The sequence below is a fragment of the Pseudophryne corroboree genome, chromosome 11 (genome assembly GCF_028390025.1).
Source record: "Pseudophryne corroboree isolate aPseCor3 chromosome 11, aPseCor3.hap2, whole genome shotgun sequence".
Lineage (NCBI taxonomy): Eukaryota > Metazoa > Chordata > Amphibia > Anura > Myobatrachidae > Pseudophryne > Pseudophryne corroboree.
The window spans coordinates 226,194,659-227,348,091 of NC_086454.1; the positions used below are offsets into that span (position 1 = coordinate 226,194,659).

Genomic DNA, 1,153,433 nt, shown 5'->3' on the forward strand with positions numbered 1-1,153,433 from the left:
AGGGAGGCAGGTTAGGCAACAGATCATCAATCACTATTTCTAAGGTAAGCTTGTTTTGCTTATTTCATTTGTTGTGTAATCATAAATAGATGTTTTGCCTTTTTAACCAAAAACCATTACTCAGAATGTATCTGTCTCCTTGACACATACAAACATACCCTTGCTCTATGAAAAACAAATGTCGCATGTGAATTGTGTGTATTTTTAATCTCAAAACAACAGATTATGAGTAGCATGCATTAAGTCTGGATAAGTGATCGTAAACTTGCAGTGCTAATTTCTTACAAGCCCACATCATCCATTTAGTATTTCACTTTATCATTGTGTGTAACGTCCTAATGCACAGGTTCAGAAACTCGGCCCTCGGGACCACACACAGTGCATGTTTTTCACGTAACCCAGTAGAAGCACAGGTGTATGAATTACTCACAGACATATGTTAAAAGGTTCACAGGTGGAGCTAATTATGTCACTTGTGATTCTGTGAGGAGACCTGCAAAACATGCACTGTGTGGGTTCCTGAGGGCCGAGTTTGAGAACCTGTGTTCCCAAAAAACACTCCTCAACATATAATATGTTAGCCTTGAGGAATACATGTGTCCCTATGTGTGATGCACCATCATATTTAAGACTCACAAACAAACTGTAATCAGGAATAATTTATTTCCTAATGTTTGATGCTGTAAACTTGATGATGTGTAAGTAAATACACAGTTTGCCACACATATACATTATTATACACAGTTTGTGTTTTTTTATGTAAAATTACATATTTGTTTGTTTCAGCATCACGTGTAAAAACATTCTTAATCATTTTTAACACACACAAACATGTCCCAACAATACTGCCATTCATTTGGACAATGTTTTTCAAACAAAACAAAGGCAACATATTACAAGCTTTTTACGCAACTCAATTGTGTTCTTCTTGTAATGTTGTATAGATAATATAGCTAAGATATGTATCACTAACATTGTACTTTGGATTGTCTGCAGGCGAAGAGAATGATTGGAATCTAGAAAGAGTAATGATTAGAAAAAAAGTGGTCTGTTTACTTCCTGCTAAAGACATTCTGCCTGGCTGGCAATTATTGTATCTGCAGGCAAAGAGAATGATTGGAATCTAGAAAGAGTAATGATTAGAAAAAAAATCAAGTGGTCAGTTTACTTCCTGCTAACATGTATGTGTGGCTCCATCAACATTTCCCTCCTCCAATACCCCAATACCCCAAAAAAATGGTAATGAATAAATGTGCATACTAAATTTATGTTTTTTTTGGCACACTTAAAATTAATGATGTAGAAAAAAGGGTCAAGGAGCTAAGTGTTATATTATTTTAGCAACAAAAACACTTGCTAACTATTTTGAGTTACTTATCACAAATGTCTAACTTGGTTTTTTTTCACGTTTTTTTGGGTGGCTGCTTGTCCTGCCCTTTGCCTTTAGCACTGTCATGTTGTCGTGCTCTGGTGGACCGTCTTGGTGGTGATGAGACTGGCGTGATATTTGGAGTAGTCGTACCAGAACTGCTGCTTGTTTGCTGTTGGTGCATGCATCTGAGTGTTTCATTCAGGTTAGTGAGGGTGGCATTGAGTTCACGTGTAGCAGCATTTTGATTGTCTACTATTCGGAATAAACTTTCATTAATCTTTTGATTGTTTTGAAAAATGCTCATATAACTTTGCTGTTGTCTGTGCTGTTCTTCCATTATGCGCTGTAAGTTGCCCATGACCTGTGTAATGTCTGTACGCATGAGTTCCATGGTATTGCCTTTTCTGGTTGTTTGTTCATTTTGTCTACTCAGATTTCTTGATATTCTTCTGAGGGGAGATGGTAGGCTTGCAAACATTTGTGTCTGCTTACGCAGGCAATCTTCATTAGTGGCCTGCTGTCTAGCCCAAATAGTCCAAAACACCTGATCAGGGCCTTGTGTTCCTGGTGTTGTTGGGCTGTGTTGTGGTGGTGGTATGCTTTGCTGTGGTGGTGTACTCACAGGTGCTGTGGGACTCATTCCTTGCATTAATGGCTGCATTTCTAAGATGTTTGTCTCCTCCATGTCACTGTGTTGGTGTTGTTGCGGAGGGATGCTGTTCCCAGGACTCGAAGCTGAAATGTTAAACAAATCTCCGTTAGCTATCCATATGTTTGTGAAAAGTTTAAAAAACACTACACATGGAACACATGTCATTCACTGTTGCTTTCAACTATTCTGACTAGCAACATCATCACTCATAGCTTAAATACATACATATGCCTGTTTGAGGCAAATGTGTCTGGTTACTTAATTGGGAAAGCAAACACTTTATTTTTATTGTAGCTCACACATACTCCACCATAAAAACACATTGGAATACATAATGTGTTACCTTATAGCTTTGTACAAACAAACATAGTAATGTTTTGATATGTATTTTGCAATGTTACCTCAAGCACACATGTGAAATATGGAAAAATAACCTTACTTTTTGCAAACAAACCAACATGCTTTTTTGTTGCAGCATCTTACACCCAATGTCATACTGTATGGCTCAAGTGGACATACATATCTTTACTGGATCTGGACAAGGCCATTTAGCTTGGATTCCATTTCAGCTTTTACTTACTGCGGTAAGTATTTTAGTTTTTGATGTGTTTTGACTTAATGCGGTTATGACTGATTTGGATTATGTTCTGACATTTAACACATTTTTTTCAGTTTGATACTCACAATCAAGATGAGGGGATTGTGGATGACGTCTTGGAGGTGTGTCCAAAATTTGGAGTGGGGGTACAGAACATACAGACGATAATCTTCGTGGCGGGGTAGCCTGCTGTGTTTGTGCCGGGACATACGACCTTGCTTTCTTTTCGGGCACAGGTTTTTTGTGGTGATGTTTTACAGAAGTGCCACTTCTACTGCTCCATACTTCTTTTGATGGACCTTTTAATGAAAGTGCAATTTTGTTATGGCCATTCCTTAACAAGCATACCCTATACTACAATGGACACTTTACCTGCTTACGCATCATCATCATCATCATCATCATCATCATCATCAGATGTGATAGGAGTTACTGGCTGACGAGTAGTACTGCTTTTATCAGACACTGTATTAAAAAACAAAACAAAAAAACAATCATGCTATTGTGTATACATCCACCCATTATGCTTATAAACATTTATTATTTTAGAAATGCTTGGTTTTTATTTAAAACAAACATAAGGACCAGAAATTAAAAAAAAAAAAAAGTCACCAAAACACATATGCACTATGGCAACATCAACACAGGAAAACATGTACAGGACACTGACATAGGCCACAAGTTCAAGAAAAGATTTAAAAAAAAAACCACACACACAACTTCATTTTGTATTGGTTGGAAAAATATTACAGATGCAATATATAATTTGCTCTGTGATGTGGCACTCCAAAGACACATTACCACTATATGAGCAAAAAGAAAATTGCACAATTTATATAAAAATTACACTGCAGTGTGGTGTCACGGTACAAATACAAGCAAAAATATAAAAAAAAAATTGTTTATAAAATTAAATAATTAACATTATCTAAAAATGACATTACACATGTAAGTGGTTTCCAAATCAATTTCCAGTACTCCAGCCTCTAACATGACAACCACTGTTTTTTAAAAATTGCACATGGATCACTTTAATATAAAACATAGTCACAATTTTTAAAAATAAAACGCCCAAAAGGAAAACATTATTGCAGGACAATTCAGAGACACACCAAGTCCAAACTACACATGCAAAATATCTGTCAGAAAAACACATGACATACAATAAAGTAAGATGTTACATTGGCTTTTGTATAAAACATTAACCAAAACAATGTATTTGCTGACACACACTTGAAGATGGGAGTAATATGCAACGTCACATGACACACATTTAAAAAAAAAAAAAAAAAACCCCATAGAATGTAAATGCAAATACACATGCTCACCATTCTTCCTGGGTCTATCTGAATCCCGGACATGGGTTGCAGAGACAACTTCTGGAGGGATTACACTCTGCATGGGCTCCTTATACTCCAGATATCTTGCAATATAGGGCTGCCCACCACCGGTTTCCTGGGCCTCCTTGGCCATTTTGGACTTGACACATCGCTTTATGTCATAGTATCGTTTGCGGCACGTGTCCTCCGTCCGCTTGACCACCCCCTCACTATTGACAGCAGCAACAACTTTCGCCCACAACACCGTCTTCCTCCGTGTTGGCACCTTGGCGGACTCAGGGCCAAATAGCTGGCTCTGATACTTCATCAGCTCACGCACCAATGCCACATTTTCAGCAAAACTAAACTTTACATTCCGCCCAGTCTTAGTAGTGGTGCGTGGCTGCGGTGCACTCTGACTGTAACTATCACTTGAGGCTGCTGCAGCAACCTCACCCACCTCCTCCACCTCACTAACCTCACTAACACTCACCTCCTCCACCTGACCGACCTCCTCCCCCTCACTCACACCCTCCACCTCACCCACCTCTGAGTCACACATAATTGTGTGTCTAAACAGTTAACACAGGAAAAAAAAAGACAAACAACACACTCCTCCACTACACAACACACACACACACACACACACACACACACACACACTGACAAGGGACTATAAAGAAAAATAACTTGGACTAAAAATGAGACAAAACCACAAAATACAAGACAACAAGAATGACAAGACGACTTTCAAACACAATACCACACTCAGAAATCACTACCAACACTCCTCACCAAACCACAAATTCACCTACCTCCACAACACAACCTCCCTCCTCCTCACCACTAACTAAACCCACGAGGTGCGGACGGTTTGGGGCGTATTTATATGGTTACGCACAGACACTCCTACCATCTGAAACACAACCAATCACGAACGGGGATGAAAATCGAAACTGAAAGTGAAAATGCGGCCGCGGAAAAATAAAAACCCGGCCGCGTTTAACTTAAGAAAATAACCATCAAATACAACATAAACACGTACGCAAACGACAATGACGGCCGTAAATGTGCCAAAAAAAAAAACCGACTGGCATCGACATCGGAAAACACGAAAACCATAAAGTCGACTGCTTCGCAACTTTGCGTATATGGATTCAAAAAGTTGCATGAAAATGCACCCGATACAAAACGAGTTTAAACACTACACAAACCGACTCAAACACGAATATTAGTAAATATTGGCCCATGTCGGAGTACATTAAGGAAAATCTGGCCAGAGGGTTCATCCGGCCTTCCACGTCCCCGGCCGGTGCAGGGTTTTTCTTTGTACAGAAAAAAGATGGAGGTCTTCGCCCTTGCATCGATTACCGGGGTTTAAATGAAATAACAATCAAAAATCGTTACCCATTACCCCTGATCTCGGAGCTTTTTGATCGGGTTAAGGGTGCTTCAATCTTCTCCAAATTAGATCTCAGAGGAGCATATAATCTGATCCAGATTAGAGCGGGTGATGAGTGGAAAACGGCCTTTAACACTCGAGATGGGCATTTCGAGTATCAAGTTATGCCCTTCGGCCTTAGTAATGCGCCAGCTGTTTTCCAGAACTTTGTGAATGAAATCTTCAGAGATCTACTGTATAAATCGGTCGTAGTATACCTAGATGACATCTTGATTTTCTCGTCCTCTATGAAAGACCATTGTTTGCAAGTTCAAGAGGTGCTTAAGAGACTGCGGCAACGCCACTTATACTGCAAGCTTGAAAAATGTGTTTTCGAAACAGCCTTCTATGCCTTTCCTGGGGTACATAATTTCAGGCTCTGGGTTGGAGATGGACCCAGCCAAGGTACAAGCGATCTTCAATTGGCCCAAACCAAACACTCTTAAATCTATACAGCGATTCTTGGGCTTTGCAAACTTCTATCGAAGATTTTTCAAGGGATTCTCTGCTATAGTGGCTCCTATCACCTCTCTTACCTGGAAGGAGGCTAATCCTAGGGAATGGTCACCAGCGGCTGAAGCAGCGTTCCTACACTTGAAACAGGCCTACACTACGGCTCCGGTTCTAAGGCAACCTGATACCAACAAAACCTTTGTATTGGAGGTTGACGCTTCTGCCGACGCTGTGGGAGCAGTCCTCTCCCAGAGGTCGGAGGATAACAAGTTGCATCCATGCGGATTCTTTTCCAAAAAAATTCTTCTATCGGAGAGGAATTATACTATAGGGGAGCCAGAACTTTTGGCCGTAAAGTTAGCTCTAGAAGAGTGGCGGTATCTCTTGGAGGGAGCCAAATTCCCCATCTCTATTTTCACTGATCATAAGAACCTAATCTTCCTCAGGAATATCCAGTGTCTGAACCCTCGCTTAGCTCGTTGGGCTATGTTCTTCACTAGATTCAACTTTGTTCTTACTTTTAGACCCGGGGCTCAAAACCAAAAAGCAGATGCTCTCTCCCGGTCCTACTCCTCAGATGACTCTAAGGACACACCTCCTCCTCAGCCGGTATTAGAGACTCAAAATTTTGCTTCAACTAAGATTCAACCCCCAGTGGGGAGGGTGTTCGTTCCTCTCTCTCTCCGGAAGAGGTTGTTATCCTGGGCTCATTCTTCACGGTTTTCCGGTCATGCTGGAGTCCACAAGATGACAGAATTTATTCAGCGCTCTTATTGGTGGCCTTCTTTAAAGTCTCATGTCTCTACCTTCATTGCCTCCTGTACCATATGTGCACAACACAAGATCCTTCGACAATGTCCCGTTGGGCAATTGTCTCCGTTAGCTGTTCCCAAGTTGCCTTGGACACATCTTTCTATGGACTTTGTCACAGATTTACCCGCCTCTAAAGGGTACACAACCATTTGGGTAGTTGTCGATCATTTCTTCAAGATGGCTCGATTTGTACCCCTCAAGGGTCTTCCTTCGGCACCTGAATCAGCACAGCTCTTCATCTCAGAAATCTTCAGATTCCATGGTCTGCCAACCGAGATAGTTTTCGATCGCGGAGTCCAGTTCGTGGCCAGGTTTTGGAGAGCTCTCTGCACAGCTTTACAAATTCAACTAAAATTTTCGACTGCGTATCATCCTCAGACCAACGGAAGCACGGAAAGAGTTAACCAGGATTTGGAGACCTTCCTCAGAATTCATGTCTCGTCCTCCCAGGACGACTGGTTCGAACATCTGCCATGGGCAGAATTTGCTCATAACAATTCCTACCACTCTTCCACAGGTCATACTCCCTTCTTCACAGTATATGGGTTACATCCCCGGGTTCCTCAGTTCTTGGCTCTACCCAATCTGGATCTCCCTGCAGTACAAAAAACTATTAAGGAACTCTCCAGAATTTGGAAAATAGTTCATCAAAATCTACGAAAGACATCCATCCGTTATAAATTCTGGGCGGATAAGAAAAGAAGAATTGCACCTAAACTATCTGTAGGTGATCAAGTTTGGCTCTCAACTCGTAACTTGAGGTTACGTGTTCCATCTATGAAATTTGCTCCTCGCTACATCGGTCCCTTCCCAGTGGAACAGGTGATCAGCCCAGTAACTTACAAACTTAAGTTACCTTCCTATTTAAGAGTCTTCCCAACCTTCCATATCTCGCTTCTAAAACCCCTAATTTTAAACAAGTTCTGCAAAATTCTTCCCCGTTCTCCAAGAGTGGTCACAGACCGCGGGGTCGAATTCGAGGTTAAGAAGGTCCTTGATTCCCGGATGCGACACGGTCGTCTACAATATCTCCTGGACTGGAAGGGGTATGGTCCTGAAGAGCGTTCTTGGGAGGATCCATCAGATATACACGCCCCTGCGTTGCTTCACAAGTTTCATGAAGAGAATCCTAGCAAGCCTGGTGGCTGTCCAGTGGCCATCCCTAAAAGGGGGGGTAATGTCACGGTCCGGCGGATCGGGTTCCGGGACCAGCGGTACTTACCTGTCCGGACGCTCGGGCGCGGTCCCTCCGGTGGGGGTGCGGGCTGCTGGCGAGGGGCACGACTTGCAGGCATATCTGGGAGGAGAGGTCTCAGAGGCAGCAGCAAACGTTTGTGCAGCTTCCAGCTGCAGAGGTATGGGATGGGCGTCGCCGCCTTGGAAGGATCAGCTAATCTAAAACACTCAGTCACCTGCAAGGTTTGCAGAACCAATGGGAAACAGTCTGCAGGTATAAATCTGGGGATTTCTGGGTAAGAAATCGCCAGTGCAACGTCTCTCACACAGTACTGTGTGTGTGTGTGTGTGTGTGTGTGTGTGTGTGTCAATCTGCGCTCCATAGCCTTGAATCTACAGCATTCTGTTCCAGTTTCTCTGCAAGTTCCTAGAATTCCAGGCTTCTTCACTGACTGAATCCTCAGTTCTCAGCTCAAGCATAATCCTCTCAGAAGTCCTATGAAAAAGACTTTTATCCAGCCTGCCCGGTTTATCCTGTGGAAAGCTACCGACACTAAAACCCAAGCCACAACTCCGGATATTCAAGATCCAAGCCCCGTGACATATTACTTACTTACAGACACATTTTTAAAGGTTAACAGGTGGTGCTAATTATTTCTCTTGGGATTCTATGGGGAGCCAACAACAAAAATTGTGGGGAAATCTGCACTCTCTGATTTAAAGTCTAATAGAGTGAAAAAACACTTACATCGACCCCAATGTCATTTAGACTGAATGTACATAAATCTTGGGTGTGCTACCTACGACAACCAATTAACAACACTATTTATGGGGAAAAGAGAATGGGGTTGTACTAATGAGGTGCACTGAGAAGAATAATAAATTAAAATATAACTTTTATTATCACATTAAAGGCCGTAGCTCGGTCAGCGTGGCGAAATATATGGTTAAAATGACAGAAAGAAATTAGAAAGATCAAGTGCTCTAGAAAAGAGAGTGATAAGATTTAAAATGTATCCACTCTGATGGATGCAATAACTACCAATTAAATTTACTTAAAATACTAGTCCATTGACAAATGGATCTGTTGTTTGTACTGTAAATAGATCAATTATTGAATAATTGGTAAACCACAATTCGTGGCTACCACAAATTTTCAGCTCCCAGAGCAGGCTGCTCTCGGTAGACTATTGTACTCAGACAGAGAATTTATAACAACATCTATATCATAGAGGACACTGGGAGCTGAAAATTTGTGGTAGCCACGAATTGTGGTTTACCAGTTATTCAATAATTGATCTATTTACAGTACAAACAACAGATCCATTTGTCAATGGACTAGTATTTTAAGTAAATTTAATTGGTAGTTATTGCATCCATCAGAGTGGATACATTTTAAATCTTATCACTCTCTTTTCTAGAGCACTTGATCTTTCTAATTTCTTTCTGTCATTTTAACCATATATTTCGCCACGCTGACCGAGCTACGGATTCTATGGGGAGACCTGCAAAACATGTACTGTGTGGGGTCCTGAGGACCGAGTTTGAGAACCTGTGGTCTATGGCTATGCAGACTGGACACAGCAGTGGCTACACATGCATCATGTGTTTGTATGCCTCGAAAATGAGCATGACACATCTGCGTTTTTACAGCTACTCCCGTTAACACCTCCAATTGGTTAGTTCTTGTCAATCCCAAGAAATCCTCATTGTAAGCGGGATTTCAGCTGCACCTTGATGCATGCGCAGTGCGATCACAGCACATGTTCAGTCTGCTGATAATCGCTCACTTATGTGAACATCGGCTGTAGTGTGCAAACATAATTAGGCTATAAGTCCCAGAGTAAAGAGTCCTATTTCATATTTATATTTTTGACAGTGTTTTAACACATGAGATTCAGTATCAAAAGAATGTTAATATCATAAAATGACGTTTAAAAGCAGATGAGACCACTTGAAAAAACAAAATAACATGTAGTCAAATAAAACACTTTAAAAAAGACTGAAACTAAAGAACTAAAAACCCCTCATAAAATGAAAGGTAAAAACAGAGTATGGTCTTGACTTGTAGTGCAGGACAAGTGCAATGCATTCTCCAGACCGTCACCACCAGTTTTTCAGACTGAATGAAGACTGAGTGAAACGGCAGTAAGCAAAGCTGAGCTCAGACCAGGTGGGTGCAGGAGAAAATGGGAAACAGGGAACAATGAGGCTGCTAGTGAAGTGGGGTCTCAGTGGAGGTTGCAGTCTGGGTAATGTGGGTTTCTGTGTAAGGTGGCAGAGAAGGAGATGTGGGGTGGATGTTGCCAAGTCTGGCTCAGATACTTCTGATAAAATCTGTAAGCAGAAATGTAAAAGGCATTGAAGTGAGGTGGAATGACTATGGGGGGAAGTCAAGCACATGGGTAGGTCAATAGCATCAGATGGTTAAGAATAAAGAATGCGGTATGATTCACAGGAGGTGGTAGGCACAAACCAAATGTGCCATCAGTGGCTGCAGTAAAATTGGGAAGCAGGGGACATAGTCATTCTTCTGTAACCAGAAGCAATGGTTTCCACCCAACTCCCACCCTGTAAATGGGGGTGCTGGAGAAACCATGACGGAAAAATGTCCTCCAAATCCTCTGAGGGATGGAAAACTGAACGCCCACACTTTTAGCAGAACATCGGCTAGGTGATAAATCAAGGTTAAAACAGTGAGTCACTCAGCCCTGGAAACTTGGACTGAAATGGACACATTGTGGGTGTTGCCACAGTATCTAAAATGGCTATCAGCACTGGGTAAACACCCGGAGCCAATTTTGGCCTTTTACCATACACATAACAGAAACAAGCAGAAGAAGGGTACCCTCAAGGGTTATGACACTCTTCATAAACCAAGCAGCTAGTAACACAGGGGAGGAATGGTTTGATTAAAGAAGATGAAAGCATAAAAACAGGAAATAATTCTCAGAAAATGACTGCAGAAATCAGCAGTTATGCTACTATAGATTTCCATGGTGTTTTCAGTTGGAGTCTCTTGTTAACTTTGGGGCAATTGAACACCAAGATTAGAAGTTCAATTTAATTAAATCTGCTGCTGAAAATAGGTTAAGTAACTTTTGAATTTGATGTACAGTAAGTCTCAATTTATGTTTTCATGTAAAAATAACAAAAACTTTATTTCAAAACCCAGCATTGTGCAGTGGCACACTCAGGTGGAGGTTCTGGGTCTGAAGTCAGATTCTAAACTACCAATGCCAGTCACAGGAAGGATCTTTAATCTCCCTGCTCATGTGCCTAGAGGCCTTGCAGATGGTTGCTGTATGCATAGCCCTGTCTTCTTACATGTTGCAGCAGGATCCAGACCTCCTTCCTCCACACCAACGGTAAAGGGTGGAGTGCTGATGAAATAACAGCATCACCATCTCTGTGGCTCAATTCTGTTTGTCAGGGTCACAAAAGTACAGCTCCATCTGCCACATCTTCAGATTGTAAAAGCAGCATGTCTACCATGTCTACCATCTCTTTCACCAGGCTGCATCCTCTTTTATTTCAGTTGAGAAAACAGTGGATATAGCTGGTAAACAAAGTTTCATGCAGTGTTAGACTGGAGTATATTGTTCCATACAGAACTGCTATGACATGATAAAAAGAAAGAAAAAAAGAGTTGTATCCTCGCTCTTTAAACATCTCTTTTCTTATTATGCTTGCTGTCTGTTTTTAAACAGTGTGCCCAGTAATAACCACACTGTCATTGTAAATGTTGCATGTGCATTCACAGGGTTTGTTCTTCACGTATGCTCCTCTCAATCATGTACTTTGGGCCTAATTGAGTTGATCGTAGCAGCAAATTTGTTAGCAGTTGGGTAAAACCATGTTCACTGCAGGGGGGGGGGGCAGATATAAAATGTGCAGAGAGAGTTAGATTTGGGTGGGGTGTGTTCAAACTGAAATCTAAATTGCAGTGTAAAAATGAAGTAGCCAGTATTTACCCTGCACAGAAACAAAATAACCCACCCAAATCGAAATCTCTCAGCAAATGTTATATCTGCCCCCTGCCCCCCCTGCAGTGCACATGGTTTTCCCAACTGCTAACAAATGTGCTGCTGCGGTCAACTCTGAATTACCCCCTCTGAGTCTCATTGTGTGTGTTTGTGTACCTTTCTTTTTCATACTTTGTGTATGTGTCTCTTTTACCTCTCAGCCCCCTGTGGGCACTTTGTGGTGCACTATAAATAAAAGTTTTTAATAATATGTTCCCCAGCTGCACACTTATGAAAAGGGGGGCTCCCAGTGTTCCCTGGACCCTAGCTGCGCTCAAATTATCCCCATTTGACATCTACAACTGTGCAGTAACTGTGCAGCAGCAGTTTAAATTCATTAAGAAATAAACAAACTTTAAACCCTTCTCAACAAAAAAAGCTTCATGCAAAGAGTAAATACAGTAATCTTTTTATTCCTAATTTGTTATTGTCATCGTGAGATGGCAATAACAGAAAATGTATTATGATGGTACAGTACTGCCATGATACTTGATAAATAAAGTTCCCAAGGCAAGAAACTGGCAACCAAGGCAAGAATCTGGACGCTTTCTTAAAAATCCTGTACTTGTCCCTTTTGTAGTTGTTAGGTAAGCATGTATGAATTAATTAATTAATTAATTAATTAATTAATTCATCATGTTGTTTTGTGTTGTTATTCCACTACAGTATTTGCAATATGCTAGGAGAAAATGTAAACCTTGTAAATAATTGAGTGATCCCAAAATAATGTTAAGCAAGAGTCTCCCAATGCAGATGCACCCAATCCAGGATTAAATTTAATGTTCTGCCTGAATAGTCATTTTTCTATGGATTCAGAATGAGACAAATGTTGGTCACCACCAAGCTGATTTATTATTAATGTCATCTTATCAAGACAAGAGAGAAGTGTCCAGATAATGGGTTCCCCTTCAATGCCACGTATTGTCATTAGTTGTGAACAACATTAAAGGGGTGATTATTGAGGAATAGAAGTGGACACACTAACCATGTGACTTAGCCACATTCTGCATAGTACAGGTTGAGTATCCCATATCCAAATATTCCAAAATACGGAATATTCCGAAATACGGACTTTTTTGAGTGAGAGTGAGATAGTGAAACCTTTGTTTTTTGATGACTCAATGTACACAAACTTTGTTTAATACACAAAGTTATTAAAAATATTGTATTAAACGACCTTCAGGCTGTGTGTATAAGATGTATATGAAACATAAATGAATTGTGTGAATGTACACACACTTTGTTTAATGTACAAAGTTATAAAAAAATATTGGCTAAAATGACCTTCAGGCTGTGTGTATAAGGTGTATATGTAACATAAATGCATTCTGTGCTTAGACTTGGGTCCTATCGTCATGATATCTCATTATGGTATGCAATTATTCCAAAATACAGAAAAATCCGATATCCAAAATACCTCTGGTCCCAAGCATTTTGGATAAGGGATACTCAACCTGTACAAGCAAAATGTCCCAATTTGAAATAAAATTAAAGTTGGGATGTATGAAACTGTGTTTAAGTAAATGGGCCACATATAATTTTATTGTGATACAATGGTGGTTGGATCCCGACAGCCGGCAAATTGACCACATACTCTGTGTCACTCCATAGAGCACAGCTACTGTATATCAACTATTGAAATTCTACAATAGTTTTGGGAAAAGTATACTTCTTTACGGGCCTACCTCAATTTCAAATATTACAACTTTACATTTCTATCATTCATTAGCCTTGTTTTCATCCTGTTTTCATTTGTTTTGTATTTTGTTGATTCTAGGATCAATTTCATCAGTATGATTTTAAAGTAATTTAAAATGAAATTATGTTAAACTTTACTGCCATTTCCTTTCTAAGGGGCTATGGCAGCAATACAATGTCATGTTGGGTTAAAAACGAGTTATTATCTGTACAAGATAAAGTAACATACAGTATATAAAAAAAAATGCATGTTACACAAGACGTGAAAGAAACATTTTCCACAATCTCCGGGGGAGAATCTGCTTTAAATTATGATCTAACATAAGTATTTATTACGTATTTGTACCATTTATCTAGAACAACACTATTATTGTTTAACTGTATGGAAGCAACATATTCCATGTATTCTACTCATAACAAACCTGGAATATATTGATGTGTTTTATAGATGACCTTATTTGTCATTTTACTATATACAGTAAAAGCTTGGAAAGGTGTACTAGGGGTAGTGACTGGAATCTGTCTCACTCTGTTTTGTGACGGTGTGACTGTCAATATGCATTACACTTGAAATGATCCAGATAATCTCTCTTCCTTCTTAAAGCAATTGGCCAAACCACCCCAAGGGCACATTATCTTACATATGCCAGATTGCCTATATGTCCATAAAATGCATGATGCGCAGAAGATATAGAGTCATTTCCTTCATTTATTTCCTGATGGCTTTTCAAAAAAAGAGCCAAATACAAATCTTCTCTTCCATAGTTTAAACACAAGAAATGTTTCCTCTGTAATGCAGCTAATTATTTCCATATGTCCAGCAGGTGGCACTGCTCAGTTTCCATTATCTCCAGTGGGTGTCTTGGTTTAACACACAGCACGTGCAGTGAGTGGAGCATTGGTTTAAAAAGCTGGCATCTTTCTTTTCTTCACAGTTTTCTCATAACAGAGGAATCACAAAGTCCCCACTTGCCAGAGGGAAAGGTCACCTGAAAATAAGAAGACAATGGAAAGAATAGAGATGGCAACACACCATTCCACATAGCCAAATAGAAGCTTGTAGATGATCCTGAGCCCTTCTTTCTACCTTCTTCAATTTGGTAAGTCTCAGTTCATATGATGATAACCTGTACGACAGCAGCTGCAGAACTCAATGCAGGTAGCATGCTAAGGGGATGATGGATGATAAAACTAATTAGGAGTTTTATAGAATTTACAGACTACACTAGTGTTTTATGCAGTTATAGTAATAACATATAAAAATCTGCCTATTGATAGCAAAGTTTATTAGCTAAATTTTAATTTTCTAATACAGCAATATATTGAATATTACTTTGCAAAAATGCTTAACCAGTTTTGCCATAGTTTTATATTGTAATAATGAGCTAAGATTACCTATAAAGAAACACATTAAAAACACAAATTTGAACCATTGTTTGCAAAGCTGATCTTAAGTTATTGAATAAAAATTGAATTTAATAATTTGTATCAAAATATTTTCATACGCGGAATATAGTAGTAGTAGTAATAATAATAATAATAATAATAATAATAATAATAATTTTTCTTTTGTTAGCTTTCCAGGAAGAAGAAAAAGAAGATCCACAGTCAGTACAATTATAATACCTCTGGTTAGTCATTGTAGACAGATAGAACTCGTCACCTGCTGATTTTAAGATGCTGAAAGCCAAAATGCACAAACAGGGCCAGTCTGACCACAAACTCTCAGCTGTGGCCCCCTTCAATGAGTCTGCCCCAGAAAAGAAAGATGTTGAACTTATCCTAGTCAAGGACCAGAATGGAGTCCAGTACACGAACAACACAATCATTGTCCCAGAGTCGTCTCTCAAATATGAAGCACCAGTAGTGGAAGAGCAAGAGAGAGAGCACTGGGGCAAGAAAATAGACTTTCTTCTTTCAGTTGTTGGGTTTTCAGTGGATCTGGCCAATGTCTGGAGATTCCCCTTTCTCTGCTATAAGAATGGAGGAGGTAAGAACTGTTTTGTTTGTTTAACATTATAATGTCATGTTATTGTGATACTGTAGTGTCGTTTTGAAGGAAATCACATACAATATATTTTAGAATATTGCTTAAACATATTGTGATGGTAGAAAATAGGAAGGTAAGCACATAAATAGCAATTCTATTATATAATGGTAGACATATATGGTACCTCAAAAAATACTTTGGCATTCTGAAATATAAGAGAAACCAATGAAATGTTTAGTTTTCTGGTTCTGTTAAGTGTCTACAAGGGAGCCATAAGAAAACACTGTTTTTTTCAGAACATTTATATTATCACTTTATCATACATTATACATACATTTTTTTATCAAGAATATAAAACATTGAAGTTTTAAACTTTGTTCTGTGCAGTGTTAAAAAATATCTACAAGTATCTTGATTTTTCAAGAATATGAGTCAAATAAATGAAAAACTCATTTAAGTTAAAATTATAATGCCTGAAAAGGGCTAAATAACAGCTAAAGTCCCAATAATTCAATACCACTTTTGTGATGACAATTATTATTATTATTATTATTATTATTATTATTATCATTTATTTATATGGCGCCACAAGGGTTCCGCAGCGCCCAATTACAGAGTACATAAACAAATAATCAAACAGGAAAACAGCAACTTACAGTTGATGACAGTATAGGACAAGTACAGGGTAAATAAACATAGTTACTTATTCCAGTGTCATCTGCTGATGTATCAGGTGGCAGAAGACTGCTGGATGTGGTGCAGTTGAAGATTATTAAAGTAAGAAAGGATAAGCACATGAGGGAAGAGGGCCCTGCTCGTGAGAGCTTACATTCTAAAGGGGAGGGGTAGACAATTAAACATTGGTCTGAGTTAAGACAAACACCTTTCGCAGAGAATCTAAATGTCACTGCAATGCTTTGTATAACAGTTTCTCAACTGACCATTTTTGGATGAAGATGATCATATTTTACAAAGTGTATTATATCTTTAAATTATGTATTATACCTTTACAGGGTGTATTATACCTTTACGGAGTGTATTATACCTTTACAGAATGTGTTATACCATTTCAGAGTGTATTATACCTTAACAGCGTGTATTAAACCTTTAAAGAGCATATTATACCTTTACAGAGTATATTATACCTTTACAGAATGTATTATATCTTGACAGAGTGTACTATACCTTTACATAGTGTATTATACATTTAGAACAAATATGGATGCTTTTTAAAATTGTAAAATAAGTTAAAAGTAAACATCTGCATTTAAAAAAAATGCCCTAAATCTTAAATATTCAACTATCTGTGGAAAAAAAGAATATGGACTTTAGAATAATATATGCTGTATAGTTGCTATTTTTACAGTTACAAGAACTATTTAAGCTATTTACTAGTACTTTTAGGCTAGGGTGATTTACTGATTTCAATGTTTCTTGGAAGTTCAGAAATAAAACATTACTTTGACTGGCCTTTTGGGTATTTTGCTAACTAGTGCCAGATTGTAATCCCTGCTTTTTCACCACCCTGGCCCCTGGCGAGATATTACCTTGGCTTTTAAAAATGAAAGGCATTATTATAACTGATTTTTCAATTTTATTTATATAACATTTCACTTGTATGTTGTGACTAAATTAGCACAGTTGGAATCAGGGAAACTGTTAGTGTTACAAATCCATGACAAGACAATTGCATCTAATCAAATACCTTATTTGTCAGACACTGCAGGATAACTAAAGGCTGCTTCTGCCTTCAGGGCTGTTCTCTTAAACATGGCATTTTAAAGCTTTCGATAATACAGTTGAAACGAAAACGAATAATGATTTCATAGCTACAGAGTACCTTTTTGTAAAAATAAACACAGGAAATATTTTACTTCCATTTTACATACTTAGCATAGCAAATTCTAACCCAGTTGTCATACTATAGCTCATTTGTGCAAAGGCATGAAATATAAACAAGAACAAATCTGGCTTCAATTTTAAAACTATCATTGAAGACGTCAAACAAAAACACACGTACTGTAGTTAATGTTGCACTTGTGTTCATACAGAGATACCGTAAAAAGAGGTATCATCTTGCGTATTTTTGTGTTGTCTGTGGATTAGGATACGTAAAAGAATTGTGGAATAACAATCTTGGGGGTCTATAAAGTGGATGGAAATAAAGTACCATCCAATCATCTCCTAACTGCCATGTCACAGACTGGGTTTGAAAAATTACAGTTAGGGTCTGATTGGCTGGTACTTTATCTCCATCCACTTTATCTCCATCCAAGGCTTAGTAAATAGACCCCTTGGTTTCCTATTATTTACCAGGTGGAAAAAAAAAACCCTGAAATATGAACTGGCAGTGTGCATTTTTCAATTAGTGTTGACTGTTGTGAAACTTGTGCATGTAAAAGGTAAAGATTAAATGCGCAATTATCTGTGATGTCTGGCAGCTGCACACATCACGGATAATTATGGCAGACCAAGATCGCTCTAATTTTCTGAGTACCAATATGGGGATGCCAGGTATAAGGTGCGATGTTGTGTCTGTGATGTGGTGCCATTAGTAGTGTTTCCAAGCATTCTGACAGCACATCACAGGCTTTGCTTTTAATTGAATTGCCCCTATATAATGGTTACGAATGGCACCCTGCTAGCCAGAGCCAGGGGCAGTGAGGGTGCCGCCCCCAGGGCACTCTGCCCTGTGCGACGGCACTGGCCACACCACCCTCTTTATGGCGCTGGGCATTGCTATATATTTGCTCTTAAAAGGGTTGATGCAGAGTTGGTTGTAAAATGGCTGTAAAGGACCTAACTAAAAAAGAATGGAAAATACAATCTCTTGCTTATCTGCATAAATCGCATTTGCACCATTACTGAACTTCGCATGTGCGAATAAGCCCCTCCACACTCCCATTCTGCATCTCAGGTTGTCAAGTTTGATACTTTCAAAATGTTACTGGTCTGCATAGGCGCATGTGCATGTACAGTATTCACATTCCTAGCATGTACAGGGTGAAATCATGCAGGAAAAGCGATGCAAACTGGCATAGAACTCACTGTGCATCTGAAAAAAGGGTCAAAGTAGTACAGTCTGATAGTACGATTCAGACCTGATCGCTGTGCTGCAAATTTGCAGAGGTCTGCGATCAGATAGTCACTTCCCAGGGAGAAAACCTGCCCCGTGTAAGTGTGCGAATGCATGTGTACGCCTTGTGAAAATTCCACATGTTGTGACTCTCAATGTTCTTGTACAGTATTACAATCCCAAAAGATGATATGATAAACGTACTTGGGGTCTCTCAGTCTCTCTTAGATGCTTGTTTTGTTTGATCTTAGTGGGGATTGGGAGATCATTTTGGTGAGATAGATTCAGTCTAACAAGATGGAGTTTCCAATAAACCAATAAATTGTAGAGGTGTCAGTTCCAGAGGGTAGGTGGGGAAGGATTTTAGGTGATGTTCTCCCTAGTGGAACCAATGAAATACTTCAGTGAAAGATTAAAAACAATCTAGTGTGATACAGCCTATAAAATGAGGGGATATGTGGGCGCTAAATGCAAATATGCATGTGAAATGTCTCCATCAGGTAAGGAGTTTGAATGACATGCAACTTTATTTAAAAAAAACAACAACATATCTTTACAGTACATACACATCACAAAGACAAACTTGCAGTTTAAATAGTAGCTCAATTCTGCTGTACTTTCCTCTATCCAGAGTTTGGCAGTAGTCAGCCAGCAAATTGGGACTAACTTTCTAGATAGAGTATTTCCATATTAGAAACCGCTCACCATGTTCAGCGCTCACCTGACCACACCCATGTTTTCTGGAAAAAACACCAAGTGAGAGTCCAAAAAATTAATATTTAATTACGTATTGTACCCCATTGCTTTGTAAGACAGAAGAAGAATAACCTCATATTTTATAACAGTTTTTGGCCTTCCAGTTCCCTAAAAGGTTTGTGCAGACATTTTTGAAACTCTACCATGCAGCTTTTGCAACTTCAATCGCATCTCCTTCAAAAAATCCATCTTTTAATATACTGTAATTCTCTTATCTTGGGGCCTATAAAAATACCTTCTGTAATCTCATACCTCCCAACTGTCCCGATTTTTGCAGGACAGTCCCATTTTTTGGGCACTGTCCCACCTGCGGGCCGCAGTGTCCCGTGGTGGAGGGGGGGCAGTTGGGAGGCCACCTGTCACTTGCTTACAACATGTATTCATGGGAGACAGAGGGACTGGGGGCATGCCAGCAGCTCACAGAACACTGGGCATTCCTCAATAGTTACAAAACAGGAGGCGTGGCTCGTGATAGCGGCATTCCTGTAAAGCCATGCCCCCTTTCCCAGAGGCCATGCCACCTTTTCACCACGGAGGAGTCCCAATTTTATAATCTTCAATGTTGGGAGGTATGGTACTCTGGACAGCACTTATCCCAGGAAACATATTTAATGAGGATATGTTATAACTTATTTTAAGTTAGGTATGACATACAGGCTCATACTGGCCTGCTGGGGGACTGGGGGAATGATTCACCGGTGGGCCCTGGTGTTTTACAACCACACCCACTTATGTAGAGTGGCGGGGCCTGTCAGGTGCTGGGCAGTTGTGCTTTATCGGCAGAGCTGCCGGGCAAGCAGTGATCAGCTCACATGGTGGGCTGCAGCTACAGGCTTTGGGCTCCGTTCCCAGATGAGCCGTGCGGGGGCGGAGACAGGTCACGCGCATCATGATGTCACACGGTGGACCCTTCCGCAGTGGCACGATGGCCATCCCTAGTCTGCACATGGAGGGGTAGTGCCTGATTCGGGAGTGCGAACTGGAGCTGCACGGCCCTATCCAGATTCCAGCCTGCCCTCAGCACAGCCCCAGCACACTGCAACCCAGCAGCTGCAGATTAGGTAAATAATTATGCAATTATGCAGTATATATACTGTATGTATGTATGTGTATATATATGTGTATATATATATATATATATATATATATATAGGTATATATGATAGGTGCTTTCCTGTACTGAGCCTCTGGCATACCTCCCAACTATCCCAGTTTTTGAGGGACAGTCCAGTTTTTTTGGGACTGCCCGGTGTCCCACCCACGGGCCGCAGTGTCCCGTGGTGGGGGGGCAGTCGGGAGGCTCCTGTCATCGCTGCCCTGCTTAGCAGAGCAGCGGTAAAAAGATGCTGTGCACATGCGCACAGCGTCTATTCTGTGGAGACAGGAGAAGGGGCATGCCAGCAGCTCACAGAGCGCTGGCCATGCCCCCTCAGTGATGAAAACGGGGGCGTGGGCCCTCCCATGAAGCCACGCCCCATTTTCATAGACCACACCCCCTTTCCGGTAGCGCACGCGGCTTTGCTGCGCGTGTGTCCCTCTTTAGTAAGTGATATAGTTGGGAGGCATGCTCTGGCTCTATGCTAATACAAAGTAAACAAGCTGCACTCACCAGGCTTAAGAAACAATTTTTGTATTAGTGCATAAGGTGGAAAAAGTTACAGCATGTTGTCCGACGTTTCAAGACTGCAGCGGGTCTTTTTTATCACCCAGCACCTTGATAAAAAGACCCGCTGCGGCCTTGAAACGTCGGACAACATGCTGTAACTGTTTTCACCTTATGCACTAATACAAAAAGTGTTTCTTAAGTCCGGTGAGTGCCGCTTGTTTTTTTTTGTATTAGCATAGAGCCAGGGGTTCAGTACAAGAAAGCACCTATCATATATCACTTTTTAAGAGGGCATCGCCGGCTGTTGCAGATAAAGAAAAGTGAGTGCCGAATATGTTGCATTTGTGTGTGTGTGTGTATATATATATATATATATATATATATATATATACTACTGTTCTCTCCCGGTGTAACCCAGGCACATGTACTACTGTTCTCTTCTGGTTGATTCTTTTATTAGAAAACTTGCAACATACAATAAATAAATAAATAAAGCATAAAACCAAGCCAAAACACAATTATGGCTGAAAATAACATATCATAAATGTAAATCAACAGAATCTTACATATATAATTTCCATGGTTTAACAATTTGTTAAGCCTAACAGCCTATACTAGACAACACACAACTATACACAACATACAAATGTAACCACAGCACTACAAACCACTTACATTACATTCAAGTAGAGAGAAAGTAAAGGGCTTTTAGCTGCATGTAAACCATTTTAAACAAAAAAACAAGTCCAAAATCTACAGGGAGTGAGAAAAATAGATAGCCAAAAGATGGAAGAGAAGATGTCTGCCACCCACTCAAGGAGGCTTCAGGTGGCGCCAAAGCCTGGACCACCCAACAGCATCCATCCTCTCCTTATCCATATCCATCAACCTCTTCACCTCGTGTAGAATGCTTTCCACCTTCACTTCGCAAGGGAGAACTTTCTGTCTAAGGGATACCTGACACCGTGCTCTCCACGTGTGATGTCTAACAGCTAAGCTAACTATAAAAATAGTGGTCAAATCAAATCTCCTATACCCTTTAAATGCCCCATAAGCCCACTCAGGGTAACTAAGCCCCGAGAGGCACGGGATGCGTATGGCTCTTGAAACTCCCTTGTAAACTTTTACATTGAAAGGACACTCAAGAAAAAAATGGTCTAACGTCTCCTCCTCCCCTAGACATTCCTCACGCGGGCAGCCACGATCACCGGCACTTTTAAACTTGAGATTACCCTTCACGTAAAGCTTCCCATGAAAGGAGAGCCAAGCAATGTCCCTGAACTTCAGTGGGATCCTCTGACAATTGACCAGAGATAACCCATCTGGGCAAACATTACCCGGGCAGTCCCTTAGCGACAGCGGAACAAAGAAGTGAGTTCGCAAAATTCTTCTCTCCAACTCCCTTCTGGAGAAGTTTTTAACTTCACCCTCTTCCAGCCCCCAACGCCTTGTCATCTTCAAGCACAAGATGACGTAGATCGGGAGGTAGCCATGCCGGACCCGAAAATTTTTCATTTGACCACCATCAAACCAGAGCTCAAGGAAGGGAAACACCCAGGCCCAAAAGCTCTCTACCCATCGAGGGGGGAATCTAAAAATAAACTCCCAAGGTTATATTTTATAAAGGTAGAAGCAAAAACACCACAGGGTTGACCATACTTACGCCACCCTGTTCCTTCGACATGTAAGTAATCCTCCTCTTGACTGGATTAATTCTATTCCCCCATAATAATAGGAAGAATAAAGAATTAATCCTGGTCCACAAGGATTCTGGCAAAAAGCACACGTAGCTGACATAGAGAAACATAGGGATCAGGTAAGTTTTGCACAAGTCAATCCTCTGCCTGTAAGAAAGCTGCCACTTTCTCCAAGACTGTACCTTCTTGGTAGCATCTTCAAGCCTTTTCTCCCAATTTTGAGTGGCATAATCACCACGGCCAAATCGTATACTTAAAATTTTGATCTCTGGGCTGGCCCGGGGGAGGCTGTCCGGAAGGGCAAACTCATCACCTTCCTCTCCCATCCAGAAAGCTTCACACTTGTCCTGTTTGACTCTGGAACACGAAGCTTCAGAGTACTCACAGATAAGATGTTCCACGTCACGTGCCTCTGCCACAGATGACAGGACAAGAGTGACATCATCTGCATAGGCCACCACCCTCAATGGAGACTCAGGGCCCAGCTGCACCCCCTCTACAGTGCCACTCTCAATCCTCCTCACAAAAGGATCAATTGCAAACACATATAAAAGGGGGCTCAGAGGACATCCCTGACGGACACCCGAATCAACAGTGAAAGCAGGGCCTACCCAGCCATTAACCAGTGGGAAGCTCTTGGCCTGATTATAAATAACACGCAGCCAACCTACCACCCGCACAGGAAGACCATACCTTTCCAATACAGTCCACAAATACTGATGATTCACACGGTCAAAAGCTTTGGACTGATCCAATGCCAGCAAATACTTCCCCCACTTTTCAGCACGACATCGTTCCACGGCCTCCTGGACGCCAAGGACAGCACAAAAGGTTCTACGGCCCTTCACGGTGCAATGCTGAGATGGGGAAAGCAACAGTCCGGAAACTTCCATCAAACGATTGAAGAGTACCTTTGCTAGAATCTTTCTGTCCGTATTGAGAAGAGCGATGGGGCGCCAATTTTCAATACGGGCTGGGTCCTTACCTTTGGACAACAATATAAGGAGAAACAGAAGATCTCATAGAGGGAGGGAGCAACCCCTCACCCAGGCTTTCATTAAATACCTCTACAAGATGAGGAGCCAAGATGTCAGAAAACACTTTATAAAATTCCGATGGTAATCCATCTGGGCCTGGAGACTTCTTCATAGACAGACTGTCTATGGCATTCTTGACTTCCTCCACTGTTACATCACTACCCAAAGAGTCAAAAGAGGGATCAAGCCCTTCAAGCCCAGGTGTTTCCCTCAGAAAACGCTCCATCCTCTCTCTGATAAGTGGCTGCTCAGATAAGAGGTTGGAGTAGTAGGACCCAATGACTCCCAAGATACCTTCCTTATCCTCACGAAGAGTACCCTGTTCATCATACAGGCCCCGGACCTCCCTCAGATCGACTGATCTTCTGCAACTCTGGTAGGGATCCGGTGAGTGGTATTTACCGTAATCCCTCTCCAGAATCAATGAAGACAGACAATTGTACTGGTATTCCTTCATCTGAGCCTTCACTCGAGAGATTTCCCCACTATCTCCACGCTCAGAAATCAAGAGATCAAGTTTCCTTCTCAAGCTCTGGTAGATGCACCTTTTTGACAAGCTTTTCCTGGCTACCAGCCTTTGGAAAAATTTCTGGGTCCTCTTTTTACACTCCTCCCACCACTCAGACCTACTCCAGCCAGCCTCCAGAAGTGTCTCTTGTAATTGAAGAAAGTCTCTAAAGGACTGTATGACCCTCTCCTCCTTTAGGAGCTCGGAGTTCAAACGCCAAAGGCCCCGCCCTTTCTGAGGGGTTTCTGAGGCATTTAAAGTAACACTCAGAAAAATGGGATCGGAGAACTCTACTGGCTTTGTCTCTGGAGGCAAAGTTTTCGAGGACTCCTTAACAAAAATCCTGTCTATCCTAGATCTACGACTACCACAATGATAGGTGAAACCTGTGAGGTCTGGGAAATGGCGAACATGCACATCCACCAGACCTGCCTCTCTAATCATACTAACTAAAAAGTTGGAATCATAGCCCAGGGTTGCTCTGGTGTCTCCTCTGTCTTTAGGCCTAATGATGGTGTTAAAATCACCTCCAAAAACAATCTGCTGGGCTGTAAAAAGAAACAGCTTTGTCTCCCTGAAAAGACATTTCCTGTCCCACTTTGACTGGGGCCCATAGATATTAATCAGCCTCAGGTCATGTCCTCTCAAGTTGACATCCAGAACCATGCACCTACCTACCTGCAACTCTATAATCCTGTGCACAGTTACCATACCAGTAAAAAGAACTGCCAACCCACCGTACAGCTCAGCCGCAAGAGACCAGAAAGAAGGCCCCCTCCTCCACTGAGATTTGGCCCGATGGAGTGTGGCCAAATCGCCTACCCTGGTCTCTTGCAAAAATAAAAAATCGACATCAACCGCATCGAAAAAAATCAAAGGCCATTAATCGAGCTTGTTCGGAAAGCACGGAAGCCACATTAATGGTGGCACATCGTATAGGTTGGGGATACATGGTTCTTGGATTATAGAAGTAGGACCCATTTACTTTCTCTTTACTTCTTTCTCACAGTCCTCATCGGAGGACCCTACCCTCTTACAAGACAAACCAAAGGGAATTACATCATCATCCTCCACAACAACCTCTTCCCCAGCACTTTCTTCCACCCCACACCCACCACCAGAATCAGAAGCCACAACCCCATCATGTGGGCTCTTAAGTCCCACTGTTCCAGGAACCTCCCTGGTATCAGTTTCAACCACACACCCAACCTTTTCTGGGGGAGGATCCGGATCAGGAGGCTTTGGGACTACACCTGGGTCACCCTCACCATCAATCCCCTTAAGGGGGTCCAGTGAAGAAAATCCCTGGCATCCAAGTTCTTGACTAGGAGTTTCCTCCACCACCATCTGGCTCTCGTTCCCTTCTTCACCCTGTCTAGCTTTAGCCTGCTCATCCAACAAGGATTCCAATGCCTGGCTAAGCTCCGTCCCAGCAGGATCCTACTCTAGATCATTTTGAGTGGACTCTCGCTTAGCCTTCTTAGTATTTCTATCATTCCTCCCCCTCTTTTCCTTAGACTCCACCCGCACAGCCACATCACTCACTAGTAAGCTGGTGCTCTTCTTCACATTTTTAGGTCTGGGTTTACTGGGGACAAAGATAAGCTCCTTGCCACCTAACATCACAATCTCACCTTCACCCTCCCCCTCATCCTCAGAAGAAGCCAAGACATTGAATTTATTTGCACAAATAACATCTATGGGCTTTGTCTTTGCCTTCTTCTTTCCTCCATTCTTCACAGTCTGAAAGGGCACTTCACTAGACTCTGGCTGCATCTTGCTTCCACCTCCCACCTGTTTCTGTGACTTACTAGCCCTCTCCTCCAATTACTGTAACATTTCCTGGTGCAAAATTGCCTCCAACATGCTATTATCACCAATATCATTTACAGTCTTATCTACCGTCACATTTACATTGTGTGATGCATTTGGGCATCTGCTGTAGGGGTGCCCTTCAGTGCCACAAAGGTAGCACTTGACCTTTACACATTCCTTTGAAACATGGCCTGTCTGATTGCATAAAGCACACTTAACAACTGTGCAATCTCCACTAAGATGCCTAAAGTCCCCGCACTTGTGGCAGGTCCTCGGCTGCCCCGGGTAGAAACATTGAAGCCTGTCTCTACCGATATAGGCAGCCGAGGGCAAATGCTGGGTCTCTGCACCACTAGAATGAAGACGCACAAATGTAGAGTAGGCACCCCCCCAAACACCCTTGGTATGGTCAAACTTGATCAGTGGAGACAACACAGAACAATATCTAGACAGCCAGAAGACAATATCAGCAGTAGGTAATGATTCATTCCTCACTAATATGGTGATTTTTAACCTTATCCGGCCTAGTGACTGTGTTTGTTTTGAAAAATATGTAAGGCTCTTCCAGTCTGTTCTGCTCCCATTTTGTACAGAAAGCTTGGAGACCATTTAATGACACAAAACTTAAGTCATATTCCGGGGACTTCACCGGTGTATGCAGGCATAAAGATCAGCTGCTTCAAACCCTAAAGAAAAAATTAAGTCCAGAAAATCAGATTTAGAAGGGGGAACCCCATCACCAACCCATCTAAACTGTATTACATTCCTCCTTTTAATTGACTGACCCCCACTTGCTCTCACCTGAGGTGCAACATCTATAGCCTCAGACACCGCTCGAGCATAAGACACAGGGTTGGGTTTTACTGGACCAGAAGAAAATTGAGGAAGGGATAAAGAAATCTGTACATTCACCCCCTTCCTTTCTTTATTTACCGCATTAGTAGTGGCTTCTGATAACCTAGCCTGATTGGCACAGATAAGGTTGACAGCTGCCATTACCCTGGCTGGGGCAATCATATCACCATAAATAGTCTCTGTAACAGCAGACGTCTCCGGGGTTAATACACGTTTGTCCAGTGCAGGCAGTCCTTGTGCCTTAGCTTCCATACACCCCAGCTGCTTAACAGTCTCTCTGCTACCCAATGACATCACCACTTGTGCGTCTTTGGCCACGCCCCTTACCGCCTCCGCAACGACCAAGCCGGAGCTGGCCGCTACAGGCATATGGAGGAGACCAGCCTCAGCACTGCCTACCTTTCCAGGCAGACTACCAGCCCGCGCTGGACCCTCACTCGCAGCCTTCGGGTTAGGCACCGGCGGAGACAGACCTTGGGAAGCTGCTACAACTGAAATGGATCCGGTGCTAGCCATTACCATATCAATTGCTGCGCCCCCCACCCCGCTACCGCCCGGCACTGCCCCCAGGAGACACCTCCCCTCCACCGTGGAATGCACCGCAAACCGCATCTGCCGCCATTTTGGGTTCCTCAGCATTCCGGTTTTTACCGCTTTTTGCTGCCTCTTCCAGGTTGCTTGTCTCCATTGGTATACTGACTTCCATCATTGGCTCCCCAGGAACATGGTCACTGTCCTGCACATTCAATTCAGCTTTCCTCTGTTCTTTCTGTTTCTGCAGAAATGCTTCTGCTTGCAGAGTAGTGCACCTGCTTTTAGCTTGAAACAACATTTCATTTAACTGCTCCAGCTCCTCTCTCAAAATGGGCCGCTCCCAGGTGCGGCAGGAGTTCTTTTTTCTCCTTTTAGTACTGATTTTAGTTTGTATTTTCCTTATTTCTTTCAAATTATCCAAATTTAAATGAGAAAACATTTCTTCAGAGGGCTCAGATTCATCTGGGCTGCTACAAGCATCCTGCATGTTTTCCACACAATTCCCCACTTCACTACAGGCAAATGTAGATGTAATTTCTCTTACCTGAGTTACTTCACTCAGAGAGTCAGCAACCTGCAGTTTGGGGGGATCCAACTGGGGACCCTGTTCCTTCACAGGACCCGAAGTCATCAGACCACCTTTCACAGATGCACTGTCCCCATCAACATCAGACTGGGCTGTTGCCATCACAGCCTTTGCCAGGCCCAGATCACTAGAGCCTCCACCAGACCCTGAAGCCAGGGGATCGCCTTCATCATCCTCCCCAGTGGGATCCATCCTCCCCTGGGAGACCTTCCAGGAAACACTGCAGGCGCCAAAAACTTCCAGAGGCCTAGGAGCTCAGTAGTACAGGTCTGCCCCTGGTGGAACCCAGGCACATATACTACTGCTCTCTCCTGGAGTAACCCAGCCACATATACTACTGTTCTCTCCTGGTGTAACCCAGGCGCATATACTACTGTTCTCTCCTGGTGTAACCCAGGCGCATATACTACTGCTCTCTCCTGGTGTAACCCAGGCGCATATACTACTGCTCTCTCCTGGTGTAACCCAGGCACATATACTACTGCTCTCTCCTGGAGTAACCCAGCCACATATACTACTGTTCTCTCCTGGTGTAACCCAGGCACATATACTACTGTTCTCTCCTGGTGTAACCCAGGCACATATACTACTGTTCTCTCCTGGTGTAACCCAGGCACATATACTACTATTCTCTCCTGGAGTAACCCATGCGCATATACTACTGCTCTCTCCTGGAGTAACCCAGGCACATATACTATTATTCTCTCCTGGTGTAATCCAGGCGCCATTGGCGTTTCTATAATGGGTGCAGTGTGTGCAGTGCACACGGGCCCCTGAATCCCATGGGGGCCCACACCACACACACTGCACTCATTTCTCCTATACTTACCTTTCCGGAGTTCATCTCTGACCATGTGTGGGCCCCCTCCTCTCCCGTAGCCATCGCGCCGCTGCTAGTGCACTGACCACTAGAGACTCTGGCACAGTGCCAGAGTCTACAGCGCATGCGCAGGACTCCAAAAGAAGGCGCGGCTGCATGCGCTGTAGATTCTGGCACTGTGCCAGAGTCTACAGCACTCAGTGCGCTAGCAGCAGCGCAACGGCTACGGGAGAGGAGGGAGCCCACACACGGAGTCTGCACACGCGGGTCTCCTTCACTCTGGAGATGCCCCTGCCAGGCGCATATACTACTGCTCTCTCCTGGAGTAACCCAGGCGCATATACTACTGCTCTCTCCTGGAGTAACCCAGGCGCATATACTGCTGTTCTCTCCTGGTGTAACCCAGGCACATATACTACTGCTCTCTCCTGGTGTAACCCAGGCACATATACTACTGCTCTCTCCTGGAGTAACCCAGGCGCATATACTACTGTTCTCTCCTGGAGTAACCCAGGCGCATATACTACTGTTCTCTCCTGGTGTAACCCAGGCGCATATACTACTGTTCTCTCCTGGTGTAACCCAGGCACATATACTACTGCTCTCTCCTGGAGTAACCCAGGCGCATATACTACTGTTCTCTCCTGGAGTAACCCAGGCGCATATACTACTGTTCTCTCCTGGTGTAACCCAGGCGCATATACTACTGTTCTCTCCTGGTGTAACCCAGGCACATATACTACTGCTCTCTCCTGGAGTAACCCAGGCGCATATACTACTGTTCTCTCCTGGTGTAACCCAGGTGCATATACTACTGTTCTCTCCTGGTGTAACCCAGGCACATATACTACTGCTCCCTCCTGGAGTAACCCAGGCGCATATACTACTGCTCTCTCCTGGAGTAACCCAGGCGCATATACTACTGCTCTCTCCTGGAGTAACCCAGGCGCATATACTACTGTTCTCTCCTGGTGTAACCCAGGCGCATATACTACTGTTCTCTCCTGGTGTAACCCAGGCACATATACTACTGCTCTCTCCTGGAGTAACCCAGGCGCATATACTACTGCTCTCTACCTGGAGTAACCCAGGCGCATATACTACTGTTCTCTCCTGGTGTAACCCAGGCGCATATACTACTGTTCTCTCCCAGTGTAACCCAGGCACATATACTACTGCTCTCTTCAGGTGTAACCCAGGCGCATATATTACTATTCTCTCCCAGTGTAATTTATTATTATTATTATTATCCTTTATTCATATGGCGCCACAAGGGTTCCGTAGCGCCCAATTAATCCAGGCGCATATACTACTGTTCTCTCCCGGTGTAACGAAGGCACATATACTACTGTTCTCTCCCAGTGTAACCCAGGCACATATACTACTGTTCTCTCCTGGTGTAACCAATAGCTTGAAATGGGCAGAGAGGAGGAGCTTATTTTCTTTAAATACTCTATAGGTGGTGCCTGTTATGGCTGGCTGGCCACTCCTCTCTGGTCACGTGGCCACATCCCTTCCAGAATATGGCAATGCCCCTTTAGTGGACCCCTGTGATTGCATTTCTCTGGGGGGCCCTTCATGGCCCAGTCCGACACTGATAGATTGTAAGCTTGCGAGCAGGGCCTTCCTACCTCTATGACTGTTATCACCCAGTTTGTTATTGTTATTTCAAATTGTAAAGCGCAACGGAATTTGCTGCGCTATATAAGAAACTGTTAATAAATAAATAAATAAATAAATTACATATGTATGAGGTCTGTGTCCTGGGCATGCAAAAACGATTTTTATGCTGCACAGCCACAAACTGACAAAGGTCTCACTCTCCATCAGCTCCATAATGCTATGTGAATACTTAACACACTGGAAAGATTAGATGGGTCATTAAAGCCTACATTTCAGTATTGACTGACATTAATTTCATTCAGCAAGAACATGTGCTTTCTATTATGTTAAAACATCTTACGTTTACTCAACTATTGCAATGTACTTTCAGTGCTGAAGAATATAATCCTCAAGTGCCAATAATGTTTTATTGCTCAGTATAATTGACTAATTACACATGCCCTATAAGTACAGTGGGGGTAATTCAGAGTTGATCGCAGCAGCAAATTTGTGAGCAGTTGGGCAAAACCATGGCCCTCATTCCGAGTTGTTCGCTCGGTAAAAATCTTCGCATCGCAGCGATTTTCCGCTTAATGCGCATGCGCAATGTCCGCACTGCGACTGCGCCAAGTAAATTTGCTATGCACTTAGGAATTTTACTCACGGCTTTTTCATCGTTCTGGCGATCGTAATGTGATTGACAGGAAATGGGTGTTACTGGGCGGAAACAGGCCATTTTATGGGCGTGTGGGAAAAAACGCTACCGTTTCCGGAAAAAACGCGGGAGTGGCTGGAGAAACGGAGGAGTGTCTGTGCGAACGCTGGGTGTGTTTGTGACGTCAAACCAGGAACGACAAGCACTGAACTGATCGCAGATGCAGAGTAAGTCTGGAGCTACTCAGAAACTGCTACGAGGTGTGTAATCGCAATATTGCGAATACATCGTTCGCAATTTTAAGATGCTAAGATACACTCCCAGTAGGCAGCGGCTTAGCATGAGCAAATCTGCTAAAATCCGCTTGCGAGCGAACAACTCGGAATGAGGGCCCATGTACACTGCAGGTGGGGCAGATATAACCGAGTTAGATTTGGGTGGGTTATTTTGTTTCTGTGCAGGGTAAATACTGGCTGCTTTATTTTTACACTGCAATTTAGATTTCAGTTTGAACACACCCCACCCAAATCTAACTGTCTCTGCACATGTTATATCTGCCCCCCCCCCCCCCCCCTGCAGTGTACATGGTTTTGCCCAATTGCTAACAAATTTGCTGCTGCGATCAACTCTGAATTAGGGGGTCAATCAGGCCTGATCGTTTGCTAACTGGTTTTTGCAGTCCTGTGTTCGCATAGTTGCTGCCCACCGGGGAGTGTATTTTAGCTGTTCAAGTCTGCGATCGCATGTGCAGCCGAGCGGTACAAAAAAACATTGTGCAGTGTCTGAGTTCCCCAGAACTTACTTAGCCGCTGCGATCACTTCAGCCTGTCCGGGGCCGGAATTTACGTCAAACACCCGCCCTGCAAACGCTTGGACACGTCTGCATTTTTCCAACCACTCCCTGAAAACGGGCAGTTGCCACCCACAAATGCCTTCTTCCTGTCAATCTCCTTGCGATCGGCAGTGCGAATGGATTCTTTGTAAAACCCATCGCACAGCAATGATCCACTTTGTACCTGTGCGACGCGCTTGCTCATTGCGGTGCATATGCATGCGCAGTTCTGACCTGATTGCCGCATTGCAAAAAACACTAGCGAACGATCAGGCCCTGTATATGTCAGTGTTATTGCAGAGCTTTATTAAAGCAGCAGCAGAGAAAGTATAATTTTCATTTAAATGTACAGTATGTAAATCCCTTTAGTGCAGGAGTAAAAAGAAATACAGTAATGTGCAATAGAAATAACAACAATACTGAAAATACCAGTAATACAGTACATAGAAGCAGCAGCCATAGCACTAATATGGTAATAAATTACTAATCGAACTGTGTCCAAGGACGCAGTATTAGATCTTACCCCAGCACCGTCAGGCGGCTTGCGGCACCCATGGAGTTGTGCAAGCCTCTTCCGTCCCCCTAAATGAAATTTAATTACATCCAAATGTAAATGGGCCCCAAAGTTAGTAAGATCTACTTGTTGAAGAAGACACTGATATTTTGCAGGATATGTTCGTGTATTGTGTTTTACAAGAGGTAACATATACTGTAAGTAGCCACGAGAAACCTTATTTAAAATGCATGTAGCCATAGGGATCATTGTGCCTTATAACCAATACAGGGAAATGGCACAGATGATCCCATTTGAATGTATATATCTTTGATTTCTTTTTTCCCCTAAGAATGTAACAGCTACAGTATATAATGGTGGTAAGGTGCAATCAGGGAGATTGCTGGACTATTCAGGGAGTCAAGGGGATTACTACTATTTCAGGGTGTCTCCTGCAGAATGAGGGAGAGTAGGCAACTATGAATGACACCCGTTACACACACTTGGTTTCCCGGCGCATCAAGGGCGCACCAGCGTCAAAAAGCGACATGGCCGTATATAAAGGGGGAGTGGCCTCGCATGGATCTGGAGAACGTCACTCTGAGGCGTGCCCAGCAGCAAAAAGCAACATGGCCGTATATAAAGGGGGAGTGGCCTCGCATGGATCTGGAGAACGTCACTTTGAGGCATGCCCAGCGGGGCTGCCCTCCAGTGCCAGTCTCCCTGCACTGTCGGTTTCTCTTCTATGACAGGAGCTGGGTGCTGTAAAAGACTTTCACACTGCAGCACCTGGCTCCTTTCACAGAGGAGGAGCTGACATTTTGGTGTCACCTCCTCCAGGTGTCACACCCGGGTGTGGGCCGCAACCCCGCACTTGCCTTGTGACGCCACTGGCGACACCCCTTCATTTTTACAAATGGAGCCTATTGCTGCCCTCTCCCTTCCTCCAAATGGCATCAGACTGTCAATTACTGACAGTCTGATGCCATCCCTGTGTCCAGGGTCGGACTGGCCCACAGGGGTACAGGGGAAACCACCCCCTCCTCTAAGGAGGTTCCAGACTTTGCACTTGTATTATACATGGTAGATATGTTGCATTACACTGCACAAGACAATTGTGTATTTCAAGCCTCTGTGAAGGCTAGCCGCACCCCCTTTGTAGGCTGGCCACACCTATAAGTATGGGCCCCCTATCACTGCATTCCCCCAGTGGGCCCTACATGCCCCAGTCCGACACTGCCTGTGTCCTGTGTTGCAAGACCCATTTATGTAGGCACAGAACAGGTCCTGTGCAAGTACTGAACATCTGTATTTTGCTATCAGGGCTAACCACATCAAAATGGGAGCCATTGTGCCTGATTCAGCGGTGCATGCAGCTGCAAGCACAGCTGCAATTTAATTTGCAGTGTACTTATGAAAATATGCTAATGACTTAGCTCTCATCTTGAGCACAGAGATGCCCACTGACAGTGTCTCACATCACATGTGCATAAGAAGAAACATTGGGAACATCAGGAGCACATCTTTCACACCATCGGACCTGTAAGCAACCTTGTGCTGTCTCAGACAAAGCGGCTGTCCTACGACTATCCGTCTGCAAATGAATTTGCAGTGGATGGCTAGGGAATGCTTGTAAAATGGTCCTGACATGTCTGTGTTTTTCTAGCTATTTACTTTCTTCAAATGCTCAGTACTTGTCAGTCACTTTGCCAATAAATTCTCTGTGCATGCAATATCGCTATTCAATGAGCCAAGGTCACATTACAGCTGCAAAAATTTTCTTCCATGCGTCCGACAATAATATTGCTTACATTTCAGAATTAGGCTCAGTATGTGACTGTATTAAACTATAAAAAATGTAATCATTACATGAAAAAAAGGAGAGTTATGGTAGACTTACCATGGTTAACTCTGTTTCTGCGAGGTACACTGGGTTCTACAGTGAATACATCAGGGTGTAGAGCGGGATCTTGATCCAGAGGCACCATCAGGCAAAGTTCAACAGTCCCAGGATGCATTGGAGCCTCCTCTATAACCCCACCTCCAGGCACTGAGAGCTGAGTTACGTTAACTAGTCCAATGTAGGAGCAGGTAAAAGAGAAGGCAGAGTCACATAGAAATACAATTTCATGACAGGAGAGGGTACCAGCGGCTAATGCCATACAACCCAAAGAAGCTAGGTGCGTCAGGGTGGTTGCCCTGTGGAACCCAGTGTACCTCGTAGAAGGAGAGTTAACCATGATAAGTCTACCATAACTCTCCTTTTCTGCAGCAGGGTACACTGTGTTCCACAGAGAATACATCGGGATGTCCTAAAACAGTTTCTCAAAGGAGGGGACGCGTCATAGCGGGTATGAGAACCCAGCGTCCAAAGGAAGCATCCTGGGAGGCGGAAGTATCAAAGGCATAGAACCGTGTTAACTGAGGACCATGCAGCCTTGCACAATTGTTCTGGGGATGCGCCATGGCGGGCCGCCCAAGAAGATCCAACAGACCTAGTAGAATGGGCTATAACTGCAATAGGAGCTGGGAGTCTAGCCTGCGCATGGGCTTGTGCAATCACGATTCTAATCCATCTGGCCAAGATTTGCTCATTCGCAGGCCAGCCTTGTTTGTGAAAACCAAACAGTACAAAAAGGGAATGGATGGAGGCAGTCCTCCCCACATAGACATGGAGAGCCCTAACCACATCCAAAGAACGTACTTTGGGAGACAAATCTGAAGAGATGAAGGTCGGGATCGCAATCTCCTGGTTAAGGTGAAAAGATGACACCACCTTGGGTAAATAACCTGGGCGAGAACTGCCCGGTCATGATATAATATTAGAAAGGGTGGACGACAGCACAAAGCACCTAGGTCCAACACCCTTCTAGCAGAGGTAATAGCCCACAGAAACAGGACCTTGTCTGTGAGCCATTTATGGTCCACTGACTCAACCGAGGTTCAAATGGAGACTCATGCATATATATACATATGTACATATATATGTGTATATATATATATATCTATATCTATATATATGTATACATACATACATATATAGCACACATTCATACACAGTACATACACACACATGAAACATACATACATACTGTACATACACAAGCACGTACGTACAAACATACAAATACAGATACAGTACACACATAAATACAGACTTCACACTAACATATGCAGTGTTATACAGTATGTCTGTAATCCACCAGGCACTGGGAGCAGAGAGGCGGCAGTTTCAGAGGATGGAGGGAGCTGCTGTGGCTGAGCATGTGCAGTCAGCAGCTCCCCCGGCCCTGGGACATTCTGTAAGCAGAGAGCTCCACAGCTCTCTGCTGCTGCAGCTCTGCCGTGGTGATCGCCACACAGCTGTCTCCGTCTCAAAATAGAAAATTCAACTCTTCAGGGGGGGGTTTCCAGGTACTCCCCCCTGAGGCAGATGCCGGATTGCGGGCTTTCAACATAGGGCCTAATTCAGACCTGATCGTAGCCCTGCAAAATTTTGCAGGGCTACGAACTGGCACAATGACATGCGGGGGGATGCCCAGCACAGGGCTAGTCCGCCCCACATGTCAGGCACGCCCCCCACAGAAGTACAAAAGCATTGCACAGCGGCGTTGCTTTTGCACTTCAAGGAGTAACTCCCGGCCAGCGCAGCTTTTGCATGCTGGTTGGGAGCTACTCCTCGCTGCCCTGATCGTAGCGGATTTGTGTGACGTCACGCAGCCACTGCGGCCCGCTCCCCGCACAGTCCGGCCACGCCTGCGTTGGCCAGACTGCGCCCAAAACATGGCAGATAGCATTCCGCCCATTGAAGGATTTTTGACACTTCCAACATTGCCATGCGACTTTTTAAGTGCCGCCTTGATGATTGATGTATGCCACCATTGTGGCATTGTATGACCATACTTCAATAGGCCTGTTCTGTACCAGAGGCAGGGTGAGAGTTAACGCATTGAACACCGCCCGCAGCTGCAGAATGTTTATCGGGAGTAGAGACTCCGCCTTAGTCCAACGACCGTGGAAAGAGTGTTGCTCCAACACCGCACCCAATCCCCACAGACTGGCATCCGTTGTCAGCAGGACCCAGTTGGGGATCCAGAAGGTACAAATCCTGCTCAATTGCTGCTCCTGTAGCCACCAGGTCAGTGATTGATGAACCTTCGGAGTCAAAGAAATCATGAGATATCTGATCCGATGAGGCAGGCTGTCCCACTTGGAAAAGAAGTAACCTCTGCTCCACCATGTCGAAAGCCGACACAGGCCAAGTACTTGCATCGCCGAGTGTATTGACACTCTGGGGCGACAGAGGAAGCATCTTATCCTGTCCTGAAGCTTCAGGACTTTCTCTGTGGACAAGAACAGATGTTGACTGTGTGTGTCCAGGAGTGCACCCAGGTGCACCATGCTCTGAGCTGGGACCAGTGAGGATTTCTTCCATTTGATGAGCCACCCTGTGGGCTTGTAGGAAGCTTGCCGTCAGTTGTAGATGACTGAGGAGGACATTGTGAGAGTTTACCAGGATCAGCAAGTAGTCCAGGCACAGCAGGATCCTGACTCCCTGGCGACGGAGATGTGCCGTCATTATGGCCATAACCTTGGTGAAGATCCGAGGAGCCATAGCCAGTCCAAACGGCAGAGCCTGGAACCAATAATGTAGCTTGCCAAAATCAAACTGCAGATACTGCTGATGTGACTTGGCAATAGGTATATGCAGGTACGCATCCTGAATATCCAGGGACACCATATAGTCTCCGGGTTCCATCGCCAGTACAATTGAGTGCAGCATCTCCATACGGAACTTGGACACTCTCACAAACTTGTTTCGATGATTTGAGGCTGAGTATAGGCCGGAATGACCCATTGGGTTTTGGGTCTAGAAACGGTCGAGTAGTAACCACTGCCCCTTTGGGATAGAGGTACCGGCACTACCACTCCTGTATCCAGGAGAGAACTCACAATCTGCTGCAGAGTTCGCGCCTTTAGTGGATCCGAAGGGATGACCATGGTGGAAAACTGGCGAGGGGGACATTTCTTAAAAGAGACTGCGTACCCATGAGAGACAACTTCTTGCACCCATGCGTCTGAAGAGGTCTTTAACCAGACCTGAGTGAACTGTAGAAGTCAGCCTCCCACCCTGGGGTCCCCTAGGGGGAGGCCCGCCCGGTCATGTGGCAGGCTTGTCTTGTTCAGAAGCAGGCTGACGGGCGGCCCAGGACTGCTTCGTCTTGGGCTTAGTGGTTTTGGAAGCACGAGATTGTCTCAGTCTACCTGACCTTTTGCTTTCCCTTGAGGTCTAAAGTGGTACCTTTTGCCTTCTGTACAGAAGGGTTAGTATTTGTGAGAAAGGCAGTCTTGGCAGCCACCAGTTCAGACACAATTTTATTTAGGTCTTCCCCAAACAATACGTCTCCCTTAACAGGGAGTAACTCCAAGGTCTATTTGGAATCCAGGTCCACCTTGCATGACCTCAACCACAGAATACGGCGAGCCAGGGCAGACATAGTCGATGCCTTGGCCGCCAACACACCTGCCTCAGAGGACACCTCTGGACTATAATAAGAGGCGGTGGTGTGAGACAGGTATTGTCTGGCATTGTCCGATATATCCTTGGGCAGCTCTTCCTCAAATGCCTGAACCCATGCGTCAAAACTTTTAGAAGCCCAAGAGGCAACAATAGTGGGTCTATGTACAGCACCACTAGGCGGGTGACATGAGAATCCACCGGCAGTGAATTTTTCCACTTGTTACATAACTCTGCAGGGAGAGGGTAGTGAGCTAAGGCCTGTTTAGAGAGAGGGAATTTCTTCCCTGGATTAGACCAAGGTTCCTGCCTGATGTACACCAAACGGTCCGAATGGGGTAACAGATTTTTAGCTACCTTCTGCCATGTAAACGTCAGTTTTCTTGGTGACAGTAGTGGGTTCCTCATCATCAGTGATTTTTAGGATTTGCTTAATAGCAACCACTAGAGCAGGGACGTCAATCTGCATTGTGGAATCCTCGTCAGAAACGCCTAATTCAGTGTCTGACAGGACAGTATGCTCCTCTTCCTCTTCAGATGAAATATCTGAGAGATTTGTGGATTGTGAGGAGGAAGCAGTATACTTAGATGACCCAGCGACATGGGAGTGACCTGAGATAGATATTTATCTGCCCAACGCATGAGTTAACTGCTGCCACTGGTTAGACAAGTTTTCCGCCCAAGGCGAGACTATTTGAGGCTGTAATGGTACAGGTGGTCCTATAGGGGGCGTTAGGCGTTCCACTAGAGTACCCAGTAGGCTTGAGAACGTGGACCAGGGTGACTCCTGACTGGGTACAGGAGCTGTGGACTGACTAGAGGGTGTATGACATATGTTACACAGACCATCATAAACAGCTTCCCCCTCTGGTAAATCTTTACCACAGATTTACTGCCCTTCCTGTTAGACATTGTACACAAATGCAACAGAGAGCGGTTTAGTATGATGAAGCCAGACAGAGTATAATACCTGCAAATAAATCCGATAGTACAGTATGTGATTGAGTCCCCAGTACACAATACCTGCAAATAAATCCGGTATTATGTGATTAAGCACACAGTAGAATACACTGAATAGGTAAATAATGTGACGTGCTATATAAATGACCCTGACACACCTAGTCCCTTAGTGTACAGAATATAGTGATAGATCTCTGGGAAACACTAAAAGTGAAACCTCACAGCAATTACAGGCACACACAGACCCATTAGCAATGCAGATAATTATTAGTTATGACAATAAAACTGCACTGAAATAATACAGTATATGTACATATATATATATATATATATATATATGACACAGCACAGTCCTAGACCGGAGGTACATATCAGAATACTCGTACAACATATTATGTAATTGGCACACTTTTTCTTAAATAATGCTGTCTGCATAGAGACATGTAGAATACTCAAGTGTTTGTAAAGACACAGTGCTGTATACAGGTGGCTTTACAAGGGAGACTTTGCCCTGCAGTCCCAGAGACCAGCCGCAGCTATACTCCTAAGATGGCACCCAGCGTCTCAGTCAGGGAGAGCGGGTGAGTGTGAGGAAGCTCCAGGGTGGGAAAATCTGCAGTAGATGTCGCCCTGGGCCAGGGAGGTGCAACAGGACAAGCGCAGACACCCCTATGCTGGGCCCCACCGCCGGTACTATGGAGCCTTATCAATAGGGGCGTTAGTACACCCGACCTGGTGGATATAGTGGGGTCCCTGCTTGGTGACAGTGTCCACGCCAGCGTCGCAGTCCATCTCCATAGGCTGTGATCAGGAACGCGATTTAGGGGGACCCTCTTACCTCCTCACTTCGTAGCAGCCACACGAACCAGGAGAGTGTCTGCGACCGTGTGCCTAAGCCGGAGCGTCTCTGCCGCAAGTACCCGGGATCTGAGCCGAGGGAGTATGAGACGCAGCACTGAATGTCACCCTGACATAGCACTGCTGCGGTCCTTGAAGCCTTCTTAGCTTTTACAGGGCTGACCAGTGCAGCCCCCCTGTTAGGTGACCTGCTGCCTGCAGGCACCACTCGAAACTGAGCTCTCAGTGCCTGGAGGCAGGGTTATAGAGGAGGCCCCAATGCATCCTGGGACAGTCGAAGCTTTGCCTGATGGTGCCTCTGGATCAAGATCCCGCTCTACACCCTGATGTATTCCCTATGGAACACAGTGTACCCCACTGCAGAAATTCCTGGTAATAATTATCTAAATCCATAACACACTCTCTAAAGGTAATTTACAAAGTGCAATATTCTCCTCTGCAGAGCAAATGCAGCTTTACTGTAGGTCCACTGTGTATACCTAGATTTCCACATACATGCCTTGAATTGTACTTGCTGATATTCCATTTCTCTTCTACGTGAGATCAAGGGAAGTAGATCCTGGCAGTAGCGGCTCACGGGCAGGCTAGCAGGGCTACTGCCTGGGGTGCTGCGACCTGGGGAGTGCAGCCTCAGTAATCTCGTCATTGCTGCCTATTAGACGTGAGCTCCTCACTGCCTCTATTTACTGCCGGGTAGTGAGGCAGCTAGGCATTAGGACCCAGCACCCCGCCATAACAACCAGGAAGTCTCACGGACCTCAGAGAGCTCTCTAGGCAGTAAGGATGGGTACACACCTTCCTGATAAGTCAGTGGACCTGCCATCATGCCGACTGAGTGGCCAATCAAGGTAAGTGTACACTTCGGATCAGCCACTCTAAATGTTGGTCCGTGTCATGCAGCTGGGCGGCCATTGGAATTTGCCCGCCCAGCTGTGATGTCGGCTCCCACAGCAAATGTACCACCCGTACACACTGCACAATGAGCCAATATATTGGCACATATATTGGACATTGGCTGTGCTACAGGGCAAATGCGATATGTCTGTGAACAGTGGTGTTCATAGACATGCAATACCCAGGCAAATGAAGGTAAATTTCTTATTAAAGACAGTGACAACATCAAATAACTTGCAAAATAGTAATACTTTACAGTAAATTATCAAGTACAGATAATAAGCAGTTAGTCTTCACACAGTAGATTATGCCAAAACTGTCATAAACTGTTTTATTATTCTGGAGTTGCGTATCCCATCGCCGTCCTTCTCAGCAGTTATGCACATTTACCTGAATTGGCTAAATTAACTTATAGTAAGCAAACCTTAACTCAAATATTAAGCCGTTACCATCAAAATACTGTATGCATAAGAAAACAGTTTGTTACCAGTTACAATGATCTGATTACCCTTATTGAGTATCCCATGTATTCAGAAGCAAGTATTAGTACAACTTATGTTCTTCTGCATGTGCACAGGTCTATAACCCCCTTTAGAGTATGTCCACAAGTGGATATATATGCATATATATATATTTAGTGTTTCTTAGACATATCCCTTTAGTGTAGATAAAGGCCTGTCCTGTCTGTGGCCACACTGAGGGAAAACTTATCCACTGCCTTTTCCATTTGTCCTGGATAGTTCTGTTCAGGCCTCCTCTGCACTGTCACCTGGCTGTCACAGTTCAACTGATGTACAATGTCACTGGTCTGTAAAGTGGTGACACTAGCACTCTACTAAGGGCCCCCATCCACTACATAATTACATAGTTTCTGGGGTTGAAAAAAGACAATTTGTCTATCGAGTTCAACCTATTTGGGGGCTCCTACGCTGTATTATTTTTAGGACTATTTTTATCTATTTTTATATTATTATTATTATTATTATTATTATTATAGTGCGTGACCAACCCACCATAACCCTGTATATCCTTATCCATTAGGAATTTATCTAGGCCATTCTTAAAAGTATCGACCAAGTCCACCACTACTACTCTATCTGGCAGGGAATTCTGAACACGTATTGTCCTTACTGTGAAGAAACCATTTAGCCTCTGTGTGTGAAATCTCCCTTCTTTTAACCTAAGCGGATGTCCACATGTCCTCTGAGTTGATCTTACCAAAAACAGATTCCCCGCAAGCTCTGTGTATTGTCCCCTTATATATTTGTAAATGTTAATCATGTCCCCTCTGAATCCCCTCTTTTCCAGTGTAAACATACCTAGCCTCGCAAGCTTTTCCTCATAATCCAGCGTCTCCATTCCCCTAATCAGTTTGGTAGCCCTCCTCTGAACATTTTCTAGTTTCAGGATATCCTTCTTGTAGTATGGTGATCAAAATTGTGTACAGTATTCAAGATGTGGCCTCACTAGTGATTTATATAATGGGAGTATAACACTCTCTTCCCTTGCATCAATTCCGCGCTTTATGCATGCTAATACCTTGTTTGCCTTCTTTGCTGCAATCCTACTTTGGGTACTGCTACTAAGTTTGTTATCTATGTGAACACCCAAGTCTTTTTTCAGCACTGAAACCCCTAATTTTACCCCATTTAGTATGTAGGTGGTATTTGTGTTCTTGCTACCAAAGTGCATTACCTTACACTTGTCTGTATTGAACCTCATTCCCCATTTTGCTGCCCATGCTTCCAGTTTAAATAAGTCGTTCTGAAGAGACACAGCATCTCCCTCCGAATTTATAAACTTACAGTTTGGTATCCACAAAAATTGGCACCATGCTCTCCAGACCTACTGCTAGATCATTTATGAAAATGTTGAAAAATAGTGGTCCAAGTACAGACTCCTGTGGCACACCACTCAGTACTTCAGTCCAATTTTAAAAAGTTCCATTAACCACAACTTGCTGCTCCCTATTGTCTAACCAATTTCTAACCCAAGTGCATATTGTGCTCCCTGTCCCCAGTTCTTGTGACTTATGGATAATTCTGAAGTGCGGTGCTGTGTCGAAAGCTTTAGCAAAGTTTAAAAAGATTACATCCACGTCCTTATCCTGATCTAGGTTCACGCTGTTTCATAAAAGCCTAGTAAGTTTGTTTGACATGATCTGTTCTTCACAAATCCATGTTGGTTCCTATTAATAACCTTATTGGATTCAAGGAACTTCTGTATACTATCCCTTATAATACCTTCCAGTACTTTTCCCACTACAGATGTAAGACTAACTGGTCTATAGTTACCCGGTACAGATTTACTTCCCTTTTTGAATATCGGGACTACTTCTGCTATACGCCAGTCTTTGGGAACCATGTCTGATGTAAGTGAGTCTTTGAAGATCAAAACTAGCAGTCTTGCTAGTTCAGAGTGTAGCTCTCTAAGAACCCATGGGACCAGGTGATTTATTAATCTTAATTTTTTTTAATCGGTCATAGACTACTTCCTCCCTTAAATAAGCACTTAGCGGTGGGGCATTATCGTTGCTAAGATTTTGTGTTAATCCCTGCATCTGGTCCTCTCTTGTGAATACAGACGAGTAAAACTCATTTAATTTATCTGCTATGTCATTATCGTGTTTGATTAAGACTCCCAGTTTGTCCTTTAAAGGGCCTATACTCTCCTTCGTCTATCTTTTGCTGTTGATGTGTTTAAAAAAAATTGGGGGTTTGATTTACTTTCCTTTGCTATTAGCTTTTCCGTTTCTACTTTAGCCACTCTTATTCCTTTTTTGCATATTTTGTTGCAATCCTTATAGTACTGGAATGGCTCTGCCCTCCCATCCGCTTTATACTTTTTGAATTCTCGCCTCTTTTTGGCCATTAATTTACTCTTCTTGTTGAGCCACATTGGTTTGGAATTATTACTCCTTGGTTTGCTGCCCATGGGAATAAATTTACAGGTGTAATTATCGAGGAGCGCTTTTAAAACATCCCATTTCTCCGTAGAATTTTTTTCCTTGAAACAAAATTTCCCATTCAATGTCCCTTAGAGCTTCCCTCATCATATCAAAGTTGGCTTTGCTAAAGTTTAGAGTCCTAGTTGAGCCTATATAGGACTGCTTATGAAAACTAATATTGAATGTGACCATATTGTGGTCACTGTATCCCATGGGCTCCCCTACTATATTTGATATCAAATCCCCATTATTAGCCAAAACCAGATCTAAGATTGCATTGTACCTAGTTGGTTCCTCGATTAGTTGAAGTAAGTAGTTATCATTTAGTGTATTTAAAAACCTATTACCCCTAGCATTTTCACATGAGTAATTTGTCCAATTAATCTCTGGATAGTTAAAGGTTCCCATCACTATTACCTCTCCTAATCCTGCCGCTTTTTTTATTTGCTTCAATAACAATTCCTCATCAGGCACATTAATACCAGGCGGCTTGTTGCAAATCCCTATAAGTATCTTTTTTTGTTCCCTTTTCCCCACATGCAATTTCTACCCATAAAGTCCCAACAGTGTTTACAGTCCCCTCGTGAATATCTCCCTTATATCAAGTTTTAAAATCGGCTTTACGTAAAGACATAACCCCTCCACCCAGTTTATTTAATCTGTCTCTCCTGAACAGCGTGTAACCCTCCAGGAAATTACCAAGGGTATTGCCAAAACTCTAACCAACGATGACTACGGGTCATCAATACTGCATATACAAAATGATGTCACTAGCACAAGGGGGAATTCTTATCTTAATTGTATGTATGTAAATGCTAGAAGCCCTACAGGGAAACAGTGTCCAATAGTGAAATTCGTCCCACCAAGTTTCAGTAATGCCCACAATATTATAATGTTTGCTTGCTGCAAGGACTTCTAGTTCCCCTTTTTCCCTGTAAGGCTTCTAGCATTTACATACATACAATTAAGATAAGTATTCCCCCTTGTGCTAGTGACATAATTTTGTATATGCAGCATTGATGACCCGTAGTCATCGTTGGTTAGAGTTTTGGCAATACCCTTGGTAATTTCCTCATCAGTACCCCTGTTAATAACCTTGCCGGCTGCTCTTTCCCTCCCCCTTCTCCACCCCTATTCAGCTCACTACCGCCATCTTTACTGTTCTCACTGCATGACCCATAGTTTCTAGCTAAACCCTCCCCCCATACACCTAGTTTCAAATCTCCTCCAACCTTCTAACCATCCTGCCCCAGCACTGCTGCACCCTCCTCATTCAGGTGTAATACATAATGACAAAAAAGATGGCACCTGATTGAGAAGTCCACCCAGTGTTCCAGGAACACATACCCTTCTTTCCTACACCAGTCTCTAAGCCACAAATTTAACTCCCTAATCTCCCTCTGTCTCCCTGGGCTAGCGCATGGCACAGGTAATATTTCAGAGAATATTACCTTAGATGTCCTTCCCTTTAGTTTCTGGCCTAAGTCCCTATAATCTTTCTTAAGGACATCCCACCTACCAGTAACTTTGATGTGCACCAAGACTGCTGTGTCATTCCTAGCCCCTCCCAGCAATCTTTCCACCAAGTCCGCGATGTGCCGTACCTGAGCACCCGGGAGACAACAGACTTACGGTGATCACGGTCAAGGTAGCAGATTGCCCTATCTGTTTTCCTGATAAAAGAATCCCCTACCACCACAATCTGACTTTGTACCTTGCTATCTTTCCTCCCATCAGTGCTGGAGGGACCGCTCCTCCGGTTGCTGGAGGGAACAGTCTCCTCCTGCTCCATCATTTCTTCACTACTGTCCACTGTCCAGGACTAAGGACCCACGGGTCCGAAACGCATTGGAAAGCGACAGCAGGAGAGTCCGGAATCTGAACACGTCACTCAGCCTGCGCCGATGGGTGTGAGAACCAAGAAACAGCGTGCAGGAACCAGCCGGGTGGAGAAAGACCTAAAGACTGAAGACTCCACTTTCAGGTACGCAGCGTCAGGGAGAGGTAGTGAGTTAGCCTCGGACCACAGCCGAAGTGCGGGACATAATGCCGGCTATTAACGGAACCCACAGACGGACTTCTGCACTAGCACATAAAAGTGCTGTAAACATTTTATTAATTTACTTCTTTTCACAGGAATTTGCAAACATTCAGTACAACACAGTTAGCGCTCCTTTTTCTTTTATAATAACTCTGTAATTCATATGGGAGCTGCTTTTTAACATTCCAAGCACAGAGTTCATTTTAATTTTTTAATCTTCGTCCAGTCAGGCGAATTTATAGGGAGTTTTATCTCAGCAATGAGTTGGATCCATTTTTCCTGCAATCTGGTTGGGTGCTTCCTGGGAGACCTGCAATTGCGATTTGCTACTTGAGTGTATTTTTTACATGTGATTTATCTTATGGAATCTTACGTTATTAAATCTATTTCTGTGTGATTGAGATAAATATAATGTGCAGCACGTGTGATCTGCGGTTGCGATGGGAGACACCTGGGAGTGCGCCTTGAATCGCAATCAAACGAAAAGGACATGCGATGTGACACGTTTCATGCAATCCGTTTCAGCAATTTGTCTCAATTGCATAAAAACAGGCCATCTTGCACTAGCGGATGGGGGCCTTAAGACTTAGGTCACTTAATGTAAGAGGAGGCAGTCTGTGCTATTGCTGGCAACAACCACATAAAAATGGGTTCTATACTCCTAGAGTAGTTCCAGCTACAATGTTTGTAGACAGTGTGTGAGCAGGGACCCTGTTTACTTGTACAGAATCCTCCCTGACAGAGGATGGAATTACCTCTCAGTGCTTTCTCTGGCTGTTGAATCCACTGCACTGTTTCTGCATGAATCTCTCCCACTTAGGGCTCGGTAGATGCTAGAATCAATGTGGAGAAAGGACCTCTGATGTTAGGGGGAGGGGCCACAACACTAGGGGGAGGAGCAGAGGTCCATTCCCTCCCCCAACTTGGTTTTATACCTAACCCTTAGGGCTCTCCCAGCAGCTGCCACTTCCTCTGTCCTTATATGGGCAGTGAGCTGTTACTGAAGAAACCTCACTGATCTCACTCCCTCTTGACTCCAGAGGATTCCCTGCTGCTGGGACTTGCACGATGATACTAGGGCTGACAGGACACTCTGGAACTGACACACAGGAACTCAGCCTCTGCAACTGACTGCCGTTCTCACTCAGGAACCCACTGCTTGGACTACTGTCCCTGCTAGTGTTTACAGCACTCCTCACACTGATCTCTCCATCACTCCACCCACTCTCTGGGCTGTCTCTTAGGGATTGGCCAATCAGATGACATGTGTGGGCTGTGTCCTCAATCACACCATCCACTGTTGCTAGGCTCTAAGAAAAAAAAAAAGGGGGGGGGGGGGAACGGGTAAAGCTGCAAGTTATGTCTCTGTTTATATGGCAGCACAAAGTATACAGCTGTACTTTTGGCAAAAAGTATAGGCTACACAGGTTCTCACAGGGTCATCAGTGATTAGGGCCTCCTCTGTATTTCAGACTTCCTCCGTATCAACAGCCTGTATGGCCCATAAAGCTTACTTCAGGTTTAGAGCATAGTTACAGAGAGTTTCTCCTGGTAGCTGCTTACAGGTGTAAAATTTAATCTCAGTTCGAATAATCTTCATATTTCAAATGTGGTGGACAGCTTCCTCAACACTTTGTCTCCGTCCTTCCTCTTATCCAATGGCCACAAGATAACAACTTCTCTGAGGGCTGATCCTTTAAGTTACATAGGGGTACATTTACTAAGCAGTGATAAGAGCAGAGAAGTGAGCCAGTGGAGAAGTTGCCCATGGCAACCAATCAGCACTGAAGTAACATCTATAATTTGCATACTATAAAATGATACAGAGCTGCTGATTGGTTGATGGGGAAATATCTCCACTGGCTCACTTCTCCGCTCTTATCACTGCTTAGTAAATGTACTCCTTAGTTACATAGTTACATAGTCAGTGAGGCTGAAAAGAGGCAAAATGCCCATCGGGTTCAACCTGTATTCTGAGTTAATCTGTTCATATTATAATGTGCATGCTGACGTAATGGTTTAGTACCGATTTACAGCAATGATTCCTACCACTCCCAGATAATTTTAATGTCAATATGCTAAATGCTAAAGTCATGGATACGTTTTCCTGTTAGAAATTTGTCCAATCCGTTTTTAAATGCCGATTAATATCTCCACCTGCTGTTGGTCACTTAGAGGGTATAGCCAAAACATAGATTCCATTTTATAACTGTGGGCATCCCTGCTGTATCTTGGGAGCCATGGGGCCCAAAGTAGTATGGAAGAGTAATTGGGTTAGTTTGCACCATTGTCATTGCTGTCTGTCCTGGTCCGCTTTGTTCACTGCTGGATGCCCTTTCCAAGGTAGGTTGCTCCACTGACATTTCCTCTTGCTTTGAGCCTCCTTACCTAGAGCTCCGAATCCTGTTCTGTGGACGCCAAATGTAATACCCAGGCAAATGAAGGTAAATGTAGTTTGGGTGAGTAGGTGCTCTTTTACCTGGTGATTATGTCCGAATTACCTGCATACCAGGATACCAACTTAAGAAGGAGGTTCATTCAGGATACTTCGGAGAGGTAAGGAATATATGTCTGCACACAGGGTTGTTCAGGGAGCAGTCTCAACTCAACTTCGGTTGGTAACATCAAATAACTTGCAAAGTAGTAATACTTTACAGTAAATTATCAAGTACAGTTAATAAGCAGTTGGTCTTCACACAGCAGATTATGCCAAAACTGTCATAAACTGTTTTATTATTCAGAAGTTGCGTATCCCATCGCTGTCCTTCTCAGCAGTTATGAACATTTACCTGAATTGGCTATATTGACTTATTATACTTATCAAACCTTAACTCAAATATTCAAGCCGTTACCATCAAAATATGTATGCCAAAGAAAACAGTTTGTTCCCAGTTACAATGATCTGATTACCCTTATTGAGTATCCTATGTACAGTATTCAGAAGCAAGTATTAGTACAACTTATGTTCTTCTGCATGTGCACAGCTCTATAACCCCCTTTTAGAGTGTGTCCACAAGTGGATATATATGCATAAATGGAGATTTATGGTAGACTTACCATTGTTAAATCTCTTTCTGCGAGGTACATGGGTTCCACAGGGAAAACATCGTGGTGTAGAGATGGATCTTGATTCAGGCACCAACAGGCTAAAGCTTTAGACTGTCCCAGGATGCATTGGGGCCTCCTCTATAACCCCGCCTCCAGGCACTGTGAGCTCAGTTTTGTTAAGCAGTCCATTGTAGGAGCAGGTAAGAGAGAAGGCAGATGTTTGTCACATAAAACCCCATTCTCATGACAGGAGAAGGCACCAATGGCTAATGCCAAACAAACCCATAGAAGCTAGGTGCATGTGGGTGGGCGCCCTGTGGAACCAATGTACCTTGCAGAAAGAGATTTAACAATGGTAACTCTACCATAAATCTCCTTTTCTGCAGCGGGGTACATTGGTTTCTACAGGGAAAACATTGGGGATGTCCTAAAGCAGTTCCTCATGGGAGGGGATGCGCCGTAGCATGTATGAGAACCCGGACGTGCCTTGGCGGGCTGCCCAAGAAGGTACAACAGACAAAGTAGAATGTGCTTTAATAGCAGCAGGAGCTGGAAAACCAGCCTGTGCATATGCTTGTGCAATCACCATTCTAATCCATCTGGCCAATGTTTGCTTGTTCGCAGGCTAGCCACGTTTTTGAAAACCAAAATGTACAAAAGGGTATCTGACCTCCTAATAGAGGCAGTCCTCTCCACGTAAATATGGAGAGCCCATACACTTCCAAAGACCGCTCTTTGGATTACAATCCAGAAGAGATAAAATCCAGAACCACAATCTCTTGGTTAAGATGAAAAGATGACACCACCTTAGGTAGATAACCAGGGCGAGTTCTAAGAACTGCCCGTTCACGGTGAAAAATCAGAATGGGTGGATGACAGGGCAAAGTGCCTAAGTCAGACACCCTCCTGGCAGAGGCAATAGCCAGTAGTAACAGAACCTTGACCGTGAGCCATTTAAGGTCTACTGACTCAAGAGGTTCAAATGGAGACTCTTGCAGGGCATTCAGGACAACAGTCAGATCCCATGGAGCCACAGGAGGGACATACAGTAGTGAGGCTGAATCCATAAAACACCCTGAGTGAAAGGCAAGGCAGAGATATGAACCTTGAGGGAGACCAAATGAAGGCCTAAATCCAGGCCTTGTTGTAGAAAAGCCAGAAGTCTGGAATTTCTGAATTTGTAAGCATCGTAATTCTTAACAGCACACCAGGCGAAGTAAAAATTCCAGCCCCTGTAAAAAAATCAGCGCAGATGCCGGCTTGTGGGCCTTCAGCATACAGTAGTTTGGTTAACCACCTTGGAGAATCCTTTGGCCCTTAGGAGTGAAGCTTCAAGAGCCACACCATCAAAGCCAATCTGGCCAGGTCTGGGTAGACACAAGGGCCCTGAACAAGGAGGTCTGGGCGTTGAGGAAGTAGAAGAGGATGCTCTATCGATAGACCCTGCAGGTCTGAGTACCAATGCCATCTTGGCCACGCTGGAGCGACTAGAAGTAGTATTCCTCCTTCTTGTTTGAACTTCTGCAGTACCCTGGACAATAGTGACAATGGAGGGAACACGTATGGCAGCCGAAAGTTCCATGGAATTGCCAGTGTGTCCACGAACACTGCTTGATCCGAAGACTGGAACTTTGTGATTGTGTCGAGATGCCATCAGGTCTACGTCTGGTAGGCCCCACTTGTCAACTAGGAGTTGAAAGACTTCCTTATGAAGACTCCACTCTCCGGTGTGCACATCCTGACTGAGGAAATCCACTTCCCAGTTGATGGGTCCCAGAATGAACACTGCTGATATTGCTGGCAGATGGCGTTCCACCCAACAAAGGATTTTTGAAACTTCCATCATTGCCATGCGGCTTCGAGTGCCACCTTGATGGTTTATATACGCCACCGCGGTGGCGTTGTCTGACCGCACTTGAACAGGCCTGTTCTGTATCAGAGGCAGGGTGAGAGACAAAGCATTGAACACTGCCTGCAATTCCAGAATGTTTATTGGGAGGAGTGATTCCTCCATGGTCCACCGACCCTGGAAAGACTTGCTCCAACAACACGCCCCAACCCCTCAGACTGGCATCCGTTGGGGATCCAGAAGGGACGGCCCCTGCTCAACTGCTGGTCCTGTAACCACCAGGTCAGTGATAGACGAACCTCCGGAGTCGAGGAGATCATGTGAGACCTGATCCGATGAGGTAGGCCATCCCACTTGGAAAGGATTAACCTCTGCAGAGGGTGGGAATGAAATTGAGCGTACTCTACCATGTTGAATGCCGACACCATGAGGCCTAGTACTTGCATTGCCGAGTGTATCGACACGCTTGGGTGTGAGAGTAAGTATCTGAGCCTGTCCTGAAGTTTCAGGACCTTCTCTGGAGACAGAAACAGCCATTGACTGTGTGTGTCCAGCATTGCCCCCAGGTGCACCATGCTCTGAGCAGGGACCAGCGAGGACTTCTTCCAGTTAATGAGCCACCCGTGGGCTTGAAGGAAGTCTATCGTCAGTTGTAGATGACTGATGAGGACATCGTGGGAGTTCGCCAGAATCAACAAGTCATCCAGATATGGCAGGATCCTGATTCCCTGGCGACAGAGATGAGCCATTATCATGGCCATAACCTTGGTGAAGATAAGAGGGGCCATGGCCAGTCCAAATGGCAGAGCCTGGAATTGATAGTGAAGGTTGTCAATAGCAAACCGCAGATATTGCTGATACCATATAATCTCCGGGTTCCATGGTCATGTACAATTGAGTGCAGTGTTTCCATATGGAACTTGGACACTCTAACAAACTTGTTCAGTGATTTGAGGTTGAGTATAGGCCGGAAAGACCCATTGGGTTTCGCGACTAGAAACAGGTTTGAGTAGTATCCACTGCCCCTCTGGGACAGAGGTACCGGACCTACAGCTCCTGTATCCAGGAGGGAACGCACAACCAGATGTAGAACTTGCACCTTCAACGGGTCCAAAGGGATAACCGTTCTGCAGAACTGGCGAGGGGTCATCTCTTGAAAGAGACTGCATACCCGTGAGAGACAACTTCTCACACCCATGCATCTAAAGTGGCCTTCAACCAGACCTGGGTGAACCACAGAAGTTGGCCTCCCACCCTGTCGTCCCCCAAGGGTAGTGCCCCTGCGTCATGCAGCTGGCTTGTCGTGTTTAGAAGCAAGCTGACGGGTGGCCCAGGATTGTTTTGCCTTGGGCTTGGTGGTTTTGGGAGCATGAGAATGTATCGGGAATGCCTGACCTTTTGCTTTCCCTTGAGGCTGAAAGGAGCGAAAAGTGGTACCTTTTGCCTTCTGTGCAGAAGGATTAGTATTCGGGGAAAAATGTAGTCTTAGCAGCTGCTAAGTCAATCACAATCTTATTGAGATCTTCCCCAAATAGGATGTCTCCCTTAAAAGGGAGTACCTCCAAGGTCTTTTTGGAGTCCAGGTCCACCTTCCATGACCTCAACCACAGAAAACGGTGAGCCAGGATGGACGTAGTCGATGCCTTGGCCACTAACACACCTACCTCAGAGAACGCCTCCTGAATGTAATAGGCGGCGGTGGCAATGTGACGGCGGTGGCAATGTGAGACAGGTACTGTCTAGCAATGTCAGATATATACTGATACAGCTCTTCCTCTAATGCCTGAACCCATGCTTCAATTCCTTTTTCAGTGCAAGAGGCTGCTATGGTGGGTCTATGTACAGCACCTGTAAGGGATTAAATAGACTTCAGGCATCTCTCCACGTGCTTATCTGTCGGTTCCTTCAATGAGGTGACAATCTTGACAGGCAGAGTAGATGACACCACGAGACGAGTGACATGGGAATCCACTGGTGAATTTTACCACTTGTTATAAAACTCAGATGGGAGAGGATAACGAGCTACCATCTTTTTAGATAGGGAGAATTTCTTCCCTGGCGAAGACCAGGGTTCTTGACTTATGTCTACTAAGTGGTCAGAATGCGGTAATAATGTTTTAGTTACCTTCTGACGTTTAAACTTTTCAGGTTTCTTAGAAACTGTAGTGGAATCCTCATCATCATCAGTGATCAGTAGGATCTGCTTAATAGCAACCACTAAATCAGGGAAATCAACCTGAATAGTAGATTCCTCATCAGCAGCAGCTGTATCAGTCTGACGGGTAAGTATACTCCCCATCCTCATCAGAACAATCTTCCGAGAGATTAGTGGATTGTAAACAGGAAGTAGCCCACTTAGATGACCCCTTGACATGAGAGTGAGTTGGGGTAGGTTTATGTCTAACCAAAGATTGATTCAATTTCTGCAACCAGGTAGACAAATTATCCGTCCATGGCGGATTTACCATAGGGGCAATATGCGGTTGTAATGGCACAGGAGTTCCCATAGGGGGCATAATGCATGTCACAAGCGTATTGAGCATAGTTGAGAATGCCACCCAAGGTGGCTCCTGATTGGTTACAGGAGCTGTGGACTGATTGGGAGATGCATGGCACACAGTACAAAGACCGTCATACAACGCTTCCCCCTCAGGCAAATCCCTGGCACATGCGCTGCATGATACAGGAGTGTCTGTGGATTTCCCGCCCTTTGTGTTAGACATTTTAGTGAATGTAACTGCAGAGCATAGGAGTATGATGCAGCCAGAGTACAATACCAGCGAATAAATCCGCTACACAGTACACAACACCAGCATCTAAATCCGGTACTACGTGACTGCGTAAACAGTACACAACACCAGCGAATAAATCCGGTATTATGTGAGTACACAGTAGAATACACTTGACGGTAAATACTGTGAAGCACTATATATGGACCCTGATGCACCTAGTCACTTAGGGTACAAAATACAGTGATAGATATAGCTGGGATACACTGAAAGTGAAATCCACACAGCAGATACAGGCACACACAGTAATAGTGACAAGGCAGATAATTATTTTAGTAAAACAATAAAACTGCACTGGACTAGTATATGTGTATATATATATATATATATATATATATATATATATATATATATATAACAATGCGCGGTCCGAGACCGGATGTATATATCAGAATACTCGTACAATATATTCTGGTACAGGTACACTTGTTCTTAACTAACGCTGTCTTAATAATGACATGTAGAGTACTTAAGTGTCTGTAAAATGAAATCATGGTACTGATGTACAGGCGGATATACAGAGGAGACCTTTCCCTGCAGTCCCGGAGACCAGTCGCAGCTAATCACAGAAGATGGTGTCCAGCATCTCAGTCAGGGAGTGAGGGAGAGTGTGAGGCAGCTCCAGAGCGGGAACACCAGCAGTAGATGGTGCCTGGAGCTGGGTGAGGGGATACAGGTCAAGCGCCTTCTCCCCTATGCTGGTCCTCACCACCTGGTACTATGGAGTCTTAATAAAAAGGATATTGATATATCCGACCTGTACTCCTATGCCCTGGTGGATATAGTGGGGTCCCTACTCTGTTACAGTGTCCATGCCAGCATCGCATTCTGTCTCCTTAGACTGCGACCGGAACGCAATTTAATGGCGGGTCCTGCCTGGGGGACCCTCTTACCTCCTCCCTTCAGTAGAAGCCACGCGAACCAGAAGAGCGTCTGCGACCGTGTGCCTAGAGCCGGAGCGTCTCCGCCGCAAGTACCCGAGAACAGAGCCGGCAGGAGTATGCGATGCTGCTGGGGAGGCGACAGAGCCAAAGCACAGAATGTCACCCTGACATTTAAGTTCTGCGGCCCTTGAAGTCTTCTAAAAGCTTTTTCAGGGCTGCCCAGTGCAGCCCCCCTGTTAAGTGACCTGCTTCTGAAGGCACCAACTGGAAACTGAGCTCATAGTGCCTGGAGGCGGGGTTATAGAGAAGGCCTCAATGCATCCTGGGACAGTCTAAAGCTTTAGCCTGTTGGTGCGTGGATCAAGATCCATCTCTACACCACAATGTTTTCCCTGTGGAAACCAATGTACCCCACTGCAGAAATACATTTAGTCTTTCTTAGACATGCCCCCGTAGTGTAGATAAAGGCCTGTCCTGTCTGTGGCCACACTGAGGGAAAACTGATCCACTGCCTTTTCCATTTGTTCTGGATAGTTCTGTTCAGGCCTCCTCTGCAGTGTAACCTGGCTGTCACAGTTCAACTGATGTACAATGTCACTGGTCTGTAAGGCAGTGACACTAGCACTGCACTGTCCTTTCTACTAAGACTGAGGGGCAGATTTATTAAGCTCGGTCAGCTCCTAACTGTCATTTTTCAAACCCAGCTTGTGACATGGCAGTAAGGATCTGATTGGATGGTCCTTTATCACCTTCCACTTTATCACTTCACCGAGCTTAATAAATCTGCCACTTAGGTCACTTAATGTAAGAGGAGGCAGTCTGTGTTATTGCTGGCAACAAGTTATACTGTGCCACAGAAAAAAAGGGTTCTATACTCCTAGAGTAGTTCCAGCTGCAATGTTTGTAGACAGTGTGTGAGCAGGGACCCTATTTACTTGTACAGAATCCTCCCTGACAGAGGATGGAATTACCTCTCAGTGCTTTCTCTGGCTGTTGAATCCACTGCACTCTCTCTCCCTCTTAGGGCTCTCCCTGCTGCTGCTACTTCCTATGTCTTTATAGGGGCAGTGAGTTGTTACTGAAGAAACCGATCTCACTCCCTCTCGGCTCCAGAGGAGTCCCTTACTGCATACGTGCCACGTTTTTAATAGGTACAGTACCTTTTTTTATGGTCTGTACCGATTTTTGGCTCTCCAAACTTCCATTGAAAGCATAGGAAAAGGGGCGTGGTCACGCCCCTTACCCACGACCACGCCCCTTTTTTGGATTTGTACCGAATTTTCTATGTAAAATGTTGGAGGGTATGCTACTGTTGCTGCTGGGACTTGCACAATGATACTAGGGCTGACAGGACACTCTGGAACTGACACACAGGAACTCAGCTTCTGCGACTGACTGCCGTTCTCACTCCGGATCCCACTGCTTGGTCCGCTGTCCCTGCTAGTGCTTATGCTTACAGCACTCCTCAGTCCTCACACTGATCTCTCCATCACTCCACCCTCTCTCTGGGCTGTCTCTTAGGGATTGACCAATCAGATGAGAGGTGTGGGCTGTGTCCTCTATCACACCATCCACTGTTGCTAGGCTCTAAGAAAAAGGGGGGAACGGGTAAAACTGCAGTTTATGTCTTTGTTTATATGGCAGCCCAGAGTATACAGCTGTCCTTTTGGCAAAAAGTATGGGCTACACAGGTTCTCTCAGGGACCTACATGAAGCACTTGGTACAATAAGGCAGTTTATTTGTCTATTGAAGGGAGCATGAGTCTTGCAAGTTCTGTGTGTACCACAGACATATCACTGGTACACCATACCCTCCAACATTTTACACTCGAAAACCGAAACAAATTAGGAAAAGGGGTGTGGCCATCGGTAAAGGGGGCATGGCCACGCCCCCTTTCCTATACTTTATTTTATCTTATTACCAGGAGTAGATTGGGATGGAAAATTAGCCTGGGAAAATTCTGGAGGCACTAAATACAGCAGCAGGGAGGTGCAAGCAGAGGTAGCAGATGCCTCAGACAGTGTATCAGCAGGCAGAAGATCCTGCTGTGCTTAGGGGAGGGGGGAAAGGGGGGGGGGTGCAGAGGCAGAAGCGTTGGAACCAGTACTACCTGGGCTGGCAGTGTAGAATGTGGGGTGACAGGGTCCCAGAAAGGCATTGGTAAGCCCTGCAGGCCACAGCCACTGTCAGCACCATGTAATTGAAGGGTATATCTTTGAGCAATATGCTTAATATTTTTGTTGCTGATCCCGGCCCCAGGACCTCTGATGATAATAATAATAATAATAATAATAATAATAATAATAATGGCAACGTGTATGTGTGGCTATGGGAGCAGTGAGCATATGAGGATATGAGGACAGTGTGCGTGTCTGTGTGAGGCTATGGGGCTGTGTGTGAGGCTATGGGGGCAGCATGTGTAAAATAGTAACATAGTTTTTTAGGTTGAAAGTAGAGATGAGCGGGTTCGGTTCCTCGGGATCCGACCCCCCCCCCGAACTTCACCTATTTTACACGGGTCCGAGGCAGCCTCGGATCCTCCCGCCATGCTCGGTTAACCAGAACGCGCCCGAACGTCATCATCCCTCTGTCGGATTCTCGTGAGATTCGTATTCTATATAAGGAGCTGCGCATCGCCGCCATTTTCACTCGGGCTTTGGAGAGTGAACGGAGAGGACGTGGCTGCGTTCTCTCCCTGAAAAGCTCCGTAATCTGTGCTCAGTGTACTGCAAATATCTGTGCTCAGTGTGCTGCAAATAATCTGTGCTCAGTGTGCTGAAAATATCTACGTTCTCTGCCTGAAAACGCTCCATATCTGTGCTCAGTGTGCTTCAAATATCTGATCAGTGTGCTGCATTGTGGGGACTGGGGACCAACAGTATATAATAATTATAGTAGTACAGTACAGTAGGCCATTGCTGTATATTGCAGCTCTGTGTCACTGCACGTATCCATTCCATATCTGTGCGGCATTTTTGTGAGCAGTATATGTAGTATTACAGTGCAGCATTTTGGTGACCCAACAGTATATAGTTGTGTACAGTAGGCCATTGCTGTATCTTGCAGCTCTGTGTCACTGCACATATCCATTCCATATCTGTGCTGCATTTTTGTGAGCAGTATATATAGTATTACAGTGCAGCATTTTGGTGACCAACAGTATACATATATAGTACAGTACAGTAGGCCATTGCTATTGATATATTACTGGCATATTATTCCACACATTAAAAAATGGAGAACAAAAATGTGGAGGGTAAAATAGGGAAAGATCAAGATCCACTTCCACCTCGTGCTGAAGCTGCTGCCACTAGTCATGGCCGAGACGATGAAATGCCATCAACGTCATCTGCCAAGGCCGATGCCCAATGTCATAGTAGAGAGCATGTAAAATCCAAACAACAAAAGTTCAGTAAAACGACCCAAAACTCTAAATTAAAAGCATCTGAGGAGAAGCGTAAACTTGCCAATATGCCATTTACGACACGGAGTGGCAAGGAACGGCTGAGGCCCTGGCCTATGTTCATTGCTAGTGGTTCAGCTTCACATGAGGATGGAAGCACTCATCCTCCCGCTAGAAAAATGAAAAGACTTAAGCTGGCAAAAGCACAGCAAAGAACTGTGCATTCTTCTAAATCACAAATCCCCAAGGAGAGTCCAATTGTGTCAGTTGCGATGCCACCTTCCCAACACTGGACGGGAAAAGGTGGCGCCTTCCACCCTTTGCATGCCCCCTGCAAGTGCTGGAAGGAGCTCCCGCAGTCCAGTTCCTGATAGTCAAATTGAAGATGTCACTGTTGAAGTACACCAGGATGAGGATATGGGTGTTGCTGGCGCTGAGGAGGAAATTGACAAGGAGTATTCTGATGGTGAGGTGGTTTGTTTAAGTCAGGCACCCGGGGAGACACCTGTTGTCCGTGGGACGAATATGGCCATTGACATGCCTGGTCAAATTACAAAAAAAAATCACCTCTTCGGTGTGGAATTATTTTAACAGAAATGCGGACAACAGGTGTCAAGCCGTGTGTTGCCTTTGTCAAGCTGTAATAAGTAGGGGTAAGGACGTTAACCACCTAGGAACATCCTCCCTTATACGTCACCTGGAGCGCATTCATCAGAAGTCATTGACAAGTTCAAAAACTTTGAGTGACAGCGGAAGCAGTCCACTGACAACTAAATCCCTTCCTCTTGTAACCTCCTGCAAACCACACCACCAACTCCCTCAGTGTCAATTTCCTCATTAGACAGGAAAACCAATAGTTCTGCAGGCCATGTCACTGGCAAGTCTGACGAGTCCTCTCCTGCCTGGGATTCCTCCGATGCATCCTTGAGTGTAACGCCTACTGCTGCTGGCGCTGCTGTTGTTGCTGCTGGGAGTCAATCGTCATCCCAGAGGGGAAGTCGGAAGACCACTTGTACTACTTCCAGTAAGCAGATGACTGTCCAACAGTCCTTTGCGAGGAAGATGAAATATCACAGCAGTCATCCTGCTGCAAAGCGGATAACTCAGGTCTTGGCAGCTGCGTTGGTGTTAAACGTGTGTCCGGTATCCACAGTTAATTCACAGGGAATTAGAGAATTGCTTGAGGTACTGTGGCCCCAGTACCAAATACCATCTAGGTTCCATTTCTCTAGGCAGGCGATACCGAGAATGTACACAGACGTCAGAAAAAGAGTCACCAGTGTCCTAAAAAATGCAGTTGTACCCAATGTCCACTTAACCACGGACATGTGGACAAGTGGAGCATGGCAGACTCAGGACTATATGACTGTGACAGCCCACTGGGTAGATGTATTGCCTCCCGCAGCAAGAACAGCAGCGGCGGCACCAGTAGCAGCATCTCGCAAACGCCAAATCGTTCCTAGGCAGGCTACGCTTTGTATCACCGCTTTTCATAAGAGGCACACAGCTGAAAACCTCTTACGGAAACTGAGGAACATCATCGCAGAATGGTTTACCACAATTGGACTCTCCTGGGGATTTGTGACATCAGACAACGACACCAATATTGTGCGTGCATTACATGTGGGCAAATTCCAGCATGTCCCATGTTTTGCACATACATTGAATTTGGTGGTGTAGAATTTTTTAAAAAACGACAGGGGCGTGCAAGAGATGCTGTCGGTGGCCCGAAGAATTGAGGGCCTCTTTCAGCATTCAGCCACCGCGTGCCGAAGACTGGAGCACCAGCAAACACTGCTGAACCTGCCCCGCCATCAGCTAAAGCAAAAGATGGTAACGAGGTGGAATTCAACCCTCTATATGCTTCAGGGGATAGAGGAGCAGCAAAAGGCCATTCAAGCCTAGACATCTACCTATGATATAGGCAAAGGAGGGGGAATGCACCTGACTCAAGTGCAGTGGAGAATGATTTCAACATTGTGCAAGGTTCTGCAACCCTTTGAACTTGCCACACGTGAAGTCTGTTCAGACACTGCCAGCCTGAGTCAGGTCATTCGCCTCATCAGGCTTTTGCAGAAGAAGCTGGAGACATTGAAGGAGGAGCTAAAATGGAGCGATTCCGCTAGGCATGTGGGACTTGTGGATGGAGCCCTTCATTCGCTTAACCAGGATTCACGGGTGGTCAATCTGTTGAAATCAGAGCACTACATTTTGGCCACCATGCTTGATCCTAGGTTTAAAGCCTACGTTGTATCTCTCTTTCCGGCAGACACAAGTCTGCAGAGGTTCAAATACCTGCTGGTGAGACACTTGTCAAATCAAGCGGAACATGACCCGTCAACAGCTTCTCCTTCACATTCTCCCGAATCCAAAACACACCCGAATCCGACAAAAAATTTTCAGGGAGGTTTTGCCATAACACGTCCGAATCCAAAACCAAAACACAAAACCCGAAAAATGTCCGGTGCACATCTCTAGTTGAAAGACCGTTTGTCCATCAAGTTCATCCTATTTTTAATCTAATTAATAGAGGCTGTATCCTTGGATTTCTTTTTCTGCAAAAAAATTGTCTAACCCTTTTTTAAACTTACAGTATTAATTGAGTCAGCCATGAGAACCTTCTACAGCAAAGAATTCCGTATCTTTACCGCACTCACTGTTATGAAACCCTTCTTTCGCTGGCTGTAAAAAGTCCTCTCTTCAGAGGCGTCACCGGGTGTGGTGACACCCGGTGCGCACCAATGATCTCCCGGCAAAAAGGGGGCGTGACATTATATATAGGGTGTGTATCCTCACAGGGATACCGAAAAGCGCCACTTCGGGGGTATGCCTTGCATCTCCGGAGATGCCTGGCTACCCCCGGAGACAGTCTCCTTGCGCTGTCTGCTCCTCTTCCATGACAGGAGCCGGATGCTGTAGGAGACTTTCACACTGTAGCACCAGACTCCTGTTACTGCGGAGTTGACATTTTGGTGAAACTCCCTTCAGGTGTCACACCCAGGTGCGGGCCGCACCCCCTGCATCCGCCTCTCCGCTAAAATTAGGGGGTTGCCACGCATTCTCTCAATAAACAAATCACTTGATAATTCCCTATATTGCCCCCCAATGTATTTATAAATATTAATTATATGTCCTCTTAGTCGACTCTTCTGTAAAGTTAACCTATCTAACCTGGTTAGCCTTTTATTATAGTCAAACGACTCAATGCCCTTAATCAATTTGGTAGCTCTTCTTTGAACTTTTTTGAGTTCCAATATGTAGTTTTTATAGTGTGGTGCCCAGAACTGTACACAGTATTCCAAATGTGGCCGTACTAACGATCTATAAAGTGGCAGGATCACACTTTCTTCATTTGTCTCCATCCTCCGTTTTATGCATGCTAATACCTTATTTGTCTTTGCTACTGCAAACTCACACTGGGCTGTATTACTAAGTTTATTGTCAATGAGTACACCCAAATCTTTCTCTATAACCGATACGCCTATCATTTCCCCATTTAATTTGTTAATTGCAAGTTTGTTCTTTGTGTCAAAGTGCATAACTTAACATTGCTCTATGGCCCTCATTCCGAGTTGTTCGCTCGCTAGCTGCTTTTAGCAGCATTGCACACGCTAAGCCGCCGCCCTCTGGGAGTGTATCTTAGCATAGCAGAATTGCGAATGAAAGATTAGCAGAATTGCAAATAGAAATTTCATAGCAGTTTCTGAGTAGCTCGAAACTTACTCTGCCACTGCGATCAGTTCAGTGAGTTTCGTTCCTGGTTTGACGTCACAAACACACCCAGCTTTCGCCCAGACACTCCCCCATTTCTTCAGACACTCCCGCGTTTTTCCCAGAAACGCCAGCGTTTTTTCGCACACGCCCATAAAACGGCCAGTTTCCGCCCAGAAACTCCCACTTCCTGTCAATCACAGTACGATCACCAGAACGATGAAAAATCCTCGTTATGCCGTGAGTAAAATACCTAACTTTTGGGTAAAATAACTAAGTGCATGCGCTCTGCGAACCTTGCGCATGCGCAGTAAGCGACTAATCGCAATATAGCGAAAATCGGCAACGAGCGAACAACTCGGAATGACCACCTATATCAGGCATTCCCAACCACGGTCCTCAAGGCACACCAACAGAGCAGGTTTTAGTGATATCCAGGCTGCAGCACAGATGGTTAAATCAAAATACTGTAACTGAGCTACTAATTAAGTCACCTGTGCTGAAGCCTGGATATCACTAAAACCTGCACTGTTAGTGTGCCTTGAGGACCATGGTTGGGAATGCCTGCTCTATATTAAACCTCATACTGCACTTTGTTGCCCAGACTTCCAATTTGATTAAATCATTCTGTAGACAGTCAACATCTGTATCTGATTTAATTATTTTACAGTTTAGTGTCATCAGCGAACATGGACACTTTGCTCTCAAGACCGTTTCCCAGGTCATTTAGAAATATATTAAATAGAAGTGGTACAGATTAGAAATGTGCACCGGACACTTTTCGGGTTTTGTGTTTTGGTTTTGGATCTGGATCTCCACTCGTGTTTTGGATCTGTATTGGATTTGCCAAAACCACTCTTTTGGGGTTTTGGTTGTGGATTTAAAAAATAAATAAATCATAAAAACAGCTAAAATCAAAAAAAATTTCCCCGTTCCTACAGTATTATTAACCTCAATAACATTCATTTCCAGTATATTCTGAACACCTCAAACCTCACAATATTGTTTTTTTTTTGGTCAAAAGGTTGCACCAAGGTAGCTGGATGACTAAGCTAAGCAACACAAGTATGCAGCACAAACACCTGGTCCATCTAGGAGTGGCACTGCAGTGGCAGACAGGATGGCACTTTTAAAAACTAGGCCCCAAAGAGCAAATAATGCAAAGAAAATAAAGAGGTGCAAGATGGAATTGTCCTTAAGCCCTTCCACCCACCCTTACGTTGTTTAAACAGAACATGCACAGTTTAATAAACCCATCATTTCAGCGATAGGTGGTCCCCCCGGAAAAAGCTTGCCAAGTTTTCCGAATCATAGCTAGCTACAAACATACCACCTCCATATTTAATGACTTTTCACATTATGAGAAGAGACAGAAGAAGAGGACAGTGTCTAGAAGGTAATTAAAACTTAGAAGCACACGCAATCAGGAACAACACACAGGCTTTCACTTCCACTCCTATCTTGGTGTGGAACAGAAGGGGCTATAACCAAGCAAATGTATAATTACCACATTACTGGACATTACTGGACAAACTAAAAAACTAGGGGCCAAAGCCTCTGAACTTGTACCCTCTTCTCCATTTTCAAGGATTACGATAATCTCGGATTTAATGCTGGGATGCAAATAAACTGGTTTATACCACAGGATCAATATTGGATATGTTCCCCTCCACGGAGTCTGGAGACTTATTTTGTGAAAATCTTGTAGGTTTCTTTTTTTTCAATTTTTATGATTGCATTTGTATTTGCATATTTTATGACAGATGCCTTATTTCCATTTTTCACAGCTGACAGTTACACACATGTGAGCATACCTATGTGTCTCAGTTACACGCATGTGAGCATACCTGTATGTCTTGTTTATTTTATTCATATTTTATTTTTAAATAAAGCAGCTACTTAGATGTTTTAGCAGCCCCTCATGAGCCCCCACAGCAGCCCCGGATTGGGTAAATTGAGTTCTGTTGGGTTTGGTACAGTACAAAGCAGGACTGTGCAGTGAATTTTTTGTTATTCAGCCCCAGTCCTAGTGGGTATGTTGAGTTTGGGTGGGTTCACTACAGTACTAAGCAGGACTGTGCAGTGAATTTTTTGTTATTCAGCACCTGCCCTAGTGGAGCTTACCACTTTACAGTCCAAACTCATTTCATACTACAGGTAGGACTCTGGGTGTAAGCAATGCTAACCTCTGTGCCAATAGCATACCTCAGCCTGGCAAGCCAGACAGCTTCCTGGCTTTAAGCCACCATGAGACTCCATACTGACCCTTATTCAGCAACTGTTTGTGCCTCACAGGAGCTTCTGGCCCATCTAGTGCTTCAGTACAATGGAAAGCTGATATTTCATTTTGCAATGCAAGATCAGTGAAACTCCGTTCTAACACCACGAGGTCTTGCGATAACCCTACGCAGCCCTTACATTGTACAATTGTTAAGGAGAAAACATTTACAAAGTAAAGGAAAAAAACCCTGTACAACAAATGCGCATCTTGTAAATAATCCAGAAATGTGGAACAGTAATAAATCAAATTGAAGGTTGATTAATTGGAGCCATTAATTTGAGTCCCTAACATGAAATAATTGAGAATAACCTCTCTATAATGATGGGTACACTGTACACACTAGAAGATATATCTACTAGAGATGAGCGGGTTCAGACAGGGCACCCCTGGAATTATATGGCAGACAAATAGACATAGGTGTGTTTGAAAAGTTTTCTCCAGCAGTTGCCAGAGAAAATGAAGTAGGAGATGTTACCATGTCACGTTCCGCTGGATTATGATTCTGTCTCTTCTGACTGACTTTGGCCACAAATGTGGTCTCTCCCCATTTTGTACTCATACTATATGTTTATTGGAAAACACTTCATCAAACTTGGAATTCCCATTTCCACCTTTGCAGCTATATGTTTTCACAAATCTGGTTGTGATGTTGAAGATTGTTTCATATTCTGCTCTAGGCTTTAGTTTAAACCTAGGATCAAGTACAGCAGCACCTGGAATTATATGGCAGCGTCTCTGGACATACAGCAGATAGGCAGCACCCCTAGACTTATACAGCAGATAGGCAGCACCCCTGGACTTACCCAGCAGATAGGTAACACCCCTGGACTTATACATCATAGGCAGAACCCCTGGAGAATTACACAGCACAGCAGACAGGCAGGAGCACCCCTGGACTTTAACAGCAGTGGGACAGCACCCCTGGACTGATAGTGCAGAGGGACAGCACCCCTGTACAGCACCCCAGGACAGTACCACTGTCCCTTTAGTCTTGCTCCAGTACTACAGACTGAATCTTTCAGTTGACTTCTGCTCTTATCTCACAATTGTCCAGATTGTGCTCCAGTACATCTTCAACCAGCTAACTAGTTAGTTACACAGCAGAGCAGACAGGCAGCAGCACCCTTGGACTTAAATGGTAGAGTGGTAGCACCCCTGGACTTATAGGGCAGAGGGGTAGCACCTGTTAGGTTCCTGGTGCTCAGAACAAGGGAGATGTTCATGAAGTGAGTCCAGAGCACCAGGACGTTACGCTGGGAAAGGGGAATGGAAAGGGAATAGCCCCTGGCGCCCTAACTCTGTTGTCTCACCCGTGCTGTCAGAAATCCCTTGCGAGACTATGGTTTCTTGAGCCCTTGGCAGCGGCGTTTGAAGGACGGATTATGTCTGCCCAACTCCGATGCCCCCCGGTCTTAGTGAGAGACAAAGGGAAATCCGAGACAGGATGATAACAAGAGGCCCTCTAACTAAGCAAACAGGCCAGGGGCTACAAGCTAACTAAAAACCTAAAGTATGTGCGGAGAAACCGCCAAAGGAAAAGAACAACAAAGGAAATGCTGATCACACGCCGACACAATACCTTTGTGTACCGGCGGTGACAGCATAAGCAGAACCCTCTGCAAAACACCAGGGACAGAAACAATAATGGAATACAGCGGCCTAGGCCAAAGGACGCGGCAGAGCCGCTACTCACGGAACCGGTACGAATACTGGCAAACGAACAGGAACCCTCAATGATGCCGACACACACTCTCAGAACTGGAGGACAGGCAGAATCCCAAACGACAGACCGGTGGACACCAGGAAACCAGGAACTTGACCAGGGATAGGCAAAGCCACTGGACATCAGGGCAGGAACGCCTCACAGCAGGACACGGGCTCAGACACAGGAATCGACACAGGGACTGACACAGGAATCAACACAGGAAGCAGCTAGTCAGATACTGCTATACAGGAGCTCAGGGACTGGCAGGAACCAACACAGACTTCAAGCAGACTGAAAACCAAGAAATATCACCAGCATCTGTGAATTGCAGACAGCCAGCATATAACAGAGAGGCCTAATTAATAATCCCATGCAGCTGCCCTGTTGCATGACTCTAAACTGACAAGATGCAATTAGCAGCCAGGTGAGGCTGAACACAAGGGAACAAGCTGCAATTACACAGACTCACCAGCGGCAGCAGACAAGAGTATTCTAAAACAGAGCAACGGGAAATCCTGGCATGCAAGACAACTTTATAAACATAAAATAGGAATGAACCACTACCTGTGGTTCATAACAGTATCCCCTCCTTAAGGGTGAGCTCCGAGCACCCCATGACACCCACGGGGAACATAAACAGAAGTATAACATAAAATACAGAGCAAAAATGCAAAACAGGAATGAGCCACAGCCGTGGCTCATAACATTACCCCCCCCCTTGAGGAGGGGTCAAAAGACCCCAAAATTCAGACTATCCAGAACAAGGGATACAAAAAAAAAAAAAACCTGACACACTGGTCTAACAGACAAGAAAACAAAAAACAAGTTGTAGCAACAACTTGTAACAGTGCCCTCCCCTTGATGGTGGCCACTGGACACAAGACAAGGGAAAAAAAAATCTTTTTTTTTTTTTTATCAAGGCAAGAGTCAAAAATTATTTCTTTTTCTTCTTCTTCTTTTTACAAAGCTCTTTAGGTCTGACCAAGGTAATTCCCCAAACATTGTCTGAACTGATGGTACCACCCAGCAAGGCTGCGTTCAAATCAGAGACTGGTCTCTTACCCTTGGGAGCTGAACTTTCTGGTAAAGTACTATTATTAGAAGAAGAAGTCAGAAAAGCACATCCTGCAGTCAAAACAACGGGCTGGGACTCTTGTGCCGAATTTACAGTATTTGGTGGACTCTCAGCAGACAAGACGGGTGACTTAGAGGAACCTGAACCAATTTATTTGGAACCATATCTTTCAGTAATTGCATCACAGAATGCTAGGGGATCCTGAAGAATGGGATCTTCAGCTTTCATTAGGCTGGTCGCCCACTCAAAAGGCTCTCCTCTAAAAGAATAAATCAGATAGAGCCCAAGGTTTTCTGAAGTGATGCCCAGAAATGGTCTAGACAACATAATAGTGTAATAGTGTTTGAAAAGCGCCAGAAATTGGGCTAAGTCCCCATCAAAGGTTATGGATGTTGAGATATCAGAGTCAGGATCTGTTTCCTTCTCATCTGACTGACTGGAGTGCTTTGCTAGGACCTGGTCACTATTGACCTTACTCGAGGCTGAGACTCTCTGAACCCCACCCGGGGCAGTTGCTTTCTGAACCCCACCTGGGGCTGAGACTTTCTGAACCCCACCCGGGGCAGTGACTTTCTGAACCCCACCCGGGGCAGTGACTTTCTGAACCCCACCCGGGGCAGTGACTTTCTGAACCCCACCCGGGGCAGTGACTTTCTGAACCCCACCCGGGGCAGTGACTTCCGGGAACCCCGCTGGGGCAGTGGCCTCCGGGAACCCCGCTGGGGCAGTGGCCTCTGGGAACCCCGCTGGGGTCAGCACCTCAGATTCTTTTACTGGGACCGGGCCGTTGGCCTCCCTGACTGGGATCGGGCCATCGGCCTCCCTCTCTGAGTCGATAATTATCGAAAGTTCTCCCGGGACTATGACTTCCGGGACTTTTGCTGAAGCAATAACGTTCAGATCCTCCACTAATGCTATGCTTCTTAAGTTCTTTCCTGGGGAAGCGACTTCTAGACCCTTCTTTGGGGCTGCGTCTCTCGAGACCCCACTTGGGGATATTACTTCAAAGATCCCTTCTGGGGTTTTGCTTCTCGAGTTCCCTTCAAGAACTATGGTTTTAGAGACCCTTTCTAGGGTTGCGCTCTTCAAGTCCCTACCTGGGGTAACAGCTTCTGAGACCCCTTCTGGTATAGACACCTGAACTACAATATTTGATGTCCCTCTATAAGCTTGGGCATCGGGTACCGCACCAGCACTCTGGGCATCGGGTACCGCACCCGCATCTGGGCATCGGGTACCGCACCAAGATCCTGAGCTACGGGCACCACTCCAGGACCCTGGGCTACGGGCACCACTCCAGGACCCTGGGCTGCGGGCACCACTCCAGGACCTTGGGCATCGGGCACCACTCCAGGATCCTGGGCATCGGGCACCACTCCAGGACCCTGGCCATCGGGCACCACTCCAGGACCCTGGGCATCGGGCACCACTCCAGGAACCTGGGCATCGGGCACCACTCCAGGAACCTGGGCAACGGGCACCACTCCAGGAACCTGGGCAACGGGCACCACTCCAGGAACCTGGGCAACGGGCACCACTCCAGGGGCTTGCAACTCTGCTTCAACAGGAACCTCAAGAGAGGAGAGAAACATTCTCTTTTGATTCCTAAATCTATAATGGGGCTCCCTTGCCCAAGGACCCCAATTATAGGACAGAGAGCTTTTTAGTGTGGGTTGTGTGACAAGTACCTCTGCCACAGTAGAGACAGGAGTAGGTCTTGTATCCTGACTCAACTTGGCCAGAGGGCAAGACTCGTCACCACACTTTGGCTTACGCAACTCACAGGTCTGCAGATAGTGGCCTAAACCCCCACAATATAGGCATAAGTTTAAGTTTCTGCGACGCAGACGCTCCTCTTCTGAGAGCCTGGGCCGCAGAAAACTTTTAAACCTTTTCTCTTCAATTAAACCAGAGGATTCTCTTGTCACCATACTGTGAACAAGAGTCTCTTTAGAGATAGATGTACTCTCAACGACTTCTGGCAAGATGAGCAAGATTTTAGTCAGAAGGTTTTGCAGTTGCTTTAGGGATTGCTGCAAAACTTCTAGTCGCTCTGGTCTCAAAGCACTGAAAACAGAGTTCAGGGCTGCGAGAGATGCCTGCAGGGCTTGCATAGTAGACATAGGAGGATTTAAAACTAGACAAGACAAGGCAGGACTAGACAAGGCAGGACTAAATTTTGCTAAACAAAACAAGACTTTTTTTTTTTTTTTTTTTTTAAACACCGGACTGGATTCTAAACACCGGTCTGGATTCTAACACCGGACTGGATTCTAAACATTGAATTCTAGACAGGACTGGATTCTAAACACCGGACTGGATTTTGCACACTGAATTCTAGACAAGACTGGATTCTAAACTAGACACTGGACTGGGCCAAAAAAGAAAAAAAAAGTTTTATTTCTTTTTTGTGGTAGGGCTGGTGATAATGTTAGATTCCTGGTGCTCAGAACAAGGGAGATGTTCATGAAGTGAGTCCAGAGCACCAGGAAAAGGGGAATGGAAAGGGAATAGCCCCTGGCGCCCTAACTCTGTTGTCTCACCCGTGCTGTCAGAAATCCCTTGCGAGACTATGGTTTCTTGAGCCCTTGGCAGCCGCATTTGAAGGGCGGATTATGTCTGCCCAACTCCGATGCCCCCCGGTCTTAGTGAGAGACAAAGGGAAATCCGAGACAGGATGATAACAAGAGGCCCTCTAACTAAGCAAACAGGCCAGGGGCTACAAGCTAACTAAAAACCTAAAGTATGTGCGGAGAAACCGCCAAAGGAAAAGAACAACAAAGGAAATGCTGATCACACGCCGACACAATACCTTTGTGTACCGGCGGTGACAGCATAAGCAGAACCCTCTGCAAAACACCAGGGACAGAAACAATAATGGAATACAGCGGCCTAGGCCAATGGACGCGGCAGAGCCGCTACTCACGGAACCGGTACGAATACTGGCAAACGAACAGGAACCCTCAATGATGCCGACACACACTCTCAGAACTGGAGGACAGGCAGAATCCCAAACGACAGACCGGTGGACACCAGGAAACCAGGAACTTGACCAGGGATAGGCAAAGCCACTGGACATCAGGGCAGGAACGCCTCACAGCAGGACACGGGCTCAGACACAGGAATCGACACAGGGACTGACACAGGAATCAACACAGGAAGCAGCTAGTCAGATACTGCTATACAGGAGCTCAGGGACTGGCAGGAACCAACACAGACTTCAAGCAGACTGAAAACCAAGAAATATCACCAGCATCTGTGAATTGCAGACAGCCAGCATATAACAGAGAGGCCTAATTAATAATCCCATGCAGCTGCCCTGTTGCATGACTCTAAACTGACAAGATGCAATTAGCAGCCAGGTGAGGCTGAACACAAGGGAACAAGCTGCAATTACACAGACTCACCAGCGGCAGCAGACAAGAGTATTCTAAAACAGAGCAACGGGAAATCCTGGCATGCAAGACAACTTTATAAACATAAAATAGGAATGAACCACTACCTGTGGTTCATAACAGTATCCCCTCCTTAAGGGTGAGCTCCGAGCACCCCATGACACCCACGGGGAACATAAACAGAAGTATAACATAAAATACAGAACAAAAATGCAAAACAGGAATGAGCCACAGCCGTGGCTCATAACAGCACCCCATATAGGGCAGCACACCTGGAATTATATGGCAGACAAAGAAAAGATGTGCAAGATGGAATTTTCCTTGGGCCCTCCCACCCACCCTTTGTTGTATAAACAGGACATGCACACTTTAACAAACCAATCATTTTAGCGACAGGGTCTGCCACATGACTGTGGCTAAAATGGTTGGTTTGTTTGGGCCCCCAACAAAATAGAAGAAATTAATCTCTCCTTGCACAAACTGGCTCTACAGAAGCAAGATGTTGACCTCATCTTCTGATTCCTCACCCCCTTCAGTATTTACATTCTCATCCTCACAAAGTATTAATTCGTTCCCACTGGAATCCACCATCACATGTCCCTGTGTACTTTCTAGAGACAATTGCTGGTAAAGGTCTTCCTGGAGGAAATTGTAATTCATTTTGATGAACATCTTCTCCACGTTTTGTTGAAGTGATCTCCTACGCCGATCGCTGGCAAGGTTACTGGCTGGACTAAACAGTCTTTTGGAGTACAAACTGGAGGGGGGGGGGGGTAACTTAGGTAAAATAAAGCCAGTTTGTGCAAGGGCCTCCAAATTGCCTCTTTTTCCATACGGACTGTCTGTTATGCCTACTTGGATGCTGTCACCAATATAATCCTCCACAATTCTTTCAACGGTGACAGCATCATATGCAGTGACAGTAGACATGTCAGTAATTGCAGCTCCATCAGTCAGGACCAGATGTCAACACTTGCTCCTGACTGCCCTGCATCACCACCAGCGGGTCGGCTAGGAAATTTTTTATTTTTCCTCGCAGCCCCAGTTGCGGGAGAATATGAAGGAGGAGCTGTTGATGTTTCACGTTCTGCTTGAGCTGACAATTTTCACACCAGCAGGTCTTTTGCACCTCTGCAGACTTGTGTCCTCCATAAAGAGATATACAATGTAGGCTTTAAACCTAGGATCGAGCATGGTGGCCAAAATGTAGTGCTCTGATTTCAACAGATTGACCACCCTTGAATCCTGGCAAAACTAATGAAGGGCTCCATCCATAAGTCCCACATACTTAGCGGAATCACTCCATCTTAGCTCCTACTACAATTTCTCCATTCTCTTCTGCAAAAGCCGGATGAAGGGAATGACCTGACACAAGATGGCAGTGTCTGAACTGACTTCACATGTGGCAAGTTCTAATGGTTGGAGAACCTTGCACAACATGGAAATCATTCACCACTGCGCTTGAGTCAGGTGCATTCCCCCTCCTTTGCCTATGTCATAGGTGGCTGTATAGGCTTGAATGGCCTTTTGATGCTCCTCCATTCTCTGAAGCTTATAGACGGTTGAATTCCACCTCATTACCACCTCTTGCTTCAGGTGATGGCAGAGAAGGTTCAAGAGTGTTTGCTGGCACTCCAGTCTTCGGCACACATTCGCTTAATGTTGAAAATGGCCCACAATTTTTTGGGCTACTGATAGCATCTCCTGCATGCTCCTGTCATTTTTCTAAAAATTCTGCACAACCAAATTAATTGTGTGAGTAAAACATGGGATGTGCTGGATTTTGCCCAGATATAATACTCACACAATATTGGTGGCATTGTCAGATATCACAAATCCCCAGGAGAGTCTAAGTGGGGTAAGCCATTGTGCGATGTTGTCCCTCAGTTTCTGTAAGAGGTTCTCAGCAGTCTGCCTCTTACGGAAAACTGGTGATACACAGCGTAGCCTGCCTAGGAACAAGTTGGCATTTGTGAGATGCTGCTGCTGGTGCTGATGTTGTTGTTGCTGCGGAAAGCAATACTTCTACCCATGTAGTCCTTAGTTTGCCTTGCTCCACTTGTCCACATGTTCGTGGTTAAGTGCACAGTGGGTACAACCGCATTTTTGAGGACACTGAGGACATTTTTCTTAATGTCCCTGTACAGTCTGTGAATTGCTTGCCTAGTAAAGTGGACACAGTCCAGTATGTCCATCAACTGTCTAAATCCCACTGCACTGATGGCAGACATTGGACGCACGTCTAACACCAGCATAGTTGTTATGGCCTCAGTATTCCGCTTTGCAACAGGGTGACTGCTGTCATACCTCATCTTCCACGCAAAGGATTGTTGGGCAGTCAATTAAAAGTAGTACAAGTGGTCTTCCGACTTTCTCTCTGGGATGACGATCGACTTCAGTGGCAGCAGTAGGCTTAGCACTCAAGGATCCTCTGTAGCAATCCTGGTTTGGAGAAGACTCATCAGTCATGGGACTGGGGATGTTCCTACGTGGTTAACGTCCTTACCCCTACTTATTATGGATTGACAAATGCAACACATGGCTTGACACTTGTTGTCCGGATTTATGGAGAAATAATTTCACACTGAACAGGTGGATTTTTTGGTATTTTGCCCAGGCATGACAATGGGCTTTTTCATCCCATGGCCAACAACTGTCACCAATTGTGCCTTATTCAAGCAAATCACATCACCATCAGAATCCTCATCGTCAACTTCCTGCTCAGCGCCAGCTACACCAATATCCTCCTCATCCTGGTGTACTTCTACAGTGACATCCTCAATCTCAATATCCGCAACTGGACTGGTGGTGCTCCTCCCAGCACTTGTAGAGGGCGTGCAAATGGAGGTAGGTGCCTACTCTTCCCATACAGTGTTGGAAAGGTAAGGTCAAGACAACGCAACTGCATCCACACTTGGACTCTCCTTGGGAATTTGTGATATCTCTGAGTCTGAACGCACAGTTGTTTCTTCCTGTGCTTTAACAAGCTTTATTTTTACATTTTTCGAGGGGGAGGAGGGCTTCCATCTTCATGAGAACCTGAACCACCAGTCATGAACGTAGGCCAAGGCCTTAGCCTTTCCTTGCCACTTTGTGTCGTGCATGGCATTTGGTTATTACGTTTTGCTTTGATTTTACATGCCCTCTAAGACACTGGGCATCGGCCTTAGCAGACATGTTGATAGAATCGCATCATCAATGTCATGACTGGTCCTGATCTTTCACTATTTTTTCCTCCAAGTTTATTTTCTCCATTTCACAGGACAGCGCCCCTTTATTTTTACACCACACAGAACAGTACCCCTTTATTTTTGCAGCACACAGGACAGGGCCACAGTGCCCCTTTATTGTTAAAGCACACAGGGCAGCACACAGGGCAGGGCCAGAGCTCCCCTTTATTTTTACAGCACACAGAACAGTGCCCCTTTATTTTTACTGCACACAGGACATGGCCGCTGCACCCCTTTATTTTTAAAGCCCACAGGACAGGGGCACAGCACCGCTCTTTTTTTACAGCACACAGAACAACGCCCCTTTATTTTTACAGCACACAGGACAGTGCCCCTTTATTTTTACAGCACACAGGACAGGGCCACAGCGCCCCTTTATTTTTACAGCACACAGGACAGCTCCACAGCTCCCCATTATTTTGACAGCACACAGTACAGCACCCCTGTACAACACAGGACTGCAGCACCACTGTACAGCACCCCTGTAGAGCACCCCTAACAGCACAGGACAGCATCCCAGAACAGCACAGGACAGCAGCATCCATGTGCAGCACAGGACACCACAGGACAGCAGCACAGAACAGTACCCCTGTACAGTACAGGACAGCAGTACCCCTGTACAGCACCCCTAACAGCACAGGACACCACAGGACAGCACGCTAGAACAGCACCCCTGTGCAGCACAGGACAGCAGCACTCTTGTATAGCACCCCTAATGGCACAGGACACCACAATGCAGCACCCCAGAACAGCACCCTAGTACAGCACAGGACAGCAGCACCCCTGTACAGCACCCCTAAACAACACACACAGTGACCCCACCCAACACCACCACTCACAGACAGACAGACAGAGGTCTGTCTCCCTCATTGTCCGGTCTGTCTCCCTCATTGTCCAAGTACGGAGTGAAAATGGTGGTGACACGCAGCTCCTTATAAGGAATCCAAAACCTGCAAGATCCAACGGTGGGATGATGATGTTTTGCCTCAATCTGGGATCCGAGGAAGGCGGGAAGTCCCGAGCCGGACTCGGATCCCAGCTCAGATCGTGAAGTTCGGGGGAGTTCGGATCTCTGAGATCCGAAACTGCTCATCCCTAATATGCAGTATATATATATTGAGAGCCCAGCACTCACCTTAGTAAGCTCACTCACCTCAATACATCAGTACATAAACAAATAATTGAGTTTTAGTTCATGGGCTGTACAAAGCATTTAAGCTTGCAGCCCAACATCAAGGGACCCCATCTCACTATAAGTCCTACTCTATCACCTAGACTTATATATATATATATATATATATATATACATATACATAAAGGTGGCACTAGGATAAATTACACTTCAATAGCAGGATAATGGATCAACATTTCAATGTTCTATTCACTTTGTCATCAGGATAAAAGAATAATTTTATATATATATATAATAAAGTTGTAATTTTAGTTTGCCTGTTCGTCTATTCATTCCAACATCATGTATTTTTGAGGGGAGAAATATACTTCTAGAGACTGTTTATGAATTATGGAGATTATTTTTTTTTCTGGGAAGACATCCATGCAAGCAAAGCCACAGACAAATGCTAGTATATAATCAAGTTGTCATTTTTGATTCTTCATTCAGGCATCATGCAAAAACTACTGGATGAATTTGTATGGTGTTTTCACTATTGGATTAGTTAGTGACCACATTAAAATTAAAAAAACAAGCACTAGATGAACAGGTATTTTAATAATACATTAAATCACAATACATATAACAGGCCGGTTTTAAGAAATGTACTGTATATAACTGCTGTTCTACTCGTTTTCCGCTCTGGAGTTTCTGATTTTCACGGTTGTAAATTTAAATGAGTGTTAAAATTGTGGTAACTCTATAGAGATGTAAATCTGAGACATCTTAACATAATTAAATATTAATCCTTGGTTCTTGGCATTACCTGAGGAGCACCCATAGCAGATGTGGTAAAGAGTGACAGATCCATTTTTGTAGTTTATTAATTTCTACCAACTGGAGATGCAATCCAAATTTTGATCCAATTGTCCGTTTGGGCATTATCGTTCAAGCAACGCAAGCAACGCATCAATAATGAAGTCATCATGTCAACCCCCTGTTCATCCCCTTAGGGGAGGTTTATTAAAATTCTAATTTCATAGTTTTCCTATTTCTCACCATCAGAATACCTACAGTCTGTTAAATTTCATCTGCCTAACACAGGCATTTCAAACCGCGGTCCTCAAGGCACACCAACAGTGTAGGTTTTAGTGATATCCAGGTTTCAGCACAGATGGTTTAATAAAAAAACTGAGGTACTAATTAAGTCACCTGTGTTCATCTGTGTTCAAGCCAGGATATCACTAAAACCAGGACTGTTAGTGTGTCTTGAGGACCGAGGTTGGGAAACACTGGCCCAACATATCGGGAAGTAAGAAAATTAGTGAAGAGTCAGTGAGTGAGTGAGTGAGGGCTTTCGCACATATATGTATATATATAGACGGCTATGATGAATATATCTTCAGGAGGCTAAGGTGAAGTCTTGGATGATGAAACGCGTAGGGGCGTGGCCTAGCGCGAGGACTGTTGTGAGGTGGTGAGATTCCCCTGATGCAGTGTAGTCCATATCTTGAATTAATTGTTATACATACGGTGGTTGATACCGCCCGCTGTGCTACATTTCATGTCAATTGTGTATGGAAAGTTGATGAAATAAAATAATTTTTAAATGGATTCATGCACTATGGAGCGCCCTTTTTCATTTTATTTTTTACATATACTGTAGATAGATATATATATATATATAAATATATATATATATATATATATATATATATATATACTGTTTATAGATAAAATAGTAATTAAAATCAATAATCCACTATTGAATATGCATGTTTTAATTTGTAAAATACCACTTACTATGACCATATGGTTATGGCAATTAGCAGCAATAGTTTTCCTTTTGCTGTAAGCAATAATAAAGCAATCACTGTATTGTTTGCATAAAAAATTTATCCACTGCTCAAACTCATATGTATTCAGCAGTTGTTATAGTGAGTTACATACAGTAGTTAGTTCACTGTCCCGTTATGTTTTCAAGAGGTTATTAAAACAATCACAGCTGCAGGAGATGATGATGCGGCCACTATGTTAATTGCATGGAAGATGGTTCATTCACTGCTCAAACTCATATCAGTACTTAATAAGCAACATTACTGGGTTACAGTTAGAAGGGGCAGAAGGGGGGGGGGGCGGAAAGAGGCATGACAGCTCTGAGTTTCCAAATCCCAGCAGATTCGCCCATTTGGAAGACCGGGCAGAGACTGTTTCCTCTAGCAACCAGAGGAATGGTCCCTCTGGCAAGAAGGGTAAAGTTGATAGAGGGGTTCCTAGTCAGATTGTGGTGGTAGGGGACTCAATCATTAGAAAGACAGATAGGGCAATCTGCTACTGGGACCGTGATTGTTGCACAGTATGTTGTCTTCCGGGTGCTCGGGTATGACACATTGCGGATCGGGTAGACAGATTGTTGGGAGGGGCTGGGAAAGACCCGCCGGTCTTGGTGCATATCGGTACTAACGACAAAGTTAGTGGTAGTTGGGATGTCCTTAAAAAAGATTACAGGGATCTAGGTCACAAATGTAAAGCAAGGACATCTAAGGTAATATTCTCTGAAGTATTACCTGTGCCATGCGCTAGCCCAGGGAGGCAGAGGGAAATTAGGGAAGTAAATGTGTGGCTAAAAGATTGGTGCAGGAAGGAGGGATTTGACTTCTTGGAGCATTGGGCAGACTTCTTTGTTAGGCGCCATCTTTTTTGTCAGGATGGATTGCACCTGAACGAAGAGGTGGCAGCAGTGCTTGGGGGAAGGATAGTTAGAAGGTCGGAGTAGATTTTAAACTAGGTGGCTGGGGGGAGGGAGTAGTAGGATTTTATGGAAGAATCAGTGTGAATAGCAGGGGGGGCATAGTAAGGTAAATGGGGTGGAGGAGGGGGTAGGAGGACAACAGGCTAATAAAAGAAAATAAACAAAATTATAAATCCTGGTAATCCACACATAAACAAGGAAAGTCTACCAAGGAAAAAAAAACCAGGTTGAGAGAGAATAAGCTAAAGTGCACGCTTCTAAACGCAAGAAGCCTATATGGAAAAATGGGGGAATTGGAACAAATAGGAATGAGCGAGCAATATGACATCATAGGTATCACTGAAACATGGTGGGATGATTGTCATGATTGGGCAGTAAATTTGGAGGACTACACGCTATTCAGGAAAGACGGAATATAAAAGGGGAGGAGGAGTTTTTCTTTATGTTAAGCCTATCCTCAAACCATACCTTAAGGAAATTGATTGCGAGGGTAGAAGTGATAACATTGAGTCATTATGGGTGGAAATAATACTCTATGGTAAATATCCAAACAATCTACTAATAGGGACATCTTATAAACCACCAGATATAAGTGTGGCTGAGGAAGCGCAACTCCACCAGCAAATTGTCAAGGCAGCAGCAATGGGGGAAGTGTTAATTATGGGGACTTTAATTATCCTAACATTAATTTGTCATTGGAGGCAGGTGGTACAGCTAGGGTAATAGGTTTTTAAACAAAGATAACTATTTGTCCCAAGTGATTGAGGAACCGACTAGAAATAAGACCTTACTGGACCAGGCAATCTTTAAAGGGCATAGATTGGGACAAAATTTTTAATGGTAAGAGCAACAGCTGAAATGTGGGACACCTTTAAAATGTTGCTGTACAAATTTATGCATATGTTCATTCCCATGGACAGCAAAAGCAAGAGTAGCAAGTTTAAACTGATGTGACTAAATAAAAAGGTAAAGGTGTTAATGGACAAAAAAAGGCAAGCATTTAAAGTGTTTAAATCTGATGGGAGTATGGAGTCCTTCCGCTGCTACAAAGAATGTAATAAATTATGCAAAAAGGAAATTAGAGCAGCTTAAATATAAAATTAAAAACTAATTGCAAAGGAAAGTAAATCAAACCCCAAAAAGATTTTTTTAAGTATACAGTGGTATAAGGATAAAAAGAGACAACATAGGACCCCGAAAAAATGAACTAGGTGAATTGTTAAATAATGACAATGAAAAAGCTGAAAAATTTAATAAATTCTTCTTGTCTGTATTTACTAGAGAGGAAAAACTGGTGGAAACAGGACAATATAACAGTAAGAATAATGAGCAAATACATTTAACGTGTTTAAGTGTGTCAGTAGTCAAAGAGCAACTTCGAAATATTAAGATTAATAAATCACCGGGGCCTGATGGACTGTACCCAAGGTTTCTTTTGGAGCTAAGCTCAGAGATAGCAAAGCCATTATATTTAATCTTTAAAGCTTCAATTACAACAGGCATGGTTCCCAGGGACTGGCAAATAGCAGATGTTGTGCCACTATTAAAAAAGGGAACTAAATCTAATACTGGAATTTATAGACCAGTAAACCTGACATCTATAGTGGGGAAAATATTGGAAGGTATATTAAGGGATAGCATTCAGGAGTATTTGGGATGCTTAAACATAATTAGTGAGAACCAGCATGGGTTTGTGAAAGATAGGTCATGTCAAACTAACTTAATTAGCTTCTATGAAGAAGTGAGTTCAAACTTAGATATGGGAAATGCTGTGGATGTGGTCTTTTTAGATTTTGCGAAAGCCTTCGACACAGTACCTCACATGAGGTTGTGTCTTAAATTAAGAGAGCTTGGTCTTGGAGACAGCATTTGTACTTGCGTCAAAAATGGTTGGAAAATAGGGAACAGCGAGTGGTAGTCAATGGCTCATTTTTTAGTTGAACTAAAGTATTAAGTGGTGTACCTCAAAGGTCTGTACTAGGACCTCTGCTGTTTAACATATTTATAAATGACATAGGAGATGGTGTTGAGCCTAAAGTATCAATTTTTGCAGATTATACTAAACTTTGTAAGATAATTAGATCAGATCAGGATGTTGACGCTCTCCATAGATACTTAACCAAGCTGGGGGTTGGGCGAAAAAGTGGAGTATGAGGATTAATATAGAGAAATGTAAAGTTATGCATTTTGGGATCAAAAACAATCAGGCAATCTATACATTGAATGGGGTAATTCTTGGAAAATCAGTAATGGAGAAGGATTTGGGGCTAATCATTGACAGAAGACTTAGCAGTAGTTCACAATGTGAAGATGCTGCAGTTAGGGCCAACAGGGTATTAGCATGCATAAAACGGGAAATAGACACTAGGTATGGAAGTGTAATCCTGCCACTGTATAAATCATTGGTACAGACCCATCTAGAATACTGTGTACAGTTCTGGGCTCCTCACTATATAAAGACATACAGTAGTAGAACTAGAAAAGGTTCAGAGAAGAGCTACAAAATTGATTAAAGGCTTAGAGTCATTGGATTATGAGGAAAGGCTATTTAGGTTCGATATGTTTACACTAGAAAAAAGGCGTCTAACAGGGGACGTGATTAATATCTTTAAATACATCAAGGGACAATATTAGGAACTTTCAGGCAGCTTATTTATTGAAAGATCCATACACAGATTACGTGGTCACCCTCTAAGGTTTGAGGGGAGGAAGTTTAACACCAACCGTAGGAGGAGGTAGAAAAAACTTTAGGTATTGTTTTATTCATTCACTTCTTCTCACTTGCACTCCTGTCCAGTCAGTGTTAATTGTAGAGACTTCCTATTCTCTTAGTCTAAATAGAATATTACCACTCTATTGGGGTAATTCCAAGTTGATCGCAGCAGAGTTTTTTTTAGCAGTTGGGCAAAACCATGTGCAGTGCAGGGGGGGCAGATATAACATGTGCAGAGAGAGTAAGATTTGGGTGGGTTATTTTGTTTCTGTGCAGGGTAAATACTGGCTGCTTTATTTTTACACTGCAATTTAGATTGCAGATTGAACTCACCACACCCAAATCTAAAGGTGTGTACACACGGTAAGATTTTTTCATTCGATTCTGACTATATAATCAGAATCGGATGAAAAGATAGTGCAGATCGCAAGGTGACAGTCACCTTGCGATCCCGATCCGATGCCGATGCGCGGCCCCGCGCGGTCGGCATCGGCAGAAAAAATAGGCTGTGCAGGCAAGTCAATCCTGACTATCTCTATAGAAGAGATAGTCAGGATTGACACTTAGCCAAAATCGCACATAGCCAGCATCGCAAGCACACTCATTATGTGCTTGCGATACTGGCTAAGTGCCGACCCGGCCCCCCGTCGCACAGTGAGAATCGGATAAGTCCGAATCTCACCGTGTGTATGCACCCTAACTCTCTCTGCACATGTTAAATCTGCCTCCCCTGCAGTGTACATGGTTTTGCCCAATTGCTAACAAAATTCCTGCTGCGATCAACTTGGAACTACCCCCTATATGCAATTGTTTGGGCACCTCCAGGCTGCTGGTTCTTTACTAATTTCCAGCCCCTTCTGGAGTGTAAAGGCCACCAATATGTATATGGTGTCCATGGACCAGAGACAGGATTCCAGCTTGTATATATGTAACTGTCTATACTCCTTAACGCGTTTCCTGCCTCATGTAATGCTCACCAGCTTCTTTAGAAGGATAATGTGCACAGTAGCTGCTCTTTGTTAAAATACAGGCATCTGCCAGTTTGCGCATGAAAGACTGTGGGCCATATCCAAGCCTATCTAAACTATATGTTACACTCTGTCATTCCTAGTTTTAAACTGTTCCAAACCTATTGATTCAAATGTCATTAGCTTTAACCAAAATAAGGCTACCATGTATTTGTACATAAAACATATATTTTAAAATGATCAATACATTGATCACATAGCAGTCATGTCGTCATTTTATCTTAAATATACATATATTAACCTATATATGGAAAGGAAGAATACAGATCTAAAAATATTCTTACCCACATACCCTTCCAGCTATAGGAAAAAGGAGATTTCAGTAACAGCAAGTTCGGAATATTTCAAATTAAATTAAATATAAAAAAAAATCATATAATTAGATAAAATCTGTTAGAGATAATATATATTATTGTATATTACCTTGAAAAAGATACTTTAAGTATTGAAACGCGTTGGTTTGGAGATATTATGCAGGACCTACTGGGACTTACTGTACCCTGGCCATTGGATGAGAGTTCCAGGGATGCCTGGCTTTCTTTTATATCAATTGCCTGTTTGTCTATTTTTGCATTAGTAGACCACCCCATCGGGTGAGAACCTAGTACTACTGCTTGTTTTTTATGGTGTGTTATACATAGTTACATAGTTACATAGCTAGTGAGGTTGAAAAAAGGCAAAATGCCCATCGAGTTCAACCCGTATCCGTATTAAGCAGTGCACATTATAATGCACCAACCAAAATAATGGTTTCTTACCTATTGACAACTATATTTTGTATCACTCCCATATACATAATGTCAATATATTAAATGCTATAGCCTTGGATGCCTTTTTTAGCTAGAAAACTGTCCAATCCATTTTTAAATGCATTTACAGAGTCTGCCATTATTACCTTCTCTGGCAGGGAGTTCGATATTCTTATTGCCCATATGGTGAAGAACCCTTTCCTATGTTGTGTACGGAATTTTCTCTCCTCTAGCCTCAGTGAGTGCCCACGTGTCCTATACAGAGTTTTATTAATAAACAAATCCCCTGCTAACTCTTTGTATTGACCCTTTACATATCTGAAGATATTAATAATGTCTCCTCTTAGTCTACACTTTTCAAGGGAATACAAATTTAACCCAGTAAGCCTTTCCTCATACTCCAGTGTCTCTAACCCTTTAATCAGTTTAGTAGCATGACTTTGAACTCTTTCAAGCTCCCTGATATCTTTTTTATAATATGGTGCCCAAAATTGAACACAATATTCCAGATGCGGACATACCAATGATTTATACAGAGGCAGGATTACATCCGCGTCCCTTGACTCAATACCCCGTTTTATGCACGCAAGGACTTTACTTGCCCTCTTTGCTGCATTTTGACATTGTGTACTGTTATTAAGCCTATTATCTATGAGCACCCCTAAATCTTTTTCCACCACAGTTAGCCCTATTGTTTCCCCATTTAGAGTGTAGGATGCAAGCTTGTTTCTAATCCCAAAGTGCATAACTTTGCATTTACAATATTGAATCTCATTCCCCATTTAGACTCCCAAGTTTCAAGTTTAAATAAGTCATTTTGTAAAGACTCCACATTGATTTCTGAATGAATTACCTTACACAGTTTAGTGTCATCTGCAAAGATTGACACTGTGCTTTCCAGGCCTATTCCTAGATCATTAATAAATATATTAAACAGTAGCGGGCCAATTAAGGACCCTTGTGGTTTTCTGCTGACTACTGGTGCCCAGCTGAAGAACATCCCATTAACCACTACTCGTTGTACCCTGTTATCCAGCCAATTCCCTATCCATGTACAAATAGTATTTCCTAGTCCAAGTTCCCTTAATTTGATGATCAGTCTCCTGTGAGGCACTGCATCAAAGGCTTTTGCAAAATCTAAAAAGATCACATCCACTGCTTTACCCTGGTCGAGATTATCGCTCACTTCCTGATAGAGGCTAATTAAGTAAATTTGACACAATCTGTCCCTCACAAACCCATGCTGACTATTGCTAATACACTTAGAATTCCGTAGAAAATCCTCTATGCTATTCCTCAAAATTCCTTCCAATATTTTAGCCACTATAGAGGTTATACTAACTGGTCGATAGTTCCCAGGATTATTTTTAGATCCTTTTTTAAATAATGGCACTACTTCAGCTAATCGCCAATTCCTCTGTGCCATACCTGATTTAATTGAACTATAGAAAATCAAGTATAAGGGTTTTGCCAGCTGAACCCTGAGCTCCTTAATAACCCTCGTGTGAAAGCCATCTGGGCCCGGTGATTTATTAATCTTTATGTTGCTTAGTCTCTCCAGGACTAATTCCTCACTTAAACAAGTATCTAGCCACGAATCATTATCATCTCTGTCATTATGCACTACTGTCACCGTCTGATCCTCCCTGGTGAATACTGATGAAAAAAAAATGTTCATTATATCCACTTTTTTATGTTTTATTTATGTTTTAATAAATACTATATTATGCTATTAGAGATCCCCCCCCCCCCCCACATATAATGGAGGATTAGATGGGAGAAGACTGAATAGTGTTTGGCTTCCATGTTGGGTGTGACCATCTCAATATACAAGCGTATTTGTCTACTGATTGTGTAGACCACATATTATGGTAGAAGGCTATGCTTCTTCAGCACCTATATGGTTTTTCATGTGGACTGCTGTATTGCCTATAAGATGTATTTTGTTTTCTTGAGAGAACTAGTACTGGTAACCAATAGAGGGACTGACAGAGTGGATCTGCAGGCAGTGAATGTCTAGCATGGCAGATTACCTTAGCAGATGCACTCAGAATGGATTGTAGTGTTGAGAGTCTCTTTTTTAATTAGACCAGTAAGAAGACTATTGAATGAAAAGAAGTTGCCATTGATAGTGCATTGATAGTGGCTGGTGGGTTGGGTGAGGGAGTGTTGGGAAGTGATTTAAATGTATTTAAAAGTCACTTGGGGTTAGAGACTTGAGCAGAGATGAGAGATTGGCAATATGTTTGTTTATGTCCAGGACATTACTATAGGAGTGGTAGATAATTTTATACGTGAGGAAGTTGCTTGGTGTATGAGCTTTTTGTCACTGATGTTCAATTTTATGTGAGAGCACCAGGGTTGACATCTAGGCCTACATGGAGTGTGATGATTAGCTGGAGCCACTTCATCAAGGGCTAGTTCTAGAGTCGGGTACAGGTGTGATACAGCTGTCTCAGGAGAAGTGAATGCAGAAATAGGTAAGAGCATTTGTTGCAGAGATGTGGAAAGATCTAGAAGATTCATTGTGTTAATATTTCTGTGGGCTTCAGGAGGATTGGAGGACTTCAGTGATAATGAGTTTGAGGTAATGCAGGTGAGCATGCAGGTGAGTAGGTTGTGATATGAGAGAGGAAAAGGAGTGTTAGTGAATTCAGAAACTGAGCATAGTCTGGTGAATACAAGATCAAGGCAATGGCTTTCCTGATGAGTAGAGGAGTTAGTCCATTGGGAGAGGCCCAGAGAGTAGGTAAGAGAAAGTAGTTTGGAGTCATAAAATTATTGTTGTTTAGGCTTAATAAAGTTGCAATTATTAAAGTGAAACATTTGAATACCTGTTTACTGGTATGTAATAGGGTGTGAGAATCACTATGTGAGAGATTTTGGAGAGATTTTCTTCTTTTTTTAAAGTGGCAGTAATTTACATGGCAAAATCAGGTTAATTTTGCCTTGTAAATGATTGCGACTTTAAAAAGAAAACTCAGGAAAACTCTCACAAAGTCTCTCACATCCTGATTCTTACACACTATTACATTCCCCACTTTGTGTATGTGAATGCACATTGACCCTAGATTGCATCTAAAGGAATACTATGGCTATTAAATACACTGAGTCAAATGTTTAGATGATGAAAGGTGATAAATTACATTGTATTTGACTATGCAAACATTAGCACAGTATACCTTCATTAACTATGCCTCACTAAGGAAAATGGGTAATGGGTGCAGAAACTGGATACTAAAGTAGAAAAAGTTAGAGGTGAGGGATGAGAGTTGGGGCAAAAGACACTTATAAATCAGACAAGGGTAACAGGGCTGAGATATTGGTAACAGTGTTGAGTTGTTGAATTTACATAATCTCCTTAATTATCCACTGTGGGGGGCAAACACTAATATACTGTATATATATATATATATATATATATATATATGAAACACAACAGTATCTTTATCTTGCACCAAGTTCAAAGCAGCACAACGGGAGAGGTCCCTGTTGGAGGACCTCAATAGCATACAGAATAAAAAACAGTTTCCCAGGTGCGCTAAATAAGACTGTATCTACAATGATTCTTCCAGTGTTGTTTCCATAAGTCAGAATTGAATACTGGAGAAGATTTGTATCTGGGAACCTGTAACGGACACCCCTCACCAAGATGGTCACCCAAACGAGGCCCAAGGCCAATTAGTAAAAAATTGTTTTAATAACACATGTTAAAACAAATACAGTTTTCACATAAAATTCCTCATATAGTGTTCACAAAGATGTGTTTAAAATGATGACAATAAAGGATAACCAGTATGTTCGTTGTGTGGTCTTTAACTCTAGATACTCCCTTACCTTTTTCAAGGTGCGAGCTTAAGAGGGAGTATCTTCACAAACTATGCTGGAAACTCCTGACTGACAAACCCAACGCGTTTCGTCTTATCGACTTCATCAGGGGTAACAAATATATAAAACAGTCTTATTTGCCATTAATAGATTTGTGTGTGGAGAATCACAACCTTGGATATAGTGATAAAAAAGGATTCTCTTAAGTTCGCTCCTGATAGGAGCTTTCTTGGTGGTTCCTTTTAGGAATCCTAATAGTCCTAGATATAAAATTCTGCCTTAAAGATAATTATCCGAGACTCCTTTGTGGAGCTCCTTATAGGGACTATTGATTAAGGTTCCCTTTAAAAATACTGGCAGTCAGATTTTGACGCACTGCCTGAATAAGATATCCAGATCTTACAATCAGGACTATTTCTGATTCAGGTATTAGCCCGTATATAGAATACTTCTAGGAAAAAATACTTCAAAAAGTATAAAGCGGATTTGACAATCACAACGCAATGAAAACCTCCTCAGTAAAACTCACAGAATGGATCCTGAGAGATTCTGGCTGTGAATCTCGCACCTTGAAAAAGGTGAGGGAGTATCTAGAGTTAAAGACCACACAACGAACATACTGGTTATCCTTTATTGTCATCATTTTAAACACATCTTTGTGAACACTATATGAGGAATTTTATGTGAAAACTGTATTTGTTTTAACATGTGTTATTAAAATTTTTTTTTTACTAATTGGCCTTGGGCCTCTTGTTTGGGTGACCATCTTGGTGAGGGGTGTCCGTTACAGGTTCCCAGATACAAATCTTTTCCAGTCTGCAATTCTGACTTATGGAAACAACACTGGAAGAATCATTGTAGATACAGTCTTATTTAGCGCACTTGGGAAACTATTTTTTATAATATATACACTGCTCAAAAAAATAAAGGGAACACTAAAATAACACATCCTAGATCTGAATGAATGAAATATTCTTATTAAATACTTTGTTCTTTACATAGTTGAATGTGCTGACAACAAAATCACACAAAAATTATCAATGGAAATCCAATTTATTAACCCATGGAGGTCTGGATTTGGAGTCACCCTCAAAATTAAAGTGGAAAAACACACTACAGGCTGATCCAACTTTGATGTAATGTCCTTAAAACAAGTCAAAATGAGGCTCAGTAGTGTGTGTGGCCTCCACGTGCCTGTATGACCTCCCTACAACCCACACAAGTGGCTCAGGTAGTGCAACTCATCCAGGATGGCACATCAATGCGAGCTGTGGCAAGAAGGTTTGCTGTGTCTGTCAGCGTAGTGTCCAGAGCATGGAGGCGCTACCAGGAGACAGGCCAGTACATCAGGAGATGTGGAGGAGGCCATAGGAGGGCAACAACCCAGCAGCTGGACCGCGACCTTCGCCTTTGTGCAAGGAGGAACAGGAGAAGCACTGCCAGAGCCCTGAAAAATGACCTCCAGCAAGCCACAAATGTGCATGTGTCTACTCAAACGATCAAAAACAGACTCCATGAGGGTGGTATGAGGGCCCAACATCCACAGGTGGAGGTTGTTCTTACAGCCCAACACCATGCAGCATGTTTGGCATTTGCCAGAGAACACCAAGATTGGCAAATTCGCCACTGTGCTCTTCACAGATGAAAGCAGGTTCTCACTGAGCACATGTGACAGACGTGACAGAGTCTGGAGACGCCAAGAAGAACGTTCTGCTGCCTGCAACATCCTCCAGCATGACCGGTTTGGCAGTGGGTCAGTAATGGAGCCCTCCATGTGCTCACCAGAGGTAGCCTGACTGCCATTAGGCACTGAGATGAGATCCTCAGACCCCTTGTGAGACCATATGCTTGTGCGGTTGGCCCTGGGTTTCTCCTAATGCAAGACAATGCTAGACCTCATGTGGCTGGAGTGTGTCAGCAGTTCCTGCAAGACGAAGGCATTGATGCTATGGACTGGCCCGCCCGTTCCCCAGACCTGAATCCAATTGAGCACATCTGGGACATCATGTCTCGCTCCATCCACCAACACCACGTTGCACCACAGGCTGTCCAGGAGTTTGCGGATGCTTTAGTCCATGTCTGGGAGGAGATCCCTCAGGAAACCATCTGCCACCTCATCAGGAGCATGCCCAGGCGTTGTAGGGAGGTCATACAGGCATGTGGAGGCCACACACACTACTGAGCCTCATTTTGACTTGTTTTAAGGACATTACATCAAAGTTGGATCAGCCTGTAGTGTGTTTTTCCACTTTAATTTTGAGGGTGACTCCAAATCCAGACCTCCATGGGTTAATAAATTTGATTTCCATTGATAATGTTTGTGTGATTTTGTTGTCAGCACATTCAACTATATAAAAAACAAAGTATTTAATAAGAATATATCATTCATTCATTCAGATCTAGGATGTGTTATTTTAGTGTTCCCTTTATTTTTTTGAGCAGTGTATATATATATATATATATATATATATAGATAGATATATATATAGATATATATATAGATATAAATATATAAAAATCATGTGATCCTGCCGAAAATCTTGCTGATTGAAACATTGAAACTGACACAGTGGTGCAGTGTTTCAATCTTTATTTGTTTCTGAGTGCTGCACTATAACAGGATATAAGGATATATATATATATATATGTGAAAGAAGTGGAATGACACAGCGCCACTTGTGGTGTGGGTTCTCAGTATAGTATATATAAAAAAACAGAATTGCTGATAAAAACACACGTAACCTCTCTAGAAGGTGTCTGCCAACCCTTAAGAATGCAGTACTGGTACAGTACTGCTGGGAAATGTATAGAAATGGGGGGAATAAGGGTACCGGCGACTTATGTTTTTTAAAAATAATAGTTAAAAATACTTAGAAATAGATTTTAAAAGCCAAAAGATATATAATAAAACAGGCAAGCTTTAATATCACATAAAAGCGTGTTACAACATAAAACGTACTCCAGACTATTAATAAAAACATAAAAACATAAACATAAAAGGTCTTTGTAAAAAGGTAAGGAAGTTCTGACTTAACTCTTTAAAAATAGGCAAGGGAGTCACCACAGGGAGCCCAACGCGTTTCGTCACAACTGACTTCTTCAAAGGCCTTTGAAGAAGTCAGTTGTGACGAAACGCGTTGGGCTCCCTGTGGTGACTCCCTTGCCTATTTTTAAAGAGTTAAGTCAGAACTTCCTTACCTTTTTACAAAGACCTTTTATGTTTATGTTTTTATGTTTTTATTAATAGTCTGGAGTACGTTTTATGTTGTAACACGCTTTTATGTGATATTAAAGCTTGCCTGTTTTATTATATATCTTTTGGCTTTTAAAATCTATTTCTAAGTATTTTTAACTATTATTTTTAAAAAACATAAGTCGCCGGTACCCTTATTCCCCCCATTTCTATACATTTCCCAGCAGTACTGTACCAGTACTGCATTCTTAAGGGTTGGCAGACACCTTCTAGAGAGGTTACGTGTGTTTTTATCAGCAATTCTGTTTTTTTATATATACTATACTGAGAACCCACACCACAAGTGGCGCTGTGTCATTCCACTTCTTTCACATATATATATATATATATATCCTTATATCCTGTTATAGTGCAGCACTCAGAAACAAATAAAGATTGAAACACTGCACCACTGTGTCAGTTTCAATGTTTCAATCAGCAAGATTTTCGGCAGGATCACATGATTTTTATATATTTATATCTATATATATATCTAGCAAACGGACGGGCGGCACTCAGAAAAAATGACAGGCAACGAGCAGGGTGTAGCAACGTTTCGAAGTGTATTACTTCTTCATCAGGACAATAAATGTAATACAAAATGTATCTTAAATAGACTCACCACAGCGTGTCAAACAGCTCCGGCGCGGGACGCGAATGTCGACGCCCACAAATGACGTCATCACCGCTCGCCGCGTAACCGGGGTAACTATAAACAAACAACTATACAATTTACAGTGTGATCGGTTAGTGCGCCGATCATTGAAAATAATAAACAAATCACCAAAATACATGTATGATTAAAAACAGACTGAAACAAATGGAAACATAGCAGCTGCAACCAGGCAATACCTAGTAGTTAAATGAAACACAACATATGCAGAAGCAGCGTAGCGTGAGCAATCAGGCATCAATGGTACACAGATGTTAGTATAATGAGAAATCTATAGAAAGCAACAATCAAAAGCAATCATAAAAAACAATCATAAAAAGCAATATAAACCCAAGGATTCATTGAGGCCCCGCGGCACAAGGGTTTGTAGTTCATGAATCCACCTAGATTCTTTTTGTAATAACCTGCGGGATCTGTCACCTCCCCGAATTTTAAAAGGTTCATGATCAATGATCATGTATTTTAAACACGCAACATTATGTTTCGCCTGGTAGAAGTGACGCGCAACTGGTTGGTCACTGTGACCAGTTGCAATCGCATTCCTGATTGCCAATCTATGATTGGCAATCCTTTCTCGTAGAGTGCGGTCGGTCTTGCCAACATAATTGTATCCACATGGACATGTAATCATGTAAACAATGAATTTGGTGGTGCATGTAACTCTATGCTGGATATAATACTTCCTACCACTAAATGGATTACAGAAAAATTTACCAGTGGTCAGGGCTCTACAAGTGGTGCAATTAAGGCACCGAAAACACCCTTTCTGAAGTGTTAAAAAGGTGTTTTGTTCACTCTGAGCATTATCTAGGCCAGTAATGTCGGTTTTAACCACCCAGTCCCTGATGTTCCGACCTCTGGTGTATGCCGACATAATGGAGGTGTCATATAGTTGTAAGTTGGTGTCAGTACTGACAATAGGCCACAGTTTTTTAGAAGTGTGTGAGATCTTATTACTCAAAGTGTTGAAATGATTAATCCAGGGGAACTTCTTCTTTTTAGGTAAGGACTGACTCGAAGTAAGGAGTTTTTCCCTGGTACAACACAATGCCTTAGTTTTAGCCTGTAGAAGAGATTTATGCTCATAGCCCCTTTGGATGAATTTATCAATCATCCGGTCAATCTGGACACTGGCAGTGTCAGAATCACTGCAGATTCGTACTGCCCTGAGAAACTGCGAGTACGGCAAGCCGAACTTCAGTGATTTTGGATGACAGCTATCTGAATGCAGTATCGTGTTTCTATCTGTCGGTTTATGATACAATTCAGTCACTAGATGTCCCTGGATAGAGCGCACCAGGACATCTAAGTAACACACACTATCGGGGCTGATGTTATATGTAAATTGTATAGGGTGTCCAGAAGAATTATGTGCCTCAATGCCCTCAATGAAAGACTCCTTGGTATTATTCCATATAATGAAAAGGTCGTCTATATACCTACAAAAAAATATTATAGACTCTGAAAAAAGGGGATTGTCAAAGAAGATCTCTTGTTCAGCCAAGAACATGTAGGAGTTAGCGTACGATGGGGCCACAGGGGACCCCATCGCACAACCAGATGTCTGAAGATAAAATTTCCCATTAAACATAAAATAATTAAGTGTCAATACCATCTGCAAAAGATCAAGAAAAAAATCCACATCTGGACCCTGATATAAGGGGTTATTAGTAATCAATCTCCTCACTGCATCTATGCCATCACTGTTAGGGATTACCGTGTATAAGCTTGAAATGTCGATGCTGCACAAAAAGCACCCAGGAGGTAAATTACCCACCAATTTGAGCTTATTCAAAAAAGAGGTAGTGTCTACATTTTGTATTACATTTATTGTCCTGATGAAGAAGTAATACACTTCGAAACGTTGCTACACCCTGCTCGTTGCCTGTCATTTTTTCTGAGTGCCGCCCGTCCGTTTGCTATATTGGACCTTACAGCCATTGAGGTACCTAGGAGGGCACCAGGCAAGTAAACAATTTATGTGAGGAGTGCTGCCACAATCATGCACAATCAGCACCACAGGCTGTCCAGGAGTTTGCGGATGCTTTAGTCCATGTCTGGGAGGAGATCCCTCAGGAAACCATCTGCCACCTCATCAGGAGCATGCCCAGGCGTTGTAGGGAGGTCATACAGGCACGTGGAGGCCACACACACTACTGAGCCTCATTTTGACTTGTTTTAAGGACATTACATCAAAGTTGGATCAGCCTGTAGTGTGTTTTTCCACTTTAATTTTGAGGGTGACTCCAAATCCAGACCTCCATGGGTTAATAAATTGGATTTCCATTGATAATTTTTGTGTGATTTTGTTGTCAGCACATTCAACTATGTAAAGAACAAAGTATTTAATAAGAATATTTCATTCATTCAGATCTAGGATGTGTTATTTTAGTGTTCCCTTTATTTTTTTGAGCAGTGTATATATTATAAAAAACAGTTTCCCAAGTGCGCTAAATAAGACTGTATCTACAATGATTCTTCCAGTGTTGTTTCCATAAGTCAGAATTGCAGACTGGAAAAGATTTGTATCTGGGAACCTGTAACGGACACCCCTCACCAAGATGGTCACCCAAACAAGAGGCCCAAGGCCAATTAGTAAAAAAAAAAATTTAATAACACATGTTAAAACAAATACAGTTTTCACATAAAATTCCTCATATAGTGTTCACAAAGATGTGTTTAAAATGATGACAATAAAGGATAACCAGTATGTTCGTTGTGTGGTCTTTAACTCTAGGTAGGGTCCACACTCACGTTTTCAATGGAAGTTGCTGGGGTTACCTCCAATGAGGGAGAAAGGATCCCCATTCTAAAATAAATCCAAAAAAGCAGGAGCACTCACCAGTCTTCAAATAGTAAAAGGCTTTTAATCAGACCATCAGCAGGAAACAACTAGATTAACGTTTTGGTCCTAGTGCAGACCTTTGTCAAGACGAAGGTTGCACTAGGACCGAAATGTTGATCTAATTGTTTCCTGCTGATGGTCTGATTAAAAACCTTTTACTATTTGAAGACTGGTGAGTGCTCCTGCTTTTTCTGGACTCATATATATATATATATATATATATATATAAGTGATGTGCACCGGACATTTTTCAGGTTTTGTGTTTTGGTTTTGGATTTGGGTCCGCGGCCGTGTTTTGGATTCGGACGCGTTTTGGCAAAACCTCCCAGAAAATTTTTTGTCGGATTCGGGTGTGTTTTGGATTCGGGTGTTTTTTTCAAAAAACCCTAAAAAACAGCTTAAATCATAGAATTTGGGGGTCATTTTGATCCCATAGTATTATTAACCTCAATAACCATAATTTCCACTCATTTTCAGTCTATTCTGAACACCTCACACCTCACAATATTATTTTTAGTCCTAAAATTTGCACCAAGGTCGCTGGCTGGCTAAGCTAAGCGACACAAGTGGCCGACACAAACACCTGGCCCATCTAGGAGTGGCACTGCAGTGTCAGACAGGATGGCACTTCAAAAAAATAGTCCCCAAACAGCACATGATGCAAAGAAATAAAGAGGTGCACCAAAGTCGCTGGATGGCTAAGCAAAGCGACACAAGTGGCCGACACAAACACCTGGCCCATCTAGGAGTGGCACTGCAGTGTCAGACAGGATGGCACTTCAAAAAAATAGTCCCTAAAGAGCACATGATGCAAAGAAAAAAAGAGGTGCACCAAGGTCGCTGGATGGCTAAGCTAAGCGACACAAGTGGCCGAAACAAACACCTGGCCCATCTAGGAGTGGCACTGCAGTGTCAGGCAGGATGGCACTTCAAAAAAATTGTCCCCAAACAGCACATGATGCAAAGAAAAAAAGAGGCGCACCAAGGTCGCTGTGTGACTAAGCTAAGCGACACAAGTGGCCGACACAAACACCTGGCCCATCTAGGAGTGGCAGTGCAGTGTCAGGCAGGATGGCACTTCAAAAAAATTGTCCCCAAACAGCACATGATGCAAAGAAAAAAAGAGGCGCACCAAGGTCGCTGTGTGACTAAGCTAAGCGACACAAGTGGCCAACACAAACACCTGTCACATCTAGGAGTGGCACTGCAGTGTCAGGCAGGATGGCACTTCAAAAAAATTGTCCCCAAACAGCACATGATGCAAAAAAAAAAAAGAGGCGCACCAAGGTCGCTGTGTGATTAAGCTAAGCGACACAAGTGGCCGACACAAACACCTGGCCCATCTAGGAGTGGCACTGCAGTGTCAGGCAGGATGGCACTTCAAAAAAATTGTCCCCAAACAGCACATGATGCAAAGAAAAAAAGAGGTGCACCAAGGTCGCTGGATGGCTAAGCTAAGCGACACAAGTGGCCGACACAAACACCTGGCCCATCTAGGAGTGGCACTGCAGTGTCAGGCAGGATGGCACTTCAAAAAAATTGTCCCCAAACAGCACATGATGCAAAGAAAAATGAAAGAAAAAAGAGGTGCAAGATGGAATTGTCCTTGGGCCCTCCCACCCACCCTTATGTTGTATAAACAGGACATGCACACTTTAACGAACCCATCATTTCAGAGACAGGGTCTGCCACACGACTGTGACTGAAATGACTGGTTGGTTTGGGCCCCACCAAAAAAAGACGCAATCAATCTCTCCTTGCACAAACTGGCTCTACAGAGGCAAGATGTCCACCTCATCATCATCCTCCGATTCCTCACCCCTTTCACTGTGTACATCCCCCTCCTCACAGATTATTAATTCGTCCCAACTGGAATCCACCATCTCAGGTCCCTGTGTACTTTCTGGAGGCAATTGCTGGTGAATGTCTCCACGGAGGAATTGATTATAATTCATTTTGATGAACATCATCTTCTCCACATTTTCTGGAAGTAACCTCGTACACCGATTGCTGACAAGGTGAGCGGCAGCACTAAACACTCTTTCGGAGTACACACTGGAGGGTGGGCAACTTAGGTAAAATACAGCCAGTTTGTGCAAGGGCCTCCAAATTGCCTCTTTTTCCTGCCAGTATACGTATGGACTGTCTGACGTGCCTACTTGGATGCGGTTACTCATATAAACCTCCACCATTATTTCAATGGTGAGAGAATCATATGCAGTGACAGTAGATGACATGTCCGTAATCGTTGGCAGGTCCTTCAGTCCGGACCAGATGTCAGCACTCGCTCCAGACTGCCCTGCATCACCGCCAGCGGGTGGGCTCGGAATTCTTAGCCTTTTCCTCGCACCCCCAGTTGCGGGAGAATGTGATGGAGGAGCTGATGACGGGTCACGTTCCGCTTGACTTGACAATTTTCTCACCAGCAGGTCTTTGAACCTCTGCAGACTTGTGTCTGCCGGAAAGAGAGATACAACGTAGGTTTTAAATCTAGGATCGAGCACGGTGGCCAAAATGTAGTGCTCTGATTTCAACAGATTGACCACCCGTGAATCCTGGTTAAGCGAATTAACGGCTCCATCCACAAGTCCCACATGTTTAGCGGAATCGCTCTGTTTTAGCTCCTCCTTCAATGTCTCCAGCTTCTTCTGCAAAAGCCTGATGAGGGGAATGACCTGACTCAGGCTGGCAGTGTCTGAACTGACTTCACGTGTGGCAAGTTCAGAGGGTTGCAGAACCTTGGACAACGTTGAAATCATTCTCCACTGCGCTTCAGTCAGGTGCATTCCCCCTCCATTGCCTATATCGTGGGCAGATGTATAGGCTTGAATGGCCTTTTGCTGCTCCTCCATCCTCTGAAGCATATAGAGGGTTGAATTCCACCTCGTTACCACCTCTTGCTTCAGATGATGGCAGGGCAGGTTCAGGACTGTTTGGTGGTGCTCCAGTCTTCGGCACGCGGTGACTGAATGCTGAAAGTGGCCCGTAATTCTTCGGGCCACCGACAGCATCTCTTGCACACCCCTATCGTTTTTTAAATAATTCTGCACCACCAAATTCAATGTATGTGCAAAACATGGGACGTGCTGGAATTTGCCCAGATGTAATGCACGCACAATATTGCTGGCGTTGTCCGATGTCACAAATCCCCAGGAGAGTCCAATTGAGGTAAGCCATTCTGCGATGATGTTCCTCAGTTTCCGTAAGAGGTTGTCAGCTGAGTGCCTCTTATGAAAAGCGATGATACAAAGCGTAGCCTGCCTAGGAATGAGTTGGCATTTGCGAAATGCTGCTACTGGTGCCGCCGCTGCTGTTCTTGCTGCGGGAGGCAATACATCTACCCAGTGGGCTGTCACAGTCATATAGTCCTGAGTCTGCCCTGCTCCACTTGTCCACATGTCCGTGGTTAAGTGGACCTTGGGTACAACTGCATTTTTTTAGGACACTGGTGACTCTTTTTCTGACGTCTGTGTACATTTTCAGTATCGCCTGCCTAGAGAAATGGAACCTAGATGGTATTTGGTACCGGGGACACAGTACCTCAATCAAGTCTCTAGTTGCCTCTGAATTAACGGTGGATACCGGAACCACGTTTCTCACCACCCAGGCTGACAAGACCTGAGTTATCCGCTTTGCAGCAGGATGACTGCTGTGATATTTCATCTTCCTCGCAAAGGACTGTTGGACAGTCAATTGCTTACTGGAAGTAGTACAAGTGGTCTTCCGACTTCCCCTCTGGGATGACGATCGACTCCCAGCAGCAACAACAGCAGCGCCAGCAGCAGTAGGCGTTACACTCAAGGATGCATCGGAGGAATCCCAGGCAGGAGAGGACTCGTCAGACTTGCCAGTGACATGGCCTGCAGGACTATTGGCTTTCCTGTGAAAGGTGGAAATTGACACTGAGGGAGTTGGTGGTGTGGTTTGCAGGAGCTTGGTTACAAGAGGAAGGGATTTAGTGGTCAGTGGACTGCTTCTGCTGTCACCCAAAGTTTTTGAACTTGTCACTGACTTATGATGAATGCGCTGCAGGTGACGTATAAGGGAGGATGTTCCGAGGTGGTTAACGTCCTTACCCCTACTTATTACAGCTTGACAAAGGCAACACACGGCTTGACACCTGTCGTCCGCATTTGTGTTGAAATAATTCCACACCGAAGATTTGATTTTTTTTGGAATTTGACCAGGCATGTCAATGGCCATATTCGTCCCACGGACAACAGGTGTCTCCCCGGGTGCCTGACTTAAACAAACCACCTCACCATCAGAATCCTCCTTGTCAATCTCCTCCACAGCCACAGCAACACCCATATCCTCATCCTGGTGTACTTCAACAGTGACATCTTCAATTTGACTATCAGGAACTGGACTGCGGGTGCTCCTTCCAGCACTTGCAGGGGGCGTGCAAATGGTGGAAGGCGCAAGCTCTTCCCGTCCAGTGTTGGGAAGGTCAGGCATCGCAACCGACACAATTGGACTCTCCTTGGGGATTTGTGATTTAGAAGAACGCACAGTTCTTTGCTGTGCTTTTGCCAGCTTAAGTCTTTTCATTTTTCTAGCGAGAGGATGAGTGCTTCCATCCTCATGTGAATCTGAACCACTAGCCATGAACATAGGCCAGGGCCTCAGCCGTTCCTTGTCACTCCGTGTCGTAAATGGCATATTGGCAAGTTTACGCTTCTCATCAGACGCTTTCAATTTAGATTTTTGGGTCATTTTACTGAACTTTTTTTTTTGGGATTTTACATGCTCTCTACTATGACATTGGGCATCGGCCTTGGCAGACGACGTTGATGGCATTTCATCGTCTCAGCCATGACTAGTGGCAGCGGCTTCAGCACGAGGTGGAAGTGGATCTTGATCTTTCCCTATTTTAACCTCCACATTTTTGTTCTCCATTTTTTAACGTGTGGAATTATATGCCAGTATCAATAGAAATGGCCTACTACTATATATACTGCGCACAACTGAAATGCACCACAGGTATGGATGGATAGTATACTTGACGACACAGAGGTAGGTAGAGCAGTGACCTACTGTACCATACTGCTATATATTATATACTGGTGGTCAGCAAACTGTGCAAAACTTAAATGCACCACAGGTATGGATGGATAGTATACTTGACAACACAGAGGTAGGTACAGCAGTGGCATACTGTACCGTAATGCTATATATTATATACTGGTGGTCAGGAAACTGTGCAAAACTTAAATGCACCACAGGTATGGATGGATAGTATACTTGACGACACAGAGGTAGGTACAGCAGTGGCCTACTGTACCGTATTGCGATATATTATATACTGGTGGTCAGCAAACTGTGCAAAACTTAAATGCACCACAGGTATGGATGGATAGTATACTTGACGACACAGAGGTAGGTACAGCAGTGGCCTACTGTACCGTAATGCTATATATTATATACTGGTGGTCAGCAAACTGTGCAAAACTTAAATGCACCACAGGTATGGATGGATAGTATACTTGACGACACAGAGGTAGGTACAGCAGTGGCCTACTGTACCGTAATGCTATATATTATATACTGGTGGTCAGCAAACTGTGCAAAACTTAAATGCACCACAGGTATGGATGGATAGTATACTTGACGACACAGAGGTAGGTACAGCAGTGGCCTACTGTACCGTAATGCTATATATTATATACTGGTGGTCAGCAAACTGTGTATAACTTAAATGCACCACAGGTATGGATGGATAGTATACTTGACGACACAGAGGTAGGTAGAGCAGTGGCCTACTTACCGTAATGCTATATATTATATACTGGTGGTCAGCAAACTGTGCAAAACGTAAATGCACCACAGGTATGGATGGATAGTATACTTGACGACACAGAGGTAGGTACAGCAGTGGCCTTCTGTACCGTACTCCTATATATTATATACTGGTGGTCAGCAAAATTATGCACTGTACTCCTACTATATACTACAATGCAGCACAGATATGGAGTGTTTTTCAGGCAGACAACGTATACTGGTGGTCACTGTCAGCAAAACTCTGCACTGTACTCCTCCTATATTATACAGCTGCTCCCCAGTCCCCACAATTAAGCAATAAGCAAGCACAAATATTTGCATCAACCATAAACGGAGAGGACGCCAGCCACGTCCTCTCCCTAACATTTCCAATGCACGAGTGAAAATGGCGGCGACGCGCGGCTGCTTATATAGAATCCGAATCTCGCGAGAATCCGACAGCGGGATGATGGCGTTCGGGCGCGCTCGGGTTAACCGAGCCATACGGGAGAATCCGAGTATGCCTCGGACCCGTGTAAAATGGGTGAAGTTCGGGGGGGTTCGGTTTCCGAGGAACCGAACCCGCTCATCACTAATATATATATTGTATATATACAAACAGAAAACCCAGCACTCACCAAAGTAAGCTCACTTATCCTCAACACTTCAATAAATTAATGATGGGGGTTTAGTTAGTGGATTGGCCAATGCACGGAAGTCTGCAAACCGATCACCAAAGTACTCCACCTTCATGCAGGTCCTACACTATCACAAAGTCTTAAAACCTGACTACTTCACTGCTATTACACACATCATCTTCCTGCTAGATTTAATGTGCACCTGCCACACACTTTATGGCTTTTAAAGGTACACTAGTCACCTTACATTGGTTTAGATAGATTGCTAAGAAACACCTGAAACAGGTTCAGGATGATAGAGTCCACACAGGGGTGCATGAGAAAGCTAGTGGCCACGGTTAATAAGAGTTAACCATAGATTAACCGCGTAAAGCCAGTAAAGCTTAAATTATCCCAATTTAGATGTACTTTTCATTACTTAATATTAGTCATATTTCATTAACTACAGTATGTTTTCTGTTTGTTTTGAGATTTTACAAATTTGTTTTGAAACTGACTGAACTGGACACTGACGGTTTACATTTATTTTAATCTTACCTAAAAGCTGTGCTGCAGGGTCGCTGCATAATCATGTGAGCAATAAATTAATTTTATTACAATTTGGGAACCTAATCACTTTATAGAGATAAAGTTTGATAATCATGTTTCAATGTTTAAATTAACTTATGGTATTTAGGGTCTCATTTTAGTCTTTTGGGTGCATTTTCTTGTTATCATCCAAATTTTATTATTGCTAGATTGACTATTTCATTAGTACCCTGAATGCAGGTCTTTCTCTAACGTGTACATACAGTTGCAGTTTGGTATTTTGTGTATATTTTGTTACTGTGTCATCCATTAATCCTGATAACATTACAGAAATTGTTAGTTATGTCATGTGTCTACATGTGTGTATACAGTGACAACAAATATTAGTTAATTATAAAATGAAGGGGGTGCAGGTCTTATTGGGCCATGTCATCACACCCGCTACTGTGGGTTGCGCACACTTAAGAAAAGCTGTTGCACAGGCAACCCTACACATTTCTTGCTTTGTTGCCACACAAATCTTACAGGCCAAGGAGGTAATTCAGAGTTGATCGCAGCAGCAAATTTGTTAGCAGTTGGGCAATACCATGTGCAGTGCAGGGGGGAGGGGCAGATGTAACGTGCAGAGAGAGTTAGATTTGGGTGGGGTGTGTACAAACTGAAATCTATATTGTAGTGTAAAAATAAAGCAGCCAGTATTTACCCTGCACAGAAACAATATAACCCACCCAAATCTAACTCTCTCTGCAAATGTTATATCTGCCACACCTGCAGTACACATGGTTTTGCTCAACTGCTAACAAATTTGCTGTTGCGATCAACTCTGAATTACTCCCCAAATGTAATAGGATCTGATTTTTGCAAATGTGCAAGTTTTGTGGCAAAGTCGCACATTTTCAAAACTTGACCAATGCAATAGGGTCAGTGAACATGCAAACGTGCATGTTTTCCAGACTTCTGAAACTATTGCAGTTCAAGCTTGCATCCAGATGTTTTTCCATTTTGTACAAACAGGACCAGTGTACTTCTATTTTAACATCATCCCTGCATTTTTACAGCATACAGGACCAGTGTACTTTTATTTTAACAACAGCACCCCTGTATTTTTACAGCATACAGGACCAGTGTACTTTTATTTTAACAACAGCACCCCTGTATTTTTACAGCATACAGTACCAGTGTACTTTTATTTTAACAGCAGCACCCCTGTATGTTTACAGCATACTGTACCAGTGTACATTGATTTTTACTGCACCCCAGAATTTTTACAGCATACAAAATAGGGCCTGTGTACATTTATTTTACTGCACCCTAGAATTATTACAGCATACAAGACAAGGCCACTGTATATTTATTATACTGCACCTAAGAATATTTGCAGCATACAAGACAGGGCCAGTGTACAGTACATTTATTTTACTGCACCCATGATTTTTTGCAGCATACAAGACAGGGCCAGTGTACATTTATTTTACTGCACCCCAGAATTTTTGCAGCATACAAGACAGGGCCAGTGTACATTTATTTTACTGCACCCCTGAATTTTTGCAGCATACAAGACAGGGCTAGTGTACATTTATTTTACTGCACCCCTGACTTTTTACAGCATAAAGACAGGGCCAGTGTACATTTAATTTACTGCACACCTGAATTTTTTACAGCATACAAGACAGGGCCAGTGTACATTTATTTTAACAACAGCACTCCTGAATTTGAATTTTTACTGCATACAAGATAGGGCCAGCACCCCTGTATTTTCACTGCATACAGGAGGATAGTGCCCCTGCCCCCTGTACAACACAGTGACAGCCAGGACAGCAACAACACCCATGTACAGCTGCAGCACCACTAACATCACATGAAACAAAAGTGACAGCCAGGACAGCACCACCCCTAACATCACAGGGACACCACAGTGACAGGCGCAGCACCCCTAACAGAGCACACACTGACCCCACCCGACGCCACCACCCACAGAGAGAGACAGAGGTCTGTATCCCTCACTCTCCAAGTCCGGAGTGAAAATGGTGGTGACGCGCGGCTGTTTATATGGAGTCCAAAACCCGTGGGACGATGAAATTTTGCCTCATTAGGGTTTCTGAGTCTAGCAGGAAGTCTCGAGCCAGACTCGGATATGGCTCGGAACGGGATGTTTCGGGGGGTTTGGTTCTCTGAGAACTGATCCCGCTCATCTCTAATTTAAAAATAAGAATTTACTTACCGATAATTCTATTTCTCGTAGTCCGTAGTGGATGCTGGGGACTCCGTCAGGACCATGGGGTTTAGCGGCTCCGCAGGAGACAGGGCACAATAATAAAAGCTTTAGGATCAGGTGGTGTGCACTGGCTCCTCCCCCTATGACTCTCCTCCAAGCCTCAGTTAGGATACTGTGCCCGGACGAGCGTGCATAATAAGGAAGGATATTGAATCCCGGGTAAGACTCATACCAGCCACACCAATCACACCGTACAACCTGTGATCTGAACCCAGTTAACAGTATGATAACAACGAAGGAGCCTCTGAAAAGATGGCTCACAACAAGAATAACCCGATTTTTGTAACAATAACTATGTACACGTATTGCAGACAATCCGCACTTGGGATGGGCGCCCAGCATCCACTACGGACTACGAGAAATAGAATTATCGGTAAGTAAATTCTTATTTTCTCTAACGTCCTAAGTGGATGCTGGGGACTCCGTCAGGACCATGGGGATTATACCAAAGCTCCCAAACGGGCGGGAGAGTGCGGATGACTCTGCAGCACCGAATGAGAGAACTCCAGGTCCTCCTCAGTCAGGGTGTGCCCCTGACCAAGTAGCAGCTCGGCAAAGTTGTAAAGCCGAGACCCCTCGGGCAGCCGCCCAGGATGAGCCCACTTCCTTGTGGAATGGGCTTTTACTGATTTTGGCTGTGGCAAGCCTGCCACAGAATGTGCAAGCTGAATTGTACTACAAATCCAGCGAGCAATCGTCTGCTTAGAAGCAGGAACACCCATCTTGTTGGGTGCATACAGGCTAAACAGCGAGTCAGATTTTCTGACTCCAGTCGTCCTGGAAACATATATTTTCAGGGCCCTGACAACGTCAAGTAACTTGGAGTCCTCCAAGTCCCTAGTAGCCGCAGGTACCACAATAGGTTGGTTCATGTGAAAAACAGAAAACACCTTAAGGAGAAATTGAGGACGAGTCCTCAATTCTGCCCTGTCAGAATGAAAAATTAAGTAAGGGCTTTTATATGATAAAGCCGCCCATTCTGACACACTCCTGGCTGAAGCCAGGGCAAATAGAATCTTCACCTTCCATGTGAAATATTTTAATTCCACAGTGGTGAGTGGATCAAACCAATGTGACTTTAGGAAACTCAAAACAACATTGAGATCCCAAGGTGCCACTGGGGGCACAAAAGGAGGCTGTATATGCAGTACCCCTTTTACAAACGTCTGAACTTCAGGCACTGAAGCCAGTTCTTTCTGGAAGAAATTCGACAGGGTCGAAATTTGAACCTTAATGGACCCTAATTTTAGGCCCATAGACAGTCCTGTTTTCAGGAAATGTAGGAAACGACCCAGTTGGAATTCCTCTGTAGGGACCTTCTTGGCCTCACACCACGCAACATATTTTCGCCAAATGCGGTGAAAATGTTTTTCGGTTACATCCTTCCTGGCTTCGACCAGGGTAGGGATGACTTCATCTGGAATGCCCTTTCAGGATCCGGCGTTCAACTGCCATGCCGTCAAACGCAGCCGCGGTAAGTCTTGGAACAGACAAGGCCCCTGCTGGAGCAGGTCCTCTCTTAAAGGTAGAGGCCACGGTTCTTCCGTGAGCATCTCTTGAAGTTCCGTGTACCAAGTCCTTCTTGACCCATCCGGAACCACGAGTATCGTTCTTACTCATCTCCTTCTTATGATTCTCAGTACTTTTGGTATGAGATGCATAGGAGGGAACACATACCCTGACTGGTACACCCACAGTGTTACCAGAGCGTCCACCGCTATTGCCTGAGGGTCCCTTGACCTGGCGCAATATCTGTCTAGTTTTTTTTTTTTTTTTTTTGTTCAGGCGGGACGCCATCATGTCCACCTTTGGTTTTTCCCAACGGTTTACAATCATGTGGAAGACTTCCCGCTGAAGTCCCCACTCTCCCGGGTGGAGGTTATGCCTGCTGAGGAAGTCTGCTTCCCAGTTTTCCACTCCCGGAATTAACACTGCTGAGAGTGTTATCACATGATTTTTCGCCCAGCGAAGAATCCATGCAGTTTCTGCCATTTCCCTCCTGCTTCATGTGCCGCCCTGTCTGTTTACGTGGGCGACTGCCGTGATGTTGTCCCACTGGATCAATACCGGCTGACCTTGAAGCAGAGGTCTTGCTAAGCTTAGAGCCTTGTAAATTGCCCTTAGCTCCAGTATATTTATGTGGAGAGAAGTCTCCAGACTTGATCACACTCCCTGGAAATTTTTTCCTTGTGTGACTGCTCCCCAGCCACTCAGGCTGGCATCCGTGGTCACCAGGACCCAGTCCTGAATGTCGAATCTGCGGCCCTTTCATAGATGAGCACTCTGCAGCCACCGCAGAAGAAAACACCCTTGTCCTTGGAGACAGGGTTATCCGCTGATGCATCTGAAGATGCGATCCGGACCATTTTCCCAGCAGATTCCACTGAAAGGTTCTTGCGTGAAATCTACCGAATGGGATCGCTTTGTAAGAAACCACCATTTTTCACAGGACCCTTGTGCAATGATGCACTGATACTTTTCCTGGTTTTAGGAGGTTCCTGACTAGCTCGGATAACTCCCTGGCCTTCTTCTCCGGGAGAAAACATCCTTTTCTGGACTGTGTCTAGAATCATTCCTAGGAACATTAGACGTGTCGTCGGAAAAAGCTGCGATTTTGGAATATTTAGAATCCACTCGTGCTGTCGTAGAACTACTTGAGATAGTGCTACTCCGACCGCCAACTGTTCTCTGGACCTTGCCCTTATCAGGAAAGCGTCCATATTTCTTTTAGGAAGAATCATCATTTCGGCCATTACCATGGTAAAGACCCGGGGTGCCGTGGACAATCCAAACGGCAGCGTCTGAACTGATAGTGACAGTTCTGTACCACGAACCTGAGATACCCTTGGTGAGAAGGGCAAAATTTGGACATGTAGGTAAGCGTCCCTGATATCCAGTGACACCATATCGTCCTGGTTCGCTATCACTGCTCTGAGTGACTCCATCTTGATTTGAACCCTTGTATGTAATTGTTCAAATCTTTTAGATCTCACCGAGCCGTTTGGCTTCAGTACCACAATATAGTGTGGAATAATACCCCTTCCCTTGTTGTAGGAGGGGTACTTTGATTATCACCTGCTGGGAATACAGCCTGTGAATTTTTTCCCAATACTGCCTCCCTGTCGGAGGGAGACGTTGTAAAGCAGACTTCAGGAACTTGTGAGGGGAAGACGTCTCGAATTTCCAATGTACACCTGGGATACTACGTGTAGGATCCAGGAGTCCACTTGCGAGTGAGCCCACTGCGTGCTGAAACTCTTGAGATGACCCCCCACCGCACCTGAGTCCGCTTGTATGGCCCCAGCGTCATGCTGCGGACTTGGCAGAAGCTGTGGAGGACTTCTGTTCCTGGGAATGGGCTGCCTGCTGCAGTCTTCTTCCCTTTCCTCTAACCCTGGGCAGATATGACTGGCCTTTTGCCCGCCTGCCCTTATGGGTACGAAAGGACTGAGACTGAAAAGACTGTGTCCTTTTCTGCTGAGATGTGACTTGGGGTAACAAAAGTGGATTTTCCAGCTGTTGCCATGGCCACCAGGTCCGATGGACCGCCCCTTTATACGGCAATACTTCCATGTGCCGTCTGGAATCTGCATCACCTGACCACTGTCGTGTCTATAAACATCGTCTGGCAGATATGGACATCACATCTACTCTTGATGCCAGAATGCAAATATCCCTCTGCGCATCTCGCATATATAGAAATGCATCCTTAAAATGCTCTATAGTCAATAAATATATTGTTCCTGTCAAGGGTATCAATATTTTCAGTCAGGAAATCCGACCAAGCCCCCCCAGCGCTGCACATCCAGGCTGAGGCGATTGCTGGTCGTAGTATAACACCAGTATGTGTGTATATACTTTTTTGGATATTTTTTCAGCTTCCTATCAGCTGGCTCCTTGAGGGCGGCCGTATCTGGAGACGGTAACGCCACTTGTTTTTATAAGCGTGTGAGCGCCTTATCCACCCTAAGGTGTGTTTCCCAACTCGCCCTCACTTCTGGCGGGAAAGGGTATACCTCCAATAATTTTCTATCGGAGGAAACCCACGTATCATCACACACTTTAATTTATCTGATTCAGGAAAAACTACAAGTAGATTATTCCCACCCTACATAATACCCTTATTTGTGGTACTTGTAGTATCAGAAATATGTAACACCTCCTTCATTGCCCTTAACATGTAACGTGTGGCCCTAAAGGAAAATACGTTTGTTTCTTCACCGTCGACACTGAAGTCAGTGTCCGTGTCTGTGTCTGTGTCGACCAACTGAGGTAAATGGGCGTTTTTACAAGCCCCTGACGGTGTCTGAGACGCCTGGACAGGTACTAATTTGTTTGCCGGCCGTCTCATGTCGTCAACCGACCTTGCATCGTGTTGACATTATCACGTAATTCCTAAATAAGCCATCCATTCCGGTGTCGACTCCCTAGAGAGTGACATCACCAATACAGGCAATTTGCTCCGCCTCCTCACCAACATCGTCCTCCTACATGTCGACACACACGTACCGACACACAGCACACACACAGGGAATGCTCTGATAGAGGACAGGACCCCACAAGCCCTTTGGGGAGACAGAGGGAGAGTTTGCCAGCACACACCAAAAATGCTATAATTATACAGGGACAACCCCTTATACAAGTGTTTTCCCTTATAGCATTTTCACATATGTAATCATATCGCCAAATAAGTGCCCCCCCTCTCTGTTTTTAACCCTGTTTCTGTAGTGCAGTGCAGGGGAGAGCCTGGGAGCCTTCCTCACAGCAGAGCTGAGCAGGAAAATGGCGCCGTGTGCTGAGGAGAATAGGCCCCGCCCCCTAAAACGGCGGGCTCTTCTCCCGGAGTTTGTGAGATCTGGCAGGGGTTAAATACATCCATATAGCCTCAAGGGCTATATGTGATGTATTTTAGCCATAAAAAAGGTATAATACATTGCTGCCCAGGGCGCCCCCCCCAGCGCCCTGCACCCTCAGTGACCGCTGGTTTGAAGTGTGCTGACAACAATGGCGCACAGCTGCAGTGCTGTGCGCTACCTTATGAAAACTGAAAGTCTTCTGCCGCCTGTTTCTGGACCTCTGGACCTCTTCAACTTCGGCATCTGCAAGGGGGGTCGGCGGCACGGCTCCGGGACGAACCCCAGGGTGAGACCTGTGTTCCGACTCCCTCTGGAGCTAATGGTGTCCAGTAGCCTAAGAAGCAAATCCATCCTGCACGCAGGTGAGTTTACTTCTCTCCCCTAAGTCCCTCGTAGCAGTGAGCCTGTTGCCAGCAGGACTCACTGAAAATAAAAAACCTAACTTAAACTTTTATTCTAAGCAGCTCAGGAGAGCCACCTAGATTGCACCCTTCTCGGCCGGGCACAAAAATCTAACTGAGGCTTGGAGGAGAGTCATAGGGGGAGGAGCCAGTGCACACCACCTGATCCTAAAGCTTTTATTATTGTGCCCTGTCTCCTGCGGAGCCGCTAAACCCCATGGTCCTGACGGAGTCCCCAGCATCCACTTAGGACGTTAGAGAAATAATGAATACTAAGGACCCTATTCAGTAAGGATTGCAAATTCTGCTTTTATCAGAATATGCAATCCATTGTCTCGCATGCTGGGTGCCGCTCACCACAGGGCAAGGCCGCACAGCATGCTAACACCTCCCCTCCCCGCAATCACGCAGAAATTGCGATTGCACAGCATTTAGTGCACGTTTGCAAAAATGTAGGGAAACCTCCTGCTGGTGCAGCCTGGCTGCAATGACAGGAGTGCTGCCACCATCTTTTTAATCAGACACGCCCATGCCACACACCCCATTCAGAAGCTACCGCCGTTTTCCTGACGCTGCACCCACAATGCTCCGCCTTGGAAATGGGGCTTTGCCGCCCCACGAATGCAGGCAGAGAAGTTTGCATTTACTGCGTGTCACCCTCAGGAAATGCGAGTGCATGTGCAGGATGGGCCCTGCGCATGCACCCGCCGGTCAAATGCAAACATTCCGGTTGGATCGCGATTTGCAATACAACCTGAATTAGGCCCTAAATGTTCCGGATAGCGCACTCCATAATATTTATTTAAATTCACCAGCTGTTAGTTACGTTTACACAGAATCACAATGAATAGTTCCACTGAGACTTAACATATAATTATGATTGACAAAGGGAAAGGGTTTGCTTCTGATTCGAGTGCCATTCTCAACCCTTGTCCTAGTCTACTTATATCTCAATGCCAGACTCAAAGAAGGTGCGCTGTAACAAATATTAAAACAACATGGGTGCAGTGTGTTCGGTGTGGGCCCCCCTGAACTCAGGGGCCCATATGTACTGTACACATTGCATACATTATAGAAACGCCAATGGACACACCCTTCTGAATCTCTCTGCACACTTTACATTTGCCCCGCAGGGGCAAAACTCCCAATGGGGAAGCCTGTCTCCTGGTTCCAAGGTCTATAGGGGCACCTGCATGTACAACAGCACCTGTGTGGTTCACAGTGGGATCAAAATGTGACCTCTACTCTTCCAACGGATCTCTCCAGTACACCCACCACTGCTGCTGGACTGTGAGATGGGACCCACTGGTGAACATTGATTCTGCATGCTGCAGACATTTCAATCTTGTGAGTCTGGCCTAGACTCACTGTTATCACACAGCATAGCTGGAACTCTGCCAATTCACTGCGGGCTCCAAACCCTGTAGACCAGCGGAAAGTGCTGTGTATATAATTATGTAAATTGTGTGTGTTTTGTGGCAGGATCACCAGAGAGGGTGCTGTGTGGTGCAGAAGCGATCCGCCCACACAAAGAAAAAAATAGGGTTTGTGACCACACCTAGAGTGCCCTTTGCACAGATCTCAGGTGAGGCTGCTGGTGGACACAGTCAGACAGTCCAGGCCGGACTGCAGTCAGAGTTAACCGGGCCAGTTGGTCAGGGTGTATACATGCAGGGAGGCAGGGTGATCCCTAAACTCTGATCTGGGTAGCTGTGGTAGCCATTCAAGCCAGGCAGGAGCCTGTGTTATCTTCAAGGGTTAATAAATTAAATTGAATACATTCAAATAAATTGATTATACCATATATTGGAAGGAATGTAAAATGAATTAAGATTTCTGATCCCAGTTCTGCTTTTCATTTGAGGGATAATTTTGAAGCAGGAGGAATGCTGTTATAATACAACTTCTAAGCATATATCATATACACTGGCACAGAGACAGGGGCGGGTGAGTACTAATAACCCTGGTCTTGTTGTAGGTGCCTGTATCTGCATGCCCAATATCCTCTGCCTCTGGGAGTAGGTAGTGATCACACTGATCGAGACCCCCCTGGATCTGCCCCTGGCTCGGCAGTGCACAGTGCTCCCCTTGCTGGTGGTGCTGCTTTGCGGTGCTTATACAGTACTTTTAGCATGGTTTTTAAAGGGGCCTAGCCAAATCTCTGTGATTAGGCCAGGCCCCTACCAATGTTACCCGGGCCTGGCCAAACAATCTATGGCCCTACGAACTTGGCTGGGCCAGGAGAGTAAACTGATTATGAACAGGAACCTCCCACTCATCACGTACACAATGGTATCACACATCTAACCACACACAACGGAGCATTGCTTCACAGTCCAATTCCAATTCTTCCCAAAATATATGCCTCCAGTTGTATATGTTCCCTCTATTTCCAGGCCCTATTATGGAATATCTGCTTCCCCCTTCTCTACTCTCCACTCTATAAAGCATTACTGTATTTGTGAATCTTGGCCCACAGCTGGTGCTCCATTTTCTGTTTTGATCTTACGCTAAACTCAGGCCCCACTCTTCACAAGCACCTGATCACCCTACACACACCTTCTACAGATAGCTGTAATTTACTAAATTGAGACCTTCCCCCTATGAAGAACCACTGCTGTTTGTATCTTTGATAAACACCTTTAATTTAGTTGTTTAATTTAGTGATCCTTCTATCGTCCAGTTATTCCTATCAACTCATACCCCCATAACTGTCCCTTACATTGTCTTCATTTGAGGTCCATGTTATACGCCTCTTACTACCTGTTCTCCTCAGGTTCATATATGTGTGATACTAGTCAGTGCCTCCCCAGCCATTTACTTCACCACACATTAGGAATGTGCAGCAGGCACTTTTCGTATTTTGTGTTTTGGTTCTGGTTCCATGCTCGCGTTTTGGATTTGGATTGGTTTTGCAAAAACTACCCTTTCGTGTTTTGGTTTTGGATCTGGATGATTTTTGAAAAACAACATAAAAACAGCTAAAATCACAGAATTTGTGGGTAATTTTGATCCTGTATGACTAAGCTAAGCGACACAAGCATAGGCGTGCGCAGCACATTTTATTAGGGGGTGCACCGTCGGAGGGGTGTTTCTCACACCATCTTTTGGGCGTGTCTAGTACCATCTATTGATGGTCAACGCAATATAAAATATCCACCCTTGTACCAATCCTAATAAAGCAGATACATTGTCAGATGTTGTGGTGTGCACCAAACAAACACCCCAGATGGTACTCACTGCAATTACACTGCTCCTCCTCTGCCAGTGGCACCCTTGATTAACCCAGGTGTCCGGTCAGTAATACAGTCCTGACAGGGTGCAGCGCAGAGGACAGTAATCAGCTTGCTCGGCGATCGCTGCATCAGGCATGTGTGATCGGGGTGCCAGACATTAGGGGGTGCCTGTGCGCACCAGGCACCCCCCCTGCGCACACCTATGGACACAAGTGTGCGGCACAAACAACTGGCCCATCTAGGAGTGGCACTGCAGTGGCAGACAGGATGGCACTTAAAAAAAACTGGGCCTCCAACAGCACATCATGCAAAGGAGTAAAAGAGGTGCAATGAGGTAGCTGTATGACTTTTCTGTCACAACTGAGGGCCTGAGCTGACGGGAGGCAGCCTCAGTTGTAGGGGCTGAGATGTACCGGAACCTGGGAGGTTGTATCAGACCCCTGGACATGTAAGTAACATGAAGAAGAACCGCCCGAAGGCGTGACCACGACAACTTGAATAAAAGTCAATGATGTTTATTTATGACAAACTCCATGCATCACAGTAGCAGTAAAAGAAACATAAAATCAGCAGAGAAATAATACAGTTCCTGGGTACTACAGGGTGGCAGGGGCCACAGAGCTCTGGTAGTATGAGACAGTTCTTATTATCTGCGAGTTGGAAAGTCCTTACCAGGCCTGACTGTAGCAATGAAGAAAGCCCAGGATCGTACCAGCTGGTGTTCCAGGGAAAGCTGGACTGCTGTAAATAAAATAGCTGCTGTGGGTTCTGGTTGGAACCAGACAGATGTTGGCACGGAGTGGATACTGGCTGGAACCAGTTAAATAATAAATGAAGCTTGAGAGCGATGCAATATGAATGAAATGTAGAACTTGAGAGCGGAGAAATAATAATACCGGTGAAGAGTGGTAAACTGTAGAAAGGACACCGGCCCTTTAAGAGAAGCTGTACTCTGCTGGAAGCTGGGCTGGAAGCAGGTAATGTTGTAGCTGGAAACAGATGAATCCACAATGGATCGGAGAGTCAGGCTACACCGCAGGTGGAATGCTGGTGCGGGTCTCTATGGTGGAAGTCTTGAGACAGGAGCTGGAACCTGGAAGACAATCACAGGAGAGAGACAAACAGGAACTAGGTTTGACAACCAAAGCACTGAGGCCTTCCTTGCTTCCTTGCTATTTATACCTGCAGCAAGGAAGGGATTGGCTAGGCAATTATGCAGATTATCAATACTGAGAACAGATTGGTGGAAATGATCAGCTGACAGAATCCAAGATGGCTGCGCCCATGCAGACACTTGGAGGGAAGTTTGGTTTGTAATCCATGTGGTAATGAAAACAGTAATGGCGGCGCCGGCCACCGGAGACAGGAGGCGCCAAGCTGACAGGTGCACATCCAACCACGCGGACACAGCGGAGGCCGCGGCTGACGTAATCGCCACTCAGACACTCTGCATGCAGAAGCTCAGGGACGGCGGCGGAGGCCGCGGGAGACGCCATGCCAGGTGTAATATGGCGTTTACTGTGACAGCGTCTCAGAGTGACAGGAGAGGATACAGGAATGTAAACATCAGGATAACAGATGGGATCCGGTCCTGGAGCGCTGAGCCAGCCTTAGGAGGCATCTGATGGGTAAGAAATGGCGTCCAGATACCCGGATCGTGACAGCACCCCCCCCTTTAGGAGTGGCCCCAGGACACTTCTTTGGCTTTTGAGGAAACTTGGAATGGAATCTCCGGACCAAGGCAGGAGCATGGACATCAGAAGCATTGGTCCATGAACGTTCCTCTGGGCCATAACCCTTCCAGTCAATAAGATATTGTAGTTGACCGTAACGGTGACGTGAGTCCAGGATCTTGGCTACTTCATACTCAACGCCTCGTTGAGTTTGGACTTTCGGAGTTGGAGGAAGTGAGGAATGAAACCGATTCAAGATCAGCGGTTTCAACAGGGAAACATGGAATGTCCTGGGTATTTTTAAGAAGGGAGGCAACTGAAGTCTGTAAGCAACAGGATTGATGACTTGTTCAATCTTGAAAGGACCGATATAGCGAGGTGCAAACTTCATACTGGGAACTCTTAATCTCAAATTCTTCGTGGATAACCATACCCGATCACCCACCTTGAGAGCAGGAACTGCTCGACGCTTCTTATCCGCAAACTTCTTGTACCTGAACGATGCCTTGAGCAGAGCTGATCGTACGCTCTTCCAGATATTGGCAAACTGATGCAAGGTGATATCCACTGCGGGAACAGAAGTTGCTGGAAGCGGTTGGAACTCAGGGACTTTAGGGTGGAATCCAAAGTTAGTGAAGAATGGTGTTGAAGCAGATGAAGAATGATACTGGTTGTTATGACAGAACTCGGCCCAGGGAAGTAATTGAACCCAGTCATCTTGAGAAGAGGACACATAGATGCGGAGGAAGGCCTCCAAGTCCTGATTCACCCTCTCGGTTTGACCATTGGTCTGAGGATGGTAAGCCGTGGAAAACTTTAGCTTGACTTGGAGGACTTGACATAAACTTCGCCAGAATTTGGCTGTGAATTGAACTCCTCGATCTGAGATAATTTCTTCAGGAAGACCGTGGAGTCGGAAGATCTCTTGTATGAATACTTGAGCCAACTTGGAAGCTGACGGAAGACCGGTGAGAGGAATGAAGTGTACCATCTTGGTGAACCGGTCAACTACCACCCAGATGGTATTGAACTTGTTGCACATGGGTAAATCTGTAATAAAATCCATCGACAAATGGGTCCAAGGTCGACGGGGAACAGATAGTGGAACCAGTTGCCCCGCAGGCGACTGGCGGGATACCTTATGTTGAGCACACTTTGGGCAAGATGCAATAAACTCCAAGACGTCCTTTTTCAGAGTTGGCCACCAATAGGACCTAGAGATAAACTCCAGGGTTTTTTGGATACCTGTATGTCCGGCAAAACGGGAAGCATGGGCCCAATGCATGAGCTTCTTCCTTAGCATCGGTTTCACAAAACTTTTCCCTGATGGGGGCGTAGAGTCCATCCCTACCGTGGAGAATGCCAACGGATTTATAATAGAATGCTTGTCTGAAGACTCTGACTCATTTTCTTGCTCCCATGAGCGGGAAAGGGCATCGGCCTTGCGATTCTGAGAGCCCGGACAGAACTGGAGTTTAAAGTCGAACCTGGAAAAGAAAAGTGCCCATCTGGCCTGACGAGGGTTGAGACATTGTGCGCCTTTCAGATATAACAGGTTCTTGTGGTCTGTAAGTATGGTGATTGAATGAGAAGCTCCCTCCAACAGATACCTCCACTCTTCTAGAGCGAGCTTGATGGCTAGCAACTCCTGGTCGCCAATGGCATAGTTGCGCTCAGCTGGGGAGAACTTCCGGGAGAAGAAACTGCAAGGGTGTAAATGGCCATCTTTAGCCCTCTGAGATAACACCGCTCCTACTCCAACGGAGGAGGCATCCACCTCTAAGATGAAAGGAGAGTCGATGTCAGGCTGTTTCAGAACAGGCGCAGAGATGAACCTTTGTTTTAAAAGATGAAATGCTTGCATGGCTTCTTCAGACCACTTGGATGGGTTAGCACCCTTCTTAGTGAAAGCAGTAATAGGCGCCACAATGGTGGAAAAGTCTCGTATAAACTTTCGGTAATAGTTGGCGAACCCTAAGAACCTCTGGACCCCTTTGAGGGTTAAGGGTACCGGCCAATTTTGGATTGCTTGTAGTTTCTCAGGATCCATCTCTAGTCCGGAACCGGACACAATGTACCCTAGAAACAGAATGGACTTGACTTCAAAGACGCATTTCTCTAATTTGCAATAGAGATGATTGACACGGAGACGGGACAGAACCTCTTTAACCCAAAAACGATGTTCCTCTAAATCATTGGCAAAAATGAGGATATCGTCTAGATAGACCACGACATGACGGTATAGAATGTCTCTGAAGATCTCATTGACAAAATGCTGGAAGACAGCAGGAGCATTGCTCAATCCGAAGGGCATGACGAGGTACTCATAATGTCCGTCACGGGTGTTAAAGGCGGTCTTCCACTCGTCACCCTCACGGATCCGGATGAGATTGTATGCACCTCTCAAGTCCAGCTTTGTAAAGATGGTAGCTCCGCTAACTCTGTCAAAGAGCTCAGTAATCAGGGGTAAAGGATAACGGTTCTTGATGGTAATGTCGTTCAAACCTCTGTAGTCGATGCACGGCCGCAGACCACCATCTTTCTTTTTTACAAAAAAGAAGCCTGCGCCGGCTGGGGAAGAACAAGGTCGAATGAACCCCTTTGCTAGGTTCTCTTTAATGTATTCCTCCATAGAATGCGTCTCAGGCAGAGACAACGGATAAGTTCGGCCTCGAGGTGGAACCTTCCCTGGAACGAGATCAATCGGGCAGTCCCATTCTCTATGAGGAGGAAGGATATCAGCAGAAGCTTTACTGAACACATCCGTGAAATCTTGATATGGAGGAGGTGGAACATCAGATGACCTGGGGGAGGAAGAACAGACAGGCAATACTTTAAACAAACATGTCTCAGCACAGGAGGAACCCCATGCCAGGATTTGCGTAGTCGTCCAATCAATTGTAGGATTGTGAAGACGGAGCCATGGAAGGCCCAGGACCACAGGATGTGTGGCTCTTGGAATCACTAAAAAAGAAATAAGTTCGGAATGAAGAACTCCCACTCTCAGACGAACTGGTAGAGTCCTTAAAGAAATAACTGCATCAAAAATTTTGCTGCCATCCACGGCAGTTAAAGAAATGGACGAAGGAAGTCTCTCGGTGGGTAGGGACCATAGTTTAACATAGGCTTCGGTAATAAAGTTCCCAGCTGCTCCGGAATCAAGGAGGGCAATGACGTTCCGATAACGTTGAGCAACTTGAAGCGAGACTGGGAGATTACAATCTTGAGGAGATGGAGAGGAGATCATTACTCCTAGCCGGCCCTCTCCTTGGCGAGCTAGGATTTGGAGTTTCCCGGACGTTTGGGACAGGCATTAATGGTGTGAGACGGAGCTGCACAATAAAGACAGAGAGACTCGGAGAGACGTCTTCGGCGCTCAGCAGGAGTTAAACGGGAACGGCCAATTTGCATGGGCTCATCTTTAGTTGGTGACAGTTGGCGAGGAGGAGGAGCAGAAGATTTTGGAGCAGATGATCTTCCACGCTCAGTTGCTCTCTCTCTGAAACGTAAATCAACTTTCGTGCAGAGTGAGATTAGCTCATCTAACTTAGAGGGTAAGTCTCTGGTAGCTAACTCATCTTTAATACGCTCAGATAAGCCATGCCAGAATGCAGCATACAGGGCCTCGTCGTTCCATGCCAGTTCGGATGCCAGGATCTGGAACTGTATCAGATATTGTCCTACAGTACGTGACCCCTGGCGTAAACGGAGAATCTCGGATGAAGCTGAGGTTACCCGGCCTGGCTCGTCGAAGATGCGCCTGAATGTTGACACGAATGCAGTGTAAGAAGATAGCAGGGTGTCGGACCTCTCCCATAACGGTGATGCCCAATCAAGGGCTGAGCCACTGAGAAGAGAAATAATGTAGGCAATTTTTGTACGGTCACTGGGAAAATTGCCAGGTTGTAGCTCAAACTGAATCTCACACTGGTTGAGAAATCCCCTGCAGAATCTTGGAGATCCGTCAAATTTTGCTGGCGTTGGAAGATGAAGACGTGGAGCAGAAATGGGTAAGGTGGGTGGGGTTATAGCTGGAGTCACTGTGGTTGACGCACCAGACGCGCCTGATCCACGGAGAGTTGTCTGAATCCCATCCAGCCGAGTAGAGAGATCCTGGAGACAGCGGATGATGTGGCCCTGTGCAGCCTCCTGATGTTCTAGTCGGGCTGCCAGTTCTTGCATCGGCCTGGCCGCTTGATCCTGGTCTCCGGCTGGATTCATGAGGTCAGTGCTTACTGTCACAACTGAGGGCCTGAGCTGACGGGAAGCAGCCTCAGTTGTAGGGGCTGAGATGTACCGGAACCTGGGAGGTTGTATCAGACCCCTGGACATGTAAGTAACATGAAGAAGAACCGCCCGAAGGCGTGACCACGACAACTTGAATAAAAGTCAATGATGTTTATTTATGACAAACTCCATGCATCACAGTAGCAGTAAAAGAAACATAAAATCAGCAGAGAAATAATACAGTTCCTGGGTACTACAGGGTGGCAGGGGCCACAGAGCTCTGGTAGTATGAGACAGTTCTTATTATCTGCGAGTTGGAAAGTCCTTACCAGGCCTGACTGTAGCAATGAAGAAAGCCCAGGATCGTACCAGCTGGTGTTCCAGGGAAAGCTGGACTGCTGTAAATAAAATAGCTGCTGTGGGTTCTGGTTGGAACCAGACAGATGTTGGCACGGAGTGGATACTGGCTGGAACCAGTTAAATAATAAATGAAGCTTGAGAGCGATGCAATATGAATGAAATGTAGAACTTGAGAGCGGAGAAATAATAATACCGGTGGAGAGTGGTAAACTGTAGAAAGGACACCGGCCCTTTAAGAGAAGCTGTACTCTGCTGGAAGCTGGGCTGGAAGCAGGTAATGTTGTAGCTGGAAACAGATGAATCCACAATGGATCGGAGAGTCAGGCTACACCGCAGGTGGAATGCTGGTGCGGGTCTCTATGGTGGAAGTCTTGAGACAGGAGCTGGAACCTGGAAGACAATCACAGGAGAGAGACAAACAGGAACTAGGTTTGACAACCAAAGCACTGAGGCCTTCCTTGCTCAGGCACAGTGTATTTATACCTACAGCAAGGAAGGGATTGGCTAGGCAATTATGCAGATTATCAATACTGAGAACAGATTGGTGGAAATGATCAGCTGACAGAATCCAAGATGGCTGCGCCCATGCAGACACTTGGAGGGAAGTTTGGTTTGTAATCCATGTGGTAATGAAAACAGTAATGGCGGCGCCAGCCACCGGAGACAGGAGGCGCCAAGCTGACAGGTGCACATCCAACCACGCGGACACAGCGGAGGCCGCGGCTGACGTAATCGCCACTCAGACACTCTGCATGCAGAAGCTCAGGGACGGCGGCGGAGGCCGCGGGAGACGCCATGCCAGGTGTAATATGGCGTTTACTGTGACAGCGTCTCAGAGTGACAGGAGAGGATACAGGAATGTAAACATCAGGATAACAGATGGGATCCGGTCCTGGAGCGCTGAGCCAGCCTTAGGAGGCATCTGATGGGTAAGAAATGGCGTCCAGATACCCGGATCGTGACATTTTCTAAGCGACACAAGTGTGCGGCACAAACACCTGGCCCATCTAGGGTTGGCACTGCAGTCCCACTGCACTAATGGCAGATACCGGACATACGTCTACCACCAACATAGCTGTCAAGGCCTCAGTTATCCGCTTTGCAATTGGATGACTGCTGTCATATTTAATCATCCTCGCAAAGGACTGTTGGACAGCAGAATGCGGGAGGGTAGGCAACTATGACGCTGGACTAAAGATGACACTGTCAGGGGGGGTAGGGGGAAGCTTCATGCTGCTGGCGCCGCTGCCTGTCAAACAGTGTGACAGGCACAGCAGCCAGCAGCAGCAGGGGCCCAGGCGCAGCAGCGGGGATGCAGAGTAAGTACAGCGCCTCTCCCTGGCGCCTACCTGCTTTGCATCCTTTTGCTGAGCGGGTAGCGCTGGGCCTGCCAGTACCACTGGATTTATATGGCAGTACCACTGGACATATACGGCAGTGTCACTGGAATTATACTGTAGTATCACTGGAATTATACAGCAGCATCACTGGAATTATACGGCAGTACCACTGGACTTATACACCAGTTCCACTGGAATTATACGGCAGTATCACTGGACTTATATGGCCGTATCAAAGGAATTTATACGGCAGAATCACTGGAATTATATGGCAGTACCACTGGACATATATGGAAGTATCACTAGATTTATACGGCAGTACCACTGGACATATATGGCAGTATTGTTAGGGTCTCCTGCCCTGTGCTGCCACGTCGTCATGGCAACCGGGTGACAAGTGCTAGCGGAGTGACCTGAGCGCAGCTGATACTCCGGTTCGGGTCTTTTGCTGTGCAGTGGTTATAGGCTCTGTGCATGGCAGGGGATCCGGTGCTGGTTTTTGTGCTCACAGTCTGTGAGGTCTGAGTGGGGCGTGGACAGCACCTGCTTTATAAGGCCTCTTCTCAGGGTAAGCAGATGCTGCTGAATCTTTGTTGGTTAGTCAGTTTCTGAAAGTTAGCCAGTACTGTGTAGCTTTGTATTTGTTTGTTGCTTACTGCAAATAGGCCTGGGGATTTGGTATTACACTCTGCCAATCCAGACCTAGCAGTAAGACTGGAGTCAGTCGTTTAGCTTGCTGGGGTTCTGTTACTACTCTGTGAACTTAGCAAGTTTGCGGCTGTATTCTAAGACTTGCCTGTCTAATCCTGTCTCACTGTGCTAGGTGTCAGGGGTCAGTTTAGTGGCAGTAAGCTGAACCTGTGCACTGCAAGTGAGAATTAGGATTGTGGAGACTCTCCTTGTGTCTATCATTCCATCTCTGACCAAGGAGTTTACTGCCACGCCCGTTTGTAACCCTTTAGGGTTTTGCTGTTGCCCTTAGCAACAGCATTTCGGGTTCTCTACGTATTAAAACACAACATCTTGCTTTTCCCATCTGAGCAGTTCTAATACAAGGGAGATACCCAGTTCCTTAGCCTCTGGGCTTCTCTGTTCACTTTGTGTGTATTTTGTTACCCTATCACCTTCTGTGTACGTTATGTCATATTCCCCAGTCTGTCTGTAAGTCCATTTGTTTTGCATAACAGTTCAAACACCAGTACATTCCTGCAGGCACTGGAGTGCATAACAGTCCTGACACCAGTACTTTCCTGCAGGCACTGGTGTGCATAACATATTCAGCAGCCCAATACTCCTGTTGAAATTTTGTGGGAATATGGAGCATACCCCTCAAAATACGTTGCAACAGGTGGTCGATCAGGTGCAGGTCCTGACTCGACAATTTAATGATTTGTCCATTAAAATGCACACCTCCCAGGCTGCTGGCGGAGCTCCCGCAGCAGCAGCACCTGCAGGGGTTAAGGAGCCGAAAGTAAATCTCCCGGATCGTTTTTCTGGAGATCGCTCGCAGTTCTTTTGTTTCAAGGAGAGCTGCAAGCTATACTTCCGGCTTAGGCCTCAGTCTTCTGGGTCGGAGATTCAGCGGGTGGGCATAGTGATTTCCTTGCTACAAGGAGACCCACAGGTCTGGGCATATGGGTTGCAGCCTGACTGTCCGTCGCTTAAAAGTGTTGATGCTTTTTTTACGGCACTGGGCATGTTGTATGATGACCCTGACAAGACGGCCTCAGCCGAGGCTCAGATTTCGATCCTTAAGCAAGGGCGAAGGCCAGTTGAGGTTTACTGTACGGAGTTTCGGAGGTTGCCCCATGATACCCAGTGGAATGACCCAGCCCTGAGACACCAGTACCGAAGAGGTCTTTTTAACCAGATAAAGGACCAACTGGTACAATATCCCTTGCCTGATAGCTTGGATCAGCTCATGCAGTTATCCATCCGGGTGGATAGACGGCTGAGAGAGCGTAGGCTTGAAAGGGAGACTGAGATTTCCTTCCTTCCCAAGGGAACCTCAGACTCTGAGGAATTTTCCGAGGAGCCTATGCAGATTGGGGCTACCCGCCTCTCCTCGCGTGAGAAGACGCGGAGGAGACAGCAGGGATTGTGTTTGTACTGTGGGAATAAAGGTCATGTGGTAGTATCATGCCCAGAAAAGCCGGAAAACTTCAGGGCCTGAGGGTGATGGGAAATATCCTGTCAGGCCAGAAGTCAGAATTTCCCAAGAAGACTTTTATCATTCCGGTGACCTTGAAGATCCTCGGTCAAACTGTCAAGACTGAGGCCTTTGTGGACAGTGGGGCCGACGGGGTTTTTATGGACCGCCAATTTGCCCTGAAACACTCTGTTCCCTTAGTACCCTTGGCATCGGAAATTGAGATTTGTGGGTTAAACGGGGAACCATTATCCCAAGGTAAAATTACCTCTTGCACTAGCCAGATTTCTTTGTTTATTGGAGCCACACACTCTGAAAAATTGTCCTTTTATGTGACTGTCTGTACTTTTGCCCCATTGGTGTTGGGGTTACCCTGGTTAAGGGCCCACAATCCTCAATTTGACTGGGTCTCTGGGGAGATTCTTAGTTGGGGTACTGATTGTTTCAGGAGTTGCTTGAGCCTTCCAGTCAGGCTCTCGCAGCTAAGTTTGCCAGGATTGCCAGGGTGTTATGCAGATTTTGCGGACGTGTTCTCCAAAAAAGTTGCAGAGGTACTACCTCCCCATCGCCCCTATGACTGTGCCATTGATTTGTTGCCAAATGCTAAGCTTCCCAAGAGCAGGTTGTACTCCCTGTCACGTCCTGAGACTCAGGCTATGGCAGAGTACATTCAGGAGAACTTGGCTAAGGGATTTATCAGACCTTCACAGTCTCCAGTTGGGTCGGGGTTCTTCTTCGTGGGTAAAAAGGACGGTTCGTTGCGACCCTGCATCGACTTCAGGGAATTGAACCGTATCACGATTAAAAACTCATACCCACTGCCTCTCATTTCAGTCTTGTTTGACCAGCTTCGTACTGCCACCATTTTTTCTAAGATTGACCTACGCGGTGCGTACAATCTAATCCGAATAAGAGAGGGGGATGAATGGAAGACTGCCTTTAATACCCACTCAGGGCATTATGAATATTTGGTGATGCCTTTTGGGCTCTGTAATGCCCCGGCAGTCTTCCAGGATTTCATGAATGATGTGCTCAGGGAATATTTGGATAGATTCTTAGTTGTATACTTAGATGACATCCTAATCTTCTCCCATTCCCTGGAGGAACATCGGAAGCATGTACGCTTAGTCCTCCAGAAACTCAGAGACCACCGGCTTGGGGCGAAGCTGGAGAAGTGCGAATTTGAAGTTCAGCAAATCGCATTTCTAGGATATATTATCTCCCCAGAAGGTTTCCAAATGGAGGGTTCCAAGGTACAGGCAGTCCTGGATTGGGTGCAGCCCACTAGTTTGAAGGCGCTTCAGCGTTTCCTGGGCTTTGCGAATTTTTATAGACGATTTATCGCTGGATTTTCGTCTATAGTGGCGCCCTTGGTGGCACTCACTAAGAAAGGGGCGGATGTTGCTCACTGGTCTTGTGAGGCTAAAGCGGCTTTTGCCCGTCTCAAAAGGGCATTTGTTTCGGCCAAGGTGCTGCGACACCCAGATCCAGAGCGTCCTTTTGTGGTGGAGGTGGATGCCTCTGAGATGGGTATTGGGGCAGTGCTTTCTCAGATGGGAGTGTCTGATAATCGCCTTCATCCCTGTGCTTACTTTTCCCGTAAATTTTCGCCTGCCGAGATGAATTATGACGTGGGTAACCGGGAATTGTTGGCTATTAAGGATGCACTCGAGGAGTGGAGACACTGGCTTGAGGGGGCTAAGTTTGTGGTCTCAATTCTCACTGACCATAAGAATCTGGCATATTTAGAGTCAGCGAAGCGTCTCAATGCCAGGCAGGCACGATGGGCTTTGTTTTTTGCTCGCTTTAATTTTTTGATAACATATCGCCCTGGGTCAAAAAACATCAAGGCTGATGCGCTCTCGCTGAGTTTTGCTCCAATCCAGGAGACCACCGAGGAGCCGTTGCCCATTGTTTCCCCATCATGTATTAAAGTGGGCATTACCCAGGACCTCTTATCATTAGTCCTTAGAGCACAGGAGCAGGCTCCTCCAGACCTTCCGGTAGGTCTTTTGTTTGTGCCTCCTAGGTTAAGACAGCGAGTGTTCCTGGAATTCCATGCCAAGAAGTCTGCAGGTCACCCGGGTATTGCCAGAACTCGGGAGTTGCTATCTAGGGCGGTGTGGTGGCCCTCGGTGGCTAAGGATGTGGATCAGTGGGTCCGGGCATGTGACATCTGTGCCCGAAATAAGACTCCTAGAGGGGTTCCTGTTGGCCCATTACATCCACTCTCTATCCCATCTAAGCCATGGACCCACATTTCAATGGATTTTGTGGTGGACTTGCCCAAATCCTCGGGGATGACAGCCATCTGGGTTGTCGTTGACAGGTTTTCGAAGATGGCGCACTTCGTTCCACTGGTTGGGCTGCCATCGGCCAGACGCCTGTCTGAATTATTTATGCTGCATGTTGTGCGTCTCCACGGGTTGCCACTTGATGTGGTCTCTGACCGCGGATCCCAGTTTGTGGCCAAATTCTGGAGGGCATTTTGTTCCGATCTCCAGATTTCTGTCAGCTTGTCGTCGGGCTACCATCCGCAGTCTAATGGGCAGACTGAAAGGGTGAACCAGTCCTTGGAGCAGTTCCTCAGGTGTTATGTCTCCAAGTGTCAGACTGACTGGGTTGCTCATCTGTCCATGGCGGAGTTTGCCTATAACAACGCGGCTCACTCTGCTACAGGGATCTCTCCCTTCCTTTGTGTGTATGGGCATCATCCTAAGGCCAATTCTTTTGACCCCCTGGACTCCACGCCTGGTGGTTCCTCTGTGGTTTCGGTCCTTAGAGGTATTTGGCGGAAAGTGAAGAAAGCCCTTGTGTCTGTGTCATTAGTGACCAAAAGGGTTTTTGATAAGCGGAAAAGACCCTGCAGCTTCAAATTAGGAGACTTCGTCTGGTTGTCTACCAAGAATTTAAAGTTGAGACAGCCATCTCATAAGTTAGGCCCCCGGTCATCGGCCCTTATAAGATCACCAGGGTTATCAATCCGGTGGCATTTCAGTTAGATCTGCCCCGTTCTTTGGGTATCAATAAAACATTTCATTCTTCCCTTTTAAAACGGGCGATTAGTAATCCTTCTTCCAGTGGAAGACCTTCCCCTCTTCTGATACGTGGCCAGAGGGAGTTTGTTGTTGAAAGGATTCTTGACTCCAAGGTGGTTCGGGGTCGGCTGTCATTTTTGGTGCACTGGAAGGGGTATGGCCCGGAGGAGCGGTCGTGGGTGCGCAGTTGTGATCTTCATGCCCCCAGACTGATACGCTCTTTCTTCTCGCAGTTCCCCGATAAACCCGGTGGTAGGGGTTCTTTGACCCCTCGTCAGAGGGGGGGTACTGTTAGGGTCTCCTGCCCTGTGCTGCCACGTCGTCATGGCAACCGGGTGACAAGTGCTAGCGGAGTGACCTGAGCGCAGCTGATACTCCGGTTCGGGTCTTTTGCTGTGCAGTGGTTATAGGCTCTGTGCATGGCAGGGGATCCGGTGCTGGTTTTTGTGCTCACAGTCTGTGAGGTCTGAGTGGGGCGTGGACAGCACCTGCTTTATAAGGCCTCTTCTCAGGGTAAGCAGATGCTGCTGAATCTTTGTTGGTTAGTCAGTTTCTGAAAGTTAGCCAGTACTGTGTAGCTTTGTATTTGTTGCTTACTGCAAATAGGCCTGGGGATTTGGTATTACACTCTGCCAATCCAGACCTAGCAGTAAGACTGGAGTCAGTCGTTTAGCTTGCTGGGGTTCTGTTACTACTCTGTGAACTTAGCAAGTTTGCGGCTGTATTCTAAGACTTGCCTGTCTAATCCTGTCTCACTGTGCTAGGTGTCAGGGGTCAGTTTAGTGGCAGTAAGCTGAACCTGTGCACTGCAAGTGAGAATTAGGATTGTGGAGACTCTCCTTGTGTCTATCATTCCATCTCTGACCAAGGAGTTTACTGCCACACCCGTTTGTAACCCTTTAGGGTTTTGCTGTTGCCCTTAGCAACAGCATTTCGGGTTCTCTACGTATTAAAACACAACATCTTGCTTTTCCCATCTGAGCAGTTCTAATACAAGGGAGACACCCAGTTCCTTAGCCTCTGGGCTTCTCTGTTCACTTTGTGTGTATTTTGTTACCCTATCACCTTCTGTGTACGTTATGTCATATTCCCCAGTCTGTCTGTAAGTCCATTTGTTTTGCATAACAGTTCAAACACCAGTACATTCCTGCAGGCACTGGAGTGCATAACAGTCCTGACACCAGTACTTTCCTGCAGGCACTGGTGTGCATAACAAGTATCAATGCACTGGATTTATTTGCCAGTACCACTGGATTTATACGGCAGTACCACTGGACTTATACGGCAGTATCACTAGAATTATATGGCAGTACGGCTGGACATATATGGCAGTATCACTGGACATATACGGCAGTATCACTGGACATATATGGCAGTATTTCTGGACATATACAGCAGTACCACTGGACTTATACAGCAGCACAGGGACACCACCTCTGGACTGATGCAGTACAACTCAGCACCATTGCAATGGACTGGACTTATACAGCACCACTGGACATATGGCAGCAGAGGACACTACCACTGTGACTGGACTGATGCAGCACAAGACACCACCACTGGACTGATGCAGCACCACACAGCACCACTGGACTGGACTTATACAGCCGGACTGGACATATGGCAGTAGAGGACACAACCGCTGTGACTGGACTGACGCAGCACAAGACACTACCACTGTACTGATGCAAGACAACACAGCACCACTGCACTGGACTTATACAGCTACACTGGATATATGGCAGCAGACGACACCACCACTGTGACTGGTCACTGGACTGATGCTGCATACAACACTACACTGGACAGAGCAGCACAAGACAGCACTGGAATTACCACCTCACTTTCCCGCACAGACACTGAGGACGGAGACACGTCTTCTTGCTACACTCTCCAATGCCGAAGTTAAAATGGCGGCAACGCGTGGCTCCTTATATGGAATCCAAAACCCGCGAGAATCTGAAAGCGGGATGATGACGTTTTGCCTCGTTCTGGTTTCCGAGTCAGGCGGGAAAGCCTGAGTCGGACTCGGATCCGGGCTTGGGTAGTGAAGTTCGGGTGGATTCGGATCTCAGGGAATCGAACCTGCTCATATCTACCACACATCACTGCTACTCTGCTTAGTCTCCTTAACCACCCTGCTTCTTTCGACACTGTGGTCCACCCTCTCCTCCAGCAATGTCTTTACTCCCTTGGTCTGTGTGATACTGCCCTCTCATGACTGTCCTCCTGTCTCTCTGACTGTTCCTTCTCTGTTTCTTCGCATGGCTCCACCCTCCCTCTTCCACTAACTGTAAAGGTGGGTACACACTGGCTGATTCTGTTCTTGGACATCTCCTTTTCTCTCCCCTGTCTGTCTGCCCCTCCCCTTTAGAATGTAAGCTCTCACTAGCAGGGCCCTCAACCCACATGTGCTTATCCTTCTCTTATTTCAACCATCTTCGACAGCACCAAACCCACGGTTTTCTGCCACCCTGATACTTATTTTAGTGTTGTCTGCTCAGGACCTGATTAAGGGATCCAGCCACACAATGTTTTCACTTAGATTTTTTTTTGCTCATATTCAGATAAAAATCAGTGATTATGTGTCAAAATTTACCGCAGATTCAATTATTGTTTACTGATACAAATTGTATTTTTTTTTAAACTATAGAAACTGACAATAATGCAAAATGAACATTAAATATAGTTGTCAAACTCACTGTTTACATTGACAGTTTACATCAAGCTCTTTTTTCTTGCTTTAGAAGCTGCAAACTTTTAGATTATATCATCAAACTTCAGGTTTTGCAGGAAGTCACTTTCAATGAATAACAGTGCAACAGTGTGAGTTTTTCTTGATGTACTGTAAAGTTTTTTGTCCTCTTTAAAGCAGAAAAAGATCTGTCGACTCGCTACTACAGTTAGTGACTGCCATACTTAAAAAGAGGCGCTGTACTATTCCAACATTTGGAAACTTTGATTCTACATTACAGGTTTTTTTTTACAGTGTCAAGAGTCTTGAAGCTTTTGATTTATTTCTAATAGTTTCTTCCTTGTCACTTTTATGACCTTTCACAAAAGAGGCTAAATGGACACACTCTTCATGAAATACATTGGCCCTCATTCCGAGTTGATCGCTCGCTAGCTGCTTTTAGCAGCAGTGCAAACGCTAGGCCGCCACCCTCTGGGAGTGTATCTTAGCTTAGCAGAAGTGCGAACGAAAGATTAGCAGAACTGCTCGAAAATCTTTTCCTGCAGTTTCTGAGAAGCTCCAGACCTACTCCTAGATTGCGATCACCTCGGTCCGTTTAGTTCCTGCTTTGACGTCACAAACACGCCCTGCATTCGGCCAGCCACTCCCCCGTTTCTCCAGCCACTCCTGCGTTTTAGCCTGACATGCCTGCGTTTTTTAGCACACTCCTGGAAAACGGTCAGTTTCCACCCAGAAACACCCACTTCCTGTCAATCACACCGATCAGCAGAGCGACTGAAAAGCGTAGCACGCCCCTGTGTAAAATTGCTTAGTTTTGTGTGAAATTACTTGACGCGTGCACCCTGCGGCCCATACGCATGCGCAGAACAGCCGTTTTTAGCCTGATCGCTATGCTGCAAAAAACGTCAGCGAGCGATCAACTCGGAATGACCCCCATTGTCCAAATCTGATTTGTAGTTTTGTAAAAGTTAGTCTGCTTTGTCTCGAATTTCGGCATTTTGCAAATCACTTAATTGCCACAAAAATCCAAACAGGTAAGTGGGTTTGTATAAATTTCTCTTCTTTTCTCTAAATTGACCTTAAGTACATCTATTTCCTCATAATATTTCTCCACAATAAACGACTGCCTTCCATCAAATTCTGTGTTCCTATCAATACTTTCATCAAATGTAACTTTTAGCTTCTTTTTCCTTCTCACATCTTTGTTGTACATACAGTATTTGACTCACACATCTGTATTGCCTCAATTTCAAATCTCTTAAACTCCTCTTCATCACGAAGCATGATCAAAAAGGCTTCTAAAGAAATATACAAACCAACAACTCTTGCCAAATCTGTACTTCTGCCTTGAAGTTTTTCACTTACATCTTGAAAATTTTACAAGAATACCGTTCCAAAAACATATCAATAATATTGTCACTTCCAGGCTTTTAACTTTCTCCACCATTATGTTAGCTTGAATTCTGACATCCTTTGTTTGCCCGTCATCACTGCCTAACTCTTTTAATGTGGCAACAGCTTCATGGTAGGATTTATGCAGAGCCTTACTTGCATCAGCACGAGCCCTCCAACGAGTTTTGGATAGTGGGGGTCATTTCGAGTTGATCGCTCGCTGATGATTTTCACAGCGAACTGATCAGGTAAAAAAAATGAAAAACTGCGCATGTGTATGCACTGCAATGCACAGGCGCGTTGTATGGGTACAAAGCAGATCGTTGCTGTGCAATGCTTCTAGCGACGAATCGATTCGCACAGCCGATCACATTTATGGGTGTCAACTAACCATTTTCTGGGAGTGGTAGGGAAAATGCAGGCATCATCAGGCGTTTGCAGGGCGGGTATCTGACATCAATTCCGGGACCTCCAACGCTAGAATCATCGCAGAGGATAAGTAACTACAGGGCTGGTCTTGTTTTGCACAAAATGTTTTTGTACCGCTCTGCTGCACATGCGATCGCACACTTGCAAAGTGGAAATACACACTCCCCCCGTGGGTGGCGACAATGTGTTTGCACGTCTGCTAAAAGTAGCTAGCGAGCGATCAACTCGGAATGAGGGCCCGTGTTTTCAAAACAAGAGAGTCTTTTTTAAATTTAGATAACAAAATCTCCCATCGGTGAGTTGAAAATGACAAGAAATTGTAGAGCTGTTCTAATGCAAAAAAGGCTTTCTGCAGCTGTGTTATTGGCATTATCATAACTTTGACCCTGACAATCACTCAAATTAAGATGCAATTATTCTATTGTGACAGAACAGCTTTTTCCATTTACTTACCTTTGTGGCCACAGTTAGGTATAAATGTAATGAAACGTTCAACTGTGGTGCCATCTGGCAAAACATAGCGAATTACAAATGTGAGCTGGTCAGTACGAGATACATCTGGGGTTGAATCTGCGATTATAGAATAATATTTGGCATGCTGTACCTCTGTAATAATATTGTTTTTGACTTGCACAGATAGTTGCAGAGTAAATTAATCAACAATTGTGGATGATAAATAAGACGGTATACCTCTTCCCTTATTCCCAAATCTAGTCAGGTGATCAGCCATGAACAAGTCAAAATTAGCTATTAATTCAAGACAACCAAGAAATTTTCCATTCTTCGGAGAGCCAATTATCTCATTTTCTACATGTAAAGGTAGTCCTAGGGAAACTAAGAATTTAACTGTTTCAACAACATTTAGAAGTACATTGCGCCAGTATCTTACTTCATCATTGTACTGTTTAAATAATGGGATATCCACTCTTTCTGAAAATTTTCCTCTGTTAACATATTTTGCTAGACATTCTCTCTGTTCCAAAAATTGTCATGGTCAGATATAATATTACTGTTTTTCCAATCATTAAAACCACTTGTAGCTAATAAAGTTGTGCCTCCATAAAGTTTGCAAGGAGCACAAAATACATGACCAGTTGATATTGAATATACTAGCCAAGCTCGCTACATTGTCTCACCATTAGTAAGTTTTTTTTTTTTTTAGAAAAAAACAGCCATAGATAAAAATAATTTCATATTTAAATATTGCCTTTCAGATTTTAAAAAGTCTGCCTGATTGTTCTGATTTATTCCATAATACCCTATAAAATCTTGGAGTTCATCACTTACAACCCCAAATTCTGGGTCATCAGGTGGTTCAGACAAAATTTAAAGCAGTTTCTGCTTGTTGAATACTAGCTACTGGGATTGGTGTCAATGACTCACTTGATGCATAATAACTAGCTAAACTAATTGAAGGTAATGACTGTGCAACAGCATCACCACCACATTCAGTACCAACATTTAAATCTTTAGTCACATGTCCTACAGAATGGCAGAAAAAAAGAGTCAATTTTTGGAATCTTTTTCAATAAAGAACCCTCTCGCTCATCTCTCTCTTTTGCAAATTTGCGAAACTCAGCTCCACATGGCTTTTTAAATGGGACGTGGGAGTCTTTGTCACTCATTGTGTTCTTTCCTTATTGCTCTTGGAGCTTTGTTGTCCATTGGTTGGCTTCTGGAAACTTGGAGTCCTTTATTGAAAATGTGCAAAAAATGTATTATAATGCAAAATGTTAACAAACCCTGAATGATTAGGCTGTTCAAATTCAACACTCCGTTATTACTAAGGGTGAGCGAGTTCGGTTCCCTGAGAATTAAACCCTACTGAACATCATGGCCCGAGCCCGTCTGAGTCAGGCTCGGGACTTCCCGCCAGACTCAGGAACCAGAATGAGGCAAAACGTCATCATCCCACTGTCAGATTGTTGCGGGTTTTAGATCCCATATAAGGAGCCACGCGTCTCCGCCATTTTCACTCCGGAATTGGAGAGTGTAGTGAGAGGACATGTCTCCTCAGTGTCTGTGCGGGAAGTGATGTGGTGCATGGGGTGGTGACCTGCTCTTATGTGTCATTCCAGTCCTGTCTTGTGCAGCATCAGTCCAGTGGTGGTGTCTTGTGCTGCATCAGTCCAGTCACAGTGGTGGTGTCCTGTGCTGTTATAAGTCCAGTGCTGCTCTATAAGTCCAGTCCAGTGCAGTGGTGCTGTGTTGTGCTGCATCAGTCCAGTGTGGTGTCCTCTGCTGCCATAAGTCCAGTGGTGGTGTCCTGTGCTGCCATAAGTCCAGTGCTGCTGCTGTATAAGTCCAGTCCAGGGGTACTGCCATATAAGTCCAGTGGTACTGCCTTATAAGTCCAGGGGTACTGCCGTATAAGTCCAGTGATTCTGACGTATAAGTCCAGGGGTACTGCCGTATAAGTACAGGGGTACTGATGTATAAGTCCAGTAGTACTGACGTATAAGTCCAGGGGTACTGCCGTACAAGTCCAGAGGTACTGCCGTATAAGTCCAGTAATACTGCCGTATGAGTTCAGGGTTACTGCCGTATAAGATCAGGGATACTGCCGTATAAGTCCAGGGGTACTGGCGTATAAATCCAGTGCTACTGCCGTATAAGTACAGGGGTACTGCCGAATAAGTCCAGTGGTACTGGCATATAAGTCCAGCGGCACTGCCATATAAGTCATGGGGTACTGCCGTAAAAGTCATGGGGTACTACCGTATAAGTCCAGTCCAGTGGTACTGCCATGTAAGTTCAGTGGTACTGCCATATAAGTCCAGGAGTATGCCATATAAGTCCAGGGCTACTGCCGTATAAGTCCAGTGGCACTGCCATGTAAGTCCAGGGGCACTGCCGTATAAATCCAGTGGTACTGCCTTATAAGTCCAGTGGCACTGCTGTATAAATCCAGGGGCACTGCCTTATAAGTCCAGGGGCACTGCCGTATAAGTCCAGGGGTAATGCCGTATAAGTCGGTCCAGTGGTGCAGCCATATAAGTACATGGGTACTGCTGTATAAGTCCAGGGGCACTGCTGTATAAGTCCAGGGGTACTGCCATTTAAGTCCACCAGTATTGTGTGTGCATTTCATCTGGGCAAATTCCAGCACGTCCCATGTTTTGCACATACAATTATTTTGGTGGTGCAGAATTTTTTGGAAAAATGACAGGGGCGTACAGGAGATGCTGTCAGAGACCCAAAAAATTGTGGGCCACTTTCGACATTCAGCCACTGCGTGCCACTCCTAGATGGTCTAGGTGTTTGTGCCGCACACTTGTGTCACCTAGCTTAGTCATAAAGCTACCTCATTGCACCTCTTTTTTTTCTTTGCATGATGAGCTGTTTTGGACCTAGTTTTTAAAAGTGCCACCCTGTCTGCCACTGTAGTGCCAGTCCTAGATGGGCCAGGTGTTTGTGCCGCACACTTGTATCACTTAGCAAAGTCATCCAGTTACCTCATTGCACCTCTTTTTCTTCTTTGCATGATGAGCTGTTTGGAGCCTAGTTTTTAAAATTGCCATTGTGTCTGCCACTGCAGTGCCACTCCTAGATGGGCCAGGTGTTTGTGCCGTATACTTGTGTCGCTTAGCAAAGTCCTACAGCTACCTCTTTGCACCTTTTTTTCTTCTATGTATGATGAGCTGTTTGGGTACTAGTTTTTAAAAGTGCCATCCTGTCTGACACTGCAGTGCCAGTCCTAGATGGGTCAGGTGTTTGTGCCGCACACTTGTGTCGCTTAGCAAAGTCATCCAGCTACCTCATTGCACCTCTTTTTTTTATTTGCATGATGAGCTGTTTGGGGCCTAGTTTTTAAAAGTGCAACCCTGTCTGCCACTGTAGTGTAACTCCTAGATGGGCCAGGTGTTTGTGCTGCACACTTGTATCACTTAGCAAAGTCATACAGCTACCTCATTGCACCTCTTTTTCTTCTTTGCTTGAGGAGCTGTTTGGGGCCTAGTTTTTAAAAGTGCCATCCTGTCTGCCACTGTAGTGCCACTCCAAGATGGGCCAGGTGTTTGTGCCGCACACTTGTGTCACTTAGCAAAGTCATCCAGTTACCTCATTGCACCTATTTTTCTTCTTTGCATGATGAGCTGTTTGGGGCCTAGTTTTTAAAATTGCCATTGTGTCTGCCACTGCAGTGCCACTCCTAGATGGGCCAGGTGTTTGTGCCGTACACTTGTGTCGCTTTGCAAAGTCCTACAGCTACCTCTTTGCACCTTTTTTTCCTCTATGCATGATGAGCTGTTTGGGGCCTGGTTTTTAAAAGTGCCATCCTGTCTGACACTGCAGTGCCACTCCTAGATGGGCCAGGTGTTTGTGCCACACACTTGTGTCGCTTAGCAAAGTCATCCAGCTACCTTGGTGCAACATTTTGGCCTAAAAACAATATTGTGAGGTGTGAGGTGTTCAGAATAGACTGGAAATGAGTGTGGAAATGAATGTTATTGAGGTCAGCAATACCGTAGGATCAAAATTACCCCCAAATTCTGTGATTTTAGCTGTTTTTTTGTTGCTGTTTTTTCCAAAAATCATCCAGATCCAAAACCAAAACCAGAAAAGGTGGTTTTGGAAAACTAATCCAGATCTAAAACACAAGCGAGGATCCAGATCCAAATCCAAAACATGAAAAAGTGTCCGCCGCACATCTCTACTTATGACTAGAGATGAGCGGGTTCGGTTCTCAGAGAACTGAACCCTACCAGACTTTGCCTTCCGAGTCCGGATCCGAGCCCAGCTCGGGTTTTCCTGCCTGACTCAGAAACCCGAACGTGGCAAAATGTCATCATCCCGCTTTCGGATTCTCGTGGGATTTGGATTCATATAAGGAGCTGCGCGTCGCGGCCATTTTCACTCCAGTCTCGGAGAGTGTATAGAGAGGACGTGTCCTCAGTGTTTAGTGTGTGTGTGTTGTGGCGGGAAAGTGGGGTGGCAAGTGTTGTCCAGTCCAGTGTAGTCACTCAGTGTATTGTGCTGCATCAGTCCAGGCAGTCACAGTGTTGGTGTTCTTTGCTGCCATATATCCAGTGTAGCTGTATAAGTGGTGCTGTGTTGTGCAGACCAGTCCAGTGTAGTCAGTGTGTTGTGCTGCATCAGTCCAGCCATTCACAGTGTTGGTGTTCTCTGCTGCCATATATCCAGGGTAGCTGTATAAGTGGTGCTGTGTTGTGCAGACCAGTCCAGTGTAGTCAGTGTATTGTGCTGCATCAGTCCAGCTATTCACAGTGTTGGTGTTCTCTGCTGCCATATATCCAGTGTAGCTGTATAAAGTGGTGCTGTGTTGTGCAGACCAGTGGTAGTGTGCTGTGTCATCAGTAATTCCAGTGACGATATACGCTGCTGCTATATGTCCACTGCTGCAGTATAATAATTATAACAACAATGTGTTGTGCTGCATCAGACCAGTGATAGTGTCCTGTCCATCAGTCATTCCAGTCATTCCTGTGCCGCATATTGTCTTATATATCTCCCAAAAAATAATGGCGAACAAAAATTTTGAGGATAAAATAGGGAAAGATTAAGAAGCTGCTGCCACTAGCCATGACATAGACGATGAAATGCCATCAACGTCGTCTGCCAAGGCCGATGCCCAATGTGAAAGTAGAGGGCATGTAAAATCCAAAAAACCACAGTTCAGTAAAAAGAACCAAAAAAAGAAATTTAAATCGTCTGAGGAGAAACGTAAACTTGCCAATATGCCATTTACGACACGGAGTGGCAAGGAACGGCTGAGGCCCTGGCCTATGTTCATGACTAGTGGTTCAGCTTCACATGACGATGGAAGCCCTCATAACTGAGGCCTTGACACTTATGTTGGTGTTAGACGTGGGTCCGGTATCCGCCATTAGTGCAGTGGGATTTAGACAATTGATGGAGGTATTGTGTCCCCGGTAACAAATCCCATCTAGATTCCACTTCACTAGGCAGGCGATAGTGAGATTTTGCCATTTAATTCCAGTGATTTGGACATGATTTTGTCAATTAATTTCAGTGATTTATAATTATTAATTACAGTGATCTTCCCATTTAATTCCAGTGATTTGGACATATAATTACAGTGATTTTGCCAATTACTTTCAGTGATTTATAATTATTAATTACAGTGATCTTGCCAATTAATTCCAGTGATTTGGACGTATAATTCCAGTTGGAATTGTTTGTGTCGCTTGGCTTAGTCATACAGCTACCTCATTGCACCTCTTCGACATCTTTGCATGAGGTTCTGTTTGGGGCCTAGTTTTTGAAAAGTGCCATCCTGTGTGACACTGCCGTATGAGTCCTGAGGTACTGCCATATAAGTCCACCAATTGCAGATTATTTTTAAAGTGACTGGAGCGTGCTGGAGATGCTGTCAGTGGACCGAACGATTGCGGCCCACTCTCGACATTCAGCCACTGCGTGACACTACTAGATGGACCAGGTGGTAGTGTTGCTTAGCTTAGGCCTACAGCAACCTCGGTGCACCTTTTTTTCTTCTTTGCATCATGTGCTGTTAGGGGCCTTTTTTTTATATCTGCCCTCCTGTCTGCCACTGCAGTGCCACGTCTAGATGGGCCAATTGTTTGTGTCACTTGGCTTAGTCATACAACTACCTCATTTCAATTCTTTTTCTTCTTTGCATGATGTGCTGTTTGGGGCCTTTTTTATATCTGCCCTCCTGTCTGCCACTGCAGTGCCACGCCTAGATGGGACAATTGTTTGTGTCGCTTGGCTTAGTCATACAACTAATTCATTGCAATTCTTTTTCTTCTTTGCATGATGTGCTGTTTGGGGCCTTTTTGTTATATCTGTGTAACCCTGTATAATACCAATAAATAGTAGAAACTGTAGTGTATGTAATAACATAGGGTGTATAATAATAGTAGGATCACAATGTCTGTTGTTGAATATATATATATATATATATATATATATGTAGTTGGTTGTTTATTATTGGGCCCATGGAGGTAGAGACCGGACTTTACTGCCAGCAGCGAGCCAGGTCTAAAGGAAGAGAGCGTGCGGCCTAGGCGGGAGAAAGCGGTCCTCGAGGAGAGAGGAAAACGGCAGTTGGTGGCGCAGAGAAAACGGCGTCAGGAGCGGAGAGAGTGAGTGTACCTGGCGGGGTAAGAACCGGAGCTCAGGACGGAGGAAGACGGAGGCATGTCCCGCTGACAGTCGCTGCTGAGAGACCTATGAGGTGACAAGGAAGCAGGCAGAAGGGAGAGACGGACAGCATAGGTAGGCATTACCTCTCCACCCTGAAGTCGGAGTGCGCTCAGTAAGTGACAGATACTGAGTGGATAGGGACTGGCCCCGTTTGGTTGAACAACTTAAGAGGCAAGTCGGGAGGCGGAGCCATTTGCAATAGACAGTGATAGGAGGTTGGGCTCAGTGTAAGCCCTGAAAGAGGTCTAGCGTGTGTCTAATTATAACATACACTGACACCACTGGATTGGATCCTCATTCAATCAGAGAGAACACCTGTAAATAAAGTCCAGATATAGACACTGTGCATAACATATCTCGGAGAGTGCCAGACTGATAGAGACAGAAGGTTGCACTTCAGCCTACAGTGTTCTGCTCCGTAGTCAGGACTCCGTCCTTATTACAGCACTATATACAGCCGCGTTAACAAAAGTGGCAGACATACTGTGCCCTAATATCAACACAGGAACCCGGTTCTTTCGAAGACCAGAGAAGAGTTCATGTCCGCACTGAGACAATAGTACATAATAGTACGTCCTCCAGTTGTAATTGGTCGACCACTATCCGACTGAATCCAGGTTAAACTCCTAGGTATATGAGGAAACCATACCCACCTCGGTGGAAAGTCGGTAGGAGCGGATGACCCTGCAGACAATACCTAACTTAAAGAGGGATTACACAGACTGCTTAAGGGGCAATTGTATCCGCTGCACATAATGGTAATCCATTAATCGGCAGTAACGGTCCGGTCCGTACAGTACGAAGCATAGCGTAAAGGTTTATAGGGTACATTGTAGGCTCTATGACCCCACCGTAGAAGACTTCAGATAGTGGTTAGAAGATTTCAACTCCACTCCACCGACAAAGCTAAATGACTTTGGGGGAAAATTAACCTGGCAGCTCTGAATGTATTAGGCTGCAGTCTCATTTGATTAGGAGAGAGTAGATACTTTGAGGAAGCGAGTAGACGGACACCACAGGAGGACTCATCACGTGCTCAGGGAGATACAGTAATACCAAACCCGGGTTTGCACCATTCAAGAGTTAAGTTACAAGTTTCCAGCGTCCACTTCTTCCACAAATGGAATCAGGTGTATCAAGTGTTTAACCGGATGATTGTAGCAAGATAGAGTGAGTGACTAGTGTTCTCGGAGTCAGCAACACCGACTCGAGTCCTCTGTTGAACTAAAGCCAGGGACTGTTATCCGCTAGGATAGAAGCACCACCATTGTGGTTACGGGCCCCCACTGTGTACCACCGCCAACGGCATATTCTACATTCCTATTTAATAAACTGTTAGTTAGGGCATGCCCGCAGTTAGGTTGAGGTGATTTTGGGGAGGAATATTGTTTATACATTCTAACACATTTTTTGTATAATCGGTTCTAATTTTTTTGTGTTGCATGCATTCATATTGTGAAATAAGGGTGAATACCTTTATTATTATAAAAAGTGTGTAGGCTTAGTATGAAAATCTGGTGTCTAACATAAGGAAAAAAAAGGGTTTGATTATCTGTATATCGTATAAATAAACTACTTACCTGGAATAGCTGGTTTTCGGTATTTGTGAATTCTTCTTAGGTAAGATCTGAAAAAAATAAGAAGAGAATCGAACCAGATGAGTTCTCTGGATTAATAAAGTGAAAAGTCCACAATCCTTGTCTAGAACTATTGATACCACTACCACTGATACAAGAGTACCAACACCCAATCCCCAAAGACGGGACGGCCACCCCAGGCAGGCCAGGGTGTATATGCTTGGGTGGTGGCATGCCAACTGAGAGGTAGGGTTACATTTTGGAGGCACTGCTGAGATTCCAAGTCTCAGGACTCGGTGGTAGGATAATGGAGATCATGACCGAGGATGACGTATACAAATGGTGTAAAGAGAAGGATGTGTATATATGAGCTGCAGTGTGGGATTAGTTGGAAATTTTTCCATTCTTATGGATGATGATGTATTGACAGAACTGTCTGTATTATATGGAGTCTGTCAACCCAATATAGTCGACAAAAAAAAGGGACAATATGGAGATATCTTTGCTCTCCTCCTGACCAATAAAAACCCCTTAGAACCTGAGTTGCTACCTAGGATGATTGTATTGAAGTGCGTGCCCTGTAGGCAACTACAACTTCTTTGGCCCATCGCTACAAAAGTGTATACTGCTCCTGGGGGAGATTCCAGAACAGGAGTAACGGCGGCGATAATAAGACCAGAAAGTGATGGATCTCAGAACAAAACCGTCATGGACAAGGTTATTAGTCAGTTGGAGAGATGGCACTATGAGGGGGGTTATCGGCGACTAAGGATCTTTTCCAGAATAGTGCCAGTGCCCGCTGGTGAAGAGACATACGAATTGTGGAGGGAGGCGGCTATACAACATTCAGAAGAATGGCCATGTCCAGACGCCATAAAAAAACAACGGGTGGTGGAAAGCCTCCGGGGGCCGGCCATGGGAGTGATCCAGGCTACTAGATGAAGTAACCCGCAAGCTACGCTAAGAGAGTATTTCTAAGCATTAGATTTTTCCTACGGTACTCTAGAAGATGTGGGTGATTTACTAGCATGGATGAATCATACCTTCCAAGAGCATGGAGAAACTCTCACTAATTATATTTATAGGGTAGATAAGCTGATTTATAAATTAGTTGAAAAGGGAGGAAGGTATGAGAAGGAAGTGAATGAGAGGTGGAAGCAGCAAGTACTGAAAGGAGCACTAACTACCAACCCTGTTGCTCAACGACTACGATGCACTATGCGTGGTTGCCCAGCGCCCACCTTGAGTGAATTGGTAAAGGAAGTAAAAATGGAGGAAGTACAGATAGAGAATCGGGATAAAGTTATAAAGAAGGTGAAAGTAGTAGTGCCTACTCCCACTCCCACTCCTCCAGCCACGAGAGATAAGTTGTTAACCTTGTTAGAATAATAATAATAATAATAATTTTTATTTATATAGCGCTCTTTCTCCAACAGGACTCAAGGCGCTTTACAGACATCAAAACCAATGCACATAATACAGAGGATTTGAGTAATACAACAATAGACAAGCAACACAGACATAAAAGAAAACCTTAAGCCCACAGAAAGCATAACGCAGGATTGGTGCAGGCATTTTGGGTAATAACTTCCAAGGGTTGTGTATTCCACCCTTATAGGTACCAAGTGCAGCAGCCGTCTTGGGCGCTAAGCGTAGGATTACCCAGGGTGGAATAGTCCACCCCTAGAAGAGATGACACAAAATGGGGGTGATTTCAGAGTCCTACAGTTTAGAGTAGGGTTCCAACAAAACCACAAGGTCCATGTATTTTTCATCCCATCCACAAGTGTACCATATGGGGCAGCCATGTTGGGCGCACTTTGAAGGTTACACTGTGGGAGGTGAGCCATACAAGGGCCAAGTTCATATATGGGAAAACTGATGCTTATGTAGTAGTATGATGTACCCTGCATGTAGGGCACAATGGCAAAGTGTGCAATCAGTGGAGGTAAACATTACAGGAAAAACACATGGTGGGGTGAAGCGAGCAATGGAAAGAAAAAAAAAAAAAAACATAATAGCAGGTAACTAGTGGCAGAAGTAGGAGTGGGATAACATTTTGATCAGATCTTAGTTCGGGTGGGTAGGAGAATGAGGGGGGGCATACTCAGACGCAATGGGGATGTCCCTGCTGATCCTGGTCCTGGTGCTCTGCCCCCACAGTTCCCTGTTCATCTTGATGGTTAGGCCCAGGGGCAGACTTGATGTTCTCAGCCAGAGAGGTGGTAAGCCTGGTCTTGGTGTTCTCATGTTTGAGGCGAGGAGAGGCCACATAAAGTTCCAGAGTTTTTAGGTTGTAATGCAGTCCTTCTGTTAATTTGTAAGTTTGTTTGACTTCTGTTTTCCTTCGGTTTAACACAGGTATAACACTGCTATTGATATTAGCTGCCACTTAATAACTAGCCACTTCATACACTAGCCACTGCAACGTCCTTATAGGCCTGACGTCCTATACTATACTGGTTAAGTAAGTCTACAAACACATGCTCTTTGTGATTAAAACCCCCTCCCCCACACAGCAACCCTCCTCCAAAAGGTGATAATCAGCTACCAAATGTGAAATCTAAGCCCCAGTCAATCACAAAGTTTTTGCTGACTACAGATATTAATCCACTTAACAATTTACCAAATATATCTTTTTAGCAATAAACACACAGTGATCAGCTCTCTGCTGTAGTTACCAAATATATCTTTTTAGCAATAAACACACAGTGATCAGCTCTCTGCTGTAGTTACCAAATATATCTTTTTAGCAATAAACACACAGTGATCAGCTCTCTGCTGTAGTTACCAAATATATCTTTTTAGCAATAAACACACAGTGATCAGCTCTCTGCTGTAGTTACCAAATATATCTTTTTAGCAATAAACACACAGTGATCAGCTCTCTGCTGTAGTTACCAAATATATCTTTTTAGCAATAAACACACAGTGATCAGCTCTCTGCTGTAGTTACCAAATATATCTTTTTAGCAATAAACACACAGTGATCAGCTCTCTGCTGTAGTTACCAAATATATCTTTTTAGCAATAAACACACAGTGATCAGCTCTCTGCTGTAGTTACCTGTTGGTGAAAAGGAGAGACAGGAGTCAATTCCAAATATCAGTTGAAGATGCAACCAATGAAACACAGGTATAACACTGCTATTGATATTAGCTGCCACTTAATAACTAGCCACTTCATACACTAGCCACTGCAACGTCCTTATAGGCCTGACGTCCTATACTATAGAAGAACAGAACAAGAAAATAGACCAGCTTATAGCGCTTCAAACTGAGGTCCAGAATCGATCATACATGCCTTCAGGCATGGGGAGGGGAATGACTCGTTGGAATCCAGTACCGGTCACCTGCTACCAGTGTGGTCAAGTAGGACATCGTTCATTCAAGTGCCCCATGAATGAATCTGCTGTGAGGGGGAATCGTTACAGTTCTCGTAGAAGGACAGATCAGTTGGAAAACTCCAACGGGAGCACTGTGGTCCCCTCACAGGCTCCCCCACAATAAATGTAAGAGCCATGGAGAGTTATCAGTGGTCAGATATTCCAGCTAGTCTGATGGGACAGGCCCTCAGGGTCAAAGCGATGATAAATGGGCACAATTGCAGCGTTCTGATGGACAGTCGATCTCAGATCTCTATAGTCTTTGAGTCATGGTATCGATCTCATTTGACCAATGTTCCTATTCTGCCGCTCAGTGGCCTTACCATCTGGGGCTTGAGTGAGCAAAAGTATCCCTATTTAGGATATATAAGCGCTCATATCACTTTCGAGCCGGGGTTTAATATTCCCAATGATACAGTTCCCTTAGTAGCCTTGGTATGCCCTGACTCTCCTGGAGACAATGGAGAACTACCGGTCATTGTCGGAACTAATACCAATATGTTTAAGAACTTGATGAAATGGTGTGACAAACAAGATAAAGATTTCCAGGGGAACACAGGGCGAGAAGTAGAGGAGGATGGTCGATGTATGTATGCTAGAATGGGTTCTATTGGTGATAACTCCCCTAATCCTGAAGGGCTAGTAGGTGATGGTTCATCCTCATTCCTTGAATTGGAGGCTTGCTTCAAGGGCAGTGATATTACTATAGAAATGAAGAATCGGTAATTGACACAACTGCGCTGTAGAGCTGAGCTTTTTTCCAATGGAGATTGGGATCTGGGCACAGCATCAGGAGTGGAACATCACATTAGACTGACCGACGCTACCCCGTTTCGGGAGAGATCTCGGAGGCTCGCTCCCGACGACTTTGAAGATGTACGGTAACATCTACGGCATTTGTTGGAAAATAAGGTGATCGCTGATTCAGAGAGTTCGTATGCTTCACCCATAGTAGTGGCTAGGAAGAAAAATGGGGAGGTGCGGTTGTGTATTTGCGGTTGTGTATTGACTATCGGACTCTGAATAGCCGCACCATCCCCGATCAATATACTGTTCCCCGAGTGGATAAGGCCCTTGACTGTCTTCAAGGCAGTCAGTGGTTTTCCGTTTTAGACCTAAGATGTGGCTACTACCAGATACCAAAGAGCGCCCAGGATCAACAGAAAACTGCCTTTATTTGCCCCATCGGATTCTACGAATTCCTTAAAATGCCTCAAGGAGTAAAAGGAGCACCCGCTACTTTCCAAAGAGCCATGGAAAAGACGGTGGGTGACGTGTTACCGAGAGGTGCTTGTTTATTTAGATGACATCATTGTGTTTGGGAAAAGCCTCGAGGAACATAATGAGAGACTGCTTAAGGTATTAGACCGATTGAAAGCCCGAGGATTAAAATTGTCAGTGGACAATTTTTTAGGATTTTGTGGCTATTATAGAAAGTTTGTGCGGCATTATTCAAAAATCTGTAGACCATTGACGGAACTAACTAAGGGATATCCACCCCCTAATAGTAAGGAGCACAATCGAATAAGCAATAAAGTACAGTACTACCGACCACAAGACTCGTTCGGGAGACGTTGGGACAGTTTATGTGAAGAGGTGTTTCTACGTCTAAAACATTGTTTGACCCATGCCCCCGTGTTGGCCTACGCAAATCCTGAGCTTCCGTATGAAGTCCATGTCAATGCATCAATGGATGGAATTGGGGGAGTCTTATATCAGTTGCAGAACCAGCAGTTAAGACCTGTTTCCTATGTCAGTCGAGGGTTATCGCCCAGTGAAAGAAAGTACCCCATGCATAAGTTAGAGTTTTTGGCAATGAAATGGGCTATCGTGGAGAAATTTCATGATTATCTATATGGAGTACACTTTACGGTGCAAACCGATAACAACCCTCTAACATATGTGCTAACAAAGCTAAATATTTATCTTATTAAAAACACGTTAAAGGTTAAAGAACACAGTACGCAATTGGCGCAAAAAGTACCGCAAGGGTACTCCCTTAACTATACCTTAAGGAATGTACTTATACTGTAAACCTCTGTGTAGTGGTAGAGTGTAAATGCAACACAGTATAACCTTATTACCTCAAAAGCTGTTCGAGCGTCACCGACGCTCTGAGATTACTTAATACTATAAGAAATACACAGATACCGTGCTCAGGGTCCAACGCCTAAATATATATTATGAATGATATACTTGCAAAAGAATTTAACACAATACAAGCCATACACTACAATATAACATAGACTACCTAACCAGATAACTACACGGGAAATACAATACAATACAATTACGTTTAAGGGAAAATAAGAGGGGAAGAGGAGAAGGGAGAGAGAGAAAGAAATGGCTCACAATAACAAGAAGACAAATATGATTGCAGAGAAAGCTTACACATGTGAGGAACAATCGCTGCGCAGTCAGTCAATGCTGAGAATCTTTGTTTAGAAAGTACTTGAGCTTACCCATGCTGCCTGTCCCTATATACACGACACCCAGCAACACAATTGTCCCTACAATGCCGCATGGGGCAGAAGCTAGACTCCATTTTGGGAAAACTCCACTTGATTCCAAAGACTACACCACATGGCTGAAAGGGGGAGGGGAAAATACCCGGCAGCAGCCATTTTAGATTTGCAGGTCCAAACACATGGCACTCTCTACTACACCACAGTCACATAGCAGAAAACACAAGACTCCATTTTATTCCAAAATGTCCAAGCCTCAAAACAATGCATATGTTCTGATTTTACAATTCCAAACAATCTAAATCACCTTTCACAATGTAATCCAACTTCCTAGAACCATCTTATAATTTCACATTCCAAACAACTTCAGTATCTCAATAACCAGAGCATATTCATCACAAGACCAGATCACAATGTAATTAACACAAACGTAACTGCATGGTGGTATTTATGATTAACAAGATATATAGTATAACTAACCAGCACAATCTATTTTAAATCTCCATTAGGCAAACAAATACCACAAATACTATGCTACAGATTGTATACTGTTCCAATTCATCACAGACTTCACAGAGTATCCACAAACACCCAACAATCACACAACTGCCCAAACCTCGTTAACCTTAAGCCATTTGTATTTCCAAACTAACTAATCTATGCCAACCATTCTACAACTACATTGCTACAAACACATATTTAAAACTATTCTATGCCAATCAGCCATGAGATATTGAGATGATACTTAGTCTTTTCTAAGGAGCCCGGTGATGATCCAGCCATGCTTGCTGTGTGCTTTGTTCTGAGTGTAGCTACATTACATCTGTTCTCTGAGGCCACACCTGACCACTACCTTCCTGTTTGACCAGTACCTGGGGGAGGGGTCTTTCTTTCTTTGTATATGCTGATCAGGTTCAGCCCTGAAAACTTAGTAAAAGGTTGTCTTGAGCATCCATTGTTTTAACAATGTGATCTTAGCTTTTATACATATAATCATATCTATCTGCTGCAATGTCCCACAACTTCACAACCAGCATCAAACTAACCCACACATCATTCTGCTTGCTTCAATACCAAACATGATGGGCACATCTGGTTCTGTTCAAATGATACGTATTCATGACATCAATTCATCAGCCAATTCTAAATCTCCATGATGTCTGGTGCTTGACATTATTATAACCATGTACTGTATGAAACAAGCGCCGAATCCATCTCCGTGCCATGTCCGAGCAAATGCGTGTGTTTCCATATATTGCTGTGCTCGCTGCGCATATTTGCAAGTATAGCGACTTAAATGTGTGTGTGGTTTGAATGTTCTCTCTATGTAATATTTTTGACTTTGACAGTGCAAACCACAGCTAGATTGCATGCCACTGGACACCGGTGGCTTGCCGCGTTGTCTAACTACGACTTTACTATTAAATACCGACCAGGGCTTGTTCACCAGGATGCTGATGCTCTGTCACGATTGCCTCATTACCCTGAGATAGAGGCGGATGATGAGTGGATAGAAGTGCCAGCAGTGGACGTATGAGGGTTATGTCATCAGGTATATGTAGGACAATATTCGGAGCATGCGCTTGTTACTTCATTAGGAGTACCCGAGCAAGCCATACCACCACTCTACTGTTGGTTGAATCAAGTTGACTTGGAAGGCGTGGGTATTGTGAGAAATCCGCAGATGGCATCTGAGCAAAGAGAGGACAGGGTCATATCCCCAGTCATACAAATAATCACTGATCCAAATGGAGGTAATAGCCGACTGAATCTTACAAACGCTTCCAAGATGTTGTTAAAACAACGTCATAAGTTGATCTTGCTGCAAGGGGTCTTACACCGACGCACCCGGAGACCGAATGGAGAGTACAAATTGCAACTGGTATTACCAGATAAATATAAGCCGTTAGTAATGGAAGCTTTACACAACAATCACGGTCATCTAGGTTATGAGAAGACTCAGGGGTTAATTGCGGATCGGTTTTACTGGCCGTTTATGAACAGGGAGATCGACCAGTTTTGTCAGACCTGTGGGAATTGCTTAATGAGGAAGACACTGCCTAACTCTGCGGTGGCACCCTTGACCAACATAAGAAGTTCAGGACCTATGGATTTAATCTGCATAGATTTCCTGTCGTTTGAAGGGCCAAAAGGGAAGGATAGTAAAATTTTGATTGTTACTGATAATTTTACCCGTTACGCACAAGCTTATGTGACACGAAACGAGCGAGCGGTAACCGTGGCTACCACATTATGGGAAAAGTTCTCTACCCACTATGGAATTCCCGCTAGGATACATTATGATCAGGGTAGGGACTTTGAAAGTCGTCTGATCAAGGAATTATGTGATTGCTGTGGTATAAAAAAGTCTCAGACTACTCAATACTACCCACAAGGAGATCTGCAGCCGGAACGATTCAACCACACATTGTTGAATATGTTGGGGACATTGAACAGTAAGAGCAAGCTTCAGTGGAATCAATATATCGCTCATCTAGTGCATGCCTATAACTGCACTCAAAATGAGGCTACGGGATACTCCCCCTATTTTCTAATGTTTGGCCGTGAAGCTCGTTTACCCATTGATATTTGCCTAGGAACCAGGACAACCGACTCTTCGTTGTCAACACATTCTCAGTTTGTTAGCCGGCTTCGACAACAATTAAAGGATGCATACTCTCTAGCGCAGTTCGAATCAAAAAAAGCAGGGGACAAGAATAAAGCAAGACATGACCGACAGGTGAAACAACACACATTGATGCCGGGAGATCAAGTACTGGTATGAAATTTAGGGCTTCCCAGAAAACAAAAATTGGCTAATCGATGGAAGACTGAGCATTATGTTGTCCTAAAGCAACTGCCAAACATCCCGGTGTATCAATTAGTATCTGAAGGAGGGTCTGGGCCTGTGGTAACGTACCATCGACAACATATGTTACCTATAGCTCAAGAGGTACGTTGGGAGGACGATGGAAAAGTGGATAGTCCAGTCGAACTGCCGCTGACTCCTATAGATGTATTTCCTTCAGCGAAGGAGAGAGAAAATGATGAAGAGGGTAACAGTGTGAGCGAAGATGGGTCGGGACCTGGGTATTATTATTAAGATTCTGTTACTGCTCCCTTAGCTGCTAGGCAGGAAACTGTTAGTGGAGGCCATTTGTCTCCAACACCTATCACATCTACTAGTGTATATCCACAGGATGAGTGGGCAGAAAGGGAAAATGTCGAGGATTGGGGGAGTGTTGATAGGTTCGAACACGGAGAAGCCCCTCCCAGTGAGTACTGTGATGAGGGATTGGATAAAGAAGATAATCCACGACCACAATGGGAAAGTCGTGAACGACGGCCTCCAAAGATATTTACTTACGAGCAGTTAGGAGAGCCCAAACACATTCCTTTAGTATTACATCTTAGTTTAGTAATGACCTGGCCATATTTTGAGTATGGCAGATAAGCGGCTTCTAAAAGCAGAGAATGGGTTATAAGGTATCTAGGTGGGGATCAACACTGTCGAAGTCAGTGTGATCCCCAGGGGGAGAGTGTAACCCTGTATAATACCGATAAATAGTAGAAACTGTAGTGTATGTAATAACATAGGGTATATAATAATAGTAGGATCACAATGTCTGTTGTTGAATATATATATATATGTAGTTGGTTGTTTATTATTGGGCCCATGGGGGTAGAGACCGGAGTTTACTACCAGCAACGAGCCAGGTCTGGAGGAAGAGAGCATGCGGCCTGGGCGAGAGAGAGCGGTCCTCGAGGAGAGAGGAAAACGGCGGTTGGTGGCTCAAAGAAAACGGCGTTAGGAGCGGAGAGAGTGAGTGTACCTGGCGGGGGAAGAACCGGAGCTCAGGACGGAGGAAGACGGAGGCATGTCCCGCTGACAGTCGCTGCTGAGAGACCTACGAGGCGACAAAGAAGCAGGCAGAGGGGAGAGACGGACAGCATAGGGAGGCGTTACCTTTCCACTGTAAAGACGGAGTCCATTCAGTATGTGATAGAAACTGAGTGGATAGTGACTGGCCTTGTTTGGTTGAACAACTTAAGAGGCAGGTCGGGAGGCGGAGCCATTTGCAATAGACAGTAATAGGAGGCTGGGCTCAGTGTAAGCCCTGAAAGAGGTCTAGCGTGTGTCTAATTATAACATGCACTGACACCACTGGATTGGATCCTCATTCAATCAGAGAGAACACCTGTAAATAAAGTCCAGATATAGACACTGTGTATAACATATCTAGGAGAGTGCCAGACTGATAGAGACAGAAGGTTGCACTTCAGCCTACAGTGTTCTGCTCCGTAGTAAGGACTCCGTCCTTATTACAGCACTATATACAGCCGCGTTAACAAAAGTGGCAGACATACTGTGCCCTAATATCAACACAGGAACCCGGTTCTTTCGAAGACCAGAGAAGAGTTCATGTCCGCACTGAGACAATAGTACATAATAGTACGTCCGCCAGTTGTAATTGGTCGACCACTATCCGACTGAATCCAGGTTAAACTACTAGGTATATGAGGAAACCATACCCACCTCGGTGGAAAGTCGGTAGGAGCGGATGACCCTGCAGACAATACCTAACTTAAAGAGGGATTACACAGACTGCTTAAGGGGTAATTGTATCCGCTGCACATAACGGTAATCCATTAATCGGCAGTAACGGTCCGGTCCGTACAGTACGAAGCATAGCGTAAAGGTTTATAGGGTACATTGTAGGCTCTATGACCCCAACGTAGAAGACTTCAGATAGTGGTTAGAAGGTTGAACCAGATCCAAGAAACTTTCAACTCCACCCCACCGACAAAGCTAAATGACTTTGGGGGAAAATTAACCTGGCAGCTCTGAATGTATTAGGCTGCAGTCTCATTTGATTAGGAGAGAGTAGATACTTTGAGGAAGCGAGTAGACGGACACCACAGGATGACTCATCACGTGCTCAGGGAGATACAGTAATACCAAACCCGGGTTTGCACCATTCAAGAGTTAAGTTAAAAGTTTCCAGCGTCCACTTCTTCCACAAATGGAATCAGGTGTATCAAGTGTTTAACCGGATGATTGTAGCAAGATAGAGTGAGTGACTAGTGTTCTCGGAGTCAGCAACACCGACTCGAGTCCTCCGTTGAACTAAAGCCAGGGACTGTTATCCGCTATGATAGAAGCACCACCATTGTGGATACGGGCCCCAACTATGCACCACGGCCAACGGCATAGTCTACATTCCGATTTAATAAACTGTTAGTTAGGGCATGCCCGCAGTTAGGTTGAGGTGATTTTGGGGAGGAATATTGTTTATACATTCTAACACATTTTTTGTATAATCGGTTCTAATTTTTTTGTGTTGCATGCATTCATATTGTGAAATAGGGGTGAATACCTTTATTATTATAAAAAGTGTGTAGGCTTAGTATGAAAATCTGGTGTCTAACATAAGGAAAAAAAGTGTTTGATTATCTGTATATCGTATAAATAAACTACTTACCTGGAATAGCTGGTTTTCGGTATTTGGGAATTCTTCTTAGGAAAGATCTGAAAAAAATAAGAAGATAATCGAACCAGATGAGTTCTCTGGATTAATAAGGTGAGGAGTCCACATTCCCTGTCTAGAACTATTGATACCACTACCACTGATACAAAAGTACCAACACCCAATCCCCGAAGACGGGACGGCCACCCCAGGCAGGCCAGGGTGTATATGCTTGGGTGGAGGCACGCCAACTGAGAGGTAGGGTTACATCTGCCCTCCTGTCTAACACTGCAGTGCCACTCCTAGATGGGCCAGGTGTTTGTGTTGTCCACTTGTGTCGCTTAGCTTAGTCATCCAGCAACCTTGGTGCAACCTTTTGGCCTAAAAACAATATTGTGAGGTGTGAGGTGTTCAGAATAGACTGGAAATGAGTGGAAATGATTGATATTGAGGTTAATAATACCGTAGAAGCAAAATGACCCCCAAATTCTGGGATTTTAGCTGTTTTTATGTTATTTTTTTTAAAAAATCATCCAGATCCAAAACCAAAACCAAACCAAAACACGAAAACAACCTCCTAGTACAGGCATGTATAGAAAATAAAATATATGAAAGCTATTTCTAAACATATACTAACAGCTAACAGCCCAATCTGACTAGTATTTTGCATTCTAGTGACCACTGAGAGCTTCCTTATGATTGCTACACAATAGAGATATCATGCTCCCCTACCAGTCATTTCATCACCTCTTCCAGCACACACATGTTCCGCAGTACTTTTATATAGAATATTTGGCCTTTGTACATGCAGACACATTCACATCAAAAGGCTTTTCCAGACACTTTCTCCATCATAATATCCTCCAGGCAACCCCTATCATTAAATACAGTACTTCAAACATAACCCCTGTAATAATGTGATCCAGAGCCCCTCAGAATAAATATATTCTAAACCCACTCCCCTTGTAGATGTAGCTAATAGAACTGACAATTGGCTGTAATGTCCATCTTCATATAACTTGTTTACAGTAGATGCAATTATGGTTCAGCAGCACAACATCGCGAGGGATGCTGTCAAGATCCCGGTGGTCGGGATCCCTGAGCGTAGCGAGGCACCGTGCCCACAGCGTGGCGAGCGCAGTGAGCCCGCAAGGGGCTGCATTGCGCTCGCCCCCCTGTCGGGAATGTGCCTGTCGGGATCCCGGTGACAGTATTCCGACCGCCGGGATCCCGTCCAGAGGGATCTCGTACTGATTCCCATCGCGATTATCATGATCAGTTCATTCTGAATTTCAATTCAGCTAATTCATATTATAGCAATTGGTGTAAAACTGATTGAGAGAGCCAAATATTCAGCCTTTTTATATAATATTATATTATTTATTATAAATATATATTTTATATTTTTTATTCTTTATTAAAATTATTAATCCCTACTTTAATTGTAGACATCTCATTCCATAACTACAAATAGTATTAATGTTGGGCAATAATGTCTTGGCGCTTACCATTGGCCAGTCTATAGAAAAATAGTGTCACTGCACTGGGTCCGACTCCGGCCAGCCTTACAGGCTTGTGGCTGTAGTACACTGTGCTGGGGCAGGCTGACCTGGCTGTGTCTTGCTGGGGCTGGGCGTGTCAGCAGATGCTGTCACTTCTCGGCCTCCCCGCTTGGTGCTGGCCTGGCTGGGGCAGGCTCGTGGGGCTTTCATAATATTAAAATAAATACATTATATCGAGGAATTGGTGACAATAAGCGCCCAAGAGTGAGGTTTATATAATAAGGTAAGTATAATTGAAGGTATCAAGGGTGGGAGTATAAAATTAATTAGAGAAACTTATCTGAAGACCAGAGAAGCTAATTTCAGGCGATGCTTCTTGGATGCTTAATACATGTTGAAGAAAAGAAGAGCAAACATAGTGTGTACTGTTTTGTACAATATCAAAGTATAATACTGACGATAAAACACTTAGGCTTGATTAGGGAAATAGCATATTCCCAATTATAAAATCAATATGTAGCCTTGGCAGTATGTATAAAAAACTCAAATTATTTAATACAAGAAATGACATAAAAATACATAAAAATGCATAAAAATGTGAATAGCTGTATATCATGCGTACAGGATTAAAGATTAAATCTAGCTTATCTGTCCATAAGTAACTGGAATGCATGCGTACAGAATTCAGAATGTAAAAATGGCTTATCTGTCCATAAGAGGTAGTGACAGCAGGTAGTCCCAACGCGTTTCGTCCGTCTTCAACAGGACTTCATCAAGGGATAAATACATTATAACTTATTTTATTACAAGTGTAATAACACCAATTATGTTATATGTGTGAAATTGCATATAGTTAATTAATATAAATAAAGAAAGCGTTGTGTATAATTTACAATGCAAGAAAACTGTCATCCATGTGTCACAAGTCAGACTAATAGATTACTGTCCGCTTATCAGGTGAGAGTTATCACCACACATTTTCTAATTTTTAATGCTGTATCATGTTACACTGATATTTGGAATTAACAGCTTGCAGGTGGCTATATAAACTACTCGTCCAATAATTTTACTGGATCATCTGTTTTGCCATCTAATTACTGTTTTTTAGAGACACATGTAAATATCCACAGACAGAAAATGTAGTAAATGACTGAAAATATAATATTCTGACCAATAAAATATTCATGAGTTATTTTATACATAACACGTTATCACTTCACCAATGGCTTAAGATACTAAAGGAAAAGTTGCAGTTCATTATTGAGGGGCTCTAATATAAAAATACAGAATGGCATTGCTTTCATCTGACATTTAAACTTTTGCAAACAAATTTATTTTACTCTCAGCTCATACAGCACATCCATAAAATGCGTAAAGCATCTGCTCTGCTCAGCTCAATCATAGAAGTTTTTTGTCAAAAATTATATATATAACGACAAGATTAGCTAAGGACTGACTAAGTTCGAGGCTATTTAAGAGTCCCATTTTTTGTGATTGGTTGTTAATGACTAAGCAGTTGCTAGGTAGTTTTCAGGGGTCCGGGTAGTTTTCCCATAGGTGTGTTGGTATGTCAATCAGGAATGGTGGGTGTAGGCTTAGGGTAGTATATAATCCCCAGTCATGTGCCTCAGACTTCCTTTTGCCATTTTTTGGAATGCCCGGATGTTTTTTCTTCTGCTTATTTCTTCAATTTCATTGGCTATTAACAGCCAGATAGGCGGGAAGTCGCTACCAGCCAGCAGTCAGCTAGGCATAAGTGATCATTGTGGGGCACCCTCTTTTGGAAAGACGGCGAGTGGACAATAGATGTTCCCCTACGGGAACATCAATATTTGCCAAAGAGAAGAGTGGTGTGTCCTGCACAATGCAGTTTATGCAGGTAGGAGGCGGTGTTGTTGTTTAGGCCCCTCCTACAATTTTTGTGGATACAATTTAAGTGTCTGGTAGCGACTTTTCCTTTGCCATCCTCCAACATAAATTAATTAATTAGCATAATTCTAGTTTAACATCAGGTCAGCCATCAATAAATACTGTCTGGCCTTTAACTCCAGCTATCGGTGTCTGTGTCGTTATTTTAGTTATAAGTTGGTCTATGTCGTTATTTTAGTGTTAGCTAGCTTAAATAAGGTGTTTTAAGTTAATCACAATAAAATTATGGGCGCATTAGCTATGCACATATTTATAATTATATAAAATATTAGGCACAACTAATACTTTTACTTTAAAGACAGATTGCTGGCATCATAATAATGCTGGTACCTTAATTACTTAACAATGCTGCTCCCAGTGGGCAATCTGGAAATTACCAAATGACTACAACAAGAAATATATACACATATAACAGAGAGCGCACCTTTAATAAAATTTAGTTTAATAACAGAATTAAAATTGATTTACACAGTTGATATTAGCGCACCACACAAAAAGAGCTTCTCTATTACCACTGACCAATATATTTCATCCACTACCTACAGGCAGAGGCGCTTCCCTTATTCAGCGATATAATCATAATTAAATTGCGATACCATCACTGGTTGACTTTAGCATGCTGGGTGGCCTTGCCCTGTAGCATGTTGGCAGCCTTGCCCTGTGCTGGGTGACCCCTAGCACAAAATTGCAAGCAGTTTTGATAATTTAGCGAAACTGCAACTGATGTTGAATAAGGTCCTTAATTGCTTAACAGGCAAATCTGGGAAACTGGTATGCAATTTTATAAACTGGTCCAGGCTCCCCTAAGCCTCTGTGCCCCATAGCAATGGCACCCCTTGCACCTACTTTATGGTCTATAAATCCAATCCCCTCATTTAAAATTAGATCCCAGAACTGACCCACTCCTCCTCCCTCATTAAAAATGTGATGCATACAGTATTTGACCCCCTTATTGATAATCAGAACACAGACTTAAAAACACCAGCTCCATTATTAAAAATCACACACCATGGGCCAAATGTAATGGAGAGTGAGATGTATTTGTGATTTATAATCGCCGTTATTGCACATTTAAGGAAAAAAATGCGTGCAGGTCCCCCCAAAGCATAACCAGCCCCTGGCTCTTTGAGCCGGCCCTGGTTGCTAAAATACAAGGAAAAATATAGCTAGGGTTCCCCGTATTTTAACAATCAGCACCGGCTCTTGGGCGGTCCTGGTTCTAAAAATAACGGAGGGGAAAAGGACATATGGTTCCCTGTATTTTTGAAACCAGCTACACTAGTCAAGGAGATAATGCCACAGCTGGGGGAAACGTTTACATAGGTCCCTGCGGCCATGGCATTACCCCCCAACTAGTCCCCGTGTCCGGGGTTACCCAGGGAAGTGTAGATCCCCCAATAAAGGGGTCCCTCCCTCCAGGCACCTAAGGGCCAGGGATGAAGCCAGAGGCTGTCCCCGCTATCTCTGAGCTGTGGATGGTGGGCTGATAGCTGTGAAAATGTTTCAAAATAAATAAATATTGTCTTTTGCTGTGGAACTACAGATCCCAGCAAGCCTCCCCAACATGATGGTACTTGGAGAACCATAAGTACCAGCATCCCGGGCATTAAAGGGCCCGCTGGTACCTGTAGTTCTACAACAAAAGAAATATTACAATAAACACAACACACACACACACCGTGATAGTATAGCTTTAATAAAACACACATACACACTCACACATACTTACCTAGTGTCCCACGGAGCCCCTCGGTCCCCTCGTCAACGTAGAATCCATGGAGTACCTGTAAAAAATAATAATTTTAACTCACCTAATCTGATGTAGATGGCTCCTCTTTGTTCCAAGTAGGCATGTATGCTAGAGGAAGCAGGTGCTCAGTGTGAAAGGAGCAGTGTGCCCTGTATAGGGGACAGGCAGCTGTTTTTTAACCCTTTAGATGCCAGGCATCCACAGGTGCAGCAGATTTTAGTCTATCAATAGCAATAATGAAATCTCCCATGATAATGGTGAAGATGACAGAGGATGGAAAGTGAGGGAACCAGACAGAAAAATCTTCTAGAAATTGTTTGGGTTACTCAGGTGAACGATAGATAGCTGCAAGACGCAGAGAGAAAGGAGTGTAAACTCTGAGAAAATGTACTTCAAATGATGCAAATGTGAGTGATGGAACATGTTGTAGAACTGGGTTTGCGAAAAATTAGGATAGTAATAATCCAACCCCCAACACCTTTACTGTTACCAGGCCTGCAGGAAAATGCATGCCACCTCTCCTGAATACTAATTACTTCCTCCCACTCTTACCTTCAAGATTTTGAACATGCTTCCCCCTATATCTGGAATACTCTACCTCTACCTGTTACACTCTCCTCCTCTCTACAAAATTTTAAACGGACTCGCAAGACCCACTTCTTCATCAAACTCAGCCATCTCTCGTCCTAACCGTCTGTTTCATGCTCACTATCTACCCCATCTGTGTCAACCCCGCCTGCCTGTCACTCATGAGGACGGTCCTCTTTGCTCATATGGTTTTCCTTTTCTTAAGCGGGGAATGCTCTATAGAATTATATTGCAAATCATCTACCAGATCTGGCTGGTTGGAATGAAAATCTGGTAATGGATGCATGCAAATGACAATCGACCATTTGCTCCCAAACACTGGAAAATAGACAAAATCTGACATTCAGTCAAATTGGTTAAATCTGTGATTTTAGCAATTTGTATGAATGACAGTTTTTGTCCCTTTTCCAGTGTTTTGGATAAAAGTCTGATTGTCCTTTGCTCATCCATTACCAGATTTTCATTACAGCCAGCCAGATCGGGCAGATAATTGCAGTGTATGCCCAGATTTACTTTGACTATCTTCTACTCCTTTGCCCTACAAAGGCACCTAACCCTCGGATTCAGATGTGTCCAGATATATCCTTGCTGTGTTAGCTGCAATCATGGCAGCGCTATGCCACGGAAGCCAGTGCGCATTCACTCCCAGGGGTGTATAATGTTATTCTAATGGCAGCGCTATGCCGCGAAAGCCGATGCTCAGTTGCACCGGTGGTATACAATATTATTCTGATGGCAGCGGGAGAGGACACATTTGTATTTCAGTGTCATGTTGACTGATGGAGCAATGTTTATACAGTATGCCATGCACGGAATGTACTTGTACTACATTACTTGTTCTACAACGTCTTGTACTGTAAGTTGCTGTTCTCTCATTTTCTAATTTGTTTATGTACTTGATTTGGCACTGTGGAGCCCTTGTAGCGCCATATAAAAGATGATTAATAATATTAAAATAAAAAATTCAAGAGAAGAAGATGCTGAAGTCTTAAAATAATAAAACGCGACATGAGAGATGAGCAAGAAACAGAGGGGCATGAGAGAAAAATAGACACAGACATACTGGAGAGGGGTTTATTGATTTTATTGTTGCGCAATATGGTATTTACAGATGTAGCCACACTCATCGTGGCTAAATCTCCCAGCTTTGAGCACTCCTGGCGTGGCTAGGTGGCCACGCCGAGCTGAGTCTTTTGCTGCTTCATTCAAAGTGAATAAGGCACATGCACATCTAAGGCACATGCGCGCCTTAGACGTAAATGCAGTCATGGCACGAATGATCCTAGATGTAGCCAAGATGAGCGTGGCAACATTTGTATACATTTTGCTCAAATCAGTGACTACAGCTCTACATAGAAAATTAGAAATAAGGCATGTGATATATTTTGCAGTGCTTTTTCGTCAGGACATAGTTTTAGCTGTATAACATACTGTACAGATGAGATGGGGGGTCTTCAGTATGCCGAATGTCGGAATCCCGGCGCCGGTATACTATACCGGTGCCGGAATCCCGACATCCGGCATACCGACACATATTCTTCCTTGTGGTGGTCCACGACCCCCCTGGAGGGAGAATAAATAGCGTGGCGCATGTAGCGCGCCACCGTGCCCGCAAGGGGCTCATTTGCGCTCACCACGCTGTCGGTATGCCGGCCGGTCGCTGGGAGCCCGGCCGCCGGCATACCATACTTCACCCGTTGAGATCACATTATTAAGTTATATATTCACAGTCAAGTCATTGTGGAAACATGATTGAGGTGAGCTGGCTTTTGCCTCTAAGTAAACTGCTACGTAGACTGAATTTAGCTGCTCTAAGCACACTGACGTACATGTGGGGAAATAATTTAAGAAGACCTATTACCACAGGTTCAAATACTGTATGTATGTACAAATGGAGCCTCTTTTATCTTTGCTGGCTGATCCCTTCCCATTGGTTTTTGTTTATGCCATTACTTGGATGCTCATACTGTACAATACATATACATATAACGTCAATGAACTACAGTATTGCTATAACACATTAGTTGCAACTGTATACACTAATTTTATTTATTGATTTGTCAACGTCAATGAACTACAGTATTGCTTTAACACATTAGTTGCGTAGGTATACACTGTTTTATATAATTTGTCTACGGGACTTGGATGCACACATACAGTAACGAGGCAATGGACAAGTGTTTTAACATGTTCATTTGCATCTGTATAAACTATTTTTTTTATTGATTCTCTCTATCTGACCATTGGTCTGTGTGTACAGTATAGAGCAGTGATGGCTAACCTTGACACTCCAGCTGTTGTTGAACTACACATCCCAGCATGCCGTGCTATAGTTTTGCTGTTTGGCCTTGCTAAAACTGATGCAGGGCATGCTGGGATGTGTAGTTCAACAACAGCTGGAGTGTCAAGGTTAGCCATCACTGGTATAGAGTAACATTACAGTCGTCACTGACCATTTGCCAGAGCTTGTAGATCAATCTGTCATTATTCGCTCTAAAATACTGGTTTAGTGGAGCATTATCCACCCAGTGGTGGAGATGTGTATTGCATGCTGAGTATGTAGTCATGCCTCAACGCGCCTGTCCATGCATAAACTCAACAACCTAAGCTATTGCTTAGGTGTGACTAGACCTCCGTTTAGGTGGAGAAACAGCAAAGATGAGGGAGGCTGCGTCTGTATGTATAGACAATATACCTCTTCCTTGCTTGTCTGAATTATTGTCATTTTTTAATACTGCATAACAGTTTTTTGGAAACCAACTATAATTGAAAAAGCACCACTTTACCAAAAAAGGGTTCCAATATTAGTGATGTGCATCGGGCATTTTTTGTGTTTTGTGTTTTGGTTTTGGATTCAGTTCCGCTGGCGTGTTTTGGATTCGGGTGCGTTTTGGCAAAACCTCCCGGAAATTTTTTTGTCGGATTCGGGTGTGTTTTGGATTCGGGTGTTTTTTTCAAAAAACCCTAAAAAACAGCTTAAATCATAGAATTTGGGGGTCATTTTGATCCCATAGTATTATTAACCTCAATAACCATAATTTCCACTCATTTCCAGTCTATTCTGAACACCTCACACCTCACAATATTATTTTTAGTCCTAAAATTTGCACCGAGGTCGCTGGATGGCTAAGCTAAGTGACACAAGTGGCCGACACAAACACCTGGCCCATCTAGGAGTGGCACTGCAGTGTCAGGCAGGATGGCACTTCAAAAAAATTGTCCCCAAACAGCACATGATGCAAAGAAAAAAAGAGGCGCACCAAGGTCACTGTGTGACTAAGCTAAGCGACGCAAGTGGCCGACACAAACACCTGGCCCATCTAGGAGTGGCACTGCAGTGCCAGGCAGGATGGCACTTCAAAAAAATTGTCCCCAAACAGCACATGATGCAAAGAAAAAAAGAGGCGCAAAGAGGTAGCTGTGTGACTAAGCTAAGCGACCCAAGTGGCCGACACAAACACCTGGCCCATATAGGTGTGGCACTGCAGTGTCAGACAGGATGGCACTTCAAAAAAATAGGTGCCAAACAGCACATGATGCAAAGTAAAAAAGAGGCGCACCAAGGTAGCTGTGTGACTAAGCTAAGCGACCGAAGTGGCCGACACAAACACCTGGCCCATCTAGGAGTGGCACTGCAGTGTCAGACAGGATGGCACTTCAAAAAAATTGTCCCCAAACAGCACATGATGCAAAGAAAAATGAAAAAAAAGAGGTGCAAGATGGAATTGTCCTTGGGCCCTCCCACCCACCCTTATGTTGTATAAACAGGACATGCACACTTTAACGAACCCATCATTTCAGCGACAGGGTCTGCCACACGACTGTGACTGAAATGACTGGTTGGTTTGGGCCCCCACCAAAAAAGAAGCAATCAATCTCTCCTTGCACAAACTGGCTCTACAGAGGCAAGATGTCCACCTCATCATCATCCTCCGATTCCTCACCCCTTTCACTGTGTACATCCCCCTCCTCACAGATTATTAATTCGTCCCCACTGGAATCCACCATCTCAGATCCCTGTGTACTTTCTGGAGGCAATTGCTGGTGAATGTCTCCACGGAGGAATTGATTATAATTCATTTTGATGAACATCATCTTCTCCACATTTTCTGGAAGTAACCTCGTACGCCGATTGCTGACAAGGTGAGCGGCTGCACTAAACACTCTTTCGGAGTACACACTGGAGGGAGGGCAATTTAGGTAGAATAAAGGCAGTTTGTGCAAGGGCCTCCAAATTGCCTCTTTTTCCTGCCAGTATACGTACGGACTGTCTGACGTGCCTACTTGGATGCGGTCACTCATATAATCCTCCACCATTCTTTCAATGGTGACAGAATCATATGCAGTGACAGTAGACGACATGTCAGTAATCGTTGCAAGGTCCTTCAGTCCGGACCAGATGTCAGCACTCGCTCCAGACTGCCCTGCATCACCGCCAGCGGGTGGGCTCGGAATTCTTAGCCTTTTCCTCGCACCCCCAGTTGCGGGAGAATGTGAAGGAGGAGCTTGATCACGTTCCGTTTGACTTGACAATTTTCTCCCAGCAGGTCTTTGAACCTCTGCAGACTTGTGTCGGCCGGAAAGAGAGATACAACGTAGGTTTTAAATCTAGGATCGAGCACGGTGGACAAAATGTAGTGCTCCGATTTCAACAGATTGACCACCCGTGAATCCTGGTTAAGCGAATTAAGGGCTCCATCCACAAGTCCCACATGCCTAGCGGAATCGCTCTGTTTTAGCTCCTCCTTCAATGTCTCCAGCTTCTTCTGCAAAAGCCTGATGAGGGGAATGACCTGACTCAGGCTGGCAGTGTCTGAACTGACTTCACGTGTTTCAAGTTCAAAGGGTTGCAGAACCTTGCACAACGTTGAAATCATTCTCCACTGCGCTTGAGTCAGGTGCATTCCCCCTCCTTTGCCTATATCGTGGGCAGATGTATAGGCTTGAATGGCCTTTTGCTGCTCCTCCATCCTCTGAAGCATATAGAGGGTTGAATTCCACCTCGTTACCACCTCTTGCTTCAGATGATTGTAGGGCAGGTTCAGGAATGTTTGGTGGTGCTCCAGTCTTCGGAACGCGGTGGCTGAATGCCGAAAGTGACCCTCAATTCTTCGGGCCACCGACAGCATCTCTTGCACGCCCCTGTCATTGTTTAAATAATTCTGCACCACCAAATTCAATGTATGTGCAAAACATGGGACGTGCTGGAATTTTCCCAGATGTAATGCACGCACAATATTGCTGGCGTTGTCCGATGTCACAAATCCCCAGGAGAGTCCAATTGGGGTAAGCCATTCTGCGATGATCTTCCTCAGTTTCCGTAAGAGGTTGTCAGCTGTGTGCCTCTTCTGGAAAGCGGTAATACAAAGCGTAGCCTGCCTAGGAACGAGTTGGCGTTTGCGAGATGCTGCTACTGGTGCCGCCGCTGCTATTCTTGCTGCGGGAGGCAATACATCTACCCAGTGGGCTGTCACAGTCATATAGTCCTTAGTCTGCCCTGCTCCACTTGTCCACATGTCCGTGGTTAAGTGGACATTGGGTACAACTGCATTTTTTAGGACACTGGTGACTCTTTTTCTGACGTCTGTGTACATTCTCGGTATCGCCTGCCTAGAGAAATGGAACCTAGATGGTATTTGGTACCGGGGACACAGTACCTCAATCAAGTCTCTAGTTGCCTCTGAATTAACGGTGGATACCGGAACCACATTTCTCACCGCCCAGGCTGCCAAGGCCTGAGTTATATGCTTTGCAGCAGGATACCTGCTGTGATATTTTATCTTCCTCGCAAAGGACTGTTGGACAGTCAATTGCTTACTGGAAGTAGTACAAGTGGTCTTCCGACTTCCCCTCTGGGATGACGATCGACTCCCAGCAGCAACAACAGCAGCGCCAGCAGCAGTAGGCGTTACACTCAAGGATGCATCGGAGGAATCCCAGGCAGGAGAGGACTCGTCAGACTTGCCAGTGACATGGCCTGCAGGACTATTGGCTTTCCTGGGTAAGGAGGAAATTGACACTGAGGGAGTTGGTGGTGTGGTTTGCAGGAGCTTGGTTACAAGAGGAAGGGATTTAGTGGTCAGTGGACTGCTTCCGCTGTCATCCAAAGTTTTTGAACTTGTCACTGACTTATGATGAATGCACTGCAGGTGACGTATAAGGGAGGATGTTCCAAGGTGGTTACTGTCCTTACCCCTACTTATTACAGCTTGACAAAGGCAACACACGGCTTGACACCTGTTGTCTGCATTTGTGTTGAAATAATTCCACACCGAAGAGCTGATTTTTTTTGTATTTTGACCAGGCATGTCAATGGCCATATTCGTCCCACGGACAACAGGTGTCTCCCCGGGTGCCTGACTTAAACAAACCACCTCACAATCAGAATCCTCCTTGTCAATTTCCTCCCCAGCGCCAGCAACACCCATATCCTCATTCTGGTGTACTTCAACAGTGACATCTTCAATTTGACTATCAGGAACTGGACTGCGGGTGCTCCTTCCAGCACTAGCAGGGGGCGTGCAAATGGTGGAAGGCGCAAGCTCTTCCCGTCCAGTGTTGGGAAGGTCAGGCATTGCAACCGACACAATTGGACTCTCCTTGGGGATTTGTGATTTAGAAGAACGCACAGTTCTTTGCTGTGCTTTTGCCAGCTTAAGTCTTTTCATTTTTCTAGCGAGAGGATGAGTGCTTCCATCCTCATGTGAATCTGAACCACTAGCCATGAACATAGGCCAGGGCCTCAGCCGTTCCTTGCCACTCCGTGTCGTAAATGGCATATTGGCAAGTTTACGCTTCTCATCAGACGCTTTCAATTTTGATTTTTGGGTCATTTTACTGAACTTTTGTTTTTTGGATTTTACATGCTCTCTACTATGACATTGGGCATCGGCCTTGGCAGACGACGTTGATGGCAATTCATCGTCTCGGCCATGACTAGTGGCAGCAGCTTCAGCACGAGGTGGAAGTGGATCTTGATCTTTCCCTATTTTACCCTCCACATTTTTGCTCTCCATTTTTTAATGTGTGAAATGATATGCTTGTATCAATAGCAATGGCCTACTACTATATATACTACGCACAACTGAAATGCACCACAGGTATAGAATGTAGGTGGATAGCATACTTGACGACACAGAGGTAGGTACAGCAGTGGCCTTCCGTACCGTACTGCTATATATACTGGTGGTCACTGTGTCAGCAAACTGCACAACTAAAATGCACCACAGGTATAGAATGTAGATGGATAGTATACTTGACGACACAGAGGTAGGTACAGCAGTGGCCTTCCGTACCGTACTGCTATATATACTGGTGGTCACTGTGTCAGCAAACTGCACAACTGAAATGCACCACAGGTATAGAATGTAGGTGGATAGTATACTTGACGACACAGAGGTAGGTACAGCAGTGGCCTTCCGTACCGTACTGCTATATATACTGGTGGTCACTGTGTCAGCAAACTGCAAAACTAAAATGCACCACAGGTATAGAATGTAGATGGATAGTATACTTGACGACACAGAGGTAGGTATAGCTGTGGCCTTCCGTACCGTACTGCTAAATATACTGGTGGTCACTGTGTCAGCAAACTGCACAACTGAAATGCACCACAGGTATAGAATCTAGATGGATAGTATACTTGAGGACACAGAGGTAGGTACAGCAGTGGCCTACTGTACCGTAATGCTATATATTATATACTGGTGGTCACTGGTCAGCAAAACTCTGCACTGTACTCCTCCTATATAATATTATACTGGTGGTCCCCAGTCCCCACAATAAAGCAGCACACTGAGCACAGATATGGAGTGTTTTTCAGGCAGACAACGTATACTGGTGGTCACTGTCAGCAAAACTCTGCACTGTACTCCTGCTATATAAGACAGCTGCTCCCCAGTCCCCACAATTAAGCAGTGTGAGCACAGATATATGCAGCACACTGAGCACAGATAAGGAGCGTTTTTTTCAGGCAGAGAACGGATAAAACTGGTGGTCACTGATCAGCAAAACTCTGCACTGTACTCTTCCTATATTAATATAAAGCTGCTCCCCAGTCCCCACAATGATATAAGCAAGCACAAATATTTGCATCAACTCAACAATGAATAAATGGAGTGTACGCCAGCCACGTCCTCTCCCTAACATATCCAAAGCACGAGTGAAAATGGCGGCGACGCGCGTCTGCTTATGTAGAATCCGAATCTCGCGAGAATCCGACAGCGGGATGATGACGTTCGGGCGCGCTCGGGTTAACCGAGCCATACGGGAGAATCCGAGTATGGCTCGGACCCGTGTAAAAAGGGTGAAGTTCGGGGGGGGGGGGGGTTAGGTTTCCGAGAAACCGAACCCGCTCATCACTATCCAATATATAGATAGTGTTTAGACAGTCAATAGGTCGACACCATATGGTCAACAGTCAAAAGTTAGACAGATTTAAAAGTCTGACAGGGTGAAGACTTAGACAGTCAAAACTAAGACAGTCAAAAGTTAGACAGGGTTAAAAGGTCAACATAAAAAAAGGTCAACACAAATATGGTTGACATATTTTAGGGCTATTTCATGTTTTTACAATGTTCCACTGTGTTTACTATCCATGTCACAAACTATTACCTTTAGTAACCTTGTGGCGAGTGAAGAGAGCTACCAAGCCCCCAAGTGTGGCAAGAGAAGCTAGCCTACGAGGGGGACACATCTCAACAAATTTACTATCCATGTAACAAACTATTACCTTTAGTAACCTTTTGGTGAGCAAAACGGGGTACTGTGCAATAGTTTTAGGTAGGTGTGGAAAAAAATGCAAGTAAGAAAGCTTTCAAAAATAGAAATGTTAATAGTTTATTTTTATCAATTAACAAAATGCAAAGTGAATGAAGAGAAAAGAAATCTAAAACAAATCAATATTTGGTGTGACCATCCATTGCCTTCAAAACAGCATAAACTCTTCTATGTACACATGCACAGTTTTTGAAGGAACTCAGCAGGGAGGTTGTTTCAAACATCTTGGAGAACTAACCACAGATTTTCTGTGAGTGTAGGCTTGCTCAAATCCTTATGCTTCTTCATGTAATCTCAGACAGACTCTATGATGTTGAGATCAGGGCTCTGTGGGGGCCATATTATCACTTCAAGGACTCCTTATTCTTTTTTATGCTGAAAATAGTGCTTAATGAAACTGATTGTATGTTTGGGGTCATTGTCCTGCTGCAAAACCTAGTTTTGTTTGTTTTATTACCCATATACAAAAGTGCCGGATGGGCACTGAAATGTTGGTGATATCTAGACGTGGTGTTAAGTGTAATACAGGTTGAGTATCCCTTATCCAAAATTCAAAATCACACATTTTTGGTTCCCCTACTGAGATAATGACATATATATATATATATATATATATATATATATTTTATATTATATATCTATATAATATATCTATATATACACATAATATATAATATATACAAATGGGTCCATGTTTATCTTAACCTTTAATATGATTAATTGAGACTGGGCAGTCGGACTTAATCCCCTGCTGTAATGACTTAATCCCCTGCTGTATTGTTCTCTGTATTGTATTGCAGCTGAGAACAATAGATGAAGGGTTTATGTTAATAAACCATGTTGTGCCTAGGCGCAGCAAACTAGCCAAGATAACCATGGACCCATCTGTAAGTCATTATCTCAGTAGGGGACCCAAAAATGTGGGATTTTGAATTTTGGATAAGGGATACTCAACCTGTACACGATTTTGACTTTATTACTTTGGAGTGCCGCGGATCATTTATTTGTCTGCATTTCCCTCCACCGAGGGCACCCAGAAAGATATTACAGGTTGAGTATCCCATATCCAAATATTCTGAAATACGTAATATTTTGAAATACGAAATTTTTTGAGTGAGAGTGAGATAGTGAAACCTTTGTTTTCTGATGGCTCAATGTACACAATCTTTGTTTAATACACAAAGTTATTAAAAATATTGTATTAAATGACTTTCAGTCTGTGTGTATAACATTTCGATTGGATTAAGGTCAGGACTTTGATTTGGCCAATCCAGAATATCAAAAATGTTATTCTGTAACCATTCTTTGGTTGAATGAATTGTGTGCTTTGGGTTGTTGTCTTGCTGCATGACCCACGTTCTTTTGAGATACAGCTCATGGAGAGATGTCCTGACATTTTCCTTTACAATATTCTGGTATAACTCAGAATTCAATTTCCCCTGGGCCAGAGACAGAAAACATGCCCAAACTATGATACCACCACCACCACCATGTTTCACAGATGGTATGAGGTTTTATGCTGGAATGCATTGCTCTCCTTTCTCCAAACATAACACTTCTCTATCAATCCAAAAAGCTCTATTTTGGACTCATCTGTCCACAAAACATTGTTCCAATAGCCTTTTGGCTTGTCCAGGTGATCTTTAGCTGATTGCAGACAAGCAGCAATGTTCTTTTTGGAGAGCAGCGGCTTTCTCCTTGTAATCCTGCCATGCACACCATTGTTTTTCAGTGTCCTCCTGATGATGGACTCATGAACATTAACAGTAGCTAATGTGAAAAAGGCATTTAGTTGCTTAGAGGTTACCTTGGGTTCCTTTGTGACCTTTCAAACTATTACACTATTAGCTCTTGGCGTTATCTTTGTTGGTCGACCACTCCTGGGGAAGGTAATAATGGCCTGGAATTTCCTCCATTTGTACACAATCTGTCTGACTGTTGATTGGTGGAGTCCGAACTCTTTAGAGATAGTTTTGTAACCTTTTCCAGCCTGATGAGTATCAACAACTCTTCTCTGAGGACCTCAAAAATCTTCTTTGTTCGTGGCCTGATACACTTCCACAAACATGTGCTGTGAACATTAAGCTTTGATAGATCCCTGTTCTTTTAAAAAGACAGGTTGTCCACTCACACCTGATTGTCATCCCATATATTAAAAATACCTGATTCTGATTTCACCTTCAAAATATCTGATAAGCCTAAAGGTTCACATACTTTTAACACAGGCACAGTATGTGATATTGGATTGTTTTTCACATTAAAAAAATTATCATGCCTAACTTTTTTGCCTCATTTGTTTGATTTGGTTCTCTTTATCTACTTTTAGACCTATGTGAAAATCTGAGGTAGTTTTAGGCCAAATTTCAGCAGAAATACAGTATAGAAATTCTGAAGGGTTCACAAATTTTCAAGCACCACTGTAGCACACACTTATTTTGCAACACATTACAGAGAATATTTGGCCATTTCCATTAGTCCCTGCCCCAGTGAAGCTTACAATCTATATTCCCTACTATATGTACATGCACACTAGGGTTAATTATGTTGGGAGCCAATTTACCTACCAGTATATTTCTGGAATATGGGAGAAAACCAGAGTACCCAGAGGAAACCCACGCAGGGACTTGGAAAATATACAAACTCCACATAGTTAAGGCCATAGTGGTAATTGAACTCATGACCTCAGTGCTGTGGGACAGTATTTCTAAACATTACACCGTCCGTGCTGCCTCATTGGGCTTAATGGGCTGGTGGTGATCAAGGCTGCACTCTCGGGCATGTCCGCCCGGCCTCTGCTTGTTCAGCGGTCAACGATCCTCGTCAGGTGGTGACAGCTGAACCGGCGCTTGTTGGTTAGCTCTGATTAAGGGTAGCCAGCGGGAAGGGGGGGGGGGGGGGGGGAGGTGTTCTGGGTACATGCATTACTGCTGCATGTAGTGATTTCATGGAATTCAGAATTGCCCACCATGAGTCATACTACAGTAAGTAGAGATAGAACTATTTCATGTGGGTAGCAAAAATAATCTTTTATTATGATCACTTGTGAATTGATTGATTCACAGAATTGATTAGTGCACATAAGTAAAGCTATTTAATTATATTTAAAAAGCCAGAATGCTAAGTGCCAAAATCCTTTTATTATAGAACTTGAGTTAATAACTATGTTTTACATGACTTTGTAATGTAAGTAATAGTAACTACAGGTATGAGCATGTTTAGCCCTAACAGCAAATGTGCATTGTTAACAAGATGCATATTGAAAACATAGACGTTTGCGACAGGGCTCATATGCCCTATGCTGAACTGTGCATGTGTCAGTGGAGCCATGCGTACGCAGGGCGATTGATTTGCAATTATGCTTGCAGTGAGCATAATTGCCCAACTGATTGATAGGGAGCAGCCATATTGTGGGAGGTAACAGAGAGTGGCGGCAAAAACAAGGCCATTTTAGGACAATTTTTATGGCATGTATCATCCACCCACTGTGACCCTGTATGCAAGAATCACGTTTCCTGTGTTTCAGTTGTGATGGCCTTTCGGAATGACCAGGGGTTAAAGTGAGCCGGAACGGGGCGGAACTGCATTCTGTCAGTTCCACTTGGAGACGGAACTCAGTTCCGCCTCCTCCGGCTGACCTAACCCGATGTTTGCCCGGCGTCGCAGAGAGATGCCGGGCGCCCGCTGAGATTGTGTAACCAGCGGACGCCCGGCTCTCTCTCCACAGCGGAAGCCGGCAGCAGGAGCTCACTACTGAGCTTTGGCTTCCGGCTCTGTCAGTGCGCGCTATGGGAGAGGCATCATGATGTCTCTCCCATAGTGCAGAGGACGGACGCTAGAAAGACTGCAGCGGTCGGACACAGGAGCGGTGCTTGGTAAGTATGTGAGGTTTTTTTTATATGTGTGAGTGCTTCTACTGGGGGCAAAGTACAGGGGCAAACTACAAGGGGGCAAGCTACTGGGGGCAAACTACAAGGGGGCAAACTACTGGGGGTAAACTACAAGGGGGAAAACTATAAGGGGGAAAACTACAAGGGGGCTAACTACTGGGGCAAACTACAGGGGGGCATTACTACTGGGGGCATAACTACAGGGGCATTACTACTTGAGGGCATTACTACTGGGGGCAAAGTACAAGGAGGCAAACTACAGGGGGGCTATATTACTGGGGCATAACTACAGGGGCTAAACTACTGGGGGCATTGCTACATGTGGGGTAAACTACTAGTGGCCAAACTACAGGGTGGCATTACTACTGGGGGCATTACTACAAGGAGGCTAAACTACTGGGGGCATAACTACAGGGACTAAACTACTGGGGGCAATACTACTTGGGGGCTAAACTACAAGGGGGCAAACTACTGGGGGCAAACTACAGGGGGGCATTTCTACTGGGGGCATTCTTACTGGGGCTAAACTACAAGGTGGCTAAACTAATGGGGGGCATAACTACAGGGGCTAAACTACTGGGGGCATAACTACAGGGACTAAACTACTGGGGACAAACTACAGGTGGCATTATTACTGGGGGCTAAACTCCAAAGGGACAAACTACAAGGGGGCTAAACTACTAGTGGCATAACTACAGGGGCTAAACTACTGAGGGCATAACTACTGGGGGCATTACTACTTGGGGCCTAAACTACTGGGGGCATTAGTAACGGGGCTAACTACTGGGGGCAAACTACATGGGGGCTAAACTACAGGATCTAAATTACTGGGGGCTTTACTACTGGGGGGCTAAACTACTGAGGGCATAACTGCAGGGGCTAAACTACAGGGTTCATTACCACTGGGGGCTAAACTACAGGGGGGGCTAAACTACATGGGTCAAACTACATGAGTGCTAAACTACAGGGGCTAAACTACTGGGGCATTACCACTGGGAGGCTAAACTAAAGAGGGGGTAAACTACTGGGGTCATAGCTGCAGGGGCATTACCCCACTGGGGGCTAAACTACTGGGGGCATAACTACTGGGGCTAATTGACTGGTAGCATTACTACAGGTGACATTACTACTGGGGGCAATACTACACAGGGGCATTACCATTAAGGGCATTACTAATGGGGGCACTACTAAAGAGGGCATTGTAAAGGGGGCACTTCATAAGGAGCATCACTCCTGGGGACATAGGGGGCACTACTACTGGGGGCATTGCATCAGGGGCACCACTACTATGGGCTCTATATAAGTGGACATTGTATAAGGAGCACTACTACTGTGGGCATTGTATAAGGGGCGCTACTGCTGTTGGCATTATGTGTATTAGGGGTGCAACTACTGTGGGCATTATTACTATTGTGTGACCACGCCCCTTTCTTGAGGCCATGCCTTTTTGGGGGGCTCACGCTGGGGTTCCACTACCTCTCTAGGACCACTTTAAGCACTGGGAATGACCATAGATTCACTGAAGGAGTCAATGTTTTCTGGATATCTGTGTTGATGCTGCAAATGTGTACGCAGATGCGAAGGCTGCTGCGAGCTTCTGTATAAATCTCAGTGGCTGTTCAGTTAACATATTTCTGCATCTGCGGCAGCATTAGCATACTACTATGAATTAGTCCCAGTGTCTCAACTCTGAGCTATCCGCTACATGCAGGAAAAATAACCTACATTTTTAACAATAGTTTTCTTCAATAATCTATATTAAACTTTCAAACATATACAAGATCCAGTATAGAAAAACTAGATGTTTATAAAACAGAAAAGTCATTTTTAAACTCTGCCATGGAATCAACAAATTTGACCTATATGCTTGTGATTGTTATAAAGTGTCTAATTATAGTCAGTCTGCTCTTATTGTATGGTTAGTTCCGATTCATTAACAGATTTATAATGTATTTGATAGGGTATTTTAAGAATAGCAAAACATGTGCAGTACATATTTTCCAGGCATCTATTGTAGATGGTAATATGACAGTATTAGACACTTATAAACCATTAGAGATCAAGTTGATTGTTCTAATATTGATTTTTGGACCTTAATCCTACATGAAGTAGATGTTTAGTTTTAAAAAATGTCACTTTAGTTAGAGAATCAATGAGTACACCTTTGTCTTGGAGCAGGACATTACCAAGCAAACCCTTGCAGGCAACAACTTAACTAGATAAAATAATCAGCATGCAGTCCTATTATTTACTGCAGCAGAATGTAACCAAAATGAAATGTATCCTGCATCTGCCAGTGCTAACCGTGGTAATTAAATTAGGCAGAGTAATGCTATGACATTTGTGGTCTGGGGGTATGTATCTATCCATTCATCACTCATGTCCATCTTCCTGCTCACTAGAGTTTGCAATACAGCGGAGAAAGTCATTTGTGCAAGGCTACTAAGTAAACACTTTAAGTAACACGTTTACAAATGTAGAAAATGCATAGCAATGCAAACAAACATACAGAAGCATTGATGATAAACCATAAAAGCCACTATGTATGAATATTTTTGCATCTGTGTTTATTGTCAAACAGACCATAATTCCCTTCTATTGGAATGTCCACAGAACTCACGAATTTCAGGAATATACAGCCTCCCAGATCCGCCAGCTTCCCCAGTTAAGTGGGCAGCCCAGCAGCTTCATGATGCGATTTACGATGAAAAATGTCATTCATCATGGACCTGTCTCTGCAACTGCCGCAAATTTTACTTTACTAGGTCATAGCCCATGAACCTCCCACCTGTGCCTGTCCTCCAAAATCTTCTGAAAACTGTAATCAATACAAGCCAAAACAGGTGTAAACTGTCATAGACATAATATACAGTACACTTGAGAAATTTAAATATGCAGAACAATTCCCAGACCAAGTTTTTTTTTTTTTTTACAAACACTGAATACCATGGTTATCATACTGTATGTCAGGAATGAACCTGGTCTAACATGAGCGATTCAGGTTGATCCACAGATTTTTCTTAAGGTGTATACAGTAAAGAGCAAAGCAGCCACACTTCACCAAAACAATTACACTTACACGGAAGGACCTTAATGTGGGACAAGATGTTATTTCTTAACCTTTTTCAATTAATTGTATTAATAAATTGATAACTTTTTAAACTTTTTGTAGTCAATTAAAAAAAATCAGTAATAGTGTGTCACGTATAGGAATATAATCAAGTATTAATATCTATTACTGTATCTATAGTTTTAGTCATATGGCTATTTGATATAGACTATTACAAATATAAGCATTAAATAGTGAAAACATCAGTTACTATCTGGGCATATTTATCAATATACGGATGGTGTAATGGTTAGCATTATTGCCTCACAGCACTGAGGTCATGGTTCGATTCCCACCATGGCTCTATTTGTGAGGAGTGTGTGTATTCTCCACATACTTGCGTGGGTTTCCTCCCACAATCCAAAAATATACTGGTAGGTCAATTGGATCCTAACAAAAATTAACCCTAGTATGAATGTGTGCGTGTGTACATGTGGTAAGCAATATAGGTGGTCATTCCGAGTTGTTCGCTTGCTAGCTGCTTTTAGCAGCATTGCAAACGCTAGGCCACCGCCCTCTGGGAGTGTATCTTAGCTTAGCAGAATAGCGAACAAAAGAGTAGCAGAATTGCTACTAAATATTTTCATGCAGTTTCTGAGTAGCTCCAGACCTACTCCTAGATTGCGATCAGCTCGGTCCGTTTAGTTCCTGGTTTGACATCACAAACACGCCCTACGTTCGGCCAGCCACTCCCCCGTTTCTCCAGACACTCCCGTGTTTTTACCTGACACGCCTGCATTTTTTAGCACACTCCCGGAAAACGCTCAGTTACCACCCAGAAACGCCCCTTTCCTGTCAATCACTCACCGATCAGCAGTACGACTGAAAAGCACCGCACGATCAACAGCAAAACTGCTAAGTTTTTAGTTAAATAACTAAGCGCATGCGCGCTGCGTACCATGCGCATGCGCATTTAGCAACAAATCGCAGCATAGCGAAAATCGGCAACGAGCGAACAACTCGGAATGACCACCATAGATTGTAAGCTCCACTGGGGTAGTGACCGATGTGAATGGAAAATATTCTCTGTAAAGCGCTGCAGAATATGTGTGCGCTATATAAATAACTGGTAATAATAATAATAATAATAATAATAATAATAATAATAATAATAATAATAATAATAATATGTTTAATACAATAATGTGAAAACAGGTGTTTTCCCCCCTTTATATTATTTTAGTATCACACTAATGTATTAATGGTCATTTAGAAGAGAATTTTTGAAATTTCCCCTCCAAGCCCTTAATATCACATTTTATAGTAAGCAGATTGCGTTTCCTGTACTGTACTTGTAATGGTAAATGTGATATGATCAAATTTGCTAAAATCAAATTGTTAATTATACCAGAAAGGAGCCTTATGATAATGATGCCATCTTCAGATGGTGTTATGAGGGCTACCCTTCAGTTCTTCAACTCCTGCTCTGATAGGCAGAGTAGAGCAAGAAACTGGCACATGTGCTCAGCCTTGTTTGTCATAATGTCACCAGCTTTTATGTTAGGTTTGGCAACTTGCCATTTGTTCCTTGGCTGCAAGGTATATATATATATATATATATATATATGTATATATATATATATATACTCTCTCTTTTCCACCTGCCCCAAAAGGTGTTTGCAAGGCTTTGAACTGTTTCCATTGTTATGTGATTAAGTCCTTGGTGTTGAATTCTCCAGGAAGTCCTTGGGGTTGCATTCTCCAGGAGGAGCATAGACAGCCCCAGTTTTCTAAGTAAGAACAGTGGCAGGAGTAAGCAGAAGTGGATCTTCTGGGTCATTAGAAACTGAAGTCAAGGGTGTTGAATTTACAATAGCTGAGATTTTGATATGGTATGTAGTCACCTGTGGATGGATCCTGACATCTGAGGTTTGTGTTTTAGCTCAAATGTGTCATTTTCAGGAAAGTTCCAAACTGCTTTGTACAAGAATTCAGGTCCTCTAAGCCATGAAGTGTCTTTAAGGAGACTGCCTGAGATGGCTCTTGTAGGATGGTCTGCAGGTATGTGAACAGTAGATACATAGTGCCACTGTTTTGGCAGTTGAGCTCCTGATCTGTAGCACCTGATTGCTGACAAACATGGAATTGTCTGGCCTCATTACAAATGTAGACTAACACTACTTTACTGACTGTGTAGAACTATATTCCAGAGAATTCAATTGGCAACTCAGATGAAAACAGTTCAGCTACTTATACGGCTAATACTACAGCACAAAGTTGTAGTCTAGGTGTGCTCTGGATGTGGTACTAGCTTTGCTTTGCCCATGACAAATACAATATGACATTGTCCTTTAATGTCCACAGTTTTAAGATATGCCACAGCAGCAATTGCTTGGAATGAAGCATTAGATAATACCCATAGACTTTGGGGATGCACTTCTGTAGAAGGCACAGGAGCATATGGATATGGAATATAAAGGTTGGTTAAGGTAGACAGAGACTTTTTCCACTCTACCCACAAATCCCTTTTCTGTGGAGGCAGTGGGCGTCCCAGTCAGATGTTTTACAGGTTACGTCTTTGACCTTGGAGAGTCCTTTTGGAAACTGATCAGTACTCCAAGGACTTTGTTGTTAAGGTCTGGACCTGTCAGGAGAACATCATTTAAGGAGATGCCTTTGATTTTGGCACTAGAATCAAACATGACTTTGATCTGACCTGGTTTTTTAGGGTGATAAACATTGGCAGGTTCCAGCATTCTTCTGTGTCTTTAAGAATGGAAGCTATCTCTGGGTGACCATTCTCAAATATTTTGGCCATAAAAGAGAAGACATGATCTTTCATCTGTGGTTTCCTGTGAAAGTTGCGTTTAAGTGAAGAGAAGCATTTGAGTACTTGTTCTCTGTTGTATAGTAGGCATTGCCTTTGTGTTCTATAGGGTAAAGGTGCAATCCAGCTGTTGGCATTATTTTTGACTAGCCCGTTCTCCATTATTTCCAAGAAGGGTTTGTCCTCTATGGACATTGCCACCTGGTCATCCTATTTTGTTCTATGGAAGACAGAGTTCCCCAGATGATCTTGGTAGCAGTCACTGATGTAGTTGTCACTTGGAGAGTCTATGACAGTACAGTGTGGTAATTCTTTACTGAGGAAGTGATTGTAACATGGCTGGCACTTGTCAGGGTAAAGGCATAACTAAGATCATGCTGGTGCACAAAGTCCACAAAAACTGAGGCTTGGAGTAAAATTGAGGTTTTTAGCACAATGTTTTCCAAAAATCTGGGCCCACCTACCACAGCCAGGTGACCTCATCAGATGAGTCCCTAACTTTCCTAAAGTTCAAGTCCAGAACACGATTCCCCCTTGACCACCACAACCCAACCGCTCCAAGGCATCACACTAGCAAGAAGTAGCAGTTTAATTGTTAAAAAGCGGTTGGGTTGAGATGGCTCAGGGGGTTCCCTGTTTTCTGGATTGAACCTTAGGAATGTTAGAGAACCACCTGGTGAGGTCACATGGCCGTGGTAGGTAGGCCCACGTTTTTGGCCAAAAATTGTGTTAAAAACCTCAATTTTACTCCATGTTAAATTGCAGAGTTTATTATAATTATTTTGATTACCAGTGTTCTTAGTGCTTAGAGTATGCACCTGCATTTTCCCCTTTTCTATGTGGCACTACAAGTCTCAGCATGACAGCACCTCTTTTTATGTTTATAATTATGGGTGTGCAGTCCATTCCCCTATAGGTTTTAAAATCTACCAAAGATCAACCTGAAACACGACAGACAACATGAAACACGACAGACAACATGCACAAACAAAAGACTGCCTGAGGCATTAAAGTTTGGGAGAAGCGCTCCATATATTACAATGATCTGTGCAGGCTTCTTAAGATTAAAATGTATTATTTAAAAAAACAAACTGGCATTGGGTTCCTCCCAAGAGAATAACCAGTTCCAGACCCCTGAGCCTGTTCTGGTAATGGAAAAATGGTGGGAAAACTGGTGAGACACACACCATGGAGTCACCCTGCCATGACATTATCCTGCCCCAAACTGGTCACACCAGGTCTGTTATTCCTCAGGAAGTTGAACCCCCCCCCCCCCAATAAACAGGTAGTCCTTCCCAGGATCCCCCAGGCCTATGGTGAAGCCAGGGGCTATCTTCTTTACATACACTCGGTGATGGTTAGTGTGGGTTTGATGGTGTAAAAAAACAAGTAATATTCCAGTGAGACTCACCAAGCCTGCCCAGTATGGTGACGCATGGCAAACCACAAGTGCTAGCATGCTCAGACAGTAGATACATTTTCACAACCATTATTTGGGTGAAAATGTCGATATTCTGAGATGTACTACTTCATTCTTCAACTGTTTATTGTTTTAGCACTATTACTGTTACTGTATTACAAAGTTAATTTGTAAATTTATGTTCTATAATTATGTAATAATTTTCCTTTGTTGTGTTCTCCTTTGCTTCTTACAGCAACTGTATTATTCACCGACACCATTTTTGCATGGTTTGAAATTAATAAAACTTTTTTTTTTAAATTCTGTAATAAGACCCATTAAGGTTACTTACAAATCATAAAAAAGTGCATGTGCAATACATTTCTATTTGCACAAATGCATCTATTTTGGACATAACAGAGACAATACCAGGTTACATTTTTGAACCTGCTTCTGTGAAAATGCTACATGCAACCTTTTCATTTTTACAGTATTTCAGCTTTCCTTCTTCAAGGATAATGTAAAGTTTAGCCTCAGTTGTGAATCATAGACTTTATAAAAATTTGCTACTAGTTTAATGTTTTAGTTCACTTTGTCCGGCTAAATGTCCTCAGTTTTTCATGTACAGTAGATGTGAAATAGAGCACATGAGTGTGTCTAGCTCACATTTAGTTGTGAATACTCAAGATCACTCAGTGGCTCCCGTCAATATATGCAATATTTTATTCCCCTGTAAAAGAAGCTATTTTTATGTCCAGACTGTGCATTGCATGGAGTTGGGAATATTTGTGCAGAAATGGGTGTAAATGGCTGTGATGCCATAGAAGACTGTACACTTTCTGTATGAGCTAATACATAAAAGAAATAACTGAAACATGATGCTTAATAAAAAGTGTTCAGGATTTACTTGCCTTTTGGATTTTGGGAAAATGATTCAGTAAGTGGGTATGTCTGTAGAGACAAATAACAAATTTCTACAGTGGGGTTCTTTTAGTCATAATAAAGAATTTCTGCAGTGGGGTTCTTTTAGTCATGTCTGTTTTATAAGAACCATTTACACTCAAAGTCTCCATTCAAGCCCAATGGTTATAACGTTCAACTCATATATACTTTTCATATCAGCTTTTGTTGACTGTACTGTACCCTTCATTCTCCAGTGGCCTCAACCTTTTTAATGCTCCTATTACCAGTGTGGGAGCTCTAATTATATTTTTTGAAATGTTTACAAAGGGTACGTGAGTCATACCCTTTCTAAATGTTCATACGTACCTGGCCTACCTCTCTCTGAATTTGTGAGAAGTCTTCCCCACATGCTGTAACCCCCATTTACATTTGATAATGAAAATGCAGTTACAGCACTATAATTACAAGTCATGAATTCCTACATTTTATATTCTTGTTTTGTAATGTTGGATATGTGTTTCTTTGTATTTGAATTCTGGTCTTTATGTGTTCTACATATAAAGCATGTCCCACATCTATGGAAGCCTTTCATTTTAATTCTATCACTTTTTTTTTTGTTAGGCCTGAACTTTTAACTAATGTGTCCTCAATATTTTTAGCTCTCCTATATAAAAATGAAGGCTTACGTGGGACTATTGACTATTAAATGAGGTAATAAAGAGGAGATTAGGATGATTTTCATTGGAGATTTTATAATGCACTGCACCTACAGTATGTTTTATTACTTACCTTTCCAGAGTTCCATTTCGGAGCTGCAGCTGCAGTAAAAAAACAGGCAAAATGGCCACTGCGCTTGTGCAATAGTGATTAGCCAGTGATACTGCCATATAATTCCAGTGATACTGTCATATATGTGCAGTGGTACTACCATATAATTCCAGTGACACTGCTGTATATATGGGCAGTGGTAATGCCATATAATTCCAGTGATACTGTCGTATATGTCCAGTTGTACTGCCGTATAAATCCAGTGGCACTGGCGTATAAATCCAGTGATACTGCTGTATAATTCCAGTGATACTGCCGTATAATTCCACTGGTACTGGCATATAAATCCAGTGATACTGCCATATAAATCCAATACAATGGTACTGGCGTATAAGTCCAGTGGTACTGCAGTATAATTCCAGTGATACTGCCATATAATTCCAGTGGTACTGGTGTATAAATCCAGTGATACTGCCGTATAAATCCAGTCCAGTGGTACTGCCATATAAATCTAGTGGTACTGCCATATAATTAAAGTGATACTGCTGTATAATTCCAGTGATACTGCCGTATAATTCCAGTGGTACTGGCGTATAAATCCAGTGATACTGCCGTATATGTCCAGTGGTACTGCCATATAAATCCAGTGGTACTGCTGTGAAAATCCAGTCCAGTGGTGCTGATGTATAAGTGCAGTGGTACTGTCATATAATTCCAGTGATACTGCCGTATAATTCCAGTGGTACTGGCGTATAAGTCCAGTGATACTGCCGTATAAATCCAGTCCGATGGTACTGCTGTATAAGTCCAGTGTTACATCCTTATAATTCCAGTTATACTGCCGTATAATTCCAGTGGTACTGGTGTATTAGTCCAGTGATACCGTGTATAAGTCCAGTGGTACTGACGTGTAAGTCCAGTGGTACTGCCGTATAATTTCAGTGATACTGCCGTATAAATCCAGTCCAGTGGTACTGCCGTATAAGTCCAGGGGTACTGCTGTATAAGTCCAGTCCAGTGGTGCTGTGTTGCCCTGTATAAGCACAGTGGTGGTGTCTTGGGCTGCCATAAGTCCAGTGGTGGTGTCCTGTGCTGTATATTATTTACTCCAAATAAAAGGGTTATATACATTACTTATATTATCATCCAAATAATTTTTACAGAGTTTGCCCTGTGTGGTGTAGGGGTATGCTCGTCTATGCTGCATATTATTATAATAGCTTCAAATAAAAGATTTATTATTATCCAAATTAATTTTACAGACTTTGCCGTGTGTGTTTGTGGTTTAGGGGTACGCTCTTCTGTGCCACCAATATTGTGCATGTATTACATCTGGGCAAATTCCAGCACGTCCCATGTTTGTGCCACACACTTGTGTTGCTTAGCTTAGTCATACAGTTACCTCATTGCACCTCTTTTTCTTCTTTGCATGATGTGCTGTTTGGGGCCTAGTTTTTTAAGTGCCATTCTGTCTGCAACTGCAGTGCCACTCCTAGCTGGGCCAGGTGTTTGTGCCGCATACTTGTGTCACTTAGCTTAATCATAAGCTACCTCATTGCACCTCTTTTACTTCTTTGCATGATGTTCTGTTTGGGGACTAGTTTTTTTAAGTGCCATCCTGTCTGCAACTGCAGTGCCACTCCTAGCTGGGCCAGGTGTTTGTGCCGCATACTTGTGTCGCTTAGCTTAGTCATAAGCTACCTCATTGCACCTCTTTTACTTCTTTGCATGATGTGCTGTTTGGGAACTAGTTTTTTAAGTGCCATCCTGTCTGCAACTGCAGTGCCACTCCTAGATGGGCCAGGTGTTTGTGCCTCAAACTTGTGTCGCTTAGCTTAGTCATAAGCTACCTCATTGCACCTCTTTTACTTCTTTGCATGATGTGCTGTTTGGGGCCTATTTTTTAAATCTGCCATCTTGACATTGCAGTGCCACTCCTAGATGGGCTAGGTGTTTGTGCTACACACTTGTGTCAGTTAGCTTAGTCATACAGCCACCTTGGTGCAATCTTTTGGCCTAAATACAATATTGTGAGGTGTGAGGTGTTCAGATAAGACTGGAATGATTGGAAAAAAATGTTATAGAGGTTAATAATACTATATGATCAAAATTACCCCCAAATTCTGTGATTTTAGCTGTTTTTATGCTTTTTTCAAAAATCATCCAGATCCAAAACCAAAACCTCGAAAGGGTGGTTTTAGCAAAACCAATCCATATACATAACACAAGCATGGAACCAACACCAAAACACAAAAAACACGACAAGTGCCCGCCGCGCATCTCTAATGAAGTCCCGATTCAGTGTGTACTTCCACTACACAGCTTCTGTATCAATATATATACAGGTATATATATATATTTATCATTATTGTAGTTTTTTTATATGGCACCACAAGGGTTCTGCAGCACCCAACAAAGTACATAAACAAGTGAGCAAAACAAGAACACAATGACTTCAAATATAAGACAATGTAGGACAAATACATAGCATATTAACAATGCTGTTTCAGGGGACAGGACACTTAAATAATCATCTGGGTTGCAGAAACCAAGGGTAAGGTGCTGTTGGAGCAGAAGATAGTCTGAAAGAGGGAAAAGCACATGAGAGGAAAGGGCCCTGCTCAATAGAGCTTACATTCTGAAAGGGAGGGGCAGACAGACAGGGGTGACACAGATGGGGTAGAAGTGAGTATTGTAGCAGAGGGTTTGGATGAGAGATGGAGTAGAAATGAACATGTAGCAGTGGGTTAAAGATAGATGAGAGATGACTGGGTTTGATGAGTAAGTGGGTCTTGAGAGCCCATTTAAAGTTTTGTAGAAGGTGGAGAGTCTGATAGGGAGAGGTAGAGCACTACAGAGGACTTGATTTGGAATGGGAAGGGGAGCCAGTGAAGGGTTTTTAAGAGAGTGGAAGTGGACGTAGTATGCTTGGAGTGGAAGATGAGCTGGGCAGCAGCATTGGGGATAGATTGAAGTGGAGAGAGGTGGTTTTCAGGGAGGCTAGATATAAGGAGATTAGAGAAATTCAATCTGGAGATGACCAGTGAGTTAATGAATGTCTTGTAAAATCCAGGGTGAGAAAGTGTCTGATCCTGGAAATATTTTTAAGATTGAAATGGCGGGACTGCGAGAGATACTGAATGTGTGGTTTGAAGGAGACTCTAAGACAGCGTCCTGGAATGCTAGAGGAGATAGTTGTGAAAGCAATAAATACATTTTGGGAGGAGAGGTTATGCCTGAGTGTGGGAAGATCAGCTCAGTCCTAGATATGTTAAGTTTAAGAAAGCACTGGGACTTCCAAGAAGAGATAGCAGAGAGACAGCTGGAGGTGCCAGTGAGGCGAGGAGGAAAGGTAAGGGGAGGAAAGGTAGATTTGAGTGTAGATCAGCATAGAGATGATGTTGGAAGTCAAAAGAGCGAAGGAGCTCACCTAAAGAGAATGTACAGAGTGAGAAAAGGAGAGGTTGTGGTAATGCATGAGAGTTGGAGTCATGAGAGAAGACATATAAACACATATAAAGTAGGGATGAGCAGGATCGGTTCCCTGTGAACCGAACCCCCCCCCCCCCCCAAACATCATGTCCTGAGCCCGGATCCGAGTCCGGCTCAGGACTTCCTGCCAGACTCGGAAACCAGAACGAGGCAATACGTCATCATCCTGCTGTCGGATTCTTGCAGGTTTTGAATTCCATATAAGGATGTGCGTGTCACTCCAGTGCTGGAGAGTGTAGCGAGAGGACATGTCTCCTCAGTGTCTGTGCGGGAAAGTGGTGTGGCGACCAGCTCTTATGTGTAATTCCAGTGCTGTCTTGTGCTACATCAGTCCAGTGGTGGTGTCTTGTGCTGCATCAGTACAGTCACAGTGGTGGTGTCCTGTGCTGCCATAAGTCCAGTGCTGCTGCATAAGTCCAGTCCAGTGCAGTAATGCTGTGTTGTGCTGCATCAGTCCAGTGGTGTGTCCTGTTCTGCCATAAGTCTAGTGCTGCTGCTTTATAAGTCCAGTCCAGTGGTGCTGTGTTGTGCTGCATCAGTCCAGTGGTGGTGTCCTGTGTTGCCATAAGTCCAGTGGGGGTGTCATGTGCTGCAATAAGTCCAGTGGTGCTGCTGTATAAGTCCAGGGGTACTGCCATATAAGTCCAGGGGTACTGCTGTGTACAGTAAGTCCAGTCCAGTGGTGCAGCCATATAAGTCCAGGGGTACTGCCATATAAGTCATGGTGTACTGCCGTATAAATCCAGTGGTACTGTTATATAAGTCCAGTGGTACTGATGTATAAGTACAGTGGTACTGACGTATAAGTCCAGTGGTACTGTCGTATAAGTACAGTGGTACTGTCGTATAAGTACAGTGGTACTGCTGTATATGTCCAGGGGTACTGCCGTATAAGTCCAGTACAGTGGTGCAGCCATATAAGTCCAGGGGTAGTGTCATATAAGTTCAGTGGTACTGCCGTAGAAGTCCAGTGATACTGTCGTATAAGTCCAGTCCAATAGTGCAGCCATATAAGTTCAGGGGTACGGCCGTATAAGTCCAGGGGTACTGCTGTGTAAGTCCAGACCAGTGGAGCAGCCATATAAGTGCAGAGGTATTGCCGTATAAGTCCAGGTGTACTGCCGTATAAGTCCAGTACAGTGGTGCAGCCATATAAGTCCAGGGGTAGTGTCATATAAGTTCAGTGGTACTGCCGTAGAAGTCCAGTGATACTGTCGTATAAGTCCAGTCCAGTAGTGCAGCCATATAAGTTCAGGGGTACGGCCGTATAAGTCCAGGGGTACTGCTGTGTAAGTCCAGACCAGTGGAGCAGCCATATAAGTGCAGAGGTATTGCCGTATAAGTCCAGGTGTACTGCCGTATAAGTCCAGTGTTACTGCCGTATAAGTCCAGTCAGTGGTGCATCCATATAAGTCCAGGGGTACTGCTGTATAAGTCATGGGGTACTGCCATATAAGTCCATTAGTACTGCCATTAGTACTGTCGTATTAGTCCAGTGGTACTGCCATATAAGTCCAGTGCAGTGGTGAAGCCATAGAAGTCCAGGGGTACTGCCATATAAGTCCAGGGGTACTGCTGAATAAATCCAGCAATACTGCCATATATGTGCAGTCCAGTGGTACTGCCGTATAAGTTCAGCCAAGTGGTGCAGCCATATAAGTCATGGGGTACTGCCATATAAGTTATGGGGTACTGCCGTATAAGTCCAGTGGTACTGTCATGTAAGTGCAGGGGTACTGATGTATAAGTCCAGTGGTACTGCCGTAGAAGTCCAGTGGTACAGCCGTATAAGTCCAGTCCAGTGGTGCAGCAGTATAAGTCCAGGGGTACTGCCAAATTAGTCCAGGGCTACTGCCATATAATTCCAGGAATACTGCTGTATAAGTCCACTGATACTGCCATATAAGTCCAGTGGTACTGCCATATAAGTCTAGTGGTACTGCCATATAAGTCCAGTCCAGTGGTGCAGTTGTATAAGTCCAGGGGTACTGCAGTACAAGTCCAGGGGTACTGCCATATATGTCCAGGGGTACTGCCGTATAAGTCCAGGGGTACTTCCGTATAAGTCCAGTGTTGCTACCATATAATTTCAGGGATACTGCCGTAGTAGTCCAGTTGTACTGCTATATAGGTCCAGGGGTTCTGGCGTATAAGTCCATTGGTACTGCCGTATAAGTCCAGGGGTACTGCCATATAAGTCCAGTGGTACTGTCATATAAATCCAGTGGTACTGCCGTATAAGTCCATGGGTACTGCCGTATATGTCCAGTCCAGTGGTGCAGCTGTATAAGTTCAGGAATTCTGCCATATAAGTCTTGGGATACTGCCGTATAAGTCCAGAGGTACTACCATATAAGTCATGGGTTACTGCCATATAAGTCCAGGGGCACTGCCTTATAAGTCAGTCCAGTGGTGTAGCCGTATAAGTCATGGGGTACTGCTGTATATGTCCAGTGGTACTGCCATATATGTCCAGTGGTGGAGCCGTATAAGTCCAGTGATACTGCTGTATAAGTCCAGTACAGTCATGCAGCCATATAAGTCATGGGGTACTGCCATATAAGTCCAGGGGTACTGCTGTATAAGTACGGTCCAGTGGTGCAGCCATATAAGTACAGTGGTGGAGCCATAAGTCCAGTGGTACTGCTGTATAAGTCCAGTCCAGTGGTGCAGCCATATAAGTCCAGGGGTACTTCCATATAAATCCAGAGGTACTGCTGTATAAGTCCAGGGGTACTGCTGTATAAGTCCAGTCCAGAGATACTACCATATAAGTCATGGGGTACTGCCATATATGTCCAGGGGAACTGCCATATAAGTCCAGTCCAGTGGTGTAGCCGTATAAGTTCAGGGGTACTGCTGTATATGTCCAGTGGTACTGCCATATAAGTCCAGTAGTACTGCCGTATAAGTCCAGTGGTACTGTCATATAAGTCCAGTCCAGTGGTGCAGCCATATAAGTCCAGTGGTGGAGCCGTATAAGTCCAGTGGTACTGCCGTATAAGTCCAGTCCAGTGGTGCAGTCGTATAAGTCATGGGGTACTACTGTATAAATCCAGAGGTACTGCCACTGTCATATAAGTCCAGTCCAGTGGTGCAGCCATATAAGACCAGTGGTGGAGCCGTAAGTCCAGTGGTACTGCGGTATAAGTCCAGTCCAGTGGTGCAGCCGTATAAGTCCAGGGGTACTGCCGTATAAGTCTAGTGGAACTGATGTATAAATCCAGTCTAGTAGTGCAGCCATATAAGTTCAGGGTTACTACCGTATAAGTCCAGGGGTACTGCTGTATAAGTCCAGTCCAGTGGTGCAGCCATATAAGTCAAGGGGTACTGCCGAAAAAGTCGGGGTACTGCCATATAAGTCTAGTGGTACTGCCATTTAAGTCCAGTGGTGCAGTTGTATAATACCAGAGGTACTGCATATAAGTCATGGGGTACTGCCATATATGTCCAGGAGTACTGATGTACAAGTCCAGGGGTACTGCCGTATAAGTCCAGGGGTACTGCCGTATAAGTCCAGTATTGCTGCCATAAAAGTTCAGGGGTACTGCCGTAGTAGTCCAGTTGTACTGCCATATAAGTCCAGGGGTTCTGGCGTATAAGTCCAGTGGTACTGCCGTATAAGTACAGGGGTACTGCCGTATAAGTCCAGTCCAGTGGTGCAGCCATATAAGTCCAGGGGTATTGCCGTATAAGTCAAGAGGTAAAATATATATACAAGTGCTGCGCTTGAAGTGAGCTAGGTTAATTGGTACTTAGTGAAAAAATAAGTATATAAATAGGTGTCTGCTCCAATCAATCAACAGCTCACACGGAACTTGCTGATAAACAAATTTAATAATACACACAAGATAAATAAAAAGACAATTGTAAAAACAAATGTTTAAAACTAGCTCAAGCACACTGATACATTTGCTGAATGGATCACTGAAATAAAAAGTTTGTAAATAGTGTCACTTCAATGTTGCCACAATAGACCTGATTGTGGTCTCTTTGTATCAATTGGAACTGATAAATGACAGTTAGTACAGCCTGTTGGAGAATGAATGTAAGAAACTCTTGTACCTCTAAGCTACTGGCGTCCCAGTGCAGAGGAGAAGCCGCTGATTATAATTACCCGTCCTGCGGGAAATGCAATGACGCGGCACAAGAGGTACCGGAGCAGCTACCGTGCGTCCGCCGTTGGCACTAGCAAAGTGCAGATGGTAGGATCTTGGCGAGCCGGTAGTGGTGCTGCAGTGATACGCTGGGCTGGCGTTCCGGTTAAAAGTTCTCCACAGCTGATTGAGCAGGTTCAAGAAGCACCACTGCGGGTGAAAGTGACTGGCAACACTCAGTGCGTCCGTGAGCAATACGAACAGATCTGTAACAGATCTGTTTGTTTGACCTGCAGTTACATGAGAAATAGGGCAACTAAGGTCACCTCTACTAGCAATGGAGTAAGTTTTCCAATTAAACAATTTCTCAATTGTGATTCTACATACTCCGTGTATGTTCTCCAGTGTCCCTGCCAACTACAATATGTAGGCAGGACCATTAGATCCATAAAGACCCGTTTCAGGGAACATAGGTGCAATATTCTTAATAAATCCTTTAAACACAGTGTCTCTCGACACTTTGCCAAATGTCATAATGGAGACCCCAATGGTCTATCAGTGATGGGAGTTGAACAGTTCAGTCAAACAAAAAGAGGAGGGAATAGATTTAGACAGCTTTGTTTGGGTGAATCTGCATGGATTTTCAAACTCGATACTCTCAACCCTAGAGGGTTAAATGAAGCTATCGATTATTCATGCATAGATTAAATTATTCTAGCTGGATTCTAATTATTGGGATCTTGCCTGATGGTCCTTATGTCTCTGCCTTCTATTCATTTCATTTATTCTATTAATTTTAGAATATTTTTTTTATTATTATTTATATATTTTTACATATATTTTTTATTTATTTATTTATTTATTTTTTATTTTATTTTTTATTATCAAAAGATTTTTTTATTATATATATGTATTCATTATTATTATATCTAAATTATACTTTTTTACAATTTTTTTATTTTTTTTTTATTTATATATTTATATGTGTATCTATCGATTTTATTTATATATATATATATCATTCATTTATTTTTGATCATTATTACCTTTATTATTATTATGAGTTATTATTATTTCTGAATCATCTTATCTGTTATAAACCATTAATTAATACGAATAAATGTGTAGGTATGTTTATTTATTTTTATTTTTATATACACATATGTCTATGAGTATATTTAGGTTTATATTTTTACATTCAGTATCTATCTAAACACATATAAATCAATGATAATTTGCTGTTTCTTACTATGTTCTTCATAAATTGGGAAAATTATTACATTGCTGTTTCTTGGGTATACTAACTAATCTTGGGTCATTGCCAATTATGTGCACCTGTTGACCAGTGTGGAGCTTATTATTATGTTACCCTTTTAGTATGAAACCGACTATAGATGTTACTACGCTCAGAAGAAAATATCATCCTGGTTAATTAATTAATTCATTCTACCATCTCTTTATTTACCTCATTTTGGTAATCGTTTCTTAATTCTATTATATAGTATCACGATTATTAATTTTAGATTTGATCATTACAATCAGGCGGAACTTGCATGTCTTTTGTTTTATTTAATTTTATCTTAGTAATCAATCAAGTATGCACACCAGGACCCCTAATGAATTTAGAGGTGGGTCCTTTCGAGGAGTTAAATACGGGCCTCCATAGTGTGAGCCCCATCGTCTTGAGGAAGTCCCGGGATACGGGACGAAACGCGTTAAAAGACGTCACTCCTTCGTATTGCTCACGGACGCACTGAGTGTTGCCAGTCACTTTCACCCGCAGTGGTGCTTCTTGAACCTGCTCAATCAGCTGTGGAGAACTTTTAACCGGAACGCCAGCCCAGCGTATCACTGCAGCACCACTACCGGCTCGCCAAGATCCTACCATCTGCACTTTGCTAGTGCCAACGGCGGACGCACGGTAGCTGCTCCGGTACCTCTTGTGCCGCGTCATTGCATTTCCCGCAGGACGGGTAATTATAATCAGCGGCTTCTCCTCTGCACTGGGACGCCAGTAGCTTAGAGGTACAAGAGTTTCTTACATTCATTCTCCAACAGGCTGTACTAACTGTCATTTATCAGTTCCAATTGATACAAAGAGACCACAATCAGGTCTATTGTGGCAACATTGAAGTGACACTATTTACAAACTTTTTATTTCAGTGATCCATTCAGCAAATGTATCAGTGTGCTTGAGCTAGTTTTAAACATTTGTTTTTACAATTGTCTTTTTATTTATCTTGTGTGTATTATTAAATTTGTTTATCAGCAAGTTCCGTGTGAGCTGTTGATTGATTGGAGCAGACACCTATTTATATACTTATTTTTTCACTAAGTACCAATTAACCTAGCTCACTTCAAGCGCAGCACTTGTATATATATTTTATTTCTGTCTTTTGGGGGAAATAGCAGTCCCCCAGTGCTTGCAGCTGTTGTCCAGCTTTCTTTGAATTTATTTAATCAAGGTGCGCCAGGAGTGGGAGTGTTTACACACTCCCAAAAAACCTTTTTGTCTTTGTATAAGTCAAGAGGTACTACTGTATATGTCCAGTGGTACTGCCATATAAGTCCAGTGGTAAGGATGTATAAGTCAAGTGGTACTGTTGTATAAGTCCAGTCCAGTGGTGCAGCCATATAAGTCCAGTGGTGGAGCCGCATAAGTCCAGTGATACTTCTTTATAAGTCCAGTACAGTCATGCAGCCATATAAGTCATGTGATACTGCCATATAAGTCCAGGGGTACTGCCGTATAAGTACGGTCCAGTGGTGCAGCCATATAAGTCCAGTGGTGGAGCCATAAGTCCAGTGGTACTGCCATATAAGTCCAGTCCAGTGGTGCAGTCATATAATTCCAGGGGTACTGCCGTATAAGTCCAGGTGTACTACCGTATAAGTCCAGTGGTACTGTCATATAAGTCCAGGGAGACTGCTGTATAAGTCCATGGATACTGCTGTATAAGTCCCGTCTAGTGGTGCAGCCATATAAGTCCAGGGGTACTTCCATATAAGTCCAGAGGTACTACTGTATAAGTCCAGGGGTACTGCCATATAAGTCCAGTCCAGAGGTACTACCGTATAAGTCATGGGGTACTACCGTATAAGTCCAGGGGTACTGCCATATAAGTCCAGTCCAGTGGTATAGCCATATAAGTCCAGGGGTATTGCTGCATATGTCCAGCAGTACTGCCATATAAGTCCAGTGGTGGAGCCGTATAAGTCCAGTGGTACTGCCGTATAAGTCCAGTCCAGTGGTGCAGTCGTATAAGTCATGGGGTAATGCCGTATAAATCCAGAGGTACTGCCACTGTCGTATAAGTCCAGTCCAGTGGTGCAACCATATAAGTTCAGTGGTGGAGCCGTAAGTCCAGTGGTACTGCCATATAAGCCCAGTCCAGTGGTGCAGCCGTATAAGTCCAGGGGTACTGCCGTAAAAGTCCAGTGGTTCTGCCGTATAAGTACAGTCCAGTGGTGCAACCATATAAGTTCAGGGTTACTACCGTATAAGTCCAGGGGTACTGCTGTATGAGTCCAGTCCAGTGGTGCAGCCATATAAGTCCAGGGGTACTGCCGAAAACGTTGGGGTACTGCCATATAAGTCTAGTGGTTCTGCCGCATAAGTCCAGTCCAGTGGTGCACTTGTATAAGTCCAGGGGTACTGCAATATAAGTCATGGGGTACTGCCATATATGTTCAGGGGTACTGCTGTACATGTCCAGGGGTACTGCCGTATAAGTCCAGTATTGCTGCCATAAAAGTTCAGGGTACTGCAGTGGTAGTCCAGTTGTACTGCCATATAAGTCCAGGGGTTCTGACGTATAAGTCCAGGGGTTCTGACGTATAAGTCCAGTGGTACTGCCTTATAAGTACAGGGGTACTGCCGTATAAGTCCAGTCCAGTGGTGCAGCCATATAAGTCCAGGGGTATTGCCATATAAGTCCAGAGGTACTGCCGTATAAGTCCAGTGGTACTGCCGTATATGTCCAGTGGTAATGCCATATAAGTCCAGTCCAGTGTTACACCCATAGAAGTCCAGGGGTACTGATGTATAAGTCCAGGATTACTGCTGAATAAATCCAGGGGTACTGCTTTATAAATCCAGTCCAGTGGTGCAGCCATATAAGTCCAGGGGTACTGCCTTATAAGTCCAGTGGTACTGTCATATAAGTCCAGGGGTACTGCCGTATAAGTCCAGTATTGCTGCCATAAAAGTTCAGGGGTACTGCAGTAGTAGTCCAGTTGTACTGCCATATAAGTCCAGGAGTTCTGACGTATAAGTCCAGTGGTACTGCCGTATAAGTACAGGGGTACTGCTGAATAAATCCAGGTATACTGCTTTATAAGTCCATTCCAGTGGTGCAGCCATATAAGTCCAGGGGTACTGCCTTATAAGTCCAGTGGTACTGTCATATAAGTCCAGGGGTACTGCCGTATAAATCCAGTATTGCTGCCATAAAAGTTCAGGGGTACTGCAGTAGTAATCCAGTTGTACTGCCATATAAGTCCAGGGGTTCTGACGTATAAGTCCAGTGGTACTGCCGTATAAATACAGGGGTACTGCCGTATAAGTCCAGTCCAGTGGTGCAGCCATATAAGTCCAGGGGTATTGCCATATAAGTCCAGAGGTACTGCCGTATAAGTCCAGTGGTAATGCCTTATAAGTCCAGTCCAGTGTTACACCCATAGAAGTCCAGGGGTACTGATGTATAAGTCCAGGGATAGTGCTGAATAAATCCAGGGGTACTGCTTTATAAGTCCAGTCCAGTGGTGCAGCCATATAAGTCATGGGGTACTGCCTTATAAGTCCAGTGGTACTGTCATATAAGTCATGGGGTACTGCCATATAAGTCCATGGGTACTGCCGTATAAGTCCAGTCCAGTGGTGCAGCCATATAAGTCCAGGTTACTGCTATATAAGTCCAAAGGTACTGCTTTATAAGTCCAGGGGTGTAGCCGTATAAGTTCAGTGGTACAGCCATAAAAGTCTAGGGGTACTGCTATATAATTCCAGACCAGTGATGCAGCTGTATAAGTCATGGGGTACTGCCGTATAAGTCATGGGGTACTGCCATATAAGTCCAGTGGTACTGTCATATAAATCCAGTGGTACTGCTGTATAAGTCCATGGGTACTGCCGTATATGTCCAGCCCAGTCGTGCAGCTGTATAAGTTTAGGGGTACTGCCATATAAGTCTTGGGATACTGCAGTATAAGTCCAAAGGTACTACCGCATAAGTCATGGGGTACTGCCGTATAAGTCCAGAGGTACTGCCGTATAAGTCCAGTCCAGTGGTGCAGCCGTATAAGTCCAGGGGTACTGCTGTATATGTCAAGTGCTACTGCCATATAAGTCCAGTGTTACTGCCGTATAAGTCCAGTGGTACTGTCGTATAAGTCCAGTCCAGTGGTGCAGCTATATAAGTCCTGTAATATATCCGTATTATTCCAGTGGTACTGCCGTATAAGTCCAGTCACGTGGTGCAGCCGTATAAGTCCAGGGGTACTGCTGTATTAGTCCAGGGGTACTGCCGTTTAAGTCCAGTCCAGTGGTGCAGCTGTATAAGTCCAGGGGTACTGCCATATAAGTCCACAAATATTTTGCGTGCATTACATCTGGGCAAATTCCAACACGTCCCATGTTTTGCACATACAATTAATTTGGTGGTTCAGAATTTTTTGAAAAATGACAGGGGTATGAAGGAGATGCTTTCGGTTTTCCGAAAAATTGTGGGCCATTTTCAACATTCACCCACTGCGTGCCACTCCTAGATGGACCAGGTGTTTGTGTCACACACTTGTGTCACTTAGCTTAGTCATCCAGCTACCTCATTGCACCTCTTTCACTTTTTTGCATGATGTGCTGTTTGAGGCCTAGTGCTTAAAAGTGCCATCTTGTCTGACACTGCAGTGCCACTCCTAGATGGGCCAGGTGTTTGTGCTGCACACTTGTGTTGCTTAACAAAGTCATCCAGCTACCTCATTGCACCTCTTTTTCTTTTTTGCATGATGTGCTGTTTGAGGCCTAGTGTTTAAAAGTGCCATCCCTTCTGACACTTCAGTGCCACTCCTAGATAGGCCAGGTGTTTGTGCCGCACACTTTTGTTGATTGGCAAAGTCATCCAGCTACCTCATTGAACCTCTTTTTCTTTTTTGCATGATGTTCTGTTTGGGGCCTAGTTTTTAAAAGTGCCATCCTGTCTGACACTGCAGTGCCACTCCTAGATGGGCCAGGTGTTTGTGCCGCTTAGCAAAGTCATCCAGCTACGTCATCGCACCTCTTTTTCTTCTTTGCGTGATGTGCTGTTGGGAGCCTAGTTTTTAAAGGTGCCATCCTGTCTGACACTGCAGTTCCACTCCTAGATGGGCCAGATGTTTTTGCTGCACCCTTGTGTCGCTTAGCAAAGTCATCCAGCTACCTCAGTGCAACCGTTTGGCCTAAAAACAATATTGTTAGATGTACAGAATAGACTGGAAATGAGTGGAAAAGTTATTGAGGTTGATAATACCGTAAGATCAAAATTAGCCCCAAATTCTGTGATTTTAGCTGTTTTTGTGTTTGTTTTTTTAAATCATCCAGACCCAAAACCAAAACCTGAAACGGTGGTTTTGGCAAAACCAATCCAGATCCAAAACACGAGCGAGGATCCAGATCCAAAACAAAAACACAAAAAACGAAAAGTGCCCGCGGCACATCTCTAATATAAAGTATACAGTAAGTTTATTTATGAGAGGAGACATACTGTATATAAACTCATGTAAAGCATAGGTTCCTATTATTGTGCACAGTCCAGTATGTTTACAATGATCTGTATAGTCAAAACTATAAAAGACAGAAATCAAGGAGGCGCACCATAGTGTAGTAATGAAAAGTGTAATATTTTCATCACAGGAATAAAAAAACCTCCCATACAGTAGGTGTATGTGATATTGTATAAAATATCAGTAACACAAAACCTGGTCCACAGCAGCCGCCAGAGCAGCAGGCGTCCTTTCTCGTTCCAAGCCTCATTCTGTACTATGCTGTCATCACATCCACATCTCCATTACCTCTGTCCAAATGCATTTCATCACTACGCCTCTTGACTAATCTCCTGGAAGAGTAGGCCATGGTCTCGCATCTCGTCCAGTCACCAGTGGAATTTGAGGCATGATGGTTCGACTTTTGGCGCATTATGGCTTTAATACAGCTTATGTAAAAATAAGAGAGCATTATGGAAAGGAATAAAATACTGGAAGTAAGGAAGTCAATTACAGATGTGCTGTTTGAGGCCTAGTGCTTAAAAGTGCCATCTTGTCTGACACTGCAGTGCCAGACCAAATATTTATTTCATACAGTGAAGCCAGACCACACTTATATACGAGCATCTCAGCAGCTATAAAGGGGTTTATACAAATAATACATTTATGTATTATCTGTAAGCACTAACATACAGATTCTCCAACATTACCCTTGCACATGGTGTAAAATGGTGTGTTCCCGAACTTCAAGTTATATATTTGTCAGCAGGTATTATGATATTTTTGTATTTGTTTTTATTTATGCTTTATTATATAGTGTATCGTAAAAAAAAAAGAAGAAGGAAAGTTTAGTATATTTTATTCAGTGTGCTATGCCCTCTCCCTGGCAGGATTCAGCTGAGCGTTATAGTTGTAGCCACCATCAGTAACGCTTGATGCAAAAGATCTGCTGTCAGAATAGATATCTGGCTCCTGGCATGCCTTCCTCTATCCCTCATACCCACGACCTTGAGTTCACCTAATGATAAGAAAGCATAGTGCATAAACCACTTTATGCAAAAATTAATAGGGAGGACCTGTTGTTGTTTTGTTTTTTTATCACAAAATGTACTATGCAATACAAAAACAAAAATAACATCACCAACCCTGTTGTCAGGTCTTCCAGGTCTACTGTACTATTGCTGTTACCTTTGATAAATTAATTAAAGTGTGCTAGAGATGAGCGGGTTCGGTTTCTCTGAATCCGAACCCGCCCGAACTTCATGGTTTTTTTCACGGGTCCGAGCAGACTCGGATCCTCCCGCCTTGCTCGGTTAACCCGAGCGCGCCCGAACGTCATCATGACGCTGTCGGATTCTCGCGAGACTCGGATTCTATATAAGGAGCCGCGCGTCGCCGCCGCCATTTTCACACGTGCATTGAGATTGATAGTGAGAGGACGTGGCTGGCGTCCTCTCCATTTAGATTATAAGAGAGAGAGATTTACTGGAGCTTAGGACTAGGAGGAGTACTGTAGAAGTGTAGAGAGTGCAGAGAGTTTACTAGTGAGTGACCACCAGACAGTGCAGTTTATTTAATATATCCGTTCTCTGCCTGAAAAAAGCGATACACACAGTGACTCAGTCACATACCATATCTGTGTGCACTGCTCAGGCTCAGCCCAGTGTGCTGCATCATCTATATATATTATATATCTGTCTGACTGCTCAGCTCACACAGCTTATAATTGTGGGGGAGACTGGGGAGCACTGCAGTGCCAGTTATAGGTTATAGCAGGAGCCAGGAGTACATAATATTATATAGTGAGTGACCACCAGACAGTGCAGTTTATTTAATATATCCGTTCTCTGCCTGAAAAAAGCGATACACACAGTGACTCAGTCACATACCATATCTGTGTGCACTGCTCAGGCTCAGCCCAGTGTGCTGCATCATCTATATATATTATATATCTGTCTGACTGCTCAGCTCACACAGCTTATAATTGTGGGGGAGACTGGGGAGCACTGCAGTGCCAGTTATAGGTTATAGCAGGAGCCAGGAGTACATAATATTATATTAAAATTAAACAGTGCACACTTTTGCTGCAGGAGTGCCACTGCCAGTGTGACTGACCAGTGACCTGACCACACTGACCACCAGTATAGTTAGTAGTATACTTATATTGTGATTGCCTGAAAAAGTTAAACACTCGTCGTGTGACTTCACTTGTGTGTTGTTTTTTTTTTTATTCTATAAAAATAAAACTCATTCTGCTGACAGACAGTGTCCAGCAGGTCCGTCATTATATAATATATAATATATACCTGTCCGGCTGCAGTAGTGATATATATATATTTTTTATATCATTTATCATCCAGTCGCAGCAGACACAGTACGGTAGTTCACGGCTGTGGCTACCTCTGTGTCTGCACTCGGCAGGCAGTCCGTCCATAATTGTATACCACCTAACCGTGGTTTTTTTTTCTTCTTTATACATACATACTACTACGACATCTCTTTATCAACCAGTCTATATTAGCAGCAGACACAGTACAGTACGGTAGTTCACGGCTGTGGCTACCTCTGTGTCTGCACTCGGCAGGCAGTCCGTCCATAATTGTATACCACCTAACCGTGGTTTTTTTTTCTTTCTTCTTTATACATACATAGTTACATAGACATCTCTTTATCAACCAGTCTATATTAGCAGCAGACACAGTACAGTACGGTAGTTCACGGCTGTGGCTACCTCTGTGTCTGCACTCGGCAGGCAGTCCATCCATAATTGTATACCACCTAACCGTGGTTTTTTTTTCTTTCTTCTTTATACATACATAGTTACATAGACATCTCTTTATCAACCAGTCTATATAAGCAGCAGACACAGTACAGTACGGTAGTTCACGGCTGTGGCTACCTCTGTGTCTGCACTCGGCAGGCAGTCCGTCCATAATTGTATACCACCTAACCGTGGTTTTTTTTTCTTTCTTCTTTATACATACATAGTTACATAGACATCTCTTTATCAACCAGTCTATATTAGCAGCAGACACAGTACAGTACGGTAGTTCATGGCTGTGGCTACCTCTGTGTCTGCACTCGGCAGGCAGTCCGTCCATAATTGTATACCACCTAACCGTGGTTTTTTTTTCTTTCTTCTTTATACATACATAGTTACATAGACATCTCTTTATCAACCAGTCTATATTAGCAGCAGACACAGTACAGTACGGTAGTTCACGGCTGTGGCTACCTCTGTGTTTGCACTCGGCAGGCAGTCCGTCCATAATTGTATACCACCTAACCGTGGTTTTTTTTTCTTTCTTCTTTATACATACATAGTTACATAGACATCTCTTTATCAACCAGTCTATATTAGCAGCAGACACAGTACAGTACGGTAGTTCACGGCTGTGGCTACCTCTGTGTCTGCACTTGGCAGGTAGTCCGTCCATAATTGTATACCACCTAACCGTGGTTTTTTTTTCTTTCTTCTTTATACATACATAGTTACATAGACATCTCTTTATCAACCAGTCTATATTAGCAGCAGACACAGTACAGTACGGTAGTTCACGGCTGTGGCTACCTCTGTGTCTGCACTCGGCAGGCAGTCCGTCCATAATTGTATACCACCTAACCGTGTTTTTTTTTTCTTTCTTCTTTATACATACATACTACTACGACATCTCTTTATCAACCAGTCTATATTATTAGCAGCAGACACAGTACAGTACGGTAGTTCACGGCTGTGGCTACCTCTGTGTCTGCACTCGGCAGGCAGTCCGTCCATAATTGTATACCACCTAACCGTGGTTTTTTTTTCTTTCTTCTTTATACATACATAGTTACATAGACATCTCTTTATCAACCAGTCTATATTAGCAGCAGACACAGTACAGTACGGTAGTTCACGGCTGTGGCTACCTCTGTGTCTGCACTCGGCAGGCAGTCCATAATTGTATACTAGTATCCATCTCCATTGTTTACCTGAGGTGCCTTTTAGTTGTGCCTATTAAAATATGGAGAACAAAAATGTTGAGGTTCCAAAATTAGGGAAAGATCAAGATCCACTTCCACCTCGTGCTGAAGCTGCTGCCACTAGTCATGGCCGAGACGATGAAATGCCAGCAACGTCGTCTGCCAAGGCCGATGCCCAATGTCATAGTACAGAGCATGTCAAATCCAAAACACCAAATATCAGAAAAAAAAGGACTCCAAAACCTAAAATAAAATTGTCGGAGGAGAAGGGTAAACTTGCCAATATGCCATTTACGACACGGAGTGGCAAGGAACGGCTGAGGCCCTGGCCTATGTTCATGGCTAGTGGTTCAGCTTCACATGAGGATGGAAGCACTCAGCCTCTCGCTAGAAAAATGAAAAGACTCAAGCTGGCAAAAGCAGCACAGCAAAGAACTGTGCATTCTTCGAAATCCCAAATCCACAAGGAGAGTCCAATTGTGTCGGTTGCGATGCCTGACCTTCCCAACACTGGACGTGAAGAGCATGCGCCTTCCACCATTTGCACGCCCCCTGCATGTGCTGGAAGGAGCACCCGCAGTCCAGTTCCTGATAGTCAGATTGAAGATGTCAGTGTTGAAGTACACCAGGATGAGGAGGATATGGGTGTTGCTGGCGCTGGGGAGGAAATTGACCAGGAGGATTCTGATGGTGAGGTGGTTTGTTTAAGTCAGGCACCCGGGGAGACACCTGTTGTCCGTGGGAGGAATATGGCCGTTGACATGCCAGGTGAAAATACCAAAAAAATCAGCTCTTCGGTGTGGAGGTATTTCACCAGAAATGCGGACAACAGGTGTCAAGCCGTGTGTTCCCTTTGTCAAGCTGTAATAAGTAGGGGTAAGGACGTTAACCACCTCGGAACATCCTCCCTTATACGTCACCTGCAGCGCATTCATAATAAGTCAGTGACAAGTTCAAAAACTTTGGGTGACAGCGGAAGCAGTCCACTGACCAGTAAATCCCTTCCTCTTGTAACCAAGCTCACGCAAACCACCCCACCAACTCCCTCAGTGTCAATTTCCTCCTTCCCCAGGAATGCCAATAGTCCTGCAGGCCATGTCACTGGCAATTCTGACGATTCCTCTCCTGCCTGGGATTCCTCCGATGCATCCTTGCGTGTAACGCCTACTGCTGCTGGCGCTGCTGTTGTTGCTGCTGGGAGTCGATGGTCATCCCAGAGGGGAAGTCGTAAGCCCACTTGTACTACTTCCAGTAAGCAATTGACTGTTCAACAGTCCTTTGCGAGGAAGATGAAATATCACAGCAGTCATCCTGCTGCAAAGCGGATAACTGAGGCCTTGACAACTATGTTGGTGTTAGACGTGCGTCCGGTATCCGCCGTTAGTTCACAGGGAACTAGACAATTTATTGAGGCAGTGTGCCCCCGTTACCAAATACCATCTAGGTTCCACTTCTCTAGGCAGGCGATACCGAGAATGTACACGGACGTCAGAAAAAGACTCACCAGTGTCCTAAAAAATGCAGTTGTACCCAATGTCCACTTAACCACGGACATGTGGACAAGTGGAGCAGGGCAGGGTCAGGACTATATGACTGTGACAGCCCACTGGGTAGATGTATGGACTCCCGCCGCAAGAACAGCAGCGGCGGCACCAGTAGCAGCATCTCGCAAACGCCAACTCTTTCCTAGGCAGGCTACGCTTTGTATCACCGCTTTCCAGAATACGCACACAGCTGAAAACCTCTTACGGCAACTGAGGAAGATCATCGCGGAATGGCTTACCCCAATTGGACTCTCCTGTGGATTTGTGGCATCGGACAACGCCAGCAATATTGTGTGTGCATTAAATATGGGCAAATTCCAGCACGTCCCATGTTTTGCACATACCTTGAATTTGGTGGTGCAGAATTTTTTAAAAAACGACAGGGGCGTGCAAGAGATGCTGTCGGTGGCCAGAAGAATTGCGGGACACTTTCGGCGTACAGGCACCACGTACAGAAGACTGGAGCACCACCAAAAACTACTGAACCTGCCCTGCCATCATCTGAAGCAAGAAGTGGTAACGAGGTGGAATTCAACCCTCTATATGCTTCAGAGGTTGGAGGAGCAGCAAAAGGCCATTCAAGCCTATACAATTGAGCACGATATAGTAGGTGGAATGCACCTGTCTCAAGCGCAGTGGAGAATGATTTCAACGTTGTGCAAGCTTCTGATGCCCTTTGAACTTGCCACACGTGAAGTCAGTTCAGACACTGCCAGCCTGAGTCAGGTCATTCCCCTCATCATGCTTTTGCAGAAGAAGCTGGAGACATTGAAGGAGGAGCTAACACGGAGCGATTCCGCTAGGCATGTGGGACTTGTGGATGGAGCCCTTAATTCGCTTAACAAGGATTCACGGGTGGTCAATCTGTTGAAATCAGAGCACTACATTTTGGCCACCGTGCTCGATCCTAGATTTAAAGCCTACCTTGGATCTCTCTTTCCGGCAGACACAAGTCTGCTGGGGTTGAAAGACCTGCTGGTGACAAAATTGTCAAGTCAAGCGGAACGCGACCTGTCAACATCTCCTCCTTCACATTCTCCCGCAACTGGGGGTGCGAGGAAAAGGCTCAGAATTCCGAGCCCACCCGCTGGCGGTGATGCAGGGCAGTCTGGAGCGACTGCTGATGCTGACATCTGGTCCGGACTGAAGGACCTGACAACGATTACGGACATGTCGTCTACTGTCACTGCATATGATTCTCTCAACATTGATAGAATGGTGGAGGATTATATGAGTGACCGCATCCAAGTAGGCACGTCACACAGTCCGTACTTATACTGGCAGGAAAAAGAGGCAATTTGGAGGCCCTTGCACAAACTGGCTTTATTCTACCTAAGTTGCCCTCCCACAAGTGTGTACTCCGAAAGAGTGTTTAGTGCCGCCGCTCACCTTGTCAGCAATCGGCGTACGAGGTTACATCCAGAAAATGTGGAGAAGATGATGTTCATTAAAATGAATTATAATCAATTCCTCCGCGGAGACATTGACCAGCAGCAATTGCCTCCACAAAGTACACAGGGAGCTGAGATGGTGGATTCCAGTGGGGACGAATTGATAATCTGTGAGGAGGGGGATGTACACGGTGATATATCGGAGGGTGATGATGAGGTGGACATCTTGCCTCTGTAGAGCCAGTTTGTGCAAGGAGAGATTAATTGCTTCTTTTTTGGGGGGGGTCCAAACCAACCCGTCATATCAGTCACAGTCGTGTGGCAGACCCTGTCACTGAAATGATGGGTGGGTTAAAGTGTGCATGTCCTGTTTTGTTTATACAACATAAGGGTGGGTGGGAGGGCCCAAGGACAATTCCATCTTGCACCTCTTTTTTCTTTTCTTTTTCTTTGCATCATGTGCTGATTGGGGAGGGTTTTTTGGAAGGGACATCCTGCGTGACACTGCAGTGCCACTCCTAAATGGGCCCGGTGTTTGTGTCGGCCACTAGGGTCGCTAATCTTACTCACACAGTCAGCTACCTCATTGCGCCTCTTTTTTTCTTTGCGTCATGTGCTGTTTGGGGAGGGTTTTTTGGAAGGGACATCCTGCGTGACACTGCAGTGCCACTCCTAGATGGGCCCGGTGTTTGTGTCGGCCACTAGGGTCGCTAATCTTACTCACACAGCTACCTCATTGCGCCTCTTTTTTTCTTTGCGTCATGTGCTGTTTGGGGAGGGTTTTTTGGAAGTAACATCCTGCGTGACACTGCAGTGCCACTCCTAGATGGGCCCGGTGTTTGTGTCGGCCACTAGGGTCGCTAATCTTACTCACACAGCTACCTCATTGCGCCTCTTTTTTTCTTTGCGTCATGTGCTGTTTGGGGAGGGTTTTTTGGAAGGGCCATCCTGCGTGACACTGCAGTGCCACTCCTAGATGGGCCCGGTGTTTGTGTCGGCCACTAGGGTCGCTAATCTTACTCACACAGCTACCTCATTGCGCCTCTTTTTTTCTTTGCGTCATGTGCTGTTTGGGGAGGGTTTTTTGGAAGGGACATCCTGCGTGACACTGCAGTGCCACTCCTAGATGGGCCCGGTGTTTGTGTCGGCCACTAGGGTCGCTTATCTTACTCACACAGCGACCTCGGTGCAAATTTTAGGACTAAAAATAATATTGTGAGGTGTGAGGTATTCAGAATAGACTGAAAATGAGTGTAAATTATGGTTTTTGAGGTTAATAATACTTTGGGATCAAAATGACCCCCAAATTCTATGATTTAAGCTGTTTTTTAGTGTTTTTTGAAAAAAACACCCGAATCCAAAACACACCCGAATCCGACAAAAAAAATTCGGTGAGGTTTTGCCAAAACGCGTTCGAACCCAAAACACGGCCGCGGAACCGAACCCAAAACCAAAACACAAAACCCGAAAAATTTCAGGCGCTCATCTCTAAAGTGTGCATGTAAATTCTGACACAAATGTTAGTATGACAGGAAAGGCTCTGCCTCACCTGCCTCACCCCATCACACGTCACTGGTCACATACACAGAATGCTATCATGAGAGCCTAGCCTATGAATTAATTAGAAACCAGTCGACTAGTCGTACAATTTACGTCCACTTTTTACTACTTTACAAATATATTACACATTTTTCTATAAATGAGACAACCGCCTTTAGAACCTCTGTAACTGAGATTAGTACAGGTTTAACAATTCACTATGTAATACCACACTAAAGTACCCTGTATCTGGACTTACAGGGGTATCCTATTTACGCATGACTTTTATAGAGCCACTAAATATGAGGAATTTAGGACCCAGAAGCTGGCAAATTTAAGCAACATGTGCACTGAATATGTTTGTTTTCAAATAAAGTTGTTTTTCTTAAATGCATTATGTACATACAGTATTTAGCATTTAGGCACCTCTGTAAGTGAAACAAGTACCGTTTGAAATTACATAAGTGATAACCTCTTGAACCTGGATAAATGAGAACCGGAAAAGTGAGATACCTCTTTAAGTGAGACTAAACGTGCTGACCCTTGAGATCCTTAACCAATTTTGACTGTATAAGTAATTAAACAAAATAAGGGTTTTATTAATGGAGGAGATTGTTTGGAAAATATTTGTCTATTATTTGCTGTAACAAGTTATATCAATGTTATAATATATATCTGAAATAATTATCTATCTATCTATATATATATATATATATATATATATATAAACCAGCAATAATGCATTACTAGACCTTTACACAGCTATTTTCTATTTACAAATAGCTATAATTCAGAACATAAATACTCATAGTTAAGTACAGTTGGTTGCCATCTCTCTAACAAGCAAACTTCAATTAGAGAGCTTTGTGTTTTGGTATGTCTGCTGATAAATAGCTTTGCAAAGCTGACTTAAGGTATTTGTTAAACTCATTAGTCATTTATTTCTCCCAGGTGCTTTTCTAATCCCATATACACTATTCCTAATCATTGCCGGAATGCCGCTGTTCTACATGGAATTAGCCCTTGGACAATATAACAGAGAAGGCGCAGCCACGGTATGGAAAATTTGTCCCTGTTTCAAAGGCAAGTGGTCTATTTTTTATTATAACTGTATTAGTTCTTGGCACTACTTAAATATGTTGAAGATTAGAGCTAATAGAACAGATTGACTTGTGTTGTGTAAAAACAATCATACTAAAGCAGGGGTTTTCAGCTCCATTCTTCAAGTGGGGCAACATTGGTGTAATGGTCAGCATTACTGCCTCACAGCACTGAGGTCATGGGTTCAAATTCCACCACAGTTTGTTTATTCCCCCCATGGGTATGCTCCAGGTACTCCAGTTTAATCCTAGAACCCAAAAATGTACTGGTAGGATAATTGGCTCCCAACAAAAATTAAGCGTAGTGCGTATGTGTGTCCTTGTGATAGGGAATATAGGGGGTTATTCAGAGCTTTTAGCAAACCGAGGGGTCTTTTTACCAAGCCTTTGATGGAGATAAAGTACCAGCCAACCAGTTCCTAACTGTAATTTTTCAAACACAACCGGTTACATGACAGTTAAGAGATGATTGGCTGGTTCTTTATCTCCGTCGACTTTATCTCCATCCAAGGCTTAGTAAATATACCCCCAAAAGAGCACACTAATGGGCAAAACCATGTTGCACTGTAGGTGGGGTAAATGTAAAATGTGTAGAGAGATTAGATCTGGGTGGGGTGTGTTCAAACTGAAATCTAAATTGCAGTGTAAAAATAAAGCAGCCAGTGTTTACATACCTCCCAACAAGACCCTCTCACCTCTGCTGAAACACCTTTCTTTTCCATTAATGGAGTAAATTTACAAAAATTCATTTTGCAGCTGATTTCAGACGAGATCAATCTACCATGATTTCTCAATTTGATGTCGATGTAATTCATATTGTCGGGCAGGGTTTTACAGAAGAGATTAGTAAAATACTGATGGAAATGACACAATGAAGCACTCCTGGATCAGTGACATCCATGCAGGACTTCAATGTGTAAAGTATTTAAATAGTTAAAATGTAAAAAAAGAATTGCAATTTTTTAATTTTATTTTTAACTCTTTACTACATTTTTAAATAGAGAAGCATGCACGTATCTCACTGATCCATGCATGATTCTACAAACACGCACACAAGAAGCAGGTCTATTTGAAAGTTCTATTTGTGTATGAATTCCTTACTTTTCCAGCAGAAAATATATGGCTATTGTTGGCAGTAATTGAGAATACAAATTCTTAGTAAATTCCCGTGTTGTATGAGGTGTATGTGAACAAACAAGTGTGTTTGACCAATGTTCTATTGATTTGTATTTGTGTGGACTGCAGTGTATCTCACGGATTGGCCCAACACTGCCAAGAATTGTGTTTAGTAAATGTCCGAGTTGCATTTTTGTATAAAAAAAACCTCGAATCAAATTGGGACCTTCGGAAATTTCCACCAACCTGTTCAAAACAGGTGAATGCTCCGCTCATGGTCTTCCCTCTTAATTTATGATTGCCATCATCTGTGCTGAAACACCTTTCTTATGGATTAACCTGTTCAACACAGGTGCAGACTAATCATAAATTAAGAAGTCCGGAAGCAGAGCATTTTGTCCCTCCTGAAGAGTGTCATGTTGGGAGGTATGATTTACCATGCACAGAAACAATATAACCCACCCAAATCTAAATCTCTCTGCATGTTACATCTGCCCCACCTGCAGTACAATGTGGTTTTGCCCAATTGCTATTTTTTTGAGTTTGCTAACAACTCTGAATAACCCCCTTAGATTGTAAGCTTCAGTGGTAAAGGAACTGATGTGAATAGCCAAATATTTTCTATAAAAGTACTGCAGAATTTGTGTGCACTATATAAACAATTAATAATAATAATAATAATGATAATAATAGTTAACGTAAGTACGGCAAGCCATGCTTTCAGTGTTTTTTTGTCTGTGGAAACAGGTGACATAATTACTGAGGCAGCAAAATAGACTAACTCACCTGTGTATGATTAAAGATAACCAGAAAACATAACCTGTTGAGGTTCAGAGTTGAAAACCACTGTTTTATACCATTTATATACTGCATGCCTCCCAACATGACTCTCTCCAGGAGGAACAGAATGCTCTGCTCCTGGACTTCCCTTTTAATTTATGATTACCATCACCTGTGCTGAAACGGGAAGCTATTGCATTGCCAGCAGTTGGGATCCCGGCAGTCAAAATACCGACGCCAGAATCCCAAACACTGACAATGCCGCCAGCCAGAATCTCGGCTAATGGACTATTCCTACTCGTGGGTCTCCATGACACCCATTCAGTGGGAATAGAACCTGTGGCGAGCGCAGTGGGCAACCAAGTCTGCAGCATGGCAACTGAGCCTGCAGCGCAGCGAACCTGCAAGGGGCTTAGATGCGCTCGCCCCCTGCCAGCATTCTGGCAGCCAGGATCCCGGCGTCGGTATGCTGCCTGCCGGGTTCCCGGCAGCAGTCAACACATGCCCAACGTGCTGAAACACCTTTCTTATGCATTAACCTGTTCAACACAGGTGCCGGCAATCATAAATCAAGAAAAAAGTCCAGAAGCAGAGCATTTTGTCCCTCCTGGAAAGGGTCATGTTGGGAGGTATGATACTGTATAAACTTGCATTATATTAACTTGTCCACGTGTAATTAAACCAAAACATCCTGTATATTAAAGCAAAAAATTCACACATGAAATAAATATATAAGATCTCAGCAGTGCCTGATTAAACTCTGTGGAGGCCCCTAGTTAGTTGAAATCTCGGGGTCTCCCTCGCACATTATCTCCTAATACGTTTTTAATTTTACCAACCAACAGGCTCTGGAAACTGTAATGTGAATCTGATGTCTATGGTTTATGTACAGTACTTTAAGTTGTTAATGGGTACATTACATTAATACAGTTTTTTCTCTAGAGTCTTTAATGTAATTTTTTCTTTTCTTTGAGTTGATTAATTTTTTTTTTAAATCTTTTGGAAATGATTTAATGGAGCATGATTGTAATTTTCTTCCAAGATCAATTCAATATTATTTTGATACATTGTCGTGGGGCCCCTAAAAGGTGCTGGACCTATAGGCAGGTGCCCACTCTGCCTATTTGGTAATCTGGCACTGGATCTCAGCAGTAGGGATGAGTAAATTTTTTAAATAACTTTTCCGTGGTCTATTCACCTCATTTTACATTTTGTTGGTAAGTGCTCACTTCTCCTGTGGAATATGGTACTACAGTAAGTGTTTCCAGTCCAACCTCAAACTCACCATACATCAAAATGAATTGCGATATACTATGAATTCAGTGATATCAGCATCTTTCAATTTTTCTCCTTTGCAAAATGATATCTGGCCTTGAAAATCTGTTTTTTGAAAAAAAAGAAAAAGAAAAGAAATGTGGCTCCAAATACTGTAGGAAATGTAGTAAGATAGAAATATGTCTGTCAGCAGCACGCATTATGTTCTGGGATTTTATGGTTCTATTTTTGAACAAATGTGCCCATTTTTATTTGAATCACATTGAAATGAAGACCTGCCATGTGCGGTGAGTACAAATGTGTTTTGTATAACTTATCATTAAAGGAGCCAGCTATAACCACACATCCCTGATCAGCCCTGATGTGCTATTGTGCAGACTACAGCCATCTTAACGGTAAAAAACTACAGCCCTCATACCGAATATTTGTTCATACTGTTTATGTACTTTGTTTGGTGCTGTGGACCTAATAATAATAATAATAATAATAATAACAACTGAACCTGGCACACACTTTATATATGGCTGTTGGCTGGAAGCAATTAAAGAATATTCAGTTTTCACGATTTTATCCTAGTCATTAAATTACTGTATCTGTCCCGCCCATACATCTTGCTCAGCCTATTTCAAAATGTTCTAATCTTAAATTCAACTGATAATTTGATTTGCAACAAATGTTTATACATTTCCATATTTACTAATTTCCTTTTAGATCAAGCAATGAGCAATATACAGTATGCAACAAACAGGCATCTTCAAGATATACAGTACGTGGTAAAAATTACCACAGACCATGCAATCAATTTTTCATTTCTGCAGGTACACACACTCTGAATAGCTGCGGTATTCAACTGAAAAAAAAAATGGTTGCACCCTGAGACAGCCTGTACCCTAAAATCTTATTCAATAATAATGTCCCAATTTTAATTAATTGATTGGCTGATTAGTGCACTTTTTTAAAAGTAAAAAAAATGTAAAAAGCTTATGAGGTATATGCAATTCCGGGCGAATTGTGGCAATTTTTCGCTTGTTTTTAAATTCTACACAATTCGACCGTCGAATTCCGTCCGGCGGGTGCCGGAATTCGACATATTCAATAAAAAACGGATTAGACAGTCCCGCTGTCGAAAAACTGAACAATTGACGGATTTTGAATCGACTTTTCAGATGGTACAAAAAACGGTAAAAAACCAGAGAAAAAATTGCGTGGGGTCCCCCCTCCTAAGCATAACCATCCTCGGGCTCTTTGAGCCGGTCCTGGTTGCTAAAATCCGGAGAAAAAAATGACAGGGGATCCCCCGTATTTTAACAACCAGCACCGGGCTCTGCGCCTGGTCCTGGTGCAAAAAATACGGGGGACAAAAAGAGTAGGGGTTCCCCGTATTTTTTGTACCAGCACCGGGCTCCACTAGCTGGACAGATAATGCCACAGCCGGGGGACACTTTTATACCGCTCCCTGCGGCCGTGGCATTAAATACCCAACTAGTCACCCCTGGCCGGGGTACCCTGAAGGAGTGGGGACCCCTTCAATCAAGGGAACCCCCGCAGCCACCCAAGGGCCAGGGGTGAAGCCCGAGGCTGTCCCCCCATCCAAGGGCTGCGGATGGGGGGCAGATAGCCATGTGTAAAAATGAAAGAATATTGTTTTTTTGCAGAAGAACTACAAGTCCCAGCAAGCCTCCCCGCAAGCTGGTACTTGGAGAACCACAAGTACCAGCATGCGGGGGAAATGGGCCCGCTGGTACCTGTAGTTCTACTGCAAAAAAATACCCAAATAAAAACAGGACACGCACACCGTGAAAATACAACTTTATTTCACACATGCCGACACATACATACTTACCTATGTTGACACGCCGACTGCCACGTCTCCAATGTCGACGAATCCGGGGTACCTGAAAATAAACTTAATACTCACCTAAATCCAGTGTCCTGTGATATTTGTAATCCACGTACTTGGCAAAACAAAAAAACGCATTTACCCGATCAACACAGACTGAAAGGGGTCCCATGTTTACACATTTCCCCGAATGCAGAGACCCCCTTTCCCCGAATGCAGAGACCCCCGTGACTGCTGTCACAGAAGGTCCCTTCAGCCAATCAGGGAGCGCCACGTCGTGGCACTCTCCTGATTGGCTGTATGCGCGTTGGAGCTGTCAGACGTGCATCGCACAGGCCCCTCCATTATCTTCAAAGGTGGGAACTTTGCGATCAGCGGTGAGGTCACCCGCAGTCAGCGGCTGACCCGGGTAACCCCACCGCTGACCGCAAAGTTCCCACCATTGAAACTAATGGAGGTGCTGTGCGATGCGCTGTCTGCCAGCTCAGACGCGCATAGGGAATCAGGAGAGTGCCAGGCCGTGGCGCTCCCTGATTGCCTGAAGGGACCCTCTGTGACAGGAGTCACCGGGGGTGTCAGCATTCGGGGAAAGGGGTCCCATGTGTAAACATGGGACCCCTTTCAGTCCGTGTGGATCGGGTAAATGCGTTTTTTTATTTTGCCAAGTACGTGGATTACAAATATCATTTGACACTGGATTTAGGTGAGTATAATTTTATTTTCAGGTACACCCCGTGGATTCTACTTGGACAAGTGGACTGAACATCGTGTCAACATAGGTAAGTATGTGTGTGTGTCGACATGTATGTAATAATGTTGTACTTTCAAGGTGTGCGTGTCCTGTTTTTATTTGGGTATTTTTTTTGCAGTAGAACTACAGGTACCAGCGTGCCCGTTTCCCCCCCCACATGATGGTACTTGTGGTTCTCCAAGTACCAGCTTGCGGGGGAGGCTTGCTGGGACTTGTAGTTCTTCTGCAAAAAACAATATTCTTTCATTTTACTCAAGGCTATCAGCCCCCCATTCGCAGCCCTTGGATGGGGGGGACAGCCTCAGGCTTCACCCCTGGCCCTTGGGTGGCTGGGGGGGACCCCTTGATTGAAGGGGTCCCCACTCCCCCAGGGTACCCCGGCCAGGGGTGACTAGTTGGGTATTTAATGCCACGGCCACAGGGAGCGGTATAAAAGTGTCCCCCGGCTGTGGCATTATCTGTCCAGCTAGTGGAGCCCGGTGCTGGTACAAAAAATATGGGGGACCCCTACTCTTTTTATCCCCCGTATTTTTTGCACCAGGACCAGGCGCAGAGCCCGGTGATGGTTGTTAAAATACGGGGGAACCCCTGTCATTCCCCCCCCCCGTATTTTGGCAACCAGGATTGGCTCAAAGAGCCCGAGGCTGGTTATGCTTAGGAGGGGGGACCCCACGCAATTTTTTTTCGGGTTTCTAACCCATTCCATAAAAAAAAATATATATTTTTAAAAAAATTTATATATAATACTTGTGCCTCCTAAATAGACAAACCAAGTACCTAATCCCCTCTAATATAAATAGATATGCTATTAGCAATAAAAAAACCACAAAAAAAAACATGTTTTTAAAAAATTTTATTACATTCCGCCAGCAAAGTGAGGCGGATTGAAAATGACGAATTTACTGTCAAAAAGCACTGTTGTCGAATTTACATTCTTCAATTGAATATACTTTTGTCGAAAAGCCACATTTGTACCATTGCAGAAATGTCGAATTTGTCAAATGTCGAATTTCAAAAAGTCGAATTTGAAAAGTTCGTTTTTTTTTGACGAAAAGTACTGTATTGCATTGTCGAATTTTTTTGGGGGGGCGAAAAAGTCCCGTTTTTTGACATTTTCGGGAATTCGACCGCAATTGAATATACCCCTATGAATTTTGTTTAATTACAAATAAATTAATGAAAAATGCAAAAAAAAAAATAGTGAAAAAAAAGGGGATTTTGGAGTAATTGGAAGTCAATTTACAAAAATTGTAAAAAAAGATAAAAGGTAATTATTTTATATTTAAAAAAATACTGGAAATACATTTGGGGTGCATAAGCTAACAAAAAAGTTTTGGGGTATAATCTAAAGCCTTTTTTAACAAGAAATAATGACATGTAATTATTGGACTAATTAAGCTACTTGGAAATAGAGATGAGCGGGCTCGGTTCGTTGAGATCCGAACCCCCCCGAACTTCACCTATTACACGGTTCCGAGGCAGCCTCAGATCTTCCCGCCTTGCTCGGTTAACCCGAACAAGGCCGAACATCATCATCCCGCTGTTGGATTCTCGCGAGATTCGTATTCTATATAAAGAGCCGCGCGTCGCCGCCTTTTTCACTCATGCATTGGAGATTGAACGGAGAGGACATGGCTACATTCTCTCCCTGAAAAGCTCCATATCTGTGCTCAGTGTGCTGAAAATATCTGTGCTCAGTGTGCTGCAAATATCTGTGCTCGGTGTGCTGCAAATATCTACGTTCTCTGCCTGAAAACGCTCCATATCTGTGCTCAGTGTGCTGCAAATATCTACGTTCTCTGCCTGAAAAGCTCCATATCTGTGCTCAGTGTGCTGCAAATATCTGATCAGTGTGCTGCATTGTGGGGACCACCAGTATATAATTATAGTACAGTACAGTAGGCCATTGCTGTATCTTGCAGCTCCGTGTCAGACTCAGTTCTAGACAGTATCCTGATCATCAGTGCTCAATATCTGCTGCATTGTTGTGTGACCAGTATATATATATTATATATAGTAGTACAGTGCAGCATTTTGGTGACCACCAGTATAGTAGTACAGTACAATAGTCCATTGCTGTATCTTGCAGCTCTGTGTCACTGCAAGTATCCATTCCATATCTGTGCTGCATTTTTGTGTACAGTATATATAGTAGTACAGTGCAGCATTTTGGTGACCAACAGTATATAGTTGTACAGTACAGTAGGCCATTGCTGTATCTTGCAGCTCTGTGTCACTGCAAGTATCCATTCCATATCTGTGCTGCATTTTTTGTGAGCAGTATATATAGTAGTACAGTGCAGCATTTTGGTGACCAACAGTATATAGTTGTACAGTACAGTAGGCCATTGCTATTGATATAATAATATTACTGGCATATAATAGGAGGAGTACAGTGCAGAGTTTTGCTGACCAGTGGCCACCAGTATTATACGTTCTCTGCCTGAAAAACGCTCCATATCTGTGCTGCATTGTAGTATATAGTAGGAGTACAGTGCATAATTTTGCTGACCACCAGTATATAATATATAGGAGTACGGTAAAGAAGGCCACTGCTCTACCTTCCTCTGTGTCGTCAAGTATACTATCCATCCATACCTGTGGTGCATTTCAGTTTTGCACAGTTTGCTGACCACCAGTATATAATATATAGCAGTACGGTACAGTAGGCCACCGCTCTACCTACCTCTGTGTCGTCAAGTATACTATCCATCCATACCTGTGGTGCATTTCAGTTGTGCGCAGTATATATAGTAGTAGGCCATTGCTATTGATACTGGCATATAATTCCACACATTAACAAATGGAGAACAAAAATGTGGAAGGTAAAATAGGGAAAGATCAAGATCCACTTCCACCTAGTGCTGAAGCTGCTGCCACTTGTCATGGCCGAGACGATGAAATGCCATCAACGTCGTCTGCCAAGGCCGATGCCCAATGTCATAGTAGAGAGCATGTAAAATCCAAAAAACTAAAATTCAGTAAAATGACCCAAAAATATAAATTAAAAGCGTCTGAGGAGAAGCGTAAACTTGCCAATATGCCATTTACGACACGGAGTGGCAAGGAACGGCTGAGTCCCTGGCCTATGTTCATTGCTAGTGGTTCAGCTTCACATGAGGATGGAAGCACTCATCCTCCCGCTAGAAAACTGAAAAGAGTTAAGATGGCAAAAGCACAGCAAAGAACTGTGCATTCTTCTAAATCACAAATCCCCAAGGAGAGTCCAATTGTGTCGACGGTTGCGATGCCTGACCTTCCCAACACTGGACAGGAAGAGGTGGCTCCTTCCATCATTTGCACGCCCCCTGCAAGTGCTGGAAGGAACACCCACAGTCCAGTTCCTGATAGTAAAATTGAAGATGTCACTGTTGAAGTACACCAGGATGAGGATATGGGTGTTGCTGGCGCTGAGGAGGAAATTGACAAGGAGGAATCTGATGGTGAGGTGGTTTGTTTAAGTCAGGCACCCGGGGAGACACCTGTTGTCCGTGGGATGAATATGGCCATTGACATGTCTGGTAAAATTACAAAAAAAATCACCTCTTCGGTGTGGAATTATTCATCAGAAGTCATTGACAAGTTCAAAAACTTTGGGTGACAGCGGAAGCAGACCACTGACAACTAAATCCCTTCCTCGTGTACCCAAGCTCCTGCAAACCACACCACCAACTCCCTCAGTGTCAATTTCCTCCTTAGACAGGAACGCCAATAGTCCTGCAGGCCATATCACTGGCAAGTCTGACGAGTCCTCTCCTAACTGGAATTCCTCCGATGGATCCTTGAGTGTAACGCCTACTGCTGCTGGCGCTGCTGTTATTGCTGCTGCTGGGAGTCGATCGTCATCCCAGAGGGGAAGTCGGAAGACCACTTGTACTACTTCCAGTAAGCAATTGACTGTCCAACAGTCCTTTGCGAGGAAGATGAAATATCACAGCAGTCATCCTGTTGCAAAGCGGATAACTCAGGCCTTAGAAGCTGTGTTGGTGTTAGACGTGTGTCCGGTATCCACCATTAATTCACAGGGACTTAGAGAATTTCTTGAGGTAGTGTGTCCCTGGTACCAAATCCCATCTAGGTTCCACTTCTCTAGGCAGGCGATACCGAGAATGTACACAGACGTCAGAAAAAGACTCACCAGTGTCCTAAAAAATGCAGTTGTACCCAATGTCCACTTAACCACGGACATTTGGACAAGTGGAGCAGGGCAGACTCAGGACTATATGACTGTGACAGCCCACTGGGTAGATGTATTGCCTCCCGCAGCAAGAACAGCAGCGGCAGCACCGGTAGCAGCATCTAGCAAACGCCAACTCGTTCCTAGGCAGGCTACACTTTGTATCACTGCTCTCCATAAGAGGCACACAGCTGACAACCTCTTACGGAAACGAAGGAACATCATCGCAGAATGGCTTACCCCAATTGGACTCTCCTGGGGATTTGTGACATCGGACAACGCCACCAATATTGTGCGTGCATTACATGTGGGCAAATTCCAGCACGTCCCATGTTTTGCACATACAATTAATTTGGTGGTGCAGAATTTTTTTTTTAAATGACAGGGGCATGCAAGAGATGCTGTCGGTGGCCCAAAGAATTGCGGGCCACTTTCGGCATTCAGCCACCGCGTGCCGAAGACTGGAGCACCAGCAAACATTCTTAACCTGCCCCTCCATCAGCTGAAGCAAGAGGTGGTAATGAGGTGGAATTCAACCATCTATATGCTTCAGAGGATGGAGGAGCAGCAAAAGGCCATTCAAGCCTATACATCTGCCTATGATATAGGCAAAGGAGGGGGGAATGCACCTGACTCAAGTGCAGTGGAGAATGATTTCAACGTTGTGCAAGGTTCTGCAACCCTTTGAACTTGCCACACGTGAAGTCAGTTCAGACACTGCCAGTCAGGTCATTCCCCTCATCAGGCTTTTGCAGAAGCAGCTGGAGAGATTCAAGGAGGGGCTAAGACGGTTCGATTCCACTAGGCATGTGGGACATGTGGATGGAGCCCTTAATTTGCTTAACCAGAATTCACGGGTGGTCAATCTGTTGAAATCAGAGCACTACATTTTTGCCACCGTGCTCGATCCTAGGTTTAAAGACTACATTGTATCTCTCTTTCCGGCAGACACAAGTCTGCAGAGGTTCAAAGACCTGCTGGTGAGAAAATTGTCAAGTCAAACGGAACGTGGCCCGTCAACAGCTCCTCCTTCACATTATCCCGCAACTGGGGCTGCGAGGAAAAGGATAAGAATTCCGAGCCCACCCGCTGGCAGTGATGCAGGGCAGTCAGGAGCGAGTGCTGACATCTGGTCCGGCCCGAAGGACCTGCCAGCGATTACTGACATGTCGTCTACTGTCACTGCATATGATTCTGTCACCATTGAAAGAATGGTGGAGGATTATATGAGTGACCGCATCCAAGTAGGTACGTCAGACAGTCCGTACATATACTGGCAGGAAAAAGAGGCAATTTGGAGGCCCTTGCACAAACTGGCTTTATTTTACCTAAGTTACCCCCCCTCCAGCGTGTACACCGACAGAGTGTTTAGTGCAGCCGGTCATCTTGTCAGCGATTGGCGTACGAGGTTACTTCCAGAAAATGTGGCGAAGATAATGTTCATCAAAATGAATTATAATCAATTCCTCCGTGGAGACATTCACCAGCAATTGCCTCCAGAAACTACAAAGGGACCTGTGATGGTGGATTCCAGTGGGGACGAATTAATACTCTGTGAGGAGGGGGATGTACACCGTGAAAGGGGTGAGGAATCAGAGGATAATGATGAGGTCAACATCTTGCCTCTGTAGAGCCAGTTTGAGCAAGGAGAGATTGATTGCTTCTTTTTTTGGTGGGGGCCCAAACCAACCAGTCATTTCAGCCACAGTCGTGTGGCAGACCCTGTGGCTGAAATTATGGGTTTGTTAAAGTGTGCATGTCCTGTTTATACAACATAAGGGTGGGTGGGAGGGCCCAAGGACATTTCCATCTTGCACCTCTTTTTTATTTATCTTTGCATCATGTGATGTTTGGGGCCAATTTTTATAAGTGCCATCCTGTCTGACACTGCAGTGCCACTCAGAGCCGGCCCTAACCAATATGATGCCCTAGGCAAGATTTTGTCTGATGCCCCTTAGCACCACCGGTATTTCCGCCTCTGACCCTGTACCCCTTTCCCAGCACCATCACACCTCACCCATAGCAGTCCTCATTTTGGTGTTCCTATCCCCTATATTTAAAATAGGAACAGTGTGCACATTCGGCGCGCAGCTCAAAGAGGAATGTGTTTTTGCTTGCAAGGGGCATGGGCACACAATAGTACCCTCAATTCAAATTATGCCACACAGTAGTGCAACTTTATTCCCATTTTATTATGCAATAGTGTCCCTTATTCACGTTACATCACATAGTAGTACCAATTTACAATATATACGTTACTCCACACAGTAATGCCCTTTATTCACATTACATCACACTGAATTGCTCCTTATTCACATTACACCACATCATATTGCTCTTTATTCACATTAGACCACACAGTAGTGCCCTTTCTATACATTATGCCACACATTAGAGTACTTTATACACATAATGCCACACATTAGTAATGGATTTATACACATAATACCACACAGTAATGCCTCCTCACACATATGACACACATTATTAATGTCCTTATAAACATAGTGCACCTTACACATTATGACAACCTTTATTAATGCCCTTATACACATAATGTCCCTTACACATTTGCTGCACATTATTAATGCATTTATACACATGACACGCATAATGCCTCTTATGCCGAACATTACTGCACAATCAACCCACCTGCACACAGCACTAACATGGACGCTAACACTGTGACCTCTGCCTCTGCTTGGATACAGAAGTGTCCTCATACATCTTGCCTCAACGCACCATGCAGCAGGAGATGCCTTGTGTGAGTTAGCTGGCAGCTCTCCTAACGTCGGGCACCTTTTTTTTATGAAAATGCATCATATTTGCATTTCTGTATGGCTAGGATGTGCAAGCATCTTCTGCTGATTAAAATGATATGCAGCATGCCTATATACTGTGTGCGATCTGCATACAAAATGCTACACACAGAATATAGGAATGCTGCATATCATTTTAATCAGCAGAAGCTGCTGGTGCCCCTAGGCATTTGCATAGTTTGCCTATGCCTAGGGCCGGCTCTGGTGCCACTCCTAGATGGGTCAGGTGTTTGTGCCGCCCTCTTTGGTCGCTTAGCTTAGTCATCCAGTGACCTTGGTGCAAATTTTAGGACTAAAAATAATATTGTGAGATGTGAGGTGTTCAGAATAGACTGGAAATGAGTGGAAAGTATGGTTATTGAAGTTAATAATACTATAGGATCAAAATTACCCCCAAATTCTATGATTTAAGCTGTTTTTGAGGGGTTTTTGAAAAAAAAAACACCCGAATCCAAAACACACCCGAATCCGACAAAAAAATTTCAGGGAGGTTTTGCCAAAACGCGTCCGAATCCAAAACACTGTCGCGGAACCGAATCCAAAACCAAAACACAAAACCCGAAAAAATTTTCGGTGCACATCTCTACTTGGAAACTTCCAATTGCCTAATTAGTCATTAGGGGTAGTGCTCAAAAAGTTCTGGACAGTTTTAACTTAAAATAGGTATATGTTTATGTTTTAGACCTGCTCTGCGGCTGCAAGAAAATAGTCACAGAAATTCCTATAGAAATGAATGCGACTGATTTTCTTCCCAGCAATTGAATAAGAAAAACCTTGCAGCTTTGGTAAAAGCCCCAAGATGCGATTTTTTTAAAATTCACTCAGAATTGGATATGCCCCATAAAGTCATGTGGACATATTACTGCAAGAGGTTGCAGACTGGAGTGATGATTCTTTTTTTTTTTATAATAATAATATTTGTGGTTTTTGTTACTCCAATAATCCACCTTGCTAAAATAATAAAAAATTCCATGTGTACAGTAGCTATTGACAAAAAAATATTTTTTGCTTCTTTTTTTACAAAAATGCATCTTAGTCGCAACACAGTTCAACTACGATGCACAAGGAGATTGCTCTGTTTAGTTTGATATATGGCATTTGTACTATATATCTGTGTGCAACTGAGTCTCTGAATCTGTATACAAAGTGCCACAATGTAGCAGCCACAGCTTTTTTCTAGTACAAGTTCTGTTCTGCTATGTATACAGACTCAGGGCCTAATTCACAATGGATTGCAATTGCAAAACTGTTTGTAGCAGCTGTGCAAATACAATCCTTAGCAATGCAAATGCAGGAGGAAAAGGTGCAAAACACCTCCTTCCTGAATTGGGATGACAAGATGGTCCCAATGTTCATCTGCGACAGCAGGCTGAGTAAGCCAGAGCTTGCTCAGGCTTGCCATTGGAGAGTGGCTTGCAAGGCCAAGGAAATTGCATCTCGTGATGCAGTCCCTGGCCTCACCATTCCCAGAAAACAGGGGTGACAAGCCTATGTTTCTGGCAGCGCCAGATGCCCCCGTCCCTCCCTGCGAATGCCTCTGCCTGTCAATTGCAGGGCACAGACCCCCGCCATCGGTGAAATGCAGTAAGGATCGCCTAAGCAACCCTTACTGAATCACCCCGTCAGTAATGCACAGATATACAAGTGTCCTTTATCAAATTAATCAGCACAGTCTCGTTGTGCATCCTAGCTACATACAAAAAAATGACTCTTGACGTTAGCAGAGTTGAAAGGAAACCTGGTGGCTCACTCACACCAGGCATCTTGTGCTAAATGGTGTATTGAGGCTGGATGTTTGAGGAACCATCTGTATAAACTTGGACATATACTGTAGGCTTTAGATTCCCACTTAATCTGTGAAAATTGTGATTTTGTTTTTTGTGTACTGTTTAAATCATTGACGATAACTACTAAAGGGCACATTGTTTGAAAGAAGAGCCTCCCTTCTTTCACAATATTGTACCCATATATGTGTGTGGGCCAGAATGAGGGAGATTGGGCACATTGTGCCCTTCCCTCAGCTATGAGAAACAATTTTTGTGTACTTTTCTTTCTGGTTGTACATGTGATCACCAGTGATGCAAGTAGAAATAATTCCTTAGTGGGCCAAAAAATGGGTGTGGTCACATGCCACAAGCGGTGTGGCCACTGAAAATAGGGGTATGTCAACAAGCACGCCACCCATTTTTTGTCACTCTGATAACATTCTAGGGGTGTGCGCTGGGCCATTTTTCAGGTTTTGTGTTTTGGTTTTGGATCTGTATCGCCTTCATGTTTTGGATCTGTGTTGGTTTTGCCAAAACCGCCCTTGCGGTTTTGCTTTTGGATCTGTATTTTTAAAAATAAAATCATAAAAAAAGCTAAAATATCAGCATTTAGGGGTGTTTTGTTCCTGCAGTATTATTACCCTCAATAACATTAATTTCCGCTCATTTCCAGTCTATTTTGAACACCTCACAGCTCACAATATTGTTTTCATCCAATTTAGGCCAAAAGACTGCACAGAGGTAGCTGGATGACTAAGCTAAGTGACAGAAGTGGGCGGCACAAACACGTGGGCCGTGGCACATCTAGGAGTGGCACTGCAGTGGCAGACAGGGACTGAAATTTGTGGCTGAAATTATTGGTTTGTTTGGACCCCCACAAAACAAGCTAGCAATGGACAGTACACAGACTGGCTTTAGTACTTTAAATAGGAACAATGTCATCATCAGCATTCGTTGCCTCACCCCCATGAGTGTGTACATCCTCTTCTTCACAGACTATTAATTCCTCCCCGCTGGAATCCACCATCACAGGTCCCTCTCTACTTTTTGGAGATAATTGCTGGTAAAGGTCTTCCTCGTGGAATTTGTAAATCATTTTGATGAACATCATCTTTCCACATTTTGGGGAAGTAACCTCCTACGCCGATCGCTGAGAAGGTTCCCAGCTGCGCTAAAAGGGCCTGCAAATTGCCTTTTTTTTCCTGCAAGTATTGAAACGGACTGTCTGACATGCTTATTTGGATGCTATCACTGAAATAATCATCAACCATTCTTTCAATGGTGACAGCATCATATGTAGTGACAGTAGACATGTCAGTAATTGTAGCCAGCTTCAGTCTGGACAGATGTCAAAACTTGTTCCTGACTGATCTGCATCACCACCAGTGGATCCCTTTGGAAAATTTATTTTTTTCCTCACAGCCGCAGTTGCTGGAAAAAAATGAAAGAGGAGATTTTGGGGGTCATTCCAAGTTGATCGTAGCTGTGCTAAATTTAACATAGCTACGATCAGGCACTCAGACATGTGGGGGGACGCCTAGCACAGAGCTAGTCCGCCCCGCATGTCAGTGCCGCCCCCCCTGCGCAGAAGTGCAAAAGCATCGCACAGCGGTGATGCTTTTTAATTTCAGGAGTCCCTCCCGGCCAGCGCAGCTCCTGCGGCTGGCCGGGAGAACCTCTTCGCTGACTGAGTCGCAACGGCTGTGTGTGACGTCACGCAGCCACTGTGGCACGCACCCCCAATGGTCCGGCCAAGCCTGCGTTGGCCGGACCACGCCCCCTAAACGGCGGCTTAACGCCACCGTCCAGCCCCCTCCCGCCCATCGACCACCTCTGCCTGTCAATCAGGAAGAGGCGAACGCTAGGCAACGACGGCCTTCGGCCGTCTGCCATGCGCCGGCGCACTTCGGCGCCAGCGCATGCGCAGTACTGACCCAATCGCACCGCTGCGATAAACTGCAGCGTGCAATCGGGTCAGAATGACCCCCTTTGCCATGTCGCATTCCGCTTAAACTCACAAACAGCTCTTTGAATCTCTGCAGATTTGTGCCTGTTGGAAAGAAAGAAAGACACAACGTATGATTTAAACCTAGAATCAAGTATGGTCACCAAAATATAGTGATCTGATTTTAATAGATTGACAACCCTTGAATCCTAGCAAAGCAAATGAAGTGCTTCATTTACAAGTCCAACATACTTAGTGGAATCGCTCAATTTCAGCTCCTCCTTCACTTTCTTCAGCCACTTTTGCTAAAGCCTGGTGAGGGGAATCACCTGACTCAAGCTATCCGAACTAACTTCCCATGTGAAAACTTTGAAGGGTTTGAGAACCTTGCACAAAACAGAAAGTATTCTCCACTGTGCTTGACTCAGGTGCATTCCCGCTCCTTTCCCTATGTCATAGGTGTATGTGTAGGCTAGAATGTGCTTTTGCTGCTCCTCCATCTGCTCAAGCATATAACGGGTAGAAAACCACCTCATTACTACCTCTTGCAGGGCAAATTCAAGAGTGTTTGCTGATGCTCCTGACTTCAACATGCGGTTGCTTAATGTTGAAAATGTCCCCAAATTTTTTGGGCCACTGACACATCGGCAGTTACAGTGTCACACAAATGATTCAGAAATATATATATCATTACACACTGTGGTTGACATTCACTGACAGCATCGCACAAATGAGTCAGAAATATGTAGAACTATGTTTTTATATCACACACCGGCAGTTACAGTGTCGCACAAATAAGTAAGAAATATATATAATTAAAAACTACAGTTTACCTTTACTGACAGCGTCACACAATATGCGAATGAATAGGAAATAATAAACTGCGGTCTGACCGTCAGTGTCACAATACTTATAAAAATAAAAATAAAATTGTATAGTACACTGGGGTACATCACAAACAAAAAATATTTTTTTTTAATAATTATAATTTTAGGCTTTTTGTTTTTAGCATTTATTATTTTAATTGTACACTGGGACGGAGACCCTGGATGGAAGGACAGATCACCTCTTTTAGATACAGCTAGTGGGTGAGGAAGGGTCAAGGTTGGGTTTTTGAGAATAGGTGAGACATGTTTGAATGGTGAGGGAAAGATGCCGGTAGAGGGTGATAGGATGAAGAGGTGAGCAAAGTGAGAGCAGGCAGTGGGTCAGAGGGAGCAGAGGAGGTGAAAGGGGAGAGAGTCCAGAAGGCAGGTAGAGGGCGCAGGGGATAGGATGAAGAGTGTACTTTTTTGTCTGTGGTTGGGATAAAGGAGCATAAGGTGGGATGGTAGGAGGGAGATGATGGTGGGGGAGAGGGGGGCATGATGGAGAGTGTTAAAAGTATTAAAGAGTTGGCAGGGATTGGAGGACTGAGAAAAGATGAGTAATTTGAAAAGGATTGCTTGGCAAGGGAGAGTGCAAGCTATAGGAAGAGGAAACACACTTGAAATGAAGGAAGTCCGCCAGAGTGCGGGATTTCCTCCAGAGGCACTCGGCAGTGCAAAAGCATTTTTGCATGAATCTGGTAGCTTTGGAGTGCCAGGGTTGGGGTTTAGAACGGCGGAGGGGATCAGAGGAGACGGGAGCAACAGAATCAAGTGCAGAGGTGAGGATGGAGTTATAGAATGAGGCCACCTGGTTGGGGCAGGCCATGGTGGATAGAGGAGAAAATAGAGTATCGAGGGAGGACAGCAGTGTCAAGAGATCCGAGATTGCGTCTGGGTGTGGGGAGGAGCCTCTCTATGAGAGGCTAAAAGAGAGTAGATGGTGGTCAGAGAGGGGGAAAGGAGAGCTGGAGAAGTTAGAACGATCACACTGGTGGGTGAAGACAAGGATAAGAGAGTGGTCAATATGATGACGGGGTAGAGGTCCATTGAGAAAGGCCAAAGGAGGAAGAGAGGGCAAGAAGATTAGTAGATGCTGGTATAGCAATGTCAATACGGATATTAAAGTCACCAAGGATGATAGAAGGGATGTCCGAGGAGAGGAAGTGGGGAAGCCAGGCAGCAAAGTTATTGAGGATTGGGGAGGAGCAGCCTGGGGGGTGGGGTGGGTGGTAGATGACAACCTCCTGGATGTGAATGGAAGAGATGATGCAGATAGAGTGGACCTTAAAAGTGGAGAAAGTGAGGGAGGGTTCGGGTGCGATGACGCGAAAGGTGCAATTTGAAGAGAGTAGGATGCCCACTCCACCACCTTGGCGGTCATCAGGTCTAACAGAGTGGATGAAGAAGCCCCCATATGAGAGGGCAGCAGGGCAGGTGGAGTCAGAGGAGAAGAGCCAGGTTTCAGTGATAGTGAGAAGGTTAAGAGAGTGGGAGATGAAGAGATTGTGGAAAGCGTGTAGCTTGTTGCAGAATGATCTGGTATTCCAGAAAGCACAAGAGAAAGGCAGGGATGGGATAGGGGAAATGTGGATCAGGTTGGCTAGGTTGCGTGTGTGTGTGTGTGTGTGTGTGTGTGTGTGTGTGTGTGTGTGTGTGTGTGTGTGTGTGTGTGTCAGGAGGTGATTGCGAAATGGGGCTAGAGGGTGAAAGCCAGCAGAGTGGATTGGTATGGGATCGAATCTAGGAGCCATGGGTCCAGTGCAGTACGTTAGCGGTGATCAGAGGAATATTATATAAAAGGGGTTGATGAAAATAGTGACCAGAAAATAAACCAAATATTGAAAGTGGCTGTACTAAATGCAGAGGTACTGCAGAATGGACATTTTAGGGAATTAAAGGCAAATTAAAGTAATTACAGAGTAGATAATGTTATTTAGAAGGACAGAAGCAATGGTTGAGAGCATTAAGTCTTTGAGATTTCCAGACCGGGAGTCCTTTAAGGGGTATCCAGGTAGTGCATTCAGCAGGCATTTAGAGGTAGTGAATTGGTTAACTAACTGTTGTACAGTATGTTGATAGCAGTCCTTTTGGAGCAGGAGTAGAAGTTAGTGCATTGTCCTATTTTTCTCCCGTTTATCTCTGGTGTATCTCCAATATTAATATTTCATTACACCAACACTTCACATCTACACAGCTTCACAGTCGGCCACATACTGATTAAGTAGAGAAACAGACTTGTGTAGAGGCCTAATTGAAACCCCACCCTCGGGAGTCTACACCCAAAGCAAAAGGTATACAACAAAGGGGGTAATTCCAAGTTGATCGCAGCAGGATTGTTTTTAGCAGTTGGGCAAAACCATGTGCACTGCAGGGGAGGCAGATATAACATGTGCAGAGAGAGTTAGAATTGGGTGTGGTGTGTGCAATCTGCAATCTAATTTGCAGTGTAAAAATAAAGCAGCCAGTATTTACCCTGCACAGAAATAAAATAACCCACCCAAATCTAACTCTCTCTGCACATGTTATATATGCCTCCCCTGCAGTGCACATGGTTTTGCCCAACTGCTAAAAAAATCCTGCTGCGATCAACTTGGAATTACCCCCAAAGTGTGAACATACTGTAGACAGTCCAAAACCCCCCCAGTAATACACAATGGGGTAAATTTACTAAGATAGGAGTTCTATTTAAGATGGGATGTTGGCCATAGGAACCAATCAGATTCTACTTTATCTAGCACCTTTTAGCAGATAATACCTGGAATCTGATTGGTTGCTATGGGCAACATCTCATCTTAAATAGTACTCCCATCTTAGTAAATTTACCCCAATGAGTGTTTGTCCCTGAGTCTGGGAATGGGGGTGGGGGGGGGTAGGATGGATAGTGTATGTCCCTGGATTGGGGGAGTACATTGTCTAAGGGGATGGGTGGTACAGTGAGAAGTGTAAATCCCTGGGGCTAGGTGGTAGTTTAGGTCTAAGGAGCCCGGTGGTAGTGTAAGTTTATGGGCCAGGGGTAGGATGGGTTATGTATGTCCCTGGGGCCAAGGGATAGGGTGGTTAGTGTATGTCCCTGGGGCCAGGGGTAGGGTTATGATTGCCAGTTGCTGCTGCTAGTTGTAGTGACATTGATGATCAGTCACTTGCTGCTGCTGCCCTGCTGGGAAGGAGAGACGCCAAGGTTGTGTAATAGCCTGTAAATGCAGCAATTTACCTTTTACTCTATTCGGATCAGATGGACGAGTTGATAGTCTCAATCCCGTGAAGTCAAAGTACTTTTATTAGAATATTCAGTTTATTGAGTGAAGTAGTTCTTGTCCCACTGTAGTTTCTCTCACCCGGAAAGTTAATCACAACTGGTCACATAACAAAACAGACATTTTGACATTTAAGCCATAGAGAACCAGTACAACAAGCAAGTGGTGGTTTTATTTTACCGGAACTGGATGAACGTGGTGGACACTCAATCAGTGTTGCATTTCCTTCTATAAAATTACTCACATGTAAATACTTACTGTATTTCACTTACTCAGCAGGTCAAGTCCTTAACTAATCTACTTAAAGAACGGCATGCTAAAACTTAACAGTAGTGAGTACATCTTACCATAAAGATACTCGGTTGTAAAGACAGCAACTTACTCTAGCAAACCCTGGTTCCCTTCAGTAAAGTTATGTAGTTAAACCGGCTCTAGTTAATAAGAGAAGGGACAAAGACTCCCTTAAAGCACGTGCATGGCTAGTAGTATTTTAATGAGAGCTCTCACGTTGTACGTTGCCCGGGATAAGTAGAAATAGGTGCTACTTTTGTCTGAATGAGCTCGTTGGAGGATACAGTCTGTCCTAGAGGTTCATACTCTTTCTGCGAAATCCCTGACAGCTTTTCCAGGTCCCTAGACTACTGTCTCCTTAACACGCCAATTCTTAACACTTGCAACTTGCAAGTGATAATTTGTATTCTTCCTTAGCAGCTACTTCCTCATCCTGTCATTATGTAACACTGCAATAGGTGTATCGGAGTTGTTCTCCAAGGTAGTTTTAATATAGTTACAGTGTAACTTAACTGCCAGCCTTTCCACCAGGGGTTATCTATACGGGGTGGTATGAATAACTTTATGTCCTCTCTGTCCCTATGACTGGTCAGAGCAGATGTCTCTATGTGGGGCAATATTACTCAGGTGTGTCTCTAGGCTAGCATTATTGGCATGTAACAGGTACACTGGTGTCAGACTATTTGTACCAACCTCCTCTTTGATGCTAGTGGCGTAGCTACTCTCCTGGTGTGCCTGGTGTTGTCTTTAATGCTGCCTACGCAGATGTGGGAACTGTAGAGGACACTGTCCCCCTCAGTGCATATACACCGGGCAGTCCCGCCTCCCTGCTGGCTTTACTTGTTGGGACCTCGCCCCAGCACGCCTCTGGGCTTGGCCACTGCTATGGAGCCGGCCCCGTTCTCTGTACCTGCTCCTTCGGGTCAATCACGGAGTCGCTTGTCAAGGAGAGAATATTAGGAGGGAGTGGCCATATCTCCGGTCCCACCTCTTTTCAGTGAGTCTGCTCCGTCTCACTACGACTATCAGCGGGGATCTGCCTCACCGTCACCGCCCGTCTCTCCACAAGCTGGCGTCTATTCAGAGAGTCCAGTGCCGGGGGTCGCGTTTTGCCGCTGTCAGGGACCATCCAGGAAGCTGCCCGTCACTCACTAGCTTAGCCGGTCATGAAACAGACGCTTCTCTCCGCTGCCGGTGAGTGTCTCCCGGGATCGCGATGCTGGGGGGCCGGATCAGCCGCTCGGCGCCTTCTTCCTCTGCGTAGCTCTGTCCTCTCCGTCCTCTCCTCAGCCGTTGCCGCTCTCCAACGGTCTCCCCGCTGCCTCTCCTCGCGGCTCCTCTTGTCGCTCACCACACGCGCTTACTGTCCCTCGTGCAGGCTCGCGGGTCCGTCTCTGGGGGGGGGGGAGGGGGGGTTCTGTATTTTGGAAACCTGTGCGACTTGCACATAAGTTTCTTTAAGTAGTCACCTATTCACAGACATATATATATATATATATATATATATATATATCTATATATCATAACCTCAGGGTATTACAGTTGTACTGGGTCAGCTGAGAAATGAAGGCAGTAAAGATGGCCACAGCCTGCACATGTGCGGTAACACATCCAGTCAGATGTCGCACTTTGGGGGTGATTCAGATTTGATCACTGCTGTGCATTTTTGCACAGCAATGCAATGCGCACGCCAGACAACAACAACGGGCATGGCTGGTCAGTGACGAGATTCACACGGGCATTTGCAAGGTGATTGACAGGAGGAGGCAGATTGTGGGTGGCAACTGAGCGTTTACAGGGAGTGTCCGAAAAAACGCAGGTGTTAACAAGCACTTTCAGGGAGGGTGTCTGACGTCAGCTCTGGCCCCAATCCACCTGTTCTCATCGCACTGGAGGAGAAAGTCCTGGGCTGCGCTCAGACTGCACACACTGGATTTTCACAGCTCGGCATACACATACGATCACACACTTGCACGGTGAATATACACTCACCCTGGAGGTGGCGACTATCTGATCGCAGGATAGCAAAATTAGCAGCCCAACGATCAGATCTGAATTACCCCCATTGTCTGGTGATCATAGGTGATCACCATACAAAAAATACTAAAAGGACCCATCATTTGAAAGAGTGGATTCCCCTATTTCTGAAATGGGTGCACCTGAATCCAGGTTGTGGAAGATCTTTCCCCATCCTTAGACTCCATAATTTTTTCCATGTGATGCCCGTAAAGAGAGAGAGAGAGTGTCCTAAGAATAGAACAGGCAGCAAAGTGCCATTTTAGGCACCATGCAATCAGTGATGGATTTTACGTATCCCCTTTATCCCGTGTATGAAAAACATACTGTACAGTATGTTTCCCTTCCTTTCCCTTGGGGGGTAATTCGGATAGGATCGCTGCTGTGCATTTTCGCACAGCAGACGATCAGATCCTAACTGCGCATGCACAGCAATGCGCACGCGTGTCGGACAACAGCAACAGGCATCGGCGGCCAGCGACGGGATGGTGCAAAAAGGCCGATCGCACAGGCGTTTTCAAGGTAATTGACAGAAGGAGGCCATTTGTGGGTGGCAACTGAGCGTTTACAAGGAGTTTCCGGAAAAAGGCAGGCGTTCCCAAGCATTTTCAGGGAGGGTGTCTGATGTCACCTCCAGCTCCAATCAGCCTGTTCTTATCGCACAGGAGGAGTGAGTCCTGGGCTGTGCACAGACTGTTCACACTGGGGGGGTAATTCCATGTTGATCACAGCAGGAAATTTTTTAGTAGTTGGGCAAAACCATGTGCACTGCAGGGGGGGGGGGGGGGGGGCAGATATAACATTTGCAGAGAGAGTTAGATTTGGGTGGGTTATTTTGTTTCTGTGCAGGGTAAATACTGGCTGCTTTATTTTTACACTGCAATTTAGATTGCAGATTGAACTCACCACACCCAAATCTATCTCTCTCTGCACATGTTATATCTGCCCCACCTGCAGTGCACATGGTTTTGCCCAACTGCTAACAAAGTTCCTGCTGCAATCAACTCAGAATTACCCCCTGGGTTTTAGCAGCTCACATACACATGCGATCGTACACTTGCACGGCGAAAATACACTCCCCCTATAGGCGGCGACTATCTAATCGCAGGTCAGCAAAAAACACAGCCCAGCGATCAGATCTGAATTACTCCCCATTGTCTGGTGATCATAGGTGATCACCATACAAAAAATACTAAAAGGACCCATCATTTCAAAGAGTGGATTCCCCTATTTTTGAAATGGGGTGCACCTGAATCCAGGTTGTGGAAGATCTTTCCCCATCCCTGTACTCAATATTTTTTTCCATGTGATGCCCGTAGAAGAGAGAGAGAGATAGAGAGAGAGAGAGAGTGTCCTAAGAATAGAACAGGCGGCTGTACAGGCAGCAGAGTGACTTTTAGGCTCCATGCAAGCAGTGATGGATTTTACATATTGGCTGAGAACAGCAGCCCCCTCCCCAGTAAACTGCACTGCACTTGTAACACTGTGACTGGCAGTGACTTCCTTTTGGAAGTCTTACCCACCTGCCAGTCACCCGCAAAACAGGCAGTCTCATTGACCTGGTGATAGAAAGGACGCATTGTATGGGACCGGCCAGCTCCTCCTCCTCTAGAGCCAGGGCAGTCCTCTTCCGATGCTTAAATTAACTCCACAAAGAGGCTATATGGTCGGAGTCCAGACGGAAGAAAGACCTCTCCTTTAAAGACTCTTTGATCTTGATTTTTCAAAACTATTCTCTGGAATTTAGTAGGGTTCGGAAAGTCTACTCCCTGGCTTGCCAGGGATGGCTGAAGTTTGTCCTTCTGTACCCAGCACATCTGATGATCTTTGACGGCAATAAATTGAAAGAGTTTGGGACTCCTGCTGATGCCTTTCTGACAGAAGAAGCCCCACCTGATGCTGTCGCTGACTGAGCTGCCTTCTGTGTGGTATCTTTATATCCTTTACAGACCTGTTTGCCCCGTTTTTCATATTTTTCACACATTCTCTGGACTGATTTGAGGACATAAAGCCTCTCTACTGCACACTCTATACATGGAGATTCTTTTTTAGGTGACGTATGATTGTTATACATCCCCTGGTTCCTCTATTTTTTTCTTTCTACCCCATTTACTGTATACTTGCTCGTGTTGCTTGCATATGTGTTTAAATATGTGCATTTCACTATTTGATATTTGCCATGCTGATGCAATTGCATTCTATTTCAGGGCTTACATTTTTTTATATTTTTATTCCTTTTAGCGGTAGTTCTGGCTAGGAGTAATTCTCCTAAACGCTCCATTGTATTGTGTTTGTCATGAATACTGCAAAGTCTTTATTCAAAACACCGTTGAGATGTACCCTTGGGGATCTCTCTTATTTTACATGTTTCCTATGTTCTGTCTTGTTTGTTTTTTGTTTGTGTGGCCCCCCCCAGGCTGTTTCTGGCCAATTTGGCTCCCAGTGCAAGATTTAAAAATGCCCCCCCCCCCCCCCATTGACATAACAAAAAATGTGCCCCCCCATTCCCATAGATCTAAAAAGTAAAAGGTATGCTCCCGGCAAAGGGGCGTGACCTCGATAAAATGGGCGTGATCTCAGTAAAATGGGTGTGGCCTCATCTGAAAAGACTACCCTACACTCCAGTTTTTGACCTTGCACCGACAGATCACGGCGAGCACAGGAAAAAAATGAAAAAATAAATATTATGCCATACACCGCAATGCCCTTGATACATTAAATCACCATTTTACACATTATGACAGGCAAGAGTCCCCATTTTACACATTACGACAGGCAAGTGTCCTCATTTTACACATTACAGCAGGCAAGAGTCCCCATTTTACACATTATGGCAGACAAGTGTCCCCCTTTTACACATTATGGCAGGCAAGTGTCCCCATTTTCCACAATACGGCAGGCAAGTGTCCCCATTTTCCACAATACGACAGGCAAGTGTCCCCATTTTACACATTATGGCAGACAAGTGTCTCCCTTTTCCACAATACGACAGCCAAGTGTCCCCATTTTCCACAATACAGCAGGCAAGTGTCCCCATTTGACACATTACGGCAGGCAAGTGTCCCCATTTTACACAATACGGCAGGCAAGTGTCCCCATTTTACACATTACGGCAGGCAAGTGTCCCCATTTTCCACAATTCGGCAGGCAAGTGTCCCCATTTTCTACAATACGGCAGGCAAGTGTCTCCATTTTCCACAATACGGCAGGCAAGTGTCCCCATTTTCCACATTACGGCAGGCAAGTGTCCCCATTTTATACATTACGGCAGGCAAGAGTCCCCAATTTACACAATACGGCAGGCAAGAGTCCCCATTTTACACAATACGGCAGGCAAGAGTCCCCATTTTACACAATACGGAAAGCAAGTGTCCCCATTTTACACATTACGGCAGGCAAGAGTCCCCATTTTACACATGATGGCAGGCAAGTGTCCCCATTTTCCACAATACGGCAGGCAAGTGTCCCCATTTTCCACATTACGGCAGGCAAGTGTCCCCATTTTATACATTACGGCAGGCAAGAGTCCCCAATTTACACAATACGGCAGGCAAGTGTCCCCATTTTACACAATACGGCAGGCAAGAGTCCCCAGTTTACACAATATGGCAGGCAAGTGTCCCCATTTTACACATTACGGCAGGCAAGAGTCCCCATTTTACACATGATGGCAGGCAAGTATCCCCATTTTCCACAATACGGCAGGCAAGTGTCCCCATTTTCCACAATACGGCAGGCAAGTGTCTCCATTTTCCACAATACGGCAGGCAAGTGTCCCCATTTTCCACATTACGGCAGGCAAGAGTCCCCAGTTTACACAATATGGCAGGCAAGTGTCCCCATTTTACACATTACGGCAGGCAAGAGTCCCCATTTTACACATGATGGCAGGCAAGTGTCCCCATTTTCCACAATACGGCAGGCAAGTGTCCCCATTTTCCACAATACGGCAGGCAAGTGTCCCCATTTTCCACAATACGGCAGGCAAGTGTCTCCATTTTCCACAATACGGCAGGCAAGTGTCCCCATTTTCCACATTACGGCAGGCAAGAGTCCCCATTTTACACAATACGGCAGGCAAGAGTCCCCATTTTACACAATACGGCAGGCAAGAGTCCCCATTTTACACATTACGGCAGGCAAGAGACCCCATTTTACACAATAAGGCAGGCAAGTGTCCCCAATTTACACAATACGGCAGGCAAGAGTCCCCAGTTTACACAATATGGCAGGCAAGTGTCCCCATTTTACACATTACGGCAGGCAAGTGTCCCCATTTTCCACAATACGGCAGGCAAGTGTCTCCATTTTCCACAATACGGCAGGCAAGTGTCTCCATTTTCCACAATACGGCAGGCAAGTGTCCCCATTTTCCACATTACGGCAGGCAAGTGTCCCCATTTTACACATGATGGAAGGCAAGAGCCCCCATTTTACACATGATGGCAGGCAAGAGTCCCCATTTTGCACATGATGGAAGGCAAGTGTCCCCATTTTACACATTCCGGCAGGTGGCGGGGGGGGGGGGAGGAGAGAGAGTGAGACTCTGACTTACGTTTGAAGCGGTTCTTCCCGCTCTTCGGCCGCCTCTCCCTCGTCTTCGTGGCGCCGGCCCTTGCTGCAGCTTGGCTCCCCCTCCTCCTGAGTACCCCTTGCGTTGTGACATCATGACGCACCCGCGTCATTCTGCAAAACTCCGCCCCCCCGAGCTGAGTACTCGGGAGGATTCAAAGAGCACAAGAAGTGCCGTGGCAGGTGCCCCGTGCGGTTGCACAGCTCGCGCGCCGCAAGAAACGGCCCTGCCCCCTCCCTTTCCCCCTCTTGTGTCTTCTTCCTTTGTTCCTTACTGTTATTGTATTATTGACTTGTTTGTTGATGTTTTCTTGGGTTGCACTGTGGCCCAAGCCTTTATATTCTATGCTTACAATACTACATGGCCACTCTTAGCAGAGGCAGAACTACCGCCAGTGCAACCAGTGCATTGCACTGGGGCCCGCCACTGTCCAGAGGCCCAAAGCATGTAATGAGTCAAACTGACTCATTACATGCCGCTGTGTGCTGCTGGCAACCGCTGCCCGCAACACACAGCCGCCCAGAGAGGAGAGGAGCGCAGCGGACACGGGGGGAAGGAGAAGGAGGGAGGTGGAGGAGGGAGCCGCAGCAGCGCTGTTCCTATGGTTGAGGCGCTGCTGCTGCTGTCCCTCTGCTTCACTATAGGCTGTCTTCCGCCTCTGTGAAGCGCATCCCAGCATTCACAGCGGCGGAGGACAGCCTATGGTGAAGGACTGGGACAGCAGCAGCAGCGCCTCCACCAATAACACAGCGCTGCTGCGGCTCCCTCCTCCACCTCCCTCCTCCTTCTCTCCTGCCCGGGAATCATGATCTTTGCTAGAAGCTGCACCGAGGAGCCCGAGCCAGCGGAGACAGTAAGTATAATTCTCTTTCTTTCTTTCTTTCTTTCTTTCTTTCTTTCTTTCTTACTTTCCTGCCTGCCGTTATGTATAAAAAGGGGGAATCTGCCTGCCGTAATGTGTAAAAAGGGGGAATCTGCCTGCCTTAATGTTTAAAAAGGGGACGCTGTCTGCTGTAATGTGTAACAAGGGCACGCTGTCTGCCATTATGTGTAAAAAGGGCACGCTGTCTTCCGTAATGTGTAACAAGGGCACGCTGTCTGCCGTAATGTGTAACAAGGGGACGCTGTCTGCCATAATGTGTAACAAGGGGACGCTGTCTGCCGTAAGGTGTAAAAAGGGCACGCTGTCTGCCGTAATGTGTAAAAAGGGCACGCTGTCTGCCGTAATGTGTAAAAAGGGGAAGCTGTCTGCCATAATATGTAACAAGGGCACACTGTCTGCCGTAATATGTAAAAAGAGGACGCTGTCTGCCGTAATGTGTAACAAGGGCACGCTGTCTGCCGTAATGTATAAAAAGAGGACGCTCTCTGCCGCCATGTGTAAAAAGGGGACGCTGTCTGCCATAATGTGTAAAAAGGGGAATCTGTCCGCCGTAAGGTGTAAAAGGGTCTCTACCTGGTGTAGTGGTGCTACTGTGCGGCGTAATTTGAATAATGGAGACTACTGTGCACGTTTTATGAATTGGTATTATTTTGTGGCCACACCCCTTCCCCACGAAGCCATGCCCCTGTGTATTTTTGCACGCGCCTACGGCGTGCACTGCCCATGTTTTGCGTGCAGGGGTGGGGCTCCGATGCCATTTCTTGCACACAGCGCTAAAATGTCTAGTTACGGCACTGTTGCTAGGTATCCATTTCTCTGGCCCTGAGCAGGTCCCCCTCATCAGATCCTCTCCAGGGGTGAGGGGGTGGACTTGGATGGGATGGGGGGGGGGGGGGGCAAAGCATTTTGTCGCACCTGGGCCCACCGCTCGCTAGTTCCACCACTGACTCTTACAGTTGCATCCTGGAATGTGGGTGGCATACACTCCCCCATTAAGAGGAAGAAGATTCTGATGAACTTGAATGGACTCAAGTTAGATTTGATATTTTTGCAGGAAACCCACCTCCTTTCTCCTAAAGCTCAGAATTTGGGTACACTGGGATGGCGTGTTCCATCAGATGCCCCTTTTAATTCAAAGGCACAGTAATTAGTGATCCTGGCCAGGAGCAGACTTCACCTGCCTTTCAGTAGTGCATAATACCCTTTTGAGGATAGACTTCCTATTATCTGATACCCTGATACCCAATGCTGTCCAATAAATGATAGAAATTATGTTATTGTCGGATCATTCATTGATCTGGGCTGAATTTTCTACTACCCTCGATGTAGGTACATTTAAACATTTCCCTGCTAGTTTTGCCACATCTATATCTTTCTGCAAAAAGCTGGGTGTCTGTTGGGAGGAATTTAAAGTCAGAGGATCCTTTAATATTTTGGCCGACCTCCAAGGCTGTACTGCGAGGGTGTATAATCAACTATATCGCATACCGGAAGAAACCTTTTTCTGCTAATTTTAAGCAATCGCAGGGTTGGCTGACAGAGGCCTACCAGACATTTTACGCAGCACCCCTCTCCCCACTCAAAACAACGATATCTTCTGGCTACGTCCCAATTTGATTCTAGTATGTCAGCCTTAGATGAGAGACACACGTTTCATAAAAATCACAGATTTTACCATTTTTGTAATAAGACAGTCTGTCTTCTTTCCAACCTGCTAAAAGGCTCTGCTCCCGACTCCCTTATCCAAGCATTGTTACACCCAGATGGCTCTCTGGCAATGGACTCCTTTCTGATTTTTACGCCAATATTTATGCTCAACTCCCTATTGATGTGAGCTCCAAATCGACTTTTTGGCCTGACATTAATTTACCTCGCCTACACCCTGTGTTGGTTGAAGCCATTTGTACTCCAATCACATCTCAGTAAGTGGAAAAAAAACTATTAAGCTCCTTAACCTGGTAAAGATCCCGGGCCTCGATGGCTTTTTGGGTGAGTTCTATAAGATTTTATCATCCCAGGTAGTAGAAATCTTGACGGTGGTTTCAATGTTATCCTACACTCGCATAAAGGGGTTCATTCCGAGTTGTTCGCTCGTTGCCGATTTTCGCTATACTGCGATTAGTCGCTTACTGCGCATGCGTAAGGTTCGCAGAGCGCATGCGCTTAGTTATTTTACACAAAAGTTAAGTATTTTACTCACGGCATAACAAAGCTTTTTCATCGCGTGCTGATCGTAGTGTGATTGACAGGAAGTGGGTGTTTCTGGGCGGAAACTGGCTGTTTTATGGGAGTGTGCGGAAAAACGTAGGCGTTCAAATTGCAAAACGCAGGAGTGGCTGGAGAAACGGGGGAGTGGTTGGGCAAACGCTGGGTGTGTTTGTGACGTCAAACCAGGAACGAAAAGGACTGAGCTGGTCGCAATGGCTGAGTAAGTCTGGAGCTACTCAGAAACTGCTAAGAAATTTCTATTCGCAATTCTGCTAATCTTTCGTTCGCAATTCTGCTAAGCTAAGATTCACTCCCAGAGGGCGGCGCTTAGCGTGTGCTAAAAGCAGCTAGCAAGCGAACAACTCGAAATCACCCCCAAAATCCCTACATCTTTCAATGATGCCATGGTCCGCCTTCTCCCTAAGCCGGGTAAAGACCCCCATCTCCAAGGCTCTTATGGGCCTATATCTCTTCTCAATGTGGATTACAAATTATTTACAAAAATCAAAGGGGTATGGGTCATTAGGTCGGCCACACTTAGGTCGACAGTCTTTAGGTTGACCACTATTGGTCGACAGTGACTAGGTCGATACCTGAAATAGGTCGACACAGTCATTCGGTCGACATGAAAAAGGTTGCCATGGAAAACGGTCGACATGAGATTTTTTTTTACTTTATTTTTAATTTGGTTTTCTTCCTAAAGTGACGGGGAACCCCAATTAGTGCACCATGTAACCTTGCATGGCTCGCTTCACTCACCATGCTTCGGGCAAGGTGCCTCACTCCACTACCACTGCACTTGGCACAGGTTACTATTCCCAATCGTAGTCCATGTGGATCATAAAGTATGAGAAAGGTCAAAAAATGTTGACCTAGTACATGTCAACCCAGTGACCATGTCGACCTAATGCATGTTGACCAATAGTGGTCGACCTAATGACTGTTAACCTACGTGTGGTCGACCTAATGACCGTATCCCAATCATAGTTGATAGCTTGAAACCCCTTCTTCCCTTAATAGTACATCCAGACCAAACTAGGTTTATTATGGGACGCCACTCTACTGGGAATATTCACAAAGTTCTTGCTGCGGCTGGCTGGGCTTTTCTGGAAACCCAAATTCTCATTTTGTCCTTTCCCTTGATGCTGAGAAAGCATTTGATCTAGTTAGCTAAGACCATTTGAATACAATGCTGACTCGATTCGTGTTTCCATCGGGCCTGTCGAGTGTGCTGCAGACTCTATATTCCTCCTCCAGCTCCCGTATCTTTTGTAATGGCTATCTTTCTGATTCTGTACTGCTGCAAAAAGGCACTAGGCAGGTATGCCCACTCTATCCTGTTTGCAATTGCAATTGAACCCCTGGCGATTGCTTTAAGGCAGCTGCCGCTATAGTCAGGAGTTGTGATAGGATGATGCCTTTTCATCTCCAACCCTGAAAGTTCCGTACCTACCATTCTACACAAGAACCACCTGTTTGGGTTGTTTGCTGGATACTGGGTTATGTCCAAATCTGAGCTTCATCTCACCCCTGTATCCTTAGTGTTGACTCCCTCCCACACCTTGTCCTCTTTTAAGTTCAATACCACCAAACCCACATATTTAGGCGTATTTTTCTCAGCTGACTTATCTAAACTTTAGGCAGAGAATTATTCACCAGTACTTTTGAAAATTTCCCAGCTCCTCACTTCTTGGTCGCCCTTGCCATTGTTTCTGGGGAAGTATCGGTTCTGAAAAGCATTATATTCCTGAAGATCTCCTGTGTCCTTATAATGTTACCCCTAAAACTTTCTAAGGTGGATCTCCTTCTCTGTGATGGAATGTTTTCCAAATTTCTGTGGAACTCTAAAACACCCTGCATTGCTCTGGCCAAACTTAAACTCCATAGGAAGCATGGGGGTTTTGCAGTCCCTGACCGACTGGCCTTTTCTAGGGCAGTGGCCTTTCGCTACATCTCGGTTTGTCTTAAAGATACCTCCTTGTAAGCTAACTACCATATTGAAAGGCCCTAATTGCCCCTTATGATCTTAAGGCATTACTTCATACTCTGAGATCTTCTCTCCCCCTTGTAGCTTGGACTAATGTTTTGTTTTGGGACTCAAACCAGGCTTGGAAAGCCCTTAATAAAGTCATATGTAGGCACCCTGCAAATTCCATGTATCTACCTTTTTGCGGGAACCATTGCTTCCCCCCATCCATGGACAATGTAAAGTTCTTACATTGGTAACAAAAGGGTATTTCTGTTGTAAAGGAAGTATTTGACCCAGGAGGGGTCTTAGTCTAATTTATGGACCTACAGGAGGGGTTTGGTGTTCTTCGTACTGAATTCTTTATGCACCTTCAACTGCGGCATTATGTCTGGTCCCTGCCCACCCTGTGGGACATTGGTCAAGGTCCTGACTCACTTCTGCTACTTCTTTCTAGAATAGCCAAATCTAGTTATAAAACTCAATGGTTATATTGGGATCTCCTCCCAGTGTCTAAAAAATAATTGATACGTTATGGTCCCCCTTACTGGGGAAATGGTCATTGGATTTCTCTTTAGAACTCTCCTTGAACAGTTTTCTTATGCCAATTGTCGCATATCCTTAGAGCTCTCTACTCCTCACAACTACAAAAAAATCCATATCAAATTCCTCCATCGAGCATATATTTCCCCTGGACAGAGGATATATATGGTCCCATCTGAAACAGGTTAGTGCCCCAAGTGCAGAGCCCCAAATGTTCTCTTCATGCATAACTTTTGGCACTGCCCTAAAATTGCAGATTTTTGGTATAAGATTCTGTGGAATGTTTACTTGACCTTTCACATTAATCTACCTATGACACCGGGTGCCCTTTTGGGCTTACATGTCTCGCTATGGGGCTTAACTCCTTCCAAATCCCACTTTGTCCCTCTGCTCATGGTGATTTTTACATTGGGAAAGAAACTTATACTGTTAAACTGGATATGTAACCACCCACCAAGATTGGAACAGATCAAAACTTCTCTGGCTGATATCATGTACTTTGAACATCAGTACACACTCCCTCACCTGGATAGTAAGGTTACCCTTTTTTTTTAAATAAAAAATTAGGTTAATTTATTGAGACTCTTGAGCACTCCCATTGCCAACATGTGTTGAGGTTGTTTGATGATATATCTTGGAGATTTAACCTGTACCCATTTTTTTCCCTTTCCTCTGTAATGTAGGGTTTAGACACTTGAGTACTCCCCCCTGTTCTCTCCCCCCCCTATTGTCATGTCCTCAGTCCTTTGTCTGTTTTTTTTATATTTGTGTCTCTTGTTTATTTTGAGGTTTACTTTATGACAATTACTTTATTTTGTGACTCGACTGTTTTTGTGTAATCTCTGATGGACTATATTTGGTCCTTATCCCACCTTATTGCTTATCCTGCCTTATTGCAACATACATCTCTTCACTCATCTCAAAATATCTCCCTACCCAACCTCTCCGCTCTGCACAAGATCTACGTCTCTCATCCACACACATTACTTGTTCACACTCAAAATTACAGGACTTTATCCGGCCTTCACCCACTCTGTGGAATGCCCTCCCACGCACAGTAAGACTCGCCTCTAGTCTCCAAACCTATAAACGATCCCTGAAAACTCACCTCTGCAGACAAGTCTATCAAATTCCAGACCCACCCACATAACCTTCAGTGCTTCCCTATCTAATTACATCCTCTGTACAGTATTCATAACATCACATATCCTGTCTTTCTTTAGTCTCACAATCTCCTGACACTTGGCCAACTTTACGGGGTATCATCATACAACCCATTAAGAACCTAGCAATCTGGTGGACCATTATGCAATAGATAGCATCTATCCTTGTGTATCTATGCCTATTTCCCTATAGATTGTAAGCTTGCGAGCAGGGCCTTCCTACCTCTATGTCTGTCTGTTTTCACCCAGTTTTGTTTTATTACTGTTGCTCTAATTGTAAAGCGCAACGGAATATGCTGCGCTATATAAGAAACTGTTAATAAATAAATAAATAAATAAATAATAAATTGTCTCTGTTTCAAGCTAGAATGTGGTCCTGATGTATTGTCACAATGTCATATAGTCATGTGGTTGTATCATTGTTATTGAAAAATTCAATAAAATGTTTTTGTTTTTTTTTAAAAGAGAGATTGGCTATGCTACTAATATCAGAATGTCTTAGTCACTCCAAGCATTTTGCGCTGTATCAGTACTCAGCCTACACTTGCTCTTCCCTTCCATCCCCTGTCCTACCTACAGTTGTAGCCATGTCTAAGATGGCCATGGCTACATTTGTATCTAAGCATAAAACATTGCAAGTGTAAATGTAGCCAATTTTGCTTATGGAGGTATGCGGATAAATTTTCTGAGTTCTCGCATAGTTTCGAAAAGCATCGTTAGCGCCACAAAAACAGACCTAGGTTCTACTCAGCATAAGTCTCTGAAATGTTTGTAATAGACATGACAACAGATGGCCAATGAATAGAGAATGGCAAAGTTATAGCCAAACTGAGCAGAAATCAAGATTTAGGGGGAAATGTACCACAAACTGGAGAACGAAAAAGTGGAGAGAAATAAAATACAAACCAATCAGTTCCTAACTGTAATTATTCAAACATAGCCTGAAAAATCACAGTAAGAAGCTGATTGGTTAGTACTTTATCTCTTTCCACTTTCCCTCTCTACAAGCTTTGATAACTCTCTTCCTTAAGGGGAGATTTATCAAATCTTGGAGACGCATAAGTTTGAGAAGTTGCTATTACTAACCAATCAGCTTTTACTGTAACTGTTATTTTACAGGCTGTGCTGGATAAATGGCAGAAGCTGATTAGTTGCTACTGTGCAACTTCTCCACTGTATCTCTCACCAAGATTTGATAAATCTGGCCCTTATTGTGGAATAGACCATGGGTGGGATGTACTAACCTTGCACGGTATATCCCTCCGCACATCGCATCCATACTTATAATTATGCATAGCAAACTGTCCTTTGTGATTAGCGCTGGTCCATGGACTTTCAGGTTTATGTCCATCTGCATGCGTAGAGCGATGCGGCAGCCACGGGGGATGCTGGGAGGGATCCGATTGGACCCTAACCCAATCTGATCCCTCTCAGCTAGCAATATGGAAAGAAGCCCATACTTTATAGGCTAATGCCAGCAAAAGCTGGTGTTACCCTTGGCATTGGAGCCCAGGGCTTAGTACATTTGGAAATGCAGTAAAACCCCAGAAAATTGGGTTTTTACCGCATTTTTGCTTTAGTACATCCCACCCCAAGTAATTGAGGTACAATGTTCTGACCATACAAACTTCAAATCCCGCTTTTGTTTTGCCATTTCAAAGTGTATTTTTATATTTGCCTTTTGCTGAATTTATAATATGCAGTATGAATAGAGTTTGTACAGTGGTGGTCAATTCATTCTGATGTGTGGCGTGGTTGAGTAGGACAGTTAAGCCTTAATACCAAATTCCACCTGTGAATTGTGTATCATAACCAAATAGGGAATGAGGTGAATACCTTGCAGAACAGTTTTGCTCATCTTTACTCATGGTTCAAACAGGGGTATCTATGTTTTGTGCCTAATTTTAAAGCTTACAGACTTGTAAGACGTTCTGTAAATGAGTTCTCTTTTTCACTGGGTATCTCCTACCAACATATATTTATAAAATATTGTATATACACTGGATAATGGATACCCATTATGTAGCATCACATGTTTAAATACTAGATTTCTCTATAAATGTTTAAATATGATCTGGCTGAACAAGGCAGAACAGTATGTTCTTTAGAAAGCATTCTATATTACTTGTCATCCATGTAAGAGTTACTACTTACAGATGTGATTTTTTTTTTCCAGGTGTGGGATACACAGTTATATTAATAGCTCTCTACGTGGGTTTTTACTACAATGTCATCATTGCATGGTCACTATATTACCTAGCATCATCCTTCACCTACGAACTACCCTGGACCAAATGTGGGAATGAATGGAACACTCCTAACTGTACAGACCCATCTCTTCTCAATGTATCTATGCTGAGCAATGGAACCAAATACTCTAAGTACAAACTAACACCAGCTGCTCAGTTTTATGAGTAAGTTACTTTATAGGGAAATGGGGCTTCATTGGGTTTTAGATGTATTGATATATTAATGTACTTAAAATGTCTGTTTTTTCCCCTTCTCTTCCTGTTGCCCGACCTTTATTCACTGGAAAGACACAAAGAAAAAAAATATAAAAACGTCTAGTCCATATATTTTACTCACTCACTCCTAACCAAATGAAGAAAAAGCATAAATATTTAAAACAGATAGCTCAAATGTATTAATGTAATTATAAAGAACAGATGGAGCCACGCTAGTCAGGGCTCCATCTGTGACTGGGCGTCCATGATGGAGATGCTTAACTGGAATGGGGGATCGTCTCTGTGCACTCCCGGCAGGGCTAGGTAGACTGATCACCTAGTCACACCGGGAGTGCACACCTGTGATGGAGCTGCCTCAGATGAGCGCAGCTCCATCTGTAGTTAGAGAGTATGAGGGTGATTCAATAAGTAGAGTAACAAGACCTATCATTGCATATATTATTCAACTCATACATATACAGATTCTTTTTCCATAGTCTCCATACTTGCATCTGTTCCAACAGTAAACCAAGACATCTATCCAGCTAGAGAAGAAATCAGTATCAACTGTCTGAAGCCAAGACATGACAGCTCTCTGAGCTTCACCATCAGTTGCAAATTACCTTACACCCAGGTGCATCTTCAATGGTGCAAAGATATGGAAATCACTCAGTGTCACGTCAGGGTTGGACTGGCCCACAGAGATACAGGGGAAACCCTCAGGGACTCCACTGCCTGTGCTCTAAGGATCAGGTTCCAGGCTGTGCACTTGAACTACACATATAATACATATGTTACATTATACTGCACAGAATTATGGTGTAATTTCTACAGTGCATTGCTGTTATTAATCTGGTACATTGCATGCACTCAGTACATCAGTATTTACTATATGTACTTATCAAGGGTCCCAGACCATGCACTCTCTAATGATTAGCCAAACCTCAGTGGAGACTGACTACACCCCTACACATGGTCCCCTACCACTGCATGTCCCCGATGGGCCCTCCATGCCCCAGTCTGACACTGGTTGTAGGGAGGATATTCTAGTACCTCCCAAAGGCTGCTCATCTTGAACGTCTCTGTCCTGCAGGCAGTGCACCAAACCCAAACCTGTTTCCATGACATGATGTTATCACCGTACACCTCAACAAGTTGGCGATGAATTTCAGCTGCTGATGTTCCATTTAGCTACAGAAATCAGATCACATTGCACACCTCAATGTTTGACCATGTTTCGGCCAGCCCTGCAATCCCTGCAATCCTATAACTGAGGTTGGGACAGTATAAATGATATGAGGCTCAGTCTAATGGCTGTGTGGGGAAGCAGAGGTCTCCTTCCTGTCCTGTCAGGAAATTAGAATGAAAAATAGAACATTACACACCTGAGAGGTCTTCTTACTTATTGAACCACCCTTGTATCATTTGTGAAAGTGCCAGGTTTTCAGATACAAAATAAAGATTTTGCATGTGTAAATAGCAACATTTGCAGGGTCTTTAGACGATTGTGGCTGGGACCCTGTAAATGTGTGTGGCGGAAATAATGGTGCATTTGTGTAATATAAAAAGCTTTGTCATTCTGCATGTTTAACAATTCAGGAGTTGGCTTTTGATGCCATTGTACTCAAATAGTATTTATATAAACTGCATAGTAAACAACATTTAGAATGGCCATTTTGGACGAGACTGTCCTGTTTTTCTCATTGTTAACATCAACTATAGTCATTAACAGTTGGAGTTGTCTAACAAAAATAGCTGTAGAAAATCACTTCTCCAGGAAGGTGGTAGCACTCACAATATAAGGTATCTCCCTTTCCCAATTTCCCTGTGGGTGTGAAAGTTGTACAGTAAAATCAGGATTTATACTAGGGTTTATGCAGCTGCAGCTCTTATTTTCTTCTGTTGCTTGGTTGGCATGGACACGTGTGTTCATCTCAGTTGTATATGCAGTAGCTACAGAAGTAGCTCTATAATCAGTAGGTTCTTAAGTATCAAAGCTGGAAATTTGGAGGCATTCTCTGTACAACTTACAATGAGCCCTGGGGTAGTCTTCAGTATGCCGGCTGTCGGGATTCCAGCGCACAGTATACTGGCGCCGGAATCTCGACAGCCAGCACACCAACATTTTTTATCCCTCTTAGGGGTCCACGACCCCCCTGGAGGGAGAATAAATAGCGTGGCGCACGTAGCGCGCCATCGTGCCTGCAGTGGGGCAAGTGCAGCGAGCCCGCAAGGGGCTCATTTGCGCTCGCCCAGCTGTCGGTATGCCAGCGGTTGGGATTCCGGCACTGGTATGCTGGCCGCCGGGAGCCCGGCCGCCGGCATACCCTACTACACCCTTAGCCCTGAGCTATCAGTCACACTTTGTCTTAGCATCATGGTTTGACGTTTCTTCCTGTAAATATCTGTACAATACTGTATATAGTAGAACTATTTTATTAGGCGAGTCTTTATTGTCTCCCTTTGTTCTGGAGGAAGATTAAGAAATAAATCCATAACCTACCTCTGCAAAGTAGGGGTTACATAGCAGGCCCACTGCTCCTTAGGCAGGTATCATTAACAGACTTTCTAAAGTCTCATGATAGCATCCAAATAGTCATCTTTTTCCAGCATATAAAAATGTTGAATGCAAAAGTTTGGAATAGAGGGATGACTGGAATCAATGTACTCACTGCAGCTTGCGTGAATGTGAGATCCTTCGGCTCATGTTTTCATTGTGACTTGCTCCCTTGCTTCTCTCTTCTCTGCAGTCTAAACAAGAGCTTGTTGCTTTAAATTTGGTCCGCAGTCCCAAGACATTTCAGAGCGGCCTGCAAGTAGGAGAGAAAGATCATAGGGAAATTACCCTTTTTTTTTTAAATAATGTGCTCAAAACTCTTTCCAGATACAACATCTTTATGAAATGTATTATTAATGTTATGTTTAGTTTCTCATAATCAGAGTTATGGTCCAATTACATTGAGTTTCCAGTACATCCTAAGAGATAATGGGGCTGATTCTGAGTCGGACGCAGCCATGAGCGTACATGTGTCTTTTGCCACCATTGTGTCTGTAACATTAGTCAAGGATGCTACAGAGTCCTGCCCTGGTATACAGCCGTGATTCCAAATCAGACACCTGCTTAAGCACCTATAGATGCTGCATTACTGTCTGGTCCATCTTTAGATGACTTATGGCAGGTGCAGTGTTTCCTTCTGAGTATGGCCTCCTATATATGTGGCTGTTACACACAACTTCTCCTCATTGTGCATCATGCTAGGTTGCATCTTCCTCTTCTTATATGGACAGTCACATGGTACTTTAGTAGATTTGTACTTATAGTCATGTGACCATTAACATCATGTGTGGCAATTTCAAACAAGCCTCTCCTATTTCAACCCTACTCTAGCTGCTGCAAGCAGTGTCTCCAATTCATATGCACACAGTAGTGCCGCTAATTGATAATATGCCACACAACAGTGTCCTCAATTCCTACAGACACCAGTCAGCACCTCCAGTTGATAACACACTACACACTACTCTAAAAAAATATGTTTCAGAAAAGTGCCCCAAATTTATACCTCTGCCATATGGCACATCATTGTCCCCAATACATAATATGCCATATTATAATGCTGCAATACATACAATTCACACTACAGTGCATCCAGAACATAATATGCTACACAACAGGGCCCCTAATACGTAATATGCCATACTACATTGTCCTTAATACATAGTTATACCACATTTTATTGTACCAATACATAATTATGCCACATTGCATTGTCCCCAAGTCAGGAAATATACCATAATATGTGTAAAAACAGGTGTTTACCTTAGAACAGGTTGCAAAGGCAGATAGAGATTGTGAATTTATGCTGACCATGGAGCCGGTATTCCAAAATGGGCGTGTTTGGCAAGAAATGAATATCTCCATGGGAAGAGTGACATCCAAGTCCAGTACCCCCGTCTCTCTTCACAGGAGGTGATACTCAACAAACCTCATCCAATTCATACAGCTGTCATCTGTATCTCTGCATGGTAGACCAAAAGGGGACAAAGTGCATTCTCCCATCTGCAAAATGGGTAGGGTGCAGTACTGCATCAAATGACCTAGTATGAACACTAGAGCAAATGGTTCTCCATTATTTTCTCCCTGGGGACCTCCTGGCATGAAATTTCCAATATTTTGCCACCAACATTTTCAAAGTAATATATTTATAATGATTATAATTGATTGTTTCTTCGTATAAATGCTCAGGAAGCAAGAGAACCTAACTGGCACGGGGTGGTTGTGTTGAGTACTATTATTCACTCACAAATACTAAGACAACCAACTCCTTTTTTGGTCCCAAGTCTACTTGCATGCACTATGTAGTTTGTATTATTTTCCGTCATTCCTTGACTGTGAGGCAGATGTGGGTTTTATTACATCCAGGGGCGGATCCAGAACAAAATGACAGGGGGGGCACCACAATAGGGGAAGGAAGGGGGGGGTTCGGCACATGCTCCTGTGAAGAGTGTGGCATTGTAACAAGGGGTTTGGCCTCACAGAGAATGCCATACCCATGCGTCACGCCCTCGTTTTCATCACGCTGGGGGCATGGAGTACTAGGGCAGTGGGTGACAGGATGAGAGTGCGGGGACGGTAAGTGAGCAGGGACAGGCCTGGTAGGGGACAAGGCGATGTGCGGGGACAGGGTGAGTGTGCGGGGATAGGGCAAGTGTGCGGGGACAGGCCTGGTACGGGACAGGGTGAGTGTGCGGGGACAGGGCAAGTGTGCGGGGACAGGCCTGGTAGGGGCAGTGGCGTCACAAGGCGGGTGCGGGGGGTGCGGCCCGCACCCGGGTGTGACACCTGGAGGGGGTGACACCAAATGTCAGCTCCTCCGCAGTGACAGGAGCCAGGTGCTGCAGTGTGAAATTCCGTTACAGCACCCGGCTCCTGTCATAGCAGAGGAGCCGACAGCACACTGAGACCGTCTCTGGGGGAAGCCCAGCATCTCCGGAGATGCTGGGCACGCCCCCAGAGTGACGATCCCGGTATCCCCGCGAAGCCACGCCCCCTAGCTGTAAGGCCACGCCCCCTTTTTTGCCGCGATCGCGGCAGTACATCAGGGGTGCGCACCGGGTGTCACCACACCTGGTGACGCCTCTGGGTAGGGGACAGGGCAAGTGTGTTTTTAGTTACAGCGTCCCTTTCTGTAATTATTTTTTTTATAGTCCCCATTTTTGTTGGAGTGGTCCAGTGTGTTTTTAATATAGTGCCCTCTGTCAGGGGCGTCAGAATGTTTTCACACTGGGGGGGCAAGTTTGAATTTCATTCTGGCGCCCCTGCTGTTGTGCCGATCTCCTCTCCTTCAAACACCCCCCCCCCCTCCCTCCCCTCCCTCCCCTCCGCTTCCGCTGTGGTGCTGGTCGCTCTCCTTCAGTGCGGGGGGGCGCTTACCTCTGCATCCCCGTGGGCGGTGTCCCCTCTTCAGTAATACCCAGCTGTCTCCTCAATGGTGATACATTACTGGGAGAAGGCGTGGCCCACAGCCATGCCTCCTCCAGTAATACATCACCAATTGAGAGACAGACGGCTAGTACAGAAAGGGGCGACGCATCATGTTTGTGTGTGTGGGGGGGGGGGTCAAGCTGCCCCCCCCCGTTCCTACGCCTATGCCCTCTGTCCCCCGTCCTGTTTCCAGCATCTACCTGTCCCCTTACGTCCACCCACCTCACAGCAGCAAAGCCTGCTTTCTTCTCCCAGATCCCCTGTCAGGCTGTGGCAGTGTCGCATCCTAATTACAGCAGATGTGCGACGTTGCCGGGAGCCGGGACTGGCGCTGCTGTAAGGGACACGGAGGCAATGCACGCTAACACAGCTGACTACGCACCCTGTTACTGTATGGTATCAGTGGCAAACGCAGGATTTTCATGGGGGGGGGGGGTCCGTACGTGCACAAGGTGTGTGTATGTATATATATATATATATATATATATATATAAATATATATACGCACACAGAACATCTGTACATCGACATACACACACATACTGTACACAGCATACATGCGTACACAGTTTACATGCACACATCATACACACACACACAGTATACATGCACACAGTATACATACATACATACATACATACTAACACGGTATACATGCCAACATACATACATAGTATGCATGCACATACATAGTATACATGCACACAGCATATTATACATACACACACTGTACATACATATACACAGTATATATGCACACAGCATGCACACACACTATACATGCACACAGCATACTGTACATACACACACACACACACACACACAGCATATATGCACACACAGTACACATGCATACAGCATATATACATAGTTACACACACATTCTATACATTTACACAGCAATACACACACTCATTAATAGTAAACTGAACCCCCTCCTCACCTTACATTACTGTGGGAGCCGAAGACAGCAGCCACTGCCTCACGTAGCTCTGTCTCATGGCCCCTTGAACTGCCTGAGAGGTAGTGATGGGTAGTTCATGAATGATTAGTTCAAAATGAACTAATCTTCAAAGTGAACTAGTTCGTTCAGTTCACAGCTTTGGCAAAGATTAGTTCATCAGGAAGGAGGAGTCAGACACAGACAGAATAGAGCCAGCATTAGGCTTCTCACTGTCTCATTCACTGGATTTTCACTTCCTGAATCTGATGCTGTGAAATGAAAGTTAAAAGTACAACACAGCCCAGCAATCAGATCTAATAAAAAATAGCATCTGCACTGCCTAGCCAAAGTGTATGGGGTAAATTTACTAAGGTGGGAGATTTTTTAGAATTGGTGATGTTGCCCATAGCAACCAATCCGATTATATTTATTATCTGCTAGAAGCAGCTAGATAAATGGTAAGTAGAATTTGATTGGTTGCCATGGGCAACATCACCAGTTCTAAAAATCTCCCACCTTAGTAAATTTACCCCTATGTGTGTCTGTGAGTGAGCATGTGTGGTCATGCTGCTCACCTTTCTGTGATACAATCACTGTCCTATTAGTCCAGATGTCCAAACACTTGCTGCTACTTCTGGTACTACTGGTTCCTATGCATATTGCTGTGCTAAATATTCTGCTGGGTGTTGTGTAGGTGCTGCTGCAGCAGCACTGTTTTTATTCAGCTCTCACTCAGCAGTACTCATGAGTCAGTACATCTCTGCTGCCACAGGGGTCACTGCTGTGCTCAGACATGGATTGGACTCACTCTGTGGAGCTGAGTGAACTGCATTGTCCTGACGACTCGTGAGTCACTCTCCTTGCAAGTAGTTCAGTAGTTCAGCAAGTAGTTCAGTAGTTCAGTGATTCATTACAGTTCACTGATCAGTTCACTGACTCAATGACTCATACAGCCATACGAGTCAGTGCAGTACTTCTCAGCTACCATGTGTGGTACTGCTGTGCTCAGGCATATGCATTGTATGGAGCTGATACTGAACTGCATATAGCCATGATTCATTCACCTAGCATATTAGGTGGTCACAAGGTACACTGTCACTACCAATCAACCAAAGACAAATTCTGAGTGCTGCATGCTATCCTGTAGGGCAGGCATGTCCAAACTGCGGTCCTCCAGCTGTTGTGAAACTACATATCCCAGCATGCCCTGACACAGTTTTGCTGTCAGATGTCAGAGAATGCTAAAGCTGTGTCAGGGCATGCTGGGATATGTAGTTTCTCAACAGCTGGAGGCCGCAGTTTGGACATGCCTGCTGTAGGGACTGATTACTCTACACAAGACATAGGGGGATATGTATGTCTGTCTGATGAACCTTCAGTCTTGAAATAATTAAAAATATGATGGTACATATACTTAGGTAGTTCTATAGAAGTGATGTTGCCCATAGCAACCAATCAGTGTGTGTGTGTGTGAGAGTGAATACTGAATTCTCATGAGTCAGTTTACCTCAGTTGCCACAGGGGTCACTGCTGTGCTCATGGAGTCAGTGGTGGACTCTATGAAGCTGATTGAACTGCATTGTCCTGACGACTCACGAGTCACTCTCCTTGCAAGTAGTTCAGTAGTTCAGCAAGTAGTTCAGTAGTTCAGTGATTCATTACAGTTCACTGATCAGTTCACTGACTCAATGACTCATACAGCCATACGAGTCAGTGCAGTACTTCTCAGCTACCATGTGTGGCACTGCTGTGCTCAGGCATATGCATTGTATGGAGCTGATGCTGAACTGCATATAGCCATGATTCATTCCTCCAGTATATTAGGTGACAAGCTACACTCCCAATCAGCTAAAGACACAGTGCTGAGTGCTGCATGCTATCCTGTAGGCGCAGGCATGTCCAAACTGCGGCCCTCCAGCTGTTGAGAAACTACACATCTCAGCATGCCCTGACACAGCTTTAGCATTCTCTGACGGAAAAACTGTGTCAGGGCATGCTGGGATATGTAGTTTCACAACAGCTGGAGGGCCGCAGTTTGGACATGCCTTCTGTAGGGTATGATTACTCCACACAAGACACAGGGGTATATGTACTATGAACCTTCAAGTGACATAAAGTTGAGCAGTTGCCCCTAGCAACCAATCAGCTTCTGTCACTTTATATACTGTTGAACATAAATGACAGAAGCTGATGGGTTGCTTTGCAACATCTCCACTTTATCTCTCTAAGGTCTGTTACATTGGGGCAAAGGGACTTTTTCTTTTAATTACTATATTTTAAAAGCAGAAAAAACTAAAAGTGATTTATGACATTACTCTGGATTTGGGTCTTTCACTTGCCTATTATGAAGTAAAAAGGAGTACCAACAATGGGATTAATATTGCAGAGATACATATGTCAGTATAAGGTTGCTATATAACTTATTGCTTTTCTTAAAAATAAAAAATCTGACATATTACACACATCTGATCATTTGAAAAAGATTATAACTCCTACAATGAGCTAGTATTAGAAATGCCTACTCTATGTGTAATAGTCTAGACTAGTTCTAAATCTAATCACTCCTTTCAGTCTCAGAGTCAGTGAGTGAAATGATGAACTAAATGAACTAGATGAACTAATCTTCTGAACTAATCTTTTCAGTGAACTAGATCATAATGAACTAATCACCGAACTGAACTAGATTTCCCATCACTACTGAGAGGAGCTGCGCTTCCGCTGCAGCTCCCCCTACAGGCAGCCACCAGCGGCAGCAGCAGCAGCAGCCAGGTTCACACTGTCACTCGGACAGTGTAAGGAGCTTAAAAAGCTTCTCGTCGGTAAAAAAAAAAAAAAATGACAGGGGGGGCACGTGCCTGGGTGCCCCCCCCCTGGATCCGCCACTGATTACATCTGTTAAAGCATCTGACTTGGCTATTTCTGTGGTTCCTCTCCTGGTACCCTTCCCTAACACTAATAGTAAGTTCCAGACAGTACCTCTGGTAATGCAAATCTGGGCTTTGCATAAAGACATACTTTCTTTCTTGTGATTCGTGTTGCTATAAATGCTGGGAATTACCTTAAATCCATCAAAACACCCCTATTCTGTACAAATAATTTCTTGTCACTCGATTTGCTTATAGAAAGTGAAACCTATAACATCAACTTGCAAATGACACATTGCCAAGAAAAAAAGAGATAAAACACATGGACACTACCTGGTAAAAAATTAAAATGAGGTTTAATCAGACAATAACATTAATGCAATTATTAAAGCTCTAGACAATACAATGTACATATCAACACTGTCTGCTGAAGCAGAGTAACTGTTGTAAAGGCAGGGATGTCTAGTACCAATCTCTCCAATTAGCAACATTGTGGGTCATTTCGACCTGATCGCACGATAGCTATTTATGCAGCGCTGTGATCAGGTCAAAATTCGGCAAAACTTTGCATGCGTATGCACCGCAATGCGCAGGCTCGTCGTACGGGTACAAAGCGGATCGTTGCTGGGCGATGAATTTAACAAAGAATCCATTCACAGCCGATCGCAAGAGGATTGACAGGAAGAAGGCGTTTATGGGTGTCAACTGACCGTTTTCAGGGAGTGGTTGGAAAAACGCAGGCGTGTCCAAGTGTTTGCAGGGCGGGTGTCTGACGTCAATTCCGGACCGGACAAGCTGAAGTAATCGCAGCGGCTCAGGACCTACTCAGAAACTACACAAAACTTTTTTGTACCGTTCGGATACACAAGCGTTTGCACACTTGCAAAGCAAAAATACACTCCCCCATAGGCGGCTAGCGTGTGATCAGGTCAGAATGACCCCCATAGAGTGTTGAAATTATGCATCGTAGATCGCAAACAGTGTACTATGTATTGAGGATTACATAGTAACATAGTAACATAGTATCTAAGGTTGAAAAAAGACAATTTGTCCATCGAGTTCAACCTATTTGTGGTCTCCTATGCAGGATTATTTTGGTCTAAAATTTTGTCTGACGCTGATGTCAGCCGTTGTGTTTTATCCTTCTTTTTATAGTAACTATAGTGCATGACTATGCACCTTGGGGGTAATTCCAAGTTGATCACAGCAGGATTTTTGTTAGCAGTTGGGCAAAACCATGTGCACTGCAGGGGAGGCAGATATAACATGTGCAGAAAGAGTTAGATTTGGGTGGGTTATTTTATTTCTGTGCAGGGTAAATACTGGCTGCTTTATTTTTACACTGCAAATTAGATTGCAGATTGAACACACAACACCCAAATCTAACTCTCTCTGCACATGTTAAATCTGCCTCCCCTGCAGTGCACATGGTTTTGCCCAACTGTTAAAAAAAAATCCTGCTGCTATCAACTTGGAATTACCCCCCATAACCATGTATATACTTATCCATTAGTAATTTATCTAACCCATTCTTTAAGGTGTTGACTGAGTCCGCCATTACAACTCCCTCAGGCAGGGAATTCCAAACACGTATTGTCCTTACCGTGAAAAAGCTTTTACGCCGCATTGTGCGGAATCTCCTCTCTTCTAACCTAACCGAGTGTCCACGAGTCCTCTGTGATGATCTTACCAAAAACAGGTCCCGCGCAAGCTCTGTATATTGTCCCCTTATATATCTGTAGATGTTGATTATGTCCCCTCTTAGTCTCCTCTTTTCCAGTGTAAACATGCCTAGCCTTGCAAGCCTTTTCTCGTATTACAGCATTTCTATGCCCTTAATTAGTTTGGTCGCCCGCCTCTCAACCTTTTCTAGCTCCAGGATATCCTTTTTGTAGTATGGTACCCAAAATTGTACACAGTATTCAAGATGTGGCATCACTAGTGATTTGCATTACGGGAGTATAACACTCTTGTCCCTTGCATCAATTCTCCGTTTTATGCATGCTCATATCTTATTAGCCTTCTTTGCTGCAATCCTACTTTGGGTACTGCTGCTTAGTTTGCTATCTATGAGAACACCTAAGTCCTTTTCCTGTACAGAATCCCCTAATTTTACCCCATTTAATATGTAGGTGTTATTTCTGTTCTTGCTACCACAGTGCATTACCTTACACTTGTCTGTATTGAAGCGCATTCTCCATTTGGCTGCCCATGCTTCTAGTTTACCTAATTCGCTCTGAAGAGACTCAGCATCCTCATCCGCATTTATAACCTTACACAATTTGGTATCGTCTGCAAAAATTGACACCATGCTCTCTAGACCTGCTGTTAGGTCGTTAATGAAAATGTTGAACAATAGTGGTCCTAGTACCGAGCTTTGTGGCACACCACTTAGCACTTCAGTCCAATTTGAAAATGATCCATTAACCACAACGCGCTGCTCCCTATAATCTAACCAGTTTTTAAACCAAGTGCATATTGTGCTCCCTAGCCCTATTTCTTGTAGCTTATAGACAAGTCGCATGTGTGGTACTGTGTCAAAAGCTTTGGCAAAGTCTAAAAAGATCACATCTACCGCCTTACCCTGATCAAGGTTCGCACTTACTGTTTCATAAAAGCCAAGTAAGTTGGTTTGACATGATCTGTCCTTCACAAATCCATGTTGGTTCCTTTTAATGACCTTATTGGCTTCAAGGAACTTCTGAATACTATCCCTTAGAATACCTTTCAATACTTTCCCCACTATAGATGTAAGACCAACTGGTCTATAATTACCCGGTTCAACTTTACTTCCCTTTTTGAATATAGGCACTACTTCCGCTATACACCAGTCCTTGGGAACCATACCTGATATAACTGAATCTTTAAAGATCAAGAATAGCGGTTTTGCAAGTTCAGAGTGAAGCTCCATTAGAACCCTTGGGTGAATTCCTTTGGGACCTGGTGACTTATTAATCTTTAAATGTTTTAATCGGTCACAGACTACTTCCTCACTTACATAAGTACTTATTAGTGGGATATTATCATTATTGAGATTGTGTGCTAGTCCCTGAATTTGGTCCTCTCTTGTAAATACCATTGAAAAAACTCATTTAGTTTGTCCGCTATGTCATTATCATTTTTGATTAAGACTCCCAACTTGTCTTTCAAAGGGCCTATACTCTCCTTCTTTAATCTCTTTCCATTGATGTATTTAAATAATTTTTGGGGATTCGCTTTGCTTTCCTTTGCTACTAGTTTTTCAGTTTCTACTTTAGCCATTCTTATTTCTTTTTTGCATATTTTGTTACAGTCCTTATAGTGCTGAAATGACTCTGCATTCCCGTCAGATTTGTATTTTTTAAATGCTCGCCTTTTCTTGCCCATAAGTTCCTTTATCATTTTGTTAAGCCACATCGGTTTGTGATTATTATTCCTTTTTTTGCTGCTCGTACGAATAAATTTGAGAGTATTTTTAGCTAGCAGTGATTTTAATACATCCCATTTCTCCGTAGTATTTTTACCTAGAAACAAAATATCCCATTCAATATCCCTTAAAGCTTCCTTCATGTCAAAGTTTGCTTTGCTAAAGTTTAGAGTCCTAGTTGAGCCAGTATAGGACTATTTATGAAAACTGATATTGAATGTGACCATATTGCGGTCACTGTTTCCTATGGGCTCCCCTACTATAATACCTGATACCAAATCCCCATTGTTTGTTAATACCAGGTCTAAGATTGCATTGTACCTGGTAGGTTGCTCAATTAGTTGAACTAAGTAGTTATCATTTAGTATGTTTAAAAACATATTGCCCCTAGCAGTATCACATGAATTGTTTTTCCAGTTTATCTCTGGGTAGTTAAAATCTCCCATCACTACTATGTCTCCTACTCCTGCTGCTCTTTCAATTTTGCTTCAGTACAATTCCTCATCAGATACATTAATACCAGGCGGCCTGTAGCATAAACCCAACACTAACTTTTTTATTCCCTTTTCCCCGCTTTCAATTTCTACCCATAACGTCTCAACAGTGTCTATAGGCCCCTCCTGCATATCTTCCCGTATATCAGGTTTTAAAAATGGTTTTATGTAAAGACACACCCCTCCACCCCGTTTACTTATCCTGTCTCTTAAACAGCATATAACCCTCTAGATTGACTGTCCAATCATGAGATTAGTCCCACCAAGTTTCAGTAATGCCCATAAAATCATACTATTTGCCTGCTGCAAGTATTTCTAGTTTGCCCATTTTACCTGTAACATTAGTTATGTTGTCACAAAGGAATTGATTAATATTAAGTATACTGATGCATGACTAGAGTAACTTGTATTGGACCTGGCTTTTGTTTAACCTGGATTCTGCACTTTTCCTCAACTACTGTATGTTACTTTTTCATTCCTTATGTTACCTTTTTCTCAATTGTGCAACTTAGTTCATCCATAGGGTTGCTATATTACAAAAATATAAAACTGAGACACATTTGCCGGGGTCCCACCAGCTCAGTCAACCCTCATGCACACTATTAAATAAACCCCATAATATGGGAATTATATTGGCGTGAAGGAAAAATACAGAGATAGAATTTGGTCATGTTTGGACTTTTAAAGCACATTATTTGGTATACTGTATTTACTGAAAGTTCTGCTTTATAGAAGTGGAGATGTTGCCCATAGCAACCAATCAGATTCTATGTATCATTTAGCATCTAGAAAATACTATCTAAAATCTGATTGGTTGTTATGGGCAACATCTCCACTTCTATAAACCTGCACCTTAGTAAATATACCCCTTAAAGTTCACAATTTATACTTTGCATTTCGTTAAAAAAAAATGTTTCTACTGAACAAATAGAAATATTGTTAAAAACTAACAATATGAAGTACTGCAGATGATGGTGTTCCCTCACTTTCATTTTAGTTTTGAGAGTAGGAGACTCATTATCCACTTTGACGGGTGTTGAAAAAACTGGTTACCTTTCCGGAAGATCCGTAAATCCTAAGCAGCAAGCTTGTGTTTCTTTGATTTAATATGGTCCATTATGTCAAACCTACTGTACCACCATGGCCATTTGAAAACATTGCACTGCACATTGAGCTTAACACAATTCCATTGTCTTTCTCTGTAACAAGCATATTTAGCAAAATAATTTTTACTAAAATAATGTGAAAAGGGTGTATTCATACCCTTTTCACATACATTATTATAGTATTCATGAATGAATTAAAGGACTTTTGGAGCATTTTTCGTGAAAAACTACTCCAAGCATACGAATTTGCTATCAGAAATTGTGTAAAAATACCCAGGAGAGCCCTGCTATAACAATACTATCTGCAGATGGCATTAAGCAGGCTTCTCCCCTTATTTCCCCTATTCCTGCTCTGTGCTGACAGGCAGAGCAGAGCTGAAAGCAGACAAGCTTTGTGGTTTAAATAGACCACAATCTGATAACTATAAAAAAGTAAAAATAAACAACAAACAAATACTAACTTGCTCCCAGCTGAGTCTCACCTCCGATCACCTGGTCGCCGGGCTCCTGCTCTGTGACTCTGATCAGCTGTGCTATTAATCAGCATCTCACTTTACAGCATATGAGATACTGGTTTACAGCACAGCTGATTGTGGTCACAGAACAGGAGCCCAGAAACCAGCTAACCAGAGGAGAGACTCACCGATCACCGGTGTAAAAGATTTTTTCCCAGCGCAAAGAACCAGAATGTGAAGAGAGATATATAGAAAATTCAATAAGGAGAATAAACACTTTATTTTAAATTTCTTACTCTTTTATTTTCTTTTTTTTTTTAAAAAGGTCAGGGACCGTAAAGTATATGGTGTGACTACCTATTACCGGTAAACAAAGACACAACACACACAAACGTGTAACATATAAGAATTGAGATAAAAGTTCTTATACCCCACAGTAATGTGGTGGTCTCCAGTACATAAAAATCACTGCGGATAATGGAAATAGATGGGACGCACTTGTCCGCGACTTACTCCCTCTATCTAAATAAAGTCAATCACAAATGATATTTTTTCCAAGGATTATACTTAGTGGGCAAACTTGGGGCTATGTTGAAATATACCGACACCGTTGTCAATGTGGTCTCCACATTCACTGTTTAGTGCATCTGCACAGCCGCTGATATTGTGTTTAAAACAGTCCCTTTGTAATGCGGGGGTACCTTATAGTCTTAGATGATATCCAAATGGCGTCCCCAATAAAGAGAACTCACTGGCTGTGAGGTTCCCAAAGCCGCTGAAAGAGATCCGGATTCCGCCGGCAGAAATCCCATGCACGCTGCTCGTAGCGCTGCACAGCGTTGCTCGGGATCGATGTTATCTGCACTCGACGCGTTTCGCCTGTAACGGCTTCGTCAGGATTGCAGAATGATCGATCCGTCTCCTCTTATTGCTTTTATAGAACGTCCAGCCGCTGCTTCCTTTTCCTGTATGCATTCCAAATGAGGTCATGCGTTCCACCGTCCTATGGACTTCCTGATCAGCAAATAACAGCAAATGGCACGGACTTGTTTCTCCCCCTTCTTAGTGATTACTTTCCAAATAGGGGGTATACAAAAACTCTCTTATGTAGTCCATCTATATGGGCGATCTGACGCCACTAAACACATAACAAACATAAAACAGTGCTCATAATATTCTAATAACTAGAGATAAAAAACAATGGAGATTCACTGCAAAAAGCCATTTAAGTCAAAGTTCAGCCCCCATTAGCATGGGGGGGTACTATAGCGCAGTACCCAAACCCCCTTGTGTTGTTACTCACCGATCACCGGGCTGGTACAGTAAGTATATTTCTCTATCGTCCTAAGTGGATGCTGGGGTTCCTGAAAGGACCATGGGGAATAGCGGCTCCGCAGGAGACAGGGCACAAAAAAGTAAAGCTTTACTAGGTCAGGTGGTGTGCACTGGCTCCTCCCCCTATGACCCTCCTCCAGACTCCAGTTAGATTTTGTGCCCGAACGAGAAGGGTGCAATCTAGGTGGCTCTCCTAAAGAGCTGCTTAGAGAAAGTTTAGTTTAGGTTTTTTTCTTTACAGTGAGTCCTGCTGGCAACAGGATCACTGCAACGTGGGACTTAGGGGGAAAGTAGTAAACTCACCTGCATGCAGAGTGGATTTGCTGCTTGGCTACTGGACACCATTAGCTCCAGAGGGATCGAACACAGGCCCAGCCGTGGAGTCCGGTCCCGGAGCCGCGCCGCCGACCCCCTTGCAGATGCTGAAGCGTGAAGAGGTCCGGAAACCGGCGGCTGAAGACTCCTCAGTCTTCATAAGGTAGCGCACAGCACTGCAGCTGTGCGCCATTTTCCTCTCAGCACACTTCACTGGGCAGTCACTGAGGGTGCAGAGCGCTGGGGGGGGGCGCTCTGAGAGGCAAATATAAACCTTATACAAGGCTAAAAATACCTCACATATAGCCCATAGGGGCTATATGGAGATATTTAACCCCTGCCTGACTGGAAAAATAGCGGGAGAAGAACCCGCCGAAAAAGGGGCGGGGCCTATCTCCTCAGCACACGGCGCCATTTTCTGTCACAGCTCCGCTGGTCAGAACGGCTCCCAGGTCTCTCCCCTGCACTGCACTACAGAAACAGGGTAAAACAGAGAGGGGGGGCACATTAATGGCTATATATATATATATTAAAGCAGCTATAAGGGAGCACTTAATATAAGGATATCCCTTGTATATATAGCGCTTTGTGGTGTGTGCTGGCAGACTCTCCCTCTGTCTCCCCAAAAGGGCTAGTGGGTCCTGTCTTCATTAGAGCATTCCCTGTGAGTTTGCGGTGTGTGTCGGTACGTGGTGTCGACATGTATGAGGACGATATTGGTGTGGAGGCGGAGCAATTGCCAAATATGCAGATGTCACCCCCCAGGGGGTCGACACCAGAATGGATGCCTTTATTTGTGGAATTACGTGATGGTTTATCTTCCCTTAAACAGTCAGTTGAGGACATGAGGCGGCCGGACAATCAATTAATGCCTGTCCAGGCGCCTCAAACACCGTCAGGGGCTGTAAAACGCCCTTTGCCTCAGTCGGTCGACACAGACCCAGACACGGGCACTGATTCCAGTGACGACGGTAGAAATTCAAACGTATTTTCCAGTAGGGCCACACGTTATATGATTTTGGCAATGAAGGAGACGTTACATTTAGCTGATACTACAGATACCGTAAAACAGGGTATTATGTATGGTGTGAAAAAACTACAAACAGTTTTTCCTGAATCAGAAGAATTAAATGACGTGTGTGATGAAGCGTGGGTTGCTCCTGATAAAAAGTTGATAATTTCAAAAAAGTTATTGGCATTATACCCTTTCCCGCCAGAGGTTAGGGCGCGCTGGGAAACACCCCCTAAGGTGGACAAGGCGCTCACACGCTTATCCAAACAAGTGGCGTTACCCTCTCCTGAGACGGCCGCACTTAAGGATCCATCAGATAGAAAGATGGAAGTTATTCAAAAGAATATATACACACATGCAGGTGTTATACTACGACCAGCTATAGCAACTGCCTGGATGTGCAGTGCTGGAGTAGTTTGGTCAGAATCCCTGATTGAAAATATTGATACCCTAGATAGGGACAATGTTTTACTGTCGTTAGAACAAATAAAGGATGCATTTATCTATATGCGTGATGCACAGAGGGATATTTGCACACTGGCATCTCGGGTGAGTGCTATGTCCATTTCAGCCAGAAGAGCCTTATGGACACGACAGTGGACAGGCGATGCGGATTCAAAACGTCACATGGAGGTTTTGCCGTATAAAGGGGAGGAGTTATTTGGAGTTGGTCTATCAGACTTGGTGGCCACGGCTACTGCCGGGAAATCCACTTTTTTACCTCAAGTCACTCCCCAACAGAGAAAGGCACCGACCTTTCAACCGCAGCCTTTTCGCTCCTACAAAAATAAGAGAGCAAAGGGCTTGTCGTACCTGCCACGAGGCAGAGGAAGAGGGAAGAGACACCAACAGGCAGCTCCTTCCCAGGAACAGAAGCCCTCCCCGGCTCCTGCAAAAACCTCAGCATGACGCTGGGGCCTCTCAAGCGGACTCGGGGACAGTGGGGGGCCGTCTCAAAAATTACAGCGCGCAGTGGGCTCACTCGCAGGTAGACCCCTGGATCCTGCAGATAATATCTCAGGGGTACAGGTTGGAATTAGAGACGGATCCTCCTCATCGTTTCCTGAAGTCTGCCTTACCAACCGTCTCTTCCGAAAGGGAGAGGGTGTTGGAAGCCATTCACAAGCTGTACGCTCAGCAGGTGATAGTCAAAGTACCCCTATTACAACAAGGAAAGGGGTATTATTCCACTCTATTTGTGGTACCGAAGCCGGATGGCTCGGTAAGGCCTATTCTAAATCTGAAGTCCTTGAACCTCTACATAAAAAAGTTCAAGTTCAAGATGGAGTCACTCAGAGCAGTGATAGCGAACCTGGAAGAAGGGGACTTTATGGTATCCTTGGACATCAAGGATGCGTATCTGCACGTTCCGATTTACCCCGCACACCAGGGGTACCTCAGGTTCATTGTTCAAAACTGTCACTATCAGTTTCAGACGCTGCCGTTCGGATTGTCCACGGCGCCTCGGGTCTTTACCAAGGTAATGGCCGAGATGATGATTTTTCTTCGAAGAAAAGGCGTATTAGTTATCCCATACTTGGACGATCTCCTAATAAGGGCAAGGTCCAGAGAACAGCTGGAGACAGCTTTAGCACTATCTCAAGAGGTGCTAAGACAACACGGGTGGATTCTGAATATTCCAAAATCCCATTTAATCCCGACAACTCGTCTGCTGTTCCTAGGAATGATTCTGGACACGGTTCAGAAAAAGGTTTTCCTTCCAGAGGGAAAAGCCAAGGAGTTATCCGATCTGGTCAGGAACCTCCTAAAACCAGGAAAAGTGTCAGTACATCAATGCACAAGAGTCCTGGGAAAAATGGTGGCTTCTTACGAAGCAATTCCATTCGGCAGATTCCATGCAAGAATATTCCAAAGGGATCTGTTGGACAAATGGTCAGGGTCGCATCTGCAGATGCACCTGCGAATAACCCTGTCACCAAAGACAAGGGTGTCACTTCTGTGGTGGTTGCAGAAGGCTCACCTATTAGAAGGCCGCAGATTCGGCATTCAGGATTGGATCCTGGTGACCACGGACGCCAGCCTGAGAGGCTGGGGAGCAGTCACACAAGGAAGAAACTTCCAGGGAGTATGGACGAGTCTGGAAAAGTCTCTTCACATAAACATTCTGGAACTAAGAGCAATCTACAATGCTCTAAGCCAGGCGGAACTTCTCCTGCAAGGAAAGCCGGTGTTGATTCAGTCGGACAACATCACGGCGGTCGCCCATGTAAACAGGCAGGGCGGCACAAGAAGCAGGAGTGCAATGGCAGAAGCTGCCAAGATTCTTCGCTGGGCGGAGAATCACGTGATAGCACTGTCAGCAGTGTTCATCCCGGGCGTGGACAACTGGGAAGCAGACTTCCTCAGCAGACACGATCTTCATCCGGGAGAGTGGGGTCTACATCCAGAAGTCTTCAACATGTTAATAGACCGTTGGGAAAGACCAATTGTAGACATGATGGCGTCTCGCCTCCACAAGAAACTGGACAAATATTGCGCCAGGTCAAGAGATCCACAGGCAATAGCTGTGGACGCACTGGTAACTCCTTGGGTGTACCAGTCAGTGTATGTGTTTCCTCCTCTGCCGCTCATACCAAAGGTATTGAAGATCATACGGCAAAGAAGAGTAAGAACAATACTAGTGGTTCCGGATTGGCCGAGAAGGACTTGGTATCCGGAACTTCAAGAGATGCTCACGGACGAACCGTGGCCTCTACCTCTGAGAAGGGACCTGCTACAGCAGGGTCCCTGTCTTTTTCAAGACTTACCGCGGCTGCGTTTGACGGCATGGCGGTTGAACGCCAGATCCTAAAAGGGAAAGGCATTCCAGAAGAAGTCATTCCTACCTTGATTAAGGCACGGAAGGAAGTCACCGTGAAACATTATCACCGCATTTGGCGAAAATATGTAGCGTGGTGCGAGGATCGGAGGGTTCCGACGGAGGAATTCCAACTGGGTCGTTTCCTACATTTCCTGCAATCAGGATTATCTATGGGTCTCAAATTGGGATCCATTAAGGTTCAAATTTCGGCCCTGTCAATATTCTTCCAAAAAGAATTGGCCTCTGTCCCTGAGGTCCAGACTTTTGTCAAGGGAGTACTGCATATACAGCCTCCTGTGGGGCCTCCGGTGGCACCGTGGGATCTAAATGTAGTTTTAGATTTCTTCAAATCCCATTGGTTTGAACCATTGAAAAAGGTGGATTTGAAATATCTCACATTGAAAGTGACTATGTTACTAGCCCTGGCCTCTGCCAGGAGAGTATCTGAATTGGCGGCTTTATCTTATAAAAGTCCTTATCTAATCTTCCATTCGGATAGGGCAGAACTGCGGACTCGTCCGCATTTTCTCCCTAAAGTGGTATCAGCATTTCATCTGAACCAACCTATTGTGGTGCCTGCGGCCACTAGCGACTTGGAGGACTCCAAGTTGTTGGACGTTGTCAGAGCCTTAAAAATATACATTGCAAGGACGGCTGGAGTCAGAAAATCTGACTCGCTGTTTATATTGTATGCACCCAACAAGTTGGGCGCACCTGCTTCTAAGCAGTCGATTGCTCGTTGGATTTGTAACACAATTCAACTTGCACATTCTGTGGCAGGCCTGCCACAGCCTAAAACTGTAAAAGCCCACTCCACAAGGAAGGTGGGCTCATCTTGGGCGGCTGCCCGAGGGGTCTCGGCATTACAACTCTGCCGAGCAGCTACGTGGTCGGGGGAGAACACGTTTGTAAAATTTTACAAATTTGATACCCTGGCAAAGGAGGACCTGGAGTTCTCTCATTCGGTGCTGCAGAGTCATCCGCACTCTCCCGCCCGTTTGGGAGCTTTGGTATAATCCCCATGGTCCTTTCAGGAACCCCAGCATCCACTTAGGACGATAGAGAAAATAAGAATTTACTTACCGATAATTCTATTTCTCGGAGTCCGTAGTGGATGCTGGGCGCCCATCCCAAGTGCGGATTATCTGCAATACTTGTACATAGTTATTGTTAACTAATTCGGGTTATTGTTAAGGAGCCATCTTTAAGAGGCCCTTTCTGTTGTCATACTGTTAACTGGGTTTAGATCACAAGTTGTACGGTGTGATTGGTGTGGCTGGTATGAGTCTTACCCGGGATTCAAAATGCCTCCCTTATTGTGTATGCTCGTCCGGGCACAGTACCTAACTGGAGTCTGGAGGAGGGTCATAGGGGGAGGAGCCAGTGCACACCACCTGACCTAGTAAAGCTTTACTTTTTTGTGCCCTGTCTCCTGCGGAGCCGCTATTCCCCATGGTCCTTTCAGGAACCCCAGCATCCACTACGGACTCCGAGAAATAGAATTATCGGTAAGTAAATTCTTATTTTTTCGCAAAAGATACCTGGAAAGTTGTGGAGAGTAGAGTCGCAGATAATTTCTTGCAGGCTCTGCCCCTGCATGCAATAAGTGATACACCCCTGCAATGTATTAAATTATCGCATTGCAGATTGGGGCAAATTTATCACACCCCAACCGCATCTGACAGGCATGATTGTGATAAATATGCTGCTACATTTATATATATATATATATATATAAAAATGGATGTATGTGTGTGTATGTGTATATTCCAGCATAACTTTGGAATGCCTGGAGCAATTTACACCAAACTTGGTACACATATCACTTACAATCTGGAAAAAAATACTGTGCGGGTAAGACAACCCTAGCACCCCTAGGGGTGGGGGTGGGAAGGGGGTGACATGTAAAAATTCATAGTATTCGGAGTCCCGGAGATGAATAGTGACACTCCCGATGCCATTTAAGTCAAAGTTCAGCCCCCATTAGCATGGGGGGTACGAAGGGGTGAAAATTAAAATGTCCAAAATGGCCGACATGAGTGTCAAATTAAGCATCAAACTAACAAGTATATAGCCAGAGGGGCCCATTACTTAGTGACCCCTGGAGGTACAGCTCCCACATAGACTACACCCGGCTCGGGTGATGAAACAATGACAGCAGTCGAAAGTGTGTGCAGGGCCTGCTGGTGGGGGATGGGGCAACCCTGCTGCTGCTGCTGCTTCCACACTTACCCATGTTAACAGACTCTCACACAGATCCACCCGGTCGAGGCTCTACATCCTCCCTCCGCTCTGCTGCTCACTTTCCACCAGCTGATCTGCAGCAGCACGATGCGGCTCTGTCCCGGGCTATACAGCGGCAGGGTCACTGCTCCCTGTGACCACCCCCCGGTACAGCCGCCACTGCTACAACTACTACAGTCACTGTACAGGCCACTGACACCGAAGGGGCGCGGTGGTACTGCTCCTGAGTAACGCAGATGTCTCCCCGCTGGTGTACCCGTCACAGACTGCTGTGTCTGGCTTAGGAAGGGGGTGATCCCGGGAGGTTCCCACTTCCCAGCAGCGGGCGACCCCTCCATCTCTGGACTGCTCCCACCGGGTGCTGCTGGCTGCTGCCTTGCTGGGGGATTGGTGGTCTTAGTTTACCAGAAAGTCCTTTGAAATTAAAGTTATATGCACGGAAATACTTGAAATTCTGTAGCGTAGCACGGGTATTCAGCTAGTCTCTTAATAAAAGGGAAAGTTATTATACAATTTATCAGTTAACTAACATTTTCTCTTTGGTTGTGTCATTCTTAAATAATTATAAATTAAAACTATGAACATAAACACAAAACATGATTTAAAATAAATAATGGAAGACAGTCTTTTGAGTCAAAAGACAGAAGGCAAAGTTGAAATACTGTATGTATATATATATATATATATATATATATATATATACATTATATATATTATTGCTTTTGCAAAGTGATAGTGTAGTTTATATTTACTAGTATATGGAGTCTTTTGCTGCTTTGCACAACAATTAGTAGTGTGCAAATGATTTGCCAGACTCATAGTAAAAGTAGGTCCTCGGGCTCTTCCTCATCTTGCCCCATGCTGAGCAATCATAGGGATGGGAAAGTGGTACTTCAGTAGATTTGTACTTACCATCATGAGACTGCTGACTTCATGGGTGTTGCAATTTCAAAGAATATTCTCATATTTAAACCTTTTTCGAGCTTCTGCAAGCTCATTATCTAGCTCCAGCATCCTATATCCCAGTGTACAGAGGCGGATTGGCCATAGGGTTCACAGGGAAGATTCCCGGTGGGCCGACACACCCGTGGGGCCTGTTTTGTTTGAGGACATGTGGTCCTTTTTATAGACATAATGAATAAACTGCTAAATAATTTGCATATATGAAAATTACTTTGCCACTTAGCCTGTGATTGCAGATGATCTAGTGCAGTGGTTCTCAAACTCGGTCCTCAGGACATCTTAAGATGTCATAACCCCACGGCCACACAAAAGAGCTTACAAACCAAGCTCCCCAGGTGAAGGTGCTCTATAATAAATTATATCAAAATTAGGTGTCTTGTGTTTTAAATGGCGGACTACATGTGTCAGTGTGCCCTTAATGTCCAGGCATACGGGCACATGTGGTTCTCCAAGTGCCAGCATGCTGAGTCTGGCTGCCTGTACAGAACAATATCAACATACTATGAACCCCACACCCACCACCACCGGGCTTTCAGCCCAGAGTTGGTTGTTGCTTGGGAGAGAGGCTCCATTTTATTTTTTGGGGTCCCCACTTTCTAAGGAATTCCAGCCCTTGGCTGACCAGTTTATGAGGTGTTTAATATGATGGAAGGTGAACCCCATACTGTATGTCACTCTGCTATGGAATAAGCACCTGGCTGGTTCAACTTGATGCTGGCTATTGGAAAATAGGGGGAATCCATGCTTGTATTTCCCTCTAATTTTACATTAACAGAAAAGACTCAGGTATAAAGTACTAGTTATTGATTTTTGGGGGACTCTGCTTTTATTTTTCTTTATAATAGAGGAATCATTAATTAAAATTAGATATGTGCGCCAGACACTTTTCGGGTTTTGTGTTTTGGTTTTGGATCTAGATCTTCGTTCGTATTTTGGGTTTGGATTGGTTTTGCCAAAACCACCCTTTTGGATCTGGATTTTTTTTTAAAAAACATAAAAACAGCTAAAATCATAGAATTTGGGGGAATTTTTTATCCTACTGTATTATTTACCTCAATAACATTCATTTCCAGTCTATTCTGAACACCTCACATCTCACAATATTGTTTTTAGGCAAAAAAGGTTGCACCGAGGAAAGCTGTCTAAGTTAAGCAACACAAGTGGGCGGCACAAACACGTGGCCCATCTAGGAATGGCACTGCAGTGGTAGACAAAGTGGCAGTTTTAAAAACTAGGCCCCAAAGAGCACATAATGCAAAGAATAAAAAGAGGTGCAGATGGAATTGTCCTTATGTTGTTTAAACAGGACATACACAGTCTAATAAACCCATCATTTCAGCGACAGGTGGTCCCCCTGGAAAATACTCATCAAGTTCTCCGAATCATAGCTAGCTACAAACATACCACCTCCGGACTTCTGGTGGGCGGACCAAGTGACAGGCCGCATTTTAAAGAGCTCTCCACTCCCCAGCTCCAAAAACATCACTTTAAATGGGGATTAGCGCCTGCGATGTCTTACCGGGCACTTGAGATAGTGGTGGGAAAGACAAAATCAACTTTCAATGATTTAGATGACTGCGCTCTAAAGGCTGCCCTTTACTGCAATTACCAAGATAGTGTCTCTCCAAAACACTAAATAACAAATGGACAAAGAAAGAGCAGTATTTGCTGCAAAAGGCGCCACACCAATAAATAATCAAAATGATGTAAAATACATTCCTTTATATGTAGAATGTCTTCATAATCCTTTTGCCCTCTATCCTTAAGCCGTCAGCACATGTGGAGAGAACAAAAATTGTACCATGTGTAGTAAAGTCAAGATAACACTTTTTAATTACATACACATATAAAAAGACATAACATGACAATGTAAAAATGGATCCCCCTTTGATCCTTAGATAAAGTGGTTTAAAGCTGTGCAATTACCAGAATTTCTGAGAACTAATGCTATTAGCTCTCAAAAAAGCATGTAGATCTTTCACCAAACGAACCACCCGGGTAAGCAGTCTGCCTTGAGAAAGACCCAGAGCAGGTGGGTTGAAACGCGTTTGCTGTTTTGGACCCCAGATTCCTGTGGATGAAAGGTGGATTGCTGTCCGGAGACCAGAACATTTATCCCAGACTGCTTACCCGGGTGATTCGTTTGGTGAAAGATCTACATGCTTTTTTGAGAGTTAATAGCATTAGTTCTCAGAAATTTTGGTAATTGCACAGCTTTAAACCACTTTATCTAAGGATCAAAGGGGGATCCATTTTTACATTGTCATGTTATGTCTTTTTATATGTGTATGTAATTAAAAAGTGTTATCTTGACTTTACTACACATGGTACAATTTTTGTTCTCTCCACATGTGCTGACGGCTTAAGGATAGAGGGCAAAAGGATTATGAAGACATTCTACATATAAAGGAATGTATTTTACATCATTTCGATTATTTATTGGTGTGGCGCCTTTTGCAGCAAATACTGCTCTTTCTTTGTCCAGTGGTGGGAAAGAGGCTGCCATCCCCGGCTCCCCTACCGCCCTGCTGTCGCCGGAACCACAGCGTTTGAGAGGACGCTACTCAGCGGGTGCCATCTTCTCGCGCCCACTCTCCCCCCTGCCGTGGCCGTGGACCTTCACCCTTGGAGCAGTGTGCGGTAGACAAGCGGTGCGCGGTCATACCCACGGCTCTGACCTGCCGTTCTCTCTCCCCCTGTGTGCAGCTGCCCCGCATGTGCCGGAGCTGCGGGACCTGTGGAGAGACCTCCTAGCAGATGCGTCTCCCAGCGCGACCGTCCCCGCCCTGCACTGATATCACCGTGTCTGAAGGACACACTCACGGCTCTGCCTTGCTGCTCTCTCCCCCTGCATGCAGCTGCACTGTCTGTGCTGGAGCTACAGTGCTAGCAGTGGGTAGTACTGGTGAACATCTCTCCCTGCAACAATACCTCCCCCTTCCATTAACACAGCTGTGTCTGGTGGTCATCACCCTTTTGGAGGGCTGACTGTGAATTGGAGTTGAGTTGCTGGGTTCTCATCACCCCTGATATTGCACCCCCCCCCTCCCCATTATTAACGGCTTTACTCCGGCCAGAGTCATACCATCAGGGGATTCTGTTCACCACAGACACCATCCTGTTATTCCCCCCTGCACATAATCCTGCTGCCTCCTCCTAGTGTACTGAGCTGCTCTGTACCCCCCTGCTTCAGCGGACACCTTAAAGGGCAGGAATGTGTTTGATGTCCCACCACTTGGGGTATTGTCCTGTTGATTCCTTTACCCTCTCACGGAGCTGTTGTGACAAGTTTGGGAAGAGTCGTGTTCCTGGCCTATATTTTCTCTACATATATCTAAACAGGTTTGGTGCCGTTTCTATTTTTTCTAATTGTGGATACATTTTTTGCTAAACCTCAAAGAGGCGGCAGGGGCAGCACGAATACCAGAGCTCGGGAAACAAGAGCCAACGCCATGCCGGCACAGAGCCCACCATCCTCCCCGCTCGGCGATGACATGTTGCAAGGTGTATCAGATCCCACTGCTTACAGCACAACATCTATAGCCAAAGCCCAGGAGATATCTGATTTGCTGTTTCCTCTCCTAGACAAAAAGCTTGCTGGCCTACAGGCGGCTATTGAATCTGCTGTCACTCAACTTAAAGAACATAGTGCTCGCTTCGACGAAGCTGAACAATGAATTTCTTATGTAGAGGATGACCTGATTACTGCGAAAGCTACTATTGCCTCCCAAGAAGCGTCCTTAATTGCGATACACGACAAGCTAGAAGATCTTGAAAATAGAAATCGCTGGCCCAACCTCCGCCTGATAGGTCTACCTGAATCGGTCAAGGAAAAAGATCTGATGGAGTTGGTGTCAGTGTGGCTTCCTACAGAATTGGGCTGTTTACCAAAATCGGGCGCCATGCTCATAGAGAGAGTTCATTGCATCGGTCCCGACCGACAAAATGATCGTTGCAGACCCAGGCCGGTTATTTTCAAGTTCTTAAACTACGTCGATAAAGTATGTGTGTTGGATGCCTATAGAAGATCTCGTGATCTGGAATATCAGGGTGATAGACTTCTACTGTTTCAAGATTTCTCTTACCAAGTTGCGATGAAAAGAAAATAATTTGTGCCTGTTTGTAAATCCCTCTTCGATGCTGGTATTCGTTTTGCTTTCCTATATCCGGCCAAGCTGAGGATGCAACTGGATGGAAAGAATAATTTTTTTGAATCTGTACAACCCGTGAAGTCTTTTTTTGCTTCACTTTCTACACACCCACATGTCTTGTCTGATGACGCGGACTAAAACCAGGACTGGTTCGCAAGTATAACATCTTTCCTTGAATTGTAATGTTATTATGGTTAGGTTTGTTGTTTAACTTTTGCTTACCGTTTATGACAAAGATATCACTGCTACTGCGCCATAGGCGCAAGTTAATAGGGTAATATGGGCTCTTTTGGACCGCTTGTCTTTATCGCCTGACTGGCGATTGTTCTATCTTCTGTTCCCAGTTCCCTCCCCTCCCTTTTCATTTCAATAGAGTTACTGATGTTTCTGTTAGGCCCCTTTGGCCTATAGTTTGGGTTCAAAAATGTAAAAGAATAGTTAGAACTGTGGCATGTTTTTTTTTTGTCGTACATTGATTTTGTTAACTGTGTTATGCAGGAGACGTTTATTGGTGGCACCCCTGCTGGCTGGGACGAGGGGGGTCACCAATGCATTATTTAATTTTTTTTCCCCAAGGCTAGGTATTGGTTAATATGACACATACACAGACTTTGTTATTCATGAAACGGGAGCATATAAAATTCTTGACTTGGAATGTAGAGGGCCTTAACACACCACTTAAACGGAAAAAAGTGCTGCAACATCTGAAGCAGATTAAACCGGATGTGGCGGTGTTACAGGAAACACATTAGCGGGATGGGGATCTTAACACTCTGAGAGATACATGGTTCTCCGATTATATTTCGGCTTCTTTTACTACTAAGCAACGGGGGGAGGGGGGTTCTTATTATTAATAAATCTTTACAACATACGGTTTTAGATACACTAAGTGAACCAGAAGGGCACTATATTTTCGTGATAATGCGTCTAGAGGGTGAAATTTATACCATAGCAACGTTATATGCCCCTACTGGTCCTAACAACGCCTTTTTCGCAGATATTTATGTTAAATTGAAGGATTGGGCTACAGGACACATATTCCTAGGCGGAGATTTCAACACCACCCTTAATCAGTCTTTAGACAAATCCTCTAATGCCACCCGCAATACGCCTTCAACTGCACTCGCTTTACTGATAGATTCCCTAGATCTTACAGACCCGTGGAGGTTTAAAAATCCGGTGGGTAGGGAATACACTTTCTACTCGCATCCACACCATACCTCTTCTAGGATTGATTTATGGGGCTCATCCCCACCTCTTTGTTAGTTAGAGTCCACCGCTCCAGAATTGAAAATATTGCCTTTTCGGATCATGCCCCAACGTGGTTTACTCTGTCACTCTCCTCTCCAAGATTATCCTCCTTTAATTGGAGATTTCCCTCCTACCTATCAGAATCTCCAGATTTTAAGTTGTCCATGGAACAACATTGTTTAAATTACATTAATGATAACGCCCAACACATAGATGATGTCAATTTGTTCTGGGCGGCTTCTAAACTGGTGATGAGGGCCCATGTAATCGCACATGTCGCAGCAAAACGAAAAAAATTTAACCAAAGACTGCAGGACCTTAGTCTAGCAGTCTCCAACTCTTATGCTGCAATGTTGTCTAGTAGTACTACAGACACTCGTCAACTGTATATTGACACAAAGGCGTTATATGACTCCTTATGCCCCGAATAGGCGCAATACTCATTGGATTATCAAAAAAAATCGCTATTTTAGATGGGGCAATAAAGCCGGCAAATTACTAGTATCTGTGATAAGAAGCCAGCGACAACTAACGCACATACCAAAAATAGTCACGGACACAGGACCTTTGTTGTCTGCACCTAATATTGCTGCGTCATTTCTAGATTACTATACACGCTTATATACAGCCCCCACTGATAATCCTTTGTTGGGTATGGACTTTATTAGAAAGGCTGGAGCCCCATCCTTGACAGATGATGAGGGTAAGGCACTTGTAAGCACTATTTCAGAACAGAAACTTCGAGTGGCCATTGGTCAACTGTCCAAAGGTAAAGCCCCAGGCCCCGATGGCCTTAGTGCTGATTATTATAAACTGCTGTCCCCGCAATTGTTACCATTCTTAAAAAATGTGTTCAACTCAATCCTCTCAGGAGGGGAGCCTCCAAATGATTTCACACAAGCCAGAATAATCTTATTGCCTAAACCGGATAAAGACCCCACACTAGTCATGTCCTATCACCCTATATCTCTCTTAAATCAAGACCTTAAGCTTTTAACAACCATAATAGCTCAAAGATTACAAGCTATATTACCAAACATACTACACCCCTCCCAAAATGGCTTTGTCAAAGGCTGCTCATCAGTACATAATATTCGACAGGTGGTGGCCGCATTAACCCGATCTTTAAATGGTTCAGGACACAGCTCCTTATTGGTTAGTTGTGACGCGGACAAAACCTTTGATAGGGTGTCCTGGGCACATCTGCTCCGAGTGTTGCATCTCCAAAATTTTCATTAGTTTATTCTGTAAATGATACGCCTCTCCTACCGCTTTTCTGACTATTAATGGCTTGAACACCTCAAACTTTCTTCTCTCCCGTGGCACCCGATAGGGTTGCCCGCTATCCCCTCTGTTATTTAATTTAGCATTAGATCCCTTGATTAGACTATTTCATCTGCACACCCCCTGGCGTGGGATTGAGGTGGGCCGACAAACAATAAAAGTCTCAGCCTATGCAGATGATCTTCTCCTATACTTTACAAATCCCCAGGAGGCATTCCCAGGCTTCCTACACATATTGGATAATTTTGAGCAGGTTTCAGGATTTATAATTAATAAAACTAAAACCCATGCGCTAGCCTTACAGCCAGGTGCAAGAGATCATTGGACTGATGGCTTCCCATTTTTGAGGGCAGACTCCTCCACTAAATATCTTGGTTTAAACATAACGATAAAGCCAGCTGATTTATATATAGCAAACTTCCCTGGGTTGATAGCACGCGTTATGTTAGATTTCAAACGTTGGCGTCATTTACCATTATCTTATATTGGTAGATGCTACTTGATAAAAATGGTATCATTTCCTAGGCTGCTATACGCCATACAAATGCTCCCCGTTTTACTGAAAGACTCAGACTTAAAAATTATAAATAAAGCTATTAGTACATTTATTTGGGCGGGGAAAAAGCCAAGAATGTCATTATTTAAATTAAACCAACCTTCTTCTTTGGGGGGTATAAATCTTCCTTGTATACACAGTTACACCGTGGCAGCTAACTATCGTTTTGCGGTGGATTGGCTTCATAACACTAATTATGCTTGTACTGCCTTGGAGCAAGCCTCTTGCCTGGATGTGGCTCTGCCTAGTTTGTTACATATGAAACCCTCAAACCACCCCTCTAATGTATCTGACAACCTTTTACTTACTACTACTTGTACCGCCTGGCGTCTGGCTAGATCTGGCCTAAAACTCTCAGCCTACAACACTATTTTTTGCTCCCTCTTCCCCACCGACACAGTGAGTACTCCTTTGTTGTGGGGTTCTCCATTGTCATTGTCTTGGCATGAGAGCCTTAGCTTAATTTTTCATGCCTTGCAGGGGAATTGTTTGACGTTACTACCACTTCCTTTGCTACGTGATAGGTACCCAGATTTGTCTATACCATTATTTGTTTATTACCAACTCCGCAGCTTTGCCCGTAGTGTGCTTCCTAAACTAACAGACAAAGATACCCCCAATGAGTTTGATACTATGGTCAGAAATGCTACTAATAACGGGTGCTCAACCTCCTTGTTATACATGCACATTAAACGGTGCATTAATATGGAAGGTTTGCAGATTGGTATGGCAAAATGGGTCGTTGATCTACCTGATGTTCCCATTGTGACGCTTCTTAATGCTTTTACACGTCTTAATAAGACTTTAGTGTCTGCATCTTACATGGAAGTGCATTATAAACTGTTACACCGAGCATATTACACCCCAAAACTACACTTATTAATGGGCGTTTCCACTGATTCAAACTGCTTCAAATGTGCGGTACCAGATGCGTATTTATTTCACTGCATGTGGAGTTGCCCAGAACTGTATAAATTTTGGGTTTTGGTGGGTCAACAAATAAAAGATACGTATGATATTATTATTACGCTGACTCCTGAATGGGCAATGTGGGATATATATACGTCTTCTGCTAGGAATAGACCTACATTGGGACAAAGGTTGTTTTTAGCCAAATTGGCAGCGGCTGTAAAGAAAGCGATATTGTCCCAATGAATTTCACCAGAACCACTGACGTTATCTCTACTCCTGCCTAGAGTGTCATACCTTTTCTCAATGGATTGGCTCGAAATGCCTCTCAATAAAGAGAAGCAAGCTGAAAATTTTTTTAGTGTCTGGTTACCTTATATTCGTTCTCTGCCATTACCTGTCAAGGATCCATTGCACTAAAGCAATTTCATTAACGTCTTGGTATAATTTGGAAATACTCGCCTCAGGTAGTCCTCCTTTCTAATTGTATATTCATTATGCAATTCTTTATTGCCCTACTTGTCTGTCTCTGTTTCTCCTTTTTTTTATCCTTCTACACAAGTGAGCTCTTGATTATGCTCTCCGTGAAATGAGTTATGCTGTTTGTAATGCATATTGCTTATATTTTGTACCTTGCATTATCCCTGTTGATGTTTTCTGTATGACATGCACTCTCTGTTATATAACATGTGCAGTTCTCTAATAAAATATATTTTAAAAAAAAAACATACCACCTCCTTCTTTGATGACTTTTCACATTATGAGAAGAGGCAAGAGGAAGAAGACAGTGTCAAGAAGTTGATTAAAAATTAGGCACACTCAATCAGGAACAGCATACAGGCTTTCATTTCCACTCCTATATTGGTGTGGAACAGAAAGGACTTTAACCAAGCAAATATATAATTACCACATTACTGGACAAACTGAAAAACTAGGGGCCAAAGCCTCTGAATTTGTACACCCTTCTCCATTTTCAGGGATTAAGATAATCTTGGATTTAATGCTGAGATGCAAATAAACTGGTGTGTACCACAGGATCAAGATTGGATAATTTCCCCTCCACGGAATCTGGAGACTTATTTTGTGAAAATCTCGTAGGTTCCTTTTATTTCAATTTTTTTATTGCATTTTTATTTACATATTTTGTGGCAGATGCCTTATTTTTGTTTTTCAGAGCTCCCAGTTACACGCATGTGAGCATACCTGTGTGTCCCAGTTACACGCATGTGAGCATACCTGTGTGTCTTGTTTATTTTATTCATATTTTATTTTAAATAAAGCAGCCCTTTAGATGTTTTAGCAGCCCCTTGTGAGCCCCCACAGCAGCCCCGGATGGGGCAAGTTGAGTTCGGGTGGGTTCGGTACAGTACTGAGCAGGACTGTGCAGTGAATGTTTTGTAATTCAGCCCCTGCCCTAGTGGAGCTTACCACTCTACAGTCGAAACTCATTTCATACTACAAGTAGGACTGTGGGAGGAAGCAATGCTATCTCTGTGCCACCAGCATGCCTCAGCCTGGCAAACCAGACATCCTCCTGGCTGTAAACCACCATAAGACTCTATACTGGGCCCTTATTCAGTAACTGTTTGTGCCTAACAGGAGCTCCTGGCCCATCTAGTGCTGCAGTGCAATGGAAAGCTGATGCAATGCAAGATCACTGAAACTCTGTTCTTCTAACACCACAAGGTCTTGCAATAACCCTGGGGGTCATTCCGACCCGTTCGCACGCTGCTGGTTGCTGGTTGTTGCAGCAGTGTGAACGGGTCGGGACTGCGGCTGCACAGCGCCCACAATGCGCACGCGCGTCGTTGCCCAGCGACAGCTGTCGCTGGGCAACAACCAGAAGAAAGAAGAAAGTGACCGCTAGTGCGATCGCAAGAAGATTGACAGTGGGGAGGCGTTCCGGGGTGGATACTCACCATTTTTGGGGAGTGGTGAGTCCAATGCAGGCATGTTCAGGCGTTTGGAGGGCGGATGTCTGACATCAATCCCAGGACCTGCATCGCTGGATCGATTGCACAGTGTAAGGAACTCTTACCCTGGTCTTGTTTTACAGGAATCTGTTTTTGCATAGCAGGGCTGCACAAGCGATTGCAGCCCTGCTATGCAGAAATACACTCCCCCATAGGAAGTGTCTAGTTGATCGCATGGGCAGCAAAAACGTGCTACTTGCGATCAACTCGGAATGACCCCCCTATGCAGCCCTTACATTGTATAATTACTAGATTACAAAATAAAGGAAAAGAACCCTGTACAACAACTGCGCATCTTGTAAATAATTCAAAAATGTGGAGCATTAATAATAAATCAAAATTAAGGTTGACTAATTGGAGCTATTCATTTGAGTCCCTAACATGAAATAATTGAGAATAACCTCTCTAATGCTGGGTACACAGTGCATGCTAGAAGATATATCTACTAGAGATGAGCAGATTCAGACAGGGCAACCCTGGATATATATGGCAGACGGTTGGTCTTCTGGTTGCCGAATGTCAGGATCCCGGCGCACAGTATACCGGCACTGGAATCCCGACACCCGGCATACCGACACATATTCTCCCTCGTGGGGGTCCACGACCCCCCTGGAGGAAGCACCGTGCCCGCAAGGGGCTCATTTGCGCTTGCCACGCTGTCGGTATGCCGGCGGTCAGGCTCCCGGTGCCGGTATGCTGGTCGCCGGGAGCCCGGCCGCCGGCATACCATACTACACCCAAGGCAGACATATAGACATAGGTGTGCTTGGAAAATCTAGTTTTCTTTGTCAGTTGCCAGAGAAAATTAAGTAGTAGATGTTGTCAAGTCACGGTCCGCTGAATTATGATTCTGTCTCTTCTAAGTCTGACTGACTTTGGCCACAAATGTGGTCTCTCCCCACTTTATTAAAAAAACACTTCGTCAAAATTGCAATTTCCATTTCCACCTTTGCAGCTATATGTTTTCATAAATCTGTTTGTGATGTTGACATTTGTTTCATATTCTGCTCTAGACTTTAATTTAAAGCTATGATTAAGTACAGCAGCACTCCTGGAATTATATGGCAGCGCCTCTGGACTTATACAGCAGATAGTCAACACCCCTGGACTTATACAGCATAGGCAGCACCCCTGGAGAATTACACAGCACAGGAGACAGGCAACAGCACCCCTGTATTTAAACAACAGTGGGACAGCACCCCTGGGCTGAGAGGGAAGAAGGGCAGCACCCCATATAGGGCAGTACTCCTGGAATGATGTGGTAGACAAGAAAAGAGGTGCAAGATTAAATTGTCCTTAGGTCCTCCCACCCATCCTTATGTTGTATATGCACACTTTAAAAAAACAATCATTTCAGCGACAGGGTCTGCCACACGACTGTGGCTGAAATGATTGGATTGTTTGGGCCCCCCACCAAAAAAGAAGCAATTAATCTCTCTCTTTGCACAAACTGGCTCTACAGTGGCAAGATGTCGTCCTCATCCTCATATTCCTCACCCCCTTCAGTATTTACATCCTCATCCTTACAGAGAAATAATTTCACACGAAGAGGTGGATTTTGGGGTATTTTGCCCAGGCATGACAATGGACTTTTTCATCCCATGGCCAGCAACTGTCTCCACTGGTTTCTTATTCAAACAAACCAGATCACCATCAGAATCCTCATCATAAACTTCCTCCTCAGCGCCAGCTACACCAATATCCTCCTCATCCTGGTGTACTTCTACAGTGACATCCGCAATGTCAATATTAGCAACTGGACTGGCAGTGCTCCTCCAAGCACTTGCAGGCAGCGTGCACATGGTGGTAGGAGCCTCCTCTTCCCATACAGTCTTGGTAAGGTCAGGCATAGACATCACAACCGCAAATACACTTGGACTCTCCTTGAGGATTTGTGATATCTCTGAACATACAGTTGTGTTTTTACTATGCTTTAACAAGCTTTATTATTTTTATTTTTCGAGAGGGAGGACGGCATCCATCTTCATAAGAAGCTGAACCACCAGTCATGAACATAAACAAAGACCTTAGCCTTTCTTTGCCACATCGTGTCATGAATGGCATATTGCTAATTTTACGTTTCTTATCAGATATTTTTTTTTTTTTGGTTCTTAATTTTTGCTTCTTGAATTTTACATGCTCTCTTTGACATTGGGCATCGGCCTTAGCAGACGACATTGATGGAATTGCATCGTCAATGTTATGACTGGTGGCAGCAGCAGCTTCAGCACTAGTACCGCGAACTGGAAGTGGTTCCTGATCTTTCACTATTTTTTTCTCCAAGTTTTTGTTGTCCATTTTACAGGACAGCACCCCTTTATTATTGCAGCACACAGAACAGTGCCCCTTTATTTTCACAGCACCCCTGTATTTTTAAAGCATACAAGAAAGGGCCAGTGTACATTTATTTTCACAACACCCCTGTAATGCTACAGTATACAAGATAGGTTCAGTGTACATTTATTTTCACAACACCACTGTAATTTGCCAGTATACAAGACAGGGCCAATGTACATTTATTTTCACAACACCCCTGTATTTTTATAGCATACAGGACAGTGCCAGTGTACATTTATTTTCACAGCACCCCTGTATTTTTACAGTATACAAGACAGGGTCAGTGAACATTTACTTTCACAGCACCCCTGTAATTTTACAGCATACAAGACAGGGCCAGTGTACTGTACCTTTATTTTCACAACAGTCCTGTATTTTTACAACATAAAGGACAGGGCCAGTGTACATATAATTTCACAGCACCCCTGTATTTTTACAGCATACAGGACAGGGCCATCACCCCTGTATTTTAACAATACCTCTATAATTGTACAGCATATAAAACAGGGCCAGTGTACGTTTATTTTCACAGCACCCCTGTATTTTTACAACATACAGGACAGGACCAGCACCCCTGTATTTTAACAACACCCCTGTCATTTTACAGCATACAAGAAAGGGCCAGTGTACCTTTATTTTAACATCAGCACCCCTGTATTTTTACAGCATACAAGACAGGGCCTGTGTACCTTTATTTTCACAGCACCCCTGTAATTTTACAGCATACAAGACAGGGCCAGTGTACCTTTATTTTAACAACAGCACCCCTGTATTTTCACAGCATTCAGGACAGGGCCAGTGTACATTTATTTTCACAGCATCCCTGTATTTTTACAGCATACAAGATAGGGCCAGTGTCCATTTATTTTCACTGCACCCCTGTATTTTTACAACACCCCTGTATTTTTACAGCATACAGGACAGGGCCAGCACCCCTGTATTTTAACAACACCCCTGTAATATTACAGCATACAGGACAGGGCCAGCATACCTTTATTTTAACAACAGCACCCCCATATTTTTACAGCATACAGGACAGGGCCAGTGTACATTTATTTTCACAGCACCCCTGTATTGCTACAGTATACAAGATAGGGCCAGTGTACATTTATTTTCACAACACCACTGTAATTTGCCAGTATACAAGACAGGGCCAATGTACATTTATTTTCACAACACCCCTGTATTTTTACAGCATACAGGACAGTGCCAGTGTACATTTATTTTCACAGCACCCCTGTATTTTTACAGCATACAAGACAGGGTCAGTGTACATTTACTTTCACAGCACCCCTATAATTTTACAGCATACAAGACAGGGCCAGTGTACTGTACCTTTATTTTCACAACAGTTTTGTATTTTTACAACATAAAGGACAGGGCCAGTGTACATATAATTTCACCGCACCCCTGTATTTTTACAGCATACAGGACAGGGCCATCACCCCTGTATTTTAACAATACCTCTATTATTGTACAGCATATAAAACAGGGTCAGTGTACGTTTATTTTCACAGCACCCCTGTATTTTTACAACATACAGGACAGGACCAGCACCCCTGTATTTTAACAACACCCCTGTCATTTTACAGCATGCAAGAAAGGGCCAGTGTACCTTTATTTTAACAACAGCACCCCTGTATTTTTACAGCATTCAGGACAGGGCCAGTGTACATTTATTTTCACAGCATCCCTGTATTTTTACAGCATACAAGACAGGGCCAGTGTCCATTTATTTTCACAGCACCCCTGTATTTTTACAACACCCCTGTATTTTTACAGCATACAGGACAGGGCCAGCGTACCTTTATTTTAACAACAGCACCCCCATATTTTTACAGCATACAGGACAGGGCAGTGTACATTTATTTTCACAGCACCCCTGTATTTTTACAACATACAAGACAGGGCCAGTGTACATTTATTTTCACAGTATCCCTGTATTTTTACAGCATACAAGAAAGGGCCAGTGTACATTTATTTTCACAGCATCCCTGTATTTTTACAACACCCCTGTATTTTTAAAGCATACAGGACAGGGCCAGCACCCCTATATTTTAACAACACACCTGTAGTTTGACAGCATACATGACAGGGGCAGCATACCTTTATTTTAACAACAGCACCCCCGTATTTTTACAGCATACAGGACAGGGCCAGTGTTCATTTATTTTCCCAGCACCCCTGTATTTTTACAACATACAAGACAGGGCCAGTGTACATTTATTTTCACAGCACTCCTGTAATTTTACAGCTTACAAGACAGGGACAGTTTACCTTTACAACACCCTGTATTATTTACAGCATACAGGACAATGCCCATGTACAGCACAGTGACAGGACAGCAACACCCATGTACAGCTGCAGCACCCCTAACAGCACAGGGCACCACAGTGACAGGACAGCACCGCTAACAGCACAGGACACCACAGTGACAGTAGAGCAACACCCATGTACTGCTGCAGTACCCCTAATAGCACAGGACACCACAGTGACAGGACAGCACCCCTAACAGCACACAGGATAGCACCTCTAAAGAGCACACACTGACCCCACCTGACGCCACCACCCACAGAGAGACAGAGGTCTGTCTCCCTCACTCTCCAAGTCCAGAGTGAAAATGGCAGTGATGAGCAGCTCCTTAAATGGAATCCAAAACCTGCGAGAGTCCGACGGTGGGATGATGACGTTTTGCCTCGTTCTGGGATCCAAGTCTGGTGGGAAGTCCTGAGCTGGACTTCGTTCCGACTCGAATTGTGAAATGTGGACCTCTGAGATCCGAACCCGCTCATCTCTAATTAAAATACCCTGTCCCCATCCCTCAGCCATGATGGTGTTCATAGTTTACAAACTTACTTCAACATTGTTATTAATAAATACCTCCCTTTCCCCTACCACATTATAGTTAATAAATCTCCCTCCCAACCCCACTGTAATGTATATTTTCAGCAGATTTTCCCTACCGATGCAGATTGGAGGTCTGCTGAAAATTTGCACAAGCACAGTATGTACGCATGGAATGGATGTAGAATCTGCGACCAGGTCTGCAGTAGGATTATATAAGCAGTCTGATCATGAGTCTGATCTCTCAAGGATTGGACAAATGTGTACCCAGCTTTAGCCGTAGCCCCTATATTCACCAAACATTTGCAACACTGTGTGTTTGAAACAATGTTAGAGAATGATATATACTTAAAGTCAATAAATATTGGTCTGGGGAGCTCGTGTGACCCCTGACATTTTGGGGACCACCCTTCAAGGCATTCCTATTTAACATTTACTCTGGCAGCATTATGTGGCCAGAGTATTATGTGTACAAAAGACAGCACAGTAGCTCCAGTCTCACTATTCCCAGTGGCTAGCTCCTGACTTCTAATGTATCACTCTTGCCTTGCCTTTTTTGACTCTGTTCATGTATCATCCTTGTGGCTGTTACCCTACTCTTCCGTGTTTAACTTTACACCTGTTTCTAACCTATTTCTGTGTCTAATACTTGCTATCACGTGTACCCAACTCTGGCTTTTTAACTACTCTTCTGTGTTTGTATACCACCAACCTATCACACTAGGAACCTGTACAGAGGGCCAGGACCTGCATGCTTGACCTAACAAAGCAAAAAATAAAACACTGGTGATACAGGTAGTGCCAACAGTGATGTAACAAGACATTTTGGTGCCCTGTGCCAGAAAGAGAATTGGTGCCCCCTCCCTACCATTTTTAAAATAGGGACATTGCTCGCTGAAGGCATGTGTCAAAAGTATAGGGGGAAGGGGTGTGGTCACAGAATAGTTCCAATTCACACTACACTGCACAGTAGTGTCCGTAAGTCACATTACGCCACACAGTAGAGCCCCTATACACGTTACACCACAGTAGTACTCCTTATACACATTACACCACACAGTAGAGCCCCTTATACATGTTACACCACAGTAGTACCCCTTATACATGTTACACCACACAGTAGAGCCTCTTATACACATTACACCACAGTCAGGCCCCTTATACATGTTACATCACAGAAGAGTTCCTTATGCGCATTCAAAGGACCTACATCAACAAGATGTATTGTCATCTTGTCTGCCAGAGTGGGGGAGTAAAAACTCCACTCTCCGGTGTTCCCCACCTTAGCACAGCTTAGTACGTATGCGCTGTCTCTCCCTGTCCGGCCTGCTCCAGTGCACATGTGTTGGATCACACTACTATTGTGAGATATCACATGCAGCCTGGAGCCAGCAGCCACCACAGTCAGGTACAGCTCTGTCCCTGCTGTGAAGGTAGGGCAATGACACCTGCATTGTGGGAGTGAGCTAGGTTGGGAGAGATGTCATAACAGTTCTCCCAGGAGACACTGCGTGCCTACGACCAGAGACAGGGTAAGCCAAGAGGGGATGGAGCATGCAGGGGAAGCTGTAGCGCTGCCCGCTGTCTTGTATATAGTGGTGTGCTAGGCAGAGAAGTAGCCAAACGTTATTGACAGTGGGCAGTGCTGCAGCTATCAGCAGTGAGTGGCCCTGCGGGTGATAGCAGGCAGTTCTGCCCCCACAGAGCATATGCCCTTCATATGCGCTGTGTGCAAGGCACCACCTGCACTACCCTAGTTACGGCCCTGAGTGCCAATACCAGCTGATAACTGCAAGTATCCAGAACTCCCAAAGGTGCATGACAGCTAGATAGTGCTTACTGTTAGTTATCACATCATTGCATACATTTAAGCCAGCACCTGAAAGAGAGATCACTCCTGACAGGCATTGCACATGCATTCGCGGGGCAGAGAAGAGGCAGGCTGACGTGACACAGAAATATCCATTTACTAGTTAAGAAATATGATTTGATTAATAAAACTTTGTCTGCATTTTTCTCTTTTAACTCACCCTCCTTATCCAGTGTCTGCCTGTTATAAAATGGCAAATTATTGCAGAGTGATACTATGGTGGCAATTGAGCCCATTTAATCTCAAAGAAATCAAACTAATTAAATCAAACTGAATGTTTTAGCAAACTATGAGTTTTTTCCCCAATGATTGTTCAGGTGCTGAAAACTGGAAGTATTTATATTAATCCTGTACATATCCAAAATGTATTATGGATATGTAGAAGAAACTCCCTATAGCCTCTTCACATAACTATACTATTTTATTGCAATTGGCATTGTTGTTAAGTTTCTTTATTGGAGTGTAAAATCAGGAAGATTTGTTAATTTAAAAAAAAAAAAAATATATATATATATATATATATATATATATATATACACATATGGGCAGACTCACCATACAACTGAGAATGTGTATTATACCATTTGTGTATTACTGTCATTGTTATCTAACTGAGAATATATTGTATGGCCAATTGTCAGTAAACCAAGCTGTAGCTTTTTATATTTCCCTGTAGACGTGGAGTGCTGCACCTGCATGAAAGTGCTGGAATCCATGACCTTGGACAACCACGATGGCAGCTAACTCTGTGTCTCTTTGCTATACTTATAGTCCTTTTTTTCAGCTTATGGAAAGGGGTGAAAACATCTGGCAAAGTAAGTAGAAAACAATGAGCACATGAAACTGTTTTGTGTATTTGCTGAATATTTGTGTCAACCTGCAAGATTTGTTCCACTCTGCACTGTTATAGTTAAAGGAAAGTAGACCATGATGATTGTAGCTTAGTCTACCGTTGTGGGAGGACTCCGTGATTTCATAGCCTTATCCAACTGCATCTGCTAACTGATTATTATAATTGGCTTCTGCTCTTGTCCCCCAATTAATCACTTAAGTTTCTCCACAGTTTCTGCTTTTATCATAAATGTGACAATCCTTGTTTATTTGTAGTGCACTACAAAACTCAGTAGAGTCAGATAATCGCTATAAGAAATCATCAAAAAAATCATGCATAAAAACAGAACAAGTACCTACAAGGTTGTTGGAGAAAGTGTAGATATAAGACAACGGAAAAGAAGGAACTATGGCCCTCATTCCGAGTTGTTCGCTCGCTAGCTGCTTTTAGCAGCATTGCACATGCTAGGCCGCCGCCCTCTGGGAGTGTATCTTAGCTTAGCAGAATAGCGAACAAATGATTACCAGAACTGCTAATAAATAATTCTTTGCAGTTTCTGAGTAGCTCCAGACCTACTCACAGATTGCGATCAGCTCGGTCCGTTTGGTTCCTGGCTTGACGTCACAAACACGCCCTGCGTTCGGCCAGCTACTCCCCCGTTTCTCCAGACACTCCCCCGTTTCTCCAGACACTCCCACGTTTTTCCCTGACACGCCTGCGTTTTTTAGCACACTCCCGGAAATCGCTCAGTTACCTCCCAGAAACGCCCCTTTCCTGTCAATCATTCACAGATCAGAAGTGCGGCTGAAAAGCGCCGCAGGATCCACAGCAAAACTGCTACGTTTTTAGTTAAATAACTAAGCGCATGCGCCCTGCGTGCCTTGCGCATGCGCAATTAGCAACAAATTGCAGCATAGCGAAAATCGGCAACGAGCAAACAACCTGGAATGACCCCCAATGAGGTGGGATTATAGTAAAAGGGAAAAGTCAGTGCCAATACATAGTACAGTACCCAGAAGGAGAGGTATAGGTGATGTTAAGATAGACTATAGTGAAAGTTACTACAGGTTTTGAATGAGCTCTTAAAATATTTAAGTTTCATGAGAGTCTTGTCAGGCAGGCAGTGGGATAGGAACACACTTTGAGGTGGTGATCGGGGGGGTGGGGTGGGTTACTATTTATTTTGTTTTATTTCTCAAATCCCCCATACTGTTTTGCCTTTTGGTACTGTCTCATGTCACGGGAGGGTGTAGTATGTTATGCCGGCGATCGGCCTCCCGGCGGGCAGCATACCAGCGCCGGAATCCCGACCGCCGGCATACTGACAGCTGGATGAGGGCAAATGAGCTGCTGTCACGGGATGCAGTTAATACACCGGCTGTCGGGGATCCCAGCGTACAGGATACCGATGCCGGAATTCAGGACAACCGGTGAAATGCTGCCGGTCGCAATTCCGACAGCAGCCCTGTATTAGTGAAGCTTCCCACCAGACCCGAAGTGTGGCCAGTGCAGCGAGCCTGCAAGGGGACTCACTGCTTTGCAGCTGGGATTCTGATGGAATGCCACTGTCAGTATAGTGACAGCCAGCATCCCTTCTGCTGGTCTCATGTGATACCATAAAAACCATTTTAATACATGAAGCTTTTTTACATGTCACTATCTAACCATTCCCACAGTGGAGTGCGTTTCTTCTTGTATTTTAAATTTATCTTCAGTGAATGTCTTGTCCATTGTGACACATGTTGTTATACTACACTAGCCATTTCTTAGTTGGATTGTGTCATTTTTGTTTTTATAAAAAAGCTTCATGTATTAAAATAGTTTTTATGGTATCACACTATTCTACACCCTTCTCTCTCTTTTCGGTAAATATTGCCATGAATACTCCATATTGGGAAAATTCAACGGAGAGTAAGAGGTGGATTGCCCTGCTACCAACGGGGCAGGCGCTGGTGAAGTAGTATCTTTTTCCTCATTTGCTATCATCTTTTTTTGGGGGTTGGAAACGCCCCTTTAAAGATACTGCACTGACTAGCTGCCTTTGCGCACGGTTTGGGTACTGCTTTCTTCTTTTTATGTTCGTTACTTATCTGCACAGGGCTACCCCCTGTGACTGAAACACCCCCCATCCCATGTGATTCCCAACCCTGCTTATACTTATCTGTACTATGAAGATTGGTGAGCTTTGGTGATCTGATCCTGTGAAACTGCTGTGACCCCATTCACATACAGTATATATGCAGTAAAGCTAGATACTGGCCAAGACTTCGCAGCACTTTACTGATCAGATGCCCAGGGTTACAGAGCACAGCGATCAGCTGACAGGCTGCTCTCACCAGATCACCAATCACCGATCCCTGGGTGCAGAAAAGTGTTAATCTTTTTATGTTTTATTCTAACTTTTTTTTTGCACTATGATCCGCCTGTGGTCTATCAGACTCACATAGCTGATCACAGGTGCCAGCAACAGAGCTCTGCTTTCCCTACCTGCAGGCAAGGAAGGCATAGCTAAAGAAAATTGGGGAAGCCCTAATAACACCATCTGAAGATGGCTTTATTATCATAGTGTTCCCTCCACTATTATTTTACCATTTTAATTAATAGAAATGTGATCTGCTTACTAAAAAAATGTGATATTAAGGGCTTTTAGGAGAATTTTAGCAATTTCTCCTCCAATTACTACATTTAGGTGATACTAAAATAATGTGAAAATTGTGTGAAAACACCAATTTTTATATTATTTTATTAAAAATAATATTGATAAATATACCCATCAGGGTAGGCTGCATCAAAGCTAAAGATGCGGTCAAACCTCCAAATATTATGTTTTCAGAAGTATGGCCGCATTTTTCTTATGCACCATGCTCCGGAATTGGATACATGGAGATGGCATTGCTTAACAGAAGCCTATGGACTTCTTATCGCAAAGTTCACTGAGAGGGACTCAATTGGATCCCTCCCATTCTCCCTTCAATGCATGCTATGCACAATAGGACTTCTGGGTCATTAACTCTGAAGTTCTATAATCACAAAAGAAAGATAAAACTGGGAGAGCTGTCTTTTGCAATTTTATTCAAGCATATGGTCTTACTGTATGCTTTTATGCTTGAGATGAGTGATGGGATGCATCGCATGCACAATGTGATGTTTGATGCATCCCACCCTCAGTCTGATGCTCACCTGTGTTCTGGCCAGCATGCCTCTCTGTTCCCTTGCATTGCCTACTAGTATCTTTGACTTTGATAATATATATAGATAGATGCCTGTTTATTGATAGGCACCTTTCTATGTCAAAATATTATAAAAAATGATGGTAAAATAGTCTTTTACCAGTGAATCTTACTGGCAACAGGGCCTTTTGCCATTTGATAAATCGATCTGATAGTGTCATACATTTTGATCTTGCTTCCTTTCTACAACACTAAGGCTGTGATATGTATTGGTTTATCTTATGAGCAGGCATTCTTTTGTTGATAATTCACTCCATTCATTTCTCATTGCACCCTAACCACTGCTGATTAAAATTCACTTACACTGTACTCAGGGGTGGATTGCCCATAGCCCCCCATAGAAAAATTTCTGATAGGCCGATGTGCGTGCGGTGCCTGTTTTGTTTGTTGACATGTGAGTGGTGGTGCTGCCACCATGGTTACACAGTATACCTTTGGTGCTGTCCATGTGCAGACACTACTACAAATTTTTCCAGGGCCACTTTGTTACTATGTTACTATGTTACTATGTTACTTTCAGTTCCCAATCCGCCCCTGACTGTAGTCTTGCATCAGCTTTAGAGCACATTCCTTTCATTACCATAAACATTGAATATTTTGCACAGATTGTAAACTAAAGTCCTCAATTGTTATTGTTTCTTTTTAATTTAATATTGAATGCTGAAGTATATGGGCTGGGTCCTCTGTGTGCGATGCTCCTGCCAGCCCTGCAGCATGGATGACGCCATCTTGCTTAGTGTCAGCTGACCAGTCTCTGACCAATTCCATGCAGCCTGAGTGTCAGCTGACACTCCCATCCAATCCAGTGTCACCAAGGGGTTTAAAGATTCCTGCTTCTCAGTGTTCAAGTTGCCAGTACCATAAGCCACATAGGTCTGTGTGTGAGCTTTGAAGCTGCTCTCTTCTGGGTATTCAGCTATTGCACAGTACCTGCATTCTCTGAGCTTCTCTATTTGCTACCTGCTTTACCTTCTGCATTTCCAAGGGATCATCCAGTGTCATCATTTCAGACTCAGCACAGTCAGTACTCCAGTGTAATCAGTCTAGATCCAGCAAGGTCAGTACTACTTTCATTACAGTCACCATCGGTTCCAGTCTTATAATACAGATACTATTGGTTGCAGTCAGATAATACATATACCATCGGTTTCAATCCAATAATACAGACACTATCGATTACAGATACCATTGGTTCCAGTCCGATAATATAGATACCATTGATTACAGATACCATCAGTACCAAACCGATTTTACAGATACCATCTGTTCCAGTCTAATACTACAGTTATCTGCAGTCCCAATCTCTAGTGCCCAGATGACGCAGTCAGGGGGCCGCGACTGGCCAACCAGGTGCAGCAAAACCCAAGACCAACAGTGGGGTAAGGCTCTGCGCCCCTGCTCTGGGTTTCGTCAACTACTTAGTGCTAGTCACTGCATCTTCTTGCATCCTCTGAACATCCTCCAACCTCTATGAGAAGGAACAACATAAAACCTCATAGTTTTTAGTACAACACTGCTCCAGTCACCAATAACTCTGACACAGGTTAGTAGACATCCATAGACCAAATCCAGACAACTACCAAAAAAATAAAAACGTGAAATCCATTGTAATTATACCAATCAAAATGCTAATAAAAGCCCACCAGCTCACATGCTGCACTCTATTTCTGCTATCAGCCATGGCACAGGTTATGGAGTAGCCTGGATGCAGGAAGTGGCTTCATTTGGCCTGCACCAGCTGACTGAAAGGGCCCAAGAGCAAGAAACAGAACAGAGGAACCAGCAGCTAGGGGTGCCGCAGAGCCTACATAGGCCCAGGTTCTTCTGTGTGCTGCTAAACCTCAATGCACTGTCTGATGATGAGGTTATACAGATGTTCCACCTCAATCACAACAACTTAATGCACCTGCATCACCTTATCAAAACTCACCTTGAGCCAGACACTGCACAGTCACAATCCTTATCAGGCCTACACAAACTACTGGCTTTTCTTCACTACTTGGCTTCTGGGAGCTTTTCAGTCAGTCATGGGGACTCACCTTCTCTCTCCTTGCTGCATTTAAGACCCTCACCTGCACCTATATTTGCTCCCTAGCCAGGTGTCACAGTGGCAAGATGTCAGGTTAGCTTTTTATAGGATCACAGACATGAAAAATGTCCTGGATGCTATAGATTGCACGCACATTGAGCTGAAACCACCTAGTGCAAAAGCACATTTGTTTCTGAATCACTACCACACCTGTTCCACAAATGTGCAGGTGGTTTGTGATGCAAACCAAAGAATCTTGAGTGTTGTGGGTGGATATCCTGGCTTATGCCATTATTCCTTTATCCTCAGTCAGTCATCCCTGTATGCAAAGTTTGATGCGGGACAAATGCTGGAGGGATGGCTGATTGGTAAGTACATATTCCTCTGGTTACTTCATCAATACACACCTACAAATGTAATCATGTTAACTTTGGGTATGGATGTTTCTCCTGACTTCTATCTCCATTCTCGTTTTCTGAAAGTCCTTCAGAGCACAAGTATAATGATGCACATAAGTCCACTCGATAGTGTGATAGAACGTACATTTGGCATATTAAAATCTAGGTTCCATTGTCTTGATAGATCGTCAGGGACTAAGGTGAATAATATTGATAAGATCTTTGACATTGTGCGCTGCTGCGTGATGCATAATATGTGCCTAAATTAACCACCTCTATCTGATTATGCATCACGCAGAGAGCAGGCAGAGCTACTGGTTTCATCTGGCTACTCTGTGAGCACAGAGAGTGGGAGGCAGGTTAGATCATCGATGGTAGCCAACTACTTTGCAGCAAGTTTTTCACACAACATTGCAATCTCAAAAGAAACTAAAAATGTGCTTCCTACACATTAACAATTTTATCTGCAGCCACTGCAAAGCATATATTTCCACCTGAAAACTGTGGCCTGTACTGAAAATGAGCTTACCATTACCCGTGTCATTTAGTCAAAAATTATATGACTGTATTGCTGACATACACTTACAATGATATCTCAGTATATTTACATATTTGTGACCCAAAGTACACACAAATAATTTACACTTCTTTTCATGTGCATATTGTTTCCAATTAAGTAACTGCATGTGAAAAGGATTGACACAAAAAAATTGCACCCAAATCCAAAAATAGGAATCTAATACCTACCTGTAATTCCTTTTCCCGTAGTCTGTAGGGGATACTGGGAAGTATTAGTACCATGGGTATAGATCGGGTCCATTGGAGCATGGCACTTTAATAAATCTTCAGTGTGTGCTGGCTCCTCCCCTCAATGCCCCTCCTGCAGACCCAGTCTAGGAAAACTGTGCCCGAGGAGATGGACATACTTTGAGAGAAGAAAAACATACAACAATAGCGGTGAGGTAATGAACCAACACACAACAGTAACAAAGGATAGCAATGACAACCAGAACAAAAGGATAGCAAAGCTAACCAGAACCAAGGAAAACAACGCTAGCCAGAACACGAACAGCGACAGCAATAGCAGACCCAACCAAGAACTTACAACCTAGTAAGCAGGAAAAACGAAGCACTGAGGCGGGCGCCCAGTATCCCCTACGGACAACGAGAAAAGGAATTACCAGTAGGTATTAAATTCCTATTTTCGCTAACATCCTAGGGGATACTTGGAAGTATTAGTACCATGGGGAAGTTCCAAAGCTCCCAGAATGGGTGGGAGAGTGCTGAGACCCCTGCAAAACCGCCTGACCAAACAGAAGGTCTTCACAGGCCAAGGTATCGAACTTATAGAACTTAACAAACATGTTCGAACCTGACCAAGTAGCAGCTCAGCACAACTGTAAGGCCAAGACGCCACGGACAGCCACCCAGAAGGAACCCACCGACCTAGTGGAGTAGGCCTGAATAGACCTCGGCAGAGACAACGTTGCTGAAGAATATGCCTGTTGAATAGTAAGCCTAAGTCAACAGGCAATGTACTGTTTAGAAGCAGGGCATCCAATCTTAGTAGCGTCGTAATGGACAAAAAGTGAGACAGAATTCCTGTGGCAGTCCTCTTGATGTAAATCCTCAAAGCTCGAACCACATCCAAGGACTTTAGAGCAACCGAAGTGTTAGACAATTCCGGAACCACTATTGGTTGATTAACGTGAAAAGTAAAAACTGCGGGCGAGTCCTGAGCTCCGCCCTATTCTCGTGAAATATCAAATAAGGGCTCTTACAGGATAAGGCCCCCAATTCCGACACACACCTAGCAGAGGCCAAAGCCAGCAACACGACAGTCTTCCAAGAAAGATATTTCAAGTCCACCCTGTGTAAAGGTTCAAACCAGTCCGATTGGAGAAAGATCAGGACCACCGTGAGATTCCACGGATCCGTGGGAGGGACAAAGGGTGGCTGAATGCGAAGGACACCCTTCAGGAACGTTTGTAACTCCAGAATTACAGCCAGCTGTCTCTGGAAGAAAATATATAGGGACGAAATCTGAACCTTGATGGAGCCTAACCTTAGGCCCATATCCACGCCTCAGAACACAAATACAAAGTAGGATAAACTTATCTGGCGCTACTGGGAGATTAAAGATCCATGCGGATGTTCTTCAATGTATATCAACCATAAGGATTTGTATCCACCCAGAAATAAAGCAAAATTGCATATAGTGAAGTACAATTTTTAATTTTCTAGGTTAATAACAATTAAAACAGATGAACGTATAAAAGCTCCACACACAACTACACAAATTAAATGAAAGCCTCAATGACTGCGATTGAATGAATTACCAGAAGCCAAGAACTGACAAATCAGTTCAGTATCAGCATGTGTGTGGTGGGTCCCGGGTTCCCACGGATGTTGTAGCACCGCTGAATCAGCTGACCTGGACTTCACCTCGTCACTGTCACGTCGGCTGCCAGATATCAATGTCCCCGCTCCAACGCGTTTCCACCTCTCAAGCTGAGGTCTTTTTCAAGGAGAATCCGGGCTGTGTGTTTGGAGAAGAATCCCTAAATATTTAAACACAGTTCTGTCCAATCCCCGTCCTAAAACTCCAGCTGATAATCATATAGTAATCTACTACAAATCCCATAGTGCATTGCTCTGAGTTAATGCATGTTCCCCTAGAGACGTAACGTCACTTCCGGTCCGTTAAAAAATACGTTTGTCTACTGAAGATATTTCTTATAATCAGTTATCAAATCTAGCAGACACTATTGTGTAATCGACACTTCAAAAGATACTCCATTCTATCAAAATGTGTACGTTTGTCCCTTCAAGTTGATTATAGTTATGTATCCATAGTGACGATCAAGGAGGCATTGCGTCACTTCCGGCAATGTCTATCTCCATAGAAACCTGAAATGCTTATCCGTTCATTGTTCTATGTATTCATCTGCGTGTAGCGCTCAAGTCCTTATTCCATGTATCCGGAATATGTAACTATGGCACAAAAGATAAGTCGCCCAGCGTCCCGCTCTGTTATGATTTCTACATTGATGTGCTGATAGTGACAAGGAGCGTCAATCCGCTTTTAGTGGTATGTTGTCATTCTCAGTCATTTCCATAGTCAACCAAAGAGCATATTCATCTGCATTCACATATGACTAATACATTCCGTGACTACAACCCCCTAACCTGATCGTACCCCGGACCTTTCCATGATCTCTATACATAATATCACTAATAGAACCCGGGACCCACCACACACATGCTGATACTGAACTGATTTGTCAGTTCTTGGCTTCTGGTAATTCATTCAATCGCAGTCATTGAGGCTTTCATTTAATTTGTGTAGTTGTGTGTGGAGCTTTTATACGTTCATCTGTTTTAATTGTTATTAACCTAGAAAATTAAAAATTGTACTTCACTATATGCAATTTTGCTTTATTTCTGGGTGGATACAAATCCTTATGGTTGATATACATTGAAGAACATCCGCATGGATCTTTAATCTCCCAGTAGCGCCAGATAAGTTTATCCTACTTTGTATTTGTGTTCTGATGTTTGGTGAAGGTGTTGGGGAATCCTTCAAAAGGATATTCTAGTCTGGCTGCACACTGTGTTTTAAGCGCACCCTATTGTGATCACACTTCTGACTATATATACCATATCCACGCCTGCTTCCAGGAGGAACAGAAAACGGCCACGTTGAAAATCCCCCATAGAATATTTTCTACTCTCACACCAAGAAACATATTTTTTCCAGATACGGTGGTAATGCTTCGACGTGACCACCTTTTGGGCTTGGGCCACAGTCGAGATGACCCTGGAAGGAAGACCTTTTCTGGCTAGAATCTCCCTCTCAACTTCCAAACCGTCAAACGTAGCCGCAGTAAGTCTGGATAGATGAACGGCCCTTGCTGAAGGAAATCCTTTTAAAGCTGTAGAAACCAGGGCTTCTTGAGAGACATGGTCACGAGGTCCGCATACCAGGCCTGGTGAGGTCAATCCGGGGAAATTAGAATTGCTTGAACTCTTTCCCTTTTGAGTCTTTTTAGAACTCTGGGAATGAGAGGAATCGGAAAGAACAGATAAACAAACTGGTAGGTCCACGGTGCCGTCAGAGCGTCCACCGCGGCAGCCTGCAAATCCCTCAACCTGGAACAGTAGCGATGGAGCTTCTTGTTGAGACGAGAAGCCATCATGCCTATCAGCGGGCAGCCCCACCGTTGAACCAGCTGTTGAAACACCTGAGGGTGAAGGCCCCATTTTCCCGGATGAAGGTCATACCTGCTGAGGAAGTCTGCTTCCCAGTTGTCCAACCCTGGAATGAATATGGCTGATATGGCCCTTGCATTGGCTTCTGCCCAGAGGAGTATCCTTGAGACTTCTCGCATTGCAGCCCTGATTTTTGTTCCGCTCTGTCGGTTTATGTACGCCACTGCCGTGGCGTTGTCCGACTGTACCTGTATGGCTTGATGTTGGAGAAGAGAGGATGCCTGTAGAAGGGCATAGTAAATCGCCCTAACTGGCAGAACATTTATAGGAAGAGAAGACTCCTGACTCGACCACCTCCTTTGGAACTGTGCCCCCTGAGTCACAGCCCACCAACCATGGAGGCTAGCATGCGTTGTCAGCAGAGTCCAAGACTGAATTTCAGAACTCTGACCCTCTACAAGGGTGGTGTGATATGAGGTATACAGTATTAAATGGATTTGGGGTAATAAGAAAGATAATTACTGGATCTGGAGTTATATAAATCATAATTACTGGGTTTACATTATGCTGTATAAAGTAAAAAAAAAAACAGTCCCAGTTAATATTGTAAATATTAACTATTGAATAGTATGGAAAGGGATATCAATGGGATCTCAATACAATAAAGTGTCTGCGTTTGCAGATTACCTTTTATTATATTTTAGAGAACCAAAATTGGTATTCCTTTCATTGATGAAAATATTAGATGATTTTAATTTAATTTCTGGCTTTCTGATTAATTATGGTAAATCTGAAGCTTTAGCATTTGGCCCAGAGACAATGATTGGATGGGGTGTTTAATTTCCATTTATGTGGGCCATGAATCTCTTACTATATCTAGGGTTATGTATACCAAAAAAGTTTTCTGATTTTTATACTAGCAATATTACCTACTTTATTGGCCAGATGCTAACTGATTTTGCTAAATGGTAATACCTGCCTCTTTCTTATTTAGGCCGTTGCAACCTTTACAAAATGGTTTCCTTTCCACGACTTCTCTATCCAATCCAAATGCTCCCTATTGTTTTAACAAAAGGAGATATTCATATGTTGAACTCAGCCCTCACTAAATTTATATGGGATAATAAACGCCCTAGAATCTCTTTGTTTAACTACAACAACCACTGTCTTTGGGTGGAGTGAACCTACCGTGTCCTGTAGATTATGCTGTGGCTGCAAATTATAGATACGCTTTCGATTGGATAGGAAACATGGATTGTTATGTGAACCTAGAGTAAGAGCGATCATTCTCTCAGCAGATCGATTTAACTGTCCTATCTCACCTTCCTCATAACTCTTTAGATATTGAGACACATGAGAATCATCTTATATATACAGTACACCATGCTTAGCCTGGCAAACACTGAGGAAACGACAAGGTCTAAGTGCGCACACTTCTTGGTTTCAAACTATTTAATCCAAATTTTCAGGAGGGTGAGGACAATGCTATAATTCATTGTTGGCATCTTATTAGTATTTTATATATACCAGTTTATAAATAATGACTGCTCTTTAATACTTACCATGCCACAGTTGAAGGAAAAATACTCTAATTTGCAGTTTCCATATTTTACATATTTTCAGGTATGGAGTTATACTGTATAACACGTATTTTGACCCTTCTGAAATCTAAGAATTCTGCTTTTCCTTTAGATGGTACTGTACAGTCGCACCAAGGATACCCATACTCCACTTCTTTTATCTATACACAAACTAGACGTAAACTAGATCTAACTAAACTCACTACAGGACTTGCCAAATGGCGAGATGCTTTGGTAGGGATGGACCTTCCAACTGTAATTAATTGGTGCACCACGCTAAACAAACAATTAGTTTCTTCATCATACTCGGAGATGCACTACAAAATACTGCACAGAGCCTATTATACCCCTAAACTCAGACACCTAACTGGGATATCTGATAACTCGTTATGTTTCAAATGCTTTACCCCAGATGCAGATATCATTCATTGTCTGTGGAATTGTTCAATAATACAACTACAATATTTTGGAATGATGTACAAACATATATCAATAAAGATCTAGATATACCTTTAACACTATAACACTGCCTTGGACTATTTGGAATCATTACACACCTCAGAATCAAACAGTATCTAGAAATATTAAACTACTGCTAGCTCTCATTGCCGCGGCTTAAAACTAGTGATGAGCGGGTTCGGTTCCTCGGAATCGGAAACCCCCCCGAACTTCACCCTTTTTACACGGGTCCGAGGCAGACTCGGATCCTCCCGCCTTGCTCGGTTAACCCGAGCGCGCCCGAACGTCATCATCCCGCTGTCGGATTCTCGCGAGATACGGATTCTATATAAGGAGCCGCGCGTCGCCGCCATTTTTCACTCGTGCATTGGAAATGATAGTGAGAGGACGTGGCTGGCGTCCTCTCACTTTGTTACAGGGGGCTGCAGTGCAAATATCTTTATTCTGGGGACCAGCAGTATTATAGGAGGAGTACAGTGCAGAGTTTTGCTGACCAGTGACCACCAGTATTATACGTTGTCTGCCTGAAAAACGCTCCATATCTGTGCTCAGTGTGTTGCATATATCTGTGCTCACACTGCTTTATTGTGGGGACTGGGGACCAGCAGTATTATATAGGAGGAGTACAGTGCAGAGTTTTGCTGACCAGTGACCACCAGTATTATACGTTCTCTGCCTGCAAAACGCTCCATATCTGCAGAGCCGGATTAAGGGGGTAGCCCAGGGGACACATTACCCTGGGCCCCCCATATTTAAGGGCCCCCCGTGCCTGCCATCAAACACTTGTCGTTTTTTTTTATTTTAGGAAGTTCATTCATTGGTGGCAGTGGTGCAAACTTTCCCCTCTGCAGACAAATTTTGTGTTTCAGAGACTGAGACAGCCTTGTCCCCGTCTCTGCACTCGGCGGGGCCACCCACAGGCACAGACGAGCTGCCATGAATGAATTGTACGGCTGCTCCTCACTGAGCTCTGCCTCTGATGAGCTGAGCTCTCTGCCTCTCTAACACCGTAGAGGGAGCTGCTGAGCATGTGCAGCAGCAGCAGCTCCAGTGTTTAACTCACATGGACTCCGGCAGAATCTCCTCCTCTTCTCCTCTGTTCAGTTGGTTAGTGGTGTGTGTGTGTGTGTGTGTGTGTGTATATGTTGTTGGTGTGTAGTGTGTGTGTGTGTGTGTGTGTGTGTGTGTGTGTGTGTGTGTGTGTGTGTATATATATGTTGTTGGTGTGTAGTGTGTGTGTGTATGTATATATATGTTGTTGGTGTGTAGTGTGTGTGTGTGTATATATATATATATGGTTTTGGTGTGTAGTGTGTGTGTGTGTGTGTGTGTGTATATGTTGTTGGTGTGTAGTGTGTATGCCGTGTGGTATGTATGTATGCTGTCTGTGAGTGTTTATGTATGCTATGTGTGTATGTATGCTAATTTTCTATTTAATAATAAGTGCTATCCTTTGTTGCTGCCTCCAACAGCTTTCTGCTCACACTTTTATCAATCTTAAGGCCCGTACACACTGGCCGATATATCGGCCGTTCTCTTGAACGGCCGATATATCGCGGGTCCGTCGGCCAGTGTGTACGGCCGATACGTTTGTGAACTCCGTCGTTCACAGACGTATCGCGTCGGCCCCGCAGCACAGCCGACGGCCAATATATCTACCGATATATTGGCGCGTCGCTGTGTGTGTACGGCGGTCGGCCGACCGCCCGTACACATGCTGCGGCGGCCGGCGGTGATTGACAGCTGAACTGGGCGGGCGTGTGTACACGCCCGCCCAGTTCATGACGTCAGTCCCCGACGGATCGGGCAGTGTGTATGCACAGCACACTGCCCAATCCGTCCATAGATATATCTGCAGATCAATTGATCTGCAGATATATCTTTCCAGTGTGTACCCACCTTTAGATATATATATATATTTGTAAGAAACCTCCCCTTCCTCAGTATATACACTATATTTAGCCCTCAGGGGCCCCCCTTGTCTAAAGTACCCCGGGCCCCCTGGAGCCTTGATCCGGCCCTGCATATCTGTGCTCAGTGTGCTGCATATATCTGTGCTCACACTGCTTTATTGTGGGGACTGGGGACCAGCAGTATTATATAGGAGGAGTACAGTGCAGAGTTTTGCTGACCAGTGACCACCAGTATACGTTGTCTGCCTGAAAAACGCTCCATATCTGTGCTCAGTGTGCTGCATATATCTGTGCTCACACTGCTTTATTGTGGGGACTGGGGACCAGCAGTATTATATAGGAGGAGTACAGTGCAGAGTTTTGCTGGCCAGTGACCACCAGTATACGTTGTCTGCCTGAAAAATGCTCCATATCTGTGCTCAGTGTGCTGCATATATCTGTGCTCACACTGCTTTATTGTGGGGACTGGGGACCAGCAGTATTATATAGGAGGAGTACAGTGCAGAGTTTTGCTGACCAGTGACCACCAGTATACGTTGTCTGCCTGAAAAACGCTCCATATCTGTGCTCAGTGTGCTGAATATATCTGTGCTCACACTGCTTTATTGTGGGGACTGGGGACCAGCAGTATTATATAGGAGGAGTACAGTGCAGAGTTTTGCTGACCAGTGACCACCAGTATACGTTGTCTGCCTGAAAAACGCTCCATATCTGTGCTCAGTGTGCTGCATATATCTGTGCTCACACTGCTTTATTGTGGGGACTGGGGACCAGCAGTATTATATAGGAGAAGTACAGTGCAGAGTTTTGCTGACCAGTGACCACCAGTATTATACGTTCTCTGCCTGAAAAACGCTGCATATCTGTGCTCTGTGTGCTGCATATATCTGTGCTCACACTGCTTTATTGTGGGGACTGGGGACCAGCAGTATTATATAGGAGGAGTACAGTGCAGAGTTTTGCTGACCAGTGGCCACCAGTATTATACGTTCTCTGCCTGAAAAACGCTCCATATCTGTGTTGCATTGTAGTATATAGTAGGAGTACAGTGCATAATTTTGCTGACCACCAGTATATAATATATAGGAGTACGGTAAAGAAGGCCACTGCTCTACCTTCCTCTGTGTCGTCAAGTATACTATCCATCCATACCTGTGGTGCATTTCAGTTTTGCACAGTTTGCTGACCACCAGTATATAGAAGTACGGTACAGTAGGCCACCGCTCTACCTACCTCTGTGTCGTCAAGTATACTATCCATCCATACCTCGGGTGCATTTCAGTTTTGCACAGTTTGCTGACCACCAGTATATAATATATAGCAGTACGGTACAGTAGGCCACTGCTCTACCTACCTCTGTGTCGTCAAGTATACTATCCATCCATACCTGTGGTGCATTTCAGTTTTGCACAGTTTGCTGACCACCAGTATATAATATATAGCAGTACGGTACAGTAGGCCACTGCTCTACCTACCTCTGTGTCGTCAAGTATACTATCCATCCATACCTGTGGTGCATTTCAGTTGTGCGCAGTATATATAGTAGTAGGCCATTGCTATTGATACTGGCATATAATTCCACACATTAAAAAATGGAGAACAAAAATGTGGAAGGTAAAATAGGGAAAGATCAAGATCCACTTCCACCTCGTGCTGAAGCTGCTGCCACTAGTCATGGCCGAGACGATGAAATGCCATCAACGTCGTCTGCCAAGGCCGATGCCCAATGTCATAGTAGAAAGCATGTAAAATCCAAAACACAAAAGTTCAGTAAAATGACCCAAAAATCTAAATTAAAAGCGTCTGAGGAGAAGCGTAAACTTGCCAATATGCCATTTACGACACGGAGTGGCAAGGAACGGCTGAGGCCCTGGCCTATGTTCATGGCTAGTGGTTCAGCTTCACATGAGGATGGAAGCACTCATCCTCTCGCTAGAAAAATGAAAAGACTTAAGCTGGCAAAAGCACAGCAAAGAACTGTGCGTTCTTCTAAATCACAAATCCCCAAGGAGAGTCCAATTGTGTTGGGTGCGATGCCTGACCTTCCCAACACTGGATGGGAAGAGGTGGCGCCTTCCACCGTTTGCACGCCCCCTGCAAGTGCTGGAAGGAGCACCCGCAGTCGAGTTCCTGATAGTCAAATTGAAGATGTCACTGTTGAAGTACACCAGGATGAGGATATGGGTGTTGCTGGCGCTGAGGAGGAAATTGACAAGGAGGATTCTGATGGTGAGGTGGTTTGTTTAAGTCAGGCACCCGGGGAGACACCTGTTGTCCGTGGGACGAATATGGCCATTGACATGCCTGGTCAAATTACAAAAAAAATCACCTCTTCGGTGTGGAATTATTTTAACACAAATGCGGACAACAGGTGTCAAGCCGTGTGTTGCCTTTGTCAAGCTGTAATAAGTAGGGGTAAGGACGTTAACCACCTCGGAACATCATCCCTTATACGTCACCTGCAGCGCATTCATCATAAGTTAGTGACAAGTTTAAAAACTTTGGATGACAGCGGAAGCAGTCCACTGACCACCAAATCCCTTCCTCTTGTAACCAAGCTCCTGCAAACCACACCACCAACTCCCTCAGTGTCAATTTCCTCCTTACACAGGAAAGTCAATAGTCCTGCAGGCCATGTCACTGTCAAGTCTGACGAGTCCTCTCCTGCCTGGGATTCCTCTGATGCATCCTTGAGTGTAAAGCCTCCTGCTGCTGGCGCTGCTGTTGTTGCTGCTGGGAGTCGATCGTCATCCCAGAGGGGAAGTCGGAAGACCACTTGTACTACTTCCAGTAAGCAATTGACTGTCCAACAGTCCTTTGCGAGGAAGATGAAATATCACAGCAGTCATCCTGCTGCAAAGCGGAAAACTCAGGCCTTGGCAGCCTGGGCGGTGAGAAACGTGTTTCCGTTATCCACCGTTAATTCACAGGCAACTACAGACTTGATTAAGGTACTGTGTCCCCGGTACCATATACCATCTAGGTTCCATTTCTCTAGGCAGGCGATACCGAAAATGTACACAGACCTCAGAAAAAGAGTCACCAGTGTCCTAAAAAATGCAGTTGTACCCAATGTCCACTTAACCACGGACATGTGGACAAGTGGAGCAGGGCAGACTCAGGACTATATGACTGTGACAGCCCACTGGGTAGATGTATTGCCTCCCGCAGCAAGAACAGCAGCAGCGGCACCAGTAGCAGCATCTCGCAAACGCCAACTCGTTCCTAGGCAGGCTACGCTTTGTAACATCGCTTTCCAGAAGAGGCACACAGCTGACAACCTCTTACGGAAACTGAGGAACATCATCGCAGAATGGCTTACCCCAAATGGACTCTCCTGGGGATTTGTGATATCGGACAACGCCAGCAATATTGTGCGTGCATTACATCTGGGCAAATTCCAGCACGTCCCATGTTTTGCACATACATTGAATTTGGTGGTGCAGAATTATTTAAAAAATGACAGGGGCGTGCAAGAGATGCTGTCGGTGGCCCGAAGAATTGCGGGCCACTTTCGGCATTTAGCCACCACGTGCCGAAGACTGGAGCACCAGCAAACAGTCCTGAACCTGCCCTGCCATCATCTGAAGCAAGAGGTGGTAACGAGGTGGAATTCAACCCTCAATATGCTTCAGAGGATGGAGGAGCAGCAAAAGGCCATTCAAGCCTATACATCTGCCTACGATATAGGCAAAGAAGGGGGAATGCACCTGACTCAAGCTCAGTGGAGAATGATTTCAACGTTGTGCAAGGTTCTGCAACCTTTTGAACCTGCCACACGTGAAGTCAGTTCAGACTCTGCCAGCCTGAGTCAGGTCATTCCCCTCATCAGGCTTTTGCAGAAGAAGCTGGAGAGATTGAAGGAGGAGCTAAAACAGAGCGATTCCGCTAGGCATGTGGTACTTGTGGATGGAGCCCTTAATTCGCTTAACCAGGATTCACTGGTGGTCAATCTGTTGAAATCAGAGCACTACATTTTGGCCACCGTGCTCGATCCTAGATTTAAAACCTACGCTGTATCTCTTTTTCCGGCAGACACGAGTCTGCAGAGGTTCAAAGACCTGCTGGTGAGAAAATTGTCAAGTCAAGCGGAACGTGACCTGTCAACAGCTCCTCCTTCACATTCTCCCGCAACTGGGGGAGCGAGGAAAAAGCTAAGAATTCCGAGCCCACCCGCTGACGGTGATGCAGGGCAGTCTGGAGCGAGTGCTGACATCTGGTCCGGACTGAAGGACCTGCCAACGATTACTGACATGTCGTCTACTGTCACTGCATATGATTCTCTCACCATTGAAAGAATGGTGGAGGATTATATGAGTGACCGCATCCAAGTAGGCACGTCAGACAGTCCGTACGTAAACTTGCAGGAAAAAGAGGCAATTTGGAGGCCCTTGCAGAAACTGGCTTTATTTTATCTAAGTTGCCCACCCTCCAGTGTGTACTCCAAAAGAGTGTTTAGTGCAGCCGCTCACCTTGTCAGCAATCGGCGTACGAGGTTACTTCCAGAAAATGTGGAGAAGATGATGTTCATCAAAATGGATTATAATCAATTCCTCCGTGGAGACATTCACCAGCAATTGCCTCCAGAAAGTACACAGGGACCTGAGATGGTGGATTCCAGTGGGGACGAATTAATAATCTGTGAGGAGGGGGATGTACACAGTGAAAGGTGTGAGGAATCGGACGATGAGGAGGAGGTGGACATCTTGCCTCTGTAGAGACAGTTTGTGCAAGGAGAGATTGACTGCTTCTTTTTTGGTGGGGGCCCAAACCAACCAGTCATTTCAGTCACAGTTGTGTGGCAGACCCTGTCGCTGAAATGATGGGTTTGTTAAAGTGTGCATGTCCTGTTTATACAACATAAGGGTGGGTGAGAGGGCCCAAGGACAATTCCATCTTGCACCTCTTTTTTCTTTCATTTTTCTTTGCATCATGTGCTGTTTGGGGACTATTTTTTTGAAGTGCCATCCTGCCTGACACTGCAGTGCCACTCCTAGATGGGCCAGGTGTTTGTGTCTGCCACTTGTGTCACTTAGCTTAGCCATCCAGCAACCTTTGTGCACCTCTTTTTTTCTTTGCATTATGTGCTGTTTGGGGACTATTTTTTTGAAGTGCCATCCTGTCTGACACTGCAGTGCCACTCCTAGATGGGCCAGGTGTTTGTGTCGGCCACTTGGGTCGCTTAGCTTAGTCATCCAGCGACCTCGGTGCAAATTTTAGGACTAAAAATAATATTGTGAGGTGTGAGGTGTTCAGAATAGACTGAAAATGAGTGGAAATTATGTTTATTGAGGTTAATAATACTATGGGATCAAAATGACCCCCAAATTCTATGATTTAAGCTGTTTTTGAGGGGTTTTTGTAAAAAACCACCCGAATCCAAAACACACCCGAATCCGACAAAAAAATTTCAGGGAGGTTTTGCCAAAACGCATCCGAATCCAAAACACGGCCGCGGAACCGAATCCAAAACCAAAACACAAAACCCGAAAAATGTCCGGTGCACATCACTACTTAAAACCCGATGGATTCACAAAGTCCATATACCTCTGTCACTTGTGTTACCCCGACTATCCTTCTTATATCAAATGGACTGGGTAGACTATCTGATGTTAAAGCTAGACCTGAGGAGTTCTTTGCTCTCTGGCCACCTTACTTACTAACGCTACCACCCTCAACAAAAGATTGTGTGCTTAATGCAGTCAGACTTACTTCATGGTATAATACTGAGGTACTCTCCAGTGGGACCCCCATTCTAGGTCACATTATCTTATGTACTATGTTCATACTGACTATTATTGCTGTTTTTCCGAGTCTAAAAGATACTGCTGGCATTTGTTATTTATGCTGTAGATTTGTCTTTCCTATGCATACTTTACCTTACTATGCTGTAATTTGCTATATTCTCTTGTATAGTAATGCATTATATGCTATTGCAGGACATAACTAAAATGGCATTAAAAGGAGAGGTAATAATTATTGGAGACTTTAATCTTCCTGATGTAAACTGGGAAGTGTCTGTTGGTAGTTCCATTAGCAGTAGAGACAGTTTAAATTCCCTTCAGGGAGCATCCCTCCACCAATTGGTGAGGGAGCCCACCCAGAAAGACACAATATTAGACTTAATACTTACAAATGGAGACAGAATATCATACGTAAAAGTGGGTGAAAACCTGGGATCCAGTGATCATCAAGCAGTATGGTTCAGCATAAAGACAGTGACTGACTCATCCCATACAAAAACAAAGGTGTTGGATTTTAGGAAGGCTGATTTTGTAGGGATGGGAAAATGTGCAAGCAATTCTTTGGCAGAGTGGAGGAACTTGGAAGCAGTGCAGGAGAGGTGGGAAACATTAAAAAGTGCAATATTAAAGGCAACAGACCTTTTTTATCAAAAGTGTTAGGAAAAACACAAGGAAAAGGAAGCCAGTGTGGTTTGCGAAAGAAGTAGCAAATACTGTGAAAGAAAAAAAGATGGCTTTTAGAAAATATAAACAGACACAAAATAATGAAGACAAAGAGATATATCTTGTTAGACAGAAGGAGACTAAGAAGGTAATCAGATGTGCAAAGGCACAAGCTGAGGAGAAAATGGCCCAGTCTGTGGGTAAAGGAAGCAAAACTTTTTCTTAGGTATATAAGCGAAAGATGAAAAACAAAAGGTGGAATTATAAAACTAAAGACAGAGACTGGGAATCTTGTTGAGGGAGAAAATGTAATAGCAGATCATCTTAATAATTATTTTTGCTCAGTATTCACTACTGAAAGAGAGGGGAAGGGGCCACAGTTAAGTTTCAGGGATATTCAGGAAAATGAAACAAGTACATTTACAGAGGAGAAGGTCCTAACAGAACTCTCAAAGCTGAAAGTGGACAAATCTATGGGGCCAGATGCGATACATCCAAGGATACTAAAATAACTTAAAGAGGTGCTGGTAGCATCAATGACAGAAATATTCAACAAGTCATTAACAACAAGAGTAATTCCAGAGGACTGTAAAAGAGCGAACATAGTCCCACTGCACAAAAGTGGATGCAAGGAAGAGGCAAACAACTACAGATCACTTAGTCTTACATCAGTAGTAGGGAAATTGATGGAAACACTCTTAAGAGAAAGAGTTGTAGATTATCTCAAATCCAACAATTTACAGGATCCCATACAGCATGGATTCACTGCGGGGAGATCATGTCAATCAAATCTTATTGACTTTTTTGACTGTGTGACTAAAGTGATGGATAAAGGTGGAGCCGTGAATATAGCTTATCTAAACTTTAGTAAGGCTTTTCACACTGTTCCATATTGCAGACTGCTAAATAAATTTGGAAGCTTGGGATTGGATACTAGGATTATTGAATGGATAAGATCTTGGTTGTAGGACAGAAAGCAGAGAGTTGTGGTAAATGGAGTGCATTCACAGGAGGGAAATGTTACCAGTGGAGTACCCCAGGGATCTGTACTTGGACCAGTGCTTTTAAATATCTTTATTGGTGACATTGCAAATGGCATTAAAGGGAAAGTATGCCTTTTTGCAGATGACACAAAGGCATGCAACAGGGTAGACACACCAGTTGGGGTAAAACAAATGACTGAGGATCTAAGTAAACTAGAGGAATGGTCAAGAGTGTGGTAATTACAGTTTAATGCCACAAAATGCAAAATCATGCACTTGGGTCTCTAAAATCCAAAGGCTAAATATAGTATTAATGGCACTATACTGGAAACTGCTGAGGAGGAAAGGGATCTAGGAGTCACTATTTCAGGTGACTTAAAGACAGGTAAGCAATGTAGCAAAGCAATGAGGAAGGCTAGTCAGATGCTTGGCTGCATTGGGAGAGAAATCAGCAGCAGAAAGAAAGAAGTAATAATGCCATTGTATAGGTCATTGGTACGGCCTCATCTAGAATACTGTGTTCAATTCTGGAGGCCATATCTTCAAAAGGATATTAATACATTAGAGACTGTACAAAGAAGGGAAACTGAAATGGTGCATGGCCTACATCACAATACATACCCAGAAAGACTAAAAAATCTCAATATGTATAGTTTGGAGCAGAGAAGTGAAAGGGGGGTACATGATAGAAACTTTCAAATATATCAAGGGTTTTAAGTCCAGGAGGGAAACATTCTCCAAATGAAGAGAAACAATAGGACACGATGACATACACTGAGACTGGAGGGGGGGAGGTTCAGGGAAAATTTGAGGAAAAATTGCTTCACAGAAAGGGTAGTAGACAAGTGGAATAGCCTCCCATCAGAGGTGGTAGAGGCTAAGACAGTAGAGCAATTTAAACATGCATGGGATAGACATAAGGATATCCTTACAAAAAAATAAGGATCAAATAAGTTCTGAGATAAAAATACATTTAAAAAGAGGGCAGACTAGATGGGCCAAGTGGTTCTTATCTGCCGTAAAATTCTGTTTCTATGTTTCTATGTGCTCTTTTTCTATTTGTTAATAAAAACATTTTTAAAAAATAGTATGGATATTACTATTTAGAGAATAAATTGGGAAGTCAGTCAGTGTCACTACTAACATAACACCTATTAGTGCACCTCTGGTACCGTTTTTACATTTGTGGACTATCTGGAAACTACTCTGATGATTGGCAACCCTACACACAGTCATTCAATTGAAATTCTGTACAAATGGTGTAGTCCAGAGGTTCTCAAACACAATCCTCGAGGTTTATTATTAATTCTAGATGTTTAAATGACACATTAAATATAGTTAAAAAAAACTCTCACATTTTAATATACAGCAGACATATAGTAAAATTAAAAGGAAGTACACTCTAAAAATGTATATTTCAATCTGAACGAACTTCTTATGTTCTCAATAAATAACCTACACAGTTTTAAGAACCAACTAGCATCGCTTGTTCCTAAATCGATGGACAGTTTTCCTAGACCTTGTAAATAAGTGCTCTCAATTAAACCACAGTTGGTTTCAAGGTAACGTTACCACACTTGTAACCACTGGACTATTAGTTGTTTGCTTTATCAGAATATTCCTGGGATAATCAGTCCTCACTATGCTTTGCAGTGTCCAATATCGGCATCAGTCTCCAGTGGTCGTAGTTATTGGTCCTTATTGGTATCCAAAATTAAGTCCAGTGTGTCATTTATACATCTAGAATTAATAATAAGCACTGCTATTTGTGTTATATTCTATATATTTGTTATATGAGAACTGACTACTCTCTTTCTTAGAAGCCGCTAGCGAAGTAACTCCACATACCAGTGCCCAAGCCCTATCTTATTGCTAAAACCTTTTACAGTCCTCAAGGCACCCCAACGGTCCAGGTTTTAGGTATATCCATGGCTCAGCACAGATGGTTAAATCGAATTGCCTGAAGTGCTGATTAAGGGGTACATTTACTAAGCAGTGATAAGAACGGAGAAGTGAGCCAGTGGAGAAATTTCTCCATCAACCAATCAGCGGCTCTGTATCATTTTATGGTATGCAAATTATAGATGTTACTTCAGTGCTGATTGGTTGCCATGGGAAACTTCTCCACTGGCTCACTTCTCCGCTCTTATCACTGCTTAGTCAATGTACCCCTCAGTTACCTGTGGCCAAGCATGGAAAAACTTAAAACCTGCGCTCAGTCCTAAGTTGTCTGATGAATAATGATGTTCAGTCAGAGTGAGGTCAATAGGTAAAAGTAGGTGTATAAATGTTCCCACCGTGTGCACTAGAATAGACCTAGGCTGATGCAATATATTCAATACTTAACTGCTGTAGAAAGTATATAATGCAAGTGAATCACTAGAACAATGGTAATAAATTCAATATTTTAATATTGTAGAATGCATATAATACAAGCGAGTCACTAAAATAACGGTAAATAGTAATAACAGATCAAAGAATAATCTGACAGTAACTCGGTATCTTCTCAATGATAAAATCTCAATTGGTCAACAATGATTCAAAGTCCTAATCCCAATATTGGAGTAGAGGATCCCATATAGAAAGAGGTCCTGCTGTAAACCAGCTTTGTTGCTGCAATTTCCGGATGCAAAGCTGTTTTCACACTTAAGTACAGCAGCTTGTCCGAACAAACACCACCCAGTGCGCAGGTATAAGTACCAATTGTTTAAACTTAAAACCTGGACCATTGGGGTGGCCTGAGTACCGCATTTGAGAACCTCTGGTATAATCTCATTGTACCATGGCCCTCATTCCGAGTTGTTCGCTCGCTAGCATATTTTAGCAGCATTGCACATGCTAGGCCACCGCCCTCTGGGAGTGTATCCTAGCTTAGCAGAATTGCGAACGAAAGATTAGCAGAATTGCGAATAGAAAATTCTTAGCAGTTTCTGAGTAGCTCGAGACTTACTCCTACACTGCGATCAGCTCAGCCCGTTTTGTTCCTGGTTTGACGTCACAAACACGCCCTGCGTTCGGCCAGCCACTCCCCCGTTTCTCCAGACACTCCCGCGTTTTATCCTGGCATGCCTGCGTTTTTCCGCACACTCCCAGAAAACGGTCAGTTTCCGCCCAGAAACACCCACTTCCTGTCAATCACACTCCGATCACTTCAACGATGGAAATTCTTCAGTCGGACGTGAGTAAATCTACTAAGTTTTGAGCTAAAATACTTAGCGCATGCGCACTGCGTACCATGCGCATTTTCGCCTTAATCGCTCCGTTGTGAAAATTGGCAACAAGCGAACAACTCGGAATGATCCCCCATAATATTTTATTTTTTCTTACACGTATCTGCCATTTTATAATCCATGTTTCCATCCCCATAACAACTTATTTCCAGTGTGATTGACATATCTTTTTTTATACCTGAAATCCTTCTTTTACCATAATCAATTTATACATAAAAAGTATTTTCTCTCTGTCTTTGTAAATTACACATAATTATGGTGGTCATTCCGAGTTGTTCGCTTGGTAATTTTCTTCGCATCGCAGCGATTTTCCGCTAATTGCGCATGCGCAATGTTCGCACTGCGACTGCGCCAAGTAAATTTGCTATGTAGTTAGGAATTTTTCTCACGGCATTACGAGGTTTTTTCTTCGTTCTGGTGATCGTAATGTGATTGACAGGAAGTGGGTGTTTCTGGGCGGAAACTGGCCGTTTTATGGGTGTGTGTGAAAAAACGCTGCCGTTTCTGGGAAAAATGCGGCAGTTTCTGAAGAAACGGGGGAGTGTCTGGGCGAACGCTGGGAGTGTTTGTGACGTCAAACCAGGAACGAAACTGACTGAACTGATCGCAGTTGCCGAGTAAGTGTGGAGTTACTCAGAAACTGCTAAGAAGTGTCTATTCGCAATTCTGCTAATCTTTCGTTCGCAATTTTACTATGCTAAGATTCACTCCCAGTAGGCGGCGGCTTAGCGTGTGCAAAGCTGCTAAAAGCAGCTTGCGAGCGAACAACTCGGAATGAGGGCCTATATTCCTTAACCTACTTTACTTACCATCGGTGACATGTGGTGAGGTCAGTTGCTGGGGAGGCACTGTATGAGTCACCCCCCCCCCCCCATACTTAACCATAACCAGCACCAGGCTGAACCAGCCGAGGGAAGGGGGGGTGGGGGGATGATAATGCCATAGCAGGGAGAACACTCGGTGTGGGGTCCCCCTGCCATCACATTAACCACTCCCCAAACCAGTCAGCCCAGGGCTGGTATTCCTTGGAAAGTGGGGACCCCACACAAAGTAAATGGGGTCCCCACTCCAGAGCAACAACCAGCACTGTGCTGAAATCCCAGTGCTATGCCCCACACCCCTTGTGGCGGTGGGTGCGGGGTTCATGTTATTATTTTGTTCTTTACAGGCGGCCTACAGGTCCCAGCTAGCGTGCTCCAGCTTGCCGGCACTTGGAGAACCACAAGTGCCTGCATGCCCGGATATTCAGGGCACGCTGGCACCTGTAGTCCTCCTGTAAAGAAAATATTAAAATAAACACATTTATTTAAAAAAATTTATTGCACAGCTTCTTCACCTGAGGGGCGGTGGCTTTTGGGCACCTCTTTTCCATGGTCGCCACCTCCCCAGGACTTCTGTAGTCTTCTGTCTTCACCTGGGGCGCTGCAGCCTCCCCAGGGCTTCCCAGCATCTTCTGTCTTCACCTGGGTCCATGGCCGCCGCCTCCTCAGGGCTTCCAGGCATCTTCTGTCTTTGGGAACTCTTGCACACTCCCTCCCCGCCGGCGGAGTGACAGCCGCTCCCTCGCGCTGGCTTCTATAAGCCAGCCCCTAGGGGCGGAGCGATGACGCGGTGAGCCGTGATTGGCTCACAGCGGCCATATTAGATTTAAAAAATCATGCTAACGGCGCCATTTTTTAAATTGGAACCGCTCTGCTGCTGAAATCTGCAAAATGTCAGGCAGGGACTGGATCCTCTTGGATCTAGGCCTGCTGTCACGCCAGTTATTCCTGCTGGGTCCCGCCACCGTTAACGCCCTCACCTCCGCCGCATCTCCGAAGCACATCCAGCTGCCCAACCAGTGATGATAGTGGATCCATCACTGGACAGCTGTATCCAGTGACAGATCCGCTGTTCAATCACATCTGCGTGATTGACAGGGGCTTGCTTTCATGTGCAGTGAAAGCACATCCCTGTCACCGAGGCACTTTTACAAGTGTCGCTTTTAGTGTTATTTTCAATGGGCTTTTAATGATCACAGTTTGGCCCTTCCCCCGTCTGCCCCCTGTTCCCACACCTTTCCTATTGTCACTGGGAGGCAGCACTGTCGGTGTCTCCCAAACCTATTTTTAATGTATAATTTGTCAGTATAATACAAAGCAGATACTTATGACACAGAATATGTGTCATAAGCACTGTATCTGCTTTGTATTATTTTAAACACTAATGACAGGGGAGCACTGCATTCCCTGCCTTCCCTGACTGCACGTCCCTGCTTACCATTGCTTCTTACTCTGAGCACAGTTGCCCAGGCCTTACATATTGTAGAATAGCTTTTCAAAAATGTTTCCAAACCTGTGAGATAATTATAAATTCACATAATAGAATAGATTGGATGACACCCTGTGGAGTAAGGGATCCCACACTGGTCTCTCTGATGCAGTCTGGTAGAGATATGGGTACCTTATCGTCAGTCACCAAAACCAAAAATCATTAAAAATCGCATACTAAACTACATTGTATGAATTCAGTGTAATTACAGAGAATCCCAGTTTAAATGCAGTGAATTATCCATACCACACTGCAATTTGTGTTGCCATTCTGCACTTTCCCATGCCTTACTGCAATCCTCCACACCACACATGACAACACCAGATGTGGGGGGTTGTTGCTACAGTATGGTGATCCCCACTCTGCACCTGGGCTTAGATACATATATGTTTATGATTGTATACAGTAGCTATATTGTGAAGCAACAAGCAACCACTTTCTTATCTACTAATCATGCAGCATATGATACTGTAAATTAGTTATGTTTAAATACAGTATATTGTTTAAAGTACAAACCTGGATAAATATTTTAGTACTGTCTGTTTTATTTTTTTGAGTAGATTGTTATAATGTGTATGTCACAATGCATAATACTTCATTACAAATATTTTAAAAAATAAAAGTCATAATAAAACAGTACTTAATAAGCAGGTTTTACATGTATTTCATTTTGTATTTTAGGTTGTTTGGATAACAGCAACACTCCCATATGTGGTGCTGTTTGTTCTCCTTATTCGTGGAGTAACCCTACCTGGCTCTTCCAGAGGCATTAGTTCATACCTCCACATAGACTTTAAAAGACTTAAGGAATCTGGTGTAAGTACTCATCTGATTTACTGGTGCTTATATTTAGATATTACTAGCTGGAGTACCCGGCGTTGCCCGGGATTTTAAGAATGTCTGTTTACTAAAATAAATATAAATATTAAACACACAGTACAAATAACATTGTAGATAGATGAATACCAGTGTTTTGCTATGGGATGAGGATGGTAAATTAGAATGAAAGTTGTACATTAATTTACGTTGGTTGGAGATCTAGTATATAGGCATATCTTGCTTCCCTGATGCACTTTGTGTATTGGCTGGACCCCTTTTTGGTCCCCCAAGGGACCCTGCTCTTCCCTATACAACTCTCAGTCTGTGGCTTCCTGCTGCCTCCGTTCCCCTCCTCATATCATGTCAGTGCCCCTGTGAAATTATCGATTTTTTTACAGTTTCTTATATAGCGCAGCACATTATGTATCTCCTGATATACTCTGTGCTGCTGGGGACCAAGCTACTTCCACTATGTAACTCTCAGTGTGTGGGTTTGTGCTACCTGCATTCCCCTCCTCACATAATGTCACTGGCCCTGTCACATGCAGATCTGTCATTACGTACATTTCATGCATGTCCTGATATAGTCTGTGCTGCTGGCCCACCCCTAGGGGTGCTAGTGGTGTGTTACCCCCACAATGTTTGTTCCCATAGTTTAAGTCATATGTGTACCAAGTTTGTTGTAAATAGGTCCAGGCATTCAGGAGTTATGCTGTCTCCTGAAATACTCTGTGCTGCTGTCCCACCGCTAGCGGTGTATAACACCCACAGAGTTTGTTCCCAGATTGTAAGTCAGATGTGTATCAAGTTTGGTGTAAATTGCTCCAGACCTTCCACAGTTATGCTGTCTGCTGACATGCTCTTTGCTGCTGTACCATCCCTAGAGGTGCTAGGAGTATCTGACCCCCACAGTGTGTGTTTCCAGAGTGAAATTCATATGTGTACCAAGTTTGTTGTAAATTGCTGCAGGCATTCCAGAGTTATGCTGTCTGCTGAAATACTCAGTGCTGCTGTCTCACCCATAGGGTTTGTTTCCAGATTGTAAGGCATATGTGTACCAATTTTTGAGTACATTGCGCCAGCAATTTCAAAGTTATGCTGTCCCCTGATATACTCTGTGCTGCTGTCTGCCCCCCTAGGGGTGCTAGGGATTTCAAATTGTTTTAGTTGCCTTTGCCATGTTTTAATACTTTCGTATGTAAAATTTCATGATCTTCGCTTGTAAACTGTGGATTTGTATAGAAAGACAGAAGGACAAATTTTCATTTTTATATCTTAGATTATAAACCTTACTTAAACTTTGTTTAGTTGTCTGAAAAAAAATGATGCCATGAATAATTCATGCATACAACAACACTGAGAGGGTCTAAAGAATAGAAAATAAAGCTCTATCCAAGAGTGGGGACATGCTCTGGACAATGGGGGTCATTCCGAGTTGATCGCACGTAGCAACTTTTTGCAGCCCGTGCGATCAACTAGACGCCGCCTAGGGGGGAGTGTTTTTCTGCATAGAGGGCTGCGAACGCTTGTGCATTCCTGCTATGTAAAAAAAAGTTTCCTGCAAAAGAAGACCAGGGTATGAGTTACTTACCCTGTGCGATCGATCCAGTGATGCAGATCCCGGAATTGACGTCAGATGTCCGCCCTCCAAACGCCTGGATATGCCTGCATTGGACTCACCACTCCCCGAAAATGGTGCAGTGCCGCCCGGTTCCGCTTTCCTTCTGTCAATCTTCTTGCGGTCGCCGCTGTGACCGCTTTCCTCGCTAGCGGCATCGCTGCCTGGCGACGGCCGCCACCAGGCAATGACGTGCCTGCGCAATGCGGATGCCGTGCATGCGCAGTTCCGACCCAATCGCACGGCTGCGAGGAAGCGCAGCGTGCGATCGGGTCGGAATGACCCCCAATATTCTATGTGTTTTGGATAACAGTCATCGCTGAGAGGAGGACACATTTTAGCTACATAAGAATAGTTGTTTATGATTCGCTATCCTGTACTGAATATTAAAATTTAGACAATGCTTAGTAGATCCTGTGTACTTTTAAAACTGAATTGTGTTTTACCTCTATACATAAATGCAATGGAAAACAGTAGTAGAAGTCACGAAAAATAGGATTATATTTAGTAAAAGGTTTGTGTTTGTTCCCCAGAAAAAAACATAAAAGCAAGACGTACAGAGCTGTCCCCTTTATTGGTGTTGACAGCTTTGTATGTAGAACGTTTCATTTACAAAAGTATTTTTTATTTTCTTTCTAAGACGATTTTTCTGTCTTTTGCTGAAAAATTCCACAATTTAATTTTTTTTTTAATCTATAGTAGAGGTTCCCAAACTTTTTTATAGTGCTCCTAGGCCAAAAGTTTCTTATTGAGAAATTCAGAAAAATATATTAATTTAAGTAAATTGTGTTTACAGTATACACGTATGTCATCCTTAGGGACAGTTATGTGGTGAGTGAGGTAAGGGATTCACTTCTGTTTGTCCATATTTTATTGGTTTTGTCTATTACTGTACATTGGAGGTCATTCACATCTGATCGATGGGCGGCGTTTTTTGCTGTCCTGCGTTCAGATGGTCACCGCCTACAGTGGGAGTGTATTTTCACCATACAAGTGTGCGATCCTATGTGTACACCGAGCTGCTAAAATCCTGCATGTGCAGTCTCTGCGCAGTCCAGGACTTAACACTTCCAGTGCTATAGAATCAGGCACCCTCCCCGAAAACGCTTGGGCATGCCTGCGTTTTCCAGAACACTCCCAGTAAACGGTCAGTTACCACCCACAAACGGCTTCCTCCTGTCAATCACCTTGTGAAACTACACAAAAATTTTTTGCAGGCGCTCTGCGATACAACCGTTCACAATTTTGCTAAGCTAAAATACACTCCCAGTGGGCAGCGGCATAGTGTTTGCACTGCTGCTAAAAACTGCTAGTGAGCGATCAACTCGGAATGACCCCCTATAGCCTTCATTCAGCTTCATTAGCATCATTAATGATAAAATTGCATGCTGGGGGCCGCCCAGCACAGGGCAAGGCCACCCAGCATGTAAATGGCCAGTAGCGATCGCATTGCTGATTAGTGGGTGTCCCCCTATCTCTGCAGCCGGCCATCTTTCAGGTTGCAGCGTGTGTTGTCACGTGGCCGCCCCCAATCCTGTTTCCGATGCCACGCCCACCCAACACTGCATCGCTGCTCCGCAACGATCTTCAGTGCCCCGTACTGCTCGCACACACCTCTGCCTGTCAATCAGGCAGAGGCGTTTGCATAACTGAGATGCGATCGCATCTCCCCAAATGCCGATTCTGCACATGCGCACTGCAGGGGCAGAGAGGGAGATGCGATTGCATCTCAAATCCATATGAACCTTGAATACCCGCCATATTTGAATAAACCATCAGCACAAGATTTTCTTTATGCTGCTGTTTTGGTTCCTCTGGATCCTTATTAGAAAGTGGAAGCTTTTAGGAACAACAGCTACTCAACATCTGAACTTCCACTGGCATTAATGTATGCACAAAACTGTGTGGCGGGAGCTTAGTAGAAAGGGTTTCTATGTCTGAGGATCTGCGTACAAGGCTCACATCAGCAAGTCCAATACCAAGCGTCGGATGGAGTAGTGTGAAGCACACCGACACTGGACTATGGAGCAGTGGAAACATGTTCTGTGGAGTGAGGAATCACGCTTCTCTTTTTGGCAGTCATATGGGAGAGTCTGTGTTTGATGGAAGCTGGAAGAAAGTTATCTGCCTGACTGCATTATGCCAACGATGAAGTTTGGTGGAGGAGGGATAATGGCAGAGGCGGATTGGCCATAGGGTTCACAGGGAAGATTCCTGGTGGGCCTACGCACCAGCGGGGGCCTGTTTTGTTTGAGGACATGTGGTCCTTTTTATAGACATAATGAATAAGATGCAAAATAATTTGCATATGTGAAAATCACTTTGCCACTTAGCCTGTGATTGCAGATGATCTAGTGCACAGGTTCTCAAACTCGGTCCTCAGGACCCCGCACGGTGCATGTTTTGCAGGTCTCCTCACAGAATCGCAAGTGAAATAAATAGCTCCACATGTGGACCTTTTAAAATGTGTCAATGAGTAATTAATACACCTGTACACTTGCTGGGTTACCTGCAAAACATACACTGTGTGGGGTCCTGAGGACCGAGTTTTGAGAACCACTGATCTAATGTATGCTCTGTCTGCCTGCTTGGCTGACATATAAGATTGAGTGAATAGTGATTGGGATACGGTTGGTGTAATAAGCAAGAAAATATCTCTTTCTAAAGAATAGTATTAGTTTCCTAATGTGCTCATAATATTTAATTTTATTTCTTTTTAACTTCCCCCTTGATGCTGGATATGCCCACTATCTGGAAAGTCTTGGGGGGAGGGTGCTGCTGCCATGGCCCATGGCTAGAACTTACACCTCTGGTGCTGCCCATGTGGGGCCACTGGTACACATTTTTCCAGGGCCGCTTTTTGTTCCCAATCCGCCCCTGGATAATGGTATGGGACTGTTTTTCCGGGTTTGGGCTAGGCTTAACTGGCAAGTTGCATACTGTTCATCAGAAATACAAGGTATATGCAGATTAAAAAAACTCACCAGCCTGCATCCCTAATAATGGGGTATGACAAAATGTTGTTATCCTCTAAAAATATGAAGTTACACAGCTTTCATCCAAAACTTTGGATACATTTATTGGGCCATTCCCTTTTTTTATGATTTGCCTCATATAGCAGCCCACATCCAATTACAACAGGTACAGAGGTGTCCTCATTCACCCAACATTTTTGTGCCACATAGCACAAATCACTTGGCGTATACTGTACATACAAGTGAAGAAAATGGGTAGGATATATATTTAGATTTTTTAAGCTAGTCAAACAAGAGCATACATTTTTTTTGAGACCTATCAAATGAAAAACATTTTATTCAGTTAAATACTGTACATACCGTATGATTGTAATTAACTTAAATATATCTATTCTCTTTTTTAGGTATGGATCGATGCTGCAACTCAAATATTTTATTCACTTGGTGCAGGATTTGGCGTATTAATTGCATTTGCCAGTTACAATAAATTTGATAACAATTGTTACAGGTAAGTCATGTTGCCTTTTTATTTTGCAACACAATACTGAGTTTCTAACATCCCTGCATGAGACTCCTTTTAAATTTCACAGAAGTGATGCACAGTGCAGAAGCTGTTCCACTATATACTGATCAAATGCATGGGTGCTACATGGGAGTGGCAATGTAATTACCGGAAAGACAGTAGAATGGAGAATAGCAGTAGCATATATATATATATATATATATATATATATATATATATATACATACACTGTACATATATACCAGTGACGTTAAGTGAGCCAGAGCCTTTCCTGTTATACGTATGCATACACCAGTGTTTTGACTGTATATAGTATATTAAAAATACCGAAAACATGTTAAAAATATCTTCTTTGTATTAGTCTAATAATTTTTATAGTCAAAACTCTGGAGTAAAAAGTTTATGGCATATTTTCCACACATCTCTAATAAAAACTCAGCAAATTTCCAGCAATAGCTACTGCTGCACCTGTGTATAATGCCCACATGAGCCCTTTGGCTCATATATTGGGTATAAAACTGGCTCTGGGACTAATCAGTGCCTCCTGAGTCATTTACCTCACCACACGTCCCTGATATATGCTGTGTGTGTGTGTATATATATATATATATATATATATACAGCTCCAAATAGGGATGGCACGCATGGAGATTAACATCCGCATAGAAAGAATCACGCTGCGAGCGTTCTATATATATATATATATATATATATATATATATATATAGGGAAAATGATGGTGTGAGGTGCTGAGTATTATCTGTTCATTGGCTGAACATAAACATATAATACTGTAAGTCCCAATGTAGAAAATAATGTACACAAAAAAATGTCACTTTCTACTCCCCTATTAGAGTGGATGTTTGACTCCAAATGGCTGTTGTTCAATAAGCTTCCACAATTATCTTAAAGAGAGATAAGAATAGTACTTCCTAGTTTAATATGTACTGATTCCACTAAATATCCTTCACCAACTCAAAGCACCCTTAAAATGAAGGTCTACCATATAAGGTGGACATTGCCATTTTTCTTTTGCAGGTATTTAGTTAAGGGGGTGAATCCAATGTTCCAAAGATTTCAAAGTTCCAACTGGTAGATCAGCAAGAATGGTCTTTTTCAACAATAAATCCCACAATCTTTCAATCCCAAAACAATGTCTCACAAAAAGGAGAGAAAGAGCGGGTTAAAAATAATGTAATGTAGTTTAGTCCAATTTATGGATGTCAAAAATAACTTAAATGCCCGTACATTTAAATTTTTTTTAGAAATAGCATTTCTGAAAGTTCTTGTTATCCCAAGAGGATAGGTTAGAGGTACAGACCATGTCACTGAATACTGTACGTTTAATTTTCTTGAGTGCTTGAATTTTTCAGTCCAGTTAATATAATCATACGATAATATATTTTTGAAAAAAGGATATGAAAAACAAAAACACAATAATCCAACCATTGTGCGTATTTCTTAGCAACATATGTTGGTTTATTAGAGATTAAGTGCCAGTGTTCCAGCACTTTCTCTCTGATAAATTTGGAGGCAATTCTGAAAATACTGCAGAAACTGAGTTTATCTAGACCACTGTGTGTTGTCCTTTCTTCATCAAAAGTTCATTACGCTTGAGTTGCTCAATCTTCAAGTAGGCCTGTTTGAGGTCTCTTCTGTCATACCCCTGCTCTATCAAGCATTGTCCCATAGCTGTCAGTTCCTTAGGTGTTTCCAAAAGGCCTGAGGAGATATGCACTACTCTGAGGAGTTGTGAAAATGGCAGACCCCCCCTCAGAGGTCCAGGGTGAAAACTCTTAGCATAAAGATTCGGACAAGGACACCCTGCTTCATGCTATGAGTTTTCAGCATGGAATATCATCCTAGGTGTACACACCAACGAGGTCCTAATTTGAAGGACTCGCTAGTTGCCACAGACTACTCTAAAAGAACCAATACTAAAATACATTACAAATCAGAAATTCTGTGTTTTCAAATGCTCGGACTGCACCAATTGACAGTTCTTACTTACTGCCAATTATTTCCTTAATTCACAGGACCAGGAGTAGATTTAGGTGTCAGAGTACCCATTAGGCACAACAATAGTGGTTGCCCCCTTCTTCCCTGATTTATGTTTTTCATTGTTTGGTTATACTGTAAGTCCTCATTTGAAGATTGGCAATTTAATTTAATTTAATAATAAAAAACATGAACTACAGTGTGACATTTTGTTTTATTTTTTGATTATCTATACGTATTTACTAAGTATAACAACTTACAGGGGCAGTATGTGCATGCCCCATCCATTTCTACTCAACTAAAGATGGTATATGGTAAAGTAAAGTGAAAATATGATGTAGTGCTGGTAAAATTAATACTATCAATAGTAAAACAAGCATCCAAGTGCTACCCCCAGCAAATGGCACCCCTAGGCACATGCCTCAAGTGCCTAATGGGAAATTCACAACTACACAGGACAACAAAAACTATAGTGTTAGACACCGACTGGAATGCAATAGTAAATTTGTGGTCTGTATCCTCCAATGCCCCTGTAATTTATTATATGTTTGCAAAACCACCAGACTGCTAAAGGAAAGGATCAGTCAACAATGCTCATTGATCAAAAAATGTCTGAGTTCAAGTAGTGCGCAAATGGATCGTAAGCATTTGCCTGTGGCTAAACATTTCAAGGAAAAGAGAGCAGGGATGTGCGGTGAGGTAAATGGCTCAGTAGGCACTGGCTCATACCAAAGCCAGATTTACACACAATATATAAGCTAAAGGGTTTATGTGGGCATTATACAAAGGTGCAGCAGTTTATATTGCTGGGAAATTGGTGAGTTTTGATCAGAAAAGTGCGGAAAAAATAGGTGCCTTACTTGCCATAGACGTCATAGTAACGTATACCCCAGAGATTTGACTATAAAAATAATTAGAGTAATACAAAGAAGATATTACTTATATATTCTTTGTATTTATCATATACTTTATATATTCAAAACTCTGGTGTATACGTTACTTTGACAGGAAAGGCTCTGCCTCACCTACTTCACCCCACCGCACGTCACTGGAAGAAGCAGACTATTGGACAACTGAAGTGTTTTGTCATCGACCATATCCCCCCTCCCCCAAGGGGAGGTGACGAAAGTGGGAGAACTATTTATCACCCACTGTCCACAATGAAGACTTCAATATGGGATGCTTCTATATTTCTTGTGATTATTACCCTAAGTTTATGATATGTTTGATGTTGTTGCCTTGGAGATACTGTACCTCTGTTTGTCTCGTAATGGCACATGTACAGTAGTAGTACAAGTCTGGAATTTTTTGCCTATTGCTCATTCATGATCTGTCCATTTATGACACCACAGTGAAGGGCTGGATTAAGCCTTGGGGGTTCCCAGGGCACGAGGGAAGGGTTGTAGATTATATTGTGCATACATCCCAACATGACCCATTCCAGGAGAGACTTCCCTCTTAATATATGATTGGCGTCACCTGTGTTGAACTATTTAATTAGTAAGAGAGGGATTTCAACAAAGGTGATTGAAATCATAAATTAAGAGGGAAGTCCAGGTAGAGAGCATTTTGTTCCTCCTGGAATGTTTCATATTGGGAGGTATGGATTGTCTATATTAAATGTAAACAAATAGTGTATTGAAAACAATAGTTTAATAATGCCTTGGTACTTGTTGTTCAGTAGCTCCACCTAATTGAGACACAATTATTTTATAACATTTTCTTGTAGTGGAACAAACATAACTTAAACAACAATAAATTACACATAAAAAAATAAAATGTATAATTTATCTTGTCACATGCAAGAAGCAGCATCTGTACTACTTACACACTGGGACAGGACTCAGGAGAGCTATCTGCATGTGTCTCTCTCTAGACCCAAATGCTCTCATTAGATAACAGGTTACACAGGAGTCAGATGGGGAGGAGAAGCTCGGATCCCTTGGTCACTTAGAGCTCTCTTGCCCCTCCTATTTTCTGGTCAGTAAGCTACTTCAGTGGCTCATGAGACCTGATACTCCTGCTATTCACGCCATTACTTGCAAATATGCTTGACTTCTAAATAAACTCTTCTAAGCTGAATGTGAGTGCTGGCCCTACACTTCTTCTTTATTAAGGAGGAGGTCAGTGTGGTTTACATTAGAGATGAGCGGATTCGGTTTTACTCGGTTTTACTCGGTTCTCAAAACGACATCTTATTGGCTCACAGATGTCACGTGTTTTGGATAGCCAATAAGATTCGGTTTTGAGAACCGAGTAAAACCGAGTAAAACCGAATCCGCTCATCTCTAGTTTACATACATACATGTTGTGAGATCCATATCCATAATTATCCAATAAACTGAATTGGATAATTTCAGGAAGACGTCTTTACCTAACGATTGATCAGTCAGAGCGAATCAAAACACAAGTCATCATTTGTGTGTCAGAAATTCACTGGTCACTAATGGGCGTGCCAGCCTTTGTATAGGATAACGCATACAAAGAAGCATAGAATAATACCTGTTATCTCGCAGCTACGTCTACAAATGTGTGAGAGCTTCATTGGAGTCTATCTTCCCCAGCTCCTGACTACCCCCTAACTTATTCTTCATTGTTCTCTGTGAATCGTGAAGGCCTCTCATAGCTACATATTTTATCTTATGCGATACTTAAGCGATACTGATGATTACTGTGAGAAATCATGTCTTGTGTTATGAATAACTCTTTACTTAAAGCTGTCCTGCATAAAATAACGTGTTTGCCTTCCAAGTTGTAGTCTGTATGGGCAACTTCAGATATCAGATTCATCTCTCTCTCTCTCTCTCTCTCTCTCTCTCTCTCTCTCTCTATATATATATATATATATATATACATATATACAGATGGAGCCTCCCTTATCTGTGCACTCCCGGCGCGACTAGGTGATCTGTCTGCCTAGTCATGCCGAGAGTGTACAGAGCTGCTTCTCATTGCAAGCGTCTCTGTCTGGGCAAGCACGCCCGTCTGGATGGAGACGCTCTCCATTCAAGTGAATGGGACGCGTCTCCGTCCGGGCGCACATGCCCCTCCAGGCGGAGACACTCACAGCATCCTGGCGTGCCCAGGCGGATGCGCCTAGTCACAGATGGAGCCACGACTAGCGTGGATCCATCTGTGTGTATATATATATACACTGCTCAAAAAAATAAAGGGAACACTAAAATAACACATCCTAGATCTGAATGAATGAAATATTCTTATTAAACACTTTGTTCTTTTTCATAGTTGAATGTGCTGACAACAAAATCACACAAAAATTATCAATAGAAATCAAATTTATTAACCCATGGAGGTCTGGATTTGGTGTTACACTCAAAATTAAAGTGGAAAAACACACTACAGGCTGATCCAACTTTGATGTAATGTCCTTAAAACAAGTCAAAATTAGGCTCAGTAGTGTATGTGGCCTCCACGTGCCTGTATGACCTCCCTACAACGCCTGGGCATGCTCCTGATGAGGTGGCGGATGGTCTCCTGAGGGATCTCCTCCCAGACCTGTACTAAAGCATCCGCCAACTCCTGGACAGTCTGTGGTGCAACGTGGCGTTGGTGGATGGAGCGAGATATGATGTCCCAGATGTGCTCAATTGGATTCAGGTCTGAGGAACGGGCGGGCCAGTCCATAGCATCAATGCCTTCGTCTTGCAGGAACTGCTGACACACTCCAGCCACATAAGGTCTAGCATTGTCTTACATTAGGAGGAACCCAGGGCCAACCGCACCAGCATATGGTCTCACAAGGGGTCTGAGGATCTCATATCGGTACCTAATGGCAGTCAGGCTACCTCTGGCGAGCACAAAGAGGGCTGTGCGGCCCCCCAAAGAAATGCCACCCCTCACCATTACTGACCCACTGCCAAACCAGTCATGCTGGAGGATGTTGCAGGCAGCAGAATGTTCTCCTTGGTGTCTCCAGACTCTGTCACGTCTGTCACATGTGCTCAGTGAGAACATGCTTTCATCTGTGAAGAGCACAGGGCACCAGTGGCGAATTTTCCAATCTTGGTGTTCTCTGGAAAATGCCAAACGTCCTGCACGGTGTTGGCCTGTAAGCACCACCCCCACCTGTGGACGTCGGGCCCTCATACCACCCTCATGGAGTTTGTTTCTGATCGTTTGAGTAGACACATGCACATTTGTGTCTTGCTGGAGGTCATTTTGCAGGGCTCTAGCAGTGCTCCTATTCCTGCTTGAACAAAGGCGGAGGTAGCGGTCCTGCTGCTGAGTTGTTGCCCTCCTACGGCCTCCTCCACATCTCCTGATGTACTAGCCTGTCTCCGGGTAGCGCCTCCATGCTCTGGACACTACGCTGACAGACACAGCAAACCTTCTTGCCACAGCTCGCATTGATGAGCCATCCTGGATGAGCTGCACTACCTGAGCCACTTGTGTGGGTTGTAGACTCCGTCTCATGCTACCACTAGAGTGAAAGCACCGCCAGCTTTCAAAAGTGACCAAAACATCAGTCAGAAAGCATAGGAGCTGAGAAGTGGTCTGTGGTCACCACCTGCAGAACAACTACTTTATTGGGGGTGTCTTGCTAATTGCCTATAATTCCCACCTGTTGTCTATTCCATTTGCACAACAGCATGTGAAATTGATTGTCAATCAGTGTTGCTTCCTAAGAGGACAGTTTGATTTCACAGAAGTGTGATTGACTTGGAGTTACATTGCGTTGTTTAAGTGTTCCCTTTTTTTTTTGGAGCAGTGTGTATATATATATATATATACACACATACACACACACCAATTTAGATAGGTCCCTTATGTGGGCTGAATGCACCGTCGCAACATAGAGAGGTATAGGCGGCACTCCAAGGACTTGTGAAAAAGTGTATTAAGTAACTGGCAACATGAACTCCAACGTTTCAACACTGCACAGGGTGTTTTTTTTTTCAAGGAAAAGTGCAATGGAACTGCAACTGTGTTGTTACGAAGCATTCAGCCCACACAAGGGACCTATCTGCATTGATATATTACCCAAGGAGGACACCCAGGCATACATTTATTTTTGTCCAGACTGCCGATTATTATATTGTATCTATCTATCTATCTATCTATCTATCTATCTATCTATCTATCTATCTATCTATAAGTTGTAACACTGTAAGGGTACAAGGTGCCGTTTCCTGGGATAAATGGCAGCCTGCAGCAGCTGAGGAACCACACAAGTCCAGTTTCCGGTACAACTGGCCCCAGCCAGTTTTATTATACAGAGATTAAAACAAACAGCAAAATAAAATACCTTGCCTGTCCGGCACTAACTAAACACAAGATGTTCCTAACTATCACTAAACAAAAAAACACAGAGATCTCAAGTACACTGTATAGCTCACTTGTATCAGGAAGCGTGTTTCTCTCACAGAGATCCTGCAGTCTTCCCAGGCAGTCTGCACACCCTAATCAGGCCACCAGCTCTATAACACTCTTACACAGCTGAAAGCCTGATTAGCCTTCTGTGAGGCCAAAGACCCGAACTGGGCCCAATGTGTGGAACTTGCCCCATCTCTCTTTCAGGGCCCTTACCCAGCTTTTCCAACAAACTGAAAAGGTTCTAACAAAACAAAACATATTCCTAGAACTTTTCATTTTTCTAATACGTGTAAGACAAGAACCTGGGGCAAACATACCTGCCCTCAAACACTATCCCAGTGTTCTTGTCACAATATATATATATATATATATATATATATATATAAGCTAGAAATCCCTGCACTCTCACACAGCTCAGCCAGCAACTGGGGTGCCAATCAAGATCCAACCCACTCTGAGGTGGGACCCATAGTACAATACAGAATTCTCCACAATAGTGAAGAGGATAGCACTCTCCAGAATTCAAATTCAACCAGTCAAAAAAAGATAATATATTTAATGGAAAAGTCAATCTCACAGTTCCAGAGCGAATTCCGATGTTTCGGTCCACACCAGGACCTTTGTCAAGGAGTATACAACGTGGTCAAATAAGCAGCATAACATCTCAGATAAATGATGCAGGATACTGGAACTAGAGATGATGCCTCACCGGCCCCTGTTAAATACCATGGCTAAATGAGCGCCAATCCCGCCCCCAGTGTCAAAGGGAGCGTTGTGGAACGCACAGATGGAACGCAGCTTATCACTTCCGGTTCCGCCGGAAGTGCGCCGCGTCCACGTTAAACAAGTATACCCGCTGGAACCAGCAAAACGGACTCATGGACCGCATATGGAACGCAAAGCGTCATTTCCGGTAACTACCGGAAGTGCGCTGCGTCCATAGCAACAACACCACCGTAGGTGTGCCGCGTCTAAGTAACCAAATCAAATAGCACATATTAGTATAGCTGGAGGCAGCTAGGGGGAAATCAGCTAAGAGGTCTCTGGTATATGGTGGTTGTGAAACATCTAGTTGTCAGGTGCGCATCTATCATGCGTTCCACAGACCGGGGCTGCGGTCCAATGCAGTTACATGCCATGTAATTTATACAGGGCACGTATTAGAATATATAAATGGGTGTACTGTATGGTATAACAGAGGCCAGTGTGGTCACAAATAGGAAATTACAGTGGAGAAAGGTGTGATATTAGTAAACATGAAAAAAATGTGATAATATTAACAATGAAAAGAATTTTTGGGAAATAAAATAAAATATAAATAAACATAAATTGAAAGATAAATTCTCTTATCAAAAAAACCATATGAGGGTGTGTGTACATGACCACCTTTCATTAGTGGTGTGGCAACAAGCATAATGTAGCTGACAAACTGTAATAAACATAACAGGTTATTTTAAAAAGATAGACAGCGGGTTGTTTTCATTCATGCCCCTTGGGGCAAATGTATCAAGTCAGTAAATCCAAAAGCTTTCTCTTTTTCTGAGCAGAAGGGTACGGTCACAGCCACGTGGTGGTGGGGGAATCCAATCTATAAATTTTGACCTAAGATCGGACACCTGGTGTCGCATTGTCATAAAATGTCGAGCTACCGGCAAGGCAGTAGTCCCAGATGTGATAGCCTGGTGTATTGATGTTCTATGATTTGCCATTCTGTCTCTGAAGAGTCTGGTGGTCATTTCAACATAGTTTAGTCCACATGGGCCTGTCAATATGTATATCAGATGGTCCATAGAACAGTGGAGTTTGTATTTAATAGTAATCGGCCGACATGAATGGGGGTGCGGGAAAGTGGGGCCTGTTAACATACCCCTACAAGTAGTGCATCCAGTGCATTTGTTACAACCAGGTCGTCTTTCATGTAGCCATGTCGTAGTGGTGGATGCTTCGTTCCCGATCATAGGTCTTAAAATAAGTTGTTTCAGATTGGCTGCCCTTCGGTAGGCCATCATGGGTGGTGGGCTCTTTTTAAGTTTAAGGTGTTCATCAGTAGTAAGTATTGGCCAATTCTTCCGGATGGCGCCTCTGACTCTGTTGGATAGGCTATCATATGTGGTTGTAAAGACCATTCGGTTTGGTATTGGAGCTTTTTGTGTATCACTATTCGGTGATTCAAATTTATTCCTGGCTTTGGTAAGACATCTCAGTATGTTTTTCTTCTCATAACCCTGTTCAAGAAATCGTGTAGTCATTTCCGACAATTGAATTTCCATAGTGTCCTTATTAGAGTTATTCCGCATGACTCTAAGGAATTGAGGAATTGGCAGATTGTTTTTAAGGGCTGGTGGATGTTGGCTACTTGGTAGTAGTAAAGTATTTCGGTCAGTGGGTTTTCTGTAGAGGCTTGTATTAATACGACCGTCTTCCAGTGTAATTGTGATATCCAAGAAATTAATGTTCCGTGTGTCGATTGAGTGGGTAAATTTAACTGGATTATCAAGGCTGTTCAACGAGGTAACCATATCATTAAAGGAATCTACTGTCCCTTTCCAAAGCAAAAAGATATTGTCAATGAATCTTTTGTAGAACACTATGTGAGAGCCATACCTCGGTAGAATATGCTGCTGTTCATACTCAGTCATGAAGGTGTTAGCGTAAGCCGGCGCTAAGTTTGATCCCATCGCTGTCCCTTCCCGTTGTAGATAATATTTTCCTTGATAGAGAAAATGGTTATGTCTAAGGACCAGATTTGCTAATTCAAGAAGGAATTCCACCGGTGGTCCAGCTGCTGGTTGTTGTTGCCATGCTCTCTCTATTGCTCGTAGGCCCTGTTCATGAGGGATGATGGTGTACAGAGAGCAGACGTCCATGGTTGCCCATAAGACATCATCAAAGGCTTGAGGGAGATCAAGAAGTTTCTGTAGGAAATCCGATGTGTCTCGTATGTAGCTATCCCCCTGTTGTACTATGGGCTGCAGAAACGTATCAACATTGATAGCTAGTGGTTGCAGCACTGAGCTTCTGGCAGAAATGATTGGCCTACCGGGTGGTTGTGAGAGAGATTTGTGGATCTTAGGGAGGGTATAAATGATGGGGCATACAGGATGTTCAACTGTGAGAAAGTCAAATGTGTTTTTGTCAATATGATGTGCTCTATACCCTGTATCTAGTACGCGATCCACTAACTGTTTAATCTCCGGGATGGGGTTGTGTTGCAGACCAGTGTAGGTGGTGTCATCCATCAACTGCTTAAATATCTCTGCATTATATTCAGTCCAATCCTGCACGACAATTGCACCCCCCTTATCCGCAGGCCTAATCACAATGCTAGTATCTTGTTTCAACAAGGTAAGTGCCCTGCGCTCAGCAACAGGCAGGTTGTCAAAGCATTTGCTGGGTGAAGGTATGTGGGCATCATGCTCAGTGAGGCGAACAAAGGTCTAAATACTCGGATTGGAGGAGGCTGCATCAAATGTCGATGGTTTACGAAATTGAGTGCTCTCTGTGCCTGAGCCAGCTGCGAAATGTTCGTGTAATCTGAGTTTATGACTAAATTTGTACACATCAACCATAGTGTCGAATTGTCGATGAGGGGCAGTCGGTACAAATGAGAGTCCTCTGGAGAGGAGTTTCATTGTAGCATCATCTAACGTCTTACTTGACAGGTTAAAGACTAGGTTCTGGTCTTGTCCCTGCATCTGCGCCATGTGTCTCCCCTTCCTTGGATGCGGTCTCCTCGGTTTGCAACCAGAAGTAGGTTGGGGGTAGCGGTGTGGTCTAAAAAAACCTAGTCTTTAACCTGTCAAGTAAGACGTTAGATGATGCTACAATGAAACTCCTCTCCAGGGGGCCTACGAGCAATCGAGAGAGCATGGCAACAACAACCAGCAGCTGGACCACCGGTGGAATTCCTTCTTGAATTAGCAAATCTGGTCCTTAGACATAACCATTTTCTCTATCAAGGAAAATATTATCTACAACGGGAAGGGACAGCAATGGGATCAAACTTAGCGCCGGCTTACGCTAACACCTTCATGACTGAGTATGAACAGCAGCATATTCTACCGAGGTATGGCTTTCACATAGTGTTCTACAAAAGATTCATTGACGATATAATTTTGCTTTGGAAAGGGATGGTAGATTCCTTTAATGATGTGGTTACTTTGTTGAACAGCCTTGATAATCCAGTTAAATTTACCCACTCGATCGACCCACGGAACATTAATTTCTTGGATATCACAATTACACTGGAAGAAGGTCGTATTAATACAAGCCTCTACAGAAAACCCACTGACCGAAATACTTTACTACTACCAAGTAGCCAACATCCACCAGCCCTTAAAAACAATCTGCCAATTTCTCAATTCCTTAGAGTCATGCGGAATAACTCTAATAAGGACACTATGGAAATTCAATTGAAGGAAATGACTACACGATTTCTTGAACGGGGTTATGAGAAGAAAAACATACTGAGATGTCTTACCAAAGCCAGGAATAAATTTGAATCACCGAATAGTGATACACAAAAAGCTCCAATACCAAACCGAATGGTCTTTACAACCACATATGATAGCCTATCCAACAGAGTCAGAGGCGCCATCCGAAAGAATTGGCCAATACTTACTACTGATGAACACCTTAAACTTAAAAAGAGCCCACCACCCATGATGGCCTACCGAAGGGCAGCCAATCTGAAACAACTTCTTTTAAGACCTATGATCGGGAACGAAGCATCCACCACTACGACATGGCTACATGAAAGACGACCTGGTTGTTACAAATGCACTGGATGTACTACTTGTAGGGGTATGTTAACAGGCCCCACTTTCCCGCACCCCCATTCAGGTCGGCCGATTACTATTAAATACAAACTCCACTGTTCTATGGACCATCTGATATACATATTGACATGCCCATGTGGACTATACTATGTTGGAATGACCACCAGACGCTTCAGAGACAGAATGGCAAATCATAGAACATCAATACACCAGGCTATCACCTCTGGGACTACTGCCTTGCCGGTAGCTCAACATTTTATGACAATGCGACGCCAGGTGTCCGACTTTAGGTGAAAACTTATAGATTGGATTCCCCCACCACCACGTGGCGGTGACCGTACCCTTCTGCTCAGGAAAAGAGAAAGCCTTTGGATTTACAGACTTGATACATTTGCCCCAAGGGGCATGAATGAAAACAACCCGCTGTCTATCTTTTTAAAATAACCTGTTATGTTTATTACAGTTTGTCAGCTACATTATGCTTGTTGCCACACCACTAATGAAAGGTGGTCATGTACACACACCCTCATATGGTTTTTTTTATAAGAGAATTTATCTTTCAATTTATGTTTATTTGTATTTTATTTTATTTCCCCAAAATTCTTTTCATTGTTAATATTATCAAATTTTTTTCATGTTTACTAATATCACACCTTTCTCCACTGTAATTTCCTATTTGTGACCACACTGGCCTCTGTTATACCATACAGTACACCCATTTATATATTCTAATACGTGCCCTGTATAAATTACATGGCATGTAACTGCATTGGACCGCACCCCCGGTCTGTGGAACGCATGATAGATGCGCACCTGACAACTAGTTGTTCCACAACCACCATATACCAGAGACCTCTTAGCTGATTTCCCCCTAGCTGCCTCCAGCTATACTAATATGTGCTATTTGATTTGGTTGCTTAGACGCGGCACACCTACGGTGGTGTTGTTGCTATGGATGCAGCGCACTTCCGGTAGTTACCGGAAATTACGCTTTGCGTTCCATATGCGGTCCATGAGTCCATTTTGCTGGTTCCAGCGGGTATACTTGTTTAACGTGGACGTGGCGCACTTCCGGCGGAACCGGAAGTGATAAGCTGCATTCCATCTGTGCGTTCCACAACGCTCCCTTTGACACTGGGGGCGGGATTGGCGCTCATTTAGCCATGGTATTTAACAGGGGCCGGTGAGGCAGCATCTCTAGTTCCAGTATCCTGCATCATTTATCTGAGATGTTATGCTGCTTATTTGACCACGTTGTATACTCCTTGACAAAGGTCCTGGTGTGGACCGAAACGTCGGATATCGCTCTGGAACTGTGAGATTGACTTTTCCATTAAATATATTATCTTTTTTTGACTGGTTGGATTTGAATTCTGGAGAGTGCTATCCTCTTCACTATTGTGGAGAATTCTGTATTATATATATATACTAAACAAACGAAGCGGCACTCCGAGACTGACAAAGTCAAGTGTATTTCAAACAAAGTGATCCAACGTTTCGGGGTCTATGCGCCCCTTTGTCAAGGTGAACAATACCACACAAACTCAAACACATACCTTATATGCTGAAGAAACCCGCCAGTGCCTCGCTCACGCCCGCCAGGCCGCGTGCAGTCCGTCCTCACTTCCGGCTCCTCTAACCGATGTCACACGCAGCGCGCCCTGCGCGTGTATCGTAGCCATGGAAACCCGACATCCTAACCGGCCGGGCTGCGGCGCTGTTTTAAAACAAATTGATAAAGTGCACAAACTCATACAAACAACCCAATCACCATAAGCTAAAGTAGAAACCATACTAAAATCGTGTTATCAAGGTGACAACTGAAAGTGAACGCATTTAACAGCAACCCAGCAAGAAACATTAAATGCTGGTGTCCCTAATACATGACAATGCTCACTGTCTTGTACATTATGCTAATTAAAGCCAGCCAATACTGTTAACATTATGCTCCCCCATAATAGGCCCTCTAGACATTACACATATTAAATCCTTCAGCTACCACCTCGATAAGATGCAGAGGCTCTCGATTCAAATTCATACAGCACAGTATAGGGAGGGAGCACACACTACATACAGCACAGTACAGGGAGGGAGAGCACACACTACATACAGCATAGAACAGGGAGGGAGCACACACTACATACAGCACAGTACAGGGGGGGGGAGCACACACTACATACAACACAGTACAGGGACGGAGCACACACTACATACAGCACAGTATAGGGAGGGGGAGCACACACTACATACAGCACAGTACATGGAGGGAGAGCACACACTACATACAGCACAGTACAGGGAGGGGGAGCACACACTTCATACAGCACAGTATAGGGAGGGAGCAAAAACTACATACTGCACAGTACAGGGAGGGGGAGCACACACTACATACAGCACAGTACAGGGAGGGGGAGCACACACTACATACAACACAGTACAGGGATGGAGCACACACTACATACAGCACAGTACAGGGAGGGGGAGCACACATTACATAAAGCAGAGTACAGGGAGTGGGAGCACACACTACATACAGCACAGTACAGGGAGGGGGAGCACACACTACATACAGCACAATACAGGGAGGGGGAGCACACACACTACATACAGCACAGTACAAGGAGGGATCACACACTACATACAGCACAGTACAGGGAAGGGGAGCACACACTACATACAGCACAGTACAGGGACGGAGCATACACTACATACAGCACAGTACAGGGAGGGGGAGCACACACTACATACAGCACAGTACATGGAGGGAGAGCACACACTACATACAGCACAGTACAGGGAGGGGGAGCACACACTTCATACAGCACAGTATAGGGAGGGAGCAAAAACTACATACTGCACAGTACAGGGAGGGGGAGCACACACTACATACAGCACAGTACAGGGAGGGGGAGCACACACTACATACAGCACAGTACAGGGATGGAGCACACACTACATACAGCACAGTACAGGGAGGGGGAGCACACACTACATATAGCACAGTACAGGGAGGGGGAGCACACACTACATACAGCACAGTACAGGGACGGAGCACACATTACATACAGCACAGTACAGGGAGGGGGGGCACACACTACATACAGCACAGCACAGGGAGGGAGCACACACTACATACAGCACAGTACAGGGAGGGGGAGTACACACTACATACAGCACAGTACATTGAGGGAGAGCACACACTACATACAGCACAGTGCAGGGAGGGGGAGCACACACTTCATACAGCACAGTATAGGGAGGGAGCAAAAACTACATACTGCACAGTACAGGGAGGGGGAGCACACACTACATACAGCACAGTACAGGGAGGGGGAGCACACACTACATACAGCACAGTACAGGGAGGGGAGCACACACTACATACAGCACAGTACAGGGAGGGGGAGCACACACTACATACAGCACAATACAGGGAGGGGGAGCACACACTACATACAGCACAGTACAGGGATGGGGAGCAGATACTACATACAGCACAGTATAGGGACGGAGCACACACTACATACAGCACAGTACAGGGATGGGGAGCACACACTACATACAGCACAGTATAGGGACGGAGTACACACTACATACAGCACAGTACAGGGAGGGGGAGCACACACTTCATACAGCACAGTATAGGGAGGGAGCAAAAACTACATACTGCACAGTACAGGGAGGGGGAGCAAACACTACATACAGCACAGTACAGGGAGGGGGAGCACACACTACAAACAGCACAGTACAGGGACGGAGCACACACTTCATATAGCACAGTACAGGGAGGGGGAGCACACACTACATACAGCACAGTACAGGGAGGGAGCACACACTACATACATCACAGTACAGGGAGGGAGCACACACTACATACAGCACAGTACAGGGAGGGGGGCACACACTACATACAGCACAGTAAAGGGAGGGAGCACACACTACATACAGCACAGTACAGGGAGGGAGCACACACTACATACAGCACAGTACAGGGAGGGGGAGCACACACTACATACAGCACAGTACAGGGAGGGAGCACACACTCCATAAAGCACAGTACAGGGAGGGAGCACACACTACATACAGCACAGTACAGGGAGGGAGAGCACACACTATATACAGCACAATACAGGTAGAGATGAGCGGGTTCGGTTCCTCGGAATCCGAACCCGCCCGAACTTCAGTTTTTTTTACACGGGTCCGAGCGACTCGGATCTTCCCGCCTTGCTCGGTTAACCCGAGCGCGCCCGAACGTCATCATCACGCTGTCGGATTCTCGCGAGGCTCGGATTCTATGTAAGGAGTCGCGCGTCGCCGCCATTTTTCACACGTGCATTGAGATTCATAGGGAGAGGACGTGGCTGGCGTCCTCTCCGTTTATAGAGATTCGAGAAGAGAGTGAGACAGTCTCACTAGAGAGAGACACAGTAGTAATTTTGGGGAGCATTAGGAGGAGTGCTACTACTACTAGTACTTGCTGAAGTGAAGTGATAGATAGTGTGACTGTATTGTATTATCTGACTTGTGGGGGAGACACTGACAGTGGGGAGCAGTTAGAGTCTGAGAGCAGGACTCAGGAGTACATACTACATATAACGTACAGTGCACACTTTTGCTGCCAGAGTGCCACACCAGTATAATATATATTGTGATTGTATGCTTAGGAGTACTACTTGCAAGTTGCTGATAGTGTGACCAGTGACCTGACCACCAGTTTAATAATCACCACCAGTTTAATTAATATATATATATATATATAATTGTATATAATTAATATATATATAATATTATAATTGTATACCACCTACCCGTGTTTTTTTTTTTTTCTTTCTTCTTTATACATACTACTATAGTAGCTTACTGTAGCAGTCTGCGGTGCTGCTGAGCTGACAGTGTCCAGCAGGTCCGTCATCAGTCATTACATAATAAATATATATACCTGTCCGGCTGCAGTACTAGTGATATTATATATACATATATATATTGATTTCATATCATTATCATCCAGTCTATATTAGCAGCAGACACAGTACGTTAGTCCACGGCTGTAGCTACCTCTGTGTCGGCACTCGGCAGTCCATCCATAATTGTATACCACCTACCCGTGGTTTTTTTTTTTTCTTTCTTCTTGATACATACTACTATAGTAGCTTACTGTAGCAGTCTGCGGTGCTGCTGAGCTGACAGTGTCCAGCAGGTCCGTCATCAGTCATCATTACCTAATAAATATATATCTACCTGTCCGACTGCAGTACTAGTGATATTATATATACATATATATATTGATTTCATATCATTATCATCCAGTCTATATTAGCAGCAGACACAGTACGTTAGTCCACGGCTGTAGCTACCTCTGTGTCGGCACTCGGCAGTCCATCCATAATTGTATACCACCTACCCGTGGTTTTTTTTTTTCTTTCTTCTTGATACATACTACTATAGTAGCTTACTGTAGCAGTCTGCGGTGCTGCTGAGCTGACAGTGTCCAGCAGGTCCGTCATCAGTCATCATTACCTAATAAATATATATCTACCTGTCCGGCTGCAGTACTAGTGATATTATATATACATATATATATTGATTTCATATCATTATCATCCAGTCTATATTAGCAGCAGACACAGTACGGTAGTCCACGGCTGTAGCTACCTCTGTGTCGGCACTCGGCAGTCCATCCATAATTGTATACCACCTACCCGTATTTTTTTTTTCTTTCTTCTTGATACATACTACTATAGTAGCTTACTGTAGCAGTCTGCGGTGCTGCTGAGCTGACAGTGTCCAGCAGGTCCGTCATCAGTCATCATTACCTAATAAATATATATCTACCTGTCCGGCTGCAGTATTTGTGATATTATATATACATATATATATTGATTTCATATCATTATCATCCAGTCTATATTAGCAGCAGACACAGTACGGTAGTCCACGGCTGTAGCTACCTCTGTGTCGGCACTCGGCAGTCCATCCATAATTGTATACCACCTACCCGTGGTTTTTTTCTTTTCTTTCTTCTTGATACATACTACTATAGTAGCTTACTGTAGCAGTCTGCGGTGCTGCTGAGCTGACAGTGTCCAGCAGTTCCGTCATCAGTCATCTTTACCTAATAAATATATATCTACCTGTACGGCTGCAGTACTAGTGATATTATATATACATATATATATTGATTTCATATCATTATCATCCAGTCTATATTAGCAGCAGACACAGTACGGTAGTCCACGGCTGTAGCTACCTCTGTGTCGGCACTCGGCAGTCCATCCATAATTGTATACCACCTACCCGTGGTTTTTTTTTTTCTTTCTTCTTGATACATACTACTATAGTAGCTTACTGTAGCAGTCTGCGGTGCTGCTGAGCTGACAGTGTCCAGCAGGTCCGTCATCAGTCATCATTACCTAATAAATATATATCTACCTGTCCGGCTGCAGTACTAGTGATATTATATATACATATATATATTGATTTCATATCATTATCATCCAGTCTATATTAGCAGCAGACACAGTACGGTAGTCCACGGCTGTAGCTACCTCTGTGTCGGCACTCGGCAGTCCATCCATAATTGTATACCACCTACCCGTGGTTTTTTTTTTCTTTCTTCTTGATACATACTACTATAGTAGCTTACTGTAGCAGTCTGCGGTGCTGCTGAGCTGACAGTGTCCAGCAGGTCCGTCATCAGTCATCATTACCAAATAAATATATATCTACCTGTCCGGCTGCAGTACTAGTGATATTATATATACATATATATATTGATTTCATATCATTATCATCCAGTCTATATTAGCAGCAGACACAGTACGGTAGTCCACGGCTGTAGCTACCTCTGTGTCGGCACTCGGCAGTCCATCCATAATTGTATGCCACCTACCCGTGTTTTTTTTTTTTCTTATTTCTTGATACATACTGCTATAGTAGCTTACTGTAGCAGTCTGCGGTGCTGCTGAGCTGACAGTGTCCAGCAGGTCCGTCATCAGTCATCATTACCTAATAAATATATATCTACCTGTCCGGCTGCAGTACTAGTGATATTATATATACATATATATATTGATTTCATATCATTATCATCCAGTCTATATTAGCAGCAGACACAGTACGGTAGTCCACGGCTGTAGCTACCTCTGTGTCGGCACTCGGCAGTCCATCCATAATTGTATACCACCTACCCGTGGTTTTTTTTTTCTTTCTTCTTGATACATACTACTATAGTAGCTTACTGTAGCAGTCTGCGGTGCTGCTGAGCTGACAGTGTCCAGCAGGTCCGTCATCAGTCATCATTACCTAATAAATATATATCTACCTGTCCAGCTGCAGTACTAGTGATATTATATATACATATATATATTGATTTCATATCATTATCATCCAGTCTATATTAGCAGCAGACACAGTACGGTAGTCCACGGCTGTAGCTACCTCTGTGTCGGCACTCGGCAGTCCATCCATAAGTATACTAGTATCCATCCATCCCCATTGTTTACCTGAGGTGCCTTTTAGTTGTGCCTATTAAAATATGGAGAACAAAAATGTTGAGGTTCCAAAATTAGGGAAAGATCAAGATCCACTTCCACCTCGTGCTGAAGCTGCTGCCACTAGTCATGGCCGAGACGATGAAATGCCAGCAACGTCGTCTGCCAAGGCCGATGCCCAATGTCATAGTACAGAGCATGTCAAATCCAAAACACCAAATATCAGTAAAAAAAGGACTCCAAAACCTAAAATAAAATTGTCGGAGGAGAAGTGTAAACTTGCCAATATGCCATTTACCACACGGAGTGGCAAGGAACGGCTGAGGCCCTGGCCTATGTTCATGGCTAGTGGTTCAGCTTCACATGAGGATGGAAGCACTCAGCCTCTCGCTAGAAAAATGAAAAGACTCAAGCTGGCAAAAGCAGTAGCACCGCAAAGAACTGTGCGTTCTTCGAAATCCCAAATCCACAAGGAGAGTCCGACTCCAATTGTGTCGGTTGCGATGCCTGACCTTCCCAACACTGGACGTGAAGAGCATGCGCCTTCCACCATTTGCACGCCCCCTGCAAGTGCTGGAAGGAGCACCCGCAGTCCAGTTCCTGATAGTCAGATTGAATATGTCAGTGTTGAAGTACACCAGGATGAGGAGGATATGGGTGTTGCTGGCGCTGGGGAGAAAATTGACCAGGAGGATTCTGATGGTGAGGTGGTTTGTTTAAGTCAGGCACCCGGGGAGACACCTGTTGTCCGTGGGAGGAATATGGCCACTGACATGCCTGGTGAAAATACCAAAAAAATCAGCTCTTCGGTGTGGAAGTATTTCAACAGAAATGCGGACAACAGGTGTCAAGCCGTGTGTTGCCTTTGTCAAGCTGTAATAAGTAGGGGTAAGGACGTTAACCACCTCGGAACATCCTCCCTTATACGTCACCTGCAGCGCATTCATAATAAGTCAGTGACAAGTTCAAAAACTTTGGGTGACAGCGGAAGCAGTCCACTGACCAGTAAATACCTTCCTCTTGTAACCAAGCTCACGCAAACCACCCCACCAACTCCCTCAGTGTCAATTTCCTCCTTCCCCAGGAATGCCAATAGTCCTGCAGGCCATGTCACTGGCAATTCTGACGATTCCTTTCCTGCCTGGGATTCCTCCGATGCATCCTTGCGTGTAACGCCTATTGCTGCTGGCGCTGCTGTTGTTGCTGCTGGGAGTCGATGGTCATCCCAGAGGGGAAGTCGTAAGACCACTTTTACTACTTCCACCAAGCAATTGACTGTCCAACAGTCCTTTGCGAGGAAGATGAAATATCACAGCAGTCATCCTACTGCAAAGTGGATAACTGAGGCCTTGACATCCTGGGTGGTGAGAAACGTGGTTCCGGTATCCATCATTACTGCAGAGCCAACTAGAGACTTGTTGGAGGTACTGTGTCCCCGGTACCAAATACCATCTATGTTCCATTTCTCTATGCAGGCGATACCGAAAATGTACACAGACCTCAGAAAAAGAGTCACCAGTGTCCTAAAAAATGCAGCTGTACCCAATGTCCACTTAACCACGGACATGTGGACAAGTGGAGCAGGGCAGGGTCAGGACTATATGACTGTGACAGCCCACTGGGTAGATGTATGGACTCCCGCCGCAAGAACAGCAGCGGCGGCACCAGTAGCAGCATCTCGCAAATGCCAACTCTTTCCTAGGCAGGCTACGCTTTGTATCACCAGTTTCCAGAATACGCACACAGCTGAAAACCTCTTACGGCAACTGAGGAAGATCATCGCGGAATGGCTTACCCCAATTGGACTCTCCTGTGGATTTGTGGCATCGGACAACGCCAGCAATATTGTGTGTGCATTAAATATGGGCAAATTCCAGCACGTCCCATGTTTTGCACATACCTTGAATTTGGTGGTGCAGAATTTTTTAAAAAACGACAGGGGCGTGCAAGAGATGCTGTCGGTGGCCAGAAGAATTGCGGGACACTTTCGGCGTACAGGCACCACGTACAGAAGACTGGAGCACCACCAAAAACAACTGAACCTGCCCTGCCATCATCTGAAGCAAGAAGTGGTAACGAGGTGGAATTCAACCCTCTATATGCTTCAGAGGTTGGAGGAGCAGCAAAAGGCCATTCAAGCCTATACAATTGAGCACGATATAGGAGGTGGAATGCACCTGTCTCAAGCGCAGTGGAGAATGATTTCAACGTTGTGCAAGGTTCTGCTGCCCTTTGAACTTGCCACACGTGAAGTCAGTTCAGACACTGCCAGCCTGAGTCAGGTCATTCCCCTCATCAGGCTTTTGCAGAAGAAGCTGGAGACATTGAAGGAGGAGCTAACACGGAGCGATTCCGCTAGGCATGTGGGACTTGTGGATGGAGCCCTTAATTCGCTTAACAAGGATTCACGGGTGGTCAATCTGTTGAAATCAGAGCACTACATTTTGGCCACCGTGCTCGATCCTAGATTTAAAGCCTACCTTGGATCTCTCTTTCCGGCAGACACAAGTCTGCTGGGGTTGAAAGACCTGCTGGTGAGAAAATTGTCAAGTCAAGCGGAACGCGACCTGTCAACATCTCCTCCTTCACATTCTCCCGCAACTGGGGGTGCGAGGAAAAGGCTCAGAATTCCGAGCCCACCCGCTTGCGGTGATGCAGGGCAGTCTGGAGCGACTGCTGATGCTGACATCTGGTCCGGACTGAAGGACCTGACAACGATTACGGACATGTCGTCTACTGTCACTGCATATGATTCTCTCACCATTGAAAGAATGGTGGAGGATTATATGAGTGACCGCATCCAAGTAGGCACGTCACACAGTCCGTACTTATACTGGCAGGAAAAAGAGGCAATTTGGAGGCCCTTGCACAAACTGGCTTTATTCTACCTAAGTTGCCCTCCCACAAGTGTGTACTCCGAAAGAGTGTTTAGTGCCGCCGCTCACCTTGTCAGCAATCGGCGTACGAGGTTACATCCAGAAAATGTGGAGAAGATGATGTTCATTAAAATGAATTATAATCAATTCCTCCGTGGAGACATTGACCAGCAGCAATTGCCTCCACAAAGTACACAGGGAGCTGAGATGGTGGATTCCAGTGGGGACGAATTGATAATCTGTGAGGAGGGGGATGTACACGGTGATATATCGGAGGATGATGATGAGGTGGACATCTTGCCTCTGTAGAGCCAGTTTGTGCAAGGAGAGATTAATTGCTTCTTTTTTGGTGGGGGTCCAAACCATCCCGTCATTTCAGTCACAGTCGTGTGGCAGACCCTGTCACTGAAATGATGGGTTGGTTAAAGTGTGCATGTCCTGTTTATACAACATAAGGGTGGGTGGGAGGGCCCAAGGACAATTCCATCTTGCACCTCTTTTTTCTTTAATTTTTCTTTGCGTCATGTGCTGTTTGTGGAGTGTTTTTTGGAAGGGCCATTCTGCGTGACACTGCAGTGCCACTCCTAGATGGGCCCGGTGTTTGTGTCGGCCACTAGGGTCGCTTATCTTACTCACACAGCTACCTCATTGCGCCTCTTTTTTTCTTTGCGTCATGTGCTGTTTGGGGAGTGTTTTTTGGAAGGGCCATCCTGCGTGACACTGCAGTGCCACTCCTAGATGGGCCCGGTGTTTGTGTCGGCCACTAGGGTCGCTTATCTTACTCACACAGCTACCTCATTGCGCCTCTTTTTTTCTTTGCGTCATGTGCTGTTTGGGGAGTGTTTTTTGGAAGGGCCATCCTGCGTGACACTGCAGTGCCACTCCTAGATGGGCCCGGTGTTTGTGTCGGCCACTAGGGTCGCTTATCTTACTCACACAGCTACCTCATTGCGCCTCTTTTTTTCTTTGCGTCATGTGCTGTTTGGGGAGTGTTTTTTGGAAGGGCCATCCTGCGTGACACTGCAGTGCCACTCCTAGATGGGCCCGGTGTTTGTGTCGGCCACTAGGGTCGCTTATCTTACTCACACAGCTACCTCATTGCGCCTCTTTTTTTCTTTGCGTCATGTGCTGTTTGGGGAGTGTTTTTTTGGAAGGGCCATCCTGCGTGACACTGCAGTGCCACTCCTAGATGGGCCAGGTGTTTGTGTCGGCCACTAGGGTCGCTTAGCTTAGTCATCCAGCGACCTCGGTGCAAATTTTAGGACTAAAAATAATATTGTGAGGTGTGAGGTATTCAGAATAGACTGAAAATGAGTGGAAATTATGGTTTTTGAGGTTAATAATACTTTGGGATCAAAATGACCCCCAAATTCTATGATTTAAGCTGTTTTTTAGGTTTTTTGGAAAAAAACACCCGAATCCAAAACACACCCGAATCCGACAAAAAAAAATCGGTGAGGTTTTGCCAAAACGCGGTCGAACCCAAAACACGGCCGCGGAACCGAACCCAAAACCAAAACACAAAACCCGAAAAATTTCCGGCGCTCATCTCTAAATACAGGGAGGGGGAGCACACACACTACATACAGCACAGTACAGGGAGGGAGCACACACTACATACAGCACAGTACAGGGGGGGGGGGGGCACACACTACATACAGCACAGTACAGGGACGGAGCACACACTACATACAGCACAGTACAGGGAGGGGGAGCACACACTACATACAGCACAGTACATGGAGGGAGAGCACACACTACATACAGCACAGTACAGGGAGGGGGAGCACACACTTCATACAGCACAGTATAGGGAGGGAGCAAAAACGACATACTGCACAGTACAGGGAGGGGGAGCACACACTACATACAGCACAGTACAGGGAGGGGGAGCACACACTACATACAGCACAGTACAGGGATGGAGCACACACTACATACAGCACAGTACAGGGAGGGGGAGCACACATTACATACAGCAGAGTACAGGGAGGGGGAGCACACACTTCATACAGCACAGTATAGGGAGGGAGCAAAAACGACATAATGCACAGTACAGGGAGGGGGAGCACACACTACATACAGCACAGTACAGGGAGGGGGAGCACACACTACATACAGCACAGTACAGGGATGGAGCACACACTACATACAGCACAGTACAGGGAGGGGGAGCACACATTACATACAGCAGAGTACAGGGAGTGGGAGCACACACTACATACAGCACAGTACAGGGAGGGGGAGCACACACTACATACAGCACAATACAGGGAGGGGGAGCACACACACTACATACAGCACAGTACAGGGAGGGAGCACACACTACATACAGCACAGTACAGGGAGGGGGAGCACACACTACATACAGCACAGTACAGGGACGGAGCACACACTACATACAGCACAGTACAGGAAGGGGGAGCACACACTACATACAGCACAGTACATGGAGGGAGAGCACACACTACATACAGCACAGTACAGGGAGGGGGAGCACACACTTCAAACAGCACAGTACAGGGAGGGAGCAAAAACTACATACTGCACAGTACAGGGAGGGGGAGCACACACTACATGCAGCACGGTACAGGGAGGGGGAGCACACACTACATACAGCACAGTACAGGGACGGAGCACACACTACATACAGCACAGTACAGGGAGGGGGAGCACACACTACATATAGCACAGTATAGGGAGGGGGAGCACACACTACATACAGCACAGTACAGGGACGGAGCACACACTACATACAGCACAGTACAGGGAGGGGGGGCACACACTACATACAGCACAGTACAGGGAGGGAGCACACACTACATACAGCACAGTACAGGGAGGGGAGCACACACTACATACAGCACAGTACAGGGACGGAGCACACACTACATACAGCACAGTACAGGGAGGGGGAGCACACACTACATACAGCACAGTACATGGAGGGAGAGCACACACTACATACAGCACAGAACAGGGAGGGGGAGCACATACTTCATACAGCACAGTATAGGGAGGGAGCAAAAACTACATACTGCACAGTACAGGGAGGGGGAGCACACACTACATACAACACAGTACAGGGAGGGGGAGCACACACTACATACATCACAGTACACGGAGGGAGCACACACTACATACAGCACAGTACAGGGAGGGGGCACACACTACATACAGCACAGTACAGGGAGGGAGCACACACTACATACAGCACAGTACAGGGAGGGAGCACACACTACATACAGCACAGTACAGGGAGGGGGAGCACACACTACATACAGCACAGTACAGGGAGGGAGCACACACTACATAAAGCACAGTACAGGGAGGGAGCACACACTACATACAGCACAGTACAGGGAGGGAGAGCACACACTATATACAGCACAGTACAGGGAGGGGGAGCACACACTACATACAGCACAATACAGGGAGGGGGAGCACACACACTTCATACAGCACAGTACAGGGAGGGAGCACACACTACATACAGCACAGTACAGGGAGGGGGAGCACACACTACATACAGCACAGTACAGGGACGGAGCACACACTACATACAGCACAGTACAGGGAGGGGGAGCACACACTACATACAGCACAGTACATGGAGGGAGAGCACACACTACATACAGCACAGTACAGGGAGGGGGAGCACACACTTCATACAGCACAGTATAGGGAGGGAGCAAAAACTACATACTGCACAGTACAGGGAGGGGGAGCACACACTACATACAGCACAGTACAGGGAGGGGGAGCACACACTACATACAGCACAGTACAATGATGGAGCACACACTACATACAGCACAGTACAGGGAGGGAGCACACACTACATACAGCACAGTACAGGGAGGGGGAGCACACAATACATACAGCACAGTACAGGGAGGGAGCACACACTACGTACAGCACAGTACAGGGAGGGAGCACACACTACATACAGCACAGTACAGGGAGGGAGCACACACTACATACAGCACAGTACAGGGAGGGGGAGCACACACTACATACAGCACAGTACAGGGAGGGAGCACACACTACATACAGCACAGTACAGGGAGGGGGAGCACACACACTACATACAGCACAGTATAGGGAGGGAGCACACACTACATAAAGCACAGTACAGGGAGGGAGCACACACTACATAAAGCACAGTACAGGGAGGGGGAGCACACACTACATACAGCACAGTACAGGGAGGGAGCACACACTACATACAGCACAGTACAGGGAGGGGGAGCACACACACTACATACAGCACAGTATAGGGAGGGAGCACACACTACATACAGCACAGTACAGGGAGGGAGCACACACTACATACAGCACAGTACAGGGAGGGGGAGCACACACACTACATACAGCACAGTACAGGGAGGGAGCACACACTACATAAAGCGCAGTACAGGGAGGGAGCACACACACTACATACAGCACAGTACAGGGAGGGAGCACACACTCCATACAGCACAGTACAGGGAGGGAGAGCACACACTACATAAAGCGCAGTACAGGGAGGGAGCACACACAAGTAGTGAAACACAGACACAGGGGACCAGCGCAGCAGAATCAGTCCCAGTGGCCAATCTGGCCCTGATTACATACATAGCCACCACATTATCACATGAATAGCACCACATTACACAAATAGCACCACATTACACATATAGCACCGCACTACACAAATAGCACCACACTACACAAATAGCACCACATAACACGAATAGCACAACATTACAGGTACAGCACTAGACTACATGTATAGCACCGCATTATATGACTAGCACCACATTACATGTATAGCACCTTATTACACAAATAGCACCACATTACATACGTAGCCACTGCATTACATACGTAGACACCGCATTACATACATAGCCACTGCATTATAAATAGGCCCATCATCATGGACAGACATTGGGCTGCTATAGGGCTAAAGGACTTTGCATTAGAGATTGTCCCAGGGCTGACATCCTGAGAACAAAGTACATCCTGCTCCTGTCCAGTCCCCAAACCATACACTGTGACCGAGGATGCCCTAACCCTTACACCATCATGATAATGCAAATAATGTAATTAAAAATAACCTATCTGCCGGGTCCCCTTCAGTGCTCATTTGCCGCTCTGGCCAGTTCAGTGACAGTGCGGGAACTGGGGTGGCGGCGGGTGTAGTGAACCCGGCTCCGACCATCGCTATGTTGCTGCTTCCGGGCCAGGCTCGTTGAATAGACCTTTGGCCGGGGCCAGGGAGAGGATGCTGTTGGGCTGGTTAACTTTCTTCAGGTCCTCCATTGATAGAACAGCTTCACCACTTTTCACGGCTAGCGACACCTGGAAGTGCTCGCTAGCCTAACTTCCGGATTGCGTTCCGATGAACCGCAAGTACTGTAAGCAGTGTGAGCCAGCCCAGCCTGAGTGTTAATAGGCCTGCCTGGCGGGGGGTACGGGACTAGCCTATCGGAATCTGTCATGGTGTCCTGGTGGGCCAATCCACCCCTGTATATATGTGTGTATATATATATATATATATATATATATATACATATATATGTGTGTATATATATATATGTATATATATATATAGCAATTGAGATCCACACTCACAGTGTCTACTATTCATGGGGCGGTGCTCCATAAAGGCCAAGTCCGACCAATTAAATATAAGCAAAAAGTATAGGCGCTCACCACTGCACCAACAAAGTAAACTTAATGTATCTCACAAAAGCATCACAGCAAAGGATAGCGTCCACATTTCGGACTTGGCCTTTATGGAGCACCGCCCCATGAATATTAGAGACTGTGAGTGTAGAGCTCAAGTGCTATATATATATATACTGCTCAAAAAAATAAAGAGAACACTTAAACAACACAATGTAACACCAAGTCAATCACACTTCTGTGAAATAAAGCTGTCCACTTAGGAAGCAACACTGATTGACAATCAATTTTACATGCTGTTGTGCAATTGGAATAGACAACAGGTGGGAATTATAGGCAATTAGCAAGACACCCCCAATAAAGTAGTTGTTCTGCAGGTGGTGAGCACAGACCACTTCTCAGCTCCTATGCTTTCTGGCTGATGTTTTGGTCACTTTTGAAAGCTGGCGGTGCTTTCACTCTAGTGGTAGCATGAGACGGACTCTACAGGCTCAGGTAGTGCAGCTCATCCAGGATGGCACATCAATGCGAGCTGTGGCAAGAAGGTTTGCTGTGTCTGTCAGCGTAGTATCCAGAGCATGGAGGCGCTACCAGGAGACAGGCCAGTACATCAGGAGACGTGGAGGAGGCCGTAGGAGGGCAACAACCCAGCAGCAGGACCGCTACCTCCGCCTTTGTGCAAGGAGGAACAGGAGGAGCACTGCCAGAGCCCTGCAAAATGACCTCCAGCAAGCCAGAAATGTGCATGTGTCTACTCAAACAATCAGAAACAAACTCCATGAGGGTGGTATGAGGGCCCGACGTCCACAGGTGCGGGTTGTGCTTATAGGCCAACACCGTGCAGGACGTTTGGCTTTTGCCAGAGAACACCAAGATTGGCAAATTCGCCACTGGTCCCCTGTGCTCTTCACAGATGAAAGCAGGTTCTCACTGAGCACATGTGACAGACGTGACAGAGTCTGGAGATGCCAAGGAGAACTGCCTGCAACATCCTCCAGCATGACCGGTTTGGCAGTGGGTCAGTAATGGTGTGGGGTGGCATTTCTTTGGGGGGCCGCACAGCCCTCCATGTGCTCGCCAGAGGTAGCCTGACTGCCATTAGGTACCGAGATGAGATCCTCAGACCCCTTGTGAGACCATATGCTGGTGCGGTTGGCCCTGGGTTCCTCCTAATGCAAGACAATGCTAGACTTCATGTGGCTGGAGTGTGTCAGCAGTTTCTGAAAGACAAAGGCATTGATGCTATGGACTGGCACGCCCATTTCCCAGACCTGAATCCAATTGAGCACATCTGGGACATCATGTCTCGCTCCATCCACCAACGCCACGTTGCACCACAGACTGTCCAGGAGTTGGCGGATGCTTTAGTACAGGTCTGGAAGGAGATCCCTCAGGAGACCATCCGCCACCTCATCAGGAGCATGCCTAGGCATTGTAGGGAGGTCATACAGGCACGTGGAGGCCACACACACTACTCAGCCTCATTTTGACTTGTTTTAAGGACATTACATCAAAGTTGGATCAGCCTGTAGTGTGTTTTTCCACTTTAATTTTGAGTGTGACTCCAAAACCAGACCTCCAGGGGTTAATAAATTTGATTACCATTGATAATTTTTGTGTGATTTTGTTGTCAGCACATTCAACTATGTAAAGAACAAAGTGTTTAATAAGAATATTTAATTCATTCAGATCTAGGATGTGTTATTTTAGTGTTCCCTTTATTTTTTTGAGCAGTGTATATATATATATATATATATATATATATATAATTATTTCATTTTTTTTGTATATCTGAATATCTGAAAAGTTGATATAGGTGGCGCACAGTAAATTCACACAGTAAATAGATTGAAAATTCACACAGTGCACATCTTTAAAAGTGCAATAAAGCACACTTGTTGTGGTTTATTCCCTGGGGCGGATTGGGAACAAAAAGCAGCCCTGGAAAAATTTGTACTAGTGGCCACACATGGGCAACACCAGATGTGTAAGGTCTAGCCATGGGCCATGGCAGCAGCATCCTCACCCCAAGACTTTGCAGAGAGTGGGCATGTCCAACATCAAGGGGTAAGTTAATAGGAAATAAAATTAAATATTTTGAGCACATTATATGATACACCTTTAGAATTTAGGAAACAATATCATTCTTTAGAAAGATATATTTTCTTGCTTATTACACTAACAGTATCCCAATCACTATTCACTCAATCTTATATGTCAGCCAAGCAGGCAGACAGAGCATACACTAGATCATCTGCAATCACAGGCTAAGTGGCAAAGTAATTTCCAAATATGCAAATTATTTTGCAGCTTATTCATTATGTCTATAAATAGGACCATGTGTCCTCAGACAAAACAGGCCCCATGGGTGCATCGGCCCACCGGGACTCTTCCCTGTGAACCCTATGGCCAATCCGCATCTGCTTATTCCCCACAATGGAGTCATGGCTACTGCTTTCCCACTGCACCTGCTTTCTAGTCTTGTGAGACTTCAGTGTATTCTCCCTCTTACAAGCCTTGCTTTGGTTCCAGGGTACTATCAGCGGCTTAGACATGCCTAATATTTTCATCAGCTCTGTCTTTTTTTGGGACAAATAAAGTTTGCTTGAAAGTTGGATCAAGAACAAATGCCACCGAAATTCAAAATGTATTTTGTGTACCAGAGATGGAAACATATCTTATTGCCATCAGTGCCCCAGAACAAAGTGATGACAGAGTTAATTTTGCCAAAGGAAAATGCATTGTAAGAAGCAGAAGTGGGACAATTATCGCTACAGGCACAAGGTGTTAGCAATTATATGTCCTTGATATACTGCCATGCACTGATGACAAGTAAGACACAGTCATTAGAACACTGGCATAGAAGATTTGGTCACCTTGGATATGACAATGTTTAAAAGCTACAGAATGGAATGGTCAGAGGAATGTCAGTGACTAATACATGGAAATCCATGTTTGAAAGCTGCATATTTGGGAAACAGAGTTGTCAACTGTTTCCAACGTCAACAAGAAGAGCTACTGCACCACTTGAGATTGTACATTCGCATGTGTATGGTCCAATGGAAGTAGACAAGAAATCTGAAGTGAAAAAGAATATGGAAGACTACAAAAGATGTAAAAAAAATCAAACAAGCCATAGACTTAAAGTTTTTAGATCTGATAATTTCAACAAAGAGGTGGAACAATTCTTGGGAAAATATGGAATAGAGCGTCAATTGACCATTGCCTATACTACTGAGCAAAATTGTTTTAGTGAATAAGCGAACCATACACTAGTGGAGAAAGCAAGATGCATGCTGAAGGATGGAGACCTAGAGAAATAGTTTTGGGCAAAAGCTGTTTCCAACAGTTGTCCTAAAAGACATAACACCTACTGAAGTTTGGTCAAAGAGAAAACCAAGTGTAAAACATCTAAGAACATCTGGAAGTACTGCTTATGGCAAATATACCAAAAGAGAGAAGATGCAATTTGGATTCAAAATCAATAAAGTGCATCATGCTAGGCTCAGCAATGAAAGTAAAGGGCACAGATTGTGGAATCCAATTACAAGAAAACATGTCAAGTCAATAGACATTGTATTTGTCAAGACAGCACACATTATAGAAAAGCTGGACTTTTAACATGCAAAACAATTATGTGTCACTGGACATGACAACAGCTGGAGATATATCTGAACCAGAGACTACCATTGTGGAAGTTCAACCACAGAAAAGATCATCTGCTAGATGAAATATTGGCAAGCCACCCAGAAGCTACTGTATGATGAGGAATTTGCAAATATTGCATTCAGTATACCTCAGGTCATTCATGAGCCAAAGTTAAATAATGATTGGTGTGAGTGAATGTCCAAAGCAGGGAAACAGATGTTTTGCAAGATTTGGGAGTGAAAAGAACAAAATACATCAAGTGTCATTACAATGACAATAATCCATAGTTTTAGTGGTCAAGAGACTGTTGCCAAGGCCTATGCTATCAGTGACAGTTTTTTTGCAGATGTACAGTACAGTACCTGTCAAGAAGGCCAAACCAAAGTATTCTGATATGTTGATGTTCTTTTATGCATCTAACCTCACCTTTTCTACAGGTTGCTATGTGAAAGCCTCAACTGTGAGTTTATGGATATGGAGAACCTTGTAGGGAGGGGGGTCTACAAAATGGCTCCTTAGGGGATGAAACTTCATTCCGTTACCAATGTGGCTGCCACTACTACTACTTATGAACATGCGTGGCATCTTCTTGTTACTTTGTATGAATGACAGTGGAAAATAGCTGTCTCCCCCTTAATTCCTGAGACATGCAACACTATTACCCTCATTGACTGCTATTTCACCAACTGCACTATGCTACAAGCTCCATTTCATGCTACTCTTCATGCTCCTCTACCAGTGTAACAGTGAGTATGGTTGTACTACCACTTACACAATACACCACACTGCCTAGTTAAATTACACTGGACTCATTCTTGGGTCAAATTACATTCCGCTGGTGTGTACATTAAGAGGCCTATTTATTAACATTATTTTTACAACAACAAAAAAAGTGAAAGAGTTTTCCACACCCTTTTCACATTATTTTAGTTTCACACAAATGTATCAAAATGTATTAAATTGCTTTTGGAGAAGTTTTCATGAAAAACTGCTCCAAACTCTTTATTTCACTTTTTTTTTAGTAATCAAATCGCATACCCCATACTTATAATGGGAAATGGAATCTGGGCAAATTTACTAATAAAAAAATGTAAAAAATAAAAACCCCGCAATGAGCCCTGTGATAATTACGCCAGCATCAGCTGGAGTACTCACAGGTATCATTGCAGGTATCACTCACAGTATCATCCCTACTTCTGCACAGCTTTCTCTGCTCCCTGGCAGATAAAACTGTGCAGTGACCCGGCTCCGGTGATTTGCTATGTGTGTCCAATGAACACACAAGTTGATCACAGTTAAAGAAAAAAAAAGAAAAAAAAACCATACTTACCAGTACCAGGGGTTGGGGATTCTTGCTCCCGTGAGGGCTGCCGGTCATTGGTCTTTCTGTGTACTGCTGTGACCCCGTGTAGTAAATTATGCTGCAAAACAGCAGCTCACTTTACAGCATTGGGGTAACAGCAGCAGGATCCGATGCCTGGCAGCCCTCCAGGAGCACCGATCACCTGTTCCTGGGATTGGTAAGTATAATTACCGGTGGAGGGTCTCGGACCAGGGGTGGGTGGTAGTTGCGATGGAGGGTTGGGTGCCCGGCAGCGGTGGAAGCGACGTGCATGTGCAGCAGGAACTTGGGGCATTTTTTTTGCAAAAAATACTCCCAATAATGCTGCTGGAGGCATTATCAATACATCCATGTAATGTATACAATGATCCAGTGGTTCCTAGACTTTTTTGAAACACAGCGCCCTAGAGTATCAGAATTTTTTCACGGCACCCCAAGGCCAAAAGTTTCTTACTGAGATATTTTGAAATAACTATTAAATGAAGTAAAATGTGTTTATCTGTCATCCTTTGGTTCAGTTGTGTGGTGGGGGACAAAATTTGCCTCTGTCTGTCCACATATTTTATGACTGACAGCCAATAGCACTGGTTTTGCCTATTACATTGACCATAAATAATTTGAATTGATCCTGAAGCACCAATCTGAGGCACCCCTGCAAGTGTCATGAGGCACCCTAGGGTGCCACAGCACACAGTTTGAGAACCACAGCAATAATCGCATTGCAATTTTGGGTGATTTTATCACATGACTTCTGCATCTCAGATGCAGATGGTGATAAATTGGTCCCTAAGGGGTATATTTAATAAAACATAATTATCTCATAAAAGCTGGAAAATGTGATATTTATGTTTTTTGGAGATGGAGATAAATATCTCTCCAGTGACAGTTGCAGCACAGTCCAAAATTCAAACAGGGGAGCCACACCAACTGCCAGTGAGTCCCGAACAGCAATGTCTGGCAGTGTTTGAGGTGGCAGTTGGTTTGGATTTCCTATTTGAATTGTGGACTGCACTGCAACTGCAGTTTGTGTCCCCACTTAGGTGCTTTCCTGGATTAGCATGCAGTACACAATCCTTATAGATGGTAGCCAGATTTTCACACAGATATTGGCAGATATTTCTCAATCCTACTCCTCCTTTCTTTAGTAAGTATCCTAAAAATATATTACCCTGCTAGCCTCATTCATCCAGAATGGAAGCAGGGATTAAAAACAAACAGAAAAGAGACCAGCAATGAAGAGATCCTTGGTAAGGAATAACAATTTTATTTAACATAATGTTCTTACATAATAAAATCATAAACAAGCATGTAAAATAGTTATCCTGTGGTACATCTCTTGTGGTCTACAGTCTACTACCAGTTCGGATAGCGTTAAGCTGTGGCTGTGGTACAGTACCTGAACATCAGGACTGTGGCATTTACCATCTTTTAGATTCCCTGGGAGAGTACGCAGAGTATCCGGAACCCTGCTTAACCTGGCTGTAGTACAATCTCAAGGATCTCTGCACTACTGCTCTCCTTTCTCTCTGTGTTTGATCCCTTCTCCCATTCTGGATGAAAGAGGATAACAGGGTAACACATTTTTATGTTTATTATGAAAGAAAGGAGGAGGAGGAGGAGGAGTATTGAGAAAAATCTCCCATTTTCATCTGTCTGTCTGGGGCGTATTTAGTGGTGAAGGCTCCCCTAAGAATCAGCAGTAACAGCTGCCCCCGATTGGTTATAAGCCCTCATTTGATGATAGCCAATTTAATAGAATAATAAAGATAAAGCCACTAACTATGATTTTTATTATATTTTATTTATGTGTACATATTTAGTAAGTAGGACAGCTTACAGTAGGCAGTATGTGCATGTCCTACAAATTTACACTCCATTCAAGATGGCATTTGGTATAGTACAGTGGAAATATTTTGCAGTTACTGGTACTTTTTGGCCTGACAGTACCACAACACAAGCATCCAAGTGCCGTCTCCAAACAAGTGCCACCCCTAGACACATGCCTATTGGGAAATTCACCACTGCTGTCTGTGTGAGAATCTGGTTACCATATATGAGGATTGTAAACTGCATGTTAAGCCTGGAGAGCTACTAAGTAGGGACACAAACTCTACATTTTAGGACTGATCTACTGAAGCAAGGTGAAACTTCCTTTTGTGTTGCTACTGGCTAATCCCTGGAAGTTATTGTGCTCTTTAATGCTGCACATTCCTCTTTGTATTGGTGTACATTAAGTCTGTCAAACCACCATCTGTACACACATTTTCACCAAGGGAGGATAGTGTAGGTTTAATTATGAAGCCTGGGGGTGGGGAATGCATGAGGTTTTGTCATAGGGAACCCAGTGACTGTGTCTAATAATAAGAACCTCAAGGACAAGATAGATAGGCAGAGATGATGATACATTACAAATGAGGTAATGAAAAGCGCCATGTGGGTAATGGAAAGTGCCATGTGGGTAAGGGAGAAACACAAAGATCACAGATGAAGAGGAAAGTTTGTAAAACAGAAAAGGAGAGTAGATCTGAGAGGAAGAGAAGATAAAATTAATAGACACGAGTTGGTGTGCTTGGAAGATAAGGGAAACAGGGACAATCAGGATTTTTACAGGGTTCCTTGTGTATGTGTGCGTGTTTATACAATATATATATATATATATATATATGGTAAAATAAGTATTGAACTCATAAAAAAAAATCAGTAACTATATTTGTAATGGGACTATTGTAGTGAAATTTTCAGCAGCAGCAGCCCATGCAATTCACACATGCAAAGAAATCAAATTATAGATGTCCATAAATTATGTGTAATAATGTGAAATGACACAGGGAAAAAGTATTGAACACACTTACTGAAATGTATACTTCGTACAAAAGCCTTTGTTGGTAATGACAGCTTGAAGACCCCTCCTGTATGGAGAAACTAGTCGCATGCATTATTCAGGTGTGATTTTGGCCCAATCTTCCACACAAACAGTCTTCAAATCTTGAAGGTTCAGTGGGCCTCTTCTATGAACTCTGATCTTCAGTTCTTTCCATTGATTCTCAAATGGATTCAAGTCAGGTGATTGGCTGGGCCATTCTAGCAGGTTTATTTTCTTCTCTGAAACCATTTGAGAGTGTCCTTAACTGTGTGTTTGGGATCATTGTCTTGCTGAATTACCCACACTCATTTCATCTTCAGTACCCTGGCAGATGGCAGCAGATTTTTATCAAGAATTTCTTGGTACATTTTTCCATTCATATGAAGTATGCCAATACTTATGCTATAAAACAGCCCCACACCATGATGTTCGTACCTTCAAACTTCAGTGTTGGTATGGTGTTTTTGGGGTGATATGCATTGCCATTTCTCCACCCAACATGGTGTGTATTATGGCATGAAAAGAGTTCATCTGATCAGACTATATTCTCCCAGTATTTCACAGGCTTATCTAAATGTTGTGCAGCAAACTTTAAAAGAGCGTCAACATACTTTTTCTTCAGCAATGGAGTCTTGCGTGGTGAGCGTGCAAACAGTCTGTCACGGCTGAGGTTAAATCAGTTTTTGGAAACGGACTAGAAGTTACCACAGGAGTGAAGTATAGAAGGCTTGGGCGGAAACTTGATGGTTTAATGAAACTCTTCCTTATACAAGACAGTAGCCTGTGGAGATACTTGAGAACTAGAATGCGAGGCAGAGCTAACTTTGCCTATGGTTGGGTAGTAGAGCCAAAGATGCAAGATGTGGAGCAGAACTAGTTATTCTGAATACTGTGGTTTGAAAACACAGACTGTAATTTTTGAGTTCTGGTCTGCGGAGCAGGACAGGTTTGCAGAACAGCCGAGACATGGCTGAAATACTTGAGCTCTGGACTGTAGAGCAGGACAGGTTTGCAGAACAGCTGGACACAGCTGATATACTTGAGCTCTGGACTGTAGAGCAGGACAGGTTTTCAGAACAGCTGGGATACAGCTGATTGACAGAATCAGTGTGTGCAGGATGGCAATGCACTTTAGTCCTCAGACAGGAAACTGGTTCAGGAGAACACTGCTGGAATCACAGCTGGGCAATAGACAACAATGCACTGACACCAGGAAGTGCCTTTGCAGGGTTCTTATATCTCTGGATCTCCAGTGATTAGTCATGGAAATCACCTGACTGCCGATTGGATCCCTGGGTGATCAGCTGATCTGTAAAGTCATAGCTGCTAATAAATGAGGCAGAGTATGGATGAAATATGGAGCGACAGATTTAAGGGGCTGGAGAAACAATACAGTAAAGATATGATCCCTAAGACCCTTAGCTCTTACGCAAAAGTAGTAAAAAATTTTGGGTAATAATAAAAAAAAACCTAAAAGGTCTGACAATTAGGATTGTGAACTCACCACCGTGTGCTTGCCATGGCAGCACTGGACAGAAACCTCAGTAGGGTTTTATGACGATGGCATATCAGCGTTTCACAGCTGTGTTGTTGTTGGTCTATGGCAGTTTCTTCCTGAGTGGCGTCTATTATTGTCTCTGTGTGTGTTTTGGTGTACCGTCACAAGAATGTCAGAGATTGAATTAGAGTAATTAACAAACATAAAATTTCTTGTTAAACTTGAAAAGAGTGGGAGCAAAATCAGAGAGCTACTAGTGCAAGTTTTTGGGGATAATGCTTTGAAGAAAACAGCAGTTTTCAAGTGGGTGAAATGTTTTTGAAAGGGAAGAGAAAGTGTCACTGATGAAGAGAGATCAGGATGGCCAGCAACGAGCAAATCTGAAGAAAACATTGTAAAAGTTTGTCAAATTGTGTGTGAAAATCATTGGCTGACTGTCAGGAGCATAGCAGAGTAAGTGAACATCGACAAACAGTCAACCAAGTTTACTATTTAGAAGTATTGAAAAGGCTGCATGAAATAGTTAGATAGAAAAAAAAACTTAGATTTGCAAAAAAACTCATGGATCTTGCATCACGACAATGCACCTGCTCACACGGCATTGTCTGTGAAAGAGTGTTTAGCTAGTAAACAAATAACTGTGTTGGAACACCCTCTCTATTCATCAGATCTAGTCCCCAATTACTTTTTCTGTTCCTGAAGATAGAGGAAAAATTGAAAGGAAGGCGTTTTGATGACATTATTACATCAAGATTAATGCAACTGCAGCTCTGAAGGCCATTTCTCAAAACCAGTTCCAAAATAGTTTTTAAGGGTGGACTGAGCGCTGCCATTGGTGCATACTTTCTCAAGGGAAGTACATTGTAGGCACAGTGATAATCAGCAATGAGGTATGTAGCACTTTCACCGTGATGACACAAACTTAATTGCCAGACCAAACAAGTTTAACCAATGAGCGTCTTAATATATAAGAGACCATGCTAATATTTGACCCACTACCAAAATGTATTTAATGTACTCAGTTGAAATTAACACTAACAGCAGTGGATATGCCATTATAATTAGATAAAGTTTGAAAAACTACTGGTTTCAGCATGTGTAAAACATATTATATAGTATTATCCAACTTTTCCTCCCACTAACACACAAACTATTTATACAGCTGGGTTCAGGGTTTGAAAACAGGGGGTTAAAAAATGCAGTGTTTCACTTTTTGTGATAACTTTCACAGACCTATTTAATTTTGGCCCTTGCAAATTATAATTGGTTTCTAAAAGTTGTGTGTAGCCTGTTTAATAGCTGCTTGAAGTTGCCAATATGTACTAAAGCTAGCTGGGGAGTATCCTGGTAAAAAGTATTGTCATTCTAATTTTAACTCTGCTTATATTCTTGAAATTCCATGGAGGTATTACAAATATAAGCAATGCACTAAAAGACTTAATACTCAACAAAATTCCCTCAATCTGCCCTTTTTCAAAGCAGTCTAATGAGTCTTCAGAGCCTCAACATATTTTAGATATATATGATCAAAGTTACAAAGTCCTGATAATGTTACATTGCAATACATGCTTTCCCACTCATGCACTCTGTTCAAAGCATGATGGATTAGGCTAAATCCACAAGAATTGAGAAGGTGGATTTTTACATCCAGGATTACCAAATTGCTTTTATTGTGGAATTCCTACTGCAAAGGCCCAAATCTGTGGAATCCAGGGTAATTTATTTTCTGCAGTAATATATGTTCTATTATAGGCCCTCATTCCGAGTTGTTCGCTCGGAGATTTTCATCGCATCGCAGTGAGAATTCTCTTAGTGCGCATGCGCAATGTTCGCACTGCGACTGCGCCAAGTAACTTTACTATGATGAAAGTAAGTTTACTCACGGCATTTTCATCGCTCCGACGTTCGCATTGTGATTGACAGGAAATGGGTGTTACTGGGCGGATGCACGGCGTTTTAGGGGCGTGTGGCTGGAAACGCTACCGTTTCCGGAAAAAACGCAGGAGTGGCCGGAGAAACGGTGGGAGTGCCTGGGCGAACGCTGGGTGTGTTTATGACGTCAGCCAGGAACGAAAAGCACTGAACTGATCGCACAGGCAGAGTAAGTCTGAAGCTACTCAGAAACTGCTAACTCGTTTGTAATCGCAATATTGCGCGTACGTCGGTCGCAATTTTAAGAAGCTAAGATTCACTCCCAGTAGGCGGCGGCTTAGCGTGTGTAACTCTGCTACATTCGCCTTGCGAGCGAACAACTCGGAATGAGGGCCATAGTGTAGAATCTAGAATGGTAGTTTTGCTGTTTTTATGCAAGCTGGGTCAAATCCTCCACTACTGAGAATATTGTACTCTGCAAACAGATTTACCATAACATTTTTCACAATGATTCTCCTGTTGTTTACAAAACATTATATATTATACACTGAGTGGCAAATTTATTATGACCACCAGGTGAGTACTTTTATTAAGTACCCTTTATATGGCTTACATTTTTCTAGACATTGATTCTACTAACTGTCAGTGTGTTTCATTAGGAATATTAGCCCAAATGCAATGAACTGAATCTCCATAACATTATGAAGTATCCATTTTTTTGTACTGTTATCACCATATTCTAAACCTTCCATCTGCATAGTCTAATTAAAAATGTGATTCATCAGACTGCTGAGTATACATAACCCATTTCCAATATTTGAATGTCCAATTACCTGTGTTCCTGTGTTAACTGGAAGTATTTTACCCTATGTGCAGCAGATAGCAATGACATACAATGTGTAATGTAATGTGCGGCACACTGTACATTGAATGGTCATCTGAATTGGTCCCTGATTCAGAGTATCCATAATTTGATGCATTGTTGCTTGTCTGTGGGCCTGAACCCGTTATCCCACTCTCAGTTCTGCTCGAGCATCTAGTAGTAATTTACGACCACAGGCCTCAGAACTAGTTTTACGCCTGCTGGTCCATTCTATTTACATTACCATAATCAAACAATTAACCAGTGCAGCTGTTTTGCTAATGTCTGCTTCACTGCTGCTAGCACTAACAATCATTCCATGTCCAAAATGTGTTCGTCCTCGTCTATCCTCCATACATTGAGTAGCGTTACACAGGGCACATAAGAGTCGCCAGCTCCCGTGTGACTCGGGCAGCACCAGGCAACTTTTTCTACTAAAAATGCATCTTATTCACAATGTGATGTGAATAGGAAGCACAAGCAGACTACTCTGATTAATATGATATGCTGCATGTGTATACTCGGTGTGCAACAGATTCTAAAATCATCACAGCGGAACGTGGTGTGGAGCCGCTGACACCGTAACATATACAGATACAGCTGCAGTCGCACACAGAATATATACTGTACATGCCACATACTGTATCACATTAATCACCGTAGTCTGCTTGTGCATTTTATTTACATCACATTGCAAATAAGACACATTTTTGGGAAAAAAGACACGAGAAGACGCTCGGCATTAGTAAACTCCAATGGGACTAGGCGTGCCAAGAAGGACTGTTTAACCTGATCTCAGCAACAACAATGGAGGAGACAACTGTACTTCAGATTGAGTCATTTACCCTTATTTCATAAGTCATACATGCCATTGGTTTTTGCATATGTACTGTACCTTCGCCTTTTTGTCCTTATACAGATTCAGACATCCGCATTACCTGTAGAATAGCTACTTTGCATAAAATATCATGGTGGTCATAATAATTTGGCCACTAAGAGGGGAAATCAATTGGGCATGAGCTTTAACGAGGTAAAAAACCTTATGTACCTTGTACCCAATTTTGAATTACCGCAGGTATGCGTTCTACCAATACCAGCGGTATCAAATTTAAAAAAAAAATAGGTTTTAGGGTTCAGGGGCATATCTACCCATTGGTCAGGGTGGCAGTTGGCAGGGGTACCAGCAGAAGAGGGTCACCGCCTGGCAGTGGCCAGGGGGTAGATTTGTAGAGGCAGTACCTATGTGTGTCTCCCCCCGTAGTGATGCCCGGCAATATGTACAACTGGCAGCAGCGACAGCCACAGTTCATGGTACCGGTGTCCAGGTCCGCAACGTGCTTAAATTAAGAAATGCTACATAAACTACAGCTCCAGGCAGCCCTTGTTATCCTGCAGGTGAGGCACTGCCCAGGGGGGACCATATGATTTACCCCCCACTGCCCGTACCGCACTGTCCACCTCCCGGGAAACTGTGTCTGCCTCTGGCTTCTCACTAGTGACTTCGTCCAGAGAGCTGGTGAGTAACAGAAACACACACACACACACACAGATACACTCTCACTCTCTCCTAAGAGGCTCTACCTGGTGCTGTGTGTATAAGGGGCTATCTGGAGCAGTGTGTGTATAAGGGGCTACCTGGTGCAGTGTGTATAAGGGGCTCTACCTGGAGCAAAGTGTATAAAGGGTTCTACCTGGTGCAGTGTGTATAAGGGGCTTTATATGGCGCAATGTGAATAAGGGGCTCTATATGGTCCATTGTGTATAAGGGGCTCTACCTGGCACAATGTGTATAGGGGGCTTTACCTGGCGCAGTGTGTATAAGGGAGTTTGCTCTACTGTGGTTTAATGAGTGTAAGGGGTTCTAACATGCCATAATGTGTATAAGAGGTACTACTGTGTAGCATAATGTTAATAAGGGGCTCTAGTGTGCTCTAGTGTGTAATGTGAGAAAGAGACACTACTGTGTGGTGTAATTTGAATTGGGGGTACTATTGTGTGGACACACCCCTTTTTAAGCCCACGTGTCATCCCTATTTCAAGTGGAGGTCGGGAGCATTAGTCCTTTACTTTGCCAGGGATGCTCAGACCCCTAGATACATCACTGTCAGGGTTTTCAGAGCTAAAAACCCCATGGCTCATGATGGTTTCCCCTCCATCTTTACACTGGGGGGCTGCTGAGATATGTACAGATGGGTCCTCCGTTATCTTTGCTGACTGAGGCGTTAGTAACAATCGGGCATATGCAGTGTGCCTTGGTGCAAGGAGGCACGCCTAGTCGAAGGGAGGCTCACAGAGCATTTGGCATTACCTTTGAGTGTAATACCTAAGAGCATCCACCAGATGTCACTTTTTATAATCACCAATGCGCATGCGTGTGGTCTCCATTAAAATATAATACTGAACTACAGTGTAAAAACTACTTTACTGGTGCGTTTCTTTACTCTACGCTATGCTACAGTATTCATACAGTATATACCAGTATATACAGTACAGACGCAAATAGTACAGCATATACAGATGCAAACGAACGTGTTACAGGTACAGTATGGTCTATTGATGTTAGGGATATGTGAGCATCCAAATCCTGTAGTATTAAGTATAATGGGGAGAGATAAAAGCTCCTCCCTAAGTTCCTGGATGCCAAATCACTGTGTGAATAGTTTATACAGACGCAAATGAACATGTTAAAACACTTGTGTATGCAGACGCAACTAATGTGTGAAAGGAATAATGTAGCTCGTTGACTGTAAAGTATGCACAGTGAACTAAATGAGCGTCCGTGTCCCCTAACGGCATAAACGAACACCAATCGCTGCTTGCATTACTTTTACACATGAACTTGTGTATCTTCCATGAAGCAACGTGGGCTAGCGGTAAAGTCTTCCGCCTCCCACGCTGAGGGTCCCAGGTTTGATTCCCAAAGAGCCAATCTATATTCCCCCCCCCCCCCTGACATTCACTTTATTATTATTTTTTTCTGTGTAATCCATTGTAAAACATTCAATGGAAGTGTGCACACAGGTTTCACATAAATCAGGGTAAATATGCAGGAGCAACTCATTCCGCTATCTAAAATACACAGCGGTAATGAGCACCTGTAGACATACCAGTAAATATAAATTAGTGTATTCTGACGCAGCTAACTGTTCGAGCAACACAGTACTGTAGATCGTCCACATTAGAGAATCTGTGTTGTACTTTATACAACTCGGTAATTTACAAAGAATTTGTATTCTCAACCACTGCTGACAATAGCCAAACACTGCTGGGAAAGCATAGAAATCGATAATAAAACAATCTTTCAAATAGACCTGCATTTTGCTGGCGTGTTCAGATAGTCATTTTTAACTATTTCTGACCCTTTTCCACAGAGAAGCATGCACCGATTTCACTGATCCGTGCATGTTTCTCTGTGGAAAAGGGTCAGAAATAGTTAAAAATGTCAAAAATAAATTTGCGTGGGGTCCCCCCTCCTAAACATAACCAGCCTTGGGCTCTTTGAGCCGGCCCTGGTAGTTTAAATACTGGGGGAAAATTGACTGGGGTCGCCCTGTATTTAGACAACCAGCACTGGGCTCTTGGGCATGCCCTGGTTCCAAAAATACGAGGGGAAAAAGACGTAGGGGTCCCCTGTATTTTTAAAATCAGCACTGGGCTCCACTAGCCGAGAAGATAATGCCACAGCCAGAGGACACATTTACGTAGGTCCCTGCGGCCATGGTAATACCCCCCCCCAACTAGTCACCCCTGGTCGGGGTACCCTGGGGGAGGGGGACCCCTTAAATCAAGGGGTCCCCCCCTCCAGGCACCCATGGGCCAGGGGTGAAACCCGAAGCTGTCCCCCCATCCCTGGGCGGTGGATGGGGGGCTGATAGCCTTTGTTTGTGTAAAATAAAGAATATTGGCACTCATTCCGAGTTGATCGCTAGCTGCTTTCGGTCGCAGCGCAGCAGATAGGTAAAAAAGCGCCATTTCTGCGCATGCATATGGTGCGCAGTGCGCATGCGTGACGTACTTTCACAAAAGACTATGCAGTTTTCACACAAGGTCTAGCGACGCTTTTCAGTCGCACTGCTGGCCGCAGAGTGATTGACAGGAAGTGGATGTTTCTGGGTGGTAACTGACCATTTTCGGGGAGTGTGTGTAAAAACGCAGGTGTGCTGGATAAAAACACAGGAGTGGCTGGGAAAAAGGAGGCATGGCTGGCCGAACGAACGCAGGGCGTGCTTGTGACGTCAAAACAGGAACTAAACAGTCTGAAGTGATCGCTAGCTAGGAGTAGGTCTCGAGCTACTCAGAAACTGCACACTCTTTTTTTGTAGCAATACTGCGATCCTTTCGGTCGCACTTCTGCTAAGCTAAGATACACTCCCAGAGGGCGGCGGCTTAGCGTTTGCACTGCTGCTAAAAGCAGCTAGCGAGCGAACAACTCGGAATGAGGGCCATTGTTTTTTGTCGTAGAACAAAAGTTCCAGCAAGCCTCCCCCGCAAGCTGTACTTGGAGAACCACAAGTACCAGCATGCGGGGAAATAACCTAGTACCTGTAGTTCTACCACAAAAAATACCCAAATAAAAACAAAACACACACACACCTTGAAAGTATAATTTTATTCAAACACACTTACATATTAATACATACTTACCTACATCCCACGGCGAGAATCATGTCCACTTGTCCAGTAGAATCCACGGGGTACATGTCAGGAATAAAATTATACTTACGGACCATCCGGTGAAGCTTGGTCCTCTTCGGTCCTGTAGTAATGCAAAGGATAGATAAAAAAAAAAAATGAAATCCACACCACTAAAGGGGTTCCATGTTTACACATGGAACCCCTTTCTCTGAATGCCGGGACCCCTGTGACTCCTGTCACTGGAGATCCCAGCAGCAAAGTTAATTGGTGTCACCCACAGGAGTGACCCCAATTAACCCCGCAGTTAGCTGCAGACCGCAAAGTTCCCATCATAGGCTAGAATGGAGCTGCACTAAGCTCCATTCTAGCCGCTGCACTCTGCCTGATTGACAGGCTAGTAGCACAGAGCCAAGCAGAAGAGCGCCATGACGTGCGCTCCCTGATTGGCTGCTGGGATCTCCAGTGACAGGAGTCATAGGGGGTCCCGGCATTGAGGGAAAGGGGTTCCATGTGTAAACATGGAACCCCTTTAGTGGCGTGGATCGGATTTTTGTTTTTTTCTTTTTGACAAGGCCGTGGATTACTTCAGAAGAGGACCGATCATCACTGGATAATAGGTGAGTATATTGAAATTTTGGATTTACAGGTAAACGTTTGGATTCTACATGGAGAAGGGGACGTGATTGGGCGGCGTGGGATGTAGGTTAGTATGTGTGAGTGTGTAAGTGTGTTTTAATAAAACTGTACTGTCACTGTATGTGTGTCTTGTGTCTGTGTTTTTATTTGGGTATTTCTTTTGTTATAGAACTACAGGTACCAGCGGGCCCGTTATTTCCCCGCATGATGGTATTTATGGTTCTCCAAGTACCAGCAAGCGGGGAGGCTTGCTGGGACTTGTAGTTCTAAAACAAAAGACAATATTCTTTTTTTACACACAAAAAGGCTATCAGCCGACCATCCACCACCCAGGGATGTGGGTGGACAGCCTCTGGCTTTACACCTGGCCCTTGGGTGCCTGGGGGAGGTGGACCCCTTGATTTAAGGGCTCACCACTCACCCAGGGTACCCCATCCAGGGGTGACTAGTTGGGGGGTAATGCCACGGCCGCAGGGACCTACATAAATGTGTCCCCCGGCTGTGGCATTATCTTCTCGGCTAGTGGAGCCCGGTGCTGGTTTTTAAAAATATGGGGGACCCCTACGTCTTTTGTCCCCCCATATTTTTGGAACCAGGGCCAGCACAAAAGCCCAGTGCTGGTTGTCTAAATACAGGGAGACCCCAGTCAATTTCCCCCCGGTATTTAAACTACCAGGACCGGCTCAAGGAGCCCGAGGCTGGTTATGCTTAGGAGGGGGGACCCCACGCAATTTTTTTTATACATTTTTAACTATTTCTGACCCTTTTCCACAGAGAAGCATGCACGGATCTCACTGATCCATGCATGACTACCTGAACATGCCAGCAAAAAGCAGGTCTATTTGAAAGCTCCTTTTTTTATGAATTCTATGCTTTCCTGGCAGTGTTTGGCTATTGTTGGCAGTGATTGAGAATACAAATTCTTAGTAAATTACCGAGTTGTATAAAGTACAACACAGATTCTCTACGACGACGATCTACCATACTGTGTTGCACGAACAGTTAGTTGCATCAGAATACACTAATTTATATTTTCTGGTACTGTATGTCTATGGGTGCTCATTACCGCTGTGAATTTTATATAGCGGAATGAGTCGCTCCTGCAGATTTACTCTGATTTATTTGAAACCTGTGTGCACCCTTCTATTGAATGTTTTACAAAGAAAACAAAAATTAATAAAGTGAATGTCAGGGGAAAAAAAACAGATTGACACTTTGGGAATCGAACCCGGGACTCTCAGCGTGGGAGTCGGTAGCCTTCAACACTTGCTCGCCCACGTTGCTGCATGGAAGTTACACAAGTTCATGTGTAAAAGTATTGCAAGCAGCGATTCCTTCCCATTGGTGTTTGTTTATGCTGTTAGGGAACTCGGACGCTCATATTCAAAACATGGTATTTAGTGCACTGTACATACTTTAAAGTCAATCAACTACATTATTCCTTTCACACATTAGTTGTGTCTGCATACACAAGTGGTCATACATTAGTTGCGTCTGCATACACAAGTGTTTTAACACGTTCATGTGCGTCTGAATAAACTATTTTTTTTTTTACTCTCTCCGTCTGACCATTGGTCACCATCTGTGTGTACACTATGCAGTACAGGACTGTATATTAACATTACAGTCATCACTGACCATTTGCCAGAGCTTGTACTGTAGATCAATCTGTCGCTATTCAAACTAAAGTACTGGATTAGTAGAGCATTAGCCACCCAGTGGTGGAGATGTGTATTGCATGCCCGTGCCTCAACTTGCCTGTCCGTGATTAAATTCAGCAAACTATGCTATCGCCTAGGCATGACTAAACCGCCATCTAGGTGCAGAAACAGTCAAGATAATGGAGGACCCATCTGTAGTTCTTCAAGCCTTGTGGAATACCACTATATGGCAGGGGTCAAACACACACACACACACACACACACACACACACACACACACACACACACACACACACACACACACACACACACACATTACACACACTCTCAAACACTCACATAGTGCTGTTGCAGAGGACCTGATCCCAATGTTGGAGGAGAAGACACTGCTTCGTAAGGTTAGTAATTCCTGACTAATTAAGCTAATTTGGAACTTCAAACTGCTTAATTAGTCCTCAGTGAGGAGACTGCACATTGGATCCCTCCTCTCTTAATACACCAACATCTAAACGTACTCTATATCTCCCTTACTGTACACAGATCTTATCATGTGTCTCTTGGATTAATGATAATTGCTGATATTAATTGTTAGTAAGAGTTATATTCAGTGCTCGTTAAATTGTTTTCTCCTACAGCTCTCAAAGGCAGTTGTGCTTAGCATTCAAAATGAATGATTTATTATAATGGGATGCGGTTACCACCGGTAACTATACCTATGCCGGAATCCTGCCCGGTGGAAAGCCCGACAGTCGGCATGCCGACTGTCAGGGACTATTCCCACGTGTGGATGTCCACAACACCTATAGAGTGGCAATAGAACCTGTGGCGAGCGCAGTGAGCTACCGAGCCTGGTGCGCGGTGAGCGCAGTGAGCTTGCAAGGGCCTTCGTTGCACTCACCCCCCCTGCCGGCAATTACAATACCATGCACAACCCATTATAATTGCTTATTATCTGTCTTTGTTTACCTCTGTTTTAAGCCCATGTACACTGTTTTTGTTGTCTGTTGTTTCTATTTGTATGTTGGCCTGCACCAATAAAATTCATTCAATTGTTTTTAAAACAAAAAGAATGATCTCTGTGGTTAAGCCATCCTATTTCTTAGACACTGAACCACTACTGTTCCCCAATACTGTTGTAGCTATTTGTATACTGCAATATTTCCACCACACCTCATGCATACAAATATAGACTACAATTCTTTCAATACATTGGTGTCATTGGTATGTAGTTAATATACTGACTGTCAGGATCCCAATTGCGGAATCCAGACAGTTGGTAAAATACCGGCAGTATTCCACGCCACCACCCGAGGGAGCATAGAACCCGGGGTGAGGCCCAAAGCGTGGCTGCCATTAATGTGGCTGGCGGGATGATGACAGCGGGCATCCCATCAGCCGGGATATCATACTGAACCCGTGTCATTACAGCAGTATAATAGAGCAAACCACTGCTGCGTGTTTTCTAAATTGCTTTGTCAAGGTCTTACCAGTAGAGCAACCTCTAAAATCCTTTTCATTTCACCACTAAAGTAGGCGGATCTGCTGTTTAATGATGTGATCTGTAATTAGACTCTGCCTCCTCATCATGGTGACATGATGTTCGTCATTGCATGGAAGGAAGAAGGGCTTAATTATTTGAATCATGACTTCTTCTCCTCACAGACACTCACACCAAACATTGCGTTTGGACCTCTCCTACTGCTGGTATCTCCATAAGGGAGATTTACTGTGCACTGTTGGCAAGTATGACTGTGACTGAGAGTAAAACAATTGGCTAAATGTGACAACATATCATAATTTTGCCCTAAATAAGCACAGCAAATGCTCAATTAACATGACTACAAGATTTAATATACTGTACTTACAGAATTATGTATGCAGATGCATTGCTGATTCACAAAAATAAGGGAAATAAATCACATCTACTATATCTATGACTGCCTATGTGACATTTAAAATCTATGACCATGCATAAAAACTGTACCTTGTAGTCCTCTTAAGGCTCATGCACAGTAGTTGATATAGTAGATGACATCGCTCATTTTGACTATTCCTCTGCGATATTGTTTACTATATTGCCCAGTGTGTATGCAGTAAACGATAAACGATGCGCGGCCCCGCACCTCATTAATGAGGCTCAATGTCTCCTGGGGAAGCCAGCTCAATTTGGGCTTATCGTCCAAATCTGCATGCACGACCCGGCCGCGCCATGACGTTACAGAGGGTAATTCACACCAGATCACTAGTAAGTGATTTTTGCACTGCTGCGATCAGCTAGTCACCTCCTACAGGGGGAGTGTATTTTAGCGGTGTAAGTGTGTGAAAGCATGTGTAGCAGAGCTGTACAGATTTTGTGCAGTGTCCGCGTAGCCCAGGACTTACTCAGCCGCTGCAGTTACATCAGCCTGTCTGGGACCGGAATTGACGTCAGGAACCCTCCCTGAAAACGCATGGACACGCCTGCGTTTTTCCAGACACTCCCTGAAAACGGTCAGTTGACACCCACAAACGCCTTCTTCCTTTCAATCTCCTTGTGATCGCCCGTGCGAACGGATCCATCACTGAGCGGCGATCCACTTTGTACCCATGCAACGCGCTTGCGCATTGCAGTGCATATGCATGCGCAATTTGGAACTGATCGCCTGCTGTGTGAAAACGTACAGCGGTGATCAGGTCTGAATTACCCCCACAGTGTGATATTGCTAGATATATTGCACTGTGTGTATGCCCACGCCAGGCGGCCCAGGCCAGGAGGGGGACACACTAGGCAATGTCACTCATGGAGCACATCGCCCAGTGTGTACCCACCTTAAGTCTTTTAAATAATATAATATAATGAATTGTTATTATCCACTCAACACATGACCTTGTAGTCTACCAACTAGATGGCAACCAAATCTTCCAGTGTACAGCATCTAATTAGCTCTAACTCGGGAAGTAACTGTTTGAAGCAAATTACACTCATTTGAATCCATTTTTGCAACTGTTAAGAGATGACCAAAATTTCATATAAACTGTATTTTGCAGCAGAACATGATGATTTTGCAGAGGTCTGAACCTTCTCTGATACGATCTTAGAGTTCCACTTTTGCTTTGCCACTACTGTATTTGTAAATTAGCTTTTTGCATTCTGCTGTGTGTTGTGGTTGGGATAGGATTGACAATGCATTCTACTGTGTGTTGTGCTTGGGGCAGGATTGACAATGCATTCTGCTGTGTGTTGTGCTTGGGGTAGGATCTACAATGCATTCTGCTGTGTGTTGTGGTTGGAGTAGGATCTACAATGCATTCTGCTGTGTGTTGTGGTTGGGGTAGGATCTACAATGCATTCTACTGTGTGTTGTGCTTGGGGTAGGATTGAAAATGCATTCTGCTGTGTGTTGTGGTTGGGATAGGATTGACAATGCATTCTACTGTGTGTTGTGCTTGGGGCAGGATAGACAATGCATTCTGCTGTGTGTTGTGGTTGGGGTAGAATTGAAAACACTTAAAGAAAAAGTTGGTGGCGTGCAAGATTGTATGGCCAAATGGAGAGCAAGGCTACTACTTAGTCCAACTAATTGAGGAACCAACTAGGTACAATGCAATCTTAGACCTGGTATTAACAAACAATGGGGATTTGGTATCAGGTATTATAGTAGGGGAACCCATAGGAAACAGCGACCACAATATGGTCACATTCAATATCAGTTTCTACAAACAGCCCTATACTGGCTCAACTAGGACTTTAAACTTTAGCAAAGCAAATTTTGAAAAGATGAGGGTATTTTTCAGGGATATTGAATGGGAAGGTTTGTTTTTAGGAATAAATACTACGGAGAAATGGGAGGTACTAAAATTCCTGCTAGCTAAAAATACTCTCAAATATATTCCTATGAGTAGCAAAAAAGGGAATAAAAATCATAAACCGATGTGGCTTAACAAAAAGATTAAGGAATTTATGGGCAAGAAAAGGCGAGCATTTAAAAAATACAAATCTGACGGGGAAGCAGAGTCATTTCAGCACTATAAGGAATGTAACAAAAATTGCAAAAAGGAAATAAGAGCGGCTAAAGTAGAAACTGAAAAACTAGTAGCAAAGGAAAGCAAAGCGAATCCCAAAAAATTCTTTAAATACATTAATAGCAAGAGATTAAAGAAGGAGAGTATAGGCCCTTTAAAAGACAAGTTGGGAGTCTTAAGCAAAAATTATAATGACATAGCGGACACACTAAATGAGTTTTTTTCACAGTATTCACTAGAGAGGACCCAATTCAGGGACTGACACACAATCTCAATAATGAGAATATCACACTGATAGGTACTTATTTAAGCGAGGAAGTAGTCTGTGACCGATTAAAACATTTAAAGATTAATAAATCACCAGGGCCCGATGGTATTCATCCAAGGGTTCTAATGGAGCTTCACTCTGAACTGGCAAAACCGCTATCTTTGATCTTTGAGGATTCAGTTATATCAGGTATGGTTCCCAAAGACTGGCGTATAGCGGAAGTAGTGCCTATATTCAAAAAGGGAAGTAAAGCTGAACCAGGTAATTATAGACCAGTTAGTCTTACATCTATAGTGGGGAAAGTATTGGAAGGTATTCTAAGAGATAGTATTCAGAAGTTCCTTGAAACCAAAAAGGTCATTAAAAGGAATCAACATGGGTTTATGAAGGACAGATCCTGTCAAACCAACTTACTTGGCTTTTATGAAACAGTAAGCGCAAACCTAGATCAGGGTAAAGACATGGATGTAATCTTTTTAGACTTTGCCAAAGCGTTCGATACTGTACCACACATGAGACTTATCTACAAGCTACAAGAATCAGGGCTAGGAAGCACAATATGCACTTGGGTCAAAAACTGGTTAGATAATAGGAAGCAGCGCGTTGTGGTTAATGGATCTTTTTCAACTTGGACTGAAGTGCTAAGTGGTGTGCTGCAAGGCTCAGTATTAGGACCGCTATTGTTCAATATTTTCATTAACGACCTAACAGAAGGTCTAGAGAGCATGGTGTCAATTTTTGCAGATGATACCAAATTGTGTAAGGCTATAAATACAGAGGAGGATGCCGAGTCTCTTCAGAACGACTTAGTTAAATTAGAAGCATGGGCAGCCAAATGGAGAATGCGCTTCAACACAGACAAGTGTAAGGTAATGCACTGTGGTAACAAGAACAAAAATTACACCTACCTACTAAATGGGGTAAAATTAGGGGATTCTGTACTGGAAAAGGACTTAGGTGTCCTCATAGATAGCAAGCTAAGCAGTAGTACCCAAAGTAGGACTGCAGCAAAGAAGGCTAATAAGATATTAGCATGCATAAAACGGGGTATTGATGCTAGGGACGAGAGTATTATACTCCCGTTATCTAAATCACTAGTGAGGCCACACCTTGAATACTGTGTACAATTCTGGGCACCGTACTACAAAAAGGATATCCTGGAGCTTGAAAAGGTACAGAGGAGGGCGACCAAACTAATTAAGGGCATGGAGACGATGGAATACAAGGAAAGGCTTGAAAGACTAGGCATGTTTACATTGAAAAAGCGGAGACTAAGAGGGGATATGATCAACATCTACAAATATATAAGGGGACAATACACAGAGCTTGCGCGGGATCTGTTTTTGGTTAGATCAACACAGAGGACTCGTGGACACTCGCTCAGGTTAGAGGAGAGGAGATTCCGCACAATACGGCGTAAAGGCTTTTTCACGGTAAGGACAATACGTGTTTGGAATTCCATGCCCGAGGGAGTTGTAATGGCGGAATCTGTCAACACCTTTAAGAATGGGTTAGATAAATTCCTATTGGATAAGGATATCCAGGGGTATGGTGCATAGTCATGCATTATAGTTACTATAAATAGGGATAAAATGCAATGGCTGACCGCAGCATCAGTCAGAAATTTTAGTCAAATCATCATGCATAGGACACCACAAATAGGTTGAACTCGATGGACAATTGTCTTTTTTCAACCTCAGATACTATGTTACTATGTATGTTACTATGTATTTCAAGGAACAGTGTTAAATATTCTCTGTGAACCACGATTAGGCAACCTGTATCTCTTCCTAACCCTAGCACCCAGTACTTACTGTACTGCCTGGAGTCTGACCATTAGGATTCCGCTGTTGGGATCCTGAACACATCCCATCTAGACAGCCACAAGTATATAAACATGAGTAAATCTGTGCAACACTTTGTGATATGTAAGAAGCAGGCAGATTAAGAGCTGCATGCAGTGTCGGACTGGGGCATGATGGGCCCACCGGGGGAATGCAGTGATAGGGGCCCATACTTAGGGGTGTGGCCATCCTATAAAGGGGGTGTGATCAGCCTCCACTGAGGCTTGAAATACACAATAGTTTAGTGCAGTGTAATGCAACATATCTACCATGTATAATACAAGTGCACAGTCTTGAACCTGATCCCTAAAGGAAGGATTGGGCCCTCAGGCAGTGGGGCCTACCGGTGGTTTCCCTGGTACCCCATGTGGGCCAGTCCGACTGTGGCTGCATGATAAATTATCTCTTTGTTAGCAATGCTTTATTTTGTGCTCTGTTTAGTTTGGCTACTAATAGGGGAGTAGAGAGCTGTAACAGGCCCTAGCACTTTGCCAAAAGCAACCATTCACCATTGTCTTTATGTGACATTAGCTTCCCAATGAAATATGCCCTCTTGTTAAGAAAATTTGCACATGGTAGCATCAAAACATTGCAGCAGTGTGCACAGCAGTACCATAATCTTCCTGAGACTACACAGCACCATCTGTTCACAAATAATGGGGGTAATTCCAAGTTGATCGCAGCAGGAAATTTTTTAGCAGTTGGGCAAAACCATGGCCCTCATTCCGAGTTGTTCGCTCGGTATTTTTCATCGCATCGCAGTGAAAATCCGCTTAGTACGCATGCGCAATGTTCGCACTGCGACTGCGCCAAGTAACTTTACTATGAAGAAAGTATTTTTACTCACGGCTTTTTCTTCGCTCCGGCGATCGTAATGTGATTGACAGGAAATGGGTGTTACTGGGCGGATACACGGCGTTTCAGGGGCGTGTGGCTGAAAACGCTACCGTTTCCGGAAAAAACGCAGGAGTGGCCGGGGAAACGGTGGGAGTGCCTGGGCGAACGCTGGGTGTGTTTGTGACGTCAACCAGGAACGACAAGCACTGAAATGATCGCACAGGCAGAGTAAGTCTGGAGCTACTCTGAAACTGCTAACTCGTTTGTAATCGCAATATTGCGCGTACGTCGGTCGCAATTTTAAGAAGCTAAGATTCACTCCCAGTAGGCGGCGGCTTAGCGTGTGTAACTCTGCTACATTCGCCTTGCGAGCGAACAACTCGGAATGAGGGCCCATGTGCACTGCAGGGGGGGGGGCAGATATAACATTTGCAGAGAGAGTTAGATTTGGGTGGGTTATAGTGTTTCTGTGCAGGGTAATTACTGGCTGCTTTATTGTTACACTGCAAATTAGATTGCAGATTGAACACACCACACCCAAATCTAACTCTCTCTGCACATGTTATATCTGTCCACCCTGCACTGCACATGGTTTTACCCAACTGCTAAAAAATTACCTGCTGCGATCAACTTGGAATTACCCCCAATGTTTCTTTAGCGCCCTTATTGCAGCCCTATGCTATGTGATGGATTATCATAATAAAAGATAGTCTAACAGGTAAAACTCTTATCTGGATTATTTTTTCTCTTTGCAGGGATGCTTTACTTACGAGCACCATAAACTGTGTAACAAGTTTTATTTCTGGATTTGCTATATTCTCAATACTTGGTTATATGGCTCAGAAACACAATGTAAAAATTGAAGATGTAGCAACAGAAGGTGAGTGAATACTGTCATTGTCAGTCTGTCAGATTGTTTCCCCTGACACATGCTCTGCTGTGCTCTGCTTTAAGAGGAAGGGTCAATGTGAAGGGGGAAGGGCTTTGGTGGGGCGGGTGTAACGGAGAGTGCTCTTTTGCTAAGGGGGGATGGTGTGATGCACCCCAAAAAGTTTTGTTGTCCTGGGAGTAAGGAGTTTGGGGTTGCTAATACCAATGGACACTGGACCCACTGACACTGGTGGGCTGCAGTTTGTGTAATTGGGGATCTTTCACCACTAGGGGTGGGGAGTAATCCCACTATGGTTTGTTGCTGCTGGGGGATTTATTGACGCTGGGGGTAATCGGTAAGTTTACAATAGGACCTGTAGACACAGTGGGGGGATGAGGGTATTAGATTCCCCATGTCATATTTTTTTAATTAAATATTTAAATATCTTTTAAAAAATATGTTCCAAACTGTTTTAAACTGACAATTTATCAGTGGTTTTTGAAAAAGTGAACCAGTAAAGCTGTTAGAGCCAAGAATGTGCTATTGATGTACATGGCATTTGTAAACATATGAGGGAATGCAATATTTTTGTGGCTAAAAAAACCTAGTGTCAACAGTATGGACATTGGGGGTAATTCAGAGTTGATCGCAGCAGCAAATTTGTTAGCAGTTGGGCAAAACCATGTGCACTGTGGGTGTGGCAGATACAGTATAATAATTGCAGAGAGAGTTAGATTTGGGTGGGTTATTTTGTTTCTGTGCAGGGTAAATACTGGCTGCGTTATTTCTACACTGCAATTTAGATTTCAGTTTGAATACACCCCACCCAAATCATCTAACTCTCTCTGCACGTTACATCTGCCCCCCCTCCCCTGCAGTGCACATGGGGGGTCATTCCGACCTGTTCGCATGCTGCTGTTTTGTGCAGCAGTGAGAACAGGTCGGTTCTGCGCATGCCCGATGGGCGCAATGCGCAGGTGCGTTGTTGCCTAGCGAGCAACGACAAGAAGAACAAAGAAAGCGATCGCAGCCGCGATCGCAAGAAGATTGACAGGAGGAAGGCTTTCCGCGGCGTCAACTGACCATTTTCTAGGAGTGGTGCGGCGAGCGCAGGCGTGTCCAGGCATTTGCAGGGCGGGTGTCTGACGTCAATTCCGGGATCTGACAGGCTGAAGACATCACAGCGGGTAAGTAACTCCAGAGCTACTCAGAACCTGCACAAAATGTTTTTGCATAGCTCTGCACAAGCGTTCGCAGCCTTACTATGCAAAAAAATCCTCCCCCATAGGCGGCGTCTAGTTGATCACATGGGCAGCAAAAAGTTGCTACGTGCGATAAACTCGGAATGACCCCCATGGTTTTGCCCAACTGCTAACAAATTTGGTGCTGCAATCAACTCTGAATTAGGCCCATTATACATTAGCAGCATTGCACTGAAGTCTTCAATACTATGGATATAGGAGCAGATGAATAGCATGCCCGTATAAGCAATTGCACTCATATGCGCCTCGCGTTGCTATTGCACTTATGACCACTTGTGTCTGGAAAGGTGGGACAGGGGAACCAATGGACATTCTAACATAAGCTACAGTAAAGGGCATGTTCACACAACTGTGAGTACATGCAGACTGGGACACAGAAATATATGTATGACAAAGCCATATTATTTTTTGTGGTCAGTGGCAGGTGCTATACAAAGACATTGTTTATGATGACTATAGTCAACTCAGCCAAACAGCTTATAATAGACTAACTGTGACTGTACCACTAACGCTGATCGGTACATGCAGAAGTCATACAGATTACAATTTACAACTGCCTATAATTTAGTAAATTTCAGCCAACACTTTAAAGGGAGTTCTTAGGCAACATATAGCTACTAAAACAAAGGTATGCATTGTCACTTGTTAGTTTTGAAGTCACAGCAGAGACCATTGTCTCTTGTGGACTGCCAGACTCTGCTGTGCTTTACAGTCCTGCAAAAGGGCTAAATGTTTCCGAAGACTGTCATAAATGAATCCCCCACCACTAGATGTAAAAGGAAACTTATTATGTGTCCATTTTCCAATATACATGTTAAATATGCACATGTTAATTTAGTTAAACCTTTCAAACTCCGTAACACTTAGGGGGGTATTTAATTAACTCAGATAATATTGGAGATATTGTATTCACCCCCTTGCGTATTCAATTGCGGCCTGTTTTCAGCCCATTTTTCAGACATTTTTGCCAATGCCTTTTTACTTTTTTTTTTTTTGCGAAAATGCATTGACGAAAACTGCCTCAAAATCAGCCTGCATTTTCACCGGCGCAGGTATAAAAACATGTGAATTCGCTGATCCAAATGTTTTTTGTTCCTGACAAATTTTTCACCTAGGCAAGAAACGGCCCTGCTATTGAATAGGGCGAATCCCCATTCACCCTAAAAAATAGCAAAAAGTGACTTTTTTCATCTAGGCAAAAAAAACGTCCCTAATTGCATACCACCTTAGTATGAAACTTTCTTAATAATTGAGTGAAACAATCTCAAATTAATTTTAAACTCCAGTTACATTGATATGCCATCAAATTAATAAAACCCACAGAAAGAGACTCATATTTGCATCCATTCCGTTAGCCTTGTCCTGATTCTCATTCTACCTATGTAAATCTCTCTTTGAGTGTCCGCTTCTCTGAATATATCTCCTCTTTGCTACCTTTATCAGTTGGAGTACCACAAGGCTCAGTCTTAGGAACTCTGCTTTTCTCAATTTATACCCCATCTTTTGGCAAACTAATCAGCTCTTTTGGATTTCAGTCTGTACGTGGATGATACTCAAATCTACCTATCCTCCCCAGATATGCCGCCATCTGTATTGGCCGTGTCACTGAATGCTTTTCTGCCATTTATTTTTTTATGCCATCTCACCAGCTCAAACGTAATATTTCCAAAACAGAATTAATTATATTTCCACAAAACCAATAATAGTTAACATCCCGATATCTCAATCACTGTTCAGATTTCGACAATCAGTCCTACCCCACAAGCTTGCTGCCCAGGTGTCATCCTTGTCTTAGAACTGTCCTTTGTTCCCTATATTCAATCTGTCTCAAAATGTTACATGCATCTAAAAAACATATACAAAATATGACCACACCTTACACAAGACAATGCAAAAACTCTTATCCATGCTCTCCCTACCTCCTGCATTGATTATTGCAATAGTCCTCTTAGCTCTTACTGGTCTTACCAAAGAGACTCTCACCACTACAATCCACTCTGAATGCAGCTGCAAGGCTAATCTTTCCTGCTAGATGTTCATCATCTGCAGATCTGCTGTGCCAGTCAATTGGTTACCTGTATTCTAACGTATCCTATATAATAAAAAGCTAAGGCTGCTCCTCACCTCTGTTATATGCACTGGCAGCCACTAGAGACCGCTACAGCTGAAAGTGAAAGTGTTTAAATCAATATAACAGTACAAGTGTGAAGGTAATAATGGACACAGGACAGAGGCCCTCATTCCGAGTTGATCGCACCAAGCAACTTTTTACTGCTGGTGCGATCAACTAATCTCCGCCTATGGGGGAGTGTATTTTATCATAGCAGGGCTGCGAACGCTTGTGCAGCCCTGCTATACTAAAAAAATTTCACACAAAACAAGACTAGCCCTAGACCTACTTACCCTGTGCGACGGATCCAGCGATGCAGGTCCCGGCTTTGACGTCAGACATCCGCCCTCTGTTCACCTGGACACACCTGCATTTTTCTTACCACTCCCCGAAAACGGCTGGAAATGGTGAGTATCCACCCAGGAACACCTCCCGCCTGTCCATCTTCTTGCGATCGCCGCTGCGATCACATTTGTCGTAGGCAGGCGTCATGGCCTGGCGACAATCATCACCAGGCAATGACGCGCGTGTGCAACGTGTCCGCCACGCTGCGCATTTCTGACCCGTTCGTACCACAACCAAAAACCGCTGCGTGCGAACGGGTCGGAATGACCCCCAGAGATGCCAAAGTGGCTATAAGTGATATAACTTTCTTTTTCATCCACTAGGAGTCACTGGAGTACTCTTGGGATATGGACGGTGTGATAGCAGGGATAGGCACATTTAAATATTTAAATGTGTAACCCTCCTTCCCTCTCCATACTCCCAAGACACCTCAGTGTTATTGTGCCTTCACCAGGGAAGGTCGCATCCTGGAATCATTTCAGAGTTTACTTTTAATTTTTCTAAAGATTTTTTCTTTTTGCAATCACACTCCCTTCCCAGTTTATTAAGAAGCGTGGGTTCGGGAGTGTGTGCTGCTGTAGTGCAGCACAGGCTTGTCGGTGCTTAGACAGAGAAGTCCCGCCATAGACCTTCATCAGCATTAGCTGATTCAGCCATGGCTGCAGGAACTGGACGGAGCTTAAAGAAGAAGAACATTACACTGAGGTAAAGAGAGGGCGGTCAGCTCACGCTGCTGCCGCTCTGTTGGGCCTGTTGGTAGCTGCAATAGCAGGGTGGTCAGCTCCTTCTGCCACCCCTCTATGTACGTGGAACGTTTTTTGTACGGGTAGAGCTGCTTAGTAATGTATAACTTTACTGCAAGCTTCCCCACTTCTCGGCTCCCAGCAGCGGTCAGGCACATACTGTCACTGGGCGTCTGTCATGATCCACACCTACCCGCTTCCCGGCTCCCAGCAGCATGGCCCCAATCAGCGCTACCACTGGCCTCTACAATTTGTCCCCTCTAGACCAGGGACGTGTGGTGAGCTAAATGGCTCAGGAGGCACTGACTAGCACCAGAGCCAGATTTACATGCAGTATATGAGCCAAAGCGTACATCTGGGCATTATACACAGGTGCAGCAGTATAAACTCCTGGAAATTTGGTGAGTTTTGATCAGAGATGTGGGGAAAAGATACACAGGGGAGGCACTGCCTCACCTGCCATAGACTTTTTACTCCAGAGTTTTGGCTATAAAAATTATTAGAATAATGCAAAGAAGATATTTAAAACTTATTCTTTGTATTTTTCAAATACTTTATACAGTCAAAACTCTGGCACAAACATTAGTATGACAGGAAAGGCTCTGCCTCACCTGCCTCACCCCACCGCACGTCAATGCTCTAGACAACTGGGAAGCTACTCCCGGCAGCGCAGCTCCCAGCAGCGGTCAGATAATGCTGCCACTGGGCACCTGTCAGGATCCACCGGCAGAACGGCTCCACACAGCACTGCCGGTGGGCGCCTGACATTGTACAATTTGTAAAGACCTCGGAGAGCCTGCTCTACACGGCTCCAGGCAGAGCAGCTCCCAGTAGCAGTCAGATAATACTGCCGCTGGGCGCCTGTCAGTCTCCACCTCACCCGCTCCAGAGAAGCGGCTCCCGGCAGCACGGCTCCCACCAGTGGTCAGATCGCACTACCGCCGCTGGGCGCCTGTCACACCACACATTTTTCCCCGCTTTCCAGCTTCCACCAATGCACCAGATCACGGTGGGTAGCTGCTGCTGCAGGGCGCCATCACTCACAATGTGGGAGGGAGTGGGTGGAAGAAGCTAGCCACGGCTCACATGCACTGCTTTAAGTGGTGGGGAAGGACATGGTGGTCCCTAGTCCAGCAGATCCCCTAAGTATAAGGGATGGTTGCCGGGGCTATAAGGGACATCACAGGCTATTAAGCCTAGGTTATGAGTTCTTTTGGGGGTACATAGGTTTTACATCTATGGCATAGTATGATGTCTATGTATTAAATATCAAAAATAAAAAAGCACATGCTGGGATGCCATTTTCACACAAAGGTTACACACCTACAGGTACTTCCTGCTTCTTCCTACAGAAATATGTCAGTCCTACAACACACGGCCACTGGAGGGGGCAGGGGTGTTTAGTAAGTGGTACAGTGAACATCATGATTTACTCTTTAACACAGTGCGGTGCACGCAGTATTATAGACACTAGTTATTTTCACTGAGTTGTGCAGACGTTGTCTCACTGTATTATTGTCTGTCTGTGTGCATGACAAAATCAGAAACAGCAGCTTGTCTGATAGCTGTGAGAATGACTCATTTGCAGTCAGAGTTGTCTGCTGCACAAAAAGACCATGAGGCAGCTAAGTCTATTCACAGTTAATGCCATCTGAGTAGCCAATGTTGGCTCAGGATGTTTCTAGAACTTTTCTGGGTTTACAAAGTCCTTGTATAGTTCAATTTCTAAGAATAGTCTCATAATTACATTCTGTTGATTCAGTGCCTCATCTGATATCTCAGAATTGGGTCAGGAGTCATATAGTGAGGTCACTAATAGCCCGAGCTATGATGATCTCATTAGAGTGGTACGCCAGCTGCTAGGTAGCACTGAAATGTATGAGGTTTTATTGCTAGCAGACTAAGGGCGACTGTGTTTTTCTTATTCATATCTCTTAATAAACAGTTAATAGAAGCATGGTTAAAACCAGTTAAACACCTTTCTGGGACAATGCAATTTCTGTCTAAAGATCTTTTCCCACAGGCAATGAAAACTAAATCGCCATCGGTGGAGTCTTCAGTTTCTAAACTTTCACTAAAATTAACTGTTCCAGTCCCAGCTGCAGCTATGCTTAAAGACCTCTCGGACCATGCTAAAGTCCAAGTACACAGCAACAGGGGTATTGCTTACACCTGTTTGAGTTGGAGTTTGGGTTAACAAGGCTGTAGTTGCATGGGCGAAACAGCTCAGGTTAGGCCTACAACAGGGTTTTTCCTCAGACCAGCTTATATTTCTAACCGATTACATTTGTGAATTGTTGAGTATTTAGGTACGGTTTCGATGGATGTCGGACAAGTTTGTTATCAGCTTGCGGCCCGACGGCTGCTGTGGTTGCATTCTTGACAGGCCCAGCAGAGTCAAAATGAGGAATAGAGGCGTTGCCTTCTAGTGAAGATATGTTATTTAGTCCTAAATTGGACAAATCGATTTTTCAGTCAACAGGGGGGTGGGGGAGGGGGGGGAATTCTGTTTTCCTGCCATTGCCTGCACCAGTTCCAATAGGAAATACAGTATGCTGGACCCGGGCTAGAGGAACAACCATGCAGAGGGACGTGGATTTCATCAAACCACTAACCATCGTCAGGACACAAAGGACGCTGACAAGCCAGTGGCATGACGGGCTTACAGCCCATCTCGGCTCTTCAGTTGTGGGAGCACACCTTCAGACGTTTCACTTTGCGTGGTTTCAAACATCCACAGATGGGTGGATCCGCAATTTAGTTTTCAAAGGTTTCAAAATAGAGTTTGAGTGTCTACCACCGATGCAGTTTTTCAAGACAGGTCTGCCTGTGTCAGCAGACAAGTGAGCAGGTCTGCAGACCGCTATTCAGTCTCTCGTAGATTCAGCAGTTTTGGTTCAGATTCCAGTACACAAACAAGGTCAAGGGTTTTATTCCAATCTTTTTGTAGTACCAAAGCCAGATGGCTCAGTCACACTGAAATTGAACCTAAAGGGGTTCAGTCGGTACGTCAAACATTCAACATGGAATCCCTGAGGTCAGTGATTGCATGTTGAAAACCACAGGAATTCATGTTTTTGCTGGATCTCAAGAATGCGTACTTACTCATTCCAATTTGGCCACCATATCAGGCGTACTTAAGTTTGCAGTACAAAAAGTGCCTCGTGTATTCACAAAGGTGATGTCTGTAATGATAGTTCATCTCAGATCCATGGCAGTGATAATCGTTCCGTACTTAGATGACCTTCTCATCAAGACTCCATCTCAACAAATACTTCTTCAACATGCCTTGCTGTCGTACAATGTACTAGTTCAGTACAGTTGGATTGTCAACTTTAAAATCAAGTCGTGTCCCGTGTCAAAGAATTCAATTTCTAGGAATGATTCTGAATATGGTGGATCAACGAATTTACCTGCCACAACAGAAAGTACAAGCTATTCATCATCTAGTATTGCTAGTGCTCAAACCACTGACAGTTTTGGTGCATTTGTGTAGTTGCCTGTTAAGACAGATGGTGGCATCTTTCAAAGCACTCCAGTTTGGAAGATTTCACCCATGTCCCTTTCAACTTGATCTTCGCGCATAGTGGTCCGGCTCTCATGTACAAATTCATCAGATGGTGCAGTTGTTTTCAGGGCCAGAGTATCACTACTCTTGTTGCTCCACATACACAATCTCACTGTGGGGAAAACCTTCGGAGTCTGGAATTGGATAATTCTGACGACGGACGCAAGTCTCAAAGGTTGGGTAGCAGTGGTGCAACATTGTCAGCTTCATTGTCGTTGTTCAGACCGAGGAACTCAGCAATTTACAACGCTCTGCGTCAGGCAGTTCACTTGCTCCAAACTGACTGTTCAGGTTCATTCGGACAATGCGACGGAAGTCGCATACACAAACAAATAAGGAAGTCTCATGGCCATGCGAGAAGTTGCTCGAATCCTCAATTGGGCCGAACATCACCACGTGATATTGTCGACGATCTTCATTCCAGGAGTGGGCAATTGGGAAGCAGATTATCTCAGTCGTCAGAATTTTCCTCAAGGATATGGGTTTTACATCCAAAAGTGTTCCACATGTTTGTCCAGCGGTGGGGTTACCTACAGGTGAATCTAATGGCTTCTCGCCAAAATCATCAGACAGTTATGTGCCCATGCGGCTACATGATCATCAGTGCACACATTTGTGCACTTTTACAAGTTTGATAATTCTACGGCATCAGCATCTAGCTTGGCCATCTAGTGTTACAGGTGCAAAACAGCTCTACCACCCAAGGGGGAAACTTTGGTACGTCCCAAAAGTACTCCAGTGACCCCTAGTGGATGAAAAAGAAAATAGGATTATGGTACTTACCAGATAAATCCTTTTCTTTGAATCCACAGGGGCCACTGGACGCCCACCCAGAGCAGTTTCACCTGGTTTGTGGTAAGTTCAATAGTTTTTATGGTAACACATTTTCTCTGACGTGTTCAGATGTTAAGGTGATTGTTTTCCATGTTTTCCAGTTGATTGTTTCAACTTTATAGTTGTCCGTTATGTTATGTGTCAACTTTATAGTTGTCCGTTATGTTAGAATGTTATATGTAATTCTCCATTGTTCATCCTCTCTTTCGCTCCTATTTGGCTCAGCAAAAAAACACTGAGCAACCAGTCGGATTCTACTTATGAATCATAGAATGCACTTGGTAAGTGCTAACTAATAGCTGATTGTTGCTATGGGCAACTTCTTCACCTGTCCTCTTGAAAAGGTTTGATACACCTCCCCCATAGATTCTAGGTTCCAGGCCCCTCCAACCTGTCACATATCTCAAAGGTCATGTTCAGGGAAAATACCAAAAGGAATATGGATGGTCATTCCGAGTTGATCGCTAGCTGCATTCGTTCGCTGTGGCAAAAAAATGGCACTTCTGTGCATGCGTATGCGGTGCAATGCGCACGTGCGACGTACTTTTACAACGGCCGATGTAGTTTCACACAGGGTGTAGCGAAGCTTTTCAGTTGCACTGCTGACTGCAGAGTGATTGACATGAAGTGGGCGTTTCTGGGTGTCAGCTGACCGTTTTCAGGAAGTGTTAAAAAAAACACAGGCGTGCCAGGAAAAATGCAGGCGTGGCTGGGCGAATGCAGGGCGTGTTTGTGACATCAAAACAGGAACTAAATAGTCTGAAGTGATCGCAAGCTATGAGTAGGTTTTGAGCTACTCTAAAACTGCACAAAAAAACTTTGTCGGCGCTCTGCGATCCTTTCGTTCGCACTTCTGCTAAGCTAAAATACACTTCCAGTGGGCGGCGGCATAGCGTTTGCATAACTGCTAAAAACTGCTAGCGAGCGAACAACTCGGAATGACCACCATTGTACCATATTTCAAAGCAGATATTTGTGTTAATCCTACATAGTAATTTATCTGAAAAATGTTCTATATAAAAAACTGCATGTCAGGGTAAAACAGAAACAGACTCTATTATAAAGGGATTTCCTGCCTGACTCAGAAACCAGAACAAGGGAAAATGTCATCATCCCGCTGTCGGATTCTTGCTGGGTTTGGATTCTATATAAGGAGCTGCGCATCGCCGCCATTTTCACTCCAGTCCCAGAGAGTGTAACAAGAGGATGTGTCTCCGTCCTCAGTGTCTGTGCGGGAGGGAAAGTGGGCTGGCGATTCCAGTGCTGTCTTGTGCTGCTCAGTCCAGTGTAGTGACTTATGCTGCATCAGTCCAGTCATAGTGGTGGTGTCCTCTGCTGCCATATGTCCAGTGCTGCTGTATAAGTTCAGTCCAGTGGTGCTGTGTTGTACTGCATCAGTCCAGTGGTGGTGTCTTGTGCTGCATCAGTCCAGTCACAGTGGTGTTGTCTGCTGCCATATGTCCAGTGCTGCTGTATAAGTCCAGTCCATTGCAGTGGTGCTGTGTTGTCCTGCATCAGTCAAGCAGTGGTGTCCCAGTGCTGCTGTATAAGTCCAGTGGTACTGCTGTATATGTCCAGTGATACTACCGTATATATCCAGTGATACTGCCGTATAAATCCAGTCCAGTGATACTGCCATATATGTCCAGTGGTACTGCCGTATAAATCCAGTGATACTGCCATATATGTCCAGTGGTACTGCCATATAATTCCAGTGATACTGTCGTATATGTCCAGTGGTACTGCCGTATAAATCCAGTGGTACTGCCGTGTAAGTCCAGTTGTAATGCCGTATAATTCCAGTGATATTGCCGTATAATTCCAGTGCTACTGCCATATAAATCCAGTCCAGTGGTACTGCCGTATAAGTCCAGTGGTACTGCCATATAATTCTAGTAATACTGCCGTATAATTCCAGTGGTACTGGCATATAAATCCAGCGGTGCTGCCATATAGATCCAATGATACTGCCGTAAAATTTTAGTGGTACTGGCGTATAGATCCAGTTGTACTGCTGTAATAATTACAGTGATACTGCCATATAAATCCAGTCCAGTGGTACTGCCGTATAAGTCCAGTGGTAATGCCGTATAATTCCAGTGATACTGCCGTATAAATCCAGTCCAGTGGTACTGCCGTATAAATCCAGTTGTACTGCCGTATAATTCCAGTGATATCGCAGTATAATTCCAGTGGTATTAGCGTATAAGTCCAGTGGTACTGCCATATAATTCTAGTAATACTACCGTATAATTCCAGTGGTACTGGCATATAAATCCAGCGGTACTGCCGTATAGATCCAATAATACTGCCGTAAAATTTTAGTGGCACTGCCATATAAATCCAGTGGTACTGCCGTATAATTCCAGTGATACTGCCGTATAAATCCAGTCCAGTGGTACTGCCATAAAGATCCAATGATACTGCAGTATAATTCCAGTGATACTGCAGTATAATTCCAGTGATACTGCCATATAAATCCAGTCCAGTGGTACTGCCATATAAATCTAGTGGTACTGCTGTATAATTCCAGTGATATTGCCTTAGAATTCCAGTGGTATTAGCGTATAAGTCCAGTGGTACTGGTGTATAATTCCTGTGATACTGCTGTATAATTCCAGTGGTACTGGCATATAAAACAGTGGTACTGCTGTGTAATTCCAGTGATACTGCCGTATAAATCCAGTCCAGTGGTACTGCCGTATAATTCCAGTGATACTGCCATATAATTCCAGTGATTTTGCAGTATAAATTTAGTCAAGTGGTACTGCCATATAAATCCATTGGTACTGCCGTATAATTCCAGTGATACTGCCGTCTAATTCCAGTGGTACTGCCGTATAATTCCAGTGATACTGCCATATAATTCCAGTGGTACTGGCATATAAATCAGTGATACTGCCATATAAATCCAGTCCAGTGGTACTGCTGTATAATTCCAGTGATACTGCCGTATAAGTCCAGTGGTACTGTCCTGTGCTGTAAATTATTTACTCCATTTAAAGGGGTTATTAATATTTAATTCAAATAATTTTTACAGGGTTTGCCTTTGTGGTGTAGGGATAGACTGTCCTGTGCTGCATATTGTGTTATATAACTCCAGAAAAATAATGGAGAACAAAAATTTGGAGGATAAAGTAGGGAAAGGACCACTTCCTCCTAGTGCTGAAGCTGCTGCCACTAGTTATGACATATATGATGAAATGCCATCAACGTCGTCTGCCAAGGCCAATGCCCAATGTGATAGTAGAGGGCATGTAAAATCCAAAAAGCCAAAGTTCAGTAAAAAGACCCCAAAAAAAAAAATTTAAATGGTCTGAGGAGAAACATAAACTTGCCAATATGCCATTTACGGTACGGAGTGACAAGAAATGTCTAAGGCCCTGGCCTATGTTCATGACTAGTGGTTCAGCTTCACATAACAATAGAAGCCCTCATCCTCCCGCTAGAAAAATGATCTGAATCTACCTCCTCTTAACTACGTCTTTCAGTTGGAGTACCGCAAGGCTCAGTCTTGGGTCCTCTGCTTTTCTCTATCTATACCTCATCTCTTGGTAAACGAATCAGCTCTTTTGTATTTCAGTATCATCTGTACGCAGATGATACTCAAATATACCTATCCTCCCCTGATTTGTCCCTATCTATACTGGGCCGTGTCACTGAATGCCTTTCTGCCATTTCATATTAGATGATATCTCGCCACCTCAAACTTAATATTTCAAAAACAGAGTTAATTATATTTCCACAGGCCAATAGTAGGTACCAACCTGATATCTCTATCACTGTTGAAAACTCAACTATCTACCCTACCCCACAAGCTCGCTGCCTAGGTGTCATCCTTGACTCTGATTTGTCCTTTGTTCCCCACATTCAATCTGTCTCAAAATCATGTTACATGCATCTAAAAAACATATCCAAAATACGACCATACCTTACACAAGACACTGCAAAAACTCTAATCCATGCTCTCATTATCTCCGGCATTGATTATTTCAATAGTCTTCTTACTGGTCTTCCCAAAATGAGACTCTGACCATTACAATCCATTCTGAATGCAGCTGCAAGGCTAATCTTCCTCGCTAGACGTTCATCGTCGGCAGATCCACTCTGTCAGTCCCTCCGTTGGTTACCTGTATTCTACCGTATTCAATATAAATTACTTTTACTCACATCACACACAAGGCCATTAACCAAACTACACCAATGCACATCACTTCGCTTAGCTCAAAACATCTCCCAACCAGACCTTTTCACTCTTCACAAGACCTGCGTCTCTCATCCACACTCATTACAGGTTGAGTCTCCCTTATCCAAAATGCTTGGGACCAGAGGTACTTTGGATATGGGATTTTTCCGTATTTTGGAATAATTGCATACCATAGTGAGATATGATGGTGATGGGACCTAAATCTAAGCACAGAATGCATTTATGTTACATATACACCTTATACACACAGCCTGAAGGTCATTTTAGCCAATATTTTTTATAACTTTGTGCATTAAACAAAGTGTGTCTACATTCACACAATTCATTTATGTTTCATATACACCTTATACACACAGCCTGAAGGTCATTTAATACACTATTTTTAATAACTTTGTGTATTAAACAAAGTTTGTGTACATTGAGCCATCAAAAAACAAAGGTTTCACTATCTCACTCTCACTCAAAAAAGTCAGTATTTCGGAATATTCCGTATTTCGGAATATATGGATATGGGATACTCAACCTGTATTCACTCCCACTCACGATTGCAGGACTTTTATAGGGCTGCACCCACTCTGTGGAATACCCTACCGTGCACAATAAGACTCTCCTCTAGTCTCCAAACCTTCAAGCGTTCCCTGAAAACTCACATCTTCAGGCAAGCATATCAAATTCCAGAACCGCCCACATAACTTTCATAAACCTTCCTATCAAATTGCATCCACTCTGCATAGTCCACACAAATCCTCACATATCTTCTCATTGTTCAATTTCCCTTCCTCTCATCCCCGGTTCATAATTGCTGTATGACCCTATCATACAGACCACCAAGAACCTTTGCAATCTGGTGGACAACTATGCAATAGATAGCACCTTTCCTTGTGTATCCATGCCTATTTCCCTATAGATTGTAAGCATGCAAGCACGGCCTTCCTACCTCTATGACTGTTTGTTATTACACAGTTTTGTTATATCATTGTTATTTCCAATTGTAAAGTGCAATGGAATTTGCTGCGCTATATAAGAAACTGTTAATAAATAAATAATAAATAAGAATAATAAGAGTTAAGCTGGCAAAGCACAGCAAAGAACTGTGCATTCTAAGATGGTATCACAAATCCCCAAGGAGAGTCCAAGTGTGTTGGCGGTTGTGATGCCTGACCTTCTCAACACTGGACGGGAAGAGGTGGCTCCTTCCACCATTTGCACGCCCCCTGCAAGTGCTGGAAGTAGCACCCACAGTCCAGTTTCTAATATTCAAATTGAAGATCTCACTGATGAAATACACCAGGATGAGGATATAGGTGTTGCTGGCGCTGAGGAGGAAGTTGACGATGAGGATTCTGATGGTGATGTGGTTTGTTTAAATCAGGCACCGGGGGAGACACCTGTTGTCCGTGGGATGAAGAAGCCCATTGTGATGTATTGTCAAAATACCATAAAAGTCACCTCTTCGGTGTGGAATTATTTCTCTACAAATCCGAACAACAGGTGTCAAGCCGTGTGTTGCCTCCATAACAAGTAGGGGTAAGGACGTTAACCACCTAGGAACATTCTCCCTTATACTGTACGTCACCTACTGTGCATTCATCAGAAATCAGTGTCAAGTTGTGAAACTTTGGGTAAGAGTGTAAGCAGTCCACTGACACCTAAATCCCTTCTTCCTCTTGTACCCAAGCTCCTGCAAGCCACACCACCAACTCCCTCAATGTCAACTTCCTCCTCAGTCAGGAATGTCAGTAGTCCTGCAGGCCATGTCACTGGCAAGACTGAAAAGTCCTCTCCTAACCGGGATTCCTCCGGAGGATCCTTGAGTGGTACGCCTACTGCTGCTGTTGCTGCTGTTGTTGCTGCTGGGAGTCGATCATCATCCCAGAGGGGAAGTCGGAAGACCACTTGTAGTACTTCAACTAAGCAATTGACTGTCCAACAGTCCTTTGCGAGGAAGATGAAATATAACAGCAGTTATCCTGTTGCAAAGTGGCTAACTGAGGCCTCGACAGCTATGGTGGTGTTAGACGTGCGTCCGGTATCTGCCATTAGTTCAGTGGGACATAGAAAATTTATGGAGGTAGTGTTCCTGGTACCAAATTCCAACTAGATTCCACTTCACAAGCAGGCAATACCGAGAATGCACAGAGAAATCAGAAAAAGTGTCCTCGGTGTCCTAAAAAATGCAGTTGTACCCACTGTCCACTTAACCACGGACATGTGGACAAGTGGAACAGGGCAGACTAAGGACTATATAACTTTGACAGCCCACTAGGTAGATATATTGCCTCCCGCAGCAGCAACAGCAGCGGCACCAGTATCAGCATCTCGCAAATGCCAACTCGTTCCTAGGCAGGCTATGCTATGTATCACCACTTTCCATAAGAGGCACACCGCTGACAACCTCTTACGGAAACTGGGCAGGCTGCGCTACAGTATGTATTACTGCTTTCCATAAGAGGCACACCGCTGAGAACCTCTTACGGAACCATCATCTCACAATGGCTTACCCCACTTAGACTTTCCTGGGGATTTGTGATATCGGACAATGCCACCAGTATTGTGCGTGCATTACATCTGGTCAAATTCCAGCACGCTCTTTGATTTGCTCATACAATATTTTTGGTGGTGCAGAATTTTTTGAAAAATGACAGGGGAATGCAGGAGATGCTGTCGGTATCCCGAAAAATTGCGGTCCACTTTCAACATTCAGCCACCGCATGCTGAAGACTGAAGCACCAGCAAACACTCCTGAGCCTGCCCTGCCATCACCTGAAGCAAGAGCTGGTAACGAGGTGGAATTCAACACTCTATTTGCTTCAGAGGATGGAGGAGCAGCAAAAGGCCATTCAAGCCTAAACATCCACCTACGATATAGACAAAGGAGGGGGAATGCACCTGACTCAAGCACAGTGGAGAATAATTCCCGTCTTGTGCAAGGTTCTCCAACCCTTTGAACTTGCCACACGTGAACTCAGTTCAGACATTGCCAGCTTGAGTCAGGTCATTCCCCTCATCAGGCTTTTGCAGAAGCAGCTGGAGAAATTGAAGGAGGAGCTAAGACGGAGCGATTCCGCAAAGTATGTGGGACTTGTGGATGGGGCCCTTCATTCGCTTTACCAGGATTCAAGGGTGGTCAATCTGTTGAAATCAGATCGCTACATTTTGGCCACTGTGCTGATCCTAGGTTTAAAGCATACGTTGTATTTCTCTTTCTGGCAGAGACAGAGTTCAAATACGTGTTGGTGAGAAAATTGTCAACTCAATCAGAACGTGACCTGTCAACAACTACTCCTTCCTTTTCTCGCGCAACTGGGACTGCAAGGAAAAGGATCAGATTTCCTAGCCCACCCACTGGCGGTGATGCAGGGCAGTCAGGAGTGAGTGCTGACATCTGGTCCAGACTGAAGACCTGCCAATGATTACTAACATGTCTACTGTCACTGCATATGATTCTGTCACCATTGAAAGAATGGTGGATGATTATATGAGTGACAGCATCCAAGTAGGCATGTCAGACAGACCGTATGTATACTTGCAGGAAAAAGAGGCAATTTGGATGCCCTTGCACAAACTGGCTTTATTTTACCTAAGTTCCCCCCCCTCCAGAGTGTTTAGTGCAGTCGGTAACATTGTCAGCGATCAGCGTAGGAGGTTACTTCCACAAAATGTGGAGAAGATGATGTTCATCAAAATGAATTATAAATTACTCCAGGAAGACCTTTACAAGCAATTGCCTCCAGAAAGTACACAGGGACCTGTGATGGTAGATTCCAGTGGGGACGAATTAATACTCTGTGAGGAGGAGGATGTACACTCTGAAAGGGGTGAGGAGTCAGAGGATGAGGATGAGGTTGACATCTTGCCTCTGTAGAGCCAGTTTGTGCAAGGAGAGGTTGATTGCTTCTTTTTTGGTGGGGGCCCAAACAAATCAGTCATTTCAGCCACAGTCGTGTGGCAAACCCTGTCCCTGAAATGATTGGTTTGTTAAAGAGTGCATGTCCTGTTTATACAACATAAGGTTGGGTGGGAGGGCCCAAGGACAATTCCATCTTGCACCTCTTTTTCTTCTGTGCATCATGTGCTGTTTGGGGACTAGTCTTTTAAAGTGCCATCCTGTCTGACACTGCCGTACAACTCCAGGGGTACTGCTGTGTAAGTCCAGTAAGTCCAGGGGTACTGCCGTATAAGTCCAGTCCAGTGGTGCTGTCTTGTGCTGCATCAGTCCAGTGGTGTTGTCTTGTGCTACCATAAGTTCAGTGGTGGTGTCCTGTGCTGTATATTATTTACTCCAAATAAAGGTTATATACATTACTTATATTATTATCCAAATAATTTTTACAGGGTTTGACTTGTGTGATGTAAGGGTATTGCTGCTGTTATGGCCCCTGCAGCTGTGCCCCCAGTAGTTGTGCCCCCTGCAGCTGTTGTGCCCCCTGCAGCTGTGCCCCCAGTAGCTGTTATGCCCCCTGCAGCTGTGCCCCCCATTAGTTGTGGCCCCAGTAGTTGTGCCCCCCGTAGTGTGCCCACCAGTAGCTGTGCCTCTAGTAAAAAAAAAAATACTTGCCAGCCCCGTTCCTGCTTCCCGACCACTGCACTCCGTCTCCGCTGCCGGCGTCGCTCCTCTGATCTATGGGAGAGATGTCATGACGTCTCTCCCATAGCGCCGCACAGAAAGGTCCACTCCGCGAAGGGAAACTAGACACTACCCTACCTCATTGCACCTCTTTTACTTCTTTGCATGATGTGCTGTTTGGGGCCTAGTTTTTAAATCTGCCATCCTGTCTGCCACTGCAGTGCCACTCCTAGGTGGGCCAGGTGTTTGTGCCGCACACTTTTGTCGCTTAGCTTAGTCATACAGCCACCTCGGTGCAACCTTTTGGCCTAAAAACAATATTGTGTGGTGTTTAGCGTTCAGAATAGACTGGAAATGAGTGGAAATTAATGTTATTGAGGTTAATAATACCGTAGGATCAAAATTACCCCAAAATTCTGTGATTTTATCTGTTTTTATGTTTTTTTTCAAAAATCATACAGATCCAAAACCAAAAACGAAAGTGTGGTTTGGCAAAACCAATCCAGAACCAAAACACGAGTGGGGATCCAGAGCCAAAACCAAAACACAAAACACAAAAAGTGCCCGCCGCACATCTCTAATTCAGACCTGATCGCTGTTGTGCGAAATCACTCAGCGCACGATTATTGAATGACTGCGCATGTGTATGCACTGCAATGCACACACGCAAGCCCAAACAGCGACAGAATGGTGCGAAAATGTATATCGCTAGGCGTATGCAAGGTGATTGACAGGAAAGGACGTTTGAGTGTGGTAACTAGCCGTTTTCTGGGAGTGTCAGGAAAAACACAGGCGTTCCCAAGCATTTTCAGGGCGGGTGTGTGACTTCAGCTCCGGCCCCTATCAGCCTGTTTCTTTCGCACTGTAGGAGTAAGTCCTGGGCTACACACAGACTGCACAGACTGGAAAAATCATTGGATGGTGAGTGGGTTACAAACGGATTTGCATATGTCCGCTGTCTGGCGAAGTTTTCGCATAGTGAACACATGCATTAGCACACCTACACGGGGCGGGTTTTCACTCTCTATGGGCGGCGGCTATCTGATCGCAGACCTCTGCAAAAACACAGAGGAGCGATCAGGTCTGAATTAGGCCCAATGTTTATTACTGAAATATGGGAACAAATGTAATAGAGTGAGAGTTTCAAAAAGTGAGAGATTTGGTAAGGTTTTTCATTTTTTTTTAAAGTGGCAATCATTTACACAGCAAGATCAACCTGGTTTTGCAGTGTAAATGATTGCCACTCAAAAAAAAACCTGAAGAACCTTACCAAATCTCTCACTTTCTGAAACTCTCACTCTATTACATTTGGCCCAAGGTCTGAAAAATATGGTGGAATTTTCACATTTAAATAAGAGTAGAGTATTTCCCAAGACAATTAAAATACAAATCCAGTCATGAAAACTGCTCCAAATGCCCTTTAATACAGTACATTCAGGTGATACTAAAATAATGTGAATAGGGTGTGAAAACACCCTTTTTCACAATATTTTAGTTAACAAAAGTTAATAAATAGGCCCCATAGTGATCACAGAGTTCACAGTACAAGAGACAGCAGATTTCACTATGTCTCCTGTAGACAAGCTGTGCAGGATTGCCCTCTTGTGGCATAAAAGTAAAATCACTTTAGCAAATAGCGTACAGTATAAAGCTCCATTCAGGAATAGTTACGAAATAATTTATTAAGTAGGTACAACAATTCAACTGTAAATATTGCATATTTCTTCTCCAGTACAGATAGGATTATACTTTGTGTGTGTGTGTGTGTGTGTGTGTGTGTGTGTGTGTGTGTGTGTGTGTATATATATATATATATATATATATATATGTAATCAGCACAGGTGGCTGGACTTCCATTAGTTAGTTTCAAGAGATTACCGAGTGTAGAAGAGCTTTCTATTGATTTATTTTTCAAAGCTGACAAAACCTCTCGTTCAGACAAATTGGTCAAATCACTGATTTGTTTTGCAGTGTTTGGTCAGTTGTCACTTGGTCTCATCTATTACCAGATTTTCATTCCAACCAGCCAGATCTGGCTGTTGATTTGCCAAATAACTGTATAGTGTATGCCCATCTTAAGTAGTTAATCCATTAACTACAAAAGAAAGATCAAAATGTGCTTGTTAATTCTAGAGATGAGCGGGTTCGGTTTCTCTGAATCCGAACCCGCCAGAACTTCATGTTTTTTTTCACGGGTCCGAGCGACTCGGATCTTCCCGCCTTGCTCGGTTAACCCGAGCGCGCCCGAACGTCATCATGACGCTGTCGGATTCTCGCGAGGCTCGGATTCTATCGCGAGACTCGGATTCTATATAAGGAGCCGCGCGTCGCCGCCATTTTCACACGTGCATTGAGATTGATAGGGAGAGGACGTGGCTGGCGTCCTCTCCATTTAGATTATAAGAGACTGAGAGAGATTTACTGGAGCTGACTAGGAGGAGTACTGTTACTGTAGAAGTGTAGAGACTGAGTGGAGAGAGTTTACTAGTGAGGACAGTGCAGTTTACTTTATAATCCGTTCTCTGCCTGAAAAAAGCGATACACAGCACACAGTGACTCAGTCACATACCATATCTGTGTGCACTGCTCAGGCTCAGGCCAGTGTGCTGCATCATCTATTATCTATATATAATATTATATATATCTGTCTGACTGCTCAGCTCACACAGCTTATAATTGTGGGGGAGACTGGGGAGCACTACTGCAGTGCCAGTTATAGGTTATAGCAGGAGCCTGGAGTACATAATATATTATATAGTGAGTGACCACCAGACACACAGTGCAGTTTATTTAATATATCCGTTCTCTGCCTGAAAAAAGCGATACACACAGTGACTCAGTCAGTCACATACCATATCTGTGTGCACTGCTCAGGCTCAGGCCAGTGTGCTGCATCATCTATTATCTATATATAATATTATATATATCTGTCTGACTGCTCAGCTCACACAGCTTATAATTGTGGGGGAGACTGGGGAGCACTACTGCAGTGCCAGTTATAGGTTATAGCAGGAGCCAGGAGTACATAATATATTATATAGTGAGTGACCACCAGACACACAGTGCAGTTTATTTAATATATCCGTTCTCTGCCTGAAAAAAGCGATACACACAGTGACTCAGTCAGTCACATACCATATCTGTGTGCACTGCTCAGGCTCAGGCCAGTGTGCTGCATCATCTATATATATTATATATCTGTCTGACTGCTCAGCTCACACAGCTTATAATTGTGGGGGAGACTGGGGAGCACTACTGCAGTGCCAGTTATAGGTTATAGCAGGAGCCAGGAGTACATATTATATTAAAATTAAACAGTGCACACTTTTGCTGCAGGAGTGCCACTGCCAGTGTGACTGACCAGTGACCTGACCACACTGACCACCAGTATAGTTAGTAGTATACTTATATTGTGATTGCCTGAAAAAGTTAAACACTCGTCGTGTGACTTCACTTGTGTGTTTTTTTTTTTTTTATTCTATAAAAATAAAACTCATTCTGCTGACAGACAGTGTCCAGCAGGTCCGTCATTATATAATATATAATATATACCTGTCCGGCTGCAGTAGTGATATATATATATTTTTTATATTATTTATCATCCAGTCGCAGCAGACACAGTACGGTAGTTCACGGCTGTGGCTACCTCTGTGTCTCTGCACTCGGCAGGCAGTCCGTCCATAATTGTAATACCACCTAACCGTGGATTTTTTTCATTCTTCTTTATACATACATAGTTACATAGACATCTTCTCTTTATTAACCAGTCTATATTAGCTGCAGACACAGTACAGTACGGTAGTTCACGGCTGTGGCTACCTCTGTGTCTGCACTCGGCAGGCAGTCCGTCCATAATTGTATACCACCTAACCGTGGTTTTTTTTCATTCTTCTTTATACATACATAGTTACATAGACATCTTCTCTTTATCAACCAGTCTATATTAGCTGCAGACACAGTACAGTACGGTAGTTCACGGCTGTGGCTACCTCTGTGTCTGCACTCGGCAGGCAGTCCGTCCATAATTGTATACCACCTAACCGTGGATTTTTTTCAGTCTTCTTTATACATACATAGTTACATAGACATCTTCTCTTTATCAACCAGTCTATATTAGCTGCAGACACAGTACAGTACGGTAGTTCACGGCTGTGGCTACCTCTGTGTCTGCAGTCGGCAGGCAGTCCATAATTGTATACTAGTATCCATCTCCATTGTTTACCTGAGGTGCCTTTTAGTTGTGCCTATTAAAATATGGAGAACAAAAATGTTGAGGTTCCAAAATTAGGGAAAGATCAAGATCCACTTCCACCTCGTGCTGAAGCTGCTGCCACTAGTCATGGCCGAGACGATGAAATGCCAGCAACGTCGTCTGCCAAGGCCGATGCCCAATGTCATAGTACAGAGCATGTCAAATCCAAAACACCAAATATCAGAAAAAAAAGGACTCCAAAACCTAAAATAAAATTGTCGGAGGAGAAGCGTAAACTTGCCAATATGCCATTTACCACACGGAGTGGCAAGGAACGGCTGAGGCCCTGGCCTATGTTCATGGCTAGTGGTTCAGCTTCACATGAGGATGGAAGCACTCAGCCTCTCGCTAGAAAAATGAAAAGACTCAAGCTGGCAAAAGCAGCACAGCAAAGAACTGTGCATTCTTCGAAATCCCAAATCCACAAGGAGAGTCCAATTGTGTCGGTTGCGATGCCTGACCTTCCCAACACTGGACGTGAAGAGCATGCGCCTTCCACCATTTGCACGCCCCCTGCAAGTGCTGGAAGGAGCACCCGCAGTCCAGTTCCTGATAGTCAGATTGAAGATGTCAGTGTTGAAGTACACCAGGATGAGGAGGATATGGGTGTTGCTGGCGCTGGGGAGGAAATTGACCAGGAGGATTCTGATGGTGAGGTGGTTTGTTTAAGTCAGGCACCCGGGGAGACACCTGTTGTCCGTGGGAGGAATATGGCCGTTGACATGCCAGGTGAAAATACCAAAAAAATCAGCTCTTCGGTGTGGAGGTATTTCACCAGAAATGCGGACAACAGGTGTCAAGCCATGTGTTCCCTTTGTCAAGCTGTAATAAGTAGGGGTAAGGACGTTAACCACCTCGGAACATCCTCCCTTATACGTCACCTGCAGCGCATTCATAATAAGTCAGTGACAAGTTCAAAAACTTTGGGTGACAGCGGAAGCAGTCCACTGACCAGTAAATCCCTTCCTCTTGTAACCAAGCTCACGCAAACCACCCCACCAACTCCCTCAGTGTCAATTTCCTCCTTCCCCAGGAATGCCAATAGTCCTGCAGGCCATGTCACTGGCAATTCTGACGATTCCTCTCCTGCCTGGGATTCCTCCGATGCATCCTTGCGTGTAACGCCTACTGCTGCTGGCGCTGCTGTTGTTGCCGCTCGGAGTCGATGGTCATCCCAGAGGGGAAGTCGTAAGCCCACTTGTACTACTTCCAGTAAGCAATTGACTGTTCAACAGTCCTTTGCGAGGAAGATGAAATATCACAGCAGTCATCCTACTGCAAAGCGGATAACTGAGGCCTTGACAACTATGTTGGTGTTAGACGTGCGTCCGGTATCCGCCGTTAGTTCACAGGGAACTAGACAATTTATTGAGGCAGTGTGCCCCCGTTACCAAATACCATCTAGGGTCCACTTCTCTAGGCAGGCGATACCGAGAATGTAGACGGACGTCAGAAAAAGACTCACCAGTGTCCTAAAAAATGCAGTTGTACCCAATGTCCACTTAACCACGGACATGTGGACAAGTGGAGCAGGGCAGGGTCAGGACTATATGACTGTGACAGCCGACTGGGTAGATGTATGGACTCCCGCCGCAAGAACAGCAGCGGCGGCACCAGTAGCAGCATCTCGCAAACGCCAACTCTTTCCTAGGCAGGCTACGCTTTGTATCACCGCTTTCCAGAATACGCACACAGCTGAAAACCTCTTACGGCAACTGAGGAAGATCATCGCGGAATGGCTTACCCCAATTGGACTCTCCTGTGGATTTGTGGCATCGGACAACGCCAGCAATATTGTGTGTGCATTAAATATGGGCAAATTCCAGCACGTCCCATGTTTTGCACATACCTTGAATTTGGTGGTGCAGAATTTTTAAAAAAACGACAGGGGCGTGCAAGAGATGCTGTCGGTGGCCCGAAGAATTGCGGGACACTTTCGGCGTACAGGCACCACGTACAGAAGACTGGAGCACCACCAAAAACTACTGAACCTGCCCTGCCATCATCTGAAGCAAGAAGTGGTAACGAGGTGGAATTCAACCCTCTATATGCTTCAGAGGTTGGAGGAGCAGCAAAAGGCCATTCAAGCCTATACAATTGAGCACGATATAGGAGGTGGAATGCACCTGTCTCAAGTGCAGTGGAGAATGATTTCAACGTTGTGCAAGGTTCTGATGCCCTTTGAACTTGCCACACGTGAAGTCAGTTCAGACACTGCCAGCCTGAGTCAGGTCATTCCCCTCATCAGGCTTTTGCAGAAGAAGCTGGAGGCATTGAAGAAGGAGCTAAAAGGGAGCGATTCCGCTAGGCATGTGGGACTTGTGGATGCAGCCCTTAATTCGCTTAACAAGGATTCACGGGTGGTCAATCTGTTGAAATCAGAGCACTACATTTTGGCCACCGTGCTCGATCCTAGATTTAAAGCCTACCTTGGATCTCTCTTTCCGGCAGACACAAGTCTGCTGGGGTTGAAAGACCTGCTGGTGACAAAATTGTCAAGTCAAGCGGAACGCGACCTGTCAACATCTCCTCCTTCACATTCTCCCGCAACTGGGGGTGCGAGGAAAAGGCTCAGAATTCCGAGCCCACCCGCTGGCGGTGATGCAGGGCAGTCTGGAGCGACTGCTGATGCTGACATCTGGTCCGGACTGAAGGACCTGACAACGATTACGGACATGTCGTCTACTGTCACTGCATATGATTCTCTCAACATTGATAGAATGGTGGAGGATTATATGAGTGACCGCATCCAAGTAGGCACGTCACACAGTCCGTACTTATACTGGCAGGAAAAAGAGGCAATTTGGAGGCCCTTGCACAAACTGGCTTTATTCTACCTAAGTTGCCCTCCCACAAGTGTGTACTCCGAAAGAGTGTTTAGTGCCGCCGCTCACCTTGTCAGCAATCGGCGTACGAGGTTACATCCAGAAAATGTGGAGAAGATGATGTTCATTAAAATGAATTATAATCAATTCCTCCGCGGAGACATTGACCAGCAGCAATTGCCTCCACAAAGTACACAGGGAGCTGAGATGGTGGATTCCAGTGGGGACGAATTGATAATCTGTGAGGAGGGGGATGTACACGGTGATATATCGGAGGGTGAAGATGAGGTGGACATCTTGCCTCTGTAGAGCCAGTTTGTGCAAGGAGAGATTAATTGCTTCTTTTTTGGGGGGGGTCCAAACCAACCCGTCATATCAGTCACAGTCGTGTGGCAGACCCTGTCACTGAAATGATGGGTTGGTTAAAGTGTGCATGTCCTGTTTTGTTTATACAACATAAGGGTGGGTGGGAGGGCCCAAGGACAATTCCATCTTGCACCTCTTTTTTCTTTTCTTTTTCTTTGCATCATGTGCTGATTGGGGAGGGTTTTTTGGAAGGGACATCCTGCGTGACACTGCAGTGCCACTCCTAGATGGGCCCGGTGTTTGTGTCGGCCACTAGGGTCGCTAATCTTACTCACACAGTCAGCTACCTCATTGCGCCTCTTTTTTTCTTTGCGTCATGTGCTGTTTGGGGAGGGTTTTTTGGAAGGGACATCCTGCGTGACACTGCAGTGCCACTCCTAGATGGGCCCGGTGTTTGTGTCGGCCACTAGGGTCGCTAATCTTACTCACACAGCTACCTCATTGCGCCTCTTTTTTTCTTTGCGTCATGTGCTGTTTGGGGAGGGTTTTTTGGAAGGGACATCCTGCGTGACACTGCAGTGCCACTCCTAGATGGGCCCGGTGTTTGTGTCGGCCACTAGGGTCGCTAATCTTACTCACACAGCTACCTCATTGCGCCTCTTTTTTTCTTTGCGTCATGTGCTGTTTGGGGAGGGTTTTTTGGAAGGGCCATCCTGCGTGACACTGCAGTGCCACTCCTAGATGGGCCCGGTGTTTGTGTCGGCCACTAGGGTCGCTAATCTTACTCACACAGCTACCTCATTGCGCCTCTTTTTTTCTTTGCGTCATGTGCTGTTTGGGGAGGGTTTTTTGGAAGGGACATCCTGCGTGACACTGCAGTGCCACTCCTAGATGGGCCCGGTGTTTGTGTCGGCCACTAGGGTCGCTTATCTTACTCACACAGCGACCTCGGTGCAAATTTTAGGACTAAAAATAATATTGTGAGGTGTGAGGTATTCAGAATAGACTGAAAATGAGTGTAAATTATGGTTTTTGAGGTTAATAATACTTTGGGATCAAAATGACCCCCAAATTCTATGATTTAAGCTGTTTTTTAGTGTTTTTTGAAAAAAACACCCGAATCCAAAACACACCCGAATCCGACAAAAAAAATTCGGTGAGGTTTTGCCAAAACGCGTTCGAACCCAAAACACGGCCGTGGAACCGAACCCAAAACCAAAACACAAAACCCGAAAAATTTCAGGCGCTCATCTCTAGTTAATTCACACTGTGGGTGGGATGTACTAAGGGAAAAATGTGGTAAAACCCCCGTTTTCAGGGGTTTTGCTGCATTATCAAATGTACTAAGACCCCACCGCCGTTTTTTTGCCACCCAGCGGATCGCCATCTCTGGATGGCGATACCCTATAGAAGTCTATAGAGATGAGCGGGTTCGGTTTTCAGAGAACCGAATCCCCCCAGACTTCACATCACGAGCCTGAATCCGAGTCAGGCTCAGGGTTTTCCCGCATGACTCGGAAACCAGAACAAGGCAAAACGTCATCATCCCGCTGTCGGATTCTCGCGGGGTTTGGATTCCATATAAGGAGCCGCGCGTCCCCGCCATTTTCACTCCGACATTGGAGAGTGTAGAGAGAGGACGTGTCTCCATCCTCCGTGTCCTCAGTGGTAGTGTCTTGTGCTGCATCTGTCCAGTCACAGTAGTTGTGATCTCTGCTGTCATGTGTCCAGTGCTGCTGTATAAGTCCAGTCCAGTGGTGCTGTGTTGTGCTGCATCAGTCCAGTGGTGGTGTCTTGTGCTGCATCAGTACAGTGGTGCTGTGTTGTGCTGCTGTATAAGTCCAGTCCAGTGGTGCTGTGTTGTGCTGCATCAGTCCGGTCACAGCGGTGGTGTCCTCTGCTGCCATATGTCCAGTGCTGCTGTATAAGTCCAGTCCATTGCAGTGGTGCTGAGTAGAGATGAGCGGGTTTGGTTCCTCGAGATCCAACCCCCCCCGAACTTCACCTATTTTACACGGTTCCGAGGCAGCCTCGGATCTTCCCGCCTTGCTCGGTTAACCCGAACGCGCCCGAACGTCATCATCCCGCTGTCGGATTATCGCGAGATTCGTATTCTATATAAAGAGCTGCGCGTCGCCGCCATTTTCACTCGTGCATTGGAGATTAAACGGAGAGGACGTGGCTGCGTTCTCTCCCTGAAAAGCTCCGTAATCTGTGCTCAGTGTGCTGCAAATATCTGTGCTCAGTGTGCTGCAAATATCTGTGCTCAGTGTGCTGCAAATATCTGTGCTCAGTGTGCTTAATTTTGGTGACCAACAGTATATAGTTGTACAGTACATGATTAGGCCATTGCTGTAGTATCTTGCAGCTCAGTGTCACTGCAAGTATCCATTGCATATCTGTGCTGCATTTTGTGAGCAGTATATATAGTATTATAATTATTACAGTGCAGCATTTTGGTGACTAGCAGTATATAGTTGTACAGTACATTAGGCCATTGCTGTAGTATCTTGCAGCTCTGTGCCACTGCAAGTATCCATTCCATATCTGTGCTGCATTTTTGTGAGCAGTATGTATAGTATTACAGTGCAGCATTTTGGTGACCAACAGTATATAGTTGTACAGTACATTAGGCCATTGCTGTAGTATCTTGCAGCTCTGTGTCACTGCAAGTATCCATTCCATATCTGTGCTGCATTTATGTGAGCAGTATATATAGTATTACAGTGCAGCATTTGGTGACCAACAGTATATAGTTGTACAGTACATTAGGCCATTGCTGTAGTATCTTGCAGCTCTGTGTCACTGCAAGTATCCATTCCATATCTGTGCTGCATTTTTTGTGAGCAGTATGTATAGTATTACAGTGCAGCATTTTGGTGACCAACAGTATATAGTTGTACAGTACATTAGGCCATTGCTGTAGTATCTTGCAGCTCTGTGTCACTGCAAGTATCCATTCCATATCTGTGCTGCATTTATGTGAGCAGTATATATAGTATTACAGTGCAGCATTTTGTTGACCAACAGTATATAGTTGTACAGTACATTAGGCCATTGCTGTAGTATCTTGCAGCTCTGTGCCACTGCAAGTATCCATTCCATATCTGTGCTGCATTTATGTGAGCAGTATATATAGTATTACAGTGCAGCATTTTGGTGACCAACAGTATATAGTTGTACAGTACAGTAGTAGAGATGAGCGCCTGAAATTTTTCGGGTTTTGTGTTTTGGTTTTGGGTTCGGTTCCGCGGCCGTGTTTTGGGTTCGAACGCGTTTTGGCAAAACCTCACCGAATTTTTTTTGTCGGATTCGGGTGTGTTTTGGATTCGGGTGTTTTTTTCAAAAAACACTAAAAAACAGCTTAAATCATAGAATTTGGGGGTCATTTTGATCCCAAAGTATTATTAACCTCAAAAACCATAATTTACACTCATTTTCAGTCTATTCTGAATACCTCACACCTCACAATATTATTTTTAGTCCTAAAATTTGCACCGAGGTCGCTGTGTGAGTAAGATAAGCGACCCTAGTGGCCGACACAAACACCGGGCCCATCTAGGAGTGGCACTGCAGTGTCACGCAGGATGTCCCTTCCAAAAAACCCTCCCCAAACAGCACATGACGCAAAGAAAAAAAGAGGCGCAATGAGGTAGCTGTGTGAGTAAGATTAGCGACCCTAGTGGCCGACACAAACACCGGGCCCATCTAGGAGTGGCACTGCAGTGTCACGCAGGATGGCCCTTCCAAAAAACCCTCCCCAAACAGCACATGACGCAAAGAAAAAAAGAGGCGCAATGAGGTAGCTGTGTGAGTAAGATTAGCGACCCTAGTGGCCGACACAAACACCGGGCCCATCTAGGAGTGGCACTGCAGTGTCACGCAGGATGTCCCTTCCAAAAAACCCTCCCCAAAGAGCACATGACGCAAAGAAAAAAAGAGGCGCAATGAGGTAGCTGACTGTGTGAGTAAGATTAGCGACCCTAGTGGCCGACACAAACACCGGGCCCATCTAGGAGTGGCACTGCAGTGTCACGCAGGATGTCCCTTCCAAAAAACCCTCCCCAATCAGCACATGATGCAAAGAAAAAGAAAAGAAAAAAGAGGTGCAAGATGGAATTGTCCTTGGGCCCTCCCACCCACCCTTATGTTGTATAAACAAAACAGGACATGCACACTTTAACCAACCCATCATTTCAGTGACAGGGTCTGCCACACGACTGTGACTGATATGACGGGTTGGTTTGGACCCCCCCCAAAAAAGAAGCAATTAATCTCTCATTGCACAAACTGGCTCTACAGAGGCAAGATGTCCACCTCATCTTCACCCTCCGATATATCACCGTGTACATCCCCCTCCTCACAGATTATCAATTCGTCCCCACTGGAATCCACCATCTCAGCTCCCTGTGTACTTTGTGGAGGCAATTGCTGCTGGTCAATGTCTCCGCGGAGGAATTGATTATAATTCATTTTAATGAACATCATCTTCTCCACATTTTCTGGATGTAACCTCGTACGCCGATTGCTGACAAGGTGAGCGGCGGCACTAAACACTCTTTCGGAGTACACACTTGTGGGAGGGCAACTTAGGTAGAATAAAGCCAGTTTGTGCAAGGGCCTCCAAATTGCCTCTTTTTCCTGCCAGTATAAGTACGGACTGTGTGACGTGCCTACTTGGATGCGGTCACTCATATAATCCTCCACCATTCTATCAATGTTGAGAGAATCATATGCAGTGACAGTAGACGACATGTCCGTAATCGTTGTCAGGTCCTTCAGTCCGGACCAGATGTCAGCATCAGCAGTCGCTCCAGACTGCCCTGCATCACCGCCAGCGGGTGGGCTCGGAATTCTGAGCCTTTTCCTCGCACCCCCAGTTGCGGGAGAATGTGAAGGAGGAGATGTTGACAGGTCGCGTTCCGCTTGACTTGACAATTTTGTCACCAGCAGGTCTTTCAACCCCAGCAGACTTGTGTCTGCCGGAAAGAGAGATCCAAGGTAGGCTTTAAATCTAGGATCGAGCACGGTGGCCAAAATGTAGTGCTCTGATTTCAACAGATTGACCACCCGTGAATCCTTGTTAAGCGAATTAAGGGCTGCATCCACAAGTCCCACATGCCTAGCGGAATCGCTCCCTTTTAGCTCCTTCTTCAATGCCTCCAGCTTCTTCTGCAAAAGCCTGATGAGGGGAATGACCTGACTCAGGCTGGCAGTGTCTGAACTGACTTCACGTGTGGCAAGTTCAAAGGGCATCAGAACCTTGCACAACGTTGAAATCATTCTCCACTGCACTTGAGACAGGTGCATTCCACCTCCTATATCGTGCTCAATTGTATAGGCTTGAATGGCCTTTTGCTGCTCCTCCAACCTCTGAAGCATATAGAGGGTTGAATTCCACCTCGTTACCACTTCTTGCTTCAGATGATGGCAGGGCAGGTTCAGTAGTTTTTGGTGGTGCTCCAGTCTTCTGTACGTGGTGCCTGTACGCCGAAAGTGTCCCGCAATTTTTCTGGCCACCGACAGCATCTCTTGCACGCCCCTGTCGTTTTTTAAAAAATTCTGCACCACCAAATTCAAGGTATGTGCAAAACATGGGACGTGCTGGAATTTGCCCATATTTAATGCACACACAATATTGCTGGCGTTGTCCGATGCCACAAATCCACAGGAGAGTCCAATTGGGGTAAGCCATTCCGCGATGATCTTCCTCAGTTGCCGTAAGAGGTTTTCAGCTGTGTGCGTATTCTGGAAACCGGTGATACAAAGCGTAGCCTGCCTAGGAAAGAGTTGGCGTTTGCGAGATGCTGCTACTGGTGCCGCCGCTGCTGTTCTTGCGGCGGGAGTCCATACATCTACCCAGTGGGCTGTCACAGTCATATAGTCCTGACCCTGCCCTGCTCCACTTGTCTACATGTCCGTGGTTAAGTGGACATTGGGTACAGCTGCATTTTTTAGGACACTGGTGACTCTTTTTCTGAGGTCTGTGTACATTTTCGGTATTGCCTGCCTAGAGAAATGGAACCTAGATGGTATTTGGTACCGGGGACACAGTACCTCCAACAAGTCTCTAGTTGGCTCTGCAGTAATGATGGATACCGGAACCACGTTTCTCACCACCCAGGATGCCAAGGCCTCAGTTATCCGCTTTGCAGTAGGATGACTGCTGTGATATTTCATCTTCCTCGCAAAGGACTGTTGAACAGTCAATTGCTTACTGGAAGTAGTACAAGTGGGCTTACGACTTCCCCTCTGGGATGACCATCGACTCCCAGCGGCAACAACAGCAGCGCCAGCAGCAGTAGGCGTTACACGCAAGGATGCATCGGAGGAATCCCAGGCAGGAGAGGAATCGTCAGAATTGCCAGTGACATGGCCTGCAGGACTATTGGCATTCCTGGGGAAGGAGGAAATTGACACTGAGGGAGTTGGTGGGGTGGTTTGCGTGAGCTTGGTTACAAGAGGAAGGGATTTACTGGTCAGTGGACTGCTTCCGCTGTCACCCAAAGTTTTTGAACTTGTCACTGACTTATTATGAATGCGCTGCAGGTGACGTATAAGGGAGGATGTTCCGAGGTGGTTAACGTCCTTACCCCTACTTATTACAGCTTGACAAAGGGAACACACGGCTTGACACCTGTTGTCCGCATTTCTGGTGAAATACCTCCACACCGAAGAGCTGATTTTTTTGGTATTTTCACCTGGCATGTCAACGGCCATATTCCTCCCACGGACAACAGGTGTCTCCCCGGGTGCCTGACTTAAACAAACCACCTCACCATCAGAATCCTCCTGGTCAATTTCCTCCCCAGCGCCAGCAACACCCATATCCTCCTCATCCTGGTGTACTTCAACACTGACATCTTCAATCTGACTATCAGGAACTGGACTGCGGGTGCTCCTTCCAGCACTTGCAGGGGGCGTGCAAATGGTGGAAGGCGCATGCTCTTCACGTCCAGTGTTGGGAAGGTCAGGCATCGCAACCGACACAATTGGACTCTCCTTGTGGATTTGGGATTTTGAAGAATGCACAGTTCTTTGCTGTGCTGCTTTTGCCAGCTTGAGTCTTTTCATTTTTCTAGCGAGAGGCTGAGTGCTTCCATCCTCATGTGAAGCTGAACCACTAGCCATGAACATAGGCCAGGGCCTCAGCCGTTCCTTGCCACTCCGTGTGGTAAATGGCATATTGGCAAGTTTACGCTTCTCCTCCGACAATTTTATTTTAGGTTTTGGAGTCCTTTTTTTTCTGATATTTGGTGTTTTGGATTTGACATGCTCTGTACTATGACATTGGGCATCGGCCTTGGCAGACGACGTTGCTGGCATTTCATCGTCTCGGCCATGACTAGTGGCAGCAGCTTCAGCACGAGGTGGAAGTGGATCTTGATCTTTCCCTAATTTTGGAACCTCAACATTTTTGTTCTCCATATTTTAATAGGCACAACTAAAAGGCACCTCAGGTAAACAATGGAGATGGATACTAGTATACAATTATGGACTGCCTGCCGACTGCAGACACAGAGGTAGCCACAGCCGTGAACTACCGTACTGTACTGTGTCTGCAGCTAATATAGACTGGTTGATAAAGAGAAGATGTCTATGTAACTATGTATGTATAAAGAAGACTGAAAAAAATCCACGGTTAGGTGGTATACAATTATGGACGGACTGCCTGCCGAGTGCAGACACAGAGGTAGCCACAGCCGTGAACTACCGTACTGTACTGTGTCTGCAGCTAATATAGACTGGTTGATAAAGAGAAGATGTCTATGTAACTATGTATGTATAAAGAAGAATGAAAAAAAACCACGGTTAGGTGGTATACAATTATGGACGGACTGCCTGCCGAGTGCAGACACAGAGGTAGCCACAGCCGTGAACTACCGTACTGTACTGTGTCTGCAGCTAATATAGACTGGTTGATAAAGAGAAGATGTCTATGTAACTATGTATGTATAAAGAAGAATGAAGAAAATCCACGGTTAGGTGGTATTACAATTATGGACGGACTGCCTGCCGAGTGCAGAGACACAGAGGTAGCCACAGCCGTGAACTACCGTACTGTGTCTGCTGCGACTGGATGATAAATGATATAAAAAATGTATATATATCACTACTGCAGCCGGACAGGTATATATTATATATTATATAATGACGGACCTGCTGGACACTGTCTGTCAGCAGAATGAGTTTTATTTTTATAGAATAAAAAAAAAAAACCACACAAGTGAAGTCACACGACGAGTGTTTAACTTTTTCAGGCAATCACAATATAAGTATACTACTAACTATACTGGTGGTCAGTGTGGTCAGGTCACTGGTCAGTCACACTGGCAGTGGCACTCCTGCAGCAAAAGTGTGCACTGTTTAATTTTAATATAATATGTACTCCTGGCTCCTGCTATAACCTATAACTGGCACTGCAGTAGTGCTCCCCAGTCTCCCCCACAATTATAAGCTGTGTGAGCTGAGCAGTCAGACAGATATATAATATATATAGATGATGCAGCACACTGGCCTGAGCCTGAGCAGTGCACACAGATATGGTATGTGACTGACTGAGTCACTGTGTGTATCGCTTTTTTCAGGCAGAGAACGGATATATTAAATAAACTGCACTGTGTGTCTGGTGGTCACTCACTATATAATATATTATGTACTCCTGGCTCCTGCTATAACCTATAACTGGCACTGCAGTAGTGCTCCCCAGTCTCCCCCACAATTATAAGCTGTGTGAGCTGAGCAGTCAGACAGATATATATAATATTATATATAGATAATAGATGATGCAGCACACTGGCCTGAGCCTGAGCAGTGCACACAGATATGGTATGTGACTGACTGAGTCACTGTGTGTATCGCTTTTTTCAGGCAGAGAACGGATATATTAAATAAACTGCACTGTGTGTCTGGTGGTCACTCACTATATAATATATTATGTACTCCTGGCTCCTGCTATAACCTATAACTGGCACTGCAGTAGTGCTCCCCAGTCTCCCCCACAATTATAAGCTGTGTGAGCTGAGCAGTCAGACAGATATATATAATATTATATATAGATAATAGATGATGCAGCACACTGGCCTGAGCCTGAGCAGTGCACACAGATATGGTATGTGACTGACTGAGTCACTGTGTGTATCGCTTTTTTCAGGCAGAGAACGGATATATTAAATAAACTGCACTGTGTGTCTGGTGGTCACTCACTATATAATATATTATGTACTCCTGGCTCCTGCTATAACCTATAACTGGCACTGCAGTAGTGCTCCCCAGTCTCCCCCACAATTATAAGCTGTGTGAGCTGAGCAGTCAGACAGATATATATAATATTATATATAGATAATAGATGATGCAGCACACTGGCCTGAGCCTGAGCAGTGCACACAGATATGGTATGTGACTGAGTCACTGTGTGCTGTGTATCGCTTTTTTCAGGCAGAGAACGGATTATAAAGTAAACTGCACTGTCCTCACTAGTAAACTCTCTCCACTCAGTCTCTACACTTCTACAGTAACAGTACTCCTCCTAGTCAGCTCCAGTAAATCTCTCTCAGTCTCTTATAATCTAAATGGAGAGGACGCCAGCCACGTCCTCTCCCTATCAATCTCAATGCACGTGTGAAAATGGCGGCGACGCGCGGCTCCTTATATAGAATCCGAGTCTCGCGATAGAATCCGAGCCTCGCGAGAATCCGACAGCGTCATGATGACGTTCGGGCGCGCTCGGGTTAACCGAGCAAGGCGGGAAGATCCGAGTCGCTCGGACCCGTGAAAAAAAACATGAAGTTCTGGCGGGTTCGGATTCAGAGAAACCGAACCCGCTCATCTCTATACAGTAGGCCATTGCTGTATCTTGCAGCTCTGTGTCACTGCAAGTATCAATTCCATATCTGTGCTGCATTATTGTGAGCAGTATATAGTAGGACAGTGCAGCATTTTGGTGACCAGCAGTATACATTAGTACACATACAAATAGTACAAATAGTACAGTACAATAGGCCATTGCTGTATCTTGCAGCTCTGTGTCACTTCTAGTATCCTGATCAGTGCTCAATATCTGCTGCATTGTTGTGACCAGTATGTATACTGTACTGTGCGACGTGTGTTATACACCTGGTGATTATACATCCTGTAATCTGTACTGAGCGATGTGTGAGATACACCTGGGGATTATACACCCTATATACTGTACTGTATGATGTGTGAGATACACCTGGGATTATACACCCTATATTATTATTATTATTATTATTATTATTATTATTATTATTATTATTATTATTATTATTATTATTATCCTTTATTTATATGGCTCCACAAGGGTTCTGCAGCGCCCAATTACAGAGTACATAAATAATCAAACAGGAAAACAGCAACTTACAGTTGATGACAGTACAGGACAAGTACAGGGTACATACACATAGTTACATCAGCAGATGACACTGGAATAAGTATCAGGTGGCAGAAAACTGCTGGATGTGGTACAGTTGAAGATTATTAAAGTAAGACAAAGAATAAGCACAGGAGGGAAGAGGGCCCTGCTCGTGAGAGCTTACAATCTAAAGGGGAGGGGTAGACAGACATGGGTGACGCAGATGGGGTACATAGAGAACGTGGAACAGAGGGTTAGGATGATATTTGGATGGGTTTGGTGAAGAAGTGGACCCCCAGAAGGCACAAGTCAATACTTAACATTGCAACATTTTACTGGGCTATGCAGAAGAAAATTAAAAATAGGGGAAAATAAAATAAAAAAAAAGTTAGGAATGAGTGCTTATGAAATAAAGTAAAATGTTGTCATAATATTTCAGAAACTACATGGCTGGTCTCTAGTACTCTTTTGCACCACCTGCTTTGGGATTTATATTCAAAAACATTATGTCTCCAAAATCCCAAAAACGTCAGTCTTCTTGGAAAGTGGTTTGTTCCTTTGTGAGGGAAAGAGAACAAACGTTCTCAAACAACGGTTTCTCAATTTCTTTTTCCTCTGGGAAGGGATTGTGGATTCGCAGGAATATCTGAGCATTTCTGTAATCAGAAAGCAGCGACTTTTTACAAATGTTTACAAATAATTCCAGTGATTTTGTCATTTTCTTCCAGTGATTTGGACCAATAATACCATTGATTAGAACAAATAATTCCAGTGATTTTGTCATTTTCTTCCAGTGATTTGGACCAATAATACCATTGATTAGAACGAATAATTCCAGTGATTTTGTCATTTTCTTCCAGTGATTTGGACCAATAATACCATTGATTAGAACGAATAATTCCAGTGATTTTGTCATTTTCTTCCAGTGATTTGGACCAATAATACCATTGATTAGAATGAATAATTCCAATGATTTTGTCATTTTCTTCCAGTGATTTGGACCAATAATACCATTGATTAGAACGAATAATTCCAATGATTTTGTCATTTTCTTCCAGTGATTTGGACCAATAATACCATTGATTAGAACGAAAAATTCCTGTGATATTGAGGCGTTTGTGTTGCTTAGCTTAGCCGTTCAGCGACCACAGTGCACCTCTTTTTCTCTTTTCTTTGCATCATGTGCTGTTTGGTGCCAATTTTTTTAAGTGCCATCCTGTCTGACACTGCAGTGCCACTCCTAGATGGGCCAGGTGTTTGTGCCGCCTTCTTGGGTCGCTTTGCTTAGTCATCCAGCGACCTTGGTGCAAATGTTAGGACTAAAAATAGTATTGTGAGGTGTGAGGTGTTCAGAATAGACTGGAAATGAGTGGAAATTGTGGTTATTGAGGTTAATAATACTATAGGATCAAAATTACCCCCAAATTCTATGATTGAAACAGTTTTGAGGGGTTTTTGAAAAAAAAACCCGAATCCAAAACACACCCGACTCCGACAAAAAAATTTCAGGGAGGTTTTGCCAAAGCGCGTACGAATCCAAAACACGGCCGCGGAACCGAATCCAAAACCATAACACAAAACCCGAAAAATTTCCGGTGCACATCTCTAGTGCTGTGTTGTCCTGCATCAGTCCAGTGGTGGTGTCCCTGTGCTGCTGTTTATGTCCAGTAATACTGCCATATATGTCCAGTGATACTGCCATATATGTCCATTGATACTGCCGTATATGTCCAGCGGTACTGCCGTATAAATCCAGTGATCCTGCCGTATAATTCCAGTGGTACTGGCGTATAAATCCAGTCCAGTGATACTGCCGTATATGTCCAGTGATACTGCCGTATATGTCCAGTGATACTGCCGTATATGTCCAGTGATACTGCCGTATATGTCCAGTGGTACTGCCATATAAATCCAGTGATCCTGCCATATAATTCCAGTGGTACTGGTGTATAAGTCCAGTCAAGTGATCCTGCTGTATATGTCCAGTGGTACTGCCATATAATTCCAGTGATACTGCCGAATATACACTGTATAAACCCTGTTGCAAAGCGGATTTCTGAGGCTATAACAACTATGCTGGTGTTAGAAATGCGTCCAGTATCCGCCATTAGTGCAGTGGGACTGCAGTGCCAACCCTACGTGGGCCAGGTGTTTGTGCTGCACACTTGTATCACTTAGCTTAGTCATACAGCGACTTCATTGCCCTCTTTTACTTCATTTGCATGATGTGCTTTTTGGGTACTATTTTTTTTTAAGTGCCATCCTGTCTGACACCTGAAAATCCACTCCTAGATTGTCCAATTGTTTGTGTCGCTTAGCTTAGTCATACAGCTACCTCATTGCACCTCTTTTTCATCTTTGCATGATGTGCTGTTTGGGGCCTTTTTTTTAATATCTGCCCTCCTGTCTGATACTGCAGTGCCACTCCTAGATGGGCCAATTGTTTGTGTCGCTTAGCTTAGTCATACAGCTACCTAATTGCACCTCTTTTTCTTCTTTGCATGATGTGCTGTTTGGGGCCTAGTTTTTTTAAGTGCCATCCTATCTGCCACTGCAGTGCCACTCCTAGATGGGCCAGGTGTTTGTGCCGCACACTTGTGTCGCTTAGCTTAGTCATACAGCAACCTTGGTGCACTTCTTTTTCATCTTTGCATTATGTGCTGTTTGGAACATGGTATTTTAAAGTGCCATCCTGTCTGACACTGCCGTATAAGTCCAGGGGTACTGCCATATAAGTCCATCGATTGCAGAATTAAAAAAAAAATGACAGGGGCGTGCAGTAGATGCTGTCAGTGGACTGAAAAATTGCGGGCCACTTTCAACATTCAGCCACTGCATGCAACTACTAGATGGGCCAGGTGGTTGTGTCGCTTGGCTTAGTCATGCAGAAACCTCGGTGCACTTCTTTTTCTTCTTTGCATCATGTGCTGTTTCGGGACTAGATTTTTTAAAGTGCCATCCTGTCTGACACTGCAGTGCCACTCCTAGATGGGCCAATTGTTTGTGTCGCTTAGCTTAGTCATACAGCTACCTAATTGCACCTCTTCTTCTTCTTTGCATGATGTGCTGTTTGGGGCCTAGTTTTTTAAGTGCCATCCTGTCTGCCACTGCAGTGCCACTCCTAGATGGGCCAGGTGTTTGTGCCGCACACTTGTGTCGCTTAGCTTAGTCATACAGCAACCTTGGTGCACCTCTTTTTCATCTTTGCATCATGTGCTGTTTGGGACATGGTATTTTAAAGTGCCATCCTGTCTGACACTGCCGTATAAGTCCAGGGGTACTGCCGTATAAGTCCACCAATTGCTGATTTTTTTTAAAAAAATGACAGGGGCGTGCAGGAGATGCTGTCAGTGGACTAAAAAATTGCGGGCCACTTTCGACATTCAGCCACTGCATGCAACTACTAGATGGGCCAGGTGGTTGTGTCGCTTGGCTTAGTCATACAGAAACCTTGGTGCACTTCTTTTTCTTCTTTGCATCATGTGCTGTTATGGGACTAGATTTTTTAAAGTGACATCCTGTCAGACTTCAGTGTCACTCCTAGATGGGCCAGTTGTTTGTGTCGCTTAGCTTAGTCATACAGCTACCTCATTGCACCTCTTTTACATCTTTGTATGATGTGCTGTTTGCGGCCTTTTTTTTATATTTGCCATCATGTCTGCCACTGCATTGCCACTCCTAGATGGGCCAGGTGTTTGTGCCGCACACTTGTGTCGCTTAGCTTAGTCATACAGAAACCTCATTGCAATTCTTTTTCTTCTTTGCATGATGTGCTGTTTGGGGCCTATTTTTTAAAACTGCCATCCTGTCTGTCACTGCAGTGCCACTCCTAGATGGGCCAGGTGTTTGTACCTCACACTTGTGTCGCTTAGCATAGTCATACAGCAACCTCATTGCAATTCTTTTTCTTCTTTGCATGATGTGCTGTTTGGACTTATTTTTTAAGTCTGCCATCCTGTCTGCCACTGCTGTGACACTCCTAGATTGGCCAGGTGTTTGTGCACACACTTTTGTCGCTTAGCTTAGTCATACAGCCACCTCGGTACAACATTTTGGCCTAAAAACAATATTGTGAGGTGTGAGGTGTTCAGAATAGACTGAAAATGAGTTGAAATGAATATTATTGAGGTTAATAATACCGTAGGATCAAAATTACCCCCAAATTCTGTGATTTTAGCCATTTTTATGTTTTTTTCCCCCAAAATCATCCAGATCCAAAACCAAAACACGAAGGGTGGTTTTGGCAAAACCAATACAGATCCAAAGCACGAGCTAGGATCTAGGTCTAAAACCAAAACACAAAAACTGCCCACCACACTTTTCTAGCACCCAGGTACCTCACAGCAAGCTCCACACCTTGTGCAACACTGCCACATGATGCTAAATGCCAATGTTCATCACTGAACACCAAAGTCCTTAAAACTGTCACTTGCAGCAAATCATTCACATGTAGGGGAGAGTGGGGAATGATGAGACGTGCTGGAATTTGCCAAGAAGTAATACATGCACAATATTGGTGGACTTATACGGCAGTACCCATGAACCTATATGGCTGCACCACTGGACTGGATTTATATGGCAGTACCACTGGACTTATACAGCAGAACCCATGAACTTTTACGGCTGCACCACTGGACTGGACTTATACGGCAGTACCACTAGACTTATACGGCTGTACCCCTGGACTTATATGGCTGCACCACTGGACTAGACTTATACGGCAGCACCACTGGACTTATACGGCAGTACCCCTGAACTTATATGGCTGCAGCACTGGACTGGACTTATACGGCAGTCCCACCACTTATATGGCAGTACCCCTGAACATATACGGCAGTACCCCTAAAATTATACGGCTGCACCACTGGACTGAACTTATTCGGCAATACCACTGGACTTATACGGCAGTAGCCCTGGACTTATACGGTGGCACCACTGGACTGGATTTACATGGCAGTACCCCTGGACTTGTACGGCAGTAATCTTGAACTTATTCGGCAGTGCCCCTGAACTTAAATGGGTGCACCACTGGACTGGACTTATACGGAAGAACCACTGGACTTATAAGGCAGTACCACTGGATTTATTTGGCAGTACCCCTGGACTTATACAGCAGTTACCCTGAACTTATATGGCAGACCACTGGGCTTATACGGCAGTACCACTGGACTTATACAACAGTACCCCTGAACTTATACTGCTGCACCACTGGACTGGACTTATATGGCAGTACCCCTGGAATTATACGGCAGTACCCCTGGACTTATTCGGCAGTACCCCTGAACTTTTACGGCAGTACCCCTGAACTTATATGGCTGTATCACTGGACTGGACTTATACGGCAGTACCACAGGACTTATACGGCAGAACCCCTGAACTTATACTGCTGCACCACTGGACTTGATTTATATGGCAGTGCCACTGGACTTATACGGCAGTACCCCTGGTCTTATATGGCAGTACCACTGGACTTATACAGCAGTACCACTGGACTTATACGGCAGTACCACTGGACTTATATGGCAGTAACCCTGAAATGATATAATAATAATAATAATAATAATAATTTTATTTATATAGCGCTCTTTCTCTAATAGGACTCAAGGCGCTAAACAGATACATAGCATAATATAGTACAGAAAATAATGAAGTACATTTTCTTAAAATACAGAAGCATGAAGAAACTAAAAAGGACATTATGGAAATGCTTGAGTAAACAGAAAAGTCTTGAGTCTACTTTTGAAGGATTCTATAGTTGGGGCCTCTCGCACTGTGTGGGGAAGTGAGTTCCATAGAGTTGGAGCCGCATGACTAAAAGCTCGACCCCCAGATGAATTACGGTAGATTCTGGGTACTGCTAAAAGTCCTTCATCTACAGATTGCAGTAATCGAGTGGGGCATTATGGGGTAAGAAGCTGTTTCAGGTACCTTGGGCCTTGGTCATGTAATGCTTTGAAACTCAGTAAGCCAATCTTGAAGATGATTCGCCATCTTACAGGCAGCCAGTGAAGGAAGTAGAAGGTGGGTGTTATGTAGCTAGAATGGAGCTGGTTGGTTAATAGCCTGGCAGCTGTGTTTTGCACCAGCTGTAAGCGTTGCAATTCTTTTGCTGGTAGACCAAGGTAGAGGGAATTACAGTAGTCTAAGCGTGATGATACAAATGCATGTATGACTTTTGGCATGTCATCTGAGGGAATTAGGTGCTTGATTCTGGCTATGTTCCTCAGGTGAAAGAATGAGGATTTGATTGTGGCTGATATCTGATGTTTAAGTGTCAAGCCACCATCCAGGACAACGCCAAGATTCCGCACACGATCACTGGTCTGTAATTCTGAATCCCCGAGTGTAAGTCCAGTTGGTTGGCTATGCTGCAGTCTTGTCCTTTGATGTTGCGGTCGTATCATAAGGACCTCTGTTTTATCCGGGTTCAGTCGCAGCCAACTGGCGCTCATCCACTCCTGTAGTTCAGCTAGACAGCCATTTAGGGTTGCTATTGGGTTATCAGTGCCCGGAGCAAAGGACAAGTACAGTTGTGTATCATCTGCATAGCAGTGGTAGACCAGGCCATGGCGCCTGATTATTTCGCCCAATGGGAGCATGTATACTGCAAAAAGCATGGGGGATAGTATAGAACCTTTTGGGACACCACATGGCAATGGCACTGGTGGTGATGAGTATAATCCAGATGATACACTCTGTGACCTGCCTGTGAGAAATGATTTGAACCAGCTTAGGACTGTGACATCCAGACCACAGAAATGTATCAGTCGCTGAATCAGAAACCCATGGTCCACGGTATCAAATGCTGCCGAGAGATCCAGAAGGATTAATATTGAACAGTCACCTCTGTCTCTTGCCATCAGAAGATCATTTAACACACACACCAGAGCTGTTTCAGTGCTATGTCTTCTCCTGAATCCTGATTGAAATGGATCATAAATATCATGGGTTGTCAGGCAGGTTTCCAGTTGATTTGCAACCACTTTCTCAATAACCTTTCCTAGGAAAGGAAGGTTTGATACCGGTCTGTAGTTGGTCATGCAGTCGGGATCTAAATTAGGTTTTTTAAGAAGCGGTCTAACAATTGCTTCCTTTAGGGGTCCAGGAAAAATGCCTGTCTGCAAAGATCATTGAACAATTTTTGCAAAGATAGGACCAATTATATCCATACAACCTATTAGAAGCTCGGTTGAGGCTGGGTCCAGATCACAGATGGTGGGACGCAAAATCCAAGCAATTTCAGCAGAGTCCTTTATATCCACTGGGTCAAAGCTGGTCCATGAAGGCAGGTAGCTTATATTGGCAGGCTTTGTAGTTTGGCACTCCTTTGATGGCACTGTGGAGATTCCAGCCCGGATGGGGGATATTTTATCTGCAAAGAAGTTTGCAAACTCGTTGCATCTTGCCTGGGAGAGGGTCTCATCAGTCTGCAGGCATGCTGGCTTGCAAAGCATCTCCACTGTGCGGAAAAGTTGAGCTGGCCTATTGTTTGCTGCTGTGATTTCATTTGACAGGAACTGTGATTTCTTACGAGTGATTGTCGATTGATATTCTTCGTTATGCTTTATTAGTTTTATTTTGTCATCCACTAGGTTAGTCTTCCTCCATCGTCTTTCCAGTCTACACCCCCTTTTCTTGAGCTCACTAACACTGTTGTCGAACCATGGAGCTTGACGTTGTGGTTTACGAGGTCTTAAACGCACAGGGGCGATAATATCAATTGCAGCCATAACATCCCTATTATAATAACGGACTAGGGAACAGGGATATTCACAGGCACCAAGTATAGCAGAGAGATCCAGATTTGCTGCAAGAGCCTGGGGAGTCATACCCCTCCTTAGACGATACCTGGTCAACTCCACGGGCAGAGATCTTATTTGAGGGGTTGCAACTGAGACCCAGAGGGAGTAGTGGTCTGACCAGATGACTGGGTTTATTTTTAGGTCAGTGACTTCTAATCCAATCTGAAAGACAAGGTCGAGAGTGTGACCGCTTTTATGTGTGGCATAGGGAATGACCTGTGTGAAGCCCAGACCATTCATTGTGCACAGGAGGTCTTGGCCAAGGCGTGAGAGCTCATCATCCACCCATGCATTGAAATCCCCGAGGATGAGCCATCTTTGATGTTCCAGAACCAGGCCAGCAACAGTGTCTGCAATTTCTTGTAGAAATATCTTTCCATCTCCAAGGGGCCGGTAAATGAGAAGTACTCTGAAACCTAATCCTGTCGAACTCCGGGCAGCAATGCACTCGAATGAGCGAGTAGTTTCAATAGGGTGGACCCTAAGTTTAAGTTCTTTTTTGAAGCAGATAGCCACCCCGCCACCCCTGCGGTCCAGTCTTGGGTTGTGGATGACAGAGTAGTTTGTTGGTACTGCAGCCTCCAATATAGGTGCTGCATTTTCATCTAGCCAGGTCTCTGTAATACAGGCTAGATCTGCAGATTCAATAAGGTCAGCAATTGCTGCAGTCTTGTTTCTTATAGATCTGGCATTACAAAGGACTGACCTGATTGGGCATACCAGAGGGCCTTCAGTTTTCTTTATGTTAAGTGCAGGAGCTCTGGGTATGAGGGTCACAAAGTGAGAGTTGACAGTTCTGTCCTTCCAAACACAGGGCCGTCTTTTGGGTATCACTTCTATTTGATTGTTCTTTGAGTATGGGGGTGAGCAGGTGGGCAAAGATGGTTACCGGGGGAAATACATTTCCGGCCTGCTCGCTTCCCACGAATGCGCCTGTGTTTTCTTTTAAAAATGCCAAGGGATTGGAGAATAGAAGCCTGTGATGGTGTGATAGGAACTGCAGAACATGGTGGGCGGAGTGAAAGAATGAAGCTGGAGCAATACGTATACATTTGGTCATCAATGACAGATTACTATAAGTTTGAGCTGCATATAATGATGAGAGAGGGAGAGAAAGCAGTGGTTTTTTTTTTGTGTTTTGTTTTTCCCCAATTCGGTATCCCCCGATATGGCTGCACCACTGGACTGGATTTATACAGCAGTACCACTGGACTTATACAGCAGAACCCATGAACTTTTACGGCTGCACCACTGGACTGGACTTATACAGCAGTACCACTAGACTTATACGGCAGTACCCCTGGACTTATATGGCTGCACCACTGGACTGTACTTATACGGCAGCACCACTGGACTTATACGGCAGTACCCCTGAACTTATATGGCTGCAGTACTGGACTGGACTTATACGGCAGTACCACTGCACTTATATGGCAGTACCCCTGAACTTATACGGCAGTACCACTAAAATGATACGGCTGCATCACTGGACTGAACTTATTCGGCAGTACCACTGGACTTATATGGCAGTAGCCCTGGACTTATACGGCTGCATAACTGGATTGGACTTATATAGCAGTACCCCTGGACTTATTCAGCAGTGCCCCTGAATTTAAATGGGAGCACCACTGGACTGGACTTTTACGGCAGAACCACTGGACTTATAAGGCAGTACCACTGGACTTATTTGGCAGTACCCCTGGACTTATACAGCAGTTACCCTGAACTTATATGGCAGACCACTTGGCTTATACAACAGTACCCCTGAACTTATATGACTGCACCCCTGAACTTATATGGCTACACCACTAGACTGGACTTGTACAGCAGTAACACTGGACTTATATGGCAGTACCACTGGACTTATACAGCAGTACCCCTGACCTTATACGGTAGTAAACCTGAACTTATATGGCTGCACCCCTGAACTTATATGGCTGCACCACTAGACTGGACTTATAAAGCAGTACCACTGGACTTATATAGCAGTACCACTGGACTTATACAGCATTACCCCTGACCTTATATGGCAGTAGCCCTGAACTTATACAGCCGCAGCACTGGACTGAACTTATAAGGAAGTACCCCTGGACTTATATGGCAGTACCCCTCAACTTATACAGCTGCACCACTGGACTCTAATTATACGGCAGTACCACAGGACTTATACGGCAGTACCCCTGAACTTATATGGCTGCACCACTGGACTGGACTTATACGGCAGTACCCCATAACTTATACAGAGGTACCCTTGAACTTATACGGCTTTACCACTGGACTGGACTTATACGGCAATACCACAGGACCTATATGGCAGTACCCCTGGACTTATACGGCAGTACCCCATAACTTAAACGGAAGCACCACTGGACTGGACTTATATGGCAGTACCACTGGACTTATATGGCAGTACCCCTGAATTTATACATCAATACCCCTTATCTTATACGGCTGCACCACTGGACTGGACTTATACGACAGTATCACTGGACAGAACCCCTGAACTTATATGGCTGCACTTCTGGACTGGACTTAAATGGCAGTAACCTTAGACTTATATTTCAGTACCTCTGAACTTATATGGTTGCACCACTGGACTGGACTTATACGGCAGTACCAGTGGACTTATACAGCAGTACCCCTGAACTTATATGGCTGCACCACTGGACTGTACTTATATGGCAGTACCACTGGACTTATACGGCAGTAGCCCTGAACTTATACTGCTGCACCACTGGACTGCACTTATATGGCAGTACCCCTGGAATTATACGGCAGTACCCCTGGACTTATACGGCAGTACCCCTGAACTTATACAGCAGTACCCCTGAACTTATACGGCTGTACCACTGGACTGGACTTATATGGCAGTACCACAGGACTTATACAGCAGAACCCCTGAATTTATACTGCTGCACCACTGGACTTATACGGCAGTACCCCTGGTCTTATATGGCAGTACCACTGGACTTATACAGCAGTACCACTGGTCTTATGCGGCAGTACCACTGGACTTATACGGCTGTACCACTGGACTTATACGGCAGTAACCCTGAAATGATATGGCTGCACCACTGGACTGGACTTATACGGCAGTACCACTGACCTTATATGACAGTACCCCTAGACTTACACGACAATACCCCTGAACTTATACGGCTGCACCACTGGAGTGGACTTCTACGGTAGTACCACTGGACTTATATGGCAGTACCTCTGGACTTCTATGGCAGTACCGCTGGACTTATACGGCAGTATCACTGGACTTATACGGCAGTACCCCTCTACTTATATGGCAGTACCCCTGGAATTATACGGCTGTACCCCTGAACTTATATGACTGCTCCACTGGACTGGATTTATACGGCAGTACCACTGGACTTATACGGCAGTACCCCTGGACTTATATGGCAGTACCACTGGACTTATACGGCAGTACTCCTCAGTGGCAAACGCAGGATTTGCATGGGGGGGTTTCCAGAACTGGGCGGAGCCAATCACGGGGGTGGGGACTGAGGTGACCCAGTATATGTTGGGTCCGTAAAACTAGTGTGTGTGTGTGTATATATATATATATATATATATAATCTCTATCTACACATATATATATACATACACACACACACATACATAGCATATTAAACATGCATACATATATATATATATATATATATATATAATATGTACACACACATACAGTACACATATATATATACACATGTATATATATATATCATGTGTGTGTGTGTTTATATGTATGTATGTATATACATGTGTATATATATATATGCACATGGATATATATGTACTATAATTAAGATAAAGTAAACTTTTATTGCCCTTACAAGTGCCACCAGGAAGACAGCAGGCTGCTGAGGACGCTAGACAGCTATTAATAATACTCATGCATCTAAAAAAAAAAATTTTTTTTTTTTTTTTTTTTTTTTTTAGTGGAGGGGGGTTTCTGGGTGCTCGGAAACCCCCCCTGGGTGCGCCACTGCTCCTGAACTTATATGGTTGCACCACTTGACTGGACTTATACGGCAGTACCCCTAGACTTATACGGCAGTACCCCTTAACTTATATGGCAGTACCACTGGACTTATATGGCAGTACCCTTGAACTTATACGGCTGTATCCCTGAACATATATGGCTGCACCACTTGACTGGACTTAAACGGCAGTACTCCTGGACTTATACGGCAGTAACCTTGAACTTATAAGGCAGTACCCCTGAACTTATATGGCTGCACCACTGAACTGGACTTACACGGCAGTACCCCTGGATTTATATGGCAGCAGAACTGGACTTATAAGGCACAGGACACCACCACTGGACTGATGCAGCACAACACGGCACTGTACTTGTACAGCAGCAACACTGGACTTATGGCAGCACGGACACCACCACTGGACTTATGGCAGCAAAAGACACCACCACTAGTCTGATGCAGCACAACACAGCATCACTGCCCTGGACTTATACAGCAGCAGCACTTGACTTATGGCAGCACAGGACACTACCACTGGACTTATGGCTGCACAGGACACCAGCACTGGACTGATTCAGCACAACACAGCACCACTGCACTGGACTTATACAGCAGCAGCACTTGACTTATGGCAGCACGGGACACCACCACTGGACTTATGGCAGCACAGGACACCACCACTGGAATGATGCAGCACAACACAGCACTGGAATGACACATAAGAGCAGGTCACCACCCCACGCGCCACACCACTTTCCCACACAGACACTGAGGAGACACGTCCTCTTACTGCACTCTCCAGGACTGAAGTGAAATTGGCGGCGACACGTTGCTCCTTATATGGAATCCAAACCCGTGAGAATCCGACAGTGGGATGATGATGTTTTGCCTTGTTCTGGTTTCCGAGTCTGCTGGGAAGTCCTGAGCTGGACTCGGCTCCGGGCTCGGGACATGGGGGTTGGTAGGGTTTGGTTCTCAGAGAACAGAACCCGCTCATCTCTAGTGCTAGATCAGGGGTTTACTAGGTATGAATGGTGGTAGTTTTCTACCTAGAAAATCACTAATATTCAAAGTGATCACCTAACTCTACCCCACATTAAACTACACATAAAGGGGGAGATTTAGCAAACTTTGGAGCGAGATATGGCTGCTAACTCAGTTTTCTAGCGCAGTCTGTAAAATGACATTTAGAAGCTAATTGGTTGTTATGGGCAACATCTCCATGTAATCTCTTTCAAAGATTTGATAAATCTCCCACAAATTCTTCACAAGTCACATGTGCATGTTAAATCAAAACTGCTCATTGTCCCGGGAACTCTGCATGACACCTTAATTTAGGGGAGAGTCTCTTGTCTCCTGGGAATGTGGCCAACTTTCCTGCATCACGTGGGGCAAGACATGGGTCATGATGATTACAAAGCTGAGAATCCAGTCACATGGAGTGTCACATGGAGTGCAGAGCTCTGTTCCCATTCCAGCCACCTCCTTGATCCCGAAGTCAGCAAGAAAAGTATGGATAGGGAAAGCAGGTTGGAGAGGAAACACCTGTTAGAACTATAAATCAAGATGGATATTATATGGTTAATCCACAAGTCTCCAGTGTATGTTTGAATTAGAGATGTGCGGCAAACACTTTTGGGGTTTTGTGTTCTGGTTTTGGATCTAGATCTCTGCTCGTGTTTTGGATCTGGATTGATTTTGCCAAAACCACCCTTTCGGGTTTTGGTTTTGAATCTGGATACTTTTTGAAAAAACACAAAAACAGCTAAAATCACAGACTTTGGGGGTAATTTTGATCCTACTATATTATTAACCTCAATAACATTCATTTCCACTCATTTCCAGTCTATTCTGAACACCTCACTATATTGTTTTTAGGCCAAAAGGTTGCACCGATTTAACTGGATGACTTTGCTAAGTGACACAAGTGGGCGGCACAAACACCTGGCCCATCTAGAAGTGGCACTGCAGTGGCAGACAGGATGGCAGTTTTAAAAACTAGGCCCAAAAGAGCACATAATGCAAAGAAAGAAAAAAAAAAGGTGCAAGATGGAATTGTCTTGTGCCCTCCCACCCACCCTTAATGCATGTTGTTTAAACAGGACATGCACAGTTTAATAAACCCATCATTTCAGCGACAGGTGGACCCCCTGGAAAAAGCTTGCCAAGTTTTCCAAATCATAGCTAGCTACAAACATACCACCTCCTTCTTTGATGACTTTTCACGTTATGAGAAGAGGCAAGAGGAAGAGGACAGTGTCAAGAAGATGATTCAAAATTAGAGAGACACACACAATCAGGAACAACACACAGGCTTTCACCTCCAGTCCTATATTGGTGTGGAACGGAAAGGACTTCAACCAAGGAAATATATAATTACCACATTATTGGAAAAACTAGGGGCCAAAGGCTCAAAATTTACACCCCCTCTCCATATTCAGGGATTAAGATAATCTCGGATTTAATGCTGGGATGCAAATAAACTGGTGTATACCAAAGGATCAAGATTGGATATTGGCCCTCATTCCGAGTTGTTCGCTCGTTGCCGAATTTCGCTATATTGCGATTAGTCGCTTACTGCGCATGCACAATGTTCGCAGAGCGCATGCGCTTAGTTATTTTATTCAAAATTTAGGTATTTTACTCACAGCATTACGAGGATTATTCTTCGTTCTGGTGATCGGAGTGTGATTGACAGGAAGTGGGTGTTTCTGGGCGGAAACTGGCCGTTTTATGGGTGTGTACGAAAAAACGCTGCCGTTTCTGGGAAAAATGCGTAAGTGGCTGGAGAAACGGGGGAGTGCCTGGGCGAACGCTGGGTGTGTTTGTGACGTCAAACCAGGAACGAAACTGACTGAACTGATCGCAGTGGCAGAGTAAGTGTCAAGCTACTTAGAAACTGCTAATAAATTTCTATTCGCAATTTTGTGAATCTTTCGTTCGCAATTCTGCTAAGCTAAGATACACTCCCAGAGGGCGGCGGCTTAGCGTGTGCAATGCTGCTAAAAGCAGCTAGCGAGCGAACAACTCGGAATGAGGGCCCTTATTCCCGCTACGAAGTCTGGAGACTTATTTTGTGAAAATCTTGTGGGTTTCTTTTTTTCCATTTTTTTTATTGCATTTTTATTTACATATTTTGTGGAAGATGCCTTAATTTTGTTTTTCACAGCTCACAGTTACACGCATGTGGGCATACCTGTGTGTCTGTTTACTTTTTTCATATTTAAATTTTAAATAAAGCAGCCTCTTAAATGTTTTAGCACCTCCTCCTGAGCCCCCACAGCAGCCCTGGATAAGGCAAATAGAGTTTAGGTGTGTTCGGTACAGTACTAAGCAGGACTGTGCAGTGATTTTTTTTTTGTTATTCAGCCCCTGCCCTAGTGGAGCTAACCACTCTACACTTGACAATCATTTCATACTATAAGTAGGACTGTGGGAGGAAGCAATGCTAACCTCTCTGCTGACAGCATGCCTCAGTCTGGCAAGCCAGATACCTTCCTGGCTGTATGCCACCATGAGACTCCAAACTGGGTCTTATTCAGTAACTGTTTGTACCTCACAGGAGCTCCTGGCCCATCTAGTGCTGCAGTACAATGGAAAGTTCACTGAAACTTTGTTCTACTAACACCGCAAGGTCTTGAGATAACCCTACACATCTCTTAGGAAAAGAAGATCCCTGTACAACAAATGTGCAACTTCCAAATAAATAATCGCAAAATGTGGAACATCAATAATAAATCAAAATTAAGATTGACTAATTGGAGCCATTCATTTGAGTGAGTCCCTAACATGAAATAATTAAGAAGAAGCTCTCTCTATTGCTCCGGCAGAAAATCTCACTTTTACCTCTCCAGCAGGTGCGCTAGATTATGATTCAGCCTCTTCTGAGTCACACTGACTTTGGCCACAAATGTGGTCTCTCCCAACTTTCTTAAAAAACTCTTGGTCAAAATAGCAATTTCCATTTCGACCATTCCAGGTATGTTTTCACAAATCTCTTTGTGATGTTGAAGCTTGTATAGTATCTGCTCTAGGCTTTCATTTAAACCTAGGATCAAGAACAACAGCACCCCTGGAATTATACGGCAGCACCCCTGGAGAATACAGCATAGGCAGCACCCCATGAGAATTACACAGCACATCAGACAGACAACAGCACCCCTGAACTTAAACGGCAGTGGGACAGTTCTCCTGGACTGATAGGGCAGAGGGTCAACACCCCATTTACGGCAGCACCCCTGGAATGATGTGGCAAAGAAAAGAGGTGCAAGATGGAATTGTCCTTGGGCCCTCCCACTAACCCTTGTGTTGTATAAACAGTAGAGATGAGCGCCTGAAATTTTTCGGGTTTTGTGTTTTGGTTTTGGGTTCGGTTCCGCGGCCGTGTTTTGGGTTCGAACGCGTTTTGGCAAAACCTCACCGAATTTTTTTTGTCGGATTCGGGTGTGTTTTGGATTCGGGTGTTTTTTTCAAAAAACACTAAAAAACAGCTTAAATCATAGAATTTGGGGGTCATTTTGATCCCAAAGTATTATTAACCTCAAAAACCATAATTTACACTCATTTTCAGTCTATTCTGAATACCTCACACCTCACAATATTATTTTTAGTCCTAAAATTTGCACCGAGGTCGCTGTGTGAGTAAGATAAGCGACCCTAGTGGCCGACACAAACACCGGGCCCATCTAGGAGTGGCACTGCAGTGTCACGCAGGATGTCCCTTCCAAAAAACCCTCCCCAAACAGCACATGACGCAAAGAAAAAAAGAGGCGCAATGAGGTAGCTGTGTGAGTAAGATTAGCGACCCTAGTGGCCGACACAAACACCGGGCCCATCTAGGAGTGGCACTGCAGTGTCACGCAGGATGGCCCTTCCAAAAAACCCTCCCCAAACAGCACATGACGCAAAGAAAAAAAGAGGCGCAATGAGGTAGCTGACTGTGTGAGTAAGATTAGCGACCCTAGTGGCCGACACAAACACCGGGCACATCTAGGAGTGGCACTGCAGTGTCACGCAGGATGTCCCTTCCAAAAAACCCTCCCCAAACAGCACATGACGCAAAGAAAAAAAGAGGCGCAATGAGGTAGCTGTGTGAGTAAGATTAGCGACCCTAGTGGCCGACACAAACACCGGGCCCATCTAGGAGTGGCACTGCAGTGTCACGCAGGGTGTCCCTTCCAAAAAACCCACCCCAATCAGCACATGATGCAAAGAAAAAGAAAAGAAAAAAGAGGTGCAAGATGGAATTATCCTTGGGCCCTCCCACCCACCCTTATGTTGTATAAACAAAACAGGACATGCACACTTTAACCAACCCATCATTTCAGTGACAGGGTCTGCCACACGACTGTGACTGATATGACGGGTTGGTTTGGACCCCCCCCAAAAAAGAAGCAATTAATCTCTCCTTGCACAAACTGGCTCTACAGAGGCAAGATGTCCACCTCATCTTCACCCTCCGATATATCACCGTGTACATCCCCCTCCTCACAGATTATCAATTCGTCCCCACTGGAATCCACCATCTCAGCTCCCTGTGTACTTTGTGGAGGCAATTGCTGCTGGTCAATGTCTCCGCGGAGGAATTGATTATAATTCATTTTAATGAACATCATCTTCTCCACATTTTCTGGATGTAACCTCGTACGCCGATTGCTGACAAGGTGAGCGGCGGCACTAAACACTCTTTCGGAGTACACACTTGTGGGAGGGCAACTTAGGTAGAATAAAGCCAGTTTGTGCAAGGGCCTCCAAATTGCCTCTTTTTCCTGCCAGTATAAGTACGGACTGTGTGACGTGCCTACTTGGATGCGGTCACTCATATAATCCTCCACCATTCTATCAATGTTGAGAGAATCATATGCAGTGACAGTAGACGACATGTCCGTAATCGTTGTCAGGTCCTTCAGTCCGGACCAGATGTCAGCATCAGCAGTCGCTCCAGACTGCCCTGCATCACCGCCAGCGGGTGGGCTCGGAATTCTGAGCCTTTTCCTCGCACCCCCAGTTGCGGGAGAATGTGAAGGAGGAGATGTTGACAGGTCGCGTTCCGCTTGACTTGACAATTTTGTCACCAGCAGGTCTTTCAACCCCAGCAGACCTGTGTCTGCCGGAAAGAGAGATCCAAGGTAGGCTTTAAATCTAGGATCGAGCACGGTGGCCAAAATGTAGTGCTCTGATTTCAACAGATTGACCACCCGTGAATCCTTGTTAAGCGAATTAAGGGCTGCATCCACAAGTCCCACATGCCTAGCGGAATCGCTCCGTGTTAGCTCCTCCTTCAATGCCTCCAGCTTCTTCTGCAAAAGCCTGATGAGGGGAATGACCTGACTCAGGCTGGCAGTGTCTGAACTGACTTCACGTGTGGCAAGTTCAAAGGGCATCAGAACCTTGCACAACGTTGAAATCATTCTCCACTGCACTTGAGACAGGTGCATTCCACCTACTATATCGTGCTCAATTGTATAGGCTTGAATGGCCTTTTGCTGCTCCTCCAACCTCTGAAGCATATAGAGGGTTGAATTCCACCTCGTTACCACTTCTTGCTTCAGATGATGGCAGGGCAGGTTCAGTAGTTTTTGGTGGTGCTCCAGTTTTCTGTACGTGGTGCCTGTACGCCGAAAGTGTCCCGCAATTCTTCTGGCCACCGACAGCATCTCTTGCACGGCCCTGTCGTTTTTTAAAAAATTCTGCACCACCAAATTCAAGGTATGTGCAAAACATGGGACGTGCTGGAATTGGCCCAGATTTAATGCACACACAATATTGCTGGCGTTGTCCGATGCCACAAATCCACAGGAGAGTCCAATTGGGGTAAGCCATTCCGCGATGATCTTCCTCAGTTGCCGTAAGAGGTTTTCAGCTGTGTGCGTATTCTGGAAAGCGGTGATACAAAGCGTAGCCTGCCTAGGAAAGAGTTGGCGTTTGCGAGATGCTGCTACTGGTGCCGCCGCTGCTGTTCTTGCGGCGGGAGTCCATACATCTACCCAGTGGGCTGTCACAGTCATATAGTCCTGACCCTGCCCTGCTCCACTTGTCCACATGTCCGTGGTTAAGTGGACATTGGGTACAGCTGCATTTTTTAGGACACTGGTGACTCTTTTTCTGAGGTCTGTGTACATTTTCGGTATCGCCTGCCTAGAGAAATGGAACCTAGATGGTATTTGGTACCGGGGACACAGTACCTCCAACAAGTCTCTAGTTGGCTCTGCAGTAATGATGGATACCGGAACCACGTTTCTCACCACCCAGGATGCCAAGGCCTCAGTTATCCGCTTTGCAGTAGGATGACTGCTGTGATATTTCATCTTCCTCGCAAAGGACTGTTGAACAGTCAATTGCTTACTGGAAGTAGTACAAGTGGGCTTACGACTTCCCCTCTGGGATGACCATCGACTCCCAGCGGCAACAACAGCAGCGCCAGCAGCAGTAGGCGTTACACGCAAGGATGCATCGGAGGAATCCCAGGCAGGAGAGGACTCGTCAGACTTGCCAGTGACATGGCCTGCAGGACTATTGGCATTCCTGGGGAAGGAGGAAATTGACACTGAGGGAGTTGGTGGGGTGGTTTGCGTGAGCTTGGTTACAAGAGGAAGGGATTTACTGGTCAGTGGACTGCTTCCGCTGTCACCCAAAGTTTTTGAACTTGTCACTGACTTATTATGAATGCGCTGCAGGTGACGTATAAGGGAGGATGTTCCGAGGTGGTTAACGTCCTTACCCCTACTTATTACAGCTTGACAAAGGGAACACACGGCTTGACACCTGTTGTCCGCATTTGTGGTGAAATACCTCCACACCGAAGAGCTGATTTTTTTGGTATTTTCACCTGGCATGTCAACGGCCATATTCCTCCCACGGACAACAGGTGTCTCCCCGGGTGCCTGACTTAAACAAACCACCTCACCATCAGAATCCTCCTGGTCAATTTCCTCCCCAGCGCCAGCAACACCCATATCCTCCTCATCCTGGTGTACTTCAACACTGACATCTTCAATCTGACTATCAGGAACTGGACTGCGGGTGCTCCTTCCAGCACTTGCAGGGGGCATGCAAATAGTGGAAGGCGCATGCTCTTCACGTCCAGTGTTGGGAAGGTCAGGCATCGCAAACGACACAATTGGACTCTCCTTGTGGATTTGGGATTTCAAAGAACGCACAGTTCTTTGCGGTGCTTTTGCCAGCTTGAGTCTTTTCAGTTTTCTAGCGAGAGGCTGAGTGCTTCCATCCTCATGTGAAGCTGAACCACTAGCCATGAACATAGGCCAGGGCCTCAGCCGTTCCTTGCCACTCCGTGTGGTAAATGGCATATTGGCAAGTTTACGCTTCTCCTCCGACAATTTTATTTTAGGTTTTGGAGTCCTTTTTTTTCTGATATTTGGTGTTTTGGATTTGACATGCTCTGTACTATGACATTGGGCATCGGCCTTGGCAGACGACGTTGCTGGCATTTCATCGTCTCGGCCATGACTAGTGGCAGCAGCTTCAGCACGAGGTGGAAGTGGATCTTGATCTTTCCCTAATTTTGGAACCTCAACTTTTTTGTTCTCCATATTTTATAGGCAGAACTAAAAGGCACCTCAGGTAAACAATGGAGATGGATGGATTGGATACTAGTATACAATTATGGACGGACTGCCACGGTTAGGTGGTATAAAAAAACCACGGTTAGGTGGTATATATTATAATAATAATACAATTATGGATGGACGGACTGCCTGCCGACTGCCGACACAGAGGTAGCCACAGCCGTGAACTACCGCACTGTACACTGGTTGATAAAGAGATAGTAGTATACTCGTAACAATTAGGATGACACTATGACGGTATAAAGAATGAAAAAAAAACCACGGTTAGGTGGTAGGTATATAATAATAAATAATACAATTCTGGTCGGACGGACTGCCTGCCGTGTGCCGACACAGAGGTAGCCACAGCCGTGAACTACCGCACTGTACACTGGTTGATAAAGAGATAGTAGTATACTCGTAACAATTAGGATGACACTATGACGGTATAAAGAATGAAAAAAAAACCACGGTTAGGTGGTAGGTATATAATAATAAATAATACAATTCTGGTCGGACGGACTGCCTGCCGTGTGCCGACACAGAGGTAGCCACAGCCGTGAACTACCGCACTGTACACTGGTTGATAAAGAGATAGTAGTATACTCGTAACAATTAGGATGACACTATGACGGTATAAAGAATGAAAAAAAAACCACGGTTAGGTGGTAGGTATATAATAATAAATAATACAATTCTGGTCGGACGGACTGCCTGCCGTGTGCCGACACAGAGGTAGCCACAGCCGTGAACTACCGCACTGTACACTGGTTGATAAAGAGATAGTAGTATACTCGTAACAATTAGGATGACACTATGACGGTATAAAGAATGAAAAAAAAACCACGGTTAGGTGGTAGGTATATAATAATAAATAATACAATTCTGGTCGGACGGACTGCCTGCCGTGTGCCGACACAGAGGTAGCCACAGCCGTGAACTACCGCACTGTACACTGGTTGATAAAGAGATAGTAGTATACTCGTAACAATTAGGATGACACTATGACGGTATAAAGAATGAAAAAAAAAACCACGGTTAGGTGGTAGGTATATAATAATAAATAATACAATTCTGGTCGGACGGACTGCCTGCCGTGTGCCGACACAGAGGTAGCCACAGCCGTGAACTACCGCACTGTACACTGGTTGATAAAGAGATAGTAGTATACTCGTAACAATTAGGATGACACTATGACGGTATAAAGAATGAAAAAAAAAACCACGGTTAGGTGGTAGGTATATAATAATAAATAATACAATTCTGGTCGGACGGACTGCCTGCCGTGTGCCGACACAGAGGTAGCCACAGCCGTGAACTACCGCACTGTACACTGGTTGATAAAGAGATAGTAGTATACTCGTAACAATTAGGATGACACTATGACGGTATAAAGAATGAAAAAAAAACCACGGTTAGGTGGTAGGTATATAATAATAAATAATACAATTCTGGTCGGACGGACTGCCTGCCGTGTGCCGACACAGAGGTAGCCACAGCCGTGAACTACCGCACTGTACACTGGTTGATAAAGAGATAGTAGTATACTCGTAACAATTAGGATGACACTATGACGGTATAAAGAATGAAAAAAAAACCACGGTTAGGTGGTAGGTATATAATAATAAATAATACAATTCTGGTCGGACGGACTGCCTGCCGTGTGCCGACACAGAGGTAGCCACAGCCGTGAACTACCGCACTGTACACTGGTTGATAAAGAGATAGTAGTATACTCGTAACAATTAGGATGACACTATGACGGTATAAAGAATGAAAAAAAAAACCACGGTTAGGTGGTAGGTATATAATAATAAATAATACAATTCTGGTCGGACGGACTGCCTGCCGTGTGCCGACACAGAGGTAGCCACAGCCGTGAACTACCGCACTGTACACTGGTTGATAAAGAGATAGTAGTATACTCGTAACAATTAGGATGACACTATGACGGTATAAAGAATGAAAAAAAAAACCACGGTTAGGTGGTAGGTATATAATAATAAATAATACAATTCTGGTCGGACGGACTGCCTGCCGTGTGCCGACACAGAGGTAGCCACAGCCGTGAACTACCGCACTGTACACTGGTTGATAAAGAGATAGTAGTATACTCGTAACAATTAGGATGACACTATGACGGTATAAAGAATGAAAAAAAAACCACGGTTAGGTGGTAGGTATATAATAATAAATAATACAATTCTGGTCGGACGGACTGCCTGCCGTGTGCCGACACAGAGGTAGCCACAGCCGTGAACTACCGCACTGTACACTGGTTGATAAAGAGATAGTAGTATACTCGTAACAATTAGGATGACACTATGACGGTATAAAGAATGAAAAAAAAACCACGGTTAGGTGGTAGGTATATAATAATAAATAATACAATTCTGGTCGGACGGACTGCCTGCCGTGTGCCGACACAGAGGTAGCCACAGCCGTGAACTACCGCACTGTACTGTGTCTGCTGCTAATATAGACTGGTTGATATTTAAAGAGATATTAGTAGTATACAACAATACTATACTGGTGGTCAGGCACTGGTCACCACTCCTGCAGCAAAAGTGTGCACTGTTAATTAATATAATTGTACTCCTGGCTCCTGCTAACAACCTGCAGTGCTCCCCAGTCTCCCCCACAATTAATTATAAGCTTTTAATTTATACATTGATGACTGTGCAGCACACTGGGCTGAGCTGAGTGCACACAGACTGAGTCACACTGTGTGACTGACTGTGCTGTGTATCGTTTTTTTTTTCAGGCAGAGAACGGATATAGCAGAGAGAAGTGAACGGATATATTATATTAAATAAAAGTTAACTAGCAACTGCACTGGTCACTGACTGTGGTAAACTAACTCTGTCTGCGACTCTGCACAATCTCTCTCTCTCTATCTAATCTATCTCTATTCTAATGGAGAGGACGCCAGACACGTCCTCTCCCTATCAATCTCAATGCACGAGTGAAAATGGCGGCGACGCGCGGCTCCTTATATAGAATCCGAGTCTCGCGATAGAATCCGAGCCTCGCGAGAATCCGACAGCGTCATGATGACGTTCGGGCGCGCTCGGGTTAACCGAGCAAGGCGGGAAGATCCGAGTCGCTCGGACCCGTGAAAAAAAACATGAAGTTCGGGCGGGTTCGGATTCCGAGGAACCGAACCCGCTCATCTCTAATAAACAGTACATGCACACTTTAAGAAACCAATCATTTCAGTAACAGGGTCTGCCACATGACTGTGTCTGAAATAATTGGTTTGTTTGGGCCCCCACCAAAAAAGAAGCAATTAATCTCTCCTTGCACAAACTGGCTCTACAGAGGCAAGATGTCATCCTCATCCTCAGATTCCTTTCCCACTTCAGTGTTTACATTCTCATCCTCACAGAGAAATAATATTCAAACAAACCACATCATTTAGGTGTCAGTGGACTGCTTACGCTATTTTCCAAGGTTTCTGAACTTGACAATGACTTCTGATGAATGCGCTGCAGGTGACGTATAAGGGAGGATGTTCTTAGGTGGTTAACATCCTTACCCCTACTTATTATGGCTTGGAAAAGGCAACAGATGACTTGACACCTGTTGTCCAGATTTGTGGAGAAATAGTTCCACATGAAGAAGTGGCTTTTTTGGTATTTTGCCCTTGCATGACAATGGGTTTTTTCAACCCATGGCCAACAACTGCCTCCACTGGTGCCTTATTCAAACAAACAACATCACCATCAGAATCCTTATCTTCACCATCTTCCTCAGCGCCAGCTACACCCATATCCTCCTAATCCTGGTGTACTTCTATAGTGACATCCTCAATCTCAATATCAGCAACTGGACTGGCAGTGCTCCTCCCAGCACTTGCAGAGGGTATGCAAATGGTGGTAGGAGCCTCCTCTTCCCATGCTGTGTTGTGAAGGTCAGGCCTAGACATCGCAACTACGGACAGTGCCAGCACCCCTGTATTTTCACAACACCCCTGTAATTTTACAACACACAAGACAGGGCCAGTGTATGTTTATTTTCACTGCACCCCTGTATTCTATAGCATAAAGGGCCAGTGTACTTTTATTTTAACAGCAGCACCCCTGTAATTTTACAGCATACAGGGCCAGTGTACATTTATTTTAACAGCACCCCTGTATTTTTACAGCATACAGGGCCAGTGTACATTTATTTTAACACCCCTGTATTTTTACAGCATAGAGGATCAGTGTACTTTTATTTTAACACCAGCACCCCTGTATTTTTACAGCACACAGGGCCAGGGTACTTTCATTTTAACAACAGCACCCCTGTATTTTTACAGCATACAGGACCAATGTACTTTTATATCAACAGCAGCACCCCTGTATTTTTGCAGCATACAGGGCCAGTGTACTTTCATTTTAACAACAGCACCCCTGTATTTTTACAGCATACAGGACCAGAGTACTTGTATTTGAACAGCATAAAATACATGGCTAGTGTACATTTATTTTCACTGCACCCCAGATTTTTTATAGAATACAATACAGGGCCAGTGTACATTTATCTTCACTGCACTCCAGATTTTTACAGCATATAAGACAGAACCAGTGTACATTTATTTTCACTGCACCCCAATTTTTTTACAGCAACAAGACAGAACCAGTGTACATTTATTTTCACTACACCTCAGATTTTTTACAGCACACAAGACAAGGCCAGTGTACATTTACTTTCACTGCACCCCAGATTTTTTACAGCATACAAGATAGGGCCAGTTTACATTTATCTTCGCTGCACTCCAGATTTTTTACAGCCAGAACCCCTGTATTTTCACAGCATACAGGAGGACAGTGCCCCTGCTTCCTGTACAAGACAGTGACAGCAACACCCATGTACAGCCACAGCATCCCTAACAGCACATGAAACATCAGTGACAACAAGGACAGCACCCCTAACAGCACAGGTACACCACAGTGACAAGAACAGCACCCCTACAGAGCACACACTCACCCGACGCCACCACTCACAGAGAGACAGAGGTCTCTGTCTCCCTCACTCCGGAGTGAAAATGGTGGCAACACGCTGCTGTTTTATGGAATCCAAAACCTGCGAAAATCCGACAGCGGGACGATAACATTTTGCTTCGTTCTGGTTTCCGAGTCTGGCGGGAAGTCCAGAGCCGGACTCGGAAACTGGCTTGGAATGGGATGTTCGGGGGGGTTCGGTTCTCCGAGAACTGAACCTGCTCATCTCTAGTTTGAATATAATAATAGGAAAAAATCAACCCATGTAACTAATATAGACTATATATCACTGGATGGTTCTCTCAATACTGAACTAATATTTAAGTATTTTGTATAAAGAAGAGACAGTGGGCCTAATTCAGACCTGGTCGCACGCAGGCTATTTTTTGCACTGCTGCGACCAGGTAATCGCTTACTACAGGGGAGGGGGTAATGGCTTTGCTGTGGTGCGGTCGCTTGTGCAGAGAGCTGCACAAGCAAAAAGTTTGTGCAGTTTCTGCACAGCTCAAGACTTACTTAGCCGCTGCGATGATCCTTGCTGTAGCTGACGTCAGGACCCCTCCCTGGAAACGGCCGGGTACGCCTGTGTTTTCCTGGACACTCCCTGAAAATGGTGAGTTGACACCCCCGGACGGCCTCTTCCTATTAATCTTGCATTCGCCGCTGCAAACGAATTCTTAGTTCTTTTCATCGCTGCCCGGCGACGGCCGTCACCAGCAGCCAATGCGCCTGCGCATTGCGGCCCTTACACATGCGCTGTTCAGACCCGATCGCATGGCTGCGAAAAAAGGCAGCGTGCGATCGGGTCTGAATGACCCCCCAAAGATAAGTCAATTCTAAGAGGCCGCACTATTATAGAATAATGGTGGTTTTTCTATAAAATGTACATTGTAAAAATAATTGAAACAAATTGTTTTGCTGCCAAAAATCAAATACTAAGTAAATACAGTACAAATATATGAACATTATTTAAAATTGTGTGTTTTTTTTCCTTACTCTCAGATCATTATGCTAGTTTGATAATATAGATTTAGTTATTATTGATTTAGATTTTACAGTTATTACTCACTCACAATGCATATAATAATTATTCAGTTCAAATCATGTCAGCATGCGTCCTTCAGGTTATATGTGTACACATATTATGTCTTCAGGTTACAGCTTACCCACCAGCATGAGAAAAATATATCTTTCACCATGAATTTGTAAGAAAAGAGACAAGACCCAATACTCAGTGCAGCATCAATCCAATCAACTTGAGGGCAATCTTCTGTCAAGAAATCACTATCCTGTTACAGAAAAATTTTTGAGGTCTCTGTCTAAATATGCAATTCCATTCCTAAGAGAATTTGGAGTAGATGTATCAAATCTTGCTAAAAAGTAATATATATATATATATATATATATATATATATATATATATATATAAATAAATAAATATATATATATATATATACAGTATCTCACAAATGCCATATAAACAGTGATAACCAGTATACATGCACAATAATATCTGATTTCCTTCCTTTCAAATCAAGGGGGTAACGTCGGTGTATCTAAATATATTTTGGGGTAAAAGGTAAAAACGTTCCCTGACCCCTGATCTAATACATTATTTTACATGATAGCTACTGTAGATACTGAATAGTTGTTATAGGCAACTTCTTCATCTGTTATTATTTAGAAGATTTGATTAATTTCTCTCCACATTTGAGCTACACTTTGTGTACAGGCTTCTTCACTTGACTGTAAAACATTGCATCAGGCATCAGATGCATGTTTTATGGTCAGGTTTTTTTATTAGCTACTGTGTTCATCAAATATATTGATTGCAAGTTTTTTTAAATGCTATGAAGGTGTATATTTCTTTTTACAGGACCTGGACTTGTATTTATTATATACCCAGAGGCAATTTCAACCCTTCGAGGATCAACATTTTGGGCTATAGTATTTTTCATTATGTTACTTACGCTTGGAATCGATAGTGCTGTGAGTATCCTTGGAAGGCTGTAAACCTTAATTATGACAATATTAGTTTCATCGATGATGCATTAATATGTAATAGAAGAGTACAGTTTGCCTTCATTAATTGAAACATTTTATCACAAAGAGTTGTATAACAAATGATCTTTAGGCAATTATGTATAATAGACTGCTCCTGATTGTTTGCCCATGTTGGGTGTAGTTAGTCCCAATGCCGTCACTTATCAGGTATTTTGTTTCACTTGCCTCAGGCAGCTAAAGCCAAATCCCCAATAAGTTTGCATTTTCTTTTACCCAATTGCGGCTGCAAACATACATAGGTTTGCGATCCTATATATGTTTGCTCGAGTGGTTTTTTTTTTTAAAGGAAAAATAGGACATGGAGAAAAAAGATCAGTTGTAATGTTGTTCAATCCCTTCTTAAAAATCCTCCATATAGTGCCTTCCATCCTGTATATGGGGGGGAGGGGGGTGTCTCTTCCACCTGGGAAGCCTCCTTTTACCTGTGGCCGTAAACCGGATCATGATGAAATCATAGTCCTTCCATAACTCAATATAAGATGTATAATATGTTGCTGCACATTGATCTCCTCTATAGTGAATGTATATGGCCTGTGGCACTGCAAGAATAAATGAGCACATTACATGCACTATGGCTCCCTTCAGGTAATGAGGGTTCTCAGCAAGTTGGCACCCTGGGCATGATTAAGATTTGGTTGCAATTGCTATCACTGCTGCAAGCAGCAGTGATAGTGCTGTATGGTAATGCAGCAGGAGGCGTCTGTTACAAGCAGACGCCTCCTGCTGCAGTAGTGATCCTAGGACACAGCATCGGATCACTCACTCACCATCAGGCAGCTTGCAGCACTTATGGCGACACAGAAGCTGCCCATCTCACAAGACAGGAAATCTCCATGCAGCCACAGCGATCCCTGGCTTCTTATAATTGGTACTTTTCAATAATCGGTGCTTTGTGCATCCCAACACAGATCCTTTGGGATCTGAATAACCCTCACTATTTGCTGCTCAGTGTTACAAGGTTTTTTGAGTACAGTTTGTTCAATTTTGTAACTTTTATAGTAATGTTTAATATCAATTATTCAACTGAGTCAAGAGAAATTTGTTGTGAGCACAAAACATTATCCTCCTAACTCCAAAATGTCTCTGGACTTTTAAAATGACAGTGCTTACATAGATGTAATATAGGTGGGCCTTTTCCAAAAGTTGGACATGACTTGGTGGAAAGTGGTCATGATTGGATAGATTGGAGGTGAATTTGGGGTGAATCATTGACAGGGTTTTTTTGTGCAGATAGATCTTATTATCCGGTATGTTTTACTGTTGCAAAGATATGACATATGCTCAATAATATTTAGATATTTAGCAGTTAATGTCTTTGAGAAAAACATTAAAATCAGAGTCATCATCAAGGCAGTCACAATTTTCAAAGTGTGCTATTTGTAGGAACTATGTGGTCTGCCTTAATGTCATTGTTTGCTACAGTACATGAAACATCATAGAAAATTAATATATAAATGCATTGATTTTTATGTCTTGCAATGCAGATGGGTGGTATGGAGGCAGTGATCACAGGACTTGCAGATGATTTCAGTATTCTGAAGAGACATCGGAAACTCTTTACCTTCTTAGTTGCTGTAATTACATTCCTGCTGGCTTTGCTCTGCATAACTAATGTGAGTAATAACACCCTAACTATAAGTCCTATTTAATGAATTGTTTTGGATAGTGATACCACATTTCTATATTTTGGAAGTATGTGCTACTGATGTGAGTGTGTGTATTTTTATTTTATTATTATTTAAAGTACTGTAGCAGAGCCTATACTACTCATGGACCACATGAATTCCTTATAACTTTCCATTTTGGGTCATTGCATAAAAACAAAAACAGAACAAAACACGGCAGCATGTTACAACTCTTGCAACAAATAAAAAAGCTGAGGGACTGGGGGAGGTCCTAATCATCGGGGACATTAATTATCCTGACATAAATTGGAACAACGTATCATGTTCTTAAATATGCTAAAAGATCACTACTTGTTTCAAGTAATTGAGGAACCTACTAGAACCAGGACTATACTGGACCTAGTACTAACTAATAATGTTGAGATACAGATGGAGCCACGCTAGTTGTGGCTGCGTCTGTGTATGCGCATAATGCTGAAAGTGTCTCCATCTGCCTGGGCGTGCTTCCGTGATGGAGACGCGCCCCATTCACTAGAATGGGAGAGCGTCTCCATCGAGTGCACAGAGACGCTCTCAGAATGAGAGCGTCTCTGTGCACTCCCGGCGTTACTAGGTGTACGGATTGCCTAGTCATGCCGGGAGTGCACGCCTGCGATGGATAGTAGGGTAGACCTTTGGAAACAGCAACCATAATATGGTCACATTTGATATTAGTTTTCAAAAGCATCACTATTAAGGTTCAACAAAAACTTTTAACTTTAGAAAAGCTAATTTCGACATGCTGAAGCAAGCACTGAAGGACATTGACTGGAATACTTTGTTTTATGGTAAGAACACTGCTGTAATGTGGGATGCTTTTAAAAGTCTACTTAATAAATATACTCATAAATTAATTCCCATGGGCAGCAAATACAGGAGTTCTAAATACAAACCGATGTGGCTTAATAAGAAGGTTAAGGAAGGAATGAATAAAAAAAGGTGCATTTTCAAAGCGTTCAAATCAGATGGGAAGGCGGGGTCATTCGAGTACTAAAGGGATTTTAACAAGAAATGCAAAAAAGAAATCAGAGCAGCTAAAATAAAAAACAAAAATCGAATAGCTAAGGAGAGCAAAACAAACCCTAAAAAGTTTTTTAAGTATATAAATGGTAAAAGGTTAAAAAAAGAGAATATAGGAGAGTTAGGAGTATTGATTAATGATGACAAACAAAGCATATATATTTAACACATTTTTTTCATCAGTGTTACTGTTACTTGAGAGGATCAGATGGTGGAGGTAGTGAATAACATAACAAATTATAATGTACAGTACCATTGCTGAGTATTTGTTTGACTGAGGAAGTAGTCTGTGAGAGACTAAACAAAATTAAGATTAATAAATCTCCTGGTCCAGATGTACTTCACCCAAGGGTTCTTATGGAGCTAAACTCAGAACTAGCAAGGCCTTTATATATGCTTTTCTCTGATTCAATTAAAACAAGCATGATACCAAAGGACTGGCGTATAGCAGAGGTAATCCCTATATTTAAAAAGGAAATCAAAACTCATCCTAGCAACTATAGACTGGTCAGTTTGACATCTACAGTGGGAAAATATTGAAAGGAATATTTAGGGATTGCATGCAGGAGTACTTGGATACCTCCAAAGTTATTAATAGGAATCAGCATGGTTTTTGTGAGGACAGGTCATGTCACACTAACTTAATTAGCTTCTATGAGAAAATGAGCAATAATCTTGACCGGGGAAACATAGTTGATGTGGTCTATTTAGATTTTGCTAAAGCCTTCAATACAGTGCCTCACATGAAGCTTATTTTTAAACTAAGAGAGCTCGGCCTAGTAAACACTACTTGTACTTGGATAAGTAATTGGCTGCATAACAGGGAACAGCGAGTTGTGCTTAATGGGATGTACTCCAACTTGGCCACTGTATTCAGTGGAATACCGCATGGGTCAGTACTTGCACTATTACTGTTCAATATATTTATTAATGACTTAGGGATAGGTCTGGAAAGCAAAGTGTCAATTTTTGCAGATGATACCAGCTATGTAGGGTAATTAACTCAGAAAAGGATTCAGAGTCCCTACAGAATGACTTATTTAAACTGGAAGTCTGGGCAACTAAATGGAGAATGAGGCTTATGGGGAGATGGTATTAGAAAAAGATTTGGGGGTGCTCATTGATAATAGATTTGACAACAGTACCCAATGTCAAACTGCAGCAACAAAGGCAAATAAGGTGCATAAAATGGGGAATTAAGACAAGGGATGAAAGTGTAATTCTACCGTTATATAAATCATTGGTACACTCAGATCTTGAATACTGTGTACAATTCTGGGCACCAAACTATAAAAAAAAATATCGTAGAGCTTGATAGGGTTCAGAGGCGAGCTACAAAATTGATAAAGGGGTTAGAGGCACTGGATTATGAAGTAAGGTTTACTAGGTTAAATATGTTTACACTTGAAAAAGGGCATCTAAGAGGAGACATTATAAATATTTATACATATATAAAGGGACAATACATGGAGCTAACAGGAGATCTGTTTATTGAGAGATCTCTACACAGGACATGCGGACACCCTCTGAGGTTAGAGGAGAGGAAATTTCATACCCAGCGAAGGAAAGGGTTCTTCACAGTAAGGGTAGTAAGGACCTGGAATTCTTTGCCAGAGAAGGTAGTAATGATGGCGGACTCGGGCAAATAATTTAAAAACAGGTTAGATACTGTAAATTTCTAACTGAAAAAGATATCCCAGGATATAGCATCTAAAATGAATGTATTTTAGACAAATTATGCATAAAAAACGGTCTTCACATGTGTCATTATGGGTAAATATATGGTTATATAGAGAATAGTATAGGATCAAAAATAAAGGTTAAACTCTATGGACAACTTGTCTTTTTTCAACCTCATTAACTATGTTGCTATGTTAAATATGTTTGTATATTTATAGTGGTATCTCCAATGTACTTACTGTAAATGAATTGTCAGTTTAGCTCTGCTAGCTGGTGCCTGGGAATACCTTGTTTTAAAGTATTACATTTTGGGACACTATTATTTAAAATTTAAGTTAAAATGCTACATGCTAACTAATGAATTCATGTTTTCCCTGATCCTTCTACTCTTTTGCTGCGATTTTTTATGTATTGCCATTAAATAAAAACAACTGTACTCTGCAGCTGTGACAAAACAGAATTGCTCTCTATAGTAATAGAGATGCCTCAGTGTGATAGGTCTGAAACAAAAATATAATTATGCCACTGAGCAGGGGGGAAAAGTGACAGTGAAATACATTTATGGATGACCAAACAAAAGAGACACAAAATTAGTAAAATTAGGCTCTTGTTGATGCTTGGCATACAGCAATCTTATAGAGATCAAAAGTGATCCAGGGATATATTTACTAACTGCCCTTTTGCAAAATCTATGCAAAACCAACCAAAAACCCAGCTTTAGAACACTTCAGAACATTAGACCAAAAATGGATTATTTCACACAGAGAAGAATAGGTTCTGCATATTTACTAAAGGTCAATTTAAAAACCGATTGAAAAAGGATGGGAAACCGACTGCAAATATGCTCAAACAATAGATCTGCCTGAGACAGGTGAGTTTGGGAGAAGCAGTGCACAGATCAGTATGATCTGTGCAGACTTCATTAGAAAGGGTTAACATAATTTATTTATTTTAAAATTGTGTGACGTTTACAGATCGTAAATCGGGTGGGATGTAATATCGGGTGGAACGTAATGAAGTCCAAGTTTGGTGGCCGTGTGGTAAACTGTCCGAACTTGGACGTTTTTTAAATGGGCAATCATGTACGAGCCATAATTTAGCCTTGTACATGATTGCCCCTTTAAAAAAACTAGTTTGCCTGGCATCCCGTGTGGCCTCTGAACTCGTACTTTATTGCCTCACAGCAGATGGCCGATATGGCTTCAGATATATAGCCACGTCTGGCTGTGTGTATGAGCAGTCAGTACTTCCTGCAGCTACCGCTGGTGACTGACATCTGAAGTGGGCAGGCACTTTTAAATGCTCGCCCGGTTGAAAAGTCAGGCACGACACATCAGGCAGACAACTGGTAACTATGTATGCACTTACCAAACGTCTATACTGTAGGGCAGCGTATTGGGCGTCATCCAGGTGTGTATCCAGCTGGGTACAACTCTGAATCTGGCCCATTGTTACAGTTTCACTGCAAACAATTTGCTTTCACATACAGAATGGTACAGTATAGGTCATGTGAAATAAAGCACAGAGATACAGGTTGAGTATCCCATATCCAAATATTCCGAAATACGGATTATTCCAAAATACAGAATTTTTTGAGTGAGACTGAGATAGTGAACCCTTTGTTTTCTGATGGCTCAATGTACACAAACTTTGTTTAATACAGAAAAAATAAAAAATATTGTATTAAATGACCTTCAGGCTGTGTGTATAAGGTGTATATGAAACATAAATGAATTGTGTGCTTAGACTTAGGTCCCATCGCCACGATATCTCATTATGGTATACAATTATTCCAAAATACGAAAAAATCCGATATCCAAAATACTTCTGGTCCCAAGCATTTTGGATATGGGATACTCAACCTGTAGTAACATAGTAACATAGTTTCTGAGGTTGAAAAAAGACAATTTGTCCATTGAGTTCAACCTACACTGAAATATTTTTAAGACATATGCCCTTATTTATCAATGAGTGATAAATTTCACTGTGAGTGATAAATTGCACCATCCAATCACCTCCTAACTGTCATTTTTCAAACACAGCCTGTGACATGGAAGTTATGAGCAGATTGGCTGGTGCAATTTATCACTCACAGTGAAATGTATCACTCATTGATCAATAAGGGCATACATTTAACTATGGTGATTGTTTAGCCGTAAACTAAAATACTCCTTTGTTTTTTTTGTTTTTTTACTATAGTACATGATCTACCCACAGGGCCGGATCTAGGCCTTGTAGCGCCCAGGGCAAAAAAATAGGGTGTGGCTTCGGAGAAGGGGCGTGGTCAGTTATGCCCCCTGTAGCTGTGCCCTCAGCAGTTGTGCCCCCAGTACTATGCCCCCTGTACTGTGCCCCTATTAAAAAATACTCACCATCCCTGCTCCTGTTTCCCGACTGCTGCTGTCCTTCGTCTCTGGCCGCCGACGCCGCTCCCCGGACCTATGGGAGAGACATCATGACGTCTCTCCCATAGCACAGCATAGACAGTAGAGGTCAATTATGACTCCTAGCGTCTATGTTGCGGTCCCACAATGCCGTGCGGTGCGCAATGCCGTTATCACGCACAGCACAGCACCGGGGGGCACCACTAGTGGCGGATCTTGCCATGGCAGCGGTGCCCCGGACAAAAATCCTGCATGCCCGTAGCAAGATCTGCTACTGTCTACCCACTATAACCCATTCTTCAAATATTATATTTTACAGCCTTGTTACACATGGAAGGATTGCTCTAGATTCCATGGAGTGATCATGTTTACCTTAAAGAAATTGGTATGTTTTTCTTACCAGTATGATAAGTGATAACAGCATCTGTATGCCTTGTTTAAGACCAACATCTTGTTTGGTGAAGGCAATTACAGGAGCATCAGCAGCCAAGTAATTTTTAATGAATAAATAATAGTATTTAGTTCAGTCAATTAATCTTCATGTAGCATTGATTGACTAAAGCCAGTTTTAATTGCTGAAACTAAAGGCAGTGATGGTATAATACAGAAAAAGGACTTGAATATTGTGAAGGAAGTCCAATGCTGTGTAGTAAAAAAACATGAAGTTCAGTTGAACAAACATTGTCCAGATAAACAATGGAACTGTAGCAAGAAAAATCATGGAAAATAGAAACATTTTACACCCACATGATGGTTGGAAAAAACATCATGTGTTAACGTTTGTAAACATTTATTTATATGGCACCAACATATTTGGTTGCACTCAGCGGTGGATTGGCTATAGGGCTCACCAGGAAGATTCCTGGAAGGCCGACGTGTCTGCGGGGCCTGTTTTGTGTGTTGTCGTGTGGCCCCATGCTCCACATGACAGGCAGCTAACAGCATTTAGTACACTGCATTGTCCCAATTTATTCCATCTCTGCAGCACAGCAACTCTGCCATCCAGTAAAGCTGCCATGGCTACATAGTATGTTATATCTCTTGTGCTGCCCATGTCAGGCCACTGTCTACTACATTTTACAGGGCCACTTTTAGTTCCCAATCCACCCCTGGTCTCAGATGCTACTGCACAGTGGCGTAAATTTGTCCCAGTTGCCTGGAGGCAAGAAAAATATTGGTGCCCCCCCCCATATATAATCCGTAATTCAAATAGGATGCCATTTTGAGATCCGAGTAAAACCGAACCCGCTCATCTCTAATTCTAACTATATGAAGCTACTACAAAACCCGTTGCAACTAGGCAGATCTATGTAGGGGTCCAACCAAACACTACATAGATCTACTTAGTCACTCACAATGCTGATTATTTCTCTGACAATTAATTTGCAAGTGTCATGTCCAGGATTAGAACCCACAACCTTTTACGCTGGATGCATGCACCTTACTGGTGGAGATATCTGCTATTGCCAGGGCCGTTTCTAGCCAATTTGGCTCCCAGTGCGAGATTTAAAAATGCGCCCCCCCCCCATAGATATAAAGAGGAAAAGCATGCGCGCGCGAAGGCGCGCGCGCTCCCGGTAAGGGGGCGTGACCTCATTAAAATGGGCGTGGCCTAATCTGATCTCATCAACACGGCCACCACAGGATATTAAAAAAAAAAGTCCTCATTTTACACATTACAGCAGGCACGCTACCCCATTTTACACAGCACGGCAGGCAAATGTCCCCATTTTACACAGTACGACAGGCACGTGCCCCCATTTTACACATTGCGGCAGGAAAAAGTGTCCCCATTTTACACAGTACGACAGGCAAGTGTCCCCATTTTACACATTGCGGCAGGAAAAAGTGTCCTCATTTTACACAGCACGGCAGGCAAGTGTCCCCATTTTACACATTGCGGCAGGCACGTGCCCCCATTTTACACATTGCGGCAGGAAAAAGTGTCCTCATTTTACACAGTACGACAGGCAAGTGTCCCCATTTTACACATTACGGCAGACAGGTGTCCCCATTTTACACATTGCGGCAGACAGGTGTCCCCATTTTACACATTGCGGCAGACACGTGCCCCCATTTTACACAGTACGCAGGCAAGTGTCCCCATTTTACATACTGCGGCAGACACGTGCCCCCATTTTACACAGTACGCAGGCAAGTGTCCCCATTTTACACACTGCGGCAGACACGTGCCCCCATTTTACACAGTACGCAGGCAAGTGTCCCCATTTTACACACTGCGGCAGACACGTGCCCCCATTTTACACAGTACGCAGGCAAGTGTCCCCATTTTCCACACTGCGGCAGACACGTGCCCCCATTTTACACAGTACGCAGGCAAGTGTCCCCATTTTACACACTGCGGCAGACACGTGCCCCCATTTTACACAGTACGCAGGCAAGTGTCCCCATTTTACACACTGCGGCAGACAGGTGTCCCCATTTTACACATTAAGGCAGACAGGTCCCCATTTTACACATTAAGGCAGACAGGTCCCCATTTTACACATTAAGGCAGACAGGTCCCCATTTTACACATTAAGGCAGACAGGTCCCCATTTTACACATTAAGGCAGACAGGTCCCCATTTTACACATTAAGGCAGACAGGTCCCCATTTTACACATTAAGGCAGACAGGTCTCCATTTTACACATTACTGCAGGTGGTGGGGAGGGAGAAAGGGAGAGAGAGGGAGAGGGGCTGACTTACATTTGTAGCGGTTCTCGCCGCTCTTCAGCCGCCTCTCCCTCCTCGTCTGCGCGGCTCCCCTTTTCCCTCCTCCCGAGTGCCCAGCTCGGGGGGCGGGGTTTCGCGGAATGACACGTTTGCGTCGTGACGTCACGACGCAATCGCGTCATTCTGCGAAACCCCGCCCCCCGAGCTGGGCACTCGGGAGGAGGGAGAAGGGGGTTTCAAAGTATGAAGAAGTGCCGCGGCGGGTGCCCGTGCGGTTGCACGGCTCGCCCGCCGCAAGAAACGGCACTGGCTATTGCATAGGAAGTATGAGAATTCTAACTATATGAAGTAATTGTCAGAGAAATAATTTCATATAGTTAGTAATAATACATAATTCTTATGTTTCCTTTATAGGAGCAAATAGCTTCATCAGTAAGGTGTCTGCTTCCAGAGTATCTATAATAAAGAGGGTGTGATTTGTAAGGTGCAGTGACTAGTGGGGAAGTCGGCTATGGAAGAGATACCGATTGCTGTCAATTAACTTAATTGATTAATGTCGCTGAACAAACGGAACAGGAGGAGAGGTGCCCCCCTTCAAAGCAGGAGCCCGGCGGCAGCTGACTCCGTTGCCTCCCAGAGTTCTGCCTCTGCTACTGCAGCAAAACACGCATGGAAGGCCGCAATTGCATACAATCAGGCTTTAGAAGGAGGGATCCCGCCCCCCTTAACAGACCCAACCCCCATTAGAGCTGCTTCCATTTCCCGGGCTGGTTTTCCATCCCAATCCGCCCCTGGTTGCATTTCACAATTATGAACAAAAATGTCCCAGCTCACATAGTCTTTAGTAGAAGGTGTTTGTACAAGATTCTAACCAATATTAAAAAATAAATAAATAAATAGAGAGTGGTCACATGGATGGCAGATAACCTCTATCCTGCTATCACTCTCTGGAAACTGGAAATTATTTCGGTGAGTGATAAGCTGCCAAGGATGGTTGTCTGATCTCAGCCAGTCTGTTTGAAGCACTCTGACATCCTCTTTCACTATACATAGCAACAAGTACCTTAATATTAGATTCAGAAGCAAAGGTCTGAAACTGAACTGCATACTGACCCCTAGTTCACGTACCCTGTTATAGGTGGAACAGAACATCTGCCCCTTACAGAATCTGGAAACATCCATCTATGTTCATCAATAACCTATTAAAATGCTGATAAGAAGCTACAATTAGCCAGAAGAAGATTTCCTTTCCATTATAGAAGCAAAGCACAGTATGTAAACCAAGTCTACAAAACTGATGGACTTAATAGCGTCCATGAAAGTACTGTAGATGTGTTTTACAGGAATCTAAATAATCTGATTTTGTTTACATCAGACTTTTGTTTATTTTAGTCTAACTCATAAAGGTCCTAAATAGCCAAGGAGGGTAATGGATACATCAGTGGTATCCATGACCTGAAAGGGACTTCCTAATCTAAAGAACCATACACTTTCTTTTTGAAGAAACTTCTGAGTTCAATCCTCACTCCTAATTCCAAGATGGATTTTTTCAAATCCAAAGGCTGATAATTGTGAAACTTTACCATAGTAAAGTATTTAGGTATCAGAAGGGAATACTTTATCCTGACTCATGGACTGAAGAGGCCTGGAGCAGGCAGCATTTGGACTTCCATTATAGTATACTGTATATTGGGGGTAATTCCAAGTTGATCGCAGCAGGAATTTTGTTAGCAGTTGGGCAAAACCATGTGCACTGCAGGGGAGGCAGATTTAACATGTGCAGAGAGAGTTATATTTGGGTGTGGTGTGTTCAATCTGCAATCTAATTTGCAGTGCAAAAATAAAGCAGCCAGTATTTACCCTGCACAGAAATAAAATAACCCACCCAAATCTAACTCTTTCTGCACGTTATATCTGCCTCCCCTGCAGTGCACATGGTTTTGCCCAACTGCTAACAAAATTCCTGCTGCGATCATCTTGGAATTACCCCCATTGGACAGTAATCTCCAATATTTCATTTTATACCCTGTGGGGATTAGTATGCAGAATGCCATGTTCTAGTTATTCAGAAACCTGTGTGAGGTGACGTTTATAGGCATGGCACTATGCATAATATATAGGTATGTTTTGTACTATTTGTACAAAACATGCATGCATTGCACAGCTTATGTAACAATAAAGCAATGCAGTTCTGGCTACAGTAACATCACAACATTCTATAGTGCTGTGTCTGAAAGGCCAGGAACTGATTCTAATGTTTGCAGGCTGATACCGTGGAGAGAGGATTTACAGTGACAGCTCTGTAAAGAAGCAAAGTGCGGGCAGAAGGTGGGGACACAGACCCTGAGGCCTGCTCTAGGAACTGCAGGAAATTTTATATTATTATTTAGCAGATGTTATTTGTCTAGCGCTGAGTTAAACAATCAATGGGTAAGGCAGTATTGTTCGCAATAGTTATTTCTTTTACACATTTACTTTTTCAGTGCCTTTCAATAACAATGTATCTGGAGCTGAAATAGGGTTTAAAAAAGTTAAATCTTAACAAAAAAACAACAAAAACAGCAACAACAACAACAGTGGAGTAGTATTAAAGGCATACTGCATACTGTTTTGGATGACTTGATATTGGGGTATAATGTGTTTTCGGTGGTTCTAGTGGCAGGATTTAAAAAGCAATAAAATTAAATGTAAGACACTCCTGGCTTCATATTTACTATTACAGCCCTTTTAAATCCAACTGTCAGAACTTCTGCTGCTTTAATAAATCTACCCCATAGTTTGTCTTGAAAAACCTCCTTCACGTTTCAGTTGAAATAAATTGAATGCAATGTGTAATGCCCCACCAAATTTTTTTTGGATGCACAACAAAACAAGTTAAATATTTTGTTGTTTTTCTTACTGTGTCACAGTGACAGAAAATAGGATTTTAATTACCTACCCGTAAATCCTTTTCTCGTAGTCCGTAGAGGATGCTGGGGTCCATTTTAGTACCATGGGGTATAGACAGTTCCGCAGGAGCCTTCGGCACTTTAAGACTTTTCAACAGTGTGAACTGGCTCCTCCATCTATGCCCCTTCTCCAGACCTCAGTATAGGAACTGTGCCCGAGGAGATGGACAACTTCGAGAGAAGAATTTACATTAAACTAGTGGCGAGATTCACACCAGCTCACACCATACAAAATATGCCGCCTAACATGGCTTTCAACATAATCCATGCTAACGTGCATGCATAATGCAACAGCAACAGCTGTAACACATCTTAACACATGAAAACCTGTGTAAAAAGATAAAACCAGCATTCTCTACGGACTACGAGAAAAGGATTTCCCGGTAGGTAATTAAAATCCTATTTTCTCTTACGTCCTAGAGGATGCTGGGGTCCACTTTAGTACCATAGGGATGTACCAAAGCTCCCAGTACGGGCAGGAAAGTGCTAATGTTCCTGCAGAACTTACTGACCAAACTGAAGGTCGTCAGCAGCCAAGGTGTCAAACCTATAAAACTTAGCAAACGTGTTTACTAGAGATGAGCGGGTTCGGTTCCTCGGAATCCGAACCCGCCCGAACTTCATGTTTTTTTTCACGGGTCCGAGCGACTCGGATCTTCCCGCCTTGCTCGGTTAACCCGAGCGCGCCCGAACGTCATCATGACGCTGTCGGATTCTCGCGAGGCTCGGATTCTATCGCGAGACTCGGATTCTATATAAGGAGCCGCGCGTCGCCGCCATTTTCACTCGTGCATTGAGATTGATAGGGAGAGGACGTGTCTGGCGTCCTCTCCATTAGAATAGAGATAGATTAGATAGAGAGAGAGAGATTGTGCAGAGTCGCAGACAGAGTTAGTTTACCACAGTCAGTGACCAGTGCAGTTGCTAGTTAACTTTTATTTAATATAATATATCCGTTCACTTCTCTCTGCTATATCCGTTCTCTGCCTGAAAAAAAAAACGATACACAGCACAGTCAGTCACACAGTGTGACTCAGTCTGTGTGCACTCAGCTCAGCCCAGTGTGCTGCACAGTCATCAATGTATAAATTAAAAGCTTATAATTAATTGTGGGGGAGACTGGGGAGCACTGCAGGTTGTTAGCAGGAGCCAGGAGTACAATTATATTAATTAACAGTGCACACTTTTGCTGCAGGAGTGGTGACCAGTGCCTGACCACCAGTATAGTATTGTTGTATACTACTAATATCTCTTTAAATATCAACCAGTCTATATTAGCAGCAGACACAGTACAGTGCGGTAGTTCACGGCTGTGGCTACCTCTGTGTCGGCACACGGCAGGCAGTCCGTCCGACCAGAATTGTATTATTTATTATTATATACCTACCACCTAACCGTGGTTTTTTTTTCATTCTTTATACCGTCATAGTGTCATCCTAATTGTTACGAGTATACTACTATCTCTTTATCAACCAGTGTACAGTGCGGTAGTTCACGGCTGTGGCTACCTCTGTGTCGGCACACGGCAGGCAGTCCGTCCGACCAGAATTGTATTATTTATTATTATATACCTACCACCTAACCGTGGTTTTTTTTTCATTCTTTATACCGTCATAGTGTCATCCTAATTGTTACGAGTATACTACTATCTCTTTATCAACCAGTGTACAGTGCGGTAGTTCACGGCTGTGGCTACCTCTGTGTCGGCACACGGCAGGCAGTCCGTCCGACCAGAATTGTATTATTTATTATTATATACCTACCACCTAACCGTGGTTTTTTTTTTCATTCTTTATACCGTCATAGTGTCATCCTAATTGTTACGAGTATACTACTATCTCTTTATCAACCAGTGTACAGTGCGGTAGTTCACGGCTGTGGCTACCTCTGTGTCGGCACACGGCAGGCAGTCCGTCCGACCAGAATTGTATTATTTATTATTATATACCTACCACCTAACCGTGGTTTTTTTTTTCATTCTTTATACCGTCATAGTGTCATCCTAATTGTTACGAGTATACTACTATCTCTTTATCAACCAGTGTACAGTGCGGTAGTTCACGGCTGTGGCTACCTCTGTGTCGGCACACGGCAGGCAGTCCGTCCGACCAGAATTGTATTATTTATTATTATATACCTACCACCTAACCGTGGTTTTTTTTTCATTCTTTATACCGTCATAGTGTCATCCTAATTGTTACGAGTATACTACTATCTCTTTATCAACCAGTGTACAGTGCGGTAGTTCACGGCTGTGGCTACCTCTGTGTCGGCACACGGCAGGCAGTCCGTCCGACCAGAATTGTATTATTTATTATTATATACCTACCACCTAACCGTGGTTTTTTTTTCATTCTTTATACCGTCATAGTGTCATCCTAATTGTTACGAGTATACTACTATCTCTTTATCAACCAGTGTACAGTGCGGTAGTTCACGGCTGTGGCTACCTCTGTGTCGGCACACGGCAGGCAGTCCGTCCGACCAGAATTGTATTATTTATTATTATATACCTACCACCTAACCGTGGTTTTTTTTTTCATTCTTTATACCGTCATAGTGTCATCCTAATTGTTACGAGTATACTACTATCTCTTTATCAACCAGTGTACAGTGCGGTAGTTCACGGCTGTGGCTACCTCTGTGTCGGCACACGGCAGGCAGTCCGTCCGACCAGAATTGTATTATTTATTATTATATACCTACCACCTAACCGTGGTTTTTTTTTCATTCTTTATACCGTCATAGTGTCATCCTAATTGTTACGAGTATACTACTATCTCTTTATCAACCAGTGTACAGTGCGGTAGTTCACGGCTGTGGCTACCTCTGTGTCGGCAGTCGGCAGGCAGTCCGTCCATCCATAATTGTATTATTATTATAATATATACCACCTAACCGTGGTTTTTTTATACCACCTAACCGTGGCAGTCCGTCCATAATTGTATACTAGTATCCAATCCATCCATCTCCATTGTTTACCTGAGGTGCCTTTTAGTTCTGCCTATAAAATATGGAGAACAAAAAAGTTGAGGTTCCAAAATTAGGGAAAGATCAAGATCCACTTCCACCTCGTGCTGAAGCTGCTGCCACTAGTCATGGCCGAGACGATGAAATGCCAGCAACGTCGTCTGCCAAGGCCGATGCCCAATGTCATAGTACAGAGCATGTCAAATCCAAAACACCAAATATCAGAAAAAAAAGGACTCCAAAACCTAAAATAAAATTGTCGGAGGAGAAGCGTAAACTTGCCAATATGCCATTTACCACACGGAGTGGCAAGGAACGGCTGAGGCCCTGGCCTATGTTCATGGCTAGTGGTTCAGCTTCACATGAGGATGGAAGCACTCAGCCTCTCGCTAGAAAACTGAAAAGACTCAAGCTGGCAAAAGCACCGCAAAGAACTGTGCGTTCTTTGAAATCCCAAATCCACAAGGAGAGTCCAATTGTGTCGTTTGCGATGCCTGACCTTCCCAACACTGGACGTGAAGAGCATGCGCCTTCCACTATTTGCATGCCCCCTGCAAGTGCTGGAAGGAGCACCCGCAGTCCAGTTCCTGATAGTCAGATTGAAGATGTCAGTGTTGAAGTACACCAGGATGAGGAGGATATGGGTGTTGCTGGCGCTGGGGAGGAAATTGACCAGGAGGATTCTGATGGTGAGGTGGTTTGTTTAAGTCAGGCACCCGGGGAGACACCTGTTGTCCGTGGGAGGAATATGGCCGTTGACATGCCAGGTGAAAATACCAAAAAAATCAGCTCTTCGGTGTGGAGGTATTTCACCACAAATGCGGACAACAGGTGTCAAGCCGTGTGTTCCCTTTGTCAAGCTGTAATAAGTAGGGGTAAGGACGTTAACCACCTCGGAACATCCTCCCTTATACGTCACCTGCAGCGCATTCATAATAAGTCAGTGACAAGTTCAAAAACTTTGGGTGACAGCGGAAGCAGTCCACTGACCAGTAAATCCCTTCCTCTTGTAACCAAGCTCACGCAAACCACCCCACCAACTCCCTCAGTGTCAATTTCCTCCTTCCCCAGGAATGCCAATAGTCCTGCAGGCCATGTCACTGGCAAGTCTGACGAGTCCTCTCCTGCCTGGGATTCCTCCGATGCATCCTTGCGTGTAACGCCTACTGCTGCTGGCGCTGCTGTTGTTGCCGCTGGGAGTCGATGGTCATCCCAGAGGGGAAGTCGTAAGCCCACTTGTACTACTTCCAGTAAGCAATTGACTGTTCAACAGTCCTTTGCGAGGAAGATGAAATATCACAGCAGTCATCCTACTGCAAAGCGGATAACTGAGGCCTTGGCATCCTGGGTGGTGAGAAACGTGGTTCCGGTATCCATCATTACTGCAGAGCCAACTAGAGACTTGTTGGAGGTACTGTGTCCCCGGTACCAAATACCATCTAGGTTCCATTTCTCTAGGCAGGCGATACCGAAAATGTACACAGACCTCAGAAAAAGAGTCACCAGTGTCCTAAAAAATGCAGCTGTACCCAATGTCCACTTAACCACGGACATGTGGACAAGTGGAGCAGGGCAGGGTCAGGACTATATGACTGTGACAGCCCACTGGGTAGATGTATGGACTCCCGCCGCAAGAACAGCAGCGGCGGCACCAGTAGCAGCATCTCGCAAACGCCAACTCTTTCCTAGGCAGGCTACGCTTTGTATCACCGCTTTCCAGAATACGCACACAGCTGAAAACCTCTTACGGCAACTGAGGAAGATCATCGCGGAATGGCTTACCCCAATTGGACTCTCCTGTGGATTTGTGGCATCGGACAACGCCAGCAATATTGTGTGTGCATTAAATCTGGGCCAATTCCAGCACGTCCCATGTTTTGCACATACCTTGAATTTGGTGGTGCAGAATTTTTTAAAAAACGACAGGGCCGTGCAAGAGATGCTGTCGGTGGCCAGAAGAATTGCGGGACACTTTCGGCGTACAGGCACCACGTACAGAAAACTGGAGCACCACCAAAAACTACTGAACCTGCCCTGCCATCATCTGAAGCAAGAAGTGGTAACGAGGTGGAATTCAACCCTCTATATGCTTCAGAGGTTGGAGGAGCAGCAAAAGGCCATTCAAGCCTATACAATTGAGCACGATATAGGAGATGGAATGCACCTGTCTCAAGTGCAGTGGAGAATGATTTCAACGTTGTGCAAGGTTCTGATGCCCTTTGAACTTGCCACACGTGAAGTCAGTTCAGACACTGCCAGCCTGAGTCAGGTCATTCCCCTCATCAGGCTTTTGCAGAAGAAGCTGGAGGCATTGAAGAAGGAGCTAACACGGAGCGATTCCGCTAGGCATGTGGGACTTGTGGATGCAGCCCTTAATTCGCTTAACAAGGATTCACGGGTGGTCAATCTGTTGAAATCAGAGCACTACATTTTGGCCACCGTGCTCGATCCTAGATTTAAAGCCTACCTTGGATCTCTCTTTCCGGCAGACACAGGTCTGCTGGGGTTGAAAGACCTGCTGGTGACAAAATTGTCAAGTCAAGCGGAACGCGACCTGTCAACATCTCCTCCTTCACATTCTCCCGCAACTGGGGGTGCGAGGAAAAGGCTCAGAATTCCGAGCCCACCCGCTGGCGGTGATGCAGGGCAGTCTGGAGCGACTGCTGATGCTGACATCTGGTCCGGACTGAAGGACCTGACAACGATTACGGACATGTCGTCTACTGTCACTGCATATGATTCTCTCAACATTGATAGAATGGTGGAGGATTATATGAGTGACCGCATCCAAGTAGGCACGTCACACAGTCCGTACTTATACTGGCAGGAAAAAGAGGCAATTTGGAGGCCCTTGCACAAACTGGCTTTATTCTACCTAAGTTGCCCTCCCACAAGTGTGTACTCCGAAAGAGTGTTTAGTGCCGCCGCTCACCTTGTCAGCAATCGGCGTACGAGGTTACATCCAGAAAATGTGGAGAAGATGATGTTCATTAAAATGAATTATAATCAATTCCTCCGCGGAGACATTGACCAGCAGCAATTGCCTCCACAAAGTACACAGGGAGCTGAGATGGTGGATTCCAGTGGGGACGAATTGATAATCTGTGAGGAGGGGGATGTACACGGTGATATATCGGAGGGTGAAGATGAGGTGGACATCTTGCCTCTGTAGAGCCAGTTTGTGCAAGGAGAGATTAATTGCTTCTTTTTTGGGGGGGGTCCAAACCAACCCGTCATATCAGTCACAGTCGTGTGGCAGACCCTGTCACTGAAATGATGGGTTGGTTAAAGTGTGCATGTCCTGTTTTGTTTATACAACATAAGGGTGGGTGGGAGGGCCCAAGGATAATTCCATCTTGCACCTCTTTTTTCTTTTCTTTTTCTTTGCATCATGTGCTGATTGGGGTGGGTTTTTTGGAAGGGACACCCTGCGTGACACTGCAGTGCCACTCCTAGATGGGCCCGGTGTTTGTGTCGGCCACTAGGGTCGCTAATCTTACTCACACAGCTACCTCATTGCGCCTCTTTTTTTCTTTGCGTCATGTGCTGTTTGGGGAGGGTTTTTTGGAAGGGACATCCTGCGTGACACTGCAGTGCCACTCCTAGATGTGCCCGGTGTTTGTGTCGGCCACTAGGGTCGCTAATCTTACTCACACAGTCAGCTACCTCATTGCGCCTCTTTTTTTCTTTGCGTCATGTGCTGTTTGGGGAGGGTTTTTTGGAAGGGCCATCCTGCGTGACACTGCAGTGCCACTCCTAGATGGGCCCGGTGTTTGTGTCGGCCACTAGGGTCGCTAATCTTACTCACACAGCTACCTCATTGCGCCTCTTTTTTTCTTTGCGTCATGTGCTGTTTGGGGAGGGTTTTTTGGAAGGGACATCCTGCGTGACACTGCAGTGCCACTCCTAGATGGGCCCGGTGTTTGTGTCGGCCACTAGGGTCGCTTATCTTACTCACACAGCGACCTCGGTGCAAATTTTAGGACTAAAAATAATATTGTGAGGTGTGAGGTATTCAGAATAGACTGAAAATGAGTGTAAATTATGGTTTTTGAGGTTAATAATACTTTGGGATCAAAATGACCCCCAAATTCTATGATTTAAGCTGTTTTTTAGTGTTTTTTGAAAAAAACACCCGAATCCAAAACACACCCGAATCCGACAAAAAAAATTCGGTGAGGTTTTGCCAAAACGCGGTCGAACCCAAAACACGGCCGCGGAACCGAACCCAAAACCAAAACACAAAACCCGAAAAATTTCAGGCGCTCATCTCTAGTGTTTACCCCTGACCAAGTAGCTGCTCGGCAAATTTGCCGAGACACCCCGGGCAGCCGCCCAGGAAGCACCCACTTTCCTTGTAGAGTGGGCCTATACCGAACTCGGTAACGGCAATCCTGCCGTGGAATAAGTGTGCTGAATGGTACCTCCGATTCAGAGCACAATAGTCTGCCTAGAAGCAGAACCCCCAATCTTGTTGGGGTCATAGAGGACAAACAAAGATTCTGTTTTCCTTATCCGAGCCATTCTTGTAACATAAGTCCTCAACGCTCTGACGACATCCAAGGACTTTTGAAACGGCTGAGGTGTCAGAAGCCACTGGCACCACCACAGGTTGGTAGATATGTAAATAAGACACAACCTTTGGAAGATAATGCTGACGTGTCCGCAGTTCAGCTCTATCTCCATGAAAAATCAAGTAAGGACTCTTGTGTGACAGAGCTCCTAATTCAGACACTCGTTTGCCTGAGGCCAAGGCCAACAGCATGACCACTTTCCAAGTGAGAAACTGCAACTCTACCTCTTGTAGAGGCTCAAACCAGTCCGATTTAAGGAACTGCAACACCACATTAAGACCCCATGGCGCAGCAGGAGGCACAAAGGGAGGTTGGATGTGCAGAACCCCCGTCACGAACATCTGGACCTCAGGAAGGGAAGCCAACTGTTTCTGAAAGAAAATGGACAAGGCCGAAATTTGGACCTTGATAGACCCTAATCTCAAGCCAGCATCCACACCCGCGTGTAGAAATAGGAGAAGACGTCCTAATTTAAACTCCTCCGTAGGAGACTTCTTGGATTCACACCAAGATACATATTTTCTCCAAATATGATGGTAATGTTTGGACGTTACCCCTTTTCTGGCCAGAATAAGTGTGGGAATGACTTCATTGGGAATACCCTTATGGGCTCGGATCTGGCGCTCAACAGCCATGCCGTCAAACGCAGCCGCGGTAAGTCTTGATAAACAAACGGCCCCTGCTGACGCAGGTCCTCATGAAGAGGAAGAGTCTGAGGATCTTCCAGTAATAACTCCTGAAGATCTGGATACCAAGCCCTCCTTGACCAGTCTGGAGCAATGAGAATTGCTCGAACCCTTGTTCTTCTGATGATCTTGAGATCTTTTGGTATTAGTGGAAGTGGAGGGAACAGATACACCAACTGAAAACACCCACTGGGTCACCAGTGCATCCACTGCTATTGCTTGTGGGTCTCTTGACCTGGAACAATATTTCTGAAGCTTCTTGTTGAGACGTGATGCCATCATATCTACTTGAGAAATGCCCCACTGATCTGCTACCTCTGCAAAGACTTCTGGGTGGAGGCCCCATTCTCCTGGATGAAGATTGTGTCTGCTGAGGAAGTCTGCTTCCCAGTTGTCCACTCCCGGAATGAAAATTGCCGACAGAGCTTTAGCATGTCTTTCTGCCCAGAGTAGTATCTTTGTCACCTCTGCCATTGCCACTCTGCTTTTTGTTCGGCCCTGGTGGTTTATGTAAGCTACTGACGTTACATTCTCTGACTGGATCTGTATGGGACGACCTTGGAGAAGGTGTGCCGCTTGATGAAGGCTGTTGTACATAGCTCTCAATTCCAGAATGTTTATTTGAAGGAGTACTTCTTGACTTGACCATCATCCTGGGAAGCTTTCCCCTTGCGTGACTGCTCCCCAACCTCGGAGGCTTGCATCTATGGTCACCAGGATCCAAGTCTGAATCCAGAACCTGCGTCCCTCCAGGAGGTGAGAACTTTGAAGACACCACAAGAGTGAAATACTGGCTTTTGTTGACAGGATTATCCTCCGGTGCATGTGTAGGTGCGATCCGGACTACTTGTCCAGTAGGTCCCATTGGAACACCCTGGCGTGGAATTGGCCAAATTGTAGAGCCTTGTAGGCCGCTACCATCTTCCCCAGCAGGCGGATGCACTGACGAATCGATACGCGTGCTGGTTTTAAAACTTGTTTGACCATCCTCTGGATCTCCAGAGCCTTTTACACCAGAAGGAATACTTTCTGTGCTTCCGTGTCCAATATCATTCCCAGAAATGATAACCTCATTGTGGGTTCCAATTGTGATTTTGGAAGGGTTATGATCCAACCGTGCTGTTGAAGCACCGTCAGGGAAAGTGCAATGTTCTGCACTAGATTCTCCCTGGATCTCGCTTTTATGAGCAGATAGTCCAAGTATGGGATGACTTTGTCTCCTTTCTTGCGAAGAAGAACCATCATCTCCGCCATCACCTTGGTGAATATTCTCGGAGCCGTGGAGAGCCCGAAAGGCAATGTTTGGAACTGGTAGTGGCAGTCCTGCACCGCAAACCTCAGGTATGCCTGATGTGGCGGGTAGATGGGAACATGTAAATAAGCATCTTTGATGTCCATCGATACCAGAAATTCCTTTTCCTCCATGCTGGAATCTCAGGGATTCCATCTTGAATTTGAACCTTTTTAAATAAAGGTTCAGAGTCTTTAGGTTTAAATTCGGTCTGACCGAGCCATCCGGTTTCGGCACTACAAACAGGCTTTAATAAAACCCTTTTTCCTGTTGTGACACAGGAACTAAGGAAATTACGTTGTCTTGACATATTTTATGTATTGCGTTCAGCACTTTTGCTCTGTCCTGAACAGAAGCTGGTAAGGCTGATTTGAAAAGTCGGCATGGGGGAAGGTCCTGAAATTCCAGTTTGTACCCTTGGGATACTATCTGCAATACCCAAGGATCCAGATCTGAGTGAACCCAGACCTGGCTGAAAGACAGTAGACGTGCCTCCACCCAATCGTACTCCCGCAGGGGAGCCCCAGCGTCATGCTGATGTTTTAGCAGAAGTAGCTGTTGACTTCTGCTCCTGCGAGCCTGACGATGTTGTAGATTTTTTACCTCTTCTTCGACCTCTTCCTGTGAAGAAGGGGGTACCCTCTGCCTTTTTGGACTTGTTGGGCCGAAAGGATTGCATCGTATGAGAATGAAATCCTTTCCTAGGTGGAGCAGCTGCGGAAGGCAGAAATGCTGACTTGCCTGATGTAGTTGTTGAAATCATGGCATCCAGCTTGTCTCCAAAGAGGGCATCTCCATTGTAAGGAAGCGCCTCAATATTCTTTTTTGATTCTGCATCAGCATTCCATTGGCGGATCCACAGTGCCCTGCGGGCTGAAATCGCCATAGCGGAGCATCTTGAACTCAGCAACCCAATATCCTTCATAGCTTCAACTAAGTAACCTGAGCATCTTTGATATGGCCGAGAGTTAGGACTATTTCATTCCTGTCAACTGTGTCCATGTTAACAAGCAAGCTGTCAGACCATTTTTCCACAGCGTTACCTACCCATGCACAAGCAATCGTGGACGGATTTTATGGTTGTTTCTAATGGATCTTTTAAAGTGGCTGAACCAGTGGCAGGCAAAACTATTTTCTTAGACAGCCGAGAAACTGAGGTGTCTATCACTGGGGGTGTCTCCCATTTGTGCCTGTTTTCCTCAGGGAAAGGGTACAGTTCTTCTCTGGGTTAGCCCAGGATTATTCAAAGAGCGCATTCAAATCCTTTGAAGGAGGAAAAGTCACAACCTGCTTTTTATTTAATTTAAAATAATCCTTTTCCTCAGGAACCAGTGTTGTTTCAGGAAACTCCAACACTTCCTTTATAGCAACTATCATACATTGTATGCTTTTGGCTAATTTGGGGTCTACCCCTCTCAAATCCCAAGTGTCGACGTCAGAGTCGGAATCTGTGTCTGTGTCCCCTTGCATTATCTGTGCCAGAGACCTTTTCTGGGAACTGGATGGGACCCGAGTGGATGATATGGAGGGGTCAGTAAGCATCCTCCACACACTGCCTCCAATATTTAGTCTGTTGTTCAGACTCAGAGAATTTCTTTGCAAGCATTGACATATTCTTTTGCAACATTCTCACCCACTCCGGCTCCTTCTGAGAGGGACGGGCCACCACATTACCCTCTTGTGTATCTAAAATGGGTTCTTCCTGGGAAGAACCCTCCCCAATGTCTGACATGTTACACACTTGTACACACACACAAACACACCTATCACACAGGGGAGCTATTGGGGACAGACCCACACTAAAGTCTGTCAGAGAGACACAGAGGGATCTGCCAGTCCACACACTGCACCTTATTGTGAATTGTGGAAATATTGCCCACTTACAGCGCATATACCAATAATAGGCCCACAGACCTAATTATAATGAACCACCCAGTGAGTGTTCTGGCAAGTCCCGCCCTTCAGCCTCAGCAATGTAATATTTTTACTGGCTGGGGATGGCACACCAGCGGCTGTACATGTATGTACCCTTTTTGCCAGTGAGAGTAAGGTTTTAAAACATGCCCTCAGAGCGCGTGTACCTGTATGCCGGCAACGATGACCGGAGGATCCCCTCTCTGCAGGACTCTGGTAATATACTCACCGGCCTTCTGACTTCTGGCTGTTAGGGGGTGGCGGCAGTGCTGTGGGAGTGAACGTTGGCCAGGCTTGGGCTGTGTTCAGTACCCTTCAGGAGCTAATGGTGTCCTGTCAGCGGAAGCAGAACCATTAACTAATTGAGAAGTTGGTTCCTACTTCCCCCCCTAAGTCCCACGAAGCAGGGAAGCTGTTGCCAGCAGCTTCCCTGTAAAATAAAAAACCTAAGAAAGTCTTTTTCCAGCAAAGCTCTGTAGAGCTCCACTAGTGTGCATCCAGTCTCCTGGGCACATTTTCTAAACTGAGGTCTGGAGGAGGGGGATAGAGGGAGGAGCCAGTTCACACTGTTGAAAAGTCTTAAAGTGCCAAAGGCTCCCGCGGAACCGTCTATATCCCATGGTACTAAAATGGACCCCAGCATCCTCTAGGACGTAAGAGAAACTTAAATAACAGATTTTAAATAATGATAGCATGCAATGCTTACTGTATTATTGGTAGTTCAACAAGGGAATTTCAAAAGCATGTTGACTTATCATACCCAGGTAATACTGGGGAAGAGGTATGAAGCAGTGATAAGAGTGGAGAAGTGTGCCAGTGGAGAAGTGTGTCATGGCAATCAATCAATCAATCAATCAATCAATCAATCAATCAATATAACATTATATGCAGCAACTGATTGGTTGTCATGGCACACTTCTCCACTGGCAGATATCTCCACTCTTATCACTGCTTCATACATCTAGCCCTGTATGTTATTTGTCAAGCAAATTATTTTATGGTGGGTAGATGGTTAACTATTTAGCTACCACAGTAATAGTTAAAGAGTTTTCTGTACTTGATAGAAGTAACACTTAAAATGATTTTGAATAGGTGAGATGTGACATGTCCAACTTCCTACTATTATTCATCCTGATTAAAATCCCTGTCTGTAAGCAATCTGTGTAATTCAGTGACAGATCATACAAGTGATGCATTTTCAGATACAGGTTGAGTCTCCCATATGCGAAATAGTTGAGACCATTGGATTTCGGATTTTTCTGTATTTTGTAATATTTGCATCATATATTCAGATATCTTGGGGATGGGATCCAAATCTAAACACAAAATGCATTTATGGTTAATATACACCCTATACCCATAGCCTGAAGGTCATTTTATACATATTTTTAATAATTTTGTGCATGAAACAAAGTTTGTGTACATTGAACCTTCAGAAAGTAAAGGGGTCACTGGGTCAACCACGGTCAAAAAATGTTGGATTTCAAATTATTTTGGTCATCGTATTTTCGGATGTACAGTAGGTGGTTCAACCTCTATGGAAATCTGAGATTCTAGTTTTGTATAGCAGTAGTTATTCTTTACTGTACTTGGTTTGATGAGACTCAAACCAATAATGATAAATCTTCTGAAATGAATGGACGTCAGATAAGACACACCAAAATTTGTCAAATGTATTGTTGCACAATTAATAATTATCCTTCATATTTGATGACAGGGTGGGATTTATGTACTCACACTCCTGGATACATTTGCTGCTGGAACATCCATTTTGTTTGCGGTTTTAATAGAGGCCATAGGAGTATCATGGTTTTACGGTATGTATGAAACTCAAGTATGAAAGCAAAATATACTTTTTCTTATGTTATGTCTCAGTTTGTTTGCTTATATGAACAATGCCTTTAAAGTAGTTATAATATAAATTAAATATGTCTCAAATTATTTGCATCAGCAGAAGTGTCAATGTTATTACCCAATGCATCGTGAGACATTTCTTTTTGCTACCCCACTCACATTTTACTGAACTAGACTGGGCTATGTTAATGAAATAATGTAAAAGATTTATTGTTCATTAATGAATTTATTGAGTTCTTGTTAAATTATTTTCAAAGTAATTTGGTGGTTCATAATATATTTGTGATGAAACAAGTTGCAGTATGCTGGCATTATCTACAAATATCTTACTGCCTGAATTTGTGAATGATTCCTAGTTTCCATTGGATTCATACAAGTGTTATCCCTTTGTGCGGTAGAGGAGTACACATGACTGCAGTACTGTACTTTGATACTTAGGGGTTAATTCTGAATTGCATGCAAGTTTATTTTTGGACCAAACTTAAAATGTTTAGCATCAGGGCTGTTACTAGGGGTATGTGAGCGGTGCCTTCGCACTGAGCACAGGGCTCTAGGGGCAGCATCATCGCTGCCCCAAGGTCCTTGCTTCTGGCTAGCAGGGTGTTTGGAATGACACCCTGCAGCCAGTATAGCTGCTGCAGCACCACCTGGAGCATTCTTTGGACACCCCAGATGTTCATACTGCAGCCTGTACAGACCCCCTGGACCCTCCAGAGGAGGCTCTGTGCAGTGCCACACTTTCCAACACTAGCGTGCCCACCCCCTCGACGTAACATCAATGGTCAATGTGCTTGGCAGGCACAGGGCAGCCCTGTTACAGAACTGTTTAGCACTGCACATACTCTATACAGTATCTGAGCATAGAAGATCTGCACTGATTTCAGAACATACAATGCAGCTAACTTCCATACACCTCCTACTCCATTTACTTATAATCAGTAGAAGCTCTAGAGGTGGGGTTGCAGCGCAGTCCAAATTTCAAATAGGGGAGCCACACCAAGTGCCACTAACTGTCATCCCAAACTGACTCAGTGGCAGGTAGTGTGGCTCCCCTATTTGAAATTTGGACTGCGCTGTAGCCCCACCAATGGAGTCGGCATTGATTGCTAAAGTCACTAAAGCATGCTACCATTTGTATTATTAATGGTAAATCAGCATAAAAAGTATATAAAGCAAGTCATATGTATCCACAGATTATGGGATAAATGCAATAGTGTTCAACTTGCAGGCATTAGTGACTTTCCGATGAGTCTCACAGAAGATTAAAAGGGGCAATAATTACAAATGTAAAATCAACCTTAAATGATTGCCCTTTTAAAAGACTGGGCAGAGTAGCCAGAAACTTGCTGATGCCTACTGTACATCATACAGGCTATTACATTTACCCCTATATCTTCAATGCAATAGTGTAGCTTTAACCAGGTCATGTATTCATCTATATATGTTTAAAATATTGATAGATTTATTATTTTAATGCTGTTGTCTTTCATCTGGGTTTTTATATTGAGTTACATTTTATTTTAAAAAAAGCTAAATAGATTGGGCTGTGTATAGGTCTTTCCTGCTAACATCTGCATCACCAAAGACAATATTCCCAAATACACATAAAACAGCCATAGAATATTATGGGAACTGCCCCTAAAGAGGGAATTGAATTGTTTTGCCTGGCCGAATCAACGCAGCCATCACACTTTACAGCAGTAGACTCAAAATGCTACCCCTTTGAGCCACAGAAGTTAAGCTCTCCAGAGCCCCTGCATTTTAATGGACTTCTGGGCTTTCTTTTTTTGTTGTAGGTGATGTAGTCCTCTCAAAGTTTGTAATGTATTATTTGTTCTTAATTTTTGTGCTGAGATCCATACTATACTTTTCCCAGAAATGTTACTTCTTCTTCTGTAACCTGTGTTAAGTCACTATTCACTGCTCAACCTCTGTACTGATTGTCAGCTATCATTTCATAAGAGGGCAAACAATCAGGACCTGCTGACAGAGCCCAGTGCTGGTTATGTTTTTTTGGGGGGTCGGGGGTACCAAGCACTGTTTTTTCTCCTAAAACAACTTTTTACTTCACTTAAAAAACAAACGACTGCATTGATCTCACTGATCCGTGTAGGCTACGCAGCAAACACACTTGCTAAAAGCAAGTGCATTGATTTGGTGGATTGGATTTTGGTGTGAATTTGAGTGATTTCACTAAACATTTCTTTGTAAATTCATGATTTTGGCAATGTTTTTTCTGATTGGTGATGTGCCATGATTTGGTCTGTGATAAGTGAGTTTCATGGCAATTGGCCTTCAGTTTATTCACAATATGCAAAATTGCGACATTACAGCAAAAAAACCCCAAAATCTGCAAAATCACCCGAAAATGATATGTCGTAAATTTCCCCCATACAATATGACTCCAGTTGATGATAGTTCAATATGTAGAATAATATTGCTTAATATTGTTATTAAACATTTGGTTGCTTGACTTGTCTATTTTATTCCACACCCTTCATACTACCTAGTCCTCCATATTTGTCTCAGCAAATCCAAATCTAGCCATAAATAGATTAAAAGTTGGAGTGTTTACTTGCACCCAACATCATCTGAGCATCTTAGACACTGACCGAAAGTTTGCTATCTTTAAAGGTGAAACCCCCACATATGGTGTAAGATGAAGGTGTGAAATAAAGTCTGTGCAAGTTCAAGTGACTGAATCCTGGGAACCAGTGCCAATAAAGTTGGATATTTTGACCTACAGCATGAGCAACTGAAAAGTGACTGATTACCGGCCAAACCCAGGGTCGGGTGAGTGCCCAAAATGCAGAATACTGCTTTATAGGGTTGTGTAGGGCACCAGAAATACTGTTTACTTTGCATCACCAGAGTATATTTTGCTTTCTTTTAAAATTCTAGGGAAGATGTATTAACCTGGAGAAGGCATAAGGAAGTCATAAACCAGTCAGGGCCGGATCTAGACCTTGTGGCTCCCAGGGCGAAAAAATTGAAGCGTGGCTTCATGGAGAAGGGGCGTGGTCAGTTATGCCCCCTGTAGCTTTGCCCCCAGTACTGTGCCCCCTGTAGCTGTGCCCACAGTAGTATTGCCCCTAGTACTGTGCCCCCTGTAGAGTTGTGCCCCCTGTAGAGTTGTGCCCCCCAGTAGTATTGCCCCCAGTACTGTGCCCCCTGTAGAGTTGTACGCCCTAGTTGCGCCGCTTACAAAAAATAAATAAATAAATTAATACTCACAATCCTCGCTCCTGCTTCCTGACCGCTGCTGCCCTCCATCTCTGGCCGCTGGCGCTGCTCCTCAGATCTATGGGAGTGACATCACGACGTCTCTCCTATAGCACCGCATAGACACTAGAGGTCAGTTATGACCTATAGCGTCTGTGGCGCTCCCACAATGCAGTGCGGTGCACGATGACTTCATTGCACACTGCACAGCACCGCATCTACACAGCACCGGGCGGCACTAGTAGCGGATCTTGCCACGGCGGCTGCGCTCTCCGGATGGTGGTGGCACCCTCAGGAAGGTGGCGCCCGGGCAAAAATCCTGCTTGCCCGTAGCGGCTGCGTGACGTCACATGCAGCCGCTGCGACCAGGGACAGCGACGAGCAACTCCCGGCCAGCTGCAGGAGCTGCGCTGGCCAGGAATTACTCAACAAGTACAAAAGCACAGCTATGATCAACTCGCAATGACCCCCTATGTCTCTGAACAGTACCAATCGGGATGCATACGACTGCATCCACCTCTGAATCAGGTGATCAAGAAAAAGGATTTAAAATTTGCACTTCACTATTGTCATACTTTGCTACAGTCCCAGAATGATTAACATGCAGATTATCATCCTTTTATCTCTAGCATTTAGAGATGTACACAAACCGAATGGTTCCTGTGTCATCTGGGAAATGAGGTTGCAGCTGTTTGGGGGCAGGGCGGTGACAGAGAGCATTATTGAAAATGAGGACATGTCAGCCCCATTTTAGAGATGTGCCTAAGCTATACTTGCCTACTCTCCCGGAATGGCCGGGAGGCTCCAGAAAATCGGGTGACCCTCCCGGCCCCCCGGAAGAGCAGGCAAGTCTCCTGATTTGATGGGTCCCCCCTGCCCATCCGCCCACTTTGTGTGTAAAGTGGGCGGTCCGGGCAGACGATGACGCGATTCTTGCTGGCCCCTGCATTGTAATGCCGGTGATTGCGGCATTACAGAGAGGGGGCGTGGCTTAAAGGAGGACATCCCCGTAACCACGCCCCACCCCACCCTTGCTCCACCCCGTCCCGCCTCCGGCCCACCCACTCCATTCGTCAGAGTGCTCCCTGGCCCGCCTGTTGAGCCGACCTGGCTGCTCTCTCCCGCAGAGAGCAGCCAGAACGTCGGTAAGTATGGCCTAAGCCAGTGTCTGTGTATTCTGATGCAACATCTCGGATCCTGGCTGCATATCCTAAAGGTTACACAGATGACCGATTTTCATCCAGATTATCCAATACTGCATCTTCAGACACAGCAGCGGATTACAGAAGCATGCAGGAGATATCTTTTTACACAAGACGCTTCTTGCAGCATTAGCATATTATTGCTCAGCAGCTGCATCCAAGTTTATGCTGAATCAGTGCGTTTCTGCATGGTAATCTCAGTTTTTAGGAATAGGGTTATTTATTTGAACAGCCTTTCCCCGCACCTTGGGGTAATTAGCCAACAATTACTGCAGCCAATACCGGATCATTTCTGGCACTCTTTTTTTCTTATGGAGATCCGTTTAATACAGCCAGCGTCCACTAGGAATCGCATCCAGGATCGGACTGTCCCAGTGGGGAGCCAGGTAATTCCCTCCCTTTCAGAGAGGAGGTATGGCTTAACAGGCCACAGTCATGCAGCATGTGTCCTGCTGTGTGAAATGCACAGGCATGTCTGTCAGCCATTCAACACAGGAGGGGGAGTTGCCTCAGCGCAAGATGAAATTGCCCAATAGCCTATTAGCAATAGGTAATGAACAGTGGTCTTGTCAGATACATATTGAGAGTGCAGCAGAGGAAGTCTCTGTAGGCTCTCACAGACAGTCCTAGTAGACAGAAATGTTGTCCTGTAGCCCTCAGTGATCTGACTCCCACTGTGAGCACTATACCCACAGTGTTCCTCTGTCTTGTCTCATGGCTGCTTCTCCTCCCAGCTGCGGGGCCTGCTGCCTCCTGCTGCTTGCACAGTGACTGCAGCTGATAGATCCATTTACAACAGTTGAGTGGGGGTGGTGGTGGAGGAGGGAAGGGGTAGAATTGAGGTGTTATGTACAGTACACTGTATAGTGTTATGTACACTTTATAGTGAGACCTATGTATAGTTGTAGTTGTTCCTCTCCCATTTACTGTCTGCCTCTCCCCATCACCCTATCTCTGTCACCCTCTGCTTCTCCCAGTCACACACAGTCTCTCCATGTTACCATTTGCCCCTTGCTGTAACCAACTGCCTCTTCTCATCACCCACTGCATCTCAGTGTCACCCTCTGCCTCTCCCCGTCACCACCTCCCTGTCACCCACTGCCTCTCTCCATCACCTTCTGCCTCTCCCCATCACCGCCTGCCTCTTCCTGTCACCTTGTGCCTCTCCCTGTCACCCACTGCCTATCGCCATCACCGTCTGCCTCTTCCCATCACACATTGTCTCTGGCTCAAATATCAGTGTCACCACTGTCCCCTTACCCCTCCCATTATTAAGATGCCCCCCTCCCATTCTCATTTTCTTCTGGATCTGCCCTTGTCTCTAGCTGCAGGGTTTACATTAATATGCCCATTTATTGTAGATACTACTCACTTGACTATTGCAATGTATGTAAAGGATATAATTTCAAACATTTAAAAATGCTACTGACCTTGAAATAATGTATGGCTTTTGACTTCATGAATTTAGAACCTTTCTGCCACTTGTTTTGTAAGTTTGTAGGTGATGGAGATCCATCCGCCCTGGCACTGTCTGGTGTTGTGTATCAGATTCACTTAACCTTTGCTAACGTATCTTATGAAAGTCTTGGTGGAGCAGGTCCCTACACTTTGCACGCTGAATAGCAGCTACATTTTCACAAGCAGTTTTTGAAAATAAGTTGCCTGTAGTCATTGTATTTGTGTTATAAGATTCTGAAAATACAGTTTGCACAACTGACAAATGATTTTTTCACTTATTTGTTAATTACTTTGTTTCATTCTAAATTAGTCGCGTTGAGTCAGTATCAGTATTACTGTGCTTTATCTCCACTGGTAATAGCATTGCTTCTTTTCTTGTACAGCATGAGCATAGAGAGAAAGCCCCGGGATAGAGAAAGGCACTAATGAGGGATCGGTATGGGATCCCGGGGGTCAGGATCCCGGAGGTCATGAAACGGATGCCGGAAACCCGACAGCCAGAATCTCAGCAGTGAGCGCAGCGTGTATCCTCGCAGGCTCGCTGCACTTGCCACACTTCGGGCCAGGTGTCGACCTTCGGTCTTCACACTATTATATTCCCCCCAATTGGAATACTGGTTTTTGGCTGGGATTTGACCGCCGCCATTCTCTGGCTGTTGAGATTATGGTGTTGGTTTCCTGACTGCCGGGATCCCAACATCCGGTAATTTAACCACATACCACTAATAGATACTGGCTTGTACAGAAACAAGTAAATACTTGTTGGTACAGTGTCATTGCCCCAGTAGGCAAATGAATAAACAAAAATCCAGAATATTAGTCCTTTAAGTCATACACACTAGATGAGAAAGTAAAAGATATTGCTCAGAAGGACCATTCTGAGTGATAACTTTTACTATCTTGTCTAGTGTGTACACTCAATATCGTTGACGATACTGGCTCCCGCGCGTCGTAAATGATCCCCTTCCTCTTCTGAACTCTTTCATTAATGAGGGCTGCAGCATGGTGCCCGCTCCCCCCGTTGCTTCCTCCCCACTGGCATCGGCAAGTGTGTATGCACTTGCCGATGCCGGCATACCGCCGGTTCCCCATTGCAGCCAATATTGGGGGTCATTCCGAGTTGTTCGCTCGTTGCCGATTTTCGCTATACTGCGATTAGTCGCTTACTGCGCATGCGCAAGGTTCGCAGAGCGCATGCGCTTAGTTATTTTACACAATAGTTAGGTATTTTACTCACGGCATAACGCAGCTTTTTCATCGCTGTGGTGATCGTAGTGTGATTGACAGGAAGTGGGTGTTTCTGGGCGGAAACTGGCTGTTTTATGGGAGTGTGCAGAAAAACGCAGGCGTTCAAGTTCCAAAACGCGGGAGTGTCTGGAGAAATGGGGGAGTGGCTGGGCGAACGCTGGGTGTGTTTGTGACGTCAAACCAGGAACGAAAAGGACTAAGCTGGTCGCAATGGCTGAGTAAGTCTGGAGCTACTTAGAAACTGCGGGGTAATCGTTACGAGAAAATTAGCTAAGCTTTCGTTCGCAATTCTGCTATGTTAAGATACACTCCCAGTAGGCGGCGGCTTAGCGTGTGCAATGCTGCTAAAAGCAGCTAGCGAGCGAACAACTCGGAATCACCCCCATTGCCGGGTACACACATCCGCTAGTGTGTATCTGGCTAAACTTAGAGAGAGTGCCAGAAAGATACTACAGAGCCATAAAATGTTTAGGTTGGAGGGGACAGGGTAAGGGATTGGTTGAATCACTGGTTGCATTTGACAAAGTGTGAGAATAATTGTAAGAAAAATGGGTCTTCCACTATGTCAGCAAAAACTTCTCTTATCTAGAGGAAAAATGACTGTGTGGAGGTGCACCCTGAGAGTAAAGGGAATTTGATACAAAAAGAGTATCCTAGTCTGGATACAGAAAGAAACTCTTTGTTAAGAGTGCCCCTAACAGAGAGTTTCTTTCTGTATCCAGACTTGGATACTCTTTTTGTATCGAAGTGTTTATGTGCATCCCAGTCTTGATATATAAAAGCAGTGGTATTTCTGGAAAATGCTAGTGATTTATAAAAAAAAAAAAAATTGGTAAGTATGATGATTGTTTTTGGTACTGAACAAAAAAGTTGAAGAAGCCTTTGTCACTGTCTCCGAAATGTGCTTTGTGAGTCTGATGCAGAGTGGGATTTATAATAATAATAATAATAATAATAATAATTTTATTTATATAGTGCTCTTTCTCCAACAGGACTCAAGGCGCTTGCCTTTAAAAATTTATTTCTGTACTGAAAAAAGACATTCCAGTTATAGAATAATAAAATCCTAGGCAGTGCAAAAAGTGTGTTGTGTGAGTAGCCAATAGTAAAAAAAAAATGTTATACAAAGAAAAGAAAACAAATAAAGAAAGCCTAATACAAATTGTGTTTTGTGAGAAGCCAAAGCAAGCACTATAAAATAAATATGTAAAAAATAAATTTACTAAAAGCAAAAATATGCACTAAAACAGAACTGTTGCATAGAAGTCTGATAATTCTATGAACATTTTTTAACTTTTTTAAAAAATTAGTAAGAAACAGTGTGCTAATCAGCTATAATTTGGGAATAAAGTTCAAAAGTAAATTCTTTAAACTTCCTTCAGTATTCCAAGTTCTTTAGTAACTATCCAACAGTACCAGCAATTTATCAAACGCCAAGATGAGGGTATTAACTATGATTTCCAATCACCTTCCAATTACCTGATCTGCATGCCACAGAAACACATCTGCTGTACAACAGCACAAAGATAGGAGGTACTTCGGTGATGCAGAGCTTTTGACTTTTAATTAGAATAAAAAAGTTTTAAAATGCAAATGTCCCCAAACTCAATAGTAAATGAATAGAGCACAGCAATATGCACTACAATCTAGCCGTCTTCCTGAAGTAGACACAATTCTAGAACTGCATGCTTCCCAGCTGCTGTGAGGCTGCAACTTTCGTCAGAGCCTCCTGTGGCAAATCAGCATCCTGTCGCTCCACTCCACTACCAGGCTGCTTCCCTTCCCTAGCTAAACAAGATCTGCTAAAAGCGCCTAATCCAATGATCTTTTAAAACGACATCATGAACGCTGCCAAAAAGGCACTGTGTATATGCTTTGACAATTACTAAAAACAAAGAGAAAAAGATTGGCTGCGCTTATAATGTTGTTGAAAAAGACCTTATAATGGAGAGCTGACAATCAATAATAATGAGTAAAAATGTTTATTTAAAATATTAGTCTACCAATGAAATTGTAAATACAATAACGTAAGAGATAAGATATCTGAGTATACTCTGAGCTGACCCTAAATAACATACAGCAAGTGACAATTTTCACATAATGGGTGGATAATTAGTAAAAACATAAAAAAGGAATTAATGTGACATGCATGTAACAATCAAATCGCTACTCACTGAGATTGTATTGTTCACAAAAAGATAAGACTACACACTATCTAAAAGTACAGAGGCAGCATGTACTTTAAGATATAGAAAGGTCCCGGCAACAAGTGGTTTGTAAGAGAAAGATGATTTAATTACCTCTCCTGGGTTCTTAGTGCCGGGCGTACCCGGTGTGATCCGTTAGGACCCTTTCTGTGAAGAAATAATTTAGGCAGATTGCTCTAAAGGAGACTGTTACCATATATTGAGAGATATCTCTGTATTAAGCGGCTTTTTCCTAGAGTCTCCCGTGGGCTGGTAAAAATCCTTTGATATGCCCACTTACGTGCAAAAGGGAGTGAGCCGTCCAGTGCCGTTAAATGCTATTAACAAAGGTACCACATTTGCTGTGCATCAGCGTTAGCCAGGATTTCCAGGTGTGGTAGGTAAATTCTCTCAATGAAACTGGAATGTCCGTAAGCGGCAGCCGCCGCTAGCAGCAGGATAGAGCCGCTCAGTGAGAAGCGTTGGCCGGAGCCGTCCGTAGTGTAGTGCCAGGTGTGATAGATAAATTCTCTTACTGAGGCTGGAATGTCCGTAAGTGGCAGCCACCGCTAGCAGCAGGATAGAGCCGCTCAGTGAGAAGCGCTGGCCGGAGCCGTCCGTAGTGTAGTGCCAGGTGTGATAGATAAATTCTCTTACTGAGGCTGGAATGTCCGTAAGCGGCAAATCAGCATCCTGTCGCTCCACTCCACTACCAGGCTGCTTCCCTTCCCTGACTCAATACTAATGTACTTCACCTTTATGCTCCCAGATCTACCCACGGAGATACCCTGGACACTGGCACTGCCGGAGGAGGACATGGCTGCTGGAGTTTCCATTGGGCGACACACACACACACACACACACACACACACACACACACTTTACTTCTAAGAACTCTTGTTTAGCCTGCCAATTTGTCCTACTTTGCCCTATGCTGATACTGCGAACTATGGCATCCCCTGTCTGTTGCCTCATGTACCCCATCATGTACCATATGCTAAGCTTGTTTGCTGTGCGTGGTGCAGGACATGCTTCATGTGGATCTGTCCAGACAGGGTATATCATACTACTAAACACCTGTTAGTTTTTCCCTTGTATGGCTCCTCTGCCACAGAGTAACATTCATTGTGTGCCCAAGATGGCTGTCTCACCTGGGGCCTGATTCTGATGTGATTGGTTAATTGGTAATGCAGCAGGAGGCGCTGCATTACTGATCCAAACTTTATCCTAAGAGGCAGTATTGGATCATCTCTGATTTTCATTTGTGTGATGCCTTGGGTCAGGGGTGGTTTAGCTGGGCTTGTTTGGGGTGGCACCAGCCCAAGACATGAACCCCTAGAATGTTAGGGACTTACCTGATGAGTTGACCTGTACATTGGTGGGTAAGCCCATAATTTTGGCCAAATTTAGGCTAGCAACCTCTTATCTGATATTTAATTGTAATATTTATTTTGGTGTTGAATAGTAATGTTTGCATAGTGTGCCTGCATCTTTTTTCTATGTGTAGTAATACAAGTCTCTGCAAGGTAGCACCTCTCATTACAAGTAGCTAGGGAGCACAGTTTAGAGCCCCTCCCGCTCTATATCCTATATCCTTGCACATATACTGTATTCCTGTTGCAGAGCTGGACACATGTTGATATGTGTACAGACTGTAAATACAGTTTTTCATTGTTCCTGCATACATTCAGAATGCTTTGTTATGTCCTGTCCTGCATACAAAGGGCCGGATCCATAGGTGGATGGAGATAAAGCTGTGTCTTTTGGTGGTTCTAATCTGCTGCCAATTTCTATAAAAATTCTATCAAATTCTATCAAGCTCAGAGACTTATACCTGGAATCAGATATATGGTAGATAACCTGGCAGACATAGCTCAGAGTGTTATACCTGACAGCCGTAGCTCAGAGTGTTATACCTGCACCAGATATATCTTAGTATATTATACCTGCCACCAAACATAGCTCAGAGTGTCATACCTGCCACCAGACATAGTTTAGTGTACTAATGTATAACAACTGATATACTGTAGCTCAGCGTATTATTCCTTTCACCAAACATAGCCCTGAGCCTGGCACCAGATACCTGTTACTAGACATAGCTCAGTGTTCTATAACTGTCACCACAGCTCAGTGTGTTACACTTGACATTCAGAAACTTGTTCACTGTCAACTGAGAGTGTTTATACTGTAGAAACAATCACGTGACAATGAGCAAGTAAGACAGGCATAACACACTGAGCTATGTTCAAACATGAACAAGCTGAAAAAATGATTGTGTTTATGCATGGCTGTCCGGAGCGTAATTTTTTTTCGCAAGCAAATATAGATTTTGGCACCCCTTGATGGAATAAGCTCTGTAAAAGGAGATGGGATAAGCTCGCTTCAAAAAGAGGGTGTGATCTCACAAGGAAGGGGTGTTGTTGACAGGGAAATAGGTGACAGCAAAAGTGTGACAGGGAGATAGTGGAAGACAGGAAAAGGGTGACAGGGAGATAGTAGGTGCCTGGGGAGACAGGGCTGACAGGCAGATAGTGAGTGGCAGGGAGATAATAGGTGACTTGGGAGGCAGGGGTAACATGGATATAGTGGGTGACAGGGAGATAATAGGCAACTGGGGAGGCAAGGTGACAGGGAGATAGGGGAATATAGGAAAAGGGTGACAGGGAGATAGTAGGTGACTTGGGAGGCAGGGCTGACAGGGAGATAGTGAGTGACAGGGAGATAATAGATGACTGGGGAGGCAGGGGTAACAGGGAGATAGTGGGTGACAAGGAGATAATAGGTGACTGGTGAAGCAGGGGTGACAGGGAGATAGTGGGTGACTTGGGAGATAGTAAGTGATTGGGAAGATAGTGGGTGACTGGGAAGATAGTGGGTGACTGGGGAGATAGTGGTTGACAGGGAGGCAGTGGGTGACAGGAAAATAGAGGGTGACTGGGGAGGCAGGGGTAATAGCGAGATAGTAGGTGACTGGGGATATAGTGGGAGACAGGGAAACAGTGGGTGACAAGGAGATAGAGGGTAACTGGGGAGGCAGGGGTGACAGGGAGATAGCTGCTGACTGGGGAGATCTAATACTACTAAGTGGCACCTGAAAAAAAAATATTTTTGGTTATAAAACAGTGTTATGTTTACAGCTCCTTTTTGGAGCAATTTGTGGTTTCCAAATTGTTGCCTGTCCAATTTTTTCCTAGCTGTCCCTTCCTGATGATGCCGTGGAATTCCTCAGCCTAGAGCCTGGAGGGCTTCCGTTCGCGCTGCATTGCCGCTGCATCCAGCGAGAGCGGGGAGTAGGTGGATGATGTCACTCGGCGGGCATCTGGTCTGCCGGACTGCAGTGGGTGTTTCTCCTTGTAACAACCACTAGTCACCAATGCGTTTCGTGCGTGTAACGCACTTTTTCAAGGTGGTTAGCCCGCCGCAGACCAGGCACCTGCCGAGTGACATCATCCACCCGTTCCCCACTCTCCTGCTGGACACAGCGGCAACACAGCAAGAACAGAAGCTGTGGACAGCCCTCCAAGCGGAGGAATTCCACGTCAACAACAGGTAGGGAGAGCTAGGAAAAAAACGGACAGGCAACAACTTGGAAACCACAAATTGCTCCAAAAATGAGCTTTAAACATAACACTGTTTTATAACCAATAATATATTTTTTCAGGTGCCACTTAGTAGTATTAGCGCTCAATTTTTTTATATTTTAACTATTTAACCACATTTTCGCTGCTGCAAACACAAGCGCAGGATACGTTTTTTAATGATTGACTGGGGAGATTGTTGCTGACTGGGGAGATAGTGGGTGACAGGGAGAGTGGGAGACAGAGAAACAGTGGGAGACAGGTAGACAGTGTTGATACTTGTTATTCCTTATATAAAATAAAATAAAATATAATTTTGTTAAGTGAAACATTTTTATAAGATATATAAGTGATTTTTTTGTAGATGAATTACATTTTTTGCTTTTGACAAAAAAAATTCAATTATAATTGCTAGCTATGCTTATTTATTATCTTATACAGGTAAGTACTATTTCTTTTACAGCAATGCATTACTTGCTGTAGTTACCTTTTACTGTATTTGTGCCTCTTTACAGGTGTTGACAGATTTAGTGATGACATTTATAAGATGCTTGGTTTCAAGCCTGGCCTATACTGGAGACTCTGTTGGAAATTTGTGAGTCCTGCCTTTCTTCTGGTAAGTCACAATAAACTAAAAATTGCAATTAATTGATGAACCATGTATTTAGAATTGTAATTTACTGTATGTAGTATAAATTGTGAATTGTAAATAATAATAATAATAATAATAATAATAATAAGTGCATTTTCAATATCTGGTCTTTCCATCCCTTACTCCCACTATAAATATTTTTGTACATTAGTGCGCTCCACTGATCTGCAAAAAAGCCCAGTAAAAATATACAATATATCATTTAAAATGCTTGACTGTGAAATAATAATACATTAATAATAATAATAATAAGAAGAAGAAGAAGAAGAAGAAGAATCTTGTTGGTTTGACCATCACACCTTCTCTATGTGAAATCTAGTCTTAATATTAAAATGTGAAATACCCTCATTCAAAAAAGAATTAAATTAATTCTTCCACTATAGCTGATTCAAATGGATATTTTGTGCTGTAACAAAACTAAATACATCATGCAGCAATGATGAGAACACAGATGTGAGAAGGCTTAAAAATACTGCAAACACGGGCATTATTAATATCTGTGCAAAAACATTACTGCTGTTTACATAGAAAGACATGTATTTTCAGTGACTTTGAAGTACGGATTTAAAAGGGCAATAGTAACGCACAGAGAATCGGGTTTGTTTTGTTTATGGACTTTTAAATCCAGCCCTCAAAGATGTTGAGAAATACCTACAATCAAAATCCTGACGGTCAAAATACCGAAAACTATTGACCGACAGTAAAAATCCTGACATTTACAATGTCAACAGGTCAAAATGTCGACACAAGTTTTTCATTTTTGGGGGTTTGTAAGTCTACATAGGTCGACATGGACACCATATAAGTGTATTACGTCCCCTCACATGGCTCGTGCTTCAGCTATTATATTCCCCCTCCAGGTCCACTGGGATGGTAAAGTATGAACAAGTCGGTTTCAATGGAAAAAATAATGAAAAACTCATGTCGACTTTTTGACCTTTTGACATTTTAAATGTCGGTATTTTGACCTTGTCTGTATTTTAAATGTCTGTATTTTGACCATGTCGGAATTTTAACCTAGTCAGGATTTTGACCGTTGGTCAATGGTTGTCGGTATTTTGACCGTCGGGATTTTGATTGTAGGTAAATTGACCACATCCCTATATTTTACACTGCTGCATTTGAGCTAAATTTAAGCTATTAATCACTTTATATATACAGATGCAGTCTTGCTCTTTTCCTCAAACAGAATTCTTCGGATTGACAATCCTTTAACTTATAGGAATGTACACACAGTCAGTTGAATTGTATAAAAATACACACTACTCATACATTTTCTAAATGTATGACAAATATAACTTTTTATATTTATTAACTCTCCTAACACATCCTTGCCGACTCTTCCTGAATGTCATTGAAATTCTCTGAAAACATGGAAATCTTCCTGGACTGTCTGAGTAGTCTAGCATTCTTCTTAGAGTAGGGCAGGATGTTATCAATCTCCACCCACCATGGGATAAACACTAGAAATATGAATAAGGAGGATGTATAAAGGGATTCTGGTATTGAATGGGGGGTGGGATGTCCTAAAAATAATAGAATGTAAAAAATTAAGGGATGCCATTTTAATTTTGGGGTATGGGGAGGGCACCTGCTTTTTACCTTACTTGCAGGATACAGCAGGTCCTTCCTCACCAGCCAGCACCATCTTCCCAGTGATATTGGAAGATGGTACATGTCCACTAGAGCGCAAAGACTTTGCTTTCATTCTGCAGGTGCCATTTACCCAAGCATATCACTGGGTAGATGGCTTTAAGTATAAGTATACTTGGTAGGGGGGAGCAGTGGAACTCGGTCCCCACAGTGCTTCTCCAGCATCCCGGGTAATTAGTACCTGCTCCACCTCTCCCTTTTGGCACTACTGGATGACTATTCCAAGAAAATGGCTGCAGCTCTCCACCACACTAATGGCTTCATGAATGGCTAAGGGCCCAAGTATGTGTGATGAATTACAGGTGATTTGTGGCCCAGGAAGTGTGATGATTTACTTGATATGTGTGCTCCATTACATGGGTCGTTCTCTGTATTACAGGAGATCTAGGCCCAGGGATCATTTGCCTAGCACCTTCTAGAAGATAATAGCTAGGATCTGATTGGTTGTCATCGGCAACATCTTCACTTCTATAAACCCACACATACCCCGGGATGTATGATGAATTGAATGAACCTAGTGAAAGGGAGAGAGTTAGAGGGGGTAATTTGAGAGGCTAGAAAATGTACAGCATATATTTAATGCACAGTGTATGTAAAAACATCTCACGGTAGTGAATTCATGAGCTAAAGAGCAGTCTTATTGGCCACCTTTGCGGGCTCTTTCTGTGGCGATTGCAGATTTTAATGCAAAAACTGAGCATGGTTTGCAAAACCTGCTTTCATATTTGTACCTTACCCAATTACCTAGTTATTACATAACTTGAAAGTTAGAAAAATATCCTAATTGTGCAGATCTATGTAACTGTTTACACTCGGACGTAAATTAACTTTGCAACACTCCTCTCAAAACCAGTGCTGCACTTGCCCACATAGGCATTGATTTTACAATCTCCCTGAAAGGCCTTTTTCAAATGTAGTAACACTGCATTTTCATTTTTGTTCTGATCGAACAAAAGAGGAAAGGAGAGCTTCTGTGTCTAGACAAGACATGTCATAATCACAGTATTTGGAGTTAAGCAAAAACTAGAGATGAGCGGGTTCGGTTTTTCTCGGTTTTACTCAGATTTACTCGGTTCTCAAAACAGCATCTTATTGTCTCACGGATGTCTCTTGTTTTGGATAGCCAATAAGATGCCTTTTTTAGAAACAAGTAAATCCGAGTAAAACGGAGTAAAACCGGCACTCATCTCTAGCAAAAACCATTCTAGAAGTAGAAATCTAAAATATTATAAATATTAAATATTAGTAGACTATCATTTATTATTTTAATACTATAAAAAAAAAAACTTCTGTTATCGAATGGTTTAAGTATTTCCCAGAAATATTTTATTTATTACTAACTATGCAGGTCTAGTTTTCTGTTGGATTACAGGATAATGTGCGGATGGCATTCTGTCCTTAACCTCAGCCAGTGAATGCCTCCTAATGCCGAGTAAACGGCCACCTGCCGGAATAGATTTAGCATTTGTGATATTTAAGGATTTCTCATCACTTCTTGAAGGGTAACCTGTGGCATATGTATCTTTTCTCAGATAATTCAGTTATATGTTTCTTAGTAGAGTAAGGCAGAGTAGCCTTCAGCTAAATATTTATATGTATGAGAGCAGATATTTCACATTTAACCCAGTGATCTTCCACATGAACCAGCATTGTATCTTTCTTAATACACCATTTCTTTTTTTATGAATACTTAATATGTATTTTCTTTCAATGTCCTTATTAAATGACATATCAAAAATAAACTATATATGAGATTGAGTAGATTTTGCAAGTAATTAATAACTATATATTGTACCTTCATATATATCACAGAGATAAAGCTACTGTAATTATTAGGCTCTAAAAAACTAAAAAAAACAAACATTTTTTCATTCCATGTTTTAGGATTTTACAGGTTTTAAAATGTAATTTTAGCAATTTATATGTTGCATGAAAATAACACAAAACCACACAACATATCATTAGGTTTGAAACATTGTCCCATTATTACAGAGGTGTATTGCTACTTCCTTGCTGCGTTACTCCCTCAATACTCTATGCTGCATGAGGCTGTGATCCATTCTCAGCCACAGCTTTCCTATAAAAGCGAATGGATCGCAAGTGAATGCGCACGCTCACACCCGCAAATCTCTGGAGCCAGCGCTCACACTGCGTAGACTACACAGAAAGGCTGTAACGGACACATCTGTATATATGAATTACATATAGAAACTGCTCATTCCACACATTTCTACAGTATATTTATACATTCAACTCAAGTAACAGAATTAGGTCTTTTTAGGTTCGAACAGACAAAATAGGTAATTTTAGTTACAAACACCCAGACTAGGCCATTTTAGGTCCTGTAGAAATTAAGGGGGACATTTACTAAGCAGTGATAAGAGCGGAGAAGTGAGCCACTGGAGAAGTTGCCCCATCAACCAATCAGCAGCTCTGTATAATTTTATAGTATGCAAATTATAGATGTTACTTCAGTGCTGATTGGTTGCCATGGGCACTTCCCCACTGGCTCCCTTCTCTGCTCTTATCACTGCTTAGTAAATGTTCCCCTAAGTATGTTATTCACTGGTACATAAAACATAAAGGGAAACTGACATTTTGAGTGTAATGGGAAAGCATTAGAATAGGTTAGAAACTAAGAATTCTGGGCTTAGTAATTATTTTTCATGCCTAAATATGTTGTACACATTTACTACCTTTACTTCTGTATTGTGTTTATAGGCAAAGTACTAATTATTTAAATCTGCCTTCTGATTACATCTAGCAAATTAGCATTTTGGTCTCCCAAACAAATTTCTGTTGTTACAAAATATAAACTCTAAATTTTTCATTGAGTCCATTTCTCACTTTTGAAAGGGTTACAGGTTGAAAGGGTTACGATTGATCTACTGCCAGGTAGTAGGCCATTATTTTGTGCCCTGTAATGACTAGAAAAATCCTGTATTATTACAATTTGCTCAAGTTTAGTGTCTAATGCTGTATTTCATGATGGAAAAATTGTTACACAACATTTAGCTTTTTTCACATTTTATTTTCTTATAAAATAAGGTTAGAATGGAGTTTTATGAGCAGTGATCGTGCTGATTGGAAAAGAAAGTGGGTCCCAGGGACCCCTCACTTTAAAAAAATTGGGGTCCTACTATATTTTTTCTGGGTCCCATTGCAATTTATGCTTTTTAGGCCCCCATATGCCATCACCAGGGAGGCAGAAAGTGGGGGGTACAGGAGTGTATGAACCATGACGTGCTGTGTAGGGCAGGGAGGGAGTATGTTGGGTATAGGAGTGTATGTACAATGAGCTGCTGTGTGGGGCACCGGGTAGGTAGTATGTTGGGGTATTTGAGTGTATGTACCATGAGGTCCTATGTGGGAGTCAATATATAGGGCTGTGAGGAGAGTAAACAGTAAGATATCACCTATCAGGTTCAAGAGGCAGGAATGACGGGAAGATAGTAGGTGACTAGGGATACAGGAGTGATCGTGATTGACTGAGGCATGGCTGACAGGGAAATAGTTGGTGACTGGGGATGCAGGGGTGACAGGGAGAATGACAGTGAGATAGTGGGTGACTGGGGAGGCAGGGATAACAGGTAATTAGTGGGTGACTGGTGAGGCAGAGGTGATAGGTAGATAGTGGGTAACTGGGGAGCTGTGGTAACAGGTAGATAGTTGGTGACTGGGTAGGCTAGGGTGACAGAGAAATAGTTGGTGACTGGGTAGGCAGGAGTGACAGGGAGAATGACAGCGAGATAGTGGGTGACTGGGGAAGCAGGGGTGACAGGTAGATAGTGGGTGACTGGGGAGGCAGGGGTGACAGGTAGATAGTTGGTGACTGGGGAGGCAGGGGTGACAGAGATAGTTGGTGACTGGGGAGGCAAGGGTGACAGGGAGATAGTTGGTGACTGGGGAGGCAGGAGTGACAGGGAGAATGACAGCGAGATAAGGGGTGACTGGTGAGGCAGGGTGATGGGGAGATAGTCGGTGACTAGGGAGGCAGGGGTGATGGGGAGAAAGTGGGTGACTAGGGAGGGATAATAACATCAGTCACAGGAGATCCGGACCACCATGGGCTGGGAGGCGGCAGCTGTGGATGTGAAGTGCAGGGTGGGCAGCGGCAGCATTGGGTATCAGTCCATGGGAGCAGTGGCGCCGGGAGTTATAGCTGGTAATGCAGACATATCAAAGGAATGATTAAAAAAAAAACAGAACAAAAACATACAAGGTTAAATGAGGTACAGAATGAAACTGAGGATAGACGTTGCCCTGCATATGAAACGTTACAGTCTACAGGGAGAGGGCAATGCTGGGACATTCGAAGCTAGTTAAAACAGAAGCATAGATGGAAATGTTGCTGGTAGAACACTTATAAGCAACAGTTTCAGGTGGGAAGAGGATAGGCTGGTTTGAAGATTTTGCAATAGCCTCTGGGCACGTGTGGTAGGATGTTTCATTAATAGAGACCAGCATGAGAGTAGTCTTGAAGGCAGGAGCAAGTGGTGGGTAATAGAGAGGATGCTAGGTACAAGTCACAGGCAGATCTAAAAAGGCAAGAGAGAAAACATATTATGATGAGGTAAGATGTATATGAAGAAAAGGAATTAGTGAGAAATCTGAAGGCTAGGAGGAACTAGTGTATAGAGTATATAGTTTAGTAGCTATCAGTGTTATGACATTTTGTATGGATTGCAGAGGGTAAAGGCAGGGAAGAAGGTGGATAGCTGGAGGTGCAGTAGTCAATGTGGACGTAATGAAAGACTGGATGAGAGCCTTATTAAAGTCATGAATGAGAAACAGACATATTCTGGCAATGTGTTGAAGGAGGAGAGAAGAGGAAAGTGCAAGGGACTAGATGTAGAAAGGAACGTTGAGGCCATAGGGGAGGTTGGCTTTACGGAAACAGGCTTGGGGAACTAAAAGAATGTCATAATGCAAACTGCAAGAGAGACTATAAAGAGTGTAATGACACTAAGGGGTATATTTACTGAAGTGCAGGTTTTTAGAATTAGAGATGTTGCCCATAGCAACTAATGATTGGTCATATTCTACTTATTTTTTGTCTCGCACCTTCTAGAAGATAATAACAAGAATCTGAATGCTACAGGTATAGCTAACATTTCCATTTCTAAAAACATTCACTTTTGTAAATATACCCCTTAACAGGGATATAAAATGAACTCCAATTTGGACATGTTAAGCTTTACGTAGCATTGATACTTGCAAGTGCAACGGTAGTGGGGCAGTTGAACACATAAGTAAAGAGAGAAAGAGAAAGGTCAGTGGAGGAGTTCGATGCCTCCTGCCAGTAGCGGATTTTCCACTATGCTACAAATGCGGTCACTTAAAAAACGATGGGTCCCAGGGGGCCTGTGAATAGGGCAGAATCATGGAAGGCCCTTGATGTGAGGTCAAGGAAGGGTCACCCTAGAGTATTCAAAGCAACTGACCAAGTGACAAGGTGAGAGGTGCCTAACAGCACATAATCTGTGTGAGTGGCTTCCAACTGCAGGCTTTGTGCTGCACTCGCTGCTGCTGTAATTACAGCCAGCACTATGAGATTGCTGGTCCCTGTCACCAGTGTGGAACCTGTCTGGTCCCATCATCTTTGAATCCATTGGGCAGCCAGTGGCATTAACAGCTACAGATGGTGGCGCTAGCCCAAGGAGGCAGAGGGAGATTAGGGAGGTAAATGTGTGGTTTAGAGACTGGTGTCGTAAAGAGGGGTTTGTGTTCTTGGTACATTGGGCAGACTTCTCAGTCAGGCACCATCTTTTTTGTTGCTATGGATTGCACCTGAATGATAAGGGGGTAGCAGTGTTGGGGGGAAGGATGGTTAGGAGGTTGGAGGAGATTTTAAACTAGGTGCCTGGGGGGAGGGTTTAGCAAGAAATTGTGGGTCAAGCAGTGAGAATAGTAAGGATGAGGTAGTGAGCTGGATGGGAGTGAATGGGGGAGGGAAAGAGCAGCCGCAAAGGGTATTACCAAGGGTTTTGCCAAAACACAAACTAATGATGATTATGGATCACCAATAATTAATATATATATGTTTATAACACAAGAGGAAACACTTCTCTTAATTGTATGTATGTAAACACTAAAAGCCTCACAGGGAAAATGGGGAAACTAGAAGTCCTTGCAGCAAACAAGCAGTATGATATTATAGGTATTACTGAAACTTGGTGGGACGAAACTCATGATTGGACAGTTAACCTGGAGGGTTACACGCTGTTCAGGAGAGACAGAATTAACAAACGGGGTGGAGGGGTATCTCTTTATGTAAAGTCTTTTTTAAAGCCAGACATAAAGGATGACATTCACAGTGGGACTGTAAATAGTGTGGAGACTTTATGAGTAGAAAGTGCATGCGGGGGAAAGGGAACTAAAAAGCTACTAATAGGGATATGCTACAAGCCACCTGACATTAATGTGTTTGATGAGGAATTGTTACTGAAGCAAATCGAAAAAGCACCAGGATTAGGTGATGTAATAGTGTTGGGCAATTTTAACTATCCAGAGATTAATTGGATAAACGATTAATGTGATACTGGTAGGGGAAATAGGTTTTTAAACACACTAAATGATCACTACTTACTTCAATTGATCGAGGAACCAATTAGGTACAATGTAATCTGAGACTTGGTACAAACAAACAATAAGGAATTGATATTGAATATTATAGTAGGGAGCCCATGGGAAACAGCAACCACAATATGGTCACATTCAATATCAGTTTTTACAAACAGCCCTATATAGGCTCTACTAAAACTCTAAACTTTAGCAAAGCTAACTTTGCCATGATGAAGGAAGTTTTAAGGGGCATTGACTGGGATTTTTTTGCTGCAAGGCAAGAATACCACAGAGAAATGGGATGTATTAAAAACATTGCTCGCTAGTTATACTCGTAAATTCATTCCCATGGGCAGCAAACATATAATAATTCCAAAACCAATATGGAGTAACAAAAAGATTAAGGAACTAATGGCCAAAAACAGGAGCGCGTTCAAAAAATATAAATCGGGAAGGTGGAGTCATTTCAGTACTATAAGGATTGTAACAAAATATGCAAAAAAGAAATCAGAGCATCTAAAATAGAAACAGAAAAGATAATAGCAAAGGAAAGTAAATCAAACCCCCCAAAGTTTTTAAAATACATAAACAACAAAAGATTATGAGAGTATAAGCCCTTTAAAAGGCCAGTTGGGCGTCCTAATCAAAGATGACATTGACATAGTGGAAGAATTAAACAAGTTTTTCTCATCAGTATTCACAAGAGAGGATCAGATGGCGGGATTGACATATAACCTCAGAAATGAGAATGTCCCACTGCTAAGTGTTTATATAAGTAAGGAAGTAGTCTGCGACCAATTAAACAAATTAAGAATAATAAGTCACCTGGTCCCGACGGAATTCACCCAAGGGTTCTTATAGAGCTACACTCCGAATTAGCAAGACCCCTATATTTTATTTTCATTGACTCACTTACATCAGGCATGGTTCCCAAAGACTGGCATACAGCGGAAGTAGTGCCAATATTTAAAAAGGGAACTAAATCTAAACCAGGTAATTACAAACCAGTAAGTCTTATATCTATAGTGGGGAAATTACTGGAAGGTATTTTAACGGGTAGAATACAAGAGTTCCTTGAAACCAATAAGGTTATTAACAGGAACCAACATGGATTTATGAAGGATAGATTATGTTAAACTTAATAGGCTTTTTTGAAACAGTTAAGGGGGGTATACACGGGAGAGATGTGTGCTGAGCGAACCGCTCAGCACACATCTCTCCCGCCGCTCAGCACAGCGCGATGTGTGCTGAGCGATGTGGGGGGTGGACCGGGGCCACTCATTTCACCCAGCGGGTGAAATGAGCGACCTGCTAGATTGGCCTGCATGCAGGCTCAATCTAGCAGCAGCTATAGCGATGTGCGGGGCCGCGCATCGCTATCGCTGAGGGGGCTACACACTAGTGATCTGTGCATAAAGTCTAAGCAATCTAGTCAGATTGCTTAGATTTTAAGCATAGATCTCTCCGTGAGTACCCCCCTTTAGTGCAAACCTAGATCAGGGTAAAGCGGTGGATGTTTTAATTTTAGACTTTGTTAAAGCTTTCAACATAGTACCTCACATGAGACTAATCTACAAGTTAAGAGAACTTGGGCTAGGGAACACATTATGCACTTGGGTGAGTAATTGGTTTGATAAAAAGGAGCAGCGAGTCGTGGTAAATGGAACTTTTTAAAAATGGACTGAGGTACTCAGCGGTGTGCCACAGGGGTCTGTACTTGGACCACTAGTGTTTAAGATTTTCATAAATGATCTATTAACAGGTCTAGAAAGCATAGGGGGGAATTCAAATGTTTGAAAAGTTGGTTGGGTGTCTGTTTTTTCCTGTCTATTAGAAAGGAAAAAACAGACACCCAACTGAATTTTCAAACAATAGAATTCCACCCATAGTGTCTATTTTTGCAAACGATACCAAATTGTGTAAGGTTATAAATTCGGTGGAGGATGCTGAGTCTCTTCAGAATTACTTATTTAAATTGGAAGCATGGGCTTCAAAATGGAGAATGAGGTTCAATATAGAAAAATGTAAGGTAATGCATGTCACACTCGCGGCGCTGCGGCTGCCGCGCTTACCGCTCTGGGTGCACTGGGTCTTCCGGCGGTCGCCGCCCCCCCGTGGGCTCCGGGTTGTTGGGTCTTGCTGGCGCTGCCTCCGGCGGGTTCCCGGGGTGTGGGCACCGCCATTGCGCCTAGCGTTCACGGGAGCGTGGTGGGCGAGTGACGTCATCGGCCCCTTCCGCCAATTGGGATAGAGCGGGAAGTTCAAAGGAAGATGCCGTGCAGAGCTCCGGCACCTTAGTATTGTCTCTTCTATGATCACCAGTGCTAGCAGCGTTCAGTGAGTTCTCTAAACTGAACGTCTCCTGTGTACCAGCGTTTGCAGAGTATCTCTCAGTGGAACATTCCTTGTGCTTCCAGCGTTTGCAGAGTATCTCTCAGTGGAACATTCCTTGTGCTTCCAGCATTTAAAGTGTATCACTCAGTGGAACAATCACTGTGCTAGCAGCGTTACAGTGTATCACCTAGTGGAACATTCACTGTACTACCAGCGTTACAGTGTATCACCTAGTGGAACATTCACTGTGCTACCAGAGTTACAGTGTATCACTCAGTGGAACAATCACTGTGCTACCTGCGTTACAGTGTATCACTCAGTGGAACAATCACTGTGCTACCTGCGTTACAGTGTATCACTCAGTGGAACAATCACTGTGCTACCTGCGTTACAGTGTATCACTCAGTGGAACATTCACTGTGCTACCAGCGTTACAGTGTATCACTCCGTGGAACATTCACTGTGCTACCAGCGTTACAGTGTATCACTCAGTGGGACATTCTCTGAGTTGCAGTGTTTCTCTTAGGGGGACACTTCCAGTGTTTCCTGTATTACATGATATCTCCAAGTGGAACGCCTTCCATACTTCCAGATTTACACTGAATCTTAAATCCTCATTTCATTTCTTCAACATCGCTCACAAGCTTCTCATTTTACAAACATCGCTCACAAATTCTTCATTCTTCTGTGTGCTTCACCATCGTTCTCAAATCATCATTCATTTCTTCAGCATTGCTCACAAGTTCTTCATTCTTCTGTGTGCTTCACCATCGTTCTCAAATCCTCATTCATTTCTTCAGCATCGCTCACAAGTTCTTCATTCTTCTGTGTGCTTCACCATCATTCTCAAATCCTCATTCATTTCTTCAGCATTGCTCACAAGTTCTTCATTCTTCTGTGTGCTTCACCATCGTTCTCAAATCATCATTTAATTCTTCAGCATTATACGCCAGTTACTACGGCTAGTTTTGCATGAGGAAAACCTACATCCGGCCATCCCTGCTCCGGCCCAGCTGTGCTTCCTCTTTCCGATATTCGGAAGAACCCCCGAGTTCTCAACACTCCGAACCCAGGTCAGTGACAGTATACTCAGGCCTCATGGACCCGGGGGATCGGAACCCAGAATCAAGTGCCATCCAAAACTTAGTTTCCCGAGTTCAGAGTCAGGAGGCGGCACAGGGCCAGGTGATGCAGTATCTCCAGGAATTATCCGTCCGGCTGGATCAAATTCAGGCTTCCCTGGCTTCTGTAGTTCCGGCTCCAGTTCCAGTACCTGCTCTAGTGGTTGCCACCAGTATTGTTAAATCCTTGTCCGGAACCAGGTCACACCTTCAGCTTCCCACTCCCTCTCGCTATAATGGGAATCCAAAGAATTGCCGTGGTTTTCTCAATCAATGCGAGGTGCATTTTGAACTTCTCTCACACAACTTCCCCACGGATCGGGCCAAAGTGGCATACATTATTTCCTTGCTTGAAGGTTCAGCGTTGGATTGGGTGTCTCCGTTGTGGGAGCGATCTGACCCTTTGGTTTCCAGGTACACCAATTTCATCGCGTCATTCCGAAGGATTTTTGATGAGCCCGGCAGAATGTCCGCTGCTTCCTCGGACCTGCTCCGAGTCCGTCAAGGCTCCCGTTCAGTGGGACAGTATGTGATTCACTTCCAGACCATAGCCTCGGAACTACGCTGGAATAATGATGCTCTCCGGGCCGCTTTCTGGAACGGGCTCTCCGATCGTCTAAAAGACGAGCTGGTCACTAGGGATCTGCCAGATTCCTTAGAACAGTTGATCTCACTCTGCGTTAAGGTGGATCTCCACATGCAGGAATGAGGTGGTGAACGTAGTCGGTCGGATCGATCCAGATTCCGGTCTCTCCCGTCTAAGCAAACAGTTACCCCAAGTTCAGATGAACCCATGCAAATCAATCGATCCCGGCTGTCCCCGGAAGAACGATAGCTCCGTCGCGAGGGTAAACTCTGCCTCTACTGTGGAGCCGCGGATCACTTTATCAAATTCTGCAAGTCCCGTCCGGGAAACGGGCAGTCCTAGCTTTTTCCGGAGAAGTCGAGTTAGGGGTTACATCTAAATCTTCTCCGACAGTGGATTGTTTACTCTCCGTGTTTCTGTTTTCTGAGTCTATAGCTAAACCTGTTAAAGCCCTGCTGGACTCTGGGGATGCAGGGAACTTTGTTTCTCTTTCTTGTGTTCAGAGTCAGGGTTTACAGTTACAGTCTGTCAAATGACCTATTACGTTGACCGCCATCAATAGTACCAAAATATCGATTGGTCTTATTACAAGTCGCACAGAGCCAATCAAGCTGCAGGTCGGAGCTCTGCATCAAGAACATCTGGAGTTCCTAGTAATTCCGGAGATGCCTCATGATCTTGTTCTTGGTCTACCTTGGCTTAGAATTCACCTTCCTCACGTCGACTGGAAGTCGTCACAAATAGTGTCCTGGAGTTCGTTTTGTCACTCTAATTGTCTCACTCCTGTTTACCCGCTCCGTGCATCTTCCAAGTCGGATGAGGAGCTCATTCCAGAGGCCTATCGGGAGTTCACAGACGTATTTTCAGAACAGGCGGACGATCAGTTACCACCGCATAGACCCTGGGACTGTCCCATTGAGCTTATCCCAGAGAGAATGCCACCTCGGGGACGCACATATCCCTTATCATTACCCGAGACCCAAGCTATGTCGGACTACATCAAGTCTAATCTGCTGAAAGGATTAATTCGCCCCTCTACCTCCCCGGCTGGAGCAGGTTTCTTTTTCGTGATGAAGAAGAATGGCGGAGGGTTAAGACCATGTATTGATTATCGTGGCTTAAACGATATCACCGTTAAGAACAAATACCCTCTACCGCTAATCATGGAGCTATTTGGTAGGGTTCGTGGAGCCCACGTTTCACTAAGCTCGACTTAAGAGGAGCCTATAATTTGATACGTATCCGACAGGGGGACGAATGGAAGACGGCCTTCAATACCAGGGACGGGCATTACGAGTATCTAGTAATGCCGTTTGGCCTCTGCCGTTTTTCAGGGATTTGTAAATTAAATCTTCCGAGATATGTTATATCAAAGCGTAGTGGTGTACTTGGATGACATTCTGATATTTTCTAAGAATCTTGCAGAGCACCGAGTACAGGTCAAAGAAGTACTTCTTCGCCTACGAAGGAATCGTCTCTACAGCAAGATTTCCAAATGTGTCTTCGAGGTCCCTTCAATTCCATTCCTCGGATATGTCATCTCAGGTACGGAGCTTCGCATGGATCCGGAGAAACTCACTGCCATTCGGGACTGGACTCAGCCTCTCTCCTTGAAAGCGGTACAAAGATTTCTGGCCTTTGCAAATTACTACCGGAAATTTATAAAGGGATTTTCTACCATTGTTGCACCTATTACTGCCCTAACCAAAAAGGGGTCTGACCCAAGTCACTGGTCTTCAGAAGCTGAAGTAGCGTTTGCCCGGTTGAAATCAGCCTTCATGTCTGCTCCGGTACTCCAACAACCAAATTTTTCTAAACCATTCTTCTTGGAAGTCGATGCTTCTTCAGTAGGCATCGGTGCCGTTCTTTCACAGTACTCCTCTGATGGGAAGTTACATCCATGTGGTTTCCATTCTTGTAAGTTCTCTCCTGCTGAACGAAACTACACCATTGGAGATCAGGAGCTTTTAGCAATAAAATCTGCCCTAGAAGAATGGAGGTACTTATTGGAAGGTGCTAAACACCTAATTACGATCTATACCGATCACAAGAACTTGTTGTATATCAAGACGGCCCAGTGCTTGAGTTCCCGTCAAGCTAGATGGGCGCTCTTTTTCACTCGATTCTCGTTTGTTATTAAGTACCGGGCCAGGACTCTCAACGCTAAGGCTGATGCTCTGTCTCGTTCTTTAACGGCCTCGGATGAGGAGAATTCCTTTGAAAAGAGTTTGATTCTCAGTCCAGTCTCTATTTCAGCAGCTCCCACTACTCTGGGTCCTCCTCCTGGGAGAATGTCTGTACCAGTTGAATTTCGTCCAAAGTTGCTGCAGTGGGCTCATATCTCCAAGTTTTCTGGTCATCCTGGTGTTCAAAAAATGTGTGAATTTCTACGAAGGTGATATTGGTGGGACACCATGAAGAAGGATATACAATATTATGTCAACTCATGTCCTCAATGTGCTCAGCACAAAACTCTTTGTCTGCCTCCTGCGGGGTTGCTTCATCCACTGTCCATTCCTTAGAAACCCTGGACACATATTTCCATGGACTTTGTTACCGAATTACCCCTCTCCAAGGGTTAGAATACCATCTGGGTGATTATTGACCGCTTTTCTAAAATGGCACATTTTGTTCCATTGTCCGGGTTACCAATGGCTCCCAAGTTGGCTTTACTATTTATTCGTGAACACTTCCGCCTGCACGGGTTACCTCGGTAGATAGTCTCTGATCGAGGGGTACAGTTCACTGCTAGATTCTGGAGGGCCCTCTGTTCAGCTTTACAAATAAAACTCAAGTTCTCATCTGCTTACCATCCACAAACCAATGGTCAAACTGAAGGCGTCAATCAAGATTTAGAGAGTTTTCTCCGCGTTTATCTTTCTCCTTCGCAGGACGATTGGGTAGAACTGTTACCCTGGGCTGAGTTTGCCCATAACCATCTGTATCACTCTTCCACTGGTGAGTCTCCATTCTTCATTAATTATGGATTCCATCCACGAGTCCCAGAATTACCCATCTCTCCTTCGGAGGATGTTCCTGCTGCAGCTTCTACTCTCCAGCACTTCAGTCAAATCTGGAGTAAGGTTCATGCTAATCTCAAAAAAATCTCTGGCCGCTACAAATTCTTTGCGGATAGAAAACGGCGAGCAGCCCCTCAATACAAAGTTGGTGACAGGGTATGGCTCTCTACCCGCAATCTTCGTTTAAGAGTGCCCGCTATGAAGTTTGCTCCGAGGTTCATTGGTCCTTACCCTGTTTTGCAAGTCCTGTACCCGGTTGTCTGCAAATTGGGGTTGCCTTCCCACTTTCGGGTACCAGATTTGTTCCATGTTTCTCTTCTTCATCCCCTCATCTTAAATCAGTTCCATTCAGAGTCTCCTAGGCCGACCTCAGTAGAGACTGAAGCTGGAACAGAATTTGAAATCAAAGCTATTCTTGACTCTCGTTATCTTCACAAGAATTTACAGTATCTGGTAGAATGGAAAGGTTATGGTCCTGAGGAGAGGAGCTGGGTCAAAGCTTATGAAGTCACTGCTCCCCGACTAGTCCGGATCTTTCATTCTAAGCATCCCACAAAACCAGGAAAGTGTCCAGGGGCCACTCCTAGAGGAGGGGGTACTGTCACACTCGCGGCACTGCGGCTGCCGCACTTACCGCTCCGGGTGTGCTGGGTCTCCCGGTGGTCGCCGCCCCCCGGTGGGCTCCGGGTTGTTGCGTCTTGCTGGCGCTGCCTCCGGCGGGTTCCCGGGGTGTGGGTGCCGCCATTGCGCCCGGCGTTCACGGGAGCATGGTGGGCAAGGGACGTCATCTGCCCTTCCGCCAATTGGGAGAGAGCGGGAAGTTCAAAGGAAGACGCCATGCAGAGCTCCGGCGCCTGAGTATCGTCTCTTCTATGATCACCAGTGCTAGCAGCGTTCAGTGAGTTCTCTAAACTGAACGTCTCCTGTGTACCAGCGTTTGCAGAGTATCTCTCAGTGGAACATTCCTCGTGCTTCCAGCGTTTGCAGAGTATCTCTCAGTGGAACATTCCTTGTGCTTCCAGCGTTTACAGTGTATCACTCAGTGGAACAATCACTGTGCTAGCAGCGTTACAGTGTATCACCTAGTGGAACATTCACTGTGCTACCAGCGTTACAGTGTATCACCTAGTGGAACATTCACTGTACTACCAGCGTTACAGTGTATCACTCAGTGGAACAATCACTGTGCTACCTGCGTTACAGTGTATCACTCAGTGGAACATTCACTGTGCTACCTGCGTTACAGTGTATTGATCCATGGAACATTCACTGTGCTACCAGCGTTACAGTGTATCACCTAGTGGAACATTCACTGTACTACCAGCATTACAGTGTATCACTCAGTGGAACAATCACTGTGCTACCTGCGTTACAGTGTATCACTCCATGGAACATTCACTGTGCTACCAGCGTTACAGTGTATCACTCAGTGGGACTTCTCTGAGTTGCAGTGTTTCTCTTAGGGGGACACCTCCTGTGTTTCCTGTATTACATGATATCTCCAAGTGGAATGTCTTCCATACTTCCAGAGTTACACTGAATCTTAAATCCTCATTACATTTCTTCAACATCGCTCACAAGCTTCTCATTCTTCAAACATCGCTCGCAAATTCTTCATTCTTCTGTGTGCTTCACCATCGTTCTCAAATCATCATTAATTTCTTCAGCATCGCTCACAAGTTCTTCATTCTTCTGTGTGCTTCACCATCATTCTCAAATCCTCATTCATTTCTTCAGCATCGCTCACAAGTTCTTCATTCTTCTGTGTGCTTCACCATCGTTCTCAAATCATCATTTAATTCTTCAGCATTATACGCCAGTTACTACGGCTAGTTCTGCATGAGGAAACCCTACATCCGGCCATCCCTGCTCCGGCCCAGCTGTGGTTCCTCTTTCCGATCATCGGAAGAACCCCCGAGTTCTCAACACTGTGAACCCAGGTCAGTGACAATGCATTTCAGTAGCAAAAATAAGAGCACTACCTACATATTAAACAGGGAGAAACTAGGGAATTCTGTCCTGGAAAAAGATTTAGGTGTTCACATAGATAACAAACTTAACAGTAGTACCTAAAGCAGGAATGCAGCAAAAAAGGCAAACAAGGTATTAGCATGCATTAAGCAGGGAATTGATGCAAGGGATGAGAGTGTTATACTCCCATTATATAAATCATTGGTGAGGTAACATCTCGAATACTGTGTACAGTTATGGGCACCATACTACAAAAAGGATATCCTGGAACTAGAAAAGGTTCAGAGACAAGCGACCAAATTGATAAAGGGGATGGAGACTCTAGAACATGAGAAAAGGCTTGCAAGGCTAGGAATGTTTACATTGGAAAAAAGGAGATTAAGAGGGGACATGATTAACATTTACAAATATATAAGGGGTCAATACACAGAGCTAGAGGAGATTTGTTTTTGGTAAGACCATCAAAAAGGACACGTGGACACCAGCTTAGGTTGGAGGAGAGGAGATTTTGCATAAAAAGATGGGCAGGTTTCTTCACAGTAAGGACATTACGTATATGGAATTCCCTGCCTGAGAGAGTAGTGATGGCAGACTCTGTCAATACTTTTAAAAATGGGCTTGATAAAGTCCTAATGGATAAGGATATACTGGGTTATGGTGGTTAAATCATGTACTATAGTAATAAAAAAACAGTTTTTTTTTTTTTTTTTTTTTTTTTTAAGTTTATGGCTAAACACTCACCACAGTTAAAATTAGTCTTAAAAATAGTTCAATGTAGGAGACCACTAACAGGTTGAACTTGATAGACATACTGTCTTTTTTCAACCTCAAGAACTATGTTACTATGTTACTATGTACAGTATGATACCCTGCAGCATCAGCAGTCCTGCTGGCACCAAAACTAACACCGTAGCAAACCAGAACCCTGTGTGTAAGGTACGGACTTCTACATCCTATTCATAATGACCCCCCCACCACCACCACCACCACCATCAAGAACAGCAGCACCTAGCCAATCATTCTCCCCTGCACACACTCCCCCTCAGAACAGCAGCACCTAGCCCTACACAGCCTCCCCTGCTTGCACCCTCCCAGAATAGCAGCACACACTCATTCAGTCTCCCCTGCACCCCACCAGAACAACAACACCCAGGCCATCACTCTCCCCAGCTAAAACTAAAACAGGACACACTGACCACATGGACATGTGGAAGTGTATGTGCTTACATACAGTTCCACTACGTGACTTCTTTCATAAAAAGACCTGCCAACAAATCACAGGGTGCCACAGTAAATGCTGCCCGGTAATTGGCTGTGAGCTGCTGCATGGTGAGAACCGCTACATTGTATCATATGTAAACCACAAGATTATCCTCTATTAACCTTGTAGTTAGAGATGTAGGCTATTGTGGATGCCTACATGGAGGATGTGAATGGCTACAGGGAGTGTAGGTAAGTATGTGTGAGTGTGAGTATGCAAGAGTGTTTTTTAAAGTTGTACTTTCAAGGTGTGTGTGTTCTTTTTTTAAATATTTATATTACCATGAGACTATAGGTTCTCCAAGTACCAGCATGTGGGTGAGGCTTGCTGAGACCTGTAGTCCCTCCTGTAAAATAAATTTCTTTAAAAATAAAAAATAAATGGAGTATCAACTTGGCACTCACCACCAAAAGGTGCCGGTGATAGCCCAAAGCTTCTGCCCTTATCTTGGGGGCCTGGAGGGGTAAACCCCTTTATTGTTCTTTTTTGTTCTTTTTTGTAACACTTTTTACACATATTTACACAAAGAAGCACTGCACAGATCTCTTCATGTTTGGGAGTGTTTTGCTACCAACAAACATGGCAGCCAAACACAACTACATACACCATTGGAAAGCACAATTAACTAAAACACGATAACATAGTAAATTCCCATGTTTTAGTTATAAAAATACATCTGTGTCTAATAGATCCTACCTGTGTTTAATCTCAGGGAAACATGGGTGATATATGATTCTTGCAAGTAAATTTACCCCATAATGTTGTTGGGATGTATTTTATTGCATGCTTTAGTGTCAATGAATACATTAGAAGGATGGTCATCGCAATTTGCTAATTAATGACACTGAGTGACTGTTATCACCAAATGCAACAAAATCTTGTTACTGACAGGAGGGATATTTTATAGAATGATAATGTTACCATCTGCAGAGCTTGTGTGGTAGGCCAATGGATTGATCAACATGACACTGATCTTATACCTGCCATGGTCTTCTAACTCTCAAGATTTAAAACCAATTGAGAATACTGTATATTGGATAGTCTTTAACAACATCTGAGAGTGTATTCCAGCACCATACATCATCCAGGCATCTGCTGACTGACCTTTGTGTACATTGTGCTGCACAATTTATTAAGAAGGCACACACACCGTGTTCCATTGTCACAGGAAGTGACCTTTTTATTGGTGGGTTCATTTTTTTCCCATTAGTTGCATTCATGCAAAAACCTACACTTCTAGCTACACCAAGCTAGCAATTCTAATTTTATTATAGGGATCTTATTTTCCCAAAACTTATAAAAAAAAAAAAGTAAATGTTTTCTGCTGTCTGGTGATGATGTCATAGTGATGATGCCTTGTACATAATCCTTGTACATAATCACCAAGGACCGTCTTAGAAAACGAGGGGCATTCAGGGCATTTTAAAGGGTAATATATTTTATTTCAGCTTGTAGATGGCACTGTTGTCTGCCTCCACTAGTAAGAATGCATGAAAGATATTAAATGGAGGAAAGGCTTAATAGCAACATAAATATAAGTGCTTCATAAAAATAGTAGCATTTCCATACAGCTTTATATGTTCACTTGCATTCATTCAAATGTGAGCTATACAATATAGCTTTGAGTTACAATAAAATTATATTTTGGTAAATAGGAAATTAACCAAATTTGTAACCATATATTTTTTTAAATTCTATGTTGCCAATATGATGAAATAACTGTGCTTTCTCTTTTTATCTTTTCTGTAAGTTTGTTGTTATTACTAGTATTGTGACCTACAATCCTCTGTCATATGATGAATACCACTTCCCCCCATGGGCTAATCGGACTGGATGGATGATTGCACTGTCATCAATGATACTAGTGCCTCTCTATTTTATCTATAAATTTCTGACAGTGCCAGGGTCCTTTAAAAAGGTAAGAATCTCAAAATATATATATTTTTTTTAATGTAATAATAAATTAACTTTACCTTTTTTAAATTGCAATGAATTCACTCCAATGGTTATAATGTACTGTATGAAGGATATCTGCTTAAACACATCATCCAAATGACATCTGAGTTAATGAGACATTTACTAAGCAATGATAAAAGTGGAGAAGTTGCCCATGGCAATCAATCAGCATTGATGTATCATTTATACTTTGCATAATATAAAAGTATACAAAGCAGCTGATTGGTTGACATGGGCAGCTTCTCTACTGGCTCACTTCTCCACTTTTATCACTGCTTGGTACATGTCCCCCTTAGTCTACAGTATTTTTTCCTGCACTAGCAGAAGGATGGAGGTGGCATAAAACAGTGCACCAAGGCTGGGTGTAAACATAAAATAGTGGTCCAACTATGTTGAATGTTCTCAGGGTTCTGAGATCTGCCTTTATCGTTGTTTTTATTTGCATCCATCCTACTACAAGTTGAAAGCTATGAGAAAATATTCTAAGAGGTAAATTTTAAATACCAGCAATTTCCTTTTATGTCCTACTAAATGACTAAGCTCAATACTGGTGCAAACACATACTTGAGAATAAAAAGTGACAACCTCTATTTTCCCCCTTAGAAGTATACAAACCACCAGATTTACTAAGCAGTTTGAACTGACCGCAATCCCACCACAAAGATGCATGTTTGTGTAAAGGATCTGTGCAACCTTCTATATATGTTTTTGTCAAAAAGAAAAATAATAGTTAAGAAAATGGTATTGGATTCCTACCACAAAGTGATAACTGGCCTTTAAGCTTAGGCAGATAGTGGAGAAAATCAGGACAAGGAAGAGCATGGGATTTTCTACTAACCACATTCTTTATTGGTCTCAACCATTATTATTATTATTATCCTTTATTTGTATGGCGCCACAAGGGTTCCGCAGCATCCAATTACAGAGTACATATGCACATAATCAAAACAGGAAAACAGTGACTTACAATTGAAGACAATATAAGACAAGTACAGGGCAACTAAACATAACTACAACAGTAGATGACACTGAGATAAATATCAGGGTGGCCGAAAACTGCAGGATTTGGCAGTTGAGGATTCTTAAAGTAAGAAAAGGATAAGCACATGAGGGAAGAGGATCCTCCTCGTGAGAGCTTACATTCTAAGGGGAGGGTCAGACGGACAGGGGTGACACATATGGGGTAGACCAAACGTGGGACAGAGGGTTAGGATGGGATTTTGCTGGGTCTTAAGAGCCCGTTTGAAGTTCTGTAGAGAGGTGGAGAGTCTGAGGGGGAGAGGCAGAGAATTCCAGAGTAAGGGAGCAGCACATGAAAAATCTTGGAGATAGGAGTGGGAGGAAGTAATCAGAAGACAGGAGAGTAGGTGTGCATTAGCAGAGTGAAGAGGATGGGTGGAAGGGTAAAGGGAGATAAGGTCAGAGATGTAAATAGGAGAAGAATGGGTGAGTGCTTTGTGAGTGAATGTGAGAAGTTTGAATTGGATTCTGAAAGTGAAGGGAAGCCAGTGAAGGACTTGTAGGAGAGGGGAGGTGGACATAGTGCATTTGGTGAGGAAGATGAGCCGGGCTGCACCATTGAGGATAGATTGGAGTAGAGAGGGCTAATTGTCAGGGAGGCCAGTTAGGAGGAGATTACAGTAATCCAGTCTGGAAATAATCAGTGAGTGGATAATGGTCTTGGTGGCATCCTTGGTGAGAAAGGGTCTGATCCTGGAAATATTTTTGAGAAGAAAATGTCAGGTTTGTTAGAGGTGCTGAATGTGTGGTTTGAAGGAGAGGGAGGGGTCATGGATTATGTCAAGACAGCGTACTTGGGTGCTAGAGGAGATAGTCATGCCATCAATGGATAATGAGGTTGTGGGAGGTGAGGTTGTACGGGAAGGTGGCATGATGATCAACTCAGTCTTGGACATGTTGAGATTAACAAAGCGCTGGATCATCCAGGATGATATAGCAGAGAGACAGTTGGAGGTACGAGTGAGGAGAGCCGGGGAGAGATCAGGGAAGGAAAGGTAGATTTGAGTGTCATCAGCATAGAGGTGATATTGGAAGTTAAAAGAACAAATGAGTTCACCTAAAGAGGATGTATAGAGAGAGAGAAAAGGAGAGGACCAAGAACAGAACATTGGGGGACACCAACAGTTAGTGGAAGTGGGGGGTAGGTAGCATCATGAGAGGAGACAGAGAAGGAACGATCCGAGAGATAGGAGGACAGCCAGGAGAGGGCAGTATCACGCAGACCAAGAGAGTGAAGGATTTGTAGAAGGAGAGGGTGGTCCACAGTGTCAAAAGCAGCAGACAGGCCAAGAAGAATAAGCAGACAGTAGTGGCCTTTAGATTTGGCTGCATGGAGGTCATTGCAGACTTTTGTGAGGCCAGTTTCAGTGGAGTGGAGAGAACAGAAGCCAGACTGGAATGGGTCAAGCAGTGAGTGGGAGGAAAGAAAGGCAGTGAGGTGGTTATAGACAATATCCTCAAGGAGTTTGGAGGCAAAAGGAAGAGAGAGATCGGTCGATTGTTGGAGTGAGTGTTTGGATCAAGGGTAGGTTTTTTTAAGAATAGGAGAGATGAGTGCATGCTTGAAGGCAGATGGGACAGTGCTGATGAGAGGGAGAGATTGAGAAGGTGGGCCAGATGGGAACAGGCAGAAGAAGAGAGGTAGCGGAGGAAGTGGGAGGGAATAGGGTCAAGTGGGGAGGTGGTAGAGGGGGACGAACGGATGAGGGCCATGACTTCCTCACCAGATACATAGGAGAAAGATGTCAGAGTTAGTTAGAAGGAAGGGGAGGGGTTGGCAAGGATTGGTTGCTGGTCTGGTGGGTTGTGATGTCCTGACTTATCGAGTCAATCTTGGATGTAAAATAAGTGGCAAAGTCAAGAGCAGACAATGAGGATGGGAGAGGAGGTGGTGGTGGGCAAAGAAGGGGGTTGACAGTGGCAAAGAGGCGCTGGGGGTTGGAAGACTGGGTAGAGATGAGAATTTTGAAGTATGATTGTTTAGCGAGGAAAAGGGGAGCACTGAATGATGAGATCATAAATTTGAAATGGAGGAAGTCTGCCTTAGAGCGTGATTTTACTCCACTGTCGCTTGGCAGTACATCAGCATTTTGAAGATATCTGATGCATTTGGTGTGCCAGGGTTGAGGTGTTGATCTGCGAGGGTGAATAGTGGTAGGTGGAGAGACAGAGTCAAGAGCAGAAGTAAGAGATGCATTGTATTGGGACGTGGCTTGTTCAGGGCGTGAGAGAGAGAGAGAATAGGAGAGAGAAGTGAGTCGAACAGGGAGGGTAGGGATGAGGTGTCTACAGCCTCAATGTTTTGCTTAGTGATGGAAGCCTTAAGAGTGAGAGATAGTTGAAAGAGAACAGGTGGTGGTCAGAGAGGGGAAAAGAGGAGTTTGAGAAATCAAAAATATTGCAACGGTGAGTGAAAACCAGATCCAGTGAGCACCTATTCACATGGGAGGGTGAGGAGGTCCACTAGGAGAGACCAAGTAAAGAGGTGAGTTTAAGGAGTTTAGAGGCAGGTGATTTTGTAGGGTTATTGATAGGGATGTTGAAATCACCTAGGATAATGGAGGGAATGTCAGAAGAGAGGAAGTGAAGTAGCCAGGAAGCAAAGTTGTCGAAGAATCTGAAGGAAATGCTAGGGGGACGGTAAATGACAGCAACTCGAAGATTTGTAGGTTGATAGAGGCGTATCGCATGGCCCTCAAATGTAGAGAATGTAAGAGATGGTTCCGGAGGTATGAGTTGGTATGTGTAGCTATGGTGTAAAAGGATCCCAACACCACCACCATGGCGACCCCCGGGTCGGGGTGGGGGGTGGGGGTGTGTGTGTGTGTGTGTGTGTGTGTGTGTGTGTGTGAACCATTTTCAATTGTATACAAATAATAATTTTTTTCAAATATCAACCCCATCCATTACTGACCATATGTAAGTTACGGATTGAAACATTGTTATACCATAGTTTATATATATCAGTCATCCATCACCATATGTATACATTACAGAGACAAACCTGGGGGAAAATTAGCATGCATTATAATGTGATACATAGAAATCTCTTATGGGCTCCAGTCACATAGTCAGCATTGTCGATGTCGATATTCAGAATGCCAACACCACAATGTCAACATTACAGTGTCAACATGGTTCTTCCGGTTAGGGTTAGACTAGTCGGCAACTTGTGTAGAGCCATTTTCTGCCTGTTACAGTAGGCTGATCCTGCTCGCACCTCCATAGGCTGCAATTAGCCTCTGTGAGATAGTTTACAACTTTCTGTTGGCTTCTGCGCTAAATCGAATCTGCCTCTTACTCTATGCACACATCAGGATGATGGGCAATCGTACCGATGGTCAGGGCGGGCGATTACCCTTTGCCTCGAACCATCAGATTGATCATACACTCTAAACAATTTAATGAATGACAGAATGATCTCTCGTTCCATCCTTCATTAAACTGCATGGCCAACCAGTAAAAACTGTATGGCATGCGACTCTCAGGATCGTCCAAACGGGCAGATGATATGCATGATTTGTCGATCTGATTGAGAAAATCGTGAAAATATTGATTTGATGTGTACCCAGCTTTAGAGTAGGCTGCATCCTGAATGTAAGTGTAAGCTTAAGCTTATGGCCGCAGAATTGCAACAACAGGGATATTTTAAATCTAGTTATGGTTTGCTCTTCATTTTAATGCTTTTTTCAATGTTAGCATCACTAGGAAAATGCCAATGGTGTTCCAGTCTGTAAGATTAGTAGTGAATGTTATGTCTTGTGTCTGCCTCTCTATATTTCACAGGGTCAGACAAGAATGATAATGTGGCCTTTGCACACATCCCACACATCTGTGCAGCACAAAGATGATAAACTACATTGGTTTTGCTACATTTTAAAGACCAGTGACCAGTATATTGTTTACTTTAGTCCTAAAGTTTTTAAAAATGGTCACAATGAGCATCATGCACACCCAAATGTCCAGAATATAGTCCAATGCATACAGTATTAAAGGGGGATACAATCAGTTTATCGGCAGTCGGTATTCCAACATCCAGGAGACCGACATTAGAATCCCGACACCCGCCGATAGATCGACAGCCTGAATCCTGACACTGACCTGGTTCTCCCACTCGGTTGGTGGATCCATGCCACCAACCAAGTGGGAATACGACTTATGGTGAGTGCAGCGAGCCACCGGGTCTGCTGCATGGTGAGCACCAGTGTCTGACCAGGGTATGAAGGGCCCACCGGGGGAATGCAGTGGTAGCGGCCCATGTTTAGGGGTGTGGCCAGTCTCTATTGGTGGGGGGGGTGCCCATCTGCCACATTGGTTTGCCTAACCATTTTGCATGTGTTGGGCCCCTTGATAAATATATACAGTAAATACTGTAGTGCATGCATGATAAATTATTGATTAATAAGTTATATAACAGCACAGTCTGGAACCTGATCACTAGAAGAGGGGTGGGCCCCAGGCAGTAGGGTCCACCGGGGGTTTACACTGTACCCCTGTTGGCCAGTCCAACCCTGGTGAGCGTAGCGAGCCCACAAGGGGACTCGTTTCCTCGCTGCCGGGATTCCGGCAGATGGGATGCCCCTGTCGGTATATTGACAGCTGGTATCCCGTCTAGCGGGATATCGTATATGTATTGCATTAGAGTTAATTGTCATGCCCTGGTCAGTCTGCAGGATACTGTATAACTAGAAAACACAATCTCACACTGCTAAGTTATCACAGTCACAATCAAAATTCATATTCAGCACTACAACTAGTATGACATCAGAACATTTCCAACTCATGCACCTTCTGTACTACTTTACCTCTCTCTCTCTCTCTCTCTCTCTCTCTCTTTGAGTATACTGTGTTTGTGCTCCCTATTTCCTCTAGGTTGATTGATCTGGAAATGAAAGTATATTGAACTTGTTGACAAAATGCATTGTAAATAGTGACAATAAACAGTTGATTCTTAATGAAGCCGTTGTAAATAGAATGCTAATTGAAGTAAGGTTGTAAAGTTTTAATTTTCAGAATGTTCAGTTTAGAGTGAACATTGGGCATTATTAAGCATGGATCGTAGATGTGCAAAATATCACATATCTACCATGCATTACACTGACATGCGGGAGGACGCCCTGCCCCCCCCCCCCCCCCCCCCACCAAACATGAGAATGCATCGCACAGAAGCGATGCTTTCTCATGTTTAGGGTAGCGCTCTGCCTACACGAAGGCAGATGGCTACCCACCATGTTTCAGGTCGCTGCGGTATGCCCCGCAAGCGGTCCGGACCATGCCCCCAATGCCACTGCGATGCCTCCTAAATGTCGAGTCAACACTCCCTCCCGCCCCGCGAATGCCTCTGCCTGTCAATCAGGCAGAGGTGTTGGCACAAGTGAGATGCTGTTGCAGTGCGGCTGCTGCATGCAAACGCTGCCGCAGCAGCATTCCATGCTGAATCAGGCCCTTTATTTGTATCTCTAATTTTAAAGTTTTTATCTTGTTACACATTTATACATGTACAAATATATGTTTTTTTAACATTTTAGAGACTTGCATACTGTATTACCCCAGAAAATGAATATCATCTAGTTGCTCAAGGAGACATCAGGCAGTTTAAGGTGGGTTTACTTTTCCTTCCAGTTTATTCATTGATTTAATTTCAATAATCATGTATGTAATCCAGACATACTAACACAAATCTTTTTCTAGTCTATAATTCCCACTTACTTATTGACTGAATTAATCTGAGCTCAGTTAATTACATAGTCAGGTTATAACAAGTCTATTACATAATTTCATTCAATTAATTCATGCTACTTCAGCATACCAATTATTATTGAACATAATGGAAGACATAGCTTAGCAACAGTTGAGAGCCTACAGTTTGTCCTTCCTCGTCTTAGCATGCTTGTATCTGGAGGAAGGAGGTGATAAAATGAACTTGTCTTAAACACATTTAGGTTTCAGTGTTTGCTTAAATGTGTAAAGATTAGTCTCCTTTTAACACTAAGAATTGCTTTCAGTGCCTGGTATGAAATGTATAATATATTAAAATATTATCAAGTGTAACTTTGCAAAATTATAGCAGTCATGTTTCTAAATATCATACCTTCAAATTTCTTATGGAATATAAACTGAATAGAGTTACATATATACTGTAGGTTTGATTGTAGAAACCAAAAACTCTCATACTAATTAATGCTCTATATTATATAGAAGCTATGCTTCACCAAAACAACAGTCAATACAGCTGCTGTCATATTCTGAGTTTATGTTGTATGAAACGTGGAGTTTGGATGATGCTTCTTCTCATAAGTAGCATCATGGATACTGAGAAGAAGCACCATCTCTTTCATTGTGCTTAATTGGCAGTTGTCAATGGGCCCCAGGATTGTAAGGGCCCATTACCGATAATCCTCCACACTGCACATCCACCGTCACTGCTAGCACCCCCAGACATTATAACTGCTGCCACTAGCACCCTCACCCAAGATATTACAGCACAGCCACCGAAAGCATCCCCCCAGACATCACAAACTGTGACGCTAATAGCACCCACCCCCCAGACATGACAGTGACAGCTCTTGCAGCAATTAACCTCTCCCTCAGACCCCCCCCCCCCCCCCCCAAGGACATCACAGCCATTGATAGCACCAGGTACGGTAGGGTTCCCTATGCATTGCCAGGGGCCTACACTAATGTAAAGGTGACCATGCTGAGCAGGAAGGAGAACAGAGTAATATTAGGGTAAGTCTAAGTGTGCAACCTGGCAGTGGTACCTATCCACTGGGCACATGAGGTTATTGGATAAATTAGCACTGGAAACACAGGTAGTATTGCAGGTAGCAGACATCACACTGGTGTAATGGAAGGCTGCTGATTACAACAGGGAGAAGAATCCTGCTGCAGAGTAGAAAGCGTTGAATATTGGACTGATTGCAGATAGTAAGAACAGGAGCACTCTGTAGAATACCGGAGAATTGGAATAAAATAGCAGAAAGCTCAGGTATCAGAGAACTGCCTCTGAGACTGAAACAGGAGTATCATGAAGACAAGCTGTACTGGATATGAACATGTGAAAGTAAATGGTTTAAACAGGGTGATCTACAGCATATTTGGACACTGGATTCATTTGAGAAGTAAAGTCATTATGAATGGCTGCAATAGTGTCAGCTGACCTTCGGCAAGATGGCAGCACCCATGTTGAGCTGGACTGCAGTAATAGGTACATCCTTAGATGACTGGCCAGTGAAGGCATGCCAGCCAGTTAATCTGGCAGTGCTGGGTGTGGTAAGAGAGTCTGAGTACTTGCTGTGTAACAACTGTCATTCTGTACCTCTTTCAAAGTCCCGTAAGTGCTCTGCTTATTACTACAATGTTGCTGATAGGATTTTAACCAGATGTGCACATTCTATGAAAAATAGTACCCTAAATATTTCCATAGTGTGGGAAAACTCTATATTTAACATGTTGACTAGGTATTCTAGGAAATAATTGAATACTGGAAAAGTGTTTGGGTTTTTGAATATTAATAAGTAGCAGAAAAAAACTGCAATTCAATTGTGAAATGAGTTAAAATGTATGTAAATATATTACTCCTGGTCTGATACTCTGTGCCATTCAATTAGATCCTTTGGTACCAGTGAATGTTTGCTCTGAATTTATAGTAAACACCTTATTTTCTTCAGATTAGAAGTTGTACAGATATTCCAACTGGTCAGGGTGATATCATCTCCAAGCACCAGTAAAAGAATTCCACTGCATCCATGTGCAGTGTGAATGGTACCGACCCGGGAATTACCCGGGTCAGCGCCGCTGTGTGAAAGAGGTCTGTCCCATGTCTGCCCTGGTTTGGAACCGTGTTCCAAATCCCAGGTCAGACCCAGGAATTTGGTGTGAAAGGGGTATTAGTTGATGAGAGGGAATAATGTGGTGGCAGTGGTTCACCTTGTTAATACAGCCACAATAAACTCTTGCAATATTTAGGTCATGAAACATGTAGAGTAACATTTGTACAATTATCTGTGTATATTTTTTACATTTCCAGTTTCATAAAGACTTTAGAAATTGTTTAATTTATTTTATGCCAGATGTACATACTGTGAATACAAAAGTTAGTAATGGAACAAAATAGATCTGACTAGGGTATACACATTTACTGTGGTCCAAGTTTGCCTGAGTTGGCAATCGCAAAACACAGAGTGTTGCATGGAGCAGAATTTTTAAAACATAGGTATGCTAATACGATTTAATACACCATAGATCTTTCCATAGACATCACTGAAACACGGAAATGTACAAAAAATCATGTTTGCAAAATGAGGCCAAATTACACTTTTGAAATAGACCTTATGTCCCCCTTAGCAGCATGTTTTCAGAAGCCCAGACAGATCAGTATAATCTGTGCAGTGCTTCTCTGTATAAAAGTATTTACAGAGTAAAAAAAAAAAATTGCATTGGGGGTTCTCCACCCCCCTTCCTCCCTAGAAAAAAAGCATAACTAGCCCCAAGCTCTTTGAGTAGTTTCTGGTTAAAAAAAATACAGGGAAAAACATGTGGAGGTTCCCCCTGAATTTAAAAAGCAAGCACCGGACTCCACTAGCATGGGGGTAAAACTACAGCCAGGGGGCACACTCAAGGGGGGCACTGTGACAGGGGAAGCCAGTGGCGTGCAATTTGTGCACACAGAAAGCATGCACACTCCTGGAAAAGTGGGTGTGACCTCTAAACAAGGGGAATGGCCTCAAAGATAATGCTATGTTCGTATGACTGGGAGAGGGTGATGCATTGGAGAGGCAGCGGGTGACAGGGAGAGAGAGTAGGAGATGGAGAGTCACTGTGTGACAGGAGAGGGTGACAGAGAGAGACAGTGGGTGATGCAAGGGGATGGGTGACAGGGGGAAGCAGTGAATGTTACCAAGGAATGGGTGATGGGGGAAGCAGTGGATGATGTAGGCTGATGATGGAGAGAAATGGAATGGGGGTGGAGGCTGCGCTCATATAATAATACATAACCATGATATAAAATATCAAGACGATTTAATAAAAAACATAATTAACGCATACATACAGCAAAAGCTAAAAAATTGTATGAATTCATACACAACGGTCAAAAAGTGGATATTACCATTGATATCTGGTCAGGACTGAAATAGAACTTTGTTAATGGAGTCTGTTCCAATAGTGCCCCGTCCAATGCAACAAGAGTCTCTTTGCAGAGTGGATCCATTTAGAGGTGCATGCAATTTACCGTTAGAGGGATGATGGTTTAACAATGTCCTGTTTGGTGAATAGGTTCCTGATGCAGTATGGTAGTAGGTCGAAAACTCTCTGGATCTCTTGTAATTCAAAGATGGTATTCCGGGGCTGGTTCGGTTCCAGTTCAGTAAGGCATCCTGACAATCTAGCAACAACTAACGCATTTTGCTGCGTATAGCCTGCAGCTTTTTCAAAGGCATGATGATGGAGAGAGTCAGTGGGTGACAATGAGAGTGTGACAGGAGATATAGTGGAGACAAGTAGTAGTGGGTGACAGGAAAGGGTGTCAGGAGAAGACATAAGATGACGGAAAAAGGGTGATGGGAGAGGCAGTAAGTGACAGGGAGAAGGTGCCAGGCAGAGGCATTGGGTGATATAGAGAAGCAGAGGGTGATGGGAAGATGGTGATGCATAGGGAGACAGGAAAGAGAGGTTGATGGAGAGAAAGTAATGCAGGGAGAGACAGTGAATGACATAAATGATGACAGGGAGAGGAAGTGGGTGAAAGGGAGAGGGTGACAGGAGAGAGGTCACGGGGAGAGATAGTGGAAGACAAGAAAAGGTGCTAGGGAAAGGAGTGGGTGACAGGGAGAATGTGATGGATAGAAGCAGAGGGTGACAGGTTTGGGTTATGAAGAGAAAGTGATGCCAGTAGGAGGCAGTGTGTGTCAGGGTAGATAGTAGGTGGCAGGGAGAGGCAATGACTGGCAGTGGGTGATAGCAGGAGGCAGTGGGTGACAGAGAGGCAGTATGTGACCATGAAAGGCAATGGGTGGAAAAGGGTAAGGAGAAGCAGTGGAATACTGGGAGAGGCAGTGGGAGACTGGGAGAGGAAGTGGGAGACAGTGGGAGCAGAGAGTGATTGGATTACAAGCACGTGATGCTCACAACCAGTGCTACCCCTCAACCAACCACTACTCCCTTCTTGCTGAGCATAATTACAGCATTGGCTTCCCCTCCCCTTGCAGAACACAGTGACAGCATCAGCTTTCCCTCCCTCCTCTTGCAGAACAGTGACAGTGTTGTCTCCTACCCACCATGCAGCACAGTGACAGTGTCGGCTCTCCCTCTTCTGTTGCAGGACACTGTGACAGTGTTGGCTCCCCCCTACCCTTGCAGAACAGTTACAATTTCGACTCCGCCATCCCTTTGCAGAACAGTGACTGTGCTGGCTTCCCCCCTACCCTTGCAGAACAGTGGCAGCGCTGGCTTCCCCCTTCCATTGAAGCACTGGCTCCCCCCTTTCCTTGCAGAACAGTAGCAGCGCTGGCTCCCTCCCCTTGCAGAACAGTGGCAGCACTGGATCTCCCCTTGCAGCACTGGCTAACCCTCCCCTTTCAGAACAGTGGAAGCGCTGTCTCCCCTCTCCCCTTGCTGGACATAGTGACAGCGTCAGCTGTCCCCCAACCCTCCCTTGCAGATCACAGCAGCAGGTGGTGCATAGAACAAGGTTCCATCAGAGTATCCACCGGCCCAGCTGCAGCACACGCTTTGTGGCAACAGCGATCTCTCTCACCCAGAAGGCAGATCAGGGACAGAGCTCATTGGGGTCAGAGATAGGTCTAGTGCTGCACTCCCCAGTGGTCCAATCTCTGATCCTTCAGCTGCAGCAGTCTCCTGTCAGTGGAGACTCCTCCCTTCTTCAGGGCACCCAAGGCCTGAACTGAAGCCCGGTGCTTACCCCAACACCCCTGGGTGGTGGGTGCCGAGTTGATAGCACTTCAGACTAATTGAAGCCCAGTCTAATATTGTCTTTTACAGGAGGACTACAGGTCCCAGCAATCCTCCCCAACATGCTGGTTATTGGAGAAGCACAAGTACCAGCATGCGGGGAATTAAGGGCCTACGGGTACCTATAATCTCCCTGTAAAATAAATATTTTAAAAAACACACACACGTAGAAAGTACAAGTTTATTACATACACTCATACTCACATATATTTACCTTGTCTCTGGTGTATTCGGTTCACTTGTCCAAGTAGAATCCATTACATGGATAGGGAGGAAAATATCTATACTCACTCATCCCTTGGAGAAGATTGGTCCTCTTCCCCAGTAGCATCCAGGGCAGGGGTGTAAGTTCGTCCCAGTTGCCCGGAGGCAAGATAAATATTGGTGCCCCCCTATTTCCTATATCAAGATAAGTGTGTGTGTGTGTGTGTGTGTGTGCGCGTGCGCGCGCGCGCGTGCGTGTGTGTGTGTGTGTGTGTGTGTGTAATAGCAGACACTTTACTGATGGAGCTATTTGCTCCTGTAGAGGAAGCATGAGAATGCTAACTATATGAAGTTACGTGTAATTGTCAGAGAAGTATCTTCATATAGTTAAAATTCTCATATTTCCTATACAGGCGCAAACAGCTTCATCAGTAAGGTGTCTGCTTCCAGTGTAATAGGTTGTGGTTTCTAATCCTGGGTGTGACACTTGTAAAATGTGTATAATAAAGAGGGTGTGATTTGTAAGGTGCAGGGCCACTGACTCCGTTGCCTCCCAGAGTTCTGCCTCTGATCCAGGGGCATTAAAAATGAAAAATGAAAGTCCCAAACCAGCCTTACCTAGAGAAGCTATATGTGTATACACACATGGCAGAACCTGTATGGTTTCCATCATTTACAGGGCCGCCAGAGAATCAGTAACAGGCTGCTGATTGGTTGTGAGCGGGCTGGCTGTCAATTAATAGGGGGAACACATTTTTTCTGTTTTCAACTCCTATTTACACTAACACTGCACAGATCTCATGGGACGGTTTGGCTGCCAGCACACACAGCAAACATTGGGCCTAATTCTGAGTTGATCGCAGCAGCAAATTTGTTAACAGTTGGGCAAAACCACGAGCACTGCAGGGGAGGCAGATAAAACATGTGCAGAGAGAGTTAGATTTGGGTGGGGTGAATTCAAACTGAAATCTAAATTGCAGTGTAAAAATAAAGCAGCCAGTATTTACCCTGTACAGAAACAAAATAACCCACCCAAATCTAATTTTCTCTGCACATGTTATATCTGCCCCCCCCTGCAGTGCACATGGTTTTGCCCAATTGCTAACAAACTTGCTGCTGCGATCAACTCAGAATTACCCTCAGTACTGCCTACACCATTGGGAAACATGATCACAGAAAACATGGTATTATAGTAAATACCCGTGTTTGATTTTGAAAAATAATCCCGTGTCCGATCAGTCATTACTATGTTTAAACTCGGCCAAACATGGGTCAAAAACTAATCTTAGTGAATTTACCCCTAGATGATGCCAGTGATGCAGGTAGAAAAAAATGTCTTATAGGTACTGTGTGCACACGTCAAGAAAATGGGTGTGGATAAATGCCACATGGGGCATGGCCAATGAAAATGGGGATGTGATACACATATGGGGGGAGGGGCAGATACACATATGACCCCAATAGGACCAGATACATGTTGCTCCACAGTGCCAGATATACATTGCCCCACAGTGCCAGATACACATTGCCTCACTGTGCCAGATACACAAATGCCCCCAGAGTGCCAGATACACATTGCCTCACTGTGCCAGATACACAAATGCCCCAGTGTGCCAGATATACATTGCCTCACAGTGCCAGATACACAAATGCCCCCAGAGCGCCATATATACATTGCCTCACAGTGCCAGATACACATTGCCCCACAGTGCCAGATACACAAATGCCCCCAGAGAGCCAGATTCACATCGCCTCACAGTGCCAGATATACATTGCCTCACAGTGCCAGATACACAAATGCCCCCACTGGGTCAGATATACATTGCCCACCCAGTGCCAGATACAGAAATGTCCCCACAGTGCCAGATATACCCCCAGTGCCACATACAGGAATGCCCCCAGTGCCAGATACACATGTCACCCCAGTGCCAGATATGCCCCAGTGTCAGATACAGAAATGCCCCCACAGTGCCAGATATGCTCCCAGTGCCAGATACACATGTCTCCACAGTGCCAGATATGCCCCAGTGCAAGGTAAACATGCCCCCCATTCCTCTGCTGCTTACCACGCTGCTGCTGTCCTGTTCCTGTGTGTGAGGAGAGGAGAGCGCAGCATGCGCCTCTCCTGCCCCTCAGTCTCCAGCGGCGGTGCGGGTGTCAGTCTATGTTCAATTAGGTGCCGATCCATGAGCCAATCAAAGCTTGTGGTCCGGCAGCCAATTAAGAGCCTTGGCTGCCGGTCCACGAGCTCTGATTGGCTCATGGGCTGGTGCTGAATTGAAGGTACACACTGGGGGGGGCAGGAGAGAGCTCTCCTTCCCTCATGCATCAGCAAGCAGTGAGCAGCAGCAGAGGGAGTGGCGGCCCGGCGGTAGTGGGTTACGGCGTACCCACGGCTAAATTCTTAAGGGTACGCAGTACCCACCCGTACCCACCCACTTGCACTGCTGGATGTTGCTCAGTCTCCTCCTACTGGACATTTATGTGAGAGAAAGATCAGAACACAGATATAGGGATTGATTCAGAGATGTACGCAAACCCAATTTTTTTTACAGTTGAGCAATTATCAGCTGTTTGTGCTTGTGTCTAAGTTGTACTGCGCATTTGCCTCCATGGTCTTGTGACAGCAGTCACGGAGAAGATTTATTTGCAATGTGATTGACAGTCAAGGATCCAATTGTGGGAGGTAAGAGGGATTGGTGACAAAAATGCAGGTGTGTTGGGACTTTTGGGGGCGTGTTTGAGGCTGCGACTGCGATCTCATATAAAACAGCAATGTTTCCAGTCTATTTGTTCCTGTGGCCATGGTGAGTGACTATAGGGCTACTTCAATAATCGACTTACTGTATCTACTACGGATGTTGCATTTTGTATGCAGCTGCTGAGATTTGTAAAGTCGCCAGTGAACGTCTCAATACAAATCCATGTGGCAGCAACATTTGCATATTTTCGCATAGCCACTGCATATACATTAGTAGCTGGGAATGCATTTGCATACATCTCAGAATCATTCCCATAGAACACATTAATATATAACATAGGGAATGTTCTAGGTAGATGCATCATTCTTAACATGCCGTTGTGTTACGAAATTCAGAATAACACAAATGTAGACCTTAATTATGAATAAAACATCGGCGCTTGGAAACTAATCTAGTGTGTGTGTTTTCTTGCAGCTCCAACATTGGCTAACTATATGACAAACAATTTCATGATCAACATGTACGGCTACTCTGGGACAAGTCCAGTTTGGTGATCCCAATTGAAATCCAAACAGCCTATGAGAAGCAGATACCTCTTCCTGTGTTCAATGCCTTGTTTTTCCATGATCTCATCATATTTCAAAATGTTAAATTAATTGTCCTTAAACAGTTTGGTATTACTGGTTAAGTAATGTGTTTGCTGAGATGGGTTCAAAAAATAAATTGTGTAGGCTTTCCAATAAGCCTCACATAAAAACTACCTCTGTAAGCTGTCTGAAGGGAATGATTGATTACAGCTTTAGTTCAGTGGAATAATGCAAAGATTAATTATTTTAATTTTTTTTAGTTTACACTGATGCAACTGTAGTCGCTCCATTAAGTTGTAAAGTTTTTTAAAAGAACACTATGAAAAAAGTGCAATCTGTTATGAAACCTTCCTTGTGTCACACATAAGCATCAGTTATTATCCACTATATAATACCTACATGCTGTATTTTGCATTACTATTCAGTAAGCAAATTAAACATGCAATAACAATACAGAAACAGAAGACGAGAAGGCCTGTTTGTTAGACCTGACAGGTTAACGTATTATAGGCAATTCTGCAGACCCATTGCTTTTGTCAACCTCTTCTGAAGCCACAAACACGTCACTAATCACAAAAACTCTCTTAGGCTTATACATGTGACCTGCATATGCTCATCTGTTCTTACTCTGTCCTGATGTGCTAGGCAGATGCAGTTCCAGTTTTTCATGTATTAACAGTCATCTTTCACCAATGGCTCAGTATTTCATATGTCCTATATCTCCACTGGACTATTGGTTTGCTTTTAAATTTATTGTTGCATATAATATTTACATTTGCTATGCAGCTGAATGAAAACTACTGACCATTACACCCAGCCCATTCCAACACCTAGAAGCTGGTCATAGTCCTTCAGTATATATTGGAAACAATATTCCCCCACCTGCTAACAAAAGAGTTTATCGCTAATATACTGAGTTCTGATAATCTCCTGAATCTTTGTATGTGCATGTATATATATGTATACATATATAGCCTTTTTAGGTTTAGTGGTTCTATGAAATATTATGTAACTTTGTTCTTATTGCATCTTCTTTTTTTTATGAGACATATGGCCACAGTAACAAAAAGATTGCCAGTAGTTTTCTGTCTTTCTTTAGAAAATCTGTAGAATAAAAAATACAAAGTGTTTTTTCCATTTTGGGCTTATCATATCTTTTTCAGAAAGTGTTTGTAATTATATAGTGTGTGTGGTCCATTTATAACTCCTGCTTCAAATAAAACTTATTTAAGTCACATTTATGTACACAGCAGATGTCAGAATTTTTGCCTGAAATGAATTCTTTTATTACCTAAATACAGTATGGTGCAAATAACATATTTGAAAAGACAATGCACAATGATGATTTCAGATGTACAAAAGCAAGGATTACTTTCTGCACCAATAGTAAATGACCAAAGATGTGTGATTGGTATCGGCAACCTCAATTTTCCACTTGCTGAATGCAAGCATTGGTCTTTCTTAAAGCTTTTGGATACCTGCAGATCAAAAACACCACAGGCCAAATGTAAGAGTGAGAGTTTCAGAAAGTGAGAGATCTGGTAAGGTTTTTCAGTTTTTTTTTTTTAAAGTGGCAATCATTTACACTGCAAAACCAGGTTGATCTTGCTGTGTAAATGATTGCCACTTTTTAAAAAAACCTGCAAAACCTTACCAAATCTCTCACTTTTTGTAACTCTCACTCTATTACATTTGGCCCCACGAGTCACAGCACAACCAGCATGACAGCACAGCTTTATCAAACTCTCCGTTCCCTTTTAAAACAAGACATACTGTTCATAGTACCTATATCTTCACAAAATATGTGAAATTAATATAATTACAGTATTGAATCTGTACATAAAAGCTTAAAGGGAGATGTATGTACTAAGCAGTGAAAAGAGTGGGGAAGTGAGCAAGTGGAGAAGTTGCTTATGGCAACCAATCAACTGCTCTGTATAATTTTATATTATGCAAATTATAAATGTTACTTCAATGCTGATTGGTTGGGCAACTTCTCCACTGGCTCACTTCTCCACACTTCACTGCTTCGTACATCTCCCCCTGAGTCCATGCATAGATTATTGGGGGTTTAATATGATATAATATAAGGATACCGTTTCAATCTTTGGCTAATTTAGTGAAAATATAGAAGCGGACCTATAGCCAGTACAGTGAAGAGAAGAATGGGAAGGCTGATAGCATCTCCATGTTTGTTTCACCAAAGAATGTTGTGATTGGATACAGATAATATAGAATTCCCCTCCTGATCATGACTATCACCTTGAGACACGTTTTCTCAAAGATATGTGACAGCATTGTACTTTCCTGTGTCATATGTTATCTGTTTAACTGACATTGCTCTATCTGTTTCCATGGTTCTATTTCCTTGCACCTCTCTTTTAGTAGACTCAGTACTTAACCATCTAGTACTATATATTTTTTTGTATTCTGCATTCCTAAGAAGTTCATAGAATCCTTCAGTGCTATCTGTGTGCAAATAATATACTAACCTTTGTGACCTATCCAACTTCTCTCATCACCTGATTTTGAAGCTGCTTACGTATACAGTAGCCTAATCTTATTGAAGTTAACATAATTAAGGGTCATTTAGAAGCTACAGTATGCAAAATGCATACCTACAAGGACTCTTTGCTTATGAAGGCCTATTTGTATAGCACATTTTAAAGTTCATGCATACTTTGCCGTCCTTGAAAATAGCCCCCAAAAAATAAATAGTTTACAGTTACCTTTCTAATACATTCATCCATCTTGAATTGAACGTTGAGGCAAGTGAAGAGGGAAATGCCACTTGCATTATAGTGAAACATGTGTCAGTGTGTCCACTGTATTTGACCAAAATTAGCACACGGATACTGAATCTATTCGAAGGAGAGAGATATTGAAGTAATCATTAGCAAAATAATGCTAATTTATTTATTTATTAGCAGTTTCTTAGATAGCGCAGCATATTCTGTTGCGCTTTACAATTAGAACAACAGATATAGAACAAAACTGGGCAAAGACAGACAGACATAGAGGTAGGAAGGCCCTGCTCGCAAGTTTACAATCTAACAAACCTTGTGGTTAAACAATGCAGAAATTATATAGATCAATGCGCTAATCCAAGTCCAATATTTCCATACCACAATGTATGGTTTACAGGATATCAAAATGTACAAAGTGAGTTATATATCTCTCACTTCCTATACCCCAGTATATAGTCCTCAGGGTCTCACAAAGTCAGAAATAGGCTTATTAGCCACGTAGCAACACCCTCCGCATTTTCGGGCTGCTGCTCAGTTCCTCAAGATGCCACTAGGTACACGTAGCCAAGAAGATCTGTAAACGAAAAAAAAGGAAAAAGCGCCTATGGTGTAGTAGTTCTCTCCAGAACAGTAAATCACACGCAAATAATGGAATTGCATACCAGATTATGGCTTGTCTCAAAGCATATCCGTCCCCTGCTTACTCGTTCAAAGATAATTTCAGAACCTGTTTGTTGCTGCAGCAGAGTCCGTGGACTGGCTCCCGTCCACAGGCTCTGCTGCAGCAGCAAACAGGTCCATGGAGTGACAATATCTTGGACTTTTTCTTGAGCAAAGGTCTCATAAATGCCAAAAATGGAAGATAGATAGTCTGGGACCATGCGGCAAACAGCCAGGAGAAGTTACATAAAGCCTTGCAAAGTTCTGAAATTATATTTGTAAGCAGGGGATTGATATTCTTTGAGACAAGCCATAATCTGGTACACAATTCCATCATTTGCGTTAGTGATGAGCACCGGAAATTTTTCGGGTTTTGTGTTTTGGTTTTGGGTTCGGTTCCGCGGCCGTGTTTTGGGTTCGAACGCGTTTTGGCAAAACCTCACCGAATTTTTTTTGTCGGATTCGGGTGTGTTTTGGATTCGGGTGTTTTTTTCAAAAAACCCTAAAAAACAGCTTAAATCATAGAATTTGGGGGTCATTTTGATCCCAAAGTATTATTAACCTCAATAACCATAATTTCCACTCATTTTCAGTCTATTCTGAACACCTCACACCTCACAATATTATTTTTAGTCCTAAAATTTGCACCGAGGTCGCTGGATGGCTAAGCTAAGCGACCCAAGTGGCCGACACAAACACCTGGCCCATCTAGGAGTGGCACTGCAGTGTCACGCAGGATGGCCCTTCCAAAAAACACTCCCCAAACAGCACATGACGCAAAGAAAAAAAGAGGCGCAATGAGGTAGCTGTGTGAGTAAGCTAAGCGACCCTAGTGGCCGACACAAACACCTGGCCCATCTAGGAGTGGCACTGCAGTGTCACGCAGGATGGCCCTTCCAAAAAACACTCCCCAAACAGCACATGACGCAAAGAAAAAAAGAGGCGCAATGAGGTAGCTGTGTGAGTAAGCTAAGCGACCCTAGTGGCCGACACAAACACCTGGCCCATCTAGGAGTGGCACTGCAGTGTCACGCAGGATGGCCCTTCCAAAAAACACCCCCCAAACAGCACATGACGCAAAGAAAAATGAAAGAAAAAAGAGGTGCAAGATGGAATTGTCCTTGGGCCCTCCCACCCACCCTTATGTTGTATAAACAGGACATGCACACTTTAACCAACCCATCATTTCAGTGACAGGGTCTGCCACACGACTGTGACTGAAATGACGGGTTGGTTTGGACCCCCACCAAAAAAGAAGCAATTAATCTCTCCTTGCTCAAACTGGCTCTACAGAGGCAAGATGTCCACCTCATCATCATCCTCCGATATATCACCGTGTACATCCCCCTCCTCACAGATTATCAATTCGTCCCCACTGGAATCCACCATCTCAGCTCCCTGTGTACTTTGTGGAGGCAATTGCTGCTGGTCAATGTCTCCACGGAGGAATTGATTATAATTCATTTTAATGAACATCATCTACTCCACATTTTCTGGATGTAACCTCGTACGCCGATTGCTGACAAGGTGAGCGGCGGCACTAAACACTCTTTCGGAGTACACACTTGTGGGAGGGCAACTTAGGTAGAATAAAGCCAGTTTGTGCAAGGGCCTCCAAATTGCCTCTTTTTCCTGCCAGTATAAGTACGGACTGTCTGACGTGCCTACTTGGATGCGGTCACTCATATAATCCTCCACCATTCTTTCAATGGGGAGAGAATCATATGCAGTGACAGTAGACGACATGTCCGTAATCGTTGGCAGGTCCTTCAGTCCGGACCAGATGTCAGCATCAGCAGTCGCTCCAGACTGCCCTGCATCACCGCCAGCGGGTGGGCTCGGAATTCTGAGCCTTTTCCTCGCACCCCCAGTTGCGGGAGAATGTGAAGGAGGAGATGTTGACAGGTCGCGTTCCGCTTGACTTGACAATTTTGTCACCAGCAGTTCTTTGAACCCCAGCAGACTTGTGTCTGCCGGAAAGAGAGATCCAAGGTAGGTTTTAAATTTAGGATCGAGCACGGTGGCCAAAATGTAGTGCTCTGATTTCAACAGATTGACCACCCGTGAATCCTTGTTAAGCGAATTAAGGGCTCCATCCACAAGTCCCACATGCCTAGCGGAATCGCTCTGTGTTAGCTCCTCCTTCAATGTCTCCAGCTTCTTCTGCAAAAGCCTGATGAGGGGAATGACCTGACTCAGGCTGGCAGTGTCTGAACTGACTTCACGTGTGGCAAGTTCAAAAGGTTGCAGAACCTTGCACAATGTTGAAATCATTCTCCACTGCGCTTGAGACAGGTGCATTCCACCTCCTATATCGTGCTCAGTTGTATAGGCTTGAATGGCCTTTTGCTGCTCCTCCAACCTCTGAAGCATATAGAGGGTTGAATTCCACCTCGTTACCACTTCTTGCTTCAGATGATGGCAGGGCAGGTTCAGGCGTTTTTGGTGGTGCTCCAGTCTTCTGTACGTGGTGCCTGTACGCCGAAAGTGTCCCGCAATTCTTCTGGCCACCGACAGCATCTCTTGCACGCCCCTCTCGTTTTTTAAATAATTCTGCACCACCAAATTCAAGGTATGTGCAAAACATGGGACGTGCTGGAATTTGCCCAGATTTAATGCACACACAATATTGCTGGCGTTGTCCGATGCCACAAATCCACAGGAGAGTCCAATTGGGGTAAGCCATTCTGTGATGATCTTCCTCAGTTGCCGTAAGAGGTTTTTAGCTGTGTGCGTATTCTGGAAAGCGGTGATACAAAGCGTAGCCTGCCTAGGAAAGAGTTGGCGTTTGCGAGATACTGCTACTGGTGCCGCCGCTGCTGTTCTTGCGGCGGGAGTCCATACATCTACCCAGTGGGCTGTCACAGTCATATAGTCCTGAGTCTGCCCTGCTCCACTTGTCCACATGTCCGTGGTTAAGTGGACATTGGGTACAACTGCATTTTTTAGGACACTGGTGAGTCTTTTTCTGAGGTCTGTGTACATTTTCGGTATCGCCTGCCTAGAGAAATGGAACCTAGATGGTATTTGGTACCGGGGACACAGTACCTCCAACAAGTCTCTAGTTGCCTCTGCAGTAATGATGGATACCGGAACCACGTTTCTCACCGCCCAGGATGCCAAGGCCTCAGTTATCCGCTTTGCAGCAGGATGACTGCTGTGATATTTCATCTTCCTCGCAAAGGACTGTTGGACAGTCAATTGCTTGGTGGAAGTAGTAAAAGTGGTCTTACGAGTACGACTTCCCCTCTGGGATGACCATCGACTCCCAGCAGCAACAACAGCAGCGCCAGCAGCAGTAGGCGTTACACGCAAGGATGCATCGGAGGAATCCCAGGCAGGAGAGGACTCGTCAGAATTGCCAGTGACATGGCCTGCAGGACTATTGGCATTCCTGGGGAAGGAGGAAATTGACACTGAGGGAGTTGGTGGGGTGGTTTGCGTGAGCTTGGTTACAAGAGGAAGGGATTTACTGGTCAGTGGACTGCTTCCGCTGTCGCCCAAAGTTTTTGAACTTGTCACTGACTTATGATGAATGCGCTGCAGGTGACGTATAAGGGAGGATGTTCCGAGGTGGTTAACATCCTTACCCCTACTTATTACAGCTTGACAAAGGCAACACACGGCTTGACAAATGTTGTCCGCATTTCTGTTGAAATACTTCCACACCGAAGAGCTGATTTTTTTGGTATTTTCACCAGGCATGTCAATGGCCCTATTCCTCCCACGGACAACAGGTGTCTCCCTGGGTGCCTGACTTAAACAAACCACCTCACCATCAGAATCCTCCTGGTCAATTTCCTCCCCAGCGCCAGCAACACCCATATCCTCCTCATCCTGGTGTACTTCAACACTGACATCTTCAATCTGACTATCAGGAACTGGACTGCGGGTGCTCCTTCCAGCACTTGCAGGGGGCGTGCAAATGGTGGAAGGCGCATGCTCTTCACGTCCAGTGTTGGGAAGGTCAGGCATCGCAAACGACACAATTGGACTCTCCTTGTGGATTTGTGATTTCGAAGAACGCACAGTTCTTTGCTGTGCTTTTGCCAGCTTGAGTCTTTTAATTTTTCTAGCGAGAGGCTGAGTGCTTCCATCCTCATGTGAAGCTGAACCACTAGCCATGAACATAGGCCAGGGCCTCAGCCTTTCCTTGCCACTCCGTGTGGTAAATGGCATATTGGCAAGTTTACGCTTCTCCTCCGACAATTTTATTTTAGATTTTTGAGTCCTTTTTTTACTGATATTTGGTGTTTTGGATTTTACATGCTCTGTACTATGACATTGGGCATCGGCCTTGGCAGACGACGTTGCTGGCATTTCATCGCCTCGGCCATTACTAGTGGCAGCAGCTTCAGCACGAGGTGGAAGTCGATCTTGATCTTTCCCTATTTTTGGAACCTCAACATTTTTGTTCTCCATATTTTAATAGGCACAACTAAAAGGCACCTCAGGTAAACAATGGAGATGGATGGATACTAGTATACTTATGGATTGACAAACGACTGCCGACACAGAGGTAGCTACAGCCGTGGACTACCGTACTGCGTCTGCTGCTAATATAGACTGGATGATAATGAGATATAAAATATATATATATATATATATATCACTACTGCAGCCGGACAGGTATATATTATATAATGACGGACCTGCTGGACACTGTCAGCTCAGCACTGCAGACTCCTAAAGTAAGCTACTAGTAGTATCAAGAAGATAGAAAAAAAAAAAAACACCACAGGTAGGTGGTATACAATTATGGATGGACTAGCGACTGCCGACACAGAGGTAGCTACAGCCGTGGACTACCGTACTGCGTCTGCTGCTAATATAGACTGGATGATAATGAGATATAAAATATATATATATATCACTACTGCAGCCGGACAGGTATATATTATATAATGACGGACCTGCTGGACACTGTCAGCTCAGCACTGCAGACTCCTAAAGTAAGCTACTAGTATCAAGAAGATAGAAAAAAAAAAACACCACGGGTAGGTGGTATACAATTATGGATGGACGAGCGACTGCCGACACAGAGGTAGCTACAGCCGTGGACTACCGTACTGCGTCTGCTGCTAATATAGACTGGATGATAATGATATAAAAAATATATATATATATATCACTACTGCAGCCGGACAGGTATATATTATATAATGACGGACCTGCTGGACACTGTCCGCTCAGCACTGCAGACTCCTAAAGTAAGCTACTAGTATCAAGAAGATAGAAAAAAAAAAAACACCACGGGTAGGTGGTATACAATTATGGATGGACGAGCGACTGCCGACACAGAGGTAGCTACAGCCGTGGACTACCGTACTGCGTCTGCTGCAGTGCTAATATAGCCTGGATGATAATGATATAAAAAAAATATATATATCACTACTGCAGCCGGACAGGTATATATTATATAATGACGGACCTGCTGGACACTGTCAGCAGAATGCGTTTATAGAATAAAAACACCACACGACGAGTGTTTAACTTTTTCAGGCAGACAATCACAATATACTGGTGGTCAGTGGTCACTGGTCAGTCACACTGGCACTGGCAGTGGCACTCTGACAGCAAAAGTGTGCACTGTTAAAATATGTACTCCTGCTATAACTGCTCCCCAGTCTCCCCCACAATTAAGCTGTGTGAGCAGAGAGCACTCAGCACAGTCAGATATACAGTATTACATAGATGATGCAGCACACTGAGGGCACACTGAGGCTGAGCACAGATATGGTATGTGACTGTGTCACACTGTGTATCGTTTTTTTTCAGGCAGAGAACGGATTAATTAAACTGGTGGTCACTGGTCACACTATCAGCAAGTAGTACTCCGTCCTAATATGCTCCCCAAAATTAGTAAATCAAGTGTCTCTACTCTCTACTACTCTCTAGTCTACTCTAAACAGAGAGGACGCCAGCCACGTCCTCTCCCTATCAATCTCAATGCACGTGTGAAAATGGCGGCGACGCGCGGCTCCTTATATAGAATCCGAGTCTCGCGATAGAATACGAGCCTCGCGAGAATCCGACAGCGGGATGATGACGTTCGGGCGCGCTCGGGTTAGCCGAGCAAGGCGGGAATATCCGAGTCTGCCTCGGACCCGTGCAAAAAGCGTGAAGTTCGGGGGGGTTCGGTTTCCGAGAAACCGAACCCGCTCATCACTAATTTGCGTGTGATTTACCGTTCTGGAGAGAGCTACTACAACATAGGCGCTTGTTCCTTTTTTCATTTACAAACCTTGTGGTTAATTTATTTGCACCTTAGTGCAATAATGGGTGGTATTCCATCTGGAATACATTAGGGGCAGATTCAATTAACCATGGGGCTAAAGCACTACCTGGAGCTATTCAACGAATGCCTCTACCACACGGTAAGCTCCTGCGGGTGCACTCAACACAGATTTTTTTTTCTCGAAGCCTAAAGAGCTGCAAGTAAAAATCGACATTAAGTGCACCCTCTGGAGCTTACAGTGTAGGTTATTCCATTGATTCCGGGCGCTAAACCTGGAATCTATGAATTAATGCATTTTATCTGTAGGTCTACCGCTGGGAAAAATTGTCTAGTAATTCAAAAGCTCTGAGCAGGAGGTGTGGATTCACTGTGAGTACAAAATATGGTAAAAAGTACAGTACCAAATTCATGCACATTAAAGTAAGTGGTCAGAAAGTACAAATAATACTATAAGTACCCAAGTCACAAGTAGCCAGATAAAAGCAGAACAAACAATACGGAAATATCAAACCTTAACTGTTTATAAAGTACACATTAGTAAACATGTCAGCAGCCTTCCTTTTCCAACCATAATAGGAATCAAGCATTATTATTTTTTTAAACGAGTGTTCTGTACACTGTAATTATACTATTAAATCACAGACATTATACCATATTTGCATTGCGTGTGTCTTAGATGCATTCACAGAATCAGATGTGAACAGTGGTCTACATCGTTATGCTCCAAGCTCCTTGTTAGGTCACCGTCTGAGACACATCACTTAGATATAAAAGTAGTGACTGGTGAATTGACACATACACATATTTAATAAAGGAGCACGTTTGGGGGGAGGGAATAGCTGCAATTTAATTTAACGTTTAACTTTGAATGAGGTTTCATGTGTCTAGTATTAGTATTCTCTAATAGAGAGGATTTATATTCTGATCAATAACTCACAGAATGTCTGTGGTCACACCATGGCCAAAATTTACTAAAAAATCCAGTTTGTCCGATTTGTGTTTTTTTATCTAAGTCCCAACACGGGAATTCACTAAGCACAAATCTCGGCAGTGTTTGGACTATTCATAATGGTTTGAATGACAAAGTTCAGAAATACGAATGAATAGACCATCGGTCAAACGCGGCTGTTATTTCCTACAACACGGGTATTCACAATTCATTCGTATTTGGGTGTTAGTCTCTGAGTGCTCAAGTGCGGGTGTATTTTTTTGCGAATCGTTAAAAAAAGCAGCAAAAATATAGACCTGCTTTTTCCAGTCGAGTTTGGATAACCATGCACGGATCAGTGAGATCTGTGCATGGTTATCTATGGGAAAGGGTCTGTTTAATGTAAAAACTGGAAAAAAATTTGCGTGGGGTCCCCCCTCCTAAGCATAACCAGCCTCGGGCTCTTTGAGGCGGTCCTGGTTGCAAAAATATGGGGGGAAAATTGACTGGGGTTCCCCCATATTTTAACAACCAGCACCGGGCTCTGCGCCTGGTCCCAAAAATACGGGGGACAAAAAGCGTAGGGGTCCCCCATATTTTTGGAACCAGCACCGGGCTCCACTAGTCAGAGAGATAATGCCACAGCTGGGGTACACTTTTATATAGGTCCCTGCGGCCCTGGCATTAAATCACTAACTAGTCACCTCTGGCCGGGGTACCCTGGAGGAGTGGGAACCCCTTAAATCAAGGGGTCCCCCTCCTCCAGCCACCCAAGGGCCAGGGGTGAAGGGGTATTTTTTTGTAGTAGTACTACAGGTACCATCGGGCCCGTTTTTCCACTGCATGCTGGTACTTGTGGTTCTCCAAGTACCATCTTGTGGGGGAGGCTTGCTGGGACTTGTAGTACTGCTACAAAAAACAATATTCTATTTTTTTCACAAGGCTATCAGCCCACCATCCGCAGCCCTTGGATGGGGGGGGACAGCCTCGGGCTTCACCCCTGGCCCTTGGGTGGCTGGAGGGGGGGACCCCTTGATTTAATGGGTTCCCACTCCTCCAGGGTACCCCGGACAGTGGTGACTAGTTAGTGATTTAATGCCAGGGCCGCAGGGACCTATATAAAAGTGTCCCCCGGCTGTGGCATTATCTCTCTGACTAGTGGAGCCCGGTGCTGGTTCCAAAAATACGGGGACCCCTACGCTTTTTGTCCCCCGTATTTTTGGCACCAGGACCAGGCGCAGAGCCCGGTGCTGGTTGTTAAAATATGGGGGAACCCCTGTCAATTCCCCCCCCCATATTTTTGTAACCAGGACCGGCTCAAAGAGCCCGAGGCTGGTTGTGCTTAGGAGGGGGGACCCCACGCAATTTTTTTCCTGATTTTTAACACTTTAATTTTTTTTAAAAAGGTGCACAATGAAGCCCTGCACGGATCTCACAGTCGGCCGGGATTTCTTGTGTTTTGTCAGGCAGTGTTTTACTCATCACTCCCATAAAACACTGCCTGACATTACGAATCACATCGACATCGGAAAAAACGAATGTGGAAAACTCGGCAGCTTAGTAACTGACCGTATCAGGATTCAAAAAGTTGCAGTAAAATGCACCCGATACCATTCAAATTTAAACAGCCTTAAAAACGGCTAAAACACGAATATTAGTAAATTTTGGCCCATGTATTATATAGTATTACATTTCATAGCATTGCAATACAATGTATCTAATATTGGTTCTCAATCGTGAACACCAGTTAGTGGGCACACCATTTAGCACCACTTCTCCTTTAATTATTAATCAAACTATGTTTCTGAGCAACAGTTGTTATTAAAATACAATGTTTTCTCCAGTAATTTCTCCTAAATGCCACTCCCTTAGTGACAGATTTAGGGGCAAATTAAAACAGCCATGCAGTGTCAAACTGTGGTATGAGGGGCCCACCAGGGGAATGCAGTGGTAGGGGCCCATGTTTAGTGTAGGTGTGGCCAGTCTATAGAGGGGGCCACCACATTGTTTTGCCTAACCTTTAGAGAGTGCATTTATAAATATATATAGTAAGTAAATACACTAGAGAATACACTATTTTTTCTTTGCAATATAAGGTAATATACAGTATATATATATATATATATATATATATACCAACAAAATATATATAGACAGATATATTGATAGACAGATAGATAGATAATGTATAATTCAAGTGCACAGACTAGAACCTGATCCATAGAGGAGGAGGGGTCCCCAGGCAGTGTGGCCCATCAGTGTTTACCCTGTATCCCTGTGGGCCAGTCTAACCCTCTAGGCGTGTTTTACTCACTCTGGGAAGGGATTGTGGATTCACAGGAATATCTGAGCATTTCTGTAATCAGGAAGCAGCGACTTTCTACAAATGTTTATGAATAATTCCAGTGATTTTGTAATTTTCTTCCAGTGATTTGGACCAATAATACCATTGATTAGAATGAATAATTCCAGTGATTTTGTCATTTTCTTCCAGTGATTTGGACCAATAATACCATTGATTAGAACAAATAATTCCTGTGATATTGAGGTGTTTGTGTCGCTTAGCTTAGCCGTCCAGCGACCACAGTGCACCTCTTTTTCTCTTTTCTTTGCATCATGTGCTGTTTGGGGCCAATTTTTTTAAGTGCCATGCTGTCTGACACTTCCGTATATGTCCAGTGGTACTGCCATTTGATATAATTCCCGACATAACTGCCATTTAATTCAAGTGATTTTGTCATTTTCTTCCAGTGATTTGGACCAATAATACCATTGATTAGAATGAATAATTCCTGTGATATTGAGGTGTTTGTGTTGCTTAGCTTAGCTGTATAGCGACCACAGTGCACCTCTTTTTCTCTTTTCTTTGCATCATGTGCTGTTTGGGGCCAATTTTTTGAAGTGCTATCCTGTCTGACACTGCAGTGCCACTCCTAGATGGGCCAGGTGTTTGTGCCGCCCTCTTGGGTTGCTTTGCTTACTCATCCAGCGACCTCGGTGCACATTTTAGGACTAAAAATTGTATTGTAATGGGTGAGGAGTTCAGAATAGACTGGAAATGAGTGGAAATTGCGGTTATTGAGGTTAAGAATACTATAGGATCAAAATTACCCCCAAATTCTATGATTTAAGCTGTTTTTGAGGGGTTTTTGAAAAAAAAAAACACCCAAATCCAAAACACACCCGAATCCACCAAAAAAATTTCAGGGAGGTTTTGCCAAAACGCGTCTGAATCCAAAACACGGGCGCGGAACCGAATCCAAAACCAAAACACAAAACCCGAAAAATTTCCGGTGTACATCTCTAGTTGCATGAAATGTTTGCGGCCAACTCTGTGTAGGTAGCAAATTGTTAATTTTCCCACCATTCATGTTTTCCATTTGTGCTTGGGGGATGACTTTCAGATGGAAACAAAGTAGAGAAAGCAAGTAACTTTCTATTTACAACAAACCATGATGCAACGCAAAAGGTGCAAATACATATATTTGTTTTACATACAGGGTAAGCTGGACAGCTTTTTTTTCACATTACAATTTATATTTCAGTTTGGATACATGCCTCCCAAATGTAATCTCTCTGCACATGTTACATCTGCCCCACCTGCAGTGCAACATGCTTTTACCAAGGTGAATAGTTACTTGTTTCTTTTTTGCTTTTACCTAAATTCAGAACCAGCTGTTTAGTTATAAATGTGTTCAACTATGAATGAGGTTATTGGTATTTGATTTCGGTGTAAACACTGTGATGCACATAGGGGGTCATTCCGAGTTGTTCGCTCGTTATTTTTTTCTCGCAACAGAGCGATTAGTCACTAATGCGCATGCGCAATGTCCGCAGTGCGACTGCGCCAAGTAAATTTGCTATGTAGTTAGGTATTTTACTCACGGCATTACGAGGTTTTTTCTTCGTTCTGGTGATCGTAATGTGATTGACAGGAAGTGGGTGTTTCTGGGCGGAAACTGGCCGTTTTATGGGTGTGTGCGAAAAAACGCTACCGTTTCTGGGAAAAACGCGGGAGTGGCTGGAGAAACGGAGGAGTGTCTGGGCGAACGCTGGGTGTGTTTGTGACGTCAAACCAGGAACGAAACTGACTGAACTGATCGCAGATGCCGAGTAAGTGTGGAGCTACTCAGAAACTGCTAAGAAGTGTCTATTCGCAATTCTGCTAATCTTTCGTTCGCAAATTTGATAAGCTAAGATTCACTCCCAGTAGGCGGCGGCTTAGCGTGTGCAAAGCTGCTAAAAGCAGCTTGCGAGCGAACAACTCGGAATGACCCCCATAGTTCATACTTGCCAACTCTCTCTAATTGTCAGGGAGAGTCTCTGAAATACTGTATTAGCAATCTCCCAGACTCCCTGAAGAATCTAGCAATCTCCCTGATTGCACATTACCCCCAATATGTAGCTTTTACATACTTGGAAAAACCGAATCAGAAATATATATATATATATATATTTAAATGGGATCATCAGTGCATTTTCCTGCATTGGTCATAAGGCGCAATGGGCCTTATTCAGATTGAATTGCTATTGAGACAGAAATTGGATTTTTCTCAATCCTGCTTCTGCTACAATTCGCATGTGAAGAGCCACCCAGAAAGATAAAGAGGCTGGTAGATGTAATCGCTAAATTGTGTATGCAGTCGTAAAAATTGAGCACCAGCGACAGTTGTGGATGACCCAGGGCTACTCAGAATAATGAGAATGCAGTTGCACCTGGCGCCATGTTTTCAATTGCTGGAATCACAGCTGATGTCAGACTAACTGGACCTTGACCCGCCTGTGTTTCCTCAACCACTATCTGCAAATGCCCACAAACACCCACCGCCTGTCAAATAGCCTGCGATTGCATCCCGGGATGCGCACTTGCAATACGTTCATGGTGCATGTGCAGTCATCCGATAATCATCCGTTTGCCATTTTGCAACTTTTTGCGACTGAAGCTGAATAATGTCCAATGATCCCTATAGTTACATGCATTTTCAAATAAGGAACCACTTGTGAGTAGTGATGTGCACCGGAAATTTTTCGGGTTTTGTGCTTTGGTTTTGGATTCGGTTCCGCGGCCGTGTTTTGGATTCAGACGCGTTTTGGCAAAACCTCCCTTACATTTTTTTGTCGGATTCGGGTGTGTTTTGGATTCGGGTGTTTTATTTTCAAAAACCCCTGAAAAACAGCTTAATTCATAGAATTTGGGGGTAATTTTGATCCTATAGTATTATTAACCTCAATAACCATAATTTCCACTCATTTCCAGTCTATTCTGAACATCTCACACCTCACAATACTGGCCCTCATTCCGAGTTGTTCGCTCGCAAGCTGCTTTTAGCAGCTTTACACACGCTAAGCCGCCGCCTACTGGGAGTGAATCTTAGCTTCTTACAATTGCGAACGAAAGATTCGCAATATTGCGAAAAGACATCTCTGTGCAGTTTCTGAGTAGCTTGAGACTTACTCTGCCAGTGCGATCAGTTCAGTGCTTGTCGTTCCTGGTTTGACGTCACAAACACACCCAGCGTTCGCCCAGACACTCCTCCGTTTCTCCAGCCACTCCCGCGTTTTTCCCAGAAACTGTAGCGTTTTTTCCCACACGCCCATAAAACGGCCTCTTTCCGCCCAGAAACACCCACTTCCTGTCAATCACATTACGATCACCAGAACGAAGAAAAAGCCGTGAGTAAAATACCTAACTGCATAGCAAATTTACTTGGCGCAGCCGCAGTGCGAACATTGCGCATGCGCACTAAGCGGAAAATCGCTGCGATGCGATGAAATTTACCGAGCGAACAACTCGGAATGACCCCCACTATTTTTAGTCCTAAAATTTGCACCAAGGTCACTGGATGACTAAGCTAAGCGACCCAAGTGGCCGGAACAAACACCTGGCCCATCTAGGAAGTGGCACTGCAGTGGCAGACAGGATGGCACTTAAAAAAATAGTCCCCAAACAGCACACGATGCAAAGATAAATATAAAAAAAGAGGTGCAAGATGGAATTGTCCTTGGGCCCTCCCACCCACCCTTATGTTGTATAAACAGGACATGCACACTTTAACAAACCCATCATTTCAGCGACAGGGTCTGCCACACGACTGTGGCTGAAATGACTGGTTAGTTTGGACCCCCACCAAAAAAGAAGCAATCAATTTCTCCTTGCACAAACTGGCTCTACAGAGGCAAGATGTCCACCTCCTCCTCATCGTCCGATTCCTCACCCCTTTCACTGTGTACATCCCTCTTCTCACAGAGTATTAATTCGTCCCCACTGGAATCCACCATCACAGGTCCCTGTGTACTTTCTTGAGGCAATTGCTGGTAAATGTCTCCACGGAGGAATTGATAATAATTCATTTTGATGAACATCATCTTCTCCACATTTTGTGGAAGTAACCTCGTACGCCGATTGCTGACAAGGTGACCGGCTGCACTAATCACTCTTTCGGAGTACACACTGGAGGGGGGGGGGGGCAACTTAGGTAAAATAAAGCCAGTTTGTGCAAGGGCCTCAAAAAAATTGATTTTTTTTCCTGACAGTATACATATGGACTGTCTGACATGCCTACAGTGATGCTGTCACTCATATAATCCTCCACCATTCTTTCAATGGTGACAGAATCATATGCAGTGACAGTAGTTGACATGTCAGTAATCGTTGGCAGGTCATTCAGTCCGTACCAGATGTCAGTTTTCGCTCCTGACTGCCCTGCATCACCGCCAGCGGGTGGTTTTGGAAATTTGATCCTTTTCCTGGCAGCTCCAGTGGCGGTAGAAAATGAAGGAGGAGCTGTTGGCGGGTCACATTCCGGTTGACTTGACAAGTGTCTCGCCAGCAGGTCTTTGAACCTCTGCAGACTTGTGTCTGCCGGAAAGAGAGATACAATGTAGGCTTTAAACCTAGGATCGAGCACGGTGGCCAAAATGTAGTGCTCTGATATTAACAAATTGACCACCCGTGAATCCTGGTTACGCGAATGAAGGGCTCCATCCACAAGTCCCACATGCCTAGCGGAATCGCTCCGTTTGAGCTCCTCCTTCAATCTCTCCAGCTGCTTCTGCAAAAGCCTGATGAGGGGAATGACCTGGCAGTGTCTGAACAGACTTCACGTGTGGCAAGTTCAAAGGGTTGCAGAACCTTGCACAATGTTGAAATCATTCTCAACTGCGCTTGAGTCAGGTGCATTCCCCCTCCTTTGCCTATATCGTAGGCAGATGTATAGGCTTGAATGGCCTTTTGCTGCTCCTCCATCCTCTGAAGCATATAGAGGGTTGAATTCCACCTCGTTACCACCTCTTGCTTCAGCTGATGGAGGGGAATGTTCAGGAGTGTTTGCTGGTGCTCCAGTCTTCGGCACGCAGTAGCTGAATGCCGAAAGTGGCCCGCAATTCTTCGGGCCACCGACAGCATCTCTTGCACGCCCCTGTCGTTTTAAAAAAAATTCTGCACCACCACATTCATTGTATGTGCAAAACATGGGACGTGCTGGAATTTGCCCACATGTAATGCACACACAATATTGGTTGCTTTGTCCGATGTCACAAATCCCCAGGAGAGTCCAATTGGGGTAAACCAATCTGCGATGATGTTCCTCAGTTTCCGTAAGAGGTTGTCAGCTGTGTGCCTCTTATGGAAAGTGGTGATACAAAGTGTAGCCTGCCTAGGAACGAGTTGACGTTTGCGAGATGCTGCTACTGGTGCCGCCGCTGCTGTTCTTGCTACCCAGTGGGCTGTCACAGTCATATAGTCCTTAGTCTGCCCTGCTCCACTTGTCCACATGTCCATGGATAAGTGGACATTGGGTACAACTGCATTTTTTAGGACACTGGTGACTCTTTTTCTGACGTCTGTGTACATTCTCGGTATCGCCTGCCTAGAGAAGTGGAACCTAGATGGTATTTGGTACCGGGGACACACTACCTCAAGAAATTCTCTAAGTCCCTGTGAACTAATGGCGGATACTGGATGCACGTCTAACACCAACACAGCTATCAAGGCCTGAGTTATCCGCTTTGCAACAGGATGACTGCTGTGATATTTCATCTTCCTTGCAAAGGACTGTTGGACAGTCAATTGCTTACTGGAAGTAGTACAAGTGGTCTTCCGACTTCCCCTCTGGGATGATGATCGACTCCCAGCAGCAACAACAGCAGCGCCAGCAGCAGTAGGCGTTACACTCAAGGATCCATCAGAGGAATCCCAGTCAGGAGAGGACTCGTCAGACTTGCCAGTGACATGGCCTGTAGAACTATTGGCGTTCCTGTCTAAGGAGGAAATTGACACTGAGGGAGTTGGTGGTGTGGTTTGCAGGAGCTTGGGTACAAGAGGAAGAAGGGATTTAGTTGTCAGTGGACTGCTTCCGCTGTCACCCAAAGTTTTTGAACTTGTCAATGACTTCTGATGAATGCGCTCCAGGTGACGTATAAGGGAGGATGTTCTTAGGTGGTTAACGTCCTTACCCCTACTTATTACAGCTTGACAAAGTCAACACACGGCATGACACCAGTTGTCCGCATTTCTGTTGAAATTATTCCACACCGAAGAGGTGATTTTTTTTGGTATTTTGACCAGGCATGTCAATGGCCTTATTCATCCTACGGACAACAGGTGTCTCCCTGGGTGCCTGACTTAAACAAACCACCTCTCCATCAGAATCCTCCTGGTCAATTTCCCCCTCAGCGCCAGCAACACCCATATCCTCATCCTTTGTGTACTTCAACAGTGACATTTTCAATTTGAATATCAGGAACTGTACTGTGGGTGCTCCTTCTAGCACTTGCAGGGGGTGTGCAAATGGTGGAAGGAGCCACCTCTTCCCGTCCAGTGTTGGGAAGGTCAGGCATTGCAACCAACACAATTGGACTCTCCTTGGGGATTTGTGATTTAGAAGAACGCACAGTTCTTTGCTGTGCTTTTGCCAGCTTAACTCTTTTCATTTTTCTAGCGGGAGGATGAGTGCTTCCATCCTCATGTGAAGCTGACCCACTAGTAATGAGAAACATAGGAGAGGGCCTTAGCCGTTCCTTGCCACTCCGTGTCGTAAATGGCATATTGGCAAGTTTACGCTTCTCCTCAGACGCTTTTAATTTAGATTTTTGGGTCATTTTACTGAACTTTTGTTTTTGGGATTTAACATGCTCTCTACTATGACATTGGTCATCGTCCTTGGCAGATGACGTTGATGGCATTTCATCGTCTCTGCCATGACTAGTGGCAGCAGCTTCAGCACTAGGTGGAAGTGGATCTTGATCTTTTCCTATTTTACCCTCCACGTTTTTGTTCTCCATTTTTTAATGTGTTGAATTATATGCCAGTCATATATCTGGAATTAGATGGCAGTTATGTCTGGAACTAGATACCACTAAATAGATACCAGATACCACTGTGACAGTAATGATGATGACCTATGCACAGTGACAGGACACTACCACAGCACCCTACAGCAGCAAGATGCAGCACAAGTCACTGGACTTTTAGTCACCACAATGCAGCACTGAAACTGAGCACAGATATTAAGCACTGTTCAGGATACTACAAGTGACACGGAGCTGCAAGATACAGCAATGTACTACTGTACTGTACTACTATATACTATTGGTCACCACAATGCAGCACTGTACTACTATATACTGGTCACCACAATGCAATACAGATATTGAGCACTGATCAGGAGAATAGAACTGAGTCTGACACGGAACTGCAAGATACAGCAGTGGACTACTGTACTGTACTACTATATACTGGTGGTCACCACAATGCAGCACTGTACTACTATATACTGGTCACCACAATGCAGCACAGATATTGAGCACTGATCAGGAGAATAGAGCTGAGTCTGACACGGAGCTGCAAGATACAGCAGTGGACTACTGTACTGTACTACTATATACTGGTAGTCACCACAATGCAGCACTGTACTACTATATACTGGTCACCAAAATGCAGCACAGATATTGAGCACTGATCTGGAGAATAGAACTGAGTCTGACACGGAGCTGCAAGATACAGCAGTGGACTACTGTACTGTACTACTATATACTAGCGGTCACCACAATGCAGCACTGTACTACTATATACTGGTCACCACAATGCAGCACAGATATTGAGCACTGATCAGGAGAATAGAACTGAGTCTGACACGGAGCTGCAAGATACAGCAGTGGACTACTGTACAGTACTACTATATACTGGTGGTCACCACAATGCAGCACAGATATTGAGCACTGATCAGGAGAATAGAACTGAGTCTGACACGGAGCTGCAAGATACAGCAATGGACTACTGTACTGTACTACTATATACTGGTGGTAACCACAATGCAGCACTTTACTACTATATACTGGTCACCACAATGCAGCACAAATATTGAGCACTGATCAGGAGAATAGAACTGAGTCTGACACGAGCTGCAAGATACAGCAGTGGACTACTGTACTGTACTACTATATACTGGTGATCACCACAATACAGCACTGTACTACTATATACTGGTCACCACAATGCAGCACAGATATTGAGCACTGATCAGGATACTAGAACTGAGTCTGACACAGAGCTGCATGATACAGCAATGGCCTACTGTACTGTACTACTATATACTGGTGGTCACCACATTGCAGCACTGTACTACTATATACTGGTCACCACAATGCAGCACAGATATTTAGCACTGATCAGGATACTAGAACTGATTCTGACACGGAGCTGCAAGATACAGCAATGGCCTACTGTACTGTACTACTCTATACTGGTGGTCACCACAATGCAGCACACTGAGCACAGATATTGAGATTTTCAGGCAGAGAACGTAGCCATGTACTCTCCGCTCAATCGACCATGCACGAGTAAAAATGGCGGCGACGCACGGCTCTTTATATGGAATCCGAATCTCGTGAGAATCTGACTGCGGGATGACTTTTCCCCGTTTGGGTTTTGCGTGTTAGGCGGGAAGAACCAAGGCTGCCTCAGACCCGTGTAAACCACGTGAAGTTCGGGGGGGTTCGGATCTCGACGAACCGAACCCGCTCATCTCTACTTGTGAGTAATACACAATATTTGAAAGTACAGAAAGTACAGTGTCCTCATGCGTTCACATCGCAGACTCTGATTCCCGTCATAGCATGTCGTACTAAGTACAGGAAAAGACTGTCTGTGGCCACAGGCAGCAGGAATGCAGTGCCCTCGCCACCCAATATAAGAGGTGGAGTCAGTGGCACTTAGTAGGAATGGGCAGCGAGGAGTTATGCTCCTGTGACCCGACCTTAGATGAAATTTTTGTCCGCGGCATTTGCAGGAATGTGCACACACAGCTCCCACTAATAGCAGCACAACAAAAGGAGGCAACGCTACACCATGCAGCATTTTTTAGCAAAGATATGGGAGTTAATTTTGTGACCCCCCTCTTAGGTGGACCAGTACATGTCTACTTTAACACTGCCCTTATAGGTGTGGCTTTTACTGTACATGCTTTTTCAAATGTCGGCAAGTATGATAATGTTACAATAACATCAGTGGCGTAACTAGAAATTTTTCTCCCCCAAGCCAAAAAATCCTTCGGCGCCCCCCCCCCATACACCCCGTAATTGCCTGCGGTGCGCGCTGGCAAAAAGGGTGTGTGGCTTTGTCAAAATGGGCGTGGCTTTGCGTGGAGGGCGTGGCATTGCAGGAAAAGACTACCTTATACCCCAGTTTTGCAACCTGCACGCCCAGACGTTGGCCACCACAGAAAAGAAAAATAATCCTGATTCATGCCCCTTACATTATTTGTCATTTTTCCTCCTTATAGTAATGCCCAGTATACATTATTCCACATACTGCAATGGCCCTTAGACATTATTCCACACACAATCAGTGATCGCGCTGAGCCAAAAAAAAAGTGGGTCCCAGGGACCCTTCACTTTTAAAAATTGGGGTCCTACCGGTCTTTTTCTGGGTCCCATCGGAATGAAAGTTCTTATTAATTTTAATCTTGTTTGGACACTACAAAAGTGTTGCAAGATGGGGGGGATGGGGTGACAATGCTGCTGGGCTGTGTAGCATGCAGGACACCCTGCACCAGAGCTGTAACTAGACATTTTGGTGCCCTTAGGCAGAAAGTGAATTGGTGTTAGACCACTTAGACCACAAAGAACAGGTAGTGCGCGCCGTAGGCGCGCCGCAAAATTTTAGGGGCGTGGCTTCATAGGGAAGGGGCGTGGCCACATAATAGTGTCAATTCACATTACACCACACAGTAGTGGCGCTTATACACATTGCACCAGGTAGAACCTCCTATGCACACTGATCCAGGTAGATCACGTCATACACTTTGCTCCAGGTACAGCACGTCATACACTTTGCACCAGGTACAGCACGTCATACACTTTGCACCAGGTACAGCACGTCATACACTTTGCACCAGGTACAGCACGTCATACACTTTGCACCAGGTAGAGCACGTTATCATACACATTGCCGCTAGGTAGAGCACGTTATCATACACATTGCGCCAGGTAGAACACGTTATACACACTGCGCCAGGTAGAGCACGTTATCATACACATTGCGCCAGGTAGAGCATGTTATCATACACATTGCCGCTAGGTAGAGCAAGTTATCATACACATTGCATCAGGTAGAGCATGTTATCATACACATTGCCGCTAGATAGAGCAAGTTATCATACACATTGCCGCTAGGTAGAGCAAGTTATCATACACATTGCGCCAGGTAGAGCACGTTATCATACACATTGCGCCAGGTAGAGCATGTTATCATACACATTGCCGCTAGGTAGAGCAAGTTATCATACACATTGCATCAGGTAGAGCATGTTATCATACACATTGCCGCTAGGTAGAGCAAGTTATCATACACATTGCCGCTAGGTAGAGCAAGTTATCATACACATTGCGTCAGGTAGAACACGTTATTATACACATTGCGCCAGGTAGAGCACGTTATTATACACAATGCGCCTGGTAGAGCACGTTATCAGCCACATTGCGCCAGGTAGAACACGTTATTATACACAATGCGCCTGGTAGAGCACATTATCATACACATTGCGCCAGGTAGAACACGTTATTATACACAATGCGCCTGGTAGAGCACGTTATAATACACATTGCACTAGGTAGAGCACGTTATCATACACATTGCGCCAGGTAGAACACGTTATCATACACATTGCGCCAGGTAGAACACGTTATCATACACATTGCGCCAGGTAGAGCACGTTATCATACACATTGCGCCAGGTAGAACACGTTATTATACACAATGCGCCTGGTAGAGCACGTTATAATACACATTGCACTAGGTAGAACACGTTATTATACACAATGCGCCTGGTAGAGCACGTTATTATACACATTGCACTAGGTAGAGCACGTTATCATACACATTGCGCCTGGTAGAGCACGTTATTATACACATTGCACCAGGTAGAGCACGTTATCATACACATTGCGCCAGGTAGAACACGTTATCATACACATTGCGCCAGGTAGAACACGTTATCATACACATTGCGCCAGGTAGAATACGTTATCATACACATTGCGCCAGGTAGAGCACGTTATCATACACATTGCGCCAGGTAGAACACGTTATTATACACATTGCGCCAGGTAGAACACGTTATTATACACATTGCGCCAGGTAGAACACGTTATTATACACAATGCGCCTGGTAGAGCACTGAGGCACATTGCAGTAACCACTCACTTATCACCTCCAGTTGCACGAAGGGCCGTTTGACACAAGTGGCTCCGCCCCCAGCAGCAACTCACTGACACTCACCATTTTTTCTGACAGCACAGTGCAGTGAGTGCACTGGCACAAGTAGCCAGCCTGCGCCTGTAGTAGCCGCAGCCTGGAGGAGCTCTATGTGAAATCGCAAGCAGAGGCTGTTCTCTGGCAAGAAGGAGCTCGTCCAATCGCTTCCCCTGACGGGCTGGCCACTGCTAAATATACCGATAATCAGTTCCAACTGTGTCAAAGTAGTGGAGCCCCAGGTGCAATGGGAAAGTCAGTGTCACTGCACAGTTGTACTGATATACTGGTATATTTAGCAGTGGCCAGCCCGTCAGGGGAAGCGATCGGAGGAGCTCCTTCTTGCCAGCCTCTGCTTGCGATTTCACAGATAGCTCCTTCATGCTGCGGCGCCGGCTGGCTACTTGTGCCAGTGCACTCACTGCACTGTGCTGTCAGAAAAATGGTGTCAGTGAGGCCCTGACACTCTGAGCGGCCTCACATTGCACACACGGAGCTTGCAGCCCCCGGACATCCCGCATCTGCACCAGCTACTCCAGGTGAAGCGGGGCGATGCAGCACTGTCTACTGCTTACCTACAGCGGGAGCTGCGCAGCCCGGACGGCTCCTGCTGGAAGGTAGTTGTCGGGTCTCGGTGGGGCGTTGAGCGGGTCCCGGGTAGGGGGGGTGGCGGCGGGCAGATCCGGAGCTGTACTCCCAGTCGCAGAGGAGGGTGCTGGCGGCAGAGCGGCAGTGGAGCCGGATGAGCGGGGCCAGTCTGTCAGCCCTGCAGCACAGATTCATGTGCTGGCGGGGAGCAGGATTCAAAGCGGGAGATGCTGCAGGCTGTGATTGGATGGAGACTACAGAAGGTGATTGGCCGAGGAAACAGCCAGTCACCTCCTGCATTCCGCTGACAGGCTTAACACATGCAAACACATATTCAGATGAGCGCGTCCTGTGGGACCCGCTCATCTTCTAAATGTGAGTCCCGGGCGGCTGTTTCTGGGTAAAATACGCGCCATGGCGCGTTTTTGCGATCACTGACAATAATGCACATGACACAATATGCACACACCGTAATGCCCCCTACACATTATGCCACACACCGTAATGCCCCCGACACATTATGCCACACACCGTAATGCCCCCGACACATTATGCCACACACCGTAATGCCTGTGACACATTATGACAGGAATCGCAATGCCAGTTATACATTATGCTACACACTGCAATGCCCCTGATACATTATAGCACACACAATGTCTGTGACACAGTATGACACACACCACAATGATCCTGAGACATTATACCACATACCACAATGCCCGTGATATAGTATACAACACACCGTAATGCCTGATACATTATGACACACACCGCAATGTCCGTGATACATTATGCCACACACCGTAATGCCCATTACACATTAAGTTCTACAGTAAGGCTTCCAATTACTTTTAAATTACCTCCTCGTTGCCAGGGGTTTCATGCTCTTGGTTCCATGCACGGTGCCAGGGGTTTTCATGCTCAGGGTGTCATGCTCGTTGCCAGGGGTTTCATGCACTGGGTGTCCTGCTCGTTGCTAGGGGGTAGTGCTTGTTGCTAGGGCCGTGCTCCCAGTGCCACATATGCTCCCAGTGCCAGATATTCCCCCACAGTGCCAGGTATATGCACCCAGTGCCAGATATTCCCCCACAGTGCCAGGTATATGCACCCAGTGCCAGATATTCCCCCACAGTGCCAGGTATATGCCCCCCCCCCAGTGCCAGATATTCCCCCACAGTGCCTGCTTCCCCCCCAGTGCCAGATATTCCCCCCCAGTGCCAGGTATATGCCCCCAGTGCCAGATATCCCCCCCCTCCAGTGCCAGGTATATGCCCCCAGTGCCAGGTATATGACCCCCCAGTGCCAGATATTCCCCCCCCCCCAGTGCCAGGTATATGCCCCCAGTGCCAGATATTCCCCCACAGTGCCAGGCATATGCCCCCAGTGCCAGATATTCCCTCCCAGTGCCTGCTTCCCCCCCCAGTGCCAGGTATATGCCCCCCAGTCACGGGTATATGCCCCCAGTGCCGGGTATATGCCCCCCCAGTGCCAGGTATATTCCCCCAGTGCCAGGTCTATGCCCCCCCAGTGCCAGGTATATGCCCCCAGTGCCAGGTATATGCCCCCCCAGTGCCAGATATTCTCCCAGTGCCAGATATTCCCCCCCAGTGCCAGGTATATGCCCCCAGTGCCAGGTATATGCCCCAGTGCCAGGTACATGCCCCCCCAGTGCCAGTTATATGCCCCCAGTGCCAGGTATATGCCCCCAGTGCCAGATATTCCCCCCCAGTGCCTGCTTCCCCCCCAGTGCCAGGTATATGCCCCCAGTGCCGGGTATATGCCCCCCCAGTGCCAGGTATATGCCCCCAGTGCCGGGTATATGCCCCCCCAGTGCCGGGTATATGCCCCCAGTGCCAGGTACATGCCACCAGTGCCAGATATTCCCCCCTAGTGCCTGCTTCCCCCCCAGTGCCAGGTATATGCCTCCAGTGCCGGGTATATGCCCCCCCAGTGCCAGGTATATGCCCCCCAGTGCCGGGTATATGCCCCCAGTGCCAGGTACATGCCCCCAGTGCTGGGTATATGCCCCCCCAGTGCCAGGTATATGCCCCCAGTGCCAGGTATATGCCCCCAGTGCCAGGTACATGCCCTCAGTGCCAGGTATATGCCCCCCCAGTGCCAGGTATATGTCCCCAGTGCCGGGTATATGCCCCAGTGCCTGCTCCTCCGGCCCCCCCCCTATGTGTTGGAGGGACACGAGCGCATCGCGCGTCTCTCCTGTGTCCCTCCTGGCTCTCCCCCAGCTGTCTAATAAAGGAAGTGCCGTTCGTGAGCCAATCAGAGCTCACGAACGGCACTTGCTTCCTTAGACCGGCCGGGGGAGAGCCAGGACAGGAGGGACACAGGAGAGACGCGCGATGCGCTCGTGTCCCTCCAACACATGGGGGGGGGGGAGAGCCGGGGGAGCAGGCACCGCAGCAAGGAGGGAGAGGAGATCGCAGATTGACATGCGGACGCTCGTCCGCATGTCAATCTGTTCTAAATCAGTGGCGCCCCCGCAGCCCCTCGCCCCCAAGCCACCGCGAGGACTGCGGGGGCAGTAGTTACGCCACTGCATGATAACATATACATATACAATAGGAATGTGGTTGTATTAGAAATGACATTAATATAAAACTTTACAGCTAGATAATGCAAAATAAAAAAGTGTAAATAACTATGATTAATTAGTAATCTATAGATTGGATACTTAAACATTATCTAAAAACACTACAGGCAGCACCATTCCTATAGAAACTCCAAATACAGTATTAGAATAGATCAGAAACAATATGAAAATTAAAATCTCATAGCACTTTGATACAATAACAGTCATTTAAGTGTAGTAATCCACAATGCAATAGTAAGCAAATAATTTTAATGTAATTAGTATTATACTGTATAGTTGTTGGATGTAACATAGTAATTGAGGTTGAATAGAGGCAAATTGCCCATCGTGTTCAACCTGTAATAAGTTGTGATGATTCTACATACCCACAGAATAATGTTTTATGACTAGTTAACTACTATAACTCATGTTACCCCCGGATTAACCACGTTGATATTTTAGATATTATAACCTTGGATATCATTTTCATTCAGAAATGTATCCAATCCTTTTTTAAATCCAATTACAGAGTCCGCCATTACCACCTTCCCTGGCAGGGAATTCCACATCCTGATTGCCCTAACAGTGAAGAACCCTTTCCTCCATTGCGTTCGGAACTTTCTCTCCTCCAGTCGCAGCGAGTGCCCACGTGTCCTAAACTGTGTTCTTTTAATAAATAATTACTCTGATAACTCTTTGATGTAATACAGCGGACAGATTTTTAATCACTTATTTCTAATAAACATTTAAAAAAAATTTGTATGTAATATTTTTTCCCTTTCTAAGAGGATTTTGGTGTTATAGCTTTAAGAATTATTAATATGAATAATTAATAAAAATTAACATTTGATGTATTACTGGTTGAGTCTGGCAGAGTAAAATGTACAGCTGATCGTGCAGCACACATATCCTATATAATAGCCCAGATCTGTGACTTTGTGACTCATTTGCTAACGCTGGGAGGAGTCACAACACTGGGCGGAGTTAGTCAAATGAGTCACAGATCTGGCCAAATCTATAGGAGACTAGGAGCAGAAGCAGATAGTATGGGCATGGCACAGGCAGGGGTGCATACCTCCCAGCTTTCTTCAGGAGCTTTCTTCAGGCAGAAGGAGGGACACACATTCGGCGAAAAGGGGGCGTGGCTTCACGGGAGGGCCCCCGTTTTCGTCAGTGAGGGGGCATGCCCAGCGCTCTGTGAGCTGCTGGCATGCCCCCAGGGGCTGATTATGAGTCCGGGGGGCCCAGGGCACTTGAGACAGGGGAGCCCTGTGCCTGCTGTGGGTTGGGGGCGTGGCCTAATCGCGGGACACGAGGCCACGTCCCCTTACGCAAATTCCGGGATTTTTTTTTTTATGGAATTTTGGCCCTCAGCTAGGGGTAAATCCAGAGGAGGTGGTCGCTCCCCCTACACACCCGCACAGGCAGAAGAAAGCAGGGAGACTGCTGCCTCCCTGCAACACCACAGACCTGCCAACACGCAGCAGCGTGTGCTGACAGTAGCACAATGCTGCCATTGTTGCTGGCAGGACGGGGGAGCTTCTGAGCTGGGACAGAGCTACTCGAGCGGGGGGGGGGGGGGCTAAAACTGTGGGGCCAAAGGTACGTACCCCCTGCCCCCCCCTTAATCCGGCTCTGCTGCTGGAACCCCCCCTTAATCCGTACCCCCTGATGCCCCCTCTCCCTCTGTCTCCACTATTCACCGCTGCTCTGCTAAGTACAGGAGCTTTCCAACTGACCCCCCCCCCCTTACCGCGGGACACTGCGACCCGCGGGTGGGACAGCGGGACAGACCCAAAAAAATAGGACTGTCCCGCGAAAATCGGGACATTTGGGAGGTATGGGGGTGTGTGAGGGGGTATGCCGTATAGACAGACGGGCACCGGCTCATTGTGTGCTTGACCCCCCCTCTCTGGCGCGGAGGAGCGTCACTTTCTGGCACACTCCACGCTTCTTAGCTGCAGTTTTGTGGGGCACCTGCCGCTGTGCAGGTTCCGTACTGCCTCTGTTATCTCCAGCCCCGGCAACCCCACCGCTAGCTGCAGCGCTGCCGCCCGCAGTGAGGTGCGCCCAGCTCCTTCACACACTTTAGCCGGCGGGTAGCGCTGCAGAAGTCCGAGCTGCTTGCAGGCTCCGACCCCCTCCTCCCTCCAGCTGCAGCGTCTCCTGGGAGCTAACCAGTCACTCCCAGTCTCCCCTTACCACAGTGCCCAGCAGCCGCAAAGTCCGCGCCACGTGCATGCTATGACCCCCTCCTCCCTCCAGCGTCTCCTGGGGGCTAACCAGTCACTCCCAGTCTCCCATTACCACAGTGCCCGGCAGCTGCGCGAGGTCTGCGGTGTGTGACTGAGGAGTGGGGGGAGGAATGCGGACGGGCAGAGGAAGCAGGACTCCAGCCTAAGAGAGTCAGCCAGGCCAAGTCTCTACCAGCAGCAGATCCCAACAGGTTGGAGTGGAACAGCAGCAGCCAGCAGCAGTGACTCTGGTAAGACACATCTGTCTCTCACAACTGTTTTGTCCCTAATACCAATCTCTCCCGTGCCCTGTGTTCTGTCATGTCCCTGTCACCCCTGGCCTTGCCCTGCCACCCTTATCCTGGCCCTGCCACCCTTATCCTGGCCCTGTCACCCTTATCCTGGCCCTGTCACCCTTATCCTTGCCCTGTCACCCTTATCCTGGCCCTGTCACCCTGTCACCCTTATGCTGGCCCTGTCACCCCTATCCTGGCCCTGTTACCCCTGTGCTTGCCCTGTCAACCCTATACTGGCCCTGTCACCCCTGTCCTGGCCTGTCACCCCTGTCCTGGCCCCGTCGCCCCTGTCCTGGCCCCGTCGCCCCTGTCCTGACCCTGTCACCCCTGTCCTGGCCCCGTCAACCCTGTTCTGACCCTGTCACCCCTGTCCTGGCCCTGTTACTGCAAACCCTCCAACTACCTTTTTGACAGGTACAGTACCCGCAGCGCCTCCAGACCTCTCCCCAATGCACCACACCTCCGCACCTTCCCCACCACCACATGCGGCACTCCACCCCTCCCCCACACGCTGTGCCTCCAGACCCCTACACCACCCGCGGCTCCCACTCCTACTCCCCTTCACCACCCACAGCATCTCCAGGCCCCCTCCACCATCCACCCCCCTTATGTCTCCCCCCACACCTGCCCCCCTCCACCCGCAGCCTCTGCAGACACCCTCCTCCATCCGAGGTCCCCCCTCACCTACCCCTCCCCCACCAATGGCACCCCCGCACCTGCCCCTCCACCACCTGCAGCACCTCCGGACCTCCTTCCCTATCCGCCACACCACCCGTACCTGCCCCTCCCCTACCCATCGCGCCTGCGGACCCCTACCCCACCCCCGGCACTCCCGCCCCTTCCCATCCCACAGCACCTCCGGAACCCGTCACCCATCCACAACATCCCTACACCTGCCCCTCTCCCACCCGTGCCACCCCTGCCCCACCTGCAGTGCCTCCGGACCCCTCCCCAATCTGCATCCCCCACTCCTCTGCCCCTCCCCCACCCGCAGCACCTCCTGACCCTTCCTCATCCGGGCCCCACCCCCACTTCCGCCCCCCCTCCACCCGCAGCATCTACAGACACCATCCGCAGTCCCCCCCGCACCCGCTACATTCTGTACATCGTGCCCTGCAGGTGCTGTTCACGCCATCGCAATATTTAACCACTAACAAAGGAATGCAGGTAATACTTTATATAATACAAATATTGAACCCCAGAAAGGCATGCAAGAGTTAAGGGGGTGTAACCCCTTGCGACGGTGTGAAGAGCGCCCGTAGGGTGCGATGAAGCACCTAGTTGCATATATTTGTACTGCTTATTTGCTTAATATGGGCACATGTGAGCACAGTCTACAATATGTATAACGTCATAAGAATTTACATTAGATCGCATCCACTGTACATTTGTGTGTGAGTTAATAGGCAGAATTGAGGTGACAGGGCTTTATCACATAGAGGTTCGGTGAGGACGTGTTCACACAAGTGCAACCTTTACACGTCCTGGTACCACTGCTATACATTCAGTGGCGTGCAGTGAGGTGAGACTGGAGTACTGGTAATACTCCAGTATAAGCCAGAGTTTTGACTACGTGAAGTAAGCGTATATGAAAAATACAAAGAATATTTCTCCTACGTCCTAGAGGATGCTGGGGACACTTCAAGAACCATGGGGTATAGACGGGATCCGCAGGGGACATGGGCACTTTAAGACTTTAAAAGGGGTGTGAACTGGCTCCTCCCTCTATACCCCTCCTCCAGACTCCAGTTAGTTAGATTCTGTGCCCAGTGAGACTGGGTGCACTCTGAGGAGCTCTCCTGAGTTTCTCTGAAAAATACTTTTGTTAGGTTTATTATTTTCAGGGAGAACTGTTGGCAACAGTCTCCCTGCTTCGTGAGACTTAGGGGAGAGACGCAGACCTACTTCTGTGAGTTTCAAGGCTCTGCTTCTTTGGCTACAGGACACCATTAGCTCCTGAGGGTCTGAACGCTAGGTACGCCTAGATGCTTGTTCCCAGAGCCCGCTGTCACCCCCCTTACAGAGCCAGAAGTCAGAAGACGGGTGAGGCACCCCACAACGGCCGCGCTGAGCGCCATTCTCCCACACACGGACGGCACTACAGGGTGCAGGGTGCGGGGGGCGCCATGGGCAGCATAAAAATCCTCAATATGGACTGACAATGTGGTTTTTAAGTGCCTAGGCACTAAATTCGAACCCCCGTCAGTATAAATATTTTAAAAAAATAGCGGGGCTGAAGCACGCCATTAAGGGGGCGGGGCTTAGCCCTCACAGCTCTCATCAGTGCCATTTTCTCTTCACAGAGCTGCAGAGACGCTGGTCCTTCCTCTACACTGCTGTACAAGTAACAGGGTGCAAAACAGGGGGGGGGGCACAGTTATTTTGGTGCTGTATATGTAATTATAAAAGCGCTAACGGGTCTGAGGCTTTATATAAGGGATTTCAGAACCAGGATAAGCGCTGGGTTGTGAGCTGGCAAACTCCCTCTGTGTTTCTCTGACAGGCTTTACTGTGGGTCTGTCCCCTATAGGCCCAGTGTATTTGTGGGTGTCGGTACACGTGTGTCGGCATGTCTGAGGCTGAGTGCTCTTCCCAGGAGGAGACTGGATTAGGGAAAGAAACGGCTGTGGGAGTGACCCTGTCGGCACCGCCGACTCCTGATTGGGTAAATGTTTTGAGTGCTTTAAATGCGAATGTGGCTTTGTTAAATAAGAGATTAGATAAATCTGAGTATCAGAGCCAGGCATGGAAAAAATCCGTGGAGGATGTGTTGTCACAAGTTCAGACCCCCGCGGGGTCACAAAAGCGTTCATTTACCCAGTTAGCAGATACGGATACCGACACGGACTCTGACTCCAGTGTCGACTATAGTGATGCCAGATTAAATCCAAAACTGGCTAAAAGCATTCAGTACATGATTGTGGCGATAAAAGACGTGTTACATATCACGGAGGACCCTGCTGTTCCTGATACAAGGGTCTGTATGTTTAAAGGAAAGAAACCTGAGGTAACGTTTCCTCCCTCTCATGAACTGAACGCTCTTTTTGAAAAAGTTTGGGAAAATCCTGACAAGAAGTTTCAGATTCCCAAGAGAATTCCAGTGGCATATCCGTTCCCCTCTGGGGATAGGGAAAAGTGTGAGTCACCCCCCACTGTGGACAAAAACCTATCACAGCTGTCCAAAAAGGTAGCGCTTCCGTCCCCTGACACAACAGCCCTAAACTATCCTGCGGAAAGTAAGCAGGAAAATACATTGAAATCCATTTTTGTCACTACGGGTACGCTGCTCAGACCTGCCGTTGCATCGGCGTGGGTGAGTAGCGCTATTGAAAAATGGACAGATAACTTGTCATCTGAGATAGATACCCTGGATAGGGATAGCATTATTTTGATGCTGGGTTATATCAGGGACGCTGCAGCCTACCTAAAGGAAGCTGCAAGGGATATTGGCCTTTTGGGATCAAGGGCCAATGCCATGGCAGTCTCAGCTAGGAGAGCATTGTGGCTTCATCAATGGAATGCTGATGCTGACTCTAAGAAGGCGATGGAATCTCTGCCGTATAAAGGTGGTGTCTTGATTGGTGACGGCCTCGCTGACCTGGTATCTACGGCTACCGCGGGTAAGTCATCCTTTTTACCTTATGTTCCTGCACAACAAAAGAAACAGCACCACTATCAGATGCAGTCCTTTCGGCCCAATAAATTAAAAAAAGGGTGAGGGTCTTTCTTCCTTGCTTCTAGAGTAAGAGGAAAGGGAAAGAGGTCACCGGCTGTGGCAAGTTCCCAAGAGCAGTCGTCTCCGGCTTCTGCCAAATCCACCGCATGACGCTGGGACTCCTCTGCGGGAGTCCGCACCGGTGGGGGCACGTCTCAAACTCTTCAGTCAGTTCTGGGCTCGTTTGGCCCTAGACCCATGGGTTTTGGAAATTGTGTCCCAGGGGTACAAGCTAGAGTTTCAAGACGTTCCCCCTCACAGCTTCTCCTCCGGACATGGAGGTGGTATGCGAAGCAATATGGAAATTGTGTCAAAATCAAGTCATTGTCGGGGTTCCTTTGTCTTCATGCTTTGTTTGAGCATAAACAATGCATGAAGTCAAAGGAATTGTCTGTAGACCTCTGAGACAGGATTGTATTGAGACACAAATCTGGGGAAAGGTACAAAAAAATATCTGCTGCTGTGAAGGTCTCAATGAGCACAATGGACTCCATCATCCATAAATGGAAGAAGTTCAGAACCACCGGGACTTTTCCTAGAGCTGGCCTGCTGTCTAAACTGAACGATCGAGGGAGAAGGGCCCTAGTCAGGGAGGTGACAAAGATCCCTATGGTCACTTTGTCAGAGCTACAGCATTCCTCTGTGGAGAGAGGAGAACCTTTCAAAAAGTACAACTATCTCTGCAGCAATCCACCAATCAGGCCTGTATAACAGAGTGGAAAATGGAAGCCACTCTTTAGTATAAAGCACATGGCAGCCCACCTGGAGTTTGCCAAAATGCATTTAAAGGACTCTCAGACCATGAGAAACAAAATTCTCGGGTCTGATGAGACAAAGATTAAACTCTTTGACATGAATGCCAGGTGTCATGTTCGGAGGAAGCCAGGCACTCCAGGGGTACTGCCATATAAGTCCAGTGATACTGCCATATAAGTCTAGGGGTACTGCCCTATATGTCCAGGGGTACTGCCCTATATGTCCAGTGGTACTGCCGTATAAGTCCAGTGGCACTACCGTATAAGTCCAGTGGTACTGCCATATAAGTCCAGGGGTACTGCCATACAAGTCCAGTGGTACTGCCTTATAAGTCAAGGGGTACTGCCATATAAGTCCAGTGGTACTGCCGTATAATTCCTGGGGTACTGCCGTTTAAGTCCAGGAGTACTGTCATATAAGTCGAGTGGTACTGCCATATAAGTCCAGTGGTACTGCCGTATAACAGGGAGTACTGCCAGTGGTACTGCCGTATAACAGGGAGAAGGCTTCTATTCAAGCCTGTTCGTGGTCCCGAAGCCAGACAGCTCAGTCAGACCGATCCTGAACCTCAAATCCCTCAATTTCTACATACGGAAATTCAAATTCAAGATGGAATCTCTCCGGGCAGTGATATCCAGTCTGGAGGAGGGAGATTTTATGGTGTCAGTAGACATAAATGATGCCTATTTGCATGTTCCCATTTTTCCTCCACATCAGGCTTACCTGAGGTTTGCAGTGCAGGATTGCCATTATCAGTTTCAGACGTTGCCATTTGGTCTGTCCACGGCTCCGAGAATTTTCATCAAAGTAATGGCAGAAATGATAATTCTCCTGCGCAAGCAGGAGTCACAATTATCCCGTACTTGGATGATCTTCTGATAAAACGAGGTCCAAGGAACAATTACTGCAGAACATTACGCTCTCCCTGACAATACTGCAACAACATGGTTGGCTCCTAAACTTGCCAAAATCGCAGTTGGTTCCGACGACACGTCTGTCGTTCTTGGGTATGATTCTGGACATGGAATTACAGAGAGTTTTTCTTCCAGTGGAAAAGGCTCTAGAAATTCAGAACCTAGTCAAACAGATTCTGAAACCAGCAAGAGTGTCGATTCATCAATGCACTCGGTTGCTGGGGAAGATGGTGGTGGCCTACGAGGCCATTCAATTTGGCAGATTCCATGCCAGAGTGTTTCAGTGGGACCTGTTGGACAAGTGGTCCGGGTCCCATCTGTACATGCACCGACAGATAATCCTATCTTCCAAGACCAGAATCTCACTCCTGGGGTGGCTGCACAGCTCTCACCTCCTAGAGCAGGGGTTCTCAAACTCGGTCCTCAGGACCCCACACAGTGCATGTTTTGCAGGTAACCCATTAGGTGCACAGGTGTATTAATTACTCACTGACCCTTTTTAAAAGGTCCGCAGGTGGAGCTAATTATTTAACTTGTGATTTTGTGAGGAGACCTGCAAAACATGCACTGTGTGGGGTCCTGAGGACCGAGTTTGAGAACCTGTGTCCTAGAGGGACGCAGGTTCGGGATCCAGGACTGGATCCTGGTGATGCGAGTCTCCGAGGCTGGGGTGCAGTCACACAGGGGGAAAATTTCCAGGGAAATGGTCAAGCCAGGAAGCTTGTCTACACATAAACATTCTGGAATTAAGGGCCATTTACAACAGCCTTCTACAAACGGAACATCTTCTTCGCGATCTGCCCGTCCTGATTCATTCGGACAACATAACAGCAGTGGCGTACATAAACCGCCAGGGTGGAACGAAGAGCAGAGCGGCAATGGCAGAGGCCACCAAAGTTTTCCGCTGGGCGGAAAGACATGTAAGCGCTCTGTCAGCGGTCTTCATTCCAGGTGTGGACAACTGGGAAGCAGACTTCCTCAGCAGACACGATCTCCATCCAGGAGAGTGGGGTCTTCATCAAGAGGTCTTTGCAGAAGTGACAAGTCGTTTGGGAATTCCTCAAATAGACATGATGGCATCTTGCCTCAACAAGAAAGTTCTGAGATATTTTTCCAGGTCGAGGGACCCTCAAGTAATAACGGTGGATGCCCTAGTGACACCGTGGGTGTTTCAGTCGGTATATGTGTTCCCTCCGATTCCACTCATTCCAAAAGTGATAAAGATCATAAGAAGAACAAGGGTTCATGCAATCCTCATTGTTCCAGACTGGCCAAGGAGGGCCTGGTATCCAGATCTTCAGGAATTGCTCGTAGGAGATCCCTGGCCTCTTCCTCTATGAGAGGATCTGTTACAGCAGGGGCCATGCGTGTACCAAGACTTACCGCGGCTTCGTTTGATGGCTTGGAGGTTGAACGCCGGATCCTAGCCCGAAAGGGTATTCCCAGTGAAGTCATTTCCACACTTCTTCAGGCTAGAAAAGAAGTAACGGCAAAACATTATCACTGTATTTGGAGAAAATATGTGTCTTGGTGTGAATCCAAGAAGGCTCCTACGGAAGAATTTCAGCTGGGCCGTTTTCTCCATTTTCTGCAAGCAGGTGTGGATGCTGGCTTAAAATTAGGCTCAAGTAAAGTACAAATTTCGGCCTTGTTAATTTTTTTTTCCAAAAAGAATTGGCCTCCCTTCCGGAAGTTCCGACTTTCGTGAAAGGCGTGCTGCACATGCAACCTCCCTTTGTGCCCCTGGTGGCACCATGGGATCTTAACGTGGTGTTGCAGTTCCTGCAATCTCATTGGTTTGAACCTTTACGTAAGGTAGAGTTGAAATTCGTCACTTGGAAAGTGATCATGCTGTTGGCCTTGGCCTCTGCAAGGCGGGTGTCTGAATTAGCGGCTTTTATCTCACAAGAGCCCCTATTTGATCTTCTATGAAGATAGAGCAGAGTTGAGAACTCGCCAGCAATTTCTGCCGAAAGTGGTGTCATCGTTTCACATGAACCAACCTATTGTGGTGCCAGTGGCTACTGACACCTTAGCGGAATCGAAGTCTCTAGATGTGGTCAGAGCTTTGAAAATTTATGTAGCCAAATGTCCCCAGCATCCTCTACGGACTAAGATAAAAGGATTTACCATTTGGTATTAAAATCCTATTATTATAAATATCTACTTTTTATTATTCTAATTATTTTATAGAGAGAACTCTGGAGTAAAAAGTCTATGGCAGGGCAGACACGCCAATCTATTCTGCACATCTCTGTTCAAAACTCACCAAATTTTCCAGCAGTATATACAGTGCATCTGGAAAGTATTCACAGCGCTTCACTTTTTCTACATTTTGTTATGTTACAGCCTTATTCCAAAAAAATGTCCCTCAAAATTCTACACACAATACCCCATAATGACAAAGTGAAAAAAGTTTCTTTGAGGATTTTTGCAAATTTATTAAACATAAAGTCTAAGAAATCACATGTACATAAGTATTCACAGCCTTTGCTATGAAGCTCAAAATTGAGCTCAAGGTGCATCCTGTTTCCACTGATCATCGTAGAGATGTTCCCACAGCTTCATTGGAGTCCACCTGAGGTAGATTCAGTTGATTGGACATGATTTGGAAAGGCACACACCTGTCTATGGCCCTCATTCCGAGTTGTTCGCTCGGTAATTTTCTTCGCATCACAGCGATTTTCCGCTAATTGCGCATGCGCAATGTTCGCACTGCGACTGCACCAAGTAAATTTGCTAAGAAGTTTTTTCTTCGTTCTGGTGATCGGAGTGTGATTGACAGGAAGTGGGTGTTTCTGGGCGGAAACTGGCCGTTTTATGGGTGTGTGTGAAAAAACACTGCCGTTTCTGGGAAAAACGCGGGAGTGACTGGAGAAACGGGGGAGTGTCTGGGCGAATGCTGGGTGTGTTTGTGACGTCAAAACAGGAACGACAAGCACTGAACTGATCGCACTGGAAGAGTAAGTCTCGAGCTACTCAGAAACTGCACAGAAAAATCTTTTCGCAATATTGCGAATACTTCGTTCGCAATTCTGCTATGCTAAGATACACTCCCAGAGGGCGGCGGCTTAGCGTGTGTAATGCTGCGAAAAGCGGCTAGCGAGCGAACAACTCGGAATGAGGGCCTATATAAGGTACCACACTTGACAGTGTATGTTTGAGCACAAACAAAGCATGAAGTCAAAGAAATTGTCTGTAGACCTCTGAGACAGGATTGTATTGAGACACAAATCTGGGGAAAGGTACAAAAAAACATCTGCTGCTGTGAAGGTCTCAATGAGCACAGTGGACTCCATAATCCGTAAATGGAAGAAGTTCAGAACCACCGGGACTTTTCCTAGAGCTGGCCTGCTGTCCAAACTGAACGTTTGAGGGAGAAGGGCCCTAGTCAGGGAGGTGACAAAGATCCCTATGGTCACTTTGTCAGAGCTACAGCGTTCCTCTGTGGAGAGAGGAGAACCTTTCAAGAAGGACAACTATCTCTGCAGCAATCCACCAATCAGGCATGTATAACAGAGTGGAAAATGGAAGCCACTCCTTAGTATAAAGCACATGGCAGCCCACCTGGAGTTTGCCAAAATGCATTTAAAGGACTCTCAGACCATGAGAAACAAAATTCTCGGGTCTGATGAGACAAAGATTAAACTCTTTGACATGCCAGGTGTCATGTTCGGAGGAAGCCAGGCACTCCAGGGGTACTGCCATATAAGTCCAGTGATACTGCCATATAAGTCTAGGGGTACTGCCCTATATGTCCAGTGGTAATGCCCTATATGTCCAGTGGTACTGCCGTATAAGTCCAGTGGCACTACCGTATAAGTCCAGTGGTACTGCCATACAAGTCCAGGGGTACTGCCATACAAGTCCAGTGGTACTGCCTTATAAGTCAAGGGGTACTGCCATATAAGTCCAGTGGTACTGCCGTAAAATTCCTGGGGTACTGCCGTTTAAGTCCAGGAGTACTGTCATATAAGTTGAGTGGTACTGCCATATAAGTCCAGTGGTACTGCCGTATAAGTTCAGGGGTTTTGCCTTATAAGTCCAGTAGTACTGCCATATAAGTCCAGTGGTACTGCCATATAAGTCCAGTGGTACTGCCATATAATACCAGTCCAGGGGTACTGCCCTATATGTCCAGTGGTACTGCCGTATAATTCCTGGGGTACTTCTGTTTAAGTCCAGGAGTACTGATCTATAAGTTGAGTGGTACTGCCATATAGGTCCAGTGGTACTGCCGTATAAGTTCAGGGATTTTGCCTTATAAGTCCAGTGGTACTGCTATATAAGTCCAGGGGTACTGCCGTTTAAGTCCAGTCCAATGGTACTGCCATATATGTCCAGTGGTACTGCCGTATAAGTCCAGTGGCACTGCCGTATAATTCCAGGGCTATTTCCGTATAAGTCCAGTGGTACTGCCGTATAAGTCCAGTGTTACTGCCGTATAAGTCTAGTGATACTGCCGTATAAGTCCAGGAGTGCTGCCATATAAGTCACTGCCTTTTAACTCCAGTGGTACTGCCGTATAAGTACATGGGTACTGCCATATAAGTCCAGTGGTAATGCCTTATAAGTCATGGGGTACTGCAGTATAAGTCCAGTGGTACTGCCGTATAAGTCCAGTGGTACTGCCATATAAGTCCAGGGGTACTGCCATATAAGTCCAGGGGTACTGCCGTATAAGTTCAGTCCAGTGGTACTGCCATTTAATTTCAGAGTAGTGCCGTATAAGTCCAGTGGCACCGGTGTATAAGTCCAGTGCCACTGGACTTATACAGTAGTACCCCTGGACTATTACAGCAATACCCCATGACTTACAGTGGGGCAAAAAAGTATTTGGACAGCCACCGATTGTGCAAGTTGACCCACTTAAAAAGATGAGAGAGGTCTGTAATTTCCATCATAGGTACACTTCAACTGTGAGAGACAGAATCTGAAAAAAAAAAAAAACTAGGAAATCACATTGTATGATTTTTAAACAATTTACTTGTATATTCTTGCGGAAAATAAATATTTGGCCAATCAAAAAGTTTAACTCAATACTTTGTAATATAACCTCGGAGGGAGGTTTTTGCCCAAAATCTCAAGATACATGGCCCCATTCATCCTCTCCTTACTACGGATCAGTCGTCCTGTCCCCTTTGCAGAAAAGCAGCCCCAAAGCATGATGTTTCCACCCCCATGCTTCACAGTGGGTATGGTGTTCTTGGGATGCCATTCATCATTCTTCTCCCTCCAAACACGGCGAGTGGAGTTTATACCAAAAAGTTCGATTTTGCTCTCATCTGACAACATTACATTCTCCCAATCCTCCTCTGGATCATCCAGATGGTCACTGGCAAACTTTAGACAGGCCAGGACATGTGCTGGCTTAAGCAGGGGGACCTTTCAGGTGCTGCAGGATTTCAATCCATGACGACGTAGTGTGTTACTAATGGTAACCTTTGTGACTGGTATCCCAGCTCTCTTGAGGTCATTCACCATTTCCCCACGTGTAGTTCTGGGCTGATTCCTCACCGTTCTCAAGATCATTGATACCCCACGAGGTAAGATCTAGCATGGAACCCCAGGTCAAGGGAGATTGTCATCTTGTATTTCTTCCATTTTATAATAATTGCGCCAACAGTTGATCTCTTCTCACCAAGCTGCTTGCCTATTGTCGAGTAGCTCATCCCAGCCTTGTGCAGCTCTACAATTCTGTCCCTGGTGTCCTTAGACAGCTCTCTGGTCTTGGCCATGGTGGAGAGGTAGCAGTCTGACTGTTTGAGGGTGGGGACTGGTGTCTTTAATACAGATAACCAGTTCAAACAGGTGCCATTAATACAGGTAATGAGTGGAGGATAGAAGAGCTTCTAAAAGAAGAAGTAACAGGTCTGTGAGAGCCAGAAATCTTGCTGCTTGGTAGGTGTCCAAATATTTATTTTCCACAAGAATTTACAAGTATATTTAAAAATCTACAATGTGAGGTAATGGCCGCGTTTTAAAATGAGCTCTCCGTTCCCCGCGCTTAAAACAACTATTAACGGGGAGTAAGCGGGTCCCAGGACCTCAACACACGCTGGTGACTGCCGGAGATACTAATGGGCAAGAGGCGCCCTTCTCCCCGGCTCCCCACTGGACCTTTCCCCGGACCCCGAGCACCAGCTGTAGTGCGCGCTGCCCGCGGTAACCATCTTAGAGGCGGCCGGGCACCCCTGTATATGGCTCCTGACTCTCCGGCTGTTACCTCCTGTCTCCTGACTGCACGTCTGAGGCACATCAAAAGTCGCGCTGATGACACGCTCACCACCGCTACTTCAGGTGTCCCTCCGCTGCTTACAGCCGCCATCCCGTCGAAGGTCTCCTACTGCCTGCAGCACCAGAGGCACTGCCCTGTGACACAGACACTGCCTCTCTACTTTAAGGCTGCCTGTAAATACTACACTGGACCCTCCTACAGGTACGCGGGTTTCTTGGCACAGATAGGAGCGCTGTCGTGGCAGCCCGCTAACATCACCGGGGTCATATATTACTTATAGCCACCATCATTTTTTATATGCGTTATTCTCCTCCCCTGCAACACTGGAGGACTTCCACATTGCAGACTGATCTGCTGATACCTTCTTCAGCCCCTTGCTTTACCCCAATTGGGATTATAATTGCTAATTACTAAAATACCGGAGGGTGCTTGCCTAGCACCGGCAGTACCTGACGCTCCTCCTGTACTGCCACAGCCGACAACTCAGTTACATAGTACAGTCAGCTACCATGTATGGGACACCAAATCTCCCCCCTGACAACTTGCCCGCGCAGCAGTCTCCTATTGTTCACAGCCTGAATAGGAGCTTGTGGGGATACCTGGCTTCTGCCCTTATTGCTTCTCGGCACGCTTGGTGATAGCATCCATTTTACGATTATTCCATTACTCGGAACAGGGGGTCTCCATATCTATCCCTCCCCTGAGACACCTGTACTCCACAGTGACACCTTGGCTGACACTGGGATACACGCACATCGCACTGCCACCTGAAGTGCTGCCCCCTTGATACTTGATACTCCGTCACTCTTCTCTACCCTGTGCCCACACCGACTCAGTACAATACAGCTTGGTGAAACACTGCTCCCTGCTGGGCAGGATCTTTGACTTTTATTATTTTATTTGTTGCTACGTGGTATGCCACTACTGGATCTCTTTTGCTCTCATGAATAAATCCGTGGCCAAGAATGCAAAAGGGGGGTGAGGGCCTGCCCTGGCTAAAGTCAGGGATACCAGGGCTTCGACATCAACACCTACTAGTCCTCCACCTTTCCCACCAAGTACCGACATCCTGGCTGGGGTGCCCGATCCCTCTAAATATATGACAGCCTCTGTGGACAAGGCTCAGGAAATTTCTGATCTGCTCTCCCCATTTTTGGATAAGAAGCTTGCTGACTTAAAAGAAGCCATTGATTCTACCATGACGCAGCTGAAGGAACATAACACTAGACTTGACGAGGCTGAACAGCGTATCTCCAACCTTGAAGACGATCTTACTGCAGCACGCTCTATCATAGATACTCATAAGGCCTCCATCACTGCTATGCAAGACAAGCTTGAGGACTTGGAGAATCGTAACTGGCTTAATAACATATGTCTGATTTGCTTATCAGAGACTGTCAAACCCAAAGACCTGATGACCTTGGTCTCCTGTTGGCTACCGTGGAACTGGGCTGTATAACTGATGGAGAATCACTGATCATTGAACGTGCCCACCGCAAAGGCCCCGATCACCAAACAGATCGCCGCAGGGCTCGACCAGTCATATTTAAGTTCCTCAATTATATGGATAAAGTCAAAATGATGGAAGCATACCGTAGAGTTCGTGAACTCTCCTACCACGGTGATAAACTACTTCTCTTACAAGACTTTTCCTACCAAGTGGCCATAAGGAGACGGGAATTCTCGCCTATCTGTAAGATCCTATTCACTGCGGAGATCCGCTTCGCACTGCTCTACCCGGCAAAGCTTTGTGTACAGTACAATGGCAAGTCCCACCTATTTTACACTGTAACTGCCGCTAAATCTTTTGCCGACTCCTTGCAAAGCTCCTTGTCCCCTGCCTCTAGGTTCGGGGACTGATATCGGATTCCAATTGAATGATTAGCATGTGCTACATCTCTCTTAACATGCTTATTTATGACGCTATGTTACCGTTGATGCTCTTGGTTACAATTTGTATTGCTCCTGTTGTATTGCCTGATGTCCCATATAAAAGTTTCCTCTGGGACACTCAGGTTATGTTTACTCCCTTTTCCTTTTCCCATTTCTCCCTTTTTCTACTTTCCTCTCCATCCTCCCCCCCCCCCTCCCTTTTTCTGTTCGGAAAATGGCATTTGGTTTATGTTAGGTTACACGGACCTAAGTTCTGGGTTCAAAAAATACTGAAAAAAGGACATTCTGCATTCTGTTATATATCAATGTTTTTACTGTTATTCGTATGGTGTGGGTCGCTCCTGGTTTCCCTACTCGCTGGGATATGGGAAACCTTGCTTATTATTGCATCCCTAATAACCACATCCAATAGGATAGGTATTGGTTGATTTAGAAATGTATATGGCCACTTCCCCTAGAACTAAAAGATGGTTAAAATTCCTCACATGGAACGTTGGAGGGTTTAAATAGCCAATAAAACGTAGAAAAATACTGCAGCATCTGAAATTTTTAAAACCAGATGTAGCGTTGTTACAAGACACTCACTGGAAGTCAGGGGACCCTAATGTCCTTCGGGATAATTGGATCCATGAATATAAAGCAGCTTCTTTCTCTTCAAAAATACGGGGGTCGTGATTATATTTAACAAATCCCTTAGGTATACTATTTTGGATACACTTGAAGATAATGAGGGCAGATATTTATTCATAAAGCTTCGGCTGGAGGGGGAGTTGTATACTCTGGCAACCCTGTATGCTCCAAATTCAGGTCATAACACCTTTTTTACTGACATATACGTTGGGTTACAGGATTGGGCCGAGGGACATCTCATTTTGGGAGGGGATTTTAATTCTACCTTAAAGCCAATTTTGGATAGATCAGGAACTTCTAGTGGTGGCGGGTCCTTTATCTCCACTGCATTGCAATTCCTACAGTCCTCTTTGAGTTTGTTTGACCCCTGGCGATGTCAACACCCAGACAGCCGAGAATACACCTTTTATTCACACCCACATAATACTTCTTCCAGGATAGACTATTGTCTACTCTCCTCAGCGTTGTCCTCTAGAGTTTATGATACTAAAATGGAAAACATAGCTATCTCTGATCATGCGCCTACATGGTTCACCCTCTCCCTACTCTCCCCTAAATTGACTACGTATAACTGGAGATTTCCCGCCTAGTTATCTAATGCCCCTGATTTCAAATCTTACATAGAGACTAACTTTCTAAATTATGTTGATGATAATATTCAGCATATTGATGAATCAATCTCTTTTGGTCAGCTTCCAAGCCAGGACTGAGGGGTCACATCATAGCGTATGTTGCGAATAAACGCAAGACACTTGCGGATAGATTCCGGGATTTGAGTTCGAAACTCTCCGACTCTTATGCCTCCTTCTTGTCTTCACCAACTGATGCTAACCATAATGTACAGTATATCTTGAAACAAAACAACTTTTTGATACATTATGCACGTAAAGAGCACAGTATACCATAGATTATCAAAAGCACAATTTTTTTTATATGGGGCAATAAGGCTGGAAAACTCTTAGCCAATGTGGTTCGCAGCCAGCGCCCTGTAACTAATATTCTTACTCTTAACACTAGTACTCGAACTTTGGCTGACTCGGGAGATATTGCTTATGCCTTTTTAGATTACTTCAAAGAATTATACACAGCCCCCCCCCCCCCCGATGACCCTATCGAGGGCATGGCCTTCCACCGGTCGACCAGTTCCCCTACGTTGACAGAAGAGGAACGGGATTCCCTGTCGGAAACTATCACTGAACTAGAATTAACTGCGCTAATTAAAACTTTAGCTAATGGCAAGTCTCCTGGCCCGGATGGACTCAGCGCTGAGTATTACAAGATACTATCACCGCATGTAATGCCTCACCTTCTAGCCTTATTCAACTCTATACTGTCTGGCAATGTCGCCCCTTCCACCTTTAATTAGGCTCGCATTGTACTACTGCCAAAACCAGGCAAGGATCCTACCCTAGTTCAATCCTATTGCCCGATCTCTTTTTTGAATCAAGATTTTAAGCTCTTATCGGCTCTTATGGCAAATAGATTACAACCCATTTTGTCCAGAATACTTAACCCATCTCAGACTGGCTTTGTGAGGGGGAGAGCATCGGTACATAATATACGGCAATTGGTAGCTGCTCTTACCAAATCGGCCCAAGTGCCTCATGGCACGTCTTTATTAGTAAGCTGTGATGCTGACAAAGCATTCGACCGGGTATCTTGGCCCCATTTACTATGAACACTTCACTGGCAACAGTTTGGTACGGACTTCATCCGGCTTTTTCGCACTCTATATACCCTACCCTCTGCATTCCTTACGGTAAATGAGATGAATACTGATACTTTCACCCTACACAGAGGTACCAGACAGGGATGCCCCCTGTCCCTACTCCTTTTCAACCTCGCCTTAGATCCACTCATCCGACATTTCTATCTGAATACTACCTGGCAAGGGATTACAATAGGATCATACAACCTCAAGGTCTCCGCTTATGTGGATGATTTATTGTATTTCTCAAACCACCCACATATCACTTTCCCTAGTCTGTTGCACCTACTGACAACATTTGAATCCATTTTGGGATTCCTAATCAATAAAACGAAAACAGAAGCCTTGGCCTTACATCCAAAAGTGGCTCAGAACTGGGACGCACAATTCCCCTTTCGCTGGGCCAACCAAAAAATAGTGTACCTGGGGCTTCATGTCCCTGTGCTTCCCTCTCGACTATACAAGTCTAATTTCCCACAACTTATAGCTCGTACATTGGCAGATTTCCGTGCTTGGAAACACTTTCCTCTTTCCTACCTGGGATGGTGCCAACTGATCAAGATGATCTCCGTTCCGAGATTACTGGACCCTGTGCAGATGCTGCCTCTACTGTTGTCAGATGCAGATTTAACGATGTTGAATAAGGCTTTTAGTAGGTTTATTTGGGCTGATAAAAGCCTCGTATTTCCCTGTTTAAATTGAGTTAGTCGCCAAAATTGGGGGGGGGGGGGTAAACTTACCCTGTCTAAGGAGTTACATGCTGGCTGCAAACTATCGTTATGCCGCTGACTGGATACAAATGACGGAAACCTTTGCTAATACTGGCTTGGAACAGGCTATGTGTCCTGCAATACCGCTCGTCAGTCTGTTACATATGCGCCCCTCTACTTTCCCTACCTCAATCAAGAATAATTTCTTAATAACATCCACGTGCACTGCATGGAGACTTACTCGTTCGGGGTTGGGCATCTCCAGTTATAATACGATTTTTCTACCACTAACTCATAATGCTGGATTTCGGGGATCTACCATTCATTCCACGTTAACTGAGATGTCTCGACAAAATATTCGATTGCTATAGCAGCTATTGGATCAACGCACACTCAAAATTCACTCTTATGTGACTATTTGTGAGTTGTTCTCTCAAATACATATTCCTTTATTTGTATATTTTCAATTACACAGTTATGTTAACACCTCATTGGCTGCCCTGACAGAAAAAACGATAAAATTAGTGGTTTGGATAAATTATTGAGATTATCTCCAGGTGGGACTCACTCCACATCTACACTGTATATGTACATCAGAAAGACTATTGATTGAGAAACCACCCAAACAGGAGTTTCCAAGTGGTCCGCTGATTTCCCATCCATTACAATCCCAACAATCCTTCAGGCTTTCACTCGATTAAATAAGTGCCTAATTTCGTCATTGTATGCTAAAATGAACTACCAAATATTACACCGTTCCTACATTACACCTAAGTTACGATTTCAAATGGGCATAGCATCTGACTCTAGATGTTTCAAATGTGGAATGGTAGACGCTGACATATACCACTGTTTATGGAACTGCCCAGAGGTATATAAATTCTGGAGTTTAATCCAAACTTTTATTCAGGAGAAACTGGACATCAATTCTGAAATATCTCCTGAGCGGGTTTTTGGGACTTACATCCACCACATTGTGGCCCCAAACTACCACCAGGGCACCGTACCCTCTTAGTTAAAATAGCTGCAACCGGTAAGAGAACTGTTCTCTCACAATGGATATCTGCAGACACTCTCTCCCTGCCTTTATCGCTGCCTCGCTTATCGTTTTTGTTCCATATGGAATGGTTAGAGATGGCGATAGACAAGGAAAAGAGAATATAATTTTTTTTTATATCTGGCTTTCATATGTTCGAATATTACCTAAATCTGTAAAAGATTCTCTCAGGCAGGCCATAGTACTCACCTCCTGGTATAATTTGGAATGTCTTGCTTTAGGTTCCCCACCTTTTTAACCCCCTTTTCTGGGTTGTTACCCCCATATTGGCTGTTATAATATCTCCCCTGTCCTTACACTGAAAGGCCCTGAGATCTTTATTGACTGACTGATCTTTATGCCAATGATTTTCTATTTCAATTGTATTATTGGTGTTACCCTCACATTACCCAATGTATGTTTACTGTTCGCTTCTGATCAGTATTTTCACATTTCTGTATTGTGCAGTTGTCCAATAAATTGCTTTAAAAAAAAAATCATACAATGTGATTTCCTGTTTATTTTTTCCAGATTCTGTCTCTCACAGTTGAAGTGTACCTATGATGGAAATTACAGACCTCTCTCATCTTGGTACTGCCATTTAAGTCCAGAGTTCTGCTGTATAAGTCCAGGAGTACTGCCGTATAAGTCATGGGGTACTGCCGTATAAGTCCAGTGGTACTGCTGTATAAGTATTGTGGTACTGCCGTATAAGTCCAGGGGTACTGCTGTATAAGTCCAGTGGCACTGCCATATAAGTACAGTGGTACTGCCATATAAGTCCAGGGGTACTGCCATATAAGCCCAGTGGTACTGCCGTATAAGTCCACTGGTGATGCCGTATAAGTCCAGTCCAGTGGTACAGCCATATAAGTCAAGTGTTACTGCAGTAAAAGTCCAGTGGTACAGCTGTAAAAGTCCAGTGGTACTGCCATATTAGTCCAGTAGTACTGCCGTATAAGTCCAGGGGTACTGCCGTATAAGTCCAGTGATACTACCATATAAGTCCAGGGACACTGCCATATAAGTCCAGTGGTACTGCCGTATAAGTCCAGTGGTACTGCCGTATAAGTCCAGTGGTACTGCCATATAAGTCCAGTGGTACTGCCATATAAGTCCAGGGGTACTGCCATATAAGTCCAGGGGTACTGCCATATAAGTCCAGTGGTACTGCCATATAAGTCCAGGGGTACTGCCATATAAGTCCAGTGGTACTGCCGTATATGTCCAGTGGTACTGACATAAAAGTCCAGTCCAGTGGTACTGCCATATAAGTCCAGTGTTACTGCTGTAAAAGTCCAGTGGTACTGCTGAAAAAGTCCAGTGGTATGGCCATATAAGTCCAATAGTACTGCGGTATAAATCCAGTGATACTGCCATATAAGTCCATGGGTACTGCCACATAAATCTAGTGTTACTGCCGTATAAGTCCAGTGGCACTACCATATAAGTCCAGGAATACTGCCATATAAGACCAGTGGTACTGCCGTATAAGTCCAGGGGTACTGCCGTATAAGTCCAGTGATACTGCCATAAAATTCCAGGGGTACTGCCGTAAAAGTCCAGTGGTACTGCCGTAAATGTCCAGTGGTACTACAGTATAAGTCCAGTGGTACTGCCATATAAGTCCATTGGCACAGCCGTATAATTACAGGGCTACTGCCATATAAGTCTAGTGGTACTGCCGTATAAGTCTAGGGGTACTGCTGTATAAGTCCAATGGTACTGCCGGATAAATGCAGGGGTACTGCCGTATAAGTCCAGTGGTACTGCCATATAAGTCCAGGTGTACTGGCTTATAAATCCAGTGGTTCTGCCAAATAAGTCCTGTGGTTCTGCCGTATTAGTATAGTCGCACTGCCATATAACTCCAGTGGTACTGTCATATAAGGCCTGGGGTATTGCCATATAAGTCCAGTGGTACGGCCTTATAAGTCCAGGGTTACTACCATAAAAGTCCAGTGGCACTGTCATATAAGTCCAGTGGTACTGCCATTTAAGTCCAGGGGTACTGCCATACAAGTCCAGTGGTACTGCCTTATAAGTCCTGGGGTACTGCCATATAAGTCCAGTGGTACTGCCGTATAATTCCTGGGATACTGCCGTTTAAGTCCAGGAATACTGATGTATAAGTTGAGTGTTACTGCCATATAAGTCCAGTGGTACTGCTGTATAAGCAAGGAATTTTTTACCAAGTGGTAAAGAAGGATCAGGCGCTAATAGGTGTTGTGTTTCTAATGCTGCTGCTAAAAATTTGTGTATTTGTACTGCCGTATAAGTTCAGTGGTACTGCCATATTAGTCCAGGGGTACTGCCTTTAAGTCCAGTCCAGTGGTACTGCCATATAAGTCCAGTGGTAATGCCATATAAGTCCAGTGGTACTGCCATATAAATTCCAGTCCAGTGGTACTGCCGTAAAAGTCCAGTGGTACTGCCATATAAGTCCAGTGGTACTGCCGTATAAGTCCAGTCCAGTGGTACTGCCATTTAAGTCCAGGGTACTGCTGTATAAGTCCAACGGTACTGCCGTATAAGTCCAGTGGCACTGGCGTATAAGTACAGTGGTAGTGCCGTATAAGTCCAGGGTTACTGCCGTATAAGTCCAGGGGTGTTGCCGTATAAGTCATGGGGTACTGCCATATAAGTCCAGTGATACTGCCGTATAAGTCCAGGGGTACTGCCCTATATGTCCAGTGGTACTGCCGTATAAGTCCAGGGGTACTGCCGTATAAGGTAGTGGCACTGACATATAATTCCAGGGCTATTGCCGTATAAGTCCAGTGGTATTGCCGTATAAGTCCAGGGGTACTGCCGTATAAGTCTAGTGGTACTGCCGTATAAGTCCAGTCCAGTGGTACTGCCATTTAAGTCCAGAGTACTGCCGTATAAGTCCTGGGGTACTGTCATATAAGTCCAGTGACACTGGCATATAAGTCCAGTGGTAGTGTCATATAAGTCATGGGGTATTTCCGTGAAAGTCCAGGGGTACTGCTGCATAAGTCCAGTGGCACTGCCATATAAGTCCAGGGGTACTGCCTTATAAGTCCAGTGGTGCTGTCCTGTACTGTATATTATCTATTCCAAAATAAAGGGGCTATTAATATTTAATCCTAATAATTTTGACACGGTTTGCCCTGTGTGGTGTAGGGGTACGCTCTCCTGTTACGCATATTGTGTTATCTATAACTCCAAAAAAATAATGGAGAACAAAAATTTGGAGGATAAAATAGGGAAAGATCAAGAACCACTTCCTCCTAGTGCTGAAGCTGCTGCCATTAGTCATTACATAGACAATGAAAAGACATCAATGTCGTCAGCCAAGGCCAATGCCCAATGTCATAGTAGAGGGCATGTAAAATCCAAAATGCCAAAGTTCAGTAAAATGACTAAAAAAAATAAATTTAAATGTTATAAGGAGAAACGTAAACTTGCCAGCAAGGAACGGCTAAGGCCTTGTCTTATGTTCATGACTAGTGGTTCAGCTATAAATGACGATGGAACCCTCATCCTCCCACTAGAAAAATGAAAAGACTTAAGCTGGCAAAAGGACAATAAAGAACTGTGCGTTCTAAGATGGTATCACAAATCCCCAAGGAGAGTACAAGTGTGTTGGTGCTTGCGATGCCTGACCTTCCCAACACTGGACGGGAAGAGGTGGCTCCTTCCACCATTTGCACGCACTCTGTAAGTGCTGAAAGGAGCACCCACAGTCCAGTTTCTGATATTCAAATTGTAGATGTCGCTGTTGAAGTACACCAGAATGAGGATATGGGTTTTGCTGGCACTGATGAGCTAGTTGAGGAGGATTCAGGTGGTTATGTGGTTTTCTTAAATCAGGCACCAGGGGAGACAGTTGTTGTCCGTGGGATGAATAAGCCCATTGTCATGCCTAGGCAAAATACCAATAAGCCACCTCTTCTGTGTGGAATTATTTCTCCACAAATCCGGACAACAGGTGTCAAGCTGTGTGTTGCCTTTATCAATCCATAATAAGTAGGGGTAAGGACGTTTACCACCTAGGAACCTCCCTCCTTATACGTCACCAGCAGCACATTCATTAGAAGTCATTGTCAAATTCAGGTACTTCGGGTAAGAGCGTAAGCAGTCCACTGAATCCTAAATTCCTTCTTCCTCTTGTACCCAAGCTCCTGCAAGCCACACAAGCAACTCCCTCAACATCAATTTTCTCCTCAGTCAGGAACATTAGTAGTCCTGCAGGCCATGTCACTGGCATGACTGACAAGTACTCTTCTAACCGGGATTTCTCCGGAGGATCCTTGAGTGGTATGCCTACAGCTGCTGCTGCTGCCGCTGCTGTTGTTGCTGCTGTGAGTCGATCGTCATCCCAGAGAGGAAGTCAGAAGACCACTTGTACTACTTCAACTATGAAATTGACTATCCAACAGTCCTTTGTGAGGAAAATGAAATATGACAGCAGTCATCCTGTTGCAAAGTGGATAACTGTGGCCTTGACAACTATGTTGGTGTTAGACGTGCGCCCGGTATCTGCCATTAGTGCAGTGGGATTTAGACAATTGATGGAGGTAGTGTGTCCCTGGTACCAAATTCCATCTAGATTCCACTTTACTAGGAAAGCGATTCCCGGACTGTACAGGGACATTAAGAAAAGTGTCCTCAGTGTACTGAAAAATGCGGTTGTACCCAGTGTCCACTTAACCACGGACATGTGGACAAGTGGAGCAGGGCAAACTAAGAACTCTCTATATGCTTCAGAGGATGGATGAGCAGCAAAAGGCCATTCAAGCCCATACATCTACCTACGATATAGGCAAAGGAGGGGGAATGCACCTGACTCAAGCGCAGTGGAGAATTATTTCCGTGTTGTGCAAGGTTCTCCAACCGTTCAAACTTGCCACACGTGAAGTCAGTTCAGACACTGCCAGCTTGAGTCAGGTCATTCTCCTCATCAGGCTTTTGCAGAAGCAGCTTGAGAAATGGAAGGAGAAGCTAAGACGGAGTGATTCCAATAAGTATGTGGGACTTGTGAATGGAGCCCTTCATTCGCTTTGCCAGGATTCAAGGGTGGTCAATCTGTTGAAATCAGAGCACTACATTTTGGACATCCATGATCAATCCTAGGTTTAAAGCCTACATTGTATCTCTCTTTCTGGCAGACACAAGTCTGCAGAGGTTCAAAGACCTGCTGATGAGACAATTGTCAAGTCAAGCGGAATGTGACCCGTCAACAGCTCCTCCTTCATTATCTCCCACAACTGAGGCTGCAAGGAAAAGGATAAAATTTCCTAGACCACCCGTTGGTGGTGTTGCAGGGCAGTCAGGAGCAAGTGCCGACATCTGGTACGGACTGAAGGAGCTGCCAATGATTACTGACATGCCTACTGTCACTGCATATGATGCTGTCACCATTGAAAGAATGGTTGAGGATTATATGGGTGACAGCTTCCAAGTAGGCATGTATACTGGCAGGAAAAAGAGGCAATTTGGAGGCCCTTGCACAAACTGGCTTTATTTTACGTAAGTTTCCCTACCTCCAGTGTGTACTCCGAAAGAGTGTTTAGTGCAGCCGGTAACCTTGTCAGCGATCGGCATAGGAGGTTACTTCCACAAAATGTGGAGAAGATGATGTTCATCAAAAAGAATTATAAATTCCTCCAGGAAAACCTTTACCAGCATTGCCTCTAGAAAGTACACAGGGGCCTGTGATGGTGGATTCCAGTGAGGATGGAAGGAGGAGGAGGATGTACACACTCAAAGGGGTGAGGAATCGGAAGATGAGGATGATGACAACATCTTACCTCTGTAGGGCCAATGTGCGCAAGGAGAGATGAATTGCTTCTTTTTGGGTGGGGGGATTAATTGCTTCTTTTTTTGTGGGGACACAAACAAACCAATCATTTTAGCCACAGTCGTGTGGCAGACCCTGTTGCTGAAATTATTGGTTTGTTAAATGTTCATGTACTGTTTGTACAACTTAAGGGTGAGTGGGAGGGCCCAACGACAATTCCATCTTGCACGTCTTTTTCTTCTTTATATTATGGTACTGTTGTTTTCCAGCCCAGGTTACAAGGGATTGACTTCAGGACGTGGGCAACCTAAATTAACAGCTGCTGATGCGGCTCAGTTGGCAGGATCACAAAATCCAAGACTTAGTGCCTGATAAAAAGGTGGACACTAAGTAGTCACTACTGACAAATTATACTCTGCAATTCTGAGCAATCCTATGGTATTTGGCTGCCAGTGTCAGTGGAACTACATCTGCCCCAGTGGCGTAACTACTGCCCCCGCTGCCCTCGCGGTGGCTTGGGGGCGCAGGGCCGCGGGGGGCGCCGCCACTGATTTAGCGCAGAGCAGATTGACATGCGGACGAGCCGTCCGCATGTCAATCTGCTGTCTCCCTCCTTCCCTCCGCTGGCGCCCTAGCCGCTGCTGTGAAGGAGGGACACGGAGGGCACAGCGTGCGCCTCTCCTGTGTCCCTCCTGCATCTCCAGCGGGTCTATTAAATGAAGTGCCCATTCGTGAGCTCTGATTGGCTCACGAACCGGCACTTCATTTAACAGACACGCCGGAGACGCAGGAGGGACACAGGAGAGGCGCACGCTGTGCCCTCCGTGTCCCTCCTTCACAAAACAGCGGGGGAGTGGGGTGACTTGTAACTGGCACTGGGGGAGCATTTTTGGCACTGGGGGAGGGGGAGCATCTTTGCACTTGGGGGGCATATGTGGCACTGAGGGGGCATAAGTGACACTGGGGGGTATGTGTGTACCCTTGCACTTGGGGGGGGGCATATTTGCATTGGGGGCATGTGTGTACCTGGCACTGTGGGGGAATATCTGGCACTGGGGGCATATGTGGCACTGGGAGCACAGCCCTAGCAACAAGCATTACCCCCTAGCAATGAGCATGACACCCAGTGCATGAAACCCCTGGCAACGAGCATGACACCCAGTGCATGAAACCCCTGGCAACGAGAATGACACCCTGAGCATAAAAACCCCTGGCACCGTGCATGGAACCAAGAGCATGAAACCCCTGGCAACGAGCATGTCACCCAGTGCATGAAACCCCTGGTAACGAGCATGACAGCCTGAGCATGAAAACCCCTGGCACCATGCATGGAACCAAGAGCATTAAACCCCTGGCAACGAGTAGGTAATTTAAAAGTAATTAGAAGCCTTACTGTAGGACTTAATGTGTAATGGGCATTGCGGTGTGTGGCATAATGTATCACGGACATTGCGGTGTGTGTCATAATGTGTCACAGGCATTACGGTGTGTGGCATACTATATCACGGGGCATTGTGGTATGTGGTATAATGTCTCAGGGGCATTGCAGTGGGGTATAATGTTTAACGGACATTGCAATGTGTGGCATAGGGTATAACGGGAATTGCGGTATGTGTCACAGGCATTACGGTGTGTGGTATACTATATCACGGGCATTGTGGTATGTGGTATAATGTCTCAGGGTCACTGCAGTGTGTGGCATAATTTATCACGGACATTGCGGTGTGTCATAATGTGTCAGGCATTACGGTGTGTGGTATACTATCACGGGCATTGTGGTATGTGGTATAATGTCTCAGGGTCATTGCGGTGTGTGTCATAATGTGTCACAGGCATTGTATGTGCTATAATGTATCAGGGGCATTGCAGTATGGCATAATGTATAAAGGGCAATGTGGTGTGTGGCATAGGGTATAACGGGCATTGCGGTATGTGTCACAGGCATTACGGTTTGTGGCATCAGAGGCAGAACTCTGGGAGGCAACGGAGTCATCTGCCGCCGGGCTCCTGCTCTTAAGGGGGGCACCTCTCTTCCCATTCTTTGACACCATTGAATTAAGTTAATTGATAGCTGCTGGTATCGCTTCAGTGGTCGACTTCCTCACTGGTCCCTGCACCTTACAAATCCCACCCTCTTTATTATACACACACAGGATTAGAAATCACGACCTATTACACTGGAAGCAGACACCTTACTGATGAAGCTATTTGTTCCTGTATAGGAAATATGAGAATTTTAACTATATGAAGATACTTCTCTGACAATTACACGTAACTTCATATAGTTAGCATTCTCATGCTTCCTATACAGGAGCAAATAGCTCTATCAGTAAAGTGTCTGCTGCAGTGTAACAGGTCATGGGTTCTAATCCTGGGTATGACTGCTAAGAAATGTGTGATTTAAAACACACACACACACACACACACACACACACACACACACACACACACACACACACATATTTATCTTGATATAGGAAATAGGGGGGCGCCAATATTTATCTTGCCTCCAGGCAACTGGGACGAACTTACGCCACTGTGTGGCATACTATATCACGGGCATTGTGGTATGTGGTATAATGTCTCAGGGGCATTGCAGTGTGGCATAGGGTATAACGGGCATTGCGGTATGTGATACAGGCGTTACGGTGTGTAGTTTACTATATCACGGGCATTGTGGTATGTGGTATAATGTCTCAGGGTCATTGCGGTGTGTGTCATAATGTGTCACACGCATTGTATGTGCTATAATGTATCAGGGGCATTGCAGTGTGTAGCATAATGTATAACGGGCATTGCGATTCCTGTCATAATGTGTCACAGGCATTACGGTGTGTGGCATAATGTGTCGGGGCATTATGGTGTGTGCATATTGTGTCATGTGCATTATTGTGTGTGGCATAATGTCTAAGGGCCATTGCAGTATGTGGCAAAATGTATACTGGGCATTACTATAAAGAGGAAAAATTACAAATAATGTAAGGGGCATGAATCAGGATTATTTTTCTTTCCTGTGGTGGCCAACGTCTGGGCGTGCAGGTTGCAAAACTGGGGTATAAGGTAGTCTTTTCCTGCAATGCCGCGCCCCTTTATGCGAAGCCACACACATTTCAACAAAGCCACGTCCCTTTTCTGGCACGCGCGCGCAGATTCATCGCTTTACTACTGACAATTATGAGGGGGGGGGCAGAGAATTTTTTGGCTTGGGGGAGAAAAATTTCTAGTTACGCCACTGATCTGCCGACACATTCCCTGACACTCGCATGCCCCAACTACATTCATCAACATGAGCCACCACCATCGCCACCCAGGAACTATTGGAAGTTGGTAGATGTGTAGCAAATGTGAGCAAGGCCCCCCCTCCCCCATGACCACCTCCCCCCTACACCCCCACACCCTCTACCCCACCCACCCCTCCCCAACCCGCACCACCCACAGTATCCACCACATCCGCCCCCCACCCATAGCACCTACACCCGCAGCACACCCGCCCCTCCCCCACCTGCAGCACTGCCGCCCCCACCTGGAGCACCCCCCGCCCCTCCCTTACCTGCCGCAACCAACACATCCGTCCCCCACCCCTGCACACGCTCCTCCCCCACCTGCGGCACTCCCACCCCCTCCCCCACCTGTATTAAACACAACCTGCAAAAACCCCACCCGCAGCACCCCCGCACCTCCCCTACCCCTCCCCCATACCCACCTCTCCTCCCGCTACACCCCCGCACCCTCCACCCCACCCACACCTCCCCCACCCACAGCATCCACCACATCTGCTCCCCACTCGCGGCACATGCCCCTACCCCGCCCGCTGCACTCCCTCCCCCTCCCATAGCACCCCACCCCCCACACCTCCCCCACCCCCACCTCTCCCCCCGCCCCTCCCCCACTCACAGCATCCACCACATCTGTCCCCCACCCATGCCCACACATGCCCCTCCCACACCCGCGGCACCCCCGCACCCCCATACCCACCTCTCCCCCCCTACACCCTACACCTCACCCGCGGCACCCAAAGCATCCACCACATCCGCCCCCCACCCGTGGCACATGCCCCTCCCCCACCCGCGGTACTCCCTCCCCCACCCATAGCACCCACCCCCGCAGCACCCCCTCCCCTGCCCCGCAGTGCATCCAGACCCCCACCACACCCCCACAGCCGCACCTCCCCCACCTCTCCCCGCACCCTCCACCACACCCACACCTCCCCCACCCGCGGCACCCACAGCACCCACCACATCTGTCCCCCACCCACGGCACATGCCCCTCCCCCACCCCCGGCACTCCTGCCCCCTCCCCCACCCATATTACCCACAACCCACGGCACCCCTGCCCCTCCTCCACCCCACCCCCATACCCACCACTCCCCCCCGCTACACCCCCGCACCACAAACCCCGCCCGCACCTCCCCCACCCGCTGCACCCATAGTATCCACCACATCCACCCCCCACACGCGGCATCCACCACATCTGACTTGCACCCCCTACCCCACCCGTAGCACCCACACCCGCAGCACCTCCCGCCCCTCCCCCACTCCTGCCCCCACCCGCAGCACCCCCACCCCTCCTCCACCCGTGGCACCCACCACATCCGTCCCCCACCCCGGCACACGCCCCTCCCCCGCCTGCGGCACTCCCGCCCCCTCACCCACCCGTATCACTCACAACCCGCAAATCCCCCGCCCCTCCCCCACCCGCGGCACCCCCACACCTCCCCCACCCCCATACCTCCTCTCCCCCCGCTACACCCCTGCACCCTCCCCTCCCCCTGTCCCCCCATACCCACCTCTCCCCCGCACCCTTCACTCCACTCGCACCTCCCCCACGTGTGGCACAAACAGCATCCACCACATCCGTCCCCCACCCGCTGCACACGCCCCTCCCACACCTGTAGCATCCACACCCGCAGCACCCACCACCCCTCCCCCACCCGCGGCACCCCCATACCCACCTCTCCCCCCGCTACATCCCCGCACCCTCCACCCCACCCACCCGTGGCACCAACAGCATCCACCACATCCACCCCCCACCCGCGGCACACGCCCCCTCACCCACCCACAGCATCTACCACATCCCCTTCCCACCTGCGGCACTCCCGCCTCCTTCCCCACCCGTAGCACCCGCAGCACCCGCCGCACCCTCCCCTGCCCGGACCCCCACCACACCCCTGCAGATGCCACTCCCCCAACCACAGCACCTCCGGCCCCCTCCCCCACCCACATCATCTATAGACACCTTCCCCCATTCGTGGACCTACCACACCTCCCCCACCCACAGCACCTCTGGACCACCTCCCACAGCATCTCCGGACCCCATCCACGGCTCCCCTGCAGCCACCCCTCCTCCACCCGCAGCACTTCTAGAACCCAACCTCACCCCCCCTGCAACCCCACCTCCCCATCCCCCCCCCACTACATTGCCCCTCCCCCACGCACACCACCTCCAGACCCCCTCCTTCATCCACAGCCCCCCGCACCCACCCCTCCCCCACCAACAGCATCTACACTCCCCATTCCACACCCACACCTCCCCCACCCGCAGCACCTCTGGATTCCCTCCCCCATCCGCGCCCCTTCCACACCTACCCCTCCCCGACCCACAGCACCTCTGCACCCTTACCGCCATCCGTGCCCTTGCACCCACCCCTCTCCCACCCGCAACACCTCTGGACCCCCTCCCGCACCCGCCCCTCCACCACACGTAGCACCTCGGACACCATCCGCAGCCCCTACAAGTGATTCCCTGAATCGGGGTGATCAGTGGCATGTATACGCACCTCCACCTCACTGAACACACCCCCTTTGCAAACCCCCCCACACACACTGAACTTCTGTGAGTATAGTTGCTACCAGTGGACATTGGATTAATAAGAAACACTAATACTGTGGCCATTATGTGTCTAAGCGACACTGCTACCTGTGGGCATTGTGTATAAGTGGCACTGCTGCCTGTGGGCATTGTGTATAAGTGACATTGCTACCTGTGCCCATTGTGTGTATAAGCAACACTGCTACCTGTGGCCATTGTGTGTATAAGTGGTGCTGCTACCTGTGGCCATTGTGTGTATAAGCAACACTGCTACCTATGGCCATTGTGTGTATAAGTGGTGCTGCTACCTGTGGCCATTGTGTATAAAAGCGGCTCAGCTACCTGTGGCCACTATGTGTATAAGGGCCTCTGTTACCTATGGGAATTGTGTGTAGAAGTGGCGCTGCTACCGGGGGACATTGTGTGTATAAGCACCATTGCTACCTGTGGTCATTGTGTGTATAAACTGCTTTGCTACCTGTGGGCACTGTGTGTATAAGTGGCTCTGCTACCTGTGGGCACTGTGTGTATAAGCGGCTCTGCTACCTGTGGGCACGTTGTGTATAAACGTCTCTGCTACCTGTGGGCACTCTGTGTATAAGTGGCTCTGCTAACTGTGGGCACTGTGTGTATAAGTGCCTCTGCTACCTGTGGGCACTCTGTGTATAAGTGGCTCTGCTAACTGTGGGCACTGTGTGTATAAGCGCCTGTGCTACCTGTGGGCACTGTGTGTATAAGCGGCTCTGCTATCTGTGGGTATTTTGTGTATAAGCTGCCCTGCTACCTCTGGCCACTGTGTGGATACATGGCTCGGATACCTGTGGCCACTGTGTGTATAAGATACGCTGCTACCTGTGGGCACTGTGTGTATAAGCGCTTCTGCTACCTGTGGGTATTTTGTGTATACCCAGCTCTGCTAAGCAGTGGGTATTGTGTGTATAAGCGCTTCTGCTACCTGTGGGTATTGTGTGTATAAGCGGCTCTGCTACCTGTGGGTATTGTGTGTATAAGCTGCCCTGCTACTTCTGGCCACTGTGTGGATGCGTGGCTCCGTTATCTGTGGCCATTGTGTGTATAAGCGGCTCAGCTACCTGTGTCCATTGTGTGTGTATACGCGGCTCTGATACCTGTGACCACTGTGTGTATAAGCTGCACTGCATACACTAGCACTATATACTACACTAAGTTATTCATTGTGCCCTGCGGCCACTCTTCACGCCCTCACAAAGGCCTACGCCCCCTTGACAATCGCACGCCCTTCCCCCTTGCAATATTTACCCACTAGCATAAACATTTTTGCAGGTAATACTCCATATAATAACAATTATAGCACAGCTGAAGCCCGTGCAGGGGTTAACAGGTCGTAGCCTCTTGCAACGGTATTTTCTCTCTAACACCTTGCCTCTCTTTATCCTCTCCCTACCACCCTGCCTCTCCCTATCCTTTACCGATTGCACAGCGTTTCTGTACATTCCCTTTCTCCCCCCCACGCCTCTCTATCTTTTCTCAACCGGACACCATTTCTGTATGCCCTCTATACTGCCCTGCGTTTCTGGATCTATTATCTACCGGCCTGCGTATGTTCAGAGGCGTGCAGGGGTTAACGGGGCGTAGCCCCTAATGACGGTGTGAAGAGCGCCGTAGGGTGCGATGAATCACCTAGTGTATATATATATACCCCTTGATGAAGTCAGACCAGACGAAACGCGTTGGATGATTCCTGCTACTACTGAAATCCTCAAGTTAAGCTGCTTTTTCTATTTATCGGATTTTTTTATACATATTTGTATTAATAATTTTTTTACATAATTTTAGACACACACTTGTTTCTAATGGTTCTTATTTTCTGAGTACGTGAATTTTTAGCACCATTTTTTATCGCTTTCATTTTTTATTAATATCTTCATGTTCTTTAGAATGCTTGTTAATAACTTTGTAACAACTGTTTTAAAAAAAGCATTCTTATATGTTGCCTTTTTATGTCCAAAAAAACCTTTTAAAACGTTCATTATAAATAAACCCTGCATTGTTTTTAAAAAAAAAATCACCTCTTTAGTCTCCTAAAGTATTTACCACCGATGGTCGCTCTGATCTTATTTGCATTTTTCAATATATATATATATAGAGTGGTCGAAGTGGAAATTTTGAGGTGGGTTTATGGAAAAGTGAAGGTTGTTATTTTGCGCACGCTCTGGAAAACGGGGTGTGTCCTTAAGTGTAGTGTACCACACCATAAAACCCTTATACCCATTATGTACCACAAAAGTAGGACCCCTTATACTGTCCAGTACTGGTGCCCCTTACACATTATGCCACACTGAATGAGCCAAAACTCCCATGGAATGAGCGAAAATTCACATTACGCCACACAGAATGAGCCTAAATTCACAATATGCCACACAGTATGATCCACAATTCACAATATGCAACACAACATGATCCAAAATTCACATTATGCAACACAGTATGAGCCAAAATTCACATTATGCCACACAGTATGATCCAAAATTCACATTATGCAACACAATATGAGCCAAAAAGGTCAGGGACAGGAAGAGTGACAGCAGGGACATAGGGGTAGTGAGAGTGACAGGGAAATTGACAGCAGGGACAGGTAGAGTGACAGAAAGAGTGAAAGGGAGAGTGACAGCAGTAACAGAGGGACAGAAAGAGTGAAATAGGGACGTGTGCGGCAGCGGCGGTGCAGAGGAGGACATGTGCGGCAGCGGCGGTGAAGAGGAGAAGGCCTGGGGCAGCGTCGGTCTAGAGATGGCCTTCAGTCACCATTTGAAATCTGCAGTGGATCGGCAGCCGATCAGGAGCAGCCATGTGGCCACTCCTGATTGGCTGCCAGTTCCAGAGCTTGAATAGCGTGGAATTTGAAAGGTGGCAGCAGCGCTTGAAGTGCCAGTATGCCATACCGATGTATATACATACACAAATAAATGATATTCTCCTAGATGTATTCAAAATCACATTCAGGGACAGGCACTCTGATAGGAGCCCGCCCATGCATTTTATAAAGTGAAGTGATTGCATTAGCAAACACAGGTGGCTGTTAGCGGGGAAAGGATCCAGAGGATCCACTAATAGCTCCCACCCTGTCTGAGCATGGAGGGCAATGTGACTCTTCCCTCTTACAGGGTGGTTCATTTTCAATAGACCCCAGTGGGAAATGGGGGTGTTGGGCAGTGACGTGCGGGAAGTGAAGGGATCAGAATCAACTTTATTGGCCAGGTACACTTGCGTATACTAAGAATTTGTCTTCGGTTTGCTATACAACAGCCAAGTAGGTAACAGAGAAGCAGGTGGGAGTGGGGGGGGGGGGGGGGGGGGAGGGAAGTAAAGTCATACAGATAGGCATACCTTAGGGACACAAGTGAGTTACATGTACGTCTAGTCAGTCAATGTTCAGGAGTTCAGCAGGCGGACCACTTGCAATGATGGAGGGGTATGCTATGGGTCCAAGGTAGGGAAGGGACGAAGTGGGAGCTAAGGGAGAAGATGGGAGCCAAGCCCTGAGTAATTAGCCACACATTGTAGGGTTGGGAACTAGGTGTAGGGCGGCGGAGGGCCCAGGTGGCAGGCACAGAAGGGCTGCATGGAGGGAGGAAGCTGACCAGCTGTAAAGGGGACTATGGGCCTAATTCAGTAAGGATCACAAAAACAATCCTTACTGCATTTTGACGATGTTCGGGGACTGTGCACGTGCAGAATGGATCCTGCTATCTTTTTTCTAAGATGCAAATGCCTCTGCCTGATATACAGGCAGAGGCACTCATGGGGCGGAATGGGGGTAGGGATGATAGGCGTTAGGGAAAACGAGGGGAAGCTGCTCTGCAAGCTTACTCAGCCTGCCGTCGCAGATGAAAATCGTGACCAATGTCGCAATGTTCATCTGAGATGCGAACACATCGCAAACGCAGGGAGGAGGTGGTACGCACCTCCTCTTTCATTTGCATTGCTAAGGACTGCAAATGCAAAACTGCTGTGAACAGCTTTACATTTGCAATCCTTAATGAATCAGGCCATATCTCCATACAGAGACTTAGACACACTGCCCATGGTAACCTTAGATGGTGCCCTTTGACCTAGTACATTGACTGCCACCTTCAAATGTCTGGTGGGAGAGAGGCACATCCTTGCAACATCCCCCCCCACCACCACACACACACACACACACACACACACACACACACACACACACACACACACACACACACACACACACGACACCTATGGCTCCATTGTAGCACTTAGTATACAGATTCAGAGACTCATTCACACACAGATATACAAGTGCCATGTATCAAATTAAGCATTCACATCGCATTGTGACTAAGATGCATTTTCAGAAAAAAAGATGCCTGATGCTAGCAGAGTCTCTTGGGACCTGGCATCTGTACTGTATGTGGTGGGATTTGGGTATGCTCCAGATACTGCATTGGAATTCTCTTTAAGAGCCTAATTCATAAATTGAAGCACTGCCGATGTTAAGTGTCTATGTTCATAAATGTGGTGGATGTTTCTGGACAGTGACAGGTGGTTAAGCGCATGCACAGAGATGGTCCATCTTATGGGTGTGTTATGGGAGTATCGAGTGTCAGTGATAGTGGTTGCGTACAGTGATACTCAACTACTTACATAGGAGGCCATACTCAGGTGGAGAAACTGCACCTTCTATAGAGCTGGTTCATGTTTCCATGGTGCGACTGTTGGAACGTGTAAAGATGCACCAATCAGTATTTCAATGTCTTTGGAGGCCGACAGTGGGCTTCTCAGTTCTTGCACATTGATATGAGCGGATGTGATTAAGGAGACATTCTTAGTGATTTGAGGCTCTACATTTGATTGTCCAAGGATCACACTATCCAAGTATTTATCAGATAATGGTGTCAATCCAATTAGCCGCGATGATCTTGTGGGTGCGAGTCATCGCAGTAGCGGCAGTGCTTTATGGCGGCCTGCATTTGCACAAAAGTGCTGGCCATCCCATTGAGGTCCGAGCAATATTGGGGGAATTGGGGCTGATTTTAGCCTGCTAAGGGTGCGAGATCGGGTGCTGTTGCTGGCGTTGAAACATTGCGGCAACGGCACATCACATGCTAATTGGATCTACCCTAAGAACTGATCTACATTCATTATATGTTGGAAGTAGTTTTAAGATTTTTCTTCAATATTTTACCTAATTGAGAGGAGCAGCTATCTATAGTCAAGCCTTGCGTGCATCACCATTATTCATACTGTTTAGTGTTTCTATTCTGTTGGGATGTAGTGCACATAATAGAAGGTTTGTGTGATTAATATTTATGAAATGGTAATGGATTTGTGGGAATAATAACGTTACTGGGATAATTGTACCAGAAATAATTACAGAATTATTGTATAGGTAAAATGTACTGCATAGATCACAGTGTTAAACATATTTGCAGGGTTAATCAGTAATGCAGTGTTAAACAATATTGCAGAGATACCAGAATAAGGCAGTATTATCGGTTTAAATGGTTAAAATATCAGTCTATTGTTAATTAAAGAATACAGTACATTTTTGAGGATAACACAGCGAGAGCTTGCATTGCACAGTTAAGGATTAAACAAAGAATGAAAACAACATAGCATTGCAAAGTAAGAGCAGAGAAGAATACCTGTAGAAGTGATGCACAGTGCACAGAGCAGTGTGCTAAAGATGTATTGATGCAAGTACTGTAAGTGTACTGTGTAGAACAAGTGGAGTCTAGGACCTTTGCTTATGAAGTGACTTCTTTGCTTATGAAGTGACTATCATTCCCTGTGACTGTATGTCTCTGCAATGCCATTATGGTTACGCATGAATGCTTTCATGCATACTGCCAAATAAGAAGAATCAACACAGGGTCCTGCACATTATTTATTTTTATTTATTAACACTTTCTTATATAGCGCAGTTAATTCTGTTGCGCTTTACAATTGGAAATAAAAATGATATAACTAAACAGGGTAATAACAAACAGTCATAGAGGTAGGAAGGCCCTGCTCGCAAGCTTACAATCTACAGGGAAATAGGCATGGATACACAAGGATAGGTGCTATCTATTGCATAGTTGTCCACCAGATTGCAAAGGTTCTTGGTGGACTGTATGATATGGTCATACAGCAATGTGAACCGGAGTCAGGAGGAAGGGAAAGTGAAGAATGAGAAGACATGTGAGGATATGTGTGGACTGTACAGAGTGGATGCAATTTGATAGGAAAGTTTATGAACGTTATGGGGGTGATTCTGGAATTTGATACGCTTGCCTGAAGAGGTGAGTTTTCAGTTAACGCTTGAAGGTTTGGAGACTAGAGGAGAGTCTTTTTTGTATAATTTGTTATTTTGTTTTTATTGAAGGTAATACAGATACATATCAATACGAAATCAGGGAAAAAGACATAATTAAACACATAAAAAATAACATCACACAACAGTGTACAATAATATCTCAGGAGTCAAACTTAAGTGTCCAATATCACATAGTTCTGTATTAACATATTTCAAGACAGGGAAAAAAGAAAGAGAGAAGAAAAAGAGAAAAGGGAATATGACCAAGAACTGACCGTGTATAAACACATCCAAATATAAGTATCAGTAACAAGTTGTCAACCTTATCATTTCAAAGAAGAAATATAATCTTTATAGGCCTTAGAAAATTTACTGTATATTCCATCCAACGCAACCATACAGTTGTAAACTCGGTCAGTCTATTCCTGGAACTCAATAGAATATCCTCCATATTCATATAATAGTCTAGTCTGGAAAACCAGGTGTTCTGAGTAGGGGAACTAGTGGATTTTCACAAGGTAGGGATCACTGCACGTGCAGTAGAGGAGAGTCTTATTGTGTGTGGTAGGGCATTCCACAGAGTGGGTGCAGCCTGAAGAAAGTTCTGCAATCGTGAGTAGGAGCGAGTAAAGAGTGTGGATGAGAGACGCAGATCTTGTGAAGAGCGATAAGGTCGGGTTGGGAGATATTCTGAGATAAGCGAAGTGATGTACATTGGTGTAGTTTGATTAATGGCCTTGTGTGTGAGTAAAAGTATTTTATATTGAATACGGTAGAATACAGGTAACCAATGGAGGGACTGACAGAGTGGATCTGCAGGAGATGAACGTCTAGCGAGGAAGATTAGCCTCGGAGCTGCATTCAGAATGGATTGTAGTGTTGAGAGTCTAGGAGACTATTGCCATAATCAATGTGGGAGATAATGAGAGCCTGGATTAGAGTTTTAGCAGTGTCTTGTGTAAGGTATGGTCGTATTTTGGATATGTTTTTTAGATGCATGTAGCATGATTTTGAGACAGATTGAATGTGGGGAACAAAGGACAGATCAGAGTCAAGGATGACACCTAGGCAGCAAACTTGTGGGGTAGGGTTGATTGTCGAGTTTTCAACAGTTATAGAGATATCAGGTTGGTAACTACTATTGGCCGGTGGAAATATAATTAACTCTGTTTTTGAAATATTAAGATTGAGGTGGCAAGATGTCATCCAAGATGAAATGGCAGAAAGGCATTCAGTGACACGACCCAGTACAGATAGAGACAAATCAGGGGAAGATAAGTAGATTTGAGTATCATCTGTGTACAGATGATACTGAAATCCAAAAGAGCTGATTAGTTTACCAAGAGATGAGATATACATTGAGAAAAGCAGAGGACCTAAGACTCAGCCTTGCAGTACTCCAACTGAAAGAGATAGCGAAGAGAAGGTAGATTCAGAGAAGCGACTACTGAAGGGGTGATTAGATAGGTAGGAAAGGATCCAAGAAAGGGCTGTGTCTTTAAGACCTAGGGATTATAGTGTTTGTATGAGAAGATATTGGTCAACAGTGTCAAAAGCAGCAGACAGATCTAGAAGAATAAGAGTAATGGCCTTCAGACTTCGTAGTGACCAAATCATTAACCACTTTTGTCAGTGCTGTCTCTGTGGAGTGTAGGGAACGGGAGCTTGACTGAAGTGGGTCCAATAAGAAAGTGTGTGAATCGAGTTTAGGCAAGTCTCTCAAGTAGCTTAGAGAGGCAAGAGAGCTGAGAGATAGGGCGGTATATTGAGAGAGAGTTAGGGTCAGAATTTTGTTTTTTCAAAATGGAGTAATCACTTCATGCTTGAACAGTGAAGGTAAAATACCAGTAGAGAGATTACAGATGTTTAGTTAAGGTAGGGATGAGTACCGGAGACAGAGCTTTACTTATTTGTGAGGGTAAAGGATCAAGAAGAGAGTTAGTAGAGAAGCAGGATGAGAAGAGTGATGATACTTAATCTTCATTTGTGGGATCAAATGAAGAGAGAGTTCCAGAGGGTTCAGGTAAAGAACTCAGCAGTTCACTGGCTGACGAAGGGCATACCATTTCATCTTGGATCTTATCAATCTTCTCCTTGAAGCAGGAAACAAGATCTTGTGCCTTGATAGTGGCTGGTGGGGTAGGTGAGGGATGTGATTAAAATGTATTGTTTGGGGTTAGAGGCTTGAACAGAGATGAGATTTCGAAATATGTTTGTTTGGCAGTGTCCAGGGCATTTCGATAAGAGTGGTAGACAGTCTTATATGTGAGGAAGTCGTTTGAAATACAAGATTTACGCCACTGACGTTCAAGTTTACGTATGAGTTTTTGTAGATGTTTTGTGAATTTAGAGTGCCATGGTTGACATGTAGGCCTATGTGGAGTGTGATGGGTAGCTGGAGCCACTTCATCAAGGGCTATTTCTAGAGTCTGGTTAAGGTGGGATACAGCCATCTCAGGAGAGGTGAATGCAGAAATAGGTGAAAGCAGTTGTTGGAGTGAGGTGGAAAGTTCTTGAAGATTAATTGTGTTAATATTTCTGCGGGTTTGAGAAGGATTGACGGACTTCAGCAACACAGAGTTTGAATTAATGGAGGAGAGCATGCAGATGATAAGGTTGTGATCTGAGAGGGGGAGCGAGGGAGAGACATGTGCAGAGAGAGTTCGATTTGGGTGGGTTATATTGTTTCTGTGCAGGGTAAATACTAGAGATGTGCAGGTGGGGGTGTGGTCTGCGCTCCCTCCAATAAATGTTGTATATATGTGGAGGGGATCTATCCGTGCAGCCTAGGTTTCAAGAGTGGGAATTCTTTTCAAGTATTCCTCAGTCTAACAAATAGCAAAAAAGAAAAGAAACCTCTGGCGCTACTAGATAGGGTGTGGATCGTTAATGAGAGACTGCAGTGGTGTTTGTGTGTATAAAAAATCATTTTATTTTACTTTGAGTATAGTTACGGAATGCGTATTATCTGTTGCAACAGTATCTTGATCTTTTAAACCACGTTATTAAAAATTGTGTTAAATTCATATTCCGTTTTTTCAGCGCTAGTTCTTTGTTTTTGCTATGTTCTAATTGTGGGGTCTAACAAACCCCGTATACTAGCAGCTATTAAGTAAAATAGCTCATAGCAAGCGCCATAGGTATTACTTGGTAATCCATTGTCTACATACACACATAGTTACGGAATGCATAGGTAAAATTGAACAACAATAATATAAAAATGGTAGTTGGTGTTGAACCTGGTATTGTCTAAAACTGTCTAGTGTCAATGTAAATAACTCTAGAGCAAATGTAAATACATGTACATATGAATATGTTTAAAACTACATATGGATATGTTTAAAACACGTAGGTTTAGAATGCCATAAACCTCAGTTGCATATAGATTAAATGGTTCTGAGAACTGATAACGCCTTGCAGCTGTAACAGATACAAATTAATACATTTTTGACACAGTGATTCAAACACAGTATTGATGGATACTGTTGCTAAAGTGCTCCTCTGTTACAAAGTCTTTCCAGTGCATGCACAGTCTGGTAAAGGGAGAGAACTGTCTTTCCATTTCTAAAGATTTTTCTTTTGTCGCTCCTGTTCTGTATGCAAAATGGTGTCCTTTAACGTCTGTTTTATCAGCGGCTTTTAACTGATGTGATGGACTTACATGTCTTCGTCCCCTACGGGACTGATGATCTCTTTTCCAGGCAGTAGTGGGTTGTAAGTGCCTTTCTCCTCCGGAGCAGCGATGTTGCTGCAGGCGCCTGCAGTGCTGATCCTCGTGGAGCTTTAGCGGCCGGCGTCTTCCAGGAGGTCAGGATCTCCGGATCTGAGGCGGGTGTCGGGGGCATGGCCAACGCGTTTCACTCAGCTCAGGATGCCATGCTTCGTCAGGGACTGTGTAGTGCTGTGGGCTTCAGATTTCCTTCTTGTAGGATCCAGTTTCTGCTAATTGGTTGGCCCAGCTGTCAATCGTGCAAAGTTCTTCCGTTCTGGGTCCATTGTGTCAAACAAATTTGGACAGTTTCAGTGTCTTTCTTTTTGCCACTGACAATTGAAAAAATTAAATAAAAAGTGAAGTCATCCTTGAAAGTTAAACACGACTGTGGGTGTATTCCTCCTTTTGCTGTTGGATATTTATTTTTCTTTGTTTATTTAAAAGTGACAGTGATATCCTTTATGCGTGTTGGTATTTCTCTTTAGGGGGTTCATTTGTATTCCCCAGGATATTTTTTATACATTGTGTTTGTTATGAAACATATAAAATAAAATAGGATAAGGATAAATGTAAAAATAATAAGAGTAATAATGAAAATGGAAATAATACAAAAGAAAATAGGCATATGGATCATCAGGTATGGCTTGGCATTGTCTCTGTTGCGGTGTTTGGAAGAGCTACATCTTAGTTCTTATATTTGGATGGGTTGTTCTGTTTTATGAAAAACATCTATGTGCTATTGTGACAATTTTGTATGGCCTGTGTTTGTTCTGTGTATCCCTTATTATTTTTCTTTCTTTTTGTCATTCTCGCTTTTTGTTTCTTTCTTCTTTTTTCCCTTTTTGTAGCTACCCGGTTGGCCGTTCCCCACTCCATAGGCACCCCAACCAGTTCCTCGCGCCATTCTCAATACCTATTTGTACCCTGGTGTTGTTACTGTACCAAGGGTTCGGAAATGGTCCCCCATTTCTTACTTGCTAGGCTCACTCAATTTAACTTCCAAGTTCGGAACGGAATTGGGTGGTGTGTGGGTGGTATGACAGTATCAAAGGCCACCTCTGATAGTGAGGGCATAATTTTCTGGCTGGGCGTCCACAGAGCAGGTCAGTCTCCCAGGAAGCTGCTAAGCTCGAAGTCGATGTTAAGCCCTTTTGGGGCTAGAGTTTGCATATTGTACATCCATTTGGTCTCTTCCTTGGACATGATCTTGATGTAATCTCCTCCTCTCCAGGGCATTTCTACCTTCTTGATTGCTATAAAATTGAGAAGTTTTCCATCATGTTTGTGTACTTTCCTAAAATGGTCTGGAACACTGTGGGTTTTTATTCGATGTTCCTGAGATGTTCTCCTATCCTTGTTTTTAGGCTCCTTGCCGTTCGTCCTATGTATTGTAGATTGCATGGACATGTCAGTAAGTAGATTATTCCTTTTGTGTCGCAGGTGATTTTTTCTTTTCTTTTGAATATTTTCTTGTTTGTGTTTGACATGAAAGTTGTTATAGGTTTTGTGCTCCTTGTATCGCATGTCTTACATGCTTTGCATTTTGTGCAATAATAGAACCCTGGGGAAGTGTCTTTAAGCCAAGTTGTCTTTGCGTTATTATTTTCAGGTATATAGCTGGATACTAGTTCTTGTTTGATGTTCGGTGCTTTCCTGTATATAATCTTTGGTCGGCCTTGTATGAATTCTTGAATTTCTTCATCTTTTTTAAGTATAGGCCAATTCCTTTTGATTATTTTTTCCAGGTGTCTGTACTGACTGTTGTAATTCGTGATAAATGTTGTTTCTTTTAGTTCTTCTGAGCTCTTTTCTTTGTATAGATGAGCGGGTTCAGATCCCTGAGATCCGAACATTACCGAACCTCCCTACCCGAGTCTGGATCCGAGTCAGGCTCGGGTTTTCCCACCTGACTTGGAATCCAGAACGAGGCAAAACGTCATCACCCCGCTGTCGGATTCTCGTGGGGTTTGGATTCCATATAAGGACTCGCGTGTCGCAGCCATTTTCACTCCAGTCTCGGAGAATGTAGTGAAAGAACGTGTCCTCGATGTCTTGTGCTGTCTTGTGCTGCTCAGTCCAGTGTAGTGTCTTATGCTGCATCAGTCCAGCCAGTCACAGTGGTGTTGTCCTCTGCTGCTATATGTCCCCAGTGCTGCTGTATAAGTCCCTTGCAGTTTTGTTGCATCAGACCAGGGGTAGTGTCTTGTGCAGCATCAGTCCAGTGACCAGTCACAGTGGTGGTGTCCTCTGCTGCCATATAACCAGTGTTACTGCCGTATAAGTCCCATGATACTGGCATAAAATTCCCGTGATACTGGCGTATAATTCCAGTGATACTGTCGTATAATTCCAGTGATACTGACGTATATTTCCTGTGATACTAGCGTATAATTCCAGTGATAGTGCCATATAACTCCAGTGATATTGCTGTATAATTCCAGTGATACTGTCATATAATTCCTGTGATATTGCCGTATAATTCCTGTGATACTGGCATATAATTCCCATGATACTGGCGTATAATTCCTGTGATATTGCCGTATAATTCCTGTGATACTGGCGTATAAATTCCAGTGATATTGTCATATAATTCCTATGATACTGCCGTATAATTCCAGTGATATTGCCGTATAATTTCTGTGATATTGCCGTATAATTACAGTGATATTGCTGTATAATTCCTGTGATACTGGCATATAATTCCAGTGATACTGGCGTATAATTCCAGTGATATTGCCGTATAATTCCAGTGATTTTGCTGTATAATTCCTGTGATACTGCCGTATAATTCCCGTGATATTGCCGTATAATTCCCGTGATACTGGCGTATAATTCCTGTGATACTGCTGTATAATTCCAGTGATATTGCTGTATAATTCATGTGATAATGGCGTATAATTCCATTGACACGGTTTTATAATTCTCGTGATACTGCCGTATAATTCTCGTGATATTGTCGTATAATTCCAGAAATGTTGCTGTATAAAACCCGTGATACTGGCATATAATTCCTGAGATACTGCCATATAATTCCAGTGACATTGCTGTATAATTCCAGTGATATTGCCGTATAATTCCTGTGATACTGCCGTATAATTTCAGTGACATTGCTGTATAATTCCAGTGATATTGCCGTATAATTCCTGTGATACTGGCATATAATTCCTGTGATACTGACATATAATTCCCGTGATACTGCCGTATAATTCCAGTGATATTGGCGTTTAATTCCTATGATACTGGCGTATGATTTCAGTGATATTGCTCTATAATTCCACTGGTACTGGCGTATATGTCCAGTCCAGTGGTATTGTGGTATAAATCAAGTGGTACTGGCGTATAAATCCAGTGATCCTGCTATACAATTCCAGTGATCCTGCCATATAATTCCAGTGGTACTGGCAAATAAGTCCAGTGATCCTGCCGTATATGTCTAGTGGTACTGCCATATAATTCCAGTAATACTGCCGTATACATATATATATATATATATATATATATATATATATATATACATACCTCCCAACATGAATCTCTCCAGGAGGGACACAATGCTCTGCTTCTGGACTTTTTTCTTAACTTATGATTGTCTGCACCTTTTTTGAACAGGTTAATGGATAAGAAAGGTGTTTCAGCACAGGTGATGGCACCAGTAAATTAAAAGGGAAGTCCAGGAGCAGAGCATTCTGTCCCTCCTGGAGAGGGTCATGTTGGGGGGTATATATATATATATATATATATATATATATATATACACTGCTCAAAAAAATAAAGGGAACACTAAAATAACACATCCTAGATCTGAATGAATGAAATATTCTTATTAAATACTTTGTTCTTTACATAGTTGAATGTGCTGATGACAAAAGTGGAAAAACACGCTGCAGGCTGATCCAACTTTGATGTAATGTCCTTAAAACAAGTCAAAATGAGGCTCAGCAGTGTGTGTGGCCTCCACGTGCCTGTATGACCTCCCTACAACGCCTGGGCATGCTCCTGATGAGGTGGCGGATAGTGTCCTGAGGGATCTCCTCCCAGACCTGGACTAAAGCATCCGCCAACTCCTGGACAGTCTGTGGTGGATGGAGCGAGACATGATGTCCCAGATGTGCTCAATTGGATTCAGGTCTGGGGAACGGGCGGGCCAGTCCATAGCATCAATGCCTTCATCTTGCAGGAACTGCTGACACACTCCAGCCACATGAGGTCTAGCATTGTCTTGCATTAGAAGGAACCCAGGGCCAACTGCACCAGCATATGGTCTCACAAGGGGTCCGAGGATCTCATCTCGGTACCTAATGGCAGTCAGGCTACCTCTGGCGAGCATATGGAGGGCTGTGCATCCCCCCAAAGAAATGCCACCCCACACCATTACTGACCCACTGCCAAACCGGTCATGCTGAAGGATGTTGCAGGCAGTAGAACGTTCTCCTTGGCATCTCCAGACTCTGTCACGTCTTTCACATGTGCTCAGTGAGAACCTGCTTTCATCTGTGAACAGCACAAGGCGCCAGTGGCGAAATTGCCAATCTTGGTGTTCTCTGGCATATGCCAAATGTCCTGCATGGTGTTGGACTGTAGGCACAACCCCCACCTGTGGACGTCGGGCCCTCATACCACCCTCATGGAGTCTGTTTCTGATCGTTTGAGTAGACACATGCACATTTGTGGCTTGCTGGAGGTCATTTTGCAGGGCTCTGGCAGTGCTCCTCCTGTTCCTCCTTGCACAAAGGCGGAGGTAGTGGTCCTGCTGCTGGGTTGTTGCCCTCCTACGGCCTCCTCCACGTCTCCTGATGTACTGGCATGTCACCTGATAGCGCCTCCATGCTCTGGACACTACGCTGGCAGACACAGCAAACCTTCTTGCCACAGCTCGCATTGATGCGCCATCCTGGATGAGCTGCACTACCTGAGCCACTTGTGTGTGTTGTAGACTCAGTCTCATGATACCACTAGAGTGAAAGCACCGCCATCTTTCAAAAGTGACCAAAACATCAGCCAGAAAGCATTGGAGCTGAGAAGTGGTCTGTGTTCACCATCTGCAGAACAACTCCTTTATTGGGGATGTCTTGCTAATTGCCTATAATTCCCACCTGTTGTCTATTCCATTTGCACAACAGCATGTGAAATTGATTGTCAATCAGTGTTACTTCCTAAGTGGACAGTTTGATTTCACAGAAGTGTGATTGACTTGGAGTTACATTGTGTTGTTTAAGTGTTCCCTTTATTTTTTTGAGCAGTGTATATATATATATATATATATATATATATATATATATACCCTGTTGCAAAGCAGATTACTGAGGCCATAACAACTATGCTGGTGTTAGACGTGTATCCGGTATCCGCCATTAGTGCAGTGGAACTGCAGTGCCAATCCTAGATGGGCCAGGTGTTTGTGCTGCACACTTGTGTCATTTAGCTTAGTCATACAGCTACCTCATTGCCCTCTTTTACTTCTTAGCATGATGTTCTGTTTGGGGCCTTTTTTTTCATTTCTGCCCTCCTGTCTGACACTGCAGTGCCACTCCTAGATGGGCCAATTGTTTGTGTCGCTTAGCTTAGTCATACAGCTACCTCATTGCACCTCTTTTTCATCCTTGCATGATGTGCTGTTTGGGACCATTTTTATATATCCCCTCCTGTCTGCCACTGCAGTGCCACTCCCAGATGGGATAGGTGTTTGTGCCGCACACTTGTTTCGCTTAGCTTAGTCAAACAGCAACCTTGGTGCACCTCTTTTTCATCTTTGCATCATGTGCTGTTTGGGGCATGGCTTTTTAATGTGCCATCCTGCCTGACACTGCCGTATAAGTCCAGGGGTACTGCTGTATTAGTCCAGGGGTACTGCCGTATAAGTTTACCAATTGCAGATTTTTTTAAAAATGACAGGGGCATGCAGGAGATGCTGTCAGTGGACTGAAAAATTGCAGGCCACTTTCGACATTCAGCCACTGCATGCCACTCCTTCTTTGCATCTTGTGCTGTTTGGGGACTAGTTTTTTAAAGTGCCATCCTGTCTGACACTGCAGTGCCACTCCTAGATGGGCCAGGTGTTTGTACCTCACACTTGTGTCGCTTAGCATAGTCATACAGCCACCTCATTGCAATTCTTTTTCTTCTTTGCATAATGTGCTGTTTGGGGCTTATTTTTTAAATCTGCCATCCTGTCTGCCACTGCAGTGCCACTCCTAGATGGGCCAGGTGTTTGTGCCGCCCACTTTTGTGGCTTAGCTGAGTCATACAGCCACCTCAGTGCAAGCTTTTGGCCTAAAAACAATATTGTGAGGTGTTCAGAATAGACTGGAAATGAGTGGGAATGAATGGTATTGAGGTTAATAATACCGTAGGATCAAAATTACCCCCAAATTCTGTGATTTTAGCCATTTTTATGTTTTTTTTAAAAATCATCCAAAACCAAAACACGAGCGGGGAATTAGAACCAAAACCAAAACACAAAACACAAAAAGTGTCCACCGCACATCTTTAGTAAATACTGGCTGTTTCATTTTTTTACATTGCAATTTAGATTTCAGTTTGAACACACCCCACCCAAATCTAACTCTCTCTGCACATGTTATATCTGCCCCACCTGTCCTGCATGTGGTTTTGCCTATTAGAGAAAAATGCTGCTGCTGTGACCAGAACTGAATAATGCCCTATGTTTCCTACCACATGTACACACACACATTCACGCTAGGGCTAATTTTGTTGGGAGCAAATTTACCTACCAGTATATCTTTGGAGTGTGGAAGGAAACCAGAGCAGCTGGAAGTCCTTGTTACCTTCTGTGCTTGTACCATCTTTCCAAATGCATTGCTGGAAACATGGTGTTACCATGTTATCATATAAGTGGCACTGCCAGGTATAATGAGGTTGGGATGTGTTGCACACTGGTCCCCTCATTTGTTAGAATGATTCTGCTATCTGATGATATAGCAAAGATTATTGCACAAATAGAGGTATATATGTTCCTTTTTTGATGTATATTATATGTTGGTATATTTAATCAGATTTTGTCCTATACTTTGTCTTATTTACACAAATATACAATATATATTTACTTTTTAATATGTTTAACATTTTGTAACTCACCAAAACATGTTCTAAACAACTTAACATTGCAACAATGTATATACTTGTACAGCGTAGCATAACTTTGGTATTTTAAATTAAACATATGTCTATTTTAAATACAAAAGCTTTAGCTTGAATGCTTATTATAAGTTCACATGGACAATAACCATGGTAAATTAGCAATCACACACTGACAAACACAATTTAAACAGTAGGAAAATTGTTTGGCAGCATGACTCACAAACAGATTTTCAAAACAAATGAAATTCCACAGATTGCAGTAACTCAAACATACAATCTTCTGGTGCTATAACAGGACTGTCCACTAGATGGTGAGCCAACACAATAGATGTTGATGTGGCTTCTCAAAGCTGCAATCTCTTAGACGTACACTGGGAGGTACTAATTGCCCAGTGTTCTAGTTAAGGAATAGTGAGATTGAAGCCTCAATAGCTGCAGAAAGTCCCTAATAAATGTGATGTGAGTCAAGGCAGACATGTGTAGGCTTGGTATAATATCTCTTTAATTCAGGACACCAACAATTTACACAGGGTCTGAGGCTGGGATCCGGTCTGAAGATCGACAGTGTCTAGGTCGACAATGTTTAGGTCGACCACTATAGGTCGACAGTCACTAGGTCGACATGGATGGAGGGTCGACAGGGTTTCTAGGTCGACATGTGCTAGGTCGACATGTCTAAAGGTCGACATGAGTTTTTCACATTTTTTTTTTGGATATTTTCATACTTAACGATCCACGTGGACTACGATTGGAACGGTAAAGTGTGCCGAGCGAAGCGGTAGCGGAGCGAAGGCACCATGCCCGAAGCATGGCGAGCGAAGCGAACCATGCGAGGGGACGCGGTGCACTAATTTGGGATCCCGGTCACTCTACGAAGAAAACGACACCAAATTTTTTTTCTTCTTCATGTCGACCTTTAGACCTGTCGACCTAGCACATGTCGACCTAGAAACCCTGTCGACCTTCCATCCATGTCAACCTAGTGACTGTCGACCTATAGTGGTCGACCTAAACATTGTCGACCTAGATACTGTCGATAAAACGAACCACACCCCTGAGGCTGGCTAAATTAAAGCCTTCATTTCACCATTTGTAAATCATAGGTTTCCCAGTTAAAAGGGATGTTATGGCAAGTCTAGATATATGGTATAAGACATGAGAAGTCAGAAAGGGTGTTCACAATCCACTTCTCATTAGTGGGTATTTATTTACATATAGCCTGATGTAGGGGTTGTGGCATGGGTATCTGTATGATAGAGCTACACTGTCTAGTTAGACAGACAATAGGTCAATAACAGTGGCGAGATGTAATAGTGTTAGAGTTTTGAAAAAGTGCAAGTTTAGCAATAAGCCGACGTTGGTCGCCGGGCGTATCCATGTGGTGTGGCGCGTCATCACCAGGCAACGCGGGCAGCAAATCAGAGGCCGCCACATCACCCAGCCTAGAAGCCCACGCGTCTGGGTTTTTAAGGCACATCGCGGGAGAGGAGGTGGCAGGTTGCACGTGGGGACGAGACAGGGAGGAGAGGGATCCCCTGCTCCTCTGGTGATTGCTGAGGCCACGTCTGCTGCTGTTCCTGATACTGCTCCGGTTGCAGCTCCGGTTGCTGCTGCTGTTCCTGATACTGCTCCTGTTGCTGCTGCTGCTGTTCCTGATACTGCTCCTGTTGCTGCTGCTGCTGTTCTTGAATACTGCTCCTGTTGCTGTTCCTGATACTGCTCCTGTTGCTGCTGCTGCTGTTCCTGATACTGCTCCCGTTGCTGTTCCTGATACTGTTCCTGCTGCTGCTGTTCCTGATACTGCTCCTGTTGCAGCTCCGGTTGCTGCGGCTGTTCCTGAATACTGCTCCTGTTGCTGCTGCTGCTGTTCCTGATACTGCTCCTGTTGCTGTTCCTGATACTGTTCCTGTTGCTGCTGTTCCTGATACTGCTCCTGTTGCAGCTCCGGTTGCTGCTGCTGTTCCTGAATACTGCTCCTGTTGCTGTTCCTGATACTGCTCCTGTTGCTGCTGCTGCTGTTCCTGATACTGCTCCTGTTGCTGTTCCTGATACTGTTCCTGTTGCTGCTGTTCCTGATACTGCTCCTGTTGCTGTTCCTGATACTGTTCCTGTTGCTGCTGTTCCTGATACTGCTCCTGTTGCAGCTCCTGTTGCTGCTGCTGTTCCTGATACTGCTCCTGTTGCTGTTCCTGATACTGCTCCTGTTGCTGCTGCTGCTGTTCCTGATACTGCTCCTGTTGCTGTTCCTGATACTGCTCCTGTTGCTGCTGCTGCTGTTCCTGATACTGCTCCTGTTGCTGCTGCTGCTGTTCCTGATACTGCTCCTGTTGCTGCTACACTACGGGTGCACAGCTGCTCGGACTGGACGTCGGTGTATCAGGTAAGCCCTCAGTGAGGCTCCCATTCCCCTTTGTCCCTTTGCCTCATCCCAAACCCCACTGTACTACCACCATGCAGCATTAGGCCGAGGCCCCATTGTTATACAAGTACACATACGGTTAGGCAAGCCACAGGCTTGTACCACATTGGTCGCGCAACAAAAGTGCATTATACCCAGTGTTGTGCACTGTTATACATTGTTTTGTCTTGTTTGCAATCTTGTGCATTATACACATTGTTGTGCACTTTTCTCCACTATTCCACCTCAGGTGTGCAGGTTGCATGAGACGGCGCTAGGCCGCAGGTTGCATAAGTCGGCGCTACGCCGCCGGTGTGTTAAGTCGGCACTAGGCCGTGGTATCACATGGTTGAAACAGTATAACTGTATTGTGTCATAACCTCGGAATAAGTGTCTCTCCGTCGTATCACGTAAGCATCGCCACGTCCCGTGGGCTGCACTGTGTTCTATTACAGGAGCGAAGAAGAAGGGCCAGTCATCTGGCAGGGACCCGAGGGTATCGCTCGTGAGCATAATTGTGTTTTGTGTGTTTTCTATGTGTGTATGTTGCCCCTTTCCCCACCTAGCTTTGGGCGATTCCATTCAGGGTCACGTCTGGTGCTTAGCACCACTACGGGAGCACCCAGTCTGAGGCCACAAGTACCAATGATGGCCCTTCACTCAGCCCAGCGGGGGCCACCCCTGCGTAGTGTCCCCCATTCTTTTCAGGTCACCCCAGGAAGTCCGTGTCCGTGTCTGGGACATGTTCCAGTACCGTCTGAGTTGCCTTGACGGACTGAAGGTGGAGGACGGAAGGCGTGAGGTGCGTAGGCTTGGAAAATGAGTTATTTCGCAGGGCCCCACCCCCTGTGCCTCTTACACTCGCACCTAAAACATTAAAAACACAATAAAATAGACCAGCTTCTGGCTGGTGAGTTTGACAGAAGCATGCACAGATCAGAAAGATCTGTTCAAGCTTCTGTATGGAAAGGAAAGAGTTAAAAATGAAAAAAAAAAAAGGACGAGTGATCCCCCCTGAAGTATAACCAGCCCCGGGCTCTTTGAGCCAGTCCTGGTTGGAAAAAAAATACAGAGAAAATAAATGACTGAGAAAAGATGTAGGGGTCCCCTGTATTTTTTTAAACCAGCACCACTAGCCAGGGAAGTAATGCCACAGCTGGATGACATGTTTATATTGGTCCCGGCAGCCTTAGCATTACCCCCAACTAGTCAGCCCTGGTTGTGGATTCTTGGGGGAGTGGGGACTCCCCAAGAAAGGGGTTCCCCCTTTAGGGCACCCAAGGCAGGGCTGAAACCGGGGCAATCCCCAGCATCCCTTATCGGTGGAATGCCGAGTTGATACTTTGAAGTGTAAAAAATAGAAATAATATTGTCTTTTACAGGTGGTACTACAGGTCCCAGCAAGTCTACCCCACATGCTGGTACCTGTAGAACCACAAGTACCGGCATGTGATGCATTAAAGGACCCGCTCGTACCTGTAGCCCTCCTGCAAAAGAAATATAAAAATAAAGACAACACACAGTGAAAGAAAAACTTTATTAAAGCATACATAAACACTCACACTCACATAGATACTCACACTCACACATACTTACCTACATCTCCAGTATGTATCTAGGGTAGTTAATTCAGCATCTTCTACCAGAAAGTGTTCCTCTCCCATGCTGGACACAAGTACTGTATGTTGTTTTCCACATTGGCCGCCTTCAGATCCTTCACTGGGTGTCGCTCCTCAGTTCCAACTGTTGTGGTCACCATGCACCCTGCTACAAGTGTCTTTGGGTTGTTCCTCAACCTCAGCATCATCAAAATATCTCCCAATGACAGGAGAGCACTTGAATCATTGCTATACCTCCTGTATTTGCAAATACAAGGCATAATCTGACATGCCCGGGCAGGGCCGGTGCAAGGTTTCTCGGCACCCTAGGCAAAACTTCTGCCTACTGCCCCTTCCCCCTACCCGCCCTTCAGGTGAAAGACATGCTGCTGCTCTCCCCCACCCCCAGTCTGTTGCATGGCTGCTCTCTTCTCCCCATCTCCCCAGTCTGTGTGGGTGCCTACAGCTCTCACCCCCCCCCCCACTCTGTTAAATGTCTGCTGTTCTATCTCCTCCACCATCTGTGTGCGTGCTGCTGCTCATCCCCCCCAGACTGTGTGCATGCCTGCTGCTCATCTCTGCCCCCCTCCCTCCCCATACTGCTGCTCTGCTGCTCTCCCCCTCTTTCCTTATCAAATGCAGAGAGTGCACTGCGCAGCCACCTTACCTGCGGGCTGCGATGCAGAGTTCGTACTGAGTAGTCTGCGAAAGAGCCTACAATGAAGAGCAGCGCCACATGTCACCCCTAGCCAGGACTCCAGGAGCAGTCAAAGTTACTTCCTGTGCCGGGTGGAGGCGGAGCTGGAGGCTGCAATATGGGAGCTTGCCATACTACTGTAATATACGAGTGCCAGGGGGATTGCGGCAACTGTGAGGTAGGACCATGCTACCTTTTTCAGGCAGCTGTAGCAGGCCGCCCCCTCAGGAGACGGCGCCCCTAGGCAGCTGCCTAAAGCTGCCTAGTGGAAGCTCCGGCCCTGTGCCCGGGTATAGCAACTGCTGCTCGAGCTTCTATGTGAGAGTTAATCAGCACTATACTGTATATAGGGGGTCATTCCGAGTTGTTCGCTCGGTAAAAATCTTCGCATTGCAGCGATTTTCCGCTTAGTGCGCATGTGCAATGTTCGCACTGCGACTGCGCCAAGTAAATTTGCTATGCAGTTAGGAATTTTACTCACGGCTTTTTCATCGTTCTGGCGATCGTAATGTGATTGACAGGAAGTGGGTGTTACTGGGCGGAAACAGGCCGTTTTATGGGCGTGTGGGAAAAAACGCTACCATTTCCGGAAAAAACGCAGGAGTGGCTGGAGAAACGGGGGAGTGTCTGGGCGAACGCTGGGTGTGTTTGTGACGTCAAACCAGGAAGGACAAGCACTGAACTGATCGCAGATGCCGAGTAAGTCTGGAACTACTCAGAAACTGCTACGAGGTGTGTAATCGCAATATTGCGAATACATTGTTCGCAATGTTAAGAAGCTAAGATTTACTCCCAGTAGGCGGCGGGTTAGCGTGAGCAAATCTGCAAAAATCAGCTTGCGAGCGAACAACTCGGAATGACCCCCATAGCACAGTAAAATGATAAAACCTGGTGTGCGACAAATGCCCATTGCCTAGGCAATACAGTACATACTACAGTACATAAGGAAGGTGACATTTTATCGTCAAAACGCACAGTTACACAGGACATAAGATTTATTACACCTTTGCGGAAAAAAAATTACTTATGAATTTTATTAGCTATTATAATTCATTTTATTTTTATCATGGTTTATTCTTTGGAATGTTATGTTAATATATGCATATTTGGGAGCTGACCTAATTTTGATCCTCACATTTTACTGTGAATTCTTGTTTTTATTTATTTTCAATAAAATAAGTACTTTTTTAATTTAAGTCTGGTAGTATATACACAAAAAGAGCACTCCAGGCATTTGGGCCAATCCACCATCATTTCTTGCATCTACACACTGATGGATATGTCCAATGAGCATTTTCACTTATTATAATGTGAGTAATATAACTGATTGTAAAAGCCTGCAGGTTCTGGGGTCGAAGGGAAGCCAGGTCCCTCTGGTGAATCAGCATTCACGTCTAACATGAATACGGGGTATTGATTTGGAGTCCTCCAGCTTATAAGGGGGCTTCTAAGCGGCAACATCAAAACTACTGTGGTAGCCTTTGCTCAACTGACCTGGAGGAACCTGAGGATGCCATATATTGCACTAATGCAGCAGTTCTCAGGGCTTTTCGGGCCAGGATTTGGGAGTGCATCTGCGTTGGCTGCTATGTCAATGTCTTCACCTTAACAACTAAAGTATGTAAGGCTATGGTGGAGGCTTAAAAAGTGAACTGTGTGAACGATTATACGTATAAGTCATATATGAATTGGCTAAGCAGGTTTTATGTGATTATGGCATGTTATTTGAAGAGGTATCCAGATCTATAAATAAATGTTGTGCATTTTTTACATTTAGTTCACATCCTCTATTGCTTGGCTAAGGTAAAAGTTTGATATGCATACAATGAAGAATTTCCGCGTAAGCAGGATGGTTTTGCAGTGATGAAGTTCTGTGCAAAACATGTTGAGGTTTGGTTGCCGTGGCTAGCATGCAGAGTGCATGCCGGCCATCGTGACAAAGGATAGGTGCTTCACTTTCAACAACAATCAGTGTCCATCTGAGTTTAAGTGTGCACCCCTAGGAGTGTGGTCATGCTGCAGGAGGAGGTGGGCTGGGGACCCTTGTTTGGTAAACTGCCTGAGGTTACTAATACAATGTATGGCACCCACGCCTATGTATGTGGCTGCCATGGCCCGCTAGCTTGACGTTTATGTATGTCATGCCAGTGCAGCATTGTTAAGGGGGGTTGGATATGAAATCCCTGTGGGTGGGATGCCGGCTGTCATTATTTTCCGACAACAGCATCCCACCTGCCAGAATGTCTTCTTTTCTAGGTGACAGCTTCACTTGCTACACTTAGCAGTTATGTAGCTTAGAAAATCACAATTGCAATTGCATTTGCTTACAAACATGAATTAGGCTCACTGAGCAATGCTTAGAGGAGTTCTTCAACTGATGTTTTCAGACCCTGAACAAAGCCTTTAAAAATGGTCTTGTTGTAAGGGGGAGAGGCTTACCTGCCTGCGTCCAGCTGAAATCTATAGATTGTAAGCTTGCGAGCAGGGCCTTCCTACCTCTATATCTGTTTGTTTTTACCCAGTTTTGTTCTATTACTGTTGTTCTAGTAAAGCGCAACGGAATATGCTGCGCTATATAAGAAAACTGTTAATAAATAAATAAATAAATCATCAGTGTATAACCCAAGAAGTAGACTCGAAGGCAAAGTTTGGACACAATTATGGTCACAGGTTTATTTATTTTACCACATTAAACTTATTGCAGGACACCAAAAGAAGCAGTGGGTAAGGCTAATTTACGTCATCCAACAAATTATGTACTTGGGCATGTCCCACCTTTTCAGCAGCTGCCACAGCTATGCACCCTAGTAATCCCGCCCCCTTGTGCATATCATGCTTGCCTGGTACACAGCCCACAGGAAAACCATCTAGAGCTGGAGATGGGTGTACAGCCATTCACCGAGGGTTAATCTGCAAACCTTGGCTGGCTCACCCCATTTCCTATGCCTTGCACACTGCTTTTTTCCACCACCGCAAGCCTGTGTACCAAAGCCCCCCACCCTGTAAACTATTATATCCCTACTCCCTCTAGCATCTCCTCCGATGCCCTCTAGCACCTCCTACAATGCATTGTAAAAAAAGATCAATGCTGACATCCAACAGATGAAACCCCCCCATACATACCCTCTCTATTGCCAATGTCCTGTGCTGTGTGATGCTACCCCATAGCAATGACCAACTGTCTTACAGTTGTACTTACCTACTTTCGGGCTCTCTCAACGCCGGCTCCGCCATGCCCTGTACCATATCACCCTGTGGATGATGTTGGACCAGATAATTCGTACAGCATTCCAGCATCCCTTGACCCATGCCAAGTCTACTTGTATGGCCCTAATTTGTCCAGTTCATTGCCCCTTAGGTGCAGCACTATCACGTCAAGCTCACCTGCTAACTGTTTATCAACTAATAAAGCCCATCTTAGTTCATACCACTTAATTCCCCTCTTTCCAAATCAAAATACTTTTCTGGCTTTGATTGCAAGCCTCAGAAGCCTCCCATAAGGCCTGCTGGTGGCCCTGCTTGCTGGACAGTAAATGTAGGTATGACTGCCAATCCATAATTGCCTCCCTCCGTTATGCCCCCTGTAGAAAGAGTGGAGGAGGATATATTTATTTATTCAGTTAGCTGCTGATTCACCAGTTTTTGGCCTGAGCATACAGTAAGCCTTGTAGCTATTAGGCCTTCATCTCCCGAACGCTTTGATATCTTCTACTGGGTGCCCTTCACTGGCCACTGATGTTGCAGTACCTATCCTAAAAGAATGGGTACCGAATTTGCGCACATCCCATCCCAGTCTCCCTATACATTTCCTAAAGATTGCCATGATGCATCCCATGGACAAGAAAATTAGTCTTTCTCTTGGTCTGCCTCCTAAAAATGCCCTAACAACAGTCATTGGGCATACTGCTGTGTCTGGTTGCTTCTTTAACCTCACCGATCTGCCCTTGCCAATTTTTGGCAGTCTTGGACTTTTGTATCTTGCACAACACAATGCCTTCAGCTATTAACAAATGCCTGTGTTGCAAGCCTGTGTTGAGGGGTTGCTTGGACTCCATTACCAACTAACTCACCCTGAATGCCCCGCTAAATGCCATGGCCATGATGAAGGATGTTCGAAATAATGTTGACTTGCCTGAAGCTCTGCATATCGATGGCACTGCTGTGCCAACAATGTTCCTTAGCCTTTCTATCAGCACTGGTTCCCAAACGTTTACCTCTGCCCTGACCTAAACTTTCATTATTGTCCATATCACAAAGGTTTTGGTCTGATGCACGCTCCCTTCTCAGTTTGCCTAGAAATGCTGACATTTGTTGGCATGGGGCTTTACCCTCTAGGCTCCTCGTAAATTGAAACTGCTGCCACTTGTTTGCTTTCCACATGTTTGATATTGGGAACTCTTGATCAGGCCACTCCTATGGGCTCAACTATCTGTCAAAGATGGGAGTGGCTTGTTAGGCCTGTTGCTTGTGATTGTGGTGCCATTGCCCTATAGACTTTCCATTTTTGCCTGGACAATGCATCTGCTATAATGTTCTGTTCCCTGGGCACATTCCTGGCTTTGAATGCGATGTTATGGTGCAGGCAGGCCAAAACTATTCTTCTCACTAGACTAACAAATGGGAGTGAAGAAGTGCATTGATTTTTTAAGACCTGCACCATCCCTATGTTATAGCACCAAAATTGGATATTCCTGTTGGCTAGCCTGTGACCCCAAATGTCAACTGCTACCACTATTGGAAAACAATTCTAATGCTGACCAATTCTTTGTTAACCCTATGTCCACCCATCTAGGTGGCCATTGCTGGTTGCACCATTCACCTTGCAGCTATAACCCACAATCTGTGGCCTCCACTGCATCATTGAATAACTGCAATGCATGGTTGTGTGAAGCCACTTTCTGCCAAATACTCATATACCATTGAAATGCAGGATAAATTATTCCCACACTAGAAGATCAACCCTAAGTTTCTTTGAAGATTCTATCCATGGGAATTACCCGGCATGTGAAGTTGAACCTCCCTAGCAAGGACTGCATCTTCCCTAGCATGGTCTTCTTTGTCCCTGCACAATAGCTTATCTTGGTGTTAGGTGCTTATAGATGGCTACAATGGAGCCTACTTATTATCAGGTCCATTTACCTTTATATCTTACAAGTGAGGAGCATATCTATACTTTTTTTATATAATTTAAATTCACTGCAGCGAACTCCAAAAAAGCTCTGCACAATTTTTAAAATAAACAGAACAAATTTTAATAATGGGGCCGCGCTAGTGAATCTAATACATATGATGGTTCAATGTCAGGGTACATATCAATATACATTATGCAAACCACAAATATATATATTAAGGGTTTGTGAAAACAAGGAAAAACTGATTCCAATATGCAGAAAGGGAGTAACGTCAAAACATTACCACCGTATTTGGAGAAAATATGTGTCTAGGTATGAATCCAAGAAGGCTCCTTCTGAAGAGTTTCACTTAGGACGTTTTCTCCATTTTTTGCAGGATGGTGTGGAGGCCTACGAATGGGATCAATCAAGGTCCAGATTTCGGCCTTGTCAGTGTTCTTCCAAAAACAATTGGCCTCTCTTCCAGAGGTTCAGACCTTCGTGAAAGTGGTTCTGCACATCCAGCCTCCATTTGTGCCTCCTGTGGCACCATGGGACCTTAACGTGGTATTGCAGTTACTTCAATCGGATTGGTTTGAGCCTCTACAAAATATGGAGTTGAAGTTTCTCACTTGGAAAGTGGTGATGCTTTTGGCATTGGCATCCGCAAGGCGGGTGTCTGAATTGGGGGTCTTGTCTCACAAGAGCCCTTACCTGATTTTTCATGAAGATAGGGCAGAGTTGCGAACTCGACAACATTTTCTTCCTAAGGTGGTTTCTGCTTTTCACATAAACCAACCTATTGTGGTGCCAGTAGTTACTGACACATTTACTAATTCAAAGTCTCTAGATGTGGTTAGAGCTTTGAAAATCTATGTTGCTAGAACAGCTCGTATACGGAAAACAGAGGCTCTGTTTGTCCTGTATGATCACAACAAGTTTGGCTGTCCTGCTTCCAAGCAGACTATTGCACGTTGGATTAGAAATACGATTCAGCAAGCTCATACTATGGTTGGATTGTCGTTACCGACATCGGTAAAGGCCCACTCCACTAGGAAGGTGGGCTCATCCTGGGCGGCTGCCCGGGGGGTTTCGGCATTGCCGAGCAGCTACTTGGTCAGGGTCAAACACATTTGCTAAGTTCTACAAGTTTGACACCTTGGCCGATGAGGACCTAAAGTTTGGTCAATCGGTGCTGCAGGGTCATCCGCACTCTCCCACCCATACTGGAGCTTTGGTATAGACCCCATGGTCTTGATGTCATCCCCAGCATCCTCTAGGACGTATTACAAAATAGGATTTTGATAACCTACCGGTAAATCCTTTTCTCCTAGTCCGTAGAGGATGCTGGGCGCCCGTCCCAGTGCGTACTTTACCTGCTGTTTAGTTATTACAGTTACACACAGAGGCGGAACTACCACCAGTGCGTTGCACTGGGGCCCGCCTCTGTCCAGGGGCCCAAAGCATGTAATGAGTCAAACTGACTCATTACATGCCGCTGTGCGCTGCGGGCAACCGCTGCCCGCAGCGCACAGCTGCCCGGAGAGAGGAGAGGAGCAGCGGTAGGGGGAAGGAGGAGGAGGTAGGTGGAGGAGGGAGCCGCAGCAGCACTTTGTTACTGGTAGAGGCGCTGCTGCTGCGGCTCCTCTGCTTCACTATAGGCTGTCTTCCGAGAACAGCCTATAGTGAAGCAGAGGGGCAGCAGCAGCAGCGCCTCCACCAATAACACAGCGCTGCTGCGGCTCCCTCCTCCACCTCCCTCCTCCTCCTTCTCTACTGCCCAGGAATCGTCAAGCTGCACCGAGGAGCCTGAGCCAGCGGAGAGGGTAAGTATAATTCTTCTTTCTTTCTTTCTTTCTTTCTTTCTTTCTTTCTTTCTTTCTTTCTTTCTTTCTTTCTTTCTTTCTTTCTTTCTTTCTTTCTTTCTTTCTTTCTTAGGACTGCCTGCCCAATGTGTAAAAATGGGGGACTGCCTGCCACTATGTGTAAAAAGGGGGAATCTGCCTGCCGCAATGTGTAAAAAGGGGGAATCTGCTTGCCGCTATGTGTAAAAATGGGGGACTGCCTGCCGCAATGTGTAAAAAGGGGGAATCTGCCTGCCGCAATGTGTTAAAATGGGGGACTGCCTGCCGCAATGTGTAAAAAGGGGGAATCTGCTTGCCGCTATGTGTAAAAATGGGGGACTGCCTGCCACTATGTGTAAAAAGGGGGAATCTGCCTGCCGCAATGTGTAAAAAGGGGGAATCTGCCTGCCGCAATGTGTAAAAATGGGGGACTGCCTGCCGCAATGTGTAAAAAGGGGGAATCTGCTTGCCGCTATGTGTAAAAATGGGGGACTGCCTGCCGCAATGTGTAAAAAGGGGGAATCTGCCTGCCGCAATGTGTAAAAATGGGGGACTGCCTGCCGCAATGTGTAAAAAGGGGGAATCTGCTTGCCGCTATGTGTAAAAATGGGGGACTGCCTGCCGCTATGTGTAAAAAAGGGAAATCTGCCTGCCGCAATGTGTAAAAAGGGGGAATCTGCTTGCCGCAATGTGTAAAAAGGGGGAATCTTCTTGCCGCTATGTGTAAAAATGGGGGACTGCCTGCCGCAATGTGTAAAAAGGGGGAATCTGCCTGCCGCAATGTGTAAAAATGAGGGACTGCCTGCCACTATGTGTAAAAAGGGGGAATCTGCCTGCCGCTATGTGTAAAAAGGGGGAATCTGCCTGCCGTAATGTGTAAAAAGGGGGACGCTGTCTGCCGTAATGTGTAACAAGGGCACGCTGTCTGCCGTAATGTGTAAAAAGGGGGACGCTGTCTGTCGTTATGTGTAAAAAGTGTACGCTGTCTGCCGCTATATTTAACAAGGGCACGCTGTCTGCCGCTATGTGTAAAAAGTGTACGCTGTCTGCCGCTATGTGTAACAAGGGCACGCTGACTGCCGTTATGTGTAAAAAGGGGACGCTGTCTGCCGTTATGTGTAAAAAGTGCACGCTGTCTGCCGTAATGTGTAAAAAGGGGGACGCTGTCTGCCGTAATCTGTAAAAAGGGGACGCTGTCTGCCGTAATGTGTAAAAAGAGGAATCTGTCCGCTGTAAGGTGTAAAAGGGTCTCTACCTGGTGTAGTGGTGCTACTGTGCAGCGTAATTTGAATAATGGAGACTACTGTGCACCGTTTTATGAATTGGTATTATTTTGTGGCCACACCCTTTCCTCACGAAGCCACGCCACTATGTATTTTTGTGCGCGCCTACGGCGCGCACTGCCCCTGTTTTGCATGCAGGGGTGGGGCTCCGATGCCGTTTCTTGCACACAGTGCTAAAATGTCTAGTTACGGCACTGTTGCTAGGTATCCATTTCTCTGGCCTTGCTCCCCCTCACCAGATCCTCTCCAGGGGTGAGGGGGTGGACTTGGATGGGATGTGGGGGGGACCCAAAGTATTTTGTCGCACCTGGGCCCACCGCTCGCTAGTTCCGCCACTGGTTACACAAGTTGTGTTATCTTGGTTTCAGCATGTTGCTGCAATTAGTTCATGCCGGTTGGCGTGTGTTATGTTGAATGCCATGTGTGCGGCATGGTTGAGGGTGTGAGTTGGTAGATATCTCACCACTAGTTAAGTAATTCCTTTCCTCGAAATGTCAGTCTCCCTGGGCACAGTTCCTACAACTGAGGTCTGGAGGAGGGGCATAGAGGGAGGAGCCAGTTCACACCCAATGAAAAGTCTTTAGAGTGCCCATGTCTCCTGCGGATCCCCAGCATCCTCTACGGACTAGGAGAAAAGGATTAACCGGTAGGTTATCAAAATCGTATTTTTTCTTGTTTTCAAAAACCCTTATTATACAGGTTGATTTAAAAATCACAGTACACCCTTTTGTTTCAAAAACTGTGCAGAAAATGGGAAAACTGAATACTCCAGTAAGGTAAGGGTAAGGTGGGCTATCTTTTAGGGTATGTATCAAACATGGGCGCCATCTTGAAATCAGCCATCTTGAATCTAAGTCAGTTTTTTTTCAATTGGAAAGGGGGTGGTATAACATATTAAACAACATCAGAATTTGCTGAAAAGTTTATTGCTGCAAACAGATTTGAAATAGCAGTTATGGTTCAAAAGTCCCAACACTTTTTTTGTTGCAGGTAACTGAAGATGGCTTTGACAAAAAAGGAGAGAACTGGAGTCATTTTGATGTCTGAAGAACGAAGTTTCCATTGCACCAGGCATTCCAGAGTTATGCTGTCTGCTGAAAAACTCTGTGCTGCTACCTCGCCCCTAGGGGCACTAGGGGTGTCTTACCCCCACAGTGTTTGTTTCCAGTTTGTAAGTCATATGTGTACCAAGTTTGTTGTAAATTGGTCCAGGCATTTGGGAGTTATGCTATCTCCTGAAATACTCTGTGCTACTGTCCCACCCCTAGGGGTGCTAGGGGTGTCTAACCCCCACAGTGTTTGTTTCCAGAATGAAAGTCATATGTGTACCAAGTTTGGTGTAAACTGCTGCAGGTATTCCAGATTTATGCTGTCTGCTGAAATACTCAATGCTGCTGCCTCACCCCTAGGGGTGACCCCCCCACAGTGTTTGTTTCCAGAGTGTAATATGTGTACCAATTTTGGAGTACATGGGTCCAGCAATTTCGGAGTTATGCTTTCTCCTGATATACTCTGTACTGCTGTCCCGCCCCCTAGAGGTGTTAGGGATGTCTAATTTTTTGCCGTTGCCTCCGGTGTGTTTTAATACGCTCGTATGCCAAATGTCACGATCTTCGCTTGTAAACTGTGGATTTGTATAGAAAGACAGACAGTAGGACAAATTTTCACTTTTAAATACTGTAGTAGATTCTAATTTTCTGAGATTTTGGATTTGGGGTTATCTTAAACTGTAAGCCACAATCATCAAAATTCTAACAAATATAGGCTTGAAATATATCACTTTGCATGTAATGAGTCTGTAATAGACATGTGGTGGCTTAAGCAGTGGGCCCGAAAGGTCCCACTGCTTAAGCCACCACATGTCTAGGCCCGTCTAAAGTTTGCCAGTGACCATCTGGATGATACAGAGGAGGACTAAGAGAATGTAATGTGGTCAGATGAGAGCAAAATCTAAGTTTTTGGTATAAACTCCACTTGCAGTGTTTGGAGGGAGAAGAATGATGAATGGCATCCCAAGAACACCATACCCACTGTGAAGCATGGGGGTGGAAACATCATGCTTTGGGGCTGCTTTTCTGCAAAGGGGACAGGACGACTGATCAATATTAAGGAGAGGATGAATGGGGCCATGTATCTTGAGATCTTGGGCAAAAACCTCCTTCCTTCAGTAAGAGCATTGAAGATAGAACGTGGCTGGGTCTTCCAGCATGACAATGACCCCAAACAAACCGCCCGGGCAACTAAGGAGTGGCTCAGAAAGAAGCATTTCAAGGTCCTGGTGTGGCCTAGCCAGTCTCCAGACCTCAACTCAATAGAAAATCTGTGGAGGCAGTTGAAAGTCCGTGTTGCCCGGCGACAGCCCCAAAACATGACAGATCTAGAGAAGATCTGCATGGAAGAGTGGGCCAAAATACCTGCTACAGTGTGTGCAAACCTGGTCAACAACTATAGGAAATGTTTGACCTCTGTAATTGCCAACCAAGGTTATATTACAGAGTATTGAGTTAAACTTTTTGATTGTCCAAATATTTATTTTCCGCAAGAATATACAAATAAATTGTTTAAAAATCATACAATGTGATTTCCTAGTTTTTTTTTACAGATTCTGACTCTCACAGTTGAAGTGTAGCTATGATGGAAATTACAGACCTCTCTCATCTTTTTAAGTGGGTCAACTTGCACAATCGGTGGCTGTCCAAATACTTTTTTGCCCCACTGTAAGTCCAGTCCAGTGGTGCTGCCGTATAAGTCCAGGGGTACTGTCGTATAAGTCCAGGGGTACTGCTGTATAAGTCCAGTCAAGTGGAGCTGCCATATAAGTCCAGGGGTACTGCCGTAAAAGTCCATGGCTACTGCCATATAAGTCCAGTCCAGTTGTGCTGCCGTATAAGTCCAGTACAGTGGAGCTGCTGTATAAGTCCAGATGTACTGCCATATAAGTCCTGGGGTACTGCCATATAAGTCCAGGGGTACTACTGTCAAGTCCAGTGGTGCTGCTGTATAAGTCCAGTCCAGTGTGCTGCCATATAAGTTCAGTGGTGCTGCCGTATAAGTCCAGGGGTACTGCCGTATAAGTCCATGGCTACTGCCGTATAAGTTCAGTCCAGTGGTGCTGCCGTATAAGTCCAGTCCAGTGGAGCTGCCGTATAAGTCCAGGTATACTGCCATATAAGTCCAGGGATACTGCCATATAAGTCCAGGGGTACTGCCGTATAAGTCCAGTCCAGTGGTGCTGCCATATAAGTCCAGAGGTGCTGCTGTATAAGTCCAGGGATACTGCCATATAAGACCAGTCCAGTGGAGCGGCCGTATACGTCCAGTCCAGTGGTGGTGCCATATAAGTCCAGGGGTACTGCTGTATTACTCCAGGGATACTGCTGTATAAGTCCAGTCCAGTGGTGCTGCCGTATAAGTCATGGGGTACTTCCGTATAAGTTCAGAGGTACTGCCATATAAGTCCAGTCCAGTGGAGCTGCCGTATACGTCCAGTCCAGTGGTGCTGCCGAATAAGTCCAGTTGTGCTGCCGTATAAGTTCAGGGGTGCTGCCGTATAAGTACAGGGGTGCTGCCGTATAAGTACAGGGGTACTGCCGTATAAGTTCAGTCCATTGGTGCTGCCGTAAAAGATCAGTCCAGTGGTACTGCCGTATAAGTCCAGTGGTGCTGCCGTATAAGTCCAGGGGTACTGTGGTATAAGTCATGGGGTACTGCCGTATAAGTCCAGTCCAGTGGTACTGCCGTATAAGTCCAGGGGTACTGCCATATAAGTCCAGTGGTGCTGTCCTGTGCTGTATATTATTTACTCCAAATAAAGGGGTTATTAATTTAATCCAATAATTTTTTCATAGTTTGCATTATGTGGTGTAGGGGTATGCTCTCCTGTGCTGCATATTGTTATATATCTCCTGAAAAATAATGGAGAACAAAAATTTGGAGGATAAAATAGGGAAATATCAAGAACCACTTCCTCCTACTGCTGCTGCTGTTGTTGCTGCTGGGAGTCGATCGTCATCCCAGTGGGGAAGTCGGAAGACCACTTATAGTACTTAACTAAGCAATTGACTGTCCAACAGTCCTTTGCGAGGAAGATGAAATATGACAGCTGTCATCCAGTTGCTAAACGGATAAATGAGGCCTTGACAGCTATGTTGGTGTTAGACGTGCGTCCGGTATCCGCCATTAGTGCAGTTGCATTTAGACAATTTATGTAGGTAGTGTGTCCCTGGACTGTACAGGTACCTTAAGAAAGAAACGTGTCCTTAGTGTCCTGAAAAATGCGGTTGTACCCAGTGTCCACTTAACCACGGACATGTGGACAAGTGGAGCAGGGCAAACTAAGGACTACATGACTGTGACAGCCCACTGGGTAGATGTATTGATTCCTGCAGCAACAACAGCAGCGGCACCAGTAGCAGCATCTCACAAACACTAGCTCGTTCCTAGGCAGGCTACGCTGTGTATCACCGGTTTCCGTAAGAGGCACACCGCTGACAACCTCTTACGGAAACTAAGGGACATCATCGCACAATGGCTTACCTCACTTAGACTCTTCTGGGAATTTGTGATATCGGACAATGCCACCAATATTGTGCGTGCATTACATCTGGGCAAATTCCAGCACGTCCCATGTTTTGCACATACAATTATTTTGGTGGTGCAGAATTTTTTGAAAAATGACATGGGAATGCAGGAGATGCTGTCGGGGGCCCGACAAATTGTGGGCCACTTTCAACGTCGTGCCACTCCTAGATGGGCCAGGTGTTTTTGCCGCCCACTTGGGTCGCTTAGCTTAGTCATCCAGCGACCTCATTGCACCTCTTTTTCTTCTTTCTTCTTTGCATTATGTGCTGTTTGGGGCCTAGTTTTTAAAGTGCAATCCTGTCTGCCACTGCAGTGCCACTCCTAGATGGGCCAGGTGTTTGTGCCGCACACTTGTGTCGCTTAGCTTAGTCATCCTGCAACCTCGGTGCACCTCTTTTTTTCTTTGCATCCTGTGCTGTTTGGGGCCTAGTTTTTAAAACTGCCATCATGTCTGACACTGCAGTGCCACTCCTAGATGGGCCAGGTGTTAGTGACGCCCACTTGGGTCGCTTAGCTTAGTCATCCAGTGACCTTGGTACAAACTTTTGGCCTAAAAACAATATTTGAGGTGTGAGGTGTTCAAAATAGACTGGAAATGAGTGGAAATAAATGTTATTGATGTTAATAATACCGTAGGATCAAAATTACCACCAAAATCTGTGATTTTAGCTTTTTTTATGGGTTTTTAAAAAAAATCATCCAGAACCAAAACCAAAAGGGTGATTTTTACAAAATCAATCTAGATCCAAAACATAAGCGGGGATCCAGATCCAAAACCAAAACACAACACACGAAAAGTGACTGCTGCACATCTCTAGTTATAACCTATTGGATCCAAGTACTCATATAGTGCTTGTCCCTTATTGCAATGACACAGACTTTGTATTATTGATGATTCTTTATAAATATCTATTGCTTTGGAGTATGTAGCCAATACCCTGTTTACACTGGAACATGTATGAGGTAATTATTGATGGTTTCATTTGATTTCTATTATCTAATTAACTAAGCAATCAGTCTCTATCAGACATGAGTATTTATGGGAGCCTGGTAGGAACTGCCAGTGCATCTCCTGTCTTCATGCTGTGAGGTTGTCGCCAGGAATTGTCTTGACAAAGGCCCCTGCTGTGGGCCGAAACATCAAAATATATACATATATATTTTTGCAGTTTGTATAATGTATATTGATATGTACCCTGACGTGAATGTTTTACATTTTTTTAGTTTGAAATAAATTATTTTTATTGAACCATTGGAGTATTAGATTCACTAACGCGGCCTCATTAGTACAATAGTTTATCTCACTACACAGCTTCTCGCACTTCTCTGCAGGCAGTCTAGGCTCCAGCTTTTCTATTTCAATTACAATGCCCAAGTAGGAAAATACTGCTTTTGGCCCCTCATCTTCTTCTGGGCAATGGGGATGCCAAATTACAAGGAGGAGGGGGCCCAATTAGAGACTGCACATAGGTCCCAGTTTAACCCCCTCTATATGGACAATTAAATTATATTATTTTAATCTAACATTGGTCACTAGAACTTTTTTTATTTTTACATTATTTTATTGCCTTATTTCTTGGTTAGTATTCCCTTGCATGGCATTGGCTACTGAAGCTGGCAGATTTTTCATGTTAGACATGTCATGAGTGGTTTGGGATGTTGCGACAAGAGCCTTGCTGACATGGACCTTGTCGCTATTCACCTGAGATGACCTGCCGGGCATGGTGAAGGTTGCTGCATCCGCAGAACAGCCAAGGTGGACCTGATGTTGGATACCTGGCCACTGGTGTAGGATCCGCTCTGTACATTGCGCAGGCTGTGTTGCAAAGTTCTTGAGATGCCCAGCTGGACCCGACTTTCGTTGCTGGTTCCTGATGACTTTTTGCTTGTGCTGGAATGCTGGCGCGTTGTTGCTGTGGACTGCAGTCTTGCTCCTGCTGCTTTCCAAAAGTTGCTGGACATCCTCTTGCATGTCTCCCTTGTGATACCTCTCTGAGTTTTTGCAGCAGCAGCCTTGGTGCTGCACATTAAATCTTTGAGGCTGCGAAAACTGCTGGTAAGTGGACCTGGGTGGGTGATATCTGACTCCTTCTGCTTTCGTGGTGGGATGACGTATTCTTCTGTGGAGCAGGATGTATTGAGGGGAGCATTGATGCTGGTACTGAGTTCTGCTCGGATTATCATGGTGCCTCTGACCCATACTGTGATGGGTCACATTTTGCTGCCCCCTGCCCCTTGGGGCAAAAAGAGGTGGCTGCTCTATCCCATTAAACAGTTGCGTAGAGGCAATGTACAGTACACCCATTAACCTTGTGTCTCTGATGCTGGTCTTGATCACTTAACAAGTCCTCTGCACACTGGGCCTGACACAAACCCCACATAGCAATTTGCTCCTACTGTCTGCATATGCTGGTCATAGGTTATCTTGCCCTGCTTGCAATATGGGTGAACTCGGACGATCAATGTCTGTGGCTTCAGTAATAGTTTTTCTCCTCCCCTCCTGACTCAGGGCACTCTGATTCTGTTGCCGCAGGTATGTATTCATACTGTATATTGATGGCAATTTACTCACCGCCTGCAGATGTCCCGTGCTGGGAAGTACATCTGACTGACCCTTTCATTTTTGCAGCCTTTACTGCCTGCTTGCTGCTGGATCTCTTCCTTTTTTTTGCCCTGCACTTGTCTTCCTGCTTTCTGGCCACCAGGGGGAGCTCAAAAAGCATGATTATCCAACAGTTACTGATAAATCAGGCCCAGTGTTCCTGAGCTCATTCACATCAATTTGTCTGATGTTTGATATGGAATGTCATGTCTGGAGAGACACCCTTACACAAACCCCCTCAGGCAGCATGTTAGTTTTCACCTGCCACTGCAGGACATACCCCTTGGTGGCACTAGATATGCCCATAAGGGGTGTGGTATAAAAGATGGTGTCTAGTTAGACAGTCAATAGATAGACACCATGTGTTAGACAGACATTAGGTCGACAGGGTCAAAGGGTCGACAGGGTCAGATGGTCAACATGAGAAGGTAGACAGTACAAAAGGTCGACAGGGTTTAAAGGTCCACAGGGTCAAAAGGTCGACATGAAAATGGTCAACATAAAAAATGTAGACACCATGTTTTTTGTTCATTTTTATGGTTTGTGTGGATAGTTTTGTCATATGGGACCCCCAATTGTAGAAAGGCATACCCTCGCGGGGCTCACTTCGCTCGCCATGCTTTGGGCTTGGTGGCTAGCTGCGCTCGCCACAAGTTTTATAACCAACTCTATGCCGACATGGAGAAGGTATGAAATAGTCCAAAAACATGTTACATTTAAAAAAAACATTTGTCTATCTTTTTTATGTCGACCATTTTTTATGTCGACCTATTGACCCTGTCGACCTTTTGGCCCTGTCGACCTTTTGTACTGTATACCTTTTTCATGTCGTCCTTTTGACCTGACGACCTTTTGACCCTGTCGACCTAATGTCTGTCTAACATATGCTGTCTATTTATTGACTGTCTAACTAGACACTGTCTATCTAGCAACCGGATACCGCCCATAAGTGGAGATAGATACGCCCCTTTCCATTGCTGCTGAGTGCTGACATATCTGTCCATGTTCCTACAGTCCAATGCTGCTGAAGTATCTGTCAAGTGTTCATACACTCAAGTGCTGCTGACATATCTGTCCTGTGTCCATCCACTGTCCATTACCCATACACTTCAGTGCTGCTGACTTATCTGTTCGGTGTCTTTACACTGTCCAGTGTCTATACACTCCGGTGCTGCTGACATATCTGTTTATTGTCCATCCACTGTTCAGTGTCCATACACTCCAGTGCTGCTGACATATATGTCCTGTGTCCATCCACTGTCCATTGTCCATACACTTCAGTGCTGCTAACGTATCTGTTCAGTGTCTTTCCACTGTCCAGTGTCCATACACTCCAGTGCTGCTGACATATCTGTTTTGTGTCCATCCACTGTTCAGTGTCCATACACTCCACTGCTGCTGACATATCTGTCAAGTGTCCATCCACTGTCCAGTTTCCATACACTCCAGTTCTGCTGACGTACAGTATCTATCCAGTGTCCATACACTCCAGAGCTGCTGACATACTTGTCCAGTGTTCATACACTCCAGTGCTGCTGATGTATCTGTCCAGTGTGCATCCTAAAAAGTTTTTTAAAAAGTTAAAAAAGTTTTAAAAATAGTTTTTTTCTACAACTTGTTGTGTGTGCTGTGCCCCCCACTGTGTTCACATTAATAGAAGTACTGTCAGTCTGCAGTGAGAGTTGGCATTTGCAATTTTTTTTAAATACAGTCTGTAAATACTGTCTTTTTTGTACAATTGGTGTTTGGTGTAAGTGCCATACCCCACTGTGTTCACATAACATGTAAGTACTGTGACTTTACGGTGAGTGATGATTTATGAGAAAAAAGTTCAAGTAACTAAATAATCCTATTAAACAGTAGTTGATTTTGTACAACCTGTGTGTGTTCATCGATATGTATCACCACAATTAGTCAAGAGAAGATCAGGAGCAGTAACCAAGTACTAGCTCTACAGCTGCTGCCACCAGTCATGACAATACCAGTCCTTCAACATAATCTACTAAAGCTAATGCCCAAAGGCATAGAGGGTTTAAGTCAGGGCATCTGTAATAAAAAAAAGTGTGGAATTATTTTCACCCAATCACCCAAGATTTGTCTAGCTGTCTGTAGTATTTTCAAAGCCACAGTTAATAGAGATAGGAACATTAGCCATCTAGGAACCACCTCCCTGTTAAGTAATTTGCAGTGAGTTCATGGAAAGTTTTTGGGAAAATCAGAAACTTGTGCTAAAAAATACAGACAATCAGTCTGTAATTTTTAAGTTCTCTCAGCTAGATGCCAGCACCTTCAATCTGCACCACTAACACCTTCATCATCAATATCCTCACTAATGATCAGAAGTAGTCCTGCATCCAATTTGGTAAGGCTAGCTGACTCCTCCCCTGTCCCAGATTCCACAGAAGACTCCTCGAGTGATTATTTATCTGCCTTGTCGACCACCAACTTGATGTCTTTAAATTAGAAATCTGCGAGTTCAAATTTTCCCTGATTTTCTTGGATTTACCCGGATCTCAAAACGGCATCTTATTGGCTCATGTTTTGGATAGCCAGTAAGAAAACTCCTTATAGATCCAAACTCACGTTAATTCTGGCGTTGAGAACTGAGTAAATCTGAACCGGCACATCTCTACTTTAAGTGCCTTTTGGTTGTTACTCTCTTTTTATTACACTATCACGCATCCAGTTTCCTTCTCCCCCTTCTTCCCTCTTTTTCTTTATACAAATCCGATTATTATATGTGTAGTATATGAAGTGAGAGACATGAGCTCTCAACCATATACTTAACTGGTTTTCTTTACACATCATCTTTGGATTAATTAATATGGGAATCTCCATCAGATTTTCGAAAGAAACTCTTCTTTATTATTAAAATTAATCTAATAGAACTTTGCTGATATCCCTATATAATTATAACTGGGTGTGGATTATTAGATCTACACTAAAAAACTCTACAGTCTATTGGTATACCACAAACCGTAGACATGCATTAGGTCGTCAGGGTCAAAAGGTCAACAGGGTTAAAAGGTCAACGTGTAAATGGTCGACACAAAAAAGGTAAACACCATTTTTTTGTCTGGGTTTTTTGTCACTCTTCTGCCACAAACAAGCCCAATTAGTGTTACACATCCCCTCGCATGGCTCGCATCCCTCACCATGCTTCAGGCAAGGTGCCTCACTCTGATACCACTGCACTCGGCACAGGTTGCTTTTCCCAATCATAGTCCATATGGATGGTAAAGTATGAATTAAAAAAAAAAATACAATTTAAAAAACAAAACTTGTCTACCATATGTGTATCTACAATTATCCTGTCAACATTTTGACCCTGTTGACATTTTAAACTGTCTGCCTGTGACATGTCTACCTTTTGACCCTGTTGCCCTAATGTATGTCTACCATTAGTGGTAGACCTATTGACTGTAGACCTTTTTAGTGTAGAGTTATAGTTTGGATACCATTATAACTAGAGATGAGCGGGTTCGGTTCACTGAGAACCGAACCCTTCCGGACTTCACTGCCGAGCCCGGATCCGAGTCAGGCTCGGGTTTTCCCACCTGACTCGGAAACCAGAATGAGGCAAAATGTCATCATCCCGCTGTCAGATTCTCGCGGAGTTTGGATTCCACATAAGTAGTCCTGCGTCACCGTCATTTTCACTCTGGCATTGGAGAGTGTAGAGAGAGGACGTGTCTCCATCCTCAGTGTCCTGCATCAGTTCAGTGTTAGTGTCTTGTGCTGCATCAGTCCAGTCACAGTAGTTGTGTCCTCTGCTGCCATATGTCCAGCGCTGCTGTATAAGTCCAGTCCAGTGGTGCTGTGTTATGCTGCATCAGTCCAGTGGTGGTGTATTGTGCTGCATGAGTCCAGTCACAGTGGTGGTGTCCTCTGCTGCCATATGTCCAGTGCTGCTGTATAAATCCAGTCCAGTGGTGCTGTGTAGTACTGCATCAGTCCAGTCACAGTGGTGGTGTCTTCTGCTGCCATATGTCCAGTGAAGCTATATAAGTCCAGTCCATTGCAGTGGTGTTGTGCTGTCCTGTATCAGTCCAGTGGTGGTGTCCCTGTGCTGCCGTATATGTCCAGTGGTACTGCCATATAAGTCCAGTGATACTGCCGTATATGTCCATTGATACTGCCGGATATGTCCAGTGGTACTGCCATACAAAACCAGTGATCCTGCCATATATAATTTCAGTGATCCTGCAGTATAATTCCAGTGGTACTGGCATATAAATCCAGTCCAGTGATACTGCCGTATAAATCCAGTGATCCTGCTGTATAATTCCAGTGATCCTGCGTATAATTCTAGTGGTACTGGCGTATAAGTCCATTGATCCTGCCGTATAATTCCAGTAGTACTAGCGTTTAAATCCAGTGATCACACCGTATAATTCCAGTGATCCTGCTGTATAATTCCAGTGATCCTGCTGTATAATTCCAGTGGTACTGGCGTATAAATCCAGTCCAATAATACTGCCGTATATGTCCAGTGGTACTGCTGTATAAATCCAGTGATCCTGCTGTATAATTCCAGTGATCCTGCCATGTAATTCCAGTGGTACTGGCGTATAAATCCAGTGATCTTGCCGTATAATTCCAGTGATCCTGCCGTATAATTCCAGTGGTACTGGCATATAAATCCAGTGATTCTGCCGTATAATTCCAGTGGTACTGTCGTATAAGTCCAGTGATCCTGCCGTATAATTCCAGTGATCCTGTCATATAATTCCAGTGGTACTGGTGTATAAATCCAGTGATCCTGCCATATAATTCCAGTGGTACTTGCCTAAAAGTACAGTGATCCTGCCGTATAATTCCAGTGATCCTGCCGTATAATTCCAGTGGTACTGGCGTATAAGTCCAGTCCAGTGATACTGCCGTATATGTCTGTCACGAACCGGTCTCTTACCTCTGCGGGTTCTGGGGTTCATCCGTTGCCAGTGCGGTTGCTCGCGGTGCTGTGCGCCCGTGTGGGGACACGGCGTGATCAATGGCACAGGTAATGCAGAGTCTGGGAACTGTGAGTGCGGGGACCAAATGGCCTAAGGCACTGCGGTGTGTCTGCTGTATAGGAGGTGGCCATGTTGGAGACCAAATAGCTAATACAGAGCACTTGTGAAAACACCTGTGGGCAGGTGTAAGCCAATCCCGTGCTTGTGCTGCCTTTAAGTAGGCTGGGATTATGTCACTCTGGGCCAGTGCTTTGTTGTATCAAAGCTGTGCTCTAGCTCTGAGCTCTCTCCGTGCATTCCTGTGTGATTCCCGTGGTCCAGATATCGCCTCCGTTCCCAGAGGTCCGTCTGCAGCCTTCACTGCTGAAAGATCCACCAGCTCTCTGCTGTGCTGTCAGTTAATTGCACTCCTATTGGAAATAGTTGGATTCCCAGTGTCCTGCATGAGGTTACCTTGTCAGTCTGCCTATCATTCAAAGTCTGGAGGATTCTGTTTCTCTCAGCTGTTCGTTTGTTCAACTCTGCATTTAACCCATTCATCACCTTGTCTTCTACTACAGTTTCACAGTGATCTCCGGAACCCGCAAGTAACCCAATTCAGTACTTTTATTTGCTATGTTGTCATTACAAGGATAATTCATCACAGTCTCTCAGTTAACTCTCAAAGCTCCATTGCCAATTCTTACAGTTAATTCTCCATGTCTGCATTAACCAGTTAAACGCAATCTGCAGTTCAGCATCAAAGCTTGTTTATATTTGCTATGTTGTCATAACAAGGATAATTCTTCAGTCTCTCAGTTAACTCTCAAAACTCCATTGCAAATCCTTACAGTTATCTCTTCATGTCTGCATTATCCAGTTAATAACATTCTGCAGTTCAGCATCAAAGCTTGTTTATATTTGCTATGTTGTCATAACAAGGATAATTCTTCAGTCTCTCAGTTAACTCTCAAAACTCCATTGCAAATCCTTACAGTTATCTCTTCATGTCTGCATTATCCAGTTAATAACATTCTGCAGTTCAGCATCAAAGCTTGTTTATATTTGCTATGTTGTCATAACAAGGATAATTCTTCACAGTCTCTCAGTTAACTCTCAAAACTCCATTGCAAATCCTTACAGTTATCTCTTCATGTCTGCATTATCCAGTTAATCATATTCTGCAGTTCAGCATCAAAGCTCGTTTATATTTGGACAATCCATCATTTATTCATCAGCTTGTTTTGCATATGTTTCCATGAACATTTCTTTTATGTATTTTTGAGTTTTCTCTTGCATATTATTCCTGCAATACTTCAGTATAATATGATGATTAACAACTTGTCAGTTAACTCTTTACTGAATTGTTATTTTGAATAAATATATGAATCGGAACTTTCTTCGTCCTCCCTGCTTTCTTCATAGCCCAGCACCTACACCTGTGGTTGGTCCCGGGTTAACGGATTCACAAAAACACCCGGACCTGACAGTAAGCACTGGCCACATGGATCCGTCAAGTGACCAATTCGCAGGAGGCGGTGCTACGTCAGATATCCTTTCCCGTCTGGAAAACCAGGAGTCTATACAGACACAAATAGTGCAGTTTATGCAAACTATGGCAGACCGTTTAGAGACTCTTCATACGGCTATTAAAACGTTCCAAGTCCAGATTCCAACCCCAGATGTCCCAGTTACCACTACAGCTTCTCCTGTGACGCTGCCTACGTCCCGCTTGCAGTTACCCTCTCCGAGTAAGTTTGACGGAACTCCAAAACTTTGCAGAGGATTCCTGAATCAATGCGAGATCCAGTTTGAACTGATGTCTGCCAGTTTCCCATCAGCTCGTTCTAAGGTTGCATATATTATTGCCCTCCTCTCCGGTCAGGCTCTGGAGTGGGCATCACCATTATGGGAGAGAGGTGATCCTATCCTCTCTAATTACAAAGAGTTCGTATCTTCCTTCCGGAGAATCTTTGACGAACCAGGCAGGACCACCTCAGCATCCTTGGAGATTCTCCGTCTACGTCAAGGTTTACGTCCTGTCAGTCAATATATTATTCAGTTTCGCACGTTGTCTTCAGAGTTAAACTGGAATGAGGAGGCCCTGATCGCCGCGTTTTGGAATGGACTTTCAGAAAGAATCAAGGATGATTTAACTATCCGGGATGTGCCAATTAAACTGGATGAATTGATTTCTCTCTGTAACAAACTTGATCTACGTTACAGGGAGCGATGTTTAGAGAAATCCAGGGCAGAGCGATCCAGTCCACGTGATCATCCTAGACCTCGACAAGATTCTTTATCACAGTCTCCAGTAATGACTGAAGAACCTATGCAGATTGGGCACTCTCGCCTCACAGAGGAGGAACGACTTCGTCGTCGACAGGGTAACCTCTGCATGTACTGTGGGTCCTCCGAACATTTAGTTAAATTCTGCAAACTCCGACCGGGAAACTCTCGCCTCCTAGCTTATTCAAGAGAGGTTAAGCTAGGAGTTACTTTAGGATCACGTTCTGGGAAAGAGCCAACCTTGTCTATTCAATTAGAAGTTCCAAGTTCTACAGTGAAAGTTTCAGCCCTCCTAGATTCCGGGGCAGCCAAGAACTTCATCTCCTCAGCCTTTGTCATACGGTCTAAAGTTCAAACCATGCCCCTGGAAGCAGCAGTTGCTGTTACAGCAGTGGATGGAAGTCGAATTCCAGATGGTATAATTACTCATCGAACCGTATGTCTCAAGATGAAAGTTGGTGAGCTCCATTCCGAATACCTCTCCTTCTACGTGATTCCCAAAGCCTCTCAAGATGTGATACTTGGTTTACCTTGGCTGCAGAACCATAATCCTCAACTTAATTGGCAAACCATGGAAGTCCTTTCATGGGGTAAATCTTGTACCAAGGACTGTGTAGCTACAATTGTACCTCTTCGGTCAATTAGCCTTTCCGATCTACCTCCGGTGTATCAATCCCTTGCGGATGTTTCCAGTAAGCAAGCAGCAGACTCTCTACCTCCTCATCGTGAATGGGACTGCCCAGTCGTCCTGGTCCCGGGCAAGACCCCTCCTAGGGGACAAATTCATCCGCTATCCATCCCAGAGACGCGAGCTATCCGGGATTGGTCCACTCCTACAACTCTCAAGGGGATTCAGCGATTTCTTGGCTTTGCTAATTTCTATAGGAGATTCATTAAGAATTATTCTACGTTAGCTGCTCCTATCACAGCCCTAACTCGCAAGGGAGCAAATCCTACGAACTGGTCTTCTGAAGCAATCAAAGCCTTCTCTGATTTAAAGCAAGCCTTTGTGTCAGCCCCCATTCTTCGACAGCCTGATTTGAATCGTCCCTTTCTACTAGAGGTGCATGCATCTACAGAAGCAGTAGGAGCTGTGTTGTCACAAGTCTTTGAAGATAAAAAGGTCCATCCCTGCGGATATTTCTCCCGTAAGTTCCTCCCGGCAGAACGTAATTATGCAATCGGTGAGCAAGAGTTACTTGCCATCAAGTTGGCATTTGAGGAGTGGAGATACCTTCTAGAAGGAGCTCAACATCGCATTACAGTTTATACTGATCATAAGAATCTTCTGTATTTGCAGTCAGCTCAGTGTTTGAATCCACGACAAGCTCGATGGGCGCTTTTCTTCTCACGATTTGATTTCAAACTCACCTATCGTCCAGGGTCTCAGAACAAAAAGGCAGATGCCCTTTCCCGGTCCTTTGCTTCTTCTGAATTAAATGATGCTACCACGAATCAAGCCATTGTGAATCCTACGTCCTTCTTAATGACTCGAACCTCTCCAGTTCCTCCGCCTGGCAAGACCTTTGTCGCCACAAGTCTTCGAAAACGGCTGCTTACCTGGGCTCACTCCTCTTCCTTCATGGGTCATCCTGGGGTTCTAAAGACTCTCAAATTTATTCAACAGTCTTATTGGTGGCCACGTCTCAAAGCCGATGTCCAAGAGTTTATAGCAGCATGTCCTAAATGTGCCCAACATAAGAGTCCAAGAAGTTCTCCACCAGAGTTTCATCCATTGCCAGCCATAGAGGTTCCAGCAGCAGATCAAGAGCTTCAACGTCTATCTAGCATCTGGAGTTGTGTACGTAAGTCCTTGGTCAAAACTTCCGCTCGTTATAAATCTTTTGCAGATAGAAAACGTAAAGCTGTACCGAGTTACAAAGTGGGAGACCAAGTTTGGATTTCTACGCGCAATCTCAAGTTCAAAGTTCCTTCTAAGAAATTTGCTCCCAAGTTTATTGGTCCATTTCCCATTGTTAAGGTACTCAACCCTGTGTCATACAAAGTCAAGTTGCCACCGTCTTTGAGAATTCCTAACGCCTTTCATACATCTTTACTGAAGCCTTTGATTCTCAATAAGTTCCGTACTACCCAGTCCAAATCTCCTAAAGTTCACTCTTTGCAGAATGAGGAATTTGAAGTTAAAGAGATTGTGGACTCACGTTCCCGATATGGACGTTTACAGTTTCTGGTCGACTGGAAGGGTTACGGTCCAGAGGAAAGATCCTGGGTTTTCTCTGAAGATGTTCATGCTCCAAGACTGGTACAGAAATACTTCTCCAAAAATCCTGATAAGGTTCAAAGGTGTTCGGAGACCACCCTTAGAGGAGGGGGTACTGTCATGAACCGGTCTCTTACCTCTGCGGGTTCTGGGGTTCATCCGTTGCCAGTGCGGTTGCTCGCGGTGCTGTGCGCCCGTGTGGGGACACGGCGTGATCAATGGCACAGGTAATGCAGAGTCTGGGAACTGTGAGTGCGGGGACCAAATGGCCTAAGGCACTGCGGTGTGTCTGCTGTATAGGAGGTGGCCATGTTGGAGACCAAATAGCTAATACAGAGCACTTGTGAAAACACCTGTGGGCAGGTGTAAGCCAATCCCGTGCTTGTGCTGCCTTTAAGTAGGCTGGGATTATGTCACTCTGGGCCAGTGCTTTGTTGTATCAAAGCTGTGCTCTAGCTCTGAGCTCTCTCCGTGCATTCCTGTGTGATTCCCGTGGTCCAGATATCGCCTCCGTTCCCAGAGGTCCGTCTGCAGCCTTCACTGCTGAAAGATCCACCAGCTCTCTGCTGTGCTGTCAGTTAATTGCACTCCTATTGGAAATAGTTGGATTCCCAGTGTCCTGCATGAGGTTACCTTGTCAGTCTGCCTATCATTCAAAGTCTGGAGGATTCTGTTTCTCTCAGCTGTTCGTTTGTTCAACTCTGCATTTAACCCATTCATCACCTTGTCTTCTACTACAGTTTCACAGTGATCTCCGGAACCCGCAAGTAACCCAATTCAGTACTTTTATTTGCTATGTTGTCATTACAAGGATAATTCATCACAGTCTCTCAGTTAACTCTCAAAGCTCCATTGCCAATTCTTACAGTTAATTCTCCATGTCTGCATTAACCAGTTAAACACAATCTGCAGTTCAGCATCAAAGCTTGTTTATATTTGCTATGTTGTCATAACAAGGATAATTCTTCAGTCTCTCAGTTAACTCTCAAAACTCCATTGCAAATCCTTACAGTTATCTCTTCATGTCTGCATTATCCAGTTAATAACATTCTGCAGTTCAGCATCAAAGCTTGTTTATATTTGCTATGTTGTCATAACAAGGATAATTCTTCAGTCTCTCAGTTAACTCTCAAAACTCCATTGCAAATCCTTACAGTTATCTCTTCATGTCTGCATTATCCAGTTAATAACATTCTGCAGTTCAGCATCAAAGCTTGTTTATATTTGCTATGTTGTCATAACAAGGATAATTCTTCACAGTCTCTCAGTTAACTCTCAAAACTCCATTGCAAATCCTTACAGTTATCTCTTCATGTCTGCATTATCCAGTTAATCATATTCTGCAGTTCAGCATCAAAGCTCGTTTATATTTGGACAATCCAACATTTATTCATCAGCTTGTTTTGCATATGTTTCCATGAACATTTCTTTTATGTATTTTTGAGTTTTCTCTTGCATATTATTCCTGCAATACTTCAGTATAATATGATGATTAACAACTTGTCAGTTAACTCTTTACTGAATTGTTATTTTGAATAAATATATGAATCGGAACTTTCTTCGTCCTCCCTGCTTTCTTCATAGCCCAGCACCTACACCTGTGGTTGGTCCCGGGTTAACGGATTCACAAAAACACCCGGACCTGACAATGTCCAGTGGTACTGTTGTATAAAGCCAGTGATCCTGCCGTATAATTCCAATGATCCTGCCGTATAATTCCAGTGGTACTGGCGTATAAATCCAGTGATCCTGCCGTATAATTCCAGTGGTACTGGCGTATAAATCCAATGATCCTGTCATATAATTCCAGTGGTACTGGTGTATAAATCCAGTGATTCTGCCGTATAATTCCAGTGGTACTGGTGTACAAGTCCAATGATCCTGCTGTATTATTCCAGTGATCCTGCCATATAATTCTAGTGGTACTGGTGTATAAATCCAGTGATACTGCCGTATATGTCCAGTGGTACTGTTGTATAAAGCCAGTGATCCTGCCGTATAATTCCAGTGATCCTGCCGTATAATTCCAATGATCCTGCCGTATAATTCCAGTGGTATTGGCGTATAAGTCCAGTCCAGTGATACTGCCGTATATGTCCAGTGGTACTGCCATATAATTCCAGTCATACTGCCATATTTATATACCCTGTTGCAAAGCGGATTACTGAGGCCATAACAACTATGCTGGTGTTAGAAGTGAATCTGGTATCTGCCATTAGTGCAGTAGGACTGCAGTGCCAACCCTAGATGGGCCAGGTGTTTGTGCCGCACACTTGTGTTGCTTAGCTTAGTCATACAGCTACCTCATTGCCCTATTTTACTTCTTGGCATGATGTGCTGTTTGGGTACTATTTTTTTAAGTGCCATCCTGTCTGACACTGCAATGCCACTCCTATATGGGCCAATTGCTTGTGTCACTTAACTTAGTCATACAGCTACCTTATTGCACCTATTTTTCATCTTTGCATGATGTGCTGTTTGGGGCCTTTTTTTTTTTATATCTGCCCTAATGTCTGCCACTGCAGTGCCACTCCTAGATGGGCCAATTGTTTGTGTTGCTTAGCTTAGTCATACAGCTACTCATTGTACCTCTTTTACATCTTTGCATGATGTGCTGTTTGCTGCCTTTTTTTATATCTGCCATCCTATCTGCCACTGCAGTTCCACTCCTAGATGGGCCAGGTGTTTGTGCCGTACACTTGTGTTGCTTAGCTTAGTCATACAGCAACCTCATTGCACCTCTTTTTCTTGTTTGCATGATGTGCTGTTTTGGGCCATCCTGTCTGCAACTGCAGTGCCACTCCTAGTTGGGCCAGGTGTTTGTGTCGCACACTTGTAACATAGTATATTATTATAAATAAAAAGAGTGATAATAACAAAATACTCCCTTTTATAACTAAATACAATATATGTTCAAATGAAATTAAAAGTGTTCTATCTAAGAATTTTGAAATTCTCAAACTAGATAAAGTATTGAATTCATGTTTAGGAGAGTCAGTGGGGGTAGTTTTTCGTAAGGCTAAGACCATTAAAAATTTCATTTCACCAAGTTTTTTTCATAATCAAGGTACTGATATTCTTAAAACTGAAAATTGGTTAACAAAATTACGAGGTTGTTATAAATGCGGTAGAAAGAACTGTTTGACTTGTTCACACATTATCAATAGAAGCTTGACTTTTGATTCTTTCTCTTTAGGTCATACGTTTGACAAAGAGACAATAATTAATTGTCAACAGTCGTATGTCATTTATTTAATTACCTGTATATGTAAAAAACAGTACGTGGGGCGGACAATTAGAAGTTTGAATACGAGATTTCTTGAGCACAGGAGAAATGTAATTAAGAAAAATTGTAAACATAGCCTTTCAAGACATGTTACATACTGTCATGAAGGGGATGTTGGGGTACTAAAGGTGCAGGGAATAGAATTTATAGCTCCAACGCCACGAGGGGGGGACAGATATAATCGGTTATGTACAAGGGAGGCCTATTGGATATTCTCGTTGGGGACCCTTATGCCTGAGGGTCTCAACGAGAATGTCGAACTGAATAACATTGGAGACTGAAAAGTTTTTGTATAATTGCTAGATAAAGTTGGGCATTAATGATCCCCATGCATATAATATAATCTGTATGTAGGGACCTAAATACCTGAGGATACCGTTAATAGTGTCCTCGGTTTAGTGATTTTTCCTTCTCCCATACATAGAGGGTTACCTCTTTCTTTCCTCTTTTCTCCTCTTCCATTTTTTCTAGGGTAAATTCATACATTTTCAGAAATGTGTCTTTATTGTGCTTTTTAGTTTAATTTAGAGTTGGACTAATAAGATAGAACAAAAACATAAAGTCTGTATATGTGTGTGTACATATGTACATATACATTTTAGTATTTAAGTGTTATGACTAATAGCAACATGTGCTTCGAAACAATTTCTGGGACCTATGAGTAAAATTAGTAGGTTAACAACTGAATTCGTTACAGATAAGAAGAACTAACAGAGTATATAATAATAAAAAGGGTGTTTAATGTAACTTGGTTTGAAAAGCAAGAAAACAAATTGGGGTTGTTTTGGGCTGTGGGTGGGATCGGGTTTGTTCGGGTTGCGAACCCGGGACCTTGTGGTTGGATTGCCGGCTGTGTTCTCTCTGAGCCATTAGAGCCCCTTATGAATGGAATGAATAAATGTCATGACTAATAGTACAGATGTGTTATGAAATAACATTTGGTAGATAAGGTTATCACCAGCTGATTAGTAATGAAGAATTACGATGGACCTCATGTATTTATAGAGCAATATACACCAAAGAGGTTGTGTTTAATATTAACTTTATTAAATGGAAAAAAAAATTCTGATTTAAAATTAAATGTAAAAGAACAATATCAAAGTTATTTTGATTTGGGTGGAGGATGAGTTTGTCCGGGTTTTGAACCCGGGTCTATGTGAACGAATGGTCTGTTACACTCCCTCTGAGCCACAAGCGTCTCCCTTGAATCCAATGTATGTTTCTGGTATGTTAAATTTATAGTTGAATTGTTCATTATATCTCCTGGTCAGTTTCTGTTATATATATACATATATTTTACATCTATATTAGATATAAGTTTACACACTTATATTTTTAAATATATGTCGCTAATTTTATGCGGTTTAATGAATATACCACCAAGAATGTTTGAACTGTTCAAAATTGATGTTTTTTAATGGTGATTACACACTCCATACATATGTATTGATTTAAACAACAGATGTGTTTAATTAGTGTTATTAATGTTTTCATTGGTCCACCTTACTTTAAAAACCACACCAATGCTGCTGCTGAGAATATCCTCTGACGAAACCGCCTGCCAGTTTAGCAGAGAAACGTGTAAGGAAGGCACCAGCACCTGCATCCTGCTGCCCATTACTATTTACCTTCCCTGACTGCCGGAAAGTCTTCAAACAGGGTAAAGGCTACATCGGGACCGAGCTAAGGAGGTCGGCACCCTGTTCATTCCAAAGCCGCTACAGCCGTGAGTAACCTGTGACAACTATTGCGGCTAGACAGCACAGGGGTGGAGTGTATCGCTGCGGCTAAAATCTAATACAGCGGACTCCCCCTGTCAGCAGCAAAAAGCTCATAAGTGATTGAAAGTATCAACTTTAAATCCTTATTCCGGCTAAAGAAATACAATATGGCAACATACAATTTGGGGTCGTAGCATACCGCTGTGGACAGTTGAATACACAGCGCTCTCCCCCTGTTAATCTTATCAATCTTACCAAGTGGCTAAAATTAATGACTGCAACTTTGTATCCCGGCTTTCCTAAAGAGACGGTTGTCCAAGAGTAACAATTGTTACTAAGTATATATATATATAAAAGATAATTTATGGACATTATTTACAAATGAACTTTAAGGGCAATTTTTTATGAGTTATTGTATGCGGATCACAGTATTTTTATACATGAATTTATATATATATATATATATATATATATATATATATATATATTGTGACAAGAACACTGGGATAGTGTTTGAGGGCAGGTATATTTGTCCCAGGTTCTTGTCTTACATGTTTTAGAAAATGTTAACTTCTAGGAAAAATGCTTTTTGTTTTGTCTGAACCTTTTCAGTTTGCTGTAAAAGCTGGGTAAAGGCTCTGAGAGAGAGATAAGGCGAGTTCTAGACATTGGGCCCAGTTCGGGTCTTTGGCCTCACAGAGGGCTAATCAGGGTTTCAGCTGTGTAAGAGTGATATAGTGCTTCTAACCTGATTAGTATGGGCAGACTGCCTGGGAAGGCTGCAGGATCTGTGTGTGAGAGACACGCTTTCTGATGCAAGTAAGCTATACAGTATGTACTGAAGAACTCTGTGTTTTGTTTAGTGACAGTTAGGAACATCTTATGTTTAGTTAGTGCCGGACAGGCAAGGTATTTTTATTTTGGGGTTTGTTTTATTTTCTGTTTCAATAAAACTGGCCGGGGTCAGTTGTACCAGAAACTGGACTTGTGTTGTTCCTCAGCTGCTGCGTGCTGCCATATTCCCCAGGAAAAGGCACCTTGCACCCCTACAGTGTTACAACTTGGTGGAGAATGCGAGCAGGCCGTTCTGCGCATAAGTGAAAGCAGCAGCTTTGTGAGGCCTGCAGAAAACGGTGGTTTATGCAGATACAGCCCAGTGTGAAGTTACTGAGACTCACCCCTGAGGGTTTGATATATGTCCTGGGTGAAAGCAGCTGCAAAGCCGCCTGAAAAATCTGTTGACATGGAGGATCTGCTTAAAGCCTTGCTGCAAGCTACAGCGGCTCAGCAGGAGGCCAACCGACAGCAGCAGGTGGCAATGGAGGAAAATAGGAGACAACAGCAGGTGGCAATGGAGGAAAATTGGAGACTACAGCAGGAGGCCAACAGACAGCAGCAGGTGGCAATGGAGGAAAATAAGAGACAACAGCAGGCAGTTGTTGATGAACTTTACAGGCAACAGCGTCAGGATAGAGAGGCCTTAGCAGAAGTGGTGCAGAGACTTGCAGCTCGGGTTGGAGATGTGGCCGTCAGTGCTCCAACCAGCTCTAGTTCTATACGAGCCAGTCACTTCCTGCAGAAAATGACAGAGGCTGATGATGTGGAGGCCTATCTGACCACGTTTGAAAGGACGGCCGAGCGTGAGAACTGGCCGAAAGCACAGTGGGCCAGTCTGCTGGCACCTTTCCTGTCAGGTGAGCCCCAAAAAGCTTACTTTGATTTAAGCCCTGCTGAGGCTCGGGACTATGATAAACTAAAGACTGAGATCCTGACCCGCCTGGGAGTCACGCTGTCAGTACGAGCACAACGGGTGCACCGTTGGCTGTACGCCATGGAGAAGCCTCCGCGCTCCCAGATGCACGACCTTATTCAGCTAACAAAAAAATGGCTGCAGCCAGAGACATTAACTGGTCCCCAGATGGTGGAAAGAGTCGTCATGGACCGCTACTTGAGATCTTTGCCCATGGTCCTGCGCAAGTGGGTGAGCCATGGAAACCCGGGTACTGCTGACCAATTAGTGGACATGGTAGAGAGGTATTTGGCAGCAGAGGAACTACTGATGACCACCCAGCAACCCATAGATCCTCGACAGCGCCCTTCAGTAAAGACTGGTAAGACTGTTCCGTGGGAAAACGTTGCTGGGCGGTTAAGAGAACGCAAGGCTGGAGAGACTGTAAACACTGGCCCTGGAAACAGGCCAATGGGGCTAGAACGGTCTATGCTGCCCAAATGGTTGATAATCGTGTGGTTAAATGTTTTAGGTGTGGTATGCCAGGTCATGTTATTGCCAATTGCCCAGTCACGCAAGAACCCATGCAATGTGATGCTGCCTTTGAATGTCGCAGAATGTCTTTCTTTGCTAGGTTAGCCTGTACTGTGGTACCTTCACCTGAGCTGGAAAAACAAATGTGTGATGTGTTCTTAGAAGGTAACCGGGTAGAGGCCTTGCTAGATTCAGGAAGTATAGTTACCCTCGTGAAAGCTGGGTTAGTGAACCCCTTAAAGGTCCAGCAAATACCTATTGGGGTAACTTGCATACATGGGGATACCCAATATTATGCCACTGCTGAGGTGAATATAGAAACTTGTTGTGGGTCAACAATGGTTAAAGTGGGACTGGTCCCTACCTTGGTGCATGAGGCCATAATAGGGAGGGATTTTCCTCATTTTTGGAAACTGTGGGAATCACGGTTATCAACAGATGTGAGAAGTAAAAAGCCAGTTGATAATACCGGTGATTTTATGGATGTACGTGGGTCTTCGGAACTTTCTGGCTCTTTGCCTTTTGCTAGTTTGGCTGGGGAAGTGATAGATGGGGAGTCCAGTGAGGACCCTCTTGCCGGGAACAGAGACATAGTAGTTAGAACTGAAAGCGTGCCTGACCTGGAGGTAAAGAAGGATCTGTTTGCGTCTGAACAGTTAAAGGATCCTACCTTAATAAAGGCTAGAGAGAATGTTAAGATTGTTAATGGGGAACCTGTGGTACCAGGTGACAGGGTTACGTATCCCCACATGGCCATCTGTAATGAGCTCTTGTACCACATTGTCAAAAGGGGTGAGGATGTGGTGGAACAGCTGGTAGTTCCCCAGCCTTATCGGAGAACGGTACTAGATTTAGCTCATAGTCACGTTACCGCAGGACATTTAGGGGCAGAAAAAACCACTGAAAGAGTTTTACAAAGGTTCTTTTGGCCAGGGGTTTATAAAGAAGTGTCTGAATATTGTTCTTCCTGTCCTGAATGCCAGTATCATGCCCCTAGACCCCATTTCAGGAGCCCACTAGTTCCCATGCCTATTATAGAGGTCCCGTTTGACAGAATAGCCATGGATCTCGTGGGGCCCTTGTTAAAGTCTGCTCAGGGCCATCAGTATTTCCTGGTAATTATGGACTATGCCACTCGATATCCTGAGGCTGTCCCTTTACGCACTATCACAACCAAGGCGATAGCTAGGGAGCTGGTGCAGGTATTTAGTAGAGTGGGAATACCAAAAGAAATTTTGACTGACCAAGGTACTCCATTTATGTCAAGGATCATGAAAGAATTGTGCAAGTTATTTAAGGTCACTCACCTCAGGACGTCCATCTACCATCCCCAAACTGACGGGTTGGTGAAAAGGTTTAATAAAACATTAAAAAGTATGTTAAAAAAGGTTGTTGAGAGAGATGGGAAAAACTGGGATTGTTTGTTGCCCTACTTGTTAATGGCCATCAGAGAAGTTCCTCAGTCCTCTACGGGGTTTTCTCCATTTGATTTGTTGTATGGTAGACACCCCAGAGGGCTGTTGGATGTTGCCAAAGAGACGTGGGAAGGACAGCCCACTCCTTATAGAAGCGTTATTTATTTATTTATTTATTTATTAACAGTTTCTTATATAGCGCAGCAAATTCCGTTGCGCTTTACAATTTGAAAAAACAATTACAAACTGGGTGATAACAGTCATAGAGGTAGGAAGGCCCTGCTCGCAAGCTTACAATCTATAGGCATATGTACATAAGGAAAGGTGCTATCTATTGCATAGAATGAGAAGACATGTGAGGATATGTGTGGACTGTACAGAGTGGATGTAATTTGATAGCAAGGTTTATGAAAGTTATGTGGGCGGTCCAGGAATTTGATACGCTTGCCTAAAGAGGTGAGTTATGAGGGAACGCTTGAAGGTTTGGAGACTAGAGGAGAGTCTTATTGTGTGTGGTAGGGCATTCCACAGAGTGGGTGCAGCCCGATGAAAGTCCTGCAGTCGTGAGTGGGAGCGAGTAATGAGTGTGGATGAGAGACGCAGGTCTTGTGAAGAGCGCAGAGGTCGGGTTGGGAGATATTTTGTGATAAGCGAAGTGATGTACGTTGGTGTAGTTTGGTTAATGGCCTTGTGTGTGAGTAAAAGTATTTTATATTGAATGCGGTAGAATACAGGTAACCAATGGAGGGACTGACAGAGTGGATCTGCAGACGATGAACGTCTAGCGAGGAAGATAAGCCTCGCCGCTGCATTCAGAATGGATTGTAGTGGTGAGAGTCTCGTTTTGGGAAGACCAGTTAGGAGACTATTGCAATAATCAATGCGGGAGATAATGAGAGCGTGGATTAGAGTTTTAGCTGTGTCTTGTGTAAGATATGGTCGTATTTTGGATATGTTTTTTTAGATGCATGTAACATGATCTTGAGACAGATTGAATGTGGGGAACAAAGGACAGATCAGAGTCAAGGATGACACCTAGGCAGCGAGCTTGTGGGGTAGGGTAGATAGTCGAGTTTTCAACAGTGATAGAGATATCAGGTTGGTACCTACTATTGGCCGGTGGAAATATAATTAACTCTGTCTTTGAAATATTAAGTTTGAGGTGGCGAGATGTCATCCAGGATGAGATAGCAGAAAGGCATTCAGTGACACGGTCCAGTACAGATAGGGACAAGTCAGGGGAGGATAGGTAGATTTGAGTATCATCTGCGTACAGATGATACTGAAAACCAAAAGAGCTGATTAGTTTACCAAGAGATGAGGTATAGATAGAGAAAAGCAGAGGACCCAAGACTGAACCTTGCGGTACTCCAACTGAAAGAGGTAGCGAAGAGGAGGTAGATTCAGAGAAGCGAACACTGAAGGAGCGATTAGATAGGTACGAGAGGAACCAAGAAAGGGCTGTGTCTTTAAGACCTAGGGATTGTAGTGTCTGTATGAGAAGAGAGTGGTCTACAGTGTCATTGTCATTGAGCATGTAACACAAATGCAGGATAGGATTGCAGCCGTGGTACCTGTTGTCAGAGAGCACATGGAACAGGCCCAAAGTGCTCAACAGAGGGTCTATAACCGGAGTGCCAAGATACGGGAATTTGCTCCTGGAGATAGAGTTCTTGTTTTGGTACCCACTGTGGAAAGCAAATTCCTAGCTAAATGGCAGGGTCCATTTGAGATTAGGGAAAAAGTGAATGAGGTTAATTACAAAGTATACCAGCCGGGAAAGAGAAAACCCGAACAGATCTACCATGTTAACTTAATCAAACCCTGGAAAGATAGGTTGTCTCTGTCAGCGGAGCCTTGCCCTTCGGTGTCTTCACCCCGGTTGCTTCCCGCAGTGAAGGTGTCAGAGACATTATCAGCTGATCAGAACAATCAGGTTAAAGAATTTCTCATCCAAAATAGGGAGGTATTTTCAGAGCTGCCTGGCCGAACGACCATAATAAAACATGACATTGTCACAGAACCAGGGGTCAGGGTTCATTTAAAGCCATATAGGATTCCTGAAGCTCAGCGAGAAGCTATTTCTAAGGAAGTTAAAACCATGTTAGAACTTGGAGTCATAGAGGAGTCTAACAGTGAGTGGTCCAGTCCCATAGTGCTCATCCCGAAGCCCGACGGTAGCATACGCTTCTGTAATGACTTTCGTAAGTTAAATGAGGTGTCCAAGTTTGACGCATACCCCATGCCCCGTGTGGATGAGCTTGTAGAAAGGCTGGGAACAGCCAGGTTTCTCACCACATTGGACCTGACCAAAGGTTACTGGCAAATACCTTTATCTGATAGCGCCAAAGAAAAAACAGCCTTTTCGGTTCCGGAGGGGCTGTACCAGTATAAGATGTTACCCTTTGGGTTGCATGGGGCTCCAGCAACCTTTCAACGGGCGATGGATAAAATTTTGAGGCCCCATAGAAAATATGCAGCTGCCTATTTGGATGATGTGGTAATTCACAGTACAGACTGGGGGTCACATTTGGTTAAAGTACAAGCAGTACTGGACTCAATCAGAGAGGCAGGGTTAACTGCTAACCCAAAGAAGTGCTGCCTCGCAATGGAGGAGGTCAAATACTTGGGCTTCACCATAGGCAGAGGTCTGATTAGGCCCCAATTGAATAAAGTTGATGCTATTCAAAACTGGCCTCGTCCAGTGAATAAAAAACAGGTAAGGGCTTTTTTGGGAATTACTGGGTACTATAGACGGTTTATTCCTAATTTTGCGACAACAGCGGTGCCGTTGTCAGACCTTACCAAAGGGAAGCAGTCAAATGTGGTGAAATGGAACCCTGATGCAGAAAAGGCGTTCCAAGCGTTAAAAGTGGCTTTGTGTTCACAACCGGTGTTGATAACACCAGATTTTTCAAAAGAATTTGTGGTACAGACAGATGCCTCAGAGGTTGGGATAGGTGCTGTGCTGTCCCAAACCAGAGATGGGGACGAACACCCTATCATTTATTTGAGTAGGAAACTCAATGAGCATGAAAAAAGGTATGCCATTGTGGAAAAGGAGGCTTTGGCCATTAAGTGGGCACTAGATACCTTGAGGTATTACCTCTTGGGTAGACAATTCAGACTAGTGACAGACCATGCCCCTTTAAAATGGATGTATGTAAATAGAGGCAAGAATGCTCGTGTAACTAGATGGTTTCTAGCGTTGCAGGACTTTAAGTTTACTGTCGAACATAGACCGGGAACACAATTGGCCAACGCAGATGCATTGTCTCGCATCTTCTGTTTGGGGCTACAAGTGTTCCGGCCCCTAGGTCGAAACAGGGGAGGGGGATATGTGACAAGAACACTGGGATAGTGTTTGAGGGCAGGTATATTTGTCCCAGGTTCTTGTCTTACATGTTTTAGAAAATGTTAACTTCTAGGAAAAATGCTTTTTGTTTTGTCTGAACCTTTTCAGTTTGCTGTAAAAGCTGGGTAAAGGCTCTGAGAGAGAGATAAGGCGAGTTCTAGACATTGGGCCCAGTTCGGGTCTTTGGCCTCACAGAGGGCTAATCAGGGTTTCAGCTGTGTAAGAGTGATATAGTGCTTCTAACCTGATTAGTATGGGCAGACTGCCTGGGAAGGCTGCAGGATCTGTGTGTGAGAGACACGCTTTCTGATGCAAGTAAGCTATACAGTATGTACTGAAGAACTCTGTGTTTTGTTTAGTGACAGTTAGGAACATCTTATGTTTAGTTAGTGCCGGACAGGCAAGGTATTTTTATTTTGGGGTTTGTTTTATTTTCTGTTTCAATAAAACTGGCCGGGGTCAGTTGTACCAGAAACTGGACTTGTGTTGTTCCTCAGCTGCTGCGTGCTGCCATATTCCCCAGGAAAAGGCACCTTGCACCCCTACAGTGTTACAACTTATATATGGTTTTATGTTTTATGTTGTAAATTGGAGTATAAATAAACTAAATACATTTAAATCCAATAAGATTCCAGCGCTCCTTTGATAGTGCATACTATTTCTTCCATATAGATTACATTTGGTGGGACAGTACCACCGGTGGGAGACGCAGGAATCTTCTGCTGGTGTTTATATATATATTCAAACAGTTTTTGGTGGTTTGCAAGCGCTATGTTTTTATTAATATATTGTAACATAGTAACATGGGGGGTCATTCCGAGTTGTTCGCTCGCAAGCCGTTTTTAGCAGCTTTGCACACGCTAAGCCTACGCCTACTGGGAGTGAATCTTAGCATAGTAAAATTGCGAACGAAAGATTCGCAATATTGCGAAAAGACATCTCTGTGCAGTTTCTGAGTAGCTCCAGACTTACTCGGCATCTGCGATCAGTTCAGTGCTTGTCGTTCCTGGTTTGACGTCACAAACACACCCAGCGTTCGCCCAGACACTCCTCCGTTTCTCCAGCCACTCCCGCGTTTTTCCCAGAAACGGTAGCGTTTTTTCCAACACGCCCATAAAACGGCCTGTTTCCGCCAAGAAACACCCACTTCCTGTCAATCACATTACGATCGCCTGAACGAAGAAAAAGCCGTGAGTAAAATTCCTAACTTCATAGCAAATTTACTTGGCGCAGTCGCAGTGCAAACATTGCGCATGCGCACTAAGCGGAAAATCCCTGCGATGCGATGAAATTTACCGAGCGAACAACTCGGAATGACCCCCATAGTGTCTAAGGTTGAAAAAACACAGTTTGTCCAACCAGTGCAACCGATTTGTGTTCTCCTATGCAGGATTTTTGGTCTAAAGTTTTGTCTGATGCTGAAGTCAGCCGTTGCATTTTATCCTTTTTTATAGTAACTATAGTGCGTGACTATGCACCATAACCCTAAATATCCTTATCCATTAGGAATTTATCTAACCCATTCTTAAAGATGTTGACTGAGTCCGCCATTACAACTCCCTCAGGCAGGGAATTTGAAACACGTATTGTCCTTACCGTGAAAAAGCCTTTACGCCACATTGTGCGTAATCTCCTCTACTCTAACCTAAGCGAGTGTCCATGAGTCCTCTGTGCTGATCTTACCAAAAACAGGTCCCTCGCAAGCTCTGTGTATTGTCCCCTTATATATTTGTAGATGTTGATCATTAGTGTCCTCTTTTCCAGTGTAAACATGCCTAGCCTTGTAAGCCTTTCCTCGTATTCCAGCATCTCCATGCCCTTAATTAGTTTGGTCGCCCACCTCTGAGCCTTTTCTAGCTCCAGGATATCCTTTTTGTAGTATGGTGCCCAGAATTGTACACAGTATTCAAGATGTGGCCACACTAGTGATTTGTATAACGGGAGTATAACACTCTCTCCCTTGCATCAAATTCCCCATTTTATGCATGCTAATATCTTATTAGCCTTCTTTGCTACAATCCTACTTTGGGTACTGCTGCTTAGTTTGCTATCTATGAGAACACCTAAGTCCTTTTTCTAGTACAGAATCACCTAATTTTACCCCATTTAGTATTTAGGTGTTATTCTTGTTCTTGCCAACACAATGCATTACCTTACACTTGTCTGTATTGAAGCACATTCTCCATTTGGCTGCCCATGCTTCTAGTTTACCTAAGTCATTCTGAACAGACTCAGCATCTTTCTCCATATTAATAACCTTACACAATTTGGTATCATCTGCAAAAATTGACACCATGCTCTCTAGACCTTCTGTTAGGTCATTAAAGAAAATGTTGAACAATAGTGGTCCTAGTACCAAGCCTTGTGGTACACCACTTAGCACTTCAGTCCAATTTGAAAATGATCCATTAACCACAACTTACTGCTCCCTATTATCTAACCAAGTTTTAACCCAAGTGCATATTGTGCTCCCTAGCCCTATTTCTTGTAGCTTGTAGATAAGTCGCATGTGTGGTGCTGTGTCAAAAGCTTTGGCAAAGTCTAAAAAGATTACATCCACCTCCTTACCCTGATTAAGGTTTGCACTTACTGTTTCATAAAAGCCAAGTGAGTTGGTTTGACATGATCTGTCCTTTACAAATCCATGTTGATTCCTATTAATGACCTTATTGGCTTCAAGGAACTTCTGAATACTATACCTTAGAATACCTTTAAAATACTTTCCCTACTATAGATGTAAGACTAACTGGTCTATAATTACCCGGTTCAGATTTACTTACTTTTTTGAATATAGGCACTACTTCCGCTATACGCCAGTCTTTGGGAACTGTACCTTATATAACTGAATATTTAAAAATCAAAAATAGCGGTTTTGCAAGTTCAGAGTGAAGCTCCATTAGAACCCTTGGGTGAATTCCTTCGGGACCCGGTGACTTATTAATTTTTAAATGTTTTAATCGGTCACAGACTACCTCCTCACTTAACTAAGTACTTATCAGTGGGATGTTATCATTATTGAGATTGTGTGTTAGTCCCTGAATTTGGTCCTCTCTTGTAAATACTGTTGAAAAAAACTCATTTAGTTTGTCCGCTATGTCCTTATAATTTTTAATTAAGACTCCCAACTTGTCTTTTAAAGGGCCTATACTCTCCTTCTTTAATCTCTTGCTATTTATGTATTTAAAGAATTTTTGGGGATTCGCTTTGCTTTCCTTTGCTACTAGTTTTTCAGTTTCTACTTTAGCTTCTCCTATTTCTTTTTTGAATATTTTGTTATAGTCCTTATAGTGCTGAAATTACTCCACATTCCCATCAGATTTGTATTTTTTACGCTTATTCTTGCCCATCAGTGACTTTATCTTTTTGTTAAGCCACATCGGTTTGTGATTTTTATTCCTTTTTTTGCTGCTCGTAGGAATAAATTTGAGAGTATTTTTAGCTAGCAGTGATTTTAATACATCCCATTTCTCCGTAGTATTTTTTCCTAGAAACAAAATATCCCATTCAATATCCCTTAAACTTCCCTTATCATTTCAAAGTTGGCTTTGCTAAAGTTTAGAGTCCTAGTTGAGCCAGTATAGGACTGTTTATGAAAACTGATATTGAATGTGACCATATTGTGGTCGCTGTGTCCTATGGGCTCCCCTACCTTAATACTTGAAACCAATTCCCCATTGTTTGTTAATACCAGGTCTAAGATTGCATTGTACCTGGTAGGTTCCTCGATTAGTTGAACTAAGTAGTTATCATTTAGTGTGTTTAAAAACATATTACCCCTAGCCATTGCCTACCCAATGCCATTACACTCTATGTTAACATCCAAATAATGTATGATGATGATCGGCTTCGAAGGTGAACTTAATGTGTTTGTGCATGATGTTAATCTTTGCCATGACTCCTTTGAATTTTTCAATGGTGCCAGACCAAATTACAATGATATCATCTATATATCTTTTAAAACATATGATATACTCATTAAAGTAAGGTTTTGATAGAAAAAGTTCATTTTCAACTCTAAACATTTAGAGACGGGGCTACGTGAGTTCCCATAGCACACTCCTGTAATTGTTCATAATATTCATCATTGAACAAATTTTTTTTCCTTGTTAGTGTTCTTTCCAACAAGGAAACAAAGCAATTTATGTCTGGCCCACTGTAACTAGGATGACTCTCCAAAAACTTTATCATGTATTGTAAACCTTGATGATGAGGAATACTATTGTACTACGACACTACATCAATTGTACATAAAATAAATTATTCTGGGAGTTCCTCTAGACGTTTCAAGTCATCCAATAAAGTGTTGGTATCTTTCAGAAAAGAATGTTGAGTTAACAGCAATGGTTGGACAAATCCATCCAAGTACAAGATTACACTGTATAGCGATCCCCTTGCTGAAATTATGGGGTGACCTGGAGGGACTTATGGATCTTTGGGATTGTGTAAAGGAGAGGCACTATCAGTTTATCTGTCATGAGTTTATATTGCATGTGCTCGGTAATATTATTATTGTTCACAGCAGTTTGTAATAAGAGATCCAACTCTTTCTTATAGGAAACTGTAGGGTCAGAGTCCAATTTCTTGTATACACTGGAATCACTGGTATATGCTGTAAGATCTTGGATAACCAGAACTCCTCCCTTATCGGCAGGTCTAGTTACTATTGATGTGTCTTTTCTCAAACACACAAGACCATCAAATTCAGATTTAGATAAATTATGATGCATCAATGGAGGATTCTTAAACTCGCTAGATACTTCATGATCCAAAAGTCAGATACAACTTTTAATAGAAGCATTGTGGGTTTGAGGCTCGAATATAGATTTTCTAAATGACGGAGTAAACTGGTCCGATGTAATAGTTTGAGTAGAATTGGCAAAATGTTCTTTCAATTTTAATGATCTACTTAAGCGCCATAGATCAATTTTCCAATCTAGGGAACTAAAAGGATTAGTGGGAACAAAATTCAATCCCCTATTGAGGACCTTTCTCTCTACTGCCGAAAGTGGTCTCTTTGATAAATGTACCACTATGTCTGCTTCTTGTAATTCTTTCTTCCTCTCACTCTCCCCCTGGTGACCCCGCCTTGTCTTGGCCCTCCTTCTTTTTGGGCCTGTGTAGTCACCCCTAAAGGGGGACATTGGCTAAGGGTGTCCTGAGAGGTGCCAGAATCCCATTCACTCTGGGCAGAAGAAGCTCAACTGGAGCCATTAGAGTTTTCTGTAAACTTCCTGTTCCTTCTATAGGGTTTGTAAATTCTACTTGGTTGTGATCTACCTGATGCCCAGGTGTGTACTGTACATGTTGTTACTGGTAATCCAAGTTCACCTTCATCATGTTTTCCTTTTTATATTTAATCAGCTCTTTCTTATATTCATCAAGTTGATTACTTACTGTCACCAGCCACTCCTGACTTGTATCCCTCTCAAAGGTTTTCTTATGTTTCATTTCAAATACTCTAATCTTTTCTTTAATGGCATTCATCTCCCTTGCTGACACCTCAATGACCAAGATCATGAGATCAAGGGAGCATTTGTTAAGAATGGCTACCCAACGCTTAACAAATTCCACATTATTTCTCCCTTTCGTTGGGAGATTCTTTACTCGGAACACCCTAGGGATTTTCTTTTCTTTGTGGTAATCTGTGAGTGTCACCCCATTATAATAATAATAATCAAGTTATTTTTTCTTGAGCTTAAATAAAGTATTGTACAACTCCTGTGTGCCTTCTTGGCCAGCAGAGTCTAATAAAGTATCCTTAAAATAGACACTTTCCACCTCAGATTCACTGAAGCTCAGCACATCTCCTACTGAAGGTTCAAGATTCAAAAAAGCACTTCCTTCCGCCATCGCTTTATCAGTTAACTCTGTATGTTGTGGTTACAATATTAATCTCTATATGATATCAATGGTGTACAAGCGTATAACATTAATGCTTCTACGAGTAGTTGTCAAAGAAACCAAGTATGTCCATATACAATATAAATATTTCAAACTGCTGCTCAAAAGTGATTCTTGTTTACAAAGAAAAAAGGTTGTTCCTTTTTAAAATAATCCGGGCACCTTACTCATGATGCACTGTACACAATCCATCCAGACATATTACAAGAAAATAGTTGCCACTCCTGGCTGAATACTTAATTCTTGCCCTGGTTCTCTCTGGGGTATATTATACCAACACAAATTAATTAAAGACAGCGGCACTCACAGGACTTGTTAATGAAGAGTCAGAAGACCATACTTGTCTGTTCAATGTTTTGGTCCAGGCGGACCTTTATCAAGAACCCAAGTGAACAAATAAACTACATACCTTTTTATACCTTGCACACAAAACCAGTGTCCTTAGCGTGCTCCCGCCAGCCACCCGTAGTGTGACGTCATGCAGCTCCGGTACACACGGTACCACCCACTGGTCTCCATGCGGGGTAACGTCCGGCATCATGATGTCAGACATCAGTGACGTGGACACAGCTTGCCGCAGTGTCAACACACCCTGCATTAACAGGGTGTACAATGGTCTGGTACCATTGAAAAATTCAAAGAAGTCATGGCAAAGATTAACATTATTATTATTATCCTTTATTTATATGGCGCCGCAAGGGTTCTGCAGTGCCCAATTACAGAGTACATAAACAAATAATCAAACCAGGAAAACAGCAACTTACATTTGAAGACAATATAGGACAATACAGAGTGAATAAACATAGCTACATCAGCAGATGACACTGGAATAAGTATCAGGTGGCAGAAGACTTCTGGAGTTTGATGCAATTGAAGATTATTAAAGTAAGAAAGGATAAGCACATGAGGGAAGAGGGCCCTACTTGTGAGAGCTTACATTCTAAAGGGGAGGGGTAGACAGACAGGGGTAACACAGATGGGGTACATAGAGCATTGAACAGAGGGTTAGGATTAGATTTGTCTGGGTTTGGTGAAGAAGTGGGTCTTGAGAGCTCGTTTGAAGTTTTGCAGAGAGGTGGAGAGTCTGAGGGGGAGAGGTATGGAATTCCAGAGAATTGGAGGAGCACGTGAAAAATCTTGGAGTTAGGAGTGGGAGGAAGTAATCAGTAGGCAGGAGAGTTGGCGTGCATTAGCAGAGCGAAGAGGACGGGTGGGAGTGTAAGGGGAGATCAGGTCAGAGATGTAAATGGGAGAGGAGTGGGTGAGGGCTTTGTAAGCGAGTGTGAGAAGCTTGAAATGTATTCTGAAAGGGAAGGGAAGACAGTGAAGGTTTTGTAGGAGAGGAGAGGTGGACGTAGTGCATTTGGTGAGAAAAATGAGCCGGGCAGCAGCATTGAGGATAGGACGTAGTGCATTTGGTGAGAAAAATGAGCCGGGCAGCAGCATTGACGATAGATTGTAGTGGAGAGAGGTATTTGTCAGAAATGCCAGTCAGGAGGAGATTACAGTAGTCAGTCTGGAGATGACCAGTGAGTGGATAAGGGTCTTAGTAGCGTTCTGGGTCAGAAAGGGTCTGATCCTGGAAATATTTTTTAGATGAAAACGGCAGCTTTGTGAGAGGTGTTGAATATGTGGTTTGAAAGAGAGAGAGGAGTCAAGGATTACTCCAAGACAGCGCACTTGGGGGCTAGAGGAGATAGTAGTGCCATCAATAGATAATGAGATTGTGAGAGGTGAGGTTATGCGGGAGGGAGGAAAGATGATCAGCTCAGTCTTAGACATGTTAAGTTTAAGAAAGCGCTGGGACATCCAAAGAGAGATAGCAGAGAGACAGTTGGAAATTCGAGTAAGGAGAGCAGGAACTCTCATGCATGAACACATTAAGTTCACCTTCGAAGCTGATCATCATCAGATACATTATTTGGATGTTAACATAGAGTGGAATGGCATTGATCTCTGCACTTCCATATCCTATCCGTTTAGTAGATAGACAGTGTCTAGTTAGACAGTCAATAGATAGACACCATATATTAGACAGACATTAGGTCGACAGGGTCAAAAGGTCGACAGGGTCAAAAGGTCGACATGGAAAAGGTCGACAGGTCAAAAGGTCGACATGTCAAAAAGTCGACATGGAAAATGTCGACGGGTCAAAAGGTCGACATGGTCAAAAGGTCGACATGATAATTGTCGACATAAAAAAGATAGACAAATGTGTTTTTTTATTTAACATGTTTTTGGATTATTTCATACTTTCTCTTTCCATGTCGGCACAGAGCTGGTTATAAACCTTGTGGCGAGCGCAGCGAGCCACCATGCCCGAAGCGTGGCGAGCGAAGCGAGCCCCGCGAGGGTATGCCTTTCTGCAATTGGGGTGCCAGATGACAAAACTATCCACACAAAGCACAAAAATGCAAAAAACATGGTGTCTACCTTTTTCATGTCGACATTTTCCATGTCGACATTTTCCATGTCGACCTTTTGACCTGTCGACCTTTTCCATGTCGACTTTTTGACATGTCGACCTTTTGACCGGTCGACCTTTTCCATGTCGACCTTTTGACCCTGTCGACCTTTTGACCCTGTCGACCTAATGTCTGTCTAACATATGGTGTCTATCTATTGACTGTCTAACTAGACACTATGGGGTAAATTTACTAAGAATCGTATTTTCCCGTTTGAGGTCAAAGTTCAATCACAAATGACATCGAAAGTGTAAATATGCAACTTTTTGAATTGATTACGACTAATTTACTAAGCTGCCGTATTCTGCATTTTCGGGTTTTCCGATGTCGATGTAATTCGTTTTTTTTGGCAGTGTTTTACGTGAGTGACTTGTAAAACACTGCTGACATTAATACAATGAATCTCGGCCGGATCTGAGAGATCCGTGCTGGGCTTCATTGTGCACCTTGTAAAAATAAAATAAAAAATGTTTAAATGTAAAAAAAATATTGCGTGGGATCCCCCCTCCTAAGGCAAACCAGCCTTGGGCTCTTTGAGACGATCCTGGTTGCAGAAATATGGGGAAAAAATGGACAGGGGTTCCCCCATATTTAAGCAACCAGCATCGGGCTCTGCGCCTGGTCCTGGTTCCAAAAATACGGCGGACAAAAAGTGTAAGGGTCCCCCGTATTTTTGAAACCAGCACCGGGCTCCACTAGCTGGACAGATAATGCCACAGCCGGGGGTCACTTTTATACAGTGCCTTGCGGCCGTGGCATCAAATATCCAACTAGTCACCCCTGGCCGGGGTACCCTGGGGGAGTGGGGACCCCTTCAATCAAGGGGTCCCCCCCCCCCCAGCCACCCAAGGGCCAGGGGTGAAGCCCGAGGCTGTCCCCCCCCATCCAATGGGCTGCGGATGGGGGGCTGATAGCCTTTATGAAAGGTTTTTGATATTGTTTTTAGTAGCAGTACTACAAGGCCCAGCAAGCCTCCCCCGCAAGCTGGTACTTGGAGAACCACAATTACCAGCATGCGGCGGAAAAACGGGCCCGCTGGTACCTGTAGTACTACTACTAAAAAAATACCCCAATAAAGACAACACACACACACCTTGAAAGTATAACTTTAATACATCCATCCACACCTCCATATACACATACCTTATGTTCCCACGCAGGTCGGTCCTCTTCTCCAGTAGAATCCATGGTGTACCTGTAGAAAAAATTATACTCACATAATCCAGTGTTTTCGGCTCCTCGGTAAATCCTTTTGTAATCCACGTACTTGAAAAAAATAAAAAAACGGATACCCGACCACGAACTGAAAGGGGACCCATGTTTTCACATGGGACCCCTTTCCCCGAATGCCAGAAACCCACTCTGACTGATGTCTAAGTGGGTTTCTTCAGCCAATCAGGGAGCGCCACGTTGTGGCACCCTCCTGATCGGCTGTGTGCTCCTGTACTGTCTGACAGGCGGCACACGGCAGTGTTACAATGTAGCGCCTATGCGCTCCATTGTAACCAATGGTGGGAACTTTCAGGTCAGCGGTGAGGTCACTTTCGGTCAACCGCTGACCTGAAAGTTCCCACCATTGGTTACAATGGAGCGCATAGGCGCTAAATTGTAACACTGCCGTGTGCCGCCTGTCAGACAGTACCGGAGCACACAGCCGATCAGGAGGGTGCCACAACGTGGCGCTCCCTGATTGGCTGAAGAAACCCACTTAGACATCAGTCAGAGTGGGTTTCTGGCATTCGGGGAAAGGGGTCCCATGTGAAAACATGGGTCCCCTTTCAGTTCGTGGTCGGGTATCCGTTTTTTTATTTTTTCAAGTACGTGGATTACAAAAGGATTTACCGAGGAGCCGAAAACACTGGATTATGTGAGTATAATTTTTTCTACAGGTACACCATGGATTCTACTGGAGAAGAGGACCGACCTGCGTGGGAACATAAGGTAAGTATGTGTATATGGAGGTGTGGATGGATGTATTAAAGTTATACTTTCAAGGTGTGTGTGTGTGTTGTCTTTATTGGGGTATTTTTTTAGTAGTAGTACTACAGGTACCAGCGGGCCCGTTTTTCCGCCGCATGCTGGTACTTGTGGTTCTCCAAGTACCAGCTTGCGGGGGAGGCTTGCTGGGCCTTGTAGTACTGCTACTAAAAACAATATCAAACACTTTTCACAAAGGCTATCAGCCCCCCATCCGCAGCCCATTGGATGGGGGGACAGCCTCGGGCTTCACCCCTGGCCCTTGGGTGGCTGGGGGGGGACCCCTTGATTGAAGGGGTCCCCACTCCCCCAGGGTACCCCGGCCAGGGGTGACTAGTTGGATATTTGATGCCACGGCCGCAAGGCACTGTATAAAAGTGACCCCCGGCTGTGGCATTATCTGTCCAGCTAGTGGAGCCCGGTGCTGGTTTCAAAAATACGGGGGACCCCTACACTTTTTGTCCGCCGTATTTTTGGAACCAGGACCAGGTGCAGAGCCCGATGCTGGTTGTTTAAATATGGGGGAACCCCTGTCCATTTCCCCCCCATATTTCTGCAACCAGGATCGGCTCAAAGAGCCCGAGGCTGGTTTGGTTTAGGAGGGGGGACCCCACGCAATTTTTTTTTGAAAATGTATAACATTTCCCCCCCCCCTTCCCACTGAAAAACATGCACGGATCTCATGGATCCGTGCATGCATATACAAACACGGGATAAAAAAGCAGGTCTGTTTTTTTTTAGCACTTTTTCACGATTTGTATTTTAGCACGGCAGTGTTTGGCTATTGTCGGCAGTGTTTGTGTTTTGCACTTTTTAGTAAATTCCCGATTTCTACCAAATTGCAGGCGTATTTGACCGATGGTGTATTGATTCGTGATTTTTTCCTAGGACTTCCAAAATATTACGAATGCCCTCATCACTGCCGTGATTTTTGCTTAGTAAATTACCGAGATGACACTTTGAAGAAAGAACGGCATCTCGGTCAAAATCGGGACCTTAGTAAATATACCCCTATCTATCTTTCATTCCGGAACCTTTGTAAGAATTTCTCTATCATCTTATCCATTTCCATCAAAGCAGAATTGTTATTGCTTGCAATCCTTGCCACACGCAGCAGTTGCGAATATGGTAAACCCTTTTTGAGAGGTATAGGATGATGACTATGCCCATGTAAAAAGTGGTTAAGTCAGTGGGTTTTGTATATATGGAAGGGTTCCGGTATGAAAGACTGCTGCGTGTGGCAAGGATTGCAAGCAATAACGATTCTGCTTTGATGGAAATGGATAAGATGATAGAGAAATTCTTACAAATGGGTTATGCAAGAACAGAGCTGTTGGCTGCTAAAGACAAAGGGGTAATTCCAAGTTGATCGCAGCAGGAATTTTTTTAGCAGTTAGGCAAAACCATGTGCACTGCAGGGGGGGCAGATATAACATTTGCAGATTTGGGTGGGTTATTTTGTTTCTGTGCAGGGTAAATACTGGCTGCTTTATTTTTACACTGCAATTTAGATTGCAGATTGATCTCACCGCACCCAAATCTAGCTCTCTCTGCACATGTTATATCTGCTTCCCCTGCAGTGCACATGGTTTTGCCCAACTGCTAACAAAATTCCTGCTGCGATCAACTCAGAATTACCCCCAAAGTACTATTGAGATCTACTCATACCAGTTTAAATACTGTGGCCAACTGTACTAAGAATAAGAACAAACCAGTTCATCAATAAACAACTAAGAAATTATGGCCAATAGTCAACACTGATACTAACAGCAAACCTCTGTTGGACACTAAGATCATGATGGGATACAGACATGGTAGAAATTTAAAGGACTGGTTAGTTCATAATGACATAGCACCCCAGAAATTGGATCCAGCGATGCACTTCCTATCGAGAAAGCTTGGATGCTATAAGTGTACAGGGTGCACAACATGCCGATATATGGAAACTGGTTCCTATATATTACATCCCCACTCAGGGAAACAAATTCCTATTAAACAAGTATTAACCTGTACCAGTAAATATATTGCGTATGTGATCAGATGTCCGTGCAGTTTGATTTATGTCGGCAACACTTGCACATTCCATTCCCGTATGACACAACATCGGACAGCAATCCGTCAGGCAATTGAGGAGAAGGATCAGGGCCGGCGCTACCATTAGGCAGCTTTAGGGCTGTAACACACACTCCGGTTTTTCCCGGATGGCAAAAAGCCGGACAAAGTTTGTCCGGCTTTTTGCCATCCGGGAGAAACCGGCAGTGTCTGTCACACAGGACGGCTTTGAGCCGTGTGGGATGCTGTGCGCATGCGCAGCATCAGACACGGCTTCAGAAAAAACCGTTGTGTGTGAAAGCTCCCCTTCACACACATGGTTTACTGGCTCCAAAGACGGCCCGGCGGCCGCCCGGCCGCCGGACCTTCCAGTGGTGAGACCCGGCTGCAACCCGGCAGCCGGGCCGGGGCCGTGCAGTGTGAAGGGACCCTAGCCCTCACACTGTTAACTACAATGACGGCACGGGAAAAAGCCGTCCGGCTTTTTCCCGGCCGGCAAAAGCCGGATAGTGTGTTTCAGCCCTTAGGCAGCTGCCTATGGGCGCTGGCCACTGGAGGGCGGCAGGCTCCAATTAAATATATTTTACAAAAAAATATATATATTTTGATAAGTAAGCCCAGACCAGGGGCGGCCGCGGCGAGGGTCTAGCCTGCCACAGCCGTCAGTCACCTCACCGGCCCAGTGTATTGCTTTCCCTGCGGGCCTGCGGCTGCTCCATGTCTCTAACAGAAATAGACGGAGCCGTGCGTATGAGAGAGCAGGTCAGGAGACGGGCGCCGCCCACACTGACAGCCTAACACGCATCCTGCTAGGCGCCGTCAGCACGAACGTCAGCGCTTGTGTGGCGCCCGTCTCCTGACCTGCTCTCTCATACGCGCGGCTCCGTCTATTTCTGTTAGAGACATGGAGCAGCCGCAGGGAAATCACACTGGCGTAGGTGAGGTGACTGACGGCTGTGGCAGGCTAGACCCTCGCCGCGGCCGCCCCTGGTCTGGGCTTACTTATCAAATTATATTTTTTTTTGTGTAAAATATATTTAATTGGAGCATCTGAAAGACAAGAGAAGTCTCTCTATCCCCTCCCTCCCCGCCGCCCCGCGCCTCCCTATCCCCTCCCTGCCGCCCCGCGTCTCCCTATCCTCTCTCTCCCACCCAGCGTCTCACTATCCCCTAACTGCCGCCCCGCGTCTCGCTATCCCCTCCCTCCCTGCCGCCTCGCGCCTCCCTATCTCCTCCCTCCCACCCCGCATCTCCCTATCCCCTCCCTTCCACCCCGCGTCACCCTATCCCCTCCCTCCCACCCCACGTCTCCCTATCCCCTCCCTCCCTGCCGCCCCGCGTCTCCCTATCCTCTCCCTCCCACCCGCGTCTCACTATCCCCTCACTGCCGCCCCGCGTCTCGCTATCCCCTCCCTCCCACCCCACGTCTCCCTATCCCCTCCCTCCCACCCCGCGTCTCACTATCCCCTCACTGCCACCCCGCGTCTCGCTATCCCCTCCCTCCCTGCCGCCCCGCGCCTCCCTATCTCCTCCCTCCCACCACGCATCTCCCTATCCCCTCACTCCCACCCCACGTCTCCCTATCCCCTCCCTCCCTGCCGCCCCGCGTCTCCCTATCCTCTCCCTCCCACCTGCGTCTCACTATCCCCTCACTGCCGCCCCGCGTCTCGCTATCCCCTCCCTCCCACCCCACGTCTCCCTATCCCCTCCCTCCCACCCCACGTCTCCCTATCCCCTCCCTCCCTGCCGCCCCGCGTCTCCCTATCCTCTCCCTCCCACCCCGCGTCTCACTATCCCCTCACTGCCGCCCCGCGTCTCGCTATCCCCTCCCTCCCTGCCGCCCCGCGCCTCCCTATCTCCTCCCTCCCACCCCGCATCTCCCTATCCCCTCCCTTCCACCCTGCGTCTCCCTATCCCCTCCCTCCCACCCCACGTCTCCCTATCCCCTCCCTCCCTGCCGCCCCGCGTCTCCCTATCCTCTCCCTCCCACCCGCGTCTCACTATCCCCTCACTGCCGCCCCGCGTCTCGCTATCCCCTCCCTCCCTGCCGCCCCGCGTCTCGCTATCCCCTCCCTCCCTGCCGCCCCGCGCCTCCCTATCTCCTCCCTCCCACCCCGCATCTCCCTATCCCCTCCCTTCCACCCCATGCCTCCCTATCCCCTCACTCCCTGCCGCCCCGCGTCTCCCTATCCTCTCCCTCCCACCCGCGTCTCACTGTCCCCTCACTGCCGCCCCGCGTCTCGCTATCCCCTCCCTCCCCGCGCCTCCCTCCCTGCTACCCCGCGCCTCCCTATCCCCTCACTCCCTGCCGCCCCGCGTCTCCCTATCCCCTCCCTCGCACCCCGCGTCTCACTATCCCCTCCCTGCCGCCCCACGTCTCGCTATCCCCTCCATCCCTCCCTGCCGCCCCGCGCCTCCCTATCTCCTCCCTCCCACCCCGCATCTCCCTATCCCCTCCCTTCCACCCCGCGTCTCCCTATCCCCTCCCTCCCACCCCGCGTCTCCCTATCCCCTCCCTCCCACCCCACGTCTCCCTATCCCCTCCCTCCCTGCCGCCCTGCGTCTCCCTATCCCCTCCCTCCCACTCCACATCTCCCTATCCCCTCCCTCCCTGCCACCCCGCACCTCCCGATGTTGGAGTTGCCTACAGCAGCGGCAGCTCCGGAGACAACAGGCAGCGCTGTTACCTCTATTTCCGTGCCCTCAGCATCTCCGGCAGCATCTGCTTCCTCCGGGACTGAGGAACCAGGACCACTAAGGCGAGGGGTGGGGGGAGTTGTGCTTGGTGGCAAGTGTCTGGGCAGCTCACCCCCAGATCACTTGGACTGCAGCTCCCCGCCTTGTGATCTGGGGGTGAGCTGCAGTCCAAGTGATCTGGGGGTGAGCTGCAGTCCAAGTGATCTGGGCAAGATCACTTGGACTGCAGCACACCCCCAGATCACTTGGACGCAGAGACAGGGAAAAATAAATAAAATAAATGTAAAAAAATTATATATTTATATCACAGCTGCCCGCCTCCCACCGCTGACCAGCGCTCACTTCTGCACGCTGCACCGCCATTGAAAGCTGACCACCGCAGACCACAACTGGCGGTGGTCAGAGGGACATCAACGCCGCAGCGAAGAAGGACAGCTTAGTACCGCCGCATCCCCCGCAGACCATGGGCTCATACGCCACCAACAACCACAGTCCCTTCCGCACCTCCGCTGCACATATCAGGTAATGTTACCCTATGTCCGTGCGGTCACGCTCTCAGTCCCTGCTGTCACTCTCTCAGTCCCTGCTGTCACTCTCTCAGTCCTTGCTGTCACTCTCTCTCCCTGTCCCTGAATTGTGGGTCATACCGTTTGCTATAATGTGAATTTCGTCTCATACCATATGGTAAAATCAGAATTTTGGCTCATACAGTATGCTGTAATGTGAATTTCGGGTCATACCGTGTGCTATAATGTGAATTTCGGCTCATACAGTGTGGTAAAATCTGAAATTTTGGGTCATAGCGTGTTCTGTAACGTGAATTTCGGCTCATACCGTGTGCTGTAATGTGAATTTCGGCTCATACTGTGTAGTAAAATATGAATTTTGGCTCATACTGTGTGCTGTAATGTGAATTTCGGCTCATACCGTGTGCTGTAATGTGAATTTCGGCTCATACCGTGTGCTATAATGTGAATTTCGGCTCATACTGTGTGCTGTAATGTGAATTTCGGCTCATACCGTGTGCTGTAATGTGAATTTCGGCTCATACTGTGTGGTAAAATATGAATTTCGGCTCATACGGTGTGCTGTAATATGAATTTCGGCTCATACGGTGTGCTGTAATGTGAATTTCGGCTCATACTGTGTGGTAAAATATGAATTTTGGCTCATACCATGTGCTGTAGTGTGAATTTTGGCTCATACCATGTGCTGTAGTGTGAATTTCGGCTCATTCCGTGTGCTGTAATGTGAATTTCTAGATAGTATAAGAATTTCTAGATAGTATAAGGGGTCCTAATACACTGAAGGACACGCCCCCATTTGAGTGGCCACACCCCCTCTTCCGGAGGCGCGCGCATAATTGCAACCTTCACTTTTCCATACCCCCACTTCAAAATGTCTACTTAGACCACTGTATATGTACGTGTGTGTGTATATATATATATATATGTATATATATATATATATATATATATGTATATATATATATATATATATATATATATAGTTAGTATTCATTCTAGCACCCTGCACATTTCAAAATCCATGCAGTTCCCCTTTCCTGCCTGGGGTGTCACTCTCTGCTCTGGTGTTTCTCAGCACACACAGGTCTGTATCACAGCACTGAGTAACAGATCAGAGTGCGCGGAGAAGCACCACAGCAGAGAGCGACACCCCAGGCAGGAAAGAGGAACTGCACAGTATTTGAAAGGTGCAGGGTGCTAGAATGAACACTATATATATATATATATATATATATATATATATATATATATAGCCAATGACCTCACCGCACGTCACTGCCACAAAGTTCTAGTTACAACCCTTATGCCTATCTATAATACTGTATAAAACTACAGTCTGTGGTATTATACTATATATGGATGTGGGGCTGGATGCTTTTTAACTTGTGTGCATTTAATATAATATTTGTCAGGTTTTCTTTTGCTGTTATTTGGCTGCTTCAGGAGGATCATCATACTGTTAACACAGCCTCTAGATAACGTGATCACTCCACTGTCCAAGCAACAGGGGAAGCGGAGGGTCGGGAGGACGGGGGGGGGGGGGGGGGGGGGCGGGGGTGTAGGCAGAAATTTTGCCTAGGGTGCCGAGAAACCTTGCACCGGCCCTGAGAAGGATATTGACCAGCCTGTGGCCCGGCACTTTCGTGACCATCGACAAAATGTATCTACTTAGTGTTATATAATAGTGGATCATGTCCCTGCATCAAAGAGGGGAGGGGACAGGGATAAAAGGCTATTTCAAGTAGAAGCCTCCTGGATCCACAAAATGAATTGTGTGGCCCCCTATAGGCTGACTGAAAACTTCTCGTTTGCATTTTCTTATAAGATTAGTCTTCAAAGTACAGTCTGGTCTTGGATTCATATTAACTTATTTCAAGTTTTGTAGAATGTTTTTATAAATATAACTTTTTATGAGATAAGCAATTATACTTGGTAATTATCTTATAATGGTTGCTTTATTCCATATGGCGTATTAGTATGGTAAATAGTAGTGATGAGCGGGTTCGGTTTCTCGGAAACCGAACCCCCCCGAACTTCACCCTTTTTACACGGGTCCGAGCCATACTCGGATTCTCCCGTATGGCTCGGTTAACCCGAGCGCGCCCGAACGTCATCATCCCGCTGTCGGATTCTCGCGAGATTCGGATTCTATATAAGCAGCCGCGCGTCGCCGCCATTTTCACTCGTGCATTGGAAATGTTAGGGAGAGGACGTGGCTGGCGTCCTCTCCGTTATTGTTGAACTTGATTGTGCATTATTGCTTAATTGTGGGGAGGGCTGGGGAGCAGCTGTATAATATAGGAGGTGTACAGTGCAGAGTTTTGCTGATCAGTGACCACCAGTTATCCATACTCTGCCTGAAAAAAACGCTCCATATCTGTGCTCAGTGTGCTGCATATATCTGTGCTCACACTGCTTAATTGTGGGGCTGGGGAGCAGCTGTATTATATAGCAGGAGTACAGTGCAGAGTTTTGCTGACAGTGACCACCAGTATACGTTGTCTGCCTGAAAAACACTCCATATCTGTGCTCAGTGTGCTGCTTTATTGTGGGGACTGGGGACCACCAGTATAATATTATATAGAAGGAGTACAGTGGAGAGTTTTGCTGACCAGTGACCACCAGTATACTATATATAGCAGTACGGTACGGAAGGCCACTGCTGTACCTACCTCTGTGTCGTCATTAAGTATACTATCCATCTACATTCTATACCTGTGGTGCATTTTAGTTTTGCCGTTTGCTGACACAGTGACCACCAGTATACTATATGTAGCAGTACGGTACGGAAGGCCACCTCTGTACCTACCTCTGTGTCGTCATTAAGTATACTATCCATCTACATTCTATACCTGTGGTGCATTTTTGTTTTGCAGTTTGCTGACACAGTGACCACCAGTATACTATATATAGCAGTACGGTACGGAAGGCCACTGCTGTACCTACCTCTGTGTCGTCATTAAGTATACTATCCATCTACATTCTATACCTGTGGTGCATTTTAGTTTTGCAGTTTGCTGACACAGTGACCACAGGTATACTATATGTAGCAGTACGGTACGGAAGGCCACTGCTGTACCTACCTCTGTGTCATCATTAAGTATACTATGCATCTACATTCTATACCTGTGGTGCATTTTAGTTTTGCAGTTTGCTGACACAGTGACCACCAGTATACTATATATAGCAATACGGTATGGAAGGCCACTGCTGTACCTACCTCTGTGTTGTCATTAAGTATACTATCCATCTACATTCTATACCTGTGATGCATTTTAGTTTTGCAGTTTGCTGACAAAGTGACCACAGGTATACTATATATAGCAGTACGGTACGGAAGGCCACTGCTGTACCTACCTCTGTGTCGTCATTAAGTATACTATCCATTTACATTCTATACCTGTGGTGCATTTTAGTTTTGCAGTTTGCTGACACAGTGACCACCAGTATACTATATATAGCAGTACGGTACAGAAGGCCACTGCTGTACCTACCTCTGTGTCGTCATTAAGTATACTATCCATCTACATTCTATACCTGTGGTGCATTTTAGTTTTGCAGTTTGCTGACACAGTGACCACCAGTATACTATATATAGCAGTACGGTACGGAAGGCCACTGCTGTACCTACCTCTGTGTCGTCATTAAGTATACTATCCATCTACATTCTATACCTGTGGTGTATTTTAGTTTTGCAGTTTGCTGACACAGTGACCACCAGTATACTATATATAGCAGTACGGTACGGAAGGCCACTGCTGTACCTACCTCTGTGTCGTCATTAAGTATACTATCCATCTACATTCTATACCTGTGGTGCATTTTAGTTTTGCAGTTTGCTGACACAGTGACCACCAGTATACTATTTATAGCAGTACGGTACGGAAGGCCACTGCTGTACCTACCTCTGTGTCATCATTAAGTATACTATCCATCTAGATTCTATACCTGTGGTGCATTTTAGTTTTGCAGTTTGCTGACACAGTGACCACCAGTATATTTAGCAGTACGGTACGGGAGGCCACTGCTTTATCTACCTCTGTGTCGTCAAGTATACTATCCATCCATACCTGTGGTGCATTTCAGTTGTGCGCAGTATATATAGTAGTAGGCCATTGCTATTGATACTGGCATATAATTCCACACATTAAAAAATGGAGAACAAAAATGTGGAGGTTAAAATAGGGAAAGATCAAGATCCACTTCCACCTCGTGCTGAAGCTACTGCCACTAGTCATGGCCGAGATGATGAAATGCCATCAACGTCGTCTGCCAAGGCCGATGCCCAATGTCAAAATCCAAAAAACAAAAGTTCAGTAAAATGACCCAAAAATCAAAATTGAAAGTATCTGATGAGAAGCGTAAACTTGCCAATATGCCATTTACGACACGGAGTGGCAAGGAACGGCTGAGGCCCTGGCCTATGTTCATGGCTAGTGGTTCAGATTCACATGAGGATGGAAGCACTCATCCTCTCGCTAGAAAAATGAAAAAACTTAAGCTGGCAAAAGCACAGCAAAGAACTGTGCGTTCTTCTAAATTACAAATCCCCAAGGAGAGTCCAATTGTGTCGGTTGCGATGCCTGACCTTCCCAACACTGAAGAGATTGCGCCTTCCACCATTTGCACGCCCCCTGCAAGTGCTGGAAGGAGCACCCGCAGTCCAGTTCCTGATAGTCAAACTTAAGATGTCACTGTTGAAGTACACCAGGATGAGGATATGGGTGTTGCTGGCGCTGGGGAGGAAACTGACAAGGAGGATTCTGATGGCGAGGTGGTTTGTTTAAGTCAGGCACCCGGGGAGACACCTGTTGTCCGTGGGACGAATATGGCCATTGACATGCCTGGTCAAAATACAAAAAAAATCAGCTCTTCGGTGTGGAATTATTTCAACACAAATGCGGACAACAGGTGTCAAGCCGTGTGTTGCCTTTGTCAAGCTGTAATAAGTAGGGGTAAGGACGTTAACCACCTCGGAACATCCTCCCTAATACGTCACCTGCAGCGCATTCATCACAAGTCAGTGACAAGTTCAAAAACTTTGGGTGACAGCGGAAGCAGTCCACTGACCACTAAATCCCTTCCTCTTGAAATCAAGCTCCTACAAACCACACCACCAACTCCCTCAGTGTCAATTTCCTCCTTACCCAAGAAAGCCAATAGTCCTGCAGGCCATGTCACTGGCAAGTCTTACAAGTCCTCTCCTGCCTGGGATTCCTCCGATGCATCCTTGAGTGTAATGCCTACTGCTGCTGGCGCTGCTGTTGTAGCTGCTGGGAGTCGATCGTCATCCCAGAGGGGAAGTCGGAAGACCACTTGTACTACTTCCAGTAAGCAATTGACTGTCCAACAGTCCTTTGCGAGGAAGATGAAATATCACAGCAGTCATCCCGCTGCAAAGCAGATAACTCAGTCCTTGGCAGCCTGGGCGGTGAGAAACGTGGTTCCGGTATCCACCGTTAATTCAGAGGCAACTAGAGACTTGATTGAGGTACTGTGTCCCCGGTACCAAATACCATCTAGGTTCCATTTCTCTAGGCAGGCGATACCGAAAATGTACACAGACCTCAGAAAAAGAGTCACCAGTGTCCTAAAAAATGCAGTTGTACCCAATGTCCACTTAAACACGGACATGTGGACAAGTGGAGCAGGGCAGACTCAGGACTATATGACTGTGACAGCCCACTGGGTAGATGTATTGCCTCCCGCAGCAAGAACAGCAGCGGCGGCACCAGTAGCAGCATCTCGCAAACGCCAACTCGTTCCTAGGCAGGCTACGCTTTGTATCACCGCTTTCCAGAAGAGGCACACAGCTGCCAACCTCTTACGGAAACTGAGGAAGATCATCGCAGGATGGCTTACCCCAATTGGACTCTCCTGGGGATTTGTGACATCGGACAACGCCAGCAATATTGTGCGTGCATTACATCTGGGCAAATTCCAGCACGTCCCATGTTTTGCACATACATTGAATTTGGTGTTGCAGAATTTTTAAAAAAACGACAGGGGCGTGCAAGAGATGCTGTCGGTGGCCCGAACAATTGCGGGCCACTTTTGTCATTCAGCCACCACGTACAGAAGACTGGAGCACCACCAAACAGTCCTGAACCTGCCCTGCCATCATCTGAAGCAAGAGGTGGTAACGAGGTAGAATTCAACCCTCTATATGCTTCAGAGGATGGAGGAGCAGCAAAAGGCCATTCAAGCCTATACATCTGTCCACGATATAGGCAAAGGAGGGGGAATGCACCTGACTCAAGCGCAGTGGAGAATGATTTCTACGTTGTGCAAGGTTCTGCAACCCTTTGAACTTGCCACACGTGAAGTCAGTTCAGACACTGCCAGCCTGAGTCAGGTCATTCCCCTCATCAGGCTTTTGCAGAAGAAGCTGGAGACATTGAAGGAGGAGCTAAAACAGAGCGATTCCGCTAGGCATGTCGGACTTGTGGATGGAGCCCTTAATTCGCTTAACCAGGATTCACGGGTGGTCAATCTGTTGAAATCAGAGCACTACATTTTGGCCACCGTGCTCGATCCTAGATTTAAAACCTACGTTGTATCTCTCTTTCCGGCAGACACAAGTCTGCAGAGGTTCAAAGACCTGCTGGTGAGAAAATTGTCAAGTCAAGCGGAACGTGACCCGTCAACATCTCCTCCTTCACATTCTCCCGCAACTGGGGGTGCGAGGAAAAGGCTAAGAATTTAGAGCCCACCCGCTGGCGGTGATGCAGGGCAGTCTGGAGCGAGTGCTGACATCTGGTACGGACTGAAGGACCTGCCAACGATTACTGACATGTCGTCTACTGTCACTTCATATGATTCTCTCACCATTGAAAGAATGGTGGAGGATTATATGAGTGACCGCATCCAAGTAGGCACGTCAGACAGTCCGTACGTATACTGGCAGGAAAAAGAGGCAATTTGGAGGCCCTTGCACAAACTGGCTTTATTCTACCTAAAAAGAGGAAAAAGAGAGCGCAAATAGACTTGAATTATTCCATATTTATTATATCTAAAATTGCACATAGACCAAAATTTAATTTAAATTATACCTATTAACAAATGAATTTAAAACAACTTAACACTTTAAAAATATATTTCATTGCATAGGATCCCTAACACTCAAATATCCTTATGGTTCCACTCAAGCAGTACCCTACTGATTACCAGATAATTTTCACAGGTGTCCTTTAGTGAAATCAGTGTAGAAAGAGTCCAATAATGGTAAAAGACCCTTATTTGTATCCACCAGTCACGTCCTGTGTGATAATATATGTATTTATACCGTAATCATGGTTGTTGTTTCTTTTAAGAAAAAATTTAAACAGTTAATGTAACAAATATACTGATACTTCAGGTAGCTAAAAGTAAATTAGTAAAGCAGGCTTTATCTCGTATTGCAGCCTCTCTAGAGCGTCTCCGTCTGCTGCTCTCTACCTTAATCACTTATTGTGTTCAGAGCGGTTAGGCTTACCGCTTCCCTGAGAGTTTAGATCCACGGCGCTGGGATTGCGCGCACCGCCTGGCGTGTCCAAGGTGATTGTAGCTGCGGCGCCTGTGTTCACCTCTCAGTGCCCGACTGGACCGCTGGCTCCAGGCACGTGATCGGCAGCCACGGTCCCTGCTTTGCAAAGGGACCAATGCAAGTGGCTCCAGACCCAGGATAGGACTGTCCAATATGGTGAATAATGCTGAAATCGGTGGCAACCAAATATGTAAAGAGTGTTTGGATCCTAAAAACACTCTGACGCGTTTCTCGACCGTTATAAGCTGGTCGTTTCTTCAGAGGGTTTCCTTCCCTCTGAAGAAACGACCAGCTTATAACGGTCGAGAAATGCGTCAGGGTGTTTTTAGGATCCAAACACTCTTTACATATTTGGTTGCCACTGATTTCAGCATTATTGAATCACCTTGGACACGCCAGGCGGTGCGCGCAATCCCGGCGCCGTGGATCTAAACTCTCAGGGAAGCGGTAAGCCTAACCGCTCTGAACACAATATGTGATTAAGGTAGAGAGGTGCAGACGGAGACGCTCTAGAGAGGCTGCAATACGAGATAAAGCCTGCTTTACTAATTGACTTTTAGCTACCTGAAGTATCAGTATATTTGTTACACTAACTGTTTCAATTTTTTCTTAAAAGAAATAACAACCATGATTACGGTATAAATACATATATTATCACACAGGACGTGACTGGTGGATACAAATAAGGGTCTTTTACCATTATTGGACTCTTTCTACACTGATTTCACTAAAGGACACCTGTGAAAATTATCTGGTAATCAGTAGGGTACTGCTTGAGTGGAACCATAAGGATATTTGAGTGTTAGGGATCCTATGCAATGAAATATATTTTTAAAGTGTTAAGTTGTTTTAAATTCATTTGTTAATTGGTATAATTTAAATAAAATTTTGGTCTATGTGCAATTTTAGATATAATAAATATGGAATAATTCAAGTCTTTTTGCGCTCTCTTTTTCCTCTTTTTTGCTTGTTCACTTTATATAGGGACGCTAATACCCTATTCTGAGAGCAGCAAATAGCATCTCAACACAGGTCCTATCACAGGCGCCTTTCTTTTTAGTGGATTTTATTCTACCTAAATTGCCCTCCCTCCAGTGTGTACTCCGAAAGAGTGTTTAGTACAGCCGCTCACCTTGTCAGCAATCGGCGTACGAGTTTACTTCCAGAAAATGGGGAGAAGATGATGTTCATCAAAATGAATTATAATCAATTCCTCCGTGGAGACATTCACCAGCAGCAATTGCCTCCACAAAGTACACAGGGACCTGAGATGGTGGATTCCAGTGGGGACGAATTAATAATCTGTGAGGAGGGGGATGTACACAGTGAAAGGGGTGAGGAATCGGAGGATGATGTTGAGGTGGACATCTTGCCTCTGTAGAGCCAGTTTGTGTAAGGAGAGATTGATTGCTTCTTTTTTTGGTGGGGGCCCAAACCAACCAGTCATTTCAGTCACAGTCGTGTGACAGACCCTGTCGCTGAAGTGATGGGTTCGTTAAAGTGTGCATGTCCTGTTTATACAACATAAGGGTGGGTGGGAGGGCCCAAGGACAATTCCATCTTGCACCTCTTTTTTCTTTAATTTTTCTTTGCATCATGTGCTGTTTGGGGACAATTTTTTTGAAGTGCCATCCTGCCTGACACTGCAGTGCCACTCCTAGATGGGCCAGGTGTTTGTGTCGGCCACTTGTGTCGCTTAGCTTAGTCACACAGCGACCTTGGTGCGCCTCTTTTTTTCTTTGCATCATGTGCTGTTTGGGGACAATTTTTTTGAAGTGCCATCCTGCCTGACACTGCAGTGCCACTCCTAGATGGGCCAGGTGTTTGTGTCGGCCACTTGTGTTGCTTAGCTTAGTCACACAGCGACCTTGGTGCGCCTCTTTTTTTCTTTGCATCATGTGCTGTTTGGGGACTATTTTTTGAAGTGCCTGACACTGCAGTGCCACTCCTAGATGGGCCAGGTGTTTGTGTCGGCCACTTGTGTCGCTTAGCTTAGCCATCCAGCGACCTCGGTGCAAATTTTAGGACTAAAAATAATATTGTGAGGTGTGAGGTGTGAGGTGTTCAGAATAGACTGGAAATGAGTGGGAATTATGGTTATTGAGGTTAATAATACTATGGGATCAAAATGCCCCCCCAAATTCTATGATTTAAGCTGTTTTTTTTGTAAAAAACACCCGAATCCAAAACACACCCGAATCCGACAAAACATTTTCGGTGAGGTTTTGCCAAAACGCGTCCGAATCCAAAACACGGCCACGGAACCGAATCCAAAACCAAAACACAAAACCCGAAAAATGTCCGGTGCACATCACTAGTAAATAGCCATTCTAATTAAGGAATCAATCAGTATAAAGGTTATACCTATGATTGTATAGCATTTTATTTTCCAAGTGTTGGTAGGCTGTCTATTGATCTGATAGATTATTTATCTGATTTGTTAGACCAATGTCACTGTCCTGTATTATGTGAGCATTTGTTTTATCCTGCTGCTTTTGTCATCACTTTTTTAAATGTATGTAGAGGTTTTTCTATCTTAGGTACATTATTAGGCACGTCATGTGATTGTTAGGGTCTCCTGCTCTGTGCTGCCACGTTGTCATGGCAACCGGGAGACAAGTGCTAGCGGAGTAACCTGAGCGTAGCTGATACTCCGGTTCGGGTCTTTTGCTGTGCAGTGGTTACAGGCTCTGTGCACGGCAGGGGATCCGGTGCTGGTTTTTGTGCTCACAGTCTGTGAGGTCTGAGTGGGGCGTGGACAGCACCTGCTATATAAACCCTCTTCTCAGGTTAGGCAGATGCTGCTGAATCTTTGTTGGTTAGTCAGTTCCTGAAAGCTAGCTAGTACTGTGTAAACTTTGTATTTGTTTGTTGCTTACTACAAATAGGCCTTGGGATTTGGTATTACACTCTGCCAATCCAGACCTAGCAGTAAGACTGGAGTCAGTCGTTTAACCTGCTGGGGTTCTTTTGCTACTCTGTGAACCTAGCAAGTTTGCGGCTGTATTCTCAGACTTGCCTGCCAAAATCCTTTCTCACTGTGCAAGGTGCTCAGGTGTCAGTTTAGTGGCAGTAAGCTGAACCAGTGCACTGTAAGTGAGGACTAGGATTGTGGAGACTCTCCTTGTGTCTATTATTCCATCTCTGACCAAGGAGTTTACTGCCACACCCGTTGGTAACCTTTTAGGGTTTTGCTGTTGCCCTTAGCAACAGCATTTCGGGTTCTCTACGTATTAAATCACTACATCTCGCTTCTTTCCATCTGAGCATTCCTAATACTAGGGAGACACCCAGTTTCTTAGCCTTTGGGCTTCTCTGTTCACTTTGTGTTTATTTTGTTACCCTATCACCTTCTGTGTATGTAATGTCATATTCCCCAGTCTGTCTGTGAGTTCATTTGTTTTGCATCCCTCACCGTTCAGACACCAGTACATTCCTGCTGGCACTGGTGTGCATAACATATTCAGCAGCCAAACACTCCTGTTGAAATTTTGTGGGAATATGGAGCATACCCCTCAAAATACTTTGCAACAGGTGGTCGATCAGGTGCAGGTCCTGACTCGACAATTTAATGATTTGTCCATTAAAATGCACACCTCACAGGCCGCTGGCAGAGCTCCCGCAGCAGCAGTACCTTCAGGGGTTAAGGAGCCGAAAGTAAATCTCCCGGATCGTTTTTCTGGAGATCGCTCGCAGTTCTTTTGTTTCAAGGAGAGCTGCAAGCTATATTTCCAGCTTAGGCCTCAGTCTTCTGGGTTGGAGATTCAGCGGGTGGGCATAGTGATTTCCTTGCTACAAGGAGACCCACAGGTCTGGGCATATGGGTTGCAGCCTGACTGTCCGTCGCTTAAAAGTGTTGATGCTTTTTTTACGGCACTGGGCATGTTGTATGATGACCCTGACAAGACGGCCTCAGCCGAGGCTCAGATTTCGATCCTTAAGCAAGGGCGAAGGCCAGTTGAGGTTTATTGTACGGACTTTCGGAGGTTGGCCCATGATACCCAGTGGAATGACCCAGCCCTGAGACACCAGTACCGAAGAGGTCTTTCTAACCAGTTAAAAGACCAACTGGTACAATATCCCTTGCCTGATAGCTTGGATCAGCTCATGCAGTTATCCATTCGGGTGGATAGACGGCTGAGAGAGCGCAGGCTTGAAAGGGAGACCGAGGTTTCCTTCATTCCCAAGGGAACCTCAGACTCTGAGGAATTTTCCGAGGAGCCTATGCAGATTGGGGCTACCCGCCTCTCCTCGCATGAGAAGACGCGGAGGAGACAGCAGGGGTTATGTTTGTACTGTGAGAATAAAGGTCATGTGGTAGTATCATGCCCAGAAAAGCCGGAAAACTTCAGGGCCTGAGGGTGATGGGAAATATCCTGTCAGGCCAGAAGTCAGAATTTCCCAAGAAGACTTTTATCATTCCGGTGACCTTGAAGATCCTCGGTCAAACTGTCAAGACTGAGGCCTTTTGGACAGTCCTTTGTGGACAGTGGGGCCGACGGGGTTTTTATGGACCGCCAATTTGCCCTGAAACACTCTGTTCCCTTAGTACCCTTGGCATCGGAAATTGAGATTTGTGGGTTAAACGGGGAACCATTATCCCAGGGTAAAATTACCTCTTGCACTTCTTTGTTTATTGGAGCCACACACTCTGAAAAATTGTCCTTTTATGTGACTGTCTGTACTTTTGCCCCATTGGTGTTGGGGTTACCCTGGTTAAGGGCCCACAATCTTCAATTTGACTGGGTCTCTGGGGAGATTCTTAGTTGGGGTACTGATTGTTTCAGGAGTTGCTTGAGCCTTCCAGTCAGGCTTTCGCGGCTAAGTTTGCCAGGATTGCCAGGATGTTATGCAGATTTTGCGGACGTGTTCTCCAAAAGAGTTGCAGAGGTACTACCTCCCCATCGCCCCTATGACTGTGCCATTGATTTGTTGCCAAATGCTAAGCTTCCCAAGACCAGGTTGTACTCCCTGTCACGTCCTGAGACTCAGGCTATGGCAGAGTACATTCAGGAGAACTTGGCCAAGGGATTTATCAGACCTTCACAGTCTCCAGTTGGGTCGGGGTTCTTTTTCGTGGGTAAAAAGGACGGTTCGTTGCGACCCTGCATCGACTTCAGGGAATTGAACCGTATCACGATTAAAAACTCATACCCACTGCCTCTCATTTCGGTCTTGTTTGACCAGCTTCGTACTGCCACCATTTTTTCTAAGATTGACCTACACGGTGCGTACAATCTAATCCGAATAAGAGAGGGGGATGAATGGAAGACTGCCTTTAATACCCACTCAGGGCATTATGAATATTTGGTGATGCCTTTTGGGCTCTGTAATGCCCCGGCAGTCTTCCAGGACTTCATGAACGATGTGCTCAGGGAATATTTGGATAGATTCTTAGTTGTATACTTAGATGACATCCTAATCTTCTCCCATTCCCTGGAGGAACATCGGAAGCATGTACGCTTAGTCCTCCAGAAACTCAGAGATCACCGTCTTGGGGCGAAGCTGGAGAAGTGCAAATTTGAAGTTCAGCAAATCGCATTTCTAGGATATATTATCTCCCCAGAAGGTTTCCAAATGGAGGGTTCCAAGGTACAGGCAGTCCTGGATTGGGTGCAGCCCACTAGTTTGAAGGCGCTTTAGCGTTTTCTGGGCTTTGCAAATTTTTATAGATGATTTATCGCTGGATTTTCGTCTATAGTGGCGCCCTTGGTGGCACTCACTAAGGAAGGGGCGGATGTTGCTCACTGGTCTTGTGAGGCCAAAGCGGCTTTTGCCCGTCTCAAAAGGGCATTTGTCTCGGCCAAGGTGCTGCGACACCCAGATCCAGAGCGTCCTTTTGTGGTGGAGGTGGATGCCTCTGAGATGGGTATTGGGGCAGTGCTCTCTCAGATGGGGGTGTCTGATAATCGCCTTCATCCCTGTGCTTACTTTTCCCGTAAATTTTCGCCTGCCGAGATGAATTATGACGTGGGTAACCGGGAATTGTTGGCTATTAAGGATGCACTCGAGGAGTGGAGACACTGGCTTGAGGGGGCTAAGTTTGTGGTCTCAATTCTCACCGACCATAAGAATTTGGCATATTTAGAGTCAGCGAAGCGCCTCAATGCCAGGCAGGCACGATGGGCTTTGTTTTTTGCTCGCTTTAATTTTTTGATAACATATCGCCCTGGGTCAAAAAACATCAAGGCTGATGCGCTCTCGCGGAGTTTTGCTCCAATCCAGGAGACCACCGAGGAGCCATTGCCCATTGTGTCCCCATCATGTATTAAAGTGGGCATTACCCAGGACCTCTTGTCATTAGTCCTTAGAGCACAGGAGCAGGCTCCTCCAGACCTTCCGGTAGGTCTTTTGTTTGTGCCTCCTAGGTTAAGACAGCGCGTGTTCCTGGAATTCCATGCCAAGAAGTCGGCAGGTCACCCGGGTATTGCCAGAACTCGGGAGTTGCTATCTAGGGCGGTGTGGTGGCCCTCGGTGGCTAGGCATGTGGATCAGTGGGTTCGGGCATGTGACATCTGTGCCCGAAATAAGACTACTAGAGGGGTTCCTGTTGGCCCATTACATCCAGTCTCTATTCCATCTAAGCCATGGACCCACATTTCAATGGATTTTGTGGTGGACTTGCCCAAATCCTCGGGGATGACAGCCATCTGGGTTGTCGTTGACAGGTTTTTGAAGATGGCGCACTTCGTTCCATTGGTTGGGCTGCCATCGGCCAGACGCCTGTCTGAATTATTTATGCTGCATGTTGTGCGCCTCCACGGGTTGCCACTTGATGTGGTCTCTGACCGCGGATCCCAGTTTGTGGCCAAATTCTGGAGGGCATTTTGTTCCGATCTCCAGATTTCTGTCAGCTTGTCGTCAGGCTACCATCCGCAGTCTAATGGGCAGACTGAAAGGGTGAACCAGTCCTTGGAGCAGTTCCTCAGGTGTTATGTCTCCAAGTGTCAGACTGACTGGGTGGCTCATCTGTCCATGGCGGAGTTTGCCTATAACAACGCGGCTCACTCTGCTACAAGGATCTCTCCCTTCCTTTGTGTGTATGGGCATCATCCTAAGGCCAATTCTTTTGACCCCCTGGACTCCACGCCTGGTGGTTCTTCTGTGGTTTCGGTCCTTAGAGGTATTTGGAGGAAAGTGAAGAAAGCCCTTGTGTCTGTGTCATTAGTGACCAAAAGGGTTTTTGATAAGCGGAAAAGACCCTGCAGCTTCAAATTAGGAGACTTTGTCTGGTTGTCTACCAAGAATTTGAAGTTGAGACAGCCATCTCATAAGTTAGGCCCCCGGTTCATCGGTCCTTATAAGATCACTAGGGTTATCAATCCGGTGACATTTCAGTTAGATCTACCCCGTTCTTTGGGTATCAATAAAACATTTCATTGTTCCCTTTTAAAACGGGCGACTAGTAATCCTTCTTCCAGTGGAAGACCTTCCCCTCTTCTGATACGTGGCCAGAGGGAGTTTGTTGTTGAAAGGATTCTTGACTCCAAGCTGGTTCGGGGTCAGCTGTCATTTTTGGTGCACTGGAAGGGGTATGGCCCGGAGGAGCGGTCGTGGGTGGGCAGTTGTGATCTTCATGCCCCCAGACTGTTACGCTCTTTCTTTTCGCAGTTCCCCGATAAACCCGGTGGTAGGGGTTCTTTAACCCCTCGTCAGAGGGGGGGTACTGTTAGGGTCTCCTGCTCCGTGCTGCCACGTCATCATGGCAACCGGGAGACAAGTGCTAGCGGAGTAACCTGAGCGTAGCTGATACTCCGGTTCGGGTCTTTTGCTGTGCAGTGGTTACAGGCTCTGTGCACGGCAGGGGATCCGGTGCTGGTTTTTGTGCTCACAGTCTGTGAGGTCTGAGTGGGGCGTGGACAGCACCTGCTATATAAACCCTCTTCTCAGGTTAGGCAGATGCTGCTGAATCTTTGTTGGTTAGTCAGTTCCTGAAAGCTAGCTAGTACTGTGTAAACTTTGTATTTGTTTGTTGCTTACTGCAAATAGTCCTTGGGATTTGGTATTACACTCTGCCAATCCAGACCCAGCAGTAAGACTGGAGTCAGTCGTTTAACCTGCTGGGGTTCTTTTGCTACTCTGTGAACCTAGCAAGTTTGCGGCTGTATTCTCAGACTTGCCTGCCAAAATCCTTTCTCACTGTGCAAGGTGCTCAGGTGTCAGTTTAGTGGCAGTAAGCTGAACCAGTGCACTGCAAGTGAGGACTAGGATTGTGGAGACTCTCCTTGTGTCTATTATTCCATCTCTGACCAAGGAGTTTACTGCCACACCCGTTGGTAACCCTTTAGGGTTTTGCTGTTGCCCTTAGCAACAGCATTTCGGGTTCTCTACGTATTAAATCACTACATCTCGCTTCTTTCCATCTGAGCATTCCTAATACTAGGGAGACACCCAGTTTCTTAGCCTTTGGGCTTCTCTGTTCACTTTGTGTTTATTTTGTTACCCTATCACCTTCTGTGTATGTAATGTCATATTCCCCAGTCTGTCTGTGAGTTCATTTGTTTTGCATCCCTCACCGTTCAGACACCAGTACATTCCTGCTGGCACTGGTGTGCATAACAGTGATTATTGAGCTTTTTTGTGTATTACACTGATTTGTAATATTTTTTTCAGGGTCCCGGCGCATTGCCCTGGTAACGCAGGGTGTGTTGACACTGCGGCAAGCTGTGACCACGTCACCGACATCTGATGTCATGACGCCGGACGTTACTCTGCATGGAGACCGGTTGGTAGTGCTGTATGTACCGGAGCTGAGTGATGTCGCACTATGGGCAGCTGGCGGGAGCACGCTAAGGACACTGGTTTTGTGTGCAAGGTATAAAAAGGTATGTAGTTTATTTGTTCACTTGGGTTCTTGATAAAGGTCCGCCTGGACCAAAACGTTGAACAGACGAGTACGGTCTTCTGACTCTTCATTAACAAGTCCCGTGAGTGCCGCCATCTTGGATATATATATATATATATATATACACACAATATCCTTATCTTGCGCACAGATGAAAGCAGCACTGTGGTAGAGATCTCTGTTGTAAGACCTTAAATACACATAGAAAAAACAAAACTTCCCATGTGCGCTATATTCATTGTATATTAAATCTTTTAATCTTCCAAAATAATGGACCCAATTGGTGCAGACTGTAGATTGAAGAAATCTTTGCACAGTTTATTCCCCTGGGATCCTAAAACAGATATCCCCTCTCCAGAAAAATCACCCAAACAGAAGGCCGCAAGGGCGAATTAGTACCAATTATTGGTTTATTGACACAGTTTGTAACAAACACATTAAAAAATGTTGTACAGAAATAAAAGTGCTATATATCAGTGAGAGGTATACAGAACATGTTGATGGCAAATTAGATCCTCCCTCACCTTAACAAGGTGTGAGCTCATAAAGGGAAAATCTTCACGATTTGGATTACTATCTCATAGCTGACAAGCCCTACGCGTTTCATCATTATGACTTCATCAAGGGCAGTACTCCACAAATGATGGAATTACAATTAGTATACACCAATGGTCATACAGTAACCTCCATGTGTCACTTTTACTGAACAACTGAGAGATTTGATCATAAAAACTTGTGGTGAAGTGTATCCAAGATGGCCATATAAAGATCCTTAAAAACCTGTAAAAACTAGGGGACTTTTATATCCAACTCAATTAGGTGGAGAAAACTTCATATATAAATTTTTATCATAATAGTACAACAGACGTTTGTTTTTAAATATGTTGACAATAGAAACCTCCACAATGGAATTCACAAATACTGTAGATCCAAACATGCTTGTGTAGCAGTCTAATGGAGATTCCTGAATGTGAGATTCAGGAATCTCCATTAGACTGCTACATAAGCACGTTTGTATCTATTTGTGAATGACCTGGTGTTGAATGAGCTGGTGTTGAATTAGCAGATATAAGGGTTGAGTGCTTAAAACGTGTTTGCATATTTTGAATTCACAAAGGGGACTACCTTGTAACCTGAGCAGCACACCCTGTTACAATTACACCTTTGTGCATGGCCCACATCTGCATTATAATTTTCGGAATTCAGCAGCTTCATCCAAAAACTGCAGTGCCTACAAGAACAGTACAATCTGCCAGCAACTGAAGCAAGAGGTAGTAACAAGGTGGAATTCCACCCATTACATGCTTTAGCGGAAGGAGGAACAGCAGAAATCCATGCAAAGCTACACAAGTAGCCCCTGACATTGGTAGAGTAGGGGGAATATACCTTACTGCAGCACAGTGGAGAATAGTTTCCATGTTGAGCAAGGTGCTGAAAGCCTTCAAAGTAGTCAACTATGAAGTGAGTTCAGACATTGCCAACTTGAGTCAGGTGATTCCCCTAATTAGACTTTTGGAAAAGCAGCTTGAGAAATTGAAGGAGGAGATGATACAAAGCTATTCCGCTAAGTATGTCAGACTTGTAGATCAAGTCCTTTGTTCACTTTGCCAGGATCCATGGGTCGTCAATATCTTGAAATCAGATCAGTATATTTTGGCAACTATGCTTGATCCTAGGTTTCAGTGGTACTTCATGTGTTTCTTTCCAATGGTCCCAGAGCTCCTGGTAAGCAAGTTGGCAGCCCAAGTGGTACAAAACATGATCTTGTTTCCTCCTTCAGTTTCTCTACTGCTGCCAGGAAAAAACTCAGCTTTCCTAAGAGAACCAGTGGTGATGCAAAGGAATCAACACAACATTTTGACATTTGGTCAGGTCTTAAAGAATTGCCCAAAATTACTGACACCTCTACATAACTACATCTGATCTGTTAAATTTCCAAAGAATGGTGCAGGATTATTTAAATAACAGCATACAAATAGGCATGTCACAGAGTACCTTTGAATACTGGAAGGAAAAAAAGGCAATTTGGAAGCCTTTGTACAAATGCACTTTGCATTACTTGCGTGGCCCATCCTCCAGTGTGTACTCAGAAAGACAATTTCTCCTATATGATGTTTAAAATGAGTGTGATGCTTGCTCTTTCAATAAAGTCCTTTTCTTTGAATTGACTTCAGACTTTTACACTAAGGGGGTCATTCCGTCCCGATCGCACGCTGCAGTTTTTTTGCATCCGTGCGATCAGGTCTCAACAGCACATGCGTGCCGGTTGCAATGCGCAGGTGCGTCGCTGCCCGGCAACGGCCATTGCCGGGCAGCGATGAAAAGAATGAAGAAAGCGTTCGCAGCAGCGAATGCAAGAAGATTTACAGAAAGAGGCCAGCTGGGGGTGTCAACTCACCTTTTCATTGGAGTGTCCGGACGAACGCAGACATTCCCGGACGTTTCCAGCGAGGGGTCCTAACATCACCTCCAGGCTGGATCGTCGCAGCGGCTGAGTAAGTCCGGAGCTGTGCAGAGACTGCACAAACTTTTGTTTGTGCAGCTATCTTCACAAGTGGTCGCTTCCCTGCACAGGGTTTACACCCTCCCCTTTAGGCATCGATTACCTGGTCCCACCAGTCTGTATCAGGTGCAGTTTTCAGGAGTAGTCCCCAAATAGTTCAAAAGAAGCATTGCTTCTGATGAAGGATTAAGTTACGAAATGCATTAAGCATTTGGTGGCCTTTTGAACTATTTGGGGACTACTACTGAAACCTGCACCTGATAAAGACTGGTCGGATGTTAGCTGTGGGACTATCCAGAAGGTGTGGACTGATTTTGGAGGAGACTGCTACAGTTTATAATTGAGACAGCGGCAAATGAGTAAGGGAGAGATTGGGCCCATCCACTGTAGATATGTGGAGGCCCGGCTGACTTAGAATCTCCTCACTGACAACAAGATGGTAAATATTGGTACATGTGCAGAGACAGAGAGATTTGGGTGTGGTGAGTTCAATCTGCAATCTAAATTGCAGTGTAAAAATAAAGCAGCCAGTATTTACCCTGCACAGAAACAAAATAACCCAACCAAATCTAACTCTCTCTGCAAATGTTTTATCCCCCCCCCCCCCTGCAGTGCACATGGTTTTGCCCAACTGCTAAAAAAATTTCCTGCTGCGATCAACTTGGAATTACCCCCATTATCTGATGCACTCCTTGTGGTTTTCCACGTCAGATGCTAGTGAGCGTGGGCAATATGTGATCCCGGACTTGGTGCTCGTTGTAAATGGCTAGAAATAATAAACAGCTGGCACAGTGCATGTGGCAAAATGCCAAATGCCAAATGGTGGCAAACAAAGAATCCTGGTGGTCATTCCGAGTTGTTCGCTCGCAAGCTGCTTTTAGCAGCTTTGCACACGCTAAGCCGCCGCCTACTGGGAGTGAATCTTAGCTTATCAAAATTGCGAACGAAAGATTCGCAATATTGCGATAAGACATCTCTGTGCAGTTTCTGAGTAGTTCCAGACTTACTCGGCATCTGCGATCAGTTCAGTCAGTTTCGTTCCTGGTTTGACGTCACAAACACACCCAGCGTTCGCCCAGACACTCCTCCGTTTCTCCAGCCACTCCCACGTTTTTCCCAGAAACGGTAGCGTTTTTTCACACACTCCCATAAAACGGCCAGTTTCCGCCCAGAAACACCCACTTCCTGTCAATCAAATTACGATCATCAGAACGAAGAAAAAACCGTGAGTAAAATTCCTAACTGCATAGCAAATTTACTTGGCGCAGTCGCAGTGCGGACATTGCGCATGCGCACTAAGCGGAAAATCGCTGCGATGCGAAGAAATTTACAGAGCGAACAACTCGGAATGACCACCCCTGTCTCTTCAGTGAAGCCAGAGCAGTTGTTCCTATGGGGGGTTTGCAGCCCATAGACAAAATCCGCCACTGAAATGGACTTATGTGAAGGATATATAATGTACTGGTAATATGATATATATACTGTATATATAGTATATATATATATGCATACATACATACACAGTGCATCCGGAAAGTATTCACAGCTCTTCACTTTTTCCACATTTAGTTATTTTACAGCCTTATTCCAAAATGGAATATATTATATTTTTCCTCAGAATTCTACACGCAATACCCTATAATAACATCATGAAAAAAGTTTTTTTGAGATTTTTGCAAATTTATTAAAAATAAAAAAATTAGTAATCACATGTACATACTGTATTCACAGCCTTTGCCATGAAGCTCAAAATTGAGCTTAGGTGCATCCTTTTTCCACTGATCATCCTTGAGATGTTCCTACAGCTTAATTGGAGTCCATATGTGGTAAATTCAGTTGATTGGACATGATTTGGAAAGGCACACACCTATATATATAAGGTCTATATATATAAGGTCCCACACTTGACAGTGCATGTCTGAGCATAAACCAAGCATGAAGTCAAAGGAATTGTCTGTAGACCTCCTAGACAGGATTGTCTCGAGGCACAAATCTGGGGAAGGGTACAGAAAAATATCTGCTGCTTTGAAGGTCCCAATGAGCACAGTGGCCTCCATCATCCGTAAATGGAAGAAGTTCAGAACCTCCAGGACTCTTCCTATAGCTGGCTGTCCATCTAAAATGAACAATTGGGGGATAAAGGCCCTAGTCAGAGAGGTGACCAAGAACCCGATGGTCACTCTATCAGAGCTACAGCATTCCTCTGTGGAGAAAGGAGAATCTTCCAGAAGGACAGCCATCTCTGCTGCAATCAACCCATCAGGCCTGTATGGTAGAGTGGCCAGACGGAAGCCACTCCTTAGTAAAAAGCACATGGCAGCATCCTGGAGTTTGCCAAAATGCACCCGAAGGACTCTCAGAGCATGAGAAACAAAATTCTCTGGTCTGATTAGACAAAGATTGAACTCTTTGACGTGAATGCCAGGCGTCATGTAAACCTGGCACCGCTCATCACCAGTACAATACCATCCCTACAGTGAAACATGGTGCTGGCAGCATCATGCTGTGGGGATGTTTTTCAAATAGTGTCCATTTTGGAACATATTTAGTCACCATACCAATGTCTCCAGGTCTTTATTTTATATCACAGTATCTAAGTTATAGTGTGTGCTTCGAGGAGGTTCAGTAAAATCTGATAGCTAAATAAGCATGAGGAGAATTATTATTTATTTATTTATTTATTCATTCACAGTTTATTATATAGCGCAGCAAGTTCCGTTGCGCTTTACAATTGGAAATAACAATGATATAACAAAACTGGGTAATAACAAACAGTCATAGAGGTAGGAAGGCCCTGCTCGCAAGCTTACAATCTATAGGGAAATAGGCATGTATACACAAGGAAAGGTGCTATCTATTGCATAGTTGTCCACCAGATTGCAAAGGTTCTTGGTGGGCTGTATGATATGGTCACACAGCAATGATGAACCGGGGTAAGGAGGAAGGGAAAGTAAAGAATGAGAAGACATGTGAGGATATGTGTGGACTGTGCAGAGTGGATGCAATTTGATTGGAAAGTTTATGAAAGTTATGTGGGCGGTTCTGGAATTTGATATGCTTGCCTGAAGAGGTGAGTTTTCAGGGAACGCTTGAAAGTTTGGAGACTAGAGGAGAGTCTTATGGTAAGTGGTAGAGCATTCCACAGAGTGGGTGCAGCCTGAAGAAAGTCCTGCAATCGTGAGTGGGAGTTAGTAATGAGTGTGGATGAGAAACGCAGATCTTGTGAAGAGCAGAGAGGTCGGGTTGGGAAATTGCCCAATCCCCTGCCCCAATTGTTTTTTTTATGGTAATTGTTGTATTTATGTTCGGTTTTGTTTTTTGTGTGTAATTGGGGTGTTAAAGTGCAGGCACAGCAAACAGTGGGCAAATTGGTGCATGTGTGGTGGAGTACAATTTTTAGCATGTACAGTATATGTATGATGCATGGGGATTGCAGATACCACTGCAAGGGGATACAATTTCTGATGAGTATACTGGAGAGCGATACTGTACCTATGTTACCTGGTCTTTATCTTATATTACAGTTGTTAAGTTATATTGTGTATCAAGGTTTCTGTGGCTATAAGCTTATGGTACTATCACTTTGCATGAGTTAAGGAGCCCCCACAGACTTTAAACTCTGCTTTTGTATACAGTGGAAACATTAGTTATCATAGAAAATACAAGGTATAGCTTTTATAGGAATAACAATAACATAAATGAAGAACTTCATATGTAGTCAACAGATTTTTCACCAAAGCTTTAGCCAATACTAGAGCAACTGTATAATGGGGAATAACTCACATCTGAAGGTTGAGGAATGAACGCACAATGTTCCTTCTTGCAAATCCCAGAAAAAACATATGTACTGTACTTCAGTTTTGACATCAACATATTGCATAGATTCATACTGTTTAGTAACATTTATATGTCATTTCTTAATTATCAGATACATGTAAATGATGGTGCTCTTTTTTCATGTTTTGTACATTGTCAAATATTCCCACATTTGAAATATTGATCATCTTAAAGTAATTGGTCTGTACATATTTTATCACTTGTTTGTTGGATACAGTGGATTCATGATCACCATTGGCAATGAAGTAGCTGTGAGCTGTACCTCACAGTGGGGAAGATATATTAAACCTTTAAAGAGGAGATGCATATTGACTACAGTACATCCAGAAGAAGTTGCTCATAGCAAACAATTAACTTTTATCTATGGTTTTAGAGAATACAATGTACTTAGTAAATGAAAGCTAGAAGCAGTTTGGCTGCTATAGGCAACTTTTTAACTTGCTTTCTTTAGAAGGATTGATACATCTCCCCCAGTGCTCCCCCACAGCTCTCATGTTGATGGACAAACATCTTATGTCCAGCTGCATACTGAATATTAGCTTGTAGGTGATGCCTACTGTATATGCAGAAGTCCATTTGTAATTTAGGATAAGTGACTTTGTGGTCTGTATATATAGTTCTAAGCCTTAGAGAGAGATAAAATGACAGAGATAAAATACCTGCTAACCAGCTACTAATAGCCATGTTACATGCTGGGTTTGAAAAATGGCATTTAGAACTGGTTGTTTGGTAGTTTGGGGTCTATTCATGAAGCAGTGAAGTATGGAGAAGTGAGCCTGTGGAGAAGTTACCCATGGCAACCTCAGTGTTGAGGTAATATTTATAAAGTGCATTCTATAAAATTATACGTAGCAGCTGATTGGATGCCACGGGCAACTTCTTCACTGACTCATTTCTCCACACTTTTCACTGCTTCATGAATAGACTCTCCATGTCTCCTTTATGTCTCTCCACTTTCTCTCTCTCTCTCTCTCTCTCTCTCTCTCTCTCTCTCTCTCTTTCTCCAAGGCTTATTACGTGGACCCCTTTGTTTCTTTCTGCCAGCATTTGCAGAAACATCCTTGAAGAAGCTAGAACAGTCATTCGATTGCTGGACTATACAGTATATCGGACATGGATGGGGGGGATGGGCATCAGGAATACTCTGGATCTTACAATATGACACTTTGTTACAAATGTTTTCTAAGATCAGCACAAAAGTGCATAGCCAAATATTCATCTATCTGAGACATGTACAGTAGATAGACTTAAGACCAGTACACACGTCCAGAGACTGTCTGAGCGATCTGTCAGTGACCGCTCAGCACACATCCCCCCTCCCCCCTGCTCAGCACAGCGCAATGCGTGCTGAGCAAGAGGGGAAGGGGGGCCGCTCATTTCACCCAGCGGGTGAAATGAGTGATGTGCTAGATTGTGCTTGCATGCAGGCCAATCTAGCACCGGCGATAGCGCCATGCCGGGCCGCGCATCGCTATTGCTGTGGAGCATACACACGACAGATCCGTGCTTAAAATCGAAGGAATCTAGTCAGACTGCTTGGATTTTAAGAGCGGATCTCTCTGTGTGTTACCCCCTTAAAAGGAATTGAAATGTGAAAAGTTGGTGCACTTGTAACACTGAAGCATACCTTTTGCACTGCACTCATATTTGTAATGCCAGCTCTGAGCTGCAATTGTTAACCTTGTTTCACAGGCGTGCTTGGAAAAGACTCACCTGGCTGGCAGTACAGAGCAAATCTATGTGCTGTAAGTAAACCTAAGTTTCCTTTGGTATCAAAAATGGAGCAATGGTACAAAATAAGACCTACAAGATTGCCATCTGGTTAAACATAATCCTTAATGTAGCAAAAATTGTTACTTTCAATTGCAGATTAAAGTTGATTTTCTTAGGTTAAAAACAGAAAACAGCAGCATTATATACAGGTTAATAAGGTAATAAAATGTTTACTTTAATGTGTTTATTTGTTTCCATAAAAATATTTATTTGTAGCCCCCAGATTTTGCCATCTGTGTTAGTCCAAAGCAACATTAGTGAAACACAAAGATTATATTCATATTTAATATAAACACATATCTGTTTGTTCCTTGCAGATTATTTTTTCAGCAATGATTAAAGCAATGCTTAAACTCCTTGGTGTGTTTTTAAGGATAGAAGCATAATAAGGTGACCTGCTGTGCCTCTTTTAAGGATGGCATTTCCCTCCCCTTTATTAAAGGTCAACTGACTTTAGATTATCCAGGCAGCTCAAGTGCGAATGCAATCTGTCATAGGGACCAGATATGTATCGCAAATCTAGCAAAATATAATCTTTAGGAATCATATTCTGAATACTATTTTGATTAAAAATAGGAGCTTGGATTGATTCTAAACTAATATGTTAAGAAATGGCTCCAGAAGATTGAATTAACCCTGTCAAGTCTAAAAGTAATTCTACCCAAATAGGTAACTAAACAAACACACCCACACACATACATATATATATATATATATATATATATATATAGATAGATATATACTGTATTTACACAGTGTATATAATACATTTATTGTGTGAGTATGTATGTATATATATATATATATATATATGTATATATATATTATACACATGATAAATATTTAAGTGTGTTGTCTATACTTAGCCATTTTTATTTTATTTTGAGAAATAGCCTTCTAGGGACTGTTTATGAACTATGGAGACAGATAAAAAAAATATATAATCAGAATTTTTGTCTGTTCATTCCATCATCGAGAAAAACTACTGGATGAATTTGGATCACGTTTTCACTATTGCATAGCTTAGTTACCTGAAAAAGAAATTGAGGTCTTTATGATCTTGATGTGACATCAGGGAGAGGAGCAATAAAGCAAAAACCATACACTTGACCAGTTTCATGTAAGCGTCTGCTTCGCTATGACAATCATCAAGTCGCTGGGCCAAATACTCAGGGCTGCAGGCGTAGATCTCAGGGCCAACTGCTTCTCCCACTGACAGTTTTACGTGGCTTGCTCACAAGTTAGTAGGCCCAAGGATTTTTTTTCTGTGAACGCCTGAGGGGGAAAACGGCAAATATTGTTTACAAAAACATTTTGTGATCAATGTCTACAATATAAGATATACATCACAATATTAAATGGCACTACTGTCTTTGTAAAATTAGTTCCACTGAGCATTAACAGAAAGCATAAAGAAATCAGGGTGCACATTAGTGAAAATACTACACAACTTTTATTCCTCTCACAACAGATTAAAAATCACATACAAAATAAACATCTTTGATGAAGTGCACCTCCAACTGGTTTCATCGTCATAGACGGCACCCACTCCCTCACGAAGTCTATGGGGTCTATTAATTTCTAATCAGAACTGCCGTCTAGTCGGAAGGATGTCAGTTTCCAACTTTTTTAGGTGGAATCATGATTTGACCTATTCAGTGGGGCTGCCGTTTATCTGACTTATTGGATTAGCCGCAGATCCATGTGTTTTGTCCGATTTGTGGCCAAATCTGACAAGTTTTAGTCCCATTTTCGACAATGTTAATCCAACTTTTAAAAAAGTCAGATTGACATTGTTGGAAACGGCAAAATCTGTCAGATTTGGCCTCAAATTGAATAATGAACTGTCGGATCCTTTCCGTCAGAAAGGATCCAACATGAATTGAATAGACCCCTATGACTACAAAACCGGTTGGATATGTCTAAACTGGTTCCATTGCCAGGACACTTGAATTGGGTGGATGGTTTAATCCCATGAGAGTACGATCGGAAGATCTGAAAGCATGGATACTGTGGAAGCCGGTTAGCGCTGATGTTTATGTATTCATGTGTACAAATCGTGCGCTTTATCAAAGATGTTTATCTTGTACTTGATTTTTAATCTGGTGTGAGAGGAATAAAAATTGTTAAGTACTTTCACTATTGTGCGTCCCTATTTCTTTATGGTTTTTAAATTTATACTCAGGAGAAAAACTGAGTTAAAGGGAGCAGCACTAATCACAGGAAGTGATCAAGCCCGGCATATGGGTAAAACGCATCTTCCACCTGCCCCGCTGCTCATGCCTGGACCACGGGTAAACTAGCTTCTCCGTCTGTTCCGACACCTGCACCTTCTGATCACACTGGTACTTCTTATCTGTCCTGCCGTTTCCGTAGGACTAGGTTCTGTATCCCGCCGTACCAGCTTTGTAATGATTTCCCCTGACCGTGGGTAATAGCGCTGTTTATTCTTTCCTCAGTAGCCCACGCTTCAGAACTATGGTGGTCATTCCGAGTTGATCGCAGCCAGCAACTTTTTGCTGCTGCTGCGATCAACTAGTCCACGCCTATGGGGGAGTGTATTTTAGTTAGCAGGACTGCGATCACTTGTGCAGCCCTGCTAAGCTAAAAAAATTTCAAGCAAAAGAAGACTAGCCCTGGACATACTTATCCTGTGCGATGGATCCAGCAATGATGGGCCCGGCTTTGACGTCACTCCTCTGCCCTCCGTTCTGCTTGACACGCCTGCGTTATACTCACCACTCCCCGAAAACGGCTCCAAACGGTTCGGATCCACCCTGGCACGCCTCCTTCCTTTCAATCTTCTTTGCAATCTGTCCTGCGACTGCTTTCTTCTTTAGACGCTTCGTAACCTGGTGACCCCTGTCGCCGGGCAACGTCGCGCACACGCACAGCGCCTGCCGCGCATGCGCATTCCGCACCCATTCGCACCGCAGCGATAAACCGTTGCGTGTGAATGGGTCGGAATGTCCCCTATATCAGCAGTTAGCGCACAACTATTTACATTCTGTGTGGCATTTGTTGTTAATACTGGTATTAGTTGATTTATAATTTGCACACAATGTGCTTATCTGCCACCTGTTTAATTGTCTATATCGAGGCAGCCTAATCAGCATTTCTTCTTAATAAGTTTATTTAGTAATAAGCTGCATTTATCAACTTCACCAGTTCTATTTGTTACAGCTAACTGTGACACTTTATATCTGTTTGAACATTGTTACAACTGGCACACTTGGTGCTCCCTTTTTGGTTCTTGTTAGATACATTTGTTACTCTGTATTACATTGTAGTCTGCAACAACCTCAACCTGGGGTCAGTTTATCAGCATTTCATTTTTTCTTTCTATTTTTCTTGTACACAAACATTTGCGACAGGCACCTTGTTATTATCACCAGTGAGTTCCCCTTTGATATACACAGATGTAGAATTAATTGGTTATGCAAATATATTTTTGAATATCAATTTACAGGGCTTGCCTATTACTTTACCTGTCAAATTTTTTTTCTAGTATCGTTTCTGGACACTCACCATTGATTGAAAGGTAGACCTTTACCTTTGTCTAACACTGGCAGCAGATCCACCTATCATCTCTTTTCTATGCCTGCTTTGCAATGTATTGTTGTTTTTTTAATATCTTTTTCTCTTACATATTTTCGTGAACTCTAATCAGGGATCCCAGATTAGCAAATTAATTCGCTAATTTCTACTACCATACCACACTGGAAACGCCCAAATCCATTTGATCTTGGAAGCTAATCAGTGTTGGGCTGGGTCAGTACTTTGGTGGGAGACCCCCTAGGAGGACTCGGTGTAGTAGAGCTCAGATGTGATTGACATGCCCAGTGCCTAACACTGACAGCAGATTCACTCTTTTTCTACTTATTCTTCTATACTTATATTTGTGAAGACTAGTTCTGTTATTACTTAATAACTTGGGCCTCAATTAAGGTGTTTTGTGCCATACAGGCGGTTAGAATATTGGTGTAAATTTACACGTGTATTATTTTGTATATGGTTTTTGTGGAAGCAAACCCATGAGTCCATTCCCCTATTTTGGGCTCTCATTATCAATATCCTATTGCTTGTTTTCCCAAACATGGAATTATCCTTCAAATTTTGTTAATAAAGAGACCAATTTTGTCATGACTCTACAGATAATGCACACTTGTTGTTTAATGTTTATGCTAGAGATGTGCACCGGAAATTTTTTCGGGTTTTGTGTTATGGTTTTGGATTTGGTTCCGCTGCCGTGTTTTAGATTCGGACGCATTTTGGAAAAACCTCCCTGAAATTTTTTTGTTGGATTCGGGTGTTTTTTTTCAGAAACCCCTCAAAAACAGCTTAAATCTTAGAATTTGGGGTTAATTTTGATCCTATAGTATTATTAACCTCAATAACCATAATTTCCACTCATTTCCAGTCTATTCTGAACACCTCACACCTCACAATATTATTTTTAGTCCTATAATTTTCACCGAGGTCGCTGGATGACTAAGCTAAGCGACCCAAGTCGGCGGCACAAACACCTGGCCCATCCAGGAGTGGCACTGTAGTGTCAGACAGGATGGCGCTTAAAAAAATTGTCCCCAAACATCACATGATGCAAAGATAAATTTAAAAAAAGAGGTGCAAGATGGAAATGTCCTTGGGCCCTCCCACCCACCTTATTGTTGTATAAACAGGACATGCACACATTAAAAAAACCATCATTTCAGCCACAAGGTCTGCCACACAACTGTGGCTGAAATGACTGGTTGGTTTGTGCCCCCACGAAAAAAAGAAGCAGTCAATCTCTCCTTGCTCAAACTGGCTCTACAGAGGCAAGATGTCCACCTCCTCATCATCATCCTCTGATTCCTCACACCTTTCACTGTGTACATCCCCCTCCTCACAAAGTATTAATTCATCCCCACTGGAATCCACCATCTCAGGTCCCTGTGTACTTTCTGGAGGCAATTGATAGTGAATGTCTCCACGGAGGAATTGATTATAATTCATTTTGATGAACATCATCTTCTCCACATTTTGTGGAAGTAACCTCGTACGCCGATCGCTGACAAGGTGACCGGCTGCACTAAACACTCTTTCGGAGTACACGCTGGAGGGGGGGCAACTTAGGTAAAATAAAGACAGTTTGTGCAAGGGCCTCCAAATTTCCTCTTTTTCCTGCCAGTATACATACCGAATGTCTGACATGCCTACTTGGATGCTGTCACTCATATAATCCTCCACCATTCTTTCAGTGGTGACAGAATCATATGTAGTGACAGTAGATGACATGTCAGTAATTATTGGCAAGTCCTTCAGTCCGGACCAGATGTCAGCACTCGCTCCAGACTGCTCTGCATCACCGCCAGTGGGTGGGCTTGGAATTCTTAGCCTTTTCCTCGCAGCCCCAGTTGCGGGAGAATGTGAAGGAGGAGCTGTTGACGAGTCACGTTCTGCTTGACTTGACAAGTGTCTCACCAGCAGGTCTTTGAACCTCTGCAGACTTGTGTCTGCCGGAAAGAGTGATACAACGTAGGCTTTAAACCTAGGATCGAGCACGGTGGCCAAAATGTAGTGCTCTGATTTCAACAGATTGACCACCCTTGAATCCTGGTTAAGCGAATTAAGGGCTCCATCCACAAGTCCCACATGCCTAGTGGAATTGCTCCATTTTAGCTCTTCCTTCAATCTCTCCAGCTGCTTCTGCAAAAGCCTAATGAGGGGAATGACCTGACTCAGGCTGGCAGTGTCTGAACTGACATCACGTGTGGCAAGTTCAAAGTGTTGCAGAACCTTGCACAATGTTGAAATCATTCTCCACTGCGCTTGAGTCAGGTGCATTCCCCCTCCTTTGCCTATATCGTAGGCAGATGTATAGGCTTGAATGGCCTTTTGCTGCTCCTCCATCCTCTGAAGCATATAGAGGGTTGAATTCCACCTCATTACCACCTCTTGCTTTAGATGATGGCGGGGCAGGTTCAGGAGTGCTTACTGGTGCTCCAGTCTTCGGCACGCGGTGGCTGAATGCCGAAAGTGGCCCACAATTCTTCGGGCCACCGACAGCATCTTTTGCACTCCCCTGTCGTTTTTAAAAAAATTCTGCACCACCAAATTAATTGTATGTGCAAAACATGGTGCGTGCTGGAATTTGCCCACATGTAATGCACGCACAATATTGGTGGTATTGTCCGATGTCACAAAGCCCCAGGAGAGTCCAATTGGGGTAAGTCAATCTGCAATGATGTTCCTCAGTTTCCGTAAGAGGTTGTCAGCTGTGTGCCTCTTATGGAAAGTGGTGATACAAAGCGTAGCCTGCCTAGGAACGAGTTGGCGTTTGCGAGATGCTGCTACTGGTGCCGCTGCTGCTGCTGTTGTTGCTCTGGGAGGCAATACATCTACCCAGTGGGCTGTCACAGTCATATAGTCCTGAGTCTGCCCTGCTCCACTGGTCCACATGGTCCTTGGTTAAGTGGACATTGGGTACAACTGCATTTTTATGACACTTGTGAGTCTTTTTCTGACGTCTGTGTACATTCTCTATATTGCCTGCCAAGAGAAGTGGAACCTAGATGGGATTTGGTACCGGGAACACACTACCTCAAGAAATTTTCTAAGTCCCTGTGAACTAACGCCGGATACTGGACGCACGCCTGAGTTATCCGCTTTGCAACAGGATGACTGCTGTGATATTTCATCTTCCTCGCAAAGGACTGTCGGACAGTCAATTGCTTACTGGAAGTAGTACAAGTGGTCTTCCGACTTCCCCTCTGGGATGATGATAGACTCCCAGCAGCAACAACAGCAGCGCCAGCAGCAGTAGGCATTACATTCAAGGATCCTTAGGAGGAATCCCAGTTAGGAGAGGACTCGTCAGACTTGCCAGTGACATGGCCTGCAGGGCTATTGGCATTTCTGTCTAAGGAGGAAATTGACACTGAGGGAGTTGGTGGTGTGGTTTGCAGGAGCTTGGGTACAAGAGGAAGGGATTTAGTGGTCAGTGGACTGCTTCCGCTGTCACCCAAAGTTTTTGAACTTGTCAATGACTTCTGATGAATGCGCTCCAGGTGACATATAAGGGAGGATGTTCCTAGGTTGTTAACGTCCTTACCCCTACTTATTACAGCTTGACAAAGGCAAAATACGGCCTGACACCTGTTGTCCGCATTTCTGTTAAAAATAATTACACACCGAAGAGGTGATTTTTTTTGGTAATTTGACCAGGCATGTCAATGGCCATATTCATCCCACAGACAACAGGTGTCTCCCCGGGTGCCTGACTTAAACAAACCACCTCAACATCAGAATCCTCCTTGTCAAATTCCTCCTCAGCACCAGCAACACCCATATCCTCATCCTGGTGTACTTCAACAGTGACATCTTCAATTTGACTATCAGGAACTGGACTGTGGGTGCTCCTTCCAGCACTTCCAGGTGGCGTGCAAATGGTGGAAGGAGCCACCTCTTTCCAGTGTTGGGAAGGTCAGGCATCGCAACCGACACAATTGGACTCTCCTTGGGGATTTGTGATTTAGAAGAACGCACAATTCTTTGCTGTGCTTTTGCCATCTTAACTCTTTTCAGTTTTCTAGCGGGAGGATGAGTGCTTCCATCCTCATGTGAAGCTGAACCACTAGCCATGAACATAGGCCAGGGTCTCAGACGTTCCTTGCCACTCCGTGTCGTAAATGGCATATTGGCAAGTTTACGCTTCTCCTCAGATGCTTTTAATTTAGATTTTTGGGTCATTTTACTGAACTTTAGTTTTTTGGATTTTACATGCTCTCTACTATGACATTGGGCATCGGCCTTGGCAAATGATGTTGATGGCATTGAATCATCTCTGCCATGACTAGTGGCAGCAGCTTCAGCACTAGGTGGAAGTGGATCTTGATCTTTCCCTATTTCGCCCTCCACATTTTTGTTCTCCATTTTTTAATGTGTGGAATTATATGCCAGTAATATTATTATATCAATAGCAATGGCCTACTGTACTGTACAACTATATACTGTTGGTCACCAAAATGCTCTACTGTACTACTATATATACTGCCTCCAAAAATGCAGCACAGATATGGAATGGATACTTGCAGTGACACGAAGCTGCAAGATACAGCAATGGCCTACTGTATTGTACAACTATATACTGTTGGTCACCAAAATGTTGCACTGTACTACTATATATACTGCTCACAAAAATGCAGCACAGATATGGAATGGATACTTGCAGTGACACAGAGCTGCAAGATACAGCAATGGCCTACTGTATTGTACAACTATATACTGTTGGTCACCAAAATTCTGCACTGTACTACTATATATACTGCTCGAAAAATGCAGCACAGATATGGAATGGATACTTGCAGTGACACGGAGCTGCAAGATACAGCAATGGCCTACTGTACTGTACAACTATATACTGTTGGTCACCAAAATGCTGCACTGTACTACTATATATACTGCTCACAAAAATGCAGCACAGATATGGAATGGATACTTGCAGTGACACGGAGCTGCAAGATACAGCAATGGCCTACTGTACAACTATATACTGTTGGTCACCAAAATGCTGCACTGTACTACTATATATACTGCACACAAAAATGCAGCCCAGATATGGAATGGATACTTGCAGTGACACAGAGCTGCAAGATACAGCAATGGCCTACTGTACTGTACAACTATATACTGTTGGTCACCAAAATGCAGCACACTGAGCACAGATATTTGCTGCACACTGAGCACAGATATTTGCAGCACACTGAGCACAGATATGGAGCTTTTCAGGCAGAGAATGTAGCCACATCCTCTTCATTCTATCTCCAATGCACGAGTGAAAATGGCGGCGGCGCGCGGCTCTTTATATAGAATACGAATCTCGCGAGAATCCGACAGCGGGATGATGACGTTCGGCCGCGTTCGGATTAACCGAGCAAGGCGGGAAGATCCGAGGCTGCCTCGGACCCATTTAAAATAGTTGAAGTTCGGGGGGGTTTGGATCTCGACAAACCGAACCCGCTCATCTCTAGTTTATGCATGTAATTGTTGTGAATACACCTAACTATTTACATTTTTTTTAAGAATTTAATAAAATACAATCAATTTTAATACAGATCATAATATTAATTTTTCAGTATTTCTATCTTTTTGACAATGTTAAGAGTGCACCCACAAAAGAGTCTTCTTTCTTTTCTCTGTTTTGCATAGTATAACCCTGATTTAGGGTGCACCACTAAGAGATTATTGAATAGGAATTAATTTCCTTCTCTTTGACTATTGAATCTTGGTATTACTTTATAACCTATCTGAATAAAACCTTAGACCTGTGCGGTATCCCCCAAGTGCCTTTAATAGGATTAACTGAGCCAGGGCAGTCAGACTTAATCCCCTGCTGTAATGACTTAATCCCCTGATGTATTGTTCTCTCTGTATTGTATTGTATTGTATTGTATTGTATATGAGAATAATAGATGAAGGGTTTATGCTAATAAACCATGGTGTGCCTAGGCGCAGCAGAGAAGCCAAGATAAGTGTGGCTCCATCTGTACCAGGGTCTTTGTACTGGCCTGGGAATACAGGATAGGTACTGTACATCACACAACCCATGTGATGCCACAACCATGTCCCCCTAGCACCTTCCATATATGCATATGAAACAAGGGAACTCCCCATCCTGCGGAAGTCTTGTCTACTCTGTGTACTCAAGGAACACCATCACCAATGTAGTGTATATCATATCCTTAACATTATTTATTATATAAACTAACAAAAATGTAAAGAGCATTTCAGTAGTTATTTGTTTCTACGGGAATTGTGCAGTAAACAGTATATTAAATAATTAATATTGCATGGAAGAGGTCTATTAATTATTTCTTTATCTTAGCCCGTCAGCCTCAATATTGTAGTACTTTTCAAAATGATAATTAGTTGTATTATCAATAATTAACTACTGCAGCTGTGTATAGCTCACAGGGTCTATGATGGCCATTGTAATACATATGGAAACAAATGTCACCCCATGAGATATGTTAGAGATTGACAAATCTGCTAAGGTTCTTTTCACCAACTAGTTTAGTAAGCATCAGCTCTTTGTATAGGCTTTTTTTTTTTTTTGCAATAGGTAAAGTTAATGTACAGTGTTATTTCATGGAGAGTTCTCAGGACTGCTGAAGTCATTTTTTGTAAATCCTCATTTCTTTAGTGGAACATTACAGAAATGTAAACAGGATGTTGTAGTGTACTCTCTTCACAACTGGAAATTAATCACCCCATTTATACCTTAGCTGCTACAGCAATAGATTTATTTGGACAATCTCAACAATAATACAAACTACATTTTAAACATGTCAACAAGATTTCTACTGATTGATTGCCATAGTTATTTTGACCTATGCAATGTAATTCAAATTAATTATTGGAGAGAGTAATTAACTTTACTTTCTAGTTTTGTAGCACTTAATGCAACTACGTACACATCCATATTTAAAAGAAATATTTTCTGTCAAAATGATACACTGGATAAGGTGACTGTAACTCACCAATAATTTCATAATTACAAGTTGATTCTACATTAAAAATGGTTGATCTATGATTTCAGTGGAAAGTAGGTCACAAGGGCAAGCCCTAATCATCCAACTGCCTACAGACTTGAACAGAAAAGATCTGATGGCACCAGTAAATGGGTCAACCACAGGGTAAACTATGATTTAGGGAAGGTTTTGTTGTCTTTGTGATGTGCAGTCATCTCTTCCTCCTCATGCTATACAACTCAAAATTATCATTGGCAGCATTAATTAACAGGACATCAATGGTCCAGCAATTACAAAGGTTGTAGACTGATGTTGAACAATGGCAAACACACATTATGCTGCTCTCTTTAAATAGAAGTAATGAATTGTGCGCAGTGTATTCCCATTAACATTTGAACTCCAACTCCAGTCCTCTGGCATACAAAGTTTGTTTTATAAATTTCCCACCACAATATGGGATGCCTCAATCATTGGTACATAGTTCAAATCTTAATCTTGTTAGTCAAGAGGAAAAGAATCAAGAGGAACGTAAAATGTTTACATGTACTAATTATGACAATAAAAAGAATACAATGTTGTCTATCACAGAACTTCCGAAACTCGGAAATTGCTGTAGCCATCTAATAGTTTTAGAAGGCAGTGTTATATCCGGGCTCGTTTCCTTCACATTGACATTGGGAAATAAGATTAGATTACTCTGCATGAGAATATTTAAAGCAAAATGGAAGAAGTTCCAAAATCTTGGCAAAACAGAGAGACCTGTCACGTATTATTTGTATGATTTCGGAATATGTGGAAAACTGTCTTGACCTTTCAACCTTAGTAAGATAAGGTGAGAAAGATGAATTCCAAGCAGTTGAATAATAACTTGCTTGTTTTTCTTTTAAATTTTCACATCTGTTGTCAATGTATGAGGAGCATGCTTTTTTTTCAAATCTAGGGAAAAGAATATTGTTATTGTACTGTACTTAATTCTAAAAAAATGTGTTTGGTGCAAATATTTGATTGCTATTTAATTTAATCTGCACAATAATGCTGGGTAGTGTTATAAATTAGTAAAATCGATTGCAAAACTAGTGAAAAGTAACGACTTTAAAGTAGAAGTCTCCTACTTACACTGCCTCAAAAAAGAAAACAGCAAAAATAAAAATGTAGCTTTATTTAAACCATTAAATATGAATATATCAGGTTGACTTTGTTAAAATGAAAATTGTACTTTAAAATATGAATTTTCTCCTGTGAAGGTCACCATTTGCATTAGCCAGGAAAGGCCAGCAGTAAAGAGATAATGCTAGATTTAAAGAAATAAATGCCATTATTTAAAAAATATTTTTTATTCATAATTCTACTTTATATACTTGTATTTGCTATTTTAGGAAAGTCCAACTAGTCAAACAGAGAGAGTCTAACCTTTAATAAATCAGAGTTCCCCTATTCCAGAATAACATATTTAATGCACAGAAAGAAATACCAAATGGAAATAACTATATGTGCCTTCTGTGATATAAATAACAAGAAAAGCGAACCAAAATGTGCACAGAAGGAAGAGCCAATAATAAATTAATTCAATTAATTTTTATTTCATTAGGGTTAATAACCAAGTGATAATATGAATTAGCTAAAATATAATCCTAAGAGTGACCACAATAGGATATGAAGAAAAAAAATAATATATTAAATTAAAACAACATAATATTAAAATCCACAACCATCTGATAACATTCTCACATACAGTACAGCTAGTATTTCAGAAGGCCAATAATGGATACAAATGTATCAAAATCCTATAGAATGAAGCCGTTCCTGAAGTAGGTAATACTGTAACCACTTGGGATGCACAAATAAATCACAATGTTTCAAAAAATAATGATACATGTACTAAAAAGTCCACAGTGGCTGGCCAGCCTTATTAACTAATTGATAAAATGTGCACAAACAAAGTTCATCCAAGGTCAGTGTAATAAGTGGGTAAAAAAATATGTATTGCCTGTCAATTGAGATTTCATGGGATTAAATCAACGGTGAAAGACTAGAAATCATTATAATAACGATCCAAATTGATAATGGTTAACCGTTAAGTATATAGACACAAGTCCCGTACGGCTCAGCGGCTCCTATCCTCGTATGGCCGCAGGTGTAAATGGCTGCATGTCGGGACAGTGGGTAGAGGCCAGTCCCGTCCCACTAGACAGTATTGAATATAAAGTCCCGAAATAGCTCAGAGGCTCCTAGCCTCGTAAGGCCGCCGGTGTGGGCGGCTAATAAAACAAATTACCGAGTGATGAATTAAGTCCCGTATCACCCATAGCAGTACAGTAATTAATATAAACACAAAGTCCCGAATGGCTCAAAAAGCTCCTAGCCTCATGAGGCCGCTGGTATGGGTGGCTATTCTAACGGGATAATGTAATGATGAATAAAGCCCCGTTTCACCCGTAGTAGTTAATGCAGTAGCCGTCCAGCCGGATATTCACCGGACCTCAGCCATCTCTAATCCACAAGCCGTCCAAAATGTGTGTGTTTGTTTGTTTGTGTGTGTGTGTGTGTAAGTAAGTATTTATATCCCTAATATTATATTAAAATGAAATGTATGTTTGTTGCTCATGGCCAAACCTTCAAATCGATTGACTTAACAATTAGCATAAGAGTAGTTTAGGGGCTGGGTGAGAACATAGTCTATGGGGTATATTTACTAAGATTCGTATTTTTGCCGATTTCAGCCAAGATCAATCTCACCTGACATCGGCAGTGTACGAGTGCAACTTTTTGAAACAGAACACAGTAATTTACTAAACAACCGTGTTTTGTAAATTTGAGTTCACCGATGTCAAAGTATTTCGTATTTCCGGCAGTGTTTTACGGGAGAGAACAGTAAAACACTGCCGGACTTCACACAGTGAAGTCCGGCCGGATCAATGAGATCCATGCAGGGCTTTATTGTGTACAGTATAAAAATAGTTGCAAATCCCCCCAAAATTTCATGAAGTAGCCCCTCCTAAGCATAACCATCCTCGGGGTCTTTGAGCCAAACCTGGTTGTTTAAATACCGAGGGGAAAAATGCATAGGATTCCCCCGTATTTAGACAACCATCACTGGGATCTTTGTCCGGTCCTGGTTCCAAAAATACAGGGGTACAAAAGATGTAGTGGTCCCCCGTATTAAAACCAGAACCAGGCTCCACTAGCCAGAAAGATAATGCCACAGCTGGGGGACACATTTATACTGGTCCCTTCAGCCGTGGCATTACCCTCCCAACAAGTCACTGATGGCCGGAGTTTCCTGGTAAAGTGGGGACCCCTTAAATCAAGGGGTCACCCTACCCCAAGCACCCAAGGTCCAGGGGTGAAGCCCGAGGCTGTCCCCCCAATCCCTGGGCTGTGGATGGGGGGCTGATAGCATTTCAAAATGTAAAAAAAAAGAATATTGTCTTTTGTTGTGGAACTACAAGTCCCAGCAAGCCTCCCCCACTTGCTGGTACTTGGAGAACCACAAGTTCCAGCATGCAGGAAAATAACGGACTTGCTGGTACCTGTAGTTCTACAACAAAAGAAATACCCAAATAAAAACAATACACACACACACCGTGTCAGTAAAACTTTAATAAACATACATGCACACTTATACACCTTTTCCACTATAAGCACGGGTCGCAGCCGTGTCGCCTGACACGGCTGGGACCCGTGCTACAGCCCCCTTTCAGCAGTGCTCACCAACCTGGCATATTGCCGGGTTGGTGACGCTGCTAGTGATGTGGCAGGGGCGGCGCTGGGAGATCACATGATCTCCCAGCGCCGCCCTCCCTATACCCTGTGAACGGGAGCCTCGACACGGCTCCCGTTCACACTAGACAGCTAGCCGGGTTGAACACGTGTTCAACCCAGCTAGCTACCCGGGTAGCATTTGCCGGGGGACCCGTTTCCACTAGGGAAAAACACAGGTAAATGCGCGCCCCCGCACATTTACCCGTGTTTTAAGGAGCAAGTGGAAAAGGGGTATAACAAACTCATACGTACTTACCTACATCTCAAGCCAGCCAATCACAGGGATACCTGTGAAAAAAAAATACTCACCTATTATCCAGTGAAGCTTGGTTCTCTTTGTCTTTGTAGTAATCCACGGGTTTAGAAAAAACAAACCGCAAAAATCCCGGTCCAAACATGGAACCTCTTTCCCCAAATGCTGGTCCATGCAGCCAATCAGGGAGCACCACATCATAGCGCTCTCCTGATTGTCTCTACGCTCCTGGTCTGTCAATCAGGCGAAGCGCACTAGCTAGAATGGAGCTTAGTGCTGCTCCATTCTAGCCTGTGATGGGAAAATTACGGTCTGCAGTTAACCGCAAGGTTAATTGGTGTCACTCTTGTGGGTGACCCCAATTAACTTTGCGGTTAGCCGCAGACCGCAGTTTTCCCATCATAGGCTAGAATGGAGCTGCGCTAAGCTCCATTCTAGCTGGTGTGCTCCGCCTGATTGACAGGCCAGGAGCGCACAGCCAATCAAAAGAGCGCTATGACATGGTGCTCCCTGATTGGCTGATGGGACCTGTAGTGACAGGAGTAACGGGGGGTCCCGGCATTCGGGGAAATGGGTTCCATGTGTAAACATTAGAGATGTGTGGTGGGCACGTTTCGTGTTTTGTGTTTTGGTTCTGGTTCCATGCTCATGCTTTGGATCTGGATTGGTTTTACCAAAACCACCCTTTCGAGTTTTGGTTTTGGATCTGGATGATTTAAAAAAAATAAATAGCTAAAATGACAGAATTTCGAGGTAATTTTGATCCTACGGTATTATTAACCTCAATAACATTTATTTCCACTCATTTCCAGTCTATTCTGAAACCTTACACCTCACATTATTGTTTTTAAGCCAAAAGGTTGCACCAAGGTGGCTGTATGACTAAGCTAAGCGACACAAGTGTGTGGCACAAACACCTGGCCCATCTAGGAGTGGCACTGCAGTGGCAGACAGGATGGCACTTAAAAACAAAAAGGCCCCAAACAGCACATCATGCAAAGAAGTAAAAGTGGTTTAATGAGGTAGCTGTATGGCTAAACTAAGCGACACAAATGTGCGGCACAAACACCTGGCCCATCTAGGGTTGCCAATGCAGTCTCACTGCACTAATGGTGGATACCAGATGCACGTCTATCACCAACATAGCTGTCAAGGCCTCAGTTATTTATTTTCAACAGGATAACTGCTGTCATATTTCATCTTCCTCGCAAAGGACTGTTGGACAGTCAATTGCTTACTATAAGTAGTACAAGTGGTCTTCCGACTTCCCCTCTGGGATGACGATCGACTCCCAGCAGCAAAAACAGCAGCAGCAGCAGCAGCAGCAGTAGTAGGAGGAAGTGGTTCTTGATCTTTCCCTATTTTATCCTCCAAATTTTTGTTTTTCATTATAGTTATATAACAAAATGCAGCAAAGGAGAGTGTACCTCTACACCACGCAGGGCAGACCCTGTAAAATTATTTGGATTAAATATTAATAACCCCTTTATTTGGAGTAAATAATATACAGCACAGGACAGCACCACTGAACTTATATGGCTGCACCAGTGGACTGGACTTATACGGCATTACCACTGGGCTGGATTTATACGCCAATACCAATGGATTTATACGGCAGTACCAATGGATTTATACGGCAGTACCACTGGACTCATATGGCAGTACCACTGTACATATACAGCAGTATCACTGGAATTATAGGGCAGTACCACTGGACATATACGGCAGTATCACTTGACTTATATGGCAGTACCACTGGACTGGACTTATATGGTGGTACCACTGGATTTATACAGCAGTACCACTGGACTTATACTGCAGTACCACTGGACATATATGGCAGTATCACTGGAATTATACAGTAGTTTGGCTGAAATTATATGGCAGTAACACTGGATTTATAAGGCAGTACCAGTTGACTGGATTTATATGGCAGTATCACTGGACCTATACGCCAGTACAACTGGAATTATACAGCAGTACCACTGGACTTATACGGCAGTATCACTGGAATTATACGGCAGTATCACTGGAATTATATGGCAGTACCACTGGAGATATACGGCAATATCACTGGAATTATATGGCAGTAATACTGGATTTATACGCCAGTATCACTGGAATGGATTTCCACACCAGTACCACTGGATTTATATGGCAGTACCACTGGACATATACGGCAGTATCACTGGAATTATTTAGCAGTACTACTGGACATATACGGCAGTATCACTGGATTTATATGCCAGTACCGCTGGATATATACGGCAGTATCACTGGAATTATATGGCAGTATCAATGGACTAGATTTATATGGCAGTACCACTGGACATATACGGCAGTATCACTGGACATATACGGCAGTGTCACTGGACTGAATGTATACACCAGTACCACTGGATTTACACAGCAGTACCACTGGACATATATGGCAGTGTCACTGGAATTATACAGCAGTACCACTGGACATATACGGCAGTATCACTGCACTGGATTTATATGCCAGTACCACTGAATTTATACAGCAGTACCACTGGAGATATACGGCAGTATCACTGGACATATATGGCAGAATCACCGTACATATACGTCAGTACCACTGGACATATACAGCAGCACAGGGACATCACCACTGGACTGATGCAGGACAACACAGCACCACTGCAATGGACTGGACTTATACAGCAGCAATGGACATATGGCAGCAGAGGACACCACCACTGTGACTGGACTGATGCAGCACAAGACACTACCACTGTACTGATGCAGGACAACACAGCACTACTGCACTGGACTGGACTTATACAGCTGCATTGGACATATGGCAACAGAGGACACCACCACTGTGACTGGACTGATGCAGCACAAGACACCACCACTGGACTGATGCAGCACAACACAGCAACACTGGACTGGACTTATACAGCAGCAACTGGACATTTGGCAGCAGAGGACACCACCACTGTCACTGGACTGATGCAGCACAAGACACCACCACTGGACTGATGCAGCACAACACAGCAACACTGGACTGGACTTATACAGCAGCAACTGGACATTTGGCAGCAGAGGACACCACCACTGTGACTGGATTGATGCAGCACAAGACACTACCACTGTACTGATGCAGGACACTTAGGACGGAGACACGTCCTCTCGCTCCAATGCCGGCGTGAAAATGGCGACGCACGGCTCCTTATATGGAGTCCAAACCCTGCGAGAATCGGATAATGTTTTGCCTCGTTCTGGTTTCTGAGTCAGGCGGGAAAATCCAAGCCAGACTTGGATCCGGGCTTGGGACATGAAGTCCAGTACGGTTGGGTTCCCAGGAAACCGAACCCGCTCATTTCTGGTAAATATGGAACCCCTTTAGTTCATTTGGGCCAGGATTTTTGTGTTTTTTTTTTAATTTTAAACCCGTTGATTTCTACCGGAACGAAGAGGACCGATCTTCACTGGATAATAGGTGAGTATTTTTTTTCCCACAGGTACCCCTATTGGATTCTACTGGACAAGGGGACGTGATTGGCTGGCGTGGGATGTAGGTAAGTATGTATGAGTGAGTGTGCATGTATGTTTATTAAAGTTTTACTGTCATGGTGTGTGTATTGTTTTTATTTGGGTATTTATTTTGTCGTAGTACTACAGGTACCAGCGGGCCCGTTATTTTCCTGCATGCTGGAACTTGTGGTTCTCCAAGTACCAGCAAGCGGGGTAGGCTTGCTGGGACTTGTAGTTCCACAACAAAAGACAATATTCTTTTTTTACATTTTGAAAGGCTATCAGCCCCCCATCCACCGCCCAGGGATTGGGGGGACAGCCTCGGGCTTCACCCCTCGCCCTTGGGTGTTTGGGGTGGGGTGACCCCTTGATTTAAGCTGATACTTTGCAATTCTCTCCCCTCTGCAAAGAATAATAAATGGTCAAGGGCCTAGATATGTGATGGAATAAAGGTCTGATCTCTGACTGGGCCACTCCATGACTATAATCTTCCTTTTTGTAGAGCCATTTTTTGGATGATTTGGATGTGTGCTTTGCATTCATATTATTTACATGAAATTGCTCTTTCTTTTCAATATTTTAGCAGAGAACAGCAGATTGTATGCCATATAATCTTGATATTTGGAGCTACTCATTATGACCTCTATCCTAACTAGAGGCCTTGTCCCACCTTAAGATAAGCTGCCACTACCATGCTTCACTTTAAGTATGGAGTTCTTAGAGGTGATGTGCTGTGTTGTCTATTCAGCAACATATTTTATAGAATTAATGGCAAAAAATTAAGCTCATTAGACTCCAAAATATTTATCCCCATGGTATTCAACATTTGTTCCCATATATTTTATGTATTTCTTACATCTTTTCGTCCTTATGAAAATAATTTTCAACCACATTTTTTGTTTTTATTAAATTGCAATTAATTAGTATTTTATTTTATCCATTTTAATTTTTTGTTTTTGCAGTACAGTATGTTTATAATTAGAGATGAGCGGGTTCGGTTCTCCGAGAACTGAACCCCCCTGAACTCCACGTGGTTTACACGGGTCTGAGGCAGACTCGGTTGTTCCCGCCTGACTCGAAAAACCTGAACGAGGGAAAACGTCCTCATCCCGCTGTCGGATTCTCGCGAGATTTGGATTCCATATAAAGAGCCGTGCGTCGCCGCCATTTTCACTCGTGCATTGTAGAGAGAGCGGAGAGGACGTAGCTACGTTCTCTCAGTGAAATTCTCAATATCAGTGCTCAGTATCAGTGTTTACTTATTGCTGTTCAGTAATACTAGTATTGTGTCTCTCTTGTGCTGCATCTTGCTGCTCAGTGTCAGTTCTCAGTATTATCCTCATCAGTGCTCAGTATCACTGCTCATTGTCTTGTGCTGCAGTGTGGTGCTCAGTATACTACAGTTTATTAATAATAGTCCAGTGTCTTGTGCTGCATCTTGCTGCTCAGTGTCAGTTCTCAGTATTATCCTCATCAGTGCTCAGTATCACTGCTCATTGTCTTGTGCTGCAGTGTGGTACTCAGTATACTACAGTACTACAGTACATTACTAATAGTCCAGTGTCTTGTGCTGCATCTTGCTGCTCAGTGTCAGTTCTCAGTATTATCCTCATCAGTGATCAGTATCACTGCTCTTTGTTTTGTGCTGCAGTGTGGTGCTCAGTATACTACAGTACATTACTAATATACTAGTCCAGTGTCTTGTGCTGCATCTTGCTGCTTAGTGTCAGTTCTCAGTATTATCCTCATCAGTGCTCAGTATCACTGCTCATTGGCCCTCATTCCGAGTTGTTCGCTCGCTAGCTGCTTTTAGCTGCATTGCACACGCTAAGCCGCCGCCCTCTGGGAGTGTATCTTAGCTTAGCAGAATTGCGAACGAAAGATTAGCAGAATTGCGAATAGAAATTTCTTAGCAGTTTCTGAGTAGCTCCAGACTTACTCCTACATTGCGATCAGTTCAGACAGTTTCGTTCCTGGTTTGACGTCACAAACACACCCAGCGTTCGCCCAGACACTCCCCCGTTTCTTCAGACACTCCCGCGTTTTTCCCAGTAACGCCAGCATTTTTTTGGACACTCCCAGAAAACGGCCAGTTTCCGCCCAGAAACACCCACGTCCTGTCAATCACAGTACGATCACCAGAACAATGAAAAATCCTTGTTAAGCCGTGAGTAAAATACCTAACTTTTGTGTAAAATAACTAAGCGCATGCGCTATGCGAACCTTGCGCATGCGCAGTAAGCGACTAATCGCAATATAGCAAAAATCGGCAACGAGCGCACAACTCGGAATGACCCCCTTTGTCTTGTGCTGCTGTGTGGTGCTCAGTATACTACAGTACATTAATAATAGTCCAGTGTCTTGTGCTGCATCTTGCTGCTCAGTGTCAGTTCTCAGTATTATCTCATCAGTGCTCAGTATCACTGCTCATTGGGGGTCATTCCAAGTTGTTCGCTCGTTGCCGATTTTCGCAACAGAGCGATTAAGGCAAAAATGCGCATGCGCATGGTACGCAGTGCGCATGCGGTAAGTATTTTAGCACAAAACTTAGTAGATTTACTCATGTCCGAACAAAGAATTTTCATCATTGAAGTGATCGGAGTGTGATTGACAGGAAGTGGGTGTTTCTGGGCGGAAACTGACCATTTTCTGGGAGTGTGCGGAAAAACGCAGGCGTGCCAGGATAAAACACGGGAGTGTCTGGAGAAATGGGGGAGTGGCTGGCCGAACGCAGGGCGTGTTTGTGACGTCAAACCAGGAACGAAACGGCCTGAGCTGATCGCAATCTGTGAGTAGGTCTGGAGCTACTCAGAAACTGCTAAGAATTTTCTATTCGCAATTCTGATAATCTTTCATTCGCTATTCTGCTAAGCTAAAATACACTCCAAGAGGGCGCCAGCCTAGCGTGTGCAATGCTGCTAAAATCTGCTAGCGAGCGAACAACTCGGAATGACCCCCATTGTCTTGTGCTGCAGTGTGGTGCTCAGTATACTACAGTACATTACTAATAGTCCAGTGCTGCATCTTGCTGCTCAGTGTCAGTTCTTTTCAGTATTATCCTCATCAATGCTCAGTATCACTGCTCTTTGTCTTGTGCTGCATTGTGGTGCTCAATATACTACAGTACATTACTAATAGTCCAGTGCTGCATCTTGCTGCTGTAGGGTGCTGTGGTAGTGTCCTGTCACTGTGCATAGGTCATCACCATTCCAGTCACAGTGGTATCTGGTATCTATCTAGTGGTATCTAATTCCAGACATTACTGCTGTCTAATTCCATATATATTACTGGCATATAATTCCACACATTAAAAAATGGAGAACAAAAATGTGGAGGGCAAAATAGGGAAAGATCAAGATCCACTTCCACCTCGTGCTGAAGCTGCTGTCACTAGTCATGGCAGAGACAATTCAATCTGAGGAGAAGTGTAAACTTGCCAATATGCCATTTACGACACGGAGTGGCAAGGAACGGCTGAGGCCCTGGCCTATGTTCATGGCTAGTGGTTCAGCTACACATGAGGATGGAAGCACTCATCCTCCCGCTAGAAAGAGGAAAAGACTTAAGCTGGCAAAAGCACAGCAAAGAATTGTGCGTTCTAAATCACAAATCCTCAAGGAGAGTACAAATGTGTCGGCGGTGCGATGCCGGACCTGGATGGGAAGAGGTGGCTCCTTCCACCATTTGCACGCCCCCTGCAAGTGCTGGAAAGAGCACCCACAGTCCAGTTCCTGATAGTCAAATTGAAGATGTCACTGTTGAAGTACACCAGGATGAGGATATGGGTGTTGCTGGCGCTGAGGAGGAAATTGATGAGGAGGATTCAGGTGGTGAGGTGGTTTATTTAAGTCAGGCACCCGGGGAGACACCTGTTGTCCATGGGCTGAATAAGGTCATTGACATGCCCGGTCAAAATACAAAAAAAATCACCTCTTTGGTGTGGAATTATTTCAACAGAAATGTGGACAACTGGTGTCAAGCCGTGTGTTGCCTTTGTCAAGTTGTAATAAGTAGGGGTAAGGACGTTAACCACCTAGGAAGATCCTCCCTTATATGTCACCTGGAGCGCATTCACCAGAAGTCATTGACAAGTTCAAAAACTTTGGGTGACAGCAGAAGCAGTCCACTGACAACTAAATCCCTTCTTCCTCTTGTACCCAAGCAACTGCAAACTACACCACCAACTCCCTCAATGTCAATTTCCTCCTTAGACAGGAACGCCAATAGTCCTGCAGGCCATGTCACTGGCAAGTCTGACGAGTCCTCTCCTAACTGGGATTCCTTGAGTGGAACACCTGTTGCTGCTGGCGCTGCTGTTGTTGCTGCTTGGAGTCGATCATCCCAGAGGGGAAGTCGGAAAACCACTTGTACTACTTCCAGTAAGCAATTGACTGTCCAACAGTCCTTTGCGAGGAAGATGAAATATCACAGTAGTCATCCTGTTGCAAAGGCCTTGACAACTATGTTGGTGTTAGACGTGCGTCCGGTATCCACCGTTAGTTCACAGGGACTTAGAGAATTGTTTGAGGTAGTGTGTCCCCGGTACCAAATCCAATCTAGGTTCTACTTATCTAGGCAGGCGATACCGAGAATGTACACAGACATCAGAAAAAGTCACCAGTGTCCTAAAAAATGCAGTTGCACCCACTGTCCACTTAACCACAGACATGTGGACAAGTGGATCAGGGCAGACTAAGGACTATATGACTGTGACAGCCCACTGGGTAGATGTGTTGTGTCAAAGTCGAAATTATTTCAGCCATACACATCACGGACAAACTCCACACAGATGGCCTCTGTGCACGTGCTTGTGCTGCCGTGCGTGCGCATGCTCGCAAGCTGCGAATAGCCGCTCACGCGGTAGTGCGTATTAGCGCGTGGTATGAGTAATTACTAGTGATGTGCACCGGAAATTTTTCTGGTTTTGTGTTTTGGTTTTGGATTCAGTTCCGCGGCCGTGTTTTGGATTCGGACGCATTTTGGCAAAACCTCCGTGAAAATTTTTGGTCAGATTCGGGTGTGTTTTGGATTCAGGTGTTTTTTTTACAAAAAACCCTAAAAAACAGCTTAAATCATAGAATTTGGGGGTCATTTTGATCCCATAGTATTATTAACCTCAATAACCATAATTTCCGCTCATTTCCAGTCTATTCTGAACATCCAGCTCACACCTCACAATATTATTTTTAGTCCTAAAATTTGCACCGAGGTCGCTGGATGGCTAAGCTAAGCGACCCAAGTGGCCGGAACAAACACCTGGCCCATCTAGGAGTGGCACTGCAGTGTCAGACAGGACGGCAGATTTAAAAAATAGTCCCCAAACAGCACATGATGCAAAGAAAAAAAGAGGTACACCAAGGTCGCTGGATGGCTAAGCTAAGCGACCCAAGTGGCCGACACAAACACCTGGCCCATCTAGGAGTGGCACTGCAGTGTCAGACAGGATGGCAGATTTAAAAAATAGTCCCCAAACAGCACATGATGCAAAGAAAAAAAGAGGTGCAATGAGGTAGCTGTGTGACTAAGCTAAGCAACCCAAGTGGCCGAAACAAACACCTGGCCCATCTAGGAGTGGCACTGCAGTGTCAGACAGGATGGCAGATTTAAAAAAAAGTCCCTAAACAGCACCTGATGCAAAGAAAAAAAGAGGTGCAATGAGGTAGCTGTGTGACTAAGCTAAGCGACCCAAGTGGCCGACACAAACACCTGGCCCATCTAGGAGTGGCACTGCAGTGTCAGACAGGATGGCAGATTTAAAAAATTGTCCCCAAACAGCACATGATGCAAAGAAAAAAAGAGGTGCAATGAGGTACAGTAGCTGTGTGACTAAGCTAAGCGACCCAAGTGGCCGACACAAATACCTGGCCCATCTAGGAGTGGCACTGCAGTGTCAGACTGGATGGCAGATTTAAAAAATAGTCCCCAAACAGCACATGATGCAAAGAAAAAAGAGGTGCAATGAGGTAGCTTTATGACTAAGCTAAACGACCCAAGTGGCCAACACAAATACCTGGCCCATCTAGGAGTGGCACTGCAGTTTTCTAGCCAGAGGATGAGTGCTTCCATCCTCATGTGAATCTGAACCACTAGCCATGAACATAGGCCAGGGCCTCAGCCGTTCCTTGCCACTCCGTGTCGTAAATGGCATATTGGCAAGTTTACGCTTCTCATCAGACGCTTTTAATTTAGATTGTTGGGTCATTTTACTGAACTTTTGTAGTATACTTGACGACACAGAGGTAGAGCAGTGGACTACTGTCCCGTACTGCTATATATTATATATTATATACTGGTGGTCAGGAAAATTCTGCACTGTCCTCCTACTATATATACTGCGCACAACTAAAATGCAGCACAGGTATGGATGGATAGTATACTTGATGACACAGAGGTAGGTAGAGCAGTAGACTACTGTACCGTACTACTAAATATTATATACTTGTGGTCAGCAAAATTCTGCACTGTCCTCCTATTATATATACTGCGCACAACTAAAATGCAGCACAGGTATGGATAGATAGTATACTTGACGACACAGAGGTAGGTAGAGCAGTGGACTACTGTACTGTATTGCTATATATTATATACTGGTGGTCAGCAAAATTCTGCACTGTCCTTCTACTATATATACTGCGCACAACTAAAATACAGCACAGGTATGGATGGATAGTATACTTGACGACACAGAGGTTGGTAGAGCAGTGGACTACTGTACCGTACTGCTATATATTATATACTGGTGGTCAGCAAAATTCTGCACTATCCTCCTACTATATATACTGTGCACAACTAAAATGCAGCACAGGTATGGATGGATAGCATACTTGATGACACAGAGGTAGGTAGAGCAGTGGACTACTGTACCGTTCTCCTATATATATACTGGTGGCCAGCAAGATTCTGCACTGTCCTCCTACTATATATACTGCGCACAACTAAAATGCAGCACAGGTATGGATGGATAGTATACTTGATGACACAGAGGTAGGTAGAGCAGTAGACTACTGTACCGTACTACTAAATATTATATACTTGTGGTCAGCAAAATTCTGCACTGTCCTCCTATTATATATACTGCGCACAACTAAAATGCAGCACAGGTATGGATAGATAGTATACTTGACAACACAGAGGTAGGTAGAGCAGTGGACTACTGTACTGTATTGCTATATATTATATACTGGTGGTCAGCAAAATTCTGCACTGTCCTCCTACTATATATACTGCGCACAACTAAAATGCAGCACAGGTATGGATGGATAGTATACTTGATGACACAGAGGTAGGTAGAGCAGTGGACTACTGTACTGTATTGCTATATATTATATACTGGTGGTCAGCAAAATTCTGCACTGTCCTCCTACTATATATACTGCACACAACTAAAATGCAGCACAGGTATGGATGGATAGTATACTTGACGACACAACGGTAGGTAGAGCAGTGGACTACTGTACCGTACTGCTATATATTATATACTGGTGGTCAGCAAAATTCTGCACTATCCTCCTACTATATATACTGTGCACAACTAAAATGCAGCACAGGTATGGATGGATAGTATACTTGATGACACAGAGGTAGGTAGAGCAGTGGACTACTGTACCATTCTCCTATATATATACTGGTGGCCAGCAAGATTCTGCACTGACCTCCTACTATATACTGTATACTGCGCACAACTAAAATGCAGCACAGGTATGGATGGATAGTATACTTGACGACACAGAGGTAGGTAGAGCAGTGGACTACTGTACCGTACTGCTATATATTATATACTGGTGGTCAGCAAAATTCTGCACTATCCTCCTACTATATATACTGTGCACAACTAAAATGCAGCACAGGTATGGATGGATAGCATACTTGATGACACAGAGGTAGGTAGAGCAGTGGACTACTGTACCGTTCTCCTATATATATACTGGTGGCCAGCAAGATTCTGCACTGTCCTCCTACTATATATACTGCGCACAACTAAAATGCAGCACAGGTATGGATGGATAGTATACTTGATGACACAGAGGTAGGTAGAGCAGTAGACTACTGTACCGTACTTCTAAATATTATATACTGGTGGTCAGCAAAATTCTGCACTGTCCTCCTACTATATATACTGCACACAACTAAAATGCAGCACAGGTATGGATAGATAGTATACTTGACGACACAACGGTAGGTAGAGCAGTGGACTACTGTACCGTACTGCTATATATTATATACTGGTGGTCAGCAAAATTCTGCACTATCCTCCTACTATATATACTGTGCACAACTAAAATGCAGCACAGGTATGGATGGATAGTATACTTGATGACACAGAGGTAGGTAGAGCAGTGGACTACTGTACCATTCTCCTATATATATACTGGTGGCCAGCAAGATTCTGCACTGACCTCCTACTATATACTGTATACTGCGCACAACTAAAATGCAGCACAGGTATGGATGGATAGTATACTTGATGACACAGAGGTAGGTAGAGCAGTGGACTACTGTACCGTACTGCTATATATTATATACTGGTGGTCAGCAAAATTCTGCACTGTCCTCCTACTATATACTGCGCACAACTAAAATGCAGCACAGGTATGGATGGATAGTATACTTGACAACACAGAGGTAGGTAGAGCAGTGGACTACTGTACCGTACTGCTATAAATATAGTGGTGGTCAGCAAAATTCTGCACTGTCCTCCTACTATATATACTGTGCACAACTAAAATGCAGCACAGGTATGGATGGATAGTATACTTGATGACACAGAGGTAGGTAGAGCAGTGGACTACTGTACCGTACTGCTATATAATACTTGTGGTCAGCAAAATTCTGCACTGTCCTCCTACTATATACTACAATGCAGCAGAGATATGGAGCGTTTTTCAGGCAGAGAAACGTAGGTATTTTCAGCACGCTGAGCACAGATATTTGCAAGCACACTGAGCACAGATATTTGCAGCACACTGAGCACAGATATTTGCAGCACACTGAGCAGATATTTGCAGCACACTGAACACAGAAACTGAGAGAACGCTGCACATCCTCTCGCTATCATCTCCAATGCACGAGTGAAAATGGCGGCGACGCGCGGCTCCTTATATAGAATACGAATCTCGCGAGAATCCAACAGCGGGATGATGACGTTCGGGCGCGCTCGGGTTAACCGAGCAAGGCGGGAGTATCCGAGGCTGCCTCGGAACCGTGTAAAATGGGTGAAGTTTGGGGGGGTTCGGATCCCGAGGAACCGAAACCCGCTCATCACTAGTAATTATGGTAGCATTTGTAATCACATGGAAAAGCCACAAGGACACATTTCATATTTAATACACATAGTGCACAATTTACACATAGTCTACATACACCACACCAGCGAGTTACACTTGCTTAAAGGGTATAATAACAAAGGGATTCACCTTTACAGGATATGAGGGGACAGAATTAGGTTAGGACAGGGGTTGCCAACCAGTCGATCGCGGACATGCGACCAGTCGATCGCGATCCGCCGCCCAGCCACCCGAAGCCGCGCCTCTCCTGCCTGCCGCTCTGCCTCCTCAGTCTGGTCTGCGGCAGTGACGGCCGAGTGTATAGCTCAAATCAGGTGCCGGTTCGTTAGCCAATGAGAGCTCGCGGACCGGCGCCTGATTTGAGCCATACACGCTGCCGTCACCGCCGGAGATCAGACTGAGGAGGCAGAGCGGCAGAGAGTAGAAGCGCGCGCTGCGCTCTCCACACACCAACGGTGAGCTCTTCTATGGGGGCATATCTGGCATTGTGGGCACATAGCTCATTGGGGGCATATCTGGCACTGTGGGGTCATATGTGGCACTGGGGGCATATCTGGCTCTGCGGGCACATGGCACTGTGGGGGCATATCTGGCACTGTGGGGGCATATCTGTAATCTGGCGCTGTGGGGGCATATCTGTATCTGGCACTGTGGGGGCATATCTGGCACTGTGGGCACATGGCACTGTGAGGGCATATCTGGCACTGGGCACATGGCACTGTAGGGGCATATCTGGCACTGTGGGGGCATATCTGACACTGTGGGGTCATATGTGGCACTGGGGGCATATCTGGCTCTGTGGGCACATGGCACTGTGGGGGCATATCTGTAATCTGGCGCTGTGGGGGCATATCTCTATCTGGCACTGTGGGGGCATATCTGGCACTGTGGGCACATGGCACTGTGAGGGCATAGAATAGATATACGCAGGAGCAGAATATTAATATCAACTGTATTTACTGTACTCCTGATATTCGGCGGGAACCCAGTGGAGACCAACTGCAAGTGCACCTGGACCAGACATCGTCCACCTATTCAAACCGACCTATGTCCTCTCCTGTACTGTAAATGACCATCCCAGTGACCTATAGGTGAAGAGATTACAGTTTCCATAGTATTAGGTTTTGGACAAATGTATAAAAGGCCAGCTGCAGGCCCGGTCAGACACAATCTCTGAAGGCCATCTACCTTGATTGACTGAGGATCGGACCGGGTAGCGCAGGCGAACAAACGTATGTAACATTGACTGTAGCCCTTTCTCTTATTGTATTGTATTATTGTTGTAACCCCCTGCTAGTAAATAATCATGGTGGGTTGGACATCAACATAGTTTTAAAATACAATTTGGTGTCGTGTCCCTTTTCCTGCTAAGGTTTAAAGTGTATTTACAGCCACTCGGGCTGCTGCATTGCACTTTCAGCGTGTAGGCCTGTGTACGCAAACTGTGTACTTACTACGTCCATTTGGCGTAGGTACGCGGAGTGCGCACACGGTACGATCTTGCATACGTAGGGTGTGTAAACAGTACAGAGGTTAAGGATTAAATACAGCGGCCACAGCGGTTTGAACTTTGGTGAAATAAGGTATTGCTTTTTGACCTAGAAAATAATCAGCATTCACACTTGCCTCGCGCAGCAACAACAGCGGCGGCACCAGTAGCAGCATCTCGCAAACGCCAACTCGTTCCTAGGCAGGCTACGCTGTGTATCATCGCTTTCCATAAGAGGCACACAGCTGACAACCTCTTACGGAAACTGAGGAACATTATCGCAGATTGGCTTACCCCAATTGGACTCTCCTGGGGATTTGTGACATCGGACAACGCCACCAATATTGTGCGTGCATTACATGTGAGCAAATTCCAGCACGTCCCATGTTTTGCACATACAATTAATTTGGTGGTGCATGATTTTCTAAAAAATGACAGGGACGTGCAGGAGATGCTGTCGGTGGCCTGAAGAATTGCGGGCCAATTTCGGCATTCAGCCATCACGTGCCGAAGACTGGAGCGCCAGCAAACACTCATGAACATGCCCTGCCATCAGCTGAAGCAAGAGGTGGTAACGAGGTGGAATTCAACCCTCTATATGCTTCAGAAGATGGAGGAGCAGCAAAAGGCCATTCAAGCCTATACATCTGCCTACGATATAGGCAAAGGAGGGGGAATGCACCTGACTCAACTGCAGTGAAGAATGATTTCCATGTTGTGCAAAATTCTACAACCCTTTGAACTTGCCACACGTGAAGTCAGTTCAGACACTGTCAGCCTAAGTCAGGTCATTCCCCTCATCAGGCTTTTGCAGAAACAGCTGGAGAGATTGAAGGAGGAGCTAAAACGGAGCGATTCCGCTAGGCATGTGGGACTTGTGGATGGAGCCCTTTATTTGCTTAACCATGATTCACGGGAGGACAATCTGTTGAAATCAGAGCACTACATTTTGGCCACCATGCTCGATCCTAGGTTTAAAGCTTATGTTGTATCTCTCTTTCCGGCATACACAAGTCTGCAGATGTTCAAAGACCTGCTGGTGAGACAATTGTCAAGTCAAGCGGAACGTGACCCGCCAACAGCTCCTCCTTCATTTTCTACTGCCACTGGAGCTGCCAGGAAAAGGATAAAATTTCCAAAACCACCCACTGGCGGTGATGCAGGGCAGTCAGGAGCAAGTGCTGACATCTGATCCGGACTGAAGGACATGCCAACGATTACTGACATGTCTACTGTAAATGCATATGATTCTGTCACCATTGAAAGAATGGTGGAGGATTATATGAGTGACAGCATCACTGTAGGCATGTCAGACAGTCCGTACGTGTACTGGCAGGAAAAAGAGGCAATTTGGAGGCCCTTGTACAAACTGGCTTTATTTTACCTAAGTTGCCCCCCCCCCCCCTCCAGTGTGTACTCCGAAAGAGTGTTTAGTGCAGCCGCTCACCTTGTCAGCGATCGGCGTAGGAGGTTACTTCCAAAAAATGTGGAGAAGATGATGTTCATCAAAATTAATTATGATGCATTCCCTCGTGGAGACATTTACCAGCAATTGCCTCCAGAGAGTACACAGGGACCTGTGATGGTGGATTCCAGTGGGGACGAATTAATACTCTGTGAGGAGGAAGATGTACACAGTGAAAGGGGTGAGGAATTGGGTGATGAGGATGAGGTGGACATCTTGCCACTGTAGAGCCAGTTTGTGCAAGGAGCGATTGATTGCTTCTTTTTTGGTGGGGGCCCAAACCAACCAGTCATTTCAGCCACAGTCGTGTGGCAGACCCTGTCGCTGAAATGATGGGTTTGCTAAAGTGTGCATGTCCTGTTTATACAACATAAGGGTGGGTGAAAGGGCCCAGGGACAATTCCATCCTGCACCTCTTTTTTTATTTATCTTTGCATCATGAGCTGTTTGGGGACTATTTTTTTAAGTGCCATCCTGTCTGACACTGCAGTGCCACTTCTACATGTGCCAGGTGTTTGTGCCGCCCACTTGGGTCGCTTAGCTTAGTCATCCAGCAACCTTGGTGCAAATTTTAGGATGAAAAATAATATTGTGAGGTGTTCAGAATAGACTGGAAATGATTGGAAATTATGGTTATTGAGCTTTATAATACTATAGGATCAAAATTACCCCCAAATTCTATGATTTAAGCTGTTTTTGAGAAAAAAAAAAACAGAATCCAAAACGCATCCGAATCCGACAAAAATTCGAAAGGGTTGTTTTGCCAAAATGCTTCCGAATCCAAAACATGACCGCGGAACCGAATCCAAAACCAAAACACAAAACCCGAAAAATGCCCGCTGCACATCACTATTTTGTCATGACATGACAAAGGGGAGTGTGACCTGCAGAACACGTCACATGCTTGAGGAAATAAAATACCATTTATAAATCATTTGGCAATATTAAATTAACTTTTTATTGCCTCATACAGAAGTTTCCAACTATTGTATTTGAGGCACACTAACAGTCCAGGTTTTAAGAATAGCCATACTTGAGCACTGGTGACTTAATTATTACCTTTGGACTGTTAGTATGCCTTGAAGAATAAGATTGGGAAACACTGACCTAATACATGGCTGGAAAATATTGTTTTTTACAAAAACAGATCCTCGTTCATTTTGATTTACCTGCACCCAGGAGCCACATTTAGCCTTACAATGAGGGATTGACCTATTTCTACCAGAAATTCCTAAAGCTTTATTGTTAACATAGACCTCTTAATAGTTTACCTGATGTGTTTTCTTCTTTTCCTGTTGTCAACTTTGGAGGAATGTCCTAATGTGGGCACTGTCCCTGTTTACCTTTTTATTTTACACTAATAATAATCTTTACAGTGCTCCATGATAAATGTAATACCTTTTACATTCTTTGTAACACTTCTCCTATTTGGTACCTTTCAGCATTGAGATCCCATAGATATTTAGAAAACAACTTGTGCAACATGGCTGTCTCTGTAGGATGCAACTAATAAAACTGCAAAAAAATTGAAATGGAACAGCTAATCACTAGTTGGGTTAATCATAATAACTTTTATGGATGACTGGTGCATGGTATTTACTGTACCTTATAACATGATTTTGAGTGTGATTAGTTAACTCAGAACACATCTATAGCCTCATTACAAAAGAGTTTGCACACTTATCCATGCATGTAGTTGTAATAATTATTGTTACATAGTTACATAGTTAGTGAGGTTGAAAAGAGGCAAATGCCCATCAGGTTCAACCTGTATTCCATGTTAAGCTGTTCATATTATAATGCACCTGCTGAGGTAAAAGTTTAGTACAAATTGACAACTATGATTCTTCCCACTCCCATATATTAATGTCACTATGTTAAATGCTATAACCCTGGATACTTTTTCCAGTTAAAAATTTGTCCATCTGTTTTTAAATGCATTTATAGAGTCTGCAGTTATTAACTTCTCCGGCAGGGAGTTCCAAATCTTTATTGCCCTTACCATGAAGAACCCTTTCCTACGTTGTGTACGGAATTTTCTCTCCTCTAGCCTCAGCAAGTGCCCACGTGTCCTATTCAGAGTTCTTTTAATAAACAAATCCCCTGCTAACTCCTTGGAATGACCCATTACATATTTGAAGATATTAATAATGTCTCCTCTTAGACGCCTCTTTTCTAGTGTATACATATTTAACCTAGTAAGCCTTTCCTCGTACTCCAGTGTCTCTAACCCTTTAATCAATTTAGTAGCTCGCCTTTGAACTCTTTCTAGTTCCACGATATCTTACATATAATATGGTGCCCAAAATTGAACACAATATTCAAGATGTGGATGTACCAATGATTTGTACAGTGGCAAGATTACATCCTCGTCCCTTGTCTCAATGCCCCGTTTTATGCACGCAAGCACTTTACTTGCCTTTTTTACTGCATTTTGACATTGTGTACTGTTATTAAGCCTATTATCTATGAGCACCCCCAAATCTTTTCCCACCACAGTTACCCCTATATTTTTCCCATTTAGAGTGTAGGACGCATGTGTGTTTTTCGTCCCAAAATGTATAACTTTGCATTTTTCTATATTGAACCTCATTCCCCATTAAGACGCCCAGGTTTCATGTTTAAATAAGTCATTCTGACTTAATTATCTTACACAGTTTAGTATCATCTGCAAAGATTGACACTGTGCTTTCCAGGCCTATTCCTAGATCATTGTGGTATTCCGCTGACTACTGGTGCACAGCTAGAGAACAACGCATTGACCACTACTCGTTGTACTCTGTTATCCAGCCAATTACCTATCCATGTACAAATAGTATATCTCTTAATTTGATGATCAGTCTCCTGTGAGGCAATGTATCGAAGGCTTTTTCAAAATCTAAATACACCACATCCACTACTTTTCCCTGGTCAAGATTCTCGTTAACTTCTTCAAGGAAGCTAATTAAGTTAGTTTGACTTGATCTGCCCCTTACAAACCCATGCTGTTTTTTGCTAATAATCTTATTAACCTGGAGATAACCCTCTATGCTATCCCTAAAAATACCTTCCAAAATTTTACCCACTACAGAGGATAAACTGACTAGTCTATAGGTACCTGGATTATGTTTATTTACCTTTTTAAATAAAGGCACTAACTCAGCTATGCGCCAATCCTTTGGTACCATGCCTGATGTAATTGAACTATGGAAAATCACGAATAGGGGTTTTGCTAGCTGTGACATAAGCTCCATAATAACCTTTGGATGAAAACCATCTGGGCCTGGTGATTTATTAATCTTTATGTTGCTTAGTCTCTTCAGGACTACTTCCTCACTTAAGCAAGCATCAAGCCAAGAATCATTACCTTCACTATCGTTATGCACTACTCTCACCATCTGATCCTTTCTGGTGAATGCTGAGGAAAAAAAAATGTTCAGTATTTCAGCTTTCATTTTATCATTACCTCCTTGGCTAGTACAGGTTGAGTATCCCTTATCCAAAATGCTTGGGACCAGAGGTATTTTGGATATGGGATTTTTCCGTATTTTGGAATAATTGCATACCATAATGAGATATCATGGTGATGGGACCTAAATCTAAGCACAGAATGCATTTATGTTTCATATACACCTTATACACACAGCCTGAAGGTAATTTTAGCCAATATTTTTTATAACTTTGAGCATTAAACAAAGTGTGTCTATATTCACACAATTCATTTATGTTTCATATACACCTTATACACACAGCCTGTAGGTCATTTAATACAATATTTTTAATAACTTTGTGTATTAAACAAAGTTTGTGTACATTGAGCCATCAAAAAACAAAGGTTTCACTATCTCACTCTCACTCAAAAAAATCCGTATTTCGGAATTTTCCGTATTTCGGAATATTTGGATATGGGATACTCAACCTGTAGAACCCAGTGCTGGTTTTAAAAATACAGGGGACCCCTATGTAATTTTCCCCCTTGTTTTTGGAACCAGGGCTGATCCAAGAGCCCATTGCTTGTTCTTTAAATACAGGGGGACCTCACACAATTTCCCCCCTGTATTTGTAGAACCAGGACTGGCTCAAGGGGTCCGGTGCTGGTTATGCTTTGGAGGCGGGACCCAATGTAGTTTTTTTTATTATCTTACCTGTTTAATTAACTTTTACACAGAGAAATGCTACACAGATCTCACTGATCTATTCTATTTAAATTTGAGCCAATTCATGGTTGTGGTTGCAGAAATGAACCTTGGTAAATTTCCTTGTTGTAGTGGTGCCTATGTAAAGTCCTTCTGAGTTTGCTGATGGTGTGTTTATTCATACATGTCTATTCTTCTGTTCTAAAAACTGACGTGTTTAGTGTTTAGTAAACTATCAAGATGCGAATTACAGCCATGTTTGCCAAATAGAATAAACACAGTGCTCAGTAAATTCAGAATATTATTAACTTACCCGATGAGATTAATTGGACATTGGTGAGTATGCCCTTAACTTTGGCCAAATTTATGCTAACAAACATTTATTTGACGTTCAATTGTAAAATGTATTAACATTTTGAATAGTAAGTTTGCATAGTGCACCTGCATCTTTTCTTTCTATATGCAATACTGAATCTTGCATGACCAACATGACCACTCCAGAGTTGCTCCAAGTCTCCCCAATTTTGTGTTATCTTAATATGCTAATGAGTTGTTGTCCATAAAAGTATCTAAATAGACTGCTATCAAATATTCTACAATTGTTTATGTTACAGCCCATGATAGCAACCAACTTCAGCTTAAAGGAAACCTACCAAGAAAAGGCGCCTACCTGAGCCTATGTTGAAATGCTGCCTGCTGCTCTCAAAGGAATAGGGTATTAGCAAACCCTATAAGAAATACAGAACAAAAAAGAAGAGAGAGAGCGCAAGCAGACTCCACTAAAATTGGACAAATTTAATTGTCAAATATACACAATCACAACATATTAAAATAGTATATAATATATAGAGATGAGCGCCTGAAATTTTTCGGGTTTTGTGTTTTGGTTTTGGGTTCGGTTCCGCGGCCGTGTTTTGGGTTCGAACGCGTTTTGGCAAAACCTCACCGAATTTTTTTTGTCGGATTCGGGTGTGTTTTGGATTCGGGTGTTTTTTTCAAAAAACACTAAAAAACAGCTTAAATCATAGAATTTGGGGGTCATTTTGATCCCAAAGTATTATTAACCTCAAAAACCATAATTTACACTCATTTTCAGTCTATTCTGAATACCTCACACCTCACAATATTATTTTTAGTCCTAAAATTTGCACCGAGGTCGCTGTGTGAGTAAGATAAGCGACCCTAGTGGCCGACACAAACACCGGGCCCATCTAGGAGTGGCACTGCAGTGTCACGCAGGATGTCCCTTCCAAAAAACCCTCCCCAAACAGCACATGACGCAAAGAAAAAAAGAGGCGCAATGAGGTAGCTGTGCGAGTAAGATTAGCGACCCTAGTGGCCGACACAAACACCGGGCCCATCTAGGAGTGGCACTGCAGTGTCACGCAGGATGGCCCTTCCAAAAAACCCTCCCCAAACAGCACATGACGCAAAGAAAAAAAGAGGCGCAATGAGGTAGCTGTGTGAGTAAGATTAGCGACCCTAGTGGCCGACACAAACACCGGGCCCATCTAGGAGTGGCACTGCAGTGTCACGCAGGATGTCCCTTCCAAAAAACCCTCCCCAATCAGCACATGATGCAAAGAAAAAGAAAAGAAAAAAGAGGTGCAAGATGGAATTGTCCTTGGGCCCTCCCACCCACCCTTATGTTGTATAAACAAAACAGGACATGCACACTTTAACCAACCCATCATTTCAGTGACAGGGTCTGCCACACGACTGTGACTGATATGACGGGTTGGTTTGGACCCCCCCCAAAAAAGAAGCAATTAATCTCTCCTTGCACAAACTGGCTCTACAGAGGCAAGATGTCCACCTCATCTTCACCCTCCGATATATCACCGTGTACATCCCCCTCCTCACAGATTATCAATTCGTCCCCACTGGAATCCACCATCTCAGCTCCCTGTGTACTTTGTGGAGGCAATTGCTGCTGGTCAATGTCTCCGCGGAGGAATTGATTATAATTCATTTTAATGAACATCATCTTCTCCACATTTTCTGGATGTAACCTCGTACGCCGATTGCTGACAAGGTGAGCGGCGGCACTAAACACTCTTTCGGAGTACACACTTGTGGGAGGGCAACTTAGGTAGAATAAAGCCAGTTTGTGCAAGGGCCTCCAAATTGCCTCTTTTTCCTGCCAGTATAAGTACGGACTGTGTGACGTGCCTACTTGGATGCGGTCACTCATATAATCCTCCACCATTCTATCAATGTTGAGAGAATCATATGCAGTGACAGTAGACGACATGTCCGTAATCGTTGTCAGGTCCTTCAGTCCGGACCAGATGTCAGCATCAGCAGTCGCTCCAGACTGCCCTGCATCACCGCCAGCGGGTGGGCTCGGAATTCTGAGCCTTTTCCTCGCACCCCCAGTTGCGGGAGAATGTGAAGGAGGAGATGTTGACAGGTCGCGTTCCGCTTGACTTGACAATTTTGTCACCAGCAGGTCTTTCAACCCCAGCAGACCTGTGTCTGCCGGAAAGAGAGATCCAAGGTAGGCTTTAAATCTAGGATCGAGCACGGTGGCCAAAATGTAGTGCTCTGATTTCAACAGATTGACCACCCGTGAATCCTTGTTAAGCGAATTAAGGGCTGCATCCACAAGTCCCACATGCCTAGCGGAATCGCTCCCTTTTAGCTCCTTCTTCAATGCCTCCAGCTTCTTCTGCAAAAGCCTGATGAGGGGAATGACCTGACTCAGGCTGGCAGTGTCTGAACTGACTTCACGTGTGGCAAGTTCAAAGGGCATCAGAACCTTGCACAACGTTGAAATCATTCTCCACTGCACTTGAGACAGGTGCATTCCACCTACTATATCGTGCTCAATTGTATAGGCTTGAATGGCCTTTTGCTGCTCCTCCAACCTCTGAAGCATATAGAGGGTTGAATTCCACCTCGTTACCACTTCTTGCTTCAGATGATGGCAGGGCAGGTTCAGTAGTTTTTGGTGGTGCTCCAGTTTTCTGTACGTGGTGCCTGTACGCCGAAAGTGTCCCGCAATTCTTCTGGCCACCGACAGCATCTCTTGCACGCCCCTGTCGTTTTTTAAAAAATTCTGCACCACCAAATTCAAGGTATGTGCAAAACATGGGACGTGCTGGAATTGGCCCAGATTTAATGCACACACAATATTGCTGGCGTTGTCCGATGCCACAAATCCACAGGAGAGTCCAATTGGGGTAAGCCATTCCGCGATGATCTTCCTCAGTTGCCGTAAGAGGTTTTCAGCTGTGTGCGTATTCTGGAAAGCGGTGATACAAAGCGTAGCCTGCCTAGGAAAGAGTTGGCGTTTGCGAGATGCTGCTACTGGTGCCGCCGCTGCTGTTCTTGCGGCGGGAGTCCATACATCTACCCAGTGGGCTGTCACAGTCATATAGTCCTGACCCTGCCCTGCTCCACTTGTCCACATGTCCGTGGTTAAGTGGACATTGGGTACAGCTGCATTTTTTAGGACACTGGTGACTCTTTTTCTGAGGTCTGTGTACATTTTCGGTATCGCCTGCCTAGAGAAATGGAACCTAGATGGTATTTGGTACCGGGGACACAGTACCTCCAACAAGTCTCTAGTTGGCTCTGCAGTAATGATGGATACCGGAACCACGTTTCTCACCACCCAGGATGCCAAGGCCTCAGTTATCCGCTTTGCAGTAGGATGACTGCTGTGATATTTCATCTTCCTCGCAAAGGACTGTTGAACAGTCAATTGCTTACTGGAAGTAGTACAAGTGGGCTTACGACTTCCCCTCTGGGATGACCATCGACTCCCAGCGGCAACAACAGCAGCGCCAGCAGCAGTAGGCGTTACACGCAAGGATGCATCGGAGGAATCCCAGGCAGGAGAGGACTCGTCAGAATTGCCAGTGACATGGCCTGCAGGACTATTGGCATTCCTGGGGAAGGAGGAAATTGACACTGAGGGAGTTGGTGGGGTGGTTTGCGTGAGCTTGGTTACAAGAGGAAGGGATTTACTGGTCAGTGGACTGCTTCCGCTGTCACCCAAAGTTTTTGAACTTGTCACTGACTTATTATGAATGCGCTGCAGGTGACGTATAAGGGAGGATGTTCCGAGGTGGTTAACGTCCTTACCCCTACTTATTACAGCTTGACAAAGGGAACACACGGCTTGACACCTGTTGTCCGCATTTCTGGTGAAATACCTCCACACCGAAGAGCTGATTTTTTTGGTATTTTCACCTGGCATGTCAACGGCCATATTCCTCCCACGGACAACAGGTGTCTCCCCGGGTGCCTGACTTAAACAAACCACCTCACCATCAGAATCCTCCTGGTCAATTTCCTCCCCAGCGCCAGCAACACCCATATCCTCCTCATCCTGGTGTACTTCAACACTGACATCTTCAATCTGACTATCAGGAACTGGACTGCGGGTGCTCCTTCCAGCACTTGCAGGGGGCGTGCAAATGGTGGAAGGCGCATGCTCTTCACGTCCAGTGTTGGGAAGGTCAGGCATCGCAACCGACACAATTGGACTCTCCTTGTGGATTTGGGATTTCGAAGAATGCACAGTTCTTTGCTGTGCTGCTTTTGCCAGCTTGAGTCTTTTCATTTTTCTAGCGAGAGGCTGAGTGCTTCCATCCTCATGTGAAGCTGAACCACTAGCCATGAACATAGGCCAGGGCCTCAGCCGTTCCTTGCCACTCCGTGTGGTAAATGGCATATTGGCAAGTTTACGCTTCTCCTCCGACAATTTTATTTTAGGTTTTGGAGTCCTTTTTTTTCTGATATTTGGTGTTTTGGTTTTGACATGCTCTGTACTATGCCATTGGGCATCGGCCTTGGCAGACGACGTTGCTGGCATTTCATCGTCTCGGCCATGACTAGTGGCAGCAGCTTCAGCACGAGGTGGAAGTGGATCTTGATCTTTCCCTAATTTTGGAACCTCAACATTTTTGTTCTCCATATTTTAATAGGCACAACTAAAAGGCACCTCAGGTAAACAATGGAGATGGATGGATTGGATACTAGTATACAATTATGGACGGGCTGCCGAGTGCCGACACAGAGGTAGCCACAGCCGTGAACTACCGCACTGTACTGTGTCTGCTGCTAATATATAGACTGGTTGATAAAGAGATAGTATACTCGTAACTAGTATGTATGTATAAAGAAAGGAAAAAAACCACGGTTAGGTGGTATATACAATTATGGACGGGCTGCCGAGTGCCGACACAGAGGTAGCCACAGCCGTGAACTACCGCACTGTACTGTATCTGCTGCTAATATATAGACTGGTTGATAAAGAGATAGTATACTCGTAACTAGTATGTATGTATAAAGAAAGAAAAAAAAACCACGGTTAGGTGGTATATACAATTATGGACGGGCTGCCGAGTGCCGACACAGAGGTAGCCACAGCCGTGAACTACCGCACTGTACTGTGTCTGCTGCTAATATATAGACTGGTTGATAAAGAGATAGTATACTCGTAACTAGTATGCATGTATAAAGAAAGAAAAAAAAACCACGGTTAGGTGGTATATACAATTATGGACGGGCTGCCGAGTGCCGACACAGAGGTAGCCACAGCCGTGAACTACCGCACTGTACTGTGTCTGCTGCTAATATATAGACTGGTTGATAAAGAGATAGTATACTCGTAACTAGTATGTATGTATAAAGAAAGAAAAAAAAACCACGGTTAGGTGGTATATACAATTATGGACGGGCTGCCGAGTGCCGACACAGAGGTAGCCACAGGAGTGAACTACCGCACTGTACTGTGTCTGCTGCTAATATAGACTGGTTGATAAAGAGATAGTATACTACTAATATTATATACTGGCGGTCAGGTCACTGGTCACTAGTCACACTGGCAGTGGCACTCCTGCAGCAAAAGTGTGCACTGTTTAATTTTAATATAATATTATGTACTCCTGGCTCCTGCTATAACCTATAACTGGCACTGCAGTAGTGCTCCCCAGTCTCCCCCACAATTATAAGCTGTGTGAGCTGAGCAGTCAGACAGATATATAATATATATAGATGATGCAGCACACTGGCCTGAGCCTGAGCAGTGCACACAGATATGGTATGTGACTGACTGAGTCACTGTGTGTATCGCTTTTTTCAGGCAGAGAACGGATATATTAAATAAACTGCACTGTGTGTCTGGTGGTCACTCACTATATAATATATTATGTACTCCTGGCTCCTGCTATAACCTATAACTGGCACTGCAGTAGTGCTCCCCAGTCTCCCCCACAATTATAAGCTGTGTGAGCTGAGCAGTCAGACAGATATATATAATATTATATATAGATAGATAATAGATGATGCAGCACACTGGCCTGAGCCTGAGCAGTGCACACAGATATGGTATGTGACTGAGTCACTGTGTGCTGTGTATCGCTTTTTTCAGGCAGAGAACGGATTATAAATAAAAGTGGTGGTCACTGGTCACTATCAGCAAAACTCTGCACTGTACACTACTGAGTACTCCTAATGCTCCCCAAAATTAGTAAATCAAGTGTCTCTCTAATCTATTCTAATTCTAAACGGAGAGGACGCCAGCCACGTCCTCTCCCTATCAATCTCAATGCACGTGTGAAAATGGCGGCGACGCGCGGCTCCTTATATAGAATCCGAGTCTCGCGATAGAATCCGAGCCTCGCGAGAATCCGACAGCGTCATGATGACGTTCGGGCGCGCTCGGGTTAACCGAGCAAGGCGGGAAGATCCGAGTCGCTCGGACCCGTGAAAAAAAACATGAAGTTCTGGCGGGTTCGGATTCAGAGAAACCGAACCCGCTCATCTCTAATATATATACCTAATAATACATAACATATAGCCAATAAATTGATATTAGTATAGGATCCGCACTAAAATTCATAAAAATTCCACACAGACCAGTGCACTATTGAATATCAAATTTAAACTGATGTAATAATGATCTTTAGATTAGAACCAATGTGTCCTTCAGTTCATATGGAAACCAACAACTGATAATTAATGCTGAAAGTCTCAGATATTGATCATAATTCAGTCCCGTGGTTAGAAATACTTTTATCAGGTTGAAATCAATAGATATGTAACAAGTGCACTGTTACTTTTAAGAAGTTGAGCCTCTATTTGTTCAGCACCGTAATCTTAAAACACACCAGCAGTTCTGTCTGCCGCTCTTTCACTATAGCAGCATGTCAGGATGGTAGACGCTTACCGTTTCCAAAGATGTTCGGGCGGCACTGACAGATAACCAGATACTGCTGGCTCTGGCGGCTGCGTCTATCACTCGCTCCCTGTAGCAGCGTGTCAAAACGATGACCGCTTACCGCTTCCAGAAGTCATCTAGCAGTGTTGTAGATATCCAGGCGCCGCTGGTTCAAGGAGATAGGCTGGCAGCCACGGTCCCCGTATTGCAAATGGGACCAGTGCAGGTGGCTCTAATCGGGCAGACCGGACCCGGCGGTGCAGATAAAACTGAAGCAAGTGGAGGCCGTGGAAATGTAAAGGTGCTTGGACCCTGAAGCAGCCCTGACGCGTTTCTCGACCTGCACAGACTGGTCGTTTCCTCAGAGGGTTAGAATAATCCCATCCTTCTAGGTCTCCATATTTAAGGGGATCATGGGATGATCATTAGTACAGGCACCTGAAAAGCACCTGTTTGGCTCACTATAAGGAGTGTGTGCATGTGGAGTTATAATCATCTCCACATTCAGATCCAACAATCTAAAGTATATATATATATATATATATATATATATATACACACTTTGTAACAGATAAACATCTCTTATATACAATAAATAAATCATAAACGATTCAATACACAAGTACATAAACATTTACATACATAAAACAAATAAAATAAAAATTATAAATATTATTATTATTATTTATTATCATTACTATTAGTATTATTAGCGAAGAGGGAGACAGCAATATATAGATATGAATACATATATGTGTATACAACCAACACACATACATATATTCATAAAATATACATATATAAACATAGTATGCCGGAATACAAATTAAACTAAAACATACCGTATATAAATATATGAATAGTATATAAATAATATAACTGAAGTCATCACTGATAGAACAAAATCTTTCAGTTAAACATAACTGTTCTAAGAGCCAATGTTATATTAACCATATTCATATCAGTGATATTGACCCCATTCACATAAAACAATTAGATGTATTAGGGAAATATTCCTACTAAAATATTGTCTAACCATAGGAACAAACATACATTTATATCATGTCTATAAGACACATATAAAGGAAAAGAAAATTTGTTTCATATGAAATATAAAAGAAATATAAATAAAATAAACGCAGAGAAGAGGGGAAATAGGGAGAAGTATAGTGGATAACTAATCTCCATTCATTGTTAAATATAGACAATTATTAACATAACATAATTGTCTATATTTAACAACAAATGGAGATTAGTTATCCACTATACTTCTCCCTATTTCCCTCTTCTCTGCATTTATTTTATTTATATTTCTTTTATATTTCATATGAAACAAATTTTCTTTTCCTTTATATGTGTCTTATAGACATGATATAAATGTATGTTTGTTCCTATGGTTAGACAATATTTTAGTGGGAATATTTCCCTTATACATCTAATTGTTTTATGTGAATGGGGTGAATATCACTGATATGACTATGGTTAATATAATATTGGCTCTTAGAACAGTTATATTTAACTGAAAGATTGTGTTCTATCAGTGATGACTTCAGTTATATTATTTATATACTATTCATATATTTATATATGGTATGTTTTAGTTTAATTTGTATTCCGGCATACTATGTTTATATATGTATATTTTATGAATATATGTATGTGTGTTGGTTGTATACACATATATGTATTCATATCTATATATTGCTGTCTCCGTCTTTGCAAATAATGCTAATAGTAATGATAATAAATAATAATAATAATATTTATAATTTTTATTTTATTTGTTTTATGCATGTAAATGTTTATGTACTTGTGTATTTAATCGTTTATGATTTATTTATTGTATATAAGAGAAGTTTCTCTGTTACAAAGTGTGTATATATATATATATATATATATATATATACTTTAGATTGTTGGATCTGAATGTGGAGATGATTATAACTCCACATGCACACAATCCTGATAGTGAGTCAAACATGTGCTTTTCAGGTGCCTGTACTAATGATCATCCCATGATCCCCTTAAATATGGAGACCTAGAAGGATGGGATTATTCTAACCCTCTGAGGAAACGACCAGTCTGTGCGGGTCGAGAAACGCGTCAGGGCTGCTTCAGGATCCAAGCACATTTACCATTTCCACGGCCTCCACTTGCTTCAGTTTTATCTGCACCGCCGGGTCCGGTCTGCCCGATTAGAGCCACCTGCACTGGTCCCATTTGCAATACGGGGACCGTGGCCGCCAGCCTATCTCCTTGAACCAGTGGCGCCTGGATATCTACAACACCGCTAGACGACTTCTGGAAGCGGTAAGCGGTCATCGTTTTGCTACAGGGAGCGAGTGATAGACGCAGCCGCCAGAGCCAGCGGTATCTGGTTATCTGTCAGTGCCGCCCGAACATCTTTGGAAGCGGTAAGCGTCTACCATCCTGACATGTTGCTATAGTGAAAGAGCGGCAGACAGAACTGCTGCGGTGTTTTAAGATTACGGTGCTGAACAAATAGAGGCTCAACTTCTTAAAAGTAACAGTGCACTTGTTACATATCTATTGATTTCAACCTGATAAGAGTATTTCTAAGCACGGTACTGAATTATGATCAATATCTGAGACTTTCAGCATTAATTATCAGTTGTTGGTTTCCATATGAACTGAAGGACACGTTGGTTCTAATCTAATGATCATTATTACATCAGTTTAAATTTGATATTTAATAGTGCACTGGTCTGTGTGGAATTTTTATGAATTTTAGTGCGGATCCTATACTAATATCAATTTATTGGCTATATGTTATGTATTATTAGTAGTGATGTGCACCGGACATTTTTCGGGTTTTGTGTTTTGGTTTTGGATTCGGTTCCGCGGCCGTGTTTTGGATTCGGACGCGTTTTGGCAAAACCTCACCGAAAATTTTTTGTCGGATTCGGGTGTGTTTTGGATTCGGGTGTTTTTTTCAAAAAACCCTAAAAAATAGCTTAAATCATAGAATTTGGGGGTCATTTTGATCCCATAGTATTATTAACCTCAATAGCCATAATTTTCACTCATTTCCAGTCTATTCTGAACACCTCACACCTCACAATAGTATTTTTAGTCCTAAAATTTGCACCGAGGTCGCTGGATGGCTAAGCTAAGCGACACAAGTGGCCTACACAAACACCTGGCCCATCTAGAAGTGGCACTGCAGTGTCAGGCAGGATGGCACTTCAAAAAAATTGTCCCCAAACAGCACATGATGCAAAGAAAAAAAGATGCGCACCAAGGTCGCTGTGTGACTAAGCTAAGCGACACAAGTGGCCGACACAAACACCTGGCCCATCTAGGAGTGGCACTGCAGTGTCAGGCAGGATGGCACTTAAAAAAAAAGTCCCCAACAGCACATGATGCAAAGAAAAAAAGAGGCGCAATGAGGTAGCTGTGTGACTAAGCTAGGCGACCCATGTGGCCGACACAAACACCTGGCCCATCTAAGAGTGGCACTGCAGTGTCAGATAGGATGGCACTTCAAAAAAATTGTCCCCAAGCAGCACATGATGCAAAGAAAAATGAAAGAAATTAGAGGTGCAAGATGGAATTGTCCTTGGGCCCTCCCACCCACCCTTATGTTGTATAAACAGGACATGCACACTTTAACGAACCCATAATTTCAGCGACAGGGTCTGCCACACGACTGTGACTGAAATGACTGGTTGGTTTGGGCCCCCACCAAAAAAAGAAGCAATCAATCTCTCCTTGCACAAACTGGCTCTACAGAGGCAAGATGTCCACCACATCATCATCCTCTGATTCCTCACCCCTTTCACTGTGTACATCCCCCTCCTCACAGATTATTAATTCGTCCCCACTGGAATCCACCATCCTAGATCCCTGTGTACTTTCTGGAGGCAATTGCTGGTGAATGTCTCCACGGAGGAATTGATTATAATTCATTTTGATGAACATCATCTTCTCCACATTTTCTGGAAGTAACCTCGTACGCCGATTGCTGACAAGGTGAGCGGCTGCACTAAACACTCTTTCGGAGTACACACTGGAGGGAGGGCAACTTAGATAGAATAAAGCCAGTTTGTGCAAGGGCCTCCAAATTGCCTCTTTTTCCTGCCAGTATACGTACGGACTGTCTGACGTGCCTACTTGGATGCGGTCACTCATATAATCCTCCACCATTCTTTCAATGGTGACAGAATCATATGCAGTGACAGTAGACGACATGTCAGTAATCGTTGCCAGGTCCTTCAGTCCGGACCAGATGTTAGCACTCGCTCCAGACTGCCCTGCATCACCGCCATCGGGTGGGCTCGGAATTCTTAGCCTTTTCCTCGCACCCCCAGTTGCGGGAGAATGTGAAGGAGGAGCTGTTGACGGGTAGGTACAGCAGTGGCCTTCCGTACCGTACTGCTATATATACTGGTGGTCACTGTGTCAGCAAACTGCACAACTGAAATGCACCACAGGTATAGAATCTAGATGGATAGTATACTTGACGACACAGAGGAAGGAACAGCAGTGGCCTACTGTACCGTAATGCTATATATTATATACTGGTGGTCACTGGTCAGCAAAACTCTGCACTGTACTCCTCCTATATAATATTATACTGGTGGTCCCCAGTCCCCACAATAAAGCAGCATACTGAGCACAGATATGGAATGTTTTTCAAGCAGACAACTTATACTGGTGGTCACTGTCAGCAAAACTCTGCACTGTACTCCTGCTATATAATACAGCTGCTCCCCAGTCCCCACAATTAAGCAGTGTGAGCACAGATATATGCAGCACACTGGGCACAGATAAGGAGCGTTTTTTTCATGCAGAGAACGGATAAAACTGGTGGTCACTGATCAGCAAAACTCTGCACTGTACTCCTCCTATATTAATATAAAGCTGCTCCCCAGTCCCCACAATGATATAAGCAAGCACAAATATTTGCATCAACTCAACAATGAATAAACGGAGAGGACGCCAGCCACGTCCTCTCCCTAACATTTCCAATGCATGAGTGAAAATGGCGGCGACGCGCAGCTGCTTATATAGAATACGAATCTCGCGAGAATCCGACAGCGGGATGATGACGTTCGGGCGCGCTCGGGTTAACCGAGCCATACGGGAGAATCCGAGTATGGCTCGGACCCGTGTAAAAAGGGTGAAGTTCGGGGGGGTTCAGTTTCCGAGATCACTAATTATTAGGTATATGTATACTATTTTAATATGTTGTGATTGTTTATATTTGACGATTAAATTTGTCCAATTTTAGTGGAGTCTGCTTGCGCTCACTCTCTTCTTTTTTTCAGCTTAAAGGAACTGTAGATGTCTAGATTCCTTGCATGCTCTTACTCTCTCCTTTCCTTCCTCTATCTGGTTGAGTAAGGCTTCCAGCCCTCATAAAATTCTTTTCATATACAAGATTTTAAAATATGCAGACCCCAATTCCATACCTTTGTTAAGGGCTTTCTTCAGTTGTGGTTTCCTTGGAACCCCCCCTTCCCCCCTTTCCCCCCCACACACCTCCATTCTTCCTTCCAGTTAAAATTCCACCTTTGCAAAATCGTTACTGAAGTGCCTTTAATACCCTCAACTTTGTGACAATTCTGTGTGTCTTCATTTACTGTACCACCACCACCTTGACTGAGATTGGTGTTTCTTCATCCTGAGATATCACATGTCCAAGATATTCCAAGATTTGTATTAGTAGATTGCATTTTAAAGGGCTGAAATTTATGCTGTTTTCCTATAGAACAAGGACCAATGCAGATGTTCCTCCACCACATGGACAAACATGATGATGGCATCCAGGTAGATCAGGAAGGTTTCAAAATTCAAGTCATCCAAGCAGCCCTTCATCAGCTGTTGGAAGGTGACAGGACTTTTAGACTAGAGATGAGTGGGTTCGTCATCATCCCGCTATCGGATGCTTGCAAGTTTTGGATTCTATATAAGTGCCCGGTGATCGTCGCCATCTTCACTCCCTCATTGAAGAGTGTACTGGACAGATATGTCCATCTTAGTACTGTATCTGCCTGGCATGGCGTTGGGCGGGTGATCTGGCATGGCATGGGGTGGATGTTCTGTCTGCTGTATCTATAAGGGGTGCTCTCTCTGCTGTATTTTTAAAAGGGTGCTCTATCTGCCATATCAGTCCAGAGGTGCCCTGCCTGCCACATTAGTCCAGGGTGCCCTATCTGCCATATCAGTCCAAGGGTTCCCTGTCTTCCTTATCAGTCCAGGGGTGCTGCAAAGTCTGCTGTATCAGTCCAGGGGTATCCATCTGTTGCATAAGTCCTAGATTGTCCTTTCTTTTGTATGAGTTCAGGGGTGCCCTGTCTGCTATATCAGTCCAGGAGTGCCCTGTCTGCCATATCAGTCCAGGGGTGCTGCTAAGTCTTCTGTATCAGTCCAGGGGTGCTGCTAAGTCTGCTGTATCAGTCCAGGGGTGCTGCTAAGTCTGTTGTATCAGTTAAGGGGTGCCCCATCTGCGGTATAAGTCAAGGGGTGCCCTGTCTGCTGTATTAGCCAGGGGTGTCCTGTCTGCAGTATATAAAGGGGTGATCTGTCCGTACATCCAGGGGCACTGCCCCAGTGTAAAATAAAAAAATAAATAAGAGCTAAAAAGAAAAAGCCTAAAGATATAATTATAAAAATAATTTTCTTTTTTTGTGTCTGTGCTGTACCCCAGTGTACTTTACAATATTTAGTTTATTTTCAGTAACACTGCTGGTCAGACCGCAGTACTTTATTTCCCACTCACACAAGCAGGAGCGGTTCTAGGCATGGGCAAGCAGGGCAGTCACCCTGCAGGCACACGCCACCCACCCGCAGTCAGCTCCCTGCAACCCATTCGCCTACTGCAGCAGGCGCCGTGGGCTGTGTGGTCGTCTGCCGCAGCTGGTGCCATTTTCAGATGCTAGAGGTCATAATTAGAGATGAGCAGGTTTGGATCCCTGAGATCCGAACCCTAACGATCCTCCCTACCCGAGTCCGGATACGAGTCAGACTCGGGTCTTCCCACCTTACTCGGAAACCAGAATGAGGCAAAACGTCATCATCCCGCTGTCAGATTCTCACAGGGTTTGGATTCCATATAAGGACCTGCGCGTCACCGCCATTTTCACTTCAGTCTCGGAGAGTGTAGTGAGATGATGAGGGGTGGCGATTCCAATGCTATCTTGTGCTGCTCAGTCCAGTGTAGTGTCTTATGCTGCATCAGTCCAGCCAGTCACAGTGGTGGTGTCCTCTGCTGCTATATGTCCCCAGTGCTGCTATATAAGTCCATTGCAGTTTTGCTGTGTTGTCTTGCATCAGACCAGAGGTAGTGTCTTGTTCAGCATCAGTCCAGTGACCAGTCTCAGTGGTAGTGTCCTCTGCTGCCATATATCCGGGGTAGCTGTATAAGTCACTTTCAGTGGTGCTGTGTTGTCCTGCATCAGACCGGGGTAGTGTCTTGTGCAGCATCAGTCCTGTGACCAGTCACAGTGGTGGTGTCCTCTGCTGACATATATTCAGTGTTACTGCCGTATAATTTCCGTGATACTGGCGTATAATTCCTGTGATACAGGCGTATAATTCCTGTGATAGTGCAATACAATTCCCATGATACTGCCATATAATTCCACTGATATTGCCGTATAATTCCTGTGATACTGGCGTATAATTCCCATGATACTGCTGTATAATTCCAGTGATATTGCCATATAATTCCAGTGGTACTGGCGTATAAGTCCAGTGATCCTGCCGTATAATTCCAGTGGAACTGGCATATAAATCCAGTGATCCTGCCGTATAATTCCATATAAGTCCAGGGTTCTGTCCTTGGACCCCTTCTGTTCTCCCTGTACACCTCTTCCCTGGGTGCGCTCATTAACTCCTTTGGCCTTCAATACCACCTCTATGCTGATGACGCACAACTCTACCTCTCCTCTCCTGATCTGTCCCCTTCTGTCCTCTCCCAGGTTTCCAGCTGCCTCTCCGCAATCTCCTCCTGGATGTCTGAGCGCTCTCTGAAGCTCAACATGCACAAAACTGAACTCATCATCTTCCCCCCATCCAGAGCAACACCCCCAACCAATATCTCTATCATTGTTGAAAACACCACCATCTTCCCCGTTCCCCAACTCCGCTGCTTGAGTGTTACTCTTGACTCCTCCCTCTCCTTTGCACCCCACATCCAAGATCTGGCACAATCCTGTCGTTTCCAGATACGCAACATTGCTCGTATCAGGCCATATCTCTCCCAGAGTGCAACTAAACTCATCATCCACTCACTGGTCATCTCACGACTTGACTACTGTAATGTTCTCCTCACTGGCCTTGCTTGCTCCCATCTTGCTTCCCTCCAATCTGTCCTAAACTCTGCAGCTAGGCTTATCTTCCTCTCCCGCAGCACCACATCTGCAACCCCCCTTCGCCAAAATCTGCACTGGCTCCCATTTCCTTACAGAATCCTCTTCAAACTCCTCACCCTCACATACAAGGCCATCTCTAATTCCACTGCTCCCTACATCTCCAACCTCCTCTCCCTTCATACTCCCTCCCGCCCCCTACTGTCGACCAATGACTGTCGCCTCTCCACCGCCCTGGTCACTGCTTCCCATGCTCGTGTTCAAGACTATTCCTGTGCTGCACCCCTTCAGTGGAACGCACTCCCCCGTTCCATTAGACTCTCCCCGACCTTGCAAAGCTTCAAACGGGCACTAAAAACTCACCTATTCATCAAAGCATACCCTCCCGATGCATAACCCAGTCCTGAAGCCGCGCCTCCACCCCCCTGCCTCATGCCGTGAACATCTCAGCTTTGCTTGCATACTGCCATCCGGCTAACTCCCGCTTGCCTGCACCTCTTGTCATCTGTCTGTTGCCCCTCCCCACTAGATTGTCAGCTCTTCAGAGCAGGGCCCTCTTTCCTCTTGTTATCTAAGCCCTCGTCTCGACACATTTCACGTGCAGCTCTCCCCTACACAAAGACCATCTTTACCCTGCTAGTAAAGGCTCATCTCCATCTATGGCCACCAGCCTCTAGTAGTACGATGATCACTCCCTCAATACTTACATCTTAGCAGTATTATGTCTTGAGAATGTGTGGTGCTCTATGTTGCCTGTACTCTATTTCTGTTGTTTATTTACTGTAATACTGTGTTTTGTCTCCCTGTACTGTCCTTTGTATGGCGCTGCGAAACACATGTGGCGCCTTATAAATAAAATGTAAAAATAATAATAATAATAATAATAATAATAATAATGCCGTATAAGTCCAGTCCAGTGGTGCTGCCATATAAATTCAGTGGAGCTGTCCTGTGCTGTATATTATTTACTCCAAATAAAGGGGTTATTAATATTTAATCCAAATAATTATCATAGGGTTTGCCCTGTGTGGTGTAGAGGTACGCTCTCCTGTACCGCATATTGGGGGGTGATTCCGAGTTGTTAGCTCGCTAGCAGATTTTAGCAGCATTGCACACGCTAAGCCGCCGCTCTCTGGGAGTGTATCTTAGCTTAGCAGAATTGCAAACGAAAGATTAGCAGAATTGCGAATAGAAATTTCTTAGCAGTTTCTGAGTAGCTCCAGACCTACTCACAGATTGCGATCAGCTCAGGCCGTTTCGTTCCTGGTTTGACGTCACACACACGTCCAGCGTTCAGCCAGCCACTCCCCTGTTTCTCCAGACACTCCCGCGTTTTTCCCTGACATGCCTGCGTTTTTCCGCACACTACCAGAAAACGGCCAGTTTCCGCCCAGAAACACCCACTTCCTGTCAATCACACTCCGATCACTTCAAAGATGAAAAATCTTAGTTCGGACGTGAGTAAATCTACTAAGTTTTGTGTTACAATATTAACCGCATGCGCACTGCGAACCATACGCATGCACATTTTTGCCTTAATGACACAGAGTGGCAAGGAACGGCTAAGGCCCTTGCCTATGTTCATGACTAGTGGTTCAGCTTCACATGACGATGGAAGCCCTCATCCTCCCGCTAGAAAAATAAAAATAGTTAAGCTGGAAAAAGCACAGAAAAGACTGCGTTCTAAGATGGTATCACAAATCCCCAAAGAGAGTCCAAGTGTATCAAATTGAAGATGTCACTGTTGAAGTACACCAGGACTAGGATATGGTTGTTGCTGGCACTGAGAAGGTAGTTGTGGGGGAGGATTATGATGGTGATGTGGTTTGTTTAAATGAGGCACCGGGGAGACAGCTGTTGTCCGTGGGATGAAGATGCCCATTGTGATGCCTGGGAAAAATACCAAAAAAGCCACCTCTTCGGTGTGGAATTATTTCTCCACAAATCCGGACAACAGGTGTCAAGCCGTGTGTTGCCTCTGTCAATCTGTAATAAATAGGGGTAAGGATGTTAACCACCTAGGAACATCCTCCCTTATACGTCACCTGCAGCGCATTCATCATAAGTCAGTATCAAATTGTGAAAGGTTGGGTAAGAGCGTAAGCAGTCCACTGACATCTAAATCCCTTCTTCTTCTTGTACCCAAGCTCCTGCAAGCCACACCACCAACTCCCTCAACGTCAACTTCCTCCCCAGTCAAGAACATCAGTAGTCCTGCAGGCCATGTCACTGACAAGACTAAGGAGTACTCTCCTAACCGGGATTCCTCCGGAGGATCCTTTAGTGGTACGCCTGCTGTTGCTGTCGCTGCTGTTGTTGCTGCTGGGAGTCGATCATCATCCCAGATGGAAAGTCGGAAGACCACTTGTACTACTTCCAGTAAGAAATTGACTGTCCAACAGTCCTTTGTGAGGAAGATGAAATATGACAGCAGTCATCCTTTTGCAAAGCGGATAACTGAGGCCTTGACAGCTATGTTGGTGTAAGACATGCATCCGTTATCCGCCATTTGTACAGTGGGACTTAGAGAATTGTTTGAGGTACTGTGTCCCTGGTACCAAATCCCATCTAGGTTCCACTTCACTAGGCAGGCGATACAGAGAATGTACAGAGACGTCAGAAAAAGTGTCCTACAAAACGCAGTTGTACCACTGTCCACTAAACCACGGACATGTGGACAAATGGAACAAGGCAGACTAAGGACTATATGACTGTGACAGTCCACTGGGTAGATGTATAGCACACCGCTCATAACCTCTTACGGAAACTGAGGGACATCATTGCACAATGGCTTACCCCAATTAAACTCTCCTGGGAATTTGTGATATCGGACAACGCCACCAATATTGTGCGTGCATTACATCTGGGCAAATTCCAGCACATCCCATGTTTTGCACATACAAGTAATTTGGTGGTGCAGAATTTTTTTAAAAATGACGGGCGTACAGGAGATGCTGTTGCTTGCCCGAATAATTGCGGGCCACTTTCAGCATTCAGCCACCACATGCCAAAGACTGGAGCGCTATCAAACACACCTGAATCTACCCTGCCATCACATGAAGCAAGAGGTGGTAACGAGGTAGAATTCAACACTCCATATGCTTCAGAGGATGGAGGAGCAGCAAAAGGCCATTCAAGCCTATACATCTACCTACGATATAGGCAAAGGAGGGGGGATGTGTCAGCGTCCATAGTCTTACCGGTACGCTGGGGCTGCGGGGCCGGCTTCTCTGGCGGTGTGTGGGCAGCAGCGGAGGTGGGCTGCTGCGCCGGGTCCGTGGGCAGCAGTGGTGGCGGTGAGGGGGTCCGCTCGTGGCGGCGGGATGCTGCTATTGCGGGTCGCTCTTGCTGAGCCGTTGCTAGGAGACCAGAGGCAGTGAGCAATGTAGCTTTGCAGAAAGGTCTGCATTACTGGGCGCCGCCATGTTGGAGACCAAGTTTTAAGTATAGTTCCTGTTTCTTCCAGCCAATCCAGGGGAAGCTCTCCCTATAAAAGGGAGCTCGTTTAGGACAGGGACGCCAGTGCTTCAAGTTACAACCCTGTTGTAGGTGCTTTAGCCTGTGCTCTCAGGATCCTTGTCGTATTCTGGTTACTCCTGCTCCTGCTTGGTCGGTTCCCTATTGCTGCTGCAGTCCTGCCGTTCCTAACCTGCTACTGCCTGTGGAAGCACTCCTGGAAAACCTGGTCCAGTAAGACTCTTTGGGCACAGTCGGCCCCGGGTCTTCTTCCTCGTCTTTCAAGCCACACTCCACAGATCTACTTCACCAGCCACGTCTTTGTACCACCGACCACAACCTGCAGATTGTTATCTTCAGCCTCAGCCTCCAAACCACAGTCCACAGTCCTTGTATCCAGCCACGTCTTCAAATGCCATCCACAGTTCCACAGTTCATCATCTACAGTCTCGTCTTTCATATCACAGTCAACAGTTCTTTACCTCCAGCCACTTCTTTTAACCACCATCCACAGTTCCGCAGTTCATTATTCACAACCTCGTCTTTCAAGCCACAACCTGCAGTTCTTTATCTGCAACTATGTTCTTTAACCATCGTGCTCCAGCCACAGTTCTCTACCTCAGCCCTGTACATAATAAATACTATTTATTGACTTTCAACCCCGCCTACGTTCTTCATTGCTCCGTGTCCCATGCGAAGGAACTATATCCAACCCCCTCATACTGTTCACCCACAGCCATCTACCTCCTTGGGCAAGTCTCAGCTGCCTGATCCTCAAACTTTGCTAGACGTGAGAGGATGCACCTTACGCAAGCGCAGTGGAGAATGATTTCCGTCTTGTGCAAGGTTCTGCAACCCTTCGAACTTGCCACACGTGAAATCAGTTCAGACACTGCCAGCTTGAGTCAGGTCATTCCCCTCATCAGGCTTTTGCAGAAGCAGCTGGATAAATAGAAGGAGGAGCTAAGATGGAGCGATTCCGCAAAGTATGTGGGACTTGTGGATGGAGCCCTTCATTCGCTTTGTCAGGATTCAAGGGTGGTCAATCTGTTGAAATCAGAGCACTACATTTTGGCCACAGTGCTCGATCCTAGGTTTAAAGCCTACGTTGTATTTTTCTTTCCGGCAGACACAAGTCTGCAGAGGTTCAAAGACATGAGAAAATTGTCAACTCAAGCGGAACATGACCCATCAACAGCTCCTCCTTCACATTCTCCTGCAACTGGGGCTGCGAGGAAAAGGATTAGATTTCCGAGCCCACCTGCTGGCGGTGATGCAGGGCACTCAGGAGCGAGTGCTGACATCTGGTCCGGACTGAAGGACCTGCCAACGATTACTGACATGTCTACTGTCACGGCATATGATTCTGTCACCATTGAAAGAATGGTGGAGAATTATATGAGTGACAGCTTCCAAGTAGGCATGTCAGACAGTCCGTACATGTACTGGCAGGAAAATGAGGCAATTTGGATGCCCTTGCACAAACTGGCTTTTTTTTTACCTAAGTTGCCCCTCTCCAGTGTGTACTCTGAAAGAGTGTTTAGTGCTGCCGGTAACCTTGTCAGCAATCGGCGTAGGTGGTTACTTCCACAAAATGTGGAGATGATGTTCATCAAAATGAATTATAAATTCCTCCAGGAAGACCTTTACCAGCAATTGCCTCCAGAAAGTACACAGGGACCTGAGATGGTGGATTCCAGTGGGGGCGAATTAATACTCTGTGAGGAGGAGGTTGTACACAGTGAAAGGAGTGAGGAATCGGACGATGAGGATGAGGTTGATAAAGCTAAATATTTATCTTACTTAAAACCCTTTAAGAGGCCTAAGAACACTGTACGCTATTAGCGTCTGGAGTACCGTAAGGGTACGCACGTTGTGTAACAATCGCTTAGCCGTAGTCGAGACGCTCACGCGTTACGTTCGCTCACGGCCAAGAGATCACAGGCAGGCCCGCTATTGGCTGCCGACTAACGTTATGGTTCGCTATAGCGTAGCGGACGCTCGGGACCACGAGGAGATCACCAGCGGCGCAGACGCTCACATTGTTAAACCTTTACATGTAAACCATGAACAATGTATTATACAGAAAAACCTTAGTGTAATGGTGGGGTGTAGATGCAACACAATGTAACCTTATTAACTTAAAGCTGTTCGAGCGTCTCCGACGCTCTGAGAATACTTAACACTTATAAGAAATACACAAATACCGGGCTTAGGGTCTAACGCCTTATATGAATGTTATACTTGCAAAAGAATAATACAATACAAGTCATACACTACCAATATAACATAGACTAACTAACCAGATAACTACACAGGAAATACAATACAATACAAGTACGTGTAAGGGAAAATGAGAGAAGAGGAGAAGAGAGAGAGAGAGAGAGAGAGAGATATGGCCCACAATACCAATAAAGACAATATGATTGCGGAGAAAACTTACGCACAAGGGGAACGATCGCATGCGCCTCTGGATATCCAGCTCCCGATTATCAGCAATGAGAACCGTTGAAGAGTGAGAGCTGGATATGATCGGCTTGTCTATTTATGCCCCACACACAATACAATTCAATGGTCCCTACAATCTCATTGTTCATTGGACACAGGAATTCGTCTTCGCATTATAACAAAAGGTCATAGGTTGATTCATACAGGTGGGCTGTGACTATTTCCAACTGCTCAGGTGGGTGGGAAACTAGGTTTCCCGCCGCATGGATAAGTAAGTGCAAATAATAGTAAAAGTACATAAACTTCTTATGTCCATAACTATTCGCACGAGCGATTAATCTGCTTCAAACCAACACCGGAATATTGCTAATTAAATACTCTTCCGATGGATACTAAACACCACTGTATAACCCTTGTCTGACCCTTCGTATCAAACAAAGAGGGATCTCTCTGTCTATGAACATGCTACCTTAACTAAACTTTCAGATTCTATCAAAGGGACCATAATCTACAAAATACATTATATAGTTAAAATATATATCGATTGAGTCGCCCGCTAGACGCATACAAACTTTACCGTAAATCCGCATATCGTGCGCCTGCGGGTGCACGCGACTGCGAGTATGCGCACGCACGGGAGAGCTCTTGCACGTGCAGCGGGAGCTCGCATGAGGTGCAGATATGGCAGTGTGCATAGTGATATTTTTCTGACTTTGACAGTCCACCCTTTGGCAGTCAACAATAACTGCCACTTCCTAAAACATTTCAAAAAGAGAAAAATATATGTCAAGTGTAAATACATTTCTATGATTGGGTAGGGGAGGAGAGGAGAAGGTAGGAAAAGGGTATGACCTATTGAGATAGCAGAAGCATGTGTGTATGAATCCATGTTTGGGGGGGGGGTCATGTATCATCGTGCCGTACGTGTTTTAAATCAAGCTTCGAGGTATTGCGAAGTATACATTCGAATTCCTTCTTATCCCGTGGTACGGGTCTGTGGATGGGCTGTCAAACTTTACCGAGCTCTTTTCGGCTGTGGTTGTAACAAAATGGGGGAGCACATTTTAGTTGATGATACATGAATGGGGGAATATGTGATTGCTGATATCTGTGCGGGTATTCCCTATCGACTATGTGTGTAATTACCTGAAGGTTGTGAGATGAAGATAAGACACAATTATGGTAAATGCAGTGGTATTCTATGTCAGGTTAATGAACATTTGTCGGTTGAAGTCTTGTTCGGTGTCTGTTGAATGCAGTCTTCTTTGGGCTTTTGCCAAAAGGTGTGGGCAAAAAGCTTTGTCAATGTCCATAGACTTACAAAAGTGTTGGGCTAGCGTAATTTTAAAATTTCTAGGGAAACTGGGGGTCTATGGCATAGTTCATCAAATATCTGTGTATAAGGTTGTCAAAACTTCTTCTTTAATCCATCAGTTGTCTGTATACAGGGTGTACCTTTTTACCTTGGAAAAACCGGAAAAACAGGTGAAAGAAACGGACCGTATAAACGCATTTTCATCACATCATTGTTTCTACAGTTGGGTCATAAATCAAATCCATTGGAATTACAATTTCCTCACTCCTTAGACTCATTACCCTGGTACTACGTTTGCACTTCATTAAAGCCTGACCGCATCTAAATATCAAGCCAATCGTTATGACAACACCTAAGATACATAGGAGAAACTTCCCTACATCCATTATGACTCCTTGAGCCCATTCTCCTAAACCAGAGAACCAATTTCGCGGGTTCAAACATGACACCCAACCAGTCAGCTCATTACCCACAGCAGCAAGGGTGAGATTGTGTCTCCTGCGAAATTCCCACTTTAATTGGAGAATGTCGTCCATCTTTTGGTCTATGACCTCAACCGGATCCTCGTTACTATTCGTTATATATGTGCAGCATTTCACGCCGTACTGCGTTGCCAGTGTGACACAATATCCACCTGTTACTGCTGTGAGATAATTAAGAACCATTCTATGCTGAACCAGTTCTGTTTTATAAGCTTGAAGTTCTCTTCCAGTATACCTAAACGTGTCATCATACATTTCTGTGATATTGTCTAACAAATTTGCAAGCGCAGAGATATATCTATAGTTCAGCACTCCTCTAGCGGTGCGAGTGAAATCTAACGCAAGTAGGACCTGAATCCCGGTGGATTCATGGATCATGTCAGAGGCCAAATGCTCTGTCCTTTCTGTCAGTTGCCTTTTAACTACGTGCTCGTAGTGGGTGTGAGTATAAGGAGCTTGGGTGTATATCTTTCATTTTGGCATGTGATACAGTCATTACTTCAGGCAGTACTTTTCCAATATAACACAATCCTTCAGAGTTTGGGGCAAGCCACTTATACGCCTTCCTCCCGCATATGAAATATGCATCATCGGGGAGAACATATGGGACGGAGTAGGACATAACCATATTACACATCTTCCATGTGAAATCTCCTAACCCTAATTCTCCCATCTGTCTGGTACACGTATCAGTTTGTACGATATGTGCACAGTATCCTGGTGATACCTCTCCAACTCTCGTAATCCTACTTCCTAGGGTATACCTATATTGGAAAGATTTTTCTCTACTGGCTATGTGGCGTATAAGCTCTGTATCTGTCGGCATTCTATCTGCTCTATATGAAAAGGTCATGGTTTGGTTACTCCATGACACTTCCCAATTTCCCGGCTTTCGGGGATTGGAAATGTTAAAACATATTAGGGATCTATCCACATGATATTGGTGGAGATATTAAACCTCCTGTCCACCGGTCTCCCACCCTTTAGCTCAAGTACCTCCCCTACCGTTAAAGGAAATGGTACTAGTCCTGATTTGCTATGACCTTGAGGTACTTGAGAGCATACCCAACAATCTGTTTGATTTAACACACTACCCACTAAGAAGTGATAGTCACTCAAGGGGTGCCGGTCCATGTGGATATTAAAACTGGATTGGCATTTCTTGATGCACCCATCCTCAACTACATTGTCACAGAGCCTACAGATACAGTTTTCTTCAGCTAACAATCCTTCACAATTCCTTCTATTGTCAATGCTATCGGATCGCTTTCTGATACTCGCCTTTACTTGTTGGTTAAGTTGTTCTTGGAAAACTACGCCTCCATCTTTGTCATCAGAACCCATTCCAGAACCTTTTCTCGACTTCCATGGTACTCTCGCCGGAACAGACTGCTCTGGTCAACATCATGGTCAACAGGAAAATCCGGATCACAGTCTCTTGGGGCAAGTCCATCTTATAGGAGGAAACGAAGAAGAATGAGAAGGGGGAAAAATAATTTGAGGGAGAGGGGATGGGAAGTGGAGAAAAACAATAAAAGGGAACAGGGAATCGACAACTGCTTTTGATCTTGTGATTTTCAATGCTCAGGTGCCGCCTCAGTCCTCCTGGAACAGACACTCCAGTGATACAACTTCCTCTACCGTCTGTTCCTTATCACTTGACCTCTCTGGATCAGCAACCTTCTTACAATGGGACAAATGAACCCAAGTCTCTCTCTCGGCAACCTTCAATGCTGTAGTGCTAGTCAATAAGACTTGGTATGGTCCTTCCCATCTGTCAATAAGGCAACCTGAGCGTAGAAAATTCCGTATCATTACATAATCCCCAGGTTCAATGTCATGACAATTACTATCTGGTAAATCAGGAATCACCAACTTCAAATTATCATTTTGATTCCTTAGCTGTTTACTCATGTTAATCAAGTATTTTACAGTCACTTCATTGTTACACTTCAAATCATCCTGAGGGTTAATCATAACATGCGGTTGTCGACCAAACAAGATTTCAAAGGGAGACAGATTAAGAGGGGACCTGGGAGTGGTTCTGATGCTGTACAGTACTATGGGTAAAGCTTCTGGCCATGTCAATCCTGTCTCTGCCATAACTTTGCTCAGTTTATTTTTAATAGTGCTGTTCACTCTTTCCACCTTCGCACTCGCCTGTGGACGGTATGGAGTGTGCAGCTTGCTATCAATTCCCATCAACTTACACATTCCTTGAAAGACATCACCTGTAAAATGGGTACCCCTATCACTTTCGATAATTCTAGGGATACCATATCTACATACAAATTCCTGCACAATTTTCTTAGCAGTGAACATAGCGGTATTTGTGGCCGCAGGAAATGCTTCGACCCAATTTGAGAATACATCTATACAAACAAGAACATATTTCAAATTTCGACAAGGGGGTAATTGAATAAAGTCAATCTGTATTACCTGAAAAGGGCCGCCTGTAGGTGGGATATGCGATGGTTCTGTTGGTATTGCCTTTCCGATATTCTTTCTCAAGCAGGTAAGGCATGACATTGCTCTCGTACCTGCATGAGATGAAAATCCTGGGGCGCACCAATAAGCTCTTACCAACTTACACATTCCCTCCTTGCCCAGATGAGTCAGCCCGTGTGCTGCCTCAGCTAAACATGGAAGATATGCTCTGGGGGCCACTGGTTTACCCTGTCCATCTGTCCAGAGTCCTGAGGACTCCTGGCCATATCCCTTTGCCTTCCAGACTGCCTTTTCCTGTGTGGAACACAAATTTTGCATCTCACACAACTTCTGTGTGTTGATGGTATTAAATACCATCAGTTGTGTGGTGTCTGTCTGTATGGGGGTACCAGCTGCTAACTTAGCAGCTTCGTCTGCTCGGCTGTTACCAAGTGATACTGGGTCCTGGCTATATGTGTGTGCTTTACACTTGATAACAGCCACTCTGTCGGGTTCCTGTATCGCTGTTAGAAGCCTTTTTATGTGAGCTGCATGCGCTACCGGTGTACCAGCTGCCGTCATGAAATTTCTGAGGCGCCATAGGGCTCCGAAATCATGGACTACCCCGAATGCGTATCTAGAGTCGGTGTAGATATTGGCTGATTTGCCCTTAGCCAATTCACATGCTCTGGTTAGGGCGACCAGTTCAGCAACCTGGGCTGAGTGAGGTGGGCCTAGCGGTTCTGCTTCTATGGTGCCTTGGTCATCTACGACTGCGTATCCAGTACACAAGTCTCCCGAGTCCGACTGTCTGTGACAATTACCATCCGTGTAGAAGGTAAGATCTACATCTTCCAGTGGGTTGTCACTGATGTCAGGCCTTGCGGTAAAATTTTGGGTCAAATATTCCATACAATCATGTGTGTCCTCCTTTGTATTAAATTCTCCTTCCCCACCACTCTCATCATCCACCCTTTGTGCCTGTCCAGGCACACCTGGGAGATATGTTGCAGGATTTAATGCACTGCATCTCCTTATGGTGATGTTTACGGGGGCCATTAGTGCCAATTCCCATCTTGTAAACCGCGCTGATGAGACGTGTCTGGTTTGGGCAGAATTTAGCAAGGCTGACACTGCATGTGGTGTATGAATTGTGAGGTTGTGACCTAGCACTACATCTTCGCTTTTCGTTACTAGCAATGCTATCGCAGCAACGCTTCGCAAGCATGTGGGGAGGGATCGCGCTACCGTATCTAGCTGAGCGCTGTAGTATGCTACCGGCCTGCTGGCATCACCGTGCTTTTGGGTTAGGACGCCTGCTGCGCAACCAGCACTTTCTGTTCCGTACAGCTCAAAGGGTTTCCCATAGTCTGGCATACCTCATGCTGGTGCCTGCGTTAGGCACTGTTTAAGTCTCTCAAATGCCATCTCGGACTCGTCTGTGTGCGAAATCCGATCAGGCTTGTTTGAGGAAACCATCTCCTGCAAAGGTAATGCTAGAATGGAAAATCCTGGGATCCAGTTACGGCAATACCCACACATTCCTAAAAACGTTCTGATCTGTTGCTGGGTTTGTGGCAGAGTCATGTCTCTAATTGCTTGAATTCTATCAGCGGTCAGGTGTCTCAGTCCTTGTGTTAGATAGTGTCCCAAATATTTTACTTTAGTTTGGCATAATTGCAACTTGGCTTTGGAAACCTTGTGTCCTGTGTCTGAAAGATGAAACAGGAGCTGTTTCGTATCTTTCAGGGACGCGTCCAATGAATCATCCACATACTGTAGTATGTAGTAGTAAATCATCCACATACTGTATCAATACTGTTCCACTCTCTGGTTGAAAAGACTGTAAACAATCATGCAAAGCCTGGGAAAATATACTTGGACTGTCTATGAAACCTTGTGGTAATCGAGTCCATGTGTATTGAACTCCTCTGTATGTAAATGCAAACAAATATTGGCTGTCAGGGTGCAGAGGTACCGAAAAGAAAGCGGAGCAGAGGTCAATAACAGTGAAAAATTTCGCAGTGGGAGGGATTTGCATAAGGATGACAGCTGGATTTGGCACTACGGGGAACTGACTCTCAACTATTTTGTTAATCCCCCTTAGATCCTGCACTAGCCTGTAACCCCTCCCCCCACTCTTTTTAACAGGGAAGATGGGACTATTGGCTGTGCTGGATGTTCTTACCAGAATGCCCTGTTGTAGCAAGCGCTCTATTACTGGGTATACTCCTAACTCCACCTCTGGCTTCAGAGGGTATTGTGGGATTTTTGGAGCTATCCTACCATCTTTTACTTGCACAACTACTGGAGCTACATTTGCCATCAATCCAGTGTCTTGTCCGTCTTTAGTCCACAGTGACTCTGGTATCTGGGATGTCATTTCTTCTACTTGGGATGGAGTCCTATTTGTCATAATGGTATGTGACATTAATTTTGATGGGGAGTCTAACATGTCTCGCACTTCCTGAGCGTGATTCTCAGGTATGTCCAAGAATACACCTTCAGGAGTACAATAAATGACGCACCCCATTTTACACAATAAGTCTCTTCCCAGGAGATTTGTCGGTGCCGATGCAGCCAGCAAAAAGGAATGCTTGGTATGTAAAGGCCCTATTGTAATCTCGGCTGGTTTGCTAACAGGGTAATGCTGGACTACTCCCGTTACTCCCATGGCTGGAATTGTCTTACCAGTGGTTCTCATGCCCACTGTCGAATTTATCACTGATTTGGCCGCCCCCGTATCTACAAGAAAGTTTAATGATTTACCAGCTACATTAATTGCAATTTCGGGTTCACTTCCAAGACTTGCAATCAATTTTACTGGCTGCAGATTACAGGTATGGCCACACCCCTATTGGGTATGGTGACCTCCCTGAATCCCGCTGGCAGCAACTACTTGTGAAGGGGTTAAATGGGAACTACCAGAGGCTTGCCAGTCTCTGTTCGGGGGATATCTTTTTGTTTCCCCTGCATGTGGCTCATAACTCCGTTTCTGCGGACCCTGCTCCCAATGTCGTGTGTCGTGTCGTTGTCTAGGGGGTTGATAAGACTTTTGTGTGTTTCTTGATTTACAGTCTCGTGCAAAGTGTCCCTCTCTATGACAGGAATAACAGGTTACCACATTCGACTTACCCACAGGGTTTGGTGATTTATACAAAGGCTGCCTTGTGGTCAGGGCCTGTATACTTACGGCCATTAACTTATCACCTTGTAATTCCCTGTGTCTGGTGATATTCCGATCGTGATCCACAGCTGCCTCTCTCAAAGTAGCCACCGACAGACCTCGCCAACATGGTTGCGTGGTCTGTACCCTTGTCTTTAATGCCTCTTTTAAACCATCCATTAGTACAGATACTGCTACTTCTCGATGGTTTATGTTTGTTTTAATGTCCTCTATGCCTGTGTATTTTGCCATATCTAGTAATGCCCTGTGAAAGTATTCTGCAGCAGTTTCTGACTCTTTTTGTTTAATGGAGAAAATCTTGTTCCATTTAACTACAGCTGGAAAATACTCCTTTAACTGTAAACTTATCCTTTTTACATTGTCTTTGTTGTACACATCTGTAAGAGGTACATCCTGATCCAATCCACAGTCAGCTAAAAATTGAGCCGAGTCGACATTGGAGGGTAAACAAGCCCTCAGCAATACCTGCCAGTCTTTGTTATTGGGCTCTAAAGTGTTCCCTAGGTCTCTGATGTATTTCTGGCTAGCAACTAAGTCTTTCCTAGGGTCAGGGAATTCAGACACTATGGTTCTTAATTCCATTCGGGAAAATGGGCTGTACATGGCAATGTTCCTAACAGGAGTGACTCCTGACGTGTCAGTTTTACCATTTGGCACTGCTATTACCCTAACAGGATTTAGTATAGCAACATCATTCTGTGTAGATTCTACAGCCTGTGGTGAAATGGTTTCAGCATAGTGTATGGTGCCGTACTTACCCGTAGATACGACCTCACCTGTCCCTCCGCTAGGGGCCTTTGTTACTAATCTTAAGGGTTGGGCCGTGCCTACTGTTGTTTCTGATATGGTGGCTGCTAGAGAGAGCGCCGATATTGTTGCCGATTCGTCCTCTTGATCACACTCCTGGGGAAAGTTCAAAACAGGGTACAACTTGCACGGGTTAATACTTGCATTGGTTAACTTATTAACATTTACACAGTTGCTAAGTGTTTGTTTGTTACACCCTAATGCGTCATTCTCCGCAACCAATTTCTCTCCTGATATGTATGGTGGCGGCGGGGCCGTGGCCATCAGTTTCCTGATAGGATTAGATCCCGCCGCCTGAGCCAATCCTCTCTGTATTTCACCCCCTGTTGCCATAACTGCAAATAATCATAATGTTTGATTCGTCTCTTTGTTGATTTAATGAGACATATCCTCCTCCTTAGATTTTGTAACACTTCTGGGCTAAAGCTGCCTACTCTTGGGAACTTCTCCCCGTCATGTGCCGTCATTCTCTCCCATTCATCACATAAAACCACTGTGTGTGAACCGTATTTTTCACACATTACGTACCTTGCCGACCCGATTGGTCGGTTTACTGAATCAACCCGAACCGAGGTTGATTGCCCCCTACCTGAACAATTGGCCCCCATACCTGTAGGTGTTGCTTTCACCACCTCTGACCTTCAATCAGGGTCTTCAGCGAACCCTTACAAAAACCAAAATGTTGAAGATAGGCTGACGGTGGCGGTTTACCGAGTACCCCACTCACTCGCCCACGCCGACCAATACGACCTACACACTGCCCTAGTGCTGGCGTACTCGACCCAGGGCCCCTATGAACCTTTGTTTACTGGAACATGTGAGTGTGATCCGCAGAGCATTAACCCTTTCCAGTAACTGTTGGTTGTTGGATAATTCCTGAGTGACCAGCGAACTTCCCTTTAGAAAATAAAAAATTACACAAATCACGTCAGAATGTACAAATAGTGTTTATGACCCGTTTCGTACACAAATGGTACTGGTCAGGTTAACTAATGCACACAATTACGTGCGGTACAATCAGTCTGCACATAAGCAACTAATCTTATGTGCAGAGCGACCAGTGGAATCGAAAATTACGGCTGCGAATTCCTTCAGCATGAGCTTTATTGGCCTATATGGGTTCTGCACCAACCCCCTGGGTTGTGCTCTTTAATTTATAGCGGACTTCCTTGTCTGCTGTACCTGGACCTCCTGGTCTGTTCTGGACCTCCTGGTCTGTGCTACAGTATGACCTCCTGGTCTGCTATACTCTAATGCTCAGATTTTATGTTTAACAAGGGATGCCTCCCTTGCCACCATGCACGTCACTTACATGTATGTACCCGGCGAGAACTCGACTTCTTGTGGTTCAAACCTCAAAAAATTGTATAAACTTATATATGCAAAACACTCACTTACCACATGTATACTTTTGTTTCTATTTCTATTTCTGCGCAGAAATTTTCTTTCCTTTAGACCAGATGTGTTGTAAATTTGGAGAAGGATCTGTTAGTCTAAATTTCGGACACTAAAATAGATTTGCGCTATTTATCGCGTTGCCACCTTTTCGCCTGTTACAATAACACTAGCGTGTGATTTGAGTTACGTGGGCGTACCCGGACGCTCCGTTGCGTAATATACGCTGCGTGCGTCGGCCTTTGAGTTGCGTACGCGAGTCTCACCCTTTGTTAGAGACACGTGTACACAAAGCAAATATCCACCGTAACACAATTTTACACGTTTATCAATGTAGATGATCCTCGATCATCTACCGAACATCACACCAATCTCTCCTTGTATCTTTAGGTAGAGCTGCGTGCGTGCTTTGCAATTTATCCCTTAATGTATTACTTTTACACTTTAACTATGAAATAGCGACAAATCTCTCTTAGCACGTTTATCAATTATAAAATGGCAAACAGGAGAGTGATATATGAAAATACACGAATAAAAAGAAATGCAGATATGCGTGTGTACGTACGCAAGACAGAAAATAAAGTTTTAAAAGACACTAGCGTTTTGTTCTTACCTCCTGTTCCGGATTCCCTCAGCACCCTTTACTAAGCGAAGCAGACGCTTATCCAGACAGCACTACGAGGAATATGATCTCCCGCCCTTTGCTGATGGATAATGTCTGCTGAAATTACCTAGTATAGATATGTGAAGGACGGACGAGCCGCCAATTGATAAAGCTAAATATTTATCTTACTTAAAACCCTTTAAGAGGCCTAAGAACACTGTACGCTATTGACGTCTGGAGTACCGTAAGGGTACGCACGTTGCGTAACAATCGCTTAGCCGTAGTCGAGACGCTCACGCGTTACGTTCGCTCACGGCCAAGAGATCACAGGCAGGCCCGCTATTGGCTGCCGACTAACGTTATGGTTCGCTATAGCGTAGCGGACGCTCGGGACCACGAGGAGATCACCAACGGCGCAGACGCTCACAATGTTAAACCTTTACATGTAAACCATGAACAATGTATTATACAGAAAAACCTTAGTGTAATGGTGGGGTGTAGATGCAACACAATGTAACCTTATTAACTTAAAGCTGTTCGAGCGTCTCCGACGCTCTGAGAATACTTAACACTTATAAGAAATACACAAATGCCGGGCTTAGGGTCTAACGCCTTATATGAATGTTATACTTGCAAAAGAATAATACAATACAAGTCATACACTACCAATATAACATAGACTAACTAACCAGATAACTACACAGGAAATACAATACAATACAAGTACGTTTAAGGGAAAATGAGAGAAAGAGGAGAAGAGAGAGAGAGAGATATGGCCCACAATACCAATAAAGACAATATGATTGCGGAGAAAACTTACGCACAAGGGGAACAATCGCATGCGCCTCTGGATATCCAGCTCCCGATTATCAGCAATGAGAACCGTTGAAGAGTGAGAGCTGGATATGATCGGCTTGTCTATTTATGCCCCACACACAATACAATTCAATGGTCCCTACAATCTCATTGTTCATTGGACACAGGAATTCGTCTTCGCATTATAACAAAAGGTCATAGGTTGATTCATACAGGTGAGCTGTGACTATTTCCAACTGCTCAGGTGGGTGGGAAACTAGGTTTCCCGCCGCATGGATAAGTAAGTGCAAATAATAGTAAAAGTACATAAACTTCTTATGTCCATAACTATTCGCACGAGCGATTAATCTGCTTCAAACCAACACCGGAATATTGCTAATTAAATACTCTTCCGATGGATACTAAACACCACTGTATAACCCTTGTCTGACCCTTCGTATCAAACAAAGAGGGATCTCTCTGTCTATGAACATGCTACCTTAACTAAACTTTCAGATTCTATCAAAGGGACCATAATCTACAAAATACATTATATAGTTAAAATATATATCGATTGAGTCGCCCGCTAGACGCATACAAACTCTACCGTAAATCCGCATATCGTGCGCCTGCGGGTGCACGCGACTGCGAGTATGCGCACGCACGGGAGAGCTCTTGCACGCGCAGCGGGAGCTCGCATGAGGTGCAGATATGGCAGTGTGCATAGTGATATTTTTCTGACTTTGACAAGGTCGACATCTTGCCTCTGTAGAGCCAGTTTGTGCAAGGAGAGATTGATTGCTTCTTTTTTGGTGGGGGCCCAAACAAACCAGTCATTTTAGCCACAGTCATGTGGTAGACCCTGTTGCTGAAATGATTGGTTTGCTAAAGTGTGCATGTCCTGTTTATAAAACATAAGGGTGGGTGGGAGGGCCCAAGGACTATTCCATCTTGCACCTCTTTTTCTACTTTGCATCATGTGCTGTTTGGAGACTCTTTTTTTAAAGTGACATCCTGTCTGACACTGCCGTACAACTCCAGGGGTATAAGTCCAGGAGTACTGCCATATAAGTCCAGTCCACTGGTGCTGTCTTGTGCTGCATCAGTCCAGTGGTGGTGTCTTGTGCTGCCATAATTCCAGTGGTGGTGTCCTGTGCTGTATATTATTTACTCCAAATAAAAGGGTTATATATAGTGATGAGCGGGTTCGGTTTCTCGGAAACCGAACCCCCCTGAACTTCACCCTTTTTACACGGGTCCGAGGCATACTCGGATTCTCCCGTATGGCTCAGTTAACCCGAGCGCGCCCGAACTTCATCATCCCGCTGTCGGATTCTCGCGAGATTCGGATTCTATATAAGCAGCCGCTTAGTTATATCTTAATTGTGGGTACTGGGGAGCAGCTGTATATTAATATAGGAGGAGTACAGTGCAGAGTTTTGCCTGAAAAAAACGATCCTTATCTGTGCTCAGTGTGCTGCATATATCTGTGCTCACACTGCTTAATTGTTGGGACTGGGGAGCAGCTGTATTATATAGCAGGAGTACAGTGCAGAGTTTTGCTGACAGTGACCACCAGTAAACGTTGTCTCCCCTAAAAACACTCCATATCTGTGCTCAGTGTGCTGCTTTATTGTGGGGACTGGGGACCACCAGTATAATATTATATAGGAGTAGTACAGTGCAGAGTTTTGCTGACCAGTGACCACCAGTATACGTTGTCTGCCTGAAAAACACTCCATATCTGTGCTGCATTGTAGACAGCATATAGTAGGAGTACAGTGCATAATTTTGCTGACCACCAGTATATAATATATTTGAGTACGGTACAGAAGGCCACTGCTGTACCTACCAAGTATACTATCCATCCATACCTGTGGTGCATTTCAGTTTTGCACAGTTCGCTGACCACCAGTATATAATATATAGCAGTACGGTACAGTAGGCCACTGCTGTACCTACCTCTGTGTCGTCAAGTATACTATCCATCCATACCTGTGGTGCATTTCAGTTTTGCACAGTTTGCTGACCACCAGTATATAATATATAGCAGTACGGTACAGTAGGCCAATGCTGTACCTACCTCTGTGTCGTCAAGTATACTATCCATCCATACCTGTGGTGCATTTCAGTTGTGCGCAGTATATATAGTAGTAGGCCATTGCTATTGATACTGGCATATAATTCCACACATTAAAAAATGGAGAACAAAAATGTGGAGGGTAAAATAGGGAAAGATCAAGATCCACTTCCACCTCGTGCTGAAGCTGCTGCCACTAGTCATGGCCGAGACAATGAAATGCCATCAACGTCGTCTGCCAAGGCCGATGCCCAATGTCATAGTAGAGAGCATGTAAAATCCAAAAAACAAAAGTTCAGTAAAATGACCCAAAAATCAAAATTGAAAGGGTCTGATGAGAAGCGTAAACTTGCCAACATGCCATTTACGACACGGAGTGGCAAGGAACGGCTGAGGCCCTGGCCTATGTTCATGGCTAGTAGTTCAGATTCACATGAGGATGGAAGCACTCATCCTCTCGCTAGAAAAATGAAAAGACTTAAGCTGGCAAAAGCACAGCAAAGAACTGTGCGTTCTTCTAAATCACAAATCCCCATGGAGAGTCCAATTGTGTCGGTTGCGATGCCTGACCTTCCCAACACTGGACGGGAAGAGCTTGCGCCTTCCACCATTTGCACGCCCCCTGCAAGTGCTGGAAGGAGCACCCGCAGTCCAGTTCCTGATAGTCAAATTGAAGATGTCACTGTTGAAGTACACCAGGATGAGGATATGGGTGTTGCTGGTGCTGGGGAGGAAATTGACAAGGAGGATTCTGATGGTGAGGTGGTTTGTTTAAGTCAGGCACCCGGGGAGACACCTGTTGTCCGTGGGACGAATATGGCCATTGCCATGCCTGGTCAAAATACAAAAAAAAATCACCTCTTCGGTGTGGAATAATTTCAACAGAAATGCGGACAACTGGTGTCAAGCCGTGTGTTGACTTTGTCAAGCTGTAATAAGTAGGGGTAAGGACGTTAACCACCTAAGAACATCCTCCCTTATACGTCACCTGGACCGCATTCATCAGAAGTCAGTGACAAGTTCAAAAACTTTGGGTGACAGCGGAAGGAGTCCACTGACAACTAAATCCCTTCCTCTTGTAACCAAGCTCCTGCAAACCACACCACCAACTCCCTCAGTGTCAATTTCCTCCTTACACAGGAAAGCCAATAGTCCTGCAGGCCATGTCACTGGCAAGTCTGACGAGTCCTCTCCTGCCTGGGATTCCTCCGATGCATCCTTGAGGGTAACGCCTACTGCTGCTGGCGCTGTTGTTGTAGCTGCTGAGAGTCGATCATCATCCCAGAGGGGAAGTCGGAAGACCACTTGTACTACTTCCAGTAAGCAATTGACTGTCCAACAGTCCTTTGCGAGGAAGATGAAATATCACAGCAGTCATCCTGCTGCAAAGCGGATAACTCAGGCCTTGGCAGCCTGGGTGGTGAGAAACGGGGTTCCGGTATCCACCGTTAATTCAGAGGCAACTAGAGACTTGATTGAGGTACTGTGTCCCCGGTACCAAATACCATCTAGGTTCCATTTCACTAGGCAGGCGATACCGAAAATGTACACAGACCTCAGAAAAACAGTCACCAGTGTCCTAAAATATGCAGTTGTACCCAATGTCCACTTAACCATGGACATGTGGACAAGTGGAGCAGGGCAGACTCAGGACTATATGACTGTGACAGCCCACTGGGTAGATGTATTGCCTACCGCAGCAAGAACAGCAGCAGCGGCACCAGTAGCAGCATCTCGCAAACACCAACTCGTTCCTAGGCAGGCTACGCTTTGTATCACCGCTTTCCAGAAGAGGCACACAGCTGACAACCTCTTACAGAAACTGAGGAACATCAGAATGGCTTACCCCAATTGGACTCTCCTGGGGATTTGTGACATCGGACAACGCCACTAATATTGTACGTGCATTACATCTGGGCAAATTCCAGCACGTCCCATGTTTTGCACATACATTGAATTTGGTGGTGCAGAATTATTTAAAAAACGACAGGGGCGTGCAAGAGATGCTGTCGGTGGCCCGAAGAATTGCGGGCCACTTTCGGCATTCAGCCACCACGTGCCGAAGACTGGAGCACCACCAAACATTCCTGAACCTGCCCTGCCATCATCTGAAGCAAGAGGTGGTAACGAGGTGGAATTCAACCCTCTATATGCTTCAGAGGATGGAGGAGCAGCAAAAGGCCATTCAAGCCTATACATCTGCCCACGATATAGGCAAAGGAGGGGGAATGCACCTGAATCAAGCGCAGTGGAGAATGATTTCAACGTTGTGCAAGGTTCTGCAACCCTTTGAACTTGCCACACGTGAAGTCAGTTCAGACACTGCCAGCCTGAGTCAGGTCATTCCCCTCATCAGGCTTTTGCAGAAGAAGCTGGAGACATTGAATGAGGAGCTAAAACAGAGCAATTCCGCTAGGCATGTGGGACTTGTGGATGAAGCCCTTAATTCGCTTAACCAGGATTCACGGGTGGTCATTCTGTTGAAATCAGAGCACTACATTTTGGCCACCGTGCTCGATCCTAGATTTAAAACCTATGTTGTATCTCTTTTTCCGGCAGACACAAGTCTGCAGAGGTTCAAAGACCTGCTGGTGAGAAAATTGTCAAGTCAAGCGGAACGTGACCCATCTACATCTCCTCCTTCACATTCTCCCGCAACTGGGGGTGCGAGGAAAAGGCTAAGAATTCCGAGCCCACCCACTGGCGGTGATGCAGGGCAGTCTGGAGCGAGTGCTGACATCTGGTCCGGACTGAAGGACCTGCCAACGATTACTGAGATGTCGTCTACTGTCACTGCATATGATTCTTTCACCATTGAAAGAATGGTGGAGGATTATATGAGTGACCGCATCCAAGTAGGCACGTCAGACAGTCCGTACGTATACTGGCAGGATAAAGAGGCAATTTGGAGGCCCTTGCACAAACTGGCTTTATTCTACCTAAATTGCCCTCCCTCCAGTGTGTACTCCGAAAGAGTGTTTAGTGCAGCCGCTCACCTTGTCAGCAATCGGCTTACGAGGTTACTTCCAGAAAATGTGGAGAAGATGATGTTCATCAAAATGAATTATAATCAATTCCTCCGTGGAGACATTCACCAGCAGCAATTGCCTCCAGAAAGAACACAGGGACCTGAGATGGTGGATTCCAGTGGGGACGAATTAATAATCTGTGAGGAGGGGGATGTACACAGTGAAAGGGGTGAGGAATCAGAGGATGATGATGAGGTGGACATCTTGCCTCTGTAGAGCCAGTTTGTGCAAGGAGAGATTGATTGCTTCTTTTTTTGGTAGGGGCCCAAACCAACCAGTCATTTCAGTCACAGTCGTGTGGCAGACCCTGTCGCTGAAATGATGGGTTCGTTAAAGTGTGCATGTCCTGTTTATACAACATAAGGTTGGGTGGGAGGGCCCAAGGACAATTCCATCTTGCACCTCTTTTTTCTTTCATTTTTCTTTGCATCATGTGCTGTTTGGGGACAATTTTTTTGAAGTGCCATCCTGCCTGACACTGCAGTGCCACTCCTAGATGGGCCAGGTGTTTGTGTCGGCCACTTGTGTCGCTTAGCTTAGTCACACAGCGACCTTGGTGCGCCTCTTTTTTTCTTTGCATCATGTGCTGTTTGGGGACAACTTTTTTGAAGTGCCATCCTGCCTGACACTGCAGTGCCACTCCTAGATGGGCCAGGTGTTTGTGTCGGCCACTTGTGTCGCTTAGCTTAGTCACACAGCGACCTTTGTGCACCTCTTTTTTTCTTTGCATCATGTGCTGTTTGGGGACAATTTTTTTGAAGTGCCATCCTGCCTGACACTGCAGTGCCACTCCTAGATGGGCCAGGTGTTTGTGTCGGCCACTTGTGTCGCTTAGCTTAGTCACACAGCGACCTTGGTGCGCCTCTTTTTTTCTTTGCATCATGTGCTGTTTGGGGACAACTTTTTTGAAGTGCCATCCTGCCTGACACTGCAGTGCCACTCCTAGATGGGCCAGGTGTTTGTGTCGGCCACTTGTGTCGCTTAGCTTAGTCACACAGCGACCTTTGTGCACCTCTTTTTTTCTTTGCATCATGTGCTGTTTGGTGACAATTTTTTTGAAGTGCCATCCTGCCTGACACTGCAGTGCCACTCCTAGATGGGCCAGGTGTTTGTGTCGGCCACTTGTGTCGCTTAGCTTAGTCACACAGCGACCTTGGTGCGCCTCTTTTTTTCTTTGCATCATGTGCTGTTTGGGGACAATTTTTTTGAAGTGCCATCCAGCCTGACACTGCAGTGCCACTCCTAGATGGGCCAGGTGTTTGTGTCGGCCACTTGTGTCGCTTAGCTTAGTCACACAGCGACCTTGGTGCGCCTCTTTTTTTCTTTGCATCATGTGCTGTTTGGGGACAATTTTTTTGAAGTGCCATCCTGCCTGACACTGCAGTGCCACTCCTAGATGGGCCAGGTGTTTGTGTCGGCCACTTGGGTCGCTTAGCTTAGCCATCCAGCGACCTCGGTGCAAATTTTAGGACTAAAAATAATATTGTGAGGTGTTCAGAATAGACTGAAAATGAGTGTAAATTATGGTTATTGAGGTTAATACTATGGGATCAAAATGACCCCCAAATTCTATGATTTAAGCTGTTTTTGAGGGTTTTTTTGTAAAAAAACACCCGAATCCAAAACACACCCGAATCCGACAAAATATTTTCAGGGAGGTTTTGCCAAAACGCGTCCTAATCCAAAACACGGCCGCGGAACCGAATCCAAATCCAAAACACAAAACCCGAAAAATGTCCGGTGCACATCACTAGTTATATACATTACTTATGGCCCTCATTCCGAGTTGATCGGTCGCAAGGCGAATTTAGCAGAGTTACACACGCTAAGCCGCCGCCTACTGGGAGTGTATCTTAGCATCTTAAAATTGCGACCGATGTATTCGCAATATTGCGATCACAAACTACTTAGCAGTTTTAGAGTAGCTCCACACTTACTCTGCCTGTGCGATCATTTCAGTGCTTGTCGTTCCTGGTTTGACGTCACAAACACACCCAGCGTTCGACCAACCACTCCCCCGTTTCTCCGGCCACTCCTGCGTTTTTTCCGGAAACGGTAGCGTTTTCAGCCACACGCCCATCAAACGCCGTGTTTCCGCCCAGTAACACCCATTTCCTGTCAATCACATTACGATCGCCGGAGCGATGAAAAAGCCGTGAGTAAAAATACTATCTTCATAGCAAAGATACTTGGCGCAGTCGCAGTGCGAATATTGCGCATGCGCACTATGCGGAATTTCACTGCGATGCGATGAAAAATACAGAGCGAACGACTCGGAATGAGGGCCTATATTTTTATCGAAATAATTTTTACAGGGTTTGCCCTGTGTGGTGTAGGGGTACGCTCGCCTGTGCTGCATATTATAATAGCTCCAAATAAAAGGGTTATTAATTTTACAGGCTTTGCCGTGTGTGTGTTCAGTTTAGGGGTACTCTATCCTGTGCTACCAATATTGTGCATGTATTACATCTGTGCAAATTCCAGCACAACCCATGTTGTTTGTGCCGCACATTTGTGTCGCTTAGCTTAGTCATACAGCTACCTCATTGCACCTCTTTTTCTTTTTTGCATCATGTGCTGTTTGGGGCCTAGTTTTTTTAAATGCCATCCTGCCTGCAACTGCAGTGCAACTCCTAGATGGGCCAGGTGTTTGTGCCGCACACTTGTGTTGCTTAGCTTAGTCATACAGCGACCTTGGTGCAACTTTTGGGCTTATAAACAATATTGTGAGGTGTGAGGTATTCAGAATAGACTGGAAATGAATGTAAATGTTATGTTATTGAGGTTAATAATACAGGTGGTCATTCCGAGTTTTTTGCTCGGTAATTTTCTTCGCATCGCAGCGATTTTCCGCTAATTGCGCATGCGCAATGTTTGCACTGCGACTGCACCAAGTAAATTTGCTATGAAGTTTGGTATTTTACTCATGGCATTACGAGTTTTTTTCTTCGTTCTGGTGATCGTAATGTGATTGACAGGAAGTGGGTGTTTCTGTGCGGAAACTGGCCGTTTTATGGAATTGTGTGAAAAAACGCTACAGTTTCTGGGAAAAACGCGGGAGTGGCTGGAGAAACGGAGGAGTGTCTGGGCGAACGCTGGGTGTGTTTGTGACGTCAAACCAGGAACGAAACTGACTGAACTGATCGCAGTGGCAGAGTAAGTCCCGAACTACTCAGAAACTGCAAAGAAATTTTTATTCGCAATTTTGAGAATCTTTCATTCGCAATTCTGCTAAGCTAAGATTCACTCCCAGTAGGCGGCGGCTTAGCGTGTGCAATGCTGCTAAAAGCAGCTTGCGAGCGAACAACTCGGAATGAGGGCCCCAGTACAATCAAAATTACCCCCAAATTCTGTGATTTTTAGCTGTTTTTATGTTTTTTTCAAAAATCATCCATGATCCAAAACCAAAACTTGAAAGGGTGGTTTTGGCAAAACCAAGCCAAAACCAAAACACGAACGGGGAATTAGAATCAAAACCAAAACACAAAAAACTGCCCGCCGCACATCTCTAGTCCTAATTTAGTGTCTGTGCGGCGCTATGGGAGAGACGTCATCTCTCCCATAGAGAGGAGCGGATGGCCAGAGACCGAGCAGCAGCGGCAGCAGTGGATGAAAAGCAGGAGTGGGGCTGGTGATTATTGTTTTTTTTGTGTGTTTTATAAGCGGCGCTACTAGGGGGCACAACTACTGAGGGCGCAGCTACAGGGGGCACAACTGCTGGGGCACAGCTACAGGGGACAAAGCTACAGGGGGCAAAGCTACTGGGAGCACAACTACAGAGGGCACAGCTACAGGGAGCACAGCTACTGCGGGCACAACTACAGGAGGTACAACTACTGGGGGAACAGCTACAGGGGGCACAATTACTGGGGGCAAATCTACTGGGGGTGCAACTACAGGGGTCACAACTACTGGGGCATAACTGTGGCCACGCTCCTTCCCTATGAAGCCATACCCCTATTTTTTTGCACTAGCATTCTAACTCTGTTTTACTTGTTGGGAGGGGGAAGGGCAAAGGAAAATTTTACCCTGGGTGTCACAAGGTCTACAACCGGCCATGTTTATACATATTGTGTGACACTGTCGGTGAAGTCCACCGCAGTGTGTAATAATTATTATTATATACATTTTTAACTCATTTCTGTGATGCTGTCGGTGAAATCAACAACAATGTGTAATTATTATTAAATACATTTCTGGGTCATTTGAGTGACGCTGTCGGTGAACTCAACTGCAGTGTGTAATTATTTATTATATATATATCTGACTAATTTGTGCGACTCTGTCGGTGAAGGTTAACCCCACTTTGTGTTGATAGAAATGGAGGCTACTGCTAGTGCTGAAGCTGCTGCCACTAGTCATGACATTGACAATGCACTAGAGATGAGCGCCTGAAATTTTTCGGGTTTTGTGTTTTGGTTTTGGGTTCGGTTCCGCGGCCGTGTTTTGGGTTCGAACGCGTTTTGGCAAAACCTCACCGAATTTTTTTTGTCGGATTCGGGTGTGTTTTGGATTCGGGTGTTTTTTTCAAAAAACACTAAAAAACAGCTTAAATCATAGAATTTGGGGGTCATTTTGATCCCAAAGTATTATTAACCTCAAAAACCATAATTTACACTCATTTTCAGTCTATTCTGAATACCTCACACCTCACAATATTATTTTTAGTCCTAAAATTTGCACCGAGGTCGCTGTGTGAGTAAGATAAGCGACCCTAGTGGCCGACACAAACACCGGGCCCATCTAGGAGTGGCACTGCAGTGTCACGCAGGATGTCCCTTCCAAAAAACCCTCCCCAAACAGCACATGACGCAAAGAAAAAAAGAGGCGCAATGAGGTAGCTGTGTGAGTAAGATTAGCGACCCTAGTGGCCGACACAAACACCGGGCCCATCTAGGAGTGGCACTGCAGTGTCACGCAGGATGGCCCTTCCAAAAAACCCTCCCCAAACAGCACATGACGCAAAGAAAAAAAGAGGCGCAATGAGGTAGCTGTGTGAGTAAGATTAGCGACCCTAGTGGCCGACACAAACACCGGGCCCATCTAGGAGTGGCACTGCAGTGTCACGCAGGATGTCCCTTCCAAAAAACCCTCCCCAAACAGCACATGACGCAAAGAAAAAAAGAGGCGCAATGAGGTAGCTGTGTGAGTAAGATTAGCGACCCTAGTGGCCGACACAAACACCGGGCCCATCTAGGAGTGGCACTGCAGTGTCACGCAGGATGTCCCTTCCAAAAAACCCTCCCCAAACAGCACATGACGCAAAGAAAAAAAGAGGCGCAATGAGGTAGCTGTGTGAGTAAGATTAGCGACCCTAGTGGCCGACACAAACACCGGGCCCATCTAGGAGTGGCACTGCAGTGTCACGCAGGATGTCCCTTCCAAAAAACCCTCCCCAAACAGCACATGACGCAAAGAAAAAAAGAGGCGCAATGAGGTAGCTGACTGTGTGAGTAAGATTAGCGACCCTAGTGGCCGACACAAACACCGGGCCCATTTAGGAGTGGCACTGCAGTGTCACGCAGGATGTCCCTTCCAAAAAACCCTCCCCAATCAGCACATGATGCAAAGAAAAAGAAAAGAAAAAAGAGGTGCAAGATGGAATTGTCCTTGGGCCCTCCCACCCACCCTTATGTTGTATAAACAAAACAGGACATGCACACTTTAACCAACCCATCATTTCAGTGACAGGGTCTGCCACACGACTGTGACTGATATGACGGGTTGGTTTGGACCCCCCCCAAAAAAGAAGCAATTAATCTCTCCTTGCACAAACTGGCTCTACAGAGGCAAGATGTCCACCTCATCATCACCCTCCGATATATCACCGTGTACATCCCCCTCCTCACAGATTATCAATTCGTCCCCACTGGAATCCACCATCTCAGCTCACTGTGTACTTTGTGGAGGCAATTGCTGCTGGTCAATGTCTCCGCGGAGGAATTGATTATAATTCATTTTAATGAACATCATCTTCTCCACATTTTCTGGATGTAACCTCGTACGCCGATTGCTGACAAGGTGAGCGGCGGCACTAAACACTCTTTCGGAGTACACACTTGTGGGAGGGCAATTTAGGTAGAATAAAGCCAGTTTGTGCAAGGGCCTCCAAATTGCCTCTTTTTCCTGCCAGTATAAGTACGGACTGTGTGACGTGCCTACTTGGATGCGGTCACTCATATAATCCTCCACCATTCTATCAATGTTGAGAGAATCATATGCAGTGACAGTAGACGACATGTCCGTAATCGTTGTCAGGTCCTTCAGTCCGGACCAGATGTCAGCATCAGCAGTCACTCCAGACTGCCCTGCATCACCGCCAGCGGGTGGGCTCGGAATTCTGAGCCTTTTCCTCGCACCCCCAGTTGCGGGAGAATGTGAAGGAGGAGATGTTGACAGGTCGCGTTCCGCTTGACTTGACAATTTTGTCACCAGCAGGTCTTTCAACCCCAGCAGACTTGTGTCTGCCGGAAAGAGAGATCCAAGGTAGGCTTTAAATCTAGGATCGAGCACGGTGGCCAAAATGTAGTGCTCTGATTTCAACAGATTGACCACCCGTGAATCCTTGTTAAGCGAATTAAGGGCTCCATCCACAAGTCCCACATGCCTAGCGGAATCGCTCCGTGTTAGCTCCTCCTTCAATGTCTCCAGCTTCTTCTGCAAAAGCCTGATGAGGGGAATGACCTGACTCAGGCTGGCAGTGTCTGAACTGACTTCACGTGTGGCAAGTTCAAAGGGCATCAGAACCTTGCACAACGTTGAAATCATTCTCCACTGCGCTTGAGACAGGTGCATTCCACCTACTATATCGTGCTCAATTGTATAGGCTTGAATGGCCTTTTGCTGCTCCTCCAACCTCTGAAGCATATAGAGGGTTGAATTCCACCTCGTTACCACTTCTTGCTTCAGATGATGGCAGGGCAGGTTCAGTAGTTTTTGGTGGTGCTCCAGTCTTCTGTACGTGGTGCCTGTACGCCGAAAGTGTCCCGCAATTCTTCTGGCCACCGACAGCATCTCTTGCACGCCCCTGTCGTTTTTTAAAAAATTCTGCACCACCAAATTCAAGGTATGTGCAAAACATGGGACGTGCTGGAATTTGCCCATATTTAATGCACACACAATATTGCTGGCGTTGTCCGATGCCACAAATCCACAGGAGAGTCCAATTGGGGTAAGCCATTCCGCGATGATCTTCCTCAGTTGCCGTAAGAGGTTTTCAGCTGTGTGCGTATTCTGGAAAGCGGTGATACAAAGCGTAGCCTGCCTAGGAAAGAGTTGGCGTTTGCGAGATGCTGCTACTGGTGCCGCCGCTGCTGTTCTTGCGGCGGGAGTCCATACATCTACCCAGTGGGCTGTCACAGTCATATAGTCCTGACCCTGCCCTGCTCCACTTGTCCACATGTCCGTGGTTAAGTGGACATTGGGTACAACTGCATTTTTTTGGACACTGGTGAGTCTTTTTCTGACGTCCGTGTACATTCTCGGTATCGCCTGCCTAGAGAAGTGGAACCTAGATGGTATTTGGTAACGGGGCACACTGCCTCAATAAATTGTCTAGTTCCATGTGAACTAACGGCGGATACCGGACGCACGTCTACATAGTTGTCAAGGCCTCAGTTATCCGCTTTGCAGCAGGATGACTGCTGTGATATTTCATCTTCCTCGCAAAGGACTGTTGAACAGTCAATTGCTTACTGGAAGTAGTACAAGTGGGCTTACGACTTCCCCTCTGGGATGACCATCGACTCCCAGCAGCAACAACAGCAGCGCCAGCAGCAGTAGGCGTTACACGCAAGGATGCATCGGAGGAATCCCAGGCAGGAGAGGAATCGTCAGAATTGCCAGTGACATGGCCTGCAGGACTATTGGCATTCCTGGGGAAGGAGGAAATTGACACTGAGGGAGTTGGTGGGGTGGTTTGCGTGAGCTTGGTTACAAGAGGAAGGGATTTACTGGTCAGTGGACTGCTTCCGCTGTCACCCAAAGTTTTTGAACTTGTCACTGACTTATTATGAATGCGCTGCAGGTGACGTATAAGGGAGGATGTTCCGAGGTGGTTAACGTCCTTACCCCTACTTATTACAGCTTGACAAAGGGAACACACGGCTTGACACCTGTTGTCCGCATTTCTGTTGAAATACCTCCACACCGAAGAGCTGATTTTTTTGGTATTTTCACCTGGCATGTCAACGGCCATATTCCTCCCACGGACAACAGGTGTCTCCCCGGGTGCCTGACTTAAACAAACCACCTCACCATCAGAATCCTCCTGGTCAATTTCCTCCCCAGCGCCAGCAACACCCATATCCTCCTCATCCTGGTGTACTTCAACACTGACATCTTCAATCTGACTATCAGGAACTGGACTGCGGGTGCTCCTTCCAGCACTTGCAGGGGGCGTGCAAATGGTGGAAGGCGCATGCTCTTCACGTCCAGTGTTGGGAAGGTCAGGCATCGCAACTGACACAATTGGACTCTCCTTGTGGATTTGGGATTTCGAAGAATGCACAGTTCTTTGCTGTGCTGCTTTTGCCAGCTTGAGTCTTTTCATTTTTCTAGCGAGAGGCTGAGTGCTTCCATCCTCATGTGAAGCTGAACCACTAGCCATGAACATAGGCCAGGGCCTCAGCCGTTCCTTGCCACTCCGTGTCGTAAATGGCATATTGGCAAGTTTACGCTTCTCCTCCGACAATTTTATTTTAGGTTTTGGAGTCCTTTTTTTTCTGATTTTTGGTGTTTTGGATTTGACATGCTCTGTACTATGACATTGGGCATCGGCCTTGGCAGACGACGTTGCTGGCATTTCATCGTCTCGGCCATGACTAGTGGCAGCAGCTTCAGCACGAGTTGGAAGTGGATCTTGATCTTTCCCTAATTTTGGAACCTCAACATTTTTGTTCTCCATATTTTAATAGGCACAACTAAAAGGCACCTCAGGTAAACAATGGAGATGGATACTAGTATACAATTATGGACTGCCTGCCGAGTGCAGACACAGAGGTAGCCACAGCCGTGAACTACCGTACTGTACTGTGTCTGCTGCTAATATAGACTGGTTGATAAAGAGATGTCTATGTAACTATGTATGTATAAAGAAGAAAGAAAAAAAAACCACGGTTAGGTGGTATACAATTATGGACGGACTGCCTGCCGAGTGCAGACACAGAGGTAGCCACAGCCGTGAACTACCGTACTGTACTGTGTCTGCTGCTAATAATATAGACTGGTTGATAAAGAGATGTCGTAGTAGTATGTATGTATAAAGAAGAAAGAAAAAAAAACCACGGTTAGGTGGTATACAATTATGGACGGACTGCCTGCCGAGTGCAGACACAGAGGTAGCCACAGCCGTGAACTACCGTACTGTACTGTGTCTGCTGCTAATATAGACTGGTTGATAAAGAGATGTCTATGTAACTATGTATGTATAAAGAAGAAAGAAAAAAAAACCACGGTTAGGTGGTATACAATTATGGACGGACTGCCTGCCGAGTGCAGACACAGAGGTAGCCACAGCCGTGAACTACCGTACTGTACTGTGTCTGCTGCTAATATAGACTGGTTGATAAAGAGATGTCTATGTAACTATGTATGTATAAAGAGGAAAGAAAAAAAAACCACGGTTAGGTGGTATACAATTATGGACGGACTGCCTGCCGAGTGCAGACACAGAGGTAGCCACAGCCGTGAACTACCGTACTGTACTGTGTCTGCTGCTAATATAGACTGGTTGATAAAGATATGTCTATGTAACTATGTATGTATAAAGAAGAAAGAAAAAAAAACCACGGTTAGGTGGTATACAATTATGGACGGACTGCCTGCCGAGTGCAGACACAGAGGTAGCCACAGCCGTGAACTACCGTACTGTACTGTGTCTGCTGCTAATATAGACTGGTTGATAAAGAGATGTCGTAGTAGTATGTATGTATAAAGAAGAAAAAAAAACCACGGTTAGGTGGTATACAATTATGGACGGACTGCCTGCCGAGTGCAGACACAGAGGTAGCCACAGCCGTGAACTACCGTACTGTGTCTGCTGCGACTGGATGATAAATGATATAAAAAATATATATATATCACTACTGCAGCCGGACAGGTATATATTATATATTATATAATGACGGACCTGCTGGACACTGTCTGTCAGCAGAATGAGTTTTATTTTTATAGAATAAAAAAAACAACAACACACAAGTGAAGTCACACGACGAGTGTTTAACTTTTTCAGGCAATCACAATATAAGTATACTACTAACTATACTGGTGGTCAGTGTGGTCAGGTCACTGGTCAGTCACACTGGCAGTGGCACTCCTGCAGCAAAAGTGTGCACTGTTTAATTTTAATATAATATTATGTACTCCTGGCTCCTGCTATAACCTATAACTGGCACTGCAGTGCTCCCCAGTCTCCCCCACAATTATAAGCTGTGTGAGCTGAGCAGTCAGACAGATATATAATATATACAGATGATGCAGCACACTGGGCTGAGCCTGAGCAGTGCACACAGATATGGTATGTGACTGAGTCACTGTGTGTATCGCTTTTTTCAGGCAGAGAACGGATATATTAAATAAACTGCACTGTCTGGTGGTCACTCACTATATAATATTATGTACTCCTGGCTCCTGCTATAACCTATAACTGGCACTGCAGTGCTCCCCAGTCTCCCCCACAATTATAAGCTGTGTGAGCTGAGCAGTCAGACAGATATATAATATATATAGATGATGCAGCACACTGGGCTGAGCCTGAGCAGTGCACACAGATATGGTATGTGACTGAGTCACTGTGTGTATCGCTTTTTTCAGGCAGAGAACGGATATATTAAATAAACTGCACTGTCTGGTGGTCACTCACTAGTAAACTCTCTGCACTCTCTACACTTCTACAGTACTCCTCCTAGTCCTAAGCTCCAGTAAATCTCTCTCTCTTATAATCTAAATGGAGAGGACGCCAGCCACGTCCTCTCCCTATCAATCTCAATGCACGTGTGAAAATGGCGGCGACGCGCGGCTCCTTATATAGAATCCGAGTCTCGCGAGAATCCGACAGCGTCATGATGACGTTCGGGCGCGCTCGGGTTAACCGAGCAAGGCGGGAGGATCCGAGTCTGCTCGGACCCGTGAAAAAAACCATGAAGTTCGGGCGGGTTCGGATTCAGAGAAACCGAACCCGCTCATCTCTACAATGCACGTCCGTCAACGTCATCTGCTAAGGTAGATGCCCAGGGGCATAGAGGGCTTAGGCCAGGGTGTGTAAAAATCATTTAATTTTAGAGTGGTAAAGAATAAAAAGGAATGTTACAGTAGCTTCAGAGGCATTAATACAAACTGAGAATTCAGAATCCAAAACACACATGGCGGTTTTGGCAAAACCAATCCAAAACCAAAAGACGGAAAAAAAAACCCCAAAACCTGGAAATTGGCCAAGCGCACATCTCTACTTTAAACAACCCAAATGTCAATCAACAAAATACCAACAGCATGGGTACCACCAAGCTGGCCTACCACAAGACAGGAAAGAATTCCTAACTATGAGGTAGGGATAGGCATCCAACATGGGCCCTCATTCCGAGTTGTTCGCTCGGTAAAAATCTTCGCATCGCAGCGATTTTCCGCTTAATGCGCTTGCGCAATGTTCGCACTGCGACTGCGCCAAGTAAATTTGCTATGCACTTAGTAATTTTACTCACGGCTTTTTCATCGTTCTGGCGATCGTAATGTGATTGACAGGAAATGGGTGTTACTGGGCGGAAACACTGCGTTTTATGGGCGTGTGGATAAAAACGCTACCGTTTCCGGAAAAAACGCGGGAGTGGCTGGGGAAACGGAGGAGTGTCTGGGCGAACGCTGGGTGTGTTTGTGACGTCAAACCAGGAACGACAAGCAGTGAAATGATCGCAGATGCCGAGTAAGTCTGGAGCTACTCAGAAACTGCTACGAGGTGTGTAATCGCAATATTGCGAATACATCGTTCGCAATTTTAAGATGCTAAGATTCACTCCCAGTAGGCGGCGGCTTAGCATGAGCAAATCTGCTAAAATCCGCTTGCGAGCGAACAACTCGGAATGACCTCCCTGGTACAGCTGTTTAGATATGAGCTGCACAGTGATTGTCCCTCTTCCGTATTGTCCAGCATCTGCTTAAGAATTATGTTAGTCTAATGACAGAGTCTCTGGGAAATTGGATGATATTGTTTCAAATGGGTGGAGTGTCTCCAGACTTCTTTCAAAAATAGTGTCTCCAAACTTCAAAAATAGAAATACAAAGCAATAGCACACAATAACCACAAATAGGTTGAACTTGATGGGCAATTGTCATTTTTTTAACCTTAGATACTATGTTACTATGTTACTATGTTAATGTGTACTTGTAGTTTACTGAATAGTGTATATTCCAAGACCAAACAAGGGTATTCTTTTCCTGGAGACGCGTCTTGCTTTGGGAGACATCTGTTATTCTTAAGGAAACCTAAATCCCATTTCCATTTCTGTGCTCTAAAGGATCTCTAAAGGATTTATGTGCTCCAAAGGATCCTTCTCAATCATTGTCACTCTTTCCCTGTCCCAGGAACCTATGATTGCTTGTTATGGATTATACAGTACTTTAGAGAATTATGTGATTAGCCCAGGTTTTAAACAGTCCTTAATTACCAGCCTCTCATTTACTGCAGAAACCAGAGACAATGCTCTGCATGCAGTAGACAATACACTGCTTTAAATTGTAATGGGTTTGTCTCCAGTTGATAAGGGTGGTCATTCCGAGTTGTCCGCTCGGTAATTTTCTTCGAATCACAGCGATTTTACGCTAATTGCGCATGCGCAATGTTCGCACTGCGACTGCGCCAAGTAAATTTGCTAAGAAGTTTGGTATTTTACTCACGGCATTACAAGGTTTTTTCTTTGTTCTGGTGATCGTAATGTGATAGACAGGAAGTGGGTGTTTCTGGGCGGAAACTGGCCGTTTTATGGGAGTGTGTGAAAAAACGCTACAGTTTCTGGGAAAAACGCGGGAGTGGCTGGAGAAACGGAGGAGTGTCTGGGCGAACGCTGGGTGTGTTTGTGACGTCAAACCAGGAACGAAACTGACTGAACTGATCGCAGTGGCTGAGTAAGTCTCGAGCTACTCAGAAACTGCAAAGAAATTTCTATTCGCAATTTTGAGAATCTTTCGTTCGCAATTCTGCTAAGCTAAGATTCACTCCCAGTAGGCGGCGGCTTAGCGTGTGCAATGCTGCTAAAAGCAGCTTGTGAGCGAACTACTCGGAATGAGGGCCAAATGTACAGTATTGTCCCTTGTAAAGTTTTCTCCATAGCCACTACATTCTCAAACTGACAGAAAAATTTCATTATTAACATTATGAATCACCCCTTTAATGACTTTTATGGGCAGGGTTTACTACTGTATATAGAGTTTGTTAAATGGGCTTCCACAACTCAACAAATTCAAAGGGCAGTATTCAATTGTTTGAAAAGACAGTTGGGTGTCTGTTTTTCCTATCTAATAGACAGGAAAAAAACGACACCCAACCGACTTTTCAAACAATTGATATCCCCCAAAGAATTCCCAATCCCAGATCTGCCTGCGAGTAATAAACTGCACTTTAACCACATATTCTTTGATTCAATTTGATTGCCATATTATTTTCATTAATATACATGTGCAAAAGCCACAATGTGCATGTGTAAAGTGAGCCATGCAATGAATGTGCAGAAACACAAATGCTTTTGTGTTTGCAGCGGTCCAATGACAAAGAGGCGTGTTGAAGGCGGTGCAGGGGCATGGCTTTGCTAATTTCGCAAAAAGGGGCGTGAAGGTGGGTGTCTACTGTGGGAGTGTGCTAAGGGTAGCAGGTGTGGTTTTCGCCCCGCTGCAAAGCTGATAGCCAGGGCCGGTGCAAGGTTTCAAGGCGCCCTAGGCAAATGTTCACAATCCTGCCCCTACTTCCCCCGAACCCTTCACCCAATCCCTCACATACACATTCACTCCAGTTCCCTAATAGTGACACACTGACAATTTTGTGACTAGTGCGCCCGTGCCGGGCATGATCTGCATGTGCGCGAGCCCAGCAATGTATTTGCATCGCATTGATGCGAACGCCTGTGCCTGATTGACAGGCAGAGGCATTCACAGGGCAGTTGGGGTGGTGATGCAGCATTACGGGTGCGTGGCAATAAAAACAGGGCATGTTCGGAAAAATTACTGCTCTGCGCTGCCTTTGCAGCCAGGGGGCATCCATAGATTAGCGATGCAATCGCAATTGAATTGCGATCGTATCTCTGGCGGGCATTGTCCTATGATGGGCGGTCCCCAGCACGTGATTGCAAGCAGTTGCAGTTTTGTACTGTAACTGATGCTGAGCAAGGTCCCTAAGTTCTCTGGCATTCTTGTTCATGAATAAATCCTTCCCAATTGTGAAACCTGAAGTAATGGGCTGATATATTATTATTATTATTATTATTATTTTCCATGATAGTGTTATTAACACACAGTATAACTGCCTCATGATATGCGGTGAGGCAGTTTACTCAATTGAAGGTACATGAAGTCCCCCCCCAAAAAATCACAAAAATATCCCAACTCCAGAAAGGTACAGCGAGACAAATCTGCACCCAGGACCAGGGTCAGTCCTGAAACTTCAGCCGTATCCACTACATGTTCTGACTACCAAACCTGAATCTTTTCCATCTCCCCCAAAACACAGGGAGCCTCTACATGGCAGCAGAGGAAATGCTGTTTAGTAGACATATTACCGCCCAGATCTGATACTTATCTGTTGCACTCACAAAGCAAAATGGCTCAAATTAAAATCTCTTTAACCCATAGAATATCTAAGGGGCCAGATACTTCACTGCATGCAAGTATGTTAGATGAACATTCCAGTAGAATGTGATTCATACTGCCCATATACTTTTCCTATATATTGCCCTCAAGGATGGTTTTGTTACTTGATCCTTAAGTAATTGAAATTTCCATTAACACAAGCGTTTTCCATTAATGGAGAGCCACACTCAGGGCATAACTACATGAGTGGGCCCCATAGCAAGGTTTCCAAAGGGCCCCTTTGGTGAAATACTCGCACATACAAAGGACAACCACTTGTGCTGGACCTTGGTAGGTGTTGCGGAAGGTCCAGCGTGGGACCGTTATCCAGTTTCATAGTACTAGGTTATTTTCATATAAGCTGACCACCTTGGCAGAGCCAGCTGCAGGCTAGAGTAAAATCTCTTACCATCTTCTGAAACATAACATAAACTTTCACACTGACATCGTCTCAAAACATTCTGTGACCTGGACATTTCTCCACAGAACACTTGAACATTGCAGACCTATGTAACATGATGGAAGCAATCTCGGGAGGGTAACATGAGAGATGCAATCGTGGGGGAAGGGGGTGTAATATGCTGCAATTGCGGGAGGGGGGACAGGTAACAAGCCTCAGGCAATCGCGGGAGGGGTAGGGTTACATGCGGGAGACCAAACGCGCCAGGCGGAAGGGGGAATAATGATGTGGGAGCCCAACTGTGGGGTAGGGGGGGAGCAGGCAACATGATGTGGGAGCCTAATTGCGGGGGGGGGGGGGGAGTGGGTAACATACAGGAGCCCAATTGTGGGGGGGGGGAGCAGGAAAAATCATGCAGGAGCCCAATCTCCAAGCGGGGGGGGGGGGGGGCAGGATTGCAGAGAGAAGATGGTACAGAACAGTCAGTGTTCACAATGCATTCACTGACTCATGTTATAAACACTAAGGAGAGGATAGGGTATACAGCCGTCTCCCCTAGTCTCTCCTGGCCCTGGGTGCATGCTCCTGCAATGCGGGAGATCAATTGCGGGTGGGGGGAGCTGGTATCAAGGTGCAGGATGGGGGAAGCGGGTAACATTCAAGAGGCCAATCGCGGGGGGGGGCAGCAGATAACAAGATGAGGAAGCTAATCGAGGGGGGGAGCGGGTAACCAGATGCGGGAGACAATCAGGTGGGGGGCAGGAGCGCGGATACCAAGATGCAGCGGGAGACAATCGCGCGGGGGGAGGGGGGGAGCACATAACAAGATGCGGGAGACAATCGCGGGGGGGGGGGGCGGGTAACCAGATGCGGGTGACAATCAGGTGGGAGTGACAATTGCAGGAGGGGGAGGGGGCAGCGGGGGTGAAGCGGGTAACCAGATGCGCATACCTCCCAACTGTCTCGATTTTCGCGGGACAGTCCCATTTTTTGGGGACTGTCCCGCTGTCCCGCAGTGGGGGGGGGCAGTTGGGAGGCTCTGTTAATCGCTGCTCTGCTTAGCAGAGCAGCGGTGAATAGACGCTGTGCGCATGCGCACAGCGTCTATTCAGTGGAGTCAGAGGGAGCATGCCAGCTGCTCACTGAGCGCTGGCCATGCCCCCTCAGTGACAAAACGGGGGTGTGGCTCGCGATCGTGGGTCCTCCTGCGAAGCCACGCCCCCTTTTTCATAGACCACACCCCTTTTTCGAGTGTCCCGCTCCACAATAAAAGAAAGTTGGGAGGTATGGATGCGGGAGGGGGGAGTGGGTATCAAGAAGATTCGGGAGCAAAATCATGGGGCGGAGGGAGCGGGTAACAAGATGCGGGAGGGGAGCGGGTAACATTCAATATCCCAGTCGCGGGGGGGGGATGAGGGAGGAGGGAGGGAGAGTTGGCATCATGATGCTGGAGACAATCGCGGGGGGAGCTGGTAGTATGCGGGACTCGGGTGGCTGGGGCGGCAGGATTGCAGAAACAGGAGGAAGGAGAACAGACAGTCAGTGTTTAGAAATTGATGCATCATGATTCACTGACTTACGTTTAACTGTACAGACTCGGTGCGGATGCTGACAATTAGGCGACATCCCTGGCTGCTCCTCGTCTCTTACAGAAGAGGAGGAGGTTGTCTGAGCTGAGGCGAGGCAGGGTGTTAAAGAAAGCGTTCTCTCTCTCTCATTCAGTGTGCGGTGCCGCCCTCCAGTGGTCGCCGCCCATAGGCAGCTGCCTAAAGCTGCCTAGTGGTAGCGCCGGCCCTGCTGATAGCAGCTGATACACAACAAGCGTTCACAGCACGATCGCAGCACAGGAGTAGGTTTTGAGCTACGTACAGCAAGTCTACTTGTGCAACAAGTGGCTGACAGGGCGTCTTGCTAATAATTGGCAATAAAGAGCAGCTGGTGAGCAGCTAATGGCTCAATACTGCAATTGTAACTGACTCACTCTGACAGACTGTATGTGCATTTAAACTCCTAGGAAATGTAAATTTAAAACCCATTTCAAAATCGTAGACACTGTCAAGCATCACACATGTTTATTATTCTAAAATGCATGTGTATTTGCTATGTTCCATATGTCTGCTTTGTGTTGAATGTAAATTTATTTCATATTTAAAGTGCAACCCACAACCATGTCATGTTTTCAAGAATCCTTCCTTAGTTTGGTCACTCATATAACAACATTACCCACATAATGCAGGCTAACCTCTAAGGTTTTTTCATACTGATGTACCTAAGACATTGCTAAGTCTGCTTTGGGTGACTTGTCAGTTTCTTAAACTATGGCATGTTGCCCTTAGCAACTGCTTCATGACAATATATTGTGTTTTGAGGCACAGAAAAGAGTTGTGAATACGCAGTATTTAGAGATATGAGATATGCAATGATTGTGGGGTTTGTCCCCAACCATAATATTAGTTTTGCACATTTTTAATTCAACCAAAAAAACAAAAACAAAAAGTACACAATAACCATACAAATAATATGTTAATAAAGTAATTGTACTATTCTCGTAGCTTAAACTTTAAACAATACAATAAGCAAACATGCCATAGCAAAAAACACCTGCCAATGCAGAAATTAGGAACACAGAAGCCAGTAGTCAGGGTCCCCCATCTACTGGGCAGCAAACACCATAAGAGACTGCTGTCATTACCCTGCCAGAGGATCATGTTGGTCAAATTGAGGAAGAATCAGGCCACAATACTCAAACCCAACCAGCCACACCACGATATGAAGAGGAAGGTGGATCAAGTTCACAGGAGAAAGCATCACAGGCTAATAACAAAAAGAGAAACCACCAACCCCATTCAGCATGAGGAAGTTGGGCATTCTGGACCCACAAGCCATAGAAAATACATTTTGGGAACAGAACAAACATAGGTGCTGGGAAATGTGTCCGCATCTGGAGAGAATTAACTTTTTCTTCTTTCGCCCCGCCTGAAGTGGATGGTCCCTGGCAGGTCTTCAAAGTGACCTTTGAGGGCCCTGCCCAGTGGGATTTTCTTCCTGGGCAGGGGTAGGGGATGGGCCAGGTGTTGGTGGCTCCCTGCCTCTGTGGGAAAGAAGGGCAGCGATGTCCTGTAGACCTTGTCCAACTGTGTTTGCGAATTGTTGGACAGAGGAGGTGAGCTCGGATACACCTTGCCTGATTTCGCCCATACCTTGCCGAACACAGGTGGTATGCTCAGTGAGCCAAAGGGACATCTCGCATACCTCCCGGGTTATCACGTCATGAAAAAGGGTGAGCCTATCTCCATGACTCGAGATTTCCGTAAGAATCGCCAGGAGAGAGGCTTGGGTGGGGGGTGGGGGGGTGGGGGGGCAGTGTGTGGCTGGCCTGGTGGAATAACCGACCCACACTGGAGGTGTCACTACTTCCCCCCACCTCAGCCTCCGCAAGATGCCCCTCCTGTGACTCGCCAAGCTGCCCCTCCAGTGCTGTGTTATGGCAAAAACAGATTAATTAATGTGATACAAAAGGAGAAAATAAAAACAGGAAAGAATTTGTACCAACTTCAAAAATGAGACATATAAAGCACTTGACTATATATGTAAGGAAACTTACTGGGCAAGTCATGTGGCCCTAACATCTCAGACATGTCTGTGTCCATATGGGACACCCCAGCCACGTAGGTCACACAGGGCATCGCTAGCTCCTCTAGGTCTGTAAACTCCACAGTGGCAGGGGCTGGTCCTCCCCCCTGTTGCCCTCAAAGCATTCCACTCTGCAAACCTTTTCTGCTTCAGGCGGGACTTGAAGTCGTCCCAACTAGATATGTGGTTTGGTTTGGGGGAAAGGTGATGAAAAGAAATAGCAACACCTTTAAGAATGGGTTAGATAAATTCCTAATGGATAAGGATATCCAGGGTTACGGGGCATAGTCACACTATGGTTATTATAAAAAAGAGGGGTAAAACGTAACGGCAGTCATCAACTTCAGTCAAAATTTTATACAAAATAATCGTGCATAGGAGACCACAAATAGGTTGAACTCGATGGACAATTGTCTTTTTACAACCTTAAATACTATGTTACTATGTAGCAATAAATGTCTCGCTTACTTGTTGTATACATGTTATGGTTTAGGTTGCTATAGGCAACATCACATTTTTTCTTGTATGATTTAAAAATAGTATAAATTGTGTGTCAGCATGTACTTACCGTCTTCGTACTTCCTGTGGGGAATGGACAATTGGGCCAACTTCATTTTTGCGGTCAGTAATCTCTCTCCACATGCGGTCTTTAGCAGCAGCACCCATGTTTTTGCTCCCATAATGTATTTTCTGCATGAATTGTGAGACCAAAATTGCCAACTCCCTCTTCGTAAATGGGGGCTGGCGCCTTCTCTTTTTGCAAGATGCCTGTGATGCATCTTCCTGCAAATTGTCACCACCTTTCTCTTCACTTTGGCCCTGACTTGGTTCGGTTTGAGTATTGACCCCAGAATCTCCCTCAGTTTGAGTTTCATTTTCCTCTGGCAGGGCACTCACACCAGCCTCTTCTGTTTGTTATTCAGTAGATGGGGGGGGGTTGAGTACTGGCTCCTGCTCCTTCATCCTCTGCACTGTTAGGTGTTTGGATGGAGGCATCGCTGCTGTAGCCTCCGTCTCCTCGCTACCATGTCCTGAATCTGCTGCTGCAGCTCTGCCACCTCAGCATCAATCTCACTGATCGTAGCCATATTGGTGATGGCAAGTGCATCTGAATGTGTGTAGGGTTTTATACTGTACCTGCGTATGTATGTTTTTGCGGGAAATTGCACAGGTGATGCATACACAATTTGTAGGCGTACTTTGATTAGTGTCTATTTAAATGGCCTCCATGCAGCCTGTGTTTGTGGGTGTATGCAGGAGTTGCTGAATGTTGAGGCGTGTTGTGTTGAGGAGTGTAGTGGAGAGAGGAGTGATTCTGAAGCAGAGAAGGTGTGAGAGGTGAGAGTTGTTTTTAAGTCATTTATGCTAACATACTTATCCGCTGTAGATGATACGTTTTTACTTGTATTGCGAACGCCCTGCATTTTTTATTTAGAAAAAAGAAACATGTATTTGATTAATTACTATTGTGCTCATTGATTGTTCATATAGCAAGTCAATTCCTGTTGTGACAAACTGTTGTGGTGGTGTTGTCCTTCATTCTAATTTAAATGTTTCCCTTTATTCTAATGTCATCAACAGTATGTATATATTTGTTGGTAAGTATGTGCATGTTGCTTGATATGTTTTTTTGGTGGAGGAGGCTAGTGTTGTGTGTGTTATTTTACACTATACTTTGATTATGCTTGTTTTTTCTGTAGGGTGCATATTTGGGAGATTCCAATCCCTGCCAAGTAAGGCTTCCTTTCTGTTTTTTGAAGGCCTTTTTTTTTGTTATTGTTGGTAAGTATGTGCATGTTGCTTGATATGTTTTTTTTGGTGGAGGAGGCTAGTGTTGTGTGTGTTATTTTACACTATACTTTGATTATGCTTGTTCTTCTGTAGGGTGCACATTTGGGAGATTCCAATCTCTACCAAGTTAGGCTTCCTTTCTGTTTTTTGAAGGCCTTTTTTGTCATTGTTGGTAAGTATGTGCATGTTGCTTGATATGTTTTTTTTTTTTTTTGGTGGAGGAGGCTAGTGTTGTGTGTGTTATTTGACACTATACTTTGATTATGCTTGTTCTTCTGTAGGGTGTATATTTGGGAGATTCCGATCCCTGCCAAGTTAGGCTTCCTTTCTGTTTTTTGAAGGCCTTTTTTGTTATTGATGGTTTGTGCATGCTGCTTGATGTGTTTTGGGTGGCTGCCTTTTGACTTGTATGTCTTATTTAAGTTATGCATTTATGTATCTTTGTGTGTTAATTCTCTGTTTAAGGTAGTGATGAACGGGTTCGGTTCCTCGGAATCTGAACTGCCCCGAACTTCACCCATTTTACACGGGTCCGAGGCATACTCGGATACTCCAGTATTGCTCGGTTAACCCGAGCGCGCCCGAACGTCATCATCCCGCTGACGGATTATCGCGAGATTCGGATTCTATATAAGGAGCCGCGCGTCGCCGCCATTTTTCACTCGTGCATTGGAAATGATAGTGAGAGAACGTGGCTGGCGTCCTCTCACTTTGTTTCAGAACTTTCAGGGGGCTGCAAATATCTTTATTCTGGGGACCAGCAGTATTATAGGAGGAGTACAGTGCAGAGTTTTGCTGACCAGTGACCATCAGTATTACACGTTCTCTACCTGAAAAACGCTCCATATCTGTGCTCAGTGTGCTGCATATATCTGTGCTCACACTGCTTTATTGTGGGGACTGGGGACCAGCAGTATTATATAGGAGGAGTACAGTGCAGAGTTTTGCTGACCAGTGACTACCAGTATTATACGTTCTCTGCCTGAAAAACGCTCCATATCTGTGCTGCATTGTAGTATATAGTAGGAGTACAGTGCATAATTTAGCTGACCACCAGTATATAATATATAGGAGTACGGTACAGAAGGCCACTGCTCTACCTACCTCTGTGTTGTCAAGTATACTATCCATCCATACCTGTGGTGCGTTTCAGTTGCACAGTTTGCTGACCAACAGTATATAATATATAGCAGTACGGTACAGTAGGCCACTGCTCTACCTACCTCTGTGTCGTCAAGTATACTATCCATCCATACCTGTGGTGCATTTCAGTTTTGCACAGTTTGCTGACCACCAGTATATAATGTATAGCAGTACGGTACAGTAGGCCACTGCTCTACCTACCTCTGTGTCGTCAAGTATACTATTCATCCATACCTGTGGTGCATTTCAGTTTTGCACAGTTTGCTGACCACCAGTATATAATATATAGCAGTACGGTACAGTAGGCCACTGCTGTACCTACCTCTGTGTCATCAAGTATACTATCCATCCACACCTGTGGTGCATTTCAGTTGTGCGCAGTATATATAGTAGTAGGCCATTGCTATTGATACTGGCATATAATTCCACACATTAAAAAATGGAGAACAAAAATGTGGAGGGTAAAATAGGGAAAGATCAAGATCCACTTCCACCTCGTGCTGAAGCTGCTGCCACTAGTCATGGCCGAGATGATGAAATGCCATCAACGTCGTCTGCCAAGGCCGATGCCCAATGTCATAGTAGAGAGCATGTAAAATCCAAACCACAAAAGTTCCGTAAAATGACCTAAAAATAAAAATTAAAAGCGTCTGAGGAGAAGCGTAAACTTGCCAATATGCCATTTACGACACGGAGTGGCAAGGAACGGATGAGGCCCTGTCCTATGTTCATGGCTAGTGGTTCAGCTTCACATGAGGATGGAAGCACTCATCCTCTCGCTAGAAAAATGAAAAGACTTAAGCTGGCAAAAGCACAGCAAAGAACTGTGCATTCTTCTAAATCACAAATCCCCAAGGAGAGTCCAATTGTGTCGGCTGCGATGCCTGACCTTCCCAACACTGGACGGGAAGAGCTTGCGCCTTCCACCATTTGCACGCCCCCTGCAAGTGCTGGAAGGAGCACCCGCAGTAGAGTTCCTGATAGTCAAATTGAAGATGTCACTGTTGAAGTACACCAGGATGAGGATATGGGTGTTGCTGGCGCTGAGGAGGAAATTGACAAGGAGGATTCTGATGGTGAGGTGGTTTGTTTAAGTCAGGCACCCGGGGAGACACCTGTTGTCCGTGGGACAAATATGGCCATTGACATGCCTGGTCAAATTACAAAAAAAATCACCTCTTCGGTGTGGAATTATTTTAACACAAATGCGGACAACAGGTGTCAAGCCATGTGTTGCCTTTGTCAAGCTGTAATAAGTAGGGGTAAGGACGTTAACCACCTCGGAACATCCTCCCTTATACGTCACCTGCAGCGCATTCATCATAAGTCAGTGACAAGTTCAAAAACTTTGGATGACAGCGGAAGCAGTCCACTGACCACTAAATCCCTTCCTCTTGTAACCAATCTCTTGCAAACCACACCACCAACTCCCTCAGTGTCAATTTCCTCCTTACACAGGAAAGCCAATAGTTCTGCGGGCCATGTCACTGTCAAGTCTAACGAGTCCTCTCCTGCCTGGGATTCCTCCGATGCATCCTTGAGTGTAACGCCTACTGCTGCTGTCGCTGCTGTTGTTGCTGCTGGGAGTCGATCGTCATCCCAGAGGGGAAGTCGGAAGACCACTTGTACTACTTCCAGTAAGCAATTGACTGTCCAACAGTCCTTTGCGAGGAAGATGAAATATCACAGCAGTCATCCTGCTGCAAAGCGGATAACTCAGGCCTTGGCAGCCTGGGTGGTGAGAAACGTGTTTCTGTTATCCACCGTTAATTCACAGGCAACTACAGACTTGATTGAGGTACTGTGTCCCCGGTACCAAATACCATCTAGGATCCATTTCTCTAGGCAGGCGATACTGAAAATGTACACAGACCTCAGAAAAAGACTCACCAGTGTCCTAAAAAATGCAGTTGTACCCAATGTCCACTTAACCACGTACATGTGGACAAGTGGAGCAGGGCAGACTCAGGACTATATGACTGTGACAGCCCACTGGGTAGATGTATTACTTCTCACAGCAAGAACAGCAGCGGCGGCACCAGTAGCAGCATCTCGCAAACGCCAACTCGTTCCAAGGCAGGCTAAACTTTGTGACACCGCTTTCCAGAAGTGGCACACAGCTGACAACCTCTTACAGAAACTGAGGAACATCATCGCAGAATGGCTTACCCCAAATGGACTCTCCTGGGGATTTGTGACATCGGACAAGGCCAACAATATTGTGCGTGCATTACATCTGGGCAAATTCCAGCACGTCCCATGTTTTGCACATACATTGAATTTGGTGGTGCAGAATTATTTAAAAAACGACAGGGGGGCGTGCAAGAGATGCTGTCGGTGGCCCGAAGAATTGCGGGCCACTTTCGGCATTCAGCCACCGCGTCCCGAAGACTGGAGCACCAGCAAACAGTCCTGAACCTGCCATGCCATCATCTGAAGCAAGAGGTGGTAACAAGGTGGAATTCAACCCTCTATATGCTTCAGAGGATGGAGGAGCAGCAAAAGGCCATTCAAGCCTATACATCTGCCTACGATATAGGCAAAGGAGGGGGAATGCACCTGACTCAAGCGCAGTGGAGAATGATTTCAACGTTGTGCAAGGTTCTGCAACCCTTTGAACTTGCCACACGTGAAGTCAGTTCAGACACTGCCAGCCTGAGTCAGGTCATAGCCCTCATCAGGCTTTTGCAGAAGAAGCTGGAGACATTGAAGGAGGAGCTAAAACAGAGCGATTCCGCTAGGCATGTGGGACTTGTGGATGGAGCCCTTAATTCGCTTAATCAGGATTCACGGGTGGTCAATCTGTTGAAATCAGAGCACTAAATTTTGGTCACCGTGCACGATCCTAGATTTAAAGCCTACGTTGGATCTCTCTTTCCGGCAGACACAAGTCTGCAGAGGTTCAAAGACCTGCTGGTGAGAAAATTGTCAAGTCAAGCGGAAACGTGACCCATCAACAGCTCCTCCTTCACATTCTCCCGCAACTGGGGGTGCGAGGAAAAGGCTCAGAATTCCGAGCCCACCCGCTGGCGGTGATGCAGGGCAGTCTGGAGCGAGTGCTGACATCTGGTCCGGACTGAAGGACCTGCCAACGATTACTGACATGTCGTCTGCTGTCACTGCATATGATTCTCTCACCATTGAAAGAATGGTGGAGGATTATATGAGTGACCGCATCCAAGTAGGCACGTCAGACAGTCCGTACGTATACTGGCAGGAAAAAGAGGCAATTTGGAGGCCCTTGCAGAAACTGGCTTTATTTTACCTAAGTTGTCCACCCTCCAGTGTGTACTCCGAAAGAGTGTTTAGTGCAGCCGCTCACCTTGTCAGCAATCGGCGTACGAGGTTACTTCCAGAAAATGTGGAGAAGATGATGTTCATCAAAATGAATTATAATCAATTCCTCCGTGGAGACATTCACCAGCAATTGCCTCCAGAAAGTACACAGGGACCTGAGATGGTGGATTCCAGTGGGGACGAATTAATAATCTGTGAGGAGGGGGATGTACACAGTGAAAGGGGTGAGGAATCAGAGAATGATGATGAGGTGGACATCTTGCCTCTGTAGAGCCAGTTTGTGCAAGGAGAGATTGATTGCTTCTTTTTTTGGTGGGGGCCCAAACCAACCAGTCATTTCAGTCACAGTCGTGTGGCAGACCCTGTCGCTGAAATGATGGGTTTGTTAAAGTGTGCATGTCCTATTTATACTACATAAGGGTGGGTAGGAGGGACAAGGACAATTCCATCTTGCACCTCTTTTTTCTTTCATTTTTCTTTGCATCATGTGCTGTTTGGGGACTATTTTTTTGAAGTGCCATCCTGCCTGACACTGCAGTGCCACTCCTAGATGGGCCAGGTGTTTGTGTCGGCCACTTGTGTCGCTTAGCTTAGCCATCCAGCAACCTTGCTGCACCTCTTTTTTCTTTGCATCATGTGCTGTTTGGGGACTATTTTTTTGAAGTGCCATCCTGTCTGACACTGCAGTGCCACTCCTAGATGGGCCAGGTGTTTGAGTCGGCCACTTGGGTCGCTTAGCTTAGTCACACAGCTACCTCATTGCGCCTCTTTTTTTCTTTGCATCATGTGCTGTTTGGGGACTATTTTTTTGAAGTGCCATCCTGTCTGACACTGCAGTGCCACTCCTAGATGGGCCAGGTGTTTGTGTCGGCCACTTGGGTCGCTTAGCTTAGTCATCCAGCGACCTCGGTGTAATTTTTAGGACTAAAAATATTATTGTGAGGTGTGAGGTGTTCAGAATAGACTGAAAATGAGTGGAAATTATGGTTATTGAGGTTAATAATACTATGGGATCAAAATGACCCCCAAATTCTATGATTTAAGCTGTTTTTGAGGGTTTTTTGTAAAGAAACACCCGAATCCAAAACACACCCGAATCCGACAAAAAATTTTCAGGGAGGTTTTGCCAAAATGCGTCCGAATCCAAAACACAGCCGTGGAACCGAATCCAAAACCAAAACACAAAACCCGAAAAATGTCCGGTGCACATCACTAGTTTAAGGTAAGTATAAGCCTGCAAAGTGTGTTTTTTCATTGTTTGGGGTGTGTGTTGTATTAGTTACATATGTAGAAGGACCTCTTTCAGCCTAATTTTTTATTTGTTTTGCCTCCTGGTATCTGACATTTAGATATGGATTACGTGCCAGAAGTAAGTTTTATTTGTGTTGGAGCCATCTAAGTAAAAGTTTAAATGTTGTTTACACATTGGATGTTGTATTGATTTTTTTTTGCTAATTTTAAAGATGCTGATTGCCACATATCTAGCCTCCGAAGTTGCCCAACCCCAACCTGCCCCTCATCCTCGAAGGCAACGGAGGCGTGCAAGGCCAAGTATATTCTGTATCCGTGTCACCCTTTTTGGTATGCCAGATGATGAGGTTGTGCGGCGCTACAGGCTGCCCCCTCATGTCATCCTAGAAACTCTCTCCATAATAGAGAGTGATCTAGATCAAACAATTCAGTATCCTACGGCAATACCAGCATTGACACAATTCCTTGCAGTGTTACATTTCTGTGCCACAGGCTCCTACCAGCACGTCGTTAGCATGCTGGTAGGAATGTCGCAAGGCAAGTTTTCCAACATCCTGCTTCAGATCCTAGATGCATTTTTAAAGCGAGTCAAGCAGCTCATATCAATACCATTGGATGCTGGGGCCCTAGTTGTGTTGAAGCAGAAATTAAAGGAAGGGGGTAGTCGCTTCCCACACGTTATTGGGGTTGAGGATGGGACACATATTCCACTTGTGGCTCCAAAACATAATGAGGAAATCTATAGGAACAGGAAACTGTTCGACTCTCTGAATGTTATGGTTGTTTGTGGCCCATCCCTCCAGATCCTGTCCCTGAATGCAAAGTACCCCGGGAGTGCCCATGATGCCCATGTCATTTGGCAACTTATGATTGGATTATGTTCTTACAGGAGATCGTGGATATCCTTGCACCCCCTGGCTCATGACTTCTTACAGCACACCCAGGCCAGGGCCACAGTCTGAATTTAATTCCACGCTTACTGCCACTAGGCAGCTGGTGGAGTGCACCATTGGCGTCCTGAAAGGACGCTTCCGTGTGGTCCACCGCACTGGTGGCGACCTCAGGTATTCGCCGGACATGGTAAGTAAAATTGTGGTCCTGTGTGCCATCCTGCACAATATAGCTGTTAGGAGTCGGGTGGAGCTTCCTCGAACAGAGGAATTGCCCAGAGAGGCAAAAACATACAAAACAATTTTTTTTGGTCAAAAATGAACAGGACAAATAACACCATGGGACCATATGGCCAAAACATTTATACCACTACAAATATATTATACAGTATTTACCTGTAAAAAAATAATAACAGTTGTGATTTTCTCTCTTTTTAGGCCAAGCACAAAGGCAACTGCACCAGGAAGAAGAGGAAGGACCATGCCCCCCTCAACACCGCGACCCACAGCCAACATCCTCATCCTCCTCTGAAGCCCCCTCCCTCTCTCAATAACCCACCCCCCAGCAATCGCCATCCTCCTCTTCCTCTGCCTCATCCTCCCCCTCTCAATCCCACTCCCCCACTTAACAACCCGCACCCCAACAATCCCCTGCCTTCTCTTCTTCCTTCTCCCCCTCTCAACCCCCCTTCACCCCTCAATCTTACCCCCTCTCAATCCCCCTTAACCTCTCATTCTTACCCCCTCTCAACCCCACTCACCCTCTCATTCCTACCCCCCTCTCAACCCCCCTCATCCTCTCAATCTTCCCCCCACTCAACCCCCTCACCCTCTCAATCTGACCCCTCTCTCAACCTCCTTCACCCTCTCTATCTGACCCCCCTCTCAACCCTCCTCACCATCTCAATCTGACCCCCCCCCCTCTCAACACCCCTCACCCATCCAACCTCCATCCCCCTTTGAAGCCCCTTCCCCCATCAAACCTCCTTCCCCATCCAACCTCCCAATCCCTATCAACCCCCTTCCCCCATCACAAATGACGATGGCAAGTGGGCGGCAGAGGCCTCTGAGGCGGTGGAGGGTGCTGAACATCCGTCGGGGGAGAGTAAGTAATTTCAAACTCAAAAAAGTATTTGTAAACTGTTTGTAATTTAGATACATGTACATGTGTTTTAAAACTGTTATCCTGCGCCCCTTTTCATCACTTCACAACAACCCATACCGTTCTAATTCCCAAGCTCGCCCAAGACCCTCAATTGGTGACTTCAAGTTCATACAGGCCTATTACTTTGTTGAATACAGACATAAAGCTATTCGCCAAGATTTTGGCAGATCGATTATAGACGATTCTCCCCCACGCTCTAACTAATCATCAGCTTGGCTTTGTTCGTAATACACATTCGGTAAGGGGAATCCGAGCTGCTATTGCTGCAGTCATAGCCTCTGCTCAATCGCCCCAATCCAAAAATATACTCCTCAGTCTGGACACTACTAAAGCCTTTGATACGGTACTTTGGCCCCATCTCTTCAGGGTCTTGGAGCGTAGACTCTTCCACCAGGACTTTATTGGTGTTATTCGATACTTATATGATTCTCCTTCCACTACCCTCTTGCTGAATGGCCATACCAGTGTTCCGGTGGTTATGCGTCGTGGCACACAGCAGGGCTGCCCCTTGTCACCCCTGTTGTTCAACTATGCCATAGATCCATAGATCCCCTCCATCGTTTGCTATTGACTGACACTCAGTTCCAGGGCATTCAGATAGGACAAAGAGAGCTAAAGCTTACAGCATTTGTTGATGATCTACTGCTGTATGTTTCAGATCCGGGGACTTCCTTGACTCACATTTTTAATCTACTGCAGGCGTATGGACATGTTTCTGGCTTTAATGTTAATTGGTCGAAGTCAGTGGCACTAAGACTGGGGAATGGTGCGTTTTTGAGGAACGGGGTGGGGGGCTTACCACTACAATGGAGCTCAGATCAATTAACCTATCTGGGGATTCAAATATCGAGAAAACCGGAGCGACATTATACCCTAAATTTTACCTCGGCTATACGAAAAATTGAGGCAGAACTTGAAACCTGGAAATCTATGCCTTTATCATACATGGGGTGAGCTAATTTGATAAAAATGATATCATTCCCCCGTCTGATGTATTTTATTCAGGCCATGCCACATATGCTCCTACCTAAAGATGTTCAACGCATCAATTTTCTTTTTAGGCGTTTTATTTGGCAGGGAAGAAAACCACGTATAGCGTTGATTAAGTTACAACAAACCACGGGGAATGGGGGAATTAATTTCCCTAATGTTCTTTGGTATTCCCAAGCCGCTCAATTTACGGCATTTACATGACTGGGTGCACAATGCCAACAACTACACGAACACTGACTTAGATAGGCAATCAGATCCCCCCCCCCCCCTCGTAAAAATTCCCTTTCTACATCTGCATGCTCGGGAGGTGTCTGAGGAGTGGAGGAGGAATCCATTACTGTGGAGCATTAAAAAACTGTGGACGGATATACGTAATAAACTGGATCTAAATTCCCACAAATCACTGTACCTTCCGTTCATAGCTAATCCAGACTTCCAGGAGGGTAGGGCACCCTATCCATTCAACATCTGGCGGTTGGGGGGTGTTTCCAAGAAAGCTCATTTGGTGGATTTGCAAAGCTTGAGGCCGCTCACGTTCCGGGAAGCCACTGCTAGATATCTAGTCTTACTGGCCTACCCTGTGGCCTTTTTGTTAGCTCAAAACTATATTTCTGCTACTATTAGCTGTTTCTCACCTATGGATTGGAGCAATCCGATAGATAAACTACTGCAAAAAGCCCCTAGGGTTAGTAGGGCAATATCAATTGCATGTGGTTAATTTCGGAATGTTCTTGACTACTCTACGGGACAGGGAGGTATCCGGTCCTGGACGGAATGTCTTCCAGGGATTGAGATGACTGACTTGCTTGCGGCCCATGTAAAGGCTTGTAAACTATTTCCCTCTTCTAGGTTTAAAGAAATGTCTCTTAATATTTTGCACAGGACTTATCTATCGCCACATAGAAGATGCCTCATAGGACTAGCTGACACGCATGCTTGTTGGAAGTGTGGTTCTCCTCAGGCAGACCTATATCACTGCCTGTGGACCTGCCCTATGATTAGACTGTTCTGGATAAAGATAAGGAACTACTTGACGACTAACCTAGTGAATTATTGGAGATTGTGCCCAAAATGGGCGCTTTTCGGTATGTTCTCACCAGACCTACGTCTCTCTCAGGGAAGTAGAAAGCTGCTGCTGGCAGTTAGTGTAGCGGCTAGAAAGGCTATTCTGCAAGTGTGGATTGCTCGAGATCCACCTACACTTTCTTTATTTAAGGCCAAACTATTTTACCTCTTTCGGATGGAATGGATAGGAATTTTGCTAGAAAAAGATGCTAAGATACAGCGATTTTTTGAAGTGTGGGAAAGCTATATAACGACCTTGTCGACAGCAGTTAGGACACAGCTCCATAACTCTTTATCTAAGACAGAATGGTTTTTAACTCGAACGATTGAGGGAGATCCGCCGATTGTCCTATAGAACTGAATGTCCCTCTGAGCTCGGTGGACGACTGGGGGGGAAGTTGGCATACGGTCACGGTGTTTTTTTTTTTTTTTTTTGTGTGTTATCTTCACCTGCATATGTCTGGGTCGGCTGATTAGACCAGTTCTTAATCCTCTGGTTACTGAAGCCCCGGGAGGCATGCTCCATAAAAGTGTAATATTTAGATACGTGCACCGGACATTTTTCGGGTTTTGTGTTTTGGTTTTGGATTCGGTTCCGCGGCCGTGTTTTGGATTCAGACGCGTTTTGGCAAAACCTCCCTGAAATTTTTATGTCGGATTCGGGTGTGTTTTGGATTCGGGTGTTTTTTTTACAAAAAACCCTCAAAAACAGCTTAAATCATAGAATTTGGGGGTCATTTTGATCCCATAGTATTATTAACCTCAATAACCATAATTTCCACTCATTTTCAGTCTATTCTGAACACCTCACACCTCACAATATTATTTTTAGTCCTAAAATTTGCACCGAGGTCGCTGGATGACTAAGCTAAGCGACCCAAGTGGCCGACACAAACACCTGGCCCATCTTGGAGTGGCACTGCAGTGTCAGACAGGATGGAAGATTTAAAAAATAGTCCCCAAAGAGCACATGATGCAAAGAAAAAAAGAGGCGCAATGAGGTAGCTGTGTGACTAAGCTAAGCGACCCAAGTGGCCGACACAAACACCTGGCCCATCTAGGAGTGGCACTGCAGTGTCAGACAGGATGGCAGATTTAAAAAATAGTCCCCAAAGAGCACATGATGCAAAGAAAAAAAGAGGCGCAATGAGGTAGCTGTGTGACTAAGCTAAGCGACCCAAGTGGCCGACACAAACACCTGGCCCATCTAGGAGTGGCACTGCAGTGTCAGACAGGATGGCAGATTTAAAAAATAGTCCCCATAGAGCACATGATGCAAAGAAAAAAGAGGCGCAATGAGGTTGCTGTGTGACTAAGCTAAGCGACCCAAGTGCCGACACAAACACTTGGCCCATCTTGGAGTGGCACTGCAGTGTCAGACAGGATGGCAGATTTAAAAAATAGTCCCCAAACAGCACATGATGCAAAGAAAAAAAGAGGTGCACCAAGGTTGCTGGATGGCTAAGCTAAGCGACACAAGTGGTCGACACAAACACCTGGCCCATCTAGGAGTGGCACTGCAGTGTCAGGCAGGATGGCACTTCAAAAAAATAGTCCCCAAACAGCACATGATGCAAAGAAAAAAAGAGGCGCAATGAGGTAGCTGTGTGACTAAGCCAAGCGACCCAAGTGGCCGACACAAACACCTGGCCCATCTAGGAGTGGCACTGCAGTTTTCTAGCGAGAGGATGAGTGCTTCCATCCTCATGTGAAGCTGAACCACTAGCCATGAACATAGGCCAGGGCCTCAGCCGTTCCTTGCCACTCCGTGTCGTAAATGGCATATTGGCAAGTTTACGCTTCTCCTCAGACGCTTTTAATTTTGATTTTTGGGTCATTTTACTGAACTTTTGTTTTTTGGATTTTACATGCTCTCTACTATGACATTGGGCATCGGCCTTGGCAGACGACGTTGATGGCATTTCATCGTCTCGGCCATGGCTAGTGGCAGCAGCTTCAGCACGAGGTGGAAGTGGATCTTGATCTTTCCCTATTTTACCCTCCACATTTTTGTTCTCCATTTTTTAATGTGTGGAATTATATGCCAGTATCAATAGCAATGGCATACTACTATATATACTGCGCACAACTGAAATGCACCACAGGTATGGATGGATAGTATACTTGACGACACAGAGGTAGGTAGAGCAGTGGCCTACTGTACCGTACTGCTATATATTATATACTGGTGGTCAGCAAACTGTGCAAAACTGAAATGCACCACAGGTATGGATGGATAGTATACTTGACGACACAGAGGTAGGTAGAGCAGTGGCCTACTGTACCGTACTGCTATATATTATATACTGGTGGTCAGCAAACTGTGCAAAACTGAAATGCACCATAGGTATGGATGGATAGTATACTTGACGACACAGAGGTAGGTAGAGCAGTGGCCTACTGTACCGTACTGCTATATATTATATACTGGTGGTCAGCAAACTGTGCAAAACTGAAATGCACCACAGGTATGGATGGATAGTATACTTGACGACACAGAGGTAGGTAGAGCAGTGGCCTTCTGTACCGTACTCCTATATATTGTATACTGGTGGTCAGCAAAATTATGCACTGTACTCCTACTATATACTACAATGCAGCACAGATATGGAGCATTTTTCAGGCAGAGAATGTATAATACTGGTGGTCACTGGTCAGCAAAACTCTGCACTGTACTCCTCCTATATAATACTGCTGATCCCCAGTCCCCACAATAAAGCAGTGTGAGCACAGATATATGCAGCACACTGAGCACAGATATGGAGCGTTTTTCAGGCAGACAACGTATACTGGTGGTCACTGGTCAGCAAAACTCTGCACTGTACTCCTCCTATATAATACTGCTGGTCCCCAATCCCCACAATAAAGCAGTGTGAGCACAGATATATGCAGCACACTGAGCACAGATATGGAGCGTTTTTCAGGCAGACAACGTATAATACTGGTGGTCACTGGTCAGCAAAACTCTGCACTGTACTCCTCCTATAATACTGCTGGTCCCCAGAATAAAGATATTTGCACAGCAGCCCCCTGAAACAAAGTGAGAGGACGCCAGCCACGTCCTCTCACTATCATTTCCAATGCACAAGTGAAAAATGGCGGCGACGCACGGCTCCTTATATAGAATCCGAATCTCGCGAGAATCCGACAGCTGGATGATGACGTTCGGGCGCGCTCGGGTTAACCGAGCCATACGGGAGAATCCGAGTATGCCTCGGACCCGTGTAAAATGGGTGAAGTTCGGGGGGTTCAGATTCCGAGGAACCAAACCCGCTCATCACTAGTAATATTATTGTTTTTACTATGATTGGAATGTCTTTTGATCTGGGACTCGGTTATGTTCTTATTTACTCCCCTTTAGCTTCTACTTTTCCGTAACGGGTTTGACCTACTGTGCATGTTTATGTATGTACCACATATATTGCTTCAATAAAAATATGTTGGAAAAAAAAAACTGTGACCCTGCAAATGCTGCTCTGAAACACCAACATTCCTTGTCTCAGCTTATATATTAAGGCCTGCTATCACCGAGTCAGGACATGCGTGGATATGTAGTTCACCAGCAGATGTAGAGATGCAGTCTGCTGAGGCTGGGTGGACACCCAAAATGGTGAGCCCACGGCCACTCCAGATGTGGCTGAAGTACACATCCCAGCATGGGCTGCATCCGATTTTGCATGAAAATTTTTAGATTACATTGCAGGCCATGCTGGTATGTATAGTTCATCCACACCTGGAAGGCACAAAGTTCAACATCCCTGATATAGCTAGTGACCGGTTAAAGTGTGCTTTGTGCCTTGCTTGTATATTGCATAATGTGATAAAGTAATTTTGTATTGGTTACATTCGTTACAGATGCTGCAGTTGGAGATCCCAATGTGGGAATACCACAAATATTGCTTCAGATAGAGCACCACTGCCGTGGGCTCATGCAGGCAATTGTATTTTTGAAAAAAAAAATGTTTTGTTTTTTTTAATTAAAAAATAAAAATAAAGTTTTGGACCCCAAAATTGGTGTGTTGTGTTGTTTAAAAAGGCTGTAACATATGTAGAGATATTTCTTCACTTTGAAAGGGATAAAATGAAGAGTGAGAAATGACTAGTTAATCAACTACTAACAGACACTTACAAAAATGGCTGAGACATGACAGTTATGAGCTGATTGTTTGGTACTTTATCACTCCCCATTTTAAGACACCCAAAAAAAACAAGCATATATGGTAAACTGTGTTATGTACATAATGTCAGTCAAGGATTTTTCAAAAATAAAATCTGTGGTATTGAGCAAATAGGACTACAAATATATATTGGAATACTTAATTGATGATTGTTATTGTGCAAGTAGGTGTTCAAACTCTTCTTTAAGACGTTGAACACTTAATTGGACAATCACATTACAAATCCTTAGCCTAATTGGTTTCTTAATTGAGAAAGGAATGGGATGAAATGTTTAGCAAAAAAAAAACATATATTTGCAAGCTAACGAAACATGTGTAGGCCTGCGAAGGTATTGCACATGTACGACAGTGTATGTGATGCTAACGATGCATTTGGCAGTCATGCGAACGGAACACTACCATGCGATGCTAAATAATACACACCTACTTTGTGCATTGTTGCATGGTCGTTTGCAGTAGTGCATTGTGGGCGCTTGTTTGCATTTGTGCGGTCTATTTGCTTACTGTGCGTACGCCGCTTGCATGTGCATCACCTTAAAATGAGGGCCCAGGACCGCTGCCGTAATATTTGTGCAGTACAACAGTGTTGTCATTTGCACCCTCCAAAAAAATATACAGATTTTTTTTTATTAGAAAGTACTGTGCATGTGCATTCAGCCAACACAGCAAGGCTGTTCTACCTTATCTAATGGTCAGTGGGTCCAGTCAGGGCTACCATCGTAATATTTTGCAGTTAGTCGATGTGGATTTTGACAGTTTTAGACAGTTAATGGATGTCCTCTGTCCTGCTACCAAATCCCATCTAGATTCCATTTTGCTGTTCGTGGACATTAAAAAACCTGTCCTTATTGGTCTCCAAAATGCTATTGTACCCACTGTCCACCTAACCACAGATATGTGGACATACAGAACTTGGCAAACTAAAGATTACATGACTGTGATAGTCCACTGGGTGGGTGAATTGCCTTCAGCAGCAGGAACAGCAGCAGCACCTAACAAACACCAGCTCATTCAGAGGCAAGCTACTTTTTGTATCAACGACTTCACTAAGAGGCATACCAGTGATTACCTTTTAGAAAAACTCAGAGGTATCATTGCAAAATGGCTTACCACACTTGGACTCTCCTCCGGATTTGTAATTTGTGATAACACCTCAAATATTGTGAGAGCATTACAGCTGGGAGAATTCCAATACATCCCATGCTCACACATTCATTTGGTGGTACAGAATTGTATAAGAAATGACAGGTAAATTCAGGTGATACTGTCTGAGGCTGAAAAATTTTGGAACATTTTCGGCATTCAGCAGCTGCATGTAAAAGCTTACAGCACCTGCATGAAAATTTCAATTTGTCCTGCCATCAGCTGAAGCAATATAACAAGGTGGCAGTCCATCCTTTATATGCTTCAGTGGATGGAGGAACAGCACAAAGCCATCCACAGCTACACAATGAGCCATGACATAGGGAGAAGAGGGGAATGTACCTCACTCCAGTGCAGTGGAGAATAATTTCTGTATTGTTCAAGATGCTTAAACCCCTCTAAGTAGTCACCTGTGGAGTGTGTTATGGCACTGCCAGCTTGAGTCAAGTGATTCCCCTAATCAGACTTTTGGAAAAGCAGCTCAAGAAACTGAAGGAGGAGATAAAATGAAGCAATTACACTAAGTTTGCCAGACTTGAAGATCAATTCCTTATTTTGCTTTGCCAGGATATCTTGAATTCGGATCACTATATTTTGGTGACCGAGCTTAATCTTAGGTTTGTCATACATTGTGTCTTTCTTTCCAATGGACACAGATCTTAAGAGATGCAAAGAGCTCCTGGTGAACAAGATGCTATCTCACGTAGACCCATGACATGAAGATGACATCTCCTTCTTCAGTTTCTCTGGCAAGTGGTGCTATTAGGAAACAACTGAATTTACCCAAGAGACCCACTGGTAATGCAATTGAGTCAAAAACACATTTTGACATCTGGTTGGGTCTAAAGGAATTGCCCCAAGTTAGCGACATCTCTATCATGACTCCATCTGATATGATCAACATCCAAAGAGTGGTGGAGGGTCAGTTTAGTAACAGAGTACAAATAGGCAAGTCAGACAGTCCCTTTGAATACTGGGAGGTAAAAATGGCAAGTTGGAGGCCCTTTGTAAAAACTGGCTTTACATGAGTTAATGTGCCCAACCTCCGGTGTGTACTCAGAAAAAGATTCTAGCACAACCGGGCACCTTGCAGTGATCGGTGTAGGAAATGTCAAGAACAACAACTAGAGGGAGCGCAAACATGATGGGTAATATCATAATTTAATGTGACAACATAGTCATACAATTATTAAAAGAAAACATATTATACTGTACATAAAACTCAAGCCACTGTGAAAACTGTCATAAATCTAAATGAGAGTAAACGAGATAGGCTATAAACCGTGGCTATTCCCCGGTCTGAATACTGTATACTAAGGAAAAGGGATACAGAATGGTACTGTATGTTGCAAACTAGTTAACTGGTGTATCCATTGCAGTTCATCATAAATTCTGGTGAAAATATAGATACTAAGGGCTAGATGTAATAGGGTGTGAATTTTAGGTGTCTAAAAAATTGCATCAAATCGCACATTTGTTAATTGTGATTTTTTGCTCAAAATCGCAGATGTGATAGGGTGCAAATTTTTGGTGATTTTTTTGTAAAGGAAATATGCAATTTTTTGTAATAAAAACATGCGGCTTTAGGTCATGCACAGATCAGTGAGATCCGTGCATGCTTCTGTCTGGAACAGTAAATAAAGTGTTAAAATGTAAATAAGAAACAAAAAAAAATGTGCAGGTCCCCCCCAAAACCATAATCAGCTCTTTGAGCCGATCCTGGTTCCAAAAATCCGGGGATGACAATTAGTAGGGTTCCCCGTATTAAAGCAACCAGCACTGGACTGGTCATGGTTCCAAAAATATGGGGGACCAAAGAAGTAGGGATTCCTCATCATTTTGAAACCAGCACCGGGCACCACTAGCCAGGGAGGTGATGCCGCAGCCGAGAGACACTTTTATATAGGTCCCTGCGGTCAAAACATCACAAACCCCCCAACTAGTCATCCCTGACAGGGGTTCTCTGGGGGGAGTGGGGACGCATTAAACAAAGGGGTCCTCCCCTATGGGCACCCAAGGGCCAGAGATGAAGCCTGAGGCACAAGAGTGGCCTCAACTAACCTTGCGGTCTACCGCAGACCGCAATTTTCCCACCATTGACAATAATGGAGGACCGCTATCCTCCATTATAGCCTGTGCACTCCACATGATTGACAGACCAGTAGCGCACAGACAATCAGGAGAGGGTTATGATGTGCTGCTCCCTGATTGGTTTCCAGTTCCTATAGTGACAGGAGTCACATTTTTGTGCAGGTGTTTTCCCATTGTTTTCAATGGGAAAACATCTGGATGCGATTTTTCATTTGTGAATTTTGGTGTATGTTAAAAACTTGCGATAAGCTATTACATTTGCGATTTTTGGAAAATATGCAAATTTGCGGTAAAAATTGCACGTTTTTCCGAAATCGCATCCTATTACATCTGGCCCTAAGAATCAAAGCCTCATATAATATAACACTTTGCACATCTTAAGTTAGTACTTACAGCATTAGCAAACCTGGATCTAAGGAATGACAAAACATACACATCTGCTCAAAATGGAGTGTTTTAGACCAAAGTCCTCTTAGAATTGGTCGGCGGTATGTAATAAACAAATTGCTCCAATTATATTTGAATATTTAATTGTTATTTCGTTGTTTTTTTGCTCTTCCAAAATAGTCCTAAATCCAATGGATGGATAAATATTCATTACTCTGTGTGAAATTATAAATACCTGTCAGCTGGCCAGCCGTATTGTGACCTGCGTGCTACTTTCCTGAGGTGTCCATAGGGAGCCAGCAATGATGTCGGTCCTGGTGTGAAAGAGTCGAAATGTAAGTGTGTCCAGCCACTCACACACTGGGATGGTTTCTGCTCCAAACTCCCGGTACAACAGTGTTGTGATGCTTGTCCATCTAGCTGATCACCTGACTGGTTTGCTCCTGGCTTAAAGATGACTAGCACTACACTAGCCCTTCTAGGAGGTCACCTCTCCAAATACCTCTCTGCTCAGGAGACAGCAACAATGAATTATAGAGTAGGTCTGTTTTTTAAAAGTGCAATGGCCTGGGTCACTTCCTGACATGTTTCTTGACCTATGGTACTGGTTGTTTCTTCAGAGGATAGCAGTATGATGAAAACCTGGATATTTGCAACTGTGCAGCTATTCATTTGCTTGGCTTTGTAAGGCATGTCAGGATTCCTTGCCTATTAAAATTGTATTATTTTTTGGTAATAAAAAATGTGTTGAAAATGAGTAATGGTCAGATTAGTGCCAAATAATGTTTTGTCTATGCAACAAAGACCATCAGCAATGCCCCCAATGATTAATTCAAATATGATTAATAAAAATATTCTTGATTTCTGTTGGGTCATGTACAGTAATTGATAAAACTGCCATCCTGTTCGCCACTGCAGTTCCACTCTGTTTCCTAGATGTGACATGTTTGAAATTGAATTACCATGTGTTTGTGCCGCCCACTGCGGTCACTTAGCTTAGTTAGCAACATAGCTTGGTGCAACCTTTTGGCTTATTAACCTCATATAGTCTGAGGATTGTCCGTAACATAACTATAACATCTTAACACTTAATTATAATAAATAAAGACACAGAGACTTGAATTTGGCAGAAATTGTTAGCTATTTATTTAAGTGAACCATTAACTGTGAATAATTAAACTAAAGTATGGTGGCCAGAAAGAACGGCTAAACAACCCTATCCCATAGATAACAATCTTATAAAAAAGAACTGACGTAAACCTTCCAACAAACAAATAGGTATCCGCTCAACCTCCATCCTGACTACCCACCCATGAAGGTGATGAGGCTGCCACCCATGCAGGCGGTCCAGCAGATGTAAAACCAGTTAGCGAAGGAGAGCGCACCTAAAAATCAACAACCAAACGACCTCCAATCCACTCTTTAATACAACAAATGTTAACTTGCCGTTCTTTCCCGCCACAACCAAACCGTGACAACCCACAGCACGAAAATAGCCAACGCAACAACATAAAACAAACACCACCAGTAGGGAGGGAGGGTGGGACGACAAAAGCAGAAGAGGCTGACCCAGCCCCTTTCTCAGGCTTAAGAACCCATTCCACCTACCCCCAACATTCATTCCTATTGGCTAACAATAAAACTCCCATAATGCCTTACCGTCCTGCCCCCAGACTAGCTGAGGTTTAACCCACTCCTCTCCTATTCTGTCAATTCGTTCTCCTAAACCTCATATGGTCTGAGGATTGTCCGTAACATAACTATAACATCTTAACACTTAATTATAATAAATAAAGACACGGAGACTTGAATTTGGCAGAAATTGTTAGCTATTTATTTAAGTGAACCGTTAACTGTGAATAATTAAACTAAAGTATGGTGGCCAGAAAGAACGGCTAAACAACCCTATCCCATAGATAACTATCTTATAAAAAAGAACTGACGTAAACCTTCCAACAAACAAATAGGTATCTGCTCAACCTCCATCCTGACTACCCACCCGTGAAGGTGATGAGGCTGCCACCCGTGCAGGCGGTCCAGCAGATGTAAAACCAGTCAGCGAAGGAGAGCGCACCTAAAAATCAACAACCAAACGACCTCCAATCAACTCTTTAATACAACAAATGTTAACTTGCCGTTCTTTTCCGCCAACATCGAAGTTCTGTTCCACAGAAACTACGAACCGCCACCATACCCCTAACCTACCGAACCAACCACCGAAAACAGATCCTCCAAAAACATAGATTGTCCCTGTCCTGTCAAGTGCACACCATCAGGTCTAAAAAAGTAGAAGTACCGAAACTTGATCCGCTGATGCCAAACCACGGCACCGCCATGGGCCACCACAAACTTAGTCACCGAGGCATTCACCTTCCGGCGAGCCACATCTATCGCCCGACAATCCACCACTCCACGCCAACACAACCGCGGCACCATACAAGACCAGATAAGCCTACATCCTGGCCAAGCGCCCGAAATCACTTGCAGATCCTGAATAATGGCCAATCGAAGATTCACTGCCTTCCTCCTACCTAGGTCGTTCCCTCCTAAGTGAATCACCAACAGTTTGGGGATGCCAAACCGCCGAACCTGCTCCATAAGCTTCGCTTTCAGGTCATGCCAAAGCATACCACGCACACCTATCCACCGCACATCATCCGAACCCACAAAGCAAGGAGCCCCTTCCGTAGCCAAAAAATTGGCTGCCCAATAAACATAGGAATGGCCAATCACCCACACATCACACACATCCACCCGCCAACCTAAAAGGGAAAAAACAGATAAACAAATGTGAATGTGGGAGATAAAACCAAACTCAGCCCAGAACAGGAACCAACTATCAGAACGAGGATCTGGCAAAAAGAAAAATTTGAATAGAGGACTATAACTTTCCTCTTGAACAAGCTTAAGGCCAATCGAAGCAACAGAAAGAAACAAAAGGAAAAAACAAAATAACAAAAAGGGGGGTGGGGGGGAAGGTTAGAGCTGGGAGGGGGGGGTTTTGGGGGGAACACAGAATAACTCGGCTGGAGATGAAACGTAAAAACCTGCTGAGGAACTTGTAATTAGATGCCAATTAGCCGAATTTAATAAATCAAGCCAAATCAGTTCGTCAGTTCAGGCAAAAAATCGCGAAGCACTCCAGACCCCCACTGCCAGCAGTGGCGAGTAGCTAGCCATCTGAGTAGGGAGGACAGGGGAGACAAACAATACAGCACGAACACACTGAACTGAAACACACAACGCAGTAACACAAACAACATGTTAGTAGAACAAACTCGCTAACGCAACAACGGGCCGAATGTAACGCTTATAAGCCGCCGACATCCAGCAGCCCAAAACCTTAATTTCGTCCACAGCGCACCCTGCAGATGCTGCGGAAGTGGCGGCCCCAATTCTAAAGGAATGGGAACCAAAGTCCCTAGGCGAGAGGCCCAAACTGGACAGGCAGCGCCGCATCATCCATGTAAATTGGTACTTCGTCAATGGCGACCCGTCGTAATGCAGGAGCCAAGACCCCTCAGACGAGGGCCTGACCTCCGCATACCGACCAGCCAATGCCACCGGACAACAGTCCCCACCACCCGATGGTGTCAAAGTGAGCCAATGACCTCTACCCATCTGATCAGTTTTGGAGCGGCGCAGCCTGCACAGCACGGACCCCCCACCCACAATAACATCCGCGCGCCGCATAAAGGCCTCGGTTTTCTTAGAAGCCGCAACCAGCTCAGAAACCCTGAATGCACCATGGAACGCGATGGAAAAGGCCAGCTGAAACAGGAGCGTTTCAAAATGGGAGTCCGCCACCCCCGCCACCGCCCCTAAGAGGGAAGAAAGCAGGGATGCATCAATAGGGCGTCGGCCATCGGGAGGCACCGGAGCCGAACGCGCCAAACCTCTAAGCACCCCTGCCAGCAGGAAACCCTTTATAAAATCCAGCATACCCTTCAATTTAGAATAAAAGGATATCCCGGCGAGGTACCGAGACACCACGGCCCTCGATCTCCCCGTTACGAAAAGTTGCCAAACAAAGTCTAGAAACAAGCTTTGACCCCTCTTACCTCTAGGCCCTTGGTCACGGGAAAAGTCTTCCCACTCCTTCCAGGCCCGACGGTATCCAGCGAGAGTGGACGGAGCCAAAGACAGCTCTGCTAGCCCTTCCAATCCGCCATGATGACCTGCCAAACATAAGAAGGGCAGGGCAAACCTACCGAATCAGCCTCCGGGGCCAACAAACGGAACCTATCCCACTGCCCCCTGGACAAAGCGTCGGCGATCCCATTATCTACCCCGGGGACGTGTTGCACCTGAAACAGAATATTGCAGCGCAAACAGGTTAGCATGAGCCGTGACAACACTCGGAGGACCCGCAGGGCCTTAGCCCTTTGGTTGTTTACCGTGTGTACGACCCCCAAGTTATCGCAACGGAAGAGAATACTGCGATCGCGCAGTCGCTCCCCCCAAACCTCCAAGGCCACCATGATGGGAAAGAGCTCCAGCAACAACAGGTCGCCGGTCAGCCCCTCCCTCGACCAAGACTCGGGCCAAGATGCCGCGCACCAAGCCCCGTCCAGATAACAACCGAACCCAAAGGAGCCCGCCGCATCTGTAAACAACTGCAATTCGAAACTGTCAACGAGCGGGGCCATCCAGATCCGGACACCATTGAAATCCGCAAGGAACGAAACCCACATAGCGATGTCCCGCCTAATCTCTGCCGAGAAACCGACAAAATGGTGCGGCCTGGACACCCCGGCCGTGGACCGCTCCAACTTCCGGCAAAAAACCCTGCCCATGGGAATCACCCGACAGGCAAAGTTCAACCGACCTAAGAGGGATTGCGCCTCCCACAACGTAACCTTACTTCGTTCCGAGCACTGCGCAATGGACTCCCGTAGCTGCACGACCTTGTCCTGAGGCAGCCGGCACGCCCCCGCGACCGCATCGATCTCGATACCTAAAAAGGACAAGCAGGAGAGGGGCCCCTCCGTCTTATCCTCGGCCACCGGGACGCCAAAATGCCCCAGCAATGCACGCAGCGAGAACAGCAGGAAACCACAGCGAGGAGAATGCGCGGGCCCCATGCACAAAAAATCATCCAGGTAATGTGCAATCCCACTACCTCCGCAAGAAAACTCCACACACCAATGTAAAAAGGTGCTGAACTTTTCGAAAAAGGCACACGAAACGGAACACCCCATAGGCAGACATTTGTCAATGAAGTATTCCCTCCCGACGCGGAAACCCATGAATCGAAACGACTCCGGGTGCAAAGGGAGCAAGCGAAAAGCCAATTCAACATCCAGCTTAGCCATGAGGGCCCCCGGGCCACACTCCCGGACAGAGCCCAGTGCATCCTCAAAGGACTGATACACCACCGAACAATATTCCGGCGAAATCGCATCGTTCACCGAGGACTTTGATGGATAAGACAAATGCTGAATGAGCCGAAACTTACCCGAAGCCTTTTTGGGCACAACCCCCACCGGGGAAATAATCAAATCCTTGATAGGTGGCTGCGCAAAGGGGCCCGCCATTCTCCCCAGGCGAACCTCTTGCTCCACTTTACCTCGAAGCACGTCAGGGAAATCCCGGGCAGACTGCAGGTTCCTGGCGGCCCACACTAAAACATCCCCCACCACAGGCAAACGAAAACCCGATGCAAAACCCTCCCGCAGAAATCTTGCGTCGTCTGTGTTTGGGTACCATACTAACCATTTTAGCATGGCCCCCAAACGAACCGGGGTCGGCGCCCTAACTATCGGCAAGCCCGCCCGTTGCTCTTCCGGCAGGGCCAGCGGCCGCCTTGGCACCAGGTCGCCCCCCGCGGAAGCAATTGGAAGCAGGGTGGGATCCGTTACATCGTAAGCAAAGGTGTCGAAAACAACACCGTTGCCCCAGGGGGCACGTGGCATTGTTGAACGCGAAACACTTCCCCTTCGCCGGCGTCTGCTGCGGAGAATGGGCCGCGTTCCAAGGGCGGCGCAGTGGACCCTCAACCGCTGGTCGAAACTGACTCGCCGTTGCGGTCTGCGCCACCAATGCCCCCTTAGCCACCATCTTCACATCTTCACCACCTCCACGTCTTTGCATCCGAAGTCAATGACGTGTAGGCAATCGTGCTTCTGACAGAACTGTTTGTCATACTGCAGCCACGAATCATCCTTAGACTGAATCTGCATGTCATGCACGAGGTGAATATACCTGATGATGTTCATGTGTTCATCAGGGCGATCCTCCAAGTAGCACGCCGCGAAAACACAGAAACCCGCCAACCAGTTGTCATACGATTGAAAGGCCTCCCCGGCGGGGATGAAAGCAGATGCCCCCGCGGCCGACGGGGCAGCGCCACCCTGCAGCGAAGCGGCCGAGCCCATAGCGCAACACGCTTGTAGGAACTGCGCCATAGCGGGGCCAGAAACACTAGGGGAAACGGCCGCGTCGACCGCGGCAGGAGTCACGGACACGCCACCCGGGGACAGCGCCGCCAAAAACAGCGTGAATGCCACCGTCATTGCTGACACTGCCGCCGTAATGGCAGAGGGATCCGGAGCCGCAGCCCCAATGGACCCCCCGCTCCCCGGGTCCACAGCAGTGACTGCCCTCGCGCCGCCACCGCGCTGACCCGGGTGGCCCCGACTGGGCCCAGCGCCAGACGGCCGCCGAGCACCTGCATTATTGCGTGAAGCATCAGCCGCCCCCACACTGCCATGGCCCCCACCGCCCCCACCCACCGGGAGAACCGGATGGCCACCGCTCCCAGATCCCTCCCCTCCACTCCTGTCCCCCACAGCAACTGAAGCAGAATCCGGGGAGCCCCCCCCTCGTTGGAGTGGGGAGAGCCCCCAGGAGGCACCAGCGCCAAACGTGCACGCGGGTGCACCCGCGAATCAGCAGCTGCCTGGCAGGGGCGGACAGTGGACAAGCCACGGGCCACAGCCTTGAAACCAACCCCCTGAAACAGTGGGGATCCTCCATCCCCCACATCCCTTCTTGCCTGCACGACTCTCAGCGGTGGAGGGCGCGGGGACAGCGCGCGCGGCCCCGAGCCGCTGCAGCCGGAGAGGGATTACCGCCAGCGGGCACCCCCGCTGGCTTCCCCCTACGACCGCCCGACCGCGTCCTCCGCCGCCCGGCACCTCGTCCCCCCCCTAGCCGCCACTGCGCCGGGAGAATCCCCGGCGCCCGCGTCACAGCCAGCACAGGAGCGGAAACCTGTGCCGCCACGCGCGCCCGTGGACGGTAACTCGCGGCAGCGTCCAGGGACAGAGCCTCGGGCGTGAGCGCAGCGCCACGGCCCGGGGCACGGGATGAAGAGGAGGCAGGAGAAGCATACCGCACAGGGGCACCAGAGGAACGGCGGGGACGGGACATGGCGGCCAAAACGATAAAAGTGATGGATACAGAGAGGGGGTGGGGGCACCAGATCCAATGTGGCACAATATAAAAGCCGGCAGTGTGTTAACACAGCAACAATGCAAGCTGCCCAAAAAACACAGGAGCACTCACCCCTACCACGACAAAAGCAGAAGAGGCTGACCCAGCCCCTTTCTCAGGCTTAAGAACCCATTCCACCTACCCCCAACATTCATTCCTATTGGCTAACAATAAAACTACCATAATGCCTTACCGTCCTGCCTCCAGACTAGCTGAGGTTTAACCCACTCCTCTCCTATTCTGTCAATTCGTTCTCCAACTGGATGGAAAGAATATTATGAGCTGTGAGGTGGTCAAAATTGAGTGGAAATGACTGGAAGTTAATGTTATTGAGGTTAATAATACTGTAGTAGCAAAAATAGACCCAAATTATATGATTTTAGCTGTTTTTATCATTTGAAAAATACAGATTCAAAACCAAAACACGTGAGGGCAGTTTTGGTAAGACCAAAACCTGATGACAAATTAAAATAAAAACCAAAACATGGGGTCAGCGCACATATCTACTTCTACGATACTAGGCCACTGCTTGGTTTAGCCATATAAAATATCCATGCTGTCTGGTGTTGCTTTGCATCTAGGTAGCCCTTCATGTGACAAACATATATAAATGTTTCCCAGAACTTGTGGTGCAGTGCATAAAGCTCATAATGTATTGCCTGTAGCTATACTGTGTGTTGGGATCAGTCTATTAACTGCAGCTAGCAACAAGGGGCAGTGGGGGTAAGCGCAGGTACACAATTATTACTACAGCCTCATGACATCACTTCTGTTTCCAGCTCAGACACTAGTTGCGTTTCCAGCTGACTGAGATACTGTAGCTGTGCTACTATTGACTTTTCCTGTTCCATGCTTCTATTAGCTCGGAGAGGTGCTGTGGGTGAGTCCCTGCAGAGAAGTGCATTGCAGGGTTACACAGTACAGTGGTGACTGTTCTCAGCTACTTCCAGTACATGCCACTGGCTAGCAGCGCTGCAGCAGTAATGTACTTTAACAGTGATGTTTGCGCATTAACAGATGCCACTGACCCATCCTGGTAGTGCTGTCTCCCACCCATCACAGTGTATGCAGTGGTGCTGAGAGAGGGGGGGGGAGGGTACAAATTACCCGAGCCCAGGTCTGATGGAGGGACCCAATGAGGGTCCAATAGGGGCCAAGGCCCCCTCCCTCTTATCTGGCAGCAGCATCTGAAGCTTTTCTTCTCAGCCCAGCACATGCTGATGTGTACTGGGCTGCAGTGTGGCAATGGAGGTGATTAAAATATAATTTTTTTCAGTTTTTTATTTCTAAGGGTACATGACCACACTTCCTGTGGTTAGGCCACACCCCTTAAAAAGTACCTGGGCCCAGCCTGGCTCTCGACTGCCCTGAGTGTATAGTACAACAGTGTGGGGGCCAAAGCATGTGCATCAACTCGAAATGAGGGCCCAGGACCGCTGCCGTAATATTTGTGCAGTACAACAGTGTTGTCATTTGCACCCTCCAAAAAAATACAATTTTTTTTTATTAGAAAGTACTGTGCATGTGCATTCAGCCAACACAGCAAGGCTGTTCTACCTTATCTAATGGTCAGTGGGTCCAGTCAGGGCTACCATCGTAATATTTTGCAGTTAGTCGATGTGGATTTTGACAGTTTTAGACAGTTAATGGATGTCCTCTGTCCTGCTACCAAACCCCATCTAGATTCCATTTTACTTGAAAAGCAATTCCCTGCCTGTTCATGGACATTAAAAAACCTGTCCTTATTGGTCTCCAAAATGCTATTGTACCCACTGTCCACCTAACCACAGATATGTGGACATACAGAACTTGGCAAACTAAAGATTACATGACTGTGATAGTCCACTGGGTGGGTGAATTGCCTTCAGCAGCAGGAACAGCAGCAGCACCTAACAAACACCAGCTCATTCAGAGGCAAGCTACTTTTTGTATCAACGACTTCACTAAGAGGCATACCAGTGATTACCTTTTAGAAAAACTCAGAGGTATCATTGCAAAATGGCTTACCACACTTGGACTCTCCTCCGGATTTGTAATTTGTGATAACACCTCAAATATTGTGAGAGCATTACAGCTGGGAGAATTCCAATACATCCCATGCTCACACATTCATTTGGTGGTACAGAATTGTATAAGAAATGACAGGTAAATTCAGGTGATACTGTCTGAGGCTGAAAAATTTTGGAACATTTTCGGCATTCAGCAGCTGCATGTAAAAGCTTACAGCACCTGCATGAAAATTTCAATTTGTCCTGCCATCAGCTGAAGCAATATAACAAGGTGGCAGTCCATCCTTTATATGCTTCAGTGGATGGAGGAACAGCACAAAGCCATCCACAGCTACACAATGAGCCATGACATAGGGAGAAGAGGGGAATGTACCTCACTCCAGTGCAGTGGAGAATAATTTCTGTATTGTTCAAGATGCTTAAACCCCTCTAAGTAGTCACCTGTGGAGTGTGTTATGGCACTGCCAGCTTGAGTCAAGTGATTCCCCTAATCAGACTTTTGGAAAAGCAGCTCAAGAAACTGAAGGAGGAGATAAAATGAAGCAATTACACTAAGTTTGCCAAACTTGAAGATCAATTCCTTATTTTGCTTTGCCAGGATATCTTGAATTCGGATCACTATATTTTGGTGACCGAGCTTAATCTTAGGTTTGTCATACATTGTGTCTTTCTTTCCAATGGACACAGATCTTAAGAGATGCAAAGAGCTCCTGGTGAACAAGATGCTATCTCACGTAGACCCATGACATGAAGATGACATCTCCTTCTTCAGTTTCTCTGGCAAGTGGTGCTATTAGGAAACAACTGAATTTACCCAAGAGACCCACTGGTAATGCAATTGAGTCAAAAACACATTTTGACATCTGGTTGGGTCTAAAGGAATTGCCCCAAGTTAGCGACATCTCTATCATGACTCCATCTGATATGATCAACATCCAAAGAGTGGTGGAGGGTCAGTTTAGTAACAGAGTACAAATAGGCAAGTCAGACAGTCCCTTTGAATACTGGGAGGTAAAAATGGCAAGTTGGAGGCCCTTTGTAAAAACTGGCTTTACATGAGTTAATGTGCCCAACCTCCGGTGTGTACTCAGAAAAAGATTCTAGCACAACCGGGCACCTTGCAGTGATCGGTGTAGGAAATGTCAAGAACAACAACTAGAGGGAGCGCAAACATGATGGGTAATATCATAATTTAATGTGACAACATAGTCATACAATTATTAAAAGAAAACATATTATACTGTACATAAAACTCAAGCCACTGTGAAAACTGTCATAAATCTAAATGAGAGTAAACGAGATAGGCTAAAAACCGTGGCTATTCCCCGGTCTGAATACTGTATACTAAGGAAAAGGGATACAGAATGGTACTGTATGTTGCAAACTAGTTAACTGGTGTATCCATTGCAGTTCATCATAAATTCTGGTGAAAATATAGATACTAAGGGCTAGATGTAATAGAGTGTGAATTTTAGGTGTCTAAAAAATTGCATCAAATCGCACATTTGTTAATTGTGATTTTTTGCTCAAAATCGCAGATGTGATAGGGTGCAAATTTTTGGTGATTTTTTTGTAAAGGAAATATGCAATTTTTAGTAATTAAAACATGCGGCTTTAGGTCATGCACAGATCAGTGAGATCCGTGTATGCTTCTGTCTGGAACAGTAAAGAAAGAGTTAAAAATGTAAATAAGAAACAACAAAAAAATGTGCAGGTCTCCCCCAAAACCACAATCAGCTCTTTGAGCCGATCCTGGTTCCAAAAATCCGGGGATAACAATTAGTAGGGTTCCCCGTATTTAAGCAACCAGCACTGGACTCTTGGACTGGTCATGGTTCCAAAAATACGGGGGACAAAAGAAGTAGGGATCCCTCATCATTTTGAAACCAGCACCGGGCACCACTAGGCAGGGAGGTGATGCCGCAGCCAAGGGACACTTTTATAAAGGTCCCTGCGGTCAAAACATCACAAACCCCCCAACTAGTCATCCCTGACAGGGGTTCTCTGGGGGAGTGGGGACGCCTTAAACAAAGAGGTCCCCCCTATGGGCACACAAGGGCCAGAGATGAAGCCTGAGGCACAAGAGTGGCCTCAACTAACATCACAAACCCCACAACTAGTCATCCCTGACAGGGGTTCTCTGGGGGAATAGGGACGCCTTAAACAAAGGGGTCCCCCCTATGGGAACCCAAGGGCCAGAGATGAAGCCTGAGGCACAAGAGTGGCCTCAACTAACCTTGCGGTCTACTGCAGACCGCAATTTTCCCACCATTGACAATAATGGAGGACCGCTATCCTCCATTATAGCCGGTGCACTCCACATGATTGACAGACCAGTAGCGCACAGACAATCAGGAGAGGGTTATGATGTGCTGCTCCCTGATTGGTTTCCAGGTCCTATAGTGACAGGAGTCACATTTTTGTGCAGGTGAAAAACTTGCATCCTATTACATTTGCAATTTTTCATTTGTGAATTTTGGTGTATGTTAAAAACTTGCGATAAGCTATTACATTTGCGATTTTTGGAAAATATGCAAATTTGCGGTAAAAATTGCAAGTTTTTCCGAAATCGCATCCTATTACATCTGGCCCTAAGAATCAAAGCCTCATATAATATAACACTTTGCACATCTGATGTTACTACTTACAGCATTAGCAAACCTGGAACTAAGAAATGACAAAACATACACATCTGCTCAAAATGGAGTGTTTTAGACCAAAGTCCTCTTAGAATTGGTCGGCGGTATGTATTAAACAAATTCCTCCAATTATATTTGAATATTTAATTGTTATTTAGTTGTTTTTTTGCTCTTCCAAAATAGTCCTAAATCCAATGGATGGATACATTTCATTACTCTGTGTGAAATTATAAATACCTGTCACTTGGCCAGCCGTATTGTGACCTGTGTGCTTCTTTCCTGAGGTGTCCATAGGGAGCCAGCAATGATGTCGGTCCTGGTGTGAAAGAGTGGAAATGTAAGTGTGTCCAGCCACTCACCCACCGGGATGGTTCCTGCTCCAAACTCCTGGTACAACAGTGTTGTGATGCTTGTCCATCTAGCTGATCACATGTGTGAATGCCAAATTGATTTCTCACAAATATTTAAAATGCCCGCTCTAATATATATTGTAAATGCCTACATCTCTTATTACCATATCCCATGAATGTGCGCAATACATCGCAAAACACTGCATCCCATAAGAGAAAACAATACACCCATACATTATCTGAGTTCCAAAGCTCATTGATGTATATATTTGTTAGTAAAAGGATATGGATTCAATATATATTACAAAGTACAGTATACCTATAGTTACATGATTACAATTCACACAGTAAGCAGTTAATACATAAAGTTACATACAGTTACATGCCATTACATACAGTTTCAGTTACAGGCCAGCGATACAATTACCATTCCCTACAATGCATCTTATGTCTCTCTCAGTAAATAAATACAGGAACTGATCTGCCAGCAAGTCCATCATCGTCTCAGACCTTACAGCCACTAAGCTCCTGTGTGATCAATGTGTTATCTAGTTTCTGGGGGAGGGATTCACGATGAGTCACCAGTTCCTTTGTATATGCTAATCAGGTTCAGCCTTGAAGACATCCAAAGGGCTGGCCTGAGTTTCCTGTCCACTGTCCTAATAAGAGTGATTTTTAGCTTTCATACATGTAATCATAATTCCGTGTTGCAATGTCCTACAACTTCACAACAAGCATCAAATGAATCTACACATCAATCTGGTTGCTTCAATAGTAAACATGACCAGTCTATCTTGTTCCGTTCAAATAATACACATACATGACACCACTCCATCATATACAATTCTAAATCATCATGATGTCTGGCTCTTGATATTATTATAATTATGTACTGTATGAGATAAGTGTCGAATCCATCTCTGTGGCATGTCCGTGTAAATGCGTGTGTTACCATACATTGCTGTGCTCGCTGCGCGCATTTGCAAGTATAGCGACTTATATGTGTGTAGTTTGTATGTTCTCTTTATGCAATATTTTTTACTTTGACAGTCCACCCTTTGGCAGCAAACAATAACTGCCATCAATTATTAACATAAGAATAAATATTTCATACAATAATCGGTGACCTAGACACAAGTATGTATGCATTTCGCAAATCAGACAGTTGACTATATTTGGGGAAGACAGGGAGGAGGACGAGACATCCTCTATATGCACTCGGCGGTCACGGGACCACTGGTTGGGTGTGGGACAACATTCAACCTATAGAGTATGCTGGGACAGTGCTTTGGCCTATAATGTCTGATTTGCAATGAACATTTCACACATACATGTACCTACGTCTTTGTACACTGATGTTTGGATTTGATTGAGGTTCTGCTGGGTAGATGAAGAAGACACAAACAAATTGTGACAGTGACATATAAAATGTTCATGATCTATATATTCCTATCATTTTCTGAACATTGTTTCCATTTCTGGAACATATGCTAGGTCTGTTTAATCATTGAACAAGAGTTATAAGTAGTGTCCTTTCTAAATAACATAAACCTTCGGAGTTCGGGGAGAGCCACTCATAAACCTTTCTTTCACATATATTAATGAGCTCTTTATCTGCAATGTGTGAACAGCCATTGTCTGATTTTTTTCTGATTACCTCTGAACTCCATAACTACTAGACCTTTGATTTTTTTCTGATTTTAACAAACTGATCGGCTAATCCTGGGATCCTATAAGGAAATCACTCTTTCCTACAGAACCAGTTCCAGTCCCACACTCGACTCCTCATAAAAAAACCTCGCAAAAATAGAATATCCTGAAAGAAAATGTTTGTCAGCGGGAAAGAGAGAAAAGAGAAATAGAACGAAACAACTCTTGTTCATAACAAATCGATTACAATGACTGGTCTTTCTGCAATCCTTTAGTACGCTTAGGTAGTGTTCAACAGTGCCGCGTCTCAGTCTTCACGGAACAGAGTCTCTGGTGATACGAGGTTCTCTTTGCCTTGCTCTTTGGACACACAGTTCACTTGGAACACACAGTTCACTTTGCTCTCCACCTTGCTCTTTGAACACACAGTTCACTTGGAACACACAGTACACTTCGAACACACAAACTCGAATGTGAGCAATAAACAACTTTGTCACGAGTTCTCTCCGTGTCAGCGACCTTCTTGCAGTGGGACGAGTGGACCCAAATCTCTCTTTCGGCGACCTTCAATGCTGTCGTGCTGGTTAACAAGACTTGGTATGGTCCTTCCCACCTGTCTATTAGGCAACCTGAGTGTAAGAACAATCACACGGTCTCTTGGTTCACAATCAAGACAGTTAGTATTTGGCATACCAGCAATCAACAGTTTCAAGTTCTTTTGTCAAGTTTTCAAATGCTGGCTCATCTCAATAAGGTACTGTACTGTCACCTCATTGGTGTATTTCTGATCATTGTGCGGATCAATCATGACATGAGGTTGTCTTCCAAAAACAACCAAAAAGACACAAATACCAAAACAAAAACAAAAACAAATTTCAAAGAGGGTGATTCGTTGAGTGAAGATCTGGGAGTGGTTCCAAAACTACATAATACTAGTGGCAGTATCTATGATCACAATAGTACAATTTCAAGCTTTGCTCCTACTTCTAGGGGTACCATTATCTACACACAAATTTCTGCGCAATTTTTCTTTGCGGTAAACACAGCAGCATCTGTGGCGGCATGAAATGCCTCTACCCAGTTTGAGAAAACATCAGTGTACACCAATACATAACAATAATTCCTAAAGGGTGTTAACTGTACGAAGTCGATTTGTATTTCCTGAAAAGATCCGTCTGCAGGACGGATATGGGATGGCTCTGTTGGTATTGCTTTACCAATATTCTTCCTCAAGCAAGTAAGACAGGTCATTGCTCTCTTTACCTGCATGAGAATAGAATCCTGGTGCACACCAGTAGGCTCTCATCAGCCTGCACCTACCCTCTTTGCCTAGATGAGTCAGACCGTGTGCCACCTCAGCTAGACTTGGAAGGTATGCTCTGGGGGCTACTGGCTTACCGTGTCCACCTGCTCACAGTCCTGAGGACTCCTGGCCATACCCCTTTGTCCTCCAGACTGCCTCTTCCTGCAGGGAACACAAATTTTTGTATCTTAATTTATCTATCGTGTGTTTGCAATGTAGAGTACCATGAGCATAACTCCAAAAAAAAAAGAAAAAAAGAATCATCTCTAGAGGAGAGAAAGAAGAAGAAAATGAAAAAGAAAATGTCAGGTTTATCATTCACCAACAGACATATCAGTGTCTATACAAAATTTCCCTTCACCAGTATTCCCATTCTCCACCCTTTGTGCATGACAAGGCACACTGCAGTAATACTGGTGTCATCGTGCTGTTGAGATATACTGGGTTCGGGAAGAACTCTGAAGGACCTAGGCATGTGGAGTTTGAACTGTACTTGGGTCCATGTATTGTACCACTCTGTGTTAACGCAAAAGATGAAGAGGAAACTGTTGAGGAACAGAATAGAGGTTGGTGACAGATGAGTTTGTAGAGGTGAAGAAGATTTTATAAAAATTTGACAACTGGATTGGGCACTATGGGGAAGTGATTCTCTACTTGGTCTATACCCCTAAAAAAATTATGTGTGTCTTATCTCTACTGGGACTATCCCAGCCATCAATCAAGTGTCCTGTCCATCCTAAATTCATAGGGAACCCGGTATCTGTGAGATAATTTCCTCTATAAACAAAAGGGAGAAAGAAGAAGGCTCTTGTGTGGGCGCACTCATTAATGGTAGTTAAATAACTAGAATGAATAACACTAGGTTGATTAGTCAGCAGATAAAACAAAATTTATTTGGAAATATTAAGAATATAATTGCCCCTGGTTGAGGAGATGTGAATGATCCCAGATAAAAATGTTCTGGTCCTGCCTCAGGAAATGAGATGGAGAGGGGTAGAGACACTGCAAGTCATAAACCCTTTCTCACCCGGCCAGTACAGATGATCTGTATTAATGAGATCAATTAAGTCAATTGATTTTAGATTCTGTCATAATCCTAATGAAGGAATAACAGCTGTTTGGCAATAAGTAATAATAGAAACAAATCAAAGGATATACCAGGGTAAAGAAAGAAAAGGAAAGGAACAAATGGTGATGCTGCTGTTGGAGTCACATACCACACATCATATGCAATGATTGATGTTCTGCAACACTGAGTATTCCCTGTGAGTCTCCACCTCAGGTACTAACTCAGCCCACACTGTTTCGCTTCCAAGATCGGACGAGATCGGGCATTAGCAGTGTGGTTTGATAGTAGAAGGATTTGGTCAGACGTCCAATGAGAGTGCACCTATATAGGGGGGGATAATTAGCTGGGTCTTATAGATATAGTGTGGATCTGCTTTTTGTGTTAGGCAGGAGACATCAAGTCCCACACCGGTGGTATTGTGTCCCTGGATCACAAATGAGAGTCCACGAAAAAGGAAGATATATGGATTTATGAGAAAAAACAAAAAAAAACGAAGATATATAGATTTATGAAAAAAAAAACCCTAAAAAGGATAATGGAGATCAATTAGGCTGTAGTTATTAGGAACGGGTGATAAAAATTACCCGTCCGTATAGATACAAATGGATAAAGAAACACGGATCAAAAATTTTTTTTTTTTTTTTTATATATATGTGTACATTGGTACTGGTGTAAGGAACAGAAAATATGTCAAAGATAATTGTAGATACAAATAAATAGTACTGGTATATGCAATGAAATAATCACTAGTGACATGGGTGTCATTAGAAACACTTTGTGTGAATTGGAGCTGTTATAATCATTAGGATATAGGGAAATAGACATGAAATTCTCATATAACCCATGCAGCAATATGACAACAGGATCTGCAGGAGGAAAGTCAAAGAAGAATGCAGTATTTCTTTCCTATAAAATGCAGTTTTTAATCCTGATGCAATAAACTAAGATGCATAAGCCTGGAAAAAGGCATAAATGAAGCTGCACGGATATAGATACAATTTCTATGACAGCTGGGCAAAAATTAGCCCAAAATGGCAGGATGGAATGATCTGACCTGAGGCTAGGAGTGAATCACTTGCAGTTGGACAAAACAGGACCCATTGGAATGGAAAACATGTTTCACCCCTGTGGGGCTTGCTCACTTCCATCAGGTCAGATCATTCCATCCTGCCATTTTGGGCTAATTTTTGCCCAGCTGTCATAGAAATTGTATCTATATCCGTGCAGCTTCATTTATGCCTTTTTCCAGGCTTATGCATCTTAGTTTATTGCATCAGGATTAAAAACTGCATTTTATAGGAAAGAAATACTGCATTCTTCTTTGACTTTCCTCCTGCAGATCCTGTTGTCATATTGCTGCATGGGTTATATGAGAATTTCATGTCTATTTCCCTATATCCTAATGATTATAACAGCTCCAATTCACACAAAGTGTTTCTAATGACACCCATGTCACTAGTGATTATTTCATTGCATATACCAGTACTATTTATTTGTATCTACAATTATCTTTGACATATTTTCTGTTCCTTACACCAGTACCAATGTACACATATATATAAAAAAAAAAAAAAAAAAAATTTTTGATCCGTGTTTCTTTATCCATTTGTATCTATACGGACGGGTAATTTTTATCACCCGTTCCTAATAACTACAGCCTAATTGATCTCCATTATCCTTTTTAGGTTTTTTTTTTCATAAATCTATATATCTTCGGTTTTTTTTTTTTTTTTCTCATAAATCCATATATCTTCCTTTTTCGTGGACTCTCATTTGTGATCCAGGGACACAATACCACCGGTGTGGGACTTGATGTCTCCTGCCTAACACAAAAAGCAGATCCACACTATATCTATAAGACCCAGCTAATTATCCCCCCCTATATAGGTGCACTCTCATTGGACGTCTGACCAAATCCTTCTACTATCAAACCACACTGCTAATGCCCGATCTCGTCCGATCTTGGAAGCGAAACAGTGTGGGCTGAGTTAGTACCTGAGGTGGAGACTCACAGGGAATACTCAGTGTTGCAGAACATCAATCATTGCATATGATGTGTGGTATGTGACTCCAACAGCAGCATCACCATTTGTTCCTTTCCTTTTCTTTCTTTACCCTGGTATATCCTTTGATTTGTTTCTATTATTACTTATTGCCAAACAGCTGTTATTCCTTCATTAGGATTATGACAGAATCTAAAATCAATTGACTTAATTGATCTCATTAATACAGATCATCTGTACTGGCCGGGTGAGAAAGGGTTTATGACTTGCAGTGTCTCTACCCCTCTCCATCTCATTTCCTGAGGCAGGACCAGAACATTTTTATCTGGGATCATTCACATCTCCTCAACCAGGGGCAATTATATTCTTAATATTTCCAAATAAATTTTGTTTTATCTGCTGACTAATCAACCTAGTGTTATTCATTCTAGTTATTTAACTACCATTAATGAGTGCGCCCACACAAGAGCCTTCTTCTTTCTCCCTTTTGTTTATGCATATGTCACTGGCTCTGGGCGCACCCCTAAACTGGACATTATATTAAAGATTTTACTTGAAAATTGTCCAAATTTGGTTTTTCTGTAATCAAAAACTATTTTCAGACCGGTGCCGGGTCGCCCCCTTTGTGTAACAGATAATTTCCTCTACCTGTGATGGAAATGCATCTAGAACAGTAGAATGCAACATTAGTCTTCAAGTTTTGTCAAAGGGTAATGTTGCATTTATTTTGTTCTTCCCATTAACCGAATCTGTGTTTTCTATATGGCTTATGATTCCTTATTATATGTCACTTGGTCCCGTCTATGTGTTTAATAATGTGGCTTGTGTTTTCTGTCTAGGGGATCTATGTTGACTATGTGTCCTACTACTCCTACAATCTCTGGCAAAATGCCCTTCCTTCCTACAAGTGTAACATATTATTGACCATTAGGGATCTGGGGTTTGGACTGTTTGTGCCAGTATACTTACCGTCCTCAACCTCTCCACCTGTTGTTCTCTGCGCATAGCACTATTCTTGTGATGTTCAATAGCACACTCTCTAAGATTAGCTACTGTGACCCCTTTCCAATTTTGCAAGGAAGTCTGCACCTTCTCCTCCTAAATAAAACTTCAACATTCATTAGTACATATATAGGTTACAGTCATATTTTTCATATTTTTATTATTTTCTATAGTTTGTATGCTGGCCGTAACTGCTTCCACATCTACATAAGGCGGTGTACTTGCATTCTCTTTTTTTCTTCCTACTTGTTTATTGTTGCTACAAGTTCAAACAGTTCTTATATTTCCATTCTTGTCTTTTATGACTTTGGTTAGACATACCACCTGCAATACCTTAGGATCAAACTCGCCAACCCCTCTTGCTGTCACAGGTTTAAACAATTTGTATGTCTGACCCTTTGTTTTGGGATTTTATCAGACATATCCTTATCCTTAAGTTCTGCTATACCTCTGGTTCAAAGCTGCTCACCTTAGGGAATGGTACCCTATCTTTGTCAGTCATACGTACCCATTCAGACAAAAAGTCTTCCGTGTGTGATCCATATTTACCACACATAACAAACCTCGCTGACCCCTTGGGCTGCGGCTCTTCAACCTGAACACTGGCTACAAAACGTCCACCCCTTGTGCAATTGGATCCCATCGCGAACTTTTTCCTTTTTACGCAATCCCCAATGCACAATACGAATAGACGGTGAAAGTTCTTAGAGAGCTTTCACCCACTCCTTCTCTGCTGAGTACCACGACTCACTCCAATAGTGACCACCGCGAACCCAGTGAGGCCCCTATCTGGTTTCTATTCACTGGAAGTGTTTAGGAGTGACTTACCTATTCCAGTGAATATACACCGCTGGAGATTTTCCTGAGAGAGACCAGCGAAAACTTCCTATACACTTATACACAAATCAGGCTTGCGTATGCTCTACACAGCGCTCATGATACCACGATTTTACGCAAAAGTTTGTAAAGGGGTATCAAGTTGCGCTGTATATATCGCACCCACAAACGCGCGGTCCAATTGCACAGCGTATAGGTACTTGTTACCTATCTGCCATACAACCACAGGTCAATGTACACACTGTGACCCTCAGCCCGGGGCGTAATACAAAAACCTTTTACTTCAATACTTCGCAAAACGTATGCACTATCATGCTCCTTTGCAAATCACCTCACGATTTGCGTATTAAACCTTATACTAACGTGAGTCAGCCACTTCACGCCACCAAGCCTCCTCTTACTTGATGTACCACACGACGGGATCCCGAATTCCCTGGGTTCAAATATCCACTCACTCCTATGTTCGCTCACTCAAATACACTTTGTTTTTCTGTACAGAAAATTTGGATTCATTCAGGTTAGCAGCTTTACCCCAGAAACAATTTAAAAAAATGTTTTTTATTCTAAAAAATTTTTTTTCTATTAATCTGCTTTAGAAACCGGGCAGTTTTGTGCTATTGCAGCGTGGCTACTGTCCCACCTTTAAACTAAATGAACTATCGTGTGGTTTTATTATGTGCACACAACCCTACGCAAGCTTGCGTAATTACGCAACCATGCATACCTCTATGCCACGTGTGCTGCCTTGCGCCACGTGCACGTTTTTGTACGCTGTCCTCACATTCCATATCACGTGTACCAATGTGCGTACGCAATAAAACAACTAACACAACTTCGATAAATGTGAGCACTAAATACTATAATCGCTCACTTAACACAACACACAGTTTCTTTCTGTATAAACTTTACAACCAGGCCAGACTGCATTTGTGCTTTACACTTACTTCCTTAAACATTTATTTTAGTTTTAACTATATAGCAACAAATGTATTCGGTTTCACACAGATCTATAATGACTCTAGCAATAATCAATAATTTAAATGATATGATTCAGATTGGATAGCTATCCTGCAGAACATACACTGATATAAATATACACATAATTATAATAATATTATATATATATATATATATATATATATATGTACCATTCACTGGTCTACTATGAGACTCATTTACCCATTCAGTGCTTCTAATTTGCATATCAAAGCTATGTGCTTTTGCCTGCCTGTAAAAGTGGTTTTTCACTGCTAAGAAAAAGCAGTTACACAGGTTAATTAACATTTCAATGGCTATCCTAAACTAGCAAGCAGATTTAACTAAATCCTGGAGGAAAAATAAAAAACTTTGTTTATATCTGTGTGTAATTCTTACATCAAGTATTCATCTATTAACTCTCACTAGGCCCAGCTGAAACTATTTGTAATTGACTATGGCATGGGTTAAATAAATGCATTGGTAACTCATAAATGGTGTTTGATGTGACCAAGGAAAGCTAATTATTCTGAGCAGTGAAAATCAGCCATTTAGAAAATGACCTTCCCAAAATGGCCGCTGCTCCTCCCCCTTCCACATCCATGAGGGTTACACAAAATGGTGGACAGGCCATGTGGTTAGTCCAAAATGGAGGACAGACCATGCGGCTTCCTTTGTCACAAAGAAATCACACATCATACAAGCACCAGAAGTTATTTTAGGCCTGAGTTTAAAATAACTATATCAAGGCTATGCAGCAACTTTTAAATATACTTTTATACCTACTTAAACAGATAAACAATCCAATCTGAATCAAACACAATATGACTTATTTGAACCTTGTTTTGCAACAATAAAAATAAATTTTAACATCTTAAATATTATGAGAAACGCATTGTCCCTTGAAATTTCATATCATTGGCTTACTGATAACCAAACAATACATTAACATGGATGTTATTTTCATCACATTCGCAATGCGTCCATCGGAGCCGGTCAATTACAGCCGCATTTGTAATGTACAGTGCATCATTAAGACCCTGATATACCGGAGGAGCCCCCATCTGTGAATGCCAAATTGATTTCTCACAAAAATTTAAAATGCCCGCTCTAATATATAATGTAAATGCCTGCATCTCTTATTACGATATCCCATGAATGTGCGCTATACATCGCAAAACACTGCATACCATAAGAGAAAACAATACACCCACACATTATCTGAGTTCCAAAGCTCATTGATGTATATATTTGTTATTAAAAGGATATGGATTCAATATATATTACAAAGTACAGTATACCTATAGTTACATGATTACAACTTACACAGTAAGCAGTTAATACATAAAGGTACATACAGTTACATGCCATTACATACAGTTTCAGTTACAAGCCAGCGATACAATTACCATTCCCTCCAATGCATCTTATGTCTCTCTTTCTCAGTAACTAAATACAGGAACTGATCTGCCAGCAAGTCCATCATCGTCTCAGACCTTACAGCCACTAAGCTCCTGTGTGATCAATGTGTTATCTAGTTTCTGGGGGAGGGATTCACGATGAGTCACCAGTTCCTTTATATATGCTAATCAGGTTCAGCCTTGAAGACATCCAAAGGGCTGGCCTGAGTTTCCTGTCCACTGTCCTAATAAGAGTGATTTTTAGCTTTCATACATGTAATCATAATTCCGTGTTGCAATGTCCTACAACTTCACAACAAGCATCAAATGAATCTACACATCAATCTGGTTGCTTCAATAGTAAACATGACCGGTCTATCTTGTTCTGTTCAAATAATACACATACATGACATCATTCCATCATATACAATTCTAAATCATCATGATGTCTGGCGCTTGATATTATTATAATTATGTACTGTATGAGATAAGTGTCGAATCCATCTCTGTGGCATGTCCGTGTAAATGTGTGTGTTACCATACATTGCTGTGCTCGCTGCGCGCATTTGCAAGTATAGCGACTTATATGTGTGTAGTTTGTATGTTCTCTTTATGTAATATTTTTGACTTTGACACCTGACTGGTTTGCTCCTGGCTTAAAGATGACTATCACTACACTAGCCCTTCTAGGAGGTCACCTCTCCAAATACCTCTCTGCTCAGGAGACAACAACAATGAATTATAGAGTAGGTCTGTTTTTTAAAAGTGCAATGGCCTGGGTCACTTCCTGACATGTTTCTTGACCTATGGTACTGGTTGTTTCTTCAGAGGATAGCAGTATGATGAAAACCTGGATATTTGCAACTGTGCAGCTATTCATTTGCTTGGCTTTGTAAGGCATGTCAGGATTCCTTGCCTATTGAAATTGTATTATTTTTTGGTTATAAAAAATGTGTTGAAAATGAGTAATTGTCAGATTAGTGCCAAATAATGTTTTGTCTGTGCAACAAAGACCATCAGCAATGCCCCCAATGATTAATTCAAATATGATTAATAAAAATATTCTTGATTTCTGTTGGGTCATGTACAGTAATTGATTAAACTGCCATCCTGTCCGCCACTGCAGTTCCACTTTGTTTCCTAGATGTGCCATGTTTGAAATTGAATTACCATGTGTTTGTGCCGCCCACTGCGGTCACTTAGCTTAGTTAGCAACATAGCTTGGTGCAACCTTTTGGCTTAAACTGGATGGAAAGAATATTATGAGCTGTGAGGTGGTCAAAATTAGTGGAAATGACTGGAAGTTAATGTTATTGAGGTTAATAATACTGTAGTAGCAAAAATAGACCCAAATTATATGATTTTAGCTGTTTTTATCATTTTAAAAATACAGATTCAAAACCAAAACCAAAACACGTGAGGGCAGTTTTGGTAAGACCAAAACCTGATGACAAATTAAAATAAAAACCAAAACATGGGGTCAGCGCACATCTCTACTTCTATGATACTAGGCCACTGCTTGGTTAAGCCATATAAAAAAAATCATCTTTCATTAACCATTTCAATTATGAGTATTGCCCACCCTGATGTGTCCTCAATATCAGTGGCATGGTACAGGCTGGGTGATGATTTATTTTTACCAAAACAAGAGGCAACAAGTCTGAAATTGAAATTGATCTATTTCTTATTTAATTTTATATGGATGTTTTATGCTTACAGTAGACTGATTATTCTTCTATTGTATGAGTGTGCATGCGCATTTATTGTAGCATTGTTACATTCATGAACTTAGTAAAGTTTAGATAAATATCCATGCTGTCTGGTGTTGCTTTGCATATAGGTAGCCCTACATGTGACAAACATATAAATTTTTCCCAGAATTTCTGGTGTAGTGCATAAAGCTCATAATGTATTGCCTGTAGCTATGCTGTGTGTTGGGATCAGCCTATTAACTGCAGCTAGCAACAAGGGGCAGTGGGGGTGAGCGCAGGCTGCACAATTATTACTACAGCCTCATGTACACTGCGGTGACATCACTTCTGTTTCCAGCTCAGACACTAGTTGCGTTTCCAGCTGACTGAGATACTGTAGCTGTGCTACTATTGACTTTTCCTGTTCCATGCATCTATTAGCTCGGAGAGGTGCTGTGGGTGAGTCCCTGCAGAGAAGTGCATTGCAGGGTTACACAGTACAGTGGTGACTGTTCTCAGCTACTTCCAGTACATGCCACTGGCTAGCAGCACTGCAGCGCTGCAGCAGATGTACTTTAACAGTGATGTTTGCGCATTAACAGATGCCACTGACCCATCCTGGTAGTGCTGTCTCCCACCCATCACAGTGTATGCAGTGGTGCCGAGAGAGTGGGGGGGAGGGTACAAATTTCCCGGGCCCAGGTCTGATGGAGGGACACAATGAGGGTCCAATAGGGGCCCAGGCCCCCTCCCTCTTTTTTGGCAGCAGCATCTGAAGCTTTACTTCTCAGCCCAGCACACGCTGATGTGTACTGGGCTGCAGTGTGGCAATGGAGGTGCTTAAAATACAATTTTTTTCAGTTTTTTATTTCTAAGGGTACATGACCACACCTCCTGTGGTTAGGCCACACCCCTTGAAAAGTACCCGGGCCCAGCCCGGCTCTCAACTGCCCTGAGTATATGGCACAACAGTGTGAGTACCCCCCACCCCCCCTGCCAGGTGTGGTGCCCTGCTGGGCTACCCCTTGCTTTCCTGTTGCACATAATAGCTGCCAAGTGTGGGCAGTCCCAGTGTAGTGCTCTCTCCCTGGCAGTGTCCAGCTGCATAGTAGCAGTCCTGTATGCCTGGGTATTGGTCAGTATTAGAGTCATGGGTTAAAGTGAGCCGGAACAGGGCGGGACTGCATTCCATCAGTTCCACTTGGAGACGGAACGCAGTTCCGCTTCCTCCGGCTCACCTAACCCGCTGTGTAAGGCCCCAGGGAGATGCCAGGCGCCCGCTGAGATTGTGTTACCAGCGGGCACCCGGCTCTCTCTCCACAGCGGCAGCCAGAGGCAGGAGCGCACTACTGAGCTCCGGCTTCTGGCTCTGTCAGTGCACGATGGGAGAGATGTCATAACATCTTTCTCATAGTGCTCAGGAGCGGACGCTGGAAGGACCACAGCGGTTGGACGCAGGAGCGGGGCTTGGTGAGTATGGTGTTTGTTTTTTAACATATGTGTGTGTATCTATTGGGGGCAAACAACAGGGTTGCAAGCTACTAGGGGGCAAGCTACAAGGGGGCTAACTACAAGGGAGCAAGCTACTAGGGGGGTAACTACTCGGGGCAAACTACAAGGGGGCAAGCTACTGAGGGAAAACTACAAGGGGGAAAACTACTGGGGGCAAGCTACTGAGGGAAAACCACAAAGGGGAAAGCTACTGGGGGCAAACAACTTGGGGGCAAACTACTGGGCGGCTAAATACAAGGGGGCAAGCTACTGGGGCAAACTACAAGGGAGATAACTACTTGGGGCAAACTACAGGGGTGCATTACTACTGGGTGAATTACTACTGGGGCCAATACTACTGGTGCACATTGCTACTGGGGGCATTACTTATGGGGGCAGTACTACAGGGGGCATAACTACTAGGGGCATAACTACAGGGGTTAAACTATGAGGGCATTACTACAGGGGGACATATCTACAGGGGTTAAACTACTGGGGGCATTACTACTTGGGGGCAAACTACATGGGGCTAAACTACTTGGGGCATTACTACTGGGGGGCTGAACTACAGGGGGCTATACCACTGGGGGCTAAATTACATAAGGCAAACTACATGAAGACTAAACTACAGGGACTAAACTACTGTGGGCATTACCACTGGGAGGCTAAACTAAAGGGGGGGTAAACTACTGGGGTCATAACTGCAGGGGCATTACCACTAGGGGCTAAACTATGGGGGGGCATAACTACTGGAGCTAAACGACAGGGGGCTAAATGACTGGGGGCATTACTACAGGTGACATTACTAATGGGGGCAATACTACACAGGGGCATAACCATTAAGGGCATTACTAATGGGGGCATTGTAAAGGGGGCACTTCATAAGGGGCATCACTCCTGGGGACATAAGGGGCACTTCTACTGGGGGCATTGCATAAGGGGCACCACTACTATGTGCTCTATATAAGGGGCACTACCACTGTGGGCACTACCAGTACAGTGGACATTGCATTAGGAGCACTACTACTGTGGGCATTGTGTAAGGGGTGCTACTGCTGTGGGCATTGTGTATTACGGGGTGCTACTACTGTGGGCATTATGTGTTTTAGGGGTGCTACTACTGTGGGCATTATTACTATTGTGTGACCACGCCCCTTTCTTTTTGAGACCATGCCCCCATTCTTGGGCTGCGCATCTACGGCGCGCGCAATACCTTTATTGCATGGGCGCCAGGGAGAGGGGGGGGGGTGAGTTCCACCACCTCTCTAGGTACTGATAAAACTTAATCTATTTGAGTACATCTGGGAGTTGTAGTGTGCCATGCCCTGATTTTCTCTGATGTAGCTGCATATCATCAAAGTATCTGGATATTAAAGTGTTTGTTGTTTATGATCCCATCGGCATGTCCTAGTATGGAAACTAATGGTGGGTGTAATGAGTGACTAGAGGTAACCTACCCCAGTGTAAGTACTACTGTATATGTGGGGGAGGGTTCTATTTTTTTTCATATTCTTAATATTGAGGCCAATGTTTTTTTGTTTGTTTTTTTCTGTGGGGGCCAAAGTTTTTTTTCTTGTGCGGTCTTTAGTTTGTGCTTGCTTATGAGATGCACCGCACATGTGTCCTGTGTCCTGATAGTGTTTGCACAGAGATGCAATACAGATTCAGTCACACGCACCAAGGAGGGTAACAGAAATGTGGTGGGTGTTTCTAGATGGTTACAGGGTGTTGGCTAATCAGATGCAGATGTAACTTAGTATGGGTGTGTTATTAGAGTGACATATGCATGTTGCTGAAAGTGGGGACATTCAAAGATACTAAACTGCTCACATTGGAAGCCATACTCAGACATATGATCTGCACCTATCATAGGGCTGGTGAACGTTTTAATGGTGAGACCGATGGTAAATGAAAGTGGGCATTTGAGTCCTTGCAAATTCATACATACGGATGTACACCAGGGAAGGGCATTGTAGCAGCATTAGCATAATATCGCAGACACAACTGCAGCAAAAGAAGCAAGGAACGCCACAACTGTGTCCAACTCAGTATCCGGCCCTATAAGGAGTGATCCCACCCAGGGGGGTATCTAGGGGTCTGAGCGCCCCTGGCAAAGTAAGGAACTGGCGCCCCCCACCCAGAGACACAGTGGGGGTAGTTACAGGTAGGCTGAGGTCAGGGACACTGAGGGAGAATAACAGGGAGGGTGCAGGTACAGTGGCAAACGCAGGATTTCTAGAGGGGGGGTTTCCAAATGCAGTACACAATCTCCCACTCTGTGGAACGTTGGAGCAATTGTGGGAGTCTGGGGGAGCGGTAGAAGAACCTAGTAAAGACCCTGGATATTAATGTATACTGTATGGAATACAGTATTAATATTTAACACTATAGATGGTCTATAGTATAGGCTGTATCACACATTTAAATAGTATAAATAAGTTGTCAGGAAAGAGATTAAACATACCATAATAAATAAATACACAAACATAATAGAACCAGTCCTGCACTTTTTAAGCACACATTCTCCCACCTCATGGTAATGCTCCTGTCTTTTCTTCCTGGTAGCTACTCTCTTGTCCAGTGTACTGATTGAGGATTCACACAGCAAACTTGGTAGAAGAAGATGCTACCACTGGGCATGTGCAGCAGCTCTGTTCTGTCCCTTAAACTGCATTATGTGGTGGTAGCTCTAGTTATCGTATTATATACCATTGCTATTGTTTTCATAATTTGAACCACTTGCCAAGAGGAGGGGGGTTTCCGGGCAACCGGAACCCCCCCCCCCCTGCGTTTGCCTATGTGGTAGGGACAATGAGATGGAGGGCTTACAGGGAGGCTGAGGTCAGGGACACTGAGGGGCAATTACAGGGAGGGTGTGGGCAGGGACACTGAGGGGAATTACAGGAGTGTGCGAGCAGGGACACTGAGGGGGAATTACAGGGAGGGTATGGGCAGGGACACTGAGGTTGAATTACAGGAGGGTGTGGGCAGGGACACTGAGGGGGGAGTCACAGGGAGGCTGAGGTCAGGGTCAGTGAGGGGAATTACAGGGAGGGTTCGGGTAGTGAAAATGAGAGGGAGGGGCTACAGGGAGGCTGAGGTCAAGGACACTGAGGGGCAGTTACAGGGAGGGTGCGGGAAGGGACACTGAGAGGGAATTACAGGAGTGTGCGGGTAGGGACACTGAGAGGGGAGTCACAGGGAGGCTGAGGTTAGGAACACTGAGGCAGAATTACAGGGAGGGTGCAGGCACGGATACTGAGAAGGAATTATGATGAGGGTGCTGGCAGGGACACTGAGATGGAATTACGGGGAGGGTGCGGGCAGGGAGACTAAGGGGGAATTACGAGGAGTGTGCAGGCAGGGACACTGAGGGGGAATTACGGTTAGGGTGCGGGTAGGGACACTGAGAGGGAATTCGGGGAGGGTGCAGGCAGGGAGACTGAGGGGGGAGTCACAGAGAGGCTGAGGTTAGGAACACTGAGGGAGAATTACAGGGAGGTGTGCAGGCAGGGACACTGAGGGGGAATTACGGTTAGGGTGCGGGTAGGGACACTGTGAGGGAATTACGGGGAGGGTGCGGGCAGGGATACTGAGGAGTAATTATGGGAAGGGTGCGGGCAGGGACACTGAGGGGGAATTACAGGAGTGTATGGGCAGGGTCACTGAGGCGGCAGTTACAGGGATGGTGCGGGCAGGGATGCTAAGGGAGAATTACAAGGAGGGTGAGGACAGGGACACCGAGGGGATATATGCACACATACACACAGTTACAAACCCCACTCTAGGTGTGGTGGCACTACATGTCCCAGCAAATTCAATTGACAAGGTGTGCTGGGACTTGTAGTCTCAACACAGCTGGACAGGCAGTCACTAGTATAGATAAATCTCCATACAGAGCTCTTTGTAACCTGTGATCCAGACTACCAGGATAGACCATGCAGTGCAGCTACGGTACCCCCAGAAAATGTACAGGTATGCTCATGCTGCACTGCTGACTGGTGCTGATTGTAGTGGCTACTGTTTGATGACAGACCACATGGTACCAATGAGAAGGGGAGCGGATGAGGAAGAGGAGGTGCCTCGTCCCTCCCCATTCCTGGAAGTGCCCCGCTCCCTGGCTATATTCACCATCATTGTAACCGTAGTCACAGAGAGTGTTAGAGTGCAATACGCTTCTGAGAGTCTGGCAGTGGATGAGCACTGCTAAGGGATGTACTCAGTGAGAACTACTATGTCATTCTACCCCCTGGTGCGGGTGGCACTGTCGGGCGGCGCCCCCCCTTGGCCAGTGTCCCTGGCAAGTGCCATCCTGGCCAATAGGAAGATACACCCCTGATCCCACCCACTCAACAGACCCCAACCACTCAAGAGACACCACCCCATTAGGGCTGCTTCCATAAATGTCCAGGGCTGGTTTTCCATCCCAAATTTTTATTTTATATAGAACTTAAAAAAAAATTGTAGGGAAGGGAAGTGGACCAATAAATTGTTTAGGGCACGATAAATTATTAATATGGGTCTGACATACTGTACATGTACTGCCATCTCCATCCACTGCCATTGTACACTGAATTCAGTACTGTAGTTTTCATGAGTGAAGCATTTAAAAACAGAGGACTATGTGTAATTACTGCGCTTCCTTGTTTAAACATGTACATAGGACAGCTTCAACACAGTGACATATAACATACATCGTGGGTCACACAACAGAGATAAAAAAATACTGAGCCTTTTATTTTATGATGAATTGGTCCAACATTCCGCTCCAGATAATTCATAAAGTACTATATGGCAAGTCCAATTGGTGGGTATCTGAAGCAAAAAAGGTGCTGCCCTCCCACAGGCTTGGTCAGCAATGGAGGGAAAAGCAAACAAATAAAGATAATAGAGCAGTAGTCTTCAACAAACAGAGATTTAATACATGATTGAAATTACAAAACAGAAAGTAAAAACAGCATGTATAACAGCCTCTACTGGCAAAACAGCAACGTTTCTGAAAGTCTCACTGAGTCCACCGATGTTCCACATGATAGGCAGGCACATGCAGGACCAGAACCTGCAGCTCTGCTCCAAAACAGTGATCAACGTTGACGAATGTCCAAAGTGAGGTGTCAAAGCAAACACACTCTTAATACGTTTCAGACTGCAGGGGGTCTTTCATCAGAAGTGTGGTCCTGGTAGTCAGTCCTAATCCTTACAAAGGCACTCCAATTACTCGGGATTTGAATCACCGGGGTCCGCACCTCTTTTCCTGTCAATAGCAGTGTTGACGTTTAACCGGAAGTCAGCACTTTATCTAGCGCCGGCTTGCATTTCAAATATGCGTTTCAATGCAAATAGTTATGGAATCAGTCCGTTTCTATTTCAAATACATAACAAGTCCATTATTCTATAAAAACACATATAGACAAACATATAGGTAAAACAGTCTAAGCTTTTAAGACCAATTGCTTGAACCATCACCAAAAAACTCAACGTTCAAACTCTATCTGAAGTGACTCAGTTAAGAAAGATAAAAAAGGTTAAAAAAAATCAAGTCAGAAAACTCCCCAATTTGAATTCACTATTCAGACCTTTTGGGACTAAGGTTTTTAAATTATAGATCCATCGCATTTCGGCTTTAGAATGCCTTTGTTCCAAATCTCTGGATCTATTTCTTGGTAAAACCTGTTCTATACCATAAAAACTTGTAATGTGGCACTCGTTTTTATCATGTACATTTTAAAGTGTACCGACACCGTATGTGTATCCAAGCCTTTTCTTATATTATATACGTGCTCGGCTAGGCATACTTTTAGTGCCCTTGTTGTTTTACCAACATATCTAAGTCCACAACTACACTCAAGGACATAAACAATATTCCTTGAGCTGCATGTTATAAATTGGTGAATAGTGTAAATGTTATCATTAATAGTGAATTCTTTGATTTTGGTTGTGTTACTTTTTACTGTCCTGCACATTAGGCAGGACCCGCATCTGTGGAAATCTTTTGTACGAATGCTCTGACGCGGCTCTGCGTCTAAACTACTATCTACGAGCTTATCTTTTAGGGCAGGTACATGTCTATAAATAAAACTGGTTTTTGAGGGAATGGTCTCAGATAAAACTGAGTCTTGTAGTAAAAGTTTCCAATTAGCCTTAAAAATCCATTCTATATCTTTAAAACTATTACTAAATTGACTAACAACTGCCCATTGATACTTCTCATCTCTAATGTTCTTATTTTCTTTTGCTTTTAGCAGTTCTTCTCTATTCAAGCTATCTACTGTAGTTTTTGTTTTGTCCAATGTGGACTGGGCATAGCCTTTTTGTACAAAGCGTGCAGATACTTCATCAAGCTGTGGTTTACATACCATGTTGTCGGTACAATTTCTTTTCACTCTTGTGAACTGGCCAAAGGGAATACCCTCAAGCCAGTTCCCATGATGTATACTAGATCTGTCAATATAGCTATTTAAGTCTGTTAACTTTCTATAATTATTTGTTTTAACCTTTCCTTCTTCAATATATATATATATACATAAATCAAGAAAATGTATATCAGTTTGACTACAGGCAAAGATCAAACTACTATTCATAGTATTGACATTAAGGGATTTTTGTAAGTTAATAAGGGAACTCATTCCTTCTCCAAAAAAACAGGATATCATCAATATATCTTTACTAGGATACCAGGATCGCCCCAAGACCACCATTTTGCCAAATTTGATGGTCTTCCCAGTATGCTATAAATAAATTTGCATATCTGGGTGCAAACCTGGTATCCATGGCTGTGCTGACAACATGTAAATAAAAATCATTATCAAAAATAAAGTAATTTGTAAGAATAAACTGTATCACTTCTAAAATAAATTCCTTTACCTGTTGACTCAAATCACTTTTGTTTAGAACAAATTAAACTGCTCTTATGCCCTTCTCCATTTCAATTAACATATAAAACATGCTTACGTCAGCACTACATAGGAAAAAATCAGTGCCCCAATTAAGGGCACTATGTTTTCTTAAAACATCTCCTGTATCCTTTAGGTATGCTTTTGTAGTGCACACTAAAGGCTGGAGGTAATAATCAATTGAAGCGGAGAGACTTGAAGTAAGGCTATTGCAACCTGATATTATTGGTCGACCAGGAGGATTATTACAATCCTTGAGAGGAGCCCTTTGAAAATGTTTTTAATAAGAGATTACAAAGAGGGAGATTCTGGAATTATAACAATAGATACCACTATGAACAAAGCTATGGAAACCATAACAGGCAGGATAGACGGAAGGACCATTCCAATATAATGCCTGGAGGTATTCCTACTTCAAATAGGTTCTCAAATCTTTCTTTGTAAGCACGCTTTATAAGGTAATTGAAATGGAGAAGGGCCAAAAAGCAGTTTAATTTTTTTCTGAACAAAAGTGATTTGAGTCAACAGGTAAAGGAATTTATTTGAGGAGGGATGGAGTTTATTCTTATAAATAACTACTTTATTTTTGATAATGATTTTTATTTACAGGTTGTTGGCATAGCCATGGGTACCAGGTACCCCCAAATTTATTTATGGCATACTGGGAAGACCATCAAATTTGGCAAAATGGTGGTCTTGGGGTGATCCTGGTATCCTGGTAAAGATATATTGATGATATCCTGTTTCTTTGGAGAGGGAATGAGAGTTCCCTTATTAACTTACAAAAATCCCTTAATGTCAATACTATGAATATTAGTTTGACCTTTGCCTGTAGTCAAACTGATACACATTTTCTTGATTTATGTATATACATTGAAGAAGGAAAGGTTAAAACAAATAATTATAGAAAGTTAACAGACTTAAATAGCTATATCAACGTTGCCTTTGGCCAGTTTACAAGAGTGCAAAGAAATTGTACCGATGATATGGTATGTAAACCACAGCTTGATGAAGTATCTGCACACTTTGTACAAAAAGGCTATGTCCAGTCCACATTGGACAAAACAAAAACTAAAGTAGATAGCTTGAATAGAGAAGAACTGCTTAAAGCAAAAGAAAATAAGAACATTAGAGATGAGAAGTATCAATGGGCATTTGTTAGTCAATTTAGTAATAGTTTTAAAGATATAGAATGGATTTTTAATGCTAATTGGAAACTTTTACAACAAGACCCAGTTTTATCTGAGACCATTTCCTCAAAACCCACTTTTATTTATAGACATGTACCTGCACTAAAAGACAAGCTTGTACATAGTAGTTTAGACACAGAGCCGAGTCAGAGCATTTGTACTAAAGGTTTCCACAGATGCGGGTCCTGCTTAATGTGTAGGACAGTGAAAAGTAACACCACCAAATTCAAAAAATTCAGTATTAATGATAAAATTTACACTATTCACCAATTTATTACATACAACTCAAGGAATATTATGTACTTCCTAAAGTGTAGTTGTGGACTTAGATATATTGGTAAAACAACAAGGGCACTAAAAGTACACCTAGCCGAGCACGTATATACAGTAATATAAGAAAAGGCTTGGATACACATACGGTGCCAGCACACTTTAAAAATGTACATGATAAAAACGAGTGCCACATTACAAGTTGTTATGGTGTAGAACAGGTTTTGCCAAGAAATAGATCCAGAGATTTGGAACAAAGGCTTTCTAAAGCTGAGATGCGATGGATCTATCATTTAAAAACTTAGTCTCAAAAGGTCTAAATAGTGAATTTGAATTGGGGTGTTTTCTGACTTGATTTTTTTTAACCTTTTTTACCTTTCTTAATTTTTTTTAACTTGATCTGTGCATTTTTTAATTGGGACAGTTTTATATATGTAATGTCACTGTAAATTCACTGAGTCACTTCAGATAGAGTTTGAACGTTGTGTTTTTTTGGTGATGGTTCAAGCAATTGGTCTTTAAAGCTTAGACTTTTTTTACCTATATGTTTGTCTATAAATGTTTTTTATAGAATGATGGATTTGTTATATATTTGAAATGGAAAATGACTGATTCCAGAACTATTTGCAGTGGAATGCATAGTTGGAACGCAAGCCGGCGCTATATCGAGTGCTGACTTCTGGTTAAACGTCACCACTGCCTTTTGACAGGAAATGAGGTGCGGACTCCTGTGCTTCGAATCCGAAGTAATTAGAGTGCCTTTATAAATACTAGTACTGACTACCAGGACTACACTTCTGATGAAGGACCCCCTGCAGTCCGAAACGCGTTAAGAGTGTGGTTGCTTTGACACCTCACTTTGGACATTCGTCAACGCTGATCACTATTTGGGAGCGGGGCTGCAGATTCCGGACGGGCATGTGCCTGCCTATCATGTGGAACATCCATGGACTCAGTGAGACTTTCAGAAATGTTGACGTTTTGCCAGTAGAGGCTGTTATACATGCTGTTTTTACTTTCTGTTTTATAAGTGCAATCGTGTATTAAATCCCTGTGTTTGTTGAAGACTACTGCTCTATTATCTTTATTTGTGTGCTTTTCCCTCCATTGCTGATCAAGCCTGTGGGAGGGCAGCACCTTTTTGTTTTAGATAACCACCAAATGGACTTGCCATATAGCACTTTATGAATTATCTGGAGCAGAATGTTGGACCAATTCATCATAAAATAAAAAGCTCAGTATTTTTTTATCTCTGTTGTGTGACCCACGCTGTATGTTATACGTCACTGTGGTGAAACTGTCCTATGTACATGTTTAAACAAGGAAGCGCAGGGAATTACACATAGTCCTCTGTTTTTATTTGTATTTATTAGGGTGTTGGATGAACATCCAATCTGTGTATTTTCCCAGCTGCATGTCCGGTTTTTAACAGCCATACACTTAGTAACAACTTTTCTTGTATAAGTGGAGCATTTGCCACCAGCAGTTAAGCTGTGTATTGCATGGTATGGATTGTCTCGCATTAGCATGCCAACACATGGTATTTACATGCCGCAACTACACATCTGTATGTATAATAGAATAAGCATTGTAAAAGATGTACAATCAATAAATATTATCTGAAATAAATATGTCATACTTTAATTGTAGTGCTTCAACCCACCTCTTTAGGCAGTTGAAGTGTGAGTGTGAACATGGTGCTTAAATAGGCAAGAAGGGAATAGATCTAATCACCTATGGCAGAACAGTACATAATAAATGGTAAGGGTGTATAGATCAGTACAAGGGGAAGCAGTGTAAGAGATAAATCCATGACTTAATGGTCCCATATATTGTGACTTTATTCTATTCTATTGAATTCCCTTGCAGAGATCTGGCAATGGCACTCATAGGTGAGGGAAGGGAGCTATTAAAATCTAAGGCATGAAAGAAATACCAGACTTTTCTGTAGATTTTGTAAATTCTTCAGGAAATCAGAGAAAAGATTATACCAAATGACATGTGAGCAGGGTCATACTGGCCTACAATGGAACATGGGAAATAACAGTGGGCCTCATTGCCTGAGGATCCCATCCCCTTCTCTAATGTCAGGTTCTAGAACATGCACTAGAATCATGCTTAGATATCTGGTGAAGTAGGAACATGGATGATCAAGGGTGCTTGTTTTGTTTCTATAGAAACTACACCAGGATTCACCCTCCTCCCAATCAAAATAAGCGGTGGGTTAACAGAACTAATGTATTCTCAGCGAAATAACATTTAAAATACAGTATATCTTATTGCAAATTAAGAATGTAATTGTTTTAAAAAATGTAAATAGTAACCAACTATTAAGTCATTCCAGTGGTAATAATTTGAATAATTGATTTTTTTTTAAAGCTTTTTTTTTTTTTGCTTCGGCATGTATTTAACAGTCTAAGAACTAATGTAGTTCTCATTGAGTTTTAGACACCTTTTCATTTTTGATTCATTTGGCACAACATTCACAGTATGTCTCAGCTGCTCCTCCATGATTAGTGATTAGATGGCTCCCCAAAAATTTTTTTCAGCAAAACAATTTGAATAAAGTAGCAGATTAAAGGAGAAAATTGAAAGAAAAAAACATAAGGTGTGGCTAAGTTGCTTATGCCATATGGCTAGACATTAGGAAAAGTGTATACATATATTATATGTGTATGTGTATATTATATTACTTTAGACAGCATTCCCAGGACTGTGCATTTACTACAGTACATAATCTGGTACATTATACTGCATGAACTATCAGTATTTACTATAAATAATTCTTAAGGGGCCCACCCCATGCACTGTAGTATTCAAGTGAAGTTCAGTATGAAATCCATGCACTGTACTATTAAAGTTGGGTTTAGTGTGAAATACCAGTCGTTGGGATGCCAGTTGTTACATGACCAATATCGGCATCCCGGAACCAAAGAGCCCGACATTGGGGGGTGGTAAATATTTTTTGTAACCCACTCTAGTGCCTAACCCTTATGCTTACCCTGATACCTTTGGAATATCAGCTGTCTGTGTTCCGACGCCGGTCTTCTGAGTGGTGTTGGGACTCTGGAATTGGTCACATGTCCACTGGCATCCCATTCAGCAGGATGCTAAATGCATCCCTTCAAGTTGTCTACCGGCTATGTTATCTGTACTGGTTAACTAAGCCTCTCACCATACCCCCCGTGGAAACTGACAACAACCCTTAATCACACGGCCCTACCAAAGTATTTCCACAGTGGGACCTTTATGCTCCAGTCTGATGCCACATGTGAGTGTAAATTTGAGACTTTGTAGATCCTTGAGGAAGTTTTTTTATACCCCTAGAAAGAGTGCTATGTAAATAAAAGTATTATTAGTATTAATATTATTGTTATTATTCACTTTGATATCTTGAGTATAGCATACTTTACAAAATCATTCTCTCAGCACCAGAAATTCACTAATTGGTCCATGTATCAAAATTATGATCAACAGTCTTCATTGAAGGATATAATCCAATTTTATTAAAGAAGTACAAAGTGTACAGCACAATGTTTTTGTGTTCTCAGTCCTTCATAAATTGAATGAATGAGGGCATATGCAGCACATAACATTAATAAGTGAATGAGAAATCCAATAACCAAGACAGTTGTTTTAGGGAAGAGTACAATGAGTAAAAGTTTTAAAATATTATTATTTACATAATGAATAAATTGCTAATATAAACTCACAAATATTCAATAATGTTGAATTCATGGTAAAAAGCTAAATCGTTTAAAGATTTACTACAGAAATTAAATTGCCTAGACATGTTGTCTATAATATATCAGAGAGGTGGATTTTTACTAAAGTTTGATTGATTTAAAACTGATAACAATTAATGAAAATCAATGTTGTGCTTTCAAAGCCCAAACGCACAGTTATTCATATTTAAAAATGAATATAAAAAAATCACCTGTTAGCAAATGTGTGTTTCAGCCCCTGAAACCCAATATCTATTGAGACCGAATTTAATCAATTTTAATTCAATCGAATAAAATCGTCCAAAACTGACCTTTAATAAATGTCCCCCTTAGTATTAAAACTCTTATTTACAATAAGTTAGAAAACAGCAGTTTAACAATCTACATTGTAACACTGTACCTCCTTAAATTAGATCAATTAATAATCAAAATGCATGAAAATTGTTGTTACATAATATTTATATGAAACATACCTAATAATGGCTTATACCTACATCCAGTGCTGGATTACCAAATAGGCAGAGTGGGCACCGGCCTATGAGCCCGCTCCTTTTAGGGGCCCCGTGACAATGGATCAAAATAATATTGATTTGATCTTGAAAGAAAATTACAATCAAGCTTTCCTAAATTGTTTCCATAAGATAGAAAAAATAAATCAACATAAAGAAATGAAAACTTTACATTAAAGACTCTGTAGAGAAAATACTGTATCAATGTAATGTACCTATCAACAACTTAAAATACATAAACTGTAGACATCAGATTCACAATACAGTTTCCAGATCATAGACTGTTTGGTAAAATTACAATTGTGTTAGGAGATAATTTGCAAAGAGGTCCCTGATATTCTGACTGCCTAGGGGCCTCCACTTGGTTTCATCCTGCACTGCCTACATCTAGCTTTTGTCATATAATTTATAATATAACTAATATCTGCAAAATAATAATATTTCAAGAGTTTGTAAATGTTCTTATGAACCATTTAAAAATGAATATCATTCATCCGTTTAATTTTCATATATGCAGTATACAAATATAGTATTTTTTACATACAGCAATATTTGTAAATCCAAGGTAAAATAAAATATCAGACTCCAGTAGAACAGTATGATTAATGACCACATCATCATGGGGGTAACATAATTTTAACATAACATGTCAGACATGTAAACACCTTTATGGTCTATTTTTTTGAGGAACAGTCCCTTTATTTGACACAAATGATTATGTTCCTCTTAACTTCTAATCTGCCACTCTGTCAGTAAAATATATTGATCTGTAAGGATACATTTCTATTGCTATTTTAAAAAGGGTTTCTATGACTTTTAAATTTATGTTGAAATGTATGTATGTGCTTTAGTGCATTAAGTTCTTAGAATCTGGAGGAGATGTGAAAGTCTGAAGTTTGAATGTCTCTGCTCACAATTCATTTAGTATGGATAAAAGCCCCTTTCTCTCTGTTTTGTGAGAAAATGCCATAGTTTTGTAAGAGGCATTTGATTTTTATCTAAAATGAAATCCTAGTAATACAGAATTATATTCGTACATTAAATAGCAAAACATAACAAAAAATTATATATAAATCTAAGAAATATTGGTGGCTATTTATCAACTATTTATATGACCGTTCCTTTTCTGTCTTCTCTCATGACTCCACCTCTCCCTCACTTCCACCAACTGTAGGTGTCCCCCAAGGTTCTGTTCTTGGTCCTCTCCTTTTCTCTCTTTATATGTCCTCTTTAGGTGAACTCATTAAGCTTTTGATTTCGAATAGCTTTTGATTTCGAATAGCATCTGTATGCTAATGATACTAAAATCTACCTTTCCTACCCGGACCTCTTCCACACTCTTCTCACTTGTATCTCCAATTGTCTCTCTACTATCTCTTCTTGGATGTCCCAGTGCTTTCTTAAACTTAACATGTCTAAGACTGAGTTGATCATCTTCCCACCCTTCTGTAAACCTCACCTCCCACAATTTAATTATCTATTGATGACACAACTATTTCCTCTAGCCCCAAGTGCACTGACTTGGAGTAATTCTTTACTCCTCCTTCTCCTTCATACCACACATATAGCACCTCTCACAAACCTGTCATTTTAATCTCAAAAAGATTTCCAGAATCAGACCCTTTCTTACCCAGGATGCTATTAAAACCCTTATCTACTCACTGATCATCTCAAGACTATACAACTGTAATCTTCTTCAGACAGGCATCCCTGAAAAATGCCTCTCAACACTCCAATCTGTTCTCAATGCTGCAGCCCAGTTTAGCTTCCTCACCAAACGCAATACGTCCACCTTCCCTCTCCTACAAGCACTTCACTGGCTACCCTTCCCTTTCAGAATCCAATTCAAGCTTATCACACTCGCCTACAAAGCCCTCACCCACTCCTCTCCAATTTACATTTCTGACCTTATCTCTCTTTACATTCCCTCGCTCCTCCTGCCATCTGGTTACTTACTCCCACTTCTACCTCCAAGATTTCTCACGTTCTGCTCCCTTTCTCTGGAATTCTCTACCTTTCTCCCTCAGACTCTCCTCCCCTCTGCAAAACTTCAAACAGGCTTCTTCGCCAAATCCAGCCAAATCTCATCCTAACCCTCTGTTCCACGCTCTCTGTCTACCCCATCTGTGTCACCCATGTCTGTCTGCCCCTCCTTTTTACAGAACCCATTTTTCCTGTTTTGATTATTTGTTTATGTACTCTGCAATTGGGTGCTGCAGATCCCTAGTGGCACCATATAAATAAAGGATAATAATAATAATAATAATAATAATAATAATAATAATAATAATAATAACTTAGAACAATTCATCAGTATGAAGCTAATGAATCTAACCTTTGCTTTCAGTAATGGCATTTACAAACAGCAGTTCATACTGTACTGTGGTGGTGGTGGTCTTCCTTTTTGCAGTACAGCTGTAATGCTATGACTTACATTGGCAGGTACATAAAAGAGAGATTTTCGCAAGTGGAGATTGTTTAAATTATATGGAAAAGGTGGAGACTGTGCATAGCTGAGTGGAGCCAAAAATCTGTACATTATACTTGTGAATGTCTGAGTGTGATAGTCTGGATTACTGGTAAACCCAACAGTGCTGAGATATACAGTATTATACCATGTAACCTTGATCTTAGTAGACTTACACTCATTGTGGTGTCATCACTATATTTTTAAACTTAATAACTTGGGTTAAATGCACATACTTAATATTACACTTTGTAAGTAAGCTAAGTTGTTACGAAAAGTGCCAGAACCCTTTCATTGAATAAGAGATAGTAGCAATTACTTCAACAGAACCCAATTGTTTTCTGTTTGTCAAACCCACATATTGGCATACATATATTTGACCTTTCTTCTATACATAAATGCTTTTAACTAGATCAAATGTTAAATAAACTTAATTAAGTTTACTATAGATTATACAAGATTTTAAAAAAATCCCACCATTGTTTGTATAAAGTGCCCAAAAAAACTTTATTTATTTTCATAGTAAAGATTGTATGCTGGTTGTGATGGAAAGCTTGAGTCACTTTTTTGATGTTTCAAGTCTCGTGAACATTTCCATGCATTACATGTGCATACAGTAAACATTAAGTTGCTTGTTTCATTACTTTACTCTTATCTCACATGACCCTTTCTAGAATATTTTGTGCAGTAAGTTCACCTCCTCATAACTTGTCTGAAAGCTGTCCTTAGCAAGTCAGTGTCATCCATAAAACTGGTTTGTCTGTTTTCTGAAACTTCTTTGCTTGTCTTCATAGCCCTTTCAATCCCTGTGTGTAGACACAATCAGAGCTTTGTCATAACACAATTTGACTTAGCAAAAGCCTTAAAGCACTTGTACAATCTCACTATGACATTTATTTTCCTCCACCAATGAAAATTCATCAATATCATCAATTTTATCCTCATTATTGCTACAGAAAATTAAAGCTTAACCAAAATGTATATATTAAAACAAAACACATTAAAGTGTGCTGTCTGCTGATTTTCCAAGGTACCTTCTTAAACAGGTATCTTGTCGGGATCCATTTAGGATCCCAGGTGGTCATGATGCTGGCAGTCGAAATACCGAGGCTGTGGAGGGAGGTTTTGGGTTAGGCTGTGGGAAAGGGGGGTTAGGTTTAGGCACCACTAGGGAGGGTTAGGAGGTTAGATTTTGGCTGTGGGAAGGAATGGTTAGGTTTAGAGGGGCATTGGGCAAAGGTAAGTATACTTACCCTGTCAGGATTTTTACTATCAGGATGCTGCGGTCGGTATTCAGACTGGCCGGCATCCTCACCACCGGCATATCAGACCCCACCCATCTGGTTGAAGATCTACAGCAGTGGTTTTTAAAATTGGTTCTCAAGGACCCCTAACAGTTCACATTTTACAGGTCACCCAACCAACTGTCACATTTTGAACAGCCACAGGTGACCTGAAAAATATAAATTGCTAGAGGTCCTTGAAGACCGACTTTGGGAACCACTGATCTACAGCAAAAAAGATAGACAGTCAATAAATCAACCACAAATGGTCAACATGCAAAAGGTCACAGGGTCAAAAGGTCGACATGTAAAAGGTAGACATGACAATGGTCAACACTCACACAATGTTTTTTTCCCAACTTTTTCATCATTTAGTATCCACATGGACTACGATTGAGAATAGCAACCTGTGCCTCAGCTTAAGTAGATGCAATATAAATGGATTTGACAGTTACTCTGTCAATATTTTTTTTTATGGATTTATTATGTAGGGGCTTTCGTCTTTGTTTACCACATCTGAGCAGTCATCCTAGTGACCTGAATAGATTATATCACAGGGTCTTCAATCAATTATTCATTGGTAAGTGCTTTGGCACTTCCACATTCTGCTCACAATACTAAAGGGGAGAAGTATCAAGTTTCGCAGAGAAACAAAGTAGAGAAGTTACCCATACTAACCAATCAGTTTCTGTCAATTTACTGGCTGTGCTAAAAAATGAAATTGTTTGGTTACTATTGGCAGCTTTGACATGTTATCTCCAAATTTCCCCCTAGGTATAAAGATTTTGGGGCTGATGCAGAGATAAACACAAATCAATTCTGGGGATGGATCTTGTGTGTATTTGCACTATGCATGCAACTGCGAGTTGTACCCAACTCAGTCAAATTTCCATTTACAGTATGGCTAAAGGGGCAAACTGGTAGGAATAGGGTATTCACCTATAAGCTAAGCTCAGACCAAACATGTTGACAAAAAACGTGAGCTGTGCAGAATTGTGTGTATGCGAAGATACTATTATTGCAAATACAGTAGACACTGATAATATTGGCAACTTTTAAACCAAGCATGTTATTGGTGGTGTGGCGGTCACCCAGATGCATAGGGGATGCAATCATGTTTCCAGCTGTCGGGATCCTGACAGTTCATTGCTGGAATCCTGACACCCGCTGAAATGCTGGCAGCTGGAATCCTGACTGTGGAGATGTTGCCCATAGTAACCAACCTGATTCCAGTTATTATTTTAAGGGTACTACATAAATGATAAGTAGATTCTGACTGGCAGCTATGGGCAACATCTCCACTACTAAAAACTTGCACTATACTAATTATACCCCTTGGTTTCTTGAAGCCTTGACCCCGTTGTGATCAAAAGCTTTGCATGCACTAGTCATGCCATGTTGTCTTTCTGTCTATCTACCTACCATTATGTAATCCAAATCAACACGCATACACTGTATATTTTCCTAAAAATTAGCACAGAACAGAGCAGAACCAGAATTAGATGAGGAATGGTGTTAATTTTACACATGGTTAAACAATTTCTGCCCACTGTCATTATTATAGAATAAAAGGATCATAATATTGCATGTTCTTTATCTGTCATCCATTTATACAAACTGTGTTGTAAATGGATAATCTATTTAATATAGAATCAATGATTCTTATTTAAATTCAACTCAAGGTATAATTTATCATTCAAGAGCACAGAGAAGAGCAATCCACTTTGGGCACTTATGTTAAAAAAATGATTCATAACAATAAGCTCTGAATAGTAGTGTACTGGTAATCTGTGCCGCTAGTAGGAGAAAACAGCCTTCTAGAACTTTTTATGGCATCTCTTCATTAATAAAAAGAATAATAAATGGGAACAGAACAAATAAATAATATTGTCTTATAAAAAGTTAGTTTGTCATAGTTTACATTATAATTAAAATTAGTTAGGCCATTAACCCTCAGTGCCTTTTCACTTAAAATAGTAAAGCTGGTTTAGGACCAACTTTCCCAGACCTTTAGTAAAGCATAAACATTTGGTGTGTTTATTAATACGCAAAGTTGATATTTTCTACTTCGAAGCATACAGTATGTACACATTAGTTATTTTATGATTTCTTTAGATTACAACATACATACTGTATGTACAGTACTTCTTTAAGATGTGGGGTAATTGTCCTTAAAATGCATAAAGTAAAATTATACATTTATTTAAATAAACATTTTCAAAGACTGTTCTTGCTGTAGAGTTGCAGACTACTTCGGTATTTGGAGGGGTTTAGAAAAGGAAGGCCGGCATAATTTATACCTGTACAAGGACAAGCTAATTTATATAATTTGATATTGAAATTAAAAATAAAAATAGTAATCTCTACAATGCAGGGCATTTTAACAGAGGAGGGGGCCCGTGTGCACCTCCTGGTGGCCCCCTCCTCTGTACTTCACAGTAGTCACCAGCATTTTGCTGGCAATTATTGCCGGGACTGCAGCACCTGCTGCTGGACTCCGGGAAGGTAAGTGTTAAAAATGGGTGCAGAGTTTGCAGTATGGGCCCCCTGGACCCAGGGCCCCGTGTGCTCCACACACATTGCGTCCATTATAGAAACGCCTATGCTAATGTAATGTCCTGATTAAATGTAATGCTAAAATAAGGGATTATAGCAAGATGAACACTGATAATAAAAAAGCGATAAGAAAATATGAGCACTCATGATGGTGTATGATGAGTCAATGGTTATGTCATTCTAAGCATACAATGGGAGCGCTTCAATTGTTGCTCCGATCAGGCACTTATTGGTTTTGACATGCCCAAAAGTGGCTAAACCAGACTAAATTACTGCCCACAGCTTGACACTCGTCACACATTTCAGCTTGCCATCTCAGAGGCTGAGAGCTGAAATGTCTCGGGGCAAAACTTTAAGGGTGCCATCTAGTGGCAGCTGGCAGGTAAAACAATTGATTCGTTCCTAAGTTGCTTAAACACATTTGGCACAAAAATGTTTAAAAATTGTTAAAAAGTCATTGTGTTTGTTTTAATAAAAACATTTTGATGCAATCTTATGTTTTTTTTTAATATACAGTATGGAGGAGTGGCCAAACACCTGACAGGAAGTTTCCAATACTGGGTATTTTTGAGCCATGTTTGGCTTCAACAGCTTTTTCTTACCCTACCCTTGGTGTACTGTATATGTAGACATGTATGTAAACGGGTTTGTGAGTCTTCATAGCCTTTCTCAATGCTCTTTGAGTTGGCTGTTTTCATTTTGCTATTGCATATTGACATAACCATTAACAGGAAGCTTCCAATAACGGATATTTTTAGAGTAATGTTTGGCTTCAACAGCCTTTTCTTACACTATCTTTTCCCTCCCTATGTGTAAGGAAAGCAGTGTATGGAATTACAGAACCATTTATGTATTGACTGTAATTAGTGACTTTGTTAATGCAAAACCATTTGGTCTTAATGTCATGAAATACTAAAATAAGGGGTTGTGTTAATGTGCATTTTTTTATTAAAATAGTAAAATAAAAATGGTGCAATGTACAGTAAATTGTTTTGAATTTTGTTAACATTTTTTGTACCAAATGTGTTTAGGCATATTGTGTGCCTAGAATTACACAACCATTTAGGTATCCTTCACCCACACAAGCACTCATCGTTTATTATGAAATTGCGATATATCATAGTGACTAAGCAGCTTAATACATACACTACCAGCTAAGATTACAGTAACAAATTACAGATAAAATAAAATCCAAAAAGAAACCAGTACTACTTAAGTTATTAATGTTAATGGCAGACTAAGGGTCCAGTAAGCCAGCAAAAAAAGTTACTCAGTTCATGCCCTTTCATCCTCTTTGTGATGAATGACTTCAAATGAGTTCATTAGAACATTAAATTAATATTGCATTTTTCACTAGCTATGGGGTCAGCTGTAAATTGTGTTTTTATAACAATAAATCTTAACTCCTGAATCCAGATATAGCTTTAATTGCATTTTCAGTTGTAGTTTTGTTCCCATTGATATCTAAATGTTCCAGTCACTGTGGATTAACATTTCCTGCTTGAATAATACTGTACCTCTGAAGCTACGTATTTGTTACAAAAATGTTTCGGATCTTCTTTGACACTGAAGACATGTATGCCAATGAGCTGAAAAAGACAGCTTCAGCAAACATTCTTACCATTGAAAATGGACATTCCCACCATGGCCCTAACTGTATGGAATTTGTATATTCTACCTGTGCTTACGTGGGTTTCCTCTGGGTACTTTGGTTTCCTCCCACATTCCAAAAATATGCTGGTAGGTTGGCTCCCAACAAAAATGAACCCTAGTGTGTGAGTATGTGTATGTACATGAGCAGACTAGATCGGTAAAGTGGTTCTCATCTGCCATCAATTTCCATGTTTCTATGACATTACCATTGTTTTGTCAAATATATGAGTGATGTTAATACGCAAAAGTCCATATATGTGTTTAACACCAAAAATAATACCTTTATGTGTTTTTAATAACACTGCTGTGGTTTTATAAAACCATTAGAAGAGCATGGACAAGTAGATACCTTCCACTCCAGAAGAATATTCACATGGTTCTCCCAGAACAGGGTAGGGACAGCTGAGTTGAAATGACTGAAGATTAAATGTTGAAGTTCTAAAAACTTTTGCTGATTGAGACATTTCTTCAAAAGAACATTCTGTTTGAGTTTGGCCCTTTATGCTATGCAAGGACCTCACCTCACTACAAAAGCCATGAGTAGAGTGCCTTCTTCTTACAAAGAGACAGTCTGGGCTCACTGATCTGCTGCTACAACTTTCAATATCCGCAGTATTGCTGGCACCTGCTGTGTGAGCCAAAGACCAAATTCTTGGTTTTTCTGCAGTCTCACAACTCATCACGTGTTCACTGTATCTTTGAAGGCTTTTTTTCCCCATCATTACTCCTAAAACATCCTCTCCATTGTCCTTGTTGCAGGGATAATTGTGAGAATTGTCATTTGGCGTCAAGCTGCGTTCAGTGGTCACTAATGCATAGGAACTGGATCTGGCCCCAGTGGGATGGCATTGCATGTTCTTGCTGTCATTCTCTATGTCAGTAGACTCTTCTTCAAGGTCACCCAAGTCAGGATGTTTAAGTTCTTTTTCGTTTTTGCATATTTTTTTATCTGAAATTAGAGTTTTAAAATGTAAAGAAACCATAATATTTATGAACTAAATAAAACTTTTTTTGCAGTAAATTAATTTACTTTATTTCAGAACAATGGGCCTGATTGAGAGGTGGCTGTAATTACTCATGGATTCTAAAGTGTGAAAATATGCAAATGCCAGTTAAAGCAGTCCTCTTGTGTACTTCCCTGTGACACCCACTTTTCTTATCAGAGAATTGCTCAAGTGCGCTGATGGATCCGATGTCTCAAATACAGTATCAACACACCATCAGTCACAACATCAACTTCTTGAGTAGCCCAGACCTGGCGCAAAGTCTCCCGTGTAACTTTCTTAAGATATGACCACTGTAGCTGCTGTGATATGAATGAAATCATGGTGAAATGCTGAATCATGTCCATGATACACCCATAACACACTGATGACACCCAGTCTCCACCCTGAAATGCCCATGGATCGCAAAAGTTGACCCAATTAATAACAATGTCCACTGGTTTTTGTGCATGCACAGTAAGTATTTCTGCTTGGCTGTTCATGCGCAGTTTACCAGTTATCACTCCTAACGTGTTCTCTCAACTGCGTCCAACTCTCAATAAGGGCCAATGGAACAAACATAAGACACACTTACTACCTAAGACTAGAGATGAGCGCCTGAAATTTTTCGGGTTTTGTGTTTTGGTTTTGGGTTCGGTTCCGCGGCCGTGTTTTGGGTTCGAACGCGTTTTGGCAAAACCTCACCGAATTTTTTTTGTCGGATTCGGGTGTGTTTTGGATTCGGGTGTTTTTTTCAAAAAACACTAAAAAACAGCTTAAATCATAGAATTTGGGGGTCATTTTGATCCCAAAGTATTATTAACCTCAAAAACCATAATTTACACTCATTTTCAGTCTATTCTGAATACCTCACACCTCACAATATTATTTTTAGTCCTAAAATTTGCACCGAGGTCGCTGTGTGAGTAAGATAAGCGACCCTAGTGGCCGACACAAACACCGGGCCCATCTAGGAGTGGCACTGCAGTGTCACGCAGGATGTCCCTTCCAAAAAACCCTCCCCAAACAGCACATGACGCAAAGAAAAAAAGAGGCGCAATGAGGTAGCTGTGTGAGTAAGATTAGCGACCCTAGTGGCCGACACAAACACCGGGCCCATCTAGGAGTGGCACTGCAGTGTCACGCAGGATGGCCCTTCCAAAAAACCCTCCCCAAACAGCACATGACGCAAAGAAAAAAAGAGGTGCAATGAGGTAGCTGTGTGAGTAAGATTAGCGACCCTAGTGGCCGACACAAACACCGGGCCCATCTAGGAGTGGCACTGCAGTGTCACGCAGGATGTCCCTTCCAAAAAACCCTCCCCAAACAGCACATGACGCAAAGAAAAAAAGAGGCGCAATGAGGTAGCTGTGTGAGTAAGATTAGCGACCCTAGTGGCCGACACAAACACCGGGCCCATCTAGGAGTGGCACTGCAGTGTCACGCAGGATGTCCCTTCCAAAAAACCCTCCCCAAACAGCACATGACGCAAAGAAAAAAAGAGGCGCAATGAGGTAGCTGACTGTGTGAGTAAGATTAGCGACCCTAGTGGCCGACACAAACACCGGGCCCATCTAGGAGTGGCACTGCAGTGTCACGCAGGATGTCCCTTCCAAAAAACCCTCCCCAATCAGCACATGATGCAAAGAAAAAGAAAAGAAAAAAGAGGTGCAAGATGGAATTGTCCTTGGGCCCTCCCACCCACCCTTATGTTGTATAAACAAAACAGGACATGCACACTTTAACCAACCCATCATTTCAGTGACAGGGTCTGCCACACGACTGTGACTGATATGACGGGTTGGTTTGGACCCCCCCCAAAAAAGAAGCAATTAATCTCTCCTTGCACAAACTGGCTCTACAGAGGCAAGATGTCCACCTCATCTTCACCCTCCGATATATCACCGTGTACATCCCCCTCCTCACAGATTATCAATTCGTCCCCACTGGAATCCACCATCTCAGCTCCCTGTGTACTTTGTGGAGGCAATTGCTGCTGGTCAATGTCTCCGCGGAGGAATTGATTATAATTCATTTTAATGAACATCATCTTCTCCACATTTTCTGGATGTAACCTCGTACGCCGATTGCTGACAAGGTGAGCGGCGGCACTAAACACTCTTTCGGAGTACACACTTGTGGGAGGGCAACTTAGGTAGAATAAAGCCAGTTTGTGCAAGGGCCTCCAAATTGCCTCTTTTTCCTGCCAGTATAAGTACGGACTGTGTGACGTGCCTACTTGGATGCGGTCACTCATATAATCCTCCACCATTCTATCAATATTGAGAGAATCATATGCAGTGACAGTAGACGACATGTCCGTAATCGTTGTCAGGTCCTTCAGTCCGGACCAGATGTCAGCATCAGCAGTCGCTCCAGACTGCCCTGCATCACCGCCAGCGGGTGGGCTCGGAATTCTGAGCCTTTTCCTCGCACCCCCAGTTGCGGGAGAATGTGAAGGAGGAGATGTTGACAGGTCGCGTTCCGCTTGACTTGACAATTTTGTCACCAGCAGGTCTTTCAACCCCAACAGACTTGTGTCTGCCGGAAAGAGAGATCCAAGGTAGGCTTTAAATCTAGGATCGAGCACGGTGGCCAAAATGTAGTGCTCTGATTTCAACAGATTGACCACCCGTGAATCCTTGTTAAGCGAATTAAGGGCTGCATCCACAAGTCCCACATGCCTAGCGGAATCGCTCCCTTTTAGCTCCTTCTTCAATGCCTCCAGCTTCTTCTGCAAAAGCCTGATGAGGGGAATGACCTGACTCAGGCTGGCAGTGTCTGAACTGACTTCACGTGTGACAAGTTCAAAGGGCATCAGAACCTTGCACAACGTTGAAATTATTCTCCACTGCACTTGAGACAGGTGCATTCCACCTCCTATATCGTGCTCAATTGTATAGGCTTGAATGGCCTTTTGCTGCTCCTCCAACCTCTGAAGCATATAGAGGGTTGAATTCCACCTCGTTACCACTTCTTGCTTCAGATGATGGCAGGGCAGGTTCAGTAGTTTTTGGTGGTGCTCCAGTCTTCTGTACGTGGTGCCTGTACGCCGAAAGTGTCCCGCAATTCTTCTGGCCACCGACAGCATCTCTTGCACGCCCCTGTCATTTTTTAAAAAATTCTGCACCACCAAATTCAAGGTATGTGCAAAACATGGGACGTGCTGGAATTTGCCCATATTTAATGCACACACAATATTGCTGGCGTTGTCCGATGCCACAAATCCACAGGAGAGTCCAATTGGGGTAAGCCATTCCGCGATGATCTTCCTCAGTTGCCGTAAGAGGTTTTCAGCTGTGTGCGTATTCTGGAAAGCGGTGATACAAAGCGTAGCCTGCCTAGGAAAGAGTTGGCGTTTGCGAGATGCTGCTACTGGTGCCGCCGCTGCTGTTCTTGCGGCGGGAGTCCATACATCTACCCAGTGGGCTGTCACAGTCATATAGTCCTGACCCTGCCCTGCTCCACTTGTCCACATGTCCGTGGTTAAGTGGACATTGGGTACAACTGCATTTTTTAGGACACTGGTGAGTCTTTTTCTGACGTCCGTGTACATTCTCGGTATCGCCTGCCTAGAGAAGTGGAACCTAGATGGTATTTGGTAACGGGGGCACACTGCCTCAATAAATTGTCTAGTTCCCTGTGAACTAACGGCGGATACCGGACGCACGTCTAACACCAACATAGTTGTCAAGGCCTCAGTTATCCGCTTTGCAGTAGGATGACTGCTGTGATATTTCATCTTCCTCGCAAAGGACTGTTGAACAGTCAATTGCTTACTGGAAGTAGTACAAGTGGGCTTACGACTTCCCCTCTGGGATGACCATCGACTCCCAGCGGCAACAACAGCAGCGCCAGCAGCAGTAGGCGTTACACGCAAGGATGCATCGGAGGAATCCCAGGCAGGAGAGGACTCGTCAGAATTGCCAGTGACATGGCCTGCAGGACTATTGGCATTCCTGGGGAAGGAGGAAATTGACACTGAGGGAGTTGGTGGGGTGGTTTGCGTGAGCTTGGTTACAAGAGGAAGGGATTTACTGGTCAGTGGACTGCTTCCGCTGTCACCCAAAGTTTTTGAACTTGTCACTGACTTATTATGAATGCGCTGCAGGTGACGTATAAGGGAGGATGTTCCGAGGTGGTTAACGTCCTTACCCCTACTTATTACAGCTTGACAAAGGGAACACACGGCTTGACACCTGTTGTCCGCATTTCTGGTGAAATACCTCCACACCGAAGAGCTGATTTTTTTTGTATTTTCACCTGGCATGTCAACGGCCATATTCCTCCCACGGACAACAGGTGTCTCCCCGGATGCCTGACTTAAACAAACCACCTCACCATCAGAATCCTCCAGGTCAATTTCCTCCCCAGCGCCAGCAACACCCATATCCTCCTCATCCTGGTGTACTTCAACACTGACATCTTCAATCTGACTATCAGGAACTGGACTGCGGGTGCTCCTTCCAGCACTATCAGGGGGCGTGCAAATGGTGGAAGGCGCATGCTCTTCACGTCCAGTGTTGGGAAGGTCAGGCATCGCAACCGACACAATTGGACTCTCCTTGTGGATTTGGGATTTCGAAGAATGCACAGTTCTTTGCTGTGCTGCTTTTGCCAGCTTGAGTCTTTTCATTTTTCTAGCGAGAGGCTGAGTGCTTCCATCCTCATGTGAAGCTGAACCACTAGCCATGAACATAGGCCAGGGCCTCAGCCGTTCCTTGCCACTCCGTGTGGTAAATGGCATATTGGCAAGTTTACGCTTCTCCTCCGACAATTTTATTTTAGGTTTTGGAGTCCTTTTTTTTCTGATATTTGGTGTTTTGGATTTGACATGCTCTGTACTATGACATTGGGCATCGGCCTTGGCAGACGACGTTGCTGGCATTTCATCGTCTCGGCCATGACTAGTGGCAGCAGCTTCAGCACGAGGTGGAAGTGGATCTTGATCTTTCCCTAATTTTGGAACCTCAACATTTTTGTTCTCCATATTTTAATAGGCACAACTAAAAGGCACCTCAGGTAAACAATGGAGATGGATACTAGTATACAATTATGGACTGCCTGCCGACTGCAGACACAGAGGTAGCCACAGCCGTGAACTACCGTACTGTACTGTGTCTGCAGCTAATATAGACTGGTTGATAAAGAGAAGATGTCTATGTAACTATGTATGTATAAAGAAGACTGAAAAAAATCCACGGTTAGGTGGTATACAATTATGGACGGACTGCCTGCCGAGTGCAGACACAGAGGTAGCCACAGCCGTGAACTACCGTACTGTACTGTGTCTGCAGCTAATATAGACTGGTTGATAAAGAGAAGATGTCTATGTAACTATGTATGTATAAAGAAGAATGAAAAAAAACCACGGTTAGGTGGTATACAATTATGGACGGACTGCCTGCCGAGTGCAGACACAGAGGTAGCCACAGCTGTGAACTACCGTACTGTACTGTGTCTGCAGCTAATATAGACTGGTTGATAAAGAGAAGATGTCTATGTAACTATGTATGTATAAAGAAGAATGAAAAAAAACCACGGTTAGGTGGTATACAATTATGGACGGACTGCCTGCCGAGTGCAGACACAGAGGTAGCCACAGCCGTGAACTACCGTACTGTACTGTGTCTGCAGCTAATATAGACTGGTTGATAAAGAGAAGATGTCTATGTAACTATGTATGTATAAAGAAGAATGAAAAAAATCCACGGTTAGGTGGTATTACAATTATGGACGGACTGCCTGCCGAGTGCAGAGACACAGAGGTAGCCACAGCCGTGAACTACCGTACTGTGTCTGCTGCGACTGGATGATAAATGATATAAAAAATATATATATATCACTACTGCAGCCGGACAGGTATATATTATATATTATATAATGACGGACCTGCTGGACACTGTCTGTCAGCAGAATGAGTTTTATTTTTATAGAATAAAAAAAAACAAAACACACAAGTGAAGTCACACGACGAGTGTTTAACTTTTTCAGGCAATCACAATATAAGTATACTACTAACTATACTGGTGGTCAGTGTGGTCAGGTCACTGGTCAGTCACACTGGCAGTGGCACTCCTGCAGCAAAAGTGTGCACTGTTTAATTTTAATATAATATGTACTCCTGGCTCCTGCTATAACCTATAACTGGCACTGCAGTAGTGCTCCCCAGTCTCCCCCACAATTATAAGCTGTGTGAGCTGAGCAGTCAGACAGATATATAATATATATAGATGATGCAGCACACTGGCCTGAGCCTGAGCAGTGCACACAGATATGGTATGTGACTGACTGAGTCACTGTGTGTATCGCTTTTTTCAGGCAGAGAACGGATATATTAAATAAACTGCACTGTGTGTCTGGTGGTCACTCACTATATAATATATTATGTACTCCTGGCTCCTGCTATAACCTATAACTGGCACTGCAGTAGTGCTCCCCAGTCTCCCCCACAATTATAAGCTGTGTGAGCTGAGCAGTCAGACAGATATATATAATATTATATATAGATAATAGATGATGCAGCACACTGGCCTGAGCCTGAGCAGTGCACACAGATATGGTATGTGACAGACTGAGTCACTGTGTGTATCGCTTTTTTCAGGCAGAGAACGGATATATTAAATAAACTGCACTGTGTGTCTGGTGGTCACTCACTATATAATATATTATGTACTCCTGGCTCCTGCTATAACCTATAACTGGCACTGCAGTAGTGCTCCCCAGTCTCCCCCACAATTATAAGCTGTGTGAGCTGAGCAGTCAGACAGATATATATAATATTATATATAGATAATAGATGATGCAGCACACTGGCCTGAGCCTGAGCAGTGCACACAGATATGGTATGTGACTGACTGAGTCACTGTGTGTATCGCTTTTTTCAGGCAGAGAACGGATATATTAAATAAACTGCACTGTGTGTCTGGTGGTCACTCACTATATAATATATTATGTACTCCTGGCTCCTGCTATAACCTATAACTGGCACTGCAGTAGTGCTCCCCAGTCTCCCCCACAATTATAAGCTGTGTGAGCTGAGCAGTCAGACAGATATATATAATATTATATATAGATAATAGATGATGCAGCACACTGGCCTGAGCCTGAGCAGTGCACACAGATATGGTATGTGACTGAGTCACTGTGTGCTGTGTATCGCTTTTTTCAGGCAGAGAACGGATTATAAAGTAGAGATGAGCGGGTTCGGTTTCTCTGAATCCGAACCCGCCAGAACTTCATGTTTTTTTTCACGGGTCCGAGCGACTCGGATCTTCCCGCCTTGCTCGGTTAACCCGAGCGCGCCCGAACGTCATCATGACGCTGTCGGATTCTCGCGAGGCTCGGATTCTATCGCGAGACTCGGATTCTATATAAGGAGCCGCGCGTCGCCGCCATTTTCACACGTGCATTGAGATTGATAGGGAGAGGACGTGGCTGGCGTCCTCTCCGTTTAGAATTAGAATAGATTAGAGAGACACTTGATTTACTAATTTTGGGGAGCATTAGGAGTACTCAGTAGTGTATGTACAGTGCAGAGTTTTGCTGATAGTGACCAGTGACCACCACTTTTATTTATAATCCGTTCTCTGCCTGAAAAAAGCGATACACAGCACACAGTGACTCAGTCACATACCATATCTGTGTGCACTGCTCAGGCTCAGGCCAGTGTGCTGCATCATCTATTATCTATATATAATATTATATATATCTGTCTGACTGCTCAGCTCACACAGCTTATAATTGTGGGGGAGACTGGGGAGCACTACTGCAGTGCCAGTTATAGGTTATAGCAGGAGCCAGGAGTACATAATATATTATATAGTGAGTGACCACCAGACACACAGTGCAGTTTATTTAATATATCCGTTCTCTGCCTGAAAAAAGCGATACACACAGTGACTCAGTCAGTCACATACCATATCTGTGTGCACTGCTCAGGCTCAGGCCAGTGTGCTGCATCATCTATATATATATTATATATCTGTCTGACTGCTCAGCTCACACAGCTTATAATTGTGGGGGAGACTAGGGAGCACTACTGCAGTGCCAGTTATAGGTTATAGCAGGAGCCAGGAGTACATAATATTATATTAAAATTAAACAGTGCACACTTTTGCTGCAGGAGTGCCACTGCCAGTGTGACTAGTGACCAGTGACCTGACCACCAGTATATAATATTAGTAGTATACTATCTCTTTATCAACCAGTCTATATTAGCAGCAGACACAGTACAGTGCGGTTGTTCACGGCTGTGGCTACCTCTGTGTCGGCACTCGGCAGCCCGTCCATAATTGTATATACCACCTAACCGTGGTTTTTTTTTCTTTCTTTATACATACATACTAGTTACGAGTATACTATCTCTTTATCAACCAGTCTATATATTAGCAGCAGACACAGTACAGTGCGGTAGTTCACGGCTGTGGCTACCTCTGTGTCGGCACTCGGCAGCCCGTCCATAATTGTATATACCACCTAACCGTGGTTTTTTTTTCTTTCTTTATACATACATACTAGTTACGAGTATACTATCTCTTTATCAACCAGTCTATATATTAGCAGCAGACACAGTACAGTGCGGTAGTTCACGGCTGTGGCTACCTCTGTGTCGGCACTCGGCAGCCCGTCCATAATTGTATATACCACCTAACCGTGGTTTTTTTTTCTTTCTTTATACATACATACTAGTTACGAGTATACTATCTCTTTATCAACCAGTCTATATTAGCAGCAGACACAGTACAGTGCGGTAGTTCACGGCTGTGGCTACCTCTGTGTCGGCACTCGGCAGCCCGTCCATAATTGTATATACCACCTAACCGTGGTTTTTTTTTCTTTCTTTATACATACATACTAGTTACGAGTATACTATCTCTTTATCAACCAGTCTATATATTAGCAGCAGACACAGTACAGTGCGGTAGTTCACGGCTGTGGCTACCTCTGTGTCGGCACTCGGCAGCCCGTCCATAATTGTATATACCGCCTAACCGTGGTTTTTTTTTCTTTCTTTATACATACATACTAGTTACGAGTATACTATCTCTTTATCAACCAGTCTATATTAGCAGCAGACACAGTACAGTGCGGTAGTTCACGGCTGTGGCTACCTCTGTGTCGGCACTCGGCAGCCCGTCCATAATTGTATATACCACCTAACCGTGGTTTTTTTTTCTTTCTTTATACATACATACTAGTTACGAGTATACTATCTCTTTTTCTTTGCGTCATGTGCTGTTTGGGGAGGGTTTTTTGGAAGGGACATCCTACGTGACACTGCAGTGCCACTCCTAAATGGGCCCGGTGTTTGTGTCGGCCACTACGGTCGCTAATCTTACTCACACAGCTACCTCATTGCGCCTCTTTTTTTCTTTGCGTCATGTGCTGTTTGGGGAGGGTTTTTTGGAAGGGACATCCTACGTGACACTGCAGTGCCACTCCTAGATGGGCCCGGTGTTTGTGTCGGCCACTAGGGTCGCTAATCTTACTCACACAGCTACCTCATTGCGCCTCTTTTTTTCTTTGCGTCATGTCCTGTTTGGGGAGGGTTTTTTGGAAGGGCCATCCTGCGTGACACTGCAGTGCCACTCCTAGATGGGCCCGGTGTTTGTGTCGGCCACTAGGGTCGCTAATCTTACTCACACAGCTACCTCATTGCGCCTCTTTTTTTCTTTGCGTCATGTGCTGTTTGGGGAGGGTTTTTTGGAAGGGACATCCTGCGTGACACTGCAGTGCCACTCCTAGATTGGCCCGGTGTTTGTGTCGGCCACTAGGGTCGCTAATCTTACTCACACAGCTACCTCATTGCGCCTCTTTTTTTCTTTGCGTCATGTGCTGTTTGGGGAGGGTTTTTTGGAAGGGACATCCTGCGTGACACTGCAGTGCCACTCCTAGATGGGCCCGGTGTTTGTGTCGGCCACTAGGGTCGCTTATCTTACTCACACAGCGACCTCGGTGCAAATTTTAGGACTAAAAATAATATAGTGAGGTGTGAGGTATTCAGAATAGACTGAAAATGAGTGTAAATTATGGTTTTTGAGGTTAATAATACTTTGGGATCAAAATGACCCCCAAATTCTATGATTTAAGCTGTTTTTTAGTGTTTTTTGAAAAAAACACCCGAATCCAAAACACACCCGAATCCGACAAAAAAAATTCGGTGAGGTTTTGCCAAAACGCGGTCGAACCCAAAACACGGCCGCGGAACCGAACCCAAAACCAAAACACAAAACCCGAAAAATTTCAGGCGCTCATCTCTATTATAAAGTAAACTGCACTGTCCTCACTAGTAAACTCTCTCCACTCAGTCTCTACACTTCTACAGTAACAGTACTCCTCCTAGTCAGCTCCAGTAAATCTCTCTCAGTCTCTTATAATCTAAATGGAGAGGACGCCAGCCACGTCCTCTCCCTATCAATCTCAATGCACGTGTGAAAATGGCGGCGACGCGCGGCTCCTTATATAGAATCCGAGTCTCGCGATAGAATCCGAGCCTCGCGAGAATCCGACAGCGTCATGATGACGTTCGGGGCGCGCTCGGGTTAACCGAGCAAGGCGGGAAGATCCGAGTCGCTCGGACCCGTGAAAAAAAACATGAAGTTCTGGCGGGTTCGGATTCAGAGAAACCGAACCCGCTCATCTCTACCTAAGACTACTACTCTATTATTATTATTATTATAATTAACTAAATACTCTTTATCATTTTCACTAAAAAATACTATACCATGAGTGCATAAAAAATAGTTCTACATTCTTCATATGGAATTTTAGCTGATCATTTATGAACTAAGTAGTACTGTAATTGATATATACATTATTTTAACTTTACATTTGTATGCAATGTTCCATGGATGATAAACATTCTTGTGGTTACCTGGATCATCACTATCTATACTGTATTCCTCAGTGTCTTCTTCTTTCTTTTTATCAACAGCTTTGTTTTTTGGAGGCCAGGTCATCTTGTTTTCCTTTTTTAGCCTCCGTCTTGCATTAGCAAACCACGTAGACACTTGTGTAAGTGTCATCTTGGTGATTATCGCCAGCATAATCTTTTCACCCTTTGTTGGATAAGGGTTCTTTCTATGCTCATATAGCCAGGTTTTCAGCGTGCTTGTGGTCTCTCTGGTTGCATTTTTCCTCCTGGCAGAGACCGTAAAATCCAAAGCCCCGAACCTTTTTAACAGATAAATATTTGAGAAACTGCATTAGACTTATTCTCAGAGAATTGGAGTCATTAGTCAAAATCTTTAGATACAGTAGTAGTGTTTAAACCTGTTTTACAAAGGGAAACTTTATACAATTATAAGCACATGTATATAATTTGTATGTAACAAAATTAAAAGTTTCTTACGAACATACTTAGGGTCTGTTTCTGAGTTATGAGCAAAGCAAAATAAGTCGGTAACTTTGCATGTAGAACACACCACGCTGCAATGCAAGGGATACAAATATGTAAGGTAAGTGCTGGCTGTTTTTCCATATAGTCCACACATGCAGGACAGCTTTCTGTTAACACTGCAATTTAGATCAGAGCTTGTACATAATAACCCTTGCATTTCTCTGTACATTTACATCTGCTCCACCTGCAGTGCAAGATGTTTTTGAAAAGGTGCAGAGTTACTTTTTCATATGCTCCAATCCAGAAGCAGCCCCTTAATGTCCATTCCATAATTACAAAGTACAGCAATGTGACCTTTTCATATCACTTTTTGTAATAGTAAACTACAGTATATCTGATTCAAATATGCAGTATTTGCTTCTACATGCAACTGTTCCCAGCGATATATGTATTGTTGGCAAAGTACTATATATTAAATTCTACATGCCCAGTACTGATAATAATTCAATATAGTAAGCATTTTGGGTTAGTGAAACTCTTTCAATATAGTTAACAGTATGTTATATGACTGTGGTACAACTTTAGAGAGAGTTGTATGTGTCTGAAACTACTCCCAGGTCATACTTGCCGACCTTTGGACTGCCCCCTCCAGGGCAGTGTTGCCTAGTTGACAGTGAGGGGATCATGGAGTGACACTACTGAGTGGTGCAGGCGGTGTGGCAATAGAATTACATCATCTCTTCCCTGCTAGACAATGTCAATTTGCGAGCATAATAAAGTGGTATTGCAGTACTCATACTGTATGTTGTTAACAGGCAAAGCATAACCAAATCACTTCCAGGGTTTATTAAATATCACAAGCATACGTCCAAAAATACGGATCACTATCATGTTCATCCCAAAAGCAAATAGGCTGGGATAGAGATCACTAAAGTGTTCAGGCCAGGAATCACAGTTTTAACTTTTTGAGAAACTAGCAGAACTTTTGCTTTGAACACCACTAGTTCCTGAGAAATGTATCCTCCTCTCTCTGCTTTAAGAGAGACTAATATATGGCAGAAAGGTGAATTAATTTGACACAATAATTTGTGTCAAGTGAGGATAATTGGATGTGGCTGACCATGGATACCTAATGCTTGTGCATGTTATATGGAGAACATATATTATTGGGAATTTTACAGTTGCAGATGTTCCTTTTTTAAGCAAATCAAATGAAAATATCCCTCAGTGGCAACCTGGCAACACCAACCTTAATATGGACGTGTCATGTTAGCATTACTGCCTCACAGCACTGAGGTCATGGGTTTGATTCCCACTATGGCCCTAACTATGTGGAGTTTGTATATTCTCCCGTACTTGCGTGGGTTTCCTCTGGGTACTCCGGTTTCCTCCCACAATACAAAAATATACTGGTAGGTTAATTGGTTTCCCAACAATTTTTTCTACCATTACGTGAAAGTGTGTGTATGTACATGTGGTAGGGAATATAGATTGTAAGCTCCACTGGGGCAGGGACTGATATGAATGGCCAAATATTACCTCTTTAAATATGTGTGCGCTATATAAATAACTGGTGATAAACATCCAGATTAAATATACAAGTTTTTAATTCAACATTGTTTGGGATAACCAAAGATATATAAAGTAAACAACACATGTGCCATGTTTTTATGTACTCACAGCCTCACTGACCCCCCCCCCCCCCCCCAGAGCTATGCAGCATCATGCAGTGGGGGGTGGGTCTTGATTACACAATCCACCGCTTATCGGCTTATCACACCCCATCCTTCCCACTTCATTGTGGAAAAAGACAGGATCAGGAAGAGTAGTATATTCTCCGAAATTTGTGAGTCTAACAGACTTTATGGGAATGTGGGAACAAATCCACATGCAATTTTACCAAAATAAATAAGATGGTATCCACATCAAAAGCTTTATATATTGGTCAAGTCTAGCCATAGAGACATAAGATTTATGTAATATATACACGGGGCCGTCGCTACCATTAGGCAGCTGCCTTAGGACGCCAGCACCTGAGGGGGCAGTATTGTGTCTCCCAGCACAGTAACAAAGACATTCTTATTTTACTTAATACTGGTTGCAGCCACGATTTGCACAAGCTTACATGCTGAGACTGCAGACATGTCATTGTCTGACATGTCTGGTACAACCAGCAGCAGCAGTGCCCGACGCCCACCACCTTCCCTCTCTGCATGGTGGCTGCTCTTTCCCCCCCGGGACTAGCCACCTATCTACTGTTGTCTAGAAGTTTGTTCTGCCTATCTAGATGCTCCGTCCCCTCCTCCAAGGCCCATCTTCTTCCTACTCTTCCGAGTCTTGTCTTGTCTGTGTGCATATCCCAGGGACTGCCTCCCCTGCCATTAATTATTAAAATAATACAAAGAAGATATTTATTACACAGATACTGTGTCATAAGTGTCTGCTTTAGCCTTTATATTATTTCAATCATTTTTATTGTAAAAAAAAGTGTTAAATGTGTTTTGGAGGCACAGAATGTGAAAGGGCCGGAGGCGGAGCCAGACATTGAGCAGCAATAGTCCATTAAAAAAAGCAGATGAAGCGGCACAGCTAGAAGTGCCTCTTTGACAGGGGAGTGTTTTCAGCCTATATGAAAGCACGCCCCAGTCACTAGAGCATATGTGATTGGACAGTGCCGGACTGCCCGTTCTGCACATGCTGTGCTTGGTGGCAGGGCGGATTGGCTGGCAGGATGCCAGGATGGTTGCCAGTCCCGTAGTTTCATCTGAAGCTGCCCATCACCAAACCACCCCCATTCCCGGGCAGCTGCTGCAAGAACAAGCCACCCCCCACCCCACCAAGCTTACATTAGCAGCAGCCAATAGCAGCAGCCAATAGCCAATAGCACCATTCCCCACTGGAGTATACAGCAGCCACGGCATTACCTTTTCTAAAGCCACATCAGGGAGAGCAGGGCTGCTGCGGAGGTCCCGGGGCCACCCGCTGCTGACTGTCACACAGACAGAGCCAGCCATGCTCAGGGGAATGTCTGAGGGCTGCAGCCAGTGCAGCCTGTACTACAGACATTGGTCGGCCCCAGTGATGAGGCAGGCACTGTTGCAGCCAGGCATGTAGGCATTGAAGATGTAAAGCTGGTGTGGAGATGCGGCGCTGCTCAACCCCGCCCCCCTTTTTCCAACCCGATTGTAGGCTGAGTCCAGCAACGCACAGGGAAGAAACAGGTGTGAGCTACTGCAGGAGCAGAACCCATCACTCCGACTCTGGCTGTCTGAGTGTCCATCTGTCCTGTGTGAGCCTGCTGTCAGCATGGAGAGAGCAACAGTGGCTGGGACCCCAGGAGCTGCAAAGAGAAGGTGAGATCCTTGTCTAACTTATGTTCACCGTGTCCCTTCCACTGCCATCCTGTCCACTTCTTCCCACCACTACTCCTTTTCTGCCCCCGCCTTCTATTATTCCCTGTCTGCCCCCTACTCTGCATTACTGTTACTCCAATCCTGTCTCTGACTTTGCACTATTTCTTCCATCCTACCCCCTGCTCCCTACCACTACTACTCTTAGTCTGGCCCCAGCACCCCACTTCTACTTCCAGCCTACCGCCTGCTCTCCACCACTACTACTCCCAGTCTGCCCCCACCGATTCCCCCTGCTCCCCACTACTACTATTCCCAGTCTGCTCCCACTGCTGCCTCCTGCAACCCCCAGTCTGCCCCCACTGCTCCTCACTACTACTATTACTCTCAGCCTGCCCCCTGCTCTCCCCCACTACTACTTTCAGCCTGCCCTGTCTCTCCACCACTACTACTCTCTGTCTGCCCCGTGTCTCCACCACTTCTACTCTCAGCCTGCCCCCTGCTCTCCACCATGACTACTCCTATCCTACACCCTGCTCTGCAATTCTACTACTCCCATCCTGCCCCTGCTTCCCATTAGTAAGCCCACCTTGCCCCCATCAGTGGCGGAGTGTATGGAGCTTGTGCTACATGCCTTACATCACAGTACCCATCCTAACTAACACCCCTGCTTCTGGAACATACCTGTAATCTGATGAATAATCGGAGTATCTGGCGCTCATGCGTGTGGATATTCGGGTGCGTTTGGGCAGCAACTTGTTATTGGAGTACCTCTAGAAACTCCACATCAATAACAGTGATATAAGAAATTTCACAAGTGCGCCCGTTACAAATGTATGGTCAGTTGTGGTGCTGACCGTAAATAAACAATACCAATATACAATAACTAATAAGAAAATATGTGTATTTATTTTCTGCAGTGATAATAAATGCACTCTGAATAGGTGATGTTTTCTACTGTGGTGCTGAAAATAAACAATACCAATAACACAGTAACTAGTAAGAAAAAATGTGTGTTTATTATCTGCAGTGACAACTTCTGCTGTATGCAGAGGGGAGAGGGGAGGGGGTTGGGAAGGGAATGGGCAAGAGTAATGCTGGTGCTTTGGGTATGGCAGTGACCTTTAAGTATATAGGAACACCCTCAGGTGGGTGTGCTGGTGCTCCACTTCTAGAGGTGGCGTCCCACCTAAGTAGTGGAATAATGTCCTTACCCCACGCCTTACCTACTGGACTTTATCATTATCAAAAAGACATTTTACTCATCAGCATTATTATTATTATTTTTATTTTTATTGGCTCTGGAATATCCACATTCAAATCAAGGACATTATTCCACTACCTACCTACCTAAGGACGGGGTGCTTTTCCCTGAAACATGTAGGCAAATAAAGGAATTTTATCTTTGCATCTATTAAGCCTGCTTGAGTGCCACCAACTCTTACTCCCTATATATATATATATATATATATATATATATATATATATACATATAGAACATCAATAGATCCCCTTAATAAGATCCCATAAGACATTACTACAGAAACATGCCCCATTCCACTCAGACATGAGTTTACACTACCTACAAGTAACTTCCATATATCTATCTATATATCTATCTATATATATATATATGTATATATACAAACACTGCTCAAAAAAACACCCCCAATAAAGGAGTTGTTCTGCAGGTGGTGACCACAGACCACTTCTCAGCTCCTATGCTTTCTGGCTGATGTTTTGGTCACTTTTGAAAGTTGGCGGTGCTTTCACTCTAGTGGTAGCATGAGACGGAGCCTAAAACCCACACAAGTGGCTCAGGTAGTGCAGCTCATAGAGGATGGCACATCAATGCGAGCTGTGGCAAGGTTTGCTGTGTCTGTCAGCGTAGTGTCCAGAGCATGGAGGCGCTACCAGGAGACAGGCCAGTAAATCAGGAGACGTGGAGGAGGCCGTAGGAGGGCAACAACCCAGCAGCAGGACCGCTACCTCCGCCTTTGTGCAAGGAGGAACAGGAGAAGCACTGCCAGGGCCCTGCAAAATTACCTCCAGCAAGCCACAAATGTGCATGTGTCTACTCAAACGATCAGAAATAGACTCCATGAGGGTGGTATGAGGGCCCGACGTCCACAGGTGGGGGTTGTGCTTACAGCCCAACACCGTGCAGGACGTTTGGCATTTGCCAGAGAACACCAAGATTGGCAAATTCGCCACTGGCGCCCTGTGCTCTTCACAGATGAAAGCAGGTTCTCACTAGTGATGAGCGGGTTCGGATTCTCGGGATCCGAACCCGCCCGAACTTCACCTTTTTTTGCACGGGTCCAAGCTCGGTTAACCCGAGCGCGCCCGAACGTCATCATCCCGCGGTCGGATTCTCGCGAGATTCGTATTCTATATAAGGAGCCGCGCGTCGCCGCAATTTTTCACTCGTGCATTGGAGATGATCGTGAGAGGACGTGGCTGGCGTCCTCTCAGTTTCTATGTTCAGTGGGCTGCAAATATCTGTGCTCAGTGTGCTGCAAATATCTGTGCTCAGTGTGCTGCAAATATCTGTGCTCAGTGTGCTGCAAGTGCAAATATCTACGTTCTCTGCCTGAAAAACGCTCCATATCTGTGCTCAGTGTGCTGCAAATATCTGTGCTCAGTGTGCTAATTGCTTTATTGTGGGGACAGGGGACCAGCAGTATTATATAGTTGGAGGACAGTGCAGAGTTTTGCTGACCAGTGACCACCAGTATTATACGTTCTCTGCCTGAAAAACGCTCCATATCTGTGCTGCATTGTAGTATATAGTAGGAGGACAGTGCAGAATTTTGCTGACCACCAGTATAACTATATATATAGCAGTACGGTACAGTAGTCCACTGCTCTACCTCTGTGTCGTCAAGTATACTATCCCATCCATACCTGTGGTGCATTTCAGTTTTGCAGTTTGCTGACCACCAGTATATAATATATAGCAGTACGGTACAGTAGGCCACTGCTCTACCTACCTCTGTGTCGTCAAGTATACTATTCATCCATAACTGTGGTGCATTTCAGTTTTGCACAGTTTTCTGACCACCAGTTTATAATATATAGCAGTACGGTACAGTAGGCCACTGCTCTACCTACCTCTGTGTCGTCAAGTATACTATCCATCCATATCTGTATTGCATTTCAGTTTTGCAGTTTGCTAACCACCAGTATATAATATATAGCAGTACGGTACAGTAGGCCACTGCTCTACCTACCTCTGTGTCGTCAAGTATACTATCCATCCATACCTGTGGTGCATTTCAGTTTTGCACAGTTTGCTGACCACCAGTATATAATATATAGCAGTACGGTACAGAAGGCCACTGCTCTGCCTACCTCTGTGTCATCAAGTATACTATCCATCCATACCTGTGGTGCATTTCAGTTTTGCACAGTTTGCTGACCACCAGTATATAATATATAGCAGTACGGTACAGTAGGCCACTGCTCTACCTACCTCTGTGTCGTCAAGTATACTATCCATCCATACCTGTGGTGCATTTCAGTTTTGCACCGTTTGCTGACCACCAGTATATAATATATAGCAGTACAGTACAGTAGGCCACTTCTCTACCTGCCTCTGTGTCGTCAAGTATACTATCCATCCATACCTGTGGTGCATTTCAGTTTTGCCCAGTTTGCTGACCACCATTATATATAATATATAGCAGTATGGTACAGTAGGCCACTGCTCTACCTACCTCTGTGTCGTTAAGTATACTATCCATCCATACCTGTGGTACATTTAAGTTTTTGTGCGCAGTATATATAGTAGTAGGCCATTGCTATTGATAAATATATTACTGGCATATAATTCCACACATTACAAAATGGAAAACAAAAATGTGGAGGGTAAAATAGGGAAAGATCAAGATCCACTTCCACCTCATGCTGAAGCTGCTGCCACTAGTCATGGCCGAGACGATGAAATGCCATCAACGTCGTCTGCAAAGGCCGATGCCCAATGTCATAGTAGAGAGCATGTAAAATCCAAAAAACAAAAGTTCAGTAAAATGACCCAAAAATCAAAATTAAAATCGTCTGAGGAGAAGCGTAAACTTGCCAATATGCCATTTACGACACGGAGTGGCAAGGAACGGCTGAGGCCCTCTCCTATGTTCCTCATGACTAGTGGGTCAGCTTCACATGAGGATGGAAGCACTCATCCTCCTGCTAAAAACTTAAAAGACTTAAGATGGCAAAAGCATAGCAAAGAACTGTGCGTTCTTCTAAATCACAAATCCCCAAGGAGAGTCCAAATGTGTCGGTTGCGATGCCTGACCTTCCCAACACTGAATGGGAAGAGGTGGTGCCTTCCACCATTTGCACGCCCCCTGCAAGTGCTGGAATGAGCACCCGCAGTCCAGTTCCTGATAGTCAAATTAAAGATGTCACTGTTGAAGTACACCAGGATGAGGATATGGGTGTTGTTGGCGCTGAGGAGGAAATTGACAGGGAGGATTCTGATGGAGAGGTGGTTTGTTTAAGTCAGGCACCCGGGGAGACACCTGTTGTCCGTGGGACGAATATGGCCATTGACATGCCTGGTCAAAATACAAAAAAAATCACCTCTTCGGTGTGGAATTATTTCAACACAAATGCGGACAACTGGTGTCAAGCCGTGTGTTGCCTTTCTCAAGCTGTAATAAGTAGGGGTAAGGACGTTACCCACCTAGGAACATCCTCCCTTATACGTCACCTGGAGCGCATTCATCAGAAGTCATTGACAAGTTCAAAAACTTTGGGTGACAGTGGAAGCAGTCCACTGCCAACTAAATCCCTTCCTCTTGTAACCAAGCTCCTGCAAACCACACCACCAACTCCCTCAGTGTCAATTTCCTCCTTAAACAGGAAAGCCAATAGTTCTGCAGGCCGTGTCACTGTCAAGTCTGACGAGTCCTCTCCTGCCTGGGATTCCTCCGATGCATCCTTGAGTGTAACCCCTACTGCTGTTGGCGCTGCTGTTGTTGCTGCTGGGAGTCAATCGTCATCCAAGAGGGGAAGTCGGAAGACCACTTGTACTACTTCCAGTAAGCAATTGACTGTCCAACAGTCCTTTGCGAGGAAGATGAAATATCACAGCAGTCATCCTGCTGCAAAGTGGATAACTCAGGCTTTGGCAGCCTGGGTGGTGAGAAACGTGTTTCCGGTATCCACCGTTAATTCACAGGGAACTAGAGAATTGATTGAGGTACTGTGTCCCCGGTACCAAATACCATCCTGGTTCCATTTCTCTAGGCAGGCGATACCGAAATTGTACACAGACGTCAGAAAAAGAGTCACCAGTGTTCTAAAAAATGCAGTTGTACCTAATGTCCACTTAACCACGGACATGTGGACAAGTGGACCAGGGCAGACTCAGGACTATATGACTGTGACAGCCCACTGGGTAGATGTATTGCCTCCCGCAGCAAGAACAGCAGCAGCGGCACCAGTAGCAGCATCTCGCAAACGCCAACTCGTTCCTAGGCAGGCTACGCTTTGTATCACCGCTTTCCGTAAAAGGCACACAGCTGACAACCTCTTACGGAAACTGAGGAAGATCATCGCAGAATGGCTTACACCAATTGGACTCTCCTGGGGATTTGTGACATCGGACAACGCCACCAATATTGTGCATGCATAACATCTGGGCAAATTCCAGCACGTCCCATGTTTTGCACATACATTGAATTTGGTGGTGCAGAATTATTTAAAAAACGACAGGGGCGTGCAAGAGATGCTGTCGGTGGCCCGAAGAATTGCGGGCCACTTTCGGCATTCAGCCACCGCGTGCCGAAGACTGGAGCACCAGCAAACACTCCTGAACCTGCCCTGCCATCATCTGAAGCAAGAGGTGGTAACGAGGTGGAATTCAACCCTCTATATGCTTCAGAGGATGGAGGAGCAGCAAAAGGCCATTCAAGCCTATACAGCTACCTACGATATAGGCAAAGGAGGGGGAATGCACCTGACTCAAGCGCAGTGGAGAATGATTTCAACGTTGTGCAAGGTTCTGCAACCCTTTGAACTTGCCACACGTGAAGTAAGTTCAGACACTGCCAGCCTGAGTCAGGTCCTTCCTCTCATCAGGCTTTTGCAGAAGAAGCTGGAGAGATTGAAGGAGGAGCTAAAACAGAGCGATTCCGCTAGGCATGTGGGACTTGTGGATAGAGCCCTTAATTCGCTTTACCAGGATTCACGGGTGGTCAATCTGTTGAAATCAGAGCACTACATTTTGGCCACCGTGCTCGATCCTCGATTAAAAACCTACGTTGTATCTCTCTTTCCGGCAGACACAAGTCTGCAGAGGTTCAAAGACCTGCTGGTGAGAAAATTGTCAAGTCAAGCGGAACGTGACCCGTCAACAGCTCCTCCTTCACATTCTCCCGCAACTGGGGCTGCAAGGAAAAGGCTAAGAATTCCGAGCCCACCCGCTGGCGGTGATGCAGGGCAGTCTGGAGCGAGTGCTGACATCTGGTCCGGACTGAAGGACCTGCCAACGATTACTGACATGTCGTCTACTGTCACTGCATATGATTCTGTCACCATTGAAAGAATGGTGGAGGATTATATGAGTGACCGCATCCAAGTAGGCACGTCAGACAGTCCGTACGTATACTGGCAGGAAAAAGAGGCAATTTGGAGGCCCTTGCACAAACTGGCTTTATTTTACCTAAGTTGCCCCCCTCCAGTGTGTACTCCGAAAGAGTGTTTAGTGCAGCCGCTCACCTTGTCAGCAATCGGTGTACGAGGTTACTTCCAGAAAATGTGGAGAAGATGATGTTCATCAAAATGAATTATAATCAATTCCTCCGTGGAGACATTCACCAGCAATTGCCTCCAGAACGTACACAGGGACCTGAGATGGTGGAATTCCAGTGGGGACAAATTAATAATCTGTGAGAATGGGGATGTACACAGTGAAAGGGGTGAGGAATCGGACGATGAGGAGGAGGTGGACATCTTGCCTCTGTAGAGCCAGTTTGTGCAAGGAGAGATGATTGCTTCTTTTTTGGTGGGGGCCCAAACCAACCAGTCATTTCAGTCACAGTTGTGTGGCAGACCCTGTCGCTCAAATGATGGGTTTGTTAAAGTGTGCATGTCCTATTTATACAACATAAGGGTGGGTGGGAGGGCCCAAGGACAATTCCATCCTGCACCTCTTTTTTCTTTCATTTTTCTTTGCATCATGTGCTGTTTGGGGACTATTTTTTGAAGTGCCATCCTGTCTGACACTGCAGAGCCACTCCTAGATAGGCCAGGTGTTTGTGTCGGCCACTTGGGTTGCTTAGCTTAGTCACACAACTACCTCATTGCGCTTCTTTTTTTCTTTTCATCATGTGCTGTTTGGGGACAATTTTTTTAATCTGCCATCCTGTCTGACACTGCAGTGCCACTCCTAGATGGGCCAGGTGTTTGTGTCGGCCACTTGGGTCGCTTAGCTTAGTCATCCAGCGACCGCGGTGCAAATTTTAGGACTAAAAATAATATTGTGAGGTGTGAGGTGTTCAGAATAGACTGGAAATGAGTGTAAATTATGGTTATTGAGGTTAATAATACTATGGGATCAAAATGACCCCCAAATTCAATGATTTAAGCTGTTTTTGAGGGTTTTTTGTAAAAAAACACCCGAATCCAAAACACACCCGAATCCGGCAAAATATTTTCAGGGAGGTTTTGCCAAAACGCGTCCGAATCCAAAACACGACCGCGGAACCGAATCCAAAACCAAAACGCAAAACCCGGAAAATTTCCGGTGCACATCACTAGTTCTCACTGCGCACACGTGACAGACGTGACAGAGTCTGGAGCCGCCAAGGAGAACGTTCTGCTGCCTGCAACATCCTCCAGTATGACGGGTATGGCAGTGGGTCAGTAATGGTGTGGGGTGGCATTTCTTTGGGGGGCCGCACAGCCCTCCATGTGCTCGCCAGAGGTAGCCTGACTGCCATTAGGTACTGAGGTGAGATCCTCAGACCCCTTGTGAGACCATATGCTGGTGCAGTTGGCCCTGGGTTCCTACTAATGCAAGACAATGCTAGACCTCATGTGGCTGGAGTGTGTCAGCAGTTCCAGCAAGATGAAGGCATTGATGCTATGGACTGGCCCGCCCGTTCCCCAGACCTGAATCCAATTGAGCACATCTTGGACATCATGTCTCACTCCATCCACCAATTTGCAAATACCTGTTTCACTATTTGCACACACACACACATATATATATACACTGCTCAAAAAAAAATAAAGGGAACACTAAAATAACACATCCTAGATCTGAATGAATGAAATATTCTTATTAAATACTTTGTTCTTTACATAGTTGAATGTGCTGACAACAAAATCACACAAAAATTATCAATGGAAATCAAATTTATTAACCCATGGAGGTCTGGCAGTGGGTCAGTATTATTAACCCATGGAGGTCTGGACTTGAAGTCACACTCAAAATTAAAGTGGAAAACACACTACAGGCTGATCCAACTTTGATGTAATGTCCTTAAAACAAGTCAAAATGAGGCTCAGTAGTGTGTGTGGCCTCCACGTACCTGTATGACCTCCCTACAATTAGAGATGAGCGGGTTCGGTTCCTCTGAATCCGAACCCGCCCGAACTTCAGGTTTTTTACACGGGTCCGAGCAGGCTCGGATCTTCCCGCCTTGCTCGGCTAACCCGAGCGCGCCCGAACGTCATCATCACGCTGTCGGATTCTCGCGAGGCTCGGATTCTATCGCGAGACTCGGATTCTATATAAGGAGCCGCGCGTCGCCGCCATTTTCACACGTGCATTGAGAGTCATAGGGAGAGGACGTGGCTGGCGTCCTCTCCGTTTAGAGAAGAGAGAGACACAGTATTTTGGGGAGCATTATTAGGAGGAGTACTACTATACTGTATACTACTATACTACTTGCTGAAGTGATATTTATACTAGATTAGATAATAGATAGTGTGACTGTAAGTGTATTATCTGACTTGTGGGGGAGACACTGACAGTGGGGAGCAGTTAGAGTCTGAGAGCAGGACTCAGGAGTACATATAACGTACAGTGCACACTTTTGCTGCCAGAGTCAGTGCCACACTGCCATTGTTGTGACCACACTGACCACCAGTATAATAATATATTTTGTGATTGTCTGCTTAGGCCTCGGAGTACTAGTTGCAAGTTGCAACGTGACCTGAAGTGACCACCAGTTTAATAATCAATCACCACCAGTTTAATATATATATATATATATATATATATATAATTGTATATATATATATATATATATATATAATATTGTATACCACCTACCCGTGGTTTTTTTTTTTTTCATTCTTCTTTATACATACTACTATAGTAGCTTACTGTAGCAGTCTGCGGTGCTGTGCTGACCTGACAGTGTCCAGCAGGTCCGTCATCAGTCATTACATAATAAATATATATAGTACCTGTCCGGCTGCAGTACTAGTGATATTATATTGATTTCATCTCATTATCAATAATTTATCATCCAGTCTAGACTCTATATTAGCAGCAGACACAGTACGTTAGTCCACGGCTGTAGCTACCTCTGTGTAGGCACTCGGCAGTCCATCCATAATTGTATACCACCTACCCGTGTTTTTTTTTTTTTTCTTCTTTGTACATACTACTATAGAGTATAGTAGCTTACTGTAGCAGTCTGCGGTGCTGCTGAGCTGACAGTGTCCAGCAGGTCCGTCATCAGTCATCATTACCTAATAAATATATTATCTACCTGTCCGGCTGCAGTACTAGTGATATTATATATACATACATATATATATATTGATTTCATCTCATTATCATCCAGTCTATATTAGCAGCAGACACAGTACGTTAGTCCACGGCTGTAGCTACCTCTGTGTCGGCACTCGGCAGTCCATCCATAATTGTATACCACCTACCCGTGTTTTTTTTTTTTCTTTCTTCTTTGTACATACTACTATAGTATAGTAGCTTACTGTAGCAGTCTGCGGTGCTGCTGAGCTGACAGTGTCCAGCAGGTCCGTCATCAGTCATCATTACCTAATAAATATATTATCTACCAGTCCGGCTGCAGTACTAGTGATATTATATATACATACATATATATATATTGATTTCATCTCATTATCAATCATCCAGTCTATATTAGCAGCAGACACAGTACGTTAGTCCACAGCTGTAGCTACCTCTGTGTCGGCACTCGGCAGTCCATCCATAATTGTATACCACCTACCCGTGGTTTTTTTTTTTCTTTCTTCTTTGTACATACTACTATAGTATAGTAGCTTACTGTAGCAGTCTGCGGTGCTGCTGAGCTGACAGTGTCCAGCAGGTCCGTCATCAGTCATCATTACCTAATAAATATATTATCTACCTGTCCGGCTGCAGTACTAGTGATATTATATATACATACATATATATATATTGATTTCATCTCATTATCAATCATCCAGTCTATATTAGCAGCAGACACAGTACGTTAGTCCACGGCTGTAGCTACCTCTGTGTCGGCACTCGGCAGTCCATCCATAATTGTATACCACCTACCCGTGGTTTTTTTTTGTCTTTCTTCTTTGTACATACTACTATAGTATAGTAGCTTACTGTAGCAGTCTGCGGTGCTGCTGAGCATACAGTGTCCAGCAGGTCCGTCATCAGTCATCATTACCTAATAAATATATTATCTACCTGTCCGGCTGCAGTACTAGTGATATTATATATACATACATATATATATATTGATTTCATCTCATTATCATCCAGTCTATATTAGCAGCAGACACAGTATGGTAGTCCACGGCTGTAGCTACCTCTGTGTCGGCACTCGGCAGTCCATCCATAATTGTATACCACCTACCCGTGGTTTTTTTTTTTCTTTCTTCTTTGTACATACTACTATAGTATAGTAGCTTACTGTAGCAGTCTGCGGTGCTGCTGAGCTGACAGTGTCCAGCAGGTCCGTCATCAGTCATCATTACCTAATAAATATATTATCTACCTGTCCGGCTGCAGTACTAGTGATATTATATATACATACATATATATATATATTGATTTCATCTCATTATCATCCAGTCTATATTAGCAGCAGACACAGTACGGTAGTCCACGGCTGTAGCTACCTCTGTGTCGGCACTCGGCAGTCCATCCATAAGTATACTAGTATCCATCCATCTCCATTGTTTACCTGAGGTGCCTTTTAGTTGTGCCTATTAAAATATGGAGAACAAAAATGTTGAGGTTCCAAAATTAGGGAAAGATCAAGATCCACTTCCACCTCGTGCTGAAGCTGCTGCCACTAGTCATGGCCGAGATGATGAAATGCCAGCAACGTCGTCTGCCAAGGCCGATGCCCAATGCCATAGTACAGAGCATGTCAAATCCAAAACACCAAATATCAGTAAAAAAAGGACTCCAAAACCTAAAATAAAATTGTCGGAGGAGAAGCGTAAACTTGCCAATATGCCATTTACCACACGGAGTGGCAAGGAACGGCTGAGGCCCTGGCCTATGTTCATGGCTAGTGGTTCAGCTTCACATGAGGATGGAAGCACTCAGCCTCTCGCTAGAAAACTGAAAAGACTCAAGCTGGCAAAAGCACCGCAAAGAACTGTGCGTTCTTCGAAATCCCAAATCCACAAGGAGAGTCCAATTGTGTCGGTTGCGATGCCTGACCTTCCCAACACTGGACGTGAAGAGCATGCGCCTTCCACCATTTGCATGCCCCCTGCAAGTGCTGGAAGGAGCACCCGCAGTCCAGTTCCTGATAGTCAGATTGAAGATGTCAGTGTTGAAGTACACCAGGATGAGGAGGATATGGGTGTTGCTGGCGCTGGGGAGGAAATTGACCAGGAGGATTCTGATGGTGAGGTGGTTTGTTTAAGTCAGGCACCCGGGGAGACACCTGTTGTCCGTGGGAGGAATAGGGCCATTGACATGCCTGGTCAAAATACAAAAAAAATCAGCTCTTCGGTGTGGAAGTATTTCACCAGAAATGCGGACAACATTTGTCAAGCCGTGTGTTGCCTTTGTCAAGCTGTAATAAGTAGGGGTAAGGACGTTAACCACCTCGGAACATCCTCCCTTATACGTCACCTGCAGCGCATTCATAATAAGTCAGTGACAAGTTCAAAAACTTTGGGTGACAGCGGAAGCAGTCCACTGACCAGTAAATCCCTTCCTCTTGTAACCAAGCTCACGCAAACCACCCCACCAACTCCCTCAGTGTCAATTTCCTCCTTACCCAGGAATGCCAATAGTCCTGCAGGCCATGTCACTGGCAATTCTGACGAGTCCTCTCCTGCCTGGGATTCCTCCGATGCATCCTTGAGTGTAATGCCTACTGCTGCTGGCGCTGCTGTTGTTGCTGCTGGGAGTCGATCGTCATCCCAGAGGGGAAGTCGTAAGCCCACTTGTACTACTTCCAGTAAGCAATTGACTGTCCAACAGTCCTTTGCGAGGAAGATGAAATATCACAGCAGTCATCCTGCTGCAAAGCGGATAACTGAGGCCTTGACAACTATGTTGGTGTTAGACGTGCGTCCGGTATCCGCCGTTAGTTCACAGGGAACTAGACAATTTATTGAGGCAGTGTGCCCCCGTTACCAAATACCATCTAGGTTCCACTTCTCTAGGCAGGCGATACCGAGAATGTACACGGACGTCAGAAAAAGACTCACCAGTGTCCTAAAAAATGCAGTTGTACCCAATGTCCACTTAACCACGGACATGTGGACAAGTGGAGCAGGGCAGGGTCAGGACTATATGACTGTGACAGCCCACTGGGTAGATGTATGGACTCCCGCCGCAAGAACAGCAGCGGCGGCACCAGTAGCAGCATCTCGCAAACGCCAACTCTTTCCTAGGCAGGCTACGCTTTGTATCACCGCTTTCCAGAATACGCACACAGCTGAAAACCTCTTACGGCAACTGAGGAAGATCATCGCGGAATGGCTTACCCCAATTGGACTCTCCTGTGGATTTGTGGCATCGGACAACGCCAGCAATATTGTGTGTGCATTAAATATGGGCAAATTCCAGCACGTCCCATGTTTTGCACATACCTTGAATTTGGTGGTGCAGAATTTTTTAAAAAATGACAGGGGCGTGCAAGAGATGCTGTCGGTGGCCAGAAGAATTGCGGGACACTTTCGGCGTACAGGCACCACGTACAGAAGACTGGAGCACCACCAAAAACTACTGAACCTGCCCTGCCATCATCTGAAGCAAGAAGTGGTAACGAGGTGGAATTCAACCCTCTATATGCTTCAGAGGTTGGAGGAGCAGCAAACGGCCATTCAAGCCTATACAATTGAGCACGATATAGGAGGTGGAATGCACCTGTCTCAAGCGCAGTGGAGAATGATTTCAACGTTGTGCAAGGTTCTGATGCCCTTTGAACTTGCCACACGTGAAGTCAGTTCAGACACTGCCAGCCTGAGTCAGGTCATTCCCCTCATCAGGCTTTTGCAGAAGAAGCTGGAGACATTGAAGGAGGAGCTAACACGGAGCGATTCCGCTTGGCATGTGGGACTTGTGGATGGAGCCCTTAATTCGCTTAACAAGGATTCACGGGTGGTCAATCTGTTGAAATCAGAGCACTACATTTTGGCCACCGTGCTCGATCCTAGATTTAAAGCCTACCTTGGATCTCTCTTTCCGGCAGACACAAGTCTGCTGGGGTTCAAAGACCTGCTGGTGACAAAATTGTCAAGTCAAGCGGAACGCGACCTGTCAACATCTCCTCCTTCACATTCTCCCGCAACTGGGGGTGCGAGGAAAAGGCTCAGAATTCCGAGCCCACCCGCTGGCGGTGATGCAGGGCAGTCTGGAGCGACTGCTGATGCTGACATCTGGTCCGGACTGAAGGACCTGACAACGATTACGGACATGTCGTCTACTGTCACTGCATATGATTCTCTCACCATTGAAAGAATGGTGGAGGATTATATGAGTGACCGCATCCAAGTAGGCACGTCACACAGTCCGTACTTATACTTGCAGGAAAAAGAGGCAATTTGGAGGCCCTTGCACAAACTGGCTTTATTCTACCTAAGTTGCCCTCCCACAAGTGTGTACTCCGAAAGAGTGTTTAGTGCCGCCGCTCACCTTGTCAGCAATCGGCGTACGAGGTTACATCCAGAAAATGTGGAGAAGATGATGTTCATTAAAATGAATTATAATCAATTCCTCCGTGGAGACATTGACCAGCAGCAATTGCCTCCACAAAGTACACAGGGAGCTGAGATGGTGGATTCCAGTGGGGACGAATTGATAATCTGTGAGGAGGGGGATGTACACGGTGATATATCGGAGGATGATGATGAGGTGGACATCTTGCCTCTGTAGAGCCAGTTTGTGCAAGGAGAGATTAATTGCTTCTTTTTTGGTGGGGGTCCAAACCAACCCGTCATTTCAGTCACAGTCGTGTGGCAGACCCTGTCACTGAAATGATGGGTTGGTTAAAGTGTGCATGTCCTGTTTATACAACATAAGGGTGGGTGGGAGGGCCCAAGGACAATTCCATCTTGCACCTCTTTTTTCTTTAATTTTTCTTTGCGTCATGTGCTGTTTGTGGAATGTTTTTTGGAAGGGCCATCATGCGTGACACTGCAGTGCCACTCATAGATGGGCCCGGTGTTTGTGTCGGCCACTAGGGTCGCTTATCTTACTCACACAGCTACCTCATTGCGCCTCTTTTTTTCTTTGCGTCATGTGCTGTTTGGGGAGGGTTTTTTGGAAGGGCCATCCTGCGTGACACTGCAGTGCCACTCCTAGATGGGAACGGTGTTTGTGTCGGCCACTTGGGTCGCTTATCTTACTCACACAGCTACCTCATTGCGCCTCTTTTTTTCTTTGCGTCATGTGCTGTTTGGGGAGGGTTTTTTGGAAGGGCCATCCTGCGTGACACTGCAGTGCCACTCCTAGATGGGCACGGTGTTTGTGTCGGCCACTTGGGTCGCTTATCTTACTCACACAGCTACCTCATTGCGCCTCTTTTTTTCTTTGCGTCATGTGCTGTTTGGGGAGGGTTTTTTGGAAGGGCCATCCTGCGTGACACTGCAGTGCCACTCCTAGATGGGCCCGGTGTTTGTGTCGGCCACTAGGGTCGCTTATCTTACTCACACAGCTACCTCATTGCGCCTCTTTTTTTCTTTGCGTCATGTGCTGTTTGGGGAGTGTTTTTTGGAAGGGCCATCCTGCGTGACACTGCAGTGCCACTCCTAGATGGGCACGGTGTTTGTGTCGGCCACTAGGGTCGCTTATCTTACTCACACAGCTACCTCATTGCGCCTCTTTTTTTCTTTGCGTTATGTGCTGTTTGGGGAGGGTTTTTTGGAAGGGCCATCCTGCGTGACACTGCAGTGCCACTCCTAGATGGGCACGGTGTTTGTGTCGGCCACTAGGGTCGCTTATCTTACTCACACAGCTACCTCATTGCGCCTCTTTTTTTCTTTGCGTCATGTGCTGTTTGGGGAGTGTTTTTTGGGAGGGCCATCCTGCGTGACACTGCAGTGCCACTCCTAGATGGGCCCGGTGTTTGTGTCGGCCACTAGGGTCGCTTATCTTACTCACACAGCTACCTCATTGCGCCTCTTTTTTTCTTTGCGTCATGTGCTGTTTGGGGAGGGTTTTTTGGAAGGGCCATCCTGCGTGACACTGCAGTGCCACTCCTAGATGGGCCCGGTGTTTGTGTCGGCCACTAGGGTCGCTTATCTTACTCACACAGCTACCTCATTGCGCCTCTTTTTTTCTTTGCATCATGTGCTGTTTGGGGAGTGTTTTTTGGAAGGGCCATCCTGCGTGACACTGCAGTGCCACTCCTAGATGGGCACGGTGTTTGTGTCGGCCACTAGGGTCGCTTAGCTTAGTCATCCAGCGACCTAGGTGCAAATTTTAGGACTAAAAATAATATTGTGAGGTGTGAGGTATTCAGAATAGACTGAAAATGAGTGGAAATTATGGTTTTTGAGGTTAATAATACTTTGGGATCAAAATGAGCCCCAAATTCTATGATTTAAGCTGTTTTTTAGTGTTTTTTAAAAAAAACACCCGAATCCAAAACACACCCGAATCCGACAAAAAAAATTTGGTGAGGTTTTGCCAAAACGCGGTCGAACCCAAAACACGGCCGCGGAACCGAACCCAAAACCAAAACACAAAACCCGAAAAATTTCAAGTGCACATCTCTACCTACAATGCCTGGGCATGCTCCTGATGAGGTGTCAGATGGTCTCCTGAGGGATCTCCTCCCAGACCTGGACTAAAGCATCCGCCAACTCCTGGACAGTCTGTGGTGCACCACAGACTGTCCAGGAGTTGGCGGATGCTTTAGTCCAGGTCTGGGAGGAGATCCCTCAGGAGACCATCTGCCACCTCATCAGGAGCATGCCCAGGCATTTTAGGGAGGTCATACAGGCACGTGGAGGCCACACACACTACTGAGCCTCATTTTGACTTGTTTTGAGGACATTACATCAAAGTTGGATCAGCCTGTAGTGTGTTTTCCACTTTAATTTTGAGTGTGACTTCAAGTCCAGACCTCCATGGGTTAATAAATTTGATTTCCATTGATAACTTTTGTGTGATTTTGTTGTCAGCTCATTCAACTATGTAAAGAACAAAGTATTTAATAAGAATATTTCATTCATTCAGATCTAGGATGTGTTATTTTAGTGTTCCCTTTATTTTTTTGAGCAGTATATATATATATGTGTGTGTGTGTGTGTGTGTGTGTGTGTGTGTGTGTGTGTGCAAATAGTGAAACAGGTATTTGCAAATTCATATACCTGTAGAGCAAACGTAAAGCAAATGATATATATACAATATATAGCACTCCAAAGTATAGTGACCTATATTTCAATAGATCTTTGGGTAATGGTCATGGATGGTAAAATATTTGTGCCTTCAGTACTTTTAAAGTGATCTGTGCTTCTATTTTGTAAATCCTTACAAGTGATCATATATATGCGTACCGAATAATGTTAGTTTCTGAAACAATTAAATACCGACCAATAGGAAAGTCGACCAAACAATAAATTGGCATGTGGAAGTCCTGTTTGGGAATTCAGGGGAATACATGCATAGGGGTCCTCCGTGTTCCATCAACCAATGCTGAGCTCGAGCAGCTGGGGTGTAGTACAGGGGTGGATCCAGAAGCAAATTACAGGGTGGGTACCATGATATAGGAAGAGGAAGTAGTTAGCAGTGACAGGCTCCCATTAAAGAGGCATGGCCTATCTACAAGGGGCATGGCCTCTCAGAATATGGCATCCTTGTGAGTAGCATAGGTAAAACTAGACATTTGGTAATGGGTGGTCCCAGTTCCAACCTCCAGGATTACCAATACATCTTGCAAGTTCTGTTACTATAGCAGTGGCTTGACTAAGCATACTAGTGTGAACATTCCCACTTAGAAAAAGAACCACTAAGAAGATTTTGTGCACCTCCACAATACACGGATGGCATGGTTCTCCCAAACAGACCCGCAGTTCACATTATTCCAAATAGTAGAGCCCACAGTACATATTATTTAAAACAATAGTGCGCACTATTCACATAACACAGATAGCAATACATATGCTCAGACAGCGAGACCTGCTTGGTACACAGAGCAGGGAAGCAAACCCATTAGTCATAGCATCTACATGTACCAATTAGAGATGAGCGGGTTCGGTTTCTCTGAATCCGAACCCGCACGAACTTCATGTTTTTTTCACGGGTCCGAGCAGACTCGGATCCTCCCGCCTTGCTCGGTTAACCCGAGCGCGCCCGAACGTCATCATGACGCTGTCGGATTCTCGCGAGACTCGGATTCTATATAAGGAGCCGCGCGTCGCCGCCATTTTCACACGTGCATTGAGATTGATAGGGAGAGGACGTGGCTGGCGTCCTCTCCATTTAGATTAGGGTTGAGAGAGAGAGAGAGAGATTGACCTGAGGCTGTGATACTGTAGAAGAGAGTGCAGAGTTTAGTGACTGACGACCACAGTGACCACCAGACAGTGCAGTTGTTTGTTTTATTTAATATATCCGTTCTCTGCCTGAAAAAAACGATACACACAGTGACTCAGTCACATACCATATCTGTGTGCACTGCTCAGCCCAGTGTGCTGCATCAATGTATATATATATCTGACTGTGCTCAGCTCACACAGCTTATAATTGTGGGGGAGACTGGGGAGCACTGCAGTGCCAGTTATAGGTTATAGCAGGAGCCAGGAGTACATAATATTATATTAAAATTAAACAGTGCACACTTTTGCTGCAGGAGTGCCACTGCCAGTGTGACTAGTGACCAGTGACCTGACCACCAGTATATATAATATTAGTAGTATACTATCTCTTTATCAACCAGTCTATATTAGCAGCAGACACAGTACAGTGCGGTAGTTCACGGCTGTGGCTACCTCTGTGTCGGCACTCGGCAGCCCGTCCATAATTGTATATACCACCTAACCATGTTTTTTTTTTCTTTCTTTATAGTCATACTAGTTACGAGTATACTATCTCTTTATCAACCAGTCTATATTAGCAGCAGACACAGTACAGTGCGGTAGTTCACGGCTGTGGCTACCTCTGTGTCGGCACTCGGCAGCCCGTCCATAATTGTATATACCACCTAACCGTGGTTTTTTTTTCTTTCTTTATACATACATACTAGTTACGAGTATACTATCTCTTTATCAACCAGTCTATATATTAGCAGCAGACACAGTACAGTGCGGTAGTTCACGGCTGTGGCTACCTCTGTGTCGGCACTCGGCAGCCCGTCCATAATTGTATATACCACCTAACCGTGGTTTTTTTTTCTTTCTTTATACATACATACTAGTTACGAGTATACTATCTCTTTATCAACCAGTCTATATTAGCAGCAGACACAGTACAGTGCGGTAGTTCACGGCTGTGGCTACCTCTGTGTCGGCACTCGGCAGCCCGTCCATAATTGTATATACCACCTAACCGTGGTTTTTTTTTCTTTCTTTATACATACATACTAGTTACGAGTATACTATCTCTTTATCAACCAGTCTATATATTAGCAGCAGACACAGTACAGTGCGGTAGTTCACGGCTGTGGCTACCTCTGTGTCGGCACTCGGCAGCCCGTCCATAATTGTATATACCACCTAACCGTGGTTTTTTTTTCTTTCTTTATAGTCATACTAGTTACGAGTATACTATCTCTTTATCAACCAGTCTATATTAGCAGCAGACACAGTACAGTGCGGTAGTTCACGGCTGTGGCTACCTCTGTGTCGGCACTCGGCAGCCCGTCCATAATTGTATATACCACCTAACCGTGTTTTTTTTTTCTTTCTTTATACATACATACTAGTAACGAGTATACTATCTCTTTATCAACCAGTCTATATATTAGCAGCAGACACAGTACAGTGCGGTAGTTCACGGCTGTGGCTACCTCTGTGTCGGCACTCGGCAGCCCGTCCATAATTGTATATACCACCTAACCGTGGTTTTTTTTTCCCTCTTTATAGTCATACTAGTTACGAGTATACTATCTCTTTATCAACCAGTCTATATTAGCAGCAGACACAGTACAGTGCGGTAGTTCATGGCTGTGGCTACCTCTGTGTCGGCACTCGGCAGCCCGTCCATAATTGTATATACCACCTAACCGTGGTTTTTTTTTCTTTCTTTATACATACATACTAGTTACGAGTATACTATCTCTTTATCAACCAGTCTATATTAGCAGCAGACACAGTACAGTGCGGTAGTTCACGGCTGTGGCTACCTCTGTGTCGGCACTCGGCAGCCCGTCCATAATTGTATATACCACCTAACCGTGGTTTTTTTTTCTTTCTTTATACATACATACTAGTTACGAGTATACTATCTCTTTATCAACCAGTCTATATATTAGCAGCAGACACAGTACAGTGCGGTAGTTCACGGCTGTGGCTACCTCTGTGTCGGCACTCGGCAGCCCGTCCATAATTGTATATACCACCTAACCGTGTTTTTTTTTTTCTTTCTTTATACATACATACTAGTTACGAGTATACTATCTCTTTATCAACCAGTCTATATATTAGCAGCAGACACAGTACAGTGCGGTAGTTCACGGCTGTGGCTACCTCTGTGTCGGCACTCGGCAGCCCGTCCATAATTGTATACTAGTATCCAATCCATCCATCTCCATTGTTTACCTGAGGTGCCTTTTAGTTGTGCCTATTAAAATATGGAGAACAAAAATGTTGAGGTTCCAAAATTAGGGAAAGATCAAGATCCACTTCCAACTCGTGCTGAAGCTGCTGCCACTAGTCATGGCCGAGACGATGAAATGCCAGCAACGTCGTCTGCCAAGGCCGATGCCCAATGTCATAGTACAGAGCATGTCAAATCCAAAACACCAAATATCAGTAAAAAAAGGACTCCAAAACCTAAAATAAAATTGTCGGAGGAGAAGCGTAAACTTGCCAATATGCCATTTACCACACGGAGTGGCAAGGAACGGCTGAGGCCCTAGCCTATGTTCATGGCTAGTGGTTCAGCTTCACATGAGGATGGAAGCACTCAGCCTCTCGCTAGAAAAATGAAAAGACTAAAGCTGGCAAAAGCAGTAGCACCGCAAAGAACTGTGCGTTCTTCGAAATCCCAAATCCACAAGGAGAGTCCGACTCCAATTGTGTCGGTTGCGATGCCTGACCTTCCCAACACTGGACGTGAAGAGCATGCGCCTTCCACCATTTGCACGCCCCCTGCAAGTGATGGAAGGAGCACCCGCAGTCCAGTTCCTGATAGTCAGATTGAAGATGTCAGTGTTGAAGTACACCAGGATGAGGAGGATATGGGTGTTGCTGGCGCTGGGGAGGAAATTGTCCAGGAGGATTCTGATGGTGAGGTGGTTTGTTTAAGTCAGGCACCCGGGGAGACACCTGTTGTCCGTGGTAGGAATATGGCCGTTGACATGCCTGGTGAAAATACCAAAAAAATCAGCTCTTCGGTGTGGAAGTATTTCACCAGAAATGCGGACAACAGGTGTCAAGCCGTGTGTTCCCTTTGTCAAGCTGTAATAAGTAGGGGTAAGGACGTTAACCACCTCGGAACATCCTCCCTTATACGTCACCTGCAGCGCATTCATAATAAGTCAGTGACAAGTTCAAAAACTTTGGGTGACAGCGGAAGCAGTCCACTGACCAGTAAATCCCTTCCTCTTGTAACCAAGCTCACGCAAACCACCCCACCAACTCCCTCAGTGTCAATTTCCTCCTTCCCCAGGAATGCCAATAGTCCTGCAGGCAATGTCACTGGCAATTCTGACGAGTCCTCTCCTGCCTGGGATTCCTCCGATGCATCCTTGCGTGTAACGCCTACTGCTGCTGGCGCTGCTGTTGTTGCTGCTGGGAGTCGATGGTCATCCCAGAAGGGAAGTCGTAAGCACACTTTTACTACTTCCACCAAGCAATTGACTGTCCAACAGTCCTTTGCGAGGAAGATGAAATATCACAGCAGTCATCCTGTTGCAAAGCGGATAACTGAGGCCTTGACAACTATGTTGGTGTTAGACGTGCGTCCGGTATCCGCCGTTAGTTCACAGGGAACTAGACAATTTCTTGAGGTAGTGTGCCCCCGTTACCAAATACCATCATGTACACGGACGTCAGAAAAAGACTCACCAGTGTCCTAAAAAATGCAGTTGTACCCAATGTCCACTTAACCACGGACATGTGGACAAGTGGAGCAGGGCAGGGTCAGGACTATATGACTGTGACAGCCCACTGGGTAGATGTATGGACTCCCGCCGCAAGAACAGCAGCGGCGGCACCAGTAGCAGCATCTCGCAAACGCCAACTCTTTCCTAGGCAGGCTACGCTTTGTATCACCGGTTTCCAGAATACGCACACAGCTGAAAACCTCTTACGGCAACTGAGGAAGATCATCGCGGAATGGCTTACCCCAATTGGACTCTCCTGTGGATTTGTGGCATCGGACAACGCCAGCAATATTGTGTGTGCATTAAATCTGGGCCAATTCCAGCACGTCCCATGTTTTGCACATACCTTGAATTTGGTGGTGCAGAATTTTTTAAAAAACGACAGGGGCGTGCAAGAGATGCTGTCGGTGGCCAGAAGAATTGCGGGACACTTTCGGCGTACAGGCACCACGTACAGAAAACTGGAGCACCACCAAAAACTACTGAACCTGCCCTGCCATCATCTGAAGCAAGAAGTGGTAACGAGGTGGAATTCAACCCTGTATATGCTTCAGAGGTTGGAGGAGCAGCAAAAGGCCATTCAAGCCTATACAATTGAGCACGATATAGGAGGTGGGATGCACCTGTCTCAAGCGCAGTGGAGAATGATTTCAACGTTGTGCAAGGTTCTGATGCCCTTTGAACTTGCCACACGTGAAGTCAGTTCAGACACTGCCAGCCTGAGTCAGGTCATTCCCCTCATCAGGCTTTTGCAGAAGAAGCTGGAGACATTGAAGGAGGAGCTAACACGGAGCGATTCCGCTAGGCATGTGGGACTTGTGGATGGAGCCCTTAATTCGCTTAGCAAGGATTCACGGGTGGTCAATCTGTTGAAATCAGAGCACTACATTTTGGCCACCGTGCTCGATCCTAGATTTAAAGCCTACCTTGGATCTCTCTTTCCGGCAGACACAAGTCTGCTGGGGTTCAAACACCTGCTGGTGAGTAAATTGTCAAGTCAAGCGGAACGCGACCTGTCAACAACATCTCCTCCTTCACATTCTCCCGCAACTGGGGGTGCGAGGAAAAGGCTCAGAATTCCGAGCCCACCCGCTGGCGGTGATGCAGGGCAGTCTGGAGCGACTGCTGATGCTGACATCTGGTCCGGACTGAAGGACCTGACAACGATTACGGACATGTCGTCTACTGTCACTGCATATGATTCTCTCCCCATTGAAAGAATGGTGGAGGATTATATGAGTGACCGCATCCAAGTAGGCACGTTACACAGTCCGTACTTATACTGGCAGGAAAAAGAGGCAATTTGGAGGCCCTTGCACAAACTGGCTTTATTCTACCTAAGTTGCCCTCCCACAAGTGTGTACTCCGAAAGAGTGTTTAGTGCCGCCGCTCACCTTGTCAGCAATCGGCGTACGAGGTTACATCCAGAAAATGTGGAGAAGATGATGTTCATTAAAATGAATTATAATCAATTCCTCCGTGGAGACATTGACCAGCAGCAATTGCCTCCACAAAGTACACAGGGAGCTGAGATGGTGGATTCCAGTGGGGACGAATTGATAATCTGTGAGGAGGGGGATGTACACGGTGATATATCGGAGGATGATGATGAGGTGGACATCTTGCCTCTGTAGAGCCAGTTTGTGCAAGGAGAGATTAATTGCTTCTTTTTTGGTGGGGGTCCAAACCAACCCGTCATATCAGTCACAGTCGTGTGGCAGACCCTGTCACTGAAATGATGGGTTGGTTAAAGTGTGCATGTCCTGTTTATACAACATAAGGGTGGGTGGGAGGGCCCAAGGACAATTCCATCTTGCACCTCTTTTTTCTTTTCTTTTTCTTTGCGTCATGTGCTGTTTGGGGAGGGTTTTTTGGAAGGGACATCCTGCGTGACACTGCAGTGCCACTCCTAGATGGGCCCGGTGTTTGTGTCGGCCACTAGGGTCGCTTATCTTACTCACACAGCTACCTCATTGCGCCTCTTTTTTTCTTTGCGTCATGTGCTGTTTGGGGAGGGTTTTTTGGAAGGGACATCCTGCGTGACACTGCAGTGACACTCCTAGATGGGCCCGGTGTTTGTGTCGGCCACTAGGGTCGCTTATCTTACTCACACAGCTACCTCATTGCGCCTCTTTTTTTCTTTGCGTCATGTGCTGTTTGGGGAGGGTTTTTTGGAAGGGACATCCTGCGTGACACTGCAGTGCCACTCCTAGATGGGCCCGGTGTTTGTGTCGGCCACTAGGGTCGCTAATCTTACTCACACAGCTACCTCATTGCGCCTCTTTTTTTCTTTGCGTCATGTGCTGTTTGGGGAGGGTTTTTTGGAAGGGCCATCCTGCGTGACACTGCAGTGCCACTCCTAGATGGGCCCGGTGTTTGTGTCGGCCACTAGGGTCGCTTATCTTACTCACACAGCGACCTCGGTGCAAATTTTAAGACTAAAAATAATATTGTGAGGTGTGAGGTATTCAGAATAGACTGAAAATGAGTGGAAATTATGGTTTTTGAGGTTAATAATACTTTGGGATCAAAATGACCGCCAAATTCTATGATTTAAGCTGTCTTTTAGGTTTTTTGGAAAAAAACACCCGAATCCAAAACACACCCGAATCCGACAAAAAAAATTCGGTGAGGTTTTGCCAAAACGCGGTCGAACCCAAAACACGGCCGCGGAACCGAACCCAAAACCAAAACACCATACCCGAAAAATTTCCGGCGCTCATCTCTAGTACCAATCAGTGGTAGATTTTACCTACTGTATGGGCTGCAGTGACTGGCAGTGACTTCCTATTGGAAGTGTTACCTGACAGTCACAGACAGGCAGTCCCATTGGGAGGTGTTATCTTTCCTGGGACCGCCAGACAAGGCTGCGAATACCAGAGCTGGCTTCCTGTAGGAAACCACTCTCTGCCGGCATCGGTTGCAAGGTAGCAGGGACCTGGTGGCAGCGACAAGGGACATGGCAGCACAGCCAGTAACATCCACCCTCCTCCACAAAGCTAGGAGGCTCTGCTGCTACCAATAGATGATTAGGAAATGTATACCCATAAGAATGTTTTCTGTTTAAAATGTTTACTTGTTATGGGTAATAGCCACCTAAACACAACACAACAATTTCTAAGAGTAGCCCAGATACTGTGCAATTGTTTTTTGGACACAAATACCTATTTTAACCACTTAACTGATGATTTATTTCACCAAAAACTGCTCTGAAATTGTCAGGGGGGGGGGGTTATCAGTGAATTAGGTGAAGAACATGACTTTAACCCTATCCCAAATGATTTTAGTAAAAAAAAAATGGAAAAAAAAAATTCTGAATTTTTTCAAATTTTTAAACATCGAAACATCGATCAGGAACATTGTGACCATCGGAACATCGGGAACATTGCGTCCATCGCTGCTTTCATTTTGAAAGCCGGGACAGCCTGCAGGTATACAGGGGTGGTCTGGGGGTGGCTTGGGAGGGTTCATTTACTCTCCCCAGCGTCTGCCATTGTCTACAGCAGCTGGAGGGGGGGGGTTCCTGCCGGGCTGACCGATCAGCAGTGATCGGTAGCACAGCAGACACAGGGGGAGAGTACAGGGAGGCAGAGGGACGTTCCGGTCCCTCTGATAGCAGAAGCGGAGGGAAGTTTATCTTCCCTGCCGCTGCTAACACTCTCTATCTGACTGGTCGCATCCTGTGCGACCAGGTCAGATAGAGCACTTGCAGGCATGGTTGCATCTGATGGGACCATGCCAAGCAAGTGGTTAAGAGTGGCTCAGATGCTGCACATTTGCTGGATGGACACAGACAACCAGCCCCACTTGCTTGTTGAACACAATTGGCAGTGTTACCCAGATACTGCCATACTTGCTGGTTACAGAAAAAGACCAATATCAAACATGTAGCCACTGTCCACTCTGTTCATTGACATTTGTTCCCCCTGGAAACAGCACACATCTCCTTTTATACTGGTGGAGGAATATGCTCTGCCCTCCAGTCCGATGTATCTTAAAGATACACTGCACTTATGTTCACATAGAAACAGCACAGCACAACTTATTGGATACGCCACAGTGCTGGGCAGCAGGGGAATTTTTACCAGTTGGGCTACCTGAGAAATAAAGTGTGGGGAAAACACTCCCCATGTTATGCACCTGCAGACACCTGGAGCTTGCACCACTCTCATCTTCCCCCATTAAATCTTCCACACTGCCCATTACACCCAAAATAGTTACCATGCTGGCTGCTGCTGCTGGCTCCCCGCTCAGCGTTTTCTGTGTTTGTGAGGTCTCAGTATTCACTCTGGGATTATGGGACAGTCTGCAAACTGCTTGCCACTATACAAGTGTAATCAGCAGCATTTCAATACACTTGTAAAATGGCAACAAGTTTGCATATTGTCTCCCAGCATGAGATTATGCAGACAGGGAGAGAGACAGGGGCGCATCTAGAGAGGAGGACCTTGTGCAGGTTCCAACTGGGCCCCCTCCTCTCTAACCGACAGGGCTGTATTGCTGGGCACTCTGGGTAACCCTAGAGCTGTTCCAGAGTCTGGTGTTCATGCTTATGGTCTATGGGAAAATGGCGTGATGAACATTTTTCCAGTGATTTCCTTAGTGCCCATGTGTGAAATACCGGGAAAATTACGCCATGCCATTTTCCTGGTGATTTCCTTTGCAGGTGGACTATAGGTGCCGATGGTTGAGCTCGATGCTGATTGGTAGGGGGACACCTATGCATTTTTCCCCTGTATTTCCAAGACCAGGACTGGCTCATGAGCCAGTGCTGGTTACACTTTGGGGCGGGGGACTCCATGCCTTTTTTTTTCCATTTTATGTACATATAATACTATTGTTATAAATAGTTCACATAATTCTGTATGATTTCCCTATGTGTGAAGCATCTGTGAAATATATGAATAAGTTGCATCAATTTCTATTGTTACAATACAGTTTTTATTTAAACACCTCCTGAATTTACCTACAAACATACATCTTACATCAGTAAATCTTAACATATAAAAACAAATGTCCTGACTGACTTACTCATCAACACCCAACACGAACCCCCAGGCCTAGAAACATGAAATTCAGGGAGTATATTCTTTCTATGATGTAAGCACCCACTAAGCAGGAATTTTTCTAAATTCAACCTCTAAGCGGGTGAAAAGGGGTAAAATGTGTTTTCATGGATTCCTCAATATTTCTTAGGCCTGATGAAATATAGACTTGGTTTTGGTTTATAGGATTTTCGAGGGTTTGTACTAAGCAGTGAAAAGAGTGGAGAAGTAAGCCAGTGGAGAAGTTCTCATGGCAACCAATCAGCTGCTGTGTTTAATTTTATAGTATGCAAATTATAAATGTTACTTCAATGCTGATTGGTAGCCATGGGCAACTTCTCCACTGGCTCACTTCTCCACTGTTATCACTGCTTAGTACATCTCCCCCTTGTCCTTATAAACACTAAAAGTTACAAATCTGAATTTGGGGATGATTTCTAGAACTTTTCGTATCTTCTATGTTTGTTGAGTTAGAACATAATTTTTTGGCATATAGGTGCATTTTTAAATCTTTACAAAGTGTTTTAAGGGTTTTTGAAAAATTTCACCAATTTAGAGTGGAAAAAAATGGGGTTAACATGAAATGGGGTAAGAGGTTAAAATGATTGTTTTATTTCCTGCATGGGCCTTGAGAGCTCCTTGCCAAAGATCTAAATTTATAATTTCATTAAAATCGGTCCATAAAGGAGGTAAATATTACAAGTTTAACTTTTAAATGGAACAACTTTCCTCTCAACTGAGGTGTTTTTGTGAGGTTCGACTCCCGCGTGAGCCAATGTTTGACATTGCTATTTCACCTCTTTCCATGTGTCTTTGCCACTTGATAACTTACTGCTTACTGTATTAGACCTAAGGACTAAACACTTTAACTTGGATTTTGGATACTTCACTTAATTTTCAATTGGAATTTACAATTTTCTCAAACATGGCATTTGAGTTTTTCAGTGTTAAAGAGGAGAGGGTTCCTCATGCCATTGTCCCCATCACATGAGATGGAGCCTGTCTGTTCCTCTCCTATCTTATTTATGACACTCAGCTAGTGGCTAGATACTGTAGGTGTGTGAGCAAATTATGAGGCATGTGATGGACTCCATCATGTCCCATAACACAAGTTCTCCATCATGGTCCACATGTTCTCCATCATATCCCACAACAGCGAGGGGGACAACTACACTAGGTCCACTGATTACCTCATTTCTAATAAAAATATCCTTCATGGATTTGAATGTGTGTAATATTAAAATAAATTAGATAAAGACAGAGATATTTCCAGTTACAGCTCTCCAAAATATTAATCAAACAGAATTATACAGTATCTACCTGATTTATTTTGGTGTAATAAGGTAAGACCCATACAGTAATTCTGTAATGTGTTGAAATACAGGTTTTTTTTTATTAATAGATACTGAACATGGCAGATAGATAGATAGATGGATAGATAGATAGATAGATAGATAGATAGATAGATAGATAGATAGATAAATAGATAGATAAATAGATAGATAACAGTGACATGCAGTGAGGTAGGGCAGGTGAGGCAGAACCTTTTCTGTCATAATAACATTTAGAGTTTTAACTATATAAAGTATATGAAAAATTCAAAGAATATATTAGAAATATCGTCTTCGTATTATTCCAAGAATTTTTAAAGTCAAAACTGTGGAGTATAAAGTCTATGGCAGGAGAAGCAGTGTCTCCCCTGCCTGTCTTTTCCAGACATCTCAAATCAAAACTCACCAAATTTCCAGCAGTATAAACTGCTGCATCTTTGCATAATGCCCACATGAACCCTTTGGCTCATATATTGTGTGTAAATCAGGCTCGGGAACTAGCCAGTGCCTCCTGAGCCATGCACCTCACCACATCCCTAATAGATAGATGATGCATAGATTTCTGAGAGTAATTTTTAATTATTTTCCTGATAACCCTGTCCACTGATTTGCCTTAATTGTCTAATAGTCTGGTTTAAAATGACTTTATCTTAGTGCATATTAGTTAATTTTGTCTACTTTTCGATTATGATTTTAAAAGTAATTAATCAAAATAACCTGTCTGATAATTGTGCGCTAAATCATCAAAAATGTAAACTAAAGCTGGATACACACTTTAAGATTATCTGTCCAAACTTTCTGGTTGGAGCAAAAATCTGATAATGTACTATACTGTATTGGAGCAAATGACAATCAAACATTTGCTCCCAAAAGCCACAGTATGGGCAAAAATGGTTCTTTGGTTAAACTGGTTAAATAAAATGGATTTAACTATTTTGTCGATTGTCATTTGCTCCCTTACATTACCAGATTTTCATTCCAACTAGAAAGATTGGACAGATAATCTTATAGTGTGTATCCAGCTTTACATCATTCAGAAAAAGTGATGGTTAGAATAGTAAATAAATCAATATGTTTTTATTGATCCTTTTGAGAATATACAGTATGTCATTTGTGAAGCTAATACATTTCATGATACCCTAATAAATGTAATACATTCCTATTATTCTGCATTCACATTCTACAATAGGGCTTACTTAGTTGATAAAATTATAAAAACAAATTTCTGTTATACAGTATGCTTGTTTTGGGATTCATCTTATGTAGCGTTAGTCCCTTGGAAATGGTGTGGTTTGATGTCTGTTGCAGCATCACAGACAGAACATTAGTTATTCTTATTGATCAAAGGGAATTTTACCTGTCGTACTGGTACTGCCCCAAGGAGTGATCATATGGATAGTATGCAGCAGGCTGAGCTATCCCTGGGTGCAGGGAACTGGTACCATCCTTCATTTCATACTGTGAGGTCTTGCACATATAAAAAAAGAGTTTTATATTAACAATCAACATACAATTCTACATTCAATTCAACAAATAACATTATAAAATAATATTCAAAACTGAAAATTCAAATCATTGTAATAGACTAATATACAATAAAGATGTAACAATTTAATCATGTGGCTTTTAGTTTTCTCTTTTGCACAAAAGTGGTAAAACTGGATTCCCAATGAAAGTACAGGGGTTAATTTGGAAAACAAAGAGGACTCCGCAACACAAGAAGGAACTAAGAAATGTCTTTATTGCTCCTTTGATTAATGAAATGCAACATGTATAAAAGCTTTGGCATGTCTTATAGAATCTTGTAAGTCAGGGGAGGGAAATGTGCAGCTAAATACTAGCAGATTCCATGTTACTCACCAAGGTGGGATATAACGTAGTTGGGTCAGTGCTACAAGGGAGATAACTTGTATAGCCTGGGCTTGCAGTAGTGTACGGAGAATTATACACCCCAAGAGCTGCATTGAGATCAGTCCTTGTGCTGACCAGCAACCTGTTCTCATAGGAAGGACAGCAGATGGTTGGGGTCTGGGCAGACGTGACAGAGACCTCAGGCAGAGATCTGGGTACAGTAGGATCATAACACATTGTGCTGGGATTTGCTGAAACCAAATACTGCAGACAGAAAAGCACAAAATCTACTGAAGCTCATGGATAAAAATGCAAAGTATAGTTCTAAAAATTAATTCTTATTATACACATAAAGTAATCATACTGTATATATTACAGAGCATGGTACTGGCACTATTGCAATTTAACTCACTGTTTAAGCATCACATAGTTATTAATAATGTTTTTTAAATGTACATGCATCTGAAATAAATGGATTTTTAATACATTTTTGTTGTTGACCACTTAAATATACTGGGTATTACTAAGATTCTTTGCCAAGCTCAAACACATTTCAATTGTTGAACATTCATTACAATTTTAAATATGTATCCAAAACATAGTTGGGAATGAGATAAATCAAGAGAGATTTAAACACTATACATATTGTCTGTATGACTGTATGTTGGAAAATAAATACAGTATATATATATATATATATATATGTATGTATTTATGTATGTATGTATGTATGTATGTATGTATGTATGTATGTATGTATGTGTAACTTAAAAATTCTATAACTATAAAAGGAATATTAATAAAGGCAATACAGTTTAGCATAAAACAATAGTAAATTAATCAGTAGAGCTGTAATATTCTAAATGCATATAAATTGTAATGTCCAATTTTATATAATCATAGACAATGATTATTTACTACAAATTGTTCTAAATGCAGGAGAAAAGTGCACAGAGGGCTCCTTATCATGCAATGATGTTCCGCATGTCTGTATAATAGGGCTGATGAACAAGAGCAGAGTACTACCACTTACCTGAGAGTTCCCGTTATACGGATATCCAAACTGTGAAAATGACATCTCTGCTCCTGATTTTTTTATTACCATAGACAATAGATTACTCGCAGATCAGTCGTAAGCAAAGCAGAATCAGATGCACATCCCAAGTCTAGGCTTTTTACTTAATTATATATGATTGCACTTAACAAGAAAAGCATCTTCAGCTTGCTGGACAATGCTACAAAGAGGTTAGACTTCCTGTCAGAATAATAAATCAGGAATACTCAGTTTATCAGACAAGAGTTTAAAAAAAAGAATAAATCTTGCAAGATATGAAGGCAGCTTGTTGTATTATTTGATTATCTATAGTTCTTTAGCATTCATCCATGGACCAGGAGGAAAATTACGTCACAGTAATCCCAAAGCCCAGGACAGGACAGGATCCCAATCATATTCTGCATCTGATATTTCAAGATACACTGCAAATTTGTTTCATGTTGTTTTAACCCCATGAGCACCAGGGAGGTGATTGCTATGTATTGTGGCAAAGTTCATTGCCGACTTAGGTACAACAACGGGTTAAATATTAAGCCAGACACACAGTTCAGCCAATGTCATCTCCTTTTGCCTTATAGTCATCAAATGAATAAACATTTTCTGTTTGTACAGAATATATAAATTGAACAACTTCAGAAGCTTTACCTTCATATTTCGAAATAAACACAATTCCAAATCTGTTGTTTTATCCCCTGGTGGAAAATAGAAGTTGACATGTGAATGTTAAAATGTACAAGGAAACCTGCTTGCCCAAAGTCCAGATGCAATTATTTATTTTCCAATTTCAGTTCATTTTGGTATTCTGAATATCTTTGCACACTTCTGATAATTTTTCAGCATTATTACTTTAATTATGCAAACAATTCTTATGAGTTAATATATTACCTGTCACAAAGCAATGCATAAAAATCTACTGTACTGTACCTGTCTTTTCCGTCTCATGTGAAAAATTTCTCTATTGTGTATTTAATTCACATCATGATATTTCACTGCATTATTACAGTCTTCATTCTTGGCTTACATTTAATAGTGCTCATGAAAGGCAAATACTGTAAAGGAGATTATGAACTCCAACTATAGACATCTATCTAATACAGCACAAAAAGCGAAAAAAGCCTTAGATATTACTGCAGATTATGAACTAGTTATAATGAATATGATAAATTTATATAAATAGGCAAGTAGAATGATCAATAATATATTCATATAAAGTGCTGAAATGTTATGCTGCAGCAACTAGTTTCTTTATTAATTACTTAAAAGTTATCTGTTTTATCCATAAAGCTAGACAATGCCCCAACATTTCGCAGGTCAATCGTAGAGTGATTGATGACTGCCAAGAGATCAATCTGCCTAATACCACTGCTAGGTAATTGCATCAATTAAGAAATGAAAATGTCCTTGTTTCAAGCATCTTACGTTCTGGAGACAGATTAGGTAGTGTACAGTGTGTAGTTTGTTCTGCAGGAATAGAGAGGAGTGCCATATTTTACGCTACAGAGATGTTCCAATAAGATATAGATATTATTTTCGTCTAGATGAGAAATCAATTTGCAAAATGTCTTTTGTGTGTTACTTGTTACCAAGAACTATTCATTTTTTCACTTTCCAACATATAACACTTTCCAACATGTTACATGTGTCAGCAAGTAGGAAGCGCTGAGACATTATGTGGTACATCCTGATAGCAGCGGCGGCTGCATCGAATTAGACCTGCAGCAGCAGCCAGTGCAGTGTAAAAGGAGGAGGCTGCATACATAGACATCCTTCAGTTTTATGTCAGATTAATCCAGTGGCGCCCCTAGGCCGCCGTCTAAAGCTGCCTAATGGTATAGCCGGCCTTGCAACTGCTGAGCAAAAGAGATCATACAAAGTGCAACAGAAATGGAGACAATTATGACAGTGAAACTCTTTAGGTCCAGCTGCTGAACAGTACTACAGTCATCCATCACCAGTGAGCCTGCAGTCTGGGTAGTGTTGGATAGACTGATCCAAGGACTCAAAGAGGCCCTCTCCCCTATCCGCAGCACTCGCAAGATCACCCCCCGCAGACAGCACATATGCCTCTTGAATTGATGACAGTCTGGTCTATCCAAAGCAATCCAGAACTGTGGGCAGCCGCTGACAGCTGTGTGACAGTCGCCATCATTGCAGATCATTAATGATGATGATGTGATCAGTAGCTGGGGGGAGGTGGATGATATATAGACAGTTAAAAAACTAGACAGTCATTAGGTCAACAGCTTATGGTCGCCAGTCAAAAGTTCGACAGGGTCAAAAGTCCAACAGTGAAGGTCAACAGGCTGAAAAGGTCAGCACATGTTTTTTATGGATTTTTCATGCTTTTACAACTTTTTTCCCATGTACAGGTTGAGTATCCCATATCCAAATATTCCAAAATATGGAATATTCCAAAATACTGAATTTTTCGAGTGAGAGTGAGATAATTAAACCTTTGTTTTCTGATGGCTCACAAACTTTGTTTAATACACAAAGTTATTAAAAATATTGTATGAAATAACCTTCAGACTGTGTGTATATGGTGTATATGAAACATAAATGAATTGTGTGAATGTACACACACTTTGTTTAATGCACAAAGTTATTCAAAATATTGGCTAAAATGACCTTCAGGCTGTGTGTATAAGGTGTATATGAAACATAAATGCATTCTGTGCTTAGACTTAGGTCCCATCACCATGATATCTCATTATGGTATGCAATTATTGCAAAATATGGTAAAATCCTATATCCAAAATACTTCTGGTCCCAAGCATATTGGATATGGGATACTCAACCTGTACTATACAAGTTATAAACTATTACCTTTTGTAACCTTGTGGCGAGCTTCGCGGAGCTGAGCAAGCCACTGAGCTTGACGCATAGCAAGCGAAGTGAGTCCGTGCAGGGACAAATTTCAACAAATTTGGGGGGAAAAATGTAAAAACACAAAATAACAAAAAATAAATAGAAAATTGTGTTAACATTTTGATCCCGTGGACCTTTCTACTGTCTGACTTTTGACCTTGTTTGACTTTTGACCCTGTCAACCTTTTGACTGTCAGTTTTATGACCCTGTCAGACTTTTGACTGTCGACCATATGGTGTCGACCTAATCACTGTCTATCTTTTAAGTGACTGACTCAGTGGTTCTCAAACTGTTTTGAATCAAGGCACCCTAGAGTATCAGAATATTTGTCACGACACCCGTAGGCCAAACGTTTCTTATTGTAAAATTTAGAAAAAAAAGTAAATTAAGTAAATTATGTTTATGTGTCATCCTTAGGCTCAATTGTGTGGTGAGGGACAAGATTTGCTTCTGTTTGTCCACATATTTTATGATTGACAGCCACAAGCACTAGTTTTTCCTATTACATTAACAATAAATAGTTTGAGTTGGTCCTGGACCACCAAACTGAGGCACCGCTGCAAGTGTCCCATGGCACCCCAATGTGCCATGGCACACAGTTTGAGAACCACTGGTCTAACTTATATATCATGCCCATGGCTGGGGGGCTGGAAGGGGCCTTACTCCCTAGAGGCCCCTGGTGTGAAGCAACAGCAGCAGTTCCACCCCTGGATGAACAGAGATGACTATGTAGTAGAGTGACCCAAGGTCACGCAGCCCTATCAACACATATTCTCTCTAGCTATATATTATTTTTTTACTGATACTGCACAGTATACACCATATAGTTAAGGTTTTATCAAAATCGATTCAGTAGTTTTTGAGGTAACTGGGAACAAACAAACCAAGAGCAAGACAAAAATTCTAAAAATGGCTAATGCAGACCACAGTAGATACCTTATAAAGTTATAATAACCTAAAAAAAATAGCAATTACAAAGTTACAACTATATTTATGTTATTTATGTGTGTGTGTATATATATATATATATATATATATATATATTATTGTCATCTCATTTTTACAAATGTTGACATTTGTGTTTACAGAGGTAGTGTTTTATTGTATAAGTATCTAAGTCCAGACAGCAACCGCAGATTGTACAATGCATTGAAGACAACATTATACACATTTTCCGACATACTATATGTTTGTCCTGCTTTATTTGATACTGTATACAATATATGCTCTCAGTAGTTTTCATAAATTATGTTAGTGAGGTAAAGCACCATTGAGTCACTACTTTTATGTTTTGTAGGAAATAGTTGAGGTGACTTAAATCAAACAGAGTAAAATGAAGTAAAAAGTCAGATTTTATTGAAAAACACCATTCTATTTGAGGTACTGGGCACAAAGACATGTTACCTGTCATGTAATGTGAGATGAGAAGAACTTGCTTGTGCCATTGCTGTAAGGGACAGCGCAATAGGCAACATATTGGGGGTAATTCCAAGTTGATCGCAGCAGGAATTCTGTTAGCAACTGGGCAAAACCATGTGCACTGCAGGGGAGGCAGATATAACATGTGCAGAGAGAGTTAGATTTGGGTGTGGTGTGTTCAATCTGCAATCTAATTTGCAGTGTAAAAATAAAGCAGCCAGTATTTACCCTGCACAGAAATAAAATAACCCACCCAAATCTAACTCTCTCTGCAAATGTTATATCTGCCACACCTGCAGTGCACATGGTTTTGCCCAACTGCTAAAACATTTCCTGCTGCGATCAACTTGGAATTACCCCCATTATACAATATATGAATCTTATTATTTGCAGCTTGCAGTAAGTGCTCACATGAAAACCAATCACAGCGAGTGAACACTGAAGTATAACAAAACAGATTGGTGGGCTTGCAACAGATATGATTAGAGCGTTTTCAGATTACTACACATCAATATTGTCCTCCACAACCAGACATCACACAAGACTTATTTGATATGTATTTGATGCACTTTGAAGATAAAACTCTTTGCTTGGGATATACTGTATACTCAAATATTGTAAGATCAGTTCAGGTAGTGGATAATGATTTTGTGCTGTCATACACTGAAAAGACTAGCATTTCTAAACAATTTTTTTTCAATAAGGAATTTTCGGGCAGTTGTACTATGATGATACTTATCGTGCCATTATAGCTCTCCCTGCTTTGCCTCTTATCTCAGCCACCAGAGTCGGGGAGCGAAAACTACCCCCTCTGGCAATCCCTGCCAGTTCCATGCTGCATCAACCCCCAGCAGCCGCCACATGATAACATACATATCAGCAGGTAATCCCTGCCACTATGGGAAAAATAGTTAAGACAGAGATTTGCGCTTATTGGGGGTCATTCCGAGTTGTTCACTCTGTAAATTTCTTCGCATTGCAGCGATTTTCCGCTTAGTGCGCATGCGCAATGTCCGCACTGCGACTGCGCCAAGTAAATTTGCTATTCAGTTAGGAATTTTACTCACAGTTTTTTCTTCGTTCTGGTGATCGTAGTGTGATTGACAGGAAGTGGGTGTTTCTGGGCGGAAACTGGCCGTTTTATGGGAGTGTGTGAAAAAACGCTACAGTTTCTGGGAAAAACGCGGGAGTGGCTGGAGAAACGGAGGAGTGTCTGGGCGAACGCTGGGTGTGTTTGTGACGTCAAACCAGGAACGACAAGCACTGAACTGATCGCACTGGCAGAGTAAGTTTCGAGTTACTCAGAAACTGCACAGAGATGTCTTATCGCAATATTGCAAATCTTTCGTTCGCAATTTTAAGAAGCTAAGATTCACTCCCAGTAGGCGGCGGCTTAGCATGTGCAAAGCTGCTAAAAGCAGCTTGCGAGCGAACAACTCGGAATGACCCCCATTGTTTTTTTAATAACTTCTGAATGATATTCTGTCATCATACAATATCATGGCTATGGGAAAACAGTTAGGTGTTTGCAGATGCCATTTAGAAAATAGATCTGGTTTCATAAGTGCCAAAGATGGTTCTGTCAAACAGTACTGTTTATAGAGCATTTTGCACTTGACACCTCTTCTTACATCTTCTTTTCTTTGGATCATTGGTATTAAAACATTCAAGATATTAATTCACAATTGCACACATAAAATGCCCCCCAAATATTATGGTATTCAAAAGAAAACTCTTATTGGCTTTGGATTAAACAGCAGAAAATTTGCTTGGGTATTGTAAGGCTGGGGCCACACATAGTAGCAAAGCGAGTCCCGTTCTTGGCTGGGAGCGCGGGTTCATGTGCACACGGATCCTGTTCTGTGGGGTGCCACAGAACAGATTACAGTCAGTGACACACGGGATTTCAATGGAACACAGTGCCACACTGTGTGAACACATACATTGAAATGTATGTGTTCGCACTGAAATCCCGTCGTCCTGTCATCCGGAAAACCGCAGAATGCAGATCCGGTGGCGTGACTGCTGCACATGTGTGGGCACCTGCATAGTGCCGCTATGTGTGGCCCTAGCCTTAAGAAATAAAAAAATAATTTCCAGAAACTGTCATAACATGAATATGGGAGAAATGACAAGTCCTACAGATGTGTCCTGCTACAGTGTTGCTGCGTATATCAGCTTACTGTATCAAAACTGCAATGCGTATGTGCAACGGCAAGTTGCTGCATATGCATCACTAGGCAGCTCCTACTCACTCCAATAAGGCAATGGGCACAGTTCGGTTCTCCAGAGATCCAAACACACCCAAGTTTTTTTTATTCAAACCCAACCAAAACTTGGTCCTTGTGGCACACCACTAAGTACTTCAGTCCAATTTGAAAAAGTTCCATTAACCACAATGTGCTGCTCCCTATTATCTAATCAATTACTAACCCAAGTGCATATTGTGCTCCCTGGCCCCAGTTCATGTAACTTATAGATAAGTCTCATGTGTGGCACCGTGTCGAAAGCTTTAGTGAAGTCTAAAAGATTACATCCACCACCTTACCCTGATCAAGGTTCACACTAACTGTTTCATAAAAGCCTATTAAGTTTGGTTGACATGATCTGGCCTTCAAAAACTCATGTTGCTTCCTAATAATAATCTTTTTGGCTTCATGGATCTTCTGTACACTATCCCTTAGAATGCTTTCTAGCACTTTCCCCGCTATAGATGTAAGACTAACTGGTCTATAATTGCCTGGTTCTGCTTTACTTCCCTTTTTGAAGATTGGCACTACTTCCGCTATATGCCAGTCTTTGGGAACCATGCCTGATGTAAGTGAATTATTGAAGATTAAAAATAGAGGGCTTGCTAATTTGGAGTGTAGCTCCATGAGAACTATTGGGTGAATACCGTCTGGACTAGGTGACTTATTAATCTTAATTTTTTCAATTGGTCAAAGACTTCCTCCTCATTTAAATAAGCACTTAGCAGTGGGATATTATCCTTATTGAGGTTGGGTGTTAGTTCATACATCTGGTTCTCTATAGTAAATAGCGATTAAAAAATTGTTTAATTTATCCGCTATGCCGTTATCATTTTTTATTAAGCTTCCCAGTTTGTCCTTTAAAGGGCCTATACTCTCCTTCTTTAATCTTTTGCTGTTGATATATTTAAAAAATGTTGTGTGGTAGAACTGTTGAACAGGACTCAGAGCCCTTGGGGTAGCACCATTTCTGTCACATTGCACTTGCATGTCACTTGCATGGTGGCTCAAACAGCACCCTGCATCTAGTAGCACTACAGCCTAGTCACTCGTGTGTTCATGGGATGCTGCCTGTAGCCTGTGGAGCTGCCACAACACCTTTAGGCTGTCCTGGGCAGTGCTCTTCTTCCCAAAGCCTGTGGTCCCACCCACTAGGAGTGACATCATAACTTCACCGGTTTAGGGAGTGGGACTGGCACAGGGTGCACTGCTATTCTGTTATACTGTAGCGCTGGATGTAGAATTGCAGATGAAGGAAGATACAGTGAAATACTGTAGGGGAAGATTGAGTCATGTCTATGGTTTTTTGAAGCCATGTGCCAACCCAAAGAAATTTGTTTTGTCATTTTTTTGCATGAATTTATGCTTGCTCTGGGTTGTATCATAGGCAATGAGAAGAGCCAAGACATTTTTAAATCATACTGTATATATTTAGGATTTGCTCTTACATCTCTTTGTAATTTGAAATTCATAAAATGAGTCACAAACTCACAAGTGCATAAATTTTAAAATATGGAAATTTGCTAACTTTTGCTCATCTATAGCTGCTAAAAAAATAGCATTGCCTAATATAGCTGAAATAAATTCAACACATTCCTATTCCATGTCATGCACCATGACTCTCTTGTTTTTTTAATTAAATATTGATATGTCTGGTTTTGGTTCATTAATATTACTCCACAATCCATAAACACAGAACAACAGAACATGCAGAAAATGTTTATTTATGCTATGTGCCTGTACAGTCTAACATTGTAACTTCTTCAGCACAACCATTCATGCTAGTTAATGCATGCATCAACCACTTACAATGTAGATAGCACAATCAACAGAGTGCATCAAGAATTATTCTAAAGTTCTCCATATGAATGTATTTAATTTTATATGATTTTATTTAATATACTGTTTTATAAATATGTAATTTCTTTGTAAAATCATTCATAAGAGATTGATATGTTGATATGATACTGTATCTCTATTCCCTATTGTCAATTAAATTTCACAAACAGTATACAGTTCTATTTAAAGAACTGCTAATCGCATGTTATATTGTACTTTTAAGACTCCATGATATTGTATGATGTATATTTTTTTATTAGTACTGTATATATTAGTACAGTAAGTCATTAGTTCGCAAAAGTCATCATAATTAGCACAAGCTTAATTCTTCATAAAATGAATCACAGTTGCTTCACGTCATGTTTTCCAAACCTGCATATTAAAAAGAATACATATTATCTTTAAAATGTTCCTTTAAAAATATAGTTTATCATTTATGGTTAACTTGAACATTGCTGGGTGTATTAAATAAAATATACAGTTTTACATCTCTATATATTTTGAAGCATTAATCATATAGTAGCATTCGGACACAATTGCATAGTTTGTTTGAATTATTAGATCTGCAGTTGGTTACATTTTCTGCAGAGGGTGGTAGAGAACTACTGTACAAGTAAAGGAATTGGGAGGACTATAAGGAGACAACATACACTAGAATGAAAGGAAAAGTAAAAATGTTAGTACAGTATATTCCTTCAGTGGTATTTGAAGCCCAGCTGTAACAAACTGAAACATTATGAAGCACATCTCACATTTTCAATTTACTAATTACAATAGTCGGCAATTGTCTTGCAATATATCAAAGGAAAATGTTTACAAATACAAAAATAATTAGGAATGCTTCAAATTTCTAAATATAATCTAAAACATTACAGACTTTCAAAATTGTTTTGATAATTATTTAGAAATAATTGTATTTATTAATAAATGGAGAAAATTTAGATTTTCATATAAATTTTATATTAGATAATACTTATTTTTCATCATTATTTATTATTATTATTATTATTATTATTATTATTATTATTATTATTATTATACAAAAAGTACAACTTATATTATAATTTCACATATATAATAATTTTAAATGGATTAAAAAACGTATGATTTAGATTTGGGTGGGTTATTTTGTTTCTGTGTATCTTAAATACTGGCTGCTTTATTTTTACACTGCAATTTAGATTTCAGTTTGAACACACTCCACCCAAATTTAACTCCCTCTAAATATGTTACATCTGCCCCATCTGCAGTGCAACATGGTTTTGTCCAATAGTGTACATTTTTGGTTTGCTAACAAACCTGAATAACCCCCTAAGTCTTACAATTGAAAAATTATAATTTCCTTTAACATTCATTTTTTAAAGTCAATTGAAGAACTATTTTGAGATGCCGTATATCATTATAGCAAACATCATTAACCACTTATAATCAAACAGATTGTACTACAAGGCTTGATATTTACAGTGGTGCTTGAAAATTTGTGAACCCTTCAAAACTGTCTATATTTCTGCTGAAATTTAGCCAAAAACTACCTCAGATTTTCACACAAGTCCTAAAAGTAGATAAAGAGAACCAAATCAAAAAATGTAGACTTGCTCATTTTTTTATTGAGGAAAATAATCCAATATCACATATCTCTGAGTAGCAAAAGTATGTGAACCTTTGCTTTCCGTATCTGGTATGATCCCCTTGTGCAGCAACAACTGCATGTAAATGTTTTCGGTATTGTTGATTAGTCCTAAATATCAGCTTGGAAGAATTTTAACCCATTCCTCCATACAAAACTACTTCAACTCAGTTATATTGGTGGGTTTCCTCAAAGAACTGCTCGCTTTAGGTCCTTCCACAAAATTTAAATTGTATTATGGTCAGGACTTTGACTTGGCCATCCCAAAACTTACTTTTATTCTTCTTTCTTTGGTCAAATGGCTTTTGTGCTTTGGTCATTGTCTTGCTGCATGACCCATGTTCTCTTGAGATGCTGCTCATGGACAGATCTCTTAACATTTTCCTTTATAATATTCTGGCATAATTAAAGATTAATTGTCCCATCAACAATGGCAAGTCGTCCTGGGCCAGATACAGCAAAACCGGCCAAAACCATGATACCACCACCACCATGTTTCACAGATGGTATGAGATTTTTATGTTGGTATGCAGTGTTCTTCTTTCTCCAAACATAACGCTTTTCATTCAAACCAAATAGCTCTATTTTGGACTCATCTGTCCACAAAACATTGTTCCAGTAGCCTTCTGGCCCATCCAGGTGATCTTTAACAAACTGTGGATGAGCAGCAGTGTTCTTTTTTGCAGAGCAGCATCTTTCTCCTTGCAATCCTGACATGCACACCATTGTTGTTTAGCGTCCTCCTAATGGTGGACTCATGAACATTAACATTAGCTAATGTCTGAAAGGCCTTCAGTTGCTAAGATGTAACATTGGGTTCTTTTCTAACTATTCAATGGCTCGCTCTTGGCATGCTTTTTGTTGGTCGACCACTCTTGGGGAGGGTAATAATGGACTGGAATTTTGTCCCTTTGTACATAATCTGTCTAACTGTTGACTGGTAGAGTCCAAACTATTTAGAGATGGTTTTGTAACCTTTTTCAGCCTGATGAGCATCAACAACTCTTCTTCTGAGGTCCTCAGAAATCTCCTTTGTTCATGGCATGATACACTTCCACAACATATGTGTAAACATCAGACTTAGATATATCCCTGTTCTTTAAAAAGACTCACTCCACTGACACCGGATTGTCATCCCATAGATTAAAAAGAACTGACTCGAAATTCACCTTCAAAATATCTGCTAAGCTTAAAGGTTCACATACTTTTACCACTCACATATATGTGACATTGGATTATTTTCCTGAATAAAGAAAATAGCATGTCTAATTTTTTTAGTCTCATTTCTTTAATTTGGTTCTCTTAGTTATGCTTAGTTACCCTGTACTTGTCCTATATTGTCTTCAGCTGTAAGTCACTGTTTTCCTGTTTTGATTATTTGCATATGTACTCTGTAATTGGGCACTGCGGAACCCTTGTGGCGCCATATAAATAAAGGATAATAATAATTTGCTTTTAGGGCTTGTGTGAAAATCTGAGGTAGTATTATTGCAAAATTTTAGCAGAAATACAGAAAACTCTGAAGGGTTCACAAACTTTCAAGCACCACTGTAGGTTCACCTTCTATTAAGTTTCACTTTAAGTAACTAAATAATTTGAGAATAATTGTTAGGACTCTCATTGATTAAAGTAAGACCATCTCATTAACAGGGGAACAATGAAAATAGTGGATAGAATGCTTGTATTTAACTACAATCAGTTTGGTTGTGTAAAATAAAGGTTGTTTATACTACAAATACTGTAATACAGATTTTTTTAATTTTTTTTATACTGTAGATAGTTAACATTTTGGGACAAAGAAAACCAAATTTGAGACAATATTTTTCTGGAAAGTTGTCCACGCAAACTTAATTTCCATAACTATAGGTTTAATATTAGTTGTTAATCTTTTTTCTTGTGCAGTTATGCTAGTTAACTATTTTTTAGAAACTTTAACAAAATTTTGAATATTTGTAATAAAATCTTTAACTTTTTGCACTGCAGTTTCAACTTTGAATTCAAGAATACAGATGTTAGTTTTCAAACAATATAAAAACAGTGTTTACCAACACAATCCCAAATGCTGGAGACCAAAATGGCTAAAGTTAGCAAATTTTAGGTAAGGTTTATATAATATATAGTTATATATGATATATGATATGTATCTCAAATGTACAGATGGAGCCGCGCTCATCTGACGCGGCTCCATCGCAGGCGTGTACTCCCGGTGTGACTAGGCGATCCATCCGCCTAGTCACGCCGGGAGTGCACAGAGACGCTCCCATTCTGAGCGTCTCCGTATGGGCGCGCAACGGAGAGCTCTCCCATTCTAGTGAATGGGGCGTGTCTCCGTCTCGGGCACGTGCGTCTGGCCGGAGACACTCTTGGATCCATTTTCGCACCATTTTTTTATTATAGTCATGGACCTTTATAAACATCTTGCTCACAGACTTCAACTTGTTTATCACTTGCTGCTGGGACCTTTTTTTTCCACGACTTGCCAGTATCTTGGTTATGTTATAATACACAATGGCATCCCTTACTATGTCTATCATCTGATGCATGAATGCTTCTCATCCCTGATGCTTAGGAGCTCCAGGATGTCATGATCAGACCATATTCTAGCAAGCATCTTCAAGCCCTCTCCAGACCTGTCCCCAGCACCTTCTCCTGACCTGTGTAACCAGCACCCAACTCTCCAATTGCTATTCAGGCCTGTGTGTGCCCAGTGCACAGCTCTCCTTCCAAGCCATCTCTCTCCTGACCTGTGTTCTCTGTGACCTGTGAACCCAGTGCACCAACTTCTCCAGGCCTGTGTGAACCCATCTCTCCTTCCAGGCCTACCTTGTGCCCAGGACTGCTTTTGTGCACCCAGATCTCCTTCCAGGCCTGCTTTGTGCCCAGCTCTGCCTGTATGCACCCAGCTCTCCTTCCAAGCCATCTCTCATCAGCCTCTTACAGCTTGGATGCATCTCCTCTGGTCTCCGGATGAATACATCAGCAGCCAGTGCCATGGAAGGACCAATCAGCTGCTTTTGCAATTACTTGGGTCAAAAAACCTGGGTAAGAGCTGTTTGTATTGAAATGTTATTGGGTTTCACCTGATAAAAACCCTGCTCAATACCCTGGAAGAAATCCTGGATCAGTAGACTTAGGAATTTTTCCTAGGAAACGTTTCCACTGAGCTGCATACTAGGTAGACACAGCAATTAGCCTGGTTTTTAGACAGTGGAAAAGGGGTATTACACTGCATTTTCAACTTTGAATTCAAGAATATAGTGGTGGCAATATAAAGCTATATGTACCAGTATTTTTGCATAAATGTAAAAGCCTTTTCTACTTATATTGATGTTAACACAAACCCAAATGCTGCAGACTGAAATGGCTAAAGTTAGCAAATTGTAGGAATTGTTCATCTAATATCTAGGTATATATGTTATATATCTCATATGTAAGAAGAAAACACAGATGTACGAGAGGTTATTTTTTAGATGACTGTATGTATAAATCAGAGATTGTGGTTCGATTCTCCAGAAATCCAAATCCACCCAAATTCTATTGATCCGAACTGAACCAAGGGGCTAATTCAGATTAGATTGCTGCAGTGGCAGCAATCGCAGTCTGAATCTTTTTGTGGAGGGCACACATGCAGCGGCCGCACTGCGCGTGTGCACCCTGGGCACCCAGTGAGATGCTATCAGTATCTCTGGGCTGCGATAGACTCTGCCTGATTGACAGGCAGAGGCAGTCGCAGGTGGGAGGGGGCATGCCTTTGGTGATAGAACACCGTTGGCCAGGTACAGTCCGGACAACGAAGGCATCTCCTGCCCGTTGGTTAGGCGGGCTGCGGTGACTGCATGATGTCACACGCAGCCGCTGCGACTGGGCTGCATCAAGTAGCTGCCTGCCAGAGCACAGGAGCTGCGCTGGCAGGGAGCTACTCATCAGGTACAAAAGCATCGCCGCCGTGCAATGCTTTTGTACCTGTGCGGGGAGGGTGGGGACTGACATGCGGGTGGACTAGTCCTGTGCTGGGAGTCCCTCTGCATGTCAGAGTAACTGATCGTAGATGTGCTAAATTTAGCACACCTACAATCAACTCTGAACCACCCCCAAAAACCCAGTCCGAAGTAAATCCCATTTCGGATATTCCCACGTTTCAGATTTTAGATTTTAAATACAATTTTTGTGTTTTGGCTTGCAAAAATGACACGATTTTAGTTGTTCTTATTGATTTTTTAATTGATTTTTAGCAATTTTTTTATTGATTTTTTTAGTTGACTTTTATCAATTATTTTTTTTATTAATTTTTAACTGAACCAAAAATAGAATCTGAACCAAAACACTTTAGGGTGGTTTTTGCCAATAGCAAAAAGCGATGATGCATTAGAATGAAAACCAAATGTGACACCCACCAGACCGTGGAGTCCTTGCCCATTGCGTTAGGACCTTTATTTGTGATAAAAAATATATATATAGGTGCACCAGAGACTAAATACATTAAATAAGTATGTGCCCCTCATACATTGGTGACAGTGGGGTATGCTTCCAGCTATGCTGTGGCTCCAGTAAATATGGATGGCTGTGGACAGACAGGGATCATCGTCCCCACTGGAACCGGCACATGAAGAGAAGATTCTGGTACTGCCGCGCGCCGGTCCTCAGGTGCCCCTACAGCAGGCTGGTGAAAAAGGAAGGAGGGGGAGCGCGACTAACCGTTGGTGAGGATCGGTGTATGCTGCATCACAACTGGACGAGACCAGAGGAGAGAGTAGCGGGACCTGGCCTTTGTGATTGCTGACCGCAGTGAGGACTCTGTCAGCGTGTGGCCGCTCTCTGCTATCTGGGCTGGTGTGTGGAAGGGGCGGCTCCCAGTTCCACAGGAGGCGGGCCGGGGAAGGCGGAGCGGCTGCTGACTGACCGAGATGGGCAAGAAGAGTAGCGGTGGGCGGCCCTGTCACCAGAGTAGGCAGGCCAGAAGGCAGAGTAGCTGCTGACTAACAAAGATGGCCAAGGAGAGCAGCGGTGGGCGGCCCTGTCACCACAGTAGGCGGGCTGAGAGGCAGTGCAGGAGCAGCGGCTGGAGCCCCTAGCTACATCCATTGGCAGCACTCACTAAACGGATCCAGCCCCAGAGAGACAGCGGAGACAACGGCCGGGAGACACTGCAGAGGGTAGAATTGAAGTCCCTTATAAGGTACTTATAACGAACTCTCACAGCCGTTCAAACCCCTAATATCAGCTGTCTCCACACACCTTGCTAGGAAGTAGAACAGACATTATGAGGACTCTGGCCATATGCATGTTATAGATGCTCCGCAGCTTTAATCCATCCCAGGAAATATAGGACCCATAAACTCCTGCCTAAACTAGAGACACATATCTATGTGCCAAACCCCTATCTTAGTGAACCTTCTTGAAGGATGATGAGTGCTGTAAGACAGTAGGAACCACTGCCTTTGTACCGCCACACACATATATATATAGACTACATACGATTGATCAGGAAGGAAGTCCTACAAAGGAGTTTATAGCGACAGAGTATCCGCTACAGCGCCCGCAAACTCTGTGTAGTCATTTCAGCAGTAGCTTGGAACATTCTTCAGCAAGAACCTAATAGTGATCGTTGCCAGACAGGAAATCATTAACTATTGTTACCTGATGTGAGGTTACTACTGACGCCGTTGTCAGCTAAGAAGTGACGCCTTACGTAGTTGTTTGTGGCTTCAGCATAGCACCGATAGAACCAGAGCAGGATTACAAAAGAAACCCTCAATTATCATAGTCGATTAGTCCAGCTAAACTTATGGAGGTCTGCATGAGGACAGGGATTCTGAATCAGATCCAACTGGTCCCGTTTAGCCTCGCTAGGAACTAGTGGCGGAGGTTCCATCAAAAGATTACCCCAAACCCGTAACTGAGATACATTCCGGCTTTATTGCTGTCCACGTAGTAGCTTTATTTGTCAACTCCCTAAACGAGACAGAACCCACTCCCCAGTGACTCAGACTTACCGGAGTGTCACTATCAACGTACTACCCAAATGTGCACCAACGAAAGGTAGAGTACTGTAACAGACCGGGACACTATATTGGGGATAAGGTAGCTACCTAAACAGTTGGCAGCAGCCATACTGACCTACTTGTTTTGTAGAGAAAGTGTAACTGTACTGCTTTACTTAGCTTATAGAGAAAGTAACTTACATGGTGAGTCACTGGAAGTTTAGTGTATAGTAAATGTTGTGAGGATTTACCTTACCTTTTGCCTTTAGGGGACCCGATACAACGGAAAGTCGTTACGAAAATTGACAAGGGTATATTAAATATTGTTTCAATGGTCTGCATTGTCATTGACACTTTAGGATTGTGTTGTAAGGGTTAGATAATTTCATTCTTGTGAGTGCCTTAAATTCTCTTGTTGTAAAGAACAAACATCATTAAACACATCACTTAGAACCCTCATTCATCACTGACCTGTGTGGAATTCTTGTGATACGTTGAACAGGACCGGAAGGGAAAGCAACGGAAAACTTGCGGAATATAAGGTAACGGAGTAATCAGTATATAATTACTGGAGTGACAATAGAAATAGTACAGCGCAGTCACACTAGTAACTACGTGACCTAAATATACCCTGAATATTACAAAATTTGGCATCCACAAACAGGATATCCGCAAAATGTCAGCTCCACAGACTCCCGCATCGACATCAGGCAGGAGACTCCTTCCAGCGTCCCCTAGGAAGGGAAATTCGACCACTACCACAACGGCATCACCGATAACTATGCCGTTTTATTTTGGGGCCCTGTGGTTGCCTACATATTCTGGAAATGTACGAACAGCTGGCTCAAGCACACTTAAGGAGTTTAAGGACAAACTGTATTCTTTGTTTCGGTTATACCCACTTAGTGGAGATTGTGATGGGAGAACTGAAAGACTCTGCATTACATAAAGTGAAGGCCTGAGAAGATGAGGAAAAGGAGACAGTGGAGGATATTTTCCAAAAACTCGGGAGTAGATTCGATTCCAAAACAGTAGCGGAGGTCAAAAGTCACCTTTATACAAGAAAACAGTGACCCAATGAATCATTGCAGGATTTCGCCCTGGGACTACAGGAGGCAATGAAAGCAATTAAACTCCTTGACGCCTGCGAGATCGTCCAGGCCGACGAGACTCTTTTTAACTTATTCAAAGAAGGAGCTCAAGGGGAGGCGGTTCGCTCTCAATTATGGATGTGGAAGCGTCAACAGCCGAATTGCTCATTTTCTGAGTTTAAGGAGGCAAACCTCCAAATCCTTGGGTTAAACCAAAGCGACGACGCTGATCACGAACCAGCCGCTGAAAAACTTGACAAGGAGAGTCCACACAAAGATAAATCGTGCACCAGGTTCGAGAACCTGATATCGAAGGGGGCTGTTTCTCAGCAGGCCCAAGTCCCATCGGGAACAGAACCTATCAGTATGCTTGGCAGCAAGCTTACGGTGCTCATGCTGAATTTGGCTCGGATGAATCAACGAATAGATGAGTTAAGTGGAGAGCAAGGTGATAACCGGCGAAGAGAATGGCGCCACGGGTGCAATGGTAGGAATCGACCTCGCTGGGACATCCCCAGAGAATCGGTCCGATGGCCCACTGATCAATTCGACCTCAAAGGAAGGCCAATTTGCAGAGGTTGCCTCCAAAGTGAGCATATTGAACGAAATTGTCCTAATGCCAATTTAAACAGAGAGACCCTGAGGCAAGGGATGACCCTCGAGAGGAGGCTCATTAACTGGTCCATCGTCACAGGAATGGTGGCCCAGGTATGTCAACGAGTGCCCACATTTGAATATCTGGATCAATGGGATCGCAGTAATAGCTCTATTGGACACTGGCTCGCAGGTGTCGACCATTCAGTTTACTGAATTCCTTCAAAATTGGGATGAGACTGACATCGTAACCCCACCAACTACCTGGTTCCATCTAATGGCCAGTAACGGACAGCCCATCACTTATAGAGGTTATTGGGAACCGGATATGAAGATAGGTAGAGCCCAACTGTACTGACAAGGGTGCCTAGTTACCACTGCCCCTAATGCCCATCTACCTCCGGTTATCTTGGGCATGAACATCCTAAAAAACTGCCCCAAAGAGTTGATGGAAGCTATTCATTGTGAAATGAGGATTGCAGCTCCAAAAGAAAGGATGGCCTTACAGCAGATGGTACGTTTGCTTGAGAAACAGAAGAGATTTGCCAACATCTGGGTGGAGGTCGGGAGAGCGCGGGTCACAGACCGGAAGCCGGGCCTGGTAAAGTCCAGGTCCGAGCAGGTGGTGTGTTGTAAGGCCAGGATCAGGCCCCTGGGTCGAGATTATGAAGCCCTGTTAGAATCCTGTGACCATAGTGGACAACAACCTTTCACTGTGGCCAGAACATTGGCCAATATAAAGCATGGTATAGTCCCTGTCCATATACTAAATCCACACAATTATCATATACGGCTCCACAGGCATTATCTGGCGGCCAGAGTAATCCAGGTTGACTTCCAGGATGTTGTGGGGCAGAACACAACTATGTTCCCACCAGAGGCTGACACAGAGAGATCACCAGAAAATAGTGGGGAGTCATTGTGGTGGGACGAAATCTAGATTGGCGACGAGGACACCTCAGACGAACAGAGAGTGGGGGTTCTTCGAGTCGTGCGACAGCATGCCAGGGTTCCTAGCCAATATCCCTCGGATTTCGGAAAGGCAGAGAAAGTGCTCCATCATATCCCCACAGGGACGACTCCCCCAATCAAAGAGCAACATCAACCTCTACCTCCTGCCATGTACCAACCTGTGCGGAACATGCTCGCAGAAATGAAGGAAACTGGCATTATTCGGGAGAGTCATAGTCCGTGGGCAGCCCCGGTGGTAATTGTGAAGAAGAAAGATGGTAAATGCCGTAACTCACAAAGATGCATTCCCGCTCCCGCATATTGAGGAGTCCCTAACGGCTTTGAAAACAGCAGCTTATTTCACAACGCTGGACCTAACCAGTGGGTACTGGCAAATTCAAATTCAAATGGCTCCTGAAGATAGGGAAAAGACAGCTTTCACAACCCCAATGGGTTTGTTCGAATTCAACAGGATGCCATTTGGGCTATGCAATGCCCCCGCCACCTTTCAACGGCTCATGGAACATTGCCTTGGTCATTACAACTTTGAGATGGTTTTATTGTACCTGGATGATGTTATCCTCTTCACAAAAAGCTATGAAGATCACTTACTGCATCTGGAAGAAGTATTCCATTTATTGGCCAAGGCCGGACTTATACTCAAACCAGTGAAATGTCACCTACTTAAACCAAAAGTGCGGTACCTTGGGCATGTCGTCAGTGCGGAAGGGGTAATGCCTGACCCAGGAAAAATCAGCGTCGTTCAGGATTGGCCATCTTGTTCCCAAGACGATTAGAAAAGTTCGCAGTTTTGGGGAATTTGTAGGCTATTACTGACATTTCATCTAACATTTCGCCACAATAGCAGCCCCACTGCTTGAACTTTTAAGAGGCAGGTCGGGTGTCGAAAGGCAAGGCTCATCTTTTGCCAAATGGGGTAGAAACATCAGCAAGCCTTTGACCGGCTGAAGATGGCATTAACCGAAGCCCATTATTCGCCTACCCAGACTACGACAAGCCTTTCAAATTATACACGGATGCCAGTCATCATGGGCTAGGAGCGGTATTGTCTCAGAGACAGGATGGTCGCGAGAGAGTGGTTGCATATGCCAGCAGAGGTCTTCGCAAGACGGAACGCAATAGTGAAAACTATAGTACTTTTAAGCTAGAATTGCTCATCCTCATTTGGGCCATTACAGAAAAGTTCAAGGACTATTTGGTCGCCACACCATTTATCATCATGACGGATAACAACCCATCTGTCCACGGCTCGACTCTGAGCCCTGGAGCAGAGGTGGGTATCCCGCCTTGCCAATTTCAATTATACTGTATCTTACCAAAGTGGGAAATCCAATGGCAACACTGATGCCCTGTCCCATCTCCCCACTGCGGATGTTGCCAAAGAAGTAAAAGATGTGGATGAAGAAGTCGAGACTCCTGTATTCAAATCCTGGGGAATGGAAGAGGCAGTCATTTCCGGTACATTATTCGCATCAGCAGACTCACAGTTCGAGAAGCATCCATATGATTCACCCGCTGTCGACTGGGCAGAGATTCAACAACAAAACCTTATCCTGAGGGAACTCATGGCGATAATACAACAACAACGCTGGTTGACCAAAGCTCAGCGAGCCAAAACAGATCCAGAGCTAGTTAAGTTATTGAGACACCGTGAGCGAATTCAGCGCAAACAAGGTCTCCTAGTACATACTAGTACATACTAGCCTTGACCCCGGCACACATCAGACGGTCACCCAAATTATCATCCCAAGAGATCGGGCCACGATACTACTTGAAGCCTGTCATAACAAATCTGGGCACTTTGGTATTCATAAGGGAAATGGGGGATAAGGATGTCCTCTGCACTAGAGAGATACTGATATTTTTAATTTTGCTGAAAAATTCCCCAAATTTTATGATTGCAAGAAGTTTTATTATCATTCATCGTAGGGGGTGCTGCCTTAGACAATAAATTTCAGAACAACACAGGACAGAAAAAGATTGTCTCTTTTGTTGGCGCACTTAGAAAAGAAGGGAAGATTTTTTTTCCTAAGTGCGCCAACAAAAGAGACAATCTTTTTCTGTCCTGTGTTGTTCACTTTGGTACGCAAAAGACCGAGGCTATTTTGATGAGACGATACTTTTGGGTTGGCATGAGAGAGGATATTGCGGAATAGTGCAGAGACTGTGTGTCGTGCAACCTTAAGAGACAACCCGATGTTAATCAAAGGGACATATAGTAAATTCCTGGTGGTAGTACCAGCTAGAGACATCACCGCCAAGACCACTGCTGAGCTTTTTCTAAAATACTTTGCCAGACCCTACAGATATCCAGAATGCATTGTGACGGATCAAGGCCCTGCATTTGAATCACAACTTTTCCATGAGTTTTGCTCCTATTATGGTTGCCGAAAGGCGAGAACCACCGCTTATCACCCACAGGGGAATGGCCTATGTGGGCGAGCTAATCGGACGATTATTGGAATGCTAAGAAATCTGTCAAGAGAAGATCGGGCTAAGTGGCCAACTCAACTACCCGAGCTCACTTACCTATATAATAATACAGAACATTGTTCCACAGGCATTACCCCTTATTACCTCATGTTCGGTAATCAGGGCAAATTATCCCAAGACCTGGAACTGTCGCATACAGAGGATTACACTGACCATCCCAAAACTGATTGGGTCCATGAACACCAGCGGAGGATCAAAACCGCTCAGGCCATCGTGGAAAGGAGAATAGAGGTTGTTCATCAGCGTCAGGAGAAGAATTATAACGCCCATAATAAGTACAGTACATGCCTATAAAGGTGGGGGATAACGTCTGGAAAAGACGGAATCATCATTGTAGTAAATTGGATGCGATGTGGGAAAACTTCCCCTATGTTGTAATCAGTATTCCAGAAGGTGAGCACCATACTTACAGGATCCACCGCGATCCAGAGGGGCCAGTTAGTGTCGTTTCCCTTGAACAAATCAAGCTTTGTACTGCACAAATCCCGGAAGAGGGACAAAACTTGTCTGTAGCTGATTGTCCGGGAACCTCAGAACTTATGCCATTCTACGGTCCCATGGAGCTTCTATTGTTTATGGGTATAGTAGGATCTATAGCCCCAGACCCCATAGGAGAAGGGTCCATTGAATGTAATGATCCCGCTCGTGGTAGAAACGTGCAGAAAGAAGTGAAGGTGCCTGCCCCAATCAATCGGAGGCCGGAACGCAGTACCAGAGGCACATTACCACTAAGGTACAGGGATTAAATCATTTTCATCTGTACGGGTATAGTTTTACTATTTGAAATTGATGACTATTGTAAGGTTAACTTCTTCATTATAGGGCAGAATTATCAGATGCGTGAGCACACGCATCATTTTCCTAGGGTGGTATGTGACACCCCAAAAGACCGTGGAGTCCTTGCACATTGCGTTAGGACCTTTATTTGTGATAACACATATATATATAAGTGAACCAGAGATTAAATATATTAAATAAGTATGTGCCCCTCATATATTGGTGACAGTGGGGTATGCCTCCAGCTATGCTGTGGCTCCAGTAAATATGGATGGCTGTGGACAGACAGGGATCATCATCCCCACTGGAGCCGGCGTGTGAAGAGAATATTCTGGGACTGCGCCGGTCCCCAGGTGCCACTACAACAGGCTTGTGAAAAAAAGGAGGGGGAGCGCAACTAACCGTTGGTGAGGAGCGGTGTATGCTGCATCACAACTGGACGAGAACGGAGGAGAGAGTAGCGGGACCTGGCCTTCTGTGGTCGCTGACCGCAGTGAGGACTCCATCAGCGTGTGGCCGCTCTCTGCTATCTGGGCTGGTGTGTGGAATGGGCGGCTCCCGGTTCCACAGTAGGCAGGCCAGGGAAGGCGGAGCGGCTGCTGACTGACCGAGACGGCCAAGAAGAGTAGCGGTGGGCGGCCCTGTCACCAGAGTAGGCAGGCCAGAAGGCGGAGGAGCTGCTGACTGACAAAGACGGCCAAGGAGAGCAGCGGTGGACGGCCCTGTCACCACAGTAGGCGGGGCGAGAGGCGGTGCAGGAGCAGCGGCTGAAGCCCCTAGCTACATCCATCGGCAGCACTCACTAAATGGATCCAGCCCCAGAGAGAGAGCGGAGACAACGGCTGGGAGACACTGCAGAGGGTAGAATCAAAGTCCGTATAAGGTACTTATCACGAACTGTCACAGCAGCTCAAACCCCTAATATCAGCTGTCTCCACACACCTTGCTAGGAAGTAGCGCTTTTGTACATCAGGAGTAGCTCCCTGCCAGTGCTGCTCCTGCTCGCTGGCAGGGAACTACTTGCTGCAGCCCGGTCGCAGCGGCTGCATGTGACGTCACACAGCCACCACGGCCCGCCCCTTCATCAGCATTGATCAGGTCTGAATTAGCCCCTGTGTTTATATCATCATTCAATCATAAACCTCTACTTTCAGGTACTAATAATGGGGGTAATTCAGAGTTGATCGCAGCAACAAATTTGTTAGCATTTGGGCAAAACCATGTGCACTGCAGGTTTGGCAGATATAACATTTGAGAGAGTTAGATTTGGGTGGGTTATTTTGTTTCTGAGCAGGGTAAATACTGGCTACTTTATTTTTACAATGCAATTTAGGTTTCAGTTTGAACACACCCCACCCAAATCTAACTCGCTCTGCACATGTTACATCTGCCCCCCCAGCAGTGCACATGGATGGTCATTCTGAGTTGTTCGCTCGCTAGCAGTTGTTATCAGCCATACAAATGCTACGCCACCGCCCACTGGGAGTGTATTTTAGCTTAGCAGAAGTGCGAACGAAGGAATCGCAGAGCGGCTACAAAATAATTTGGTGCAGTTTCAGAGTAGCTTCAAACCTACTCAGCACTTGCAATCACTTCAGACCATTGAGATCCTGAATTGATGTCACAAACACGCCCTGCATTCGTCCAGCCACGTCTGTGTTTTTCCTGGCACGTCTGCGTTTTTCCAAACACACCCTGAAAACGGTCAGTTGCCACCCAAAAATGCCCCCTTCCTGTAAGTCACTCTGCGACTGTCTGTGCGACTGAAAAGCATCGCTAGACCCTGTGTAAAACAACATAGTTCATTGTAAAAGTACGCCGCGCGTGCGCATTGCGCCGCAAATGCAGAAGTGCCTTTTTTTTGCCTCATCGCTGCACAGCGAGCAAATGCAGCTAGCGAACAACTCGGAATGACCACCATGGTTTTGCCCAAATGCTAACAAATTTGCTGCTTCGATCAATTATGAATTAGGCCCCATGTCCCTCCAGTGGCTCGATGGGATCTGTTTGTTGTGCTGAAACTGTAACCTCTGGTGAAAATGGTTGTGTTAAACATTCTTGTCCTATGTTAAATATCTGTAGGGATATACTGTATATGATGACATGTAAAATATAAATGTAAATAAATGTATTTTAAAGGTATTGAAATGTATTTGCCCTGTGCATATCAGATATCATTGGTGGCAGTGGACTTTAGTGCTGCACATTACACATATACATTTTACAGACACTGGTTACAGTTGGAGAGAGGTGGGAAGTGATACAGCTGAGAGTGATTTGTCCTATCAAAGAAAATTGGGCAGAGGAGAGAAAGAGAGGTGGAGGATAGCTGCAGAGGTACTGGAGCCCAGTGGCAACCTCCAGCATGTGACAGCCACAGGCAGCACTTGGGGGCAGTTAAGAGTGGAGATCATGAGGGAGGAATGGTGCATCAGCAAAGGTTCAACCTTGCAGTTGGTGTCAAAGTGGGGGAGTGACAGGGCTGGATTAACAAAGGGCTGTTGGAGCTGCCACTCCAGGCCCACTCTCCAAAATAAGCTTACCACATCTGCAGATCTCTGTGCAGCTGCAGATAAGAAACAAATGTTTCCTTCTACTGCAGCCTGCAGCATCCTAGGCCTCACTACCTCCAGCATCAACACTCCATCTCCTCTACCCCCTCATCTGGTCCAACCTGCCTTGCTGCTCACCCCTGCTGGAGTACATGCTGGGATGCTGTGGCTGGCCCTTCCCTTAGCCATTGGCTGCCCTGCTGCTGCATTGTGACTAGGCAGAGATATCCAGAAAGCCCCTCCCACCTCTAGGACCAGGCCGGCACCGCTCCTGCTCCTTTACCCCCAGCAGCCTTCTGTTCCTCCCATCCCCATCCTCAGGCCTGTCCCTCCTTACCCCACCGTACTGAGCTGTCCTCTCTATGCTGATTCTATGGAGGAGGTGCTTCTGTGAGTGCAGCCAGGAACCAGAGGAAAGAGACAGAGAATTCCTCCTAAGAGGTAAAGGCAGTAGGGTATGTTATCATGTAATGGGAGGAAGGATTAGTGTAGTGATATAGTGTGGGTAGTGTGTAGTGTAGTGTTATGTAATGTGTGTGAAGGTGGGCACTGAGTGATGTAGTATGGGTAGGTAGTGAGGGGGCAGTGTAGTGATGAAGTATGGTAGTTAGTGATGTAGTGTGGGGGGCAGAGTAGTGATGTAGTATGGGTAGGTAGTGCAGTGGTGCAGAGTGGGGTGGTAGAATACTGCTGTTATGTATTGTGGTAAGGCAGTGCAGTAAAATAGTATGGGGAGGTAATGCAGAGATGTAGTGACAGTGTGTGAAGAGGTAGGGCAGTAATGTGTTGGGAGGTAGCACAGTAATGTGGTGTGGGAAGGTAGCACATTATAGTGGTGTCAGAAAGTAGCGCATTATGGTGGTGTTGGAAAGTAGCGCAGTACGGTGGTGTGGGAAGGTAGTGCAGTAATGTGGTTCGGGAAGGTAACGAAGTGCAGTGATGTGGGAAGGTAGCGCAGTACAGTGGTGTGGGAAGGTAGCTCAGTACAGTGGTGAGGGAAGGTAGCTCAATAATGTCGTGTGGGAAGGTAGCGCAGATTGGTGGTGTGGGATATTAGCATAGTATGGTGGTGCAGGAAGGTAGTGCAGTATTGTGGTCTGGGAAGGTAGCGCAGTAATGGGGTTTGGGAAGGTATAGCAGTAATGTGGTGTGGATGGTATTGCAATAATGTGGTGTGTGAAGGTAGTGAAGTGCTGTAATGCGGGAAGGTTGCGCAGTACTGTGATGTGGGAAGGTAGTGCAGTACGGTGGTGCAGGAAGATAACGCAGTAATGTGGTGTGGGTTAGTAGTGCAGTAATGTGGTGTGGGAAGGTAGAGCAGTATTGCGATGAGGGAAAGTAGTGCAGTAATGTGCTTTTGGAAGGTAGCGCAGTTAAGTGGTGTGGGAAGGTAGTGCAGCAAGGTGGTGTGGGATGGTAGCACAGTAATGTGCTTTTGGAAGGTAGCACAGTACTGTGAAGTTGGAAGGTAGCGCAGTACAGTGGTATGGGAAGGTAGTGCAGTAATGTGGTCCGGGAAGGTAGCACAATACAGTGGTGTGGGAAGGTAGTGCTGTATGGTGGTTTGAGAAAGTATAGTTGTGTGTGAAGGTAGCGCAGTAATGTGCTTGTGGGAGGTAGCGCAGTATGGTGGTGTGGGAAGGTAGCATAGTAATATGGTGTGGGACGGTAGCTCAGCACTAGGGTGCGGGAAGGTAACACAGTAATGTGGTAGAGAAAGGTAGTGCAGTAAGGTGATGTTTCTATATTCTCCTCGTACTTGGGTTTCCTCCAGGCACTCCAGTTTCCTCCCACAATCCAAAAATATACTGGTAGGTTAATTGGTCCCCAACAATATTAACCCTAGTGTGAATGTGTGTGCGTGTGCATGTGGTAGAGAATATAGATTGTAATTTCCACTGGGGCAGGGACTGATGTGAATGGCCAAATATTCTCTCTGTAAAGCGCTGCGGAATATGTGTGCACTATATAAATAGCTGGTAATAAATAAATAATAATAAATAATGTAATGTGGGAAGGTAGTGCAGTAATGTGGTACGGGAAAGTAGTGCAATACGGTGCTGTGGGAAGGTAGCACTGTATGGTGGTTTGGGAAAGTAGCATAATAATGTGTTGTGGGAAGGTACCACAGTGGTGTGGAAAGGTAGTGCAGTAATGTGGTGCGGGAAGGTAGCTCAGTAATAGGGTGAGGGAAGGTAATGCAGTAATGTGGTGAGGAAAGGTAGTGCAATAAGGTGGTTTGTGAAGGTAGAGCAGAAATGTGCTTTTGGAAGGTAGCGCAGTAATGTGGTGTGGGAAGATAGCGCAGTAATGTGCTTTTGGAAGGTAGCGCAGTACACTGGTGTGTGAAGGTAGCGCAGTAATGTGGTATGAGAAGGTAGCACAGTCATTTGATGTGGGAAGATAGCAAAGTCATTTGGTGTGGGAAAGTAGCACAGTATGCTGGTGTAGAAGGTAACACAGTAATGTGGTGCGCCGATGCGGGAAGAAATCGCAGTAATGTGATGTGGGAAGGTAGCAATGTAAATTGCTGCCGGAAGAGAGCAAAGTACTGTGGTTTTGGAAAGTAGTGCAGTACTGTGCTTTTGGAAGGAAGTGCCGTATGGTGGTGTGGGAAGGTGGCACAGTACTGTGGTTTTGGAAGATAGTGCAGTACTGTGCTTTTGGAAGGTAGTGTAGTACAGTGGGAAGTTAGTGCAGTAATGTGGTGCGGGAAGGTAGAGCAGTAATGTGATATGGGAAGGTAGCGCAGTTATGTGGTGTGGGAAGGTAGTGCAGTAATGTGGTTTTGGAAGGTAATGCAGTAATGTGGTGTGGGAAAGCAGCACAGTACTGTGCTTTTGGAAGTTAGTGCAGTACTGTGTTTTTGGAAGGTAGTGCATTACGGTGGTGTGGGAAGATAGTGCAGTAATGTGGTGTAGGAAGGTAGAGTAGTAATGTGGTGCAAGAAGGTAGCGCAGTAATGTGTTTTTGGAAGGTAACGCAGTAATGTGGTGTGGGAAGGTAGCGCAGAACGGTGGTATGGGAAGGTGGAGCAGTAATGTGGTGCGGGAAGGTAGTGCAGTATGGTTGTGTGGGAAGGTAGTGCAGTATGGTGGTGTGGGAAGGTAGGTAGCACAGTAAATGTGGTGTGGGTAGGTAGATGGTAGTGCTGGAATGTAGTCTGGAGAGGTAGTGCAATTAAATAGTGTGGAGATGTAGTATGGGGAGGTAGCATAGTGATATTGTTCTGATAAAAGCATCACATAAAAGCCGATGTTTCGGGGCTTGTAGCCCCCTTTATCAAGGCTACGAGTCCCGAAACGTCAGCTTTTATGTGACGCTTTTTTCAATGCAATTTTTCACCATACAAATCCTGGAGTACCGCTGTTTTTCTATTTTGCTGTATATCCATATCCTTTCAGAGGGCACCCAGGTAATTGCATTGCATACAGAGGGAGTGCCGGGCACCATACGAGATTATATATATATATATATACATATATATTATATATGGGATACAGGTATTCAGAGGGCGCACAAATAGAGGTCACATTCATTATAGACTGTATTAAGTTTATCCTAGATCATAACTTCTTTGAATTTAATGGTACTTACCTCCTGCAGAAACAAGGCACAGCAATGGGGACTAAATTCGCCCCATCGTATGCTAACCTATTAATGGGAAAGTGGGAAAGTGAATATGTGTACGATACAGAATTTGAAAAGACGAACATAAGGTTATATAGAAGATATATAGACGATCTGATCTTCATTTGGCAGGGAGATCTGAAGAGCATTGAGAACTTTATGGATCATCTGAATAAGAACGAGTACAACTTAAAGTTCACATATAAGACAGATCCTATGACAATAGACTATCTAGACTTGGAACTGAAAGGATGTAGCATTGGAGGGGTGACCACTAAGACCTTTTTCAAATCAGTTGATGCGAACAGTTATTTACCCCAAGATAGCTGCCACCATCCAGCCTGGAAGAACGGGGTACCCTACTCCCAATTTGTCAGAGTTAGAAAGATTTGCAGTAATATCTCTGACTATTGGAAACAATCTACCATCCTATATAATAGATTTATAGAACGAGGTTATAACACAAACCTCTTGAATGAGGCAAGACTTAAGGCCTCAAAAAGATCCAGGACGGAACTTATAAGTGGTAAACAACTTACTCCCTCCTCAAGTAGGAGTCAATCCAGATCTTTTGTTACTCAATTCAGTAAAGATGCTATTAAAATAAAGAAAATTATGACAAAGCATTGGAATATACTACAGAAGGACCCCATTTTAGGACCTACACTGCCAGACAAACCTTTGTTAGTCTACAAAAAAGCTTGGAACCATAAAAGTCTAATAGCACCGAGCAGTTTAAAAATAGAAAAACCCTTGAACCCATTGAATGATCGATTTTTGAGTAATAAAGGGGGCTGTTTTCCATGTAACCAGTGTATTTGTTGTAAGCATATGCAAAAGGCCTCCGTTAAATTGAGAATGGACAATGGTAGATTCCATACATTGAAAGATCGGGTCACCTGTATTACGGAATGCGTAATATATAAAATAAATTGTCCACGTGGCCTCTCATATATAGGGTAGACCAAACGGAAACTGAAAATCAGAATCCAGGAACACCTAAGAAATATTAAAAATAAAATGATGTCGCACAGTCTACCCCGGCATTTTGCCGAAGTACACAATTCAGCGGTGACTGGTCTAACCTTCACCGTTTTAGAACATATCAAAATTGACAAACGAGGAGGGGACAGAGAACTAATATTAGTGAAACAAGAATCGTATTGGATTTATACATTGAACACTTTGCATCCGATAGGTCTCAATGAAAACATTGATATTGTCTCCTTTTTAGGCTGCTAGAAAACATCATCATTTCGGCATTCCCCATTATAGTATGGGAGGCCCTGTTCTTAAATCGATCTAGAATAGGCATTATTGTCAATAATACTATGGGTTAATGTTATCTCATGAGTGCCATTTCAGTCATTTCGTTACTAATATAAGGTTTTTTTCCTTATTTATTATTGTATCTATGTTATATTTTATATTTTTATATTTTTGTTGGAATACATGGTAAAATTATTGCTATAAAGATATATGTGATACTGTTATTAACTTTGGTCTATTTTTCGCTACACTATTGCACCTACTGAATAAGGTTTACTTTTTCATTATACCATTGCATTTATGTTATACTTCATGTCTGTTTAGAATTTATGGTATCATTATTGCTATAAAGTTATATGTGATATTGTCACTAAATATAGTCTTGTATTATATCACTGTACTGTTACAGGTTGAGTATCCCATATCCAAATATCCGAAATACGGAATATTCCGAAATACGGACTTTTTTGAGCGAGAGTGAGATAGTGAAACTTTTGTTTTCTGATAGCTCAATGTACACAAACTTTGTTTAATACACACAGTTATTAAAAATATTGTATTAAATGACCTTCAGACTGTGTATATAAGGTGTATATGAAACATAAATGAATTGTGTGAATGTAGACACACTTTGTTTAATGCACAAAGTTATAAAAAAATTTGGCTAAAATTACCTTCAGGCTGTGTGTATAAGATGCATATAAAACATAAATGCATTCTGTGCTTAGACCTGGGTCCCATCGCCATGATATCTCATTATGGTATGCAATTATTCCAAAATACGGAAAAATCCGATATCCAAAATACCTCTGGTCCCAAGCGTTTTGGATAAAGGATACTCAACCTGTATCATAATTTGTAATTGTGAACCTATGTAAAGATATTGAGGAAATAGGGTTTTATTCTTGGAAACTAGTACATAAATTGTACGGTATGTACATGAATTCTGTCCACAGTGCGCTCCACTTGATGGATACTGGAGCGCGCCGCTGAGCTCAGTAGTAACACGCGAATCCGTAGTGACGGGGTGCGCTCCACCATGGATGTGGGTGGAACGCACAGCAGCAGCCGGAGATGACGCGGTGCGTTCCACCTGCGACGAGGTTGGAACGCAAGGCGGGAAGACCCGCTTTAGTTTCGAACGGGATCCAAAAGAATCCCGGACTCGAAACATACCTCTCTGGGCTTAATAAATCCTCTCCCTTTCTGGGCTTAATAAATTTATCTGGGAAGTCGGTTTAGTGTCCGGATTGGCACATCTACGATCTTCCCGGATATCCGTGCGTTCCACCATGATTCAGGTGGAACGCAGGGCAGAAGTGCGTGATTTAGGCTATTATATGAATATTTTAAGTCACTACCCGAGACTCCCTTTGAGTAAAAGTTCATCTTAAGTTAAGAATAAGGATCTATTCCCTTTATTGCGAGTTGGACATGCATTTATTTAAGCCTGTTAGATTAACCTATCATTAAGGTACAGGAAGTGAGGTAACTCCTATATGGGTATAAATAGGCCAGATCAAGCCTCTCCAGCTCACTTGACATCCAGGAGAGGCAGATACATATCCAGAACCTTTCATTGTGAGTAGACCTTTATGGCCTGAATTTAATTTAATTAAATAGATATCTCACTTTATTGAGTGTGATGCGAATGTCTCTATCTATTTCAGCTGGGGATTATCTTTCCCTCTGGATAAGCTGTTTGGTGTCATTGATTTGGTTTTACCTCAAAGTGAGTAGATTCATTAGTCGATATAAATCTAATTACAGCCATGTTGTACAATATCACTATGAGTGCCATTCAATCTATTTAGATTCTTTGTGGCACTCTACTAACTATGGAGGACACAGTATAATCGTTTTTTTCTTATAATCAAATGTGAGTATTATAATATACTACAATAAAGGCCAAATTAGGTTTGTACCAATTCTTTATTAGTGGTATAACTATTTGTTCTGTAGAAAACATCTACCAGGAGTCACGAATAAGGAATATCTGACAAGAAGATCCCCTATAATTATTTTTATGTAAGTGATTAATTAATTTTCTAGCCGGTATAAAGTTTGAATTAGTCCATTGAATCTAATAAGTATAATCTTTCAACTAGAAACGTATTCCATGTTATAATACCTTTTACAGCGAGATTATCTTGTGGGAGATTTCCTAAAGCATTATTCTAGCAAGTGGTTTTCCTATTAAACCACTAAAATTGTATAACTAAGAATATATTAGAGAATATCCCTCTCTCCTCAACATCTAGTTACCTTTATTGTAAAGATGTGTTTCCTATATTTATTAAGTCTATACTATGAGGTGTTTTTTCCCCACCCCTTTGGATTTGTTATACATACAGTATTGCTAAATGAATCTGTTAAATGAATTGTTTGATGAAAATTTAACATCATTTGATGTATCTCATTTTCTCTTTCTGTTCTCTCTCTCTCTCTCCTCCATTTACTTCACCAGCTACAACTTGTACCCCTGATGAAGTCCATAACGGACGAAACGCATTGGGTTTTATGAAAAAATATATATAAAATACACTGTTTCTGCATAAATGTGTATTGTGCTTATGGAACATTGTATTGTTATACTACAATTTTAATTTTTATTAAAAAAAATCTCTTTGTCATTCGGGTTATGCTGGTTGGATTTTAATTTTAATTGTATAGCTCTGTTTGTGCGCCCTCTGAATACCTGTATCCCATATCTTTGTTAATCTCCCACTAGCAGGGAGATTTTTCACGAGGTGCTGCCCTATTTTTATTACAGCGCGAATTAAGGGTATCGTTGTTTTATATATATATATACATACAGTATTGCTAAATGAATCTGTTAAATGAATTGTTTGATGAAAATTTAACATCATTTGATGTATCTCATTTGCTCTTTCTGTTCTCTCTCTCTCTCTCCTCCATTTACTTCACCAGCTACAACTTGTACCCCTGATGAAGTCCATAACGGACGAAACGCATTGGGTTTTATGAAAAAATATATATAAAATACACTGTTTCTGCATAAATGTGTATTGTGCTTATGGAACATCGTATTGTTATACTACAATTTTAATTTTTATTAAAAAAAATCTCTTTGTCATTCGGGTTATGCTGGTTGGATTTTAATTTTAATTGTATAGCTCTGTTTGTGCGCCCTCTGAATACCTGTATCCCATATCTTTGTTAATCTCCCACTAGCAGGGAGATTTTTCACGAGGTGCTGCCCTATTTTTATTACAGCGCGAATTAAGGGTATCGTTGTTTTATATATATATATATTATATATATATATATATAGTCACACCCATTGGCAAACTTCTGCTTGAAACATCTTTAACCTTCAGTCTCGAAGCCCTAAATGTGCATACTTCACTAGTAACCCCTTTCCTATCAAAGAGACACTATCATCATGAGTGCCACCAGCATCATAATCTTCAGACCTTAGCTTTATGTCAGATGATGTATTGGTACTGCTACACTCATATTCTGGACTCTCTTGTCCATATAACATGCTCAAATGTCCATTTATCCCCAAAGTTAATCTCATGACTTTGATGGCTCTCTTCTAGGGATGGACATCAATGTTTCTGAACCATCAATCTTTTTCTTTCGATGGTAGTGTTTTTAGCATACAATGGTGCCCTCCTGATGTTTTTCACCATCACATGATAGTCATTTGATGGTCTTCCGATGGTGGCTTGTTTTTTCTAATTCACAATAGCTATGCCTCTCCTTGCTGCTGTGTCTGTATCAGGGAAACTTCCTGCACTGAGCCAGTTGCCATCCACATGAGTGTGAATGGGTACTTAGTCTGCAACTTATATACCAAGCTCCAAAAAGGGAAGCTTTTTGGAGCTTGGTCCCAAAGGTTACTGACATCTGGCTCTGATGGTGTTAGTCGCTTTATGCCAATGGAGGAATTTTCAGAGGTGAAGGCTATTATGATTTTTCTCCTGCAGTCTTTGTCCAGCACTGAGGAGATGCACATGGTGCAGTGTCAGTCACTGCGCAGGAGTCTTGCTCAGCGCTGCAAGTATGTTGGTACGGTGTACCGGTAAGAAATTCCCAGCCGGTACGCCATACCGCTGGGCCGTCCACCATACTGCATCCCACTGGCTTCGTTCTGTGTGAGAGGAGGAGAGCGCAGAGCAGCGCCTCTCCTGCCCCTCAATTCTCTTTGATGCCTGGTCTTACTCTCCATCGGCGGCGGCAGGTTCAATATGAATAAGGCATTGGTTTGCTAGCCAATCAGAGCTTGTGGACCGGCAGCCGTGGCTCCTGGTTGACTGCTGGTCCACGAGCTCTGATTGGCTAACGAACCAGTGCCTCATTTCAGGTTGATCCTGCCGCTGCTGGAGAGTGAGACCGGGCATCAAAGAGAATTGAGGGGCAGGAGAGGCGCTGCACTCTCCTCCCATCACATAGAAGAAACAGAGCCAGCGGTAAGGGATGGGGGCACAATGAGTGCAGTGGGGCAATGTATATCTGGCACTGTGGGGGCGTTGTAGATCTGGCACTGTGGGGGCATTGTATATCTGGCACTGTGGAGGCATTGTATATCTGGCACAGAGGGGAATTGTATATCTGGCACAGTGGGGGCAATGTATATCTGGCACAAGGGGGGCATTGTATATCTGGCACAGTGGGGTCATTGTATATCTGGCACAGGGGGGCAATGTATATCTGGCACTGTAGGGGCATTGTATATCTGGCACTGTGGGGACAATGTTACTTCATCATTCGTCATTGTGTGTGTATATTATATATGTATATTATACACACAATGTCCAGTGATAAAGTAATATGTTGCTCAGAGTCTGGCCCTGCCGCCGATCCCAATTCCCACTGGAAATGCAGGCTTTTGTGCATGCGCTAGTCATATAAATAGTTTTCACCATCGAATACTTCTGATGTGATGGTTAGTGTGTTGATGTGTTGGAAGCATTGCCACCATATGATGGTTTGCTTTCAATGTCCATACCTACTCTCTTCCACTTGAATAAGGCTCATACAGATGGAGCCACGCTCATTGAGCGTGGCTACATCACAGGCTGGAGTGAGCGGTGTGCCTAGGGGAGCCTGCACCTCGGCTGGATGCCGAGCATACACAGATGCTTCCATTCACTTTGATTGGAGCGCATCTACGACGCACGTGTGCTCCATTCACTCCCAGTGTTCCGCCTCACCGGGCATGCCCAGGCACAAACGAAGCCACGATTTGCATGGCTCCATCTGTATCTCTTGGATCTTCTGGATCATCAACTTACTGGGTATTGAAAATATGATGAATAACTTCAACATGTTCTATCAGCACAGGTTGAAATTCACTCTCCACATAAGTCTTTATTTTCATATTCTGATTAACTGGTTTACTTGCTTCAATCTTTATAATGTGAGACAATTTCACTTCCTCACAGACATCATATCTTGATTGCATAAAGGCACTGTTTCACACACAGGAGTATTACTCTTCACAATATTGCCAATATCAACTTTCTGTAAGGTTCTATTTTCCACTGCAAAATTGGTCACATTCACATTACTCTGATTACATTACAACAACAGTGTTTAATCCTTGGAAGCCATCAATATATCTATATGCTTCTGTATACCCTGTACGTTTGACTTATGGGTTAAGCAATCACCATCTATACTTGTCAGTTCTTTATCACCAACTTTAGACACAGTTTTATTATCTGGGACTGCAAACCTTTGAGAAGACTTCACACCTTCAGCTATAATGATAAGCTGAAAGTAACTGCAAGGCATCTTATTCACTATTGCAATAGATTCTTTTAGGGAGTTTCCCAGTTTTGATACATTGGTCCCATCTTGCACACTGGCACGTTTAATGCAGACATCTCCATTGTCCCACTCCTTCTGACAGATTTTCTCTTTATGAAATACCTTACTCTGCTCAAGCAATTCACTGTTTATGTGCTATTCATTACACAACCCATTTTTAATCTCTAGCATATCACTCTTCATTCCAGCCTTTTCAGATTCAACCTGTCTTAACTGCTACTTGAGTTTTTGGATTTCTGACACACTTGGTTCAGTGAAGACATTAGACACCATTTTGGGTCCAGAGTCCAATTTTGGAGTGATATCTATATTCTTTTCCTCCTCTGCTTTTCTCACTTCCAAGTAGCATTTTTAAGAGAGCCGTTCTTCCAGCTGGGTAATTTTTCCTATTGTGCTTTCCAACTTTTCAGACTGCAGAAGACTTAATTCCATATCTTCAAATTCAACAACTTAAAATTTTTGTCTATTCCAGACTGCCACTTTTAATTTACACTGAAGTTCCAGATACAGTATCTAACATTCATTTGCATTTGGAGATTTTGCAACTGGTTATGTGTACTTAACATACATTTCTTAAGGGTCTAAAATATGTACATTTGAAGTTTTTTCTCCAAATATTCTCTTTGATGTACTAGTTTAGGCAGTTTTCTCCAGAAACACATTTCTTTCAGCCAGACACTCTGAATTTGCTTTGGCTGCAGCCAAGTTGGATTGCGGAGCCATAATTTGCTCCTTAAGACTTGCATCAAGACAGACAATCTCCATGTCTTTCTCCCACCGAGCGTGTTTCTGCAGCATTTGGAGATGTTTTTCTACACAAAGCTTCTCAGTCAGAGAATCTCTTATTCACATGCTTCAAAATTTTCTTATGTGGACACAAAAGGCTGGATGTAATGTAGTGCGAGATGACTGGAGCTCCAAGATGGTTTTGCCTTGTAAATGTTTGTTGCTTTAAAAAAATGTACGAGTTCAGCTGGAATCTCAGAGCTCCAGCCATCTCACTACATCTGGCCCGAAAGTCTTTTTTATTTACTACAAGAGTAAAGTCACCAATTGTTACTTGCGTGTGCTCTGCTTCACTCTGATGTCCCTTTACAGATTCCTTTGATTCTTCTACTTCCTGCTTAAGAACAAAACACATTTTGGCACAATTCAATACTTTATTCTTAATACTTATTCTTTATTCTTAATTTATTAGGTTAGTCTTTGCAAGCAGACCATCATTTTCAACTTTTGTAATACACGTCATGCCTTCCAGCGTAGTTTGTTTAAATCCATTTGTTTCTGTGTCACATTTGTTGTCTGTTTCTCTTTTGGACCTCCTAACTTCTCTTAGTTAGCTAGCTATGCATGCTGGGTAAAGGGAGCTGTGAGTAGCCATTTCTATTCACACGTGGACACAGGCACATGCTATATTCATCCTCTAGCAGGCAATCATACTAGATGGTGAGCAAATGACCTTAATTGTGTCGACATAGGCTTGATTAGTCAGCTAGGCATGCTAAAGGTGGGTACACACTAATAGATATATCTGCAGATCAATTGATCTGCAGATATATCTATGGACGGATCGGGCAGTGTGCTGTGCATACACACTGACCGATCCGTCGGGGACTGATGTCATGAACTGGGCGGGCGTGTACTGGGCGGGCCCGTACACACACAGCAACGCGCCAATATATCGGTAGATATATTGGCCATCGGCTGTGCTGCGCGGCCGACGTGATACGTCTGTGAACGACGGAGTTCACAGACTATTCGGCCTTACACACTGGCCGACGGTCACGCAATATATCGGCCGATCAAGAATGGCCGATATATCGACCAGTGTGTACGGGCCTTTAGTTATATCGGTAGCACTGTAATTTATGTTTGTACATGTAATACTAGTTAGGTTTGTGTATTCATGTCACATGTACTGTATATGCTTGAGTGCTCTTTTCACATGCATATTGTAATTGCATCTTATTGTTTTTATTCACAGTTTACCACTTTCATCACAATTGTTTTACATCATCTCATCATTTTACATACTTTTATGATTCCTTTTACTAAATAATAAACACCGTTCTTCAGATATCACTTCTGAAACTATCATTGAAAAGTAAAAGGCGGTTATACTGTAGGCTTCGAATTTGCATCAAGTACTGTAGCTTAGAGAGAGGCTGAACAGTAAACATCTAATACTGCCAGTGAGTGGGACACATATACCCTGACTTCGTCAGCAACATTGTCTGTCAGCAAGTGAATCACATATACTGACTTACAGAACTGTTACACTGCCAGTCACAGCTCTTTGCATATGACAGCACAAGTTTCTATACAGTCTACTAACCATGGCAACTCAGCAATAGGAGAACCGTCATTTGACTCCACAGAAACCTCACACTGTCAGTGCAGCCACATGCATACCGCAATACAACAGTCCCTGCACAGTCAAACAGCTTAACAACAGTTCCAAGACCTTGACATCCCAGAGACCTGCTACACTGTCAGCACAGTTATCTGCACACAGAAATACAGCAGTCTCTACACAGTCAAACATTTCAAACCCATCATTATGTCTCAGAAAATGACATCTTCAAACAAAACAAGGTCCCAAGTCTCTGGTTCCTCAAAATCAACATCTGTCAGTAATGCAGCCATCATTGCACGTGCAAAAGCTGAATCCTCAAAAGTACGGGTCAACTTTGCTGAACAAGAAATGTAGTTAAAAATAGTGAAATCACGTTTGGAAGCAGGGGAATAAATAGAAAAAAACATGTTTGGAAGCAGAAAAAGCACGTATGGAAGCAGAAAAGGATATAGAGAAAAAATGCTTAGAAGCAGTTAGCTAGAAACTTGCTGCTGAAAAGGAAGCCACAGCTTCCATAGCTGAAGCAGAGATCTTAGAGTCTGCAGAGCTCTTTGACACAAAGGGAAACATTAATGCATTCGATGCAGAACTTGGATCACAGAATTTAATGCAATGCACATCAGAATATGTATTCCAAGTCTCTAAAAATGACAGTAACTCTCCATCAGTGCAGGGATTTAAAACAGATTGTCATCAGTGAAACACGTTATGCAGTGCCACCACGAGTCAGCAACAAACTCCAAACTTACAAGCAAGAGGACTCTGGACACAGAGAGCTCACAAGGAATGACTCTCCTTCATGCCAGATACAGCCTCTCGCACTCAAAAATGCTATGAATCAAGTCGTCAGGAACCAGACAAACCCAGAAGGTATGACAACACATAACTTACCCACCATGTTAATGTACCAACTAGTGATGAGCGGATTCGGTTTTACTCGGTTTTACTCGGTTCTCAAAACGGCATCTTATTGGCTCACGGATGTCACGTGTTTTGGATAGCCAATAAGATGCCGTATTGATAACCGAGTAAAACCGAGTAAAACCGAATCCGCTCATCACTAGTACCAACAGCAGCTCCTAGTGCCAATCAAGACCCATTAGACTTTGCTAAGTTTCTTGCCCGGCGTGACCTGGTAACAAATGGAATTTCAAAGTTTAATGATCGCCCTGAGCGTTTTAGAGCCTGGCAATCCTCCGTCCAAAATGTAATCAAAGGATTAGGCCTTTCACATAGTGAGGAGATATACCTCTTAATTAAATGGCTTGAGAATTAATCCGCTGAGCATGCTAGAAGGATAAGAGTGATCAATATTAACCACCCTAAGAATGGCCTTAAGATGATCTGGTATAGACTTAACGAATGCTATGGCTCACCAGAAATAATAGAAAGTGCACTGTTTAAAAGAATTGATGAATTCCTTAGGCTACCTAACAAAAGCTATCAGAGGCTTAGAGAATTGAGTGATTTACTAATGGAGCTTCAAGTAGCCAAATGTGAATGAGACTTACCAGCCAGCTTCTGTCAACAGCATGCTTACTTGTACTTTAGAAAATGTGTGCCCTTCTCTTTTTCAACCATGTTGCAACCACTTCCTCATAAAAGAATTACCACATTGTACTACCCTAGTTTCTCATAGTGACAACCACCACATCTGTGACAACTACCAAGATCATCTAGGGTACACAGTCTTCCAACGAAAAATAATGGATGACCAGGTATCAATGTCCATAGAGGACAAACTATTGTTGGAAATAATGGAGGAAGGACTAGCCAAAGATGGCACCAAATGCTGGGTTGCACCTCTACCCTTTAGAACACCCAGCCTACACCTACCTAACAACAGAGAACAAGTACTTAAATGTTTTTCTTCACTTAAACGCAACTTTCACAGGAAACCGGAGATGAGAGATCATTTCTTCTCCTTCATGACCAAAATATTTGAGAACAGCCACGCTGAGATAGCTCCCATTCTTAAAGACACAGATGAATGCTGGTACCTGCCAATGTTTGGAGTATACCACCCAAAGAAACCAGGTCAGATCAGAGTTGTGTTTGATTCCAGTGTCAAGTTTGAAGGAATCTCCTTAAATGATGTGCTACTCCAAGGAGTATGAGCGGAAGGAAATTTGGGGGTGGGGATTTGCACCCCCTTCCTCTTTCTCGGTTGTTACTCCTTGGAGTACTCATACATTTCTGAAGGGACTTTATTGCCTTCACAGCTGACATTCAACAAATGTTTCACTGTTTCCTCGTGAGAGAAAAAGACAGGAATTTCCTATGATTCCTCTTGTTCAAAGATAATGACTCCTCTAAAGATATTGTAGAGAACCACATGATGGTACACATCTTTGGTAACAGCCCTTCACCAGCAGTTGCCATCTAGGAACTCAGACGTTCAGCTCGGGAGGGTGAGCTAGAGTATGGTTTTGATGTTAGACAACTTGTAGAAAAGGATTTCTACATGGATGACTGTTTAAAATCTACTCCAACAGACGAGACAGCAATCAATCTCCTTATGAAAGCTCAGGAAATGCTCTCATGTTCTAATCTCAGACTTCACAAAATAGCCTCCAACAGCAAAGGAGTGATGGAAGCATTCCATTCCCAAGATCATACCACTGACTTAAGGGACTTGGATTTAGGAACCGATTCTCCACCAGCCCAACATAGCCTTGGACTTCTATGGGACCTGAAATATGACTACTTCACCTTCCAAGTAAACAACGAGGAAAGGCCCTTCACTCGCAGAGGTGTCTTGTCTGCTATAAACAGCTTGTACGACCTTTTAGGATTTGCAGCTCCTGTCACTATCCAAGGTAAAGCCCTACTCAGATGCCTAACCTGTGAGTCATCTGACTGGGATGCTCCACTGCCTCCACAGAAAAGGGAAATGTGGGAAGAGTGGAAAAGATCTCTGTCCCCCTTAACCAAATTTTATATTTCACGTCTATATGCTCCTGTACCTTCCACAGAAGTACGAAACCAAAGACTGTGTGTATTCTCTGATGCTTCAGTCCAACAATCGCTACTGTTGCATATCTTAAAACTATAGACAACAAAGGTGAATGTCACATTGGATTTCTTATGGGCAAAGCGAAGCTAGCACCACTACCAGAGCACACAGTGCCCTGACTAGAACTTTGTGCTGCAGTACTAGCCATAGAAGTAGCCAATCTCATTTCAACTGAGTTGACCATTGAACTCTCCAAAACAGAATTCTACACAGACAGTAAAGTAAAGTAGTGTTAGGCTACATTTGCAATGAGACTAGGCAATTCCATGTTTATGTCAGCAATCATTGGCTAAGGATCAGGAGATCCACCAACCCAAAACAGTGGCACTATGTTCCATTGCTCATAACCCTGCAGATAATGCTACAAGAGCCATCCCAGCCAGTCTCCTCAAAGACACCACAGCAGAGGACCTGAATTCCTGTATAAGACAGGTTACAACAATACTGAAAGTAACACATTTGAGTTAGTAGATGCAGACTCAGATGTTGAAATATGTCCACAAGTAACTACAATCCATACCATGAATTCAGATTAGCAACTTGAACCTCACAGATTCCAAAGATTTTCAACTTGGAAGTCACTTGTTAGAGCCATTACTTGCCTAGCCCACATAGCTTGTTCTTTTAAATGCACTGCAGCTGCAAATGTGAACAAATGTAAAGGTTGACATCACTGTAAAAATACTTACACAGTAGAAGAAATGCAACAATCCAAGAATTTCATTATCCATGGTGTTCAGCACCAAACCTATACTAGAGGAATTCACAACATCAACACTGGGAATCCTATTCCTATGGACAGAATCTTGAAAAAGCTAGACCCATTTCTCGATGAGAATTATTTATTGAGAGTAGGTAGTCGCCTTCAAGAAGCTAACTTAGGAGCAAATGAGAAAAATCCCTTAATTATTCCCGGAAGTCACTACATTGCTTCTTTAATTGTGCAACACTACCACAATGAAGTCAAACACCAGGGATGACTGTTCACCGAAGGAGCTCTACGTTCACTGGATTCTGGATTATTGGAGCGAAAAGGTGTGTAAGCAACACAATCTTCAAATGTATTACTTGTCGCATACTTCGTGGCACTTCTCAAACTCAGAAGATGGCTAATCTTCCAGCACACAGGCTTAGTACAGACCCTCCCTTCACTAACATTGGTCTCAACATATTTGGTCCCTGGACTGTTATCACCCAACACACGAGAGGAGTGAATGCAACCAGCAAATGTTGGGCAGTTATATTCACCTGAATGATCATCAGAGCAGTTCACATTGAGGTTATAGAATCAATGGACACTTCAAGTTTCATCAATGCCCTGAGATGCTTCATTGCCATCCGTGGCCCTGTTAAACACATCCGCTCTGACAGCGGTACTAATTTCATTGGAGCAGTCAAGGAATTACAAATTCACTCAAACATTGATACCAAAGGTGTAGAGAAATACCTTAGCGAACAAGGTTGTACATGGACTTTCAACCCTCCTCATTATTCTCATATGGGAGGAGCCTGGGAAAGGATGATCAGCATAATACACAGAATACTTGATTCTATCTTTCTGCAAGTAGGAACTGCAAGACTTACTCATGAGAGTTGAACTACCTTTATGGCTGAAGTCTCAGCTATTGTCAATACCAGACCCTTAACTTCAGTTTCTAATGACCCAGAAGATCCATTTCTGCTTACCCCTACCACTCTTCTTACTCAAAGACTGGGACTAACTATGCTCCTTCTGGAGAATTCAACACCAAAGACTTGTTCAAACGTCAATGGAGACAAGTTCAAAGCCTTGCAAACACCTTTTGGGACAGGTGGAAAAGACAGTATATCTCTACCTTGCAACCAAGAAGCAAGTGGCAAGTTGCCCAAGCTAATCTAAAACCAGGTGACATTGTTCTCATTAGAGATTGTCAGTCACAACGTAATGAGTGGCCTTTAAGTCTTGTCACCAAGACATTCCCAAGCAAGGATGGGAAAGTCCGTAAGGTTGAGGTCAAGATGTGTAAGCAAGCAGAGACTAAGTTGTTCCTCAGACCAGAATCTGAAATGTTCTTTCTGTTATCTTCTTAAGATTTGAAATGTGGTATCAGTGATACCAGACGGGGAGAGTCATGCCTTCCAGCATAGTTTGTTTAAATCCATTTGTTTCTGTGTCACAGTGACCTGTATAACCAACTTCCTCTAGTGGTCAACACAGAAAAAAATCAAAGTTGTCTATTTCTCTTTTGGACCTCCTAACTTCTTGTAGTTAGCTAGCTATGCATGCCTGGTAAAGGGAGCTGTGAGTAGCCATTTCTATTCACACATGGACACAGGCACATGCAATTTTCATCCTCTAGCCAGCAATCGTACTAGATGATGCACAAATGACTTTAATTGTGTCGACATAGGCTTGATTAGTCAGCTAGGCGTCTTTAGTTATATCAGTAGCACTGCAATTTATGCTTGTACATGTAATACTAGTTAGGTTTGTGTATTCATGTCACATGTACTGTATATGCTTGAGTGCTCTTTTCACATGCATATTGTATTTGCATCTTATTGTTTTTATTCACAGTTTACCACTTTCATCACAATTGTATTACATCATCTCATCATTTTACATACTTTTGTGATTCCTTTTACTAAATAATAAACACCGTTCTTCAGACATTGCTTCTGAAAGGATTATTGAAACGTAAAAAATGGATATACTATAGGCTTCGAATTTGCTTTAAGTACTGTAGCGTAGTGAAAGGCTGAACACATGTTAATGTGTCAGTCTTCTCAAGGTGTTCAGTCATAACTACAAATTCAAATGTTGTCTCTTAATAACCTCAATTTCCAGCTCTATTTTCCGTTAATATTGTGTTAAGAGCATTTTAAAAGAGAACAACTCACTTTCAACAACTTGCTTATGTACAAATGTTTCTTCAGCTGACTTTCTCTTTAAGTCACATATTTGCTCATAATAATATGACAATCTTCCATTAACACAGTCAAATGCTTCTCCTCTGGACTTCCGGTCATGGCATGAGAAAATGAGCAACTCCTGCTGATACCTTCGTTCCTAGCACCAGCTCCAGCAGCGTTTATACTGCCAGCATCATGAAAGCACTGCTCCCAGTCCCCTCACTGACAGAAAGCAGTTATGGAGAAATTCCTGCGTCTACTGGAGGCCACAAAACAGTCTCCTTCACCCCAGCAACAATGCCAGGAGAAGCGGCAGGGAGACCACAACTTGGCGGCGAGCAAAGACAACGCCCAAGGGACACCAGCAGAGAAAAAGCCTCTTTCAGACCCAGAGACTAAACCCATTCTCGCGTCTGATTGTAAAAGTAACTCTTCTCTATCTTATGAGGAACTAGTCTCTGCTATTCAGAATACTATGGCCCCATTACTACAAAAGGTGGTCTAAGATATCGCTAGCCAAATACATCATCTCTCTGGCCACATGGTGGAAGCGGAGAAGCATATAAGTAACAACATGGATAATGTCACTGCTTTACAGAATTCTGTGCATGCTTTGCAGCTTGATAAATGCCTCTCTGAGAAATTAGATAATAATGAGAATAGAACATGATGCAATAACTTATGGATTACAGGTCTCCCTGGGTCAATTAAAGGGAGCATGCTGTAGCAATTTGTACACACTATGCTTCCTAAGCTACTCAATATTGAATCAGTGTGCTCCAACCTTATTATTGAGAGAGTACACAGGATGGGGGTACATACACATCAGTCTCAACAAAAACCAAGAGTAGTTATTTTCAAAACACTAAACTACCCACACAAACAGGCTTTTTGGCAGGCTTCCTGAAAAATCAATCCTATCCAGTGTGATATTTATATCATTTATATCAAGACTGTTCAGTGGAACTTTCCAGAGCAAGATGCTCTTTATCTCCCGTCTGCACTGCCTTAATAAAATCTGGCCGCAAGTTTTTTCTGATGTTCCCGGCTCACCTTAGAATATTTACTGACTCCAGCTACACTGATTTCACAAATGCTGCAGATTCAGAGGCTTTTCTTATGGAAGAAAATGTCGAGGATCATTTCCAAGATATTGCTGATGTTCAGACTGAGTGAAGTTGATTTCTATGAGCATGCTGTTTGGCCTTGTTTGTTTGGTAACAGATTGATCTATATATCATTATCACATTTTTTCATGTGGGGATTTAGTTATGTTATATTGCACTGATATGATTGGTTACAACTACTACTTTATGCCTCTGTTTAACTGGCACTACTTGTTATTTTTATGTAAAACTGGAGTGGCGTGGGGACTCGGAGCTATGCCACTCTTTCCCCTTTGGAAGACCCTGCGTCATATTTGTAACTTGGTGTTATAAATATTAGGCTTTCACTGGAAGTTAATGGCTGTTTTGTTATGCTACTGCTTGTATTTGTCTTGTTATTTTATGTTATCCTCGCATTTTTTCCTTCCATCCTGCCTTCCCTCTTCCTTCCCCCGCATTCCAATGTGTTCATTTATAATGGTATACGATGTTTCATAAATGTCTGTTAAAATTGTCTCACGTAACATAAGAGGTAAACACACTCCAGCTAAATAAAGGAAACTGCTTTCATACTTAAACAAGCAAGAAGTTGATCTAATTTGTGTACAAGAAACCCATCTATTAGCTCCAGAAGCTAATAGACTACAAATGATGAATTGGATGTTATCAGGATCTGCCTCTTATAACTTCAAGTCTTGTAGAGTTGTGATCCTAGCAAGAAAAGCATTAAATATCCAAGTTTCCTCAGTAGATGCAGATCCTAATGATAGATATTTGGTTATTGGTATAAAGCTTGCATGAGTTAAGTATCATATTTGTAATAGTTATATAAAAAAACATTTTTTACCGCTTTATTAGCGAAACTGCACTTTTATGACCCAGCCACATTAATTGTATGCAGGGATTTCAGTGTCATTTCTTCCCATTTTTAGGATTGGTCCCCTACTCCTAAACACCCACTTACTCTTCCGAAAATAGGAGTTCCATTTTTTATTAAAACACTTAACCTGGTTTATACCTAGAGAGCTATTAACCCTACCAAAAAAGACTTCACGTGTCTATTCATGTCACACAATACATGGTCTAGGATTGATTATATTCTAACTGCTGAACCTTCCTCAAAGTTGCTTCAGCGGCTATCGACCCCCCAGTATTGTCTGATCATAGCCTTGTAAGTGTTGTCTTGACTTTTAGGAAGTCTGGAGAAGCAAAACCCTTTTGTAGATTTCCCTCTCACCTTGTCCAATCCAAGGGGTACCAAGACAAACTGTTGAAAACATGGAATGACTACTGTTCACTTAATGTGAACTACGTGTCTTCCAATCCTTCTGTTATTTGGCAGGTAGCTAAAGCTGTGATTTGACTTGAGATATCTTATAATTCCCAAATTAAGAAGCAGCAAAATAATACATATCTGGACCTCCAAACTAAGCTTTCTAATGCATTTCAGGTGTACAAGCTTAATCCATGTTTGTAAAACAAACCTATATATAAGGAGGCTAGATTACATTTTACAGAGCTTCTGCAGTTGACTGGTGACAAGTATCTCTTTAATGTAAATTCTAAATTTTATAAATTTGAAACAAGGCAGGACGGCTACTTACCAATCTACTGCAAGGCTCTTAACAGCAAATGGTAGTACATACTCTTTTACAATCTGATGATTCTTTGACGAATTCTGATGCACAAATTGTGGACGTTATGAAAAGTTTTTATGAAAACCTTTATTCTCCTCCTGCATTTTGTCTGAATAAGTACTGTATATCGACATGAGCATTTCTATCCCTCCCTCTTCTCTTTCTCTCTCTCCTTCCTTCTGGGACTTATTACCCTTACTCCAGCTCTCTGACTCATTGGCGCAAATGCTGATAGTTCCAATTACCTCATAGGAGGTAACTTGGACTATTGAGCAATTGACACTGGCCAAAGCTCCAGGCCCTGACAATTTTTCAAACAAATTCTTTAAGCTTCTGTGCACACAAATTGGAAAGCCGTTGGCAGCATGTTTTAATCATATAATTAAACAAGACTCCCACCCTCTTCATTTCTCAGAGGCTATTAAGACTCCCTCTCTCTTCATTTCTCAGAGGCTATTATTAAGGGATTATCTAAAACAGGCAATGATTTAAAGCTACCTTGGTCTGATCTCTCTTCTAAATATTGACTATAACATTTTCACAATAATATATTATTATAAAATATATTGGCAGAGAGACTGAAGCCTATATTACCTTCTCTGATCCATAAGATCAGACAGGCTTTATTTCTGGACAAAATTCTGTTGTGAGTGTGAGGAGAGTTCTGGCAGCAATACAGCAAGTGATCTTCACGAATTCTACCCAACTCTCTACTAATATGCTGCTTACGTTAGACACTGAGAAAGCATTCAATCTAGTACTGTGTCCTCATTTATTTAAAACTTTGAAAAAAATTGGTTTTCCCTCTCAATTATTTCATATCTTCCACACATTATATTCCTACCCACTTCACGTATAGTTTGTAATGATTTTCTTTCGCCTTCCTTTATATTGGGCAGAGGTACGAGGAAAGGCTGTCGCCTGTCGCCACTACTCTTCACGGCTGCTATATATCCTTTAGATGTGGCTATGCATGATTCTCCTCTCATTCACGGAATCAGAATTGGCCCAGAAAAATTAAAAACTGCCTTATTTGCAGATGACACCCATGTCTTCCTATCTAATCCATCTCAATCTTTACCTGGTTTATTACACTTTATTGACTCATTCAGGACAGTTTCAGTTTAAGGTCAACCTATCTAAGTCAGAGATATTACTGTTGGGTAATTCCAATCCAAACTCCCTGAAACCCCTTAACACAACACTGTCACTTGCCTCCTCCAAATTCAAATACCTTTGCATTCAAGTTTGTTCTGATTTATATCAGCTTTATTCTTAGAATTTGTCCCCTACGATAACCAAAATTGCCACAAAACTCGAATCTTGGAAAGATCTTCCTATCTCGCTGTTGAGAAGATTGGCTATTAGACAATCTATTATCGTCCCAAAGATTATTTATTGTATGCAGAGGTTACCAATAGCTTTAGTTAAATCAGATATCAAATGCTTAGATGCATTATTCTCTAAGTTTATCTTGTAAAATAAATGCTCAAGAATTTCTAGATCTAAACTTAAAACACCTAGATCAGAAGACGGTCTTGGGTATACAGATTTGGCAGCCTATTCCACAGCGGTATATTTTAGGTATATTAATGATTGGATACTGAGCAAATCCGTCTACACAGATCACTCCTTAGATTTAGCAGTTTTTCACCCGTATGTTTCTGGAGCTCTACTCAAACTAAATATTCTAACATTCCGAAAGTGGTCAAAAATCATATTTTATTTACTGATACATATACTGCTTGGCTTTTTCTTAAGAAATGTTGCAATAGGAATCCATATGTCTCCCAATTTATTCTGTTGTGAGGCAATCCTTCTTTCCTCCCCTCATTATCTAATCCTTTATTCAATTTATGGAAAATAATAGGGTTGGACTCCTCACATCAGGTCTTTGACCCATTTGGCTCTATGGCTACATTCTCAGATTCTCAGAAGGTGTATCTTCTGCATATATGGACATATTGTGTGCATTGTATTCTTTATGATTATTGATTTGTGTACTGTAAAAACAGAAAACCTTCAATAAAAGTAATTGTAAAAAATAATGCTTCTCTGCTGACATAACTTTCACCTGGCAGACCCAGCACTTTACACTGACCACACCCACTGTCAGTTTTATTTTGCTTTGTCACTTTAAATGTCTCTTTCTTTGCATCATCCATTTTCAATACATACACCACAGACACCATTAATATCATATTCAGTCATACCTCCTTTATTTACTGACTGTCCACTATAGTCTGTGATTTCTGACTCTCTTGCTTGAAAGTTAATAAGGTTATTATCAGGCCATCTGCTTTTGCTATTAGCAGATTTCTTTTAATGTTCAATTATTTGCTAACAACACACACAGAAACAATTTCTCTTGTAACACTTGGCTTTCAAATGTATTCTCAGCACGGTATGACTCAGCAACTGTTTTTTCTTTCATTTGTACCACACTTTGGGCCTAATTCAGAGTTGATCGCAGCAGCAATTTTGTTAGCAGTAGGGCAAAACCAAGTGCACTGCAGGGGGGGACAGATATAACATGTGCAGAGAGAGTTAGATCTGTATATTTTCAAGAAGTATATATACGTACGATACACAGGGCCTACATAACCCTGCATCAAAGAGGACATTTGATCACAGAGGAAAAAGGCCACTGCCTTAAATGTGGTATACTGATTGCAGATTTTGCTCATTGTATGTGGATTGTTTTAAGTATAAACAATTTTGGAATAAGGTGTATCTTTCATTAATGCTATGTTTGATGTGCAATTGATAACAGATCTCTCATCTTGTATGGGGCTTAACTTCCATGCTTGTTCTTTAGGTACTAACAAAAGGATTATTCTTCCCTTTCTCATCACGGTTCTCACCATAGCAAATAAAAAGGCATATTAATTAATTGGACTAAGAAATCAGCTCCATAATTATCAGAGGTTAAACAAAAACTTCTCCAAATATTATATTATGAGAGAAAATATGCACGTATTGACATATGCTATGGGGCTCATCATTTTTACCTTAAATGGGCCCCCTTTATCAATATCCTTCATGTAGCTACTCAATCGCACATCATAAAAATATTTGAACATTCTTCTTCTTAAGTTGGATGTCCCACTACTGTTGATATCACCTGTACTGGTAATTGATAAGCTTACAGCTCAGGACACTGAATAATTTGCGTAGATGGAAGACTCCTTTTCCCCTATCCTTACCACTCTTTCCCTGTTCCAGTCCATTTTTATTTTATTTACTCATTTTGTATGTTGTATTTTGTCTATTCCACTGTAATGCTGTTGTGTAAAAACAATTTATTCTGCAAGATAGTTACTGGCCATGCTGAATATTTCTATGGTATATTTATGGTCATTGCAGGTACTTTTAATTTCATGCTTTTATTCTATATTTTACAACTACATATCTCATACAAGAGTCTTTTCGATGGAACTACTCTCATATCAAGTCTATTTAACTATGCCTGGTTGGATATCATAGACTCCCAAGCATCAACAAATCTTAGTAGAATGATCTCTACATTATGGATTCTCTCTTACTTTCAGGCTCAGCATCACTATTTGTTTGCTGTTTCATGGAGAGACCCGACATTTATTTTGGACTATCGCAAGACTTACCTTCCTCCTCTAAATGTCTGCTTTATATATTATTATACCTTTACTTTTGTAAATTTGCTAAACTATTGCGATACTGCCCTAGTATTATTCTGCATATATGGACATATTGGGTGCTTTTGTATTCTTTATGATTATTGACTTGTGTACTGTAAAAACAGAAAACCTTCAATAAAAACATTGTAAAAAATAATGCTTCTCTGCTGACATAACTTTCAGCTGGCAGACCCAGCACTTTACACTGACCACACCCACTGTCAGTTTTACTTTGCTTAGTCACTTTAAATGTCTTTTTTTTTCCATCATCCATTTCCAATACATACCTTTAAAAAGAGTTATACCACAGACACCTAATATCATCTTCAGTCATACCTCCTTTATTTACTGACTGTCCACTATAGTCTGTGATTTCTGACTCTCTTGCTTGAAAGTTAATAAGGTTATCAGGCCATCTGCTTTTGCTATTAGCAGATTTCTTTTTATGTTCAATTGTTTGCTCACAACACACACAGGAACAATTTCTCTTGTAACACTTGGCTTTCAAATGTATTCTCAGCATGGTATAACTCAGAAACAATTTTTTCTTTCATTTTTACCACACTTTGGGCCTAATTCAGAGTTGATTGCAGCAGCAAATTTGTTAACAGTAGGGTAAAGCCATGTGCACTGCAGGGGGGGGGGGGGGGGGCAGATATAACATGTGCAGAGAGAGTTATGCTGGCCATACATCAGGAAGATATCGTTCCAACCAGCCAACTAGTTGGCTGGTTGGAACGATAATCTGGCAGTGTGTGGGAGGAAACGATTATCAGCCGTTTGCTCCCACACGCTGAAAAACGGGCAGAAACGGTCTGTCCAACTAGTTGGGAAAATCAAACTTGTTTGATTTTCCCAACTAATCATTCAGGTGTAGGGGGAACTGTCCCCCCAACTGAACGATAAGTAGGCGGACACTGGCCAGCAGTGTCCGCCTACTTCTGTCACTCTGCAGCCCAGGATCCCCGGCAGTGGCACTGTGGCAGCACTGTGGAGCAGGAGCCAGGAGGAGATTCAGGGGCAGCTGCGGCAGTTCATCACTGCTGCCGAGCTGCCCCTGTCACAACAGACCCCAGGCAGTGGTTGCGAAGCTGGAGGAGGACCTGGGGCAGCTACGGCAGCACATCACTGCTGCCGGGCTGCCACTGTCACTGGACACCCAGCAGTGGCACCCCTCCCACGATCCCCCACGATCGCGGCACCCCCGCACCCCACCCATGATCACTGCACCCCCGCACGCCACCCCCGATCACTGGCACCCCACCTGCGGTCGCAGCACCCCCGCACCCCACCCACGATCGCGGAACCTCCCGCAGCTTACCCGCGATCGCGGCACCCCCAGCATATCACCCACGATCGCGGCACCTCTGCTCCCCTCCTGCAGTCACTGCCCCCCAAGATCGCGGCACCCCTTCCCCCTCACCACCACCAGGGCCAGCTCCAGCCAGCGGTGACAGCAGCGGAGGAGCCCGGCAGATAGCAGTGGGGGAGACCGGCAGCAGCCAGCGGTGACAGCAGCGGAGAAGCCCGGCGGACAGCAGTGGGGGAGACTGGCGGCAGCCAGCAGTTACAGCAGCGGAGGAGCTCGGCGGCAGTGAGCAGCACTACTGGGGGCATATCTGTATCTGGCACTGGGAACATATCTGTATCTGGCATTGGGGGCATATCTAGCACTGGGGACATATCTGTCTCTGGCACTGGGGGCATATCTACCACTGGGGACATATCTGTATCTGGCACTGGGAACATATCTGTATCTGGCATTGGGGGCATATCTAGCACTGGGGACATATCTGTCTCTGGCACTGGGGGCATATCTACCACTGGGGACATATCTGTATCTGGCACTGGGGGCATATCTGTATCTGGCACTGGGGACATATCTGGCACTGGGGGCATATCTAGCACTGGGGACATATCTGTATCTGGCATTGGGGGCATATCTGTATCTGGAACTGGGGACATATCTGTATCTGGCACTGGGGGCATATCTAGCACTGGGGACATATCTGTATCCGGCATTGGGGGCATATCTGTATCTGGCACTGGGGGCATATCTGTATCTGGCACTGGGGGCATATCTGTATCTGGCACTGGGGACATATCTATATCTGGCATTGGGGGCATATCTGTTTCTGGCACTGGGGGCATATCTGTATCTGGCACTGGGGACATATCTGTATCTGGCACTGGGAACATATCTGTATCTGGCATTGGGGGCATATCTAGCACTGGGGACATATCTGTCTATGGCACTGGGGGCATATCTACCACTGGGGACATATCTGTATCTGGCACTGGGGGCATATCTGTATCTGGCACTGGGGACATATCTGGCACTGGGGGCATATCTAGCACTGGGGACATATCTGTATCTGGCATTGGGGGCATATCTGTATCTGGAACTGGGGACATATCTGTATCTGGCACTGGGGGCATATCTAGCACTGGGGACATATCTGTATCTGGCATTGGGGGCATATCTGTATCTGGCACTGGGGGCATATCTGTTTCTGGCACTGGGGGCATATCTGTATCTAGCACTGGGGACATATCTGTATCTGGCACTGGGGACATATCTATATCTGGCATTGGGGGCATATCTGTTTCTGGCACTGGGGGCATATCTGTATCTGGCACTGGGGACATATCTGTATCTGGCACTGGGAACATATCTGTATCTGGCACTTGGGGCATATCTAGCACTGGGGACATATCTGTCTCTGGCACTGGGGGCATATCTACCACTGGGGACATATCTTTATCTGGCACTGGGGGCATATCTGTATCTGGCACTGGGGACATATCTGGCACTGGGGGCATATCTAGCACTGGGGACATATCTGTATCTGGCATTGGGGGCATATCTGTATCTGGCACTGGGGACATATCTGTATCTGGCACTGGGGGCATATCTAGCACTGGGGACATATCTGTATCTGGCATTGGGGGCATATCTGTATCTGGCACTGGGGGCATATCTGTATCTGGCACTGGGGGCATATCTGTATCTAGCACTGGGGACATATCTGTATCTGGCACTTGGGACATATCTGTATCTGGCATTGGGGGCATATCTGTTTCTGGCACTGGGGGCATATCTGTATCTGGCACTGGGGACATATCTGTATCTGGCACTGGGGACATATCTGTATCTGGCACTGGGGACATATCTGTATCTGGCACTGGGGACATATCTGTATCTGGCATTGGGGACATATCTGTATCTGGCACTGGGGGGCATATCTGTATCTGGCACTGGGGCATATCTGTATCTGGCATTGTGGGCATATCTGTATCTGGCACTGGGGGCATATCTGGCACTGGGGGCATATCTGTATCTGGCACTGGGGGCATATCTGTATCTGGCATTGGGGGCATATCTGGCACTGGGAACATATCTGTATCTGGCACTGGGGGCATATCTGTATCTGGCACTGGAGGGCATATCTGGCACTGGGTACATATCTGTACCTGGCACTGGGGTCATAGTTGGCACTGGTGGCATATCTGTATCTGGCACTGGGGGCATATCTGTATCTTGCACTGGGGGCATATCTGTATCTGGCACTGGGGACATATCTGTATCTGGCACTGGGGGCATATCTGTATCATCACTGCTATCGGGCTGCCACTGTCACAGGACACCCAGCAGTGGCACCCCTCCCGCGATCCCTACACCCCCTCGATCGCTGCACCCCACTCATTATTGCGGCACCCCCGCAGCTTACCCACGATCGTGGCACCCCCGCATCTCACCTGCAATCGCGGCACCTCTGCACCCCACCTGCAGTCACTGCCCCCCGAGATCGTGGCTCACCTGCACCCCACTGGCAATTGCGGCACCCCTTCCGCCCCCCCCCCCACCACCACCAGGGCCAGCTCAAGCCAGCAGTGCCAGTAGCGGAGAAGTCTGGCGGCAGCCAGCGGTGACAGCAGCGGAGGAGCCCGGCGGCAGTGAGCAGCACTACTGGGGGCATATCTGTATCTGGCACTGGGGGCATATCTGTATCTGGCATTGGGGGCATATCTGTATCTGGCACTATGGGGGCATTTGTGTATCTGGCACTACGGGGGCATATGTGTATCTAGCACTGTGGGGACTGATGTGAATAGGCGAATATTCTCTGTAAAGCGCTGCAGAATATGTGTGCGCTATATAAATAACTGGTAATAAATAAATAAATGTGTATCTGGCACTATACTGGGGGGTTAGGTGTATCTGGCAATATACTTGGGACATGGGCCCTCATTCCGAGTTGATCGCTCGCTAGCAGTTTTTAGCAGCAGTGCAAACACTAAGCCGACGCCCTCTGGGAGTGTATCTTAGCTTAGCAGAAGTGAAACCGAAAGGATTGCAGTTCTGCTGCAAAAATTTTTCAAGCAGTTTCTACGTAGCTGCAGACCTACTCCTAGCTTACGATCACTTCCGACTGTTTGGTTCCACTCCCCTGTTTTCCCCCGACACGCCTGCATTTGCATCCGACACGCCTGCGTTTTTCAGCACACTCCCTGAAAACGGTCGGTTACCTCCCAGAAACATCCACTTCCTGTCAATCACTCAGCGACCAGCAGTGCGAATGAAAAGCGCCGCTAGACCTTGTGTAAAACTACATTGTTTGTTGTGAAAGTACGCCACGCGTGCGCATTGTGTACCATACGCATGCGCAGAAATGACAATTTTTTGCCTGAACGCTGCGCTGCGAACAACGGCAGCTAGCGATCAACTCGGAATGACCACCATTATGTGGACATTGGGCCTGATTCAGACCTGATCGCTGCTGTGCGTTTTCGCACAGTGGATGCTTATCGATAGACGGCGTATGCACTGCAATGCTCACGCATGTCACCAAACAACAACAGGCATAGCCGAATAGAAATCAGCATCTTTTTGATCGCTAGGCGTACGCAGTTTGACAGGAAGCTGGCATTTGGGGGTGGTAACTGTCCGTTTTCTGGGAGTGTCCGGAAAAATGCAGGCATTCCCAAGCATTTTCAGGGAGGGTGTGTGATGTCAGCTCCGGCCTGATCAGCCTAATGGTGAATGAATTGTGAACCCCAACAGCAGCTCAGTCTCCCCTTCCCACACCCACCTCATCCTGACTTTTGTGCCCTAACATCACCCACCATCTGAAGTACTGTAGGCAGGCACTGTCCGCCTACTTCAGTGACATCACAAGTTGGACAGAAGTTGGCAGGTTGGTTGGTCAGATGAAAAGTTGGTTAGATGTGTGGAGCATTGATGAAAAGTTGGTTAGATGTGTGGAGCACTGTTTTAGTTGAACAGACAAGTTGGATGGTTGGAAGTATGGAGTGTTGGAGAAAAGTTGGTCTGAAGTTGGTCTGATGTATGGCTAGCATTAGATTTGGGTGCGGTATGTTCAAACTAAAATCTAAATTGCAGTGTTAAAATAAAGCAGCCAGTATTTACCTTGCACAGAAACAAAATAACCCACTCAAATCTAACTCTTTCTGCAAATGTTATATCTACCACACATGCAGTGCACATGGTTTTTCCCAACTGCTAACAAATTTGCTGCTTTTGTCAACTCTGAATTACCCCCTTTGTTTTCAACAGTATTTTCAATACAGCAAAAATATTTTCTTCATGTGCCACTACAATGATCAGTATATAACATGGCACTGTCCCTATAACTTCGATTTGCAGAGATATGTCCACATGATATTTTTATGAGGTGTTTCTCTGTGACACACCCTGCAGGTGAGCCAAAGCATCAGGTTCACCAAGATAAACACACATTTCCTTTAACCCTTTCCCTACTGCAACAAATTCAGACATTTTGATTTTGCTTGCAGAAATTCTTCAATATTTGTGATTTCACACATTTCTCTTCAAGGACACTGTATATACCTCACAACTTGCAATTTTCATACATTTTCACTTTTAGCAAACTTTGCATCACATTTTTGCACATATGCAGACAATTTCCCATTTAAATAATTAAAACAGACTTTTGTTTCCATTCACCATTATGCTGATCTTTTAATTATTATGTCCATATGCCAGTGCAGCAAGCATCCATATTTCCATTGAGTTGCTGTATACTACCTTTCTGAGTAGACCTTTAGCAAGCCAATTTTCCACCAGTTGTGATGATATGGGGAAATTAACTGATTAGATGGGTGTATTGGTGCAATAGAGGTGTATTGCTGCAGTGTCTCAGTACTTAAGCAGGGTCCAAACACAGCTTTTCTTGTAAATAAATTATATTGAACCTTTACTTGCAGCATAAATGAAAAGAAAACAACAAACTACCTAGCCCCCAGTCAGGACGCTGACTCACTATATGTATGTATGTATATATATATATATATATAAACACGAGGAACCACTGCACTCGCCATTCCCAGGGGTTGGGGTGCGGTGGGCTGTGACCAATGAACTCAAATATACACAAACAGAAAACCCTGCACTCTCCTAAGCAGCTTCATTCACCTTAATGCTTTAATATACATCTGATGTATATTAAAGCATTAAGGTGAATAAAGCTGCTTAGGAGAGTGCAGAGTTTTCTGTTTGTGTGTGTGTGTGTGTATATATATATATATATATATACACATACATACACACAGTATATATATATATATATATATATATATATATAAAAACCACTGACTCATCACAAAATCCCCTGAACCATATGGACTAGGAGCTTGAAATTTGAACAGTGGCTTGCTTTTGTGATGTAGGCACACACTAAAAGTATTTTTCAAAATTCCACCCACAAAGGGGTTAAAAGAGAAGAGGTAAGACATCCCACCCAGCCGGGGCTATAAAGAATGCATGGTGCCAGCGATACCAAGTAGCAGAAGGGGGAGGACACAATGCTCTATTCCTGGCCTTCCTTGCAGTGGCATTTGCAGAGCACTTTATTATTCAAATAGGGGAGTCACATCAACTGCCACCCCTAAAAACTGTCAAACATCGCTGAGTGTGGCTCCCCTATTTGAATAATGGACTGCTCTAAAACTGCCACTGGCAATGAAGTGCAGCCTAATGGTTCAGGACATTTTGTGATGAGTCAGTGGTAATAGTGTGTGTATATATATATATATATATATAAAACCATACAGAATCTGACAAGCACCGGCACTCAGGATACGGCTTTAAATGGGATCAAGTGTAAAAACCGCAAGATTTATTGCATCAAAAAAAATTTGGGGGCACTAACGCCCCTTTGTCAAGGTGATAACGTGAATAAAATGTGACAAAACATACCTTTTATCACATTTTTTTCACCTTGACAAAGGAGCGTTAGTGTCCCGAAACGTTGGCTTTTGTGATGCAATAAATCTTTTTTACACTTTTTACCATTTAAAGCCATCTCCTGAGTGCCTGCTTGTCAGATTCTGTTTGGTTATACATCCATCGATCCGGATGGCACCGGAGCAAGTTGTACAATGAGGGTGAGTGCCGATCCAAGTCTTTAATGTATATATCTATAAAGTATATATATTTCAGATATAAGTACTTAAACAACCTATTTCCAGTCAGGAGAGTATAAAGTCTCAATTATCAGAGGTTAACCTGTCACTTATACTAAACATTGCCGAACCTCTCAGAGAGCAATAGGAGGAAAGGAGACATAGATATTTTGACTCTTAGATGTATTAAAGGAAAGCTTGATAGCAACTGCTTACCTGCTGTTTAAATGGTACCGACAGCTATCCCAGTGACCTTAAGTGTTGTGCAAAAATCTTTACCTTTTTACACTAAAGGAGAAGCCCGAAGGAGAGCGAGAGAATCAGAGGCAGAGACGGGGCAGAAAAGGAGGCAGCTTATTCTCCTCAGCACCAGCCTTTTGACAGCATCAATTTGGGGAAGGCCCGCCCGGAGGTACGGCCTGACGAAGATTGGCAGCGGCGGTCGGAACATGTCATATTGTAAGTTTAATTAGTTTTCCAGGAAGTCCTTCAAAATGAACATTATATACGCTCTTCATAAGGGCAGCACTCCAAGGACTCCAATAAAAGGATAACAGACACAGCAGTGTGCTTCCAATGTTTCAATTTTTTACTACAACTTTTCTCAATGATACAAACATATTGCAGGGTTTTTACCTAAATAGATAAGCGCACGCTGCTTTGTCTGTTATCCATTTATTGGAGTCCTTGGAGTGCTGTCCTTATGACGAATATGTGAGGGGACTGGCAGGCTCACCCCAGATCTGCACCCAGGCATTACATTATTATTGTGGAGGATATAATCTATTGGGAAAAATAGGTACAGTATTCTACATTAGACATTTCTCACAAAGTGGTAAGGTACTAATTTGGGTTTTTCCAAGCAAGTCCTATTAGTATAACATAGAGTGTAGCTTAATTGAAGGCACGTCAGTATACATTACCTTATGGTGGGGAGAGGCGGTTAAATGAAGTCTTTATTACTAAAAGGAAATGTAATACACAAGGTACAGATGTAGCCATGCTCATTCGACCCACAATGCGGTTGCATGTGTGCACGTATCTTCGGTCCGAAATGCCGTGCCAGGGTCTATAGGCAGGGGCATGTGCATGATTGAGTGCACCCTCCCACCGGCACAGTTTTCACGATCAATTTGCTGTGATAGCAGTCTGAATGAGAGTGGCTACATCTGTATAATCAAATAGAAAATTACTGATTTATAGTTTATGTAAGAAAGAAATATAGGAAGGGAGAAAGCACTGTGCAACTGTGTACATGATGGATGCTGACATGGTCAATGCAGACATTATGACCATATTGACATTCTCTTGTCCACATCACTGTTGACATTCCATGCCCAACCCATGACCAGTATCTTCCAGGACTCTACATAGATATTTTTTAGAACTGGGGAGCCTAGGGCATCATGCTTCAATACCTACCTCATTACAATGTTTAGGATTCATGTATTTAAATAGCTAAAAATAAAAAGTTAAAACAAAAACTATAACTGACTAGGCTACTTTCTCATAAATCCTCTTAGGTCATACGACCTCTCTCTTTATTGCAGAAGCCACGTATCCAGGGTTAGGTACTAAATGTTTACAGTCATAATGTCAATATTCATCATGTAGACAGTGATGAAATGACCTGTTACAATGCTGATATTTTATCTTGGCAGACCTGTAGTGACTTACCTCTTTTGGCAGCTCCAGTGGCTCCAGTTGTGACCAATTACTTTAGTCAGACCTCCAATTCTCTGCTGCTGTGGTAAGAATTTCTCTTCTTTCCCTGACCCTAATCCCTATCCCTAATCTTCTCTCTTGTGCCTAACCCTCCTCTCTGCAGCCTAACCCTAATGCTAATGTTGACATTTCACCTGTTAATATTCTAAAAATGTCAACATGTTTCCTTTTTGACATGTTAATAATGTCAATGTCATAACTGTTGACATTATGGTGTCAATATTATGAATGTCGAAATTTTGACTACATTCCCTGGTCAAGAACAGATGTGCTAAATTCTATTGAGAATAATTGGCCTTGCAAGGGCAGTCGTTTGATTTCAGATACTACAGTAACTGGAAGGTTGCTGCTGATTAGCCTATTTTGCTGGAAGAAAAAGATGAGAGGAGGAATAACCTGTTGTAGAGAGGGACATCTAACATCAATGATGCATTTAGAAGATTTTTAACATTCTGCCAAAAGCAATATGACTTATACTATTTTTAGCTTAGTCTCTGATCTTTTTGCAATTTTAGAGAAAGTGAAGTAAAAAAAAATCAGCTTTGAAAAGTATGAGAAGCAGCTCTTCAATGTGGACTGTCAGCAAGGAGAAATTATCGCCATTCAGTTCTTTGTGCTTACTCTACTCTCTTCTCTCACCTTTTGTAAAAATAGGCCCCTTCTTCCCAGCCTTCAGTCTTCTGTCTCTTTCTCCTAGAAGCCAAGTAGGAGTGACCTAACCCAAAACCAAGTTGTGAGATGGAGGTATCTGATTTCTAATCCCCAGTGTGATAGAATAGCCACTGCTACTAGTGGTACTACTCAGCCACTTCTATGCTGTAAGGTTAAATTGTTCCAGATAGCCGTCAGGAACTTTGTCTAGCTCTGATGTGTTATGGGGTTACACATTCTATCCTATTGGCTCCAATATTAGTGATTTGTTGAGGCATTCAGTGTACACAAAGACAGCACTGAAGAAATTGTCAGTAAAAAGAGCCGAATCCAAAAAGCAAAATAGCAGACAAAACAAAATAATTAGAAAGAAGTACCACTTATTTTCATACTCAGCAAAAACATCAGAAAAGCCAGGATGAGCCCGTGAGATACTACACTAATGGAAATAACTCACCTAGGCAGTTATTGGGTGAAAAATTAACTCTAGATTTGTGTGTGTATGTGTGTGTGTGTGTGTGTGTGTGTGTGTGTGTGTGTCTATCTGTGGAGGCTACTCAAACCTCTTTTGTCCACTCCTCACTGCTCTTAAGTCTTCAGCAGTACTTGCACCTAGATAGGCTCCAGCTGCTGCAAACTAGCATATTTTATGGCCTCACATGAGCTGAATGTGGAGGAGGAGACTGGGAGCAGGAGCCTCTCCATAATCAAGGTACCTAACAAGATGGTCAGAGGTTGTGACAGCCTTGGTAACCTGGTTTTGCTTGTGACCAATATTATCTTCTCTGCATCCACTACATCTGGAGTGGTGACTTCAAATCTGCACTAACCAGTTTACATCTATCAAGGAACAAGCTGTGACTGTGTATTCCTGCTGGCCTTGCAGTAAAGTACTAAATATTGGACTTTGCTTTGAGGTCATCATGAGTGTTTTGGCTCCATATTGCTTCCAGATGAGATGCAAGCTAAAGAAATGCCAGTGGGATTCATTTCCTACAGAACAACGAAACATTCATAATAGCAGAGTGGATCAAATCCACTGGCAACATTTAAGAACCTTGATTTTGAGATACTGCACTTATTTGTAACTCTGTTACCCTCTAAGCCTAGCAGGTCTATTCTGAAGCAGTCTTATATGCTAATAAAAAGGGGAATACATCACATGCTCTTCTCTTCTAGAGAATATGCTCCAAGTGTAAATTTCTCATACAAAAGTCCAATGTCCAAAAGCAAAGTTGCATGTATGGAAAAAAAGACATACAAAGATACCATGTGTAGTACTGTTAAAAGGTAAAATAAAGTTCTCAAAAAACAGTGTCCAGAAAAGAGCCCTGGTGTCTTTTCTTTCCTTCTGAAGAGACTCAATTGGATAGGATCTCGTCAGCAAAAAAAAATAATTGATTTGATAGCGTACCAAAGAACTCATTTAGAAAAGGTTGCAAATGTGCACATAAAGGTATCTTTATATTCCAAATCAAAGAGTACGAAACTCACATGTTGGTGTACAGGAATCCGCACATAAAGGCATCTTTATAACAATATTCCACTTGTCAACAGTAAAAAGAATTTATTGGCAAAAAACAAATTATAAAAATTGGTATAAAATTGTGGCAATATATAATACAGTCCAAATACAGATCTTAGCAAAATTTGGATATGGTAAGAGGCATCAAAAACACATACAGGTCTGGAATATAGTGTGAGCCGATAGAAAAAAAAAAACATGTACAGTTCGGACTATAGCCATGAGCTGATAGAAAAGCCACTATTCTCATCAGGTGATAGACTTTCTTATGTTTAAGTCCAAAAAGGTATGTCTTGAGGCTTTGGCTCATGCTATAGTTGAGTTTTGCTAGAATTTGAAACATATGGAACTAACCAATGTCTACTATTAAGGTACCAGCTGAAGGTATTGCTCAGCCATTGATAGCATTTTGGATAAAAGGTCAAATAAAAGGACCACACAATTTGCTGAAGACACAAATGTACTGATTAAGTAATAATTATATAATTGAGCAAATTGACTCTATGAACACTTGTATTCTGGTCTAAATAATCATCACTAAAAAGGGCTGTTCTGTGCTATATAACTTTACTGACATAAAAAACTCAAATACTGTAAAACAAATTACAATAATTCATTAGTAAAAAGATGACATTGATTGTCTATTCGCTCAGTCTGATATCATTTGAATAGAACTTGTGAACCAACTGTACACCTTACCTTCTAGATTGGTTTTAAACTATGAGATATGTTAAAACTGCTTACTTTGTGTATTTTGTTTATTCTGTATACTATGTGTCGCATTTACTGAGACAACCCTTTTTATGTTCTAGCCTTATCTATGAAGACACTCCTGATGAAGTCATAGATGACTAAACGCATTGGGTGATAAAATATCTGGATTCATAAACGAAAGAAAAGAGCTGTCTTTTTTAGCTGTCTAAGTACCTGTTGAAAAGCATAATTGTACTTATTTATTAATCATTGTCTTGTTGTAACAAGGCCTCAATAATTTATGAATATTTTAAGAAAGTATTTTAATAAATATATGTATATCTTTGAAAAAATTGATGTATTCACTAAATAGCCTGTTGTAAGTGATTGTATACATTTTTTTCTATAGATACAAATCCATAGGGTACTAACCCCTAGAAATTTATAAAAACTAAGCACCCCCTAAAGAAACATTTTTCATACATCTATTCACAAGGTAATTTCAGGTAGAGGATCAATCTTTGGAGCTGCTGCCATCTACACTCAAAAAACATTTGGATATAGAAACCTTAAATATATCTAAGATTACCACCAAAGTATACAAGCACAGTACTAGTTACCAAACATTCTACAATAACATTAACTATCTGAAACTAGTACTCAGCAGCTTAAATATGCCTCAATTTAGAGATAGGTCTAAAAGGACCCAAAATAGCAAAAATATATTTTTTGATGCAGTTATAGATGTACAGTTGGATGAGGATGATTTTTACAATTTCCTTAGTAATATAGAAAAATTATCAGTTAAAGAGATAAAATGCTGGTATGATGTAATAACTCTAGACAATTATCTGTAAATAGGTAGAATCCCTAGAAGACTTAGATTACAAAAAATCCCACTTTTGGAGCCAACAATAAGGACTTCATGAACAATTGGAACAAAATACTGGAAGAAGGCTCTGTGAAACTAATTAATTTACTAGTATCTGAAAAGAAGGATTTAAAAAAAGACAGAGGAAGCATTAACCAAGCTGGAAGTGAATATGTCCAAATTTGATATTAACAACACACTCTCAAATGAATTTGAAGTAGTTCAAAAAAGACTTGACATTCTTGAGAATGACATTTTTCAAAGAAAACAAAAGAAATACATCAGAGGTAAAAGGTACTATGAGAACAACAAAGTCTTCAATTGGGCAGAGGTCAGTACGGGACCCCCAAATTACCAATATGGAAGATCAAGAATAAGGAGTAACAGAGAATATAACATAAAGAGGTTTTAACAAAGAATATAACAGAGACAGATCATGAGATTATATTAATAACCGTAACAGAGATAGATCAAGAGACCACCCCAACAAATATCAACAGACCAAAAGGAGACAAAGAAGAAGGGAGGAAACTCCCCAAATCAAGGCTATAAACAAGGATATAGGGCAAACAAATATCAATTTACAACAAAGAATAGATTTGAGACTCTCACATCGCCCCCTAGAATTGGAAATAGTGATTTTTTTGATGGGAGGAGAGAACCACAATTTCCACAATCCTGGAGGAGAGAAGAATTGTTCAGGAGAATAGACTCGCCTCCAGGTACGAAAAGAAAACTACACAACAGCGATAAGGAAAAAGGGGCAGTGGGAGGTTCTCCAAAGAAAAGAAAAGCAACCTTCAGTCTACAAGAGGAGAACAAACAGGAATATAAAACCTCTCAGATAAACAAGTATTCTAACCACAAAAAGCGATACTAAACAAAGGATTAAAATTTGCTCCTGATTCCCATGTGAACAAATTTAACTTATTCATTGACCTTAACAAATATGTGAGGAATTTGACATTACAAAGACATTTTTTGAAGAATCCAATAAAAGAATTCTCATATGGACTAGAAAACAAAAAACCACTGGTGACACTCCCTTCCAAAATTCTTTCCAGTGGAATCCAGAGGTAGTCACATAGACATATTTTATGACTTAGTCCAAAAACACTTCAGGAAATTAAGAATAGAGAAAAATAAATAGGACAACAACTTGAAACCTCACGAAGTGCAAGCAATTAAACAACTCAAGTCTGACACCACAGTTGTTATAAAGCAAGCAGCCAAGGGAGGTGCAGTTGTAGTCCAAAATAGGGACTCCTACTTACAAGAAACCTTCAAGATACTTTTGGATTAACACACCTATCAAAAATTAGAAGAAGATCCCACAGAGGAATATATGAAACAACTTTACAAACTCCTTATAGATGCAAAAATGGAAGGAATCCTATGTGATAAAGAGTTTGATTTCATTTATACAAAACCCCCAAGAATAGCTATATTTTAACATATTCCCAAAATTCATAAAAATAAAGACCATCCCGCAGGAAGACCAATTGTATATGGAATCGACTACCTTAGTGCGAACTTGTCTCATTACTTGGACCTAAAACTTCAGAAATATGTGAAAAAACAAAAATCTTACCTCAAAGATTCAGCCTATTGAGAGATCTGAAAGACATCAATTGGGATACTGAATACCTATGGCTAACAATTGATGTACAAGCAATGTACTCATCGATCCTGCACTAGAAAGGACTGGAAACAGTAATGAAAACACTGGATACTGATGAAAGTATAAGTCAAAATGAAAGATTTCATCATTAAGGGAATTAAATATGTACTAGAACATAACTATTTCAAATTTGATGGCGACTTTTACCTACAAAGCCAAGGGACAGCGATTGGTACTAAATTTGCACCAGCATATGCTAATCTACTGGTGGGTCAAAGGGAAGATGAATTCATATACAATACAAGGTTTGAAAATAGAAACATCAAGTTCTACAGACGTTACATAGATGACTTGATATTAATCTGGACCAATGAGGATTCCACTATAGATGATTTTATTTCTCACATAAATATGAATAACTACAATTTAAAATTCACCCACTATCAGAATAAGGATATCCTTGATTTTCTTGACCTATAATTGGAAGGACTACCTACAGGGCAAATTAGGACATTCACATTCTTCAAAGAAACCGATACAAACAGTTATATACTGGCTGTGAGTTGTCATCTACCAAGTTGGAAAAACAATGTGCCATATGCCCAATTTTTGAGGATCAGAAAACATTGCAGTTGAGGGGATGATTATTCCAATAAATCACAATTTATCGCTGACAGGTTTAGTACAAGAGGTTACAATGAGGAGAAACTGGAATTTGATAGAAATCGGGCCTTTAAGATGGAAAGATTGCCACTACTAGAAAAACGACAGAAACTCATGCAGAAGTATCTAGAGAAAGATCATTTTTTACTCAGTATAATAAAGAAAATATAAAAAGTAAAAGTATATTAGAAAAACATTGGAATATACTCCTCAAAGATCCAGTTCTGGGTCCACATCTCCACAACAAACCCTCTACAACATACAGAAAAGCACCCAATCTGAAGAGCATTATAGTCTCAAGCTCCATTAAAAATGTGAAAGAAGATCCCAAAACTATCAACAATTCTTTCCTGAACAAAAAATCAGGATGCTATCCCTGTACGAAATGCAAATGCTGTAGACAGATGAAGAATCCAACTATAATAGAGAAAGAGATATGAAAATCAATTAAACTTAAAGATTCTCTCAACTGTAATTCCACATTCGTTATATACAGAATTACAAGCGATTGTGGCATGATATATGTAGGAAAAACTAAGAGAAACTTAAAACTACGTATATTAGAGCATATGAGAAACATTAAAAATAAAATAAGGACACTCAGTCTTCCGAGACATTTCTTCAAGAAGCACAATTCAGATGCAAGTAGATTTAAATTCACATTATTGAGTGCCAAGAGTGCCACCTGGCTGACACTGTATATATATGTATATATATATATATATATACATACAGTCTAGCGGCACTCCTCCCGATGCGTGTATAGCAACGTGTAAACGCCGGTGCCCTCCGTAGGAACCATGCAATTCCCCAAATTCAGCAACCAATTCGGCGGCACTCACGGCAAAAAACGACAGGAATCAGCTCTGTGGCCAACGTTTCAATGTTATTCACTCAACATTTTCGTCAGGGCATAACCAATAACATACATAACATACCTTTATACCTCCCTCTGTCCGTCCATGACGCCGGCCGCCCGCGCGCCCCGCTGCTTCAAATGACGTCATCACGACGCGCCCGGACTCAGGCACCACGGAGGGGCAGAAGCACCAAAATTGTTACAAGTGCAAAACCCTAAAACACAAAAGACAAGTGTTATAACAAAATATGCATACTGAACAAATGTACAGAGTCATGACATAATTGTATAAACATGATATCCAATTGACAAATGTATAGACATGGATACTTCCACGTCGGAATCATATTACATTAATATCTATTGTAACAGAAGGATATACCCACAGTCCCATTATGTACAGTAACCGATACATATTCACGCTAGTCGGTGTTAAAGTAGAGAGATAATATTCTACAACTTCAATCCCAAATTATCATAACACATATTACCTCATATTTCCCAAAGGCATATATGACACATAACTCCCTGGACAATACCAGACCACACTAATATAATAGTATTCAATACTGCAAGGCAGAGTCCAAAGAAGAATCATTCACCGCTATACTCAAATATAAATTCTATATGAAGCAAGATAGTCCCAGTTGTTCATTCAATCCCCTAGGGGACAATGTGTCAAGAAGGAAAATCCATTTAGACTCAGCCTGCAACAGCCGAAGACCCCTATCACCACCCCGTCGCAATGGGGGGATGTGATCGATAATCCTGTGGCATAATGTCGCCAAAGAATGGCGAGCCTCAACAAAATGTCTGGGCACTGGTAAATCACTTTTGCCTGACTGTAATGCTGCCCTAATCGAGGAGCGATGATTCGCCATCCGCTCTTTGAAGGTAGACTCAGTTTTGCCCACATAGTGAAGACCACATGGGCAGCTGAGCAAGTACACAACAAACTTCGTACTACAGGTCACTCTGTGATGAATTTTAAACTTTTTCCCTGAATACGGATGGCAAAAAGTGTCCCCGGCAATCATATGGCTGCACGTAGTGCAACCCAAACACTTAAAACACCCCTTCCGAGATTGACCCAGGAATGTATCCCTCTTTGCACTAGACACATTAGGAAATTGTATATCTGATTTAACTACAAAGTCACGGATGTTTCTTCCTCGTTTATATGCGGGCATTATGCGAGTAGAAGATAAATTGGTCAGGGCAGGATCTGATTGGATGACAGGCCATATAGATATATATATATATATATATATTTTTTTTTTTTTTTCCAATCCTCTGGCACTTGGAATGTCCATGCAAAGGACTGTCTTGCTTTGGTGCCCTCCCCAGGGAGATCGTCCCTTGCAGATACTAAGTAGAAGAAATGAGGTGGCACTCGGAGACTTTCAATCATAACAAGAGTGTATTTAGTGCAAATCAACATTTCGTGGTCTCCCCCTTAATCAGAATAAGTGCATCACAATCAAAATAGTGCTTTTATAGACATTGTAACTTACTCCCCATGGAAGAACATCCCCTCCTGCATTCACCGCTGGCCACGCTGTCTGGACATCCTGTCCGGCGTCCCCAGCATCTCAGCGGAAATGAGGTATCAGCGCACAGCAGCATGGCCATGGTAATGCTGCACAACAAAAAAACATTCATTAAGCTACATGCATCTTTGCAACAGTAATAAAAAAAAGTATTCTTACTTAGTGTATATAGCATAAAAACATGACTATCATATCATTAAAAATTCCAAAAATTATAAAAAGTGCACACAGTGCAAACAAATCTATATGATAAATGTGATGATACCCTCACAACAGAGGGACCACCTTAAGACATTTAAGATAAAACCTCAAAAAATGCGATCTACCCTAACACAGCCAACTGAACTACTAGCCGCTCATACAATTACATTAGAATCAATGTATCTTATACTCCCACTATGATACAAATTGATGTTCTGTTCTGTATGGTTGTATTTTCCTAAAACCAGGCTCCTTAAAATACATTGAACCTAACCACTAGCACCTATTAGAAAATAAAGGTAAACAGGGAATTACCATTTGTTATCTATATTCCAATAGATTACAGAAAGTTACTATCACTCAATGATGTTTAATGTGACACAATACAATATCTAGAGAAAATGTATAAGACCTAGATTCTCATTCATTCTCCTGGGTCTAAGGGTATTGAGTCTATGTATCTACATAGACTCCAACTGGAGAAGTTTTCTTCCCCTATTTCCTCCCTGAGGGGACTCCAGGACATGGTCTATAATTCGATGTTTAAAGGTGGCCATGGTGTGTCTATATTCTAGGAAATGCTTGGCCACTGGTTGATCTCCACTGCCAGAAGCCAATGCATTCCTTATGGCCAACCTATGTAGTGCCATCCTGACCTTAAACTGGCATTCAGTCTTCCCACTTTAATATCTACCACAAGGGCACATTATGGCATACAACACATATTTTGTGGTGCAGGTCAAAGGCCATCTAATTGAAAACGTCTTGCCAGAAAAAGGATGAGTGATGCTATCCCCTACGGACATATGCGAACAAGTCGTGCACCCCGTGCATTTAAAACACCCGTTTTTTCTTGTCAGAAAATGCACCAGGGCTGACTTCAATGTGGCCATGTCCGTTTTCACCAAGATATCCTTGATGCTTTTACCTTTAGAATAACTCGCCATAATGCGTTGATGACGGAACATTGCCAAATCATGGTCTGTCGACACTATAGGCCACAAACTTTTCAATCTTTGTGGACACTATCACTGCGCATGTTGTATTCGCACACCCAGGGGATAACCTTGTTTATGTCTTTCCCTGCAACTGGTTTGAGGATTTCCTCCCTACTTTTGCCAACTGCTTTCCTTCTGGCCATATGCAGGAGCTCACATGGGTATCCTCTGGATAAAAGCCTCTGCTCCATTTCATCCAATTGCCTATCCCTATCTTGCTCACAGCTATTGGTTCTGCATACTCTCAAAAATAAAGTGTATGGTACACCCCTCACAGTGGGTTTTGGATGACAACTGTCATGTCTGAGGATCATGTTACGATCCGTCGGTTTCTTATAAAGGGAGGTGATCAACTTTCCATCTAAAATTCTGATGTTAAAGTCCAAGAAACATAGTTCTTCCTGGCTACTATTTAACGTAAGTTTGATGGGACTGTCTGTAGCATAAGGAGTGGTTACTAAATCATACAAGTCAGACACCTCACCCTGCCAAAACAGTAACAGGTCATCTATATACCTGTAATAAAGGAATAATCTGCTTGACACAATGCCGTTGGAAAAAAAAAAAAGATTACGTTCAACATTCCACATGTACACATTAGCAAACGAGGGTGCCATGGAAGAACCCATGGCACACCCCATTTGCTGCCTATGGAATTGCCCATCAAAAATAAAAAAAAATAGTGGGATAACATGAATCTTAATAAAGACACAAAGAAATCAATATCTGACCCCTCATATCTTACATTACCAGTAATTAACTGCCTAACTGCCTGTAAAGCCTGCTCTTGTGTTATGCAGGTATATAGGCTGGTGACATCTATGGTTGCCAGAGTGATATCTGCCGGTACCTGCTCGAATGTCAAAAACTTGTTAAGCAAAGTACTGGAATCTTTGAGATTGGTGAATGTCCCCTGGATGCAAGGTTGCAGGTAAGTATCTAAATAAATCGCAATCTAAATAAATCGGGCCTCGGTGCGAACCTATTGCGATTTATTTAGATACGTACCTGCAACCTTGTATCCAGGGGACATTCACCCAAATTATTCACCCATAATTTAAAATATGTAGTTTCCTATTTCCCACCTGAACAATACCTTTGTTATAGTTCAGCTTCCTAACATATCGGGAAGTAAGAGAAGTAGTGATGAGTCAGTGAGTAACTAAGTGAGTGAGGGCTGTCGCATATATATATATATATATATATATATACACACAGATACACACACAGTCTCTCATGTCCATCCCGCAACATAGTCATCAGCATAGACAGAACCAGCACACTGCAGCTTTATCCCAAATGCTATTTACTCCATATGTATAATCAAATAATACAAGGCTCAGCATATACTCAGACTATGCTAATATTATTTGACTGAGCACCTGCTGAATTCATCTGAGAGTGTCAGTGTGGCTTTCCGGGCCCAAACCCTGTGTCTACTATATATACACACACATACATACATACATACATACATACATACATACATACACACACATACATATATACACAGTGTATATATATATATATATATATATATATATACACACATACAGGGTCAGGGGAAAAGGTACCATCTCCTGGTAGTGATGGTAGTGTGCAGCAGCTGAGAGATCACACAAGTCTCTTGGTTTGGTGCCACTGGCCTCAACCTGTTTTATTATGCAGCTAAACAGAAATAAACATCAAAATACAATACCTTGCTGGCTGGTTCTGACTAAACCCAGACCTGGTAAGACCTGGATACATTGATATAATGTGTTAGTATTATGGATGTTAGGGACCCATCTGATGAAGTTAACCTGGATCTGGTGAATGGGCCCACTTTTTTTTACCTTTTTTTTGTTAAGAAGAAGTTTACTTATACTCCATGTGTCAGAGTTTATCAAAATAATATAGACTATCAGTTATCTTAGTGCATGGAGTGTGCACCAGCATTTTTCTTTTACCTGTATGGTACTAGAAGCCTCAATATGCGATCACTTATTATTTTGTTTAACATCAGGGTGAGCAGTCCAAAGCCAATTATTCCTACTAAGCAAAAGCTTGAAATGTTCACCACCGACTATAGCCAATATGTTTGATCCTTTTGTCAAATTAATTTGTTCCCTATGCTGCAAAAAGTATTTTTCAAATAAATAAAAAAAACTTTAAAAAAGCCAATGATGAGTCCCTCTCCATCATCATAGACTCCGCAGATACTCCTTCCTTGGAGATCTTGTAAGTACTCTGGGAGTTATGAAGGACACACCTATTGGAGACTGAACAGACAACTAACATTGGGGGTCATTCCGAGTTGTTCGCTCGCAAGCTGCTTTTAGCAGCATTGCACACGCTAAGCCGCCGCCTACTGGGAGTGAATCTTAGCTTATCAAAATTGCGAACGAAAGATTTGCAATATTGCGAAAAGACTTCTCTGTGCAGTTTCTGAGTAGCTCGAGACTTACTCTTCCAGTGCGATCAGTTCAGTGCTTGTCATTCCAGGTTTGACGTCACAAACACATCCAGCGTTCGGCCAGACACTCCTCCGTTTCTCCAGCCACTCCTGCGTTTTTCACAGAAACGGTAGCGTTTTTTCACACACTCCCATAAAACGGCCAGTTTCCGCCCAGAAACACCCACTTCCTGTCAATCAGATTGCGATCACCAGAACGAAGAAAAAACCTCGTAATGCCGTGAGTAAAATACCTAACTGCATAGCAAATTTACTTGGCGCAGTCGCACTGCGGACATTGCGCATGCGCATTAGCGACTAATCGCTCCGTTACAAGAAAAAAATAACGAGCGAACAACTCGGAATGACCCCCATTATTAAAATACATGATACAAATAAGGGCGAGGTATCTTTAAGTTGATGTCAGATTTTTTTTCCATTATCAGCTAATAGCAACCACAGAGAATCCATTTATAAGGTGATGTTGTCAGACTTAAAAAGAATGTGCTCTAAATCACAAAATAAGAAACTATAGCCATATCCAGATAATTTATCTAAAAGAGAGATAAAAGCATTATAAAACTCACTCAGGATACATTTATAATTATTAAAGGGAGCAGATAAGGGTCTTGTGATCCAGGAGAGGGACGACCATATAAAGGAAGCTTATTATCTAATAAACTTATAGTCAACTTAATGATCGTACCTTTTACCATATCTGGGACACAGACCCAACTGCATCTTATCTCAATTTATGCAAGACCTTACGTGACCAGTTAGTAGTTTATGGGGTCATATTTAGAGTAGAATGGTGTTTCTCATATATCTTCTTTCCTACCTACTGTCACCTACCCAAAATTAATAAAACACTTAACTTACCCACTGGGCATCCCATTATTTCTGTTCTCAACTGTCTAACCCCTTACCTGTCAGTTTATGTGTATTCCATTCTACAACCCTGTGTTGCTAAGGCCCTATCTCAAGGACACCACTCATTTTCTTAAAAAGATAAAATCCCTAGTGTGGGTAAATTCATATACCTTTGTCACTTAGCTGTCAAATCCTTATATACCAATATACTACAGTCATGTGGTATTAAAGTTCTTAACAAATTATTGTGTTTGGAAGGGGACCTCAGCAGACAACACGGGACTTTTCTTATTGATGTCATTTTGCTCATTCTTACCCACAATTGTTTTATTTTTTTTAAATCCCAATATTTACAGTTGATGGGAATGGCCATGGAGACCAGGTTTATGCCTAGTAATTCCAACCAATACATGGGGAAGATCGAGGCGAACCATGTGTGAGGGAGGGGGGTGGCAACTTTGATGTGATCTTTGTCTTCTATGTACACTGTATAGAATATGTTTTTATTATTTGGGATAGGGATATTTCTGCAGCACTAGATTTTTTGTTTCGGCTCTAAACTTTGTGGATGTGACCCTCACTATTGAGAATAACATCATTCAGGCATTCAATCATGTGAAAACAGTGGACACTCAATACTCTGTATTTCAGGAGTACACATCATAGATCCTGGATAATTCATATTCTCAAGGAACAATTGATGCACAGACATGGAAATTGTTATAAATTAGATACTTTTCTTTCACAAGCAGAAAATATGTTAAAATCTTTACAAAGGAGAGGCTACCCTGAACCACTCCTACAAATTGTTTTGAATGATGTACAGTATTAGAGATGGATAGAACTGATTTATTGTAGAATAGATTTAACAAAATTGGAACAACCAATGAAACAAAATAAACTGACAGAAATGTAGCTTTTGTTTGCAAGTACAACAATTGCTCGGCAGGGGATGAATTCATGTGACCAGCGGTCACATGACCTCCCCCAACATCCTACCCCCTCATTATACTGATGTTCGGCATACTGTCCAACCGGGACTATTCCCACTCGTGGGTGTCCACGACACCCATAAAGTCGGTATAGAACCTATGGCGACCGCAGGTAGCCACCGAGCCCGCAGCGTTGCGAGTGCAGCAAGCCTGCAAGGGACTTGCTGCACTGGCCTTCCTGGCCGGGATTCATGTATAGTATCATTTTTAAAAACTTTTTAACATTGTTTATTACATTATAACAGTATTGGCATCACAGAGAAGTTCCTGGATCGGACAGACATAGATACTTAAATTATCAAACAGAGGTACAACATGTGCTTAAAAAGCCATTTACTACACAGGTACCCACATGACTCAGTCAGCAAAGCAACAGACCACAACACAAAGGGTCAGAGGAGCGAATCATCAGAAGGCAACACAATTTATTTTAATTTACTACATTTACTCATGATTGGGTTTTCAATTCAGTTATTTTTACTTATCAATCAGGAATATGGCTAATATTGGTAGAGTCATTTTTTCCCCACAGGGGCTTTCACGGCTCAATCAGCTGAACACCGCATCAACTAATCACCAAACCACAGCACAGAAAGTCAAAGGATCCAACAGCACAAAACATAAATATACTCACAATTATTTATATGTTTATTTATTATCTAGATTTCAATATTTTAATAAATTAAAGCCTTCAATTTTCAAATAAGAGGATATAACACTCACTGATAGAGCCATTCATTCATCTAGTGCTCTCATGGCTCAATCGGTAAAGTGCTGGACTACCATATAGAAATTCAGAGGATCAAACCATAGGGAGGCAGCACAAAAGTGAAATAATGCCCATGCATATGTATTTTCTTCTTTCCCTTTCTTATTAATTTTATTCCATATTAATGATAAATTTAGCTCTTTTATCTATTATTAACATACAGTTATTTATACACATACCTGTACATACATACATACATGCATATATATACTGATGTATTTATCTCCCCCCAAAAAAACAAAACAAACACATACATATACAGAATTCGAAAGGGAATTTTATTGTGTTATTGGTATATTTAACTGCTTTATTATTTTTAATATTTTAATTAATATTATCTCCCTATAGTTTATAACCACTTAACGTAGATCACACACAGAAAAATATAATAATAAAGATATGTTTTCAACGGGCCAAAGTAATCTGACTCAAGATTATAATCTAATCTCCTTTTTTTATAAAGAGAATTCACTTTTTATTTAGTTTTATTTATTTATCAAACTCACAGAATGGGGTACAGATAATGAGTTGAACAAATGATTGAAATGGAGTTTCAAAACCACAGCCCATACAAACATGGTGAGGGAACTCAACTCATGCGAATATGGGAAGCCCAGCATCACCAGCTCCCACTTCAAGATAAGATCAATCCAGTTCAAAACATACCATTACTACCGGGCAGGACTCCTACAAGAAATGGCTCAGATTGTTGTTTATCTGAATATTTTCATTCAGGCCGTTTGGATATAAGGTATTGAGGGTGCAGATCCGATATGCCTCTCTTTTACAGAGGCAGTTGAATCTGTCACCCCCTCTCGGTGTTTTGCCTATTTGCTCAATGCCTTGTATGGAGATAACCTTCACATTCCCATTATGTACTTGATTAACATGCCTCAGAATGCTATGGGTATTAGATTTCTGGTAAATACAGAAAGAGGAAGAAGATAACCCTTAGAGGGAGCACTTTTAGTCCGGAAACAGAGCTATAATAGCATGAATAATTAAAATTCAATAAAATGTAACATTTATTAGGTATACCTTAAAAACATAAAGTACGTATGAAACATAACATTGCTTTTTTTATGTTTTAGTGATCAAAGTGAAATATATGAGAAAATTAGTATAATGTTCTCAGCTATTATACTGGAATGATTAAAGGTCCGTCAGCAAAACACAAAAAGTGGAAGGAGAAATAGAAGAATGGGGGTTTTCCTCTTGAATAGGACTATTAGAGGTCTATGATCTACAACACCTGGTATTCCCTGGTGGTCACCCACCAGATACTATCCAAGCCCATCACTGGTTCGCTTCCAAGGTCAGACGAGATTGGGCCCCTACAGTGTGGTATGGTTGTAGAAAAAGTTTTCAAGACCAAGGTAAGATAAGTACAAATTCAACTGAGGAGCCACTTCTTATAAAAAGATGATTAGAAACAAAATGCACTTGCTTATAAAAAAGTGTGACGCTCCTCCATTAAATAATTGCCCATTTGTTGTGGGTATATTATATATTTGAATCATTGGTCACAGGGTTATATTGTTTTGTGGCACTATCAGGTGCCTATATTGGACTAAAAAATAAGTAGCAAGTGTATACAGTATGTGTATACTGGAGGTATAGTTGCCTGCAATAGTTATATATATAGATCATATAGTGCTGTCATAGACCACATAAATGCTTTGAATAATTATTACCTGATATTGTGCAAGATTGGTATATACAGTGATATCATTTAATATATGCAAAATAATATCTATGAGAAAATATACGAAAAAAGGCTGTGATACAAAAATACCGCCCTTCTGCTGTTCAGACGTCTTGCCACAAGGGTATATCATTCAATATATGCAAGATATTATATCAGAGAGAATATGTGAAAAGTATTTCTTAAGGATAAGTCTCCTATGTTCCAGAAACCTAGTATTGAGTGATCATATGGTCCTACCGACATATTGAACACCGCAAACACATGAAATTAAGTATACCACATAATTGGTTTGACAGTTAATGTGGCCTATTACTTCAAATATATTATTATCACCACTTACGAAGGACATAAATTCACATTTACCATGTTGTATATAACTGCATATAATGCATCTTGGTTTCATACATTTGTAACAACCTTTCCTTGAGGGAAGACCCAAACGATCACTCAAATGTACCGTCTGAGAATCGAAAGACGGTACAAGGTGACTTGGTGAGAGATAGTTTTTAAAATTATTTGCCTTCATAAATAGTACTCTAATCTCATCTTTCAGGCATCCTGACAATATCTTATCCATTTTCAAAATTGGTAGATTTTTATTTAATATTTTCTTAATAGTATGAGAAGATTTATTAAACCTGGATATACAGATAGGTACATTTTTCGTTGGATTCGTACTACCTGTACCTTCCTCAGTAGACATCCTCAGTAAATCTTCTCTATCTCTCTCATGTGTATCATTCAAAGCTTTAGCCAGTATTAATTTAGGATACCCCTGATCCAAAAATGATTGTGTTAATTCAGTACTCTAATGAGCAAAATCACTATTTTCAGAACAATTCCTTTTTCATGTAAAATATTGGCACTTGAGTATTGGGTATTAAACTATATATCTCTAATCTATTTTTATTGAATTACTATATCTTTGTTTTCACCTATACTGTAGCTCTATTTTCTCTCTATTTCTATATATATTGTTTGTGCTACTTTCAGCAAAGGAGGATGACATCCTTCCTATACAGCTGCTCAGGTTTAAACAGGCAGCACCAGAGGGATCAAATCTGTTGTATTGCATATTTGTGACAGTTTCTCCACCTGATAATGGTCTCTTATGCTTGCGGCAGTGCACCTGGGAATGCAGCCACTTGCATTGACATGCCTACAACACTTCCTACTGAATAGTCTAAATTTGTGTGCCTTAGTAACCACCTCCCAGTCACCACCTAGAAATACCCATCACTTTTTTTGCCCCTTTCTGATATTGGGCCTAATTCAGACCTGATCGCTCGTTAGGGTTTTATACACTGCTGCAAGCAGATAGTCGCCGCCCATCGGGGAGTGTATTTTTGCTTTGCAGGTGTGAGATCGCATGTGCAAAAAATATTTGTGCAGTTTCTGTGTTGCCCAAGACTTACTCAGCCGCTGCGATCACTTCAGCCTATCCAGGACCGGAATTGACGTCAGACACCCGCCCTGCAAACGCTTTGACACACCTGCGTTTTTTCAACCACTCCCTGAAAACGGTCAGTTGACACCCACAAATGTCTTCTTCCTGTCAATCTCTTTGCGATCGGCAGTGCGAGTGGATTCTTTGTTAAACCCATCCCACAGCAACAATCCGCTTTGTACCCGTGCGATGCGCCTGTGCATTGCGGTGCATACGCATGCGCAGTTCTGACCTGATTGCAGCGCAGCAAAAAAAAACCTAGCGTTTTAACAGGTCTGAATTACCCCCATTGACTGAATCGATTGTAACAACACCTTTATGCGAACACTGTGTATAACGCATGCATTGTAGAGGTTTTTAGACATTTACAAACGTGCTGTTGAAAATAATATATCAACAATATGAACATCAGCATTGGGTGCGTATTGGGAGTAGGCCTTGAATAGGGTCCTTATTTCCTAGCATTTTAAGTAATGTCAAATAACCTTTAAAAAACATTCGGTTTAATTGTTCATTTACAGATGTAGCCACACTCAACGTGGCTGCGCCTATTAGCGGTTGCAACTAGGTTGCCACGATGCGCACACTCTGGCATGCACATGTGTATATTCACACCTGCATTGCATTGCTCAGTCGCAGGTGTGAATAGGTGTAGCCAGTGCAGCTAGTCATTGCCACTATGCGTATGCACGTGCATATGCATCGCGGCAACCATTTGTCCATATGTATGAGTTAATGATTGCCAGTTATTCACAAAACATATATATATATATATATGTATACACACACACACATAACTATACACACACACACACACACACACACACACACACACACACACACACACACACACACACACTATACACTGATTTACCAAACATTTAGTACTGAGTCTTACCATTGCTTGATACTGCAACAAAGTCACCTCACGATGTGCTGTAAGAAATGCAGGGGCCAAAGTGCTAATCTATTATAAATCTTTAGAGATCAATAAAATTTGGGGTCATATAGTGCTTTAAAGGATTGAATAAGCGTATGAGAAGGAGCTATTAAATTCTGACCCATTCTAATACCTGTGTGTACTTAAATCCTATAAATCTACACTGTAGGCTCCCTAAATGCTTTTAACTTTCTTGAAGTTCAGTTCACAATCCCAAAATGTGCCAATATGATCACATTGTGTTTTACAGACCTATAAATAAATATGGCAGTGAATCCATCTCATATTTCTTTCTTATTTGATGACAATTTATAGAGACACCCACTCATTCAGAAAGCGAAAACTCTAATGCACTTAAATTTAGATTTCAAAGATAATGTTTTATGGAAAAATATTGTATTGATCATCCATTAAAATGGAGCATGAGGGGTGAGAGGAAGGTGATTAATAACAATCTATAAAAATCATTCCTGCTAGGGCATTCAAAGTGAAGCTACATAGTTATAATGAGGCATTTTTTAGATTAACCCATTTGTTGTCATACTGTAGGTTGAAAATGCAAACCATTATTTAAAGAAATAATGACATTAAAAGATCCTAAGCAATTTGTTCAAGGCTGGACTACTTTAATTTTCTATAATAGTACTATAGATAGCCTTCTTACTGTTGGTTGATTTTCAAAAATGTACTTTGATTGCAATTCCATTTTCTGAGATTTGAACATACATTGGTTTCAGTGACAGCTCCCACCTTCAGACTGAAGGGGGGCAAGAATTGCCTAACTACTGCTTGTTGACCACTACATCCAAGTAATCTACTTTAAATCACCTGAAGTCTATCTAGTTTCTGAACCTATTTTTTCAGAAAAATAGGTTCAGAAACTAGATAGATAGATAGATAGATAGATAGATAGATAGATAGATAGATAGATAGATAGGAAGTGTCATGGTAGACTTACCATTGTTAACACTTTTTCTGCGAAGTACACAGGGTTCCACAGGGAAACATTGGGGTGTAGAGTGTATCTTGATACAGAGGCACTAATAGGCTAAAGCTTTAGCTGTCCCAGGATGCATAGGGACCTCCTCTATAACCCCTCCTCCAGGAACTGAGAGCTCAGTTTCGATAACCAGTCCAATGCAGGAGCAGGCAAGAGAAAAGGCAGATGTTAGTCACATAGAACCACAAAGGACAGGAGAAGGTATCAGCGGCTAATGCCATACAACCCAAAGAAGCAAGGTGCATCTGGGTTGATGCCCTGTGGAACCCTGTGTAGGAAAAGTGTTAACAAACTTAAGTCTATAATAACACTTTGTTTCTGCAGCAGGGTACACAGGTTTCCATAGGGAAACATCAAGATGTCCTAAAGCAGTTCCTCAAGGGAGGGGACGCGCCTTTGCAGTTGTGAAAATCCGGCATCCAAAGGAAGCCTCCTGGAAGGCGAAGGTACCAAAGGCATAGTACCTAGGAAACATGTTCACTGAGGACAATATAGTTGCCTTGCACAATTGTTCTGTGGACGCACCACGGCAAGCCACCCAAGAAGGTACAACAGACCGAGTAGAATGATCATCCTGCGCATAAGCTTGTACAATAACCATTCTAATCCATCTGGCCAAGGTTTGCTTGTTCGCAGGCCAGCCACGCTTGTGGAAACCAAACTGGAAAAAGAGGGCATCCAACCGTCATTTCCACGACACACCCATAAGATGGACAATCTCTGTGAATAACTTTACCCACCTCCCAGTCACCTACCAGGAATGACCAACACTTTTTGAAGACATTTCTGATGCTGTGAGACTCAGTAGCAACAGCTCCTTTGTGCATACACTCTACGTAACACATGTGCAGTAACAGTTAAAGGATTTTTCTGCATGCACTTTTAGCAAAAAATCACCATACCCTGCGAACATGAGATTTGCAGCTCATAATAATGACTCTTCCATAAACACTGTATCTTCGTGCATCTGAAAAGCCATCACCCACCAATGCATTCTAAACACATCTTAACGTTCATGCATCTCAATGCTAGTGCGCCTCTGTGGCATAGTTTCCAACTTCCTGGCTGGTAGTCGCAATTACATCTTTGTAGTGTCATAGTCAAAAATATTACATAAAAAGAACATACAAACTACACACATTATGAGTCGCTATACTTGCAAATACGCGCAGCGAGCACAGCGATATATGGTAACACACGCATTTACATGGACATGCCACAGAGATGTATTCGACACTTATTTCATGCAGTACATAATTATAATAATATCAAGCGCCAGACATCATGATGATTTAAAATTATATAATGAAGTAATGTCATGTATGTGTATTATTTGAACGAAGCAAGATAGACCTGTCATATTTACTATTAAAGCAACCAGATTAATGTGTAGATTCATTTGATACTTGTTATTAAGTTGTAGGACATTGCAACAAATAATTATGATTAAATGTATAAAAGCTAAAATCACTTTTATTAGAACAATAGATATTCCAAACAGGTAGTGGACAGGAAGCTCAGGCCAGCCCCTCAGATGTCCCCAAGGCTGAACCTCCTCAGCACACGAACAAACCAGTGACTCATCATGAATGAGAAAGTCCCCTCCCCCAAACTAGATAACACATTGCTGATCACACAGGAAGCCAGTTGCTGTTTTGTACCAGAGGATTATGGAGTTGCTTTTTAGACCAGATCCTGCATGATTTTACAGAGAGAGATATAAGATGCATTGAGGGAACGGTATTGTATGCTGGCCTGTAACTGTAACTGTATGTATTAACTGCTTACTGTAGAAATTGTAATCATGTAATTAGGTGTATACTGTACATTGTAATATATATTGTATCCATAGCCTTTTAATAACAAATATATACATCAATGAGCTTTGGAACTCAGATAATGTGTGGGTGTATTGTTTTCTCTTATGGGATGCAGTGTTTTGCTATGTATAGTGCAAAGTCATGGCACATGGTAATAAGAGGTGCAGGCATTTACAATATATATTAGAGCGTGCATTTTAAATATTTGTGAGAAAGCAATTTGGCATTTACAGATGGGGGCTGGTCCACGATATCAGGGTCTTAATGATTCACTGTACATTACAAACGCGGCTGTGATCGACAGGCTCCGATGGACGCATCACGACGCTGATGAATAACATCCACATGTATTGTTGTGTTATCAGTAAGCAAATGATATGAAATTTCAAGAGACAATGCGTTCTCATAATATTTAAGATGCTAAAATGTATTTTTATGGTTGCAAAACAAAGTTCAAATAAGTCATATTGTGTTTGATTCAGATTGGATTGTTTATCTGTTAAGTAGGTTTAAAAGTACATTTAAAAGTTGCTGCATAGCCTTGATATAGTTTTTTTTTTTAACTCAGGCCTAAAAAAACTTCTGGTGCTTGTATAATGTGTGATTTCTTTGTGACAAAGGAAGCCGCATGGTCTGACCTCCATTTTGGACTAACCACATGACCTGTCCACCATTTTGTGTTAACCTCATGGATGTGGAAGGGGGAGGAGCAGTGGCCATGTTAGGAAGGTCACTTTCTAAATAGCTGATTTTCAGTCTGCTCAGAACAATCAGTTTCCTTGGTCACATCAAATACTTTTTTTTTCTTACTTCTTCTTTCCCAGGATTTAGTTAACTCTCTGTTTGCTATAAGATAGGCATTGAAATGCTAATTAACTGGTTCAACCACTTTTACAGGCAGGCAAAAGCACATAGCTTTGATATGCAAATAAGAGGTAAGGTGTCTCATAGGAGACCAGTGAATGGTACATATATATAATATTATTATAATAATTATGTGTATATTTATATCAGTGTATGTTCTGCAAGATAGCTATCCAAACTGAATCATATCATTTAAATTATTGATTATTGCTAGAGTCATTATAGATCTGTGTGAAATAGGATACATTTGTTGCTATATAGGTAAATTTGAAATAACAGTATTTTAAGGAAGAAAGTGTAAAGACACAAACGCAGCTCTGCATAAAAGTTTATACAGAACAAGTTGTGTCTAGTGGGCAATAGTAATTAATATTGTTCACATTTATAGAGCTGTGTGATTTGTTTTATTGCAGACGCAGGGTTTTGTACACGTGTCTTGGACAAAGTACAGGACTGCACACGCAGCATAAGAGACACATACGGTCGCGTATTTACGCAAAGTACGTAAGAGTGCAGGCGCTAAGTACAAATTATACAATAGTGTCGTTTAGTTCAAAGGTTGGATAGTAGACACTTAATACAATAGCACAAAACTACTCGGTTTCTAAAGCAGATTAGTATAAAACTTTTGTTTAAACTGTATTGCCTCTGGGGTAAAGCTGCCTATCTGAATGAATTAAAATTTTCTGTACAGAAAAACCAAAGTGTATTTGAGTGAGCGTACATAGGAGTGAGTGGATTTGAACCCCGGAAATCGGGTCCTGTGGTACACCAAGTGAGTGGAGGCTTGGTGGCGTGAGGCGGCTGACTCACGTTAATATAGATTGAAATACGCAAATCGTGAGGAGATATGCAGAGGAGCGTAATAGGGAATTGTGCATTGTGTAGTATTGAAGTAAAAAGGTTTTTTGTTACGCTCCGAGCTGAGGGTCGCAGTTTGTACATCGACCCGTGGTTGTACGGCAGATAGGTAACAAGTACCTATACGCTGTGCGATTGGACCGCGCGTTTGTGGGTGCGATATATAGTGCAACTTGATACTCCTTTTACGAGCTTTTTGTGTAGAATTGCGGTATCTTTAGCGCTGTATAGAGCATACACAAGCGTGATTTGTGTATAAGTGTATAGGGAGTTTTCGCTGGTCTCTCTCAGGAAAATCTCCAGCGACGGATATTTACGGGAAAAGGGAAGTTACTCCTAACACTTCCAGTAAATTGAAACCAATAGGGCCTCAATGGGTATGCGGTGTACACTATTGGAGTGATTCGTGGTACTCAGCAGAGAAGGAGCGAGTGAAAGCGCTAGGTGTCTTTCACCGTCTATCTGCGGTGTGCATTGGGGATTGCGTTTATTGGCAAAAAGTCAGCGATGGGATCCAATTACACAAGCAGTGGGCGTTTGGCAGCTAGGGTTCAGGCTGAAGAAGTGGGACCGAAAAGGTCAGAATTGCGACCGAGAGGGTCAGCAATGTTTATTATGTGTGAAAAGTATGGTTCACACACGGAGGCTTTTTGCAATGAATGGTTACGTATGACTGACAAAGATAGGGTACCATTCCCTAAGGTGGGCAGCTTTGAACCAGAGGTATTGCAGAACTTAAGGATAAGAATTTGTCTGATAAAATCCCGAAAACAAAGGGTCAGACATACAAAGTGTTTAAACCTGTGGCAGCAAGAGGGGTTGGTGAGTTTGATCCTAAGGTATTGCAGGTGGTATGTCTAACCAAAGTCAAATAAGACAAGAATGGAAATATAAGAACTGTTTGAACTTGTAGCAACAATAAACAAGTAGGAAGAAAAAAAAGAGAATGCAAGTACACCGCCTTATGTAGATGTGGAAGCAGTTACGGCCAGCAAACAAACTATAGAAAATAATAAAAATATGAAAAATATGACTGTAACCTATATATGTACTAATGAATGTTGAAGTTTTATTTAGGAGGAGAAGGTGACCTGATTGTTTTCAGCCATTTCTCATGCACCCAGAGGAGTATCCAACCGGTAAAAGAAGAGCAGTAGCCTGTGGGTGAAGTGGCTGAGACCAGTGGAACAGTAATAGAAAACTCTCCATCTGGATAAGACCACTGGTAAACACTAATTCGTCAAATGGGAGGTGGCTGTCTCTGTGCAAATGGACAGGCTCAATAAGGCATTGAGTGTCAGGGTGCAGACTTCTTTACAAAATTGGAAAGGGGTCACAGTAGCTAATCTTAGATAAGTGTGCTATTGAACATCACAAGAATAGTGCTAGGCGCAGAGAACAACAGGTGGAGAGGTAGAGGACGGTAAGTATACTGGCACATACAGGAAAGACCCATCAGTCCAAACCCCAGATCCCTAATGGTCAATAATATGTTACACTTGTAGGAAGGAAGGGCATTTTGCCAGAGATTGTAGGAGTAGTAGGACACATAGTCAATATAGATCCCCTAGACAGAAAACACAAGCCACATTATTAAACACATAGATGGGACCAAGGGACATATAGTAAGGAATCATAAGCCATATAGAAAACACAGATTCGGCTAATGGGAAGAACAAAATAAATGCAACATTACCCTTTGACAAAACTTGCTGGGGTTAAGCTGGGGCCTCTAAACTTTTACTTCTTTTTCCTAGCAGAAATGGCCCCTGATTAACTTAATTTTGTTAGATATGATATACATAAACTGTGCTCAGGAAGTACAAAGTATGTTAGACACCCACGAAGACTAATGTCGCATTCTACTGTTCTAGATGCATGTCCATCACAGGTAGAGGAAATTATCTCACAGATACCAGGTTCCCTATGAACTTAGGATGGACAGGACACTGGATTGATGGCTGGGATAGTCCCAATAGCGATACGACAAACACAGAACTTTTTTTTAAGGGGAGTAGACCAAGTAGAGAATCACTTCTCCGTAGTGCCCAATCCAGTTGTCAAATTTTTATAAAATCTACTTCACCTCTACAAACTCATCTGTCACCAACCTCTATTCTGTTTCTCTACAGTTTCCTCTTCATCTTTTGTGTTCACACAGGGTGGTACAATACATGGACCCAATTACAGTTCAAACGCCACATGCCTAGGTACTTCAGAGTTCGGCCCAAACCCAGTATATATCAACAGCACGATAACACCAGTATTACTGCAGTGTGCCTTGTCATGCACAAAGGGTGAAGAATGGGAATACTGGTGAAGGGAAATTTTGTATAGACACTGATATGCCTGTTGGTGAATGGCAAACCTGACATTTTCTTTTTCATTTTCTTCTTCTTTCTCTCCTCTAGAGATGTTTCTTTTTTCTTTTCTTTTTTTTTTGAGTTATGCTCATGATACTCTACATTGCAAACACACAACAGTTAAATTAAAATGAAAAAAATTGTGTTCCCTACAGGAAAAGGCAGTCTGGAGGACAAAGGGGTATGGCCAGGAGTCCTCAGGACTGAGGGCAGGTGGACACGGTAAGCCAGTAGCCCCCAGAGCATACCTTCCAAGTCTAGCTGAGATGGCACATGGTCTGACTCATCTAGGCAAAGAGGGTATGTGCAGGCTGATGAGAGCCTACTGGTGTGCACCAGGATTCTATTCTCATGCAGGTAAGAGAGCAATGACCTGTCTTGCTTGCTTGAGGAAGAATATTGGTAAAGCAATACCAACAGAGCCATCCCATATCCCTCCAGCAGACTGATCTTTTCAGGAAATACAAATCGACTTTGTACAGTTAACAGCCTTTAGGAATTATTGTTATGTATTGGTGTGCACTGATGTTTTCTCAAACTGGGTAGAGGCATTTCCTGCCGCCATGGATGCTGCTGTGTTTACCGCAAAGAAAAATTGCACAGAAATTTGTGTGTAGATAATGGTACCCCTAGAAGTAGGAGCAAAGCTTAAAATTGTACCATTGTGATCATAGATACTGCCACTAGTATTATGTAGCATCAGAACCACTCCCAGATCTTCACTCAACGAATCACCCTCTTCAAAATTTGTTTTTGTTTTGGTATTTGTGTCTTTTTGGGTTGTTTTTGGAAGACAACCTCATGTCATGATTGATCCGCACAATGATCAGAGATGCACCAATAAGGTGACAGTACAGTACTTTATCAAGATGAGCCAGCATTTGAGAACTTGACAAAAGAACTTGAAAATGTTGATTGCTGGTATGCCAAGTGCTAACTGTCTTGATTGTGAACCAAGAGACGTGTGACTGTTCTTATGCTCAGGTTGCCTAATAGACAGGTGGGAAGGACCATACCAAGTTTTGTTGACAGCACTATCCCAGTGAAAGTAGCCGAGAGAGAGACTTGCAGGAAAGTCGGTAGTCCGGAAGGAACTCGTAAATGGAGTGAGATCGCAAAAGTATCACCAGAGACTCTGTTCTGTGAAGACTGAGAGGCGGCACTGTTGAACACTACCTGAGCGTACTAAAGGACTGCAGAAAGGCCAGTCATTGTAATTCATTTGTTATGAACAAGAGTTGTTTTGTTCTATTTCTCTTTTCTCTCTTTCCCGCTGACAAATTTTTTTTTTCAGGATGTTCTATTTTTGTGAGGTTTTTTTATGAGGAGTCGAATGTGGGACTGGAACTGGTTCTGGAGGAAGGAGTGATTTCCGTATAGGATCCCAGGATTAGCCAATCAGTTTGTTAAAGTCAGAGAAAAATCAAATGTCTAGTAGTTATGGAGTTCGGAGGTAATCAGGAACAATCAGACAATGGCTATTGACACATTGCAGCTAAAGAGCTCATTAATATATGTGGAAGTAAGGTTTATGAGTGGCTCTCCATGAACTCTGAAGGTTTATGTTATTTAGGAAGGACACTACTTATAACCCTTGTTCAATTATTAAACAGACCTAGCATACTTTCCAGAAATGGAAACAATGTTCAGAAAATGATAGGTATATGTAGATCATGAAAATTTTATATGTCACTTTCACGATTTGTTTGTGTCTTCTTCATCTACCCAGCAGAACCTCAATCGAATCCAAACATCAGTGTACAAAGACGTAGGTACATGTATGTGTGAAATGTTCGTGCAAATCAGACATTATAGGCCAAAGCACTGTCCCAGCATACTCTATAAGTTGAATGTTGTCCCACACCCAACCAGTGGTCCCGTGACCGCCGAGTGCATATAGAGGATGTCTCATCCTCCTCCCTGTCTTCCCCAAATATAGTCAAGTGTCTGATTTGCGAGATGGATACATACTTGTGTCTAGGTCACCGATTATTGTATGAAATATTTATTTTCTTATGTTAATAATTGATGGCAGTTATTGTTTACTGCCAAAGGGTGGACTGTCGAAGTCAAAAATATTACATAAAAAGAATATACAAACTACACACATTATGAGTCGCTATACTTGCAAATACGCGCAGCGAGCACAGCAATAAATGGTAACACACGCATTTACACAGACATGCCACAGAGATGGATTCGACACTTATTTCATGCAGTACATAATTATAATAATATCAAGCGCCAGACATCATGATGATTTAAAATTATATAATGAAGTAATGTCATGTATGTGTATTATTTGAACGAAGCAAGAAAGACCTGTCATATTTACTATTAAAGCAACCAGATTAATGTGTAGATTCATTTGATACATGTTATTAAGTTGTAGGACATTGCAACAAATAATTATGATTAAATGTATAAAAGCTAAAATCACTTTTATTAGAACAATAGATATTCCAAACAGGTAGTAGACAAGAAGCTCAGGCCAGCCCCTCAGACGTCCCCAAGGCTGAACCTCCTCAGCACACGAACAAACCAGTGACTCATCATGAATGAGAAAGTCCCCTCCCCCAAACTAGATAACACATTGCTGATCACACAGGAAGCCAGTTGCTGTTTTGTACCAGAGGATGATGGTGTTGCTTTTAGACCATATCCTGCATGATTTTACAGAGAGAGAAATATAAGATGCATTGAGGGAATGGTATTGTATGCTGGCCTGTAACTGTAACTGTATGTATTAACTGCTTACTGTAGAAATTGTAATCATGTAATTATGTGTATACTGTACATTGTAATATATATATTGAATCCATATCCTTTTAATAAATATATACATCAATTAGCTTTGGAAGTCAGATAATGTGTGGGTGTATTGTTTTCTCTTATGGGATGCAGTGTTTTGCTATGTATAGTGCACAGTCATGGCACATGGTAATAAGAGGTGCAGGCGTTTACAATATATAAAAGAGCATGCATTTTAAATATTTGTGAGAAAGCAATTTGGCATTTACAGTAGCCATGCCCCCCGCTATGTAATGCAGAGATTACCGGCATTATACAGCAGGGGGCGTGACTATGATGACTCGATTCAGCAAGAACCACGTCAGCCACCTGCACCTCCCACTTTATTCACAAAGTGGGCAGCCAGGCAGGGGATCAAGTTGATATCAGGAGACCTGCCCTTTCTTTTGGGGGGAGCTGGAAGGTACACCCAATTTTGGGAAGCCTCCCAGCCATCCTGGGAGAGTAGGCAACTATGCTCTGTGGGCACACACTGGGATGTATGAGATGATCAACTTTTTAGTGACTTAGATGCAAGCATAGTTGAAATAAAATTACCATTTGTGCAAATATTAGCATTATGGCCCTCATTCCGAGTTGTTCGCTCGTTATTTTTCTTCGCATCGGTGCGATTTTCCGCTAACTGCGCATGCGCAATGTTCGCACTGCGGCTGCGTCAAGTTAATTTGCTAAGAAGTTTGGTATTTTACTCACGACATTACCAGGATTTTTATTCGTTCTAGTGATCGTAGTGTGATTGACAGGAAGTGGGTGTTTCTGGGCGGAAACTGGCCGTTTTATGGGTGTGTGTGAAAAAACGCTGCCGTTTCTGGGAAAAACGCGGGAGTGGCTGGAGAAATGGGGGAGTGCCTGGGCGAACGCTGGGTATGTTTGTGACATCAAACCAGGAACGAAACTGACTGAACTGATTGCAGTGGCAGAGTAAGTCTCGAGCTACTCAGAAACTGCTAAGAAATTTCTATTCGCAATTTTGCGAATCTTTCGTTCGCAATTCTGCTAAGCTAAGATTCAGTCCCAGAGGGCGGCGGCTTAGCGTGTGCACTGCTGCGAAAAGTGGCTAGCGAGCGAAAAACTCGGAATGAGGGCCTATGTCTGAATAAGGCCCAATGTGTTGTATAATATGAATGGGGTAGTTCAGGGATTCAGTAAAGCAATATTATATACAACAGGTAGCACTGGTGAAAAAATAAGTCACACATCAAACAATTAATCATCAAGTATAGTGTTATAAATACATTTTTTTATATACACATGTTTCCTCATAATGACACATTTTATACAGATGTGAACATCATTGCTGCTGTCACGCCAAACAGCCCCTCTGGATATAGCAGGTCCCATAAGACTCTGCTAGCATTGGGTGTTATCTTTGCTAAAAAGGTGTCTTTAGTGCAAAAATATGTGACTTGGAAGAGACTGTGCCAATTTATTTGGTATGCAATACTTATATCTTGTTTATATGTGTGTAGGTTTTTCATTGCCAAGTTCCATGTTGCTTTGTATACAGATTCAGTTGCACACATATATGCAAGTGATACCTATCAAATTAATCAGCAGAGTCTCCTGGTGCATCTTAGTCACACAGGCAAAAAAGACGCCCTATCCTAGTAGAGTTGTATTCGACTCATTCGTGCCAAGTATCTCAACGATGTGTGGTGAATTAGGCTAGATGTATAATGTATGTATGTCTCTGTAATAGTGGCTTAATGTTCTAAAATAATTTTCCTTAATAATGTTAAAGAATTAATTGTCCACCTATCAGCAGCCCATAGAAGCACACTATGGCCAGCAATTTAGCACAGTGTAGGCTTCCTGCTGGAATCTTTTACTGTTAATCACAATGGACTAGAATTTAATCTCTCTGAGACAGCCAACTCTGTGTGAGATGAGCAGAAAGAGTTTCCAATAGGAAGCCACTACACGGCCAATTCATCCTCATGCAGGGCTGCTCTACACATGGTCCAGGAGTGTTTCCTACTTGTTATGCACTAGTGCGGGGAAATTTTACTCAGGGGGAGAGGGGGTGTGGGACTAAAGTGATGCTAGGGAAGCTCACTAAGGATGGTAGCACAGTTGCAGATTTTTATGGGGGTTAAATGTGCCACTGATTGTTTCATTGGTTTCAGCACCAATATAATTTGCTTGATTATATTACTTTATACTAGAGGTGAGCAGTTCAGTTTTGTTGAAAACCAAACACACGCACAATTCGAGTCAAACCGAAAACCAGCTCAGGTCACTTTGGGGTTAGATCTTGGATTCAAAAATTTAATCTTGTGTGTATTTGATAGCAGGTAAGTCCCTCCCCCAAGATTTAAGGTGTCATTTTAAATTGGAAATTACTTAAAAATAATGTTATTTATGTTAAGTATACTGTAGGAACAACAAGACCAAAAATTACATTGTTTTTATCAATTTGAAAGAAATACAAATTCATAACAAAAACAAAATCATTTGAAAGTGGTTTTGCCAAAACCAATCCAAAACATGAGGGTCCATGCACATCTCTACTTTAAACCTCTTAAAGGCAGGTAATGGCTTGTATCCTTTAACATTTGACTGTACAACTTAACTCAAACATGACTCAGATTTGTGGCATAAAAAAGGCATAATTTATTGATAACAATGAAATATGAAAACAAAAAATCTATAGCAGCAAAAAAAATGCTTGTGAACTCAAAATATATTGGGTCCAGCTTTCCACCACTTGTGTGTATATATTTAAATGGTTTCTGCCTCTGGTTCTTTAAATTCCCCAGCTGGATGGTGTTGCATACCCTCAGCAGGGTAGTATAAACCAAGCCCTCCCAGTGAAGGAGAGTATGAAAAAAAATGCACTGCTGTGGCCATTGATGTATCACTCATTCCTGCCATTGCAAGACTCCCCTGGTAAGCTGCAGCACCATCACAATAACCAAACACTAACAACTCACTAACTCTTAACTGTATACACTGAACACGTCCACAAGGAAAGTGGTAAGGGTATCTGGCCTGTATGCATGAGTATTCAAAGAGCAAATCAGATAATTCAAGATAAATTAGGAAATGTCATGATTAACCTTGCAAAAGGCTACATGAACCACTGCTTCACTCTGATGGAAATGCCATAACCATCAGGGCACAATGTCAGATCACACCACCATAAGCCAAAGCCATAGCCCCAAAAGGCATTTTAGGTTATGAATAATAATAATAATTATAATAATAATAACTACCAAATCAAGATAATTCTTTCCCAGTCATTGTGACATTAGGAATCAAGAACAAAGTTCATATAACCCATGATCATCCAGACTCTCAATGTGACCCAATACACTATTCAGAACTTGTGTTACACCGGTGTTATTTAAGCAAATCCTCATAACACCATTGGGAAACTTGACATGTCTGTGAGAAGAGGAGACTTGGATGCCCTGAATATGAGCTACTGCAGTTACCAAATATCCAAACTCCGGGTAGTCAAGCCTTCCACCTTTAAGGGACATGGAAAAAAGCCAGTGCAATAATAAAACAAGGAGCAAAAAACATAAACTAAAGATATTTTTTTCTTATGCAACATTAAGGGGAGGGGAGGTAAGCACAGGGGCAGATTATCTTCACTGAGGTAAACCAAAAAAAAACTACTGGAGTAGTCACTGGAATACAGTGGTTAACAAAGACCATATTTCAAGACTTCTTCTTGGAAGTGCAAAAAATCTAGAGATAAATATAAATCAGGTTATGAGATGTGTGTGTTACAAGCTGCTAGCTACACTCCAGCAGCTAGATTCCTGCATGTATGTCTGTGTTCAGCCTCAGCTGCTGAACAGTTAGTAGTTTGCCTCTGTGTGTCTAGCTGTCCAGCTACATTGTATCTCCTCATCAGGAGGCTTGGGGGTATATTTACTAAAATTCGTATTTTCCAGAATGAGGTTAAAGTTCAAACACGAATGACATCGAATGTGTGAATTTGCATCTTTTTGTTTTTTTACGCCTCATTTACTATGCTGTCGTATTCTGCATTTTCGTTTTTTCCGATGTCGATGTCATTCATAATGTCGGGCAGTGTTTTTTATGTGAGGTTACTCGCGGTCAACCGCTGACCGCAAAGTTCCCACCATTGGATACAATGTAGCGCCTATGCACTACATTGTATCTCTGCCGTGCGCAGCTTGACTGACAGCTCAGGAGCGCACAGGCAATCAGGAGAGTGCCACGACGTGGCGCTCCCTGATTGGCTGAAGGGACCCTCTGTGACAGGAGTCACAGGGGGTCTCGGCAGTCGGGGAAAGGGGTCCCATGTGAAAACATGGGAGCCCTTTCAGTGCGTGGTTCAGGTTTTTTTTTTTTTTTCAAGTTCGTGGATTACAAGCTCAGAAGAGGACCGATCTACACTGGATTTTTCAAGAGTATAATTTTATTTTCAGGTACCCCATGGATTCTACTTGGAGAAGTGGACCGACCCTCGTGTGAACATAGGTAAGTATGTGTGAATGTAGGTGTGCTTGCATGTAATAAAGTTTTACTTTCAATGTGTGTGAGTTCTGTTTTTATTTGGGTATTTTTTTGTAGTAGTACTACAGGTACCATTGGGCCCGTTTTTCCACCGCATGCTGGAACTTGTAGTTCTCCAAGTACCAGCTTGCGGGGGGAAGCTTGCTGGGACTTGTAGTACTGCTACATAAAACAATATTCTTATGTTTACACATGGCTATCAGCCCCCCATCGGCAGCCCTTGGATGGGGGGGACAGCCTCGGGCTTCACCCCTGGCCCTTGGGTAGCTGGAGGGGGGGACCCCTTGATTTAAAGGGTCCCCACTCCTCCAGGGTACCCCGGCCAGTGGTGACTAGTTAGTGATTCAATGCCAGGGCCGCAGGGACTGATATAAAAGTGTCTCCCGGCTGTGGCATTATCTCTCTGACTAGTGGAGCCCGGTGCTGGTTCAAAAAATAAGGGGGACCCCTATGTTTTTTGTCCCACGTATTTTTTGCACCAGGACCGGACGCAGAGCCCGGTGCTGGTTGTTTAAATATGGGGGAACCCCAGTAATTTTTTCCCCGTATTTTTACAACCAGGACCGGCTCAAAGAGCCTGAGGCTGGTTTTGATTAGGAGGGGGGACCCCACGCATTTTTTTTTTTTAGCAGTTTCCCACCCCTTCCCACTGATAAACATGCATGGATCTCATGGATCCGTGCATAGCTATCAGAACATGGTAAAAAAAAGCAGGTCTGTTTTAAAACTGCTTTTTTTTACGAATTGTATTTTTCACGGCAGTGTTTGGCTATTGCCGGCAGTGTTTGTGAAATAAAATTTTTAGTAAATTACCGAGTTGTATACCTAACCAGCCGCATTTGACCGATGGTGTATTCATTCAGATTTTTTTTCTTTGACTACCAAAAAAATACGAATGGCCTCATCACTGCCTAGATTTTAGTTTAGTAAATTCCCGAGATGACACTTTGATCAAAAAACACCAAATCGGTCAAAATCGGCAGCTTAGTAAATATACCCCTTGATTTTTCTGGCTGTTCTCATTGAGAGTGTCTCCCTTTATTACCCAGCTTGCCCTTTACCTGACGCCGGTTATAGGTTCCTGTTCCTGTTTGTACCTGGTCCCGGTCCTTGTCCTGTGGTTGTGAATTGAGTCTGTGCAGTTAATGCTGTCTGTTCCAGTTGCCAAGCTTGCTATCGCTGCACACAGTGAAATCCTGCTCTGAAGCCAGTCTCAGTCTCTTGTTCTCTTCTCCCCTTCTGGAGTTTCTGTTCCAGTTTCAGGGCTTCTTCAGAATCCACATCAAACAGTTTAATCTAAGTCCTGGAATTTTGCATTAATTATTTTCGGAGTCTGAGTTACCTCTTGTATTTAATTATTTATTTCATCCTGTGCATTGATGAATTTATAATCAATTGATATTCAGATGCTTACATATCTCACCCTGTGCATTGTTCCATTCATATACGGATTATATTTAGTCGCTTATACCACCTTGTGCATTGTTGCATTCGCATACATTTAAATGCTTATTTCCATTTGTGTATAGTGCAGCTTTATGCAGTATACTACTTCGCATTCAGTGAGCTTCTCTCTAGTTTCTATTTTTGACCTTGCCCAGCCTCCTATAGTTGCCTTGTACTTCTATAAGACCTGGGGGCATCTGAGTACTGGGTGGAACTAATTCACCTGGGAAAGGTGGCTGCTATAGGTGAAGCCTAGTATTGCAGGAGGCTAGAAGACTGCTGGGCAAGTGTAACAGTTTGCGGCACATGCAACTTTGGTTCAATCATTTTTATTGAAATAGGGTTTTGTACATTTCAAATATAGAGAATCAGTAACAATATAAATGTAACAGAAATATAACACAGAAGAGATATTCCATGAAGGAAATCAGTTGTATTCACCAGGTCTCGTAGTGAAGTGTAGTATAATTTTAAGTTCAGAAGATGATAGGTCAAAGACCCACTATATTACTAAGAAGTTAAACATCAAAAAATAACAAGGAGGGGGGGGGGGACAAACAAAGACGAGACAGGATAAGGAGGGGAAGCACAAATAGGGGGAGCACAATCGGAACACCTTACATTATGTGCCATTATATAGTAGATGAGTAAACTAGCTATCAATTTACTTCGCTGGGGGGATTTTAACCCCAGAAAGAAACAGTGAGACATGATCTTGGTATCCAGGAACAAACAAAAAGAGAAAAAAAAAGGAGGCAATCCAAATCAAAACAGAGGTCAGGATAAGTTAACATAAACAATATATCATCAAGTGACAAAGAGCTTCAAAATGGGTGGCGTTCGTGACAAGCAAACAGGAAGAATTCTCGTTTCAGTAATGGAAGTAGACATCTATCATGATACCTCCTGATAATAACCTTGCTCAAGTGGGGAGGGGGGTCTAGAACAAAAGGGGCTGTTGTGTCAGATCAAGGGTGCATAGATAATACTTCCATTTCAAGACAAATTTATCATAGGAAAGAGAGGGATCTAATGCCAAAGAGCGTCTGTCAAAGAGGAGTAATTGCAGCATTCTATTCTTCAGTTCGTATAGGGTCGGAGCTGAGTGTACTGTCCGGTGTGTTAAAATCAGTTTTTTGGACATGGTCAGTATGATTGTGAGTAGAGGAATAATAGAAGATGTGTCTGCCGGGAGTGTCCAATTTCTAAAATTCATGCAGAGGCATGCAAGAGGGTCAGGAATTAATGAGGTAGAAAGTAGTGTGTTAATGAAGACTAGCACCTTCCTCCAGAATTTGAGTATTTTTGAGCATGACCAGAAGCAATGAAAAAATTTAGCATTCATCATTTTCATTTGCAGCATTCACCCGACTCAGAGGAATGCATGTATTTTCTCTGGGCTGGGGTGATATAAAGTCGATGCAAAGTCTTAAAGTGAACTTCTTGGAGATAGGCTGACTGGAGAATTTTCATGGTGGTATGATGATGAGAAATTAATACCTGGGTAGTAGTAACTTCCGGACAGTCCGTGGACCAAGACGTAAGGAGAGGGGTAAGCGGATCTTTGTCAGTGGTGTCAAGAAGTAATTTATATAGAAAGGCTGTTTTATATGCTCCATTATGTAAAGTCAGGAAGAGTGGAAGTAAAGGGTCTGGGGGAGAGAATGAGAGGATAAGTGATTTAATGGTGTCAACATAATGTCGAGCTTGGAGGTACATGTAGAAGTTGGAGTGTGGGATATCATAAGTCTCACATAGTAAGGTAAAGGTGAGTCTTCGCCCTCCAGGATCAAATAATTTGGTGGCAAGGTTTAGTCCTTTTGTGTGCCAATTTGAGAAGGAGGAGTTGTGCAGTGAAGGGGGAAAATTAGGGTTGCCCAGAGAGGGATGTAAGGTGAGATTGCATGATTTCTATTCAGGAGTTTATTTATATGTATCCAGGCGTCATAAGACCCCCTAAATAAAATATGATTTAGAATGTGGCGTGGGAGGAGGCGCAGGGGGGTATGTAATAGAGCGCTAGGTGAGAATGGGGAGAAAATGGCATCATCCAGAGAGCGATCTGTGTATGTAGATTTATTAAAAAGCCAGTCCGAGATATACCTAAAATGAATTGACAAGTGATAGAGAGTGAAATCCGGGATGCCCAGTCCTTCCAGTCTAGTCGGGTGTGTTAGCTTAGATAATCTCATCCTGGGCCTCTTGCCGGTCCACAGAAATGAGATCAGTGAATTTAACATTTGTACATCCGACTTTGGTAGGGGGGAAGGTATCATTTGGAGACAGTAAAAGATTTTAGGAAAAATTATAGTTTTGATTACAGCAGCTCTACCTAGTAGAGACAGGGGGAGTTTAGTCCATGAATTTAGTTGGGTTTTAATTTTGGAGAGTAGGGGTAAGAAATTCGCCTTATAGATCTGAAGGGGATCTCGAGTGATAAGGATACCCAAATATTTTATATGGGAGGGCTGGATTGTGAATTGTGCTAAAGTGGGATCAGTGGCCAAGGACGGTGCTAAAGGAGTGATAGGAAGAATTTCAGATTTGTGGACATTGATCTTGTACCCGGAAGTTGGTCCAAAGGAGGATACAATGTCTATGATTACCGGTATATAGACTAAAGAGTTGGACACAAAGAGCAACATGTCATCTGCGTAGAGAGCAAGTTTCAATTCAGTATTTGCGAGGGGGATACCTGTGAAATCAGTAGATGACCAAAGAGCAAGTGCTAGGGGTTCTAGGGCAATGGCAAAGAGAAGGGGGGAGAGAGGACAACCCTGCCATGTGCCTTTTTTGATCGGGAAGGGAGGAGATAAGTAGCCATTACAGGCGATTTGGGATGAGGAATTGGTATATAAAGTCCGAATGAAGGATATGTATTGGTCAGGGATTTTAAATTTGGTCATAGTGTCAAATAGATTATTATTTTATTATCCTTTATTTATATGGCGCCACAAAGGTTCCGCAGCGCCCAATTACAGAGTACATAAACAAATAATCAAACAGGAAAACAGCAACTTACAGTTGATGACAGTATAGGACAAGTACAGGGTAAATAAACATAGTTACATCAGCAGATGACACTGGAATAAGTATCAGGTGGCAGAAGACTGATGGATTTGGTGCAGTTGAAGATTATTAAAGTAAGAAAGGATAAGCACATGAGGGAAGAGGGCCCTGCTCGTGAGAGCTTACATTCTAAAGGGGAGGGCCAATGGACTAGATCGAAGGCCTTCTCAGCGTCAATCGATAGAATAAGATTGGGGGAGTCAGTAGACATCACAGAGGTTAGCTTTTGGGTAGCCGCCATAACTTTGCGGACATTGCATACTGAATGTTTGCCCTTAATAAAGCCGGTCTGGTCCTGATGGATTATATGGGGGAGGATGGGGTTAAGACGTTCTGCCAAAATCTTGGTTAGGATTTTATAATCACAATTCAGTAGTGAAATGGGGCGATAAGAGCCAGGATTGGAGAGGTCCCTGCCCGGTTTAGGAATCACTTTGATAATGGCAGAATTAAAATATGCGGGGATAATTTGGTTAATCAGAATATGATTAAAAACCGATTCAAGAACCAGGGTTAATTTATCAAGGAAAAATCTGTAGAATTCCCCAGAAAATCCATCAGGACCAGGACCAGGAGCAAACATGTTCGACCCTGACCAAGTTGCTGCTCGGCAAAGTTGTAAAGCCGAGACACCCCGGGCAGCCGCCCAGGAAGAACCCACTTTATGAGCAGAGTGGGCCTTAACAGATTTTGGACATGGCAAGCCTGCCATAGAATAAGCATGCTGGATAGTGAACCTGATCCACTGAGAAATTGTCTGCTTAGAAACTGGACACCCAACCTTGTTGGGATCATAAAGGACAAACAGAGTGTTCGACTTCCTGTGATGAGAAGTTCTCTCCACATATATTTTCAAAGCCCTCACAACATCCAAGTACTTGGAGGTAATTGAGGAGTCAGTAGCCACTGGCACCACAATAGGTTGGTTGATATGAAAGGCTGACACAACCTTCGGAAGAAATGGTGGGCGCGTTCTGAGCTCAGCTCTATTCTCATAGAAAATCAAGTAGGGGCACTTGCATGACAATGCCCCCTATTCCGACACACGTCTAGCAGACACCAAAGCCAACAGTGTGACCACTTTCCAAGTAAGAAACTTGACATCCACATCCTGTAAAGGCTCAAACCAATCTGACTGCAGGAACAGCAGTACCACATTAAGATCCCAAGGTGCCGTAGGCAGCGCAAAGGGTGGTTGTATATGCAGAACCCCTTTCAAGAATGTCTGAACTTCAGAAAGAGCAGCCAATTGTTTCTGGAAGAAAATGGACAAGGCCAAAATCTGGACCTTTATGGAGCCCAAGCGTAGGCCGACATCCACACCTGCTTGCAGAAAGAGGAGAAACCGTCCCAGTTGAAACTACACCATAGGAAACTTCTTGAATTCACACCAAGACACATACTTTTTCCAAATCCGATGGTAATGTTTTGACGTTACTCTCTTCCTAGCTTGTATCAGGGTAGGAATGACTTTTTTCGGAATGCCTTTCCGAGCTAAGATCTGGCGTTCAACCTCCATGTCGTCAAATGTAGCCACGGTAAGTCTTGATAGGCAAACGGCCCCTGTTGCAGAAGGTCCTCGTGAAGAGGAAGAGGCTTCGGATCCTCCAGCAGTAATTCCAGAAGATCCGGGTACCAAGCCCTTCTTGGCCAGTCCAGAGCAATGAGGATCGCCTGAATTCCTGTTCGCTGTATGAGCTTGAGAATTCTTGGGATGAGTGGAAGTGGAGGGAACACATACACTGTCTGGTACATCCACAGAGTTACCAGTGTGTCCGCCGCCACTGCGTGCGGGTCTTTCAACCTGAAACGGTACCTCTGAAGCTTCTTGTTGAGGCGAGAGGCCATCATGTGTGTTTGAGGTACACCACATTGGCTTGTTACCTCTGAGAATACCTCTGTGTGGAGGCCCCATTCTCCTGGATGGAGAGCGTGTCTGCTGAGGAAGTCCACTTCCCAGTTGTCCAAACCCGGAATGAAGATTGCTGACAGCGCCACCATGTGCTTTTCTGCCCAGAGGATGATTCTTGTTACCTCTAACATCACAGCTCTGCTTTTTGTTCCGCCCTGCCTGTTTATGTAGGACACCATTGTGACGTTGTCCGGCTGAACCTGAATAGCTTGATCTTGCAGAGGATGTGCCGCTTGTAGAAGGTTGTTGTAAATGGCCCTCAGTTCCAGAACGTTTATTGGAAGGAGAGATCCCTGACTGGGCCACCTTCCTTGAAAGTTTTTCCCTTGGGTGACTGCTCCCCAACGTCTGAGACTTGCATCCGTGGTTAGAAGGATCCATTTCTGAATCCCAAACCTGCAGCCTTCGAGTGGGTGAGAAGCTTGCAGCCACAATAGGAGTGAAATTATGGCTTTCGGTGACAGGCGTATCAGTTGGTGCATGTGAAGATGTGATCCCGACTATTTGTCTAGGAGATCCAGTTGGAAGAGCCTTGCATGGAATGTTCCGTACTGAAGAGCCTCATAGGATGCAACCATCTTCCCCAGAAGGCGAATGCACTGATGAACCAATACCCGGGCTGGCTTCAGGAGTTCCGGGACCATTGATTGGATCACCAATGCTTTCTCCACTGGTAGAAACACCCTTGGCACTTCCATGTTGAGTATCATCCCCAGGAAGGACAGTCTCCTTGTCGGCTCTAAATGAGACTTTGGAAGTTTCAGGATCCACCCATGATTCTGGAGTAATCGAATTGCATACTCTGCAACATCTTCTCCTTGGAAGACGCTTTTATCAGCAGATCATCCAGATATGTAATTATGTTCACTCCCTGTCTGCGGAAGAGTAGCATCATCTCCACCATGACCTTGGTGAACACCCTTGGTGCTGTGGAGAGGCCAAATGGCAATGCCTGGAACTGATAGTGACAGTCCAGCAGTGCAAATCTGGGATAAGCCTGGTGAGGCAGCCAGATCAGAATCATTGATATCCAGGGATACTAGGAATTCCCCCTCCTCCAGACCTGAGATCACTGCTCCCAGAGACTCCATCTTGAATTTGAATTTCCTCAAGTAGGGGTTCAATGACTTTAGGCTTAATAATGGCCTTACCGAACCGTCCATTTTCGGTACCACAAACAGGTTTGCGTAATAACCCTTGTGTTTTAGGTGAGGTGGAACTGGAACAATGACATCCGTTTGAACAAATTTTTGATTAGCTTCTTGTAGGATGGCACTTTGTCAGCGAAGCTGGTAAATCTGATTTGAAGAATCTGTGAGGTTGGAGTACTTGAAACTCCTGTCTGTATCCCTGGGCAACAATATCCTTTACCCAGGGGTCTGGGCATGATGATGCCCAAATGTGACTAAAAGTCTTTAGTGTCGCTCCCACCTGCCCGACCTCCAGACTGGGAGGTCCACCATCATGCTGAAGGTTTTGAGGAAGCAGAACCTGATTTCTGTTCCTGGGAACCTGACGGTGCAGGTATTCTGAACTTTCCCTGACCTCCTCTAAAGAAGGTGGGCGGGGGTTTACATTTTTTAAATTTTGCGGTCCGAAAGGACTGTTGGGTAGGAGAAGGATAAGATTTCCTAGCCGATGGTACTGCTGAGGGAAGAAAGGTTGACTTACCCACAGTTGCCATGGAGATCCACGCATCCAATGCGTCCTCAAACAGAGCCTGACCTGTGAATGGTAGGTTTGCCACGCTTCTCTTGGATTCTGCATTCGCCATAGCCAGAGTCCTCTGCACACTGAGAGCACCATAGAAGTAGCCCGTTCATTCAGCATGCCAAGGTCCTTCATGGCCTCCACCATGAACTCTGCAGAATCCTGTATGTGACGCAAGAACAAATTAATGTCACGCCTATCCATAGTATCCAAGTCCTCTAGCAATGTGCCAGACCACTTTACTATGGCTTTAGAAATCCACGCACAAGCAATAGTGGGCCTTAAAGCTACGCCAGTAGCTGTGTATAGTGATTTGAGTATAGTCTCAATCTTGCGGTCAGCTGGCTCTTTTAAAGCAGTTGAACCAGGTACAGGTAAAACCACCTTTTTTGACAACCTAGATACAGAAGCGTCAACTATAGGGGGGTTTTCCCACTTTTTTCTATCCTCCTCTGGGAAAGGGCAAGCAATGAGGACCCTTTTTGGGATCTGGAGTTTTTCTCTTGGTTTTCCCAGGATTTTTCAAACAAAGAGTTTAACTCCATGGAAACCGGGAAGGTAAGTGAGGATTTCTTACTTTCTGTAAAATAAGATTCCTCCACCTGCTCAGGTACCTTCTCAGTAATGTGCAAAACATCCCTTCTGCATATCCCCATCACCGTCCCCTGTATCAGAGTCGGTATCAGTGTCAGCTTGCATTATCTGGGCACGTGTACGCTTTTGTGGGTATGTAGGTGGGGATTTTGACAAATTAGTGAGGGCCAAATACTGCAAACCCTCCACAGATTTCCTCAAAAACTACGTCTCTTTCTCAGTATGTGACATCCTTGTAGAAATCTGGGATATCATTCCCCTTAAAAAAGCCACCCATGCGGGTTAGGATTCGGAAGACTGAGAAAGCATATTGCAGTCCTGAGTACATGGAATAAACTCCTCAGGAGAAGATAAACACTCTGCAGCGCAGGACACAGAGTCCTTGGACATGGTAATGTGGGATATACACACAGAAGAAATTGTCAGATACAGTTTCCCCCAGAGTACTGTACCTTCAGAGAGTCACAGAGTATAAGGAACCAGCCACACAGAGGGCAGTTATTATGATAAAAGCCTGGCGCTGACTAACCAACCTTAATAGGTTAATTAGTACTAACAACACCCCCCCCCCTGTCTATAACACCCTGGTACCGCAGAGGATAACTGGAATTATGTGGAGGACAGCGCTCCCTGTCAGCGTATTGCTTCCTATGTCTGCAAGGAGAAAATGGCACTGGTGAGTGCTGGATCCGCTCTGAGGAGAAGCCCCGCCCCCTGTAATGGAGTGTGGCTTCCCGCACAATTGATTATACTGGCCGGAGGTCTTATATGCTAACAGCGGGATTAGCCCGTTAGCTGCTTTTACCAGTTTAGGATGATCGTGCTGGCCCAGGACGCCCCTCCAAGTGCCTACACTGTGTGTTGCTGAGCATTCAAGGAGCGTCGCCTGTCAGAGGGGGTGGCGGCCGTGCTGCAGGAGTGAGCAGTCACCTCATGGGCTTACGATCAACACCCTCAGGAGCTCAGTGTCCTGTCAGTGGGGATAGAGACCCATTAACTTCAAGAGTTGGTTCCTCCTCCTCCACCTAGGTCCCACAAAGCAGGAAGGCTGTTGCCAGCAGCCTTCCTGTACCTAATGCTCTATTAAAACAAAAAACTAAGAAAGCTCCTAAGAGCTCCCCTAGCTGTGACCGGCTCCTCCGGGCACATTTTCTAAACTGAGTCTGGTAGGAGGGGTATAGAGGGAGGAGCCATCCCACACTATTAAAGTCTAAAAGTGCCCATGGCTCCTGGTGGACCCTTCTATACCCCATGGTACTAAATATACCCCAGTATCCTCTAGGACGTAAGAGAAATTGGAGGTTCTAGAGAACTTCTACGTCTTGTCCTAAATGAGGAGAGATAGCTGCTGATTTCTGTCATCCACTTTGGACCTGTCTCTAATGGCTGAATTCTGGTCTCCGATCCTGTAATGTACAGTATGGCTATCTCTGGGATTACAATATGCCTATTTGACCCTAAAATGCTCACTGTCTACCACTTCTGTGTCACCCCGGTCTGTTAGCCCCTCACCCTTTAGATTGAAAGCTCGCAAGAGCAGTGACTTCTTTCCTTATGTGCCTTTCCTTTTCTTACTTACACTATTACTCCATACTCTCTTTGATGGCACCTAACCCCGGGTTTTCTATACCTGTCCTATATTGTCTTGAACTGTAAGTGCTATTTTCTTGTTTGTTCATTTGATTATGTACTGTGTAATGGGCGCTGCGGATCGTTTGTGGCGCCATATAAATAAAGGATGATAATAATAATAAAATCTGTCTGTTCTTTCTTGGACTTAGTATTGTCCTCCACCGATCATTAAATACAGTATGTTATTATTTTGTTTACACTAGTCAATGTATGTATTACCAGGAAGTGGATGAATTCCCAGGCCACCTCTATTTCCTCCAGGATTGTTCCTTTGTTTCTCATGAATATATATATATATATATATATATATATATATATATAAATAATGAAATGGAAGTGTCCCCTTCAGTTTGATATACATTGGTCCCAGTGGCTATCCACTGCCAATACCTTGAATGCTGAATGACTCTACTTGTTAGAGACTTATTATATTATTGTTTTTTTACCATTGTCCCATTGCAGTTTGCCCCAGCCTCTACAGACCATCAAAACAAAAAATCACCCTCCCTCTATCCCCCCCATAACTAAAATGTATTGGTAAAAACAGTTACCAATAAAACAGTTATTACCCAACAGCTCACATCTGTATGAACTCCCGTGGGTAACTGAGTAACCACAATTGTCTGACGATGAACACAAAATGAAGTTTATTATAGGTACTCGCAAGAAACAGGGATGTGTGGATAAATCAGTGTTTCATATCACTGGTTTATCTGCACATCCCTGTTTCTTGCAAGTAATGCTTTACAAACAGATGGTCACAGGAGCAGGGATACTTGACATGCAGATGCTGATAATGTAAATGAATCACTGATAGGGCAGGTAACTGGTATGAATTATAAATCAAACAAAAGTCCAGAATTACAGCAGAAAGCAGCTTGTAAGTGCAGGGATGACACATACTGATAAACAGGCATCCTGATGTGAAAGAAGAACAAACAAATGTCCAGAAATAATAACAGAGGGATAACCTGAACTGGTGAAGAAGTTCTTTAAGAGTTGCAGAAAGCAACACCAAAATGGCGGCGCTTACAGGAATACGTAATAATATAAGTAAGAAGGATTGAATGAAAAAAGTTGTGTTAGTTAATTAATTAATTAATCAATCAATCACATATATATAAAAAACATTAAAAATCTCTAAAAACAATAAGAAAAAAGAGGGGTCACAATAATAACAGCTACCTATAGAGTGTGATCCATTCCCATTTCTGATAGACTGGATTGCAGATGGGTGAAAGGAGTATAGGACTGACAGCACAGTCTTAGTGGTATAACATTACCACAATGGTACCACTGGAGGTATAGTCCCTTGTAAGTGTTCCTTTGTTGTAGTTAGAAACTATTCAGGGTCCGGGGTCCTCACTAAGTTGCGGTGTCCTCCTTTTGTGAAGAGAGTTCATGATACTCCAAGTGCAGTTAGTCACCACAATTTTTCTGTTGAAATTCAAAGTCCAGTCTTGGTCTGGGCACACAAGGCAGCAATCAATTTGATCAAAAGTGACCCAAGATGCCACCTGACGCATTACGCTGCAGGCACTGCAGCTTTATCAAAGAGTTGCAGACCTGAAGCTGATACTGGAGTCCAAAAGAATCCCGAAATACAGGAACCAGACTGGAAATATGAAAATGGCATCCACAGGATTAACACATGCATCCAGATCTCAGAAAGACAACATTAATGACCCAGCATTGAATGCTGGGCCCAGGGTAATTAAATAGGCCAGGAACCAGGTGTTTTCCATGCTGGTAATTAAATCAGAATACCTAATACCTGACCATAATTCCAAGACAGAACTGCAGTGTTTTAGGCAAAATCCAGAACTGTGGCACACAAATAAGTTCCCCGATGACCCCTAGTGGTAGGGGAACATACTGCAAAATAACAGACAGGACTTATAACAACATCACCACAACTCATCACCGCCTCAGAGTTTAATTATTTTTAGGCTTAGAGCAGTCTTGTATTCAGAATGTTTTAAATATTACATTAGTGGAATCACATACAATACCAATAATTACATCATGAATTATCTCATTTGAATACTGTAGGTCATATTAATGAAATAACATGCAATTTTAAGAAGGCCTACCTATTACCAATGCAATACTGCACATTGCTTAACAGACAGTTAACTTTGTGCAAACTGTGGGTTGAAATCCCTTGTGGAAACCTACAATCTGTTTTGAGGGATCAGTAATTATCAGATGTGCAATATATTCAATTAGAAGCCATTTCTTTTGATGTCAACTCTATATATCCATAAGGTCTCTAATGTGGTTCTTAATTCATTCCTTGTCTTTACCCAGAATAAGGTCTTAAACATTGCTACTAGAAATGAGCTGTTTGGTTTTGCGAAAAACCGAACAAACCCTGACTTTCGGGTTCCAAATAGAACCGAGTCCTGACTTGGGTCTTCCTTCAAGTTTGGATGTTGGATCTTACAAATGTATCTCATGTGTTTTGGACTGCATGTAAGTCCCTCTCTCATAATTACAGGTGTGTAAATTGGACAAAATTGACTGGAAATAATAATAATAATAATTTTATTTATATAGCGCTCTTTCTCCAACAGGACTCAAGGCGCTATACAGATATCAAAAACAATGCACATGATACAGAGGATTTGAGTAATACAGCAATAGATAAGCCACACAGACATAAAAGAAAACCTTAAGCACACAGAAAGCATAATGCAGGATTGGTGTAGGCATTTTGGGTAATAACTTCCAAGGGTTGTGTATTCTACCCTCACAAGGTACCAAGTGCAGCAGCCATTTTGAGTGCTCAGCGTAAGATTACCCAGGGTTGAATAGTCCACCCCTAGAAGAGATGACACAGATGGGGGTGATTTCAGAGTCCTGCAGTTCAGAGTAGGGTTCCATCAAAACCATCAGGCCTCTGTATTTTTCATCCCATCCACAAGTGTACCATATGGGGCAGCCATGTTGGGCGCACTTTGAAGGTTACACTGTGGGAGGTGAGCCATACAAGAGCCAAGTTCAGATAAGGGAAAACTGACGCTTATGTAGTAGTATGATGTACCCTGCATGTAGGGCACAATGGCAAGGTGTGCAATCAGTGGAGGTAAACATTACAGGAAAAACACACAGTGGGGTGGAAGAGAGTAAGAAAGAAAAAATAAATAAATAAATAAAACAATAGCAGGTAACTAGTGGCAGAAGTAGAATTGGGATAACATTATTTTGATAAGATCATAGTATGGGTAGGTATGAGAATGTGGGGGGCATAGTCAGAAGCAATGGGGATGTCCCTGCTGAGCCTGGTCCTGGTGCTCTGCCCCCACAGTCCCCTGTTCATCTTGAGGGTTAGGCCCAGGGGCAGACTTAATGTTCTCAGCCAGAGAGGTGGTAAGCCTGGTCCTGGTGTTCTCTTGGTAGAGGTGAGGAGAGGCCACATAAAGATCCTGAGTGTTGTGGTTGTAATGCAGTCCTTCTGTTATCTTGTTAGTTTGTTTGCCTTCGGTTTTCCTTCGGTTTAACACAGGTATAACACTGCTGGAAACTAATGTTAATAATACTATAGGAACAAAACAGGTGCAAGTTAAATGAGTCTGTTTTTATACATTTTTAAAGTAGTCCATATCCAAAACCAAAATGAAAATACTTGAGGGTGTAAATATGTAAACATGATGCTTTCCTTCCAAACATTCAGAACAGAGCAATTTAGTTGGGCCTGGAGGTTGTCTCATAGATCCAGTCTTTGTTATGTGGTTCTGCTCTCTCTTTGTAGGGACAACAAAGCAAGAAGGAGGGAAAATGTAGAAATGGATTTAGCATGGAATGGGGGAGTAATCCTGGAGACAGATGACTTTACTGGAGGAGATCAGTACAGTGAGTACAGTATGTACTACTGTACTTCCTGGCTTTGGTGAGCTTCAATCAGCCAATGGGATGTCAGAGCAGCAAGCTAAACAGGGCTTGCTCCTGGCCTTTCCAAAAGTAATCGAGTTCCAGTGCTCATAGCTTAGACCTGTGATATTCCACCTTTTTAAACTTGAGACACACTGAACAAGATTTTAAGGAGTGAATCCAATTCCAAATGAAGGGTGTGAGTTGCCATTGCTGCTGCATTAAAATGGCAGCAATCGCGCCATATTTCACACCGCTTGGACCTGCTCTGAGACTAAATTTGCTCATTTTTGCTCTCAGCCCCACAGCTTTGACCAAATTTGGGCTGCAGTAAAGTGTATTTGTTGCAGTGCTAACTTGCAGCCAACATAACACCACGGCTAATTGGATTGATCCCTAAAACTGCCAAGGTATACCATCAGTTTTTTTTCTTATGAAATTTACAGTGTATTGATATTTGCTATTATTTCCATGTTTTTCTGAAAACATACTGTATAATTGAAAAATATGTATTTTACAGTTAATCCTATGAGAAGAAAAAATAGTTGTTACTTACATATGAATCTCAATGGGAAACATATGTTTGGTGATGTCTCATGATGTCTCTTGTGTGATGTTAGAGAGTTGCCAAGCATATTCTCATGTCCTCTTCCATTGATTGAAGCCAGGACTTGTTCTTGCACTTCATGGTGCTCATAGCCAAAAATCCATGTTCACACTGATATGATGTGGAGAAAGGAAGGAGTGCTTCAATCACCATTTTTGTGACAATGCGGTTTTGTTGGGGAGACAACCAGAAAGAGGCCATACCTGTTTAGTGCTTTAATTTCAGTTCTTATTTTCGCCAGCTCATCTTCTGCAATGCTTATTTTGGCTGATGAGTATGCACTTAGCAGAAAAGGATCTCTTACCCAGTCCAAGGAAGATACTTCAAGTGTCTGTATTCTTCCATTGGCTACTGTCAGTGTCATGACATCAGGGGTCAGTCTAATAGCTGTGGGCTGGCAGAGATGGCACTGTTCCACTTCTCTGGTGGCACATCTGTGGACCATTCGCTTATGCTGATTAAGGATTATAGAGGTTGATGAACAGTGTATGGGTTACTAAATATTCTTTTTGCTATTTGGTAGGTCTTGGTATAAAGTTTGGGTACTGTGACAAAATGCAACAAGACTCTCACAGCTAACACATCTGTATAGAATAGGTAAGAAGATGAAAGACCTGATATATAAGAAACATGTTTTATCACACCATCTACAAATGTGTACTCCAAGTTCACCAAATTAACACAGTAATTCAGTAAGCATAATCATTATTTCCCTTTATGTATGGCCCATCAAATGTATTTATCATTAAACACAGCTATTATAGTATAAATTTAAGATTGTGTTTCATGTTTCTGCATGCTACCTTGTGTATACAAGGCAAATACAAATTTAGATCTATCAATAAAACATTGCAGACTTTCAACCTTTTTAATTAATTATCATGGAAAAGCTCAGTTGTTTTCCTAATGTATTACACAGTCACTTTTTTCTATCCATCAGTATAAGTTTTGTCTCCATAGGAAGGCTATACTTAAATGTCCCTAAGGATCCTCTAGGCCTCTATTTCTATTTCTGTTTTCTGTTTCTAGAGATCCCAATACAAAAATCCAACAATGGGGATGTTAAATGCCTTAAAGTAAATTGTTTTTGGCTTCAAAATTCTCCAAGGACCATAGCAGATCTTATGCAAATGTCCCTGTTCATGATAAATGTATGGCCAACTGAGAGTTAATTATTTTTCTTTTCAGAAACTGAACAGGAATTTGCATAATGCTTATGTTATAGCACTGATCTGTACAGAAAGCTGTGTCACTTTCAACTTTTTCATGTAATTTCCTTTTTTTTATTTAACTATTAGATTTATTTACTTTTTTTTTTACTATTTCACCCTAAAAATTCTATACGGCGGTTAGATGCGCAAACAGCTATCTGCATAGGCATCCATTTTGTGTTTTAATGTATGTTCCCCTCCTTACTACCTTTTCATAAATTGTACTTTAAGTACTTTAAGGTGATAACACTTTTTTAAGAGGTAATGTTTATGCATAAGTTTGCCCTTTTAACCTAAAACGCCATTTATAAACTTTTGTCTGATAATTGGAGAGTTCACCTACACTTTAGGAAACCCCTTTTTATCCAAGGAGCCTACCAATCATATGCTATGAACTTCCAGATCTGGTCTAACCCCAGTCACTGAGAACAAGAAAGATCCATTCTTTTATATGGGATTCAGCTGCTTTAATTATCTTGTGATCCCACTATTAAGCATAATTTATTCACTTGTAGAACCTATGGACTTAATTTTGCTAAATATCCATGCTACATGGTGGAGGTAACTTGACAACAGAATATCAGCTTTACTGTTTGTATGAATATTGTAGTTTTTTATTATTGGAGACTGGGTGACAATTTACCCATAATGAAAAAGTAAAGCACTAAAAGAAAATATGACTTTTAAACTAATGGATAGATAAAAATGAGAGAATCTCTTAACACTTTGACTTTTTATAGATTGCTCATTGACTACATCAGCCACAAACCACCCCAACAGACTTTTCTGGGTGTTTCTAAAAGTACCTTTCTGTAAAAAAAAGTAAGCTGTTTGTCAAAAAGCGCAAAGCAGAATGAACCAAATATACTGTTAGAAAGATTAAATTTATCCTCTAAACCCTTGGTTCCCAAATGGTGTGCCTAGGCCCCCTTGGGGTGCTGCAAGGCTCTTGCAGGGGTGCCCCGGGTTGGTGGTCCAGAACCAAATCAAATTATTTATGGTCAAAGAGATAGGCAAAACCAGTGCAAGTGGCTGACAATCATAAAACATGTGGACAATCAGAAGCACAACTGTACACCACCAATTAAACTGAACCTAAGGATGACAGGTACAGTAGGCACACTTTACTTAATTTAATAATTGTTTCCAGATTTATCAATCAAAAACTTTTATCTCATGAAAAAAAATTGTGGATACTCTAAGGTGCCATGATTCAACAAATTTTGATAACCACTGCTTCATAATGAATGCATTATACTGTTAACACCTTACTTAGGTAAAGTTTTAAAATTGACTCCATAACAAATACAGTGAAACCCAATCAGTCATTAAATTAGTAACTGCCCCAGTGGAGCTTACTGTAAATATTTAGAGCAAGAGGAAACCAGAGAACATGGGGAAAATCGAAACAAACATGAGAATAGCATACAAATTTCACACAGATCAGTGGCGTAATTTCATCCCAGTTGCCCAGAGGCAATATCAATCTTGGTGCCCCCTGCACTATGATATATTTAAGGAGCAAGATTGTGTAACACCTCCATGTTGGCAAACATGATTTTATATATATATATATATATATATACTGTATATATAAGGAAGCCGGAACTCCATGTTGAAATGAATAATTTGCGCCAGTGCCCTCTCGTTGTCGAACCCTTGGGAGTTTTTACTTGAACTCTTTTGTAAGAATCCTGATGAAAAAGTTCAAGTAAAAAATCTGAAACATTGACTGACATTTTGTTGGGAGTCTGTGTATTTATGATAGAAGTCTGAGTGCCGCCCTCGGCTACACATCTATATAGATTTATATATATATTTATAGATTCGGTATGATATACCAATGAAAGGGATGCCAGAGGTCAGAATACTGACAGCGACATCTCGGCCATCAGAATATAGACAGCTCCCCAAAAGTACCTTAACCCTCCCCCTGTCCTCTACCCTAACCCTACCCCTCCCTTGTGGGTGCCTAACCCTAACCCTCCTGGCTTGTGCCTAACCCTAACCCTTCCCAGTGGAGCCTAACTTTAACCCACCCTTCCCCGCTGCCTAAACCTAACCCTCCCCCCTGTTTACCTAACCCTCCCCTGTGGTGCCTAACCTTAACCCAACCAGGTGGTGCCTAACTCTAGCCCTCCCTTTCCCTCTGCCTAAACCTAACCCTCCCCACTTAATTCCTAACCCTAACTTTCCCTTGTAAGTGCCTAAACCTAACCCGGTACCTAACCACCGCCTACCTGTCCCTGCACCCTAACCCTAATCCCCCTTCTAATGCCTAAACCTAACCCCCCATGCTGCAGAATGAATGCACGTCCCACTAACAGAGCTTTCATGATTCTTGGCATCAGTATTTTGATGCTGGGATCCCGATCTCTGTTGGGATTTTGATGTTGGCATTATGCCACCAGTAGGGATTGTAACTACATCCCACATATATATATATGCCAATGTAGAGTATAGTATAGCTGCCCATTGGTACAGTAGCTTGTGTTGCGGGGGCCCAAACAAACCAAGCACTTCAGCAAGAAAAAATACAGTCCCTGTAACTGAAGTGCTTGGTTTGTTAAACTGTGCATGTCCTTTTTATTACCCAACATAAGGGTGGTTTGGAGGGCCCAAGGACAATTCCATCTTGTACCACTTTTCATTTCTGCCACTGTTGTCTGGCAGTGTTTCTTAGATGTGCTTTAAACTGCTGTGTGTTTGTGCCCTGCTCTGTTGCTTAGTAACCAGTCAGCCTGCTACAGCCTTTGGCATAAAGCAGATGAAAACAATATTGTGAGTTGTGCGGGGGTCAAAATTGACTGGAAATGAGTGGAAATTAATGTAATTGAGGTTAATAATACTCTGGGGAAAAATAAAGGCCCAAATTATGTTATTTTTTCTTTTTTTACTCAAGTAAAAAAAAATACAAAGCCAAAACCAGTCACGGCCAAAACTGAATTCAAAACCAAAACTGTATGTCGACTTAAAACCAAAACCATAAAAAATGGTCCAGTGCAGAACAAGGGGCCTAATTCAGAGGTGATCACTGCTACAACAGTGATCGCACTCTGAAGCCCTTTGCACAGTATGCATGTGCACCCAGTGAGATGCGGAAGCATCTCACCGGTGCGATCGCCACTGCCTGATTGACAGGCAGAGGTAGTCGAAGGGTGGGAGAGGGCATGCCAACAGTGTTAGAAAGCTGGTTGTGAGTACTTTCCGGATGCACTGTGTGTGTATATATATATATATATATACAGAATGAGAAAGAGATAGAATACTGGAGGTGTATCTAATCTATTTTAAATACATTAATACACTGTTTGACCAGGAATATGGATTGTCTACCCACCACTACCACATAGAGGTTGCATTTAACAAATTTGTTTTCATTGTTTGAGCATACTGTTTCTAACTGCCCACTTATGTTCCTGCTGCTTATCTACTACTCTTCTGAGTCCCGACTCCTATACACAGTCACAGTCCCCCTCTCTATACCTCTGATTGGGTCTTTACAGACACAGGGTCACGCTCAGATGTCCCAGCACTCCTTACAGCACACAGGTACAGGCTCCAAAAGTGGATCATACATTCACCCAATACAATTGCATAGTGCAATGCGATCCTGGATGTTATTATCGTGCCAAGATCGCATTGCATATGTGATCTTTGATTAATGGCCCCTTAATCTTTCTGTACAAACTCCCCTATGGATTAACTAATAAGAGAATGTTAGAGTCTGATTGATTTATTGTAAAAGGTGAAGAGTTTTATATACTTATTAGAATCATTGCTGTCTAGTGTCCTCACCTAATTTAAAGGAATGTAGTTGGCATCATGACAATCAGGATTTTGGTGGTCAGAAGATCAGAACCGGAAATCCAACACCGCTCAGTATCTCAGTGCTAGAATCCTGAGAGTCAGCATTCTGAATATATGTATGCTGGGAGGTTTAGGATTAGGCATAGGGTTAGGCTGTGGGAGGGAAATTTTAGACTGCAGGGGGTGCTAGGTTTAGGTTCTAGAGGTGGGTTATGTTGTGGGAGGGGAGGGTTAGACCTCATCAAACTTAAGTGTCAGTGCTGCTATCAGGGACTGAGATCTCCCTCAATACAAAGCACTCTATCAGCTGCCTCTCCTGAAATCCTCTGGCAGCTCCCTCCTACTCTACTGAGCTCCATCCAAATCCGCCTCAGGCACCCTCACAAGAACTGCAGCTGCATCAGACAGTGCAGCTTCCTTTCCTCACCCTGGCCACTTCAGAATCCCCTAATGGTCTGAGGGCAATTCTGTTTAACTCCTCTGTCTGCAAGTCCCCTTTCTCCCACCGAGGTTGCGTGCTACTCAGCAGCCGGCATGCATGTGAAAATCCTGGATTACCATGCACTGGCTCTGTGATACTGCTGTCCACTCGTCTGCACCAACATACAAATCCCTCCACAAGCATTGCCTTCAAACACAGCACAGGGTCAGTATGGGCATTTAACAGGGGTATAATTGCAGGAGTGGGGTGCCTCATGCCTACTGGCTCCTGTATTACAGCAGGAACTTGGGACATGGAATGATGGACAATGGAGAAGGTGCCTCCTTCAGGGTAAGAGGCTAGAGCCTGGCAGCAACTGACTCTGTTGTCTCCGGCAGTTCTGCCCCTGACACAGATGGGCCGTAACTGGGAACTCATGTCTATGAGGCAATGATGCCAATCACTACATTATCTGTGATGCCTAATTCTATCCTTGAAATACAGTATAAAAACACTTATAGGAGTAAATTTACTAAAGCTTCTAAAACAGAGAATGGGTGATGTTGCCCATAGCAACCAATCAGATGATGTCTATCATTTTATGAAATGCATTAGAGAAATGATAGACAGCATCTGATTGGTTGCTTTGAGCAACATCACCAATTCTTTGTTTTAGAAGCTTTATTAAATAAACCCCATACATTAGAAGTAATAGCTATTGAGAAATTAGTCGTGTATTCTGAGAAAAATATTTCTTTAATATTTTGTAATTTATCGGGATTTCAATTAGCCACAATAACCCATTTTTGCATGAAAAATTTGCTTTTATCACGACTCACGAAGACGGCCTGATCCAATTATTCGTAGAAGTTTGTCAGCAATAATTTTTTATATGTTTAAACAGGGATTTCTTTTCACTTCCTTCTGAGCAGTTGAAAAGTTGTTGAAAATCCCTATTTTAAGGTAAAAATGTCAGAACCACTAGAACACCCCCTTACTGAATAATTAGGCACATACAAGTTTTGAATTATTTTTATTTGGTCAGTAATGACCTGTCATTTACTGTACAGGTGAAAGAGCGCAAAATGCAGGAAATTGTTGTGCAAGATATGGGACAGGTATATAGGGTAAACAGAAAAAAAAAGAGTGCGCAAATAGACTAAAATTAATCCATATTTAATGTAGCTAAAATATGCACATAAACCATACTTTAATCTATACCAATTGGCCAATAAATGTAAATCAGACTTAAAACATTAAAATATATTTCATTTCATAGGATCCTAACACTCAAGTCCACATATGATTCCACTTGGATAGTACCCTGGTAAATACCAGAATGGATGTTACAAGTGTCCTTAATAGAGTCAATATAGAAAGTGTCTAAGAATGGCAAAAGACACGTATTTATATCCACCAATTGCGTTCTATGTAATACTTCATGTATCTATACCATGATCATGGTTACTGTTTCTTTTAAATAAGACGTTGAAACTGTCATACTATGTAACAAATGCACTGTTACTCCAAGTGGCTATAAGTCAATTTATTAGATAGCAGGCTTTAACTCGTAGCACACTGGGAGCGTCTTCATCTGCCACTCTCTACCTTAATCACTTAGTGGTGTTCAGGGCAGTAATATCTTACCGCTTCCTTGTGTATTTAGATCCACGGCACTGAGGCTAGACTCACCGCCTGGCGTGTCCAAAAGTAATTGAAGCTGCGGCGCCTGTGTTCACCGCTCAATGCCCGACTGGACCGCTGGCTCCAGGAGCGTGGTCGGCGGCCACGGTCCCCGCTTTGCAAAGGGGACCAATGCAGGTGGCTCCAGACCCACGGACCAAACTATCCAATGAAGTGGATGATATTGAAGATCGGTGGCTACCAAATTTGTGGAGAGTGCCTGGATCCTAGAAGCAACCCTGACACATTTCTCGACTGTCACACACTAGTCGTTTCTTCAGAGGGAAGAAACGACCCTCTGAAGAAACAACCAGTGTGTGACGGTCGAGAAACGCGTCAGGGTTGCTTCTAGGATCCAGGCACTCTCCACACATTTGGTAGCCACCGATCTTCAATGTCATCCACTTCATTGGATAGTTTGGTCCGTGGGTCTGGAGCCACCTGCATTGGTCCCCTTAGCAAAGCGGGGACCGTGGCCGCCGACCACGCTCCTGGAGCCAGCGGTCCAGTCGGGCATTGAGCGGTGAACACAGGCGCCGCAGCTTCAATTACTTTTGGACACGCCAGGCGGTGAGTCTAGCCTCAGTGCCGTTGATCTAAATACACAAGGAAGCGGTAAGATATTACTGCCCTGAACACCACTAAGTGATTAAGGTAGAAAGTGGCAGATGAAGACGCTCCCGGTGTGCTACGAGTTAAAGCCTGCTATCTAATAAATTGACTTATAGCCACTTGGAGTAACAGTGCATTTGTTACATAGTATGACAGTTTCAACGTCTTATTTAAAAGAAACAGTAACCATGATCATGGTATAGATACATGAAGTATTACATAGAACGCAATTGGTGGATATAAATACGTGTCTTTTGCCATTCTTAGACACTTTCTATATTGACTCTATTAAGGACACTTGTAACATCCATTTTGGTATTTACCAGGGTACTATCCAAGTGGAATCATATGTGGACTTGAGTGTTCAGGATCCTATGAAATGAAATATATTTTAATGTTTTAAGTCTGTTTTAAATGTATTGGCCAATTGGTATAGACTAAAGTATGGTTTATGTGCATATTTTAGCTACATTAAATATGGATTAATTTTAGTCTATTTGCGCTCTCTTCTTTTTTCTGTTTGTTCATTATTTATAGGGTTGCTAATACCCTATTTTGAGAGCAGCAAGTAGCATCTCAACATAGGTTCTCTTTTAGGCGCCTTTCTTTTTGGTGGAAGGTATATAGGGTGCTTGATGATGTTTCTAGGCTTGCAGGTGGGAGTCATTTTATTTTTTTGCAATTTTATAAAAGTACCTTAAAATGACCCAGATATAAACTACTACCCATTTTTTATGTACCCCTAATTCACATAAAGTTGTTTTTCGGCAAAATAAATGCTCTGTCATATTTTCAATGTTTTAGAGTAATACATTTAGTAGCCATTTGACACATTTTAAGAACCCCAAATACTTTTTTTATGGTACAATAAGAGTCTTCTATATTGTTATCCTATATTAGTTTGCTTTTTTAAGGTACATGCAGATTTCTCCAGTTTTTCCTATACTTAATGCCTGTAACACAAGCAAGAATTATCACACAAATGGTGGTTTCACATATTTCTAATTGAATTGCATGATAAATGGGAGAGCAAATACTGGTGATAAGCGGAATTATCACAAGTTAGGTGCATTAATTTAACACTATCTCGGCTAATTGAATTCCTTCCTTAATTTCTTATTTTTTAAAATAACTGTGTGGATTGATATTTGTATGAAATGGACAAAATATTTTTAAGCTAGAGAGAACAGGGACAGCGGGGTACATATGAAGTACAATATTATTATTATTATTATTATTATTATTATTATTATTATTATTATCATTTATGTATATGGCGCCACAAGGGTTCCGCAGCACCCAATTACAGAGTACATAAATAATCAAACAGGAAAAACAGCAACTTACAGTTGATGACAGTATAGGACAAGTACAGGGTAAATAAACATAGTTACATCAGCAGATGACACTGAAAAAAGTATCAGGTGGCAGAAGACTGCTGGATGTGGTACAGTTGAAGATTATTAAAGTAAGACAAAGGATAAGCACATGAGGGAAGAGGGCAATTCTGTGTATTAGCATACTAACCTAGATAATTGTGTCTTGCTATCTATCTTTCTTTCTTGTCTCCATTCATTTCTATGCTACTTGTTTATTTTCTCTGTGGTTAATGAACACTGTATTTGCTGCCTTATCTATCTATCTATCTATCTATCTATCTATCTATCTATCTATCTATCTATCTATCTCTACACTTCTTGATGTTTTAGGAGCTTATATAGTAATTGAGTATTCAGTATAATTGTTCCACTAATTATTTGCATTTTCCTTTTACTAAAGCTTCAGCTGATGCGCAGTGCGTAGGCCACTATTAAAGAGGAAAACTAGCATAATAAAGAGACACAAATTTAAATGTACTAACAGCAAAGATCTTCTGCATTGTTATATCCGCTCGACAAAAAATTCAACGTATTCTTCACAAATTATTGCAATTCATACGGATTAACAACTACTATTTTCAATAAACACTTCACTTGCAATAAGAAGAATGGTGATGGGCATGATTTATGCTTCTACGTATGCTAATATTTATCTGGGTTGGTGGAAGCAAGTACACACGTTTACTATCAAGAATTCCAAATACACAGAATACATAATAATGGCTGAGATTTATATATGACACAATGTTGATATAAAAGAGAGAATTAGCTCTTTGTTGAATTAATTTACAAACTAAGTAAAACAAATGTATCCTAATGTGGACTAATGAAATGAGCAAGGAATTTATTTATTATTAGACTTAGCTATTTCTAAAATGACAGATGGAAACTTATTAAGAGATATCTTTCAGAAAAAAGACAGCCACTAATAACATGTTACATTAAGAGACTTCCCACCTACATGCAACTCCAAATTTAGACTTCTTCAGAGTTAAAATGAAGAGAATCCACTGAACTAAAATACAAGCAAACAATTAACAGCAAGAAATTAAGAGATTAGTGAATAAGTCTACCAGTAGCAAAAACATAGACAGGTAATCCCTTAATTTTCCGCTTAATAAAGTATAAAAGCGGTAAAATTAAATTAGATTTATTGAAACCTGTTGTAAAGAGGTAAATTATGACCTCAGTGAAATATTACAAAAAAATGTGTAATATATTATGTATAGATGTACAGTAGATTAAAACAGATGATGAGGACTAAAATATTGTTGAGCTGCAGTATACAGAAAAGTATAAAATGGTCCACTGCTGTTATGCACTCTTGAAATCAAATATGAGAAATGTAAAGGTATCATTACCCATCAAATATGAGAAATGTAAAGGTATCATTACAGACAAAGCATTAGCAGGATTTATTTGCTAAAACCTGGACAATCAAGAAATGTATCATTTGCTACTACAGTGAAATACAAAGGGATGAACCACCCCCTTTTAAAGAAAGGCTTCTTAAACATGTGGTTAAATTCCAGGCCAAATATAAAAATATAGCAACAAAAGCCAGACCCTTGTTAAAAATACACAATGGTAATGTCAAAATTTGCAGTTAGGAAATAAATAAATGAAGTTTTTTGGGGCATTTGGACCAAAAAAAAAAAAAAAAAAAAAAAAAATGTATAAATATAAATATAAATTTGATAAATCTTCTTAAAATTGTATTATTACATATTGCACTCAGTTTATTAATACCCCTTTCAGACAAAGAAAACAACCCGGTAATTTCCCAGCATGGGATGGGTCGACTCGGAACTGAATTCCTGGGGCCTCGACCGAGGTTTATTCCTGGGTTTTTCCCGGATCTTACACGGGTTGCCAGCTATCTGAAAGGGTCCGACCCGGGATTTTGGAAATGGGTAGCAGTTAACAATGCTTATTGGCTGAGCTGGCAGGACACAGGTGATTGGCTGAGCAGCAGGGTCTCTCTGATTGGCTGAGCGGGCGTGGCGCTGGCGTCTGAGGTCACAATTGTGCTGCAGGGGAGATGGAGAGAGACAGCATGGCATACTGGAAGGAGGAAGAGATCAGGGAGCTGCTTGCTGCTAGAGGGGAGGAGGAGATCTGGAAGCAGATTACTGGGACAGTGAAGGATGCCACAGTGTACACCAACATTTCCAAGATACTTACCTCAAGGGGCATTGAGCAGACACAGCAGCAGGTAGTGAATACATTGAAAGCTCTCAGAAAATTTAACAACAAAATTCACGAGCACAACAGGAGGAAAGTGGTGCTGCTAGAATGGAGTGGCTTTACTACGATCAGTGCAATAATGTTTTTGGCAATTCTGCACTGGTTAATCCCATTGCCATTTCATCGTCCAGTTGTGCGTCCTCATGAAGCGCTACCCCGGAGAACAGCCAATCCATTCCACTTACGCCACCAATGTTCTGTGATGACATCACTGAGATCATCGACACTGATCCGATGGCTGCTGTGGGGGACCCAGTCACCAATACTATTGAGGTCAATGCCAGTGGAAGCAGCACAAAGACTCTGGCTGGGACACCAACTTCTGTGCAGACTGAGACCCCAAAGTTGCATAGGAACAGTAAGTTGTTTTTTTTTCTACTTTACACACACTTAAGATTTTTGTTTTATTTAAAATCCAGTATATAGTATGGGCCATATTCCACAATGATGTTGTTTGCACTTGTTATTATTTTTAAATGCTGCGTTACACATTCAGTTCCTGACTGTCATGTATTTCAGCAATATCAGTAGGCCACATTAGCTGCTGCACCATTTATGAGTAAAAACGACTGCTAACAACATCATAAGCCTGTACACACCTGCACGCTAATAGCACAAATTATCCTTTAGAAAGGATAAATCGTACATAGCATGCAGTGCTTGTACAATTGCGCACTTCCATAAGTCACACATGATATCTTTGTTTTTACCGATACTCAGAATGTATATGTTGCAGTGTGTAGCTAGTGCACAGGAGGAAGAAGGCCTCAAGCACATATATGCTGACATCACTGCCATTTGATTTTTAAATTGTTTTTTTACCTCCATTTCTAGTCTTTGATGTATCGGAATGGAAGAAAAAAAACTTCAAAGATGGAGCAAGCTAAACGCATAATGACAAGAATCCTGGTCAATCAGCCTCAAGATTCCGATGCTGAAATGCAGGCACAGGAGGATGCCCGACTCCAACGCTTTTTTGACAATGAGAAAGAGTTACAAAATTATTTCTCATGCAACTTGTGGGTATGCATGAACACATTCCTAGTGAAAACAGAGAGGCACAGATGTCTTTTCTTAATGGTCTGGTGTCTAGATTACACAATCTGCACCCTCCACAGGGTATCCAGTGTATCCTCCTCACTATTCTGAGGGTCATTTTTACAACTACCAGCATCATAGCTGAGGCATGCAGTTTATGGAAACAAACCCCTCAAATCCACATAATGTTACTCCACAAGGCACTGTGCATAATAGTCCAGATGGCACAGGGAATAATTTTTCACACGCACTGCACGTAGCAGTCCACATGCTAATAAGCAGAACAGTCCTGATGGTACAGTGCATAGGAGTCCACATGCCACTGTGCATAATAGTCCAGATGGCACAGGGAATAATCCTCCACATGGCACTGTGCATATTTACCCAGATGGCACTACTCACAACCGTCCACTGGCCAGCACTTCTTACAGACCATTGTAAATAATATTTTTTCTTTGTCTTTTTGAAAATGTTCATGTGTATTCAGCACTTTACAGGCCTGTCAAGTGCCAAGGCCATACCTGGCCATTGGGTGTAGTTCTGCTGACCGGCGGTCTCCTGACCGCCGGTCTGCTTACCGACATCGGGATCCCGGCAGCATACCGACGCCGGGATCCCGGCGAGGAGGGGCGAGTGCAGCAAGCCCCTTGCGGGCTTGCTGCGCTCGCCACGCTGCGGGCTCGGTGGCGACCTGCGGTCGCCACGGGTTCTATTCCCACTCTATGGGTGTCGTGGACACCCACGAGTGGAAATAGTCCCTGTTGGTCAGCATGCCGACCATCGGGATAGTGACCCGTCGGACTGGTGGAGGAGGTCATGTGACTGCCGGTCAGCTGACCGGCGGTCACATGAATACCACCCCTGGCCATTACCCCAGCCCCTTCTACAGATGTGGTGTACGTTAGTCTGAATGTACACGCATTATGCACTCACATTATGCACTCTATTTATGTGCCTGCAGAAACAAATAATATTTTTTCTTTGTCTTTTGTCTTTTTGAAAATGTTCATGTGTATTCACCATTTTACAAGTGCCCAGGCCATACCTGCCCGTTACCGACACACATTATACCTTTTATTTACTGTATGTGCCTAATGTCTACACACATTATGGCCTATTTATGTTAAAAAATTTAAGAAGCATTTTAAACTGTAAAGATGTTATATTAAAAATGATACATATGAGGTAACATGTACATGACTTTTTCAGAAACAGTAAAACCAAAACTTTTTTGCAACATATCTCTTGTGTCCTTTACTGTGTCATAGTAGTAAAGTTAGCAGTGAAGGTGTTGCGGATTTCCTCAGCACTGCCACTACTTGTCTCCCCCTCATAAGCTGCTGCTTCTACCGGAGTATCGCATAGTTCAGAGTCCACAACATTCCACTCTGGTAAAAAGTGTTGCTTCTGTATCTCACAAAAGTTGTGGAAGATACAGCAAGCAGCAACCACATCTGGCACCAGGGTGATGGCAATGTCATTGTGCTTTAGTAGAACCGCCAGTGCCCCTTCAGTCTCCTAAAGGCGTTCTCCAATCCCATCCTGGCTGGGCAAAGAGTGTGGGTGAAATGCACTTGTTCCAGAGAGAGTGGGAGATGGTGCGTGAAGCCCTTGATGAGCCATCGCCTCAAAGGGTACACCACATCTCCAATAAGGTGCACCGGGATCTCCAGCCCATCAACAAACTTTGATTTCTGTAATGGTAAAAAAATATTAATATATAGTATAGGTGGCATACATAATGTTCAGAGAAGTACAGGGAATAATTAGGAATACCAACAATGTAATCCTGACATGGGTGAGGTAAGTATCCTAAGGATACCACCCCTCCCCTACCGCCTAACCCTCCATTTCCGCAGCCTAACCCTAACCTGCCCCCTTGGTGCCTAACCCACCCATCCATACCCACCATCGAGGCCATAACTGTGAAGATTTTCACCGCAAACCTTTCCCATATTCCATTGTGAAACACAACAGGGGTGTCAAACTTGTGGGCCTCCAGCTGTTGTGGAACTACACATGCCAGCATGCCCTGCCACAGTTGCAGCACCCCTAAATAGAAAATGTTGGCAGGGGCATGTTGGGAGGTTTAGTTCCACAACAGCTATAGTGTAACACCCTTGCTACACAACGTAAGAGGCTGGCCCTCTACCATAATTGCTATTGTATTATTATTTTTCTAAGAAAATATAACCCATCAAAAGAGATATGTTTGCCTCTCTAGGGAACAACCAGCCACGTTGGTTCTCCACTGCAATCTGGAACAATTCAGAGTTGCCAAGTACCCGGGAGTTTTGTGCATGACCCGGCCAGCCGATGAAGACATAAGTGAAATTGAACAGTATATGTATTATCTGTGTTTAAAAATATACATCATGGTCCCAGCATATCACTCACATTAAAACACACCATACTACTTACCAATACTTCTGGTCTACTACAGCCTGCAGGATGATGGAGTACCAGCCTTTTTGGTTGTAGTAATTGACTGGGTTGTCTCTGGAGGCAATAATGGGTATGTGGGTCCCATCTATGGCTCCAGCACACTTAGGATATCCACGTCACCTTTTATGGTATCCTCCAGCTGGTCACCTTGCAGTAAGGAGATGAAGCAGTGGTAAAGGGTTCCCAGCAATGCCTGGGTCACTTCCCACACTAGCACACACACCGTCGATATGCCAACACCAAACAACAAGCAGGACATGGTGCGGTATTCCCCGGGGTTGCATATTACCACAACACAATCGCCTGTCTCCTGCACGGCTCAATGGTTTTGCGGTAGTTGGTGTTTCTCCTGGTAAGTGCTGGAGTGAGAAGTACCAACAGGTAGTAAAACATACCACGCGACATCCGAAAGTGTGCCATCCACTGCTCTGGCTGATAAGCTTACACGGTCACTCAGAAAGCTTGTCCATGCCTGCGGTTCCTGGTCCACAACGATCGATTAGTCACAGTGGTAAATCTCAGGGTAGACGTAATGCTGACCAAAATTAGGGCTCTGTTCCTGCGCAAATACCGGCATCGAGTATTAGCCCTCTCCGACAGAAATTTCTCCCTTCTCCTCTTGGCATAAGACTGTGCCAGGTAGCACAGTGCAAGCAGCTGCATCAGGCTCTCATTTGCTGTGTGAAACAGCAAAAAACAGCAAGAACTCAGGAACTCAGGGCTACTCAGCAGTAAATCATCGGCCATGGTTAATGCAATGCAGTGAGTAGTCACCACCCACTTTTTATGACCTCATCTTTGTGTGCCATAAAAACCAGTCCATTTCTTATGACACACAAATCAATTGCAGGGCTAACACGGATTCTGTCTGAAAGGGGTCAACCCAGAAATAATCCAGGATAAATGTGTGAAATGGGGGTTAGGAACCTTTAACAAAACTGGGCAAAACCCGGGATTTTTAGATTTTTCTGTTTGAAAGTGGTATAAGGTAATCATCAGGACGCTATTCAGAAAATTACCAGTTATCATATGCTTACTATGCTGGAAATGATAAAAGACAAAAAAATAAGTTTCAGAATAATTCTGATAATCACTTTTAAAAGTTGTGTAATACTTTATAATGTTTATATGAACATATATTACACTTGCTATACAATGCACCATCACAGCAGACCACATGCTCTTGGACCCAGTAATTTTCTTTTTTGAGTGAAAACAATTAGAGGAGGGGATTTGAGTCAAAACATCTAAATAAGAAGAACTTATCTAATTAATAGTTCTGATGAGGAGTATATCTCTCAGCAGGTTTAAATGAGAACAAGAATTATAGTGTATTCTTGGGATAAAGCAGAACATAGTGTATGCCTAAAACAGCTAAATTTGAGTAATAATTACTATATTTTCTACAAGTGAAAGATAAATATATTTTTTTCTCATAAATAATTTTAGTATTCCAACTAATAATTCAACTAACGAAATCAAGTTTCATAGATGTTGATACAAAGGTATAAATTATACCATTACATAATCTACAATCTAATAGAAATAAATAACTTAATTAGCAAGACAGAATTTTACTAATGTTACATTAGAATTAATAAATGTTATTTAGTACATCAATCAAAATAAATGCACAAGTCACAATATGATAAAAAAAATTTTTATTAGCAATACAGTGTGTTGTATAATTTCAATGATAGATTATAACACAGTACTGTATCTTTTTTTTGCATTTTCACTTTTTCATGTCACATACTGTAAATAGAAATAGTATATTTATTTTTAATTTCTAAAATGTATTAATTTTAACTTGCCACAGAATTTGTTCTTATAGTATTATTAACATTAAAAACATTAATTTCCAGTGATTTCCAGTCAATTTTAAACACCTCCCCCTATAGAACATTCTCCTGAGTGAAATGGCCCCTGATATTACAAAGGGGGGACTTATATGCAATCCAGCTTCTAAGATTGGCCCACTCAGATTCCCAAAAGTGATCTAAGTTGTCATTCGGTTCTACTTGGATTCCCACAGTTAGGGTGTGTTTCAACAAACCTGAACCTCTCATCTCTACTCAGAGGTACTGCAGAGTGATTATGAATGCATGTAACAAGTAGAGAGGATTATAATTACATGATTGTTTACATTATTAGACATTGACAGCTTTATTATTACCTTTTATTTAGAATGTGCCACCAAGTAATGTACAAAAAATAAGAATTTACTTACCGATAATTCTATTTCTCATAGTCCATAGTGGATGCTGGGAACGCCGTAAGGACCATGGGGAATAGCGGCTCCGCAGGAGACTGGGCACAAAAGTAAAGCTTTAGGACTACCTGGTGTGCACTGGCTCCTCCCCCTATGACCCTCCTCCAAGCCTCAGTTAGGATACTATGCCCGGACGAGCGTACACAATAAGGAAGGATTTATGAATCCCGGGTAAGACTCATACCAGCCACACCGATCACACCGTACAACCTGTGATCTGAATCCAGTTAACAGCATGATAACAGAGGAGCCTCTGGAAAGATGGCTCACAACCACAATAACCCGATTTTTGTAACAATAACTATGTACAAGTATTGCAGACAATCCGCACTTGGGATGGGCGCCCAGCATCCACTACGGACTATGAGAAATAGAATTATCGGTAAGTAAATTCTTATTTTCTCTGACGTCCTAGTGGATGCTGGGAACTCCGTAAGGACCATGGGGATTATACCAAAGCTCCCAAACGGGCGGGAGAGTGCGGATGACTCTGCAGCACCGAATGAGAGAACTCCAGGTCCTCCTCAGCCAGGGTATCAAATTTGTAGAATTTAGCAAACGTGTTTGCCCCTGACCAAGTAGCTGCTCGGCAAAGTTGTAAAGCCGAGAACCCTCGGGCAGTCGCACAAGATGAGCCCACTTTCCGTGTGGAATGGGCTTTTACAGATTTTGGCTGTGGCAGGCCTGCCACAGAATGTGCAAGCTGAATTGTGCTACAAATCCAACGAGCAATAGTCTGCTTAGAAGCAGGAGCACCCAGCTTGTTGGGTGCATACAGGATAAACAGCGAGTCAGATTTTCTGACTCCAGCTGTCCTGGAAACATATATTTTCAGGGCCCTGACTACGTCCAGCAACTTGGAGTCCTCCAAGTCCCTAGTAGCCGCAGGTACCACAATAGGCTGGTTCACGTGAAACGCTGAAAACACCTTAGGGAGAAATTGAGGATGAGTCCTCAATTCCGCCCTGTCTGGAAGATCAGATAAGGGCCTTTACAGGATAAAGCCCCCAATTCTGACACGCGCCTGGCCGAGGCCAGGGCCAACAACATGACCACTTTCCATGTGAGATATTTTAACTCCACAGATTCAAGTGGTTCAAACCAATGTGACTTTAGGAACCCCAAAACTACATTGAGATCCCAAGGTGCAACTGGAGGCACAAAAGGAGGCTGTATATGCAGTACCCCTTTTACAAAACGTCTGAACTTCAGGAACTGAAGTTAGTTCTTTCTGGAAGAAAATTGACAGGGGCGAAATTTGAACCTTAATGAACCCCAATTTTAGGCACATAGACACTCCTGTTTACAGGAAATGCAGGAATCGACCTAGTTGAAAATTCCTCCATCGGGGCCTTACTGGCCTCGCACCCCGCAACATATTTTCGCCAAATGCGGTGATAATGCTTTGCGGTTACATCCTTCCTGGCTTGATCAGGGTAGGGATGACTTCATCCGGAATGCCTTTTTCCTTCAGGATCCGGCGTTCAACCGCCCTGCCGTTAAACGCAGCCGCGGTAAGTCTTGGAATAGACAGGGTCCTTGCTGGAGCAGGTCCCTTCTTAGAGGTAGAGGCCACGGGTCCTCCGTGAGCATCTCTTGAAGTTCCGGGTACCAAGTCCTTCTTGGCCAATCCGGAGCCACGAGTATAGTTCTTACTCCCCTCCGTCTTATAATTCTCAGTACTTTTGGTATGAGAGGAAGAGAAGGGAACACATACACTGACTGGTACACCCACGGTGTTACCAGAGCGTCCACAGCTATTGCCTGAGGGTCCCTCGACCTGGCGCAATACCTGTCCCATTTTTTGTTTAGGCGGGACGCCATCATGTCCACCTTTGGTTTTTCCCAATGGTTTACAATCATGTGGAAGACTTCTGGGTGAAGTCCCCACACTCCCGGGTGGAGGCCGTGCCTGCTGAGGAAGTCTGCTTCCCAGTTGTCCACTCCTGGAATGAATACTGCTGACAGTGCTATCCCATGATTTTCAGCCCAGCGAAGAATCCTTGCAGCTTCTGCCATTGACTGCTTCTTGTGCCACCCTGTCTGTTTACATGGGTGACTGCCGTGATGTTGTCCGACTGGATCAACACCGGCTGACCTTGAAGCAGAGGTCTTGCTAAGCTGAGAGCATTGTAAATGGCCCTTAGCTCCAGGTTATTTATGTGAAATGATGTCTCCAGGCTTGACCATAAGCCCTGGAAATTTCTTCCCTGTGTGACTGCTCCCCAGCCTCGCAGGCTGGCATCCGTGGTCACCAGGACCCAGTCCTGAATGCCGACTCTGCGGCCCTCTAGAAGATGAGCACTCTGCAACCACCACAGGAGGGACACCCTTGTCCTTGGTGACCGGGTTATCCGCTGATGCATCTTAAGATGCGACCCGGACCATTTGTCCAGCAGGTCCCACTGGAAAGTTCTTGCGTGGAATCTGCCGAATGGCTTTGCTTCGTAGGAAGCTACCATTTTTCCCAGAACCCTTGTGCATTGATGCACTGAGACTTGGCTCGGTTTTAGGAGGTTCCTGACTAGCTCGGATAACTCCCTGGCTCTCTCCTCCGGGAGAAACACCTTTTTCTGAACTGTGTCCAGAATCATCCCTAGGAATAGAAGACGAGTCGTCGGAACCAGCTGCGATTTTGGAATATTGAGAATCCAATCGTGCTGTCGCAACACTACCTGAGATAGTGCTACACCGACCTCCAACTGTTCCCAGGATCTTACCCTTATCAGGAGATCGTCCAAGTAAGGGATAACTAAAACTCCCTTCCTTTGAAGGAGTATCATCATTTCGGCCATTACCTTGGTAAAGACCCGGGGTGCCGTGGACCATCCAAACGGCAGCGTCTGAAACTGATAGTGACAGTTCTGTACCACAAACCTGAGGTACCCTTGGTGAGAAGGGTAAATTTGGACATGAAGGTAAGCATCCTTGATGTCCAGAGACACCATGTAGTCCCCTTCTCTTGAATTTGAACCTCTATATGTAAGTGTTCAAAGATTTTAGATTTAAAATCGGTCTCACCGAGCCGTCCGGCTTCGGTACCACAACAGTGTGGAGTAATACCCCTTTCCCTGTTGCAGGAGGGGTATCTTAATTATCACCTGCTGGGAATATAGCTTGTGAATGGCTTCCAACACTGCCTCCCTGTCTGCTTGTAAAGCCCCAGCGTCATGCTGAGGGCTTGGCAGAGGCGGGAGAGGGCTTCTGTTCCTGGGAACTGGCTGATTTCTGCAGCCGTTTCCCTCTCCCTCTGTCACGGGGCAGAAATGAGGAACCTTTTGCCCACGTGCCCTTATGGGAACGAAAGGACTGCGCCTGATAATACGGCGTCTTCTTATGTTGAGAGGCGACCTGGGGTAAAAACGTGGATTTCCCAGCTGTTGCCGTGGCCACCAGGTCTGAAAGACCGACCCCAAATAACTCCTCCCCTTTATAAGGCAATACTTCCATATGCCATTTGGAATCCGCATCACCTGACCACTGTCGTGTCCATAACCCTCTTCTGGCAGAAATGGACAGCGCACTTACTCTTGATGCCAGTCGGCAAATATCCCGCTGTGCATCACACATATATAGAAATGCATCTTTTAAATGCTCTACAGGCAATAATATACTGTCCCTATCTAGGGTATCAATATTTTCAGTCAGGGAATCCGACCACGCCAACCCAGCACTGCACATCCAGGCTGAGGCGATTGCTGGTCACAGTATAACACCAGTATGTGTGTAAATACATTTTAGGATACCCTCCTGCTTTCTATCAGCAGGATCCTTAAGGGCGGCCATCTCAGGAGAGGGTAGAGCCCTTGTTTTGACAAGCGTGTGAGCGCTTTATCCCCCCTAGGGGGTGTTTCCCAACGCACCCTAACCTCTGGCGGGAAAGGATATATGCCAATAACTTTTTAGAAATTATCAGTTTTTTATCGGGGGAAACCCACGCTTCATCACACACCTCATTTAATTTCTCAGATTCAGGAAAACTACAGGTAGTTTTTCCTCACTGAACATAATACCCCTATTGGTGGTACTCGTATTATCAGAAATGTGTAAAACATTTTCCATTGCCTCAATCATGTAACGTGTGGCCCTACTGGAAGTCATATTTGTCTCTTCACCGTCGACACTGGAGTCAGTATCCGTGTCGGCGTCTGTATTTGCCATCTGAGGTAACGGGCGCTTTAGAGCCCCTGACGGCCTATGAGACGTCTGGACAGGCACAAGCTGAGTAGCCGGCTGTCTCATGTCAATCACTGTCTTTTGTAAAGAGCTGACACTGTCATGTAATACCTTCCAGCAGTTCATCCACTCAGGTGTCGATCCCCTAGGGGGTGACATCCCTATTACAGGCAATTTGCTCCGCCTCCACATCATTTTCCTCCTCATACATGTCGACACAAACGTACCGACACACAGCACACACACAGGGAATGCTCTGATAGAGGACAGGACCCCACTAGCCCTTTGGGGAGACAGAGGGAGAGTTTGCCAGCACACACCAGAGCGCTATATATATACAGGGATAACCTTATATAAGTGTTTTTCCCCTTATAGCTGCTGTATTGTTTATACTGCGCCTAATTAGTGCCCCCCTCTCTTTTTTAACCCTTTCTGTAGTGTAGTGACTGCAGGGGAGAGCCAGGGAGCTTCCCTCCAACGGAGCTGTGAGGGAAAATGGCGCCAGTGTGCTGAGGAGATAGGCTCCGCCCCTTTCTCTGCGGCCTTTTCTCCCGTTTTTCAGTGTAATCTGGCAGGGGTTAAAATTCATCCATATAGCCCTGGGGGCTATATGTGATGTATTTTCGCCAGCCAAGGTGTTTTTATTGCTGCTCAGGGCGCCCCCCCCTAGCGCCCAGCACCCTCAGTGACCGAAGTGTGAAGTGTGCTGAGGAGCAATGGCGCACAGCTGCAGTGCTGTGCGCTACCTTAGTGAAGACAGGATGTCTTCTGCCGCCGATTTTCCGGACCTCTTCTTGCTTCTGGCTCTGTAAGGGGGCCGGCGGCGCGGCTCTGGGACCGGACTCCATGGCTGGGCCTGTGTTCGATCCCTCTGGAGCTAATGGTGTCCAGTAGCCTAAGAAGCCCAATCCACTCTGCACGCAGGTGAGTTCGCTTCTTCTCCCCTTAGTCCCTCGATGCAGTGAGCCTGTTGCCAGCAGGTCTCACTGAAAATAAAAAACCTAAAACTAAACTTTTCACTAAGCAGCTCAGGAGAGCCCCTAGTGTGCACCCTTCTCGTTCGGGCACAAAAATCTAACTGAGGCTTGGAGGAGGGTCATAGGGGGAGGAGCCAGTGCACACCGGGTAGTCCTAAAGCTTTACTTTTGTGCCCAGTCTCCTGCGGAGCCGCTATTCCCCATGGTCCTTACGGAGTTCCCAGCATCCACTAGGACGTCAGAGAAATACACATTTTCACTAGTGCAGACAATAAATCATGAGTACAAAAAATGATTTTAAATTTAAAAACATAGTATTACTAGATAAATATAGACATAAGAGATTGAGAACCTTAAAAGTAAAGTATAAAACAAGAAGTAAAAGTCACATTAAGTTGTTGCAATGTGTTTCGTTGTGCCTGGCCACTTCCTCTGTGTTTGGTTTGAAGCAGAAATCATAAGGTGTATTTGCCATCAAAATTATAATTTAATTGATATAATAAAGCACAAACAGAAGAGTATTAAATGTCAGTTTCCAGAAAGTATAAACAAGTCACAGTAAGTAACAGCAATGAACAGTGTCTAGTATAATCTTATAGCTGTGATGGGCCCAGAGCCCCTCAGCAAATTCCCAAAGTATAAATATATTCCAGATTAGGTAAACATGGAAATAGTATCTACTTAGTCATGGTATGTACACAGTAATGAACAGAGTCCATGATATATAGTAACTGAGATGGACCCAGAGCCACTCTGCATACCCAACAAATATTCTTAACACCAAGAATATGAGTTCAGGACCATAACTAGGGTTGACCAGGATGGCACTCACCCCTAGGCAACCTATCTTCTACCAAGATGACCTATTCTAAACCTTTTTATTATTATTATTATTATTATTATTATTATTATTATTATTCATCACATTGATCTTTATTTGCTCTGTTCAGCAGTGTCTAGATTCTTGACAATCAGAGGGAAGCAATGGAGCATCCCATGTCTAGTGCCAAGCTGCAGCCTCTGTATCTTAATGGGCAGGAATGACGGTTAACTAAGTCAGCATATCACAGGGGGATTAGGATCTGTCAATGTAGGAAGGGACATCAGCACCAATGATATAGACATGAGGAGCCTACACTTTGCTATCTGGGGCCTTTTCACCACTAGTACTGGACAGTGGATGCCAGGAGTTGCACCCTATCACCACAGGGGAAAAAAAAAATCTTTATTACTGACCTTTTTGCATTGTTCTCGTTAGTATAGAGATTTCTCATATCCTCTTGACTATATCGTATTGGATATATTTTAATTAAGTATTCTTAACTTAATTCAGTCATTAAAAAAATTACAATTTCTGAGCGTTACAAAATGAGAGACTAGAGCAACGTATAAGTAATAATAATAATAATAATAATAATAATAATAATTTTATTTATATAGCGCTCTTTCTCCAATAGGACTCAAGGCGCTTAACAGATACATAGCATAACATAGTACAGAAAATAATGAAGTACAGAACAGCTTTTCATAAAATACAGAAGCATGGAGATAATAAAGGGACATTTATGGGAATGCTTGAGTAAAAAGGAAAGTCCTGAGTCTACTTTTGAAGGATTCTATAGTTGGGGCCTCTCGCACTGTGCGGGGAAGAGAGTTCCATAGAGTCGGAGCCGCTTGACTAAAAGCTCGACCACCAGATGAATTATGGGAAATTCTAGGTACTGCTAAAAGTCCTTCATCTACAGATCGCAGTAATCGAGTGGGGCAGTATGGGGTCAGTAGCTGCTTCAGGTACCTTGGGCCCTGGTCATGTAGTGCTTCGAAACTCAGTAAGCCAATCTTGAAGATGATTCGCCATCTTACAGGCAGCCAGTAAAGGGAGTAAAGTATGGGTGTTATGTGGCTAGAACGGGGCTGGTCGGTTAACAGCCTGACAGCTGTGTTTTGCACCAGCTGTTAGCGGTGCAATTCTTTTGCTGGGAGACCAAGGTAGAGGGCATCACAGTAGTCTAATCAAGATGATACAAATGCATGGATGACTTTTGGCAGATCATCTGAGGTAATTAAGTGCTTGATTCTGGCTATGTTCCTCAGGTGAAAGAATGAGGATTTGATTGTGGCTGATATCTGATGTTTAAGTGTCAAGCCACCATCCAGGACAATGCCAAGATTCCTCACACGATCAGTGGTTTGTAATTATGAATCCCCGAGTGTAAATCCAGTTGGTTAGCTATGCTGCAGTCTTGTCCTTTGATGTTGCAGTCATATCATAAGGACCTCTGTTTTATCCGGGTTCAGTCACAGCCAACTGACACTCATCCACTCCTCGAGTTCAGCTAGCCAGCCATTTAGGGTTGCTATTGGGTTATCAGTGCCCAGAGCAAAGGACAAGTACAGTTGTGTATCATCTGCATAGCAGTGGTAGACTATCCCATGGCGCCTGATTATTTCACCAAGCGGGAACATGTATACTGCAAAAAGCATGGGGGATAGTATAGAAGCTTGTGGGACACCACATGGCAATGGCACTGGTGGTGATGAGTATAATCCAGATGATACTCTCTGTGACCTGTCTGTGAGAAATTATTTGAACCAGCTTAGGACTGTGCCATCCAGTCCACAAAAATGTATCAGTCGCTCAATCAATAGGCCATGGTCCACATTATCAGATGCTGCAGAGAGATCCAGAAGGATTAATATTGAACAGTCACCTTTGTCTCTTGCCATCAGACGATCATTTAACACACACACCAGGGCTTTTTCAGTGCTATGTCTTCTCCTGAATACTGATTGGAATGGATCATAGATGTCATGGGTTGTCAGGTGGGTTTCCAGTTGATTTGCAACCACTTTCTCAATAACCTTTCCTAGATGGATCATAGATATCATGGGTTGTCAGGCGGGTTTCCAGTTGATTTGCAACCACTTTTTCAATAACCTTTCCTAGAAAAGGAAGGTTTGATACCGGTCTATAGTTGGTCATGCAGTCAGGATCTAAATTAGTTTTTTTAGGAAGAGGTATAACAATTGCTTCCTTTAGGGGTCCAGGAAATATGCCTGTCTGCAAAGAGCATTGAACAATTTTTGCAAAGACAGGACCAATTATATCCATACAACCTATTAGAAGCTCAGTTGAGGCAGGGTCCAGATCACAGGTGGTGGGACGCAAAATCCGAGCAATTTCAGCAATGTCCTACATCCACTGGGTTAAAGCTGGTCCATGAAAGTAGGTGGCTTATATTGGCAGGTTTTGTAGTTTGACACTCCTTTGATGGCACTGTGGAGATTCCATCCCAAATGGTGGATATTTTATCTGCAAAGAAGTTTGCAAACTCGTTGCATCTTGCCTAGGAGAGGGTTTCATCTGTCTGCAGGCATGCTGGCTTGCAAAGCATCTCCACTGTGCAGAAAAGTTGAGCTGGCCTATTGTTTGCTGCCGTGATCTCATTTGACAGAAACTGTGATTTCTTATGGGTGATTGTTGATTGATATTCTTAGTTATGCTTTATTAGTTTTATTTTGTCATCCACTAGGTTAGTCTTCCTCCATCGTCTTTCCAGTCTATGTCCCCTTTTCTTGAGCTCACTAACACTGTTGTCAAACCAGGGAGCTCGATGTTGTGGTTTACAAGGTCTTATATGCACAGGGGCGATAATATCAATTGCAGTCATAACATCCCTATTATAATAATGGACTAGGGAACAGGGATCTTCACAGGCACCCAGTATAGCAGAGAGATCCATATTTGCTGTTAGAGCCTGGGGAGTCATACCCCTCCTTGGACGATACCTGGTCAACTCCACGGGCAGATATTTTATTTGAGGGGTTGTAACTGAGAACCAAAGGGAGTGGTGGTCTGACCAGATGACTGGGTTTATTTTTAGGTCAGTGACTTCTAATCCAATCTAAAAGACAAGATCAAGAGTGTGACCACTTTTATGTGTGGCAGAAGGAATGACCTGTGTGAAGCCCAGACCATTCATTGTGCACAGGAGGTCTTGGCCAAGGCGTGAGAGCTCATCATCCACCCATGCATTGAAATCCCCGAAGATGAGCCATCTTTGATGGTCCAGAACCAGGCCAGCAACAGTGTCTGCAATTTCTTGTAGAAATATGTTTCCATCTCTTGGGGGCCAGTAAATGAGAAGTACTCTGAAACCTAATCCTGTCAAACTCCAGGCAGCAATGCACTCGAATGAGCGAGTAATTTCAATAGGGTGGACCCTAAGTTTAAGGTCTTTTTTGAAGCAGATAGCCACCCCGCCACCCCTGCGGTCCAGTCTTGGGTTGTGGATGACAGAGTAGTTTGTTAGGACTGCAGCCTCCAATATAGGTGCTGCATTTTCATTTAGCCAGGTCTCTGTAATACCTGCTAGATCTGCAGATTCAATAAGGACAGCAATTGTAGCAGTCTTGTTTCTTATAGATCTGGCATTACAAAGGACTGACCTGATTGGACATACCAGAGGGCCTTCAGTTTTCTTTATGTTAGGTACAGGGGCTCTGGGTATGGGGGTTACCAAGCGAGAATTTACAGTTCTGTTCTTCCAAGCACAGGGCCGTCTTTTGGGTATCACTTCTATTTGATTGTTCTTTGAAGCTGGGGGTGAGCAGGTGGGCAAAAAACTTAGGTGGTTACCAGGGAAAATAAGTTTCTGGCCTGCTCGCTTCCCACGAATTCGCCTGTGTTTTCTTTTTAAAATGCCAAGGGATTGGAGGATAGAAGCCTGTGATAGTGTAATAGGAACTCCGGAACATATTGGGCAGAGTGAAAGAATGAAGCTGGAGGAATATGTATGATTACTATAAGTATGAGCTGCATATGATAATGAGAGAGGGAGAGAAAGCTGTATATATATATATATATATATATATATATATATCTTTTCCCCCAATTCGGTATGTGATCCAAAAATTATAATGGTTACATGAACAGAGTTATTGCTATACCCTATTGCTGCTCCAATAATCCAATGTGTATATTTGAAACAAGTGATAAATAAAATAACTTTCCTTTTCTGTTGCTGATTTAGTAAATTATTCCGGAACAGAGCAGGCTTGTGGAAATGTGTTAGAATCCAATTCCTATTGTGTAGGTGTAAAAAGCCTCAGTGTGAGGGGTCTTTGAAGTAGATTTCTTTTGGGGGTAGTGATATCCTTTATCCTGAGGAATGTCTGGGATCCTGCAATTTGAAATGGTGACCATTCAGTCATTCAGAGCCTGAATATACTGATATTAGTTGAAAAATGCAAGAAGTCAGAGTTATTTGTTGCTCAAAGAACAGAGGTGGATGATAACTAAATAAGGGGCTGGATGGAGCCAAATATAGGTTGTAGTCCACAGTACCTTGTCTGGGATGTCCAATGCAGAGTACAGCAGATTCCAAACTGAAGGACTTCTCAGTGGAGAGTTGCAGAGGATTCAATCTAGTGTGTATCTCAGCGCAGGAATGCAATCCATTGGTTATGATGAGATGTCCACGTAGAGTAGTACAAGTTAAAGGTAAGTCCTTGGATATTTATGATGGTTCATAGGTTAGTTGTGGAGAATTTAAGCTGTTTTATGGAGATGACCAGGAGCATGCAAAAGATGAGGCAGCCATTTTGGGCACCGGGAACTTACCTAAGTAATCCCAAAAGGATGGCCCAACTAATCAGGTGTCATATTTATTCTACCATACTGGAACATATGATGACTGTACACAATATAAATAATAACAATAATGATGATAATAATGATAATAATAATAATAATAATTAATAATTATTATTATTATTATTATTATTATTATTTTATTTATATAGCATTCTTTCTCCAAATAGGACAATAGGACTCCACACACTTTACAAACTATAAGAACATGATACAGAGGTTTACATTTTCAAAGCAGTAGTAAAAAATATGATACAGAAGTTGATATTTTCAGAACATTACAGAAACTATGAACATATGGAGGTTTGGATTTGTTTGAAAAGCAGAAGAGACTATGGAAATAAGACAAAGGTGCGGCAACCATTTTGGGTCATCAGTTGCATGATCACTAGTCCTACCCACAAAAGATCATGGTGATGCAGTAATTTTAAGCTCACTCCATGGAATCTCACTGGGCAGAAAAGGTGAAGTCTGGAATCCCTGACACACAATGGTAGAGATCAAAATACTAGAAAAGATACTGGCAAGTTCCTCATAACCATGCATTCTTCATTCTACACACAGTACCAGGCAATGTGAAAACAAATAATACATGGATATGCTGTAAGGCGTTTATGGATAAAATGAACAGAAGCTAACAGGATACCCCCTGCATCACCACTTCAATAGATTGCTCATCTCACCCTTGAAAATACCCAGCAAGGCCGCCATATAGGGTGAACATAGGATTACATAGGATTACAGTGGGAAGGATGAGCCACTCACAGAAGTGCCACATGCAGTTGGAATATAGAAGGAATAAGAATAGTTGGAGTGAAGACCATGAAGTGGCAGTAATGAGAAACAATACAATGATACACACATGCACATCACAGGCCGAAGGAGGCAAAGCTGGATAATACTCAGTTAATATCTGGTACATAAATGTCCTCCTCTCATGACAGATGTGAGAATGTGGGGTGCCCTCTAATGTCCTGTACAAATGTTCCTGGTGAGGCTGGTCATGGAGAACTCCCCCTTTCATCAGAGGATAATTCTGGTGTTTTCTCCCCTCTACTGTACATGCTCACCTTGAGGGGTCCCGATGTTTTCAGGCAAAGATGAGGAAACAGAGCAGCTGTGGAGTCCGGGCTCTGATGAGAAACATCAAGGAAGTATAGCAGTTCACAAATGGTACTCAAACAGGAGTAGATCTGCAGGCACTGTCCAGAGCTATCAGGAGCATGATAAAGGCACCAGGCAGCAAGCATCTATGGAGAGAGTTTCAAGGTGGTGCCAGCAGTGGCACCACTCCCAGTTTTTCAAACTAAATGGAGGCACACAGCAGCTCAACATGGAGCCCTATGCTGAGAAGCCTGATGATACTGCTGAACCACCATGTGGAGGTGTTAACCAGCCCCAAGGCACCACCAATTCTAACGTGAGAAACCCCCCCACAAAATACAGCTGTATAGATTTCTCATTCACATTTTTTGTCACATTAAATACATTGGGGTCACAGTAATCACATATATGTTTCCAATATATGTGTTACTTCTGTATGATAATTAGTGATGTGCACCGGAATTTTTTCGGGTTTTGTGTTTTGGTTTTGGGTTCGGTTCCGCGTAGAGATGAGCGGGTTCGGTTCCTCTGAATCCGAACCCGCCCGAACTTCAGGTTTTTTACACGGGTCCGAGCAGGCTCGGATCTTCCCGCCTTGCTCGGCTAACCCGAGCGCGCCCGAACTTCATCATCACGCTGTCGGATTCTCGCGAGGCTCGGATTCTATCGCGAGACTCGGATTCTATATAAGGAGCCGCGCGTCGCCGCCATTTTCACACGTGCATTGAGAGTCATAGGGAGAGGACGTGGCTGGCGTCCTCTCCGTTTAGAGAAGAGAGAGACACAGTATTTTCGGGGAGCATTATTAGGAGGAGTACTACTGTATACTACTATACTACTTGCTGAAGTGATATTTATAGATTAGATAGTGTGACTGTAAGTGTATTATCTGACTTGTGGGGGAGACACTGACAGTGGGGAGCAGTTAGAGTCTGAGAGCAGGACTCAGGAGTACATATAATGTACAGTGCACACTTTTGCTGCCAGAGTCAGTGCCACACTGCCATTGTTGTGACCACACTGACCACCAGTATAATAATATATTTTGTGATTGTCTGCTTAGGCCTCGGAGTACTAGTTGCAAGTTGCAACGTGACCTGTCCTGAAGTGACCACCAGTTTAATAATCAATCACCACCAGTTTAATATATATATATATATAATTGTATATAATATATATATATATATATAATATTGTATACCACCTACCCGTGGTTTTTTTTTTTTTCATTCTTCTTTATACATACTACTATAGTAGCTTACTGTAGCAGTCTGCGGTGCTGTGCTGACCTGACAGTGTCCAGCAGGTCCGTCATCAGTCATTACATAATAAATATATATAGTACCTGTCCGGCTGCAGTACTAGTGATATTATATTGATTTCATCTCATTATCAATAATTTATCATCCAGTCTAGACTCTATATTAGCAGCAGACACAGTACGTTAGTCCACGGCTGTAGCTACCTCTGTGTCGGCACTCAGCAGTCCATCCATAATTGTATACCACCTACCCGTGGTTTTTTTTTTTTTATTTCTTCTTTGTACATACTACTATAGAGTATAGTAGCTTACTGTAGCAGTCTGCGGTGCTGCTGAGCTGACAGTGTCCAGCAGGTCCGTCATCAGTCATCATTACCTAATAAATATATTATCTACCTGTCCGGCTGCAGTACTAGTGATATTATATATACATACATATATATATTGATTTCATCTCATTATCAATCATCCAGTCTATATTAGCAGCAGACACAGTACGTTAGTCCACGGCTGTAGCTACCTCTGTGTCGGCACTCAGCAGTCCATCCATAATTGTATACCACCTACCCGTGGTTTTTTTTTTTCTTTCTTCTTTGTACATACTACTATAGTATAGTAGCTTACTGTAGCAGTCTGCGGTGCTGCTGAGCTGACAGTGTCCAGCAGGTCCGTCATCAGTCATCATTACCTAATAAATATATTATCTACCTGTCCGGCTGCAGTACTAGTGATATTATATATACATACATATATATATTGATTTCATCTCATTATCAATCATCCAGTCTATATTAGCAGCAGACACAGTACGTTAGTCCACGGCTGTAGCTACCTCTGTGTCGGCACTCAGCAGTCCATCCATAATTGTATACCACCTACCCGTGTTTTTTTTTTTTTTTTCCTTCTTTGTACATACTACTATAGTATAGTAGCTTACTGTAGCAGTCTGCGGTGCTGCTGAGCTGACAGTGTCCAGCAGGTCCGTCATCAGTCATCATTACCTAATAAATATATTATCTACCTGTCCGGCTGCAGTACTAGTGATATTATATATACATACATATATATATTGATTTCATCTCATTATCAATCATCCAGTCTATATTAGCAGCAGACACAGTACGTTAGTCCACGGCTGTAGCTACCTCTGTGTCGGCACTCGGCAGTCCATCCATAATTGTATACCACCTACCCGTGGTTTTTTTTTTTCTTTCTTCTTTGTACATACTACTATAGTATAGTAGCTTACTGTAGCAGTCTGCGGTGCTGCTGAGCTGACAGTGTCCAGCAGGTCCGTCATCAGTCATCATTACCTAATAAATATATTATCTACCTGTCCGGCTGCAGTACTAGTGATATTATATATACATACATATATATATTGATTTCTTCTCATTATCAATCATCCAGTCTATATTAGCAGCAGACACAGTACGTTAGTCCACGGCTGTAGCTACCTCTGTGTCGGCACTCGGCAGTCCATCCATAAGTATACTAGTATCCATCCATCTCCATTGTTTACCTGAGGTGCCTTTTAGTTGTGCCTATTAAAATATGGAGAACAAAAATGTTGAGGTTCCAAAATTAGGGAAAGATCAAGATCCACTTCCACCTCGTGCTGAAGCTGCTGCCACTAGTCATGGCCGAGACGATGAAATGCCAGCAACGTCGTCTGCCAAGGCCGATGCCCAATGTCATAGTACAGAGCATGTCAAATCCAAAACACCAAATATCAGTAAAAAAAGGACTCCAAAACCTAAAATAAAATTGTCGGAGGAGAAGCGTAAACTTGCCAATATGCCATTTACCACACGGAGTGGCAAGGAACGGCTGAGGCCCTGGCCTATGTTCATGGCTAGTGGTTCAGCTTCACATGAGGATGGAAGCACTCAGCCTCTCGCTAGAAAACTGAAAAGACTCAAGCTGGCAAAAGCACCGCAAAGAACTGTGCGTTCTTCGAAATCCCAAATCCACAAGGAGAGTCAAATTGTGTCGGTTGCGATGCCTGACCTTCCCAACACTGGACGTGAAGAGCATGCGCCTTCCACCATTTGCACGCCCCCTGCAAGTGCTGGAAGGAGCACCCGCAGTCCAGTTCCTGATAGTCAGATTGAAGATGTCAGTGTTGAAGTACACCAGGATGAGGAGGATATGGGTGTTGCTGGCGCTGGGGAGGAAATTGACCAGGAGGATTCTGATGGTGAGGTGGTTTGTTTAAGTCAGGCACCCGGGGAGACACCTGTTGTCCGTGGGAGGAATAGGGCCATTGACATGCCTGGTCAAAATACAAAAAAAATCAGCTCTTCGGTGTGGAAGTATTTCACCAGAAATGCGGACAACATTTGTCAAGCCGTGTGTTGCCTTTGTCAAGCTGTAATAAGTAGGGGTAAGGACGTTAACCACCTCGGAACATCCTCCCTTATACGTCACCTGCAGCGCATTCATAATAAGTCAGTGACAAGTTCAAAAACTTTGGGTGACAGCGGAAGCAGTCCACTGACCAGTAAATCCCTTCCTCTTGTAACCAAGCTCACGCAAACCACCCCACCAACTCCCTCAGTGTCAATTTCCTCCTTACCCAGGAATGCCAATAGTCCTGCAGGCCATGTCACTGGCAATTCTGACGAGTCCTCTCCTGCCTGGGATTCCTCCGATGCATCCTTGAGTGTAATGCCTACTGCTGCTGGCGCTGCTGTTGTTGCTGCTGGGAGTCGATCGTCATCCCAGAGGGGAAGTCGGAAGACCACTTGTACTACTTCCAGTAAGCAATTGACTGTCCAACAGTCCTTTGCGAGGAAGATGAAATATCACAGCAGTCATCCTGCTGCAAAGCGGATAACTGAGGCCTTGACAACTATGTTGGTGTTAGACGTGCGTCCGGTATCCGCCGTTAGTTCACAGGGAACTAGACAATTTATTGAGGCAGTGTGCCCCCGTTACCAAATACCATCTAGGTTCCACTTCTCTAGGCAGGCGATACCGAGAATGTACACGGACGTCAGAAAAAGACTCACCAGTGTCCTAAAAAATGCAGTTGTACCCAATGTCCACTTAACCACGGACATGTGGACAAGTGGAGCAGGGCAGGGTCAGGACTATATGACTGTGACAGCCCACTGGGTAGATGTATGGACTCCCGCCGCAAGAACAGCAGCGGCGGCACCAGTAGCAGCATCTCGCAAACGCCAACTCTTTCCTAGGCAGGCAACGCTTTGTATCACCGCTTTCCAGAAAACGCACACAGCTGAAAACCTCTTACGGCAACTGAGGAAGATCATCGCGGAATGGCTTACCACAATTGGACTCTCCTGTGGATTTGTGGCATCGGACAACGCCAGCAATATTGTGTGTGCATTAAATATGGGCAAATTCCAGCACATCCCATGTTTTGCACATACCTTGAATTTGGTGGTGCAGAATTTTTAAAAAAACGACAGGGGCGTGCAAGAGATGCTGTCGGTGGCCAGAAGAATTGCGGGACACTTTCGGCGTACAGGCACCACGTACAGAAGACTGGAGCACCACCAAAAACTACTGAACCTGCCCTGCCATCATCTGAAGCAAGAAGTGGTAACGAGGTGGAATTCAACCCTCTATATGCTTCAGAGGTTGGAGGAGCAGCAAAAGGCCATTCAAGCCTATACAATTGAGCACGATATAGGAGGTGGAATGCACCTGTCTCAAGCGCAGTGGAGAATGATTTCAACGTTGTGCAAGGTTCTGATGCCCTTTGAACTTGCCACACGTGAAGTCAGTTCAGACACTGCCAGCCTGAGTCAGGTCATTCCCCTCATCAGGCTTTTGCAGAAGAAGCTGGAGACATTGAAGGAGGAGCTAACACGGAGCGATTCCGCTAGGCATGTGGGACTTGTGGATGGAGCCCTTAATTCGCTTAACAAGGATTCACGGGTGGTCAATCTGTTGAAATCAGAGCACTACATTTTGGCCACCGTGCTCGATCCTAGATTTAAAGCCTACCTTGGATCTCTCTTTCCGGCAGACACAAGTCTGCTGGGGTTGAAAGACCTGCTGGTGAGAAAATTGTCAAGTCAAGCGGAATGCGACCTGTCAACATCTCCTCCTTCACATTCTCCCGCAACTGAATTCCGAGCCCACCCGCTGGCGGTGATGCAGGGCAGTCTGGAGCGACTGCTGATGCTGACATCTGGTCCGGACTGAAGGACCTGACAACGATTACGGACATGTCGTCTACTGTCACTGCATATGATTCTCTCACCATTGAAAGAATGGTGGAGGATTATATGAGTGACCGCATCCAAGTAGGCACGTCACACAGTCCGTACTTATACTGGCAGGAAAAAGAGGCAATTTGGAGGCCCTTGCACAAACTGGCTTTATTCTACCTAAGTTGCCCTCCCACAAGTGTGTACTCCGAAAGAGTGTTTAGTGCCGCCGCTCACCTTGTCAGCAATCGGCGTACGAGGTTACATCCAGAAAATGTGGAGAAGATGATGTTCATTAAAATGAATTATAATCAATTCCTCCGTGGAGACATTGACCAGCAGCAATTGCCTCCACAAAGTACACAGGGAGCTGAGATGGTGGATTCCAGTGGGGACGAATTGATAATCTGTGAGGAGGGGGATGTACACGGTGATATATCGGAGGATGATGATGAGGTGGACATCTTGCCTCTGTAGAGCCAGTTTGTGCAAGGAGAGATTAATTGCTTCTTTTTTGGTGGGGGTCCAAACCAACCCGTCATTTCAGTCACAGTCGTGTGGCAGACCCTGTCACTGAAATGATGGGTTGGTTAAAGTGTGCATGTCCTGTTTATACAACATAAGGGTGGGTGGGAGGGCCCAAGGACAATTCCATCTTGCACCTCTTTTTTCTTTAATTTTTCTTTGCGTCATGTGCTGTTTGGGGAGGGTTTTTTGGAAGGGACATCCTGCGTGACACTGCAGTGACACTCCTAGATGGGCCCGGTGTTTGTGTCGGCCACTAGGGTCGCTTATCTTACTCACACAGCTACCTCATTGCACCTCTTTTTTTCTTTGCGTCATGTGCTGTTTGGGGAGGGTTTTTTGGAAGGGACATCCTGCGTGACACTGCAGTGACACTCCTAGATGGGCCCGGTGTTTGTGTCGGCCACTAGGGTCGCTTATCTTACTCACACAGCTACCTCATTGCGCCTCTTTTTTTCTTTGCATCATGTGCTGTTTTGGGAGGGTTTTTTGGAAGGGACATCCTGCGTGACACTGCAGTGACACTCCTAGATGGGCCCGGTGTTTGTGTCGGCCACTAGGGTCGCTTAGCTTAGTCATCCAGCGACCTAGGTGCAAATTTTAGGACTAAAAATAATATTGTGAGGTGTGAGGTATTCAGAATAGACTGAAAATGAGTGGAAATTATGGTTTTTGAGGTTAATAATACTTTGGGATCAAAATGACCCCCAAATTCTATGATTTAAGCTGTTTTTTAGTGTTTTTTTAAAAAAACACCCGAATCCAAAACACACCCGAATCCGACAAAAAAAATTCGGTGAGGTTTTGCCAAAACGCGGTCGAACCCAAAACACGGCCGCGGAACCGAACCCAAAACCAAAACACAAAACCCGAAAAATTTCCGGCGCTCATCTCTAGTTCCGCGGCCGTGTTTTGGATTCGGACGCGTTTTGGCAAAACCTCACCGAAAAAATTTTGTCGGATTCGGGTGTGTTTTGGATTCGGGTGTTTTTTTCAAAAAACCCTAAAAAACTGCTTAAATCATAGAATTTGGGGGTCATTTTGATCCCATAGTATTATTAACCTCAATAACCATAATTTCCACTCATTTCCAGTCTATTCTGAACACCTCACAATATTATTTTTAGTCCTAAAATTTGCACCGAGGTCGCTGGATGGCTAAGCTAAGCGACACAAGTGGCCGACACAAAGACCTGGCCCATCTAGGAGTGGCACTGCAGTGTCAGGCAGGATGGCACTTGAAAAAAATAGTCCCCAAACAGCACATGATGCAAAGAAAAAAAGAGGCACACCAAGGTCGCTGTGTGACTAAGCTAAGCGACACAAGTGGCCGACACAAACACCTGGCCCATCTAGGAGTGGCACTGCAGTGTCAATCAAGACAGGATGGGTCTTCCAAAAAATTGTCCCCAAACAGCACATGATGCAAAGAAAAAAAGAGGCGCACCAAGGTGGCTGTTTGACTAAGCTAAGCGACACAAGTGGCCGACACAAACACCTGGCCCATCTAGGAGTAGCACTGCAGTGTCAATCAAGACAGGATGGCACTTCCAAAAAATTGTCCCCAAACAGCACATGATGCAAAGAAAAATGAAAGAAAAAAGAGGTGCAAGATGGAATTGTCCTTGGGCCCTCCCACCCACCCTTATGTTGTATAAACAGGACATGCACACTTTAACGAACCTATCATTTCAGCGACAGGGTCTGCCACATGACTGTGACTGAAATGACTGGTTGGTTTGGGCCCCCACCAAAAATGAAGCAATCAATCTCTCCTTGAACAAACTGGCTCTACAGAGGCAAGATGTCCACCTCATCATCTTCCTCCGATTCCTCACCCCTTTCACTGTGTACATCCCCCTCCTCACAGATTATTAATTCGTCCCCACTGGAATCCACCATCTCAGGTCCCTGTGTACTTTCTGGAGGCAATTGCTGCTGGTGAATGTCTCCACGGAGGAATTGATTATAATTCATTTTGATGAACATCATCTTCTCCATATTTTCTGGAAGTAACCTCGTACGCCGATTGCTGACAAGGTGAGCGGCGGCACTAAACACTCTTTCGGAGTACACACTGGTGGGAGGGCAACTTAGGTAGAATAAAGCCAGTTTGTGCAAGGGCCTCCAAATTGCCTCTTTTTCCTGCCAGTATACGTACGGACTGTCTGACGTGCCTACTTGGATGCGGTCACTCATATAATCCTCCACCATTCTTTCCATGGTGAGAGAATCATATGCAGTGACAGTAGACGACATGTCAGTAATCATTGGCAGGTCCTTCAGTCCGGACCAGATGTCAGCAGTGGCACTCGCTCCAGACTGCCCTGCATCACCGCCAGCGGGTGGGCTAGGAATTCTTAGCCTTTTCCTCGCACCCCCAGTTGCGGGAGAATGTGAAGGAGGAGATGTTGACGGGTCACGTTCCGCTTGACTTGACAATTTTCTCACCAGCAGGTCTTTGAACCTCTGCAGACTTGTATCTGCCGGAAAGAGAGATACAACGTAGGCTTTAAATCTAGGATCGAGCACGGTGGCCAAAATGTAGTGCTCTGATTTCAACAGATTGACCACCCGTGAATCCTGGTTAAGCGAATTAAGGGCTCCATCCACAAGTCCCACATGCCTAGCGGAATCGCTCTGTTTTAGCTCCTCCTTCAATGTCTCCAGCTTCTTCTGCAAAAGCCTGATGAGGGGAATGACCTGACTCAGGCTGGCAGTGTCTGAACTGACTTCACGTGTGGCAAGTTCAAAGGGTTGCAGAACCTTGCACAACGTTGAAATCATTCTCCACTGTGCTTGAGTCAGGTGCATTCCCCCTCCTTTGCCTATATCGTGGGCAGATGTATAGGCTTGAATGGCCTTTTGCTGCTCCTCCATCCTCTGAAGCATATAGAGGGTTGAATTCCACCTCGTTACCACCTCTTGCTTCAGATGATGGCAGGGCAGGTTCAGGAATGTTTGGTGGTGCTCCAGTCTTCTGTACGCGATGCCTGAATGCCGAAAGTGGCCCGCAATTCTTCGGGCCACCGACAGCATCTCTTGCACGCCCCTGTCGTTTTTTAAATAATTCTTCACCACCAAATTCAATGTATGTGCAAAACATGGGACGTGCTGGAATTTGCCCAGATGTAATGCACGCACAATATTGCTGGCGTTGTCCGATGTCACAAATCCCCAGGAGAGTCCAATTGGGGTAAGCCATTCTGCGATGATCTTCCTCAGTTGCCGTAAGAGGTTGTCAGCTGTGTGCCTATTGTGGAAAGTGGTGATACAAAGCGTAGCCTGTCTAGGAACGAGTTGGCGTTTGCGAGATGCTGCTACTGGTGCCGCCGCTGCTGTTCTTGCTGCGGGAGGCAATACATCTACCCAGTGGGCTGTCACAGTCATATAGTCCTGAGTCTGCCCTGCTCCACTTGTCCACATGTCCGTGGTTAAGTGGACATTGGGTACAACTGCATTTTTTAGGACACTGGTGAGTCTTTTTCTGAGGTCTGTGTACATTTTCGGTATCGCCTGCCTAGAGAAATGGAACCTAGATGGTATTTGGTACCGGGGACACAGTACCTCAATCAAGTCTATAGTTGCCTCTGAATTAACGATGGATACCGGAACCACGTTTCTCACCGCCCAGGCTGCCAAGGCCTGAGTTATCTGCTTTGCAGCAGGATGACTGCTGTGATATTTCATCTTCCTCGCAAAGGACTGTTGGACAGTCAATTGCTTACTGGAAGTAGTACAAGTGGTCTTCCGACTTCCCCTCTTGGATGACGATCGACTCCCAGCAGCAACAACAGCAGTGCCAGCAGCAGTAGGCGTTACACTCAAGGATGCATCGGAGGAATCCCAGGCAGGAGAGGACTCGTCAGACTTGACAGTGACATGGCCTGCAGGACTATTGGCTTTCCTTGGTAAGGAGGAAATTGACACTGAGGGAGTTGGTGGTGTGGTTTGCAGGAGCTTGGTTACAAGAGGAAGGGATTTAGTGGTCAGTGGACTGCTTCCGCTGTCACCCAAAGTTTTTGAACTTGTCACTGATTTATGATGAATGCGCTGCAGGTGACGTATAAGGGAGGATGTTCCGAGGTGGTTAACGTCCTTACCCCTACTTATTACAGCTTGACAAAGGCAACACACGGCTTGACACCTGTTGTCCGCATTTGTATTGAAATAATTCCACACCGAAGAGCTGATTTTTTTTGTATTTTGACCAGGCATGTCAATGGCCATATTCCTCCCACGGACAACAGGTGTCTCCCCGGGTGCCTGACTTAAACAAACCACCTCACCATCAGAATCCTCCTTGTCAATTTCCTCCCCAGCGCCAGCAACACCCATATCCTCATCCTGGTGTACTTCAACAGTGACATCTTCAATTTGACTATCAGGAACTGGACTGCGGGTGCTCCTTCCAGCACTTGCAGGGGGCGTGCAAATGGTGGAAGGCGCAAGCTCTTCCCGTCCAGTGTTGGGAAGGTCAGGCATCGCAACCGACACAATTGGACTCTCCTTGGGGATTTGTGATTTAGAAGAACGCACAGTTCTTTGCTGTGCTTTTGCCAGCTTAAGTCTTTTCTTTTTTCTAGCGAGAGGATGAGTGCTTCCATCCTCATGTGAAGCTGAACCACTAGCCATGAACATAGGCCAGGGCCTCAGCCGTTCCTTGCCACTCCGTGTCGTAAATGGCATATTGGTAAGTTTACGCTTCTCCTCAGACGCTTTTAATTTTGATTTTTGGGTCATTTTACTGAACTTTTGTGTTTTGGATTTTACATGCTCTCTACTATGACATTGGGCATCGGCCTTGGCAGACGACGTTGATGGCATTTCATCGTCTCGGCCATGACTAGTGGCAGTAGCTTCAGCACGAGGTGGAAGTGGATCTTGATCTTTCCCTTTAACCTCCACATTTTTGTTCTCCATTTTTTAATGTGTGGAATTATATGCCAGAATCAATAGCAATGGCCTACTACTATATTTACTGCGCAAAACTAAAATGCACCACAGGTATAGAATGTAGATGGATAATAGTATACTTAATGGATGACGAGTGACGACACAGAGGTAGGTACAGCAGTGGCCTACCGTACTGCTATATATAGTATACTGGTGGACACTGTGTCAGCAAACTGCAAAACTAAAATGCACCACAGGTATAGAATGTAGATGGATAATAGTATACTTAATGGATGATGAGTGACGACACAGAGGTAGGTACAGCAGTGGCCTACCGTACTGCTATAAGTATATATATATTATACTGGTGGACACTGTCAGCAAACTGCAAAACTGTCTAAAATGCACCACAGGTATAGAATGTAGATGGATAGTATACTTAATGGATGACGAATGATGACACAGAGGTAGGTACAGCAGTGGCCTACCGTACTGCTATAAGTATATATATAGTATACTGGTGGACACTGTCAGCAAACTGCAAAACTGTCTAAAATGCACCACAGGTATAGAATGTAGATGGATAGTATACTTAATGGATGACGAGTGACGACACAGAGGTAGGTACAGCAGTGGCCTACCGTACTGCTATAATTATATATATAGTATACTGGTGGACACTGTCAGCAAACTGCAAAACTGTCTAAAATGCACCACAGGTATAGAATGTAGATGGATAGTATACTTAATGGATGACGAGTGACGACACAGAGGTAGGTACAGCAGTGGCCTACCGTACTGCTATAAGTATATATAAATAAGTATACTGGTGGACACTGTCAGCAAACTGCAAAACTGTCTAAAATGCACCACAGGTATAGAATGTAGATGGATAGTATACTAAATGGATGACGAGTGATGACACAGAGGTAGGTACAGCAGTGGCCTACCATACTGCTATAAGTATATATATATAGTATACTGGTGGACACTGTCAGCAAACTGCAAAACTGTCTAAAATGCACCACAGGTATAGAATGTAGATGGATAGTATACTTAATCGATGACGAGTGACGACACAGAGGTAGGTACAGCAGTGGCCTACCGTACTGCTATAAGTATATATAAATAAGTATACTGGTGGACACTGTCAGCAAACTGCAAAACTGTCTAAAATGCACCACAGGTATAGAATGTAGATGGATAGTATACTAAATGGATGACGAGTGATGACACAGAGGTAGGTACAGCAGTGGCCTACCGTACTGCTATAAGTATATATATATAGTATACTGGTGGACACTGTCAGCAAACTGCAAAACTGTCTAAAATGCACCACAGGTATAGAATGTAGATGGATAGTATACTTAATCGATGACGAGTGACGACACAGAGGTAGGTACAGCAGTGGCCTACCGTACTGCTATAAGTATATATATAGTATACTGGTGGACACTGTCAGCAAACTGCAAAACTGTCTAAAATGCACCACAGGTATAGAATGTAGATGGATAGTACACTTAATGGATGACGAGTGACGACACAGAGGTAGGTACAGCAGTGGCCTACCGTACTGCTATAAGTATATATATATAGTATACTGGTGGACACTGTCAGCAAACTGCAAAACTGTCTAAAATGCACCACAGGTATAGAATGTAGATGGATAGTATACTTAATGGATGACGAGTGACGACACAGGTAGGTACAGCAGTTGCCTACCGTACTGCTATAAGTATATATATAGTATACTGGTGGACACTGTCAGCAAACTGCAAAACTGTCTAAAATGCACCACAGGTATAGAATGTAGATGGATAGTATACTTAATGGATGACAACACAGAGGTAGGTACAGCAGTGCACTCTGCACTGTACTCCTCCTATATAATATTAATTATACTGGTGGTCCCCAGTCCCCACAATAAAGCAGCACACTGAGCACAGATATGGAGTGTTTTTCAGGCAGACAGCGTATACTGGTGATCACTGTCAGCAAAACTCTGCACTGTACTCCTGCTATAGCTGCTCCCCAGTCCCCACAATTAAGCACTGTGAGCACTCAGCACAGATATATTATGCAGCACACTGAGCACAGATATGGTATGGAGCGTTTTTTTCAGGCAGAGAACGGATAAAAACTGGTGGTCACTTATCAGCAAAACTCTGCACTGTACTCCTAACAGCTGCTCCCCAATCCTCCCCACAATTAAGCAATAAACAACCAATCAACTGTCTTCTACAATAAACGGAGAGGACGCCAGCCACGTCCTCTCCCTATCATCTCCAATGCACGAGTGAGAAAATGGCGGCGACGCGCGGCTGCTTATATAGAATCCGAATCTCGTGAGAATCCGACAGCGGGATGATGACGTTCGGGTGCGCTCGGGTTAGCCAAGCAAGGCGGGAAGGTTCGAACCTGCCTCGGACCCGTGTAAACAAGGTGAAGTTCGGGGGGTTCGGTTTCCGAGAAACCGAACCCGCTCATCACTAATGATAATGATACATTAGACTATCTTAATAATTAGGATAACACTATGGGGGAATTCAATTGGGTGCAAGATTTTCTCAAATATTGCACACATCATGCCCAATCATGGATTACCATTATTGCACACATCCAATACCCACGGTATTCAATGATAAAAAAATGGGGTCAGGATTTTTAGCTCTGAAAACCCCATGATGCGTGAAAAAGAAAAAATATGAAGAAATATGCTTACAGTTCCCCTTCAGTGGTCTCTAGGGCTCCTGATGGTCCCTCATCTTCCCACTGGGAAGGGGGCTGCTGGGAGATGTATTTCTCCCAGCTGCTGTCTCTGAGGGGGATTCATTGCTATTAGGAGTTTCAATGAATAGGGGTAGTAGTTCTGTGTCAATATATTGTAGCAATGAAGTGATATGTGTGGTGAAATTTTCATCTATAATAAAAAGATCCCACCACGTGAGGAAGAAGTGTGCATACCATGGGGTACCTTCCTCTTACCTGTAAAAATAATTGGTCATTGTTAGTGATGATTTATGTAGGATGAGCTACAGAAGTTCCAAGATAAATTTGTGGAAGTCAGTGAAACCTTACATTAGCAAGAAATATCTTATTGCTGAGATGCAAGCTTGGTGATAAATATTAGTATTTACTGATTCCACATCAGGAGTAACTAGAAGTTGGTTATGATACATGATTACACGTCATGCAATTATCTGAAGACATCTGAAGTGTCTTGTAAGGGTAATCCATGAACATGATGTCTTAAATGTAGTTAATAAAAGTCCTTGCTCTTTTCAAAGAGGTCCCTGATGCTGGACATGAGTGGGGTCTGATGTATTTTTGTGGATCTTTGGTAATAAGTAAAAGATTAAGTTTGTTAGGGTTTCTCACTTGTAGATATTAATGTTCATAATTGGTTATCCGTTCAGCTTTGAAACTTTTCTACTCTTCTCAATACACACATGGAGCTGAACATCCTGTTTCAATTGCTCTATCTTATTGCTGAGTGTCCTTCCTGTTCACACTCTTCTAGAACGAGATGATTATGCTTGATGAAGATTTTACCGTGAGTATTTATTGATGCTTGCTTCCTAGTAATTTTTTAGATGATCAGTTTCTAGATCAAAGGCCAGAAAAACTATTGTTTTCACCCATGATGAGAGAGATTTTTTTGTTTAAAGTAGTTTTTAAGGGTGTTACTATCTCAGCCCAGTGTCATCTGTTTTTGTAGGTTGTATTTTAACTTTCAGAAGTCCTTCTTTCAGTTGGTATTGGGTTCGATATCAACAAATGTAAATGTTTCCAAGCCCTTATTTGTTTTGCACCATGTTGTCAATCTGTTTGTTACGTCAACTTGCTACTTTAGTAAGCAGACTGTAAAATATGAAGGTTGCATGCTCTAAGGCTCTGTGCTAGGGATTTTCTATGCTATGGAATCCAGAAACTGAGATGTTATTGTTTATAAATATGTCAGGAATGGAAAACTTGTCATTTAATTTTGCATTGTGTTGTAGTATAAAAAAGAAGCACTGGTGCAAAAATAAATAAATAAAAAAATGTAATGATGAAATTCAGGGCACAATAAAGAACAATAAAACCTTTAAAATTGATTTAACTTTGCAGCCAAGTGCGAAACAAGGTGAATATTATAATAACAATTTCAACATATTTCTAATCTCTATCTCACAATTGAACAAGTCCATTTGTGAAAAATAGCGACCTAAGATCACAAGTCATTATCAGTACAGCAAGGCAATTTTTGTTTTTACAAGTAGCCTTTTTCTTTCACCAGTCTGCATGTTTACATTTGTAGAAACTCAGCTTTTTCTGTACTTACTTGTCCCACCGTATTATGCTCATTCAGATGCAGACAGGTGTACAGTAAGTGGCAAAATAAACACAGTTCAACATATGAAAATCCTTTTATCAAAACAAGTTTGTGTCCAAAATTTATTTTCATGCATTTATCATGGAGGTTATTGAATCCTGTAGCTATTTCTATAGAATGTGCAAAGTACTGATTATAAGTACTTTGTGCATGTGCAGGACCAATTCTGCATGTACACGAACAGGTCCAACGATGAAAGCAGCAGGATGGCAGCAGACTGAAAATGGAGGCGCATCACCGCTATTTAGGGGGAGGAAAGAGGCCAAGGATCTCTATTGTAGAACGGAGATTTCCTAACCTCTGTGACAGGTGGCTTGCATGGCACCATGGGTGCCACAAGCATCCCGATGCTGAGTGAGAGAGATCCAATGTTGCATCCTAGGACACAAGTGAGATCACCACTGCAGCAGGAGGCATATGCTTGTAATAGACACCTCCTGCTGCATTGCCATGCAGAACTATCACTGCTGCTTCCAAGGAAACAGCAGTGATAGCACCTCCACCCACATCTAAATAAGGCCCCATGTGCACTAAATGTGCAATGAAAATTGCTTCAGTTATCCACTGGCTTGTGTAGATAATCTATATTGTGGAGAGTGGGCCTGGACTGCACACCCTAGCTTCTTATAATGGGATGTGCTACCTTGTTGGGACTTAGTACTACAATATAGGGACAAGGGTGCAGGTACACCACATACCATTAAAATTATATCAACCATCATATTCAAGGTTCTTGGCATATATCAGAATCAGCTCTATTGGCCAGGTATACTTGCGTATACTAGGAATTTGTCTTCAGTTTGCTATACAACAGCCAAGTAAGTAACAGATAAGCAGGTGGGGGGGCAAGTAAAGTCATACAGATAGGTATACCATAGGGACACAAGTTAGTTGCATGTATGTCTAGTCAGTCAATGTTCAGGAGTTCAGCAGGCGAACAGCTTGGGGAAAGAAACTTTTGAGGCTTCTGGTGGATGCCTGCCTGAAGGAAGCCAGTTAAACATGCTGTGGCCGGGGTGTAGCTGGTCCTTTACTATCTTTGTTGCCCGCTTTTTAGCTCTGGACAGGTGCAGGTCCTGGACTGAGGGAAGGTCAGCCTCGATGATCTTCTCTGTGGTTCTGATTACCTTTTAGAGCCTGCATCTGTCCCTCGCTCTGGTGGAGCTGTACCATACCAGTTTCGAAGAGCACAGTACCGACTCCACAATCGTGGAATAGAAGAGGAACAGAAGCTTCTGTGGGATGTTGAACTTCCTTAGTTGCATGAGGAAGAACAACCTCTGCTGTGCTTTCCCAACTGTGGTGTCAGTGTTGGACCCCCATTTAAGGTCCCGGGAGATTGTGGTCCCTAGAAACTTGAAGGAGTCCACTAGCGATACCACACTGTCAGCAATCGTTAGCGGAGGTGCACTATCTGACTTCTTCCTGAAGTCCACAATCTTCTCGACAGTTTTGAGGGGGTTGAGCTCAAGGTTGCACCAGTGGGCCAACCGGTCTACTTCCCATCTATAGGCCGATTCATCCCCATGATGAGGTCGATGACAGTGGTGTCATCGGCAAATTTGATGATCTTTACTGATTGCTCCTCTGAGGTGCCATCATTTGTCTAAAGGGAGAAGAGCAGGGGTGAGAGGACACAGCCCTGAGGGGCCCCTGTACTAATGGACTGCGCTTGAGAGGTGAATTCCCCCGCTTTCACCACCTATGTCCTATTTGTCAGGAAGTCTACTCTCCAGGAACAGGTAGCTTCTGGGACCCCTAGGCGAAGTAATTTGGGGTGGAGGATGCTGGGGACAAATGCATTGAAGGCCAGTGTGCCCAGGTTGACTGTATTCTCGGCACACCGATTCGATCGATAGGCAAACTGTAGGGAGTCCAGTTGGTGGCCAGTCACTGTTTTCAGGTGGTTCAAAACCAGACGCTCAAACGTTTTCATGACCACAGACATCAGTGCTATCAGCCTGTAATTGTTCAGGTTCATGATAGAGGGTTTATTGGGGACCGGGATGATAGTAGACCACTTGAGGCAGGAAGGGACGTTCTGTAGCTCCAGCGATTTGTTGAAGATCTTGGTGAATATGGGGGCGAGCTGACCCGCACATGCTCTTAGGGCAGATGGTGACACTCCATCAGGTCCTGGAGTTTCCCTAGGTTTGGCCCTTTTGAACAATGCCTCCACCTCTTCTTGGGCGACTTGAAGTGCCTGGAGTTGGCTGTTGGTGTTCGGGGCATCGTAGAGGTAATTGGGTCGCAGGGGACTTCTTTTCCGAACCTGCAATAAAAGTGGTTCAGCTTGTCTGCTAGGTCTTGATGCATGAGGTGGACTTTATTGTTTTCTTGTAGTTAGTTATCGATTGCATTGCTTTCCATACAGATATGGGGAAATTGGTGGAGAGATCGTTTGTCAGCTTGTCCGAAAACCACTTTTTTGCAAGCCTGATTTCTTTAGTCAGAGAGTTCTTTGTTCGGTTTTATAGTGCTCTGTCACAGCTGCTATATGCCTCCTCTTTGGCTTGACGAAGTTGCCTGAGTTGGGCGTTGAACCATGGGTTGTTGTTGTTGTTGTTGTAAATGCGTCAAGTCTTGTTAGGTACACATATGCCCTCACAGTAGCTGATGTAGGATGTGACAGTGTCTGTCAGGTCATTCAGGTCGGCTGCTGAGGCTTTGAAGACCCCCATTCTGTGCAGTCAAAGCAGGCCTGGAGCTTCATCTTAGCCTCGTTGCTCCATTTCTTAACAGTCTTGACGACAGGCTTAACCGCTCTCAGCTTCTGTGTATAGGTAGGGAGTAGGTGGACGAGGCAGTGGTCAGATAGGCTGAGTGCAGCACGCGGGATAGACCGGAAGGCAGACTTGAGGGTAGTGTAGCAGTGATCAAGGGTGCGCCCTTCCCTAGTTGGACATGTTACTTGTTGTTTGTACTTAGTTAGCTCCTTTCTCAGGTGAGTTCTGTTGAAGTCACCGAGCACTATAAGCAGAGAGTCTGGGTGCTTTTGTTCTATGTTGGATATGCATATGGCCAGGTGGTGTTGGGCTTCGTTCGTGCAGGCGAGGGGGGGATGTACACTCCCACAAGGACAATTGAGACAATAGAAGGGGTTACAGATGATACATAACATCTCCAAATGAGGGCTACATGATTTGCCTAGGGTCGTGACATTGGTGTCACGATCTGTCGTTGATGTAGAAGCAGATGCCACCACCCTTCGTTTTTCCTGAGAGAACCTTGGAGCGATCGGCGCTTAAGAGACTAAAGCCGAGACATTGGGTTGTCCGCAATATGGTCACCCAACCACGGGGTATATTTACAAAGATTCGTGTTTTGGCCATTTTGAAGGGTGTTTGAACTCGAATGGTATCGGGTGCATTTTACTGCAACTTGTTGAATCCTGATACGATCATTCACTAAGCTGCCGAGTTTTGCACAATCGTTTTTTCCGATGTCGATGTGATTCATAATATCAGGCAGTGTTTTACGGGAGTGATGAGTAAAACACTGCCTGACAAAACAAGAGGAATCCCGGCCGGATCTGTGAGATCCGTGCAGGGCTTTATTGTGTACCGTAAAAAGTTTTTTAAAGTGTTTAAGAATCTGGAAAAAATTGCGTGGGGTCCCCCCTCCTAAGCATAACCAGCCTTGGGCTCTTTGAGCCGGTCCTGGTTGAAAAAATATGGGGGAAAAATTGACAGGGGTTCCCCCATATTTCATCAACCAGCACCGGGCTCTGCGCCTGGTCCTGGTGCAAAAAATACGGGGGACAAAAAGCGTAGGGGTCCCCCGTATTTTTTGAACCAGCACCGGGCTCCACTAGTCAGAGAGATAATGCCACAGCCGGGGGACACTTTTATATAGGTCCCTGCGGCCCTGGCATTAAATTACTAACTAGTCACCCCTGGCCCGGGGTACCCTAGAGGAGTGGGGACCCCTTAAATCAAGAGGTCCCCCCCTCCAGCCACCCAAGGGCCAGGGGTGAAGCCCGAGGCTGTCCCCCCCATCCATGGGCTGCGGATGGGGGGCTGATAGCCAAGTGTAAAATTATAGAATATTGTTTTTTGCACAAGAACTACAAGTCCCTGCAAGCCTCCCCCGCAAGCTGGTACTTGGAGAACCACAAGTACCAGCATGCGGGGGTTAAATTGGCCCGCTGGTACCTATAGTTCTTCTGCAAAAAAAATACCCAAATAAAAACAGGACACACACACCTTGAAAGTACAACTTTATTACATACATTCTGACACACACATACTTACCTATGTTCACATGCCGACTCGGCCCACGTCTCGACGGCGATTCCAGGGTACCTCAAAATAAAATTATACTCACCTAAATCCAGTGTGTTGTGTCCTTTTGTAATAATCCACTTACTTGGCAAAACAAAAAAACGGAAACCCGACCACGCACTGAAAGGGGTCCCATGTTTACACATGGGACCCCTTTCCCCGACTGCCAGGACCCCCCATGACTCCTGTCAAAGAGGGTCCCTTCTGTCAATCAGGGAGTGCCATGTCGTGGCACTCTCCTGATTGGCTGTGTGCTCCTGTAGTGTTTGTCAGGCAGCACACGGCACAGATACAATGTAGCGCCTATGCGCTCCATTGTAGCCAATGGTGGGAACTTTGCGGTCAGCGGTGAGGTTACTTTCGGTCAACCGCTGACCGCAAAGTTCCCACCATTGGCTACAATGGAGCGCATAGGCGCAACATTGTATCACTGCCGTGTGCTGCCTGACAGACACTACAGGAGCACACAGCCAATCAGGAGGGTGCCACAATGTGGCGCTCCCTGATTGGCAGAAGGGACCCTCTTTGACAGGAGTCAGGGGGGTCCTGGCAATCGGGGAAAGGGGTCCCATGTGTAAACATGGGACCCCTTTCAGTGCGTGGTCGGGTTTCCGTTTTTTTGTTTTGCCAAGTACGTGGATTATACAAAGAATACAAGATTCCCTGGATTATGTGAGTATAATTTTTTTCACAGGTACCCCAAGGATTCTACATGGAGAAGAGGACCGAGCCTCGTGGGAACATAGGTAAGTATGTATGTATGGAGGTGTGCATGTATGTAATAAATTTATACTTTCACGGTGTGTGTGTCCTGTTTTTTTGGGGGTGTTTTTTTAGTAGTAGACTGGTACCAGCGGGCCCGGTTTTCCACTGCATGCTGGTACTTGTGGTTCTCCAAGTACCAGCTTGCGGGGGAGGCTTGCTGGGACTTGTAGTACTGCTACTAAAAACAATATTCACATTTTTTCAAAAGGCTATCAGCCCCCCATCCGCCGCCCTTGGATGGGGGGGACAGCCTCGGGCTTCACCCCTGGCCCTTGGGTGGCTGGAAGGGGGGGACCCCTTGATTTAAGGGGTTCCCACTACTCCAGGGTACCCCGGCCAGGGGTGACTAGTTGGGTATGTAATGCCAGGGCAGCAGGGACCAGTATAAAAGTGTGTCCCGGCTGTGGCATTATGTACCTGGCTAGTGGAGCCCGGTGCTGGTTTCAAAAATACGGAGCACCCCTACGCTTTTTGTCCCCCGTATTTTTGGAACCAGGACCAGGCACAGAGCCCGGTGCTGGTTGAAGAAATATGGGGGAACCCCTGTCATTTCCCCCCCCCCATATTTTTGCAACCAGGACCGGCTCAAAGAGCCCGAGGCTGGTTATGCTTAGGAGGGGGGACCCCACGCAATTTTTTTTTCAGTTTTTACACTAAACAGACCCTTTCCCATAGATAACCATGCACAGATCTCACTGATCCGTGCATGGTTATCCAAACTCGACTGGTATATTTTTTTTGCTGCTTTTTTTAACGATTCGAAAAAAAACTGACCCGCACTTGAGCACTCAGAAACTAACACCCAAATACGAATGAATAGTGAATGCCGTATTGTATGAAATAACAGCCATGTTTGAGTGATGGTCTATTCATTCGTATTTCGGTACTTTGCAAATCAAACCATTACGAATAGTCCAAACACTGCCGAGATTGGTGCTTAGTGAATTCCCGGATTGGGACTTAGAAAAAAAAAACACAAATCGGACAAACTCGAATTCTTAGTAAATATTATCCCACGTCTCTGTAAAGCAGAGGATGGATGACCCTGTAATGCCTGACCCTGCGCTGTCCAGATGGAGGAACAGTTCGTTGAACTTGTTTGCCAGTGAGCGCACATTCGAAAGCAGGATTGCGCAAAGTGCAGACCGTTTCCGTTGCCTCCGCCACCTCACTAGGGTGCCTGCGCTACAGCCTCTTCTCTGAGCCCAGGTCCTTCTACTAGGCCCAACATGAGGGCCTCCATCATTCTCTTTCTGGGGTCGGCGATACTCCCACCAGTCGCCGCCCAAGCTGTGGGGGGCACGACCGCTCGGTCACCCACTTCGGCGTCCATGAATTCTGCATCCCTGCCACACAGGGCAGCGAGGGCAGCGAGGGCTGAAAGGGACGCTGATCCACCCATTGATGGGTCCGAACACCGCAGGAGTGCTCCAATTTAGGAGGGCTTCCCTGCTGTATTTGGTCTCCTGTGGGGTAGACAAGGGCAGGGGAAAACAAGGGGAAACAGGTATTTTGGCTGAGCTGCATTGCTCCGAGGCAGCCATCTGCGGCGCCATCTTAGATTGTAATATAATCATTGTTGCTATAACCTACTGCTGCTCTTTAATTCAATTGGTATATTTGAAACAAGTGATAAATAAAATAACTTTGCTTTTTCTTTTGCTGATTTCATCAAATTATTCCAGGACGAAGAAGACTTGTGGAAAGGTGTTAGAATCCAATTCCTGTTGTGTAGGTGTGAAAAATCTCAATGTGAGAGGCCTTTGAAGTAGATTTATTGTGGAGGTAGTGATAACATGTGTCCTGTGGAATGGCTTCTGCAATTTGAAATGAACAGTGACCCGTCAGTCATTCAGAGCCTGAATATGCTGTATATTAGTTGATTAATGCAAGAAGTCACAGTTATTTGTTGCTCAGAGAACAGAGGTGAATGATGTCTAAGTGAGAGGCTGGATGGAGCCAAATATAGGTTGTAGTCCACAGTACCTTGTCTGGGATTTCCAACGTAGAGTACAGTAGATTCCAAACTGAAGGACTTCTTAGTAGAGAGAAGCAGAGGTTACAATCTAGTGTTTATCTCAGCGCAGGAATGCAATCCGTTGGTTTTGATGAGATGTCAGCGTAGAGTAGTACAAGTTAAGTCATTGGATATTTATGATGATTCATAGGTCAGTTGTTGTGAATTTAAGCTGTTTTATGGAGATGATCAGGAGCATGCAAAAGGTGAGGCAGCCATCTTGGTGTCTTAGTGAATTGGACAGTATTTGTTGCTATATTGTGTAGATAATCTGCTAATCTCATATAAATGAGAATGTATACTCTCCTATTTTTGGAGATACCAATGCGGCTAAAATTGTACCTATGTGTGCAAAGTGGGAGAAAATTCTGTGGAAATAAACTGCAAAAGGGTATGTGTAACTCCAAAATACAAGTGTAACTCCAAAATACAGTACAAGTCCTGCTAACTTTTGTTATGAGCCACGGCTGTGGCTCATTCCTGTTTTGCATTTTTGTTATGTATTTTATGTTATACTTCTGTTTATGTTCCCCGTGGGTGTCATGGGGTGCTCGGAGCTCACCCTTAAGGAGGGGATACTGTTATGAACCACAGGTAGTGGTTCATTTCTATTTTATGTTTATTTAGTTGTCTTGCTTGCCAGGATTTCCCATTGCTCTGTTTTAGATTACTCTTGTCTGCTGCCGCTGGTGAGTCTGTGCAATTGCAGCTTGTTCCCATGTGTTCAGCCTCATCTGGCTGCTAATTGCATCTTGTCAGCTTGGAGTCCTGCAATAGGCCAGCTGCACTGGATTATTAATTAGGCCTCTCTGTTATATGCTGGCTGATTGCAGTTCGCAGATGCTGGTGATATTTCTGGGTTTTCAGTCTGCTTGGTTCCTGCTAGTTCCTGAGCTTCCTGAATGCTGAATCTGTTTGCTGAAAGTGTTTCCAGTCCTGCTGTATCCGGTCGTTCCTGTTCTCAGTTGTCCTGTACTCGGAAGTCGTCATCTGTTCCTGGAGTCCTGACTGAGCACCTTTGAACATCCAGTGGTGTTCGTGAGTCACGGCGTAGCCGTGTGTTGCGGCTTGGGCCGCTTAATTATTTATCTTTTATTATTTGTGTTCCGGAGCTTTTGCGGAGGATTCCGCTCCCACAGATCCACTCTGGTATCCAGCGGTGCTGGGTAGGAGTACGGACTAGTGGATTTTGGTTGTCCTTTTCCCTGGCGGGTTACCGCACATACCTCAGGTTTAGTCAGTTAGCTTGTAGCCCCTGGCCTGGTTGTTTAGTCAGAGGGCCCCTTGTTATCACCCTGTCTCGGATTTCCCTTTGTCTCCCATTAAGACCTGAGGGGGCATCGGAGTTGGGCAGACATAATCCGCCCTTCAAACGCGGCTGCCATGGGCTCAAGCAACCATAGTCTCGCAGGGGATTTCTGACCACACGGGCGAGACAACGGAGTTAGGGCGCCAGGGGCTATTCCCTTTCCATTCCCCTTTCCCAGCATTACGTCCTGGTGCTCTGGACTCGCTTCATAACATCTCCCTTGTTCTGAGCACCAGGAACCTAACATTATCACCAGCCATACCACAAAAAAGAAATAAAACTTTTTTTTCTTTTTTGGCCCAGTCCAGTGTCTAGACTAGAATCCAGTCCGGTGTTTTGAATCCAGTCCGGTGTTTTGAATCCAGTCCGGTGTTTTGAATCCAGTCCGGTGTTTTGAATCCAGTCCGGTGTTTAGAATCCAGTCCGGTGTTTAGAATCCAGTCCGGTGTTTAAAAAAAAAAAAAAAAAAAAAAAGTCTTGTTTTGTTTAGCAAAATTTAGTCTTGCCTTTCCTTGTCTTTCCTTGTCTTGCCTTGCCTTGCCTTGTCTTGCCTTGCCTTGTCTTGCCTTGCCTTGTCTTGTCTTGTCTCGTCTAGTTTTAAATCCTCCTATGTCTACTATGCAAGCCCTGCAGGCATCTCTCGCAGCTCTGAACTCTGTATTCAGTGCTTTGAGACCAGAGCGACTAGAAGTTTTGCAGCAATCCCTAAAGCAACTGCAAAACCTTCTGACTAAAATCTTGCTCATTTTGCCAGAAGTCGTTGAGAGTACATCTATCTCTAAAGAGACTCTTGCTCACAGTATGGTGACAAGAGAATCCTCTGGTCTAATTGAAGAGAAAAGGTTTAAAAGTTTTCTGCGGCCCAGGCTCTCAGAAGAGGAGCGTCTGCGTCGCAGAAACTTAAACTTATGCCTATATTGTGGGGGTTTAGGCCATTATCTGCAGACCTGTGAGTTGCGCAAGCCAAAGTGTGGTGACGAGTCTTGCCCTCTGGCCAAGTTGAGTCATGATACAAGACCTACTCCTGTCTCTACTGTGGCAGAGGCACTTGTCACACAACCCACACAAAAAAGCTCTCTGTCCTATAATTGGGGTCCTTGGGCAAGGGAGCCCCATTATAGATTCAGGAATCAAAAGAGAATGTTTCTCTCCTCTCTTGAGGTTCCTGTGGAAGCGGAGTTGCAAGTCCCTGGTGTGATGCCTGATGCCCAGGTTCCTGGAGAGGTGCCTGATGCCCAGGTTCCTGGAGTGGTGCCCGATGCCCAGGTTCCTGGAGTGGTGCCCGATGCCCAGGTTCCTGGAGTGGTGCCCGATTCCCAGGTTCCTGGAGTGGTGCCCGATGCCCAAGGTCCTGGAGTGGTGCCCGATGCCCAGGGTCCTGGAGTGGTGCCCGTAGCCCAGGGTCCTGGAGTGGTGCCCGTAGCCCAGGGTCCTGGAGTGGTGCCCATAGCCCAGGGTCCTGGAGTGGTGCCCGTAGCCCAGGGTCCTGGAGTGGTGCCCGTAGCCCAGGGTCCTGGAGTGGTGCCCGTAGCCCAGGGTCCTGGAGTGGTGCCCGTAGCCCAGGGTCCTGGAGTGGTGCCCGTAGCCCAGAGTGCTGGAGCGGTACCTGATGCCCAGAGTGCTGGAGCGGTACCCGATGCCCAGAGTGCTGGAGCGGTACCCGATGCCCAGAGTGCTGGAGCGGTACCCGATGCCCAGAGTGCTGGAGCGGTACCCGATGCCCAGAGTGCTGGAGCGGTACCCGATGCCCAGAGTGCTGGAGCGGTACCCGATGCCCAGAGTGCTGGAGCGGTACCCGATGCCCTAGCTTATAGAGGGACATCAAATATTATAGTTCAGGTGTCCATATCGGAAGGGGTCTCAGAAGCTGTTACCCCAGGTAGGGACTTGAAAAGCGCAACCCTAGAAAGGGTCTCTAAAACCATAGTTCTTGAGGGGAACTCGAGAAGCAAAACCCCAGAAGGGATCTTTGAAGTAATATCCCCAAGTGGGGTCTCGAGAGACGCAGCCCCAAAGAAGGGTCTAGAAGTCGCTTCCCCAGGAAAGAACTTAAGAAGCATAGCATTAGTGGAGGATCTGAACGTTATTGCTTCAGCAAAAGTCCCGGAAGTCATAGTCCCGGGAGAACTTTCGATAATTATCGACTCAGAGAGGGAGGCCGATGGCCCGATCCCAGTCAGGGAGGCCAACAGCCCGGTCCCAGTAAAAGAATCCGAGGTGCTGGCCCCAGCGGGGTTCTCGGAGGCCACTGCCCCAGCGGGGTTCTCGGAGGCCACTGCCCCAGCAGGGTTCTCGGAGGCCACTACCCCAGCGGGGTTCCCGGAGGCCACTGTCCCAGCGGGGTTCCCGGAGGCCACTGTCCCAGCGGGGTTCCCGGAGGCCACTGCCCCAGCGGGGTTCCCGGAGGCCACTGCCCCAGCGGGGTTCCCGGAGGCCACTGCCCCAGCGGGGTTCCCGGAGGCCACTGCCCCAGCGGGGTCCCCGGAGGCCACTGCCCCGTGTGGGGTTCAGAAAGTCACTGCCCCGGGTGGGGTTCAGAAAGTCACTGCCCCGGGTGGGGTTCAGAAAGTCACTGCCCCGGGTGGGGTTCAGAAAGTCTCAGCCCCGGGTGGGGTTCAGAGAGTCTCAGCCTCGAGTAAGGTCAATAGTGACCAGGTCCTAGCAAAGCACTCCAGTCAGTCAGATGAGAAGGAAACAGATCCTGACTCTGATATCTCAACATCCATAACCTTTGATGGGGACTTCGCCCAATTTCTGGCGCTTTTCAAACACTATTACACTATTATGTTGTCTAGACCATTTCTGGGCATCACTTCAGAAAACCTTGGGCTCTATCTGATTTATTCTTTTAGAGGAGAGCCTTCTGAGTGGGCAACCAGCCTAATGAAAGCTGAAGATCCCATTCTTCAGGATCCCCTAGCATTCTGTGATGCAATTGTTAAAAGATACGGTTCCAAAGAAATTGGTTCAGGTTCCTCTAAGTCACCCGTCTTGTCTGCTGAGAGTCCACCAAATACTGTAAACTCTGCACAAGAGTCCCAGCCCGATGTTTTGACTGCAGGATGTGCTTTTTTGACTTCTTCTTCTTCTAATAATAGTACTTTACCAGAAAGTTCAGCTCCCAAGGGTAAGAAACCTGTCTCTGATTTGAACGCAGCCTTGCTGGGTGGTACCATCAGTTCAGACAATGTTTGGGGAATTACCTTGGTCAGACCTAAAGAGCTTTGTAAAAAGAAGAAGAAGAAAAAGAAATAATTTTTTGACTCTTGCCTTGATTTAAAAAAAAAAAAAAAAGAGATTTTTTTTTCTCTCCTTGTCTTGTGTCCTGTGGCCACCGTTAGGGGGAGGGCACTGTTACAAGTTGTTGCTGCAGCTTGTTTTTGTTTTCTTGTCTGTTAGACCAGTGTGTCAGGTTTTTTTTTTTTTTTTTTTGTATCCCTTGTTCTGGATAGTCTGAATTTTGGGGTCTTTTGACCCCTCCTCAAGGGGGGGGTAATGTTATGAGCCACGGCTGTGGCTCATTCCTGTTTTGCATTTTTGTTATGTATTTTATGTTATACTTCTGTTTATGTTCCCCGTGGGTGTCATGGGGTGCTCGGAGCTCACCCTTAAGGAGGGGATACTGTTATGAACCACAGGTAGTGGTTCATTTCTATTTTATGTTTATTTAGTTGTCTTGCATGCCAGGATTTCCCATTGCTCTGTTTTAGATTACTCTTGTCTGCTGCCGCTGGTGAGTCTGTGCAATTGCAGCTTGTTCCCATGTGTTCAGCCTCATCTGGCTGCTAATTGCATCTTGTCAGCTTGGAGTCCTGCAATAGGCCAGCTGCACTGGATTATTAATTAGGCCTCTCTGTTATATGCTGGCTGATTGCAGTTCGCAGATGCTGGTGATATTTCTGGGTTTTCAGTCTGCTTGGTTCCTGCTAGTTCCTGAGCTTCCTGAATGCTGAATCTGTTTGCTGAAAGTGTTTCCAGTCCTGCTGTATCCGGTCGTTCCTGTTCTCAGTTGTCCTGTACTCGGAAGTCGTCATCTGTTCCTGGAGTCCTGACTGAGCACCTTTGAACATCCAGTGGTGTTCGTGAGTCACGGCGTAGCCGTGTGTTGCGGCTTGGGCCGCTTAATTATTTATCTTTTATTATTTGTGTTCCGGAGCTTTTGCGGAGGATTCCGCTCCCACAGATCCACTCTGGTATCCAGCGGTGCTGGGTAGGAGTACGGACTAGTGGATTTTGGTTGTCCTTTTCCCTGGCGGGTTACCGCACATACCTCAGGTTTAGTCAGTTAGCTTGTAGCCCCTGGCCTGGTTGTTTAGTCAGAGGGCCCCTTGTTATCACCCTGTCTCGGATTTCCCTTTGTCTCCCATTAAGACCTGAGGGGGCATCGGAGTTGGGCAGACATAATCCGCCCTTCAAACGCGGCTGCCATGGGCTCAAGCAACCATAGTCTCGCAGGGGATTTCTGACCACACGGGCGAGACAACGGAGTTAGGGCGCCAGGGGCTATTCCCTTTCCATTCCCCTTTCCCAGCATTACGTCCTGGTGCTCTGGACTCGCTTCATAACATCTCCCTTGTTCTGAGCACCAGGAACCTAACAACTTTTAGCCATATTTTTGCCTTAATTAAGCACCCAAGTTGAGGTACATCTAGACTGTTTTTATTAGCTGTGGAATTTTATGTACTTACTCAATGGGAAGATTTAACAAATCTTCTAATTATGTCAAATGGAGATGTTACCCAAAGCAGCAGATCAATTTCTACTGTAACTATCAATTTCTAGAATCTACTATATATATTCTACCATCTCCCCTTACCCAACATTGCCCTGCTTCAATGGTATCCACTTGCAGTACCAAAATTGGACCGATACGTCCTTGCTCATATTTTGACATCAGCCAGGGCTGCTATTGCCCAAATTTGGAAGTCTTTAACTTTATCAAGGTAATTTCAAAGACTCATTTCTATTTTGAAATGGAGACACTAGAGCAGTGTTTGCCAACCTTGGTGAAATAACTCAGGGATGGTGATGACTAGTAGGAAACTACAGTGTGTGAACTCGCAGAGGCGATCACATCTTCAAATGTGGCAACTGTGCATATGGACGGAATACTGTATACACACTTTGTTTTCGCAATACTGCTGTTTTTAAGTGACTTCAGACCAACAACCAGTGCTACTGTATGGAAGGCATATACGGACTTTCTTAGAAGACTGGACTAAGGGGGTAATTCCAAGTTGATCGCAGCAGGAATTTGGTTAGCAGTTGGGCAAAACCATGTGCATTGCAGGGGAGGCAGATACAACATGTGCAGAGAGAGTTAGATTTGGGTGTGGTGTGTTCAATCTGCAATCTAAATTGCAGTGTAAAAATAAAGCAGCCAGTATTTACCCTGCACAGAAACAAAGTAACCCACCCAAATCTAACTCTCTCTGCACATGTTATATCTGCCTCCCCTGCAGTGCACATGGTTTTGCCCAACTGCTAAAAAATTTCCTGCTGCGATCAACTTGGCATTACCCCCAAAATGTAATAGCCAGCAAGAAGCCGGAATATGATCAGGTTTGCCTTGTAAATGATTGCCGCTTTAAAAATATGGGCATTCTCACACAAAGTCCTGTACCTCTGGCTTCTCCCAGGTTATTACATTTATCCCATTATCTGAGTTCATTTATTAATTTATATGGTCTATTTTTTTTGTGTGTGTTCTTTGACTTAAATGTTTGTGCCATGTAAATTTTCGAAGATATTTGATCATCTAGTGTTATATTTTATCAATTTAAAGTATAGGTGGTAAGTAAGAAAAGAGGTAAGTAGACAAATTGCTAAAGACTAGTACAGTGCTACCACAGTTAAAAACAACAATAAAGAAAGAAAAAGAAAGGAAATTAATCTAATAAATAGCCTATGATATTTGGCTTGGTTAAAATGTAAATTATGTTGTTCTTGATGTCTAATAATAATAATAATAATAATAATTAATAAGCTAAAAAAAAGTTAGAATATTAATAATGAGGACAGTACCACAGTAAGTACAAATGAAGTAAACTTCAATCCACACAAGGATTAAACTCAAATGATATCATCCAGAATAATAACCAGTGATTATAAAATGTTACCACCTTGATGAATGAAAGTCTGTCAAAGATTAGCAAGGAGTCCTGCAATGTTGTTTCAAGGATGGCGGAGAAGGTAGCCAGGGAATAACTAATCAACTCCACACACTTTACAAACTATAAGAACGTGATACAGAGGTTTACATTTTCAAAGTAGTAGTAAATAATATGATACAGAAGTTGATATTCTCAGAACATTACAGAAACTATGAACATACTATGGAGGTTTGGATTTGTATGAAAAGCAGAAGAGAGCATGGAAATAAGATATAGGTGCGGCAACCATTTTGGGTCATCAGTTGCATGATCACTGATCCTACCCACAAAAGATCATGGTGATGCAGTAATTTCTGGCTCACTCTATGGGATCACACTGGGCAGTAAAGGTGAAGTCTGGAATCCCTGACACAATGGTAGAGATCAAAATACTAGAAGAGATACTGGCAAGTTACTCATAATGGGATACGGTCGTTAGGTCGACACAGCTTAGGTTGACAGTCATTAGGTCGACCACTGAAGGTCGACATGGTCATTAGGTCGACATGGTCAATAGGTCGACATGGTCATTAGGTCGACGTGCACTAGGTCGACAGGTCAAAAGTTCGACATGAGTTTTTTACATTTTTTTTTTATTTTTGTGGACTTTTTCATACTTAACAATCCATGTGGACTACAATTGGGAATGGTAACCTGTGCCGAGTGTAGCGAGGCACCTTGCCCAAAGCATGGCGAGCGAAGAGAGCCATGTGAGGGGACACAGTGCACTAATTGGGGTTTCCTGTCACTTTACCAAGAAAACGACACCAAAAAAAGTCCAAAAACCCATGCCGACATTTTGACCTGTTGACCTAGTACATGTTGACCTAATGACCATGTTGACATATTGCCCCAGTCGACCTAATGCATGTCGACCTTCCATGGTCGACCTAATGACTGTTGACTTAAGCTGAGTCGACCCAACGACCCATACCCCTCATAACCATGCATTCTCCATTCTACACACAGTACCAGGCAATGTGAAAACAAATAATGCATGGAAATGCTGTAAGGCATGCATGGGTAAAATGAACAGAGAGCTAACAGGATACCCCCTGCATCACCAGTAATAGATTACTCATCCCACCCTTGAAAATGCCCAGTGAGGTAGCCATATAGGGTGAACATAGGATTACATAGGATTACAGTGGTCAGGATGAGCCACTCACAGAAGTGCCACATGCAGTGGGAATATAGAAAGAATAAGAATAGTTGGAGTGAAGACAATGAAGTGGCAGTAATGAGAGACAATACAATAATACATATATGCGCATATGCACAAAGTATGCTGGCTAAATGAATAAAAGACTAGCTCCAAAGTTGTCCAGAGTGTCCAGTTAAGTAATCTGTTTAACACATTTCTTCGTGCTAATGCTCCACAACATCCTCAGAAGTACCTCACAGAAAAGAGGCACTCACTTTTCTACATACATCATCAATCTGTTAATCAGTTGACATTTGCAAGGTCTATTTCCCTATTTTTAACTATTTAATAAAAGTTCTATTTTATCTGATATATAATTTTATTAACAGTTTCTAACAGTGTCCCTAACTCAATGAGTACTTTTTTTCTCTTTAGTTTGTATATCAACCTATACTCAGGAGTGCACCACAATAAACAATTATTTTGTATAAAATGTATATGATTTGTAATTCTTGTCATTCTGGTTTTATCATACATTAATCCTGTTTGATATATCATCCTGTTTGGCAATCTTATTTATTCATGCTACAGGTGTTAAGTATCAGCCTACCAAGTATTAAAGTGTAGGTAAAGTCATTACTAGTATCACTGTGAAAATTTATTCTTTTGCAATTGTTATTGCATCAAATAGGCACTGCACCCAAATATTCTACTTCAATTAATTCTAAATTTCCTCTTACTCTTAGCTTTTTTATATAACGACAATTAATTTGTTATCATTTATGAGCTGAGGCTTAAAAAAAATAAATGCATTTGATTTCAGATTCTAATGTGTTAAGCCCAACAGAAGTTATGTAACTATTTTTCATTTTCTCTCTATGTTAAGAAATATCAGAACACAAAAGGTTAACCCAATATGGAGTTTTTACTTTGCTTAAAGGGCATTTGCATCAAAGCATCCGTGAATGCAATTCTCTAGTTTAATGAATTTTTTATGCTTATTTAATGAATTTCACCAAGGCTTCATGTTTTGTTTTGGTTTTTTTTTCTTCATAAAATGGATAAGGACTTCCAGTTTTATTAAATGATAAAAATGGCACTGAATTTATGAAGTGAATACACTCATTAGGTGTGATACGTCCTTATGAAAATCTTCACAACCGGAAATATTACAAAGGAGCTTTGCTAATCTGCCACTTGTTATAAATACTGTTCTAAATATGCTGTCAGTTAAGAAATCATGAAATTGCTGAATTAAATTACAATGTGCAGAGTTTAATTATTATCCAATTAAGTGCTATTTTAATATGCTCCTCTGGCATAGCTTTTAGTGTGCATTGTATATTATATTTAAATGTTTAAAGTTTAAACTATGTATCTGGTCACCATTTTATATGAAAGGGTCTCTTTGGATTAAGATACTGTGTTTTGCTTATTATATCTTTAGAGCTATTATTAAATCTGTAACACATTATTTTTTATAATAAAATGTAATACTGGAGAATGAGAAGCTAAGGAACAGTATCAATTTCTGAAATGACTAAATTTAACATGATCTGCAAATAATTTTGTTGAATTGTATTAAATATATTACAGAATATATTAATTTTAGTTTCTTCTTATTGTGATTCCTACTTTGGGTTATACCACTCAAATACAGTACTAACCTGCCCCACCCCTGCAATATACTGTACTGTACAGAGCAAAATGTTTACTGTGCTGTTTAGTTAGATATTCTTGACCCATGCTTTCCTCCGCCTTACAGTATTACAGATCATCGGACCTCAGCAGCTCAAGCTATTTCCACAAAATTTTATTCACTGCAATAACTCCCTTCAGTAAAATTTTCATACAGTACTATCCAATTTGCATTCTTTATTCTCCACACCGAGTTATTTGCACTAACATGTTAAGACTGCAGATACTGGACTCATGGCTGCAGGAAGTCTATAACAAATGCTCTACCAAATAATTATTGGGCACACTTTTCATCTCTTTCCTCCTCTTCTGCCCTTTAAAAATCATAATAAAATGCCCCCTGAAAATTCAAACCCTATAGGCACAAAGGGATAATTTTGTGCATACAGCATTTGTCATGGCTGATGTACCATTTCAATCTGGATCCCAAAACTCTAGCCCAATATTTCCACATACTTTACAATTGCAGTTAACTACAGTAGGTTGAATTAATTATCTGCAAAAATTAGGAAGTTTGGTAGAAAATGTATTAGGTTATTTTGGAGGGTCAAACTTTCAAAAAGTGGGCTAATGCAGACTTGTATGTACTCCTGTTTTTGTGTCATATCTTGAATGCTTTTCCAAAGTGAATACTCCAGAGTTGTATGCATTTCAGGGCCAATGCAGTAGAACTACCACTGATGAAACCAGTCAGTAGGTAGAGAAATACATCAGCTGTAAATATGTGGTATAGACTTAATTGCCACACTCCAATTGCTGTTCCCTAAGATCAATTAAGAAGCCTGTCCCAGACTAATTCACCAAGTGCAAAATGATGGCATGTGCTGATATAATTAAAAGACCATGGGCTCTGCAGTTCTACATTACTCTGTCACATCATTAACATCAAGTTACATAAGTTTAGCATTTTTGTGAAAATTCTGAAATGATCTATAATTAATGATTGTATGCAATTTTCCAGTATCAATATGTACTGTACATAGAGATCTATTTTTTAGCTATCTTATGGCTTACTGCTTGACACTGTACTCATTTGAGTTTGGTACAATTACAATATTTAACCTCAGGCTTAGCAACACTGATTATATAGCTGATAATCTCTCAATAATTCTGATGGATGCAATTTATGCTTATTTACCAAAAACACTATTTCACCTCTTATTGCAATTCTCACAAGTTTTACTGGATTCTCCCCAGTTTTACCAGATTCTTTTTTTGCTACATGTTGGGTTCATAAGCATCTTTCTCAGAACTCAGACTCTATTTATCTGGTCACTGGTCCATCACTTGAACACCAATATATTGAGTCTTCCTCTCCTTGACTCACACTATCTCTCTGCAACTTCTACTTTCTTTAGCCTTAATACTTTCAATTGGCTTTGGGACAAAAAAGCAATAATTTTGAAACAAGTATGATGTTAAAGTAATAGTTGAAGGATCGTTATAAGGAATGCTTGAAGGCACCACATAGGTAATTTCATTATCTGGACCTATTACCACATACTGGCTTCACCCTGATAGACTTCCATTCATACAGTATTACTCAGGAGTGTCACTTAAGCTTGCCTATCTGAAGGGAGTGTTACATAATGCATCATGTTAACCCCCGGAGGAAGTGGGGTGGCAATGCTGGGCTTTGTGTGCTGCACACAAGTGGACTGGGGGAACCAGCTCCCTATATTGAGTGCAGCAATGCTGGACTATGCAATGGGCTGCAGGGAGGATCTGAGTGACAGGATATGACCACTTTGGGGGATAAATTTGTTCCACAACCCAAAAACCCCTCCAGCAGCCATGGCATAGGTTATAGTCCTGGCACTGAGAGAAGGTGCCAGGAAATGTAGAAGGTAACTCCCAATGAACAGCACTGCACCTGGGGAGAGCCCAGCAGTCCTCCAGGCTGAAGGGCTGTATTAACAGACCCCATCACTGGATGCTGGTCATAGTGGACAACAAAAATAATAAAATGTATAGATGTATGTGTAGCTCTGAGCTGGGAAAGCAGATCTAAAACTGCAGTGCTGCAGTATGTAAAATTTTTGGTGCGCACAGGGTATGTGTTTTAAATTCATTTATATTTAAACTGTGCCTGCAGTGTATTTAAAATATGATTGTATTTTAAAGAGAAAGTGCACTTATATCCTTGGTGGTCTAGGGGAAATCCAGAGCTCTCTCTAAGCTGTTGGCTCTCTCATCACTACGAAAGTAGCATTAAAGGTGGCGGGTTAAACAGTGCCTGGGCATCTCTAGCTAAATTTAGGAGCCCACTGATGTTAAACTGAGCCCTAATCGAGAACTCATCATATTCAGAAATCCAGAAATTTCTTGTAAATTACATATTGCCCCATTTTTAGTTCTGATGTTGAATAGAGGAGCTAATTATACTGAATGGCCGGATTCTGATTTTGTAATAAAGCAAGAAAGAGCAAGTACAGATGTAGATATGCTCATCTAGCCAGGCGCGGCAAAAGTGTGCCCTCAAATAGGACGCGTACGTGCGTCTAAGTATGCACGACCACAGAAATACATGGGCGGCATGCTAAGGTGCAGCTCTGCATCTTAAGATAGGAACAAAGAAATATAGCGCTGGAATGTGGTCACAAAAGCAAAGGTGGATCACAAGTATAATCACAATTTAATCAAGATAAAATATATGAGCATAAAACATCAAAAGTGCACTGCATGTAGGTGGTCAATACCACATAAATTACTGAATAAAATCAATACAACGACTGTTGGATTGCGTTACTCCCAATGGCAAATATTCTAATTGTAAGTGCCTGGTGTGATGGACCTGTTCCTATAACAGTCCCCTATAGTTCATAGGGCCCAATGTCTTATCCATGGATCATAGTTACCACCATACGCTTCAGAGGTATTAAGCGAATCTGCGTCCGCAATAGGTTGTTCCTCGTGATGTAGTGGTGATGAACTTCCCACGATGGATGGGGAATGTCTTTGTATGTCCAAAGGAAATTTCCAACAGGGACTTGGTCCAGGTCCAGATCATCCACAAGAAGGGAGTTGACACAATCAGACAGGTCTCACCTATACCCTAGGGTATTTCCTTATTTTTGCCTGCATCTTAAGATGCATGTGCACCTAGGAGTGGCGCATGTGCCATGTGGCCATACCGCAGGCTACATCTGTAACTGTGTAAAGGGATAAACCATGTTGCAATGCAAGGGGTGCAAATACTTACTTTTTTGGCATGCAATTTAAATACTGGCTGCTTTTGCATATAGTCCACAAATGGTAGACAGCTTCATTTTTACATTGCAATTTATGTTTGAGTTTGGACATACCCCTGTCAAATCTAAATATCTCGGTACATTTTAATTCTGCCCCACCTGCAATGCAACATAATTTTACCCAGCTGCAAAGTTATTTTCTTGTTTTATTCCCAACTCAGAATCAGGCCCATAGACCCGGTTCCACTTAATACCAATATTCGGTAATGTAATATCCTTTCAAATCTGAACAGCGTATCACTAGTGTATAAAGTACAGTACATAAGAGAAAAGACAGAGAGAGAGAGAGCAAAATTGTTTGCCAGAAATGTGCATGTTTTCCTAGAGTCCGGTATGAATGGTCGACAATGTTAAGTTCGACGGTCATTAGGCCGACCACTATTGGTCGACATTGACATGGTCGACATAGACACATGGTCAACACGTGAAACTGGTCGGCACATGAAAGATCGACACATGACAAGGTCGACATGGATTTTTGAGCTGTTTTTGGTGTCATTTTTTCCGTAACATGACCAGGAACACCAATTAGTGTACCACATCCCCTTGCATGGCTCGCTTGGCTTGCCATGCTGCAGGCAAGGTGCCTCGCTCCACTACTGCTGTGATCGGCACAGGTTACTATTCCCAATCATAGTCCACATGAATGGTAAAGTATGAAAAAGTTACAAATCTAATTTTGTTAAATAAAATCCAACGTTGACCTTTTAATGTGTCGACAATTTTCATGTGTCGACCATTTGTCCATGTCGACCATGTCAATGTCGACCAATAGTGGTCAACCTAATTAGTGTCGATCTTAACACTGTCGACCATCTGAACGGATACCGTTTTCTTGCAGCATACATGCAAAAAAAACAACCCATATTCTGAGTTTCAATATGTGAATCACTTTGCTTGAAATTTTAGGATTATAGTCCATATAAGTAATGTGCAAAGTGGTTAAAGTAAAAATGTCACTTCATAGTCCTGCACAGTATTCCCTGTGGACAACCCGCTTAATTAATTACAGCTTTTTACTTTAAATCACTGCTCAATGGTGCTTCATTTGTCTTAAATAATTCACGACAGTAATATGACATCAGGGCTGTCTTTATTTCATCTGTCACATTTGTACATTTTAATGTTTTAATTATAATGATTTAAGTGTACATTTAACTGATTTTCTATTGTAAATGTGCTTAGTTGGTGCATATGATATTCTAAAGTACAGTACATCCATTGGACAAGAATGGTGGGCATATAAAAGATAAGCTTCAAACCGAGATGTTTTTCCTCACCCAAATGTAAATGTTTACATTGTTAAAAATAAATTAAAGTATCAGTCAAATAAATCAATCTGAATTTCTTATAAATTGTTTTCCTGTTTGTGTAGCGATCGCATGTTATAACAAATGTATTTGTGTGCAATTGCGTCATAATGGTGAAATGTAACCACACAACACTTGTTGTATTACAATAACTGTATTCCCATAGAGATGCATTGGAGAATATGATATTTATGAGCTTTGCTAATGACAGGTATTTCATTTGCTAAAAATGTCTGAGGACCAGAGTTGCTGTGCACCAGTGCAATACTAACTTTAGTCATTAGATATACTTATACTCTACCAATATTCATTGTGCCTGTGTATGCAACCAACACAATTAAATGAGTATGATTGTACACTATCACTGGCACTGTGCATGACTGCCATATAGACAGACAAAGGGGAGGTTGGTCAATAAGTATTAGACCACACTCATAAGCTACTACCAGCACAGTGACACCAAAGGAGTACCAATCTAGGAAGCCTGCCAATGGAAGCCACCTATTTTCATGGAGCAGCTTTGACCAAGGGGAAGTACAAAACTTTGCTGAAAATACCCGAATGTTGCGTCTCTCCACCTGTGATCTGAACCCAGCCTCAGCCAAGCTTCTTTTACGGTTTATGGAAATAATCAGCCGTGTATTTGCAAAAATAGTTCAATGCTCTTTGCAGACAGGCATTTTTCCTGAACCACTAAAGGAAGCAATAGTCAGACCACTCCTTAAAAAATCTAATTTAGACCCTGACTGCATGACCAACTACAGGCCAGTATCAAACCTTCCTTTTCTAGGAAGGGTTCTTTAGAAAGTGGTTGCAACTCAACTAGAAACCCGCCTGTTAACCCTTGACATTTATGATCCATTCCAGTCAAGATTCACAAGAATTACACAAAAATACCAAAGAAAGGTAGACAAGAACTCTCCTAGAGTGGGGCACTCAAAAGTGTAATAATACTTATGAAACAATATAGAATCAAGAAAGAAAGTATGATAAGACTTAACTTTTATTAAAGATCAAAAATTAAAAATACTTGGAGATATTCTCTCTTATTCTAAAAAGGTGAAATATAACCACAATACATATAGTACAACATATAACAAATTAAAAGGTACAGGTAATTTACAAACTCCAGCGGGCGTTGGCCCTTTCTATAATGGAGAATCAGTATATGAATAAGACTCAAATAACAGTAATGTAAAATGAGGAATTAACAAGTAATACCTTGGCGCTGATTAATGAGTAGCTTCTCTTACAGCAGCTGATTACCGGGGTTTGTCAGGCCCCCCAACTAAAACACCAACAAAAGAATTAATAGCGCTTGGAAACTGGATAGTAATTTTTCTATATAACAATTTTAATAAATTGATAATAAAAGAATGTATAATAATATTGTTGCAACAATTAATAAAACCACAATGTATTGAATTTGATATGGGCAAAACTTAGCACTGCAGAATAATTAAAAATACCATATACTGAAATATGGTTAATTAGCTGGTACTCAATAATAGCCAATTCATCCTCCAAAACAATTGCCACAGTCCAGGAACAGTTGTAAGCGAATGGAGATTACCAACTGCTGTTGGAATAGACCTTACGTAGCTGGTTCAAGATATCACTTGGTCCAATGAATTTACTCAGGTCAAATATTGCAGATGTCCATATCGCAAACGATGATGGTTCCTATATCCGACTTCTAGGCTTTTTAGGAGGCTTGAGAGAATAGAGTCCAGCTGTCCCACCGACGCGTTTCGCTGTTTGGCACAGCTTTTTGAAAAAGATGAGCGGGTTCGGTTCCTCTGAATCCGAACCCGCCCGAACTTCAGGTTTTTTACACGGGTCCGAGCAGGCTCGGATCTTCCCGCCTTGCTCGGCTAACCCGAGTGCGCCCGAACGTCATCATCACGCTGTCGGATTCTCGCGAGGCTCGGATTCTATCGCGAGACTCGGATTCTATATAAGGAGCCGCGCGTCGCCGCCATTTTCACACGTGCATTGAGAGTCATAGGGAGAGGACGTGGCTGGCGTCCTCTCCGTTTAGAGAAGAGAGAGACACAGTATTTTGGGGAGCATTATTAGGAGGAGTACTACTATACTGTATACTACTATACTACTTGCTGAAGTGATATTTATACTAGATTAGATAATAGATAGTGTGACTGTAAGTGTATTATCTGACTTGTGGGGGAGACACTGACAGTGGGGAGCAGTTAGAGTCTGAGAGCAGGACTCAGGAGTACATATAACGTACAGTGCACACTTTTGCTGCCAGAGTCAGTGCCACACTGCCATTGTTGTGACCACACTGACCACCAGTATAATAATATATTTTGTGATTGTCTGCTTAGGCCTCGGAGTACTAGTTGCAAGTTGCAACGTGACCTGAAGTGACCACCAGTTTAATAATCAATCACCACCAGTTTAATATATATATATATATATATATATATAATTGTATATAATATATATATATATATATATATAATATTGTATACCACCTACCCGTGGTTTTTTTTTTCATTCTTCTTTATACATACTACTATAGTAGCTTACTGTAGCAGTCTGCGGTGCTGTGCTGACCTGACAGTGTCCAGCAGGTCCGTCATCAGTCATTACAGCGCAACGGAATTTGCTGCGCTATATAAGAAACTGTTAATAAATAAATAAATAAATAAATAATAAATTACATAATAAATATATATAGTACCTGTCCGGCTGCAGTACTAGTGATATTATATTGATTTCATCTCATTATCAATAATTTATCATCCAGTCTAGACTCTATATTAGCAGCAGACACAGTACGTTAGTCCACGGCTGTAGCTACCTCTGTGTCGGCACTCGGCAGTCCATCCATAATTGTATACCACCTACCCGTGGTTTTTTTTTTTGTTTCTTCTTTGTACATACTACTATAGAGTATAGTAGCTTACTGTAGCAGTCTGCGGTGCTGCTGAGCTGACAGTGTCCAGCAGGTCCGTCATCAGTCATCATTACCTAATAAATATATTATCTACCAGTCCGGCTGCAGTACTAGTGATATTATATATACATACATATATATATTGATTTCATCTCATTATCAATCATCCAGTCTATATTAGCAGCAGACACAGTACGTTAGTCCACGGCTGTAGCTACCTCTGTGTCGGCACTCAGCAGTCCATCCATAAGTATACTAGTATCCATCCATCTCCATTGTTTACCTGAGGTGCCTTTTAGTTGTGCCTATTAAAATATGGAGAACAAAAATGTTGAGGTTCCAAAATTAGGGAAAGATCAAGATCCACTTCCACCTCGTGCTGAAGCTGCTGCCACTAGTCATGGCCGAGACGATGAAATGCCAGCAACGTCGTCTGCCAAGGCCGATGCCCAATGTAATAGTACAGAGCATGTCAAATCCAAAACACCAAATATCAGTAAAAAAAGGACTCCAAAACCTAAAATAAAATTGTCGGAGGAGAAGCGTAAACTTGCCAATATGCCATTTACCACACGGAGTGGCAAGGAACGGCTGAGGCCCTGGCCTATGTTCATGGCTAGTGGTTCAGCTTCACATGAAGATGGAAGCACTCAGCCTCTCGCTAGAAAACTGAAAAGACTCAAGCTGGCAAAAGCACCGCAAAGAACTGTGCGTTCTTCGAAATCCCAAATCCACAAGGAGAGTCCAATTGTGTCGGTTGCGATGCCTGACCTTCCCAACACTGGACGTGAAGAGCATGCGCCTTCCACCATTTGCACGCCCCCTGCAAGTGCTGGAAGGAGCACCCGCAGTCCAGTTCCTGATAGTCAGATTGAAGATGTCAGTGTTGAAGTACACCAGGATGAGGAGGATATGGGTGTTGCTGGCGCTGGGGAGGAAATTGACCAGGAGGATTCTGATGGTGAGGTGGTTTGTTTAAGTCAGGCACCCGGGGAGACACCTGTTGTCCGTGGGAGGAATAGGGCCATTGACATGCCTGGTCAAAATACAAAAAAAATCAGCTCTTCGGTGTGGAAGTATTTCACCAGAAATGCGGACAACATTTGTCAAGCCGTGTGTTGCCTTTGTCAAGCTGTAATAAGTAGGGGTAAGGACGTTAACCACCTCGGAACATCCTCCCTTATACGTCACCTGCAGCGCATTCATAATAAGTCAGTGACAAGTTCAAAAACTTTGGGTGACAGCGGAAGCAGTCCACTGACCAGTAAATCCCTTCCTCTTGTAACCAAGCTCACGCAAACCACCCCACCAACTCCCTCAGTGTCAATTTCCTCCTTACCCAGGAATGCCAATAGTCCTGCAGGCCATGTCACTGGCAATTCTGACGAGTCCTCTCCTGCCTGGGATTCCTCCGATGCATCCTTGAGTGTAATGCCTACTGCTGCTGGCGCTGCTGTTGTTGCTGCTGGGAGTCGATCGTCATCCCAGAGGGGAAGTCGTAAGCCCACTTGTACTACTTCCAGTAAGCAATTGACTGTCCAACAGTCCTTTGCGAGGAAGATGAAATATCACAGCAGTCATCCTGCTGCAAAGCGGATAACTGAGGCCTTGACAACTATGTTGGTGTTAGACGTGCGTCCGGTATCCGCCGTTAGTTCACAGGGAACTAGACAATTTATTGAGGCAGTGTGCCCCCGTTACCAAATACCATCTAGGTTCCACTTCTCTAGGCAGGCGATACCGAGAATGTACACGGACGTCAGAAAAAGACTCACCAGTGTCCTAAAAAATGCAGTTGTACCCAATGTCCACTTAACCACGGACATGTGGACAAGTGGAGCAGGGAAGGGTCAGGACTATATGACTGTGACAGCCCACTGGGTAGATGTATGGACTCCCGCCGCAAGAACAGCAGTGGCGGCACCAGTAGCAGCATCTCGCAAACGCCAACTCTTTCCTAGGCAGGCTACGCTTTGTATCACCGCTTTCCAGAATACGTACACAGCTGAAAACCTCTTACGGCAACTGAGGAAGATCATCGCGGAATGGCTTACCCCAATTGGACTCTCCTGTGGATTTGTGGCATCGGACAACGCCAGCAATATTGTGTGTGCATTAAATATGGGCAAATTCCAGCACGTCCCATGTTTTGCACATACCTTGAATTTGGTGGTGCAGAATTTTTTAAAAAACGACAGGGGCGTGCAAGAGATGCTGTCGGTGGCCAGTAGAATTGCGGGACACTTTCGGCGTACAGGCACCACGTACAGAAGACTGGAGCACCACCAAAAACTACTGAACCTGCCCTGCCATCATCTGAAGCAAGAAGTGGTAACGAGGTGGAATTCAACCCTCTATATGCTTCAGAGGTTGGAGGAGCAGCAAAAGGCCATTCAAGCCTATACAATTGAGCACGATATAGGAGGTGGAATGCACCTGTCTCAAGCGCAGTGGAGAATGATTTCAACGTTGTGCAAGGTTCTGATGCCCTTTGAACTTGCCACACGTGAAGTCAGTTCAGACACTGCCAGCCTGAGTCAGGTCATTCCCCTCATCAGGCTTTTGCAGAAGAAGCTGGAGACATTGAAGGAGGAGCTAACACGGAGCGATTCCGCTAGGCATGTGGGACTTGTGGATGGAGCCCTTAATTTGCTTAACAAGGATTCACGGGTGGTCAATCTGTTGAAATCAGAGCACTACATTTTGGCCACTGTGCTCGATCCTAGATTTAAAGCCTACCTTGGATCTCTCTTTCCGGCAGACACAAGTCTGCTGGGGTTCAAAGACCTGCTGGTGACAAAATTGTCAAGTCAAGCGGAACGCGACCTGTCAACATCTCCTCCTTCACATTCTCCCGCAACTGGGGGTGCGAGGAAAAGGCTCAGAATTCCGAGCCCACCCGCTGGCGGTGATGCAGGGCAGTCTGGAGCGACTGCTGATGCTGACATCTGGTCCGGACTGAAGGACCTGACAACGATTACGGACATGTCGTCTACTGTCACTGCATATGATTCTCTCACCATTGAAAGAATGGTGGAGGATTATATGAGTGACCGCATCCAAGTAGGCACGTCACACAGTCCGTACTTATACTGGCAGGAAAAAGAGGCAATTTGGAGGCCCTTGCACAAACTGGCTTTATTCTACCTAAGTTGCCCTCCCACAAGTGTGTACTCCGAAAGAGTGTTTAGTGCCGCCGCTCACCTTGTCAGCAATCGGCGTACGAGGTTACATCCAGAAAATGTGGAGAAGATGATGTTCATTAAAATGAATTATAATCAATTCCTCCGTGGAGACATTGACCAGCAGCAATTGCCTCCACAAAGTACACAGGGAGCTGAGATGGTGGATTCCAGTGGGGACGAATTGATAATCTGTGAGGAGGGGGATGTACACGGTGATATATCGGAGGATGATGATGAGGTGGACATCTTGCCTCTGTAGAGCCAGTTTGTGCAAGGAGAGATTAATTGCTTCTTTTTTAGTGGGGGTCCAAACCAACCCGTCATTTCAGTCACAGTCGTGTGGCAGACCCTGTCACTGAAATGATGGGTTGGTTAAAGTGTGCATGTCCTGTTTATACAACATAAGGGTGGGTGGGAGGGCCCAAGGACAATTCCATCTTGCACCTCTTTTTTCTTTAATTTTTCTTTGCGTCATGTGCTGTTTGTGGAATGTTTTTTGGAAGGGCCATCCTGCGTGACACTGCAGTGCCACTCCTAGATGGGCCCGGTGTTTGTGTCGGCCACTAGGGTCGCTTATCTTACTCACACAGCTACCTCATTGCGCCTCTTTTTTTCTTTGCGTCATGTGCTGTTTGGGGAGGGTTTTTTGGAAGGGCCATCCTGCGTGACACTGCAGTGCCACTCCTAGATGGGCACGGTGTTTGTGTCGGCCACTAGGGTCGCTTATCTTACTCACACAGCTACCTCATTGCGCCTCTTTTTTTCTTTGCGTCATGTGCTGTTTGGGGAGGGTTTTTTGGAAGGGCCATCCTGTGTGACACTGCAGTGCCACTCCTAGATGGGCACGGTGTTTGTGTCGGCCACTAGGGTCGCTTATCTTACTCACACAGCTACCTCATTGCGCCTCTTTTTTTCTTTGCGTCATGTGCTGTTTGGGGAGGGTTTTTTGGAAGGGCCATCCTGCGTGACACTGCAGTGCCACTCCTAGATGGGCCCGGTGTTTGTGTCGGCCACTAGGGTCGCTTATCTTACTCACACAGCTACCTCATTGCGCCTCTTTTTTTCTTTGCGTCATGTGCTGTTTGGGGAGGGTTTTTTGGAAGGGCCATCCTGCGTGACACTGCAGTGCCACTCCTAGATGGGCACGGTGTTTGTGTCGGCCACTAGGGTCGCTTATCTTACTCACACAGCTACCTCATTGCGCCTCTTTTTTTCTTTGCGTCATGTGCTGTTTGGGGAGGGTTTTTTGGAAGGGCCATCCTGCGTGACACTGCAGTGCCACTCCTAGATGGGCCCGGTGTTTGTGTCGGCCACTAGGGTCGCTTATCTTACTCACACAGCTACCTCATTGCGACTCTTTTTTTCTTTGCGTCATGTGCTGTTTGGGGAGGGTTTTTGGAAGGGCCATCCTGCGTGACACTGCAGTGCCACTCCTAGATTGGCACGGTGTTTGTGTCGGCCACTAGGGTCGCTTATCTTACTCACACAGCTACCTCATTGCGCCTCTTTTTTTCTTTGCGTCATGTGCTGTTTGGGGAGGGTTTTTTGGAAGGGCCATCCTGCGTGACACTGCAGTGCCACTCCTAGATGGGCCCGGTGTTTGTGTCGGCCACTAGGGTCGCTTATCTTACTCACACAGCTACCTCATTGCACCTCTTTTTTTCTTTGCGTCATGTGCTGTTTGGGGAGGGTTTTTTGGAAGGGACATCCTGCGTGACACTGCAGTGCCACTCCTAGATGGGCACGGTGTTTGTGTCGGCCACTAGGGTCGCTTATCTTACTCACACAGCTACCTCATTGCGCCTCTTTTTTTCTTTGCGTCATGTGCTGTTTGGGGAGGGTTTTTTGGAAGGGCCATCCTGCGTGACACTGCAGTGCCACTCCTAGATGGGCCCGGTGTTTGTGTTGGCCACTAGGGTCGCTTATCTTACTCACACAGCTACCTCATTGCGCCTCTTTTTTTCTTTGCGTCATGTGCTGTTTGGGGAGGGTTTTTTGGAAGGGCCATCCTGCGTGACACTGCAGTGCCACTCCTAGATGGGCACGGTGTTTGTGTCGGCCACTAGGGTCGCTTATCTTACTCACACAGCTACCTCATTGCGCCTCTTTTTTTCTTTGCGTCATGTGCTGCTTGGGGAGGGTTTTTTGGAAGGGCCATCCTGCGTGACACTGCAGTGCCACTCCTAGATGGGCCCGGTGTTTGTGTCGGCCACTAGGGTCGCTTATCTTACTCACACAGCTACCTCATTGCGCCTCTTTTTTTCTTTGCGTCATGTGCTGTTTGGGGAGGTTTTTTTGGAAGGGCCATCCTGCGTGACACTGCAGTGCCACTCCTAGATGGGCACGGTGTTTGTGTCGGCCACTAGGGTCGCTTATCTTACTCACACAGCTACCTCATTGCGCCTCTTTTTTTCTTTGCGTCATGTGCTGTTTGGGGAGGGTTTTTTGGAAGGGCCATCCTGCGTGACACTGCAGTGCCACTCCTAGATGGGCCCGGTGTTTGTGTCGGCCACTAGGGTCGCTTATCTTACTCACACAGCTACCTCATTGCGCCTCTTTTTTTCTTTGAGTCATGTGCTGTTTGGGGAGGGTTTTTTGGAAGGGCCATCCTGCGTGACACTGCAGTGCCACTCCTAGATGGGCACGGTGTTTGTGTCGGCCACTAGGGTCGCTTATCTTACTCACACAGCTACCTCATTGCGCCTCTTTTTTTCTTTGCGTCATGTGCTGTTTGGGGAGGGTTTTTTGGAAGGGCCATCCTGTGTGACACTGCAGTGCCACTCCTAGATGGGCACGGTGTTTGTGTCGGCCACTAGGGTCGCTTATCTTACTCACACAGCTACCTCATTGCGCCTCTTTTTTTCTTTGCGTCATGTGCTGTTTGGGGAGTGTTTTTTGGAAGGGCCATCCTGCGTGACACTGCAGTGCCACTCCTAGATGGGCCCGGTGTTTGTGTCGGCCACTAGGGTCGCTTATCTTACTCACACAGCTACCTCATTGCGCCTCTTTTTTTCTTTGCGTCATGTGCTGTTTGGGGAGGGTTTTTTGGAAGGGCCATCCTGCGTGACACTGCAGTGCCACTCCTAGATGGGCCCGGTGTTTGTGTCGGCCACTAGGGTCGCTTATCTTACTCACACAGCTACCTCATTGCGCCTCTTTTTTTCTTTGCGTCATGTGCTGTTTGGGGAGTGTTTTTTGGAAGGGCCATCCTGCGTGACACTGCAGTGCCACTCCTAGATGGGCACGGTGTTTGTGTCGGCCACTAGGGTCGCTTAGCTTAGTCATCCAGCGACCTAGGTGCAAATTTTAGGACTAAAAATAATATTGTGAGGTATTCAGAATAGACTGAAAATGAGTGGAAATTATGGTTTTTGAGGTTAATAATACTTTTGGATCAAAATGACCCCCAAATTCTATGATTTAAGCTGTTTTTTAGTGGTTTTTTTTAAAAACACCCGAATCCAAAACACACCCGAATCCGACAAAAAAAATTCGGTGAGGTTTTGCCAAAACGCGGTCGAACCCAAAACACGGCCGCGGAACCGAACCCAAAACCAAAACACAAAACCCGAAAAATTTCAAGTGCACATCTCTAGATTCTAATGCAACATACTGACAGTATTATTCCGTTGACCTCCTATCTTATACTTCTAATTTATTATTGCTATATAAACAATTATGATCATTCATCCAAGAAAACAACAATAGATTTTTTGTATGTCCTGACTGTGAAGCACGGTAAGTACACGTGCAGTGCCAGACGGTCTGTTGCCCCTGGCAACAGTGCTCACACTAACCCGTGTTTTTATTTCATATCCCTAGACACAGGAAATATGCAGAATTAATCCCTCTAAACATATCATTATATGAAAAAACAAGGTTATTCACTTTTTGTGCTTAATCAGAACTTTTTTCATAGAACAATGATTTTATCAAAGAGGATACTGGCAATTACATCCAACGTGCCTCCTGTCTTAATATCTCCAGATTCTCACTGCTGTATTTTACAGATAGAGTCATTCAATAAAAGAATACATAGTAAAATTATACACATCCTAACTGCGAAACATTTTTAGGCACACATGTACCCTCATAAGGCCTATCACCCCTGGCAACCGTTTCCCCCTTTGTGAACAAGCCACCAGACGTAACGTACGTTAAAGGAAGGAGCGTTGCGGGCGCCCCGCTGAGTGTGCACGGCGGGCTGCCCCCCGGTACAGGTTGTATGACGTAGAACACTCTTTAACTGTGGAGCCTCTAGCTAAAGGCACCTGACGGCCCGGCGCTGTATTTCAATTTATGCTTTAGCGTGCATGACCTCTGTGTATCCAGGTTTATGATGCAATAATACTGGTTACTATGATAATGGTTGCCAGGGGTGATAGGCCTTATGACGGTACATGTGTGCCTAAAAATGTTTCGCAGTTAGGATGTGTATAATTTTACTATGTCTTCTTTTATTGAATGACTCTATCTGTAAAATACAGCAGTGAGAATCTGGAGATATTAAGACAGGAGGCACGTTGGATGTAATTGCCAGTACCCTCTTTGATAAAATCATTGTTCTATGAAAAAGGTTCTGATTAAGCACAAAAAGTGAATAACCTTGTTTTTTCATATAATGATATGTTTAGAGGGATTAATTCTGCATATTTCCTGTGTCTAGGGATATGAAATAAAAACACGGGTTAGTGTGAGCACTATTGCCAGGGGCAACAGACCGTCTGGCACTGCACGTGCACTTACCGTGCTTCACAGTCAGGACATACAAAAAATCTATTGTTGTTTTCTTGGATGAATGATCATAATTGTTTATATAGCAATAAGAAATTAGTAGTAAAAGATAGGAGGTCAACGGAATAATACTGTCAGTATGTTGCATTAGAATCAGTGTTCAATTGTGCAAAAGGTTACAAGTAAGATGAATCACTCATATGTGCACATAGAATACAAAACTCAAGCTTTACCTATGATGGTTGTTGAGAGAAATGTATTATCTCTATAATATATACTGATCTTTATTGTGGAATGTGTGCTTTATATGGCTACATATGTTGCAAATAAGTGAGACTTAGTCATACAGTAGACCCTTCTTTAGAGACCAGCTACCAAGTGGCACTAGAAGGCACTAGTTAAAGGGATGAACTCTCCTCAGATTACATATTAAGGTGAGGTTGGGACACTGTGACTGACGCAGCATGTATATGGAAAAGTGAGCTCATGTGGTATCCCCCTTTCCTGTACTTAATTTAACAGTGCCCTCTATGTCTTTCAACACCAGAACAGCATAGTGTCAGTAACCCCCAAACTGGCTGCACTGATCGTAGTACCATCAGCCAGTATTGGAGGCGAATGAGACACATTGCGCATTGTTCTGGCACAGTCTGTATTTCCATAGACTAGCATGAGTAATGGTCTCTCAACACGCATATAATGCAATAGCACATGCGTGGCAGCAGAACCACGAAATTTGCTGTACAGTCTTGCCTTCTATACTCTCTATATTTCTCTAATTCAAGAGCGGATTGCTATCCTTTATCAGTTCATCCTAGTTTTTCAACATCAGAGCAGGTAGAGTGTCAGTAACTCTCTCATTGGCTGCGCTGACCGTAGTGTCATCAACCAAAAGCAGAAGCGAATGAGACGCTCTCTTTGGATTCTCTGGCACTGTCTGTGACTCTGGAGACTGGCACGAGTAAGGGTCTCTCTCACCACGTATATAATGCTATAGCACATACGAGGCAGCAGAACCACGAAACATGCTCTAATGTCTTGACTTACTGTTATTTGAGTCTTATTCATATACTGATTCTCCATTATAGAAAGGGCCAATGCCCGCTGGAGTTTGTAAATTACCTGTACCTTTTAATTTGTTATATGTTGTACTATATGTATTGTGTTTATATTTCGCCTTTTTAGAATAAGAGAGAATATCTCTAAGTATTTTTAATTTTTGATCTTTAATAAAAGTTAAGTCTTATCATACTTTCTTTCTTGATCCTATATTGTTGCACACGTATTATTACACTTGTGAGTGCCCCACTCTAGGAGAGTTCTTGTCTACCTTTCTTTGGTATTTTTGTGTAATAGTTTAACCTAACTCTCAGGGAGCACCCCCCGTGTCATAAACAGATATATAAGCATAGTTGTCCATGTTATAAAAAACAGGGGTACAAGTGTTACTTATACATTGACTGTCCTTTGATCTCTACTCATTTTGTTCTGGGTTCATTTTTAGGTCTGTGCGGATAACACTTTTTTCTTTACAAAGATTCACAAGAAGACATAGCACCAAAACAGCCCTGGTGTATGCGCTTAATGATCTACTAATGGCAAGTAACAGAGTTAACTGCTCAATTTTAATCTTTCTAGATCTCTGCAGCATTTGACACAGTGGAACATGTGATTCTAATTGAGCGCCTAAAGAATTTCTGTGGTCTGGATGCCAGAGTCCTTAGCTGGTTAAATTTATTTCTTGCTGGCAAGTCACAGAGATTTGTGTCTGGAGTATACTCTTCACTACCAGTGCCATTGACCTGTCGTGTCCCACAGTGTTTTATACTATCTCCCATGATTTTTGCAGTATACAATCTACCACTGTGTGAAATAATCAGACATCATTGCATGTTCTACCACTGATGATACACAACTAGACCTGTCCTTTGTCCAGGTACTGGTAATCTAATAACATCCCTAAATGGCTGCCTAGCTGAGCTCCAGGAGTGGATGAGTTCCAGTTGGCTGAGACTGAACCCTGATAAAACAGAAGTCCTGATGATAGGTCACAGGACAAGACTGCAGCATAGCCAACTGACAGGTTCAGAACTACAAAACACTGAACATGTGCAGAATCTTGGATTTGTCTTGGATAGTGGCTTGACACTTAAAAATCAGGTGTCAGCCACAATCAAATCCTCATTCTTTAATCTGAGGAACAAAGCCATAAAAAAGCACTAAATTCCCTCAGAAGATCTTCCTAATGTCATAAATGCATTTGTATCATCACACCTAAACTACTGCAATACCCTCTAACTTGGTCTCCTAGCAAAAGAATTGCACCACTTGCAGATGGTACAAAACACAGCTGCCAGACTATCATCAAACCACCCTCATTCCAGCCACATAACACCCATTCTCCACTCTCTTCACTGGCTACCTGTAAAATGGCGAATTGTTTTAAAGATTGTCTTACATTCAAAGCTCTACATGACCAGGGCCCAAGGTATTTAAAGCAGCTTCTGATTTCTTTACTATCCTTTTCAATTACTAAGATCTGTAGATGAAGGACTACTAACAGTACCTAGAAGCTCCCGGAATTAATCTGAGGGTTGAGCTTTCAACTTTGTGTCTCTGACTCTATGGAACTTTCTTCCCCGCACAGTGCGAGAAGTCTCCACTCTAGAATCCTTCAAAAATAGATTAAAGACTTACCTATTTACTCAAGAATTTCACTAATATCTACTGTTAAGCTTGTTTTGTATTTTTAGCTGTAAAGACAACTTTAAGGCACTTTGAGTCCTGTTAGGAAAAAAATGCTATAGAAATATTATTATTATTATTATTATTATTATTATTATTATTATAAATTAGTGGGTCTGATAAGGAGCCAAATGTGGAATTTAAGATTGCAGGGAGTAAACAAACTTTCTTAGAAAATATGTGGGAAACCAGATCTGTATTAGACTCTCTCTTGAATTGTCTCTTACCAGGAAACTATTTTGGCTTTGGGGCATTGGCGTTTCTATAATGGGTGCAATGTGTGCGGTGCACACGGGCCCCTGGGTCCAGGGGGGCCCACACCGCACACATTGCACCCATTTAAATACTTACCTTACCAGAGTCCAGCGGCGGGCGCAGCGTCTGCGATGGAAATCACCACCAAAATGGCCGCCGCGCATGCGCGTTAGCCAAATTGGTCTTTGGATCATGGTCTTCAGATCATGGTCTTCGGGTGCCATGTTTCCGGAGACCTGAGCATGCGCGGTAGACTCCGGCACATTGCCAGAGTCTACAGCACCGTTCAGAGGAGGGAGCCCACCCGGAGGTGCACACGGGCCCCCTCCTCTGTAGAAACACCCCTGCTTTGGGGGTAACAGGTGAGGAGAACCATTATCCTTTGGCTGCACCATCAATATGTACCATTGGATTCTTTCTCCTTACAGCAGCAGGCACACCCATAGAACACGCACAATACATACAAGGACTACTGACAACCAAACAGCTACCACAGGCGGTAGATGTCATCAAATGTCAAGCACACTCACATATTCTCTATGGGAAACAGTAGAGCAGATGCGGCTGCAAAGAGGGCAGCTGCTTCACCTGTGATTTGAAACATAGAGGCTGACACTGGCGATGACTCATTGCTGGTATTTCAAGTTCTCAGCACAAACATGCTCATCAGAATGCAAGAAATTTGTTTTACACAGGAAAATGCCCTCAGTAAGTTGAAGGGATGTGGACATGATGCAACAGTCTTATGGAAAGATAGAACATGTATGCTGGTAGCAGCAAAAGTATACATTTTGAGTTTAGCAGAAGCTGCATACGTCTTGATGCATTTGGGTAACATAGAAACATAGAATTTGACGGCTGATTTGAACTACTTGGCCCATCAAGTCTGTCCTTTTTTAATCCTTTAGGCAATCTCAAGTCTATTTGAACCTTAGTTCTTTTTAAGGATATTCATATGCCTATCCCAAGCACGTTTAAATTGCTCTACTGTCTTAGCCTCTGCCACCTCTGATGGGAGGCTATTCCACTTATCCACTACCCTTTCTGTGAAGTAATTTTTTCTTACATTTCCCCTGAACATACCTCCCTCCATTTTCAGTGTATGTCTTCGAGATCTAATACGCCTCTTCCTTTGAAGAATGTTTCCCTCCTGTACCTTGTTGAAATCCTTGATATATTTGAAAAGTTTCTATCATGTCCCCCCTTTTCCTTCTCTGCTCCAAACTATACATGTTAAGATCTTTTTTCCGTGCAGGGAAGTTTTGTGATGTAGGCCATGCACCATTTAAGTTGCCCTTCTTTGTACGCTCTTTGATGTATTTATATCCTTCTGAAGATATGGTCTCCAAAACTGGATACAGTATTCCAAATGAAGCCATACCAATGACCTATACAGTAGCATTATCACTTCGTTTTTCCTGCTACTGATTCCTCTCCCTGTACAACCAAGCAGACAACTTGCCTTCCTCGTTGCTTTGTTACATTGCTTTCTTGCCTTTAAGTAACTTAAAATAGTGACTCCTAAATCCCTTTCCTCCTCAGTAGTTTACATTACAGTACCCTTGATACTATATTAAGCCTTTGGGTTTTTGAGACCCAAGTGCATGATTTTGCATTTTTTAGCATTAAACTGTAGTTGCCATGCTCTTGACCATTTCTCAAGTCTTCCTAGATCATCAATTATTTGTTGTACCCCTCCTGGTGTGTCTACCCTGTTGCATATCTTTGTGTCATCTGCAAAAAAGCATACTGTACTTTCCCTTCAATACCATTTTCAATGGTTCCCTGGGGTACTCCACTGATAACATGTTACTCCATAGAATGCTTTCCATTTACTACAACTGTCTGTTTCTTACCCTGCAAGCAGGTTCTTATCCACTTAACTGTTTTATAATCCAATCCCTCACTCTCAAGTTTATTTATTATTTTATTAACTGTTTCTTATATAGCACAGCAAATTCCGTTGCGCTTTACAATTTGAAATAACAATAACAAAATGGGTGATAACAAACAGTCATAGAGGTAGGAAGGCCCTGCTTGCAAGCTTACAATCTAAGTTAATTTAGCAGTCTGCGATGTGGGACAGTGTCAAATGCCTTACTAAAGTCTAGATATGCTACATCTTCAGCTCCCCCTTGATCTATTATTTTGGTCACAGAGTCCAAAAAGTCACTAAGATTTGTTTGGCATGATCTCTCCACAGTAAATCCATTCTGTTTTGGATCCTGTAAGTTGTTTAAGGAAGGTATGGGTAGATAAGTGTACTAGGATGTACTGGCATTTTCATGAGTTTTCCATCTATGCTGATAAGAAAGCTGTTTCATGCCTTACTTGTCTGAGTGAGAACACAGGGAAGGCTATACCAACTAGGGGGGCCATTCTGAGTTGATCGCACATAGCAACTTTTTGCTGCTCGTGCGATCAGCTAGACGCCGCCTATGGTGGAGTGTATTTTAGAATAGCAAGGCTGCGATCGCTTGTGCAGCCCTGCTATGCTAAAAAAGTTTTGTGTAAAACAAGACTAGCCCTGCAGTTACTTACCCTGTGCAATGGATCCAGCAATGAAGGTCCCGAATTTGACGTCAGACATCCACCCTCCAAACGCCTGGACATGCCTGTGTTCGCTGAACCACTCCCAGAAAACAGGGAGTTGAAGCCCCGGAACACCTTCCTCCTGTCAATCTTCTTGCAGCTGCTGCTGTGACCACTTTCTTTGCACGTGGCGTCGCTGCCCGGCAACGGCCATCACCGGGCAATGATGCGCCTGCGCAATGCGGCCGCCGCGCATGCACAGTTCTGATCCGACCGCACGGCTGTGAAGAAGTGCAGCGTGCGATCGGGTTGGAATGACCCCCTAAACCGTCACACATCACACAAACAGATGACCCTTTCTTGGCAATTCTTTCACACCTCCTTTTAGAAATGTAAATACGTGTTTGTATGCATTAATGTGTCTAACTGTTTCTGACTGGACACAAGTTGTACAGCTGTATATACTGGTAAGAAAATTGTGGTGGAATTGGTGTGTAGGTTTTGTATCCCCAAAGTTATAGAGAGATCAGGGTACCCATTTCTCGGGTATTGTTTTTCAGACTATGTTTCAACTTATAGGCATTAATAGCAAATTACACAGTCCCACTGGCCACAAACTAGTAGGAAAGTAGAGAAAGTTAACAGTACTATCAAGAATAAGCTAAGCAAAGTGAAAACTGAGAGTAGGCTAGCATGGCCAGTAGCTTTGCCACTAATACTGCACAGCATCAGAACCACTCCTACACCACCTCTTAACCTGTCACCATTTGAGATTTTTATTTGACAATTGTACTTGATGGTACAGTAGATCATCAGTATGACTTAAAGTGTACCAGTGAAATGACTGTACAATATCTCATTTAAATGAGCAAACAGCTGAGACAGTAGCAGAAACAGCTGTCTCCAGGTCTGCCAGGAAATATTATCATATTGGGCCTGGAGAATACATAATGCACTCAGGTCATTTAGTAGTCGGTTGGACAGGGCCATATCAAGTGTTGATTATCAGCATCACATCCTTGAAAGTAGCAGAAAGACACATTTGTATCCATGCCACTCTTTGCAGTAGAATCAACAATCCAGAAGATGTTTGGGATGAGGCAGATTTTGATTAACCAACACCGTTAGTCATGAGCCTGTTTCAAGAGACTTGAATTGCAGAGGGAGTAGCCTGAGCTGAAAGCTGATTCTATTACTTTACCATGGAGCATCAATTTTTCTGATGGAGATCAGTTCTGGGGATGGAGTTCATGATGTAGAGATGGAGGATGAATTGGTACAGTAATTCACTCAGTCTGGCTCCACACTCTACTCAACTCAGGGGTCCCCAAAGGATCTGCCCACTCTGAAATTGAGAGGCAATATGAGGGGTTATTGTCTGATGAGTACTGCATTTGTAAATTTTGTGGACCAGTAATATAAGAAAGATGCAAGCAGTGGTGTCAGTCTAACAGTTACCTTGATTTTGACAGACACCCTCTAGATCATTATCATGCTTAAGTGGAAAGGGTTTTAAATCAAAGTGATTGCTGGTTGTGCTCCCATGTACCTCAGGGACAAGTCAATGAAGGATTAGACCACATTCCATTAAATGTGTCTGAGGTTCTTGAAATCCAGGAGCGAAGGCCAACGGATAGACAGCATAATGTTACTAAATCTTCTAGTATGAAACTTTGTCAATACTCAGTAGACAGGTATTTATATATATATATATATATACTGTGTATGGCTTGCAGCAGTGGAAGAACGATCCTCCGTTCCCAAAGAACAAACACAGGCGGCACTCCACGGACTTGTATAAATAGTGATATTTTAGTGAATAAAACCGCACAGGATGTTTTTTTCAAGGACTCATGGTGTTTGCTCACCATGAGTCCTTGAAAAAAACATCCTGTGCAGTGTTGAAACGTCGGACCATTCATGCTATCACTATTTATACAAGCCCGTGGAGTGCCGCCTGTGTTTGTTCTTTGGGAACGGAGGATCGTTCTTCCACTGCTGCAAGCCATACACAGTGTATTTCTGGAAGGAGGGCACCCCGGCTATATATGCAATATAGGAGTGCCTACTGCAACACACGGATAGATATATATATATATATATATATGAATTTCACAAAGAAATCTTGGTATTGGGAAGTAGTGAGGCTCAATCAGACAAAGACCTACTCTAAACGGGCTGATGGAAAACCAAATGAAATCAACTAGTTAAATCTTATAAAAGGTACATATGGTTTCCACTTACATAAATAACAATACTGATGACCTTAGGGAAATAATTGACCATACAAGATCTTACAGATATAATGGGAGTTTCAAAGAGCTAGTTATTTTTTTTATTTCTTCTGTGGCGGGAAAGTTAGGTTGAGTATCATGGTTAAATCCTTAAAATTGTTTTTAAGGTTTTAGTGATTGGGTGAAAGAACTAGATTCAGCTTTGGATAAGCTCCTTATTCTTATATTTAGTATGCTGTTAATAGTTTATACAGTTTAGAGGTGTTTTCCTGCTGTGTTGAAATGTGGAAAAAGAGTAATCATGGTAGCAACTGAAAGTAATATATAATAATATGAACATCGCTACTAATGGGGACTACCGACATGGAAACAAGGATCCTACATTATGATCCCACATTAGAGCTTATGATGTGATAGTTTATAGAAACTACCAAAGGGTGGACTGTTAAAGAAACAGATGTGTCACTTTCTGTTGTTGTGGGAGTATGCATATGCAATGCTGTTCTGAAACTTATAGCCTGCGATGTGATCGCATTGCGGGCTGTAAGTCATGTCACAGTGTTGCATATGCACACTCCCGCTAGCAGCACTACTGTAGACAAAAAGCAGGGTGATTTAACAGAGGTAGTGTTAATAGAGAGCTGACACAGGATCATAAAGGAGGGTACAGGAAATTTGTGCTTCCACTATAATTACTTCAGCAGGATGAGACAATGGTGAGGGTGAGACAATGGGTAAAGCTGTGGCTGCAGGAGGCTGTGCTATGCTGCGATGTGCCACGATACGCAGCCTTCTGTAGCAAGGATCTGTAAATTAAAATATCAGTCAAATAAATCAATCTGATTTGCTTAAATATTGTTTTTCCTGTGTGCGATGCTATTGCAATTCTCCATGATTAGCAGTTGCATGTCATGGTACTGCAAATGCAGTCGATTGTAACTGCTTCATAATGGCAAAATGTAACCACTTTGCTTGTTGAATTAATTTCCACATACAGTAGACCTATTGTACAATAGGATATGTATGGGCATTGTTAATGACAGGGCTTAATTCATCAAAAAGGTCTGATGACAATAAGAGTACAATACCAACTTTAAACATTATATATACTGTACTTACAGTACACTTTAACAATATTCATTTACTGGGCGGTAATCAATTATTTTCACCCCCTTCCACACCTGTTCTGTTTCTGCTGATGGGCATGGTATAATCATTTCAACTCTCTACCCCTGTGGTATCGAGGGCACCCAACCCAATACATAGCTAAACCTGATTACCGTGGGTGTGATATGTGCTTTAACAGGGATCACTTTAGAAAGGAGAATGGGCATGATAAATCTTTGTTCCTCGTAATGAGGATTTCATGAGAAAATGATTGACAGGAAGTGACCGTGTGAGGTGTTAATGGGGAGTGATTGGAAAAATGCAGGCATGTCATGGACATTTTCTGGGCATGTATCTACCATCAGCTTAGAGCTTCTTCATACAAAAACATGGTGCCTGCATCGCTAGTGCTGTGCCTAGTCTGTGTAGGCATAGGCCAACCCTAGTCTCAATGTTCCTGGTTTTTGCGTACACTGTAGACTGTGAATGTGTACGCAAATGCAAATGAGTATGCGATGGCTCCGGTTGGCATCTCTTTTCATTTCTGGTTGGCAGCTTCACTTGCTAACATTAGCAGTTTTGAAGCCTGGAAACTTGCAATTGCGAATGCATTTGCATATAAACATGAATTAGGCCCATTGTCTTTGTATGTTTCTGAGCTACAGTCTTAGAATTACAAAAAAGCCTTCTCCCTTGGGGGTAAATTTACTAAGAATCGTGTTAAGCTTTGATACGTTTTTCATGATCAAAACACTCAAATTTACTAAAAATCGTGTTTGACAGAATTGTGTTTTCCAATGTGTATGTAATCATGTTCAGCCATGTTTGTGCCCAAATTGTAAAGTTCTGCCTGTAAACAGCGTGTTCTGCAGAAGCAGATCTGTGAAGTGCTTCTCTGTGTAAAATGAAAGTAAACATTATTCTGCATATGAATATTCTTATAAAAACTGTATACTTTACATGTGTGAACCCTTTGCATTTTAATAAATAGTTTTTGTGCTTTGGCACCACGGTGATTGAAACGGACTATGACTTATTTGCCATAAATAATATTAAACTACGCTATCTCATACTGTTAAACATTATCTAATTTTTGCATCTAAGGCAAGAATCTGCATATTCTAAGGGGGCCCTTAATAATTAAGCCCCACAGAGCTATAAAGTAATAATTATTTTCATTTCACATTTATTTCAAAATCTTGTTTTGGGTCTCAGTTTCTTACTTAATAAGTTTTTTTTTTTTAGAATAAGCATAGACCATCATAAGTATAGACTCTTCCCTCTTCCCTTCCCCCTTTTCAAGTTAAAAATCAGATTCCATGACTTTGAACATGTATTACAGTACAATTATTGCTTTGAATGATCAACTCTTATAGGCCCTACACACTGGCCGACATCACTGCACGATATGAACGATCTCGTTCATTAATGAACAAGATAACGTTCATATCGTGCAGTGTGAAGGCACCAGCGATTAACAATGTGCGGCCCCGCGCTCATTCATCGCTGGTGCCCCGTCAGCTGTGCATGCAGGCCAATATGGACGATCTCGTCAATATTTGCCTGCAGGTCTATGGAGTCGTGTGACGGGGGGAGTGAAGTAACTTCACTCCCCCCGTCACTTTTCCCCCGCCGCCGGGTCGCCCGACGGCTGTATCCGCCGTCGGGCAGCTTGGCGGCGGATCGGCCAATGTGTAGGGCCCATTAATGCTATCATTGTTTTTGTTACATTTCTCGTTTATCTCTGAATCTTGAATGAACATTATTTAAAAAAAATATAGACATCTACACAGTAGGTACAATAAGTAATCATGGTTCTTACTGACACTTACATCCACACTAAAGCAACTTGAAATTAAAATATGTCTATAGATGGCACACACATTTACGATAATAATAATAATAATAATAATAATAATGAAAGTATCTATATGGGTTTTTAGGTTGCAAAAAATACATATGTTACTATTTTTTGACTAAAATTTAATAATCAACAAATAGTATGGGACTTAAAAAAAACATATATATAAAAAAATACATTTCCCACGTAGTGTACCTCATTTTATGCCGTGTGGGCTTGGCTATGTGGGTAAAACCATCAGAAATATGCGACAAAGAACGGCACTCCACCGCTCTGCTATATCTGCTGCAATTAAAAGTGTAAAGTCAGAACAACCAGTGGCCCAACATTTTGCGGACAAACACTATCCATTAAGTTCACTAAGACATATGGTTATTGACCATGTGCCCAATAGTTTGAGAGGGGGCGATAGAAATAGAAAATTTTTAAAACTGGAGGCGAGATGAAATTGGAGACAATACAGCCGAATGGTCTCAACGAACAGATCCTGTGGAATTCGTTGGGCAGGAATTGAGCCCAGAGAAGATATTGAACTTTGCAGTCCTTATGGCCTAAGAGGGAATATGCGACACGTGGTGGCACAATAGAGAAGTAATTGGTGAAGGGTAGATCTATATCTCTGTTAATATGTTTCTACATCCCTAATTATAGTTGAGGTGATGGATATGGAGATATTTTACCACACGTAGTAGGCATCCCCCTGGTATTAGCCACTTATGGACTGCATTGGTTATGGTGACCCGAGGGTCCCACTTGGGGACAAGGGCTGGTACCCTGGTTAAGGCCCCTAATATTCAAATATTTTCAGATACATAGTTAGGTTTATATATTTAGCTCTAATAGGCATAGGATTGATTAATGTAACCTGTAGTATCTTTGTATAGATGCAGTTATTTATCTATCTGTACACAGTCACTTTAATTTTTCACTATTTCACCCTGCAGACCCTGGCGCGCAAGCGCATTGGAAAGCGGCTGGGTTGCTACGGCGACCAGGCCAGGGACCAATCGTGATGTCATGGCAACGGGAGACCGGAAGTGGTCAGGCGGCGCTGGTGCTGCATCACTTGCACAGCGCCGGAAACCCTCGGCTCCCAGAGCGACGGACAACACAGGGAAAGCTCCTCCTTGCACCAGCTTTAAAGGTAAGGAGTTTTACACACACACTTATTCACACCTTGACAAAGGGGCTATGGGCCCCGAAACGTTAGAATTGTGATTTGCCTAATACACTTTGCTATTTTGCACTGAACAAGTTACAGCTCCCCTGACGACGACGGTAGCCGAAACGGCTGTTGGGAGATTCTCAGCTGGGTAGGATGTATATCCCCAGCATACACTGGACGTGTGAGATACTGAATAAGCTATGTCCATTTATTGCTGAATTTGCACAAAAAACCCGTTTGTGATGTGTTATGAAATGGCATAAAAACGTTGAATTACATTTGGAGTGCTGGTCTCATCTACAACATAGCCCCAGCTGGAGCCTCATGGTGTGGTTGTATCCATATTGTAAAGTTTCTTGACCGGGCACCCTTTGGTGGATATTTTTAGTGTTGCGCGGCTCATGATATACTATATATATATATATATATATATATATTTATATATATATATATTTATATATATAAACACAGGATAGTAATGCTGGTAGTGACAGAATGCACTATACACAATCTGTGTTTACATTTACAAAAGAAAAACTTCCACATGAAGTGTTCTTGGTATTAGATGGGTGGAGACAGTAAATGTAGACCAAGGGACATGTGAATAGATTTAACAGGGCCCTCTGGTGGGGCAGAGCACACCATGATTTCCATTTGGCTCAATTAATCTACTAGCCACGGCCAATACAAGCAAGATCAATTAGTGGAGAAGGAAACTAAATATTTAATGCTAGTCGAGCTGTTATCTTTAATATTTGATGTGCATTAAGACATCTTGTGTAAAACATCAACATACTATTTCAATTTTAGGTTGATTGTGGCCGTACTTGAAACAAATTATCAACCTAAAATAATGTGGTTCTAAGCCTTTGCCCTCTGGGATTGTTAAATCCTAATTCACAATATTGTAAATACTGTAATTTGGCACTGGGTAGGTGTTGTCATTTAAGTTGCCAAGGCTCGCAGTGGCAGTATAATATCAGGAAAACATTTAGTTGAACAACACATTTCAGGGAATAGAGTCTTTCAATAGTAAATTGTTATCATTATTCTGTTCTCACCATGGTTAATGTTTGTGGGTACAGAAACACATACTGTACAAGCTATTGGAGAGTAGGAAGTAAATCAGGTGTATATTCCTTGAAAGTAGTGCACATAGAAAAAAATATATATTTAACTGTATGCAGACTTATATGTGTCTCAAGATGCAACCACCTGTGTGTGTCCCTGGCTTGCTATCAGTCACCATCAATGTGTACATGGTAAGTGGAAAAGATAAGCACGTTAAAAGGGATTTTTTTGCTTATGGTAATATAAGTATGTGTATATCGGTAATATAATAATAATAATAATAATAATAATAATAATAATAAGTTAATGGGTATCAATAAATTTAAAAATGTTTTGTCAAAAAATATCTAGTGTTTTATTTTAATAACTATTTACAATATCAAACTGTTGTGGTAGCTCTTTTGATTCAGCGTACCAGTCAAACGGTATCCGGCCTTTAGGTCAACAGCACTTTGGTTGACACTCATTAGGTCGAACACTATTGGTCGACATGAATTAGCTTGACATGGTCAATAGGTTGACATGGCAAAGATCGACACATGAAAAAGTTGACATGAGTTTTTTTTTTTTACTTTTTCACTAATTGGGGTTCCCGGTTATTTTATGAAGAAAACGACACCAAAAATATATAAAGAAAACTCATGTTGACCTTTTTCCATGTTGACCTAATGACATGTCGACATAGTCACTGTTGACCAATAGTGGTCGACCTAATGACTGTCGACCTAGTTAATGTCGACCCTATGATCCACACCCCAGTCAAACTGTGTAAGTTACCGACCTTTGTGTTAGACTGTTGTTGTCAAAGGGTTTTATTCACTTAGTGTTGGTTTATAAAATCATCTGTTTGCCGATAGCTCAGAATTTTAAGGGCAATACTTGTAATATCAAAAGATGGGATGAAAAGAATTGTCTTTTAAATTTTGGGATTTAACATGCTGGGAATTGACAGCTAAGTAAATAAACCCCACACACTAGGGATCCATCCTTTCACCTACTTGATAACATCTAAGAATCCTACATGATGAACCAAAGATTTAAATGTGTTTAATCTGTCCAGTCTTCAGCAATTCACTGGTAGTGTTCATGTCTAAGGAAAGCCACTTTATCACTGCTGCAGAACATTTGTAAAACCTTAACCCATTACTTGTTCCCTTATAGATCTGAAATGTACATTATATTTTGCCTTTTGCTAAATTTTTGTTTTTTTACCTGTAGCTGTTTACCGCTTACCTTTGTAACATTTTAGGTTATTCACTGGACTATAGTTATTTAAATTTCAATAAAAACTGAGAACGTGGGGTGTTCTGAACATTTCGACCATTAGTTTACAAAGACACATATAAAAAAACAAATTATAATGATAAAACAAATTTGTTTTTTAAAGATGATGGATGTACTCAGAAATAAATAAGTCATATGCAGGAGGACCTCTGCTATCACTACCCATGGATTTATGTCAGTCATGATTATTAGTCTGCACATAAACTAGACTTATCCCTGGTGCAAATTATGCATTTAAACTAGATATGAGCTTCACGCTTCAAGTCCAGATCCGAGTCCGCCTTGGGTTTTCCCACCAGACTCGGAAACCAGAACGAGGGAAGATGTCATCATTCTTCTGTCGGATTCTCGTGGGCTTTGGATTTCATAAAGGAGCCATGCATCACTTCCAATTTCACTCCAGTCCTGGAGATTGTAGCGAGAGGACATGTCTCCTCAGTGTCTGTGTGGGAAAGTAGTGTGGCACATGGGGTGGCTACCTGGAATTTTGTATTATTCCAGTGGTGCTGCCTTGTGCTGCATCAGTCCAGTGGTGGTGTCTTGTGCTGCATCAGTCCAGTCACAGTGGTGGTGTCCTGTGTTGTCATGACTCCAGTGCTGCTGTATAAGTCCAGTCCAGAGGTGCTGTCTTGTGCTGCAGTGGTGGTGTCCTGTGCTTCCATAAGTCCAGAGGTGGTGTCCTGTGCTGCCATAAGTCCAGTGCTGCTTTATAAGACCAGTCCAGTGGTGCTGTCTTGTGCTGCATTAGTACAGTGGTGGTGTCCTGTGCTGTCATAAGTCCAGTGGTGGTGACATGTGCTGCCATAAGTCCAGTGGTGCTGCCATATAAGTCCAGTCCAGTGGTGATGCTGTATAAGTTCAGTCTAGTGGTGCTGCCATATAAGTCAAGTCCAGTGGTGCTGCCATATAAGTCCAGTCCAGTGGTACTGCTGTATAAGTCCATGGTTACTGCCATATAAGTCCAGGGGTACTACCATATAAGTCAAGGGGTACTGCCATATAAGTCCAGGGGAACTGCCGTATAAGTCCAGTCCAGCGGTGCTGCCATATAAGTCCAGTGGTGCTGACATAAAAGTCCAGAGGTACTGTTATATAAGTCCAGGGGTACTGCCATATAAGTTCAGTCCAGTGGCGCAGGCTGCCATATAAGTCCAGTCCAGTGGTGCTGCCAGTATAAGTCCAGGGGTAATTCTGTATAAGTGCAGTCCAGTAATGCTGCCATAAAAGTCCAGTGGTAGTGCCATATAAGTCCAGGGGTACTGCCATATAAGTTAAGGGGTACTGCCATATAAGTTCAGTCCAGTGGCGCTGGCTGCCATATAAGTACAGTCCAGTAGTGCTGCCAGTATAAGTCCAGGGGTAATGCTGTATGAGTGCAGTCCAGTAATGCTGTCATAAAAGTCCAGTGGTAGTGCCATATAAGTCAAGGGGTACTGCCATATAAGTTCAGGGGTACTGCTGTATAAGTTCAGTCCAGTGGTGCTGCAGTATAAGTCCAGTTCAATGGTGTTGCCATATAAGTCCAATAGAGTGGTGTTGCCATAAAAGTCCAGCGGTACTGCTGTAAAAGTCCAGAAGTACTGCCATACAAGTCCAGGGGTACTGCCATAAAAGTCCAGGGGTACTGTCCTATAAGTCCAGGGGTACTGTCCTATAAGTCCAGGGGTACTGCCATATAAGTCCAGGGGTACTGCTATATAAGACCTGGAGTACTGCCATATAAGTCCAGTCAATTGGTGCTGCCATATAAGTACAGTGGTGCTACTGTATAAGTCCAGGGGTACTGTCGTATAAGTCCAAGGGTACTGCCATAGAAGTCCAGTCCAGTGGTGCTGCCATATAAGTCATGGGGTACTGCCATATAAGTCCAAGTGTTATGTCGCGTAAGTCCAGTCCAGTGGTGCTGCCGTATAAGTCCAGTGGTGCTCCTGTATAAGTCCAGGGGTACCAACATACAAGTCCAGGGGTACTGCCATATAAGATCAGTCCAGTGGTGCTGCCATATAAGTCCAGTCCTTTGGTGCTGCCATATAAGTCCAGAGGTACTGCCATATAAGTCAAGGGGTACTGCCGTATAAGTCCAGGGGAACTGCCATATAAGTCCAATCCAGCAGTGCTGCCATATAAGTCCAGAGGTACTGCCATATGAGTTCAGTCCAGTGGCGCTGCCTGTATAAGTCCAGGGGTACTGCTGTATTAGTGCAGTCCAGTAATGCTGCCATAAAAGTCAAGTGGTAGTGCCATATAAGTCCAGGGGTACTGCCATATAAGTCCAGGGGTACTGCTGTATAAGTTCAGTCCAGTGGTGCTGCAATATAAGTCCAGTCCAGTGGTGTTGCCATATAAGTCCAATAGAGTGGTGTTGCTGTAAAAGTCCAGCAGTACTGCTGTAAAAGTCCAGAAGTACTGCCGTAAAAGTCCAGGGGTACTGCCGTAAAAGTCCAGGGGTACTGCCATATAAGTCCAGGGGTACTGCTATATAATTCCTGGAGTACTGCCGTATAAGTCCAGTCCATTGGTGCTGCCATATAAGTACAGTGGTGTTGCAGTATAGCTCCAGGGGTCCTGTCGTATAAGTCCAGTGGTACTGCCATATATGTACAGTAGTGCTGCCGTATAACTCCAGGGGTACTGTCGTATAAGTCCAGTCCAGTGGTGCTGCCATATAACTCCAGTGGTGTTGACTCATAAGTCCAGAGGTACTGCCATATAAATCCAGGGGTATTGCCATATAAGTCCAGTCCAGTGGTGTTGCCAATATGTCAAATAGAGAGGTGTTGCCGTAAAAGTCCAGCAGTACAGCTGTAAAAGTCTGTAAGTACTGCCATATAAGTCCAGGGGTACTGCCATATAAGTCCAGGGGTACTGCCGTAAAAGTCCAGGGGTACTGCCATATAAGTCCAGGGGTACTGCTATATAAGTCCTGGAGTACTGCCGTATAAGTCCAGTCCATTGGTGCTGCCATATAAGTACAGTGGTGCTACTGTATAAGTCCAGGGGTACTGTCGTATAAGTCCAGGGGTACTGCCATATAAGTCCAATCCAGTGGTGTTGCCGTAAAAGTCCAGCGGTACTGCTGTTCAAGTCCAGAAGTACTGCCATATAAGTCCAGGGGTACTGCCGTAAAAGTCCAGGGTTACTGTCCTATAAGTCTAGGGGTACTGCCGTAGAAGTCCAGGGTACTGCTATATAAGTCCTGGGGTACTGCCGTATAAGCCCAGTTCAGTAATGCTGCCATATAAGTACAGTGGTGCTACTGTATAAGTCCAGGGGTACTGTCGTATAAGTCCAGTGGTGCTGTAATATAAGTCCAGGGGTACTGCTATATAAGTCCAAAGGTACTGCCGCATAAGTCCAGTCCAGTGGTGCTGCCGTATAAGTCCAGTGGTGCTGCCATATAAGTCAAGGGGTACTGCCGTATAAGTTCAGACGAGTGGTGCTGCAATATATGTCCAGTCCTGTGATGTTGCCATATAAGTCCAATCCAGTGGTGCTGCCATATAAGTACAGCGGTACTGCCAAAAAAGTTCAGGGGTACTGCCATATAAATCTAGTGGTACTGTCATAAAACTCCAGGGGTACTGCCCTATAAGTCCATGGGTACTGCCATATAAGTCCAGGCATACTGCCATATAAGTCCTGGGGTACTGCCGTATAAGTCCTGAAGAGTGATGCTACCATATAAGTCCAGTGGTGTTGCAGTATAGCTCCAGGGGTCCTGTCGTATAAGTCCAGTGGTACTGCCATATATGTACAGTAGTGCTGCCGTATAACTCCAGGGGTACTGTCGTATAAGTCCAACCAGTGGTGCTGCCATATAACTCCAGTGGTGTTGACTCATAAGTCCAGAGGTACTGCCATATAAATCCAGGGGTATTGCCATATAAGTTCAGTCCAGTGGTGCTGGATGCCTTATAAATCCAGTCCAATGGTGATAACAGTATAAGTCCAGGGTTACTGCCATATAAGTCCAGTCAAGTGGTGCTGCCATATAAGTCCAGTGGTGCTGCCATATAAGTCCAGGGGTACTGCCATATATATCCAGTGGTACTGCCGTATAAATCCAGCGGTACTGCTGTTTAAGTCATGTGGTACTGCTGTATAAGTCCAGGGTACTGCCATACAAGTCCAGTCCAGTGGTGCTGCCATATAAGTCCAGTGGTGTTTAGATATATAAGTCCAGAGGTACTGCCATATAAGTCCAGGGGTCAAGTTCAGTCAAGTGGTCCTGGCTGCCGTACAAGTCTCCAGTCCAGTGGTGCTGCCAGTATAAGTCCACGGGTACTGCCCTATAAGTCCAGTCCAGTGGTGCTGCTGTATAAGTCCAGTGGTGCTTCCATATAAGTCCAGGGGTACTGCCATATAAGTCCAGGGGTACTTCTGTATAAGTTCAGTCCAGTAGTGCTGCTGTATAAGTCAGGTGCAGTGGTGTTGCTGTATAAGTCCAATCCAGTGGTGCTGCCATATAAGTACAGCAGTATTGATGTAAAAGTCCAGGGATACTGTCATATAAGTCCAGGGGTACTGCCATATAAATCCAGCAGTACTGCAATAAAAGTCCAGGGGTACTAACCTATAAGTCTAGGGGTACTGCCCTAAAAGTCCAGGGGTATGGCCATATAAGTTCAGGGGTATGGCCATATAAATCCAGCGGTACTGCTGTAAAAGTCCAGGGGTACTGCCCAATAAGTCCAGGAGTACTGCCATATAAGTTCAGGGGTACTGCCATATAAGTCCTGGGTTACTGCTGTATAATTCCAGTCCAGTGGTGCTGCCATATAGGTCCTATAGTGATGCTGTGTAAGTCCAGGGGTACTGTAGTATAAGTCCAGGAGAACTGCCATATAAGTCCAGTCAAGTAGTGCTGCCATATAAGTCCAGGGGTACTGCCGTATAAGTCCCAGGGTACTGCCGTGTAAGTCCAGTCCAGCTGTACTGCCGTATAAGTCCAGTGGTGCTCCCACATAAGTCCTGGGGTACTGCCATATAAGTCCTGGGTTACTACCGTATAAGTCCAGTCCAGTGGTGCTGCCATATAAGTCATGTGGTGTTTCTGTGTAAGTCCAGGGGAACTGTAGCATAAGTCCAGGGGTACTGCCATATAAGTCCAGTCTAGTAGTGCTGCTGTATAAGTCCAGGGGTACTGCCATGTAAGTCCAGTCCAGTGGTACTGCCATATAAGTCTAGGTGTACAGCCATATAAGTCCAATCCAGTGGTGCTGCCATACAAGTCCAGCGGTACTGCCGTGAAAAGTCCAGGGGTACGACCATATAAGACCAAGGGTACAGCCATATAAATCCAGTGGTACTGCTGTAAAATTCCAGGAGTACTGTCATATAAGTTCAGGGGTACTTCCATACAAGTCCTGGGTTACTGCCGTATAATTCCAGTCCAGTGGTGCTACCATATAAGTCCTGTGGTGCTGCTGTGTAAGTCCGGGGGTACAGTAGTATAAGTCCAGGGGTACTGCCATATAAGTCCAGTCCAGTAGTGCTGCCGTATAAGTCCAGGGGTACTGCCATATAAGTCCAAGGGTACTGCCGTGTAAGTCCTGTCCAGTTTTGCTGCCGTATAAGTCCAGTGGTGCTCCTGTATAAGTCATGGGGTACTGCCATATAAGTCCTGGGTTACTATCGTATAAGTCCAGTACAGTGGTGCTGCCATATAAGTCCTGTGGTGTTGCTGTGTAAGTCCAGGGGCACTGTAGTATAAGTCCAGGGGTACTGCCATATAAGTCCAGTCCAGTAGTGCTGCCATATAAGTCCAAGGGTACTGCCATATAAGTTCAGTCTAGTGGTGCTGTCGAATAAATCCAGTCCATTGATGTTGCTGTATGAGTCCAATCCAGTGGTACTGCCATATAAGTCCAGCTGTACTGCCATAAAAGTCCAGGGGTATTGCCATATAAGTCCAGGGTACTGCCTTATAAATCAAGTGGTACTACCATAAATCTCAAGGGGTAATGACCTTTAAGTCCAGGGGTACTGTCATATAAGTCCAGGGGTATTGCCATATAAGTCCTGGGATACTGCTGTATAAGTCCAGTCAAGTGGTGCTGCCATATAAGTCCAGTGGTGCAACTATATAAGTCCAGGGGTACTGTCATATAAGTCCAGGGGTACTGCCATATAAGTCCAGTAGTGTTGCCTATAAGTCCAGTCCAGTGGTGCTGCCATATAAGTCCAGGGGTAGTGCCATATAATTCCAAAGTTACAGCCATGTAAGTCCAGTCCAGTGGTGCTGCCATATAAGTACAAGAGCACTGTCATGTAAGTCCATGGTTACTGCAGTATAAGTCCAGCGGTATGCCATATAAGTCCTGGGGTACTGCCGTCTAAGTACTTGGGCATTGCTGTATAAGTCCAGTCCAGTCCAGTGTTGCTGCCATATAAGTCCAGTGGTGCTGCCATATAAGACCAGAGGTACTGCCATATAAGTCCAGGTGTATTGCCATATAAGTTCAGTCCAGTGGTGCAGGCTGCTGTATAATTCCAGTCAAGTGGTGCTGCCAGCTTAGTCCAGGGGTACTGCTGTATAAGTCCAGTCCAGTGCTACTGCCATATAAGTCCAGTGGTGCTGCCATATAAGTCCAGTGGTGCTGCCATATAAGTCAAGGGGTACTGCCATATAAGTTCAGGGGTAATGCTGTATAAGTATAGTACAGTGGTGCTGCCATATAAGTCCAGTCCAGTGGTGTTGCCATATAAGTCCAACAAAGTGGTGCTGACGTATAAGTCCAGTCAAGTGGTGCTGCCAGTATAAGTCCAGTGGTATTGCCGTATAAGTCCAGTCCAGTGCTACTGCCATATAAGTCCAGTGGTGCTGCCATATAAGTACAGGGGAACTGCCATATAAGTACAGGGGTACTGCCATATAAGTTCAGGGGTAATGCTGTATAAGTTTAGTCCAGTAGTGCTGCCATATAAGTCCAGTCCAGTGGTGTTGCCGTATAAGTCCAACAAGGTGGTGCTGCCGTATAAGTCCAGTGGTACTGCCAACATAGTCATGGGTTACTGCCATATAAGTCCAGTAATGCTGCCATAAAAGTCCAGTCCAGTGGTGCTGCCGTATAAGTCAAGGGGCAGTGCCGTATAAGTACAAGTGTACTGCCATGTAAGTCCAGTCCAGTGGTGCAGCCATATAAGTACAAGAGTTCTGTCATGTAAGTCCATGGTTACTGCCGTATAAGTCCAGCAGTATTCCATATAAGTCCTGGGGTACTGCTGTATAAGTCCAGTCTAGTGGTGCTGCCATATAAGTCCAGTGGTGCTGCCATATAAATCCAGAGGTACTGCCATATAAGTTGAGGTGTATTGCCATATAAGTTCAGTCCAGTGGTGCTGCCAGTATAAGTCCAGGGGTACTGCTGTATAAGTCTAGTCCAGTGCTACTGCCACATAAGTCCAGTGGTGCTGCCATATAAGTCCAGGGGTACTGCAATATAAGTCCCGGGGTACTGCCATATAAGTCCAGGGGTACTGCTGTATAAGTTCAGTCCAGTGGTGCTGCAGTATAAGTCCAGTCCAGTGTGTTACCATATAAGTCCAATAGAGTGGTGTTGCCTTAAAAGTTCAGCGGTACTGCTGTAAAAGTCTAGAAGTACTGCCATATAAGTCCAGGGGTACTGCCATAAAAATCCAGGGGTACTGTCCTATATGTCCAGGGGTACTGCCATATAAGTCCAGGGGTACTGCTATATAAGTCCTGGAGTACTGCCATATAAGTCCAGTCCATTTGTGCTGCCATATAAGTACAGTGGTGCTACTGTATAAGTCCAGGGGTACTGTCGTATAAGTCCAAGGGTACTGCCATAGAAGTCCAGTACAGAGGTGCTGCCATATAAGTCATGGGGTACTGCCATATAAGTCCAAGTGTTCTGTCGCGTAAGTCCAGTCCAGTGGTGCTGCCGTATAAGTCCAGTGGTGCTCCTGTATAAGTCCAGGGGTACCAACATACAAGTCCAGGGGTACTGCCATATAAGTTCAGTCAAGTGGTGCTGCCATATAAGTCCAGTCCGGTGGTGCTGCCATATAAGTCCAGGGGTACTGCCATATAAGTCAAGGGGTACTGGCATATAAATCCAGGGGTACTGCCATATAAGTCCAGTCCAGTGGTGCTGCCATATAAGTCCAGAGGTACTGCCATATAAGTCCAGGGGTATTGCCATATAAGTTCAGTCCAGTGGCGCTGCCAGTATAAGTCCAGGGGTACTGCTGTATAAGTGCAGTCCAGTAATGCTGCCATAAAAGTCTAGTGGTAGTGCCATATAAGTCCAGGGGTACTGCCATATAAGTCCAGGGGTACTGCTGTATAAGTTCAGTCCAGTGGTGCTGCAGTATAAGTCCAGTCCAGTGGTGTTGCCATATATGTCAAATAGAGTGGTGTTGCTGTAAAAGTCCAGCAGTACAGCTGTAAAAGTCCGGAAGTACTGCCATATAAGTCCAGGGGTACTGCCTTATAAGTCCAGGGTTACTGCCATATAAGTCCAGGGGTACTGCTATATAAGTCCAGGGGTACTGCTATATAAGTCCTGGAGTACTGCCGTATAAGTCTAGTCCATTGGTGCTGCCATATAAGTACAGTGGTGCTACTGTATAAGTCCAGGGTTACTGTCTTGTAAGTCCAGGGGTACTGCCATGTAAGTCCAGTCCAGTGGTTTTGCCATATAAGTCCAATCCAGTGGTGTTGCTGTAAAAGTCCAGCGGTTCTGCTGTTTAAGTCCAGAAGTACTGCTATATAAGTCCAGGGGTACTGCCGTATAAGTCCAGGGTTACTGTCCTATAAGTCCTGGGGTACTGCCGTATAAGTCCAGGGGTACTGCTATATAAATTCTGGGGTACTGCTGTATAATCCCAGTCCAGTAATGCTGCTATATAAGTACAGTGGTGCTACTGTATAAGTCCAGGGGTATTGCCATATTAGTTCAGTCCAGTGGTGCTGCCAGTATAAGTCCAGGGGTAATTCTGTATAAGTGCAGTCCAGTAATGCTGCCATAAAATTCCAGTGGTAGTGCCATATAAGTCCAGGGGTACTGCCATATAAGTTAAGGGGTACTGCCATATAAGTTCAGTCCAGTGGCGCTGGCTGCCATATAAGTACAGTCCAGTGGTGCTGCCAGTATAAGTCCAGGGGTAATGCTGTATAAGTGCAGTCCAGTAATGCTGTCATAAAAGTCCAGTGGTAGTGCCATATTAGTCCAGGGGTACTGCCATATAAGTTCAGGGGTACTGCTGTATAAGTTCAGTCCAGTGGTGCTGCAGTATAAGTCCAGTCCAGTGGTGTTGCCATATAAGTCCAATAGAGTGGTGTTGCCATAAAAGTCCAGCGGTACTGCTGTAAAAGTCCAGAAGTACTGCCATACAAGTCCAGGGGTACTGCCATAAAAGTCCAGGGGTACTGTCCTATAAGTCCAGGGGTACTGTCCTATAAGTCCAGGGGTACTGCCATATAAGTCCAGGGGTACTGCTATATAAGACCTGGAGTACTGCCGTATAAGTCCAGTCAATTGGTGCTGCCATATAAGTACAGTGGTGCTACTCTATAAGTCCAGGGGTACTGTCATATAAGTCCAAGGGTACTGCCATAGAAGTCCAGTCCAGTGGTGCTGCCATATAAGTCATGGGGTACTGCCATATAAGTCCAAGTGTTATGTCGCGTAAGTCCAGTCCAGTGGTGCTGCCGTATAAGTCCAGTGGTGCTCCTGTATAAGTCCAGGGGTACCAACATACAAGTCCAGGGGTACTGCCATATAAGTTCAGTCCAGTGGTGCTGCCATATAAGTCCAGTCCTTTGGTGCTGCCATATAAGTCCAGGGGTACTGCCATATAAGTCAAGGGGTACTGCCGTATAAGTCCAGGGGAACTGCCATATAAGTCCAATCCAGCAGTGCTGCCATATAAGTCCAGAGGTACTGCCATATAAGTCCAGGGGTATTGCCATATGAGTTCAGTCCAGTGGCGCTGCTTGTATAAGTCCAGGGGTACTGCTGTATTAGTGCAGTCCAGTAATGCTGCCATAAAAGTCAAGTGGTAGTGCCATATAAGTCATGGGGTACTGCCATATAAGTCCAGGGGTACTGCTGTATAAGTTCAGTCCAGTGGTGCTGCAATATAAGTCCAGTCCAGTGGTGTTGCCATATAAGTCCAATAGAGTGGTGTTGCTGTAAAAGTCCAGCAGTACTGCTGTAAAAGTCCAGAAGTACTGCCATATAAGTCCAGGGGTACTGCCGTAAAAGTCCAGGGGTACTGCCATATAAGTCCAGGGGTACTGCTATATAAGTCCTGGAGTACTGCCGTATAAGTCCAGTCCATTGGTGCTGCCATATAAGTACAGTGGTGCTACTGTATAAGTCCAGGGGTACTGTCGTATAAGTCCAATCCAGTGGTGTTGCCGTAAAAGTCCAGCGGTACTGCTGTTCAAGTCCAGAATTACTGCCATATAAGTCCAGGGGTACTACCGTAAAAGTCCAGGGTTACTGTCCTATAAGTCTAGGGGTACTGCCGTATAAGTCCTGGGGTACTGCCGTATAAGCCCAGTTCAGTAATGCTGCCATATAAGTACAGTGGTGCTACTGTATAAGTCCAGGGGTACTGTCGTATAAGTCCAGTGGTGCTGTAATATAAGTCCAGGGGTACTGCTATATAAGTCCAAAGGTACTGCCGCATAAGTCCAGTCCAGTGGTGCTGCCGTATAAGTCCAGTGGTGCTGCCGTATAAGTCCAGGGGTACTGCTGTATAAGTTCAGACGAGTGGTGCTGCAATATATGTCCAGTCCTGTGATGTTGCCATATAAGTCCAATCCAGTGGTGCTGCCATATAAGTACAGCGGTACTGCCAAAAAAGTTCAGGGGTACTGCCATATAAATCTAGTGGTACTGTCATAAAACTCCAGGGGTACTGCCCTATAAGTCCAGGCATACTGCCATATAAGTCCTGGGGTACTGCTGTATAAGTCCTGAAGAATGATGCTACCATATAAGTCCAGTGGTGTTGCAGTATAGCTCCAGGGATCCTGTCGTATAAGTCCAGTGGTACTGCCATATATGTACAGTAGTGCTGCCATATAACTCCAGGGGTACTGTCGTATAAGTCCAGTCCAGTGGTGCTGCCATATTACTCCAGTGGTGCTGACGCATAAGTCCAGAGGTACTGCCATATAAATCCAGGGGTATTGCCATATAAGTTCAGTCCAGTGGTGCTGGATGCCTTATAAATCCAGTCCAATGGTGATGACAGTATAAGTCCAGGGTTACTGCCATATAAGTTCAGTGGTGCTGCCATATAAGTCCAGGGGTACTGCCATATATATCCAGTGGTACTGCCGTATAAATCCAGCGGTACTGCTGTTTAAGTCATGTGGTACTGCTGTATAAGTCCAGGGTACTGCCATACAAGTCCAGTCCAGTGGTGCTGCCATATAAGTCCAGTGGTGTTTAGATATATAAGTCCAGAGGTACTGCCATATAAGTCCAGGGGTCAAGTTCAGTCAAGTGGTCCTGGCTGCCGTACAAGTCTCCAGTCCAGTGGTGCTGCCAGTATAAGTCCACGGGTACTGCCCTATAAGTCCAGTCCAGTGGTGCTGCTGTATAAGTCCAGTGGTGCTTCCATATAAGTCCAGGGGTACTGCCATATAAGTCCAGGGGTACTTCTGTATAAGTTCAGTCCAGTAGTGCTGCTGTATAAGTCAGGTGCAGTGGTGTTGCTGTATAAGTCCAATCCAGTGGTGCTGCCATATAAGTACAGCAGTATTGATGTAAAAGTCCAGGGATACTGTCATATAAGTCCAGGGGTACTGCCATATAAATCCAGCAGTACTGCAATAAAAGTCCAGGGGTACTAACCTATAAGTCTAGGGGTACTGCCCTAAAAGTCCAGGGGTATGGCCATATAAGTTCAGGGGTATGGCCATATAAATCCAGCGGTACTGCTGTAAAAGTCCAGGAGTACTGCCATATAAGTTCAGGGGTACTGCCATATAAGTCCTGGGTTACTGCTGTATAATTCCAGTCCAGTGGTGCTGCCATATAAGTCCTATAGTGCTGCTGTGTAAGTCCAGGGGTACTGTAGTATAAGTCCAGGAGAACTGCCATATAAGTCCAGTCCAGTAGTGCTGCCATATAAGTCCAGGGGTACTGCCGTATAAGTCCCAGGGTACTGCCGTGTAAGTCCAGTCCAGTTGTACTGCCGTATAAGTCCAGTGGTGCTCCCACATAAGTCCTGGGGTACTGCCATATAAGTTCTGGGTTACTACCGTATAAGTCCAGTCCAGTGGTGCTGCCATATAAGTCATGTGGTGTTTCTGTGTAAGTCCAGGGGAACTGTAGCATAAGTCCAGGGGTACTGCCATATAAGTCCAGTCTAGTAGTGCTGCTGTATAAGTCCAGGGGTACTGCCATGTAAGTCCAGCCCAGTGGTACTGCCATATAAGTCTAGGTGTACGGCGATATAAGTCCAATCCAGTGGTGCTGCCATATAAGTCCAGCGGTACTGCCGTGAAAAGTCCAGGGGTACGACCATATAAGACCAAGGGTACAGCCATATAAATCCAGTGGTACTGCTGTAAAAGTCCAGGAGTACTGTCATATAAGTTCAGGGGTACTTCCATATAAGTCCTGGGTTACTGCCGTATAATTCCAGTCCAGTGGTGCTACCATATAAGTCCTGTGGTGCTGCTGTGTAAGTCCGGGGGTACAGTAGTATAAGTCCAGGGGTACTGCCATATAAGTCCAGTCCAGTAGTGCTGCCGTATAAGTCCAGGGGTACTGCCATATAAGTCCAAGGGTACTGCCGTGTAAGTCCTGTCCAGTTTTGCTGCCGTATAAGTCCAGTGGTGCTCCTGTATAAGTCATGGGGTACTGCCATATAAGTTCAGGGGTAATGCTGTATAAGTTTAGTCCAGTAGTGCTGCCATATAAGTCCAGTCCAGTGGTGTTGCCGTATAAGTCCAACAAAGTGGTGCTGCCGTATAAGTCCAGTGGTACTGCCAACATAGTCATGGGTTACTGCCATATAAGTCCAGTAATGCTGCCATAAAAGTCCAGTCCAGTGGTGCTGCCGTATAAGTCCAGGGTCAGTGCCGTATAAGTACAAGTGTACTGCCATGTAAGTCCAGTCCAGTGGTGCAGCCATATAAGTACAAGAGTTCTGTCATGTAAGTCCATGGTTACCTCCGTATAAGTCCAGCAGTATTCCATATAAGTCCTGGGGTACTGCTGTATAAGTCCAGTCTAGTGGTGCTGCCATATAAGTCCAGTGGAGCTGCCATATAAATCCAGAGGTACTGCCATATAAGTTGAGGTGTATTGCCATATAAGTTCAGTCCAGTGGTGCTGCCAGTATAAGTCCAGGGGTACTGCCGTATAAGTCTAGTTCAGTGCTACTGCCACATAAGTCCAGTGGTGCTGCCATATAAGTCCAGGGGTACTGCAATATAAGTCCGGGGTACTGCCATATAAGTCCAGGGGTACTGCTGTTTAAGTTCAGTCCAGTGGTGCTGCAGTATAAGTCCAGTCCAGTGTGTTACCATATAAGTCCAATAGAGTGGTGTTGCCTTAAAAGTTCAGCGGTGCTGCTGTAAAAGTCCAGAAGTACTGCCATATAAGTCCAGGGGTACTGCCATAAAAATCCAGGGGTACTGTCCTATATGTCCAGGGGTACTGCCTTATAAGTCCAGGGGTACTGCTATATAAGTCCTGGAGTACTGCCATATAAGTCCAGTCCATTTGTGCTGCCATATAAGTACAGTGGTGCTACTGTATAAGTCCAGGGGTACTGTCGTATAAGTCCAAGGGTACTGCCATAGAAGTCCTGTACAGAGGTGCTGCCATATAAGTCATGGGGTACTGCCATATAAGTCCAAGTGTTCTGTCGCGTAAGTCCAGTCCAGTGGTGCTGCCGTATAAGTCCAGTGGTGCTCCTGTATAAGTCCAAGGGTACCAACATACAAGTCCAGGGGTACTGCCATATAAGTTCAGTCAAGTGGTGCTGCCATGTAAGTCCAGTCCGGTGGTGCTGCCATATAAGTCCAGGGGTACTGCCATATAAGTCAAGGGGTACTGGCAAATAAATCCAGGGGTACTGCCATATAAGTCCAGTCCAGTGGTGCTGCCATATAAGTCCAGAGGTACTGCCATATAAGTCCAGGGGTATTGCCATATAAGTTCAGTCCAGTGGCGCTGCCAGTATAAGTTCAGGGGTACTGCTGTATAAGTGCAGTCCAGTAATGCTGCCATAAAAGTCTAGTGGTAGTGCCATATAAGTCCAGGGGTACTGCCATATAAGTCCAGGGGTACTGCTGTATAAGTTCAGTCCAGTGGTGCTGCAGTATAAGTCCAGTCCAGTGGTGTTGCCATATATGTCAAATAGAGTGGTGTTGCCGTAAAAGTCCAGCAGTACAGCTGTAAAAGTCCGGAAGTACTGCCTTATAAGTCCAGGGGTACTGCCTTATAAGTCCAGGGTTACTGCCATATAAGTCCAGGGGTACTGCTATATAAGTCCAGGGGTACTGCTATATAAGTCCTGGAGTACTGCCGTATAAGTCTAGTCCATTGGTGCTGCCATATAAGTACAGTGGTGCTACTGTATAAGTCCAGGGATACTGTCTTGTAAGTCCAGGGGTACTGCCATGTAAGTCCAGTCCAGTGGTGTTGCCATATAAGTTCAATCCAGTGGTGTTGCCGTAAAAGTCCAGCGGTTCTGCTGTTTAAGTCCAGAAGTATTGCTATATAAGTCCAGGGGTACTGCCGTAAAAGTCCAGGGTTACTGTCCTATAAGTCCTGGGGTACTGCCGTATAAGTCCAGGGGTACTGCTATATAAATCCTGGGGTACTGCTGTATAATCCCAGTCCAGTAATGCTGCCATATATATATACAGTGGTGCTACTGTATAAGTTCAGGGGTATTGCCATATAAATTCAGTCAAGTGGCGCTGCCAGTATAAGTCCAGGGGTAATTCTGTATAAGTGCAGTCCAGTAATGCTGCCATAAAAGTCCAGTGGTAGTGCCATATAAGTCCAGGGGTACTGCCATATAAGTTAAGGGGTACTGCCATATAAATTCAGTCCAGTGGCGCTGGCTGCCATATAAGTACAGTCCAGTGGTGCTGCCAGTATAAGTCCAGGGGTAATGCTGTATAAGTGCAATCCAGAAATGCAGTCATAAAAGTCCAGTGGTAGTGCCATATAAGTCCAGGGGTACTGCCATATAAGTTCAGAAGTACTGCTGTATAAGTTCAGTCCAGTGGTGCTGCAGTATAAGTCCAGTCCAGTGGTGTTGCCAAATAAGTCCAATAGAGTGGTGTTGCCATAAAAGTCCAGCGGTACTGCTGTAAAAGTCCAGAAGTACTGCCATACAAGTCCAGGGGTACTGCCATAAAAGTCCAGGGGTACTGTCCTATAAGTCCAGGGGTACTGTCCTATAAGTCCAGGGGTACTGTCCTATAAGTCCAGGGGTACTGCTATATAAGACCTGGAGTACTGCCGTATAAGTCCAGTCAATTGGTGCTGCCATATAAGTACAGTGGTGCTACTGTATAAGTCCAGGGGTACTGTCGTATAAGTCCAAGGGTACTGCCATAGAAGTCCAGTCCAGTGGTGCTGCCATATAAGTCTTGGGGTACTGCCATATAAGTCCAAGTGTTATGTCGCGTAAGTCCAGTCCAGTGGTGCTGCCGTATAAGTCCAGTGGTGCTCCTGTATAAGTCCAGGGGTACCAACATACAAGTCCAGGGGTACTGCCATATAAGTTCAGTCCAGTGGTGCTGCCATATAAGTCCAGTCCTTTGGTGCTGCCATATAAGTCCAGGGGTACTGCCATATAAGTCAAGAGGTACTGCCGTATAAGTCCAGGGGAACTGCCATATAAGTCCAATCCAGCAGTGCTGCCATATATGTCCAGAGGTACTGCCATATAAGTCCAGGGGTATTGCCATATGAGTTCAGTCCAGTGGCGCTGCCTGTATAAGTCCAGGGGTACTGCTGTATTAGTGCAGTCCAGTAATGCTGCCATAAAAGTCAAGTGGTAGTGCCATATAAGTCCAGGGGTACTGCCATATAAGTCCAGGGGTACTGCTGTATAAGTTCAGTCCAGTGGTGCTGCAATATAAGTCCAGTCCAGTGGTGTTGCCATATAAGTCCAATAGAGTGGTGTTGCTGTAAAAGTCCAGCAGTACTGCTGTAAAAGTCCAGAAGTACTGCCATATAAGTCCAGGGGTACTGCCGTAAAAGTCCAGGGGTACTGCCATATAAGTCCAGGGGTACTGCTATATAAGTCCTGGAGTACTGCCGTATAAGTCCAGTCCATTGGTGCTGCCATATAAGTACAGTGGTGCTACGGTATAAGTCCAGGGGTACTGTCGTATAAGTCCAGGGGTACAGCCATATAAGTCCAATCCAGTGGTGTTGCCGTAAAAGTCCAGCGGTACTGCTGTTCAAGTCCAGAAGTACTGCCATATAAGTCCAGGGGTACTGCCGTAAAAGTCCAGGGTTACTGTCCTATAAGTCATGTGGTACTGCCGTATAAATCCAGCGGTACTGCTGTTTAAGTCATGTGGTACTGCTGTATAAGTCCAGGGTACTGCCATACAAGTCCAGTCCAGTGGTGCTGCCTTATAAGTCCAGTGGTGTTTAGATATATAAGTCCAGAGGTACTGCCATAAAAGTCCAGGGGTCAAGTTCAGTCAAGTGGTCCTGGCTGCCGTACAAGTCTCCAGTCCAGTGGTGCTGCCAGTATAAGTCCCCGGGTACTGCCCTATAAGTCCAGTCCAGTGGTGCTGCTGTATAAGTCCAGTGGTGCTTCCATATAAGTCCAGGGGTACTGCCATATAAGTCCAGGGGTACTTCTGTATAAGTTCAGTCCAGTAGTGCTGCTGTATAAGTCAGGTGCAGTGGTGTTGCTGTATAAGTCCAATCCAGTGGTGCTGCCATATAAGTACAGCAGTATTGATGTAAAAGTCCAGGGATACTGTCATATAAGTCCAGGGGTACTGCCATATAAATCCAGCAGTACTGCAATAAAAGTCCAGGGGTACTAACCTATAAGTCTAGGGGTACTGCCCTAAAAGTCCAGGGGTATGGCCATATAAGTTCAGGGGTATGGCCATATAAATCCAGCGGTACTGCTGTAAAAGTCCAGGGGTACTGCCCTATAAGTCCAGGAGTACTGCCATATAAGTTCAGGGGTACTGCCATATAAGTCCTAGGTTACTGCTGTATAATTCCAGTCCAGTGGTGCTGCCATATAAGTCCTATAGTGCTGCTGTGTAAGTCCAGGGGTACTGTAGTATAAGTCCAGGAGAACTGCCATATAAGTCCAGTCCAGTAGTGCTGCCATATAAGTCCAGGGGTACTGCCGTATAAGTCCCAGGGTACTGCCGTGTAAGTCCAGTCCAGTTGTACTGCCGTATAAGTCCAGTGGTGCTCCCACATAAGTCCTGGGGTACTGCCATATAAGTCCTGGTTTACTACCGTATAAGTCCAGTCCAGTGGTGCTGCCATATAAGTCATGTGGTGTTTCTGTGTAAGTCCAGGGGAACTGTAGCATAAGTCCAGGGGTACTGCCATATAAGTCCAGTCTAGTAGTGCTGCTGTATAAGTCCAGGGGGGGTACTGCCATGTAAGTCCAGTCCAGTGGTACTGCCATATAAGTCTAGGTGTACGGCCATATAAATCCAATCCAGTGGTGCTGCCATATAAGTCCAGCGGTACTGCCGTGAAAAGTCCAGGGGTACGACCATATAAGACCAAGGGTACAGCCATATAAATCCAGTGGTACTGCTGTAAAAGTCCAGGAGTACTGTCATATAAGTTCAGGGGTACTTCCATATAAGTCCTGGGTTACTGCCGTATAATTCCAGTCCAGTGGTGCTACCATATAAGTCCTGTGGTGCTGCTGTGTAAGTCCGGGGGTATTGTAGTATAAGTCCAGGGGTACTGCCATATAAGTCCAGTCCAGTAGTGCTGCCGTATAAGTCCAGGGGTACTGCCATATAAGTCCAAGGGTACTGCCGTGTAAGTCCTGTCCAGTTTTGCTGCCGTATAAGTCCAGTGGTGCTCCTGTATAAGTCATGGGGTACTGCCATATAAGTCCTGGGTTACTATCGTATAAGTCCAGTACAGTGGTGCTGCCATATAAGTCCTGTGGTGTTGCTGCCATATAAGTACAATGGTACTGCCGCATAAGTCCAAGGGTACTGCCATATAAGTTCAGTCTAGTGGTGCTGCCGAATACATCCAGTCCATTGATGTTGCTGTATGAGTCCAATCCAGTGGTAATGCTATATAAGTCCAGCTGAACTGCCATAAAAGTCCAGGGGTATTGCCATATAAGTCCAGGGGTACTGCCTTATAAATCAAGTGGTACTGCTATAAATCTCAAGGGGTAATGCCCTTTAAGTCCAGGGGTACTGTCATATAAGTCCAGGGGTATTGCCATATAAGTCCTGGGATACTGCTGTATAAGTCCAGTCCAGTGGTGCTGCCATATAAGTCCAGTGGTGCAACTATATAAGTCCAGGGGTACTGCCATATAAGTCCAGTAGTGTTGCCTATAAGTCCAGTCCAGTGGTGCTGCCATATAAGTCCAGGGGTAGTGCCATATAATTCCAAAGGTACTGCCATGTAAGTCCAGTCCAGTGGTGCTGCCATATAAGTACAAGAGCACTGTCATGTAAGTCCATGGTTACTGCAGTATAAGTCCAGCGGTATGCCATATAAGTCCTGGGGTACTGCCGTCTAAGTCCTTGGGTACTGCTGTAAAAGTCCAGTCCAGTCCAGTGTTGCTGCCATATAAGTCCAGTGGTGCTGCCATATAAGACCAGAGGTACTGCCATATAAGTCCAGGTGTATTGCCATATAAGTTCAGTCCAGTGGTGCAGGCTGCTGTATAAGTCCAGTCAAGTGGTGCTGCCAGCTTAGTCCAGGGGTACTGCTGTATAAGTCCAGTCCAGTGCTACTGCCATAAAAGTCCAGTGGTGCTGCCATATAAGTCCAGTGGTGCTGCCATATAAGTCAAGGGGTACTGCCATATAAGTTCAGGGGTAATGCTGTATAAGTATAGTACAGTGGTGCTGCCATATAAGTCCAGTCCAGTGGTGTTGCCATATAAGTCCAACAAAGTGGTGCTGCCGTATAAGTCCAGTCAAGTGGTGCTGCCAGTATAAGTCCAGTGGTATTGCCGTATAAGTCCAGTCCAGTGCTACTGCCATATAAGTCCAGTGGTGCTTCCATATAAGTCCAGGGGTACTGCCATATAAGTACAGGGGTACTGCCATATAAGTTCAGGGGTAATGCTGTATAAGTTTAGTCTAGTAGTGCAGCCATATAAGTCCAGTCCAGTGGTGTTGCCGTATAAGTCCAACAAAGTGGTGCTGCCATATAAGTCCAGTGGTACTGCCAACATAGTCATGGGTTACTGCCATATAAGACCAGTAATGCTGCCATAAAAGTCCAGTCCAGTGGTGCTGCCGTATAAGTCCAGGGGCAGTGCCGTATAAGTACAAGTGTACTGCCATGTAAGTCCAGTCCAGTGGTGCAGCCATATAAGTACAAGAGTTCTGTCATGTAAGTCCATGGTTACTGCCGTATAAGTCCAGCAGTATTCCATATAAGTCCTGGGGTACTGCTGTATAAGTCCAGTCTAGTGGTGCTGCCATATAAGTCCAGTGGTGCTGCCATATAAATCCAGAGGTACTGCCATATAAGTTGAGGTGTATTGCCATATAAGTTCAGTCCAGTGGTGCTGCCAGTATAAGTCCAGGGGTACTGCCGTATAAGTCTAGTCCAGTGCTACTGCCACATAAGTCCAGTGGTGCTGCCATATAAGTCCAGGGGTACTGCAATATAAGTCCCGGGGTACTGCCATATAAGTCCAGGGGTACTGCTGTATAAGTTCAGTCCAGTGGTGCTGCAGTATAAGTCCAGTCCAGTGTGTTACCATATAAGTCCAATAGAGTGGTGTTGCCTTAAAAGTTCAGCGGTACTGCTGTAAAAGTCAAGAAGTACTGCCATATAAGTCCAGGGGTACTGCCATAAAAATCCAGGGGTACTGTCCTATATGTCCAGGGGTACTGCCATATAAGTCCAGGGGTACTGCTATATAAGTCCTGCAGTACTGCCATATAAGTCCAGTCCATTTGTGCTGCCATATAAGTACAGTGGTGCTACTGTATAAGTCCAGGGGTACTGTCGTATAAGTCCAAGGGTACTGCCATAGAAGTCCAGTACAGAGGTGCTGCCATATAAGTCATGGGGTACTGCCATATAAGTCCAAGTGTTCTGTCGCGTAAGTCCAGTCCAGTGGTGCTACCGTATAAGTCCAGTGGTGCTCCTTTATAAGTCCAGGGTTACCAACATACAAGTCCAGGGGTACTGCCATATAAGTTCAGTCAAGTGGTGCTGCCATATAAGTCCAGTCCGGTGGTGCTGCCATATAAGTCCAGGGGTACTGCCATATAAGTCAAGGGGTACTGGCATATAAATCCAGGGGTACTGCCATATAAGTCCAGTCCAGTGGTGCTGCCATATAAGTCCAGAGGTACTGCCATATAAGTCCAGGGGTATTGCCATATAAGTTCAGTCCAGTGGCGCTGCCAGTATAAGTCCAGGGGTACTGCTGTATAAGTGCAGTCCAGTAATGCTGCCATAAAAGTCTAGTGGTAGTGCCATATAAGTCCAGGGGTACTGCCATATAAGTCCAGGGGTACTGCTGTATAAGTTCAGTCCAGTGGTGCTGCAGTATAAGTCCAGTCCAGTGGTGTTGCCATATATGTCAAATAGAGTGGTGTTGCCGTAAAAGTCCAGCAGTACAGCTGTAAAAGTCTGTAAGTACTGCCATATAAGTCCAGGGGTACTGCCTTATAAGTCCAGGGTTACTGCCATATAAGTCCAGGGGTACTGCTATATAAGTCCAGGGGTACTACTATATAAGTCCTGGAGTACTGCCGTATAAGTCTAGTCCATTGGTGCTGCCATATAAGTACAGTGGTGCTAGTGAATAAGTCCAGGGATACTGTCTTGTAAGTCCAGGGGTACTGCCATGTAAGTCCAGTCCAGTGGTGTTGCCATATAAGTCCAATCCAGTGGTGTTGCCGTAAAAGTCCAGCGGTTCTGCTGTTTAAGTCCAGAAGTACTGCAATATAAGTCCAGGGGTACTGCCGTAAAAGTCCAGGGTTACTGTCCTATAAGTCCTGGGGTACTGCCGTATAAGTCCAGGGGTACTGCTATATAAATTCTGGGGTACTGCTGTATAATCCCAGTCCAGTAATGCTGCCATATAAGTACAGTGGTGCTACTGTATAAGTACAGGGGTACTGTCATATAAGTCCAGTGGTGCTGCCATATAAGTCCAGTAGTGTTGCCTATAAGTCCAGTCCAGTGGTGCTGCTGTATAAGTCCAGGGGTATTGTCATATAATTCCAAAGGAACTGCAATGTAAGTCCAGTCCAGTGGTGCTGCCGTATAAGTACAAGAGCACTGTCATGTAAGTCCATGGTACCTGCAGTATAAGTCCAGTGGTATGCCATATAAGTCCTGGGATACTGCCGTCTAAGTCCTTGGGTACTGCTGTATAAGTCCAGTCCAGTGGTGCTGCCATATAAGTCCAGTGGTGCTGCCATATAAGACCAGAGGTACTGCCATATAAGTCCAGGGGTATTGCCATATAAGTTCAGTCCAGTGGCGCTGCCAGTATAAGTCCAGGGGTACTGCTGTATAAGTGCAGTCCAGTAATGCTGCCATAAAAGTCTAGTGGTAGTGCCACAAAAGTCCAGGGGTACTGCCATATAAGTCCAGGTGTATTGCCATATAAGTTCAGTCCAGTGGTGCAGGCTGCTGTATAAGTCCAGTCAAGTGGTTCTGCCAGTATTAGTCCAGGGGTACTGCCGTATAAGTCCAGTCCAGTGCTACTGCCATATAAGTCCAGTGGTGCTGCCATATAAATCCAGGGGTACTGCCATATAAATCCAAGGTTCTGCCGTGTAAGTCCTGTCCAGTTTTGCTGCCGTATAAGTCCAGAGGTGCTCCTGTATAAGTCATTGGGTACTGCCATATAAGTCCTGGGTTACTATCGTATAAGTCCAGTACAGTGGTGCTGCCATATAAGTCCTGTGGTGTTGCTGTGTAAGTCCAGGGGCACTGTAGTATAAGTCCAGGGGTACTGCCATATAAGTCCAGTCCAGTAGTGCTGCCATATAAGTACAATGGTACTGCCGTATAAGTCCAAGGGTACTGCCATATAAGTTCAGTCTAGTGGTGCTGCCGAATACATCCAGTCCATTGATGTTGCTGTATGAGTCCAATCCAGTGGTACTGCCATATAAGTCCAGCTGTACTGCCATAAAAGTCCAGGGGTATTGCCACATAAGTCCAGGGGTACTGCCATATAAGTCCAGGTGTATTGCCATATAAGTTCAGTCCAGTGGTGCAGGCTGCTGTATAAGTCCAGTCAAGTGGTTCTGCCAGTATAAGTCCAGGGGTACTGCCGTATAAGTCCAGTCCAGTGCTACTGCCATATAAGTCCAGTGGTGCTGCCATATAAGTCCAGGGGTACTGCCATATAAGTTCAGGGTTAATGCTGTATAAGTTTTGTCCAGTAGTGCTGCCATATAAGTCCAGTCCAGTGGTGTTGCCGTATAAGTCCAACATAGTGGTGCTGCCATATAAGTCCGGTGGTACTGCCAACATAGTCATGGGGTACTGCCATATAAGTCCAGTAATGCTGCCATAAAAGTCCAGTCCAGTGGTGCTGCCGTATAAGTCCAGGGGCAGTGCCGTATAAGTACAAGTGTACTGCCATAAAAGTCCAGTACAGTGGTGCAGCCATATAAGTACAAGAGAACTGTCATGTAAGTCCATGGTTACTGTCGTATATGTCCAGCAGTATTCAATTTATGTCCTGGGGTACTGCTGTATAAGTCCAGTCCAGCGGTGCTGCCATATAAGTCCAGTGGTGCTGCCATATAAGTCCAGAGGTACTGCCATTTAAGTCCAGGGGTATTGCCATATAAGTTCAGTCCAGTGGCGCTGCTAGTATAAGTCCAGGGGTACTGCTGTATAAGTGCAGTCCAGTAATGCTGCCATAAAAGTCTAGTGGTAGTGCCACATAAGTCCAGGGGTACTGCCATATAAGTCCAGGGGTACTGCTGTATAAGTTCAGTCCAGTAGTGCTGCAGTATAAGTCCAGTCCAGTGGTGTTGCCATATAAGTCCAATAGAGTAGTGTTGCTGTAAAAGTCCAGCAGTACTGCTGTAAAAGTCCAGAAGTACTGCCATATAAGTCCAGGGGTACCGCCGTAAAAGTCCAGCTGTATTCCATATAAGTCCTTGTGTACTGCTGTATAAGTTCAGTCCAGTGGTGCTGCCATATAAATCCAGAGGTACTGCCATATAAGTCGAGGTGTATTGCCATATAAGTTCAGTCCAGTGGTGCTGCCAGTATAAGTCCTGGGGTTCTGCCATATAAGTCCAGTCCAGTGCTACTGCCACATAAGTCCAGTGGTGCTGCCATATAAGTCCAGGGGTACTGCAGTATAAGTCCTGAGGTACTGCCATATAAGTCCAGGGGTACTGCTGTATAAATTCAGTCCAGTGGTGCTGCACTATAAGTCCAGTCCAGTGGTGTTACCATATAAGTCCAATAGAGTGGTTTTGCCGTAAGTGTTCAGCGGTACTGCTGTAAAAGTCCAGAAGTACTGCCATATAAGTCCAGGGGTACTGCCATAAAAGTCCAGGGTTACTGTCCTATATGTCCAGGGGTACTGCCATATAAGTCCAGGGGTACTGCTATATAAGTCCTGGAGTACTGCCATATAAGTCCAGTCCATTTGTGCTGCCATATAAGTACAGTGGTGCTACTATATAAGTCCAGGGGTACTGTCGTATAAGTCCAAGTGTACTGCCATAGAAGTTCAGTCCAGAGGTGCTGCCATATAAGTCATGGGGTACTGCCATATTCTGTTGCGTAAGTCCAGTCCAGTGGTGCTGCCGTAGAAGTCCTGTGGTGCTCCTGTATAAGTCCTGTGGTACCAACATACAAGTCCAGGGGTACTGCCATATAAGTTCAGTAAAGTGGTGCTGCCATATAAGTCCAGTCTGGTGGTTCTGACATATAAGTCCAGGGGTACTGCCATATAAGTCAAGGGGTACTGCCGTATAAGTCCAGGGGTACTGCCATATAAGTCCAGTCCAGCGGTGCTGCCAAATAAGTCCAGTGGTGCTGCCATATAAGTTCAGAGGTACTGCTATATAAGTCCAGGGGTATTACCATATAAGTTCAGTCAAGTGGCACTGCCAGTATACGTCCAGGGGTACTGCTATATAAGTTCAGTCCAGTGGTGCTGCAGTATAAGTCCAGTCCAGTGGTGTTGCCATATAAGTCCAATAGAGTGGTGTTGCTGTAAAAGTCCAGCAGTACTGCTGTAAAAGTCCAGACGTACTGCCATATAAGTCCAGGGGTACTGCCGTAAAAGTCCAGGGGTACTGTCTTATAAGTCCAGGGTTACTGCCATATAAGTCCAGGGGTACTGCTATATAAGTCCTGGAGTACTGCCGTATAAGTCTAGTCCATTGGTGCTGCCATATAAGTACAGTGGTGCTACTGTATAAGTTCAGGGGTACTGTCTTGTAAGTCCAGGGGTACTGCCATGTAAGTCCAGTCCAGTGGTGTTGCCATATAAGTCCAATCCAGTGGTGTTGCCGTAAAAGTCCAGCGGTTCTGCTGTTCAAGTCCAGAAGTCGTGCCATAAAAGTCCAGGGGTACTGCCGTAAAAGTCCATGGTTACTGTCCAATAAGTCCTGGGGTACTGCCATATAAGTCCAGGGGTACTGCTTTATAAATCCTGGGGTGCTGCCGTATAATCCCAGTCCAGTAATGCTGCCATATAAGTACAGTGGTGCTACTGTATAAGTCCAGGGGTACTGCCGTATAAGTCCAGTGGTGCTGCCATATAAGTCCAGGGGTACTGCTGTATAAGTCCAAAGGTACTGCCGCAAAAGTCCAGTCCAGTGTTGCTGCCGTATAAATCCAGTGGTGCTGCCGTATAAGTCCAGGGGTACTGCCGTATAAGTTCAGACCAGTGGTGCTGCAATATAAGTCCAGTCCTGTGATGTTGCCGTATAAGTCCAATCCAGTGGTGCTGCCGTATAAGTACAGCGGTACTGCCAAAAAAGTTCAGGGTTACTGCCATATAAATCTAGTGGTACTTCCATAAAACTCCAGGGGTACTGCACTATAAGTCCATGGGTACTGCCATATAAGTCCAGGCATACTGTCATATAAGTCCAGGGGTACTGCTGTATAAGTCCTGTAGAGTGCTGCTGCCATATAAGTCCAGTGGTGTTGCGGTATAACTCCAGGGCTCCTGTAGTATAAGTCCAGGGGTACTGCCATATATGTACAGTAGTGTTGCCATATTCCAGGGGTACTGCCGTATAAGTCCAGTCCAGTGGTGCTGCCATATAACTCCAGTAGTGCTGACGTATAAGTCCAGAGGTACTGCCATATAAATCCAGAGGTATTGCCATATAAGTTGAGTCCAGTGGTGATGGATGCCTTATAAATCCAGTCCAATGGTGATGCCAGTATAAGTCCAGGGTTTTCTGCCATATAAGTCCAGTCAAGTGGTGCTGCCATATAAGTCCAGTGGTGCTGCCATATAAGTCCAGGGGTACTGCCATATAAATCCAGTGGTACTGCCAAAAATATCCAGCAGTACTGCTGTATAAGTCATGTGGTACTGCTGTATAAGTCCAGGGGTACTGCCATACAAGTCCAGTCCAGTGGTGCTGTAATATAAGTCCAGTGGTGTTGACATATAAGTCCAGAGGTACTGCCATATAAGTCCAGGGGTCAAGTTCAGTCAAGTGGTCCTGGCTGCCGTACAAGTCTCCAGTCCAGTGGTGCTGCCAGTATAAGTCCACGGGTACTGCCCTATAAGTCCAGTCCAGTAGTGCTGCCATATAAGTCCAGTGGTGCTTCCATATAAGTCCAGGGTTACTGCCATATAACTCCAGGGGTACTTCTGTATAAGTTCAGTCCAGTAGTGCTGCTGTATAAGTCGGATCCAGTGGTGTTGCCGTATAAATCCAATCCAGTGGTGCTGCCATATAAGTCCAGCAGTATTGATGTAAAAGTACAGGGATACTTTCATATAAGTCCAGGGGTACTGCCATATAAATCCAGCAGTACTGCAGTAATCGTCCAGGGGTACTGCCCTATAAGTCATGGGGTACTGCCCTATAAGTCCAGGGGTACTGCCATATAAGTCCAGGGGTACTGCCATATAAGTCCTGGGGTTCTGCCATATAAGTCCTGGGGAACATCCGTATAATTCCAGTTCAGTGGTGCTGCCATATAAGTCCAGTGTTGCTGCTGTATAAGTCCAGGGGTACTGTCGTAACAGTCCAGGGATACTGCCATATAACTCTAGTCCAGTAGTGCTGCCGTATAAGTCCAGTCCACTGGTGATGCCATATAAGTCCAGTGGTGCTGCTGTATAAGTCCATGGGTACTGCCATGTAAGTCCATTCCAGTAATGCTGCCGTATAAATCCAGTGGTGCTCCTTTATAAGTCCAAGGGTACAGCCACATAAATACAGGGGTTCTACCATATAAGTTCAGTCCAGTGGTGTTTCTGAATAAGTCCAATCCAGAGGTGCAGCCATATAAGTCAAGTGGTACTGCTGTAAAAGTGATGGGGTACTGCCATATAAGTCATGGGGTACTGCCGTATAAATCCAGTGGTTCTGCCGTAAAATCCAGGGGTACTACCCTATAAGTCTTGGGGTACTGCCATATAACTCCAAGGGTAATGCCATATAAGTCCTGGGATACTGCCGTATAATTTCAGTCCAGTAGTGCTGCCATATAAGTCCAGTGGTGCTGCTGTATAAGTCCAGGGGTACTGTATTATAAGTCAAGGGGTACTGCCATATAAGTCCAGTCCAGTAGTGCTGCCGTATTAGTCCAGGGGTACTGCCGTGTAAGTCCAGTCCAGTGGTGCTGCCATATAAGTCCATGGGTACTGCCATATATGTCAAGGATACTGCTGTGTAAGTCCAGTAGTCCAGTGGTGCTGCTGTATAAGTCCAGGGGTACTGTATTATATGTAAAGCGGTACTGCCATATAAGTCCAGTCCAGTAGTGCTGCTGTATAAGTCCAGGGGTACTGCCGTGTAAGTCCAGTCCAGTGGTACTGACATATAAATCCAGGTGTATTGCCGTATAAGTCCAATCCAGTGGTGCTGCCATATAAGTCCAGCGGTACTGCCATAAAAAGTCCAGGGGTATGGCCATATAAGTCCAGGGGTATGGCCATATAAATCCAGCGGTACTGCTGTAAAAGTCCAGGGGTACTGCCCTATAAGTCCAGGAGTACTGCCATATAAGTTAAGGGATACTGCCATATAAGTCCTGGGTTACTGCCGTATAATTCCAGTCCAGTGGTGCTGCTATATAAGTCCTGTAGTGCTGCTGTGTAAGTCCAGGGTTACTGTAGTATAAGTCCACGGGTACTGCCATATAAGTCCAGTCCAGTAATGCTGCCGTATAAGTCCAGTGGTGCTCCTTTATAAGTCCAGGGGAACAGCCACATAAATACAGGGTTTCTACCATATAAGTTAAGTCCAGTGGTGTTGCTGAATAAGACCAATCCAGAGGTGCTGCCATTAAAATCCAGTGGTACTGCTGTAAAGGTCATGGGGTACTGCCATATAAGTCCAGGGGTACTGCCGTATAAATCCAGCTGTACTGCCGTAAAATCCAGGGGTGCTGCCCTATAAGTCTTGGGGTACTGCCATATAAGTCCAGGGGTACTGCCATGTAAGTCCTGGGATACTGCCGTATAATTTCAGTCCAGTGGTGCTGCCATATAAGTCCAGTGGTGCTGCTGTATAAGTCCAGGGGTACTGTATTATAAGTCAAGGTGTACTGCCATATAAGTCCAGTCCAGTAGTGCTGCAGTATTAGTCCAGGGGTACTGCCGTGTAAGTCCAGTCCAGTGGTGCTGCCTTATAAGTCCATGGGTACTGCCATATATGTCAAGGAAACTGCTGTGTAAGTCCAGTCCAGTGGTGCTGCTGCATAAGTCCAGGGGTACTGTACTATAAGTCAAGGGGTACTGCCATATAAGTCCAGTCCAGTAGTGCTGCCGTATAAGTCCAGGGGTACTACCGTGTAAGTCGAGTACAGTGGTACTGCCATATAAGTCCAGGTGTATTGCCGTATAAGTCCAATCCAGTGGTGCTGCTATATAAGTCCAGCAGTACTGCCGTAAAAAGTACAGGGGTACGGCCATATAAGTCCAGGGGTATGGCCATATAAATCCAGCGGTACTTCTGTAAAAGTCCAGGGGTACTGCCCTATAAGTCCGGGAGTACTGCCATATAAGTTCAGGGGTTCTGCCATAAAAGTCCTGGGTTACTGCCATATAATTCCAGTCCAGTGGTGCTGCCATATAAGTCCCATAGTGCTGCTGTGTATGTCCAGGGGTACTGTAGTATAAGTCCAGGGGTACTGCCATATAAGTCCAGTCCAGTAGTGCTGTCGTATAAGTCCAGGGGTACTGCCATATAATTCCCAGGGTACTGCTGTGTAAGTCCAGTCCAGTTGTGCTCCCGTATAAGTCCAGTGGTGCTCCCGTATAAGTCCTGGGGTACTGCCATATAAGTCCTGGGTTACTGCCGTATAAGTCCAGTACAGTGGTGTTGCCATATAAGTCATGTGGTGTTGCTGTGTAAGTCCAGGGGCACTGTAGCATAAGTCCAGGGGTACTGCAATATAAGTCCAGTCTAGTAGTGCTGCAGTATAAGTCCAGGGGTACTGCCGTGTAAGTCCAGTCCAGTGGTACTGCCATATAAGTCCAATTGTACTGCCATATAAGTCCAATCCAGTGATGCTGCCATATAAGTCCAGCGGTACTGCCGTAAAATGTCCAGGGGTATGGACATATAATTACAGGGGTACGACCATATAAATCCAGCGGTACTGCTGTAAAAGTCATGGGGTACTGCCCTATAAGTCCAGGAGTACTACCATATAAGTTCAGGGGTACTTCCATATAAGTCCTGGGTTACTGCCGTATAATTCCAGTCCAGTGGTGCTGCCATATAAGTCCTGTGGTGCTGCTGTGTAAGTACGGGGGTACTGTAGTATAAGTCCAGGAGTACTGCCATATAAGTCCAGTCCAGTAGTGCTGCCGTATAAGTCCAGTGGTACTGCCGTATAAGTCCAAGGGTACTGCTGTGTAAGTCCAGTCCTGTTGTGCTGCCGTATAAGTCCAGTGGTGCTCCTGTATAAATCCAGGGGTACTGCCATATAAGTCCTTGGTTACTATAGTATAAGTCCTGTTCAGTGGTGCTGCCATATAAGTCCTGTGGTGTTGCTGTGTAAGTGTAGGGGCACTGTAGTATAAGTCAAGGGGTACTGCCATATAAGTCCAGTCCAGTAGTGCTGACATATAAGTCCAATGATACTGCCGTATAAGTCCAAGGGTACTGCCATATAAGTTCAGTCCAGTGGTGCTGCCGTAAACGTTCAGTCCATTGATGTTGCTGTATGAATCCAATCCAGTGGTACTGCCATATAAGTCCAGCTGTACTGCCATAAAAGTCCAGGGGTATTGCCATACAAGTCCAGGGGTACTGCCTTATAAATTAAGTGGTACTGCCATAAATCTCCAGGGGTACTGCCCTTTAAGTCCAGGGGTACTGTCATATAAGTCAAGGGGTAATGCCATATAAGTACTGGGATACTGCTGTATAAGTCCAGTCCAGTGGTGCTGCCATATTAGTCCAGTTGTGCAACTATATAAGTTCAGGGGTACTGTCATATAAGTCCAGGGGTACTGCCATATAAGTCCAGTAGTGTTGCCTATAAGTCCAGTCCAGTGGTGCTGCCGTATAAGTCCAGGGGTACTGCCATATAATTCCAAAGGTACTGCCATGTAATTCCAGTCCAGTGGTGCTGCCATATAAGTACAAGAGCACTGTCATGTAAGTCCATGGTAACTGCAGTATAAGTCCAGCGGTATGCCATATAAGTCTTGGGGTACTGCCATCTATGTCCTTTGTTACTGCTATATAAGTCCAGTACAGTGGTGCTGCCATATAAGTCCAGTGGTGCTGCCATATAAGACAAAAAATACTGCCATATAAGTCCAGGTGTATTGCCATATAAGTCCAGTCAAGTGATGCTGCCAGTATAAGTCCAGGGGTACTGCCGTATAAGTCCAGTCCAGTGCTACTGCCATATAAGTCCAGTGGTGCTGCCATATAAGTCCAGGGGTCCTGCCATATAAGTCCAGGGGTACTGCCATATAAGTTCAGGGGTAATGCTGTATAAGTTTAGTCCAGTGGTGCTGCCATATAAGTCCAGTGGTGTTGCCATATAAGTCCAACAAAGTGCTGCTACCATATAAGTCCAGTGGTACTGCCAATATAGTCATGGGGTACTGCCATATAAGTCTAGTAATGCTGCCATAAAAGTCATGTCCAGTGGTGCTGCCATATAAGTCCAGGGGCAGTGCCGTATAAGTACAAGTGTACTGCCATATAAGTCCAGTCCAGTGGTGCAGCCATATAAGTACAAGAGTACTGTCATGTAAGTCCATGGTTACTGCCATATAAGTCCAGCAGTATTCCATATAAGTCCTGGGGTACTGCTGTATTAGTCCAGTCCAGTGGTGCTGCCATATAAGTATAGTGGTGCTGCCATTTAAATCCAGAGGTACTGCCATATAAGTCGAGGTGTATTGCCATGTAAGTTCAGTCCAGCGGTGCTGGCTGCCGTATAAGTCCAGTCCAGTGGTGCTGCCAAAATAAGTCCAGGGGTACTGCCGTATAAGTCCAGTCCAGTGCTACTGCCATATAAGTCCAGTGGTGCTGCCATATAAGTACAGGGGTACTGCCATATAAGTCCAGGGGTACTGCTGTATAAGTTCAATCAAGTGGTGCTGCCATATAAGTCCAGTCCAGTGGTGTTGCCGTATAAGTCCAACAAAGTGGTGCTGTCAAATTAGTCCAGCGGTACTGCCAAAATAGTCATGGGATACTACCATATGAGTCCTGGGGCACTTCCATAAAAATCCAGCCGTACTGCCGTAAAAGTCCAAGGGTACTGCCCTATAAGTCCAGTGGTACTGTTATATAAGTCCAGGGGTACTGCCATATAAGTCTGGGGTACTGCCATATATCTCCAGTCCAATGGTGCTGCCATATAAGTCCTGTGGTGCTGCTGTATAAGTCCAGGGGTACTGTCAAAGAAGTCCAGGGGCACTGCCATAGTCCAGTCCAGTTGTGCTGTCATTTATGTCCAGTCCAGTGGTACTGCCGTATAAGTCCACGGGTACTGCCATATAATTCCAAGGGTACTGCCGTGTAAGTCCAGTCCAGTGGTGCTCCCACATAAGTCCACGGGTATTGCCATATAAGTACATGGTACTGCCATATAAGTTCAATGCAGTGGTGCTGCCGTATAAGTCCAGTCCAGTGGTGTTGCCATATAAGTCCAGTCCAGTGTTGCTGCCATAAAAGTCCAGGGGTATTGCCGTAGAAGTCCAGGGGTACTGCCGTATAAGTCCAAGGGCAGTGCCATGTAAGTCAAGTCCAGTGATGCTGCCATATAAGTCTAGTGGTGCTCCCAAATAAGTCATGGGGTACTGACATGTAAGTCCAGGGTACTGGCATAGATGTTCAGTCGAGTGCTGCTGCCATATAATTCCAGTCCAGTGGTGTAGCCGTATAAATCCAATCCAGTGGTGCTGCCATATAAATCCAGAGGTACTGCCATAAAAGTCATAGGGTGCTGCCATATTAGTCCATGGGTACTGCCATATAGATCCAGTGGTACTGCCATAAAACTCTAGGGGTAATGCCCTATAAGTCAAGGGGTTCTGCTGTATATATCCATGGGTACTGCCATATAAGTACTGGGTTACTGCCGTATAAGTCCATTCCAGTGGTGCTGCCATATAAGTCCAGTGGTGCTGCTGTATAAGTCCAGGGGTACTGTCCGATAAGTCCAGGGGTACAGCCATTTATTTTCCAGTAGTGCTGCCGTATAAGTCCAGGGGTACTGCCATATAAGTCCAGCGGTACTGCCGTATAAGTCCAGTCCAGTGGTGCAGCCATATAAGTCCAGTGGTGTTGCCATAAAAGTCCATATAAATCCAGAGGTACTGCCATTTAATTCCTGGAGTATTATCATATAAATCCAGTCCAGTGGTGCTGCCAGTATAAGTCTAGGGGTACTGCCGTATAAATCCAGTCCAGTGCTGCTCCCATAATAGTCCAATGGTGCTGCCATATAATTCCAGGAGTACTGCTGTATAAGTTCAGTCCAGTGTTGCTGCTGTATAAATTCAGTCCAGTGGTGTTGCCGTATAAATCCAATCCAGTGTTGCTGCCGTATAAATCCTGCGGTACTGTTAAATAAGACATGGGGATCTGCCATATAATTCCTTGGGTACTGCCATATAAATCCAGCAGTACTGCCATAAAAATCCAGGGGTACTGCCCTATAAGTCCAAGGGTACTGTCATATAAGTCCAGGTGTACTGCCATAAAAGTCCTGGGGTACTGCCGTATAAGTCCAGTCCAGTGGTGCTGACATATAAGTCCAGTCCAGTGGTGCTGACATACAAGTCCAGTAGTGCTGCTGTATAAGTCCAGGGGTACTGTCCTATAATTCCAGGGGTACTGCCATTTAAGTTTTGTAGTGCTGCCGTATAAGTCCAGGGGTACTGGCATGTAAGTCCGTGGTACTGCCATATAAATTCAATCCAGTGGTGCTGCCGTATAAGTCCACTCCAGTGGTGTCGCCATATAAGTCCAATCCAGTGGTGCTGCTGTATAAGTTCAGGGGTACTGCCATAAAAGTTCAGGGGTACTACCGTATAAGTCCAGGGGTACTGCTGTATAAGTCCAAAGGCACTGCCATGTAAAGTCCAGTGGTGCTGCCATATAAGTCCAGTGGTGCTCCCGCATAAGTCCAGGGGTACTACCATATAAGTCCAGGGTACTGCCATAGAATTTCAGTAGAGTGCTGCTACCATATAAGTCCAGTCCAGTGGTGCTGCCATATAAGTCCAGTGGTGCTGCTGTATAAGTCCAGGGGTACTGTCCTATAACAGTGGTACAGCCATTTAAGTCTAGTAGTGCTGCCGTATTAGTCCAGGGTTACTGCCATATAAGTCCAGCAGTACTGCCGTATAAGTCCAGTGGTACTGCCGTATAAGTCCAGTCCAGTGGTGCTGCCACATAAGTCCAGTGGTGCTGCCAAATAAGTCCAGAGTTACTGCCATATAAGTCCAGGGGTATTGCCATATAAGTCCAGTCCATTGGTGCTGCCAGTATAAGTCCAGGGGTGCTGCCATATAAGTCCAGTCCAATGCTGCTGCCATATAAGTTCAGTGGTGCTGCCAAATAATTCCAGGGTTACTGCCATATAAGTCCAAGGGTACTGCCATGTAAGTCCAGTACAGTGGTGCTGCCATATGAGTCCAGTGGTGCTCCCATTTAAGTCCAGGAGTATTGCCATATAAGTCCAGGGTACTGTTATATTATTTCAGTCCAGTGGTGCTGCCGTATAAGTCTAGTCCAGTGGTGTTGCCGTATAAATCCAATCCAGTGGTGCTTCCGTATAAGTCCAGCGGTACTGCCGTAAAAGTCCTGGGGTGCTGCCATATAAGTCCAGGGGTACTGCCGTATAAATCCAGCGGTACTGCCATAAAACTCCAGGGGTACAGCCCTATAAGTCCAGGGGTTCTGCCATATAAGTCATGGGGTTCTGACATAAAAGTCCAGGGGTACTGCCATATAAGTCCAGGGGTACTACTTTATAAGTTCAGTCCAGTGGTGCTGCCATATAAGTCCAGTCCAGTGGTGTTGCCATATAAATCCAATCCAGTAGTGCTGCCGTATAAGTCCAGTGGTCCTGCCATAAAAGTCAAGGGGCACTGCCATATAAGTCATGGGGTACTGCTGAATAAATCCAGTGGTGCTGCGGTAAAAGCCCAGGGGTACTGCCTTTATGTCCAGGTGTACTGCCGTATAAGTTCAAGGGTACTGCCATGTAAGTCATGGGGTACTGCCGTATAAGTCCAGTCCAGTGGTGCTGCTATATACTGTAAGTCCAGTGGTACTGCTGTATAAGTTCAGGGGTACTGTCGTATAAGTCCTGGTGTACTGCCATATAAGTCCAGTGGTGCTGCCATATAAGTCCAGTCCAGTAGTGCTACCGTATAATTCCAGTTCAGTGGTGCTGCCATATAAGTCCAGTGGTACTGCCATATATAAGTCCAGGGATACTGACGTATAAGTTCAGTCCAAGGGTGCTTCCATATACATTAAGTCCAGTTGTGATGCCGTATAAGTCCAATCAAGTGGTGCTGCCATATAAGTCCAGCGGTACTGCCATACAAGTCCAGGGGTACTGCCATATAAGTCCAGAGGTACAGCCGTATAAATCCAGCACTAGTGCCGTAAAACTCCAAGCGTACTGCCCTATATGTCCAGGGGTACTGCCGTATAAGTCCAGGTATACTACCATATAAGTCCTGGGGTACTGCCATATAAGTCCAGTCCAGTGGTGCTGCCATATAAGTCCAGAGGTGCTACTGTATAAGTCCAAGTGTACTGTCATATAAGTCCAGGTGTACTGCCATAATAGTCCTGGGGTACTGCCGTTTAAGTCCAGTCCAGTGGTGCTGCCATACAAGTCCAGTAGTGCTGCTGTATAAGTCCAGGGGTACTGTCCTATTATTCCAGGGGTACTGCCATTTAAGTCTTGTAGTGCTGCCGTATAAGTCCAGGGGTACTGCCATATAAGTCCGTGGTACTGCCATATAAGTTCAATCCAGTGGTGCTGCCGTATAAGTCCAGTCCAGTGGTGTCTCCATATAGTCCAATCCAGTGGTGCTGGTGTATAAGTTCAGGGGTACTGCCATAAAAGTTCAGGGGTACTACCGTATAAGTCCAGGGGTACTGCTGTATAAGTCCAAAGGCACTGCTATGTAAGTCAAGTCCAGTCGTGCTGCCATATAAGTCCAGTGGTGCTCCCGCATAAGTCCAGGGGTACTGCCATATAAGTCCAGGGTACTGCCATAGAAGTTCAGTCGAGTGCTGCTACCATATAAGTCCAGTTCAGTGGTGTTGCTGTATAAATCCAATCCAGTGGTGCTGCCATATAAGTCCAGAGGAACTTCCGTAAAAAAAAAGTCATGGGGTGCTGCCATATAAGTCCAGGGGTACTGCCGTATAAATCTAATGGTACTGCTGTAACACTCCAGGTGTAATAACCTATAAGTCCAGGGGTTCTTTTGCATAAGTCGAGGGGTACTGCCATATAAGTCCTGGAGTACTGCCGTATAAGTCCAGTCCAGTGGTGCTGTCATATAAGTCCAGTGGTGCTGCTGTATAAGTCCAGGGGTACTGTCCTATAACAGGGGTACAGCCATTTAAGTCTAGTAGTGCTGCCGTATAAGTCCAGGGTTACTGCCATATAAGTCCAGCGGTACTGCCGTATAAGTCCAGTGGAACTGCCATATAAGTCCAGTGGTACTGCCGTATAAGTCCAGTCCCACATAAGTCCAGTGGTGCTGCCATATAAGTCCAGAGTTACTGCCATATAAGTCCAGGGGTATTGCCATATAAGTCCAGTCCATTGGTGCTGCCAATATAAGTCCAGGGGTGCTGCCATATAAGTCCAGTCCGGTGCTGCTGCCATATAAGTTCAGTGGTGCTGCCAAATAATTCCAGGGTTACTGCCGTATTAGTCCAAGGGTACTGCAATGTAAGTCCAGTCCAGTGGTGCTGCCATATGAGTCCAGTGGTGCTCCCATTTAAGTCCAGGAGTATTGCCATATAAGTCCAGGGTACTGTTATATAATTTCAGTCCAGTGGTGCTGCCGTATAAATCTAGTCCAGTGGTGTTGCCGTATAAATCCAGTCCAGTGGTGCTTCCATATAAATCCAGCGGTACTGCCGTAAAAGTCCAGGGGTGCTGCCATATAAGTCCAGGGGTACTGCCATATAAATCCAGCAGTACTGCCATAAAACTCCAGGGGTACAACCTTATAAGTCCAGGGGTTCTGCCATATAAGTTCAGGGGTTCTGCCATAAAAGTCCAGGGGTACTGCCATATAAGTCATGGGGTACTACTTTATAAGTTCAGTCCAGTGGTGCTGCATATAAGTCCAGTCCAGTGGTGTTGCTATATAAATCCAATCCAGTAGTGCTGCCGTATAAGTCCAGTGGTCCTGCCATAAAAGTCCAGGGGCACTGCCATATAAATCCAGGGGTACTGCTGAATAAATCCAGCGGTGCTGCGGTAAAAGTCTATGGTTACTGCCTTAATGTCCAGGTGTACTGCCGTATAAGTTCAAGGGTACTGCCATGTAAGTCATGGGGTACTGCCATATAAGTCCAGTCCATTGGTGCTGCTATATACTGTAAGTCCAGTGGTACTGCTGTATAAGTTCAGGGGTACTGTCGTATAAGTCCTGGTGTACTGCCATATAAGTCCAGTCCAGTAGTGCTACCGTATAATTCCAGTTCAGTGGTGCTGCCATATAAGTCCAGGGGTACTGCCATATAAGTCCAAGGGTACTGCCGTGTATGTCCAGTCCAGTGTTGCTCCTATATAAGTCCAGGGGTACTGCCATATATAAGTCCAGGGATACTGCCGTATAAGTTCAGTCCAGTGGTGCTGCCATATACATTAAGTCCAGTTGTGATGCTGTATAAGTCCAATCAAGTGGTGCTGCCACATAAGTCCAGCGGTACTGCCGTACAAGTCCAGGGGTACTGCCATATAAGTCCAGGGGTACTGCCGTATAAATTCAGCGCTTGTGCCATAAAACTCCAGGCATACTGCCCTATATGTCCAGGGGTACTGCCGTATAAGTCCAGGTATACTCCCATATAAGTCCTGAGGTACTGCCTTATAAGTCCAGTCCAGTGGTGCTGCCATATAAGTCCAGAGTTGCTACTGTATAAGTCCAGGGGTACTGTCATATAAGTCATCGGGTACTGCCATATAAGTCCAGTGGTACTGCCGTATAAGTCCAGTCCAGTGGTGTTGCTGTATAAGTCCAGGGGTACTGCTGTATAAGTCCAAGGGTACTGCCATGTAAGTCCAGTCCAGTGGTGCTGCCATATAAGTACAGTAGTACTGTCATATAAATCAAGGGGTACTGACGTATAAGTCCAGCGGTATGCCATATAAGTCCAGCGGTACTGCCGTATAAGTCCAGTGTTACTGACGTATAAGTCCAGGTATACTTCCATATAAGTCCAGCGGTACTGCCGTATAAGTCCAGGGGTACTGCCGTATAAGACCAGTGGTGCTGTATAAGTCCAGTTCAATACTGCTGTCTTGTGCTGCATCAGCCCAGTCACTCCAGTGGTGGTGTCCTGTGCTGCCATAAGTCCAGTGGTGGTGTCCTGTGCTGCCATAAGTCCAGTGGTGGTGTCCTGTGCTGCCATAAGTCCAGTGGTGCTGCTGTATATGGCTCCAGTCCAGTGGTTCTGCTAAATAAGCCCATTGTCATGGCTGGGCAAAATACCACAGAAGCCACCTCTTCAGGGTGTAATTATTTCTCCACCAACCTGGACAACAGGTGTCAAGCCATACAGTATGTTTCCTTTGTCAATCCATGATAAGTACGGGTAAGAATGTTAACCACCTTTGAACATCCTTCCTTGTACGTCACCTGCAGTGCATTCATCAGAAGTCATTGTCAAGTGTCAATTAAATTAAATTAAAGTGAAGTACATTGGCCCTCATTCCGAGTTGTTCGCTCGCTAGCTGCTTTTAGCAGCTTTGCACTAGAGATGAGCGCCGGAAATTTTTCGGGTTTTGTGTTTTGGTTTTGGGTTCGGTTCCGCGGCCGTGTTTTGGGTTCGACCGCGTTTTGGCAAAACCTAACCGAATTTTTTTTGTCGGATTCGGGTGTGTTTTGGATTCGGGTGTTTTTTTCCAAAAAACCTAAAAAACAGCTTAAATCATAGAATTTGGGGGTCATTTTGATCCCAAAGTATTATTAACCTCAAAAACCATCATTTCCACTCATTTTCAGTCTATTCTGAATACCTCACACCTCACAATATTATTTTTAGTCCTAAAATTTGCACCGAGGTCGCTGGATGACTAAGCTAAGCGACCCTAGTGGCCGACACAAACACCTGGCCCATCTAGGAGTGGCACTGCAGTGTCACGCAGGATGTCCCTTCCAAAAAACCCTCCCCAAACAGCACATGACGCAAAGAAAAAAAGAGGCGCAATGAGGTAGCTGTGTGAGTAAGATAAGCGACCCTAGTGGCCGACACAAACACCGGGCCCATCTAGGAGTGGCACTGCAGTGTCACGCAGGATGTCCCTTCCAAAAAACCCTCCCCAAACAGCACATGACGCAAAGAAAAAAAGAGGCGCAATGAGGTAGCTGTGTGAGTAAGATAAGCGACCCTAGTGGCCGACACAAACACCGGGCCCATCTAGGAGTGGCACTGCAGTGTCACGCAGGATGTGCCTTCCAAAAAACCCTCCCCAAACAGCACATGACGCAAAGAAAAAAAGAGGCGCAATGAGGTAGCTGTGTGAGTAAGATAAGCGACCCTAGTGGCCGACACAAACACCGGGCCCATCTAGGAGTGGCACTGCAGTGTCACGCAGGATGTCCCTTCCAAAAAACCCTCCCCAAACAGCACATGACGCAAAGAAAAAAAGAGGCGCAATGAGGTAGCTGTGTGAGTAAGATAAGCGACCCTAGTGGCCGACACAAACACCGGGCCCATCTAGGAGTGGCACTGCAGTGTCACGCAGGATGTCCCTTACAAAAAACCCTCCCCAAACAGCACATGACGCAAAGAAAAATTAAAGAAAAAAGAGGTGCAAGATGGAATTGTCCTTGGGCCCTCCCACCCACCCTTATGTTGTATAAACAGGACATGCACACTTTAACCAACCCATCATTTCAGTGACAGGGTCTGCCACACGACTGTGACTGATATGACGGGTTGGTTTGGACCCCCACCAGAAAAGAAGCAATTAATCTCTCCTTGCACAAACTGGCTCTACAGAGGCAAGATGTCCACCTCATCATCATCCTCCGATATATCACCGTGTACATCCCCCTCCTCACAGATTATCAATTCGTCCCCACTGGAATCCACCATCTCAGCTCCCTGTGTACTTTGTGGAGGCAATTGCTGCTGGTCAATGTCTCCGCGGAGGAATTGATTATAATTCATTTTAATGAACATCATCTTCTCCACATTTTCTGGATGTAACCTCGTACGCCGATTGCTGACAAGGTGAGCGGCGGCACTAAACACTCTTTCGGAGTACACACTTGTGGGAGGGCAACTTAGGTAGAATAAAGCCAGTTTGTGCAAGGGCCTCCAAATTGCCTCTTTTTCCTGCCAGTATAAGTACGGACTGTGTGACGTGCCTACTTGGATGCGGTCACTCATATAATCCTCCACCATTCTTTCAATGTTGACAGAATCATATGCAGTGACAGTAGACGACATGTCCGTAATCGTTGTCAGGTCCTTCAGTCCGGACCAGATGTCAGCATCAGCAGTCGCTCCAGACTGCCCTGCATCACCGCCAGCGGGTGGGCTCGGAATTCTGAGCCTTTTCCTCGCACCCCCAGTTGCGGGAGAATGTGAAGGAGGAGATGTTGACAGGTCGCGTTCCGCTTGACTTGACAATTTTCTCACCAGCAGGTCTTTCAACCCCAGCAGACTTGTGTCTGCCGGAAAGAGAGATCCAAGGTAGGCTTTAAATCTAGGATCGAGCACGGTGGCCAAAATGTAGTGCTCTGATTTCAACAGATTGACCACCCGTGAATCCTTGTTAAGCGAATTAAGGGCTCCATCCACAAGTCCCACATGCCTAGCGGAATCGCTCCGTGTTAGCTCCTCCTTCAATGTCTCCAGCTTCTTCTGCAAAAGCCTGATGAGGGGAATGACCTGACTCAGGCTGGCAGTGTCAGAACTGACTTCACGTGTGGCAAGTTCAAAGGGCATCAGAACCTTGCACAACGTTGAAATCATTCTCCACTGCGCTTGAGACAGGTGCATTCCACCTCCTATATCGTGCTCAATTGTATAGGCTTGAATGGCCTTTTGCTGCTCCTCCAACCTCTGAAGCATATAGAGGGTTGAATTCCACCTCGTTACCACTTCTTGCTTCAGATGATGGCAGGGCAGGTTCAGTAGTTTTTGGTGGTGCTCCAGTCTTCTGTACGTGGTGCCTGTACGCCGAAAGTGTCCCGCAATTCTTCTGGCCACCGACAGCATCTCTTGCACGCCCCTGTCGTTTTTTTAAAAATTCTGCACCACCAAATTCAAGGTATGTGCAAAACATGGGACGTGCTGGAATTTGCCCATATTTAATGCACACACAATATTGCTGGCGTTGTCCGATGCCACAAATCCACAGGAGAGTCCAATTGGGGTAAGCCATTCCGCGATGATCTTCCTCAGTTGCCGTAAGAGGTTTTCAGCTGTGTGCGTATTCTGGAAACCGGTGATACAAAGCGTAGCCTGCCTAGGAAAGAGTTGGCGTTTGCAAGATGCTGCTACTGGTGCCGCCGCTGCTGTTCTTGCGGCGGGAGTCCATACATCTACCCAGTGGGCTGTCACAGTCATATAGTCCTGACCCTGCCCTGCTCCACTTGTCCACATGTCCGTGGTTAAGTGGACATTGGGTACAACTGCATTTTTTAGGACACTGGTGAGTCTTTTTCTGACGTCCGTGTACATTCTCGGTATCGCCTGCCTAGAGAAGTGGAACCTAGATGGTATTTGGTAACGGGGGCACACTGCCTCAATAAATTGTCTAGTTCCCTGTGAACTAACGGCGGATACCGGACGCACGTCTAACACCAACATAGTTGTCAAGGCCTCAGTTATCCGCTTTGCAGCAGGATGACTGCTGTGATATTTCATCTTCCTCGCAAAGGACAGGTTGAACAGTCAATTGCTTACTGGAAGTAGTACAAGTGGGCTTACGACTTCCCCTCTGGGATGACCATCGACTCCCAGCAGCAACAACAGCAGCGCCAGCAGCAGTAGGCGTTACACGCAAGGATGCATCGGAGGAATCCCAGGCAGGAGAGGACTCGTCAGAATTGCCAGTGACATGGCCTGCAGGACTATTGGCATTCCTGGGGAAGGAGGAAATTGACACTGAGGGAGTTGGTGGGGTGGTTTGCGTGAGCTTGGTTACAAGAGGGAGGGATTTACTGGTCAGTGGACTGCTTCCGCTGTCGCCCAAAGTTTTTGAACTTGTCACTGACTTATTATGAATGCGCTGCAGGTGACGTATAAGGGAGGATGTTCCGAGGTGGTTAACGTCCTTACCCCTACTTATTACAGCTTGACAAAGGCAACACACGGCTTGACACCTGTTGTCCGCATTTCTGTTGAAATACTTCCACACCGAAGAGCTGATTTTTTTGGTATTTTCACCAGGCATGTCAGTGGCCATATTCCTCCCACGGACAACAGGTGTCTCCCCGGGTGCCTGACTTAAACAAACCACCTCACCATCAGAATCCTCCTGGTCAATTTCCTCCCCAGCGCCAGCAACACCCATATCCTCCTCATCCTGGTGTACTTCAACACTGACATCTTCAATCTGACTATCAGGAACTGGACTGCGGGTGCTCCTTCCAGCACTTGCAGGGGGCGTGCAAATGGTGGAAGGCGCATGCTCTTCACGTCCAGTGTTGGGAAGGTCAGGCATCGCAACCGACACAATTGGACTCTCCTTGTGGATTTGGGATTTCGAAGAACGCACAGTTCTTTGCGGTGCTTTTGCCAGCTTGAGTCTTTTCAGTTTTCTAGTGAGAGGCTAAGTGCTTCCATCCTCATGTGAAGCTGAACCACTAGCCATGAACATAGGCCAGGGCCTCAGCCGTTCCTTGCCACTCCGTGTGGTAAATGGCATATTGGCAAGTTTACGCTTCTCCTCCGACAATTTTATTTTAGGTTTTGGAGTCCTTTTTTTACTGATATTTGGTGTTTTGGATTTGACATGCTCTGTACTATGACATTGGGCATCGGCCTTGGCAGACGACGTTGCTGGCATTTCATCGTCTCGGCCATGACAAGTGGCAGCAGCTTCAGCACGAGGTGGAAGTGGATCTTGATCTTTCCCTAATTTTGGAACCTCAACATTTTTGTTCTCCATATTTTAATAGGCACAACTAAAAGGCACCTCAGGTAAACAATGGAGATGGATGGATACTAGTATACAATTATGGATGGACTGCCGAGTGCCGACACAGAGGTAGCTACAGCCATGGACTACCGTACTGTACTGTGTCTGCTGCTAATATATACTGGTTGATAATGAGATGTAGTATGTATAAAGAAGAAAGAAAAAAAAAACCACGGGTAGGTGGTATACAATTATGGATGGACTGCCGAGTGCCGACACAGAGGTAGCTACAGCCGTGGACTACCGTACTGTACTGTGTCTGCTGCTAATATAGACTGGTTGATAATGAGATGTAGTATGTATAAAGAAGAAAGAAAAAAAAAACCACGGGTAGGTGGTATACAATTATGGATGGACTGCCGAGTGCCGACACAGAGGTAGCTACAGCCGTGGAATACCGTACTGTACTGTGTCTGCTGCTAATATAGACTGGATGATAATGAGATGTAGTATGTATAAAGAAGAAAGAAAAAAAACCACGGGTAGGTGGTATACAATTATGGATGGACTGCCGAGTGCCGACACAGAGGTAGCTACAGCCGTGGACTACCGTACTGTACTGTGTCTGCTGCTAATATAGACTGGATGATAATGAGATGTAGTATGTATAAAGAAGAAAGAAAAAAAAAACCACGGGCAGGTGGTATACAATTATGGATGGACTGCCGAGTGCCGACACAGAGGTAGCTACAGCCGTGGACTACCGTACTGTACTGTGTCTGCTGCTAATATAGACTGGATGATAATGAGATGTAGTATGTATAAAGAAGAAAGAAAAAAAAAACCACGGGTAGGTGGTATACAATTATGGATGGACTGCCGAGTGCCGACACAGAGGTAGCTACAGCCGTGAACTACCGTACTGTGTCTGCTGCTAATATAGACTGGTTGATAATGAGATGTAGTATGTATAAAGAGGAAAGAAAAAAAAAACCACGGGTAGGTGGTATACAATTATGGATGGACTGCCGAGTGCCGACACAGAGGTAGCAACAGCCGTGGACTACCGTACTGTACTGTGTCTGCTGCTAATATAGACTGGATGATAATGAGATGTAGTATGTATAAAGAAGAAAGAAAAAAAAAACCACGGGTAGGTGGTATACAATTATGGATGGACTGCCGAGTGCCGACACAGAGGTAGCTACAGCCGTGAACTACCGTACTGTGTCTGCTGCTAATATAGACTGGTTGATAATGAGATGTAGTATGTATAAAGAAGAAAGAAAAAAAAACCACGGGTAGGTGGTATACAATTATGGATGGACTGCCGAGTGCCGACACAGAGGTAGCTACAGCCGTGGACTACCGTACTGTACTGTGTCTGCTGCTAATATAGACTGGATGATAATGAGATGTAGTATGTATAAAGAAGAAAGAAAAATAAAAACCACGGGTAGGTGGTATACAATTATGGATGGACTGCCGAGTGCCGACACAGAGGTAGCTACAGCCGTGAACTACCGTACTGTGTCTGCTGCTAATATAGACTGGTTGATAATGAGATGTAGTATGTATAAAGAAGAAAGAAAAAAAAAAACCACGGGTAGGTGGTATACAATTATGGATGGACTGCCGAGTGCCGACACAGAGGTAGCTACAGCCGTGGACTACCGTACTGTACTGTGTCTGCTGCTAATATAGACTGGATGATAATGAGATGTAGTATGTATAAAGAAGAAAGAAAAATAAAAACCACGGGTAGGTGGTATACAATTATGGATGGACTGCCGAGTGCCGACACCGAGGTAGCTACAGCCGTGAACTACCGTACTGTGTCTGCTGCTAATATAGACTGGTTGATAATGAGATGTAGTATGTATAAAGAAGAAAGAAAAAAAAACCACGGGTAGGTGGTATACAATTATGGATGGACTGCCGAGTGCCGACACAGAGGTAGCTACAGCCGTGGACTACCGTACTGTACTGTGTCTGCTGCTAATAAAGAATGGTTGATAATGAGATGTAGTATGTATAAAGAAGAAAGAAAAAAAAACACGGGTAGGTGGTATACAATTATGGATGGACTGCCGAGTGCCGACACAGAGATAGCTACAGCCGTGGACTACCGTACTGTACTGTGTCTGCTGCTAATATAGACTGGATGATAATGAGATGTAGTATGTATAAAGAAGAAAGAAAAAAAAACCACGGGTAGGTGGTATACAATTATGGATGGACTGCCGAGTGCCGACACAGAGGTAGCTACAGCCGTGAACTACCGTACTGTGTCTGCTGCTAATATAGACTGGTTGATAATGAGATGTAGTATGTATAAAGAAGAAAGAAAAAAAAAACCACGGGTAGGTGGTATACAATTATGGATGGACTGCCGAGTGCCGACACAGAGGTAGCTACAGCCGTGGACTACCGTACTGTACTGTGTCTGCTGCTAATATAGACTGGATGATAATGAGATGTAGTATGTATAAAGAAGAAAGAAAAATAAAAACCACGGGTAGGTGGTATACAATTATGGATGGACTGCCGAGTGCCGACACAGAGGTAGCTACAGCCGTGGACTACCGTACTGTACTGTGTCTGCTGCTAATATAGACTGGATGATAATGAGATGTAGTATGTATAAAGAAGAAAGAAAAAAAAAACCACGGGTAGGTGGTATACAATTATGGATGGACTGCCGAGTGCCGACACAGAGGTAGCTACAGCCGTGGACTGCCGTACTGTACTGTGTCTGCTGCTAATATAGACTGGATGATAATGAGATGTAGTATGTATAAAGAAGAAAGAAAAAAAAACCACGGGTAGGTGGTATACAATTATGGATGGACTGCTGAGTGCCGACACAGAGGTAGCTACAGCCGTGAACTACCGTACTGTGTCTGCTGCTAATATAGACTGGTTGATAATGAGATGTAGTATGTATAAAGAAGAAAGAAAAAAAAAACCACGGGTAGGTGGTATACAATTATGGATGGACTGCCGAGTGCCGACACAGAGGTAGCTACAGCCGTGGACTACCGTACTGTACTGTGTCTGCTGCTAATATAGACTGGATGATAATGAGATGTAGTATGTATAAAGAAGAAAGAAAAAAAAAACCACGGGTAGGTGGTATACAATTATGGATGGACTGCCGAGTGCCGACACAGAGGTAGCTACAGCCGTGGACTACCGTACTGTACTGTGTCTGCTGCTAATATAGACTGGATGATAATGAGATGTAGTATGTATAAAGAAGAAAGAAAAAAAAAACCACGGGTAGGTGGTATACAATTATGGATGGACTGCTGAGTGCCGACACAGAGGTAGCTACAGCCGTGAACTACCGTACTGTGTCTGCTGCTAGTATAGACTGGATGATAAATAATGATATAAAAATATATATATATATCACTACTGCAGCCGGACAGGTATATATTATATAATGACGGACCTGCTGGACACTGTCTGTCAGCAGAATGAGTTTTTTAATTTTTATAGAATAAAAAAACACCACACAAGTCACACGACGAGTGTACTTTTTCAGGCAGACATTCAATCACAATATACTATACTGGTGGTCAGTGTGGTCAGGTCACTGGTCACAGTGGTCAGTGGTCAGTCACACTGGCAGTGGCACTCTGGCAGCAAAAGTGTGCACTGTTTAATATGTACTCCTGGCTCCTGCTATAACCTATAACTGCTCCCCAGTCTCCCCCACAATTAAGCTGTGTGAGCACAGTCAGATATTATACATAGATGATGCAGCACACTGGGCTGAGCACAGATATGGTATGTGAGTGTGACTGAGTCACTGTGTATCATTTTTTTCAGGCAGAGAACAAGATAATAAATTATAAAACTGCACTGGTGGTCAGGTCACTGGTCATCAGTCACTAGTATAACTCCTCCTAAGCTCCAGTAAATAAATGAAGTGTCTCACTCTCACTCTCTTATCTATTTTAATTTCTAAACGGAGAGGACGCCAGCCACGTCCTCTCCCTATCAATCTCAATGCACGTGTGAAAATGGCCGCGACGCGCGGCTCCTTATATAGAATCCGAGTCTCGCGATTGAATCCGAGCCTCGCGAGAATCCGACAGCGTGATTATGACGTTCGGGCGCGCTCGGGTTAACCGAGCAAGGCGGGAAGATCCGAGTCGCTCGGACCCGTGTAAAAAAACATGAAGTTCGGGCGGGTTCGGATTCAGAGAAACCGAACCCGCTCATCTCTACTTTGCACACGCTAAGCCGCTGCCTACTGGGAGTGAATCTTAGCTTTGCAGAATTGCGAACGAAAGATTTGCATAATTGCGAATAGAAATTTCTTTGCAGTTTCTGAGTAGCTCGGGACTTACTCTGCCACTGCGATCAGTTCAGCCTGTTTCGTTCCTGGTTTGACATCACAAACACACCCAGCGTTCGCCAAGACACTCCCCCATTTCTCCAGGCACTCCCGCGTTTTTCCCAGAAACGGCAGTGTTTTTCCGCACACACCCATAAAACGGCCAGTTTCCGCCCAGAAACACACACTTCCTGTCAATCACACTCCGATCACCAGAACGAAGAAATTTCTTCGTTAAGCCGTGAGTAAAATACCTAACTTTTTGGCAAATTTACTTGGGCCCTCATTCCGAGTTGTTCGCTCGCAAGCTGCTTTTAGCAGCATTGCACACGCTAAGCCGCCGCCTACTGGGAGTGAATCTTAGCTTAGCAAAATTGCGAACTAAAGATTCTCAAAATTGCGAATAGAAATTTCTTTGCAGTTTCTGAGAAGCTCGGGGCTTACTCTGCCACTGCGATCAGTTCAGTCAGTTTCGTTCCTGGTTTGACGTCACAAACAAACACACCCAGCGTTCGCCCAGACACTCCCCCGTTTCTCCAGCCACTCCCGCGTTTTTCCCAGAAACGGTAGCGTTTTTTCACACACTCCCATAAAACGGCAAGTTTCCGCCCAGAAACACCCACTTCCTGTCAATCACACTCCGATCACCAGAACGAAGAAAAAACCTCGTAATCCCATGAGTAAAATACCAAACTTCTTAGCAAATTTACTTGGCGCAGTCGCAGTGCGAACATTGCGCATGGGCAATTAGTGGAAAATCGCTGCGATGCGAAAAAAAAATAACGAGCGAACAACTCGGAATGAGGGCCTTGGTGTAGACGCACTGCGAACATTGTGCATGCACAGTTTGCGACAAATCGCTCCGTTGCGAAAACCACTAACGAGCGAACAACTCGGAATGAGGGCCATTGTCAAGTATATGCTATTTGGGGCCTAGTTTTTAAAACTCCCATCCTGTCTGCCACTGCAATGCCACTCCTAGATGGGCCAGGTGTTTGTGCCGCACACTTGTGTTGCTTTGCTTAGTCACCCTGCGACCTCTGTGCATCTCTTTTTTTTTTTCTTTGAATGATGTGCTCTTTGGGGCCTATTTTTTTAAACTGCCATCCTGTCTGACACTGCAGTGCCACTCCTAGATGGGCCAGGTGTTTGTGCCCACAATTTTGTCGCTTAACTTAGTCATCCAGCGACCTCATTGCACCTCTTTTTCTTCTTTGCATTATGTGCTCTTTGGGGCCTAGTTTTTAAAAGTTCCATCCTGTCTGACATTGCAGTGTACCCCAACCAGTAATTTCAGCCACAGCCGTGTGGCACACCCTGTCGCTGAAATGATGGCTTTGTTAAAGTGTGCATGTCCTGTTTATACAACATAAGGGTGGGTGGGAGGGCCCAAGGACAATTCCATCTTCCACCTCTTTTTTTATTTATTTATCTCTTCATCATGTGATGTTTGGGGCCCTTTTTTTAAGTGCCATCCTGTCTGACACTGCAGTGCCACTCCTAGATGGGCCAGGTGTTTGTGCCGTCCACTTGGGTCGCTTAGCTTAGTCATCCAGCTACTTTATTGTTCCTCTTTTTCATCTTTGCATGATGTGCTGTTTGGGGCCTAGTTTTTAAAAGTGCAATCCTGTCTGACACTGCATTTCTACTCCTAAATGGGCCAGGTTTTTCTGCCACCCACTTGTGTTGTTTAGCTAAGTCATCCAGCGACTTCGTTGCACCTCTTTTTCTTCTTTGCATGATGTGCTGTTTGTGGCCTAGTTTTTAAAAGTGCCATCCTGTTTGACACTGCAGGGCCACTCCTAGATGGGCCATGTTTTTGTGCCGCCCACTTGTGTCGCTTAGCTTAGTCATCCAGTGACCTCGGTGCAACCTTTTGGCCTAAAAACAATATTATGAGGTGTGAAGTATTCAGAATAGACTGGAAATGAGTGTAAATGAATGTTATTGAGGTTAATAACACCATAGGATCAAAATTACCCCAAAATTCTGTCTTTTTAGCTGTTTTTATGTTTTTTTCAAAAATCATCCAGATCCAAAACCAAAACCCAAATCTAAAAGGTGGTTTTGTCAAAACCAATGCAGATCCAAAACACGAGCGGGGATCCAAATCCAAAACCAAAACACAAACCACAAAAAGTGCCAGCCGCACATCTCTAATTTAAACTAGACATGAGCGGGTTCGGTTCTCGAGATCCGAACCCCCCCGAACTTCACATATTTTACACGGTTCCGAGGCCGCCTCAGATCTTCCCGCCTTGCTCAGTTAACCCGAACGTGGCCGAACTTCATCATCCCGCTGTCGGATTCTCACGAGATTCGTATTCTATATAAAGAGCCGCACGTTGCTATCATTTTCACTCGTGCAATGGAGATTGAACGGAGAGGACGTGGCTGCGTTCTCTCCCTGAAAAGCTCTGTATCTGTGCTCAGTGTGCTGCAAATATCTGTGCTCAGTGTGCTGCAAATATCGGTGCTCAGTGTGCTGCAAATATCTACGTTCTCTGCATGAAAACGCTCCATATCTGTGCTACAAATATCTGTGCTCAGTGTGCTGCATTGTGGGGACAGGAGACCACCAGTATATAATTATAGTAGTACAGTAGACCATAGCTATATCTAGCAGCTCTGTGTCAAGTATACTATCTCTGTGCTGCATTATTTTGAGCAGTATATAGTAGGACAGTGCAGCATTTTGGTGACCAGCAGTATACACATAGTACAGTACAGTAGGACATTGCTGCATCTTGCAGCTCTGTGTCAAGTATACTATCTCTGTGCTGCATTATTGTGAGCAGTATATAGTAGGACAGTGCAGCATTTTGGCGACAAGCAGTATACATATAGTAAAGTACAGTAGGCCATTGCTGTATATTGCAGCTCTGTGTCAAGTATACTATCTCTGTGCTGCATTATTGTGAGCAGTATATAGTAGGACAGTGCAGCATCTTGGTGACCAGCAGTATACATATAGTACAGTAGGCCATTGCTGTATCTTGCAGCTCTGTGTCAAGTATACTATCTCTGTGCTGCATTATTGTGAGCAGTATATAGTAGGACAGTGCAGTATTTTGGTGACCAGCAGTATACATATAGTACAGTACAGTAGGCCATTGCTATTGATATATTACTGGCATATAATTCCACACATTAAAAAATGGAGAACAAAAATGTGGATGGTAAAATAGGGAAAGATCAAGATCCACTTCCACCTCATGCTGAAGCTGGTGCCACTAGTCATGGCCGAGACGATGAAATGCCATCAACGTTGTCTGCCAAGGCCGATGCCCAATGTCATAGTAGAGAGCATGTAAAATCGAAAAAACAAAAGTTCAATAAAATGACCCAAAAATCTAAATTAAAAGCGTCTGAGGAGAAGCGTAAACTTGCCAATATGCCATTTACGACACGGAGTGGCAAGGAACGGCTGAGGCCCTGGCCTATGTTCATGGCTAGTGGTTCAGCTTCACATGAGGATGGAAGCACTCATCCTCCCGCTAGAAAAATGAAAATACTTAAGCTGGCAAAAGCACAGCAAAGAACTGTGCGTTCTTCTAAATCACAAATCCCCAAGGAGAGTTCAATTGTGTCGGTTGCGATGCCTGACCTTCCCAACACTGGACAGGTAGAGGTGGCGCCTTCCACCATTTGCACGCCCCCTGCAAGTGCTGGAAGGAGCACCCGCAGTCCAGTTCCTGATAGTCAAATTGAAGATGTCACTGTTGAAGTACACCAGGATGAGGATATGGGTGTTTCTGGTGCAGAGGAGGAAATTGGCAAGGAGGATTCTGATGTTAAGGTGGCTTGTTTAAGTCAGGCACCCGGGGAGACACCTGTTGTCCATGAGATGAATATGGCCATTGACATGCCTGGTCAAATTACAAAAAAAAAATCACCTCTTCGGTGGGGAATTATTTTAACAGAAATGCGGACAACAGGTGTCAAGCCATGTGTTGCCTTTGTCAAGCTGTAATAAGTAGGGGTAAGGACGTTAACCACCTAGGAACATCCTCCCTTATACGTCGCCTGGAGCGCATTCATCAGAAGTCATTAACAAGTTCAAAAACTTTGGGTGACAGCGGAAGCAGTCCACTGACATCTAAATCCCTTCCTCTTGTACCCAAGCTCCTGCAAACCACACCACCAACTCCCTCAGTGTCAATTTCCTCCATAGACAGGAATGCCAATAGTCCTGAAGGCCATGTCACTGGCAAGTCTGACTAGTCCTCTCCTAACTGGGATTCCTCCGATGGATCCTTGAGTGTAACGCCTACTGCTACTGACGCTGCTGTTGTTGCTGCTGGGAGTCAATTGTCATCCCAGAGGGGAAGTCGGAATACCACTTGTACTACTTCCAGTAAGCAATTGACTGTCCAACAGTCCTTTGCGAGAAAGATTAAATATCACAACAGTCATCCTGCTGCAACGCGGATAACTCTGGCCTTGGCAGCTGTGTTGGTGTTAAACGTGTGTCCGGTATCCACCGTTAATTGACAGGGAATTAGAGAATTTCTTGAGGTAGTGTGTCCCTGGTACCAAATACCATCTAGGTTCCACTTCTCTAGGCAGGAGATACCGAGAATGTACACAGACGTCAGAAAAAGAGTCACCAGTGTCCTAAAAAATGCAGTTGTACCCAATGTCCACTTAACCACAGACATGTGGACAAGTGGAGCAGGGCAGACTCAGCACTATATGACTGTGACAGCCCACTGGGTAGATGTATTGCCTCCCGCAGCAAAAACAGCAGCGGCCGCACCAGTAGCAGTATCTCACAAACGCCAACTCGTTCCTAGGCAGACTACGCTTTGTATCACCGCTTTCCATAAGAGGCACACAGCTGATAACCTCTTACGGAAACTGAGGAACATCATCGCAGAATGGCTTACCCCAATTGGTCTCTCCTGGGGATTTGTGACATCGGACAACGCCACCAATATTGTGCGTGCATTACATGTGGGCAAATTCCAGCACATCCCATGTTTTGCACATACATTGAATTTGGTGGTGCAGAATTATTTAAAAAACAACAGGGGCGTGCAAGAGATGCTGTCGGTGACCCGAAGAATTGCTGGACACTTTCGGCATTCAGCCACCGCGTGCCGAAGACTGGAGCACCAGCAAACACTCCTGAATCAGCCCTGCCATCATCTGAAGCAAGAGGTGGTAACGAGGTGTAATTCAACCCTCTATATGCTTCAGAGGATGGAGGAGCAGCAAAAGGCCATTCAAGCCTATACATCTGCCTACGATATAGGCAAAGGAGGGTGAATGCACCAGACTCAAGCGCAGTGGAGAATGATTTCAACGTTGTGCAAGGTTCTGCAACCCTTTGAACTTGCCACACGTGAAGTCAGTTCAGACACTGCCAGCCTGAGTCAGGTCATTCCCCTCATCAGGCTTTTGCAAAAGCAGCTGGAGAGATTAAAGGAGGACCTAAAACGGAGCGATTCCGCTAGGCATGTGGGACTTGTGGATGGAGCCCTTAATTCGCTTAACCAGGATTCACGGGTGGTCAATCTGTTAAAATCAGAGCACTACATTTTGGCCACCGTGCTCGATTATAGGTTTAAAGCCTACGTTGTATCTCTCTTTCTGGCAGACACAAGTCTGCAGATGTTCAAAGACCTGCTGGTGAGACACTTGTCAAGTCAAGTGGAACGTGACCCGTCAACAGCTCCTCCTTCACATTCTCCCGCAACTGGGGCTGCGAGGAAAAGGCTAAGAATTCCGAGCCCACCCGCTGGCGGTGATGGAGCGAGGTCTGACATCTGGTCTGGACTGAAGGACCTGCCAACGATTACTGACATGTCTTCTACTGTCACTGCATATGATTCTATCACCATTGAAAGAATGGTGGAGGATTATATGAGTGACAGCATCCAAGTAGGCACGTCAGACAGTCCGTACATATACTGGCAGGAAAAAGAGGCAATTTGGAGGCCCTTGCACAAACTGGCTTTATTTTACCTGTGTTGCCCCCTCTCCAGTGTGTACTCCGAAAGAGTGTTTAGTGCAGCCGGTCACCTTGTCAGCGATCGGCGTACGAGGTTACTTCCAGAAAATGTGGAGAAGATGATGTTCATCAAAATGAATTCTAATCAATTACTCCGTGGAGACATTCACCAGCAATTGCCTCCAGAAAGTACACAGGGACCTGAGATGGTGGATTCCAGTGGGGACGAATTAATACTCTGTGAGGAGGGGGATATACACAGTAAAAGGGGTGATGAATCGGATGATGAGGAGGAGGTGGACATCTTGCCTCTGTAGAGCCAGTTTGTGCAAGGAGAGATTGATTGCTTCTTTTTTGGTGGGGGCCCAAACCAACCAGTCATTTCAGCCACAGTCGTGTGGCAGACCCTGTGGCTGAAATGCTGGGTTTGTTAAAATGTGCATGTATTGTTTATACAACATAAGGGTGGGTGGGATGCCCGAAGGGCAATTCCATCTTGCACCTCTTTTTTTTTTTAATCTCTGCATCATGTGATGTTTGGGGCTAATTTTTTTAAGTGCCATCCTGTCTGACACTGCAGTGTCACTCCTAGATGGGGCAGGTATTTGTGCCGCCCACTTGGGTCGCTTAGCTTAGTCATCCAGCGGCCTCGGTGCAAATTTTAGGACTAAAAATAATATTGTGAGGTGTGAGGTGTTCAGAATAGACTGGAAATGAGTGGAAATTATGGTTATTGAGGTTAATAATACTATGTGATCAACATTACCCCCAAATTTTATGGGGCCGACACAAACACCTGGCCCATCTAGGAGTGGCACTGCAGTGTCACGCAGGATGGCCCTTCCAAAAAACACTCCCCAAACAGCACATGACGCAAAGAAAAAAAGAGGCGCAATGAGGTAGCTGTGTGAGTAAGCTAAGCGACCCTAGTGGCCTACACAAACACCTGGCCCATCTAGGAGTGGCACTGCAGTGTCACGCAGGATGGCCCTTCCAAAAAACACTCCCCAAACAGCACATGACGCAAAGAAAAAAAGAGGCGCAATGAGGTAGCTGTGTGAGTAAGCTAAGCGACCCTAGTGGCCGGCACAAACACCTGGCCCATCTAGGAGTGTCACTGCAGTGTCACGCAGGATGGCCCTTCCAAAAAACACCCCCCAAACAGCACATGACGCAAAGAAAAATGAAAGAAAAAAGAGGTGCAAGATGGAATTGTCCTTGGGCCCTCCCACCCACCCTTATGTTGTATAAACAGGACATGCACACTTTAACCAACCCATAATTTCAGTGACAGGGTCTGCCACACGACTGTGACTGAAATGACGGGTTGGTTTGGACCCCCACCAAAAAAGAAGCAATTAATCTCTCCTTGCACAAACTGGCTCTAAAGAGGCAAGATGTCCACCTCATCATCATCCTCCGATATATCACCGTGTACATCCCCCTCCTCACAGATTATCAATTCGTCCCCACTGGTATCCACCATCTCAGCTCCCTGTGTACTTTGTGGAGGCAATTGCTGCTGGTCAATGTCTCCACGGAGGAATTGATTATAATTCATTTTAATGAACATCATCTTCTCCACATTTTCTGGATGTAACCTCGTACGCCGATTGCTGACAAGGTGAGCGGCGGCACTAAACACTCTTTCGGAGTACACACTTGTGGGAGGGCAACTTAGGTAGAATAAAGCCAGTTTGTGCAAGGACCTCCAAATTGCCTCTTTTTCCTGCCAGTATAAGTACGGACTGTCTGACGTGCCTACTTGGATGCGGTCACTCATATAATCCTCCACCATTCTTTCAATGGGGAGAGAATCATATGCAGTGACAGTAGACGACATGTCCGTAATCGTTGTCAGGTCCTTCAGTCCGGACCAGATGTCAGCATCAGCAGTCGCTCCAGACTGTCCTGCATCACCGCCAGCGGGTGGGCTCGGAATTCTGAGCCTTTTCCTCGCACCCCCAGTTGCGGGAGAATGTGAAGGAGGAGATGTTGACAGGTCGCGTTCCGCTTGACTTGACAATTTTGTCACCAGCAGTTCTTTGAACCCCAGCAGACTTGTGTCTGCCGGAAAGAGAGATCCAAGGTAGGTTTTAAATCTAGGATCGAGCACGGTGGCCAAAATGTAGTGCTCTGATTTCAACAGATTGACCACCCGTGAATCCTTGTTAAGCGAATTAAGGGCTCCATCCACAAGTCCCACATGCCTAGCGGAATCGCTCTGTGTTAGCTCCTCCATCAATGTCTCCAGCTTCTTCTGCAAAAGCCTGATGAGGGGAATGACCTGACTCAGGCTGGCAGTGTCTGAACTGACTTCACGTGTGGCAAGTTCAAAAGGTTGCAGAACCTTGCACAACGTTGAAATCATTCTCCACTGCGCTTGAGACAGGTGCATTCCACCTCCTATATCGTGCTCAGTTGTATAGGCTTGAATGGCCTTTTGCTGCTCCTCCAACCTCTGAAGCATATAGAGGGTTGAATTCCACCTCGTTACCACTTCTTGCTTCAGATGATGGCAGGGCAGGTTCAGGCGTTTTTGGTGGTGCTCCAGTCTTCTGTACGTGGTGCCTGTACGCCGAAAGTGTCCCGCAATTCTTCTGGCCACCGACAGCATCTCTTGCACGCCCCTCTCGTTTTTTAAATAATTCTGCACCACCAAATTCAAGGTATGTGCAAAACATGGGACGTGCTGGAATTTGCCCAGATTTAATGCACACACAATATTGGTGGCGTTGTCCGATGCCACAAATCCACAGGAGAGTCCAATTGGGGTAAGCCATTCCGCGATGATCTTCCTCAGTTGCCGTAAGAGGTTTTTAGCTGTGTGCGTATTCTGGAAAGCGGTGATACAAAGTGTAGCCTGCCTAGGAAAGAGTTGGCATTTGCGAGATGCTGCTACTGGTGCCGCCGCTGCTGTTCTTGCGGCGGGAGTCCATACATCTACCCAGTGGGCTGTCACAGTCATATAGTCCTGAGCCTGCCCTGCTCCACTTGTCCACATGTCCGTGGTTAAGTGGACATTGGGTACAACTGCATTTTTTAGGACACTGGTGAGTCTTTTTCTGAGGTCTGTGTACATTTTCGGTATCGCCTGCCTAGAGAAATGGAACCTAGATGGTATTTGGTACCGGGGACACAGTACCTCCAACAAGTCTCTAGTTGGCTCTGCAGTAATGATGAATACCGGAACCACGTTTCTCACCGCCCAGGATGCCAAGGCCTCAGTTATCTGCTTTGCAGCAGGATGACTGCTGTGATATTTCATCTTCCTCGCAAAGGACTGTTGGACAGTCAATTGCTTGGTGGAAGTAGTAAAAGTGGTCTTACGAGTACGACTTCCCCTCTGGGATGACCATCGACTCCCAGCAGCAACAACAGCACCGCCAGCAGCAGTAGGCGTTACACGCAAGGATGCATCGGAGGAATCCCAGGCAGGAGAGGACTCATCAGAATTGCCAGTGACATGGCCTGCAGGACTATTGGCATTCCTAAGAGAAGGAGGAAATTGACACTGAGGGAGTTGGTGGGGTGGTTTGCGTGAGCTTGGTTACAAGAGGAAGGGATTTACTGGTCAGTGGACTGCTTCCGCTGTCGCCCAAAGTTTTTGAACTTGTCACTGACTTATGATGAATGCGCTGCAGGTGACGTATAAGGGAGGATGTTCCGAGGTGGTTAACGTCCTTACCCCTACTTATTACAGCTTGACAAAGGCAACACACGGCTTGACAAATGTTGTCCGCATTTCTGTTGAAATACTTCCACACCGAAGAGCTGATTTTTTTGGTATTTTCACCAGGCATGTCAATGGCCCTATTCCTCCCACGGACAACAGGTGTCTCCCCGGGTGCCTGACTTAAACAAACCACCTCACCATCAGAATCCTCCTGGTCAATTTCCTCCCCAGCGCCAGCAACACCCATATCCTCCTCATCCTGGTGTACTTCAACACTGACATCTTCAATCTGACTATCAGGAACTGGACTGCGGGTGCTCCTTCCAGTACTTGCAGGGGGCGTGCAAATGGTGGAAGGCGCATGCTCTTCACGTCCAGTGTTGGGAAGGTCAGGCATCGCAAACGACACAATTGGACTCTCCTTGTGGATTTGTGATTTCGAAGAACGCACAGTTCTTTGCTGTGCTTTTGCCAGCTTGAGTCTTTTCATTTTTCTAGCGAGAGGCTGAGTGCTTCCATCCTCATGTGAAGCTGAACCACTAGCCATGAACATAGGCCAGGGCCTCAGCCGTTCCTTGCCACTCTGTGTGGTAAATGGCATATTGGCAAGTTTACGCTTCTCCTCTGACAATTTTATTTTAGATTTTTGAGTCCTTTTTTTACTGATATTTGGTGTTTTGGATTTTACATGCTCTGTACTATGACATTGGGCATCGGCCTTGGCAGACGACGTTGCTGGCATTTCATCGTCTCGGCCATGACTAGTGGCAGCAGCTTCAGCACGAGGTGGAAGTCGATCTTGATCTTTCCCTATTTTTGGAACCTCAACATTTTTGTTCTCCATATTTTAATAGGCACAACTAAAAGGCACCTCAGGTAAACAATGGAGATGGATGGATACTAGTATACTTATGGATGGACGAGCGACTGCCGACACAGAGGTAGCTACAGCCGTGGACTACCGTACTGCGTCTGCTGCTAATATAGACTGGATGATAATGATATAAAAAATATATATATATCACTACTGCAGCCGGACAGGTATATATTATATAATGACAGACCTGCTGGACACTGTCAGCACTGCAGACTCCTAAAGTAAGCTACTAGTATCAAGAAGATAGAAAAAAAAAAACACCACAGGTAGGTGGTATACAATTATGGATGGACGAGCGACTGCCGACACAGAGGTAGCTACAGCCGTGGACTACCGTACTGCGTCTGCTGCTAATATAGACTGGATGATAATGATATAAAAAATATATATATATATCACTACTGCAGCCGGACAGGTATATATTATATAATGACGGACCTGCTGGACACTGTCAGCTCAGCACTGCAGACTCCTAAAGTAAGCTACTAGTATCAAGAAGATAGAAAAAAAAAAAACACCACGGGTAGGTGGTATACAATTATGGATGGACGAGCGACTGCCGACACAGAGGTAGCTACAGCCGTGGACTACCGTACTGCGTCTGCTGCTAATATAGACTGGATGATAATGAGATATAAAATATATATATATCACTACTGCAGCCGGACAGGTATATATTATATAATGACGGACCTGCTGGACACTGTCAGCTCAGCACTGCAGACTCCTAAAGTAAGCTACTAGTAGTATCAAGAAGATAGAAAAAAAAAAAAAAACACCACAGGTAGGTGGTATACAATTATGGATGGACGAGCGACTGCCGACACAGAGGTAGCTACAGCCGTGGACTACCGTACTGCGTCTGCTGCTAATATAGACTGGATGATAATGATATAAAAAATATATATATATCACTACTGCAGCCGGACAGGTATATATTATATAATGACGGACCTGCTGGACACTGTCAGCTCAGCACTGCAGACTCCTAAAGTAAGCTACTAGTATCAAGAAGATAGAAAAAAAAAAAAAAACACCACGGGTAGGTGGTATACAATTATGGATGGACGAGCGACTGCCGACACAGAGGTAGCTACAGCCGTGGACTACCATACTGCGTCTGCTGCTAATATAGACTGGATGATAATGATATAAAAAATATATATATATCACTACTGCAGCCGGACAGGTATATATTATATAATGACGGACCTGCTGGACACTGTCAGCTCAGCACTGCAGACTCCTAAAGTAAGCTACTAGTATCAAGAAGATAGAAAAAAAAAAACACCACGGGTAGGTGGTATACAATTATGGATGGACGAGCGACTGCCGACACAGAGGTAGCTACAGCCGTGGACTACCGTACTGCGTCTGCTGCAGTGCTAATATAGACTGGATGATAATGATATAAAAAATATATATATATCACTACTGCAGCCGGACAGGTATATATTATATAATGACGGACCTGCTGGACACTGTCAGCAGAATGCGTTTATAGAATAAAAACACCACACGACGAGTGTTTAACTTTTTCAGGCAGACAATCACAATATACTGGTGGTCAGTGGTCACTGGTCAGTCACACTGGCAGTGGCACTCTGGCAGCAAAAGTGTGCACTTTTAAAATATGTACTCCTGCTATAACTGCTCCCCAGTCTCCCCCACAATTAAGCTGTGTGAGCAGTGAGCACTCAGCACAGTCAGATATACAGTATTAAATAGATGATGCAGCACACTGAGGCTGAGCACAGATATGGACTGTGTCACACTGTGTATCGTTTTTTTTCAGGCAGAGAACGGATTAATTAAACTGGTGGTCACTGGTCACACTATCAGCAAGTAGTACTCCTAATATGCTCCCCAAAATTAGTAAATCAAGTGTCTCTACTACTCTCTAGTCTACTCTAAACGGAGAGGACGCCAGCCACGTCCTCTCCCTATCAATCTCAATGCACGTGTGAAAATGGCGGCGACGCGCGGCTCCTTATATAGAATCCAAGTCTCGTGATAGAATCCGAGCCTCGCGAGAATCCGACAGCGGGATGATGACGTTCGGGCGCGCTCGGGTTAACCGAGCAAGGCGGGAAGATCCGAGTCTGCCTCGGACCCGTGTAAAAAGCGTGAAGTTCGGGGGGGTTCGGTTTCCGAGAAACCGAACCCGCTCATCACTAACAAATACCCCAGAGTTGCATGTCACTTTGCATCATCCATAGTTGTATATGCTCTGCTCTGAAGAATACACAGTGTTAAAACACAAAAGATACAAATGCTGACTTGCATTCAGTATTGCATCAGCACCAAAATCTGAGAAAGAATACTTTAGCTTCCAATCCTGCAGTACAGTATATTCATTTCTATGGTTCAGGCTCTCTGTAGGAGTTTGGCCTATAAGAATATTACATGTGGAGGGTCTCAATGCTATAATTGAACTTAATAATGTTATATAATCAGATCACATTGCATAATTGTATGGGCATATATGTGATAATCTAGCATTTGAAATTGGTTTATCTAGAATATATATAGTATAAAAATTAAATATATAATAACTAGCAATCTTATATAATAAAAGGCCAGCAATGCTCCTCGCTGCTATGGGGGGAATTAAAGTGTTTTGCATGCTGGCGGCCACTAGATGACGCTTGATGGAGCAATTCACTTGTTGCTCCATTCGGGCAAGCACAGCCGTCAGCGCTGACATTACTGTTATGTTGTTCCGTCATTTTGACGGACTGGTAACTAGCCATACAATAATCTCTGAAAGCTTCTGGGATGAAGAGGTACCCAATATCTAAGTCAAACAAACTACAGTTCACCCAGTGCTCAAATCACACAGTGATTCTATATCTATATCCATAATTTTTGGAGGCCACATGAGTCAAGGTGGGCCCTGTGTCACACATCCTACACCAAGAACAGAGACTCTTATACCCCTTTCCGACATGCTTCCAATTTCTGGGATTTTGCACATGAATGCGCATCATCCCAGGAATTTGGCATGTGTGAAAGGTCCCAACCCAGGAACACGTTCCCAGGTTGCCGACCCTGCAATTGACCAGGGTTTTTCCCAGGACTTAAGTCCCAGGAAGACAACCCGGCTTAGGTCTGAAAGGTGCGACCCGGGAATTTGCCCCCGGCTCACATTTACATGCCTCTGATTGGTGCTGGACCACTGGAAGGGGCGGGGATGCCTGGAGAGGGGGTGCGCAGGCTGCTGTAGTCCATGCTGCGGTGTAGTTGTAGAAGCAGTCGGCGCAGCTAACAGAGAGGTACCCTGTTATGGTGAGTGATTGAGTATGTGTGTATGGATTTGGTATTTGTGTGTATATTACATGTATGTATGTGTTTGAGTGTGACATGTGTATGTGTAAGACATGTGTGTGTAACATGCATGAGTGTGACGTCTGTGTGTGGGACATGAGAGTCGCCTGCTCTGCCCTGGCTGCTAAGGCAGACCAGGCTTACTGTATGTCTGTAAGAGGTTGACCCGGGAATTTCCCAGATCTCAGGTTTAGTGTGAAAGGGTTCTCCAGCAAGAACCCGGGATTTTTCAAAGATGACTGATCAGAGAAATTCCTGTGTCGTATGTCTGAAAGGGGTACAATATATATTGGGCATTTCAACATACTGTATTACGTGTCCTTTGTTCAGTGTGAAACCCTGCCCCACCTCCGAAGTACCTTGCTGCTGGTATTTGGAAAGACAACACCAAACAGGAGATAGCAAAGACTCTGAAGCTAAAAGCCTGTATTCACGGGCCGAAGTGGGAGAGATGTGTGCTGAGCGAACCGCTCAGCACACATCTCTCCCACCGCTCAGCACAGCGCGTTGTGTTCTGAGCGTGCAGGGGGAGACGGGGTGGGGGGGGGGCGCTCATTTCACCCAGCATAGCAGGCCAATCTAGCACCAGCGATAGCGATGTGTGCGGCTGCCAAGCTGGAGAAGCTTCACAATATTCTTTCTGGGGTATGTCTCACTGTACATGCATAGATACTATTTACTGAATTCCTCACTGGCAGTGCTTAATAGAGTCCCAGACTCATAAATTAATTCCTTTAACCATTCCTTATTGCTGCAATATTCAATTCTGTGGAATGTTAATTTGTGAGGGGACATGTGGAATGTTAATTTACCAGGGCACATCACTATTATTAATTATTTGATCTCTAAAATACAGGTACTTCTCTAATACCTTGCTATTTAAGGCTGAAGTGAATGGGCAAATATTCTCTGTAGAGCACTGCGGAATATGTGTGCACTAAATAAATAACTGATAATAATAAATAATAAGGCTACCTGAAGGCTACTAAGGTCACAGTTGCAAAATGTTCTGGTATATCTGTTGCCAGTGATATGTCTGCTGAGAATATTTAATAAATTAAACCTGGATGGGATGTCTTTACTGACACTAACCTGGCTAACGTAGATACAGATGCTTTGTACAGAAGCATACAGTATCATTTATATTTAAATACTGTTGAAATATTTCAATCTTATATCAGAGTAGTTAATGTGGATGAGCATAATAATATTGTATTCACCCTCTTGAGATTTATTTTGTAACAAAATATTTTCCTGTTCAACAAGACAAACGTGTTCCAGAGCTGGAAGAAAAAACAGCACATCTTTGTGAAAGATTTATTATTATACTGAAGTCATATCTTCTGGAAAGTTTAATGTCTAATAGACTAAGGGTTACTTACTGATACACAAATGATAAAAATAATGCTTTCAAATATCTGCATCAGACATATGTGTACCAGTGGGAATTTCAGTTAATGCAAATGATCTTGAGCTGAATAAATCACTAGCTGTTGTGTATAAATTAGAGATGAGCGGGTTCAGTTCTCAGAGAATGGAACCCTACTGGACTTCACGCTCTGAGCCTGGTTCTGAGTCAGGCTCGGGTTTTCCTGCCTGACTCGGAAACCCGAACAAGGCAAGACGTCATCATTCTGCTGTCGGATTCTCGTGGGATTTGGATTCCATATAAGAAGCTGCGCGATGCGGACATTTCCACTCCAGTCTCGGAGAGTGTAGTGAGAGGACGTGTCTCCGTCCTCAGTGTCTGTGTGGGGGCGGGAAAGTAGGGTGGCGAGTCTAGTGCTGTGTTGTGCTGCTCAGTCCAGTCCAGTGTAGTCAGTGTCTTATTCTGCATCAGTCCAGCCAGTCACAGTGTTGGTTTCCTCGGTATCCGGACTCCAGGTCCACAGCAAAAAGGTCGACACACCTTAGGTCGACGCCAATTGGTCGACACACCTTAGGTCGACGTGGACAAAAGGTCGACAGGAACAAGGTCGCCATGGAAAAAGGTCGACATGCGTTTTTCACGATTTTTTTCTTTTTTTGAACCTTTTCATACTTAACGATCCACGTGGACTACAATTGGAACGGTAATCTGTGCCGAGCGAAGCGGTAGCGGAGCGAAGGCACCATGCCTGAAGTATGGTGAGCGAAGCGAGCCATGCGAGGGGACGCGGTGCACTAATTGGGGTTCCCGGTCACTCTACGAAGAAAATGACACCAAAAAAACATAAAAACTCATGTCGACCTTTTTCCATGTCGACCTTGTTCCTGTCGACCTTTTGTCCACGTTGACCTAAGGTGTGTCGACCAATTGGCGTTGACCTAAGGTGTGTTGACCTTTTTGCTGTCGACCCTGAGTCCCAGACCCGGTTTCCTCTGCTGCTGCTATATATCCCCAGTGCTGCTGGCTGCTATATAAGTCCCTTGCATTTTTGCTGTGTTGTCTTGCATCAGACCAGGGGTAGTGTCTTGTGCAGCATCAGTCAAGTGACCAGTCACAGTGTGATGTCCTCTGTTGCCATATACCCAGTGTAGCTGTATAAGTCCCTTTCAGTGGTGCTGTGTTGTCCTGCATTAGACCAGGGGAAGTGTCTTGTGCAGCATCAGTCCAGTGACCGGTCACAGTGGTGGTGTCCTCTGTTGCCATATATCCAGTGTAGCTGTATAAGTCCCTTTCAGTGGTGCTGTGTTGTCCTGCATTAGACCAGGGAAGTGTCTTGTGCAGCATCAGTCCAGTGACCAGTCACAGTGGTGGTGTCCTCAGCTGCCATATATCCAGTGTTACTGCCGTATAATTCCCGTGATACTGGCATATAATTCCTGTGCTATTGCCATTTAATTACCGCAATACTGGCGTATAATTCCCGTGATACTGCCATATAATTCCTGTGATACTGGCGTATAATTCCTGTGATACTGCCATATAATTCTTGGAATACCGGTGGCGTATAATTCCCATGATACTGCCATATAATTCCTGTGTGATACTGGCATATAATTCCTGTGATACTGCCATATAATTCTTGGAATACTGGCGTATAATTCCCGTGATACTGGCGTATAATTCCTGTGATATTGCCGTATAATTCCTGTGATATTGGCGTATAATTCTCAGAATACTGGCGTATAATTCCTGTGATACTGCCACATAATTACCGTGATACTGTCATATAGTTCCAGTTATCCTGCCGTATAATTCCATATAAGGCCATATAATTCCGTATAAATTCAGTCCAGTGGTGCTGCTATATAAGTTCAGTGGTGCTGTCCTGTGCTGTATATTATTTACTACAAATAAAGGAGTTATTAATTAGAGATGAGCAGGTTCGGTTCGTCGAGATCCGAACCCCCCCGAACTTCACCTATTTTACACAGGTCCGAGGCAGCCTCAGATCTTCCCGCCTTGCTCGGTTACCCCGAACACGGCCGAACGTCATCATCCCACTATCGGATTCTTGCGAGATTCGTATTCTATATAAAGAGCCGCACGTCGCCGTCATTTTAACTTGTGCATTGGAGATTGAACGGAGAGCACGTGGCTACGTTCTCTGCCTGAAAAGCTCCATATCTGTGCTCAGTGTGCTGCAAATATCTGTGCTCAGTGTGCTGCAAATATCTACATTCTCTGCCTGAAAAGCTCCATATCTGTGCTGAGTGTGCTGCAAATATCTGTGCTCAGTGTACTGCATTTTGGTGACCAACAGTATATAGTTGTACAGTACTGTAGGCCATTGCTGTATCTTACAGCTCTGTGTCACTGCAAGTATCCATTCCATATCTGTGCTGCATTTTTGTGAGCAGTATATATAGTATTACAGTGCTGCATTTTGGTGACCATCAGTATATAGTAGTACAGTACAGTAGGCCATTGCTGTATCTTGCAGCTCTGTTTCACTGCAAGTATCCATTCCATATCTGTGCTGCATTTTTGTGAGCAGTATACAGTATATAGTATTACTGTGCAGCATTTTGGTGACCAACAGAATATATTTGTACAGTACAGCAGGCCATTGCTGTATCTTGCAGCTCTGTGTCACTGCAAGTATCCAATCCATATCTGTGCTGCATTTTTGTGAGCAGTATATATAGTATTACAGTGCTGCATTTTGGTGACCAACAGTATATAGTTGTACAGTACAGTAGGCCATTGCTTTTGATATAATAATATTACTGGCATATAATTCCACACATTAAAAAATTGAGAACAAAAATGTGGAGGGTGAAATAGGGAAAGATCAAGATCCACTTCCACCTAGTGCTGAAGCTGCTGCCACTAGACATGGCAGAGATGATGAAATGCCATCAACGTCGTCTGCCAAGGCCGATGCCCAATGTCATAGTAGAGAGCATGTAAAATCCAAAAAACTAAAGTTCAGTAAAATGACCCAAAAATCTAAATTAAAAGCATCTGTGGAGAAGCTTAAACTTGCCAATATGCCATTTACGACACGGAGTGGCAAGGAACGGCTGAGGCCCTGGCCTATGTTCATGGCTAGTGGTTCAGGTTCACATGAGGATGGAAGCACTCATCCTCCCGCTAGAAAACTGAAAAGAGTTAAGATGGTAAAAGCACAGCAAAGAACTGTGCGTTCTTCTAAATCACAAATCCCCAAGGAGAGTCCAATTGTGTCGGTTGCGATGCCTGACCTTCCCAACACTGGACGGGAAGAGGTGGCTCCTTCCACCATTTGCACGCCCCATGTAAGTGCTGGAAGGAGCACCCACAGTCCAGTTCCTGATAATCAAATTGAAGATGTCACTGTTGAAGTACACCAGGATGAGGATATGGGTGTTGCTGGCACTGAGGAGGAAATTGACAAGGAGGATTCTGATGGTGAGGTGGCTTGTTTAAGTCAGGCACCCGGGGAGACACCTGTTGTCCGTGGGATGAATATGGCCATTGACATGCCTGGTCAAATTACAAAAAAAAAATCACCTCTTCGGTGTGGAATTATTTTAACAGGAATGCGGACAACAGGTGTCAAGCTGTGTGTTGCCTTTGTCAAGTTGTAATAAGTAGGGGTAAGGACGTTAACCACCTAGGAACATCCTCCCTTATACGTCACCTGGAGCGCATTCATCAGAAGTCATTGACAAGTTCAAAAACTTTGGGTGACAGTGGAAGCAGTCCACTGACAACTAAATCCCTTCCTCTTGTACACAAGCTTCTGCAAACCACACCACCAACTCCCTCAGTGTCAATTTCCTCCTTAGACAGGAAAGCCAATAGTCCTGCAGGCCATGTCATTGGCAAGTCTGACGAGTCCTCTCCTGACTGGGATTCCTCCGATGGATCCTTGAGTGTAACGTCTAATGCTGCTGGCGCTGCTGTTGTTGCTGCTGGGAGTCGATCATCATCCCAGAGGGGCAGTCGGAAGACCACTTGTACTACTTCCAGTAAGCAACTGACTGTCCAACAGTCCTTTACGAGGAAGATGAAATATCACAGCAGTCATCCTGTTGCAAAGCGGATAACTCAGGCCTTGGCAGCTGTGTTGGTGTTAGACGTGCGTCCGGTATTCGGCGTTAGTTCACGGGGACTTAGAGAATTTCTTGAGGTAGTGTCCACGGTACCAAATACCATCTATGTTCCACTTCTCTAGGCAGGCGATACCGAGAATGTACACAGACATCAGAAAAAGAGTCACCAGTGTCCTAAAAAATGCAGTTGTACCCAATGTCCACTTAACCACGGACATGTGGACAAGTGGAGCAGGGCAGACTTAGGACTATATGACTGTGACAGCCCACTGGGTAGATGTATTGCCTCCCGCAGCAAGAACAGCAGCATCTCGCAAACACCAACTCGTTCCTAGGCAGGCTACGCTTTGTATCACCGCTTTCCATAAGAGGCACACAGCTGACAACCTCTTACGGAAACTGAGGAACATCATCGCAGAATGGCTTACCCTAATTGGACTCTCCTGGGGATTTGTGACATCGGACAACGCCACCAATATTGCGTCCATTACATGTGGGCAAATTCCAGCACGTCCCATGTTTTGCACAAACCATGAATTTGGTGGTGCAGAATTTTTTTTAAATAACAGGGGCATGCAAGAGATGCTGTCGGTGGCCCGAAGAATTGCAGGCCACTTTCGGCATTCAGCAACCGCGTGCCGAAGACTGGAGCACCAGCAAACATTCTTGAACCTGCCCCACCATCATCTGAAGCAAGAGGTGGTAACGAGGTGGAATTCAACCCTCTATATGCTTCAGAGGATGGAGGAGCAGCAAAAGGCCATTCAAGCCTATACATCTGCCTACGATATAGGCAAAGGAGGAGGAATGCACCTGACTCAAGCGCAGTGGAGAATGATTTCAACGTTGTGCAAGGTCTTTGAACTTGCCACACGTGAAGTCAGTTCAGACACTGCCAGCCTGAGTCAGGTCATTCCCCTCATCAGGCTTTTGCAGAAACAGCTGGAGAGATTGAAGGAGGAGCTAAAATGGAGCGATTCCGCTAGGCATGTGGGACTTGTGGATGGAGCCCTTCATTCACTTAACCAGGATTCATGGGTGGTCAATCTGTTGAAATCAGAGCACTACATTTTGGCAACCGTGCTCGATCCTAGGTTTAAAGCCTACGTTGTATCTCTCTTTCCGGCAGACACAAGTCTGCACATGTTCAAAGACCTGCTGGTGAGACACTTGTCAAGTCAAGCGGAACGTGACCCATCAACAGCTCCTCCTTCATTTTATCCCACCACTGGAGCTGCCAGGAAAAGGATCAGATTTTCAAAACCATCCGCTGGCAGTGATGCAGGGCAGTCAGGAGCGAAAACTGACATCTAGTCCGGACTGAAGGACCTGCCAACGATTACTGACATGTCATCTACTGTCACTGCATATGATTCTGTCACCACTGAAAGAATGGTGGAGGATTATATGAGTGACAGCATCCAAGTAGGCACATCAGACAGTCCGTACGTATACTGGCAGGAAAAAGAGGCAATTTGGAGGCCCTTGCACAAACTGGCTTTATTTTACCTGTGTTGCCCCCTCTCCAGTGTGTACTCCGAAAGAGTGTTTAGTGCAGCCGATCACCTTGTGAGCGATCGGCGTACGAGGTTACTTCCAGAAAATGTGGAGAAGATGATGTTCATCAAAATGAATTATAATCAATTCCTCCATGGAGACATTCACCAGCAATTGCCTCCAGAAAGTGTACAGGGACCTGAGATGGTGGATTCCAGTGGGAATGAATTAATACTCTGTGAGGAGGGGAATATACACAGTGAAGGGGGTGAGGAACCGGAGGATGATGATGAGGTCGACATCTTGCCTCTCTAGAGCCAGTTTGAGCAAGGAGAGATTGATTGCTTCTTTTTTTGGTGGGGGCCCAAACCTACCAGTCATTTCAGCCACAGTCGTGTGGCAGACCCTGTCACTGAAATGATGGGTTTGTTAAAGTGTGCAAGTCCTGTTTATACAACTTAAGGGTGGGTGGGAGGGCCCAAGGACAATTCCATCTTGCACCTCTTTTTTTTTATTTATCTCTGCATCATGTGATGTTTGGGGCCCTTTTTTTAAGTGCCATCCTCTCTGACACTGCAGTGCCACTCCTAGATGGGCCAAGTGTTTGTGCCGCCCACTTGGGTCGCTTAGCTTAGTCATCCAGAGACCTCGGTGCAAATTTTATGACTAAAAATAATATTGTGAGGTGTGAGGTATTCAGAATAGACTGGAAATGAGTGGAAATTATGGTTATTGAGGTTAATAATACTATAGGATCAAAATGACCCCCAAATTCTATGATTTAAGCTGTTTTTGAGGGGTTTTTTTTAAAAAAAAACACCCGAATCCGACAAAAAAAATTCAGGGAGGTTTTGCCAAAACGCGTCCGAATCCAAAACACGGCCGCGGAACCGAATCCAAAACCAAAACACAAAACCCGAAAAATTTCTGGTGCACATCTTTTTTATTATTATTTAAACCAAATAATTTTTAGTGTTTGCCCTGTGAGGTGTAGGGGTACGCTCTCTTGTGCCACATATTGTGTTATATAACTCCCAAAAAATAATGGAGAACAAAAATTTTTGAGGATAAAATAGGGAAAGATCAAGAACCACTTCCTCCTAGTCCTGAAGCTGTTACCACTAGCCATGACATAGACGATGAAATGCCATCAACGTCGTCTGCCAATGCCGATGCCCATTGTGATAGTAGAGGGCATGTAAAATCCAAAAAGAAAAAGACCCAAAAAAATAAATTTAAATGGTCTGAGGAGAAACGTAAACTTGCCAATATACCATTTACGACACAGAGTGGCAAGGAAAGGCTGAGGCCCTGGCCTATGTTCATGACTAGTGGTTCATCTTCACATGATAATGGAAGCCCTCATAACTGAGGCATTAACACTTATGTTGGTGTTAGACGTGCATACGGTATCCACCATTAGTGCAGTGGGATTTAGACAATTGATGGAGGAATTGTGTCCCCGGTACCAAATCCCATCTAGATTCCACTTCACTAGGCAGGTGATAGCGAGATTTTGCCATTTAATTCCAGTGATTTGGACATATAATTACAGTGATTTTGCCAATTGAGTCCAGTGATTTGGATGTATAATCATTAATTCCAGTGATTTTGCCAATTAATTCCAGTGATTTGGATGTATAATTACAGTGATTTTGCCAATTAATTCTAGTGATTTGGACGTATAATTATTAATTACAGTGATCTTGCCAATTAATTCCAGTGATTTGGACGTATAATTCGAGTTGGAATTGTTTGTGTCGCTTGGCTTAGTCATACAGCTACCTCATTGCACCTCTTCGACATCTTTGCATGACGTGCTGTTTGGGGCCTAGTTTTTGAAAAGTGCCATCCTTTCTGACACTGCCGTATGAGTCCAGGGGTACTGCTGTATTAGTCCTGGGGTACTGGGGTATAAGTCCACCAATTGCAGATTTTTTTTAAAATGACTGGAGCATGCTGGAGATGCTGTCAATGGACCAAACAATTGCGGCCCACTCTCGACATTCAGCCACTGCGTGACACTACTAGATGGGCCAGGTGGTTGTGTCGCTTTGCTTAGTCATACAGCAACCTCGGTGCACCTTTTTTTCTGCTTTGCATCATGTGCTGTTAGGGGCCTTTTTTGATATCTGCCCTCCTGTCTGCCACTGCAGTGCCACTCCTAGATGGGCCAATTGTTGTGTTGCTTGGCTTAGTCATACAGCTACCTCATTGCACCTCTTCTACATCTTTGCATGATGTGCTGTTAGGGGCCTTTTTTGATATCTGCCCTCCTGTCTGCCACTGCAGTGCCATGCCTAGATGGGCCAATTGTTTGTGTCGCTTGGCTTAGTCATACAACTACCTCATTGCAATTCTTTTTCTTCCTTGCATGATGTGCTGTTTGTGGTCTTTTTTTAATATCTACCCTCCTGTTTGCCACTGCAGTGCCACTCCTAGATGGGCCAGGTGTTTGTGTTGTCCACTTGTGTTGCTTAGCTTAGTCATCCAGCAACCTTGGTGCAACCTATTGGCCTAAAAACAATATTTTGAGGTGTGAGGTGTTCAGAATAGACTGGAAATGAGTGGAAATGATTGTTATTGAGGTTAATAATACTATGGGATCAAAATTACCCCCAAATTCTGTGATTTTAGCTGTTTTTATTTCAAAAATCATCCAGATCCAAAACCAAAACCAAAACACGAAAGGGTGGTTCTGGCAAAACCAAGCCAAAACCAAAACACAAAAGTGGAATTAGAACCAAAACTAAAACACAAAACACGAAAAGTGCCAGCCGCACATCTCTAGTATAAATGTACTTGAAAATAAAAACAGTATTTTCCATAATAAGTGGCAAGTGTGAAGAAACATACAGTACGGTCTGATTCAATGGTGGATGAAGCTGAAAGAATGCACATTAGGAGCAATAATAATCAAACTGCATATGCACAGTCCAAAAGAAATCCTAACTGCGCACACACAAATGATGATTGCTATGGAATATGTATTTGAATACGCCATTGTTATTAATTGAGATAGCTTTTGTGATCCATGGGTGGTTCAGGGTGGGGACTAGGAGGTGACCTAAAGTCTTTGAAAAAGAGGAAGTGTCATGGGCATGTTATGGCAGTGTCATGGCAGTGTTTCAGCATGCAGATGAGGGGCCTAATTCAGACCTGATCGCAGCACCAAAATTTTCCTCTAATGTGCACTGCAGGTGTGGCAGATATAACATATGCAGAGAGAGTTAGATTTGGGTGGGGTGTGTTCAAACGGAAATCTAAATTGTAGTGTAAAAATAAAGCAGCCAATATTTACCGTGCACAGAAACAATATAACCCACCCAACACTCTCTGCACATGTTACATCTGCTTCACCTGCAGTGCACATGGTTTTGCCCATCAGAGAAAGATTTTGCTGCTGCGATCAGGTCTGAATCAGACCCAAGATCTCTTTCTCAGCACACCAGTCACAGTGCCATAGTTTAAGAAAGTTTCAAGGGGACTCTGTGCCAGGCCGGGGCTGCGAGCGATGGTGCATTGATGGTAGAGAGATCGGATCCACCATCTATCCGAGCATGAGGTTTGTGACATCTGTCACTCGTTAGTGTGAATGAAAATGCTTAAACTCCCATTTGCATATTTTCTCATTTGAAGATTCATGAGAAATCGCAGCCACACATGATCTGCCTGCACTGCTAAATGAGGCCCACAATGCCACTACGGAAATCCAAGCACCACAAACATTAGTGGGATTACAATATATATGTGTGTGTATATATATATATATATATATATATATATATACACACACACACTTTTAGATATTAAATTAATTTCAGAGATGAAGAGTTTTTTTTATATATCCACATAATATATATATATATATATATATATATATATATATATGAATTATGTGGATATATAAAAAAAACTCTTGATCTCTGAAATTAATTTAATATCTAAAAGTAAAATTAGCAATGATATAGAGTAATAGACCCAAAGGTCACTTTGGAGATTTTAATGCCATAACGCCCAGTTCAAGATTACTGCTGGAATTTTACATAACGCAAAGGCATGCAATACAAAATCCCCTACAAGTGCTGGCTTTTTGGGTCTGCAGCTGTAAAAACACAAACGTTTCACTGTGTGTTTTCACATAAAAAAAATATTTTTATGGGAGATCTAATGTGATACCCCATAAAAAGTATCAGTGAAACATCTGGAAAAATGCCAGTTTTTCACCCCCGATGTTTCATCGCACCAAATTAGATACAAGTAATTGTCTTCTCCTTCATTACCTTCTCTCCCCAGAATCCCTCTGGGAGTAGTTCTTATTTTCCTTCTTCCTTGAATAGATCACCTCTCCACCAATACTTTGTCTCTCTCTCTCTCTCTCTCTCTCTCTCTCTCTTACACGTCCTTGTCTTCTGATTTGGCACCATCTAACCTTACAGAAGTTACTCCAGACAATCACCACTTGACACCTGTTAAGGGTCCCAGCCCAGATGGTCTGAGTGGTGATTTCAATAAAATTCTTCAAAACAGAATAGTGGGCACTCTTGTTGCTTTTTATAACAACATTATTTCTACCAAAACTTTTTCAATGCAGCAATTATAATGGTCTTAGCAAAACCAGGCAGAGTTTTATCTAAACCAGGGTCCTATAGACCTATCTCTCTTATCAATTTGGATTATAAAATCTTCACAAAAAAAGTGTTTGAAGCTAATTCTTCCAACTATCATCCACTCAGACCAGATGGGCTTCATTTGGGGCAGGCACTCAGTTGTTAATGTTATGCAACAGGCTAGAGACTCAAGGTTTACCAGGCAGAAGCATGATTTTAACCCTAGATGCCAAAAAGGCATTTGACCTTATTTTGTGGCAGCATATCTTTAATGCTTTCAGTTGTTTTGGGATCCCTGAGTCTTTCTTGATATTTTGAAGACTCTCTACTTTCAACATTCCACACAAGTCTACTGTAATGGTCTCCTGTTCACTACTTCCCCATACAAAGGAGAACAAGGCAAGGTTGCCCTCTATCCCCCTCCTTTTTGCAATTGCCTTAGAACCCTTGGCTACTACCCTTTGATCATCTACTGATCCTTATTCATCCCTCTTAGGGGCCCTACTCATTTGACGATGCGCCGCCGAGGTGCCCGACAGCCGAAACGGCCGACGAGCGACCCGGCGGCGGGGGGGCAGTGACGGGGGGACTGAAGTTTCTTCACTCCCCCCGTCACGCGGCTGCATTGAAGTGCAGGCAAATATGGACGAGATCGTCCATATTGGCCTGCATGCACAGCCGACGGGAGACCAGCGATGAACGAGCGCGGGGCCGCGCATCGTTCATCGCTGGAGTCTCCACACTGAAAGATATGAACGAGTTCTCGTTCATTTATGAACGAGATCGTTCATATCTTTCAGAAAATCGGCCAGTGTGTAGGGCCTATTAGAAGTTTATGCATTATTAATGACTGTAATTCCTTCTCTGGGTTTAAGGTCAATTTTGACAAATCTGAATTCTTCTACTGGATAATAACCATCCCTAAGCATTCAATACTTCCTCTATTCCTATACCTCTTACTTGGACCCATTCACATAAGAAATATCTGGGTGTATATAGTCCTTCTGATTTCACCCACCTATACACTTTAAATTTGACCCTGGTTATTAATAAGTTTAAATAATTAATTCATAAATACTTGTTAGGAAGGGTGGTAGTCAATAAGAGTATAATCTTCCTAAAATGTTTTACTTTATACAAGTACTCCCTATTACCCTCTCTAGGTCTGATAATAACCATCTGAATCAGTCCATAACCTTGTTCATTTGGCAAAATAAATCTGTTACCAACTGATAAATTGCGAGAGATAGGTGTCCCTGACCTCTCAGCTTTCTCCTTGTCTGTTTTCTTCCGCTACATAACTGACTGGCTAAATGAAGAGACTCCCTGATTGGGAACTAAACTGTGCTTTTTTGGCCACATATTCGATTAAAGCTTTACTACACTTTAAGTCTGGTGACATTCCTCCTTACAGGATCACATTATTTTCAGAGACCCTTACAGTGTGCACCCTGGGTTACTCTAGATAAAAAAAAATCTCTAGATCTCACATCATGGGAGATACATTCCTTTGTGGGGTAATGCATCTTTACTTTCCTCATTGCACAATGCTACTTATTTGTCTTGGTGAGATAATGGACTTAGCCTAACATCCAATGCTTTTGACCATGGGGGCTCACTTCTCTGTATTGTTGATTTGCAATAATGGTAACACTTACCACATAGATACTTTTTTATGTATCTGCAACCCAGACATTACATCACCTTCCTTCCACCAATCCTCTGGTACAGATTGTACTGTATAGGTACTTTATTTACCTGCTCTATCTCTTTTCTATTAAAAACAAAGTACTTGTACCCTGAACTCACAATATGTCTGCTTTCACGCCCATGTATAAGCTTTTATTATTCTTGCAAGCAAATATACCATTTATCCATGGTATGGAAAATTTTATGAAATGTTTTGATTTTACTTAAATAAAAAATATTTGGCCATTCACATCAGTCCCTGCCCTAGTGAATCTTAAAATCTATATTCCTAACTACATGTACACGAACACACATTCATGCTAGGTTTAATTTTGTTGGGAGCCAATTAACCTTCCAGTATATTTTTGGATTGTAGGAGGAAACAGGAGTACCCGGAGGAAACCCCTGCCAAGTATGGGAAATATATACAAACTCCACACAGTTAGAGCCATGGTGGGAATCAAACCTATGGCCTCAGTGCTGTGAGGCAGTAATGCTAATCATTACACCATTCATACTGCCCATAGAGCTTATTTGTCTCCATTAGAGCAGAAACGTCACTACAACTTTGAGTGACTGCTGCAAGTGCCATTGTTCTAAAGCTGATTTTTTATATTGTTTTTGGGGAAGTGGTAAGGTTAAATGGATCTGGAATAAACTTTCAAGATTTATCAATGAAATTTTTCTATCCAGGTGCAACCTGACCCTTTTGCATGTTTATGCTCCAACTTCTTCAACTGGTCCCAAGGCACTACTCTGAAGAGCTCACTTCCACTCCTGTTTACAATAGTGATGGCAGCTAAGAAAGTTATTCACACCTAATCAAGGATATACCTTAAAGTGAACCCTATTGGTTAATGTACACAATTTTACTATTTTATGGTATATTTGTCTGGGCATCATTAAGAATTCTGCTCTGTAGAAAATACACCGTAGTCAAGTACAGTATAATTTAACATATGTATAATGTATCATATGAATGCACAGCCTGGAATCTGATCCTTAGAAGATCCCCCCTCCCCCCCCAGGTAGTGGGGCTTATCAGGGGTTTTCTCTGTACTCCTGTGTGGGCCAGTGCAACCCTGTCTGAGAGGAAGGTTCTTTATACGTGTTGGAACACTGAGAATACAGCATCATAGAATTCTTTAATTAGTTGCTTATTCCACAGGTAACTTGCAGCATCACTTTTCTACATGATCACACAGAAAATTCAGATTTAATAACAATATTATTTTTCTGTTGATACTTTACTGCTATATTCTGATTTCATACATTGAAGCATATATTAATATCAGGCAAATTTAAATAAATGCAGTTGGCAAACTGGGGGTTATTCAGGTGCAGGCGCAAAGTGGCGATTGTATGCAAATCGCTCAATGTTTTCGCACTGCACATGCATATGAGCCGCAGTGCACACACACAGCAAATGATTCAGAATGCAGCCACAGCAAGATTTTAGTCGCAAAGTGAGTGACAAGAAGAGAGCATTTGTGGGTGTTAATGTTGAGTGGTCAAGTGAACGCAGAGGTGTCAACACCATTCGGGTGGCATTTCTTGGGTGTGCTTATATTAGCAGCTATGATCACACTTGTTACTGGAGAGGCCTGTGCGTCCCAGGAGAGCAGCTCAGCCTGCTTGTCTTCAGAGGCACTCAGGCTTTGTGTGGTGACCTGATATATACGATAATGTTAGCGTTGTTACTGCAATCATGCAGCACCGTACACAAAAGATGTGATTGCAGTGGGCGTCCTTTTGCCTATAATAGCATAAAATCGCAACTGCATACAGAAAATAATTGCAACAGGAGTAGGACGAACAACTGCACCTGAATGACCCTCACTGTACTGTAGGTTTGGTGGAATTCTGCCTTTTGAGGATTAAATTACAGGCTAATGTATGATAAGCTGAAGGCTGCATAAGCCTGAGGCCATATAAGAGATCCACTTTTTGTGATTGGTTGTTAAATGACTAAGCAGTTGCTAGGCAGATCAGTTTTCCCTTTTGGTTTTTTCCTATTGGATTGGAAGGTTGTGCATCAAGCTTAATAGGAGGGTCTTAGGATAGTATATAGGTGGGGGCCATTTTCCTAGACTTCCTCTTGCCATTCATTTTATGGCCCAGGAAGGATAAGTATATCCAATACTCTTATATTTGTTCCCTGGTGGTTTCATCATGTTTTATTTGTCCTCCCTGTCATGCTGGGGTTCTGCAGGTTTATATTTCTGCTCCTCTCACCCTGCTGCCTCTTACACGCCGTGCCTCTCCCCCCTCCCGCCGCCTAGTAGAGGCCGTGGACACCACATCGCCCGCTCCCGTAGTGCGGCACCACGTGGGTGCTGTCAGCGGCGGCGGACACGCGGCGGGGTCGGGCAGTTCGGCCCGCTCTCCCCGCCAGCTCGAAGGTGCGGACGATGGCTGCGCTGCGCGTGCCGCCGAGACGCACGGCTCGGCCGGCCCGCGGTCACCATCGTCCCCGGCGGTTTCTGCACACCGCTTGTTCCGGCTCCGGGCCTCCCCTTCCCTCCCCGCCGGTGGCTCTGAGCGGCGGCTCGGGCGCACACGTGGCGCCGGCGGCCGCGGCGGGGGGAGGGGGGGGGGCTCCGTTGCGCAGCAGGAATTTCACGCTGGGACAGCGGGGTTGTGTGCCCGCTGCCTCCGGACCAGCAGCTGGGACGCAGGTCCCCCTCCCTGAAAGCGGGACCGTGGCCCCCCCGTCTATGGGGGGGGAGGATGGCGGGCCCGGGGATCTTCGGGGCGGGGGGCGTGGCTGGGACTGCAGCGGCACCCACCCCTCCTAATGTGACAGGGCGTGGGTGTCCGGTCGGGAATCCCGCATCGGGAACCTTTTGCCGGGGCTCCCAGTCGCCCGTTGCACGGGATCCCGTGGCGTCACCCCCGGGTGTCGGGTTTTTGGCTCCTCCCCCTTGCCCGCCGGGAGCGTGCAGCTGGTGGCGACGCAGTTTCACCAAATAGGCCCCTGCTCTCACGTTGTGCGCGCCTCAAGGGGTTCGCTGCGGAGCCAAATTTTCCCCGGGTGCCTTCCCTGGCCCTTGCACCGACGGTCCCTACGGCCGTCGGAGCGTCACACATAGGAATACCAGTTACGTCCGCCCCACAATTTTTCCCAGACGTTTGCGGCTCGGACGTCGGCGTCCGGACACGCGGGCGGTCGGCGTCCCTCGGGTGGCGGTCCCCCCCCCCCCTGCATTTTCGGGCTCATATTCTGGGCCGTCACTGTCTGGGGCGAATCCGTTAGCGCACGGTTCGCCGACCCCCCCCCCCCTCGGCTCCTCCCCAGTTACTTCCGGTTGCGTCGGTATTTTCTGGGGCAGACAGTACCTGCCGCATCCTTCATGGCGTCCTGCTTACACCATAGGCGGCTTCCCCGTGGCCGGGGCTGCCTTCTCCCGGGCCTCTGCGTACCCCCCAATTGGGGGTCCTGCCCGGCCGCTTCCCGCGGGCAATCCGCGCCGGGGTTTGGCCCCTGCCCCCTCCTGTTACCCCCATTGTCGTTACGCGCAGGTCTCTCCGGCGCATGTTGTCCCTTCTGTTTCTTCCTCACAGGTGCTGGATGATTTCGGGTCGGCGTCGCGGAGGGGACGGAGATCGGTGAGGGTTGCGGCCGCAGCACCGGCGGGAGAGGTTCGGCCGCCACCGGGTCGGGTGCATCCGTCGAGGCTGTTCCGGGTCCTTCAAGCACGGGTGAGCACGCTATTCCTTCACATTGTTTAGTCTAGTAGTTATTCCTCCTCGGCTAGCATGGTATCTGTAGGTTCTCCGCGATGCCCGCGTAAATTAGCTAGACTTATTGCGCGGTGCATGGCGAAAGAATCACGGAAAGGGGCAGCGCTGGCGTCGGCGGTGCCTCCGACCCCTCCCGTTATACGGTGATGGTGCATCGCGGCAACACGCCGGGGATTAGTAAACGGGTGGCATTGGGAAAAGGCTTTCCGCAATTGCCACCAGTTGTTGCGAAGGTTTGATTTTTCTTTTTTATGGCTTGCTACACGGAATCGTGACCCGGGGATTAGGCCAGTGTAGTGAAATATCTGTTTTAGCACAGGACAGGTACTTGGAATCCAAGGGTTTCGCTTGTCGGGATTACGATGGAAGTTCCGTCGTAGTCAGGATGGCAACTCCATCCTGCCCACGGGTTTTCAAGGATGTCAGGGTGTGGTTGTAGGTCACGCAACAGGTTAAGCACACCCCGGATGTCACGGTCAAGAAGCCCGGGGCGGCCGGGGCTCCGGGTCCCCGGTCAATAGGGATAGGGAAGTGTTTGCCTATAGCGAGGGCAAGTGCGTCAGGGGGGTGAATTGTCAATTTTCGCCACTCGTGTAAGTTGCGGGGCCAGTCACCCAGACAAAGATTGCACCTCAGCGGCGAGCGGTAAGCCTCCGCTCCTGCCGAGGCCGGGGGAATGGGCAAGTAAAACCTCCTTCACGATTCAAGTTCCCGAGTTGCGGCGCTGGCTGAGCGTATACCCCGACAAGACGGCAGCGTCCTTCCGCTTGGTTGGGTTCCTACACGGTGTCCGTTTGCCCACTTCGGATTAGGTGCACGTGTGGCCCACCGGAATTTGGGATGGGCGCGCGAGATACTGCAGTGGGTCCGGCGGCAAGTGGACGGGGAGATCGGCTTAGGGCGCATGTCCGGGCCCTACGCCTTTCTCTCGTTGCCCTCCTTGTGCATTTTCTCCCGTGGGGGTGGTGCCCAAGCAGGCCACGGGCAGTTTCCGCCGGATACAGACGTACCCTGATCGCAGGTTTAGTGCAGGTTACATTATCAATCTTTTGATGACGCTCTGCGCTTGGTGCGGAATTGCGGTCCGGGGGGTCTGTTGGAAAAAAATGGGACGTGGAGCCGGATTTCTGGCTACTTCCACTGCCTCCGTATTCCCGGTGGTTTCGGGTTTTCAAACTAGGGGGCGAGTTTTACATGGATCGGTGTCTCCCCATGGGTTGTTTGGTCTCCTGCGCCTGCTTTTAGAGTGTCAGCCCAATTGGGCATTGGTGCGTCCAGTCCGTCCCCGGCCAAAGCGGGGTGGCTCAATGCCTGGAAGACTTTCTCTTTGTGGGTCCGGGGGGTATTTCGATCTGTGGGGATATGCTGTCGGTTTGCCAGATCCTTGTTCGCAGTTCAAGGGTGCCAGTCGCGCCGGACAAGATAGGGGCCCCTGCACTTGTATTAGCTATTAGGAACGGAAATACGCACGGTGGGGGGTTGCTGTCCCACCCGAAGATAGAGTGCGTAAGCTTTTGGGTTTAATTACTGACGGTTTGGGAAAACGCGGGGTTCGGATTATGCAGGTACACTCCTTGGTGGGTTCTTTCAACTTTGCGGGCCGGATTATCCACATGAGGATGATTTTCTGTCGCAGACTTGAACGGGCCACGGCCAGGACGGTCCGGCGACATCGCACCATGTACCTTCCACGCGAAATCAGGTATGATTTGCGGAGTTGGTCTCTTTCCTGGTGTCCGTCACCAGGGAGGTTTTTGTGGCCTGCACCTTGTTGTTACAGCAAGCTGCGACAAGGGTGCACGTATACGGTTTTCTGGGGCATGGTGCGCTGCTGCTTGGCCGGCCCCTGGGGTAACGCTAGGTTTTACCAAGAACCTCCTTTTGCTGGAATTGTTCCCGATCATAGTGGCTCTGGATTTAGGGGCCTGCCAGTGCGCGGATAGGGACATCTCGTTTTGCTGCGACGATTTGGGGGTGGTACATGCGATTAATAATCAGCGTTCCTCCTCTCCTGTAGGCTCTGCGGCTGCTACGGCATCTAGTATTAGTTTGCTTGCGGCGCATTTTTAAGGTCAGGGCCCGTCACGTTCCTGGAATCGACAACGGAATGGCGGATGCGTGGTCTCGATTCCATTTTGACAAGTTCCGGGCGTTGGTTCCGGGAGAGGCGGCTGAGGGTTTACTGTGCCCGCCTTCTGTCTGACGGATTGTCGAATCGGGTTAGCCGCTCTAGCCACGTGCGCGCTGGCTCCCCCCACTAGCAGGGCTTATGATGCAACCTGGCACGATGGGTCGGTCTTTCAAAGTAGGCGCGGGGTAGCGGGTGAGTCCTCGGCTGCGCCTTGATGGTCTTTGTTTGGGAACATTGCCAAACCGGTAGGCCAAAAGCGGCTATGGCATCTGCCCTTGCGGGCATTGCTTTTCATTCGCGGCTCCACGGGACGAGGGACCCCACGGGGTCTTTGGTCCTTTCCAGAGCGCTGAAAAGTTGGGCTAGGTTTGCGTCCGGCGCCCCCGGACTCCCATAGATCTGTGACGTGCAACGTCTGACGGAGTTGCTGTGTGTGCTGCCGCTAATTGCGACCTCGGAATTCGAGGTGGATTCGGGTCTGCTCTACGAATAGGGGCGCATGCAGGATGGCCTGTTTACTCTGTAGGATTGTGCGGTCCAAGACAGATCAAACAGGTCGGGGTCGCGGAGTGGCCTTGGAGGCCCAGGAGGAAACGGGCGCTTGCCCGCTGCGGTTGACGCAGGAGTATAGACGGGGGAGGCCTCCGGGGGGCGACCAGTTGCTGGTGCACGCGCAGGTTGGCCCGCTGACAAAGTTTCAATTTGCTGCTGTGTTGAAAAATGTTTGGCGGTTTGTGGGGGGCGGACTTCGGTACCCATTCTTTGCGGATTGGGTCGGCTACCCATGCAGCAGCTACGGGTTAATCCCCTACGGCTATTAGGGAGCTGGGCCGTTGGAAGTCTGCCTCCTTTAGATCTTAAGTCAGTTGGATAAGTCGTAGGTGCGCCTGTTGCGCTAACCCAAAAACATGTTTACTCGCCGGTTTTTGAACGACTACCGTTCAGGAATCGAGGGTGTGAAGTGAATTTTTAAAATTTTTCCTCCGAGGGGGCCTAATTTCAATTGGCTGTTCTATCAAGGTCCACGGGAGGTTTTTTGATTTTTCTCCTTCACTTGGGTTTTTTGTTATGTTAAGCATTCTATGTATTGTGTTCACAATTCTGATGTTAGGATGTTTTCTTTTCAGCTATCATCAATTTTGGAACAGATATGGCTGGTTGGCCATGCCTATATTTTTGGGCGGCAAGGCATCACAGGGCACTTATGGCAGCTGAAGTTTTTGGGTCTAGGGAATTTTGATGGTTAGGTGTCAGAGGTATGTTGTGGGGTGATTTGTTGCGGTTCCTTTTTTCTCGGGTGCGCCGCTGGGTCGCCCTAGTTGATTGTCCTTCATTTAGGTGGTAATGATCTAGGTCGAGTTAAGGGCTTAAGTTTGAATTGTCCGCTAAGGCAGATTTGGTGGCGATTCGTTGTCATTGGCCATGAGTGCGAATTGTTTGGTCGGAGATAGTGCCGCGTTTTTCATTGGCGTGGTGCGGTGCGTTTCTCGGCGCTGGAGAAGGCCCGCAAGAAGGTGAATTCGGCAGCGTCTCTCTTCGTTAGGGCCTTAGATGGCGTAGCGATCAGGCATCCTTTACTTGTGCTGCGTAATAGGCAGTTCTACAAGGAGGATGGGGTTAATTTTTCTTCGGAAGGAGTGCAGAATTTTTCCTGTAAGATATTTTTGGTCCTTTTTCGGTAGGGCTATTTAGTTGTTTTGAGTTGGTTTTGGTTGCTGGTTGCGGATGGCGGTGGCGGTTTGTAAACCTTTGTGGCGGGAAGTCGCTACCAACCAGCTGTCACACAGGCATAAGTGGTCATTGTGGGGCTCCCTCTTTAGAAGGACGGCAGGTGTGTCCTTTTCTTGCGGTTGGACATTTAGACGTTCCCCTGCGGGAACCGAACGTTTGCCAGAGAAAGAGGGGTAAGGCCAGCACAATGCGGGTTATGCGGGAAGGAGGCGGGGTATGTGTACTCCCCTCCTTGGTTTGGTGGTTTTCATCTAGGTGACGGGTGCTGGTGTGTGGCAGCGACTTTCTGTTTGCCATCCTCCAAACTAAATTTAAGTCCATATTCGAAATCAATTCTAATTCGATCACAATTATAGTTTAAAGAGTTGGTCAGCGATTAATAAACATCGTCTGACCTTTAACTCCAGCTACTGTGTCCGTGTCTTTATTTCAGTGTGTGGTGTTGTTTAATTTAGTGATAAGCTAGCTTAAAGAAAAGGTTTATGTAATCACAATAAAGTTATGAGCGCCTTAGATAAGCTGAAGGCTGCATAAGCCTGAGGCCATATAAGAGATCCACTTTTTGTGATTGGTTGTTAAATGACTAAGCAGTTGCTAGGCAGATCAGTTTTCCCTTTTGGTTTTTTCCTATTGGATTGGAAGGTTGTGCATCAAGCTTAATAGGAGGGTCTTAGGATAGTATATAGGTGGGGGCCATTTTCCTAGACTTCCTCTTGCCATTCATTTTATGCCCGCCCGCCCTCCCGGATTTCAGCTACGGTTTGTTGATTTGCAGTTGGCTATTTTAAAGCCAGATTGGCGGGAAGTCGCTACCAACCAGCTGTCACACAGGCATAAGTGGTCATTGTGGGGCTCCCTCTTTAGAAGGACGGCAGGTGTGTCCTTTTCTTGCGGTTGGACATTTAGACGTTCCCCTGCGGGAACCGAACGTTTGCCAGAGAAAGAGGGGTAAGGCCAGCACAATGCGGGTTATGCGGGAAGGAGGCGGGGTATGTGTACTCCCCTCCTTGGTTTGGTGGTTTTCATCTAGGTGACGGGTGCTGGTGTGTGGCAGCGACTTTCTGTTTGCCATCCTCCAAACTAAATTTAAGTCCATATTCGAAATCAATTCTAATTCGATCACAATTATAGTTTAAAGAGTTGGTCAGCGATTAATAAACATCGTCTGACCTTTAACTCCAGCTACTGTGTCCGTGTCTTTATTTCAGTGTGTGGTGTTGTTTAATTTAGTGATAAGCTAGCTTAAAGAAAAGGTTTATGTAATCACAATAAAGTTATGAGCGCCTTATAGTGTTATTGCAGTTTATAAAGGATGAATGAAAACAAACAAGGAAAAAAACTTCATGCAGAGCAGGAATTTATCACAATTTGAAGCCAAAGTCAAGCATCCGTCAATACAGTACACCATCCTCACGCCTTTATCACCTCATCCAACCCCTTCAGGCAAATGTGCATATTTACATGGAGTTGTGTCTTTAATAACCATGAGCCAAAGTAGCATATTTATTTCACTCATTCTCTCATATAATTACTAGATTGAGCTTAATTGTCTAGAAAATGAATGATTTGCTTATGCGGCATGCACAAATAGTGCATCAGGGGTTAAGCGAGAGAAAAAAAGCTTCCATTTAAAGGGATCATAATAAATAGTTTCATCTCAGAATTTAGCTGTTCCCTCTAATGCAGACATGGATGTTACAGTGGTTCTCCTTGTGATAGGGTTACGGGGTAATGAAATGTATTTTTTGTTGATTATTTTGCTCTCTTCTGCGCTGAGTGATAAGTAGCTAACCAACGAAGCTTGTAATTACAGTCTTACAGAAATGGCTCTGATCTGTATATAAATCTCACCATCCAATTACAAGATGTAATAATTTTGCACTCAAGCTGGTAATGAGGTCTAATACGCGAGCATTTGATAATCCTCTCTGGATGCTGCCTTGATCAGATGTTGGCTTTGTAATTAGACTGGCAGAAAATCATTATTTCATGTTCAGAAAAAAAATTAGGTTTGTGGGAAGTTAATTTTCTCTCTGGTCTCTGAAGCGTATACACCAATTTAATGATTTTAATCGTGATTGTTAGCTCTTTTGCAATCGATTTGTAATGACGGTGTATAGGGAGCTCCATCAGCCAATGTGCAAATAATTGTGTATGATGGATGGTACGATGATGTCATGTTATTAGAGAAATCATTAGTATAATAATCAGACCATTAGAATATATTTGCATTTTTAACTTATGTCATGACATGCTACTTTCCTTTAACTGTTTGTATTAACTGCTCAACGGACCCTGCAGCTGACTTTTCCCAGTGCACTAATCAGGCTTACCCTGCCTAGTTCAATACTTTGGACTTCCTTATAAGTTGAAACTCATTGGTCAGGCAGGGGAAGAAGTTACACAGTTTGCTCTTTAAGGGTTGTTAGGCTGCGGAATTCCCTGTCATGAGAGTTGGTGGTACAGTACCTGATTTTTCGGATTGAATTTTCAATGTTGTAGATTTCATTAAAATAATGGTATCATGGCCATGCAGCTTCAGTTGTTCACTCACCAAAGACATATCTGACACTTGCATGGATACAAATTGGTTGCAATATCTAATGAGAAACATAAATAGAATGTGGAGTGCGCTACCATGATGACTCTATTTAAAGCTTCATTCCCTGTACCAAGATGGCCACTGAGGCTACTACTGAGCATGTGCAGAGCCATCTTAGTAGGCTTACCATGTTACAGTATACTTTTAAAATGGGATGCTCATGGATTACACAGGTCAAATGCCCTGACTTCTGCTCTTAATTTTGTTCCTCTGGAGAGCACTATTCAGCCATGCAGGTCCAACCCCCAACCCTGGCATTCCAAGTGCACAAGATATGTACAAAAATGTTTACATACTGATGTATGACAGTGGAGGAAATCAATGTCTAATGAAACTTCCTTCATTTAAAATGTATGCTATTATCCTAAAGTGCTGCTCTTTCCCTCTCTAAACAGTCATATTTTAAAAAGCTCATCTACGCCCAGTCCTCAAACTCCCAGTGTTTCTTCTAGACTTTGAACTCCCTCCTTTGCAGACCCCTCCTCACTGTCTGCTCTTACCTTTGCCACCTACTTCATATCTAAAATTTACTCCATACATTAGGACATCACATCCTACTAGTGTTAGGATCCAGACACTCAGGTCAGGGGAGATCTTATATTGTGAGACCTGAGTACCAGGATGTAATGCTGGAAAGGGGAAAACGGAATGGGAATAGCCCCTGGCGCCCTACCTCCGTTGTCTTACCCGTGCTGTCAGTTCACTCTTGCGAGACTAAGGTTTCTTGGGCCCATGGCAGCTGCGTTTGAAGGGCGGATTACGTCTGCCCAACTCCGAAGCCCGCTCAGGTCTTAAGGAGAGACAAAGAGTGAACCGAGGCAGGGTAATAACAAGGGGCCCTCTAACTAAACAACAAGGCCAGGGGCTACTGGCTAACCTGAAACTAAAAGTATGCGCGGCTTACCGCCAGGGAAAAGAACAACCAAAATAATCCACTTGTCCACTCTCCTACACGGCACCGCCGAGTACCGGAGAGGACTATGGAAGCGGAAACCTCCGCAAATGCTCCAATGCAAGAAAATAATACTAAAGCGGCCTAGGCCGTAACACGCGGCAGGGCCGCCACTCACGAAACCAAGTGGGAACCTAAATCGACTGCCACAGTAAAATGAGGACCAGGAGAACTCCTTGGGACCAGATGACAAACTCCAAGATTTCAGGGACTCAGAGAACTGGAGAGACCGGACACAGCAGACCAGGAACAGACGTTCACCAAACATGAGCAGCATGCAGGAAGCTATCACTGGCGTCTGTGTGAGGCACTGAGGAGGCATTTAACAGGGAACCCTCCAATAAGAGCACAGAGCCTAATTATAATAAATGTCATGCAGCTGCCTTGCTGCACGACCAGAGAACATGTGTGAACACTTAATTAATCAATCCCTGCAACGGGGAACGCGGTCCGCCTGTGGCGTCCCCGTTGCTAAGGTCCCAGCGGCTCGGCACGCCCGGCGTCCTAGCGTTGCTAGGGACCCGGCGGCTCAGCGCGCCCGGCATCCTAGCGTTGCTAGGGACCCGGCGGCTCAGCACGCACGGCGTCCCTAGTTGCTAGGCGCCGGGCGGGCAAGGAGGAGGGTGCAGCGGCCGCGGTCGTCACTTGGAGATGGACCGAGCGATGCCACGGACCGCGGCGCCTAACAGTACCCCTCCCTTGAGGAGGGGTCAAAGAACCCCTAAAGCCCGGCTTCTGAGGAAACTCCTGAAAAAATAATCTCTTGAGTTTAGGGGCATGAAGATCTCTATCCAAGACCCAAGATCTTTCCTCCGGACCATAGCCTTTCCAGTGAACCAAAAAATAAAGCCGGCCCCAAGAAATTTTTGAATCTAAAACCCTCTCTACCAAGAACTCCTGTTGCCCCTGAACATCCACCGGAGATCTACCCTGGGAAGTCCTCCGAGGTAATCTCCTGGAAGAAAAATACTGTTTAAAAAGGGAATAGTGGAAAGTATTTCCAATTCTGAGAGATCTTGGCAAGCGTAGCCGAAAAGCAACTGGGTTGACCTTTTTAATGATAAGGAATGGTCCAATAAATTTGGGTCCCAATCTAGCCGAAGGTTGTCGGAGCTTGATGCTGCGAGTTGACAACCACACTTTATCTCCCACCTTAAAAGTGCAAGGACGTCGGTGCCTATCAGAAAATGTATTTTCTCGGAAGGCAGCTTTTCTCAGGGCAAGGTGCAATTTTCTCCAAATTGCTCTGAGATGGGAGGTTAAGGTCAACGAGGAGACTGGAGAATGATGGAAAAAAGAGTTGGCTCTAGGATGAAAACCAAAGACCGAAAAGAATGGGGACTCCTTGGTGGAGGAATGACAGGAGTTATTATAAGCAAATTCAGCTAAAGGAAGAAACTCAGACCAATCATTCTGGAGTTTGGCCGAATACAAGCGTAAATATTGTTTTAATGACTGGTTGACTCGTTAGGTTTGCCCGTTAGACTGTGGATGGTAACCAGATGTTAAAGACAGTTTCATATTCAATGAGACACAAAAACGTTTCCAGAATCGTGCGATAAATTGCGGACCCCGATCAGAGACAATATCAGTGGGCAAACCATGGAGCCTGAACACATGGCGGAGGAACAAAACTGCCAACCCTTGAGCAGAGGGTAATCGGGGAAGAGCAATGAAATGAGCCATTTAACTAAAACGGTCCACTACCACCCAAATGACTCGACATCCGACTGAAAGGGGAAGGTCCACCACGAAATCCATGGATATATGAGACCATGGCCTGAGAGGAATGGCTAAAGGTATGAGTTGCCCGATCGGCAACGAACGAGAGACCTTATGCTGTGCACAAACCTGACAGGAGTGGACAAATTCTTTTACGTCTTTAGAAAGACTAGGCCACCACACCGAGCGAGAGACCAGCTCCAAGGTCTTAGTGATACCTGGATGACCAGATACCTTGTTGTCATGAAACTCAGCTAAAACAGTGCCTCTCAAAAATTCAGGGACAAAAAGACGACCAGCAGGAGTAAGTCTAGGAGCCTGGTGTTGAAGCTGGTTTAACTGAGTAAATAAATCCTGTGTGAGACCTGCCCGGATGACTGAAGATGGAACTATGGGGGTAGTAACAGGATTGCTATTGTGAACCGGAAGAAAGCAACGTGACAGGGCATCAGCTTTCGTATTCTTGGAACCAGGCCTGAAGGTGATAATAAACCTGAAACGAGTAAAAAACAATGCCCAACGTGCCTGCCGAGCATTAAGCCGTTTAGCTGACTCAATATATTGCAGGTTCTTATGGTCAGTAAATACTGTAATAGTATGCCTAGCTCCCTCCAGCCAATGCCTCCACTCCTCGAAAGCCCATTTTACTGCCAGTAATTCCCGATTACCAACGTCATAGTTGGATTCTGCGGAGGAGAATTTCCTGGACATGAAGGCACAAGGATGTAATTCCTGAGACTCCGGATCTTCCTGAGAAAGGATAGCCCCCACTCCAACCTCTGAGGCATCAACCTCAACAATAAAGGGGAGCTCCGGATTAGGGTGTCTGAGGACAGGAGCCGAGACAAAGGCCTGCTTCAAGGCCCGAAAGGCAGACTCAGCTTCAGGCGACCAATTGGAAGGATCCGCTCCTTTTTTAGTCAAAGCTACTATAGGAGCGACCAGGTCAGAAAAGGTATGAATGAACCGCCTGTAATAATTTGCAAACCCTAAAAAGCGCTGAATTGCTTTTAAATTAGTGGGTTGCGCCCAATTAAGGATGGCCTGAAGTTTTTTCGGTTCCATAAAAAATCCCTGGGGAGAAATAATGTACCCCAAGAAGGACACTTCTGTGATGTGAGAATCACACTTCTCAAGCTTAGCGTATAAATGATTCTCTCGTAGTTTTTGAAGAACCAGACGCACCTGGGTAACATCTTGTTCCATAGACTCAGAGTAAATCAAAATGTCGTCTAAATAAACGACCACAAACTTCCCAAGGAAGTCACGGAGAACATCGTTGATTAGGTCCTGAAACACCGCAGGAGCATTTGACAGGCCAAACGGCATCACCAGGTATTCATAGTGACCCGACTGAGTGCTGAAAGCCGTCTTCCACTCATCCCCAGATCTTATTCGGATGAGGTTGTAAGCTCCCCTAAGATCGATTTTTGAAAAGATCATGGCGGAGCGTAACTGATCAAAAAGCACTGAAATCAATGGCAAAGGATAGGTGTTTTTAACCGAAATTTTATTCAAAGCCCAAAAATCAATACATGGTCTGAGTGACCCATCTTTTTTCTCGACAAAGAAAAAACCTGCACTCAACGGAGATTTCGAAGGCCTAATAAAGCCTTTTTTCAGGCTTTCCTGAATGTAATTATTCATTGCTGTGGTTTCTGGCCCAGACAGGGCATATAATCTCCCCTTAGGCAAAGTGGCACCTGGTACTAACTCCATCGCACAGTCATAGGACTGTTGGGGAGGCAGAATGTCCGCATTGCCTTTGGAGAACACATCGGCAAAATCTTGATATTCTACAGGAATAAGTTCTGGGACGACTGCCGCAACCCGGACAGGATGGGAAATACATTCCTTAACACAAAAAGGACCCCATTGGGAAATCTCCCCAGACCGCCAATCTATGGTGGGATTATGAAAGGCAAGCCAGGGGTGACCCAAAACTACAGGAACTGCCGGACAATGTGTAAGGTAAAATTCTATGTCTTCAGAATGTAAGGCCCCCACTGTCAGTAATACTGGAGGTGTGCGGTGAGTAATTATCCCATTGGAAAGCGGACCCCCATCCAAGCCGTGCATGGTGATTCGTTTGTCCAGTGGTATCTGTGGAAGCCTTAGCCCAAGCCAAGTCCATAAAATTTCCTGCAGTTCCACTGTCGACGAAGGCCGACACCAATGAACTGAGGCTGCCAAAGGAAATCTTAACAGGAACTAATAGAGAATCATTTGAGGAGATTAGCTGCAGACCCAAGTGAACCCCCTCACAATTCACTTGGTCAGAGCGTTTCCCGACTTGTTCGGGCAGTTGCGAGCAATATGTCCCTTACCACCACAATACAAACAAAGACCAGAACTTAATCTTCTGGTTCTTTCCTCTGGAGACAGCCGGGAGAGACCCATCTGCATGGGCTCCTCGACGTCCTCAGGAAAGGTATAAACACAAGGATTAGGCCTAAAAGTTGTTCCTCTTTCAGCCCTCCGCTCTCGGAGACGACGATCTATTTTAATAGCAAGCTCCATGAGTTTGTCGAGAGTCTCAGGAGCGGGGTACTGAAGGAGACTATCTTTAATAAGTTCAGACAAACCGAGGCAAAACTGACTGCACATGGCCGGGTCATTCCAGCCACAGTCGTTCGACCAACGGCGAAATTCGGTACAATATACCTCTGCTGGATTTTTACCTTGTTTAAGGGCACGCAGGTGACTCTCAGCTGATGCCTCTCTATCTGGGTCATCATATAACAGGCCTAACGATTTAAAAAAGGCATCTACAGATAACAAAGCAGGATCATCTGTTCTTAACCCAAACGCCCAGGTCTGTGGATCACCCTGGAGCAACGACATAACTATCCCAACCCGCTGAGACTCAGTACCAGAGGAACGAGGCCTTAAACGAAAATAAAGCTTACAAGCTTCTTTAAAATTAAAAAAATCTTTGCGGTTACCCAAAAAATGGTCGGGTAAATGCATCTTTGGTTCTGGGACCACACTCGGGGAGGCTCGCAAAAGATCTTCCTGCGATTTCACCCGAAGAGTAAGGTCCTGAACCATCTGAGTTAGTTCATGAATTTGGTTAACCAAAAGCTGACCGGGATTTGGCCCTAACCCTGCCGGATTCATGAGGCCGAATTTTACTCTCACCAAAACAAAAACTGGAAAAAATAAACCCCCTTTTTTTTTTTTATGTTTTGGGCCGGTGATAATGTTATGATCCAGACACTCAGGTCAGGGGAGATCTTATATTGTGAGACCTGAGTACCAGGATGTAATACTGGAAAGGGGAAAACGGAATGGGAATAGCCCCTGGCGCCCTACCTCCATTGTCTTACCCGTGCTGTCAGTTCACTCTTGCGAGACTATGGTTTCTTGGGCCCATGGCAGCCGCGTTTGAAGGGCGGATTACGTCTGCCCAACTCCGATGCCCCCTCAGGTCTCAAGGAGAGACAAAGAGTGAACCGAGGCAGGGTAATAACAAGGGGCCCTCTAACTAAACAACAAGGCCAGGGGCTACTGGCTAACCTGAAACTAAAAGTATGCGCGGCTTACCGCCAGGGAAAAGAACAACCAAAATAATCCACTTGTCCACTCTCCTACACGGCACCGCCGAGTACCGGAGAGGACTATGGAAGCGGAAACCTCCGCAAATGCTCCAATGCATGAAAATAATACTAAAGCGGCCTAGGCCGTAACACGCGGCAGGGCCGCTACTCACGAAACCAAGTGGGAACCTAAATCGACTGCCACAGGAAACTGAGGACCAGGAGAACTCCTTGGGACCAGATGACAAACTCCAAGATTTCAGGGACTCAGAGAACTGGAGAGACCGGACACAGCAGACCAGGAACAGACGTTCACCAAACATGAGCAGCATGCAGGAAGCTATCACCGGCACCTGTGTGAGGCACTGAGGAGGCATTTAACAGGGAACCCTCCAATAAGAGCACAGAGCCTAATTACAATAAATGTCGTGCAGCTGCCTTGCTGCACGACCAGAGAACATGTGTGAACACTTAATTAATCAATCCCTGCAACGGGGAACGTGGTCCGCCTGTGGCGTCCCCGTTGCTAAGGTCCCAGCGGCTCGGCGCGCCCGGCGTCCTAGCGTTGCTAGGGACCCGGCGGCTCAGCACGCACGGCGTCCCTAGTTGCTAGGCGCCGGGCGGGCAAGGAGGAGGGTGCAGCAGCCGCGGTCGTCACTTGGAGATGGACCGAGCGACGCCACGGACCGCGGCGCCTAACAACTAGACCCTCAGCAAACCCCCCCCCATCCTTCCTTTCCCAGCCTACACCTCCCCATCCACCAACTCTGACTTCTTTTTTCCCTGTATCTGGAGATTAAATCATGACCCTAATCTGGTCTACCCCCCTATCCTTCCACCTCTCCCCTTGATCTCATCCCCTCCCACCTTCCCTGCTGCTGTTCATCTCCCCTTCTGCCTTTTCCCAAGCTGCCCACCTCCTCAATCTCTCCCTCTCATCAGACATTGTTTGTAGATTGAAAGATACTTATCAATGGACCCAAATTGAAAATACATTGCAGACATTCCTTGCCCTGACCCTCTAGTCATAGCTATTGGATTGCTATGGACATTATTGATAAGAATTTAAATGACAGATGACGTGCACATGTTACAAATAAGGTGGGAGAAAGTTTGGCCAAGCACTCTGTGTTCAAGTATACACTGTATATGGGTCCACTAGATCTAATTCTGCATCAAGAGTCAATAGTATTTTAGGATCGGCAGTCAAATTTGTGTTTTGTATTGAAGCAATCATCGCCACTATTGCTGTATGTATACTTTTAACTGAGTATCTATTATACATTAAGCCCAGCTGATGAGAGGTTAAAGGAGAAGACAAAATGCATTGTAGCCTATTGGCCATAACTTTAACCAGAATTGTAAAATGATGGTTAGGCAATGTGATTAGGAGAACACCAAGTTCATGGACTTATTAGGTTTAGAGAGAAGTATAGCATTTGCCTGATTGGACTGTGCATAATTGGGTTGGTCCATATGACATTTTTGGTAAAGTGTGGTAAGAAAGGGCCCATTTTGTCAAATTTGGTGCTATAACTGTGAGGGCCGGGATATTTTATTTTATAACAAAGCAATTACATCCCTCGCTTCAGTTATATTTGCATACTGTATGTGAATTAAAAAATTCTTATTAAGCTGTGAAAAACACAATCAGCAGTGAGGCATGTAAATGTAAAGTAGGGTGTTTATGTGTGGACTGATATAGGACATGATACAGTATTTGCTGTGCAACATTTTTACCAGGTCAGCAAGTATTAGTATTCACCATATATAATTTCAGAGCAGGTAGGCAAAATGTTACAGTGAATTAAAAAAAGGGGGACTGGTGATTGGCTAGTGAGCAGCCTTCTCAAATGAGTAACTCATTCAGACCCATTATTGAGGTCTGCTGAGGCCAGTTCAATTACTGGAGCTTGTGAATTGTGTAAATATGATTAACCAGAGTAAACAGTCCTTGCCGATATCTGCTGAATCTACTGAATGTTGAGTTTTTTCCTCATACTGAGTAGTAAGCTTTAGCAACATTAGGATGGTTTGTGGGCAAGAACGTCAAGAAGATTTTGAAGACTGTGGGCCTGC

The 1,153,433-nt window shown here is 44.1% G+C and overlaps 2 protein-coding genes, 2 long non-coding RNA genes and 2 pseudogenes across 6 annotated transcripts; 2 read left to right on the plus strand and 4 right to left on the minus strand.

Annotated features, from left to right (window-relative positions):
• Positions 1 to 14,284: 14,284 nt before the first annotated feature.
• On the plus strand, positions 14,285 to 503,217 carry SLC6A2 (solute carrier family 6 member 2). Of its 2 annotated transcripts, XM_063945285.1 has the most exons (15): positions 14,285 to 14,647; positions 15,124 to 15,537; positions 198,063 to 198,194; positions 234,623 to 234,860; positions 276,182 to 276,320; positions 303,770 to 303,904; positions 308,905 to 309,008; positions 363,896 to 364,020; positions 426,631 to 426,743; positions 428,303 to 428,431; positions 452,344 to 452,443; positions 465,890 to 465,990; positions 486,287 to 486,454; positions 493,041 to 493,112; positions 501,864 to 503,217. In XM_063945285.1, exons 2-15 carry the CDS (start codon positions 15,225 to 15,227, stop codon positions 501,885 to 501,887), a joined length of 1,893 nt encoding a protein of 630 aa, XP_063801355.1. In that variant the 5' UTR covers positions 14,285 to 14,647; positions 15,124 to 15,224; the 3' UTR covers positions 501,888 to 503,217. The 2 variants fall into 2 exon arrangements, with proteins under 2 accessions (XP_063801355.1, XP_063801356.1); XM_063945286.1 differs by lacking the exons at positions 14,285 to 14,647; positions 15,124 to 15,537; positions 198,063 to 198,194 and adding an exon at positions 220,088 to 220,288.
• Positions 127,386 to 147,034, minus strand: LOC134969369 (uncharacterized). Its single transcript, XR_010189460.1, has 3 exons — positions 146,986 to 147,034; positions 135,656 to 135,702; positions 127,386 to 127,496 (listed from the first exon to the last, which is right to left on the minus strand). It is a non-coding gene; the product is annotated as an uncharacterized LOC134969369 (long non-coding RNA).
• Positions 234,853 to 238,122, minus strand: LOC134969367 (uncharacterized). 2 transcript variants are annotated; one of them, XR_010189459.1, is made up of 3 exons: positions 238,020 to 238,122; positions 237,563 to 237,700; positions 234,853 to 234,975 (listed from the first exon to the last, which is right to left on the minus strand). It is a non-coding gene; the product is annotated as an uncharacterized LOC134969367 (long non-coding RNA). The 2 variants fall into 2 exon arrangements; XR_010189458.1 differs by having other exon boundaries at positions 237,848 to 238,122.
• A 160,474-nt stretch (positions 503,218 to 663,691) lies between the features above and the next one.
• LOC134971433 (5S ribosomal RNA) lies at positions 663,692 to 663,810 on the plus strand (annotated as a pseudogene).
• Positions 663,811 to 816,886: 153,076 nt separating this feature from the next.
• Positions 816,887 to 863,240, minus strand: IRX6 (iroquois homeobox 6). Its single transcript, XM_063944221.1, has 5 exons — positions 863,169 to 863,240; positions 862,145 to 862,399; positions 861,642 to 861,751; positions 828,461 to 828,721; positions 816,887 to 817,517 (listed from the first exon to the last, which is right to left on the minus strand). The coding sequence occupies exons 1-5, from the start codon at positions 863,238 to 863,240 to the stop codon at positions 816,887 to 816,889; spliced, it is 1,329 nt and encodes a 442-aa protein (XP_063800291.1).
• A 74,884-nt stretch (positions 863,241 to 938,124) lies between these two features.
• On the minus strand, positions 938,125 to 938,242 carry LOC134971194 (5S ribosomal RNA; annotated as a pseudogene).
• Between the last annotated feature and the right edge of the window lie 215,191 nt (positions 938,243 to 1,153,433).

Coding starts and splice junctions, on each gene's coding strand:
- SLC6A2 (XM_063945285.1), top strand. CDS start 15,225: ATGCTGAAAGCCAAAATGCACAAACAGGGCCAGTCTGACCACAAACTC. Junction 309,009..363,895: donor TTTGATAACAATTGTTACAG/GTAAGTCATGTT, acceptor TTCTCTTTGCAG/GGATGCTTTACTTACGAGCA. Junction 426,744..428,302: donor CGCTTGGAATCGATAGTGCT/GTGAGTATCCTT, acceptor CTTGCAATGCAG/ATGGGTGGTATGGAGGCAGT.
- IRX6 (XM_063944221.1), bottom strand. CDS start 863,240: ATGGTAATAAAAAAATCAGGAGCAGAGATGTCATTTTCACAGTTTGGA. Junction 862,400..863,168: donor CGTATAACGGGAACTCTCAG/GTAAGTGGTAGT, acceptor TTCTGTCTGCAG/TATTTGGTTTCAGCAAATCC. Junction 861,752..862,144: donor CTACGTTATATCCCACCTTG/GTGAGTAACATG, acceptor TATATGTGCAAG/ACCTCACAGTATGAAATGAA.